Genomic DNA, 1153433 nt, shown 5'->3' on the forward strand with positions numbered 1-1153433 from the left:
TTAGTTAAACGGTCGACTCTTGGCTCAGGTTGTGATCTCAGGGTAGTGGGATCCAGCCCCTGCATTGGGTTCCATACTCTGCAGGAGTCTGCTTGAGATTCTCTCTCTCCCTCTGCCCATCTCCCCCCTACCCTCCCCCACTTCAAAAAATAAATATATCTTTAAAATTAGGGGTGCCTGAGTGGCTCCGTGGGTTAAGCCTCTGCTTTCAGCTCAGGTCATGGTCCCAGGGTCCTGGGATTGAGTCCCAAATTGGGCTCTCTGCTCAGCGGGGAGCTTGCTTCCCCCTCTCTCTCTCTGCCTGCCTCTCTGCCTACTAGTGATCTCTGCCTGTCAAATAAATAATCAAAATCTTAAAAAAAAAAAAAATATAAAAATAAGGTAAGACCAGGAGGGAAAATTTCTTCCTTTCCACTCTGTGATAACTTAATCTTCTTAATCTTCTTTTGTTATTAGTAATAACCTCATACCCCACAATAGCCTTTTCCATACACTGTTGTATTGAATAATATGTGACTATTTTCTCCTAACACTGTCCTAAATTGGAAAACGGAAATTCTTCATTCTCTTTCTAACTACGTTAGCGCTTTTATCTATGATCAGTTTAGTGTCTCTGCAGCCCAGGTGAAAATTCCTAGAACACATTTCACCCCAGATCAGGAAACAATTATGGGGGATTAAAATGAAAGAGACTTTTCCTCCTCAGAATAATTTTCTTGTCCTTTTTAGATCTTTGCAGACTACATTTTCCCTGCTGCTACTTCATAGCTTGAGTCCTATGTTTTCAGTTATAATGTGGACGAACTCAGACGCTCAGTGTCTGAAGTGTATCTTCATGCCTATGGCGTAACCTTTCCTCTTTCAAACGCCTGTGCACTCTGTCTCTTGTGATTCAGGTTTTTTGACTTTTCATATCCAAGATCTCTGCCATTACTTATGATTTTGATATACAGCTACATATCCCCCACCCACAGTCAACATCCAGTAATGGCAGCTTAGCAAAAGCTCTTCTTCCTCTGTCCTTCTTCACACTTCTTTTATTCGCATAATGCATTGGTGAAGTCTGACCTTTCCTCTTTCAGTGGATCCTTGGCTGTAAAAAAGAATAGCACGTCGATCTCTGTATATACTTCCCTCATCAAACTCTTCCAATCAATATGGCCGTCTCCTTTCTTTGACAGACAGCCTTTTCTATTCAGGCATCTTGAGATAAACAGCAGATGATAGTTTCACTGTTTATAATGGATGGGGCAGCTCGAGAGGTTAAGTCCTCCGAGTGTGTGAGGGCAGGGTTGCCCAGTTAGCTGACGCCAGTGCCTGCTGAGTCGGACAACTTCTATGTGGACCATGTCACTGTTGGGAGTTCCGCTTTCCTAAGAATTGGGTCTTCTCATAATTGAGCATTCTGACTAAATTTTTGATTGGGTCACTTTGCCCAGTTAAGTTTTCCTGTTCTAATGGGTCCTTTTCGCCCCTGTTCTTCAGATAACGGGCGGGAGCTCCTCCAAGGGTGGTAGCCCTTTTTGGATTCCCTGTTGCCGGGAAGCCTTCAAAAAATTCCTGAGAATGTATTTCTTATTTATTATTTCTTCCATTACATGTCTAGGGTTTTAAAGAGACATCATATTATGTTTCATAAAGGGAAGAAGCAAAGTAAAAATAGATTTGGTGGAAGGGAACTGAAATCATCATTAGGATTAAAGTGTCCTATGTGTGATTTGGTCATCCCCTGAGAGGAGAAAGAAAACAATCCATAGCTATAAAAAGATGTTAGCCAATCAAGGAGGGAAGGTGGGCTGGGGATCTCCATGCACGTGGGGAACCTGTGCTCTCTGTCCCATTTTGTGGGGCCCAAGTCACCATAAAGTGGCAAAATGTTCCTTGGAAGCGGGGAGGGGCTTGGGGAGAGAATTGAAGAAAAGGAGGCCACTGGTGCAGAGACCTGGTCATTAGTCCAAAAAGATAGTTTCGTCCAGATAAAGTATAAAAATAGAATGGACGTTGGGGGAGAAAGAACAGACAGAAAGAAACAATGCTGTTAAAATGCTTTATCTAGAAAATGTTAGCTCTCCCTGACTAGTCTTGAAACAACTTGGGGAAAAAAGTCTTTTAAACAAGCTGCTTTGCAGCTCACAAAATCTTTTCCACTTTGTAGCAAGATAATGCGCTTTTACATGAACATTATCAGTTTCCAAACTCTCTTAACTCATGCTACCCTGCTTCCCTCACATCCCAGGAAGTGGGGAGACTGAGACCCAGAAGCACAGCTCAGTGCCTGACCCTCTCACTCCAACCTCCCCTCCCTGTCACCCTTCCCCAAGATTCCCCTTTCCTGTCCCCCACCCCTGCTCCCCGCCCCTCCCCTCCCCTCCTTTTAAAGTGAACCTTCTGTACTGCATTCCCAGAAGACCTTCAGTGGCCTGAAATTCAGCCATAAGCAGACACCTCCCATCTTCCTTCATTTTATTCCCATATTCTCTAAAATAAATCAGCCTAAGGTGGTAACAAACACAAGGTCATTACTCTGCATTCTTTGCTCTTGTGAGTCATACCTAGGAAAACAAGTGTACTTCAATGTCTTTGGACTTAGCTCACTGTCCTTAGTAAGAACTACACTTAGGGAAAGGCAATCAATAAATGTTAAATAATATTAAAACAAAAAATATGCAGGAGTTTTTTGAGCTTCACAGAAAAAAAAGTAAAGACCTTAATTTCCAGGAAAATTATTCTTGTAACCACTCCAAAAGTTGTTTTTTTTTTTCATCAAAAGAACAAATGGAAAAAAGCACAAATGCCAAATAAAACACAACCCTTAGCGTTAAATATATTCTGGAGCTTGTGAAATTAAATTTGCATGTTTAAATGAATCCAAATGCCCCTTTAGAAAAGTAATCCACTTTTCCCCTAATTTTTTTCCCTATGTTGACAACCAGTAATAAATATTCTTTCCTTTCTCACTGCATATTCAGATTTGGGGAAAAAAATTATTATTTGAAAAGAAAGGTACTTTTGTCAGAGAGATAGCTTAGAGAGGGAGGGTTGCATTCTTACTTGTAAGTACGCAGCAGATAGGAATAATAAAATCATCCTTGCATTAAATTTATTCTCAAGAAAGGGACAGTCTAGAACTCCAGGGTGAATACGTGTTTCCTCCCAGAAAATGGCTGAGTCCAAAAAGGAGAACTACAAAATGTGGGAATAATTTTAACTCATTTAATATTTTCATATACAAATAGAATCCAGACCTTCCAATGGCGACATAGTCTACACAATGATCTGTCAACATCCTTTGAGCTTATGTACCCAGAAGGAGTTCTTCATGGTTCCTGTGGCTTTTCCTTCTAGTGGCCCATGTCCATCAGGACGTCAGAAACCGCAGTGTGAAAACTAGACGTTTTACATCCTACTGGTACATGGCAGGGGTATGGGACACACTGACCACATAGGTCACCTACACAATCTTTCTCTCTTTCATCATCGGCCATCTGGTCCCCCGACACCGTAAATCCAATAAGCCAATCGTCTAATTAGAACACCCTGCCCCTTCTTAGCCAATTTCTATCCTTTGTCCCAGCTCCCAAATCCTCTCATCTTTGAAGATCTTTCCCACTATCTTTTAGACCCTCCAGCCAGCCTCCTGCATTCCATGATTATTTCTGGAATCATTTGGTGCCTGGTATGGTCATAGCCCTTGCTCCTTTAGAAATACCCCAGCTTCCCCCAACCACCTGAGTGATTGTTCGCCCGACCCCTCAGTTTTGCTTTTCACCTGGTGACTTTTATTAATCCTCTGCCAGTTTATTGACTTGTGAATACAAAGTCCACTGTACTTGTTCCCTGGAACACATGAAGTACGTAGAATCACTTTGACACCCAGTGGGGGCGTAATGCAGACATGAAATTGAAGGAGTAAAATAATGGAAACTTCCCGCTTTCAGATTTTTAATATGAAAATGACTTTCAAATGAATCATTTTTTGCTACTTTCCTAGGTTAGCCCTCTAACGTTCAGCAGGACATCAAAGGTTTTTATTACAAAGAAGTTGAGAAAGAGCTAAGACACTTGGCTTATTTTTTGTCGTTATAGATGAGGTGCAAAAGAAACCCTTTTCAACTTTATTGAGATATAATTGACATATAACACCATGTAAGTTTAAGGTATAGAAAGTGTTGATTTGATATACATTGATACACTTACAGATGCAAATGCTTACCATTGTAGGGTTAGCTAACACCTCTGTCCTATCACATAATTACCATTTCTTCTTTGTGGCAAGAACATTTAAATCCATACGCTTAGCAACTTTCAAGTACGTAATACAACATTGTCAACTGTAACAACATGGTGTAAATTCTACCTCTCCAAGGTATTCATCCTATAATGGGAAGCTTATACCCTTTGACCAAATCTCCCTATTTCTATTACCACCCCCCAACCCCAACCATTGGTAACCACCATTCCACAAAAAATTCTTAAAAGACAAAAAAAGAAATACACCGTCAATATTGAAATGGAATCATGGAAAGCATTCTGACCACACTTAACCAGACGCAGCCTACTCACTCAAACACAAGCCGCTGGCCTAAGGAAACATGAAGATAGCCATCGTATTTATGGGCAAATGCTAGGAGTTTCTTTTGCCATCTCATTCAAAAACGTGGAAGGAAAGCTTGTCTAGAATAACTACATAGATCTGGTTTAATAAAGTGACTCGATTCTACTCAACTCACTCTCAAGGGGTGTTCTTCTTTCACCCTCACATCAGAGTCTCTTTAGTTCCACATGTCAGAAATTACATAGGATTAAAATTAAAGAGAAAAAGATGGGGAGGCAGCCACTGGCCGACACATTGTTTGGTCTCTCTGAGGTGTGAAATATTATAATTACTCTCCCATTCCAATCTCTATGTCCATATGTGGGGTGCGTGTGTGTGTATGTGTGTGTGTGTGTGTGTGTGTGTGTGTGTGTGTGTGTGTGTGTGTGTGTGTGTGAGACTGACATACCGGTAGAAACACTCAAAGAGGGTATTTAAATTCTGGATAGGGGGTCAAAAACAACACTAAGGAGATAAACCCAAGGGCAATATCGACTAGGAACTTTTGGACATGGACTCTGTTTCTGTAGGTGCTGAATGCTAGAATATCTGTTTCTTTGAAGTGTGCTCGTATGAGAGCTTTGATGAAGAATATCTTGAGATGACCTTAAAGCAGATTCAGAGGGCTGAATAAAACCAGGGCTTCTCAACATAACAAAGTATAAGACATTACCATGTAAGGAGCCATGTTCCCTAAGAGTGGTAAGCACGCTGGTGTTAGGATATAAGGTGGTATATGTGGCTGAATATTTTTTATTTCCAATAGCTTAATGAACACACAATAGTTATGTTCATTTTAACATGTATTAAACTATGATTTCATGTACATTACTTAACCCTCCAAAGTATGGCTTCATGTATACTGCTGCTTACGATAGCAGTAATAGTAAATTGCCTTAAACTTACTCAAGTAAAAGAAATAAGTCATGGGGTGCCTGGATGGCTCAGTAGGTTAAGCATCAGCCTTTGGCTCAGGTCATGATCCTAGGGTCCTGGGTCCGGCTTTGGGCTCTCTGCTCAGCAGGAAGTCTGCTTCTCCCTCTCCCTCTGCACCTCCTCATAGCTCATGCTCTCTCTGGCTCTCCTCGCTCTCTCTCTCTCTCTCAAACAAATAAAGGAAATCCTAAAAGAAAAGAAATTCGTCAGTGAATGGAGAATATTCCGTAAAAAAGGTGGCCCACAAGGATGGCAACATTGTGAAAGACGTTTATGAGTGACTGAGGTCAGGGGAATGCCATGTTAAAGAATTGCACACATTCTCTGAAACTAAAGACTTGCTGTTTTTGGTTTATGGATGAAAGCGTCAAGGAGACATTACATGTTTGTAAAATGCAGGCGGTGAATCTCTCCTGAGTGTCATCTTATTTCCTTCGCTGAATCGACCGTTATATTCTGGGCTGTAGAGGGAAGCTGTGCTGTTGATGACTCCTGGAGGTGTGCAATGTACCACGGAGTAAGGTCTGTAGTGCATGATCTTGCGCAACAGCACGATGGAGTCTCTATGCGATGCCCTATGCAGAGTGAAAATGTCAAACAGGCGACAATATTATGATCGAACCAAGTCTAGTGACATGGAGAGCTTCGCCGAAACTAAACTAGTTTCCCATTCTTCGGGCTATCGTCAAGCAACCTAACGTCTGTTCTTTTTGCTGAGCTAAATGCAACATCTCACGCCAGATTTATTGGCTTGGCAAAGTTGCAAATGTTATTACGCAAAAGTTGAGAAAGAGCAAAGCTGAGGAGTGCTAAAAACAGTACACTTTGCTACTGTGTAGTATCCACATTTGGGGCTCCGGGTGTTTTATTTATAGATATCTATTAATACACAGCAAGAGATACAGAAAGAAATACATAAAAAATAGCTTTATCAAATAGTTTCCAGTATTCAAGTGTCATATCAAAACCAAGAACAGCAATAGCAAACTGTTCTATTGAAGAAAAAAAAAAAAGCCATGTTCTTCAGTCTTCTCTCTTCCCTACCCTTTCCTCTCTGAGGTCTGTGGCTACAAAGAGCCCACACCCTCGGCAATCTTGGAGGGGCAAGGTTCAGGCTGTGGAGGGAAGTGGGATATCCACATGCATTACTTTATCTGGCTTTTTTCACATCCACCTCTCCTACGTCCCAGGCCAGCAATGCTGTAAGTGGAGGAGAGGGAACACAGAGCTTGTAAAACTGGTTTGTTGGGGTTCTTCCTCCCTCTCTTTGCTTCTTGGGAAAACGTCTTGCTGGGCAGTTGTCTGGCCTTTTCTGAGCTTGAGAGGGGTTTCCCCTTCCTCTGGCAGAAGGAAAGGGGGCTGCACCTCCAGTTGGAGATAGAGAGGAAGATGGAAAGGGCAGATCCCACCGCTCCCCCAAAGACACGCAGAGAAGCATAGATGAGACGTATTCATGCCCATAGGCGTCTTGGAAACTCAGGATTCAGAGATGGGGGCAAGACATCCCTTGGAACAATGGGATTCTCCCAGATCTGAAACCCTGTGCATTTACCTTCCAGAGTCCTAGAAGGCCTGGGGTCAGGAGCGGGGGGTGGATTACTGCCCACTTTTTGTATTTATAATTGAAACGCATTCACAGGTGACACACACAGGAGAGGAAGGGAGACTGTGGGAAGGCGTGTGGGCAGTTTTCATTTTGCTTCATGTCTCCACCTGATTGTTGGGAGCTGCTGGCACCCGCAGGGGCAGCCTCGGTCATGTGGGGGCGGCGGGGAGAGGGGCTTCCCTGCTGGAGGGTAACCCAGACTCGACCTGGAGAGACAGGGCGGCGGGGGCGGTCATTTCCGGGGAGGAGCTTAGGACAGGTTGGTCCAGACTGTGACCAGGGTTTTGTCAGAGTTGCCAAGAGGTTAAAGAAGGGGTGAGCGGGATCCTAGGCCACCTTTCTCTCGCTGCGGGGGTGTGGGGTGGGGGTTGGGGGGGAGAGCTTGGGACCTGTGAATGGGACATCAGTTCTTCTGGACTCTTTTTGTGCTCAATGGAGGAGGTCGGGACACACCAGCCAGAGCTGAGGGGGGCAAAGCTGGCTTCCAGCGGGAAGTCACCTCGTTTTAGGGCGAGCTAAGCCCTCCCCAGCCCCCAGGGCTGGGTTGAGGTAAGCCTATGAAGAGGCAGAAGGCCCAGGCAGAGTCCCCCGGGGACTGGGTGGAGGCCTGTTTGGTGTGGGTGTGGGAGGGAGGGTTCCTGCCTCTCCTTCAGCTCCAGCCCTTGCTACGGTGCTTTTTCCAGGGAACAGATCTCCTTATGCACCTGATTCCGCTACTGTTGCTGTCGCCCCCACTGGGACTTGCAGGGAAGGTCCAGGGGCCCCAGGGTGCCCAGGTCCATAGGTTTGGTTCTAGGATGAAATCTGTCCCTTTGATTCTAGAGGTGAGGGGTAAGCAGGCCGGAGGAAGAAATGGTTTGAGGGGATCCTCCTGAGTATTGGAAATGGGTCCGCGTTTGACTACCCCCATCCCTCGCCCACCCTGGGGAGGGAACTGGAGTTAAACAAGGTGAGGAAATGCTGCAAGCGTCTATCTGATGGTGTCCCCAGGTGCTAGGTGTAGACTCGCCTTTTTCCTGCGCAGGGAGGATGCTCTGAGCTTCTCCCCTGGGCCTTACACTCGGCGCACCGCAAGAACTGTGGGAGCCTCGGAAACACGAGGCTACTGGAAAAAGTCAATGTCTTACGGTCCGTTTCGCCTGATAGCACGTTTCACACAGCACGTTCAACTCCACAGTGTTTGCCCACCGCCCCCAGCCCGGACCTCAGGGGGCAGTTCAAGGGCAAAGAGACAGAAATGGCTTTGAAAATGGAAACGCACGATTAAATGGGAGCTATTATCCGATCTCCTCCTTCGGCCGGGCCGTGTCCTCCCTCCCAACACCACCCTCACTTGGTAGCCACCTAACCCCGCACTAGAACACCCCTGCCCCGATTGAAGAAGCCGAGGGGGGAGAACGATTCAGAAGAGGCGTCCCTGCGCGGGGGGCAAGCGGCTGTTGTGAGGGGCACCCCTTTCTCATGGGAGGAGGCGCCCTTCCTTCCCGTTCTTCAGCTCGCATCTTGGGCTGCCTTCCTCCTGCTACCGGGCAGTCTGGGCTTTTCGGTTTTGTTCTCAGAAAACATCAGCCCCTGCAGCTCTTCATCGCCCCCTGGCGTTCCTCTCCCCCTAGGTCTTAAGATTAGAGCTACTGAACGCGGGTTGGGGGCGGGGGCCGTTTCGGGAAGGGCACACAGAATAAAGTTTATAGGGGCTTCTACTCAGTGATATCGAAAGCATTGAGGTATGTGCCTGGAAGGGCTCTCTCTCTCTCTCTCTCTTTCTTTCTTTCTTTTCTTTTCTTTTTTTTTTTTTTAAACGTTCTTTCCTTGCCTTTCCCTCATTGATCTTTTTTACTGTGCGCGCAAAGAGCTCTAGCAAAAAAGACTTGGGGGAGGGGGCTTGGAGTAAGAGACAAGTACCTCGATGTGCCAAAATTATCTGACCCCCAGTGAGTGTTGCGGGGGGTGGGGGAGTGAAGAGGGAGAGCGTTCCTCTGTTTGATCAACACTAAGAAATCGGAGACATAAAAGGAAAAACGAAGTGAACAACAATTAAAAAAAAAAAAAAATCCCCGCGCGCAACAATACAATCTATTTAAACTGTAGCTCATACTTTTCATACCAATGGTATGACTTTTCTGGAGTCCCTCTTCTGATTCTTGAACTCTGGGGCTGGCAGCTTGCAAAAGGGGAAGCAGACCCAAGCGCCGCACGGGCAGGTTTACCAAAGGTCTCTAATGGGTATTTTCTTGTTCTTAGCCCTGCCCCTGAATTGTCAGACGGCGGGCGTCTGCCTCTGAAGTTAGCAGTGATTTCCTTTAGAGCCTGGCCTTATCTCCGGCCGCACGTTGCCTGTTGGTGACTAATAACACAATAACATTGTCTGGGGCTGGAATAAAGTTGGAGCTGTTTACCCCCACTCTATAGGGGTTCAATATAAAAAGGCGGCGGAGAGCTGTCCAAGTCAGACGCGCTTCTGCAGCGGCGCTGGGGCGAGCGCGCACAGGGTCCTCGGTCCGCGCTGCTGTCCCCCACGCCACCGCCGCGTGCGCCCGCAGACCGCTCCCACTGCCGGCCCTCCTGGCAGAAACTTCTTTTTTCTCTCCGTTAAAGAGCACTTGGGCTGAAGGCTCACTTTGAGATCTGAACAACCAGAAGCTCTTTGAGGGACCCGAAGCTATTATTTTTCTTCGTTTTCCTTTGGGTTCAGTTGGGAGGGGAGGACTTTGATTCCCACTCCCTCCCCCTTTTTTTTCAGAATGGATTATTTCCCCATGATTTTCTCTCTGCTGTTTGTGGCTTTCCAAGGAGCTCCAGAAGCAGGTAGGCACGGCGACTTGCAAGTCTCTGAACGTTAATATCGTCTTGTCCTCCTCAATGTTTTTCTCGCTTCTGTTTTCCACTTCTTTTTTATGACTGCAGCTCAGAGAGCAAGTGTCTGGGAATTATTGCTCAAAGCTACTTAAGTTTTCTAGTGGGGGGAAAAAATCCTCTATTGAAAACAATTTCTCCTATAACATTGGGATAACTTAGTGTTATTAATGCATAGAGTATTTTTTTTTTTTTGGTTTTTAAAAATATAACTCAGGGAAAGTAAAGACAAGATATAATGTAGCCGAATGTATATTTGCAGTGTATGTGTCTGTACAGGGGTAATAGGACATAGAGGGACTTATAGATCTTATTTAAATCATGTTTTAATAGTGTGTGAATGTGTAAAATATTTAATTTCAGCTTGAAGCCAAGGAATTTTATTCAAGTCATTCAAGCAATGTATGAGCAGTAAAATCACCTGCATAACAGTCTGTTGAATAACCCTCAGGCGGTTTCAGGGTGAAGCAGATGTTTTCTTTAAAATTTGTCATTATTGACTTTAGGTTTCTTTTGGCAGGTTTTTGGCACCCAAAACACTGTGAGGGCTATTTTCAGTTTTATTCACCTGTTATGGGAGGGGAGCTAAGATAAATCTTGGCTGCCTGAGGATTTAGATAGTACGTGTATATCTGCCCGTTTCCCCCTTCTTAGGGTCAGTGCCCTTTTTTGTGTGGCTTTTCATGACCCTGACTAAAGAGAAAAGATGTCAAGGGAATGAAAATCCTGGAATGTGTCTGATCATTTGAAATGTACAAAATTGGGCAGATAAGCCGCATGGCTAACTTGTCAGTTAAGAGGCCATGCTGCGGTGGGGAAGGGGGACGCGGCGAGTCCCCCACATGCTGTCCTGCTCTGGGGATCCTGCATTCAAAATCCACAGAACCTTGATTAGGTCCCTGAGCTGCTGCTCAGTCTCACCCTAGGTCAACACTTTCTCTAGAGTTTACCACTTGCGATGAATATTGTAGAGCTGGTTTCTCTTCTTTCTCTCCAATCATCCCCTCAGAGCTCTTGAACTCCACCTAATTTCAAGGACTGTATATCACCTGGGCTCCTCCCTGCCCTCTACCAGGTGTGAAGTGGTGGATTCTCCCGCAAACTGCATGGGGAAGTGGCTCGGCACCTAGGAAGAGGCAGGTGGTTCACGTAACTTTAGCACTTTGGTCATCAACCAACTTTAAGCCACTGTCCTATGAAATTGGGCTGTCCTTTTAAATTCCATGCAGAAGCCACCCCAGATTTCTAACAGGCAGCATGGCCACACATTTCTCTGGGAGCTGGCCAGTCGGTCCTCTTTTCAGGTGGCTGTTCCCCCTGCCCGGGTGTAATCTCCCCGAAAGTGGATAAGCCAGTCGGGGTAAAGGTGAAGTCATGTTAAGGAGGGGAAAGATAAAGAGCCCTTTTTGCTCTGTGTTTCTTGTTGAAGGCGGGCTGCATGCTTCACAGGCTTTTATCTGCTCGGCCACATCCCAGGGGACGTGCCCTGCTGACCTGCTTTTTCTCTCCCTAGCGGTCCTGGGCGCGGAGCTCAGCACGGGCTTGGACAGCGGAGGGGAGAAGCCCGCCCCCAGTGCACCCTGGCGGGCCCGCCGGTCCAAGCGCTGCTCCTGCTCCTCCCTGATGGATAAAGAGTGCGTCTACTTCTGCCACCTCGACATCATCTGGGTCAACACTCCCGAGTGAGTCTCTAGAGGGCGTCGTCACCCTAGCTATTCCTTAACTCTGGCTCCTCTGGAGACTAGAGCCCAGGGACGCTAGTTGCTCTGGGAGGGGGGTCCTGGTTTGGATTCTGAAGGTAGCACTTCTGACAACATGAAGGTGCCTCGGGGGTGTGGGGACAGTGCTCCCCCATTCCTGAAAATACAGGGCGGGGTGGTTTTTTGAAACACAGGGGAGGGTCTTCTTGAGGCTCAAAGACGGGGGCAGCATAGATGGAAAAGGCTGATGGCCGGCAGTGCCCTGCCACACACTTCTGAGCGGGGATGTCTTTTGGTGGGATCCGCTTGGGTTTAGGGAATCAGCTGCTGTGGCCAGACGTGGGTTAGTCTAACCCGTGCTACTCCTGGGAGGTAGAAGCGATTGCACAGAGTCACCATCAGTCCCTTCATTTTACTTATAGAAAAGCACAGATCCAAGTTGTGGACATCACTTGTGCAAGAATGAGTTCAGGGCAGAGTCAGATCTGGAACAGAGGTGTCCTGACTCCTCTGTACTCTCCCTTTAGAAAAGCTCATTTCAAGACAGCAATGGCAAGGTCTGTAGATTTCCCTTCTGTCTCCAGAGCGAGGAAGAAAGCAGATTCCCCGTCCTCCTCCGTCCTGAAAATGGGCTCACCCATCGGACAGAGTTGTTAACCAAAACACGGCACACAGTGTCCTGTACGGGGCAACCAGTTGGTAAAGGATGTCCCCAAACCACACAAAATCAAATCAAACAAAAACCGCAAGGAGGTGATACTTCCGAGGAGAGGGCTTTATTCCTTTTAGGGGAGGCTCAAAAGGGACTCTTTGGAATTTACTGGGGAGCCTTCTGGAGAGGAGTCCTTCTATTAGTCATGGTTTCACAGTTGCAGGAGATGTGTGAAATCAGGGGTGAACCGTGCGTGCCGTAGTAGATCCCACCCCCCACCCCCAGGAGGCACTTTTGGCATTATCCTATGACTTGAATTGAAAATAGATTTTCAAAATCATGTGAGTCATGGTTTTGCATCGAAGTCCCTCCCCCGCAGTAGCTGTTAAGTAGATGGAAAGTCAGAAAAGGAAGAAAATAGGAAACAGACACCAAAGCAGAGATGTCATAATCTGAGACAAAAAACAAAGCTGCTTGTGTGGAGAAGAAACCGAAATTTGTTAAGAAGACAAATGAAATTCATTGAATTAGAAAACTGGTTTTCTCCTGGTGGGGTATACACACAGAAGGTCACTGATGGGCCCATGACCCTGACCACTGCCATTCTGGGCTCTCCTACATTGCATGGCTAGGAGCTGTGTGGGGAGCTCCTTGTGTCCCACTGCAATGAGTTTGTGCCATAGACTGCATCATTTCAAAGACTATTACTTCTGCTGATATCTTTTGTTCATCTTTTTTGTTAATAGGCACATTGTTCCCTATGGACTTGGAAGCCCTTCTAGGTCCAAACGATCCTTAAAGGATTTATTTACCACAAAGGCAACAGACCACAGGAAGAGATGTCAGTGTGCCAGCCAAAAAGACAAGAAGTGCTGGACTTTTTGCCAAGCGGGAAAAGAACTCAGGTGAGGCGAAACCCCTTTGCTTCCAGTTTTATGGCCTCCTGACCTTCCCGTCATGATGTCGTCTTTTTGTTTAAGAAAAATTAATAGAGACTTTGTGAGAGCTGAAGGTACCAATGCTGAAATGTTTTGCTCTATCTGTATTTTAACAGGGACCAAGACAGTGTGGAGAAGGGCTGGAATGACCCTAAGAAAGGCAAAGACTGTTTTGGGTTTGGAGAAAAGTGCGTTCATCAGCAGCTGGTGGCAGGAAGAAAAATGAAAAGGTAAGAGACTCCCAAGGACAGCTAGCCCCAGTCACCAGTGCCAATGGGCTGTTCCCCCGGGGTGTTCTCACCTTGATAGGAGAAAGGCTTAGAAGAAAAGAACAAAGACTTTCAGAGTCTATAGATTAAAAAAGAGCAAAGGAATCCCTCTCAAATATTTTTGGAATGCAGACTTTTGCCCACTGTACCCTTGAATGATCTTAAGCACCTGCTATTCCGTCCAAAGCTAGATTTTCCCAACAAGATAGATCTACAGACAGCTTGGTCATTTGGTCATCTATAGTCCTTGCTTTTCCAAGTCAACGCATTTGCCGCTTTCCTCGGGAAATTAACAATCCTTTCAGGGAAAGGGGTTTTTTGTGCTTATTTTCTTTTACTTCATTTTATTTTTAAGTCAGAGTCTCATGTATGATCAAGTTCTTCAAAAAGTAGCAGTTACTCCAGTGGCCAAAGGGGAAAAAATCAAGTCCTTAGGCAGGGAAGGTGAAAATTAGAGCACGCTGTTTGGGAAGGGTTATTTGTTTTTTTAAATAGAGAAGTACATTCCGTAGAGAGCCCATGTCATTCTGAAAAGCTCTCATCTCTTCTAGTCGAGCTGGGGTAGTGAAGAGATGGAGATTAGTGCACACTGTGGGGTTGTGATGGGCAGCTCTAGAGGGATGACCGTTCCAAGTCCAAAAGATTTTGGAATTCATAAGGGGGAGGGAGGAACTCTGCACTTAGAGCTGTCACATGTTCTACATTTCCCTACCCTGCTCCCTGGAAATTTTCCTAGAAATCCAGTGGCAAGAAGTTCTGTGATCAAAGTGTGCTGTGTTGCTTACTGTTAATGTGTGGGACGGGACATCCTGAGCTGTTTGGGATGTCTCGCCGGCCATTGTCGTTTCCATGTTTATAAGGTCTGGCCCCCGATGCTCCCCTCAGATCACAGGATTGCATAAGCCACAGTTCTGTAACTGACTTAGGAATTATTATTATTTTTGTATTTGTTTTGATTCTGTCAATGATTCAGTCACTCTTAGAGTTCCCTTTCTTTTTCCTCCCGAAGGAAAATATTAAACCTGTAAAAAATAGAGATCTATATTTTTTCATTGCTTTACACCGTTTGCTTTGGGCCTATCTATAGGCCTGCTCTCTTTTTGTTCCTTTCGCCCCAAGTTATCTTTAACTGCTCTTGTGTTTAAGAAGACATCCATGGCTACTTGAAACTCATGAGGAGGTAGTTTCTCCACAGAGTCATATGGTGATGGTATTTGGGATGGGGCAACAGAGGAAAACAGAGTATCTCCAGTTTACCTTAAAAATGTACTTTAAAATTGCATTGAATGCCCAATTATCTTCAGATATGACCGTCGCTCCACTCCCCCTCCCCGCATCCCCGGCATAAGTGGGGGCTGCCTTTTCACTTGAGGTTAACCAAGAGTAGCACGTTGTTGTGGTCAGTGGGGAAAGTTCAGGAACCAGACTTAGGTTTGTTTGTGCCAGATTTTAATTTTAGATGCTTCTTTTGCCCAGAAATGATATTTTTTTTTAAATAACATTTGTTTTCTCTTGTCCTGTTTTCATAGGTTGGACGCCATCAGCAACCACATCAAAACAGCTTTTCGTGTCGCAAAGCTGAAGGCGGGGATCTACACAGAGAGGCAAGTGACCCACAACCGAGCACACTGATGGCAGGTCACCAGGGCCCGTGGCCGGCCCACCCGAAAGCTTTCTCCTCCGAGGAGGGAACCCTGTGGCTGATTCTGCACTCTCTCCCCATGGCTGGGATCAGAGCAACAGCATCCTCCCTGCTTTGACCGACCATTTCTTGCTCCAACTGGCAGTGGACCAATGCCCTCGCTCTCATCATTCCAGGGAAGGTTAAGGAGTCCCCCAATGCATCTTCATTTGCCTCCATTGGTGATAACTGCTTTCGTCTCTCCTCGTTTGGGGTGACAAGAGACCACTGAGAAGGCAGAGAAACACACAGTGACTTGTGAATTTGGGTGTCACCATCCAGAGGGAGGACAGGAGATTCCACACATGGTGGAATTTCTGAAGAGGGTCTGAAGGGAGTGTTTGTGTCTCACTCAGGCGCCTGGCACATTTCAGGGAGAAACTCCAAAGTCCATGCAAAGATTTTCTAAGGAATGCACAAATTAAAAACACTCTCGAAGGACACTCAAGTTAAAAAAAAGAAAGAAAGAAAGAAAGAAAAAGACTTTTTTTTTCTTTTTAAATTCACAAAATGCAAAACTAAAAGATACTGCTACTACTGTAAATCAGGATGGGTTTGATGAATCTGAGTCTACCTCACCTCTATTGCACTCTGGTAGAAGTACTCCCCCCCCAAAAAAAGAAGTACTTCCCCACCATTAACTATTGCCCCCCCCCCCCCCGACCCCGCTTGGTCCCTTCCTGCCATCCCCTTCCCCGGAACCTCTGTAGTTCATCTTGGCTTCATAGGTATCTGGTCTACCCTGTCAGTAGTAGATGTAACATTTTCATGGTAATCTACTAGCTCTGATCCATAAGAAAAAAGATCCTTGAAAAAGAAGTTTTCCTTACCTTGATCCTTGGAAACACAATGGTCTAGGGTTGTTTATGAAAGACATTGCAAACTAAATATTCGGTTATGCTTTAAAGCAGTAAAATTATTTTCCTTTATGTAACTGGCTAATGGAAGAGGTTGGATTAAATTTTGATGTACTTATTTTTTTATAGATATTTATATTCAAAACAATTTATTCCTTATATTTACCATGTTAAATATACGTTTGGGCAGGCCATATTGGTCTATGTATTTTTTTTAAATGTATTTCTGAATGAAATTGAGAAAATGCTTTGTTTTGCCTGTCAAGGTAATGACTTTAGAAAATAAATATTTTTTTCCCCTACTGTACTGATCTCAAATGATTTTTGAAATTCCCAAGAAGTGGGCCAAAGTGCTGAAAATTATGAAGGGAAATGATTAAAGTTGTTTTTTTGGGTGGCAATAAGAAGGAAAATAGTCTTGGCTAATCACAAAAGAACTTCATCTGGATCTTAAAAGTTGCCCTTAGATGACATTAAGGTACGAAAACAAAACAAAAACCCAGCTTTAATACCTCTGTCTCTCCCTGGATAGCAGGCTTCTGCTTCCTCTTCCCCCTGAAAACTCTCCAGGGGCTTGCTTCATGCATTAACTTTGCTTAGACTATGAGACAGGATCCCACGGTTAAAGCGGATGGTGTGGTGAGAGGTGCTTTCTCCACATCAACGGGCCGAAGGAAGCAGTGGCAAGATGAGTCCCCAAAACATACTTAATTATACACAGTTCCACACCAGAAAAATGCTTAGATTAAACAGCCGGTTCAGAGCAAGTGAGGGGCACCTCCTAGCTTTTAAAATTTGTTTATAGGGTTTTTTTTGTTTTGTTTTGACTTGTTTTTGGCTCAGATTTAGACTTTTGTTTATTAGGGAGCACTAAGTGCCTTTATATATTACTTGTTTATTAAGTTTATTATTTGCTTATTAAGGAGCACTAAGTACCTTCGCCTCTTTGTGCTAGCCAGGACCGCACATATGCCAGTGGCGGTCAAGATACCGAATGTTTGGTCTGGGGCACAGGCATTGTGGTAACACCCTCCTCTCCACTTGGCCTTGCTGGTCTTGCCAACCCAACCAGGAGACCGGTGTTTTGAACGGTTGTTACCAACAGAAGCCCTAAAGAGTTTGATGAGCTCTCAAGACGCTTCACCGTCCTTCCCTAGAAGAAAGAATGCCCGGCATTCGGCAAATATTAGCTCATGATGGTGACTGTTGTCCAAACAGTGACACATCCGAGGACACTGAATATCAGCCTTCAGGTGAGCGTAATCGGTGTCCCACGAGGAGTGTCCATCTTTATTGACACTGTTTTTTTATCTTCCACACTCTTTTTTTTTTTTTTTTTCCTTTAAGGGACAGTCCAATATCTAAAAGTGTGATTTCTGGAAGTCCATTTAAAGCAGAATTCTCCCTTTGCCTTAAAGATCAGGCAGAGTTTTGACCTCAAGACACCAAGGACCAGGTATCCCTTGACCTAGCCAGTTGTTTGTCGGTGTGTAATTCTTACGGGAATGACCAGGGGCTTGGCTTGAACCTGCGCCATGAGTTTTCCCATGAGTTAAATGAGGAGGTAGGGAATTTCTCTAGTGGCTCCGAGAAAGAGCGTGTGATGTCATGAAGCATGAGGAAGTTGAGGCGGGATGAGAGGGCTTGGAGGATGTGGATCCTTTACCTTTAAGAGGGAGTTGGGATAGGAAAAGCCACTGAGTACAAGAACAACACAATGAGCAAAGGATTTTCTTTTTCTTTCTTTTCTTTCTTCCTTTTTTTTTTTTTTTTTCAATATTACTGGGGCCTTCAAATCCTCTTCCTCCATGCTTCCTGCTTCAGTAGCCGACAAAGAAAAGCAACAGGAATGAAGGAGCTCTCCCAGGCCATGAGAGTCAGTAGTAAGGTTTAGAGGAAATGACTATTTTTCAAGTATGTAGAGGAAAGATTCGATATTATTTGAGGCTCATGCGGGCTTGAGGGGTGAAGTGGTGGAATGGTCTGTCACATTTCCTGCTGTTTTTCTTTCCAGTAAGAGTGTAGTTTCTGAAAGTCCATTTAGGACAGATTTCTGTATTCGCCCTGGAGGCCAGGCAGAGCTTTGATCTCAGGACTCCGAGGACCAGAGGATCCTGGGTGTGGAGTAGTGACCTTTGGTAGAAGGAAAGAACTCCCTACAGGGTACTGAATTTTTCTCCCCATGGAATGGCTTCTTTTGTGATGGAAACCATTGGCTTTAACCCTGTCTGTGCTTCCTAAAATAGTCAGAGTATTATACTAAGTCAAGGTCTGCCAACTTGGGGTTATAATTAAGTTAGAGTTCTTTCAGGAAGACACCTACTGACAGTGAGAAAGAGAAATCTTTCATCTTTCCCGGTGAAAGAGCCAGCACCCAGAGAGGGATAGGACCTTCCTAAGATCACTCAGCAAGCTATGGCATCTCTGAACCCTGAACCTTGGAGCACAGACGTTTTAACCAGAGGCGCCTGGACATCAGTGGAGAACTGATGTCCAAGGTAACCTTGACAGAGGGTTCTGGATGGTAAAGGCAAAGTCAGACTTCATAAAAGTTTTACCTTTCGGCTTCATGGGTGATGATGGGCAGGTCCACCCTTGCACCATGTAAGGGAAGAAATGTAGGGGAAGAGAAAAGAAATATAAGGAGACATACAAGTCCCATGGCTTTGAAAAGTGATGAGTAGAATATAACAGGGAAGTTATATTTTCTAGGGTTCACTCCCTAAATAACCCTTAGTTAATATGAGTGAAGAGGAATCTTTGTTGCTTCACTCTCTTACTCTATAGTAAAACTTAAGTATATTAAAGCTCAAGATGTTGCATTTTATTTTTCTTTTCCTTTTTTTTTTTTTTTGCATTTTATTTTTCTAAAGTCCTGAAAATGCTTATTTTCAAACTCGAGTTTTCCATGTGTAAAATACTGTTTTCAAGCCCATATTCTCAATGGGATTCCTTCCACGTCAGCTTTTGCTCCTTTTTGCACCCCCTCACAACTCCTGGGATCCTGGGTCTAGGGCTACTAGTGAACATAGCCGTTACTCAGGACCTTATGATTTAACAGCAACTTCTCATCTTTGCAGAGAACTGGACTCCCCGTAGCATTTTTCCTTTAGCTATTGATCCTCCACCCCTAACAATCTTTTTGGGATGTTGGGGCATATTTTTATACCTGGGTGCCACTGGATAATGAATACAGAAGGGCCTAGACCTTGGAGACACTGGTTAATGGAAATGATGGGTCCCAGCCATGACAGGCTGCTCATTGCTTTGAGAGGCAGCACTCGCTCTTATTTCTTCCCTTTCATATTCTGAATCATCCCACCCTCTACCCTAAACTACTGTGCAAGTATCTAAAATGAAATTCGCAGTATTAGGCTACCATTGACGTGGCATGGGCACTGACCAACTGGAACAGACAGGGACAGAACTGTGGGAGCGGTCCCTGGTGGCCCCCATGTAGGTCAGATGTGAAGCCCCCAGGTGTTGTATTGTGGGGAGGTCCAGCAGTCTGGGGAAGGGGTGGGCCTCCAGGGTGGAACTTTTAGGCTTCTTGCTATAGCTATTTATGAACAGGATGGAACTATGGCAATATTTTAAAAACGGAAATGGTCTCATTGGTACATGCCCCTGTGCGTGGCAGACTTGGAAGGATCAAAACTCTTTTCAACTTGGTCAGTTATCCTCTGTACAGCTTTACTGAGTGGAATCCCATTGTCTCCTTGCCCACCGGAGTCACTCTGCCCATCTCTGTCCTCCTGCTGCACGGCCATCCTGCCATGCTGTTTCTCTCACTCTCCGTGCTCCCTTTACATGGGCCTCAATCTCCTTTGGTAAAAATGGAAATATTCTAAGGTATTCTTTGTTTTCTTGAACGTTTTTAGCAGGGCAATTTTATGGCCTCCAAATCTGAGGTTTGTTTTACACCAGGGTTTGGTAAGGTCCTAGGTCTACTCTAGGATCGTCACGAAGAAAGAGCTGCTTATAAGTTCAGGTCTTGCTCTTGTAGGTTAACCTCCAGACCATGGAAGGGTGTCTATATATTTCCCTGACCAAAATGAGGCTCTACTAAAGAAGGTTCATAAGACCCATTTACAGGGGTCTCTTTGGGAGAATTTGTGGTGTTGAAATATTCCCTTACTCAAGCTCTGCTCTAGTGGTAATTATTTGTCACAACGAGATGGATCCTTTTATTTCTCTCCACTCCAATCCATCCTATATTTCACCATAATCATAATACTCTTCCCCAAATGCTTCAATCATACTTTCATTGAATCCAGAGCTAGAAAGAACTCAAAAAATAATTTATGTTATTTCCCCATCTCAGAAAGATCTTTCACAGACATTCTTTGCTTATAGAATAAAGTGTTATCTACTGAGGCCGGAGCATTAGAGAAGGACCAGATTGAGAAGGAAGGAGGGAAAGTATTGTGATTTTGGTGTTGGACATCTTGAGTTTTAAATTTCTTATTAGGGGTATCTTTAAACATAGCCAACATTTGAAAGAAAACCATAATAAACCCCATATAACCATCATATACTTATCAAGAGACAATTGGTGTTGTTTCACCTCTATCCACACTCTGCCTTCCCTCTGTGGATTACTTTGAAGCCACTCCATAGTAACATTGTCATCCCATCTGTAAATATTTCAGTATGGACATAATGAATTTGATATGCTTTGTTCAACCAAGCAAAATGTGAAATAGTCAATTAGATATGTGGGCCCCGAGCTTAGAGGGAATGAACAGTAAATGTTCCCAGGCCTCATGAGACTCATAGTAACAAAGGAGACAAACCCATGTAATAATGGTTAACACTTATTTAATCTTACTATATGTCAGGCACTCTTTGGAGAGGTTTGCACTCATCAACTCATTTCCTCATGACTATACCCCAATGAGGTAGGTAGTTAAATTTGTCCTATTTTATAGATAATGAAACTCAGGAAGGAACAAGTCTTATGATATGGTATGAGAGTGGCAGTGATCAATTCTGCCTGGGGACAGGGAGATGGAGAATGGTAGTGTCAAGGATGGTTTCGTGGGAAGAGCCTGCAAAAAATGGACCTTGAGCCTCTCATTAAATAAGATACTCAACAGATCCAGAATTCTGCCAAAGGTATGTAAGAGTCTCAATAAAGCGCTCTGTCTACAATTGATATAAGAAGAACGTAGCCCAAATTGCTCATGTAACTGACTCAGTGAAGGTAAATAAGTATCGTTTCCATCAAGATGTGATTTATCCTACTAAAATTCAGAAAGGATAATTAATTCAAGAATACTGAAAATCTTGAAGCAACACCACCACAATAAATAAAGTCAGACTTTAATTTTTCTAAGTGGTGTTGATTTTTGTGATAAGTTATTCTGCTAAAACCCAGAAAAAGTAATTAACAATATTGAAAATCTTAAAGCAACACAACAACAGCAAATGTGACAGAAGTCTCTTATTTTCATTTGGCATTCAAGTGGATTAAAATTTGAGGACATCATTTTTAAAATAAGAAGAATGCAATTCTAATAGTCTTCAACTAACTTTAGAAAATTTTACTAAACTTGTGTCTAATTAGATGAAATAACTCCACTGAAAGTCTCCATACTTAAGCAAATATAAAATTATTTTGTAGTTCAGATACTTTGCCCATCTCCTACTATTCACCATATGGTCACAAATGTCCTTGCAACATGTCAAGAATTCCCACTTCGTATACAAGGAGGAACTACTGAACCAACTGTTGGATTAGATGTCTTCTTCAGGCCAGCATAACTTGCCAAGGGCCCATTACCAAGCACCCTGTTATGGACATTGTTCAAGGGCTTGTTCCCCCCGTTAACTGGGTCATTGTGCTTCCATCAATGGCCCTGGGTGGTGTCCCTCAGTTTGGTGAAAGACAAAATGCACAGGATAATTAAAGAAATGATTTTACTCAGGCCATTACACTTAAGAAAATGCTCATTAATGAAGAATGTTTCAAGAAAAGGAAAGGGGCCTGGGGTGTTACAGAAGCAAGCAAACAAAGAAGGTGTCCATTAGTCTTACGAGAGTCACCAGGAAGGCTAGAGATGGTCTCCTGTGAGTCATTGAGAAAGAGCAGAGAGGAATATGCAAGAGCAGGGTGGTCCTTTGTGGCTAGCACTTTCTCAGAACCCCAAAGGGGAAGCAGACATCCTAACTCTGGCTTTTGAGGAACACAAGGCTCAGATAAAGTTTGACACCGCCAGTCCTCTCTTTTTGTTCCAGCTGGATATCATTCATCACCAAACAACTCAGCAGCAACCGTAGCCCACAAGAGTAGGGCAAAACAAGTTCTCAGAAATGGTTTACAAGAGTTTTTGCTTGGCTCCTGACCAAACAAAGGAAGCAGCTGTAAAGAAGTGATGGTAGAGATCAGGCCCCTTCAAAGAAAGATGCTTACAGTGAAAAAGAGAAATGCCAGCATATAAGGTTGTATTAGTGGAAAGCCAGGAGCTGAACTCTGAGGGCAAGCAGCCCCGGGGGTTGCAAGAGGCCAGTGGGGGAACACTTTATGGTTAGACACCACTGCTTGTTGAGTTTCTAGGAGCACTTGAGCTAGGATGGTGATGCTTCTGATCATGTTATCTCCAGGCCATCCATATTCCTAGCATTCTACCAGGCTTCCTTAATGGTCCAGACAGGGCCTTTTCAGAGAGAAATCAGACCTATGGCTGGCCTGCAGTGGCACTGAGTTTCTGAGGCAATGTTAAGCCATTGGACTTCAGCTCGCAGTATTTCTTTGGGTCCTAAGGAAAAGGGTGAGCTGCCAAGCAACTTAAGAGTCTCATGGGGATCTGGATAGTTAGGTTCTAGTTCTCAGCGACACTGAGTCAGGCAGCAGGGAGAAAAACTGGAAACATTAGTTTGAAGGATTAGGGTCAGATATTGAAAGGAGCTGGAAGATTGAAAATCTGGTAAAGATTGACAGTCTGGAAAGCTAACAAGAACTAGTTCAATTTACAGATAGAAAACCAAAGGGAGGGCACCTGGGTGGCTCAGTGGGTTAAAGCCTTTGCCTTCAGCTCAGGTCATGATCCCAGGGTCCTGGGATTGAGTCCCGCATCAGGCTCTCTGCTCAGCGTGGAGGCTGCTTCCCTTCCTCTCTCTCTGCCTGCCTCTCTGTCTACTTGTAATCTCTGTCTGTCAAATAAATAAATAAAATCTTAAAAAAAAAAAAAAGAAAACCAAAGGGATTTTTCCATAGTTGGGGAGCGAGTCAATTAAAAGAGCCACCACGCAATACAGAGTTTGTATACACAATGGTTACCCACAATTTAAAAGGATTTCTATCTAAAATAGCTCAAAGACAGTGGACAGGGTCAGAATCTTGTAACGAAAGTCTGTTACAGGCCATATGGTTTTCATTAAGATACATAATTTCTCTTTGCAGTCATCCCACTTTTGGTCAAAGATAATCTTAGGGAAAGGTTATTATTGATCACAAAATCAGGCCAGTTTAGTTAAATCTGGCTTAGTTATCTAGATGGGTATAGCAGGAATGATAATTTGTCATATAGGACATTTTCAGTTTGCTTTCTGGACATTTTCACAAAGAATTTCAGATCAAACTCTTTAAAAAGTCTCTTCATGTTAGGATGTCAAGCTGAGAACTTACTACCAGATTTTAGCTGTAGTAGCTAAACGTTTGGGCAAATTCCTCTCTTCTTGAGGTCACCCAAATATTCTGAGACTCATGCACCTTCCTGGAAATGACCTTTCTTACTTGCCTGTGAGGTTAGGAATGTATAAGCCGGGTGTCAGGCCTGTTTGCCTATGAGAGCTTTGTAAACACTGGTTCCATAAAGCTAACCTTAATTTCCTCAAAGTATCCGGTCATATCTGATTAAATAAGCAACATTCTCAAATATGACATTCCAGACAAAGCCTTGGTTGCATAATCCCTATTTTCAATTATGTCATGGTAGCAAGGACAGATTTTTATTGAACCTATGTGCAACCATTGCCACGAAAATAAAAATACTCAGCCAGAGTTTCTGAACTCTGGATTAATCAGGCAAGAAGAGTAAGATGTCATTTGCAAATCTTACAGTTGACAAAAACAGCATCTGCTAAATTACCAGTTATAAAGAGTAGAAGAGGAAGGTAAGGGCTTCCTTATTCCTCAGAAAATAGGATGTTAGAACAACCACATTCCAGACAAAAGCATAGTCATTCTTCATCCATTCATTCAGTCTTAGGTAATTAAATCTTGTTCTTCTCTGTCTGGAGCAACAGTCTCATGAGCCCATCTGTTTGTCAGAGTTCTAGAAATCCTGACTCAGTCCGTGGGTATGATCTTAGCCCACTTGTTTAAGTGATGCTACCAGAACTTTATACCCCAAAGTACTTCTGGGTTGGAGAGGAAGTACTCTGGCCTGTAGCTGATTGCAAGAGCTTCAGGGAAGCATTTGCATAAAACAAAGCATTATCTGTAGGTGATGTAAGATTTTAAATAGCTGTGGTAAGCTTATGACCGATAATCTTCAGTAGTGAAATATTTGAGGGTTGTTCGCTGTAAGGATAGTGCAACTGACCCAAAAAACGTGGTCGTTTATGTGACACGCAAAACAAAATAAAGTCAACCCAAAAAGTTTGAGACAAAGTAATTACAAACATAATTGCTACTCTAATGTCAAAGAAGAATGGATATTACATCTAATTTATAAAAATAGATGAACATTATCTTTGCAGAGAAAAAAAAAAACATCTTCATACATAACTGTAACAATCCTGACATGATAAACCATGAATATAGTATACCAGATGTATAGTGAGAATATTCAAGAATATGTCAAGAATATCAAAGAAAGCGATTCTGTAAGTCTGGAGTAGGTCCTACACATCTCTATGTTGATGAAACTCCATAGCTGAGTGATATGAATCTCATATTGAAAGTCACTGTCCCAAAGATGCCAGATTCAAATTAAAGAAGTAAAATTGTGATCGAGTTAATATTTTTTTAAAAAAATACTTGAAATTGGGATGTCTGAGTCACTCAGTCATTTAAGCAGCTGCCTTTGGCTGGGGTCATGGTCCCAGAGTCCTAGGACTGAGTTCTGCATCAGGCTTCTTGTTCAGCAGGGAGCCTGCTTCTCCCTCTGCCCCTCCCCCTGCTCATGTGCTCTCTCTCTCTCTCTCTCTCTCTCTCTCAGATAAATAAATAACATCTTCAAAAGATACCTGAATTTATGACTGATAGCACTATGCCATTGTTGCCTAATATTAGACAAAGCAGTACTAGGACTCTGATAGACAGAAACATGTCAAGAATAAAAAGGGTACTGATAATTCTCCAGGAACATCTCATGTAACACACAATTTCTGAAATATTTATGACATTGTATCCATACACATCTCACCTAGGGAAAGTTAAGCATCTCTTCTGGTGTGCTAACTCATCAGTGGAACGCTTCAAATATGCCTAATTATTTCAAGACTTTTTTTTTTTATTTGGATAGAGGAAAGAATAAATCATGGTGATTTTCCAGGGACCTTTAAAAAAAAAATACACACACACACACACACACACACACACACACACAACACACACACACACAAATATATGGCACCTCCAAACTACATGAAACGAAAAGGCAAAATTATAATGACCTAACCATGAAATGAATATCCCTTCATTTACTCAGTATAGTATGGTTCAACGTTTTACGTTTCTCAAAGATCTTGCAAATTCTTTTCAAGCTGACATACCATAGTAACAGTTATCGCTGAAATAAAGTTTTTCAGAGCAATGATTCAAATGGGTAAAACACTGATTAACATGTTTCAAAGTCTTAAACATTTACTAGAAGTCATGTTAGCTTTTTCAATCAGTAGATCTGTAAAGTTGAGAAAGAACATACACAAGTAGAATAAAAATCTATGCTTACGTTATATTTAACACCAATAAATCAGAGAAAACAGCTGTTTTCATGAAACCAAAATTATTAAGCTAGTATTTCTTGTCAAAACTTAGCCAAATTTGTGAACTTGAATTCTTAAGCTATTTCTGAGTTAGTTTATTTCTCTTTTCTTTCTTTTTTTTTTCTTTCTTGCTTTTTTCTGAGTTGGTTTCTATAAGAATATTTCTTTTTTCCCCACACTGGAAGTGTTAAGGTCTAATTTATTTTTTTTCTGGGACTTTAAGGAATGTTCAGTTTATGTGAGTGCTTATTTATCTCTAAGCCAATCAGACTAGAGCTCCTTTAAGAGATTTTCTAATCTAGTTTATTAAGACCATCAAGAGATAGGAAGTATTACACACTCACACAAAAACAGGCAAATGCCTTTCTCAGTTACAGGTGTATAAACATACAGCTCACACAGAAAGAAAGCTTATGGTTTCAATTCTAAAATTTCAGCTAGAGGTCGATCATCAACCCAGAAATACAAAACTCACCAGTCTGGACATTCACTTCCTGATTGGCATTAAATTCTTAGTCGATGTGAGCTCAAAATAGACAAAGAGAAGAGACTGACCAAACCCTAAGTACCTTTCACCCAACAGACAAGATGTCTATAAACCACCAGCTTTTGACAGAGATCATCAAATGGTTAGAACAGGAAACCAAAAGAAGACAACTCCAGAAATCAAACAAGTGTTCCGAAGGAATCCAAATCAAATCTTGATGGCACTACCTATAGATAAGGGTCTGGGGCATGGGAGTTGAGCACACGGAATCAGTCAGGAACACAAAGGACTCCAGCTGGCTCATTCCCGGGGTGGAATGGAGATCTGCAGGTGAGGTCCAATTCTGCCCAATCATTACACCCAACTGGGAGTGTCCTTATTTACAGGGAGAATATGGGAAGAAAGGGGACCAAGTCAGCACAAATGTCTGAAGGAAATTGGCCCAAATGCCATGAGATGACCAAGAGCATGGTCACACCGGGATTCAAATCATGGATCCACCACTTATGTGACTTTGGAAAGCGATTTTACCTTCCCAAGTCTCCATCTTTTCGTACATAACATTGGAGATAACAGTACCTACCACATAGTGTGATTGCAAAGATTAGCATTCCACGTACAAGAACACTCCAGAGACCAGCTTTTAATACTTGACTCAAAACTTTCACTGTATACCTCCAACTTCTCCTGTTTTTTTCTTTACCCTCTGACATTTACCTCCTACTTTAGGGCAATGCTTCTCTAATTTTATGTGCAACAGAATTACCTGTAAGGTTTGCCAAAAATGAACATCCTGAGGTCACAAACCCCAGGAACGATGATCTAGTACATGGCGGGACCCAGAAAACTTCATTTGAGCAGGTCTCCGAGTGGTTCCGATGTTGGCGTCCTTCACATTATAATTGAAAAAAAGGTTACGTTAGCTGTTCCTCACTCTGACTGCGAGCTTTCTCTCTGTCCCAGGTTTTTGGATACTGCTTCCTCAGAGCGGAATGGCCTTTTTTCACGGTTCTGCTGGTGAAATTTTTATTTATTCTTCAAGACTCCCTTCAAATGTTTTCTATTGTATGAGGTCTTCCTGGACTCCTCAAGGCAAAAGGGCTTTGCTGTCTCTACTCTGGTATTTGTTTACACATCTCATTCCCCACTTGACAGTGAATTCTTGTAGGGGAGGGTCTGGGTGTTACTTATCTCTGTGTCTTCAATATAGAGAAAAGGCACTCTTTCAGTGTCTGGTAATTGAAATGACAATCCCAAACCTGTATTTTGGGGAAAATGATTGGAATCTCTCCCACCCTTGACTTTAAACTCTTCTATAAACCTGAACGGAGAATCAATACAAAGGTTCAGTCCAGAAGACAGTAAGGTCCGTCAAGCTGCAGAATGGGAAAAAAAATTTTTTTTTTGCCCTAAATGTATGAGATAAAAGACTGGGCATCTCTGTGGGGTACCAATCTCTAAGAAAACCGGTGCTAACACCTCACTGCAATTAACCAGAAAAACAGTGCTCATTAACTCAGGTTCCCACCAGCCTCTCCTTTCATCACTGGCAAAACAGAATTTTGTTCTGCTTCTGCTAAAGTAGATAGCGCCCTTCAGTAGAAATAAAGACCTTCCTAGCCTCAACCTATCTCTGCTATTTTTGTGCATGAAACATGTTCCTCGGGCAATGACAGATCGCTAACAGCCTCTGAGTCCAGCCACCTGGCAATCACCCGAGCTCAGCAGTGACAGGCAGCCAACATTCTGAACCCAAAGAAGGCACGATGAGGTGCTCTTTCCAGGGAACACTGCTTCATCATTACATGCGTGTCGCGGACCTCTGCTGAGGAATGTGAATAAAAATTGCTCTCCAACTCTGGGCAACAAAAGAAGCCATGAAATGAAAGATGATGCAGAGTCAGTTGAAATGATAAATTTGGTAATACGGTCACATAAGGAGCTTTACAAGCTCATGAATTTAAAAAAGGAGTTTCAGTGCTAGAATTCAAGAAAGTCACTCCCTTTGGTTGCGGGGGGTGGGGGAGCAGGGGGTGGCCACAACTAGCGGAGCCTGAGGGACTTCTGATGTTCCATTTCCTGGTCTGGGTGCTGAAAACATGGGTGTGTTCCCTTTGTTGGAATTCTTGGAGCTGTGCATTATGATCTATGTTGTGTGTGTGCTATATTTCAAGAAAGTGTACCTCCTCCTCCCAAATAGCATTTTTGTCCCCTTCCTTCACTAAATAAATGCTAAACAAATATGTAGAGAATAATCATCTGAAGGAGTGCCAGAATTATAACATGCCTCCAGGAGCCTTATATGTCTTAGTTCGGCCTGGGCATCAAGTGTGCATTTTGTTTTTAAAGATTTTATTTATTTATTTGACAGAGAGAGATCACAAGTAGACAGAGAGGCAAGCAGAATGAAAGGGGGGGAAGCAGGCTCACTGCTGAGCAGAGAGCCCGATGTGGGGCTCAATCCCAGGACCCTGGGATCATGACCTGAGCTGAAGGCAGAGGCTTTAACCCACTGAGCCACCCAGGCGCCCCAGGTGTGCATCTTTACTCCCCGCAGTTCACGTCATTGTTCCAAAACCTAGCTTTCTTCTTCAGGGCCAAGGCCTCCTGCACACGTTTCCCACATAAGGTCCCCATCTCAGCTGCACATGGAAGGCTTCTCCAGAGCCACCATCCTGCCTCAGATTCGCTTCCTTGTGCATGTTGCCCGGCTTTGTCAGATCTTGACGCCATCCTGAAGACGGTAAAATGAGCCAAGTGATTTCATCTCTCATGGCACACCTTGAGGACATTACTTGGGCACAAGCCAATTTACTGCTCACAGCTTGAGAGACTTTTTTTCCCACGAGCTAGCTCACCTCCCCCTCTTTCACAAAGAACTTCCTCCATGGGAAAAGACACATCAGAGAATACAGAGCATTGCAGCAGTGAGAAATATGCTTGACATGGGAGATGCTGTCCCCACTCCCTCCTTCCCCACCCACTCCACACCGATGTGTCAACTCTAATTTCTTACTAATGCTTGGGTTTCACTTGAAGCTTTCTTTCCTTGCTCAGGCCCATCAACAAATACATCGAGGGAAAGAGAGAGCATCAAGAAAGACTGGCCTGGGTGTAAGCAAATCTTTGTTGCTGATTGGCCTTGAGCCACTTGGAGAATTTGACTCCCTGAACTCTTTGACAGAAGTAGGTGCCCTGTAAGTATGTTTCCCTCCACTTGTGACTGGAACTAAAGGCAATGATGGGCCTCAATGGGCAGTATGTGTTTGTTGATTGACACTTGACTTCAAGACCAGCTGAGCATTCACACTCTCTTGGTTAATTCCACTGGTCTTTCTACTTGGTCAGTTTCATGACTCTGATCCAGGGATTCTGAACTAGAATCTCTACTCAACTAGACACAACTGTAGTACCAAAAGGCTTGTGCCAAAAGGTAGAGGGAGTAGATGCAAAGAATCACGCTTTCGTTGGTTTGTAACAGTGTCGTGGCCAGTGGATTTCAGGAAGTTTTTGTTTTGTGTTCCTCCAAACAATATCTTCAGAGATTTTGCCTTTCATTTTTCAAGCAGCTTTATAAATTTTGCATCTTTTATACTTAAAAAATTTTATAAAGTCTAATTTTTATGCAGTAAGATTGGTGGGATTGGGCAACTCTATAGACTTATCCAAACCAAGGTGTAGAACATCTCCTGGAGAAATAAATCATGTCTTTTTGCAGTCACTTAAACTCCCCACCCCTGCAACAAATGCACACTCTTTCTGACTCCACCCTACCTTCTGATGGAACTTAGAGGAAATTATTATTCTGATTTGTCTCACCATAAATTAGTTTTGCCTTTATAAACCGGAGGCATGCGATATGTCTTCTTCTGGGTCTGGGTGATTTCGTTCAACATGATGTTTCTTCAGGGTTGCCCGTGACATTGTTGGCATCAGAAGTTGGTTCCACATTATTCCTCTGTAGTATTCCATTGTATAAATACGTTGTAAGCTCATCAGCTCTCCTCTGTGGGTACTATTGGACTACCTTCCATCTACAGATATTAGTAAGATGGCTATGGACACTGTTGTAAAAGTCTTGGTGCACTCATTTTTTTTCCATTTCTCTCATGTAAGTAGACTTGTAGGACCATAAGCAGATATGTGGTAACTTTATAAACAACTTCCAAAATTTCTCCCAAGTGTTCTTACCATTTTACATGTTTATTAGCAATACCTAAGAGTTTCAATTGCTTCACATATGGAATCACCAATATTTTAATTTTACTTAGGCCCACATTGGCATTTTCACTTTTTATTATTTCAGCTCTCTTGATTTATGTGAAACAATATCCTTTTGTGGTGTCAGTGGGCAGGCCCCTATGATCTGTGATGCTGAGTGCTTTTTCTCGAGCTTATCGGCAATTTTTTCTTTTGTTACGGGTCTGTTCAAATCTCTTGACTATTTTTATAAATTGGGCTTTTTTAAAAATTTGGGGTTTTTAAGAATCTTATATATGCTCTGGATATAATCCTTTATCAAATGTATATATTGCATAGATGTTTTTCCCATCTGTGGTTTGATAATTCATTTTTTTATCATGACCTTTGATGAATAAATTATTAATTTTCATGCAGTTTGACTTAGCAATTTCTTCTTCTTTTTTTTTTACACTTCTGTGATTATTTATTTATAATGAATTTCTAGAATAAAAGATTCTAGGGCAGAATACATGTTTTTTTTTTGTTTGTTTTGTTTTGTTTAAATTTTTTTTATTTAATTTCTTTTCAGTGTAACAGAATTCATTGTTTATACACCACACCCAGTGCTCCATGCAATACGTGCCCTCCATAATACCACCACCAGGATCCCCCAGCAATTTCTTCTATTATGATTAATGCTTGTTATACCTTGTTCAAGAAACCCTTTGCCTTTCCAATGGTGATGATACCCTCATGCATTTTCACAAAGAAGTTTTATATTTTGTTTTGACATTCAGGTCTATGATCCATATCAAATTAATTTTTGTGTATGATATGAAATGGAAAGTCAATTAATTTTGTATGGTATGAAATAGAAAGTCAAGATTAATTTTCCCCCAAACACTCAGGTGTCCCAGCAGTTCAAAAGTTGTGTTCAAAGTCTAATTTTCTTATTAGAATGACTTGGTCCTTTGGTTGAAAATCAGTTGGCTTATAGAGTAAATCAGTCTTCTGTTCTGTTCTATTGATCTATATCTGGACCCCCTTCAGTTCCACAGACTATGATCTCATTTCCTACAGAATAAGTCTTAAAATTGGCTAATGTAGAGGCACCTGTGTGGTTCAGTTGGTTAAATGTCAGCACTTGGCTCAGGTCATGAATCCCAGAGTCCCGGAATTGAGTCCTACATGGGGCTCTCCACTCACTGCGGAGTTAGCTTTTCCCTCTGTCCCTCCACCCACTTTCACACTCTCTTGCTCTCCTTCAAAAATAAATGAATAAATTAAAAAAAAAATTGGTTAATGTAAGTCTTCCAACTTTATTAAAATTGTTTTGGTTATTCCAAATCCCCTGGATTTCTATATTTATTTTAGGTTTGGCTTGTCATTTTCTTTAAAAGAGTCAGCTGGATTTTTTAATAAAATTAGATTGAATTTATCATCAGTTTAGGGAGAATGGACAACTTTATATGTTGAGTCTACCAGCTTATAAAAATAATATTTATTCTTATTTATTTAGGTTTCATTTGTCTTGACAATATTTTTTAGTTTTCCAAGTATAGAGATCTGGCACACCTTTCACTATATGTATTCCTACTTATTTAACTTTTTGGATGTTATCATGAGTAATGTCTTAAAAATTACATTTGCCAATTTTCTAGGCATAGGGTATGCCCTAGGCATAGTGACTTTGTATCCTGAAGCTTTGCTAAATTTACTTCTTAGTTTTAATATTTATGCAGATTCCATTGCATTTTCTATGCACAAAATTGTTTTCATTGATAAGTTTGATTCCCTCCTCTGGAATCTTTACACTTTTTATTGCATTGACTTTTCTTACAGAATTGCCACAACTTCTAGAATATTACAAAATAAAAGTAAGAGCCGATGTTCTTGCCTTAATCTCCATCATAGAGGAAAAGCATATGGTGTCATTAGTTTGAAGAATAGCTTGCAATTAGATGGAAAAAGGTTTCTTCTATTTCCATCTGCTGATAGTTTTTGTCATGAATGGGTGTTGAATTTCATCTAGTGCACTTTCTGCATTTATTGAAATAATTGTTTTCTTCTTTGTTCTCCTAATAAATTCACTCATTCAAATCACATTGATTTATTTTCACACATTAAACTAATTTTGCATTTCTGGATAAATCGTACTTGGTCATGATTTTTATTTATTAATCATGACTTTTTGTGTGTTGTTGGATTTTAACTGCTAATCTCTTATTAAGGATTATATACATATATCTGTATATAATTTTAAAGACTCTTTCTGAAAATACCAATACATCTTGAGCTCTGGTTATATTAACTATTTTTCTTTGATAATTTTTTTGATAATTTTTTCATATGTTCCTTAATTTTAGATTTTCAGTGTTTCTTTATTTTAGATTTAATGCCAGACAACATGCATTAATAAGAACACTGGAGACCCAGACCAATTCTTCTACACCGAGAAGAGGGCATGTCTCCTCTTCTGTCAAACTTTTAGTGTAGAGCTTTGATCAGTAAACTTTGTAGTGGAGGTGGGCAAGAGACCCTGTTGTTACTTTAGTTCTTCTGTCCTGATTCCAGCCTTCACCTCTTAGTGAAATCCTAGCGTATCTCACAGGTACACCTTGCAGTTCTTCTACTCTGCCTCCAGCAGAAGCCTAGAGACCCTTGTTGAGATTTCCATCAGCTTTCTACCCCCTTCTGCAGCCTTTGACAGCTTCTGCCTTGCACTTAACAAAGGCGCCATGTATCTCGTATCTCCCAGGATTTTCTTGTCCCCAGTCTTCTGTGTATCACCTTGTGTGCAGATGACAGCCCAAAGATCTTTTACTCTTTTACTCCTTTTTACATTCTAACAGGAAGCAAATGTTTAAAGGTGGTGGTAAAAAAAAATCACTAGGTAAGTGAAATTCTATACCATCCATTAAAATACACACACACACACACACACACACACACACACTGTCCATTCCCTAATTTCTCTTAACGCTTGCCCTACTCAGCCATCCACACCACTTCCTGTTGTCCGCCTCTGATAAGTCGGTGGCTCTCCATTAAGATGCTTTTGCTCCCCCCACCCCTCCAGGGGACACTTCTGATTGTTACAGCTGGGGAGAGAGTGCTATTGGCATACAGAGGGTGGAAACCAGGGATGCTGTTAAACATCCAACAATGAATAGGACAGCCTTCAACAACAAAGAATTATCTGGTCCAAAATGCTAATGGTGCTGAAATTGAAAAACCCTCTTCTAAGGGAACATGAAAAAATGCCCACAGCAGGTTCAGTTTTCTCCTTCTTCTTCTCCTTCTCCTCCTACTCCTTCTTCTTCCTCTTCCTCTCCCCCTCCTCCTCTCCTTTCCCCTCCCCCTCCCTCTCCTCCTCCTTCTTCTTCTTCATCACCATCATCAACAAATTCTGGTGGTTACCAAGCCGATCTCTAAGGAATGGAAGGAAAAGGAAGAATATATGTATAATCTTCCTAATCCTGGGAAGGCAGTGCCTTCCATTGCCCCATCTCCCCTCCCTCTGACGTACCATGGTAGTCTCTGGAATAAATGTCACTGAATGAATACGTGGATGGAAGAGAAGTATTGGTGCCACCTGGTATCTGATAGGACTCTTTTACAAAGCCTTTCCCTGAGCCCCCAGTCCTTGTCAAAGGACAAGGGGATTTGAAATGTGTGTCCCCAAAATTATAATATACGGTGATATTCTGCTTTTTGAAGTTAGCTAGTTCAGCCATTAATTATTTACTTTGGATATTCTTTCAAAACTATCCTTCCATTTCTACATTTGTGACTGGCCACTGCCATGGGACACTGTGCTCAGCCCTTGGGTAACACAGTGAGGACCGCATGGGCTTTGGCTCCGCAGGATCCTTCTCAGCATATGCTCCACAGAAAAGCACGCACCCCTGAGTCACCAAAGTCATGCTCATGATGGCTATTTTGAAGACATGGCCTCAAATTGGGTTTAAAAGTCTGAAAAGATGAAGTGAGAGAATTGAGTACGTTATAGTCTTGATGCATAAATTTAATTTGGGGCTTCTTGGGTGGCTCAGTCAGCTAAAAATCCTACTCTTGGTTTCCACTCAGATCACGATCTCAGGGTGGTGAGATTGAGCCCTGCCTTGGGCTCCGTGCTTATTCGGGAGTCTGCTTCCTCTCTCACTCTCACTCTCTCTCAAATAAATAAAACTATCTTTAAAAAATTTATATATGAAACTCAGTTTGTTTTTTTTTTTAAGCAATTATCAGTAGAAAATTGTGTCTTCCAAAATCACTTTGGGGACAGGATGCAAGGCTTACAACCAATTTACCCAGACAGGGAAGTACTACGAGTTAGACTAATGTGGGTTACTGGCATTTATTTTTGTTATTTTTGCTCTAGTTGTCTGATGCAAATATTTGGATGGATGATTTATAACCATGCTTGAGTCCTGAGGCTTTTTCACTGAGGCTTGAATAGTCAGTGAGGAAATGTTTTTTAAATATATTCCAATTCAAATGATTTAAATAATTATGTGTGTACATGTGGGCATGTATATCTGTGCTCTGCACTGTACAAGAGAGTCCCAGCAGCTTTCAGTTTTCCTTTAAAAAGCTTTCAGATTCATAAATTACGAAAACCTTGCGTGCGGATGGAATACAATTTCTTCATCTTTTTTGATAATCTTTTTAATTTTTTTCTCCTTAAATTTTCATTTGATTTTTTTTTTTTTTCTGTAGATATCCTAGGTTTGGGAGATTTAGAACTCTTACTATGACTGGGGTCTTAAGAGTTCTGGTTGAACCAGGGGTAAGGATAGGGCATGACTAGATCCCAGGCACAGGTGTGTATCCGGAACACACACCTGGCTCCAAACCCACCCGAAGACAGGGCCCCAGCTTGTAGTCACACCTTCACATATCTGCCTCCCAGCTGGGTTACTGTGAATGAAGTCCTCTTAGAGACTTGAAGTTAAAGAGGGGAAACCCATCTCAGATGAAGAGGTCAGTCTGTGCAAAGAAGCACAGAAGGGTGAAAGGCAGTACCTAGTGACTTGCTTCTACGGGGCTCGGGAACTCGGCACTAGGCGTGTCCCAGGTGTGATTCACGAGCGGGGAATTTATTAAATTAGCTCAGGGAGGCCACAGACAGTATTTGCTATGCTAGTCTCACCCTTCGCTCAGCCGAGAGCCCAGCTTGCCAGACGGGACTGCGTGACTCTCAACTGGAAAGAAACGATCTGTAAACGAAAAGGCTGGAGACTTTGGGTACCTTGGTGTACGTGCTCTGTGCTCAATCAGAGGGGAATCTTTGCCTTTTTACTTCTCCCAAGATCTGGACTTAGGAATGCGGATCTCCTCACTAGGGAGTGAAGCCCAGATCCTTGGTGTCCTTTTCCCTCCCTACTGGTGTCTTTTCCTGCACTCCAGCAAAGGAGATGGGGGGCGGCGGGGGGGGGGGGGGTTGGGAATCTACCCTCCCAGCTGTTACTGTGAAATTATCATAAAGATAAGGTCAGCAGATACACGCTGAGTGCATATGGTGACTAATTGAGACTCCACGTCTTTTTGCTTCTTCACTAGGGAAGCGGTTAGGAAACCCAGGGACAGGGAGGACGGGTTATCTCACTTCTCTGGAGGAGGCCCTGTCTTTGTCTTTCTCGGTTCGGCACCCTAAGGGCAAGACCTCTGCCCGTGGGCTTGTCTGTCACTTTCTGGGTGGTAGGAGCCGGGCCAGACCCCGGGTGGGAGAGTCAGAGCTGAGGAGGGACCTTGTCAACATCCTGGAGGGTGGGCGGTAACAACGGCTCTCTCATTACACCTTGAAGATCCAAGCACGTAATTAGGATTTTGCTGGTAGAATTAGAAGTATTTCTTCTCTGAAGTGGTTTAAGAAAAAGGAATGGAAATGGGATCACTGGTTTTAGGGCTTTGATGTGAAGACAAGAATATCCCGAGATTCGATTCCCTTGCTGTCTTGAAAAACATGAGGAAGCATGATTTCTCAGCGATTAGCAACAGGGAGCCAGCCTGGAGGAGGCACACAGGGCATGTGTGGTTCACGGAAGCTAACTGGGCACCCTCTGAGACAGGCAGTGTGCAAGAATGTTCTGGGGAATCCCGATTGGACCCAGCCTTCAACCCTCATGTAGCTCAGAATCTACCTATCATAGAATTTAATGATTTATTCAGGCTCCTTGTTTCTTATGTAGTGTAGAAAACCATGCAGAGTCATATTGAGACACTAGATTTTTAATGGTTGGCATTATATCGAGCAGGCTAGATGCCACAGATCTGATAAGCTTTGCAGTTTGCTTTCTTTAAGATCTGGTTCACAATGAGCACATGTGTTAAACCCAGTTCAGCTCTTTGGCTCACAGGGCTGCTGCCTCGTGACCACCCGCCATTCCCAGCTACATCCAGAGAGCTGGTGACAGGGAACGGTGAAGTAGAACACGCGACAGCCAGTCCTCAGTCATTACAGGGCACCCTTCGCACCCAGCTCTGTAACCAGACGCTGAAGGTCAGAGGGACCTACTGAATTAAGCAATTCATCTGTAGTCTGCTCAGTGTGATTAGACAAATTGCAATGGAAAGTGTATATCCTGGAGAGGTACCAAGAACAACACATCCCAGGTGCTGGACAGCACATGGAGAGACGAGATCCCCACCCTTGAGAAGTTTCCATTCTCCATGGAACACTGATATTCCTTCCCCTTGCCCCCCAGAATACTGCAGTTGATTTAATTGGCAAAGCAAGAGGAAGGCTCTGAAACCATGCAAACTATCCAGGAATGAAGAGGAAAGAGGGAAGAAGGGAGGTGAGGACTTTATTACTATCTCTGGCAAGAACTACTCATCCTTAAATTTCTGTGCTTCCCTTTGAGATAATGGTTTATTAGTTTTCATACAGTTTATAAAATGCAGAAAAAACATTGACTCATCAGCCTCCCCCATCTGTATTGTGTGGTTCATCACAAGAGAGTAAGATCAAGATTTCTGCCTGATCAGTTCTATTTCCCCAATATTTGCTAAGTGACAGATGGTATTATTAATGCCAAGGGTGTGGTGATATGCCTTAAGAAGTGTGGGTCTGCTGGAGGAAATCCTCATGAGCAAACAGAATCACTGACATTAGACACAATGGAAATTTGCTAAAAATGGGCATGATGAGATGTAGAAAATTTCAACTGGCAGAATTCTTTTTGGAGAAAACAGTACAGATGAATTCTTTGGAGTAAGGAGATAGATTGCAAAAACATACTCAAGAACAATGGATGGTTTCAACAACACCTTAAGGGGAGAGTAGATCTCGTCAATGGAAAGACAATTTATTTTTCAAACACTATGGGGATATTGGTTATGCGCTTTCTGGGACTAGAAGCTGGGGAAGTGATGGGTATCTTTGCATGGTAGGGAGAAAAGAAACCTTCAAGGTTTTGGAAGGGAAAGGTGAGCTGTCTACCAGGCAGGAGCACGGGAGGGTGTAATGGTCACATGACACTGTCAGCATGGCTTTGCTGTGGGTGATTGAGATATAAATTGTCCCCCATCTACAGGCCTTCCAGAGGAATCTTCAGTAAAATAGAAGATGGTTAATATGGCCTCATGTATTTTTTCTGAAGAACTGGAAACCCCACTTAAAGTTCTGTCTGGATTGGTGGGAGGAGACGGTGAAAAATGAGCCCGCATGGACTTCCCAATCGCTAATGACCTCCCACGTTGTCAATTGTCTCAGCTGTAGAAACAAGCTCCCAACTGGTCTCTCTCTCCCAGCCTTGCTCTCCAACGGCCTTTTCTCCCCCACCTAGTCCAAATGGTCCTTTTAAAACATAAGTCAGATTGTATCCAGCCTCTGTTCAATATTCTATAATAGCATCCATTTCCTTTAAAACAAACCCACTTTCCTAATCATGCCGATGTGTCCCCACTTGACAGGTCCTTGGCTCCTTGCTGCTCTCCTCGTTCTTACCCTCCCTCCTGCAGTCTCATTTTCTTCCCCTTGTCATTTGAACACTTGAAGCCCTTTTTTTCATTCAATGTTTACTTTGCTGCAATGGTCTTCCTACAGAAGTTCACCTAACTCATCTTCCCTTTCTTTAATGTCTTTTCTCAAGGGTCATCATCTTTGTTGGTAACATCCCTGTTTCCCCTTTTTACTGAGCATTCCTTCACTGTCACCCCCATCCCTGATCCGCCACTCTTTAACTTACAGAATTTATATGTTTGTTTATGATTTGCCCCCACCTCCTGTTAGAGTGTAAACCTGATGGGGGCACGGGCTTTGTCAGCAATGTCATGCTATGTCTCCAAAGCCTCCAATGGTACCTGGCACAGGGAAGATAACTAATGAGGAAGTATTGAAGGGATGGATGGAAGGATGGATGGAAGGATGGATGGATGGATGGATGGAAGGATGGATGGATGGAATGATGGATGGATGGATGGATGGAAGGATGGATGGATGGATGGATGGATGGAATGATGGATGGAAGGATGGATGGATGGATGGATGGAAGGATGTATGGATGGATGGATGGAAGGATGGATGTATGGATGGATGGATGGATGGATGGATGGATGAGGTTGTACAGGGAGAGACTTTAGAGTACGAAGAGAAACCTGAAAGAGAGTAAAAACCTCACCCGCAACTAGAGTTTCCTTCAAGGATTCATAACAACTGCGGTGGGAGATTATTTCTAAATAGTCCTTGTCCATTTTCTTTTAATTTTGGCTTGGTATGTGATACATCAGTGATGTGCTTTCTTTTATCAATTAAGCCTTTCTCAGGGAGGCATAAGGGAGAGGATGGGTCAGAGGATGCAGGAGTGGCATCTAGACAATGGAACTCCTGGCCAGGCGTCCCTGGGAAGGCAATGCAGGCAAGTGTGTCTCCACAAGGCCTGCTTATCCTTCTGTGCTTGGGATTCAGGTAGCTCTCTCCTCAGGTGCCTAAGGTTCTTTAGGCTGGGAGCATAGAGAAGAAATTGTAGTTGTGATAACTCCTGAAGCAGAGCAGAGAATGAGGGAGAGGGAGAGGAAAAAGGGAAAGAAAGTAAGTGGAATTAAGAAAGGATTTTGGAATAAGTATGACATACTTAAAAAAAAAAAAAAAAAAAGCAGCCAGGTGGGCTGGTAATGTGGACCTAGAATTCACTCATTTTTTTTCTTCCCTGGGGGATGCTCCTAGCTCCCTTCTCTCTTGCTCCTCCTATTTTGTATCCCCAGCTAGGAGAAAAAGCACAGCCATGGCTTGGACCACCTTTTCTTTTTTAGGATCGAAGATACTTGGGCTACAAAATAAATTGTGAATAATAAGGTACTACAAATGACATATGTGACCATGATAATAATGTCTACCGGTTGTTGAGTACCTCTACTTGCTCAAATAAATAGAAGGTCCTTTTCATCGGTTACCCCCGTTCTTACACAGCATTGTAAGCTGGAGATGATCCCCATTGTACTTCTGAAGAAACTGAGGCTTGAGAAACAGAAAGTAAATCTAGACCTTTGGCAGCTTAGGGTTGATAGTCCAAGCAGTAATGAATTGAAAGAGAGTAGAAAGCCATCCAGAACAAGATTCTAATTATCTTTGACAATTGTAAGAGTGCACGACACTGTACCTCAACAAATGTTTGGCAGACTGGAGCTAAGGGATTAAATGAAAATGTCAAAGATTGATGAGAACAGACAGGGTAGCAACAGGAAAGGCTCATGTGCCTACATCATCCCCTCCAACCTCACCCCAACCCCCAGGTCAGAATGACAATATTATTGGATAAAAATGCAAATTTTTAAACACTAAGGGAGTTATTTCTTTGGGGGTAGGAAGGTCAAGTGTTAGGGCTGCAAAGGAGACCTTACAGCAAGCTTTGGAGCAGTTGCTGGGGAAAAGAAGGATGTAAGAGACCATCTTGAGGGTGTTGTGAAGAAGCAAAGATCTGCTCTGAAATCAACTCTTGATTACCATTATTAGGGGCCCAGAGGGGAGGGGGAAACAACCAACCCAAAACCCAATATCAAAGCCTCTTCTTCGTTTTCTTCAGTAGACCTGTTTGGGAGACTGTTGAAAAGTGGCTGATTTCATCATTTGCTTTTTGCTTTCCTTCTCTCTCCTCTCCATGTCCTAATATGAGAATGGACAGACAGACAGAGCCCTGATCACTCTAAGATTTTTTTATCACAGAATGACCAGGATTTGGTTGCTTGCAGATTGGGGAGCTTATTTTCCAGTTTTTTGGTGTGTGGCTGAAAGCTGTCTGACCTATCAGGGACCACAGAAGAAGCTAGCTAATTCATCCATTAAAAGATTTGTCAGCTAAGCAGCTCCCCACACAAGAGCTGCCTTAGGCTTCAGGGCAAAGAAGCCAAAATAAACATCAGTGGGGCCCACGGGTTTGGGTCACTGGGATAAAAGGAAAGGAAATTTCTAAGGTGCCTGGCTTGTGTTATCTCTTCCCAGGCTGCTGCTCTTGGCGTTGACTGCTGTGAGGCCCAGTGACCCCAGGCAGTTCCTGGTTGAGAGAAGATCATTCACTCACCCCTTCCTTCTTTCAGTTCTTCCAGCCATGTGTTCATCCATTCATTCATCAACCTCAGCTGGCTTCCTCTGGAACTCTCAGGGGTGGGTCTGGAGGGCGTTGAGAGCGACACTGAAGGGTCTCAGGGGACCTGGACTACAATCAGCATTGCTGTGACTTTGAATATTTTAACCAAAGACATGCTTTGGCTAAAATACCCGATAAGTCCCTGGCAGGTGGTGATGAATAAGCCAGAAAGCCATAACGTCTGAGGCCTGAGTTTTCACCCACTTGAGTTCTAGCCCACTGAAGTGTCACCACCTCTATCTGTCTGCCTTCCGCTCGGTGGTCAGCTTCTGGAGCTCTCTTTGTGTCCCAGCACCCAGTGCAGTTCTTGGCAAACAGTAGGAGCTTAACAAATATTTGTTGAGTAAATTGAATGAGATGGGGCAGGTTCCCATGATGTCAGCCCATGAGGTCTTTTTCAAGAGGTAGGTGTACTCAGAGGTTTCTCTGGAGCATTCTAGAAGGGCGAGGGAGTACCTTGGGGGCAGGGACTGCCTCTCATTCATCCCTGTATCTGGAGTGCTGTGTTTGCTTAAGGAATGAGTAAATGTCTGTATTGCTCAAGGGGTGGGCGTGTAAAAATCTATGGGGAGAGTTGCACCCTATTCTCAGCCTGGAAGGTCCTCAGGCCAACAACAAAGGGATGGGCCAGACGGATGCCTGACTGTTGCTACGCCAGAGGGACCTGAATGGGGGCACTTTCTACAGGCCATACTTTCAGTTTGTAAGCTCTTAACAACCGCTCAAAAATTCAAGGAGGTGGCTTGGGATGGGAGGCAATGGGCAAGGCCCTGGTACCCAGTTTGGGGACACAAATAACAAGAGCCAGAAGGAATGGCTTTAGCAGTAGTACATTGTTTTGACTGTAGGAAAACCACCCAGGAAACGCATGCCCTACTTTTGATAACTACAAAAACAGGAAATGAACAAAAGCGATGACAAGATGAAGGAATGAGTAGGTCAACAGGGGAAAAAAAAAAAAAAAGTAAGGCTCATAAATGTACCATGGCTTTACCTTTCTTAAGACCATTCATAAAAATAAATTCAATGTGGATTGGCATTTAATATGAAAGCTAAAAACAGATTTGAAAGTTAGAAGAAAATAGAAGAGAATCACTGGTACCCGATCTTAGGAGGGAAACCATTTCTTACCACAAAGGCAAAAACAGAAAGCCAATTACAAAAGACCAACTTACATGCATTAAATTAGAATATACACAGAAAATTTTATGGCCTTCTTTAAGGCTTCATTTCCATATTAAACACAATAAATGTATGACTCTTGAAATCAGAAAAAAATAAAAGTATGTGTCTAATAATTAAACCAAAATGAAAAAAATAGGCGTTTGTTCCATAATATCTCACACCAGCCCAAATACCACCCTTACCCCACCCCACCCCTGCTTGCCACTTAGGTTGACTTTATGCTTGTTAAATTTCTAATCTGGCTTCGAAAACTTGCATGAATACATCTGTGGAGGGAAGGTAGAGAAAGCAAACAGTGTGATTTTTTTCTGGTCTTGGAACACATGAAGGAATGATCTGCAGTATGGGAGGTCCCCTCTCTCCTTATCCACTGTCCCAGTACTTTTGTCTTAAGAGACATCACTCTTTCACTGGACCTAAAGCTCCCCCTCTTCAATTCAACATACGTTTCTTCCTCTTCCTTAGCATGGCATTCCAAACTTCTCACGGCAGATTCTAGGTACCCATATTTCCAGCCCCATCTCTCATCTGGGACACACACATACCATGCTTCATCTAGCATTGTTATACTTGGGACATCTATGACACGCGACACTTTCACATTGTTCTCTCTAGCTGGATTTTTTTTTCTCTTTTCCACCTAACAAACACCACTTATTCTTTAAGAATCAAATCAAACGTGATTTCAAGCATTATTAACCTCCTCTCCCCTCCACTGTCACAACAGACTACCCACATACCCTTGTCTGGCTTTATCACATTAAGTCCACTAGCATGTATAGCTTTATGCCCCTGATCCCACCACAGACTCCTTGAGGGCAGAAACCATGTCTAATTCCTGTCTCATACAGCTTCATATCCATAACTTTCCTTATGGTGCCAGAGACAGAGTGTTTGTTTGATAATGAATGAATGAATGAATTATATTATAAGTGGTAAAATACAAACTGGCTGTTGCATTTTCCCATGAACTAGTTTTAGTTCCTTAAGGCAAAGTATCAAGTTTGGCCTAAAGGGGAAATAATTTCCCCTTTAAGCCATATTTGTTGTGTGTTTTATTTTTCAGCTTCTTCTGTATTGGAACCTGATATGTTGAGTCTGAAACACAAGATTTTACCATCAAGTGTCCATAAAGAAGGTCAAGGAAAATTCTAGCTTCTGGATTCTACTTCTTCTTATACATTTATTTATTATTTTTAAAGATTTTATTTATTTATTTGACAGACAGAGATCACAAGTAGGCAGAGAGAGAGGGGGAAGCAGGCTCCCCACTGAGCAGAGAGCCCGAAGCAGGGCTCGATTCCAGGACCCTGGGATCATGACCTGAGCTGAAGGCAGAGGTTTAACCCACTGAGCCATCCGGGCGCCCCTCTTCCTATATATTTAAAGGTTTAAGTGTTTCAAGTTATTTGTAAGTGAATAATGAGACCCTAGAGCCTGCACATATCTGTCCGGATTGGTATGTTTATTCCTATGACAATGACTCTATTATTTCATAGTTGCAGACAGCAACCCAAAAGCTCCTGGAGCAGGCATCATGTTTTCAGTGAGTAACTTATTGACTTGACCACAGAAACTGGACCACTGTATGCTGACAGGCCACTAGTTTTCTTCCTTTCTGGAAGGCCATGTGGGAAGGCCCGTCGGAAGTTCTTGCAAGTCTAGGGGCATTTGAGGTGGAGGGCTAGGCAGAAAGTGTCCATTTATTAATTGGTGATCGACAGGTGAATTTATTGTGAGTTAACCCGAGCCCCATACACTATCATCTGTTCTCTCAGGGTCAGTGTTCACAATAGCCTTGCATCACACAGTATTATGATTATTTTTAATGATTATTATCATTATTATTTACAGGTAATGAAAGAGAGCCTATGAGAACTTAAGTCCTCTGCCACAGCTCATGGAACTAGTAAATCAGACAGCGACACAGACCAAACTCTGCAGATTCCAAGCCTTCTTCTCTTTGCTAGGCCTGGTATCTCCTAGCAATAGAAATTTGGTAGGTCATCAGGAGTGACCTGTTTTGTTTTGTTTTTGTTTTTATCAGAGTCCTTCCAGGGCTCCTTAAAACACAGCACTCACAATGAAAGAGCACACCCTCTGGATTTCCAGGGTGTTCCTTAGCCTGGGAGAGAGCCTGCAGGAGATGGCGTGAGCCAGTGCCAATCCCATTGGGGGTGACCTGTCCTATTCTGCCGTTGACTCAAGGGCTTCCATTTTTCTCCATAGCCAGATTTTCCAACTGCCCCATTGTCATAGCCTTTCTGCTGCTTTCGAAAGTTCCTTATTTTCGTTTGTTTCTTCCCTTTTTGCTTATTTGGGCAGGAACGAGGAAGGGCCATGCACATCCAGACACCCCAGGTGGCTCAGAAGTGGTCAAGTGACCCCTTTCCTTGCAAAGGCCTTCTGGGCAGAGATTGGTGACATGACACCTGACATGATCTCACCTACCTTCTGACAAATAAACAGAGGAGGAGTTTTTATTAGTAACCAGGACAAAAGAGCAAACAGAGAAGCAGCAGTAAGTGAAGAACTCACCACAAAAGGCTTCTGCAGTCACACAGCCCCACTGGTCTTCAACCTGGGAGACTCTAGAACTCATCCTTGAAGCTATTACCGGCAATTACCGGCAACCAAATCTCACCTGCTCAGCCGAAGGCCATAAAGATGGCTCCCAGCACAGCCAGGAAGAACCTAGGGTTTGTGTCTGGACCTTGGTCCCACACCCCTCACGTCAGCAGGGTTGTGGGGTATGTCCATTGCCAGCTGATAAGGGCTTTCCTGTGTCACTCTCCTATGCGGACAATTTGCCTTTTGACACGTGGAATGGGGAATCTGTCATTACTAATTTAGGGTTGAATGTTTATTTCCTCTTGGGTGGTTCTATTCCATACATCTTTTTCTTCCCAATTAGGATTGATGAATTATTTAACCAAGCAAGACCTTGAAGGGACCTCTTCCATCCAGACACCTTCTCAGATAAGCTCCTGTTGCCAATGCCTGTTTTACTCAGGTAGGTTGCTTCCGGAGGGATTCAGACAACACTGAGAGATTCACGGGTCATTTGGACTCAAAGGAACTCAAATGGCAACAATAGTATTGATAATGACTAGTGTGTCCTTGCTATAGGCCAAGACTTTTGCTAAATTTTTATGTTTTACTATTTTTTTGAAAACTTGGAAGAGCTCCAATGATCTCAACTTAAAGGAGAAATGAGCTGAAACAAAGGTTGGTAAAAACTTTCCCAAGCCCACTTTTTTTATGGCCCTTTCTGGCAGAATCACGGTGTCATCCTTCCTCACGCTGTCCTGCCCTCCTTAAGTGAAGCAGGGTCACACAGAGGGTGACTAGCCCTCTTGCTTCCATTGTTAGTGGCCTGAATGAAGTCCGTAAGTCTCTGAGAGTCAAAGCAATGAAGGTGTATATCTAGAATGATGGATCTTAAGGTTGCTATTTAGAAGTTAGGGAAGGGGCACCTAGGTGGCTTAGTTGGTTAAGTTTCTGACTCTTGACTTTGGCTCAGGTCATGATCTCAGGGTCCTGGGATCAAGCCCCACCTTGAGCTCCATGCTGAGTGTGGAGTCTGCTTGAGATTCTCTCTTCTCTTCTGCCTCCCCCAATCCCATTTGTGCACATGCTTTCTCATTCTCTCTAGGAAAGAAAAGAAGAAAGAAGAAAGAAAGATGGAAGGAAGGAAGGAAGGATGGATAGAAGGAAGGAAGAAGGGAGGAAGGGAAGAAGGGAGGAAGGGAGAAGGAACCCAAAAAGCAGGGGCCAGAGGAGGCCATGTCCTTGCAGAGGGCAGGAACAGTGTGTTTCAAGAGGAGGTTCAAGGGTTCATGAACAGCAGCAGGTGTGGAAGGAGATGGAGAAAAGAGGATGGGAGTTTTAAGGAGAATTTCTCAGGGTTGTGAACTAGACCTCCTTCCTTGAAAGTGTCTCAAGGGATACAGTAATAATTGCAATTACTGTTACATTTTTATTGGTGGGCACGCAGTGTTTCTGAGTGGACTGGCAAGTCAGGAACAGACCACACGGAGCCCTAATTCTCAGATGGGTTGCACATCCATTTTTTTAAGCATGTACCAACAGGTGTATTGTCCTAAGGATGCAAAGATAATAAGGTAAGAGTTTTAAGATTAAGAATCTCACCAATGAGTGTCTACCCTTCTGTCTGGAATGACTGTTCGACCTTTGCCTTTCTTGGCTGTGTGCTCATTGTATCTGCACCCAAGAGGAAACAAAACAAAGTCAAGGTCTTGGGAGCTTGGGCTTGGGAGGGGTGGACTGTAACTCACAATGCCGGAAGTGACCCAAAAGGCAACTTAATTCAAACACTTCGTTTGACAAATAAGAAACCTGAAGCCCAGAGGATGAAGTGGCTGCCCAAGTTCTTGGTGCAACAGGACCCCAACAGAGACCAGAGACCCCTGACTGTCTCTTCTCACTGTGGGCTCTCGGGTGTTACTGGGATGAATCTGGGGCCCTCAGCCTGCAATTCCATCTCACTTACCCTTTTTTTGGAGTGGACAAGACTTGTCAGGGACTGCAAGAGGGGCTGTATGGAAGCTGGAGGCCAGAGGGCCCTTCCACATTGCCATGGTAAATGTCTGTGATGCAAGTCACAGCTCTGGCCCAAGCAAGTCTTCCCAGCTGCTCTCAAGTCTTGTTTCCCCTGGGATTCTGGTCTTGACACCACTTCCAAGAAGGTCTGAGGACTCTGGTCATTCAGTTTTACCTTTCACTGAGGGGAGAGGGTGAGAGGGCTATTAGACCCTGTTCTTTTCTGGAGGGTGTTGACTTCCTGCCTCTCTCCACAACCTCATAGATGGGAGGCCTACACATCAGAGATAAATTAATACTTGGAAAGATCAAAGGTTCATCAGGAAGGCGATTCATTCCAGTGATCTATCAGCTGTTTGGGGTTGTCTAGGTGGGGAAAGAGATGACAGTTCTGCTTGAGGGACCACAAATATGCTGCACACGTGGCAGCGTTGGAGCCATGGAGGAGGCTGGGAGGCTGGATGGGCCTCAGCCTTGTCACTCGTCAATGGTGTCAGCCATCCCAGCACCCGATTCCCTTGCTTGTTTGTCAAATGGGGAGGAGAAATTCTCCTGGGCCTAATATTATGAGGACTAATCTTTCTCTCTCAGCCCAGTGGAGAGCCTGCCATCCTTCCATGGAGTAGCTCGGTCCCTGAAATTCACCGTCAAGACAGGGGAAGAATTAGGGTGGGGACAAATTTTTGTGTCTCCAATGAGTCCTCAAGGCTCTGGGTCTGCCATCGTCTGGAGGCTGGAAGGGCAAGTGGGTGCTTCCTCAATTTCTCTCAGACACACAGAGGCTCCAGAGCTCTGAAGTGGGGTGTTGTCTTAGAGATGCTGTGCCCTGGGGCTAGCCCTGGTCTGTGGACACCCCCCAGTAGGCCAGTGTAAATGACTGTGTTCCTGACCTTGCCAGTTCCTCTCCCAGAAATGTAAGCTATGCCATGAATTTACTGTGTGATCTTGAATGAGCCCCTCGACATCTCTGGCCCTTGGTTTCCCCGTCTATCATTAATGATCTCTGTCCAACCATAATTGACCCTATGTTTTCTAAAGTGTGGTTTGTGCCAACCCCTGCCCCACTTCCTATCAGACTTCTGGGGACATCTGTCTAAAATATGTGTTCCTGGATCTCATGCCAAGGAATGCCAATTTAATGGCATTGGGGTTGGCACAGGTATCTGCATTGTTAACAGACCCCAAAGGTGACATTCTAATGCCTTTCACTTCCATAAATTCATGTCCTGGTAGCAAACTGAGCCATTGCATGTAGTACTGGATCACGTCACTCACAGTGTTGATTTGCAAGTATTTTCATCACATAACACAGCCTGCTTTGATCATGCAAGCTCCAGGACAACCAACATTTTAGTCTTTTTTTCGCCTTTTTCAAAATTTCCCTACAGTGCAGATTGATTAGAATGGAGTGGAAAGGAACTTTCTAGGGTGACAGAAATATGAGGGGTAGAGGTTACTCTGGTGTATTCATTTGTCAAAGACCTGAATTATAACACGGAGAATTTGAATTTCACCGTATCTACGTTGTACATCAATTAAATAAATTAAATCAATTAACATTGAAAAGAGCAACAAAAATGTTGACTCCAAAGTCCCATATAGTTAACACAGAGGCTGCCAGCATGAATCAGAGATGCCTCGGCAACGTTTGAAAAGGCTCTGCGGCCAACAGTTTCTTTCTAAACTGAGCCCTTTCCCACCCTGACCACCAAAGGGACGGCAAAGCCAATCGTAGGGTTAGCCCTTAGAGTGGGGACCGGCAGGGACTCTGGAGTGACTCAGGGGAGCTTGTGGAGAAGGAGGAGTGTCCTGTCCACACCAAGAGGGCCTGAGGCGTATGCAATCAGCCCCAGCTTCCGTCCTCTGCCTCTCCTGCCACGGTCACCAGGATGAAGCTGTGAAGGCTGCCCAGCTTCATTCCAGACATTTCTCTGGGGCTGCTTTCCTACATGAAAATGTGCATTCTTTCCTTCCTTCAGTCCACACTTACCGAGCATCCCCGGAGCAATTACCGGGCTGGGTGCCACAGTCGCTAAAATGAGCAAGAAGCTGTGTTGGTCCTCAAGCCCTCACAGTCCAGGAGGTCAGGCTAGGAAACGTGCAATCTGAGGGCAGGATGCGGGGACACCTGGGGGGCTCAGTCGGTGAAGTGTCTGTTCAGCTCAGGTCATGATCCCAGGGATCTGGGATGGAGTCCCCCATTGTTGGTGGGGAAGGGTCCCTGCTCAGCAGGGAGTTGGCTTCTCCCTCTCCTCCTGCCCAACCACGCCCCCACCGCCCCACGCACCGGCTTGTGCTTCATCTTGCAAGCTCTCTCTCTCAAATAAATAAATAAAAATCTTAAAACAAAAAAATCTGAGGGCAAGATGTGACCCATGCTCACAGGTCGTCTGAGCCTTGACCCCAGAGGAGGAACTCGTCACCAAGGGTGACGCCTGGGGCACAGAGGAAGGGATTAATGGTGAACCAGGAGGGTGTTCTGGAGAGGGAGATGGCATCGTTTAGCTGGGGGAGTGGTGAAAAGGGAGGCCTGGGAAGGGGCTAGATCACAGATTTTCTCTGAGTTTGGACTTTATGCTGAAGGTGCCAAGCCATTGGTTGTTGTTTTGTTTTTGAGGGTTTTGTTGTTGTTGTTATTGTTGTTTGTTTGTTTGTTTTTATTTCCTTCCCCTTTTAACCTAAGGGAACACAGAGTAAATTTTTGCCACTCTGGTCTCCACCCCACAGTGAACGACCCTGAACTCTGACAGCTGGACCTCATCCTTGGGGTCCACTTCCTTCACCACTTCTCTTCCAATCATGAGGACACCCAGAAGCACAGCTTGTGGACCTCAGGTTCTCCAAACTCCAGCTGAATATCCAAATCTTGATCTTCTATGACTGTACCTGGGACTCTTATACCTCGTGTGACTTCTACTCTGGCTTGTTAAATAACTGGTTCCACCAATTTCACCAGCGGGAATGCACAGACCATCTCATTCATCCCAAGGTGTCCTGTCTGGTAACCTTGACAACACCAAAGAGAGCTGGGGAGAAGAACATTTCCAAAAGTATAAAGTCAATGCCATTGCTGGTACGTATTCAGTCACCCAGTCCTTTATCTGGAGACTCATCTGTTCCTGTTAAACACAATTGGGGGACACCTGGGTGGCTCAGTGGGTTAAAGCTTTTGCCTCCAGCTCAGGTCATGACCCAGGGTCCTGGGATCAAGCCCCACATCGGGCTCTCTGCTAGGCAGGGAGCCCGCTTCCTCCTCTTCTCTCTCTGCCTGCCTCTCTGCCTAGTTGTGATCTCTCTCTCTGTCAAATAAATAAATTAAATAAAATAAAACACACACACACACACAATTGGGACAAGCCTAGCATTTTCCATTTCCAGCCCAGGGCAAATGAAAAGCAATAGCTCACAGTGAGGGCAAGATCCAGTTCCAGAGCAAGCAGGTGAAAGGGAGAATTTAAAAGGCACAACCACCTGCAGCAAAGGAAGAAGAGAGAGAGAGAAAAGTTCTCATAATTCCCTTTGGGGGAGCGTGGTGGGGGGGGCATTTTTTCCAGTAGCAAACATTTTCACTGTTGCAATGAAACAATTCTTTTAACAGCCACCATGTAAAGGCTACTCAGGTTTGCTGGGCTCTGTTTAATAAGGCAGGGACAGGTACAATAGAAATCAGAAAAAATACCATGAAAATGATTATAATATAAAAATGTTAGTGTTTCAGGGAACACATTTCAGTTATCTGGGAATTCCATTTGTGGGGACTGCGTCACTCTCCGGTGGTACAAATGAATGAAGCATTTCCGTGTTTGTAAATTACATCCAGGGACTCTCAGGTCATGGACCCACAACAGACTTTACAGGTAACCTTACAAACAGAACTCTAAGCCTTTCTTTTCCCACAGTATCAGCCTACTTCCGTGCATAACAAAGTGCTTTAAAAAAGGACTCCTTTACCCCTTTTTAAGATAGCAGGCAGTGAAACTCCCTGGTTCTGACTTAAGAGTCTTTTCCAAACTTGCAAGAGCAGGAAGACGCCGTTTCCCCTCTGTCTCTTAGACCCGCACTGGGAATGGTGGTTGTCCCCGTGCCCAGCACTCCCTGTCCTTCAATCCGGGACCAATGAATCATATAGGTCAGATGCAGTCCACAGCCGGCAAGATTCTGCTACCATCAATAAAACTTTGCGCAGGAGAGCTTTTGGGGTAGTGTCTGGTTGAGGTGAGATTTTGACCCCCTCGAGGCTGGGTTTTGTGATCCTTGGTTGAAAGCATCCAGGCTTGAAAGGCATGGTTGGGTGGAGCTCTTAGGAAAAAATTTAGGAGCTATCATTTAGGTTTTTGATAATACTTCACGCTGACGAAAAGCTCTCAAATTCAATTTCCTGCAGCAATTATTCTTTTCAATTTACAAAATGCTTTCGAATGTACTACCTTATCCCTTACATTCTGACCAATGTTTCCCAAAACTCCTTTCTTCTGACATTGGCTCCTTAGTTAGGGGAAAAAAAAAAAAAAATAGTACGCAATCAGAGGAATAGCCGGTCCGGGTTTCTGTTAACTAAGTTAATGAAATGGAAGCCTCCTCATTGCATAACTTGGGGTTTTCTGACATCCCCTTTTCCTGAAAAATTAGCAAAACCAAAAGGGGAAGATAAAAGCATTATTTTCTTTCTTCACATTTCACTGGTATTTTCCGAATCTCGGCGGTGCTGCTCCTGAAAAAGGGTTTGGTTGGGGAGGTCCAAACTCTTGTGCTGGCTCGAGTCAGGGTTTTGGGTTACTTGTGTTCGGTGACACCCCACGTTTTCCTACCTTGCTTTGAATGAAATCCTAGCGGCCTGAACAGGGACGAACACAAGGCCATCAGCCAAGAGAACTACGCTCAGGCCATTTATTACTTCCAGTTTTGCCTTCCTGGGCTACAGCATGAGACTAACAAGCCCTCCCCACCTCCACCCCCCGACCCCCCACCGCTCACCCACCTCCACCTGGCCTGGCTCACAGCTGGTGTGTGGGCAGTGGGAGAGTGCAGAAGAAGCATTTTTTTTTTTTTTTTTAGATTTTATTTATTCATTTGACAGACGGAGACTACAAGTAGGCAGAGAGGCAGGCAGAGAGAGAGGAGGAAGCAGGCTCCCCGCCCAGCAGAGATCCCAACGCGGGGCTCCATCCCAGGACCTTGGGATCATGACCTGAGCCAAAGGTAGAGGCTTTAACCCACTGAGCCACCCAGGCACCCCAGATGAGAAGCACTTTTAACGGACAGACCTTTACATGGCACAAGATTGTATTATCCCTGGAACAGAACAGCCTATTTCTAGCTCTTTGGGAAATGGTGACAGTGAACTTCCAAACCAGAAAACCCGTGGAGGTCATCCATGTGGTTTCTGGTTAAACTGTCAAGTTCCGTGCTTCTTATCATTTTATTCGAAAGCAGATCTCTTGAGAAAGAGTTGGCATGATTCGAATTATTGGACGCATTGCCTTAGACATCACACCCCACCTCGGGGCGGGGAGGGGCTGTCAGAAGCAAGTGTAAGGAGAGTATCAGGAAGGTCCCCCGACATTTACTCCTCACCTGGCATATTTCCTCTGTTCAGGTTTTCTGATTTCAGTGTGTTTGCAAAAGGCTAGTGAGACAGCCAGCTGCTTCTGGCAGAAATTCCTATGGACATCGCTGCAATCCGACCCATTGTGCACAGTGGTATATTTGGTCATAGTTCTTGTCCCTGTGCAAATCGCAGTTGCTAACATACTCCCAGACCCGCACGAGGGTCTGTGGGATGAATTTAGCCTTCCTGGCACCCAGAACCTGGAGAGGCTGCAGATTTGGGTGGATGCTTTCCTTTGCCCTAGTTGTCTGCCTCTCACCTGCTTTACCAGCCAGCTGGCATTTCCACCGCCTCCCTGGTGTTGACTGGAACTGGGGATGTGTTTGGCTTTTCACAGGCTGTAAGTAATTATTAACTCTGTGGGGGAGGTTATCGTTTTATGTGCATAACATCGCAGGGGGCTTTGAGATGCCGCAGTCTGATAAGACCTTCAGAGGCTGTTCTCCTGGGGGGTTCCTGGGAACCCGCAGATGGTGCCATGGCCCCACACCGGGACTGACCCAGTTTCCTGAGGAGGAAGTGCTTTGCGCTGGAGGGCAGGGAGCACGCTCCATCCCCAGCCTGGCTCCCCGATCTCATACCAGGAACCTGAAGCAGTAAAATCCTTTAAACAACAAGGTTCGGGTTTCGCATAAAGCTGTCTGGTTTGGTGAAAGCAAGCAGCCGGTTCACATACAGTTTGGACCTTTCCTCTGCGTTGCCCAAGAGCACCTTTCAGGCTGTCGTGCCACCTGTTTGTGACAGAGAGAAGACTGGTTCCAGAAAGGTGCCCACAGTCCCTCGGGGGGGACCATAAATTGAGAGTTCTCTTGGGGCGGATACCTTGTGACAGGGAGACAGGAGACTGGCCAGCGGATCACAAGGAGAGGGAGATGTGGACCAGGCAAGAACGAAAGTGAGACAGCTGCCCCCCGCTCTTGCCCTCGAGGAGTGAGAGCTCCAGCACGGGGACCACACCTTTGCCCACGGAGCAGTACCAAATGTCTTGCTTCATCCCCAGCTGTGAATGTCACATGCAGTCTGAGAGAGACAATCAGGACTTAACCTTTTCCCAGGAAGCCCAGTGCCCGCCAATGTACGTGGCACTTTGCAACTACAAGCAGACATCCTTGTTTAGTTAACAGCCACTTGCTCAGGATTTCTAAGCATTCCGTGCTAAATGATACGAAAGCCAGTATACCAGTGATAGACACTCATGGGAAACTGGCTCACCCTTTTCTCTGGCCTAGGCCCCACACTGTGCATCAGTTGCCCCTTCTGGTCAGTTCTCCACCCACCTCCGCAGCTGCTCAGGGACCTTCTGAGCAGCCTCCACCTCCAATCAAAGCCTGCTCACAGGAAGAGAGCCTAAACTAAGTCCATTCACACTAAAAAGGCCAGTATGTTACCGCTTCCAGTGATACTGGCACGATTATTATCCTTACCGGGAGAAAGAAGCTTCAGCCAAAGGAAAACATATCTAACTGTAAAGTTTTGAGAATAGAGGAACAAGTACTTATTGAGTGTCTACTCTATCCCTGGTATGCGACAACACAATCTAGTTTAATCTGTAAAACAACTCTCTGAGGAGGCAGTTTTCTATTCATTTCCTCAAGGAGTAAAAAATGAGTAACCTCTTTAAAGGTACATAATGGCTTCAACCTGAAATGGCTTCTGGATTTCATTGTTAGGTCTCTAGTTCATCAGGATCCAGGTTTCTGGAAGAACCTCAAAGCTGCTACGGGGAAAGGGGAAGCTGAGTAAGTGAGAATGAAGAATAGAGGCGTTTCCCCTCAGCTTTGGCCAGAGCAGTATCATGTGCATACATTTTAAATCTTGAATTTCAGGAAAGTTTCTGCATTGAGAGTTCAACTAAAATATAAAATTTGAAAATCACTTATTTGGCAAAGTGGCACTTTTTGAAGGGATTGAGGCAGGGATGTACATGGCTATATTCCCTTTTTAAGCCATCACCCTGGGCCGGTGTAGAGAATGGATTCAGCCTAGAACCAATTGTGCCGAGGGCAGGCATGGAGGACCTGAACTAAGGCTTATGAGGTTTGCAAAGACAAGAGGCCAGATGTGAGAGATGCCAAGGAGATTGGCTTTCCAGCCCCTGGTGACTCCAAGCCTGGTGTTTGGACCAGCGGCCTCGGCATCACTTGGGAGATGGGGAGAAAGGCAGGCTCCCCTCCCCCAGAGCAACTTCTTTCAAGATATGTCTCCAAAGGCAAAGGAAACAAAAGCGAAGATGAACTCTTGGGACTTCATCAAAATCAAAAGCTTCTGCACAGCAAAGGAAACAGTCAAGAAAACAAAGAAGCAACCCACGGAATGGGAGAAGATATTTGCAAATGCCAGCACAGACAAAAGGTTGATATCCAGGATCTATAATGAACTCCTCAAACTCAACACACACAAAACAGACAATCATATCAAAAAATGGGCAGAAGATATGGACAGACACTTCTCCAATGAAGACATACAAATGGCTATCAGACACATGAAAAAAATGTTCATCATCACTAGCCATCAGGGAGATCAAATTAATACTACATTGAGATATCACCTTACAACAGTTAGAATGGCCAAAATTAGCAAGACAGGAAACAACATGTGTTGGAGGGGATGTGGAGAAAGGGGAACCCTCTTCCACTGTTGGTGGGAATGCAAGTTGGTGCAGCCTCTTTGGAGAACAGTGTGGAGATTCCTCAAGAAATTAAAAATAGAACTTCCCTATGACCCTGCCATTGCACTCCTGGGTATTTACCCCAAAGATACAGATGTAGTGAAAAGAAGGGCCATCTGTACCCCAATATTTATAGCAGCAATGGCCATGGTCGCCAAACTGTGGAAAGAACCAAGATGCCCTTCAACGGACGAATGGATAAGGAAGATGTGGTCCATATACATTATGGAGTATTATGCCTCCATCAGAAAGGACGGATACCCAACTTTTGTAGCAACATGGACGGGACTGGAAAAGAGTATGCTGCGTGAAATAAGTCAAGCAGAGAGAGTCAATTATCATATGGTTTCACTTTGTGGAGCATAACAAATAGCATGGAGGACATGGGGAGATAGAGAGGAGAAGGGAGTTGGGGCAAATTGGAAGGAGAGGGAATCATGAGAGACTATGGACTCTGAAAAACAATCTGAGGGGTTTGAAGTGGCGGGGGGGGTCGGAGGTCGGGGTACCAGGTGGTGGGTATTATAGAGGTGACGGATTGCATGGAGCACTGGGTGTGGTGAAAAAACAATGATACTGTTATGCTGAAAATAAATAAAATAATAAAAAAAAAGGAAACAGAATCTGCATTTTGACCAGATTACCCAAGTGATCCCTATGCCCCCTTCAAGTGTCAGAAGCATTGCTTTAGGACTGTTTGCCTTGCAAGGGGAAATGAGGAAAGACTAAAGATGACTTTGACCTTCTGTTCAGGCATCCCAAATTTGGGGCATGTTAGAAGAGCACTTCACCTCAGCAGCCCAGTTAGAGCAAGGGCTTGGGGTACAAAGACCACTATTTAACTGAGCTGGCAAGGAATGACCCTAGTTAAGGACCCAGTTGCTCTCTTCCCATATTCTTCCTTTCTCTGCAGGTACAGATTTCTTCAGGCATCAGGACCATCTCTCCAGATTTGAAGTATGCTACTTCACTAGTTTATAGTAAACCTTTGATGCCTAGACTCTTCTTGACTTTCTTTTATTCTCCCCCCACATTTCCTTGTCCAGTGTTTTTTTTTTTTTTTTTTGCTCTGGGCTTGCTAATTTAAACTCAAATGCCGGTGGCCAGGTATAATACATCTTCAAAGAAATATTTCAGTGTTCTCCGAGTCTTAATACACTGCCATGAGAGATGACACTACTTGAAGCATGGAGTTAATGGGGTCACATTTGGGGGCACAGGGGTCTTTAAGACCTGCTAACCTAGATGGCCCCATCTCCTGTGGCTCCTCTACAGATAACTTGTACTCCTGAAATTCTTGATCTCAAGGGACTATTTTCATTCCTACGTGGAATGCAATTCCCCAGCTTCCTGGCAGACTCCGGGCTGAGATAGGTACCCCCCACCTGTGTGGTCTCCTTGGGCGTATCTCCTTCAGGGCGTGCTATCACACTATGCCTTGTTGATTTACATGTCCCTCCCACCCTTGATTCTCTGTCTTTTCATCTTTACACCCTCAAAGCATAGCAGAGTACCTAGCTCATACTGGAGGCACAATAAATATTTGTTAAATGAGTCAATGAAAGAATGTGTGACTGTGGATGAGGCTGGTTTGGGGGGTAGGATAGATCTGGGGAGTCAGAACTGTAGTTCATTGAACCGTTTGGGGTTAGACTCATGATCTTCTTGACCTATGCTAAGGTCAGGAGCTACTCTGTATTCTTACATGGGTTTTTGAACATCTCTGAATTACTCTTAATATCCTCATGGGCCCTTCTGGTGAACAATAATCTAGAACATTCTTCCCCACCTTAAATTTACAAGCAAACATCAAAACCTGCTGCTCGGTTATTTTGCCTAAGAAACACATACCTCTGACTTTGAAGTGGGTTTGGGTTTGGTCACTTATTTTTACTTTTATGGGTGTCTTATTCTTAGTTGCAGAGGTATTTTTAGTAAGTTTTTACTCATTGAACACTTACAGCCCAAGAAACAATAGGCTTGCTTAAGTTGACCCTGGCCAACTCTGTTTGTGGGGGAATTCCTGGCCTTAATAAGTGATGCACTCCTACCCAGTCTAGCTACCCCAAACAAATTCCAGGACAATACAAAGAATGTCAAGAATAGCCAAGCAAGAAAATACTTCTGTTGCAGCTTCAAGCTTAGAGGATGCATTCCTCCCCACCTTAACTAAAGAATCTCCCCACAGAAGGAGGAAACAAAAATCCCTGGGAGCCAAGAATGACAGAGTATGTGTCTACATGAATGGACACTATTTTGTGTTTTGTTGTCACTATTGTCATCAATGATCCTCTGTTGTTGTGTAAAGACCATAATATTATCCTGATGGGCAAGCTGGCATTATGATTTATCTTGTAATTATTCTCTACTAACAATCCTCTGAACATAGTCTACCAATCCTTTTTTTCTCTGCCTTTCATTCTTTATCCTAATACCTCTGAAATGTAGTTCTCATTCTGCATGCTCCCAACCTCCATGGTGGCCATTTCTTCTTCAAGGTTCCATTTCCCCATAGCTCCACTCAAAGTTACAGAGTCCTATGTGGACATAATTGCTCTTTTCTGGTCACTACCGCATGTATATTACATAAGAGCATCAAGAGTATCTTTGGAAATGAACCCCAAGCTTATTTTGAGCTGTTTCTTTCCTGTGCCATGGTAACATCAATTGGCTTATTACATATCACAGATGAGCCACCCATATGGACAAAGATCATTCTCTTGCCCTCCAGCAGAAGGACGGCAGCGGGCTCCTCTTCCCATGTTGGAGAGAAATGCCTTGATTTCATGTTCCAATCATCAAAGTTAGATGGCATGCACATGGTCAAGACTCAGACAATGTGAAGATGAGTGGAGGTCCTGGAAATGATGCTGGCTGAGAAGAGAGAAGCACCAAAGGCCTCCTTTGCCTCTTTTCAACATTTCTTAGAGCCAGTCCCAACTTGATACACTACTTCTAATTTAAGAGACTTCACTGGATTTCCTCTTGTGTCTGCCATAGTTTTGTTAATCCCCAAAACAATATTGTTTCAACTCTAACAGCATTTTTGACTAGGCAGAAAATTGACTAATGCAGGCAAAGTATACTTGAAATGATTAATATTTTTTCTATGTTGCATGTTTCTATGTTGCATGTCTAAGGGTAAAATGAAAGATTCAGAATCCATTGTCAATGGAACCTACCACTGCCATCTAACCAAAAACATTGACCAAACTAGCTTTTGATATGCAAATGGGTGCCTGGCTCTGGCACCATCATGGGAAAGCAACAACTTTTCACTATGCGAACAATTTATATGTTCTATGAAATAGCCAAGGAAAAAGAAAGAAGAAAAGCAGGAAACGAAAAGAAAGAAAAAGAAAGGAAGAAAAGAAAACTGAAGCACCATGTCCAAACTAAAAATGCTTTCATCGATCTTAGTGACAATAAGAGGATTTTTCTTTTTTAACATCTCTGGAATGGACAAGAGAACATAGGGGTAAACTGTGTTTAAAGTCCCATACAGCAGGGGGCTTTCAGCTCAGGTTATGATCTCAGGGCGATGAGATGGAGCCCTGCATTGGGCTCCCCACTCAAAGGCATCTGCTTGTGATTCTTTCTTTCTCTCTTCCTCTGCCCCTCCCCCTACAGGCACACGGGCTCTCTCTCTCAAAAAAAAAAAAAAAAAAAGTCCCATATTGCAGGGAATATTATTTTATGTTCTAATTCAGTTATTTTATTTCCTTTCTTCTTCTTCTTTATGTATTTAGTTGGGTGTTTTTTTTTTTTTTTTTTTTGGTTTTTGCTTTGTTTTGTTTTGTATGTGCATGTTTTGTGTTTTGCTCTCTGGAAGATGACAAATTGTATAGTTCAGTGACATAAATTACCTGAACAATTTACTGGAGAAGTTCTTGGCAGAAAAGGCCTGCTAGCGCCTGTGTTCCCTTCCTTGCTGCTGTGGGAACGCTATGTACCCTCCGGAGCCTGGGGCGGCCTGATTGGGCTCTATTATTTTCATATGCACAGTCTGCTGCTGAGAGGCTTAAGAAGCAGGGCACATTCTCCTACTCTGTCTAAGAAGGGTCGGGCCAGACCTTATTATTGCCCCTTCTGTTCTGCTCCTCTGCCTCCAGTAATGCTCAGGATTTGGTAATTCAGGGAAAAGGCGATGCCAGTTATGCCTCTGGACAGCTATGACATAATTGCTGTCCAAGGCATGCCAGGATTTTATAAATTCCAGCCTGTGATCGGTTCCTACCCTGAAGAATGTGTTCTGATGGTGTCTACCAGTGCTGGCATATCTACAAATAAGATCTAAGCACCATTGTTAATCATCTGGCACCTTTTAAAAAGACAGGATCGTCGTGCTGTCTAGCTTTTGGTGCTATTATGGTCTGATATGCAATTGTGAGACGTGTTAGTGCTTTCCTCTATTGGCTCCAAATCAGGGATGATCAAAATGTTTGCAGATCAGGGCTCAGCCAGACCCTTGAGCTGCAAAGGCTCCTTTAACCTGGCCCGAAAGTGGTGGCTCCCCGGTCTCTCCAGGCTTACCTAAGCTTTCATACTTCTTCTGGAGGGCACAGGTATAAATACATTAAATGTATCCAGAAGACAGCAAGTGTACATAAAATAGTCTCAACGTTAGGTGGTAGTGAGCCTTACTGATTCAAGATATCCTCGGCCAGAGAATGGAATGGGATGGGCCACCTTTTTCCTTCTCTTTCCTTTCTCACATTCCAAAGGTGAGTTTGGTGCTGCCTAAACACCAGACATAGAACGTGCCCAACCCCAAAAGAAGAGCCAGTTAAAACCATCAGTTTCTCCCCTGAGGTGGTCACCTAGTCCCTAAGTTCCCATGTCTGGGGTTAACACCTGTATCCCCTGTGTGTTGTTGAACACCTGACTTTCTGCACCTGCTGAAGGCTTGGGCATGTCTTCCTCATGATCGCCACTGCTAACCCTTGCAACATGGCTCACATCTGGGTAGTGGAAACAGCTCCTAATCCGTGTACCTGCATTCAGCCTTTCTCTCTACCCCCCGCCCCCATGACTGCTAGAACGAGCATCCACAGGTGCTCTTGGCAGTGCCATTTGGTGACACAGTAAAAGGTTTTGGCAATTACCTTAGATGTCCAACAACAGGCTTTATTGTAACATTTCTCCTTCCTCTCTTATTTCTCCTCAACACTGCCCATTTCCAACTCAGACAATGTGCTTGTTTTTCACTTCACAAGACTGGCTAGATATTTGCCCTGAAGGCATTGTTCAAATCTTTCCACTAATCTGGGACTCTCTCTCTCCTACTCTCCTTGCTCCTCTCAAGACCCGAGTTTGTTATCCAGGAGCCCACTGTTGTTAACCAGGGGCTCTCTCGGGTGGCCTCTTCACTCGGCTTCCTCTGTTCCCTGGAAGGTTTTAGTCTATTGATGCTTGAGTCAATAGCAAATCATTTTGACCTGATGATCTTTCGTTTTATAATGACTCACAAGGCACTCCTGGTATTTGGAGCGTACCTGCACCAAACCCTCCCCAACCCACCTACATCACAGGAAAGTTTTTGAAGTCAGGAGCATGTCTCCTCTTGTTTGGATGCCGTCCCCCCAACAAAGTCATGTATCTATTCAGCATTCTTTCAACAAATGCCCATCAGCATATAAGGGCTGCAGGCATAAGTTGTGAGGAAGACAGACCCAGTCCTTGGCCTTACGAGCCAGTGTGGAGTGGGCTTATAGAGCCAATATCCTGGGACATAAAAGGAAATGAGGCATATATTTTCTGAAGGAAGAAAAAAAGCATGTGTGATAACTTCATGAATGGTGGCAAGAGAGTTGGGAGAATCACATCTAATGATGTATTTCATGACACAATGATGTAGGTGGAGAATACCAAGGCAGGTGGTGAACACAGCCCATCTGCCAGATTCTGCAGACTTTCTACGTCCTCTCGAAATAAAACCAGTCTTCAGGGGTTTCTGGAAGTATTCTATATCTTGGTCTGCGTGATGGCTACACAGGTGTATACATAGATAAAAATGCATCAAGCTGTCCCTATTTCATAACTCCATAAAAAAGGTCTTGTGTGTCTGTGTATGCTTAAAGAAAAACGGTGAGAAGGAAAGCAAAGTGAAACACGTGACTGCTGGTGTGACTTCTTATTCCCATAAAAATACTCCCAGATCAGTCCTGCCTGGATCCCAAGGACACAAGCTGGAGGTGTTTTTTGGCCATAAAGTGCAGAGCCACCCAAATGGGTTCTTGATGCATTCAATGGGAGACTTGGAGGGAGTCAATGTTCTCACATGCTGGAGGATTAGTACTGAACCTGAAGATCAGGGCAACGTTTCTGAACTCTGGCAGCACATTAGGACCACCTGAGCATTCTTAACAAAACCCCAGTGCCTGGACCCCGCCCTCTGAGACTCTGATTCAGTTGGCCTTGGATGGGCCTCCTGTACCACTATTTTTAAAAAGGTGCCATTTTTAATGTGCAACAAGAATTCCTAATCCCTAGTGAATCCCATGTCTTCTTCAGAGCATTAAGGAAATGGGATTTCACAAAGTTTAAGTGATTTGCCTCAAGCAGTGCTCCTGGGTACATGTCTCAATTATCGGAAGAGCTTGTGGAGTGTATCCATGCCTGAGAAGAACCACTGGCTCAAGGTTACAAAGGACTGAGTGGTCAGAGCCAGGAATCCAATCCAAGTGCTTTGATTCTTAACCTCTAGTTTGTTCCACTTCATCTCCCCTAAAGGGAGACATCATTATTGGCAAAAGCTTTTGAAATAAAAATTGTAGCTATGGCTTTAATCTCAATTTGAACTCATTAGAGCAACCCCACTGACTGGAAACATTGGAAGCAATCTAGGAAGGTGGAATTCACTCTTTAAAATCCTTCTTGATGGGAATAAACAATGTCAATGGCTCTCCCAGGTCTTAGTTCTCACTTCGCTTCTCACCAGCCTCCCCCTTCCCAGCCCCCACTGATAGATTCTGTCGGCTCAGTTAATACATTTGACATAACACACTTTGTGCCATCACTCTGGCACACCTCCACATTAAAACACAGTAACTCGAGAAATCAGAAAAATGAGGTGGGGATTAGTCAGAAAAAGACTAATGTAGAAGCTGATGTATCTTGAAACATCTGAGAAAGAGCATTAATGAGATCTTCACAAGCTAACTTAAAACTTCCAGTAATAAATGAGCTGCCCAACGAAAATGACTTCCTAACTCTATAATGATAACTTGAAATCTTCAAGCAGTTGCTTAAGACATTGACTACAATGTCTGTTTTTAATTCGTTAGTGAGATCAGCATCTAGAAGCAAATGGGAAAGACTTTCTCAGAAATCCATCAATCAGATGAGTTGAAAATAGCTCATCTCCCTACAGCTTTTTATCAGTGCCTTCCTTTGAGGTAATCAAGGCCATTTCTGCCTTCACATGTGATGATGCTCTTTTCTCCATTTTATCACTTTCATCTGGATAGTGATGTACATTTTTGCGAGGGGATCATTATGTTTTTAACAAGAGTACAGAGTACATTCAAACATGAAAGAAAGATTCCTCTATTAGACTGTGTCAGTGTGGTTGGACAAGTGCATGTTAGATGAGAGATTGGTTTAGATCAGATCTAGCTTGTCTTCAGGGCTGGCAAATGTAGAAAATAAGGTATGGTGGAGCCCTGGTGCCGAGTAGCACTGAATTCAGCTGCAATCTGGCATGGGGAGGACAGCACGGGGATTTTTCCAGATGCTCTCATCCTTCCTTTCTTTTTCTTAGTAAATTTTTTAAAATTTTAATTTCAGTGTAGTTAACATACAGTATTATCCTAGTTTCAGGTGTACAGTCCAGAGATTCAACAACTCTATACGTGACTCAGTGTTCATCATATAAAGTGCCCTCTTAATTCCCTTCATCTGTTTCATCCACCTCCCATCCACTGCCCCTCTGGGAACCACCAGTTTGTTCTCTCTTAAAGAGTCTGCTTTGTGGTTTGTCTTTTTTCATTTGTTGGTTTGTTTGATTTCTTAAATTCCACATGTGAGTTAAATTATAGGGTATTTATCTTTCTCAGGCTTATTTCACTGAGCATTATATTTTCTAGCCCCATCCAGGTTGTGGCAAATGGCAAGATTTCATTCTTTTTTTTTTTTTTTAAGATTTTATTTATATATTTATTTGAGAAGGAGAGCAGAGGGAGGAGCAGAAGGAGAGGGACAAGCAGATTCTGTGCTGTGCATGGAGCCGGATGGGGGGTTAAATCCCAGGACCTTGAGTTCATGATCTGAGCTGAAACTGAGTCGATGCTTTAACTGACTGAGTGACCCAGAAGCTCCAAGATTTCATTCTTTTTTTTTTAGTAACTGAGTAATATTCCAATGTGTGTGTATGTGTATGTGTATGTGTGTGTACATGTGTGCATGTGTGTGTGTGTACCACCTCTTCTTTATCCATTCATCTATCGGTGGACATTTGGGTTGCTTCCATAATTTGGTTATTGCAAATAATACTGCTGTAAATATACTGGGTATATTTACTGGCATGTATATACTATACTATAAATATACTGGGTATATTTATTGGCATGTATCCTTTCAAATTAGGGTTTTGATCTTCTTTGGGTAAATCCTGGGTCGTGAAGTTACTGGGGCATAGGGTAGCTCTATTTTCAATTTTCTAAACCTCCATACTGTTTTCCAGAGTGGCTGCACCAGCTTGCATTCCCACCAACGGAGCACAAGGATTTTTCTTTCTCTGCATCCTTGTCAACACCTGTTGTCATCTTTCCTTTCTGACTTAGAGGAAGTGTTGCTTCACAGATATTCAATAAATGTTTGTTCATCCATTCATTCATTCATCCAACCAGTTATCATAAAGTTGCCAACTGTTTAACAAGTGCTGCTAGGTGTTAGAGTATACATGTGAATAAAACACAGTTCATGACTATAAAGTTTTTATGGATTCCTTACTGAATGAATGAATATAAGGAGGAAAGGGAAAAAAAAAGTGTTTTCAAGGGGCACCTGGGTGGCTCAGTTAGTTAAGAGTCTGACTCTTGATTTTGGTTCATGTCATGATCTCAGGGTTGTGAGATCAAACCCTGTGTCAGGGTTCCACACTCAGCGTGGAGTCTGCTTGAGATTCTCTCTCTCCCTCTGCCTCAGGCCCTCCCTCTGCTCTAAATAAATAAATAAATAAAATCTTCTAAAAACCAGCAACAAAAAAAGTGTCTAGGGGAATAACAATACTAGAACAGTGTTAAGAAAGTATGAAGTTTTGAATCAGGCAGATGCTGGTTCAAATCTAAAAATCCCTTCTTATCAGCTCTTCATGCCTAACGTCAAGAATTCAGAGTAACAGAAGCATTTGGTCAAGAATACTTAGGTTCATTGGGATCCTTTGAGAATCAAAATGCAAAATAAGACTAGACGTGACAGATTTATTGAAGAAAACACCTGTGAAGGGTAAGGAAGGAGGAAGAAGGAATATGTAGGAAGATGCCTCAGACCATGATGCAGGTCTGATTCCTGGGAAGCAGAAAGGGAAGGGAGGAGGGTTGGATAGGGAGAATCTGAGATTCCAGTGCAGTTGCAAGAAAGTTTTAGCCGAGTTGATGGGAGTCTTTGAGCCAAAGTCACTCATTGGAGGAAGCCTGCATCTTATGGAGGAAGCCTTGGCATCTATGCTTAGCCATTACAGAATAGCAATTTACTTGAAGTGTGGCTTCTGAGAATGTGGTCAAGGATCCAGAGGGTAGCATGGATCTGGGGTTGCTGTTCACTTATGTCATTTCCACAGCATGACATCAAAGTAGCCCATGACTACCAAAGTCGTTTTCACTGGAAAAATAAAAAAGAAAATTCAATTAATGTTTGGCTAAATCAAGAGTTGAGAAGATTAAAAAAAAGAAAGAGAGAGAGAGAAGATAGTAAATCTTACAAGCTTTGTGGCCATACAACTCTTTTGCAGTTAAGAGAAGCCATAGACATTATGTTAATTTGGAGGTGTTCCAATAAAACTTTATTTACAAAAACAAGCAGGAAGACTGTTGGATTGTGGAGCATAGTTTGTGGATACCTGGTTTGCATGGATAAGGTGCTATTTCCTCACATTATGTCTAGAGATAAGATTGCAGGTGATGCTTCAGGGACTCAGCATGACATAAGACTTTTCCATCTTTTGCTCTTTTATTTTCAGCATCATTTTAAGGCTATCAGCTGATTTTCAACAGAAATATTCTCAGCAGTTTTAAAGATAGCAAATGACTTCTCAAGGGATGCCTATCCCTTATATAAGGGAGGAAATGACATCTTCTAAATTCCCTAGCAACAATGAACTCATTAATTAATCACAGATTTATTGAGCAGTTACTTCAGATCAGGTATTATTCTAGGTGTTCCCATAGTTAACAAAATAGAACAACTCTTTGTCCAAATGAAGCTGACATCCTAGTGGAGATGGAGGGGGTGATGGAGGATAAACAAGATAAGTAAAATATGTAGTAGTAGATGGTAGGAGATGCTATGGACAAAATAAAGTCAGGAAAAGGGAAGGATACTCCATGTGGTGGCAGTAAGGAGAAATTGCATTTTAAGTGAGGTGGATCAAAAAAGATGTCATTGAGTGGGTAATATTTGCAGAAAGATAAGGTAGTGTTAAACTATGAAAATAAATTATGGAAAAATTTTCCAGGGGAGGGGAATCTATCCAGTGCAATGTTCTAATGCCAGATCTATGTAGCTGGAGTAGAGTGAACCAGGAGAGAGGGGGAGACTCGAGGAAAAACAGGTCAGGAGGCCAGGTCACGTGGTGGGGACTTCTGGGGCTCTGTGATGACTTTGGCTTCTATTCCGAGGGAGATGAGAAGCCATGGGACCATTGTGAGCTGAGGGAAGAACACAATTTACATATTAACAGAGCCACTGCGGACGCTGTATTGCGACTACATGGAAGGAAGCGGCAAGATGGAAGCATGGCGTCCCATTAGGAGGCTTCAAAGCTAAGAGTTGCTGGTGATTTGGAGCAGGACAGCAGCAGCAGAGGTAAGGAGAAGCCTAGAGTTGCAGAATCTGTGGATTGACTGGATATGGACGGACCGTGAGAGGAAGAGGAAGCAGTGATGACTAAGCTGGCAGACTTACACACCGGGGACACTAGGGTTGACATTTAGTTAGATGGCGAACACGGAGCAGGCAAAGACACTGGAAAGGCCAAGAGGATGAGTCGGACCAGTTGGACTGAGAATCTTATCAGCTCACTGGCTAAAGATGCTGAATAGGCAGTTGGTTATGTAAGTCTCTGCATTTAGACTTGAAGTCTACCCTGGGAATCTTCCGCAGATGCTTCCATATCATTGCCTGGAATTTTGTCATATAGGCAGCTTATCCCTAGCTGCAGGGAAGGTAGAGATGTCCATGTTCACCTTTTCCATCTTCCACAGAGAAAGATAGCAAGAGAGAAAGGGATTGGTATTTCAATGAGCAACATCTGACTTATTGTCTCTTAGCTCTTTCTATCAGGGATAATGAAATCTACTTTACATGATTATGGCAACAACTCACCTGAGCTAACTATAGAAGGCTCCGGGCATACATAACGTGTTCTTTAAATACCCGAGTTCCCCTCCCTTCCCTTCCCTTCCAGTGACCTGAGATGTCCTGGTAAGTTGTTAACTCTGTCAATAATACTTATTTTTGGACTTCCTCATTTAATGAAGCAGTGACACCACTATTTTTATAATCACTGCTGTGGCAGAAGAAAGGAACTTTTCCTTCCCCATGTTTCCGCCCCCCACAGCCACATACTTTCAAGAGCTGGATCGGTGAAGCTGGTTTTCTTCCTCTCAGTGACTCTTCCTTCTCATTTCTCAGAGGGTTTCGTTTTCACTTTTACGTTTTAGTTTCTGTGCGTAATGATAGTCAGAGAATCTACAAATTCTTAGTAATGATCAACCATCATGAGACAGGCAAAACTCTCCCCCAGTCTGAGACTTCATTGAAGAGTGTCTGGGGAGAACATTCACAAATACAAAGAAGTCCAAAGCAACATGAAGGGTGTCTCGTTCAAGGCCAGGTGGAGGCATGTGTTCGGGCCACTTGGTGGGACAAAGTCAGAGCGAACCCAATGGCTGTCAGAGGTAAATAACTCTAGAGACATTATTCTCCACTCTCACATCTGGCAGAAAACTATGTAGGAGCATTCCGAAGCCCTGTGTCAGCCTTATCTGTCCATTTTATATTTGCTTTATATCCCTTTCTCTCTCCCAGTGCAGGGAGAGGGCAAAATGTTTGTGTGTGTTTCTACCTATACAGGATGGCCATAAAGTCTTGACTCTAAAATAATATCGTTTTATCCTTTACTGTAGTGTGATAACAGTAAATCTTTTACAATGTGTTTGTCTGCTTTTCCAGACTTTGTGGCCACCGTGTGTGTGTGTGTGTGTGTGTGTGCGTGTACACGTACACATGCATGTGTGAGTATTATGTATTGGTTACTAGGGCTGCCCTAACAAAATACCACAGAGTGGACGGCTTACACAACAAAAATTTATTTTTTCACAATTCTTGGAGGCTAGAAGTCTGAGATCAAACCTTCAGCAGGGTTGGTTTCTTCTGAGAGCTCTCTCTTTGTTTTACAGATGGCTGCCTTCTCCCGTGTTCCCATACAGTCTCCCCTCTGTGCATTGACTGTGTCCTAATCTCTTCTTTTAAGAACATAAGTCATAGTGTGTTAGGATCCATCCTTGTGGTTTCATTTTAACTTAATCATCTCTTTAAATATACTCTCTTCAAATATAGGTACATTCTGAGGTACTGAGGGTTAGGACCTCAAGATATGAATCCTGGAGCTACATAATATACAGCTCATAACGGTATATATTTATATATAAATATAAAATGTTACATATAAAATACATATATAAAGCACATATTATGTCTTATATAATGCATTATATTTATACCTTTTATACATATACATACATGTATCTGTGCACATGCATTATACACACAAAGATTTTGAGATATTGTCCAATTTGTGCTTGAAACTTCCTCCTGTCTGTAGAAATGCCAGTCCCCTGACTGCCTAGGGCAGCTTTCCCCTGTAACTGTAGATGTCTGCCAGAGGCTCATTGTCCAGATCTGTTAATCTTTATAAGATGCTCTGAAGGGCAGGATACCTTAACCTTCTAACCTCACCATGCCTGTTAAGTAGGAAAGATGGTGCTCTGCTCCTGGGGCAACTTCACCTGCGGTGTTCATGAGCAGAATCTCAAAGCAGAAAAGCCTCTTGGATGGGGGATAAAGGGAGGGGGGTGGGGTGCGTGCTCCATGCTTTTGTTTCCCTAAAATTCCTTTAGCAGCAGGCAGGAAAAGTGACCACAGCAGGGTAGGCTTCTGTTTAGGCTGAGGAAGCAGGGAGCCAGCCAAAGACCAGGAAAAGACCCATGCTTCTGGGTTAAAGATAAACTGAAAAGGTATTTTAAGAGCTAGCTGTTGGTCCAGTGGGAACAATAGATAAGTTAAAGGCCTGGGTATTAAGCCAATTTCATCTCTGAGTAATATTTTTTAGGAAACTATGAATGACATTGAGATTGGCAACCATTGTTCACTTGAAAGGAGATTTTTCAAGAATCTTGACTTTTCCCGTGATGTATGGTCAAAATGGGGAGAAGAAGCTAAGATTTCCCTGCCGCTCAACTTCAGTCCTTTGGGGTTGACTTTTCTACTTGTCAGTTACAGATTGGTCAATTTTATTTTCAATCATGTATAGGCACTAATTTGTCCAATTTCTTTACTACTCAAATTAACAAGTCTGGACCAGCAAAGTTCACACCTCCTGGGAGTTGTGAGACATAGAGTCTCTGGCCCCTCCCAGACCTACAGAATCAGAATCTGCATTTTAAAAAGATCCCCAGTTGATCTCTATTCATATATAAGTTTAAGAAACAGCAGTCTAAGGGCCTAACATCCTAGTTGTGACCTTTTCTGGAAGGTAGAGACCATATACAAAAGTATAACACTCTATTAGGAAACATTTCCTATAGTACCCCATCTTGAGTAGGCAATAAACAACCGGTGTGCTCTGATGATCGACAGGTGATCATTAATAGAAGAAACAAGTGAACAGTAAGAGATGTTCTTTCAAGACTCCAACAAACTGACACCTGCCTATTCCTTGGTACATTGGTAACTTTATTATTCATCTAATTACAGTATTTTTATGCTGTGTTATCTTGAGTCACTTACTTGACCTTCTGTGACTTAGTTTCTCTTCTACAAAATGGGGTTTAAAATAATACTTATCAGGGCGCCTGGGTGGCTCAGTGGTTAAGACTCTGCGTTGGGCTCAGGTCATGTTCTCAGGGTCCTGGGATAGAGCCCAGCATTGGGCTATCTGCTCAGCAGGGAGCCTGCTTCCTCCTCTCTCATCATCTCTCTGCCTACTTATGATCTCTCCCTCTCTGTCAAATAAATAAATAAAAGCCTTATAAGTAAATAAGTTTATACCTGTGAAGCACTCATATTGGCATATTGTGTCTGGCATATGGTAAGAGCCAAATAAGTGTTAGTTAAAAATACAATACAGCAGGACCTGTATAAATGTTTATGTCTCAAAATCTTCCCATGTGTGAATTGTTATGATTTTTTTTTAATGTATTATCTGGTTTCTCCCTATATATTTGCATACTACTTTTCCTGTTGTTCTTTAGGTTTCTTGAAGAAAGAATAAAAGACGGTTACCATCTTCCCATAAAAGTATATAGCACAGTGCTCAGCACACAGTAGACTCTTAGTTTTGCAGAACTATGTATGTTCAGGTGCACAACCATTTTGAGAGTGAGAGCTGATTTGACTAGTTTGATGTTTTTCCACTGCATTGATGACAACATTGGCTATAGTTCACATATTCATTCATTCCCTCATTTGACAAAGGTTTGAGCACCTACTGTGGTCTAGATTCTGTCCTAGGTGTTCAAGATATGCAGGAACAGATCTTTTAAAAATTCTTTGAGGAGTTTTGCTCTAAAGAGAAGCAGAGAAACTAGGTACTCATGAAGGGAGAAGGGGGGTGGGCAAGAGAAGTTAAAAAATGGATGATGTGGGGCGCCTGGGTGGCTCAGTGGGTTAAAGCCTCTGCCTTCGGCTCAGGTCATGATCCCAGAGTCCTGGGATGGAGCCCCACGTCGGGCTTTCTGCTCGGCAGGGAGCCTGCTTTCTCCTCTCTCTCTGCCTGCCTCTCTGCCTACTTGTGATCTCTGTCTCTCAAATAAATAAATAAACAAAATCTTTAAAAAAAAAAGGATGATGTTACAGCACGTGTATACTCATGGAAATTGAGACAAGATGATGAGAGAAGATAGGGGGGCAGTTCCCTCCTTGGGATAACAAGAGAGGATGAGCTCTAATGCACCAGTGTTGCAACTGACCTTGGCTGGCAGCAATGACAACTTCACCATAAAGAAAGGAGAGAAAGCATAGGACATAGGAAACAAGATAGGTATCAGCTCTATCAGGAGACAGTCAAGGGGAGAAATTGGAATTTTCAGGGGAGAGAAGGTGGGCAGTAGTCCTTGAGGACAGCGGGAGAGGTAATAGGGTCTGCACACACAGAATGCCTGCCCGATGGTGGTAAGGTCCATTGTCCACTGTGGTCATGAGTTTAAGGGAAGACCAGGAAGCACATTGGTGTGTTTTTCTTTGGTCCCTTTTAGCTCCCCGGGTGCAGGTGTGGAATAGGCCAAGAGCTGCTCCTCACCAGATTGTACTCATGATTTGGCACCACAAGTACATAGCCACTGGAAAGACTAGATGCGCCAGTTCCTTAGGAAACTCACAGAACAAGTACCCTGGATATGAATTATTTGCATAATAAGAAATCATTTACTCCCAAGGACTATGCCATATCCCCTGGTAGTATTCTGTTCGTGTTGGGTTTTTATATTCCTCTTATCAAAGGCTTTCATTTCTGGAGAAGTAACTGATATTCCCATAATCTTTCACCCGTATAATTCCTTGCCTTCACTTGGACCCCACTTGGACCCCAAGTTTACCTATGCCTTCTTATGACCCTTAAAATATAGTGACCTTATTTAGTACCTCTGCCTGGGAATGGGCAACCCACAACTGGAAATGTGTTTGCTCTGCTGACTCAGTAGTTTGTTGAACAGCCTGAAAGCGTTAATGCAGCTCTTTCCGGGATTTGGGGTATCTCTTCTATGTCAGGACCTTGCTTTTTTCTTTTACATTCAGAATGGAAATTTTTTTTTCTGACGGATAGATTTGTGTCACCCAAATTTCATTTTTCGTCCCTTCCTCCATGTCAACTGACGTTATTACCCAACTTCCATGATTGTCCTTTACCTGAAACAGCAAGGCTCCAGAATAGCTCTTAAAACTTTGCTGCCCCAACAAGGAGGAAATAATGAGCTTCTTTCTCTTGAAAATCTTTTGTAACCTCCTATGGTGAGTGCAGGGGTTGCTCTGTGCATTCTCAATTCTCTCTGGCTCCTGGGCCACTCTAGGGCAATGGGAAGCTGACTGTGCTCTGGTCACTAAATTGTCCTTGACTTGGGGGTTGCATTGTGCTCTCTAATGTAAGCATTGTTGGCTGCATATTTCTTACCATGCACAGGTGCAAAAAGTACCCAGGGGGCTTCCCCATAGCTCTGGATCATGCATAGCCTTCCCTTGATTACATTCTGTACCCTCTTCACACCTCCCCTCCCTTGAGTCTTCCCTGATAATGCCAGGGTAGGGACATTCTGTTCCAAGCTCATTAGTCAAGAATGTTACCAGACTGCCCTGAAGATTTTTTTTTTCCTCCCTGGTGTGGGCTCTCCCCAGTTCTGCAGGAAATCTGAAAATCATGCTGTCTTTATACTGAATTCAACTCAGGATCACATTTCTTCACCTGTGCCCGGGCATTATAGAGATGTTCTCTTAAGAACCCAACAAACTGACAAAGATGTTCAAATTAACAGTTCTTCTGCATGTGGAAGAATTCGATGACTCCCTGGGATAGTCATTCCTGAACTCGTTCTTCCAAATGGTGCAGCTTTTGGCTTCATCTTGCTGGGAAGAGTAGCCCTTCTGAAACACTAAGAGCAGGGTAACATTTGTGTCTGCCTACAGCCACTTTGTGGGCATCTCTGGGAAAGCTAGAGAGCCAAGCATTTGATTCATGAATATTTATCAAGTGCCTACTATGTGGCAGGTGCTGTACTTTGAGAATCACAGAAGTGATTCTAAAATTTTGCCACATTTCAGAATCTCCTGACGAGCTTAAAAATAATACTGATGCTTATGTTAAAGCCCATATCAAATAAATCAAATCAAGACAGCAGAATTTTTTGAAGCTCCTAGCAGATTTTTGGGACACCTGTGTGGCTCAGTAGGTTAAGCATCTGCTTTTGGCTTAGGTCATGATCCGAGGGGCCCTGGGATCAAGTCCCTGTCTGCTTCTCATTCTCCTTCTGCTCCCCACCCCTCACCCCATGCTCTCTCTCTCTTTCTCTCTCAAATAGATAAATAAAAGAAAAAGAAAAAAGCTCCTAGCCAATTCCAATGTGCAGTCCGGGCTGGAACCAGTGTTTTTGACAGTGCTCTTCAGCTTTAATATGAAAATGAGACCCCAGGACATTTTGTTAAAAATGCAGAATTTGATTCAGTAGGCCAGGGTAGGGCCTGGGCTTCTACATTTTCTTAAAGTTCCTCGGAAATACTGATGCTGCTGGTCTGCAGACCACACTTTGAGTAGCAAGCAATAAAGTTCCTTTATCCCTTGATGTGTCAAACTTTCCTGCCCTTGAGTCTTCACGTAGGCTCTTCCTTTTTCTCTGAAATCACCTCTCTGGAAATCCCCAGAAAAATGCTTTCTCATCTTTTGGTCCTTCAGGTTTCCCCTGACCACCCAATAGAGAGTAATCTCTACCTTCTTTCTCCATAAATGTCTATTTTTTGTTTTCTCAAGGGTTCTTCTGACACTAGTGCAAGTGCCAAGAAGCCAGGAGCCACCTCCATTTTGTTCTAGACAAATTATATTCAGCATTCAGTGGATGTCTAACAGAAAAAGCAGCTGATAAATGCTTGTTGAATGAATGACAACAGGGGTGCCTGGACAATTTCACCTATTTTTCTATTTCAGGTGAGACAAGAAGAAGTGAGAATAGTCCAGCCTTTTCTGTGAAATAGAAGAGAGTATCTTTGAGCATGTCTTATCTGGCCCTTTAAAAAAAAAAAAAGAAAGAAAGAAAGAAAGAACTTTGACTAAAAAAGTATGGGCAATCTCAAGAAACTCAAGAGCCATTCCTAAAAACAGAGCTTGAGGAAAAACACTAGGACAACTTCTTGCATTGCTTAGTGAATACCTTCAAAACGCTAAATCATCCGTTTGACAGTATTATCTTTTCAGGTCACTGCAGCTCACTAAGATAGCACCGAGTTGAATAATCAACAGAGAAATACCATAAACATCTCAGAAACTGAAGTGACCTTGGGGCTGGTTCATTACTAAACTAAGATCATATCAGAGGCCTTAATTCACCATAGGCAGTGTCTCATCCTTGCCAAATCTGGGCTTAAGATGGCAAGTAGACTGAGAATCACATGTAACTCCTCATTTCAGATTTAACTTGTGAAAAATAGAAATTTGTATTGCTTTCTCATGGATGGTGCAGTGGTCAGAGATAGTACCAAGGCTGTGGGTGCCCCCATATAAAGGACCGTGGAAAGTCGAAGTAAAGTTATTTGATAGGATTAAGAGATACAAAATTTATCCAGTCTCACAAAATGGGAGGAGAGGGCTATTACTCTTGAGAGAACTAAGGCACAAAAGAACTAATTATTCACCTGAAGTTGTTCAGCAACGGGATAGAGGAATAGGACCAACTCATCTCTCTACCCAATGGAAGCCGGTCTACTCAGTGACACAGTTTCCCTCTTCCTAAATTCATGACACAAAAGATTTATGTATTATGTTTTCTTTAATCTTTCTGAATGGGGCACTACGGAATCTCAGCCTTTTTCAAGCATACAGATTCTAAGAGTAATGAATTTTTGTATTTGCCTTTAGTGTTTATTTAGTTTTTCATTTTGAAAAAATTGACTGTTACCATTGACCTTTTCCTTCATACTGAGAATGCCCATGGGCTGTGTATGCTGGTGAGTGTTTGTTAGTGACGCTACCTTTCTACATTATAGAAAAATAAACAGGGAAATGTCCAGAAGGAGCTGAAGTAGTATTTAGGGACAGGACACAGGACACATTCCATCTATGAGTCTCGTGATACTGCCTGAATCAGTGCCACAGTATTATTTAGTCTGATCCCCATGTGGAAAAGGAAACTTTTGGTAGGATTGTCCATCTCTCGTGCACATTTCCAAGGTCTGAATGTCTCTAAAATGCATGGAACTGAAATATTTTGTGTAATTACAGCCTCTAGAGGCCTCTACAGCAAAAGACATAAATCAGTAGGAGTACGTGTATTCCAAGGGAAGTTTCTCTGTTTGTCCTTCAGCCATTCAGTTCTAAATTCTATGAGAAGAGAATGAAATTCATTCTGTTGTGGGCTCCAGGAAAATCTTTGGAGAACAAGCATGTGATCAGCATACATCTCACATTGCTAGCAAAGCTGAAGAAGCTGCCTTGAGAGATTATAGAAATCATAGGATCTCAGCCCTGGATACCAATTGGATGGGTCTCACCTAAGTAGAGAACATCCTCTAGGCCTGGTGAAGAACAAAGAGCTCAGAACTTTGGGGAAAGTTTTTCTTTGTTGGATTTAATTTTAAAACACGTCTTCCTTAATTTAAGCCTATGTCTGTATCACTCTATCTTCTACACATCTATCATAGTTCTCACCTCTTAAGCAATATATGTAAGATCAATTCTTTTTCTGGCCATTTTACATCCTTTATAGGAATGGTTTTATTTATAAGTTTAAAAATGAAAATGTCTTTCCAACAATAATCCTTTGAACATTTAAACAAAGATATGAAGACCTGTCTTACTTAATGTCCTCTACTACACTTGAAATGAAAATGATTGATTGTTATGTATGGCTCTAGGCCCCTCATGCCAGATGGTCTTCATGCACTCATTTATTCACCAGGCAATCACATATTCATACAATACACCGTATTGTATGAAATATACAGAGTGCAGGAGGACCATTATTTACCTTGTGCCTTCAAGAAAGTAGGTTTATTGGGGGTTAGCTTCTTTTTTAATTTTTTTTAAAGATTTTATTTATTTATTTATTTGACAGACAGAGATTACAAGCAGATAGAGAGGCAGGCAGAGAGCCTGAGCAGAGAGCCTGATGCGGGGCTTGATCCCAGGACCCTGAGATCATGACTTGAGCTGAAGGCAGAGGCTTAACCTACTGAGCCACCCAGGCGTTCCAGGTGTTTCTTTATTAGCATCTTTTTCACATAGTGATCTGCCTCTAGCTAAGTCCATCTACTTCTGTCTGTGGCTGGGAAGATGTTTGTCAAAAGATTCATGATAAATATCTTCAAATTCGTGTTAAAATGGTCTTGAGAGAGAGTGGAACTATACCACACAATAGATAGTTTAAAGAGACAGGTAACTAGAAGGAAACATAGACAAGAAACTAGAGTCTGAAACAGGTAGCGAATTGTCCTGTGAGTAGCAACTTTCCCTTCACTAGAATCTTCTCAGATGTTGTCGAGGGGCATCCTGCCACTAACACCAAACTAGAGAATTTGATTTAATTACTGGAGTGGTGATTTCAACTGTCTTTAGACTTCTCCACTTTTTTCTCCCAATTATTTGGCTTTGTTTTGTTTTTAAACATTTCATTTATTTGACAGACAGAGATCACAAGTAGGCAGAGAGGCAGGCAGAGAGAGAGGGAGGAAGCAGCCTCCCCTGCTGAGCAGAGAGCCCCGATGTGGGGGCTTGGCTTTGTTTTTAAGGAGTGTAGAGAATAAACCCTCCCTCTGCTGAACTGCTGAAAACTAGCCCACACTTTGCCCCATGGAGCCATCCATGCATGACCCAGGCAAAGGTTGTATCATTTACCCAGTTCCAGGCATGGCTCAAAGAGCTTCACATGCATTTAATCTCACTATTCTTCTAACAGTTTTATAGTTTTAGCCTCTACATTTAGGTGTTTCTTCCATTTTGAATCAGTTTTTGTATGTGGTGTGAGGTAAAGGTCCAACTTCATTCTTGTGCATGTGGATATCCAGTTTTCTCAGTATCATTGTTGAAGAGATTTCTTTTCCCCATTGAATGGTCTTGGCACCCTTGTCAAAAATCATTTGACCTTATATTCCAGGGATTACTTTTAGGCTTTCTACTTGATTCCATTGCTTTAAATGTCTGTCTTTATGCCACTACCATGCTCTTTTGATTACTGTAGCTCTGGGGTTAAGTTTTGAAATTAAGAAGTGTGAGACCTCCAACTTCATTCTTTTTCAAAATTGTTTTGGCTATTTGGGGTCGCCGGAGAGTCCATAAGAGTTTTAGGATAAATTTTTCTATTTCTGCAAAAAATGCCAGTAGGATTTTGATGGGATTAACATTGAATTTGTGGGTCATCTTAATATCATTATGTCTTCTGATCCATGAACACAGGATATCCTTCCATTTATTTGTGTCTTTAATTTCTTTCAACAATGTTTTATAGTTTTTAGTGTACAAGTCTTTTCTTCATCCTTGGTTAAGTTGATTCTTCTGTGTTTTATTCTTCTTGATGCTATTGTAAATGGAATTGTTTTCTAATCTTTCCATTAATAACCCATTTTATAGATGATGACACTGGGGCACAGAGACATTAAGTCACCTGTTCCATGAGTAGTAGTACTGACAGGACCACCAAACTGTGAAATCAGGATTTGAACTCAGTTTGCTTGATCCCAGAGTTGACTTCTTCAGTGCCCCACTGCACTGTCATTGCAGAAATAGGAATGGACCTTCAAGGGCCCTCAAGATGGTGATTTACAGTGGAAAAGCAGGATTTCTGTGGTTTCTGACCACTCCTCCCTGTACTTCCTTCACCCTTCCAAACTCTCTTTCCAACAGTTCATTGCAAAAGGGAGACAAATTGTAAACAAGAGACCTTCAACTTTCAAACTTTAGAAGCTTGATGAAGATTTATAGCCCATTCTCTTTAGAGTGCCCCTTTTCCTTCCTTAGCTGGACTGTGAATAATTCTTATCTACTTATGTGTTCTTATTTTTTTTTTTTTTACAGTTTACTCCAATTTCCCAGAATAATTTCAATAAATGATTAGAAACTGGTTTGAACACATAGCAATAAATTTTTTTAATGAGCTTTGTAGTAAAGCCTTTGTCATTTTCCTTATTATGGATTTGTCTGGATTGAACAAGGATCCCTTTGTATAACCAACCTCAATAAACCAATACACCAAAGAGAGGCTTCATTTATCTCTGGTACAGTAGCACTAACCTAATTCAGGTGGCTGACTTGAATTAGTATGATAATCTCTCTCACAAACCCAGATATCAAAGGCTTGAAAATACATGTGGAAATACCCCAATGTTTCACCTGTTTTATTAGGGCCATGTTCTAAGAACTCAATGGAGAGCCCCCAGATGAAAGTACTGGAAAAATGTCTATTCTGTAACATCCTCCATGCAATCAAATGAGGAAATAATGGAGAAAAGGGTGGTGATTCTTCATTCCTTTGTCTCTCTTTCCATCTAAATAACCACCAAATTCTACCCATCCTTATTCCTACATATCTCTCCAGTCCATTCACTCCCTATTCCCACTGCCACTGTCTTCGATCAGGCTCCCATTCTCATTGCCCCAGATTGTTACTGCAGTGTCCTCACTGGACCTCTACTTTCAGTCTCCCCCCAGGGTGATCCTCCAGAAAATAAGTCTCATCAATGGATCTCCTCACCTGAAAACACTTGATTTTAAGTCATCCCTCTTTCTTTTTCTTACCCCTTCCTCTATCATACTACTTTATTTCTTCTCCTCTAGCTAGACTTGTATATCTTAGGACATGCTATTCTCTCTTTCTGGAGCACTAGCCTTGCTTATCTTATATATCAGTCCAGGTCCACGCAGGAAAATGAAAACCACTGTAGTTTAGACAGAAAGAAATTTAGTAGAAGGCATTGGTCACATAGATGACTGAAGAACTGAGAAAGCAAGCAGAAGAGGTGATACAATGCCAACTGCCAAAACAGGAAATAGTTACCATTCTTTGGCCTGGAGGGATAAAGAGAGAGAATGGTGTTATTTGATCCCAAGGTCAGATAGACACTAAACTCAGAGTAGAAGCTGGAGCCATGGAGAGAGAGGATATCTTATGAGAACTGGAGCCATTGAGAAGATGCAGCCATTGCTTGAGACCCTAATGAAAGAAAAAGGAAGAAGGGACAAATACCAAGCCTTTTTTCTCCTCCCATCATCCAGAATCCCACAGTGCTTCTCATTGGCTGAATTTACATTGAAGCTATAAAAGAAGAGTCTGAGTCCTTCCTATACACAGCAAGAAAGAGAAGGGTAGGAAAGTGATCTGTATATTTAACTAATTCCGTCTTTTCAGAATTCAACTTAAATGTCATTTCTTCTGGAATATTTTTCCTGATGCTGTCATGATATCCAATTATGGCCCTCTCTTTAAATTAATTTTATTATTCTTACCTTTTACTTTTTAATATTTTTACCTTTTAACATTTTATTATTATTACCTTTTATTATAGATGCTCATGTCATTATTGATTTCTGATTTAATCCATGAGGTCTTTCGGAATATCCGTAGTCCCAATAACATAGTTTCATAATAATAAATATTGGTTAAATGAGAAAATTATTTTGGTAATTGCTTTCCCTAGAAATTGTACCAGTTTGCACTGGCCAAAACAATAAAAGTGCTTATTTTTGACATCTTCACCAGACTGTATGCAAGTAAACTGCTTGATCCTTGTGGACCTGAGAGTTGAAAATTGTATGTTAATGAAATTTATATTTGCATTCTTTTTATTGCAAGTGAAGATAAGCATCTTTTCATACATCTAAGAATCTACAGTGACTATTTATATCTTTTGTCTTTTTTTCCATTTGGTTGTTGATCTTGGTAATACTGATTTATAGGAGTTTATATATTAGGAGAATTAGCCCTTTGCCTCATGTGAGCTATGAATGCTTTTTCTTAACTTATTATTCATTATGAGACTTGGGTTCTTATGGTTTTACCATATAAAAATTTTCTAATTTGTTAATATTTTCCTTTAAGGGTTTGAATTCAATATGGCTTTTGACTTATACTTAGGTCTTCCCTAAAGGATTATATTTTTTTAAACTCCCAATTTTCTTTTAATATTTTACCATTTTATTATAAAAATTTTTATGCTTAAATCTGTGATCAGTCTGGAATTTATTTCGATATATGGTAAAAGACTTGGATAAAGCTTTATTTTTCCCCTAAATATTTTTTTAGTTGTCAAAACAACATTGCTTAATATTTTTTTCCTCACAAACACAAAAGGTTAGTTTTATCACATACTAAACATGGATGTCTCTTTGGGTTTGTTTCTGTACTTTCCATTATGATCCACTGATTTGTCTATTGATGCAACAGTTCCATAATGATTTAATAACTATACATTGAATTTTGATTGCAATATTCAGATGTTCTGGTTAAATGCCTATTGAAAATGTATGACAAATAATGAATCAGAAATAATAGTAGTGACAAAGTTTCCTGTTAGAGATTCCAAACTAAACCATGAAGAGACATATAAAATTAAATAAGCAAGACTTCTGCATTCAGTTTGCATATAGGCTAATCTTTCCACTGCAAGAAAATCTTGATCAATTACAAACACATTGTATTTTTAAAGATGCCAGGATACTGCAGAAACTAGAAGGACTGGATATACTAATTTTTAGTAAAGAAAAAATGTTTCTGAGGAACATTGATATCATTCAGACATTTTTTTTTTTTTTTAAACCTTAGGGGCATTTGTTAACTATGAGCATAGCTTCGGCATTGGGTTTACCCAAGCAAAGAGACTCTAGTAGAATGAAAACCAGCAAAGCTGCAGCAGTCATGAAGAGTTGGTGTGACAGGATGAAAACTCACAGGGACCTAAATGCACCATCAGATTCCCGTGGAAATTTTCCTTGGTTCTGGTGTTATGTGGAAGACAGGGGATCTAAGATGGAAGATTCTAAAAGGCAGAATAAAACCTCTCAGACTTGTGTGCTTGGGAACCAAAAAAAATTCTAGGATAACATTGACTTCGATACATAGCCACTCTCCCCCTCAAGATACCTTCCAGAGTGTGAAGACACATGGATATGAAGCTGCCTATTCGATCCCTTGATCTTTCAGTACTGAGGAGATGGAGACTCTTCAGGCTTTCAGTCAGAAGATCAGATATCCATGCCCTAAGGGCAGAATTAAACCAGAGAGAGATAATTCTCACTACATTTCAACCCAACAGGGCCCCAGCTCAATTTCTGAGTTGTTCAGAACCTCACCTTGTTTGCCCAGCAGAGAAGAAAAGGAATATCCTCTGTTGTAAGAAAACATCTTGTAGAATGGTCCTTTAGTACACAATATCTGGAGAAAAATGAAAAGTTATTAGTCATGCAAAGAAATAAAACTGGCTGATAAACAACAGAAAAATAATATAATAGCTATAGACCCACAGATGATCAATGTATTGGAGTTAGCAGATGAAGGCTTTAGTAAAACTGTGATTATTATGCTAAAGAAAACAGAACAGGAAGAACAAAGTAGATCAAAGTGTGGATAATTTTAATAGATAAATCAAATCTACAAAAAAGAAATTAAGTGGATATTTTAAAACTGAAAAACAGGATAAACATAAAGAGAACCTCAACAAGGCAAATTGTAGTCAGATTGCTTAAAATCAAAGTCTTAAAAATATCCAGAGGAAAAATAAGCACATTACCTTTACAGGAACAACAGTAACACTGAGAGCTCTATCTCAACAGTAGTGATTAAAGCCAGAGGTAAGTAAATAATACTTTTTAAGGACTGAAAAAAATTAAGAACTAATTCATATCCAGTAAAAACATATCATTTATATCCAGTAGGAACATCCTCAAAAATGAAGGTGGAATACATATGTTTTCAAAGGCAGAGTTAGAGAATTAGTTTAAAACAGACTATACTAAAGGAAAAACTAAAGAACATATAACCAAATCCTTCAGATTAAAAAAGTGATTCCAGATGGAAACATAGAAATATTGGAGGAAATAAAGAATAGTATAATGGGAAAAATACATGGAGATTTAAACAAATGCTAACCATATAAAAGAATAATCTTAATGTCTAGTGAAACAAATTATATGCAGAACTCGAAATGCATGGCAATGGTAACACAACAGTGATTGGAAGTAAACGGAACATAAAGACTCCTACCAATGTCAGGAAAGTAGTAGAAGTAGTAATTTATATTAGTACTATAATAAGCTGAGAATGCCTATTATAATCACTAACAGAATAATAAGGTAATTTAAAACTAACAAGTTAATAGAAGGAAAAATTAAGTAATAAAAAAACTGACTACCTCAAAAGAAAGTAAGAAAAGAAGAACAAAATAGAAATATAAATAAGCCAAATGGAAAACAAAAGGTAGCCAATACATACTGTAATGTATCCACGATTACATAAAATATAAATGAACAAAAAGTTCCTAGTAAAAGAATATTTTTGTTAGACTCAAAAAAAAAATATGATACTCAGAAGAGCCTAAGTTTGAAGTAAAAGAATAGAAAAAGATACACAATATAAGCATCAATGAAAATAAAGTTGGTAAATCTGTACTAATATCAGATGTTATATTTTAAGACAAAAAACATTACTAAAGATAGAGGGACACTTCACCATGATAGTGCCAAATCAATCAGGAAGAAATCACAACACATTGATACATCAGTATAAAAACATTCTTCAAAATACATAAAGCAAAAGTGAAAAACACAAATCTAAAATCATAGTGGGATACTAAAGATCCTCTTTTAGTACACAATAGAAAAAACAAAAAAATCAGTAAAGATATAGATTATGTGGATAAGAATATTAACTAAACTGATTTAATTGACAATAGAGAATATTGCATTGAAAAGTGATTAACACTTTTAAGGGCACAAGAACATTTTCTGAAACTGACCATATGCTGGGTTATAAAGAAAGCATCAACAAATTTCGAAAGATTGAAACCATTCAGTTTGTTTCTTCACTATATGGAATTAAACCAGACATCAATAACAAAAGGATAAATAGAAAAATCTAAATGCATGGAAATTAAACATATGTTTTGAAATTATTCATGAGTTAGAGAAAAGATCTAAATGAAATTATAAAACATGTTAAATGAATAGTAATAAAGACACAACACAGCAAACTTACAGAAATCCAGCTAAAGCAGTTAGTGGAGGAAAAGAACTCCCTGAAGGACATATATGAGGGGAAAACATGAAAATTTAAGTTTCTATCTCAAGAAACTATAAAAAGAATAGCAAATCAAAGATTAGGGAATTTGAGGAAAAGAAATAAAAAAGATACTAATGAACAAGAATAAAACAGGAAAGAAACAAACAACTGAGAAAATCAACAAAGCCAAAATTGGTTCTTTGAGAAAAACCAAAAATACTCTAGAATTAACAAACCCATAATAAAAATGATCAAGTAAAAGAAAACACAAATTGCTACTGTCAGTGATGAGAAAGAAACACTACTTTAGATCTAGAGACAGCCAAAAAATAAGAAAATGTTATATACAATTTTACTAAAATAATGTGTTAATTTAAATGAAATATATAAAAATCCTCAAAAAATAAAACATATATAAGAACAAAGAGAAAATATGAATGTTACATACCTATTGGAAAGATTGAATTCTTTATTAAAAACCATCTCACAAGAAAACCCAGGCCCAGATGGCTTCGTCTTTGAATTTCTCAAAATATTAAGGATGAAATAATACTATTTTGCACATAGTATTCCAGGGAGTAAAAAAAAAAAAAAAAGGAAGAAAGAAAAGAAAAAGAAAAGGAAGAGTAAGGAAAGCTTTCTTAGAATGCAAAGAATATCTTAACTGAAACAGAAAAAAAGATAAATAGGGTTTTATCAAAATGTAAACTCTGTTCAGCACAAGAAACACTAAGAAAGTGAATACCAAGGCAGCATCCAAGAAGAAAATATTCACAATACATACATCTGACAAAGGTCATGTATTTTATCCAGAACATTATTTTAAATGAAGTCACCTAGGGCTCTTACTGTTCCCTGCCAGCCAGGTCCAATAGGCATAACGACACCAAATATCTGTGCCAGCATGATGTTTGGAGGCCTACCAGGTATCAGGTTCCTTCTGGACGATATTATGACAAATAACAGAATTGACACTGCCCAAAGCAAAACAGTTAAACTGCAGTATACTCCTTGTTTCTGCCATGTGAATACAAATGATTTCTTCTGGAGCTCTAGATGAATTCATAAACACAAACATGCCCAAAGGTGAGAGAAGATAACCGCAACATTTCAGGGCCTTGAATGTATTGGTGAAGTCTCCAGGGGTCTAATTTTGGGGACACTTGGGATATCCCTTTACACTACTCACCAAAGAAAAAAAGCACAAGATGGACAGTTCTCTTTGAATTATAAAGGCAGAATATACCATATTTAAACATGCTGCTCCAATCCATTTATCAGCTAACCCACAAGGATATTAGTTTTGAATGGATCAGAAGAGAAGCCTCTGAAGCAGGCTCATGCCACATGGCAAGCTGTTCTGGCCATTGGGTCATAGGCTGCACCACAACCAACTGTATTAGAAACTGGTTCTTAGAAGTCACCGGAAAACCTTGAGAGAGCATTCAGAGAACAAGGTGTAAGTTTTAGAATATGGGCATGTTCTCTTCTGCCAATAATTCTCCATTTGAAAAGTAGCTCCAGGGATGCCTGGGTGGCTCAGTTGGCTGAGTGGCTGCCTTCAGCTCAGGTCATGATCCCAGTGTCCTGGAATCGAGTCCTGCATCAGGCTCCTTGCTCAGCAGGGAGCCTGCTTCTCCCTCTGCCTCTGCCTGCCTCTCTGTCTGCCTGTGCTCACTCTCTCTGACAAATAAATAAATAAAATATTAAAAAAAGAAAAGAAAAGAAAGAAAGAAAGAAAGAAAGAAAGAAAGAAAGAAAGAAAGAAAGAAAAGTAGCTCCAGATTATGCCTGATCATGGGAAGTGAAATGACTCTGCAATTCTAACTTCTCTTAATGAAATGAGTATTATCTGATCCACTATGAATCCTAGCATCCCATTGTAAAAAGAAGATGGTATACACAAAACTGGACCTGAGTAGGTCCAGAAAACACAAGTACAGTGTATAAGAGAACAACACAGACTCACATAGCAGCTGTTCCTACTACTTCGTAGTAGTAGAGTCTGCCTTGACCCAGTCCCATGCCACATGGAAGATTCTTATGACCAGGCAATGAAGGAGAAGATAATGTGAGCCTGGTTTACAGATGTTATCCACACATCATCTACCTTATAGTCTTATGTGGGGCTCTTCTTGAATAGTAGGGGTGTAGGGACAGTCCCCCAGAGGTCCTAACTTCGTACACTATATTTAGTTGCCCACTTTGCGTGGAAGGAGGGATGATTTTCTATGGATCTACATTAATTCATGGAAGGTGCCAAGGAGCTGACCTGCTGGATAGGGACTTGTAAAATTGACTATTTTATTCCGGAAATTCTGTGGGGGGTGGGACTAGGAAGTGGATGAGCTTTTGGAATGGGCATACAGTATGTAAATATTTGTGTCCCACATAAATGTCCGGACAGTATCCACTTCAGAGACTTTCAATAATCAAGTTGTCAAGACAAGTCACCTTGTGGATCTCAGTCTGCCTTTTTCTCCCACCATCCTGCATTGATGAACACTGGGGGCAGGAAGGGTTAAGCTTGGAACTTGGTGGATTCACTGGGACATCTCTGAGTGCTGCTCTCTTTCCCAAACCTCTGGTAAAAGGAAAACCATGACAACCCAATAAGCATAGGATGGCCAAACACTCATAGCCTATAGAAATGAAGGTCCAGCTATACCCTCATAGAGAAACATGCCAGGCCAAGATGAGTGTAGGGAAATTTGTGATGGGTGGTAAAACAAGGTTTGTCTGATTATACATTTAGTCTTGTGACCATCTAAGTAAGTAGAACTACACTTTGTATTAGTTGATTCTTTTTGCTCCTGCTATCTTATACCTTACATGGAGAGGACTAAGGGTGACTAATGTTTTAAGTTTTTGAAGGCAGTGTGACTGAGTTTATCCTGAAAGGATACAACATTTGATCGGATTTTGTGTGTCTCCTGTGTTGGGAATCAAAATAGTTTTCATCCAAAGTATAAGAACAGATGCCAAGGGGCAAAGACGTGGACTGAATATTTTCTTTGGCCCATTGAACCTACTCTCCATCCTTCTCCAATTTACTCCGTGTCCAGAAAATCCACTTTTTTTTTAATAAAGATTTTATTTATTTATTTGACAGATAGAGCTCACACAAGTAGGCAGAGAGGCAGGCAGAGAGAGAGGGGGAAGCAGGCTCCCTGCTGAGCAGAGAGCCCCAAGCGGGGCTCGATCCAAGGACCCTGGGATCATGACCTGGGCCGAAGGCAGAGGCTTAACCCACTGAGCCACCCAGGCGCCCCCAGAAAATCCACTTTTATGGATTATATTAATGGGCATTTTCACTTGCCTTCTTGTTGGGTTTGACCAAAAGAAGTCCCAAGCAGGGATCTAGACGGCAAGAGCAGAGAGAGAATTCAGGGTATTTATTTCTCTAGTTACCATCCTGGAGGTGGGTCACATCATCCTATTTAAGGATTAGTTCCTAATGGAGACCTTCTGGCTTCTGGTAACTACTCCTTCTTTGACTCCTTCAGGTTTAGTAGTGGGAATAGCACTACCCCTTGCTGACTTCCCTAAACCCTACACATACCTTTGTAATGGGCTCTCTACTAAATTCACCTTAATTACTCATTTGGGTGTGCCATGTTTTCCACTTGATGTACTATCATTTTATATCTCCTCTTTAAAACCCTTCTTATTCATGCATTCCTAATATTAACAGATGACATTACCACCTACCCAGTTATCCAAGACAAATATCCATGTAAATAACATCCTGGTGTGTTCTTTTCTCTTCAGTCCTCATGGCTCATTCACAACCAACTCTTCTTCAACATTTTTTTAGGGGCATCTGAGTGGCTCAGTTGGTTAAGCGTCCATTCTTGGTTGAGGCTCAGGTCATGGTCCTGAGGTTATGGTATCTCCCTCTCTGGGCCTCCTCCCTGCTTGCTTACATGCTCTCTCTCTCTCACTGTCTCAAATAAATAAATAAATAAATAATCTTTTACACTTACCATGCCTACTGCTACAGCTTTACAACTCAATACTTGCAAGTCTTCTAATATAACTTCCCTTTTTAAAAATTAACATATAATGTATTATTAGCCCCAGGGGTACAGGTCAGTGAATCACCAGGTTTACACACTTCGCAGCACTCACCATAGCACATAGCTTCCCCAATGTCCATAACCCCACCCCACTCTCCCTCCCCCACTCCCCTTGGTGACCCTCAGTTTGTTTTGTGAGATTAAGATTCTCTTATAGTTTGTCTCCCTCCCAATCCCATCTTGTTTCATTTATTCTTTTCCTACACCCCAAACCTCCCACGTTGCATCTAACTTCCTCATATCAGGGAGATCATAAGATAATTGTCTTTCTCTGATTGACTTATTCAACCCAGCATAATACCCTCAAGTTCCATCCACGTCATCGCAAATGGCAAGATTTCATTTCTTTTGATGACTGCATAGTATATCCATTCATCTGTTGATGGACATTTAGGTTCTTTCCATAGTTTGGCTATTGTGGACTTTGCTTCTATAAACATTTGGGTGCATGTGCCCCTTCAGATCACTTTATTTGTATCTTTAGAGTAAATATCCAGTAGTGCAATTGCTGGGTCATAGGGTAGCTCCATTTTCAACTTTTTGAGGAACCTCCATGCTTTTTTCCAGAGTGGTTACACCAGCCTGCATTCCCACCAACAGTGTAAGAGGATTCCCCTTTCTCTGCATCCTCACCAGCATCTGTCATTTCCTGACTTGTTAATTTTAGCAATTCTGACTGATGTGAGATGTTATCTCATTGTGCCTGATGCTGAGTGATGTGGAGCACTTTTTCATGTGTCTGTTGGCCATCTGGATGTTTTCTTTGCAAAAATGTCTGCCCATTTCCTGATTGGATTATTTGTTCTTTGGGTGTTGAGTTTGATAAGTTCTTTATAGATTTTGGATACTAGCCCTTTATCTGATATGTCATTTGCAAATATCTTCTCCCATTCTGTCAGTTGTCTTTTGGTTTTGTATAACTTCCCTTTTGAGTTCTCTGCCTACCTATCCATCCTACATGCTATTGCTTTTCAAAAATGCGTAATCGAGCACATCCCATTACTGCTTAAACCTTTTGATGTTGCTTCCTCATTCACAGTCTCAGTCCAAAGCCCTGAGAATGATATGGAGGGTTCATCAAGCTCTAAAGCTCCCTATTTCTCTCTTCTTTGCCTCACACAGTTTGCTTTGGACATACTGAATTGTCTGACTTGCTGAGAACTGATTAGGCTTGTTCGTGTCATCATGCCTTTGTGCATACTGATTATTCTGCTTGGCAGGCCCTTCTTGATCTTGTCTACCTGGGAAATATGAAATCATTTTTTTAAGACACGACGCAAATATCACCTTCTGTAGGTACACTTTCTTTTTTTCTTTCCTCTTTTTTAAATTAACATATAATGTATAATTTGTTTCAGGGGTACAGGTCTGTGATTCATCAGTATTACACAATACATAGCACTCACCACAACACATACCCTCCCCAGTGTCCACCACCCAGCCACCCACCCCTCCCAACCCCCTTCCCTCTAGCAACCCTCTCAGTTTGTTTCCTGAGATTAAGAATCTCTTGTGGTTTGTCTCCCTCTCCGGTTTTATCTCTTTTCATTTTTCCTTCCATTCCCTTATGATCCTTTGTCTTGTTTCTCAAATTCCTCTTATCAGTGAGATCATATGATAACTGTCTTTCTCTACAAAATAAGTCACTTACACTTTCTTGACTTACTTGAAAATCGTGTAACATTTATTTTCTTACTTTACATTAACTCCTTTAGTAAATATTTATAAACACCTAATACCACATACTTAATCTATCATCAGAGATATAGTGCTGAATGAAATATGGTCCCTATTCTCTTGGAGCCGGTAATCTAGCAGAGAGATAAAGATAAATAAAAACAGGTAAATATATAGTATATACATTTGTGATTCAGGCTAGGAATAACATCAAGTAAGTTGAGAAGCTTGGAATTCCCAGAAGGAAGGCTATTTTATAGAGGATCATCAGGGCAGGTCTCATGGATAAGGTGATATTTGAACAAGGGCCAGAATGAAATAAGACAGCAAGCCTGTGGGTAACTGAAAGAACACTGTGCTAGGCAGAGAACCCTACGATCTCAAAAGTCCAGCGGCAAGTATGCACTTAACCTTTCAAAGGATCAGCGAGGTGGCCAGTGGAGCAGAAAGCTATGAGTGAGGTAGAGAATTGCAGGACATGAGATGAAAGAGCTCTAAAACTTGGAAGAATATTCGATTTTTCTCAAGGAATGATGGGAAGATGTTGGGGAGTTTTAAATGGGAATATTAATGTGATCTGACAGAGTCATTTTTTAAAATGACTCTGTGGGCACCTGGGTGGTGCAGGGGGTTCAGCGCCCAACTCTTGATTTCTGCTCAGGACATGATTTCAGGGTCATGAGATCAAGCTCCCAATTAAGCCCTGCTTCAAGCTCCATGCTCAGCATGGAGCTTGCTTAAGATTCTCTCTCTCCCTCTCTCTCTCTGCCCCTCCCCACTCTCTTTCTCTTCAAAAACAAAAAGAAAATTCTGCTGGCAGTAATCTGTAACTCAGCTAGGGCAGAGTCAAAGAGGTCAGATAGGAGGCTGTTGTAGTGATCCAGAAGGTGGTGGTGATATAAACCAGGGTAGTGGCAGTGGATGTGATGAGAGGTGCTTAAATTCAAGATATAGCCTGCAAGGAGAGCCAATAGATATACTGAGGGATTAGATGTGAAGGAGGAACACACACACACAGAAAGAGAGAGAGAGAGAGAAGAGAGTTAAGAATGACTTCAAGGTTTTTGCTTCAGCAGCTGAGAAGTTGGGTTTGCTCTTTCCTGCCCTGTGGAGTCCAGCAGCAGGTGCAGCTCCTCGTGGGGTGGGAGGGGGAGGCAGATGAGGAGTATGTATTAAATTCAAGCTATACACTAGACGTCTCTGCAGAGATCTCAAGTAGACAGCTGGATATATATGCCCGGAGTCAGAGGGGTGGGATAAAGATCTACTTATGATCTACTTAGTTCTCTGTAATAATACCCATGACATCCTGTTGGATTTCTTTTGTTTGCACATTTGCACCCCTAAGTAAACCATAAGCTCCTTAAGGCCAGCAACTATGTCTGATTCAACTTTGTGTGCATAGCAGCTAGACCAATGCTTAATAAATATATATTGAATAACATGAATGTGTGCATGACCCTCCTTTGGCCTCCTCTTCTTCTGCCTTGCATACCTGTTCTCCTAATTCTCATCCCCGTGGAGGAAGAGATACTCTGGACACATCTATTTACTCTTAACACCCAGTACACCATGTATATTTGCTATGTTGAATCAATTATCCTGTACTCTATTTACACCTGTATTTTGGATACACTTTTGGATTAACAAGCACAATTATAATTTTGAGATGAGCTTCTCATCTCAATACCTCTCCCATCTCTAGTCACCTTTTCAGTGTCAGGCAAAACTCAACATAAGTGGGAAAAAATAAAGGAATTTATCCCATAGTCAAATACAATTGACTTTAGCATGCTCAACTCTTATCTCTATTAATATATTCCTCCACTTTGTGGTGTCCTATAATTTTAAAGACCTTTTGAACACATGTTTTCCTATAATTCTTAAAACCAATACATCACCAGTGAGGACACTACTTGCCAAGTACTGCACTCTTATTGAATGACAGGGCTTAGATTCAAACCTGTTGTTCTTGTTTGTTTGTTTTTGTGGGGTTTTGTGTGTGTGCATGATTCTAATTTCCAGACTCCTTTCCTCACACTATTTTATCTTCCTGGTGGTCTCTATATTTTTAGCACAAAATGTTGAGTTTTGAAACTCAGTTTTCTACTGAAGACTATTGCAAGATGTGAGGAGGAAGAAAGATAAGTGTTGGTGAAGATGTGGAGAAATTAACCGTCATGCACCATTGGTGGGAATGCACACTGCTGCAGCCACTTTGGAAAACAGTATGGCGGCTCCTCAAAGAAACAAAAATAGAACTATCATCTGATCCAAGAAACCCAGTCTGGGGTATTTATCTCCAAGGGATCCCAAAGAGATACGTTCACTCCCGTGTTCATTACTGTGCTATTCACAATAGTCAAGTTGTAAAAACAACCTAAATGTCCACATATGGATGAATCAATAAAGAAAATGTCTCTCTCTCTCTCACACACACACACACACACACGCGCGCGAAGATTATTCAGCCATTAAAAAAAAAAAGAAGAAGAAGAGGGGCGCCTGGGTGGCTCAGTGGGTTAAGCCTCTACCTTCGGCTCAGGTCATGATCCCAGGGGCCTGGGATCCTGTCCCGCATAGGGCTCTCTGCTCAGCAGGGAGCCTGCTTCTCCTCATCTCTCTCTCTGTCTGTCTCTCTGCCTATTTGTGACCTCTCTCTCTGTCAAATAAATAAATAAAATCTTTAAAAAAAAAAAAAAAGAAGAAGAAGAAAATTCTGTCACATACTACATGGATGAACTTGGGAGGACATTATGCTAAGTGAAACAAGCCTGTCACAGAAGGACAAAGAAGACACGATTCCTTTTATATGAGTCTCCAAAATGGTTAGAATCAGAACAAGAGAGAGTAGCGTGGTGATTGCCAGGGCCTGGCAGGAGATGGAAATGGTGGGGGTAGGGGAAGTTGCTGTTCAAACGAGTACAAAGTTTCACTAATATAATATGACTAAGTTCTAGAAATCTGTTGTACAACATTCTTACTTAACAGCAGCATGTTGTGCACTTAAAATTTTGTTAAAAGCGTCTCTCTTCAGTGGTGTTCTTTCCACAATGCAAGAAATTGGAGATGATCTGTTGCCTAGAAGAGAGAAGATAGGCTGCCACTGTGCTGGCAAGATGTTGAAAAGGTCACACTGATTGGCAACGCAGGTCGTAGGCATTTAGCTTAGCAGTGGGGTGACCCTGGTGCAGACCCTTGTCTCGTGAAGAAAAGGACACTTTATGGTCGTAATTGGTGATTTCTGTTTGCGCATTTTCAGTTGTCACTTTTTTATTTTTATTTTTTTAACACACAGAGAGAGAGAGAGAGAGAGAGAGATCACAAGTAGGCAGAGAGGCGGCAGAGAGAGAGAGAGGAGGAAGCAGGCTCCCCCCTGAGCAGAAAGCCTGATGAGGCGTTCGATCCCAGGACCCTGAGATCATAATCTGAACCAAAGGCAATGGCTTAACCCACTGAGCCATGCAGGTGCCACTTTTCAAGGCAAGTCCTGGAATAGAACACAAACTTCTGCTTGCTGAGTTCTATACTCCAAAATGTGAAGCAAATGTCATGTTTTCTCCTCATTTTACAGTTTCATTTTGCTCTCTCTTGCAGGGACCTCTGCATCCCCCCTGCCCAGCCAAAGTTCCTTGACATTCCTTCCATCAATATTTCTGTTTTGTATCTAGAACAAGCTCTGGAAAAGAGGTGAGGTTAACACCATGACCTTCTCTCTTGTCTCAGACACCTGTGTGTTCAGACCCAACATATGGAGTATTTCTGTCTCTTTTAAATTCCCCGTCATGCCAGACAGACATCAAAGGAGACCATCTGGATCGTTTACAAGATGCAGACAACATACCATCCACATAGGACATGGAAATAGCGAATGTTGAAACACCCAGACCTTCCCCCTTCTCTCTGAGGGGGTCCTTCGTGAGTATTTTCACTCTCTGCGGCGAGGAAGACACAAAGGGGTCTCTGTGTAAAGCGTGACCAGCCTTCACACATCTGGAATGCTCCCACGATCTGTCTGTACCAAGTTTCTGGAGGAGGACCAACAGACCCTGGCAATGTACCTCGTGCTACCAGGGCACGTCACAGACTCTGTCCTAGGACATGGGCTGAGCTGTCTGCTGCCACTGCCACAGTCTTACTCCACTCGGTTGATGGAGATGTGTCCACTGACTCCCAACACATCCTTCTTCTCCTGCTGCTCCCTAGGCTGGTCTGGGTTCGGGATGTGACACCAAATCATTCTGGAAGCTGGGTCCCTGGTTGCAGTTACATGGGCACCCACTCTCCCCCACTCCACCCCTTTCCCCGTTCTTCATGGGCATGGGTGTGTCCACATTTGACAGCCAAATGGCCAGTCCGAATGATGTCATCTGCCTTATTGTCAATGTCATGCTTCTGTCTGATAGTTTGCCTCACTGGCTCCTTTCACTGACCTGTTCAGGTCAGGGTCATTTAGAAAGTACAGAGCTGAAAGAACATGCACCGTTAGGAAACCTCTGCATTTTCACAAAAAAGCCTTCATTCAATTTTCCCTTCTCCTGGAGCCTTGGTTATTGAGGTCAGGCTAGGAATGGTGTTCGTTATGAGGCAGCCTCAGTATCTATAATCATGTGATCGATTTTTACATGCTTTCATGGTCCAAGCTCAAATATAGAACTATACATTTCTACTGCCGTGTTCATTCGATGTGCCAGTATTTCGTGGAGATCCCGGGGTGGCAAGTTATTTTTATCTCGGTTTTTACAGAATATAAAAATTCTATGCATCTGATGACAAATTGTCTTTTTAAAAAAAATTATTTAATTATTTGACACAGAGAGAGAGAAAGTGAGAGAGAGCATGAGAGGAGAGAAGTTCAGAGGGAGAAGCAGACTCCCTGTGGAGTTGGGAGCCTGTTGTGGGACTCAATCCTAGGACTCTGGGATCATGACCTGAGCGGAAGGTAGTTGTTCAACCAACTGAGCAACGCAGGTGCCTCCAATAACAAATTATCTTAATCCTCTCTTTAACTTTTATGGATATGACTAGTTCTCACTTCGGTCAGTATAAAAATTTTTTGAGGGGCATCTGGTTGGCTCAAATGGTTAAGCGTCTGCCTTCATCTCAGTTCATGATCTCCAGGTCCTGGGATCGAGCCCCAAGTCCAGCTCCCAACTCAGCGGGGAGCCTGCTTCTCCCTCTCCACTGACTCTCCCCCTGCCTGTTCTCTCTGCCTGTCTCTCTCTCAAATGAATAAATAAAATCTTCCAAAAAAAATATTTTGGAAGCAATAAAGAGAGAAGGAGGTGTTATAAATTGTTGAGACCTTTGTAAATTATGCTCTGTAGTAGCGGGCCACACACTAACAAGAATTTAGGTCCTGTCATGGTCTCTTTCTTTATAACTGGTCAAAAAAAAAGAATTCTGTACTGTTATTGTTCTCCAAACTGCGTTTTTAAACTTACTCTGACTTTTAGGTAAGCCCTCTTCTGGTTTCTTTCAGGACCTGTACCTTCGTCCCAGAGGAAATTTGAGGAAAAACAAGCCTTGTGATTCTACCAGCTCTGAGAATTCACCAAAGGAGGTGGTGGGACACACAGCCTCCTTGCAGAATGCTAACTCATATGTATTTTTAAGAATCCAGTGTAACCAGGAGTATTTTTCAGTTGGTCCCCTTTAAATTTTTTTGGAAGATTTTATTTATTCATCTGACAGAGACAGATCACAAGAAGGCAGAGGGAGAGAGAGGAGGAAGCAGACCCCCCGCTGAGCAGAGAGTCTACATGGGACCCAATCCCATGACCCCGGGACCACGACCCTAGCTAAAGGCAGAGGCCCAACCCACTAAGCCACCCAGGCACCCTAAATTTGTTTTTTTTTTTTTTAAGTGCATTCAAATTTGTATACTTATTCCAGAGCATGTGGAAGGCAAGAGCCTGCTGGGTTGGGCTGGGGTCTTTAAAATGACCAAGGACTCCTCACTGTTCCACGCACGCTACTCCATGAGAGGAACAGTTCTCTGGGAGAGAATTATTTCCATTTCCACTCTACTGAGGGGCTAAGGCAAAAAATAAATGTCCTCAGAACAAAATGCAAATGTGAAAGAATCATAAAAATACAAAGACACGAAACATTGAGGAGATGCCATTGCAACTTCTTCAACGTTTAAAGTTAGAACCATGGAAAATCGAACTCCAATGGAAATATCTTAGATTTCTGCCCTGAGTTTCTACCAAAGGGAATTTATCTATTTGCTGGTATATCATCCATTCTTTGGATGTTTATAGCTATTATTTTTTTAAGGCTTTTATTTATTTGTTCGGGAAAGAGAGAGAGCATGAGTGGAGGGAGGGATAGAGGGAGAAGCAGACTCTCCACCGAGCAGGGAGATGTGGGGCTCCATCCCAGGAGCCTGGGAATCATGACCTGAGCTCTAGTCAGACGCTTAACTGCCTGAGCCCCCCAGGTGCTCCCACAGCCATTCTTAACACATTATCCTAGTTAATTAATTTTTGACCTATTTGAAAGGAGCTAAGATTTTCCTACGGAGATTACAGAATTCAATTTTGCCTTCATTAGAGATTAAGATAACTGGATTATTTCAGTATATAAAACAAATCTATTATAGATGTTCTCTCTGAAACACACTCTGTCCCACAAATATACACATAGATTCCTGCACATACAAGCCATGTATACACGTGATCTACACATAAACGTGCACTATTTCAGGAGCTGGCAGTAGGGAAATTTAGTTCTCCCCAGATTATGCCTTGTGCTATACACATAGCCCTTGTACTAAAGCCTATATGTTAGTCGTTCAGTTGAAGGGATTGAGGACAGGAGTGTCATTTTAGGAATCTGTCCCAAGTATGATTAAGATGGACTGCTTAAAAGACACAATAGAAGATCTTTTGTTGTGAAGAGCAAACAGGCATCATTTAGTTTGCTTCACTGACTTTCTGGGGATGTCCTTACTTGGCACTGAATAGAATCTGATTTGCAACATTTGGAAATTTACTTCCCCCTATCAGGGCTTCCCTCTTATTGTTGCTGGCTCCCAGTATGCCCCCTAGGGTTAATATAAGTAGGTGTGCTGAGGGCATATTATTATTTATTATTCTTTTTAAAAATTATTTAAATTCAATTTAGTTAACATATAGTGTATTATTATTTGTTTCAGAGGTAGAATTTAGTGATTCATCGTTTGCATAGAACACCCCGTGCTCATTCCATGAGGTGCCCTCCTTAATGCCCAACACCTAGTTACCCCATCCTTGCCCACCTCTCCTCCAGCAACCCTCAGTTTGTTTACTATTCTAAGATTTGTATACTATTACAATTTCCATTCTACTATTAGAAAATGAACTATTGGAGAAATTGAAGATGAGAGAGGTTAACCCGGCCTCAGTCTTAAGGTCAGAGAATAGTATGACTTTGCATCTGCTGGACCCAAGATATATGCTTTGAACCCCTGTGTTAGGTTGTCTCCAGAGTTCTGAAATCTAGCTGGGACTGAAGAGGCCATCTGTTCCCATCCCAAAGTTAAATTAAAAGGAAAAGAGATAAAAGCTTACTTATTCGTTAACTTTCTCTACTGGCCTATCTTTCTAGAATAACTAGAGTAAATTGTCTTACAGAAAACCCTAATTAAAAGTTGTAGCACCCTGAGGCTCATAAGGATTATGATAAATAACAGCAATAAAACAGAAATCTATGGCTCAGCCCCCATCCAGAGATAACTAGAATCCCAACTGCCTTACCAAACTTTGCTTGGAAGAGGTTTCCATGTCCTTCCACCACTCAAGATGGCTCCTTCTCTCGTTCCTTCATGTTGGTCTCTGGAATTCAGCTCTCTCTTGTGCTCCCACTCACAGCCAGCCATCAGGTTGGCAGTGTTTTCTCTCAGCTTCCACATCGGCAATGATGTTGCTATGACCCTCATAGCTTTTCTGTTCAGCTCCCTGAACTGGATGGATACTACTCTCGTACTTTGGCTCCTGGGACACCAAGCTGTATTGTGTTCCTAGCTTCTCACTGTAATTTCAGCAATTCAACACCTCTATTTCCCATTCTTTATGGGAAAATCAGGACATCTAGTCCTCAAGTCACAAAATTCATCTTCCTTGGAAGTAGGTGCAGTCACCAAGCCAATGCCAGTCACCTGGCCTCTCCCTTAGGACCCAGGCCCAGATGTTAAGGAGTGGCCTCTTTCCTGGGACAGCTCTGCTGCTGCGCTTCAGCCCTTAGCCTTGGCATGTCTACTGGGGTCCCTTGGTCCTCTAGAAAGGTCCAGACATGCCTGAACTCGTGGTGTTCACATGATTTAGGCCCTTGCTCTGGGAACTTTGCCTCCTCCTTTTTTTTTGTTCCTGGGTTCTCATTTCAGTGATCCTCTATCAGATCTTAGCCCTCCAAAAACCAGCTCTGAAACCATACTCTGAAAGTCCTCAGCTTTACCCATCCAACTCCCAACCAATATGGTACCCCCATTTTTCTGTGACTAGTGTTGATATATACTATTATCCTTTTCTAGGACACAATTTCCTCTCACTAGGTTGAATGAAGTCATATACATGCCTGTACTGAAGGTCCACTAGGCAACTGTTCCAGGAAACTCTTTTGTTCCTATCCAGAGGGCTCCAAGGTGGGATAGTCATACCATCCTTGGTGAGCAAGACAGTCTTGGCAACAGAGCAAGAAAATATTGAACTACTATTTTCATTTATGTTTTACCAGAAGAGAAGTAAAGTGCAAACTTTATAGTCTCTGCTCTGTGTCTTGACATGGTTGCTTTTTGTTCACATGACAAAGGATGCCATATCACCCATGGACCATGAGGGATCCCAAGAGAAAGTTCTACTGAAGGCTTGCTAGTCACTTGGTAGCTGGTTGTCAGCATAACGGCACATATTGTCATTTGTTGCCTGATTTAGTGGATTACAGTTGTTTTCCGGATTTATTAAATGAAATCTCACAATATGATTAAAGGCATACAAAAATGGCTGGAAGAGATGGCTGATTGATAATATTAATAATGTTGGCAAAAAGGAAAATGTAGTGAGGCTGACTCTTTTGAGTCCCACATAAGCTTTCATTGGCCAAAGTAGGTGCTAAAAACAATGATTATTTAATCCAATATCAAATAAGAAGTCAAAGTAACAAGAATTCAAAAAAAAAAAAATCCAAAATCATCAGGAAGACTCCTTGATATATGGATTTAAACTCATTATGATTAAGAATGAATCTCCTTTAAGGATGTATCTCCGTCGTTTAAAATATCGGCCATTGTAACTAGAAAGACATTTAAAAATATCATTCAAAATGACATTAATATTTTAAGTGGGAGATAAAAACTATTTGATATCATTAATATGCAGAAGATAAAACTATAAACAAAATAGTACCAAATGAAATAAAAATTACTTTCAAAGTATTTAATTTTTATCTTTTTCTTTTAAAATGTGTTCTTTATAGTTGTCCTATATGGTGTAGATATAAATGCATAATTTATAAATGATGAACTGTGTATATATAGATGCATTTATTTAGTATTTTTATAGTGATAGGAATAAATGACCGAAAAACCCACTAGAGATGGTAACTGTGAGAGGAGAAGGAAAGAACATCCTGCTCCAATGCAAACTTGTATTAAGAACATTTCAAAATTCTTGGACAATGAGTAAAAATGAATTAATTTTCCTTATTTGTCCTCTCATGATTTTCTCTTCAGAATTCTTCTAATTTCAATGGCATCTCCATTTTGTTTTTTCCCTTTTAAGTGGAAATGCCAGGGCTGACCTCATCTTAATATTGTAATACTGTAAAAATAAGGCCAAGCACATTACATCCCTGTTCCACACCTTCTTCCGCTTACTTCCCATCAACACCCCCACGATGGCCTTCAAAGCCCTATGAGCTCCCTTCCTTCTTCTCCCCTTCCAACCTCATTGATTAAAATTGTCCCTGCCCTCACTGGCCCTCCCCTTGCTCTTCACGCATATACCATTTAACTACTGTCATTTTATAATACACAGAAGGGTAGGTTTGTTTGCTTAAGGACTACAACTCCTTGGAAGGGACAAATACTATCATTTAGATGCATCATATTTGAGAAGAGGACAAAAGTTTCATCAGAAATGATTTGGGCTTTCCACATAGAAAATATTTAATTTTGGAGACCTGTGCATTTTTAAAATTCCAAGAATGTATTTAGAGGAAATCTCTTTTGACAAATTTATTTCTTGGAATATTAAAAGGACTCTGTGGAGAAAATGCTTCATAAGTATCTAAGCATTTTCTGACAGAGTCCTTTCACGGGGTAAGTTCATGAATGCAGGACTGAAAATACTATAGATTCAAAGAAAATAATTTCATTGATTCTCTATTGCCACAAAAAAAGTACCCAGAAGGAAACTAAACTATGGAATCATCGAGATACTAGATCTTTGGAAAAATTTAATTACAAAGGTACCCTAAAATAATTTAGGACATAATAGGATTGGGTGAATCCACTGAAGGAAAAGAAAAAAAAAAAGAGATTTTATGGATAAAAGAGATTTTATGGATAACAGGACAGAAGAGGAAAAGCATTGGGGTAACATCAACTTGAGAAGGCAGTGTGCACTGGGAACATACAAAATAATCCTTGTATCTTTTGGAAGTGGGCAGAAGTCAGGGGATGGCTAAGGCCTTTCTGCAGAAATGTAATCAGAATTATTGCCAATCTACACAGAAAACGTTCACTTGAAGCGGACCTGCTGACCAGCTTCAATACCTTCTTCTTTCAGGGATCAACCTCATTCTGGCCCAAAGATACTGGAGGAAATAAGAACTCATGAGGATGATGGTGCCTCCCAGTTATTTCCTCTGCTCTGTTGGTCCTACTCTTTTATCAGCAAGAAAGGCCTTCAGGAAAGAGGTCATACACTAGTTATCACCAGTTACACACTCAGCTTGCAGGACATTCCTGAAGCCACATATTTCCAGGGCTAGCTGAGATACTGCAAAAATGAACCAAATAGTTACATTTTGTCTGACCTACAAAGACCCTGCACAGACATCTTATTCTTCAGCAGCTCCTGCAAAGTCAAGTTATCAAGAGCTCTGTTGAATAATTGGCCTCGCTTTTGTTTCTGACTTTTCTCAGGTAGAGACATGAGTTAGAGGACATACAATCTATTCTGATAGCTCAGTGGGGCAGACAGAATTCAGCTATTTAGGATAATTGGATGGACTAAGTTTTTAAAATGTAATGTTGCTGGGGCACCTGGGTGGCTCAGTCAGTTTAGCATCTGCCTTTGGCTTGGGGTCCTGGGATCTTGGGGTCCTGGGATCGAACTCCAGTTGGGCTCCCTGCTCAGCAGGGAACCTGCTTCTCCTTCTCTCTGTGTGTGTGCATTCTCTCTCTCTTTCTCCTCTTCTCTCTAAAATAAATAAGTAAAATCTTTACAAAATAAAAAGAAGGGCATGTGTTGTGATGATCCCTGGGTGTTATATGCAAATAATGAATCACTGAACACTACATCAAAAGCTAATGATGTACTACTATATGTTGGCTAACTGAACATAATTTTTAAAAAGGAAGAAAAAAGCAAATAAATAAAATAAATAAATAAAAAGTAAAATGGCTTCATGATTCTGGGGCAGGATTTCCTCTACATTCTTTATCAATGGAGAAATCGGACCTTTTTAAATGGTAATAATTAATTGTTCTATTTGGGCATTTGCTATGTGGGAAGAACTTTCTTGGTGATTTTAAGATCCTTGACACCAAAGGCTTTCCCTAACTCACCTTTTCTGTCCTCACAAAATTGTATTTTCCCATGATAGATGATCAGTCAAGTTTTCTTAAATGAATGGGTCAGTCAATAAATGAAAGTCTGAATTATAAATAAGTATCAGAGACATACTCTCTGTCTTTAAAAGTCTTAAAATGTAGGTGAGACAATACACGATCTGAGGGAGACATTGAATGAGTCAGTAGAGACCAAACATGTGGTCCAGATAGTATCTTCTAAGGGATTCCAGTGGTGGAAAGGCCTCTTGGCAGGAGCTGGATTTGAACTGCATGTGGAAAGATGAGCAGAATTTTGACAACCAGAACAGATATTAGAGTATTCCTGACAGGGGAATGTTGGGGAGAAAGACGTAGAGATGGAGATATACTAGGTATGCTCTGGGCAGAGTGAAGAGATAAGATTAACAGAGGAAGGAGGTTTAGAATGCTAAAGAAAGGCACTTAGACTTTATCCTGTAGACAGCCTCGAACTGTTCAGTTATAAAATTCATCTTATAGACTCTAGGGCTGGTACTAGAGAGACACATTTAGGAGAGATAGAGCCACAGATAAATGCCACACAAGTGACAGGCACTCTGATGACTGTGTGAGTTAGGGTATGGTGGTTGGTTCTATGTCAGCTAAGAACACAGGGCTGCTGAGGACAAGCCTGTCTCTCAAGCTGGACAGCTTCCACTGTGCTCAGATAGAGAAAGAGAACAATACCCGTGTGAAGAAAGGCCCCAGATGTGCTACCCCGGGGCCCACCTTCGGCCATCCATCTCATTGTCCGGCGTTTTCCCAGGAGAGTTGAAATCCTACCCGACACACTGGCCACTGGATAGCCTCCAGCAGCACTCATGACTTGCATTCCCCAAGGGCTCCAAATCTATCCTGAGTTGTGCAGGAAACTTGTAAATTATTTTCAAAAATTTTTTTAAAAATCATAGGGGAAATTCATTGTATCCCTTCACACTTAACATATAACATCAACATTGTCTCTTCTTCAATCAAAATATCTGATGGAAAATAACTAAGATTTCTTTATATTTTAGCGACTGTGAAAATTAAAATGAAGTCCACATGCAGAAGTATTTTCATCGTTTTGACCCCCCTTTGGGGAGTAATGAGAGCCGATAAGTAACTTGTTTCATTGGGGCCATGCAGAGAATTATAACAATGTTTTAAGCATGAGTTATAAAGACATGTACTTTTTCTGAAATCTGTAATGACAGTCTTATAATTTTCAAGTAGGAAGAGACTATATTTAAGTTTGTTTGGGTTTCCAGAGGTGGTACTTCTGTCCTTGCTAAAAATGTAACTTGCTTTAAAAGTAAACTTCAGGAGGCACCTTGGGTAGCTCAGTCAGTTAAGCATCTGACTCTTGGTTTCAGTTCAGGTCATGATCTCAGGGTTGTAGGATCAAGGCCCATGTCAGGCTCTGCAGTCTGCTTGTCCGTCTGCTCCTCACCCTACTCTCTCTCTCTCTCATTAAAAAAAAAAAAAAAAAAAAGTAAACTTCAGAAAAAGAGTCCATTGAGTCCATTCAGAATTTTAATGGTGGGGGGATGGGTGTGGGGCGGCTAGGGAGCTTTTTTTCCTGCTAAAATAATCTGAAAACTTTCCCTGTTGTGCTGTTGAGTCTCACAACTTTGTGGACTAAGAGAGCATCATGACCTTGGATAGCCACCATTGTAGAAAAATCTAAGCATGACAGAACTTAGCATTCATGACTTTGGTAGCTTAGAGAGATGAAACCTGAGGAGCCTGCCTGCCTTCACAGGATGCTAATGGAGACAACGTGACTTTCCCATCTCCAGTGAGGTTTGGTGTTTGTAAATATGTCCAGCCCTGGAATAAATCCCACTTGGTCATGGTGAATGATCCTTTTAATGTACTGTTGAATCCTAGTATTTTGGCTAGTATTTTGGTGAGAGTTTTCGCATTTGTGTTCATCAAGGATATTGGTCTATAGCTCTCTTTTTTGATGGGATCCTTGTCTGGTTTTGGGATCAAGGTGATGCTGGCCTCATTAAATGAGTTTGGAAGTTTTCCTTCCATTTCTGTTTTTTGGAACAGTTTCAGAAAAATAGGAATTAGTTCTTCTTTCAGTGTTTGGTAGAAGTCCCCCGGGAAGCCGTCTGGCCCTGGGCTTTTGTTTGTTTGGAGATTTTTGATGACTGTTTCAATCTCCTTACTGGTTATGGGTCTATTCAGGCTTTCTATTTCTTCCTGGTTCAGTTGTGGTAGTTTATATGTCTCTAGGAGAGCATCCATTTCTTCCAGATTGTTGAATTTGTTGGCGTAGAGTTGCTCATAGTATGTTCTTATAATTGTCTGTATTTCTTTGGTGTTAGTTGTGATCTCTCCTCTTTCATTCATGATTTTATTTATTTGGGTCCTTTCTCTTTTGTTTTTGATAAGTCTGGCCAGGGGTTTATCAATCTTATTAATTCTTTCAAAGAACCAGCTCCTAGTTTTGTTGACTTGTTCTATTGTTTTTTTGGTTTCTGTTTCATTGATTTTTGCTCTGATCTTTATGATTTCTCCTCTCCTGCTGGGTTTAGGGTTTCTTTCTTGTTCTTTCTCCAGCTATGTCCAGAGTTACATGCTTTAACCGGAAACTAGTAAAAATAGAATAAAATAAAATAAAGTAGTGTACCTTAAAACTGCATTCTCAGGTGGTTCAGATCGACTATTCTTCTTGTCCTCAGGAGACCCTACATCTAGAACCACAGAAGCAACTTCTGTTTGTAACTGACCTTGCCTGAGAACCACGTTTGCAGCAGCATGATCTCCCTACTAGTGTTTTCACCTGACTTTTTCTTAGCTTTTCCATATTTCTCCTGTCTGGACTCAGATACGGGTCTCCCAATAACCTATGACATTTCACCTTTGATCCCTTCTTCTTTCCCACTCTGACCTCTGGTAACTCCAAGCGCTGTGAATCTATTACCTTGGCTACCTGAACTCCTGACACCTGACTCACACTTGCATGAATCCAGGAGTACCCGCTGGTACAGCTGACAGATTTGTTAGTCTTGACCTTGACTTTGATTTTTCTCGCCAAACTGCCATTCTGAGACACTAAATGGCTGTAAGATCTCATTAAGGAGGTTTGTGGAGTCACTTCCTTGGGAAGTTTTCATAAGAAAAGCTGAATAAACTTACGTAGGTATATGAGTCTAGCCTTGGACTCAGAGGCATCCTTATAAGTCTGCGGTCCTTATCAACATGACTGCTCTAACCCCACACGGCGCCATGCTGAAAAGAAAGGGTTTCTGTAGGTTACTAGAAAATGCTGACAGTCTCTCTCAGTTTCAATTTCAGGTCCTCCTCACGGGAGATGTGTCCTGTATGTGTGGATGTTAAGTCACAGAATCCCTAAAGAAATGTGGAATTATGACAATAAACCTGCAGCAAGAACCGCAAACACAAAGAACTTGATTTTGCCCCAAATCATTAAATATTTCTGGTAAGAAATTTAAATTGACATCCTTTATCACTTATTTCACCTTTGGAGAGATTTCTGAACACTCGGAGGACCTTTATTGAAAGGGCTGTGGTAGGGGCTCCTGGGTGGCTCAATGGGTTAAAACCTCTGCCTTCAGCTCAGGTCATGATCCCAGGGTCCTGAAATCGAGCCCTGCATTGGGCCTTCTGCTCAGCAGGGAGCCTGCTTCCCCCCTCTCTCTTTCTGCCTGCCTCTTTGCCTACTTGTGATCTCTGCCTGTCAAATAAATAAATAAAATCTTTAAAAAAAAAAAAAAAAGAAATGACTATGGCTTGCTTTCTGTTCAAGGGATTGGAAAAAAAAAAAGAAAGTCAGGGCTTTCTGAATTAAGCCTCCCCATATCCATCTGGGGGAAGGAGATAGCTGTGAAGCCTTCTACGGAGGGAGTCTGGCCCAGAAAGGTGCAAGATGAGAGCATGTCTTAAAAACATAGAGCAAGATGACGTCAGGCATCCAAGAGTCTGGGAGAATGAGGCCCTGCTAGGCTGCCCCATATGAAGACACTGTGGGACATGTGGGACCCCAAGGAGGCACAATGAGGCAGATTGACAGGATGAGGCTGAAGGAAGCCTTTCTCTTTCTCCTGGGGTGTTGGCTTAGCATCCAGGATTGCTAGGCCCGGGGCCCTGCCTGCCTTCCTTGCTGGACATTTTCCATTGTGCCCACCCAGGAATAGAAATCACCACACAAAGGGACTGAACAAACAGGAGCACCAGACGCTCAGCCCTGGGAGCCATCTTCAGGCAATTCATCTCACTTCCAGCTGTCCAGTGTTTTCCGATGGGAGCAGAAATCCTAACTGACACGGGGCCACCAGACAGCCCAAGCTGGGCATTTCCCTCGGCAGCTCTAATTCCCCAGGGTCTTTACAGGGATCCTGACCCAGAAATGCATCTCAATAGGTAAGAAGTTAAAAAAACACAAACAAACAGGGGAAACAACCGGGTGATAAAACATTCTTGAGTTCGGGGGAACTCAGAAAGGGTATTTGGAGCACAATTCAAGCTTGGGCCAGCCAGCTCTGTTCATGCTGATAAGTCATTTTGGGAAAAACAAATGAATTCATATCTGATAAACCAGCACATTGATAATACCAAATTCCTTTTGCTTTTCTAAGGCTCTATCAGGGAGGGGGCAGATAAATTCCTGCTGTACGAGGACCGAGGAAGGTAAGATTTAACCGCGGGTGCGACACAATGGAGTGTTTCTCAGTTCAATTGGTTTTGCTGGGACTCGGGTGATAAATGGCCTTCCTCCCAGATAGTTAGGACATACCTTCATGCCCCCATACCTGCTGGCAGCCCCCATACCTGCTGGCAGCTGATAGACTCTGTTTCGAGAGTGATCTGTGGTTCCAATCATAAATCAGCTAAGCGGATCTCAGGGGAGATTTTTTTTTTTTTTTAAAGATTTTATTTATTTATTTGACAGACAGAGATCACAGGTAAGCAGAGAGGCAGGCAGAGAGAGAGAGAGAGAGGAGGAAGCAGGCTCCCTGCTGATCAGAGAGCCCGATGTGGGGCTCGATCCCAGGACCCTGAGGCCATGACCTGAGCCGAAAGCAAAGCAGAGGCTTTAATCCACTGAGCCACCCAGGTGCCCCGGAGATTTTTTTTTAATGGCTCCGGGGGGTAGGTCAGGCGCCGTCTAAATGGTACTTCCCATTGCACACACACACGTGTATACACACATTCATAAAAGTTCTTCTCCGTGTTTGTTGTCTCCTCATCCTTACCTAGGCAATGGGTGACCCTGGAGAAAAATAGGGTTAATAAATTAGAGATTGGGATTATGCTGAATGAAATAAGTCAAGCAGAGAGAGTCAATTATATGGTTTCACTTACTTGTGCAGCATAAGGAATAACACAGAGGACATGGGGAGATGGAGAAAAGGGAGTTGGGGGAAATCGGAGGGGGAGACGAACCATGAGAGACTATGGACTCTGAGAAACAAACTGAGGGTTTGGGGGGTAGGGGGTGGGGAGATGGGGAAAGCTGGTGGTGGGTATTATGGAGGGCTCGTATTGCGTGGAGCACTGGGTGTGGTGCATAAACAATGAATTTTGGAACACTGAAAAAAATTAGGCTAAATTAAATTTAACCTAAATATTAATATTTAGGTTAAATATTAATAAATTGAAGATTGGGCTGGATTCTGAATGGTAGCTCTTGTAAAATGCCTTCTGATTCCGCATCTGGTCTTAGCAGTGACGTATATGTGTATTTACTCTTTGTGATGGTAAATGGTGGAACATAGACAAGTAAAAAATGCCCAGATACTCTGGTGACTGCTAGCAAGTTATACACGAAGTAGGTAGGGATACCGGAAGAACAAGTGCTGATTCTTTCTGGGTAAGTTAAGGATGAATTTATACAAAAGATCTTGAAAAATGGTTAGGACATCAGCAGACAAAAATTTTTTTCTGAGTACTCCTAGTACAACATAACCACGCTCAAACCCCCATTCATTCATTTATTCACCAGAAATACCTACACAAGCACTTGGGATATAATGGTTAATAAGGCGGATGTCCTTGTTTCCATCACGCTGTGATGTAATTATTTAAGGACTACGATTGTAACACAGTCTGAGGCAATAGAAAGGACTAGGCAGGAGGGGCAGCTTGCTTTAGCAGCACGTCGCCGAAGGACGAAGACGTTCCAGGCTGCCTCTCCTTTGGCTCTTCCTCACTAAAGGTAAAGTGCTCCCTTGTTTTCCCTACAATTTATCAAGCTTATTCCTTGGAGAATAGTCCCTTAAAAGAAACTTCTGATGTCATTTGGTCAAAATATTCAGAGTCAAGGCTACATCCATCTTCCTGCTTTGTTCCCTGAAGTCCAAATTAAAGGGTCTTCCTTACAATACAGATTTGATTTTGTTTTCCATCACCAAGCAGGAGCCTGGGCAGACAGCTCCCTGTACTTGTCCTTCTCTGTCTATTTATTAGGAGAGAAATCTCTGGAATCAATGGTGCTTTTGCATCATTAGAGGGCAGACTTCCCTTGGAGTAGGAAACGAAGGAACGTTTTGAGAAATTAAAATATTTATTTCATGTGCAGCAGTGGCTTCTTCTCTTGGTGAGCATCAGAGAGTGAAGGACGGGGGAAGACAGTGGAAGTGAGGAAGCTGTCAATCAAATCCTTGGGGTACAGTGTACCGTGTGGAACTGCAGGTCCCATTAGTCGGCCATGAAATCAGCTCATCACGTTAGAAATAGCGTTAAAATTAAAATGAAGTAGGGGCCCCTGAGTGGCTTGGTCGGTGAAGCATATATGACTCTTGGTTTCAGCTCATGAGACCGAGCCCGGTCTCGGGCTCTGAGCTCAGCGAGGAGTCTGCTTGTGATTCTCTTGCTCCCTCTCTCTCTCTGCCTCAGAACGTACACTTTTCTCATCTCCTAAGATTCCTTAGTTAGTTTGGATCTTTGTAGTCTTTGTTATTGGCTTTAAAGTTAGACCTGCACCCAGGTCCCAATCCCACCATTCCAGAGGAGTGTGACTCTGGGGAAATAATTTAGCCTGTTTCTGTCTGGTTGCCTTATCTTTTAAAAATGAGAATAATGGGGCACCTGGGTGGCTCAGTGGTTAAAGCCTCTGCCTTCAGCTCAGGTCATGGTCTCAGGGTCCTGGGATCAAGCCCCGCATTGGGCTCTCTGCTCAGCGGGAAGCCTGCTTCCTCCTCCCTCTCTGCCTGCCTCTCTGCCTACTTGTGATCTCTGTCTATTAAATGAATAAATAAGATATTTTTTAAAAATGAGGATAATTGTACCTTGCACATGGGGTTGTTGAGTTGTTTTTACTCTATTAGCTAATGTATGTAAAGGTTAGCCCAGTCCCCAGCACATAGTAAGCTTTCAAAAAATTATAGTTCTCATAGTTAAAAGAGAATTAAACAGTTTTCCTTCTTGATTTAGGAAGCCTAAGTGCAGAAAAAGCCGTGTGATGACTGATAAACCAACGCAGAGATCCACCTTCTAGAAGCTGCCTCCCTGCCCTCACCCAGGCCCTGAGAAACCGGGTATTAGGTGACAGTCATAAATTAGCATTCACAGCAAAGAACAAAAACTGATCTCAGCTCATATGCACCTCCTTCAAATTGCTCCTTTAATCTGGCTAAGAGACCATATCATTTCTGGGCTGTTTTCCAGTTGAAAAACTAAAGAACACGATGTTCCTATTTAGGGTGAGTTAGTTGGCTGTTGACTTGGGACAATTCACTGCCCTGAACGGGATCTGACTTCTCAACTCGGCATCAGGACATGATCCTGAAGCGGGGCATTAAATGTCGTGTGTACACTCGGTAGCTTTTAGAGTGCTGGTGACAGAGGAATCCCGTAGGGGTAATATAGTTGTTTTCTGAGAAACCAAGTCTTGTTATTCGTGAATATCACCAATTGGAGGTGATGAAATTCATGGGACATTCACAAAACATGGAATATCTTTTATCTTTAGCCCATCTTGTGCCCTGTCTGTGGCCAACAATCTCAGCTGACCCAGACTTGGTCCTTTCCAGAAACTGAGCTCACAGTCTTCCAAGTTACCAGAGCTGGTGGGCAGATTGATGGTTTATCTGACACATGACAGAGTTATATAATTTTCAGTTGTAAGACAGGACAGAGATCGGGGCGCCTGGGTGGCTCAGTGGGTTAAGCCTCTGCCTTCGGCTCAGGTCATGATCCCAGTGTGCTGGGATCGAGCCCCACATCAGGCTCTCTGCTCAGCAGGGAGCCTGCTTCCTCCTCTCTCTCTGCCTGCCTCTCTGCCTACTTGTGATCTCTGTCTGTCAAATAAATAAATAAAATCTTTAAAAAAAAAAAAAAAGACAGGACAGAGATCATCTAAAATAAATCCTTCATTTTACATTGAGGAGACAAAGCCAGAGGTATGAGATTCTCTGCTTAATTTTGTCACTCAGTGTGTGGCTCAGGACCTGCACTCAGACATTCTGTCTCCAAGCCCGGTACCCGTCCCACTGCATTCTAGATTCCCAACAATGGGTATGAAATAAAGGCAGTTCAAGGTCATGGCAGGACTACTTAGAGTGGCCTTCACAAAGCAGGCCGTCAATTCTCCATCAGCCTGGCCATGAGACAGACTTTCCAGGAAAGGCAGGAAACGAGGCTTTCTGACACCCAGCATCTCATATTTCTAAAGAACAAAAAAAGACAGACTCCCTTTCTGAAGGGCATTTGACTATATGTTTCAAAAGCTTTGTGAATATTCATGACTTTTAGCTTAATGATTTCACTCCTAGAAATTAATCATGAAGAAAGATCCTAGATAAGAGCATAGAGTTAGCTACCAGGATGACATGACATTGTTTTTATAACAAGATCTTGGACCCAGGAGAATTGTTTAAATAAAGATGATATATGTATATACCATCATTTATTTTATAACCAAAAACGTTCTAACTTTTAGAAAGTAACATCTAATAACCTGGGGGAAATGTTCTTGATGTAACAGCTTCAGAAAACAGTGTGTGCAGAATGATTCTAATTCTGTAACAACAATCTATATTTATACCTCTGTTTGTTTAAAATAAGGACTCAGATTAGATATTTCAATATATCAAGAATAGGTGGTAAAATGACTGAGCCATTAATATTTTTGTCTTTGGGTTTTGTTGTATTTTCCAAAATTTTGAACATGCATACACATCATTTTTGTAATGAGACAAAATTACTTACAGTCTGATTTCTTTCTTTACTGTGCTTCTGGAGTAGTCCCAACAAGCTAAAGATGTAGGGTGCCACTCTAGACCATAAGTGGGGGAACAGTGGTGAGAACAGGGAAGGAACAGACTCTGCAGATTTATTATGGCTAGTGTTTCCTGCCCTTTGGGTATATGGTAAACTTCATCAGACACAAGATATTTTTAAAGATTTTTATTTTTTAATGCTTTTTTCTAGACTATTTGAAGGTAATTGGTCTGAACCTTTTTTTTCTTTTCTTTTTTTCTTTTTTTTTTTAGATCAAGCTCCAATCAGCTCAGTCAGCTTAACATCCTACTCTTGTTTTCGGCTCAAATCATGATCTTAGGGACTTGAGATTGAGCCCCGCATTGGGCTCCACACTCAGTGGGGGGTCTGCTTGAGATTCCCCCTCTGCTTTTGTCCCTTCTCTCTGCTCTTTCCCTCACATTCTCTCTCAAATAAATCTAAAAAACAAAAACAAAAACAAACAAGCAAAAAAAAAAAAACAAAAACAAAAACAATTTGGGAGGGAAAACCCCATGACCTAACCTTTCTATCTAATTCCACTTTCTATTGGTTATATAAAATTGGTGAGAAACAAAATAAAACACATTGTAGCAAACTGTTTGCTGGCAATAAATAAGAATCACTTACTGTATATGAAGAAACTATGTATATGAAGAAACTTGAGCCTTATCCACAGGATCTCAAGCTATAAAGCCATGTTCCATAAACTTAAAATTAACCTCCTAATGTTACTATCTTGTTAGTATGTTGCAGATTACTTACAGAGAACAGATGTATTAATGGTCCATGCCACCTGGAGGTTTTACCATCCAAGCACATTTGGGGATTTATATCTACTTTAGCACGGGGTGTGGGTGAGTCATATTTGAACCTGAACACACATACCTCAGTTTAGGAATTGGGAAATTATAGGCCAAAAATAAATTGGATACAAAAATGTATCACTATGCACTATAAGGCTAATGAAATAAACTACATCAAACCACATTGGCAGTAACGAAGCTAGACCCAGAGCAATTTGTCACTGAAAAGCAAAAATGACAGCTATTGAACACTGCCTCCAACCAAAACAAAAATGATGAGGCACTGATTTGAAAGTCACCTTCTCAGAATTTATGGAATTCCAAATGTCAGCTTGTACCTCTATACCATAGGGCATGGGCAATGCAGCCACACAGTTCCATCCTTTGGTAGAATATGAGAGAAATTAGAGTACTCAGTAAGTCCAATAATAGATTATTCTTGGTTTATGGTTGTGAAGTTTGTGTAACTTTTTTTTTAAAGGATTTTTTTTTTTTTTTAAGATTCTATCCATTTACTTGAGAGAGTGTGAGCAAATGAGAGAGAGAGAGAGAGCACACATGACGTGGGGAAGGGTAGAGGGAGAGGGAGAAGCAGGCCCCTCACTGAGCAGGGAGCCAATGTAGGGCTGGATCCCAGGACCCTGGGATCATGACATGAGCCAAAGGCAGATGCCTTAACTGACTGAGCCCCCCAGGTACCCCCAGTTTGTGTAAATTTATAATTTCCTTAGCAGATTGGTTCTATGTACAATGGAACTCAGCAGCCTTGCTCCGCTCCTGCCTGCAGGCGTATAGGAAAGGATTCTCATTTTATTTATTTTATTTTTAAAAAGATTTTACTTATTTATTTGTCAGAGAAAGAGCACAAGCAGGGGAGCAGCAAGCAGAGCAGGCAGAAAGAGAAGCAGGCTCTGCACTGAGCAGGGAACCTGAGGTGGGGCTCGATTTTAGGACCCTGAGATCATGACCTGAGCCAAAGGCAGCTGCTTAACTGTCTGAGCCACCAGGCACCCCAGGATTCTCATTTTAGAATCACCATTCTGTCCGAGGGTCACCACTGCACCAAGTTAGTCATGTAGATTACCATGAGACTACAGAAGTTTTGATCAATGTGAAGTAGAGAAATGAGTGAGAATCTGGGTGCCTGGGTGGCTCAGTGGGTTAAGCCTCTGCCTTCAACTCAGGTCACGATCTCAGAGTCCTGGGATCGAGCCCCGCAGCAGACTCTCTGCTCAGCAAGGAGTCTGCTTCCCCCTCTCTCTCTGCCTGCTTCTCTGCCTACTTGTGATCTCTCTCTCTCTCTATCAAATAAATAGAAATGAGTGAGAATCTAATACCTGGGTTCACCCCGGGCCTCTGAATTTTGACCCCAGGAGTCAGGGGGCAGAGAAAGAGGCTTCTTCTAGAAAAAAAATGCAGACGGCTTTTCTGTTTTCTGTTTGATCTTGCCTCCTTTCCTGTTCAAGTTCTGAGTAGTCACAAAAGAGAAGATTGGTTGTGGAGGACATCCCATGTCAGTGGATTTTGGGTTTGTTTGTTTGTTTCTGATGACTTTTCATTTTTTTGGTTGTTTTTAAACAAGCTGTCTCTCATCTCTAGAATTACTTCCCTTTTCCATCACTGTGCACCCTTGTTCTGCAGAAATAAAGGCAGGGGTGGGGCTTTGGAATTTTAAAAACAAAGACAAGAAATTGGAACCTCTGTAATAGCCTCCACCTTCAGGGAGTGAGTGATCATGAGACCATTCCCGACCGACCCAAAAAGAAAACCCAGGGAACCTCACCACAAGACAGGCACTGTGAGGCCTGGGCCTTCCGAGGGTTGGAGAATTCGCTGGGATTCGTGGAATGGGTGGAGGGTGTGAATTCCAGCAACTGAAAGAGCTTTGCTTAACCCCCTCCCTTTAAAAATGGTTTGGCTTGTCAGATGTGATTTGGCCCTGACGATTTACATGTCTCCCTCCAGGGGCAGAGGATAATGGAACAGTAGCAGTGGTCTGGAGGCCTCACGATCATCCAGGCACCGGGACGACACCACGTGCAGGCTCCCGCTGTGTGCCACATGGCCAGACTCTGAGGCTACTCAGGGCTTGCAGACTTGGGGGCGCCCCTGGTCGCCACTGCCGGGTGCAGAGGCCCCGCAATTGCTGAGGCCGCCCTGTCAGAACAAGTCAGGTCTTGCCACCTTGGGTCTGGGTGAGGCTTGTCTCCCGGCCCCTCCCTCCTGCTGTCTGCTCTGCTGTGCGGCCTCTTTGAGCTTCTCAAGGTTTCTGGACTCTTCCTACCAACCCCCATACTCAGAAAAAGTGCTGATCTTTGCCTGAGGAATGAAAATCGGCTGAGGTTGACCACTACCTTTCTTTCAAAGCTGTGTATTTAAGATCTATTTATTTCAACAAGAAAGAGAGAATGCACACATAGAGGGGTAGAGGCGGGGGAGAAGGGAAGACACAGGCTCCCCCCTGAATGAGGAGTCCGTTGGGCGCTGGAGCCCATGACCCTGAGATCATGACCAGAACCGAAGCCCAGAGTGTGTCGCTTAACCGACTGAGCCACCCAGGAGTCCCTGACCACACTGCCTTTATGAATGCAGTTGTCATTCTCACATTTTCCTCCAGTGGTGCAGACAGGGTCTGTCCCCTGGCAGAGATGGAGTGGTATTTGGGGGACTAGAAGGGCTTCTCAGGTTCCTACACATCCCAGAACTACTCCTTCGTCAGATAAGTTCTGCTCCTGAGGGAATGATCGAAAGGGGCAAACGCAAGCTGGAAACAGTCACTGGCTATTGCCAGCTGTCAAAGGACTTCCAACAAAGAATTTAGATTTTTTTTTTTTTCCTCTCAGGAAAGAAATTGCTCCTATCCAGAAGTGCCTCTGCCATGTCTTTACTTACACTTTCCTGGTTATAGGGAAGCACTGGGTAAATGGCCTAAATGAGCTGTGCCTCAGTTTGCCTTATCTATAAAATGGGGATAACAAAACAGTATTATCTTTTAGGAGAACTAAATGTGATAGTCGGTGTGAGGAGGCATTTGGAAGAATCCTTGACACAGAAATCACACCTGGGCGCCATCACTGTTCGCCTCTGAGGCGTGAGGGGTTAAGACTTAGCACCTAACTTTGGAATAGGGCCCAAAGGTGGGGTTGTTGTTTTGTTTGTTTCTAAACTGAAAGGACAAAAGTTAAGCAGCAGGACACCTTTTCTCACTTTGTGCATTTGGGGACTCACGTGGCAGGGGCTCATCGCCAGGAAGCCTCTTTGCCCTCGAAGTGGCTCTCGGTCAGTCAGACGGAGCACACAGGCCCACAGTTCCATCTTCTTCCCTCAGCTCCTCTGACGCAACTCCTTAATTGTCTGGTTTGGCTCACCCCATACTTCTGTCTGTTAATTTTGCTTTGTGTCACCTGTCAACCACTGTCCAAAACCAAGAACTAAGTTCTCTCTCAGCAAGCACGCAATACTGAGAGAAAAAGAAAGAGAGAAAAGGCAGGGAAAGTCTTGAGCATATGCTCAGTTGGGTAATGTAAGCTGAATCCACAAAATCCAAATAAACCAATGCACATTTCCATCAACAGCTGCTTTGGCTGTTGGGTGTCCTGGTACAGATCACACAGAAATTGTGTGTTTCTATGTCTGTCTATCCTGCCAGATTCAGCTTCTTCCGGCTTCCAGGGTCCTCTGTGTATCCCTCAAGCCAACACGGGAGGTTCTAGGGATATGTTTTCTGCTTAGCCAGTGGCATACCTCCCCTCTGGTTACTGAGACTAGTCAGGGAAGGCCGAGATGAGGGTTTCTTTCTGCAGATATACTAGTGGGAAGGACAGGCTCACCTAGCATCTGAGAAAAGAGGCCAGGCATGGCTGTGTCTTCTGGAGCCTACGGCAGCCTGGAGATCCGTCCTGCATGAATCTCTGCTCTGATGCCTGTGATTGATGCGGTCACTTCTCTGTCCGTCCCTTAGCTAGGGCTGTGCTAACAAAATCGCATGGGCTGGTGGCTTATAAACAACAGGATTCACTTTTCACTGTTCTAGAGATGGGGAGGTCCACGATCAAGGTGTTGGCACATGCTGTATCTGGTGGAAGCCTCCTTCTGGGTTGCAGACAGCCGACTTCTTGTCGGAAGGCGATGGGAAGAATGCTAGCGAGCTTGCCGGCCTCTTCTTATTAGGAGACTCCTAATGAGGGCTCCATCCTTGTGATCTGATTGCCTCCCACAGGTTCCACGTCCAGATGCCATCACAATGGGATTAGGCTTCCACTGCCTTAATTCTGGGGGACACAAACCTTCAGTCTGTTGCAGTGTCTCATCCACACCCTTCCGAGCTCTCTATCTCCACTCCCACTAACCAGGCAGGACACAGGATGGCTGCCTCAGGGACATTTGTTGGAAAGACTCACAGGGCAGCTTGCATAGCCCTGGCCGCTCACCCAAGCATGGCAGCAGCCCTGCTTTCTTCTAGCCACTCTTCCTGTGCCTAAAAAGGATGAGGACCAGTCGACAACACTACTTACCATCCAAGTCCTAGTGGGACCCTTTCCAACGTGGTTAGGACATTGGATCCAATAGCATGAGCATCAGAATTTGAAACAAGGTGATTTTTATTCTCACCCTTGTGACAAACTAGCAACAAACATGCCAAGGCCTGGGACAGAGAAAGTCAGGTCTCTAAGAGGAGTCAGCCAATATTCCCAGTTCTGTGACTCTGTCTGACTCGCTTTGTAGGCTACAGCCAAATCTCTTATCCCCAGTACCTATCTAAGCAATTGCACCCTCTCACCAGTGAGAAAAGGACAGAAAGATTCACCCTAAGACAAAGAAAATCTCCAAAGGTGCAAATCAGAACTTCCAGAAGTCACCTGGACAGAGCTCTGTGTTTTTGTCATTTTATTTAATCTCAGCATTTTTGGTTCAGGGTTGTCTCCACTCCACAAGACAAGGAGAGAAGAGACAGACAAGCAATCTACAAGGGAAGAAAGCCAAGAGGAAAGAGAGATGCGATGAGAAGGTTGGTGAGCAGTTAGTTGATCTAAAAGTAAGGGTCAAGCACTGAAATACTGTTTTACTAAGTAAATAATCTCCTGTATCTCCTATCGGACTCTTGGTCTGCTTTGTCTTTACCCCAGTCTCAGGCATCTGGGTGGCTCAGTGAGTTAAGCACTGCCTTTGGCTCAAGTCACGATCCCAGAGTCCTGAGATCGAGTCCCATATCAGGTTCCTTGCTTGGTGGAAAGACTGTTTTTCCCTCTGCCTGCTGCTCCTCTTGCTTGTACTCTCTCTCTCTCTCTCTGTGTATCAAATAAATAAAATCTTTAAAAAAAAGAACCTTCTATTAAAAACAAAACAAAACAAACCTGGCCCTTCGGGGATGGAGAAAGAAAGGCTATGAGCACAGGAAGTCATCCCTAAGTGCAGTCCTCCCTCCCTGCACCTGGCCGCACGCCCCTCCCCCACAGCTCCTGGTGAAAACCCACTTGCTGTCGCACCTGCCACACTGTAGCAACGCTGGCTCATGGAAACAGGAGTCCACAGGGGCCTCAGACCAACTTATTAACCTTTATATTTGAGGGTCCAGCCCCTACTCTGTTTAACAAATATTATTCAGAAAGAGCTGAAACACAGTGAAACAAATAATTCTGCTATTTGCCTAGTTGATTAAAAATCCTTAAGGTAGGGGCATCTGAGTGGCTCTGTCAGTGAAGCAGCTGACTCTGGATGCCATCTCAGGTCATGATCTCAGGGTCCCGGGATCGATCCCTGGGTAGGGCTCTGTGCTCAGCAGGGAGTCTGCTTCTCTCCCTCTCTCTGCCCCTCCCCAGCTTAAATAAATTTTTAAAAAATTCCGAAACTAGAAACATGTGTAACGTACTCTCCTTCTCTTCCTGTGATCATCGAGAGTAAACGACAAGCTTCACTAGAACTAGAGCAAGAAGGACCACGTGCAGTGCCTACACGGACATACTGGCAAGAAGGCACACCATCGAGGGGCAGTATTATTGTGGCTCAGCAGGTCCTTCCTTGCTGGGGTTAGAGGCCAGAGGTTGGCTATCAGGTCAGTGCTGCCTGCAGACCCCCCAGCAAATTGCACAAGAAGCACTGAGGTCTTCTTGTTATAAATGAGCTGTGAGCCCACAAAATAGAAGAGGGGACCTTGATGCTTTAGCACCATACAGGTATCAAAACCAAAATTTATCCTGGTTTGAGAGTTTCTCTCTCCCGGGCTCAGTTTTTCCACTTTTAGCTTTCCTGACAAGTTGTCATCAAAGAGTTATGGTTGGAACAAGAGTCCTCTAGGCAGATTATTAGCCAAAACAACAACGACAACAACAACAAAAACTCTTACAGTTTTTAACACATCGGACATCCACCTTATTTCAAATGGCTTAAAATGAATAGAGGAAGTAGGATGGGCTCGAACTAGACAATATCCTCATCATTGTCCCTACAGTTTCATCATGACCCTGGTAGCTCCCCATCCCCTTCCTGCCCGGTGCCCTCCCCTTCTGTACACCCCGGACAGGCTTCCCCCTCTATTGGAAAGTTTGCTTTATGCCTCTCCGCGTTTACAAAGGACCTATTTTAGTACCTGTTTTCACGAACCAGTAGAAACCCAAAGAGGATTTTCCCTTTCATGAGACGTTAACTGCTTCTTTGCCTTTTGCCAGTTCAGTTTTCGAGACCTTCGTAGAAACGCTCTACTTTCAGACAGTGGGGGAACCTGTGTTCTTCTTCTTCTTGTGCTTTGGCAGCCTCTGCTCTGCTCAGAAAGGCATGCAAAATGACTGCTGGTGGAACCGCTCTCCATTGTTAGGGAGACAATAAAAGGATGTCTGATAAGGATCTTACGACAGATTTTTCTCCAGCTGAAGCATATTGGCGGCACAACTTTCCAAATTTGCTTTCTACCTGTGACTCCACGGAGCTAGCTCAGACCCCTTGCCAAGAGAGGACATTGTTCCTTCATTTCTAGAGGCTGCAAACACTTCACTGCATTGTTGCAGACATTGTCTTAGAACCGGCTGGTTCACACATGACTGATTGGAGGCTATAAATCCTTTAAATAAGAACATCCTGGGGCCCCTGGGTGGCTCAGTCAGTTAAGCATCCAACTCTTGATTTCAGCTCAGGTCATGATCTCAAGGTCGTGAGATCAAGCCCCGTGATGGGCTCTGTGCTCAGCTCAGAGTCTGCTTGTGATTCTCTCTCCCCCTCTCTCTCTTCCCCTTGTGCTGATGCTCTCTCTATCTCCCTAAAATGAATAAATAAATCTTAAAGTGAATAAGAGCATCCATATGTATTTAACATATGATTTAATTAAAGAAATTTCAAGTTATATGCCAAATTGTAGGAATGTCTGTTGGGTGAAACAAAACCCTTGTTTAAGATCTTCTATTCAACTGTATTTACTGTATGTGTGCTGCCCTGAAGGCAGGGTACGTGGCAAGCATTTTGGAACATTAAGAAGTTAAATATCTGAAGGGAAATATCTATTGAAGAAACAAGTCATAGGTAGATAGAAAATTAATTTTAAAATACCAAATGGTTGCCAGAAACTCTATCAAATAGGCAATGTGGGGGTTTATATCCAGGAGAGAATGTTCCAGACTGCAACGCTGAGGAAATCTTTCATTAAGGAAGTAGTATCTGACCTGTCCCCTTTGAAATTGTTTACCTCTGTTCTCACTGCCTCCATTTAACTGTATATTTGTGGTTAATCAGAAATCAGTCCAGAATAATAGTTCCAGTTGTTGCTTCCTATGCGTCTCAGAGAATGACAAAAGTAAACAGAAACATGAGAGAAAACCCAGAAGTCGATTTGCAGGACAGCTAGAATGTAAAAAGGTAAGTGGGACGGGAGAACAAAGTTGTTTATTGACAACCCATATCAATGATTTAACATCTTGGTTTCATTCATTCAGTTTAAGCAGAAGTATTTTCAGCATCATAGTCACCACAATAAAAAGAAACAGCTGGAAGCAAATTAACTGCCTCAAACCCTCTAGGTCAGTATCAACAAAGCCACCATGATTGCAACACTTTGAAATTGTTGAGAATAGCTAGTGTGGCCCTTTCTAACACAGTGTGAATAATAAGGAAGCATTTCAAGAATTGGACTGAAGTTCTCTATTTTGTAACATTTGGTAAACATAAGGCGCCTTCATTTTCTGTTCACCATATGCGCCATCTTTTCTATTAGCACCAAATTCCAGTGACCCTTAAGTCATCCAGATTCAGTGACAGAGCATGACTAAGATTCTGTTACTCTTAAATAGACGAATAAAATTCTATTTAATCTCATACATTTTTTGAAGAAGATTTCTCCTTCTTGAAAACATTTTTAATAGTATGAAGTATTGTTTAGAATCCAGATATTTGTTATAAACTCGTTTCATTTAGAATAGTAATTTTCACTTGGCCTATTAATTACTTTAAGCATTTTTTTTTTTTTAGAATTAATAAAATAGCTTTCCACTTACTTAATCTGTTCTTTAAGTAACTGGGTTTCAGTAGCTTTCTTTGTCCTGATATTTTGGACAAGGCAGAAAGAAGCAAAATGAACAGATAAGCACCCAACTTCATACACTTGGGGAAAATTAAACAGATGAAAGTTATCTGTAGAGTGTGCACTCAGCCTGGTGCTAATAACTCCTTTGTGTATAAAGAAGTGAGCCTTGGTCCAGACCCTCAAAGTGCCTCCCATTTTGCTGGGGAAAGAACACTCCTACAAGTGACCAATTAGGCAATAAGATCTAACTTGAGTGATTCACAATGATGATATTTAGGATTGGAGATACATAAATGGAATCAGACCCCTAAGGGGATGTGTAGGAGAAAGTAGGACCTGACATAGTCTTTGAAACAGATTCCATTCTGAACAGCCTTGAGGGCAACAATCATTGGAAAGAGGCCATTCTGTTCATGGTCGGTGAAAAATGATCACTTAATCAAACAAACAGAATCCAGAATTAAAAACAAACCAACAAAAGAACCTTCCTGACTGGAGTGGAGATAATCTTGGGAGAATAGCAGACCCAGGTGAATCCATAGTTACCATGTGGCCAAGTATACATGGGCTTTGAAATTTAGGCAGAAGCGTCTACAGTGATAAGATGGATGCTTGACTCTGGTACAATCTTGAGGAACACTGGAGAACCCCCAGCTGGACAAGCTATTTCACAACTAGTATAGAATGGTGTGGTTTCATTTTTAGTTAGTGTATAGACGTAAGTTAGGAGATAACATTATTTCATGGTAAGTGGTGTTTCTAAGTAGTGTTTCATTTTCAGCTTGTTGGTTTAACCCCATCCTGTGTTTTGACGTCCAGTGATTGCTGATGATGGTTTTCTAGGCTAATTCGAAAAGACATTAGAAGTCAAAGAGCCATTCACCCATTTGAAGTCTGATGGCTAGCTTTGTACTTTGTTTTTAAGGAAGGCTTATGCTTGGGGCTCTAGTATGTTACATATATTTATTACATCCAGATATGGCAACTGTTGAGTAGAATAACTGGGAACACACACCTTAGAATAAGAGTAAGATTAAATTGAATTGAGACACCTGGGTGCCTCAGTGGGTTAAGCCTCTGCCTTCGGCTCGGGTCATGGTCTCGGGCTGCATCGGGCTCTCTGCTCAGCAGGGAGCCTGCTTCCCCCTCTCTCTCTGCCTGCTTCTCTGCCTACCTGTGATCTCTCTCTCTGTCAAATAAATAAATAAAATCTTTTTAAAAAAAGATTAAATTGAATCCCAGCTCCACCTCTCACCAGTATATGACTTTCAAGTTGTTTTATGTACCTGTGCCTTAGTTTTCTCATATACAAAATGGGAAGAGGATGGTGAGAATAATGGCAGTAATAATAATAGTACCCACTTCATGGAATTAAATGTATATTTTTCTATGTGTTTATGTATGTATGTATGTATGTATGTATGTATGTATCTACCTATCTATCATCTAGCTAGCTAGGTAGATTTTGGAATAGTACTTGAACAGAAGAAGCCACCAGTTGGTATTAGCTATGATTATTTTATAGTAGCAAACATATCCCAAATATTATACTATAATTAAATGTATAAGCATTTTATTTTATTTTTTATATCTTTTATTTTATTTATTGTATCTACAAAGATCACTCTAAAATCTAGATATTGTATTAAAGAGTTTGAGAACCACAGAGCCAAAAATAGGAAGCAATTATAGTTTTTGTTTAAAAAGTGACATGATGAAAATAATTTTGGGGGAAGATTAGTTATTTTCCTTCCCTTTTCAATGTATTTTCACTGTCTATATTTTTCCTAAACAATCTTATCCATCCCCATGGCTTTATTGATGTTGTTCCTTATATGCTGACATCCAAATTCTTATCTCCAAACCTGACCTTTTCCTCTAATTTCTAACCTGTCTATTGAATGGCCTCCTAGAAATCTATTACTCATTCAGAGATCTCAGGGGACAATGTTTCAAACTCAGGTGTTGTCTGAATCTGTCATGTTGATAGACTCCAATACACTGGTTCTCAGAATGTAATCCCCTATCAACAGCAGCAGCAGCAGCAGCAACACCAGAGAACATGCTGGAAATACAAATTCTTGGGCCCTACACCAGACCTCTTGAATCAGGAATTTGGGGATGGATGGGTGGAAGGAAAGGCAACAATTTGTTTTAATGAGCCCAGGTGAGCTTGATGCATGTTGGAGTTTGAGAACTATTGGTCTAAAACTAAGGTTTATACTTTGTTCTTCACCTAATTTATGACCTACTCTTCACATAAATGGTTGTTTTTCAAGTAGGAAAGATGACTTTGGTGACCTAAAAGGAGCGTGAGTAGAAGGGACAAGCCCTGATCACTAAGGAAACAGCACTCATGAGAGCCTCACCTGGCGCAGCACAGTAGACTGCCTCATGGCTAAAGCAAGAATATTCTAGGTTTCATTCTCTCAAGTCTACTAGTATTAGCTCCCTCTTTCTAACTCTTCTCTCTTAATAAGATTTGATATTCTTAGTGGAATTTCTGAAAATTCAACTTAAATTGTTATGATTGTAAATCTTTTTAAAAGAGTTGAGAAAGGTGTCTTACTCGCCAAAGTTAAAATAATTTATCTAGATTTTCTGAATCATGAGATTTTGTGTCCCTTAAGAACAACTTTTAATGTCTATAAATTGTTGATAGATGGGGGGATTGTTTATATAATTAAGGAAATTATATCCATGGAATTTCCCCCAAATTCATTTTCGTGTATCTGGAAATAGTTTTACATTAAATAAGCGTGAAAATTAATTCATAAGGTGAAAACATTTTAAAAAAGATTTTATTCACTTGTTTATTTGAGGTGGAGAGTAGGAAAGGATACAGAGGGAGAAGCAGACTCCTCATGGAGCAGGGACTCCAGTGTGGGGCTCTGATCCCAGGACGGACCCTGGGATTATGACATGAACTGAAGACAGATATTTGACTGAGCCAACCAAGTGCCCCATGAGGTGAAAAATATTTAAATATTTTATGTTTAATATTTGTGACTAAAAAAAAATGATATCACAGGTATTCTAGAGTTTCCCAATTTGTCTATTGATTCTTTTAGATGCCATTCTTCGTAAGGCATTCACCAAATGGTTTTCTCTTTGGAACAAAAATATAAGAACTCAAGACCTCTCCTGTTTTTAAATGCAGGCTCTTAGTAGGGCAGGTGGAATATTTTTCAAAAAGAATATAAGGATTCAGTTAATTAAAATTTAAAGCAAATTATACTTTATCTTCCAATAGTCAGAAGAAAGAGAAATAACCAAAGGTGGGTTTCAAGTCAATCTGTAATTTAGCACAATCAAATTTCCAAAAGCATTTATTCTATTGCATTTAGGAAGTTTGTGGGGGAGATTACAAAGCTTTTATTCTTATTTATTTAGTTTTTAATTTATTAAGTCTTCACTATGACCCATGCAGTTGTTTGCTATTGATTATAAAAAATGAATTAGACACTATTTCTGCTTTCACGGAATGCATTATCTAGAGAGGAACTGAGATTATAAAATTTTATATGGGTTTAAACAGAAAGCTAAATAATGGCAGAGAAAATTGATGTTTCCTAATGTGTAACAATATGTAATATTTGAAACAATATGTAATCTTCAAAAATATAGCTAGATAATTAAGAATCAACAGATTTTATGAAAAGCAACAACAAAAAAACAAGTAGTGATAAGAATAAATGCTACAAATGATATATAGCACAAATGACAGAAAAAAGATAAGAGAAGAGAAATAGAAAGTGTTTCCTTTTTGCATTTTACTGTGATAGTGATTGGAGATAACATTGCATTTTAGATTATGAATACAATTCTCTGACAAAAAGAAAAATTCAGAAAACAAAAGTATTAAAAATATTGTTAAATAAGAAGAAGCAAAGAAGGGCAGAAGAAAATAGGAAGATAAAGAAATTAAAATTAAGAAAACTGATGAGACTTCAAAGATGAATTTAATAGGTCCAACATCTGGTTAATAAAAATTCCAAAATAAAAGAGAGAGGGAAGGAGAAGGGGGGGGAGAGAGAGAGAGAAGGAAAGAGAAAGAAATCGGGGGCGGGGGGAGGAAGAGAGAAAATTAGAGAGAGGGAGGGAGAGAATGAAAGAAAGAAATGATCTAAGAACTAAAAGTTGTAATATCGTAATATCATCAATCTTCAGATTAAGTGCTGGACTAAAAATGAAAAAAAAAAAAAACAGCAAAACCAGACACGTTATGTTAAAATCCCAAAGTAGTTTAGATAATAAGATGGTCTAGAAGTCTGCATTCTGAATCTTCAGAAATGCAAAGATTTAGAAAGTTTAACACCCATGCACCATAACTGTAAAAGTTGTGTGAGAATAAACTAGCAATACAGGAGAAGAATACACAAAAATATCACGGAGTTGAAGAAAAGGGGAGCTAATTTGAGTGTACAAAAGAATTACTGGGAGGTAACCATGCAGCAGACAAAGAAAACATCAGGTCCAAGTTCCAACATGAATATCTGTTCATCTGAAAAAAAAGATCATTTCAAAATGAAAATACTGTGCATTTAATTTCATGATGCAATTAATAAGTTGGAATATCTCATTCATATAGTAGAGGTGACTTATATTTCTATTCTCAACAAAAACAGGGCAAAAAAATGACTATTAAAAACTATAGGAAGAACCAATAAACTAATTATAATCTAAATATGAAGCAAACAAACATTCGCATGGTTTAGAGGAATTCAAGTGTGGTGAAAAAGATTCACATATGGTGAAAGAAAAGAGGTCTCATTTATTCTTGTTCTTTCATTTCAACTTGAGTGGCACAAATTTAAAGCCACAGAATCTATTTTACGTCCAATCATATTAGTTGATTTTATAGTAAGCGATATTTTTCAATCAAAACATTCTAAGTGCTCTTTATTGATTTTCCTTCTTTATGGTTTCCATATCTCTGCTAAAATTCTCAGTCTTGTCTTTTAATTCCTTGAACATATCAAGCACAATTATTTTAAAGTTTGTGTGTGATAATTATTTCTGCATCCTTGTGGTATTCTCCTCCCCCTTATCTTCCTCCTCTCCCTTCCTCCCCCTACTCCTCCCCCTTCCCCTCCTCCCCTCCCCCTCCTCCCCTTCCTCCTCCTCCTCCTCCTCCTCCTCCTTCTTCTTTCTTCTTCCTCTTCCTCTATCAATTATTGTTTCTCTTATTTCTGGTGTTTTTTGGTTTGTGTGCTAGACATTGTTTATGAAAAATTACAGAATTAATTTGAGTCCTAGGACAATGTTATGTCTTTCTAGAGAGGATTTGTGTCCACTTCTGAAGGACTGAGATGTTTCCAGAGCTGAATTTCAGTTGCATCCTATTTCTGGCTCACTGCTTTTCCTAGAGTGTGGCCCTTCGGAGTCACAAGTTAAAGTCCCAGTGGTTTACCAGGGCTCATCCAGCTTGTAAGTCCTTGTTCAAGTCCTAATTCTTCACTTTACAAACGGGTGGTTTAAGATATAGTGCTTAATGTTGATGCGACTGAAAGTAGACGCTTTACACATATTAAAGTCATAAAAATAGTAGATGAATCTAAAAAAATAACAAAAATAACAAAAATCTACCTGAAAAAATTTAGGACCTTCAGGGAAATAGGAAAAAGTATAAGAGCTAAATCCTCCTCTTTCATAGCAGTGGTCAAAAAATAATGCTGAACAGTGACGAATCAACCTTACTTAGAAATGTGGCAATAAACAACAGATCTAAATGCAAAAGGTTATCTCTTGGGAATAGAATCAAGGATCAGAGGAATTGGTGGAGAACTTTTTCTTTTCACTTAGACCCACTCTAAAATGTTCAACAACAACAAAAAAATGCTAATTCTGTGGAATTCAATAAAAGTTTTACAGAGATAGAACATTTTTCATTTTAATGGATAATTTGCTTTCTCCCCCTTCGTCATAGAAAAGTTGTGGTCATTTTAACCAGAAGGAGTGGTTTGGAAAACGACATAGACATTCACAGTTCCTATTTTAGAAATGGCAGAACATCCTGTAGATTGGAGCATGCAAATGAAGGATGGGAGAAGTAGGAAATGAGGCATACAACTGAGTTAGGGGCCAAAGCATAAATGGCCTTAGAAGTTCTCAAAGTTTTTCTCCAAAGTTTTTCATTTAAAAGTGTAGGAGGACACTGGAAGCAAAGCAATGTGAAGTGGAGGACACAGTGAAAAGCAGGTAATTCTTTAGGTTTTTCATAAAAAGAGGTATTTCATTAAGAAGGTTCTTGTCTGTTGTATGCTATTGTACGTGGTAGAGGAACTCAATTTGTTGATTGCTTTGGCACAATAACCTCAAGAAGATTCGGTAGGATGACTTATGTAAGACCCTCTACTCCAGTCATACTCTCTAAAGAAAGAAATCTTTTAAATTGTGTTGGGTCTCGATGTCTTTTTGAAACATTGCCTTCATTCACATTTACCCTAGATAACCACTCTTGTTATTCTCTAAAGTATGTACAAACCATTTTAACTTGTCATGCGATGGATAAACATCCACACCACAGTAGCAAAGAATAATACTCATTTTGATTATCATAAACTCCGTGAAGGTCTGAGGGGTCCTTCAAATTACAAATAACTTGAGATATTCTCTATTGTCAGGAAGGGGAACTAGGGAAGGGCTTGTGTATTTAAAAGCCCTCTTTTAAAATAGGATATTAATTTACAGAAATGGTTTCATGTGTACTAAAGCCTTTAGGTTTACTAAGAATTTGTGCAGCATGAAGGGGAAGAATTGATGGAGACACTATCAATATGTGTAAATCTCATTTTTTAAAAATTAAATTTATTTATTTTCAGCATAACAGTATTCATTATTTTTTCATCACACCCAGTGCTCCATGCAATCCGTGACCTCTATAATACCCACCACCTGGTACCCCAACCTCCCACCCCCCTGCCCTTCAAACCCCTCAGATTGTTTTTCAGAGTCCATAGACTCTCATGATTCACCTCCCCTTCCAATTTCCCCCAACTCCCTTCTCCTCTCTAACTCCCCATGTCCTCCATGCTATTTGTTATGCTCCACAAATAAGTGAAACCATATGATAATTGACTCTCTCTGCTTGACTTATTTCACTCAGCATAATCTCTTCCAGTCCCGTCCATGTTGCTACAAAAGTTGGGTATTCATCCTTTCTGATGGAGGCATAATACTCCATAGTGTATATAGACCACATCTTCCTTATCCATTCGTCCGTTGAAGGGCATCTTGGTTCTTTCCATAGTTTGGCGACCATGGCCATTGCTGCTATAAACATTGGGGTACAGATGGCCCTTCTTTTCACTACATCTGTATCTTTGGGGTAAATACCCAGTAGTGCAATGGCAGGGTCATAGGGAAGTTCTATTTTTAATTTCTTGAGGAATCTCCACACTGTTCTCTTAAAAGACTTTATTTATTTATTTGATAGAGAGAGTGAGAGAGAGCATGAGAGGGAAGAAGATCAGAGGGAGAAGCAGACTCCCTGCAGAGCCAGGAGCCAATGTGGGACTTGATCCAGGGATTCTAGGATCATGACCTGAGCTGAAGGCAGTCGCTTAACCAACTGAGCCACCCAGGTGCCCTAAATCTCATGTTTTAAAAGGCTGAGAGGCATGAGTATGTATGTGTATGTGTCCTTTTCTTGATTTGCAATGACAGTGGATGTGTGGTCTCACTTTTTCATCTAATTAACTGAGTGTTCAAAGGCTTATAAACAAAGATGCCAGAATCCAAAGTAAGGCAAAGCAAGGACACAGATGCTGGACTAGTTGCACAACAACTATTGATACCACATAAGAGTGGATGCCTTTTAACAGCCGGGCTAACTGCCACCCAGATTCTTTCAGGACAATAACAGGAGATGATTGAGGACATCTCTGGACCAATACCTATTATCCCAACTCTTCAGTGAACCAAGATCAGTGACTATGTCTTGTATCATATATCTTCATTTTGTATTGGGTTGGATTGTTCCCTCCCCCTCAAAAAAAAAAAAAAAAAAAAGAAAAAGAAAAAGAAAAAGATATGTTAAAGTCTTAACCTCTAGCACCTCGGAATGTGATCTTGTTTGGAAACAGGGTTTTTGCAGATGTGATTAGTTACAATGAAATCACATTGGGGTAGACTGGGTTCTTAATTCATATGACTAGTGTTCTTATGAGGAGGCAAGGCAGGGAGAAGACATGAGAAGACAAACACAGAGACTGGAGTGATGCAGCCATAAGCCAAGGGATGCCTGACAGTGGCAGACACTAGAAGAAGCTTGAAAGGAGGCTTGAAACAGAGCATGACTCAGTTGTCACCTTGATTTCAAACTCCCTTCCTCCAGAACTGTGAAACCAGAGGTTTACATTGTTTTAAGCCACCCAGTTTGTTGTACTTTTTGGGACACCCATTGGAAACTAATACACCACTAATAATCCCCAAATGCAGATACACTAGAATATGAAAATTAATCTCTCAATTAAATTCAGCAACTTCATTATAATGACTGAATATTTTGGTCTCAATATCCATTAAATATTTTTATTAAAATTTTTTTAAATGTCTCCCCAAAGGACCACATAATCTTTTGTCTTATGAATGCAGTCACTTATTTTATTATTTCTCTGTGAGGTATTTAACTTATTTTGTTTTCATCAGTTTTTTCTTCTTTTCTAAATACAGTTATCATAAACACCTGGTATGGAGGTATTTGCCTACTTCTTTGACTCTTATTTTAGGATGTATATGAAGACATAGAATTACTAGATCAAAGGCACAAACTTTTTAGTATTCTTAATACATGTAATCAAACTGTTTCCCATAAATATTGTAGCAATTTATTACTTGCACAGGACACTAAAAAAAAAAAAAAAAAGAAAAGAAAAGAAAAGAAAAGAGAGATCCATTTTCAGAGATATATCCCAGCATTCAGATTTTTCACTGAAAATTAATCTCTGCTTATTTGGCTAGTAAGGGATTTATTGTTTCAGTTTTGATTATCTTGAATACTGCAGTAGGACTCCCCCCATGATGATTAACTCTTGTACTTCTATGACACTTTCTACTCTTGTTATTCATTCTTTTTTTTAATAGGGCCTTTGTGTGACATCTACTTCTTCTTTGTATATGGAATATATTAATATTTTTCAGTGTCCTCAGTTATAACATGAAGGCAAGAATAAGTCCTCTCTAAAGTGGCAGTAAAAACTAGATATGATGAATTCACCAAGTACCAGGCACCTAATAGGCTCCTAAAAGGAGGGATGATTTATCATAATTTCACATGAAAGTAAAATGAAATGACCTGCATATACTCTCCCTTGCTCTCCCAGGCTTAGTAGCATGGTTACTTTGACTTTTCAAGTAAATTTAATTCCCCTTTGTGTAACACCCTTGGTTGTTTTCTATTTCGGCCTCTGTAGTCTTTGTTAAGGTTGAACCGAGGTGGGGGAATAAGCTGTTCTGAGGACTCACTGTGGGGAAAAGCACGGAAACATGGAATGCATTGTGTGAAATATGGTCGAAGGCTCTGCACTCAGACCACTTGTGTTCCGATCCTGATTTTGTATGTTGGTAAGAGGGTGTCTTTGGACAACTAAATTAATCATTTTATACCTCAGTTTCCTCTTCTGAAAATGGGGATTAATAATTAAACTATCTCAGATTACTATGAAGGTTAAATAAGCTCTATTAGTTGTGGATTTCTGCACACCACCTTACCCCAAATCCAGCTACCTGAAACAATACTAAACACTTATTATCCCATATAGTTTCTATGGGTCAGGAATTCAGGGGTGATTTAGCTAGGTGCTTCTAGTTCGAGGTCTCCCAGGGAGTTATGGTCCCTTATTTTAAAACAACCATATGCCTTAATGCATGTTCTATGTGTAGCTGGGATGGAAAAAAGGAAGAACTCAAAAGATATAGCCACCGTATCATCATAATCATCATTGTTATCCATAGCATTGTCATTAAGGAGCTTCAAATTGTTTTATAGTGGTGCCTTTTGAGTGTATCTGAGGCATAGTAGAAAATGAGTCTGTAAGATACACCAGAGATAGATCAAAAAGGGATAAGTAGGTCATAATACAGCACTTGAATTTTTCCAATCAGTCTTAGTTTTCAAACTGGGCTACTCCCAGGACACACAGGATAGGCACAAGGGACAAGTACTACTTAAAGCAATAGGATAAACACATCATAGCTACTGAAGTGCTATTTTATTTGGAGAAAAAAAAGTAATACTAAAAAGAAATAAGCTACCAAGTCATGAAAAGACACAGGGGTAACTTAAATGTATATTACTAATAATATTACATAGTATTACATAGTAATATTATATATTACTTTTGAGATTGGACGAGGCCAATCCCAAAAGTCTCCAAACTGCATGATTCCAACTAGATGACATTCTGGAAAAGGAAAAACTACAGATACAGTAAAGAGATCAGTAGTTGCCAAGGGTTAGGAAGGAGGAAGGGATGAATAGCAGAGCATAGGGGATTTTTAGGGCAATGAAACCATTCTGTATGATACTCTAATGGTGGGTATAGGTCATGACATATTTGTCAATACCTACAGAATGTATAACACTAAGAGTGAACCCTCATGGAAACTGTGGACTCTGGGAATAATGATGTGTCTCTCTACCTTCTGTTAAATTTTACTGTGAATCTAAAACAGCTCTAAAAATACTGTGTGCTTGAAAAAAAAAAGTAGATGTATTGGAAAATAGATTGCAAAGTTGCTTCGATTTTTAAAAATAGAACAGTAGGCAAGTAGAATATTGGCCTTCTGATAGACTGCTTTGGATTATACCCCTTGATCCTGAGTAAATAATTTACTTTTCTTTCAATCGGGGGTACCTTAAGGGAGAAATTAAATCACTCTGTAAGCTGATGAGGAATCACTGAAGGATCTTCGGCAGGGTAAGAACTTGGTTTTTTCAAAATGTACCTCATTCAAGAATATTGAAGAAATGTTTAATAAAAGAAAGGTGGTAAATGTTTGTGTTAATCCAACAGATATTAAAGGTGTTACAAAGCCTTAATAATTAAGCATTTAAAAAACTAGGACTAGAATAATGAGATGATCCATTTATAAGAGTAATTGGTCCAGAAATAGATGCTGGTATATGCCCAAAACCCCAATATATAACTAAGAAGGCATTACCAGTGAATGGGGGAAGGTGTGGATTCAGTGCATGTCAAGAGAAAATGGACTCTTTGGGAAAAAATTTAAGCCCTAGCCTCATTTTGCTTTATATGCTAAAATAAATTCCAGACAGGTGGGATAAATGTAATTTACTTGCTCTATGGATGGAAAGGGATTTCTAAATAGAAAGGCATTAGGGCTCACTAGGGAAAATAAATGAATGGATGTATCTAAGCAAGTATTAAACCTTTGTATAACACAATAAAATTTCTAAAACAAACCTCAAATACTGATGGGTAACATTCGTCATATACCAGTGCCAAACACCATGCATAGAGCTTCTTCTGAATTACTTATCATTAATCCTCACAAAAAACACCAATCCCCAGTATTATTACCTGCACTTAACAAGTAAGGAAAGCCAGAGTACAAGGAGCGATAGCAGTAGTTTGCAATTCTGGATGCACATTGGACTCTATAGAAGGCTTCACAAAACCCCACACCTAGCCCCCATCCAAGTACAATCTAATTAGCATCTCTGAGAGTGGTAAGTGGGCATCCAATGCTTTGCCCAAAGTTACACAGCAGAGACAGGGCCAAGGTCTTTCTTCCTCTTAAAATCTGGGCTTTTTCTACACCAAGAGAAGGATTTCTTTAAAATATAAACAGCTAGTTCTCAAAGATCGTAAAACCTAAACAAAGACTTAAAGCAGAAAACATTTTAGATATGATCATATGTTTTTTAACCCATCTGCAACATGGACTTCCTGTGTTTTGCAGTATTGGGAAAGAAAGAAAGAAGGAAGGAAAGAAGAAGGAAAGAAAGAAAGAAAGAAAGAAAGAAAGAAAGAAAGAAAGAAAGAAAGGCAAACCAAAATAACCAAAGGGCTGGAATGGATGATCTTCTGAGAACTCCTTCAAAGCTGTGGGCCACAGGAAAGAATAGAAAGTGTAGGAAATGACTAGGGGAAGGATAGCATTTTGATGGTCTAATAACTTTGAAACAATTGGCAATGCAGGCACAACATGTAGGATGTCTGAATGAATCTACTTTCTTTGGCTTATTATTGCCATTGTACTTTCTCCATCAAGCAATCTAAAACAATGTGCATGAGCAACTTTATTGCATCATTTTTTAAGAGTACAGATTTTGAAAACAAATTACCTAATTTAGTTCCCAAATATACTCTCTACAGCTCTACAATATTACTTTTATTAACTACTCCATGACTCAGTTTCCCCAACTGTAAAATAAGAATAATTTTAGTATCATCTTAATGCTGCATAACAAATAACATGAAATACTAATAGCTTAGGACATCTTTTATGGTTTTTCTGCAGAAGCAGCTTGGATTGGTGTTTCCAACACAGGTTTCTTTAATTGAGGGCTGTGGTCACATGATGGCTCAATTAGGACTAGAGGACCCATTTCCAAGGTGCTTTGCTCACATGAATGACAAAATGGTGCTTACTGTTGGTTTCTGTCCCCAGAGTCCTCTCTGCTGGACTGCTTGGGAGTCCACCATGGCATACTATCTGATTTTCTCCAAAGCAAGCAACCCAAGAGACCAAGGTGAAACTTGTAATGCATTTCATAACTTAGCCTTAAGGTCATATGCCATCACTCCCAGAATATTTCACTGGCCACACAGATCGACCCTGATTCAATGTGGGAGTAGATTACACCCTTGACCAATAAGCAAGGATCCCTTGGGATCATTTTGAAGGTATCTACTGTAAGTAACTAGTTTTATAGACTTGTTGCCATTGTAAGCAGCTAATTTATAGGCTTTATATATTATCTGTTAGATATATATCCACTTAGAATAGAGCTTAGGCCAGTAACTTAGAACACACTTAGACCAGGGCATATTATATTGTGTGTGTGTGTATCTTACATTTAGAATAAAGCTTAGACTATAGTATTATATAACTAAATCAGAAATTCTGAGGGTAAGTTTAGGCATTAGTATTCGTAGTTCAAAAATCTCCTCAAGTGATTCTAATATGCAACCAGTTTTGAGTATCCTGACTATATCCCCATACTTAGCTTCATTATGATAATCAACCCTGAAGCCCTAGTAAAGAGGTTTTCTACCTTGGCTGCCCAGTGGAATCATCTGGAGAGCTTTTTTTTTTTTTTAAGATTTTATTTATTTATTTGACAGAGGGAGATCACAAGTAGGCAGAGAGGCAGGAAGAGAGAGAGAGAGAGAGAGAGGGAAGCAGGCTCCCTGCTGAGCAGAGAGCCCAATGCGGGACTCGATCCCAGGACCCTGAGATCATGACCCGAGCCGAAGGCAGCAGCTTACCCCACTGAGCCACCCAGGAGCCCCCATCTGGAGAGCTTTAGCAAATCTAGATACCCAGACTACACAGTGGTCCGATTATGTTAGAATCTCTGCAGCATGGGACTCAAGCATCAACATTTTTTAAAGCTTCCTAGGCCATTCCAGTGCATTCCAGTTAGAGACCCTCATTCCCATTATTTAACTTAGATGATTATATTCCAATCTCCCCATTTACTCAGTAAGCTGAACTCTATCTCAGCATTTAAGTCCTGGAGACCTAATTTCACTTGTTGAAAACAAAGGGAAGACCTTTGACTCACCCTAATGTGTTGGGAATGCTGAAGATGGGTGGGAATGTGCAGCATGGCGCCAGTTGCTCTCTGTCTGCGCTCTGTGTGTCTGGAGAATCTGAGCCTCTAGCATGTCAGCCAGGCTCCTTTGGCCAGAAATTGCCTTCATGCAAGAGTAGAAACCTTCTAGGCATGTGATTGCTGGGCCAGGAAAATGTCACCCATTGCCAGAGAAAAACCAGCCTTCCACAAAATTAGAGTGAATGGCACATGAAACCAATTTAGCCCAAGTGGTTGGAGAGGCATCAGAAGCATTGTGGGATGGCCATTCTAGAAACAATGCCTAAAAGATGCACCTGGTAGTGTTTATAGGCACTGTTCAGGCACAAAACATGCCTCCAATTCAAAACATGGAGCTGCCTATTTGCTGCTCTATGAGTCTGCTTTTGTAAATGAGCATTAATTAGCATGGCACAGAAAACAGTCAATTATAATATGGGGAAGACAAACAAGAGAGCAAATGGCAGCTGTAGTTGGGCAAGAAGGATACTAGGTGAATGGCAATTTCTAGTGAATGATACCATCAAACCAGACATAGAAAACTTGTGTTCTGGAAAAGGCAACCCTTTTTGCAAATATTTGGGATTGAGGGAAGCTCTTAACAAACTGTGCTCATAGCTTTCCCCCCACACTTAAACCTATGTTTGTTTTAAGTAAAGCTTAATCCATGTGTTTTTGATTCCTTTACACATAACTCATCAGTCTTTATTTTGAAAAAAAAAAAAAGGCATTTTAATATCCAAGATGCCTTTGTCTTTTAGCCTTTTAAAAGGATTTTCCTTCTTTGAAAGGGGGCTCTAAGAGCATGTTTGCCAAGTTTAGAGCCCACTCAACTTTTGTGAATGCAGAATTTTGTCACTGTTCAGGATTTAAATTTCTCCACATTTGCCAAAAATGTGACTTCCTGTTTGCTTTTAATATCCAAATCCCCTTTTTAAGTTGAGCTTTAAGTTGAGCTCTAAATGAAGTCTTAATATAGTGGATTTGTCCATCCATAGATTCTTTTTCTCTCTCTAGTGTGGAGTTGATTGATGTAATGGTCTTTCTGACCCTTGAGAACAATTTTTATTTGTGTTGCCTATTAATATAAGAAAAATATTTTGAACTTTTGATAGCATGTCTTATCAAGAATCTCAAAGCTGACTTGAAAACATGAGCACAGAGCTATGATAACATCAGTCTCCAAATACTTACAATGAATGCAGTCTTGATTCGGAAGAATAAGGAAATGAGAAGTAAGATTGTAAAAGAAGAGTGTATGGATATAAAGGAAGCCAAATGGGCCATTTGGACCCCAATAACTATTTTCTTATCTGTCTGCTAAGAAAACTAGTTGGCGGGGGGGCACTAGAAACAACTAGAAAACTAGTTGGTTAAGTGTCTACCTTCGGCTCAGGCCATGAACCCAGGGTCCTGGGATCATGCCCCATATTGGGCTCCCTGCTTAGTGGGAAACCTGTTTCTCTCTTTCCCATTCCTCCTGCTTGTGTTCCCTTTCTCACTTGTCTTCTCTCTGTCAACTAACTAAATAAATAAATAAAATCTTTAAAAAAAAAACTAGTTAGGTGTTCCTATTTTTAAATTTTTGAGAAACAACTGAGTATTTACCCAAAGTAAATGGAAACACCAATTTGAAAAGATATATGCACAATTATATTTATTGTAGTGTTATCTACAATAGCCAAGATATAAGAGCAATTCACATGTCCACCAATAGATGAGTGGACAAAGAAGATGTGGTATGTATGTATGTATATGTGTATGTGTATATATATATAATGGAATATTACTCAGCCACAAAAAAGAATGAAATCTTGCCATTTATGACAACATAGATGGACCTAGAAGATATTATGCCAAGTGAACTAAGTCAGAGGAAGACAAATACTTATGATTTCATTTATATGTGCAATCCAAGAAATAAATGAATAAACACAAACACCAGACTCTTAAATACAGGGAACAAACTGGTGGTTGCCAGGGTGGATGGGAGTGGAGGAATGAGTAAAATAGGTAAAAGGGATTAAGAGATACAAACTTCCAGTAACAAAGTAAATAAGCCACTGAATGAAAAGTACAGCATAGGCAATATAATCAATTATATTGTAATAACTCTGTGTGGTGGCAGATAGTGACTACATTAGTGGTGAGCATTGAGTAATGTATAGAACTGTGGAATCACTATGTTGTACACCTGAAAGTAATATAACATTCTATGTTGATTATACTTCAATAAGAAGGAAGGAAGGAAGTAAAGAAAGAAAGAAAGAAAGAGAAAAAGAGGAAGGGAGGGAGGGAGAGAAAGGAAGGAAGAAAAAGAAAAAGAAAGGCAGATATCTCTGTTTTACATCCTCTGTTTCTTACAAGGAGAGGAAAAGAGAACTGACCAAAGTTGGGTTGAAATAATGCAAATCAACTGATAAAGACTAAATGAATGTTAGTCAGCTATTCAGATGTATTTATATCTATATAATACTGTATGCTTTGTTATTTGGAATATCTTTTTTGTTTCTTTCTTAAATTTTTAATTATAGATGCTTGGTTCAGGCAAACAGAAAGAGGAAGGAAATAAAGCTCAAGAAAGCTGTAATCAACTATCATCAATAAGCAGGGATAAATATTAATTTCCTCGATGCTGGAAACTGACCTCTAATTTAACACTCAGATGAGTAATTTGGATCAACGCCATATTTTATACTGATTGTTATTCGGTAATGCAGGACATTTGTATAGGAAATGGAAGTCATAGTTCTTGCCCTTGAAGAACTTGCATTAAGAAGAGTTTATAAAATTTCATTATCAAATATAAACCACAAAAATAAAGGATTAATCCACAGCAATGACTGGTGTTCAAGCAACTTAGTACTTGGGGAGGTGAAGAAGACAGAATGTGAGCAGAGAGACTTGAATGACCAGATCAGGGAGACACACAGCACTTTGATTGTCAGTACACCACAGGAAAGAGTAAGCATGATTTTCCACATAGTAAAAATTCATTTTTGAAAAAAAAAAAAAAAGTATGGTCAAAACATTCCATTTTATACAAGTAGTCTCAAGTTTGATATTCAAAGAGAAGATGGGGGACCTGAGTGGTTCAGTTAGGTAAGCAACTGGCTTTGGCTCAGATAACGATCTCCGGGTCCTGGGATCAGACCCCAAATCAGGCTGCCTGCTCAGTGAGGAGCCTGTTTCTTACTCTCCCTCTGAACCCCCAACCCCCTGCCCTGCTCATGCTTTCTCATGCCGTCTCTCCCTTTCTAATTAATTAATTATTTATTTAAAAAAATAAAGAGAAAACAATTGAATAATGCAGTGTGGAGGGACATACCTTAATAATTACTTTTGACAGTTTGAGTTTATTTTCTGTAACAAGGTCACATCTACTATACCTTACTAATATAACCAATTGGATCAAAGCATTTGTTATTATAATAATCCATTTTAAGTGAATATTACGAAGGCCATTCTTCAAAATGGTTATATATTTGATATGTAAACACATTTTCTTATTTTATTTTATTATATTTTGACTGTGCAGACATTTTATCTCAGGGCTGGATTTTTAAAATGCCAATGATTGGGACATCTCGGTGGCTCAATCCATTAAGCAGCTGCCTTTGGCTCAGGTCATGATGCCAAGGTCCTGGGATTGAGTACCACATCAGGCTCCTTGTTTAGTGGGAGCCTGCTTCTCCCTCTGCCTGCTGCTCCCCCAGCTTGTACACATTCTCTCTCTGACAAATAAATAAATAAAATCTTTTTAAAAGTGTCAATGATTAATGTAAACTGCAATTGCCTCTTGAAGATTCTACAACTTTTTTATTAATCAGAAAGAAAAATCAAACATTTCTTTTTAAAGATTTTATTTATTTATTTGACAGAGAGAGATCACAGGTAGGTAGAGAGGCAGGCAGAGAGAGAGAGAGAGAGAAGCAGGCTTCCCGCCGAGCAGAGAGCCCCATGCGGGACTCGATCCCAGGACCCTGAGATCATGACCTGAGCCGAAGGCAGAGGCCCAACCCACTGAGCCACCCAGGCGCCCGAAAAATCAAACATTTTTAAGGGAAGATTTGAATTTGTTTTCTTTGGGTAGTTTACCTTAATGCAGTTTGTCTCTCAGTGCCCCCCCCCACTTTTTTTTTTAAAGTAGGTCTATCATTACTTCTCAGAAAAAAGAAGTATGAGATGATTCAAGAGTGAATGCTTGAAGAGGGCATTTGGACTCCATAGTTATAAAAACTATTATTCCTCGGTTTCTGGGAAAATAGCAAAGTAGCAAGCATGAGTATCTGTCTCCCCTCCTAGACAAATACTGTCTGATGTAACTACTTTGGTACTCGGGAGTCTATTGAAGGCTTGCAACATTCAGTATGGTAAATTACGGTTTTGATCAATTTCAGCCCTTAGCACAGTAGCCTCTACCTCTCCTCCACCTCTAGCTCTGTTAGGCAGCTGTGCATGTGTTCCAGGAGCAGCTCCTAGGAACTAGGGTGGGTATACTAATCAGGGTTCTCCAGAAAATCAGAATCAATAGGTTATCATCAAACTTTCAAAAGACAAAAGCAAGGAGAGAAACTTGACAACAGGAAAAGAAAGGTGACTCACTACCTATAAGTGATCTTTAATAAGTTTAGCGAGTCAGCAGATTTCTCAACAGAAACTTTGGAGACCGGAAGAAAGTGAGCAGATATATTCAAAGTGCTAAAAGGAAAAACAAAAACAAAAACAAACTATCAATCAAAGAATTCTGTATCTGACAAAACTGTCCTTCAAAAACGAGGGAGAATTAAGACATTCCCAGGTAACCAAATGCGGGGGAGTTTGTTATCACTAGACCAGCCCTGCAAGAATGCTTGAGTGAATCCTGCAAGTTACAGTGAAAGTAACTCAGAGTTATATGAAGAAATAAAGTCAATACACAATACTCACTGAAAGTCAATACACCAGCAATTATAAAATCTCACAATATTGCAACAATAATTTATAACTCCTCTTTTTATTTCTACATAATTTAAGAAACTAGTACATTTTAAAAATTTCTGGTTTGAAAGTTAAGATTTTGTCGCTTTGGTTTGTAACTATACATTTTGTCTTCTACATAATTTAAGAGATTAGTGCATTTAAAAGAATCATTAATTTATGTTTGGGGGTACCCAATGTGTAAAGATGCAATTTAGTGGCATTGACAACTAAAAGAGGGGGTGGAGTTGTAATGGAGCAGAGTTTTTGTGGTTTATTGAAATTAAACTGGTATAAATTCAAACCAGAGTGTAAGTAACCACATGCCCATGTAACCACAGAGAAAATCGCTATAAAGTATACACAAAAGAAAATAAAAGGGGAATTTAAATGTTTTGTTATTAAAAAATAAACTAAACACAAAAGAAGACTAATGCAGGACATGGGAGATGAAAAAGCTATAAGATGTGGGAAACAAACAGTAAAATGACAGAAATGAGCCTGTTGTTATCAGTAATTACATTAAATGCAAGTAAATTAAACTCTCCAAACAAAAGACAGAGATTGGCAGAATGAATAAATAAACCAGGCACGAAAAGACAAATAGTGAATGATTCCACTTTTGTGAGGTAATTAGTCAAGTTATAGAGATCGAGTAGAATGGTGTTTGCCAGAGGCTGGGGATAGGGGATCGAGTAAGGAGTTATTGTTTAAGGGTATAGAGTTTCAGTTTTACAGGATAAGAAAAGTTCTGGAGATGGATGGTGGTGATGATGGTACAAAATTAAGAATTTTCTTTAAAGATTTTATTTATTTATTTGACAGACAGAGATCACAAGCAGGCAGAGAGGCAGGCAGAGAGAGAGGAGGAAGCAGGCTCCCTGCTCAGCAGAGAGCCCGATGTGGGGCTTGATCCCAGGACCCTGGGATCATGACCTGAGCAGAAGGCAGAGGCTTAACCCATGGAGCCACCCAGGCGCCCCAAGAATTTTTTTTTTTAAGATTTTATTTATTTATTTGACAGAGATCACAAGTAGCAGGCAGAGAGAGGCGGGGAAGCAGGCTCCCGCCGAGCAGAGAACCCTATGTGGGGCTCAATCCCAGGATCCTGGGACTATGACTTGAGCTGAAGGCAGAGATTTTAACCCACTGAGCCACCCAGGTGCCCCAAAATTAAGTATGTTTTTAACACTACTGGACTGTATACTTAACAATGGTAAGGATGGTAAATTTCATGCTATGTATATTTTGCCCCAATCAAAAGATGAAATATAAAGGAAACATTATTTCTAAATAATCTGTTGCCATTTAAATTCTGCATTTCTGGCCAAGACCAGGGAAGTAGATGCATCTGGCTTAAAGCACTGAATAGTGAAAAATGTCATCTGATATGTGCTTGGTTTCTCTGGGCCTTTACTCATATTACCCACTGCTGTCACTTACGGTGTCAGCTCTACCTTCACTGAAAGCCAACATACACCTGGTGCTAAGGGCTCATTGGTGGGCAAAGTTTCATTCCCAAGAGAATGAAATGATTTACTTAGTTTTTCCTTAATCAAATGAGTATTGAAGGAATATTGCACCACATCGAAGTCCCAACAATAATTTTGGCTAAGTCTAGAAAATTTCAATTGCTCTATTCCCTTGTAGAAATGGCATATAAAATCATCATATAATAGGAGACATGTTGCAAAGTGCTCTCCAGAATTATAAGTTAAAGTGAAATCCATGTTTTAAACCAAGCCAGTAGTGTTTTGAACTTATTGTGATCCCAAAGCAATTCAATTTCTAGCTTTACTCAGTGAATTTATGTGGGTCATTTAACACCACTGAGCCTTCCCTGGAAGAAAAACGTCGATAATTCCCGCCCTTCTGTGGCAGGCAGTGTTGACTTAACATCTCATCCTCTTTTCCCCTTGTCTGCCTCTTCTATAGTCTTTCAAAGTTAAATATTAATTTTTCAGCAAATCTTGTAGCTAGGGATGGCTGTGTCATAAAACAAACCAATATAAGTAGAGAGGTAAGTACCCAATGAGATACAAGTAGATGCTTCCTGAAGTAGAGTAGAAAATTCTGGAAAGGGGCACCTGGGTGGCTCAGTGGGTTAAAGCCTCTGCCTTCAGCTCAGGTCATGATCTCAGGGTCCTGGGATCAAGCCTGCATCAGGCTCTCTGCTCGCAGGAGCCTGCTTCCCCCTCTCTCTCTCCCTGCCTGCCTCTCTGCCCACTTCTGGTCTCTATCTGTCAAATAAATAAATAAAATCTTTAAAAAAAAATTCTGGAAAACATTGGCTTTCCAGATAGAATAGCACAGACTCAGTTGGGAGCACTTCTCATCCTAATTTTCTCCCCTCTTCTTTGAGTAAAGCTGTGGTATCTAAAATGTGACAACCATGCTGTGATGATAATGTGACCAGCAGACGACAAAATCCAATGTGCTAAAGGTAGCCATGAAAAATAGAGTGTGGGGCGCCTTGGTGGCTCAGTGGGTTAAGCCGCTGCCTTCGGCGCAGGTCATGATCTCAGGGTCCTGGGATCGAGTCCCGCATCGGGCTCTCTGCTCAGCAGGGAGCCTGCTTCCCTTCCTCTCTCTCTGCCTGCCTCTCCGTCTACTTGTGATTTCTCTCTGTCAAATAAATAAATAAAATCTTAAAAAAAAAAAAATAGAGTGTGAACCCTGGAAGAAATACTGAGCCACTGAATTGACTTCAGCAAGAGGTAACTTCCCAATTTCCTGTTTTGTAAGGAAAATACCTTGTACCTTCAATTTATTTAGACCTCTGTTAGTCAAAGATTGTTTTTCTTGCAGCCAAATGCATTACTATGTGGTGACTTTTTCTACCCAAATCCTTACAATTGTAAGGATTTCACACAGAAATGATATCAAATGATTGTTTTACATTATTCATTTCATATTTCCATTTTACATATGAATAAACTGGGACTCAAAATGATAAGTGACAGAGTCCCACTAACCAGGGTCCGCAAGTTCACTTTCTCCTCCTCCTCCTCTTCCTCTTCCTCCCCCTCCCCTCCCTCCTTCTTCTGTTTCTTCTTCTTCGACTCCTCCTCCCCCTCCACTTCGCCCCCCTTCTTCCCCCTCCCCCTTTTCCTTTTCCTTTTCCTCTTCTTCTCCTTCTCCTCCTCCTTCTCTTCCTCCTCCTCCATCTCCTCCTCCTCCCCTTCTCCTCCTACTTCTTCTTCTTCTTCTGGACTAGAAAAAAGACTTTATTGTAAGTAGAACAAGATAAACAAAACACTCATATTGGCCCACACGCAAGATTGGGGAACAGCCTCGTTAACAGAAACCCACTCCCCATCCCCAACTTTTATTCTGTTCCTTTCCCTTTGTATTTAGATAGCTGAACTTGTGTACTTTTAGAACAAGATTGGACTGAAGGTACCTCACCATTTTATGGGTCAGAAAGCTAAACTAGTTACCTAATAATTAATATTTTGAAGGGGTTGAAAATTCTAATTGTTCCAATACATTGCCCAGGTTTTTCAACTCAGATATAATTAGTATTTATATATTAAAAAGCATGGGTTGTTATACTGATCTATTTAGTTTTTGAACTAACCAATGAGTGATCTCTAACTGCATGTCTTAAGATCATGCTATGCCTCACATCCCTTTGAAGCATGCAGAGTGTATAAAAGCATTTTGTAAATGGTGATGTTCTTATAACACCTCTAAACATTGGTCTAGTCCTTTAACATACTCAGTGTGTTTTCAAACATTTCATCAACTTTGATTCTCAGAGCAACCCAGTGAGGCAAATATTATTATATCCCTGGGTTGCATCATTAGTGTCAATATTTCCCTTCACTACTTTCATGACCTCTATTGTTGCTCAGCTCAGTATTTCTGACATCACAATGAACAATTCCCAGTTACTGTCCTTTTTTTCTCTATGGGTTCAAGCTCTTTCTTTGCTTCATGTTCCTGTCTTGGTCTCTCTCTACACATCCCTTGTAAAATTCTACTTTAATTCAGCAGGGCACTTAACCACAACATCAGCACAGACTTCATCTTGGCTGAGGCCAACGAGCTCTTGAAAATCTCACTAAACATGCTGTCTACATTGCCAAATTCACTTATTTTTTAAAAAAAATGTTTATATTAGGCATGAAATGTGATTACAGCCAGTCCTGGTCAGGTGGTGCCTTCCATTTTGAAGGATCTTCAGCCCAGTTTTTTCCCTACTAAGCGTGTGTATGTACAAGAGCTTCTTTGCCTCATTTGAGCTAAACCAGTAATGTCTGCCTCCTGCACATACCCCACCTACCCCAACACAGCTGGTGACTATAAAGTGATACCAAATGAAAAAGAAAATACCAGTTTGTTGAAACAGATTGTATGAATAAAATAAGGCAGTTCAGTGCAGATAGGAAGCTAGGAAGTTACTCTACCTACTATCTCTCCTATGAAGTCTTTGCTATTCCAGGCATGGCCTCTGGACCAGCATCATTATTAGCATTTCCTGGGAGTTGGTTAAACTGCAGACCCTACCACAGACCTACCGTATGAAAATCTAAATTTTAACAAAAGCCTCTGGGGTTGTGTGGGTATGCTGAGGTTTCAGAAGAGTTCTGGGAAGAGTCACCTATCACAGAGGTGCACCTGTTACGGATGACCACAAACCAGGTTTTGCTAGAGTATGCATTTTTGCCATCTCTCTCTCTCTATCTCAGTATTTTTTTTAAAGATTTTATTTATTTATTTATTTATTTATTTATTTATTTGACAGAGAGAGGGAGAGAGAGAGAGAGAGCACAAGTAGGCAGAGAGGCAGGCATGGGGGGGGTGGTGTGTGGAAAGCAGGCTCCCTGCTGAGCAGAGAGCCCGATAAAGGGCTTGATCCCAGGACCCTGAGTTCACAACCTGAGCCAAAGGCAGAAGCTAAACCCACTGAGTCACCCAGGTGCCCCTCTCTCAGTATTTTTTAAATAAGTTTCAGAGGTAGAATTTAGTGATTCATCAGTTGCGTATAATACCCAGTTCTCATTACCTCACACGTGCCCTCCTTAAGACCCATCCCCCAATTATCCCTTTCTCATACCTACCTCCCCTGCAGCAATCCTCAGTTTGTTTCCTTGAGTTCAGCATCTCATGGTATTCCACCCTCTCCATTTTCATTTTATTTATTCATTCCCTTCCCTTATGTTCATCTGTTTTGTTTCTTAAATTCCAAATATTGCCATGTCTTTTTTTTTTTTAACTACTTTTTAGTGTACTAGAATTCATTGCTTATGCACTACACCCAGTGCTCCATGCAATACGTTCCCTCCACAATACTCACCATCAGGCCAGCCCAACTTCCCACCCCCCGCCCCTTCAAAACCCTCAGATTGTTTTTCAGAGTCTGTAGTCTCTCGTGCTTCATCTCCCCTTCCAATTTCCCTCAACTCCATTCTCCTCTCCATCTCCCCATGTCTCACGTGTTATTTATTTTTTTTTAAGATTTTATTTATTATTTATTTGACAGAGAGATCACCAGTAGGCAGAGAGGCAGTCAGAGGGTGAGAGAGGGAAGCAGATTACCTGCAGAGCAGAGAGCCCAGTGCAGGACTCCATCCCAGGACCTGAGATCGTGACCTGAGCTGAAGGCAGAGGCTTAACCCACTGAGCCACCCAGGTGCCCCCTCTGTGTTATTTCTTACACTCCACAAATAAGTGAAACCTATGATAATTGGCTTTCTCTGATTGACTTGTTTCACTCAGCATAATCTCTTCCAGTCCTGTCCATGTTGATACAAAAGTTGGGTATTGGGGCACCTGGGTGGCTCAGTGGGTTAAAGCCTCTGCTTTCAGCTCGGGTCATGGTCCTGGGGTCCTGGGATCGAGCCCCACATCGGGCTCTCTGCTCAGCGGGGAGCCTGCTTCCTCCCCCCGTCCCCCTCTGCCTGCCTCTCTGCGTACTTGTGATCTCTGTCTGTAAAATAAATAAATAAAATATTTTTTTAAAAAAAAGTTGGGTATTCATCCTTTCTGATGGAGGCATAATACTCCATAGTGTATATGGACCACATCTTCCTTATCCATTCATCCATTGAAGGGCATCTTGGTTCTTTCCACAGTTTGGTGACTGTGGCCATTGCTGCTATGAACATTGGGGTACAGATGGCCCTTCTTTTCACTACATCTGTATTTTGGGGGTAAATACCCAGTAGTGCAATTGCAGAGTAATAGGGAAGTTCTATTTTTAATTTCTTGAGGAATCTCCACACTGTTCTCCAAAGAGGCTGCACCAATTTGCATTCCCACCAACAATGTAAGAGGGATCCCCTTTCTCCACATCCTTTCCAACACATGTTGTTTCCTGTCTTGTTAATTTTGGCCATTCTAACTGCTGTAATTGGTATCTCAATGTGGTTTTATTTTGAATCTCCCTGATGGCTAGTGATGATGAACATTTTTTCATGTGTCTGATAGCCATTTATATGTCTTCATTGGAGAAGTGTCTGTTCATGTCTTCTGCCCATTTTTTGACATGATGATCTGTTTTGTGTGTGTTGAGTTTGACAAGTTCTTTATAGATCCTGAATATCAGCCTTTTATCTGTACTGTCATTTGCAAATATCTTCTCCTATTTCGTGGGTTGCCTCTCTGTTTTGTTGACTGTTTCCTTTGCTGTGCAGAATCTTTTGATCTTGATGAAGTCCCAAAAGTTCATTTTCACTTTTGCTTCCTTTGCCTTTGGAGACATATCTTGAATTTCCATGCTCTTGTATTGGAAGAATAAACATTGTTAAAATGTCTGTACTGCCTAGAGCAGTCTATACTTTCAATGCCATTCCAATCAAAATTCCACCGGCATTTTTCAAAGAGCTGGAGCAAATAATCCTAAAATTTGTGTGGAACCTGAAGAGACCCCAAATTGCTAAGGGAATGTTGAAAAAGAAAAACAAAACTGGTGGCATCACATTGCCTGATTTCAAGCTTTATACAAAGCTGTGATCACCAAGACAGCATGGTACTGGCATAAAAACAGACACATAGACCAGTGGAACAGAGTAGAGAACCCAGATATGGACCCTCAACTCTATGGTCAAATAATCTTCAACAAAGCAGGAAAAAATATACAGTGGAAAAAGTCTCTTCAATAAATGGTGCTGGGAAAATTGGACAGCTATATGTGGAAGAATGAAACTCGACCATTCTCTTACACTGTACATGAAGATAAACTCAAAATGGATAAAAGACCTCAACATGAGACAGGAATCCATCAGAACATAGAGAACATAGGCAGTAACCTCTTCGATATCTGCCATGTCTTTTATATCTTGCTTTTGGTGCCTGAAGAATCATAGTGACCAAAAGTGCACATTCATTGCCCCACTTTATTTTACTACTCCAAAGTATAAATTGGTCTACTAATGTGGCTTTATATTGAGTGGTTCAAATGTGTCCACATGGAACACCAGTGAACATCTCATTATCGTATGTTTTCTCTGGTTAGATTTGAACTGAAATTCATACTAAATTCCTGAGATCTTATTGATCCTCAAGTTCCACTCCAACTTATAAAGCCAGCTGAATAGAATATGTGAAAGCACGCAGTGCATATAATAGAGAGGTGTGCCCAAAAAATGTTGTCATATTTTTGTTTCATGAATTTTGTGATATTGTTGTTTGTATTTGGAGATCCACATTTAGAGGATGCTAATGGGGATGGAGGGAGAAATATGGACTGTGACATTTGTTTAATAATTCTTTAAACAGTTATGTACAAAACTTCTCCTAGATTCCCACATTGGCCCCATGATAAGCATATTAAGATGAAAGAGACCCAAGATGAACTCTCCCAAGAAGATGAACTCTCCTGAAGTTGCAGATGGTCACATGGAGGCAGAGCCCTGCACAGCAGGACTTCAAAGGCACCAGTTACATTCCACTCTATGTGGATGCTGCTGTCAGGAGATGGACCTGCAGCCACCTAGGGAGTGGGTGACCATTCGTGCATAGTGAATAAGGCAGAAAAAAGCTCAGAGAGCACTGTGAATGGAGTAGCTGATGCCTATGGAATGAAGTGTGTGTGTGTGTGTGTGTGTGCACACAAATGGTGTGAGTGTGTGATGGATCTGTGTAAGGTGTATATGTGTGAGTGTGATTGGCATGTGGGAGTGAGTGAGGTGGTGTATATGTGTATATGAGTGTGTGAGGCATGTGCACAACTCGTGTGTGTGTTGGAGGAAGAGGTAGGAAGTCTGGCTATAGACAGAACTTCTGGAGGTAAATCAGATTCATTCAGGTGATACCTGAGCTATCTGTGAATTCAAATTCAATAAGGCTTTCTTACCATCCTCCATTGAAATGACACTTGGTGAATTCTCCCTGTCTTTATCACCACCAAACATAATGATCATGTCCTAGTCTTCACCGCATTCAATCCCACTGAATTCCCATCCTAATAAATGGTTCCTGCTTCGCATAGATGCTCAGACTGTAAACCTAGGTATTATTCTAGACTTTCTCTCATGTTCCCTATTAGTTCTGCCTTAAAAATACACTAGAATCTGAACACTTCTCACAACCCTTGTTGTAACAAAATTGGTACAGCTTTGGCAACAGCTGGAGGTGGGTGAGAGGAGGCTTTGGGCCGCTGGGTGACTCTGGTTTCACATAATGAGAGAAATAACATTGTTTAGAGGTAAGATGATTCATTTAGTCCTGGAAATTTTGAATTTGAGGTACCAATGGAGCATCTAGTTTGAGATGTCTGATAAGCAGCTGATACCATGTGCCTGGAGCAAAGAGTAGGAAATTCAAGATTTGGATGATGGCAGTTGGTGGTTGGAGTCATGGGGGAAAATGGGATCATTCCATAGGCAGTCCAGGGGTGAGCAAGAAAAAGCAATCAGCTACTGCAGAGTCCTGAAGTACCAATCCTCACTGCTGCTTCGTGTGGCCACTCCATGTCCACATGAATATCACTCCCAGAGCAATGAATGTAGATTGAGCCTGATGTAGGTGATGACGGTAGCAGGTTATAGGGCCATTAGAATTACCTTGAATCCTCTGTATCCCCAGCTTAGCAAATGCCCCATTTGATCTCTCTCTCTCTCTGTGTCTAAATAAATAAATCCTGTGAAAAAAAAAAAAAAGAATTTACCTTGAATTCTTTAAAAAAAAAAAAGAATTACCTTGAATCCTCTGTATCCCAGAAAATGCCCCATTTATGCTTCTACCCACCTGACATGATAGCTGAGTGATCTGCTTCTTCACATTGTGATATATAAACAGAAGGATCATTCATCAATGTCATGGCAATGGCTGTCTCCTCATGGCCTATTCACCTCTGCAATCCCCACACATGTGACTCCAGAGTCTACCACTCTGCAGAAGCTGTTTTCTGAAGGCCTTTGTTCACACAGTCATAATACCTGTAGTGTACTTTCCATGGTCGTCTTTCCTTTGCTGTTTCTGACATTTGACACTGTTAATCACATCCCTTGCTCTGAAGCCCTCTCTTGTCCCTTAGAAGTTAATAATGATCATTCTTTCTCCTTCCCTCATTCTAGATCTTTTCCTATGAGTTCTTTCCAAATTGTAGAATTTGGCCTTCCCTTATTTAGTTTTATGCTTTCTCTTTGGGATCTCAGTCAAATCTCCCACAGCTACATAATCCCCAAATCTGTCACTCTACCTCTGACCGCACTTCTCCCCCCACAACCCTGACATGTCTCACAAGCTTATGAGCTTTCTGTTTCTAACAGCCTTCTGAACAGTACCATTGGATGTCATACTTCATGATCCCATGACACCAACATATTCTGAAGCTGAACTCACCATCTTTACCCACAACACTAGCTCCTTTTCTGGATTTGCTTATTTTCATCCAAGGGGAATCAATGTGCTGAACTACAAAATTATTTTTTTTAAAAAAATATTTTATTCATATATTTGAGAAAGAGAAGAGATATCGAGAAAGGGGGAAAGAGAAAGAGAGAGAGAGATTGAGAGAGAGAAACAGTGGGGGAGAAGGACAGAGCCAGTGGGACTCTCCTGGGATCGCGATCTGAGCCGAAGGCAGATGTTCAACTGCCTGAGCCACCCAGGCACCCCAGGAACTGCAAAGTTATCTTGAATATTTCACTATCTCTCATGTATTTAAATAACCAGCCACTAAAACACATAAATTCTTCCTTTTTAGTGCCTTTTAGGTCCATCTCCCCCTTTTTCTGTCATTGCTATCACTTTGGCCCAAGCCTTTAATGGTCCATGCTTACTCAGATTGGGATGGGAGGATGAGTACAGGCTCTGGAGCTGGGCCACTTACATTGGACTTCCAGCTCTACTCCACTATGACATGCTGGACAAGTCAGACCATCTCTGTGTGTCTCCATTCCTTCTCCACCAAAAGGACATAATAATGACATCCATTTTATCCATTTGTCAAAGGATTAAATTAGCTGGTGAATGTCACACACTTAGAATAATCCTGTCAGACTGTAATGATACACTGTGATCAGCATTGGCCATTATTATTATTTTCATCAGTCTTTGCATAGCTCCCTAACTGGTCTTCCCAGTACATCACCACAATGTTCCTAAGATACTTTTGTCATTCCTTCTTACCAGGGGTCTATAATGATTGGTGTTTCCTTCCATTTATTTACAGGATAAACTGTTCTATTTGTCTTTCAACATCCTCTATAACCTGGTTATAGAGGGTGACCACCTTATTTCTTGCCACTCCTAAATATCAGCTGAACTTCATTCAACTTTCATTTGAAACACAGTATGTGGAGAGATTTGGAGGAGTGAGGAAAGAGAGAAGCACGTATTACTTTTTACCATCCTAGTTTAGCTTCTAATCTAGTTTCCAATCCCAGCTCTGTGTGACCTGGAACAAGTAATTAATCTCTCTTTGCCTCAGTCTCTTTATCTGCAAAAGCTTGGGAGTAATAGTGTTCTGAGTATGAAATGTAAGGATATATGTTAACTGTTCAAGTCCTCTTTGGAATTATTCTACATATAAAGAAAATACATTATTTAAATGAAGTATCATAAATGGGATGTAAAAAAGGCAGTTGAAATGGGTGCACATGGAAAGTTTACAGAATACTTGAAAGTTATGCAGGTTTAAGGAATGTATGTGAGGAGTTGACCTAAATCAGTCTAGTTCATTCCCTTCTTTTGGCTTAGTTAAAACTGCTACTTCCGTACTCATCTTAACCCTCTCTGCCTTCCTATCTTAAAAAAAAAAAAAAAAATGTATTCCCAGTATAGTCAGTGTACAGTGTTATATTAGAATCAGGTGTACAATAGAGTGATTCAACAATTCTGCGCATTTCTCAGTTCTTCTCATGAAGAATGTACCCGAAGCCCCTCCACCTCTTCCCCTCATCCCCCACACCTACCTCCCCTCTGGGAATCTGCCTCCCATCTCAAACATCTACCTCCGTTCCTTACCTTTGCAAGATGTCTCTTTTCAACTCAGAGTTGTCTTTCTTCCTAATACTTACAACACATATTGTCTAGACTGTTAATTTGGGGTTTACTATGAAGGGCCCTTTATTGTTAGTTCAATTTTTCTGTTTGCATGTTTAATTTATCAAGCCAAACTATCTGTGCTTCTTGAGCACAGAAACGATGTCTTCATACTCCCTCAGCATGTAGTACAGGCTTCTGTAAATAGCAGTCCTTCAAGTTTGTGTTTTTAATTAAAAGATTTTATTTATTTATTGGACACAGAGAGAGAGAGAGAGTGCATGTGCTCACAGGCAGGGGATCAGCAGGCAGAGGGAGAAGGAGAAGAAGACTCCCGCTGAGCAGGGAGCCCCATGAGGAGCCCAGTCTCAGGACCCTGGGATCATGACCCTAGTTTATCAACTGTGCCACCCAGGGGCCCCAGTTTGTGTTTTTAATTTAATGTGCTGTGTACAAAGAAACATTTGAAAGGAACATTTGCCATGCTGATCTGTCATGTTATATGAATGCTGAAGACTCAGGATGTCTCTCCTTTTCTGTAGAGGAAGTATTAACTACCCTCAGGCCTTTTGAAGCCAATGGGGCAAAAGCTGCACTCACGCCATTTCCAGCCCCATGCTCTTCTATATAAGTTCACTGTAGTTTGATGTAGGTCGTTTGCAAAATCTGGTTGTTCCATACAGTAATTGCAACTGCTTTCTCTCTGGTGGGAGCATTTAAAGCAGGCTCTGAAGAAAATAAGATCCAGCAAGTCTTACAATAAATAATGCATTAAAGCATTTTTGAAACAATCCCTAGAAACAGCCAGCCCTTTCCTCATCTGGCAACTTTGGTTTGGATTTATACAAATTTTATTAGTTTAAAATAAGACGTATTCATAGACCCTTAACTTACCACATTATTTATTTCAAAGTGCAAACCACATCGATCTTGATGTATTATAAGTAATCCTATTATAATATTTAGGTGGTTGCCTGAGCTAACTCAGGCTTTCTGTCCAAATACATTATAAAAACAACCCCTTCTTCGGTAAATGCTTAAATGTTGACATTGGTGCTGTGGGCCACAGTCCCAGTATAGCCCGTTAGGGAGGCTGTTCCTGACACACTTTAGAGATTTATTCTGTAATGAGGTTCAACAGTCATTTTAAAGAGCACAGAGCCATGCAAGGAAATTTGGATCTACAGATTAAGGAACTTCAGCACAATTCCTGTTTCCCATGCCTTATAACTCAGCCCGAGCAAGGACTAGATTACTGGTATAATCTCATGGGCTGATCCATCAGTTGAGTTTACCTGCTATTTGGAGAGGTAACAAGACTAGCATTAGTGGATCAGTAACTCTATGAAAGTGGTACTCATCCTGGGGCACCTGGGTGGCTCAGTCGATTGAGCATCCGACTCAGGATTTCAGCTTAGTCATGAGGTTAAGCCCCGAGTTGCTCCTGCTCAGTGTGGAGTCTGCGTGAGATTCTCCCTCTGCCTCTTCTCTCACTCACGCGCTCTCTAAACAAACAAATAAAATCATTAAAAAAAATAGTGCTTATGCTAATTTATAGAGCAGTGTACTGAGCATTTTATATGATGCTATCTCGTTCTACCATCATAGTGGTCCCTACAAGGAAGGTGGAAGACTGAAGTCAGGTAAGTGACCTAGTAGTTAAGTGTCAGGGATATTATTTGAACATAGGTCTAGCTAGGTACAAAGTTTCTTAGGCCACATATTATATTGCGTAAATGAGGATGTTTTCTGGTGTTGTAAATGTTTTGGTGGCTGAGTCTGAATTACTGGGGGAAATGAATCTATATGGTTTGACAAGTTATTTATTTTGAAGAAGATATTTCAGTAACATCTAATAACAACAGAGAATTTCACCACACGGTGGAATGACTGTATAAATCTTTGAAACTGATTTTAGAAAGCTCTGACTGTATCGATTAAATTTCTATGTATGGGGGTGCCTGGGTGGCTCAGTGGGTTAAAGCCTCTGCCTTCAGCTCAGGTCATGATCTCAGGGTCCTGGGATGCAGCCCCACCTCGGGCTCTCTGCTCAGCGGGGAACCTGCTTCCTCCTCCTCCTCTCTCTCTCTGTCTGTCTCTCTGCCTACTTTTGATCTGTGTCTGTCAAATAAATAAATAAATAAATAAATAAATAAATAAATAAAATTTCTATGTAAGTTTATCACTTATAGATCTTTTTAAAAAATAATGTTTTCCAGGCATTTACATTATATTTAATCAATTATAGGTTATTCTCAAATAATACAGTACCAATAATATATTATACTTTCCTCTATTTTTGTGTTATTATTGTCAGACATTTTATATGCTGTATGATATAAATCCATGGTAGAATGCTATTATTTTTCACTTAGTAACATCTTTTAGAGTGATGAGAAATAAGAAAAGATGTCTTTTATACTAGTCTTCATTTTAATCATTTCTTGAAGTCTTCATTTTCTTGTTTAGACCCAAATTTCTGCTATAATATTCATTTTGCTTAAATAATGTTCCTTAACATTTCTTGTAATCCAGGTTTGTTGAAGATTAATTCTCTCAAATTTTGTTTGCTTGAACAAGTCTATTTTCATTTTTTCTTTTAAGATTTTATCTATTTATTTGACACACAGAGAGAGGGAGATCACAAGCAGGCTGAGAGGCGGGGGTGGGGGGAACAGGATCCCCACTGAGCAGAGATCTTGATGTGGGGCTCCATCCCAGGACCCTGAGATCATGACCTGAGCTGAAGGCAGAGGCTCAACCCACTGAGCCACCTATAGGCATCTCCATTTTTTTTTCTTTTTCTTTTTTTTTTAAGAGACAGAGATCAAAGGCGTGAGCAGAGGGAGTGGTAGAGGGAAAGGAAGAGAGAATCCCAAGCAGACTCCCCAGTGAATGCAGAACCTGATGCAGGGCTCAGTGTCATGATCCCGAGATCATGATCTGAGCCAAAATCAAGAGTCAGATGCTCTTAACTGACTGAGCTACTCAGGCACCCCTATTTTACCTTCAGGTTTGAAAGATATTTTCACTGAATGAAGAATTTTAGATCGACTTTTTTTTTTTTCCTTTCAAGTTTTTAAAGAAGTCATTTCACTATTTCCTGGCTTGCAAGGTTTCTGACAGGGAGTCTCTGGTAATTATGATCTTTGGTCCTATGTTTGTAATGTGTCTTTTTTCTCTGGCTGCCTTCAGATGTGCTTCTTATCTTTGGTTTTCAGAAGTTTGCACTTGATGTATTTAGCTATGTATGTCTGTTCATGACGCTTGGTGATTAATCTGCCTGCAGTTCATTGAGATTCTTGGATTTGTAGCTTAAAGCCTTTTGGTATTTTTGCAAAAGCTCCAGCCATTATTTCCTCAGCCAATGTCCACATTATATCTCTTTGGAGGACCCTGTTTCTCCTTAGATTTGAGGCCTGCTGCTTGTCTTGAAATCTAGCTCCCTGGGGACTCAAGGGAAAGTCTGATATTATAGTTTACCTAGGTTGTTCTTACTATCAGAGAAGAAGCAGCATTGTTTCTTAGAAGGAAGTGGAATTCTCCTTATTGGACACATAAAATAAATCTTATTGGTATATGAAACTGTCAAACTTATGAAGGGTTTGAGATTTTATCCTACTTGCAAGTTAACTAGGTAGGCTGCCTCTGTTTTATGGATTCTGACAATAGACACAGGACTCCTGACTTAGACAAAGGTCAGTTTTTTACTCATAGCAGTAAGGGCAAGCAGAATATCACCCTGCCCATTCTGCAAGCATTAATTCCCATAGAGCAATAAGCAGAGGGCCAGATGATTTCTGCCCGTGAGATGGGTTGTGTTACAGGGGAGCCCTGATTTTAAGGAAACCAAATATCTTATAATGGATAGTAAGTAGGTGTGCCCTTTGCCATAAAGGACACACTGTTTCTTGCTTTTTTGCTGTACAAATACCCTTGAAGATATAGTCCAAAACAAAAGGAGTTAGTACCTCTGTTTCTAAGATACACACAAATGCAAGAGACCTATGGGGGAATTTTCTCCCCAGAGAGGTAGTATCTCATGAATTGATCTGTTTTCTCAATCCACATTCTCAATCCAATGTATCAGTAACTCAATTATGTATTTTGTCTCACAGAGAATCTATTTTCATTTATTTCAGTGATTTTATTGGGGATCTCTCACGTACCAGTAAATGGACAAGGTGCCAAAAATATTATATTGGACAAAATATATATGGTCTCTATTTCCCCAAGCTGATAAATAGGATAAGTGGAGTTTTGCAGGGTTTTAAAATCCTGAAAGCCATAGAAAGTCCTAAAGGGATAAACTATGGGGTGGGGTGGGGTTGGGGGAGAGAGTTCAATATTCAGACCATAATTTCACACGAATGCCACTTACATCTCTAACTGGACATAATTGCTCATCCCCATTGCAATTTTAATATTTATGTGACTATTAATTTTATGTGTGCATTATATGTGCAATTTTAATTTTAATGTGAAGTTTTTAAAAGCAAGAACTGCATTTTATTATGTGGTGCTTTGGTGTAACTTCTCATAGACTTTATCACCACATAAGAGACATGAGAACTTTCTGTGCAAATTTACCTTTAAAGGTGTTTCCTAAGCCTCACATGTTATTTCATTAGAAAATGATCCTGAAGTGCCTGGGTGACTCAGTCAGTTAAGTCTCTGCCTTTGGCTTAGGTCATGATCTCAGAGCCCTGGGACCAAGCCCCAGGTCCAGCTCCCTGCTCAGTGAGGAGTATGTTTCTCCTCAGCCTCTGCCCTTCCCCAGCTTGTGCTCACTTTCTCTCTCTCTCTCTCTCTCTCTCAAACAAATAGAGTCTTAAAAAAAAAAAAAGAAAATTATACTTCACCCCACTCTTTTTTTTAGAAGATTTTATTTATTTATTTGAGAGAGAGAGCACAAGCAGGGGAGAGGGGGTAGAGGAAGAAGGAGAAGCAGACTCCCTGCTAAGCAAGGAGTCAGATGTGGGGCTCTATCCCAGGACCCTGAGATCATGACCTGAGCCAAAGGCAGTCACAACCAACTGAGCCACTCTGGCACCCCCATCCTGCTTTTCAATAGCATGGTAAAATATCCACACAATTTTTACCTGGATGTTCGCCACATCAAAAAGCTTTGAATCATCAGGCATAACATGCAAATTCTGATATTTTATCACCAGCAACCTTTATACTTCATAGAACAGATATGCTGCTTCCTATTTCTGTACATGAAGGTGAGAGATAAAATTGAAGGAAGTTTGGATTTGCAAATGACTTGGAACCACATCTTGAACGTGATTTTTTAGCACATGTCCTTTCAAAACAGATATAAAATATAGTCTTTTTTTTCTTTGTTTTCAATTGCCAGGAATAAGAAATATGATGACATTTCATTTCTGACAAAACATCACAGACTTACCTATTTTCCCCAAATAATGCCTTTAACTTAGTCAAAGCCAGCCAATGTGTTTTTTTGGAATTCCCCCCTAAATTTTTAAATTCTGTAAATGTGTGCATGTGTATATCAATATATGTATGCACATGATTTAAATTATATTCTTTATTCATTCATGCTCAATTTGTATGTTTTGATTAGATGTTTCTGTGCCTGAGGTATCTTTTCAATACAACAGTATAAGTGCTGACCTTTGAACCTAGGAGTTATGTTTTACCAGCACTCAACTGTAGAAGGGCCAAAGTCTACCTCTCAACTCTGTGTGTGCTGCTTGATTTAAATGTGAAACTTGGCACTGAGTGTCCTCCTGTGCCTGGTTATTATTCTTGGAATGCAAAAGGTACATGTTTTTGCAATTCTCTAAGGAACTCCTCTATAGTTTTTCCAGAACTGAAGTCAGGTTTCGCTTCCAGGCTATGTTCCAAGTCCTAAAATCCATTTTTTAGCAGCTCTCAGACAAACGGGGTGCTATTTTTGAAATCCATATGGGCTTTCCTGTCTGCTAGGGTCTATTTAATGGTCTCCATTACTACTACAGAAATACACTTGGTGCATTTGAGCTTCCCTCGTTGCATAGAGGACTCTAATTTCCATCCAAAACACTGAAGCCGACCTGGGAAGGAAAGGGAGAGCAAACTCATTTGTAAGTGAACTTTAGTCAGCATTTCTGAACTTCCACAGATTCCATTTCAACATCTATTGGGAACTTCAGGCGTTAGCAATAGTAAGAGTATGATGCCTCCAACGACCCGTGCAGCCTGGGAGAAGGAAATAAGAAATGAAATAGACATAGGCACATGTTAGGAGGTTTACAGCTGGTAAATTCTTAAAGGGGTATGTGTAGATTAAGGTTTGGGGAATGAAATTGCATTTTAAAGGCTATAGGGGAGCATATGGGAACAGAAGTCTAAGTAAGTAAAAAATCTTCTGAAGCTAAGGGCTCATTTGGTGTCCGTTTTAGAATTCCTTGTTTTTGGAACTCTGACCTTACCTATCTGAAAATCATGCATCCTGGAACTCCTCCCATTAAGAACATAACCCAGAGTCACAAAATAAGCCAAAGATGTTGCTGTAGGCTAAAATCGACATCTCCGTGTTCGTGTGCTAAAGCCGGGGAACTTGACTCCGAGATGAGCCCCACGTCAAGATCCATTTATTCATAGTTCATGCGCAATTCTAAAAACTACTATTCATCTTTTGCTTGTGAAATTTGGCTAGGGCCATCATAACAACTGTCACAGACTGATGAAACAAAAGATGGATGAAACAAAAGAAATTCGTTTTCTCAGTTCTGGAAACTGGGAAGCCTAAGATCTAAGTTGGGCAGGATTGATTCCATTCTTCGGTCTCTCTCCTTGACTTGCAGATGGCAGTTTTAAAATTTATTTTAAAAGCTCAGGTAAGTTCATTGAAAAGCACAAAAGTGATGTAAGCATCTTTTCTCTCTCAGCAAGTCCTGGATCATCTTGATATACCTGCAGAATTTTTACAGAGCAAAAGTGGAGTGTTCATCAAATAGAAGCAGTGGTTTGTCATAGAATGACAAATAAAAGTGTAAGTCCTAACAGTGTCACTTGAACATCACACTTAAACTCTCTTAAGTATTTGTTTTCTCATTAGTATCATGAGAATAAAATTATTTGTGCAGATACCAGAGATAAGAAAGCCATATGTGGGTAAGTGCTTCAGAAACTGATAAGCATTCTACCAGGAATAAGTTCTTAGGTCCCGTAAGAAGGCATAACAATGTGTACACAAGTAAATAAGAGCTAGACTTACATGCCAAAGGATCGAGGATGGATCTGTTAAATTTTTAATGAAGCATATCCTTAGTTCTCTAGACAACTTTTTTTTTTTTTTAAGATTTATTTATTTATTTGACAGAGAGAGATCACAAGTAGGCAGAGAGGCAGGCAGAGAGAGAGAGGAAGGGAAGCAGGCTCCCTGCTGAGCAGAGAGCCTGATGTGGGACTCAATCCCAGGACCCCGAGATCATGACCTGAGCCGAAGGCAGCGGCTTAACCCACTGAGCCACCCAGGCACCCCTAGACAACTTATTTTTAATAATAAAAAATCTAAGTCAATTTCTAAGAGTGCCTTAAGGTTTTATTGCAAAGAACTTTCTTAAGACAAGAATGGCTAAAATAACCAAAAATGTCCTTCTGACTATATCTCCCGTATTCAAATTCAAGAAATAAAAGATGTAAGAAATAATATTATATAAGAGAAAGAGTTCTGCTCTTAAATAAAAGGAATTGGATTCTGATCAGAACTTTGTAATGACCTTGAACTCCTGTTTGTTTTTCTGGGTCAGTTTCCACATATTTAAAATAGAGGAATAGAACCAGAGGGTTTCCTTGGTGTCTTCCAACTGGAAAATTTATGAAGAGCCCTTTCTATTTCCTTTGTTCTCATTTCATAGAATTAAGAAAGATCTAAAAGAGATGGTCTCTACTTACTTATCAATTAATTCCCTTTCCCATGCCCACCCACAGTTCGTGGAGATAAGAAGAGCAAGGATATGCATGACCAGGAAGCCTGGTCTCCTTCTCCTCAACCACCTGCCATGGCAACCTTGACTCTGTGAATCTGTTAGAAGTCTGTTCCTGTGTAGAGACTTCCAGGACAACACACGATTGTCAAGTCTAAATCTCATAATGGGTAGGTTGGTATTTTAAGCTGCTAACTCCTCCTGAGCAAAGCACCACCAGACTCTGCCCTACTCTGTCAGGAGTATGGTAATTTCTGCCATTCAGAAGAAACCAAATACACTGACAGGTCACAGCATGTATATAGTGTCAAATCAAATGTGCCTTTAAATGCTGTCAATAATGTCATCACTATAGGAAGCCCAGCGCTCTCAGATTTCTCCGTGTCCTAAGTCCTAAGAAGAAAGCCTTTGCCTTAGATGGAAGCACACCCCAGAGTCCCTCTTTGCTTAAAGACAATAAGAACCTATCACACATTAAAAATAAATTCTTCAGGGACACGTGGGTGGCTCCACAGGTAAAGCATCGGTCTTTGGCTCAGGTCATGATCTTGGGGACCTGCTTAGCAGGAGTCTGCTTCTCCCTCTCGCTGCATCTCCCCATGCTTGTACTCTCTTTGTCTCTCTCAGACAAAGAAAATGTAAATACATGCATATGTACATATTCTTTAATGTCTCTACTTAAACCAGTTAAGGACTGGGGGATGGCACCAGAAATGATTAGAGAAGCAAGCACTTTCTCAGGCTGTAAGTGATACAGGGTTGCACATGAGAAGACAAACTTCACTGGGTTCATGATCTAAGACAGAAAGAGCAGTGTGAAGTACTAATACCAGGGACTTAGGAAATAGGACCATGCTTCTGCAGCAGAGCATTGAGGGATACAGACTTTGAACTCCCAAAGACAATATATATCAGCAACCAAACTCATTATTTGCCACCCTTCAAACCAATTCTTCTAAGTCACCCAAGCGAAAACATAATCTCCCCTCCCATACCTAATGAGTAACTAAGACCTACTGATTCCATCTCCTAAGTATTTCTGAAATCCATTCTGTTCTCCTGTTTCAAATACTATTACCCTAGTTAAATGTCTCTGTCTGCCTCTTGTCTTACCAACCTCTACATCATCTTTTACACAGCCAACAGATTTATCTAAATAAAATACAAATTCCACTGTATCATTCCTTTGCCTAAAGACCCTAAATAACTCCTCAATTTCTTCCATAGAATGTCAGCCTTCTCAGAGGGTATATAAGGCCTTCTGTCCCTGAATCTCCCCTTTGATATGACCATTTTTCTTACTTCCTTTAGAACATATCAATTCTAATTCATGTGTACTTCTTTACACATTGCTTTAATACACTTTATCTTAGGAAAGCAACATAAATGTTGATCATTTGATAACACAGGTACCTTATAATAATTTTATTGATTCTCTGGAACAAATTATGAATAAGTTTAAGTGGTAAGAGCCATTCACTAAATTGGGGATCTAGGTTTTGTTTTGTTTTTTTTAACAATGAAGATAAAACCCCAGATTTAAAAAAGATAACAGCAACCTTCATAAGCCAAGGGGAACCTGCTCTACATTGTTTATAGCAGCAATGTCTGCAATAGCCAAACTATGGAAAGACATAGAATGTCCATTGACAGATGAATGGATAAATAAGATGTCATATATATATATATATATATATATATACACACACATATATTTTTATATATATGCACACATATATATTTATATATCTTATATATTCATATATATATATATATATAAAATGGAACATTACACAGCCATCAAAACATGAAATCTTGCCATTTGCAACAACATGGAGGAAATTAGCAGGTATTATGTTAAGCAAAACAAGTCAATCAGAGAAAGACAATTATCATATGATCTCACTGATATGCAGAATCTAAGAAACAAGGTAGAGGGATCACAGGGGTAGAGGAAAAAAAATGAAACAAGTCAAAAACAGAGGGAGACAAATTATAAGAGACTTTTAATCTTACGTAACAAACTGAGGGTTGCTGGAGGGGAGAGGAGTGAAGGCATGGGGTAGCTGGTGATGGACACTGGGGAGGGTATGTGCTGTGGTGAGCACTGGGTGTTGTGTAAGACCGATGAATCACAGACCTCTATCCCTGAAATGAATAATACATTATATGATAATTTTTTAAAAAAAATCCAGGGCACCTGAGTGGCTCAGTCAGTTAAGCGTCTGCCTCTTGCTCAGGTCATGATCCAGAGTCATGGGATCCAGTCCTGCATTAGGATCCCTGCTCAATGGGAAATCTGCTTCTCCCTTGGCCCTTCCCCTGGGCTCATGATCGCTCTTGCTCTCTCTGTCTCTCTCTCTGTCTCTCTCTCTCTCTCTCTCTCTCACTCACACACACACACACACACACTAAATAAATAAATAAATAACTTAAATTCCTAAAGGAAAAAAATAAATAAATTGGCTTACAGAATACAAATTTAGAAATAGTGGGGGAGATAACATAATAGTCTTTTGATAAGCCTTATTTAGTGCAAAGCATTTCTCCCCATAGGAATAAACTAATATTGGGGTAGGATGAGGGAGGGGGTGGAAGGAACATGAGCCACTGTCCATGGTCCTGATACAAAAATACATACCATGACTTGGTGGTTCTTTGTGGTCCATGTGCCTCCTTCCCCATTCCTATCATCCTGTTGCATCCAAGAGTTATATCAGTACTGCTAGTTGTACTTACTTTTGAGTGAATCAGCATTTTAAATGAGCACTGTTGTAGGTTGTATTCCGCTAAAACACAAGCTGAAGTCTTAACCCCCAGAACCTATGACTCAGACCCTATTTGGACATAGGATATTTGCAGATGTAATCAAGTTAATGTGAGGTCATACTGGATTAATAAGAATCAATATAAGAAGAGGGAAATTTGAATATAGATACACAGTGGGGAAGGCCATGTAAAGACAGAAGCGGAAATTGCAGTGATAGATCTGTGAGTTAAGGAACGCCAAGGATTCCCAGCAATGGGAAACTAGAGAAGGGAAGGAAGGATTCCTCTGCTAGAGCAATCAGAGAGAGCATGACCCTTGATTTCAGACTTTGAGCTTCCAGAACTGTGAGAGAATAGATTTCTGTCATTTTAAACAACCAGTCAGTGGTAATTTGGTAGGGCAGCCCTGGGGAACTTATACAAGTACATTATAGATACTCTTGAAGTACTTTATTTTGCCGTTACTTTATAGTCCCAAGTCTTAACTAATTACCTTTCTTCAAGCTCTAAGTTTGGCATACTCATTAGGCTATATAAAGGATAATAGTGCTCCGGGCTGAAATACGATCATGGCTACAAGTGAGGGAGATCACACTGTCAACACTGAGTTAAGCTTGAGGTCTCAATTCCATGATACTTCTCTATTTCTGCTTCTGTTCAGGTGACAGGGCAAATGTATCTTTCACTTAAAGGAAGAAAATAGCTCCATATTGTTCAAAGTTAGAGGTGTTTCATGGGTAATTTATAGAGATGTTGCTTTCCTACTTTTCTCTTTTGGATCTTTACTGGTTCAGTATTTCTCTGAACATTAGCAGTGATTAATATGTCCACTTACTGTTTTAAGACATTGTTAGGTAAAAGAAAAATTGGAATTATATGTCAAAATATCTATTTTCTTAGATCTCTTTTGCACAAGAGGACACGCTGGTGAAGAAGTTGCCAGTCAGAGAGGGTGGCATGGTGGACATCGCTTGCTTTGCAAACTGTAAACGTTCGTTGTGAATTGGTTCCTCCTGACTACTGTGATCTAAGTTATTTTCTCCCCATGCATATATTCAGTGACCAACAAGGTTATCTGGACTATTCTTCTGCCTACAAATGCCATTTTGTTGTTGATGAGAACACAGAAGAATGCCTTCTTCCGTATTGTCTCATCTGGGGTATGTGGATATGACCAGGGTATGTGTGCTCAGTACTCTGTCTGCTGATGTTATCAAGATATCCTATAGTGCATACTGTTGAAGAGTTTCCTGTTCCCGCAGAACAGAACAACCAGAGTTTTCAGACAATGTGCTCCGGGTTGATGGTGCTGACAGGCTGCACGTTAACTCAGAAGGAGCCTTTGGCATGTTTGGCAAAATGACATCCAATTCATAGATTGTTTTCCTTCTTTTCTTTTCAAGGGAGTGATCTTTTCTCTTCGTAATCTTCCTATAGATTTCAAAACATACTGTATCCCACTGTAAACACAGGCTCTAGGGGAGGGCTTCCTGAATTGGATTTTCTGGGGTGAATTTTGGGACTGATATCTAAATATGTAATATAGACAAATTGACGTCACCAGAGTTGCCTTCAGGTTGTGGCATTAGTTTATGAAAATTTGAAACACAATTAGAACTTCTGTGGGATTCATTTATTTTATTTTGTCATTTGCCGATAGATAGAGTGAAACGAAGAACTTTATTTCAAAATTGTTTTCACTGGTGCTAATTGAGGTAAGAAGTGTCATGAAGATAATTGGCTTTAACTTGTGAGATGTTAATCCAGAATCTTGCCCTTCATTTTGGCCTCTGTGAATAAGTGAAATTATTATTATTTTCTGCCCAAAACTGTTTGCCAAGTGAATTAATGATTACTTAATAAAACTATTCTTATGGTTCTTGTTTGAGTGTGGTGTTACTCTTGACCACTGTAGGACTGTGTCTTTTGGATTAAGCCAAAAGATTCAGGTGACTTAAAAGCAGTAAATTCTATTCTTAACAGTCATCTGCCTAAAACAAACAAACAAAAAACTTACTATGGCATTTTTCTGCTCAAAAATCTTTGTATTATTGATTCAACTATTGAAATACTTTGTCACTTACATCTCCCTCTGATTGTTCCCATTTTTCAAACACACAGCAGAATGCATAGCATATCTTATGTTACACAAATGACTGTTCCCAGAGTGAATACAATTTGTGTGCCTATGACACGGCCCGTGCTCTCTCTGTGAGGACACAAATAAGAAAATGGATCCTGTCTAAGTTCCAGAAAAGTTGAAAACTAGCTTACTTTAGTTAGTAATGATAGAGCTAGCAAATAAGCTTAGCATGGGGTTGATACTTAGAAGCTTCTCATATGATTTGGATATTGAATTTTAGCAGGACGTTTGAAAAATCTTATAATATACTTACCGACAAGATGCATAGTGACTGGGGCACAAACTACTTTACAGTTAAGATGCATTAAAATTAATAGAAACCTCCTAATAAGGTACCTATAGGTCCCACCTAGATCTGTGTTAGTCAGGACTCCTGTGAAGTTGTGAACTCAGTTTTGCAGACAGTGACTGTATGGAATGTACCCAGAGAAGAGAGACTACAATGGTGATAAGAGTCAAACTTGGGGGGGGGGGGTAAGGGGAGGAGGAGGGAGAGGAGAAGAAGAAGGGCTTTCTTTCTTGTATTGAACACATTCTAAGAAGAGAGTTGGGGGGTGAATTCCTTCTTGTTGGAGTGTTCAGAGTCTGTATGATAACCTGCATTATCTGTGTTGCCTTTCTACCCAGCATCTACTGGATTGCCCTTTGCTATCTGCTAGAGGTTCTAGGCACAAGCAAGTGGGAAATCATATAAGGAGGGGGGATAATTTTAAAGACTAATTTAAAGACTAATTCTGATCTACCTCATGGGTTTGTAATTCAATCTTCTTGAAAGAGTTTGCTCATTTATTTCTAATGTGGATGTGTTCATTTATTTCAGCCAGTTGTACCTCCAAAATTGTATCTTTTAACACCATATCAGTTACTTCTACCCAATCACATGGTTATAGACTTAAGAAGAGTGCTCATTCTCTTAAGCTTGGAAATCATAAATGAGTTTTAATTTCTCCAAACCAAACACACACTGTTTTCAAATGGGGAATTATACTCTCTGAAGAGAATAAAGCTAAAGTGCAAGAATGCATCATTTTCTATTTTCACAGATAGGATGAAAACTCAACTTACATATAATTCCTGCAAGAAATATATAAATGACCCTGTGAAAAGCACAGGGAGTCCCAGTGGAACACTGAATCTAAGTTATAGCACCGTGAAGCTATGTTAGTGTAATTTATATGCCACTAATGATACTTAGATGAATTTCATTAATATTAAAACGTAAATTGTTGCTATCTCTGTGTAGATAAACTATAATTCTTTGGTGGCTTTTGAAAACTATTCTGGGTGCAAAATGGGAACTATCATGGGAATTGAGATTCTGCACATAAAAATTAATGTGCATAAATCAACCACTGTAGGCCAGCTCATATTATTGTTTAGTGCAACATACATTAATAAATTAAAGCCACATAGATCAAACTAATAGACTAAAGAGAGCTAACATGGTTTTTGTTGAAGGTTTTTGTTTTGTTTTGTTTTTTGGTTTTTGTTTTTTTTTTTTACTCAGCTTTATTAAATACAGTAAGAAAGAAGATTCTAAGACACAGTTGAAATTAGGAGTCATTCAAGTCTAAAGGAATGTATGTCATTAGTTTATTTCTGGACAACAAATTTGACTTACAAATGTAACATGTATTTTCAAAGATTTGAGAACCTTATCCAGAAATCAAGATAAATTCATCAATGTGTTTTGGTTATCAATTAAATAAGATGGGTATATATAGGTGAATTTTCTCTATAACAGAAAAATTGATCATATTTTCCCCTCAAATAGGAGTTGATTGAAAAATCTCTTGAGACAGCCCTTCGCTGACAAGTTGACTTTTCCAAAGTATTTTAAAAGACTTTGAGATTTGGTGAGTGAGGTATCTCAAGTGCCTCAGGTAAGAAGAATCACCCTCAACTATGAACAGATAAAGCAACTTATGTATTAACCTGTCCAACCTACCGTGCAAATATGTCAGTCATTTCCTGAGAAAGAAAGCATTTGAAATAGGAATAAAAAATTTTTGTGAGCATTATATAAACCTATTAGATCTACATCCATGTATTCTTTGTCTCGACTTCCTCACACTTTAATAAAAGTTATTTTAATCAAATCAAAAGAAGAATTTGCTCTTGCTTTCCTAAGTGCCTCGGAACTAGAAGGGGCTCATTTTGAGCCTTTCAAATATGTGTAATGCTCTTCCAAATTCAAAAGTGATCTTGAATTTAGAGAAGCTAAATAGTTTCCCCAAGGGGTACAAAGATGATAAGTGACAGAGCTTGGACTCAAACCCAAGTGATATGTTTAGAAATACTGGCTTTGTTTTTCTCAAGACACCACTGTCTCTTCTGGGAAAACCTTTCCATCCTATTTGCTGACCTCATTCCCTCCCTTTCCCTTCTAAGTACCAGAGTTCTTTGGGGCCCTGGACCACGCCTTCTTCTTTCAGTATGCTCTTCATCTGGATGATCTTTCCCAGATGCACAAATACCACCTGAATGATGACAATTCCCAATTTCCATCCCTACGTGAAATATCTCTTCTGAGTTCTAGATTCCAAATGTCTTACAGTCAACTTCATATTAAAATTTCAAAAGACTGCCTTCTCCACAAACCAAAATGGACCATCTCCAATTTTTCCATCTCAATAAGTGGCACCTCCACCCAAGTGTTGGCTCATGACTTGGATTCACCTGTGCCCCCCACAACCTACTTCCTAACTATGTTCTGTTGAAATCTTTCTTACATATCCCTTGAGTCCCTTCCCTTCTCTCCATCTCCTGGTGGCTCCTGAATCAGAAAAGTCAAGTTGATTTAATGTCATCATCACAAAAAGGAAAGAAAAGTGTAGTGTGTTCCACTTCTTGTTTTTTTGAAAACTATGGTCATGTATTCACTCATTTCTATAAGAACTTGCCATCCTTGGGGCACCTGGGTGACTCAGTCATTAAGCGTCTGCCTTCGGCTCAGGTCATAATCCCAGGGTCCTGGGATCCCAAGAGCCCTGCAGGGAGTTCCGCAGGAAGTGGGCTTCTCTACCAGCTTGTGTTCCCTCTCTTGCTGTCTCTCTCTCTTTTTGTCAAATAAATAAATAAATCTTAAAAAAAAAAAAAAAGGAAAGAAAGAACCTGCCATCCTTGCTTTAACAAATTTTGAACTGTCTTTAATTTCATCAAGGTAAAAATAATTTCAGAGTTTTTTCCTCATCTCAATGCCTCTTTTTCTCCCTTTCCTATGTGGCATGTTTTATGTTTTCTAGAAACCCTTCCAATCCTCACTGGGGTCTTCTTTGCTTAATTACTCCTCCAATAGCCTCCCTTTTTGACTAGACAGTCCTCAAATCCTGGTTACTTAGGGACTGTGTTTTTATTATTGTTAATGACATTTGAACACATTTGTATAATAAGACATGTGAAAACACTTTGTTTTAGGGTTTTCCTTATTTTAAAAATATTCTAGAACAGACTTATTTTATTCTAGATAAGTGAGAAAAAAGAAGAGATGTATTAGCAGTTCTAAGCCCTGAGATTTTGCCATAGGAGGAATACACTATAATGAAGTTTTTGAAAATATCACCCAAGCCATCAAACACCAGTTCTCACTCTGCGTTAGCTGAGCTGACTAACTTTAAAGCAGACTTAGAGTACCTGTGACACTTTGGAAAGAGATTTTTAAATAATTGCAATTCTGTTTCAAGGATTGTTTGTTTTAATAATTTCCAGAAATAAATAGCCAAGAGGCCAGTTTCTGAGAATGTAAAACAAGGCTTAACAGGGATTCATTCAAGGTCTTCAGGTATAGTCTTACAGTTTTGGAAATTGACAGGAATCACAAAGTTAAAAAAATAGATTTTTGTAGATCCTTTATATGCAACAGCATTTCTAACAAAGTTCTCATTAAGCCTACTTCTTATCTATTGGTAGTTAATTATAGTCCTACGTTACTGCATAACAAAATGTGTGTTCAAAATAAGGCAGTAGGAATTTTTTTTCTTTTAAAGGAAAAGTCATGAGATTTAAGAATCAAAATCATTGAACCGGAAAGATATAAAATTAATATTGTCAGACTCAGTCTAACGAAAGTAGAACAGAACTCATGGGTTTGGTACTCAAAGTCCTGCTTTGCCACTCTCTAGAAAATTGATCACTTTCTAGAAATTGACCAGATTGTTTTCACTTTTTCCTTCATCTGTAAAATAGAGATCTATTTTTAATTCAGTAACTATTCATTGAGCATTCGTTATGTGCCAGCAACTATCTTGGATTGGGATGAGGGGTGGTTATGGAGAGGCAGTGATAAAAAAAAAAAATAATAAAAACAGACAAGCAGGGCACCTGGGTGGCTCAGTTGGTTGAGCATCTGCATCTGCCTTCGGCTCAGGTCATGATCCTGGCATCCAGGGATCAAGTCCCACATCAGGTTCCCGGCTCGGAGGGGAGTCTGCTTCTCCCTCAGACCCTCTCCCCTCTCATGCTCTCTTCCTCTCTCTCTCTCTCTCTCTCTCTCTCTCCAATAAATAAATAAATATTTTTAAAAAAACAGACAAGCAGACAAATAATGTTTCCTATTTCCCAGAAGCTTAGTTTATTGGTGGGAAATATTAAACAGATAACCAAGGAAATAAGTATGTACTACGGTTGTGGTTAGAACTATGAATTAACAGAATGGGGTGCTATGAGAACCCATTATGGGGTTAACCTTTTATAGTACGGTATTAATAATAATGTCTGCGAATGGGTGAATAATGGCCCACCAAGATGCCTATATCCACATCCCCAGAACCACTGAATGCTATATGGCAAAGATTTTGCAAATATGATTGAGTTAAGGATCTGAAGATTTCCAGAATTATCCAGATAAGCCCTAAATGCAATCATGAGCCTCCTCATCAGAAGGAGGCCGTGTGACCACTGAGGCAGAGAATGGAGTTCTATCATAGCCAAGGAAGCCTGGAGCCACCGGAGGATAGAAAAGGCAAGGAACCGATTCTCCCTCAGAACTTCTGCAGGGAATAACCCTCCTGGCTTCTTGGTTTCAGTCCCATGAAATGGATTTCATACTTTAGGCCTCTGAAATGATGAATTAATACATTTGTGTTGTTTTAAATTTGTGGTAATTCATTACAGCAGCCTTAGCAAACTCACCCAGTTCCCATGTCACAGGGCATGCCAGGAGCAGGCACAGTGCCTAAAATATTGTAAATTCTGTTTTTATTCATTGCCGTTATTATCTAAACCACCCAAGTTAGGGGGAGCCTGTCCTATCTTTACTGACCTCTCCCAAAAGAAGATGCCCTTGCTCCTCAGAGAGAAGGAGAGTTTGACTAGCCATTTCACTTAGCGGACAATGACGGTCATTTAGAATTTGTTGTGTGCAAAATGTTCTGGGGGGTTTGGTTGGCTATGTTGTTGTAAGGAGAAAATATTCTCTACGACATTATTTTTTTTCTTTCAGCATTTTAGTCTAGGCTTTGCCACAATGCTTATATTTATATTTCAATGTATTCAAGTTTACATGTCTGTATCACTAAGGGTGGGGGCCTTCTGAAATCTGGCTCTGTGTTCCCAGAATATAGTGTCTGGCAGGCAGTAGCTTCTTTGTTGTGAATGATGAATTGACGGGCTGACTGGCTGAACAGACGCATACTTTCCAGTTCATCTCATTAAATGGTGGTCCAGGGTGGAGGAAGAGAACCACAAGCAAAAGTAACCATGAGTGTCTTTTGGGAATGTACACGGATGTGCATAGGGAAGACTGCAACCAGACTTCTGTGCAGCCTGGGGAAGGCACTGAACCCCCAGTTTCCATTTTCTTCTCTAATAAGAATCAGATAAAATAAAAGAAGAGGTTGTAGTGGGTTAGGTAGTTTAGTCATACCAAAGGTATTTATTGAATACTTTGGCCAGACACTATTTGAGGACCTAGGAATACAGCTATGAAAACAATAAGATCTTTTATTTCACGGGACCTAAATAGAGTAGGGGAAGACAGGGGATAAACAGACACAAACATGTTAGGTAGTGCTAGTGATTTGACAATAATTAAGCAGGATGGTATGATAGATTTTCACTAAAACCACAACAGGAAAGAAGAGAGAGCAATGAAATGATCTGGAGAGAATGGTTTGAAGTTGAGTGAGAACCCAGTGCATATAGGCTTTATGATGATAAAAGCCTTTGTGTTTGCATAGTGGAAAGAAAGCAAGTGTGGCTGGAGGCACGAGACAGAGATAAGGTGTCTATGGCCAGACCATGCAGGGTCATAAAGAACAACAAAGGGAGCTTGTAGAATTTTTTTTTATGTTTTATTTTATTTTATTTTATTGAGCACTGAGGGGTATGAGTAGGGCACTGTCTTCACGTAGGCTATTTGTTTTTCAAGATCACATTTTGGAAGGGTGGACCACAATGAGAGCAAAACACTAGATTGGACCCCCTTGCAAAAATCCAGATGGGAAAGGATCCTGATAGCTTGCATTAGTGGGGAGCAGTCAGATGGCAGGAACAGGACAAATCCAAAACCTCTTTCGGCCACCAAGTTGACAGGACTTCTTTCTCTGTTTATTGGTCAGAGGGACGAAAGAAGGAGGATTCAAGAACAACTCTTTGGTTTTTTCTTCAGGGACTGGGTGAATTGTGGGAAATTTACTAATATGAGGGAAAATGAGAGAGAAGTCAGGGTGCAGGGTGGAAATCGGGATTTCTGTTTTGAGATTCCTGTCAAACGTTCCATGGCATGTCAAATGGGCAGTCAGATATGTAATGTGCGTTCAGAATCAGTCAGGATAGGAGACAACATCTGGGAATTAAAAATATGCAGATGATATATGGGTCTCCTAGAGCTTCAGTAACAAATTTCCCCAATCTGAATGGTTTAAAGCAAGAGAAGTTTATTGTCTCATGGTTCTGAAGGCTAGAAATCTCAGATCAAGTTGCTGGTAAGGCCATGTTCTCTCAAGGCTCTAGAGGATAATCTCTCCTGTATCTTTCCCTGCTAGCATTCCTTAGCTTGAAGCTGTATAAATCCAGTCTCTGCCTCTGTTGCCACCTGGCACTCTTCTCCCTACCCATCTGTGTCCAAAGCTCCCTCTTCTTATAAGGGCACCAATCAATGGATTAAAGCCCACTTTAATGGCCTCATCTTAACTTGATTACATCTGCAAAGACCCTACTTCCAAATAAGGTCACATTCCCAGGGACTGGGGAAAAGGGCTTCAAAAAGTTTTGGGGAGGAATAGAATTCAACCCACAACAGATGATCTTTGCACTTCGATTTTTAATGAGATCCCTTGGGAGAAGATTATATAGAAAAGAGGTCCACAGATCTGGTCCTGGGGTGCTCCAACATTTAGAGGCTTAACAGCAGAGGGAGAAGCCTGGGATGGAGGCAGAGAGAAATCAGAAGAGTCTGGGGCCCTAAAAGATGAGGGATGAGTATTTTTAGGGGGATAGCAATGAAAGATCTTTGCTATTCAAAAATACTAGATCATGGGATATTCTGTGCTACTGGAATTTGATTTTACAATAGAGAGCAGTCAGTGGAGGAGCGACATCTTCTGAAAGTCAATAAAGGGCTAAAACTGACCTTTGACTGGAAGGGGAGTACATTGTCCTCCACAGCACCTCCTTTGACAATCTCTGATCTTGAACAGACTTGCTAGATCCACAGGCAGGAAGCTTGAGATATGATGATGAAAAGGAGCAATGGTTCTTTTTGGAACCCTCCAATTTTCTCCCTAGTGAGTGAAGCAAAGCTATTCACTGAGAGTGAGTCAGGAAGAAGGAGAGTAGACACGAAGCAGTGGGGGGAGGTACGAAATGCATTTTGGAGAATAGGAAAGGGACATTACTAAAGACATGTACTAGAATTGATGAAAGATAGCTTCTAGTGCGGGTTCTGTGATTCGAACCCATGATAGTTGTACACACGCACACACACAGGCTTACATCCTTGTTCTCCTACATCTTGTTCTTACATCCTTGATTTGTAAGCTTAACTCACATATTAAGGATATTGGTATTGGGCGATTGTCATGTGGTTATACTTTTTACAGTCTCTTGTTTGGTCATTGATCTCATTATGACTTTTTGGTTTTAATTTTTCTTGTGGTCCAATCTCTCATACTCCTTTGTGACTTTTCCCCTTATTCTTATGCATAGGAAGTCCTTCCTTTAGAAGAGCATTACAGCTGTCTTTTCTTCATGTTAAGCTGCCACCATCTCTAAGACTTTCTTAATTTAAGATTCTCTTTTCCATTGTCATGCTCATCCTGGTCCTGATCCCCAGCCACATCTACCGCTGAGTGTTGAGCAACTGACCTGCACAACACTGGGTTGTACACTTGACGAGTATGGAAAAGACACAGAACCCAGACCTCAAACTAATAATCAAGTATGTTAAGCTCCTAATTTTTCCTTTAATTAAATATTCAACATTCTCATACAGATTCCAAAAAATTTTGCCTAAGAGTCAGTGGAGTTTGGAGTTGGCAAAAAATAAAAAATATAAAGGAATAAGTAGAAAGACGAAACATCCAGGGCCTTTGTGGAGATTTGTTCTTTTTCACCATGACAGCTTGCTGTCAGATACCCAGAGCAGAGAAAAAAAAAGCTCTTGGAGAAGATTTAGTGGCTAAGAGAAAACTCTCCATCTTACTCTGGTGAATGTCCCAGGGCAGGGAAGGGCATTTGGCTCTCAAGGTTTGAGGGGTTCTTCAGGGATTTTTTTTTTTAGGGCCTAAATAAGGGCCTACGGTGTCCCTCATCACACTTCACTTCATCTAGCCAACATGAGTTCTGTCACTCCTGGCTTGGGAAAAGCAGGTCTGCCCTTGGGCAACTTTAAGTTCAATGCTAAAGAAAGAAAGTGGAAGCAAGTCAGCATGAAGCTTATTGCCTGGACATGGGCAGGTTGCATTCTCACCAGGTTGGGAAGAAACAGGCTGATGCCTCCCTCCAGTATAGGGAGTCAGGAAACAGCAATTAGTTATTGAGCACCGAGTCTGTACCAGGCATCGTTGTAGAAATGGGAACTCATGCTGGTGTCACCGAGTTTGTATGAAGTGGACGCTCCTTCTTTCAAAAGGGAAACTAACTGCTCCATAGTTTGCAGGCTGGGGACACGGATTCCTTAAGCACTTATTTCTTCTTGTAAATATCTACACCAATGTACACTAACTGTTTCATAATTATATTTACCCTACATCCAGCCATTTGTCTTTACTCATCTTCTACTACTACTATTACTACTACTAATCACTCTCCCTTTCTCATTCATTAGACAGGTGGCATCGAGATCATTAGAGACAATGTGCCTTCCATGATGTCATCAGAATTGCTTTTGCTTCTGTGTCCATTTGCTCTACCCCTTCTCCTTCTACTCTTCATCTCCCTTTCCTCTCTCTTTCCATGTGCGCCCATTTCTTTCTCTCTCTCTCTCCTTCTCACACACACACAAACAAACAGAGAACACATCTCACACCTGGCTTTCAAACACTGGGGACACTCTTCACCATGTTACTGACAAAACGCAGGACTCCTGCTCTCTTTTTTTTGCAGATTTAGTGACTACAGAGTGTTCATGTCTATTGTCACGTACAATTTTCTTTATTTTGTGGGGTAATTGAAGTGGAGTCATGACTCAACCCTTACCGAAACACCACATTGTGAGGCTGACAGATTTGGAAAATACTGGAACTCCTACCCTAACCAAAGCTGTCTTTCTGGTCTCATTCTATTATTCCTCCCATCAGCTGCTGTCCGTGCTTGGAGACTCCTTTTCCTACTTAATTTCATTGCGTGACTCAATGTAATGAGAAGCCTAAGTGAACTGCACATTAGGAATAAAAAAAAAATAGTGCTCTGTCTTCAGAGCAAATTAGTTAAAAAGTAAAGGGATTCTTACATCAAAATTTCTGTATGCAAAACACTGGGGAAAAATCACACAGAGTTAAGGGAAATGAAATGATTTTGGACTCACTGGATTATAATTGATCCGTGCATATGTTGATCAATTTTAAGTGGTTTTAATTAATGCTAATGTGGTCATAAAAGTAGTACATTTTAAAAAGATTTTTCTCTTGATTAAACCCCATTGTTTGCCTTATCACTTCCCTGGGCCTCCATTTTTCATAAAGAACAAATTGAGATCTTTAGAAGTTAAACACTTAGTGTAATTTCAGGATACAGTGCGATCTGGAATGGCATTTGCAGCTTCCGGTATGTAGAACTGGAAATCCCAGATCAAAGGGGACATCTGCTTAGACTCCCTCTGTCTCGTCCTGCTAGTCAGGTGCCATGTCTATGGCAATCGCCCAGTGGGTATCAACACCCTGACTGCCTGCTTGCACAGGGGGTTCTCACTTTAGGTTTTGTTTTGTTTTGTTTTGTTTTTCCTTGCCATGCAGGATTATACCTTTTTCTTCTCATTCAGAATACCAACTAATTATTTGTGACTTTCACCTCTTTGTTCTCCCCTGTCACTCTCTCTCCGTCCCTCTCCTTCCTCCTTCCCATAGCCCATCTCTCCTCATTAGGGAATGGGGTCATTCTAACCGGGCCCCAGAGACACTGAGTCTCTGACCTAATTCTTTGATGACAGCATCTTGATTTTGCCTTGCCATCTTCTTGGGTACTTCAGAGAAGTACCTTTTGAATTTGCTGGAAACCTGTTGTTGCCTGGCGCCTTTTGGGAGCTTTGTGTTGTTCTGTATCCCACCTGACTGCACCTTGCACCGCACTCCTCTGGGCTCAGAGGCTGCACTTTTTTCTTGACGCTGGAAGAGAAGGTCCCTAACTGACAGCCTCCGAAGGATTCCACCCTGTGCCACAGGCCAATGACGTCACTCATCACATTCCTAATTCTCTCTGGGTTCATCCCAATGGCTGTTAGTTTTTTTTTCTGGCACCCAGTCCTACTGAGCAGAACCTGGCTTCGCAGCCTGCCTCACCAGAGTCCATACTGTGCCGCTTGGCCTCCGGACCCCGATGGCCACATACTGACTCTCAGATCTCTGTGGTCCTTTTGTGGCTCCATTGATGGCTCTCAGCAGGCCAGACAGCTATTTGTCTTGTCCTGTGGTTTTGAGCTGAAAGAAATAGCCTCTAAGCAGGCAGGCAGCATGGAGACTTGCTCTTCTGTGAAGCAGAGATCTCACTCCTTACATGGCGTTTCCCTGCTCCTGATTTCAAATGCTCCTCGAATGGATGGCACACAGCCCTTTCTATGGAACCTAGTCTATTAGCGGGGCCAGGAGCAGAGGACATTAGCTCTTTCTTGCCTGCTAAATGATCAAGACTCATGCATAGGTCCTTACTTTGGTAAGTTTTAATTCAGTCTCCTCTGGAAACTCATTGTGGTGGGCACAAGTAACGTTCTCTCATAGGGTAAAATATTGTCCGTATTTCCTAGGGCAAGAAGATGGAATCCTTATTTCATGCATGTACATGTTCTAATAAATACCTACAGTAAAACACACACACACACGCACACACACACAATATTTAGCACTGTCAAGATTGGACACACACTCTGAAACACTCACTCCCACATGCGCCCATGTGACCACAGCAGTGAAATGTTAGGCTTATTCTCAAGGCAGCCATTTTGAATTCAGTCAGATTTCTTTTTTGAAAACTGAATTTTGAGTTTTAGATGCTGCTTTGTCATGCCTTCACCAAACTCCCTGCATAGACAGATTTATTTCAAGTCTTGATATAGTTTATGTGATCCCAGCTATTTATTCTAGACATACCTGAGTCTCTTTGCTTGCTATGCTATTACTTGTTTACCTGGGAAACCTCAACTACAACTCCAGACTTACTGTCTAGTCTAGGATGATTTCCCTTAGATTCCCACCCAAACAAGTGGTTCTGCTCTCCTTGTTCTATAATCATATAGCACTTGGTACATTCTCAAATATTTTGATATAGGGTCATAACTATTTGACACAATTGTCTCCACACTATACTGTGAGCTGCTCAGAAGAAGATGCTGTGCTCACTCAACTCTAGGACATGGTAGTGCTCCCCCCCCCCCCAGAATATGGCAGACCCTGAGTAAATTTCCACTGACATACAAATAGTCGACATGTATATAAAAAGGTGCTCAAAATCACTAGTCATTAGGGACATGCAAATCAAAACTGCAATAACATATCACTTCACACCTGTTAGGTTGGCCACCATCAAGAAGACCAGAGATAACAAGGGTTGACCCTTACACACTGTGGGTGGGAATGTAAAGTGGTGCAGCCATTGTGGAAAATAGCAGGGATTCCTCAAACCATTAAAGACTGTGGGGCACTTGGGTGGCTCAGACAGTTAAGTGTTTGACTTCGGCTCAAGTCATGATCTAAAGGTTCTGAGATAGAGCCCTGCCTGGGACTCCATGCTCAGCAGGGAGTCTGCTTCTCCTTCTCCCTCTGACCCTTCCCCTGCTCATGTTCTCTCCTCTCTTTCTCTCAAAAAAATAAATTTTAAAAAGAAAAATTAAAGACTGAACTACCATGTGATCCAGCAGTCCCACTCCTAGGTATATACTCAAAAGAACCAAAGTCAGTATTTTAAAGCAATATCTGCACATTCACATTCACTGGAGCATTACTCACGATAGCCAAGATATGGGAACAGCCAAAGCGTCCTTTGATATATGAGTGGATAAAGACAATACATATATATGAAACTGGGAGGTATTATCCAAGCTAAGTGAAATAAACCAGACAAAGATAAATACTGCTTGGTATTATTTACATGTGGAATCTTAAAAAAAAAAAAAAAAAACCTGATCTCATAGAAGCAGAGAATAAAATGGTGGTTGCCAGAGTCTAGGAGAGGGGAAATGAGGTGATGTAGGTCAAAGGATACAAATCTCCTGTTATAAGAAGAACAAGTCCTAAAGATCTAATGGGCAGCATGGTGACTACAGTTAATAATGTGATATCGTACACTTGGAAGTTGCTGCAAGTGAATTGTAAACATTCTTACCACACACTCACACAAGACCATTATGTGAGGTGATGGATGTGTTAGTTACCTTAATCATCGTGTAATCTTTCCATAATAAATATCAAATCATCACAGGGTATACTTTAAATATGTACAATTGTGTTCATCCAAATAAAGCATAAAATAACTAAATAAGTTCCACAGAATGGCTGGCTAGATGAAGGGTTAATCTCCAAGTGATTTGCCACTTCAGTCATGCCCTCATACAGTCAACAACCATGTGGGTCAAAACCCAAAGCAATAAATGGCGGGCACATGTGGACCCAGCCTAAGGAGCTCCGTGGTTAGAATCCTCCCAGGAGGATCCAGTGCTTTTCTCAGTAAATGATTTTGCTCCTCCCAACACTGTTGCTTCATCATGCCAACATATTCCAGGATCCCATTAGATTTGATTAATTAATTAGTCTCTGCTCTCTTTTAAGCTTTCCATAAAGTTTTCTGTGGAGATCTCAGCGGCCTCGTCTCTACGGTTTTCCTTCCCTCCGCAGCTGCTTGGGGAGTTTCTTTCAGAGGAAAATCTAAGGCCTTTTCTGTCAGTGTGGAGGTTTCGGTGAGGTGGTTGTTTGCGAGGTGAGGACTAAGGACGCTTAGTCATCTGTACGTAAATCATGTTCTCTTCTGTCATTTCAGTGTAGGAGCCAATGAAGACATCTTCATCTTCTTAGTAAGTGACAGATAATCTCTCTCTCTCTCTGCTGCGTGTTTTTCTGCCTCTAGCTTGGAGCCAAATGTTGGCTCACACTGAAAAGAATGATGTGTGTTTGTTTGTTTTGCTATTAACTCTATTTTGATATATGGCGTAGTTTTGTAAGTCAAATTGTCACCCCTGGCACTTTCTACCACATGTGTATTTTCTTTCTCCCCACTTATTGTTATGTTGGCTGTTTCTCTGTGTAATATGCGCTGTGTGGCCTCCGTGTGGAACTTCATTTACTTGGTCATTAGGAAAATTCAGGTTTGGCTAAAGTTTACCACTGCCGTCTATGAATATGAGGCTTTCTAAATAAACATCAAAAGCAAAAGAGTTTCAAGAAATGGTGCATCCACTTAAGGGAAGAAGACGTAGTCATTATATGAAAGCAAATGAATCCTGCTAACCAGATGCCAGTCTCTTCCATCATGAACAAAACTTCTATCTGGAAACACCTTGCTAATTTATGTGCATGTCTTTATGTAGGTGAAAATAATAAAAAAGCATCTTTATGTTTCTATAAGCTTATGAATTTATGTTTTTTTTTCCTCCTTCTATCAATCCAAGTGAGAGCCTTGTTCACCTTAAAAATAAAAGTCAGCTGTTTTAGCAGCAAAATGGGTTTATTCGGGCATAATAAAGAATTGCCACTCAGGACATGCAAAGTATGGCTAAGCCATAGACAGGTCCAACAAACAAAGGAGAGGCAGAGGAAGTTATTTTATGGCAGAGGAAGCTGGGAAGGATTGTTTTGAACAAAAGTCCTTTGGAGGAGAACAAGAATTCAGGGAGAAGATGGTTTCTCACTGGCTGAGTTGTAGGCGGTCAACCTCTTGTAGAAGAAACCATGTACGTCTTTCCCTGTGGGGTCCTGTAACTGATGATTCTTTCTTGTTGAGGATTCTTCTGGTGGGGTCTGTAATGGACACTTCCTCTTACAACTGACTCGGAGCAGTGCAGCTCCCCCATCTTGCTTCCCCTACTAGCCTCCCCATCCATCCTACTCTGTTAGTGAGGTCTCCCTTCATTAATTTCCACAGCTTCTGCAGTCTGTAGAAGGGAACTGAAAGACCAGAACAGAGGGACAAACACAGAGCTTTCTCCACTTCCATTGGGAATTCTGCAAGTCTCCATGTCCTTTTTCTTTCTTTATTTTTTTTATTAGAGAATTTCTCTAGGATTGCAGCAGAGATTCCAGAAGTGTGCTGGGAAAGAGGGTAAGAGCTGGCAAACTTTTTCTACAAAACACCTTACAGTAAATATTTTAGATAGTGAGGCCCATATACTCTGTCTTCCATACAGTGTCTTCCTCATGGCTTTGTTTCTTCACTCGCACACCAAGTAGTACTTCAAAAGTATAAAAGCCCTTCTTAACTCATGAGGTCATGCAAAAACAGACACTGGCTGGACTTGGCCCACAGGCAGTACGTTGCAACACCCCAGGAAGAGAGGATTGCTTGCTCCTTAAGGACGCTTATAATTATGTGTGTGTGGGGTGTGTGTGTGTGTGTGTGTGTGTGTGTGTGTGTGTTCGGGGAAGGGATTTGGATGATGGTCTTTGAAAGCCTGGAAACTTTTTTTCTTTTTAGCTTATGAAATATTTTAGTTTTTTACTGCTTAAGTCAGATTCTTCTAGTGACCCAAACTAGCTACTTTAAATGCTTTTCACAACAAAGTTGGGTAAATGCATGCTCATCCGTAAATGAGTTGAAAGAACACATTCATAACCATTTTTGAATCAACACATCCATCTAGAAATGTATATTGATGAACATAGTTCTAATATCACAATCTAGCAAAAAAACACAATAAAGCTATGTATGTTCATTGCCCTCCAAACTCTTTCTTTATATGTGTTCCTATTATATGTACACATACAAAAATGTATGCTTGTGTGTAGAGCTAGACCTATAAATGTGAACAAATTCAGACATTTTCATATTTCAGAATCATTTCCTATCCTTCTATTTTCATTTAATATAAATCTTTTTTTGATGTAATCACTGAGCTTTTGTAAACGTAATTTCAAATTACTAAGCAACGTTCTGTCTTACCAAAATACCCTCGTGCATTCAACTTTTTTTCTACCGGGTTTTTTTGCTATAGTATTTAACACTGCAAGGAACAGTTTCATGTCTGCAAAATTTGGGGGTGCTTTTTAGAAACTGGCAGTTTTGTCTTCTTGAATGAGAGCCAAAGATTTCACTCATATGTAAGTAGTGAAAAGCATAAAACAACCACATTAGAGTTTCTTAAAAATTTATGTGAATAAACAAAAGCAGTACAAGAGTTTACTTCTTCCCCGGAAGGAACTAATTGCAAAGAATCTACGTGTCCGTCTTACTCGGCAAGATGTGCCAAGTTCTTCGTGGTACTGGTTCACCCAGTTTACCGTTCCATTCTCCAAATTCTTTTTTCCGCTTGACTGAACCTCCCCATTCTCCAGGAGTCCCTGAGGCCTGTACTGTGCACAAGGTGTGTGGGGAAACCAGAACTTGACTGCTTAGTGCTACTTTTAAAAGGAGTAATTTCTGTTAGCAATTCAAGCGAGAGTAGGCCACAAATCTCAGGTTACAGGGAAATAAAGATGATTTGAAACATAAAATTCAACTTAGTGGAAAAGGTGTAGTGTTTGCTTTTATACTGTCCACTCCAGCTGAATTAGTTTTGAGCTCTGCAGATAGAAATGCAGAGAGTAAAGCTTCTATTAACAGAGGGTCTGATATTGAGTGTTGGCAAGGAAAAGTTTTGATGAAAAACACCATATTTTAACTACTTGGTGTTTGTTAGAGAAGCTCGAAAGATAAGAGCTAGTCCAATTGCTTATCCACCATAAGGAGTGCTACAAATCATTAAGCTAATGAGTCACAGTTAAAACCGAGAGAGTGTCTGAATTCAAAATAGGGATAATATTCTCCTTACCTAAAAAAGTTATATACACAGCAAAAGGAATAAAAGTGAGCATTCCCTTCAAGTAGGGACAATTGGCTGACTGATGATAGCCAGAGACCTAAAGGGGCCCCTCAGTGGCTCCATGGCTTAAACATCAAACTCTTGACCTCAGCTCAGGTCTTGATCTCAAGTTTGTGAGTTCAAGCCCTGCACTGGGCTCAAAGTGACCAACTGTGTTGCCAATAAGTCAAGAAGGATCATGATGGAGAATTGGTGACTGAATTTAGTGGTGCAGAGGTCTGCCTGCAGTTTCAGTGAAGTGATGGCCTATGAGCCTGTCCAGAGTTAGTTTAAGAAAGAGTAAGAGGAGAGGAGCTGGACACCAGGAAAGCAGACAGTTTTAAGGAGATTTCCTGCTAAAAGGGACAAGAAATGGCCTAGTAGCTGCCGGGGGAATGGGATATTGATAGCAAATCTGAGTTTCACACTGGGCATGGAGCCTACCTAAATCAAAAGTACATAGAGCCTTCCCTGAATGATTAGGTGGGTTCATTTAGAGGACCTTTTCAGGGATGATTCCATCTTCTGTCCAAAAAAATCCCCTTCACACAAAGGCAATTACAGGGTGCTTTGGGACCCCAGGGGGAGGGAGGTGGTCCTTAAAACCAAGTCTCTAATTCTTACTTAGCCTGCCATACTCTTCCGTTCTCCATCTTCACTCCACTCTATGGTGTCCAAAGCAATTCTGAAACATAAGTGTCTATCACCAAGGCTCAAAAAGAGTATGTGACTTATCCAGGGGTCCTTCACCCAAACACTAGGGCAACTAGACTCTGAATCTTAGATTTATTTTCAACAAACCTTACATGTGGCAGGAACTGAAACAACCTGCCACTTTTCCTTGTCCAAAGACTCTCGTCATTGACACCATGTCATTCTACCAGAACAGATATTCTTCTGGTTTAATCAATCTCAATAATAAGAAAAACATCAAGAATTTGTGGTCATTCACAATGGTACCTTTTACGTGCTCACTCTAACCTTTGTGAAAACTCAGCAAGGTAGAGATTCTTCTTTTCAGTCCACAGTTTATAGGAATGTGTGGTTCAGAGCAGTTAAATAACTTAAGTCCCACCATTAGTAATAGGACACCTGGCACTCAAACCCAGGGCTCTAGATGCAGCTCTCTCTCTCTTTTTTTTTTTTTTCTAGAAATAACTGTTCATATTACAATTTCCCTCAAGGAGCAACACATTCACACCTTCTACAGAAATTGTTTACCTGGCTGAAAATGCAAAGATAATTGGCCATTAATTATTGATAGCAAATCTGAGTTGACGGTGGAAAGGACAGAGCTCGGAAGACTGGATGTGCCCTGGAGGGGAGGAGGGCATTGACAGCATTGTCAAAGGCACAAGGATAGCGTGTGTCCTAGGCAAGTTACGTAGTTCCTCTTGACGTCATATTTTCCTCATTTGTAGACATAGCAATTCCTACCACCCAGGGCTTTCATGAAGAAGGGGAAAAAAGAAGTTGTGATGCATCAAACATAATCTGTGTTTACCTGAAAATTTTGCTTCCAGCCAGCCCTCTGTCTGAAGAGAATCTATTTTTCACTACTAAATATTTGTTATGAAAACAAAGCAAAAAAAAAAAAAAAAATGAAAAACCTTTTCTTGGTCCCATTCCCCCACAACTACTAGGCCATTTCTTGTCCCTTTTAGCAGGAAATCTCCTTAAAGAGAGCTGTCTGCTCTCCTGGTGTCCAGCTCCTCTCCTCTTACTCTTTCTTAAACAAACTCTGGACAGGTTCACAGGCCATTTCTTTGCTGAAACTGCAGTCAGGTCTCTGGGCCACTAAATTCAATCGCCAATTCTCCATCGTGATCCTGCTTGACTTATTGGTGATGCAGCTGGTCACTTCTTTCTTCTTGATTCATGTTTTACTTAGTTTACAAGATGTTCTACCCTCCTGGTTTTATTCTTACCCAACTGGCTATTCTTCCTCTATCTTTTTTGCTGCTTTATCCTCTCATTCCCAGACACCAAATGTTGGACTGTTCAGGGCATCCATCATCATTTTTTCCCCTCTAGGAATTAAATCCATGGTAATCATGGATTTAAACATCATCTATATGGTGACAACTTCAATTATATAAGCCCAGACCCGGCTTTCTCCTAAGCCCCAGCTTCACTGAGCTAATTGCCTACTGGCCATCTCCTTTTGGATGTGTAATTGGCTTTTCAAATTCAACCATGTCTAAAACTAAAATTTGGAAGCCACCCTCACCCCATCTGAAGAAATCTGCTTTATCTAGAGACTTGCCCATCACAGGGGAGGTAACTCATTTTTCCAGTTGCTCGAAGCCAAAACCTTGGAGTCACCTTCACTCTTCACTCTCTCATACCTCACTTCTGATCCTTCAGGAAATCCTATCTCCACACTGTATGGGCTCTGACCCCTTCTCTCTACTTCCACTGCTGCCATCCTGGTTTGAACTCCCTCATCCCTCAGCAAGTTCATAGCCTCCTGAATTCCACTTTTGATCCTTCATGGAAGGCAGAGTGATCTGTTAAAATGTGAGATCAGCACATCACTCCTTTCATCTACTATTTGCAGTATCTCCATTGCCTGAGGAATAAAAGCCAAAGTCCACCAAGTGGTCTGCTTGACCCAATGTCCTGTGAACCCTGTTCCTTCCCAGTCTCCATTTCCTGCTATTCTTTCCCTCTATCCCAGCCACCTTCCCTCCTCCCTATTTTTGGAAACCAGACATACTCTGTGTTTGGAGTTTTGCTATAGCTCTTCTTGTGCCTGGAACACTCTTCCCCCAGATATGTATATGCTTAACTCCCTCACCTCCTTCCAAGCTTCATGCTAATGTCACCTGTTCCATGAGAAGAGACCTTCCTATTTCATACCTCATGTTACTCCCCATGGGCACTCCCATTCTTCCTAATACTGATCTACATCTTTTATTCCCCATAACAATGACCATATTTTAAGCATTCTGTGTAATGTACTGATTAATTATGTTCATTATGTATTTGTTTCCACCCACTAGAATGTAAGTTCCTTGAGTACAGAAATGTTTATCTGTGTTACCACTAGTGCTTAGAATAGTGGCCCCACAAAGTAGACACTTAATAACTATTTCCTGAATGAGTGATTGAATGAATGAACTGAAAATGAACCAAATCTGATTCAAGGACAGGGAAGGCATGTCCTGTGCATTGGTCTCTGAGAAAGTTATAGGTGCAAAGCAGAGAATCTACCAGTAACCACCCTCTCACACTATCCCAAGGGAGAGGTGTGAGTTTTTCAAAGAAAAGTTTAGCTTCTCAATTATAATAAAAATGTATACCAGCTACTTGGAAACAGAAATCAGAAGAAGTCAGTTAATGTAGACTTTCATTCCTAGAAATGGATTTTTTTTTTAATTTAAACAAGTGTGTATGCACACTTGTTGATTCACTGGTCAGTGAATCAACATTTGAATTCAAATCTTGTTCTTAAAAAAGTAGAGATCTGAGAGTCAGATTCCTGTTAAGAAATTCCCTGTTTTCCAAAGTATGTTCCTATAACCCCAAGCCTGGGAGACATTTAGTAAAAGAAATGTCCCTGGGTCCAGAGAGATAATAAATGGACTCAGTGCAGTGTGAGAGCTGGCTCATAGTGGCTCCTAAGAGTCAAATATACACAACTCTTCTCAACTTCACATTGGTACCATGAACTCTGCTGGACTGGGAGTATTTACACCATGGGAATAGGCAATTAGCAATAAGCAGATGCTACAAATCAGACATTGTTCTTTCTGATCAGATTTAAATAAAATTTAAATAAGAGAGTCCATTGTTAAACATGTACCATCACAAAAAATCTATATTTGTGTATTAAAATCACAGAGATGTCTATGGGAAATATCAATGTAATATTGTCTTCTAGTTTTACTGAATGTGCATCACTGTGGGATCAGTTTTTATTTGTTTTTTTTTGGGGGGGGGGTTGTTAACCATGGAACATAGGTAAGTGTTTTAGTAAAACATACTTTATTAAGTGCTGGGATAGTGGACATTGTGTGGAATTTTTGAGCTTAAAAAAATAGGTTATCAAATGTGTAATCTTGGGCAAAATATTTCTTCACATGAAGTGAGGAAAATATCTAACTGGCTAGATTTGTGAAAGACTGAAAATGAAAACAAAGATGTTATGGTTCCTGATATTTATTAGGTACTTAAAAAATGTTAAATCGGGGCAGCTGTGTAGCTCAGTTGGTTAAGTGTCTGCCTTTGGCTCAGGTCATAATCTTGGGGTCCTGGGATTGAGCCCTGCATCAGGCTCATGCTGCTCAGCAGGGAACCAGCTTCTCCTTCTCCCTCTACTGCTCCCTCTTGGGAATGCTCTCTCTCAAACAAATAAATAAAATCTTTTAATAAATGTTAAATTTTCTTTTCCAAGTCCCCAGCCTGGTTTCTGGGAAATGTACAGTATTGCTAAAGACCCTTCCTCTTGTGAGAATGAGATTAGCATCCAGAATCCTATTTCTCACCACAGAAACAGACATACAAATTCAGAATGAAGAATAAGAAGTGTCTTGTTTCACCATTTTATTTGTAATGATATCTTAAAAGACATTTAGGTATCCTGGACTTAAATTTAGATTTAAGTTTTAAATCTAAAATTTAAATTTAGATTTAAATTTTGATTCATCATAAAGTAGTTTGTGTGATTATTTAAAAAAAAAAACAAAACAAAACATAAATCTTACCGTAAAATTTCAGTTTTTGTTTTGTCCTTTTGGACCACATTCTCTAGCCCTTTTACTTTTTTTTTTTTTTTTTTTCCTGATGATTTTTCTTAGAGCTAAGAATCATGGAAACATCTTCCAATTTTATTTCTTTAAGACAGATTATTCCATTCCAAATTCTAAGTAATGGCTTTGGATCCAAAAAGCTTCAGGTAAGAGTGAGTTGTTTTTACATCTGATAGGTATTCTTTTTCCTAGTAAACAAATTGTTCTTCATATGCTGAGTGGGTATTTCATAACACATTTTAAAACATTCTTAGGTAAATAACTTGGACTCTCTTATTTATTACGAAGACCAAATGGGTGATTATAGAGGTTTCTAGGAAACGTCACTTCCCAAACAATCCCAGTACCGATCCCAGCTCAAGCAATTGTTTCTTGCCAAAGTCAACTTGCCCCATACCAAATGGTATCAAACAAAACTCCAATGACTTTCATCAAAATAATGCAGATATTCCAAATGATGTTTCCAAACAAATCATAAAAAAATCCTCCTATGTGCAAATTGGAGACACAGCAGATTATGTAAGGGGGAAAAAAAAGGTTTATTTTCTGAAACAGTATTTCCCATGGGACTCTTAGGACACATCTTGATTGCAACCTGTCACATGATTTTTCCCTGAGCATCACTCTGCAGACTGGGGGGAAGCTGAGTGAGTGGGAAGGTCACACTCAAGCAAATGGAAGATCCCCTTGGCACTAGTCACCACAGAGCTCTTACAGAAATTCAGACAGAAATGCAGGTGTGTAGGAAGTCCTAACAATCCACGACAATCTTAAAGACCTTCTTCCCGGTCTTCAGTTGAGTCATGAAATAATAATCTCCAGAAACACAAAGTGGGGGGTACCTGGATGGCTCAGTCAGTTAAGCATCAGCCTTCAGCTCAGATCATGATCTCCATGTCCTGGGATTGAGTCCTACATCAGGATCCCTGCTCATCAGGGTGCCTGCTTATCCCTCTGCCCCTCCTCACAGCTTATGCTCTTATACACTCTCTCTCTCTCAAATAAGTAAATAAAATATTTAAAAAATAAAAAAATAAAGAAACACAAAATGGTTAGCAGTAGCCATCTTGTGCATTGCAAAGACTTACCTTCCCCATTATCTCTAGGTATGAATGATCTTTGGGATCTCTACAGGTGTGCATACACTTCAGTGCAGAGGGAAGCAGGGACATTCAAGAGGAACCATCTGCAAAAGGCCTTCAAGGAGCACCAGATATACTCTGATTATACGGTGCAATTTTGCCACAGCCAAAATTCTTGCCTCCCGAAATGGTCATTTTGAATTCCACTCAATGCAAAAGCAAAGGAGAGATTTTGCCAAGAAGAGATAAGAGCTGGAACACAGACGTGCATAAGCTATGTAACTAACAACAACAAAAATTAAGCCATTCTAGAAAATTAATTAATGAATTAAATAAAACAAAAATTAAGCTGTTCTTTCTTCTGTGCACCCTTGTTCATATTTGCCAGTATTGCCACGAAGGACAATTAATTTTGTATGTGAAAAAATATTTTCATTCCTTGTTTTAATTCTTAGTAAAAGTGAATGTTTTTCCATGTTGGTGAACTAGTTATAGTTCAACCTTTAAAAATTTTATTTGGGTCCTTTGCATATTTTAATTGTGCTTTCATCAATATTTCTTATATACTTTATGTGAACTCTTTATAAAGTGACCCTTTAATTATTGAATATCTGAATTTGAAATACCCCTGAATTTTTGTTATATTTTGTACAAAGAGAAGTTTAACATTTTTATATAGTCATATCTACCACACTTTTCCTTTCTAATATTTTTCTCTCACACCTAATCTTGTACATTTTTTCCTACTTTGCAATTTGCTAGAGACACTCTGATTTCCCTCTAGTTCTCTAAAGTTTAACTTATATTTAATTGCTGAGCACATCTGGAATTTATTCTAATCCATTGTGTGAGTTAGAATCTCAACTGATAGTTTTTTCAAAAGATTTTGTTTATTTACTTGAGAGAGAGCATGAGTTGGGGTGGGGAGGAGCAGAGACAGAGGTAGAAGCAGGCTCCCCATTGAGCAGGAAACCAGACATGGGGCTTGATCCCAGGATGCTGGGATCATGACCTAAGCCAAAGACTGGGGCTTACCCGACTGAGCTACCCAGGCACACCTCAACTGTTATTTTTTTTTTTAAGATTTTATTTATTTATTTGACAGACAGAGATCACAAGTAGGCAGAGAGGCAGGCAGAGAGAGGAGGAAGCAGGCTCCCCGCTGAGCAGAGAGCCCGAAGTGGGGCTCGATCCCAGGACCCTGGGATCATGACCAGAGCCGAAGGCAGAGGCTTTAACCCACTGAGCCACCCAGGCGCCCCTCAACTGGTATTTTTAATTAACAATTTAACTATCCTAATATTTACCAAATAATCCTTCTCTCCCCATTGATTTGTGAACCTTAGCAAGATGGTCTTGCTAACCAAGTAGTTTTGGGCAAGTCCCTTTATCCTTTTGGATTTCAGTTTGCTCATCTGTGAGGTAGGGGTAATGATGACCAATTGCCCAGATCATCGCAAAGATGAAGTGGGAAAAGACAAGTCAAGCGTGGAACACAGTCCTCATGACATAAGTGGAACCAGCTAGCAGTATGAATAATACTCCTGCTCCTTCTTTGAGAAAGGCAAATTTCTGACAGTGGTCTCCAGGCTCCAACCCTACACAGTCTTTTCCTTACTCTTGCCCACCCTGGTCATTCCCTGACCTCCTCTCTTCCCCTTAGCTCACCCCATTCTCCACAGCACTTGCCATCCTGATATATTTTATGTATTTCCTTATTGTTGTCCACCCCCCAGCCTCGCACAAAGCCAAAAGCTCCATGGGATCAGGGCTTTCAGCTGTATTTTTTATTAGTGTGTCCCCAGAGCCAGCAATGGTGTTCGGCACTCCATAAACTACTGTCGAATGAACAAATTATTAGACTTTTGCGGTTATGTTATTTGCTTCAACTTAGGGTGGGGAGGGATTATCCAACTGACAATTAAAGATGCAGGGGAAGAAGAAAGCAGAAGGAGGAGCAAATCAAACCTTCTTCAGGAAGACATTTCATTGAAGCACCTGTTCAGAAGCCCTTGCTAGGAAGCGTGCCCCTTATTCTCATCCCTGCCGTTGCTTATGTGAGGGTGGTTGGGGGGCTCAGTCATTAAGCATCTTCCTTCAGCTCAGGTCATGATCCAGGGTCCTGGGATTGAGCCCCACATTGGACTCCCCATTTGGCAGGGAGTCTGCTTTTTCTTCTCCCTTTACTCCTCCCCTTGCTAGTGCTCTCAATCTCTCTCTCTCTCTCTGATAGATTGATTGATTGATTTGCTTGAGTGCCTACCCTCAGAGAAAGGGGACTCTTGAGAACCAAACTGCCAAACTTAACTGGTGAGGAAGAGCAAAAAAAGAAGGAATGACCGTTCAATGGGAGAGCATTGTCTCAGTCTGCACTGTCTGGGAGACTGACTGAGTAATGTGCATTCCTAGTTAATACCTGAGCAGTAAGGCGTTCGTCTTGGTTTGTTAGATGCCATAAGACTGAAAAGTCTGAGTGCCTACCCTCAGAGAAAGGGGACTCTTGAGAACCAAACTGCCAAACTTAACTGGTGAGGAAGAGCAAAAAAAGAAGGAATGACCGTTCAATGGGAGAGCATTGTCTCAGTCTGCACTGTCTGGGAGACTGACTGAGTAATGTGCATTCCTAGTTAATACCTGAGCAGTAAGGCGTTCGTCTTGGTTTGTTAGATGCCATAAGACTGAAAAGTCTGGAACTTAATACTCAGCCATCCAAAGTAGCACAGTTTTAAAACAAACCCCATTCTTAAGTGTTACCTGTCTTTCTCTACACTGAAAAACAAAACAAAGTGTTTGAAAACTGCAAGTTGCACTGATCGTTTTGAGGTTATCATTTCATGACATTCTCTGCATGACTATTGGGAAAATTGCATTTGCTGCTAGTTTTCTACGTCTGCAATCCGATGGAGGCTCCAGAGATGTCAAGGCATTTCATTCTAATCTTCTTCCTCTTTATGTTCTTGCATTTACTTGACAGAATTGTAGTAATCTCCTACACTGTATGAGCTCTACTACCAAAAACCTTTCAAATAAGCTCTTATCCACCAAACTCATGGACACAGGTTTCTGAAGGGACAGTTTTACTTTGACTTTGCCTTAACTTTTCCCAAGCCTATATAATCTTCTTTAATATATATCCCATTTCTGTTCCTCCTTCTTCCAAATGATTCCAAGTAGAAGGCCTTCACTTTTTTCCAGCTGGCCATGTCCTTGGAGGACTAGACAAGCCTTAACTTCAGGAAGAGCATGAGGAGGAGTTGACTTCATTGTTGGCAGCTACAACTTTTCCATGACCCTCTTGGACATGATGCAGCCCCCGGCTAGAGAAAGCATTTTGCTATTGCCCTGGTAACCTCCTGACTCAGAACTTCTAGCCCCTCGAAGAAGTCCTCAAATAGCTGAAGCCAATGTAACCACTACCAGGATGCCCCGCCTTGGCCCAGGTTTGCTAACGGAGCACCCAACCGCAATGAGTTTTTGGATGACGGTGAGACAACTAGGGATTGCTTGCCCATGCATGAAGAAGCAGGCATCTCGAAATCAGGATGCCTTCCCTGGTACAACCATGGATGACTCAGTTGAGATGGATTTGGAGACAACACTTGCGAAGATTTTATAAATCAGCCAGCAGCATGGTGCCCCTTTTACACAGAGGTTCTCTGTGTCATATGGATTGATGTAAGTTGGCTCTGTCCTTTAAAAATTGTAACATGACCTAACCAAGTCTTTGTTCAATCAGTGTTCACAGTGAGTGCCTAGTTTTTTATAATTTAGGTTCTGTCTCTACCTTTGACTCCTCATGGTCCAGAGCCGGGTTGGTATTTGTTAGTATAACCAGTCAACAGGCATTTCCTGGATCTCCTGGTCTTTGGCTGCTCGTCTCAGTTTTGTGATTGTTGTGAAGGACATGAAAGAATTAAAAAATACTGTCTCAGGGTCAGGAAGGCTGTACCAAATTATTCCCATCAGGATGATGAATTAGTGGTGGAGAAGTGTCCCCGAGGCCTATTTGTATATTAATTTGCATGGAAGGGAAGGGCCTTTGAGGAGGAGGTTTGCACAAGAAAGCTTGGAGTTCGAGGCGAGGAAAAGCATAGGCCTCTCTGTCAGCCTGGCCCATGGAGTAAAAACTGAAGACAGAAGCTGAAGGGGGGTGTGCTTTGAGACACACAGATTATCATGCAGAGCTGCTCTGAGGCGTCAGTGACAAAGGACAGCACAAAATGGGACAGGGATAAAATGAGAAGAGGAACATTCTCCTTACATATGAGTAGGGTGGGTGCCCACAGGCCTGCAAATGGGGGACATTTGGGATTTATACTCTGGCAGTGTTTCCAGCTGTTAATGGGCTCCAGCAGGGATGGATGTGATGTGGGCCAATGTGGACCCTTGGTGACCACACATGAGAACCACAGAGGAATCCCAAAACTAAGTGGGAGAGACTTAGGTGAGGGCCTCACTAGGCAAGTAAGTGCTGTGAGCCAGTAAATCTTACCTATTATTCACCATTACCTTATTTGTACCCACACGTTGGAGATAGATTTCCTGACCTGATTTTTGGAGCCTCTCCCACATTTATGAAGCAAATGTCAGTGAGGCAGTTCCTTCTAGGACATGGCTAGTCCAAGACAGAGCAGACTGAATGGGAAGAAAGAAGAGACTTAGAGCTCAGGTCAGGCCTAAGAAAGAGGGGTGAATGATGTGAATGTCATTTTCCATTTATCTTCTCCTTGCCCTCGTTAGGAGATTTTGATTACTAAAATGACTTCAGAGGGTTATAAACCCCTGGACTGACAGAAAACAAGGAGCAGAGAAAACATTCTAATGGAGCTGAAGTAACATTGGTCAAGGGGACCATTGCTCCCATGTAGAATACCATGTTTACTTGGAGGGGAGCTCTCCCATTGACTACACACACTGCTGAGTTTTGCCTCTCTCTCCTGCTGGCTCTGTAAAGCAAAGGTGACCTGACTGACTGCTGTGTGAGCCAGGCAAGTAATGAAATGGAGACTAAGTTAATACCCGTCACTCTTAATTATCAACAGCTGCTTATGAGCATACCTCTTCTTATCAACTGATCGCCAAGTGAAGAAAGATCTCACCTTTTTAAATAAGTGTTGCTATCTATATTATATTATTACCTGATATTTGATCCAAATCCTCCTTACGTTAATATGATGATTAGAAACCTGGAAAAAGATCTGGAACTAGTCATCTCCTATTGATTGTGACTTCCACACGCTGGAAAATGCCTGGAATTGTCTTTTGCTGGCATGTCGCTTGCTTTTAGAAAATTTGTTGTAAGAAGATTAAAGCCAACGTGCGAGAAAGAACTAGTTACATCTTCCCCCATTTCCCTCTATTAACTCCTGATAAAGCTGGTTTTATGGGTATTTCATTACAGAGTTTTAGGGATTAAAAAGTCAATCGTTAAATTGATGTATCCATTCTTCTCTGAACTATGATTTGAAATACAAGAATACATTTCATTTACAGGTAAGATCTCAAAGGAAATCTTTTATGTCCGGTTGGTAATTAAGAGCACCTACTCAAAATGAAATTATTTTACATAGTCCATGTGTCAGAAACCATGAAGGATCTAAGATTTGACCTTATTTAGAAGTTAACAAATTAGTTTGCCCTCGTTTTGGAGATGCTGGCCCCAGCCATGAGACTCCTGAGTCAGAGACAAAGAACTTTTGGCTTGCAGCAATAACATTCAAAGGGAGGCAGGTGACATCTGTACACACACAGTGGGTTGCATTACAAGATAGGAAACTTGAGCTTAGGGAACCAGAATCTCTTGCTATAAACCTGCCTGTCCTTTGCTCCAGAGAGAGAGAGAGACACTCTTTCTATCTTCAAAGGTAATTCACCACACAAAAAGCTCTGAAAGGGTTACTCAGAACAAAGGTAGTCAATATCTCTACTTACAAAATGTGCAGAATAAGATATCCACTGAAAATTGTCTCCTAGCCATATACACATCTTTTAAAAAAGTGAATGTTGATGTCACATTGAGTTATAGAAATGAAATGTAAGAGGCACCCTAAAGTAATTTTGAATTATGAGTGCATAACTTAATTATGAATTTTACTTTATATTACATAATCTTTATATATATGATGTTCATAAGATTCGCTTCCCAGGTAATGTTTTCATAAGTATAAACATAGAGTGATGAAAATAATATAAAAAGAAGTTACTTTTTTCTAAAGTGAGAGATTTCTATTTAGATTAAGGTCATTGATAGAGTTATTATCAGGTAGAAGACCAACTAGAGGGAGATCTTTGCAAGATTTATTCCATTACAAGACCATGAGAGAAGGAGAAAGTTTTCTTTTAAAAGTGTTCATTGGAATGGAAAGACTCCAATATAAATGAGTAATCAAAAGGAAGGTTATTTGTTCTCCTTACCAGGAAGGAAGCTCTTGAGCTTGGCATTGAGCAACTGGGGGACACAGCTGGATGGCAGGAGGTAGTCCAAAGTCTATATGATGGCAAAGGTTACCTGAGGAATGCAGGATGCAAAAAGGAATTGGTCCAATTCAGATCCTTCCAGTAACAGATAAGTACTAGTTGACTAGTTTTTGTTTTTGTTTTTGTTTTAATTACCAGAAATACTTGATTCCCGAAATACAAGTTCTTATCCTTTCTTTCACTTTTCTTACCCATTATAATTTCCCCATCCCAACTTAGGGAAGATCATAATTCTATAACCCCAGATATGCGGAGTTTACTCAGATGCCAAAAGCTTCAGTGGCTTATGTTTCCACTCTCCGGAACTTGATAGAACTTTAAAGACTGACTAGTTTATTGAAACTAAACAGAATTTAATGTCATCCATTTGTTTACTGAGACAAATATGCACCTCCTTGGTTTCTGACATTTGTCGGTCTATGATGACATTACTATTGACCTGTGTGAATAATCTTACACAATATAATTGAAACGTGCAAGGAAGCCGTCCCTTACAATTTTCTCCTAACTCAGTGGCCAAAAACAAACAAATAAAGAAAAAATATATAGTGTGGCATCAAAGTACATAAGAGTTTGTAAATGGGATTTGGCCCCCCAAGAAATGATAAAAGTATCGATTCCAGAATCCAATCGTCTAAGTCCCAAACATGGCTGTACAACTTACAAGCAAGGTAACCATGGGCAGCTCACTTTGTCTGCCTATGCCCCTAGTTCTTCTTCTTCTTCTTCTTCTTCTTCTTCTTCTTCTTCTTCTCCTTCTCCTTCTCCTTCTCCTTCTTCTCCTTCTTCTTCTCCTTCTTCTCCTTCTTCTCCTTCTTCTCCTTCTTCTTCTTCTCCTTCTCCTTCTCCTTCTTCTTCTTCTTCTTCTTCTTCTTCTTCTTCTTCTTCTTCTTCTTCTTCTTCCTCTAGTTCTTCTTCTTCTTTCTTCTTGTTTTCTTTTTTCAGAAGTCTTGGTAAAGCTAAAAATGTTTATATCAACCCGACTTCTGTGAGCACGGGATCAGACACATGGTAAGCATTCAGTTACTCTATGTTGGCTAAATTATATGACTACCTCAACCAATGATGCTCATACTTTAATCTCTTTATTATCCTCATTTAATCACAGAATCTAATCATTATATCGAAAATTCCATGAAAGGGAGCTAGAGAATAATCCTCAGCCTAAGCCAGTGCCTGTGGGAATACGCTATGCTCTTGCCTTTGTCAACACTGATTTCCTCCCTCCTTCGAACAGTCTGATGGAATTTCAGTGAGTGCCCGTCTGCCTGTTTCTCTCTTGGGATGCTGAACCATGGCAGCCGTCGGGATAGATGAAGATAGATCTATGCCCCAAGCTCTAATGGATAATTAAGGTGAAGTAAAATATACCCAGTCACATCATGTCCTCTGAGATGATACGGGATGAAAAATAAAATTATATGCAATTTGACTACTCTGCAGTCTGATATTTAAAACTCAGAGTCATGGCATTCCATCCGTATCTTAATCCACAGATTTCACCCTCCATCACCTTTGGGTGAAATCTATTTGTAGTGGCATTTGGTCAGAAAGCTCTTGAGCAGAAAGGGCTGTCTGTAGGGTGTGTTTTATTTTTAATTCCACGTAATTACTCAAGTTGTGCTAGTTCACTGCCTGATTGAGTGTAGACTGAGGTAACCTGACAGATATTTTCCAACATGTCTTGGCAATTGCCTCGTGCCCCACCAAAGGCTTCACTGTGAAGAAAAACCCAGTGTAACTTGGTCCCATTTGGAGGGCACTCAGTTTTGGGAATTGCGGTGGTGGAGTTTTGAAGCATCAAGGACTCTAGGAGAAGAGGGTGGGTAGAGGCTCAGTACCAGAAAGTATCACACATCTCAAAGAAATTTTCACAGTTATAGCAGCACTACTGTTCCTATTGGAATGTGAAGGAATCATGTTCTTCTTCAGAAAAATAAACCCGTTGGAAAAAGCCAGCTCCTGATATTGAACTGACTTGGAAGGAGGGGGCACAAAGTCTGTAGTTTAGGTTTATTTTAATAATAGTTCCAGAAAGCCTCCACCACAGAGTAAATGGAAGAAAAAATGTTAAAGGAGACTATTCTATGCTGAATTGTCTCTCTTCCCTCCTCCCCCAGATTCATATGTTGAAACCCTAATCCCAAGTGTCTCAGAACGTGACCATATTTGGAGATAGGGTCTTTAAAGGGTAATTAAGTTAAAATGAGGTCATCAGGATGGGCCCTAATCCAACAGGACTGGTGCCCTTATAAGAAGAGGGAATTCAGACACAGACACGTAAAGAAGGAAGATGAGAAAACACAGAGAGAAGACAGCCATCCACAAGCCAAGCAGAGCAGCCTCAGAAGAAACCAGCTCTGCTAGCACCTTCCTCTCAGACTTTGAGCCTCCATAGCCAAGAAAATAAATTTCTGTTGTCTAAGCCCCTCGGTCAGTGGTAATTATTTCTGGCAGCTCTAGCAAACTAATACAGAGAAGAACAAAGTCATCGTAGAGAAGTGGGGGTCAATCCTGCCGTAAGGGTCATGAGGAGGGTGGAAATTTCTGATAAAAATGAGTAGTGCAGGGGCACCTGGGTGGCTCAGTGGGTTGAGCTGCTGCCTTCAGCTCAGGTCATGATCTCAGGGTCCTGGGATGGAGTCCCGCATCGGGCTCTGCTCGGCAGGGAGCCTGCTTCCCTCTTTCTCTCTGCCTGCCTCTCCATCTACTTGTGATTTCTCTCTGTCAAATAAATAAATAAAATCTTTAAAAAAAAAAAAATGAGTAGTGCAGGGGCGCCTGGGTGGCTCAGTGGGTTAAGCCTCTGCCTTCGGCTCCGGTCATGATCTCAGGGTCCTGGGATCAAGCCCTGCATCGGGCTCTCTGCTCAGCAGGGAGCCTGCTTCCCTCTCTCTTTCTCTGCCTGCCTCTCTGCCTACTTGTGATCTCTTAAAAAAAAAAATCTTTTTAAAAGAAGATTTTTTTAAAATCTTTTAAAAAAAAATGAATAGTACAATGTTTTCATACGCAAATCCTGCAATGGAATTTTTCAGTCTTTCTGAACAGAAATTCTGAAAAGAATCTTCCAGAACCTTGGTTTACTCATCTTTCAAATGGGTCGTATGATCCCTCCAGCAACCATGGGGATTTTTATCTTTTTTTTTTTTTTTAACATGAATCTAGCCCAAAGGGGGAAAAAATTAATGAATAAATCAGTGATTCTAGGAAAAGAGAGCAAAGGAGTTCTCCCTCTTCAGGGAGCTTACAACAGTTTGCTAGAAGATACTTTGCATGGACAAAGAAATACAAGGAGGAGGTGGGTAAGTGCAGAGCAGTCAACAGAGTGTGGGCTTTGAAGTTCCGGGAAGAAGAGATCTGGGATGATCATGGAAGGAAGACATGAAATTGACTTACTCTTTGAAAGTTGAGTGGTGACTGGATACAAACAAAAAAAAAGACAGATATGTCTCAAGTAAAAGCGAAGAGGTAAACAATGCAATGTATGTTTCAGGGACAAGAAGAAGAACCACTCGCCCATGTAGAGCCTTGTTCACACTGGAGAGAACGCCTTTGGGTGCTTGTGTTGTAGGATAGTTCTTCATGAGCCATGACCTTAAGAAGGCAGTAAGGTAATTTGACTAGTGGTGGGAGGCAGAAAGAATTCTTCCAACTATTACAATCAATCTGGGCTATTATGAATTTTATTAGAGCTAGTGAATGTCTCATCTTTCTGACCTAGAAAAAGAAACCTCACGATTCTATCTCACCCCACTGACACTTTAGAGAGTGCATTATAGTTACCTATGCTCCATTTAAGAAGAAAAGATTTGCAAAAGAAGTGAATGAATAAACATGATTCCAAACAGAATGCTTACAGAGCTTTAAAATACCAGTTTCATTCCAATAGTATTCTGATGATGAATCTTGGTAATCTTGTCATCAAAATAGAAATCTGGATGATTGCCACTTGGCATTGCCCTTAGGCCTACTTAATCCATTCTGTATGTCTTTGAAAGCAATGACTGTGTTTTACAAATTAAGCTTTTAATTCAGATTGACCTTTACTGTAGTAATCCAAATGATTACATTTTATTATACTGTCAATTTCCTACGAATGCAATCAACAGATAGTTGTTGAACTCCTAGCATGCACAGAATTAGCTTTAGGGAAGAAATAACCCTAAAATAATTGCTGGTGATGCAGCGTGATGTCTATGTTTTCTGTTAATACCATGGAGGGCTCCAAAACCCTGGCAGTAGATGACTGCTTTATTCAAATTGAGACAGGAATTGGTGGAGAAGTTGGGATTTTGAACATGATGAAAGAGATCAAGTCATAGATTTAGTGAAGATGATATTACATGGAGAAATCTGTCATCTCTGCCACTCACTAGCATCTGTACCAATGAGGAACAGGAAGGGAGAGTGAAGGTAAAATCTAGATCAGTTACATGTGGCTCCTTATTAACCATCCGGACTAGAGCTTCATGGGTGTGGCTGTTGAAGGAAGTTTTGATGGAAAAAGCATAGGGATAGGAGAGAGTAATAAGTATTAAAAGAAGGACAGAAGCTCACAGTCTAGAGTTTGGCTTTACTTTTAAGGGTAATGGAGGGTCTTTGGTGTCCTCAGAGTAGAGGTCTAATAAGATGTGAATTACATTTGGAGAAAATTATTTTAGCAGTCATTTTCAGAATGCATCTCAAGAAGCAAGAAGGCAGGCTAGATGAGATTTTGATCATTTGAATGAGAGCTGATTATAAACTGCTGTCAACAAGAGAGGTGCTGGGGAAGACTACAGACAATGTTGACCTATAGAGCAGAACAACCAAATGTGGAGAAAAGTAAAATAAGGAGACCAGGGTGGCTGAAACCTAGTTGACATGAAGCTTAGAAAGGCTGCCTGTAGAACAAGCTGTTTCAAAGGTTATTTAGGACAACTTCCAAGGATCAGGATGAGAAAAACAATCAGCTAGTGTCCTAAGCATTGTTGCTTATGTCTTACTATGGTTGTGGGAGAGTATGTGTGCCTTTGACACATGCATGAATTGATCAGAGCTAAAGTTCCTGACTTCCTTCTCATAAAGAGGCTAACAAGCCACAGAACTGTCATTGAACATCATCCTGAATAGCTATGGCTTTATGTCCCACGGTCTTCAAAATCAAATCTTGCTACCAAGTCCCACCTTAAGTTGAGTAAAACTGGATGCTTCCTTTGCATTTGTGAGGGTTCACACTGCCTACCTTGCATGGTTTGAAGTCATGCCACCAGATTAGGCCGCCAAGTGAAGAGCTATTTTTAAAGGTAAAAATAATAGTAAGGATGATGATGAAAAATAAATACATGCTCCAGGAGGAGTATGCCAACTTGGGAGTATGTCCCCTCAACCTTTCACCGCTAGACAAGAGCTTTAAAAATTCCTCTTCGCTCTAAGCATTAAGGTGGCAGATGTAGTGGGAAAAGAAGGAGAACACAATTAGAGAAGATCTCGCTTGTCATTTGTAGGTCTAAGATCTTAGGAAAGGACACAGACTTGGATTCTGTAAAATGAGATTCTACTCGTGAGGCTTCTCAGAAGTTTCTTCCTATGGTCTATGCGCTAAATGACAGCCGTCATTACTGATCTTGTCATTGTTGTTGTTGCTACTCTGACAACACCATTGCCCTGCCACAAACATGTGCTCTGTGACTTTGCTTAAGTGTTTCCCGCACTGAGGTGGGAGAGCATAAATTCTCGGGCTTGTCTAAGGGTTTGGCCTTTTCCCGATTCTAACTTTTATTAGAATTTTATTTTTATGGAAGATCAGGGAAGGAGCAGATTTATTTAACAGACTACAGAATGCTTTCAATGACAGCCGTCTTTCGACAGGAAAATTTGGTTGAGAGCACGCCACTTCAGATGGAACGGCGTGGATGGTGGCGTGGAGTGGGGTTTAATCCACAGAGCTTTGTAATGATCAATAACGACAGACTGGGGGCACCTGGGTGGCTCAGTGGGTTAAGCCACTGCCTTCGGCTCAGGTCATGATCTCAGGGTCCTGGGATCGAGTCCCGCATCGGGCTCTCTGCTCAGCAGGGAGCCTGCTTCTCTCTCTCTCTCTCTCTGCCTGCCTCTCCATCTACTTGTGATTTCTCTCTGTCAAATAAATAAATAAAATCTTTTAAAAAAAAATAACGACAGACTGCGATAAAAACATACTCAGGCTTCCCATGTGTTTTATGGATTTGGACTGAAACCAAGAACCTACTTTCTCAGATTAGGGAGTCCCATTTGGGTTCTCAGGCTCTTTTTCTTAAAAACTTTCCAGCTTGGTCATCAAGCCATATGCCACCTATGGATAGCAGGTCTCCTTTCAGATAAGCAGTCTACAAGCTGCTATTTGGGGCAGAAATCCACGTTCTGGGTAATAGGTCTGGTGCCTGTAGGAACCCTCCCTGTGCTCCAGTGTGCTGGCCTCACCTCACTTCTCTGACTAAATCTACATTCCCAGCTGAAGTGCCTGCCTCCTGGAGAGAAGTTGGGTGTGCGCTTCCGGCTCCCTCGGGGACTTGGTGACCTTTGATGAGCCACAGATACATTTTGTGCCTTAGAGACAAGTCACTCCCCTTTACCACCCTCTGACAGGGGCTGTCAGAATTGGAAAGCTCTGGAAGATTCTCGAAATGCAGACCTAAAATAGTCATTATAATTAATAATAGTAATTAACTTTCATCATAGGTGAGTCATCTATACCTTCAAGTTCCAGTGATAATTTGTTTCAGAGTCACCCCTTAGCATTTCCTTCCTTACTCAGGCTCACTCATCATAAAAGGCAAGTTATATTTTAATCTTATTTTTTCCAGCTTTATGGAAATGTAATTGACAAACAGTGTATAGATTTAAGGGGGACACTGCTATAGGTATGCATTGTAAAATGATAACTATAATCAAGCTAATTAACAACCCAATCCATCCCCTCACATAGTTACAGTGTGTGTGTGTGTGTGTGTGTGTGTGTAGAGAACATTTGGGATCTACTCTCTTAGCAAATTTCAGGTGTACAATATAGTATTGTTAACTAGAGTCACCGCGCTGAAATGAAGTCTCCAAAACTTATTTATCCTTTATAACTGAAACATTGTGTCTACCGTGTGACCACCATCTTCCCATGTCTCCCATTCTCCAGCTCCTGGCAACCACCATTCCAGGGTACATTTAAAGGAAAATATTCTTAGCTTTAGAAAGCAGCAGAGAGAAGTATTCCTACCATATATTTAATACATGTGGATGGCTGCTCTTAGCAAAGTAATTTTTTTCCTTTAAACCACAATGAAAAAATAAAGGGGTGAATGTTTTTTAAAGTCATCGAGAATTCTGTAATTATGTCAATACTGGTATTTTTGCTTTTAAATTCCTTTGGTGCTCGACAGGGCAGCTTATCTCTGTGAAATGTTTCCTTCTTCCTCTGTCCAATAACAAATGGATAGGAAGTTCAAGCATTTGCACTTTTTCTTTGAAGCAATGGCCCTAAACCGGCCAAGCTGTTCCATCAGCTACAATTTTTATTTCCCCCTGATAAAGTTTTAGGTCTGGGCTCATGAACAAGACACATAACGATCAATAACCACCTTCTCAGCAGACGGAGGCAGAGTTGGTTTGTTAAAGGAGAATAAGCCGCTCTCCTGGCCTTTCTTCCCGCAACACATTGCCCAATTACTTCACATTCTTTGAGCGTAAAATAAACACAAAAAGTCTGTTGAGATACTGCGGTGGTTATTTATTTTTCAAATGTAATAAGAAAGTGGGGAGGGATGACCTTTTCTCAGGATAGGAAACAAAATTAGACCTGATAGTGATACATTATCGATTTTCACAACTACAAAAATATTCCAGAAAGCAAGTGGGTTCCCTGTGCATTCAGGGGACGGGCCAAGCTCGCCTGCGAAGTCATAAAACCCAAGTCCTTGTAAGTTAGGGCTAAGTTAATTTTCCGTTGACTTGGCTTCATTGACTTGGTTTCATTGGCTCTGGTTAGTTTCATAAGCATGCATAATCTTGTCCACTTTTTTCCTCCTCAAATCCAGCTACCTGTCCCTGACCATGATTCTCTTCTTGACGCAGGTAAAAAGAGCATGGGGACTCTGAAAATGGGTTTAGCTGAGGGACGTGCCATGGTAAATTTGCTTCTTGAAGCGGAGTCAAATAACTTTACCTTCCTATTATTTCCATCTCTTGTACAAAAGCCACAAATACAGCTTCTCTTACCCTACAGTGTTATAACCACGAAAATGCAAGGTCAAGTTGAAAGACAACTGTATGTACATATACATACCAGCCCCCTCCCCCCACCCAGAAAGAAAACCTGTCAAGGGTGCAGGGAGGAAACATGGAGTTTTCAGACCCTTTTCTTTTTCTCTTATCACAATCTTGCATTTGGTTTAAGTGGCTGTGCCCTCAGCCAGAGCCCTATGCTGTATAAGCTGGGGGCGGTCAGGGCCAGCAAGAGGTGAAGATTCAGAAGCACAAGGTTATCTAGAGTTGAAGAAAGAGATTTCTTTTTTCTAAGATTTAAAAGATCTTTTTCTAAGAAATAAAATCTTTTCTAAGATTTTATTTATGTATCTCTCTTTGAGAGAGCTCAAGCCGGGGAGCAGAAGCAGAGGGAGAGGAAGAAGCAGACTCCCCACTGAGCAGGAAGCCCGAGGCGGGGCTCCATCCCAGCACCCTGGGATCATGGCCTGAGCTGAAGGCAGATCCTTAACCGACTGAGTCACCCAGGTGTCCCCCCAAAAATATATTTCTAGACCTTGTATGGACAATGCAAATTCTAGCAAAGGGAGAAAGTAATAAAACCAGCTACATACAGCTCTCCTCTCAGAGCGTAAAGGACTAGAGATCATTGTTTGTTTGGTTTTTTGTTTGTTTGTTTGTTTTTATTTATTTGACAGACAGCGATCCCAAGTAGGCAGAGAGGCAGGCAGAGAGAGAGGAGGAAGCAGGCTCCCCATTGAGCAGAGAGCCCGATGTGGGCCTCGATCCCAGGACCCTTGGATCATGACCTGAACTGAAGGCAGAGGCTTAACCCACTGAGCCACCCAGGTGCCCTGTTGTCTTGTTTTGTTTTATAAAGGGGATAGATGCCAGGGAGAGGGATGATCACTGATTTCCAGACTTTTCAAAACCACAACACTGGGAGAGTTCTCTCTCTGGGTGGCAGTTGGGTGATGAGAAGATGAAGCCCTGCCATCGCCACTCTCTTTGTGGGGAGCTTTGGCAGCAGGCAATCTGCTGTGCCTATTCAAGCTTCGTGAACACTGGTTTGGAAGAAAGGAATCTGGTAAAAGCGGGAAGTGTGAGACATCGCATAGAGTGTTACAGCCGAAGCCTGTAAAGCCAAGACATGTGCAGGCTAGAGTCAGATCTTCAGGATGAAGGTTTGGGTTTTCATGGCGCGGGTGTCGGATTTCGATATTGGTGCCATCCAGGCTGACGGTAGCTCTGGGAGAAGCTACAAGGAACACGCCCCAGTCCAGATCCCTCCAGATCCACTACTATTGCTTCCCAACCATTCCCATCACGAAGATCTCCTGGACATCATCAGCAATAGCAGGAAATCAGGATAATATTTTGAGGATTAAGCTCTTGTGCTTTTAAAAATCCAGATAGCCCATTTCCTTGTGTTAATAAATACAGGTTTTCCACGGGTTTCCCTCAGTTTTATCTCCCTCTCCAACTCCTTTCTTGTCTCATAATCGGGTGAGGCCAGGTCTCTGGATAATTTCAGAGATGAGCAAAGGTTTTCTGGGATGATGGCTAGAATGCCCCATTCTCTCTGGGAATAGATTTATACATTTTATTAGAAAGTCTAGTTTCTGGTTGTGCATTTGTGCCTGTGCTTTAGATTTCAAGGTTGGGGCTGCTTTCCTTTCCAAGTGAGATTTTTCTGGTTGCTCAAACGGCCTGATACCCTCGCTTAAAATTTCAGTGCATAAATTTCTTTGTTTTTTTTTTTTAAATATTATTTATTTCTTTGAGAGAGAGAGAGAGAGAGATCACAAGTACGCAGAGAAGCAGGCAGAGAGAGAGGGGGAAGCAGGCTCCCCGCTGAACAGAGAGCCCTATGCGGGGCTCCATCCCAGGACTCAGGGATCATGACCTGAGCTGAAGGCAGAGGCTTAACCCTTTGAGCCACACAGGCGCCCCCACAGTGCATAAATTTCGGTCCGTTGCCACCACAAGTAAACAACTCCCCTCCTCCCCCTGAGCGAGGCACTTCATCTGTCAGTCATTGCAAATTAGCATGTGGGACTGGGTGACACCAAGACAAAATATCCTGTTAGACCCTGTGGTTCACCTTCTCCCTCAGGGCTTTGTTGTTTTTCTTTCACTTTTTGGTCCTAGATAAAGCATTTGAGAAACTCTTGATGGGAGCACAAATATTATAGTGGTAAAGACTTATTCTTTTCTGGGAAGGAAACAGCCAATAAAAATCCACCAAAATGTTTCAGTCAGAAAGCAGCAACATGTTTTCCAGCTCTGAAGCAACTGAGCTGTCTGCACACTGGAGCCATCCTCCCTTTTTACTGAAAGACAGCTGTCAATGGGCAAAGAACTGTTCCAACTTTCTGTTAGAACATGGTCTTTTCTCACACAATGGCTCCTTGACCTTCTGAGGGAAATCTCTAGTTAGATGGCTGGGCACATTCCAAGTGAGGATTTGGCACTTAGCAGGGAGAGAATAGCCCTGTTGTCAGTTCTTAGTGGAATATAAATCATTCCAGAGAGGACCGAAAAAAAAAAAAAAAGTTCTTTTTTAGTCTTTGGTCATAAGTTTTACACACAGCCATCTTTCTAACAGGTCTTCTGAGATATGAGCCTAACAAGGCTTTCCTTCTTGGTTAAACCAGACACCACCAGAAGATGGAAGGGGCACTCAGAGACAGACCTATTTCTCTCCACTCTGTTCCCCTTCTCTCTCCTGAGGAGAGGTTCCAAGGAGACAAGTACGCTAGAGATACAGATAAAAGCAAGTTTCCTAGGAGTGTTCCTTGAGGACCCAGAGATCTCAAATAGACTTTGCTAAAGTGAAAGATCACTCAGAGGAAAGGTCCTCATACCCAAGACTATACACTCCTCTGAGACTTTTATTAAGGGATAGAACCTAACTCAATTTAGCTTAGCAAAAGAAAAGCAAAGTAAAGAGATAAAAAACTTATAGGAAATCCAGATACGATTGGATCTTGGATTTGAAGGCTGTCCTCAGCCGTGCTCATGCCTGATCTATTCCTACACTCACAAGTCCCTCACAACCCCAAGTGTACACACAGCTGTGAAATTGTGATCTCAGAGGAAAAAGATGCCATTCTCTTCTAATAGTTCTGGCAAGGGTCATGAGAAGGCTCAGATGAACTTGGGTTGGATCTCCTTCCCATCCCCCAATCTGTCTTTGTGGCCTGCAAGATGGGTGGCTGGAATTGAGCAAGAGTCCATTCCTAAAACTAGTGGGGAGTCAGACCAAGGTGGGAACTTAGCAATCACCTGAACCACTTTGCACTGAGAGGTATTATTATAGACTAAGGGAGAGCTGGTTCCCTGAGGAGGTATCAGAAATAGAGAAAAACATATATTCACTGCACATATGCGAAGACCCTAATGGGGCACTCATTGAAAGACATCGTATACTTCTCAGCACTGGGAAAAGTCGAGGGTTCTGGATGAGGCTTACATAAGTCATATGTCAGTTATAGGGTGGAGCTGTGGATTCAATTTCGAGCAATTTCATGCACTTTGCTGGATAAGATTGTGGACTCAGGAGGTGCCTGGGTGGCTCAGTTGGCTAAGCATCAGACTCTTGATTTCAGCTCAGGTCATGATCTGGATGGTGAAAACAAGCCTTGGGTTGGGCTCCACGTGTATGGAGCCTTCTTGGGGTTCTGTCTCTCCCTCTCCCTCTGCCTTTCTTCCCCAGGCCTGTGTACTTTCTCTCTCTCTCTTTCTCTAAAGAAATTAAAAAAAAAAAACAAAAAACTGTGAACTAGGTTTATTAAGTATTTATTCTTCCCAAACCGTCTGATCCTGATGTCCCACACCTGAGTAATGACATAAGCATGTTACCCCTCATTCTTTCTCTAAATGACTCACCCTATGATTTAAACCCTGAAAAACTTCAGGGAAATTGATGATTAATAGGAACTAAAATGAGTGTTGTTACCAGACAAGGCAGGTATGTTTCAAGAGAAGCTATCCCTTCACCTTGTGGCTTCCAGACTTTGAGATTTTCGTAGATTGTCAAAATGAGAGAAAGAGCACCATTGAGAAAGCAGAGGTGAGGAGAAGGAGAGAAGTGGGGAGGAAAGAGGAAGGGAGAAGAAGGGAAGGGAATGGGAAAAATTAAGGATGTGTTTAGGATGTTTAAGCATTTTATTTTGGTAAGTTAAGGATCTTAAAAATAGCCGCAATAACACTACTATTTGATGTCACCAAAATGTAATAAAGGAAAGGATATTTTAATGCCAAGAAATTTGGAAAGGGTTTAGTTTTATAGTCAAAGAAAACTCTTTAAATTTTAAAAACCACAACTTGTTGGGAAAACTCACTGAAATGTCCTGAATTAGCCAGAAATCATTTAGTCCTTCATCCCAATGCAGTCCTTGATAAAGATTAGTATTTGAGAACCTCGGTGTTATCCCAAAGAGGTTAATGGAGGGAGTTTGGGGGCTGTGGCTCATCCATGAGAGAATTTTATGGCCACCATGCCCTCATACCAGGAAAATAAATAACTCCTCTTTCTATCAAGACCTGTCTTTGGTTTAAGCCTTGGATTCTGGCAGAATTTACACATAACAGAATCATCCTTGATAAGGACCTTTTATCACTCAGCACAACCTGCTCTTTCCACAGAAGGGGAAACTGAGGCTCAGGAGGAACAGAGACTTGGCTGAGACCACACTCCACAGATAAATCCCATAGCTAAGGTAGAACTTGCACAAACCAGGACTCCGTTGGCATTCAGACTGAAGGCAAAGAGAAGGGAGAAGGGTGGGAACCTGAAGATGAACACATCCTGGGTGGGCCCAGTAGAAGAATGGGTGGAGATGACCACAGGTGACTGGGAGGACTCTGGACCAGCAGGTGGAGCACTTCAGCAAAAGAGAATATTGTGGAGGGAGGGAGCCCTGCCTGGCCATCTGGGGACTTGCGTCTGAGGTGTAGCAGTGAAGACGGTGTGGACCATATTTCGGGCCTGGCAGTTTCCAGGCCAACCCCATGATGTCTAAGCAAGACACTTCTCTGGGGAACACTGGATTCCAAGGCTGATTATCAAGATGGGAGTTTGCACCCCCTGAAGGACAGTTCAGGGTAAGGGTCCTTGTAGCAACAGCAAGGCTGATGTGATTGGCTTCAGAACACCAGGCCCGTGGGTGGGACAAGGTAATTCTGAAATGAAGATTAGAATGTTAACAGCAGAAGGAATGTTTTATGTTGTACATGTGCAATTGTGGGGGCAGGGAGGGAAGAAATCTGTAGGATTGTTTTCCCAGTAAAATGGCTGTTATCTTTAATATCTTCCTGTCTCTTGAACTCCATTGTTGACAAAGAGAAGCACGTTTCAAGCACAGAGTGAGAAAAGGCGTGGTCCCATGTGGGGGGTCGGGGGGCATTTGAATGAGACCGTGAAATCACAAGCCATTTAGAAAGAAAAAGAGACAGTTTTGGTGAAACCATGGAGAAAGCTCTCTTAGACGAGCTGGAAATGAGCAGAGAGTAGAGAAGCAAATTTTCACAAAGGGCTCCTAAAAAAAAAAAAAAATCCCAGCATAAAGCATGGGAAGAGGGAGGATATCGTTAAGCATGATGGAAATCCGGATGGACATTCAACCTTGCAGCTAATTCTCAGATTTGAAATCCGGTAGATCTATGGAACCCTGCCATATGTACTAAGGGACACCAAGGACATTAGGCCTAAAACCAAAAGAGGTGGTCTAAACCTTGGGAATAGGAATAATTTAACTTTTTGAGAGACTTTAAAAGGGAAAGCTCAGACTGAGCCCCAAGGATCCTTCAAATCCAGTGGGCATAAACCCCACCAAGACCAAACCCAGTAGGAAATGCTTAAAATTCTCTCATGCTGTGAGATGATAGGAAGCTATACCTCAGGATTCCTTCACATCTACTCATGCCATCTCCAAACAGATTCAGGGGGGCCCTGGGGAGTGGGGTCAGAAAGCGGGACCCCACCCACCCCTTTCTCCCGGAACACAGCTGTGCCCTGCCTATGGGAAATCGTTGGTGAAAATATTAGCCATCGAAACAAATGAAATATCCTTGTGACATTAATAATTAAATGTTTCATATCTTCTACGACAAAAACAATGCTCGGAGCACGGCATTACTGGAAGTTCATGAAATGAACCCTCTTTTTTGGGTCACTGTTTACTACAATCCTGATTGTTTCAGAAAGAAAACTTTATGAAAGGAAATCAAGAGCGTTTCTCCAACTCCACGGGTACGGCAATAACAGGAAACAAAACTCCTATTTCTGTAGTTTGCCAGATAAGAACTGAATAGTAGATTTTTTTGAAGGCATGTGGCAAATACTGTTAGCGACATATAAATTACTGTCTGTTGCATGGTCTTGGCTGGGTGACTTACATTGTAGCTTCTATTTCTGGTGGGGGAGACACAGGCATTTGTCATTACTCCAGAAAATGGTAAAAAAATGACAAGTTGGCAGAAGAGAGATTTTTGCTAAGAGAGCAGAGCCGCATTAGCTCTGGTCATCCGGTAGAACCACTCTGCCGGGAGAACATTCTAGATAGTGAATCTGAAGCAGGGCAAAAGCCAATTCACAGAGCAGTTGGAGCTCATTTCTAAGGGACTCCAAAGATACTGCAGTTCAGATGCTCTTTAAGAGTAGAAGAAAAAAGTGGCACCTCGTGGCCTCGTGGTCATTCCTTTGACTATGCAAGGACAGGCCTTTCTTCAGTTCAGCCCAGGGCATATTTGCTTATTACATATTTTAAAATTCGAGTACAATAGCCAGCTGGTCTATTGCAATATTACTTCCCCAAACTTTTCTCAAGTTATGTTGTAACAGCAAACATAATTAGGGAGGTATGCGTGTTTCATTTTAAAGTTTATCATCTCCAGTGGTTTTTAAAAAGACAGGAAATTGAGGTCAGAAAGCCAATGGGTCATTTAAGACACGAATCTCCCAAAACACACTCGCTAAGCATATATTGATATCGAAATAGGTACATTGAGGGATTTTTTTTTTTAGGTGATAACACAGAAGCTTCTTTTTTGTCATGGTTTTCAGCTTCTTAATCATGACAACTGATGATCAGTTTCCTTGTTTGCTCAGACATCATTGATACCATCCATGGTGGACAAGGCAGAGAGTCTTAAAAGGATTTTTAATATGGGGTTACATCAACAATTGTGAAATGTTAGTGAGACCATTTGTTACAACCATTTGAGAACTGTAAAAATATAGCTTAATGCACTAAAATCCCATCCCCAAATTCAGATTCAGTCACTGTTTACATTTTGCAATATTTTGCTGTATTTTGCTATACACCTACTTTCGGTCTTTACTAGACCACTCCTTTTTTTTTTTTTAAGATTTTATTTATTTGACAGATAGCGATCACAAGTAGGCAGAGAGGCAAGCAGAGAGAGAGGAGGAAGCAGACTTCCTGCTGAGCAGAGAGCCCAATGTGGAGCTCGATCCCAGGACCCTGAGATCATGACCCGAGCTGAAGGCAGAGGCTTAACCCACTGAGCTACCCAGGAGCCCCTTTACTGGATCACTTCTATCCACAATTTCACAACCTGCTTTTCTCTCACTCACTTTCATGTCATGAGCGAGCTCCTATGCTCTTAAAATTCGATGCAAAGATCACCTTTATAAATGGGTTCGTTTTATATGGATAGGCCAGAACTGACACACTAAAGTTGTTTGCAGTGTTTCTTATTATCAATAATTCTATGTAAAACATCCTTGGAAATATATCCATTTCCCTATTACTTAGGATTTCCTCAAGGTCCTTAGGAGTAAAATTACAAGTTCAAAGATATAAATGTTTAGAACTCTTGATACATATTGCCAAATAGGAATAATAGAAAGTAGCATCAATTTATACCCTCAATGGAAATTGAAGTAAGCAAGAAAAATGTATTTCGTTTTCTTCAATTTGATCATGGTTCTATGAAAATGTATACTGCAGTAAACAGAGCATTTATTAAGAACAAACTCCTAAGATATTTTTGTTTAAGATAAATTAAAGGAGGAAGACATGTTTACATCTTTAAGTTACTGGTAAAGACCAGGGATTTAAAAATATATTCAGAATTTATAGCAGAGGCAACATCATAGGCAATTTTTTAAGTTTCCTTTTTAAGAATAAAAATAATCCCTGATATTTGCCACCTGCTTGACATTTTGCAAATACTCTCAGAAGTGGTGCCTTATGAATCCCCACGAACTTCAGCAAATACTGAAATAATTCAGGCCTAGCAGAAACCCTTAAGCGCAATCACATTTTAAAGATATCACAAAATTGTCTTGCACTTAAAGTGGATTTTTCTCATTTGTCTTAAAATTTTAGTTCCCAAGAATGATTTCTGCTCTAGGTAAAGAATAAATTCTATGGCCTGGTTCTTTCACTTCCAAGCAGCCGGTGGAGGATAGCAGGTCTATGAAGCAGGCTGACTCTGTGTGTGTGTGTGTGTGTGTGTGTGTGTGTGTGTGTATGCCTACAGGCCTTTCCATCACCGGGAAGTAAAATGAGGGGAAAAGAGAAATCACTGCAGCATCCTGAACACACCATGCATTTCCCTACCACTGAGTCTTCTCACCTGCTGTTCTCTTTAGCCTGGAGCCCCCCGCCCATAATATCATCAGTTCTATGCCTCCTTCCCCCGGCAAGGTCTTTGCTCAAATGATATAATCTCAGCTGGGCTTCCCTGCATGGTCCTACTTAGAATTGCAATCACCACCATCCCTCCCCAGCCCCTACCCTCAAAGGTCACTCTCTGCTCCTTTTCCTACATAGAACTTGTTACCACGATTTTTGTTTTTTATTATTATCGTTATGCCCAATTATCACAACACTATAGCAAGTAAGTAAACTCCTCTGAATATGTATTCTGAGAGTCTCCAAATAAGTCTGAATAATGCTAGGTAATCCCTATCTTCATTGGGATTCAAATTATGTTACTACATATTATGTATTAATAAATTAGAAGGTCTACAATAGAGAAAACTGTTCAACTTTATTTTGGCTTTAATCTCTCATTTGCATTTAATCAAGCATTACCCAAAAGATGCTTTGCTTTTGTACACGACACATGTTGTCACCGTGTTAAGATGGGGATGCCTGTAAATGCCCTTTCTTAACTTAGAGGACACATGAGTTTTCTCCACTTCTCAGAGAAGGGAGCTGAGCCTCGGAGAAGCATGAGAACTTACACAAGGTCAAACAGAGAACAAATACAAGTGTAGTGATCCTAACCCTGCGCCACCCGATTCAGGAGGCTGACTTTATCATCACCTCACTCCACAAGGCCCTCTGTCACCTAATTTGGTTATGACGACTGCATATAGAGATGACAAGACAGCAACACAGCTGCACTTCCAGAATTGTTGAAAACTCAAACACAACTGGAAAATGGACTTGAGATATGATTGCATCTTGTGAACCCGAAAGAAACACATTACATGAACTCTAGGTGCCCGGCCATGGCTTGGGGCTATCAATGATTTTTTTTTTTTTTTCTTTCTCACATGTATGAGGCAGGGGCAAATAAGAGCAAGGCCATTATCTAAAACCTAGAAATGGTATAATTCACCTACAAAGAATGAGTCCCAGGACTCACAGATCATGACCTGAACCAGAATCAAGAGTCAGACACTTAACTGACTGAGACACCCAGGCACCCCTCACCCACAAAGATTTAAAAAGAGAATCAAATTAGAGGCACTTGGGTGGCTCAGTGAGTTAAAGCCTCTGCCTTCAGCCCAGGTCATGATCCCAGGGTCCTGGGATCGAGCCCCGCATCGGGCTCTCTGCTCCTCGGGGAGTCTGCTTCCCCCCTCTCTCTCTGCCTGCCTCTCTGCCTACTTGTGATCTCTCTGTCAAATAAATAAATCAATTTTTTTTTAAATAGAGAATCAAATTAAAATCAGTGAATTAGAAACACATTGATAAAAAATGAAACCCTGAAGCTCTTTTTTTTTTTGTCAGAGAGAACTCTGAAAACTTTCAGAGGTCTGGATGAGAAAAGAAACACCAAGCTTCAAAAAACAAGAAAGAAAGAAAGAAAGAAAGAAAGAAGGAAAGAAAGAAAGAAAAAAAAAAAAAAAAAAAAAACAAACAAAAAAAAACCCCGTAGATCTCTGCTGATCTCTGCTGTTCCTTAACCAGGGTGAGCCTATTAGACAGAAATCCCAGCTAGGAAGGATGGCTTGCTCACACATAGTGGCTCGTCTGTTTGGAAGATGTGCTTATTTGGTTTCTGAATCAGCCAGAAATTTCATATTATGTAACTAGTGAGCCTTCTGAAAGCCTGACAAAATGAGGCGTGGGGCTCAGAGTTGAACAGTGAGTACTCAGGTTTTTGCTGTTGTCGGAAATTTTATAGCTCGTTGGAAGTGAAAGAGAAGAAAGTCCGTGGTAAATAGGGAAATCGTGTTTGAAGCTCATGTCTTTATTATTAATCCCTCAGAAAAGGATTTGCAAGTTAGGATGGGCAAAAGGAACAGGAAACCCCAGATGAGCTGAGAGGCCAGAGAAACATCACAGTTGTAAATTACACTTGGTGTCAGGACCAATCATCTCAATTTGAGTACACTGGAAACCGTTAATGGGCCGTTCGTCTGGAGTGCTATCCGTGCCATCTGAGCTAAACAAGACTGGAAGAGGCGTCGTAAAGATTAGGCCACATATCCATCTAGCTCAGTTTGTTTTGCATATTGTGTCCTTTGTATGCTCCACAGTGTCCCTCAATTCACTGCACCAAAATAGGAACTGGTCAGATCATCACTTTTTTAAAAATCTGAGCCATGATACATGGACGCAGGTACCTGTCCCAGCCCCTAGCTGACCGACGTGGCTCCTCTTGAGACATCTTGTGTATAATCACTTCATCGTTTATTTCTGGTTGTTAAGATTGTGGACATGCTAGATCGAAGCAGGGATCCTCAGGCACGCTTCTGTGCAGGGACACAGCGACAGAAGTCAAGTTATTACAGGTGGCAACGCCGATTACAAGAAAGGACATGAAACGTGGCTCCTCAATGTATGCTGAGTCCTATCAGTGCAGAGGGGAGGACACCCCGCAAGAACCTGCTGTCTCTTGCTGTCTGTAGCAAAGTTCTCTTCTGTCTCCTCACACCCAGCGTGGCACCCCTAGAATACTTGCAGGAGAAAGGACTTCTTTATATTCCGGGGTGTTTTTCTGGGATAATAGCATGCACATCTCTAAAATGTCACTCTTTCAAAGATAATTAAGGATTTGGGCTTTGCCAAAAATGCATGTGAAGCAGGCTTTGCGACGTCAAACTTAGGGGTTTGCAAGATGCCAAGTATCTATGTTTAGGGCAATTTGTACACATTTTGGACAAGGCGGAACTATTTATTTTGAAATTAAAGTGTCTCCAAGCAACCATGCATTACAAAACACTTGAGAAAAGCCTTCTGGCAATGGCTAAGGAGCATTTTCCATATGTATGAATAAGCATGTGGAGATAATGGGCATGAAAACCCATTTCCAACTTCTGACAGTTCTTGTGCCTGATCCTACCTTAGAAAGAAGTAACAGGAATGGGGCTGCACGCACTGGCTTGTTCTACACAACATCTTCAGAGAGCCAGCTCTGCGTGTGTGTATGCGTGTGTGTGTGTGTGCACGTGCGTGTGTGATATAATTCTATATAATGTAAACTGCAAGAGCAATGCTCAAGTTTACCTTGAAGATATATATTTCCATGTTCATTTTTTTCAAGTCGTTAACCTACTAGGGAAAGCATCCTTTAGGCTAAACGCTTTTTGTTCTTTCTCTATATTATTGGCACAAATGGAAATGCTTATTTGAGAATATCTATCAGATTCCACAATGGGATGAACAGGTGGGAAGAGAAGTCACGGAGCAGGAAAATCATCATTATCATTTATTTATTAGTATATTTACCTGATACTTGCAGGTGGCATTTCTAGAACTTCATGTCTCTAGGGGATAGGCAAATGAAGATTAGATAATATCATCTCTCCATTACAGGGAGTCACGAAGCTAGGAAATACAACACTCTTGAGGCTCTCTTGTTAGGGCAACTGTTGTTAGGGCAACTCTTAGTCAACTGGCGGGACTTAGCTTTCAAGGTTAACCTCTGGTTTGTCAGTGCCTCAGAGAATTGTTTTATCTTTGAGATTCCTTTTTTTTTTTTTTTTTTTTTTTATCTGTCTGTCCATCAACCTTTATTTGCCAAGGGACTGTCTTCTAAAACAGTGTCTTGGCAGCATTCTGTGTGTCTTGCCAACCAGAAAATAATTGCTCAGTTAAATATAATTCAAGTTTTATGCCTCAGCAAATCTTCTAGAATCTCCCAAATAAATACTCCATTAAATGCTGAAATCCTTGCTGAGCTCCGTCCATCCTTATTGAGAGCCTGTTATTTCTATCTCCTTACGTTCTGAGTTTAAGCAAATTCCAACTGTGATCTGTCTCTCCATGGAGGTCTGACCACGGGGGCCATGTTCGCTCACGATGCCACCATGAAGATTCCAATTCTCCAACAGTTCTTTTCCTCATTGCAAACTAAAACGTGGGACAGATAGAAATGATAGTCCACACTGGCTGATTTGAGTCTGTCCGCTCTCGCTGTATTAACACAATCTGGTCAGAAGCCACCGGCTGAACATAGATTCGGGTCCAGGGTGCGTGATTTCTCCAAGGCTCTCTTGGGCTGCTGTTCTGCTTCCCAGGAGGCAATTTTCAGATAGTTCTAAATTCTGTTCTAAATTCCTACAGTCCTCTTTGTACTTTCGTTCTACAAAAGCTTAGAAGCTGTGGGAGCAAAAGCTTTGTGAAATTGCAGGTGGGCATTGGGGAAATTTGGGTGATAATCATGGGGAGGGAAGAGTTGCTTCGAAGGCAAACTAGGAGCACAAGGTCAGGCAAGGATAGATTCCATATCCTTCTATAGAGTGTCCACGACGTTGCCGGCATACCAGTGTGAAGGAAGAAGGAAAGCTTCCACACAAGGGAATGTTTATCCAATGATAGCCAAATTTTGGAGGATGAGGAAAATAACAGTTCCCTATCTATATTAACTTGGATTTGTCTCTACCCTTTATCATTAATCACTGCTCCAAACAAAGTTAATGGGAATGTTATGGCTCAGTTTCTGTGGACTGGGGAAGCTTATCAATGGGGCTGCCACTTCCTAGCTACTTGTGGAATTTATCTGTTTAAATGAGTTCACTCAGGGATGTCACGAACGTTATAAATTCTGTCCTGCTGGGATGATGAAATATGAAAAAATATCCACACATGTTTAGGAAAAAAGAAAGAGAAAATAAAAAGGTATTTCCTAAAATCCAACTTCCTTCCTCCATTCTGCCATGAAGACTTAAAAGAACATTTATCATAACACACAGTAATACATGTCAGGGGAGCTTAGTTATATTTTAAACCCACATAGTTCACAACTTTGTAATTACTCAAGGACACACCCCTTTGAGAAAGAATATTATAAAAGGGCATGCACAATAAATTGGTAGGATATTGAGAAGTTGTTTTCTTGGATTAAATCCACCCAAATGGCTTGCTGTCTACCCAAGACATGCACATTCAGTCATACAGATGCACAAGGTTATTTTATGATGTTGTCCAAATTGTGAGTTGCTGCTACTTAAAAGCCCTTAGTTCCTACAACCAAGAAATATGGCCGCATCAGAAACACTGTAGTTGAGTTACAAAGGTCTGTAAATTTCTTGCCCAATATGATACGGAAAACTGGTTATAGAACCAATCCTTCCCATTAAAGATACAAGCACTAAGATCAGTAGAGTGCCCTGTATTTCAATTAATGATGTCTTTGAGCAGCAAGCGGGAACTGCAAATGGTCTTGAGAGAGGAGCAGCATTACCAACAGAGCATCCACGAGCTCTCCTGTTTGTCTTTGTTTGCTAAACTCTGCTATTTGCCTGATTATGGTACTGAAAGCCCAGGTGGTTTTAGTCATGTATACGCAGTAGCGTGAAAGAATTAGGCAGGAGGGAAAGACCCCTCGCTAAAGAATGTCACATACCCAGTCTTCCTGTAAAGTTGAGGAAGGATTTTAATTTTAAAAGCCACCATGTGATGTTCAGATTTGAGTCTCTTCAATATACTAAATTAAGGCTTACAGAGGGAGTGTGTGATCGAATTAGCTAAATTTCACAAATCTTGAGGGGGGCTACCGAAAACTGACTGAATTGACATCTCTAGGCAGATAATGGTCTTTCTTCCCTTCAATCCAAGACTTTATTTCCACATCATTCACCAAAAGGTTGCATGTTCTTTGTGCATTAGAACTGATTTTATTAGAATTGGAATTTTTTTTTAAGATTTTATTTTTTTGACAGAGAGTGAGAGAGTGCACAAGCAGGGGGAGCAGCAGGCAGAAGGAGAGGGAGAAGCAGGCTCTCCGCTGAGCAGAGAGCCTGACGTGGGGCTCAATCCTAGGACCCTGTGATCATGACCTGAGCTAAAGGCAGATGCTTAACAACCCATGTGCCCTAGACTTTGCTTTAAGAAATACTCTCCTGATAAACAAGACACTAAAAGATCCTTTAATGTAAGAAATATTTCTAATAATTTTGCTAGGATGCTAAAAATAAATGACATTTTCTTTCTCTCTTTCTAGTGCTGTGGGTGTTGGGCTAACAGAAAGCTTCTACTCATAGCTCAGAAATCTTGGGGATGTTGTTTCAGTTTTTTGAGGTTTAGTTTCCTCATGTCTACAAACAAGGTTTGTACATCCAGTGTAGTCATGACAATTATGTCTACAAACGAGGTTAGTGATTCTTACCATCCAGTGTAGTCATGACAATTAAATTAGATAAACTCTAAACATTGCTTTGTTTCTAGATTACAGTCAGTCCTCAGTATAAATTCTCCCTATAATTCATTCAGCTCCAACTAGATTTTAGGGTTCTTTGGTCCTATGGTAATCAACTGTATTTATCATTAATGAATTCAATCATCAAAACCTGATGCAAATTGTTCATGATAGAATATAAGTTTGCTTATTGTAACCATAATATCAAAAGCATTAGATTAAATATGCTTTATTCATTTTATTTTTCCAATGATACAGTAATTAACCAACACCTCCTCAAATTCTAATGTACATATTAAGTCCATGGCAGGAAGATTTTCTAAAAAGGATATGACATTTAAGCAAGAAGTAAGAGATGGTAAGGCTTCTTCACTCAAAATCAAAATAAAATCATGATTTTATTCTTCTGTCTTTGCATGAGACATAGGCTCTTTTTCCAAATCCATTGGTAGGAGCTGGGCAGGGTTCTGAGCAGAGGAAGAAGTATGAGCAAATGTATCAATAGCTCAAGACCCAGATCCAGTACTATTTCCTTCAGCAACTGTTTGGTTATCATATTTGGTGAATGCAAGGACTGCTAGATTCAGGACACCCTTCTATGGAGACAAAGAAGACACATGAGTCCTTCAACAGGTTTACAGCCTAAAATGAAGAGTCAGAAATCTAATACTGTAGATGCTAGATGAGGGGATTTGGATGCCATAGAGAGGACCCAAATGGCCAATTCAATTTTGTCAAGGTGGTACATTCCAGAAAATACTTTCTGTAGCTGGAGCCATGAGCCTGATCCTTATACACAAGTATTTTGTATGCATAAGCAGGTGTTCAACAAGTAGAGTGGATGGGGATGATGATGGATAGGGATAGGCCTCAGAGAGGGACCTCATAAATGAAAGCACAGAAGCGTGAAGCCTCCTGGCTTGTACAGAGCTATAGGAATGTGAGTGGGCCTGACGCAGAGGGGTGAGGCAAGAGGTAAGTTGGGATAAGTAGGAGATGTCAAATCCTCATGGTTTTCTGTTTATTCGATGAAGTTGGATTGTCCCTAAGGTAGTGGAGAGCCATTGAAAATTTTCAATGAAAGCAAATGAGAAGATAGAAAATAGAAGATGGACATTCAAAAAAAAAAAAAAAATCTCCAGAAGGAAGCAAGAGGATGGAGGAAGGCTAGATTGGTTGTAGAGTCCAGATGGGAGACTACTTCAATCCTCCAGGCTAGAAAGCAGCTAACACTCTCTTTCTTGAAGTCCTAATGCGCTGATTGTCAGTGCCATTCATCTTACCACCAGGTTGTTCTTTTATGTCACTCAGTGGAGTTTTCTTTCTACAACTACATTTAAAAGTATTCCACCTCTGACATATCTTGAATTGTTTTTTAGTATCTCCCCTATTTTTTTTAATTTTTTTAATTTTTTATTTTTTATAAACATATATTTTTATCCCCAGAGGTACAGGTCTGTGAATCACCAGGTTTACACACTTCACAGCACTCACCAAAGCACATACCCTCCCCAATGTCCATAATCCTACCCCCTTCTCCCAAACCCCCTCCCCCCAGCAACCCTCAGTTTGTTTTGTGAGATTAAGAGTCACTTTTGGTTTGTCTCCCTCCCAATCCCATCTTGTTAACTGTCTCCAACATCTTAATACGTACACACAGCTCCCAGGACAGTGATACAAACAAAGATGGGCAGACCATGCTTTTAATTGACAGAGTCCACTGTTCTCCAGATAGATATAATCACTACCACGAGGTCAACCTCAGTGAAGGTCATAAACACACATAAGCTGCTGAAAGGTATCTGAAGGCTAATGCAACAGATAGAGAGTTGAAATTTGTGTGTCTTTGGCTATTTATTTAATGAAACTTAGAGTATTTGCATATAAAAATGCTAGGGTACCCTCATATAGTACTGTAATTTTAATTTTGCTGAATATATGAGATGATTTTGTCCTCCACGCATAGCCTTCATAGCCCACACCTTGAAAGTTGAATTTTCCTAGAGCTTTATCCAACTCGGTGGAATCTTCATTTAAAAGGATCCATTCATTTTTTTTTTAAAGATTTTATTTATTTGACAGAGATCACAAGTAGGTAAAGAGGCAGGCAGAGAGAGAGAGGAAGAGAAGTTGGCTCCCCGCTGAGCAGAGAGCCTGATGAGGGGCTCGATCCCAGGACCCTGAGATCATGACCTGAGCCGAAGGCAGAGGCTTTAACCCACTAAGCCACCCAGGCATCCCCATCTATTCATTTTTAACCAGACCTTTTTCTGTAAGCACAAATCAGCCTTCACTGAATGCATTATCTTGGCTGATAAATGATTACATTGTAGGTGTATTAGAAACAACACACACAACACACAATTTAGGTGTGGTGACATTTTGTGGATGATTGGAAGGTTATAGGAAGGAAGAAAACTCCTTTTAAGGTATCTCACAATTCTCGGTTTTAAAATTCATGGAATTGGGGTCACCTGGGTGGTTCAGTCGGTTAAGCATCTGCCTTTGGCTCAGGTCATGACCCTGGGATTCTGGGATCAAGCCCCACCTTAGGATCCCTGCTCAGAGGGGAGCCTGGTTCTCCCTCTGCCCTTCCCCCGATTCAAGCACTCTGTCTTGCATGTGCACACTGTCTCCCTCTCTCAAATAAATAAAATCTTTTTAAAAATCCATGGAATTGGGGGATTATGTAGTATAAGACAAGATAACAAGCTTCCACTTTGAAATCAATTTTTCCCTATGTCTAGGTTTAGTTTTTAGATTTATATGGATATGGGTATGTTCAGATACGAGAAATTTTAGTTCATTCAGCAAGAATCCAACTATTCTATGGACATGTCTGGGCTTTTTTTTTTTTTTTTTTTTTTTTTAAGGGAAAGGGACAGGATAGAAAAGAAAAGGTAAAGGAAGAAGGAGGAAGAGAAGAAGAAGTAGAGGAGTAGGAGAAGGAGGGAGGAGAAAGGGATAGAAGAAATGATTGTGGAAAGTGAAAGAGTTGGAGAGTAACTCCTGGGCAGGAGAAAGGAAATCTGAGACAGAGGCATCAGAAGAAAATGAAGAAGGAAGACTGCATGGGAATCCATGACATTGCAAGTTTCCCTCATGGCCGTCCCCACCTTTGTCTGGTGTGTGCTATTGCACTAGAGTGGTGAGAAGATGAACACTCCCTTTCCCACACTCCTAGCAGCTGAAGTTTCTGGATACGATCTAAGTTCTGCACTGGAGAAAGGCTTGAATCTAGCACTGACCAAGTGGGGAGCCAGGAAGCATCAGGTTAGGAATCTACTTTTCTGACAGAGTTTTCATTGGGGATATCAGGTTCTGGAGCCAGGCATTCCAATGGTGGCTCCTTCATCCCCCAGGTAGCTCAGAACATGTGACCCTGGAGATGGTGACAGTCTCAGCCCTGGGTTGCTGATAAATTTAAGAAAATGGTTTCCTAGTTCCCAAGCGTTTTGATTATGGTAGAAATGGAACCAGCTCTTCCAGTATCTGATTTTCTGTGTTGAATCTCTTACTGCTTAAAATAGCTAGAGTGTTTCTGTTATCTGTAACTGAAACCTGGTTGATACACATCATTTTTATGCAGTCACCCCGAGGAATCCAAGAGAGAAAATTTGGGAATAACTCCTTTAGGAAATAAACCTTCATTTCATCATTATCAACTTAGACAACTTATTGGTATTGGTAAATATCATCCATTTCACTATTCAAAGGTCACCTCATTCTCATCATCAACTGTCCTCTCAATGGCCTCTAATACTGGGATTTAAAAAAAGAGAGAGACTTTTGAACAAAGCGCCTGAAGAATTCTCATTGGCCCTCATCTGATGAGCATTCACTGACTGCTAAATAACATGAAATTCAAAGAAACTGACATTTTTCATTTCTCACTAAATTGAGTAGAAATTAGAAATACACAGGAAAGACTTATAAAGACAAGCACAAACAAGTAAAAGATGGAAGCATCGCAGAGGAAAAGGAAAGAAGTTGAAAGGAGATATGAGATCATATTGCCCCAAATATCATCCAATTTATAGTGCAGAGACAGCCAAAAAAGAAAAAGAAAAAGAAAAACCAAAACAGACTATGCTCAGAGACAAAATATAAAAATCTGTTATCAGTTTGGAACTTAAAAGCATATGATGCAATGAAGTAAAGACATCTTACAACACAAATGGTGAAGGCAAATGAACCATGGTAAGTTCTTTAAACTTGGACGGGTCACCCTTGAAACAAATGAACACTCACAGAAATAATCAAGTGCGTGTCCTTCCCACCATGTGTAATTCATCAATGGAAGCTGGACTGACACCAAAGAGCCTGAGTAATAATTCTCTAATTGAGTAAATAGGAAATAATGGAAGTACTTCTGGAGTTTGCTTAGATTAGGTGGCATAAGGACACTGGTTGAATGACCTGAATTTTCAGAAACAGATGATCACTTGACAATAAATTATAAGCCACATGAAAAATGTTCCCACCACTTTTTCACATAGCCTACCCAGTGTGGCCTCTAAATTAAGTTCGCAAGTTTTTGTTGTCCCTCCCTTCTTGGCTTTACAGTAAAGTTCAAAGCAATAGCCCTGCCTATAACCACAACACCATTTAATAGAGTGTTGTTGTTTTGTGTCCTCTACTTTGAACTCAAAGCACAGAGAGATGATAGATAGATAGATAGATAGATAGATACATAGATAGATAGATAGATAGATGGATGACACAATTTTCCAACACATCTTACTATGTGAAAAATCAGTTTGTAGAATAATACATAAGAGATAATGCTATTCAAAAAACAAACAGCTGTTGTGTGTATGTGTGTAGGTTTGTGTAACACATGTAATAGTAGACTGAAAGACTGTATGGATGCATAATTAACATTTAATAGTAACATTCCTAGGAGGAGAGGTTAGGATGGGAAAATATCTGAGGGGGATGTAAGAAGGTTGCAATATTCTTGGACTCCCTGTCCACCTAGATGTGATCATCATCATCATCACACTCCTTCCATATTGCCTTCTTCGTAACTTTAGAATTTGTCTATTTTGAGAAATGGCTGTCCCCACCTTAACTTCCTCAGCTTAGGCAGCCAATATCTCCCACTTCAGCTTCGAGCTCTTCTTCCAAACCATTTAATTGCTTCTAGTTTTGCTTACACATACCATCCTGCTACAACACTAAATCCATACTAATGCCTTGACCACAATTCCTTTTAAAATCTTTGAGTTCGATGATTAGGTATTATATGATTGCATTTTGACACAAATATATTTTCAATGTAAATAATTCAGGTATCAAATTAACCAAATAGTTCCTTTTTATCTTCCCCCTCTTCACTTTCCTATACATTCTCTATCCTAAATCCCACTTCCCTCCACAGAGAAACTGGAAGTGATTTATCATGCATTTCTCCAGTGTCCTTCCATGCTTCTTTTTTTTTTTTTTAAGATTTTATTTATTTGACAGAGATCACAAGTGGGCAGAGAGGCAGGCAGAGAGGAAGGGAAGCAGACTTCCTGCTGAGCAGAGAGCCCGATGCAGAGCTCGATCCTAGGACCCTGGGAACATGACCTGAGCTGAAGGCAGAGGCTTTAACCCATTGAGCCACCCAGGCGTCCCTCCTTCCATGCTTCTTCACATACTCACACTTCCATTCACCTTTCTCTTTGTTAGTTTTTGCAAAAATGTGATTGACCATATATATTCTTCTGCAGCTTTAGTTTTCCCTTAATAATTTGTCTTCGAGAGTTTTCCATTTAGGTATATAATATCTACCCTATTCTGTTTAACTGCTGCAAAATATTTCATAGAATGAATATATTATAATAGACATTCAAGCTTATTTCAGTTCCATGCCTGATTTTATCTTTTAACTGTTTTTCATTATGATGGCAATATATGACATTTGCTTATTGTTTGAATTAGTAATTCTAGAAATGTTAAACATCTTCTATGTTTTTGTCTGATATCCCTCTTCTGTCTTTTGACAAATACATATTTTTGTTCATTTTAATAGATTTTTAAAAATTGTTTCATATGAATTCTATTATAGATGGATCAATTGATTGATCACTCTTTCATCTAATATAGCTTCCGGATTTTTTCTCTGTCTCAGTCTGTCCTCACCACAGATCTAAAAATTACCCAAAATTATGTTTTGATAATCCACTGGGAATTCATATTGGTATATGTGAAGAAAAATACAATCTTTTCTTTTTTTCTTCAAACTGATAGGCCATGGTCAAAGACCATTTATTGCATAATTGATCTTTCTTCCAATGATGTGAAACCATTTCACAAGAAACCACAGCCCCACATACATATGGTCTGATTCTGGCCTCTCTGTATATAAATTTTTTCATATGTATACTAATACATTTTTGTGTTTTAACATCACTGTGTTTAATTTTCATAGCTTCATGATATGTTTTTACATCTAAGAAGACAAGTCTCCTTTTCTTTAAAGAAATTCTTGTGTTTTTTTATTACTATTTTTTATTATGTTTAGCTAGCCATTGTACATAGTACATCATTAGTTTTGATGTAGCATTCAGTGATTCACTAGTTACGTGTAACACCCAGTACTCATCACAACACATGCCCGCCTTAGTTATTTTCACAAATTTTGTCATATTAAATTGAGAACTTATCAAGTATCATGAAATATCCTGTTGAGATTTCCATTGGGGTTATATTAATTTCATGGGATAATTTGGGGAGAAATAGTTATTTTGCAACACTGAATCTCCTTGCCCGAGAACATGGGTAATTATTTCAGTCTTTAAATATCTTTCAGTACATTTTTATGGTTTTGTTTTATATGGATTCTTGTATATTTCTTGGATTTGTTACGCCTTCTGGTTTTATTTTTGCTATGGCAGTTGGATTTTTGTTTGTTTCTTTCTTTCCAAAACATTTTCTAATCAGTCATTTCTGCTAGTGAGAAAATTTTTAAATTTATGTTTTCATTTTTCAGTCTATCTCCTTTCTAGTGTTACACTTTTGTTAATCCTTTTCTAACTTCTTTCATTTTAGAGTTCTTGCTTGGGCTCCTTTGAGTTCTCTGGTTCTGGTGAGGCCGGGATGGTGGCAACAGTGAGCCACTGACTGTGAGAGCCCTGTCCTTTTGGTTTTTTTTAAACTATATTGAGGAATATTGACAAGCAATTATATATATTTAAAGCACACAATGTGACAATCTGATATACCTACACATTGTAGAATGATTACCCAATCAAGCTAATTAACATATCTGTCACCTTAAGAGTTAAGCTAAAGTGATTGCGTGTGTGTGTGGGGGGGGTGAGAATGGTTAGGATCTATTCTCGACAATGTTCGATAGTCTGGACTGTATTGTTAACTGTAGTCACTGTGGAAAACACTATCGTGTTTTCTCAAGAAAAAAATTTAACTGAACTACCATATGATCCAGTGATTCCACTCCCGAGTATATACCCAGAATAATTGAAATCAGGATTTCAAAAACATATCTGTACCCTCATGTTCATTGCAGCATTAGTCATACTATCCAAGATATGGAAACAACCTAACTGTCCTTCCATGGATGAATCTATTAAAAAATGGGATATATATTATGTATACTATACAATATATTGTAGTGGAATATTATTCAGCCATAAAAAGGAAGAAAAGCCTGCCATTTGCAACTACATGGGTGAATCTTGAGGGCATTTTGTTAAGTGAGATTAAGGCAGGAAGAGAAAGAGAGTCCTTCCCCTGAGGGGGCAATATCTTCCTGTAATGTTGCTCCACCTCCTAATGTTGCTCCTAGTCTACAGTCCTGAGTATAGAGTGTCTGTCCTCTCTGGTCCAGTGTTAGGTATACACCATGACCATCCATGTGCGGCCCAGATGAGGATGCAAGAGATGGGAAGACCGCACTCCAGCCCCTTCAACTACAGCCCCCATGTGAGCTCCGTGATGCCTCTTCTCCAGGTCCTATGATTCCAACTTCTGAACTCTAGTCTGGACACAAGGGAGTATATTAGTTTTTTTTTAATATTTTTTTATCTTCCAGAGATTCCCCAAAATCTCACATCCACCAATGGTACTGTTTCTTGTTTTCTAATGTTATTATTGATTTATTCTTCTGTTGTCATCTTTTTGACTGGTAATAAATAGAGATTGAATTAAGCTCACTCTCCTGATCACCAGAATGATTTCCTCCAGATGTACAATTCATCATTTCCCTTGTCCCCCTAAAACATGCCAGTGAGTCTATGGCTCCCTCCTCTTCTTCTCAGGACCCTCCATCATTCAGAGCGTGCCACCTGTCCAGCCTCTTTTCTAATCACCTTTTCCCTCCAGCCCAGATCTCATTTTCAACCTGGACAGATGCTGAATCCTTGTGTCCCCCCAAACCCTCTCTCACCAGTCCTGGCTGCCTGTTACCCCTCCCACTCTTCATTAGTTTTGTCCATTTTGTCAGTTAGATCAGAACTAAGAGGGCTTTTCTTGACCTCCAAACTTAGGTTAGATGTCTCACATCTCTTCTTCCATGGTACCCTCTGCTTATTCCTGCCACTGCATTTGTCACACTATATGGCAATCTGCTTTTTACTTGTTCTCTACCTCTTTAGCCTGTATTTTATGTGAGGGGCAGAGATAGCAATTTGCACATCACCGTAAACAACCTGATGGAAGGAACTGCCATCGATTGCTATCTCCAGAATTTCTACAACTTAATACCATACCTTAAACATAGCTATTGTTAAAAGGAAGAGCTTCAGAGTGAGTCAGACTTAGATTCCAAATCTGATCTGTCATTACTAGTTCTGTGCAGGGCTGGTTACATAACTGGGGTGGAGGAAGGGGGAGGCAGGGCAAAATAAAAATGTGAGCCTTGACGGGGTGAAGAAATCAGTCTCTCTTCCCATAGGCCGAACTCCCCAACCCACAGCTGATGGGCAATCTCCAAGGGATTACAGCCTCCTTGTTGGGATAGAATTGAAACCTGGACTGGGGACAGGTCAGTGGCTCTTGCTATCACCTACAAAATGTGGCAAACTGGCACTTCTTGTAGGTGATAGTTGTCAGCCCAGGACAGAGACCACTCTTGCCTTGCCTGTTTCAAGGACTCTGACCCTCCCTGTGCACACGCCCAACCCGCCGGAGGCTAACAGTCACGGTGGAGTGTGGGTTTGTCCTGCAGACAGTCACTGCTCTGTCATAGTGTGGAGCCAATGGCAGGGATGGGAGGAGAGAAGAAGGCCAGTGGCTTTGTGATAGGCAATAACAAGCGAGACCATTTCTTTTTTTTTTTTTTTTTTGAATTTATTTTTTATTTACTTTCAGCATAACAGTATTCATTATTTTTGCACCACACCCAGTGCTCCATGCAATCCGTGCCCTCTCTAATACCCACAACCTGGTACCCCAACCTCCCACCCCCCCGCCCCTTCAAACCCCTCAGATTGTTTTTCAGAGTCCATAGTCTCTCATGATTCACCTCCCCTTCCAATTTCCCCCAACTCCCTTCTCCTCTCTAACACCCCATGTCCTCCATGCTATTTGTTATGCTCCACAAATAAGTGAAACCATATGATAATTGACTCTCTCTGCTTGGCTTATTTCATTCAGCATAATCTCTTCCAGTCCTGTCCATCAACTCCTGGTGTGCACTCTATTGTCTCCTTGGACCTCATTTTTTTTTTTTAAGATTTTATTTATTTATTTGACAGACAGAGATCATAAGTAGGCAGAGAGGCAGGCACAGAGAGAGGAGGAAGCAGGCTCCCCGCTGAGCAGAGAGCTCGATGCAGGGCTCGATCCCAGGACCCTGGGATCATGACCTGAGCCGAAGGCAGAGGCTTTAACCCACTGAGCCACACAGGCGCCCCTGGACCTCACTTTAAAAATAGAAATTTATGAAGGACACGTATTGCATGGAGCACTGGGTGTGATGCATAAATAATGAATTCTGGAATTCTAAAAAGAAATTTAATAAAATTAAAAAAAAATAAAACAGAAATTCAATGGTAAAATAATTAAAATGTCAAGAGGATACAGTAGAACTTTGACCCAGGGAGAAGGGGGCCCTGCATGCGGGTTACAAGCCCAGGAAGCTGGCCCTGAGTCTGTGACCTAAGAGTTCACCTAAATTCTGAGTCTGTGTTTTCACCTGAGAAATCGACATGATAAAACCTACCTCATCAGATTTTAGTAAGCCTTAAAGAAATAATGTCCCCAGAGCTCAAAGCACAGCACTTGGATACCTTTATGGGAAGTTCAAGATCTCCTCTTTGGAAGGACATAGTACAATTTTTTAAAGGACTCTTTTGGTAATGCTTAAAATGTTTCAGTTTCCAGAGTCATTAGCCCTTTTCATCACAAATCCTTTTCTTAATCCTTAACCCTTTTGGGTTCAATTACAAAGTGGGAGGACATGGCCACAGGATAATTTCCTATTGTAGTTCACCACGCATATACCTCAGAGCTGCTCCTGATTGTCCTCAGATTCTTAAATAATTCTGTTTCCTGAGCTCCACCGTCAGAATACCTGGAGATAAGATCCAGGAATATATGTTTTTTTGCAAATCTTCCAGGTGATTTATATACACACACACAGATTTTTTTCTCTGTATTTTCTTATGGTGTTTTCTCCCTTTCAAGGTAAACTTACATATATGGAATGGGTAGATTTTAAATCCACATTCACGAACTTGACAGATGGATCCATCCAATGCAGTCTGAACCCCTATCAGGATATAGAATATGCCATGGACTGAACATTTCTGTTCTCCCCAGGTCCATACTTTGAAGCCACAATCCCCAAGTGTTGGTATTTGGAGGTGGATGCATTGAGAAGTAATTAGGTTATAAGGGAGAGCCTCCTTCAATGGTATTAACTTCCTGGGAAGAGAGCATACAAGAGGAATCATGTCTCTCTTGTCCCCGTGAAAACACAGGAAGGTGACTCTCTGAAAGCCAGGAATCTGGCCCTCAATGGCACCAGGTCTGCCAGGGCTTCAATCTTGGACTTCTAAGCCTCCAGAATTTTGAGAAGTAAATATTCCTTGTGTTAAAAAGAAAGCCCAAGCAAGCCTCTTGTCCCCAGGACAGGAAACCAGGACTCCATTGCAATTTCCACTTTCCCAGCAGTGGCATTTTGAACCAATCAAGCTTGAATTTTCTGGTCAATTCCAATGAGGTAATCTGTCACATGGGTTCTCCCCAACCCTCCAGAGGAAGATAAGGAAAGCTTGTCTCCTTCCCGCTAAGAGAAGACACCTTGCTGAAATAATCCCTTCTTTTCTTTTGCCAAGAACTTCTTGTCCCATCCTCTTTCTGGGGTAAAAGAATAATCAAACAAACAAACAAAAAACAAAAACCTTCTCATTTTTGTACAACTTTTCAGAGCATCTCTCTACTTGCCAGTAGGGATGCTGCCTCATTCATGATTCACTTCGTAAAGCCAATTAGGTCTTCAGATTTACTCAGTTGAATTTGTCTTATTTAACAGTGTTTAAGCCACCCCGTCTGTGGTATTTTTATGACAGTAGCCTGAACTAACTAAGACAGGATACTACCATCACTCCAGTAAGCTTCCACCTGCCCCTTCCCAGTAGAGAGACGTGCTCAGCCTCCCAGAGGTAATCACTATTTACATTTCTTTCCAACATAGATTTCTTGGTCTGTTTCAGAACTTCACATAAGGGAATCATTTATTACCTACACTTTTCTGTAAAATTTCTTTTATTCAGCATGTTTCTGAGATCCAACCACAACGTTGTATGTATCAGGCATTTATCCCTTCTTCTTGCTGAACACTACAGAAATTATATGAATTCCTTTCATTATGTGAATACGCTGCCTTTTATTCATTCATTACCCTACTGGTAGACACAAGTGCTGCTTCCAGTTTAAAGCTATTATGAACAAAGTTGCCATGAATGGTTTTGGACAAGCCTTTTTGTGGACGTAGATTCTTATCTTTCTTGGGTGAATACTTAGAAGTGGAACTGTTAGGTGGTACAGTGGAGTGCAGATTTAGTTTGACAAGAAAATGCCCACTCTTTTACACATAGTGGTTGTGCTATTTTAGACCTCACCAGCAGAGTTTGAGAGTGCCAGTTGCTTCTCAACCTCACCAACATTCAGTGTTGTCAATCCGTTAAACTTAATTTTAACCATTCTCGTCAGTATTTAGTGATATCTCATTGTGGTTGTAACTTCCATTTTCCTGATGACCATTGATTTGGAGCACTATTTGCAGATACTAATTGGCCATTCATGCATCTTCTTTCATAAAGTGTCTATTTCAATCTTTTGCCATATTTTGAATTAGGTCCTCTGTCTGTTTTATTATTGAGTTATAGTTCTTTATATATGCACGATGCTGGACAGTCTTCATCAGATACGTCTTACAAATCATTTCTTCCATTCTAAGCTGTCTTTTCTTTTAATGGTGTCTTTTAAAGAGCAGAGTTTTTAAAAGTTGATGGAGTTCAACTTAATACTTTGTTCCCATATAGCTAATGCCTTCTCCCACACCAACCAGGTCTGTATTTGCTCATCTTCTCTGAACTCCCAACCTAACTGTGCTTGGGAAACGGCTCTCCCCTATTTCCGTTCCTCCCCACCCTGTGATACCACTCTTGAAGCTCTCTGCTCAAATGACCTCTGCACAATGACATCAAGGTGGTGGATTCAGTAGGCACTATTAAAGGAAAGTCTGTGCATGACCCCATCCTTTGGCAATCTTTATTATTTGAAGAAAAAGATGGCAGCTCTCATTTCCTGTTGTTCACATTTTCCAGAGACAAAAAGTCCTCACTATGCTAAAAATTCCTGACAGTATCGAGCTTCAGACCACGATCTCAAATCTTCAGAATTGGGAACTCACGGTGAAAGGAGAAGAGTAAGCTCAGCATGACTGTAGTGAGCTCCTCGGGCTGTTTTGTTTTATTATTTTGTTTTGTTTTATTTTATTTTAGATCTCTGTATTTAGAAACAACCATCTGGAGCTGTCACTGCACTTGACATGGAGTTCTGGAGTGAGGTAACCCTCATTGATGGGAAAAAACAGACACGGAGAGAAGGCACCTTGCCTAAGGCCACTGTGGAGAGCTTGGAACAGAAGCCAGGCCCCTATCAGGAGGTCCCAGTCGCCTCTAAAATTCCACGATCAGAACAGGCAGAACACAAAAGAGAAACCCACTGAGGAGAGGAAATGTTTTCCCACAAAAGCAATTTCCTCCAATTTGTATTTCAGCAACAAATTTGTTTCCAGTTTCAGATGCCACTATTCAAAACTGACCTGTTGCCTTTCAACTATAATAGAGGCTCTCTCATTCTTCGGTGATTTGCTTGTAAATATTTATCAATATGACTTGGCCCTTAGCCCCCTTTCTCTGACTTTATGTCGGGGACCCCCCAGCCCTTGCCAACACTTCTCAAGCCTTGATTACTGTTGTGTCTTTCACGTGGATCGACGTGTTTTCTCATGTGATTTATGAACTGTTATAAACATTTACAGCTGAACTGTCAACGTGGATAAATAAAACACTGTACATTTTTAGTTCAGTCATTTTTATTGTGCTTTTCATACTTTTGCATAGGTCTAGAAGATTTGTGTTATCTCAACAAAGTGAAGCAACAGATTAGATCAGTTTCACTATGTTACTCAGCACCAGTTGTGCTAAAAACCTGGAGCTGTCCCCTTCCTAGAGTTATGTGCTTTTTTTTTTTTTTTCATTAGAATCTGGTTTATTAATGACAGAGAGAAAGGCTTGATTAAAATTTCAGTCTTCCTCTCATTGACAACTACAGTTGTCTAAACAGTGGTTTCAAAACTTCAGCCGACATCATAATTCTCTAGAGAACTCGTTAAAACATAGCTTTCTGGGCCCCACCTCCAGAAGCTCTGATCCAGGTGATCTGGATTGGGGCCCAGAAATGTGCATTTCTGACGAGTCCCATTTGGTTCTTTCAGCTGAAGAACCAAGGATATTCCGTTTTCAGTGATTTCCAGCAAGTGATCACCTTACTACCATATTCTGAGCAATGCAGACTACCAAGGCTTTGTCTTCATGGATAGCAGGGCTTGCCTCATGCAAAATTAGAGAGTAAGTGACCCTCACATAAACAAAGACACATCTCTAGGTATATCAGGGGACCAGCAGGCATCCTGCCTAGTCTTGGTGGCCTCCGCCTATGCTGGGTCTCTCCCCCTTTGGGAAGGTCTGTGAGAAATGCTCTAATGTGTTATTTTCCTCCTCTACATCACTACCTCTTTCTAGTCAGCTGCTTTTTTTAAACTTCTTCTGCAGAGATATGTTAATCAGGAGGACTCGCTTCTCATTTGATCTTACCCTCCACATCCCCATCTGTTTTAAATAGACTCCTACCCACACTTCAAGGCTCAGCTGAAAGCTCACACCCCCACCCCCATGACACACAGAGGGACTCCCAGCACCTCTCTGTGGTCTGGGAGCATTATGATCAAATATCTCACTTAACACATGGCCTGCCTTTTTCTGGTTCCATGTTCTTCCCTTTCTATGAAACTCAGGCTCTTCTAGACAGAGCAGTATCTTTATTGTGTCTCTTGCCCTGCAAAGCCACCCTCAATAAATGAAGGAAAGAAAGCAAGATGGGAAGAAGGAGGAAGAGAGGATGTTCTGTTCTCAGGACATATACATCATTGATTGTAGAGAAGGGGGGATGGATTTTGTGTGGTTGGGGAAAGCAGTGAGGACTGCTACCTACTGTGACATAGCAAAAGCTTGGGTCTCACATCAACAACAATGGAATCAGCCACTTGAATGGTTTTGCCATCGGTCAAGGACATGGATCCAGCCCAGTGAGAGGAGGAAGGTGGAATGCATCGCCGGTGCCCTCGTGGTTCTTATGGCTCTTTGACAGAGAGGATGCTGATGAGATGACAGTGGGGGCTGGGGGCAGCGGGAGATTATTTGAGGCCTGAAGGATTTTGAGACTCAGGAAGGATATGGGATGAGATAAAAGCAAAGTCCAGAATAATATTTGCAAATAGAGTTACTCATCATTGGCACACTATAGGTCAGACACTCTTTTCTAGAGTTAAATATACAATGGAATTGGTTGGTTGAACTGAGAGTTATTTAATAAATTAAAGTAATATATATTTGTGTTTTTGTCATGTGTGGCTAGCATTAGACTTTCCTTTAATATAAGAAAGAAGAAGAAAGGAAGGAAGGAAAGAGAGAGACTCTTTAATTTATCTTCAACATCTAGCAATATACAAATGACGAATGGATTCATTCATACAATATGTCTTTTTGTGGGGCACCTGGCTGGGTCACTCAGTACAGCATGAGAGACTCTTGATCTCGGGGTTGTGAATTCAAGCCCCGTGTTGGGCATTAAGCTTAATTTTTTTAAAAAGATTTTATTTATTTATTTGACAGAAAGAGATCACAAGTAGACAGAGAGGTAGGCAGAGAGAGAGAGAGAGGGAAGCAGGCTCCCTGCTGAGCAGAGAGCCCGATCCAGGACCCTGAGATCATGACCTGAGCCGAAGGCAGCAGCTTAACCCACTGAGCCACCCAGGCACCCTAAGCTTAATTTTTTAAAAATACACACACACACACACACACACACACACACACACTTTTTGCTCCTTCCAAAAACAGTTTCAAAATATTCCTTCATAGTTCTACTGTGGAAAACAGTTGGGCAGTGTCTTGCCAAAGCTAAACACAGTCTTGCCATACAATCTAGCAAGCCAGCAATCATACCTCTAAGTATCTACTCAAATGAATTGAAAATGTACACCCACATAAAAACCCGCACACAAATGTTTAAAGCAACTTTATTCATAGTTGCTAAAAATAGGAAATAACCAAGGTGTCCTTCAGCAGGTAAATGGATTAAAAAAATACCATATTACATGCATACAGCAGATTATTATTTGGTAGTATATTTGATAGAAATAAGCTATCAAGCCATGAAACATAAAAAGACATGGAGGAACTGTATACATATATTGCTAAGTGACAGAAACCAGGGTAAAAAGTCTCCATACCATATGTTTAAGACAATACAACCTTCTAAAGAAGAAACACTGTGGGGACAGTGAGAAGATGAATGGTTGCCAGGGGTTGAGGGGTGGGGGAGAGAGACATGAATGGTTAGAACAGGAAGGATCTTCAGAGCAGGGATATGACTCTGTATGATACTGTAATGGTAGACAGGTGTTGTTATGCACTTGTCAAAACCTGGAGAATGTGCAACACCAAGAGTGACCCTAAAGTAAACAGTGGACTTTAGCTAATAATAATGGATCCGTATTGGCTTATTGGCTTACCAATGATAACCAATATATCACAACCATATAATGTGTTGGTAATAAAATGAATACAGGAGAGAGAGGGGTTTATGGGATCCATCTGTGCTTTCTGCTCAATTTTTCTCTAAACGTAAAACTGCTCTAAAACATTAAACACGGGAGGGGGAGAAAAGTAAAAAAGAAAGAGCAGACTAATTCCATACCACTCCAAGGATCAAACTTAGGTGTAAAGAAGACCTTGCTTAAAATCAAAGTTGATAAATATAAGAGTGGGTTGTTTTCATTGGTAGGAGTCATTGGTAGGATCATGCTGCAATTCTCTGCCTCCCCAGAGTGATGACTGGTGGAAGCAAGTGATACTTCAGTTAGGTTAGAACATTGGAGTAGACAGTATCTAAGATTACCTGCAAGTTTGATATCTCATGATGCTACAGAGAAGTAACCACAAGTATAATGAGCACTGTAGAGAACAAACTAAAGTCAGGATGACACATTTCCCCAAAGTAGGGGCTAAAGAAAGCAAGCAAAGCATGTGAAATGTCTGTAATTCTGACATTGGCCAATAATAATTGGCCAATAATGAGTGAGGTGGACAGGAAGAAATGAGGAGTGGTGTTTTATTGACTTTGTTTCTTTTCTGGAAATTGTATTAAGTGCATGAGATGACATAAGATACTGACAGCAGCAGACTCTTCCCTCGCCTGGATTTCCCAAAGAGAATGATCACATAGAAATGTATGTGTGTACATACACACGCCAAAGACGAGTGGCTTGAGTCATGCTAATGGGTTGGTCCATTAAATGGTTAATTTGTTTTATGAAACATCGATACCAACCTTCAAAAATACTCCAGAAATCAGAGAATAGAAACCCTTGGGATAAGAGCCTCTAAACTTATTTGTCCCCTCTCTGGAAATTTTTACGATTCCCCTTTCTCCCCTATAAGGGAAACTGCAAGCAGGTTTTGTAAATGCACCTGGATAAAAGCCCCTCTGTAGTCACTTGTGTGTCATCCTCTATAACATTAAAAGAAATTCCAGGTTCCTGTCTGCAGAGCTGCTGTTGCCAGGGAAACAGAGCCTCGTCAGAATGCAGCTGCTCGAAGTCTCAGTGCCCCAGTTACTGGTTCTTTTGATTGGTGGACACACATGAATCTCTTTCTAAGAAAGTCAATTTCTTCATCTGCATCCATTGCACAAACATATCTGTCACCTGGGTCCAGGCAGAATACTGTATCTGCTTGCCTGTTGAGACCTTGCTCATGGAGAGAGGGAACACAATGTCAGAGGATGGGCTGTTCCATCCTACATCCACACAAAGAGCAGATGGTACCAAGGGTCCTCTCTATTCCACTTTCCTATGAGCTCTGCAGAGACCAACAGAGCTTGAATATTTGTTTCGGATAACCAGGCATTCCATCTTCCATGAGGGCATTGTGATAGTCTATGAGATGGGTAAATTCAACATGAGCAGACTTTCAACAACTAGACCTGACACTAACATTATCTAAATATTTAAAGTTGAGACCACTCATCTGAAGTCCCTGGCACTCAGCCTTTACTGGAAGGTCTTCCAGAAGCAACCTAACTTCTTACTGTAATTTCAGGTTGGTTCCAACTCAAACAACTTACCTGAATTATTTCTAGGAAGTATGTGGAGTGATGCCAACTGTGTTTGGGATATTTTGAGCTTGATAAAAATCCAAAATCCAAATGAGATATTAACCCATTTGTATAATCTTGAGTCCCTATGTATACTGATTCAATAATCCAGCAGGCCAATATTTTCCATGCGGATATGCCTCAGAGAACCATCTCTATCCAACTTTTTTTTTTCTTTTTGTTTGTTTCAATTTTTGTTTGCATCAATTTTATTGAAGAGAAGTGATGACTTTCTTATTTATTCTACGGAGGATGATAGAACAAACATGTTAATATGCTCATCCAAGAGAAATCTGAAATGGGGTAATTTTCAAAGTGTCTTCTTTAGGAGGGTAACAAAGATGTGGGGACTGTCTAATTATGAAGGCTCATTTCATATGCAACATGTAGTTTTAAAGCAAAAGATCTTGAAATTTTACTCCTAGGAAAGCTTCATGCCTTTTCTTTACATTGTCCTTCTGTTTCCTTATGTGTGCTATTAATATTTCCATATATTTTTACTCATAGCATTTATGTAAATATTCTATCCTTATATTTTATTTTTAAACTAGTCTCTCAAGAGTTCTGATTTTTCCTAATTATTCCCACTAACTTACCACTGCAATTCCAAAGAAAATTCCAGGATTTTTGTTTGTTTTTAGTTTTTCTCTTGATAGTGTCTTGCTCGAAAAATAGCATCATTTCAAATGAAATGCATTTTATTTCATTAAGTCTGAAGGAGGCATTCACTTCCCCTGATAGGCAAATTCAGGTTCAGTTGGGTTCAGGTAGCCCACGTAACCGAGGGATTTGGGATGTGACCTCTTCTGAACATATATCCCATATTCTCATAGCTGGGGCCATTTTCCTGGTCATTCAGCAGCTTCAAAATGATTGTTTAAAGCAAGACAATGGGCCTGTGTGGCAGAGTTGATGGTGTAAAGCCGTAACCTAGAAGACTGACTTTAAACCTTGACAGAAACATTCCTTTTGCAGTAAAATAAACAGTTTTCTCTTCTCCTAGATAAGGTGCAGTAATTTTTTTGATTAATCCATATGGTTTGTCCTCTTGCTTCGGAAACCACTGAAGGCAACAATTTTCCAGCTCCCTTCCTCGAAGTTTTCATTATCAATAAATGCCTGTGATATCAGCTGAGATTGCTTAGCCCACACATCCGGCCTATATCTTAATTGCAATAACTTCTTGTCACACACAGCCAACTCAGTTGATGTATGGAAACACTGGATTTTTTTTCTCTCCTCCCTATCCTCCCCACTGGACCTCCAGCCCCCTTCTCTCCATTCCCCATTCCCAACCTCACGGAGCCCGGAAAGTCTTGCGGCATTCCTGAGAAGTTACATAAGACACCAGAAGTAGATAACATTGTATGTTTCTAGAGTTGAAAATGCAGAATGTTTATGCCTGTAGGGAGAGAAGAATGAAAGAATGTCTTTTTCAGGAATTCTATCTGAAATGACTGGAGTCTGAGAAGTGTTTCTGTTGGTGTAAAAATGTTGTTTGAGGACTTTGGGTGTTCTTGAAAACCTAGTCAATGGCAAGTACTTTGTTCCTTAAGAATACATAACCAGGACCTAAGAGTCCAGGTTATAGCCAGCGGGGCTCAGATGTCTAAACTTTCGCTGGAAGCAGGTGGAATGGAAGTAGATCTTCAGATCTAAGAACAGTATCTTTGTGCCGAGACCCAGTCTTCTTTTAATGGTATAGAAGGACCAATGGGACGGAGGACGCGAGTGTTGGCTCAGCATGAAACAAAGATTTCATGCCAAGGTTCTCCCTTTGGCATTTGATCACCTTGCTAATGGCTAGCTTGTAGTTACAGTCAGGTCTGTCTGACACACAGTTTTAATCACAGCAGCCTTTCCCATCTGGCATAAGAAACGCCTTCTCTGAGAACCGAAAAGACTATGCTGTAATTCAAAGGAGGAGATCATGTAGTTGGCTAATGGGAGCACTGAAAGAAGAGGTTTCATGTGTAAACGTATTTGCCTGAATCAATATGCCACACAGAATTGGTTCTTCCAAGGCCTCCTGACCTTGCCCTTCCCTTTGGTGTGGTCAGTAGCACATACACAGCCCCATGGCTGATTCCAACACACTGCAACCGTCTCCAAGACAACACTGATCTAAGGTCATCTCGGTGCTGCCCAATTTCCAGGAAACTTCTGGGGCGCTCTGTTCTTTGTGGTCTGGCATCGGGATGGAAAGTTTCACCTGAACACAAGTGGAGGCTGGTTGGCTCCTACAGACTCTGCATTCTTTTCTCCGGTGGGTCGGATTTGTGAACAAGGCTCGGCCCCACCTGTAGTGTAAATATTTTTGAAAGGCTCATAGAGTGTAGACATGACCTCTGCGCAATGCGCCTACCACCCATCTAGATAAGTAACAACAGAAGGGAAAAGCAGGGAGTATCTCCACTCCTTTCCTTAGAATGGAAATGACTTGGGGAAAAGGAGTAAATGAAAGAGAACCATAATGATACAAAAATGTTCAGGCTAGTTTCTTTCTTCTGTCCTGCTTGGCCCCTGCTGCTGTTTCTTTACCATCCTGCTGAATTTATCTATATTATGCTCTGCAGTAAGGTATGCCACAGTGCGATCGGGGATTGCTTAATATAATTGAAATAAAGTGCAGCATTTACCAAGGAGTCTCCTCATAGCAATGATGACCCCTTGTTTTATTTTACGTATTGAGGTATGATGGGCCAACAGTGAAGCTGTGCTCATTCAATGTATACATCTTGATGAGTTTAAGATAAAAATTCCCTTTGTTTTAAATATTGCCTCAATTAGTTATTTCTTGCATGAGTGCTTTTACCTAATGTCACTGAGGCTATTCATTCTTGCATGCATTCACCAGAAGTCTATAGAACCCCAGCTAAGCAGGAGACACTGTGCAAAGTCATGCGACAGGCAAAGATGCCATTGTGATGTCATTGTTGTGAGCTGTTGAACACAAGAGGAAGTGATGCCGTTGTGATGCCGTGGAACACAAGAGGAAGCAATTGCCACATCAGATGGACATTCCAGCATAATGGCCTCCAAGGGATGATCCTGAGCACAAGGTAACCAAACGCTCAACCTGGTCAAATTATTAACCCCTTTGTGTTTCAGGTTTCCCATCTGTAACAGGGGGACAAAACTAGTATTTCCCATGGAGGTATCTGATGAATTAGGTCTGGGTTTCAAGTAACTCAAGTCTTTTACTTGTAACTCATCCTTCCGAGGAATTTCAAGGAGATGACCCATTTGCTCACTGAGTTGCGGTCGCTCCCAATGCTGAATGGGAAGGAAAGGGAAGTTAGGTTTTCTTCATTTGTTAGGACTGACTCTCTCTACAGCTTCCATCACTTTGTAAGGTTATGTTAGACATGGATGTGGCAAGTCCCGCCCAGCTGGATAGACACAAACGTCCATCACCCAGGCCTTGGGCAAAGTGTGGCTCACCAAACCTCCAGACATTTCAGAAGGCATAAGAATGCGACCATTCAAGTGTATCGTGCTTGATGTCCAGGCAGACTCAATGGCACAGAGAGCAGCTGTGATTCACACAACCAACAAGAGCCAGGATCCCTTGGGCAAAGAGGATGCTCTATCCCAGGGCTCCAACCCAAGTCAAGTCACTATGTATCAACAGAGTAGCTTACATGGAGGAGGATCTCTGGATGAGGACTTGGGTCTCAGTTGTTGCCATCTTAATAAAACAAAGAATTGAAGCTGGTTAAACTCTTTCAAAGACATTATCACTAGCTGTGAGAAACTGCCATATTGAGACTAAAATTGTCACTTGACCTGGAAGATCACGGTAGGGTGAAGAGGTTTGGGAAGGTGGAATTTGGTGGGGTGATGCCACTTATCTAAGAGACAGATTTACAACATATCTCCACTTCGGTGACATTACAGACACTAAAGAAACTCTTAAGTGAAAAAGTTTATAATCCAAGTGATACCAAAGAGCCAAAATCGAGGGAAACAAGGTGATATAAGTAAAATAAGCATGCACACAGATGCAAAGGAAACTCATCACTCTTCACAATCACCTCTGAAATAGATGTTATCCCCTTCTTACAGATGCGCAAACTCAGGCCTAAAAAGACGAAGAGGTTTGCACAAGGTCATCCCAAATCACCTGTCTCTGGCTTTACAACCCGGACACTCAATCCTGTGATATTCCTTCACGTCAAAGATTACTTACGTCACATGCACCACTTCCAAAAAGGGGAGACATTCAAGACTACTTTCAACTCTGCAGCCTGAATCATAATATAATATTACCTAATGTCAAGGGATGTCTAGGGATGTCTAATGTCTAGGGCAAAGACTGGAAATCTGTAGCCCATAGTCCAAATCCAGTCTTCTGTCTTCCTTTGCAAATAAAATTTTATTGGCACTCATGCCTTTATGTGTTGTCCATGGGTATGTTTAAGCTACAATGGTGGAGGAAAGTAGCTACAGCAAAAACCCTATCCTCTGAAAAATGGAAAATACCTACTGTCTGGCCCTTTACAGATGCATATAAAAGGGTTAATATGAAATCAATCCATCTCCCTATGTATTATACTCAATATTTTCCAGTGCTTATAATCTTTTTTTTTCAGTGCTTATAATCTTAACTGAGATTTCTTCCAACTTCTTAAAGTGTCAAATAAATCATAACTCAAGGCTACTTGATGCAGTTTTAGGGTTAAGTATATTTTATACCACTCAAATCCATGTCAGATAAACTTAGTATAATTCTCTTGGGCAAAACATCCTACTCCCCAAACTGGATAAATAAAATCTTGACATGAAAGTACTCTACAGTCTCTAGGCTATAGCTCAGATTGCTACAGTAAAAGGTACATGCTGGTTGTGGAATCAACAAATTTACTCGTATGAAAACATGGTTTAGACTTTAATTTTGCTTTACCACCCCCCACTTGCACAATTTGATTTCTGTCATTTGCTGTGGTTTTATAAGCCATGTATCTTTCCTTTTTACCTTATGAGCATTTGCATTCTTCTACACCATAACCATACAACGAGTAAAAGAAAATTTTTCCTATCTTTTCTATTTTTTTTCTTTTTCTACTGATTCATTTGCATTAGCTTCCAAACATGCTTTTATTTTCTCTCATCTTAAAAAAAAAAAAAAAAAAATCCATCTCTTGACTAAACTTCTTCTCTATGGTCCTACTTGCTAACGTTTCCTTAAAGTATAACTCTTTCAGAACCTTCTTCAATTTCTCCTTTCTTCCCTTTCAACCTCCTCCAAGCAGGCTTTTGTCTTCCCCACTCCCACTCCAACTACCAGCAGTCAGCAATGACCTTGTTGTTAAATCTCTACTCAGCTCTCATTCTTCGTACCACCTGACTTAATAACCAACAGCAAGCTGATGTACTTGCTTGCTCTATTCTTCTTCTTCTTTTTTTTTAAAGATTCATTTATTTATTTGACAGACAGAGATTACAAGTAGGCAGAGAGGCAGGCAGAGAGAGAGGGGGAAGCAGGCTCCCCACTGAGCAGAGAGCCCAATGTGGGACTCCATCCCAGGACCCTGGGATCGTGACCTGAGCTGAAGGCAGAGGCTTTAACCCACTGAGCCACCCAGGCGCCCCTCTATTCTTCTTGATATACCTTCTGTCCTTGGCTTCCAGGAATCAGACTTTCTTAGGATCTTGAGTTTTGCCCTGGTTCATACCTCGAACTGTGCCTGTGCCTGACACATCATTGTGCCCAGTAAATACATGTTTAAATAAAGGAGAATGGGACACTTCAAGTCATCTGCATCACAAAATAAACTCACACCACTGCTTACAGGATACTATCAAACGTTGTTTGAAAGCTTGTTAAAAAAAAAAAAAATGCTTATCCAAAATCCAAATGATCACACTCCACTGCAAAAATTTCAAGTACTGTTAACAAAATAGCTATTCTTCATCTATCTCTCTGTGTTATCTATAGAATGACTTCCTTTAAGGTGTTTAAAGAAACTGTAAAAGTTTTTATTGATCGGGCAATGACAGTATTTTATTCTTCTGAGAATACTGCCCATTTTGGAGAAAGAGTTATAAATATGAGTAGATCATTGACTGAAAAGCATGGCCTGACATCTTTCTTCTTTACTTACCATTGTGTTTGACAGAAGTTGTAAGAAGACCCTTGGGACTATATCAGTGACAGATAATGTTGGAGTGTCCTGTCAGTAAGGCCATTTGAAGATATCATTAGGATCAGCATGACGCATTATCTGGTCAGATAATACGTGACACATAATAGCGAAACCTTCTCTCCCTACCCCACTCCCTGTGACATAGAAGATAAGCTCATTGTGGGTACTTTGGAATGGAACGAAATTGGGGGGAAAAAAAGTTGCTTTTGGTTTAATAAGTATTTTTTATTCAATAAGACTCTCCCAGATCACAATGCTTTTATGTGATAAATAGAAATTAAGAATCCAGACCCTCACGGTTATTCAAAACAGCCCTTGCGAAAACTGAAAACGATTTTACTGAGTCTCTGCACGTTTAAGGAGACGAAAAGCACGTATCATGAGAGCTCTGTAAACAAAGTGTGACAGTGACGCAGGGATTGTGATGCACGGGGCTTCCTCTGGGTGGGTGACACGCCACCAAGACGAATGGCATTCCAGCCACTCAGTTGGCCAACGTCAAAGATTATTAACCAATTTCCGTCCTGTTCCTTTTTTTTTTTTTTTATGGGTTTTAATGACCAGGCGAGATTTCACTGTTTAATATTTAAACAAATGTTTTTATGTGGAGACAATAAAGCCACTGTTGAGACTGGGTAGAACTGTTTAACATTCTCCAGTATGGCTGACTGCCATTCCCGCTGGAGTAAATGGCCTAAGTTGATTTCTAGAAGTGCTCAGAAATTAAAGCTCTTTTTTGGTGACACATGGGAATGGAATCTCCTTGAGTGGCACACACAGCATACCAGGTGTGTGTGGTCTGCCCCGCAGGGTGAGTTCCTCTATTGTTCCGGCTCTTTCAGCAGAACATGATTTGGTTAGCATAGCTTGTCTTGGCTGAACGAACTGGCTTGCCTCCATGTGCTGCTTCTTCTCTGCATTAACTCTTATCAAATTGCTGATGGCCCTTTACATCCCCCTTGTTAATTACCCACCACCAAATGCAGGAGGGTGGTGGGCTTCTGTTTTGAGATTCAATAACCCTCAGTGGTATGATGACCTCGAATGAACCATTGAGGTAAGCTTACTTAATGTCTGAGTGTATGTCACATGAGGCAGGACCTCTCTCAAAAGCCACTTTGACCTATTTAAACAGTAGTTCTTTTTTTTTTTTTTTTTTTCCCTCAGAGTTAGGTGTTATAATGTTTGGATTGTAGCAAGAAGGCTAACTTTACAAAATGTTCAGGATCTTTTAAGTGCCTGAAGAAACTGCGATGGACAACTCCCCTGATGATCTTTGATGACACCCCCAAGGAGGTATTTTCTCTTTTAAGGTTGAGTGTGGGTGGGACAGGCTTCAAATCATGTCACTATACCTGTGGGTATACAACCCTCAAAATACTGAAGTTGTTCATTCTCCTTGTACCCATCATGTTTTAACTAGTTTTGGGGGGCGAGGGGCTTGGAATTTTTTGTTTTTGTTTTTGTCATTGTTGTTGCTGTTTTGCCTGGATGAGAATAGGGTCCAAGATAAAAGCCAGCAATTAGAAATAACAATATAAACCAACTAGTGTTACAACAACAGCAACAAGACAGGGACCAAATAGAACTTAAGAAAGGTTTGTTGATTTCTATTGTTTAAACTTGCCTTCCTTAATAAAAATCCTTATACATCTCCAATGTAAAAAATAGAATCATTTGAATATTATTGTGTATAAATTCTAAAGCTTCCATAATACACTGTCTGATAGATAAGATGATTCCTCCAATCCAACACGCATAGAATATACATTAGAGAACACACTTTCCCAAAAGGGGCATGAATTGGTATAAATTCATCCACATTCTCTCACCTAGCTCTCCTACTCTCACAATTTTAGAAGTGGCTGCCTGGATCCAGAAGACCATTTAAATCCACCGGGCCAAAGGGAGAAGTGCTTCTCAAATCTGTCAGATCAGAAGTATTACTTGGGGCATTTGTTAAAAATATAAATTCCCTTCACACTTTACCCACCTACCCCTCACTTCAGATTGTCTCATTAGATACAGATTGGAGCCCAAGAATATGGATTGTTAATAAGTAAATTATGACCTCACCAACTAAAGATGTCACAGTTTCATGGCTTAATATATTCAAAGGGAGTGAACAGGCAAAACTGGAAAAGAACTCAGATATTTAAAAATATATATAAAGAATATAAATGAGGGGCTCCTGGGTGGCTCAGTGGGTTAAGCCTCTGTCTTGGGCTCAGGTCATGATCTCAGGGCCCTGGGACTGAGCCCCGCATCAGGCTCTCTGCTCAGCAGGGAGCCTGCTTCCCCCTCTCTCTCTGCCTGCCTTTCTGCCTGCTTGTGATCTCTCTCTCTCTCTCTGTGTCAAATAAATAAATAAAATCTTTTTAGAAAATAAGAATATAAAAAGAGAAAGAGAAAGTTAAGCACAACAATATTCAGAAATAAGGAGTGATTAGAAACTTAGGATATGAGAATATGAGAAAAAAAATACCGACACAAAGACAGAGATACAGAGAGAGAGACTGGTTTTCAGAAAAGTCTGTTTTCTCACATCTGCTCTGAATTAGTCTTGGACTTGTATCCAAGATCAAGGTCCCTTGTTCTCATGACAGTGCTCTTCTCAATAGCCCTTCTCTTTTCTGTGGGTAATATTAGACACCTGGAAGCTAATTAGCATTAGGTGAAGTTTTGTTATTAATGTGCTTATTTTTGAAATAAAAATCATTATGGAAAATAAGTAGGAGTAGAAGATGTGTTGGAATCACTGCCGTTAGCTGGGCATCAGCTATGTTCTGCAAACTAGCCTCCTGCTCTAACATTTCATTGATCTTCACAACTCTTTGAGAGAGGTTTTATTACCATTTTATTTATAAGGAAACAAAGTCTCAGAAAAGTGGTTTATTGACAGTCATATCATCTAGCAGTGACACCTGGAGTCTGAACCCTAGCACATCTCTTTCTCGTATATCCTATGTTTGTGAGACAGTAAGCTTTGGATTACGGGGCAAGAACTTAAGACTCACTTCCTAGGTTGTCTGATAATTCATTGTGTGTATTTAGATCCGTGTTTAGGTTCCCTTGTGCCTTGGTTTCTGTATCTTCGAGTCTGCAGACAACTTTTCTGTTACTTGGTCAAATAGTCTGTTCAAGTTATGTACGGGGTTCCTACTCAGATTCTACATCTGGTGTGAAATTGGGAGGAACATATTTGAAATCTTTTGGTATCAGAATGGCAGCAGTGGTTCACAAGTGAAGGAGCCCATTATAGCGGTAGTTCAAGGAACTATTCCCTTGGACCATCTGATAAGTTACTATTGCCTTTGGACTTTGTCTCCTACTTATCAGCTTGAAAAATTCTGACCAAAGGGCCTGAGTGAAGCTACTATCTAAATAAAGCATTCTGTTCCAACTGGCAAAAGGCAAACATGATCTCCCAAACACTCTTGTCTAAAAGTAACCATTCTCTAATGAGTTGCTGTTTTTATTAAATATTTTGTAGAGCTGATTCATCTTCTTGGATTATAGGAGACACAAACATAACGCAATGTGCTTTTCCTATGCAGAAGCTATTTGCAGCTATGTAACAAGTCCCGAGTGAATGTCTGAAAATCAGGCTTGTTTGTAGAGATTTAAAGAGGTTTGCACAAAGCTTTGAAAGAATTAAAAATAAGCATTTTTGAACAATCACTCCCATCCAAAGGACAGTGCTCCCTGGTGTCAAGGCGTATCCTTTGCAAGAAGGAGCTGGGGGATATGAAAAAGAACATGAAATTAATGTTAAGAAAACAGATGTCCAGAGCCTTAGGGACTAGCAATGCAATTCCTGAGCAAGAAAGCTATAAAGTGCAAATGAGTCCAGGAAGGAAATGTGATAATGTGGGGGAGTGATTATCTATTGGGTAGGTCCTAGGTCTATAGGGGTTTCATATTTTCAGCAACTACTCAGTGATGGCACCAAGAACATATTTGTGTTCGATAAGTTGATAGGTGACCCCAGGCTGACCCAGAGAAAATTAAAATTCAGAATGCCTTCATTCAAGAAGGGGGAGAAACTTGGTGAAAAATTTAAGGATATTTTCCAGACAATGCAAACATTACAGAAAATAACATGGCAGGAGAGATGTGTGGAGCTTACAATGACCTCTATGTTAATCTCTAAGTTACCAGTACACAACTACAGTAATATTTCCAAAGAAGCATGTAGGATGTACAATAGTTATCTGAAAAAGGAGTATACAGTGGGTTCCCTTTTCTCTAGTTAGTAAAGCAAGTGACAAAAGGAGAAAATAGGAGAGAACTACAGAATGGGTGATTCAGGTCAACAAAGGGAATGAGATTTGCAATAAAGCGAACCGTTCAATACCAGAATATCTGGTTAAAGATGTAATTATCATCCTTATTATCACTTTCTTGAAGTCTTTAAAAATCAGAGACTTTCTTGTGCAACCAGGACAAGGTGCATGGTGTTAGGACGACCAACACAAATTGCATCTAGGTAGATAATTCTTTAAGGCTCCCTTGGTCTGTTGCTTCCGTGGACATCAGGAGAGGAAAGCGCAGGCTGTTCAAAACTTCCCTGGGGCTCCTGCTCTCATCCCGGACCCAGAAAGCTCTCAGTATAACCAGGCTTAGGCTGTGCTGGCTTTTCATCTCTCTGTGTTAAATGACTCTGAAGTTGGAGCACATCCCTGTTTCTTCCCACTCTATCCCCCAAAATGGAAACGGATGAGTTCATTTTCTCCTGCCCTGAACCAGCTCTGACTTTGCTAGCTCATGTTCTCGAATTTAGTTGTCTCACATACCAGACTGAGGTGAAGAGGCAAAAAAAAAAAGAGAAGGATAAAAGAAGAGAAAGCACCGACAGTGCCAAGAGGATGGCTGGGGATGTGAGCCTTGGTTTCATTTCCATTTGCACATCATCTTGAACAGCACTCAACATCAGTTAAAATGCTATCTTGACTCTGGAAATGTAGCTTCAATGCAAATTCCTCAGTCTCTCTCTTCCCATTCACTTGCTACCCTAACACTAGAAACTCTGCACCTTCTAGTTCTTTGCCTTATTGAAGAAGTGGTCTCTGATTAAAGAATCAAAGTCATCTTGAGTTATGAGACTTTAGAGGAAGAGTATCTAGTCTAATAACTTTATTTTACAAATTAGCAAATAAAGACCCGGGGGAGTGGAAATGACGAGACCAAAACCACCCTCCCCTGCTTTACAGTCAAGATTGTGGTCTCTCTCTCTTTTTTTAAAAATACTTTATTTGTTTATTTGAGAGAGAAAGAGAGAATGAGTGGTAGGGAGGGGCAGAGGGAGAGAGAGAGAGAAGCAGACTCCCCACAGAGCTGGGAGCCGGATGCAGGACTCGATCCCAAGACCCAGAGATCATGACCTGAGCTGAAAGCAGACATTTAACTGACTGAGCCACCCAAGTGCCCCAAGACTGTGAGCTTCTTGGGAGCAAAACATTCATCCACTGCTTCCTGTCATGTGCTCAGAACTTGGCACTATATAACTTAGAACTATAGCCATGCATATAGTAGAAACTCAACATGTATTTATTGAATGAATAAATGAATGATTTCTGATGCCCTTTCTCATGTTCTTCCCATTCAAACTCACATTTTGGTCCTAAAAAAAAAAAGCCAAAAAGCTTTTTGAGGACCAATTTAGCTCATTTCACCCCACCTCAAGCCCTGAAATGACCTAATATTTTATCTTGGAATGTTCCATTTTGTTTCCAAAAATTCTTAGTATGCTGTAGTGTAGTTTGACTTAATTCTGTTTTCACAAAAAAAAAATGTGGCTAAGTGAGCCGTTCACAAATGCCCCATTGTTATCACCAGACTCAAATTTTCACCAACAAAAAACTGGTGAAATATTAAAATATTAAATCTTAGCTGTTTTGATTCTCAAACTTTCTCCTACTCTTTACAACTGAGGGAATTCTTTTACCTTAGTTTATGGTAGAAGTAAATAGAGTACCATAAGCCGTATGTAAGTAAATCTCACTATATAAATATTGGTATTAGAAAATCTGATTTCTTAAGTCAAGCAGAGAAAGACAACTATCATATGATCTCCCTGATATGAGGAAGTGGTGATGCAACATGGGGGCTTAAGTGGGTAGAAGAAGAATCAATGAAACAAGATGGAATTGGGAGGGAGACAAACCATAAGTGACTCTTAATCTCACAAAACAAACTGAGGGTTGCTGGGGGGAGGGGGGTTGGGAGAAGGGGGTGCGGTTATGGACATTGGGGAGGGTATGTGCTTTGGTGAGTGCTGTGAAGTGTGTAAACCTGGTGATTCACAGACCTGTACCCCTGGGGATAAAAATATATGTTTATAAAAAATAAAAAATAAAAAAAAAATATGCAATAAAAAAAAGAAAGAAAATCTGATTTCTACTAAATTCTACTCTGTAACTAATAATACATTCTATGTTCACTAAACTGAATTTAAATTTAAAAATTTGAAAAAAAAGAAAAGCTGATTTCAAAACAGATGCATTACCTGGAAGGCCAATTCTTTGTAGTACTGAGAGATTTACCGAAAGAGTCCTTTCAGTACTGGTCTAGGGTGTAAACGTGGTTCAGATTACATGCAACTTTTTAGGAACATATCTATTGTGCAAGAGAGGTAACTACTGATACAACCACAGGATAGACAAAGCAGCCAGCTGAGGTGGCGTGTTTTAGGACTGACGAGGGTATTAGGAGCCAGAGTTCCCAAAGCCCTGTAAAGCATGTGGACTCTTTCAAGCTCTGGAGATCAGAGAAAACCTAAAAACTACCATACTTGAAGCTTCTTGCTCACAGCCAGCTAAGTCTAGAGATGAGAGATGAAGAAGAACAGGAAGAGAACATTTTAACCCTTACTGGAACGTCCAATGCCCTAGCCCTGGCTAACTTTGACTGACACATAAAAAATGCTAACACTCTGGCATGCAGTACAACAAAATAGAGAAATCAAATGTACATGAGAAAAGGGATAAGAATAGGAACACAGAGAGAGAAGCTGACCCAACAAAATGTACCATAATGTATATTATTATAGGAGATGTGGTTGTTGATTCCTCCCTTTTTGGCAGTCTGTGAGAAAAAGAGAACCGATCAATTATATAACTCGTTGTCTCCCTAAGATTTTTGTTAAATGCTCAGGAAAGCACACCAGATAGAAATTTGTCTCCTAAGTCCTCATAAGGGAAACACTGGGTACATAATAAATAACATCCCTAATGATAAACTTGCCATAGACCAGTGGTTTTCAAACTTCAGAGCTCATCAGAATCAACTGGAAGACATAAAACACGGATTTCCAGTGCCACTCTCCAAGTTTCCAGTGCAGTACACCTGAAGTGGGGCCAAGCATTTGTATTTTTATTATCCTCCTGGGTGATAGCCATGCTGCTGGTCCAGAACCGCATTACAAAAACCACTGCTGTTGGCACAAGGCCAAATTTGCCAGGTCCTCTTCCTGAAGCCTCTTTCTATAGAGACTGATGACAATGCTTAATTGAGCAGTTACCTGGGATTAGGGCAAGGAAGTCCAGACACGTTCCGTCTGCAGGTCCAGCCCACAAGGGGAGGGACCAGTGGAGAGAGGTAATGGCTGTACTATTTATCAGTTAGTATATTTTCTATATCGTTCCTTTATTATTTATTTATTTATTTAAGATGGAGAGAGAGAGAGAGAGAGCGAGCACAAGCAGGGAGAGCAGCAGGCAGAAGGAGAGGGAGAAGACTCCCCATGGGGCAGGGAGCCCAATGCAAGGCTCCATCACAGGAGCCCTGAGATCATGACCTGAGCCAAAGGCAGGCACTTAACAGACTGAGCTACCCAGGTGCCCCACCATATCATTCCTTAATGCAGAACAGTCCTGTTGGTTTATTCACTGGAGCTCTCAACAAACATACAGATTTCTTCCTTACTCGTCAAATTGCTCTGCAACCCAGAGTAGAAAGATCTCTGCCTGAAGGAACACAACCATCATGTGTCAGCGATTGTAAGAACAATCTTTTCTGATTGAAGGCTGCCTCTTAAGAAACTTTTACACCTCTATTACTCATTCTTTCCATGCACCCCTTTCATCATTCATCCATTATTCATCAACTTTTTAAGACTGAGATTCCTCAAATTCTATCAGCCATGTCTAATGTTTTCTTGTATCTCTACATCAGAAGATATAGTGCTTGTAAAATGGGCACTCAGTTATCAGCGTGCTGAACAAAATGCTTAAAAAGAAAACTGTACGAAACCAGGTTATCTGACAACTCATGTCACCAGAGATTCTCCTCAGCAACCCAAGCATACCTTCTTTCTCATAAAGAAGGACTCTTGTAGATTGACTATATTCCACTGCAGGGAGAAAAAAAAAAAAAAAAAAAAAGTATGTTTAAAAAAAAAAATCTGATTTGATTGACAGTGTGAAAAATTCATGGTATGGTTATTCCCTCTGAAATAGGATTTTTTTCCCTGTATTTTAAAGCTAAGTTCATTCATTGATTCAACAAATAGCCTGAACATTTTCTATGTATATAGTAAAAGCAAAGAGTATGCTCTTAAGTAGGGAGCACAGATACATAACCCATCAATGTGACCCACACAAGACTAGAAGTGCACATGAAGTAGGCTGGGGCAGCAAAGAAAATAATCAGCTTGGAGGTGGCAGAGCGTGGATGTAGAAGCTTATCATCTCTGACTGAGGTGGCAGAAAGTATACAGAGGGTAGCAGAACGTTTTAGGAAAACAGGACGCATACTGTTAGGAATTGGCATGCCTTTTACTATAAGAGATGAAGTGAGCAAATTAACCCATCAATCAACTGTGACCAAGGGAGGCATGAAGAACAGGACAGAGGTGACACATACCGTGGCATGTTTTGAGAGGAGCCAGAGATACCCTGCCATCAATTGCCATGGTCCTGACATTCCACTATTAAAAAGCCATTCCCATACATCTTAAACACTTTCTAAGTCCTCAGATAAAATGCCATTTCTCCTAAGAGTCTCTATCAACCCTGGTGACACTATGGACATTTTGAGCTAGATAATTCTTGGCTGTGAGGGACTTTCTAATACATTGTAGGATGTTTAGCAGTATCTCTGATCTCTACCCCCTAAATGTCAGTGGCAGCCCACTCCTTAATCATGAAAATTAAAATGTTCCTCCAGACATGGCCAAATGTCCCCTGGGAGACACCACCACCTCCCACTGAAGACCACTGTTCTAGAAGGTGTAACACTTCAGGCTGCGATCAGCTTTATTCTCCTTCTGATGATCAAAGAGACTTCCTCCCCCCAACGTAGTTACTGTGCAGCTAAAAGAGAAGTGACTGACCAATTAAGAAGCAGGATGACAATTGCCCAACAATCTTGTTGGCTATACCAGCTCTGGTTGTCAATGGGGTGACAGAGGTCACCACCAAATGAAATCTATGAATCAAACTATTTGAGCAAAGGAGAAACCTTGAGAGAAAGAGGGGAGGCAAATTAGAGTATGAAAAATCAAAATGGCCCAATTTTATAAGAGCTTGGAGAAGAGTGTCTAAATTGAATCTTTTCTGTTTAGTTATATAATACAGCAGAAAGAAATTTAACTGATGATTTATTGATTGACCAAGAGTCTAAAAAGTACATAATTATCACTGATACATAATTAATAATCAATTATGAAAAAACAATGTCCTTCACACATACACAGTTTTTAAGATCCTTTTCACATATGACCTTTTCCAAAAATTGGCAATACATTCTAATGTTTCAAAAATCAAAACAATCTAAAAAGGATAAGTGTGAAAAATCTCATTTCTACCTTTGGCCCTTCCACGCACTTCGTCCTCACTGTAGATAACGATTTTTTAGTTTCTTTGATATCCTTTGAGAATTTTGTCATGAAAATACAAGAATATACAAATATATATTCATATTTTCCTGTTCCTTATACAAAAAATACCATGCTACAATTCTGTTCTGCAGTTGTTTTTTTTTTTTTAACTTTTTTCCACTTAACCTCTTGGAGACTTCCATACAGAGAACTTTCTCATCATTTGTTTTTTATACCTACATTGTCTTCCATACATGGATACAGCACCATTCGTGTAAATAGTTCCCTATTAATGAAGTCCTGGATTGTTTCCAGTTATTTTCTGTTGCATGCAATGCTGCAATAATTATCCTGAGGCATGCATTGTTCTTTGCACTACCTTCATCTAATCCCGATATCAGACTTTATTCCTCTTCTGTGTGTGGTAAGAAAAAAAAAAATGCACAATCTTAACCATATTTAAGTATACAGCTCAGTAGTGTTGAATATATTTACATTATTGTGAAACAGATCTCTAGAAATGTTTCATCTTGCAGAACTAACACTCCATATCTATTAAACACTAAGTTCCCTTCTTTTGCCCCTGACCCCAGCCTCCGGTAACTACTTCTACTTTCTATTTATACGAATTTAACTATACCTTAGATCCTGCATGTATGTGGGATCTTACAGTTTTTGTGTTTTTATAACTGGGTTGTTTCCCTTAGTCGAATGTCCTCCAGGTTCATCCAGGTTGTAGCCTGTGACAGGATTTCCTTTCTTTTTAAGGCTGCATAGGATTCTATTGTGTATATACTATATTTTGCTTATCCATTCATCCATTGATAGACCCTGAGCTACTTCCATTCATAGTTATTGTAGATAGTGCTGTTATGAACATGAGTGTGCAAAGATCTCTTCAAGACCCTGCTTTCAATTATTTTGGTTATATACCCAGAAGTGAGATTGCTGGATCATATGATGATTCTATTTCTAAATTTCTGAAGCACCACCATATTGTTTTCCACAGTGATTGCACCACTTTACATCCCCACCAGTGGTGCACACGGGCCAAGTTTAACGCTTAAATACTCTAAAGATGGTGTATTATATATGCAGAAACCAAGACAAGCTGCAGCCTCACAGATAATACAACTCCAATGGGGAATATGCCTGAAGAACCTCTTGACATAGCCCAGGGTACTGTATTATCCTATATTGTATTAAAATTCCAAGTGAAGCAAAAATGCAAATGTTATTTTCTGTCATCAGTAAGCTTGATCATCTCTGTTAGAGTCTCTGTAATAATTTTAGCCAAAAGATTTTTCTACCCTTTGAAGGAATAAGCTTCCCCCTTGTTCCTCAATTTTGCTACTGGTCCCCCCAGCAGCACTTGATATAGAAGATGAGTATACTGCTTCATTGGTTGTTATTTAAGCAGGTTATATTCAGCCTCCATTACACATAAACTAATTGAAATCTTGAACTTGGAATCAGCATGATGCCCCATTGGCCTAGCATTAGGGAAAGAGTCCCGAATGACTAATACAGTAACCCGGCTAGACGTGTTTGCTAACCCAAAAAGCTGTGATCTCTGGGCCAGGCACGTGGGGCCAGAGGAAGAACTAACTCTTGGCTGTATTAGTGGATTTTTCCACCAAAGAATTATTGCAGGAAGACGGGTCACAAAGTCAAAGCATATATTACTGAGCAGGGAATACCATCAGAGGCAAAAACAAATACCAGCAGGAAAAAAGGAAAGCCTGGCCCACTCTCCCTCACACGTCTCACCTCAAAGATGTTGGTAGTTGGAAGCTGTTTCAATAATGATATCTCAAACTGATGACAATGCTCTCTAGAACTGTCCTTGTGATCTGGCTGTTTTATGTTTCATAAAATATCCAGTGAAGAAAAGGAAGGTCATTGCCATGGGGAAGGATATGACAGAATGTTGTCCAGCACAACTAATACTTTTCCTGCTGTACATATGCCTCGGATCAGCTTTCAAGGGTTTTATGCTCTAATTGTCAAGGAGCTTGCTGCTAATGATAAAATAATAATCTCTGACACTGGGGTGCATGTATCAACGTTTAAGAAAAACATGGTTTTTATACATGAATGGCATAGCTAATAGTCAGTTAGCAAGTACTGGAACCTGACATATCAAAGCAAACTAGAAATCCACCCACCTGTAGGAGACACTGAGGAGAGGTGCCTGTCTTAGACTTGGCATTGGATGGAAGGGGAAAGAATCCTCCCTAAAGAATCTATAACCACACTTTGGAACATATGTAGGTTTGTTTCCCAATTTTGCACTTCCTGTTTGTTGCAAAGAAATCTGAATCCAGTCCAGTCCCTGGGGAATAAGCCTTGACGTCCAATTTCCTTCTATTTCCCAGTGATCAAACTCTGAATCTGATCACGAATAATCTTATCACTTTTCTAGACACTCAAATTTATTATATAATATAAATATTTCCAGAAAGCAGTAACACATGAAGATATTATTATCCAGATATCTATTGTAATTCCATTCTTAACTATTTACATAGCTAAAGCACTTAACTCTTGAGTCTCAGAATACACCATTTCTAGAAGATTGAAACAAGTAAAGGAATGAAAAGTAAATGGAATTAATATGTTTGAGCCAACTGTCTACTCTACTAAAACGATATATTTTTAAAGATTTTATTTCTTTATTTGTCAGAGAGAGAGAGAGAGAGCACAAGCAGGGGAGGGGGCAGAGGGAGAAGCAGGCTCCACACTAAGCAGGGAACTGGATGTGGGATTCAATCCCAGGACCCTGGGGTCATGACCTGAGCTGAAGGCAGAGGCTTAACTGACTAAGCCACCAGGTGTCCCTATTAAAATGATTTCTTATTTATTTCCCATAAAATGCTATGTTGTGCTTATTATCCCTATCAAGAGTATTGCTAAGTTATAGGAGAGGAAACTGAAGCACTAAGTAACTTGCCCAAAGTCATGAGAAGTAAATGATGGCAATTGGCGAAGTAGGAGTCAATCCCTGATAAGCCCAAATGCTTTACTTTACTACTGTACTGTACATACTGCCTCATTCCAATATTTCCTTACACACATTCTATTTTTATGCAAGAATTTAAAAATCAGAACCAGTTTTCTGTTCTACAGTTAATAAAATGTCCTTCATATTATATATATGTATATGTTATACACATATTCATATATATGTTATGCATATATTTATATATGCATGTATATGTGTGTGTGTGTGTGTGTATATATATATATATATATATATATTCTTATGGTTAATTTCCTCCCAGTATAAAAAAGTTTGCACAACTTATTCCCATTCAAAAAATAATGTCTCCCTGCCTCTCAAATTCTTCATATCAGAGAGATTATATGGTAATTGTCTTTCTCTAATTGAGTTATTTTGCTCAGCATAAGGGCAGGGGGTCTAGGGGGTAGGGGAAAAAATGAAACAAGATGGGATCAGGAAGGAGACAAACCATAAGAGACTCTTAATCTCAGGAAACAAACTGAGGGTTGCTGGGGCTTAGGGGGTAGGGATGGGGTGGCTGGGTGATGGAAATTGGGGAGGGTATGTGCTATGGTGAGTGCTGTGAAATGTGTAAGCCTGATGATTCACAGACCTGTACCCCTGGGGCAAATAATACATAATATGTTCATAAATAAATAAAATTAAAATATATAAAAACAGAAAAAAATAATGTCTCACTGTGAAAAAAAGCATCTGAAAGTAATTGTGACTGGCTTTGGGGGGAAAAAAGAAATTATACATTCATTTCTGAATACTTTAGAGGACCTATGTTCTGGGGCCTATGCATGATTAGTGAACAAGTTATATAAGAAAACTGCTCCTTTGAAGCATACATTATAACAGAGAAATGCATAAAATAAGTAGAAAAATAATAATAACTGTAAGAAAAGGTAATTGCTAAAGATGTTGAAAAATGGAATAAAGAACGACTGATAGTCAGGACAGAGTTGCTGTGCTGGGGAATTCAGAAGAAAATCGGTCTTTAATGTGGATTTGCTCCCCAAGTTCAGACTTGAGTTTGGATCCAAAGCATCTAAATTCAAAATGTGTTTTAAGGTACCTCTAGGTCACCAGTGTTTCAGTCACCTCACAAAATCAAGTGAAAATAATCTAAGCAGAAATCCACTTCCAACACTGAGCATAAACTATTTTCCCGAGATAATGTTCTACAGAACATGAATTCACAGTTAAAAAGCACAAAATACCCACATAAGGAAAAAGATGTCTTCAATGGAAGCCAGCAGAAACAATATATAGAAGAATCAGATGAGCCAATATTTCTGATATTGGAATTTTTCAATAAAAATACCTAGTAAGTTTAAAAAATAAAATAAATATTAACAAATAAATGTCTATAAATTACCAAATTTGAAAAAGAAAAAAATCTCTGAGAAGCAAAAACTATAACAATTGAAATTTAAACTGAGAGGATGAGTTAAAGAGCATATTATACCAAACGGAAGAAAGAATTAATGAACTGGAAAATAGACTTAAAGAATTTACCCAGAATTCAGCATATTGGGTGAAGAGAGAAAATATGAAAGAGAGTTTAAGAGACACAGAGAAGGGAAGTCTAATACCAAACAAGCATTGCAAAAATGGAGAGAAATGAGAAAAAAAAGAGGAAAGGAAAGGAAATGTTTGAATAGGGAATAACAGAATTTTTCAAAATTGTAGAAAGTTAAGATTTTAGAGTTAAGAAATCCTATGCAAGATAAATAAAATACATCTACAATTAGACTTATCTTAGTAAAGCCGAAAAATACTGAAGACTAAATAATGATCTAAAATTTATCTGAAAGAAAACATATTACTGACAAATTAGCAATGATCTAACTAATTGATATCTCAACAGCAATAATTACTTACCTAAGACTATATGCCCAGAAAAACTATTTAATAACAATATTTTTAGAAGAAACTAAAATGAGAAAAACATTTCATTAATAATGATATTTTTAGGGAAAAATATCATAAAAGAATTTTCCGCCAATAACCTTTACTAAAGAAAAGTATCAAGAAAGTCCTTTAGCCAGAATAATCTCATATGAAATGTCTGCAATGCAAGAAGGAATGAATGAGTAAAAATATTAGTAAAGTATATGAGCAACTTATACAAACAGCAATTGTATAAAATAACTAATATTTTCTAACGGTTAAAATATATGAGAGAACAAAAACATAGTGCACCAATGGTATATAAGAAAGGAGAAATTGTTTGGGATTAAGGTGCTATTAGAGTCTATAATGTTGAGTAGCAGGGTAAAGGTAATGATCAACTTTATGTATTAGTCAGGGTTCTCCTGAGAAATGAGCAAATAGGATATTTATTATAGGCATTGATTCACATAATTACGGAAGCTGAGATATGCCTCAGTCTACTATCTGCAAGTGGGAGATCAGGAAACTTGGTGGTATCATTCAGTCCAAGTACAAAGTCCTAAAAATCAGAGAAGCCAATGATGTCTGTCTCAATCTTAGTCCGAAGGCTTGAGAACTGGAGAACACTGATGTCCCAGAGCAGAAGATAGATGTCCCAACTCCAATGGGGAAAGCAAATTCATCCTTCCTCTGCCTTTTTGTTCTGTTTGAATCCTCCACGCTGCCCACCCACACTGGGAAGAAAAATCTACCTTATTCAGTTCACCAATTCAAAAACTAATCTCTTTTAAAAAGATCCTTATAGACAAACTCAGAAATAATGTTGTGCCAGTTCTTTGGGTATCTCTAAGCCCCATCAAACTGACATATAAAATTAACCATCACAGTTTAAAATGTAAGTTAAGTAGCATGGTAAAAATTTTGTGATAAGAAGGACAGAAGCAAAATGGAGTTGTAATAAACCTAAATATTGTGGGGTCCCAGGAGTTCAGCTAGATAGCTGTCAAACCATTCTGAACACCTACAAACTCAATAGGAGATTGAAGAGAAGAAGAGAAGCAATTCTAGGAACAGAAAAGCGACCACTTTCTGGAAGGTAGGACATGTGGAGAAGTGAATCCAAAGCAATCTATGAGAAGAGACCGTGGTGGGCGGGGTCATCTCCCGGCAAGCGATGGAGCAGTAGAGCACAAAATCAGGACATTTAGAAGTCTGCTCCACTGAGGGACATCACTCCAGAGGCTAAGCAGGGGATGGAGCACTCACAGGGACAGTATGGTCTCAGGACCCGCGGAGTCACAGAAAGACTGGGATGTCTGAGTGTGGCAGAGCTCCCAGGTATCGAAGTGGGGAAGCTGGCCTCAGAGATGGAGCCAAGACTGGAATCTCAGTTTGAGATTACCTTAAACCGTGATCTGTGGCAAGTCAACCCTCTGTTCTTTGAGTAAGGACCTCTCAAGTGGCAGATCTCAAGAGACTTATGGGAGCAAGCTGCAGGAATCTGCTGAGACTTCAAACAGGGCCATGCACCAGAGATAGAAACGCTCAGTCACAGGCTGGGTGAGCATGGAGCATGGCTGGAGACCAGGTAGACAAGAGGGATTAACTGCTTTTCTCTGAGGGCACACTGAGGAGGGGGCCCTGAGCTCTTGGCTCCTCTGGGCCAGAAATTGGGAGGCTGCCATCTTCATTCCTTTTCTCCAAAGCTCTACAGAGAGCATTCAGGGAACAAAAGCTCTGACAGTGAACCAGAGCATATAAATTAGCCTGGCCCCTGGCAAGGGTGGTACAATTCCACCTCAGGCAACGACATTTGAGAATCACAGCAATAGGCCCCTTCACCAGAATATCAGTAAGAACACCCAGCCAAGACTAAGTTCACTGATCAATGAGAACTGCAAAACTTCAGAGCTATGGCAGTACAGCATAAAGAATTCATGGCTTTTTTCCCATGACTCTTTAGTCTTTCAAAGTTAAATTTTTTAAATTTTTTATTATTCCATTTTTTAAATTTTTCTTTCCTATTTTAACATTTTTTAACGATTTTATCTTATCAATAACTTTTTAAAAATCTTTTTAAATTTTCATTGCTATAGTCATATTCTATCCCTTCATTGTATTTAACATTTTTTTTTAAAACATACAGGTTTTTCTTTCTTTAAAATTTCAGGATACAGTTTCTTCTAATAGATCAAAATATACCTAAAATCTAGCACGTGACTTTGTTCTAGTCTCCCAGCCTGGTCACATTCTTTCCTCTTTTTATTTTTCTTTTTTCAACCAACTTCTTATCTTATCAATTCTTCTTTTAGAATTGCCTTTAGGAGGAGTCAAGATGGCGGAGAAGTAGCAGGCTGAGACTACTTCAGCTAGCCGGAGATCAGCTAGATAGCTTATCTAAAGATTGCAAACACCTGAAAATCCATCGGCAGATCGAAGACAAGAAGAACAGCAATTCTGGAAACAGAAAAACAACTACTTTCTGAAAGGTAGGACCGGCGGAGAAGTGAATCCAAAGCGACGGGAAGATAGACCCCGGGGGGAGGGGCTGGCTCCCGGCAAGCAGCGGAGCAACCACGCACAAAATCAGGACTTTTAAAAGTCTATTCCGCTGAGGGACATCGCTCCAGAGGCTAAACTGGGGCGAAGCCTACGTGGGGACAGGGTGGCCTCAGGTCCCGCAGGGTCACAGAAGGATCGGGGGTGTCTGAGTGTCGCAGAGCTTGCGGGTATTGGAACGGGAAAGCCGGCTACAGAGACAGAGCCGACAGTAAGCTCACAGCTTGGTGTTACCTTGAACCGGTCGCAGGCTCGGTGAGCTCGGAGCACGGCCAGAGGTCAGGCAGATGGGAGTAACTGGGCGCTGTTCTCTGAGGGCGCACTGAGGAGTGGGGCCCTGGGCTCTTGGCTCCTCCGGGCCGGAGACCAGGAGGCTGCCATTTGTATTCCCCGTCCTCTGAACTCTACGGAAAGCGCTCAGGGAACAAAAGCTCCTGAAAGCAAACCCGAGTGGATTACTCACCCCTGCCCCTGATAAGGGCAGTGCAATTCCGCCTGGGGCAAAGACACTTGAGAATCACTACAACAGGCCCCTCCCACAGAAGATTAAGAAGAAATCCAGCCGAAACCAAGTTAACCTACCAAGGAGTGCGGTTTCAATACCAAGAAGAGCAGTAGAATTCCAGAGGAGGAGAAAGCAAAGCACGGAACTCATGGCTTTTTCCCTGTGATTTTTTTTAGTCTTGCAGTTAATTTAATTTTTTTCTTTTTCATTTTTTGTTTTTTTTTTCTTGCCTTCTGGTTAAATTTTTTTTTTAACTTTTACTTTTTCTTTTTTAATGTTTTTTAACCAGTTTATCTAATATATATATTTTTTCATTTTTATATTTTTCTTATTTGTTTTCTTTTTTTTAATTCTTTTCTTTTCTTTTTTTTTCTTTTTTTTTTCTTTCTTCCTTTTTGAACCTCTTTTTATCCCCTTTCTCCCCGCTCACGATTTGGGATCTCTTCTAATTTGGTTAAAGCATATTTTCCTGGGGTTGTTGCCACCCTTTGAGTATTTTACTTGCTCCTTCATATACTCTTATCTGGACAAAATGACAAGATGGAAATATTCAACACAAAAAAAAGAACAAGAGGCAGTACCAAAGGCTAGGGACCTAATCAATACAGACATTGGAAATATGTCAGATCTAGAGTTCAGAATGACAATTCTCAAGGTTCTAGCTGGGCTCAAAAAAGGCATGGAAGATATTAGAGAAACCCTCTCGAGAGATATAAAAGCCCTTTCTGGAGAAATAAAAGAACTAAAATCTAACCAAGTTGAAATAAAAAAAGCTATTAATGAGGTGCAATCAAAAATGGAGGCTCTCACTGCTAGGATAAATGAGGCAGAAGAAAGAATTAGTGATATAGAAGACCAAATGACAGAGAATAAAGAAGCTGAGCAAAAGAGGGAAAAACAGCTACTGGACCACGAGGGGAGAATTCGAGAGATAAGTGACACCATAAGACGAAACAACATTAGAATAATTGGGATTCCAGAAGAAGAAGAAAGAGAGGGGAGCAGAAGGTATACTGGAGAGAATTATTGGGGAGAATTTCCCCAATATGGCAAAGGGAACGAGCATCAAAATTCAGGAGGTTCAGAGAATGCCCCTCAAAATCAATAAGAATAGGCCCACACCGCGTCACCTAATAGTAAAATTTACAAGTCTCAGTGACAAAGAGAAAATCCTGAAAGCAGCCCGGGAAAAGAAGTCTGTAACATACAATGGTAAAAATATTAGATTGGCAGCTGACTTATCCACAGAGACCTGGCAGGCCAGAAAGAGCTGGCATGATATTTTCAAAGCACTAAATGAGAAAAACATGCAGCCAAGAATACTATATCCAGCTAGGCTATCATTGAAAATAGAAAGAGAGATTAAAAGCTTCCAGGACAAACAACAACTGAAAGAATTTGCAAACACCAAACCAGCTCTACAGGAAATCTTGAAAGGGGTCCTCTAAGCAAAGAGAGAGCCTACAAGTGATAGATCAGAAAGGAACAGAGACCATATACAGTAACAGTCACCTTACAGGCAATACAATGGCACTAAATTCATATCTCTCAATAGTTACCCTGAATGTTAATGGGCTAAATGCCCCTGTCAAAAGACACAGGCTATCAGAATGGATAAAAAAACAAAACCCATCTATATGTTGCCTCCAAGAAACTCATTTTAAGCCTGAAGACACCTCCAGATTTAAAGTGAGGGGGTGGAAAAGAATTTACCATGCTAATGGACATCAGAAGAAAGCAGGAGTGGCAATCCTTATATCAGATCAATTAGATTTTAAGCCAAAGACTATAATAAGAGATGAGGAAGGACACTATATCATACTCAAAGGGTGTGTCCAACAAGAAGATTTAACAATTTTAAATATCTATGCCCCCAATGTGGGAGCAGCCAACTATATAAACCAATTAATAACAAAATCAAAGAAACACATCAACAATAATACAATAATAGTAGGGGACTTTAACACTCCCCTCACTGAAATGGACAGATCATCCAAGCAAAAGATCAGCAAGGAAATAAAGGCCTTAAACGACACACTGGACCAGATGGACATCACAGATATATTCAGAACATTTCATCCCAAAGCAACAGAATACACATTCTTCTCTAGTGCACATGGAACATTCTCCAGAATAGATCACATCCTCGGTCCTAAATCAGGACTCAACCGGTATCAAAAGATTGGGATCATTCCCTGCATATTTTCAGACCACAAGGCTCTAAAGCTAGAACTCAACCACAAAAAGAAGTTTGGAAAGAACCCAAATACATGGAGACTAAACAGCATCCTTCTAAAGAATGAATGGGTCAACCGGGAAATTAAAGAAGAATTGAAAAAAATCATGGAAACAAATGATAATGAAAATACAACGGTTCAAAATCTGTGGGACACAACAAAGGCAGTCCTGAGAGGAAAATATATAGCGGTACAAGCCTTTCTCAAGAAACAAGAAAGGTCTCAGGTACACAACCTAACCCTACACCTAAAGGAGCTGGAGAAAGAACAAGAAAGAAACCCTAAGCCCAGCAGGAGAAGAGAAATCATAAAGATCAGAGCAGAAATCAATGAAATAGAAACCAAAAAAACAATAGAACAAATCAACGAAACTAGGAGCTGGTTCTTTGAAAGAATTAATAAAATTGATAAACCCCTGGCCCGACTTATCAAAAAGAAAAGAGAAAGGACCCAAATTAATAAAATCATGAATGAAAGAGGAGAGATCACAACTAACACCAAAGAAATACAAACTATTATAAGAACATACTATGAGCAACTCTACGCCAATAAATTTGACAATCTGGAAGAAATGGATGCATTCCTAGAAACATATAAACTACCACAACTGAACCAGGAAGAAATAGAAAGCCTGAACAGACCCATAACCAGTAAGGAGATTGCAACAGTCATTAAAAATCTCCAAACAAACAAAAGCCCAGGGCCAGACGGCTTCCTGGGGGAATTCTACCAAACATTTAAAGAAGAACTAATTCCTATTCTTCTGAAACTGTTCCAAAAAATAGAAATGGAAGGAAAACTTCCCAACTCATTTTATGAGGCCAGCATCACCTTGATCCCAAAACCAGACAAGGATCCCATCAAAAAAGAGAGCTATAGACCAATATCCTTGATGAACACAGATGCGAAAATACTCAACAAAATACTAGCCAATAGGATTCAACAGTACATTAAAAAGATTATTCACCACGACCAAGTGGGATTTATTCCAGGGCTGCAAGGTTGGTTCAACATCCGCAAATCAGTCAATGTGATACAACACATCAATAAAAGAAAGAACAAGAACCATATGATACTCTCAATAGATGCTGAAAAAGCATTTGACAAAGTACAGCATCCCTTCCTGATCAAAACTCTTCAAAGTGTAGGGATAGAGGGCACATACCTCAATATCATCAAAGCCATCTATGAAAAACCCACCGCAAATATCATTCTCAATGGAGAAAAACTGAAAGCTTTTCCGCTAAGGTCAGGAACACGGCAGGGATGTCCATTATCACCACTGCTATTCAACATAGTACTAGAGGTCTTAGCCTCAACAATCAGACAACAAAAGGAAATTAAAGGCATCCAAATTGGCAAAGAAGAAGTCAAATTATCACTCTTCACAGATGATATGATACTATATGTGGAAAACCCAAAAGACTCCACTCCAAAACTGCTAGAACTTATACAGGAATTCAGTAAAGTGTCAGGATATAAAATCAATGCACAGAAATCAGTTGCATTTCTCTACACCAACAGCAAGACAGAAGAAAGGGAAATTAAGGAGTCAATCCCATTTACAATTGCACCCAAAACCATAAGATACCTAGGAATAAACCTAACCAAAGAGGCACAGAATCTATACTCAGAAAACTATAAAGTACTCATGAAAGAAATTGAGGAAGACACAAAGAAATGGAAAAATGTTCCATGCTCCTGGATTGGAAGAATAAATATTGTGAAAATGTCTATGCTACCTAAAGCAATCTACACATTTAATGCAATTCCTATCAAAGTACCATCCATCTTTTTCAAAGAAATGGAACAAATCATTCTAAAATTTATATGGAACCAGAAAAGACCTCGAATAGCCAAAGGGATATTGAAAAAGAAAGCCAACGTTGGTGGCATCACAATTCCGGACTTCAAGCTCTATTACAAAGCTGTCATCATCAAGACAGCATGGTACTGGCACAAAAACAGACACATAGATCAATGGAACAGAATAGAGAGCCCAGAAATAGACCCTCAACTCTACAGTCAACTAATCTTCAACAAAGCAGGAAAGAATGTCCCATGGAAAAAAGACAGCCTCTTCAATAAATGGTGCTGGGAAAATTGGACAGCCACATGCAGAAAAATGAAATTGGACCATTTCCTTACACCACACACAAAAATAGACTCAAAATGGATGAAGGACCTCAATGTGCGAAAGGAATCCATCAAAATCCTTGAGAAGAACACAGGCAGCAACCTTTTCGACCTCAGCCACAGCAACATCTTCCTAGGAACAACGCAAAAGGCAAGGGAAGCAAGGGCAAAAATTAACTATTGGGATTTCATCAAGATCAAAAGCTTTTGCACAGCAAAGGAAACAGTTAACAAAATCAAAAGACAACTGACAGAATGGGAGAAGAGATTTGCAAATTACATATTTGATAAAAGGCTAGTATCCGAAGTCTATAAAATAAACTTCTCAAACTCAACACCCAAAGAACAAATAATCCAATCAAGAAATGGGCAGAGGACATGAACAGACATTTCTGCAAAGAAGATATCCAGATGGCCAACAGACACATGAAAAAGTGCTCCATATCACTCGGCATCAGGGTAATACAAATCAAAACCACAATGAGATATCACCTCACACCAGTCAGAATGGCTAAAATCAACAAGTCAGGAAATGACAGATGCTGGCGAGGATGCGGAGAAAGGGGAACCCTCCTACTGTTTGTGGGAATGCAAGCTGATGCAGCCACTCTGGAAAACAGCATGGAGGTTCCTCAAAATGTTGAAAATAGAACTGCCCTATGACCCAGCAATTGCACTATTGGGCATTTACCCTAAAGATACAAACGTAGTGATCCAAAGGGGCACGTGCACCTGAATGTTTATAGCAGCAATGTCCACAATAGCCAAACTATGGAAAGAACCTAGATGTCCATCAACAGATGAATGGATCAAGAAGATGTGGTATATATACACAATGGAATACTATGCAGCCATCAAAAGAAATGAAATGGAACTAGAGCATATCATGCTTAGCGAAATAAGTCAAGCAGAGAAAGACAACTATCATATGATCTTCCTGATATGAGGCAGTGGTGATGCAACATGGGGGCTTAAGTGGGTAGGAGAAGAATCAATGAAACAAGATGGGATTGGAAGGGAGACAAACCATAAGTGACTCTTAATCTCACAAAACAAACTAAGGGTTTCTGGGGGGAAAGGGGTTGGGAGAAGAGGGTGGGATTATGGACATTGGGGAGGGTATGTGCTTTGGTGAGTGCTGTGAAGTGTGTAAACCTGGTGATTCACAGACCTGTACCCCTGGGGATAAAAATATATGTTTATAGAATTGCCTTTAATTTTCATCCTTACAGTCATATTCTATCCCTTCATCATGTTTAAACTTATTGGTGTGTGTGTGTGTGTGTGTGTGTGTGTGTGTATTTGTTGTTTTTGTCATTGTTCTTTAAAATTTTGGGAGGCAGTTTCTTCTGTTAGACCAAAATACACCCCAAATCAAGTATGTGGCTCTGTTCAATTCATCAGTCCTATATATTTCTCCTTCTCCTTATCCTTCCTCCTCCTCCTCCTCCTCCTTTTCCTCCTCCTCCTCTTCTTCTTCTTCTTCTTCTTTCTTCTCCCTCAGTTTTGGGTCTCTTCCAATTTGGTTAGTGCATATTTTTCTGGGGTCATTGCTACCCTTTTAGATTTTGTTCTCTCATTCATCTATTCTTACCTGAATAAAATGACAAGGATGAAAAACTCACCTCAAATAAAAAAAAAAAAAAAAAAAAACCAGAAGGCAGTACCAACAACTAGGGACCTAATCAGTATGGACATTGGTAAGATGTCAGAACTAGAGTTCAGAATGACAATTATCAAGATGCTAGCTGGGCTAATCAAAAGAAATGAAATCTTGCCACAAGCAACGACGTGGATGGAATGAGAGGGTATCATGCTTAGCAAAATAAGTCAAGCGGAGAAAGACAACTATCATATGATCTCCCTGATATAAGGAAGTGGAGATGCAAAATGGGGGGTTAAGAGGGTAGGAGAAGAATAAATGAAACAAGATGGGATTGGGAGGGAGACAAACCATAAGAGAATCTTAATCTCACAAAACAAACTGAATGTCACCAGGGGGAGTGGGGAAGGGAGAGTGGGGTGGGATTATGGACATTGGGGAAGCTATGTGCTATGGTGAGTGCTGTGAAGTGTGTAAACCTGGCGACTCACATACCTGTACCACGGGGGATAAAAATATATTACATGTTTATAAAAAATTAAAAATTAAAAAAAAAGATGCTAGCTGGGCTAGAAAAAAGCATGGAATATATCAGAGAATCCCCTCCTGGGAAAATAAAATCCCTTTCTGGAAAAATAAAAGAACTAAAATCTAACCAAGTTGAAATTTAAAAAGCTATTAATGAGGTATAATCAAAAATGAAGGTTCTTACTGCTAGGATAAATGAGGCAGAAGAGAGAATTAGTGATATAGAAGACCAGATGGTGGGGAATAAAGAATCTGAGAAAAAAAGAGATAAATAACTACTGGACCATGAGGGAGAATTCAAGAGATAAGTGATACCATAAGACAAAACAATAATAGAATAATTGGGATCCTGTAAGAAGAAAGAGAGGTGTGGGGTGCCTGGATGGCTCAGTCGGTTAAGCAGGGAGCCTGCTTCTCTCTCTCTCTCTCTCTCTCTCCCTCTCTCTCTGCCTACTTGTGATCTCTCTGTCAAATAAATAAATTAATTTTTAAAAAAAGAAAGTGAGAAAAAAGCAGAAGGTATATTGGAGCAAATTATAGCAGAGAATCTCCCTAATTTGACAAAGGGAGCAAACATCAAAATCCAGGAAGCACAGAGAACCCTCAAAATCAATAAAAATCTGTCCAAATCTTGTCATCTAATAGTAAAATGTATGAGTCTCAGGGACAAAGAGAAAATCCTGAAAGCAGCTTGGGACAAGAGGTCTGTAACATACAACAGTAGAAATATTAAATTGTCAGCAGACCTATCCACAGAGACCTGGCAAGCCAGAAAGGACTGTCATGATATATTCAGAGCACTAAATGAGAAAAATATGCAGCTAAGACACTATATCCAACTAGGCTGTCATTGAAAATAGGAGAGAAAAAGCTTCCATGATGAACAGAAACTAAAAGAATTTGCAAATAGCAAACCAGCCCTACAGGAAACATTGAAAGGGGTCCTCTAAGCAGACAGCCTAAAATTAACAGACCAGAAAGGAACAGAGACAATATACAGTAATAGTTACCTTACAGGCAATACAATGGCACTAAATTCATAACTTTCAATAGATATCTTGAATGTAAATGGACTAAATGCCCCAATTAAAAGATAAAGGGTATCAGAATTTATTTTAAAAAATAGTAAGACCCATCGATATGCTGTCTGCAAAAAACTCATTTTAGACCCAAAGACACCTCCAGATTTAAAGTGATAGGGTGGAAAACAATTTACCATGCTAATTGACATCAAGAGAAAACTGGGATGGCAATCCTTACATCAGATCAATTAGATTTTAAGCAAAAGACTAAAATAAGAAATGAGGAATGACACTATATCATATTTAAAGGGTCTGTCCAACAAGAAGGTCTAACAATTTTAAATATCTATGCCCCTAACATGGGAGCAGACAATTACATAAACCAATTAATAACAAAAAAAATTTAAAAAAAATAAAAAATAAAAATAAAATAAATAATAAATAAAAAATAATAAAATAATTTTAAAAAACACATGAACAATAACAGAATAATAGTACGGGACTTCAACACCTGCTTTGCTGAAATGGACAGGTCATCTAAGCAAAAGATCAAAAAGGAAATAAAGACTTTAATAGACATACTGGGCCAGATGGACATCACAGATATATTTAGAACATTCCATCCCAAAGCAACAGAATACACATTCTTCTCTAGTGCACATGGAACAGTTTCCAGAATAGATCACATCCTGGGTCACAAATCAGGTCTCAACTAGTATCAAAAGATTGGGATCATTTTCTGCATATTTTCAGACCACAACACTTTGAAACTAGAACTCAACCACAAGAAGAAAGTTGGAAAGTACTCAAATACATGGAAGCTAAAGAGCATCCTACTAAAGAATGAATGGGTCAACCAGAAATTAAAGAAGAATTTTAAAAATTCATGGAAACAAATGAAAATGAAAACACAACTGTTCAAAATCTTTGGGACACAGCAAAAGCGGTCCTCAGAGGAAGGTATATAGCAAACAAGCCTTTCTCAAGAAACAAGAAAGGTCTCAAGTACACAACCTAACCCTACACCTAAAGGAGCTGGAGAAAGGACAACAAAGAAAGTCTACATCCAGAAGAAGAGAAATTAAAAAGATCAGAGCAGAAATCAATGAAATAGAAACCAAACGAACAGTAGAAAAAAATCAATGAAACTAAGAGATGGTTCTCTAAAAGAGTTAATAAGATTGAAAAACCCTTGGCCAGACTTATCCAAAAGAAAAGAGAAAGGACCCAAATGACAAAATCATGAATGAAAGAGGAGAAATCACAAGCAACACCAAAGAAATACAAACAATTATAAGAACATAATATGAGCAACTATACACCAGCAAATTTGACAATCTGGAAGAAATGGACACATTCCTAGAGACATATAAATTACCAAAACTGAACCAGGAAAAAAATAGAAAACCTTAACAGACCTATACCTAGTAAGGAGATTGAAGCAGTCATCAAAAATCTCCCAACAAACAAGAGCTCTGGCCCAGATGGCTTCCCAGGGGAATTCTAACAAACATTTAAAAAAGAATTAATAGCTATTCTCCCGAAACTGTTCCAAAAAATAGAAATCAAAGGAAAACTTCCAAACTCATTTTATGAGGCCAGCATTACCTTGATTCCAAAACCAGACAAAGACCCCATCAAAAATGAGTATTACAAACCAATATCCTTGATGAACATGGATGCAAAAATTCTCATCAAAATACTAGCCAATAGGATCCAACAGTTCATTAAAAGAATTAGTCACCACGACAAAGTGGGATTTATTCCTCGGCTGCAAGTTTGGTTCAACATCCACAAATCAATCAATGTGATACATTAATAAAAGAAAGAAAAAGAACCACATTATACTCTCAATAGATGCTGAAAAAACATTTGATAAAGTGCAGCATCCTTTCTTGATCAAAACTGTTCACAGTGTAGGGATAGAGGGAACATACCTCAATATCATAAAAGCCATCTATGAAAAACCCACCGCAAATATCATTCTCAATGGGAAAAAACTGACAGCTTTTCTCCTACGGTCAGGAACATGGCAGGGCTGTCCACTATCACCACTGCTATACAACATAGTACTAGAAGTCCCAGCCTCAGCAATCAGACAACAAAAAGAAATTAAAGGCATCCAAATCGGCAAAGAAGTCAAACTATCAATCTTTGCAGATGATACAATACTTTATGTGGAAAACCCAAAGACTCCACTCCAAAACTTCTAGAACTCATACAGGAATTCAGTAAAGTGTCAGGATATAAAATCAATGCATAGAAATTAGTTGCATTTCTATACACCAACAGCAAGACAAAAGACAGAGAAATTAAGGAGTCAATCCCATTTACAATTGCACCCCAAACCATAAGATACCTAGGAATAAACCTAACCAAAAGGGCAAAGAATCTGTACTCAAAAAAATATCAAGTACTCATGAGAGAAATTGAGGAAGTTACAAAGAAATGGAAAAATATTCCAATGCCCATGGATTGGAAGAATAAATATTGTGAAAATGTCTATGCTACCTAAAACAATCTACACATTTAATGCAATCCCTATCAAAAGACCATCAACTTTTTGCAAAGAAATGGAATAAATAATCCTAAAATTTATTTGGAACCAGAAAAGACCCCGAATGTCCAGAGGAATGTTGAAAAAGAAAACCAAAGTTGGTGGCATCACAATTCCAGACTTTAAGCTCTAATACAAAGCTGTAATCATCAAGACAGCATGGTACTGGCACAAAACCAGACATATAGATCAATGGAACAGAACAGAGAGCCCATAAATGGATCCTCACCTCTATGGTCAACTAATCTTTGACAAAACAGGAAAGAATGTCCAATGGAAAAAAGTCTCTTCAAATGGTGTTGGGAAAAATTGGACAGCCACATGCAGAAGAATGAAACGGGACCATTTCCTTAACACCACACACAAAAAAAGACTCAAAATGGATGAAAGAGGGGCACCTGGGTGGCTCAGTGGGTTAAAGCCTCTGTCTTTGGCTAGGGTTATGGTCCCAGGGTCCTGGGTTTAAGCCCCGCATCAGGCTCTCTGCTCGGCGGGGAGCCTGCTTCCTCCTCTCTCTCTCTGCCTGCCTCTCTGCCTACTTGTGATCTCTCTGTCTGTAAAATAAATAAATAAAATCTTCAAAAAAATGGATGAAAGACCTGCATGAGACAGGAATCCATCAAAACCCTTGAGGACAACACATGCAGCAACCTCTTTTATCTCAACCATAGCAACTTCTTGCTAGAAACATCGCCAAAGGCAAGGGAAGCAAGGGCAAAAATGAACTATTGGGACTTCATCAAGATAAAAATCTTTTGTACAGCAAAGGAAACAGTCAACAAAACCAAAGACAACTGACATATGGGAGAAGAGATTTGCAAATTACATATTTGATAAAAGGCTAGTATCCGAAGTCTATAAAAAAAACTTCTCAAACTCAACACCCAAAGAACAAATAATCCAATCAAGAAATGGGCAGAAGACATGAATAGACATTTCTGCAAAGAAGACATCCAGATGGCCAACAGACACATGAAAAAGTGCTCAACATCACTTGGCATCAGGGAAATACAAATCAAAACCACAGTGAGATATCACCTCACACCAGTCAGAGTGGCTAAAATTAACAAGTCAGAAAATGACAGATTTTGGCAAGGATGTGGAGAAAGGGGAACCCTCCTACACTTACCATTGGTGGGACTCCAAGTGGGTGCAGCCACTCTGGAAAACAGTATGGAGGTTCCTCAAAAAGTTGAAAATAGAGTTACCCTAGGACCCAGCAATCACACTACTGGGTATTTACCCTAAAGATACAAATGTAGTGATGCGAAGAGGCACTTGCACCCAAATGTGCATAGCAGCAATGTCCACAATAGCCAAACTATGGAAAGAACTTAGATGTCCATCAACAGATAAATGGATAAAGATGTCCTATACACATATACAATGAAATACTATGCAGCCATCAAAAAACCAAACTCTTGCCATTTGCAACAACATGGATGGAAGCTAGAGGGTATTATGCTAAGTGAAATAAGTTAATCAGAGAAAGATAATTATCATATGAGGTCTCTGATATGAGAAATTCGAGAGGCAGGTTGGGGGGTCATGTGGGTAGGGAAGAAAAAATGAAACAAGATGGGGTCAGGGAGGGAGACAAACCACAAGAGACTCTTAATTTCAGGAAACAAACTGAGGATTGCTGCGGTGGAGGGGGAGGGATAGGGTGTCTGGGTTATGGACATTGGGGATATGCTATAGTGAGTGTTGTGAATTGTGTAAGCCTGATGATTCACAGAACTGTACCCATGAAACAATACATTATATGTTAATTTAAAAATTTATGGTAACTACTAATGAAAAAGAAACTGAGTTTATAATTTAAAATCAGTAGAGATGTAAAAGATGGGATGAAAGGAAAAATTTTAAATAATTTCAAAGACAAAAAGGAGAAGAGATAAATTTACTCAGAAATTTAGAAAATAGGAAGAAATAAGTATGGTAGAAATAATTCCATATATATAAATAATCACAATAAATATGTGCAAACTAAATTTAGCCACCAAATAGCAAAGATAGTTACATTATATTTAAGAGATTCACTTCTGTGCTGTTAATAAGAGATACACATAAATTATAATGCAGAAAATTTGAGAGTTAAAAACAAATATTAGCCAAAAGAAACCCAGCATCACTATATTTATATCAATCCAATATACTTTATAGCAAGAAATACTGGAGATATAGTCACTATATAATAGTGATAAAATGCTTAAAATAGGATAAAAATAAGATAAAATGTTTAGTTCACCAGGAGGATGACATATGTAGCATATCACTAACATAAAAAATAAAATCAACAGAACCACAAGAAGTAGAGAAATTCACCAGCCTCCTTCTTTCCACTTGATAAGTTTATAGATTTTGAATAACACAATTAACACGTTCAGTATAAGAGAGATATTTAGAACATTGCACCCAAAACATACTTTTTAAACATAAAAAGGCACACAAACAAACAAAAACACCGTTTTTAAAATCTGATCCATGATATGCTTATATCATAAAAACAACAAATCTCAAAATCTGGTATCATACAGACATATTTCTCTGCCCATAATATAGCAAGATTATAAATTAAATAAAAATATAATTGGCAATATTCCACATATATGGATTTTTTTAAAAGATTTTATTTATTTATTTGACAGACAGAGATCTCAAGTAGGCAGAGAGGCAGGCAGAGATAGGAGGAAGCAGGCTCCCTGCTGAGCAGAGAGCCCGATGCTGGGCTTGATCCCAGGACCCTGAGATCATGACCTGAGCCAAAGGCAGAGGCTTTAACCCACTGAGCCACCCAGGCACCCCTGGATTTTTTTTTTTTAAGTAGGCTCCACATCCAACATGGAGCCCAATGCAGGGTGGGAACACATTACCCTGAGATCAAGACCTGAGCCGAGCTCAAGAGTCAGACGCTCAATCAGCTGAGCCAGCCAGGTGCCCCTCATATCTGGAATTTTTAAAAAAGAAAAACAGAGCTCAAAATCTGAGTCACAAAAGAAATAATAATGAAAGGAAAAAATGAGAACTACCCAATACCCAAAATACCACATATCAAAACATGAGTGATACTGAAAAAGCAATACTTATAAGGATAGAGCTTAAATCTTTGTATTAGAAAATGTTAAAAGCTGAATTTTAAAATAATAAGCATCCAACTTAAGAAATTAAGGACATGCAGCAGAAAAAGTATAAAAGAAAGGAATGATGAAGCTAAATTTGTAACATACAAGGTAGAGATAATAGAGGATTAACAAGCCAAAATTTCATTCCATGTAAATACTAATAAAATTAACCACATCTGGGCTGAACTGATCAAGAAAAAAAAATACAGCTTAAAAAATATGTTGTTGAAACTGACTCAATAAAAATGTTTTACAAAGTTGAAATAAACTAGCCACTGAAGATACTGAATCAGTAACTTAAAATCATACACAACTGAGAAAACAATAAGTGTATTAATGTTGATAATGTAAATCACTTCAGCCAATTTATAAAGAAAAGGATTTGGAACAGAGTATACACCTTTACAAAAACACTGCAAAGGGCTAGCCTAGGTTTGGCAAACATTTTCTGTAAAGGACCAGATAGTAAATAATTTAGGCTTTTTTATGAATCATATATAACCTCTGTCACATATTATTTTTTGTTTTGAATTTTTATTTTTGACACCACCTCAAAAATGTTAAAACCATTTTTAGCTCATGGATTAGACAAAAACAGGCCATGAATTTGGCCTACAAGCTCTAGTTTGCCAGGCCCTGATCTAAGATGAACATTCTGGAATGACCACTAGAAGTAAGTGGTTCGTTGCCCACTTTTAGGATAATTGCTAACTCTTCACTTTGCTTCATGGGTTTGTTTGTTTGTTTGTTTGTTTGTTTTGTTTTGTTTTGTTTTAAAGAGTGAGAGAGTGTGGGCTACAGAGAGGCAGAGGGAGAGGGATAGACAGAATCTTAAGCAGGTTCCATAACCAACATGCAGCCAGTATGGGGGCACGATCTCACAACCCTGAATCATGACCTAAACCAAAACCAAGAATCAGACACTTAACCCACTGAGCCACCCAGGCACCCCTGCTTCATGCTCTTTAAAATTAAGATCACTTCATATTCTATCCTCAGGAAAAGTTAATTAGGGAAATAAAGTGTCCTCAAAACTCCACAGAACTCCTTTTTTGCACAACTGAATTCAACGTGAACTAAAATTGAAATATATATTCCTATTTTCCTACAGTTCTAATAAATTATGTTCTTCATTTTCCCTGTGTTTATTTATTAATATACATGTTTACAATATATTTAAAAAGTTATGTTTATATAACTATGTAGACATAGGTTTTGACTACTATAAATTAATATTACATATTTATAGCTAATTATAAAAATATATTAAATATTTATTTATGTTACTCTATTTTACCAAAGCTGTCAACTCTATCTGAGCCTTCCAAGGTTATTGGCTGCTTACAATCACATGCATTATTGATTTGCTTGTCACTTTCTTGTAACACTACTGAGAGTGTCATTTGTTAACTAAATGGCACAATTAAAGGCATTTTGGAAAGAATGAGACAAATAAATTCAATAAATAAAATTTGAATCCTAAGAAAGTATATAAAACATATTTATAGAAAAATCATCACTTCACTGTGTTCAGGCTACAATATATGCTACTAAAATCATAATTACTAATATTGTATTGAAATTGGATGCCTGGAATATACATCAAGGAATAGTGTCCCTCCATAGGTCAGTTCTTTTCTATTTATTCACTTTTGCCTCTACCTAGCATGTCCTGAATAGGTCTCAATGCAATGGTAGTTCTAGTATATATAGAATTTCTAACCCAATTAAAAGAACTTCTCTCTCATATTTTTATATCTTTAAATAAATGTTAACAATTTCTGTAGAACAAATTGGGCTGCTGGTTGAGAACCATGATCTTTCAACTCTCTCTAGCCTACCACCTCTTTATTATATATTCTTTTTTTTAAGATTTTATTTATTTATTTGTTGGAGACAAAGAGAGCACTCAAGTAGGGAAATCCACAGGCAGAAGAAGAGGCAAAAGCAGACCCCTGCTGAGCAGGGAACACAATGTGGGGCTCCATCCCAGGGTCCCGGGATCATGACCTAAGCTGAAGGTAGAGCCTTAACCAACTGAGCCATTCAGGCATCCCTCTTTGGTATATATTCTTATTGGCCCCATTTTCAAAGGGATTTTGTGTGCATATTTGCACTGAAAGCAAGGACACATCCCTGGAACATCTATAATATAGGGGACAGAGCCACCAAAAATTTCCCTGAGGTCAAAAAGAGATTAAATGACATTCTTTCCCTGAGTTCTCAGCTGGAGAGAAAGAACAAAACAACCTGTTCATTGCCATCTATAGAAATTTGGATCTAATCAAGGACTGAATATTAATCATGTTTTTACAGGAAGAGCAACACCAGGAAGCTCTTCTAGCTGAAAAAAAAAAAAAATGAGAATGAAAATAAAGCAGTACACTTCACAGACCTGAGAGTTCTGAAAATGACTCATCCAGGAATCATGTCAGGAATGCCTGGCTGTTACCAGATGGCAGGTTTGGGTGTCAGACTGGATTCTTGAGATCTAGGTTGAGGAACAGAGTTCTTCCTTTAGACCATACCTTACCTTAAACTTGAGACCCCAGCCAATATCCAGATGAGATTGAGCATTGCAGGGACACGGGGATAATGCTCTGTTCTTAGTGGTTAGCTGACTTGTGTAAGAAACAGATTTGTCTCAGTTCTCTTCTCTGCAAATAGCAGCTTTACCTGTCTTAGTGGGACTTTAACTTAATGTAAGCATATTTCTAGAATACATACACACGTGGGTGGCAATTCAATTTAGACACATATAGACTTACATACAAGTGTATATACGTATACACTTACACACTTACATATACACGTATACACTTACTGCCTTATGATGTTTCACATTTAATGTCCAATACAATTTAAACTCATATCATTTGATTTTTCATTTGTTCTCTTAACTACCACAGCCAGCTATAAACTCATTGAGAACAGGGATCATGCTTTTTATTCTTTTGTGATTCCCATCTCGATTGATCTGGAATTCAAACACATTCTGAATTTCAAATGAATTTAAAAATCCACTCATGAAAGAAATTGAAGAAGACACAAAAAGATGGAAAAGCATTCCATGCTCATAGATTGGAAAAATAAATGTTGTTAAAATGTCTATACCGCCCAGAGCAATCTATACCTTCAATGCTATACTGATCAAAATTCCATGGGTATTTTTCAAAGTTCTGGAACAAAAAATGCTAAAATTTGTATGGAACCAAAAGAGACCCCGAATTGCTAAGGAAATGTTGAAAAAGAAAAACAAATTGGGGGCATCATGTTGCCTTATTTCAAGCTTTACTACAAAGCTGTGATCACCAAGACAGCATGGTACTGGCATAAAAACAGACACATAGACCAGTGGAACTGAGTACAGAGCCCAGACATGGAACCACAACTTTATGGTCAAAAAGCTTCGGCAAAGCAAAAAAAAAATATCCAGTGGAAAAAAGACAGTCTCTTCAATAAATGGTGCTGGGAAAACTGGACAACTATGTATAGAAGAATCAAACTTGACTATTCTCTTACACCATTCACAAAGATAAACTTGAAATGCATAAAAGACCTCAATGTGAGGCAGGAATCTATCAAAATCCTAGAGGAGAACATAGGAAGTAACCTCTTCGACATTGGCTACAGCAACTTCTTTCAAGATAAGTCTCCAAAAACAAAGGAAAGAAAAGAGAAAATGAACTTTTGGGACTTCATCAAGATAAAAAAAAAAAAACTTCCGCACAGCAAAGGAAACAGTCAACAAAACAAAGGCAACCCACGGAATGGGAGAAGATATTCGCAAATGACAGTACAGACAATGGGCTGATATCCAAGATCTATAAATCAAAATCAAAATCAATACACACAAAACAGATAATCACATCAAAACATGGGCAGATGACATGAACAGACACTTCTCCAATGAAGACATACAAATGGCTAACAGACACATGAAAAAATGTTCATCATCACTAGCCATCAGGGAGATTCAAACCAAAACCACATTGAGATATCAGATAGAATGACCAAAATCAACAAGACAGGAAACAACAAGTGTTGGCGAGAATGTGGAGAAAGAGGAACCCTCTTATATTGTCAGTGGGAATGCAGTTGGTGCAGCCACTTTGGAACAGTGTGGAGATTCCTTAAGAAATTAAAAATAGAGCTACCCTATGACCCTACAATTGCACTACTGGGTATTTACCCCAAAGACACAGAGGTAGTGAAAAGAAGGACCATCTGTACTCCAATGTTCATAGCAGCAATGGCCACAGTTGCCAAACTGTGGAAAGAGCCAAGATGCCCTTCAACAGATGAATGGATAAAGAAGATATGGTCCATATATAGTATGGAGTATTATGCCTCCCTCAGAAAGGATGAATACCCAACTTTTGTATCAACGTGGACGGGACCAGAGGAGATTATGCTGAATGAAATAAGTCAAGCAGAGACAGTCAATTATCATATGGTTTCACTTACTTGTGGAGCATAAGGAATAACATAAAGGACATTAGGAGAAGGAGAGGAGAAGTGAGTTGGGGGAAATTGGAGGGGGAGATGAAGCATGAGAGACTGTGGACTCTGAGAAACAAACTGAGGGTTTTGGAAGGAAGGGGGTTGGGGGATGGGTGAGCCTGGTGGTGGGTATTAAGGAGGGCACGGATTACATGGAGCACTGGGTGTGGTGCATAAACAATGAATCTTGGAACATTGAAAAAATAAAATAAAAAAAAAATAAAACTTGTAAAAAAATTTAAAAAATACAAAAATACAAAATAAATCCGTGTAATATTCGTCTTATGAAGGAACATCATGAACTTTAAAAAAAAAAATCAAGATAAAACTTTTCCCAGAAGCTTATCTTGTTATTGGAAACAAAAGACAAAATCCTATTGGATGGGCAATGCCATTGTTGGTCTCTACGTTGTTCTCACAGATGTGCTGGGCACAGAATGCTTCTTCCTGGGACACAAACATGGGTGATGCTTTCCTCTGGTTTTCCTTACCACTGAGCTAAAAAAAAAAAAAAAAAAAAAAAAAAAAACAACTACTTAAAAATTCACCTACATATAAAGTGATCAATCAGCATTGTTATTGAGGGACTATTGTGTTTATGGACTATTTTTTCAGAAGTGAGTATGTGTTATAAAATCAAAAACAGAATATTAAAACACCAAAACTAGAAGTCAGTCTGATGAGCTAATATGATGTGGGGTGTATTTTTTTTTTTTCCAAATAAACTTTAAGATTAAGCTCTTCAAGCACACATGTGTGTTGGGAGCAGGGGGGGATCTTGCTAATTTAACTCTTCTAAACACAAGGATCTTGACCCTAATGAATCAGGTAGGCACTACTGAGTTGAACAATACCGTAGAGCAGTGTTTTCCAAACTACATTCCTGGATACACCAGTTTCTGGCAAGAACTCTCTAAGTGTTCAATGAAAACAGTGATTAAGTAAGTTTGGGAAATAGTGCCTACTCTATCACCCACTTGAATAATTCCCAATGCCTGTAATCATAGTAATGATTCTGAGAAGTCCTTCTGTTTAAGAAAGCTTTGCTCAGCTTTGTTTAACTCAGTGTTTCCCAAACTAAGTCACTTAGAGACTACCACACTCTTTTATTTTGGATGATTTATTAACATTTCAAAGGACACTCGTGTTTCAGGGAGCACCATTCAGAAAAAGTTCCCTAAGGAGTTTATTCTTTATTTCAATTCTTTTTGAGGACAATAAAAGGATTAGTTGAAAAAAACCACACCTGCTCTCCTTAATGAGAAGTCTGTGTGCAGTTCACTCTGCAGAAGTGCATTGGTAGCATGGCTAACCACTCCTTTCTATGAAGCAGGGAATAATCTCAACCCCGTGGGTGGGGTAAAGGAATCCTTGCTATTCTTCCTAACCATCTTTTCTCCTTCTGTCTCCTATTCAAAATCGTGTTTGTGTGTGTGTGTGTATGTGTGTGTGTGTGTTTTCGTGTGCGTGTGTGCGCGTGTGTCTGTCTGTTGGAGCATTTATTTCTTGTTTCTCACCCCATGTCACTAAATGTAGAGAAGTTATTCATATCTCATTGAGTAACCACAGAAATAATTTGTTGCTTATTGCTGAATTTTTGAGTCTTTACATCTTGCCTGTAATTCTTTCTGAAAGATCAACATTCTGTAATATTTGGGAGAAAACAAGAAAGATAAAAATTTACTACCTGGTCTCCTGATAATTGCTTCTTTTCCCTAGAATATTCTGTGATCATTGATAACGCATGTCTTCAAATTCTTCCCTCCATTGGCGTCATTGCGTCACTTCACAAACACGCTCAAGTCTTCTCCATGCTAATCAGACAAAGTCTCTTGAAACTCTTGGTTACAGCATGATTCCTCATTCTAGTCTCAGCCAAATTTCTAGGACAATGTCACTTTGACTCCATCTGTTAGCACCTCCTATTTACTCTTTAGCTCTCTGCCACCTAGTTTATATACTCCATTCTTTCCCAATCTGTTTTACTGATATGGTTCTAAGAACACATGTCATCAGGTCTCTCTTACTATCTTGCTCAATCCTTCTGATGCAACTGGCCCATGAACTGGAGTCTTCATGAACTTTCTACTCTCAGTTTTAGTTACACCGCCTTCTTGGTGATTCTCATTCTTGGCCACTTTATGGGATTCTCTATGGCCATCCAACCCTAACTTTGCGGTTCCCTGGTATCTGTCCTTGCTCACTCTCCTCACTGTATTTGTTTTTTCTGGGGAATGTATTCCATTCTCAAAGATTTAGCCACCACTTGTTTGCTGATGATTTGTAATTATCTATCTCCACCATGAATATCTTCCCTATACATCAGACTCACATAATCAGATGTCTCCCATCTGATTTTTATTAAATAAAATATTAATATTTTTATTAAATAAAATATTTAACTACATGTTCCACATGAGCTCACACTTAGTAGAACTTTACATCCCCTCCTCCCACTTCCCAAAGATTTGTTCTTCCAAATGTAATCCTTACTACAGTTGGTAGCAACAGTATAGTCTTGGTCATGCCAGAAAGAAACCTGTGTCACACCTCCATGTAGTCAACCTCTTCTCTTTTCTTGCCCTCACTTGCAATATCCAAGAGTAACTTGGTCCTTTCAATTCTGTTGCATTACCATGTGGGATAGCCCCTGAATTTGTTGTCTCCCTCATTCAAGTTTATTGGCCACAGAGCTGCTAAGATCATCTGCTTAAAACACAAATCATGACAAGTCATGGGTCTGCTTCATGCCTACCCACCAAAAAGTGGAAAGCTATTGTCTACAGTACCGGTTTCCTTCCCGTGGCCTCTGAATTCTTTGCTTTGTCAACTGCTTATCTCTGGATTTTCTTCAGATACCTCCAAAAAAATTAACATAACACAGCAGAAACAGATAGGAGAACACTTAGGCCAGACACTAGAGCGATTTGCCAAAGTGTAAAGCAATGCCTCTTTCCTCACTAAACTTGATTCTTGTTTTGGAAAATATAGTTGCTTTTCATAAAACCAGGTTATTTATATTAACATGTAATAAATTTAGTAATGTTACTTTGAAATAAATGAATAAATTTTCCAGATGCCTCAGTTGTGATTTCTTTTTTTTTTTTTTTTAGATTTTATTTATTTATTTGACAGAAATCACAAGTAGGCAGAGAGGCAGACAGAGAGAGAGAGGGGGAAGCAGGCTCCCTGACAAACAAAGAGCCCAATGCAGGGCTCAACCCCAGGAACCCAGGTTCATGACCTGAGCCAAAGGCAGAAGTTTTAACCCACTGAGCCACCCAGGCGCCCCTTCCGTTGTAATTTCTAAACAGTAGACATGGGGTGAAGCAACCTGCGTTAAGTCAAGTTCTTTAGGGCCCCCAAGCATATTTAAGAGGACAAAGGATCTACATGTTACAACATAAGTTTCTTAGCAAGCAGATGTTTGCTCACTTAGGCACTTTATTTATTTATTTATTTATTCATGCATTTATTTATTTATATTTCTTAAAGATTTTATTTATTTATTTGAGAGAGACAGAAAGACAGAAGGAACACAAGCAGGAGCAAGGGGGAGGGAGAGGGAGAAGCACACTCACCACCAAGCAAGGAGCCCCCCTCTGGGCTCCATCCCACAACCCTGAGATCATGACCTTAGCTGAAATCTAGTCAGACAGCTTAGCGGACTGATATACCCAGGCACCCCCTAGAGTTTTATTTATGCAGTTCACTCGAAATGGGAAGGAAACACGTGTGCTTTGTTTCAGCATGGAAACTGTACCTAGTCCAGTGTCTGAGACACAGTAAGCACTCAGGATTTGCTGAATGGATGAGTGAGTGAATACGTGTATGGAATGGATGACTGATAGTCATAAATTAGGAGAATTTGAGACAGATCCAACTTTGGGTGCAACTGGAAGAAAGTCAGCCACAAAAACTGAAAGCTTCTTTGCAAATCAGCTATTGCCCTGTCTTTGATTTATGGAGAGTTATTGGTTATCTTGAAGCACTGAGCCAGGGACTGGGAAATATAAAAGTGAATAAAATACAATACATTTCTCAAGGGTTGACAATTCTTTGGGAAAGATAAACAAAAACAAGTTTTTTTCAGCACAACTGGAGCACAGGAAAGGAAAAACTTAACCCAGACTGGAGTTTGAGGAATCCTTTCTCAAGGAGGTGACCCCAGAATTGACTAGATCAGATGTAGATCAGATGTAACATTACCATTAATGCATTAAATAGGTGAGTGAAGGGAGCCTGGATGGTTCAGTAGGTTAAGCATCCGTCTTTGGTTAAGGTCATGATCCCAGGGTACTGGGATTGAGCCTTGAGTTGGGCTCCCCACTTGGCAAGCCAGCTGCTTCTCTCTCTCCCTCCACTCCTCCCCCTGATTGTATTATCTCTTTCTCTTAAATAAATAAATAAAATATTAAAAAATAAATAAATATTTCTCTCTTCCTTTCCCGCTTGGCTCTTTCTCTTGTTCACTCTCTTTCTCAAATAAATAAATAAAATCTTTTTTTTTTTTTAAATCACTCTAGTTGCTACCTGAGGAATGAAGAATGAATGGGAGAGTAAAATTTTAAAAAGGAAGACCGTTTAGAGAGTTCTTGCAGCATCCAGGTAAAAGTAGTTTAGCCGAAGGTAGAAATGGAAAGATTTCAGATCTATGTGGAAATAAATGAACAAGTTTTGGTGGTAAGTTGGAAGTGGGGATTGCAAGAAAATGTAGGCGTCAAGAATTTATCCTACATTTTTAGGTGAGCAATCAGGTAGGTGGCAGGATCTTTTATTGAGAAAGATGTTTTCAGGAAAGTAAACGTATAAGGTGCGGAGAAGAGGGCAGAAATCAAGAATCAAATAATTTTGGAAATTACATTTTTAATTCCAGTGGGACATTCAAGTAGACATAGGTGAAAGTTGGCCTTTGTATATACAAGGCTGAACTCAGAAAAAGATGACTGACCAAAAAGGTTGATGTCAGTCATTAGCACACAGATAACATATAGGAAAATAAAGTTCAAAATATTTCCTTTTGCCTCTTCTTTCATCTAAAAATGCTGATATAATTCTTACCCTCCCCATTCCATATTGTGATATAAAAAAATGTTCGAAATTGGCTTCCAACTTTAAAAAATTTTGAAAGACTTGATATCTCCCATTCTATGGCAACTTCAATAAATGATTATACTGCATCTTTTGAAAAATTAAATTTTCAGTTTTTCTGGATAGGACTCGTACTACAGAGTTGTGGTATCCCACAGGGTTTGAGAGTAGATCACTCCTGGGAAAATTAAATTATTTTGCAAGTATATGAATGAGGTCAGTTATTATTTATATTAGCCCCATAGTGAAAGAATTTATAAAGTTAGGAATCTGTCTGATTGGTCAAACATTATGCTCTGATGTTTCGTTCGAGAAGTTTGGATTTGGGATACCAAATTTTCTTGCGCAGGTAAGACCTGAATTTTGTTTTCAGAGCTGATATCATTATTTTCTCTATGGCAAAAAGCCTACAGGACTAAGTCAACATTATTTCATTAATGATGGGTGGATCTCTTCCCACTTTTAGATTTGAAGTTAAAACTGAAATGCTTAGGTCATTAATCTTTGTACTCCCAAGTTCGTGTACGAACTCATGCCTGAGGAATTCTTTGATTGAAGCAGCGATGTCAGGAATTTTGGAGAAAACTCTAATAAATCTCCCAAAGGCTTATTACCTCTCCAATCAGTACATGTAACACTTAATAAAACAAAGTAGCTGTGATTTGCTAACCAAACTTAACCCCGAAGATGGAGATGGAAGGCATGCATGCATGAAAAAACTTGTCAGATTACATTTTTTTAAAGTTTTTAACTCCAGTTAGTTAACATACAGGCTATATTAATTTTACGTGTTGGTTATGTATTTTACACACTAGTTTCCAAATGCTACTAGACACGGGGATCTTAACACAATGACATATTATGAAATTCTTTCATCAATCTTTTGAAGATTTTGGAAAAAAAATATTATGATTCTGGTTAAGCATGTAAACTATATGTACATGCATATGTGTATATATGTGTGTGTTTATATATGCGCATACATGCATGGATGTGTATATTCATATGTGTGGGTATATATGGATATGTCTCTGGGTAGGTGTATACATAAAGAAAGGATAGATAACAAACTACTGGTATGGATTTCCTCTGAAGAAGGGTGTGGGAACATTGAGGGCATGAAATGAGCTTTCATGTCTATTCCATGTTTGTCCATAATATTTTAATCTTCCACCATGTGAGTGTATTTGCATTCTTGGATAATTTAACAAGAAATAGAGGCGGGGCACTTGGGTGGCTCAGTGGGTTAAGCCTCTGCCTTTGGCTCAGGTCATGATCTCGGGGTCTTGGGATCGAGCCTCGCATTGGGCTCTCTGCTCAGCAGGGAGCCTGCTTCCCTCCCCTCCCCTATCTCTGCCTGCCTCTGCCTAATTGTGATCTCTCTCTGTCAAATAAATAAAATCTTAAAAAATTTAAAAAAAAATAGAGGAAAAAGAAAAAAAATTAATTAATAATATTTTATTTAAAAAGCAGGAGGATAAAGAAAAAGAATGAAGGGATGACAATAAGAAAATGGAACTATGACAAAAGTGTTCAGATTTGCTTCATCAACTTATTTCAAATCTGCAAAAATTGATGTGAAGATTTGGACTTTTTTTAATGTAACCAGCTGAACTTTGGTTAGACCAAATGTTCCCAGTAGCAACTGGTTGGTTATAAACAAATTAACCTTTATCTATTGATTACATGTAAAGAGCGATCCACCAGATCCAAGAGCTCATCCTTCTCTGTGCTCTGCCCCCCATCTCCATTGCTGTTGCTCACAGAGATCCTTCAGCAGATGAGTCATTACCAACATTGTGCTCTTGGTCTCTGTTTTAGGCTCCTGCTATTTAGATGGCTGACCTTGGCTGAGATCCTTATTCTTTTTGTTTTTATTAAGTTCTTTTTTTTTTTTAAAGATTTTTAAATTTATTTTAGAGAGAATGCACATGAGCTGGGGGAGGGACAAAAGGAGAGGGAGAGGCAAAGCATCTCAAAAAGACTCCTTTCTGAGCATCCAGGGACCTGACGCTGGACTCAGTCTCATGACCCTGAGATCATGACTTGAGCTGAATCCAAGAGTCAGACACTTAACTGACGGAGGCACCAAGGTGTCCCTTTGTTAATTTCTTTTTAAAAACAAGCTTCTGTGTGCTGCTCTTCTTTTCCCTTGGGAATGGTCATCCCAATCCTCATGAATCATGAAGTCATTCCTTTAATCCTCATGAGTACCTGTTCAAGATGCAACTCTTAGGAGAAGGAACCACGAGCAGCTTCTTGCAGAGAAGCAAAACCTTCTAACTCCTGGGGGGAATTTCTCTGTTATATCCACCCTGCCCTCTAACACCTGCAGATCCCCCTAGGAGTACATATATTATGGAAATGCTTGGAGAAATTCCCCCAAGCCTTGAGCAGACCCTTGTTACCAAGAATACAGTGATATTTGAATGAACAAATTTTGAGGGGCTGGAATGGAAGTGGGTTTCATTACTGACAACAAACTGCCCTATTATTCCTTTCTCTCCTTCTGCTCATGCCCTATATTCCTCCTTTCTCTTTTCCCTCTTTCCTTCCTTTATAACCTTCTCTTTGTCTTACGCCCAGTACCAAGGAGTCTTTGCTTTCAGAAGGCTGTCTCCCCAGGGCATGTGTGAGTTCCTGAGAAGGAAGTGTCACTGGACCACCCTGGCATTGCAGCTCAGAATGAGGCAAGACGCTCCTAGCAGGGGAGGGCCTGTGCTCTGAGCGATGAGCTAGAACGCTAGATTTCATCTGTCAGCCAGCCTCAGTGACTTGAAGGAAGTCCAAGTCCAAGTACTGTCCGGGACTGCCAACCGACCTTATCCTCCATTCCTTGCCAAGGGCAGGGGGAAGATCCTAACCCACACTTCAGGCAGGAATAGGGCTGCTTGTTTGCCCCAGATACTAAGAACAAAAGCATTTGAAAATGCCTTAAAGTTGCCCAATTATCATATCCCATTTTGTTAACTGCTTCTACCTCTGCTCCCAAAAATAAAGGAAGAAAGAGAGCTCTGTTTTCTCCTTAGGGTCAAAAAACATTGTATATTCTATGGTGAGAAGTAACAGCGAGTTCAATAGACTGTTCAGTCTTCCTGAATACTGGGGGCTAGTTTTCAACATTTCCTTATTTTTTTTTTTCTAAGATGTATTCATTTGAGAGAGAGAACACAAGTGGGATAGGCCGAGGAAGAGAGAGTCTGAAGCAGATGCCACACCCAGCGCAGAGCTCAGTACGGGCTCGATCTCATGACCCTGAGATCATGATCTGAGCCAAACTAAGAGTTGGCCACTTAGCCAAGTGAGCCACCCAGGTGCCCCTGGTTTTAAGTGTTTCTGTGGGAGAAACTGATTCATCAGAGAAAGAATAAGATCTTACCCATTTTAGTGTATTTTCGGATAAAACTGCACAGAATTTTAGGTTGACGAACTGAGATGCATTATTTCTTCAAGGCAAACATGTCTTAGGTGTCCTCTGCCAAAAGCCTGTAGACAGAATCATTCTCTGACATTATTTGCCTCATATAAGTGACTTGATATAATCAGTTATTGAGCGTGGAATTAAAATTTTCGGAAACAAATTTTCCATTTGATGTGTTTCTTGGTAAGGATGAGCTATTGAACAAAAAGTATTTGATATTTGACTCCTACAAATTTCCAAAATGTGCACATGAAAGATTCTGAAGATATAGGCAAGGTTATTTCATTGTCACTGAAGCCACAGACTTAAAAAACTTCTACTGAACAGAGATGACAGAATTGTCTCAAATGAAGAAACAAAGTGAAAGGAATTTAGATTAATCATCTTAACCCTACTTTGGATTTTAAGTCCAGGACCTTAATTTCAGGGCAATTCTTACCCTCCGTTTATTATATTAAGAGTCCAGAATCACTTGTCAGTCTGGGAAACCTACCCAGAAATATCCAACAAGTTTTACTTCTCACCAAGCAGAAGCGTTGGCTTTGCTTAGAAGTTTGAGGACCCTTTCCCAGTTTTAGGTACATGTCGAGGCATTGGGAAGCGTGCTCATCCCGCAGGCAACCTAGAGCATAATATTTTCTTCCTCCAGGTCCTTTAATGACTTTGGATTTACACTACACCAGCATATAGCACCCTAGCCTTGCTGATTTTTAATGACTCAACAGGTCCAGACTCATAGGCAAGAATTTTAGAGCCATCGCCCAGGCCTGAATCAGCAAGGACTAAATCCAATTCACCACTTTGCAGTGATATTTGTTTATTCTTGTTCCAAATGTGGCTCAAAAAAAAAAAAAAAAAAAAAAAAACAAAGCCCAGTGAACCTTGGTACAATGTGTTAGCCTGCAAATAGTAAGTATTTTAGTGAAACTGTATAGACCTGGTCATCGTGCCATTTCAAGGGTTGGACTTGGTTTATCTGAAGTGACCAAGAGAATCATAAGTGAGTCATGATGATTATTTATTGTTCTCCAAGACAAAAAAATGAGTTCTAGCCAAAGCCTTGCAGGAAGAAAAAAAAAAGATGATATACCAGAATATTCATAATCCTTCTATTGTGCCCAGTTTCAATGATCTGTCAGTCTGTTTATGGATGCCCTTTGGATGAAGCCCAAATCTGTGCTCATTGGCAGGCATTATCTCAGGCAGCCTTAGCTTCATGAATCTCCACCTAATCTTTTACACTGAGGGTGAGGTGGCTCTAATCTGATTATTGATACATCACCACTTATTCTGTGACTCATCCACTTTCCTGAAGTGGGTATAATAAATGCCAAAAAGCTGGAAGTAGTTCTTCTCTTCTTTAAGTTTCAGAATTACAATGTATGCTTGTGCCTTGAGGTCCAACCGATAAGTCTTTCCAAATTTCTACATCTCTAGAGGATGTCGTCTCACCCTTTGATTTTGTAAAGATGATCCTACCCACGGCCGGGGGGAAATCCCTAAAAAGATGTCAGGTGGCTGGGAGGCAGAGAGGTGACTTCTGTCTCAGCCCCAGCAGGACACCTACTGTCCCTAACTGTGGGAGACAATGCACTCCCTGTTTTTACAGTATAACCATGATTATATGACCAACCCATGATTTTCAAAGGGTGCCCTGCTTTTGCCTTAAGGACAAATTTTTTAAAAAACAACAAAGAGACATCTGTTTGTTCCTTACCTCTTGGAAAGAATTAAAGACAAGTCTGATAAAAAGTGCCACAGGCTGTAAACAGTGGAAAGCTTTTGCTTTTGTGTGGGTTGAGGTGGTTCAATGTTGCCGGAAAACCTGATAATTCTTCCTCCCTGCCTATATTAGAAGAAACACCCCTCTGTGGTAGGCTTTTTTCAAGAGGGCTGGGTCTGCCTCTGAACTCAAATCAACTACTTCAGGAAACTGTGGGTGATGTTCTGGCTGTTTATCGAGGAGACTGGAAACAACTCTTGCAAGGTATTTGGAGACAGTTGACTGTTACAGGTCAGGATCACAGCTGTACAAATGGTTCTTCAAAAACCATGACTTCAATGAGGTATTTCTGATGGTTGCAGTAAGAGATGCCTTATTGTGGCCTTTTGTGGGACAATTTATTTGCTAGTCATGAAAACTCTCATAGAGCTTGTCCAGACAGAGTTTACCCCCACTCCCCCACGCTCCCACCCCTGAGACGATCTATTTTTCTTCAACTGGGTAAAATGGACTTCTTAGAAAGCCATTAAGAAGCTTCAACTGTCAATAATGAATAAGGGAATAACCCGTACTTAAACTGAAGTTTGGTTGTTTTTCACAAGCAGGTAACTTACTAAAGCAAGCATCTTGGCCACTGCACACAAAACATAGTTCAATAGTGAAAATGATGGATTAAAATACTGATACTTGAGCATACTGTGTGTTGTTATCCTTATGAGGGACTGATTTGCACTCGAGTCTGTTAGTATTCAAGTGGGACCTCCGTTACTACTTTATCCATATTTGTCTTTTAGGCCTTAATCTTCTTTGATTTGTGACCAAGTCATGCCTGTGCTCAGGATCTACCCCCTTCCCAGAAAGTCATTCCCATGTTAGCCGGACACAGATCTGAATTCCTTTTTCTTACTCACTATTACTCCAGCAATAATACATACTCCTGTTAAGTCAATTCTTAATGAGTAAAAGCAGATATTGTTCTAAGAATATTTCCTTTCTTCTAAATAGGAAGGCACACGTTCATACATAGATGAATATGTTGGTTACTATCGGTGACATCGGGTCTGAGAATGTCCTTGCCCCTATTTCTGGTTTAAATGATATTTAAATTCTATTAGGGAAATTTTGCTATTATAGGTCTTCAAGAATTTCAAAAGAAGAGACAGAAAGAGCGAGACTGCCTGATTTCTGGAAACACTTTGACGTTTCTCCCATATTTACAGCTTAACTCCTTATTGGTGTTTAAGCTTGTTTTCTTTTAAAAGAGAAGTCAACATGGGGGGTTAAGGGGGTAGGAGAAGAAAAAATGAAACAAGATGGGATTGGGAGGGAGACAAACCATAAGTGACTCAATCTCACAAAACAAACTGAGGGTTGCTGGGGGGAGGGGGTTGGGAGAAGGGGGTGGGGTTATGGACATGGGGGAGGGTATGTGCTATGGTGAGTGCTATGAAGTGTGTAAACCTGGCGATTCACAGACCTGTATCCCGGGGGATAAAAATATATTAAATGTTTATAAAAAATAAAAAACCAATCAATCAATCAATCAATAAAAGAGAAGTCAGTCCAGGTGTCTGGGTGGCTCAGTCAGTTAAACATCTACCTTCAGTTCAGATCACCATCTCAGGGGCCTGGGTGTCTGGCTCCCTGCTCAGCAGGGTGTCTGCTTCTCCCTCTCCCTCTGCCCCTCCCCTCTGCTCATGCTCTGTTCCTCTTTCTCTCTTTCTTTCAAATAAGTAAATAAAATTTTAAAAAGTAATAAAAGAGAAGTCAGTCACTGTTCCTCTTTAAAAATTCTCAAAAATCCTATAAAAATACTATATGTACTTAATAATGAATTAATAATAATAATTGAAACTTCAGATCTGAGCTATATCAGAGATACTCCGAAAATCTAAACTAAAATTTCACTTCTTTATTGAATTGGTGTCTCTTCTACCAGGCAGAATGAAATTTTCCAAAAGTAATATAATCTATAATTCGTATAACATTGTGGATAGAAATACAACCTAAAATAATTTTCTTTCTACCTCCCGGCTTTCAAGGAGAAATGCCCTCAAAATGCTGGAAATGAAACTCATATTGATCACGCAGACTTTCTGACCTACTGCTTCCAACAGTTGGACAGAATTTTTGCCCTATTCAGACAGACACCTTGTTAAAAAAAAAAAGTCCAAGTACCTTTTTGATCTAACTTTAAAAAGCATTGTCAATGTCAAGAACACGGAGACTGTAGACTGTGAGTTGTTTATTATGCTAGAAGGAGCCTTCTGGGTCGTATTGTTTGTATGTTATGAAGCAACATTGTATGCCTGTGGTCCCTTTGGGACCCTCATGAAAAGGAGGTATTTTATCTCCCCGCTTATGCCCGTAAATGAATTCTGCAAAATAAATACAATATATAAAGACAAGTCTGGCTCCAGAGTCATCTGTCTTGCCTCCCTTCGGCTATAGAGGAAGTTACTCATGCTTATCAGAGGCCCAAATTTTGTGTGCCATTATTAGGTCGTGGGCATTATGGCAAGAGGACACCATTAAATGGCTTTAGCAATAAGGTGTGTCCCAGTCAACTGGCTCCAGGAAAAGTGCTCCTTCCTTTATCCACAAGGTAGAGGAACTTCTTTGAATAAAAACAGAAGTCAGATCCTTTGAGAACAGGCATCAGATTGTTAGTTCATATCGGGGAGGTGGTTAAATACATTAATTTAAAAATATATTTCAAATCTATGGCACTGAAATTTGGAGAACTGGACTTCATGTTATTTTATTAATTTAAATCAATGTGGAATTACTTGCCTCCCATGAGGAAACCAAATATGCAGGAATTTAGCCACTTGACAAAACCATGACCCCATTACGAGCCAGACAATGAAAAAGGACAATGGAGAAGGAAAGTCAAGTTGAAATTATATTGCTTCATGACTGAACCATGTCATTTATTTCCTGATCCTGACTCACAGCCTCTTCCGCCCATGTACATCAGTTTTGTCCAATTCTTTCCTATTTCTCCAAATTCTTCAGAACATTGGTGTCTGCCATCTGTCGTCAGTGCAATTGCATTGTTGGGGTTAGATAAAATTGCTTCAAAGCCACAAACATCCAGACTCAGATCCTGACTCCGCTTACTTGCTAGCTGTGTGGCCTCAGACCAGAACTTTCTAAGAACTTGTTTGCTTAATAAATGATTATAGGAGGGGGTTTGGGAGAAGGGGGTGGTATTATGGACATTGGGGAGGGTATGTGCTTTGGTGAGTGCTGTGAAGTGTGTAAACCTGGTGATTCACAGACCTGTACCCCTGGGGATAAAAATATATGTTTATAAAAAATAAAAAATTATATTAAAATAAATAAATAAATAAATGATTATAGATTTTGTAAAGTAGCTATATAACATCTAAAACAATAATTTCATAGAAATGAGGTTATAAAACTCGATCATAATTCTCAGATATGTTTTGAGAAAAGCAACTCATTGAAAATACTTGTGCTACTTTCTTTTTTTTTTAAGATAAAGGATTAAGCTGGGGAATATTTTGTATTTTGTTAATTACCATTCTAAGACTTGTAACATGTGCTATGTATAATATAGTAGCAAAATTAAAGGTTTAATTTTTACCCACAGATTTTGAACTGACCCTTGATGCTCATATGAAAATATTGATCAGATATAACTGACTTTAATTAAAATTTAGAAATAGAAATAATTTTCGAGTTTTATTTGGTTTTACTGAGATATAATTGACATGCAATATTATGTTAGTTTCAGGAATACAAATATCAGCTGGTATTTGTAAATGCAGCAAAATAAGACCACAATAAGTCTACTTTAACATCCATCACCATATATAGTTACAATTCTTTCCTTTTTTCTTGTGATGACAACTTTTAAGATCTACTCTTCTAGCAACTATGCAGCTTAGCAAATATATAATGCAGTATTAAGTATCATCCCCATGCTATATATTACATCCCCATTACTTATTTTAAAAATAATTTTAAGTTTTAGATCTTAGAAAAATCAAGCATGGGTGTCTATGGAAACATGACTGAGAGTTTTAGAAGTTTCTCTTTTCTGTATTTCTCTTCTAAGGAATCCTCAGAAGCTTAAAATACCTTTGTCAATATTTTGTTCAGTACCGATCATATATTAAATCTGCTAAAAACTTTAACTTACAATGTCAGCTCAATGTCATGCAGAAGCCTGAAGAATCAAGATTGATTCAGCAGGTGCCAATTTTATACACTAAGGCATATATAGCAAATCTGGAAAATAAATCTTGGGATTTTCCGTGGAGGTTAAGGTGGTCTATTTTGGCCTATTTCCCCCTTAATATCATCTCAAAGTGTAAATTAGAACCTGTCAAGTACCAAATACAACTGGAATAGAATTGCCCAACAGCGATGTCAAACTCCGGGAGAGGAACAGTTTTAAACCCAGTACTTGAAGGTGTAACATCAGTGTTTTTTCTTCCTATTACTGATTGGAGAAACTAGACGGCTAACAATTAAGATTTCCCATCCTCATTCAATAGAAGAGAAAAATACTATGGAAAGAACCCCTTATGACTCTGGTCAGTATCCACCAGCTCCCTCTCCACGGATTCGCATAAGTCTGCATCCTAAAAAGTGGAAAACAGTTCACCCTACTGTAAATAATATGGGCATCTATTTTGATTCCTTCGGCGACTTAAAAACATATCTGCATCTGGATGTGTGTGTGCTCCAAACTGCAAATCGTCAACTTTGTTGTTGACATATGGCGTTTGTAGGGTTTGATTCGGGCTTGCCTTTAAAAAAAAAAAAAAAAAAAGTTTTCTTAAAACTGTATGCCTTTATCAGAAGCCGCCCCTGGGCTATTTACAAGCGCCATGGTTACAGTCCTGCTAGACTGATGATATTCACATGCAGGAAACAATGCAAGGAAAACAGGATCTGAACGGCTCCGACCGCACTAGCCCAAGAATTCCAGGAAGTGATTGTACTTTATGAAACCGTCTGTGCTTCGCTAGATTGTCTATAGCTTTTAAGGTCAAGTCCTATCACACTGGGTTTGCAATGCCCTTTGTAACCACGCGCAGTGTTTATGAAGCTGAGTACATGCTGTATTGTTTACCGGGCCGTGGGGTTTAAAGGTGTGATATCCCGGTCTGCTGTTCAGGATGGCACTGGGAATCGATCACGGGCGTTTCTGACACAGCCTTGGGATCGGTTCAAAGAGTCACTAGCAACGGGGACCACGCGACAGCCCAGCGCATGGAGAAAGTCACGAAGCCCGCAGGCTCTGACGGGAGAGATGCGTGAGCGGGGGTAGAAGATAAATGTGGGGAGAACGCTGAGTTTATGTTCTAAGATTTCTGCGCTTCCTGCCGTGGCCGGGCAGTCATTCCTCGCGGGGAGAAAAGGGCTGGTGTACAGTATTCCAAGAGTGCGGAAAGGAGCCAGAGACGACAATGGAATTTACTTCTTCGTAAGAGAGCTGGGAGGCAGCCAGGAATTCCAGGCCTCGCTCTCGGGTTCTTTGATTTCTCTGCAGCGCATAATGACCAGAGATGCCTTGTGCCGCTGGGCTCGGCTGCTGGAGCCCGACAGTGGACACTGATGTGGGAAGCAAAGGCAAAAGAAAATGAATGTCCTTACTACTTACAGCCTGTTGACAAGTCCTCGAGACAGGCAGAGTGACCTTCCTCTGAGAGCTCAGCTGCCTCGAGGTTGACCCTTTGGTAAGGCCAAAGGCGATCTTAACTTTATCCCAACCACACCCTCTCCCCCTGGATCCTGTAAGTCTCCTTTAACACATAAAAACTCCTTTAAAAACTTCCTTTATCTCTACCCCCCCAAAGATACAGGTTAACAATCCTCTTCCAAGCAGAGGGCCCACCAATATACATCTGAAGGTTCTCATGACTGAGTTTTGGCTAACCAGTCATAAATGACCTTTTCCAAACAATAGCTAGCCCCTTCAGGATCCTGGAAACCTTGCTTCCAAAATACCTTGGAGAATTGTGCTGTCCCTAAACCCCTCCTAACTTGAACGCATATAATCAGTCACCTGTCAAAACCCCAGCGCAGTTCTTTCTGCCCACGGGTCCTGTCCCCGGGCTTTAATAAAACCACTTCTTTTGCACCAAAGACATCTCAAGCATTCTTTCTTGGCTGTCAGCTCCTAACCCCAACATCTTCCTACATCAGACCTACCAAATCTCTTTGCAGCCACCGGACTAGACAGGACTGACCAGACCCCTGCTAGCTGCCTCCCCAAGGAGGACATTGGAGCTAAGTCGAACAGGCAATAACCCACAGCCTTTGTTAAGGAAGCTGTAGCAATTGAGTCATCTGGGCCTGCATCCTTTTAGTTAGGAGAATCTGCTGCTACCCAGGCTTAAGAGAAGTGACTTTCTGGAGATGTGCACATGCTATGCGCCAAAGTCATGGCCCCTTCGGTGTAAAGGTGACAGGGGTAAACAATATGTAGACTGAATGAACCTTAGTGGGTGATTTTCAAATCAATCAATGTGAACCTAATGGAGTCTATTAGTTTGTAAGTTAAGTGACTTGCCAGCAGGTGCTGTTCCCTCGAGGATCGAAAATAAATGGACTACAGTGGGACATTCTCCATCCAGCCCAGCACTCTGCAGCCCACTATGTATCTGGTTTCACAATGGAGGGTTATATTTTGTTAAATGTATTTATTTTTAAAGTTATGGGCATCTTGAGGTTCATCTTTAAATTATTGTGTATGCCGTGGAGAAAATTGAACAGCTCTCTTTAAGCCTTTTAGTAAAACTTATTTCTTTCAAGTAGGTTCATAAAAGAGCCACTGTTGGGGCACCTGGGTGGCTCAGTGGGTTAAGCCTCTGCCTTCAGCTCAGGTTATGATGCCAAGGTCCTGGGATCGAGCCCCGCATCGGGCTTTCTGCTCTTCAGGGAGCCTGTTTCCCCCTCTCTCTGCCTGCCTCTCTGCCTACTTGTGATCTCTCTCTCTGTAAAATAAATAAATACAAATCTTTAAAAAAAAAGGGGGGGGGCCCTGTTGGATGTACTAGTGAGCATAACTGCCCCATAAATGGTTGCCAGTTACTGTTCAAAACACACAAAAGTAAATAAAAATTTAAAACACCACTCATCAGGTAACAGTATGGTAGAAAGCACCAGATTAGGAGTCTTGTGATCTTCATTCTGGTTTTGGATTGGGCACTAACCACCTGGCAATTTCACTTCTGCTGTTTCTAGGCATTGGGACAATAGGTCTCTGGACCTTTGTCTGTTCAGCTGCAAATGGAGGAGCTTTGATTACGTGATCTGTAAGGGCTTCTCTACAGAGAGAGGATCTGAACCTGTGGCCTCCAGGGAAGAATCTACAGAGAGGGAGGGTGGAGACTTCCTGGAGGAAGAAGGGAAAGACACATATGGGAAAAAGAACCAAGGTACCAAAACTTGAGGATTAATCCTGCCGTAAGAAGAAAATAATACTTACTACTTTACATTTGCATAGCACTTTCAAAAAAGTGACTCCACACACACACTCCACATTTATTAAATCCTCAGAAAAATCCTGAATTTGACATGACAATTTTCAATTCACAAATAAGTAAGAAAGCTTAATTTTGCTGAAGGTACATAGTATTGAAGGCTTGCATTAAAAAAAAAAAAAGAAAAGAAAAGAAAAGAAAAAACACACACACAAAAAAACAAAAATCAAGTTCTCAGGCTCCAAGACCAGGGATCCTTAAACAGTCTAAATAAAAGCACAGTGGTACCTAATGGGGAAGAATTTCAACTGAGAGCATTTCTATTCTTGGCTCTTGCTATATCATGTTTAGTTTTCTTGATGTTTTATGTGACAAAATGCAAAAGGCCATTCATTGGCCCTTTGTAGGAACATCTTCTGATTTTAACTGTGCTAATTTTATTTTTCACCCTATTAAGATGAGCATACATAGAAAAGAGAAGGAATTATGAAGTTGTGTATTTGAGGCATATCTTGGTTAAGAGAAATACATAGAGATTATGAAAACATATCTTTGTGCCCTAAATGCTTTCAGTACATTGTCAGATTATTTAAATATATGTTAATTACTGTATTATTCAATATTTATGCAGTTAGAGCTAATTAAACATTAAATACTATATATACAATACAAAATATGTGAGGTTCAAAAAAGCAGTTACTATAGGGAAAAATATAGTTTGCAATTTTTATATTGGAAAAAGAGGAAAGACTTGAAATTAATGAGCTCAATACCCATTCTAAGAAATTAAAAAGGAGGGGCACTTGGGTGGTTCAGCAGGTTATAGCCTCTGCCTTCAGCTCAGATCATGATCCCAGGGTCCTGGGATGGAGCCCCACATCGGGCCCTCTGCTCTGCAGGGAGTCTGCTTCCCTTCCTCTCTCTCTGCTTGCCTCTCTCTCTACTTGTAATCTCTGTCTGTCAAATAAATAAATAAAATCTTTAAAAAAAAGATATTAAAAAGGAACAACAGAAAAAAAACAAAGAAAAAAGAAGGGAAGGGGTAAGAGGAAGAAGTGCTGAAACAAATAAAACAGAGGGTAAAAATTCATATAAATATTCAAAAAGCTGAAGGTTGTTTGCAAAGACAAAATTCTGGTAGTTTAATCAAGGAAAAAAGAGTATGCAAACAAATAGCATAGGCATAAAAAGGGAGAAATATTATTCCCACAGATGTTTAAAAAGAAATAAGAAAATATTATGAACAACTTTAGGCTAATAAGTTTGTAAACCGATGAAATATATGAATTTGTAAGAAACTTAACTTCTAAAAATTGCTCAAGAGGAAACAGAAATCCCCTACAAATTAGAATTGTACTTGAATCTGTCGTTTAAAATCTCACAAAGCAAATGCCATGCCAGATAATTTTGCTTGTGAATTCTACAAACACATCATATACAAACTCTTCCAGAGACTAGAAAAAGATGGAATGCTTCCCAGCATATTTCATGAGACTTGTACAAGCTCAGTACAAAAACTCAGTACAAAAAAGAAGAGCAAGGAAAATTACAGGTTGGGATTATTGCCATGTATTATATTAACAAGTTAAAGGCGATAAGCCATATTACACCCAGAGCAGCAAAAAGTTGTCCAATGAAATTCGATAACCACTCACGTTAAAACTTTTGGCAAAGTAAGAATAGAAGAGAATGTCTTTAATTTGATGAAGAAGATCTGTAAACCTCCAGAACAAACATCATCTATAAGAGTAAAAATTTGAAACTTTCTTGTGAAATCATGAGGAATACAAGGATGACACTACCACCACTTCCTTTCCCCATTGTCATGAATTCCCAGCCACCATGGTAAGACATAAATAATTAATTTAACCGATCAATCAATCAATCAAGAATTCAAGAATTCAAAAGCCCAAGAATTGTAAAGAGAGACACAAATCTCTTGTTATTAATAGGTGATAGGAAAACCCTAAGAGAAAACCCAATAAAATTAGTAACAAAACAGTTAACGAAAAAAAATTCATTTCTAGCTGTGTTCAGATACAAAATGGAATTTAGAATACCTTCTACAAAAGCAAGGGGCACCTCGCTGGCTCAGTCAGTAGAGTATGCACCTCTTGTTCCAGGGGTCAAGCCCCACATTGGGTGTAGACATTAGTTAAAAATAAAATCTGTAAAAAAATAAATAAATGAAATGAAAAAAGAAAATACCTTCTATGAAAGCAATAAATGATATAAAGTACATAAATACATAGGAATTAATCAAACAAAAGGTAAACAAGGCATGTTTGATTAGAAAGCTTTTCAAAATTCATTTAAGAACTCAACCAATGGAAAAATACACCATGTTCTTAGATACAAAGAGTGGTATCGTAAAGCTGTCAGTTCTCCTCAAATGGATCTGAATAGTAAATATGATTACAGTAACAATTTCTAAAAGTTTACTCGTGGAATTTAACTAGCTGATTTTGACATTTATATAACAGAATAAAAGGATAATGGACAGCCAATGTGCTCCCAGAGAAGGAAAATAAGAAGAAGGAATTTATGCTCTTAGATGTACAGACTCATGTAAAACTATACAGTTAGGATACTAACAATGTGATGTTGCACACTAATCAACAAGTAGACCAAAGGAACAAAATAGAGAGCTCAGAAACAAACCCGGAGATACACAGAAACTTGATTTATGATAGAGATGGTATTTTAGAATAAATCAATAAATGATTAAGAATGAATTAATAAAATTGATTCAAAAAAACCTACTTTCAAAATTTTTTTAAGACTTTTTTTTAAGTAGTCTCTACACCCAAACAGGAGCTTGAACTCACAACCCCAAGATCAAGAGTCGCAGACTTCACCAACTGAGCCAGCCAGGTGCCCCCTACCTCCAATTTTTTTAAACTGAAATTTCACCCCCTTTTCACACTATAAACAAAAATCAAATTCCAAGAGGATGAAAGAAATAAATGTGAAAATCAAAAATATAAAATCCAAACAGAATGTAAGAAGTCACTATAAACAGAACTTAAAATTCACAAAGAACCAGATTGAAGAATTCAATGACTTTAAAATTAAGAATTTTTCTTTGTCCAATGAGCCCACCAAGAGAGTAAAAATAATCAGCTATGGAGTGAGAAAATAAAATTACCTCACATATAATTTGTAAAAGCAAATAAACTCCACATAGTTAAAATTTTTGCCTATCACCATTCTTGCTTTGATTAAGAGCTTGAATCAATTAATAAGAAAAAGAGAAACAACGCAATAGGAAAATGGGCAAAAGACCCAAAAAGTAATTCCAAAGAAAAGGAAACACACACGGCCTGTAATAAACACTGAAAAGATTCTCCGCATCTTCGGTAATCAGAGAAATGCAAAGGCAAGGTCGCAATGAGATTTCATTCCACATTTACCAGACTGAAGAAAGAAAAGAAAGTATTTGGACAATTAGCATGTGTTAAAGAGGATGTTGAGCAATGGGAACTCTCATCTACATCTGGTGGGGGGGTTAAAAATGTGCACTACTCTCTGGAACACTGTTTGGAATTGCCTAGAAATCTGAGCGTTCATCTTTTGTGACCCAGCAATCCCCTTCCGGTTCACTCAGAGACTCTCCAATGTAAGCGTCAGGAGACAAGTACCTGAAAATCCTTACCAGTGCTCTTTGCAATAGTCCCAAACTAGACGGCATGCAAATGTCAATCAAAATCAGAAGAAATAAAGCAGAATGGACAGACTCAAATGTGCATCCAAAGCAGAATAAATGAATTTGTCTGACGGAATGCTACACAACAGTGAAAAGCAGGGAGTTCCAGACACAAGCCTCAACAAGGATGCATTCCTAAAACATAATTTTGAGCAAAAGGGGGCAGTCCCAGAGAAGTAGAAATACAACATTTTCTCTATATAAATTCCCCCCCAAAGTCAAAACCAACTATAATTTGTTTAGGGATGTACACACAAGTGTTAAAATTACATATATATATTACATACATATATATATACATATACATATATAATATTAATATAAATACATATAAAGCTGTACACACATATACACACACACACATCTTTTTTTTTTTTAAAGCAGAGAATGATTAATGCAAAATTCAAGATCCTGGTTACCTCTGACAAGGGCAGGGAAAGCGATTGTTGGGTTCACATGGAAGGATTTAAACTTCAGGTTATGTTCTATTGCTAAAGCTCGGTGGCACGTAGTAGGTATTCATTTTATGGTAATCCTTTATAGTACGGAAACATTTTCGGCACTTTTGTGTATGGACGAGACACCCCATCGTAGAAATAAATAAATCTGTGCTTACCACAGTGTTCATGTCCAACAGCAGCTCAAATATCTCATTCTTTGCCACCGGATTACTTGAGGAGGAAATGTTTCAAAGGCCCTGTCTTATAGTTAATGAATGTAATGATGAGTTCGAAGGGTTGGATGAATGTGGCGATAGACAGTGAGGGGCCCTGGCTGCCCAGGACGGGCGTGAAAGGGAAGGAGACAGGAATTTTGTGGGGAGCGTGGCCAACATGCTTGACAGACTTACTAATTTCGCCTGACTCGGTCCCTGCTGGCAGAGCTGTCCCAAGCTGGAAATCCCACATCCGTCACCACTTCCCTGGTGGTATTAGTTGTTCATGTGAATTCTGAATAATGGAAGGCTGAATTTTCACCACAAAATAGAAGGAAATGGAAAACAAAGACTGAGCCCAAGAAGTGCAACACGAGGGCTGGGGTTTCTCCCTAAATTTCCCTTCCACATGTGTTGATGTTCTCCTCAGTTAAGTATTTGAAAAGCACATCACATTTCTTGTTTTCCTTTTCCCCTAGAAAAGAACACTTTGTTCCCCTACAAGAAAGAATGGCAGTGTTTTCTTCCTTTCTTACATGACAGCAGCATCTCACACGAGAAGGGAGAGAGCTTACCTAGGGACACATAAATGTGTGTAAAACTAAAAAGGAAAGAGCTAGGAATAACAAAAGTAAAGTGGCCATTTACCTCTGGCAAGGGTGGTGTGATCACGGAGATTTACCAGGTCAGGAGGGTGATTCTAACGCATGGGTCATATTCTCTTTCTGAATCTGGCTGAAAGATCCATGACCTTTCCTTTTACTATTATCCTTTAAATTATGCATAAATATTTTATAGCCTCTTTTCTGCACCTTATAAGTGCACAATACCCATTTATATGCTTTATTTTACCTGAAGTTCTATTTAGCTACCCCCCGCAAAAAGCAGAGCTAAAAACAAGAGGGCCCCCACAGAACAGGGACCAGAACCAAGCATGCCGGTGTGAGAGAGATTTTTCATAGACACCTGGTACTCCTTTCAGGCTTCAGACTTTTAAATACACACTTTTAATAGGAGAAACTTTAAATGGTTTCCTCCTGACCCCTGACAAATCACAAGCATTTGTTGGGATGCTATGGGTCGAGTGAAAAGGGAAAGGAATACCAGAAGGGGAGAAGCCTCGGAGTTTGCAAGCCAGTTGGCCTGCCAGAAGCCAGTCGAGAAGGATTTGGAAAGCAGCATGTCAATAGCTAGAGTACCGCTGAGTCAGCTAGTCAGCTGCCGGAAAGTAGCGTCAGTGTATGTACCAGTTTGCTTCCTGGGGCCCCAGGTACGTCTTCTGTCCCAGAATAATCATTACCAGCATGGCCTTTCGCGGTCAAAACCATCCCACTGGATTATGTGTCCATCCCATATATAAAGGAAAAGATGTTACTGGTGCAGGGGGAGGAGACGGGCTCATGAAGGAAGACCTAGTAAAAAGGGAGACTCTGGAGCTTAGAAACTAGGCTCTAACTGGCAAAACAGAATGGAGAAAACTTTTAAAAGAAATTGAGAAACTGACACGAGGAATTTGAGAGACAGGCTGGGGGTCCGTGGGGGGTTAGGGAGAGAAAAAGGAAACAAGATGGGATCTGGAGGGAGACAAACCATAAGAGACTCTTAATCTCAAGAAACAAACTGAGGGTTGCTGGGGGGTGGGGGTGGAGGGAGAGGGTGGCTGGGTGATGGACATTGGGGAGGGCATGGGCTATGGTGAGTGCTGTGAAGTGTGTAAGACTGATGATTCACAGACCTGTACCCCTGGGGCAAATAATACATTATATGTTAATTAAAAAAAGAAATTGAGAGAGAGAGAGAGAAGGAAAAGGGGAAGAAAGAGGGGAATTAGTTGTGAATTTGCTTAAATCTGTATGAAAAAGAAATCCACACACGAAGAACAGGAACAGACTCTATATTTTTTAATTTTTTTAATTATGTTCAGGTAGTCAGCATATTGTACATCATGAGTTTTTGATGTAGTGTTCAATGATTCATTAGGTGCATATAACACCCAGTGCTCATCACAACACGTGCCCTCCCTAATACCCATCACCCAGTTACCCCATCCCCCACCTCCCTCCCTTCTGAAACCCTCAGTTTGTTTCCCAGAGACAAACCATGAGAGACTCTGGACTTGGGGAAACAAACTGAGAAACAGAATCCTAAATACTGAGAACAAGGTGGCGGCTGCTGGCGGAGAGGTAGGGGGATGAACAAAATAGGTGAAGGGGAACTAAGAGCTACCAAGTTCCAGCCCTAAAATAAGCAAGTCACAGAGAGGAGGGTACAGCATAAGGAATATAGTCGATAAGACGATGATGATTCTGTGTGGCGACAGAGGGTCACTGGACCTGTGGTGGGCATTTCGTAATGTCCAGACTTGCTCAATCACTATGTCATTCACCTGAAACTAATATAACGTCGTGTGTCAACTGTACTTCAATAAATACAAATAAGCAAACAAAGGAATAGGAGAAAAAAGAAATGCCGGGGAAGTTGCTGTGATTTCCTTGACCAACGTTTCTTCTGCTTTGAGCATCTACAGAGCACGCCTGGGCTTCTTTTCCCCTCAGTCCCCTCTCCTTCTGAGAGGAGTGAAAGACACGCGGGAACCGGAGGAATCCGCATGGACTTAGAGATTAGGAAGGGGTTCCTTTCAAGCCGTCCATCGTGCCTGTGGAAGAAAGCTGGAAGCTTCCTACCCGTTCCCATTTTGGAGTTGGTGACCTGTGTTCTTCTATTCCCCCCACACACATTCTTGTGGCTTTGTTAGTTCTAACAAAGAACGCTGGAATCTATGAGCTTTCCTTTTTTGACCCTTTTGGCTGAATTTATCAGCATTCTCTAATGTTATTAACAAAAGAAATTTTTAGGTGGGATGACCACAGAAGGCTGAAACCAGACCCTCCCAAGCATGTGGCAACCCTGCAAAGGGGTCCTAGGAGGCTCTTTCTCCCTCACGTGGTCTCGGCTCATAAGTCATTGTTCTGGAAACCTTGTCCAGAGAGGACCAAGTCACAAAGTTTCTGTTTTGTTTTTTTCTTTTAAAAATCTCAGTTTGCTTACAACCATACAGTGAATAATAGCACATAGCAGCCGGGCGGGGGGTGGGGGGCATGAAGAGATAAAGCAGGGGAAGGAGGAGTGGGCAGAAATGATAAAAGATCACCTAGAAACTGGAAAACTACACATTATATTATTAGTACTTTCGTTTTTCTTCCTTCATCTTGTCTTTCTAAACAGTGGCCTCATTGGGACAGATGAGCTCTGACAGGGCTCCCACATGCAACACTTCTGTGGATTTGTGGACGAGGAGATGAGGAACAGGACCAGGTAGGAAAGTCTTCAGGGGGAAAGAAATTCAAAGGAGTGGGTTTCAGTATCCCTCAGACAAACCCAGCCTGGAGTATATCTCTGCCTCCAGAAACCCCAGGAAAAATAAATGGTAGAGTTACTAGAATATCAGCGATTTAATTTGACTCAGAAAAATGAGTAGAAAGACAGGCCTAGGTCTCAGCTTTGGAATCAGACTCTCCTAGGAGGAAAAAAAAAATGGTGTTTTCTTACTCATTCATTTATTTAATTATTCAAAATGAATAACAGCAATAAAATCATGGCCAGCTACAAGGGGGAAACTTTGTTGCTTTCAGGTAGGCTAAACTCTGAGTTTAGCATTTCTTGAGTATAAGAGGATCACTCAGAATTAGTCTAAAATGCTCGTGATGTATTTAAGAAAGATCCTTGCCAGAGAAAGGACTCATACTACAAAAGCTTGAGCAAATTAATGCCAATTCTAATGGGCCAGTAAACATTATCAGTAATATCTTCATTTCTCTTCGTTTAAAGGCTGTCTCTTTTTCTACATGGACAACTAAGTTCTCTTTTAGTTTCTACTTAAAAAGAGAGAGGAATCAAGATTCATATGTTAGACTATCCCCGGACTCTTCATAGCAAAAGGAGTATTTACCCAGTATTGAGAATTACGAATATAAATGACAAAGCAATCTGCCAAAATTCCTCCCTATTGACACTGACTCCAATAAATGTCATAGTAATGAAGATTGGGGAAGTGGAGCTTTTCAGTAAAGGAAAAGGTATCAACAGAGTTTCACTTGGAACAGGGAGGAGAGGCATGTAACTTGTGTTTTAGAGTGTAGATGTCCGCCATGTACATACTTATTTGATCCTCATTAAGTCACTGTACCAAGTATTTATTTTTTTCCCCCACTCCTTTTTCAAATAATGGGTGAGGTCCGCTCTTTCCCAGAATGGAAAAGGTGGTGATGGCAACTTCCTCTCAAACAACTCACTGAGCCACTTAGCCTCTTAGCTGAGATGCCAAGGAGAAGCCACCCAGAAAGAAAGCTTCCAAGTATCGGGAGGGGACTTTTCTCTTGAACATTCAAGCTCATTTGCCTCTCTAGACAATTTTCAGTGTCTCTTCTTTTTAAAGCAAATACACCTGGGGGAAGTCTTCTTTTTAAGTGTTGTTGATGTCTGGACTGATTTTGAAGTGATGTCTCGGTAGAAATCAGTGCATAGTCAGCTGAGAATGAGGATGACTCAGAAGGGAGGAAAAATGGTGTGTGTGGAAGTGAAGGTGGAAGAGAAATGGTGAAGACTCGGGAGACAGAAAATGATAAAGGAGAAGAGGGGAGGAGACAAGAAGAAAGATTAATTTCTTTGATCTAAAAACTTTTATCTGAACCGGCTCTGGTCATTGTGGGAATTGGCTCACACAATACCATGCAATACCCAGTCATCTGGCAAACCTTTATGGAACACCTGGTATGTTCCAGACACTCAATTCAAGTCGAGGGATTCAAGACTGACCAAGACAGAGAGAGGACTTCTACTGCAGACTACATCCCAGAGGGCCTTACATCTAAATTGAGCTTTGAGGAATGAATGAGAACTCACAAGAGAGGCAGGTAGCCATACATGGTCATTTGTGACTTCCGGTTCAAAAGGACCATCAAACATGGCTTGCAATTCTTTCACTTTTCCCAAGAGTCTCTACACTTTATCTCCTGGAGCTTTCGGTAGCCCCCTATCTACTTACTGTCAGGAGACAATGTACGCGCCTATTTCTCAGAGAAAAAGGAACCACCGTTCATGAAATTCTTCAGTTTCTCTCCATCATTACTCAAATATATACCCCCATATCCACCTCCTCACCTTGTCTACAGAAAAATGTATTCATCCCGCCTTCCTTGAAGCAACCAAGTCTTTCTTCAATCACTGAGACCTGCACCTTTTATAGCTCTTCTGCAACCTACGATGCCACTGTCTCCCTCCTCTCTCGTGCCTTTGTCTTATTTCTTAGCCCTAGCTCAACATGAAGAATGCTCAGCTTTTCCACCTCTTAAAACCAAACACACATACACGCACAGACATGCACACACACATACTCACAAATGTTCGTTAAAAAAATTCCCACCTGGGGGCGCCTGGGTGGCTCAGTGGGTTAAGCCGCTGCCTTTGGCTCAGGTCATGATCTCATGGTCCTGGGATCGAGTCCCGCATCGGGCTCTCTGCTCAGCAGGGAGCCTGCTTCCCTCTCTCTCTCTGCCTGCCTCTCAGTCTACTTGTGATTTCTCTCTGTCAAATAAATAAATAAAATCTTTAAAAAAAAAAAAAAAAAAAAAAAAAATTCCCACCTGGATTTCCCCTCCCTGTACTTCTATCACTTTCTTCATCTTCTCATTTACAAACCAACGAATCCTTGGTGATTCTCAGCCTAATTAACATTTCTGCGCTACTAGACGTTACTGTCTCTTCCTTCTTGGAAGGCTCTCCTTTCTAAAATATTAACTTCTTTCCACTTCTCTTACCCATCTAATTATTCCTTCTAGATACCTTATCATTCTTGATCCTTTAAATAGTGTAGTCCCCAGAGTCCGGATCTTGATCTGCTTCTTGTTCCATTCGCTCTCCCAAGTAATTTTGTTCGTTTTTAGGGCTTATCCTCTCTGACTTCCCAAGCCCAACCAACAGTAATTTCTATTAGAACTTCCTTCCTTGTATTTATCAATCCCAACCTGTTCTCTGCATCCAACCTACTGCCATCATTCAATGCTGACCGTCCTCACCTCTCACCTTGTTTACAATTAAAGCCTCTTAATGCGTCTCTGCCTCAATTCTGGTGACCCTCCAATTCTTCTTCCATGGTTTGCCAGAGTGATCTTCCTAAATGATGAATCTTAGTTTGCTCCCCCTGCTTAAACACTGGAGTGGCTCCTCATTGTCTTCAGGATAAAGTTCAAATCCTTATGAATACTCTCATAATGACGCAGAGACTCGTTTAAGATCAGTCCCAATCTACTTTTCTAATCTCTCTTCCCCCTCTTTATACCAAACACACACTTGGGGATTTTTTTTTTATTTACTTATTTTAGAGAGAGAGAGCAAGTGTGAGAGCACAAGTGGGGGGAACAGCAGAGGGAGAGGGACCTCCCTCTGAGCTGAGCAGGGGCCCCCCACCCCCGTGACCTGGGGCTCAATCCCAAGACTGCGGGACCATGATCTGAACTGAAGGCAGACATGTAACCAACTGAGTCATCCAGGTACCCCACTTGGGAAAATTTTTGATCACCCTTCAACCATGCCATGATTTTTCACACCTTCTGCCTTTGCTTCTGCTTAAATTTGAGCCTGGAATATCTTTCCTAAATTTCTTCACATGGAACAGTTATACTTATTCTACAAAATACAAAAAAAAAAAATAATAATTACATCCTCTGCAAAGCATTTCTTGTTGTTCCTCCTTACTCCCTTCACTGTACAAAAACACATCTCCTAGGCAAACTTAGTTACTGTATCTTCTTTTCTCCTATACTATTTAATCCATTCCACTGTTTATGGCCCTTACCAACCAGATGATTTCATGGTCATGTAACTCTGTTTCTCTTGGGAAATCAAGGACCTAACCCATCAGGGCAAGGACAGCTAATGTCACAACTGGAACAATGATCTAGAACACTTAAGCTAAGTGAGCCATCTCCTATGCTATGGTGTCTGGTTAGTATCATCCTGCTGGAGGGAAAAGTAGATCTGATAACTTATGAGAGTCTCTGTCTGGCCTATCATGATTTTTTGAATAGCTTCTTTCACCACTGCAATCCACATAGCTGATGCCTTTGTTTTCTAAAAGCTGCTGTGTGAACAATGGCAAGAAAAACAGCATCTCCCTTAACCACGTCATTGGCACCATTATTGAAGGTGGCATCTTGATAGCGTTCAGGCTTCTTCTCCTTCCCAAATGTCTGGAGAAGCAGAATGACATTTTTAGGGCTGTCCCATAGACCGGATCATTTTGAGGAGAGTCACAGTGGTACGTGGTTTGCTCTGGTGAACAGAGTAGTAGAAATGAATGTATTGTGTGTCATTGACCTCTTAGCTCAACAGAACTTCTTTAATACCAACCCAAATATGAGGGTGCTTCTAAAGTCTGAAGAACTTTTGCTTTTATAAAATGGGAATTGAGATGGAGATGTAGTTACAAACCTCATGAGATAATTTTAGTCTAATTGTAGGTATTGAAAAACCCACTGAGCACCTACCATGCAGCAGTTATGTGAAATATAAACAGGTGACTGTGCAAATCGCACAATCTGTCAAGAATTTAAGTTCCATGAATAAATTCTTAGATGAAATTCTTTTAAGCAATTGTTTTAGAATATCAAGTGGAAGTTGTGGACTCCCTGAACAATATGTGATCCATACAAAATGGTAGGAGTTCAACTTTGAAAATTTGCCCTGGAGTGAAGGTTGTGAAAAGATTTGGTCTGAAAGTTGAAAGGAGCTTTAGTCTCCTATTATAGCACCTCTGGATCTGCTTCCATGACTCAGAGAAGACAGCCCTTTGGTGCCTCACATTCACCAATACAGTATGCATAAAACACCTGCTTCACAAAAAGACATGGTTTAAGTATGATATGCGGAATGGTAGTCACCTTGGTTCTCAGGAGAAGCCACACACTATAAGGCCAAGGCATTTTCATATGTATTGTATATGATTCATTCATATGTATTCGATCATCTGTATTGTATATGATTCATTCATTCAGCAATAGCCACTGAGCAATAACTATATGTCAAGCACTATTCCAAGTGTGGGGGTGATGAAAGAACAACAACAAAAAAAAAATCCCTTCATTGTAAGAGCCAACATTTAGGGGAGGGAGAGAAGAGCAAACAAACAAAAGAAATAAATCACATACTGGAAGACGGTAGGTTGTATGGAGAAAAATGAAACAGGGAGAAGGAGCAGGGAAGTCTAGGGATGGTGCTGGATTCCAGTTTTGATTGAATGGTGATGCTCTGGGAAGACCCTGCGGAGAGCGACAGTTGAAAAGAACTTGAGGAGGGAAAAGAGATGAGTTGCCAACATGGAGATATCTGGAAGAAGAACATCTGGGACAGAGGACACACAGGTGTGAAGGATCTGGGATGAGAACATGACTCTGTGTTCAAGGAACGCTGGAAAGGCCAAGGTAGCCAGTCGGTGGGAGAAAGACCAGAGAGTTAGCAGGAGGCCAGATGCTTTGCTTCTCTGAGGCAGAAGGGGAGCCACTGGGAGACTTTAATCAGAAGAGAAACATAGTCTGATTCGCATCGTAAAGTTATTCCTCTGGCTGCTGTTTTGAGAATAAATGTGTGGGAAGGTCCCCGTGTCGTCAGCTGTGACAGTAATGCAGTCAGTGGTGAGCGCAGGAAGGTCACCATGGAGGCCATGAGAGGTGGTCAGACTGAGTATGTTATAGGCAGAGACCACAGGATTTCCTACTGGAATGAACTTGGGAGTGACAGATAGAAAGGAGTCAAGTTGACAGCATGACAGTTGTCCTGGCAAGTGACAGAATAGGTAACAGGCTATTGTCATTCCACTGGTGTGACACTAGTTCAACCTCAGGGAACTTAAGGCAAGATCTCTTCTTCCACCTTCATATATATATCTTTCCAAATGATAAAAATGTGAATACCCAATTGAGAAGTTTCAAAGACTTTGACTGGAAGAAGCTATATAATAACTTTTTATTATACAATTATTTTATATAGATTTTATCATATATATGTGTATATATATGTATGTGTATTGTATATATATACATGTATATAGATATAGATATAGACACAGATATATACTTTTAAATGTTCACTTGATCCTAACAAAATATATATGGTATATGGTATAAAAACAAGATCCACAAGAAAGGGGCAATCTGGTGTTATTACCCAGGTTTTACAAATGATGAAACCAAGACCCTGGGAAACTATCATGCAGCTAGGATCCAGTTCTGATTCCTTCTCCAGAGAACTTCTACCATGAACACAACTCTCAGATCACATGAAACCTACACATGTTACTTTTATAACAAGAGCAATGATTTCTATGTGAAATGGCTCTTGGGTTTTAACAATGAATGAATCCCTCATATAGAGAATATAGACTGCTATTAGAAGATACAATATATGACCAGGCAGGGTTTTTATTTTTCCCCTTAAATCCTATTTCCCCATCCTTCAAGTTAGAGAGTCATTAATCTGCTGCTTTGTCGTTCCATATGTATTAAAGCTAAACTGTGAATATTGACTTGAAATGCAAATGCTGTTTTAACACCTTTCCAGCAAATACTACGTCTTGTACTAATGCTAGAGAAAGTGTGGAGTAGATTGTGGAGCTCAGTTTTTTCTCCTTTCCAACTGTCTCTACTCACTATCCTAGAATGTTCTCAAGGCAGCAAGTCAGGCTAGAAGAGAAAGTTTTTAACAATTTGTATTTCCTCTGCTGTGGGGCAAAGAAAACCTTAAATGTCGGTTTTATAGTCTTCTGTACTCTCAAGGGAATTTAGGTATGCAGAGCTTTGGCTGAGATAGGAAAGGAACAGCTCAGAGGTGGGGGCTGCTGCTTAAAATGTTCCTTTGTTTCATTTTTTTCCTGTTATTGTATATGAAACTTTGAAACCATCCTGACTTTCCATTCCAGAGCCACAGGCCGGCACAGGTGCCAATTGCCAGGACTGCTTGATGAGGGGCATACATGGTTGCTGGCTTTCATGGGGCTCAGAGTGAAAGCAGATGGGGTTTCATGAAGTTTTACTATGAGATGAAGAAGTTTGCCTATCAGGGTCTGCCTGGGTAGCTCAGCCGGCTAAGCATCCGACTCATAACTTTGGCTCAGGTCACACTCTTAGGGTCCTGAGATCAGCCCAACCGGGGGGGCGGGGGGGGGAGGGATCTATGATCAGTGGGAAGTCTGCTTGAGATTCTTTCCCTCTGCCCCTGCCCCCACTCACAGGCACTCTCTCCCTCTCTCAAATAAATAAATAAAGGTGTTGGTCTGTAAGGGTAAGCTGTAATCCTTTGTCACCATTGGGTGAAAGGTGTTCTGTAAGGAAATTCAGCAAGGGAGATCTCCAGGTTAGATACAAACAAGCATAAAGCAGGGTACTAGTAGCCTCCAGAATTAAGTAGAAACTGAAGGCTATGGATTCTAAACTCAGGCTGGGTTCATTTGCCTTGTAAGCTGGGCAAATTTTCTAAATTCTCTCTGCCTCCATGTCTTCATCTACAGGGTAGGGTATGCTACCGGGCCGGTGTTCTGTAAATACACAGAGATATCATCATTTCTTGGAAGATAAGTGCTCTGTTGAGCCAAAAGGGCTCTCTTTTCTGCAGAGCAGGGTGTGACTCAGGGCTCCTGGGTCTCACTCCAAAGCGCCAAAGACATTCTCGTAAGATGCTACCGACAAGGCACTTTGTCAGAACTGTGCGGAACTTCGGGAAGATCTGTTTTCCTGTTCTTTCGGATACATTGCTCTGAAGTGATAAACTTATAGAGCTGCTGGGCTGCTGACCGCTTCTGCCATGCTGAACAGCAAATTCCACTTTAACTTGCTAGGCTTATTTCCCACAATCTCACCGATCCCACCTCTGCTCTCGAAACACCACGCACGCTCCCGCGGCCCATGCCTCCTTACATTGGTCATTTGCCTGACCCACCCCTATGATTTGAGGGATGTCAAAAAGCTTTCTGCTGCACATTTATGCACCCCTAAACCCTTCTCCTGTCATGACACTGAAACCTTTTATGAAAATGGGACGGAAAGCAGAAGAGTCAAACCTATTCCATTGTGCAAATAGCATCAGACTGGCGTCAAAAGTGTGGGTGCGGGGTTTGAATCCCAGCGCTGTCCCTCACTAGCTGTGTGAGGTCTCCGAGGTTCAGTTTCATCCTCTGAAATGGAGACAGTGACACCCTGGGACTCACAGGGTTTGTTGTAGGAAGTATGGGTGATAATGATGCCAAGGGCTTACAAGTGTGCCTGATATATAATAAACACACCATAAACACAGCTTTTATTATTACCGGTTCGCCCATCTCCAGCCAGTAGAGGAAAGTAAACAGTATTGGTGAACAGACAGAGCAAACCCTATATTCGCACCAACCACTTATGCATGTTCAGCTTAATTTTTATTTTACTCCTGTTGATGGTAAATTTTGAGGGCCAGCAAGAGGTGCCTTATCTGGTAGACAAAGACCCGTCCAATCACTCTGTTGCTAATGACTGGAGTGACCTCTAGTGGTACCTTTATCATACTAAAGGAAAAACAAAAACACCAAAATTAAAGGCTACTACTTAGCTACCATCAGCTTTTCCTATTCTGCTTGTAAGCCCAAAATTCACAAATTGCTTAAGTGGAAACTAATGTAGCATTTAATTGGGTTGGCTGATTTCATAATGAAAATGTTAATGTCCACAGAGTCCTTTCAACAGTCCGTTCTAAATATCACCACACCCTCGCTGCCATTCTGGTCTGTTTCCATGACTGCTAAGCCAAAGGAGTCAGCCATTCATTGACATTCAGTTAGAATGGGTCGGTTGCTTCCCCTGTGCCTCACACCGTGCTAGACAAAAAGGAACATATAAAGATGAAAAATGGCCAGGCTTTGGCTCTCAAGGAGCTCCTTAGTGAGTGAAGGAATTGGGGGATAATTTGAGGGGGAAGTACTAAAACAGTGTCTGCTTCTCAGAACGTACTAAAGGAGGTGTCAGCACAAAGAACTGCCACTATTTGGTGCTTTCTGGGATTGTAGACAACCTTTCTTTTTCTGATAGGGGAAGAAAACAGACCCCCTTTGAACAAAGAAAACAGAATAAAACATGTGTATTTATTGGGATACAAGAGCATTTCCTCCCACAGGCTGAGAAGTATTGGCTGACAGTAGAGTCAGGTAGCAAAAGAGAAAAGTACACTGCTATGTTGTTGTTGTTGTTGTTGTTGTTGCAAATCCATATTAAATAAAGCAAAGTCAAACTTCAAAAATCATTCCAAGAAATCATTCTAAAGCTGTTTTGTTACTAGCAATCATATCCCACTTATTTTCTGGATAATTCTTCTTTCAAATAAACTTACTCCCTTGTATAAAAGCAATGCATTAAGTAGGCAAGTAAAGATGATAACTTCCTATGCCTTTATATCAATTTTCATGTAACTCAGTTCACAAGTCAGGAAAATATTTTGTCAGATCCTATTTTATCCCATAGAAGATGGGTAATGTACATCTAATCTTAAAGAAGTAGGATTCCCAAAGAGAATGTTAGTGGTCTGATAGAACTTCCATCCTTCAGTCATTTTTATTTGCTGTCTGAAGCTAAGGAATATTTTTAGGTACACACGAGAAGTGTAATTTTCTCTTCTTTCTCTACTCCCTCTCCATGAAGACGTTCGTGATATCTCATTGACAAGCTAATAGCCCTATAAAAAACTATTCAGACTTGGCAGAAATTGAGAAATTATTCAAACCAGATTCAACCTAAAAGCCACAGAAAGAATTCGCAAAACTTCAAATTTCCCCTTGTAACAACTTCATTTGACAATAGTAGGGTGAGAACTCACTCCAGATACAATGTCACAGGAATTTCCCTGAAATATTAAGTTTGAGCATTGAGAATTCCATTCCACTTTTGTTTCAGGGTTTCTATTTAGTCTCACTTATGTTCATTCTTAAGTCCTGAGAAGACAGACCTAGCCAATCAGGAGCACATAAAAAGTTTTATTTGTTGATTTGTTTTTATTTATGTTTTCTTTATTCTTTATTTCCATTCTTCTCTGTTATTTACTATTTATTCTATTGATGGTTTGTCTTATTCATGCTTAGTTGGGCCTCAGTTTATTTTTTTTAAGAGTTCATTTATTTATTTGAGAGAGAGAGAGCAGAGCAAGAGAGAGAGAGAAAAAGAGTATGAGAGGGGGTTAAGAGTTAGAGGGAGAGGGAGAAGCAGACTCCCCACTGAGCAGGGAACCCAATGTAGGGCTCAGTCCTGGGACCCTGAGATCATGACCTAAGCCAAAGACAGACGTTTAACCAACTGAACCACCCAGGCGACCCTGGTCCTCAGTTTAAATATTCATTTTTTAAAAATATTTTATTTATTTATTTAACAGAGAGAGAGAGGGGGATCACAAGCAGAGAGAAAGGTGGGGGCGTTGGGGGGAGAGCAGGCTCCCAGCTGAGCAGGGAGCCTGATGCGGGGCCCAATCCCAAGACCCTGAGACCATGACCTGAGCCCAAGGCAGAGGCTTAACCCACTAAGCCACCCAGGTGCCCCTAAATAAGCTTTAAGACATTCAACAACATGTACTGTGCCTGATTAGGAGCTGGAATGGGTTGGAACCTGCAGTTGCTATAGGAATATTACGAGAGAGATTTATAGGAAAAAACCCAAGTTGAAAATTATAACATGACCTGCCCTTGGAGAGTCTTTGATTTCTCACTGTCAAATTTCATTGACTCATTTCTTTATTTGCTTTACATTTACAGTGATATTTACAAACTAATAGTCCTTCGTAGGCAATGGATATCCTTAGCCAACACTGAGTGGTGATCTGCACGCAGTTAAACAGCCTCTCCTTCTCTAAGCGTTTGTACTAAGCATTGGGCTGACCTTAAGTTTGTTTGCTATATCGCTTTTAGTTATTTGAACTTAAATATTGCCACTTGAAACAAAGATCAGCACATGTCTAAAACAAATAAAAGAGGTGAGTTGGCAGCACAGATTGAAAAATAACTTTTCATGCTAACTGGGAAAAGCTACGACTTCTGGATATCTAGTTTTGACTCCAGAGAAATAATAAAATGAGATAAGGTCTTCATTAGAAAAGTGCTAGGGGCTTACTGCTCTGGGAGGTTTAAAAGTATGTAGTTGTAGCTTGCAGAAGCCTCAAAATTATTAGGAGATAATTATAATTATGCCTTTGAAACTTTGCAAGCTAGTGTGTTCTTTCACACCATTCCGTTTTATCCACTTAGCTTTTGCTGCTTGTCCCTTGGAGTATCAGTGACAGGTTTGAGCTACCCACCCCCACCACCCACCCTTTGGCTACTTGTTTATCTCAGTTGTCTGCTGCCACCTAGCGTCCAGGATAGAGAGGCACGCATTAAATCCGATTTGGTGAGGGACAGAGCCGCTGGACCCTCCGGAGAGAGCACACTTTGCAAAAGCCGGCTTCTCTGATTGTTTTGATAATGACTCTCAGGATAATCCAATAACGCGGTCAGATAAGATTCGACTCCCATTAATACGTGCCTCACAATAAGAATGAAAGGGGGAGGGGGGCCCCTGGAAACAGTTCCAGTCTCAATTTATATTGGAAAACCACCTTCACATTTTCAAGCAACTGAGTTTCCAAGCTCATTAAGTTCCTTATGAGACCTCTTCCTGTGCCAGCCTTACCACATCAGTTTCACGAACACATTCACAAAAGAACAGGTAGATTTCAGAGGGATTTCCACGGAGTGAGGACAGCCGCTTTCCAGGATGCTTCTGGAGACTAGGTCCCAGCACAAGGGAAATTTCTCTTTATTTTGCCTACACGCTTTAATCTTTCATTTATATCCAGGTACAAATGGAAGGCATATTATTTCTGCAAGTCTGCTTATCACTAGGGTATGACAAACAGCGTTCCACATCCACTTTCCTTTCCAAGCCTGTTCCGCTTATAGCTGTTCTGAAGAATAGACTTCATTTTGGGAAGTGAACACACAGTGCCGTTACATAAAGTCTGATTGATGGGAGTTAAGGTGGGCAGGAGTTATCAAAATCTGAAAATGAGGCGTTTGAAGGGGAAGGAATGTATTATCATTAAAGAGGTGGGAGAACAGGATTGCCAGCTCTGGCTGAATGATGGTTTGGAAGCACCAGCCTTTGTCGGAGATCCTCACGCCTGAGCCCGGCATCTGCGAGGACTCGCTCTGCTGGGCTGACCTTCTCACGCTTCATTAAAGACGTTTGTCGGGAAAAGTCCTCAATCTGGTCACAAGCAGAGACTTGTTTGGACACCTCTCTATATGTCCCACTAGACTAAAATACTAAAACTTACAAAAGAATGACCTCAGCACCTCAGAGCCAAAAATGAGGCCATCAGGAAGAGGGAGAAAAATCCAGCCTCACTGTGAAATTGATTCCAACTCTCTCTCCTTTCTCATCTGTCCCCTTCCTCCCTACTATGTCACAATGCTCGTACTTGCCCACTCCTGTTCTCCTCATACACACCCACAGGTCCTCACACATTTATCTCTCCTCCTCCTTTTCTGCAAGAAATATATGCCACGGAATCACTTTCCCGGTAGTGGAGCAACCATCGCAATATTTAAAACCCTCAGCTATACATTTTTTTGCCACTCATTAAATTTCCTGATTGATTGCCAATCTTTCTCAACCATCTCCCATATGGATATAAGCTTAAAAGGCTGGAGCATAACACAGGGTCTGTGAATAGAGCAAACATAAAATCTTTACTTTCCTAACTCTAAACAGTTCCATATTAGCAAAGGTGAGACCCCTTTTCTGTTTCGGCCATTAAGTTATTGGTCACCTGAAGGAAGACTGGATTTTGGATGAAGAATTTGTTCTGGCCACAGTGGCTCTGTTGTGTCCCTGTATGTCAAGGATAAAGATATTCTTAATGAACATTGAAATGTATGTTACAGATGAGAAAAGTTCTGAGATGATAAGCAATAATGCAAATTGCATGTATATGTGATAGATACAGACCCACATACACAGGAGACGTTGCTTATAGATTATATGCAGTAGAGATGCTCTGCCAGAAACAATACTCTTGATTTAAATACTAGGCAAAGAAAGGCTCTTTTTTTGGTGCGCAAAAGTCATCCTGAAATATACTTTTCCAGTGCGGAACTTAAGTTATCAATTGCTAATATTCATAAACCTGATGGTCATAAAATGTCTGTTCTTCGTTTTAAAAAAACACCGATGGACACCCACCTTGTTACATAAAGAAGGCTAACAGCCCTTTTTGCACACTGTTCTACTAACATAACAAAAAATATCCATCAATTGTCTATTGGTGTGCCCTTGGTAGGATATTAAGAAAAATTTCTTCTGCAAAAGGATGGAAAACAAAAACCTTGAGCAGTGAAAGATTGCACATTCCAAGAAGGTTAGCTAATTTCCTTCAGTGGAGCATAGTGAAAGGACCTGTGGACAGTGTGTTGCTGTGCTTAATCTGGAAAAAAAAAAAAAAGAAAAGGAGAAAAGGCATCACCATATCTTTTGGCATCCAGATCTAAAAGTCACTAAGCTAAATGGTAATTTTGAGCAACTTCGAAACGATCATCAATATTGTCTGCTATTTTAAACAATAAAAACTTTCTCTTTTTACCTCCAGCTATCTTACATTTTAATGACACAGACTCAAAATAGCACAATGCATACTTCTAGGTTGTGATCATTAAAATGCTTCATGTGTCCACAGCTAGCCACAAATAATCAACTTGAGAAAATAAACGAAACTAAAAGCCTTTCTTATTCATGTAACCATTTCTGGACTTTTCCCCCCAACCTTCTTCTCCTTCTTGCTCAAGCAAAGATAGGCCAAACAAACACAATCCAGCTCTTTGCCCAAGCCTTTCGATTTAAGCCTGCATAAATCAGACTAGAAGTGACCTTATTTCTTGTTTCACCAAAAGGGAGTTGTGACATATCTAAACTTCCCCCTGGGGAAGAGAAATAGGATACGCCAGAAAGACAAATCATAAGCCTGTAAGTCAAGGTTTATCATAGAGAAACAACAGGAAATATCTATGAGGTTGTTTACAGCTTGTCAAGCTAACTTAATATAAGGCTGCATAATGTGACTTACCGTGACAATAGTTTCAACTCTGGAATTTCCTTCCACTGTAGTCAATTTTATGGTGCCCTTGAACCAGGGAAGCAGCATGGTGTGCGGTGAGGGGAAGACACAAGCTTTGCTGATAGACAGACTGAAGTGCGAATCCCCAAACAGCCATCTGGCTTTGACAATGTCTTATTGAATCCGAAATTCTTAACGGTAAAATGAGTATAAGAATGTATACCACACATTACTGTGTGAAGATCTAGAAGACAAAATACAAAAAGTCCCTGGAAAACATTTTTTTTTAATTTTTTATTTTTTAGAAGATTTTCTTTCTTTCTTTCTTTCTTTAGAAGAGAGAGAGCACTAGCAGGGAGGGGCAAAAGGAGGGGGAGAAGCAGACTCCCCGCTGAGCAGGGAGCAGGGTTCCATCCGAGGACCCTGAGATCATGACCTGAGCCAAGGGCAGAAGCTTAACGGACTGAACCACGCACTAAGCCACTCAGGCTTTAACCATTATTGAGAGGATTATGGGCGTCAAGCTATAAAAGAGAGAACAGGGAGAATCTTGTCCAGGACACAGGTAGAAAAAGGCTGCAAATCAGGAGAAACCAAATACCTCTTTAATAAAAAGTTGACTTAAGATCGAACCAGCAAAGTGAGCCAGGGAAACCAGGTGACAGAGACTTTGTGGAGGTATCTACCGGATACCTGTCCCAAACCGGAACTACTCCACTCGATCCCAACTCAGATTCACCACGCTCTCAAAAGGCCCTCGCAGAAAAAGGCACTGGGAAGAGTACTGCTCGTGGGAAGCGTCATTCTGCAATCAGGAGGCTAACATCAACCTCGTCAATGGCCGAGCAGCCTGGGCAAATGCTAATTTTCCTCACCCATGGGGCACATGCTAAGTTGGCGTATTCAAAATTTCATCTATTATTCAGTCTACATCAAGCGCTGTTATTTGGAGATGGTTTTGCTACACTGTAGACTTAGGAAGTGAAATGTATCATTCAGAAGAAATTCGCAGCTAAGGCCTTTCATCTTAATTTGGCATTATTGTTACAGATGCAAAGGTGGTGCTGCCTTTTCAGCAAGAGGTGGAGGAAGGTGCTTTTGCATAGATCTCGGCAATGGCGGAAGATCTGGGAGCGTCAGCGCTAAGCCTGTGCGCCGCGGCGTAACAGCCCCGCAGAACAGTGCGGCTGGACTTGTTCCAAATACGTCACAACACAGATTTGCAGCAGGAGTCAGAAATTTAAAACCCATCCGACTAGGTTTGCTCCTGGAAGTGTTTGTTAATTTACTTCTGCAAACACCTGTATACAGCCACTGTATACACATTATTTAGATTTTCAGTTGTCTTGCCCAGAACTCTAAAAATATGCAAAAATTATTTTGTGTATATCTCAAAAAACATATTTTCCACTGGATAAAAAGGGAACACACCAAGTTTCAAAACTCCAAAGAAGGGAAGATTATTTCAGAACCCTGCCAATATTCACAGCAGTATGATTAGAAATAAATCTTGGATAGGCAAAGATCTCTTGGATAAGACCAAAAAAAAAAAAAAAGTCCTACCAAGAAAGAAAAAAAATTGACAAATTGGACTTTATCAAAACTAAAAACATCTTATTATCAAAAGACTCCACTAAAAAAAAAAATGAACGGATATACTACAGACTGAGAGAAAATCATTTCCGTACATTGGTCAGATGAAGAAGGACACATATCCAGAATATATAAAAAAATTACCACAATCACTAAATTTTTGAAAATGCAACAAATATTAGCAAAAGTCTTAAATATTTAAATATACATTCTACAAGAAGATATACAAGTAGGCAAAAAGTACATGAAAAAGCTTTCACCATCATTAGTCATCAGTAACATGGAATTTAAAACCAATAAAATACCACTTTTTGCTCACCAGAATAGCTGAAATGAAAACCTTTGACAACACCAGGTGTTGGCAGGAGTGTGAAGCATCTGGAATGCTCAGACTGCTGGCGGAAGTGTAAGATGATAAACTATTCCAGAGAACTGTTTAACTTCCAGCAATTCCCCTCATATGTATTGACACAGAGGAATGATAACATATGTCCACAAATAGCCTGACTGGGTACAAAAATATTCATAGCAGCTTTATTCATAATAGCCCAAAGCTGAAACACCCCCCACCCCGAGTCCCTTCACAGGAACATGGATGTGCAAATTGTGGCATATTTATATGATAGAACAATCTCCCATAATGAAAAGGACAGAGCTACTGATAAGCACAACAATCTGGTTAAGTTTCAAAAGCGTCATACTGGGAAGGACCTGGGTGGCTCAGTCGCTTAAGCATCCTACTCTTGATTTTAGTTCGGGTCATGATCTCAGGGTCATGAGATCAAGCCCCGAGTGGGGCTTTGTGATCCGTGGGGAGTTTGCTTGAGATTCTCTCTCTTCCTCTCACTCTGCCCCCCTTTCTCTCAAAAATACACAAATAAATCTTTTTTAAAAGTGTGTCATACTGAATGACAGAAGCCAAACACAAATGCCACATACAGTAGGACTCCATGTATACAAAGTCCAAATTCAGGCAACACTAATCTATGGTCATCGAAATCAGGTAGTCGCAGAGACGAAAACTTGGACGGAACAGAATACAGAAAATTCAACCACCCAAAGGCATTAGACAGCAACTAAATCAGTCACATACTGGGAGGTGGGTGGCACTGGGACAAAGACAAAAAAAACTGGGTAAGTTTTATGCTTGTGTGGCTTTTAGCCTGAGGGCAGTGAGCCACATCTTTGTCGTGCAGAAGAGCTAAAACTCAAATATGCACACACCACATTGCCAGCTTGAAGAACAAGATGCCGAGGTTGGGTTAGCCAGTGAGGCTGGGAAGGGAGAAGATAATCCCCCCAAAAAAGAGAGACCAAGAGAGTCTCACGTACTACAAATACACTTTATCCAAACCTTTCCCTGGGTCCCAAACCATGGGTCCATGTGGCAGATTTCTAGCAGCTCAGCTAAGGCTAAAAGAACTGAACTAGAATTTCAGCTCCCACCCACAGCTTCCAGTGTAAGTTCAATCAAGTTGTCTGTCCAACAGTAAAAATTAATATTTTTACAGAAACATTAGAATCCAAGGTGCTTATAACATATCAGTTGTCCAGAATATAATCCAAAATCATTCCATCAAGAAAGAGGGAATGTTATCTATACTCAGGAAAAGACAATCTGTAGACACTGACTTCGAGATGGTCCAATACTGAAATCAGCAGACAAGAATTTAAAGCAGCTATGACAGTCATGCTAAAGTCTATGAGAATGTTCATAGGGAAGGAAAACTTAGGAAATACCAAAGAGAAATGGAAACTAGAAAAAAAAAAAAAGAACCAAATGACAATCCCAGACTTGAAAAAAGTGAAATATCTGGAATAAAAAAATTCAACAGATGAGCTAAACAGCAGATGGGAAATTATGAAAGAATTGTTGACCTTGAAGACAAAGAAACAGAAATTCTCCAATCTGAATAAGAGAAAAATAGATTGAAAATAATATATACATAAGGCCTCAGAAGCACTTGGGGCAATATCAAGAGACATAAAAGATTTCTTAGAGTCCATGAAGAATAAAGAGAGAATGAGTCCCCCTGGATGAATTATTTGAAGAATTAATAGTTGAAATTTTCCCATATTTGGTGAAAATTTACAGAAAAATCTATATTCAAGAATCTCAGCCAACCCTGAGTCTAAGAGATAGAATAAGGGGGCTTAGTGTACACATATTTCAATTGTTTTCTATTTTTTCATAGAAAGTAATCTAAAAACTCATCAAAACAAACGCTGACCTCTGTAAATGATATTGTCCCTTAACAGATCAATTGTTAATAAATAGTCTAATCTGGGACAATACAAAGTGGATATTCAAGCTTCGGGCATTCACTGAAAGGTATTCAACATCTTTATGATTCTGGCTTGTGGAGAGAAAGTGTGGTCCAGGGAAAAGGCAGCTGATGATTTGCATTATCTGATATACGGTCTACTCCCCAATAATCTGTTAATTTATCAGTCCTTCTGTCACTCAGTGAAAGTTCTTCATCGTATCTCATATATAAATAGATACATGTCTGATGAAAACAAGAATGAATGATGGGAGGCAGGACGCCATGCTCAGCAACATGCTCCCCACTCTCGTCATGCTGGATCTGGTCTTCATCGGCAGGAGTGTGGCTTACAAGAAAGCCTAAACTTTCAGCACTATATTTGAGCATAGGATGATAAAAAATACCGTTCATAAATTTAGTTGTCCTACCTCTGTCACTAACTCATTGCATGACTGTAAGCGAGTCCCTAAATTTACTCAAAACTCAATTTCTTCTCTACCATATGAAGAAGTTAAGAAAAGAATTTTCTCCCTCAAGCCCCTTTTGTGCTTAACAGTTGTTGTCCTCACTGACATCTTTCGAAAGGGACAATAATTCTGTATTTCCAGGGACTCAACCAGGATACCGGGTCAACCAAACTTGTCCGGTATTTTTCTCTCTGACCAAAGTCTAGGATCTACTTTCAGTCAGCCCCACGTGAACCCGGCAGATTTTGAACATATGCAGATAAGCATCACAAACTCTGAACAAGTGTTCTTGTTTTAAAAAGGGAACTGACACGAGCAACTAGGTGGGGTTTTAAAAGAGATGAAAATCCCCAAAGAAAGTTAATGTGCTATGATTAAGTTCGTACAGAACTGACATCACCTAGGGGAAAGGGAAAACCACCTACAATAAAATGTTATGCCTGTCCCTGTTTTCAAGTTCCTCCCACACGTCTACTGCTTCTGTTGAAACTTGTAATTGCTAAAGTACTTTTGTAACACAAAAAGAGCTACAGTTCTAAAAGGGACTGTTGGCCCCCAACAGCTACAGTGTTTGAGGAAATTAAATTGTGTTTGGTCATTTCTTTCCTGGACATTTAATAACATTACTGTGGTCAGGGTGCCCAGGAGAAGGGCACTTTCTATTAATTATAGACAGAGATCAAATGTTCCACTAATTTTTAAATATTTCTTTTTTGAAAAGAAAGAACTGGATGGTATCAAGGCACGATGGCAGAAATAAAAGCAAAGATTTAGCGACTGGCAAAAAAAAAAAAGTGCATCTACTCTAATCTGATAAAGCATACAAGTAATTGTAAAAAGCTCACCTCCTAATTCAAGTTTCTTTAAAGACAAAGAAGTTGTTTTCAGAGTCAATACAAACTATACCAAAATCTCCATGTGAACATACAAAATCGACTTTAGCCTAACTTTCTGAATACATAGAGATGAGCTGATGATCAATTACGTAACCTAAGAACTATCAGTGAGGCTGATTTGCACCATTCTCCCTCTCCTTCTGGCTCTCCATAGGTAGAGTTAACACCGAAGCAATATCTATTTCAGGAAATACTGAAATCTGTTGTTTTATAATTAACAAATGGGGCAGGCTTTTTCTGAAACTTTTGTCTGGGCGGCCGGAATTGCTGGCTGCCGCTAAGTTTATGACCATTTTTTTTTTAAAGGCAAGAATTCTATCAGTTCAAAATTATAATTCAGAAATCATTTATGTTCAGGCCAAAAAACACAAGAGATTGCAGTGTTATCCAAACTCTGCTCCCAGAAACTGCTCGAGATCTATAGAGATGCATCTAGAATTTTGTCCTCGTCAAGTTAAACAGAGCAGCTTAACCTGTTTCTTAAAAAAAAAAAAAAATTGACTCTCTCTGCTTGACTTTTTTCACTCAGCATAATCACTGGGTGTGGTGTATAAACAATGAATTTTGGAATACTGAAAAAAAAACTTTTATAAAAAAGAAAAAAGAATAAAACAAAATGGATGAAAATCATGGATTTTATCCAACTCCCTCTTTTTAAAATTGAGCAAACTGAAGCTCAAAAACATGCAGCGGCCTTTTATAAGGTAGCTCAGCTCGGGGATTTGGACAAGTGACAGTGATGAGACCAATAAATACGAGAAAGAGAGAGCAAGAGAAAGAAGAGGAGCTGGGACACTGTCCCATGGTGGTACGCCATTTTTCTTGGTTACTTTGGGTAAAGGTCACCTCCATGTCATACCTCATGTCTCTTGTGTTCATGTGTGTTGCCACCACCTTAGTTCAGGCCTTACTTGTTCACACTGGGACTAGACTGTGTCTCTCTCCCTTTAGCCTCATCCGGAATCTTCTTCCTCCAATCCATTTTAACCCCTTGCTACCAGGTTTCCTCCTGACTGTGTTTTTGCCCTGATGAGAGATGCCCAGTGGCTTCCCATTGTCTTCTGCTGTGCTTCCCAGCCTGCAGACCCGGACCAGCAGCATCAGTGCTACCTGAGAACTATTAGAAATGCAGTTCCTGGGCCCAAACCCAGGCTTGCTGGATCCAATACTCCAAGGTTGAGGCCCCATAATCTGCATCTCTTCAAGCCCTCCAGGTGATTCTGATGCACACTCGGATCCAAGGATCCTAGTCTAGAGAATAAACTCCAAACCCTGTGCTAGTGTTCAAGATTGTGTATCATCTATTTCCAACCAACTTCCCATCTTTATCTTCTATTGTTTCCCAATATGGAACCCATGTACCATTCCACTGTACCATTCCTTTGATCCAACAGATGACTGAACTTTTCCTACTTCCCCGCCTTTCCTCACTCTGTTGCATGAGCCAGAAGTCTCTTTCATGCTCATCTGTATCTGTTGAAGGCCAACTAATTTTTCAAAGCCAACCTCAACCACTCCTTCGAGAGAACCTTGCAACATCCACATGGTGGTATAGCTTCTCCTTATTCTGAATGTCTGCAACAATTTCCCCCTTCTTTGGTTTCCTATATCCTCACTGAAATATAATTATTTGTGCATATATATTGTCAGGGTTCCTAGATGATTTAAACCCTGGAGGCCCAAGGCTGTGTTCATTAGTGGTTTGTATCTTACCATGCCTATCATATTGTACACTTTTAGTAAATATTTGGTAAATATAAGAATAAAGACTTCTTGAGACCAGGAACCATATCCTCCTGGGCATCGAGCACAAGGTGCTACATGTAACAGGTACTTAGTATGTTTATTACTTGAATGAGAAACTGAAGAATAGCAGTTTGCTTCAAAGGTCTGGTGTCTGACTTACAGAAACATTTTTTGCACATCTTCTTTATAACAATACATTATTTAAAAAATACAGTATGGCCAAAGTACAAGCAGCTGGGAATTCAAAAGATCTGAATTCTAGACCAGCTACTTGCTAGTATATAACTTTATATAAACCAGCTATCTTTTCTGGGTTTAAATTTCCTCCTTTTTTAAAATGAAATTTTTAGACAATACGTTTTTTAAAGCTCTTCTGTTTAAAATCTATAATTTTAACAAAACAGCATAGTGTAATGTAAAGAGCATTTGATCACTGGACACTAACAGTCCTTCTGTGATAACCATTCTGTTAGGCACTAGAAGTAAATTTTGAGTACCAGATCTGGCCCTGTAAATGACTAGCTTTTTATATTAGTCAAACTCCTGAACTGATTTGGAACTTCAATTTCTCATTTATAAAATGGGATTTTACTATGTAACTTTCATTGTGCCACAGCATCTGAAAGAGAAAAAAGAATCACCTGGAGGGCTGATGAAATACAGATGATGGGGCCCCAACCCTGGTGTATTGGATTCAGCAAGCCTGTGGTTGGGCCCAAGGAACTGCATATTTAATAGTTCTCAGGTAGCACTGATGCTGCTGGTCCAGGATTGCAGGCTGGGAAGCACAGCAGAAGACAATGGGAAGCCACTGGGCATCTCTCATCAGGGCAAAAACACAGTCAGGAGGAAACCTGGTAGCAAGGGGTTAAAATGGATTGGAGGAAGAAGATTCCGGATGAGGCTAAAGGGAGAGAGACACAGTCTAGTCCCAGTGTGAACAAGTAAGGCCTGAACTAAGGTGGTGGCAACACACATGAACACAAGAGACATGAGGTATGACATGGAGGTGACCTTTACCCAAAGTAACCAAGAAAAATGGCGTACCACCATGGGACAGTGTCCCAGCTCCTCTTCTTTCTCTTGCTCTCTCTTTCTCGTATTTATTGGTCTCATCACTGTCACTTGTCCAAATCCCCGAGCTGAGCTACCTTATAAAAGGCCGCTGCATGTCTTTGAGCATCAGTTTGCTCAACCTTAAATAGAGGGAGTTGGATAAAATCCATGATTTTCATCCATTTTGTTTTATTATTTTTTTCTTTTTTATAAAAGTTTTTATTTAGTATTTATTTAAGAGAGAGAGAGAGAGAGAGCACAAGCTGGGGGAGCAGCAGAGGAAGAGGGAGAAGCAGACTCCCCACTGAGCAGGGAGCCTGATGGGGCTCGACTCTAGGACTCTGGGATCATGACCTGAGCTGAAGGCATATGTTTAACTGACTGAGCCACCCCAGTGCCCCAGAGCATCTCTTTTTTTTGCAGTTGTTCTTATTACTACACTCACTCAGCCTTGTGCTGCGGCCATTAGGCCAGTCTTTCTAAAAGATTGTTCCACTTCACCCCCCATATTTTATCTTATGTTCATATAAGATGTTTAATAAATGCCTGTTGAGTTTAATTGGGAGGAGTACATGTTTTCTTTCACCTCACTGTAAGATTCAATAATGCAGTGAAGACATGACTCCAGAGTTTTCTTTCAAAAAACATTAAAACCTTAAAAATAGTGAAAGAACACAACTTCAAACGTTGCTGTCTCATTGAAAAGTCTTTAGGTCATAAAAGGGATGGTGGGGCTTTCGTTTTTTTGGAGCACTTCAAGCCTGACACTTTCTTACAGCAGAATCCATCCACAGTGACAAGGTCAAATACATGTGGACTGGGGTAATACCAGACAAAGAAAAAGGAACTAGGAAACAATCTGGAAAATCAACAACGCAGAAAGGCTGGAAGAGCTCAACAGTCTGTATCAAGGATGGTGGCTGCAGGATGTTCTCAAATTTTTCAATGACCTTTTCTGAGGATAATGATGTGGTCAAATACATAGCATATGGACCACACTGAAACTGACCGAGTGGTAGATATGTTCTCTTTCTCAGATTATGCCTGAAGAAGGAAGTATTCCAGTGGGATTCTTTCCAATCAGCTCCTGGGGGAAGAATTCTACCTTCTGAAATGACATAAGAGAGAAGCTAGTCTTTCAAATCTTTGGATGGAAAGAGCAAGTTAGGGTGGGCATGAAGTCTCCCAGGACCCTCTCATAATGTAACCAAAATGCAACCCACTTTTTTCCCCAGACCATAGGCTGAAAAACAAAGAGGTAACATAGAAGGGAGAAAAGTATGATTACCCAGAAAATTCTGATTATCAGGTGGTTGTATGTCCATTAATAGTGAGACAATTTTTACTTTGAGGCTGTAGTATGCTAAGGCCAAAAAGACCCTAAATGAATATGAATGGAAAGTTCCTAAGCCACCCCCCACTGTAGAGGGAAGGTTGTCCTGAGGCTGACCGAACAAGAATTTCAAAGAGAATCTGGTCATCAGATCCAGGCGATGTGATTTCCCAAGTAGCCAAATTGTTAACTTTTTCAGTGGTGTAAGTGGTATCTGGGCAGTGAGAAAGCTGAAGCTAGAAAAGTCAGCAAAATCATCAACCCCCATTTCTCTGGCCCAGAAGGCATCACATTCCACATTACTGAGACCTCCAAATTTGGGATGCACTGTGAGACAGAAGGAAGAAAAGACACATGCATCTGTATCTACTAAGTGTCTTTTGCATTTCTCATTTGATGCTTTGAGTTAAAAAAGAAAATCTAGAACTCTTTCCAGCTCGTCACACTTAACAATCCTTGAAATAAAACCCAACTCAGTGGTCTGGTCTCACTCAGAAACCCAAGCTCCCCAAAAAGAGCATAGATTGACATGTCTGGCATTTTGCAGTTTGGGTTGATGTGGTGGAATGTATTTTTGTTCTCAAATAGTCATTGTACCTACTTTGGTTGAATTAACCTACCCATCTCATTGACAAGAGGCTTGACTGTGTGGCTGGCTTTAGCTAGTGCAATATGAGCAGAAATGATACTTCAAGCAGAACTTTCAAGAGTCAGTGTGTGGTTCTGCCCGCTCTCCTGTCCCTCTGCTGAGATCAAAGAGTTTCATGTTGGTACCACCCCTCCAAAATGAAGAGATTGGGGAGAAGAACCATAACAAACATGTAATACATATGAATTTGAACAGTAAATTTTTGTGACTGTGAGTCGCTAAGTAGAGGGGTCATTTGTTACCACAGAATAGCTTAGTCTGTACTGACTGGTACACTCATGTTAAGTCATGGAAGTTCCTGGCTGTAGGAAAAGCCCACCAGGCTTCTTTCCCAGTAAATAGCTGGTACATGTATAAAGGTGCTATACCCAATATTTTATCATGCTGAAATTTTATGTATTTATATTTTACAGTTTGGGTTCAGATGGTCTTATCTTGTCTAGAAGGGTGGTGATTGATAACCATATGCACCTGCATTCTCTCATCTATCAGCCTTCATTCGACCTTAATTCATTAATAGACAATTTCCCTTAAAGCCAACATCTGAAAATGTGCAACTATTCTTGAAAATCTGTACTAATTGAAATGTGAGTGTTTCCCTCTGTCTGTAATCTCAGTTTTAGAAGCTTCTATTGTTATTGTTTGGAAGCTGCCTGGAGAAAAGTAGGCAAAAGTCATATTATTTTGACCTTTCCAGTGCTCAAAGAAGATACAGTTGGTAGGAGCCAAAGTATGGTCCATACTATAAAATCAAATGCATTTTCTCTCCTGACCAGGTGAAGAGTTGTTACCACAGATACTGGCTAGAGTGCAGAGGATTTTCTGCTCTTAAGAAATGACAGGAAGAAAAAAAGGAGAGGGGGTGCCTGGGTGGCTCAGTGGGTTAAGTTGGTCTTTGGCTCAGGTCATGATCTCAGGGTCCTGGGATCAAGTCCCACATCATGCTCTCTGCTCAGCAGGGAGCCTGCTTCCCCCTCTCTCTCTGCCTGCTTCTCTGCCTACTTGTGATATATCTGTCAAATAAATAGATAAAATCTTTTTTTAAAAAAGAAGAATTTTCTTTATTCCAGAACTACACTTTAAAGTTTAAAGATGAAATTTTCCCATGGATTAGTGTACACATTAATTTTTTCTATCATAAAATTAAATTCACTTACTCTTCCAAATTAGAATCAGCCAGTTGTCATTGATGTCAGATCGAACAATTTTTGCACTTTAATTGGTGGGGTGAGTCCATTTACATTTAATGTAATTACTGATGTGCTAGGTTTGCATCTTATATCATCTCATTTGTTTTCTATATAGTCTTCCTTTTACTGTTTTCTTCCTCCCTCCCTGTCTTCTTTGGGTTAATTATGTATCTTTTAGTAGTTGTTTCTGTCTCTTCTGTTGGCTTTTCTGTTATATCTATTTGTAATAATTTTCTAGTGATTCTTCTAAGGATTTTAATACACATCTTTAACTTGCCTCTGAAATAAAAGCATCACTACAATTCAGGTTACTTTGAATTAATACTATACCACTTTACATACAATTCGAGAACGTTAAAACAATATCATTCTATTTATATGCTCCTTTGCTTTACCTTATTGTTACATATTTTATTTTTAAATATTTAAACCTCACAGTACATTTACCACTTTTGCTATTAACATCATTAAATTAATTTAAGGAAAGAAATAAAAAACACTTTTATATTTACATATTTATCCAATATTCTTTAGTCTTTCTTAGAGATTGGATGTTCAATTTGTTATCATGTCAGAAGTTTCCCTTAGCATTTCTTATAATGTAGGTCTGCCGGCAACAAATTATTCCAATTTGGGTTTATCTAAAAATGTCTTTACTTTGCCTTAGTTAAAAAAAAAAAATAACGAGGGCCACCTAGGTGGCTCAGTCAGTTGGGTCTCTGCCTTCAGCACAGGTCATGATCCTGGAGTCCCAGGATTAAGCCCCATATTGGGGGCTCAGTGGGGAGTCTGCTTCTCCCTCTCCCTTTGTCCCTCACCTGCTTGTGCTCTCACTCTCTCTCTCTTTCCTTCTCAAATAAATCAATAAAATCTTTTTTTAAAGCCCATGTTTATTATCTCACAATCTGTGGTTCAGAAATTTGAGCATGACATAGCTAGGTCTTACATTCTGCGGTTGCTCACAAGGCTGAAATCAAGGTATCAATCCAGGGTCTATGGTGTCCTCTGAAGGTTTGCCTGGGGAAGGATATGCTTCCATATTCACTCAATAGTTGTTTGCAGCATTTGGTTTCCCACAGGCTAGTACAAAGGAACTTGGTTCCTCATTGGTGGTTTGTCAGAGGCCACCAACATTTTCTTGCCACAGGGGTCTCTTCATTATGGTAGCTTGCTTCATCAAACTCAAGAAAGCAATAAAGTCTGCCAGTAAGACAGAAAGTAGAGTCTTCTGTAACCTAGTCACTGAAATAACACCCATTCAATGTTGTCATATTCTATTGAGTAGGGGCCTATTACTCAAAGAGAGGGGATTACACAATACCAGTCATACCAAGATGTGGAGATAATTGGAGATCATCTTAGAAGCTGCCCACAACATAGCAAGATAATTTTTCAATTTTTACAGATCGAATTCAATTTTAGAGATTTAACTAAAAATGTGATAGAAATCTTTTGAGAATATGGAGGGAGAGGAAAGGAAACATAAGAGAATTAAAATTCACCATCTACCATGCAGACAATCCATAAACAATATCTAATAGACATCAACCAGAGGATAGTAACACAAACATAGCACTTAGGAACACAAAAGTAAATATCAAGATAATTTCCAAAACGTTAACATTCATTGTCTCTAGGGAGAGGATGCGGCTGGAGACAGCTGGTATTGGTTTTGTTTTTTTTCCAAAACATTAAGCAAAGACTTGATGTTTCTCAAGTAAATCTAAATGGATGAAATTTTGACCACTAAAGGAGAACTTTCATGTCGACCACAGTAATTGGATTTCAGAATTTAAAAACAGACTTTTTTATGACTTCCTTCACTTCACGATTTTTTTTCTTGTCAGTTGCATTAACTTTTATCTCCTAACACATAAAATATATTGCCAGATATTCATTGTTATTTCTAGTTTTTCCTTTGGGAAGTACAACAGGCTTTATTTAAAGTCTATATTTGTAAAAGGAAGAAAGAAAGAAAGAGAGAAAGAAAGAAAGAAAGGGAAAGTTTTATTTGTGTGTGAGAGAGAGAAAGAGAAAAGAGGGAAGAGCATTGAGTCCTTGATCAACGTAACAGTGAGAACATTTCAGGGTCTTACGAGAGTTGTAGGCAAGCCTGGGACCTATACGGGACCTATACGACTGCCCACCCCCCCCCCCACACCAAAAAAGAAGATGGAAGGATTTCTGAGTGCAGGGAAGGAAGAGGTGTATGTATATAAGGTGTTTCAGGTGTGAGAACATTAATTTATGCCACTAACTAAGCACTTTTCTTTTAAAACCAGAATCTACCCATTCTTTTCCACCTTCTCTTTCTAGTACCGGTATGTTCTATGACATCTTTATTTATCCACATTTTAGTAAGAAATTGAAAAATATTTTAGTGAAATTGAAGAACAGTAAGGGTGAGGGAATCTCCTGGACAAAGATAGCTTTCAATGACAGGGGGAAAAATAAGAAACATGTGAGGTGCTTGGGTGACTAAGCATTTGCCCTTGGCTCAGGTAGTGATCCCAGGGTCCTGGAATTGAGCCTCACGTTGGGCTCCCTGCTCATCAGAGAGCCTGCTTCTCCCTCTCACTCTACCTGATGCTCCTCCTGCTTGTGCCCTCTCTCTCTCTCTCTCTCTCTGTGCATGTCAAATAAATAAATAAAATATTTTAAAAAGAAAAAAATTGAGAAAACGTGGATAGCCCACACATCCTGCCACTCTTTGCTATGGCCAGGGACGTGGTCACTAGGTACTATGAATGAAGGAATATTGCACATGAATATTTTAAAATTTTTGACATTTCCTCATGAAAACACAAGACTCTTCTCAAATAGGTCCCTCTTTAGAGACAGTTGCCACATCTTCAATGGCATTCATGAAGTGGTCTTTCCTTTCTTTGTAATTAAAAAAAGACTTTCCTTAGATTAAAAAAAGAGAGGTTTACAAATCTAATTGCTATCTTTTGTAGCAACACTAAGAGTCTTGAAGACTCTTGAATACACTAAGAGCCACCCTATTTGCTTTGTACACAAAGACATTTACATGGTTCCTTTTCTTGTAATCATTCATCAGTTCTTTATAAAGATAACAAGAATATATTTTTTTCTTTATTTCTGACAGGACTTTTAATTATTCTTAATAGCATCTGAGGGAGAATTTTTATTTGTATGTGGATCTTCGTATTTACTAGATTTTTAAAAAATGTTCTTGACCTTGAAGGACTTTTGGATTTAGGCTGAAATTTTAATTCAGACTTATCTGTGGCCACTGTTACATTAAATTTTTTGAATGTCTGCATTGCAAGCCATCCTTTGAAATAGGGGCCCAACTACCTTCTGTGTAAGAACACCGAGGTAAAGTCCTTTGCTCAAGGTCACATGGCTAGCTAGTGCCAGCATCCGGAGGAAGCTCTGCTCTCATTACAGACTCCTAGTCTATGTTCATTCCACTGTGCTTACAATTCTTTCACTATTTCCTCGGTAAATAAATAGAATTGGGCTTTGTTTTGTTTTAGGGGGGTTATAAATATTCCCTTCTGCCGCTACCTGAGAAATTAAACATATGTCCACACACTTACCTACTAACCTTCACAGCAGCACTATCCATAGTAGCCAAAAAGCGAAAACAATCCAAATGTCCATCAATTGATGAATAGATGAACAATATATGCATATTCATACTCAGCAATAAAAAAGAATAAAATATTGACACCTGCTACCTCTTGGATAAACCCTGAAACCATTATGCTAAGTAAAAGAAGTCAGCCACAGGAGTTCATATGATTTCATGTACATGAAATGTCCAGAATGGGCAAATCTATAGAGACATAAAATAAATTCACGGATGCATAGAGTTTAGGGAGATGGGCAGGAAGGCTTGAGGGTGACAGGTAAGAGGTGTGGGATTTCTTTCTGAAGGAATGACAGTGTTTTACAATTGATTGTGACGATGGCATTACATAATGCCCTAAATACACTGGAAGTCACTGAATTACACACTATATATGGGTGAAGCATGGAATATAAATTATACCTCAGTACATTTATTAAAAATATGCCTTTGTTGATGCTCACTTTAAAGAGAATTTAGATTTATATCATTAACATTAAGATGAGAAGAAATATCAACAGCATCCATAGATATAAATTAGGGGCCAAAAAAAAAAAAAAAAAAACCCAGATGGCTCAGAACTTAAAAAAAACAATATATTTTGGTTTCTTGTGCTTTACCTTATGCATTAGATCTTCACGGTAAGCTGCGCTAAGAAAAAATTTCAATACCTATTTAGCTGTCTGTGATAGCTCACTCAGTCTGCAGATAGGCACCACCTACCTGCTGTCAAAAACTGGTGCAGCACACTGGGGGTAAAATGATAAACAAAAAACTAAATCTCACTCAGGGAGTTCCTGGTGAAGTTTCTGATTTTTTTTAGAAAAGAAAAGAAAAAAAATAGTAATTCAAAAGGATACATGCACCCTGATGTTTACAGCAGCACTATCAACAGTAGCCAAATTATGGAAAGAGACCAAATGTCGATCAACTGATGAATGGATAAAGAAGATGTGGTACATGGGAGCCTGGGTGGTTCAGTGGGTTAAAGCCTCTGCCTTCAGCTCAGGTCATGATCTCAAGGTCCTGGGACTGAGTCCTGCATCGGGCTCTCTTCTCGGCGGGGAGCCTGCTTCTCTTCCTCTCTCTCTGCCTGCTTGTGATCTCTGTCTGTCAAATAAATGGATGAAATCATTAAAAAAAAAAGAAGAAGAAGAAGAAGAAGAAGAAGGAGATGTGGTACACACACACACACACACACACACACACACACACAGTGGAATATTATGCAGCCATAAAAACAAATGAAATCTTGCCATTGCAAGAGATGGATGCTAACCCGAATAAGTCAGTCAGAGAAAGAAAATTCCACACAATTTCACTCATATGTGGAATTTAAGAAACAAAACAAGTGATCACAGAGGGGAAAAAAGGGGAGAGGCAAACCAAGAAACAGACTCTTAACTATAGAGAAGAAACTGTTGGTTGCCAGAAGGAAAGGGGGGAGGAGGATTGGGGAAACAGGAGAAAGGGATGAAGAGGACACTTGTCGTGATGGGCACTGGGTAATGTCTGAAAGTGATGAATCACTGCATTGTACACCTGAAATTAATATTACCCTGTATGTTAACTAACTGTAACTTAAACGAAAACTTAAGTGCAAAAAAACCTGAAGAGTTAGCATTTATTGAACATATTCTGCGTGTCAAACACCATTTGAGTCATTGTGCATCAGTTTAAAGTTATACTAAGTCGAAAAATATCACACAGCTAATATTGGTTGGCTATTAAGGTCACTGAAGTCATTAAATTATTAAGTTGACATCTATTTCATAAATAAAGTCATTCACTGTCTTATTTCTCTCTCAGTCTCAGAAACCTATTTAACAAATGATAATTAAAGTATAGTTTATAATACCGAATTTGTTCAAATCTCAAAAGCAATTAATGATTTAGCAAGATGATGACCTTGTGATTGCAGTTCATTAAGGTCCAAAGCATGAACAGGGGGCATGAACAGGGGAAGGGCAAAGCGAGAGGGAGAAGCAGCCTCCTGCGGAGCAGGGAGCTGGAGTTGGGGCTCTATTCCAGGACCCTGGGATCAAGACCTGAAATGGAGGCGGATGCTTCACTGACTGAGCCACCCAGATGCCACGTTTTCCAAAGTCCGTTCAAGGAACACTTGGCAAGAGCCTGCTAGGCTCCAGGCACAGTTGTCGGACACCTTCTTGAGCGAGCTACCTTTTGCAAAGCCAGGCTCCGTGCAGCGTGGCTGCCTGCAGTTCAGGCAGAAATCCCCCAAACTCTCCAGATTATGTTGCCATTGTCAGAAGGCAGGAGGCCAGCTCAGCCTCAGATTATTTCTCAGATCATTTGCCTCGAGTGGTTAAAAGGTTAACATTTCCTTATATGGCAGTTGGAAAACCTCTTTTCCTTTGATTTCCTGGGGTGTGACACAGTTTACTACTAGTCCCTATCTTCTTGTCTGAGGTTCTGAGCTCAGGCAGATATTTGTAAAGCACTTTGTTCTCAGGAGAAAGATCACACTTAGAAAGGTAAGTATAACCCACATCACTGCCCCAGGGACAAATGTCACTCGCCAAGCCCCTGCCTTCACCTGCCCTCGTACCCACAGAGCACATAATAAAGAGAAACTCACTTTTCAAGCTCAAATACAAACGAATAAAGGAACTCTTGTGCCTGAGGGCTTCTTGGAAGGTGTGTGAAATAAAGTAGAAAGCAGTGGTTAGTCTTGCAAATCCTTCGAAAAGTCATCAGACCACAAGATTCGTGAGAATCCACAAACTGATGTTGACCTTACGCAGGCTTACAGATTATGCTCATGGCTGTCCATACACTGCCTTTGTCAATGTTTTTCCTTTTTCTGCGCTCTTGAACTGGACATAAAATGAATCAAGAAGATAACTGACTGCTCTTTGGACCTTAATGAACTGTAATCACAAGGTCATCATCTTGCTAAATCATTAATTGCTTTTGAGATTTGAACAAATTCGGTATTATAAACTATACTTTGATTATCATTTGTTAAATAGGTTTCTGAGACTGAGAGAGAAATAAGACAGTGAATGACTTTATTTATGAAATAGATGTCAACTTAATAATTTAATGACTTCAGTGACCTTAATAGCCAACCAATATTAGCTGTGTGATATTTTTCGACTTAGTATAACTTTAAACTGATGCACAATGACTCAAATGGTGTTTGACACGCAGAATATGTTCAATAAATGCTAACTCTTCAGGTTTTTTTGCACTTAAGTTTTCGTTTAAGTTACAGTTAGTTAACATACAGGGTAATATTAATTTCAGGTGTACAATGCAGTGATTCATCACTTTCAGACATTACCCAGTGCCCATCACGACAAGTGTCCTCTTCATCCCTTTCTCCTGTTTCCCCAATCCTCCTCCCCCCTTTCCTTCTGGCAACCAACAGTTTCTTCTCTATAGTTAAGAGTCTGTTTCTTGGTTTGCCTCTCCCCTTTTTTCCCCTCTGTGATCACTTGTTTTGTTTCTTAAATTCCACATATGAGTGAAATTGTGTGGAATTTTCTTTCTCTGGCTGACTTATTCGGGTTAGCATCCATCTCTTGCAATGGCAAGATTTCATTTGTTTTTATGGCTGCATAATATTCCACTGTGTGTGTGTGTGTGTGTGTACCACATCTCTTTCTTCTTCTTCTTCTTCTTCTTCTTCTTCTTCTTCTTCTTCTTCTTTTTTAAAGATTTCATCCATTTATTTGACAGAGAGAGATCACAAGCAGGCAGAGAGAGAGGAAGGGAAGCAGGCTCCCCGCTGAGCAGAGAGCCTGATGCAGGGCTTGATCCCAGGACCTAGGATCATGACCTGAGCCGAAGGCAGAAGCTTTAACCCACTGAGCCATCCACGTGCCCCAAATAAATAAATCTTTTAAAAAAAGAAAAGGAAAAAAAAATGCCTCCTGAATCTGTGGCATAAACACAGAACGATCACTATTAAGCACGCTACATAAGACAGTGTCTGGATTAATCATCACTGTGGCCATAATAGGGATTTGTTAGCTGCATGAGTTCACTGGAGATGGATTGGAGCGAATCAACCTATGAATGGATTTGGAAACTTTTTTTTTTATTTTTTTTAAAAGATTTTATTCATTTATTTGACAGAGAGAGATCACAAGCAGGCAGAGAGGCAGGCAGAGAGAGAGGAGGAAGCAGACTCCCTGCTGAGCAGAGAGCATGATGTGGGACTTCATCCCAGGACCCTGAGATCATGACCTGAGCCAAAGACAGAGGCTTAACCCACTGAGCTACCCAGGCGCCCCGGAAACTTTTTTAAAAGTGTGGGTGCATACAAACACACACACATAAATTAATAATATATGTTTAACTTGATCAATCAATAACGAACGAAAAGTTACAACTGGGATTTTAATTAAAGCTCCTTTTAAATTAATTGATTATGGGGCACCTGGGCGGCTCAGTCGGACTCTTGATTTCAGCTCAGGTCGTGATGTCAGGGCCGTGGGATCGAGCCCCCCCAGTGAGCTGCAGGCTGACTGAGGGGTCTGCTTGGGATTCTCTACCTCCCTCTCCGTCTCTCTGAGCCCCTCCCCCATCGCTCACACACTCATGCACTCTCTCTCTAAAAATAAGAAGTAGAAGAAGAAAAGAAAAAAAAATTTTTAAAGAAAAAAATCTAAAACTTTCCTTGCTAGCTATCAGCTGGATTGGAACCAGAGATAGTGTACAAATAAGACAGCAAGGACCGGCTATGGCCATGAGTGGCCTCCGGTGTCGGGCATCAACACCCTTGAGAAATGGCCACTTCAGGGTTCGGGGGCACCAGGAAGGCAGCAATAGCCCAATAGGACCTTGACTGGCATCTATGGCGCAGGTGCCATTGTTATCACTGGTAAGAAGCTAGCAGGCAATGAGGGAACCAGAGGGTGCTGGCTCGGGAAGGTCTGTGTTTAAGGGGTTGTCACTGTCATGGGGACCCCAGGTCAAAGGACGCAATTAAAGAGGAGAGGTGATTTCTGCAGAGCAAAGGAAGAGTGTTTTGTTACAACTGTGGCATTATTTTTTGACCAGATCACTGTCGCCGGGGGCGGGGGGGTACAGAAGAGTTCTGTTCACCTTCCAAAAGGCTAATATTTTTAGTACTTTTAAAAGCCAATTATGAAAAGCCATATGTAATTATAAAATAATGTCATGTTATTCTAATCCTGTAGTATAGTGCCAACAAGAAAAATAAAAACCAGAAATTAACTGCAGTAAACTTTCCTGTAGGTTCCTGAGTGATACTGAGACTGTAATTTTTAAACTAGCCTTTATATGGGAGAAGTCTAAATAGTCTGGTTTTTCATTTGTTTTTGCTGCCATGATTATTTCAAATATGTTACCACAGCCAGTCTACGTTAAGAGAATATTTACATTATAAATAATGAAATATATCTATGGCTTGTCTTTCATACCTGATAATACAGATAATACAGACACTGTTTCTACCCACCCTGAATTAGAATTTAAGTGCCTGAAGACATGATTTCATTTTTTTCATTTTTCTTAAACTTGTCAGTAAACTTGTTTTTACATTAATCACGGTATTTAAATGCCTTTCTCTTGAGTCATGCTTAACAGAAAGATAAACAGGGTTGGCTTTAGATAAAATTGTAAAAAAGGCAACATTTCTTGGCATGCCTCTAGTTTACCTAATCTGTTCTCTTAACCTTCCTCAACCCTATCGCCCACTTTCCCTCCTATCCTCCAGAGCAAACTGTGTCAATTTCATTTACTTGATTTAACCCCTCAAAATCTGTCTTAGAAACACGACTGCAATTACTTACCATCTCCTCCTTTTATCAAAAGGTATCAAAAATAGCAACTGAATTTTAACAAGAAACCATGCTTAGGCTTCTCCCATCAAGGTAGCCTTAATCCTCTGAGTGCATTGGGTCTGTCCGCATATGCGAAATCTCAAGAAACATCTGCTGGTCCTACTTCTCGAATATAACTATTAATAGTACCTCATTTGAAACATTTTATATGAAAACAAACATGGCTATATAAATTCAGATTGCAAAGTACCAAGAATTGCAAAGACAAAACAGGAGACTGAGGAAATCTTACTATTGTGATAGGCTATCTGACCAAAAGCCCCCAAAGCCATTCATTTCCCTGTTATTTGGTCTGCTGTTCTTCCGCCATCGCCATCGGGCAGGCATCTGTAGAAAAATTTAAGTAGCACAGGCTCTGGCCAAAGGAATGAAGTCCTAATGTATAATTATTCCAGTAGCAACCATCTAGAGAGATCCCAGAAATCAGCAAGAGGATGACAACTCTTAAACAGTAGAAGTAAATTGAATTTCCAACATGTACTACCTGTATGACCTTGGGCAAATCACTAAACCTCTCTGAGTAAATCTCCCCATCTGTAAATTGAAAATGATGGCTCCAGTTCCTTTTTTTTCCCCCTACAAGAACTGGTGAAGCTCAAGGAAGGCAAATGTGAAACACTTTATAAGTTATAATATTCCACATAAAGGTAAGTGACTCTTGTTTCTATTTTTGCTCTATTACTTGCTTTGTAGAAATACTCATAGGCCCTCTCTGAAGCCTGGATCCCATTCCTGCAGCCGAGACCTACCCTGCCCACTAGCTGCCTGCTGGTCTCCTCTTCCGGTGTGGTATCCTTCTGGACTTCTGAACTCAAGTTGAGAACTGCCTAGGGTAGAGTGTCCGCATGTGGTCATAAATAATTATCCTTGTATATTCTGATTTTATGCAGAAGTAGAAAAACATGTCTATGTTTCAAAGAATCTGTGCATGTTTTTTGCTCACATCCCTCCTCCACCTGAAGGATCTGTAGGAGCTTGTGAGGAATGCAGAATTGGTTCTGGTGATGCCTACATCCGAGGTGGAAGGAGCTTGAGAAATCACACTCCTTTCTTTGGAATCAAGATTACATCTATCTTTGGTTTATTTCCCATCTGTGCTGGTAAATCTTTTGGGGAGAGACAGATATATAGCTCAAGATTTGAGGCCGTCAATTAGGTATTTATAAAAATAGAAAAATGTCTTAATCTGACCTTGGAATTCCTGGTAGTGGGGTTGGAGACAGAGAATGCCACTTCCCTCAAGGAAGGCAAGCCAGATGTACACACAGAGAAGTACGCAGGGTCTCTCAGTCTTAGAAGATAGCCCCCAAATGCAACTGTTTGGTAGGGACAAGATCTCTTTCAATGGCTACCCTGTTCTCCTTGGTGTGTGGACCACTGGGAACCTGAATCTACCCTCGGGCTTTATCTACAAAGAGAAACACAAAACCCGTGAGCCCTTTAAAGCTCCAAGAAAAGTACCTCTTGGGAAAAGGTCGGCTGGCAACCAGAAATTTAAAGTGTGCTTCCCTAGAGATTTTTCCAGATAACATAAGCTGATATATTCTGCTCAAGTTTGAGAGTGAGCACATCTGGCTTCTAAATTCCAGTCCTCCCACCATGATTGTACAACTGGTAGACGGGGCCAGGTTCCGGCCCAGCTGGCATGCGAGGCTTTGGCTGAGACAGGAGAGGCAAACGAACATTCCAAGGGGATGGGAACGATCCCATATCTAATCTTTCCTTCAGCTTGGAACGTGTTCATTCAAATTCCGCAAACTTAATTTTAGGACACGTGACCCCTATTTATTGTTTTTCTTTTCCATTAAGAGAGATCATTTTCTTCCTCATTCTTCTACTTTTTATTTATTTTATTTAACACAACATGTGCTCATTTCCAGAGAACCCAGACAGATACAAAGAAGACAACATAAAGAAGTATTGTGAGCTTGTTGAAATAGTCCTTTCAAGGCTTTTAGCTATGCATATGCATGTGTTTGAAAACCAGAATCATAACATATAGAGTCACTGATCATTTGCATTTCTTCTTTAAACTACACATGTTCTTTGCCCACATTTTTAAGGAGCCCTGGTTGCCTTTTTTCTGATTGATTTCAAAACTCTATTTATATGTTAAAAAGAGTAACATCTTATAAATGTAGCAATTTTGTGCCTGGTTTATTCTTATGGTTAGAACTCATTCATTGTTTTAGGTAAAAGTAACCATAATTTTCTGAGTGGCAAAAGTAAAACAGATCACTGTGGGGAAAAAAAAAGCAAATATCAGTAAGTAAAAAAAAGAACACATTGAGGGGGAAAGCTCACATTAATCTACACCTTGAGATAACCACTATTAGTATTTGGTATGAATCTTTCTCAATATGTGTATCTATACGTACATAATATTTCTTTCTATTGTGTTTACCTCAAAGTTGTCGTCCGTTACTTTTATTTTTGACTTGGCTATGTCCCTTTACTTAAGACCTGTGGCTTAAGAGCTCCACCTAATTGTATTCTTTTTCTCTTCTAATTTGAGAGATGTATTGTGGCCGTTAAAACCATTTACTTTGGGGCGCCTGGGTGGCTCAGTGGGTTAATGCCTCTGCCTTCAGCTCTGGTCATAATCCCAGGATCCTGGGATTGAGACCCACATTGGGCTCTCTGCTCCTTGGGGAGTCGGCTTCCTCCTCTCTCCCTCTGCTTGCCTCTCTGCCTACTTGTGATCTCTGTCAATCAAAGAAATAAAATATTAAAAAAAAAAAAAAGAAAACCATTTACTTTATCACATGTTCTGTTTGGTTTATTACCAAATGGTCTGTTCTCGTTCTGTCTCTCTTTTCTTCTATTCTTTCTTTTTTGTAGTTTTTTTTTTTTTTACTTTATTTTTATATATAGCCTGTTTATGGTTTTTTAAAGATTTTATTTATTTATTTGATAGACAGAGATCACAAGTAGGCAGAAATGTAGGCAGAGAGAGAGGAAGGGAAGCAGGCTCCCTGCTGAGCAGAGAGCCCAATTCGGGCCTTGATCCCAGGACCCAGGACCCTGGGATCATGACCTGAGCCAAAGGCAGAGGCTTTAGCCCACTGAGCCACTCAGGCGCCCCCAGTTTATGTTTTATTAGTGATCAATTTTGTTATGTCAATACTACTCAATAATTTACTTAATGATGAGTGTTTTAGTATTATACGGTTTTCCTGCTAAGAACTTCTGGGAGGACCTGGGTGGCTCAGTGGTTTAAGCCTCTGCCTTCAGCTCAGGTCATGACCTCAAGGTCCTGGATCGTGTCCTACATTGGGCTCCAAGCTCAGCAGGGAGTCTTCTTGTTCTTCTGCCTCTGCTCCTCCCCCAACCCCAGCTTGTGCTCTCTCTCTCTCTCAAATATATAAAATCTTTAAAAAAAAATTCTAATCATTGTATCAGGCTGTATGTGCATATTTATGCTAGAAGTATCTCTATTAATTAGTTTCCATGGTCATGCTCATTTCTTGTTTCACATAACCTATACATTTCCCAGTTCTCCATTTTGGTTTCTCATTTGGCTCACTGGACTAGCTGACATCTCCCATCACCTTTGCACATAAAATATCTGCAGAGAGTCTTCACTCGTCAGTACACAATGAGCCCTTGTCATCTTCAGGCTGCAGTGTTGAGCCCTTGTCATCTTCAGGCTGCAGTGTTCAGGAAATTTTCTTCTTTCTTAATTATTGCTCTGGGCTCATCAACCCTATTGCTCTGGAAGTCTACATAAATGTGAACCTAATTACATTCTGCATTCCTCACTTCTCCTCTCTCATTTTTATCTCTAGAATTTCTGCCTTAATTTCAGGAAAAATTCTTGAGTTTCTCTTCTACTTCAGAAATTTTATATTTTCAGTATCCAATCTACTCTTCATTGTATACATCATGGCTTTTATTAGACACTTGTGTTTTTCATCTCTCTCTACCACTCTGATTTTAGAACTTCATGACTACCTATTTTGGATTCATATATGCAAATTCATTTAAGGCACTTTAATAAGACAGTCAGAATCATTGAATTTTCTTTTCCTACTGTTTCTTGAGGCAAATTTATTTCAGAGGGATGCATTTGCTTTGATTCTCCAGAGCAGTTCTTTATATCAGGTTAAAGCATAGAAAATAGCTAGTATTCCAGGCTTTCTTTATTTATAAAATGGCAACTTTATATAGCTTCACCTACAAGAAATATTTTCTTTTTTTAGGATTTAGGACTTAATCTTCCACAAGCAAGCTGTAGCTGCCCAGATTGACTTAGAGTCAAGTCAAAGTTAAGATGGGTTTGTGAAAGATTTGTGTTTTTGTTACTATTCTTCAAGTCCATTTAAGTGGGAAGATTAAGTATCATTCTTGAGATGAACCTGGATTGCTGTTTGAGCTGTCCAGAGGGCTGGGTAAGGAGGGAGGGCAGTTAGCATCACAAATAGTTCCAGCTGTCAACTTTGTCCATGTAATTTCCATATGCAAGGGTGGATACTGCAGAGCAGAAAACCCCACATCTCCTTAGGGCTGCTTAGTCGTCCTTTCTCTTTTTAGCAATCATGGTAGACCAAAACAATGGCTCTTTCCTGCTATATACATTGCCAGATTTGGCAACCAAAAATAAAAGGTCCCAGTTAAGTTTGAATAAACAACAAATAATTAGTAGTATTAGTATGCCCTATGTAATATTTGGGACCTGTTATACTAAAATTATTTGTTGTCACTGCAAATCAATGCCACAGTGAAGTATCATCTTCTATCTGTCAGAATGGCTAGAATCAAAAAGACAGGAAATAACAATTACTGTCCAGGATGCAGAGAAAAAGGAATCTTTGTACTCTGTTGGTGGGAATGTAAATTGGTGCATCCACTATGGAAAACAGTATGGAGGTTTCTCAAATAGTTAAAAATAGAGCTCCCCTGAAATCCAGTAAATTTGCTACTGGGTAAATTTACCCAAGGAAAATGAAAACACTAATTCCAAAAGATGTATGTACCCTAACATGTATTGCAAACTTATTTACAATAGATAAGATATGGAAGCAACCCAAGTGTCCATCAATAGATGAATGGATAAAGAAGTGGTATGTGAATGTGTGTGTGTGTGTGTGTGTGTGTGTGTGTGTCTATTACTCAGCCTTGAAAAGGATGAACTCTTGCCAACATGGATGGACATAGAGGGTATTATGCTAAGAGAAATGTCAGACAGAGAAAGACAAAAACCATATTACTTCACTTATATGTGAAATCTAAAAAACAAAACAAATGAATAAACAAAAAGGTAGAAACAGACCCATAAATACAGAAAAAAATCTTGAGGGTGGCCAGTTGAGGGTGGGGTGGAGAGGTGAGCAAAATTGGTAAAGGGGAATGGAAGATACAGGTTAGAATGAATGAATCACAGGGTAAGGTACAACATGGGAAATATAGTCAATGGTATTACAATAGTGCTTTATCATGACAGACAGTATACTTCAATTAAAAAATATTCATTTATTCATTGTTTATCTGAAGTTCAAATTTAATTGTTCATTCTGTATTTTATCTGGCCACTTACTGCTCAGCCTAGTCACAGCATTAAATTCTTTTCGACACAACCAGGCAGTCGGTAAATCAACTGGAGTTGACATGTGTGTTGATGTCCATTTGACATCTTATAATGGAGCTTCACTGGAGGGGTACGAATTTTGCCAAAGAGACCATACTTGTCTCTAATACTTGCATTTCTGAGTGTTTGGATGCTTGCTGGGGTCTTTTGGGATCTCCTCCACACGTGACCAGGAACACTGCTGTAATGGAGGAATGGCATGGGTCACTCTCTATAGCTCTCATCAATGTGGGTCCACCTTACCACCTCTCCCACAAATTCCTCAGATGTTATAGAATGTCAGTAGTGTCCTTCTCTGGTTTCCAATGGAAATGCAAATTTCTACTAATTATTTCAAAGGGATTTGGGGAGAGAATATTAGAAGACTGTGATATAGTCATCTTACCACCTAACCTAGAAAGTCAGAATAAATTTCTTTAACTGAAGCAAAACAAGTTTTTGTACATGTCAATGGGCATATTCCACCATGAACTTTAATAATCATGTACACCTGATTGTGAAACTTATCCATAGAATGGCCAATGTTCTGGACACTAGTCCTTTATCTGATATGTCGTTTGCAAATATCTTCTCCCATTCTGTCAGTTGTCTTTTGATTTTGTTAACTGTTTCCTTTGCTGTGCAAAAGCTTTTGATCTTGATGAAATCCCAGTAGTTCATTTTTTCCCTTGCTTCCCTTGCCTTTTGCGTTGTTCCTAGGAAGATGTTGCTGCGGCAGAGGTCGAAGAGGTTGCTGCCCGTGTTCTCCTCAAGGATTTTGATGGATTCCTTTCGTACATTGAGGTCCTTCATCCATTTTGAGTCTATTTTAGTGTCCAGAATCTATAAAGAACTTAGCAAACTCAACACCCAAAGAACAAATAATCCAATCAAGAAATGGGCAGAGGACATGAACAGACATTTCTGCAAAGAAGACATCCAGATGGCCAACAGACACATGAAAAAGTGCTCCATATCACTCGGCATCAGGGAAATACAAATCAAAACCACAATGAGATATACCTCACACCAGTCAGAATGGCTAAAATCAACAAGTCAGGAAATGACAGATGCTGGCGAGGATGCGGAGAAAGGGGAAGCCTCCTACACTGTTGGTGGGAATGCATGCTGGTGCAGCCACTCTGGAAAACAGCATGGAGGTTCCTCAAAATGTTGAAAATAGAACTGCCCTATGACCCAGCAATTGCACTATTGGGTATTTACCCTAAAGATACAAATGTAGTGATCCAAAGGGGCACATGCACCCGAATGTTTATAGCAGCAATGTCCACAATAGCCAAACTATGGAAAGAACCTAGATGTCCATCAACAGATGAATGGATCAAGAAGATGTGGTATATATACACAATGGAATACTATGCAGCCATCAAAAGAAATGAAATCTTGCCATTTGCAACAACATGGATGGAACTAGAGCGTATCATGCTTAGCGAAATAAGTCAAGCAGAGAAAGACAACTATCATATGATCTCCCTGATATGAGGATGTGGTGATGCAACATGGAGGCTTAAGTGGGTAGAAGAAGAATAAATGAAACAAGATGGGATTGGGAGGGAGACAAACCATAAGTGACTCTTAATCTCACAAAACAAACTGAGGGTTGCCGGGGGGAAGGGTTTTGGGAGAAGGGGGTGGGATTATGGACATTGGGGAGGGTATGTGATTTGGTGAGTGCTGTGAAGTGTGTAAACCTGGTGATTCACAGACCTGTACCCCTGGGGATAAAAATATATGTTTATAAAAAATAAAAAAATTAAAAAAAAAAAAAAAGAGAATGGCCAATGTTTTCATGAACTGATTGTTCTCACTATAAAATAGAGACTTTTTAGAAAAGGTAATCTTGAAAGAAATTGCCTCTTGCTCCCTAGTTTGAGTGTGGAGCAATGTGCAGACAGTAAGACTTGCTAATTGAATAGTGTGAAATATAACTCTTTAGCATGATGAATGAAACCTTGGAAATATCACATTAAGATAATTTCTTATTTCAATGCACACTGACCAAACTTTAAATGAGAATCCACTGAGAATGAAAATCAAAGCATTTAGACAGCACGTCCAAAATGATCATAGGTGGCCTTGCTCCTTCTCTGCCATTATCTCTTCCTTTCTGTGGGTGACACATAATAGAAGAACAACATTCTGTAGCATTAAGCCAGATTTCAGCCTCACTATTATAATCATATGCACATCCATAATTCATGTCATATTCTTGCTTAACTCATGGAGATTATAAGGAAAGCATTCCTCTGGAGAATTTACTTGTGACTCAACTTTTATGGATATTCCCTTCTAGAAAAAGAAGATCTTGGTCTTGATAGTCAGGATTGATGCCTTCATTTGGAATTTTTTGTAAATACTAAGGCCGCTGGCCAAATCTATTACAATGCTCTAAATACAATAGGAAACAAGTTTGATTCATTTTCAATTCAAAAATTATGTTGTTGATAATGCCCAACTATTCCTGCAGTAAGAAGATTTTTTTTTTTATTTAATTGAGGTGTAGTTGACCCACAATGTTACATTAGCTAGTTACATTAGTTTCAAGGGTACAACATAAAACACAGTGACTCAACAAATCTATACAGTGTATTATGTTCACCACAAGTGTAGATACCATCTGCCACCATGCAACACTATCACAATACCATGGACCATAGTCCCCATGCTGTATCTTTTATTCCCATGATTTATGCATTCCATAACTGGAAACCTGTTCCTCCCACTCCCCTTCACCCATTTTGCCCATCTCTCTGGCAACCACCAGTTTGTTCTCTGTATTTAAGAGTATGTTTCTGCTTTTTTTTAGAAGGTTACTTTTCTTTTTTGGTATAGAAATAGCTTTGATGCTTTATTTTAAGTTTCATACATAATGCATATTCAAAGTAAAAATCAAAAAGTATAAAATGATATAAAGAATATATGAAAAAATACCCTTAATTCCCACACTGTAAGATAAACTTGACCATTATGTTGGTGTATCTTTCTGGACTTCTAGTTGTTTATAGTTAGAAATATCAATGTGAACATATAGATGAGTACAAAACCACAATCAGAATGTTGACTTTATTTTAGGTAATATGTGCTTCAGCACTTTGTTTGAATTCCTTTTTAATTATAAAAGCCACCCTATAAAGTAGGTACTGTTAGCATTCCCAATTTAGAGATGAAGAAATTCTGAGGACAAATTAGTCAGCTAGTCCAAAGCCACATGGTAGCAAGTGTTGAAGCCAGAATCCAAAATGTAGCAGATTTACTCCAGAGCCAAAGACAAGCTAATGCATTTTTCACCTAACAGTATATCACTGATAACCTTTTCACATTAATACATATCCAAGCACATACATCCTTTTGTGAAGGCAGAGTATGCCTTTAGATCGTTGTGCCTCGGTTTACATAAATTATCTCTTCATGGTGGAGTTTAGTTTGGTTCTTTTTTTTTTTTTTCCACGTCTATAGTAATACTCTGAAGAGGACCCTGGCTAATCTTCATGACCACTTATTTAGGATAAATTCCTAAAGTTGAGAGTTTGATTCAATTTTGTATACACATTGACAAAATGCATTTTCTAAAGTTTAAGCCCACCTCCATTCTTGCCAACTGTGCACAAGAGTAACTTTTCTCCACACTACCTCCACAGAGAAAAATCCTTAAAACCTCACAATCCAAGACGCTTTGAAAACAAAATCTCTTTCCTTAGTGAGTCTTTCCATTAAGTCCAACTACTTTAAAGACAATGTACTTCGTCTATTGGACCAATGTGTCCGCAGAAAACAGTTCCAGCATCCAATCACCCGGTCACGGCCAGTAGGCGGTGCTCACACACAGACTAGAAAGCTCTCTGGGGTCACATTCACTCTGATGCACAGGGCATCGTTCACACCAGCTCAGACTCTTGCACAAGACATCATGGCCTGCTTACTCGAAACTTACGTAAGAGTTTGTACAGTCATCTCTAAAATTCAGATTTTTCTTTTTGTTGTTATTCTTCTTACACCAATGCCTTGACAGGAATGATGTTAGCAATGTCCTGATATCCTTCCCATTAAGAGGTCTGTATCCACAAGCAATAATAGCTCACTAGGACCCATTCCTGTGAGCTTTCAAGCATCTGATTCTTAAAAATGCATCAACTAGGTGTCACCTCTCACTTCTTTATCTATACTTCTTGTCTATAAGGAGAGGTATACACCAAAACACTACCTAATGTTCTGTCTTTTCCTTATTTCACTTGTATTCAACTTTCACATATTTCTTATTAAAAATAGGGCCAAATATTTATCATTGCAAGCCTGAAGTGGATAAATTTCTCTATATTTTCCTTCCGACTAGAGTTCAGTTTCTTTCTTTTTTTAATGTCATTGTATTTCAAACTATCATGCTGCCTTATACTTAATATAAGCACATTACTGACTCCTCTATGATTTGGTGGCTTATACCTTGAAAAGCAGAATTTAAATGGAAAGATTGAAAAATGTGACCTCATACACAAAAATATGTCTGAATATTCAAAATTTCAGAAATAAAACAGATAAACATATGGGAAGGGGGAATAAAAGAAAAAGAGAGAGAGAGAGAGAAACAAGCCATAAGAGACTCTTAACAATAGAGAACAAATTGAAGGTCAATGGAGGGAGGTGGGTGGGGGAGGGGCTAGCTGGGTGATGGGGATTAAGGAGGGCACTTGTTATGATGAGCACTGGGTGTTGTGTGTGAGTGATGAATCACTGAATTCTACTCCCGAAATCAATACTGCACTGTATGTTAAGTAACTAGAATTTTTTTTTAAGATTTTATTTATTTATTTGACAGACAGAGATGATAAGTAGGCAGAGAGGTAGGCAGAGAGAGAGAGGAAGGGAATGCAGGCTCCCTGCTGAGCAGAGAGCCCGATGCGGGGTTCGATCCCAGGACCCTGAGACCATGACCATAACCCACTGAGTCACCCAGGTGCCCCAAGTAACTAGAATTTAAATAAAAAAATTTTTAAAAATATATCAGAAAACAATTTGAGGAAATTATTTACAACAAATATGATCCACAGATGGTGATGTCCTTAAGAGATGAAAAGTTTGTAAATGTCTATTAAAAATATTAAAGCCCTAACAAAAAAAAATAGTGAACTTGAACAGAATTTACAGAACTACAAGTAACTATGGATGTATTTCAAGAAAATATTTAATCTAGTTATGACAAAAGTACAAATTAAAATGATCTTGTCCAAATTAGCAAAGAGTAATTCAATGTTAGTAATGATGGTTAGGACATGGCAAAGGTCAAAGTTATACCTCACACATGGTTAATAAAAGTATATAGCCATTCTAGAAAGAAATTTTATAACTTATAGCAAAAACATTAAAAATATTTATATCCTTTGACCAGTAATATGTCTATGGAAATTATTGTAAACCAAGTCAAACATGATATATGTAAAGTTCTTTCTGCCATTATATATTCCAACAAAATACTATACACCACTAAATATCCAAAAATGCAGCATAATTTTTATATATGTGTTTTTAACATACATATGCAGGACAAATATAGGAATAAAATATATCTTATCTTTGATATTTTCTCTGGATGAAAGTGATAGTTTTTATTTTTAATTTGTACTTTTTTGTTTCTGACACTTCATAGAGGAAATTGCATTACTTTTATAACCAGAAAAAAATATAGCTTTCCTCATAGATCAACATCATTGAGGTATAATTTCTGTACAATACAGAATATATAATTTAAGGATAGAATTAGCTGAGTTTTGAAAAATGGCATTCTAATGTGACACTCAATCATAATCAAGATACAGAACATTTGCATTTTTTAAAATAAGTTCTATGCCCAGCCTGGGGCTTGAACTCACAATCCTGAGATCAGGGATCACCTACTCTACTGACTGAATGAAACTGGTGCCCCAAGACAGAGAGTATTTGCAGTCAAATCTTCCCACTTTCATCCCCAACAACCTCTGGCTGGTATTCTGTCACCATAACTCAGTTTAGCCTCTCAAAAGTCTCATGTAAATAGAATCAGTATGCTGTCTTCTTTGTTTTTCTTCTTCCCCTCAGCATAATTTTTTGAGATTTAAACATGATGATATGTATACCCTTACCTTGTTTCTTTTTACTATTGAGGAGTATTGATTTCAAAGATATACAACAATTCGTTTACCAAATCAACTAATGAAGGATATTTGGGTTGTTTCCAGTGTGGAGTTATTATAAATAAATCTTCTAATTACATTGGCATAAAAGTCTGTGAACATATGCTTTAGTTTTTCTTGAGTAAATACCTTGGAGCAGATTTTCTGGATAACATTGTAAGTATTTATTTTTTACAAAAACTGCGGGGGCGCCTAGGTGGCTCAGTCAGTTAAGTGTCTGCCTTTTGCTCCGGTCATGATCTCAGGGTCCTGGGATCGAGTCCTGCATCAGGCTCTCTGCTCGTGGGGAGCCTGCCTGTCCTTCTCCTCTAACCATCTCTTTATATCTCTCAAATTAATAAATAAAATCTTTAAACAAAAAATTTAAAAAGTGCAAAGCAATGTTTCTAAGTATACCAGTTTATCCTCCCAACAGCCCTGCCTGAGAGCTTCAAATGTCCTATACCCTCACCAACATTTGTTATTATCAGTCTTTTAAATTTCAGCCATTCTAGTGGTAAGGGGGATCTTTTATTTCCCTGATTATTAATGATTCTTAGTCTCTGTTCATATGCTCATTGGTCATCTGTAGACCTTCTTTTGTGAATAGTCTGTTCAAGTTTTTTCCTAATTTTAAATGGGATGTTTGAAAACGGATTATTGAGTTGCAAGAATTCTTAGTATGTTCTAAGTAAAACTCTTTTGTCAAATGTGTGTATTGTAAATATTGTTCCGTTTGTGACCTGCCTTCTTAACAATGTCTTTTGAAAAGCACTTTTGGATTTTAGTGACATACAGTTTTTCAGTGTTCTTTCTTTTATGGATTCTGTTTTTGGAGTCATGTGTAAGACATAGATATATGGACACAGAAGCCACCTAATACCTAATTGGAGGAAATTTCTCTTGAATTTCAGTCACTCCTCTAACAAGCAAAGAACATGAACAAGTTCCTTAACTTCTCTAAGCCGTCATTTCTTCACCTACAGAATAGGTATTTTTGTACTGTTTCAAGGATGGGTTTGATCATTTAATGTGACAAGAGCTTAAAATGTCGAGAGCAGCAGCTGACACAGGTGAGGAAAACAAGACAGGTCGGTGTGTCTTTAATGACTTTGGCCTGTGATGGCCTTTAAACAACAGTCAGCTAGGGGTATATTAGAATGCTTTTACCCTTGGGATTTCTAACTGTAGTTTTGCATTTCTAGCCATCTGATTTTCATTTTAATCCTGTCACTTAATGATTTGATGACTATTTGATGAATCATCAAACTTCTCTGGGCTGCAGTGTCTTCTTCTGAAACATGAGGTCACTAATCATTCTTTACAGTCACTTCCATCAAGAGCCTGTGAATAACCATCTTTTCATCAGGAATTTAAGTAGCAAGATAAAAGAAGAATATAATATTTTTTCTTTTTTGGGATATCTGAAAGTGAAAAGACAGTCTTGCAGCTACTGAAGTAATGAGTGCCTTCTATCACTTTCTCCTGGTCCAGAATAATAAAAATTAAAAGGTAAAACATCTTAAAGAAAAGAGGCACATCTTTTTGTCCTGTGAACTGGTTTAACTAAGACCCAAGTTTCGAAAGTGAAGGGAAATTCAGTGATCATTCTAGGAAATCTGGCTACAAATAGGAATTTTGGAATTTTACATCCAAAGAACCACAGGGTCACTATATTTATTACTTTGTAGCCTCATACACAAACATTAGCATCAAATGTACCGACTGCACACAAACTTTTCACTATGAAGGTATATTTTTATCATGTTTTCTCATATTTTTTTAAATTTCATTCATCACTTCTATATTTTGAAATATTTTATTAATATGACTTCAAATATTAAATGATGGTAGCATGCTTGATTCATCAAAACCTTTATAAGTGATGGTAGGGTATCTGATTGATAGGAGACAAAGAAAGCCAGGTTAATTTGATGGAATTCTTCCTACTGAGGAAGCTTAGTTGTATATTATGGTAAATTAACTGCATTCTCGACCCTTTCTTATGCCCATACCTAAGTCAAGTGACTTCAGAATTCTTCCTCTAAAGCATGAGTATTTCTCCATCCCGTGTGCCTCCCTTTGACCTTTAGGATAAGTGGAAGTGACAGTCAGCTAGTTCTGAGCCTACACCTCAAGGAGCTTTGCACGTGGCAGCTTGCTGTCTCATCTCTTGTTTTCCCATCATCCCCATGACAACCTGCCTTGGCTAGTCTGCCAGAAAATGAGACACATATTGACAGAGCTGAGTAGCTCATCATCTCAGCCACTGCCAGGCTGGATCAGCCAACCTCCAGCAGGTGAGTGAGCTCAGTCAAGATCAGCAGAGACTCTTGGTTAACCCAAAGCTGACCCCGCATGATATACAGTTATCACTGTGCCACAACAAAGCTGTGCGGTTGTTATATAGGCAACTGAAACAATTATCGTGAGCTTTCTTGCACATAACAGATCATATCTATTATGCTTTTAAATACATTGAAAACAAAACCCGCAATTGTTTTTGTTTCCTCGAATACTTCGGGAAGCCTGGGTGCTCCAGCTAAAAGACAGACCCTCTTCTAGATGTGTGATCACAGACATTGTACAAAGCCTGTATAACACATTTAACACAAAGCAGGAATAGCTGCCTTCAAATGCTGACATGCTGGCTTGTAGTCTCAAAAGTCAATTTCTAAGTGAAATCCACAGAGCCAATAAATCTGGATTCAACTTAAATATGTGCAGGTATGTGTAAATACATATGTGTGCTTATATCACCCATACACGTCCTTATTAAGTGTCTCAAAACATTTTTTTAAATCACACACCCATCTGCAAAGAAAACTTTAGTAAATTCTAAGAAGTACAATTACACGGATTACTTTTCCCCACCTCATTACATTAACACCAGAAATTTATTATAAAAAGGTTCAACCAAAGCATTGAATTACTTTTAAAACTCTCCTAAAATATTTTTATGCCAAGCTGGAGATAATTCTCACACATTATTAGCTAATGAGGAATCTATACTTCCTAAACATAATAGTTTTCGTCTAACATCAGACAGCTCATCCTCCTCCATGAGGAATACTTGATTTATCACCGTAATATCAGAAGCAAACAAAATGTACAAGGGCACCACCATTATTTATCTGGATTCTAGAAGTAAGACACCACACATTCAAATAAACAAAAGAAGATATCAGTATTAGAAAAAACACATTAGTCATTACTTGAAAGTAACACTATTTTCAATGGGACCCATTCAAGGATACAGATAAAAAAAACTGAAGTCTGGGCGCCTGGGTGGCTCAGTGGGTTAAGCCGCTGCCTTCTGCTCAGGTCATGATCTCGGGGTCCTGAGATCAAGCCCCGCATCAGGCTCTCTGCTCAGCAGGGAGCCTGCTTCCCTCTCTCTCTGCCTGCCTCTCCGACTACTTGTGATTTCTCTCTGTCAAATAAATAAATAAAATCTTTAAAAAAAAAATCTGAAGTCATAAAAAGTTAAGTAAGGTAGCTGGTTAAAGCACAGACAAAAATAAGTTGACATCAGATAACCCAGCAAAACATTTCAATTCCTATCACTGGGCACTGATTAAAATCACCTTTTTAACTGAAGAATAACTTAGAGGAATACAACCTCAGATTTGGAGATGATAGAGAGATGATAGGTAGATAGAAAGATAGATATGCATATATATGCCAGCATATATAGATATGAATCCTTATATAACTTTAGAATTATCATATTATTTGTGCCTATTTTTACTGTTGATTAATCTGATGAAGACTAGTAGAATTTAGGCAGGGCACAGAAATGAAATGAAATGAAAAGTGGTTACATTTTATTGTAATTTATTCTTATGCATACTATATCATGCATATCATCAACTAAGTAAGTGCTATAAATTGTTATCAACCTTTCAGTTTATACTGCAAAGTCATTTGTACTGTGGTTGTAAAAACCCACACTTGTATAATTATTTCAAGTAGTCAGTAATACCAGAAAGTACTAGAAAGCACCACACTTATTTTTAAACCTGCCTATAGCTATTGTAAGCACACACATACACTCTCTGTTTACTCTGTGTGAGGGAAATGTTATTTTTCTTCTGGTCCCCATTCTTTTCACATGAGTTTTATGCTTGGGTGGCATAAAAATCATTTCTAAGTGAGAAGTAATTCAACTTTGCAATCTGACTTCCAAAAATGCTTGAGTAATGTAGGTGAAGGTGGTCAGATTGTTGCAACAAGACCACAGGTAGATGGATTGAAGTTCATCTTCTGTTCCTCCTTCAGCCTACTGTCTAAGAGAGGTGCTAATGAACACCAAAATGACCATATCCTTAATACAACCAGAAAAGCAAAAAGAGAATCAGAATCAATATAGCCTGTTCTTGAAAATCTAAGTGTCTTCTAGGCTCTAAAGACAATCCAATACAAAGTAACAGATATCAATTATTATGTCACAAACAAAAAATAATACTGAAAAGCTGATCAATCTCACTAACAATGAGAAGTGAAAATTAAGATGAGCTATAATTTTTGTCAAGTAGATTGGAAGAACTGTAAAAGACCGATAATATTCAGAGCCAGCAATACAGTTGGGATATGACATTTTCATCCAATGCTGGTGGGCAAATAAACTGGTACAACCTTGTACAGGATAGTTTTGTCTGTATGTCATAGAAAAACCCAACGAGGGGCATGTGGATGGCTCAGCCAGTTGAGCGTTGAACTCCTGGTTTTGGCTTGGGTGGTGATTTCAGGGTCCTGAGATCTAGCCCCACATCCGGCTCCATTCAGAGTCTGCTTGAGACATTCTCTCCCTCTCCCTCTGTTCCACCCCTGCTCTCTCTCTCTCTCTCTCTCTATCTATATCAAACAAATAAATAAGTCTAAAAAAAAGAAGAAGGGCAGGGTGCCTGGGTGGCTGAGTCAACTAAGCAGCTACCTTTGGATTAGGTCATGATCTCGGGGTCTTGGGATCAAGCCCCACATGCGACTCCCTCCTGAGCAGGGAGTCCGCTTATCTTCACCCTCTGCCCCTCCCCCGTTCTCTCTCTCAAAATAAATAACTCTTAAAAAAAAAAAAAAGATACATAATGTCCACCTTTCCTGACAGAAAATAACTGTTGAATGGGGCATGAACTTGTGGCAGCTATACTTTTATGTGTGATATTTTAGTAGTATTTGCCAAAATTTAAAAGTGTAAGTCTAGAACAGTGTAATATTTCTTCCAGGAATTTAGGCTAGACATACTTCCAGAAATACTGTGGAAAGATACAGGCCCCCTTGTAGGTACTTCTGGGAGTATTTCCATGTGTGTACATGTATGTGCATCTGTATATCTTTACACAGTACTTCTGGAAATACATGTAATCATACCAGCATCAGTAATAAAAAATTGGAAATAACATATAACTTAAATGTCGGTTAATTCATGTTAAAAACTTAGTATAGTACCAGGTACAAATATGTGCTAAGGGAATATTTAATGTTGTTTTGGGTTTGGGTGTAAATCTTTTGTTCTGTGGTTTGTTTGTTTTTTTAAATCTCCATCAATGAAGGGGCGCCTGGGTGGCTCAGTGGGTTAAGCCGCTGCCTTCGGCTCAGGTCATGATCTCAGGGTCCTGGGATCGAGTCCCGCATCGGGCTCTCTGCTCAGTGGGGAGCCTGCTTCCCTCTCTCTCTCTCTGCCTGCCTCTCCGTCTACTTGTGATTTCTGTCAAATAAATAAATAAAATCTTTTAAAAAAATAAAATAAATCTCCATCAATGTAAGATTAAAACAATTGCAGACATCCACATATTGGAATACCTTGATGCAATCAAAAAGAACAACTAGGTTTATATTTGCTGACATTGAAAGATGTACAAGATATATTTATTGTTCAGAAAAGAATACTTCAAGTTTCTTAATAGTATTTGTAGCATCATCTTATTTTTCTTCAAAAAGACAAGGAAAATAAAGCTGAGAATATAACCGGGAATGAGTTTCAGCTTCAATATTGTCATTTTTTCAAACAACACATAAATATTAGTTTTTTATTCTTCTGCGTGATTTTTGATGTCCTCTTTGTTTTCAGTTGCTTAATATGATGGGTGTAGATAAGATGTGTTTTATATTTAACCTGCTTAGAGTTCTCAACACCTCTTGAATATATAGTTTGATACCTTTCATCAGTTAAGAATTCTCAGCCACTTCTCTTCAAATAATATGAACATCCCATTCTCTTTCTTTCCTCCCCTGGCACACCAGTCACACAAGTTAGACCTTATTATCATATTTTCTATGTCTCTTTTACTCTTTTCTGTATTTTCTATCCTTTTACTTCTTTGGACTCCAGTTTGAATATTCTCTTCTATCTTACCTTCAGGGTTACTTATTCTGTCTTTAGCCATTTGCAATCTCCTGTAAAACCAACTAATAAGTTTGCAGATTACATTTTTCAGTTCTGGAATCTCCATTTAATTCTTTTTATAGTTTACCCAGAATTCTTATTTTTTTATTTTAATGCATTAAACATATATTATGTATTTTGAAGTCCCTGATAACTCCATTATTTGAATCTGGGTATTTATTTTCCCATTTTTCTCTTGATTTTTCATCAAGTATTATCCTTTCACTGACTAGAGCCAAATATTCCCTATGAAATACTGTAGAGGTGTTTTGAAACTCTAGATAATATTACCTTTCTCCAGAGAAAATGTAATTTAGGTTCTGGCAGGCAGTTTTGCTAGACATATAGCCATCCAAGATTCACTTTTTTGATTAGGAATGAGATTATCTAAAGTTGGACTTAATTCTCTATAAGAAATGTTCTATTTCCAGTATCCCAGCCCCCCTCCCTTTACCTTCACCTTGGAGAATCCCAACCAAAAGTCTGGGGCTTTTGTGAACCAGCTCTCTCATATTGGTGAACCTTGAATTCCAATTTTTATAACCTCATGCCTGTTGACAGCTCTGTTCAGCTTCCCAGCCTTTTGACATAGCTTATTGTTTTAAGAATTGGCAAAGCTCTGAAAGACCAACTCTCTGATTCTGTGCTTAGTTTGTTTGTTTGTTTTTTCTGTGGGGAGGATGGTTCCTGGAGTACACAAATCTTTGCTCTCCAGTTTTTCTATCTATTCTCAAAGAAGGTTTGTTAGAAACAAGTTAATACACCGTTGGCAAATTATAAATCACAAGCAATTTTTTTTAACTAAAAGGAAGAAAAAAAGAGAAAACTCCATTACAACAAATCACTCTTTGAGTTAATATCTGATATTTATATAAAATGAGACTGAGAAGTTTTAAACAAGAACTCTACATTTAGAGTTTATATTCTAGGAATTTGAACCCTAGAAAATGTGAGGGGAACTGCTAAGTGTGTAAGGTATAAAAAATGGGAAACTGATTGTCTTCGGGCTGCTCCTTAAGATTAATCCTATTGGAAACTGAGATCTATTAAAAACTGAGGGTTGCTGGGGGGAGGGGGTTTGGGAGAAGGGGGTGGGATTATGGACATTGGGGAGGGTATGTGCTTTGGTGAGTGCTGTGAAGTGTGTAAACTTGGTGATTCACAGACCTGTACCCCTGGGGATAAAAATATATGTTTATAAAAAATAAAAAATTATATTTAAAAAAAAAGTGCCAAAGTGACCAAACAGTAGGAAAGAATGAAACATCCAGGTTAAAATGTTAACATGAAGCCAGACCATTAATACTATTAAGATAGCTATTGAATGCATTACTTTTTTCTTAACTGTATATCTGGCAGTCTATCAATGTTAGCTAATATAAGCAAGCAAAAAAAAAATTAATGTAAAACAATTATCAGCAACAACCAAGCAAGGAAAGTGCTAATAAACTTCAAAACAAAACAAAACAAAAAAGACAACCAAGAAACTGAAAACGTTTTTGTGACTCCACATCTCCTGACTCCATACCCACCTGTCCAAGTCATGTCAAAGAATAAAATGTTATAAAATCCTGGAAATTACAAATAATACCCGTTTCCCATTTAGGTATGCCCAGACTCCCAGTAAACAGATAAATCAAGAAAAATTCAAGGGAAAAAATTGTTCATATAAGCATTATGAACAGTCTGATTGTTAATTCATACTGTGTGGACAGAGGGGTTTACCTTAACCATAAATAGAAGAAAAAGAACAACAATAAAAGAAGTCATGAACTGAGGGACAGACAAAAATTTACCGTCAGGGCCTCATGTCACAGAAAGGCTTTAAAAGAATATAAAGGCATAAAGCAAGGATGCAGTTAAAATAATACAACCACATAATAAGAGGGAATGGGAAAATTCTTTCCAGCCAAGGAAACAAATGGACAACAAAAAGCTCTCCATTACCTAGCTAATAATAAATAAATTAGAAACCTTAAGGAGCAGATTAACCATGGCTGAAAATTAAATTACTGACAAGGACAAAAGCCTTTGAGATAATTATAATAAATGCTGAGGAAATGGGCAAACAGATAAGATAATTAGAAAGAAGATAATAGATACAAAAGATAGATAAACATCATCTATCATCAAGATAGTTCCTATTCCTGAGGTAGAAAACAACAAACAAAATAACCAAAAAAAAAAAAAAAGTTTAAAGATGTAATAGGTCCAGGTAATTTTCTGTTATCCTAATGTCCAACCATAACCACAGAGAATAATAATAACACTTAGAATAATAATAACTTTAGAGAGAACAAAGAAGAAAAAGGGTAACACAATTTGGGAATCTGAAAAGCAAATGGACCAATGGTAACAAATTTGGCAAATACAAGAAAGCCAAATCTTAAGCCATCAAGAGAGCTGAGGCTCAACACAGTTTGGTTTATAGAAATCTCACAAGGTGTAGGAGCTGGCAGCCTCAGATCCCTTTAGGATTGTGGATAAAAGAAAGAGATGCCAGGGGCACCTGGGTGGCTCAGTGGGTTAAAGCTTCTGCCTTTGGCTCAGGTCATGATTCCAGGATCCTGGGATCAAGCCCTGCATTGGGCTCTCTGCTCAGCCGGGAGTCTGCTTCCTCCCCCCTCTCTGCCTGCCTCTCTGCCTACTTGTGATCTCTGTCTGTCAAATAAAAATAAATAAATAAAATAAAATCTTAAAAAGAAAAAAAAGAGAGAGATGCCAAACTGAGTGAGAGAGTTTTTCTCAAAGAAGTTAGCTTCTTAGTATCCTTACTCATCTCATTCTAAGCCTTGGGATTTATTATCTGGATATTTAGATTCAGTGGCTATATGCACACTGATTTCTAACTGCAGAGACCACCACTAACCAAGTTCCCCCAACTGGAACATTCCCCCGGAATAATGGTATTTGGATATTTTTTTATGCTCCAAGTAGAAGGAGAGATTTGGGACACTAAGCAGTTCAAGAGGATGTATTTAAAGACACCGATATTTGGGGATTCTCAACAAAAAGGCCATTAAGGTTACCCTGCAATGAAGCTCAAGCACAACAAACCCAACCCATGAACTCAGTGCTTTTAGTTAGCTTTAGTAACTCATCTTAATCATAAACAAACAACCCAGAACTATAGGAACTAAAGGAAAACCTCTAACATGGGAAAAGCAAAACAAACAAACCAACAACAACAGGAAAAGAAAAAAGAGCAACCCAAGTTAGAAAAAACTGGAAAAACTATGTACAAAAAAAAAAAAAAAAAAAAAAAAAACCTTGGCATTACTAATACCTTATCGGAGATAAGGAAAATTAATGCATCCTTGAAACAAGATTAGAATACTCTTTAAAAAGGAGATTTCAAAGAAGCAAAAGCTTTTAGAAACATAAAATGCATAAAATTCAAATGCAAAGACAAAATTCAATAGACAATTTGGAAAATATAAGTGAAAAATTTCTCCAGAAAATAGTGCAAAAAGACAAGAGATTAAGAAAGAAGGTAAGAAAATCAGAAAACTAATCCCCGATTCTAACACTATAATAAAAGTCACTTCAGAGACATAAAGACAAGTGAGCAGAGGAAGTCATCAATAAAATGACTTAAGAAAATATCCCAGAACAAAGGTCCCTGGGTGGCTCCATTGTTTAAGTGTCCAACTCTCAATTTTGGCACAGGCCATGATCTCATGGGTTCTGGGATCGAGCTCTGCATTGGGTTCCACATTCAGCAGGGAGTCTGCTTGAAATATTCTCTCCCTCTACCCCTCCCCATCCTCTCTGTCTTCACAAATACATAAATTCTTAAAAAAAAAAAAAGAACAGAAAATATTCTGAAGAGAAGGACATACATCACCAAATAAAAATTGTATGTTATGAAAAGACAAATAACCTCATATAAAAATGGTCTTCCAAAGAAGATATACAAATGATAAACACATACATGAAAAAGTCTCAACATTATTGGCTATCAGGCAGATGCAAATCAAAACCACAGTGAGATACCACTCAGAAGTCTGGGAAAAATTAAAAAAAAACCAAAACAGGTGATACATGTATAGGCAGGGATATAGAGAAATTGGAACCCTCATACATTGCTGGTGGGAATGCAAAATAATGTAACTCCTTTGGAAAATAATCTAACAGTTCCTCAAAAGAATAAATATAGAGTTACTGCATGACCCAGAAATTCTGCTCCTGGTATATACACAAGAGAATAGAAAACATATGTCTACACAAACTCTTGTACATAAACTATAAATCCTTCACACTAGCTAAACTATGGGAAAACTCAAATACCCATCAGTTGATGAATAGCTAAACAAATTGTGATATAAATGTACAATGGAATATTATTCTGCAATGAAAATAAGGGAGGGGTGCCTGGGTGGCTCAGTAGGTTAAAGCCTCTGCCAAGGGTTCAGGTCATGATCTCAGAGTCCTGGGACTGAGTCCTGTGTTGGGCTCTCTGCTAGCAGGAGACTGCTTCCTCCTCTCTCTCTGCCTGCTTCTCTGCCTACTTGTGATCTCCATATGTCAAATAAATAAATAAAATCTTAAAAAAAAAAAGAAAAGTAAAGAAGGGAAATAATGATACATGCTACAAAATGAATGTATCTTGAAAACATTATGTTAAGTAAAAGAAGTCATTCAGGAAAAGTTATATAACTGTATGAATTCATTTATCTGAAATGTCCAGAAAAGGCAAATCCACAGAGCCATAAAGGTAGGTTAGCAATGCCTAGAACTCGGAGTTCAGGTTGGAGTTAGTGCTGATAGCTATAGGGTTTCATTTGGGAGGTAATACAAATATTTCAAATTTGATTATGGTAATAATGGCACAATTCTTTGAATATACTAAATAACATTTAGTTGTATACTTTAAATAGGTGAATTGCACAATAGGTAAACTGTATCTCAGTAAGTTGTTTATATGCAAACTGTATTTAATTTAAAACATTCAAAAAATGATTGGCTGGGTTTCCAGTATAATGGATGAGAATAGATGCAACCAAGGTATTTTGTTGCCACATTTCAGAATACCAAGGACAGAAAGAAGATTCTACAGACTTCCAATGGAGGAAAAATTAAATAATAAGAATCAGAAGTCTGAATGGCATCACACTTCTCAACAGCAACCAGAACCATGAAAAAGTGCAGCAATGCTCTCAATATTCTGATGGTAAATATCTCCATTCTAGAATTCTAGTTCACCAAACTGTGATCAAGCATGCAGGTAAGATAAAGATATTTCTGGCATAAAATAGCTCAAAAAGGTAACCTTGTACACCATACAGTGAGAAGCTTCTAGAGGATACGCTCCTTGAAATGAGCATATCAACTAAGAAGATGACAAGGGATAGGGAAATGGGCCATCCAATGTCACAGAGAGGAAAAAGGAATTCCCAAGGAAAAGGGAAATCTCAAATGATAGTTATGCTCTAGGTCAAAAGGCAACAATCCAGTCTGAAGAAGCAAGACGAGCACCAAATATACAAAAAGCAGTCTTCACCCAGAGCCCTACTGCCATCTAACCCAAAATGCCTGGATGTGTCTGCTCCAGATGTTTACATGTTTTTGGATTGTGTAGCCACATGTTGTAGCAATTTCTGCTCTTCCATCAATGTTCCAACATTAGATCATCTAAAGAGACTCATTTCAAATCACAGAAGTGCCCTTCATTCCCTTTACTTGGGAGCTAAAAGTAAGCCATGATGAGATGTGTTCATCAGAGTATCCATGATTATGCTGGGTAACAAATTAACTGTCAGGCTTTGGGGACCTCTCAATCTCATACTACATGTCCAATGTGCCTTGGGATGGATATCCTGCTCCCATAGTTACTGAGCACCCAGGCTTATATTAATAAACTCTTTATTCTATTTTTTTAAAGATTTTGTTTATTTATTTGATAGACAGTTCAAAAGCAGGCAGAGAGGCAGGCAGAGAGAGAGGAGAGGAAGCAGGCTCCATCCCAGGACCCTGAGATCATGATCTGAGCTGAAGGCAGAGGCCTAACACACTGAGCCATCCAGGCTCCCCCACTCTGATTCTTAACATCTTGTTCTCACAATTGCTGTGGAGGGTCAAAAGTCGGCTTAGGAAACACTCCTCAACCACTCCCAGAAACAAGATACATCTCCCATACTTCCAGCACATTGGCAAGAGCGAGAAAAATGACCCTACTCTAACCAAAATGGTTTTAGGAAATGTGGCAGACCACACGAATATATGGCGAGCCATAAATATCTCTATGTATAAACTGGGATGTAAAAATTACAAAGTAGCTAATCTCTCTGACCATATTTTTGTCAGATATCCAGAACCTGGTTCACAGTCCGTGCCTGCCAGATGCCCACCTTGGTAAGCCCTGAGTTTTCCAGAATTCAGTTGTGACCTTGTCCACTTGTTTCCCCAGAGGAGGCAGTTGTTAATTCTAGGGAAGCTGAAGCTAGAATATGAAACAGAATGTTCAGTTAATATTTTCTTCATCAATGAGCTCTTTCCTAACATCACTAGGTTTGTATTTGCTCTCAGATTTTCAAAAATAAGAGCAGGCAGATAAAGAGAAAGAGAATTGTTAACACAAAAAAGTCAGAATAGTGGTTATCTCTGGTGGAGAGAAGAGCAATATGGCTGAGAAAATGAAAAACTAACAGATTCTATTTCTTAATCTGGGTAGTAAGTGCTGGGTACATAGGCCTTTGTTTTATTAATGTTCTTAAATTAAATCTCAATCTATCTATCCATCTACTACCTCTCCAGGCTACCTGTATGTGTGTCCAGTTTCCTGTTGTGCAATAAGGATTAGCATTGACTAAAGAAAGATTTGACCCTTGACTAGCTCCTGAGAAATAACCGCTAGCCCTTCCAATGCCTTTTCTGGAAAGAGTGTGTGTTTATTATCTAGAGGCCTTAGACGTGCGATATCAGCTTGACTTCTGGAGAGGCTGGAGATAAAGGTCAGCCATGTGGGCAGTGAGCCAAGCCTGTGTGCCTGGCCATAGTGAAATCCAGGATTCCAGGGCATGGTGGAGCTTTCCTGTTTGGCCATATTCCATGCACGTTGGCACACAGTGTCGGTGGGATTGGTGGACACTGATTGCATGACTCCCCCAGAAGAGGACAAGGAAGCTCTTGCCTGATCTGGGATGTTGTCCTTTGCTGATTTTAATCTGAATCCTTTTGCTGAAACTAGTAAGTAACTGTTTTGCTACATTCTTTTTTTTTTTTTTTAAGATTTTATTTATTTATTTGACATAGAGAGAGAGATCACAAGTAGGCAGAGAGTCAGGCAGAGAGAGGAAGGGAAGCAGGCTCCTGCTGAGCAGAGATCCTGACACGGGGCTTGATCCCAGAACCCTGGGATCATGACCCGAGCTGAAGGTGGAGGCTTTAACCCACTGAGCCACCCAGGTGCCCCTGTTTTGCTACATTCTGTGAATTCTTCTGATGAAGATGGTCTTGGAGACCCTGGAACTATCCCTCGATGTAAGAGAGTCTTCACAATTAGTTTTTTAAATATAATAGAGGAAAATTTCTCTAAATATAGAAAGAATTAAATCTGCAGAACACAGAGACATTTTGTCTTCTGTAAAAGATGCATTTTAATAGATCTACATCAAGACATGTCACAAAGAAGTTCCTGGACATTAAGTATAATGAGAGAAAAGAAATCTTTAGTCATCCAGACGAAATGCAGTTTACTTACAGAGACAAGAAATAACTGCTGCTGAATTCCAGGGGAAAATATAAAAGCATTTATAAAAATCTGAAAATGCAGTACTGAAGAATATAATACCTTACATGTATGCTCAAGCTTTAACTAACAGACAAACATTCTTACTCAGGAAACGATCATGAGGTAGAGTGCCCATAGGCCCTTGCTGAAAACAGTTACTCCAAAGCAAAATTGTGCAATCGAATATGAATCAAAATGAATAAAAATCTCCAAAAGAGAGACATAGGACTATACTGGTGAGCACTAAACACTGAATTCATTTTTTGGGGGAACCTGGTTAAACAACTGTTGCAGGGGCGCCTGGATGGTTCAGTCTGTTCAACCAGCCAACCCGTCTTAGACCTTGATCTTGGGGTCCTGAGTTCAAGCCCCGTGCTGGGCTCCATGCTGGGCTTGGAGCCTTCTTAAAACAAAACAAAACACAACAAAAAACAACTGTTGGAATCATGAGTGTAGAACAGAATGTAGATGTTAAAACTCTTAGCTAAATAAAAATAATAAAATAGAAGTCAGGATGTGATTGGGAAGAAGGTGGGAGGGAGGGGGAGAAGACATGATAAACTCCTCTGCCTTTCCTAGCAGAAAGCTACAGAATTTTTTCAAAAATGGACATAACCCAAAAACATGACTCCATCTCTGATAGTTTTCATAACCAACTTTCCTTAAAATAAACCTATATAATTGAGCTAATATAAAAATAACTGACATTTATGAATCACTAGATTCTAGGCACTGTTCTAAATGTTTTCTTTATATTATCTCTTCTTAGCCTCACAGCATCCTATGATTTAGGTACCATAAATCCTATTTTACAGATGAGAAATCTGAGGCACAGAGAATGTTAAGTAACTTGCCCAAGTTCCCACAGAAAGTTAAGGGGTGGAAGCTGGAAGTAGTATTTTTCATGTATGGAAACAGTTCTGTACAGTTTGACTTCAGTTTTTTTTTCTTCCTTATGTTCAGCTGTAATTAAATTTGAAGTCATACTTAATATAATATGCATAGCATAATCTCGTATTTTACAAAAATGTATTACTTTTATCTAGCTATTTTTCTACCTACATTTTTTTCTGTTCTGACTACTTTTAGTTGACAAAAACAAGCTCTACATAAGTGCATAGAAAAATGTTCAGGATATAGTCAATAATATTTCAATAACATCGTATGGTGACAGATGGTGACTGCACAACAGGAAAAGGAAAAAATGTGGAGGAACGTTGCTCATCTAATATTAGAGAAGGTATGTATTTCAGAGAGTTTAATTTGGGGTAATATTTTGCTCTCTGCTCTCTAATTATCTATACTGTTTGAATTTATTTAATTAATAAGGTCTATAAAATTAATAAAACACTCTTTTAAAATATATCTTCTAATTTGGGGGGAAAAAAACAACATGCTTCTATTGCACCAATACCATGAAATTTTGAGCAGCTGTTGGAAGTGTTGGCATATGGGAGCATGGATGGGCTGGTCAAGCATTGAACTCTTGGTTTGAGCTCCAGCCCTGCTCTCAGGGTCATGAGATCAAGCCCAGCATCGGGCTCTGCGTAGCACAAGAGTCTACTTGAGATTCTCTTCCTCTCCTTCTCCCCCACTCCCCTTCTACCATAAAAAAATAAATGAATAAAATCTTTTTTTTTTTAGGTGCCAGTGTTGATTAAGACTTATGGATATTGGATAGGTAAGCTTATTTTTGTAAAAACTGTCAATTTGCAATACAACGTGAAGAATGCAGTTAGTGATGTAAAATCAAATATGGTGTGTGTGTGTGTGTGTACATGTGGTGAGTCAGACACACTGAAGTTCTTCAAGATATTAGCAGGGGTTGTATCTGAATGTTAGAATTTGAGATCATTTTTACTCTATATTGTTGTCAGAGCTGACCAAATCATTAATCATAAACACCCCAATTTCTATTAAAATAAAACAAAACAAAAATGAAATTAAATGAAATAAATTAAAACAAAATAAAATAAAATTGGGGGAAATTAAAAAATTAAAATTTGGGGAATGGTAAAGACAAAGGTAAAGGACATTTGTACTTGTCCCTCAGAGCGGTTCCCTGATTTCTCTACTCTGACTGGCAAACATGTGGGTGTTCGGTTTTTTTCCACAATTTTTTTCCTCTGCTCATGATTGCCTAAAACCTTGTTCTTGATTATCCTCTTTAAGATACACGACAGCAGGAGCTGTTCTGTATTGAGTCATTTTGCTGGGGAGGGGAAGAAAATGCTCCAGGGCCATCTGAATGACATGAAAGAAATTGATTATATTTCTGACCTGTTGCTGCTTGATTAGGTGACTCTGACCAGCTGTGGCAAGATTGCCCGAGCCGGCGATTCTGCTTAGGGAACAGGTTGTTCTCCATCCTCTGCTAGGCTGATTTAGCCCTCTACTACTTAAAATGTGGTTTCTGGCACAACAAGGCAGTCCTCAACCCAGGAGCTTATGAGAAGCACAGAGCCTTGGGTCTCACCTCAGGCCTACTTCTTCAAGATCCCAGGGGATTCCCAGGCACATTAAAGCCTTAAAATTACAGATTCCGGGGCGCCTGGGTGGCTCAGTGGGTTATGCCGCTGCCTTCAGCTCGGGTCATGATCTCAGGGTCCTGGGATCGAGTCCCATATCGGGCTCTCTGCTCAGCAGGGAGCCTGCTTCCCTCTCTCTCTGCCTGCCTCTCTACCTACTTGCGATCTCTCTCTATCAAATAAATAAATAAAATCTTAAAAAAAAAATTGCAGATTCCAAGAACATCATGTTTCTGATTCTCTCTGATGCTTGGTCAAATGTGCACCTGCAACCAGGTCAGACACTCACAGAAGATGAAATGAAAATACCCGCATTCCGCAGAGGAGAAAACTGGGGCAAAGAGTAAGCCCTTTCGGAGGAAGAAGAAAGCCAGGCTCCTCCTGCAACCGCACCCTGAACACACAAACCTGCTCCCGGACTTACAAAACCACCACCCAGAGATCGAAACTGGCACCTAGTTAAGATACCCGAAGACGAGTAACGCTCACGTGAATTAAGGACTGCATTACTTGAATACTCTGTTGTCTCTTCAGGGAGCTGGTTTCCAAGCTCTTGGTATCCTGGAGGGCATATAATAAAACGCTGTGTTTTTAACCTAGTAAAAAATAAATTAGGGGCCCCTGGCTGGTTGGTGAAGCAAATGACTCTTGAACTTACCACTCAGGGCTGTAAGTTCGAGCCTCACGCTGGGTGTAGAGATTCCTTAAAAATTTAAAAAAGAAAAAATTTTTTTTTAAAAAGGGAGGAGGAAGAAAATAGATGACCACAAAGCTAAAATAAAATTAAGACAGAGGAGCCTGGGTGCTCAGTGGGTTAAAGTCTGCCTTCAGCTCAGGTCATGATCTCAGGGTCCTGGGATCGAGCCCCGCATCGGGCTCTCTGCTCAGCGGGGAGCCTACTTTCCCCTCTCTCTCTCTCTCTGCCTGCTACTCTGCCTACTTGTGATCTCTCTCACTCTCTCTCTCTGTCAAATAAATAAATAAAATCTTTAAAAAGAAAAGAAAAGAACATTATGACACAGAGCTTGACAAAGGAGCCCAAGGTCAATGCCAGTTCAAGGTGAATCCAGGATTTGCATTCAGGTCTTTTGGTTGTTCCTCGGTGTTCTTTCTGCCTCCTTCCCCATCTTGCTTTTCTACTTGTTTACCTTTTAGCTGATCCTCTACATCCAAGTAGTGACCCTATGGGAAATGATGATCATCTCAAGAACTACTAAATGGTAACTGGAAAAGAGTCATCACCCTTTGCTCTTTGTTAAAATGATCAGAGTAATCGATGCTTTGTGAAAATGATGAAAGTATGTTGAATAAGCTTCGTGTTGAAACACCAAATTTAGGAAAAAGACAAGAAAAAAATTTGCAAAAAGCAAGAAAAAAACTAAAAATCATGGGTTACCTGGGAATAAACTTAATAAATTCCATGTAATTGTAGTTAAAACTCTAGCAACATGTTTTTCGGAGTTCATAGGACAAGTCTAAATTTCACTTGGAACTGGAAAGAAAGGAAAACAACCAGTAAAATTCTGAAAGAGAAGAGTAATTAAATGAGACTTGCCTCCAAGAGATTTCAGCATTTACCATAAAGATATTGTGAATGAATCAGTATCTTCCTGGTGAATTTAATTTCTAGTTTAAATCACATATTAAAGATATTTTTATAACATTGAGTGTTTCTGGCTAAGAAAAAGAATGTGTCTCCCTTTCTTGATACATGCCCCTTTGTAGCAGCTTATAATATTTTTTTGTCTATTTATATCTTGTTAAATTTATTTCTAAGTATTTTATGTGAATTATAGTTGTTGCTTTGTTGCCCTCACTGTGTTGCTGTTATTATGAATTGATCTTTTCCAACAATTTATTTTCCATTCTTTATAAAAAGGCAATTCCTGTGATTAGGAATTGACTGTCTAGAAGTACTCAGAAATTAAAGATATAAAGTGATGTCTCACTGCAGCATGCCTTCAAATACTGAAAATGGGGTCTGACAAGCAAATTCTGTTCTATCCATACAATGGCATACTGCGGAGTCATTTTTTAAATGACATGGTTATATAATGAATTGTCATGGGCCACTGTCCAAGATATAGCATTAAGGAAAAGGGAGTTTTAAAACAGCGTGTTAAATATACCATCTTATTTTCTAAATTACACATGCCTACAGTGTTTGTATTTTCAATAAAAGCTCATATTATTTTGTAATTAGAATTTAAAATGGGACATCTTTAATACCATGCAGTTTATTACAAGCATTGTGGTTAACTCGAGAGAAATAAATCAAAGCAGTTTAAGAAAGAGATGTGAAAATCAAAACATTAAAAACATCATGATCCCAAGATCTTGCCCCAAATAGTATTAATATTAAAATGCATATGTTGTGACATTTTCCCACTCTGACTTGTAAGCATATTACACAGAGTTTACTAACTGTGAACGTGCTGCCCAATAATATCCTATTGTATCATGTCCCATAAAGTACTTAGTCTTTCCCTTATATTTCGAAAATTAAGTTGCTTCAGTTTTCTCCATCCTAAAGAACAGTATGATATGGACCTTCAAGCAAATAGTAACACTTATTAAATTTTAATTTCAATTATCATGACTTTTATATTGAATGTCTCAAGTTGAGATCACTGCTATGCCCATCATAATTTTATTTATAGCCATATACCATCAGTAGGATCACCACTTGAGAATTTAAAAATTCAAAGCTGCTTATTTGGATATTTCATGGACACAAAAGAGTTATTTTATTCGCTTTCTGATTGCCTTTTGTCTGGAATGCTTTATGTACTTGATACTCAAAGTAACTTAGCAGGATGGAAATTGCCTTGGACACAAAGGTCAGCTGTCAGTTCTTTCTGTGGATGTTTTGAGGCAAGGATCCAAAAATGACTTATACTAGCTCATAAGGGAAAGTCCACAATGTTCTTTTATTTTATTTGTAAACCACCACTTAATTGACAATAAAAATTAAGTAAAGAAAACATTTACTTGAGTTAGTAGAGTACACTATTATTAAATACCGCTGGTGAAAACAGTCAGTCATTCCCCATGCTTTGCCAGTGTGAGAATTTAAATGCCTTTAAAGGAGAAAAATGAGACTACAGCACGTTGAACCAACTATGCAATTCTACCAGATTTTCCAGGAAATAAAGTTCACAATGTTTATTTCAGAAGGTACATGATCTCTAAGGCTGCACTCTCAACCTGCCATTAATAATTCGATTTGTCCAATTGCTACAGATAAGGAGCATATTGCTTGGGAAGTTGTAACTGCTTCTCTTTCTCACCTGTACAACATTCGTGAGGTGAGTTTAGAGTTGGTCTTTATAACTTCACTTTACTAATGAGGAAGTGACCCCCAAAGAATGGAAGTCTCTCACCCAAAGTGATGCCACCCAGATATGTTCTATTTGAAGTTGGGGATTCTCCATGGAATGCAGGTTCTGACTGATTTGTCTGGAAAACCAAATCCTCATTAAACAGATTGCTTTCAAAAATCAAAACAATTATGTAAATTTCCAACCAGTTCAAAATGATATAAGCGTTCAAGAAGTCATTAAATGGCATTTAAATGTGAATTTTACATCTAAGGTAGATGAAAGTCTAGTCTGCTTTTATGGAGAAGAGGTGAGATTTATTAGGAATGGCATGAGCGAGCTTTCTGGGTGGATGATGATATTCTAGAGAGGTTACAGGACTGGACAGATAGGTGATAAAGTGAGTTCGGTAAAATTTAACGGTAGAATCTTGGTGCATTTTCAGTGTTTGTTATAAAAATCTTTCAACCTCTCTGCATGGTTGAATATTTCCTGCATGTTATAAAAATACAATAAAATGTGAAGGAGAAAAGGCATGGAGTTTTAACCCAAAATATGTTAGAAACCCATGTCTAGGCAGACAAATCACTTATATTTACTTGAGAAACTCAGTTTGAAAGGATGCACACAAATTCTATCTGAGAGAGGTATTTGGAACCTGATGACATCTCTTAAGAAAATACTGACTTGTCCAAATTGCATTCTAACTTCAGTATAATGAAAACTCAGATTATGGATTCTTTTCTGGGTATTTGAGAAGTATATTTTGTGTTCAGAATACTTTGTTATTAATAGATTTCTTTATCATTCACGTTGTAGCAGCTGAATAGACATTTCTAAGTGTTTCTTTTTTCAGATAACTATAGAGATTTAATTGCTCTTTTAGTGTTTTTTCAAATGTTTCCACTATTAGGACAACCTGGAAAGCAAGCAAGGCAAATTTTTAGCAATCTGGCATGTCTGGAATAGCCTTGCCATTGAGCTCACTTGCATTGCTCTTTTTCCGGTGCAGTGGGGAAAAGACAACTTCCTGTTCGAAGGCCACACGCTCCCGCGGCAGCTGCCTGCGTCAGCCGGCTTCACCTCCATTGTTTTCCTCCACTCTGTGTGTTTTCTGATTTCACAGCTCAACGAGAGAAGGCAAAAATAGACAACAAAAGATCCCTAAAAAGCCCAAGCGTCGTTCTCAAGGAAAACAATTGGGGACAATTGTCTTAAAAGAAAATATACTTGAAATAAGTCAATCAGAGAAAGACAACTATCGTATGGTTTCACTCATATGTGGACCATAAGGAATAGTGCGGAGGATCATCAGAGAAGGGAGGGAAAACTGAATGGGAAGAAATCAGAGAGGAAGACAAACCATGAGAGACTCTGGACTCTGGGAAACAAATTGAGGGTTACAGAAGGGGGGGGGTGGAGGGATGGGGTGACTAGGGGATGGGCGCTAAGGAGGGCAGGTGATCTGATGAGCACTGCGTGTTATACACAACTAATGAATCACTGAACACTACATCAAAAACTAGGGATGTACTATATGTTGGCTAATGGAACTTAATAAAAAAAGGATCTGTAGCAATCTTTTTAAATGACCTTAATAATGTAGCAGTTTTGCTTTTCTAAAAATGATGGATGGATGGAAGATGTGTGTTTTCTCTCGTTGGCTCTACCAGGCACATATGTGTTCATCCTTAGTAAAGGCAGTCACTGCCCTTTATTCTTTCTGAAAACTCTGGGCTGTCAGAAAACCCACCTTTGTTATGTTTCTCCTACTATAGAAGATGTGGGTGAGTTCTGCCTGCTTGCTTGTTGACGATATTAAAACGTGTGAGCAATTCTTTGTTGATATTTATACACTGCTCAAGGCTCTTTCTCACTTTTAAATGCTTCACCAGGTTTACTGCCTTTGTGTCACTTAGTGGTGGGAGCTAAACCCTGTCTTAATGACCATTTATATATTAATACTCTTCATAATAGTTCTACTGAATTTTTAACAACTTCTAGAAACCTGAGCGTATCTGCAAAAGTTCCTTACTAAATTATTGAATAACAGTGATAAGAAGCACATTTATTATGATAGGATTAGTTTTTCCTGGGAGAGATATTCAGGTTATTGGCACAAAAATATGTGAAAAAGAAGTAGCAGGGGCTGCTGGCTTTTTCCCATGACCCCAAAGAGAGGGATGCCAGAGAAGTAAGAGAAAGCTTGAAACCTAACACAGAAATGGAGGGAAATCCCTGGGGAGAGAGGAGCAGAGGCCTTGTTGCCATGTATGGGGCAGAAATGGCAGTGAGGCTCTGGGGCAGAGGATAGGGAACTAGGTGGAGAGTGTGTTTCATTGTGTTCTTTTCTCTCCCCCATTAATTTATTGGCTGCCCTTGTAGAATGAAAAACTTTAGTTCTAGTCTAACGTCGAGTTGAGGATTACGCAACGTCAGAGAAATCCTGGAACGTGGCACAGATACAGAGCCCAGAGAAGGGTCAGGAACATTGAATCTAGTGTGGTTTAGAGTTATGGATAGAAAAATAAGATGAGATCATATTGCAGAATTCTTTGGGAACTGGAAGGAAGATTTTATTTTGTTGTTGCTATTGTTTTCTGGGTTTGTTTGTTTGTTTATTTTCTTTATTGGTGGCAAAAGGGAGCCACTGAATATTTTTGAGAATCCTATTCTGGTGGCAGAGTGTATACGATGGTTGGGAAGATGGATAGACAGGAGATACAGGGAAATGTTGTTTAAATATCTAAGCCAAAGAGAAATAAATACCTAAAGCCTTAATAAATACCTAAAGCCTTAATACCTAAAGCTTAATAGCTATGAGAACAGGAAGGGAAGAACTGATTTGAGGACTGTTACCAATGTAGAAGAAATAACCTGGCAAGTGATTGTCCTGATAGACAAGTTGGAAGAAGTTAAGGGGCTTGAGAACCAGGAGGCCAATAAAAATGGCCATGAAAATAAAGGAATCAAAGGAAGATAGAAATTGTTTTGTAAGAGTTTGAGGTTGGGGCACCTGGATGGCTTAGTTGGTTAAGTGTCCAACTCTTGATTTCAGCTCAGGTCATGATCTCAGGGTCATGGGATTGAGCACTGCATCAGCCTCCATTCTGAGCATGGAGTCTGCTTGGGATTCTCTCTCTCCCTCTCCTCCTACCCCCTCCCCCCACTTATACTGTTTTTCTTTTTCAAATAAGTAAATCTTAAAAAAGAGAGAGAGAGATGGAGAGAGAGTCTGAGGTTGAAAATCTAATGTAGTTAGATTTAGTACTGCCTAACAAGGATGTCAGATAGAAAAGCAGAGAAGGTTTTAAATGTCCCTATGACATTCAGGTTAGGGGTATAATTTGGGGAATCTTCTGCCTAAATCAGGAGGACAACTAAAGCTCTACAAGTCTATTTGTTCTCCAGGAAGATGTAGACAAGAAAGCAGAGATGGGGTGGGATGGAGTTGGAGGTCTTGATTTAATTGCTTATTTTTTGAGTTTTCTTCCATATCCTCCAACAGATTTTATAAATGCAATTGCTGATGGATGAGTTTATAGCAAAACAAGCCTCTCTTCTGCAATATACTGGTTTTCCCCTTCTCATATGCTCACTTTTTAATTCTTTGCCTATTAGGCCAGCTAATGTCAAGCTAATTAAAGTGGGTAGCCACAGAGAATTCTGCAGTAGATCTGAATTTTGAATAAATACCTTTAAGGATCCAGGCACACACACAAACACAAGTATAGCAAGCATTGTGTTAGGAGCTGGGATGTATGAGGGACCCTGAGCTTTGAGAAACCTCTAGTTTAATGAGGAAGCTTTCAATCATGTAGGGGAGAAATGCTAAAGCAGAACTGAAGGGGGTTGATGAATGAATGGGTAGCCAGATCTCATTATTTAGATAATGATTTGACATTTTTCTTTTAATGAGTTTGGTGGTGATGCAAAAGGGGTGGGAAGACAAATAGTAGCTTGTAGGTTGAGCGGGATAAAAGAAAAAATAATGTTTATAATAATGTGAAAACAATGTTTTTAATGATTACCCAGAAGAAAGGGGCCCAGGAGAAAGGGAGCTGGAAATTCATATGACAGAGAGGATAACTGGAAGTGTGGGGTCAGAAGTAGGCACAAGAAGATGGGGCTGGAGAGTCAGCCCAACGCTGAACTTCAGTCTTTTTTTTTTTTTTTTTGAAGAGGAAGGGAAACTGTGGAAAATAATTTGAGGGTGAAGGAAGAAAGTTGAAGTAGCAGACATTGGATAGCCAATTAATAATGCTGCTGGACTTAAAAAATAAGGAATCTTTAATATGCAAGTAAAAATATCAAGGGGAAAAGAATCAGACTGGGTCTCAGATTTTGCCACAAAAATTCTCCCCCAAAATCCTTGATGCAAGGGAACATGACTCAAGAATTATATACCCACTCAAGCTCTCTTTCATATCTAATGACATAAATACTTTGGAACATGCAAAGAACTCAGGGGCTATATAGTCCCAGACATACTACATAAAATGAATTAAATGATGGAGTAAGAGAAGCGAATAAAAAGTGTGTTTGAAAAGCCACTGACACGTAAATGAAAATTTTTATACTATACCTAAGGTACATTTAGAGTTAAATCCAACTTTGTTTTCTGGCCCAGAAAACTACATGCAAAAAAATTTACTTCTTTGGAAAAGATGAGTTCCAGACTAATTTTTAAGTAAAATTTGTGAAACTCATTCTGAGATTGGAGACTCCCTGGCTGTAACACCAAAAATAGATTGTAAGATTATTGAGTTAATATATAATTGATGCAATATATTACTCCAATTTCCAACCTGAGTCTTAGCAAGGGGATGAACTATTATAACAAGATAGAAGTTTGACTTAAATAAGACTATGTTGAAATTTGTCCTTAAAAAAATTTTTAAGCCTCCTAGTCCATGTTTCAGGAAATCTCTTACCTTATGTGTTTTCCTGAGAGGCCAAGTCACCCCCCGGGGAGGGCAGGAAACATAGGGGTCTACTGGGGATAGCTTGAGCCCCTAACCAAGGCTGGAGCCATCAAATGTAGCCACTAGAGACTGAATGAGGAGCTAAAGATGAAAAGATGGACCTGTGGGGAGTTATTGTGGTGAGCAAGCATCAGAGGCAAGAGCTGCATTGCCTTTCCAGGAGCCATCCACCCCTCCGGGGCTGGGGCAGGAGGGTCCCAACCCAACAGACTGTTTAGTGCAGATAGTAGCGATGTCCCCACCTGACTCGTTGCAGGCCTCATTTGCAGTGACAAGGTGGCCATGGCCCTAATTCTGACCTCCTGCCCAGCGACCCTTTTACCTGCCCCAGGGACCCTGGATATTCACAGACAGGTCTGTGGAATACATGCTTATACACAGAGCATAGGCGGAAAATTCTAGAATTAAAATACCATACCATTTCAATTAACACAACTTTCCAGTTGCACTTCCTGTTTTTACCAGCTCTGCAGGCTGGATGACTTATCGCCTAAACTTGTCCCCTTTCAGGTTCCTGTTACTCCTTGCCTGGGATGACATTTTCTTTCTCTCCCATGACTTCAGCTTATTAAAGACGTATCCCCCTTAGAAAATAAAACCAAGGGAGCCAACTGCTTCAGTGTCCGTGGCCACACGGGTGAGTCAGGAGAGAAGCCCGTTTTGTACCTCTGATGGGTGGTAGCTTCCTGCTGGTTCCTTGGTGCTGAGAGCACTGGCCGTCTCTCAGAGAGCAAGGTGAGCCGGCTTATGACTTGAACTGAGTATACTTGCCCCCTGCCTAGAGTTGAAGGGGAGAAGACATCTTTCCATTTAATTGTGTGAGTCTCTCCCTAGGGTGTTTCCTACAACTTTTCCCCTCTTTTCTCATGGTGATTCCCTCTCCAAAGTGCCACCCCTAAATAAGAACTTGTACTTCACTAGCTGATGATACTGGAATGAGCAAGAGATTAAGTCACCTTTTTTTCAAATAACTACATTTTTTTTAAAGATTTTATTTATTTATTTGACAGAGATCACAAGTAGGCAGAGAGGCAGGCGGAGGGGGCGGGGGAAGCAGGCTCCCTGCTGAGCAGAGAGCCCAATGTGGGGCTCAATCCCAGGACCCTGAGATCATGACCTGAGCCGAAGGCAGAGGCTTTAACCCACTGAGACACCCAGGCGTCCCTCAAATAACTACATTTTTCATTGCTGTTTATGTGTCTTATTACACACAGAAGAGGACCTGCATTAGATGGGGCTCCAGAGTCCATTTCTACTAGCTAAATGGAACTCTTGCTGTACTCGAGTTCCCGCTTAAATGCCAGGCCTTCCTTAGTGCATTGCCTAAACCCTTGCCTGCCCATTTCACATCCTGATTACCTTCAATTCCTTCCTTTGCGTTGCCTCCTCAGTTGGTGCTTCTCTTAAAGCAATCACACTTACAATCAGATGCAATGGCAAATGCAATGTATTCTTTCATATCTTTCCTAGTCTTTCCTCTTTCTGATCCTTTAAGTTCCCTAAAGAAACTAACAACCAAACATGGTCATAGATTTGGTCATTCAGCAATCACTAACGGAGTGTTCCATTAGTTCGGGCATTGCACTTTGCTTTGATCATCCAAAGATGAAAGCAACAGATTCTGACCTCAAGGAATTCAAAATCTAGTGAGAGAGAGAGATGGAAACATCACAAGCCATTATCGTCCGTTTAGGCAAAAAAGAAACATGCAAGTTATGGGATCTCCTAGGATCCCATACCAGATCGGTTTGGGGAGCAGGAAGGATAGAACTGCAAAAACACTTTGTAAGGAGGTAGGACTTGAAGTCGTTCCTAAAGCACGAGAATATCAAAATGGTGGGGAGGAACAGAAAAAAGACTTTCCAGGTAGAGGAATAGTGTGAGCAAAAGCAGAAAAGTGCAAAGTAATCGGTGTGTGCAGAACACAAGGATTTCAGTGACCTTCAAGTGTGAAAGACAGAGGGGAGACTTGAGGGGGTGCAGGGACCAGATGGCAGAGGGACACACAGAGCGTATTAAGGAGATTTATTTTCTGTGGGAGAAGAAGAAGGAGGGAGGAGTCAAGGCTGCTCCCACATTTTGTTGCCTAGGAGAGACTGCCGACCTAGAGGAAACACAAGGAGCCCATGAAGATGAGGATGTCGGTATGGGACCAGTGGAGTTTAGCTGTAGTGGAGTTGATGCCCAGCTGGAAGTTAGAGCACTAGCTGTACCCTCACTTAATAAATGGCTGAATGTCAGAAGAAAATTCTGTGCTAGACAGATCCAGCAGGTTGCTGTAGACATGAGAATGGGCATTACTGTAGAGAGATAATGAGAGGAGAAAAAAAATACCAGGTTGGTGCTAGAATAAGGTATCACCAGCTATTTCGACCTGCAAGAAACAACGCCTTCCACAGGACATGGAGACAAAGTGGTCAGAGCTGCATGGGGGAAGCAGAAAAGCAGAGATTCGAAGTGAAGGGAGTGGGCTACCATGCACAACCAGATAAGGAGAGAACACATGCCCTAAATCTGACAACATGTCAGTGTGCAGGGATGCGGGCTAGGAGCCAGATCTCAGAAGGCTGAGCAGTAGTGCCTGCGAGGCGTGAAAGTGGGAAGATCAGCAAAAGCAATTCTTTCAAGAAGCTCAGCTGGTGAGGGCTGGAAAATGAATGGATGATAGAGAGGACCAGAAGTCTTGGCAGTTTATACATAGTTTAAGATGGCAGGTCCACATTAGCATGCAGCCTCCCCTGAGCACAATTGTCATCGCCATCCTTTGATCCCTGACCTTCAGCCAACCCTCAGGTCAAGGGACAAGGTCATGGGCAGTTGTTCTCAAGATGGATCAAGCTGGCAAACCAATGTGCATGGTTAAGCAGAGGTCTAGCGAAACTGATTGAAATAGACAGCCTAAGCATGTGTACATTTTAAGTTTTCTTCAGTCAATGTTACTGATAGGATGAATTATGAGGCTGATGGCCTCGGTTCTCCGCTAAGACATTTCCCACAGGAAGTTTTCCATGAAAACCAGGCAGAGAGGCAATTAGAGAAAACATGGGCTCTAGAAAAAGGCTTTAGGGTCTGTCTCCCAGTATCTGCCTACCGCTCCCTCCATGGACTCCTCATGCTACTGTTCATTCCTTCACCACCCTATTTTGAGACCGATTCACAGATGCTGTCACACCAATGAAGGGTTCCGTGGTAAAAGTCATTTTCTCTGCTTCAGTCTAGCTTGTTCTGACCAGCATTCATAAAGAACATTTGGATCTCCTTCAGTATCAAAGAATGCAGGGAGACGTGCCAAGTGATAGCCTGAAGACACCCATCACAGCAGACTGGGTTTTGTTTCATTTTTTAATTGCCAGGTTTGCAAACACAGTAGGAGGTCACTGGGACTATGTTCTATCAACTTCGAAATCCAGGGTTTTAAAACTCTGAAACAAAGGCCAAGACCCTTTGGGAGAAACTAGCTGGGCAAGACTATCCTCTCTCTTTCTTACTCTGACAAGTGGGCTGGCTGGGGTGAATGCTGTCCAGCAGGGATCCTTCTCGGTTGCTTTCTGTGGATAGCGACAGAAGCTAGCCTGAAGCAGGAAGTGGGTGGGAAGGTTTTGTCTACACTGGAAGCAGAGGCAGTTTCTCAGAGTCCTTTGCTCCTATGTTTGCTTTCTTAATGATCAGCACACCCTCTTGTTTCAAGAATGCATTCTCCAGTTTCTCCATTTAGTTTGTGGACTTAACCTTTCTAATCAGCTGGAGGCGTTACTTGACTTCTCAGTAACCTACTTCTCATCACCAGAGGGACTCCAGGAAGAGAAAGTGACAACTCTGAATGGCCTTCATGTGCTAACTGATGAAGAAATACAGAAAATTTTCTATGTAAAATACATGCAATTTGTGTCTCAAGGGAGAGAGGACACTTTGAAATTTGCTGATTTTTTTTCCCCTTTGGTTGGCTCAAGTCCACAGGTGTTAAGAAGGAGAAGAAATGTCAGTCCCTCTGGTTTTCATTCCTGGAGCAACAAAGAACAGCAGGGCTCCCAGCAGGGTCTCCTGGCACATCAGGTCGGGCTGTGTAGAGACTCATTACCAGACAAACACCACCAGAGCCAGCCCTGCCACAAATAAAGGTGTACAAGCAAAGATGAAATCGTGGCCATTCCCCACCCCCAGACACACACACTCCCCACTTGCACCCCAAATCCCAGCTGTCTCAACCCAGATTGGGTTACTAGATGCAAAAAACAAAAACAAACAAACAAAAAAAAACTGTTTTAACGTGCAATGCCAGCAGTAACAGGACTCCAGGAACCAGTGTCCAGTACAGGACACTCAACTCTGTGTGAAGACATGTTGGAAAGCCAGAGATGTTACCAAAGACCAGAAACATACAGGAAGGGGGACCTGGGTGGTTAAGCCTCCAACTCTTGGTTTCAGCTCAGGTCCTGATCTCAGGGTCCTGAGATAGAGCCCTATGTTGGGCTCCATACTCAGCCTGGAGTCTACTTGAAGATTCTCTCTCTCCCTCTCCATCTCCCCCCTCTTGTTCCCTTTCTCTCTCTCTCTCTCAAATAAATAACTAAATCTTTAAAGACACATACACACACAGGGAAGAGTGTGAGGCAGGAGAGAGCTGATGTGAGGGAACAAAGGAGCAGCATGGATGAAAATGAGGACAGGAATAGGGAGGGAGTACAAAAAGGTAGGGGTCTGCATGGAAGATGAGCAGGAATTGGAAGGAAATACACATGAGGACAGCTTTGGAGAGAAAGTCCCCAATTTACAATAGTCCAGTCTTGGGTACCTGGTTAATGAGTTAGTGATGGGTAATAGTTAACGAATCGTAACACTGCCTTTTGAAGAATTTTAAAATGCAATAGTAAATGGCAGAAAAAAATGTACATTCTAATTTTTTAAAGAAATCAGAAAAAAAGTAATAATGGGGACTAGGAGATCTTATCTTGCTTCTAGCTCTTGTGAACCTGAATGTCACACAGCTCCCCAAGTCTACTGCTGTCACTTCATTTCTGTTTGTGATCCATTAAGTGACTTGAACAGTTCTAATTATATGTCATAAGAGGCAATGAAGCCATTATATAATATAGCCCATTTGTATTTTTTCTCCTCCATAGCTTCTGAACACAGAAATTGATTTTTTTTTTTTTAAGTGAAGTCGATTTACCTAGTTGTGTCCCTCTGGTGACATCATTCTACAGAACCCTAGTTCTACCTGTTTTCTTACCCATCCTCCCAAACTTTATTCTAGTCAAGGTCCCAGAAGGCAAGAATAAGAGAGAGACAAGAAAGAAATAGGAAGAAACACTTCTAACTCCAATGCCTGTTGCTAGAGGGCAATTCTGGAGGCCAGGAGAGCACTTGGGAAAATACTGCAGGATTCCAGGAAATGGGTGATGATGATCTACGTGACGGTGGCAGAGACAGCAGAGAGAAGCTGACACATTGAGAAATACTTAGGAGATAACTTTAAGGAATAACTGGTTTGGGACAAGAAAGAGGAAATAAGAGATTGATGGTTTGAGCAAACTGAAGAATATGGTGCTTGCTACTGACCAGGAAACAAGGAGGAGAAGGAGGCTATCTGGAATAAGAAGATTAATTCCATTATGAATACTGAATATGGGGGGACCTGAAAGACATCCAAATGGGGTGACCTAACTGGCGACTGAATATATGCCTCTGAGGCTCAGAGGCAGGTCATCGCTGGAAATACAGGTTTGGGAGTTAAGAGGATTTAGGTGGCAATGGCAGCTGTCAGATTATGTGCAAACTCCAAGAGGGACCACAGGGAATCCATAGAGTTAGAAGAGCACAGGGTTATGGGAAACCCCAATTGAGAGACCGATAGAAAGAGAAGCCTAGAAAACTGTAAAAGTGGGGTAAGAGAAGTAGGGAAAAAAAAAAAACCTAGAGGAAATTGCTAGAATGAAAACTGAAGTAACAGTGCATTTCAAGAGTGTCTGAAAGATGGTATCAAGGCACACAGAAGACTAGCTTCGGGATCTTCCTAGATTCTCCGTATAAAAGGAGCTAGAGAAACTAAGTAACAAAACCAAAACATATGGGAGCCCGTAGAAGAACTCTCAGTGACAAGACATCTTTACAAACTCCAAATACAAGAGAGTGACAACAAACCATCAACAGTGACAAAACCCATGTGATTCCAGCATCTGTGTGAGAGAACGCAGATGGAAGCAACAGGGCACCCGCCAGACCTGAAAATAGGAGAACCCCAATAGCACCACCAGGAATTCACTGGAAAGTCGAGTGGGCCAGTTTGGGAACAGGAGCTGAGCCAGGCAAGGGTTTCCTTACTCTGAATCTTTTTATTTCTAAAGTGAAGACACTAACAATAAGAAGGCCGAGTAGCCTCTGTACTCTGAACTCTTGAAACTGAATTTCAGGGCTCCTCGTGGGACAGGCTCCACACAGGAGGAGTGAAATCAAAATTGAGCACATGAAAGAGAAGTCTAGCTCAAAGTGGGGGAGGGGAACAGAGACAAGAAATCTTAGACAAGCCACCTACATTTTGTCACACCATGAGAGAATGACCGGAGAGTTCTGTGAAGTTAGAAAAGCTATCAGAACCAACCTCCTTCTAAACGTCCAGAAAAATTAAATTGCCATAAAAAGTTATCAAGTCCAAATTTTTCACAAAGTTTCTAGAAGACAAAAAAAGAGCAGAATAATATCCTGTACAAAATAAAAGACATGCCAAACAATATGTTCAAAATAGATTAAAATGACTGCATACATAAAGTGAGCTAAAGGATATGAAGAAAACTACACAAGACACGAAGTTCAACATGTATTAGAATCAGTAACAGAACTCAAAAAGAATTAGGAATGAAAGAGTATGTGGAATCCCTATACTGTACACTTGAAACTAATGTAACATTGTACGTCAACTATACTGAAATAAAAAATTGTTTAAAAAGAAATGAAAAATTTATTTTAGAAAAGAGAAGTTAAAAGGCACAACAGTAAATAAACACCACAGATAATGCCTTGAGAAATAAAAAATGAAAAGGTACAAATGCTTTAACTCAAAAGAAATGAAGACATTTTTAAAGGACTCAAGAGAAAATGACAAGTTTTGAAGACAGATAGAGATGACCTAATAAACAAATAACTCCAAAAAAGAACAAGAAAACCAAATCAAAGGAATAGAATACCCAAAGCTTAAATTCAAGAGAATGTTTCTAAAATTAAAAAATATGTATATTTGAAGCTACATATTGAAAGAAGACAAGAGCCTATCTATCCAAAACATATTCTAGGAAAAGTCTGAACTGCAGAGAGATTTATAGATAAAGAAAATTAGATAATCATCAGACTTTTTGACCCCACAACTTTGTACCAGATGAATATAATGTGAAATACTTTAGATATTTAAAGATGGTGATTATGAACTAAGGATTTTATATCCAGCAAAACAGACCATCAAATATAAAGGTATAGAACAGTTGTTATCACTAAGAAAGAACAACAGTATTCCTACAATCCCTTCCAAAAGAATCTACTTTGAATAATCAAATAACTAGAAAGACATGACATGAAGACAGGTGATGAGCAATAAATTTACAGCATGGTGTAAGACCAAGACTAAAGAGGGTTCAAAGGGAGACAGTTTAGTATGTCACAGCTGCATGATCTGACAATGTAGATATGGTACTGTCACTATCTGGTATGTATACGGGTATTGGCATATGCAAACAATATTTTTAATTTACTTTAGTTATTGTAATTGATGCTAGTAACATTAGTATTACCATTCTGAGAATGTTGTATGTGTATATAATATGAGGATAGTAAGGTTTCTGAATCTTGGCACTATTGACACTTTGGATCAAATAAGTTTTTGTTGTGAGGGCCAGTCCTGTGCACTGAGGGTGTTTAGCAGCATCCCTGACTCCTAGATACCAGTAGCACCAAAATTCCTTCACTCTAATTGCGATAACCCAAAATGTCTCCAGACATTGCTCAATGTCCCCTGAAGAAGGAAAAAAAATCACACCTAGTTGAGAACCACTTGGAGAAAGCAAATGAGAAATCATGGGATATGCTGATTTGAATTCATCCCCCGAGTCCTTGTAAACCAAGATTCTTGGCATAGAGGGAAAGAAATACAGGTTGCATAACATACAGTGAGGACACAGAGAGAGATAATATACAGCATTCATATTTTAGTCTTGAAATATTACTTCCCATTAAGAGAAATCAGAGTTTGGAGAAATGGCTGGATCTAGATCTGGGGCAGGAAATGATTCTGGAGTACCCTGACATACCAGATATCAGTGAAGAAATTAAAGACAACCAAGGTCATGTTAAAAACACTCAGGATCTAACTTGAAAAGTTAGATCACTGACCAAAGTTCAAGCAATTAGACTTCAACAAAGATAAGGATTATAATTGATTAGAAATCACTAATTATGTTTAAATGTGTGAGTTCATAATAATATCTTAAAAACAATCATTGGTTATCATCAGAAGATGATAGGGAACCAAGTAATTATTTTGAAAACTTATAAATAAAAAATATGAATCAAGACTTTACCCAGACTTTTCATAATTAACCAAATAGTGGATGAGAGAAAGTTCTCTGTAATAGGTTTTCAAAAATCAATTCAAAAGAAATGATAGATTAGAATATCATCATTTTGCAAGCTCCTACAATTTAATAGATCTAGACATTGAGAATCAATGGCCGTTAACAGCACAAAAAGATAAACAACCAGACGTAATGTGTCTCCTGAAAAGAGGATACACTACCACTTATAGTCTTGCCAAAGACATCAAACTTGACTTTGATTAAGTGTCTGGGCCCAGATGCCAATTTACAAGAAATAAAGGGGATGGAGGAACATGTTCCTAGGAGAATAGCCAACAGCAAAATTCAGACTGTGGAAAAATATGCAACAAAATGGCCAGCATTTTTTTAAATTGTAAGGGAAAGAAAAGAATGCAAAAGGAAAGTAAATGAAAAGAGACCTAAGTGCTACATCAAATATTTTCAAATGGGAAATAAGCTGTAGTGTCTATACTACCATAAGGACACACACATGAGAGATAAAACCATAGGAAAGTATAAGGAAGTTATTAATACAAAAGTCAGGTTGGAGTTTACTTATAAGAAGATGAACTTCTGAGGTGGCAGCACAGTTTCTATTTCTTGGTTTGAGTGATGCTCACCAGAGTGGTTAATATATAATAATTCACTAGTTTATGCATTTCTTCTCCATGATCTTGTGCATCTATTTTGTTTTATGATGAAGAGATTAGAAGAGAGAAAGAGGGAAGGAATAGGTCTCAAAAAGGAGTATGTCTAAATCTTCTCAATTTTGTGACAAGAAAGTCAATTTTTGCCTTATTGAGGCTGTTTCTGTGAAGTGAGAGAGACGCAGAACAGACTGGAGTAGAGCAAGAAAGCGGGTAAGGAGGGATAAGGGAAACGTAAGCACAGGCAACCCTATAAGAAATGTGGCTTTGGGATGCCTGGGTGGTGTAGTCAGTCAAGTGTCCAACTCTTGGCTTCGGCTCAGGTCCTGATCTCAGGGTCATGAAATCGAGCCCTGCATCAGGCTCCACAGTAAGTTCAGAGCCTGCTTGAGATTCTCTTTCTCTCTCTCTCCTCTGCCCCTCCCACACTTGCTCTCTCTTTCTCTCCCTCTCTCTCACTAAAATAAACAAATAAATTTTCTAAAAAAAAAAAAAAAAAGAAAGGAAGAGAAACAAGAGATTTAGTAATGGAGAGATTGGTGAGCCTAGAAAGGAGAGAGAGATGTACTTAAATGCTGGTGGACAGCAGTAAGCAGAGAAGGGGAGATTGAAGAGACAGCTGAGAGACAGCCAGGAACAAAATCTTGAAGATCTGGTATCAAATAAATCATAACAGAGAGAAACCGTTTTAAAAATGGAATAAAATCTAGAAGTCTATAGTGATTTAATTGATTGATTAAGGAGGGGAAGGAAAGCTCTTTCAGTAATACATCAGTTAATAAACATGAAGGAATGATAGAGCAGGAAAATGGGCAGTTTTCAACAGGAGGGGAATAATAGGAGGCTGGACTTCATAAGTGAAATATTGAGAAAGAACAGGATATTGACATAGCCTCAAATTATCTCCCCACAAATCACTTACTCATCACAAAGAGAAAAATAATAACTTTTCAGTAGAGAAATACGACAGATACCTTACGCAAGTCAATATTACCAATACTGGAATAACATGACCTCATGTACCTCCTGATACAATGCTCCAAAGAAGATACAACATTATGTTGGTTCTATTCCTTCCAGAAATGAATGGCCTGAACTCGAATCATGAGAAAAAAAAAAAATCCAAATTAAAGGACATTCTAAAAACACGTGGGTCTTTATAAAATGGTCGAGGTCACGGAAGACCAAAAAATGCATGAATAACTGTTCAAGATTAAGGAGACTAAAGAGATAGGACAACTCAATGCAAGAGTCATCTGGGATTAGATTCTATAACAGGAAAAGAAAATAGTTATAAAGAACATAATTAGGGAAAGTGATAGAATATGAACATGGGCCAGGGATTCAATAATAGTATCATTGTCAATGTTAAACTTCAGGATTTTGATCACTGCACTATGGTTACGTCAGACCGTGTCACTGTTCCTAGGAAATACACCGAGTGGTATTTAGGAGGTAAGAAATTGGCTTTCTCTCCAACATAACCGAAATTATTCTTTATGAATTGAGACCGACAGAGGAGCAGATAGGGCAAAATATAAACAAGTGTGAATCTGGATACAGAGTATGTGGATTTTCTTGTGCCATTCCTGCAACAACGCTGTAAGTTTGAAATTACATCAAAATAGAAGAGGGGAGAGGACGGGGCGCCTGGGTGGCTCAGTGGGTTAAGCGTCTGCCTTCATCTCAGGTCATGATCTCAGGGTCCTGGGACCAAGCCCCGCATCAGGCTCTCTGCTCAGCAGAGAGCCTGCTTCCCCCTCCCTCTCTCTGCCTGCCTCTCTGTCTACTTGTGATCTCTGTCTGTCAAATAAATAAATAAAATCTTAAAAAAAAAAACAAACTTAGTGACTTTCATGATAATAAAAGCCCAACTTTAAAAAAAAAAAAAAGAGGGGAGAGGAGAATTGATTGATGGATGAAAGTCACTAAGGAGATGAAAGGGGACAGGATTTAAAGCACATGCGGAGGGAAGAGCTCTAGATTGGAGAAGGGACACTGACTGTCTCCGTGGCAAAAGGAGGAAAAGCGGAAAGATGGCGTCTAGAGTCATTTTCTGTGTTGGTCGAGGGGAGGGAGAATAAAATGATCATCTAACTAGCAAGGGAAAAAGTCTTCATATTACTCTCATCCAGTTTTGAAAATTGATGGAGTGAGTGTGAGCTTAGAGCAGAAGGATCATTTACTTAGCAGAGTGTGTCCATCAAACATTGGGTATACAAAGAAAGGTAGGCACACAAGCCCACTCCCGGGTAGCCAAGGAGAGAGACTGGGAGAAGTAGAGGAAGAAATCAAATAATGTGGGAGGATCTCAGCCTCACCATTATGGGGACAGAGTAGTTCCGATGAGAGTGAGGCACTTCTCCACTGCCCAAGCTAGGCTTCCTGTTTCTAGTCCTGCTTATGCTTTTCCCCTAAGTCAGTTTTCACAGGATGAGCCCTTGGGCTATTTTTAAACTAAGGCATAAAATGTGTTCTACCTGTAAATTGTTCACATAACTGTTTGCCTTAGTCATTGCTCAAATTTAAAAGCTATTTGTGGAAAGATGATATCCTACAGCAAATAATGAAATATTCAAGTTATAAACCCATCTCTGTAAGTACAGAACAGCATTACTTTCATGGTTTTCTGTTAAAATACACCAAAGAGACCAATAGTCAAGATAGATGCAATGCACTTTTATTGAAAAGTGGGGTTTTCCTTCTTCAATGGCTCACAGTTTTCACCATTACCTCTCTTCAGCTTGTTAGAGTAAGGATTTGGTCAACTAAAAGATACACCATAAAGACTTAAAAATAAATAAGAATTTGACCTCCAGAGATATTTCTACTCTTATAATGGTAATACTATTCAAGTACAAAGTTTAAATATACTATTCTTTACACATGGGAGAATATAAGGCCATTAGATTTTTTTTTAAGATTTTATTTATTTATTTGATAGACAGAGATCACAAGTAGGCAGAGAGGCAGGCAGAGAGAGAGGAAGAAGCAGGCTCCCTGCCTAGCAGAGAGCCCGATGCGGGGCTCAAGTCCAGGACCCTGAGATCATGACCTGAGCCGAAGGCAGAGGCTTTAACTCACTGAGCCACCCAGGTGCCCCAGAATTTTTTTTTTTAAATAAATGACCATTTACCCATTCAAATGAAGAAAAAGCCTATTTGTATTATTTTGGATGTTGAAAAATTGATTGGATGACTGAATCTCTCATTCTGTGCGTCTCTCTTATTTTCAGTCCTCTGATAAGATTGCTCAGAAAGTTTGACAAATGACACCAGCTGCCAGAAACGAGAAGTTGACACCACACAGCTGAACTTAGGCTCCCCAGAGATGGTGCGGTACCCAGCTGGGAGGGTGAGGCATTCCTGCTCTATTGTGTTCAATGCAAGTGGAGAGATGGATCTCATATAGCTCAGAGTGAACTTAAAGGAAAAGGAGGACATATTTACTCAAACACTGAAATCAAATTAAAAAATAAATTACATACAACAGAGACAAGATAATGTGTCAGGGATGCTATAAGAGCACATTGATTTACAACCATTAAAACCGGACCATATCTAAGAACAAACATACATTTTATAGACAGTCCTTTCCATAAGCCATCTAAAAGGCAAATACCGGGCCGCCTGAGTGGCTCAGTGGGTTAAAGCCTCTGCCTTCGGCTTGGGTCGTGATCCCCGGGTTCTGGGCTCGAGCCCCACGTGGGGCTCTCTGCTCAGTGGGGAGCTTGCTTCCTCCTCTCTCTCTGCCTACCGCTCTGCTTACTTGTGATCTCTGTCTGTCAAATAAATAAATAAAATCTTTTAAAAAATAAAATGAAATAAAAGGCAAATACTTAGCAAATACTATAATGCTTTACTCGTTCATTCTGTAGACAGTATTATGTTCGAGGTCCTGTGTTAGAAACTGAGGATCAGAAAAGAATGAGAGAGTCCTTATTTCAAAAATCTCATAGTCTAGAATGAGATTATATCATCATCATCATCATCTTCATCACAGAAAATACACACAATAAAAACATGGCCCTAGCATTATGGGAATATGAGAGAGGGAAACGTAAGCAATCTGTTAACATAATCTTTAGGAACTGCTGTAGGAGTATTGAAAGATGAGATAAATCAGACTTACACAGAGAGAGAAGGGTGGTCAAAAGGAAGAGTAGTACATCTAAGGGCATGGAGACACCAGAAAGCAAAAGGCCTTTAGAAACCAGGATTTTGGTCTGCCTGGAGGGGACAACACATGTGGAAATACAATGGTGTATGACAATTGCTGAAAGAAAAAATCTGGGGACCTCTATCTCACACTGGGAAGTTTGAACTGCATCCTGAAGAAAGACTTTCCAAACACCACTGTTGCTGGGGAGAGCAAAAATGTTCCTGTTTTGAAGGTTTTACATTGACTTCTCAATTTAAGAGTGTTTAAGGTAGACGATTATAACAGGAAATGGATTTTAAATGACCTAAGTTTACAGTCACAAACTACATTTAAGAGACAGATTGACCCAGCAAGGATGATCTGTTATTGAGTTTTAGCACGCAAATATCCATTACAACCACTTACTGGAGTGCTCTAGCTTGACTTCTTCTCTTCCTTAAAATTGTTGCTATGATCGTCCCCCTCTGGATTTTTTAACAATTTTTCTGTTTTTCTATTGATGTGTTAACTGTCCTGTTTCCTAACAGTCTCTTCTGGGACCACTCAAGTCGTCTCTCTCCAGGTACCAGAAGATAATTTCCCAGCAGGGTGATGCAAAGAGAATTACATTGTTTGAATCAATGCCAGTGAGCAGTGTAAAAACTGAAAAGTCCTGCAACACACCTGTGTCAGGAGAAACTGACACATTTCAATTGCACATGAATCTCTTGCCCTCTCCATGGTGATGGCCTAGTAATGTTTGAAGTTTGATTTTGTCTTAGCTTCATGATGCCTTGAAAAAGAGACTCTGTCTGACTGTAGTTTTCTCCCCGTCCAAAAGATGACACTAGTTTCTACTCAAAAAGCTGTTAGTAATAATTTCTACCCTAACAACTATGCATTTTTCTGATGTGATTTCTGTGCACCCTCTTTTGGCTCCCCAAAAGAGTCTTGTAGTGAATTTTATTTCATATATTTGAAATTTTTTAAACATATGCAAATAATCATTGTGTTTTGCAAACTTCCGAGATTAAAAAAAAAATTGTTTATAGAGATGGGGAAAGCTCATTTTACGCTCAAAAAACAACATTTGCAATTGCTCTCAGGAATCAGTTTGCAGAAAATTTCAGAGGCCCATGTGGCTACTTCTGGTATATCTGAGAGATGAGGCTGAAGCAGGAGGTGGTTTTGTTTACTGCAGTAAGAAAAGGGCCAGAAACACATCCTAAAGTCTGGATGGGCGTTAGAGAAGGATCTCAGGCAAGTGAATGACATGCTCAATTCGAATTTTAAAGATTCATTCTAGCATCATTGAGGGGAATAGGTTGAGAGAGGAATACCTTGGATCCCAGAGGCCATTCGAAACCTTTTCAAATAACTGAAGCCAAAAATGATGAAATAGCAAGAACGGAGGGTATAAAAGACACTCATGAAGAGGGAGAATTGACAGGACTTAGTGACTGGCTGGATGTTGCTGGATAGAGAAAATACAAGGATTTAGGATGACTCGCAGCTTTCTGGATAAGATTTCCTGAATGACGGTATGCTATTTACAAAAAAAGACTACAGGAGAAAGAACTGGTAGGACATGCATAATGGTAACAGCTAAAATTTATTCAGTGCTTTTTCGCTCTTTATTTTGTGCCAAACTTCTCGCATCACATTATGTCAAAGGGCGTGATGAGTTTGAGAGGTCTGTGCTGTTCCGGAGAATATCCTCACTGGCAGCACCAGGAGGATATGAATCTGCAGCTCAAAAGGGCTAGTTCCTTTGGAGATCCCAATTCAAAAGGCATGATAGTGGTAATAACAGCTAACATTTATTGAGTGTTTGCCACATACCAAGTACTGTTCCAAGTACCACATGTACATAACCCATGCAATTCTCACAATGTTCATATGAGATAGGAACTATAATGAATACTTTTCATAAAAGAGGTCTAACAAGAAACATTAGTTGACTTGCCCAAGGTCACAAAGACGGTAAATGGCTGAGCCACGATCTGAATCAGAAACGAGATCCTTAATTCCTAACCCTTAAGGTTGAAGACCCAAAGAAAGTTGCAAAAGTAAGAGCCCTGAACCACTCTTGGGTTCCTTGGATGGTGGATTCACTCTGCTACGTTATCACCTCCGTGGTTCCATTCCACAGTCCAGGGAACAAATAGGTATTTCTCAAGGGAGTTAAGGTTAAAAAACTGGATTTGAAAATTCTTCTTTGTGTGATTTTAGGCAAGTAACTTTATATCTGTGAGCTTCAATTTTTTTTCAATCTGTCAAAGTTGTATAATACCACCCAAAAGAATTTTTCTGAGAATGAAAAGAAAAGAACTTATTTGAAAGTGGATCATAGAGTGAATAGGCACTAAGAGTCTACCAGACATTCAACTCTCTTCAATCTGCAATAGTCCATTCCCTTCTGAAAGAAGCCACCATCGCCATCACAAAATTCCAGTGAACAGACAAAGCTAGAGGTAGAAGAGGCATACTATAGAATAGACTTCCTTTACATCTTCTCAGTGAAGTTATATTCAAGTGAGAAAATCAGCAATGCTTTTTATCTACCCTATTGGAAGAACTGGAGTGAGCATGTGTTCTAACTATGCCTGTGTTCTAAGTTAAAGAGTATTTTGGGATATTAAACTTCTCAGACCAGTATTTTTTGTCCTTAAACTGACATAATAATTTACCAGCTATTAAACCATCTGTAGCTATTTTGTGTCCTCATATCATCGCTGGGAGTATTACCGCTGTCGTTCAAGTTTTAAAAACCTTGAGCTTTATGACTTTACACATTTTCTTGACTATAAGTGCAGTTTTCTTGTATCTTGAAAATAAAATATTTTCTGTAGACGCACAACTCTAATTGTTTTTATTGAGCAAATGTTTAAGCTTCTCAAGGACAGGGAGAGTGTCTTGCAATTCTTTCACACCATCTGTAGGTACCTAAGATAGTTTGGAGAACTTAACAAGCAGCTATTGAATACCAAAATACAGACATTCTATAAAGCATTTCATAAGAGTCATTCCACTGGTAGGTCACTTTTGAGATTACAGCGACACTTTTAATTATAGCCTATCTGGGCATTTGGAAAAATCTTATTAGGATCAGTGCATAACACATTCTGGGATAATCAAGAACTCCAGGGCTTTTTGAGATCCTGTTTTACATCACTGGAGCTACCCTGCCAATGAATAAGCTAGACACTTGAGAAAATTTGCAGAACTATTTAAAAACACATGGTTTAAGTCTTTCTCCCTTCTTGGAGTCGGGCATAATCCATTTGATTAAATTATAACCCAACATAAGTAGTACTTAAGAATCAGTCAATACTTCCTTCTTCTCAACCTGATTTCCAAGGCAGAGGCATAAAATTCCCATCATACTCTATAATTTAGGTATTAATCTTTGACTCATCCTTGACATTCTACTTACACCTACACAAAGTCTTTCAGTCTCACAAAATGCCACTGTTTCAAGGTTTAGCAAATTGAGGCAAACAGCTCTTTACCGCTAAAAGAAAACTCTCTCTCCTTCTCCTGACTTTTTGCCCCCTCCCTCTCCCCCAAACTACTTTAGCACAAGATATGTTTTTATCCTATCTCTGCTAACTTCAAAAAACTGTTGTATAAGTTCTCTAAGTTCATTGAAACTCTTGAAAGTTAAGAGCTTAATAAGAACTCAAAGGTTGGGGCACCTGGCTGGCTCAGTTGGTTAAGTTTCTGCCTTCAGCTCAGGTCATGATCCCAGGGTCCTGGGATGGAGCCCTATGTTGAGTTAGGCTCCCTGCTCAGTGGGAGTCCGTTTCTCTCCCTACCCCCTCTGCAAGTCGTGCTCTCTTCCTCTCTCTTTCACTTGCTCTTTTTCTCAAATAAATAAAATCGTAAAAAAAAAAATAATAATTCAAAGGTTTCCTAAAGAATATGCTATGTTTTTGTCATTGATGATACCGTCCAGAAATTACCTTCACACCATTCTGCTGCACAGCAACTAAGGCTTCTATTATTAATACATTCCCAGCATTATGTTCTCATTATAAAAAATCCTATTATATTTGATTGAATTTAGATTTCTGCTTCCCCTTAAGACTTCTTAGCACAATGATTCTTTTCCCTAGCCATACATTAGAATCACCTGGGGAGCTTTTAAAATACCGATGCCTGGGCCTTACCCCAGAACAAATAAATCAGAAACTCTAGGGCTAAAGTCTGAGCTTGGGTATATTTTTAAAGTGATGATTTTTTTTTTTTTCAATGTGCAGTCAGGGTTTAAACTACTATTTCAGTAATTCAGGGGAGACTTAAGTTGGGTCTAGCCAGGGCTGCCCAGTTACCTTCTAAGGATAACCCAAGGCAAGACCCTGATCACCTCTATTATAGGAAGCCAGCATTTAAACTTTATTTTTTAAAAGGTTTTCTTATTTATTTTTAGAGAAAGGGAGTGAGTGAGCACAAGTGGAGGAGGAGCAGAGGGAGAGGAACAAGCAGACTCAGCGCTGAGCAGGGAGCCCAAAGTGGGGCTCCATTCCAGGACCCTGAGATCATGACCTGAGGCAAAATCAGGGGTCAGATGCTTAACCAGCTGAGCCACCCAGGTGCCCCCAGGCATTTGAACTTTTATGTGCTTAGAGGTCACCTGTGAATCTAAGCAAAATACAGATTCTGATTCAGTGGGTCGGGGGTGAAATTTGAGATTCTGCATTCCTGACCAGCGGCCAGGTACAAATCCGGCTCAGGGGAACACCTTATCTCTTAAGTGACCACCTTTGTTTGCACTGCTTCGCCTTCCATATATACTGGTTGAGAATTCACATCCAGAAGTGGGACTTCTCCCTTTGGACCCAAATCTCTTACTTCCTTTTAAACATCCACCCTTGAATATTCGTGAGATACTTGAAATTCAAAGAGACCCTAACTGAAATTCACTGTCTTAGGACAAGTCGTCATCATACCTTGCCTGGACTTTGTCAAAAGCCTCTTAACAAGATTCCCTGACTCTTGTCTAGAGAATAAAACCAGAACAAATAAATCCATCACAATGTGGCTCCTGCTTACCTCTTCATCCTCTTCTGCCAACATCTAAACCTGTCCTCAGGGGAGCCCCTTCATCTTCTCATTCCTCCTGAAATAAGTGAGGCTTTTTTCCCTCGCTTACATGCCTTTCTGGGCTCCCCCTTCTGCCTAAGACCCAACTGCCCCATTGTATCATCTCACTTAACTGCTAATCAGCTGTGAACTTAGGTCAAACAAATCTGCTCTTAAGCACTCTATAGGCCAAGACAGGTTGGTCACATTCCCTCTTCCATGTCGCCATTAAAGCACTCCAACCTCTGAATTATAATTACTGTTTGTAACGTTTCCTTTACCAAACTAGAGCCACCATACCACTTCTGCCGTGAGAACTCTAAGTTTCTTTGTTGTTCTTTTTAACCACAAGTCCTTTTGAATCAACTAAAGAAATGGCAGAGTGAATGGGAAACACTAAATTGTCACCAATGTTGCCCCCTTTGACTCTCTTAAAAGAGCTCAGGTTTTGTTTGCCTTATCCTTTTGTTCAAAAAGCATTTTTTTATTTCTTTAAGCTCAGATTGATTGTTTAGCTGTACTAGAGAGCAACGGAGTTAAGAGATAGCGATTTAGCAAACAGAAAAAATAAATACTCATGTATTAGGATGAATTCAAATGCATAAATGGAGGTTCTTATTAGGTTAATGTGGTTGCTTGCCTCTATACCTTCATTTCACAGTTAGTCTCAGATAAAAGCTCATCATCATAAAAGCAACTCAAGATCCTTCCCCAAAAAAGGTGAGGCAGTTTCAAGGGTATTCTTATTGTAGCATGCTTTACATAGCTTTTCAGGCACTGCAGTTTGAAGAAAGCCAAATTTCCAAGCTAAATTCTATAAGTGGAAATCGGAGACTATGGTTAAGTGAACAGAAATAGAATTGACAACCTAAATGCGTCAACATCCATGAGAAGTGACATCAGCAGGTTTGGTGTGCTATTGCTTTTTTTTTTTTTTTCCCTAAGGTGAGTAGGTGTTTAAAACTTTTAAATGTTTAGAAAGTGTTCTCTTCAGCTTATTTTTCTTTATGTAATTTTTTTTTAACAAGAAAGAAGTTCTTTGCAAGGATTAGAAGATATGTTAGCCCCAACAAATGTAAAATTATGTATCTGGCTAAAAACAAGGACATCCAAAAAGACTACAAGATTATTATCATGATGCCAAATAATCAGAAAAGGCCTCTGCACCTTGGATCTGATCACAAGTATCTACAGAGCTGCCTGCCGTGGAGTATTATCACCACTTGGCTGTTCGTGGACCATTTGATGAGTTTCCTTGCTGACAACCAAAGAGTTCCTTAATGAAATTTTTAAGAGGCTAGAAGAGCAGATAAATTTAAAGTTTCAAGCACCAAAAGATGAAAATCTTTCCAGGCAATCTCTTCTATCATTTAGAATAAGTTTGTTGATGTTATTACCTTTAAAATGAATTTGTGAGCCCAGAAAAGAATATTTAGGCTGTTCTATCAAAATATTTTACCTCTACTGGTGAAAGGCAATCAGTAAAACTCTTGAGGAAGCAAAGTTAATCCCTCCATTCTCTTTGTACCCTAAGTGCCATGTACATGTCTTTATTATAGGACATTCATGTATATTGTATTTGGAATCTATTTACTTCAGTAGACTGGGAATTCTTTGAATGCAGGGATTTTATTTTTTCTGGATGGTTAGCACCCTACCAGTGTCAGATGCTTTTGCAGACCAAAAGTGGTTCAGTACCAGCAATTTCATATTGTTTAACCTGATAATTGCTCAATATTTGATGAATGAATACTCAATCAATTACTTCACATTAATATTCCATTTAGCAGGATTAGATTTCTCAAAAGGAAAGTCAGCATCTTTTCCATAACTTTCATGTTTTACAGTGTTTATAAAATGATAGGAAGTACCAGTTAGTCAACTGCTGGCTTGATACTGTGGGGTTGCCCAGTTATTATTGCAATTAATTCAGCCCTAATAGAAACCAAATAAGACCTCTGTACCTCATTTTACTCTGATAAATGAATTAAAATTTTGTAGATCTTTTGAATAGGAGAATGTTTGTTTCTAGAAACAGTTTTTCATTGAGTGTGTGCATGTTTATATGCTATATATATATATCACTCTCTCTATATAGATTTTTCTCAACATTTTTTAAGAGCAGACAAAAAACTAAACTGGAAAAAATTAGCTCTGGAAAGTTTAAGTGAGCTTAAAGAACATACCTCCTTCTGAAGACAACTTTAGAGAAATTCAAACCAGTCAACAAGCTAAAGGATACCAAGGTCAAATTAAATTGGAAAGAGCCATATTTTTCTTAATTGCATTGCCCAAGTGATGATATGAGAAATTCTTTATACCACTTAACAATATATGTCAACAATTGCTCCTTCTGTGAAACAAGATAACCACATAAACATTCCAAAGGATCATTTTTACTTTTTGATGGATGTTTCTATCCCATTTAAATGATATGTTGGCTTTGAAGCCACTCTAATTTAGCTTAATATCTCAAATAGACTTTCCTATCTATATCTGTATTTATACCTATATCTATATCTATCTATCTATTCCCTTTTTTTAAAGCCAGTTTACTTCCAGTATTAATATTCAAAATGACTTGCCACTATGAAAAATAATTAGAGCAAGAACTGCTGCTCCTCTAATGTAGAAGTCTACAATAGGCTGTCCATATTTAAGAGTAAGAAAGATATGGGGCACCTGGCTGGCTTAGTTGATTAAGCCACTGCCTTTGGCTCAGGTCATGATTCCAGGGTCTTGGGATTGAGCCCTGTGTTGGGCTTCTTGCTCAGCAGGGAATTGGTTTCTCCCTCTCTCCCTGCCCCTTCGCCCACTTACGTTCTCTTTCTCCCTCTCTATCCTCAAATAAATAAATAAAATCTTTTTAAAAAGAGAGAGAGTAACAAAGATACTGTATTTTTAATATATAACCCCTTCCCAAGGAATGAAAATACCACTGGATTGGGTTAAGTACTTAAAAGTCAGCCTTTCAATCTCCCAGAACATTAACTGAAATGTATGAGGTGGGAAAAATGGACATTAAAATCAATGAACTCTTGGGGCACCTGCGTGGCTCAGTCAGTTCAGCATTGAACTCTTGACTTCAGCTCAGGTCATGATCTCAGAGTCTGGGATCAAGCTGGTGTTAGGCTCCATGCTCAACAGGGAGTCTGCTGAGATTCTTTCCCTCTGCCATTCTCCCTGCTCTCCCCCTCTTTTTCTCTCTCTAAAATAAATAAATCTCTTTTTTTAAGTTTTAAAAAAATAACTTTTCTTTAAGTTAAAGAAAAACTTTCTTTTTTGCACTGTTGGTGGGAATATAAAATGGTACAGCCACTATGGCAGTTCCTCAGAAAAATTAAAAATAGAACTCCCATATGACCAGTATTTCTACTTCTGGGCATAAGCCCTAAAGAATTTAAAGCAGAACCTGAAGAGGTATTTGTAAACCCACATTCTCAGCAGCATTATTCACAATTGCCAGAAGGTAGAAGCAACCCATGTGACCATTAGTAGATGACTAGATAAACGAAATGTGGTATATCCATAAATGGAATATTATTCAGCCTTAGAAAGGAAGAAAATACTGGCACATGCCATAACATGGATGAACTTTGAAGATGTTATGTTGAATGAAATAAGCCAGTCACAAAAATACAAATACAGTATGATACCAACTATATATGGTACTTAGAAAAGTTGAATTTGTATAGACAGAAAGTAGAAGGGTGGTGGCCAAAGACTGGGGAGAGCAAGAAATGAGGAGTTATTATTTAGTGGGCACAGGGCTTCAGTTTTGTGAAATAGTTTTAAAGATAGGTGATGGTGATGGTTCACAAAAATATAGGTGTACTTAATGCCACTAAACACTACACTTTAAAATTGTGAGATAGTAAATATCATGTTATGCATACTATATAACCATTTAAAATTTTTTTTATTTAAAAAAAAAAGCATCACCAAAAGGCATTACCCATTCTCTTGATCAGAATAGACACACACAACCACACGTGGGTAGCACAATGGATATTCTGAATAATGACAGAATAGTTAATGATACTGGGCAGGGCACCCAAACATCTGTGCTTTTGCTTGGGCTCTGTGACTTACCAGTGCAGACAAGTCCATTCAGTTCTTCGGTTCTGCATTGACTCCTTCTGTAAAATGAAGTCATAATCCCATTCCTGATTTCCATACAATGTTGTCATGAGAATCAAATTAACTTTTTTTTTAAGATTTTATTTATTTATTTGAGAGAGAGGCAGTGAGAGAGAGCATGAGTGAGAAGAAGGTCAGAGAGAGAAGCAGACTCCCCGTGGAGCTGGGAGCCTGATGTGGAACTCGATCTCGGGACTCCGGGATCATGACCTGAGCCGAAGGCAGTTATCCAAACAACCGAGCCACCCAGGCGTCCCAAATGATGACTTTTCAACTGAAAAATCCATGTCGAGTTGGAAGGTGGATAGCGTCCAACAAAGGGTTTTTATGCCAGGAGTCTCTATCTGTTAATAAATGGAGAGGTTTAAAATGGTGGACAATCTGAAGAAGGCCTAGTGGACACTCCTTTCCCCTTGGCTGAAAGGCCATATGGAGAATTCCACCTTAAACCTACCTTGGTTTTACTACTTAAGAACCTATTGCTTGTGTAACCACAGGCAAGTTACATGATCTTTTTGCACTTTGGTTTTCTCATCTGTTTAATGAGAATAACAATCAATAATTACCTTGGGGGTTGAGATCTACCTTCAGGTAGATCACAGTGCTTAAAACAGTTCACCTGGTTGTCAACAAATTTAGCAACAGACCATTACCTCTCTACATACCCTATGGCATTGGTTCTCAAATTTTAATGTGCACATGAATTTCTTGAAAAACTTGTTAGAATGCAGATTCTGAGACAGTAGGTCTGGGATGGGGCCCAAGATTATAAGGTTTCCACACACCCAGGTAATGCTGATGCTGCTTATCCAGGGACACATTTTGATCGGAAGATGCTAGACTATGGGTCTCACAATTCTGGTCTTCTGGTCTTCTGGTCTTCTCAATATTCTGGTCTTAGGTTATCATCAATCAATCAGTGAATCAGAAAGTTTAATCAGGCCTCAGTTCTATTCACTTCAGTTCTGAAAATTCCAGACTCTTGAGCAATAGATACTTTAGATCTACAGACATTTAACATCTCCATCTTACACGAGAGGGAAAGAAAAGCCCAGAGATCATGAGTTCTGTGCCTTTCATCACAGAGCAATAGATTTTGGATCAACATCCAGGGTTCTTAGTTCCCAGTCCTTACACTTTCCAGGAATACAATGACTGATGACAGAGTCTTAACCCAACACACTCCCATAGACATACATCCTCATCGAGGAAGTTTAGGAGACAGAGGGACAATGGTTGGCCTCTAGAAAGAAGCCAGTGGCATATCCTACTTCATTCTGTTCCAAAATGTTCCTCTGAACCCTCCCAAAGGAACAGAAATGAATGACTAATCCACATTTTGTGAGTATATTAAAAATCTAAAGAAATTTTTTGTAAAACATCCCAGACCATTTCCACCCTGAAAATAAATTTTTCCTTGGAAATTTAAAAAACACTCAGCCAGAATTCATGCTGTGTTTCACTTTTGGATCTTTGAATTTCAGGCTTCAGGGTCTTACTCTTTAAAACAGAACCACTCAGGTCCTCCTTGAAGAACAGACCATAATGACAGCCAACACCGAGGGCCTATGAGACAGTTGATGCAGAGGGGGACTTTCTCTACACCCATGACTAACCACTCCAGCTTCCTGAGAATGTGTTATAAATGTTCCCAGAGCTGTGCTGCAGCCCAGTGGGTGCTTTCTTGGCTCTGTCTCACCACATATGTTATCTTCATGGTAGCTGCTCCCAAAAAGGGTTGTAACTCAAGGGAATCTCTTCACAGATTCATGTCTGGCTTTAAAACAAGGAGCTCTCAAACCTGTCAAATCAGGGAAGCAGACGGTATCTCTATTTTGGGGTACATTTTCCCTCTGGGTGTGTAAAGGTTTCCTTCGGGAGGACTCTTCCCTTTTACACTCATGGGTTTGACGCTTGCACGTTGGAAACAAACTCTATGTCTGAAAAAGACACAAAACCTTGTCAAGGTGTATAATTCAGTGAAATTCAGGTTGGATCCATAGGGAGGGGATAGCAGTGGAGCGGGGCAGGGGTACACGATGCACAGCTTAATATACACAGCATGTAGCATTAGTTGAATACTTCTGTTGGTTGCCATAGGAATGAGAAGACTTTTGATTTTAAATTATAGTTCCTCTGGAGCTATGTTAAAAATGTGACTGTGGATTCTTGCTGTTTACAGCTAGGAGCTTTTTAAATCAAGGATTCTTATTTAAAAAAAAAAAAATGCAGCCCAAATGTTTACCCTGCCAAAGGAGGTTACATTAACCTGAAAAAAAATGTCACTCCCAAGGCCCTGTCAGCTAAAGAACATGGACTTCTTCCAACTACCTTGGGCATCACAACTTCCAAACTAGTGAAAAACAATGTGATCCTGGTATTTTTCTTCCAGAAGGGATTTGTGAAATACATAAAAACTGGTGGTAATGCATCCAAGGCAGTTGTCATTAGATTGTCATGGGATGGGTGGGGGTGGGGGTGGGGAGGGGCTGCAGGGGAATTTTTTTTTTTTAAAATATCAATAGAAATTGATCTAAAACCAATAGTCCTTGAAATCATTTTTTAAAGATTTTATTTATCTGAAAGAGAGTGAGCCCAAGTGGTGGAGGAGGGGCCGAGGGAGAGGGAGAAGCAGGCTCCCTGGACTTGGGGCTCAATCCCAGGACCCTGGGATCTTTACTTGAGCCAAAGGTAGACACTTAACTGATTGAGCCACCCAGGGGGCCTTGAAATCATTTTCTAAAATGGTTTGATAAAACAGTGGTACCCCTTATGTGTCTGGCTGCTCCATCAGTTGACCCCCTCATCATCATAATCACTAATTCAAAGCTCTGACATGGATGACCAATCTGTAATTTTAGGGTTAAACACTGTGCTAAGTTTGATTAGTGTCCACTCCTCACTTCTCCCGCCATCAACTAGATGCCGGATTTTTTTTCATCTAACTTGAAAAGCCATGGACAAATTAAATACGTTAAAAGTTGTGTATTTGGGGGGCACCGGGGTGGCTCAGTGGGTTAAAGCCTCTGCCTTTGGCTCAGGTCATGATCTCAGGGTCCTGGGATTGAACCCCACATCGGGCTCTCTGCTCAGCAGGGAGCCTGCTTCCTTCTCTCTCTCTCTCTGCCTGCCTCTCTGCCTACTTGTGATCTCTGTCAAATAAATCTTTAAAAAAAAAATGTGCATTTTATGTAAAGCTTCCCAACTGGCATGCCAAGTTGTTGCTCCCAAAAACCGGGATGACTGAGCCCCCAAAGTTGACTGCCCTAAACACATCTACTCATTTACACATATGATCATTTTCAAGGTATGCCTTAATATGAAAAAAGTTGAGAGAATCTAAGTTTTGCTAACTTGTACTCTCCTTGAGAAAAGAAATTGATCTAGTTTATTACTGTATTCCCAAGAATTCATGTATTGCCTGGCACATAGTGATAATAAACAATTATCCTCAATTAAATAATTATGAATAAATGAATAGTGATACATTTAAACCAGACTACATGTCTGGACCTGCACCTGGAAAAAGAGAAAATTTTGGTGTTGAGCTATTTATTATGCAATGGATAAAAGGCATATTCTGCTCCAAGTATCTATATATGTCATTTAATTTGGCTGAGGAAAGAGATGAGTTTATAAAAAAAGAGTGGCCAAAATTCTGCTATAGATTGTAATTCCCTGTTGTAGGAAAAGAAAAGCAGAGTGGTAGAAAGAAAACAGCTGCCCTTTGGTGAGGATAAGTTGGCAGGAGTTCTAGATGTTTCCTCCTTTGCATGGCTCTCCAGAAAAAGAATACACATGGATGAGCTCATCAAGTCCACCAGATCTCTGCTGGGGAAGATAATTATAATAACTAACACTCTGGGGCACTTGCTATGGGCCAGGTACCATTCTAGATGCATCTAGAGGTAATATTTCAACTAATACATGAGATAGATATGGTTGGGGTGCATGGAATGGGAAGCCTTACTTTCACAACTCCTTACATTTCTAAGCTATTGAAGAAGTATTTTAAAGTAATACCTAACCTAAATATTTCCTGTGTGCCAGATTCTCTATTGTCTACATAGGTTATCTCATTTGATTCTTATTTTTATTTTTATTCTACAGAGCTGGAAGATGAGGCCTGGAGAGGTTAGCTTGCTTAGTTAACAAGTAGCGAAACCTGGATTCCCAAGCCAATATTTTTAACTACATTACTGCATTGTCTCCTGAATGATTGGAAAACATTTCTTTGGTGTTTATTATATAGCAATGAGTAGTTGAGGCTAATTATGACCATTTTTTTTTCCAGGTCTAATAATGTTTGTGAAAAATGAAAGAGTAAATAGCTATAAGTTTCTCTTCATTTCAGAAGCAAGCACCCACCTACCATCACTCCCCTTTCTAAGCATCATGGCGGAGGTGGGTCTTCTGTTATCTCCAATCCACTAGGAACAAGGAATGCTCATTTGGAAACCTAATACCTGTGAGATGATGTTCCTCAGTGTCTTTGGGTGACAGATTCCCAAAGACATTTATCTCTGAAGACAAACCATGAGTTGTGTCATGAATAATAATATTTGTTATGCAAACACCCTTGCACATATGCATAAGGAAAACACTTAGTATTAATATTTAAGTACATAGACCTTGTTGTAGAATGTGTCAGTATATTAAAAACCTAAAAGGGATGAAATAGTTAACCAAATTTCCTTTGATTTGTACAGTTTTTGTTTGGTTTTTGACCTTGGCATTTCAGAAGAAAAAAAAAGGAAGTTCAAAATTATCACGTGTCTAAAGTCGTTTTGATCATTTTCTTCTTCTGTGTCTGTATATCTCTACCTCTGTCTGTCTGCCTGCCCTTCTTTTTCTAATCTCTACTTCTACTTGTACATTTGTCTATCTACCTATCTAACCCATCTATCTATTGCTAATCCTCGGTCTGCATAGTAGTGTGGCATTTTCAAAATGACATTGAAATAACCTAAAAATGACTTATCCTGTTTTGTTATAATTCAAGCTCACTCTTTGTGGGTTCTCACTGCTATATTCAATCTTATTCTCCTAATGTGCTTTGGACATTAAGGAGCCACATCTTCTGTCCCGTCTGTAAGACTGATGCCCTCAGAGATCACTACTCTTTCTTCCTTAAACACATCGTGGGATATTTTCAAATTGCTTGTCTGGATTTTCAGGAAGACTAGGAAAAATGCAGTTGAACTTGTGATTAATTTTCCCCCCTCCAGAAAAGTGGAAAACAAATTACACACACACTTTACCCATAAAGAATTGAGGGCAATGTGGGTGCCTGGGTGGCTCAGTGGGTTAAGCCGCTGCCTTCGGCTCAGGTCATGATCTCAGGGTCCTGGGATCGAGTCCCGCATCGGGCTCTCTGCTCAGCAGGGAGCCTGCTTCCTCCTCTCTCTCTCTCTGCCTGCCTCTCTGCCTACTTGTGATCTCTCTCTGTCAAATAAATAAATAAAATCTTTAAAAAAAAATAAAAAAAAAGAATTGAGGGCAATGTGATTTTCTTGCCAGGATGAATGAAGTCAAATATCATTATAATACATCTTCAAATTCATGTTTAAATAAAGCTACTATTGTCAGTGCATTTCTCCCCAGTAGCTGTCCATTTTCAAGGCTTCATAGTTAAGGGTTTGAGAGTCACAGTAAATAGAGAGTTGCTTGATGATTCCTTTCCCTACTCAATATCTCTTCATTTACCTATTTCCAGATCAATTAGATAAACATTAAGATAGAAACATAATGCATGAGTATTCTTTCTGTCAAGCAAAGATATTTCTGTATTATAAATCAGCTTACTAGAATCCAGTTGGCAGAAGAGTACAATGTCATTTTCAATTATTGCTCTTTTCAACTCTGTGAATGAGCCCTTCTATAAGTATTTAAAGAGGGGAAAGAATATTTTCAGAAGTGGGCAGCAAGTGGAGCTAAAGGCTTCATTTTTCTTGGCTCTGGTCTCCATCACATTGGCCAAAACCACCTCTCTTCTATTGTGGCTTTCTCCAATGCAGCCCAGAAAAGGAGACTGTGGATTTTGTTTTGAAGAATTTTCCTGCTAAAAATGGGCCAAGAAGGGACCATTTTGACATGGTGTTCTTAAATAGGATTTAGAAGTCTGTCTACTGTGCAAATTAAGATGTTTACAGATTTAATGCCCATCTCTGCCAGCCTAATGCAGGCTTACCTCGTTATATTGCACTTGCTTTATTGCATGTTACAGACACCGTGTTTTTTACAAAGTGAAGGTTTCTGGCAACAATACATCGAGCAGGTGTATTGGCTCCATTTTCCCCACAGTATTTGTTCACTCATTTCCTGTCTCTGGGTTACATTTTGGTAATCCTTACAGTATTTCAAACTTTATTATTACTACTGTTATTATATTTGTTATGGTGATTGATGATCAGTGATCTTTGATGCTGAGATTGTAACTGTTATGGGACATCACAAACCACACCCATATAAGATAACGAGTCAAATCAAATAAATGTAGTGGGTGCTCTGACTGTTCTACCAACTGGCCGTTACCCCATTTCTCTCCCTCTCTTTGGATCTCCCTATTCTCTGAGACAACAATATTAAAATGAGGCCAATTAATAATTTTACAGTCGTCTCTGAGTGTCCAAGTGGAAGAGAGTCGCACATCTCTCACTTTAAACCAAAGGCTAGAAATTATTACACTTGGAGAGGACAAAAGCCTTGACAAAAGCTAGGATAGGCTGAAAGCTAGGTCTCTTGCAATCCAGTTGAGCACCCCACTTTTGGTCTCAAGCTCAGGTCTTGATCCCAGGGTCATGGATTCAGGCCCTGCATTGGGCTTCATGTTGGGTGTAGAGCCTACTTAAAAAAAAAAAAAAAAAAAAGTGTTACTCCAGCGAACACACGAATGATAAGAAAGCAAAACGGGTCCAATGCTACATAGAGAAAGTTCCAAAGGCCTGGATAAAAGATCAAACCACACATTCCCTTAAGCCAAAGCCTCACTCTCTTCAATTCTATGAAGGCTGAGACTACAGAAGAGAAGTTGAAGCTAGAAGGGGTTGGTTCATGAGGTTTAAGAAAATAAACTATTCCCATAACAGAAAAGTGTAAACTGAAGCCGCAGGTTCTGAGAGAGAAGCTGCAGCAAGTTCTCCAGAAGATGGAGCTGAGAGAGTCAATGAAGGCGGCTGCACTAAGCAACTGAATTTGAATGTAGATGAAGCAGCCTTCTGTTGGAGGAAGTTGCCATCCAGGACTTCCACAGCTCAAGAGGACAAGTCAATGCCTGGCTTCAAAGCTTCAAAGGACAGGCTGACTCTCTGGTTAGAGGCTAATGCAACTGCTGACTTCACACTGAAGCCAATGTTCATGTACCGTAGCAAAAATCCCAGGGCCCTTAAAAATGATGCTGAATCAACTCTGCCCGTGCTTTACAAGTGGAACAACAAAGCTTGGATGACAGCACATCTGTTTACAACATGGTTGGCTGAATATTTTAAGCTCACTGCTGAGATCTACTGCTCAGGAAAAAAAAAAAAAAAAGATTCCTTTCAAAATATGATTGCTCAGTGACAATGTACCTGGTCATCCTAGAGCTCTGAGTGAGATGTACAGCCAGGCTAATGTTTTCACACCTGTTAACACAACATGCATTATGCAGTCCATAGATCAAGGAGTCATTTAAACTTTCACGTCTTTTTATTTAAAATATATATATATATACACTTTGTAAGGCTACAGTTGGCATAGATAGTGAGTCTTCTGATGGATATGGGCAAAGTCAATCGAAAGCCCTCTGGATGCCATTAAGAACATTTGTGATTCATGAGAAGAGGTCAAAATATTAGGATGAACAGGAATTTGGAAGGAGTTGATTCCCACTCTCATGCATGACTTTGAGGGGTTCAGGATGTCAGTGGAGGAAGTCATTGTAGATGTGGTGGAAACAGCAAAAGAGCTAGAGTGAGAGGTGAGCCCGAGGATAAGACTGAATTGCTCTCACCTCATCAGTGCCTGAACAGATGAGGAGGTGTTTCTTACAAGTGAGCAAAGAAAGTAGTCTCTTGAGATGGAATTTACTCCTGGTGAGGATGCTGTGAAGACTGTCGAATGACAGCAATGGATTAAGAATCTTACATAAACTTAGTTGATCAAGCAGCAGCAGGGTTGGAGAGGATTGGCTCCAATTTGGAAAGATGTTCTACTGTGGGTAAAATGCTTATCCAACAGCATCACAAGCTACAGAGAAATCGTTCATGGGAGGAAGACTCAATCGATGTGGCAAACTTCATTGTTGTCTTATTTTCAGAACTAGCCCCAATCAGCTCACCTTTAGCAACCATCAACATGGAGGCAAGACCTTCCATCGGCAAAAAGATTGCAAACTCTCTGAAAGCTCAGATGATGGTTAACATTGTTTAGCACTGACGTATCTTTAAATTAAGATATGTATATTGGGTTTCTTTTAGACATAATGTTATTATATACTGAATACACTATAATATAGTGTAAACAACACTGGGAAACCAAATATTCACTTGCCTTGCTATATTGTGATATTTTCTTCATTGCAGTAATCTGAAACTGACCCTGCACTATCTCCAAGGTATGCCTATACCTGGCACCTTATACATGAGGGAGGCCTCAAAACATGACTACATGCTTACATAGAATACAGTTAGGCTCCTCTCCCTGTGAAACTTTGTCTTCCCCAGTCTACCTTTCTGGCCCTCGTGGCCTTCTTTAGCTTTCCAACTATCATCAAAACCTTCTCACAAGAAAAGTCTGGAAATTCATTTACTTTAAAGTAAAAGTAACCAATGATGGCTTGAAGTGTTTCGTCTCAGGAAGAGTTCAATATGGATAAAACCTCACATAAAATCTTTGCAGTCTCCTACCACTGAATGACAATCCTTAGTGAGCAGGGAAGGTGAGACTGCTTTTGAGGGATGGTTGAGAGAGTGCCTTGCCAAGCAGAGAGAAACCACAGCTACGGCAACATATTCTGAGATCAACTATTTGCAGAAATAGATGAATATACTATTTTCTACACTTGTTTAGTGAGTTAGCACTTAACCAAAGATTTTCAACCTAGGGACCCGACCAAGGAATCCAAAATGCTCTGACACTTTAAGAGATCGTCTAATATTTTAAAATTATAGTTGGGTTTGTTGGGGAAAGAGAAACGTATCCAAGATTTCATGCCGAGAAAAGGCAGAACTTCATATAGTTCAACACAAATACAAAATATTGTCGACTAGAGAGCTCTAGAATACAGTGAAGCAACTAAACAAGTAAAATTATAAAATTGTCAATAACACAAAACTCTTCATCTCTTAGTAAAGAGTAAACCCAGACTGATGGAAGTCAATGCAATAATACCGAAAGAACAAAAAAAATAGTTGTCTACTTACAAATCATATAACCTCCTTTACCAAAATGTCTGGGTCGTACGCCATCCAATAGAATAAATAACTATACCCCAAAAATAAACTAATACAAGCTGATATCTTTCTTGGTCTCCAGATTCCATCTTTATTATTTTTTAAAGATTTTATTTGTTTATTTAACAGAGAGAAAGATCGCAAGTTGGCAGAGAGGTAGACAGAGAGAGAGGGAGAAGCAGGCTCCCCACTGAGCAGAGAGCCCGATGCAGGGCTCGATCCCAGAACCCTAAGATCATGACCTGAGCCGAAGGCAGAGGCTTAACCCACTGAGCCACCCAGGTGCCCCTCCAGATTCCATCTTGAAATATACCTCCATTTTGAATAAATCAAATACCGCTTTTCTTTGTATATAGAACATTCATACACACATGCTCTTGTCACCAAAGTGAAAAAAAAGTATACATATCTGTGCCATGTCATGTAGTTGTAATAATCCTAGATTATTTCTTTCAGTCTTACGGTTCCAAACTTCCATATTATGACGCATTGGTGTAAAAGATATAACTCTACTTTAGCTTCTTTTAAAATAATTTTTTATTTCTTGCTTACTCGGATATGTTAACATTATCTGAGTTAACTTTTTGAGCTGATGTCTTAAAGATGATTTGGGCAGAATTGTTCAGTGCTACATAAGTGCTAGTCTGAATCCTTGCTCTAACCTTGCCTTCTGGTTCTATTGTACCTCAGAACAATGGACCATTATAAATGTTGCTTTTGAGAAGATTAAAGTTACAAAACAGAGCTGAGCTGATCAGTTTGTGGCATTGGCTTTTAAACATTACAGTGCTTCCCACCTTTAAAAATAATTCCTCACCCAGATATTCCTACATGTAATCTATATCTATGCTTTCAGAGAGTAAAAGCATTTTTTGAAAATCTATTTCAGAAGCTGGTCATATTATGTTTAAAAAAAAAACAGTTGTTAATTATTTAGTAAAATGAAGTTCTCATTTTGCAAGTTAAGAAATATCCCCTTCCCAAATATATTTCTTTCTCTAAATTGAAATTTCCTCTCTGAGTTTTCTTAAATCATAGCCCTTTCATACTGCATGTACATTTTGTAAGACACTTCAAATTTACCTTTCTTGGTTAAGCTTCCAGAAATTATTTACTTCCAGAACCACCCCCCAAACTCTGAGAATAAACTCTATTTTTCAGATTTCCCATTTAGCATCTCTGTCTTCAATCACACATTTATCTGTGCTCACCTAAATGTTTGGTGTTTGTCAAGCAGCAGTAGATTGGGCATTCTCTCTCCCCATCTCTCTCTCTCACTTATGAGTCATTACAATTTCAGCAGATTCACAATAGAGAGTTCAGAACCTGTCGCCCACACCTCACTGTAAAAGAAACCAGAAGACAGCTTTCTCCTCTTGCAAATGTCAAGTGTTCTCACATGTCTCCATTGGAGGCTGAATAGAAATGTAACCTTAGAAAAATAAGTCCTTGGGTCTGGGGCAAAGCTTTGTGTATTCTATTCCAAAGTGGACTTTCCCTACAAGAACATAGAATTGATAGTTTTAGTTTCCTTTCATCAGGCTTAACTCAGCAGCCCGAGCTTGGTATCTGATTTGTCCTGATTGGGTGGGAGAGCCCACAAGACAGACAGCAGGAGATTTTCCGGTTCGTCTCAAAAGCAGCTGGAAGAACTGTGTCTATGGAAAGCCAGGAGTGTGGTGGTCTTCCATCCAAGACTTCTCAAATGTATCTTCTTTTTTCTTAACAATCCAACACACGACACACCGTGCCACACTTATTAACTAATTCTTCTTGGTCAACAAAGGGTCAAAAACCCATCAGGCTTGCATTTGGCTGTCATTATGCCTTTCAGGAGCACATCTCCAAGTATTGTGTCTAAAAGTCCTTTCAGAGGTTTGCTAGGAAGGATATCCCACCAGAATAAGCTCAGGTATCTAACCAAAGTTTCCTTTTGCTGTTGGGTTTATTTTGTTACATTCAGACAGAAAAAAATGCATTTAGACAGATTGGCATGATTTGGGCTGGAGCTTTGACCAAGCAATCAGAGGCAGGAAGGGGAAGAAAGGCCAGAGGAGAGGTAGGGGTTGAAATCAGATGTTCATTTTATATTTCACTCCAGAAAACAGCTCAGGATTATAATTACCCACCTTGTTTTGCAGCTCAGAATAAAAGTGGCGTTGCACCAACCCCTACCCAAGCAGCCATCGTGATTAGAAAGTACTCCACACCTTGGAGAACTGAGGAGACATGAGCATAATTTTAAATGCAAATTAAACTGAGGGGGTAGCAGAGAGAACACATAAAAGACAGTAAAACAAAACCTTTCAATTTTCTTAAATTAGCAGTCTAATGTGTTCTAAAGAGCAGCTCCACTCAGATCTCCTCTTAGGGGTTGCATTTCATCATAATATAAAATGGGCCAATCCATCACTTGCCTCTGCTCAGTGCTCTCGAATTGAGATTGAAGGGAAAATTAGAAGCTGTTCATTTGGGCTCCCGTGCTCAGCAGCATCGCACAGCGTCATCAGGAGCTCTGGGTGTCCTGCTGCAAGAGGCCAACAAGTGCGTGAGTATCTGCTAACTTCAAGACTCTTCCTTTCCTGTCTCATTTCTGGCCACCTTTCTTTTCTGGGGGGTGGGGGGACAGCTCCCAAAAGAGCATGTTATAATGCATTTTTTAAAAGCTGGGAAATTTCAGGCAGCTTTTTCAGCTTCTTCCAGTGACTGAGTCGCAGAAGGAAAGAGAGTTATTTTCAGCCGAGACGCTGGTGACTGATCTATGTATTAATTATAGCAGGGGAACATTTAACATATGCTAAGCTCAAACGGCCATTCCCTGCAACCCGTAGCAGTCAGGGTAGGAAGTGGATGCCCCCCCCCAACAATTTCTAGACAACTTTTCGATCCTATTAATGGTTTAATCATGTAATTCGGTTGCAATTGCAAATCGAAGTGTGACTTGGGGCTATAAACATAAATTAGTAAAGCCAAAACCCGTTTTTCAATGACGATGACACTTCTCTGCGTAAGAGACGGAAGGGGTGATGGGGAATGGACCACATGATGGTTACATGTAGATTTTGATGGTGATGATTTTGTGCCCAAGTTTTATACGGGAAACTGGTCATTTTCTTCCTTCAGAGTGGAGGATACAAAGAGGCTGAGACTGGCGTCACCTTCTGTTGCTAAGGTAACATGCTCTGGCTATTTTATGTGATAAAGGAGGTCTACTGGACTGTATACATTATTCATCGCTGTTCTAATCAAACAATCAAAATTGTTTACTTTCATCGGGAATTTAGTGAGATCAAAGACACTCCAGCTGAAATTCTTCTTGGTTTTACTGCCGGCAGTTAGTCCTTGATTTTTTTTTTTCCTCTTGCAGTAAGTATGATTTGCTCTTGGGATTACCTTTGGGAATTTTTTAAAGTTTCCTCTTACCAGATTTGGGTTCTTAAATTAAAATATTCACTGTTAGAAAGAGGAACGAATTGGATTAGCCTTCTGAGCTCAATTTGAATGACTTGGTCTTATGAATTCTTTCCAAAAACATCCTGCAGAAAGAGAGATACTTCATTTGTGCAAGTATCAGGGAGAGGTTACATATGCTAAAAAGAACCCAGCTGGCTGAATGCTTTTTAATAAGTGCATCAGCTTCCTGACAGGCCAGTGCATGATGACATCCTGGGGATCCTTGTCCCCCAAACCAGGATTCTTTCTCAAAAGCAGCCTGGGTCACGGGCAAGCAGGTGATGATCCTGGAGCACTTTATAAAATGTGCTGAAGGGAAGCGCCAAAAGGGAAGGAATCCAAGGCATTTTTATAGCAAACATGTCAGCATGTGTCATAAATGCACGGCACCTCTAAGTGGAGGCTCGGATTCCCAGGCGATTCTCCCCGTTCTAAGGGAATTGGAACTCCCTGGACTGAGGATCAGTTCAGAACGCTGACACTTAACAGAGCCATTCCTCAGACAGATCTTTTGAAAACGGATAGCATATGAATTTAACAGCCTATTTTTCCAGTTAATAAATAACAAGGAAAAACTGGTATGTTATTTCTCTTTAGCTTGAATCATCTGGATTTTTTTTTTTCTGAGTAGAATATATTTCCTTTAATGAATGTTGATTAAATGTTGCATGTTCTCTTACAGTAGAAGAGCTATGTTGAGGGTGGGTTTAGAACTGGAACTCTCAAATGAGGGAGGATCATAATGGGATATTTCTTATTCCAAAATTGTTAATATGTATATATTATTATAATATATAACAAATATAATACATTGTATATATATATATCTTTATACACACACACACACAGACATGGTTTTAAACATCTATTTGACAGTCTAAAATATTGTGAATTTTTTTTTCCTTTTCCATAGGCACACAAGTGACTATTTTGTCTTGAAACTCTGCTTTGAGAACATCAAGGATGGATTATCCCAAAATGGATTATTTTCTGGATGTCGAGTCTGCTCATAGACTCTTGGATGTTGAGTCAGCTCAAAGATTCTTCTACAGTCAGGGAGCTCAAGGTAATACAATGGGAGCAAGAGAGGAAAGTCCTCTCCGATGCATGTTGGTTTTATACTGACAGCTGGCTGTCTACTGCAGCAGCTGTAGCTCTACTGCAGAGGGTCGGTAATTGGGATTACTAAATCGAAAACGAATCTCTACCAAACTGTTGCTGAAATTGAGGCAGGCACGTAATAGAATGGATAAACGCAAACTTCTTGGATGTGGTTTTTAAAAAAAAAGAAAAGAAAAAAGCATCCTACCCAACTTTTGACATAAATGCCCCTAGGACAACTAGGTTAGAAAATGATTTCCCACTTCCTTGCACCCAAGGCATAGGTATCCAGAAAGGTATTTGGAATGCTTCCCCATCTCTGCCCCACCCCAGGAAAGGTTAAGTTTGCAGCCACTACACTTGAGGAGATCTAGGGCACCCTGACCTGTCTGACTAAACTCCAGGTGGGTTAGGGGCTCCCAAGATCAGCTTTGTGCTTCTAGAGCTGCCTTATCTGTTTTAGATAAATTCTGTTACTGCTCTGAGAATTAGCAGAGCACCCAGAGAGCAGTAAGAAGCATGCCTGTTGTGAAGTATGTATGTTTGATATGTGCATTTTTATTGATATTTTAATTTTATTGATATGTGCATATTACAAGATGGTCAGCGAGGCTCTGGTTGGCTGGCTTTTCCTGTTCCGCGGTGCATTGAGGATGTTTTGCGAGTGCATTGGAAAGAAGCTGGAGTGTCTTATGGGATCTCCTGATAGGCAGGAGATTTTTAAAAAACATATTTTCTCTTTTCCACGGAATGTTTAGGGTTTTCAGTCAAGGCTCTCTGATAATGGGCATCTCCTGCACAGTATAAGGGATACACTGAAGAGAAAGCCAATGACCGTATTCTTAAAGAGAAAAGTAGTCAAATTCTTGGAAGTCGTAAGGCAGAACTGAGAAGGAGTGCTGTTTGGGGACTCTCACTGTTAGGTGGTGACAGGTACTTCACACGGGGCACTGATGAAATCTGCTTTGGCTTTCCCAGAGGTCTCCTCTGCATTGGTTTTACCTCACTGGTAAGCCGATTTCCCATGGCAACCTCGAGGGTTTTCAAGCCTCCTTCTCTGGTTCCATTTTCCTGGGTATGATCCAGGCTTCTTAAAGCCAGGAGGGGCTGGACAATGATCTGGTTGATTTGCTCGGGTCAGTGTGCTCATCAGCAGAATTTAAATTAGCAAAAGTGATAGAACAGCTAATTCTCCCTGTGTCTCTGGTTGTACGTAGTCAGCAAATGCTCCTCTCAGCCACCTACAGAGACATGAATATGTTACTTAAGGAGACAAGGGAGAGACTGGCCAGAACCTCCAGCCTCCTCTGAGTCTGCAAGTAAGAAGATGCTAGAAGTAGATGGAGAAAAGTGGCTGAGGCTCAGTCCCCATCTCCAGACCCGTGTTTCAACATCACCGCGTCTGATGTGTTCAGTCTGAGCGGGACAATAATGTTCAGTGGTGGGGTCACCTACCTGAGCTGCGTAATCATCAGCAGAGAAAGGGAGTCGAGTTCATTCACAGTATTAAAGATGCCCACTTTGCCTGGCAGTTGAAGCTTTTCAGAAGCCTGTGGGCTCCGGGCTTCCACGGAAGGAAAGCAGGCAGGGTGTGGGAGGCTCTGAGGACTCAAAGCAGCCTGGTGGTTGTCAGCAGATGGAGTTTGGGGGTGGAGTGGTCAGAATTGTCACCATCCGTGACTGTGGTTTAGACAGCAGAGCTGGAATGACTAGAAAATGCAGGGGAGGTGGCAGCATAAGCCATTGGAGCTCCTGAGAGCACGTTCATTTTAAGGTAATCGAACGGCGTTCCAGTCAAAGGATCTTGAATTCGTAGTAAGGTGGAGGGGTCCTTAAACATCATCTATTTCGATTTTTTAAAACCTCAGCCTTCCTGAATCAGCTACCCAGGTGTATAGCCGAGGAGTTTGCATTTTAAGCAAGAGCCCCGGTGATGATTACCTAGCAGCACATCAGTCTAGGGGCCCACACTGAAGGACCAGTCCACCCAATCCAGTTTCTCTCCTGCCTTCCTGGCACAGGAACCCCTTTCTCTGCATTAGAGACAGGATCACCCAGTGGTTGCAGACCCTGGACCCTGACTGCCGGGGTTCAAATCGCGGGTCTGCCACGGTGAACCTGGACAAGCTCAGCTCCCCCTGAAAAAGACAGAAGAAACCATAACAGTGCCCAGTTCCTCAGCTGCTAAGAGCCTTAATGAAGTAAGATTTAAAGTGCTGAAACTGTCTGCAAATCAATAAAATAAACATCCCTGGCAAAATGCTATCCCCTCCTCTGTTTGAAATTTCATAAGGAAGCCACTGCCAAACAAGAACACAGCCTGAAAGGAGCGTAATCTCCTATTTTTAGTAAAAAAGAAAAAAAAAAGAAAGAAAATTAAATTTTCCATGAATTATAAAACACGGTGATGATTTTCTTGTCACATCAAAACCCAACTCCAGGCAAAATTGAAAAGTAGTGAGTTTGTCTTGGTATTCCCTATCCACCTGGTCCTTCTTTTCACATGACAAGTGAGGATCCCCCCACTTCTCCATATGCCTTCCCCAGAGCTGGACCACGTAGGACCGGTGAACCCCCGTCTCCTCTCCAGGAACTCTGCTGCCACGGCAATACGGGGCTTTTCACTACACCACCCCAGGTGTAGTGACACGTAGTCACTACTAGTGACTCACTTGGTATAGACTCCCTAGAATTTCCCCGACAACCAGTTCCTGGGCCTGATAAAGGGCTCAGGTGAGTGGACAGAGGCCTGAGGACCACAGCCTGCTCCCCTCCCTTGCAGAAACAGGTGTATGTGTTTGAGTAGAGATTCTGAGCACCAGTGAAAAGGGGGCAGCTTGGGAGCCAGCTCTTGGGAAAGGCATTTGAGGCAATTAGGGCTTCGTGCTCCGGATGAAACACCGCACACAGCAGCTCTCTTCCTGGCCAACCCAGCCCAGGGACAGGTGCATGGTAGATTAAGTAACCCCGATCCGACACCCGCTTCTAAAAGGTCTAACTGGGAGCACAGAGTGGAGCTGAGCACCCAGAATTTGGGTGACCAGGGATTTGATCCACTCAACTGGAGGGTGATGATTGCCTTTTTGAGTTGACCATTCTCAAAGTCATGGTGATACCATTGTAGACTGATCAAGGGTTCTTGCAGGTGTAAATACTCTTGCAGGGGGAAGCAAGAACATCTCAGTTTTATTTTTCCATAGTACCATCCTTATATCAGTTTTGTTTACAAGTTCATAAACTTCTTAGAAACCAAACCCTTTTCTATTAATGACATCCAAAATGTCATTAATTCCACGATACTGGAATTATAATGCTTTTAATCCCATCACAGTTATTTTTCTATTCTTTTTGGAAAGTGGCAAAGGCCTGCCTCTAAGTGGAAGATATTTTTAGCTAGTCAAAGCCAGAGAAGTCCCAGAAAGTGAAAAAGAAGGACAAAAGCCATCCGGTCTATTGCGGGACAGATTCTTCTGAAAGTCCCAGAGGATTTCAAGTCAGTCATTGGCTCTGTGGACCTTCATTTTTCTTCAGTTTGGTCCTGAGGTAGGGAAGCACCCCTCTGGGGACTCTGTTTTGGAAAGCATGATGTGTTGCAGAGAGGAGAAAAAAATCCAAGGTCACCCTGTTCATTATCCATCAGTGAAGGAAACTCTCCCAATTAATCTGTGAGTGCTTCGTCAACAGGAAAAGCTGCTTACCTAGAGGGAAGTCCGTGAAGGTCTCCATTAACTCAAAAGAATTCTTGAGGTTGCAGATACATACGGCATAGAGATCAGCCATGTCCTGACAACATGGAACTTGAGTTCTCCCATCTTCCAGGTTTCTATGATGACTCACACACACTACTTTTGTCCCTGTCATTTTTTTACTGAACAATTGCATTGGAAGGGAAGGATCACAAAACTAGCGTCATAGGATTTTCAGGTTGAAAGGGACATTGTATACATGGGTGATTCTCCTGGCTGCTCCTGGAACCAAGTGAAATGGAATTTGTGAGGGACAGACCCAGATCCCAGGACTGCATTACCAAAGAGCCACTGGGCTACTAGGATGAACGCCGAAGGTTGAGAACCACTGTTATGGATCGTTAATCACATGCTATTGAGAGGGTGGTCCTGAACTAGCACCATGGGCTTCATCTCGGGGCTAATTAGAGATGCAGAATCTCAGGCACCCTAAACCTAGAGAAGCAGAACCTGCATTTGAACAAGATTTCCAGGCAATTTATGTTAGTTCAAGAAACAATGACTGAATCCAGAGCATCTTAGAAACACCTGGCGAGATTTTATGAACTCAGGACTGGAGTCCCACAACAGAACAATTAAATCAGAATCTTTGGTAGTGAGCCTTGTACTTGGGAATCGTTTTAATTGTTCCTGGTGATTCAAATGTGCAACCAGGACTCAGATCTACTGACCTCTTGTTTTAGTGAAGGAGGTTTTAGCACATCGTGCAGCTATTCTTGCCTGAGGATCTTTCTCTATCTAGGTCCTTCCCTTAAATAAATCTTCAGCATTGGAAAGGTGCAAATGGACTTTTTTTTAAAAAAGGACTGGGCTATGTATGGGTGCTACCATGTTCATATTCACTGTATCCATTAATCCTCAAAGAAACTTTAGGAAAGAGGAATTATGATGCTTATTTCACGGATTAGGAAAGCAGCATGGCCAGGATTTGAATTCCAGTATTTCTGACTCCAATGATCCCATAGGCAGTGAAGGAAACATTCATGACCAAATCACACTCCTGGCTATGATGAAGGTCAAGGTGGTTCCGCCACGTGCCCGGATCACACAGTTTCCAGAGAGACGGTGGCCACACATACCTACGACCTCCTTGCTACACTAAGTTTCTTTTCTCCAAGACCATCAAAAAATTTAGACAATTAAATTTCCTTCCAAGAGGAAAATACATTAAAAGGCAGCCAAATGACTAAAGTCACTAGGCAATCAAATTTATGAATCCTGTTCACAATTTCCCCTCTTTTATCCTTTAACATAATTCTTGGCATTGGAACTAGGTACTATACTCATGACATCATAGAGCATCTTCTCTGTCTTGTCCAACAAAGGGAAATGCTACTTTTGACAACTGATGGATGCCACAGTTAGCAGCTAAAGTCTCTTCAATTTGCATTTGGAAATGGAGAGGAATTCATTTAAACTCTCTCTCTCAAATATTTCCCCCACCTTTTGCCCATCCTGTGAAATCTGTCAGAACTGCTATCTCTTCAATCTTCAGCTTTGAATTAAATGTACTCTAAATCTCTGGGACTTCTGACATGGCCCCAAGAGACAAGAACATTTGGTTACAACTCAATTCGTTGCAAATCATTGACAATAGTCATCAGCACAAAATGTACTCATGCTATTTCCTTTCCTGTGCTTCATACAAGACCCAACCCAGTGTCAACTCTCTGTGAAGCCTTGCCTGACTTTTCTAGGCCTTTTTTCCCACTGCGTTCTATTCATGCCTACATTATAGCCTTTGTCATATTGTGTTATTCAACTTTCACCACTTACTAGCTGCATGAACTTACATAAATGGCTTCATATCTCTGAGCGTCATCAAAATGGACATAACCCTAGCTTCAAATTCATAGGGATTTTTGAGAATTAATGGGAGTGTGCTTATAAAGTGTTCAGTACATTATTTATTATTATTGATTAATCATTGGTGCTTTTGTTTAATTATTACTGGTGTCTGTTACCTACCTAGAGAGTGGTGATCTCCCTAAATACCATTTTCTGGGTGCCTAGTATCATCCTTGGTATAGAGTAGGAGAATTAAGATGTAGTAAATGTCTCTGTTGAACTCAAGGAATGGGAATGCTTAAATCTCCATTACAAAGAGATGCTCAGGATTCAGGGAAAGAACTAAAGAACTCTTGACAATTGAATATCTGGAAAATAGAAACTTCTAGGACCTTTAAAGAATTCAAATCTTTAGTTGAAAATAAGAGGCTGCTGAAGGCCAAAGGGAGAGACAGGTAAAAAACAATTTTCAAATACATACAGGTATAAGAAATGAAGAACGTTATCAACTTTGCTAGATCTCCCATAAAACAGAAGTAATTTAAAAAGCAAAAGCAAAAAGAAAATACAGCAGGAGAGATTTTGTGTACCGTTGAGGAGCATTAACCTTTTAAATAGATTTACAGGTCCCCTGGACTTGTTCTTAAAAGAGCTCTTTAATATATGAGTCTGTGATGACTGAGTTTTTATTCTACCTAAAAGTAGAATTATGGAATAGGTGACCAGTCTACGTTTGCTCCGCTGAACTTAAGTGACATTAGTTCAAAAGCTGTTCAAAACAGGTTCAAGAAACTATCTCTGAGCTATCTCTCAGCTGAGATACATTTTCCCTTCCTTCCTGAGATCCTTACTGCCTAATCCAGTACTTACATTCTGTGGTTGACTAACCCCAAACCAGCCTCCTTCACACCCCTGCTTCTGGACAGACCCAATGGAAGGTGGCTGGAGATACCCACCTAATCCCAGGCTGGAGACACCCACTTTGAGAACCACTCCCTGGAAGCCTGTCCATGGTGCTTCTAGGAATCATGCTTAGTAAATGCCGGTTGTCTTCCTTCTTCTGGTTTGTCCCCTGAGACCTTCATGTCATGGTTTTAGATGTGGCTTATAATGGGACCTACAGGTCAAATTTGCTCCTTAAGGACTGAGGTAGAAACAGTAATTGCAAAGCAACCTCATCCTCAAGTGTGGCATGATTGCCAACTGGATTATGACCTTTTCCTCTCACCAGGCTGATGCCTCCCTATTGGCTCCTCAGAGTCCTGCTAGGACCAACAGAGCTCATCAGCCACATCCACCCATGTCCTCACGGATATGTCCTGACCAAGTAGGATACATGGAACTTCCAGACCCTGGTCTCTGACAAGTGCTTCAGAACCACTTCACATATCGTTTCTAGCCTTACTTTCATGGCACTCAAGTCCTCACCCTCAACAAATACTTGCTTTTTATCTTTTTTTTTTCCCCTTTCCTCTAAAATTCTATCCAGGAAGCAGCGTGCTGTGCTTCACTCATGGATGACAAGCTAACTACCAAGCCTTCCCTCCTAACTTCCCACACACTCCATTTTAGACCTCTAATTGCTCACACGCAGGCTCTCCAAACCTGTGTTTAATACAAGGCACACTCTGTGTGAAGGAGAGGGTGAAGGCAGATTAAGAGAAAAAAATATTGTGGAGATAGCCAGCCTGCCAATTCCATCCATAGGTAGATAACCATAAAAACTGAACTCCATTTCTGGAGTACACCACTGGAACTGGGCAATTCTCAGTACACCGAGGGCCAACAATTTACCTGCACTCAGTTTTCCCAAGTTCTTTGTGCCTTTGCTCCCAGCAAGCATCTGCTTGGCCATGATTCAAGGCTCATAATAAAGTAGGATATGGGGACAAGAGGAAGAGAGAGGAAAGACGAGAGGATGAGAAACAGAAAGGGGGAAAAAATGATATGAAAATACAATGAGATAATTGCAATCGATTAATAACTCCTACTGGCACATAAAGCACATGAAAGAGTGGATTATAGATTCAGCTCACACACAGCCAGCATCAGCCATGACTCAATTAGCATAAACAAATCACAGGTGCTTGGGAAGGAGTTCTCATTTTCCCAAAGAAATCTGTTTCCCTAAAAACTTTCAGTACCACCCTCTGGGACTAAGCTGGCAGAAGCCAGGATGGGGAGACTAGCACATTAAAATCAGTTCATGGCTAATACCATTTTTAATATTTTAAAGAATATTTCGGTAAACAATTAGACCCATATGGTCATGCAAACCACAGAATGAATATTGGTATTAAATAGTACTTCTGAAAGCTTAGGACTGAACAGAGAGATTATGTTGGAGATCTGCGTATCTTTTTTCAGTTATAAAAGCAAAGCAAGAGTAACATTAAAGTATTTGGCCAAAAAATGGGAAGGAAAATCAACCCTACACAACTACCATTGACCCTCAGAACAATAGAGGGGTTGGGGCACCTACCACCCATGTGGTCAAAAATCATTCTACAACTTTGATTTCCCCAAAACTTAACTGCTAATAGCCTACTGTTGACTAAAAGACTTACCATTGATAAACTATTAATTAACACATAATTTGTATGATATATGTATTATATATTGCATTCTTACCACACAGAAGAAAAGATTGTTAAAATAATCATAAGGAAAAGAAAATACATTAATATAGTATTGTACTCTATTTATCAAAAAAAAATCTGCTGGTGACTGGACAAGTGCATTTGAAACTCACATTCAAGGGGCAACTGTGCATATGTGTTACGAATATCTTCTGCCAATCTATGCCTGGCTTTTTTTTTTACTTTCTTAGTGGTATATTTTAATAAGTAGAAGTCTTTAATTTTGACAAAATCTGTTTTTCTTCCTATTATGGTTAGTCCTTTAACAAATCTTTGCCATCCCGAATGGTATAAAGATATTTTTCTCTGGTGTCGTTTTTTTAAAGCCTTATGTTCTTAGTTTTCACATTGAATTATGCTGTGGTCTGTCTTAAATGAATTTCCAAATAATATGGGGTAGAGGAGGGATTGTCTTTATTCAAGTATTCTTATTGCAACTGACATTCTGAAATGTGATCATTGACAATAGAATATATTATTCACCTCTCTTTTCTCTAGTTTTTTCTCCTTTCCCCCATATTCTTTATAGGCTTTATGTTAGCCAGATCAAAAGTGACTTCTCATAGATGTGGTTTATAAATCTGGGAGTTTGTCCTTTACATGAAATTTGAGTTAGGAAAATTGATGTTCCACTTTTACGTTACTCTCAAAAGACTGAAGAATTCCCAAACAGGACTTTTTCTTGAAAACTGATTATCTAAATGGCATAAAATAACCAAAAGTCAAATACAGTTCTTTGTTTATAATTGTTAATGTCGGTATACCAATTCTATAACTACTGAAATTAGAAATAATTAAATTTATTATTCTGACATGTACTATTATTTAAAATGTTTTTGCATATTTAAGGTATTCTAGATATTACCTATTCTAATATTTCTACTACCCATCTATTTCCCTATTATTCAACTACCAGAAAGTTCTCAAGCCTATTTCTATACAAGAAATTATGTTCACAATCAAATAATTTGCAGCACTTTACTTTCATTATATATATATATGTATATATATAATATTGCTTATTTTGAAATTATATGTAATTTCAACATACAAAGCACATTCATTCAGTTGGCCATTTTCACAAATATTTATTGAGCACTTACAGAGTGCCAAATGCTATCTACATGTGACTTCAGCAGTCAACAAAATGGACAAAAACCCATCTTTATGGAGCTTACATTTTAAGTAGATTTTTTACTTTGATTTATATCCCAAATATTTACCTTTCTTTAAAATTGAATATTCAGATATTAATAATACATCCGAATTATTTGCAGTAGCTAATTATATGTCCATTAAATTGTGTGCCCTCCTTTTCATAGTAAAGAGTTCTTTTGAGAAATCGCTGCCCAGCCCGAATTATACTTCCTAGACCCCCTCATACCTTTCGAAGCACCTACAATCAGTTTTTGCCAATGGAATGACAACAGAATTAGTATGTCACTTCCAAGCCAAGGTATTTTAGAAGTGGATGCACCTTCTCCATGCTCTTTTTTGGTTTTAATTTAAAATCAATTTAGTTAACTTATAGAGTATTATTGGTTTCAGGGGTAGAATTCAGTGGTTCATCAGTTGCATACAACACCCAGTGCTCATTCCATCAGGTGCCCTCCTGAATGCCCATCCCCCACTTACCCCATCCCCCACCCACCTCCCCTCCAGTAACCTACTCAGTTTGTTTCCTAGAGTTAAGAGTCTCTTATGGTTTGGTCTCCATGTTGGTTTTGGTTTTGGATTTTTTTTTTTTTCCTTTTGCTGGCTGGATGCAGATGACTCAAGGCCCTAGAGGATGGCAGAGCACAGAGGGAAAGTGCTAATCATAGCTTCACTTTAGACAGAAACGGGGGGTATCTCAGGATCAGTAACTCAGACTTCAGTGTGAACAAAAAAATACATTTACTGTGTTAAGCCACTGGAGTGTAAGGTTTATTTGATAAATAAGCATGGCCATAACAAATATCCTTGCTTTGTTCATATGGAAGACTGTTACTCTGAGTAGGTATAATGTTTATCTGAGAATAGGGGAGGCTGGGTGGCTCAGTCATTAAGAGTCTGCCTCCAGCTCAGATCATGATCCCAGGGTCCTGGAATTGAGCCCCACATCGGGCTCCTTGCTCAGCAGGAAACCTGCTTTTCCTTCTCCCTCTGTCTACCACTCCCCCTACTTGTGAGCTCTCCCTCTGTCAAACGGATAAATAAAATTTAAAAAAATAATAATGTTTATCTGAGAATAGAACCATTATCCTTTATCTAGTACAATTTCAGAGTTGCCCCAAAAAAGTGATCCTGAAGGGGGCTGTCAGCTAGGAAGCCTCCCAAAGAGCAAGGCCAACACTTAAGAGGAATTTTTTTTTTTTTTAATACTGAGGGCAACACAAAATTAAATGCATCCCTTAGCACTTAGTGACCTAAAGAAAAAAGTTGTAAAAGAAAGTGGGAGTAAGTTTGAGGACTGTGTGGCTCATGAACCAAATTTGCATAGTTACAATATCAAGTGGGTACTATTAGAATTCTGATAAAAGAAGGCTGAGGAATGCGGGGGGATATGGTACAAGAAAACCATGTCCTTCCTCATTCTCTATGGTAATGAGTATAAACTGGGTCAAAAGATAATATATGTATGCTTTATATGCTCCTATAGGAACAGAATTTGTTGCCTCTGTGGGAGTTGAACCAGTGACTAGAAACAGAAGTGGGAGGGAGATTTTTTTTTATTCTTTCACTACCTGAGGAATAATTACCTATTTAAAAATACATTTTTTAAAAAAATGCAATGTAGCTTATGAGAATTCATTAGTATCAGGGAAGATACAGTTTTACTGGATTTCAACAAAATCCATTATGAAAATTGGTGGATGGAAATGCAAGACTTGACACTATAATTTAGCAAGTACCCTCAATGATATCCTTCCCCTAAAACTTATGAAGTTTCCTGGGTTTTCACCTATAACAGCTATTAAAATCAGTTGAAATAAACTGAACTTAGAAGTAACCCTCTGAGGCACGATATCGTAAAGGGATCAGTCAAGATGCTTTCACATGTTGAAGCACATTCAGTTTTTTTGCTTCATCGAGAAGTTTATGTTGCATCATAATATATGATATATATTATGATATATATATGATATTCCAAACTTTTAATCAAATAAACAAATATTCTGATTTATCTTTAATTCATCTGTTAACTATCTCATTTGTGTATATTTTATAGCATATATAAAATACTCATATAGTACTATACTGATTCATAGATTAAGAAGTACCTTCTTGGGAATGCAGGCTCAGTAAGCTCCTGCTGGCGGGTTGCTGAGTCTGAGTTTGGAGACATCTGAATCTGCCACAGAAGCTCAGGAGAGCCTCTCTGATGGGAGTGGTCAGATCAAGCCTGTTTCAGAAGCATGGTTTGAGCTGAGAATTGAAGGCTGATAGCATTTAAATGGGAGTTAGGATGAGGAGAAAGGATATTTTATAAAGCAAGAAGACACAGAGGGAACTGACAAGGCTTGTTCAGGCCACTAAAGCAAGTCTCCAAGTGGGGTCCGTTTACAACAGCATCACTGAACCCATTGTTTAAAAGGTCTTCTCCAGACCTATTAAATCAAATATTCTGGTGTAGGAGTGTAAAAATACTCATTTTGATCAAGCTCCTCATAATTTTTAGGCTTACCAAAATTTGAAGATATCTAATCTAATTTCATGAAAATACACTGGAGGGCATGTAAATTTGTATTGCGAATAGAGACATTATGTGGAAGAAAAAAAAAAAAAAAAGCAGTGGTTAATCCCAGAAAAGGAAACTGAGCAATGGCTACTTTGACGTATTCATCACAGATGGGTCTGCTGTATGACCAATACTTAATTCAGTTTACAATATTGGCATTCCATGGAATCCTGAGCACTCTGCTGTTACATAATAAAGAGAACTGAAAAGTTTCAACGCTCTTCCTTTTTTGAATGTTGGATAGTTCTATTGTTTAATTACCTTTGAACTCTACAAAAAGCCCAGAAAGGCAACAACATTGGCTGCCATATTCGTTTCCCGCCAGCTTATTCTAAGGCCAAGTTTAATATACTTCCCAAACTGGTCTTTAAATGTTTCAGTTGTTGAAAAGCCTCCTTGTGTCATTAACTGCTCTTAGCCCCTGTATATTCTAAGGCACTTCTGAATTTCACATCTGACCACGAATACAAATATAAGGTAGGAAGATGAAAAAAAAAAAAAGATGAATTCCTAGACTCCTATTTTCCACAAGTTGTTTCCAGAACAATGTGTGGAACTCATGGTAATCACATTAATATTTAATATAATCTGACTATAATTTTGCCTCAAAACATTTTATTCCAAAAATGCCATGTTCCGTGGTATTATGTTGATACATTTGTGATCTTGGTGCATATTATTGCCACTTTGCAACAAAAGGCTTGTATTTTTATTTTCCTTCTGTGGAGAAAAGATGCAAGACCCGTTCTAGGCTACCTTAAAATGAAACCCTGGTATCAGTTGATGTGCATTAGAATTACAATAAAAGCACAGTGCCAACTTAAATTGTGTGTGCTTTCCTTACATTTCTCACTCCAAAAGGGAGAATATTTGACAGAACACTTCAGTTTTTAAAAAAATAAAATACGATCAGGCCACTTAGGTAGCTCTGCCCATTAAATGTCCAACTCTTGATCTCAGCCTAGCAGAAAGTGTACTTAAAAAAATAAAAACAAAGAAATATAATATGACTCAGGTGCCACAGCAAAATGCAGAGCTATGAAAGCATATTTAAGGTGCATGGGTACCAGTTTGAAAGATGAATAAGAATAAGGCCACGTAGAGAAAATAATCTTCTAGATAAAGGGGTTAGTGAAATACAATTGACCCTTGAATGAAGCAGGGGTTACGGGTATGAATCCTGTGCACAGCTGAAAATCTGCAGGTAACTTTGACTCCCCCCAAACAAAACTACTAATAGTCTATGTTGACCAGAACCCTTACTGATAACATAAACAGTTATAACACATCATATATTATACATGGATTATATACTGTATTCTTACAATAAAGTAGGCTAGAGAAAATAAAATACTCTTAAGAAAGACATAAGGAAAATACATTTACAGTATTTTACTATAGTTATTCAAAAAAAATCCACTGCAGGTGGACCTGTATTGTTCAAAGGTCAGCTGTGTTTTAATTTTTTATACTAATTTTTGGTCATTCTCATAACTGTTCAAATTTTTGCAAAGTTACATTGTGGCACATACAAAACCAGGGTTATGAATGAATTTTTTTCCAGGACTGGCTGAAGAATATCATGTTTTAGGGCTTGGGGTTAAGGGAAACAGATCTGATTTCAACACTATGATTTCCACATCATAGCTTGTGACATGAGATAAGTTATTTAATCTCTTTTTTACCTGGCTTTTCCCTTTCGAATGTAAATGAGAATAAGAGTTCTTCACCCAAAGAGTTATTTTGAGGATTAAGTGAAAAAAAAATGCATTTCACAAACTATGGTCCAATAGATTTGCAGATAGTACTTATGAACTCTTGTACGGTAATAATGTATTTTCTTTCATGATGTTTTTAAAAAAATGTAAATTAAAGAAATTTAGTGAAAATATAAAGCTGTATAATTAGAATTCACACTTAGGAACTATTGCTTAGAGCAAAGGGAAAGAAGTAGGCTAACTGAAGTCCATTTAAGGAAAAACGTGAAGTAAATAATCAACACTTTGATGGAATAAAATCCATCAAAGTGTTAGAGTGACTAACGTTTAGAAACACTGAACAAATAAACACAAAACACTAAGCAAAATGCCAAGTACCTAATATACACTTAGTAAGCTTTAGCTCCTGTGTTAATTACACTTCACTTTGGTCAAGCCTCTAGAAATTGGCAGGGCCTCCCATTCCCCAGGAGACCTCCCACCCTGCCCCATGTCTGGTCTTCTCTGCCACCATTTATTCCTAATTCAGATTTCTAAGCCCTTTGAAAATCTGAGACAGTCCGAAAACACAAGAACAAGTAAAAGCAACAAAATTTTGACTTTTAAAAAAAATCGAGTTGCTAAAAGTCCCCAAAGAATTTTCTTTATGGTCGGACGGCTGGGAGTTTTTGTCCTTCAAATTCTCTCAAAGCATTAGCTCCACTGTACTGATTTCCTCTGGATTTACAGCAAACTCTAGTTGATCAGCTGGTGGCTTCCATGTGGCGACTGACATAAGTCAGGATTTACCGAGGAATGAGAAAATTGCTTTGGGAAAATCCACTTTAAATCATAGTTCTCTTCCTCTCTTTGCTTTGTTTTGAAACAAAACACAGTGATGTGAAGAAAGTGACATCGGAGACACAGAAGTTAATTCTGACCCTGCCATTAAACAGCCATGGGACCAGCTTTACACGTGGCTGATCTCTATGAGCCTTTGTTTCCCAGGTTGCAAAATTATAATAATGCCTGCAATATTCTTGTTCCAAGGATAAAATGACACAAAGTAATGACTTTAGGGTAGTAGATTCTCAGTTGAGATAGTAGATTCTCAGTAAGTATTTGTTTAAGGAATGATAAACTGCACACAATAAGGAAAAGAAAGAACATTCATGGAGTAAGTTCCGTGTCTTCAAGAAGCTCAGCGACCATATATATAATAGAGTACAAAGGACTATAACAGAAGCAAACACAGGATTTGAAAGGGGAAAGAAAGAATTCAGAGAATTCTTTGTGAAGGACTTGATGCCTGAGTTCCATCCAAGAATTACCACAATAGTGGGATATTCCCTCCGGAAAAAAACTGTATAGGTCTTTCCAGAAACAGTTCAGTATGGCTGGATCAAAAAAAAAAAAAAAAAAAAAAAAAACCAAGAAGGTGAAGGTGACATCTGAGATCAGAGAAAAAACAGAGTTCAAGGATAAGGACCTTGCATAGGAGATTAAGAAAACTGGAATCTGTAGGAAACACAGAACATTGGAAGGACTTCTAAAGCTGGGACAGTTTCTAGGCCAGTTCATTCCAAATCTTGTTAGATATCAGAAACATATACTATACAGCCCTGGCTCAGATCAGAATTTTAGGGAGTCAGGTGTGGCAATCTGGATTTTTTTCTGTCTTTACAAGGTTGTTTTGCCTTCTTTTTGCAGCTCCCAGATGCTTTGATGTAAATAGTATGGAGTCAAGAATTTGAGAACCACTGACTAGTCTAATTCTTTTAAAGTTCTTTTCCTAAAATTTTATTTATTTATTGGGGGGGGGGCAGAGGGAGAAGGAGACTCCCCACTGAGCAGGGAGACCCACACAAGGCTCCATCCTAGGACTGTGAGATCTTGACTTGAGCTGAAGGCAGACGCTTAACTGACTGAGCCACTCAGATGCCCCTAATTCTTTACTTTTCTAGATGAGAAGAAGGGAGCCAAGAGAGGTAAATGAATTGAACGGACTAAAAATCCAATGTTATATTCATTTAGATTCACTCTGTTGACCACTAACCACGTATTGGGAATTCAAACTCAAAACAGACAAATCCATTGGCTTCAAGGAGTTAATCATCTAATATAGGGACAGATAAATAAATAAATGATTTCAGACCCAAAAGGTAAATGCTGGGAGAATATATACACTGTGAGTTTTTTAAGCACAGAGGAGGGTTCCCACATCAAACAGAGATATGGTAGTGTACACATGTGTGGGGGGGAGAAAGGGTAGATGTGTTCCCACATTAGCATCCAAGGTGAGATGGTGGTTAATCAGCTTTTGACCTGGATTTACGTCGGAGAAAAAAAGAACACTCAGAGCAATGCAAAATGGCTTGTGATAAAGCATGGACACATTAGGAATATGATACATTAGGGGAACATGTTACAGAGTGAAAGGTATATTGGAAATGTAGGGCAGGGCAAGAGAAGAGCCTGGACGAGTAGGCAGTAACCAAGGCATGAAGCGTACTTAGTTAATTATGCTTAACTAAGAAATCCCAAGCCTGATAAGGAACGCACTAAGAATCTAACACAGAGGAGGGCTGTTGTGAGATCTGTTTGTATCAAGACTACAGATATGGAAGACGGACTGGAAAGAGTAAGATCAGAAGCACAGAAAGAGAAGCACTTGCACTGATCCCAACAAAAAGTAAAGACTGTGAAAACAGAACTGACATAGCAAGGGAGAGGGATCTTGAAGTATTAACAAAGTTCTTTCCAGATTTTGTGGTGGTAGTGTGAACAGAAAGTCAGAGAGGGGCACTTCCAATGATCCCCAGATGTTTTATGTGGACCCACTGGGTAGATGAGAAAGCTGAGAATATAGGAGGAAAATCAAGAGGGAGGGGAGAAAACGATAAATCCAATTTAGAATATACTGAATTTGGAAACCCTGTAGAATACCCAAGCATAGATTACCAGTAGAGAGTAAGTTCTACAGGCTTAAGACTTGATAGATCTTAGAAAACAATCCAAAATATTCTACATGCCTATGTAATTCCTAAAATCATGTCACTAACTGTTTTACATCTGTCTCTAAATATGGAGTTCTACTGGGCCTTTAATTTTCCTTTCGTGTTTTCTTGGAGGACTGGGAAATGGCATAAAGCAAACATTTATTTTGTAAATTAAAAGTTTTCACTCTAAGCACAGTATTTTCTCTCTAGCACTAGCACTAGTACTTAAAATTAATAGGCCATTTGAAATATTTACATAAACCGAATGTTTGAAGTTACCAATTATTATCTCAAATTCTGGCTTGTGTTTTCATAAGAAGCAAATTTTGAGTTAATGCAAGATCATCTAAAGAAAACAGGTTTCTTTTTTTGTTTTTTGTTTTTTTTTTTTAAATCTCAGCACAGTTCAATCTCTTTACAGAATTGTAGGCTCTAACCGAATGCTGCAAAAGAAGGGGAAAAAGAGATTCAGCTACAGCTGGTAAAAATAGACCTCACTCTCTTTTGAATCTACACAGTAACATCTTTTGTTACATTTAGTTAATTATGTACTATTTGATCGGTGACAGGCAGAGAAAAAAACGAGATGACTTAGCCCAATTCAGTTCTTGTCTCTGAAAAGCAAGACCAACACTCCAAATATTATCTGCCAAGACTGATTCTGACATTAGTCCCCTAGCCTGTGCTCAATAATCTGGGCGTGCACACAGAAATTGCAAAAGGAAATGAGAAGGGGAAGACGACTCACATTTCATGTGCCAGGGGCTTAGTATTTATTTCCTCGTTTAGGCCCAGAAAGGGAAGTTTGTAGAAGTACTTGTTTATTATTCTCATTTTACAGATGAAGTAATCCATGTTTCCAATAATAAAGTAAGTTCCTAAGCCCCTATACAGCTATTAACAATGGAGCTAGAATTAGGATCTTGAATCTTTTGATTCTTCCTATTACATCTCGTGGTCCTGTATTTCACCGGTGACCATGGCAATTCTAAGAAATATGTGTGAGCATATATGATTCATGTATTTCCACATATTCAAAGCATAAGATGCAAATGTGGCATTGAAAGCATCTTATGTAATTATACTCTTAGATTCAACTTTTTCAAGTGATTTTCATCTTTATTTCTTTGAAAAACTATCACTATGGTATGATGAATCATCTCAGTCCTTTAGGTTGAGTTATCCTAAGCCCTCATGGGAACTTCTTATTCTCAAAATTCATTTCTCTCTCTCACCACCAACATAGCACATAATAATTATAGAAATTTTAGAAAATAAAAACAAACAACAAAACACAACAAAACTCTCTGCATCATCTAAAAATAAGGGCTCTTTACAACCTGTGAATATTCTTACATTCTTTTTACACACATGAGCGCGCACACTTAAACACATACTTATTCTTTTAACCTTAAGCAAGCTCCTCGGCTTTATTACCTTTAATTTTCTCTGTCTGAATTTAAAACACAAATAAATTCTTCACCTCTTGGTGTGGTTTATTCTAACAAATGTAGGAAACAATAAGACACACTTTGGACTAAGAGACAGAGGTCAACCATGCTTTGTTTTTGCAGAAAGGGTGACTTTGCCAGCTGGGTTAACATTCCTGGCTCTGTTCTGCCATTATTTACTAGACAGAGTCTCTGACTAATACCCTGTGATCTGATCACTGTCATCAGGCCATCTGTAGACACAACAGAATGCAAATAAAATATCTACTGAATCTATATTGGGCAAGCCTTCCTCTTCGACACACGCATTTAGGAAATATTGTGTTTTTCACCTTCCGCCACCACAATATGTTTTTATTTCTATTACAACTAGATGTAGTACTTCATTACATACCACGATCAAGTGCCCAGATCTAATATCTTATTTAACAGTATAACACCTACAATTATTGAACATTAGAACTAAAAGGGACTTAATTCAACTGGCTCATTTTACAGGTGATAAAACTGAGGCTCAGGGGAGAAAAGCAAAGCAAAATGTGTTCACCAGAACTTATGAGTGTTTATTTCATTCAAAATCCCATTGTTGGAACATTGTTACCCGCCTACCATTTGTCAGGCTGTGTGCTCGCTGTTTTACATTTATTATATAACGTTTTATCCTCCCAAGGCCCAGTAAGAGTTTCTTTCCTATAGGAAATTAAAACTCAGCAAGATCACACAACTCTAAAGATGTAGGGCCATGATTCCAACGTGAGTGTTTCTGACTCTGCTTTCCCCCATGATAACCTAACTTTCTGGAAAGAGGGGACATTGAATCAGACACCTAGACAGTACGAGAGCAGAAACTAGAACCTAGTCCTCTACTAGCTAGACCAATTCCCTTGTCTCTACCTCTCGGTATTGTACATGGGGCTTAAATGGGATTAAAGCCCGTGGTATTTGCCTCTAAGATCACTTCGCAAGTGACCAAGCCCAGCAGTTTGCCACGCAGAGATAGAGCCCAGGATACATCACCCTTGTATACAATGAACAAGAATTAGAAATATTAGAACCTTTAGGTTTCAAATTGTGTCATTAATTATAGCAACTCTATTGAAAATTGACCATGTAGAAAATATAAAATTAAAATAAAGAAGGCTTAGCATCACCTGTACTATTAAACAAGATTGGAAAAGTGACTTGTATATCTGAACCAGGAATGTTCAACATTTAAGTAATAGAAAGCTATTTCGGTTTATGCCCAACTCAGTTCAACATACAAAGCCTGAAACACATTTTCCTTTTCTGCATCTAGCATGAGTTAGCACCCAGCCCCCAGCCGCTCTGCACAGTATCTACTTTAAGAAGCTGAGAGGAAAGGAAGCAATGAACATTTGTTGCCCGCCTACCATTTGTCAGGCTGTGTGTTAGGTGTTTTACATTTATTACATAATGTTTTATCCTCCCAAGGCCCAGTGAGAGTTTATTTTATCTCTAGTTTACATATAAAGAAACTAAAGCTTGGAGAGCTCACTAACTTTTTCCCAAGATCTAATAAGCATTAAGCTTGGGAATTATGCCAAGGTTTAATTGCACAGTGACAGGCTTACTTGGAGCTGTCCGGTAATAATAGTTTTAAAATAATATATGTTTATTGGGAGTTTTCTTTGCCAAAGACGATAGGTATTGCATGCTTGAATCCTCATAGCAACCCTAAGCCAAAGCTAAATGTAAGTCCTACCTCATAGTTGCACAAAGGGTAAATGATTTGCATGAAATTGTACTACTTTTATTTTTAAAAAAGCTTATTTAAGTTCACTTTAGTTAACATATTCTGCATTATTAGTTTCAGAGGCAGAATTCAGTGATTCACCAATTGCATACAACACCCAGTGCTCATTGCTTCAATTGCCCTTTTTAATGCCCATCACCTAGTTAACCCATCCCCCCACGAACCTTCCCTCCAGCTATCCTCAGTTTGTTCCCTATATAGTTAAGAGTCTACAACTTTTAGGTAGGGAACTTTAGCGCCAAGTCAAGAGAGCCAACCGCAAAGCCTGTGCTTGCTAACCTTTATTTCATTTGTCTGAAAGGAAAATAATATCCACATCATTGTGTTTATATAGTCATACAAAGTGAAAATTAAGCGTATCATCGGTAGACAAAGATAAAGAAAGAGGAAGATACTACATTCTCACAGTGGTGCTGGATTGGGGATGGGAATAGAAACTTTCCAGCCATAGAGGATGGGCAGAGTTTAGACCGGCAAAGATGGGGAGGAGAAGAAGAAGAAAAAAGATTTTCCCGTGGAAAGATGTGTACCGTCACTTGATAACGTTTTTCTTAATTTGTGTTTGCTCTTGCGTCTTAAAACCTGCTCCCTGATCCATGAAAGCCGTTGAGATTAGGGTTTTCTGGTAGACACGGATGGCATCTAGTGTGCGTGATTGATGCTCTAAGTCCACTGAGAAGCCCTGTGTATTGTATTACTTGCTTAGTGCTGGGTATCAAATTACCCCAAACCTTCAAGGCTTAGAACAACTAACGTTTATCATCTCACCGTTTGCATAGGTCATGAATTCAACAGCGTCTTAGTCCAGAAGTTCTGGCTCAGGACCTGGGGTGTAGTCTGGAGGGATGTTGGCCAGGCAGGCTAAGGCTGCAGTCACCTGGATGGGGGAGGAGTTAAGATGGCAGAGGAGGGGCTAAGATGACGGAGGAGGGGCTAAGGTGGAGGAGGAGGAGCTAAGATGGCGGAGGAGGAGCTAAGATGGCGGAGGAGGGGCTAAGGTGGAGGAGGAGGGGCTAAGATGGTGGGGGAGGGGCTAAGATGGTGGAGGAGCGGGAGAACCCTGAGCTAGTCTCCTCCCTTGGTAGGACACAGCTAGATAGTTATCAAACTATTCTGAACCCCCAAGAAGTCAGTCTGCAAGCAAAACCTGCAAGTCGACAAGTAGAAAAGGGACCACCTTTTGGAAGGTAGGAGGTCTGGAAGTACAGCGGCGGGAGACAGAGCTGTGGAAGAGGCCGCAGGGAGGGAGCCTGCTTGCGAGGCTAGGGCGCAAAGTATCACAAGCCATGGAGCGCAAAAGCTGAACTTTTTTAAAAAAGTTCCCTACTGTGTAGGACAGGCTGGATCAAAGGTGCTCAGGTGGCGAAGAAGGGCAGAATCCCAGGAGCGGCAGGGTGGTCTGAGGATGCCCCGGGCGGCAGGAAGAACGGGGAGGGAGGCTGGGGGGGACTAAGATGCTGCACTGCTCCGAAGCATAGGAGCTGGGAAGCCAGTGGAGAGCCGGGTCTTGGTGCGGGCTTGCTGGTGCAAACTGGGGTGGTGGGGCCGATTTCCTGGGTCAGCAGGCAAGTGCGGCGAGACCCTCTCCCGAAGGCTCCGGGGTTCCCTGGCATTTGGAGTTTAGAAACTCGGTCAGGCACCTAAGATTTAAAAAAAAAATAAAAATTCTTACACACAGGCAGGTGACTACAGATAGGAACTGGGGAAACAAATAGGGTGATTGATTGCTTTTCTTGGAGTGCTGAAGAGTAGGGGCCCGGAGAGCAGGGCGCCGCCATATTCTTCCTGCCCTATTCTCTTTCCCCATCAGTGCTGAAAGCCTTCAGGGAGCAAAACAGCGCCACCTAGTGGAAGCCGAAGCAGCTTACAGCAAGCCCTGCCTCCCTGCACCCTGAAGGCACACTTCCACAGGGGCAAGTCCACCTGCGATTCCGCTGACCAGGCCCCTCCTACAGAATCAGCACTAACAACTCACTAGCGCCAACTTCACTGATTATAGAGCACTGCAAAGCTTCAGCCCTAGGGAAAATAGGTTGAGCATCCTTTGTACTTTTGCTCTTTATTACTTTATTTTTATTATTTTTTCATTTTCTTATATTTTCCAATTCCTTTTTACTTTTTTCTTCTTAATTTTTAAAATTTTTATACATATATACTTTTCATACATATTCTTAAAATTTTTGTCTACTTTCATCTTATTTTTTGACTGTCAGATTGAAATCTTTTTTTTTTTCTTTTTAGATTTTATTTATTTATTTGACAAGGAGAGACACAGAGAGAGAGGTAATACAAGCAGGGTGAGTGGGAGAGGGAGAAGCAAGCTTCCTCATGAGCAGGGAGCCTGATGAGGGAGGGATGCAGGACTGGATCCCAGGACTCTGAGCTCATGACCTGGGCCAAAGGTAAACGCTTAAGCCACCCAGGCGCCCGTAGAATCCAAATTCTTTTAACAAGAAAACCAAAACACACCCAGGAATGAGTGGGAGTTTTTCTGTTTTGTGTTTTTGTTTTTCTTGTTTTGGGGTTTTGGTTTGTTTTTGTCTTTTGTTTTTTTTTTTCTCCTTTGTGGTTTGTTTTTGTTTTGGGGGGCTTGGGGGATTGTTTTTTTGTTGGTTCTTTTTTCTTTTTCTTCTTTTCTTTTCTGGACAAAATGATGAGATGGAGGAATTCACCCTAAAAGAAGGAACATGAGTAGAACTCATTGATTAAATCCAATACAGACTGCAGTAAGATGTCTGAACTAGAATTTAAAACAATAAGTATAAGAATACTAGCTGGGCTTCAGAAAAGCATTGAAGACACTAGAGAAGCCCTTAATTTAGTCAGGTCAAAATTAAAAACGCTGTAACAGAGATGCAAACACAACTGGAGGCCATAGAAATAGGATGGACTGAGCATAAGAGCACATCAGTGGTATAGAAGATAAATTATGGAAAATAATGAAGCTGAAATGATGAGGGAAATAAAGGTAATGGACCACAAAGGTAGACTTAGACAATTCAGTGACTTAGTAACACATAATAACATTTGTAACATAGGAGTCCCAGAAGATAAGAGATAAGGGGGCAGAAATTTTATTTGAACAAATTATAGCTGGAAACTTCCCTAATCTGGGGTAGGACACAGACATAAAATCCAGGAAGCACAGAGAACTCCCATTGCATTCAGCAAAAGCCAGCCATCATCAAGGCATATCATAGTCAAATTCACAAAAGACACAAATAAGGAAAGGATCCTGAAAGCAGCAAGGGAAAAAAGGACCTTAACCTACAAGGGAAGACAGGTCAGGTTTGCAGGGAATCTGTTTACAGAGACTTGGCTGACCAGAAAGGAGTGGAAGGAAATATTCAGCCTGCTGAATGAGAAAAATATGAGCCAAGAATTCTTTATCCACCAAGACTGTCATTCAGAATAGAAGGAGGGCTAACTAACAGGTTTCCTGACAAACAAAAACTAAAGGAGTTCCTGATTATTAAACCAGCTTTGCAAGAAATTTTAAGGGAGACTCTTAGAGTGGAGATAAAAAGACCAAAAACAACAAAAGCTAGAAAGGAACAGAGAACATCACCAGAAACACCAACTTTAGAGGTAACACAAAGGCACTAAATTCATATCTTTCAATAATCACTCTAAATGTAAATGGACTAAATGCTCTAATAAAAAGACATTGGGTATTAGAATGGATAAAAAAGAAGACCCATCTATATACTGCCTACAGGAGACTCATTTGAGACCTAAAGACATCTGCAGATTGAAAGTGAGGGGATGGAGAACCATCTATCATGCTAATGGACATCAAAAGAAAACCAGAGTAGCCATACCATACCTATACCAGACAAACTAGATTTTAAAACAAGACTGTAACAAGAGATAAAAAAGGGCATTATATCATAATTAAGGTGTCTATACCTCAAGAGGTTATAACAATTGAAAATATTGATCCCCCCGAACTTGGGAGCATCCAAATATATAAATCAATTGATAACAAACATAAATAAGCACATTGATGATAATACAAATAGTAGCAGGGGACCTTAACACACCACCTACAGCAATGGACAGATCATCTAGGTGGAAAATCAACAAGGAAACAGTGGCTTTGAATGACATACTGAACCTGATGGACTTAACAGATAGATCCAGAATGAATTCGAAAACAGCGGAATACATGCTCTTTTCAGATGCACATGATACATTCTCCAGAACAGATCACACAGGGTCACAAATCAGGTCTCAACAAATACAAAAAGATTGGGATCATACCGTGCATATTTTCAGTCCACACTTCTATGAAACTTGATATGGGCCATAAGAAAAAAATTGGAAAAACCTCAAGTACATGGAGATAAAAGAACATCCTACTAAGAAATGAATGGGTCAACCAGGAAATTAAAGAGTAATTTAAAAATACATGGAAGCAAATGAAAATGAAAGCAGAATAGCCCCAAACCTTTGGGATGCAGCAAAAGCAGCCCTAAGAGGAAAGAATTTTGCAGTGTAGGACTACCTGAAGAAGCAAGAAAAATCTCAAATACACGACCTAACTTTACACCTAGATGAGTTAGAAAAGGAGAAAATAAAGCCTAAAGCCAGGAGAGGAAGGGAAATAATAAAGATTAGAGCAGAAATAAGTGATATAGAAACAAAACAAAACAAAAAAACAGTAGAACAGATTAATGAAACTAAAAGCTTGTTCTTCAGAAGAATTAATAAAAATAATAAACTGCTAGCCAGACTTACCAAAAAAAAAAAAAAAGAGAGAGAGAGAAAGGACCCAAATCGATAAAATCATAAATGATAGAGGAGACATCACAATCAACAACACAGAAATACAAATAATTATAAGAAAATGAGAAATTATATGCCAACAAACTGGGCAACCTGGAAGAAATGAACAAATTCTTAGCTATAAACTACCAAAATTGAGGGACGCCTGGGTGGCTCAGTTGGTTAAGCAGCTGCCTTCAGCTCAGGTCGTGATCCCAGCGTCCTGGGATCGAGTCCCACATCGGGCTCCTTGCTCCACAGGGAGCCTGCTTCTCCCTCTGACTCTGCCTTCCACTCTGTCTGCCTGTGCTCGCTCTCGCTCGCTCTCTCTGACAAATAAATAAAATCTTAAAGAAAAAAAAAAAACTACCAAAATTGGAACAGGAAGAAATAGGAAGATTAAGCACACCCATAACCAGCAAAGATATTGAATCAGTAATCAAAAAATCTCCCAACAAACAAAAGTCCTGGGCTGGATGACTTCCCAAGGGAATTCTATCAGACAAAGAGTTAATACCTATTCTTCTCTAACTGTTCCAAAAAAATGGAAATGGAAGGAAAACTTCCAAATTCATTCTACTATGCCAACATTACCTTGATTCCAAAACTAGACAAAGACTGCACTGAAAAGGAGAATTACAGGCCAATATCCCTGATGAACTTGGATGCAAAAATTCTCAACAAAATATTAGCAAAGTGCACTCAACAGTACATTAAAAGAATTATTCACCATGATCAAGTGGGATTTATTCCTGGGCAGCAGGCATGATTTAATATTTGCAAATTAATCAATGTGATATATCATATTTAAAAAAAAAAAGAAAAGTAAGAACTATATGATCCTGTAAAAAGCTGCAGAAAAAGAATTTGACAAAATACAGCATCCTTACGTGATAAAATCCTCAATAAAGTAGGGATAAGTGGAACATACCACAACATTGTAGGAGCCATATACAAAAGACCAACAGCAATATTACCCTCAATGGGGAAAAACTTGAGAGCCTTTCCCCTATAGTCAGGAACAAGACAAGGATGTCCACTCTGACCATTACTATTTAACATAATACCAGAAGTCTTAGTCTCAACAATCAAACAACAAAAAGAAATAGAAGGCATCCAAATTGGCAAACTTTCACTATTTACAGATGACACGATATTCTATGTAGAAAACCCGAAAGACCAGACCAAAAAATTGCCAGAACTCATACATGAATTCAGCAAAGTCTCAAGATACAAAATCAATGTGCAGAAATCTGTTGCATTTCTGTACACCAATAACAAAGCAGCAAAAAAAAAAAAAGAAATCAAGAAATTGATCCCATTTGCAACTATACCAAAATCAATAAGGTACCTAGGAATAAATCTAACTAAAGAAGCAAAAGATATATAGTCTAAAATTATAGAACAATGAGGCGCCTGGGTGGCTCAGTGGGTTAAGCCTCTCCTTTGGCTCAGGTCATGATGTCAGGGTCCTGGACTAAAGCCCCACACCAGGCTCTCTGCTCAGCAGGGAACCTGCTTCTCCCTCTCTCTCTCTCTGCCTGCCTCTCTGCCTACTTGTGATTTCTGTCTGTGTCAAATAAATAAATAAAATCTAAAAAAATAAAATAAAATTATAGAACATTTATGAAAGAAATTGAAGAGGGCTCAGAAATGGAAAAGCACCCCATGCTCATTGATTGGAAGAACAAACACTGTTAAATTGTCTATACTACCCAAAGCAAACTACACATTTAGAGCAATCCCCATAAAAATATCACCAGCATTTTTCCCAACCAGAAAAACAATTCTAAAATTTTTGTGGAACCAAAACCCAAATAGCCAAAGCAATTCTGAAAAAGAAAAAAAAAAAAACTGGAGGTATCATGATTTTGGATTTTAAGCTATATTGCAAAACTGTAATCATCAAGACAGTATGGTATTGGCACAAAAACAGACACATAGATCAATGGAACAGAATAGAGAATCCAGAAATGGACACCCAACTATGTCAACGGATCTTCCACAAAGCAGGAAATATCCTATGGAAAAAAGACAGTCTCTTCAACAAATGGTGTTGGGAAAACTGGATAGCAACATGCACAAGAATGAAACTGGACCCCTTTTTTACACCATAGACAAAAATAAATTCAAAATAGGTGAAAGATCTTAATGTGAGACAGGAAACCATCAAAATCCCAGGGGAGACCACAGGCAGAAACCTCTTTGACCTCAGATGTAGTAACTTCTAGACATGTCACAACAGACAAAGGAAACAAAAGAAAAAATGAACTATTGGGATTTCATCAAGATAAAAAGCTTCTTCACAGCAAAGGAAATCAACATAACTACAGAATGGGGTTCCTACAGAATGGGAGAAGATATTTGCGGATGATGAACCTGATGAAGGATTAGTATCCAAAATTTACAAGGATTTCACCAAATTCATTATCCAAAAAACAAATAACCCAGCTAAGAAATGGACAAAGATATGAAGAGACACTTTAAAAAAATACAGATGGCTAATAGACAATGAAAAGATGCTCAATATCACTAATCATCAGGGAAACACAAATCAAAACCATGATGAGATACCACCTCACACATTTTAGACTGGCTAAAATTAACAACACAGGAAATAACAGATGTTGGTGAGGATGCAGAGAAAGGGGAATCCTCTTGCATTGTTCATTGGAATGCAAACTGGTGCTGCCACTCTAGAAAACAGTATGGAATTTCCTCAAAATGTAAAAATAGAGCTACCTTATGACCCAGCAATTGCACTAGTATTTACTCAAAGGGTACAAAAATACAGATTCAAAGGGATACATGCACCCCAATGTTTCTAGCAACATTATCAATAATAGCCAAACTATGGAGAGAGCCCAAATGTCCATCGACTAATGAATAGATAAGAACACACACACACACACATACACACACACACACGCGCGCACGCGCGCGCGCGTGCGCAAATATTACTCAGCCATCAAAAAGACTGAGCTCTTGCCATTTGCCATGATATGAATGGAGGTAGAGTCTACTACACTAAGTGAAGTGAGTCAGAGAATGGCAAATACTATATGATTTCACTTATATGTGGAATTTGAGAAAGAAATCAGGAATACATGGGAAGGGGGGAAAGAAAAAAGGGGAGAGGGAAACAAGCCATAAGGGACTTTTAACAGTAGAGAAAAAATTGTGTTGTTGGAGGGAGGTGTGTGGCAGGTGGACTAGATGAGTGATAGAGATAAAAAAGGGCACTTGTTGGGAAGAGCACTGGGTATTGTATATAGTGATGAGTCACCAAGTTACATAACAGAAACCAATATCGCTCTATATGTTAACCACCTAAAATTTAAAACAAAACAAAATTACCCCCCCCCCAAAAGGCTGCAATCATCAAAAGGCTTGACTAGGGCTTCCAAGGTGGCTCACTCAGAAGTCTCAGTCCTTGCGACATGAGCCTCTCCATAGGCTTCTTGCATGGTTTCCCCCATAACATTCCAGCTGGCTTCTTTCAGAGCAAGAGACCCAAAGATAAAGCAAGGTAGAAGCCATATCATTTGGAAATGATACACCATCACTTCTAGCATATTCTAGTAGTCACAGAGACCAACCTTGTTATGGGAGGGGACTTACACAAGGGTATGAATACTAGGAGTTGGGGAACATTGAGGGCTATCTTGGAAGCTGGTTATCACAACACACAGGAAGTTTTACAAGAGCAGAAAAATCTCAAAAGTAGTGAAAAACATGGCAGATGTTGCTAATATGTCTCAAGTGATTTTAAAATTAGGTATAATTTCACACACACACACACACACAAGTGTAGTCCCTCTGGATAAAAAGCCACTTGTGCCAGTGTTCAGGTAGCTATTAAATTGTCTTGCATCCATCTTTATCCCGTTATTAATTCAAGGAAAGCTAGATATTAAAGCTTTAAAAGAAGAGTCAGACAAAGTCGATATTAGACCCATATTATTAGAGGAAACAGTGCTGGCCTGAATGCAAGGCATGGAACCATCTCTTTAAGAGGCCACCACCTTTGGAGATCGCTGTGAACTTCAGAATTCCATAGTTCTATTCACATTGGCTAAAAATCTGAATTAGGACCGGTAAACACTGTGGAGCTGGAATTCTAGGTAGCAGTTATAAAAGCAAGGCACTCACCCCTCTCCTTCATGGGCCCCACAAAATTAGCCAGAAAGAAAAGAGGATTCATACCAGAACTTTGTGGAGTGGATAGCTCATTTAATGGTAACTTTAGACAGAGCTAAGATGTACTAATAATAATTCCACAGATTCTGGGTTTTCTAGCAAAGTATGCATATTTATAGAAAAGAACAAATGTCTCAGCAGCTACTTACTAAATTTAGTTACAAGAAAAATCCCAAAAGTCTCCTTTTGGGATATTTTTGTAAAATCTATTTAAAATATATGTTACTAATGCAAACTTCTAAGGTTGACATTGCAGTTAATAACACTGATCCTTATTTACATTTTGTATTTTCTACATGAATGATTTTGAATGACATCACTGCATTTAGTGACATCTTATTTATTTATTTATTTATTTGTTTTTAGAGAAGGAGGGGGAGAGAGAGGGGCTGGAAGAGAGGCAGAGGGACAGTGAGAGGGTCTTAAGTAGACTTCATGCCCAGCATGGAGCCCGAGGAGGGGCTCGATCTCACAACACAGAGATCATGATCCATGCCAAAATCAAGAGTTGAATGCTTAACCAACTGAGCCATCCAGGTGCCCTGGTATTATACTCATTTTGGGTGAGGAGGTGCTTGGATTTTTGACTCGTGTTAGATATGCAAAATACTGACATACATACTTCCTCTATACAGCCCGGGTTCTTCTTCTGCTGGAGTCCTCTATCAATCAGTCATTTAACTTTTAAAAATTTAAATTTTTAAACAAAAATTCAAAGAACTCTAGCATAACTGCAGGACAGATTATCCTTTATGGTCGATACTGTATTTATCTACACCCTGTGTGAATAACTAAAAATGATAATTTTTCAGAAAGATTGAAAGTAAGGATGTCACATCATCACTAGCCCTTGGACACTCTCCTAAGTAGAAAGAAACGTGTTTGCTAGTAACTTCCAAATCTTATTAGAAAAAACTTACAGAAAAGTTGCAAAAACAAAATAGTAAAAAGCATACTTACTTACCTTTACTCAGATTCACCTATTGATAATATCTTACCCCATTTGCTTATCCTTTGTTCTCTTGCCTCTTTCTATCAACCAGTTGCTTGATCTATCCAGAGAGGAATGCCAAAGGGTATATTAATATTGAGAGAGGGAGGGGGGCAAAAAGGAGAGGGAGAGAGAATATTTACATGCAGTTGTGTGTGTGTTTGTCTGTGTATATATGTACATACATATTTTTTTCTGAAGCCATCATGGTTCTTTATCCCTAATATGTTACTGTGTATTTCCTAAGAATAAGAATGGGATAGCCTCTTTCATGACCACAGCATAGCTGTCAACTGCAGTACATTTAAGGTTGATAATTTATATATTTTTAAAATTTTTGTTCAAATTCCAGTTAGTTAACATGCAGTGTGATATTGGTCTCAGGTGCACAATATAGTGACTGAACACTTCACATCACCTGGTTCTCATCACAAGTGGCCTCAATTTCCATCACCTACTTCACACATCCCCCCCCCCCCACCTCCCTTCTGGTAGCTGTCAATTTGTTCTCTAGAGTTAATAATCTCTTTCTTGGTTTGACTCTATTTTTTCCCCTCCTTTGTTCATTTTCTTTTGTTTCTTAAATTCCACATATGAGTGAGATCATATGGTATTTGTCTCTCTCTGACTAATTTATTTTACTTAACATAATACCTTCTAGTTTCATCCACATCATTGCAAATGGCAAGATTTCATTCTTTTTATGGTTGAATAATTGTCCCTTGTATAAATATACACACTTTCTTTATCCATTCATCAGTCTCTAGACACTTGGGCTATTTCTATAATTTGGATACTGCACATTATGCTTCTATGAATATCAGGGTGCATGTATCCCTTTGAATCTGTATTCTTATATTCCTTGGGTAAACATCTAACAGTGCAATTACTGGATTATAGAGTAGCTCTATTTTTAACTTTTTGAGGAAACTCCATACTGTTTTCCAGAGTGGCCACACCAACTTTCACTCCCACCAACAGTATAAGAGGATTCCCTTACTCTGCATCCTTGTCAGCACCCGTTGTTTCTTGTGTTGGTTTTAGCCATTCTGACAGGTATGAGTTGATATCTTATCACCGTTTTGATTTGTAATTCTCTGATGAGCAGTGATGTTGAGCATCATTTTATGTGTCTCTTAGCCATCTGGAAACCTTCCTTGGAAAAGTGTCTATTCACATCTTCTGCCCATTTCTTAACCATATTATTTGATTTTTGGGTGTTGTTTGGTGAATTCTTTATAGATTTTCAATACCAACCCTTTATCAGGTATGTCATTGCAAATATCTTCTCCTGTTCCATAGGCTGCCTTTTAGTTTTGTTGATTGCTTCCTTCACTGTGCAGAAGCTTTTTATTTTGAGAAAGTTCCAGTCATTTACTTTTGCTTTTGTCTCCCTTGCCTCAGGAGACATAACAAGAAAGAATTTGCTATAGCCATGTCAGAGAGGTTACTGCCTGTATTCTCCTCTAAGACTTTTATGGCTTAATGGCTCAAATTTAGGTCTTTAATCCATTTTAAATTTATTTTTGTGTATGTTGTAAGTAAGTGGTCCAGTTTCATTCTTCTGCATGTTGTTACCCACTTTCCCCAACACCAGTTGTTGAAGAGACTGTCTTTCCCATTGGCCAGTCTTTCCTGCTTTGTTGAAGATTAATTGACCATATAGTTGTGGGTTCTTTTTTGAGTTTCCTGTTCTCTTTCATTGGTCTGTGTGTCTATTTTGTGCTGGTGCCATGCTGTTTTCATCACTACAGCTTTGTAATATAACTTGAAGTCTGGAACTGTGATGGCTCCAGCTTTGCTTTGCTTTTTCACAATTGCTTTGGCTATATGGGATCTTTTGTGGTTCCATACAAATTGTAGGATTGTTTGTTCTGGCTCTGTGAAAAATGCTTTTGGCATTTTGATAGGGATTTCATTGAATCTGTAGTTTCCTTTGGGTCATATACACATTATAATAATATTTTTTTCTTCCAGTCTATGAGCATGGAGTGCTTTTCAGTTCTTTATGTCATCATTAATTTTTTTCATCAGTGTTTTATAGTTTTCATGGTACAGGTCTTTCACCTCTTTAACACTGATAATTTAATCTGCTCTTTGAATTTCAATTTTCTCAACTGACACCAGAAAGTCCTTTATAGCACTTTTTCCCTGCAAGACAGGATCTGGAATCAGTTCAGTCTAAGATCTGGCTCCAGTGCAGAGCTCAGTCTAGAGTCAGATATCTTTTACCTGGAAATTTTCAAAGCCTTAATTTGCCTTTTAGAACATTGGCAATTTTTTTTAGCAGTACAGTTCCCCTTCTTCTTTTTTAATAAACACTTCCTACTTTTGAGGTTGTCTGATATTTCCCCATCATTCTACTCAGGTTATGCATTCTAGGCTGGAACACTCCAAGAGTAATGTCATGTTCACTAGGTGTCACATCTGGAGGCACTCAATGTCCATTTGTCCCTCTGTGGTGATGGTAATTTTGATTGCTCAGCCAAGGTGTTTTCCAATTTCTCTCTTAAAACTAATAAAACTGTGGGAGAAATTTTAAGATCATGAAAATAACATCATCAAATTTTCCCCCTACACTTAGCATCTATTATGGATCCTTGCTTGTTCTTGATTTTTTTTTTCTTGCTTGATCTTTATTACAATGGCTGCAAAACAATGATTTTGTAACTCCTGCATTCCTTCTGAACTGATGTGTCAGCTCTCCACATTCTACTGGAAGCCAAAGTCCTCCCCTTTCCTACATTTACTTATCTAGTTATTTATCCAATTAGTATCAGTTTTATCCACTTATCTATTTATTATTAGGGCTCATGAATACCCATGATTAGTAATTTATTATTCATTAGTGGACTTAATTGTTTTTTGTGCTCACACTGTTCCAGATTTGGCCAGTGCAACCCCCTTCAAGCTGGTTCCTGTGTTGTAACATACCCCTTAATTTGAAGGAATGCTGCCTTGTTTCTGGCATAACAGGAAGCCTACTCTCATCGTTCCTTCGTTATTCCTTACATGCATTTCCAATCTGGTTATTTGTTGTTGTTTTTCATGCAGCACAGGACGCTGGGAATAGAATACTTTAAAGAGCATGGTTATAAAAGACAGATATGATATAGACTAAAACTAAAGCTGAGACAGGAAAAATAAAACAACCCTACAGAATTTTGGGGTAGTGGAATGATAATCACAAAGATGGCCCAAGTTATTAGGAAACTATTTAATCAGATCAAATTAAGTTGTTATTAATAGTGTGGTTTTGTAAATATTTGGTGCTTAAATGTGATGATTATATTTATTTGTGCATATTAATAAGCTAGACGATTTTTTTTAATTTAAAAAAGAGCTTGTGCTTTTATTTTTAAATTGATAATAGTTGGTATCAAATAACTACAATACTCCACATACCATAATATTCTCCAAGATATATTTTTTATATAATAATATAAATGTTTTATTTCTAGAAGTGTAGTAAATGGTGACTAGCAAATTTTTATTAAATTGAGCACAATTCTGTGAGCTGAGAGCTTTCTAAAATTTAGAAATAAATCTGCAAATATTCATACAATGTATAGATCTGGCTTCTTTTGTCTAACATTATACTTAAGAGATTCATCTTAAGAGTTGCTTATAGAGATCATTTGTTCTTTTTCATTTCCATGAAGTATGACTCTGTAATGAAGATATTAAAATCATTTTTGTATATTTTGCTTTTGATGGCCATTTGGGTTATTTCCAGTTTGGGGCTATTATGGATACATTTACTATGGACGTACATGTCCATGTCATAAGGCATTTGTGTGTTTACCTATATTTATGTATAATGTGTGTATAATGTGCTTTCCAGAGTGGTTTTACAAGGTTGCATTCCTACCAGCTTTCATGAGAGCTCCAGTTCTCCCACATCCTCACCAAAACTTGGCATTGAATGACTTTAAAGTCTTAGCCAGATTGACAGATGTATAATGACATGTCATTGAGCTCTTTATTTGAATTTACTTTTAAGTAATGATGTTGAGCATCTTTTCTTATGCTTATTGGACATTTGGATTTTCCTTTGTGAGAAGTGCCTATTCAAGTCTTTTGCCCATTAAAAAAATATATATATCAAATTGTGTTGTCTGTCTTTTCTTTATTGTTTATAAATATATTCTAGTTACAAGTCCTGGGCACCTGGGTGGCTCAGTGGGTTAAAGCCTCTGCCTTCGGTTCAGGTCATGATCCCAGGGTCCTGGGATCGAGCCCCACATCGGGCTCTCTGCTCAGCAGGGAGCCTGCTTCCTCCTCTCTCTCTGTCTGCCTCTCCGCCTACTTGTGATCTCTGTCTGTCAAATAAATAAAATCTTTAAAAACAAACAAAATCTAGTTACAAGTCCTGTTTCATCCACAAATCTAAAAATATCTTCTCCCATTCTGTGGCTTGCCTTTCAACTCCCCTAATGATGCCTCTCTTTATTTTTTAAAGATTTTATTTAATTTTTAAAAGATTTTATGTATATATTTGAGAGAGAAAGAGAGCACAAGCAGGGGAGGAGCAGAGGGAGAAGTAGACTCCCTACAGACTAAAGAGTCTGATGGGGTGGGCTCCATCCTAGGACCCTTGGATCATGACCCAAGGATGCTTAACTGACTGAGCCACCCAGGTACCCCTAAGATTTTATTTTTAAAGTAATTTCCACACTCAGTATAGGGCTGGACCTCACAATCCTAAGATTTATAACATGCTTCACCCACTGAGCTAGCCAGGAACCCATGTCTTTTCTTTATTTAAGAACACCACCTGTAGGCGAATAATACATTATATGTTAACTTAAAAAAATAATAAAGATTTAAAAAATTGCATGTAGTTTATTTTTATTAAGTTGTTGAATATGTGAGCATAAAGATGTTTGTAGTATTCTTTTATTATCCTTTTAATAAATATAGGATCTATAGTTATTATGTCTATTTGATTTCTGATATTGGTAATTTGTATGCTCTTTATTTTTATCTTTGTTATGCTTGTTAAAAGTTAATCAATTTTATTTCTTTTTTTTGAAGAATGAGCTTTTTGTTTCATTTACTTTTTAATTGTTTCCATATTTTCAATTGCACTGACTTCTGATCTTATCTTTATTAGTTCCTTCCTTCTACTTATTTTAGATTTATTTTCCTAAGTTCTTGAGGTAGGGTTATTGATATGAGAATTTCCTTTTCTCTTATATGGACATTTAGTGCTAAAAATTCCCCTATCAACATTGTTTTAACTGCATCAACATATTTTGGTATGTTACATTTTTAATTCTGTCTTGTGATGAATGAAAGTTCTTAACATTAGTAGCATCAACATGCCTGCTCATTCTTTTATTGTTAGTGCTTTTCATGTCCTGTTTAAAAATCTTTGCTTCTGGGGCACCTGGGTGATTTAGTTTTAAGCGTCTGCCCTCAGCTCAGGTCATAATCCCAGGGTCCTGGAATTGAGCCCTGCATCAGGCTCCCTGCTCAATGGGGAGCCTGCTTCTCCCTCTCCCACTCCCACTGCTTGTGTTCCCTCTCTTGCTGTCTCTGTCAAATAAATGAATAAAATCTTCTTAAAATTTTTTTTTTACTTTGGTCATAAAATATACTTCTGTGAAAAGATTTTCTTCTAGAAACCTTATTGTTTCCCTTTCACACTTAGGTTCATGATCCATTTGGAATTGAATTTGTGTATGGTGTGAGATAGGGATCAAGGTTTGTTTTCCATCATATGAATATCTAAGTGATCAAGCAATATTCATTGAAGAGTCCATCTTTCCCTCACAAAACTGCAGTGAGACTCTTGTCATAATCAGGTGACTGTTTATATATGGGTCTATTAAATTCTCTGTTCTCTTCCATTTGTCTAGTTATCCTACTTTGTTTTTGAATTCTATACCTTTATATCTTGATATACCTTTATGTCTTGATATCTTCTACTATAAACCCCCCAGCTATTTCCTTATTTGTCATGATAAAGCTAATCTTATCCCTTTGTATTTTCATTTAAATTTTAGAATCAGTTTGCCACTTTAAAATAAAAAAGCTTGAATTTTAACTGGAATTCCATTGACTCTATAGATCAATTTGAAAACACTGATGCCTTTACAAAGTGTGTCTTTTAATCCATGAGCATGAGAATGGTTTAGTCATCCCTCCTCATTTATTTACTCTTCTTAATTTCTTTTTTTGAATATTTTGTAGTTTTTCATGTAGAGGTCCTGCTCACCTTTTGTGAGATTTATTCATAGGTATTTGATGGTAATGATACTATTGTAAATGGTTCTTTTTAAAGTAAATTTCTAATTTTGTCAATGTGTTGAAACAAAATTGATGTTTTATACTGCTATTACATCAGTGATGTTGTCAAATTCACTTATTATTTCTAATAGTCTGGATTCTTATAGATTCTGTGTGTATACTATCATAACATATATAACTAATCAGAATTTTATTCTTGTTTCAAATCATTATATCTTTCTAACTTCTTTTCTTTTACTTAAGTCACTGCATTGACCAAGACCTCCAGTGTAATGTTGACAACAAGTGGTGAGAATGGACAAAGTTAGGAGCCTTTTGAAAATCTAGGTACCCAGGTCTCATCCCCTCAAAATTTAGTAGGTCCAGGTTGGGGGCCTTGAAAATCTACATTTTAACAAATATTCTAAGTGTTATCAATGTATGGGTGTCCTAGAAATACACTTTATTTATAATATTTTTAAAGCTTCAATCACCTGAAGAGTTTTCTTGATTAGGATGGAATATTGCTCTCTTCTTTCTTCCTTCTCTTCCCACTTTCATCTTCTTCCATGCTAGTGATAGATGTATAAAATGTTACTCTTCCAAGCACCCTATTTTGCTGCTTCTCTTTCCTGTCTCTAGGTCTCGATATAACATACATGTATGGGTCTTCAGTGTTAAAGTGTTGACTGGCTTTAGAAAAGAAAAAAAAAATCCTCATCCTGCATCAGCAGTTCTACTAAAAAAGAAACAATCTTTTTTAAAAAATATATTCAAAAGTTGTTGAGATCACAGTTGAATTCAGTTCTTTCTTTTTTTTTTATTATTTTTTTAAGTTTTTTTTAATTTTTTTTAAGTTTTTTTAAATTTTTTTTTAAGATTTTATTTATTCATTTGATACAGAGAGATCGCAAGTAAGCAGAGAGGCAGGCAGCTAGAGAGGAAGGGAAGCAGGCTCCCTGCTGAGCAGAGAGCCCGATGCGGGACTCGATCCCAGGACCCTGAGATCATGACCTGAGCCGAAGGCAGTGGCTTAACCCACTGAGCCACCCAGGCACCCGAATTCAGTTCTTTCTATATACACACCCACACATGCATACACACAAACAATCATATGGGTGTTGTCACATGATAGAAACAGTATGAGGAAAAAAAAACAGATTCCAAAAGATGCACAATTGTATAAAATAAAACTTGAATAATACGAAATCATTTGAGAGAAATATGGGTACCATGTGGTTTCCTAAATATGGCTCATTCCAAATCAAAGGAACAATGTATTTTCTTAGATTAAGAGACAAAATATGCCATGGATGTTCATGGAAGGAAGAAGAGATAGAAAAATAGCTGCAAATATCCTAGAGTATTAGAGCTGGACAGGGCCTTAAGATCCCATTAGCTGACCCCACCGTTCCTACAGCTGAGGTGACAGATCCAACCTGGTAAAGTGAGTGACTTGCCAGTGTTACTTGGTGAGGTAGTGGTAGTACTGGGCGCAGCACCCAGCTTCCCAGATTCCATACAAGAGCTTCCTGCCTGATGTCCCTCAGATAGTTTATGATAAGAGATCATATATATGGAAGGAATCCTAGAGAATAAAGAATGTGGATACATCGGAACAAACCTACTGAAGTGAGTCCTTCATGCGGGATAAGAGGGAGCTACATGAATGGGATCAATTTTGTGAACAAATTGTAAGAAAGATGTGAGAAGGTAGGCAAGGTGAAAAGGGAATGGGAAAAACTAGGTAAGATAAAGAAAAGAGTAAATTAAGGAAGTAAAAAAAATGGAAGAGAACAGTCAGAAATAAAAACACAATAAAATAATTCAAGAACATGTAGATAGACATAGTATCTTTATGTCGTTTTTGCCAAAAGTGTATCTATCTAGAATTACTTCAGTAATAAAATGTCCATAATGAAATTGTATGAAGATACATTGAGATTCCTTTAAAGAAAGGTACACCTAAAGTAATGGCAATGTTAAGTTCTTAAACTTCTAAAATGCCGAAATAAGATCTAGAAATCTAAAAATATACTTCTCTATATCAAGAATTGTGAAATGTTGGGGTGCCTTGGTAGCCCAGTGGGTTAAAGCCTCTGCCTTTGGCTTGGGTCATGATCCCAGGATTCTGGGATTGAGCCCTGCATCGCATTGGGTTGTCTGCTCAGCTTCCCCCACCTCCCTGCCTGCCTCTCTGCCTACTTGTGATCTTTCTGTCAAATAAATAAAATCTTAAAAAAAAAAAAACCCAAAACCCATGAAATGTAAAATCAAAGAAACACAGGGAAAGCTAAAGCTAGGTGTTTCTTCAAATGACTCTATTGGGCTTTGTTTTTAAGACATGGTTGAAGAATGAAAATACAAGGGGATGGAGAATGGCTCCTATATTGAACAATCAAGTGGCACTGCCTTAATTCAAAGACAGAGTTTTTACAGTATTCAGAATTGTTGGACTTAATTTCCTTACTTCCGTACTTCCTTAAAAGCCTGAACCTAAATGTTACAATCATAATATTGGTTTACACCCTGACTAGCCATGTAAAAACATTAACCTTCATGGTTCATTTGATGAGCCAAAGGTTCCTATTGTGCCTCCTGGGAGAGGAGGCATCCATTTTTAATTCATGTTTCACAGAGATAAACGGGACATAATCATGAGCCAAATGTCATAGAAAAGTGAATTTTAAGTGTGGCTAGTCAACCAAATACATATACTTAGCAAGTCAATATACTGATTCAGGACACAGGATTTAAAATCAGGCAGATACGGGTTTGGTCCCCAGTTCACTCCTTGCTACTCATTACTTATGTAACGACTACTTCCTTCTCTTTTCTCCTACGTCCCCTCCCTTCTTCTATTTAAAAAAAAAAAAAAAAATCTACTGAGCATTTACTATGTACTGGGTTCATGCCATAGACTAGTGGACCAGTTATCTGACATTGTTGAGGGAGAACATGGGAAGTTTATAGGGAAGAAATTTGTGGTGTGTGACACAAGCAAATGTGTAGATGCAGAAGTGAGCCAGACTGGGACAAATCCGAGCAGACTGGAAGCAAATAATGGGCGATGCGTTTGGAAAAACATGTTAAAATCAGGTTGTGAAGGGCTCTGCATGCCAGGATAAGCAATTTCAAATTAACTATGCAGATAATTGGCAAACAATTAGACACTGAATGGTTCAGGGGGAAGTCTAGTGCAGAAAGCCAAAGGAGGAGACTTCTTCAAGAACAGTTTACTATGTACTAAAAAACAGACAAGAAAGAAATGGATTTAACTGTTAAATGGATATGAAGACCTTTAAAATAACTTTGTTTGGCCGGTGGGGATGGAAACCAGTAGTGGGGATGAAAGAGGGGATTGGGGGTTAAGACATGGAGACTGTGGGACAAGAGATCCACAGGAAGCTTAAGCGGAATGGGAAGGAAATAGTCTTGTAGAGATTGAGGAAGCAGTGAGGCCAAGGGCAGTTGTATTTTTCCTAAGATGAAGAGTTACTAGCTATGTGTGTAGTGCAGAGAGACTGAAGATTCTAGGGAGCAAGAGTTTGAACTGACAGCCAAAGTGCGGAGGGAAGTCTGGCAGAGCTGGGCCAGCTTCCCTTCTTCCTCTGAGATTCAAGGGTATGACTGGACCCTGACATCTCCTTTGTAGCAGGGAGGGAATCAAGGCAACGTTTATCTGTGTACTCCAGGTGAGCTCTTACTAGAAAGGAGAGTGGCAACATCAGGCCATAAAAAGACCAAGTGACTGAGGCTGTGGAAAGACAAACATCAAAGAGTTTAGCCCATCAATAGATTCAGTAGGAGCATCAAACCATTCTGATTCACCTTTCTACTTCCTTCTGTGCTGTAATGTGGGAAGTTTGCAGTGCAAACATTCAAAGAAATGTAAAGTGCCCTTGATCTTCACCTCAATGGCACAGGGTTATAGAGACTACAAGTCCAATGCAAAGACCACTATTTGTCCCCTAAGTCCCCAAATAAAGAGAAAGTTAAAGGGTAAAACGAATGGATATTTTTGTAGACATAAACACATCCTAGAAGTTAGCGATTGTAAAAGAGGGTCACTCAGCTCTGTGGGAATATGCCTAGTGTACATTCAAAGCATCAACTCTGAAAACTTTATTGCCAAACTGCTCCCAGACTTGTCTATACTTCTTTTCCTCTACTTTCCACCTCCAGGGTTCAAGGGGGCTTCTGAGGATTGCAGATCTAGTTGCATCTTAATTTGAGCTCCCGGTTGGGAAAGAGGGACTGGAGGGGTACCCCGAATGCAGTGCCCTCCTCTGTGACCACCAGGGGCTGGTACTCCAGCAATAATAATTCCACGCAAGGAAAGCTTAAGTTGGTACAACTGGCCAGGCGTCCTCAGTCTCGAGGATCCTGTGGGTTAAGGAGACCCTAGTGTGCACTTGAAGAGCAGAGTAAGTGCGTTTGGCGGGAGAGGGCACAGTGCTGACTGGGCATCTTGGCTTTGGAGTCTTCCCTTTCGCATCAGCCTATCTGTGCCAACAGCTGAAAACTGGGGCTGCGGGCAGGAGGCGGGGTGTCAGTCGGGAACACTGACCCGTTGGCCCCGTGGCTGCAAGAGGAGTTAGGGGAGCCCTGGGAGCAAGCCAGTGATAGCCTGATCTCTGCTCCAGTCCACAAATCCTTAACGGATTTTCTTTCTCTCCCTTCACCCTTTTCTCTCCTTTGCTCTTTCTTTCTCGCTCCCTCTTTTTTTTTTTCCTTTTCCCCCTCTTTTCCCCCTCCCTCCCCGTCCCCTTCCCTTCCTCTCCCCTCCCCCTCTCCCCTCCCCCTCCCCGTGTGTGAGCCTCTTCCTTTCCCCTCCTCCCCTTTTCCGCCTCTCTCCTTCTCTCTCTCCATCTCCTTCTCCCTCTCAGCTCGCCGGGCGACCCTGCTCCTGCCTCCCACATTAATGGCGGCATCTTCGGAGGATGATATAGACCGGCGGCCCATCAGAAGAGTCCGCTCCAAGAGCGACACGCCGTACCTCGCCGAAGCCAGGATCTCCTTCAACCTAGGGGCAGGTAAGGTCGACCCTCCCGCCGTACACTCTCCTGCACCTCGCTTCCTCGCCTCCCTTTCCTCCTCAGCGGCTGGCTCAGCCCCCTGCCCCTCCTTGGGTGTCCCCCTCCCGGCAGTGCCCTCCCTCCAGCCCCCCTTCCTACCCAGCCAGGCTCCGGGCTCGCTCAGTCGCTCTTTGTGTCGCCGGTATTCCGAGGGGTGTGTATGTGTGTGTGTGTTGCGGAGGTGGGGGAGGGTAGCGCGTGGAGCCCTACAGCCGCCCAGGAGTCACAAGCGGGCTTTCCCCTTTCATGAGGAGAAGAAAGTGTTGTCAGTGATAACAATGATCTTAGGAATCACCGAGGCTGTCTGGGGATGCGAGTGCACTGGCTGTGGGCGGAGGGTCTGGCAAGGCTCTGCTGGTGAGGTCTGCTGGCAGGGCTACTACAGGGTGGAACTTGTTGGTGACATTCAGACTGGTGATTTTGCTGGTTTGCTACCACTGCTGCGGTGGGGGCTATGGAGAGGGTTGACAGCTAGGAACAGGACCTTATCCTTTCCCCCAAGCAGTTTGAGAACAACCTTGGGGGTGATAATAATAATAACACGGTCCATAGGCTACAGGATAGGTGATTTGATTCTGTCCGTGGTACTTGTGCCCAAAGTGACCCAGATGGAATGAAATGACACAAAGGACAACTGAGGTAAAGGAGGAAGGGAGATGGGAGGGAGGAGGGTAGAGAGGGTGGGAGGAAGGAACGGAAAGAGGGAAGAAGAAGAAGAAGAAGAAGAAGGGGCAGTAGAAAGGACTGAGGGATTCAGAAGATCAAATTGCTTCAGTTGAGACCTCTCTGGGTACCTGATAAGCAGCACCCAGTGTCTGCTGTCCGCTCTGCTGCAGCTGCTCCAGATTTGCAGGCAGACCTCACTCTCTGTGACTAGTAGATGGTCATTATCACTGGGAGGAAGTTGTTCACCACTAACTTCATACTGCTGCCTTTTCTGAATGCCTCCTGAGCTCCACCCCCTACTCCACCCCCACCCCGAGCTTGTGTTTCTTCCTTTCTGAAATCCCTTAGTGTTCCAGTAATTCCAGTGCAAAAAGTGTGAGGGCATTTTCTCGGAGACCCTCCCTCAAGATAGGTTTGAAAACCAGATAATACCATTTTCCTTAGCAAACTAAATCTTGGAAATGGAACTGAATCAAAGTATGTGATTGTGCGCGTGTGTTGGAGCAAAGGGGACCTTCAAATGATAAATACTGTATACACTATTGAGAAGTTTGGACAAAAGATTAAAATTCTGATTAGAGAAACAGGATGTGGTGTCCAAGTGACCATATCTTCACGAATGGAAGAATGGCAACAGAAAGTACCAAAGTGGCTATGGCTCTTGGAGTATTATTTTCCTGTCTCGGTGATTTGGGGTTTTGATCGTATGTTCCTTGTCACTCCTAAAATGTTTTCCTCTGGCTTTAGGGCTGGGGAAATGAGGTCTTTAGTGGGGGCACTTTTGGCCATTTTTGTGCTTTGCTGTAGTAGCCTGTGGTCTCATTATGGAACTGTTAATCCTTCACTTGTATGTTCCACATTCAGGATGTGGTTGTGAGGGGTCTTCAGAAGGACTGAGAAGAGTTTCTTTTAAGATTGAGATTGTTTTCTCACTGAGAAATATTAGAAATTTTACCATTGACCCCTTTGCTACCAAACACTGGTATATTCCTTAGGGTCTAATGCTTATTAGGACCGGAGAAAAAATGGATGGAGTGGCAGTTAGTAAAAGTTGTTTACCTTGTTTTACTTACAACAAAGCAATAACATAAAATACTAAAAGAGAGCTTCAAGTTTCAGCCACTCCTGACTTGGGTTGAGCCATTTTGCCACCAGATTAAACCCAGTGACTTGCAATCTTTTATTCTGGTTGAATTACTCTGGAGGCCAATTAAATGTCTGGACTTTTCAGACAAGACTTGTCTCCCTATAATCTGGAAATAAACAAGTCCAACAGTCCCTCCTATATGTCCCTTAGAATTACCCCCCAAAAGCAAAATTAAGAAAGACACCAGCAAGAAAGAGAAATGCCATGCAGGGGATGTTGGAAAGAAGCAGCTTTGGGCTGTGTTCTGCGTTTAGGGGAGCTGTCCTCTGTCTGTGGTGCTGAAACGAGGGACTGTGTGACATGACTGTAAGCAAGATATGCGGGGGAGGGGTGCCCGTCCCTCCAAGTGATGGAATCCCAGGGAAAACACAGAAGATCTAGCCACCAAAAACTTTTCTATCCCTGCCCACCTACATTTACCGCCTATTTACTACGCCTGGCGTCTACTGCTCCTCTGCTCAAATCAAGCAGTTCTGCTCTAATTTTGTGCAGGCTGCTCACTCCCGGTGCTTTGTTTATTTTCCAGCTGGTTTCTGGTTGCTTTTCTGACATAGTAAGATCTACTCGCAGATGTGCCTTTCCCCCGCGTTTAAAAGTAATTGTAACCCCTGGTTTAAAAAGCAAACAGCCTTGTTTATTTCCTTGAGCAGCAAGTTGTAATTAAACTATTAGTGTCGTTATCAGCGTTACTGAACAGAGGAGCCTGCACACTTTGGATAAATTACATAATTTGGGCATAGAGAGAATTTTGTTTGTCTTTTAACAACAATTTACAAACAATTAAGCAAGGAAGCTTTACTCTGCTCTTTATTCCCACTCCTCTTCTACCCCTCAAGTAGTCACTCATTGTTTATTCTTTCCAGAAAAATTCCTTATTGCTTTAAACTATTTATGTTTAATATTTGCTTTCTCACACCTATTCATTATATGTAAACCCATGTTTAATATTTTAGAGGTTTAGTAATGCTTCATGGAATAAATATACATATATTCATTTTATTTGGCTATCACAAAATCATTTTGGATACCAACACCCTTAAACTAATCTATATAGTTGCCAAATAAAGTAGACTGGGCATTTTGAATACTAACTAAATACTCAAGCATCCTTTCAACTATATCTTGTCCCTGAGGGCACTTAATAATATCATTTCAGAAATAACTCCACAGCTTGAGTGAAGGATATACTCATTCACCTACAGTCCCATGTCAGTCAAAGAATAGCACCAAAATGTGGGTCTTAAATCATTTTATGAAGATGCAAATTTCAAGTTTCAGCCTAAATTGCCGGAGTATAGAACAGAAATTTTCAGAACCGTGACTTCCATTTTTTTCTAAAGGAGCCTCTTTTGTAGGTTTTTAGCTTCTACTCAGCACGTAGTATATTATGCTAATATTGATAATGATTGTTTACTGAAAATAGTATAAATGCCAGAGAAAATTAAGCCAATGTATCTGCTAAAACTTACCCAGACACATCAGACCTCATTTAAAACATTGAAAGAGGGTTTTTTTTTCCCTGAGAAATTAAAATGTGTTATAAGGACATCGTGTAACAGAAGAATATGTTCACACTATTAGTAGCAAGTGTTTCTAATTGTGTTCTCACTTAGTAATGAACATCACTGACATCTAGCTTGTGAGAACTTACCCTGCCTTATGAGGTCATTCATTCACTGCATTGAAGTGAATGCAGTGAAGTTGCATCTCATCTGGTGAATATTTTCCTATAAGCTAGTGTGTTTCTTTAATCTTTATATTGAGAGCACATAGAAGAGTATTTGACACATAGAAGGTGCTGAAACTGGAAAGTTCTCTGCAATTACATACTAAGGTGAATGGATGTGTTATGGTAAATAGAAGATTTAAGCAGACCAAAAATTTCTTTGAGGATGTCAAAAGAAGGAAGGCTAGTCACCCTGATGATGATTTAGGATTGTTTAAAACCCAAAACCAATATTGAGCCACGACTGAGAACAGTAAGAACTTCTCTAATCATAAGGAAGTTTAACCTATGTTGACATTTCAGAATTGCTTCTGTGTGGAGTAGATTTTAAGTTAATAGCATGGTCAGCCTCAGAATACCTATCCTCCTTAGGAGGTCAAGATCTGTTTTAGTTTCGATGTCACCCAAGAATAGCTGTTTCTGACTTCTACTGCTTTTCCACTCTTTTAGGCACAGAGGATAAAGGCAGTCCAAATTGGCTTGTTCTGGCTACTTCTAAGAATGGGTGGGTCAGGGGTCCCTGGGTGGCTCAGTGGGTTAAAGCTTCTGACTTCTGCTCAGGTCATGATCCCAGAGTTCTGGGATCAGAGCCCCACATAGGGCTCTCTGCTCAGCAGGAAGCCTGCTTCCTCCTCTCTCTCTGCCTGCTTCTCTGCCTACTTGTGATCTCTGTCTGTCAAATAAATAAATAAAATCTTAAAAAAAAAAAAAAGAATGGGTGGGTCAACTAGATTAAGTTATAAACTGGATTCAGGGGGTTCTCTTTTCTGCCTTTCTTGAGGAGGAAGTCTTTATCTCTTAAATTATGAAAACCTGTGATACTGAAAAGTGACAGCCCAGAATGTGCCATCATCACATAGCAATGAGAACTGTCCCTAGGCAAAACTGTGAATATTGTCATACTCAACCAAGATTGTTTTACCAATCTGAAGGTCTTGGCAATCATCTTTCTTTACTCTTTCAGTGAAGAGTGCCAGTGTCTCTTTCATTTTTTAAAAAAATTATTTATTTATTTATTTATTTATTTATATTTATTTTACCGATTTCAAATTGAAGGCTGATCATATGGGTCTGGCTTTAATTTGGTGGTCCCAAAATCTCCTTGGAAGTATTGCTTCTAAAAAGTAGGAAGGGAGGGAGGGAGGGAGAGAAGGAGGAAGGTCGGAAAGCAGGAAGGAAATACTGCTTCTCACGTTCAGTAGCCACATTCCAAATGGATGACCATGTAGTTGACCAGAAACCTCTTTTATGAATCTTTCTGAGGTTCTGCCCTCCTTCTTTACTGTCATTAAAGCTAACCAACTTGGTAATCTCATTATGTAATACATTCAGATGGTACTGATGAAACTGCTTCAGGCAGTATAAATAATATAAACAAAGTTAAGGAAAGTAAATAATTAACAATATGAGAATATGGGAAGCCCTTGGCTGTTAATATTTAACGTGGCTGCTTATCATGTCATCATTTCAACAGCAATCCATATGTTTATGAGACAATTCAAGTACAAAATCTGTGTCACATGGTTAAATTTTCTTGGGATCTCTGGCCTGGGCATTATTCAATTTTTTTTTAAACATCTAAGTATTATATTTACTATTATCTAACCACTAAATGATAAGTTACTTGTTTAGTTTGTCTATAAAAGATATATATTTTTATTTTTATGCAAGACCATGGAGATGTATTTTATATGGAAAGTATGAATCAAGAGACAGAAAAGCTTGATTTTAATATATCTGCATCTGATAGCATGGGCAAGTCATTTAATTTTTCTAGGCTTGATTCATTCAGCCCTAAGATGAGGGATCTAGATTTTTTTTTAAGATTTTATTTATTTATTTGACAGAAAGAGATCACAAGCAGGCAGAGAGGCAGGCAGAGACAGGAGGAAGCAGGCTCCCTGCTGAGCAGAGAGCCAGAGGCCAGCCTCCATCCCAGGACCCTGAGATCATGACCCCAGCTAAAGGCAGAAGCTTAGCCCACTGAGCCACCCAGGCACCCTAGGTTTTAAGACTGCTAAAGTCTCATCCAACCTAAAGATTTCCTATGAATACCTGGTACTTCTAGCTCTAGCTGTACTACTAGATATACACTATACCACTGATTTTTATATGCTGTCTTATTTATGGTATAAAACATACAGTGGAATAGCATAATTATATCAATAATTAAAAATATTTAAGTTATGAAAATAAGCTTAATTTAAAGAAGAATTGATAAATATTAATAATCAATATTCTTGGGAGGCACATTTACATTAATCATCTTAATTAAAATGTTTTAAATTTGAATATTTAGGGATTCGAGTCTTTAACATTGTTGATGCTTTATAAATAATATCTATTGAATGATTGAATAGGTATTGGAGAAATCATGGCAGTAAATGAAAAGTGAGAAAACGAAATATTAACCCAGTCTCCCAATTGGCATTAGCCTGTCCTCTTTTATAATTAAAATGAATAGAGTATATAAGATCTATATTTTCCATTTATCCTTTTAAATTACTAGGGAAGGTAAATATATCCCTTTGGAATTCAGATAGAATAACCCTAACTTCTAGATACTAAGTGTAAAACTAGGTCATGGATTACAAAGAATTTTTTTTTCCTTTTTCTTTCCCAGCATATATGGTGACAGGAGCAAATAAATTGTTGGTTAGAATAAGTGCAAAAAAATGTATTTCATGCATATGTTTCATTGCCAACCAAAAATGTTTTAATACAACACATGGAGTTACTCCTTGATATATGCAACTTCAGTTCGTGGTTATTTATTATACAAGCAGGCATTAAGACCCAAGTGGAAGCAGAAGATAGTTTGTAGAGCTATTTTTTCTTTTTGGCTTGATAAGGTGAAAAAAGGGACATGTATTATAGCCAATGTATTATGTCATGTAAACGGAAGAGGCCCTGAAAGAACTATTAATAGAGATAATATTTCCTCATTGTGTGATACAAGAATTCTAGCATTTTCCCCCTTTGTTTCATCACTGTCCCCATCCACTTTGGTCGGTGATAAAGTGGATGTGATTTCAGGAGGAAAAAAAGTGAGCCATGTTGACATCTTAATTGCTTTAATTTACAAGTCTTTTATATAATGTAAGATAGTTAAATAAAAGACAAAATCAATTTAATGGCCTTATTGAATGATGATGGATTGGTGTGACTTTCTACAGGTTGTTGAAGGACAACAGGAATAGTCACACTACTAGTTATTTAACATTTATAAAGACAAGTGTTCTGTAAAAGCCTGTAGCTTTCTTATTGATCTTTTCTACCACATCTCTATACCCTAAACTAACAATTTAGGAACAGTGTCTTTGAATAGTTAACATTTGGGCTGTAATTGTAGTTACGAGAATTCAAAGTACATCTTGGTTTTGAAACTATACTGAACATTATCAATATGATTATTTGCCATTTATAGACATAGAGATCCCATTATTTCTGGATCTCTACCAAACATATGATAGCAAGTTGGTTTAATACTCAACCATGGTCTAAACAAAGTATAGAAAGAGCTTCATTGTGCTTGAATTTATCCCTATTCCATTTGAGACCCGTGCTTTGTGGGGGAGGTGGAAGAAGGTAAGAAGAAATAATAATATAATAATACTTATTCATTCAACAGATATTGAGGAGTTGAATATGTATTAGTCCATGTTTTAGACACTTGGGAAACATTAGTGATCAAAACAAACAACATCTAACCCTCATAATTTTTAACTTCTAAAAGTGCGTTATGGACAATAAACAATATAATAATTACATATATTGCATAGTATTCTATAAGTTAAGTGTTAGGGCAGAAGCAAATAAAGCAAGTTAAGAGTGTAAGGCACATGGAGGCAAAGAAAGGGATGGATTGCAGGATAGGCAACACTGAGAAGAAGGAACGAGAACCAAGTTCTCAGAAATAGGTGAAAAAATGAGCAAAAAGCCAGTATGGGTGGAGGACAGGGCAAGAGAGAGCTCAGGGAGAGCAAATGGAAAGCCTCTTTATCTGGACTGTTCCTGATATGTTCAAGACCTGGCAAGGAGCCCAGGCTCTCTGGAGAGGAAATTTGTGAGGGAACAGGGGCCAGATTACACAGGATCTGGCGGGCCACTGCCGGGCTTTGACTCTCCTCTTAGTGACATGTGGGATGGTGCAGGGATTTAAGCATAAGAGTAACATGATCTGAGAAAGATCTTAAAAAGGATCACTGGGGGGGCACCTGGGTGACTCAGTGGGTTAAAGCCTCTGCCTTCGGCTCAGGTCATGATCCCAGGGTCCTGGGATCGAGCCCCATATCAGGCTCTCTGCTCAGCGGGGAGCCTGCTTCCTCCTCTCTCTCTCTCTGCCTGCCACTCTGCCTACTTGTGATCTCTGTCTGTCAAATAAATAAATAAAATCTTAAAAAAAGGGGGGGGGGAACACTGGGACTGCTGTGGTGTGAGCAGACTCTTGTGGGGCAGTGAAGAAGCAGGGAAGCTAATTTGGAAGCTTTTACAGTGACCCAGAGAAATAGTGGTGGCTCAGCAGCGACATACAGCAGGAACAGTGAGAATTGGTCAGATTTGTTTCTATCCCTATTTCAAGGGATAGCCAACAAGCTTTCATGATGGATTCAGTGAGGGTTGTAAGAGAAGGAAAGGACCAAGAAGTCCCTCAAAGGTTTGGCCTGAGCAACTACAGGATAAAAGAGCCATTTTGGAGCATGGCGGAATGGTCAGAAGTTCAATTGCAGAGAGGTCAGATGTGAGATGCCTTCTAGACATCCCAGTGGAGCTATCAAATGGGCAGTTAGACAAGCCTAAGGCTAAACATGAGGTCTGGCTCAGAAATACATATTTAAGTTGTCTGCATATACAAAGTGTTTATTAACAACTACTGTGCCAAGGGATTTATTAGCATTTGCTCATTTATATCCCATAATGACCCTATGAGATTGGCATGGTTATTACAATCCTTATTTTATCCACTTAGAAACTAAGTCACAAAGAGGTCAAATAACTCAGCAATGAAGATGTAGATAATTAGGGGAATAAGGTGAAGAATTGGAATTTGGGTCATCTTTTTAATATGACTCCAAACCCATATTCTTAGTGGCCGGGATTTCTTATAAGAGAGCAAGCTTATGTCAGCTTTGCCATACGGTTACACTTTAAGTTGAACATGGCTAAGGGAAAAAAAGAGACAGAAGTAAAAATGCATCCTAGCTCAGTATTTTAAAAATATTTGGCTAGAACTCACTAAGAAATGCATTTAGGGGCGCCTGGGTGGCACAGTAGGTTAAGCATCTGGCTCTTGGTTTCAGCTCTGGTCGTGATCTTGGGGTCATGATGTCGAGCCCCATGTTGGGCTCTTTGGTAAGTATGGAGCCTGCTTGAGATTCTCTCTCTCCTTCCCCATGCGCCCCTCCCTGCTTGCACTCTCTCTCTTTAAAAAAAAAAAAAAAAAAACAGAAAGGGAAAAATGTGCTTTATATCACCTCACATACACACATGCATATTTAAAATTAGAATAACATATTCCTGAAAATATTCCTAATAGATGCAAATATACTATGCTGTTTTCTATATTATCCTATCCTATCCCTTCCCACTTCATTTCATTCCAACATAGTCTAGTTACAAAAATGCTAGTTACAACCCATCTAAATGATTTTACCAACAGTCTAAAAATCATTTCTTTATTGGTCGTTTACCAGATGCTATTTCTGCACTCAGAAACAGTATTTGCAAGGAAATCCTCAAAGAATGTGGTACATTCATTTTCTTAACTGGAAATGAATCAAGGTGAAAGAGAAAAACCCCAGAGTCAGGGCCAACTTAGCTATTGGGTACAGTAGGCACAGAGTTCAGGCTCACAATACCTTTCAAGGCCCACAAAAATGTTTTAATTTCTTGTAAAGTCAAGAGAAAAAAAAATGAATAGAATCCAGCCTGGTTTATATTTGTCTTTATACCAACATAGTAATAAAATACAGTATTTATTTATTTATTTGTGGTGAAAGGGACAAAAATGCCTACGAGCCACGGAAGTCACAATGCAGCCCTACAGAATACAAAGAGGAGCAGCCCTTTCTTTTCCAAGGTAGTCTAGTGGTTGTATGGATATACTTTTGAAACTATGCTTCTTTGTTTCAAACCCACACTCTGTCACTTACTAGCTTTCTGACCTTGGGCAAGACATTCAACCTCTTCTGATCTCAGTTTTCTCACCTATAATATGGAATTAATAATGGTGACAATCTTGGAGGGTTTTTGTTGTTGGTTTTGAAGAGCAGATAATTTTATTACATGGGAAAGGCTTAGAATAATACTTGGCATATAGTGAGTATCCAATACACAAGTGGAGGGCACTCATCCTTGTTCAATTCTTCCAAGATACTACAAAACAGAAAAGAATGAGAAGAATGAAAAGAAAAAGAAAAAAGGAAGATGCCCATCTAGTTACCATATCTTATAGGACCAAATGAGCTACAAATTCAGGAACTTCCACATAAGGAACAAATTTTTTTAGCTAAATTTTACATCTATTCAGTGCTTCTTGTCTGGAGTATTGAATGAATATGACAGGCCCAGAATGAGAAAGGAAGTCACCGTCCGACTCTAAAAGTTAAGGAAATGTACATTTAATGTCTATCCTCTGACTGAAGTTGAGTGGATCAACCTTGAAATATCTTTTACACATGGCCACTTGGAAATGACTATTCCAGTAGAATAACTACTGGAATTTCCAGTGATCCCCTGAACATGGAAGAGGTGTTTTGTGGAAAGGGGGGGGGGGAGCAGAGAAAGGGATATAGGGAGAAGAAAGGCGGAAGGCAAAGAGGGAAGGAGAAAAAAAAGAGAATACAACTTTTTAGTTTGAGACGTCTTCAGTGTTGGCCAGGTGAACATCAAAAAAATCACAGAATCTTAACTTTTGAGAGCCAGGAGAAGCATCTTCTCTCTCCAGAGTCATGGGCACAAGTGTTCTGTGACAGGTTTGGAGATTTGTTGATCTCAAAATCTGAGTCTGCTACTGAAGGGCTGAATCATCTCTGAATCTTTGAAACCTATAACATGGGGATAACAGTCTGCCTCATTTTTGTTGATACTTTAAGGACCAAACATGAAAATGTTTTGCCAAGAGCCAAGTACTATGCAAAGGCAAGAAACAGATGTGGTCTGGGTGAATGAGATAGCTTTAAATGTCTGGCTGTGCCACAAATAAGGCATGGGAATGAAAATGTGAAAACCAGACTAATTCTACTTAAAATGTTGCCTTTGCCATAGCCAAAAATTCAACCCAGCCTAATAGCCCCAAAAGACTGACTATAGCATCTACTGACTTATAAATGTAGGTGACCTTCATGCCTCCACTGTCAGCTCTCATCAGGGAATGACATGTGGCTGCCTTAGGATATTATTATCAACCCATAAGAGAAAAAGTGCTTGAATTTTTACTCTGCTGCACTCTAGAACCACTGGCCATGTGGGGCACCAGTCCAACTTGGCCATAGGCAGACACTCAGCCCAATAACTAAGTACACTCCTCTTTCCCAATCTCCCCTCCCATTTTCTTCATGTTCTACTCCTTCCCCCAACTGACTGCCCTGATTATTTGTTTTGACCTTAAACAACACACCCAAAGCTTTCAAGGCCAGTTCTTCATTTCTGAGAGGAAGAGGCTCAAACGTCCCCAGTGTATCTGCGGAAGTCTAGGGCTGTTCACTACCTCCCACTCAAACCATAGAATTATACAGTTTGCACAGCTGTGAAGCCAGCTGCCCTGTGTTCCCTCCAGATCACCCTCCGTGCTGCCTTCCAGCAACATCTTTGCTGTTTCTGGACATGATGCTGGCTGCAATCAGCGAGGAAGCAACTATTTCAGTAAGAAAAGTGACTTCCACCACCAGTTTTGGTAAAGGACTCAGAGACACCTCACATGTAAGGCAGATTCACAGTTCTAGGAACAGTTTCTCCATGTTCAGTGCATTCCACTGAATAGGACAGGCAAAAACAAAATTAGGAGTGGATGGGTTCTTATTTTTATTTGTCCTTCTTGTCTTTGTTTCACCATTTGGAGGAATTTCATTCATATAAAAGCAAAAACTTTCAGCGGATGTCTGGGTCTGGAGCTATGATGGGCAAAGCAGACCACACCAAATTGTGGCTTATCACAGATTCCCCATTATATATAATTTATGATACCACATAATCTTCATGAGTGTATTTTATTGCATTTTGACATTAAAAGATATTTGCTGAATAGGCTTTAAGCAAATTAGAGGCTTGATACACTGTTATAATTTTGCAAAATTCAAAATGACAAAGTCTTTTTTCAAATTGTAAAAGAACTGAAATATTTTTCCTTTGTCCTCTCATATTAAGAGTTCATTTTAAATGTGCAGACATAAATCGTTAGTGTGGTTTCTGATGTTTTAGCCAAAGGTGTTTCTTACAGTCTGTGTACCACTGACTCCTCACCACAAAAGTCCTCCCCACTTTCTGAAGCAACCAGGCAGCACAGTTAGTGCACCCTTCATTTGCTGTTTAGTTGATTTGAAAGTTCTTCATTGTCATTCAAAGTCTATTCATATGTTTGCCCCTAGAGTACAGGCAATATTTTTTCTGGTATCTTAAGAACATTGGTATTTTTAGAAATAAAAATATTTGCCTTTATTTTTCATGTCTATTGAGATCTGAGTCAAAACATGTCATCTTGTCTTGTGAAATAGCTACCGCATACATAGACGTGTGTGTTAAGTCGAAGACCAACTAGACCCATCCATAAAAATCACACCAGGTCAACCCCAAATAAGCTCAAATCAGCCTTAAACTCACTTCATTGGCCTCTCTGTTACAGCTCATATAATATGATCTGTAGGAACAATTTCTGCTGTAAAGTTACCTCATAAAGAAATATATCATCTACAGTCCTTTCATAAACCCAATTATAGGAGCAATTCAAGAGAGTTACAGCTACTAGGATCTGCGTTCTATCTCCTCCCTGGTTCCACTTATTAAGGACATTGAAGTAGAAATATTGAGGTGGAAAGGAAACAATGACTGAATTTAGCCAACACAAAAAAAGACCGGTGTAATCACTCAGTCAGGTATTACTTCAGTTCTTAGATTGCCATGTTGCAAGTTTCATTTATTATAGGTGATTTCTCCAGAGAAAAGCTATCAGTAGGTCTCTTGTCCACAAATATGAATATATTTTCTTTTTAAAAATATATGTTCAATGTCTCATTGACTTATTTTTTTTTTAAGATTATTTGTTTGAGAAAGAAAGAGAGCACATGCGCAAGTGAGAGGAAGGGCAGAGGGGTAGAATCTTTAAGCAGACTCCCCCACTGAGCACAGAGCCTGTATGGTGACCGTGACACGTGCCAAAACCAAGAGTCTGTCGCTTAACTGACTGAGCTACCCAGGTGCCTCTCTCACTGTCCTATTTATGCAAAATTGTATAGGTTTTATTCAAAAGGGTTAACACTATTTAATTTAAATCTCATCACCATAGTACTTGGATAACTAAGATCTTTGGTGGCAAGTGGCAGAGAAAAATAGAAGAATAGTGATCAATGAGACATCATAATTAATTGATAAAATATATTATTGAGGCAAAAGAAGTCCAGTTGTGAAAGATGTGATTCCTTTTCATCATTTAACATGGCTCAGACCAGGAGGTATTCGTACTGGATTTGTTATTCTACACCAAACTGAAATGGTGGTACCAGTTTTGAAAGGAAATCATATCGGTTATAATAAAAAGGCATAGAAAGGGACCCAGGAGAGAAGCGGATGTTAGTCAAATTAAAGCTTTTCTACAGACAAGATTCATCATTCAGAACTGGAGAAAAATGAGAAACATCTTATGGTTATCTGTACATTGATTCAAATATTTGGTGTATTTACTGCCACTGGACACGTAGACTCAGCAACAATGGTGTATATATTAAAGTGGATGTAATTTTCTTCCCAGTCGCTGGTTCTCAGAGGACTTTATTCTCTGTCAATCTCTACAAACCTCAAATATGGTCCAATAACCACAATGAATCTTGAGAGCATTTTAGTGTCTCTTCTAAATTATCACTGGTTTCCTCTCTCTTGTGCTTGCTCTTCAGTGACGCTCAAGAAAAAGAATTGTGTTATTTATGTGGGTTCATAAAAATATAATTTTTCTCCACAAGTCCTCAGTTTTTATAAATCTGTTGCTGAGGTTCACGGATTTTCCTCCCCTGAGGGGGAGAACGGTTCCAAGTCTTAAGGCCACCTAATCTCTCCCAATACATTCCCAGCTATGCCTAGTGTGAGGACCTTACTGTGGTGAAGGTCTAGAGACTGTACAGTTGGAAGCAGACCAAAGAGGCGGGAGGGCGACTAAAAGACAGAGCTGTAGTCTTCCTAGGGATTAATTGCCAAGAGGGCCCACTGGCTTGTAATATACGATCATACATGGAAGGAGAAAAATGTTTGGAGATTATTGACTCATGTGGGAGCTTTGGTTAGGTATGACTCTTTGACTACTCTTGAACTATTGCATATAAAGGGAGAAACACAAGTATGTCAGACAGACTGGAGTATGAATTCTGACTCTCTTGGGCGAGTTTATTATCTTTATGAATTTCTGATTACTTACCTATAAAATGGGCATGTTCACTTCCCGGGGTTGTAAGAATGACTTGAAGGGAGGATATAAAGTACCTGGCATAGTTGGTGCTCAATAAACACCTCTCGAACCATTCAACCAAGAAGCATGTTCAGTTTATTAACATAAAAAATCTCGATATTCTATCACAGTGACAATTAATAGATTAGCCAAAGTCCCCTTATAAAGCCCGGACAAAATTTTAAGAAAAGAATGAATGACTTGTTTATTGTGACTTATTTCATTAAATATCCATATAACAAATATTCACCAAAGGCCTGCTACATGCTTGATGTAGATTTAACAGTTTCTTCGACAAGTAAATCCATTAGTAGGAATATCAACATCCACCAGACTCCTAGTTTTTTGAGGGAAGGGACCACGTCTGCCTTATTCACTCCTGAATCCTCAGTGTCTGACACAGAGCACAGACCATAATAGATGCTCAGAAAGAACTTGGAATGAAAAGAAATGTTATCATGGCAATGGTCATGTTGCTCTCAGTCCATCTTTATACCAGACTTGTTGGATTTCTTCATTTTTTTTCAAAGGACTTCATTTAAAATTTTTTTTCATTTTTATGTTTTTATTGAGAAGTAATTGACATACCACATTGAGGAAGTTTATGGTTTACACATGTTGATGAAATTTTTTTTAAGAGCAATTTTATATTAATAGCAAAATGGAAAGGAAGGTACAGAGAGTTTCCCTCCACCCCCTGCTCCCGCACATGGAGAGCCTCCCCCACAACCACACCCTCCACAAGAGTGGGACATTTATCGTAATTGATGAACCTACACTGACATGTCACTATCACCTAAAGTCCATAGTTGACCTTAGGTTTCACTCTTGGTGTTCAACTTTCTGTGGGTTAGTCAAATGTATACTGGCATGGACCCATCATTTACTATCATACAGCATATTTTCACTGTCTTAAAAATCCTCTGTGATCTGCTTCTTATTCATTTCTCTCCCCATCCCCCATCCCTAGCAACCACTAACCTTTTTACTGTCCTTATTGTTTTGCCTTTCCTAGAATGTCAAAAGATTGGAATTGTACAGTTTGTAACCTTTTCAGATTGGCTTCTTTCACATATATTTAAGGTGGTATGGGTATAACATTTTTTCATGTATCTTCATGGCCTGCTGGTTCATTTCTTTTTATCACTGAATAGCATTCCATTGTCTGGATGGATCACAGTTTATTTATCCATTCACCTCCTACTGAAGGACATCTTGATTACTTCCAAGTTTTGGCAATTATGAATAAAGCTGCTATAAACATCCATGTGCAGGTTTTGTGTGGACATAAGTTTTCAACTCTTTTGGATAAATACCAAGGAGCATGATTGTTGGATCATATGGTAAGAGTATGTTGTGTTTTGCACAACATCACCAAACTGTTTTCAAAAGTGGCCGTACCATTTTCCATTCCCACCAGCAATGAATGAGAGTTCCTTCTCTTCACTTTTTAGTAATATCTACAGACCATCTCCAGACATCTGATCCTTCTTTCCTTCTGACAATTGCCTTAAGCAGAAGTTTTAGAGCAAGGACACACTTAACCTCTCAGAGAGGTCTACAAGCGAGGCAGGCCTCTCAGGATTGCTGTGTTCACCTCTTCAGCCCTGCTCTCTGGGAGGGTCGGAGATAGGATATTCTCTAGAGTTGGTGTCTAAGGCCTAAGAAACATGGTTTTCATTCTTAGTACATTATAGTTGCAGAAGCACTAGCAGTGAAACAATTAACTTTTCTTCAACAATATTCAGTTGATGGTCTCATCCCAAGCGATTCCCTAGACATGAAGGAAGTTTGAAAGTGCAGTTCTAGGGGCACCTGGATATCTCAGTAGGTTAAGCCTCTGCCTTTGGCTCAGAACATGATCTCAGAGTCCCAGGATCCCAGGATCGAGCCCCACATCAGGCTCTCTGCTCAGCAGGAAGCCTGCTTTCCCATTCTTTCTGCCTGCCTCTCTGCCTACTTGTGATCTCTCTCTCTGTCAAATAAATAAATAAAATCTTTTAAAAAAAGACAAAAGAAAGTGCAGTTCTAGCAAAAGAGACTAGCTGTTACTTCTCCCATGCACCACAACTAGGGATATCCTTAATTTTGCCCATTTTGAAAATGCCGAAGAAGAAATAAAGCAGGTACAACCAACCATGATGTGTTTCTCGTCATTGACTTGGCAGGTTTTTTGGTTACTGTTTTTTTCTTTTTGAGCTGAACTGTAGGAACTGACATCATTGTGACAAGATCATGGGAGTCTACCATTTAATATATCTCTGAAAACTAGAGTTAAATTTAATAAAATAAACCTCACTGAACTAGAAATAACATGCCTCTGTGTTGGATACTACCCTACATCTCTTAAGTCCTTAGAGTATAAGCTTGGACGCAGCGGAACTTTTTTTTTTTTTTTTAAGATTTTATTTATTATTTATTTTACAGACAGAGATCACAAGTAGGCAGAGAGGTGGGCAGAGAGAGAGGAAGGGAAGCAGGCTCCCCAGAGAGCTCTCCCCAGGAGCAGAGAGCCTGATGCGGGCTCGATCCTGGGATCCTAGGATCCTGCGATCATGACCTGAGCCGAAGGCAGAGGCTTCAACCCACTGAGCCACCCACGCGCCCCCAGAACTTTTAAAAATTCTGCTAAAATACTCAGTCTGCCTTAAAACTCAGAGTGGGAAATTACTGAAATATTTAAAGAACTGAGCTTAGAGAAAGCTTAGAGATTACCTGTTCCCATTAACCCATTTTACAAACAAGGAAATTGTGTCCTAGAGAACCTGCTGGCCCCCAAGAAGAGAAGAAAAGAAAGGGAAAAAGAAAGTCTTCAGAATCTAGACGTTCAAAAGCAGCCCAGGGGTGTCCTGGCCACCAGTACATAGAGATTCTTTTGAGCCAGTGAAGCACATCTCTTCCCACCTTCGCGGTCAGTGGTACCACGTCAATGGCTTGACATCAGCTATAGAGTGAGAATTTACCCATGAAAATCAGCAAACACTACTCTAAATCAGAACATTTTTTTGAGAGCGGGCACATCATGGCTCAATTCACAGAGTCGAGCCCGATAGTTAACAGACATATTCTGAGCACCATCTAAGCATATACGTAAGTGGTTTAGGCATGTTTTATTAGATGCTAAAAATATCAAAGGGAAAGCATCAGAATGGTTTCACTTGACCAACTTAATTTGACAACTTAACATTCTAATGTTTATTTACTTCAAAGGATCTAGAAACGTGTTGATAGATAAAATTACTTTATTATTGCTTTACTGGTATTTTAATATGGCAAAATCAATACGGCTAAGGTGCAGGATATAAGCATGTCTTTGGAAAATACGCTTTCATCTTCAGAATAGACATAAAACATAAAAATGTGTGATACAACTAAACAGTTTCTCATAGAAAATGTTTTATCATCTTACATTTTATTTTGGATACTTAGGAAGATGAAAGTAGATTTCTTTCTGCAGTCCATTCAATAATAAGATGAGGTTGGCCAGTGTTCCAACATATTATGCAGCATTTCCACATTTCCCAGCTAATACTACTATCCTGCATTCTATCATACATGTTATCATACATTCCTCTATTTGGAATACAGCTTCAATCTAATAGATAGATGGTGAGTCAGTTGCGATATCTCCACCCCAGCCTTGCCTACTGGAAAGGTGCATCTTGAAGCAAGAAGTCAACAGCTCTTTAGAATTCTCCTGGCCTATCCGTCCTTAGAACAATTGCTAATCTCCATCAGAGTGAAAAAAAGTCATTACATGTCGGCTTTCCAAAGACAGCCTTTTAAAATTATATTTCAGTTTTGGCAAGTCACATGTGTCTTTCAAGCAGTGGAGAGAAAGGTTTTTTGTTTTCTGAGTAGTTGTTAACTTAGAGTAAATGCAGCGGTAGATGAAATCAGGGTCCCAGGGGAGCACCTGACTTGCTAGAGGGAATTTGAACAGCCTTGTCTGCACTCTTCTTTCCTTTTAAACCGTGGCTCAATGACAATCATAAAGGAGTGCATGTGCCTACACTAAGAAGCCAAATTAGAACTTTGCATGTATGCATGAGGGCAGTACAGGGTAATAAATGAGAATATTTCCTCTCTTGGTGTGTTTTAAAGGTCATTTCTGGGCATTCTGACATATAGAGACACATATAAAGGGATTCAGAATGAGAGGTCATTAACTGAGAAAATAGCCTAAGGATGGAGAATTCTAGGAAGAATGGTAAGACAAACTTAAAAGGCATTAATAAATTCTGTTTCAATTACTTTAACATATTCTAGCTGAATAACATGAATAAGCTGAAAATGTTATTGTATGTGGCCCAAATATTATCACATAATTGGGCTTGGCATTTTCCTTTGATGTAGAGTGACACCTGGTGCATTGGGACAATAGATTTGTCAATAGGGAAGTGAAGTTACCTGATTTTGACAACTTTGATGTGACTTGATACAACAGTGTCTCTTTCTGTAGGGACAATTGCTTAGCATGCTATCAAACCCTTTTTAGGGAACAGATCCTGGGAAGAACAATAACTCCATCAAACCCCCATCAAGCAAAAGATCCTGAGAAAAGAATGGATTTTACTTCCTTAAGGTCTTGGTAGTTGATAAACTAGACTAGAAGGCCAGAAATTTTCTTTTCATTTACTTTCTCTTTTTGAGAAAAGAATGAGTGCCAGTCTTAGCTGGTCGGGGTATGTGGGTTAGACTCCGAGCTATGGAGTCTTGTCTGTGGGGTAACATCTCACCTCCGGGCCTTGTTAAGTCTGAGATCTTCATTGGTTGCTGAACCCCTCTATGTCTTTCTTCTTTCTCAGTAAATTAGGGATAATAATAGCACCTATTTTGCTGTCATGGGGATTAGATAGAGCAATCCATACAAAGTTCTTAGAAGAGTTTCTGATACATACTAAGTGCTCAGCAAATGTTCGCTGGTATTCCTAGTGGACACTGCTGGCTAGGTAAGCCCAGGATGCTAATAAGCTTTAGAGACTCAGCACCTGTTGGGAGCCACAGAGACAGGGTGAGCGGAGCCAGCTGGCTTAGCTATGTGGTCCCCTCTGCCAGTCCCTGTTTTGCTTTTGCTCCCCTTCTGCACAGATCTGCAGAAGAAAACCTCTTTCACCCCCCTGGCTTAAGTCTTGGCGGAAGCAGCCTGTCCCGAAGCCATCATTCAGGCTGTGACTAAGCAGATTCAGGATTCAAGCCTCTTTTGGATAACTCGATTTATGGGGTTAAGTATTAAACTCAGCAGGCAGGTAAAAGATGTGATATACCAGTGTTTAGTCACTTACAGCGCTAACTGCTTGAGATGATTATGCAATCCAAAATGCCACAAGATGTGGGAAGCAGGGTATGAGTCAGTGAAGACTTAGATCCTCTCGCCCTTTCATTTGGAAAGCCTGCTTGGTGTGCCCTCCCACTGTGGGAATTCTTAAGCTTGGTCTCACAATTAACCCAAATGGCGAGAGTGGAACCAGAGTTCCAGATACTAACAGCTGTTTTACATCATACCTCTGCTTGGTGTCCTCTGCCGCCGGACCCTGGTTAAGCAAGCCCCTAGTCCTGAAAGCCTGATTCGGTTTGGACAGAATGGCGGTACACACACAGGTGATTCGAGGCAAAGTGGTGGCAGATCATAGTCATGGCATAATCAAAGATCACTGGACAAAGACAGTGACCCACCCTGCCTGTGAGAGCCAGGGAATCTTGACTGAGGAGGGCACTAGGGCAGATCCTCCGAGGATGAGTCTGATTTTTCCAATGGAGGAAACCATAGGGATAGGGTTTCAGGAATTGAAGGGCATTCTAATCAGAGGAAACTGCACAAAAGGCATCTGGCATTTAGGTTGCTCTGGCTCACATCACTTATATTCCTTAAGAAATACGCATGTATGGTCTGTAATGCACCGAACTGACTATGAACGTCTCTGCCATTGGGGAGGGAAGACAGAGAAGAAAGTCATGGAAGGTGACTGTGATATAGTGTAAGTTCTCTACCAGCAGAAAATAGGGGTCCCCCCCAGCAGAGCCTTGCGATCCAGTGGGAGTTCATGGTGGAGGCTCACAGTGGAGGTGGTGCTGGAACAGGGCTTTGGGAATGAGAGGCATCCCCCAGGAAGGCAGGGGAAGGGGTATGTGAAGGTATGAAGGTCAAAGGGCATGCAAACTCTCAAGAGCAGGAAAACCAGAGAACATGTGTTAGTAGGGACCTCCAGAGGAGACAGGGGAGGGGGCCAGACAGCACAGACCTTGTATGCTACTCAGGGACAGTGAGGCCGATGGACTGGAGAAGGCCCATCCTGGGGACAGGGAGGTGCTTAGTTTCTCTGAAGCATTTGGCAAGACCTGAGAGAGGCCTGAGCTGGGGCAGTAATAGCAAGGATGGAAAACTGATTTAGAATCAAAATCCTTTAAAAAAGTAAAACAGGACCTAGTAACCATGGACTCTGAAGGGTTAGGGGGAGGGGGATGAGGACCCAATTTCTTCCTTGGCTAATTAAGTTCTACAGGCCAGTTCAAGGAACAGAGAATGGGGCACAGATTCTCAGGACAGGTTAATGAGCTTATCCATAGATTGATGGGTATAGGGGGGTGCCTGCACTGCCTCCCAGGGGAAGATCCATCCAGAAGAAAATACATGGGTCAGGAGCTAGGGAGAAAGACTCCTAGTTACTAAAATCATAGGTAGCTAAGACCTCTTAGGTCAGAGATTCTCGTGCAGGGTATCATCAGGGATTATGTTGTGTTCAACTATAGGTACCCTCAACATTGCTTTAGGTGTACAATGTAGAGATCTGATGTATGTACTTAATACAAAATGATCATCATAATACCTTTAGCTAACATCCCATCACCAGCCTTTTCTTTCTTTCTTTTTTCTTTTCTTTCTTTCTTTTTTTTTTTTTTGAGTATAGTTGACACATGATGTGACTTTATTTTTTTTTTTTAAAGATTTTTTTATTTATTTATTTATTTGACAGAGAGAGATCACAAGTACGTAGAGAGGCAGGCAGAGAGAGAGAGAGAGGAGGAAGCAGGCTCCCTGCTGAGCAGAGAGCCTGATGCGGGACTTGATCCCAGGACCCTGAGATCATGACCTGAGCCGAAGGCAGCGGCTTAACCCACTGAGCCACCCAGGCGCCCACATGATGTGACTTTAGTTTCAGGTATACAACGTAGCGATTCAGCTTCTCTGTAGGTCATGCTATGCTCGTGACAAGTGTAGCTACCTTCTGTCACCGTACACCTCTGTTGCATATCACTGACTCTTCCCTATTCTGTGCCTTTTATTCCCATGACTCAGTCATTCCATAACTGGAAGTCTGTATCTCCCTCTCCCCTTCACCCATTTTGCCCATCCCCCCTCCCCTCTGGCACCCATCAGTCTGTTCTCTGTATTTATAGGTCTGACTCTGTTTTCTGTTTGTTTGTTTGTTTATTCGCTCCTTTTGTTCTTTAGAGTCCACATCTGAGTGAAATCCTATTTCACTTCGCATAATACCTTCTAGGTATTATCTATCCATACTGTCACAAATGGCGAGACCATCCTTTTTTATAGCCGGGTTATATTCCATTGTGGAGATACATACCGCCTCTTCTTTATTGGAAGCAGGCTGCTTCCTTATCTTGGCTCTTGTAAATAATACTGCAGTTCACATCGGGGTGCAGATATCTTTTTAAATGAGCATTTTCATTTTCTTTGGGTAAATACCCAAATGTGGAATTACTGGATTATACGCTATTTCTATTTTTAATTTCTTAAAGAAACTCCATACAGTTTTTCACAGTGGTTGCACCAACTCACATTCCCATAAAAGACCCCGAACAGCCATCAACATTCTTTTTTCTATTTTCCATGAGTTGTCATAACATACATTAGGAAGTCCTAAGCCAGGGAAACCACAGTGAGAGAAGAGGGTTGGGAGCAGACTCCCAGCAGACATTCATTTCATTTTTTTATTTATTTTATATATTTCTTAAAGATTTTATTTATTTATTTGACATAGCGAGAGAGAAATCACAAGCAGGCAGAGAGGCAGGCAGAGAAAGAGGGGGAGTCAGGCTCCCTGCTGAGCAGAGAACCTAATGTGGGACTCGATCCCAGAACCCTGGGATCACGACCTGAGCTGAAGGCAGAGGCTTTAACCCACTGAGCCACCCAGGTGCCCCTGGACCTCCATTTTAAAGGGTGTGGAGAATAGGAGTCAGCACTAGCAGGTGAGGAGGAACAGAAGGACGGTGAGGGAAACAACAGCAAGCCAGAGGAAAAAGGGTTTTCTAGGGAAGTACAGTGGCCGGTGGCCTTCATTCAAGGACATTTCCCTGTGAAAGAAAGGTGAGAACAGTACCCTAGCTAGCTAGCATGGGACAGGCGTCAGAAAAGGTTTTGTTTGGTTTTTCAGTTAAGCACAGAGGTGTGGCTAATCTGATTTCCCTAGTTAGGTTACAAGCTCCCCGAAGAAGCAACCGTGTTTCCTATAGCTCTGGGCACAGTCTTGATGCTAATTCAGGGCATGAAGATCCACATACTGATTTTGGTCACAGAATTATTCAAACAGCATTAGCGGTGTGCACAGAAATTTAAAATGTCACTTCTTAATGCTTTTAGAAATATGTGAATATACACATTTCATAAGGGGAGAAAGCAGAGTTTGTGATGTTAACTAATAATAATGAATCCTTTAAAAATATTGTGATTCAGTAGACACTTATCCTCTTGCTCTGGAGGTTTTCTTTTATTTAGACTTATTTTAAAGTGCAACAAGATATTTTGTGCCTGCCTTTCTCTGCACACCGGCCTTTCTCCTACATTCATCTGTTAAGTAACATTTTCTCTACCACAGTGCTCAGACCATATGTTCCCCTTCTGTAGTGTTTTGACTTTTTTTTGGTGGGGTAAATGGTACTTGGAGTGAGTCTCATCATTCTCAAATACCAAGCAAATACACTAATGAGGCTTAAAAATGAAATCAGCTCTTTCCGGGAAGAACTCATTGATCAAACGTATCCCCCTACCCTCGCTCCTAAGTTGAAAGGTATATGTTGGCTTAGACTGGGGAGAGCTTGCCCCCCAAAACACGAGAGTCCACATTTAAAGTTTCTGTTTGTACTAGGATGTGTCATTTGAGCTCAGGAAAGTGTTAGAAATGATTACAAATTGTAGCAAACGGACCCTTAATTTCAACTCCCATCTTTAAGCTTATACCAAATCCAGTAGGATTTCCAGACACTTAATATAAAGATGCAATATGGATGTGATAAGAAGGAGACCTTTAAATCAGAAAATATGCCCCTCAGAATAATGAAACGAATAAAGCAGTCTGACGAACTGACGGAACACACGGCAGATGCCTCCCTTTAATAGAGGTTTGAAAGGAGTCATTAGTGGGCCGTGATTTCTGTGGTTTCTGTGTGCATTTTCCTGAAGTGAAATTGGGGCCAGATACAAGAAGATGTTTAGATCTCCAAATACAAAGACGGGTTATCTCAGCCAAATTCCAATTCGTGCCGAGATTTCTCAATAGTGTGCAAGAAATCAAGTTACATGTTCAGGAGTTGACCTTTAACGTGTGCAGGGGTTGTGCATGCCTGTGTTTTATACCAGCTCAGTCTTTTCCGAGCACCATGACAAGTGGTTCTATTCTTCCCAACTGTCCAGTTGGGAAATGTCCAATTACTAGATTTTGTCCAGTACTAGAATTTGTACCATCTAGCCTCACCTGATTCACTAGTGTATTTTACAGACTTACACAATTTGTCACCTCCTTAGAGGGATAGGACATGCAATATTATTAATTCTATTACCTTGTTTAAAATTAGATACTAAAAAAAGCCCACCACATTTCAAACTAGTCTTAAGAAGCACATACAGCAGAACGAGAATGAAGGCTGTCAGTTCAAGTCATGTCTCGATTCTAATATTAAACCTCAGATTTCACAGATCTCATAATATCTGAGCTGTGACTATTTGCTTCAGGCATCAACGTGATATTTAAAAAAAATTTTTTTTCAACCACATGGACATTTCGCTTTGCCAGAATATTTACTTCTCGCATAATGCTTAAAAATATCGAACTTTAACTAAAACATCCAATTTTGTCACATTCCAAGAGTCAGATATCTCTTTTTTATCTGATGCGGTCCTCTTTCCTTCTTTACGTTTCTAGGCTCCTGCCTAGTTGTCTCCCATTTTGTGTTGGTTGGTTGGTTGATGGATTGATTGATTGATTGGTTCATTGATTAAGTAATCAGTTTGACTGCCCAGGAAATGCATTCTAAACACAAAAACCATTTTTTTCTCTTAGAATTTTTGTTTACAGTTTTCACTCTGGGTAGTTAAAGAGTGTAGATACAGATGTAAAGAAGAGAAGGCAGTGGTGGGTAAAAAGAAATGTTCTCAACTGAAAGATGAGAGAGTTCATAAAAATGTAAAATATGTGGCAGTGGGCCTGGGTGGCTCAGTCAGTTAATCATCCGACTCTTGATTTTGGCTCAGGTTATGATCTCAGGGTGGTGAGATTGAGTGTCAGATTGGGCTCACGCTCAGCCCCGGGAGTCTACTTGGGATAATCTGCCTCCTCCTCTCCCTCCACCCCTCCCTGTGCTCGCTCATACTTGCTCTCTCGTTCTCTCTCTCCAAAATAAATAAAATATATAGCAATCATGTCTCTTCTGGATGAAACAGATACGTGTTTTTTTGCATGGGAACTCTGTATTTCATACTGACATATGTATTTGGTATTATTAGCTCTCTTTGCCCATGACATTCATGATTAATGTTTGCATAACCCCCTAGAATTTACAAAGTGCTCTCAGCTCTTATCTTCTCAACGGGAAGGTAAGCCCCTTCAGACCTAGGGGCATGTTTGTGGTTTCCCAACTCTTCGCAGATTTGAGTATATGCAAACCAATGCATCTTTACACGTCTAGGTATCTGTGGGATATTTAAATGCAGTACCACAGCTACAGACACTCATCTATTACGGGCAACAGTCCGTTTTCAGTAGAAGCAGGAAGAAAGAGGTCCAGGCTTTGGCATCTGAGCTGGCTTAGCTCCCAAAAAGTAAAACTATTTCCCAATAATGTCAGTGAAGATGTTGTGAAGAAGTTCCTGAGCTGCTTTGAGAGTGAGTATGCAGCTGAAGGACCCATGACTTTCTATTATCTCTCCAAGGAGACTCCCCACTTGCGAGGTGCTGAAGAGATAGGGGCACCCTATGAGGCCCGCCCCAGGCCCTACTAGCCAGAGTAGCCTATTAAAAGGATGAGCAAGGGAAAGGTTCAGGGACTCACAGTTTTCTCTCTCCAGGACTCACCTCATCTCTGTTCATCCTTATGACACATTAATTCCCCAGGGACTCCCACACTGTATCACATCTTACTCAGTTTTTCAGATAACCTGCTTCCTAATACTTGTAGCCCTATGATAAATCAATGTTCTGCTCCCCCAGAATACCCTTAATGAAATGACATCTCCTATTTTTTTTTTAAATGTTAAAATAAGTATCTTAATTTTTTTTTGACATTTATTTAGAGGAAGTTGGGTCTGGCCATCTGTTGCCAAATAGTTAACCAGTAATGTAGTAAATACAATATGAGGACATAAATCTATTTCTATTCACTGAACTCATTAATCATGGGGCCTAATGTGACTGCAGAGCACCACTCACCTCTTTAATTTGTATTATAGTGATCAAGGTTAATCCTGGGTTACTGCATTTATTTCCGAGTATCAAATGTCAAATTAAAATGAAATTTAACATGGTGGGTTTTTAAAAATCCATTGTGGTGGAGAAAATATGCAAATTCGTGTGAGATGCAAAATGGTTTGAAATGCAATTTGTACATATGGGAATCCAGGAGCAGGTGGTTTTCTTTTGCTCTTCCCCTAGTAAATTTTTTAGAAGCTTGGTATTTTAAGATCTGAGGGTCCAAGATTCTCTCCTGCCAATAGTTTTGACTGGAGTATACTGTACCATCAGGCTTTGCCTACCTCCAAATCTGATAGAAGACAAGAGATTCTCAACCATTCTCATAGATTCTTGGGGCAGGAAACCGTCATTACTTATGTTAAAATCTAAAATGAAAACTAAATAATTAAAAATAATTACTTCATTCAACAGTTATTTATTGAGCACTCCCTCTATGCCAGGCATTGTGCTTAGAAATGGAAAGACGATGATGAACGTTGTAGTATTAGTCCCTATTCTCATGGCTCTTAATAGTCATAAATGTCACCTGGGTCTGAACATTCAAGTGATGTTTGAGAATTTTTTAAAAGACTTTATTTAGTTGAGAGAGAGAGTGCACAAGGTGGGGTGGGGGGCAGGGGGTGGGAGAAGCAGACTCCCCAAGATGAACAGGAAACCCAATGTGGAGATTAGGACCTGAGCCAAATTCAAGAGACTGACACTCAATGGGCTGAGCCACCCAGAAGCCCCATGATGTCTAAATTTTTTTTTAAATTGGAGTGGCTGGGTGGTCCAGTCTGTTAAGCATTTGCTTTTGGCTCAGGTCATGATCCCAAGGTCCTAGGGTCGAGCCCCATGTCAGGCTCCCTGCTTGGTGGGGAACTTGCTTTTCCCTCTCCCTATGCCACTCCCCCTGCTTGTGTTCTCTCTCTCTCTCAAATAAATAAAATCTTAAGAAATAAAAGTTTTTAAATTAAGAAAGACCATTGTCTAAGGACATTTTTTCTTTAAAATGCATATACACCCTTTTAACCAAACATGAGGTTATTTTCCTACATCTTTTGGCTATAAATGTTTACTTTTTTCTTTTAACTATACATATCCACATCAACAGAAGAAAGTATTGGTTATATAGCCAACACTGTCTTTATTTTCCTTTTTCTGTTTATTATAGATTGAAGGAAAAAAGGGAGACTTTCTTCTGTTGTCTTAACACACTCCTCATTACCATTTATAAATTTAAGTTAGTTCAGAATAAGAAAACAATCTTTCTACTTCTGCAGAAAAAGCTGACTGTGGGAAGCTTGACTCAGTACTGGCAGCAGCCTCTGGGAAAGCAGGTGCCTGACCATGGTAACCAGGTGCTAACGTGTTGCGGTCTTGGCCCTCTGCGCACGCCTGTCCTGCAGAGGTCTCCATGGTGCTTCGATAAGCATCAGACAGCAGTTGTCACCAGGTAGATGGGGGCTTAGGTTCTAGGGAAAATCAGAAGCACCTTGTGCATATTATCTTGATTCTATTACTCCGTTTTCACATTTGGAGTTTCACATTTCCTGAGTAAAATCTTGCTCGACTCTATAATAGTTATTTAAACAAAAACAGACATATTTTTTAAGGTTTATTTTTATTTTCAGGAGTCATTCATACCATCTTCCCTGACTTAAGAACCCAAGAAACCTCAAATATTAGTTCTATAACCAAATTGGTCTTTACCTTCTTCTTGCCCACTCACATGTTGAGGAAAAAAGACGTTGGACTGTAGAGTAATAGGGAAGATTCTTAGATTCTTTCTTCTAAAGGAAGAAAACTAGATAGGGTCCTTTGCAAGACACAGCTTGTTACAGAATATCATCTTTGATACATAGACGTTATGATCCATCCATCTCCCACAAAATAGCCAGTTAGCTGCCAGAGTGGTCATTTTCATTCATGATTTAGTAAAAACACTCACGTTTAAGTTTAGAAATTGTTGATGTGCACACAGCATTCGTGTTTAATATCCATTGACTGGCAGAAGTGATGAAGAATTGAGTAATACTCAAACATTTTTTTGTACTTTATTCAACACAATTTGCAAATGTCGGATGGATAAGAGCATGGATCTGTCTGAGGTCCCACAGCAGCTGGGGTCCCACAGCAGCTCAAAAGGCATGGGTGTGGCATGGAAGGGAGAAGTGGTTTCTCTAGGTTGAATAATATACAGATCCCTTTTAAAAGAAAAAAAATATTACTGGGCCCCTGGAATTGCAAACCTGGTTATAAACTCCTTAATACTCAGAGCCCTTGTCTAACCATAAAATCAAAACAAATTAACAATCAAATACAAGCTACAAAATCAATTAAGATCAAATTAACGAAACTAATTTAATGTGGCCAAACATGTTGTTTGGCTGAAATTAAATTACCACTCAAAATGTGAATATGGTATCGACCCTTACAGCAGTGGGGCTTCTTCTGATTTCAGCTTGTCTATATATTTCAAGTACCAGGAGATAATTTTCTGGTTGAACACAGTAAAGCCTTCATTTCTTTTGTGGATTTACATGGTGCAAATAAATTATTTACTTGTAAGTCTATCTTAGAGTCTGCAATGGTATTACTTGTCACTATTGCAAAAGAGATATTAATTTTTTAGATTGTCATCTGTATAAAAACACCAAATCAAATCAATTCCTGCAGAGAATTTGCAGAATCTTAAAAATGTGTTCAAGCACTCCCCTACCCCCTTCCCAATGACCATGGATACCAGCTTGAAACCCCTAGAAGACAGTAAACTTTGTTCTGAACCTATGCTTTGTCAAAGGGTAGTCTCTATAATAACACCAAGGCTTGAAATTTAATGTTATATTACAAAACATGTAAATACCCAGCTCAATAGTCCCACGGAGAATATTGCAGGTTCACTACTAACCTATATTGTTCCTCTGTGCAAATTAAAAAAAGATGCCCCACCCAGCAGACCCAACCCTAAACTGGCGTTCTTGGCTTAGCCCACAGAGGACAGGCAGCATCTCAGCTAGACTTGTCCCCTGGTTCTTGCCCTCATGCTGACAATCTGTGCATCTGTACATGGCACACCCGGGTTATTAAGAAGTTAAGCAAGCAAGATTCTTCTCCGTAATTTTGTTTTCCAAAGAAAGAAATCATGACTCTCAAACTGACTCACTAGTTAAGTTAAACCTCTTTGTAATGTCATATTTACTTCAGTTAATTAAAGCAAATGCACTGGGAGATGCTCCATGTAGTTTCCCTCAGGAAATTATTCCTGGTGACCTCATCTTAAATAAAAGACACTTTTTACCCATGAGTTCCATTTCCACTTACTTCATTAATTTCATTGCATTTTCCCCATTTACTATAATTGTCCAAGTAATCAAACCCTAATTTTAAGTCTCCCAACACTTTTTGATCTCTCTTTTTTTTTTTGTAAAGGTGATTTCCTTGCTATATGTAATATTGTGATTTACAAGAAATGTAAATGACCAAAATTTATGATGATCATAAATTCAGATGACCAAAATATATTCCTCATATATAATTTGATCTTAGTCCATGGTTCCATGGCTCATGGCTCCTAAAACACTTAGAATTTCCTGCAATGAGAGTGGTAAAGGTGTCTTTTCTTATTTTGATGAGGTGACCTTTGGAAAGCCCTTGGGTAACATAAGGATGGAGATTGATTGCCTGGAGAACCAATCATGTGATGCAGAGCTGGACTTCAGTCCCGCCTCCCACTCCTGGGAGAGGAGCTAGGCTGGAGATTGAGTCAATCAATGGCCAATGATTTAATCAGTCATGCCTATATGATGAAGCCCCCATAAAAACTCAAAAGAACTGGGTGCCTGGGTGGTGCAGTCACTTAAGCAGCCAACCCTTGGTTTTGGCTCAGATTGTGATCTCAGGGTGATGAGATCAAGCCCCAAGAGGGGTTCCATGCTGAACCCCTAAAGTATTTCTCTCCCTCTTCCTCTGCTCCTTCCCTTCCTCACGCATGCTCTCAAGTAAGTAAATCTTAAAAATAAACAAATTTTAAAAATCTTAAAAGGACTTTGTTCAAAGAGCTTCCAGTTTGTAGAACAGGTGGGAATTTGGGGAGAGTAGTGAGCCTGGGAAGGGCATGGAAAGCTCCAGCCCCTTCCCCATATATCTTGCCTTATGCATATCTTCTGTCCAAATGTTCAGCTGTATCTTTGTCCTATGCTTTTATAATAAGCTGGTATTCTGGAAGGAAAAATGTTTCTCTGAGTTCTGTGAGCCACTCTAACAAATTAATCTAACCCAAAGAAGGGGTCATGGGAACCTCTGGTTTATAACCTGGCTTTCAACTGGTCTGAAATGTTGCGGCCGGGAGCAGTCTTGTAGGGATTGAGCCCTTAGCCTGCAAGATCTGATGCCATCTCCAGGTAGATAGTGTCAAAACTGCCTTGAATTGCAGGACAAGCATTTGGTATACAAGCATTGCTTGTTGCTGGGGGCCATCCCCCAATCCACATTGGAATTGGTGATGGGAGCCACAAATTTACTGTATGATGGGGACTAGAAAGTAGCATTTTCACTGTGAGAGCATTTCTCAGCAGTAGTGTGTATATATATATATATATATATATATATATACACGCACATATGTGTATATATATATGCTATATATACACACACTATATATATACACACTATATATATACACACACACTATATATACTTGTTTACTATATATAATGTGTGTGTATATATATATGTATATATATACATATATATAGCTTAGTTTAAAAATATAGTGTTCCTTTCATATAGATAGAGCATTTTGAATAGAAATATATCATGGAGAATTATGTAATACTGCTATCCTGAATGTTGCTCACTGAGCTTTCAAATGCTGTGTACAGGTCATTTCCCAATGTGAGCATTATTGAGAACATCAGCTTGCATTCCCTTCCTGCTCTAACCCAGAGAGAAGGGAGGGGGAGAAAAACTTACCAAGAACCTGTGGCAGGGAACTGAGATGACACCTGGGGGTCGAAAACCAAGACATTTAGAAGGATTTAGAGTCTCAGGAATCTGAGTGTATTTTAGTAGTTTTGTATTGTTGTTGTTTACAATCTTTGACAGTTATATGCATAGTAAGAGTCTAGTATCTAGGAGAGCAATGGAAACATTCCAGTGGGGGTGGGGTGGGGAGAGAGGGAGAGAGAGGGGAGGAGAAGAGAGAGAGAGGCCGTTCCATTCTGTGTGGGTGTGTGCACAGATCCAAGCATATTCCAGAATCAACTTTATACATGGGCATCAGGGTCTGATATATAGAAAGAGATAATTGCTGTTCCGCCATCGTTAAGTTTATATAGTAAATCCTTTCTTCTCTACATTTCATACACAGCAGAATTATGCAGAGGCAGTTTTACTTAGTGGATTATGACCATTTATCACAGAGTAAATCTTTGCCAGATCCCTGCAAAAGGAACAGAGCACTGGAAACTGCCTGCGACCCAAAGAATCAAAGCCTTGAGTGCGTCCCTCACCCCTCTGTTTGCCTGCCCAATGACCTCCTCTGGACCAGCCAGTCAACAACTGCATGCCCAAGGCAAGTCCTTTTCTAGGCTGCCTTCCCGGTGTTTGCATATATTCATTCAAGCTGCCTTAAGGTCATCTAAGCACCTTGAAGCAAAAGTTATGGAACATGGGGCACCTGGGTGGCTCAGTGGGTTAAGCCGCTGCCTTCGGCTCAGGTCATGATCTCAGGGTCCTGGGATCGAGTCCCGCATCGGGCTCTCTGCTCAGCAGGGAGCCTGTTTCCTCCTCTCTCTCTCTCTCTGCCTCCCTCTCTGCCTACTTGTGATCTCTGTCTGTCAAATAAATAAATAAAAATCTTTAAAAAAAAAAGTTATGGAACATGATCACCAAAACATCTGCAAATCTTAAAGGGGTGTTTTCTAAAATACTACAGAGCAAACTGACCCTGCTTCATCCCCGTCATCCCCTATGGGATAAATGGTTTTGGAGGATAGAGGAACTGGGCAGAGGATGGGGAAAAACATATTTTGGCTTTATCTCCTTCCCCCTCCTCTACAGAAGGGCACTTAGCACAGTTTGTCACTCACGTGACTCTCAGGCAAACTGTTGGGAGCCACTCATGAACAACTGAAGTTCTTCATTAGAGCCATCGATGTAGAGGCTCCCATTCCTTGTCACTTCCCTGGAGGAGACAGCAGAGCTTGAAGGGTGCAAATTAATGAATTCCTCAAATATGTTGGAGTCCCTCCTATGCTTTTTACATGGCCTTGGAGACTAGTAGTGCTGGGTCTTCCCTCCTTGTCTCCCACATTCTGCTTCTAGGATGATCCTGTCTTCACTGGAGTGCTTTGTTCCATGATATCTTCAGGGTAGAGAGTCCAGTCCCCTTGTGCACCTGCTGTTGATGAGAAAGTTGATGATTGTTCCTTCACGAGTAACATTCATTCCACCCAGTAGATGAGCCTCTAGTGACAAAACCATTTTCAAAGCAGCAATCACTCTAATAAACAAGTGTTTACTGTCTTCAAATGTTTGGCAAGCTGTATATTTTCCAAACAGGCCCATAAGGGCTCTAGGATTGCCCTATTCAAAAGAACACTTGACTATCAGGCATGTTCACTGTTAGCTAGGCTTTTCATTTGGAAGGAACAGAAAAGTTCAATTTGGTAATCTCAGTTGATGGGAGATTGTTTTAATGAAAAGCATAGCTATTGGGAAATAGACGCTTCATGGCAATCCAAAATCAATCACTCTCTACACCTCTTCATGGTGGGCCCTCCAGGACCCGCGCAGTTCTTCCCATCTCATTGCCATTTCAGCAACAAGTGTGCATGACTTCTGGGCAACTCTACTTCTTCCTGGAGCAGGTTGAGCAGTAAATTCTCAGTATTTTTCTCCCATTACCAAAATCCCAAGTGAAAGAATGCATTTGTCCTAACAAATGAATATTTACTCTGTTGGGGTTGACCTCTCATAGGATTCTGGTCAAGTTAAGTGTTGGTAGTCCCCTTCTTGGTCCAGTTCATGAGATCTGGATTTTTATTTTAAAGATTTTATTTTTTTTATTTATAACAGAGAGAGGGAACACAAGGAGGGGGAATGGGAGAGGGAGAAGCAGGCTTCCCACGAAGCAGGGAACCTGATGCAGAACTTGATCCCAGGACCCTGGGATCACGACCTGAGCTGAAGTCATACACTTAACCACTGAGCCACCCATGTACCCCAGATCTGGATATTAAAAATGGCACAAACATGAGCCCTGCACAAGGCATTTCTTAGGACAGCTTTCTCCTGCAAGGCATGTGCCTGCTCCGTTCTCTTCAGAGAGCATGTTAGAGATGGCCTGCAGCATGACTGAGCCTTCCAGTATAACGTCAGGGCATAATGATGTAGAAAAGATGTTAGGGTTTGAAGCCAATGGCCAAGAAATAATTCTTGAGATGTCTTTGGTGCAAAAAGGTGATTTTATTAAAGTATAGGGACAGAACCCGTGGGCAGAAAGAACTGCACTGGGGTCATGAGGAGTGGCCCATTATATACTTTTGAAGTTGAGGGGGTTTGGGAGAGTATAAGTCTTTAAGGAATTTTGGAAGCAAGGTTTCCAGGACCTTGAGGATTCTAGCTATTGTTAGGAAAAGGCTATTTATTACTGTCTATTAGAACCTTAGCCATGAGACTCTTCAGTTATATATTGGTGGGGCCTATGCTTGGGAGATGATTGCCAACATGTATCTTGGGCGGTTAGAGACAAAGGAAGTTTCCAAAGGAATTTTTATATGTTAATGTAGACTTACAGGATCCTGGGGGTCGGGCTAACATTGCCTTTTGCCCTTAGCAAAGTATTAAGAACAAGGCAGCTGAGTTCCTAGAGGAAGGTCACTCTGTTGGTTTCAAGGACTTGTCAGTGGGCTCTAACTAGTAAGGAAATTTAATAATTTTTCTTCTGCTTTTGTTTCCCACATCAATAACATGACTGTATTCCCAAGGACAGATATAATCAGCTTGTGTTTCCAATCCAGTTTCTAAGACTATTTCATATTTGCCTATAGATTTGGTGGGCTTTTTTGTTTTGTTTTTAGAGAGGGAGCATAGGGAGAGGGGCAGAAGAAGAGAGAGAGAGAAAATCTCAAGCGGGCTCCATGCCCACAGGGCTCCGTCTCACAACCCTGAGATCACAACCTGAGCCTAATTCTAGAGTCAGATGCTTAACCGATTGAGCCACCCAGATGCCCCTGCCTATAGATTTGTAATATTAAGGATATGGCTAAGGTTTTCATAAAAATACTGACTGAAAAGCATGAATCTTTTCCACCTCAGTCTTTAGTGTTTTGCTTTTCATGAACTTGGATTGTGACAGCATAAGGCATAGTTATAGGGAAGGTAACAGTAACAACTTACAAGAACTGAAAGATGTGTTTGGCCTTTAAGGAAGGTTAGAAGAGGCTGGATGGTGGCCAGCAGTCAAATTTAGAGAGAGGACCTTCAATTAATTAGGCAGGCAGAGTAACAGAAGAACAGGATTCTGGAGAGCATCTGGATGATAAGAAGTGAAGGGCTGTGTAGCTATCCAAAAGAAGAATTATCCAGTAGACACAGGCATTCTCTGAGTGCCTTTCCTTTCCTGAAATACATAGCCAGCTGGAAACTCAACTGGGAGATAGGGAGGGGGAGAAAAAGAAATATTTGTGTTTAGCCTGCATCATCTTTGGATTCAGATATTTATGATGCTCGGCTCTGGGTGTTCCTCACGAGCTGTGGCCCACTGTGCTGAGTGTAGCTGTGTGTTAGGCAGGACAGATGAAATACATTCAGTTCACGGGCATCGCCAGCTGTGCCATTGATTGGAAAGCCAAGGCTGTCAGCAGTCTGGGGCTTTACCTGTGTGTTGTCTGTGTCATGTCAGGAGCCCTGGTCTCAGGGGTGTTGTCTTGTCCTCTTCCTGCATCCCTTGCCCAGGTGGTCTGCAGCAAATGCACAGATTCGCTTGTGTTGGGCATCCAGGCAGGCAGCTCGGAATACTCCGTGTGGAGGTCAGGTGCCTCATACTCACAAAAATCAGACCTACCCCAAGTTAGTGTTGGTTCAAAGTATAAGAGTTAAATTGAGTAATATTAATTTCTTAAATGTGCTTATTTAAAGACAGATTCTTTGCTTTCTTTGTGCTTCCAAATTCATGGGACACAACTGAGGGGCTGTTTAGATAACAAAACAATAGGGAATGTGAATGGGCTTTGCCTATGGCCTTGGTACGGGTGACAGAACCTTTTACTTCAAATTTACTTTTAAATTTCTTTGGTTATAGTCCAAACCACATGGAATTTTCAGTGTAATAAAAGTATATTTATAGAGTGTCATCATGTGCTTGTTGCTTTGATAAGCAAATCTGCAGCAGATTCCGAAATAGCATTTTTCAGCCTCAAGGAGCTTTTGATCAAATTACGGAGAAAGGCAATCATAAAAGCCACGATGGTCATAGCAATGAGCATTTATTGCATGTTAAGAGGCTTTAAATGCCTTTCCAGCCACATACAAAAATATTATAAATTATTGTCTCATTTTCACGAAGGAAAATATTGAGCCAGTGGAATCTTGTATCTGGTTTTGAATCTTATAGCTGGTTACTTAGGCTTTCCTCTTAACCAGATACAAGATTCAAATTTAGGTTTTCTGAATTTAAGTCTGCATATTTCTATTATATCATGTTAAATGAATAAAATAAATAATAAGTGAAATAATAAAGAACAGCTATACCAGTAATTGCTCTAGAAATTCAGAGAAGGAGAAGATCAACACAAGAGATCAGTTAGTCCCATATTTGCTTGATAGCCTTTATAGGAGATAGTGTTAGAATGCATACACACACACGATGATGTCTACACACTCACACACACATATGCATGGTGGTACATACCTAGATACACACTCACACACACACACAATGATGTAAAGGCATGCACACATATTATAGAGAGAACGAGAAAGCAAACATTAAACTCCTTCTAGGAGTTGATAGTCTAGGAAGAAATATAGGACATCGCCATGAGAACAATGCATTTCATTAGTGCTGACACGTAGACCAGCACTGAGTTTTACCCACTGTAATTGCACATGTTGCTGTCAGATAGAAGAGGCTCCTGTGTCCGCCCTCCTCCTCTCTCCATAGGCTAATAAAAGCGTATCCGTTAGGTTAACGTGTAAGGGTAGGAATAGTTCTTTCTTGTTTTGCTCAGGAAGGAAGCCTCAGATGGCTGTTACGTCTTATTCCTGGCTGTCTCAAAGCCATGCACAGGAGTGACACAGGGGTGACTAATCACCGCAGACCTGCCAGACTGGTCTTTGGCACTGGGATCAGTGGGAAAACAGAAGGGAGGCTCAGGATTCTTCTCTTGGGTGGAAGCAACAGTATTTTTACAATGCCTTGAGTCAAAACTCTCTGGTATCATAAAACTAATTTAGAAGTTTCTTAGGGTCTGGGTGCTGAAAGCCGGCCTGAGGTCCCAGGTACCAGAGGCCCTCTGACACGCTTCGTTGAGTCTTTTTCCTTTGGGCATATAGTTTTATTCATTTATTTCTATTATATTATACATATTACATCATTTATATCATATTCATTTATATTACTCATTCATTAATCATCCACCATGGCTTTACTTATTTATTCATTCATTTAATAAATATTTACTGGGTTGCCCGCTTTGTGTGAGTTGATGAGGCACAGTTCACTGACTACACTCACCCAATTGCTGACGTCTGCTCTGACATCCCTGAAGAGAATTCCTTCTGGACAAGATAATCCTTCAAAGGGCATCGTGCAAATAGCAGCGTAGTAGATTTGCAATTTTAAAATGACTACTCAGTCATTTTAAGAAAACTTAAAAACTTTTCTTCTGAGTGCAGTTTTCCCCTGCCTTTGGGTATTCAAAAAATACCAACATGGTGATGAGAGATACTGTCTGTTTTTCCCCAGTAAATGAGACCTTTGTCATAATAGTCTGTCTACACACCCTTTATTGTTTTGAATATAACACAAGGTTCAATTATAAAGGAATGTGACCGGTTGTTTTTTTTTTTTTTTAAGATTTTATTTATTTCTTTATTAGAGAGAAAGAAAGAAAACACAAGCAGGCAGAGGCAAAGAGAGAAGCAGGCTCCCCACTGAGCAAGGAGCCTGATGCAGGACTCGATCCCACGACCCAGGGATCATGACCTGAGCAAAAGGCAGCAGCTTAACCAACTGAGCCACCCAGGCGCCCCTGTGACTGGTTTTCTTACGCTACTTACAAGTCGATGGTAATCCAAAACCAGGAGCTTCTAATTTTTTTTGTACGCACGTGAGCGTGTGCATGAGTGTGTGTGTGTGTGTTAGACCAATGCCAGTGTTATAAATGAACAGCTTCTTCAAGAGATTCTTTAGAATAGAAAAATAATTCCTGCCACAAATTCTGATAGTTTGTTGATAATCAATTTCAAAGCATCAGATACAAGCATCAGTACAGTCCAAAGTGTGATGTTTGCTATATAATTGGACCTAAGGTTCAGAAACCAGTATTCAAGTAAGAATAGAAGAGAAAAAATTAAATTACCTGTTTCTGGAAAGTGTCAGTTGTTAGTGGTTGTACATATGTGCTTTGGGGTTGCTCAGGATCGGTATTAACTGACAGCTTCCCTTGCACACTATTGGAAGTAGTTAAGTGTCAAGGAAGCTAGCCGTCTGGAAATTGCGATTTTGAAGTTGAGTTCAAAGTGACAGCTATTTCCAGAGGACAAGAGCAAAGCCCTTCAATGCCCACAGTCAACAATCTTGATAAAAGTAGTCATTTTGTTTGTTTCCTCTCCTTTAAAAACACTTAGCCAAGCCTCAGTGTCAGAAAAAAAATGGATACTTAAAATTATGGCCATATACAAAAATATTCCATCTATAAAATTACATGTTTTATAACTACCAAGTTAAATCACCTCTGGTAGTGAATTTTGGGAAACAGAGGGGGCGTGGGGCAGACATCAGCTCTGACTTCTATAACTAAGGGAAAATTATAAGTTTTATCTAAATTCAGAAAGGTTGGGAATGAGCTGTCAAGCCACGGGTGATGTACTCTGCCAAGGAAAATATTTCACTTAGTGAAACAGTTGAAAAGTGGAATTGTTTTCCAACTGACTGAAAAAAAGATGATTTGAATGGACAGCTCTCATAGAATATTTGAATAGGACGGAGCTTGGCGATCACCCTTTCATCTTACAGTTGAGACAACTGTGAGGGAGAAAGCTTGAGGCTTAGTTAAGGGTTGATGGTAAACTTGGAGGCAAAGCCAGAACCACTCCTCAGTTTCTTTCTACTAATAATGTTGTCTTTTTAAATTCGAACTTTATTATTATTGTTGTTATTATTACTGTAGTTTAGAACTCAGTAGGTACTTATTTTTTTAAAAAAGATTTTATTTATTTATTTGACAGATAGAGATCACAAGCAGGCAGAGAGGCAGGCAGAGAGAGAGGAAGGGAAGCAGGCTCCCCGCTGAGCAGAGAGCCCGATGCGGGGCTCCATCCCAGGACCCCAGGATCATGACCTGAGCCGAAGTCAGAGGCTTTAACCCACTGAGCCACCCAGGTGCCCCCTCAGTAGTATTTAAAAGCAGGTATAAAGCATAAGAATTTCGAATGTTGACTACAAGTCTACACAGTTACTTTTCTCTGTAGAAAAACACTTCCTTTAAAAAAGAGACCAGTATCTTCCCATGAATGTGAAAGGCAGAAGGGTCTTTCGAGGGGCAAATCTCACATATTCACAGCCAAGACTGGAAAAGTTCTGGTCCTGTGCAGTGGTTTCCCAGAACACTGATGAAAGGAACAGTCGAAGATGTATAGGGGGAGTTTATTGCACCCTGCCTTCACACAATGGCCAAGAGGGCTGTAAGGAAGAGCTCCGTTTGTTTCTGATTTATAGTCCGGCTCCTCCAACAAGCTGGCAGATACAGCTCAGAATCAATGTCCTGCGAGGCTGAGATCAAATGCTAAGTCACAGATCTCCTCTGCAAAGGATTCTGGCAGGAACAGGGCTCGGGCATTGACCCTATAGAGTACTGGGGTTTTTACCAGGTGCATTGCTCTACCCAGAGCGACCTTTCTAGACAGAAGCCAGCATTCAGCATCTCAGCATCTCAGAACAAGTAAGGGAGCAAACAGTAGAAACTGTGGCTTCCACTTCTGCCCTGGCCTGAGCCTGGGGATTCAAGAGGGCCCTTGGGTCCATTAACAGCAGACTCAGGAAAACTAAATGAGAGGAAATGAGCACTGCCAAAGCCACAGCCTCCCTCTCCAAGTTCCCTGTTGTATCAGCTGGTGTAACTAGTCGCCATATTTTCAGATTGCACCAGTTAGCAAAATGTGGGCTTTGCAGAAATGAAACCTCATCTATTCTTTCCAGCAGAGAAAATCTAGAGACCACAGGCAAGAGAGGCATGTTATCTTGTGAGAGTTATTTTTAAGGATTTTGAATGACCTAGCAATGATGTACAAAGTCATGTATTTTTTAAAGATTTTTTTAAAAAAGATTATTTATTTGAGAGCAACAGAGAGAGAGGGAGACCATGAGCAGGAGGGAGAGAGAGAAGGAGACTCTCCAGTGAGTAGGAAGCCTGATGCGGAACTCAGTTCTAGGACCCCAAGATCATGACCCAAGCCAACGGCAGCAGATACTTAAGCAACTGAGCCACCCAGACACCCCGTGAATTATATTATTTATCTTGGAGTGAGAGAGCAAGTGAGAGGAACAGGGGAAAGGGAGAGAATATCAAACACATTCCCTGTTAAGCACAGAGCCCCATTCAGGGCTCCATGTCAGGACCCTGTGATCATAATGCAAGGTGAAACCAAGAGTCAGGTGCTTAACCAACTGCAGTACCCACTTGCCCCCAAAGTCACATATTTTTAATGAGGACCTCATAGAGTGATGGAGAGGAAGTAACTACAACAAATGAGAGAATTTCATCAGGACTCTGAGGTTACATTAGGCTCTAATTTTCTATGAAGTTGCATTTCATGTTGAGACACTGTTATGATTTTGAGGTGGAGTAAGTTACCAATATTCATTCACATTTGTTATTATTCTTACCTATCAAAATATTAATAAAGTGAGGAGTTACTTACCAGACAACATCAATTAATCTGATAGAGAACAGTGGCCAAGGCCTTGTTGGGTGCCCATCGTGGGCACCATATTCTAGTGTTCATTTATAACAGGGCCAAACAAATTTAAAACATTGTCTCCGCCTTCCAGCAGCTAATAAATTTAGAAACAGATGAGACATGTGAAAGGAGAGTACAGGTGAGGCAGAATTTGAGTAAGTGCTGATCTGACGCCACAGAACATAAAGGCTTAAGTACGTCTTCGAGGACAAGAGGGAGGGTACGAGTTGAACTTTGAAAGGAAAACAGGAAGGGAAGAAGCAAGAGTATTTGGAGAAGAAACGAGGAAGTCACACAGCTGAAGGGCTGTATCTCCTTCTTACATGTTGAGGTTCTTTGGAAGAGAAAAACCACCATTTCTTTGTTCCTCTTTGCTAATATTCACTCTCCCCAATTTCTCTGTTCTCTTTTGCTCTTAAATTACCTGGGTTTGCATGTCTTCCTAACTTATTTCCCTTATTGCTTTTGCTGAGACCACTAATGCCTTCCATCCTGTTAAATCTGAAGGTCAAGTCTTGTCTTTCTAGACAGATCAGCATCTTCAGTGATGGTAGCTCCCACTCCACTTCCACTGGCAAACTTCCCTCACATGCCTGACATACCTGGCTTCTGGGCTGCCCTTTCTCCTACTTTCCCTCTGGAGTCACTGATAATTTACTCCTGGTCTCCCTTCAAAGCCCCGGATCATTCAACATTGGACTGCCTCAGGGCTAGGCCCTTGGTCCTCTCCTCCATCTGCACCAGCTCCCTTGGTTGTCTCCTCTGGCCTCCTGATTCTCAATACCACATAAACAGAGATAACTTCCAAATGTGTGTTCTGAGCCCAGACACCTCTTTCGAACTCTGTAGTCATGTATCTAACTACTCTTTGACATTTGTATGTGAATGTCCAACATATGTCCAAAACTGAACTCCTCATCTGTGGCCATTAAAATGTGCCCTACGGGGGCTCCTGGGTGGCTCAGTGGGTTAAGCCTCTGCCTTCAGCTCCGGTCATGATCTCAGGGTCCTGGGATCGAGCCCCGCATCAGGCTCTCTGTTCAGCGGGCAGCCTACTTCTCCCTCTCTCTCTGCCTGCCTCTTTGCCTACTTGTGACCTCTTTCTTTCTGTCAAATAAATAAATAAAATCTTAAAAAAAAAATGTGCCCTATGTTCACCCTTTTAGTTGAGGTCGATGGCTACCACTGTCTTCCTGTTTGCTTAGTCTAAAACCCTGAAGTCATTCCTTTTTTCTTTTCTCTTCTTTTTTTTTTTTTTTTTTTTTTGAGAGAAAGAGCTAGTGCCCAACGAGGGGCTCAGTCTCATGACCCCTGAGATCATGACCTGAGCCGAAGTCAAGAGTCAGACATTAAAGAGGCTCAGCCACCCAAGTGTTTTTTGACTCTTTCTTTCTATGACCACGTACATCTGGAAATATTTTTAAAAATTCTAGCACCTGACCGCATCTTGGCACTTCCACTTGTACCGCTCTGGTTCATGCCATGTATCTCTCTTGGTTCATTCCAATGACCTTCAAATAAATCCACATTCCTACTTTTTTCCATTAGAAATCTATTCTCACTGACAGCTGAGGGAAAAAAATTTAAAAAAAAATTTTTTTAAAGAAATCTATTCCCAAAACAGAAGCCGAAGTGGTCTTCTAAAATGAAAGGCCATATCACTCATCTGCTAAAAAGCTCTATGGGTTCCCAGTCTCACTTGAAGTAAAAGCCAAAATCCCTACAACAACCGCCAGGGCCTTCATGGTCAGGGATCCTGTCACCTCTCCCCTTGTTCCCTAGAATTGTCCTGCTCACTCGCTCTCATCCAGCCACAGTGATCTCCCCTCTTTTTTGGAACACATCAGGTAGGCTTGTACCTCACTGCCTTTTTGCTGTTTCCTGCACCTGGAAGCTGCCCCCCAGATACCTCACCTCCTTCAAGTACCTGCTCAAGGGTCCTTCATCTCAGCAAAGCCCCCCAACTCCTCCATTTTATATTGCAAACTACTTGTCCAGTCCCAGTTTATATCGTTCCTCATCTGTGCCCCTGAGAAAATGTAAGCTCCATAAGACCAGTGATCCTCGTCTGTTTTATTTAATGAGAAAGACCACAAAGTATATGCCCAGCATGTGTACACCGAAGGAAGGAGCAGAGACTGGCCACGGCCAACTTAAGAGAAGGAGGGTATTATTGGATGTGTCTGGGATGGTTCAAAAAAGCTCAAGAAAAATGATGAACTTTGCTTTGATAAAGACTGGAATCCATCTCCCCAGGTCCCCACATCAGGCTAAATCATGATCTCCATTTGGATCAAGGTCCAAATTGCCAAAGAGAGTCCTGATTGGCTCACATTGGTCATCTGCCTGACCCTTGGCCAGGGAAAGCTGGGCAACTTGAGGGACCATTCTATCCAAACTGGCTCCCCCCGAGAAAGAACAATTCCTCTCTTTAAAATCAGTGAGCTGTTATTTCTTAAAGGGAGCGTGGATAATCAGCAAACACAATAGACAGCCTGTTCAGTAGTCATTCAGCCAGCACTGACTGGGGGCTACTCACAGTGGGACGCATGGGAGGGACAGACACATAAGCAAATATATGCAGTAAAATAGGCTATCCTCTGCAGCGAAAGAGAAAAGTGACCCACTGCTTCTCTCTGCAGTGAGGGAGAAGAGAGGCGCGTGGACCTTTTTAGAGGCTGCGTGAGATGTGTCATTCGAGAGAAACTGAGCATTTCATCCTTCAGTCCCGTCACCTATGGTTGCTAAAGCCATGCCAGCTTTGAGCCTCTTTCCTGGCAGTTTGAGGTACTTCTCATGTTCTCTGCTTGGGATGGAGGAATAGATTTACGGAATCAGATCAACTCCAATAGCCAGAAATGAACAAGACCCCAGGAACTTGTGACTCATCTCACTTCCTCCGCAAATGAAGTGACCCGAGCAAAGCTTTACAGTGAAGTATGAACAGGGTGTCCTTGGGGAGAAGTGAGGGACCAGACCTTTGGCAAAGCAGGTGCTCGCTCAGCAACCTTAGGAAAGAGGCAGGAGGCCAGCAGAGCAGAATGGCTGAATGCATTGGCAGGCAGGACTGGAAGCCGCCTGCTTGGGAGAATTTCTTCACCTCCCTAAGACTTCCTAAGATTCGTCTTTGGAAGAGGAGAAAATGTACCAGAGCCATAAGGCTTCATTCAGAAGATCAAATGAGGGCATGAGCTCCCGTGCGTAGTACAACCAGCACAGCGCCCCATCCCAAATAAGCAGCTGCCATGTTTGCATTTTCATTGAACATTTGCTGAACACCTATGTGTCCAGCCTCTGCTCTAGGAGCAGCAATGGCCAACACAGAAAATAGTGCTTCTTTCCTGGGAGTTACCCCATGGTGAGAAAAGTAGATAGTAAATGCATCATGGGTTTTATAACCTGCAGATGGTGATAGTGTCGTGAAGAAAAATAAAGGCAAGGCAGATGGAAGGTAAAGAGGCAGAGCGGAGATGGACACTATGTTACTATAAAGGGTGAGCAAGGAAGGCTTCCCTGATAATGACATTTGAACAGAGACCCCAAAGGGATGTTAATATACAGGTGTATATGTAAGTAAGTATATGAAAGTAGGTGAGTAGGTGCAGGCATTTATTTAAATGCTCGTATTTTCATGTATATGCTTACACATTCAAGTATTTGCATTATAGATTACAGTTAGAAATCAGGGAATAATGAGTTCTGACATCATCCTGAAGAAACTAAATCTTCAGGGTGATTTTTATTACTGAGAAAATTCAAATACTCAAAAATTCAGATGCTGCAGACACCACATTCATGCCCACTAATTTAAAGCTACCTGTAATTGTGCAAATTTCAGTGTTTGTGTCTTAGAAATTAGTCTATTATGATCATGTTTGTCTATTTTTTTGTTCAAAATCCTGGAAATATAACATGAGGCTAGGATTCTTTTGAACTGGGAGGCTTTTTAAGCACCATTAAAATGGAATTTAGGATTTAAGGACATTACATAGAGCTACTGTAACGTTCTTGAGCTTGATTTCCCCACTATATTTGTTCCTTAAATAAAAGCTTTTTTCAGGGAGCAATCATCAAAGGAATTCTGAAGCTTTTCTATCTTGACTACACCTACGTGTTTGCTATTTTTGGCAAGCTCCCTCCTCCGTCAAAAACATGCTTAGATTTTAGATTTTTCTTGCTTCTAGTGAAGTTCATGAGATTTGTCACTTTATCTTCAAAGTTGTTTTTTTCTCCCTCAGGTCATTATCAACTCTTGCCTCATGGTAAAAAGAGAGCGAGAAAGAGAGAGGGAGAAAGAAAGAGAAAGGAGAAGATGATTATTAAGGATCATTCACAGCCGGTGCTTCAGCCTGCACTGCTCTATTTCCCAAGTGCTCTGATAGGAGATTATTAAGGCGGTATTTCAGGAGTGTTTTAGAATTCAAATTGAACATATGTCAAGTGTTTCCTTGTGTGACAGTTGGCAACCATTCCCACCAGTACTGTTCTAGGGTTTTATTGGGTTATAAAATCTTGTGACTCCAAAGCTCTGTATATATATTTTTTTTCCTGTATTCAGGTTTGTTATTTTTTCCTGTGATTGGCACTTTTTAAAGAAAGCCATTTGGCAGGGGACAAGGGTTAACTGAAAGGGACAGGCAGGACGGCAGCTCCTCTTTTTCTCCGTCCCTCTTGTATAGCAGGCGAGCATAAGGAAAATGTAATGGGCTATTCATTATTTGAAAAGAAATGCAAAGTCACACAGAGAAGCAAATTTTTATGAACCTTTGGGCTGGAAGACACTTACTGCCTCAAATTCTGATTATATTGATTAAGAACCCAAACCCAGATAGGTGGAATGGCTTTTTAAAGCTAATTTAGTGGTAGAAGCTGCATCAGAATCCAAGATTTGTCGTTATCAACCCAGTGGTGTTTCAGCCATAACATTCTATTATCTAAAGTCGAGAGGAAAATGTATGGTGTAAATCAGCTTTTCCAAGACATACTCCCATTTCTGTTTTCTTTAATGGGGCACCGAATTTCCCATGCAATCAATATCATTTTCCCAAAGCTTCCTCCGCAACTACCCTATGGCAGTTAGCAATTTGAGTGAGAATTCAGTGTGAATTCGTATGAACTCTGAATAAATGTAATCCAAGAAACATTTACTGTACATCAAGAGAATGCTGGGCCCCATGCTAAATCCTGGAGATACAAAGAGAAATAAGATGGAAAAGGCAGAGTTAGAAGTCAGAGAGCCTTGGCTTAAATCCTGGTTCAACCACTCAGCAGCTATGTGGCCTTGGAGAAATAAGTTAACCTCTCTGAGCTTCACCTCACTTGGCCTACTTCTGAGGACAAAATGAAACATGCCACTTTGTAAAATGCCTAGTCTGCTTCACCCACAGTAGACCCTCGAACGTGAGATATCCCCCTCTTTAACTCACAGATCAATCAACATAGGAAGAGACCAAACTGTGAACAGATGACAGTGATAGAATTTGGTAAACCTGCCAGGAGTGATTGCGGAAGCGTAGAGGACTTCCCTGGGTCACCCTATAAGGTGTCTCAGGGGAGCAGGAGAGGTATTTGAATAGGGAAACCATTTGCCCAGCAGACAGGGATAAGGAAGAAAATTCCAAACCAAGGGAACTGCCCAAACAGATCACAAGCCTGAATGTGTAGGGCATAGAATGACACTGTTCGATAGAAATAAATGAAGCTAAATTTTCTTTTCTTTTCTTTAAATTTAATTTTATTTTTTCATTGTTCCAAAATTCCATGTTTATGTACCACACCCAGTGCTCCATGCAATACATGCCCTCCTTAATACCTGGGTATTAAGAAGCTAAATTTTCTAGTAGCCACACTTCTTAAAAAAGGATTTATTATTTACTTATTTGAGAGAGAGAGAGAGAGAGCACGTGTGGGAGAAGGGCAGAGAGAGAGAGAGAGAAGCAGACTCTGCCATGCCATGAGCATGGAGCCCAACACAGGGCTCAATTTCATGACCCCAAGATCATGTCCTGAGCCGAAATCAAGAGTCAGCCGCTTAACCGATGCTGTAGCAGTCACGTTTTTTAAAGGAGAAAAATGGAAATGAATTTTGAGACTCTATTTTACTTAGATATACATCTGAAGTGGTATGTATCACCTTGTCCTCCATATAAAAAATTAATACGTTATTCTACATACTTTTCCTCATACTGAGCATTTGAAATGCGGAGTTTATTTTCACTCACAGCACATCTGAATTCATACCAGACACACCTGAAGTACACAATAGTCTCATGTGGCTGGTGACTCCCCTAGTGGACAACATAGATACAGAGCAGCAGTGTGTGGGTAGGAAGGAGCTGGGGGTTAGAGAGGAAGGCAGGGACTGGGTGTCAGGGGGCCTTGCGGGCCTTATGGAAATGAACTTGACATTTTTAAGTAGGTGAGTTATATAATCACATCTGTAACTTACAAAGATCACTCTGGGAGAGAGGGAGCTTGAAGGAAGGACCAGCCCTTAGGAGGTTGTCACGAATAATCTAAGTAGACTATTCCTTCTCAGACTTCAATGTGCACATGTCTAATCTGAGGATCTTATTAAAATAGATTCTAATTCTAGGTCTCGGTTGGGGCCCGAGAGTCTGCATTTCTAACAGGATCCCGCAGGTGATTCTCATGCTGCTGGTTCACGAATTGCTCTTTGCGTAGCAAGGATCTAGAATAAAAAACTACAAAATAATGTAAAGGATTATTTTGCCTATCAAGAAGGAAGGACCTTTAGTTAATAATGAAAATGCAAACAAATGACACAATTCTTTACTGTCCAGAACTAACTACTTAGTGCTGAGCCCCTTTTGAAGTGATCCCTTCTCTGGGAACTCACTGTTGTCAATTAAGGATGTGAATGACAACCATTATCTTGCATTTCAATTTTGTTAACCTTTCCAGGAAGCTCATTAATTCATGTTAAAAGGATAAAGACATTTGGAGCACAAACTGCCTGTGATTTAATGGTCCCAGGGAAGAACATTTCGATTCCAGCAAATAAGTTGGAAACCACAGGACTGTAACAAAAGTGCCCACATAAAGGTTGGATGTATGATAAATAGGTCCTAGTGTTTGACACAGATAATGTGTTATCAGTGATGAGGCAGCAGAAGTCAGGGAAAGGAAATGACGACAAAACCGGCAAATTTTTCATTGTGTCCGTATACATTAAGTAATTTGGGAGAGATAAGTTGACCAATATGGAGAGTAACGTCATGGTTTTTCAAGTTTATTTTATTTAGATACTTTATACCTCCACTTTTTAGAGGGTGAAAGTAAATTAGCCCATTGTGCTGACTTTTTTCTCTTTCTTTCCTTTTCTTTTCATTTCATTCTTTTCTTCTTTTCTTTTTTTGGTAATAGAGAATTTTCTTCAGGGAAAATTCCTGATAGAAATTTTGTCTTCCCTTAATCGGAATTTTTATTTTAGGACAATGAATCTTCGAGTTCATGGAGAAACACAAATTATTATTTTTGGAATTCCTTAAAGGTTCCCAAATGATTCTTGGCCATTTGGTGAAGTTAAGTAAATAAAGAATTAATGTGTTAAATTAGAATTCTAACATATACATCTACGTTCCTTGGGAATGCAAAGAGTTAAGCTGCATAACTTACTTAAACTTTTCCAAGACCAACAAAACTGATTTGTTTTCTTAATCAAGAAATTGAAAGAAGTCAGAAGGAAGTGGGGGGAAACCAGTATTTGGTAGATATTCATATTAGGAAGACTTAATTGCTGTTATTTCTAAATATATGCATTTTCTTATGTAATATTTTGAGTGCCCTCTGACTTAAGTAAGAATGTGTGTGCTTTTTGGTTTAGAGTTGTTAGATGTAAAACCCAATTCACGTCCAAACAATTAGGGCAAGAAAGCATTTTCCTTCTGCCAGTGTGTTCTACTCGGAAGATAGCTTGATGCCCAGGACTGTTACATTGCTATCTCTTGAGATCTAGTGGCTGTGCCTCTCCCCTGCCCTTGCCTGAGGGCTGGCACAGTGACCTCATAGCTGTGCTGGATACAGCAAAATGGGTCCTTAAGATGCCTCTGCAGAATGAACCATGGCATCTGGATGCCTTGATTTCCAGGCACATGGGACTCAGTCAATAACTAATTTTCTTCCAATCTTTGATTTCTAGATTCCCAACATACCCTCTAGGCATTGGTGTCCAGAGTTTCCACAAACATTGCTGTCCAGAGTCTCCACTAAAGTGGAGAAGTACAGTGAGAGGAATAGTCTAGGGTAAATGAAGGTAGAATCATAAAAAATCATAATCATAAATCATAAATCATAATCATAAATCATGATCATAAAAAAGAGAACACTAGTAGCTTATGGCAAAGGAACAGTGGGACACTTCGAAGGCTAGAGTCCATGGGCAAGTTTGAAGCAGAAACAAGAGACACCTAATATCTATCTTTGCCCTATGTGTTCCAGACCCTGGGCTGACACCTCTGCAAAATTCTCAGGTACTCTGCACACCAGCACCAAAGGGCAGTTATTGTCATTTCCATTTTATAGAAGAGAATAATGAGCCTCAGAAATACTAATTAAGTTACTCAAGGACACAAAAGTTTCAGTGGAAGAGCCCGACTTCTTGAGGGTTTTCAGAAAGAATAGACCTCCTGCTTTCTAAGTAGGGGAATGGTGACTTGTCCTGCATACTTTGGATAGTCAGCTAAGAGGTTAACGTTTTGCAAAAGAAGCTGTCCTCATTGCTGGCTAATTTCCAAAGCACACCTTCTATTGTCTCATAAATTTTGATGGACAAGTTGCGTCTGTACCCTGGCCCAGTGTTAGAACAAATTCTCATAATTTCAAAAGGTCAACAGTGTACAGCTCTTTCCTAAATCAGTATGGTAGTGTATGGGCTCCCTGTTTTTTCAGTCTGGTTGGTTGATCATTCCAAAGAGAATTCTGCCAGTTCTGCTTCAAAGAATATTCAGATTCTTTCCACTTCAAAACCGCTCTCCTTTCTTTCCTTTGTGACGATCTCCAGGTGGCAACTTAGAGCATTTCATTGATTTAAGATTATGTCAAATTGCAAAAGGACTGAGTGACACCTTCTAAATGCCATACTCTGCCATAGCCACTTTGGGGAAAAGCAAAATCCATTTTTAAAATCTGATCTTTCTTGGGAACATGTTTGGTACATGTGATTCACTTCAGTTTTGCTCCAGGCATCTGCATAAAAGTTTTACAAAAGGATCTCCACCAGTGTGAAAGTTCATCATGAGGCGTGGAAAGAATGCTTTACAAATGCCACAGTGTGAAGAAAGGTGAAGCCAGGCATCAAGCTGGGTCACCCTAGAGATAGCTCATGGAAAGAGTTCATCTTCGTGGCTTTTTATTTAATAGAATACCACCCAAATCAAAATGCATATGTAAATGAGACATTCTAACCTTTTGAAGTTAGAACAAGTTATTAGGTCTTCAAAATATTAGATATTTTTCCCACAATTTCTTTTCTGGATGAAAAAAAAGCTATGTTGTCTTCTTGCTATAATAAGAAAAGCATCTCTTCATACACTCTACATATCTCTAATAACAACATTTGGACAGATTTCCCAAGAAATAAAAAAACTAACTATATTGTTTGGAGGAGTGAATACAAAGGCCATTAAGAAGGTGCCTTCAGAGGCACGTGGGTGGCTCAGTCTATTAAGCGTTCAACTGTTGATTTCAGCTCTGGTCAAGATCTCAGGGTCCTGGGATTGAGCTGCACATGAGCCTCCCTGCTTGGTGGGAAATCGGCTTCTCCCTCTCCCTCCCCCACTGCTTGTGTTCCACTTCTCCCTGTGTCTCTCTCTGTCAAATAAATAAAGTCTGAAAAAAAAGGGGGGGGTAAAAAAAAGTCTTAAAAAAAGTAATAGAAGACACCTACATCTTGCAACTCAGATTCATTGCTAGAAACGGACATGTCACAAATTTCTGATGTGTCGGTAATCTCGGTGGTTCTGGCCAAGCTGTATGTCCATGTGGTTAGACATTTTGATCATCTGGTGTTGATAATGTTTTCATCATGAGATAACTTAAGTTTAATATGACCTTGAATATAAAGGAAAGGGGCTTTTAATAGAATTTCTCACGGAAAAACTTTTATTCAAGTGGTCATTTATACTGAAAGACACAGAAGAGCTTTAGGTAAAGATGATGCTGTTAATAACAGCAGTAATAACTCGGAACTCATTATGTCCTAGGGCTAGTGTATGTTATTCTATGTTACAGTTCACTAAAATATTTTCACATACCTTATTTACTTTAGTCTTTCCATCGACACTATTTGCGAGTTTTTAAATCTTATTCCCATTTGATTGATGAAGATACTGATACCAAAATAAAAAACAGACACAACAGTAGACCCCAGGCCTCCGACCTCCAATACCATAGGATTACTCCATTGAGAAGGAACAAATAGTCGTATAAGCAAGAAGCAGTGACAAAGAAAAATTGTAAACTCCTTAACCTTACCATCTCTATGCTAGATGTTTACCCTTCTTCTTGGTTAGAATGAGTGTTGGGATATAAATCCCTAGAGTTAATTTTTTTTTTAAATCCAGAGATTGGCATTCCATATGTGCAGAAGAAAACATCTCAAAGACTGGGCACCTCACCAAAAAACTACAGCCCAAGAACAATGGTAAGCAAGCCACACATGCAAGAGACACACTTGATCCTTTGGCATTTTGTGCCTTTTACATACTTTTTCTAAACTCCAGTTCAATAAATTGATTTTATGTCTCCTTGTATGCCATTGTCCTTTCTCTTAAAGTCAGAGTGATTCCCTAATTTTAATATGTGCAGTTCATAACATAGAAAGTCATAACAACAAAAGAGAGGTGTGTGATCTAGAAAATTTTGAGTTAAAGAAGTTTAAAAGTCTATTTGAATTAGCTCATTTTTTCAGGGCCCCTTTTCAATTTCTAAATGGTGAGCTGTGTAATAAATCTTTGAATGCTATATTTTTTAAAATAAGGTGAAGTTATCAGGAAGATAATACACAGTAATCATGGACTGGGGTTTGTTAGGGCACATTTTTTGTATTTTTTTTTTTTTTTTGTATCCAGCATACTCAGATTTTTGTATTCAGCATATTCAAGCTTAAGGCAAATGTGATGTGTGCCTTAAGTTAATATTGTATTGGTAAAGTGATTTGGAGAAAGATTTTGACCTTGTTGATATATTTTGACAATAGTCAAGAGGGGAGGCACTAAAAAGACTGGAAGGATGGGTACAAATGAATCATGGGCAAACAATCTAATGTGGCAGTAAAATTCAATTGCGCAAGTCAAGTCAATGAGAGGGACAAGGGGGTCACAGGACTGAGGATCCGTCCGGTCAGTGCTGTGAACACCACATGCCCCCCTTGAAGCTGACGTTAGCAGACTTCCACTGCTCAACCAGGTATGACTTGAGCATCTCATTTTCGTAAAGAAGGTAGGCAAAGGAGAACAAGTTCAGAAAGGGGCCACAAAAATAATTCTGAGGGTTCAGTTGTAAGAATAAAAATTAAAAAGAACAGAATATCCTCACTGCTTGGCTGACAGCTCTGCTAGGGCCTGGACGGCAGAAGGGGGAGGAATTAATTGCAAAGTAGGAGCTAAGAAGTCTGTAGAAGTTTGGGAAGGAAGCATTTAGCAGAACCCTGGAACTTTAAAGCTGTAAGGATCACAGAGATCATCTAGAGATTTGGTTGGAATTAATGAGGCTAAATTAAGCTGGGGAGATGAGATAAAAAGTAAGAAAAACCTTCTGCAAACGAGAACTACTTATTCATGCTTTAACTCTTGCTCAGTTCTTCCTTCATATCACAGGACCCCAGAATAGGATATTCCCTTGGAACATTTAAGCCAATACCTTTACTAATATGAATGGAGGATTAAACCACCAAGAAGTTACTTAATAAGTTGTTGTCAGATCCAGTCTTTTGATATCCAGTTAGCATTACTTATACCACACTGATAGCCACATCTGATTCAGATTTATGGAGTTGCATAGAGAGCTGTAATTTCTAGGTGCTGGTGTTATCATTTAACCTCACACAACCCTTTAAATTTATATGCCCTTTGAATCATAGGAAATGGAGCTATATATTATATAATTAAACTTACATAGCCAGTTAATGCCAAAGATGATGAGTAATACTAACTTCTACCTATGCTCTTCTATTTCTAGCCTAACTTATTTATTGAAGAAAAAATAAGTATTATTTACTCTTTATTAGTTTGTAGTCCTCATTAGCAATTTATGATAGTGTAAAATAAAAAAGAAAAGAAGCCTTAGGAACAAAAAGCTACATGCAAAATTAATCATTTTTATGTTCTGGCAAATGGACTATATAACTAGGCAAAAGAGAAGTTGAACAAGAAGCTAATTTTAAAAAGAAAAGATGTATCTACAAGTATCAAAAGAAGAGCAGTTTTAGAGATGACTGGCCTGATCCAAGTGATCCTAAGAAATCTGGAAAACACTGACTACTGACTTCATTAAATCTAAAATGCTATCAATCATAGGATATACCATTATTTTATCTGCCATGAAAAAAGAGAAAACCAATTAAACTGTGACATACTGCTGTCTTATGTCATCAATTATAAGATGCATCTTGCTTTCTGAAATGTTTAAGTGTTTCTTAAAATGCACATAGTAGAATCAATGAAATACTCTTATCTTAAGCTTAAACCCATAGCAATTGATTAGGTCTCTAAACTCAACATTGACTGTCTTCCCCGGGAAAGCCCTTGACACCCAAGATCCTCATCGCTATCATTTTATTCTGAGAGGAGAAATTTTAAAGTGACTGTGAGTTTGGGAGTTTATTCTCCCTTTTTAAGAGAAAATTGGTTTTTAATTCATTCTCTGTTCTTAGGTGAGAGAGTAGAAAATAAAAACCTTATGTGAAGATCACTTATCTGTGCGGCTTTTCACGGAGGAGGAGACACATTCCATTAGACAGTGAAGATGAGCGTGCATGTTAAAATATCAGGCTGCCCTTTCAAAGCTTGTGCATTCACTTGTGAACTGCTACCGAGCTGCACTGTCTTATCTGTGCTCTGCGGAAGTGTGCTGCTCTTTGGTCTCATTATCTTTTATTAACATTTTTTAATTTTTTAATGAACATATAATGTATTATTAGCCCCAGGGGTACAGGTCTGTGAATCACCAGGTTTACACACTTCACAGCACTCACCATAGCACATACCCTCCCCAGTGTCCATAGCCCCACCCCCCTCTCCCTACTCCCCTCCCCCCCGCAACTCTCAGTTTGTTTTGTGAGATTAAGAGTCTCTTATGGTTTGTCTCCCTCCGGATCCCATCTTGTTTCATTGATTCTTCTCCTACCCCCAAACCCACCACGTTGCCTCTCCACTTCTTCATATCAGGGAGATCATATGATAGTTGTCTTTGTCCTATTGACTTATTTCGCTAAGCATGATACGCTCTAGTTCCATCCACATCGCCGCAAATGGCAAGAGCGCAGGGATCTGCGGGATTTGGAGAATGGTCTCATTATCTTATCACTTCTCTGTGTGTCCTCTTTCGGGAAAGTCTTTGTGTCAGTTCCGCTGCGCTTAGTGACCCACAGAAGTCTGGTACCTTTGAGCCAAGCAAGGAAACTAATCAGGACCTAAGGACCGGAAGCAGCTGGGAACAATTTAGACCTGAGATTGGTCTGTTCTAGGTCTCCGCTTCCACCTCGCACCTGACCAGCCCACCACCCTTCAGGGGGAAGTGGGGAAGGAGGAGGCTGACTAGAGTGCATGGGGAGTTTACACTTGAGCTTCAAGTCTAAAATGAGTTTCAATAAATAGGAAAAAGAAACACATTACTGTCTATCCATACTAAAACATGCTAGGAGCATTGGGAGTGCCACCATACTCTTTTCTAAATTTCTCAAAGCTGTGCTCTGATTCAGAGTTTCCCAGTTTAGACACTACTGACCTTTGGGGACAGATAATGATTTGTTGGAAGGGGTGGGAGCCGCGCTGGGTAGTGTAGGATGTTTATCTGCATCACTGGGTTTCAGATGCAGGTAGCACTGCCCCCCCCCTCCAATTGCAACAACCAAAAATCTCTCCATCGCCAATGTGCTCCAGAAGGCAAAATTACCTCCCCACCTCTCTCCACATGAGAACCTCTGCTCTAACGTCTCCAGAAAGAATAACTGCAGGGAAAGGAGTAAAAATCCAAATAATAACAAATGAGCAATTGCTCCTCCACAGAGGGCTAAAAAGAATTCCTTATTCTAGAATTGGCCAAAGTCAAGCAGAGAGGGGGAAAAAATGATTACCATCACTTGCAGAATATTGCTTGGAACTGCCTTGTTGTCTCTTTGCCTTCTTTTGGAATAATGTCCATTGAATTATATGCCAGTTGAATTATGTGATGATTCTCATATTTAGCTCAGAGAAAACAACTCTGCATTTTATTCAGTGACCTCTAAGAAGCGCTTTGAAGTCTGACTTACGTTTATATATCTTTCAAAATTCTTTTGTCTCATCAATTTTCCCAAGTTCTTCCTGTATGTTCTGTCTTGCTTGGAATGACTGAGGCGCTGACAGCCTAGGAAATGAGAAAACATAGTGCATGAGTTTAAATACCTGAAAGGAGAGAATTCACTGAAATCAGATTTATTTGAAAGATGATGATTGGTTCCATTATACAATGATCTTTGCTGTATGAAATCATTTCTTATAGAAATTTTAATAAATATTATTTTATTAAGTATTATTTTTTGTCACTTAGGAGTAGACATCAATTGACCACACTAGTATGAAAATACACATTCTAAAAAAATGAATAATCATTAACCCATAGAAATTTATTCAGAAACTTTATTGTAATTTACATGGCTTTTGCTACAGACTTGCTCAGTAACAGCAATGACTACCTCCTGTGCTGTTTGGAATCTCACCTCTCTTATCCTCAGCATATGTGTTGCAAAAGAATTTTCTTTTTTGGTTACATGTGGGTTGTTTGGGATTGGGCTTTTAACATTTTTTGGTAACGTCTGGGGCAAAAATTTATCAAACTCTCTTATTAGTTAAGTCAGAAAACTTCAGAAGAAATGACTCATCTGTACTCTTGAAAATATCACACTTGGAAACCATCAATTAACACAGTATGGAATTTACTTAACAATGCTTTTTGAGGTGTCAAACTCTTCAACTCCTTTGTAAAATAAATCTCTTCTTAAGTGATCTGGTTTACTTGAGGTCAAAGGGCCACAAGGACTTCACTTTTCTAGAAGCATGAGGTATGTATGTATGTGTGTATCCAATTCTGGCTCACATTCTCTCAGCCTCAAATAGTCCTCTTTAGCCTCAACAGCCTCTACATGGTCGCCTCCCTTCATGCCTCATTCCCTGCTCTGGTCCGCCATGACATGCTCAGAAAGACACTAATGGCAGATCGTCAACTTGAATGGCCTCCTGTTTGCTTCCTTACATTGTAGTAGTGTTTGCTGCTGTTAACCACAGTTCTGTCATGGAACTTCTGTCCATTGGCTTTATAAGGCTGCTTTCTTCTCCTCTTCCTACTCCCCAGATGCCAATGTGGTAGTTTCCTCTTCCTCCTCCCTATCATATCTATCTCTGCGTTGTAGACTTGATCCAGTTCTCCTTCTCTACTGTGTCTTAGAAATCCTACCCAGCCTCAGGGCTAGTGTATGCCTCCCAAATATATAGATTTGGAGTTTGCACTCTGGGTTTAAAATCTAACTGGGCCTCAGTTTCCAATAGCTGTACCAGTAGGTCCACCACGCTGTCATGTGCGTAGGGTCCCATTCTAGACTCATGGCATCACCGTTGCCTTTGCCATCACCACACTTGAATCTAGAAAAAAGCTTTCATGTCCCCCTTTTTTTTTCCCTCATGCCACACATTGTATCAGTGGCAAACCAGGTAAGAGGGATTGTTATGGTGTCTCTGCTGTCCCCTCCCTCATTTTTCAGTCTCACATCCTGGTTCAGGTCCTTGTGCCCTCTCTTGCAGCACCTGTCCTGTTTTCTCCTTCTGATCCGTTCTACACACTGCTACTAGAGCTTCTCTCTTTATAAAGAATGATTCCTTCCAAAGAATGGAACAGTTTCCCAAGTTCAGAAACTTGTAGTGGTCCCTCTGATGATGCAATGCCTTCTACTTTCTGACCTCAACCTACTTATAGCTGCGATGTCCCACATGCCAGTTAACCCAGACAACTCCCTGTCCCCTGAATATGGTCCACTTGCTTGTCTCTGGGCTCTCATCCTGATCCCCAGGTGTCCTCTCAGAACCCACACATCAGCGGCGCCTGAGAATTTGCTAGAAAAGCAGATTTGGGCCAACCTCAGATCTGCTGACTGAGAAACTCTGAAGAGAAGTCCCAGCAATCTGTGTTTTAATAAGCCCTTCAGGTGATTCTGATGTGTGCTAGCATTTGCAAACTCGAAATGCTTTTTCCTGTCCTTTCTGCTAAAATTTGCTCACATTTTTTTGAAAAATTGCTTATTGATTGAATTGATATGAGGTGTGTCTATGAGGTTGTCTCTGATTCCCTGCTCTGCTCCTACATCGGCCTCTGTCTTTATCATGCCATTTGCAAGGTTCTTCCTTATTTCCCACTTATATGCACCTGTTGGGTCACCCCTGGTAGATGTTATGCTCAAGGATAAGGAGGGTGTGTGTGTGTGTGTGTGTGTGTGTGTGTTTGACTTTGTTTTATCCCCTCTCTTGGTATTTTGTCATTTGCTCTGCATTGTTAAGAAATAGAATTGAAAGCAATAAATAAAACTTTCCTAATTTGTGAGTGATGTCATTCATCAGAATCTGGAAGGTTATCAGAAGCAATGAAATAGCACTTAAAATTTGGGAGAATAGCTTTAATCTTTTAATAAAATAAATCCAGTTTTTATTCTCACATGCTCTTCTATTAGGAGGGGCCTGTCTGATATTGTGGTATTGGCTTCAGAACATTTTGATGGTCTGATCTCTGGAAAAAAAATTCTAACACCCAATAACATCACAGAGACAGGAAGTGATGTTTTCAGAATGCAAAGTCCATAGTACTATCGCAGTTGGCATGGTTGTTTTATCCAAAGGTGTATCTAGAAACAAAGAAAGCCTTTTCCCAGACAGGTATGAAATGTAAGTTTTAAAACCAGTGCTCCTACATTTACCCATTGTCCTCCAGCTGTGATTTGAACTCTTATCATTCCATTTTGAACTGCTGATATTTATTGATTCATTTGAGTATTATTTGGTTATAATATAAAACCAAGTCATGATGATATGCACATATGTTTGATATAAAATAATCTTACAAGTCCAGTTTTCTTAGGGAGCAGACTGGGAGGAGGGGTGAAGGGCAGAGAAATGAAAGGCAGAAAGAATAGGGTGTGGGTGTGTCACACTGGTGAGAGTAACCAATCTGTAATTTCAAATGTAGCCATAAAGTGCAAAAACCTTGCTTTAATTGATTTCTTTGCTTGAGATTGGGTAGGCAATTAAAGTTGCGACCAATTCACGTTTCTCGTGATTGGCCATAAAGAATTTAAGGTAATGAGTTCTAAATTAGGAAACTCACAGAGAATCTACTCTATACTCAGCACCTAGAAAATGGCACCTTCTCTCTTAAAATCTCCCAGAAGGAAGATACAACAGCCTCGTTTGACAAATGAAGTTGCCTCTGCAGGGGAGGCTAAGACCCTTGTCCAAGATCTACAGGCTGCATTGAGGAAACTCACTCAGACTTGAGCCTGAACACTATTGGGGGCCCTCGAAAGATGAAGGTCGGTAGTGCTCAACCTTCAGGTGCTTGCCGTCCTTTTGAATTCTAGACATTTTGGCAGGCATTTAAAGAAATGAAGAGACCGGGAACAACTCACATCAGTGCTAGTTGTAGGGTAAACCCTTCCCCAGGAAGCAGTGGCTGCGTGTACATGCGAGCATCCTCAGCTCTCCGGCTTTTATTGGTGACTTGCTCCTCTCTATGCCCTGTGGACCGTGAGCAGAGCTGTGTGTGGCTCTCTCTGCACATCTGGATCCAGGAGGCCCATCTCCGCCCTCCAGTGAGAGGACTTCGCTTTGTTGGAGCTTGAAGTTAACCACACATTTCACCTCTACACTTTGTGACATATCCTCTCAACTCAACCTGACAGTCATTGTGGAATATTCCGTTATAACAAAAATAAGCTTTACACGTGGCTAAAAATTTGGCAGCACATGTGACAGGATTGCAATACTCAGAGGCCCCCTGGAAGATATCATCTCGCATCTTTTGTATGATTATATGGTGGAATATAAAGGCTTGGTCTATCGTATAACAGAAACGTGAACAGAAAATTTTAAATGATGCTAATTGGATTCTTAAAAGCCTCTTAAAAATTATGACTTCTGCCATTCATAGCATGCTTTAATACTAGAAATTATCTTTTATAGAGTATAATTTCATCAAACAATGCATTTTTTAATAAATAAGGTCTCCATGATACATTTTCATTAGTAAGTTCTATAAATTCAATCTTTAAAATGATTAAAATACTTCAAAATCCCTGAAAAAAAAAATGACTGTCCTTAAAAAACATAGCCAGGAGGACATGTATTTTCAGAATCTTGAATTTGTTTGCATGATAACTGCAATTACAAATCTGGAGTTTTTAATCTAGCAATCAGATGACAAGATGAGCAATTACCATTCCATGCTTAACTATTTTTATGATGACTTTTTTCCCAAAGCAGCTGTTGTAGTTAAAAACGCAAAGATTCTTATTTTTTCTTCCCATGCTACAGTATTTTAGCAAACAAATCTCTGTTTTCCAAAACATAAAGAGTCTGATTCTGAAGATGATGTAACACATGTGTACTTTCATAGAGTTTCCAGTGCTTAATGATCTTGTAGATGTGGGCTTTTATTTTTTTTAACCTCACAGAATGCTTAGTGCAGAATGGCTATCCAATGAGTAGTTCATGAATGGGCGAGTGAATGAGTAATATTTGGATTATTTAACTGTATCTTTCTAAAAGTGATTTTGTTTGTGTCTATGTGTTAGCAACTGGTAAAGAAAACCCAAAATATTTATTGATGCTATTTTCTTTTCTTCCTTGACTGGCTGATGACATTAAAGAAGTAGATAATGTTCTCTGGAGAATTTCAAACAAGAGACACAAGTGTGCATTAGAGAGTTTGAGTCTCTGTGTTAATTACAATGTCAACTCAACAAAATACAAGAGAATGAGAAAGAGAGGATGATGGATAAATAAATAGATAAATACCATGATCAATGCTGATTTCAGATATTTTGTTTTCCCAGCAGACTGTTTTGGTTAGAACCGAGACATGTAGAATCTTATCAAAGAGCAGGCAGAAACTCTGATAAAAAATCTCACCCCGACCCAGTCTTAGTGAATCCATCTAAAAAGATGCTTCCTTTATAACACCTTCACTATTCATCACAGGCATTGCTTGTTGTTTCACTGTCTCTGTGTCTTACACTTACTTGCATCCTTTCTATTATAACTTGTTATGCTGACCTCCCCCCAAAATATTTTTTGGCTGTTATCCCAATAGCCTTACTATAGCTTTAATGGATAAGACCAAGTTTTAATAATCCTGGCACCTGCTGTGTCTGGCATGTTTTTACCCAATGGAAGCTGTTGAGTTTGATTGAGGGAGGGTAATTATATAGCATACTCATACCTCAGCTGCTGTTACTTTGAGAAGATTTACAGTTTAAAAGTAAAATCTGAAGAACTCAAATTTTCCACTTGGGCTTCAGGACTGTTTCTGTAATTTTAATAGGTTTGGTTTTAATATATACACCAGGTCATCCTGGAAACAGAGCTCACGGTGTAGAACTTGGCCATTCCTGTTTGTAGGAACTTTTTCTTAGTTTCTCCGTGACGTCTCAAAGTAGAGCTCTGTAGCAAGTTCTGACCCATATAATGAGTCAACATATTCGTGACAAGCAGGTAACTTTTCCATTATAACTTTGTGTGCAAAAAAAAGTATTTTGCCGCCCACATAGTTCCAAATATGACATTAATGTGATTCATTGTAATCTCATGTGCAGAAACTAGTTTCTTGAGAGCAATTACTAACCTATACAACAGAATTCTTAATCGGTCTCTGAAATCTTAGTACCGTTTTTCAGTCCATGGGCACATTTAAAAATACACTTTCAAGGGTGCCTGGGTGTCTTGGTTGGCTGGGGGTCCAGCTCTTGGTTTTGGCTCAGTCTTGATCTCATGGCTTGTGAGATCCAGCCCTGTGTCGGGCTCTGTACTCAGCCGAATTCTACTTGAGATTCTCTCCCGCTGCCCTTCCTCGCTCTCTCTCCCTCTCTCTCTCAAATAAATAAATAAATCTTTTATATTTTCAAATTTTAAAAATTTGTGGAAAATAAATTTTCATCGCATTTTAGTAGAATTATTCATCAATACCCATCAAAAGTACTTGCATTTAATTTGTTTCAGCAATTCTGCTCATAAAACTTTATCCTGACAGGGCAATTTTATAGGTGCCAAAAGATATGGCTATAAAATTCATGATATTAGGGTTACCAAAACCACTAACAATTAGAAACCACCATGATATACAAGAATAATGGTTAAACTACATTAAACTGGTACAGTAGAATAAAAGGAAGGTATTTTAAATGACATAGAAATATTTTCATGAGTTATGATAAAGGTTAAAACATCAGGTTGCAAAACTATGCAGGCTCAACCCCTTTTTGAAATATAATAACTAGATGAGAAAAAGGGAGAGAACATCTCTCAGTATTGCTGCCACGTCTTTAGGTAAAAAAATGGTCATGGTTTCTACTGTCTTATTTGTAGCTATATGTACTTTCTGACTCTCTGTAATAAACACAGATTACTTCAGCAGTAAGGCAAATAAAAGCTATCACTGATATTTGCAGAGATTCTTTCACATGGCATTAATAATAACAATTACCCTAGTGTAGGAATAGCAGATACTCCATACTCAAGAGACTCCACTCACAAATTTCAGCACTTTGCCCTAAGTAACCTTGCTGGAACCTCATGTTTTCTCCATCCTGGGCTCTTAATTATCCATTAACCCAAGCTAGCATGAGAAGTGAAACCTGTTCACCAATTCTATTCTATCAAATAAAACAAAACAGAACAAAACTCTTATCCCTGGGATTGAGATTCTCTTGTTGCATTCCAGTGTTTTATGTAATAGTGTTTTAATTTCTCCACTCAAAAAAACTTATCTTTCCTTTCAAGGAAGTAATGTAGACTAATAAAATGGTAGATGGGAGACCAGATGTCTTTCTTGGAGAAAAAAAATTAATGCTTTAAATAAGCTTCATAGTTCAATTGTTCATACAAGATCAGATACGGATGGAAAGGCCTCTGGGTTAGAACTTTTCCTTTTATCTCCCCCCAAAAATATTTCAAACTTTATCTTTTGTGGATAGCAAATCATGTGATTTGACTATTCTTCCAACTGATGGTTAGAACAATAAATATGTTTTAACATAATTCTTCTTGGTATTAAAGTCCAATGCCTCACCCTTGTGAGGAAAGTGGTCTAGGACCCTAAAACTAGTGGATGGAAATATAGAATAAATGAACTGAATTTACTTAAAACCTTTATCAAGGCAGCCCACTTCCATTGCCTGGCTAGTCATCTTCACTTGTCAAGAAGTCCCTTATAGGGATGCCTGGGGGGCTCAGTTGGTTGGACGACTGCCTTCGGCTCAGGTCATGATCCCGGAGTCCCGGGATCGAGTCCCGCATCGGGCTCCCAGCTCCATGGGGAGTCTGCTTCTCCCTCTGACCTTCTCGCTCATGCTCTCTCTCACTGTCTCACTCTCAAATAAATAAAAATAAAATCTTTAAAAAAAAATGTAGTATATTCAGTTTGGGTGGGCATGGGGCAGAGCTAGTCAAGTGAAATCTATCTAGGTTATTATTTCTCTTTTCATAACGTACACTCATCTCAAAATCTACGTGTTTTTAAACTCATTTTTTCCACTGGTAATTAATTAAAAGGGGGGAACAAAGTTGCTCTCTATTTTATGACAATTTAGCATTTGATCTTTCATCTCCTTTTCTCCCCAGAATAATTCCTATTCCTCTTCCTGAGGACGATACCTCTTTCTTACTCCCAGGCATTTATAAACACGCTCTCACTGTATTTCACTTAAGATCTGTGTGATGCTCCTTTGGCTTTCAAAAACCGGAGACACACTTGGGTTCTCTCTGTGCATTGCGTTTCTCGTAAAAAAAAATCCCTAAAAGGTCTTAGCAGCTGCAGAACTGGAAGGCTGTTCCCTCTGTCAGGAAGTGACAGTGGCTTGCATTCCAACATCTTCTCTGAGGTGACCCAAGAGCAACCACCCTGGCGTGCTCTGCTCACCCCTCAGTGTTCTTGGCCCCACTTCTCTCACTAAGTATGGTCTTCCTCCTCTGCCGCTGGTGACATCTTGCTTCCCCCTTCCCCTGTCATGGCTTCTGCTTGCTTTTCTCTCTGTGCTTCTTTGTTCTGCTCTGCTCTATTGTATGTCACCCCTCTGTGTGTCTCATTCAGACTCCTCAACAAAGAGCCTCTTTGTCCATCAGTCACCCCCTCATACCACGTGGAGAACCCTCAGGAAGCAGCAGGCTTCTTAGGCTGCTGCCCGGACTGTAAATGGCTGCCTTTGTGTCAGGTGTCCATCTTCCTGCCTATCAGCTGTGTCTGTGTTCCAGAAACTCCTCAGAAATGGCCATGGATTCAGCACGTGTTTCTTCCACCACGTGTCTGATAGCTCAGTGTCCTAGATTATCCTGCGAGCTGTAAGGTGGTGTGGCACTGAACGTAATACGAAGAGGCTTCATTGCTTGTTTCCTGTTGTTCAGAGATGGGGGGTTTTAGAAATCATGGGAGGAAGGAAGTGTCATAGTTTGAGAAAATGTTGAAAAATGTAGGGCGCTCACAATTTGCCTAGTCACATGAACCTTTGAAATAAATAAACACAAGATCCAGCCCTGGGTTTATTTAAAATCATTACATAGGGACGCCTGGGTGGCTCATTGGGTTAAAGCCTCTGCCTTCAGCTCGGGTCATGATCCCAGGGTCCTGGGATCGAGTCCCGCATCGGGCTCTCGGCTCAGCAGGGAGCCTGCTTCCTCCTCTCTCTCTCTGCCTGCCTCTCTGCCTACTTGTGATCTCTACCTGTCAAATAAATAAATAAAATCTTTAAAAAAATCAAATAAAATCATTACATAAAATGCATCCTGATTTATAGATGGTTATGCCAGAGAATATTGTCTCATTACTGAAAAGAACTGGTAGGTTTCAATAATTTGACTTGTTCAAAGTTTTATACGGGTTTTTTGACAAGAAACATTCCCTGTCTTGACATGGGTGGTGGTTACAAGGGTATGTACAAACGGGAAAAAAATCCTTATGCTGGACACTTAAGCTTAGTGTACCTGATGCATTCTATCTGATTTTACTTGGCATTTGATCTCCTTCCATTTGAAGAACATTGCATGATTTCCTTCTTCTTTGCCATCCTTATCTTGGCCAAATCTTCCCCAGCTTGAAGCTTAAACAGACCCTGCACTGCTCCATCTTCTCTTCCTGTCATTCTGCCCCACATCCGTCACCTTTTCTGAAGTACTTCTGATCTGCTTCTGTCTTCGTCGGGTACACTTACTTCAGAAACTCATGTCTTTCTGTTACTGCCTACTTAGCAGTACACTTCCTGAAGGCAGGCATCATCCTTCATTTTGCCTCTATGTCTCCATGGCAGCCAGCACAGGACTTAACTCATAGTAGGATTTCACTAAGGACATGACTCCACGGGGCACCTGTGTGGCTCAGTCAGTAAGCATCTGCCTTTGGCTCAGGTCATGATCCCAGGGTCCTGGGATCGAATCCCTTGTCAGGCTCCCTGCTCAGTAGGAGGTCTGCTTCTCCCTCTCCTTCTATCTCTTCCCCTAGCTCCTGTTCTTTCTCTCTCCCTCTCTCAAATAAATAAAATAAAATCTTAAAAAAAAAAAAGAAGGACATGACTCCAGGAATGTCAGAAATGCCAGGAACCATAGAGACCCATGGCCCTTTATTTTTTTCTGAAGGAGATAACTGATACACAGGGTGTGTGTGTGTAGGGAAAGACGAACCAGCACGAATTTTTTTGTTATTAATAAAAAATTTTACAATTTTGTTTTACTTATGTTAAATGCGTAGACATAAGATGAAATCAACCATTTTTAAAGAGAGTGAATGATAGGCCTCTTTTTTAAAAAATATTTTATTTATTTATTTGACAGACAGAGGTGACAAGTAGGCAGAGAAGCAGGCAGAGAGAGGAGGAAGCAGGCTCCCTGCTGAGCAGAGAGTCTCACATGGGGCTCGATTCTAGGACCCTGGGATCATGATCTGAGCCAAAGGCAGAGGCTTTAACCCACTGAGCCACCCAGGCGCCCCCAAAATCAACCATTTTTAAAGTCTAAAAATTCCTTCACTGTATTGTGCACCTACCACCTCTGTCTGGTTCCCGCACATTTTCATCAGCCTAAAAGAAAACCCTGTACCCATTAAGCAGGCTCCTCTGCTTCTTCCCTATCCCCGGCTCCTGGCAACGGCTAATCTGCTTTCTGTCTCCATGGATTCGCCTATTCTGGACATTTCATATAAACGGAATTATACAATATGTGGCCTTTTGTGTCTGGCTTCTTTCATTTAGCATAATGGTTTCGAGGCTCATCTGCCAGGCATCGTGTATCAGGGTTTCATTGCTTTGCATGGCTCAAATACTAGCGTTTTTGAGCATGAACAAAGTAGCAGATACCATGCCAGCTACTTTCCATATGTAACCCCATGTAGTCCCCCGTAGCAGCCCTGAGAAACAAATAGTATTATCTTGATTTTACAGATCTGAATACTAAGGTTCAAAGAAGTGACGTCTCTAGCCCGACTTTGGAAAGAAAGCGAGCCAACCAGCCCATCTGGTCTGGGATCCACATTCCTGACCCAAGTGTCCCTCTTGCTAGAATCCTTACCTCACATCTGGGTCTGTCTGTGCATTCCCTGCTGACATATTAGTGACACAGCCTGACATTTCGGAGTGGGCCACCCAGACCCTTGTCTATGGACAAACAAGACCCTTGTCTTGTTTGAAATCACCTGTTATTTCTCAATACAGATACTGAAATGAAACTTCACAGAAATGTCCATGGCTCTCTAGTGGCGGGTAAAGTTTCAGCCCATTGAAACCTGAAAGCAATTTTCCATCAGTGCCTGGGGATCACCAGAAAAGGAGGTCTCCTCCAGCTTTGTTTAAACTGCTGAGAAGAGGGGGTGCTTTGAATATGCATGAACATCACCGAGGCAGCAACAGCAGAGGTGAATTTTAATAATTAATTCATTAGGCCAATTTATTTCTCTAATTGGTGGTGAAGCTTTGTCAACTAGGAGATAGTAAAAACAATTAAAATTAAAAAAAAAAAACTTAAAACTTAGTGGAGTTTGAGTATTAATGATGCACAGAGAGATGAAAGCAGACAGGAGGCCCTAATTATTTCTCAAATAAGTGTTTAAATATTTACAAATTGCATTTCAATGAAACTCATTTTTATTTTTATAGGCGTGTGCTTATCTCCATTTGGGCTGGGATATTGGTTCCAAAAAAACAAGTCCTGAGGGCCCCTTCACAGTTGGAGGGTAGCATTCTTAACCTTGCGTTCATGAACTGCTCCAGGGGGTCAGGGAACACCCTGAAATTAACTGGAAAATGTTCCATGTGGGCATTTTTCTGAGATGGGAATGCAGAGCTTTTTGTCAGATTCTCAGTCTAGGAACCACTACTTCACAGCTTTCTCCCTGAGACCCCTCTGGGACCCTAACTTTCTCTGTGATGGGAAGAGGGGCTTCTATCATCCCAAAGACCCTGATGGCCAGCCCTTTAGCTGGGACATGGAGCCCAGCCTCGGAGAGGCTGTCCCTCTACACCTTCCACCTGTCCCTATTTTACTAGTAAACCAAACCAAACCAAACCAAACCAGAGACTGCAGCAAACAGAGGGGCCCGCTAGGTGAAGGTTAACACTGGAACCGGGCAGCTACCGGAGATAGTTTTCTGCAGAAATCAAGAGTGAGCAGAGCCTTGTAACTCAAAGTGTAGCCCATGGACTAGCAGCAGCAGCAGCAGCATCCCCACCGTGTCCCCCAAACCCCCCACCGCCCGCCCTGAGTTTGTTAGAAATGTAAAATCTCAGGCCCCACCCAGATCAGCTGGATCAGAATTTAGCTGGCTGCCCTGGGATTCCTAGACCCAGTAGAGTTTAAGAAACACTGGTCAGGCTGATGTGCTCATCTGGACACCACTCTCCATTCTCAGCATGGCTCCTTGTCCTCCATCTCCCGTAGGAAGCCACATCCTCCCTCATCGCCCTGACTCTAGCTCCTGCTGGTCCCTGAGGTCAGTTAAGGAAGCTGCAGTTTCTACTGCCTGTGATGTCCCCTCCAGCCCCTGTCTGGTGCACAAACTTCTGTGACTGCCTTTCCTTGGTGGTGCTGTGATATGAGGAGAGAAGGGGGAAGCCTGGGGGGCTCAGTTGGTGAAGTGTCCTGCTCTTGATTTCAGCTCAGGTCATGATCTCACGGTCATGAGATTGAGCCCCACGTTGGGCTACACGCTGGCTGTGAAGCCTGTTTAAGATGCTCTCTCTCCATCCCTCTGCCCTTCCCTCTGCTCACTCTTGCACACGTGCGTGCTCTCTCTGTCTCTCAAATAAATAAATAAATAAATAGAAGAAGAAGAGAGAAATGAATTGGGAGATTCAGTTCTCCAATCACTTCTCCATGGGCCATACAACCATGAGCAGGTCATGGCCTCCTGGGCCTTGTTTCTTCATCTTCAACCTTCACAGGGTTGTGGTAAGGATCAAAGATGCTGAAAAGCATATTGTGCCTGGTTCCCAAACTGTTTCTTTTATTTTTTTAAAGTCACTTTATTGAGGTATGTGTGACATGCAAAAATATATTCCTGTTCAATGTGTCCAACTTATAAGTTTGGGGACAGGTAGGCACCCATGAAGCCATCACCACCAACCAGGCCATATATAGATATATCCATCACCTTCAAAAGGCTTCTCCTACGTCCTTTTTATTATTATTACTGTTATTCTTGTGTTATTATTATTATTATTATTATTATTATTTTATCATGGTAAGAACACGTAATGTAGGGTCTACTTTCCTGGCAAATTTAAAGTGTGCACTACAGCATCGTTGGCTGTTGGCACTGCTCTGTGTGATACATCTCCAGAACTTACTCAGCTCTCTGGAAAGGCAATGAATTGGGAGCTAGGGAGTATGCTTTTCTTTTCTTCTTCTTCTCTTTTTTTTTTTTTTTTAAGATTTTATTTATGTATTTGTCAGAGACGGAAAGAGCAGGCAAACAGGGGGAGTGGCAGACAGAGCAGGAAGTAGGCTCCCCACTGAGCAGGGAGCCTGATGTGGTACTCGATCCTTGAGCCCTGGGATGACCTAAGGGTGACCTGGGATGACCTGAGTTGAAGGCAGATGCCCAACCAATTGAGCCACCCAAGCATCCCAACGAGTCTGCTTTTCTTGTAGCTGATCAGGCTCTGACTAGTTTTGTGTGAATTTAGGTAAGTCTTCTCCTCTTCATCTCCTGGCTTATAAAATGAGACTTTGACCTCCATGCTGTCATATCTTTCCTGACCCTGTCATTTTGTGTATTACCTCGAGGAGGAAGCCATCACCCACCAGATGTTCTACAAATGATGAAAAAGGCTACACTGTAGAGTCAAATGCTTGAAGGGTATCCCTCGGGACAAATTTCCACTTCCACAAACATTAATCCCACCCCCCCGCTTAGTGATTCAGAGTTACTGTGACCACTTTATGCAACCCAGAGCCCAAATCTTGGTCCTTTGTGAGATAGGCTTCATTGGGTTCGCCTCAAAACACAACGCACTTCACACGCATTGAGCAGAGTTGCAAATGCCTTCGTGACAAAACGAAAAGATTAATTTTTGAATTTCAGTACTTGGTGTTTATCTATCTTGGTGCCAACTGCCATTGTCATGACACAGTCTCCCATGCAGACAATTATAAAATCACGCTGAAGGAATCCGTTCTAATTGTTTTGCTTTGAGTTATAATTCAAAGAGGCATCGCGTATGTAATTAGGGCACCACGCTTTGTTTGAAGTTTCAGCCATTCTTTGGCTTCCTGTAGATATGGCTCTTTCTCACCAAACCATCTCAAGGAGCACTCCCGCAAAGCCAAGGAAGTATAAGGAATGGCTTCGGTGGTGGCCAGAATTCCTTTTCCCTTTATTCTAGGCCCCAGGGCTGCTCCCGTGTCCCCCACCGTCTACCCACAATTCCCTTCTCCACTGGCAGCTTCACGTTTTGGTATTTCCTCTACTCGCATCTTCTTACATCAAACTCCACCTGTTTTAGTCATTCCCTCAGAAGCCGGATCACTGCTGCTGACAAGCAAATTAATCTGTTCCCCAGGATTGAATAGTGGGCGCTAGTGAAGTTGCTTTTTGTGCTTTACCAATGGAAAAGGAAGACAATAATCCTTCTCCTCTTTTCACTGAGCATTACTGACAGTTGTGTAGGAGGGGAAGGAGTGATGAGAGAACAGCCCCTTAACTCCACCTTCTCCCAGATTAAGTCAAACTGGAGAAATCCCAGCTCACACCCAAAAAAGGGGGACCAAGTACAGGCTTAGGGGGAAGTTAAAAGAGAGAGCTGATTCATTGTCCTTCAGTTACTTTTTACTTCTACGTTTTGTCCCTTTGTCTCTTTTCTGCCCTAGACAGCTTCCATGACCTAACTGGACACATAAGAGGATGCAGAGCCTTTCCACAAGAAATTAATGGTGTTTACGAAGTTTGATTCCCTTTTCCTCATGCATGCCCGTCTCCCAGGGGAGCAAAGCTCAGTTTGCAAGGGGAAGAATATTTCCAATGGGGACAAGAGCAAGTTAACCCAGCACAGCTCTTCATCCCTGAGGGTGGACCCTTCCTGGATATGTAAATAACAGCAGTACATGAATATTATTAAATTCTAGAACCTTCCAACAATGCTACTTTGAATAGCTTCCTTTCAACTCAGAATTGGAACTCAGCAAATGGTTCTTAATTTAAATGAACATTGGCATTAACTTGAAGAGGCTGTCAACCTCTCTCATTAATATCCTGATGATACCTGATCTATTCAAAAGAGGTACAAACCACTCACCCTTTTATGAGAGCTGTTTTACCAGACCCATTCTTTTTGAGGCTCAAAGAATGGATGTCATCTCTTAAACATTTTTATTCCTCTCTTAATCTGAGGTTCTCTCTAAGGAAAATTCAGTCATTCCCTTTAGCCTTTTAGATTTATGTAATTAAACCCTGTGGGTGTGTATCTTGGGTTTCATATCAGGGAACGACAAAGCCTGATTAGTCTCACTCCCCAGGGACAAGTCACTAGTCTGAGACAGGTTTCTTCTTATTTTTGAGGGCCTCGTATTGTTCGACATCCTGATTTAGAGACCTCTATCACTTGTGCTGTTATCCCGCAAATTATATCTGACACTTTTTGTCTGTCTTCACAACTTTAAAGTATCTTACAGTGTTTCAGCAGCGGGAAATCCTGTTTCCATCTGCGTAAATTGCAATAGCCCAGGCTTAGAAGAGAGGCTTTGATATTTTTTTTCCTTCTGCTTTGAAGAATCTTTCCAATTTTATTAACAGACCAGGATAGTCAGAAGGATGTGGTAACAAGTGTCAAAAGACATCGTGAATTACCTATTTCAAGAACGAAGATCGTGTTATCAGAACAGTATTTACATTGGGGTAGGCTGTGTAATGGAGTTTTTATGGCTTAGCTGTGAGAGACCCACTGGGGTTAGCTGTGAGAAAGGAGAAAACCACTTTGGTGACTCAGAAGGACGCTCATAATTTATACTGAGGAAGAGGATAGAGAGGACAAATAAGGCAGTGTGTGAGTGTGTGTGTGTGTGTGTGTGTGTGCATGCACACGTGTGTGTGTGGTACATGCGTATAGTGGCAGAATTTTTACAGTGGTAGTATGGCTTCCCTGATTGGCAGGGAAGTGTGAGTTTAGTCATACTTGTGTAGTGATCTAAAGATGATACTTTTTATAAACCTTTACTGCCTTCTGGTATTTTTAGTGAGTGGTGGGAGAAAAGATTGACAAAGGGGACTTTGACCAAGGAAATGGTGAAAACAAAATTATAAAGCAGGTGAAGTTTCTGCCTCTGTCTCCCTTTTCTGCAACCTTTTTACTGCTCTCCATACCTCCTTCAGAATTTTCCATCCATTAAATCCTGGGAAAATAGTTTTAAACTTATTCATAGCAATACTAAATGGCTTGATAGTTCATAAAGTGAAATGGTTAAAGGTTGGAAAGATCTGGGGTTGAATCCTGGCTCTGCCACTTACTGTAGAATCTTGGACAAGTTCATCTCTGAGACTCAGTTTCTTGTACTCAAAAACAGGAAGAATCAAACCTTCCCAGTGAATTGCTATGATTGAGTAAGGTAGTGCTTTAAGGCACTGAGCGTAGGAGCTGGGACATGGTAAATGCCTACAAATGATAGCTTTTGTTATTGTTGTATTACATCACCCCAAAGGGAGAAAAGAGATTTCAAATCTTGGGGCATTTTTCTAACTCTTAAGTAGGAAGACTTTCATCATATTTTTCAGGAAAGATAAATACTGAAATCAAACCACTTCCTATTAGGAAGGGGGACTCTATGTATCACACAGTATCACCACTAATTCAAAATAAGCAAATGTTTAATTTATTTTTTTATCTTTATTCAGGTATAGTTGACACATAAAATTGTATAATAGTTAAAGTGTGCATCATAGGAATTTAATACATGCATACATTGGGCAAGAATTTCCCCAATCTAAGTAGTTAATATACCCATCACCTTACATATTCATCTTTTTTATGTACGAGACCCTTTAAGTTCTACTTTGTCAGAAAATTTCAATTATATAATACAGCATTAGCAACTGTAGTCACCATGTTTCACATTCACTCTTCAGACTTTATTCATCTCTGACTCGTTTTGTACCTTTTTACCAACTTCTCTGTGTTGTTCACAACACCCCTAGCACCAGATGAGCACTCTTCTTCTATCCTGTTTTAATGAGTTAACCTTTTTTTAAAAAAATTAGATTCTACATATAAGTGATACCATGCAGTATTTGTCTTTCTCTGTCTGACCTATTTCACTTACTGTAATGCCCCCAAGGTCCATCCGTATCGTCTCAAATGGCAGGATTCCCTGCTTTCTCTTGGCTGAATAATAATCCATTATATATGTATACCACCACATCTTCTCTACCCATTCATCTGTTGATGGACACGTAGGTTGTTTCAGTGTCTTCGTTTTTGTGAATAGTGTTGTGATGAAGATGGGCGTACAGATACCTCTTCAATTTCCTTTAGATATACACCCAAAAGTGGGATGGCTGATCATACAATATTTCTTAATTTAATTTTTAGCAGAACCTGCATTCTTTTTTCCCTAATGGCTGAACCAGTTTACATTCCCACTGTCAGGATACAAGGCTTTCCTTTCTTCACATCCTTGCCAATGTTTGTTATCTCTTGATTGTGAATGAGAGCCTTTCTAACAGATCTGAGGTAATATATCATTGTGGTTTTTGACTTGGATCTCCCTGACAGTTAGTAATGTAGAGCACCTTTTCATGTACTTGTTAGTGATTTGCATGTCTTCTTTAGAAAAATGTCTACTCAGTTCCTGTACTCATTTTTTAATTCTGTTGTTTGGGTTTTTTTTTTGTTTTGTTTTGTTTTGCTTTTGAAATATATGCGTTCTTTATATATCCTAGATATTAACTCCGTATCAGACATGTGATTTGAAAACAATTTCTCCCTTCCATAGGCTGCCTTTTCATTTTGTTTCTTTTATTATGCAGAGGTATTTTAGTTTTATATAGCCCTACTTGTTTAATTTTGCTTTTGTTTTCAAATCAAAAAAATCATTGCCAAGACCAATGTCAAGAAGCTTACCCTCTATGTTTTGTTCTAGGAGTTCTATGGCTTCAGGTCTTATATTCAAGTCTTTAACCCATTTTGAATTGATTTTTGTGTGTGGTGTGAGATAGGGTTCCAGTGTCACTTTCAGATGTGGCTGTCCAGTTTTCCCAACACCATTCCTTGAAAAGATTATCTTTTCCTGATCATATATTTTTGGCAATCATGCATGCCTAGGTTTATTTCTGGGTTATGTATTCTGTTGTGTTGATCTATGTGTGTATTTTGTGCAAGTACCACACTCTCTAGTTTACTATGGATCTGTAATATAGTTTGAAATCAGGAAGTGTGATACCGCTAGGTTTGTCCTTCTTTCTCGGGATTGCTGTAGTTATTCAGGATCTTTTGTGCTTTGATACAATCTTAGAATTTGCTTTTTCTCTTTCTGTGAAAATGTCATTGGAATTTTTACAGGAATTGTATCAAATCTGTAGATTGCTTTGGATAGGATGGATACTTTAAGTAAATGTTTATTTTTAAGTTATTTTGTTTTTGGGGAGTGTAAGAATATGTCATTTAGTATTTACTATGCAACACACCATCCCAAAACTTAGCCTAAAATGACATTTATTATTTCTCGTGATTCTGAGTTTTCTTTTAATCTGATTGTTTCTTTTAATCTGAGCTGGTGCTGCTGGTCTAGAGGTCAAGGATGGTCTCACTCACATGTCTGGGGCCTCAGCTGAGTCAGGTGAGGTTGGCCTGGCTGGAGCTTGTGTTATCCTCCAGGAGGCTAAGCTGAGCTTTTGGCACTATGGCAAAGGAGTTCCCCGCAGCTAGAAAGGGCGGATCCTCAAAAGCAAGCACTTTCAACCTCTGTTTGCTAATTAGTCAAAGCATATCCCATGGCTGATGAAGATCGAAGAATTAGAGCACCCACCACTGATGGGAGTTACTACAAACTCCATAATACAGGGGTTTTAGGCTAGCCAGTCCTTCTAACCTCCACACACAGCCCTAAAGAGAGTTCTTCGAGTATTCTGTGGTGAGTCTACAGCTTTGTTCCCATAAAGAAATGGAGGTCTTTTGGAAAAGTGCAATACTTTTTAGAGCACAGAATTATCACCTACATCTAATTCTTGGTCTTTCAATCACTACTAGGTTTCCCAGTAAGAAAATATTTGGAAGTGACTTGAAAATGTGAAAGGGACAAGGAAAAGTAAGCCATTGTTACCATCTTTCAAGACTAGATAGGGTGGCTTTTCTTAAACTATATTTGTCCCTCTTTTTGGGGGGGTGGTGCTTGGTTTCGGGGTTTTTTTGTTGTTGTTCCAGAGACTGCTCATACAGACAGTTCTCATATTTTAACAATTCAGCATCTGTTCGAATCCTTGATATGTATTTTTTAAGTTTGAAATAATAAAGAATTCAGATTTTAAATGAAATGCTTGGCTCTTTGATTTCACATTAATTTCCATTTTCTCTTGCCAAAATAGAAGCTATGCTTTTGTAAATCTCCGTGTAGAGTAACCCTACTATAAGGACATGGAACTTGAAGATAAAGATCAGATGAGAACAAGAGAGAAGGAATGGAGAAGAAAGACATGCAAGGGAGGAATAGAGGGAAATAGCAGAAAGCATCTCTTTGCTCTAAAACAAGTTTCTACATCCTTAGAAATGTTGAAAATACGTGTTTGTGGGGCACCTGGATGGCTCAGTGGGTTAAGCCTCTGCCTTCAGCTCTGGTCATGATCCCAGGGTCCTAGGATTGAGCTCCGTATCAGGATCCTTCCTCAACAGAGAGTCTGCTTCTCCCTCTCACCCTCCCCCCTCTCATGCTCTCTCTCTCACTCCCTCTCAATAAATAAATAAATAAAATCGTTAAAATAAATTTTAAAAAAATAAAATCTTTAAATAAATAAAATCTTTTTTAAAAAAGTGTTTGTGGGGCGCCTGGGTGGCTCAGTGGGTTAAAGCCTCTGCCTTCAGCTCAGGTCATGATCCCAGGGTCCTAGGATCGAGCCCCGCATCAGGCTCTCTGCTCAGCAGGAAGCCTGCTTCCTTCTCTCTCTCTGCCAACTTGTGATCTTTGTCTGCCAAATAAATAAATAAATAAATAATCTTTTTTAAAAAAAAGTGTGGATAATGTTATGACAGAGTGAGTATTCAATCATGTATGTCACACATTTTACAAACAAGGAAAGGAGGGGCACCTGGTTGTCGCAGTCAGTAGAGTGTGTGACTCTTGATCCCAAGGTTGTGGGTTCAAGCCCCATGCTGGGTATAAAGATTACTTAAAAATAAAAACTTAAAAAAAATTTGGAAGGGAGGTTAATTAAAGGGCTAAAGTTCATCCAAGTTGATCCACAGTTGAACCCAGATCTGATTTCACTGTGTCTTGGTAAGTGATGTTTAGGAAAGTGAAAATGCCTTGAGAGAAACTTCTGGAGAAATTAATTTTACTTGTAAGCCATGTGAGGGGATCATAGTTGATGTAGATCCCTCTGGCTTCAAGTCAAGTAAGATGAGACTTAAGAAGCGAACAAGGACAGTCTATTTCAGGTCATGCTATGCTGTGAGAGCTCGGAGGACTATTGTAGGGCTCTGGCTTGAGTAACATGAAGGACAGGGACCTCACTGTGGCTGCAGAGCAGAAGTCTGTGGTTTTGCAAGTCATTGGACTCCTATCAACTAAATGTCAGAGGTGTGTGTTTCCAGGGAACAAGATGTGAGCAGAAACTAAAAACTAATCTGGAGATCTTAACTGGATTTTGGCCCCTGGATTTGCAGTGAGATCCCAGCAGGGAAGACCTGAATAACTGTGGGTTTCCAAGAACCAGAGACCTAGTGGTAAGCCACAAGGAGCCAGCCAGTCACCCTGGTTGGGGAGCCACCAGGGAGAGATATCAAGTGAATGAGGGCTGGGGGACAGCCAGGTGAGAGGCCTTTTAACACTCCACAGAGCTTGCCATGAGAGACAGTTGATTTGGAAACTCTGCTTCAACCAGAAGAAACCAATGCCAGTCCACAACAGAGCTGAGCAACGAAGACATTCCCCGAGTATCTGTCTCTTCTTTCCTGGCCTTTCCAGAGTCCTGGAGGAGCAGGGGCATCTAGGAAGTATAGGCTAAAGCAATAAGGAGGGCAGAAGCTCAAGTAAGGAGAGAAATGAAGGAGACTGCCTCTTTCCCAGGGTAGGTATCTAGCCTACGGCAGTCCTGACCCACAGCTCCGACTTCCACTAATGCTCAGTATGGGGATAATAAGCCAAACTGGGCATGTGAATTACCTGGTTGACACTGTTTCAAGGTCTAAAGTGAGAAAAGGATTGTTTTGTTTTGTTTTGTTTTTCTCTCTCAAGAGGTAGCTGGCATTAGACCACAGAGGGGGTTTGCCAGAAAGTTTATGGTAAGGAAAATGTCTTTTGATTTACCTTTTAAGTACTCCTTATACAATGACATTGGGTCAGGAACATGAGTGGCTTAGCAGTGGCAACAGATAAACCTTACGGTGCCTTGGTAATAGATTTACTGAAAACACCGTGGTCATGGTCTTAGTGTCCCAGCAGCAAGGGTTGCTTATCCAGCAAGGCCACATCAAAAAGCCTGACCATCTGTGGATATCACCTAATTCTGAAGCTTTGCCATCTACCATCACCCACATAAACTTGGGCAAGCTACTTATATTCTCTATATTTAGATTTCTAATTTCACAAAATGGGAGGAATACTTCATCTTTTCATGAGATTTTAGAAGACAGTAAATAGGTTCATTTATTTCAAGAAACTCGAAGAGTGAATGAAGGACAGACACATGGGGAACCCTAAATTTGGTATTTCCAGTGACCTTTATTAAAATCCATACAGTGAATCCAAAAAAGTTAATTTGAAAACATCCATTCATTAAGTGCATGATGAGTTTAAGAAAAATAAAATATAAGAAACATTCCAGCAGTTCCATTCCCAATAAAAGATGCATGGAATTTTTTGAGTGAAACGATAAAGAAAATTTTGTTAACTATACTCTGCTGGTTATTATACACACACCAAGCCTGCCTTTGGATCTGGGTAGATCTATCCTGTTGGTTTTCATATGGATCAGAGATCTGTATAAAATATGAAAGCCCTGGAAGTGAGCTGACCTACTTCCATGTTTGGAACACAGTGTTGTATTGAATTACATGAATTGATTTTTAGAAAATCCCTCTCTCGGTTGGAGCTTCAGATTCATTCTCTATTTTGCCTCTGTCTGTGGTTTCATCTGTTATTGTAATAGAGCAGAAGTAGTTTCCTACCACTTCAGAAGCTGGTACTTGGGGTTCATTCATTTCATCCATTTTCTTTCCTTATTTTGCAGACAAATAGAAGCTAAAATTCGTTAGCTGTTAGGGGTCATTTGCTGCTTCATTGGGGTATGACTATATTGATTTTACGCATTCCTGAATTTTTTTTTCATGATTTTCCTTCCAAGAGAAGGGAAATTCTGTCATCTGCCTGATGTGCCAAATGGGATTATACATCTGCACACCATTAAGGAAGAGAGAAGCCACTTAAATACTTTTCATTCTCAATCTACTGCTCTAGAAGAATAAGGCTTAAGGATGGATTTCAGAAGGTTTGGAAAGGAGCAGTGAAGGCAGAGATGGAGACTAGCAGGAAAACAGATAATGCTTGTTCCTAGCTCTATTTGCATGGCACCCTTAATCCCTTCTCTGTCCTGTAATAGTGGGATCTATTAATACACTTGGGTCTTGAAGTTTCTGAAGATTAACATTAATATACATGGTCTAACTGTGTGTTTGGATCTAACACCTAGCATAGTGGTCAAGAGAGCATGAATTCTGGAACCAGAGTACCTGGGCTTGATTCTGGGCTCCATTCTTACTTCCATCTCCCCGTGACTTTGGGCAGGTAACTTCTGCTCCCCATGCTCAGGTTTCCACATCTATGGAATGAGCGCAAAAGAAATGAAGTTAATATATTGAAGGGATTCGGAAGAATTGATGACATTATTAGCTACTACTAGTTATTCCTCTTACTTCTGAATGAAGTGATAGCTGTTTAGTATTGTTTCTCCATTTTATTTCGAAACAGATGAGCATTTTACAAATGGAATAGAAAAATGACAGAAAAGCACCAGTTTGTGTTAGTACTGCCATCTCTTTAAGAAGTTTTGAAAAATCATGTGCTAGAAATAATAAGTCCTATCATTCTTGTTTTTTACATGGCACATACACTTTTTGCATCCAAAAAAAAGCAATGAACCTCAGCCTATGTGCTGCCTTTTTCCTTCCCCAGTGACTTCCCTCTGATTTTATTCTTTGTGCTCTTTTTAAAAGATTTTATTTATTTATTTATTTGACAGAGAGGTAGAGAGAGCACGTGCGCGTGAGCATGAGAGGGAGTGGTCAGAGGGAGAAGCAGACTCCATGCTGAGCAGGGAACCTGATGTGGGACTCAATCCTGAGACTCAGGATCATGACCTAAGCCAAAGGCAGTAGCGCAACCAGCTGAGCCAAGCGGGCACCCTATGCTGCCGCTTTTAAAGCAAAGATATGCATCTGCCCCATCTTACATCAGGACCTTTTTTGAAAGAAACTACCCAGAATCAGCCTCAGGATCACCTGTCTATTAATAGCAAAAGAATAACCTAACCTCTCTATCAAAATGAATGTCCAAGTTAGATTATTTATTTTATATTTTTTAAATATTATTTATTTTAGAGAGAGAACATGAGCATGGGGGGTGGGATGGGGTGGGGGGGACGGAGGAGGAGCAAAGGGAAAGAGAGACTCTCAAGCGGACTTCTCGCTGAGCGCAGAGCCCAGTGCGGGGCTTGATCTTACAACTTTGAGATCATGACCTGAGCCAAAACCAAGAGTTGGATGTGCAACTGACTGAGCTAATCAGGTGCCCCTAGACTTTTTAGTTTAGGAAAAAGATTGGATTTAACACAGGAGGGACACATTAGGAGTAAATAGCAACCAGAAGTGAAAGATCCCTGTGCTCTGCCATCTGTAGAGCCAGCATCACATGGAGCAGCTAGGAAGTTCCTCTTTGCTGAGAATACTCGCCTATTGAGCATATAAACAAAAATCCTTCTTAACTAGTTAGTCAGGACCCAAGGATCTGTTGTCTTTCAGTTCTGGGTCTTTTGGGATCATTGACCCCAAGTAGTCAGGAAGCTAAATCGCAAAGGTGTAACCTTTAGGCGAACTGGGCATTTCAGCCCTGATCATCTCTTGAGAGCCTCCTGGTCATTTTGCTTCCTCCTAGCTACTTCTTGCTTGCTCGTGCTTTCTGCCTTTCCAGATATACTTCCCAGAATTTCTTGCTGTCTCCATTTTTGCTCCTTTCTTCATCATGGGATCCTTTGCATGTTTGGCTGTGTCACTGTCATCTGCTGTGTCATTGCCTTGTTCATCTTTACCTTGTTATGAAATGAAGGTTTCTAAACTCATGATTACTCTGATAACCTCTCCATTTATTAGGAGGGTAAGCATTCAAAATAAAGAGCAGAAAGAGAAAGGAAAATTTTTAAGAGGAGACTTTATTCCACAATATTAAGTTTACATTAATAATGGGATTTTTTTCTAGATTAGTTTTCTTTGAACTTTAATTAATAATTTTAATGATTGGGAGTGTTTCTCAGTATGGCTCTATACATTCATTTATACTACAAGGCTCTATAATGCTGAAAATAATTTCTTCTCATGACTAACTCCAAAAATTCAAACACTTCACTGATTGAGTTAGAAACAGGAGAGCCAACAAACTGTACATTTATTTCATCTTTTGTTTTTAGAGAGTTTATTTTTATGTGATCTCTACACCCTAAAATGGGGCTCAAACTCACGACCCCAAGGTCAAGAGTCTCACTGTTGCTCTGACTGAGCCATCCAGGAACCCTTCATCTTTTTTTTTTTTAATTGATGTATTTGCCATTTTTTCCCCAAATAAACTGAACATTCATAAAGATACATACCCTCCAATAAGATAGCTTGAATTTAAAGTTGTGACAACCCCTTTCCCCCAATAAAAGAAGAAGAAAAAAATTAAAAATATAGTTTATCTCAGGGTCATGAGTTTAAGCCCCATGTTGGGCTCTGCCCTGGGCATGGAGCCTACTTAAGAAAAATAAAAATAAAAAGTAAAGTTAGAGGCAGTATAGAGCTCAAGAGGCTAAACATGTATATCTTCATGACCCAAGCCTCTTCTTTGGAGGAGTTCACCTGGTTGACTAGAAAAATGGAAACAATCAAATTTAGTAATAGTTCCTCAACTTGCAGATAACTTTTAACTGAGAGAGAGTCTCTTCTGTGGGGACCCAAGTGTAGCCTATTTGCTGCTTACTATTCATTCTCTTTGCCATTCAAATAGACGGTCTTCAAATGACTGTGACATATCTATAGTCTATCCTTGAATCTTCTCTAATTTATTTCTTAAATACATAATTTATAATCTTTATTACTTTAATATTAACAACAGAAGTCACTTGCAATCCATCTCAAACATACTGTGCTAAAGAACTTCCAGGTTTGCACCGTGCTCAAGGTCCATAAATCAATGTAAAGGAAACAATAGCTCAGGTTAAGGACAATTAATCTTGAAACAAAGGTTAAGCAGGGATTTCTCTCTCCTGCAACTCCTCATGAAGATGAACAAGCACACTTTGATTGCTTAGATGCCTTTCTCCATGACATCCTGAAAGAAGTATTAGGAAATTCCACTGGATTAATCATCTTAACAGCCTTGAAAATTCCTCCCCAAGTTTTCTTTTTCTTTTTTTTAAAGATTTTTAAAATTTATTTGACAGAGAGAGAGAGAGAGATCGCAAGTAGGCAGAGAGATGGGGCGGGGGTGGGGGGAAGCAGGCTCCCCACCAAGCAGAGAGCTCGATATGGGGCTCTATCCCAGGACCCTGAGATCATGATGAGGGCTGAAGGCAGAGGCTTAACCCAAGAAGCCACCCAAGGTGCCCCATCTCCTCAAGTTTTCTTGAAAGAACTTTTCTTGTCTTTTGCTTAATCTTTAGATACAAGGGCTATCCAGATACATGCTAGAACTTCACTGCATAAACGTGGAAGCAAGTTCACTCGATTGTATTTAACGTAGGACCGGGTTTCATAAACACTTTTGAGTCGCATACCCTTGAGAAGACGATGAAAGTTATAGACTCCTTCCCCATAATGATGCACAAAGTTTTATAATATTGAAGGTGACATATCATTTCAGAGATTTATAGACCTTCTAGAACCTATACAGAAGCCCTCTACCCCAAAGATGCCATTTATTCTAACTTAAATAACTTGACTTTGGTTATTTTAAGGCATATACACATAAATGAAAGCCTATATAAATAGTACATTTTGTTCTGGGACTTTACTAGACATGACCATGGTGTCAATGTCGAGAGACAGACTGGGAAGTGTTTTCATTCACATAAAAGGCAACATAAGTCCCCAAACAGATGCAGATCTAATTTACTAAAATTAACAGAACCTGCTGTTTATGACTGAGATATTCCTGGAGCTGCCAAATATTAATATTTCTATTGAAATAAAAGCCAGCTTAAAAGAAAAGAGTCCCTTCTCATGAGAAGACTGGACATTGGCAGGTGTACCAATGATATTTAAAAAGGCTGAAGTGAATTCTAATATAACCTACCAACCACATTATATGACAACATAAAAATGAAAAGAGCTTTCTTTTCTGACTTAAGAGAGGGAGGGAGTCTTGAAATAAATAGAATATTTAGGAGCTATTATGATTTGATATTTGGGCCTTTTCAATGCTCATTAGTCACTTTGGTTTTTAGCAATTGTTTAATGTCTCTCTTTTCCAAAAGAAAATGTAATTTGGGGATGTGATTGTCAGGTTAATCCAGAGCTAGAATTATCTATACAAAGAAGTAGCTGTGGGCTTTGATTACTTTGCTAACCTTAACCAATCACAGTTGGCTTAGTGGGTAGGCAATAAAATTGTCATTCTATCATTTTCCTCATATGACGTCAATTAACCAAAAGGTTATTTATAGGTCAAGAAATTCTCAGCTTAATGTGGAACATTATGCTTCTCTGTTCTCTCACTAGTTAGGAATTGCCACTGATTTTTGCAGTTCCCTACTTAAATACTACTAGAATTGATACTGTACATTTTCTACAGGGTGTATATATGTATTCGGCATGAAAACGTGACACATGCAAACCCAGAAAATGAAGCAAATTACACTGCATGAAAGGGAATAAAATTATGAGGATGTATTCTTATTATATGAAACTATAAGAAGTAGATTATCAAAAGTGTTCTATGGTGGAGTTTCTTTTGTTGTTGTTGTTTTTTTTAATCAGTAACGATTGGTATTTTAGTATTAATTTAAATTCACATTTGAGCACTTTTGAAAGTGTAATATTTTTGTAAAAACAGAGAAGGAAATATGTGAGAATTTAATTGTAATTTTTTGTAATTATAACTTTCTCTGGGTGAGGAGGATTATGGATGATTTATATTCCCCACTGTTTCTTTATCTTTGTTTTCTAATTTTTCTGTAATAAAATACAGTGCTCTTTTAATGAGCAAAAAGCAAAAAAAGAAACTTCATTTTGCGGGGAAAATAATGCTCTCATTGTAAAAAAAGAAATGTGGGCCTTTTTAAAAAGCAGTGAGGAAGAGAAGCAAGACATATTTTGAACCCTTTGGCCAAGAGGAGTCATTGCAGAGATGAGGAAAGGCAGTGCCTGTTTTGAAGGACTGTGAGTGGGGTGTCTCAAAAAGAAGAAGTAAAAATCAAAATCTTGAGGCTAAAGAAAAAATTCTTTCTAGTAGTGAAAAGAACTATTTACATGAAGTTGTGTCTTAGCCTAATAGATCCATAGGGGACTCTTAGAAGGTTTAATAGAAGAGTTTGGGGACACATTGTAGCCTTAAATGCAAGACCAGGGAGTTTTGTGCTTGATTTAGGAGATGGGAGTTCACCTGAAAGCAGTTGAGTAGGTGAGTGATGAGATTAGTGCTGTAGTTGAGAAAAATTAATCTGCAAACCAGGTAAATGGCTTGAGGAAAAGAGTAACAGTAGAATGGGTATAAGGTAGACCCTTTAAAATGGCCCAGATGTGACATTGAATTGGGTTCCAGTTTCATGAGTGGAATGGATGAGTGAGATAATAGAAGATTGTAAGAGAAAATTAGAGGTGTCTTTAATTCCCTTCATCCAAGACACACCATTTATTCAGTTCACAGCTGAGTCTAAAAACCAAAAATGAGCTAAAAACTCTACTCAGGTTGAAGACCCAGCTGACTCAACTCCCAGAATCTTACTCTATTCTCCTCACTGTTGCCCTCAAAATAGGATTCAAGTATAGGGGGAAAAAAATCTGTGAGAGAAGACATTGATAATAAAATATTTATTTCTTTAAGTCTCTGCTTTATGGAATCAGCATAGTTAAAGCTCACATTGATAATGTCTATACTGAACTTGTAAATAAAAATGATGACTTGATAGAGAGAGAAAGAAAGAGAAAGAACCAAAGAACATGGAGTTTAGACCACCAATCTATTATCAGCTAGCAATAGCATATGATAAATGAAGATTCACTTCAACTAAGACATTAACATTTTAAAATGTTGAGTTATGCAAACCTGAGCATATGAAATTATGGAAGAATTCTGATTTGAGAAAAAGAAAATAAAGTTGAAATGCCTTCATATTTTCTGGTTTAAAATCCATTACCTAACAGGTAGTAAGCACTTAATAAATACCCACTAAAAGACTGGGTAAATGAACAAATAAATAAATACATATTAAATCATGGTGCAGTTTTTAAAGCCATATAAATGCATGGGGATATTATATTTATAGTTTATAGACATTAGGTTTGTCTGGAAATAGGGAGTGTCATGGTACCAAAATGAGGAAAATTATCCAGAAAGGTACCCTCACTCAGGACCTCAGGTATATATTGTGCCCTGTACTTTGGTGACCTAGAGCAAGGGATGACATCCTTATAGTAGGAGGAAATTTTATCTATTATTTCATAGCTAAGTAACTGCAATTTAAGTCATCCTTGGATTCAAAGACCTAAAGCATGGATCAGATAGATGTCAGTCCCCTTGTTTAAATTCACATTGGACATATAAGGTGTGGTTTACTTTGAAGTGTTTCTTTCCTCTTTAAGAGGAGACTTTGGCCAGTCTGGAATTATTCTATGTTCTGTTACATTCCTTGGTAGAGATAACAAGAATGACAACTATGATGTGATTTAAAACCATCAGTGTTTAGCTCATACAGTAATTATATTTAATCCTCTGGGCAAATTGAACAACCTAGAAGAAACAGGTAAATTCCAATAAATGTACAACATACAAAGATTGAATCATGGAAAAAAAACATAGAAAATCTGAACAGACTAATAATTAGTAAGGAAATTGTGTCAGTAATCACAAATCTCCCAACCAAGTAAAGCCTAGGACCAGACAGTTTCACTGGAAAATTCTACCAAACATTTAAAGAATTAACACCAATCCTTCTCAAACTCTTCCAAAAAAATTGAAGAGGAGAGACTACTCTCAAACTCATTTTATGAAGCCAGCATTACCCTGATACCAAAGCCTGATAAAGACACTACAAGAAAAGAAAACTATAGGCCAATATCCCTGATGAATATAGGTGTAAAAATTCTCAAGAAACTACTAGCAAACCAAATTCAATAGCACATTTAAAGCATCATTCACCATAATCAAGTGGGATTCATCCCTGGGACGCAAGGATGGTTTAATATATGCAAATCTCTTTAGGTAATTAAAGAAAGTCAAGGTCAAGTCCAAGAGTTGGAAAACTTGCTTCTCTTGGATATGGTCTTGGTCATTTGTGGCACACACAATTTTAATGATTTCTTAAAATAGCTGCTGTGTTTTGATTTAGGAGAAGAAAAGGATCTTACACCATGTAATCTAGACACCTTCCTTGTTTTTTCAAGGAAACAACATACCTGAAAAAGTGAATGAGTCAGCAGTCTAGGGCAATGCTCGTTTCTGTCAGAAACGTGGTGAAACATGGGCTTTTCTCCTTACATGCCTTGAAGAAAGCACTTTGAAATTATGGGATATAACATTTGTTAAGGGAAGAACAGTTAGAAATAACACATCATATCAACTAGGGGTCTGAGACAAAATCCACACTGTATAACCTATAATTGAATTGTATGCTCACATATGTTTAGTTTTAGAGTAATGGGCTTGTTGCCAGTTCAACACATTTTTCACATTCTGGTGTGAATGTAAGGAAAGTTCATCATAGTCCAGTTATGGATGTAGAACAGTAAACACTGAAAAATAATTCATGGCTATAGCATTCCTTGAACAGTTAAATAATTTATCTCTTGTAAACAGGAAGCACTTCTGGGGTTTTTCAATCTGGCTCTGGTAACTGGCAGCAAATAAATACTTTAAGGAGATAAGAATTTATCATATGAAAGTTGAACTCTCAAAGCAAGCAAAATTGAAATGCTTGTATTTAGTGTAATGCTTAAGATTTCATTTACTGTGTTGCTTGTTTCAAAGTTCTCTGCCTCATGAGATAACTTAGTTTCAGATCTTTAGACTACTACTGGGAAGAGAACCCTACCTTCCATGTCCCTCATCATTTGTTCTCTTTGTGTTATCAGGAACATAGAAATACAGGGGCATATAGAAGATTGGAAAATTCCTGTGTATGCTACATGCCAAAGTACCTTCTTGAGCCAGGACACTTGACCTCTTTTCCATCAAGATCCATTAAAGTCTTAGAAAATATGAGGTACTTGATGTATAAAGAGTCTTTCTGAGATTCTCCTAAAGTAAACTGTAGTTTTAGATGATCAACTATAGTGTGATCCCAAGGGCAAATTCTGGATTAGCAGTGAGCCTGAATATGGTGAGAAAGACAAGATATGAAGAGATGTAGTTCTGGAGCCCGTTAATTATTTGTTCTTGATGAAGTTATTTACCCATGACAACTCCCTGACTCATCATCTATTAAGTGGCTTCTGAGGTCCCTTCTACCTCAAAAACACTATGACCCACATGCTGTTTGTTTCTTTGCTTCTTTTTCTCCATGAAAGCTGGGCCCATCTGAGTTATCTTTTTGATATATTAGATAACCACTGCTCTAGAAACCTCTGTACCATAATCTGAATCCGTCATTCTCTCCATCCTCCATCATGTTTGGAAATACCATCTCTCTTACCTGAATTATTTACTGGTCTCCTGCTTGTCACTCTTGCACACACACACACACACACCACTTCACACACACAATCTGTTCTCCACGGGACAGGCAGAGTGAGCACTTCTAAGTGTAAATCCTTCAATGGCCCGTTAGGAACTTGAAATAAAAGCTCAACCCCTTAGCCTGCCTTAGAAAGCCCTGCATGGTCTGGCCTCTGCTTCCCTGTCATCCTTCGCTTGCCCTTACTCACCATACTCTGTTGCTCTGGCTTTTTTTCTGCCCCTCACACACGCTGAGCTCACTCCCACCTTAGGGCTTTTGACCTAATAGCTGCCTTTACCTGCAATAGTCTTCCTTAATTGATCATCACGATGGATGCCCAAGGTGGAGACCTTCTTGTGACTTGCGGTTTGGTAGTTGCCTTCCTTGGAGAGCTTCCCTGAACCCCTATCCCGGCATGTCCTCTGATCAGTTTGCACCCAGTCATCCTGCTTTAGCCTCACCGCGGCACAAATGAACACACATTCACTGGAATGCTTATTCACCTGTTTACTGATTTTATTCCCACCCAAAAATGTTTGAAGAGATTTTGCCTATTTTTTTCCATTGATGTAGCACTAGAACAGTGCCCAGTACATAGTAAGTGCTCAATAAAATTTTTTTTCAATAGCTATTTTTTAAAGACTTTAGAAAAGAATAAAAATTTGTTTCATTCAATGAAATAAACTGGTTTCATCAACTCTAGAATCTGAGTGACATAATAGGTCCATAAATATTAGTAGAAATGTCTCCACCTTGTGCCCTGGAGAGACCTGAGCCAGTGAAGTCTGGTTCTAGAAACCGAAATTTCTACAGATTATTGGGCAGAGTTAAGTGGGTTTAAATTAATGAAGAGAAAATAAATAAATAAATAAATTAGTGGAGATAAATGATGGTATGAACCCCAAAGACATTAAAATAGAGGATGTGGGACATCTTCATATCGCTTACACCTTTAAATTACACACAGCTATCCATAAAATAAGCAATCAAGAATAAACCAAATGTAAAACATATCTGTTTCTGACAAAATTCACACAGATTCAAATATGGCCAGAGCACACATAAGTCCAGATAACTAGCAGTGGGGGGTTGAGGGTGGGAAAAATATTAGCAATTCAAACAAAATATAATAGTAAGATAGTTTATCCTTGTTTTGGGGATGTGATGGTTAAGCCATAAAGGAATGAGATTAGAATAATGAAACTCTGAATGTAAATAGTTCTGTTCATATTGTCTTCAGAATGATAAAGCTTTCCTCCTTTGTAGGCAAATAGATCAAATCAAGCTCCTGATGGTGACTTGTCTCTGAGCAGTTGCTGGGACAACTTAGAATGTCCCGGAACAGAGTGATGGGTCATCCTCACGAGGAAGCATCCGCAAACTTGCAAATATTCCCTTCCCAAAGATGAATGTTTGATCCCCAAAAGAGTGAACTGCTCTGCTTTTGCCTCACAACTGGTTAGCAATGAGGGGGATTCAGAAAAGGAGGAGAGTAGTCAAAAAACCTTTGAGGGTGATAGGAAACTGGGGCCTGGAAGAAATGTGAAGGGGTGATGGGAGGGGGGGTAGCGAGGCAAACCCAGAGGGAGGGAGCACACTAGACCTCTGTAGGAATGTGTTCTGAGAGTAATGGCGAGCCTGAAGTAAGTACTCATCTGTGGGACGAGTGAGGAGTCCGATGGGGTACATGGAGTTATGAAGGTGTTTCTTCCTTCCCAGCCCATCCCAGGCATCTGGGCAGAGGAAGACGAGACATTTCTGGAGATGCCTGTGTCAGAATGTGAGATGGAGTGTAGCACAGGGGAGGTACGGAGTGCTCCCTAGTCCTGTATCCAGGCCACCCGTGCAGCGTGGCAGGACAAAGGGAAGGAACATTGTTTTTATTTTTATTTTTATTTTTTTAAAGATTTTATTTATTTATTTGACAGAGAGAGATCACAAGTAGGCAGAGAGGCAGGCAGAGAGAGAGGAAGAAGCAGGCTCCCTGCTGAGCAGAGAGCCCGATGATGCGGGGCTCCTTCCCAGGACCCTGAGATCAGGAGACCTGAGCCAAAGGCAGAAGCTTTAACCCACTGAGCCCACCCAGGTGCCCCAGGAACATTGTTTTTAAACATTTGTTTATTGGCTTTAATTTTATGTACTTGTTTCTTAGTACATTTTTATCATTCAAAATTCAAAAGCTTCAAAAGCCTACACATATGAAGCAATCTTTCCCAGCAACTAATGGTATATATATTTTTAGATATCCCTTGTGAAAGATACTTCAAAAAAGAAAGTATTTGATTGAATAGGAATGTACTATGTCTTATGTAGTGGTGTATTTTTTTTTTTTTACCATAGTTTCAGTAAAGTAAGACAGACATTACTGTTTCTATTCTGCTGACAGGACAACAGGGAGAAGTTAAGTAACTTTTTGGTGGAAATATCCGGATTAACATCCAACTGGGTGTGGGGAAACACAAAGGAAACAGAAGAGTTAAAGATAACTATAAATGAAATTTCCCTTATACTAGTTTCATGCTTTTTTTTGAATAGCTACAAAGAAGAAAGTTTTCAATTCCTTTGAGGCAAGAAAATTTTAAATCATTAGTATGTCTACATTGTTTCTTTATAAAATTCTATTAAAAATAATGGCCTTCTATTTAATACCACAAAAACGACAATAATCATGGTCTTGGTGCTGGTGAATTAAGTACCAGGGCCTTTGTTCAGTTTGAATTACTTTCTGGAACTTACCAGGAAGCCATCAAACTCACCTGACTTCTAAAGGCATCTGAAAATACGCCCACAACAACTTAAAATATTAAGGTAATATTAATTCCCTGACTCTGATTTTTAGTTCCTTTCTCTTTTTCTCGCCTGCCAATTTTTTTTTCAGTTTCAATTTCAGCATACATCATGATAAAAGGCACTCTTTTTTTTTTTTTTTTTTTTTTAAGAGAGAGAGCACACCAGCGGTTTGGGTGGGAAATGCACAGGAAGAGAGCTAGAGACTTTGAAGGCAGACTGTATGTCCAGCGTGGAGCCTGATGTAGGGCTCAATCTCATGATCCTGAGATCATGACCTGAGTCCAAATCAAGACTTAGTCACTCAACTGATTGAGCCATGCAGGTGCCCTGTAAAGATGCTCTTTTTTTACTGACCACGCACTATATCTGAATTTTTTTGGTAGCACAGTTTAGTGAATTTATAAAAGCAAAGCCAAAATCCTGATTTCTCTTGAACTTGAATTGTCAGGTTTTTTCTCTTTCATCTATCCCTTTTCTGGAAGCCAGTAACATCGGTCCAGCAGGAAGGATTTTAGACTGAATAAAAAAGTGAAACATCTCCAGCAATACTTAGCAAACTGAAAGGTGAAGAGGCATCCTCAAATATTAATGAAGCTATCGTCTTTGCAAAATTTCCAGAACAAATGCAATCAAGAATGATCAAAAAATATACCATGTATCCCAATGAGGCATTCATTTGGCTTTCACGTCCAGCGCTAGAAATGATAGTTGAAATACTTCCTGTGTAATATAGCTAGAGCCTAATTTACATACTCTGAAAATCATTGTCTTTTAGTTTCAGAGAAGAAAGAATTGTTCCAAGAAAGCAAGTACCTCCTCAGTAATTCACTTATAATTGGAAATATATAAAATTACTTCAAACACTAGCTGCGCTCACAAGCTTCTCCAGGGAGCCAGGAGTTTCTAAATGGCATTATCTCATCAGCCCGACTGGTTCCTAATGTGATGAATAAAGGGAGCAGATATTGAAAATCTTTTTCATTCTACTTATGAAAAATCAAAGACAAGCAAGGAACACCATTTATTCAACTTAGTACAGTTGGCCCAAATTAAGCGATAAGACAAACCATAAAAATCTCTTTCTATGAATTACAACCGTACTTCAAAGTAGCTGAGGCAAGTAACTTAACAACTTCAAGCATCAGCTTTTTCCCTATAAAAATGGGGATAAAGGCCTTTTTCACAGAATTATGTGAGTACTGTAGAGTTATATATGTGAAAGTAACAATCTGTTTGGAGCTGCTTAACGATACTATTTCACTTGTGGCTTAAAGCAACACCCATTTATTATCTCACAGTTTCTGCAGTCAGGAGTTCAGGCACAGCTTTGCTGGGGCTCACACTGCTGTAATCAATGTGTTGGCCAGGGCCACAGTCTCCCTGTAGGCCCAACTGAGGAAGAATCCATTTCCAAGCTCATGTGACTGTTGGCAAAATTCAATTCCTTATACCTGTAGCTGTGAAGAACTTGGATTTTTACTGACCATAGGTTGGAGGATGCTCAGTTCCTAGAGGCCACATGGGCCACCCAAATAAGGCCACCTGCTTATCAAACCAGAAAGGAGGAGATTCTCCTTCTGTTACATAATCATAGAAGTAACATCCCATCACCGTGGCTATCTTTTGTTGAATAAAAGCAAGTCACATTTTCTGCCCACATTCAAGAGGAAGGGATCCCACAAGGGTGTAAAAACAAGAAGAAAAGAATCATGGGTTCACCCTCGGGTCTGCCCACCATAGTGTGTGATACCCAATTCCTTCTTTTTCTACCTTATCAATCCTTTCTTTTGTTGGTCTCTATGTAAGAAGAGCATGACCCCTGCTGTCCATCAAAATCTTCTCTGTCTAGGTAGTTGTACTTTAGAGTTCCCTAAATATAAAATAGAAAAAGACAACTTGCAGTGGAAAATATTGAAACTGGTGTTTTATAAGTTAAATCGTGTTTTGTAAATTTACTAGTTAGGTAAAATTTCATTAAAATAGAAGGCCTTTTGTTTTCTCTTGTTGTGTCGTGCTTTTGATGCATTTTTGTTGGATTGTGTCCAAAAAATAATTGCAAAACAAAATCCTTGAGTATAGAAGCCCTCATGAAACACAGACACTACAAAATAATTTTGCTAACTAGATTGTAAGTGGTTGCGGATTTTGTTCCCCTCAGTATGATTAAAAATAGCCACAAGCCCCAACATGGGACAGAAGGGCACCAGTGGCAGTTTTGGTCATCGTAGGCAGTTTGGCCATGTTTTGTATGTCCTACCTGTGTCTCCAGTGTCTGGGTTCTCTGAGGACAAGGTCTTTCAAAGATGGTAGGGATTTGAATGATTCTAAGGCTGCTGCTGGTGATGATAACAATGATGGTGACAGCTAGCTAACATTCACTTTTATTACATGTGTTATTACACGCCAGTTATTCTGACATGCTTCGTATATGCAATCTAATACAACCCCATGAGAAAAGAACTGTTACGTTTCCTATTTCACAAATGTGGAAACAGAGCCTTAGAGAGATTTGAGTCACATCGCAGGCAATCTTCAGCCTCCCAACTTGATCCCAATGTCTGATGCAGTTTATGAAAATGCAGAATACTGGTCACGAACACATCAAAATGTGTACAAAATGGACAGAGAGTCCATCCATATCCCCAGGTACATACCTCATTAAATTAAAATGAACAAAGAACAGCTGGATATATTCCAAGTGCCCACCTTGGCCAGATGTGGTGAGGTTGGGCTGTGCAAGAGGAAAAATGAAAGTCTGTGGCAAGAAGGCAAAAATGTAGGTGTAATCGTGCTACAAAGCAAGAACAGAGGATCCTGACCATATGTATGTAGCTCTGTCAGCAGAGATCGCTCGCAACCCCCCAGCAAAAGAGTTACATATTGATGAGAAATCATGAGCATAATTTTTATGTGGGTATCCCATAAGAGACTTCATAGAGATCCAGTTATCATATCTCACTAACTAAAAATTATTTTCAGACACTTATATTCTGTTCTCTTTTGATGTTAATTCCTTCAAGAATGCATTGTATAGATCTTTATAGAAATTTCTCTAAAAAATGCAGAACGTCTGATTTCAGTCAAGCCAATATTTTGGCATGTCTTATCTGTTTTCTTTAAACACTGGGCGTTCATTCCATTAGCTTGCTCTATCATACTCACAAGCTAAACATAACAGAGAAAAAGCTTCCATCCACGAGAAGGAAGCTGGTGGAGCCCATGTCCAGGGAATCCCTTGTAGAAACAGACTTCCAGACATTTGAACATGGAAAGAGACCTTCTCCACACCTCTCATTGGACCTGCTTCCTCATGCACACAGAGGAGCACCAGTGCTTCATAGCAGGGGAGATTTCTGGGGCCATTATATAATGAAGCTCCAAGAGGAGTTCTGTGTATTAATGAGTAACTTAGACATGGATTTTCTATACCCACCCTGATATTTTCTATTCTTTTTCTTTAAGATGCACTTATTTATTTATTTGAGAGAGAGGGCACAAGCGTGGGGAGGGCCAGAGGGAGAGCAAGAGAATCTCAGATGGACCCCCCCACAGTGGATATAGTCCTATGTGGGGCTCCCATCTCAAGACCTTGAGACCTGAGCTGAAATCAAGAGTCAGGAGCTTAACCCACTGAGCCGCCTAGGCTCCCCGCACACCCATGTTTTCTGTGTCAGCACATTTTTCACCATCTCTGCAAATAAATAAATAAATAAATAAATAAAGTGCAAAAGTTTCTATCCTCTACCCTAAACTTATGTGTCTCCTCAAGTAGTGACCATTTCTTCTTGTTTTTCTATTTAATGTCCAGAGGTGTTACCAATGCTTTACAGAATAGTGCTAGGCATGAAATCTTGTTGCATTGAGCTGGTAAGGAAGTAACTCTGCAGATTCAGTGCTGCACTGAGTGGGTGACATGGTCTGTCTCTCGGCCATGTTCAAACAGGACTTTGGGGACACTAGGCTACCCTGGCTAAATGAGAATGAGTTGCAGTGAGAAATATGATATGAATTAACTTCATTGCTTTCCTGTCTATTGCGTAGTAGGCACTGCAATAAACTCTTTATATACTTACTTCTTTCAGAGCTCCTGGGTGGCTCAGTCAGTTAAGCTTCTGACTTTGGCTCAGGTCGTGATCTCTAGGTCCTGGAGCCCAACGTCAAGCTCCCTGCTTAGCGGGGAGTCTGCTTCTCCTTCTCCCCCTGCCCCTCCCCCAGCTTGTGCATTCTGTCTCAAGTAAATAAAATCTTTAAAACATATATATATACTTCTTTAAATTTGCACAACTTTTTAAGGCATGAGGCAAGGAAACTGAGATTTGGAGAAATTGACACAGTCAAGGTCAGACATTTAATATGTTGTCAGATGGAGCTCTGACTCCAAGGCCATGTTCTTTCCATCAAACCAATGTGGTGCTTGCTTCTTTTTCTCACTTGCTGTACAGTGACATCATCCTACTAAAACTAAAGAGCATGCCCCTATAATATTTGCACTAGGGTGGTAGGAGAGGCCACAACCTTGAACTTGCTAAATTCTGGGACGCTGCTAAGATCAAAGCAAGTGGGTGTTCAGAGTTTCTCCACTCTGTACACTTCCAGTTACTAAGGAGAACACAATATATATAAATTGAGCATCAGATAGCAAGATTCTCCCTTTTGTTATATCACTAGGAAAATAACAGTAATTCTTAAGATGCTGATGACTAGATTAAAATAAAATTTCTGGGGGCGCCTGGGTGGCTCAGTGGGTTAAAGCCTCTGCCTTCAGCTCAGGTCATGACCCCAGGGTCCTGGGATCAAGCCCCACATCAGGCTCGCTGCTCAGCAGGGAGCCTGTTTCCCCAGCTCTCTCTCTGCCTGCCTCTCTGCCTACTTGCGATCTCTGTCTGTCAAATAAATAAATAAAATCTTAAAAAAAAATAAAATTTCTGTCATGTTTGAGTAGAAATGTTCATCAAACAGAATAGTTTTGTATTTCAGTGTTTACTGGAGCCATTCAGCTATCAAAAAAGGAGACTAGAGGGGTACCTGGCTGGCTCAATTGGTTAAGCATTTGCCTTTGGCTCAGGTCATAATCCCAGGGTCCTGGGACTGAGCCTGGCGTCGGATTCCCAGCTCTGTGCCGAGTCTCCTTCTCCCTCTGCCCCTCCCCCCTACTCTCTCTCTCTCTCTGTAAATCAAATAAATAAATAAATATCATTTAAAAAAGAGAGACTAGAACTGATAGTTTTAAAAAGAAGTAAAATAAGTACTCTGGAGGCAGTTGGGTGGCTCAGTTGGCTAAGCAACTGTCTTTAGCTAGGTCATGATACTTGGGTCCTGGGATCCAGCCCTGGGTGGGGAACCCTTGCTCAGCAGAGAGCGTGCTTCTCCCTCTCCCTCTGCTTGTGCGCTCTCTCTCTCTCTCTCTCTGTCATATAAATACAATAATTTAAAAAAATATATTTTTTAAATAAGTACTCTGTTTAAAGAATTACATAGAGTTGGCCAGAAAAAAGTGTTGCAAGCATTTCAATTTTACACTGAAATTCATTTTGATAAGTATCCTGCTTTGTTTGTGTATCTCTTGTGGGAATCGTTAGGCACCGACAATGTTCTTTTCTACTGATTTTATCACTTAATTAAGCAGCTTACTTCAGTTGCCTGAGGCTTTCTTACACCTTTATTTTAAAAATAAAAAAGTACTCTTTAGAACTGCTTGTTATTATCTTGACAATCTACTTTAGTTTTATGGCCTTATATAAAGCAATCACGAGTGGTTATTTTTATGCCATTGGAAATAAAGAGTTTTATTTTATGATAACCATACAACACTATTTTTGCTACTTAATAAGAGGCATAGATAAATGAAATAGATAAAAATATGTGTGCAAGATAACAGTGAGGGAGAAACTGTATTGACTATGAAAAGTGCTGCTTATCCAGTGTTCTGTCCTTAAAATTGTAATTGAAAAATTTCAGAAAGCAACCAGATGGTTAATTTGCATTATTCAGGTATAGTTAACTTAATTATTTAAAGCATAATTTCATGTCTTCTCTCAGTATTATATACTACATAGAAAACCTTGACATTTTGTCCATGTTACTAAGAAAAATAGATTATAAGAAGTGTGTCATATTTTCTTGTAATAACAAGATTGCAAGTGAGAGCCTGTATGAACTTGACCAACAGCCCAATGTCATAAATTCCTGATGATCCATTTAAAGGAAAGTGTACAATTTCAAGTCTTAAAAATTATTTTAAATAATAAAACAATTTTTAGCAAGTATATTTAAATAGTAAAGGTATTTTTTCTAAATTTTGCAAAAAATCAACATGAATACACTGTTAATTACTGATTATTTAAGGAATTTCAATGTACCCTAAGGCACGTACATCTAGCACATAATTATACTTATCTTCTGGGTAACAATCTGACTTACCACCCCTTCTTGTGCTATCTGAAATAAGCATAAGAATATTCAAGTTGTTGGGGTGCCTGGGTGGCTCAGTGGGTTAAGTCGTCTGCCTTTGGCTCAGGTCATGATCGCAGGGTCCTGGGATCGAGCCCCATATCGGACTCTCTGCTCAGAAGGAAGCCTGCTTCCCCCCACCTCCCTGCCTGCCTCTCTGCCTACTTGTGATCTCTCTCCCTGTCAAATAAATAAATAAAATCTTTTATTAAAAAAAAAAAGGAATATTCAAGTTGCTTTTTTGTCATTTATGTAGAAAGACTTTAAGGTGATATTTTGATGGTCAAAGTATCTTGAAATTGGAACCAGTGGCACCCTTCTCTCTTGTTAAAAACCCTAGAGCAAGGAGAATATGCAAAACTTCCCCTTCCTAGCTAAGAGCGGTAATCAATTTGAGTCGATTTTTGAAGAAATTAAAATAAATGTCACTTATGTAACTCTGCTAAGGACTTTAGCTCTGGGAGTTTGGACAGCAGTAACCTCACCCATCTAGCCTTTGATTGATCTCCTTGTCATTGTTCCCGTTTTAGTGATAACTGCAGGGGAGCCTAGAAGAAAAGAGGAAACACAAGCAGGTAGCCTTAGCGTTGGTGATGATGTTAAAAGGTTGGGAAGGTAGCAGGTGGGGAAAGCAGAGCAAGGGGACTGGAGGCTAGCAGTTACACACACACACACACATTTACATAGAAATTCCTATTTCTTTTGAAGCTGAGGGGTAAACCGGTTGCTTGGAAACCATTGATTCCTTATAAGCGATGTGTTAAAACATGCATCATAAATTGACAACTGTTCCCACTGCCAATGAGAGTAAGGTCAAGGATTATTGTCCTACATGAGCAGATATTCAAAGCATGGTTTGTAAACACGTGACATTGAGTGAAGGAGATAATCCAGGTAACAGGCCTCATACTGAATATGAGGATACCTTGGCAACCAATCAATAAAGTTCCTTTTGCCTTTCATTCACAACAGGTCAGTTCAATATTTGTATTTGTATAAAATGTTTTATATGGCCATAAATGCCCTTTATTTCTTTGAATAAATACACTGTAGTAGAAACAAAGTATGTTTTAAAGTCAAGTAGCTATGGGTCTGAACTTCAGTTCTGTCCTTGCCAGCTGTGTGACCTTGTGCAAAGTGGTTGATGTCTCTGAATCCCAGATCCCTCTTACATTAAATGAAGTTAAAAATTCAACTCTAAGAATCAACCACCCAGCTATGAGGATCTGTGCTCATGTGTAAGTGCACAGGTCTTGGTGCTCTAGGTGATGCTACAGGCATCGTCCTCAGCACTGGGGCCAGTCGGGGAGCGTACAGACCAGGTCCTTGCACTTCAGAGTTTCTGAATCGGTCTTCGGGTTCAATAAACGGTAGAATGTATTAATAGAGGTGAAACACTGGATCACAGGGTGAAGGGAAATACTAGATGGGATATCGGTCTTGTAGAGTCTACGGGTTGATAAATGTTCATGTCTAAGAGAGAGATCTTGAATGTTAAGATTTTTTTTTTAGAAAGCGAGAATTGCACGAGAAATTGGGGGATGGGTGCACAGGAAGGGAAAGAAAGACGGGGAGGGAGAATCTTCAGCAGGCTCCATGTCCAGTCAGGAGCTGACATGGGACTCGATCTCACAACCCTGGGGTCCACATTACCCCAATGGAAATCCAGAGTCTGGCACCCACCTGGCTGAGCCATCCAGGTGCCCCTTCAATGTGAAGATCTTAAATGCTGTCTTAAATGCTACGATGATTCAAGAAATATTTAAGGAAAGAAATAAATATGAGAGACGGGGAGAAAAAAGCCACAGCAGAAGATACCACTGGAGAAACCAGGGAAGAGGTGCCTTGGAGGAGAGATCAGGACCTCAGTTGAAGGATCTGCAGGCCTGGAAGAGAAACCTCTCCTCCCATGTCAGCTTTCTAATGGTGGAAATAAGTAAGTGCTGTGAAAGCTTGAGTGGTAACAGGCTACCACAAGTGATCTGGTTGTGCAAAGAGTTACTTTGTTGCAGGTCTCCCAGGTAGAAGATTTTGAAGACACAAGTGAAATAAACCATAATGGTGTATGATGAGGACCTCTGTGTTTGTGCACATAGCTACGTACAACAGCATCTGGGTGTTACAGTCTGTATTTTCCAAAACTGTTTTTTTTTTTTTTTAATTTACAATGTGCTTATGTGCCTGGTGCAGTTATAAATCCCTGCATGATCTGTATGAGGGAAAGTGAGGAAATGCCCTAAGTTATTTTGGCCTCTTTTCTTCTTCACCAGATTCCATGACAGGTAGCTGTTACCCATCACATATGCTACCAGGTCTTTTGTGAATCCTTCCCCCACTCTCTCGTGTGCATTTCAGTCCCGGCTGCCAGGTGCTTGCTCATTCTTCTGCAGGGAGAAAGGAATGGAGTGCAAAGATGGCACCGCAAAAAACCCCTTAATGCTGAGTGTTCCTTGTGCATCAGATGGCAGTGTTGTCATCCGTGGTACAGCAGGCATCTCCCCTCTAGGATTACTATTTCTGTTCGGCACGGAGACACTCTCATGCGCTGAGATTATTATCATATATATGGCTTTTGTGTGCTGTTTACCAAAAAAATACTCCTGAAAGAAGATAACTCCTGAGGTTAATGCTTCTATTTAGTATGCTCCCTGCAGGTCGGAGTACCCAGTCTCTGTGCTTTATGAAGTTCCTTCTGTGGGCTCAGAGAGAGAATTGTTCACACACATCCCTGCAGCGCACGTTCTCTTATTCCTTTCAAAAGGCCATTTGTCTTACCAAACGGCAGTGTTCTCTTAGATTCGCCGAAATTAACTTTGACTTCTTTATTTAAAAGAGCTCTGTGTCGCCTTTAAAATTTCCTCTGACAAAGTAAGCAACTCGCTAGGAGCCGACCTCATGCACCTGCTAAACATCTATGCCTCTCTTCCCCACCATAAACTGCAGTCAAGGCCAGGAGGTGAACAGCTGAAAATGTACTTTGTTTGCAGATAGCAAAAGTGAGAACTGTGGAAAGGAGAGAACTGACCCCCATTTTGAAACCATTTCTTAAAAAACAAAAACCCTCAGTTCTAAACACTGTGGAATAAACAGCCTGATTTGGGAGGATGATTTTAGCCCTCTTGTTGAAACGTGACTGTTGATCAGCATGCCTGGTGGACTGTCTGGCAGTAGGAAGAACTTAATATATATCTGGCAAGGGAATGGATTGATAAATGTTCATGTCTGAGAGAGAGATCTTGAATGTTAAGATTTTTTTTTAGAGAGAGAGAAATTACATGTGAGTTGGGGATGGGTGTGCAGGAAGAGATAGAGAGACGGGGAGGGAGAATCTTCAGCAGGCTCCACGTCCAGTGAGGAGCTGACATGGGACTCGAACTCACAACCCTGAGGCCATGACCCCAGTGGAAATCCGGATTCTGACACCCAACTGGCTGAGCCATCCGGGTACCCCTTCAATGTTAAGATCTTAAATGCTATGGAAATGGGAAACTTTGGTTGGGAAATTTTACTTTACTTTGATGCATCATGCCAGATACTCTTCTTAGGATTACACTACAGATGTCCTTCAACACAGTGACAGCCCTAAAGACTCCACTTTCACGAGTCACATTCCCTTTCATATTTAAGGATCCCTACTGCTAGGTAAGTGCAACTTATGGGAGGGTGCTCTTTTGCAACAAAGCTTTGGGTAGACCCTGAGTCTAAGATTTGAAGCAGAAGGCATGCACTGGTGTCACTTAATCATCAAAATCAAATTTCTTACACATAGATGGAGCAGGAGTTTTGGATGCCTTATTAGGCTTTTCAGTTATATGTTTGCTTGTTAACCTTTGAAATGTTGTCAAAAGATAAACGGAGGCATGTTAAAATTTTTAAGAGTCTGCGTGAACAAAAACCGATTTCAAATGGGACAGCACCATACCAGAAGTGGTTAGGAACACTCTGTAACAGAGAACCAGGGACAAGACTTCTATAGAGGAGAGTGGGCAGCAGAGCGAGGACGTTATTTGATTGGTGAAACTTTCAAGGGTTGCGTCATTTGAGAAAGCCCCATTGGTGGTTTATGATTGGTTGTTCTTAGATTTCAATTTCTTAACCTTGAGGCGTTTTAGGCTTGAGTTTGAGTTTGCTTACATAGGCTGCTTAAGGCAATAAAGCCACCTTTTTCTAAAGGCCTCCTTTAATTAATTCAACAGTATTAACCCTGAAGAAACTTTATAACTATAGAAATTTAAAATGTTATCCCTTGGGGCACCTGGGTGGCTCAGTCGGTTAAGCATTTGCTTTCAGTTCAGTCATGATCCCAGGGTCCTGGGACTGAGTCCTGTATTAGGCTCCCTGCTCAGCGGAGACACTGCTTCTCTCTCTCCCTCTGCCTCTCCCCCTGCTAATGCTCGATCTCCCTTTCTCTCTCTTTCTCTCTCTCTTTCAAATAAATATATAAAATCTTTTAAAAAAATGCTATCACCTGGAGCACTTGCCTGGCTCAGTTGGTTAATTGTCTAACTCCTCATCTCAACTCAGGTCTTGATCTCAAGGTCATGGGTTCAAACTTCACAGTGGGCTCCATGCTGGACCTGGAGCCTGCTTAAAATTTTTTTAAAAAATTAAAATAAATATTATCACCTTAATCCAATTATGAATGCTCTTTTTGCCTATTTCTCTTTGGCCTTCTTTCCATAGCCTTGGAGAATTTGGGATAATTCCAGTTATAGTTTAAGAACCACTCAGCAGCCTGCCTTTTTTTTTTTTTAAAGATAATGTTCTATCATAAACATTTTTTTAATTTAATTTATTTTTTTTAATTAACATATAATGTTTTATTAGCCCCAGAGGTACAGGTCTGTGAATCGCCAGGTTTACACACTTCACAGCACTCATCATAGCACATACCCTCCCCAATGTCCATAGTAGCATCACCCTCTCCCTGCCCTCCTCCCCCCGGCAACCCTGTTTGTTTTGTGAGATTAAGAGTCTCTTATGGTTTATCATAAACATTTTAAGTTGCTGCATAGTCTTTACACTTGTTGGTAATTCTACAACCTGTATAATGACATTCGATAACTTCCCTTTTAATGTCAGTATTCTGGGGGGCCCCTGGATGGCTCAGCTGGTTAGGCTTAGTGTCTGCCTTTGGCTCAAGTCATAATCACGGAGTCCCCAGATAGAGCCCTGCAGGATTGAGCCCCGTGTAGGGCTCCCTGCTTAACAGGGAGTCCACTTCTCCCTCTGCCTCTCCTCACCTCCCCCTCCCCCACTCATGTTCTCTCTCTCTCTCTCTCTCATTCTTTCACATAAATAACTAAAATCTTTTTTTAAAAATTTAGAAAACAAACAAAACAACAGCAACAACCATCAGTGCTCTGTGTTTGTGTGTTAGCAGGTATAGATCAATGGAGCACTCTGAATTGATCATATATACAAATATATTAACAGGTACAGAGAGATATGAGTAAATTATAGCCCCTCAACTATTTGTAAATCAAACACTCAGCAGCCTCATCTTATGACAAAGTAGATGATTAAAAAACCAAGACGAGAACAAAGCAGAAAGATTTTTCAGTAGCCAAGCCAGATGACACAAAGGTCTTCAATTTTCATCATATTTAGCACTTTACCATTCTCATTGAGAACCCATTACTCTTATTTCCCATGCAATTCTAACACACTCGGTTATTGATATTGATGTTGGTATTAATACTGATATTGATAATGGAAAGGACCTCTTAGCCCAGAGAGAAGCAGAAAAAATATGAAAACAGCCATAAAACTGTTGAGAACAATGAGAGCAGCCATCTAAGACCATCTAGTAAGAAAGAAAAAATTATAAAGTGCATCTCAAGATATTTCAGTGGTACAATATTCCAGTAATAAACTATTTTGAAAGTGTTGCTTTATGTGAAGGAGACTCTATTTCCAAATGCAGGCAAATAGCCAATATGTTTGGTGATATTTCCATCTAAAATTGATTTTTAAAAAACCGAAGAGAGGGCTTACAGGAGCAAAACAACATTCCTCAAAATTTACCCCTGTAAAGCCATTTATTCCTCAATGATACCATTTAATGGAGGTTTTAAAAGTATTCGCAATTTCCTACATACTATTTTTACTGAGAGGGTACTAAGGTACCTTCTTACCCTTACCTTTACTGAGAAGGTACTAAGGTACCTTCTTACCCTACATGGTGAAGAGGGTATTTCCTGGGAAAGACGACAGCTGATCATTGGGTGATGTTAATATAGATGCGTGATACACATAAGGAATAGCAGTATAATAAATAATCCATAATAGTACAGTATTACCCTTGCAATAGTGTACCACCTGGATTTTCGTGAACCCACCCACAACTTTAGGCTGGATCAGTAGCACATCCGGGTAATAAACAGAATAGAGTTAACCAACCACATGGAGATTAGGACTGTGTGTTCACATCTCAACCTTTAATTCTCAGAAATAATAACCTACAGATAGAAGATCAAGCCATGCCCATTTTTTCTGTTTATAGTCTTACCAATATACCTCTATGTATGTACATGTATTTTAAATATATAAGATTTTACACAGACAAAAATAGACATAAGGTCAGTTGTCTCATGTTTCTTTCTTCCCACTATTGTCTTTTCTCAAGCTCCTTTAGGCTCCACTGGACTGGATCAAGGCACCAATTCATTTCTATTAAAAATCCAGTGCAACTGGTGGAGACATTTATTTGGAAATTTTATAGCAGTTCACTTAGAAAGGAGGGTGGTAGTGGAGTTTGATAAAAGGTTTCTCAAGACAATAGATTTGCAACATGCCTGAGGACTAACTTACTTTAAATGACATTTAATAGCTCCTATTGCACATCCTGATAAACATTTCAGTGTAACTGATCCCTTTGAAAACAAGACATGGGAACTTGAGCAGACATGAGGAAAATGGCTAGGTTTCTGGTTCTGAACTTATTTTCAAATGGCTTTCTGCAGTCAGAGAACACTAAATAAACTCCCCTGAGAAATGCACCTCAATTTAAAGGAAGCAAATCTTTTTCATTTTTTCCCCTTTTTTAAAGAAAGCTGGATTAACAGCTGAAAAATCAAAAGGCATTCATGAGCGCCACTAAAATGCCCAGGAAATGGAGACTTTTTTTCTATTTTTACATTTCTCAAAGCACACTTAATCTGACCGCCTCTAATTATCAATGATTATTCTATCTAGAATTTCAAAGACAGGCAATATTCTTCCTTACTACAATTCAAATGACTTTGCAAACGGTGCCTTGTTCACTCTGCACAATGCAACAATCTACAATGGTTGAGGTGGATCCCACTCCTCCCCAGCAGGAGTCCCCCAGGGTGTTAGATGCTAGTTTCTAGGTTTATGAGCAATAAAGACACTCCCTGGGGGTGTGTGAGAGAATGGAGGAATTAGGAAAACCTCACCCCTCCTTGGGATTTCAGAGGACTTGGCAAAAGAGCCACTATGTACTTAGGTTTCGGTGTGGTGGGGGCCTATGTAGGTGTTCAAGTCACCCAGTTCTATAGGCACCTCCCTGTAAGAGCATTTGCACCTGCTGGGAAGAGGAGGGGCCCTGAGCTGGAGGAGCAGTGGGGTAAAGAAGATGATGGGTGGTCTGTGACCCCTCATGGAGACAGCCCACAGGCAAAGCCCAGTGAAGATAGGGATTTTGAGTCAGATCCGAAGAGAAAGTATGTAATCAACAGCACCCATCATCGCAGCTGGCAGATTATAGATTGTGAGCATGAGGGAGAGGTAGTCTTTGGACTTCTAGAAAGAACAGGGGGTTGCTTACTCGAAGGCCAAGACTCCATGCGAGCAGGAAGGCAGAAGCCCATGGGATTTGAGATTTTGCTGTTGCTGAGACCCCAGTGCTCTGCCAGAGCCAGTGAGGCCTGGGAGAGTTCAGACGGCATCAGCTATGCCACCAACAGTTATGTTTATAAATATAGTCATGGTATTTAACAGCTTCCCTGTCCTCAGATTATCAGACAATAGTGGCAGAAAACTCTTCCCTCTTCTGTCCCTAGGACTTCTATGAATATTTGAAATCCGAAACAAAAATACTCAGTTCTTGGCCACAAAATTACGTTAAGAGGTTGAAGTTTCCAGAAAATAAATACATGTATATTTCTTGAAATTAATGGTATCAAGTGTTTCATCCCTGAGATGTCCCTGGTGACTTCTTTCTTTAAAAATCAGTGCCTGCTTCTTTTTCCTGGACTGGCTTTGAGATCTAGGGAACATCATGTCTTCTGTGTCCCTTGTCCCAGGATGTCACGGGATTTAACTGCCAGGGCTGGAAGTGGGAGTGTTGAGGATTCATTTTGCCTTTTGCTTCACTCAAATTTTACTTCTTCATCTCTACTGCCCCTTCTTATCCCCATGCCTGCCCCACACTGGATCTCCTTCCTCCTTCTCAACTTTGGGAAGCTACTAGAATAATGTGCTTCTTCCTCTGCATTCACTGCAGCTACTGCTGACAGATGCTTGCACTTTTCCCCACCAAATTCATATACAGATGCAAAATTCTTCCCAACCTGTGCTCCTGGCAGCCACCACTGGTAAATCAACTTTGCATATGCAATGAACTAGATTTGCCATTTCTCCTATATGACATTGCCCGGAGAAGAGAAACTTCATCACTTGTCCTTCCTTTAGCAGAAAATCTCTTTCTACCGTATTTGAATTGCCCAGGGACCTCGAGCTTTATTCAGCATCTGCATTAGTTTCCATGAGCTGCTATAATAAAATACCAAAACCTGAGTGACTTAAAACAATAGAAATTTATTGTTTCATAGTTCAGGAGGCTGGTAGTCTGAAGTGAAGCTGTCAGCAGGACTGTGATCTCTCTGACACCTGTGAGGGGTTGGGGTGTGACGGGAAGGTCCCTCTTTGCCTCTTCCAGCTAGTAAACTATTTGCCACCAATCCTTGACATTCCTTGGCCTGTAGATACATCACTGAAGCCACATTGTGACCTTCCTTTGTGTCTGTCGGGGTCATAATTTTACCTTCTTATAAGGATACCAGCTGGGGCACCTGGGTGGCTCAGTGGGTTAAAGCCTCTGCCTTTAGCTCAGGTCATGATCGCAGGGTCCTGGGATCGAGCTCCACATGGGACTCTGCTCAGCGGGGAGCAGAGTCTCTCTCTCTCTGCCTACCTCTCTGCCTACTTGTGATCTCTGTTTGTCAAATAAATAAATAAATAATCTTAAAAAAAAATAAGGATACCAGTCATATCAGCTTAGGACCCATCCTAAAAACTTAACGTTAAATTCCTTAAATCTGCAAAGATCCTATTTCCAAATAAAGTCACGTTCTGAAGAGCTGGAATTTAGGACTTCAACATATCTTTTTTGTTGGGGGGGGGGTGAGCATCATTAAACCCACAACAGTATTCTAGTGCCCTGTTTTCATACATCCATATAGAATAATTCTTCCCAATTTCATGAAAGTTTGTGTGTTCACACATCTAAAACATTCTACTTTACCCAGCTTCCACAAACTGGGATATGATCATCCCACACTCATGCTTAGGCAATTGAGTCATGGAAACATGCTCCTGAATGGACCGATCAATGAGAATACTTACCATGTACCAGGGAGGTGGGTGCTGAGCAGGAGATGAAAAGGGTGTAAGATGAGCTTTGGACTTCAAACAGCCTATTTCAAGAAATGCTTGAGAGATGATGCATAGATGGAGATTTAAATACCAATCTAGGACATTAATAAGATAACATAAGGAAACAAGAGTATTGTTGGGATTAGCGGTGAATTGTAATGGCCTTAGAAGACATTATTGCAAGGAAATACAAGAATACCTAAATCTTACAATTAGTCAACACCCTGCAAGTTTCCTAAAGAAGGCAGATATAAGTAATAACAGTCTAATGCAATAAAAATTCCATTTTATCATTAATTAACACATACCCAATAACTCATAATGCAGAGTGGTGGTAAAGATGGGTTGAACACAGCAACTGAGTAGAACTATATTCTTCACATAGCTCTACTTTGCTTTTCCAAATCACTTCAATAATCTGACAGAGCCCACCTACTTATTCTAAAGCTTTTTGAATTTGAACCCTAAATTTTCTTCAAAAAGGAGAATCATAAACAATTATTGAGTGCTGTGCTGAAGGTTTCCATCCCTTGTCCTGCATATCGGAAGCTTCAGTCCTACTGCTTAAGAGCATCATTTATGAGTTTCATTATATGGTAATAAGTACTGAGGTCCTAAAGGGAAATTCTCATGAAGCGAATTTAAAGTATCAATGACCCAACTATGTCCAAGCTATGACCCATAGCTGGGGTGATTTATATTCTTCTCACTTCCTCCCACCCTACCCTGTAAAAATAAACATAACTAACAAAAGAAAATAATAAAAATCTCACAAAAGGAAATCAGAAACTCAGAAAAATCTGAACTAGAGGGTATTATGCTAAGCGAAATGAGTCAACCTGAGAAAGACAATTATATGATCTCACTGCTATCTGGAATTTGAGAAACAAGGCAGAAGATCATAGGAGAAGAGAGGAAAAAAAATGAAACAAGATGAAACCAGAGAGGGAGACAAAGCATGAGAGACTCTTAATCTCCGGAAACAAACGGAGGGTTGCTGGAGTGGAGAAGGGTGAGAGGGATGGGGTGGCTGGGGGATGTGTTGTCGTGAATGCTATGTATTGTCTAAGACTGATGAATCACAGACCTGTATCCCTGGTGACCTAAGAAAGATATGATATACAAAACTTCTAGAACTTACTTTTGGAATACAAACTCCTTATCCATCTGCATTAAAATAGCAACAATCTCTAGAAATCATTTACTCTTGGATCTGATGAGGACCAAGCGGTAACTAAATGCATCGCCTTGCTTTGACAGCACTGGACATAAAGCATTCTACACAGAGGGGTTGTAACCTCTGTCCTAGAACCTCTGGGCAGGAAATGGTCTTGGTCTCTGTTAGAAACCTTTTTTATCATATCACAGCCTGAATCATCAATAATTCATCCTTACTTCTAACCAAGTTTTCAGCAATGCACATTGCACAGGACACATATTAAGGACATACATTAAGCACCTACTAGATGTAAAAAAAAAAAAAAAAAAGAAAAGAAAGAAAGAAAGAAAGAAAAAGAAAAGAAAAGAAAAAACCCAGTGCATTTTAGAATATATAAAAAATCAAATAAGAAACAATCCTAGCACTTGAAGTGTTTGGTCAGTTGCAAAAATGGCACATCTATGGCGAGGGTATCACCACTATCCTTGTTCCTTACAGACATTATTAATTTACCACATTTTACCCCCACTAGTGGACAGAGTTTCAGAATCCTCAATATAACATCTAGGTAGGCAAAAGACATTGATCAAATTTGGCAGAATAGAGGAGATTGATTTGTTGTTGTTTTTAAGATTTTTTTAAAAATTTATTTATTTGACAGAGAGAGACACAGCAAGAGAGGGAACACAAGCAGGGCGAGTGGGAGAGAGAGAAGCAGGATCCCGCTGAGCAGGGAGCCTGATGCATGGCTTGATCCCAGGACCCTGGGATCATGACCTGAGGCGAAGGCAGATGCTTAACCGACTGAGCTACCGAGGTGCACAAAGGAGATTGATTTGGTTGTCATATCACCAAGAACAACTCTAGATATGTATAGAAGTATATTTTTACAGGCTAAGTAGAGATTCCAATAATGTGCTAAGAGAATGAAAAGAAAGAACAATTTATGCTGAATGGTTGAAGCAGAGAAGGCTTCATGGAGGAGAGTATTGAAATAAGACTTTACAGAATGACTGTGATGTCGGTGGGAGCAAGTTTAGAGCATGAACGTTCCTGACTGGGACAACCCAGGAATAAAGGCACATCGTGTACATATATGGAACTCTATGTATTGACAATTCCACATGACCAGGTTCAGGAGTCAATATAAATTGGGAACAAAAGTGACTTAGAGTTGCGTTATTAAAGACCTTCAGTGTCGTAGGAAATTTAATTTTTCTTCTGTGGTAATGGAAGTATGTGTGGGGGGGAGGCGGGGAGAAAATAACAAACAAAGTAGTCAATTCCTTTAAAGTAGAACTGTAAATATCAGAATTAGCCATTTCTCCAAAGAGCTGCCAAGCATGGGGAGCCCCCAAAATCCACTGAAAGTTTTGTCATGGAAAATGTATATGTTTCGTTTCATTTCCTCAGATGTAGGGTAGTAGGCCAGGCTAATAGGATGTATTTTTGGTTGACCTGCTTGTCTCAGAGGGTATCTATACCTTGTTAGCATTTTCCTTGTTTCTAGCAAATCCTGATAGAATGCTTTGTTGTCTACCCAGTGAAGTGTCGGTGTGTGATGAATGGCTTTTGTCCAGGGACTTCCCGAATACCTTATTTTTTGAAATTTGGCTCTGAATCTGAAAATGACACAAGACCAATCTGACATGAGAATGAATGGGAATACAAGCTAGGAATTTATCATTTTGGTTACTTCCTGGCAGAGTGGCTTATAGTCAATTCCTGATCTCTCTTAATTCTGGAGCTGTACAGCCCAGAGCGTAGTAAGCCTTGAAATTAATAGTTACAATCAAAAGCTGCTAAACTAGATAAGAAAGAGTGTGACTAAAGGCAGTATATATTTTTAATGATGATGGTTTTAAAGGAGACTTCTAGAGGAAAAGCTCAGCTAATCTGAATTCAACTACTGCCCTATCTTCTTGGGTCCCCAGGGAAGAATCTCTTCAGCGCATTAGGTCACTGTCTATTTAATTCCAGAAATTCACTCTTTCTCGAATTATCTAAAGGATAACTGCAGGAACCAAAACAAATCTCTCTTTGTGATCAGCTGCATATACAAGAGCCCTGTGGTTACTGAGAATCCCACTTCCTGCTGCATCTTACTCTAATGATGACCAGGACTGACTGTCGCAATCCTAAATTCCTCCCACTTCGGCTACTTTGCCTCAACTAATTTTTGGAAGCCCCAGAGAAAGGGCAAGTAATCTGCCCTTAGATTGTATCTCAACAAAACTCTGGTGTTTGCTTGAGAAACAAGCCAGGAGCACAATGAGCGTTCACTTCTTTGTCAGGACTACAGACCGAGAATGTGCTCTCCTGCGCAATGGGACCAAGAAAAGAACTCTGTGGTATTAATGAAATCTCAGAATCCTTCTCCACTTATGAAAATGGAGGCCTCCTGTTGTTCATTCTCTGTTGAAACTAGAGATTACTCTCTTCACGAAATATTGTGTTTCAAACAGACTAAAGGAGCCAACTAAGAAAAATATAATTCCCAAACAGAACCTAGAAAGCAATCTCTTGTTCTCAGTAAGTAGCTCTGTGTATGAAGTTGAACAAATGCTGACTTTATTCACAGAATATTTGTATTTATTTTTCCTATTAGCTATTTCCTGCCTGCGGGCCACAATTAGATGGTAATTCATGGCTTAGATAAAAATTAGGTCAAGTGTTATCTGAAGAAAAATATCTATAAATTATAGTTGCAGCACTTAAAACCAAATTAACATAGTTGCATGCTCATTAAAAAAACAATAGTAACAATTTCCTAGGCAGAAATAGTCCTCAACTGGTGATAAAAATAATCATGCCGAATCAACTAATAGTATGAGTTTATGGTTTGGGTGGGTATTTTAGTATCACCAAAGCCTGTGGCCATATCTTTTAGCCTTTTACCAGGGTTAATGTCTCTCAAGACTAGCTATGATTCTATCACTCTTAAGACATGAGATTCATGGGGCACCTGGGTGGCTCAGTGGGTTAAGCCTCTGCCTTCGGCTCGGGTCATGGTCTCAGGGTCCTGGGATCGAGCCCCGCATCGGACTCTCTGCTCAGCAGGGAGCCTGCTTCCTCCTCTCTCTCTGTCTGCCTCTCTGCCTACTAGTGATCTCTGTATGTAAAATAAATAAATAAATCTTTAAAACAACAACAACAACAACAACAAAAGACATGAGATTCAATCACCCTGCTTCAGCCAAACTCTGTGGACACAAAATAAGGGCTTTCTAGTCACAAGATCTAGGGTTAAGTCCTGAATTCACCATTGATTTACTGCCATCTTGGTCAGGTCACTGCAGTCATTCAACAGACTAGCACTGAATGCTTCTTCTATGCCAACTCCTCTTCTGGGCACTTGGGAGGCCAGGATTAAGAGATACAGCCTGATCTCAACAAATTTTACTGTAGAGTGGCGAAAGAGACATGCAGTATGAGAGTTGAAATAATGGAGGTTATGGAAGTTGGTATGGAAGGCATATAATGAGTTTAGAAAGGACTGGAAAGACTTTTAAAAGGGACCTTACAGTAATACTGATGAATTTTCTTTTTTTCTTTTTTTTTTTTTTTTAACTGATGAATTTTCTAAGTCTGCATGTAACCCTTCTCATTACAGAAATTCTCTTTGGTCAGGGACCCAGTGCCTATGAGGCTTGGGGAGGCCAACACATGGCTGATCATATCCTGAGAAGGCTGAAGTATAAACATCACAAAACCTGTTAATCTACAGGTACATATATAAATTCCCAGGGGATTGGATAATCACAACTGAAGCCTTACTTCCTCATCTCTCAGCAGGGCAATAATGATAATATCAATATGTTCCTTAGGTAATTAAGTATGTGGCTAAGTTTGGAGATCCAAGTTCAGGTATCAAAGTACCCATCGAGTGTTGAAACCACTGAGTTCTAAGTGCTTTACATGCATTCTTTTAGGGAGCCCTTCATCTGCATTAGGATGTAAATATTACTATGACAATTTAATCAAGGAGAAACTGAGATTCAGAGAACCTAAATAACTCATTCAAGATCACACAACTAATAAGCCTCCCAGCCAACATTTGAAGCTGGCTTATTCTAAATCCTGTGGTATTAGGCTCCAAGTTGACAAATTCCTATGAAATAATAAAAAAAAAATCTGTAAGAATTTTAGCAAATGGAAACACCTTTACAAGAATGATTTAATAAGATGTGACAAGAAACAAGAGGTAGCTAATGAAAATAATTGCTGGTTTTAGACTCTACCATCACAAGTTACTGGATTTTTTTTATTATTATTTTTTTTGCCACCTACACATACTTGTTGCCTATTGAAATATATAGCACTTGGTATATAACCATGAAGGAACTGTTCCCAAGCTACTCTGTATCAGTAAAGGATACTTATAAGCAGTGTGCGTATGACATATGCATTACAAATATAGGAATTTATAGCTTTTCCTTCCTGTTCTATACTTATCAGTAAGTCTTTGCCATGGCTTGTATATTTCAAGTGTATTTCAGGAATTCCATATTGTACTAGGGGTGTGTACTAAATGATACTTAAATTTGATACGATGGTGGATTTTATGTAGACAGAAGTCCAGAGGCATTGAGAAAAGATCGCAATCTAGGGTTTTTTGGTGTTTTCTGTTTGTTTGCTTAACAGTTTGTTTACAGCAGCAGCAAATATATACTTCAAGACCCCTGTGTGCAAAGTTCAGTCTTAGGGAAAAAGGCTATGAGTTAGACCGTCAGCCAAGGAGCCTGCTTTTCCCATGAATGCTAACTGAGCTCTCCCCTTGATTATGGATGGTGCCTCATTAACCATATCTTTGTACCCTTGCCCAGAACCAATATGTTCACCATCATTAACCAACAGGGACTCTAATACATAAGGACAACAGATGTTAATTCTCAATGCACAAAAAATTCTCCAGGGAGAACCTTTTAAACATTGCTGGTATTACTAGACACAGGGATTTTAGGGCTAGGAGGCTCCAACATCCACAAGGCACCACTGGGTTTTCTGTAAGAATTCTCAACTGTGGGTTCAAAATGGCATCTGAAGTGCACCATTGTTCCAAGGTTATGATGTAAGGATTGCTTGACAATTATAAGATTAATTGCTAGTGTATGACATAAACTGTACCACTTTTGTTGGGCAAGGCAGGCAGCATTATAAAGTGGATTTACAGTTTTAGACCACTTTCAGACTGTCGTTACCCTGAGCATGTGGTCCACAGACAGAATGCCATTGCAGGGCTGTGCCTTTCCTCCCCAGACATCGCACACACTCTTCATATGCTGGTGACTGAAAGCTATTTCCTCAATAAATTAGAAACGAATTTTCAAAATGTAAGCATTTTTGTTTGTGTGGGCATTTAAAAATAAAGTCAGAGGACACAACCCCTTCTCACGTTGAACCTCTTGAGCTTTAAAGGATTTGCCTGATAGGCAAATGTTGTGACTCTGATTTCTTAAAGAGGAAGTTCCCCTGAAGAGGCTGAAAAATGGTCACCCGGCTCTCCTGTTCAGAAGATGAAAGGCAGCATGTGTTAGGATCTGCAAATCTGCATCTCACTTAGACTACACGCAGGTCCTATTAAACAAACACATGCAGATAATAACAGCAACTCCCAGTCTTCCCTCGGTAGGACAGTTAATACACGACGATCAATTTGAAACGCGCATGTTAACCGTGTGTTCTAATGAAATATATATTGAGTTGAAAAGAAGAAAGAGAAGCTGAGCAAACACTTTCCGCAGGGACTTCTCATCATTGCACTGTTATAGACAAAGGGGTTATCTGCTGTAAGAGGAGTAAGCATATTGGAAGAGCATAGGAGCTTTGTGTTCTATGCAAAGGATGGGCTCTTTGTTTTACTCACGTCAGCTATAAAAATCCAGTTTACACCAGTTCTTCTTCTTGGTCGTTTTCTTTAGCGTTTCTTTAAACCCATAATTAGTCATACTCTCCAGTCTACAAATCATAAGTGGGAGATCTAACCTCATCATTTCTGGCAAGCTAGAAATCAGTTGCACATTTTGAGCAGAGCCCAACACTGGCCCTACACCACAAAAGCTAATTTTGATTATATCAGACTTAATTAACATTTGAAATAAATAGTATGTACATATAAACACATATTTGTAAATATACATAAACATGTATGTATATATATATTTTACATAAACTTTACACATACATATATACATAGTTCTTGACACATACAAATATATATACTATTATGTAATATATACTAATATATAATATAGTATATAATATATTGTATAGATAAATATATAAATAAATGTAAATAAATATATTTATTTTATGATTTATATACTAATATATAATATAGTATATAAATAAATGAAAATAAATATATTTATTTTATGATTTATAGATAATATATATTTATATTATGAATTATTATATAGTTATATTATCTATAAATTGTTATACATATTAGATATTTATATATATAAAATATACATACATAAATCTTGGTAAAATGTTATATCAAGAATTATTTATATGTTGGTGGAGGTGAAGGTGAGAGGAATTGACAGGTCAATCAGATATAGTAGCATCATAGCCAGGTCCGCTGGAAAGCACTAGAACAGGGAGAATATAAGGAAAGAGGAAATGCATGTCTGCTGTCCTTATCAGGGTCACTAGCACAGACGGAGTAACGACACTTAGGGCAGTTGTGCTTACTGTTGCAGAGCCATAGCTCACTCATTCCAAGATGGAAGCAGAGTGGTCGGTGTCCTCTTATCACTCCTTCAGCTGTTGAGAAGTCCAAGCCAACACATTTGCTGAATTACCACACACCACAAGGTCATGATGCACTCAGCAGGGTTGAGAAAAAGGAATAAAGGAAATTGAAAAGGTTTCACTCTGTTTGATATGCCTGAACAATTGAGGGCCTTCTAGGGATCAAGAATATCTCTGTGTGCTTTCCATTACCAGCTAATCAGAGCAAGCTGGGATAGAAATGAACTCATACCTAGCAGTGGCCAGGAGAGCCTGGTGTACTTGGAATGACTGTGTTGTAGTGGACAGAACAATGGTCTCTGCTTTGGAAGACATGGATTCCATCCTTACCAGCTGTGTCCCTGAGCAAGGCATATCAAATTCCAGAAACCCAATTTTTCTCCATTAAATGGGCACTCTTAATAAGCCATGAAAGGGTTTCGTGAACTCTAAAGTTTGAAAATTACAGCATCATTTATTAACCAATAGTGTTGATAGAGAAGTTATGAAGTTGGAATGTTTATCGTATGTCTTAGTCATCTTGGACTGCTATAAAATACCATAAACTGGGTGGCTTAAACAGCAGACATGCATTTCTCACAGTTCTAGAGGCTGGGAAGTCCAAGATCAAGTTGCCTACGGGTTTGGTTCCTGGTGAGAGCTCTCTTCTTGGTGTGCAGATGGCCACCTTCTTGCTGTGTCTTCACATGATGGATAGAAAGATCTCTGGCCTTTCCTCTCCTTATAAGTCATGAAGCCCATCATAAGAGTCCTATTCTCATGATCTCATCTAAACCTGGTTACCTCCCATAATAGTCCCCTCAAACATCATCACACTGGGGTTAAGGCTTCTGTGAATTTTGGAGGAATACAAACATTCAGTCCATAACACTGAAATAGTGAGATAGCCATTGTTTTATTAACCCAAAAGATAAAAGTTAATGATCGGAGATTATGAAATGTCTGGAATGAGTTCTTCCCATTTGAAAGACCAGAGCCCCAAGGAGGATCTGACCACAGAAAGACAGCCAGGTAGGGCATCCTTAGTAAATAAGGGTGTCTTTTATATGATGTTTAGAAAGTCAGGTTTGAATAATCAGTGTTTCATCTTATAATATAAAATGATAATTGATTTGGTGTTTACCCTCTTCACAAAATGTATTTATGTTTCCCCAGCTTTTAAAATAATAGAATATCTTCGATGTGACATTAAAATCAACACAAAGCTCAGCTGACTCTGCAGAATTGCAGGGATAGTCATGTGTTCATTCAGTTCATCTGTTCATTCAGTTCAAGGAAGGTGGCTTCAGTAGCAATTCATGATGTATAAGACTCATTGTAGCAAGCCTAGGCAAGGTAAGTGGGGAGCAGAGAAGACAGTCCTGAGTTTCATACATGATGCTAAGGGGTCATGAATTTAGTACCATGTGAAATATTTTCTGTTGGTGGTGATATCCAAGATTCTTATTTGTCTGCCCTTGACATAGAGCAGTAATGTAAAAGGTAGGCTCAATGCCTGAACTCTTTGGGTGTCTTAAACCTGAGTGTTTATCTCAAGTAAGGAAGATAGAGTTTGGGTACATTAATTTACAGTTTCTCAAATGTTTGCTGCCTGTCTTATAGAGTCTCATCTCTGCATTATGTGATTCAGTTGGTCTGGGGTGGAACCTGAGAATTTATCTCACAAGTTCCCGGTGATTTCAGTGCTGCTGGTTCAAAAGGGTGGTGTTCTTTCAAATTTCTAATTCAAATTAAGAATGGAATTACACCTCCACACTGAGTCTTCCCTTCTAAGAAATAGTTCCTTCAGCTAATTTGTCTTTTGGAAAGATCAGATAAAAACTCAAGCAATAAACATGGAGAGCTCCACAGACTAGCATGTAGGACTTGGTTTCGATTAAGGGTTTCCTCAGTAGCTTAAAGGATTTCAGATTTGATTTCTATAGCTCAGCATGTTATAATCAACTGCCTTCTTTGTTCTTGATTTTCTGCTTTGTGCCATCGATTGAATATTCTTCCTCTCTATCTACACAACTGAATTTGGCGTATTAGTGTCATCGTGTTAGTGCTACCTAGGGGTACGAAGTAGGGGGAGAATTGGTAGAAGGTCAAGTGAACAGTGCAGCCCAGTTTGCCCATGTGCTGGTCCAAGCGTTTAAAACTGAAAGTTCCCTCATTCTAGCAAAATCCTCAGCCTGGGCAAACCAGGAGTGTTTGTCACTCACTCTAGCAGAAGGATGGCTTGCCAATGACTTTGGGGGAAGGGTGGAGAAAGAGAAGGATAATGACTACTGATCATGCCATTCATACACTGCGGCTTCAGGATGGCGAAATCCTTGGACAGTGATGGCATCATGAAAGCAGGAAAATATCTTTCAATACTTAGGAGTTGATTTGACAAATACAACAAGATCATACCTGCTGTTCATACCTGTCCGGTGGGAGGCTAGTGTTGAAATACCATATAACTGCATCATGGGTCCACATATATGAGATAAACTCTCCTCACCAAGCCCTTTTCATGTTCAGTTGCCCATTCTTTTCACTCTCTCTGCTGGGCACCTTATGTACACTTTTCCCATAGGCACTGTGCTAATTGCTCAGTAGTCAGAAGCTGTCCTAAAGGTCATTGTGGAAGCTTCCTCATTATCTGCTTATCAGTGCAATTCAAATATTATAGTTAGCAAAGCTGTAAAACTAAAGGTTTTAACTTCTTGATTTTTCAGGGCACTCCCACTTCCAGAGGGTTTGTTACATTGTCCCAGCAAGTATCCTTGGCCTCATTGGGTTTTGTGGATGAATTTTTGGCTTGCGAAGTTTGATGTTATATATTCTTCCAGCTGTAAAGCCTTATAATTCTGTCCCCCGCAAAATGCAAATGATCCAAAATCAAGTTCAGTGGGAGAACCTGAACTTTTGGTCCTTTCTTTTCTCTAAGAAAGGCACTCCCCTCCAACAGGAACAGCTGAAGAGGACTCTGAGTTCCTCTCTTTCTGACTCAAAGAAGGATACAGGAAGGAGAAACACAACTCTTTCAATTATGTCTTACACCATCTGTGAATAAGCATGGTACCCAGCAATTCTCAGCCTAAGCAACAGTTTTGGGGATGAACCATTATGATAAACAATATCAAAGAGTTTATACTTTCACTTTCCTTAAGTAATTCAAGCTGATGGTAGTGTTTGTGATTGCAGACTTAAAGCTTCTCACTTCCTCTCATCCAGAACAAATGGTACATCAAGTGAGCAGATTTCCTGTGCTATAGAACCCAAGTTTTTCCTGGTAAAGGAAAGAAGTTAGACAAATATTTTGGTTGTATTTTAAACTTCTTCACTCTCAGGCTGTCTTAACCTCTTCTCTCTGTCCACCCCTCCATCTACAACCTGAGTGAAGGATTGGTTCCTTACATGGGGTGCCTGGGTGGCTCACTTGGTTAACCCTCTGACTTAATTTCAACTCAGGTCATGACCTCAGGATTGTGAGATTGAACCTCATGTTGGGCTCTGTGCTCAATAGGGAGTGTCTCCCTCTGCCTCTCTCTTCCATTGCATGTGCACACACACAAACGCACTCTGTCTCAAATAAATAAATAAATCTTAAAAAAAAAAAAAAAAAGGACTGGTACCTTATATCCCTGAAATTCTCTCATTGCTTCCTCTCTCCCTAAAAGAGAATGGAAAAGTTTCAAGAATTCTCCCCCCTACAGCCCAGCACTGCTATTCTTTATGTCAGAAAGAACTGGTGCCTAAAAAGCTCAGCCTGCACAATCCTCTTTCCTCCCACACACATGCCAGTTTTTGCAGGTTGAGATGGGGTAATTGAGAAGGCGTATTCAGAATGTTCCATTTATGTTCCCAAAGGTTAAGGAGCCTCCGCAGGTCGCCTGACTTTCCTGTGCAAATAAAACATTATGCAAGTTGTCTTGCTGAAAAGAAACTCGGTGTTTCTGTGGCAGAAAAGAAACACCAACAATAAATGGGAGGTGTTTTCTGCAGAGTCGTATGCTAGGGGGCTAAGAGGTCCGTAGGTGCCAAACTAGTCTTTCTGTGTTTTACTGCTGTTGAACTAAAATAAAGCTTTCAAATGAAACACATGGTCCCTTATGGGCTAGTGGGCTAGAGTCCCACTTTGCAAAATGCTTTCATTTCTCCTCCTGTTGTGTTCACTAAGCCTTGAGCTTAGCTAATGGTTAGGAACTGGTGGTGGAGAGAGAGAAGGAGACAGAGAAGAGTGAAAAAAAAAAGAAAGGTATAGACACAGAGAGAAGAAGATAAACACAGAGAGAGAGAGAGAGAGGAGAAGGGAGAGACAAAGAAGTAGATACGAATGTCCTCTCTTCTGGGGACAACGCGTAGCCTCTGTGGGGACAGCCTTCCCAGGCAGACTAATCATGCTGTAAATCTGAAAGCAGCTCAGAACCTGTAAGTAAGTAACAGGCTGGAGAATCACAGAATTTAAGGGGGTGGTAAGTAGTCTCGTTAAACCACCAGCCTTTACAGATGAAACAAGAGGAGAATCCAGAAAAGAATGCACAGCTTCTCTGAGCTCGCATAGTTAATTATCAAGAATGTAATTTTAAGACTGCTAAGCTGCTTCAGGCACTGGTGAAAACAAACAGCTATGCCCCCAGCAAAGTGGGTGTTGCAGCGTATTCGGACAAGAGTCTTTTTTGACCACTAGCCTGGTCATTTGTACGGCTGGTGCTCTGGTCTATTCTGTTCCAAGGTCAGGATCCAAATCCAGGTCATGTGACTCCATACTCTCTGACCCGAACGGCAGTTTATACCTCTTCTGTCTGCTAGAGTCTTCAGTGCCTGCTGCTTCAAGGGGCCAGAGGAATACCACACCTCACTGGGTTCATTGCAGACTGGAAATCACAGCACCTAGCTGGTCAGATTCTTTTTTTTTTTTTTTTTTTTTTTTAAGATTTAATTTATTTATTTGAGAGGGAGAGAGAGAGAGCAGGAGCCAGGAAGAGAGGAACAAACTGGCTTGATCCCAGGACCCTGGGATCATGACCTGAGCTGAAGGCAGACCCTTAGAACAGATTAACCCCCATCCAGGCACCCATGGTCAGATTCTTTTCAAGGATTAAATGTAAAGTCATTTATCAGATACTTGGTGAGCCCTTCCTATTTGCCACACTCTCGCAAGGGCTTAATGTGTACTAATTCATTTCCCCTCATAGTTACAATAATGATTTCAATTCATTTACTGACCCACTTCACAGGGTGAGGAGACTGAGGTCCAGATAGGGCAACTGACTGGCCCCGCATATTAATTAATTCAGTATTCAACAAATTACTTTAAATGGAAGATTTAGAATTCTTCTAACTCCAGCAACCTGACCTGAGAAACCCAGCCCATTATCACAGCCCTATTCCAACACATGGCATATAGCAGCTTTTTATGAAATACAAATTCTTTTCCATTATCAATGATAAGAATTTCGGAGCCATAGTGACCTGGATTGCAAGATAGGGAGAGAGAGATCTACAGGTTGGGGGGGTGTTGTTGTTTTCCTTCCTTTTGTCTCCTGTTAAATTTAAGTCAATTTTTGGAGGGAGGAAGGAAGGAATGGGGAAGGAAAGGGCACTATTCATATGTGTAAAGCTATGGGATAGTCGGAGACAAGTATGGGACGTGGCCACTTTGTTTCCAGAGGAGCATTGTCACACACAACCACACTAATTAACGGTCTCATCTCAACTCATATATTTGGTGAGAATTAGAAGTTCAGATACTGACCAGTGCGTGGGAGGGCCCCTCTAAGGCCATAGCTCTATGTTTCCTTCAGGAATGATAACTGTCTCTCTCTCTCTGGTTTTGGGTTTTTGTTTTTTTGTTTTGGTTTGGCTTGGTTTGGTTTGGTTTGTTTGTTTGTTTGTTTTTTGGCTTGTCTTTCATTATCCTATCTGAACTTATACTCTAAAGATGGATTCTCTATGAAAAGACACCTCGGAAGATGTCAAATTCAGTAGAGAAGTGGAGGAGAGAACATGAGAGCAAGGAGAGGGTAGGAGACGTGCTGCAGTCTATCAGTTTGTGTAGATCAATATCATGATGTATAAATCAAGAGCTTCCATCATTTTCACCAAAATAGCATCAAGCATGGATAGTGGATATGCTGAATAGAAACACAGAATGGAAGAGGAAGGAAGAAAAGAGTGAGGGAAGGAAACAGAGAAGAAAGTTCTCACATGCCTTCTTAACACCCTGAATAAGAAAAAGGCATGTCTTTGTCTTTTCCCAGAGGACCATTCAGGGAGCCAGAAACAGTTTACAAGAACTTATGGACCGTTGAAGAAATGCCTAGGATCCAGACCCTGGGCAGGCATTCTACTCATTTAGAACAAAGAGAAATGGTATCTGCTGGCAGTCCCTTCACTAAAAGCCAGGAACCTTAACTCTATCCATAGATCCACTCCATAGAACCTTTTATAGGTAAGAGTAGTCTACTACTTGCCCACTGGTAAGTGCCAGGTCTTGGGTAACTTGCCCTCATTAATTCTCTTTGTGATTAACAGGGAGGGTCCAGCATACTCCCCTCTTATCCAATTCTCTTCTCACTGCCATCCTCCTAATCTGTATCCACCTCCGGGCCATGATTGTGCTTCAGGTGTAACTCAGAGCCATGAAAGAGACTCGCAGGGTTCCCAGCCTAGAGCTGACAGTGCTTCCCCAAGGCATGCCGAATGAAGAGCAAATTTTATATGACATTCAAGTCGCTCTAGCAACAATCTCCACCTAATAGCCCAGCCCCATTTCCCAACCTTGCATCATGTACCTAACAATCTAGTTCTGCCTCATATTCACTGGACCTCTACTGAATAGTCCAGCCCTATCTTAACCCTTTGGACCTCTCCCTGATGGTTCAGCCTTATCCCCAACACACTGAACCTCTACCTTTTTGTTTAGCCCTTCTGCCCACTCTTGTACTGCAGTGATGGTCCTACTGCAGTTCTACACGATGGTCCAGCCCTAACTTCCACCGCTTAAACTCTACCTGAGTTTCAGCCCTACGCCCTACATTCCAACAGAACTGAGCTCTTAACTGTGGAGGAAACATTCTCCTTTCTGCCAACCGTGGTGTCCTCGTGAATGTTTACTCTGCCTCAATGACCTTCATACTCTGTATTCTTGAAATTTTACCACCTGTGTGAGATCTTTTTGGATCAGAATTTCTTCTTTCATCTTCTCTGTCCACAACTTTTTTCATTTGTGCTCCTTAGAGTGCTTAGCACATTCTAGTTTTCGTAATATGCACTCATAAATATATTGCCTCAACCAGATATTGTAAAGGCAAGGAATTGGGATACAATGCCTCAGATCCTTTTAACAAATAGTCCCTGAGTTCGTCTTCTGTGTCAGGCATGGTCCAAGGAGCTAGGGTTAGAAGGTGACCAAGACATGGCTTTATAAGACCTTATTTTGTAGCCTGATAATTTATACGCTCCTACAGTGCCTGGCTAAGTGCCAGTAATAGGTCCTCATTACATTCTGTCAAATAGAATGAAAGAGGAAAGCAAATTAGTTGGCTGAATGATCACTATAGCTGAATAGGGACACAGTAACAAAAAAAACCACCACCACCACCACCACCACAAAAACAAACCACTCCAATGCTTCCCAGGCACCAACAACATCTCTAATTGGCTCAAAGAAAACATGCACATTTTCCTCAATATGTCAGATATGTTGGCAGCCCATGTAGGTGTAATAACACATTGCTCTGTCAATTCAGAGATTCTTTGATGCGCTCATTTCAGGGAAATGTGTCTCTTGGTTGGAATGCTTTTATTTATTTTTTATCCCTTTCTTTCAGATGGTTGCTATACAACCTGATACTCAGTTCATCTAAATGGAAGATTCATTAATGTATGATTACATGTTTCATCAAAGGGGATTTTATCAAGCCCCTTTTTGGAGAGGAATTGGGTAGAATGATTTTTATTAGAAAATGTCAGCCTCTGGAAAGTCCCAAATTATAATTATCCAGAAAACACTGGAGCCTGATTCCTTTGGAGTTTTATTTGAAGGGTCTACAGCAGGTACCTGCACAGTGGCACACATACACACACCCACGTACATTCTTCTCTGTCTCTTCCTTTGCATATGGAAGAACATCAAGTCTCCCCTTCTGAGTACAGCAAAATTCCATAACTCATAAAATATAAGATATGGAATCCTCATAACACATACAGCGCCCTACCACACACTTCATTTCCATCTAGCAGTAAAGAACCACACACACTCATTCCATGACAGGAGTCCTTAGACTGGCATGATCTAGAAAGGTGACTTCTTTCAGGTTCTAAAAGTCTTCATCCAAGTGATAATTTTTTAAAAATCAACTCTCTCTAAAAAACAAGTGCTAACATCAGTGCATGAGGAAAATTAGTTAGTTCTCAGACCCAGGAATGAAGATTATTATCTTGGGAATAACACTTTAGCTATCATCTATAATGAACGAACTTAGGCTTTGTGATTTAGGAGAAGTCACAAAGTCTCAGGAGACCATCAGTAAATGTGTGGTTGAAACATAGAAAGACCCAAAGCTAGTCAACCCAGGGAGGAATCAAAGGCATGTGAATGGTAACTATAAAAGTTGAAACCTAAGAAGGAGGAAAGGCTTTCCAACAGAATGGCCTGGTGGATCCAAAGGAGGGGGACAGATAAAAACAATTTGCCAGTATTTATCCAAAACTATGAGCTATTAGATGTCGGTGTGTGGATCTGGAGATCAGACACCTGACTCATTGGGTATTTGCATGTCTCAGACCCTTTCCCCAAATGCCTCAGTGATCTTCACTGGGTTCAAATGTTCTAATTACTGAACAAATAGCTTTTTAAAGTTGGTTTATTCTCATCAAGACCCCAAAAGAGATCCTCACGTTGCACTTGGTTTATAAGTTTTTTGAGTCTCTTTTAATTCACATCATTCATCCCCTCTTTCATCTTGCCACTCACTGTGGAAGTGATCAGGTCATTTGATCTGTAGAATTCCCCACAATGTAGATGTAGGTCATTTCATCCCCATAGTGTCATTTAACATGTTTCTTTATTCCTTATATTTCCTGTAAACTGCCTTGCTCAGATCTAAGTTCCATTATTTGCCAAAGATACATCATGGATGTCATAACATTGGTTGTTCTGCTTTTAGTGAGGTGAAGGTTGATCAATGGGCTTGGGTGTTGTCAGCCTGATCCATCCATTCTGAAGTTCTTCATCAATCTTATACCTAAATATTTTAACAGCCATTGATGATTGTTGCTTAGATTTCTATTTTATAAGAGGTTGCAATGGTTCTTTTATAATTCTTTATAATTTCATTGCTTCTGCCTGGGTGGCTCAGTCAGTTAAGCATCCAACTCTTAGTTTCAGCTCAGGTCATGATCTCAGGGTTGTGAAATCAAGCCCCAGGTTGGGCTCCATGCTGGGCATGGAGTCTGCTTAAGATTCTTTCTCTCCCTCTCCCTCTGCCTATCCATCCCCCGCCCCGCTCTCTAAAAAAAAAAAAAAAAAAGAAAGAGAGAGAGAGAGAGAGAGAAGAAATAAAACATCAAACATTTGGTTACTCTGAAGTACAGTTTGTATGTGAAAGGCAGGATAGATGATTGATTATTTTTCCCTTTATTTACACATTTTCAGAATAATGAGTTGATGACCAGTGAGTTTTTGCTCCATTAGGAGCACATGGGTTTTAAAACAATAAATGTGCTCAATCCTTTATAGTCATTATTCCTTTTGATGCTCTAGTTATTACATTTTTAACAAGTCGGAGCCCCATCAGGTTTGTTCCTAAACCTTTGGAAATGGCTTCAGTACCTCCTGATGGCATCCTTCCTTTCTGACATAATCAGATGTTTCTAGTTCATCTTGTGCACGTCTTATCCTAGACCTGGAATCAGCCATCTCTCCGAGGAGCCCTCATTCCTTTCTCATGGGAAAGAAGTTTTCATATTTAAAAACCTGGATGCTAGAGCTGCTTATTGGTATCATCCTTTCCTTGTCTCTCAGCATCATCATTATACAAAGCTAGGAAATTCACAAGGATATTGTGGGTACATCCAAACAAAACTTATCCGCTCAAGGTGCATACTATAGTATTTGTTCGCAAAATATGACAAGGGTAGCTTGGATTTGTTTTAAAATATCCTAAGTTTTTTTTTTAAAAAGTAGAGGGATGAAAAAAGAAGCTTAGAAAATGTTAAAAGTGGATGATGGGTATGTGGAAGTTTTTTATATTATGAATTCCACTTTAACTGGATGTTTGAAAATCTCCATAATGAAAAGTTTAAGAAAAGGGTGATCTCTTCTCTCTCTCTCTCTCTCTCTCTCTCACACACACACACACACACACACACTCACCCCTACCATTTCACACCTCCTTTCTGATTCCGTGTACGTAAAGCAACCTTTTCATTATTCAATTCCCCTGGTATTTTCATACAAGTCAGAAGAAAGTAGGGGAAACAGGATGTGAGCATTTTAGTCCCTATAAAGGGGAAATCCCTGAATATACATTAATGAATTGTGAGCCTGGTTTGTTTCAATACTCTGGCTTTTGTATTTCAGTGCTTTCCTGCCATGTCACCAAGATACCCCTGAAGCTCTTCATCATTTTTGTTCTTCACTGTGGTCCCCAGCCATGCTGGACCCAGGTATTTCCTCCCAAGGGCAGACAGGGACCAAATCTTTGCGTTCAGTGCCTGGCTTTATCCCAATTGTGCAGCTCATCTCAATCCATTTTTCTGTTTAAGTCTAAATATATTTCTTAAAGTAAGACCAGTTTAAATCAGAGATGAAAACAATTATAAATACGTATTCACTACAACTCTGCCACGGTTCTGGGCACCTAGGCAACAGATAGGCAAACATTAATAAAACACAGCCCCTGCTGTCAAGGAAATAACATCTTAGGGGAAAGACATGTACACAAGTAAGAGCATACAGAATCTGTAAGTAGGAAAAGAGTTTCAATGTTAAGCACAAGTGCTGCATTAGACAATCAAGGAAAGGGCTTTTGAAATGCAAAGAAGGACCGGTTAATTCTGAAGGAGTGCAGACAGGAAGCCCAGAGAAGAGGTCATAGGTGAAATGGGCCTTGAAATATGAGTGGGGATTCCATGGACACAAAGAGGCTGGAATCGAGCGAAGAGAAGGAGGCATTTAGGGAGAGAGAAGTGGATGTCCAGTGGATGTCCAGAGGTGGAGGAGTGAAGGGGCAGAGAAGGGTCATAAGGGGAAGAACCTTTGTTAACAGGAACATTGTAAACCTGTGACTCTCAGCCCCACAGGCCAAGTCCAGCCTGCACCGGGTGTCTGAAAGAACATGCCCTCCGTGTTTTCAGATTGTCTGTGGCTGTTCCTGGACCGTCATGGCTGAGTGGAGTGGCTGTGGGCAAAGCTTGAAATGCTTACTCTCTGATCCTTTGCAGAAGGATTTCGCCTGTCTCTGCTCTAGAACAATGCTTCTCAAACTTTAGTGTGCACAGAAGTCATCTCACAACCTCATCGAAATGCAGATTCTGATTTAATAGGTCTGAATAAACCTAAAGTTCTGAATTCCTAAGAAGCTCCAAGCTGATGCTAGTGTTGCTAGACAGCTCAGCTTGCTCGGAGTAGCAGACAGATAGAGGAACTCTGGATTCTCGGGGTCTGTTCTTCCAGAACGACATGGAAGAAAGAGTTTTGTTTGTTTGCTTGTTTTTCTAAAGTTCACCGAGATGCAAAGCCTTGTTTTAGTAACCACCTTTAAAGCTTTTAAAAGAAGAGTTTTATAAATGCCAAATGGCCACGAATCAGGTCTCTCTCTTTCCTCAAAAGAAGGCTTATACCAGAGTCACTATATGCTCTTCATTCATTCTCAAAATGTCTCCATTTCTCTTCCATTAAGTTAAGGACCTCCTAACCGGTAGGTTCCCTAAGCCCCCCACCCCATCACTGTATCGCTCCCAAGCCACCACCATGTACCTCTCTCCCTTAGCTGCAATAATTTGATGATAAAACACATTTCCAAAGTATCCAATGTTAAGTACCCAACCAAAAGGACCCCTTGCAAAACAAAAGAGCAAATCCAGCTGGGACTCTCTTTGAACCATAACAAATGTGAAATATTGCCAAAAGTAAGAACAGTCACTTGAGTGACTTCAAATATGTTCTGCTTATTTCAGCTTGCTGATATGAGGGTTGGATCTGTGAATAATTCCTTCCCTCTCCTCTATTTTTTAAATTTTATTTTTGTTTTGAGAGAGAGAGTGTGTGTGTGTGTGTGTGTGTGTATGCACATGTATGGGGGGCAGGGGAAAGGCAGAGGGAGAGAGGGAATCTCAAGCATGGACCCCACTGAGGGGCTCAATCTCACAACCCTGAGATCATGACCTGAGCCAAAATCAAGAGAGGGACTCTTAACCAACCGAGCCACCCAGGCACCCCTCCTCCCCTTTATTTTTAAGTAGAGGATTAGAACTAAGATTTGGCAAATATTGAATCTGAAAGAATATTTAAAATCCTCTGGTATTCAAATGTATTTTTTCCTGGCAAAGAACTTTCTATTTCTGTACCTCCCCACCCCCACCCCCAAAAAACACTTATGTGAAGGACCAAACTTGAAGGACACTTTGGAAATCAATAGCTCTAAAAAAAAAATAACATTTAGATGAGCTAACTCCAAGTGACTCAGAAAACATATGGATTGAATTCCCACCAAAACTTTATACAGGGACTATATATTTAATTTGTTTATTAGAGTGCGTGTTACAATTTATCTGAAAAAAAAAAAAAATCTCTTCCTCATCATGGCTCCATAGGGTTCTTGGTTCTTCTGGAGCCCTGACCCAAGAGCCAAGGGTGAGCGTCCCCACTCAACTACTAACTCAGTTGTGTTTGGCAAGTCACTGAAACTTACTGCCTTCATCCAGTTTCGTGCCTGCTGAGGCCCATTCAGCCCTAAGAGCAGAACTGGGTGGATTTGCCCAAGATCTCCCAGAACCAAGAGTCAAGTCAGCCTTCTGACCGCACAGCAAGGGCTTTCTTCAACATTCTGTTCTATGCTGCTCCTAAGAATAAAACTCATCCATTTCTTGCCTTGTTCTGGAGAGATTGGAAATGGAAGCTTCCAGTCCCATCTGAAGGAGTATGACCCCCAGTGCTATTCAGTTGCTATCCTGTTTTGGGGGCCAACATTGGAAATCGATCACTTTTGTGGAGATGGGTATAGGCCCCCAGGCAGCAATGGGGATTTTTTAAGTTCAGATCAATGGAGAATTTTGTAGGTAAGCATAGCTTTCATTGTCCCATGTTTCAGGCTTTTCTGGAGGCCAAATGTGCCCTCACAATGACACGCACCTTAGAGGTTGCTTGTGAATTACCTGTGCTCTGTTTATAAGTGTGGAACGAGGAAGACCAGGGACCCTGTGGGGAATGATCAGGAGTAGCCCCCTCCATGTGTATGTTTCAGCCAAACGTTGTAATAAAGCTAGGGATATTAAGAACGTGAATGGGAAGCCTGAAACAATTTATACCCCATCTGATGAAGGCTTTGAGAATGTTTTCTCCACCATTTCTCAATGGTCACCAAATGAAAAGGGCAAAGGGGTATGAGCAAGTGCAGGCGAGCTCATCACCTCTGCAAGCAGGATTGGTTCAATAGGCTTGTGGCAGAAGGTGCCCTCTGCATGGCCTGGAGCTTATTAAGCAGGACAAAGGCTGATTTCCCCCACACTTTCAGCGGGGCCCCCTATACAAGGAAGGCATCTTCCCATGCGGCTTACAAAGTGCCTGGCACTGTTCTAAACTAAAGATACATATGAATTTTGTAATCTTCTTAATCGTCCAACGGTGTCTTATTTACAGTAGTAGCTATACTTGCACCTGTGTGGTTATTATGTGTGTGGTTATTATGATACCCATTTTCCAGATCAGGAGACTGAGGTGAGAAGCAGGGTAAGAGACTCATCCAAGCTGATAACACAGCTAGTAGACTTCAGAGTTAGAATTCTGCCCTAATAAGAAAACAGTCCTCTAAGCTTCAGATTCTAACTGCCTTTGGGAACGAACACACATCACCGTCTTCTCGGGGAGCACCCGTGAGACCGGGCGTGCATATACATAATCGGTGCAGTCCGACTAAAGAGGCCCGCCTGGGACCCAGAAATAGTGATCTCAAAATTTGTCTCAAGAAAAATACCCCAAGCCTGAAACATCCTTAGGCAAGGCTCACAAGCAAACCTTCAGTGTCAAGATCAAGAGCCTACCACAGGCTCTTGAAATGTGAAACGTGAATGTGTAATGACTCGCACGTATTCATGTTGTATGATTATCATGCCTATCACGTGTCATGTTTTGGGGTTTATGAGGCTGTTTCCTTCTGAAGCTCAGCAGAGGAAATCAAAGGCTTGGATGTCAATTTAGGTGAAGGTAGACTAGTTTTCAAACTCAGGCATCGTCTGGAAGAAAATACCAGTAAACCATGTGCAATGGAATAATCCACACTATCCAGTCCTAATCAGCCGGGAAGAGGCCACACCTCCCGTGTACCAGACCATCCCACATGCAGCAGAACTGGAGTGCACAGAGTCCTGATGTCTGGCCCTTTCCTCCTCAGCTTTGGCCCACACTCTGTTTCAGGGCACAGAACTCTGGCTGGTTCCTGGGTGTCCCCTGGGGCTTCACACTTGTGTGGCTTTGCACTGGCTCTCACTTCTTCTTGGAATGACCTTCTTGCTGGTTACCTGGCAAACTATTCCTCGTTCGTGGGATGCCTTACATCACCACGCTGTGCCACTTTCACTGTTTCCCTCCAAACTTCGCGTCCTCGGTCAGCCATCCCGCTGCACTGCCCACCCGCCCAGCAGAGCAGTTTGGGTATAATGCCAAGAATTCAGACTTTGGAGTCAGACAGAGGTTTCTCCCACCCAGATCCATTCATTCTCCAGCATTCGCTGATTCTTCTTCAGGTGGGGACGGTCAGAGTACCTATCTCAGAGTGGGGAGAGATCACATGATATATACTCATGGAAACCTTTAGAAATTCCTATTATGTGTTTCCGACTCACATCCTGTTGGACTGTAGTGGTCTCTTTAGTGACTGTTGCTTTTTGAAGCCTATCATACCTTTGCACCTGTGATTCCCGAGCACTTGGGAGAGTGGCCAGGGAGGAGCCTTCAATGAATATGTATCAAATGAAAGGATGAGTAAATACGAAGGCAGCAGAGGATCTCAGGACCTTATCTAATGTTTTACCGTGTGCATTAGGACCTCCTCCATAAATCAAAATTTGATGATCCCCACAAAATCATAGATGCTTGAAATATCAGTGAATTAAGACAATAATAAGCTCCTATAGATTTATTGATCCCAACACATGGATGGATGAACTTTCTTATGGATGAACTTCGGGAAGAACTCTGCGGCTCATCAGGGGCTCGCCGAAATGATTCAACCCCTCTATTGGAGAGAGAGAGGGAAATTGAAATGGAAATTAAGTATTTCCAAGGTCACAGAACCAATGGGCAGTAGAGCCAGAAGAAGAAAGTAAATCCCTTGAGTCCCTGGTGTCTGCCATGAGGGGTTTGCCATCGTGCAGGGAAGCCTAGCTCACACGTGGAAAAGTGGGAAAGAAATACCACACTGTGTATGCCCAAGGGCTGAGTGGTGAGCCAGCATCTCCAAGTGCAGCTGGAGTTCAGCCTGCTAATGGGGTTGCCCTGGGGATTATTGAGTTGGCCTCGGAGAATTGAATCACTTCTGAAATATTTAGAGCACCTGTGTGCTGTTCAGCCTCATTAAGTTGTCCCATCCCCCTCTTAACTTCCCTGGGCCCTTAAAGTGTTATATATTATACTTTGGAAACGTCTGAAACGGGAGGAGGTGAATAAAAGGGGATGAGACAGATTCAGATGCACTGTTTTCAGTGGACTTATTTGGAATTTATGGCTCCATGCAATCAATCTTTCATCCACTTAAAAATTCACCTCTGCCTCTTCTTGTATCAACAGTGTTGAGATGACACGTGTAGCAGCAGGGGTTGTTAATAGTCTGGAGATGCAGTGCGGTGGCTCACAGTTTCAATATTTTAATACGTTCCTGCTTGCAGTCATGTTTTTCAAGCAGGTTAACATTGCTCAAACGTAGAGCAGATTACAGAGACATGGCCGAAAGCAGTGACAATTCTAGGAAGCTGTGGCAATCGTCCGAGCAAGAAACTTGGACTATGAGTTTGAAACAAAGCAGAGATGGGCGGGGGGGGGGGGGCAGATGGAGAGAGGAGAGACCTGGGAGGGGTTAAGGTCTCTGAGGAGAGAGCCAGGGTCTGTCTTGCTCAGCTGAATGTGGAAATTGAGAAATAAGATTAAGTAAAGAACAATGTCATTGTCCAAGGCCACTCGGCCAGTTCAGGTGTAGCACCCTGCAGCAAAATCTTGAGAATCAGCCAACCAGGAGGCTCTCAGAGACTCCTGGGCTCCTGTTTGCATTCTCCTCCCACTTTTCCCAAGTGCCCAGAATCCTCTGGAATCTTCCAGAATCCTCCAGAAGCTTCAAGGTTCAATTTTTTTTTAAAGATTTTATTTATTTATCTGACAGAGAGAGAGAGATCACAAGTAGGAAGAGAGGCAGTCAGAGAGAGGGGGAAGCAGGCTCCCCGCTGAGCAGAGAGCCCCATGTGGGGGTCAATCCCAGGACCCTGAGACCATGACCCAAGCTGAAGGCAGAGGGGCTTAACCCACTGAGCCAACCAGGCGCCCCAAAGGCTCATGTTTTAATTATTCCTTTCCTCTTAGTTTCCTTCAAACCTAATCTGTGACCCTTCCCTCAGGACCTTTGTGCCCCAGTCAGACTAACTCAGGGCTAAATCAACATCACACAATAATATCAAGAGCCAACATTTACTCAGTGCCACATATTTTACATTTATCATCTTTATTGGGTCCTCACAAGAACTCTCTGAAGCCCGTAATATTATCATCCCCATTTTTCAGATGCTAAAACCAGACAGTGCAGAGGCAACATGTCAGGATTTGAAGGTAACCATTCTGACTCCTGGACCTCACCCCAGTATCACACCTCTCTCACAAACAGGCGGTGAACCTAGCCCACCGTGGCAGTTCTTCTGTTCTTACGTGGGTATTTTTCCCCAACCTTACCGGAGCCAGAAGACTGTCATGTATGTATTTATTGATGTGAATGGGTCAGTAATGGAAGGATATTCATTGAGGCCACATTATTTCCCAAATACCTCACTAAGCTAGGGTGCAAACAGCTAACATTTACTGTTTGTGTACCGTCTACTAGGCTTGCTACACACTTATGTGCAATCAGTTATTTAAACTTGACAACAACAACTTTGAGTAGGTGTAGTCATCATCAACTCCAGTTTATTGATGAGGAAACAGAACTCGAGTTCACACGACCACTCAGGGACAGAAATGGGGTTCAAACTCTGAGACTGTCATCTACAGGTTACACTTTTAGCTACTATGCTCTGCAGGAAGACAGGTGGGCTCATGTTTAAGTTGAGGAAATGTATGCATGATCAAGACTCAAAAAACGAATGGATCCCCTAGTAACAGATGATGTGTGTTTTCATGGCCTAAGTGAATGGGGAGCACATCCCTGAGAAGAGGAACAGAGATTAAGCAAGATTTGAGTAAGCAAAAAGAAAAGGTCCAGGCATTGCAGACGTGGAGGTCAAGATGAAGGTCACGGTGAGAAAATGCTAAGGGCAAAAGCAACATCGATTTGTTGATGTCAGAGATTTCATGTTGGGGAAGGGAGGAGGTGAGTGAGTTGTGATTCAGAAGGAAATTTACAGTCTCCTTTATCAGGCTAGGAAATAAGGTCTTTTTCCTGTAGATATTTTTTTTTAAAGGAAGAAAAGAAAGAAAAAGGCGGAGTGAAGGCTTTGATCTCGGGGGAACACTGAGCCTCAGTTTCACCATCTGTGTAACAGGACTGTTACTGCCACCTTGCAGGCAGCATGAGCCAAGCACTGAGCCTGCAAGAGTGCGCATTTGCACCGAAGGATAGTTATTCGTCCCCTCTGCGAGTCACAACAAGGAGCTGCATGAGATGGGAGACCCTTTAGGGACAGAAAGGACACTAGGACTGTCACCGATGGACTGAACATCGGCAAAGAAGACGATGATATGTGCCAGGTAACGCATCAGTTTCTAGCCTAGAAAGTAGGGAAGGCAGAAATGAGAGCAAGCCAGCTCTTGTGGGGAGCACGGTCGCAAAGTTTGGTTGTCGACAAGCTGTTCCCGCAGTGACAGTAATAACAGCCAGGAAGCAGTGGAAGAGAGGGAATGGGAGCTCTTTCAAGTCCTGAACTGCCCCCCTGGGTTCGGAGTCCTCTGTGTAAATGTCATGTACGTCCCTTTTGCACTCACCAGACACTACTTCCCCAGCGATGCCCATGGCTTCTTTACCACTCAGCGCTCAGCTCAAACGTCACCCCCTAAGAGGAGCCATCCCTGACCTCCCTAAGATAAGACAGTGGCCCCCCATGCTCTCCAGCCCATCGTCTTGTTTTCAAGAAATGTCTGTTTTCAACAGAAATGTCTGTTCACTTGTTCACAGTCTGCCTCCCCAGGGCAACAGGGAAAGGGTCCTTTTCCCCGCTGGGTCCAGAGCCCAGAAGAGGGTCTGGGACATAGCAGGACCAGTAGCTTTAGCAAATGGTCTCGAGCAGTGTTAAAGGCAATAAACATAAATGCATTTGAATAAGTGAAACTATAATGTTGAATTTAGGCAGAGAATGAGGGAGAAGAGCAGAAGCTACAATCCAGCCCCTTGGAAACATCCAAGGTGCGGGGAACAGGACGGAGATGAGGAGCAAAAATGAGATCAGAGACGTGGGAAAAGAGGCAAGATGCAGAAGTGTCCTGAAGTCCAAGGGCAGGCGGTGTATCAGAAAGAAGGTGGGGGAGAAAGATGAAGGCAGGAAGGAAGAGAGGAAGACAGAGAAAAAAATCCAACATGGCCAAGTGCTACAGAGACAGGAGGGAGACTAAAATCTAAGAAGGAAGCATTTGCTGGGGGTGGGGGCTCCTCCCGTGAGCTCCAGTCCGAGAGAAGGAGGATGGAGAGAGAGAGGTGCCGCTCCCTGCAACCCCAGGCAATCTTGAAATGGGAACTGTGCTTGAGAAGTAAGACGGAAGTTCAAGGGGAGAAGAATGTAAGAGAGAGTAGGTCCTCTGTAGGAGAGAATTCGGCATGACGAGGAAGAGACCCAAAGTGCTCCAGAAAAGGGACATAATAAGGAGAGGATGGATGTCTGTCCTCAAGGGGAGGCCAACGGATGAGCAGGTCCATGACATCGGCGACCAGAATCCACAGAATGACTTTGTGATGACTTGTGACCACCATTACCGTAGGGTCGTAACCTCAAACCTAAGAAGAGAAATTCAAGAGTACATGAAAACAGATACTAATGCCTTTGCCACAGGGAAAGATCTTTACATCTGCTTAAAATCAACTTAGGTGCAAAATAGAGCATCTAACGCAAATGGAGAACATTAGAGAAAGATGACAATAGTGAAAATAGAAGAAGGAGAGAGAAGTATTTGGGCTCTTGTGGCCGTATCGGCCAACCCCCTGGTTGAAGCAAGACCCTTACCCCAGCAGCCAACCCCGGAAAATGGGGTGCTCCCGGTCTCTTGCCTTCCTGGTGAGGTTTTCAGTAGAATAAGAAGGTGCTGAGGGCACTTAGAAGTATGTTATAAATGAATCTGAGCTGGTATAGTAACGCTTGAAAGTGATTTTATTATCCCAGATGTAACAAGACAGCTTTGTGCACACCCATTGAGAGGTGATTAATGGGTCTCCTGGAACCTCACGCAAAGGCCTTTGAAAGCACCTGTTTGGAGGAGGCATTGGACCAGCAGGAGGCTTAATGACTCTAGCGGGATATCGCTGCCAACAGCAGGGTCCGCACAGGTTCCCCAAGTGATAAATCAGATTTACGGAGATGGCGCTTGGCAGGGGGACCCCCGCCCCAGCCCCTGCCTAAGGGGGAGCCTGGTCCATGGCACGCAGCCTAAATATATCAAAACAAGAACATCAAGCTTTAAAAAAAAAAAAAAGTTATAAGATTAAAAAAAAAATCACACAGCAGAGAAGAAGAAATGAAGACATGCCCCAAACCCCAGGCCCCGAGGGAGTTGCGTTCCCCAAGTTTCATGCTCTCTGGAGATGGGCTGGTCCTCTTGTGCTCTCCTCCCATGCCAAGTGACAGCTGGGGCAGGTTGGTGAAGCTGAGGCCTGGAGCTGATGGACTCCTATTTCTCTTCCTTTTTCTGTCTTCCTGCAGATCACCATGCTCTTTTCGCTTGCACTTTCCTTTGGTTTCATCAAGTACTGTCCGGTTAAGAATATAGGACACACACGCTTTCATCTCTGCACACACACACACACACACACACACACACACGCCCACAGGCACACATTCCCACAGCAGATCATAAGGGCAGGACCTACTCCAAACCCTTTTTATCTTCCAATACCTGGCACAGTGCTCTGCGCAGTAAATCTTTATGGATTTTATTTCCATTTTCATTTCTTTTTGTACATTTGTAAATTAGCACAAACTTTCATTAAAGAAATCATATATACCCAGAGATAAGCACTGCGACTTATTCCAGAAAAATCACAGCATTAGACTGTTGAGTTCTTAGGATTTCTTACACCTTAACATGGCACCAGTATGCCATTCATTCATTCATTCATTCATTCCCCACTGAAGCCATATCATTCCCGGGTACTGTGCACACTGTACACACACATACACACAGATCCCTTCTCTCTAGTGACTCAGTTTTATAAAAGAAATACTAATCATAAGTAATTACTGGATGGCTTAACATATTCTAATAAGAGTGCCAGATAAAGGGACCACTGGGCTGTCCTGGATAATCAAGCAGTGATCAGATTACCTTTTTTTTTTTTTTAAGATTTGTTTATTTTCGAGAGAGAGCAGTGGGGAGGGCCAGAAGGAGAGAGAGAGAGAGAATCTCAAGCAGACTTGGTGTTAAGTACAGAGCCCAACTTGGGACTCGCTCTTATGACCCAGAAATCAACGACCTGAGCTGAAACCAAGAGTCAGTCACTTAATGGGATGACCCACCCAGGCATGGCGGAGTAGGGTTCTGAAGGATGAATAGGAGCTTCTGTACTGTGGAAAGCCCTCGTGAGGTCTAGTGATTCTAACATCATCCCCTTGGGACTCACCTGGAGACAGTGCACATCCAAGGGCATGGCCAAGGTTTGCTCAAATCTACAGATTCAAGTAAGGTTACCACACCTTTCTGTGGCATGCAGGAAGGGTTCCTGGACTCTCCCTGAGTCCGGACCAGACAGAAATACGGTGAAGAGACACTCATATCTGACTCCATGTTCCTCAGGTGCCTTTTGAGAGGGTTGTGTTGGGAGGGCTACCCACAAGCATCTGTCCAAATCCCTTGCAGGCTCTCGAAATGCTGAGGGATTTATTAATTCGGTCATTTTTTTTTTTTGATTGGGAGGGAGACAAACCATAATTCGGTCATTTTTATGTAGACATTTATCACTTGACCCCTTTAAAGGGAAGTGCCTGCATGTCTTTGATCAGAGAATTCCCATTATCTGGAAAATTGCTTTTCTAGTAAGCTAGGACAGGGGATGTTGGAGACTTGGCCTGTTTATTTCACTTTGAAGTTTTAAATTGTAGTCTGGCTTTAGAAATGGCAGAGCTCCATTTTCTTTCTGTCTCTGTGCCACTCCCTTCAAAGGGTTCATTTTATGAATCATTTCACCAGAAAGATGTTTGAGCATGTCCCTCACTGTGACACAGCCACTTCTGTGGCTTTATTCTGAGGGAAGATAGTGCTCGTTATCTACACTCCGACGACATGGAGAACGAGTGAGGCTCTCATCTGGTGACAGGAATACAGGAAGTAGGGTATAAGAACACAACTGACCATTTAAAACCCTGTCCAAGGAAGCTTAATGAAATGAAAACGAGTTCTCCGATTCTACTGTGACTGTACAATATTGGATCGTTGTTGCATTGTGATGAAACAAATCACAGGAATGTATGGTCCTCACATTAAAATTTTTTGTCCTATTGCTAAAAAACACATTCAAATGGCAAAAACTTACACATTCCTGAAAATGAAGAAAAATGCTTGCAAGTTAAAAAGGCACTCTTAGGGGCGCCTGGGTGGCTCAGTGGGTTAAGCCTCTGCCTTTGGCTCAGGTCATGATCTCAGGGTCCTGGGATCGAGCCCTGTTTGTGCTCTCTGCTCAGCAGGGAGCCTGCTTCCCCCTCTCTCTGTTTGCCTGCTACTCTGCCTACCTGTGGTCTCTCTCTCTGTGTCAAATAAATAAATAAAATCTTTATTTTAAAAAAAGGGCACTCTTAGTACTTAGCAATTCCCATATTAAAGACAAGTATCTCAATAATAGTTTCTAATATTATAAACATCCTTACTGAATGCTTTTGGCACTAACCACTTTAAATACTTTATTTTTTATGTTAAATGTCCAAAACTCTTGGGAGGTGGTATTTTTCTGCCCATTTCACAGATAAATAACTGAGAGAAGTAGGCCGAGGAAGGAACTTGCGCAAGGCCATGCAGAATTTCGGCTCTCGAAGGCTACACCTACGATTCCCGCAGCAGTGCTTTGCTGGGGAAGCAAAGGAGAAAGAGGAAAGATGGCTAGCCAGCCTTCCTCAGGGAACTGAAATCCTAGCTTTAAAGTTAAGTGAGCCATTGAGGCCAAAAGTCATAACAGGATAGGGCTCCCGTTACCAGGATGAATTGCAAACAACGTGGACCCAAGCAGAGAACCCAAAGAGAGAGCTGGGGAACAGCTTCCGACAGTGCTTGGTGTAGACAGAGGCGGCGGGGCAGAGGGGTGAGCGGACACTTGCTCAGTCATTATTCATATCTGGTGCTTGCCCTGCTGGGGTGAGTCACCATTCTGAGGCAGGGGGGAGCTTAAGGAAGGCAGAGCCAAATAATGCTTTAGCTGTCACTTAAAAACAAACGAAAAAACCAGTAGAGGGAGGAATAAGGGAATGTAGATCATGAGGCCAAAGAGTCTGGTTCCAAGCATGGCGTCCCGAAGGGAGTCTGTTGGTTTCAGAGCAGTGTGCGGAGCCATGGGATAAGATGGCTTCTTCTCTTTCACCTTCGCCTTTAGGTTCTCCTTCTCTATTTATGAGCAGGAGACTTTTCCGCCAGCCACATGCAGTCCCACTCAGTCGGCCAGCACCAGGATGCCCCCTTTTCCTCTAGCTTGCCAGCCCTCCTGAGTTTGGGGAGTCAGGGCCTCTCCTGAGCCCGCCGAACTCAACACCACCTGTCCCCCTCCTCTTAGGGTTCTCGGCTCCTTTGACCACGCACCAACAGGGGAATAGATGGGACTTGCGTGCCAGGACACGGGTGCCTGAGAACCGTAGGGAGGATGGCTAACAGTATTAGAAGCTTTATAAATCCCTGCTTTCGGGGCGCCTGGGGGGCTCAGTCGGGTAAGCATCAGACTCTTGATTTCAGCTCAGGGCATGATCTCAGGGTCATGAGATCGAGCCCCACATCAAACTGTGCTCAGCAGGGAGTCTGCTTCTCTCTCTCTCTCTCCTCTTGGCCTTCCCCCTGCTCGCTCGCTCGCTCTCTCTCTCAAATAAATACCTCTTTAAAAAGTAATAATAATAATAGGTCACTACTTTCTGCTGAGTCCTCTGAACTGTGACATGCAGCTCACAAGCTCTTCTGTTCTTCCTTCCACCCCGAATCTTCCTGGCCAGCACCAGACTGTCAGCCAAGCTAAATGCCCATAGTCTTCCTCCTCCAATCCATCACTGACCCCTGCCATCCACCAGCGCCCACCCATAGAATATCACCTTTCAGTCACAGAAGCAGTAATCCCCCAGGGGCTTCACATAGCCACATGTACCAACAAGAACTAGTAGAGTCCATTGAGTGCCAGACATCATTCTAGGAGCCGGGGACACAAAGACGGGTACAGCGCTATTCCCAATCTTAAGAAACATGGCATTTAGTAGAAAAGTTTTAAACAGAAATCCAAATTTTTTTTAAATTTTTTTTAAGATATTTATTTATTTATTTATTTGAGAGAGAGACAGAGAATGAGAATGAGTGGAGAAAGGTCAGTAGGAGAAGCAGACTCCGCCGAGCAGGGAGCTGGATGCGGGACTTGATCCGGAGACTCCAGGATCATAACCTGAGCGGAAGGCAGTCGTCCAACCAACTGAGCCACCCAGGTGCCCCCAGAAATCCAAATTTTGATATAACTATATCTAGACTAGCATTTTATAATTAATCATAAATGTCAAAAAACCTAAGATCATTACAAAGGAATCTTATTTAACTCTTTCTAAAGGCCATGCGTTGAGTAATACAGTTTTGATAAGTAAAGTATGTTTTTATTTTTATTTTAAGATCACTTTATTTATTCATTGGGAGCGAGAGAGAGTGAGAGCAAGGGCAAGAGCAGGGATGAGCGGCAGAGGGAGAGGGAGAAGGGCTCCATCCCAGGACCCTGGGATCATGACCTGAGCCTGAAGGCAGATGCTTAATGACTGAGCCACCCAGGAGCCAAAAAAGTATGTTTTTAATTAGATTTTCCCTCTAAGAAATAAACCCTTCTGCTAGTTAGAAAATGCACCCATGCAGAATGACTTTGTATTAGCTCTGCTGTGGTAACAACTCCAACATTTCAATACTTTGCAACATTTGCTTCTCACTCGTGTGATGTGTGGGCTCTCTCGCCAGCTATGGTTCTGTCCCATGTGTCTCTATTTCAGAACTCATGCTGGAGGGATCTCTCTGGTGCAAACCAGTCTAATGAGAGGAAAACAGCAGGTGGGGGAACATACAATGCCTCTTCTAGCTTTGGCCTCATGAGATGTATGTTGTACTCAATCATATTTCATTGTCCACAGCAGGTCACATCAAGGTCAAAGACATCACGTGTCTTTCGCACAGACAAAGGGTGTGGAAAGCAGATAGTTACTGGATTCCAGTACCTTCAGAAAATCTCTGTGACTCGCTGTATCTATATTTCTATCTCTATCTATCACAACGACTTTTAATGATCAAATGCATACCAGCCAGGGCATGCTTGGAGAATTACAAATGTCAAGAAATTGTGATGCTTGGAATAAATGTTAATCTGACACCAGGGTTCCAGAACTCTTCCACTTTGTACGTTGGAGGCCTGGAAAGAAGTGGTTTTGTCAGCCTTCTCTCAAATTTCTGGGACATCTGGGAGCAGATGGCAGCGAATAAGATTTACTGATGAGCCAAACAGGCTTCCTTTAGCCAGTGTTTTAGTGTTACCCAGTGCCATTTTGATGCATCTAAAGTTCTTTTTTTCACCAATGCATTCTTTTAATAAATCAGATAACTGAAAGATAGACTTGAAATATGATTACAGCAAAACTCTTGTAATTCAGTTTCTCTTTCTCTCTCTCTCTCTCTTTTTTTTTTTGTGTGTGTGGCTCAGTTTCTTTCTTTCTTTTGTAGTTCCATTTCTTTTTTTTTTTTTTAAGATTTTATTTATTTGATATAGAGCATGAGAGAGAGAGAGAGAGAGATCACTAGAAGGGGTGAGAGGCCAAAGTGGTACCAATTTCCCCCTGGAGAAAGCAAAAATCAGCAGGGAGCCTGACTCAGGGCTCGATCCCAGAACCCTCAGATCATGACCGGAGCCGAAGACAGATGCTCAACCAACTGAGCCACCCAGATGCCCCACAATTTCTCTCTCTCTCTCTTTTTTTTTTTTTTTTAATTTTAACTATTCCCAGACTAGCAGAGCTTAATTAGAGGTGAGCTTTGTTGGAGGGAATCTTACAAACACGTGGTCCCACCTATGAAGGTCCCTCTTGCCAGTTTCTCTGGCTTCATTGCTACCACCGCGTCCAAGTCCCCTCAGATCACCTGGGATCCTGCCCCACTCCCCGGACCGCCCTCCCACTTAGGCCCTGCTCGCCTGCTTTTCTCAGTAGGCAGCCTGCGTGAGCCCTTGAAATCAGATATCAGGCGGTGTAACCTCCTCTTCCCCAAAGCTGCAAGGGCTCCCTTTTCATTCAGAGCAGTCCCCTGCGATCGCCTACAAGGTCCTGCCTGGTCTGGGCCCCGATACCCCCATGTCCTTCTCCCACCTCCTTCACTCTGCTCCGGCTTCATTGCCCTCCTTTTCCGTGGAACCAAATACGCTGCCATCTAAGGGCCTTCGCTCCAGGCATCCTCTTCCTTTTGCCTGAAATGTTCTTCCCCTGGACATCTGCTTGGTCGGGTCCCTCACTTACTCAAGTATCGCCATCCCATGTTTGACCAGGAAAATGGCCCCAACACTTGGGGTCCTTCTGACCCTGCTCTCTGCTCGTTCTTTTTACAAATAGCACTTTGTCACCAATAAACTTTCATAATAATTTGCCTACTCTCTTTACTGTTCAATAGCTGTCTTCCCCTCTCTTTCCTAAGCTTATGAGTCCAACTGCCTTTGTCTCTTCTGTTCGCTGTTCTACCGCAGCCACCAACAATGATGTGGACGTTCAGCAAGTCCTTAAATGACAAAGTGCATACCTATCTTCCTTCCTTTGCCATAGAACATTGAAAGCCTTTTGTAGATGACTGGCTCACTTCCTTCATCGTTTTACTTTTTAAACAAAAAATTATTTTAAAAAATCATTTTGCACTCTACATATGCAAGTAGAAGCCTTCCTTCCTCAGGTTTGAGTAAAGAACACTTCCCAAAGTGGTACCAATTTCCCCCTGGAGAAAGCAAAAATCAGCATTTCCAATATCATCATGTGACACTTGGGTGATCAGTATGGAGAACTAGGCACTGCCCCTTCCATTTACGGATCGCGTTATTGAGCTCAAGAGGGTGGCAATGATGTTCCTTGTCATTTAATCCACACCTTACCCCTAATCTTTTTAAGTGCCCTTCTTCCCCTGGGTTCCTCAAATGTGAGCGGAATGCCAAAGTCAATGGAGACTACCCTAACAATTTGATTTTATTACAAAAATGATGGTGTCCTTACATGGCTTGAGAAACGGATGCATTTTCATGAAGAAAGAAAGAACTGAAATTTCAGGGTGCTACCTAAGTTAGAGCCTTCTGATGGACAAACCTAACCACTGGCTACTCCAGATAACTCCTGCCTTTCATCCTGTAATTACACTGCTCTCAAAAAGCCTTCCTGGTTCCCCTGTTCCTCCTACAAAGTTCCTGAAAGGCCTGATGCTCCTGTTACAGAATTTGTGCCCCCTGACCACATTTTTCAGAGTCTGTATAAACATGCAACCCGTCCTTGATTGTATTATAAAACTGAGACAAAAAGAATCTGGTTTTACCAAACGCCTTTCAGGATTTGGCACATAAATAATAGTTAACCCCCAAATCAAACTGGGCGTGAATTCCATCCACCTGCTGGCTGTGTAACCCTCAGCAGGCCACTTACTCCCTAAGTGTCATCTGTAAAAAGGGCATAACACTAGACCTGCTCTTTAGGGTGTTGGGAGGATCAGATGAGATAATACCCACAGGCTTCTGTTAGCTCTTCCACCATCACGCCCAAGTAGAATTCAGTGTCTGCATGAGAAACACGTTTTTCCTATAAAACTACTAGCTTATTCAATGAGTATGCTAAAAATTCATATTGAATATATGAATGTTGTAGTGCTCCCCAGGAACCCTCAACCTGTCCCAACAAAGTCCTGAAAAATGGAACTCCTCTTCCATTGTCACCCAAAGGATGGGAGCGGGCACGAAGTTTTGCTTACTTTGCACCATCTTGTCAAAGTGAATGGTCTTTGCCAAAGGAGCACATTAGAGAAAATGGTCCTCATGGTAAAAACTGAAAAGCCTGGGACAGTGTCCAGCTCATTTATGATTTAATACATTTAATGTGAGCTTCACCTTATGCAAATGCATGCATAACTTCTCTTGCCTGGATAGTGGCTCTTCAAATCTGGATCGAATTAGGAGAGAAATGCTCTGGGTCTGTCAGAACGAAGCAGTGAGACATACACACCCATATGGATTTATAGTTACGTGGGAGGTTTGGGGACTTGGTTGCAAAATCCTCATATGCAGGGCCCACTTTGATGATGAAAATAATACGGTCTCTTACAATGTTTCGTTTTCTTTGACTGTATCTTGAGTTAATGGCAAAGCAGAGCAGAAGCGATGGCCGTCACTGTCTCAGACATATTTTTCCTTTTCAGGGTAGTGTGATTAATCAAAGTTCTTCCTTCTGCTTGGTCAGATATGAGGCGCTGAGACATCATCATGACCTGTGTCCTCAAGGAATCCACAATGGGGGTGGAGTTGGGGGAACCACCAGCACTGAGTAGGACAAGTTTTACGAGTCAAGTGAATGACAATAGCAAAGGCGAGTAGGTTTCATTAGAAGGCTGTTTAGGGACGGGTGATGGGCTATGAGGAAGAAACAGGCTTTGGAACCCGGCTTTGAGGTAATGCTAGGATTTCTTAAGCCAAAGAAGGAGGATAGAGGCTTCCAGAGGGTTAAGAGGGAGAGGAAAACGTACTGAGTCTTGACAGTATAGAGTGTCCAGGCAACAACACTCAGAGGCCAGTAATGTGGCTAAAAATGGGACTGGAAAGGAAGGGAAATCCCATTATTCCAGCCTCTCCTATACGCTGACCGCTTTATAAACACGATCACCCCAACTCCTCCCGTAGGCGCCACTGGACAGGTGAGAAAGCCAGGAGCTCAAAAGGGAACAGAGTCCTGTGCAAAGTTGGAGCCAAACTCAGGGCTGTCTGACTCCAGCGCCTGTAATCTTTGCATCCAATGCTATGAATTAAAATCCAAAATCAGAGTCAAGGAGAGCAGCAAATTTTCAATAAACACTCATTCGTCAGCAGGAGACAATTGCTGCCTAAGATTCTCCTGCCCACCCTACCGCTCCAGATTCTCTACAGAAATTACTACCGCAATAATAACAACAGAATAGCTGGAAAATTTGTGAAGCAGCAAGATACATCGTAAACGAGCTAGCTAATCCGTGGACGGTTCTAGGTCCATGAGTGCTAGCTCTGTGACCCTTTCATTGTTAGATGTATGACTTTAAGAACTTGCATTTGGGGACCACCGTCTCTTCCCCTGGTGGCCCGCTGTGCCCCTGGGCCTCTTCAGCTGCATCAGTGGAAACATCAGTCACTTGGAACCAACATTTCGACCCCCTGGCTACGGAGCAGGGTCAAGGGACGGAGGCTCCGCAGGTGGGAGATAGCCTGCGCCCTCAGCCCCCTTTAATGGCGATTTGCACAGGAGCACATCTTCCATTCCTGACCTGTGGGGTTTTTTCTTGAAATTCCCTACTTCACTTTTTAAACTCTATCGCCATCTCGCGGCTACTTTTAATATTGCATGTGAGTGATTCCCCACAGGTTAACCCGCCTTGTGATCACGCTGTCGCTTACCAACGTACTTTTTGAGCCCCTGTCTCGGGTCCTCGCATAGAAAATCAAGCTGATAAAGAGGAAGAAAGCCCAAGAGTATTATTGTAATTACGATTGAATATGCTTTAAACCTCACCAGTCAGGTTTGCTTTGCCAGGTTGCTGTTGACCTTGTGCAGCTTCTAGCTGATGTTGCAGCCAGCGGCGCTGTCCCCCACCCCATGACAGGGAGACAAGTCCTGCTCTCTGACAAGTCAGAGAGCTGTGGGGCATCCGAGAAACGGAATGGAATATCTATCTTGCATACACAAAATTACATGAATGACCAGTGCCCAGAGTAGGAAAAGAATCCAAAAAGTGAAAGTTAAAATTGTCTTTCCTTGCATCACACCGAGGTAACTGTTGAGATAGTTATTTTGATGTTATTTTGATGTATATCATCCGTGTTTTTTTATGCATCTGTGTCACAAAAGTGGTATCATTACACGCGTGTTCTTTTTAAACTTCCTTTCAGAAAGATGTGAATACCTTGTCCTCGTTTGCTGCTAGAGTCCTGGAGTCTAGAACCTACAGCCTAGATCCTGAAGGGTCCTCTGAAAGTAGCTGTTAAATACCTCTTACACTGTTGGGGGGAACACAAACTGGTGCAGCCACTCTGGAGAGCAGTACGGAGGTTCCTCAAAAAGTTAAAGATAGAACTACCCCATGACCCAGCTATTGCACTACTAGACATTTACCGAAAGAATGCTGATTCAAAAAGATACTAGCCCCCTAGGTTTCTTGCAGCATTATTTGTAGTAGCCAAGGTATGGAAGCAACCCAAGCATCCACTGATAAATGAACAGATCATGATGTGGTATATGTGTCAATGGAATATTACTCGGCCATCAAAAAGAATGCAGTCTTGTCATTGGCAACCATATGGATGGAGCTAGAGGGTATTGTGCTAAGTGAAACAGAGAAAGACAAATGCCCTATGATTTCAGTCATGTGGAATTTAAGTAACAAAACAGATGAACATATGGAAAGGAAAAAAGAGGGGGGAGAAAACCATAAGAGACTTTTTTTTAAGGTTTTATTTATTTATTTGAAAGACAGAGATCACAAGTAGGCAGAGAGGCAGGCGGGGTGTGGGGGACTCGATCCCAGGACCCTGGGATCATGACCTGAGCCAAAAGCAGAGGCTTTAACCCACTGAGCCACCCAGGAGCCCCCCATAGAGACTCTTAATGGTAGAGAACAAACTGAGGGTTGATGGAAGGGGTGGGTTGGATGGGTGACGGGCATTAAAGAGGGCATTTGCTGTCTTGAGCACTGGGTGTCCTATCCCAGTGATGAATCACTACATTCTACGCTTGAAACACTGTATGTTAACTAACTAGAATTTAAATAAAAACTTGGAAAAGAAAAAAGAAACCTAAAAAATGGAAATAGATGTTAAATGAATATGAATAAGCAATGTGCATAATTGCTTTAAATACCTGCCTACAATTTCACTTTGGGGATATCCTCTATTCAACTCACCTACTCTCATCCGATATCAGGATTCTTTCTACTTTATGATTAACAAAACTACAAAAAGCGAAGACAGTGGAGTTGTGTGAGTTTTACCGTTTAGCGTCACAGTAGAGGGGTCCCTCTGTCAACCTGGTGATTAGAAGCCAGCCACATCAATGTTAGTGACCTCTTGCCAGATAAAACACAAGCTCTGATATAGGAGATTGCCGTGTTTGTGCAAATTTTACGCATCAGAACAAGACCAATGTGACATCCTCTCCCTCAGAACTGTAATCTGTGATCCTCAGGTCTGTCTGCAAGTTAGAATCACGTGGGGAAATTTTAGAACTAGGGATGCCCTGGGTCCCCGCCCCCCAGAGATTCTGACTTAACTGGTCTCCGGGGCAGGGGGCGGGGGGGGGGGAGTCTCACTCACATTATTTTCCAGAATTCCAGGGTAAGTCGAAGTGCAGCCAGGGTAGAGAAACTCTACTTTCTATGGAGTTACCCCCAGATTTCATGTCAGGGAGATCCACCCAAGAGGGGAAACAGCCCCGGTAAAGAAGCCCTTCTTGAGTGTGCGTGGTCAGGATGAACATACTATCCTAGCTGCTTAGACACTCTGCATCCTCAGGCTAACTGGAACCCCTCAGGGCTATTTCTGGGAATTAACAACGTAAGTAATGCGAGCAAAGGGACCATCTATGTAGACAACTTGCCAATACCGTAAGGACTGTACATAGAGCACCCCTGATCCTTGTGCACACAAAGCCAGGACGACGTCTCTCTGTTCTAATACAGCAAACCCATTAGCAGCCATTATCCTTATAACCAGGCGCAGGTATTAAAACGGGCTCCAGTTGCCCGGTGGAGGAAATTGACTTTGGAACTACATATATGCTTTGTCATTGGTTGAGCACCATTTGGGAGATTGATGAAGGAGCTTCTCCCGGATTCTTCAGACTGGGAGAATCATATTCCTTCGAGAATTCCTTAGCCTGATTACTGTTTGCTCTCCTTTCGCATGTTCCAGACGTCTGAGCAATGCCGTCTGAACGGAGCATGCCCAGATCCCTTACCCCGCAACCCGCCACCCCCCAAGGTGCAATTAAATGCTTCACGTGGGACCAAAATGCCAGACAGTCCCATGAGCCCGAAAGGAGCTCAGGCATTGGATGTAGTCCCTGCTCCCCGGGAGATTCTAGTTAAAAATAGAAGTAAACAACAGAAAAACGTTCTCGAGTGCCAAAAACAGCTCTAGCCATATTTCTTTGGGGAATAAAACGTCTCATTTTTAAAACTGCAGTGAAGTGACAGTTCCTTATATGTTTCTCTTCCCACGCAATTGGTTTTGATCTGGGCGGTTCTTTCTCGTCTTTTGAGTATCGCGGCTGCAATTTTGGGAGGGCTTGGCTTGGCGGGGGGATCCCTGGAGAACGAGAAAGGTCAGGTTTGCGTCTTTCTCCGATGTGTTAAGGGCAGAATTCGAAGTGAAGGAACCAAAAGTTCTATGAAGTCTTCTTGATGTAGAGGTTTAAGTTCCCAGCGTGCCTGCCTGAGAGCAGTTTGCGGTGACGATGAATTCCGTCTCCGTCTGCTCCCTGGGTCAGCCGCAGGTGTAGAAACGTTGGCTTCCCACGTTCGCAAATCGAGATGATCACATACGTTCTTTTAGGAGACCTTTCTGAAAGCACACCTGATTTAAATGGATATTAAAAGGATCATCCTCAAACCCTTGGTTTCTGTGTCCCTTTGTTACATAAGCCACATGGAAAATAGTTCACGACCTCTCTTGCCAGAATATTTCCATTGGCATTAAACGTGCCCGGTTCCTCCCAGGCAGGAAAATAAAGCCTCCTTCAATCCCACTCCCTGTTATGATTGCCAGGGGCTGTCACCCACACACACACACACATACACGTGCGTGTGTACACGCACACATGTGCATGCATACACACATATCAGGTGTGTGCGTACACACACGCACAGGTCAGCTCACTGTTAGTGTCCTTTTCCCCACTTACACTTATATCCTCTCTCTGGCTTCGGCCTCTGTCACTCCACTGAAATCTCTCCAGCCAAAAGGACAAAAATGTGTTTGTTCCAAAATGTAATGGGCACTTTGCCGTCTTTACCTCACTTGACTTTTCGGGTAGTGTTTAGCTCTGTGGGTATCTCTCTCCTCGACACGCCATTTTCCTTGACTTCAGGACACCTCATTCTCTCAGGATCTTTCTCCTACTTCTCTGGCCATTCCTGGTTCCTTTTTTGCCTCCACCTTGTGGTTAGGCCCTGCCCTGCTCTCAACCCTTCCCTCTGCTCTCTGTAGCGTCTCCGCCGTGGGACCCTCCCAATTCCACGCTTCCAAATACCAGCTGTGAACTCTCGACACTACTCCCACCCCGATCCCCTAATTGTTCTCCTGAACCCTGAAACCACGTGCCCAACGGACCTCACAATCGCAGCACGTCCGGAGCTCAGCCCTAACACTCACCCTCAGCAACTTCCATGTTCTCACGTCTATGACAAAGGCAACATATATTCTGTGTGTCTCCAGGAGGCAATACCCAGAGCCCCTGTGCCAAACCAGAAACCTGGCCATCACTCTGGAGGACCGAGCCACTACATCCATCAAATCTACTTCCTAAATGTCTCAGACACGTCACCACTTTCAATCTTGGCTACTGTTTCCGTCCCTTCTGGCTGCTAGGACAGATGACCCATATGTGTGACTTATCAACAACAGAAATGTAGCTCTCAGAATTCTGGAGGCTGGCGAGTCCAAGGTCACAGTGCCGGCAGATTTCTGTCTGGTGAGAACCTGCTTCCTAGTCCACACTACAGCCATACAAGACAAAAGGAGATGAGGAAGCTCTCTGGGATCTGCTTTATAAGGGCACGGATCCCATTCACAAGGGTCGTACCCTCATGAGGTGATCCCCCTCCCAAAGACTTCCACCTCTAAACGTCATTGAATTGAAGATTAGCTTTCAACATCTGAGTCTGGGACGGGGATCAATCAGAGAAGAGACACGAACATTCAGCCGAGAGTGGCTTCTGTGGGTTTACTCAGGCAGCCTGCATGGTCCTTCACAGGGATCCCCTCAACCCCCCCCCCCAACCCTGACAAGGCACACTGACCCGCTCTCCCGGCTCCAGCCAGAACTCTGTCTATACTGCAATCCTTCCCTGCTGTCAGGACCTCCCGTCACTTTCAGCATACGCCGCCTCAGCATGGGCTCCGTAAGGTTCCCTCTGCCCTCCCCCCCTCACCTTTCCACCCTTCCATGTCCGCCAGCTCCCTGCACAGCACAGGACTGGGGTACCTGCCTTGCTGTGTCTGACCCCAAGCCCTTTGCATATGCTGCTCCCTGGGCTTGAATCACACCTCCCACCCAGCTACCCCACTGTTTTGCCTCATCATCATCTACATATCCTCATACAGCCTCCCCAGAAAAACCTTCTGGAGCCCCTCGAGGCTGCAAGGGTGGCTTCTTATCTTCTCCCAGAGCACCTGTGTGTACTTCTAACCCATCACCCATTACAGCACACTGAAACAGCCCATGTATATGTCTGTTACCTTCTTGCTCTAAAGAAGATTGTAAATTCCATAATGGCAGAGTCTGAATCTTATTCATCACATGCTCACAGCATCTGTCAATTACCTAGCAAACAGTAAGTGATGAATCGACATCAAATGAATAAATGCAGCATGATTTTACTTTTCTAGTACAGGGATAGTATGGGGGAATAGGAATGGAAGCAATCACTTTAAGGCACTGAAGTCATAAAATCACCCCCAGAAGGAAGATAACAAGCCCTTTACCTATCAGCCTAGTTAATGGGATCTTTAGTCATATCTGCATGCCATAAACTGTTTAAGTAGTCCAACTAGTATGGTTCTTTTAATTTGTCCAAGGGAATCGCTTCTCGGCCTTTTGGCTAAGATCAAGTGTAATTTGTCCAAGGGAATGAAACTAAAATGGAAAGGTGTTATATGTATGCAGATACCTGCAAGTGTTCCTAAAATTCTGATATTTACGTTTTTTTTATTTTGCAGTTTTTAAAATTATGTTCCGTTAGCCACTGTGTAGTACATCATTCTTTTTGTTTTTTGAGATTTTATTTATTTATTTATTTGACAGACAGAGATCACAAGTAGGCAGAGAGGCAGGCAGAGAGAGAGGAAGGAAAGCAGTCTCCCTGCTGAGCAGAGAGCCCGATGCGGAGCTTGATCCCAGGACCCTGAGATCATGACCCGAGCCGAAGGCAGAGGCTTTAACCCACTGAGCCACCCAGGCGCCCCCATCATTAGTTTTTGATGTGGCATTCAATGATCCATTAGTTAGGTATAACACCCAATGCTCTTCAACAACACATGCCCTCCTTAACAGCCATCGCCCTGCTAACCCCTCCCCTCACCCCCTTCTTTCTGAGACCCTCAGTTCGTTTCCCGGGGTCCATAGTCTCATGGTTCATCTCCCTTTCTGAATTCTCCCCCTTCGGATTTCCCTTCCTTCCCTTACCTGTACCTCGTAGAAGGAGCCGCTAACATTTCCTTGTTCTCCGATCAACACGCGTTTGCCTGCGCCCTCTTCTGGATGAATGAAGAATAGCTTAAATGTGAAAAAAAAAAAAATTCTCTAAGAAATGTTTTGGGACCAACCTGCAGGGTGTTCTGGGTTCAGATCAATTCAGATTTTCCAGAGGAGAAAGAGTAGTTGAAAACCCAGGAGGCAAGTGTGTGATGTCGCCACTGGTCAAGAAACTGCAGTGCCACACCTGCCCATTGATGGGATGGGAGGTCCAGGCCCTGTGATGGGGTCTTGTGTCCCTCCAGCTGAGAACTTGAACGGGCTTCCTGGTGGCATTGCCTTTCCCCCCAGAACATGCAGTCCAGCCCCCTTCTAGACCAGACCAGGGGACCACCTCTGCCCACTGCTTCTCTTTAAGACCTGGGTGCCAGATTTAGCAGATATTTGGCAAATATTTTCTTTTCTCTGGAAACCCTATCTCTGACGTACCAGCCACCCCGGCGCTGGTCTGACGCTGCCTTGCCTCACTGTGTCAACTCACAGGTTTTTCTTCTTCAAGTTAATTAGTCTCTTCAATTGCTTGAATTATTTTTTTAAGAAATATTTTTGATCATTTTTTATTTGTATTAAGCCCTTCCCCATTCTTTGTTTTTACTTCGTTGGTTTACTTTCTACTAATTATTTTTGACTACTTCCTTTTCCCTCATAATTTTTTTTTCTAAGCTGATAATATCATCCAGTGATTTATTTTTATTTTAGCCTTACTTTTACTCCCACTCATGTTTTCACTGAAAGCTTTCGGTTTCTTGGTCAATTAAATTATTTGCACTTTTGTATCCTCATCTCTTATTTTTTAATATTTTGCCAATTATTTTCTATTAAAGTCCACTTTCTGGAGTTTGGCTCTTGGCTGTGAATTAGTCTTTGTTTTATTTTTACTTTATCTACCCTCCACTCATTCATTATTCCTGACTCGTGTGTGTGTGTGTGTGTGTGTGTGTGTGTGTTTTATTTTAATTTGACATTTTACTTGACATTTAAGCCTTTTTGGCTGTTTCTTTTATTATTCAGACAAATACTATCTTTTGATTTTATTTTTAAGTTGTTATTTTTTTTTCCTCTTATTTTACAAAGGGCAATTCAAGAGATACACTGATAAACACTATGGGCAGGATGGCGTGCACTTTGAAGGCGAGCACGAGACTCCCCTTCATCCCCAGGGTGGGCCCGCCCTGGAGAGAAGGTCAGAGCAGCAGGGGCCCCTGCTGGTTGCTCTCCTTCCCTTAGTTTCCTCATGAGCAAAGAAATAAAAAACATTGAGTCAGGAAGTGAGTTAAGGAATGGGATCTTGGATACTGCTTTCTGCCTATAATGGTCATTTTGCACCGAAAACATTCTTATAGGTAACTTCAAAGGGACAGCTGCTCTTGGCCTTGATGGAAAGTGAAGTTCAGGAGGCCTGTGGACAAGAGATTCCTCTTATAGCCTCTCTAGAAGATGGTAATCATGTTAAGAAGGCAGGAAAGAAGGAAGAAAGGAAGGAAGGAAAAGAAAAACGAATCCAAAGGGGGGAAAAGGAGGAACGGAAGGAGGGGAAAAAATGAAAAGGAAATTTCCGGAGTTTTTGTATCGATCTCCTTTTTGCACAACCTAAGACAGGAAAGATAATCTAGACCTTAGAAAGACTAAAGTCTCCAGAAATTCACCTCCAAGGTGCCTGTTGGCACACAGTGGTTTTCAACAAAGCGGCAGGGATGGGTGGGGGCATTTTTGTCCTTCACAGGGGGCGTTTGGCAATGCCTGGAGACAGTGTTGGTTATCCCAACTGGGGGGGGGGGGGCGTGCCACTGGCGTTTAGGGGATAAAAGCCAAGAATGCGCCCAGGGCCCTATAATGCACAGGACAGTCCCCAGGCACAACAGACGTTACCCAGCCCAAAATGTGAACAAAGCTGAGGTTAGAAACGCTGCTGTAATGGCAGGTTTCTTAATAATCTTCCTGTCACTCCCATTCAGTAACCTCTTCCCAAAGATCCCCTCTGGCGAGCACAGTTTCAGCTCCATCAACCAAAGTCCAAGATGTCCTTATCTGTCTCTTATTTCTCTACAAATTACTTCTCCACACATCTTCCATGGGTTGAGGCACTCAGACCTCGGTTTTCTCTGCCCAGAGTACTGCTTCTTCCTTTTGGGCCCTAATTCAGTCAGTCAGCTCTCCCTGAGAAGGCAGATCTGGCCTGAGGAACATGCAGCTTCTCACTAGACAGGATGGACAATCCACACTTTTGGCCAGAGCCACAGAAGCCCGTGTCACCCATCCCAGCAGGTCACTACGAGCAGCCCAGGCAGAGAGAACTCTGGGCTTCCTGAGGACCATAGCTCCATGTTTCCAGACCCAGCAGGTTCCCCGTGACTGCTTGTCTCTGCAAGCTCTGCATGCCCTGAACAGAGCCCCCGTGGCTCTTTCAGCTTACAGGTTTGAGGCAAAGAGAGGCGAGGAGCTATGGATGAGGGGAAGCAGGCATCCACCCTGAAGAACATGGGTTCTGGAACAAGAGCACCTGCGCTCAACCCTCAGCCTTAATCACTGGTCATTGCCTTCATCACTCTGTGCCTTGGTTCCTTATGGAAAATGGGGCTATCTTCAAGGGCTGCTGTGAGGATCAAATGAATCAGGATAAGGAAAGCCGTTGGCGCAGTGCCAGACACAACTGCCTGGTAAAGGAGGGTGTGGTTAAAGAAGAGCCAGGCCCCGAACCCACAGCCAAGAAGCAAACGTTCTGGCCGCCAGAACGGCCCTTAGATAGCATTGCTACGATTGAATCAACCAGAGGGTCAGCATGACCAGAAGTGACCTTTCTCTCGGAGGTTAAGTGAAAACTTAAACAGATTTCACTTCCTTACAAGGGCAAGGGGACTCGACTCCGTCCTACTTCACGTTAATTCTGTTTCTTCCTTGCTATTTAAGAATGCGTACAGCGAGTCCGTTCTCCAAGCTTCCCTGTTGGCTGGTTCTCAGCTCCTTCTCCTTTGCCCCAGGGGAGTTCTCGGCCTTCCCCGGTAGAACTCTGTACGTAATTATTAGGAAATACAAGTGAAATGGGGTTTTAATTATTTTATTAAAGATAAGAAATACGGCTCTACCCTTGAAGTCATAGAAAATAAAATGGTTTTTAAATCTGGCCATAGTTGTATTTTTCCACCAACTGAGTTTTAAAATATGGGAAACGCCCAGGGTAAATTAAGAAAGATTTTGGCCTATTAACATTCCTAAACAGTTCTAGATAGATCAAGAGTCCAGCTGTAATATCCATGGATTTTTGGTTCCTTCTTATTTCCTGATAGTACCACATGTTTTATAATGTAACATCTTTTTAAGGGGGTAACTTTCTGAAAACTTAAAATCCTGTCTTTAACCTTCAAAAATATTTTTTTTAATGGGAAGTTTGTTTATCACTTTAGCAGAATACTTACATCCATCTTAAGATTGAGGCATAATCAAGCCATTCTTTCTCATATCCCAGTACATACTGGAGAATCTGGAACAGAGAAGACATTTCTTTTATGTTTGTCGAATGAGTAAAACATGCATATGAATTCATAAATGAACTATAGAAGCTATTTGAATTTTAATTTTTGCTTTGGGTTGTTTGTTAGTTTGTCTGTTTAACTGGCTTCTTTTATGGAAGCTACTCCCAACAATAGTTTCCCTGGCATGAGAATCACATCTGACATTACGCCTTTCCGTCTTTATCTCCTGACATCTCTTTGACCTGGGGAAGGATAAATAGTTCATTATCTGTAGAGCAAGCCAATTATATACCCAGAGGTCACTGACCAGGTCTAAGTCCAGAGTAATCAGCCTCCCATCCAACCAGACCAGTATAAGGATCCTAGAAAGGACATGGTCTGGCTACTGAGAGAGAGCTGGCTCCCAACCAGGATCTGCTGTTTCCTAAGCCCCTGGAGCCTCAATCTTGTGTATGATCCAGAACAACTGAGGTTTTGTTGAGATGATAGATGTCCATGTCTGGCATACAATGAGTCCCTGTACATAGGCTATGTGTTAGGTCCTGATCCCAATCACTTCTGTAGAAAAAATGGGAAACCCATAGGAAAGCCAACCGGATAGTAGAAAGTGGTCCTACCTGTTAGCTAATTCCATAGTTCTCAATCCTTGGCTAAATGTTGACATCACCTACTGAACCTTTGAAAAACTCTGATGTTTCATACCCATCCTCAGAGAGCCCGATCTAAATGGGAATGAGGTATCTATATGGTCCTACAGTTGCCCCAGAGGATTCTAGGGGACCATCCAGGGCTGAGAGCTACTGACCTGACAGGTGTGTACAATCGTGTCCCTGTACTCAGGTAGGTCATAAGTTTGGTGATAAAGAACCACTGAAGTACATTTTTATTTGAGTGCACGTTCTTGTCCTTAAACTCTATTTAATTGGGTGTGTTGGATATCTTTTAAGTAAGATCTTCGATGCTGATTCTCAAGTCTCCCTCCCAAAGCGTGGCGTCTAATCCGCACTCATAAAATGAAGAATTTATCACATAGTAATTTACATAATAAATTATTACATCATTTATTGAACATCATCTATGTGCCAGGAACTGTGTATTCTTCTGGGATCCAGAAATGAGCATGACACAATGGTTGCATCAAGTTGCTCCCAGTCTAACGGAGGAACAGTGACAGTTTAATGTGACATGTGACCCCATATGGGTACGTACTGGAGAAAAGTCGCTAACCCAGGCTCTGGAGAAAGAGAGCCTTAGAGCACATCCAAAGCAGGTGATGATAAGGGTAGATAGGAATTACCTGCCCAGAGACAGAATGTTGGGTGAGTGGGAAGGAGTTTGCCAATTTCATATGATAAACATATGACTTAATATTGTTTCATCTTCAAAGTATTAGGGTAAGCCTGTAGTTACCTAACTTACATTGAAGATTTTATTCGGATAATAGGGGTTTAGACTGTTCCTACCTGGCAGGAAATTTCCCCAGGAAATATGTGTGATAATACCCTGACATAGTATGTTAAAGAAGTTGGTTAATTAACGGCTAATATCATTTCTGTCTTTTTAAGTTCTACAACACAGTTAAAATTAATTTGCAAGCTTCCCTTTTCTCTCCCTTTTCCTTATTTAATAGACTAGTTAAGGTAGGCTTTTTTTGCCTGTCATTGTCTGTATATAAGATAGACAGAAGAGTGGAAATGTCAGTCGTGTTCCAAGTAAAATAATTCCCAGAGAGTTGGCCTGTTGACAGCTCTGGTTTTAACCACGTAGTCAGATTGATTTAAAAATATATTACTCCTTATGTTCAGTGGTTTTCAACCATAGACTATTGAATTTTAAGAGGGACATCAAAGCATTGCAGAATTGACATTTGACTTAAATTCTACATAAACGCGGTGTTCCAGTGTTCTCACCTCCCATTATCATCTAGTTAAACTACACAGGGGTTGACTTTTTCCCCTTCCAAAAACTTCATGTTTAAAGATGCTTTCTGATCTTTAAATGGAAAGTGCTATTGATGATCAACTAAAATATTTCCTTCTGTCAGATAATCTGTATATCATAGCTTTGAGTTCAACTCAGGATATCTAATTCGTCAGTATTCTTTCCTTTCAAATCTAAACTTTATAAAAAGAAGATTTTATTGGCTCAAGGAGTAGTAATAGGGGAGAACGAATGCAGACCCTCAACTGATGTGATTAAGCCTCTAGCTGGGTCTCCTCGTCTCTCAATTATGTTGCCTTCATTCTCTGGTAGGTTCTGTCTCCGCACAGGGGAAGCTGGGCTCTGACAGACCCAAAGCCCCAAGAGAATATAGCTCATGGTCTCTGAAAAGGAAACTGTCAGGGAACCAACCTTTCAAGTCCCAAAAAGAACTCTAATTGGCCCTCGCTGGCCACTCTGGACCAATTGGGCCACTCTGGAACAGTCACTCTGTCTGGAGACATGAGCTTTTCTGATTGACCCTTGGCTCCACCACTGATGGACAGGCCCACCAGAACCACAAGGAGAGGGGAAGATCAGTCCCCATGACATAGAAATCGGGGGCAGACGAATTAAGAGATGAGCATTACCAGGAGGAGTGTTATTATAGCGTTTCTCTTGTCCCTCCCTCAAAATTGCAATATTTCCACTAAGCAAAAAATGAAGATCCAACAGAAAAATTAACTATTAGATAGTTGGCTGCTCTTCCCTTTTGAAAATTCATTCAACTACTGACACATTTCCCTTCTGTGAGCCATGGACTGTTTCTGCAACATCACAAAATTCTCTTTGGTGATTCAGCTGCCTGAGAAAATTCTTAGTAGCTCCTACAACTAGTGTCTCAGAAAAAGAATTACAGTTTAATAAAATACAAATAACATTAGCCAAACCTGTTTAGCCTGAGTTTGTTATTTCTCCAGGGAAGATGGGGGCTGGGGAAGAAGGAGATAGGCGGAAAATTACAAGCAATTTCATTTTTGTGCTCTTCACCATATAAGACTTCTGTGAGGAGTTGATAGCGTATTTATATTCCTATATCGTGATTTGGGCTAAAAGGCGTTGGGTTTCCTGGCACTCAGATACACTCTAACAGGATAGAATGACCTTAGAAAGGTCACTAACGATGGTCCTCAGTTCTGAAAGTTCAGGAACTGTTTTTCCCTAATTCATTCAAGCATTATCAATATCTCCAAGTCAGGCTAATACCAAACTTACAGAAGAATCTGAGAATCTACTTGAAACCTCCCTGCGTGTATATTTCCATAGTGACCAGACCCTCCTAATTCCATCTTCTTAATATGCTCCCCATTCTCAACCCGTTTTCCCCTCTGCCTCTGCACACACAGACTCTTACCGTCTCTCATCTAGACTGTGGTTCTACTCTCTGATATCCTGACTCAATCCTCCCCCAGCCTTAATCAATTCTTTATATTGAGGTCAATATCCACATTCAGAATGTAAATCTTGAGCTGAACTCCCAATCCTGGAACCCTGGGACAGAGTAAGTAGGTCTGCAATTAATATTTGAAATGGTAGTTCGAAGGGAGGGGAGAGCCAGTGATTTTTCTCTCTTTCGGAGGATATTTCTAGAAGAAGCCAAATTGTAACCTCCAAGTTGCTTGGCGAACGTGACAGATTATGAAGATCTGTTACTAGAAACCCCTTCATGGCCGGTGGTGTCAAGCTAGGCCAGTTTGATGCATCCCTGTCCACTTCATGGGTAAATTGCATCTGTAAGCCAGCTGGTTCGAGAATCTTCTCGGGGCTGAACAAAGGAAATTCTCGATTTCTCTATTCTCAATTTATTTTTTTTTTAAAGCATCCTGCTTACTCTCTCCCTTTTGCTGTATAGTCATTTTTTAGAAATGGTAATGAGGGACGCCTGCCTGGGTGGTTCAGTCATGTGGGCATCTGACTCTTGATTTTGGCTCTAGTCATGACCTCGGGTTCATGAGTTTGAGCCCCACATCTGGCTCCATGCTAGGTGTGGAACCTTCTTGGGATTCTGCCTCTCTCTCTCCTTTCTCCCTCCCTGCTCCTGCACATGTGCTCTCTAAATAAATAAGTAAGAAAGTAAGTAAAATGGTAATGAAACCAGTAGGCTCCAGCTGGACACTCTTCTTCCAGATTTAGGCCTAAGAGATTATTTTGAGGAGATAAAATAATAGATTAGATTAGAGAGAGAGAGAGACAATAATCTTTAAAATATACATACTTTGGGGTGCTGGGTGGCTCAGTGGGTTAAGCCTCTGCCTTCGGCTCAGGTCATGATCCCAGTGTCCTGAGATCGAGCCCAGTATCAGTCTCTCTGCTCAGCGGGGATCCTGCTTCCCCCTCCCTCTCTGCCTGCCTCTCTGCCTACTTGTGATCTCTGTCTGTCAGATAAATAAATAAATAAAATCTTTAAAATATATATATATATATATATATATATATATATACTCTGCTTCTCGTCTTCATATCTGGATTTCAACTAGTTTAGCTAGTAGACCCCCTGACACACTTATGTTATACTGCCCAAAATAGTCTCTGAACTCTGCTATGTTTATTTATATTTAATAAGTATTTATTAATGGCGGCATCATGAGGAAAGAAGTACTAAGCACCCAAATCACCGCATGAAGGAGTATGTTAACTAGTACCGCATAGAACCATTCAGAAATTTGGCACCAGGGGGAACACTCCAGGTACCTCCTAAAATCAGAGCCGTCCTAACCTATCTTGCCAGCAGCTGCCACGCATAAGCCTTTCCATGCTGACCCTTCCATAGCAGTTTCTGTTGAGTGATTTCTCTGAACACTAAGTGGGCATCTCCAGCTGGTCAGACTAAGGTCACACTGATAGGGGGTGACACAAAGGGGCCGCATGTTCCTAGGGGACAACAAGTATGAACAGAATATGAAATGCCACCTCCTGACGGAGTACCTTGCCTGGGGACGCGGCAGAGGCAGTGTTCTGAGATGTGTTTCTCCCGTACAGCAGCAGCCTCTTTCTAGACGGACTAGAAAGATGGGAAAACACTGTTAGTGTTCTGTTCAGTCACGCCACCGTGAACTTGGCTCAGAAAGCCAGTTTCTCTGTCCTGAGCCCAGTCTGACAGGCCTTGCCTGATCTGCAGCCTAAATGAGTGGTTACGCACACGACGTTTCATCATCATCTTTAAGAGGATCCTTCCACACGGACGTGAGTCCGGTTTCCTCTGGGGTTTATTTAGATAATAAGAAATCACACTCATGAGGAGACTGCGTAACATACACCTAATCTGGGGCCATGCAAGGATTGGCAGCTGCAGTAAAACCTGGAGTTTATAAAGAGAGGGGAAATGATCAGTTAGCTTTGTGCCGGCATAATGACCCAGCATCTCAGGTCCTCTTACCATTTTCTCTCTCCCACAGTGATGCAGGAAAAATAACAACGAAACAAAAATACGGATAATCCATACATAAAGTCATGTAATTTATGAAATCTTGAGTGGTGATGGGCCTTTAGAAATGTCACAGCAGGGGCGCCTGGGTGGCTCAGTGGGTTAAGTGTGTCTGCCTTCAGCTCGGGTCAGGATCTCAGGGTCCTGAGATGGACTCCAGCATCGGGCTCCCTGCTCTGCAGGCAGCCTGCTTCTCCCTCTCCCTCTGTCCCTCCCTCCCACTCTTGCGCACATGCTCCCTCTCTCTCAAGTAAATAAAATCTTTTTTTAAAAATGTCACTGTAAAAATTCCTATTTTTCTCAAAATGTGCAGCTAACTCTTAGCAAAAACAAAAAAGGCCCAATCAAACTTGGGGATGAATCCAGACTATAAGTGAAAATAAAAACCATAACAACAATCTCACTGCCACCTTAAGGTGTAAGGAAGAAAGTGGAAACTTCTTTTCGATTCCACTCTTAAGAATCACGAGGACATATCCAGTAACATGCAATAATAATACCATTTGCCAGGATCAGATTCTTAAATGCTGAAGTATGTTACAAACCTTCCTGGAACGATGTCATACATTCAGTAACTGTCTTTGTAAAAACAAGTGTCGATAATCTTTAACATTCAGTAATTAGTATCAAGCATCTGAGGATAGTGATACAAGGAAATCTAGGTCCTGACATTTTTTTTTTTAAGATTTTATTTATTTCTTTGAGAGAGAGAGAGAGCAAGAGCATGCGTGGTGGTGGGGAGAGCAGAGGGAGAGGGAGAAGCAGACTCTCCACTGACATGGACTTGACATGGGGCTCGATCCCAGCACCCCGAGATCATGACCTGAGCTGAAGGCAGAGGACTTAACTGACTGAGCCACCCTGGTGCCCTGGCCCTGACAAGTTTATTTAGGTTTTTTGGGTAGGTTTTTTTGTTTGTTTGTTTGTTTGTTTTGTTTTGAGATACAGAAAGCTAGGATGATAGAACATGGATGCCATGTTTTAATTATTCTATCGTAACACAGAACGACAACCAGTGTGGTCATCCACGTGATACTCGAGTAATTCCTACAAAATCTCCAGCTTAGCCTGCATAACCCAGCGATCAGATACTACCTGTTTCAAGAGACAGCTGATTCTCCCTTTGCACAGCTGACAATTAGGACATTCTTCCTTATATGATTTCTGTCTCTCTATACCCTCCATGCGTTGATCACACTTCCCGCCCACAGCGAGGCAGAACAAGTCCAGACTCTTTTCCATAGGACCACATTTCATATACTTCAGGACACTTGCCAGCTCCCCTCTATCTTCTCTTCTTCAGACCAAAATTTTTCTTTTTCAAAAACAGAATTTAACCATCCTATAGAGACTGACTATTACAGATCAGGGTCCTAGTGAGAAATGGGACATAGGGGTCGGCGGCTCTCTTGAACAGCTCAGGGTTTAATGAAGGAGACAACAGACGATCAGAATGGATAAAAATGAGATAAACACAGATGCATTGGGGAAAAAGATGCTGTGTGGCACGTAAGGTGGAGGGGAGGAGCTTCCTGGGAGAATCAAGGAAGACATGGCAGAGGAGGTGATGTTCAAGCTGAGTCTTAACAGGCAGGTAAGAATGGGCAGACTATTATGGGATGGGGCTTGGCCCGGAAGAGACCTGACTGCCTCTCTACCGAGAGGGAACGCGAGCAAATGCAACTGTGGGTAGCGGAGGCACTGAGTCAGGAAGAGTACGCCCAGGCGACTGCAAGGCAGCCAGGCACCGGCTGTGGGGTGAAAATGGTACGTGATCATGGGAAGCAGCATCTCCAAGGGCCTCATAGGTTTGCTTGGCAACATGAGAACCATTTATTCGACAGGTGGCAAAGAGCCACTGAAAGATCTCAAGCAGAGAAATGACACTGTCAGATTTGCATTTTAGTCAAATGGGTCAGATGGGGATGCAGAGAAGAGAAGGGACCGTGACACAAGGGAAGCAGCAAGAAGCAGCGGATGTTGCTGTCCTTAGGCAATAGAAACCAAGAGGCAACGTGGGGGCGGACTGTCGTGCAGGTAACATTCTCACCAGCCCCTGGTAACTGCCTGAATGTCAGTGAAACACATGGTCAGGGAGAATTTTATTTTTTAATTATTTCTATCTTAAAAACTCCATCTTTTTCAACCATTATATACCACGTGGTTTTCCATATCCACACCATTCTGTCTTCTTTCTTGATATGGATGGAATCTGGTGTCCCTTCTACCATAATTTAATTGCAACCTATTCTTCCCCACAGGGTAATGGTCCTGAAGTAATAGCAATGTCCCTGTCTCCATCGCGCTGTCAGCTTAAATTGCAATGAGGTCACGTCCCACGCTATCAGGAACTATTATCATAATAGCTATGGATTCCTTTATTTGCAGATGCTGAGTTGTGAGATGTAGAATTCTGTGCAAGAGTAATTAGTTTTAAATTTATTTTTGCAATCATGTTAAGTGAACATGGAAGCGAATTTAAAAATACGAAGAGCATGGCATTGAACCTGACGCGATGTCTTCATAATAGGCAGATTAAAGAGACCATTATTACCAGTAGCTGAAAACAAACCTTGCTCCTGTGCAACAGCTGCACTGCAGATCCAGTGACCCATCCATCCGCCCCAAGTTCAATGACCGTTCAGTGCATTTGCTGTGTGTCTTCATGAGATTCACTCCGAAAATGGACTGATCCCCAAAGCAAGAGGAGGGCATCCCAGTGGTCCTGCTGCGACTTGGAACCTGCAATATTCCCACAGACATCACCAAAGCAGATTCACAATTTCCCTAGGAGACGTGCTCGGTAGCATCTACACTCACCACTCCTACCTGGTCGTGGCCAGGCCTCCCACAATTCCCCAACTTTTAGTAAAACACACAAGCACTCACAATCACGCTAGAGTGCCTCACCCTAGATCCGGGTTGCACTCCGTATCCAGCCCACCTGCCTCTGGCAAGCTGTCCAGCCCTTCTCCTGGTCATGGCAGGGAGTGCCGCAGACAAGGGCTGCTTCATCTCTCTTGGCCCAGCTTCTGATTATGCACCATCTGCTCTTCAACTCTGTATCAGTTCCAGCGCCCGCCAGCCTTTGTACCAAACACGGAGGGGCCCTGGCAGGTCAAGTGCGGCATGGGGGCCAGGGGCGGGCAGACTCCCCCTTGCCTGTCCTCCTAGACCCGCTCTGTAATGCTAATAGAGATGGTCAGGGGAAAAAAACGTGTGAGCAAAATGCTTGCAATACTAAGCCATCTGCTAGAGGGCAACATACGTTAAATAATAATGTGGCTGTTTTTCTGTGGGATGACACAGGGTTTTATAGTTCAAAACCAAGGTCCATTTTCTTTGTTTAAAAAAAAAAAAAATTCCACGGTGTCCAAAGTCATCATAGCTGAAAAACAATAGCCTCTGAGTTCTTGCTATTTTTCAAGGGATTTATATGGACACTTTATTACTGCTTTTGTCCCCTTTCCAGATTCACAAAACGACCTGCCATGATTCAGGGCAGCTAACCTTCTCCGCCACCCACTGTAAAACCCTCTCTTGAAAGCTCTATTAACTTGACTACCTGAAGACCAACAGAGGAGAGGGGAAGGTCGCAGGAAAATGCAGGATCGAAGACAAGGAGACATTTTGTGATTGTTGTCTCTCTCCCACAGCTTTTAACCTCCGGAGATGACAGGGGCAGGCATTGAGGGGACCTCGTGTCAAAACTAAGCAGAGGATCCATTATTTCAGTATTTATAGTGCACAGCTTGTGTTATCCAAAGAGAGAGTCAGTGGTTTGGTTCTGAAAAGGTTTTGTCAGCTGCCAATGTTTGCACACATCTATAAAGTCAGGATATGCCCCTATAAGAAAAAACACGTGCGAGGTACAAACCCATCTCCCACTCCCTCCACTCCACTCCCCTGCCTTATCTAATAAATAGCTTATGTCTTGCCCTTATGCATTAAGAAATGACAATCTTTTAGCTGGCATTTAGATCCGTCAAAAATACGTTCCAAGGATGTATCCGTCCTACTTAAAAGGCTTTCTATCTGTCCCCTCCATCCCCAGGAAGCATAGTTTAACTTATCAGATTAGATACTGAGTTTCCTACAGAAAAACCCAATATAGACTTATGACCAAAACATAAAAATCAGATGGCTCCATCTGATCGGGGCACCGAAGGTGATTTCCCAGGTCTCAGTGGAAAGAGATTGCGCAGAATACAGAACAGCCCAGGACCCACGGGTTGGTTCATCAGGGGACTTGTCTATGAAGCTGGGTGCCAGGCAAACTGACTGTGAGCTCTCACTGTGTCCCTGAGGCACTTACAATATCAAAACCACATGCAAATTTTAGTGCTCAAAATCCCGACACCCTCTTGTAAAAAGTCCGAGAGCCGTATGCCAGTCAGACACCGGGCAGCTTCGAACATGATAAGATTGATCAAACACTATCATCTTCCGCCCAGAGATCATATTGCCCCAGGAATTGCCTGAATGGTTAAGATGGCTCTCAGATCAGGTCAGGGCTCCCAGGTGACTCCCCATCCACTCCGCATGCCCTCGGGTGCAAGGGAACACCTAAGAACTAGAATTCTTTTCTTTTTTCCCTCCAGGAAGAAAAGGTCATAATACCCCAGGTATCCCTTGATAATATTTCACTCTTGGCCAACGGGAAGTGTTCCCAGAGGTGACATCCTTGTATCCTACCCATTTGACACTCTTAGGGTAATTACTGAGAATATCTGGAATTTCTAGTAAGTTCTGAAGGCAACCTGATTCTGCTGAATGGTCTGAGACCTCTTGTTATGTCCTTCCTCGACTTCTGCTAGTTCTCCTACCTCCGGGGCTGCCCCTCTTCCCTCTTTCTCTGACACCTTCACTCTGCTCGGTCCTCAAACTTAGGAAAATTTGAGGACTCCATTCTTGGTCTTTCTTGACCCCGGAAGACTTTTCATGTCTTCCCTGGTGACTACGTCCGATCCCATATTCATGCTGGAGACACCTGTGTCCCCACTCCAAGTTCCAGATTCCTGTCCCAATCACCTGTTTGATTTCTCCACCCGAAGGTCCCGCAAGCACCTTCAACGCAACAGTTGGCCAATGCGAATTCATCGTCTTTACCGCCAAAAGATGTTCGTACTCCTCCATCTCGGTTAGGACTTCCATACTCTCCGTTGCTCAGCTAGCTGGTTCCAACCCGGATACAGAAACCTCACCGTGACTGAAATTAGGAAGCTTAATATAAGAAGTGTTAAACTATGCTGGAGGCTAGCAATAAAAAGGGATCTCAAGGGCAGTCTCGGGCTGTGGGACAGCACCCAAGGAAGGACAAATTTGGAAATGGGTCTTGCCCCCCAGGGTTGGCATTCAGATCTCACTGGGAAGGCATGCTCGTGGTCCCCTGGATGATGGAGGTGTTGGCCGGGTATCCAGGCATGAGCTCGTTGACAGACAGAGCGGCAAGCCCTGACCCTCTGGAGTTCAGAGGAGCCCAGGCTGGTGGGTGGGCACAGAGGGCGTCGGGACCCCACTGTGTGTATGAGGTCTGGAGTGTGTTGCATCTGCAAAGGGAGGGCAGGGCTACGGTAATATGGCACCAGGCCCCGCCAGAGCTGCTAGACATGCAGCAAGAGCAACATAAAGCACAAAGCAGCACACCAAACAGGGAAGCTCCTTCTTCCTGTCTGCCCCGCCAGCGCCCCCTGCTGACACGGAAGGAGGACTGCTTGAAGACTCCGAGTCATTCTGGCAAGACTGTCCAGAACAGGGAATCCAGGGCTGAGCAGTGGTGAATGGATGGCTGGCACCGTTGCCTCCACTAAGCTCCTCACACTGAGGGACCAGATCTTGCTAAGCCCTTAGCACGTCTCCTGCAACACAGATCCATCTTCCTTTGCCCCTGCCACCTCTACCTTGGATTTATCCTCTTCTCAGCTATCAGGTAGGTGGTGGCCTCAGCCTTGTGACTGGTCTTCCTGCCTCCAGTCCCATCACTGCACACTACCAAGTATCTTCCTAAAATAACAAAATTATCTTTATTACATATGCCCTTGCTTGAAAACCTCTAGTGGCTGGCTAATTGGCTGATGCAAGAGGTTAATAACAGAAAATTTAAAAAAAAAGTGTGTGGGGATGGGGGCATGAAACCACGTAGGAGTCTCTGTACTATCTGCTCATTTTTCTATGAGCCTAAAACTGCTCTAAAAAATAAAATAAAATCTTTATAACTTTTAAAGAGAAAACCTCCGCTGTGGCTCCCATTTGCCAACCTCCTTCTCTTGGGATCATGTTATTCTCAACCTTCATGTCCACATGGCCTCTTTCCACTTCTCACTACACTGAGTTTCTTACACCGAGCCCCAAACTTTCCACCGCTGTCCTCCCAAACAAGGCATTTCCTTTGTGTGGAGTACCCTTGGCTGCTTTTGTCCACGGGAAAATCCCCGCCACCCTGCAAGTCCCAACTTTCCACAAAACATTTCCTGATAACCAAACAAGCCAGCTGCTTCTTTCTCTCTGCTCTCATTTTATTTCTTAACGTGCAATATTTTAAATTACCCGTGTACATGTCAAGCTTTGTCATCAATTTATAAAGCTGTGTAACGAATGTGTTGCCACGTCTCTACACTTGAGAAAGCAATGGCATTTAGGGAGTCGGGATCCCTCTCTTGTTGGGGGGGGCGGGGAAAAGATCAAAATAAACATGCTAGGCATTCCTAGAGACACACCCTTAATGAAAGTATAAGGCTGACAATCAGTACATTTATGAGTGCTAACTCAAAGTAATTAATAACTAATAATCCTCAGGAAAACTGGTTACTTCGGGGCCTGGGCTCCTGAGAAGAATAGATTGTCAAAGTGGTAAACAATTACTGGGGGTTTTTTGCCTTTTTTTTAGGATTTTGTTTATTTATTTGACAGAGAGAGGGAGCGAGCATAGAAGCAGGGGGAGCAGCAGTGGTAGGGGGAGAAGCAGGCTCCCCACTGAACAGGGAGACTGACATAGGACTCGAACCCAGGACTCTGGGATCAGGACTTGAGCCAAAGGCAGATGCTTAAATGACTGAGCCACCCGGGTGCCCATTCTTTTGCTTTCAACATATCAGCATTGGAGGCACATTGTAGCACGTCACCTGCGGTAACTCGGAATTCGGATGGATTCTGGCTAGTCTAAGGGCACTACTAGCTTTCATAGCAAGGAGCAGCAAAGGATGCCGAGGTTACATCTGTGATTCTAACTAGGCTTCCGTTTAATAAGGAGTTAGTGTGCCAGACTTCTAGCTCTGCTCTGCATCCTGGTCCTCTTTGATTTACAACTCACATTGACTTAATCAATTCCTTCTTCTGTGACTGGGGACAGTTCTTTGAGAAGTACACCAGATTACTCTTTTCAGAACAGCCTCTTCGTTAGTGGGAGCGCTGTGGAATGTCTCAAGGGGACTGGCAGTGTAGACTGGGGTTTCCATTAGCCAGCCATTATACCTAGGTGCCATTTGAACGGGGCAGGTTGGATCCTACTCCAGACCTACAGCTTTTCAGCTTGACCCTACCGAGGGGCTTAGACCATATCAGAATCATCCGGGTTTATTTCGAGTTTGCAACGTTTGGTCAGCTCCAAAGAGAGAGCCACAAATGAAAACCAAGGTGTGGGTGTTGCCCCTTGGTTTCCACAGTGGTCCTCACTCACTGAGCTGGGCTCGGGAACTCAGGACTCAGGAATTACTCCTCTCTTCTGAAGGTACCACTAAAAATAGAATCGAATTTATTCCTCGTGGCAAGCAAAACTAACTATAAAACACCATCCTGCCTTCTAGAACATGAAGCTTCAGCACCACCCATAATGATAGGAAACAAGTCCAATGACAAGAATCGGTCTCCCCCTGGGCAAAGTAGATCACCTTTATAAATCGGTCCCCTCAAGAAGTCATAAAGTGGTTTCCCCCCATATAGGACCCATCTGCAGTCTTAGAAAGAGGGCTGGCCGTTTGGCCTGCATGCAAATTAGCTGCCATACTTTCCTGCTCATCAGGGAGCTGTCACGGAAAATCAAGGAAAACACTGGGCTGGCATTTTAGAATTCCCATTACTCCCACGCAGTCCAGAATTCCTATTCAGGCTATAGCCTCTGTAATCACGCACATGTATCCATACCTCAGATTGCAAACACGGTTTGTTTTATACATGATTTCGTCTCCACTTAGTGGAAGGTGAGCCCAAATATTGACAATGCATCTAGAATGATGTTTGTTGACATTGCTGCTGCCACTGTACATAAAATTAGCCTTGCTTTGTGAGAGCTGTCACAGCTATCAGTGCTACATTTGCATACAGAGGTTGTCTGGTTGTATTTTTCAATAGTCATTCATTTGATGTGATGTCGTTCTGAGCATAAAACGTGTTCTATGTCAGAAGTGAGCATGCCCCCTAAGTCTGGACTTCTAGTATAAAAATCACTCACCAGTGCCAAAAGCCGTTAGGACATGTCGACATGTCATTAAATCTAAAGATAGAAGCAAAAAGACCTTAACCAGGGCCATCTAAGTGGGCCAGGTGTCAGTTTCCAAAGACTGTTAGAATTTAATTTGCTTCTAGGGTAGAAATGACCATTCTTCCAGGTCACTTGAAATTCAACTTTTACCTTTTAGTCATCAGCCAGAAGCTTAAAAAAAAAAAAAAGAATTTCAAAAAGTCTTTGATTCTAAAATGCCATTGTTTTGTAGGGGCTCAACACTCAAGACTTCTAATGTAAAAAAGAAACAGCCACATTGGGTGTGCGCATCACTAAGATAATCTTTACGATCTAGAAGTTGTGTTTTAGACTCGAGGAAATAAGATAAATGTTTCACCAGGGTGCCTTACAAAACTTAAAGTTAACTTTCTTCACACACAAAGTGGTGGCTCATTTTTCCACTGCGACACTCCCCGTGGCTTCTAGCTGATCCGTCTGGCATCCCTCACTGCAGTCACTGAGACGTTTGGAAGTCCAATAAACCGTCATTTTATGTGTGCAGCAATAATGCCCTTGAATCTGTACTGTACTTGAAGTCAGTTTTTTTGTTTGTTTTTTTGACAGAGGGAGATCACAAGCAGGCAGAGAGGCAGGCAGAGAGGGTGGGGCGTGGGAGGGAAGCAGGCTCCCGGCTGAGCAGAGAACCTGATGTGGGTCTTGATCCCAGGACCCTGGGATCATGACCTGAGCCGAAGACAGAGGCTTTAACCCACTGAGCCACCCAGGCACCCCTTTGAAGTCAGTTTTATCTCTGCTGGACTCTGATCTCTTTAAGGAGAGACCCCCCCAAGTCTTTTGCATATTTTAGTTTCATTCCTATTCTGTGCCTGACGTTATAGAAACACTGGGGTATATTGTCCCATGGACCTGGATACCACAGTTCACCTATCACATTGACAAAATCACTTCTGGACCTCAGCCTCTGTTGGCTTTCCATCTTCAAAATATCGTAATAGGTAATAGTTACCTTGAAGGAGAATTGTTTCAAAAGGAGAGACAGAAATTAACATGGGGATAATTTTCCTGAAACACAGTACTCACTGTTAACATTATGATTGTTACTATTACTATTAACAGATAAATATCAGCTCAGATGTTGGCTGAAATTTTCCAAATGAACTTAAATGCATGATAAACGAAGAGAGAATTAAAGAAAACAAAACTTGTTTCTGTCTCGTTTCCAAATTACATGACAATGAATGTAATGCAGCATAAAGCTTTTTATACTCATAAACCAGTGTAAAAAAAAATATGCCAGTATGTTGTATTAAATTCAAAATCCACATTATTGAGGGTGACGTTGAGTATTTCAGGCCATTTGCACCTATGAAACTTCAGCTGGTCCCTTCTTCCCCAATTTGAGTCACTCTAGGCTAACAGAGGAGATGAAGAGCTTTTCCAAGGCTGTCACCTGAAAGAAACTGCCAGTGAGTCTGCATTTGCCAAGATGATAATGCATATTTCTCGTTATCTCTTCATTAATGGTAATCCATGCATTATCAAGCTTTTACTCTTCGTGTTTCTATTTTCCCTGCCTGGCACTATAAGGAGGGGCTGAATGTAATGACGAAGTAAGTTTGTATCTGCATTATAATTAACAAGTGGCAGGGGTGCCCGGGGAGCGGGGTACGCAGTTGGTTAAGTGTCTGGCTCTTGATCCTCAGCTCAGATCTTGATCTCAGGGTTTTAAGTTCAAGCTTCTCGTTGGGCATGTGCCCAGAGTGGAGCCTATTTAAAAAATAATAATTATAATAATAAACAAGTTGCAGAATTACAGTGAAAGTAAAAGGCCTGTTGTTATACAAGTGTTTCTGGGAAACACTTGTTGCATTCCCAGAAACAGGAGCAGGCCAAGGGGAAGTAGGAGCAAAATAAACGGAAGGAAGAAAGTAGCTACAAGGTGATGGGCATTCCTGTGTCAAGTTAACTGTTTGGGAGGGGAGAAGGAGGACTTATACCTTGAAGTCCAAGGAACCTGAAAATAGTATCCCTAATACTAATGGCTACCCTTTTTTAGTAATCTGCTGTGTTTCAGAAGCTGTGCAAAATATTTTACTGATCCTTAAAGCCTTTTGTGTTTGACATTGGGTTTGTCATTCTGAATTTGGTGCTACTAAGTAGCAGTGTTTTAGAGACAAGGCTTAAGGAAGTGAAGGACCTTGTTCCAGGTCCAGAGCCAGGATGAGAGAGGCAGATGAGGTACCCAGGCTGCAAAATTTGAGGAAGCATTTGTTCTCAGATGCAAGTACAGAGCTGACCCTGGACAGTGAGTGCCTTCTCAAATGTTGTACCCCAGGAACCCCCTTGCTCTACCCTACTCCCCACCCTGCCAGGATCCCACAACTAAAAAAAAAAAAAAAAAGAAAGAAAAAAGAATCTTCGAGGTAACACGTCAGTTAAGCGTCAGACTCTTGATTTCAGCTCAGGTCATGATCCCAGGGTCTTGGGATTGACCCCTGCATCAGGCTCCCTATTCAGGGGGGAGTCTGCTTCCTCCTCTCTCTTTGCCCCTCCCCCCCACCTAAAATGAATAAAACAAAGCTTTAAAAAAGAAAGAAAGAAAATGGTCAAAGAAGACTTTAGATCCAATCCAAAGTTCATTTTTGACCACTCTGTTAGGTAATCATGTTCAGCTTTCTGGAAAATAAATTCAACAAGTAAAGGCCCAGGGTTAGGTATGCAGGGCACACAGATTAAAAAGGCAGTCTGTGTCTTCAAGACTACAAGGCTGGCATGCTAAGAGTTGTTGACATCCCAGCCAAGCTAGGAGAGAAGAAGAAAGGGAGGAAGAACCAGGCACTGCCCTTCATGGCAGTATGGTCTGGCTCTGGGGCCAGCAGCCATCATGGGAAGGGCACTGAATCTTACACTCTCCGAGTCTTACCTCCACATCTGCAGGTTGGGAATGCTAGCACCTGAGCTATCTATCGCACAAAGTCACAAAGACGATGAGTATCAAAAAGCAAGGGTTTTGTGGGACTATTGAGCAGAGAACAAATATGAGTTCCTTTTAGAAGGAATGATGTACACAACAATGAATTTGGAGTTGGAATCCCAAAATTTGAATTCTGGCTTTGCCTTTTCATGCTCAGTAGGACCTCACAGAGGAGTCTTCTTGTGAGATCTTGCTTCCTCATTCATTAAATGAGGAAATCTGATTCAGAATCCTCAAAGCATTTCATAATTATGGGATCGGAGTATTGAAAGAAATGTTGAGTAAAAGATTGTAACATCATTTGTCGTCTCGTCTTCTTGTACATAGATTTGTACACATTCGCTGATGCTGGCTCCAAGAGACTACTGTGCAAACATATTAATGATGCCACATAGGGCAATAAATAAAAATAATAAGAAGTAAATTTTAGGTAACCATAAGGAACAACATCATAACAATCCATTTATTCAAGAAATATTTGTGGAGCACCATGATATGCAGACTTGAATCTTTAGCCCCAGAATCAAAGCCCCCAGTGCTATCTGCTTTGTTACAATCTCTCCCAAGCTACCATGGGACACAGCGGATTCACAGAAAAATCAGGAGGCTGTGGAGATGGCTGACCGAGGTTCAGATTCTGACTGTGCCACTAACTAGCTCTGTGGCAACTGATGGGTATCTGTCAACCTCTCTGGGCCCCAGTACCCCAGGGTATAAATAGAGCTGATGCTTCTTCAGAGGGTCCCATGAGGGTTCATGGAGATTATGGAGATCCTTACACATAGCAGGTGCTCGGTAAACTAGCTACAAACCAGAACTCTGGTGAGTGATCAGAGCCAGCAACTGCATCCTGGAGAACACTGCAGGCACGGGGATTTACAGGTTCTGCTCTTCTCTGTCTCAGCCACAGATTCTTGAAGCTTCTCCCAGGCAGCATGACCCTCAGATCTAAATGACCTTGTGCAGGGGCTTTACTGTAAAAGGAGTGAGTGTCTATACATCCTTCTCATATATGAATTCCTAAATGCACAGCTGGATGTATCTTCTGGCATGTCAGTCCCTCCCCCTCCCCAACCCAGCAAATGTGTACTCTGCCTCCTGGACTTAGAGGTGGTGAGAACAACATGTTAGGAAGAATTTTATACTTGGAATCCAGAGCCCAGCATCTGAATGATCTCATCTCTTTGGGCTTTTGTTTCTTCATTGGTAAAATGGGAACAATTGCACATGCTGCCCTTTGCAAAGTTTTGGTTAACTGAATAAGATGCTCTTAAAACAGAAGACTATGGTGTTGTACAAAGGTAAAGATCCATTGCAGGGTACAGGGCTGGCACCCAGGGAACAGGAAATCAAGAGCATGTGAGTTAGCCTCTGCAGAGCTAGCATCACTCCTAGAAGAATAAAGCAGAGTTCACACTCTAACATCAGTAACCTGGAAATTATCTGCAGCTCCACTGAAATTTACTCTACACTTTGAGACCAAAAATAAAGACAACACTGCCTTAGAAGTCAGGTCCATAGTACTTAAAAGGAATGGTTCCTCCTCCTACAGCCCTACCCTGGTCCCAAGACTCTGCATTGAATGTTGGAGTAAACTGATAGAACATCATTCATCTTTAAAATATTTACTGAATATTCCCTACAAGCAGCACACGGTGGGAGATTACAAAGATAAAGTCAGAAACTGAGTCTTCTTTCATAGATCTATTTCCCCTGCAGCTAAGAATGTTTAAAGAGAATTCCAGCAGCTCAAAACTTAATGCAAAGGGGACTAAGAATATTCTAAAATTATAAAAGATTCGGTGGATCTAAGGTATGATGGACAGGTCCTTATCAAAGGTCATGGACGTGAATCTACTCCAAAATTGGCTCTCTTTCAATAATCGATAGTAGAAAAGAAGCATGACTAAGGTTTTGCCTTGAAAAATTAATACATATAGCTGTTTCATCCTATATCTAGCAACATTTAGGATGGAATACCCTTATGCAGTAACTCATAAAACAAATGCAAAAAAGAACGTGTTACTTAAAATAACTTTGCAACAAGTATTACAATAGCACAGTGCAACATCACGGACCTCGTGCCTGGCTTCTGCAGGATGGCGCAGGATAGAATCGCATTTACAAAATCAGAGGAAGACCTCCTGCATTTTCCCCACATCATTCTCGTGACGCTGAAAGTATTCCAGTAGAAGCATCTATCATGTCATTATCCCGGCCAATTTTTTTTTTTCTTTTTTCAATCCCTAACTGATCTCTTAGAAGGTCATGTTTCACTGGCTTTACAGTTCTCCATACTCATAGTCACTCATTTCCTGGAACCATACATTCCTCCCAAGATCTGCTGTTTTTCTTTACAGTTGATTTACACTGTGTTGTCGGAGAACAGGAATGATCAGCAAGAAACAGGTCTTCCAGGACAGGCTAGAACTGAAGATGGGTAGTGGGAAGAGGTGATATGGTGATGACTTATTTTTTATAAGTGGACCATTTGTACATGATGTACTTACCTTATAATGAGACTTTGCTTCTCTAAACAACTCTATAAATGTGGAAGTTTGGATGACAAGCAGTCTCTCTTGGTGATAATAAGATTCTAAAATAAACTCTCCACATCAAACACTCTAATTTATTCATTCAATCCTGAATGATACGATCACCAAATATAAATTGTGTTTCTTCATTTTTTGGCAGTCTTTTAGATTTATATAAATAATTTGCCCTTCAAACTAAATTGACCTATATTATAAATTGTTGAGACTATGTGTTCTAGATAATATATGTGTATGTAGATAAGCTACATATTTTATCTGGATATATATATACACACATATTTTATCTGGATATAGATATAGCCAGGTATATCTGGATGGAAGGATGGATGGATGGATGGATGATGGGTGGATGATGGATGATGGATGATGGATGGATGGATGGATGATGGGTGGATGATGGGTGGGTGGATGGATGATGGATGGATGATGAATGGATGGATGATGGATAGATGGATGATGAATAGATGGATGATGGATAGATGATGGATGGATGATGGATGGATGGATGATGGATGGATGATGGATGGATGGATGGATGATGGATGGATGGATGGATGGATGATGGATGGATGGATGGATGATGGATGGATGATGGATGGATGGATAGATGATAGATGGATGATGAATGGATGGATGATGATAGATGATGGATGGATGATGGATGGATGGATGGATGGATGATGGATGGATGATGGATGGATGATGGATGGATGGATGATGATAGATGATGGATGGATGATGGATGGATGGATGGATGGATGATGGATGGATGATGGATGGATGATGGATGGATGGATGATGGATGGATGGATGGATGGATGGATGATGGATGGATGGATGGATGATGGATGGATGATGGATGGATGATGGATGGATGGATAGATGATAGATGGATGATGAATGGATGGATGATGATAGATGATGGATGGATGATGGATGGATGGATGGATGGATGATGGGTGGATGATGGATGATGGATGATGGATGGATGGATGGATGATGGATGGATGATGGATGGATGATGATGATGGATGGATGGATGGATGGATGGGATGGATGGATGGATGGATGGATGGATGGATGGATGGATGGATGGATGGATGGATGATGGATGGATGATGGATGGATGGATGGATGGATGGATGGATGGATGGATGGATGATGGATGGATGGATGGATGGATGATGGATGGATGGATAGATGATAGATGGATGATGAATGGATGGATGATGATAGATGATGGATGGATGATGGATGGATGGATGGATGGATGGATGATGGGTGGATGATGGATGATGGATGATGGATGGATGGATGGATCATGGATGGATGGATGGATGGATGATGGATGGATGGATGGATGGATGGATGGATGGATGGATGGATGGATGGATGGATGGATGGATGGGATGGATGGATGGATGGATGGATGGATGGATGGATGGATGATGGATGGATGGATAGATGATAGATGGATGATGAATGGATGGATGATGATAGATGATGGATGGATGATGGATGGATGGATGATGGATGGATGGATGGATGATGGGTGGATGATGGATGGATGGATGGATAGATGATGGATGGACGATGGATGGATGGATAGATAGAGACACAGATATGAGTATAGGTGTTGTATAAATATGAGGTATGAGGTGTTGTGTCAGTATGAGGATAAAAATAGAGATAAATGTATGTGTGAATGTATATGCACATAACCAGTATGTAGATTCATAACTATATTTAGGTTATTTAAACCACATACAAATAAAAATACAAGTTTTACTATTGGTTTTACTTTGTGTTTCAATAAACAGCCACACCAAACTGCTCAATCTCCTATTAGCATGGATTTGCCAAGCTTCTAACAATGCACTAATTTCCATGAATTTTTAATGATATATAAAATGAGATGAAAAGTCTTAAATTACAGTAAGTAATTGTATTTCACAGTTGCTTACACTCATTTAGGCCCATCTTAAAAATGCATAAGTGCTTTTCCCTATGATTTGTATCACAAGTTGATGAACATAATAGAAATAGACATTTTCAAGTCATTTCTTTTTGCATTACCCTTCCGTACCTACCATTTCTGATAGAAATCATGGGCGAGCAGCTCATTATGCCAGCAGGGACCATTTCTCTGGTATTGGTTCTCTTTCAGATCCATCCCCTAAATTGCCTGTTTATCTTGGCAGATGCTTTCCTAGCGGTAGCTGCTGATAGAGACGCACAGCAGATGCCTTTTGTATTTTATATACAGTCAAATATCTCGTAGGGCATTTGTGATGCAAATTTCAAGCACAAGTAGCTCCCAATAATTGTGTCACCTTTTACTGAGGGCCTCAGTGACCTGTTGATACAACACAGTTACATTGTGACACCAGCCGCAGGTTGAAAGTGAAAACTTCTAAATTATAAATAGATTTGCATAAACATGACAACAGCCAATTGACCAATCAACCAGTACCCAGAGCCAGTTGCTCAAGACTCTGGGGAGGCCAGTGCAGAAGGCCTATACAAGGTAGTAACTCCCCTAGAAGAATATAAATGCAAACAAAATGAATCTAATGCCCATTACTCTGTTGCATGCTAGGTGGGATGAACAGTCCTCCAAGTCAACCGTTGTCAGTGTTTCAGACCCTGTAGCTCGTCTCATTAAAGCTATGAACTCTGTCAAAGGCCATGCATACACACAGAAAAAGTGGAATAAAATGTCAAAAAATTCACGTACCTCTAGGTTAGGAACCTCTGTTCTGAGAGGAAAAATTCCCACACCCTAGAGTCATTTTGAACATTGCATCAGATGATGTACATAAAACTAGCACATCAAGTGGAATTTGGCAGGTGTGCAATAGATATTGGTACATTTCTCCCACTCCCCTTAATTTTTGGAATTCATATTTTATTTTGAAAGTAGTAGATTTGGTGGATGACTGTTCCCACTAGAACATTGCATAAAAATAACAGCTTACCTTGAAATTGCATTGATATTATAGAAAGCCCAGAATTGAACATCAAAGGTAAACAAAAATGTCTTGAGGACACCTCTTTCTCTCTTACCCAAAAAGGGGTCTCCCCTTTCTCTGCTATCCAAAGCAGAAATATCTAATGCAGTTCTAGGAGCCTCTCCCTCATACATCTTTGAACCCATCCTAATGAACCATATATCTTTTTCATTTCTTCACTAATCTCTTTGAAAAAATAGTCTATGTTCCTTCCTCCACTTTCTTCCCTTAAACTCAACATGGCATCCACTCTATAGCGTTGCTTCTGATTTTACGTCACTGTTGGAACTTCTTTGGTTAGATCCCCACAAACTCCTCAATGCTACCTCTCAGACATACTGTTACAACTTTCTGCAGCAAGGGGTGCCTGGGTGGCTCAGTGGGTTAAAGCCTCTGCCTTCGGCTCAGGTCATGATCCCAGTGTCCTGGGATCGAGCCCCACATTGGGCTCTCTGACCAGCAGGGAGCCTGCCTCCCCACCCCACCCCCTGCCTCTCTGCCTACTTGTGATCTCTGCCTATCAAATAAATAAAATCTTAAAAAAAAAAAAAAGAATTTTCTGCAGCTATTAGCCCCATTGGCCTAACTTCTTCTTCTAGAATTATGGTTGCCCTCCATGTCCTTCACTCCTACCCCCGTCTCTCCTGGATCTTCTCTACTAAACTGGGTTCTCTTTCTTTGCCTGTTGTCTTCCTGTCTAGTCCGCTATTGGCTTTTCCCAAATACAGTCTTGAATCTTCTTTTCTTTTTATGTACACTCCCCAACAGTTTTCATCCATTCCCATTGCTTCCGTTCTGTCCTGTACACTGATAAATCCCAGATCTGTGCCCTGATCCTCACCTGAATTCCACATGCATATCTGTATTTGGATATACCACAAAATATCTGCATTTTGATATACCTTAAAATCTGTGTTCCCTCAAACGCAAGCCCTTGCCTATCACACCTATTCCCTAACCTGATAGGCAACATCAGGACTCACCCTTGACTCACATTTCTTTTTTTTTTTTTTAAGATTTTATTTATTTATATGACAGAGAGAGAGAGAGAGAGATCATAAGTAGCCAGAGACACAGGCAGAGAGAGGAGAAAGCAGGCTCCCCGCAAAGCAGAGAGCCCGATGTGGGGTTCGATCCCAGGACTCTGGGATCATGACCTGAGCCGAAGGCAGAGGCTTTAACCCACTGAACCACCCAGGCGCCCACATTTCTTATCTCCATAGAGAGATGTCCAGCAAGTCCCGAGGAGTCTTCCTTTGTAGCACTTCTGGCATTGGCTACTTCTCCATCACAACCTGCTTTGGGCCCTCGTTCCTCTTATCAGGATTTGTAGAATGGCCTTCCCTCTCCACTCTCTGTTTACAAACCCATATCACAAATGTCCAGCAGGCACTGAGCTCAAACAGAGCTGGTCTCACTACTTATAGACAAAACACCAAACTCCTTTGTGTGGCATTCACAACTCTTCACACTCGGGTCCCAGAGCTTTCCAGCCAACCCCTTTCATGGCTCTGTGACTTAGTTTTGCTGCTCTTTCTGGAAAATTGTGCAAGCCTTGTTAAATCTAGCCATTGCTTAAGATAGAACTTAGATGCCACCTTCCCTGTATGGATTTATTTTACTTTGTCCACCCCAAGGACAATAATCACAATTTTGCCAGTGCAGCTGGCATAGCTCGCGTCACATACGGTCATTATGCACAGTTGTTCAGATTGTTCGGTGAGCGGGGACACCTGGCCAAGAGAAGAGGGTCTGAAATCCAGTCCACTGGGAGAGGGAGCATCTGTTTTTCTAACTCACATAAAGGTGCAGTGTAGGCAAGTGGTGACCCATTGTCAAACAGAACTTCAGTTTCAAGCTCTTCAGTGCATCTGATGGTCTAGACTAGACTAATGGCTTTTGAGGGCCGTTCTCCTTGGTCTTTTTAGCCTCAGGGCCAAGTGCATGTTCCTGCACTGACTCGCAAAAATCATGAAATTTGAGAGATCAATGATAACAACAACATTAAGCTGATCAACATGTTCAATCCCTATTATGCTATAGGAATGATGCTGAGTGTTTTTGCACCGATAACATCACCATAAGCCTATGAAGAAGGTACTATTATTACTTCCGTGGTACAGATTATAGAACTGGGTCTCAAAGAAGCTCAGTTAGTTCCTTCAAGTCACACAGCCAGGATTTGAATCCAGGCCTCCTAAATCCAGAGCCTGAATCCCTAAACACGGTGGCCAGTAGAATAGGCACAGGCAGGTGCACACCAGAAAGGCCCTCGCATGCCTATGATGATTAAACCTGGGATTCAGGACCATCTGAGAACGTCAAGTTTGCAGAAAATAGTCTGATGAGAGAACAAACCCAGAGGTATCCTGTGAGTCCACCTGCAGAGGAGAGATGTAACCTTTCTGCACAGGGAAGGGGCAAGTTCACTTCCCACTCTCTCTTGGAGGTCTGAAAGGAACCATCCTCCCTGGCAGATGAGCACCCCAGAATTAGGCTGTCTCTCCTCCCACTACTGCCTGCCAGTGTCTCCTGCTCTGTCTCCCACCTCCAGCACCGATCTCCCTTTTATCTGCAATAAACCTCAGCTGGCTTTCCAGGGGTATCACATCCAGAGGTGGTGGAAGCTGTGGAGCCCTGTGGCAAGCTAAGTCCAGGGGGGACAGTAGAGCCAGCCATCATGGCCCGTCCCCATGCCCCACTGTGTCAGCCGGGATTCATGAACACATTGAACGGGAGAAGGACAGACACCTGCTGTTGGATGAATGATCCTCTTTAAACGGCCGCAGGAAAAGGGCGAGATCTCTTTCCAGAGAGTTTTTACTATGTGTGTTAAAAAAAATCATGATTGGTCCCTCCTGGAAGACTGCCGAGCAGAGCCCCCACAAAGCCTGGTTCATCTAGCTTCCATCCTGATACCTCCCACCAAAACTGCTTGAAATTAACCCCCAGGATTCTAGGTAGACCAACATCCCGGGGCATGGCAGGGATTTGTTTTTCCTTTATTTCTTCAGAATCCTGGTTAAATTTCCACCTTTCCCTCAAAGCCTGCTGCAGCCCTCAAGGACGGCTTCCTCCTCCGAGCAGTAGAGCGGTTATGACTGTCCCACTCATTGGGAAAGTTGGGTTCCGTCCATTCGTTCATTTTTCCAGTCACGAGCCCTGAGGTGGTCCTCTATGCCAGGCACTGGGGCAGGGACCCGGAGAGACAAAGCCCCGCCCACATCCTTAAGGGAGAGCCCAGTGAAATGGGCAGGACACACAGGGAGGAAAACCCTCTCACTAGAGGCTGACGGTTTCTCTAACGAAGAGAGGTAGAGGCACCAGAAGAGAGCGGCACTGACGTGTAGACTCATCCGAAGGCAGGACCAAAGGAGGACTGAGCAGAGGAAGCGCACACGAATCTTGAAGAAAAAGTGGGAGAAGTCAGGGAGTTTCAGGCAAAAGCTCCTTAAATCACAATGTCTAAGTGTGGCTGCCACACTGTGGTACTTTTTAAAAGATCCCCAAGGAGACTCCGGTATGTAGCAAAGTCTGAGAAGCACCACTCTGGAGAAATGCCCTAAGCCAAGCAGAGCTGCTGCATCGGGAAATGAGGCCCGTTAGTCATGTGCCACCCCCCCGCATCCCCCATCCCAGCTCATTCTGCCCCTGAGGCAGCTGGCAGCCTAAGGGTGGATGACTAGCCCTTGGGGACAAAAAGCTGGCCCCCTGGCCGACAGGTGGGACCATCTCCGTGGACCAGTTCATGCTTTAAGCTTCCCCGTGGGATCAGACTGAAGTTAGACTCCAGTGGAGACCCCATCCTTGCTTTGAGCCCCTGCCCTAACGTCCCCTGCTCACCCTTCCTCCTGACAGCATCACCGAGCAAGTGACACGCACCTGAGTCATTGGCCCGGCTCTAATCCGGGGCCCTGACTGCAGATTCCCCAGTCTTCCCAACTATTCCTTTAGGACACTCAATGTGGATCGAATGGTAGTAATGGTAGTGGAATGTCCCAGCCAGAGGACACACGGACTCTAGAATATTACCTGCAACCATGCATCGTCCCTTGATTGGAAGAGCGTGGGGACAGTGGCTCACCCCAAGGAGGCTGAAGACCCACCATGGCTCTCAGACTTGAAAAACACAAATCCAAAGAACAAATGACTCACAGTCCCATAGCCACACCACATGAACTGCTGCCGATCTTACCTCTTTGAGGACTATTTATTCACAGCCAAAGCGCACCACTTCTTCACTGTGTCTTCTTAGTTTAGAAAAACACATGGAGGATCCCCAGATGATACTCTTGAATGACATCTCACGCACTGGCCGCCACTGAGACTGCTCCTTCACTCTGGCTTGTCAGAAGTGATCGTTTTGATTTCATATAAATGCCTTCATGGCACTTCTCGACTAAGTAATCATTGTTTTAAATGTTGATGCAAATGACAAGGTCTTTTGAGTCACCAACACAGTACTGTCTCCCTTTAATTTGGGGGGGGGCACTTTTTTAAAAAGACTATTTATTTGAGAGAGAGAGCACGTGCTCAAGAGAGAGAGAAGGAGAGAGAAAGAGAGAGAGACCATGAGCCAGGGGGAGCAGAGGGATAAGAAGACTCACCACTGAGCAGGGAGCCTGATGTGGGACTCGGTCCTAGGACCCTGGGATCTTGACCTGAGCAGATGCTCAACCGACTGAGGCACCCAGGAACCCCAGCACTTTCTTTAAAATATATATATATATATATATATATATATATATAATTTTTAAGTAAGCTCTACACCCAACAGAGAGCTCAAACTCACACCCCAAGATCAAGAATTGCACACTCTACCAACTGAGCCAATCAGACATCCCAATTTTTTGCACTGCCTTTTAACAAAACATTTTATCCCTAAATTCCTGCAAGTAAAGGACTTTTTAATCTGTTGGTTAAACCTGCAAACACACCCTTTGAACAGAGCTTTTTGTGTGTGTCTGGAGAACCTCTTTGCGGACTGTAGGAAAAGAAAGAGGAGTGCCAAATTGCTGACAATTGGTCTTCCAACAATTATTCAGGTATCTGATGATCAGTGTTTTTGCCTGGATTGTCTAAAAGCATCTGTATATCAGCATGGCCAGTCACATTCGTCCTCCAGCATTGTTTTAGACAATTGCCCTAAGTGGTGAGTCGCTGTAAAAGAGAGCACAACCAGATCTGATTGGAAGGGGTGGAAGTAGATGCCACTTCAAAGCCCATTCTAGGTCCGAGAAAGGTTTTATTGGTACCAAGATTCTAGAAATTTGAGCTGAGTCTTGAGTCCAGAAAGAACACATGCAAAGGACAACCATACAGCCCATTGTATTCGTTAAGATAAAAGCTCAGCTGCTATAACAAAGAAGTCCCCAAATACAGTCGCTTTAACAAGATAGAAATTTGGTTTTCTTGAACATAACAGCCTAGAAAGGAGGGGCCCACGGCTGGCAAGTTGGCTTCCCGAATTGTTCTAGCCATTGTCACTTCTCAGAGAGCGGGAAGGGTAGAAAGGAAGTTGGGGGAAGCACTTTCCTCTTTAAAGAAGACAACCCCAGGGCACCTGGGTGGCTCAGTGGGTTAAGCCTCTGCCTTCAGCTCAGGTCATGATCTCAGGGTCCTGGGATCGAGCCCCACATCGGGCTCTCTGCTCAGCAGGGAGCCTGCTTCCCCCCTTCTCTCTGCCTGCCTCTCTGCCTACTTGTGATCTCTCTCTCTCTCTCTCTCTCTCTGTCAAATAAAAAAATAAAAAAAATAAAAAAGAAGAAGACAACCCGAGTCACAACACATGCGTCACTTTGGCTCATCTCATTTTGGCCTCAACTTAGTGTCACGGTCAAACCTAACTGCACGGAAGGTTGGCAAATACGGTTTTGAGCACCGTGGCTCTGTGCCCGGCTAAACTCAGGAGGTTCTCTTACTGGAAGAAAGGAGTCAGCAGTCTCAACTGCAGCAAGTTAATATAAATGTCCAGGGACCCCCCAAAAAATCCAGCAGAAGATTGGGGGTGGAGTCAGAGTAAATATATACCTCAGGGCCATGCACATTGTAAACACTGAGTATATATTTAAAGGTTGGATTGATAAGTGAATGAGTAAATGGATGAATGAAAAGAAATTATTTGTGTCAGCACCCAGAAACTCCAGTTAAATAAGTGGGTTATTCACAAAGCAGAATTCCCATAAACAGATTCCCATAAGCACGCAAGACCTAGGGATGTGCCCGCTGACCTGCCCTTGTATACGTCCTGCTAAGTGCAGGCAAGCCAAGGTTGGCAGGTGTAGGCTGAGAAACAGAGGGAAAGACCTAGCAGTCATTTCACCACCACAGATGTTCTCAGCATCTCACAGCTGGGAGACTCAGCCAGCTGGGACCGGGGCCACAATGCTGGCATTCCAACATCACTCAGACAATAGCAGTCTTCTGCTCTCTATGGAATCTCTTTCTCTGTAAATCAGTGCTTCTCAGAGTACGGTTCCCAGAGCGGCTATATCAGCATTATCTGGAAACTTGTAGAAAAGTAAATCCTGGGGCACCACCCCAGTCGCACTGAATCAGAAATTCTTAGAGTAGGCGCTTCCAGATGATTCTGATGCCTGTTCAAGTCTGAGAATCACAACTCTAAACACTTCTTTCCTTCAATTACCTGTTGCCTCTTACTGATTAAATGTCTTCCAAGAAAGACAAGGTAGCCCCCCAAGGTTTGGCCTGGATCTCACCTGGAGTTCTAGATCCTGTTCTGGAATCCTAGTCTAGGAAGGATGTTCAAAAAAACTCTTACTCATCTGTTTATCTTTATGGTAGTAAATATGCAAATTATCCAAGACAACAATTGTAACCAGCACTATGCCCAGACATCTCTGAGGATGTGAATTCTAAGTGCTCCTTATTAGTTCGTTCCACTGTGTAATAAGCATATAAAACAAGGCATTTTTCCTTTTTTGTTTTTTAATAACCAAACTCCTCATTATAATGCAAGCCTATTTATTCTTTTTTTCTGATTTTCTTTTTTTTTTCTTAAGATTTTTATTTATTTATTATTTGACACAGAGAGAGAGACAGTAGAAGAGGGAACACAAGCAGGGGCCATGGGAGAGGGAGAAGCAGGCCTCCAGCCAAGCAGGGAGCCTGACACAAGGCTTGATTGCAGGACCCTGGAATCATGACCTGAGTCAAAGGCAGATGCTTAACAACTGAGCCACCCCAGCCCTCTAAGCTCATTTATTCTTAAATAATCTTTCCAAGAGTCCTCCAAACTTTGGTCAATCTACTTACCTTCTGTACACTCAAAGACTACTTTACATCATTGCTTATTCTTCTCCCTTCTAAGCTAAACAATTTCAATTTTTTCAACAATAAATGCCTTTTTAAAATATAATTCCAAATGATCTTGATGGTTCCTGCTATGGTCTGAATGTTTGTGTCTCCTGAAATTCATATGTTGAAATCCTAACTCCCAAAGATGATGACATCTTTTTAAATCACTAAGTGAAATCCTCATGATGGGATTGGTGCTTAGAAAAGACCCCATAGAACTCCGTAGCCCCTTTCACTGCCTAAAGATACAAAAAGAAGTCTACGACCTGGAAGAGGGCCCTCACGTGACCTTGCTGGTTCCCCGATCTCAGACTTTTCATCTCCAGAACTGTGAGAAATAAATTTCTGTTCTGCGTAAGCCACCCAGTCTATGGCATTTTGTTATAGTAACCCAAAAGGACTTAGATGGTTCCCAAACACTTTATCAATATTATCTCATTATAACCCTAAGAAATGGAGGAAACCCTAAGACATTTTATCCCATTTTTACATATGAAGAAACTGGATTCAGTAAGGTTGAACTACCTGCCTAGGGTTTCAGAGTGTAGAAATGCCTGGACCCACATCTGCAAAGAGAGACACATTACACTGGCTCTTATTTATCTAACAATATGGCTGACATTTAATGTATTCCAGATTTTGGTTAAGTAATGGTTTCATATTTTTCTTAAGGTTGGAAATTCGATTGTAAGTTATAAGCTGGAAGTGTCCTACAACTAAAGGGCCCCTGGGTGGCTCACTCAGTTAAGCATCTGACTCTTGTTTTCAGCTCAGCTCATGATCTCAGGGTTGTAAGATCCAGCCCCGAGTCAGGCCCCACACTCACCCCAGAGTCTGCTTGAGATTCTCTCTTCTGCCTCTGCCTCACCTGTACTCTTACTCTCTCTCTGAACTAAATAAATAAATCTTAAAAAAAATAATAAATAAAGAGATGTCCTACAAATAACATAGGAATTAAAATGTTCATGGGAAATGACATTTTATTTAAGGAAAGTAGGTGTTCTAAAGGGATATTTCAAAAGGCAGTGATCAAGTCGTCATAATTTGAGACTCTCAATGCCATAAAAACTAAGAGAAAAGAGAAGACAAAAGTAGCAAAGAAACCTATTACAATTGATGACTGTAATGGACCTTCTCCAACATAATTCTCTTTATCTTCAAGGGGATGAGCCCCCAAAGCACCCAAGTGCCTTCTTTCTCAAATTACTACATGGACAATCTCCACTATATCCCCAGCACTAGAGGAAGACTTTGCCCATGGTCTATGTTCACCATGTACTTGTGGAATAAATAAACAGTTGGTTCTTCAACTGTTCTTCTCTACTCTCAAGAGTAGAGAAATCAGAGTCAGATGGAGTTCCACAGCTGTCTGTCCCTGGAGACATGCTAGTCCGTGCTCTTTTTTTCCAGATGAACGACTGGAGACCCTAAGTTATGTAGCTTCTCCAAGGTCCTACAGAGGGATATTGGTAGAATTGAAACTAAAAGTCAGTTTCCCTACGTGGGTTATACTTGTGTCAAACTCTTCAAACTGACACTTTAGATTTGTGCATTTCACTATGTGTAAGTTATGTATTTTTAAAATCTTGTGTTTCCAACTCCTTTTTTTTTTCCCTGTCATTTCTCTTCCTTTATAGTTCCCTGCTATAGGATGAATCAGGGAAAAAGTAGCTGATATAGTTCTGTGACAAACAGCCTACCCAAGGTCAGACTTTGAATTTCCATGGAACACATTATAAAATCTCAGTACACAATGAGGGCTTGACATCCCAACGTCAACTTTGTTTATTTTGCCAAAGAAGGAAATTAAAAGATTAAAAACCTTACTATTTAGAATCACCCTCATTTCATAAAACAAAGGGCATGTTGACGTTTTACTAGGAAGGGCATAATCTTGGAATAAAGACAATATTCCCCACCCCAAAAAGGACTGTTTCTCTTATGGGCTTATAAAGATTCTTAATGGAGCAGCACAGACCAACATCTGGAACTCTTAGACCAGGTCAGTAAGAACCAACAAATGAGGTTCGGTGCTGGGATATTAAATACCTGACTGTGGATAGAGATAGCTTTCCACCTTCTGACCTGGGCTCACAGCTTCATGTCTCATATATTCTCACCAGGTCCAGACATTTTTCATTCTGGGGAGGGTATGGATGAAGCAAGAGTGGGACCCATGCTGCCACCGGTGGTGACCTCCTCAACTAGACTTCGTGTATTGCTGGACATAGGAATCACACACTTCTTGAGAGAGCTCCTACATAAACTACATTAGCCCATCCCTGCTGGGGCCCCAGCTGTAGCTGCACAGGTCTCTACCTGGCATGAGTGCGGCTCAAGGAGACTTTACGGGGCATTTACAGTCTGATCTATATAAAAAAGAAAACTCTGAATTGGTGTGCATTGTTTATCGGTTCTTAGAGCTACAAGTACCACAGTAACAAAGTACCACAAAGTAGGTGCCTTGAAACAGCAGAAATTTATTCTCTTACAGTTCTGGAAGCTCAAGGTCCAAAAGCGGGGTATCAGCAGGATGGTGCTTCCTCTGAAGTCTTCGGGGCAGAGTCCTTCTTTGCTTCCTCTAGCTTCTGGGGGAGTCTGCAAGCCTTGCATTTCCTGACTTGCAGATGCATCCCTCCAGTCCAGGCACCCTCCTCCTCAGCCTTCTCCCCTGGGAATCGTCCCATCATCTTTCCTCCCTACGTGCTTGGCTCTTGCTCTCTTCTCTTTCCAGAGGTCACCAACCAAACAGGATTAATTCTATCTGCAGAGATCCTATTTCTTTCTTTCTTTTTTTTTTTTTTTAATTTATTTATTTGTCAGGCAGAGATCACAAGTAGGCAGAGAGACAGGCAGAGAGAGAGGAAGGGAAGCAGGCTCCCCGCTGAGCAGAGAGCCCGATGCGGGGCTCGATCCCAGGACCCTGGGATCATGACCCGAGCCAAAGGCAGAGGCTTTAACCCACTGAGCCACCCAGGCACCCCGAGATCCTATTTCTAAATAAGGTCACATTCACAGGTACCAGGGCTTAGAACTATCTTTTGGGAATCCACAGTTCAACCCATGGCATTGCATAAGATTTACTCCATGGCTCTTTGAGGAAGATTTCAGATCTGTATCAGTTCCCCCTGAGACCCTGACATAGCACGAATTTACTCATCCCATGGGGTTGAAACTCTAATTAATAGCTGGCTGCTGGTCACCTTGTATGTGTTTGTAGTGCTTTCTGAGGGAACTCAAGATGTACAAAACCCCATCCCTACTTTCAATCCCTGCTCTACCCTTCACCAGATACGGACCCCTTCTGTGCCTCAGTTCCTCGGTCCATAAAACAGGCGTAACAACAGCACCTTGCTCGTAGCATTGTTAGGAGGATTACAGGAGAAAATAGATACTATGTGAGCCATAGCAAAGGTTCAATAAATGCTACTGGTTGCTACAATCTGATGTGTACACAAAATATACCCATGCTTTAGAGAATACATCAGAACCAAAGGCCCAATGTAACTTACAGCCACTGATGTTGCAAGTTCAGTCAAAGGAAGGATTAATGTCTTCCTTATGGTCTGCATGTTTTTGTGCGTGGTTGGGTAGATGTGGTAACTCCACGCATGTGCATATTTGGATCTAGTTTGATAAGGGAACAGTAATCTGGAGAATGGGTATCTTTCCTGGGACTGAAAAAAGAATTTAGGACCTGATGTTCCTCATTTGATTTCCATCTAACCACGTGGTTTCTGCAAAGCCTCAAGGACAAACTCTGTTCCGTGTTCAGCCGTGCATTCATCGTGGCTTGTGTGAAATGAGACAGACTCCTAAAAAATCTCTTAGACCTGTGCATGGAGCTGAGAGGTCACCCCATGGCTGAGCAATGTATTCTTAGTCTGCCTGAGAACAGATTATCCTTGGACCATAATCTTTTTACAACCTGCTCAAACTCCCTGTTCACTGAGGCCTTCGATCAAGGCCACTGCCTGGTGCTTTCAGACTGAGCACCAGAGAAAATGAGATCAATTGACAATTATGGTTCCCTTTAAAGAATTATGCATATTTGCAGCAAGGAATGACTACTGAGTTAGCACCAAAACAAGACAAAAACCCATCTGAAACCCTTCTGTGCCTTGAGGATTTTTGTACTTCAAAATAGCTTGAAAGCATTTTCCATAGCCAGGCTCTCTTTATTCAGAATGAAAGTAATGTGTCTGGAGCTACTCTAGCCACTTCCCCACTTATATTTACATTGCTATAATACTAATTGTAATATTAATTGATTAATCTAGCCCAAGGCACTCAAGTGTCTGCACACAGAATTGGAATGTAATTGCAACAATAAAGAGATCAAACGAGGTTAATTAAAACATAAAAAGTGACAAATGCTAAGTCAGAAAGTCCTTTGTATGCACTGAAAAGTGTGCCACTTGTTTATAAGGCATTGTTTGCAGATTCTTAAGGAAGGGGGTCAAGGCAGAATAAATTCGATGATCGGTTTACACACAGATCTCAAATAAAAGTCGTTGCACGAGGACTGATTGCGGTACAGTTGTACATCCAAGCACATATTCCACAGGGCAATTTTCACGTGTGTCTTTATAGAAGACCTAACATTGAACTGGCATCAATGCCACTTTCACATTTCTCCTAGAGCTACAAACTTGGAGGACAATAGCCTCTACAGGGAACATGGCCAGAGGAGGACAAGGCAGGGAAATGGAAGAAAGGCAAGAATGAACTCCTTTGAAGTTTAGGCATGTAAATTGCATTCGTCACATGGAAAAGGAGGAAAAGGGACTGAGGGGTAGGACTGGGCTTAGCCACGGCAGAACAAATTGCTTTCACTTTCAAGGGCCACTGCGGGTCAGGGGTGACATTGTATCTCAGACCCAATTTTTGTCCAGCTTCTCCTCTTATCGACTGTAAAAGAGTCTCTTAGACTCATCATTTCAAAGCCATTATGTGCACTACTTTCTAAAACTTAAGATTTCTGTTCTTCATCATTTAAGTAACAATCTCTGGCCCTGATATTGTTTTATTTATTTATTTATTTTTAAATATCTTGCTCAGCCCATGCGGTCTCTTAGCTCCTGCAGAGCCAGGAATGAAATGAGATGGGGACTTCACTGATCTCAACAATTTCAGATCTTTTTTTCTTAAGACTTTATTTATTTATGAGAGAGAGAGAGTACAAGTAAAAGATAGGGGGCAGAGGGAGAAGCAGGCTCCCCGCTGAGCAGGGATCCCGACATGGGTCTCCATCCCAGGACCCCGGGATCATGACCTGAGCCAAAAGCTGATGCTTAAGTGACTGAGCCCCCCAGGCTGCCCAAAAATTTCAGATCTTTTTCTGCCCAGCTACCTGTGTGTGTTGGGCCAACTGTATGGATTCACAGAGGATCGTAAACCTGTACCCACTACCAATGTCAACATCATATGTCATCACCACCACCCTGCTCCCACCACCAAGGAAGGTTCTTGGAATTAATGCACTCATTCGTTGATTCAACACTCAATGCATTTATTGAGTGACTTATATCAGTGAGCCAAAGTCCCTGATCTCACAGAGCTTATGTTCCAGTGGAGGGAGACAGAGAACAAACAAACTAACAAGGGAATGTGTCATATCATGTCAAACGATGATAAGAGTCAGGAAAGTAAATAAATCAGGAAAGGGTCTCAAGAGTGATTAGGGTAGGGATGCTATTTCAGAGCGTGACCAGAAGAAAGCTCCCAGACTGGGCACTGAGCAGAAACGGCAAAATCAGCATGAACGTGCCTCACTTCAATATTCCTTAAATAGACTCATGAACTCAAGTCTTATGGGAATGAGATGCAAAAGGTAAAAACAGAATCCTCTCTCAGTCATGTGAATCCATACAGTTGGCCCAACAGAATATGCAACCATGCAGATAATCTCCTGCTTTCCTCTCATTGGAATGAGCCAATGAGTTGACCTAGAATTTGGCTGCCATTTTGACTGATGAGGAAGGAATCCCGGGGATGTTGAGGGACTTGTCGACGGTTATACGTTTGTTGGTAAATGTAGGAGAGAGAGTGCCAGTGGGGGACTTGTGGGCCAGGTTATCTAAGGCCATCTCTCCTTAGATTATGGAGAAACCAAGTGACAGCTGAATGAAAGGCTTTACAATGGCATTTTTTGCCCAGCTACCTGTGCGTGTTGGGCCAACTGTATGCATATTCTGGGCCCGCCCCGCTCCTCAATACTGCTATACCCTCCCGGGATCCTGGATCCTGGCAGCTCAGAGCCACATGCTACCACAAGAAGCACATCAGAACACCGAGGCCCCGGGAGTGGGGGTGCCCAAGGTGCCCCTGCCACTCACAGGCAGAAGGCAGTCCAAATCCAGGCTTCCCAATGTCGAGGACAGACCCCTCCCTCTTACACCAAACTGCTGCTTGTTGATTCAAGTTTTATCTCCAGCAAATGTCCTGAATTACAGGCGTGCATTGTCTCTCCTATTTTAGAATGATTAGGGTGGCCGTCACCTGTCTTGGGACGCTGATACAGTTTGTGATCAAATCTCAGATGCCTAAATCCTCGGGACACAGAGTAACACCTTGCTAGCTAGGTAGATCCTACATGACAGGAAATGCTTTAAGAGGAGAGAAGCTGTAATGCGAGAGACACATAAATGATTCATCCTCCCTCTCCCCCTGCTGTTAATTTAAGTTATAATTACCTAAACTTTAAAAATAAAACCTGAAGAGCATCGCTGTCTCTGCCCCACGACAGCAAAACACACCCCATTGCATCAACTGAAATCACACATTTAACAACTGCTGTTTTAGGTCTCTACTAATTAAGGAACGATTCTTAGTACATGCATTCCCACCGCAATTAAATAACCCACGGCGTAGGATGGAACCGTTCAGGCTTCTTAAAGCTGCTTTTGCTCTCTTGCTGTTAAAAAAGATGAATTTCTCCTAGAGACCCAGGTTGTAAGAGGCTTTGTGTTTTAACTCATGAAAACCTCAATATATTGGTTTAGAGGGACTTCTTTAGAGCAACTTAAATTATCGGGTAGCAGGCTGGACGTTTCTCTTTAGGATGCTGAAATATTCAGTGGAGATAAAACTGCTTTACCAGAGCTCAGTTTAGAATTCATAATACATGTCAAACCTTGAGTGGAAAGAAGCATAATTTTTCTGAGGGCTTTATAGCTCGGAAGCTATGTACTGCCAACCAGTGACGAAATGTGCCTTAATAGCCTCCCTGTGTCTTATCCTACGTGCAGCTCATGCTGGCTTTGCCCTGGAAAAAGCAAACAGGTTAGAGATTTTGATGTTGATGGTCGTGTTTAATGAAACCCTAAGTGTTATGCTGGTTTACACCATCTCAGTTTCTCAGCCTGTCATGGGTAGATCCATTCCAATGTCTTCACCTGCCTGTCCCTCCGTGTGTATCATCTGGACAGAGACACTTGCTGTCTGCTCATCTCAGGTGCTAAGACAGAAACACTGGGACAGACCGAAATGATTCTGACGACCTTCGCCCAAGACAAGGGTAGCTTCAAAATGTCTGTGTAGATTGGCCTTAGGGATTTCAATATGACTGAAAGAGGAAGCTAGAGGCTTGGCCTTTGAGAGGCATTTGCATAGCAAACATATAGTCTTTGTTGGAGGTTATGTTTATTGGACTCCCTGTAGCACCAATTCCATGTGAACAATCATTTGCAACTGGTCAGGTTCATGGCCAAGGCAACTTATCCATGTCACTTCACCTACAGAAAGTCCTCGGGCCCCAGTACTTTTAGATAAGCCTTTGGCTGGTGAAAGCCTACACCAGACCAGCAGTAAATACCCCTTTAAGAACGACCCCCAGAGTAGTGACGAATTAGTGATGAGTGCATGATAATTAACCAACCTCCTATATCATGTCTGTCCCTTGGCCTGTCGCATGGGGTATTCTTTGGGACCTTTTGTTATGACCTAAATCAACTCTGTAAAGTAGATGAAGGGTCTTCCCTGAATATTACAGTGGCGAACAGTAGCAAGCAGAAAACCATGGCACATGAAGGCTGACAGAAAGAAAAGAGATGGGGGGCTAGTCCCCCAACAAGCACACGGCTCCAAAATCTTTCCTCGGCATGAAGCCCTTACCACTAGACACCCTTCCCTCTCTCACTGCTTCCTGTCTCTCCACTTGGACCTGGCTCTCTCACCTGAGTGGGGGAGGGGGCGGAAAGTCCTTCAAAGTTTAACACCGGGATTCCAGGAAGCTGCAGTGTTGTGAGTTACGGGTGCGTGTCACAGCAGGTGTGATTCAGGGATGCAGCATCACATGAACCGAGAGCGGATTAGAAGCCAGAAACAAGTGCACAAGCAAAGGCATATGCAATCTGATGTTTGTAGGGCTGAAGGTATTCATTGGTATAGAAAAGCACGCCAAGTAGACTGACCTGTTACAGGGCATTGTAAGTGGTGTAGGGCTTGCACTCAGGATGCCGCGGATGGACCTGAATTAATAAACATAAATTTTCTAGTACACTCAGAGTTTTGGGGTATTTCCTTTTGGAGAAGTGCCTCACCAATGTGTGCATACATTTAAGCAGGCAACACCAGATTCGTGAACTCACCTGGGCTGCCCACAGCTACCCTCACCCACAAAGTGATTAAACGAGAATCATCCGTGAGGGAATATCTTCCCATATTCATGGACACTGGATCTCCAATGCCAGATTCCATCCTTTAGGAAATGAGATATTCCAACACAAAATAAGGAGAGAAGGAAAGGAAGGAAGGAAGGAAAGAGGGAAGAAAGGACCCAAGGTAATTCCCATTAAACATGTTACACATTTAGTTATAATTAGGTGACTTTTATGTCCCCGGCCCTGTACTCCTTAAAGACCCCGGGGACATCAAGAGGTATGAATACAATCCAAGCTTACATTTCTTCAGCATTTATTAGCCAACTGATAACAGTAAGTCTTTTCAAAACATGGGCCTCTTGAAAGTAACTACAACCCTATGTTATCATTGTAGCTAGTTCCCCCATTTACGAATGATGAAACTTTTAGACGTTAAGTAACTAGTTTAAGATCACACGTTGATAAATGCCAGGCCTGGTACTGAAAGTCACATAATCCTACTTCAGTGCCCAGGTGCTTAGCCACAGAGATCTGCTGAAGAAAACAGCCTCGGAGCTAGTAGAGGGAAGAGTAAGCTCACATAAATTTTCCTGACCCATCGTGAGATAAGCAAGCACACTCCAGTGCTTGATAGCTTTTTCATTAAGGCATTTCAGCAAGTATAGATTTTCCCCTACCAACCATATTCAACCTTTGTGTAATCCTGGTAATAGTCAATAAAAAGTATACGTGCACCTAAATAAGTTAAATATGAATTTCCATGTGACTCAGCAAGTCTACTGCTGGGTGGATACCCAGAAAAATTGAAAATGAGCGTTCAAACAAAACCTTGTACAGAAATGTTCATAGCAGCATTATTTACGGTGGCCAAAAGGTAGAAACACTCCAGATGTCCGTCAAATGATGAATGGGTAAACCAAATGTAGCATATAGTGGAATATTATTCACCCATAAAAAAGAGTGAAATACTATCACAGCTACAACATGGCTGAGTCTTGAAAACATGCAAAAGGAAAGAAGCCAGACACAAAAGGCCACATATTATACAATCCTGTTTATATTAAACATCCATAATATGGAAATCCATAGGGGCAGAAAACAGATTAGTGGTTGTCAAGGGCTGGTGGGGAGGGAGATATAGGGAATGACTGCTTCTTGGGTATAGGACTTCCATTTCGGTTGATGAAAATATGGCACTAGGTGACGGTATGGTTACAAAACATCATGAATGTACCAAATGACACTGAATTACACAGTTTGAAATGGATAAAATGCTGAATCTTATTTTATATGCATTTCACCCCAACTTTTTAAAAAAAAGCAGTGGGGTATCTCGGTGGCTCATTCGGTTGTCTGACTTGATTTGAGCTCAGGTCAAGAACTCAAGGTCATGGAATCGAGCCCTTCATTGGGCTCCCCCTATGCCCTAAGCCCTGCTTGCACTGTCTCTTAAAAAAAAAAAAAAAAGAAGAAGAAGAAGAAGGAGAAGAAGAATGGATTTGGGGTAAGAGATTACTTGATGCATTTGTAGGGGTTACATATTCTCTAACCTCGAAGAATCAAGATCTGCTACTTTCTGATGAAATTAGTTAATTAATTCCTGTTTTTCCATGACCACGATGGTGTCTCTGCTTTGGTGTATCTAATCCAATAACTTCTCCACTGGTGGTTGAATTGATGCCAGTCAATGTGTGATGACTTGCAGAGGTTATAAAACATTTGGGGGCTCAGCAGGTCTGAAAGACATGTGTACATTTCTATTTTTTATTATATTTAAGAATTTACGATACTATAACTCTGTAGACCTTTGATGCATCCAGCTTTTGAATTGTCTTGCTTTTGCCGGAACAGTGGGAAAACAACTGATAAAAAGATGATTGTTCTCCATATTTAGATCCTAGGTCATTTTATGGATTATTAACTTTGCCAAACTGCATGTGGGATTAATTGGAAACAATTGGAATATTCTCACTACATTGCACCACTTCCTTTCGTTAATTAAGAGACATTACCCTCTGTTCTACAGATGACAAAAGGGATGGCTCTTCTTTGATGACCAGGCGGCAGCCATAGAAAGAAAGGCAGTAATTGCTATGTGTCTGAGAACCAAGGAGGTGATAGAGGGCAGGAATTCCAATATGGCGGCTTCAGGAAGAGCTGCAGAATCCCACATCTGGGCTCTTAGGTTCACCCAATGCTAAGCATCTGATTCAATCTGCCCAATTAAACTTTTACCTCTCTGTTTGCTAGGTCACAAAAACAAGCTGACTAATAGCGGAAAAACGTGTTAAAGGGAATTAAACAACAATGGAGTTAAGGAAGAAAGTCACCTCACCATTCACAATGGCATATCTATATTTAATTTTTAATTAAAAATTAATAGGAAATAAAATTAATAAAATACCTATATACACTTTTAGCAATAAACCTTTTTATTTTTTTAATTTTTTTAAAGATTTTATTTACTTATTTGTCAGAGAGAGAGAGAGAGAGCACAAGCAAGCAGAGTGGCAGGCAGAGGTGGAGAGAGAAGCAGGCTCCCTGCCAAGCAAGGACCCCAATGCGGGACTCGATCCCAGGACCCTGGGATCATGACCTGGGCGGAAGGCAGCAGCTTAACTGACTAGCCACCCAGGCATCCCAGCTAGAAAGCTTTTTAAAAAAAATACTCCTTTATTTTGAATTTAAGAATGTTGGGGATGGAGTGAGTGTGTATATGTGTATCTGAGCTTCAACTGATCATATCTGTGATCAGATTACCACAAGGGAAATAGCAATTCAACAAACATTTATTGAACATGCACTTCGGAAGCTAGATATGGTAAGAGGACAGAGGAAGATTCTGGGGGTGGGGATGAAAGGGATTTCAAAGACTTCGTGTGGGCTTTAAGTTGAGATATTTTCTGGTCCCTCAGTCAGCCCGTGTCCTCTCTGATTTGGGGACCTTTACATACGCGTTGATCCTGCCCACATCACACTTTCCATTTCTGCCCCTCATTTCTATCTGGCTAATTCCCATGTTTCCTTCAGCTTCCCATATAAAGCCACTTCTTCCAGGAAACCCTCCCAAACCATCCCCCAGACTGATCAAGTCCTAACCCTATGCACTGCTGCAATTTTATTTCCCCCAAGATAGCTCTTACCATATTTTGTGGTTGTGGTCTGTTTACCTGTCTACCCTTCAGGCAGAACGATAAGCTTCATGACAGCAGGTGCCAAATTCATCTTGCTTTCTATTGTTCTCCCCATACATTCTCCAGTGTCTGGCAGGGTGTTAAATACATATTTGCCGGGGTGCCTGCATGGCTCAGTGGGTTAAAGTCTCTGCCTTCGGCTCAGGTCGTGATCCTGTGGTCCTGGGATTGAGCCCCGCATCAGGCTCTCTGCTCAGCGGGGAACCTGCTTGCCCCCCTCTCTCTCTGCCTACTTGTGATCTCGGTCTGTTAAAAAAAAAAAAAAAACATATTTGTCAAGAGAATGAATAACAGACAAGGCAGGAATGAATGAAGGCAGAGGATTTGAACATATCAGTGTTTCCCAAACTATAGTTAATAAACTCTAGTTCCTAAGGGCTTCCAGAAAAAGAGGAATCCAACATTCATAAAAAATCGGGTTAAACAAAGCTAGCCAGTTTATTTGCTGCAGGATTTCTCAGAGCATCTGAAATGCCAGTGTGCATACAGCCTCCAAGGGGAAGGGAAATAGAGTATATACAGCATCACCCAGTACTGTATTGACCACAGCTCTTTTTTTTTCAATAGAGCATTTCCTAAGACCAGTATTCTGAAGAGAATGTGGTAAATGGTGCAAAATATGGAGACTAAGGGAAGTGCGTTGTCTGATGAGATGCTTGTTTTTTTCAAAAGTAGCCCGAGAGTAAGTAGGGTCCTGGAAAGGAAGAGAAGAATTGCAACATGGTGTCCAACACGATAGAGGACTCAGAGATCTAGAAAGACTTTATAGACAATGAGATAAGCCAGTGGATTTTAAATGGCAGTCCCCTAGATTACTAATAAATTTTGTAACACTTCCAACTTTTAAATAAAAGTAATCAGGCCCATAAATTACCACATGGCCAGAGAAGCTCTTTCTCGCTGGATGCTGACTGTGGCTCTTTCTGCTGTGCTGTTTGGATCAGGATGGACCCAGAGGGTATCATACTAAGTGAAGTAAGTCAGACAGAGAAAGAAAAATATAGTGTGATTTCACTCATGTGGAATTTAAGCAAAAAACAAACAAACGAAAACAGAAACAGAATCGCAAACACGGAGGACAAACTGGTGGTCGCCAGAGGGGAGATGGGTAGGGGGATGGGTGAAACAGGTGAAGGGGATTAAGAGGTACAAGCTTCCAGTTATAAAATAAATAAGTCAGTGGGATGAAAAGTACAGCATAAGGAATAGAGTCCATAATACTGTAATAACATTGTGCGGCGGCAGATGGTAACCACACGTACTGTGGTGAGCACTGAGGAATGCATAGAATTGTTAAATCGCTGTTGTACATCTGAAGCCAATATAACATCGTATGTTAGCTTTACTCCAATCATATAAAAATTTAAAGACATCCTGCCTAACCCAACATTTTACTCCAGCTTCCCAAGTATAACCCAAAGAAACATTCATTCCTGTTACTTTTTTCTGTAATGACACTAGTTGCCTTGTGACTTTCATATCAGTTAATGCTTACTACATTGGGTTCTGCAGAGGAAGGATAAAAAGGCATGGTAAAGAGGCGCCTGGGGGAGCTCAGTCAGTTAAGGGTCTGCCTTTGCATCAGGTCATGGTCCTGGGATAGAGTTCCACATGGCTTCTTGCTCAGCAGGGAGCCTGCTTCTTCCTCTCCCTCTGCTGCTCCCCCTACTTGTGCTCACTCTCTCTCTCTGTCAAATAAATAAAATAAAATCTAAAAAAAAAAAAAAAAGGAAGCGGAAAAACTTTTTTCTTTCAAATTTTGAATGAGTGATGAATTAATGGCTTGGTGGGAGTATCAAAATAGACATAATTAGAAAATTTAAAAGCACAATTATGGAAGCCAGACACGTCTAGGCTTACATCCTGACTCCAGAGCCTACCAGTTACATGACCTTTTGGAAAACAGATGTATAGATTGCTGTATGCCATGGCGAGCCCTCTCTGTACATTAATTCATTTCACCCTCACGATGACCCTAAGGAAAGGATGAATCTGAGAAAAGTTTAAGCAAATGAAGTATGTTGCAAGTGAGAGAGTCAGATTCAAATCTCAGGTTATTTAACGACAAGGCCAGTTCCTTTCCACCAGCCCAAAAACTTCACGAGGACAGACAGGACATCTACTTTGCTCATGTTTGTACCCGAGTCTCACACAGAGTAAGCTGTTAATAACTGTCTGTTGAATGACCAAATGAATATATGAATGTATGAGTGACTAAGCAAATTATAATGCTGTTTTCAATATACTTTCTCTTTTTGATCCTTTTTTTTTTCTTCTGTTGGCTCATTGTACATACTTGAAGCCTGAACTGAATGGGTCAGCCATCTTAGGGATAGATAGTTTTTTGTTTTCTTTAAGATTTTATTTATTTATTTGACAGACAGAGAACACAAGTAGGCAGAAAGGTAGGCAGAGAGAGAGGAGGAAGCAGGCACCCTGCTGAGCAGAGAGCCCGATTCGGGGCTGGATACCAGGACCCCGAGATCCTGACCTGAGCCGAAGGCAGAGGCTTAACCCATTGAGCCACCCAGGTGTCCCAGGGATAGATAATTCTTGATCAAAACAGATCTTTGCCTCCAGGATATTTAGCCATTAGTAGCAATGATGACTGTGATCGTTGAGAACATTGAGGCTAAGGTGATAGCTGATTGTGGGGGAGCTTTCCCTTGCAGCTAAGATTGACTGGATGGTTTGAAATAATTCCTTATGATTGTGATAATTTGCATGAAGGCTGAGAAGTGTAGTTGTACAAAGTATGGGTCAAAGGGAAAGTGTCTAAATGGAAGGAAGTGTGATTATAAAAAGAAAGGGGTTAATTCCAACCAACTCTAAGCCTTGGGAGCAAACCCCATCTTAATGAATGGGAGAGGGTTTCTGGTAATGGTGTCGGCATTGGTGGTGGAGGTTGGGACAAAGACTATCTCAGATGGGTCTACCCTATGTCAATGTGATGTTAGGTACTTAACCAGAATCACCTCATTTCTCCTGACAAAAATCCTACAGCTTAGTCATTATTTTTGTCACCTCTTTTTTAGACATATGGATTTAGTAAAGATCACACAGCTAAATAACAGGGCCAATATAAACCCTGGTCCTCCCCAAATCTGAGGCCTGAGCTTTGGACCCGATGCTACTGTGCCTTGGAGAATGTCATGGAAGCCATATTTCTCTTCCCATTAGGCTTTGTTGTGTGTTCATCATTTCTCACTGATGTCGGTCAGGAATTCAGGAAGGGCTCAGCTGGGTGATTCTTGTTCTGGTCTCTGATGAGGTCAAGGCCAGGCAGTGACTGTGGGGGCTGGGGTCGGAGCATCTGGGAACTCTTTCCATGGTGCCTCCACTCCGGCTAGGCTGGGCTTCCTTGTGGGATGGCAGCCACGGAGAAGTCACGTGCTCACTTGCCAGCCAAAAGCTTCAAGAGTAACTCTTCCAACTAGTGAGATGGAAGCTACATTGCCCTTTATGACCTAGCTTCTATAGGCCCACGGAATTATTTCTACCACCCTGGCTACAAGCATGCGCCAAGCCCTCCCCTCCACCCAGAGCCACAGGAAGAGGAACTAGATTCTGCCCCCTGACCAGGAAGTGGCAAGGTTCTTAGGAGTGAGTGGGATGGGAGATACAGTTGTGTCCCGCTTTGGAAACTGGAATCTACAGCGTGGAGATCTGGGGGTAGGGGATGGGTAAGAACGAAGCTCCACACGTGCAGTACTTACCACTCGCCAGAGGCCTCTCATAACCTACGCCAAGGAACTTCATAAAGGGGCATTGTAATCTCTTCCCATTTTAGACCTCAGGAAACAGAAGCCCAGAAAGGTACCTGGCCAATGTCATTCACACCTGCTATACACCAGGCCACCTGACAGATGCTTTTTTACCAACACCACTGCCCACTTACCCTCAGGTTATTACTAACACCATTGCTCACAGGAGGAAGCAGAGGCGAACTTGCTACCCACCCCCCCCCCCGACCCGGGAGCAGGCTGCGGAACCAGAATTCAACCCGAGGTTTCTCCCTAATCTATTCTCCACTTTTTAAAAACCTCATTCCTTTGCCCTATTCAGTCCACTGTGTCTCTCCTCTCCCTGCTCATGTCTTTCTTGGGTCTCAGCCCTTTTTGGATTCATGTTGTCATGTAACTTCCACATGGTGCTTTGGAGAGAATGAAAGGAACCTTCGAAACCACCTGCCCTCTGGGGAACTGCCTATCTCTATTGTTCTCTCAAGGCTGTCATAGAGACATTGTGCTGAGCTGGCCGAAAGGCAGTCTGAAAGATGGCTTCGGAGACTGGCAGTCACACTGCCTTGGCAGAGAGCGAGGCATTAACCGCTGTCATATAGATGATGCCCGAGGCCTCGGATCATTTTCCTGTCAGACTCTGCCTTCCTTCTGGGAAGCTCCGTGAGAAGCAGCCGCCTTTGCTCTAACAAGAATCTTTCGACCTCATGCCTTTCTTGTTTATGGTATCCCGGGCCTTCCGAGAGAGAGCAGAAACAGGCTGGTCTAAGTTTAGCAATCTTGGTGAGCTTAATATGGCTTTGGCAAGAAGATCTCGACACAGAGTCTTAGTTAGGTGGCCAAGAATATCAAGGGACAAAATAAACTCATTTTATTTTTTTTTTTATATTTGTACTCATCTTGTCTCTTTTTTATTTTATTTTGTTTTGTTTTATTTTAATTCTGGTAGTTAACATATGGTGTAATATTGGTTTCAAGTGTAGACTGTAGTGATACAGCACTTCTGGTCCCATCGCGACAAGTCACAACCACACCCGAAGGCACCCAGATAATCCAACTAAAAATTAAACACGTTTTAGAAAGAATCAATGGAAAGGGAGACGGAGGAAGAAAGAAAATGAAGAGGGAAGAAGGGAGGAAGGAAGGAGACAGGTTGGGGAAGCCAACCCGCTCACCATCGGACTGCGTGCCAACCCCAACTTGAATAGAAAGAAGTGAGGTAGGAAAAGAAGCGTTCACATGGGCCCTGCCATCTCGCGAACTCCCCCATGCCATCTTCAGGGCTTGGCTACTATCATGTGATAGCCGATTATACTTAGTATTAAGCACAAGGGGTGCTTGTGTGGGGCTGTCAGTTGAACGTCCGACTTCTTGACGTCAGCTCAGGTTATGATCTGAGGGTCTTACTCCGCGGGGAATCTGCTTGACATTCTCTCTCCCTCTGCTCTTCCCTCCACTGGCTCATGCTCTCTCAAATAAATAAATCTTAAAAATATATTAAGAATAAACTATTGCATTAATGGACACAGACCTCGGGCAATCCTAGACAGGATCTCTTGTAGCACGCATAATAACCCACAATATACTTAATCTGCTTTTTATAGATAAGGAAATGGAGACTCACCGCACCTCCCCCTGCAGAGGCAGCCCTGCTCCGTGCACGGTGTTGTAAATCCAGCAGGTGGTGGCAAGGGCTGACCTGGAGTGGCATATAGATTGAGTCCAAGAGTGTGTTAAATTTTCCCAAGGCTCAGTCACTCTTCCAGCCCTGAGCCAGGCCTCCTAGCACGACCCTCCTCCGACTCTGAGGGTGTCCAGGCTACAGAGCCTCCAGAAACGGCATAAGTAATAGCTTTTCTGTTGACAGTAAGTCTATTACCCTGTTTATGTGGAGGGAAATACGTATTTATTATTCGAAGCCCAAGTGTATTTTCTCTTCATTTCATTTAAATGAGAATTTATTAATCCCTTAGTACACGCACTGCCATTTATTTAGTGATGTTGTGGAAACAAAAGTAATAAAACAATATTAATAAACTCGAGCAACTGACCACATAGTGGGAAAACAAGACATTACCCCAGAACCGAGTGAGCACGATCCATGGGCACCCGTGGTCAACCCATTCCGCAGCCCTTCCATTTTTCTTTCTTAGTTAGACTTTATCTTTTAATTAATTAATTTTAAAGATTTTATTTATTTATTTGTGAGAGAGAGTACGAGCAGGGGGGAAGGCAGAGGGATAGGGAGAAGCAGACTCCCGACTGAGCAGGGCTCCATCCCAGGAGCCCCAAGACCATGACCAGAGCACGAAGGCAGCCCCTTAAATGGCTGAACCACCCAGGTGCTCCCATAGACCTTATTTATTTAGAACAGTTTTGGATTCACAGCAAAACTGAGCAGAAAGGACAGAACGTTCCCATAGAACCCCCAACCCCGCCCACGCACACGCATAGCCTCCCCCATTATCAGCATCTGAGCCCAGAGTGTTGCATTTGTTTCTGATGCATCAACACTGACGTGTTACTACAGTAACTACCTTGACACATCATTGTCACCCAAAGTCTGTCGTTTCCAAGAGGGTTCACTCTTGGTGTTACACATTCTGTGACTTTGGATGAATGTATGATGATACATGTCCACAGTACAGGGCCACACAGAGAAGTTCCACTGCCCCCAGAATCTCTCTGTGTTCCATGTGCTCATTCCTGCCACACACAACACAAACACACACACACACACACCCCTCCCTAGCCCTCAACAAGTCTTTTTACTGTCAACACGGTTTTGCCTTCTCTAAAACACCGTACAGTTGAAATCGTATAATATGGAGCCTTTTCAGATTGGTTTCTTTTACTTAGTGATAGACACTTGAGTTTCCTCCATGACTTCATAGCTCACTTCTTTATTCGTTTGCTTTTGAAGATTTTATTTATTTATTTATTTATTTGTGTATTTATTTGAGAGAGAGCACGAGCAGGGGTAAGAGCAGAAGCAGACTCCATGCTGAGCAGAGCCCGAGGTGGGGCTCAATCCCAGAACCCTGAGATCATAACCTGAGCCACAGATGAAGAGTCGGACACCTCATCAGTGGAGCCACCTGGGTGCCCCATTCATAGCTCATTTCGTTTTCGAGCTGAATAATTTTCTCTTGTCTGGATGTACCAAGTTTATTTTTTTTTTTTTAAAGATTTTATTTATTTATTTGACAGACAGAGATCCAAGGAGGCAGAAAGGCAGGCAGAGAGAGACGAGGAAGCAGGCTCCCCACAGAGCAGAGAACCCAATGCGGGACTCGATCCCAGGACCCCGAGATCACGACCCGAGCTGAAGGCAGAGGCATTAACCCACTGAGCCACCCAGGCACCCCCTGTACCAAGTTTATTTATCCATGTACTTCCTGAAGGACATCGTGGTTGCTCTCAAGTTCTGGCAATTCTGCATAAACCTGTCACAAACAACCATGTGCAGGTTTTAGTGTGGACAAAAGCTTTCAAGCCTTTTGGGTAAATACCAGTGGGTGCAATTGGTAGATTCCATGGCAGAAGTTTATTCTTTAAGAAACCACCAAACTGTCTTCCAGAGTGGCTGGACTGTTCCGCACTCCCACCAGCGATGATGGCGGATTCCATCATCCACCAGCGAGGATTTTGGTTCCCCATCCTCACCAACTTTCGGTGTTGGTCTTTCTACTTTTTAAAGCCCCCCCTAAACTGAATTATGTGGAAATGACTGGAGATCCAGAAATGAGGCCAGAAAGGATTCTGGGCAACAAAACTGAGGGTCACATCCCGTGATGTCCATATGGCAGGTTTCTCAGCCCTTCCTCAAAGCCACTGTATTCTTACTCTGTACAAAATATTATTGAGTTAGGTTTCTTGCTTTCCCAACCCATTAAGAATTAGAAGCTTTCATAGAGAGAGACAATAAACTATAAAACAAGACACATGCATTAGCCTGGTTAATAAATAAGTTAACAAACAGGTTTGTCATCCCTCATTCTTTGGGGTCATAACTGCACATCAACTTCTCATAAATGGTATTTATAAGAATGACCTTAAAATGATGCAGGCCCTCCCGATGTTTACAGCAGCATGATCAACAATAGTCAACTTAGGGGAAAAGCCCAAATGTCCATCCACTGATGAATGAATAAGGAAGATGTGAGGTGTATATATAATATACGCAATGGAATATTACTCAGCCCTCAAAAAGAATGAGATCTTGCCACCTACAACAACAAGGATGAAACTAGAGGATATTGTACTAAGTGAAATAAGTCAGTCAGAGAAAGACAAAAGCCATATAACTTCATTCATATATGGAATTTAAGAAACAAAACAAATGAACATAAGAGAGGGGAGAAAAGAGGGGCAAACCATGAAGCAGACTCTTAACTGTAGAGAACAAACTGAGGGTTGCTGGAGGGGAAGTAGGTGGAGGGAAATGGGCTCCATAGGTGATGGGGATTAAGGATGGGCACTAGTGATGAGTACCAGGTATTGTATGTAAATGTGGAAGTGACTAAATTTTATACCTGAAACTAATATTACAATGTATGTTAACTAGAATTTTAATAAAATCTTGAAAAAAAAGAATACTTTAAAACACTTGTTGGAAGAAGTAAATGGTATTCAAGATGCCACAGCTGTTAAAAATTGAGAAGTCCCAGATTTGTGCTTGCAGATTTGCGGTTGAAATTACATGAAATGTATGCAAAACTTACTTAACACCGTGCCTGGCACATAGTAGAGCTAATACTATTGGCTACTATGTAGTGATGATAATGATGATGATGTACCAAGTGGCTCAACAATAAGAAGGAAGGATTTGAAAAGGGAAGGGTTTTGGAATTCACCCAGCATTTATTGAGATCCTACTATGTCCCAAAGCAAATTCAAAGGTAAACAGTATGTTGTTCCTCTCCTTGAGGAAATACTCCTCTAGCATGTCACATAATTACAACAGAATGTGATAAATGTTGTACACATCTACATATAAAAGTAGAGTGATAACACAGTGGAGAGGGTGGTTAATTTGGACTACAAGATTAAGAAAACCTACAGTAAATGCTAGAGCTAGGCTTAAAGGATTTGGTTGTTTGGTAAGGGATAGGCCTTTTAAGATAGGACATTCCTGGCAGAGGAAAAGACTAAACAAAGGCAAGTTGTCCTGGAAATCATGGCACAGTGGAGAGTATAGATCAGGCTACAATCAAAGAAAACATAGCCAGGAGATGGGCCAGAAAGTTCCCTAAAGGTCAGTTTATGATTACATAAGGTATCACGGCAGAGAGTATGGGCTTTATCTGGAAGGCAACAGGTTGCTATTAAAAGTTTTAAGAGGGACGCCTGGGTGGTTAAGCGGCTGCCTTCGGCTCGGATCATGATCCCAGCGTCCTGGGATTGAGTCCCACATCGGGCCCCTTGCTCGGCGGGAAGCCTGCTTCTCTCTCTGCCTCTGCCTGCCTCTCTATCTGCCTGTGCTCACTCTCTCTGACAAAAAAAAAAAAAATTATAAGTTTTAAGCTGGGTGGATCAATCGGTTAAGCCCCTACCTTTGTCTGGGGTCATGATCCCAAGGTCCTGGGATTGAGGCCTGTATCCCTGCTCAGCCAGGAGCCTACTTCTCCCTCTGCCTGCTGCTCCCCCTGCTTGTGTTCTCTTGCTCTCCCTCTCTCGCCAACAAATAAATAAATGAAATCTTTTTTTTTTTTTTTAAAGGGTTTAAGCCGACAAGCTACATGATTAAATGTTTGCTTTCACCGTGTATTCACACTGAAGGCAGGATGGAAATAACCTGAATGGGGAGAGAGTGGAGGCAGGGAGCCCAGGCAGAGGCTCTCGGGATCTGCTGCGAGATAGCACAGGTCCTAGAATTGGAGAAGAGGTGACAGGTAGACTCTACGGACTTAGTGGTCTACTGGAGGGGCTCAAAGGAGCAGAGGAAGGTGTAGGAAGTTCAGTCAAACATGATTCTGAGGTCCCTAACTTGGGTGTTTGGGACAACTCAATGAAGGAAATTTTTATAAACCTGTGATTTAGTTTTTAATCTTCTCTATTTTCCCGCGACATGAAAGGAGCTGAGTCTTTAATGCCATTTCTTTTTCTTTTCTTTTTTTTTTTTTTTTTACATTTAAAAAAAAATTTTTTTTATGGGGCACCTGGGTGGCTCAGTCGGTTAAGTGTCTGCCTTTGGCTCAGGTTGGGATCTCAGGGTCCTGGAATTAAGCCCTGCATTGGGCTCCCTGTTCAGTGAAGAGTTTGCTTCTCTCTTTCCCTCTCCCATGTGCTCTCTTTCTATCTCAAATAAATAAATAAAATCTTTAATCTTGGGGCGCCTGGGTGGCTCAGTGGGTTAAGCCGCTGCCTTCGGCTTGGGTCATGATCTCAGGGTCCTGGGATCAAGTCCCGCATCGGGCTCTCTGCTCAGCAGGGAGCCTGCTTCCCTCGCTCTCTCTTTCTGCCTGCCTCTCTGCCTACTTGTGATTTCTCTCTGTCAAATAAATAAATAAAATCTTTAAAAATAAATTTATTTATTTATTTATTTATTTAAAAAAATCTTTGATCTTAAAGAGCAGGGTGCCAGCCTTGGGATTGGATTCCAGGACCACAAGATCATGACCTGAGGTGAAGGCAGATGCTTAACCAACTGAGCCACCCAGGCATTCCAATACCATTTCAATTCCAAGCTTATTTGCTATTTTCTTACTCTGCCAAAGAGAATACCACTTGATTTATGCCATAAGGCCAGAACCATATGAATGCAATTTATTTTTCTAAAAGTTTCAAATTCCAAGCCCCATATGACCAAATATAGTCTGAGGTGGGAACATCCAATGTGGCCAGGTGTGGCCATATGTGGCCACTGAGCACCTGAAACAGGGCTGCTCCTAAGTGAGGTGGGTTGTAGGTATATAATGCATATAATTATATCAGGTTTCAGAGACTTAGTATGAAGAAAAGAATACAAAATAATTTGCAAATAATTTCATGGTAATTACCTGTTGAAATAATATTTTGGATATATTGGATTAAATAAAATATATTGCCAAAATTAATTCCACTTTTTTTTAAATCCAACAACTAGGAAATTTTAAATTACGTATGTGGCTCACATATTTCTACTGAACGGTGCTGGTCTAGGAAATTCAATTTTTGTGGCATCAATATTTAATGATTGTGTATGGACCAAGGGTTTATTTTATATTATTGCTTTTCTTCCCATTCGTGGAGAGGGTCTCACCACCTGATAGTTTCTATTATCTTACTATGTATCCTTATTTTCATTAAGACAGAAGCAGTTACCATAGCAACTGTGGCAACATACTGTATTTACTACACCTAGAAGGGGTGAAATAAACAGACATCAATCTGTCATTCAGGTTTACACATTTATATATTTTTTTCATGTGTCTGGGTCTTTGCAGAACTGAGCGCTAAGAGAAGGAAACCTGACTTGTAATTCCTGCCTGTGGCACTGGCCTCTTTGGGTCTGTATAAGGACATTAATGATGCCGTGCCCACTTCAGAGGGCTATGTGGATAGACACTTAACAACGGACATTGAAAGTTATTCTTAGGGCCTAGTATCTGTATAACGTCCACACAGTTTAATATAGTAATGGTATCTAATATTACCTCCAGAGCTGGGGCGGGCAGGGAGAAGAGAGGTCAGACTAGGATAAACCAAAAAAGGGTGATCAGTGTTAATATTTGTTCCCATAGACTTTAGCAGTCCTTTCTAGGTACAAGGCTCCCTGGCTGGGAAAAGACTGGGAGTCGAGGGACACCACCACCCCCCCCGGAAACAGGTCATCCTGTCTTTGACATGGACAGAGCAAACAGGTTGGAGTTTTTTATGTTGATCATTCTGTCTCATGATGCTTTAGGTGTTAGGCTCATTTATGCCGTCTGAGTTTCTCAAAGAGCCTCTCGTTCGTGGGCCAATTCTGTTTTAACATATTTGCCCCTCCATAAATATCTCAGAGATGACACAGATGCTGAGAAAGGGAAATTGGGATAGACTGAGATGATTCTTATCACCTTCACCCAGGACAGTGCTGGCTTCAAGATATCCAGAGATTTGCCTTAAGGATTTCAATCTGGTAGAAAGTAGAGGCTGGTGAATTGGCTTTTCAGAAGTGTTTGCCTAGCAAGCTTGTGGCTTTCAGGTGGATGTTATGCTTCTTCCAGGCGGCTGGGGGAATGTTTATGAGGATCACGGTCAGGTGTAGGAAGGGGGTTGGCTAAAGACCCCCTCAACCCAATTTACCCCTTTAGCATTTCAGGGAACTTAGATGTGTGGCGAAAGTAGTAAACACTCCAGATTTTAGAGCTCGTTTGCACAGGTGTTCGAAATCTATGCACTCTGTCATTTGAAAACTCATTCAGTCATACATCACATCTGTGCCACCCTAGAAGAAGATCAAGGAAAGTGCTACAGTTACATCTTGAGATGTTGCATGTTCAGAAATCTCTGCTAACTCAGCATTGGCATTTAGCAGGTCCTCTACCCAAGAATCAAACCAAAGGAAAATCAAAATGCACTGTGAAGCCGTAGCACGCCTCTCCCCCGACTGAAGTTTCAGAAAAGGTTACTTGTCAGTGGTGTTTGCAGCTTCTCCCTCTCTGCCTTCCCCCTTCAGTGCAGGGGGAGGGGGAGGCGGGTGCGGGGGGGGGGGGGGTCGGGAGGGGAGTGTGGTTTCCTGATCAGAACTCAAAAGGCACAGTTTGAATTATATAATGGAGCGGCTGTGAGTCAGGTGACAGGCTCACTGAGTAACTCCCTGCAGAAGGAGACACACTGCATGTTAAAAAGCTCAACAAATACTTTAAAAAATAAAAAACAAAAAGCCCAGGCTGTGAGTTCCAGACTTCCAAGCTGCAGTTTTCTCTGAATTTCCTCCAAGCTGAAACAGCTGGGGTGGGGGTGGGGGAGGTTGGCTGGGTCTGGAGACTCGCTCACAAGCCAACAGTGCAGGTCGGGGGTCCGGCTGAATCACCAGGTTACTTTCTGTTTCATTTCAAAATGTTCCCTGCTTCTGGAATTGGTTGCCTCCAATGTCAAGGAAAATGCATGACTCCTAGGAGACTCCAGCCAGGCTTTTAAGAACTGGGGCTCTGTGAAGGTAAGAGGCATCCTGGTCCTGCCTACCCAGGGCTGCTGCGCCTCGGTGGTCTGTGAGCACCAGGAGGAATCTGCCAACTTGTTCTGGGATCTGAATGAGGCCAGAGAAACCATCTGTGGAGGGGTTTTTAAGGTTAGCAAAGGGGTAAGGTGGATCCTTCCCGCCCAGATGGGAGGCCAGCCCGTCCACGGTGAGTGGAAGCGGTCCCCAGCTCCTGAGGGCTCCCTTCCCTCCCCCGTTCTGTCCTACGGAGGAGTTGGTCAGCAGTCAGGGACTTGGCACTGGCTGGCCCGGGGCCGGGAAGAAAGGCGAAGGGGCTGCCTGGCACCGAAGGGCTGATTGGGTGTGTGCAGCATGTGTATTTCAGAGCCTGACCCTTGAGAGTGGGTTCAGTCTAAGACCGCACTGCTATTAGAAAGCCAGAAAACAGACCCAGAGGGGAGGATACTTGTGGGAGCACAGAGCCTTGGGAAATCTGTAAGGTAGGCATTTGCGTTTTAAATAAGTTTATTGCTTTCCGTGCATTTGTTATTTGGATTTTGTATCGGTTTTATGTTTGATTGGGTTTAAGGAATTTTTGCCTTTTGGAGCTGCCAGTCTGAATTGATCCGGCTTTTCAGTCTCTGGACCCGGTTCTTGGGATGTCTTGGAGCCCACTGGTGTATAGGAGGTGGATGCCTGGAAGTCAGAGGACACGGTGGGAAACTGGCGAGCATGCGATGTTTTTCACTTGCAAATCTCACTGCAGTGGAGGCTTGCCCTGGACTCGGGCTGAGGCAGGCAGCACTTTGGAACCTCAGGAAGTTTCGGACTTAAAGAGACAGGGAAGGGAAAATCGGGTCAGCAGTTGTTATTTGTAGGGGAGGTGGGCGCAGGGAAAAGTTGTGGCTGTTGAAAGAGAAAGCCGATCGGGGAAACAGAAGGATAAATACAGATTTTGTGAGATCCCATGGCGGGCTGTGGCATTTTGAGGTTTGAGGTGTGACGATAAAAATCAATATGGCAACTGATAACAGCTCACTGGGCACGAATAAGAAAACTACAACGGATTCTTTTTCTCCCTGACTCCTAGAAACCTCGGGAAATAGGCAAAGCGTTAGTTTCCGAGTCCCTTTCTAATTGCTATTCTTTTTTGGCCACACTGAGGTGCTCTAAACAAAATATGGTGATGTTAGAACCAAAGGGAAAACGTGCTGTGAAAGAGGTCTAAGAAGGGATATTCAGGTTTCCCGCTGCCCCTCTCCCCTTCCCCACCTTACTCCCAGTTTTTGGCAAATTGTGCGAGCCAATGTGCCCGAATAGAAACAATTCCTTTGAGTGGTACAGGGATCACTGTGAAAGGATGTGTGGATTTCACAGTAAATATGAACCTGACTCAGGGGTTCTTAAATCCTGGAGACCACAGACCCCCTTTAGAAACAGAAAAGATATTGTTGATCATGAACTTTCTAGAGACCTCTCTCTCCTGTGGCCTTCTCACTGCCATCTCTTCTGGTGTTCAACAGACACAACCGAACGATGACAACAGAGCCAAAAGGCATAACATCGTGAGGTTTCTAATTAAAGCCCACGCTTGGAATAGAGAGAGCACAGTATTATAAATATTCCTAATAGAAGAGGCAGCTCACGGATCCCCCCTCCGCAGGTCACGCCAGTCCCCCGAGAAAGCACAGCTTCCATAATGAATGTCAGCCCAGTGAGTTCCTTTTATCCAGATATCCAGCCGTTGAGGTGGATGGAAAACCTGCATTTCTGCACTTCAATAAGATAATGAGGACTGAGATTGATAAGGATGACCTCCAGTCACCGTAAGATCTGTCAGGGCCTTTCAGACCACCGAAAACAATGGGATGCTCCGTCTCGTTTTACCTTCGAGTGCATTGCCTTACACTCCAACTCACTAAAGTTTCGCAACCTGCGGAAATTGTGGTGCCTACATTTTCTACCCCCAAGAAACGGGACTCGTGGCTTCACAAAGGATTTTTATGTTACTTTCAGGATGAGGCACAGTCTGGGAAATGCAGTTGGGATACAAGGTACCACGTTTGGAGGTCCATTTCTGGGACGGTTCAATAGTTCACGGGACAGCCGGTCAGAAGATGGGAGATAGGAAGGCTTTTGTGAAAATCCAGTCCTTGGGGAAATGTGGATACTTTGTTCCAAAGCTTAACTCTTTTGCGTTCAGGCTGACTTGGGTTTGCGTTCCTGTTTTCCCACCTATTTAATCAGTGACGTTGGGTAAGCTTCTTGACCTTTCTCAGCCTGGTTTTTCATCTGTAAAATTGAATCGTAAAGGTACTTACCTCGTCGGTTGTCTGGGAAGTAAATAAAATTATGTATTAGTAGAACAGCTCCTAATACAATTCTGGCATAAATAGCATCTAATAAACAGTAGCTGCTATTATTATGATGATTTGTGCTATTTAATGACCACAAAATAGTTGAAAATGGGTCCATTTTTTTTTCCTTTTACTATCCCAGAGAGTAAGGAGTAATGTTTTGCGACTTTAGAACAGCATCCGGGATCCTCAGAATGTTCTGGAATGAAGTTATTAGCATGTATATTCCTCTGGGTGACGACGCATCATTGCCGCATGCTTCCCACAGAAGAATATTGCACTGGTGTAAGCCACGTGGGACATCAGTGGCTGCATGGGGGGCAGGAATACCAGTCTCCAGACTCGCTGTGCCCTTCTGGCTAGTCACAGGGCTCTTGATCTCACGGGGGACCACGCCGGTGTGGAGGCAAAAAAGGCAAAGAAAACCTTGTCTCTAGAGAGTCTCAAATACCTTCCGGTCCTTGGCGTTTCGTGCAGCAGACTTGGTTTTCCCCGCTTCAGCATGCTAGTAGTTGTGGCGCTGCTTGGTTTTTTCCTAAATTGCTGGGCTCAGACACCCTACAGGTGGTCTGCCCATGGGATCAGCTCATGCAGATGGGTGACTGTCCCAGTGGGGACAGCAGGAAATCTACTACCCTCGTGTAGCCCCTTCCAGGCTCACCTCTGTATTACTCTCGCAGTCTCCTAACATAGGGATTTAATGCCTCCCATCACACAAACTTCTGAGCATACGCTATAAAGTCCAAAACCAGCCATATAATTAATCTAAAGAAGAAAGATGTCAAAAGGCCTTGAGTTTTGCAATCCATGGGTATTCTGCATCCTGTAGAATTCAGCACCCATAGCTATAGGAGCGTGCTAAGAGAGGGATTTCATAAAAGGTGATCTAGGAAGAGCCTGGACTTTTCAAGAAAATGAACTGAATAAAAATTGCCCCCTCCCAACACACACACACAAGGGCACAGTGAAGAATGGTATAGAGTGTCTTCTTTTAAGAAATGCACCACAACAGGGGTGCCTGGGTGGCTCAGTTGGTTGAGCGATTGTTTGCTTGGGCTCAGGTCATGATCCCAGAGTCCTGGGATGGAGCCCCACATCGGGCTCCCTGCTCAGTGGGCAGCCTGCTTCTCCCTCTCCCTCTGCTGCTCTGCCTGCTTGTGCTCTCTCTCTCTCTCTCTGTCAAATAAATAAATAAAATCTTAAAAAGAAAAGAAATGCTCCACAACAAAAGCCTAAAATGAAGAGAAACAGAAGCAAAAATCCAGTAGAATTACATATACGTCACAAGATTCAAAAATAAAGAAGCAAATTTTGAAATGTAAAAACGCTCCAAAGTTGGAAATATGATAATGCGAAGGAAAAAGATAAAGGAGCAGAATGTGGGAGAAACCACGGAGAGCCCTGTAGCTCTCTGAGTCAGCCCTGTAGCAGGAGTCAGTCACTCCTCACTGATAAAATGGGAACAGTAGTCCCTACCCTCCTCCAAGGGTTACTGAGAGACACAAATGAGAGACTGTGTCAGAATTGGGGAGATTGACCAGAACCTTAGAATATTCCTTCAACACTGTTGAAACCTTGAACTTTAGTTGGGCCTGTCAGTAGGTGTTTTTTTTTTTTTTTTTTAAGATTTTATTTATTATTTAATAGAGAGAGACACAGTGAGAGAAGGAACACAAGCAGGGGGAGTGAGAGAGAGAGAGAAGCAGGCTTCCCGCAGAGCAGGGAACCTGATGTGGGCCTCGATCCCAGGACCTTGGGATCATGACCTGAGCCGAAGGCAGACACTTAATGACTGAGCCACCCAGTGCCCCTGTCAGTAGGTTTTAATAACTATTTAGGATTAAAGAAAATTGACCAAAAAAGGGAAGATTATATGTATTACTAAAAAACAGGATTTTCAGGGTACCTGGGTAGCTCAATCAGTTAAGCATCCGACTCCTGATTTCAGCTCAGGTCATGGTTGTTGTGAGATCGAGCCCCACGTCGGGTGGGCTGTGAATTAGGTGTGCAGTCTGCTTAAGATTCTCTCTCCCCCTCTGCCCCTTTCCTGCATGCATGTGCTCTCTCAGAGTCTCCCCAAAATAATAAATAAATCTTTAAAAAAAAAAAAAAACACAGGATTTTCTTCTTAGTAATACAGAAGAAAATCACTTTGGATAATCTATAGCTAATGAATATCCAATAACTACTATATATTAGTTTGCTAGAGCAGTCATAACACAATACCTCAGACTAAGTGGCCTAAACAGCAGAAACTTATTTTCTGATTGCTCGGGAGGCTAGAAGTCCAAGGTCATGGTGTTGGCAGAGTTGGTTTCTCCTGAGCCCTCTCTCCTTGGCTTGACAATGGCCGCCTTCTCTCTGTGTCCTCACATGTGAGTGTGTTCAACCTCTGTGTACACACATCCCTGGGGTCTCTTCCTCGTCTGATAAGGACACCAGTCCAGTGAGATTTGGGGTCCACACATATGACCTCATTTACCTTGTTCACCTCCCCATAGGCTCTATCTCCAAATATAGTCCCATTCTGAGGTACTGAGGGGGTTAGAGCTTCACCATATGGATTGGTGGGGGGGACACAATTCAGCCCATAACATCTGCCAATTAAGAAAGCTCATTAAAAGGTATGTTCTTGTTTTAGAAATTTATCAGGTCCCTAAAGGAAAATGCTATCTCCATAAAGGAACAACGAAGTCTCCAGATTGCCATGGAGAGACATCACGGAAAGTGGTCTGGTAGACCCATTTCTGACTTCCTTCCACGTGTTCTGTCAAAGAACTAGCAGACTGGTCCCTGTCACAGTTGTGTCTCTGTGGTGACAGCTGTTCTTGGAGGATGGCTTTCACATGGTTTGGAATCAGATGCTCCTCTGAGGTCCAAAGGATTGTGGTATTTCACTGGCTCATTTCTCACTTCCTTTGAATATTCTGTCTCTTCAAGGAGTCGAGGATTGATCCTTCCATCCAGGGTCCTGCCATGTTCAGTGCGATCACCCACACTTTTCCCCATTTCTTCAGTCGGTTCACAGCAGTGTGAACAGTGATGTTCAGGGACATGGTTGCCAGAAATACACACACTTGCACACGTATATGCATGCACACACGCACATTTATTCATTCCCGAAACAGAATTCGTGAGTAGAGAGGAAGGTGTGATGTGAGTGATATTTGTACATCATTTTCTTTCTGAATATCAGGCCTTTGATTTTAGAGAAATTGATATGGGGTCCAGCGCATGGCTGAGGTGTCCTCACAAATTTGAGAGGCACCGGGGAACGGATGCCTCTTCTCCCTTCACAGGCATGAAAAGGCTCGAAAGGGGAAGCGGGTGATTCGCAGGTGTTTGTACATGAGTGAACATGCTCCCTGCCTTCCTGTGGCCTCTTACTGCGCACAGCCACACCGTTAGGAGACCGTCTGCACACTAAGGTAGGGCACATCCCAGTCAGATCCAAACAGGAGACATGAGGAGATCGTGCAAGCAAGGCTTACCTTGATTTTCTTTTTAAAACAACTGGCGGAGGGGCTCCTGGGTGGCTCAGTGAGTTAAAGTCTCTGCCATTCGGCTGGGGACATGATCCCAGCATCCTGGGATCGAGTCCCGCATCGGGCTCTCTGCTCTGGGGGGAGCCTTCTCCCCCCCCCCCGCCTGCCTCTCTGCCTACTTGTGATCTCTCTCTGTCAAATAAATAAATAAATAAATAATCTTAAAAAAAAAAAAACTGGTGGTGGCAAAAAATTCTATTAGAAGGAACAAAGAAGCACATATTTAGTAACTTGTAAAACACTCTGTCATGTCCTTTTGCATTAAAAACAAGGTATACCTCAGTGGGACGTGGGTGGCTGAGCCAATTAGGTGTCTGCCTTCAGTTCAGGTCATGATCCCAGTGTTCTGGGATCGAGCCCCCCATGTCTGGCTCTCTGCTCAGTGGGGAGCCTCCTTCTCCCTCTCCCTCTGCCTGCTGCTCTGCCTGCTTGTGCTCTCCCTTTGTGTCACATAAATAAATAAAATCTTTTTTAAAAAATAAGGTATGCCTCCATGCCCAAGGGGAAAGAATTGGTTCCCCGAGCATCATGATCATACTTTCTGAGCCAGCTCCCCATGCTGTCTGAGCACAAAAAACACACTCCATTCTTGGTGCACAATTCTCCCCTCTACCAGGATCCATTTCAAAGGCAGGGGAAGGAATGTGTTATGCACCAAATTAGTTTGCCCAACCTTCAAGCTGTTCGAATGCAATGTTCTCTCCAAGTGTCAGGTGCTCTTGTCTGGGTTATTAGAAAGAGGCTGTTGAAACTATGATGCAATTTAGAATATGTCCGAGCCTGAATTACTTAGCACTGACTTGAAGGTTTGTGACTTGCCTGAAAAAGGACCTGGAGCCTGAAAAGGTTTAAGAAGGCCCAGTCAGGAACACGCCATTAGACTTCAAGAAAAACGAATACCAGTTCCCTTTGGCTTTCAGATAAATTAGGAATATAAATTAGGAACTCTTACTTAAGCTGGTTAGAACAAACTTAACATGTACAACTTCCATAAACATGAAAAAACATGTACAACTTCCTAAATAAAAATGTGGGTTTTTTTTAATATAAAGCAAGAAAAAAAAATTACTACCTTGGTCTTTTGTTGTTGTTGTTGTTGTTGTTATTGTTGTATTTAATCAGTAAGCACTTACTGTCTACTGAACTAAGAACAAAGTGTTGTGCAAACAGTTTTTCAGGGGAAGAAAAGATGAATCAGATCTGCCTTATCTAGAGAAAACATCATGTACATAAAAGTTTTGTGAAGATACAGAAAATGACAGCTTCATGAGAACAAAAAGAAATTGAAAAACAGGAGATATTAATTCCAGCCAGAGAGGGCTTTAGGAATGTTTTTAACAAAGGTCTTGAGGGATGACTAGGTCTATTTTAGCATGGAGTGGGAGGAGCGGGAGTAAGCAGGAAGCAAAACCATCCATGAGGCAGGTGAGCAGGCCAGTTTGTGGGAGGAGCAGGTGAAAAGAAACCAGATGTACATATATTGGAAAGAATTTGAATATCAAGCAGAGAAGGATATGGTGGGAGCTTAAAAGTATGCATAGGATGGGGTGAATGGAGAGAGAAGATGAGTGTGAAAATCAGTTACAATGATATTGCAAGAGGCAGAACCAAGCAATGGTCAATAACTCAATAATAATGATAATAAAACTAACAACAACTAGCTCTCACTTGCTGAGTGCCTAGTAATTATAGAACATTTCCCTTAGATGATAGCTTTCACCCACCCAGCAGACCTGGGAAGTAGTTACAAATAGACTCAATCTTCCTTATTCATGGGTTCTGCATTTGCAGTTTTGCTTATTCACAGAAATTTATTTGTAGCCCCAAGATCAATACTCATGATACTTTCACAGTCATTCATGGGCATGTTCAGAACAGCAAAAGATTTCCAACTGAAATCAAAGAGGGCCGTGCTCTGCCATCTTGTTTTGGCTCTCAGACTGTCAACATGTGTTGTTTTCACGGTCAATTTAGTCTAACATTTTTCCACTTTTTTTTTTCTTTTTGTTGGTGACTTTGCTATTTAAAATGGTCCCCAAGTGTAGTGCTGAAATGTTCTCTTGCGCTCTTAAGCACAAGAAGGCTGTGGCGTGCTTATGGAGAAAATACGTTAGGTAAGTTTTGTTCGGGAATGAGTTAGAGTGCTGTTGGCCAACTTCAAGGTTAATGAATCAATAATATATACTAAATAAGATGTCTTTAAACAGACACACACTTAAGATGAAGTACAAATTGATCGGTTGGTGGAAACATTGTGAAACCTTAGCCTCTATTTCCCTGAGGAGCAACGGTTCCGTGTTCACTGCTTCAGTGTTCACAATGACTTCATTGAAGAGGGCTACTTGGATGCTGAGAATCCTATAGCACTCTCCTTTGCACAGAGGAGTAAGCTAAGGCTAGAAGAGATGAGGACCTTGCCCGAAGCCAAACAGCGGGCATAAACGCAGGGTACCAGAATGGCATGTTAACAGGCAATGACATATATTTGTAATGACATAACAAGGGTCTGGATCAAGGAATAGCGATAAAAATAAAGAAAGGAGAAGAGGAGGTAAATTGCAAGTGGCTTAGGCAGTATCATCAACAGCCACTGATAGCACACGGAAGGCAAAGAGGAGTAGGGGTCTAGAAGGACTCTGAAGTCAGAAGGAAGTGGCGGACTGTTGGCCGGAGGGTTGCAGGAAGGGTAAGCGGCAGGTTCAGCAGTGCTTAAGGACTGGGCTTTGAAGACAGAAATGCCAGTCGTTATCTTCTGAGTTCTCATATATCGCAGGTGCTACTGAGAGGCTCTACCCGAACGATCTCATTGCATCCTTACAACAGCCCCGAGACAGTGACTCTGATGCCCATTTTACAGATGAGAGAGTGAGGCTCAAAGAGATTAAAGTAACTGGATTATGGGCACCTTGCTTATACACAAAACAAGAAACTCAAACCCCGGCAGAGTGACCCCGCAGGTTGTAATAACAGAGGGAATTTGGGGGTTTGAGATCTTGGAAGAAGAGGGGCATTAATGTAAGTGATACCCTGTCCTGTTCTCGAGTTTCTTGTTTTTAATTGTATTTTTTCCAGTGTTTTCTCTTTTCACCACATGTTTTCGTGTTTTTGTTCAAATTCTTCTGTCCCACAGGAATGTTGTTTTCTCTCCTAGCATTTAGGTTTCTTCTCTTTTCTTCCTTTTTTTCTTTCTTGATGGTACAAAAGGATAACTAAAATTATTTAATAGCTGGGATGCCTGGGTGGCTCAGTTGGTTAAGCGTCTGACTCTTGATTTGGGCTCAGGTCATGATCTCAGGGTTGTGAGATAGGAGTCCCACACCGGGGTCTATGCGGGACATGGAACCTGCTCTTAATTCTCTCTCTGTGGGACACTTGGGTGGCTCAGTCGGTTACGTGTCTGCCTTCGGCTTGGGTCATGATCCTGGGGTCCTGGGATCGAGCCCCCCAAGTTGGGAATCCTTGCTCAGCAGGAATCCTGCTTCTCCCCCTGCTTGTGCTCTCTCTCTCTCTCTTTCTTTCTGACAAATAAATACATAAAATCTTAAAAAAAAAAAAAAAAGATTCTTTCTCCTCCCCCTCCCCACCCTCAAGTGTGTGCTCACTCGCTAGCTCTCTCTCCAAAAAAAATTATTTAAGAGTTGCAGGATTTGAACATCTTACATTGTGTTTGTTTGTCATGTTTCATAAAAACATTTGAAGATTTCAAGGTTTCCAAGAATGTAATACATGTTACGTAGCAACAATTATTCCCCGAATCACTTCTGCATTTCACTTTAATAGGTGTATGGTTTATTGGCAAATGTGTTCATTAAGAGAGGAAAACATGATTATGCTATTTGTGTGTTAAATGTGTATAACCTGACATAAAAGACGCAGTCCCTGTTTTGCATTTCATCTCAGATATCAATTATCTTTGAGCTTTTTTAAAGCTATGAAGTCTCTAGGTTTCCCAAATCCATATCCCTGAGATTTATTTGTCTATGTCCTGGAGATACTGAGAAATTAAATATTCCCCCAACACTTAGGTATTAAGCGTTATTTCCACAGGACTCCCAGTAGTACTGTGCCTGGGGAAGGAATAGTTTTCAAATACAGAGGGAATCTCAGCTAAAAAGTGCCAGAGCTGTTTATTATATTCAGAAACATACCAGCGATATATAGTAGGGGAAAAAAAATTCCCATCAGAATCTTGGGCTCCCTGCTTCTTTCTGCAAAACCCTTCCAAGATGTCCAGAAGGTGAGCGTTCTTTCTGGCCACACAAAAGGGGCTCTCCAGAGCAGTGGCATTTCATCAAAACACCTCTGCCCACGGAGTTGAAATGCCAGTGGTTGTGAGAGCAGTTAGCTTGCATCTCTGCAGGCAAGCAGAAAAGAGTTCACCTACAAGGGACTGTCTATTCTTTGAAATAACCCAAGTATGAAACCGTTCCCTTATAAATTAAAAAGAAACCTCTTGAACTATCCTGAAGTCAAAAGAGAGAGTTGGCAATGCGTCTGCTAACACTCCTGGGTCCTCATTCAGCTCTAAGTAACTGTTAGGTGAATCGAGTCTGCATTTGTAGAGAGGTCTGGTAAAGCAGGGACAAAGGCTAAGGCAAACCCTGACGAATCTTTGTCCTCTTCTTAAACTGCTGCAGCATGAAAGGGAACTGGGAAAAGTGAAGCCATGTTGGTTTGATTCAACAAACACCTGAAAGCATCTTTCAAATATTCTGGATGGAATCAAGTCCAATGTGTGTTTTGACAAGCCCAAGCGAAATTCACTTCATGTGTTTCTGATTCATTTATAGTTTAATCAGCAAAATACTGCTTTGCAAGTACTAGTTATGTCCAAGAAATCTTTTATGAGCTATTTTAAAACATTGTCTTGAAAACAGGAAGCACTGTTTTGCCAAAAGCTAACAGATGTATGGGCAGAGGTTCTAGATTTGGTTGTGGAGACAGAGCCCTGGAAACAGATCTCCAAATCTGGCAGAGCCAACCTTAAAATGCCTTTGGGGGAATCTGGGCTGTGTGTCTGTCTCCACTCACTGGAATTACAGAAAGCCTTCAGGGAAAGTAACCCAAGGGGCAGGTGACCACTGGCTTCCATGATTTCCGCTCAAACTCGTTCCCATTCTCGCACTTTCGCATCCTTTCCTTACGTTCGGTTTGCTAAGTGATAAGTCAAGAGATGACTTCTCTGCTGAAATCTTGCTAGTATTGTAACCCTTAAAAACCTAAGGTAGAATTTCATCATTGAGCTTAGAAAACAGTAGCCTCAAAGGAGCCAATGACTTCAGGAATAGGAAAAATACATTCTTTTTCTTTTTCTTTTTTCTTTTTTTTAACTAAATGAACTAAAATTGTCAAAAGTGAAGCCTCTTAAACTTGCTTTTACATAAAGTAATGTTTATGTCATTTTCTTTCTCATTGCTCTTTATTGGGGGGTTTTAAAGTAAGTTCCCCCATCCGCTTCACCTGGGAAATTGTTAGAAAAGAAAATTCTCTGCACCCACTTTACATCTGTGTCCATGTGCATCAGAATCATGAAGCCCCCATCCCTAGATTTTCTGATTCTGTAGGCCTGGCGGTGACCTGAGAGCCTGTATTTCTAACAAGTCCTCCACATGGTCTGCTGGTCCCAGGACCACACGTGGAAAACCACTGTTCTAGACCCTTCCCAGTTCTTACCCCTGGCCTGCAGTTGAGTGGCAGGGAGGTGGGTGCAAAAGCACAGATAGAAGTGAAGCACCATTCCAGATACATCTACTAATGGTCACCTGGGGATATGTTTTGATGATTTCGCAAGGATGCAGTCTCGAAATTCCTCTGGACCATTATTCATGACCAAAGAAATGAAGTAGTTTACATAATTCTTGGAAGCATTGTGTAAATCTGGCCTCCACAGAGATTTAGTTGATGAAATAGTACTGCCAACCCAACGTATATAAATCCCTTATCATCTTTAGAGACCTTCATGAATTAGACTTTAGGCTTTAAAATTACATAAAAGTAACTAAATTCATCTGGTGACAGAAAATGACAGGTGTCATTGAAATGATAAAGGACTTTTATTGCATGGATCCTACATGAGGAGTATTGGGTATGTAATAAGAAGCCGTCCTTGATGAGAATTATGTAATAACCACTAATGGGCTGTACTGATCCTCAGGCAAACCATGAAACTAGAGCTCATCGAGAGCATTTCATCAGAGAGTTCTGTGGGCGCGCTGCTTTTTGATGATCTGACAATACAAACAAAGAACTTATAGAACCTTCTATTTTAAAAAAAAAAAAGTGGTTTGTAAACTTTCCAATGTATTAGAATCACCTGGGAATCTTGCCAGTAGGCATATTTTGGTTCAGTGGGTATGGATGGAGCTGGGCCCCTGGTACTTCATTTCTCGTGGTCTGCCCAGGGATGCTCCTGCTGCTGGACCATGAACCACACTCGGAGAAGTGAGGTTCTAGAATGGTGGCTCATGGCCCTGGGAAACCTTGAATAGATTAAATCAAATATTCTGGGTGGAGCGTGGACATCGGTATTTTTAAAGCACCCCAGGCATTTCTAATGTTCATCTAATATGGGGGAGCTCTGGCCTGGGAGAGTAGTGGTTGCAAGCCTTAGGCTGCCTCTCTCCAAATCAGATGTGTTGCTTAAGTTCCCAGTGAGTATTCCATTGCAATGAACTCACACTTGACTTCTCCAGTAAGTGGCTTAAGTGCCTATTTCTAGGTTGCTGATAAAGGAAGGAGCCAAATGCTTTGGATTCCAGAATTGTTGGCTACTAAGTCGACATTCACCTATGAAAACTTAGCGACACACCACATATTCTCCGTCTTGTCACCGAACTTCTCCCTGTTTACTCCTTCATGTGAGTTGCAGATATAACTGTGGGTACAACCAACATTGACACTCAGATAAAAAATGCTTGATATGCTCAAGAACTTAGACACATAGTTGAGAACTCAGAATCCTGTGCGCATACACATACACAAATCGAGAGAAAAAAAATTGCCTGAAAAATGTTAAGAGTAGATGTGACAATCCACTTGTCTCTGGTGTAAAATAAATACAATATTACTTCTGTGGAACATCTGATTCTGCTTATAACTGCGCCCTAGTGGACCTTGTTAGATGACTTACTCGCAGAAGCACCCCAAAGTAGCTGCTTATGCTGTCTGCAATTGGCATAATTAAGTATCGTACACCTAAATATTGGAATATTTAATTCTAAATAGCAGCCTGATGTAATTATCTCAGTTTTAGACCACCTGAAGAGGAACTCTCTTTCTCACAATAATTAGCCAACAGTGGCGGTTACTTCTTCAGTTTGCTCCTAATTCCTGATAATAAAACTATGGCAAGATAGAAAAGAACATATTTCTATTTATTCTGGCAGAGGAATGCAGACCCCATTTGTCTAATAATGGTATCCAGTATTTAAATATTAAATCCCAAAGAAAGAGACTTAAATGCACAGCATATTTTGGAAGTTAAATTTAATCCACCAAAAAGCCATTCTTATCCACGCACCCTGCTTCTTTTTGCTAGTAGTATTACAACAGGCTGTAAAGAATTGGGAGTTTTGGATGCCATGTGAATGTTTCCCATTTTATGCCATGGGTCGTTCATAGGCATGAATCTAAACTGACCAAAACCAGCCTCACTGTGGCAATGGTCTTCTCAACTATATCTCGGGGAATCGCAACTGTAGAGCGTGATCAGTAGAATGATCACAACAGACATGGCGGAACAGTCACGAAGAGTGACTTCTTGTTCTTCAGGGCAGTACACTATTGGGCACCCCCAGTACACTTGGAGTTAATTTAATCCTTGGGGCATACGAGGGTGAGCAACCCAAGCAGCCAGTGCTGGAGGAAATGCGTTAGGAACTCTTTTGCTGGTTTCATCTCTGATTTCGTCTTCACGCAGCCCTGGAACACCTGAAATGCTTCTCTTGACCTTTTTTACCCATCTACGTTTACCTGCATTCTTGTCAATACTTAGCCTTCAGGCTTTCCTACTGTCTTGGGCATGGCCACCCTATGGCTTATAACATCCCCCACTACTCCAGGGAGAAACTTATTGCCCAGCCTGATCCCCTGAGAAGCCAGTCCCACTCTGACAACCTCAGTCAGGCCCATTCAGCTACAATTACAGCAGACCACCTAGGAGCCTGGGGCAAGCAAAAGGTCATGGCTTTGGCACTCAGATTACTGAAGACACCTGTGTGGCGTGAAGGGGCCAGAAAGGGGGTACGAAACACGCTGCATGCCCTGGGGGAGGGCTGATGGCCCCCCTTGGACTTCAGGTCCATCTATATTCATCTCTGGAGTCACTGGGCCTCTCACTCCTCAGGCTAGAGTTTTGGAGGTGGGGGTGGAGGGGGAGGAGTGCAGAGGGGAGATTTTAAACTTGTACATTCTTGAAAAGTCGTGATTTGAAAATGTACCATTTGAATTTCAGTTCCCTTTAATACTGAAAGTTCTGACCAACAAAACCCACTTTCCTGCAGAGGCCCTTCCAGGTAAACCCAGTTTGTCATTTTTGAGAAAGAAAAGAAGCTGATGTGGAATTTTGAAGCGATGGCCAGTAAGCTCATGGGTGTCTGTTTGCTTATATAGTGAAATTTTCTTGTTGAAGCAAGGGAGGACCACATTTGGAATTCATCTGCGGGAACACTGTCTAACATCCTGTCCTTGGCAATCACTGGGATAGGCTCTATAATTCTAATAGTTAATGGTTGTTTTCAGCTTTTGGTGATTGATCAGATGCCTTAAGATAAATGATTATTCAATAAGGAAAGGGCCACAGCAAAAGAAAAGAAAATTGCTATAAAAATTAAAAACAACACAAATAATAATGGAGGATGGGCAGTCACAGAACCAGGCGGAAACAATACCAAGAATCAGGGCAAGAAGAGTGGTAAGAACTGCATTAAGTAAGAATTAGAAGGTCATCCTCAGAGCCTAAAGGTTAGATCCATTGAGGAAGTCAGGCAAGCACCAAAAGGTAGCCCAAGTAGATGGGAATTCGAAAAGCCCAATAGATTATCCAGACAGAAATGGATGCCAAAACTGGTACAGAATGCCAGCAATAAGACAAATGTAAGGACCCAGTTCTTCTGATAGTTCTTATTTGAACAAACTGGGAGAAAACCAGTTTCAAAATATTGATTGCAGGATTTGTCACAGATCTATTAAAATCTCCAGAAGTGGGATGTAGGAATGGGAACATCACTTAAATATCCACGAGGTGATTTACATGCACACTGAGAGCTGAGAATCAACCAGTAGCCTTCTCTGGTGCTTTCTGTTGGGATGAGACTTAGTACCAGGGATGGACATTCTATGGCTGCACTGTGCAGCATGGTGCCCAGCAGCCACATGTGGCTAAGCGAGACTTCAAATGTGCCTATTCCAAATTGCAATGTGTTAAATATACACTGAATTTTGAAGACTTAGCAGAAAGAGAAAGAACAGAGAAAGAACAGAGAACATCTCATTTATAATTTTTATATTGTTTACATGTACTAATACCTTTGATATTATATGGGTAATACACACACACACACACACACACATACACCTTGGGTTAGAGAATATATTTTTTGAAAATTAATTTCACCTGTTTCTTTGTACTTTTTAAATACAACTACTAGAATACTTTAAATTACACTTGTGGGTCACATTATATTTCTGTGCTATCCTTGGACCTGTGACTAAAAAAGCAAAGTTATACTCTATGTAGTCCAAGAAGCAGTGAGAAGATCATAGAAATGAAGGACTTTTTTAAAAATTAGGGTTTACTTATTTGGTTGTGTTAGATACTGTTGGTTTAAAATTAATTGTACTTTTTATGTTTGTTGTTGTTTGTAGTTCAGTAGATACTTTCTGCACAAAGGTTCAAACCTTACTCAGTAGAGATTTAGGAATGAAAGAGCCCCCCTGACCTACCCCAGGTGGAAATATTCCCCAGATGAAGTAGGACCCTGCTATGCAAGTCATTCAGCCCTCTTTTGTCCAGAAATTAGTGGAGGAAAAGTAAATGCTATATAATGCTATGCATTTCTTGATCTATAACACATTTGCATACACCCCTCCCGCCAGATATCCACTAGTAATACGCAGGTGACAGATGACTTCAGATAATGTCTGATATATCGGCCTTAGTTTAGCTTCCCTGAATGTAGCAAACAAGAAGTGTGAACTTGTTCAAATTGGAGACGTTTTTTAATCCATCCCATTGATAAATATCTATAGCACCAAGTACCATGCGTGATCCTAAGGATACAGCGATGGGTCAGATAGGTTACAGATTCTCCTTTCTCCAGGTTTGCGGGGAAGGCAGAGAAGCAGGTAGCTGTTACGTAGCATGATGAGCTCTGGAATCAGGAGCTGAGAAATTGTGGCGTGAGGGCACCTGGGGGGCTCAGTGCATTAAGCCTCTGCCTTTGCCAGGTCGTGATCCCAGGGTCCTGGGATCAAGCCCCACACTGGGCTCTTCACTCAGTGGGGAGCCTGCTTCTCTGCTCCGCGCCACACACACACACACACACACACCCCGCCTGCCTCTCTGCCTACTTGTGATCTCTCTGTCAAATAAATAAATAAATTTTTTTAAAAAATTACGGCATGGAGGCACCTGAGACTTCCGGAAAAGTGCAGTGTCTCCTTTGAACCCTGAAGGATGTATGGATGTTGTTCATTCAGGCAGAGGGGCATGTGTATTGGTAGTGTTGGAGGCAGGGAGGTATAAACTGTGAAAACTCAGAGAACTGAAAATAATTCTGTGCTGCTGTCATAGCAAGGAGACAGGTAAGGTGTGAGCCTGGAGGAGTAAAAATGAGCCAGCAAAACAGCTTGGTTATATCGTATGGTTATAGCAAGTGGCCAGAAAAGGGAGATCTGTAGAGGCAGAACATTGATTCATGGTTGCATAGGGGCTAGGGTGAGAATTAGGAGTCACGGCACCGGTCTCCTTTTTCAGATGTTGGAAATGTTCAAAAGTTCGACTGCAGCGAGGGTTGTCCAACTCGGCAAATATGCTGAAGTTCATTGACCTGTCCACTGAAGATGGGTGAATGTGACAGCGTATAAGTTATGTCTCAATAGAGCCGTCGGAATAAAAAAGGCATCTTCTAACCCCTGCTGAGGAGGGAGGTTTTGATGCTCTCCCCATTGGGGCAAGAATGTATGCGTGATCCAGATTCCTGCACATGCATTTTAGAAAGCAGGGAACATACCCACCCCACAACCCCTGCTGTGTAAGGCTCAGGTGAGGGGGAAGAGAACCGACCTCGACTGAGCGTCTACGGTATGACAAAAACACTGCGTAGACACATTATGTGTGTCATTCATTTAAATCCCACCACAGCCTACTGATACTATCTGGATGGCTTATTGCTGTTGCGATAGAGCTGCAGTTCTATTGGATCTGAAATATGGACAAGCCCTGCTTGACCTATGAGACATGTACGGCTCAGGGAGAAGTCACCTGCCCAGAAGCACCCAGACAGCAAGTGGCAGAGGTGGGATTGGAGCTCAGGAGATGTCTGGTTGATCTAAGCCTTCCTCTTTCTGCTCAGCCTGCCTTTCTTAGCTTGGGCGAATGAGCGTGCACGGCCTGGAGCTGAACAGCTGGGTAGATTGCCCGGCAGAAGTACTCACGCACACCCCCTGTGTTAATTTCCCACGGAAGTACTCACACATACCCCTTAATTTCCCGTGGCTGCTGGAACAAGTCACCACACACTGAGTGGCTTAAAGCAATGCTAGTATTTTCTTTCTGGGGCTCAGAAGGCTCCTTCTAGAGGCTCTGAGGGAGAATCTATTTTCTTGCCTCTCAAAACCACCTACACCCCTTGGCTTGCAGTTCTTTCTTTGCAATGGGATTACTCCAATCTCTGCTTTAGCCATCACGTCTCCTTCTCCTTGGACCTGACCCTCTTTTCTCTTTCTTACAAGGACCCTTGTCCTTTACATGGGGCCCATGGGGATAATCCAGGATAATCTCTTTATCTCAAGAGCCTTAATTTCCGCACGTCTACAGAGTTCCTTGGGCTCTGTACCATGACATCTTCACAGGTGGGGGGCCATTGTTCAGCCTACCAACCCCTGACTGGAAAGGAGAAACCCACTTTTGAAAGGAGTCTCAGCATAAATGTAGTCCTCTGTGTTTTGACCTTGAACATAAACTCAGAAGTTTCTCTTTCTTTATAACCCAAATCAAGACTAGAATCAAATATTATTTGTCTCCCATTTTAAAATGTCCTCCTCTTGAAATGTGAGAGGAATAAAATAAGTTAAAAACTTGATGTGCCATGAAAAATATCATTTTCCTTTGATGGTATTATTATTAGTTGATAAATCGCGGGCTGGCTTTCATATGCCAAGTCCTCAGATCTCACACCGGAAGAATGCAGAAGTTAGGACAAATGAGAACCAACACACATGTAAAATAATATTTATATTGCTCAAAAGCTGTTTTGAGGCATCCTTTCTCTTCTACAGCATCACTTAAGGCGACTACGCGCTACATAAAACACTGTTTAAATAGGCGTGTGTCATCTTTTTTAAAGGTTCTGTGGTGTCTGTTTTGCTCTAGGTTTACCTCCTAGAGCAACAGCTGTAAATTGCCAAAGTCCGGCCCTAAACTACAACAGAAGATGAAAAACAACCCAAAGGCCATGAGGCGCCTTGAATCTGCTGACTGAAAGCATAATATGGAGAAAGAGACTTTGTTATTTAAGGATTCAGAGCTCAGAGGGGTTCTTCTCCTGAAGGTGGAGACCTTATCCTACATACAGGGTATCTATATAGATATATGCATTTTAAAATACACATTCAAAATATTAAATGGTAAGAGTTTGGGAGTTGGAGAGGATAGAATGTTCCCTTAGCTCTTATGTAGAATTCTACTGTATATTCTTGTCTCTTTGACCAATGACAATAGTACCTTTCCCCAGTAACTCCTGTCACCTTCACAGAATAGATCACCCTCTTCATTTTTTGTTGTCTTACACTCAGCCTACCAGTATGGACTTTCTTTAATCTTTAGTTTGAGCCCCATGTCTGACTTCTGCTAAAAGTAGTGTTTTCATTTAAAAAAAAAAAAAATGCCCTAGGTGGCTAACCAGATTCAGTCTCACAGTGTAGAATGCTGGGGACTCAGGGACCCTGCTTTCTGCCATGAACTGCTGATGTGACCTGGGAGTCAGTCTGTCTGGATCTCCTGTGTTTCCACGTGAAGTTCAAGCCGGCCAGGATTGTGTCATAAGACTGCGAGGTACCTTTCAGCTCCAATATCTTATAAGCTCAGAACATTTAGGGGCTATGGGAACTGTGTGTTGGATCTTAGTTTGGGGCTTCCGAGAAGCTGACCTAGGAATAGATACAATTTTGTGTGTAAGTAGCTTATTTGGAAGGCACACTCAGGAAATACTGGCAGAGGTTTGGGGAGATAAGACAGGAAAAGAGCAGGAAGGCCATCAAGAGAGCATTATCGATCCAGTCACCACTGTGTGCAGCGAGCCTCCACGTTATAGGTGTTTATTTATTCACACGCTCCTCCGTCATGGGTTGATTGCTGCTTTGGTGGGAGGGGCGGGGCGGGTGTCGCCTCTCCAGTACTTATCACTCCTCTACTCCTACAATCAGGAAAAAAAAATAAAGCCCTCTGTATAGAGTTGCAGGTGTTCCCTGTAAGCCTTCTAATTATGAAAGTGAGTGTCAATGGGATACGGGCGGGGTGCTGACTGCATCTGTTAACATGTGTGTGAGAGGAGCAGGGAAGGACGGGAAATGAATGGCCAATTAGGAAATGAGAGAGCGGTGGTCTGATATTTTGATTTCTTTTCAACTTGCCACAAAGGTTCCAGAGATGACAAGGCATTGGTCTAAGGTGTTTAACAGCGTGTACATGCTACCTTCACAGTCGGTGTAGACAAGAAAATAAATTCTTAGCTCAGTGTCGAAGAAGAGTTTACAAAAATGACCAGAGTGAAATCCTGACCTGTATGTTAGTAAATTATGGATGGTCTATGTGACTTACACAGAAATGCTCTAAAAACACCATTCTGCAAAAATCCATAATGCAATATTCTCTCATGACCTGTTCCTCAGGAAAATGACATTAAAATGTCATAATGCTATGACATTTTAACTAACAGAGAGTTCACGTTTAGTTGCTTGGTATGGAAGGTTCGCTTTGGCTAGGAGCCTTCCCTTTCGTGCTTGGGTCTTTTTTTTTTTCACGCATAGCCAGTGCGATGTGTAAAATGGGCCAGTTGTTTCCATGATCATCGACTGCTCCTTGAAAGGCTTCGGTATTCAGGGATGGTCTTAGAAATAAGTGGGGTGGGAGGAATGGGATAATTAAGTTCATTTCCCCCTCCTGAACTTCACTCCTGAGGACTCAACTTGCCAAGATCTATGAAATATACAAGAGGCTTTAGCAGTCAGTCACTAGGGAAGGAGGAGACAGAAGGGGAAGGAGACGCTGGCCAAGGAGCTCTACACTTCAGCCATTTTGTACTTCAAGACAGGAGAGCAGGATCGTGGACTTTTCCATTTCCTCTGAGAGGTGGCATGCTAACAGCATGTTGAAGAATTTAATAAAGCCAAGTCTAGGTGTAACTCCTTTAGGAAACCATCAAACTGGCGTAAAAAGGGAGCTCCTTGGGTGAATAGGAAATAGGATTTGACTTACATGCAACTTAGAATCTTAGAATAAGAACAAGACTTTCCAGAGCATCTAAGTTGACCCTGTTATCGGACTTTAGAGAGAAAATAAGACCTTGAAAGTTTCGGACATTTGTCCACCAGGGCCAGAGAGCTTAAGGATTCAAGAGTCTGGTGCTCTTTCTACCCCATCACATGGCTATATAGCCCCTCCCCCTTTCCTCCCCTTCCCTCCCCCTCCCTGCTCTGTCCCTTCCTCCTTCTTTCCCCGCCCCCTCTCTCTCTTTCTCAAAACAAGAAGTTCATTTAAACAAGAAAACATCTGATTTGAAAGGACCACTCTCAAGGATTCATTTCTTTTACCTCATGCCTACATATAATAGCTTCCCACACAGCCTCCGCAAAAGTTGTGAAGTTGCTTTTGGCTTTACAATGAGACAAGCAAAACACTGAAATCCCTCAGTCAAATAAGGTTTGCGAGGGTTTGAGTTGGGCTTGTTTGTTTAACACGGAGAACAAAATCGTTTACCGTTCTGTAAGGATGGATATTGAATGAGCCTGTCACTAATAGAGAAAGAGGGTGTTTACCCAGAAACTGTCATTTTCCCGATAGTCTCTAGTTGGTCTCCACTTTGACCAGCATACCATAGACCACTTAGTGTTCTTTGTTTTTTTTTTTTGTTTTGTTTTGTTTTAAAGATTTTTATTTATTTATTTGACAGATAGAGATCACAAGTAGGCAGAGAGGCAGGCAGAGAGAGAGGGGAAGCAGACTCCCTGCTGAGCAGAGAGCCCGATGTGGGGCTCGATCCCAGGACCCTGGGATTATGACCTGAGCCGAAGGCAGAGGCTTAACCCACTGAGCAACCCAGGCGCCCCTTGTTTTGGTTTTTTTTTCAAGAAACATTTCTGTGTCCTCTGTCCTGCTTCTGTCAGCTTCTCTTTGCCTGACTCATTCCAGTGTAGTTGTCATTTAACACTTCTGCACCTCAGAAGCATCCAACTCTTGATTTCAGCTCAGGTCGTGATTTCAGGGTGGTGGGATAGAGCCCCGTGCGGGGCTCCCTGCTCAGTGGGAGTCTGCTTGAGTTTCTCTCCCTCTCTCTTTTTACCCCTTCCCCTGTTTGTGCATGCACACACACGCTCTCTCTCTCAAATAAATAAATCTTAAAGAAAAAACACACACACACACACACACACACACACACACACACAAGCAAAACTTGCTTCTCATTCCAAGGATGACTCTGCTCTCCGAATGGTTCCTTGATATCTGCATAGGAATGAAATCACCTTTGCAGTCAGCCAGATTTATCAGCCACAGTAAAGAGACAGTTCTCTTCACGATATACAGAAATGTTCAGCCTCACTGCTGGTAAAATGATAACATCATCATGACATCATGATCCAATTACAGAGGGTGGTTTTGTGTCGTAGCGAAAGGAAGGTGGGAAAAGTCCAAGCCCTCGACAAAGTTGCTCATCGAACAGGGTGGAAACACTGGTGATCCAAAAAGCCTGCAGAAAAAAATCACAAATTGTGTGTGAGTGTGTACGTACAAAACAGATGGCAAATACCGGAAGGGTTTATTATTTTGCTTCTGCCACTCTCTTTGCCCCTGTGCACCCATCCCCCTGTGCCTTTAAGGGACCAAGCCATCGGGAGGAGGATTCACAATCCCCCGCCCTTCACCCTGCACCAACCCAGGGCCAAGTGCAGCAGGCAAGTTCCATAGAAGCATGTCCTGTGGGCCCCGCAGGGCGGGCAGTGCTTTGCGCCTGGTGACCTCTCTTCTTGTTCTCACACTTTGTTTGGACTATACCTTTGCTCTCTTCCCCATGGCTGCCTGTCCAGGTGTGGGTGTGACCTGCCCCAGGATCACGAGCTGACCCTCTGAACCAGAAGCTTCGTTCCCTAGGAACACTTGGTTTGGTCTTTCGTATGATGCTGCTCTCGGGCATTCTTCGTACTGTTGCTATTCCAATTATCGGACCATTTTACGCCGCAGACTCTTCAAGGGAATGAGCTTTCCTGGGGCTGCGGGACAAGGTGCCTTGCCTTTCCTTAGCAGGAACCCAATAAGCATTGTGTTGCATGCGCGGAAGAGTTATGGGGTGGCATTGTGGTACGTTTGGAGTCCCGTTTCGGAGTCACAGACAGAATGCCTTCTCTGTGCGGGTGTGGCGAGGAGAGGAGGTTGCAGTGGGCGGGTTTTTAAAAGCTGCTCACTGCATGTTTATGAACACTGTGGCTTTAGTTTCTATCCCCTAATCCTTAGACAAATTCTCTTTACCGTTTCCTAGAGACACAGGGTGCAGACCAAAGATAAAGACAGCCGGGAGAGAGATAGCCTGGCTGTTATTTATATGCCCTTAGAAAATCGTTCCTTCGTCTTATTTTAACGTTTCAGAAATTCCCTTGGAGAACTGAGTCTGCCTACACAGTTTCTGTATAATTGAACTTGGGCATCAATATTCATAGCCCCGCCTACTCTTCCTCCTCTTTTGGGGGCTGGGTGCAGATGATAGGGATGTCTGGGGATGTGCTTCCATTCGCTGTGACATAAACCTGGCCAGCCTCCCCCCAGGTTTACCGGTGGGAATGTTCAGCAAAGAGGGTTACACATCCGAAGTGTTAGGGCGTGCAGCCGACCACAGGGCCGTCCAGGAAACAGTGCCTTTGATTTCTCTTGCCGCAGCAGCTACATTTTGGAAGGCGGTGTGAATGCCGGCCTTTTCCATGGGCTCCTGTGGCTAATTTTGGAATTGCCAGCTTGCAATTTTTCAGAGCAGGTTCTGTGAATGTAATAGTGTGAGGTACTACTGCAGAAAAGTAATCCAAGGGAGGCTGAAGACCATCCCATAAAAACTCTTCTTCATCTCTGCCTCTCTTGCGAAGCAAACTGACGTTAACTCTCATTAGCCAAATGTCTTCTTTTTCCTTAAAGATTTATTTATTTTTAGAGAGCGAGAGAGAGCATGCGTAAGTGGGAGAAGTAGAGGGCGGGGGTCAGGGAAACTCAAGCAGACTCTGTGCTCAGAGCAGAGCCCAGCGTGGGACTCGATCCCACGACCCCTAACCAGGATGTGAGGTGAAGTCAAGGGTCAGACGCTTAACAGATTGTGCCACCCAGGGGCCCTCAGCCAAATGTCTTACTGTGATGCTTGCCGTGGGACTTGTTAGGTCCTACCTCAAATAGGAAGAAAACCTTTAGGCTAAAGAAATAGCAAATATGCCCCTTCTTTCTTCTGCTGGAATGTGAGCCATCTGAGAAAAACTCATGTCGGGAAGACTTCTAGATATGTAGGAGAAATTCCACAGAGCATCCCCAAAAATAAGCACTTTTCTTTTCTTTTTTTTTTTTTTTAAAGATTTTATTTATTTATTTGACAGAGAGAGATTACAAGTAGGCAGAGAGGCAGGCAGAGAGAGAGGAGGAAGCAGGCTCCCTGCTGAGCGGAGAGCCTGATGCAGGACTCGATCCCAGGACCCTGAGATCATGACCTGAGCCGAAGGCAGCGGCTTAACCCACTGAGCCACCCAGGTGCCCAAGCACTGCACTTTTCATTGTATTTAACTTCTAGACATTTTCGCCCTGGTTTAAGGATGAGTTTTTCAGTTCAGAATCTGACGACGGGACCACTGTCTTGAGCTATGCTCATTCCCAGCCATCAGAAGGGCACCTTGTGACCAGTGAGCTGATTGAACTAGAAAGTTCTAGGGCAGGGACTCTTCAAGGTACAAACCATATGTAAGTGGGATGTTGTACCAGGCAGCTGAATTATGGGCCTCAGCTTATCTTGACTTACATATTTTATATATATTTCTTATTTTTTGTATTTTACTCCCAGAGTCTTCTTCAGGCCAAACTAAGAAGCCAGCTACTTGAATCCTGTCACATTGTTCCCATTCCCAGAACCCACTTTCCTGCATTATTTTTCTTTCCAAACCCCAGGAAGCCTCTTCTCCTAATTGTCTTTGGGAAGAGAGTCAATGTTTGCCTATTGACTGGAAATCCCAGAACTGAAACTGAGGTAAACTGTGAGTTTTGCATTTCCCCTAACAGGCAGGTCCCCACAGTACCATTTTTTTAAAATAGATTTTTATTTATTTATTTGACAGAAAGAGATCACAAGTAGGCAGAGAGTCAGGCATAGAGAGAAGGAAGCAGGCTCCCTGCTGAGCAGAAAGCCCGATGCGGGGCTCGATCCCAGGATCCTGGGATCATGACCTGAGCCGAAGGCAGAGGCTTTAACCCACTGAGCCACCCAGGCGCCCCCCACAGTCCTATTAAGGGACTTAACAGGGATATGGCTTTGCTGGTGTGACTTCCCCTGAATAAACGGGCCTCTGCTACACACCTGCAGCTTTTGCAACACCACACACCTGATATTCTTCTACCTTGAACTGCCCAAGTTCCAATTCCCCAAGCCAACTTTTGCCAGCTATGGCAAAATGGAAAAAAAAAAAAAAAATCCTTTTTTTTTTTCGTTCATTCCCCTGAGGTATGAATGATGACCCCTCTACTATTTGTCAGTTATTTACTCATTATAAAGATTAATCCAGGGACATCTGGGTGTCTCAGAGGGTTAAGCCTCTGCCTTTGGCTCAGGTCATGATCTCAGGGTCCTGGGATCGAGCCCTGCTTCGGGCTTTCTGCTCAACGGGGAGCCTGCTTCCCCCTTTCTCTCTGCCTGCCTCTCTGCCTACTTGTGAGCTCTCTGTCAAATAAATAAATAAATAAAACCTTTAAAAAAAAAAAGATTAATCTACCTTAAGCTCCCTGTGTAGGTTTGCTCTCAAGAGACAATTTACCTTTATAGAAAACGCTAGACTTGAAATCAACCAACCTGAGTCCAAAATCTAGTTTTCATCACTGTTAGAGCCTCTCTTTTCTCATCTGTCCAGTGGCTCAGTTCCTGACCTTCAAAAGATGTTCTTCCTAACTCCAGTTAATGAGTGTATGTTCGCAATAACTATGTAATTGGTGATGTGACGTTCAATGTAAATGAAAGGGTCTTTTAATGTCTTCTTCTAAAGACATTAGCTTCTAAAGCTAAGACCCCTTAGCATCTGGGTGGCGCAGTTCGTTGGGCATCCAACTCTTGATTTTGGCTCAGATCGTGATCTCAGGGTTGTGAGATTGAGCTCTGCATTGGGCTCTTCGCTGGGCGTGGAGTCTGCTTGAGGTTCTCTCTCTCCCTTTCCCTTGGTCCCCACCCTCAAATAAATAAATAAATCTTTTTTTTTAAAAAGCCACACTTAAAAATTTAGTGTAGGTTGAGTTGGGAGGGCCAAAAGGACAGGCATGATGGTAATGGGGAGAAGAAGGAAGATTCTGGAAACATGTCACGTCAGGACTGAACGAATATGGACAGTTCTAACCTCAAGAACTTACATCATCGTTTGCTTCTAAGCTCCCCCCTCTGGTGTTCCCCAAGAGGGTGTCTTACAACGTGATTTTGTCATCTCATAGATACTAACCAGGTTATATCTTTTACTTACAGAATATTAGCTAACATTGATTTCTAGGTATTTTTTCATATGATTGCTGGGGGAAAAATAGGGTAATGTTGCTTACATAGCTAATGTTTCTTACATAGCTAATGTTTCATAAGGAAGCAGCAAAACTTCCAGTTCTGGATCAATAATACTGGAGTGCCCACTGACAATGGTTTCAGAACGTGTGCTTCATAAATAGGAAGGCTGTGTAGATTTTTATAGCACACTCATGGAAATGTAAGAACAGAATTTGACCACGAGTGTATAACTGCTTTGGATTGAAACTTCTGATGAACAAGTTTTGGAGTGAGTTTTGTGCTTAGCAAAAGCCAGATTGTCCCTTAAGTTAACATCATCTAAACCACGGTATTCCACTGGTGTATGCGACTGAAAATTCGTCCAACTGAGACCACCTATGTTAAATTTTCATTAATTCAACACGAGGTTTGTCAGTATTATCATTGTTCTAAGTTGAAATTTTAAGAAGCATTTTGAATAATACTCTATATAATTTCTCTAATTCATACCTGATGGGCTATAAATTGTTTCAATAATCCAAATTTACCTTCGGCTCAGATTTCCCCTACAGTCAAAATTTTAAGCCTGAGATCTTATCTCCAAATGAGACATTAACCTGCAGAGACTGAATATCTGACTTCATGGGCTCAATGCAGCAGATATAGATTTAAAATTGATTGAGAGTGGCTACAGTAGGACCTCCTATATTCTAGTAAGTGGTTCGCTTAATTTTCATTCCAACGAAAAACCAAGTTCATTTGTATTTAAATGTGGCTGCTGTTTACATGGGCATGCTGCTTCATCAGAAGTCTGTAAAGCACTGCAAATTAAATTATAAATGTCTATATATTTATGAAAACTGAATGAAAATTTTCAGGTTATGAAAAATGTTATTGTGTATGTGTGTACATACATAAAATTCTGACCTTAAAAACTTATATCATTGCTTACTTTTTAAAAAAGATTTTATTTATTTATTTGACAGAGAGATCACAAGCAGGCAGAGAGGCAGGCAGAGAGAAAGAGGAAAGCAGGCTTCCTGTGAGCAGAGAGCCCAATGCGGGGCTTGATCCCAAGACCCTGAGATCATGACCTGAGCTGAAGTCAGAGGCTTAACCCACTGAGCCACCCAGGCGCCCTTCATTGCTTACTTTTAAACTATCCCTCTGGAGTTCTGAAAAATAGTACCTTTCAATTTTATTTTGTTATTTCCTAAACACTAGCCAGGTTATAGCTTTCATTTATAGACTATTAGCTAAGACAAATTTCTAAGTATTTTTGTACATATCAATATGTATTTATGTATGTATTTATGTATATGAGGTTAATAGCATTTTTCATAAAAGCTAAAACTCAGAAACAGCCCAATGTCCATCAAGAATAGAATGGATAAATTATAATCATAATAGCATACCAGTAAAAGTAGCAAACTACAATTGTATAAATAAATCCCACAAACATTGTATTGAGTGAAAGAAACTAGAATAGATATTGTATGGTTCAATTTACACAAAGTTCAAAAACATACACAATTAAATTATACTGTTAGGAACAACTTAGTTACTCCGAAATGGGGAGGAGGATGTGGTTCGTGATTGGGAGGGAGCATGGTGGGGACTTACCTTGATCTGGGTAATGTCTGCGCGTATGTTCCTGGAACCTCGTTCACAATGACGTATATGTTGGTACATTGTGGAGTTGGATATTGGATTGTCTAGAACTATTCCAGACCTATTATTTCTAGTGGGGCAATATTTTTATCATAAAAGATGGGATATTCTGGAAACATAGGTAAAAATTGACCAGTTTTGTGGAGTACTATGTGCTTATTACTGTGGCCTTAAAAATAACATATAAGTATCGTTTCATCTTCTCACCAGATGAGAAGCCTAAGTAATATGGATACATTCATTATTCACTTAGCATTCTTTTAAATACGGGCTCTGTGCGGGCAGATGTGGTACCTATAGGGATGGATAAAAATTCCCCTTGCCCTCAGAGAGCTCCCAGTCTTGTTGGGGTAATGGACGGGCAAGCATAATGCCCCCATAGCCTGTGTACAAGATGCCAGGTGTATGACACTAGTAAATTAGAAACCCTTGGAAGACTGAGTTGGGAGAGGAGGATTAATCCTACCTATGAGGATGGAATTTAAGGACGGCTTCACAGATGAGGTGATATTTGGATAGTTCTTGAGTCATGCTCATTTGAGAAGACCTAGTAGGATAATAGAGCTTAGGAGGAATAGTGGAAGTAAAGGCCAAGACAAGTGAAAATGCATGGTTTAGTGGAAAGCACAGCTGAAGAACACTCCCAAGATGCTAAGGGGGTTGCCTTGGGACAGTAGATTTTTCCTTCTTTATATAAGACCCTGACTACACATTTCCTACAATAAGAATGTACTATACTCACAATCAGAAAAAAATACATATGTATATATGCTTTTTAAAGGAATGTAGTTTGGAATGTTAACCATCACTGCCAGTAATCCATTATGAATAGGTTAAGAATGATCCAGAATCTTAAAGATTTGGATTTTATTCTGTAGGTAAATGGGAGATAACAAAGGCCTGTTTATAGAAGAGTGACATCAATTGCAACAACTAGAGAATAACTCTGAACAGTATTTGATTCAGCTCCAAAATGTGTTAACATATGCACTAGGTCAGAGAAGGCAACAGCGGTGTGGACCAGAATGTGAATGATAGGCTTCATGGAAAGACATGAGATTGGAGCTCCTCCTGGAAAGATCTGTACTATTTAAATCAAGGAAAAAGCAGGGGAGAGGACATTTTAGGCTGAAGCAAAGTGTGAGCAAAAGGACAGATGTTTCTATTTGGAAATAATGAGATATTAAGATGCATAGGTGAAATCGGGAGAGGTTAAGACAGCTTCCATTTCCAGAAGGGAGGTTTTGGACTTTCCCGTAGAAGCCAGGGGAGATTTTCAAGCAGAAGAATGATGGGATAAAAATAGTTCTTGAGCAAATAAAGCTCATTCAGCAGCAGTGCTCAGGGAGATGCGGTGATAGAAGCATTAACATCTCCATGTGGGGTGAGCCAGTAGAAGGAATAGGAACGGAGCAGCAGAGGTAGCACATTACAAAATTAAAAAGTCAGCTGAGTGAGTGGGTGAAGACTGGCCAGGGACTGAAGGAGAGGAAAGAGTTAATGGTTCTCCCACTGTAGAACAGAATTCCAGAGTCCTGAGGATAGCTATAAATGGCCGTAGAACCCCGTTGAAGTGGAAGTGTCAACACTGGTCCCCATTATGAAGGCATACATTTTTCCAGCAACGGGGCTGGGTTGGACTAGCCACTCATTCTCCTGCTGAGGCTCCTCTGTGACCCTCACGGGGCATTTATGAAAGGGTTGGTTAGCCTATAGTCGTGAAAAAGAGCAAGGCAGTCTGATAACAGGAGCATTGCCTCTAACACTAATCTTGTGCCTACCATGTAACAGCCCACTAAGGTAATCAATGGGACAGGACACTGGAAGTAAAAGGGTTTGGGCTCCACTGCAGTATACCTTGGTAGGCAAAAGACAGGGGGAATAAAGACACCATTTCCTTCAGAGCTTCTTAAAACATGGAGAAACTGTCATAAACAATTACAAACTAAATAGTCTTCATCTAGCCTGATTACTGTAGATGACCTAGAAATCATCTCAACGTATTATGTGCCACAAAGTCCCATCACACAGATCACCAATTACCACAGGAAGATAGCAAAAGGGTGTGAAAAGTGCTTGGATGCCATGTTAAATATTCATAATGAAGTATCGAAGCAGTAGGTTCCCCTTTGATCCTTGGTTACAAAATTATCCACAAGGCTAGTAGGGGTGGTGCATTATGAACGCATGTGAACAACATGTCCATCAAACTATCCTGGAAAGCCACCACCAAGATGCGAAACGATAATATTTGCAAAGTACTTAAGCAACCTTTTAATTCCTTGATCTTACTTCTTCACTGCATAGAATACATTTTTCTTCTTTTTGGATCAGAAATCCTAAAAGACTGCTGAGAGTTTAAACAATTTGGCTGCCATCGTGGTAACAAATGGTTAGCAGGAAAAACTCCGAGTTGGTCAAGAAAGTCATGTTTGAACTTGGAGGACAGGGATGCATCCGTTAACCAGTCTGTCTTGCTTTCTTTTCCTACAAAGTGAAAGAGCCTCCCCATCTCCCAGGGTTTTTGAGAGGATCAAAGGGATAATGGATGTGAAAACAGGGTTCAAATATGAGATCCCGTCAGTGTGACTAGCATGCGAAGTTCCCATTCATTTTTGAACTTTGCAGAGCCCGCTCGGGAATATCGATCCCCTAGAACAATGTGCTTCTTGTTCAGCCTGCTGCTGCCACAGAGGTCTAAAAAGGAGACCACTGTTTTTAACCACGCGTATGAATATTTAACACGGCATCACACTGCGTGGCATAGAGCTTTGCCGTCCTCTACATGGTAATTAGCAATCCGTGTCTGGGATATACTACATGAGGTGACTTCCAGGTGGACAAGCTGTTCTTTCATTCATTTTCCAAACATCATTGCTATTCCGTGTGTACAGGCCCTGCAGACAGAAGGAAACATAAGATATAATTGCTCTCCACGGTCTCGAAGTCTACAGGGGGAGGGAGAGAGAGAGCCCCATATTCACATAGTCACGTGGGAGCTGAGGCCTGAAGAAAATGTTGTAGGAGCACAGGGTGAAGAGTGAACAACTCTGCCTCTGTAGGCAAGGAAGTCTCATCTGAGCGGCAGGTCTGGCAAACCAACTAGGTAGGATATTGGAGTCGTGGGCTGTCTACAGCAATGTAACCTCAGGGCTCCTGACTGAGGCCCTGCACTTCTCAGCCCCTTACCCATCCAACATTTTTTTAAAATTTTTAATGATTTTATTTATTTATTTGACAGACAGAGATCACAAATAGGCAGAGAGGCAGGCAGAGAGAGGGGTTAGCAGGCTCCCCATGGAGCAGAGAGCCCGATGTGGGGCTCGATCCCAGGACACTGGGAACATGACCTGAGCGGAAGGCAGACGCTTTAACCCACTGAGCCACCCAGGTGCCCCTGGAAGCATTTTTCTGGAAGTTTTCTAAGGCCTTGTTAGGTGCCTGGGACCGGAGGGAAGGCAGCCATCTGAGTGGGGGGAGCCCTGGACCCAGACCAGAACCCCTGTGGGCCCTGGACCACTGTTTCTCCTCTTAGGGATCATCTCCAACCCTCCAATTCCATCCCACCCAGTGCCTGGCATGCAAGGTTGATCAGATGTCCCAGGGAGCTCAGCGTTCCCTCCATGGGTTGGTTGTGGGCCATGGAGTCCAGGAGGGTAGACTGCCTAGCAGATTCAGCTGATTGTTCCCAATCTGGCCAGCATGCTAGTGTGTGTGTGTGTGTGTGTGTGTGTGTGTGTGTAAATCAGGTGACATGCTGATTTGGGTGGACTCAAATAGTTTTGTTGACAAGGACTCTGCACAGGGATAACTGGTTTGTAGAGCAGTAGTATGTGTCTTCCCAGGACTAACCCACACTGGAAAACTCTCCACTTACAGAGCTAACTGGGCAGTCAGTCCTCAGTAATTGTAACAACTCATTCCATTATGACAGAAAGAGTGAAACTGGACCATTACCTTACACCAGATGCAAAAATTAACTCAAAGTAGATTAAAAACTTGAACGTAAGACCTGAAACCATAAAACTCCTGGAAGAAAACCCAGGCATAAGCTCCTTGGCATAGGTCTTGGTGATGATTTTTTAAATGACACTGATAGCAAGGACAAGTAACAAAGAAATAAACAAGTGGGACTCTAGCAAACTAAAAAGCTTCTGCATAGCAAAGGCAACCATCAACCAAATGGAAGGACAACCTACTGAATGGGAAAAAATATTTGCAAATCAATTTGTACCTAATAAAATACAAATAATCCAAAACATATAAAGAATTCATACAACTCAGTAGCAAGAAAACAATTCAATTTAAAAAACAATGGGCAGATTACCCTACATTTGCATCAACATGGATGGAACCAGAGGAGTTTATGCTAAGTGAAATAAGTCAAGCAGGGAAAGACAATTATATGGTTTCACTTATTTGTGGAACATAAGGAATAGCATGGAAGACATTAGGAGAAGGAAGGGAAAAATGAAGGGGGAGATTTAGAGGGGGAGAGGAACCGTGATAGACTATGGACTCTGGGAAACAAACTAAGGGTTTTGTGGGGGTGTGGGGAGATGGGTTAGCCCAGTGATGGGTATTAAGGAGGGCATGGATTGCCTGGATCACTGGGTGTTATATGCAAACAATGAATCCTGGAACTCTAAAAAAATTAAATTAAAAAAAAAATCTGTGCTCTAGACAAGTTTAAAAAAAAAAATGGGGGAGGACACCTGAATAGGCCTTTTGCTAAAGAAGACATACAGTTGGTCAACAGGTTCGTGAAAAGATGCTCTACATCAGGGAAATGCACATCAGGACTGTAATGAGATATCCTCTCACACCCGCCAAAATGGCTAAAATCAACAACACACGCAACAACAAATGTTGGCGAGGATGTGGAGAAAAAGGATCCCTCCTGTACTGCTGGTGAGAATGTAAACTGGTGCAGCCACTGTCGGAATCAATACGGAGGTTCCTCAAAAAATTTAAAATAGAACTAACATATGATCCAACAATTCCACTTCTGGGTATTTTTCCAAAGAAAATGAAAACACTAATTCAAAAGATCTATGCACTCCATGTTTGTCGCAGTATATCTGCAATAGCCAATACATGGAAACAACTTAAGTGTCCACTGATGGATAGATGGACAAAGAAGATGTGGTGTGTGTCTGTATGTATTATACACATGTGAGGGAATATTACTCAGCCATAAAGAAAGAATGGAATCTTGCTATGTGACAACATGGATGGACCTTCAGGGCATTCTGCTAAGTGAAATAAGTCAGACAGAGAAAGACAAATACAGCACGATCTCCCATATGTGTGGCTCTGAAAAATAATCAAATAAAAACTAAGCTCATAGACACAGAGAACAGATGAGTGGTTGCCCGAGCTGAGGAGTAGGAGACATGGGTAAACAGTATTTAGCTTTGGTTTTAGTTTAAATAAGTTGGAAAAAAAAAAAAAAGAATATGTCAAAGAAGAATGAACTAAACCAATGTCCCACATTGCTGAGTACAAACTTTATTTTAAAGGCTTTTTTTTTTTTCTCTTATAATTACTTTTTAAGTTTAACTTAATCCCAAGCCTTCAAATTCAATGGCTCAGGTGTCCTGCAGGAGACACTGGGGCTCCTTCTGATGGATCTCAACATGCACCTTGGGGCGCCTGGCTGGCTCAGTTGGTAGAGCGTGCACGCTCTTGATCTTGGGGGTTGTAAGTTCGAGTCCTACGTTGGGTATAGAGATTACTTAAAAATAAAATCTTAAAAAAAAAAATAGATAAACATATACCTAGCCCAAGAACTGGAGGAGACAAAGAAAGCTCTAGCAGTTTCAGCCAGGCAGGCTGGTTGGTATGACCACATCTGAGCTCCAGTAGTATCTAGAGACCCCAGATCAACCTTCTGAGCAGAAAAGACACATGTTCCTGCTTGATTTCCACCTAAAAAAAAAAAAAAAAAAAAAATCTGCCAACAGAATGTTTTTCTGAGAAGCCAGCAATACAGAAAAGTAGTCGTCTGCCGTTTTTTTCTGATTTCATTAAAATATTCCCTTCTGCTCCTTGGTTTATTCTCTGACACAGTTCTGTTCCTATATCTTTTTCTTCCTCTTAAAAAAAAAAAATCACACAAAAAACGGTAAGTGAAGAACTCAAACTCCGTCCTCGGCATTTTATTGCCATCTGGAGCGGCCGGCCCAGCAATAAGCCTGAGAGTCGGACGGGTGACCAGGCCCGTTCTCTGGAGCGGCCGGCCCAGCAATAAGCCTGAGAGTCGGATGGGTGACCAGGCCCGTTCTCTGGAGCGGCCGGCCCAGGATGGTGAAAACTGAGAAGGAGACGGACTTCATTGACTTAGATGAAACTATCCTGTTGGGGCTGGGGGCAGGGAATCACATGGACATGACTTTCTGAGCAGACCTCAATAAGGGCTTGCTCAGGATCTCAGGTAATGAAAATATCAAGTTATCAGTTGTAAACCTTGTAAATTTCACAGCCCATGCAAAGCCTTGCTCAGTTGTGGCAATGACACAACTGTGTGTGTGCGAGCACGCCTGTGTGTTTTGCTATTATGAAAGGTCTTTTGATCCTAATTAGTATCTGCTATGTTTTTGGTGCAGGTATAATTAGCATATGCTATTATGTTTCAGATGTACAGTATAATGACTCCACGATTCTACACACTTCCAGTGCTCATAGCAATAAATGTACTTTTAATCCCCTCCACTTACTTCACCCATCCCCCACCCACCTCCTCTCTGACAACTGCCAGTTTGTTCTCTTGTTCTCTGTATTTGAGAGTCTGGTCTTTTGTCTTTTTTTTTTTTTTTTTTTTTTGGTCTGTTTGGTTTGCTTCTTAAATTCCACATATGAGCTATTTTTTTTTTACATCCAAAATCTGCTGACAACACTCACATTGTTATTTACTGTGTCCAGAAGGTAAACCGCTGACTTAAAGGAAGGTGAGCAAAAGGACAAGTCCTAGGTTAATAAAAGACAAGACTCTCCTTCCCTCTTTCTCCCTCCTCCTAGTTCCCTGCCCGAATCCCTCAGTGATAGATGTTGAAGGACAAATCAGAGCACCTTCCTCTTGCACTGCAAGCACCTTGAAAATGAAGCATCCCGGTGTTTTTAAGAAATTGAAGATCTAGAAAGATGTTAATTAAATTGTCAAAAAGCTTCTTGCCTCATTTCAGTGCTCTGCATAACTAGGTAGCCAGAAACTATATATAGCATCAGAGTGCTATTCTTGGCTCTTAATATAGTTTTAATTATTTAATTTACACAATGTTTCAGTAAGGGAGAAAACTAGTTGCAGACTGGATCAGATCAGGTACCACAGAAATCTTCAAGGGTCTCTCTCCAATCCTCCTTCTTTGACACATCTCCTGTCTATGTCTTGGAAATATTCTACATCATTCTGCAAATGACAAGTTGTAGGGAACTTTTTAGTAGCTATCAAACTCATCTATGTTAAAGTTATCATCCATCTATCCATCCATCCATCCATCCAGTATTTACCAAGCTCCTGTGTACCAAGTGCCAGGACTGTGCTAGAAGCTAAGGAAGCAGAGTTGAGTGGAATGATAGGTAATAAACTGTGGTTCTTGCTTTAGCGATGTTTACTGACAGTGAGGGAGACAAACATTCAGAGACACAATTAGAGGGACTTTCAGCAATACTGACAACTAAAGTGACATTCCCAAGGGTGCCTGGCCTGGGTATACACCCTAGACACTGAGGGCTAGAGTTCCAATGCCCAATTCAGGGATAAGAAATGTGGCCTTGACCTTGCTTAAAGCAATGAGCAAAGACCCTCCTTACAGGAAGTTTCCTTAAGGGTCTTCCCACAGTTAAACCTGAATTGGGACAATTAAAAACAAAAAGGAAATTTTTTTTTTTTTTTTTTTTTTGGCCTGTAAAGTCAGGGAAGTAGCGAGGAGCCTTAAGTTCTAGGGATCTGGGTATAAGCAGGAATGCCCCTAGGATAAATCAAAACTGCAAACCTGTCCCACTCTTTATATTAGGGTTTCAAGAATTTATACTGCTAATAAGATTTGGGAATCCCAGTGCTGAAAGTGAACATTTTTTCCTCCTGGGCCATTGGAATCACAGGGATACTGATAGAAGCAAATGAAAAATCTATACAGAATGAAAACCATCCATTGAGCATAAATTCACAGTGAAAAACCCAGAGTCATGTGAATAGATAAACCATAAGAAGGAGAGTCTGTAGATACAACAAAGGAAGAACTAGAAATAGGAGACAAATCTAGAGATTATAAAATATGGATGCTTACAATAATAGAATTTTAAAAATAGAAGCCATCATGAAAGAACAGACAACTATGAAAAATAAGAAAAAGACTAGAAAAGGAAATACAACATCTAGAAATGAAAAATTTAGTTTTGGAAACTATAAGAAGTTGGATTCAATAGCAGAATAGACACAGCTGAAGAGAGACTCGGTGAACTGGACAATCTAAGGAAGTCACTTATAATGAAGCCTAGAGAAATAATAATTAAAATATGCTGTATTAAGAGATATGGAAAATAATAACAATAAGGTGATGTAGGACTTGTAAGAAAGGTTACTACAGAGTTAACCCAAGGAAGAAGGTAAATGAAAGAACTTAATGGGCAGGAAAACCAAGATACCATAAAAGACTCAAAAACAAAACAAAGCTAGTGTTTGGAAAACAGTAATAAAATAGTCAAATTTCTGGCAAGATTCATCGAGAACAAAGCTAAAGTAGGAACATACAAAGAATATTAGTGGAGGATTTTTAACAGAAAATTTTAAAATGTCTTAAGGGAGTATTATGATCAAGTTTATGTCAGTAAATTTGAAACCTTAGGTAAAAAGAGGAATTTTCTAGATAAACTGTAAATTACCAGTTATCAACCAATAGACAACTGAAATCTCTACAGTTTCTAAAGAAATTGAATCCATAATAATAATAATTTTTTTAAAAGTCTGCAAACTAGAAATCAATAGTATTAGAAGTTTTTGCTGGTGAGTTTTAATGAGCATTCAAGAGGTTATCTTTAGGGGAACCCAGGTGGCTCAGTTGGTTGAGCATCTGACTCTTGATTTCAGCTCAGGTCATGATCCCAGGGTTGTGCAGTTAAGCCCCACATCAGACTCCACACTGAGCATGGAGACTGCTTAAGATTCTCTCTCACTTCTCCCCACCCCTGCTCACACTCTCTGCTCTCTCTCTCACTAAAAAACCAAAACAATGAAAAAAGAGGGATTATCTTTAAGTTATAAAACCTGTTCTACAGAATAAAGATGTCACCTCCATCTTACACAATTTCAAAAGGAAGGAATACAACCCTGAGCAAGGACCATATAAGGCAGAAATTTATCAATGTAAGCACAAAAATACTAAATATTTGAAAACAAAGCCAGCAAGCTAGTAAGATACTAAAGCCAGTTAGAATTATTTCAAGAATGTGAGGTTGGTTTAACCTAGGAATTCTATTTAGAATTTCACCAAATAATTTATCAAAGAAAAAGAAAACAATGATTATCTCAAGAGATACATAAAAAACCATTCTATATAACTCAATACATTGGAGTAAAACAAAAGTAGCTTTATAAATCAATGAGGAAAGAATGTGCTGTACAATAAACAGTAATCAGGAAAAAAGTGCCTCTCCATATAGAAAAAGAAACAAAGTGGGGTTTCTAGCTCACATGTATAAAAACAAACTCCAGATAGATTAATTATCTAAATATGTAAAGCAAAGCCTTAAAACTATTTTTTAAAAAAGATTTTATTTATTTATTTGAGAGAGAGACCGCGAGAGAGAGCATGAGCAAGGAGAAGGTCAGAGGGAGAAGCAGACTCCCCATGGAGCTGGGAGCCCGATGCGGGACTCGATCCCGGAACTCCAGGATCATGACCTGAGGTGAAAGCAGTCGTCCAACCAACTGAACCACCCAGGCGCCCCAAAGCCTTAAAACTATTAAAAGAAAACATAAGTGACAGTTGTATAACCTCATCATGGGAAAGAATTTTTTTTTTTTTTTTTTTTTAGCTAAGAATTTTTTTAATAAAGATTTGATTTATTTATTTATTTGACAGAGATCACAAGGAGGCAGAGAGGCAGGCAGAGAGAGGGGGGAAGCAGGCTCCCTGCTGAGCAGAGAGCCCGATTCGGGGCTCAATACCAGAACCCTGAGATCATGACCTGAGCTGAAGGCAGAGGCTTAACCCACTGAGCCACCCAGCCCCCCCCCCGGCTTTTTTAAGGCTCCATGCCCAGAGTGGAGCCCAACCTGGGTCTTGAACACATAACCCTGAGATCCAGACTTTAGTTGAGCTCAAGAGTCATATGCCTAACCAAGTAAGCCATCCAGGGGCCCTAAGAATTTCTTTAAAAGTCTAAAAGCAGAGCACAACTTTAACAACCGATAACAATGGACAGAAATAGGAGCAAGCAGTTTGCCGAAGAAATTAAATACCTAATAGGTAATCAGGATAAAGCAATTAAATCACACCCAGAATACTGAGAAACAAACTGACTTCGCATAATACCAAGTGGTGGTGAGGTGGAAAGGGAAACTTTCAGACACTATTGATGGAATGATGTAACTGTTACAGTCACCTTGAGAGCTGCCAATATCCAGTTAAACTAAAGATGGGCATATACTATGGCAGGGCTACTCAAATTTTACCTTCCTTAGAGAGATTATTATTTATACAAGAGAACTTTACCAGGATTCTCACTGAAGAATTCCTTGGAATTACCCTAAAGTTAGATCCCAACTAACTAGCCCTCCATGAGGGAATCTGGAAATAAATTGTGATATGATTCTTTATCAGAATACCAAGACAGCAGAAAACATGAGTGGACCCAATTCACACAACTCAGCATGCAATAATCTTAAAATACAACATTGCCTTCAATATGGAATGTTAGGAAATGATTCATTTTTAAAAGATTTTATTTATTTATTTGACAAAGAGATCACCAGTGGGCAGAGAGAGGGAAAGAGAGAGAGAAAGAGAAGCAGGCTCCCTGCTGAGCAGAGAGTCCGATGCAGGGCTCGATCCCAGGACCCTGAGATGATGATCTGAGCCAAAGACATGATGTCAGTTGTGAGTTGATCATGTGCAACTGTCAAAAACTAATCTTAGTTTTGCCAATGCCCACCTTGGGAGTTCACTCTACATGAGTATAACGACGGGTAATAGTTCTCAAACCATGTATTAAGGGTTCTGAACAGCTCATAGTTGACCTGAGCCACACAGGTGCCCTTAGAAAATGATTCTTCTTTTTTTTTTATTTTTTTATAAACATATAATGTATTTTTATCCCTAGGGATACAGGTCTGTGAATCGCCAGGTTTACACACTTCACAGCACTCACCACAGCACATACCCTCCCCAATGTGAAAATGATTCTTAAAACGTGATACCGCTTATGTACGTTTGAAACCACAAAGCGGGAATATGCAATGCTTGCAAACACATACACATATACTAAGAGAACAAGAATATAGATGGGATTACACACATCAACATCAGGGGAGTTGTTGTTTTCTGGGAAAGGGGGTGAGAAAAGAAGTGAGGGTTGGTGAATCCTCACCACTCACCCACTGGAGAAAAGAAGTGAGAATTAGATTTCACTAAATCTTTAAGTTGTAGTCCTTTGTATTCTTTTTAAAGCACTAATGCAACTAGAACCAATGTTGACATTTTTAAATCTGAATGGCACGTGACTAGTTGTATTCACTGTCTTTTTCTGTGTCTTTGAAATATATTAAAATAATATTTACAGAATGTGACACTCCATGGCCAGTTAGTAGCTGGTTCCTGGGTGGTTCTGGGGACTGAGAGCAGGTAGCCCTGTGCACCCCAAGCGTGCTAAGGGAACCTTCCAAAATGGCACTCTTGATGCTGTGATACGGATGAGAAAGAGGCTCCTGGGAGAGGAGAGGAGAAGGGGAAGATCTTCCAGATGAGGAAGCAGCACATGGGAAGCCATGAGAAGGCATCGTGCTTGGGGACGGGGAGTCACTTCAAGTCACCACGAAGTGGTGGGGGAGACGCAAGCAGTGGATGTGGCTGCAGAGGAAGATTTGGCCTGTCTTGGCTGGAGGTCAAGATTTGATATCTCAGGAGACTTAAATATTCCCGGAAAGCTTATATTTCTATCTAGAATGTCATTTCCCTCTTCCAACACTTTTTTATGTTTCTTTCCTCCCGAGACCTTCTTCTAGAGGTAATGTATCAACTATTAGAGTCAAAGATTGCATTTTTGGAAAGATCATCTTAGCAATCATCTACCAGTCCAATCCCCTCATTTTATCCCCCAGAGAATCTATGGATCACTTTGACGGCAGGCCACTCTGAAGGTTTTATCTTTGCAATCCAAGTCAATTCAGTTGGCTTTCTGGGAGAATCGATTCCTAGAAAAGATTTGTGAAGGAGTTAGGGGGAAAGGCTGTGTCCACAGACAGTTCATGGTTCGTTGGTAGAAAATATCATGAAAGTAACACTGTGAAATATGCGTATGGGTGTTTAATGTATTATACATTATTTTAACGGGTTCTTTTTTTAAAAGATTTTATTTATTTATTTATTTGACAGAGAGAGCTCGAGCACAAGCAGGAGGAGGGGCAGGCAGAGGCTGAGGGAGAAGTAGGCGCCCTGAGGAGCAGGGAGCCTGATGCGGGACTCGATCCCAAGACCCTGGGATCAGGACCTGAACTGAAGGCAGACGCTTAACTGACTGAGCCACCCCAGCGTCCCTTACTGTGTTCTTAATTGTAAAAATGAATTCATGTTTTGAAGAGTGAGATGGGGGTGTCATCTGACCCCATCTCTGGCTCTGGGGACTTTTATCACAAATGAGAAAAGAATTAAGATGAAGAACGCATATCACCACCACTTGGGATTACCAATATTTTGTTTCTCGTTATTCTGGGTGTGATTTAATTACCCTATCCTGATTATCTATTAGATATTCAGATTTCTTCTGCAAACCGCTTGCTCCTATTTCGGTCCATTGTTACCAGTTGTTAAAGTTGTGCTCTGCTTTTAGACTTTTAAAGGAATTCTTAGGGCCCCTGGTGGCTTACTTGGTTAGGCATAAGGCTTGGTCACCGTGTGCACAAGATGGAGTTATGAGGTCTCTCCATCAATGAGGGGAAAGGAGTCAAGTCCAAGTGGCAGGGAGGAATGACTGACCTGGGAAGGAGAAACAGTTTGCACAAGGAAATGAAGAGAAAGGTTTGGAGCCAGACTGTCAGGTTTCAAAATATGACCCTACACATTGCATATCGATTTGACTCCTGCCTTTCCCCCAGCACCACCACCTGCACTAGCTCAGGTAAACACAGTCAAGTCTTTTTCAAGGACTCTCTGTTATGTTCTGAAATTTAGTTTTTAACTCAACTCCACCTCTTCAGAAAAATGCAGCAGCTGGACGCGATAACTCGAATACATAGTGCCCCCTCCCTTTGGGGAGGTGCTCTCTTGCCTGTGGTCTGCTCTTTTCCTTCTCATTTTGGTTGGAAAGCTTTGTGTTTCCTGATCCTCCGGTCATGCTTGAGCCGTAAGTAAATGAAAATGTCCAGGAAGAAGTCCTCTCGTTTATAAGAGGGCCGTCACTGGAGGTCTGGGTCCCCATGACAGTGGCAGATGATTGGGGGCGTGGCCGGCAGGTGATTGGGGGCATGGTGGCTTCAGTCTTGATTTGCAGATCAGGATTCCATTGATTCCTTCATTCCTTCCTCCAACAATTAGCAATCTAAAGAGTTCTAGGCAGTCTCTTCATGTTATCAAACTTATCCTTGTATTTATAATGAACAACCCGAACTATTTAGTGTCTTGGAATGGACACTTTTCTTCCTGCATTACCGATCCTGTCCCTCTTTTATTTTTACTTATCTGAAAGAGAAAGAGAGCTCGATCCTCCACCCTGGCCGCTGAGCAGGGAGCAGGAGGCGGGGTTTGATTCTGGGACTCCCAGGATCATGACCTGAGCCAAACACAGACACTTAACCAACTGAGCCACCCAGGCACCCCTCTTGTCCCTCTTATATGGTTTTGAGCTAAGGTCATGTTAGAGAACCCAGTAGTACAGTGCTCATCTCTGTTAGCAAACACAGTGTCCCAGGTTAAGGCAAAAATGCCTGCTATGTTAGCCCAGCCGTCCAGTTTCTTTCTTGACTTGGCAAAATGCCAGCATGCACTAGAAAACATTTTATACACTTCTGCTCATGCTCATCCTCACTTGTAAATATTTATTCATAGCAGAATAGCTCAGTTCTGTTTCTAGTCCACCATTACTACACGTGGACGTATCTGTGTCTCTCATTATTTACATGTTTAACAAAACCCAAAGAAAAATGTAAGCAGAAACTTACATTACAGTACTGTGATTGATCATGGCTCTCTATTGCCCTTGTATTTCCAAGCCCAGGAACAGAAACAAAGCCTGTCTCTGTTTCAAAGGCTACCGAGGACTGACATAATGTCAGTTGTGGGTTGATCATGTGCAACTGTCAAAATCTAAGCTTAGTTTTGCCAATGCCCGCCTTGGGAGTTCACTCTACATGAATATAACGATGGGTTATAGTTCCCAAACCATGTATTAAGGGTTCTGAACAGCTCACAGTTGACTTGATATGCGCCACTTAAGAAAAATAAGCAGATCCTAATATACAGACATGCCCTGTGTGGGCTCATAGACATATTAGCCAGAAAGCTTTATGAGTCATGCTCGTAATTCGTACACACTAATGCCTTCAGCATGTCTGAGAACTTTTGACTTTCGGAATAGCAGGTTTCGGCTGTGGAGCAGAGTCCGCATTTTTCTCTTGCAAGCAAAACAGCAATGTTTTATTTTTAAGGTTAAGTTGTGATCATGATTTAGAAGCCTGGAAGGCATTTCTTTGCCTTCAAGGCATTGACATATCTGGGAAGGCATGGTTGTTTTCTTGAAAGCAGGAACTTGGGGTACCTGGGTGGCTCAGTCAGTTAAGCATCACACTCCTGATTTTGACTCAGGTCATGATCTCAGGATTGTGAGATCAAAGTCGTGCAGGGCTCTGTGCTCAACACAGAGTCTGCTTGCGTTTCTCTCTCTCCCTCTGCTTCCCCGCCCCCAACCTCACGAGGGCTTACACACTCTCAATCAATCAATCAATCAATCAAATCTTTTTAAAAGAAGAAGAAGAAATCAGGGGATCTTAACCTGGGCTCTAGGTGTCCCCTGACATACTGCCAATTTTGTAAAAGGAAGAGAATCTGGAAAAGAGACTTCACTAAGCTAAAGTTTTTGGCCAGATTTACTTTAAATAGTTTCTATTCATTATGTTTGGTATTATAGAAAAATATGATTTGATGTTTGTAGATTCTGGATGTTTCCTTTGTCTTCTATCATAACCCACATGTCCTCTAGGAGTTGATAATTTTCATCAAGAGCTTAATAAGTCTTTTTTTTTTTTTTTTACCTCCTGTATTGCAAGGAAAAAAGGGCTTGTGTTACAATGTTTTTAAACATAAATTACAAAATTTGTGAATGAAAGAGTATTCATTTGGGTACTTTTTTTTTTTTTTAATCCAGAAAATGGAAAAAGTAGATTGACTTCCAGTGTAAATGGGCAGATCTTAATGAATATAGCAAGCCTGTCCTTCATCTTTAAGAAGTCCTCCAGGAATATCTTCCTGGGTTGGCTTAGAAGGATATTTTTACCTTCACTACAGCTTCTTTCCTGGGGGCACATTTCTGGACAGCAGCATGATACAGGGGAGAGCGACTGTGTTTAAATGGTGAATGGCTTGCATTCCTTGCAGATCTGGGCTCTGCCTTGTTCACAAGCTACAGCTTTGTGCAAATTCTTTCATTTCCCTGGATCCTTTGTCAGATGGTGTTTAGAACACCTCACATCTTGGAATCGTGGTGAGGATTACCTGAGAGTTTTTAAATTAAAAATAGAAGACATGTATAATATATATAGTATTATTTAAGATTTAATTTTAATATATAATAGATTATGTATTTTTTATTGCATATATTTTATAAATAAGTACGTAAAGAAAACCATTAGTGTATTTATTAGGAAAAAGCCCAGCAGAGTTTCACAAACACTATGGAAACTCACCAAGGGATGTATTGTCTCTACCTCCCCGTACAATGGACTTTTCCCCTGCAGACTCATCGCGGTGACCCCGAGTGGGTTTTAGAGGATATCTTCATCTCTATATACAAGAGTATCTGCTCTTCTATTCTTAAATTCCAATAGCACATTCTGTGTGATCTCTCTTCAGACTCTTCTTAGCTTTTTCATGTAGCCTTCCCATCCTGTAAATAACATTCCTTTCCCCCATAACATGGCTACAAACTCTTGTTAGAATAATTTGTGCGGAAATAATAGGTATCACGGAGGAGAAGCTCTACTGACATATAATGTGTAAAAATAAATACAGTTCCTCTTCAGCAAGTCTTCTCTACTGTAAACACACACACACACACACACACACACACAGAAACAGTTTTGGAAACTCAACTAGATCACAGGATCTTGGCGTTTTGGAAAGAGAACAAATTGTCTTGTTGGAAGCAGATATAGGCCTTTGATCATTCGTTTTGCAAGTCTTAGAGCGTATTGTAACATTTCCCTCAGTGAATTAGACCATCTTACTTACTTTCCGTGGAAGGAATAATTTGCATGTCATACATTTATACACCTGCAGTAACCACTTAAAAACTCCCCATTGCTGGCAACTCACAGCTACTCACACCGCAATTATGTTTCTTGTATAACTAAAGTTCTCACACTTGGAAATAAAAGAGGGGGGGGGGCGCAGAGGGTCAATTTGCATTTCTCGCCAATGTCACATTATCCTATTACCTTGTTCCTGCACCTGCTCTGTACAAACACAATTGTGATTCGGTCCTAGTGACCAATTATCATTAGCAGATCCTGAGCTATTGTCAGACAGTCCTGAGGGGCTCAGCACACTGTGGATATAATCCCAGCCCTAAAAGGATAGCGTCAGTGAGGATCAGCTGCAGTCTGTTTCAAGATGTAAATGGCAGGAATCTGCCCATATGGATGTTGGGTGAGAACCTGTACATCCTATTTTTACCCTGTCCTCTTTACCCCCAGGAAGCTCTGCTCTACCCGGCAAGCAAGGCTTCTGGGTCCCAAGCGGGTATCCTGATAACCCTTCTTGGTTGTATTTCACGAACCTGTATGTTTCTGTCCCCAAATAGTGCTGAGGGTCCTCTGAAGGAAAACACCTAGCACCTAGCACCTCTGTGTGTCAGTGGGATGGATGGAGAAGGAAAAGTATGCTTTGCAGTTTAACATAGTTTGGCTCAGATTTCTAACTGGCAAAATGCTAACTGTGTAACCTGTGAAATTTACTTAATCTTATCCAGCTTCTGCTCCCTGAAGCATAAAATAGAAATAATAGTTCCATTTTATGATGTTGGTGTGATAGCTAAATAAAGGGATAGATAATATACAAACACACACACAAATACGTCTCTCACCCACATTTGTCTTTGTTGTACTAATCTTGATAGGCTAGATTACTCTTCAGTTAAATCCACACTGAAATCTCAGCAGCTTAGAACAGCCCAAGTTCATTTCTCATACTGCATGGCCCTTGTGGGTCGGCAGGTGGGGTCGGCTGACTTCAGAACACAAAAGAAAGCAGCAGCTGCTCTCTCAAACTTCAGTTCATCACTCCAAGGTTCGAATAGGCCACCCGGTTCCATCTGTTACCCTCAAGGGAGTTGCATGTGTAAATTGCAATCCTACCGCGGACTTGAAGAGAGCGAATCAGAAATATTTGGAGAATAATACTAATGTCACCATGTATGTCTTACAAAAATGAGTCAGTTCTTTGTATATGAATTTTCTCATTAACAATACATTGTGGAAATGTGTTGCCTGAAGAATTCTTCCAGGCCGATTTGTTAAGATGGAACTCATTTAGTGGCATCATGCTTTAAACATACCATAATTTATGCTGCCATTTTTTACCAGCGGACTTCTTTACTTTATTGCAATATAAATACACTTAATGGGATCTCTGGGTTCAGGTGCTTTTATTCTGTAAGATAAATATCCAAAAGTGTCTCAATTGCCCAAATCAATTGTTTCTAAAAAGAAACACAAGGCTGTGTTTACATGGTTATAAATGTCATTTTTTAAAAGATTTTATTTATTTATTTGACAGACAGAGATCACAAGCAGGCAGAGAGGCAGGCAGAGAGAGAGAGAGGGAAGCAGGCTCCCCACTGAGCAGAGAGCCTGATGCGGGACTCGATCCCAGGACCTGAGCCGAAGTCAGTGGCTTAACCCACTGAGCCACACAGGCGCCCCTATAAAGGTCATTTAATATGGGGCTTATGATCTGGAGCAAAATGTAAAGAAACAGACTACTTTGGAACAATAGACTTCTCACTTACTCATCTTTAACAATTCTTGGAGTGCCTTGGTAGCTCAGTAGGTTAAGTGTCTGACTTTAGCTCAGGTTATGATCTCAGAGTCCTGGGATGGAGCCCTGCACCGGCTCCCTGCTCAACGAGGAGCCTGCTTCCCCCTCTCTCTCTGCGTGCTACCGCCCATCCCACCACTGCTCATGAATTTTCTCTCTCTCTCTGTGTCTCAATTAAATAAAATCTTAAAAAAACAAAAACCTAATGTTTGATAATTCTCAACCTCTACCTATTACATCCTGTCTTCCCCTGGATATTAATAGAAATACCTGACCCCAAATTTTAAAATATAGACTGAAAGCCTTCCTTGGGTATCAGCAATATAGACTGTAAAGATGCTTGACATAATACCTTGCCAAACACTCCCACCAGAGTGATCTCTCCATCCCAGCCACAAAGATTAGATGCACTCTGACCTCAGTCGAAGGTCCTCTTCTTTGGACTTGAGAACTAGACCACCCATGGCAATGCAGAAAGAGAAAGAAACATTGCCAGGTAACACTGTAAATCAAGCTGTAACTGTTGTCCTTCAAATCCCCTCTGTCGCCACCTGTTTGGTCTCAATGCTTCCAATCTTCCCTTCTCATCGGGTTGCTATCTCCTAAGTGTTTGTAGAACACTTTGCACAGAACAACCCCTTAGTAAGCATAATTACCACAAGCCTAGAAGGAAAATTGCTCTTTATTCAATTCTTTTTTGGGGAGTGGGAGGAGCAAACCCTAGCTAAAACAAAACAAAAATCCCACAAACACACACACACTCACACATATGCATACAAACTGCTTACGCCATTGAGATGTCTTAACTATATTTTGAAGAACTCAAGTTCTAGAAACAGACATCTGAAATTGATTTTTCAAAGCACCTGTCCATGGACTGCCCTCTGGCTCTTGTACCAAAAAACCTGCCAGGTTGGATTAAGAAATAATAAGGGAGAAGCTAAATCCAGGAGAATGTTTGCTATGGGCTCCAATACACATTCTTTCTATCTATCTATCTATTTATTTATTTATTTATTTATTTATTTGACAGAGAGAAATCACAAGTAGATGGAGAGACAGGCAGAGAGAGAGAGGGGGAAGCAGGCTCCCTGCTGAGCAGAGAGCCCCATGCGGGACTCGATCCCAGGACCCTGAGATCATGACCTGAGCTGAAGGCAGCGGCTTAACCCACTGAGCCACCCAGGCACCCCTCCAATACACATTCTTAAGAAGAACATGGTGGGAGAAACCCTTCTTGTAAAAGAAGAATAAAAGTTTGCCAATTGTGCAGCTGCTTTCTAACGTTTCTCTGCAGGAGTGACATTCAAAATATTTAATAAGTGGACTTGCAAGAGTTGGAAAGGATACTGCCCCTGTTAGAACAGCCAGCCATCAACAATGCCTATAGCCTTACCCGGGCAGAGGGCTGGGTCTGAGCTCTCTGCACACGTCACGTGTTGCCTGAAGAATTCTCACTGGCCTCCCGCAGCCAGCTCCGCTCATGTCTCCTTGTTCAGCAAACAAATGCATTCTACTAAATATAAAAAAAAAAAAAGCCAGAAAGCTCTATCCCCTTCTTGATGAAAGTCTCCTTCCATTCCAGCATCTGTAAAAACAGGAGCAGAAACCACACACACACACACACACACACACACACAGTAGCAGGAGTGGAGCACAGTGCTGTGTCGTAAACCATTTGGAAGTCATTTTTAACCCTGTTCTTAAATATGTATTTGGTAGATTAGCTTACAGCTCTGGTTTTAACACAGCACACATTTAGATCAAACTTAGAAAAAAATAGATGTTTTTCTTAAATTAGAAATATAACATACTGCTAATATTTAAGGAGTAGATTAATTTTCTAGGGCTGCTGTCAAAAATTAGCACAAAGTTGGAGGCTTAAAGCAGCAGATTCTTATCCTCCTGCAGATCTGGAGACCACAAGTCTGATTTTAAGGGGTGGGCTGGGGCCATGCCCCCTGGGAGATTATACTCCTCACCTTCTTCCAGCTTCTGGGGACTGGATTCAGGACCCACCCAGATAATCCAGGATGATCTCCTCGTTACTAGATCCTTATCTTCAGGGCACCTGGGTGGCTCAATGGGTTAAGTGTCTGACTCTTAGTTTCAGCTCAGGTTATGATCTCAGGGTTGTGAGATTGAGCCCCGTGTCGGGCTCCACAGTGAGCATGGAGCCTACTTAAGATTCTTTCTCTCCCTGTCTCTGCACACGTGCCCCCACCATTCAGCATACATGCTCTCCCTCTCTTAAAAAAAAAAAAAAAAAGAAAGAGAAACAAGATCCTTAACTTCATTATGTCTGCAAAGAAACTTTTCCAAATAAAGATATTTTCACATGTTCCAGGGATTTGAGATGGATATACCTTTTGGCAGGCCACCATTTAGCCCAGTACACGGATGATAGGAACAAGAAAGGAGATAGACATGGGTGCCTACCTGGCTTAGTTTATAGAGCATATGACTTCTCTGGGAGTTGTAAGTTTGTGCCCCATGTTGGGTATTGAGATTACTTAAAAATAAAATCCTTTAACAAAAAAAAAAAAAAAAGAAAAGAAAAGAAAGGAAACAGAAGCAGAAAAAACAACGTATTGGATAGCTTGAGTATAATGAAGAGAAAAATGGCAAGGAAGAAAAAATGTCAATCTTTTTATACATCCAACATGTGTAATATGTGTAGTAGTTTTACTTAAGCACACCTCTCTTTTGAGTCTTTCCACTGCTTTGCCTTATGCTGGCATTAATATTTTGTATTTTTAGTCTATCTTTTTCATAAGAGTTAAAGCACTTTATGAGCATTTCCAAATGTCTACCCTTTGACTTTGACTTCCCTTAAGCCTAATAACTGTTGAGCATTAAAAGTACGGTAGTCAGAGACAAGCAGGAAGCAGAACAAAATCTGAGTTCCAAGTTGATCACACACGGTTTCTACCATTTGACCTTGGGGAATTTTAAGGTCTGTAGCTGTCTTCACATCATCATCATGGTGGTATCTTCTGGAAAGCCCAATTTTCCCATACTGCCTTGCTGGGTGTAACACTCCTGCCAGGCTAAAGATCATCGTAGACCTCCACCCACCTATCACATCACCATGAACTCCTTTTAGCCTATGACCTTGCATGTTCTCCACATGGCTATGACCTTGACCCCCACTCTTCTACCCCCAATTGCCTAAGGCTGACTTGCCAAGGGCCTCTTACTTCACCAGCTCTATCTCTTCTACTTTAATCAGCCTTGATGCATGGCTCCCACTCAGATAGTAAATGCCTATTTCTCCCCGGCTGCTCCTAGCTATAAATTTGCACATATTTCAGCTGGGTGGGTTCTGTTATTTATTTTATTTTTTAAGATTTTATTTATTTATTTATGTAGAGAAAGCATGGGGGGAGGGGCAGAAGGAGAAAGAGAATCTCCAACAGACTCCCTGCTGAGTGCAGAGCCAAGGACACGGGGCTCCATCTCATGACCTTGAGATCATGACCTGAGCTGAAATCAAGAGTCGGACGCTTCACCAGCTGACCCACCCAGGCGCTCCGATTCTGTTATCCTTATATGTCCTTTCATTGAGTGCATGCTCTCTCCTACTGAATTTTAAGCTCTGTGGGATCTGGGGTCCTATCTGCTATTTACTTTGGAAGCAGAATGTGTGTTCCACTGGTAGGCGATTAATACTATTACAGGGCTGATGCCTTGGGGATGCTTCTCAAAACTTAAAATCCTTCCGAATCACCTAGAAGTCTTCCTAAAAGGCAGGATCTGGAGGACAGCTTGAGATGCTTCATTCTCCCAAGCTCCCAGGTGACCAGGATCAGCTGGTCTATGGAATTGTACTTTGAGTAGCAGGTCTTAGGGCCGCAAACAAGTTTTAAGAAGCGGATCTACCAGTTACATGTATCCTAAAGAATGGATGGGAACGAGACTGCCATGCAGCTAAGTGACACTGAGAGTGACCCCAGGGGAGTCTTTCCCACTTGGATCACGTGGGTAAAAATCCCACGCAAGCTCCATGAGGCCCAGCGTTGAGAACCTCTGTTTGGGGGACTATGATGCTCGGCGCTTTCCTTCCCGCAGTGTTTCCCTCCTTCCTTTCCAAATTGTGAAATCCCACCAAAAAAAAAAAAAAAAAAAGCTTTCTTCAAGAATGCTGTCGGATTATATGGGCATGAAAAAAAAAAAAAAAGTGCTGTCAGATAGCCAGTTTCTTTCATTATCCATCCAGGGAGAGGGTTCTGCATAGCAGCAATAGAGCTGAGCCGTCATGGCAAGGATCACAATTAACAGGTGTGTCTTCTGGAAGGCGACACACCCAGCCCCCGTATAAGGTATCTGTTGGCATTGGGAGCTATAGGGACATTCTAGTCATGGGTATCAGAGGAAGGTTTCACTGAGGTAGCATTCAAGGTAGGGAAGAGGGGCAAGGAAAGGAAAGGCAGTGCTGGGAGCCACTGGACACATCTTTCTTCCAAACTGCTGCCGGCACGGAGGTTTATGCCATCCTTATCTTTTCTCCCCCAGCCTTCTGTTGTGGCAATCAGAGGTAGTCTCCTCGGCTTCCCAGTTCCTCCTGAGACACTAAGATTCCTACAGCTTCTAAGACCAGCCTGGTCTAATAGAACTTTCGGTGATGATGAAAATACTCCACCATCTGCCCTAACACAGTCGCCACCAGGTCCGTGTGACTGTCGGGCATGTGACCTGTGGCGGGTTCAAGGGAGGGACTGAAATGGAATTTTATTTAATTTTTATCAATTTAAGTATAAATAGCCACAGGTGGCCCATTAGAAGCTGCAGACTCAGAAAAGCAGTTTAAGAAGATGGATCACCAACCAAGGGAATAGCACTCAGAGGTCTACCTTCGTCTTTTTAATTTGAATAAAGAGCCCCCATAACAGTGGGCATCGCCTTTAATATTTGAGCCAAGCTGGTGGTTGTGTCTGTGTTCTCTGTGCTACGCCACTTGGCCAATTAAAATAGAGACCCCCAGAGCCTGTAGGTCTGGTTTAGTATTCAGTGAGTGCATAAAAGATTGCAGTGGGCTTAGTTGTTTTAATAGGACCGTTTGGAGTTTATGGGGGTCTCTTGTTCTGACCTGTGAGGCACACAGTACGGGGTTGGGGGGAAGGCATGCAATTTTTAAAAGTCATTTAAGAAGAGATGTGTGCAGATTTTTTTTGAAGATCTTATTTATTTGAGAGAGTGCGTGCGCATGAGTCGGGGTCAGAGGAAGAGGGAAAAGCAAACTTCCCATTAAGCAGGGAGCCCAATGTGGGGCTCTGAGATCACAACCTGAGCCAAAGGCAGATGCTTAACCAACTGAGCACCCCCCCTCCCAGGAGCCCTGAGATGTGTGTTTTGTTTTGTTTTTCAGGAGATACTTAAGAAGTGATACAGTTGGGGGAGGGATCTTAGGATTTGAAAAAGAGAACAACAAATGTTTGCCTATAACACAAGGCAGTATTTTCCATCATAGACTCCACCAGCATTACAAATGGGGACTCTGCCATCTCTCAGATAAGGCTTATAATTAGCCAGGGACCGAGTGACATAAATCTGCCATGGGAAGATACAGCGAGATTTACCTGTGGCTGGTTTGGCTGGTAATCTGGTTGAATAGGGAGGGGTTCCTGAACGCCCCAGTGGGCACTGGGAGAGTGTAATTAAAGAGAGCACAACTCCAACAAGTGAATTCCACGTGAATTTCAGTCTCTGTCATCTACCCCAGAGGAGGGTATGACACTGGACACTCAACGTCCCTAACTACACCACAGAGAACAAACAATGTGATTTGGGCAGAACATTTTGCCAATGAGAAGTGGTATCCAATACACAGTGGCAGAATGGCAGTGACCAGAAGCTTATTATTACACATTAATTTAATATCCCCAGTGGACTGTTGACCATTTCACCTATGAGGGGAACCGTACATGTAGAGTTGGCCCAGTTGGAAAAGAGACGAGCAGTGACTTGCCCTTCATAGAAGTATCAGTCATGGGGTGTTATGAAATTAATTTGGGGGAATTTTCCAGAAACAACTAGCAGTGATAGTGCATCAGTTAACTCTATTTCAGTGGGCTGCAAAAAAAAAAAAAAAAAAGGCAAAGTTGTGGCTCATAAGGAATGAGGTGTGGTGAGGAGAAAGAGACTTGGTGTTAGACACACCAGGCTGTGAGCACCTGTTTGACCATTTATGCTTTGCATCAAGATCACCTGGGGGGAGCTTGTTAAAGCTACAGATTCCTGGCCCTACACTTCCTACAAAACCAGAATCCCAGTGTTAGCCCCCCCCCCATCTCTATTTTTAAAATAAGCACCCAGGGTGGTTGTGATTTGAGGCTTCTCCAAGCCTTAGTTCTCTGAAAGGTGATGTAGGATTCGCAATATCTGAGTCCAGATTACTGTAATAGAGTGTAATTTATTTTTTTAAGTGCACAACAAAAAAAGGCTCAACTTGTAGCTGTTATTGCCATGGGTCTGCCTTATTTTAAGGCACTGTTCTGTCTTTGGAAAGCTCGATAGATGTCATTCGCCTGGCTGAACCTTATTCACCGTGCTAAGACAGCTGAGGAACCTTCAGCCAAATTAGACAGGGTCTGGGAGTTGCAAGTTGTTTTTTCTGAAGATTGCTAAAAGCAGTCTTTTCTGTTCTTTGTTATTCTAACTTTTTTTTTTTTAAAGATTTTATTTATTTACTTGTCAGAGAGAGAGCACAAGCAGGGTGAGCAGGAGGCAGAGGGAGAAGTAGGCTGAGCAGGGAGCCCGATGTGGGACTCGATCCGAGGACCCCGGGGACCACCACCTGAGCCGAAGGCTGGCATCTAACCAACTGAGCCACCCAGGGGTCCCTCCTTGTCACTCTTAAGTTTTAACAACACTGGTGGAAGGCCCCCTTCAGGTTGGGGAATTTTTGTGGCGGGTGAAAAAATCAGTTATGCCCTAACAGGTTGCCGGTTCCAGTGAAAAGTCAAGGGCTGTGGGCTGGACGCACCGGAGAACGGTAATTTGTTCTGGCCCGCGAGAGAGGCGCTTGCACGCCCGAGGGTTCGAGCGCAGCTGCCTTCGGTGTGGTCCATCTTGCTTTCATTTGGCACCGCGAGGCTTGAAGAAAAGGGGGAGGGGGAGGCTGGCGTGCTGCCCCGAAGCTCCAGAGGGAGTGAAGGTAGCTGCAAAACCCAGCAGGCGCAAATCGCCCGTGCTGAGATTTACGGAGGGTGGGGCTGCCGGGGGAGACGGTGCACGTGAGGCCGCGGGAGGGGTGGGCGCGCCGCGGCTCAGGTGCGACCGAGGAGTGCCTCCCAGGAGCCCTCCTCCGGCCGCGGGGATCGGATTCGCGAGGGCCGCGAGGGCGGCGAGGTCAAGACCCCTTCCGCGCCTTCCCCTGACCCGCCCCGCGGCGGTCGCGATGCCGTAGAGACGCGGGTGCGGGGCCGAGCGGGGGCATGCTGGCCCCGGCGGCGGGGCGCGGGTGGCAGCGCGCGGGGGCCCCAGCGGCGCCCGGCCCGGGGCGCTCGGGGGCCGGATGGCAGAGCCCACGCGCGCCGCGGAGCTGGGGAGGTTTGCGCTTCGCTCGCCGCGCTGCAGGGAGGGCGCGGTGCCAGCAGCGAGCGCCCAGAGACCCAAAAAGAAAGCTTTTTATTTGCTGAAGATGAAGCCCCTGAAGGAGCCCGCCCCCAACAACAACAACGTGTCCTTTGTGATCCATTGTCAACTAGGCAAGGAGATCAAACACATTTGCAGCAACTGCAGTCGGGGGGAGGACGCCCGGGACGGTGAGTGCCGGGGCGCGTCGGGGCGGCGGCGAGCGCGGGAGGCGGGGAGGTGGCGCGGCTGGTCCCCAGTTTGGGGGCGCCGCCAGCGTCTCCGCCTGGAGAACTGCGGGGACATCCGCCCGGCCGGCACTTTGCGGAGTGCTGCCCAGAACCAAACCCGGACCGCATCCGAGGATATACCATTGATGTTATTTGCTCCCTCAAATGAAGGGTTTGAAACAGTTAAATGGCCAGCTCTGGGATTTTCTCCAGGGAAGGTGGGGTTTGGGGAAGGGGGGGGGTTGTCAGGGGTCGCGGTATTAGCTTGAAAAAGGTGGTTACACCTGCTTTCTTAGCTTTCTGGGCTTCTTGGCTCTTCTCCCTCCGGTCCCCGCGTTACGATAGGCTTTGCTGGGCTGTGTGACAGATGTGGGGTTCCGATGGGTTCACTTTGGAGAGGCGGTTTGGCCACGGTCACAGCGCCCAGCGCCCTGGAGACTTGTGGAGTTGTTGAATGATTTCTGGTTAGAGTAAAACATGGCTGTGATTTTTGGAGCGCAGCTGCCGGCCCCTCTTGGAACGCTGCCTAATGGCCAAAATGTGGGAGGTGGGGGAGGGGCTTGCGGAGGCTTCTTCCAGGTGAGCGGGTGCGTGTGTGAGCCCAGGAGCTACGCCCCCCCCCCGCCCCCCACAACACACATCGGATCTGAAGCGGGGTGGTGAAAGGGTGCCAGGCTGCCAGCGACTCTGGTCTGAAGGAGCCAAGAACAAGGGACAGCTCGGCGTGGACCAGGCTTAAGCCTCTGCAGATGTGGGCACGCCTGTGTATTTCGCTGGAGCCTCCGGCCGGGTTCCGAAGCAGCTCTCGGAGCCGGCTCCCGAGGGCCAGTGAAGGTAGCAGAAAAGTTTTAGGCGGCAGATTTGGCAGAGCAAGCATCAGCTCCTAACCAGCCAGAAGCTCATGGCCTGGCCGACCCTCCCACCTGCTTGGGCAAGAATATTTTCCCAGCAACCAGGAGGGTTTGGCGGCTTCCCTTTGGAAAAAACTGATATTAACTAGGGTTGGTCTGTTTTCTGTGGGCCTCTGAAGGGCACAATAGTGAAGTGAGGGTGCCTTGACGCATGTCTTATTGAAATTAGAGTCCTGCCAGTGTGATTATACTTTTCTTTGATTAAACTGTAAGAGAACTTATGGGGGATGATACCAGGCATCCAGGAGAAACATCAGAGCTATAGTAGGGCACCCTAGTGCTGCTTTGGTTCCCAGATGGGGAGGACACCCTTTGATGGGAAGCACACACTTACGGACATGTGTTTGGTCCTTTGGTTACTGAATAAACCCATGACACTCCTGCAATATACATAGATGAACGGGGTGAGGCAGAGCCAGACTTCTACCACGGAATGTAATGGAGCATGAGATGCGGGCTAAAATACTTATTAAATGAATCACTCTGTTGAGTGTAGTGCTGCCCACGTGGGCTGCTTGCACAGCGTGGGGAGTTTATTTAAATTAGGAGCTCTAAACGCTGCTACCATAGGGAAAGGTCTGTGTCTGCTCTCAAGGATGTGGTTATGCACACGGTCACTAGTAAATGTGTTGGCATACACAGTTGTGGGGGCCATGCAGGCATGGATTTTCTCCACCAGCGTAGATCTCTGCTGGTAACCTGCATCGTCTCTCCAGTCCCCCACACTCTGGGACGTCTTAAAGAGCCACGCATGGATGTTCACATATCCTCTGATGCGACTAAAGTATTTAATTCAGAGGATTCTGGTATAGGGGAGACCTCAGACTCCGCTCATCCTGCCTTCCTTGTGTGTGGTGCACTCCCTTGAGTCCGTGAACTAGAATGAGGTCAGCAGTTGAACCCTTCTCCTTGCAAGGCCAGAGCCCAGAGCTGTACCGCCGACCATCAAAGGCAAGGAAGTTCAAATTTCACTTCTGCAAAGATTAACCTTGCCTGATGGTTTGTTAGGAGTGAGTGTTCTGTTAGATGCGTTCTCTAGTCGCTATTTCCAATTCCAATTCTAATTCTTTTCTGTTTGCCAGGAGACCCAGCTCTTAGGAAGGAAATGTGCAGTAAAGACTGTAGTCACGCAAGCAGATCTGGTAGGGCTCCACGGAGGAGGAGGTTTCTTCCATCGGGTTTGGCACCATCAGTGTGTCTGGTCTTTTGGCACTGAGGACATTTAGTGGCAACCAAGGAAAATTCTGGTCCAGCCGGAAAGCCTTCTCTTGAAAGTTGACACAGGCAGAATTTTATAGAGGCCTTGCTCACGGACATTCTCCATTTCTTTATATATAAAGAACAGATTTAAACAGATTTAAAAGCAAATTTTAATAGCATGCAGTGGTAGAGGCAACCTATAAAAAAAATTGGGCTAACATAGAATACACCTTAAAAGAAAAATATATTCCTGGCTAGTTGAACATATATTAAAGGTGAAATTACATTTTAGCAATTTGCATTTTACTTAAGAGTTTAAAAAAAAAAAAAAAGTTCCTGGTATCCATTAGCTAATATTAAAGATGTTTTGCTGACCTTATTTTTTTTTTAAGATTTTTTTCTTTATTTATCTGACAGAGATCACAAGTAGGCAGAGAGGCAGGCAGAGAGAGAGGAGGAAGCAGGCTCCCTGCAGAGCAGAGAGCCCGATGTGGGGCTCGATCCCAGGACCCTGAGCCGAAGGCAGAGGCTTAACCCACTGAGCCACCCAGGTGCCCTTTGCTGACCTTATTTTAAGCAGTCCTCTCTTTTTAAAAAGGTTATAAAATGCAGTTCACCATTAATGGTCAAAGATAGGTTTGTTGCTTTCATTTTTGCTGTTTTGGTTACTTTCCTGAAACCATGTTCAAATCGGGAAACAAAGTTTCTATAGCAATTAGGTGCTAAAGGCCAAGTACACAGAGCAAGGTCAGGGTAGAATAAAAATTCAGACCCTTGGCTGTCTTTAAAATCACAGTGCTTTCCACTATGTCATCAAATTGTTAAAGTGTCACCTACACTGAATATAGAAAATTAGGAACAGTGATCTGCATGTGTTATATACAGGTGCAGTCTTCTTAATAGGCCAGGTTTATTAGGATATAGAATTAGAAGAAATTGAAGAATTCCTGAGTAAACTTAAATTTTTTTCATCTGCCTTATCTACTTGACAAAGAAGCTGGAATTGGTAGGACCAGAGAGAAGAACTTTTAGCCAGGTGGATAAGAAGTAATGTACATTGTAAAGCTACAAGAAACATGGCGAAATCATCATAGGACTTCCATTGAAAGTCAATACAAGAATAGGGTTTAATTTACAAATAGTTAAAAAATCAACTTCAGGGAGGAATCTAGTCTAGAGTATTTCTGGGTATACTTTTACACATTTTCTATTATCATTTGAGTTCCTTTTAAGTCTATTAATAGTGAAGGATTATCATAGGAATTATAACATTAATCATTAGTAAGATGTAATTTCAAGTAACTGTAATAAAAATAAGAACTTTTAACATTTTAAAACAGTTTAGAAATATTTTGAAGCCTGTCTTGTGGCCTATTTTACAAGTAATCAAATGATAAATAGACTTAGAAATAAGACCTATTGATTATAGCTGCTACTCAACGCCTTTCACGTGTGATTAATCAATATGTCAAGGTTGCCTTCATTTTACTAAATATGATTTCTATTCAAATATTCATACAGAAATTCACAAATCCATGGATTCACTAGATACATTTCCAAGTTTCATTTTAGGATCACAAATACCATGGTTTCTCATGAATTTCAGTGCAGACTCTCGGAGTGACAACAATTTGTCCTTGTACTTCCTGTTAATGACTATAGGGTTCATTCAGCAAGCCAGCCTTTTGGAAGAGCATGCCTTTTGGGTTCCTGTGGGTCAAACCCCTCATCTTGCAGAGGAGAAAAGGGAAATGTGTCATGGTTAGGCGAGCCGTTCTCTATGACCTAAGCACCACTTGGTGTCAGGGCTCTTAACAAGACCCTGTCTCTTTGAGAAGGAAGCAGTTTCCAGTCTGGGACAGGATTCTGGCTGCTCCACTTGCTGGGTGACTCTAGAAGACCACAATATTTACTTCTGTGGGGAACTGTGTGGATTAAATGAAATAATTGGCACAAACATTTAGTATAGTGCTGGGTGAGAGAAGGTGCTCAAGAAATACTAGCTGTGATTACTATCATTTGTATCATTAACCACCGAGTCCAATTTTGTCTTGGGTTTTTCCTCCTGCTCTCCTGTGCTGCTTGGACTTCTCCTTGGGTTGGGTCCAAAATAAAAGCACTCATTTCTACTCTATATTTAACAGTTAAAACCCATACATTTTTTTAAAAAGATTTTATTTATTTATTTAGCAGAGAGAGAGATCACAAGTAGGCAGAGAGGCAGGCAGAGAGAGAGAGGAGGAAACAGGCTCCCTGCCGAGCAGAGAGCCCGATGTGGAACTCGATCCCAGGACCCCGGGATCATGACCTGAGCTGAACACAGAGGCTTAACCCACTGAGCCACCCAGGTACCCAAAACCCATACATTTTTAAAAAGATTTTATTTATTTGAGAGAGAGGGAGAGGGAGAAATAGGCTCCCCGCTGAGCTAGGAGCCCTATGTTGGACTCGATCCCATGACCCCGCAATCATGACCTGAACCAAAGGCAGATGCTTCACCGAGTGAGCCACCCGGGCACCCCTAAAACCCATATTTCTAATAAGGCAAGTAAAAGTGAGACCAGGGAAGAGCCCCTTCAGCATTGCACAGGTCAAAAGTATTTTGTTGTTTTAAAGCTTCAATGATCACAACCAGCAGGTCTAGGTAAAGGACTTGTGTGTGGATCTAAATTTATAATGACTAAGCATTTTTTAGTCCATTGAGTTGTCAAAAAAAAATGGGCAAGAGGAAATCCATTTGGTTCTCCGGGAGGAAGGCCAAGAGCTCAGAGAAGTAGAAGCTGGAGAGTTCTATGGGCAGAGCCCGGTGGACACTCAGACAAAGGGACAGCTCTGGAGGACTTGGCCTGAAGCAAGGGATAGAGGCTGAAAAGTGCTTCTTTAAGGTCAGGAGAGGCTAGGAAATGCTCTGACCCGACCAGAGTGTAGGAGTTGTGTGTCACCCCCAGAGGAAGAGCACTTGCTCAAGCTATAGGGAACAGAGGTGAGGGCCCCCTCGGCTGAGGGGTGGATATCAACAGGTACCACAACCAGCTGTTACCTTTGAAGAGCCAGGACTTTAGTGAAAGCAGCAACAAGTAAACTGTCGGATTATCCGAGGAAGCTGTGAACTGTGTGAGTAAAGCAGGAGGGCTTCCTAGAGGAGGTGATGTATTTGAAATAGGACAGCACAGAGGAGTCCTTTCGGTCAGGGAAAAACCGTCCACAAACAACTGAAGCCATTAAGAGAGCACGGCTTGTTTGGGAAAGGGGAGAAGTTCAGCAGGTAGAATTTGTGAAATGTCAGAGGGGCAGAAAATGACATGACTTCTCTGGGAAACCTGTCAAGGCAATTCATTTTTCTTCCAGCAGTATATTTTTGAAGCATTTTATATGTGCCAAGTTAAGTATGAGGAATATAAAAATCAGAAAGACTTTATGGTCTTTGCCCTCAAATACCATATAAAGGAGTACCAGGATTTGGGTAGATAAGTGCGAATGCAGAAGTTTTAAAAGTATTTGAGAGAGAAAGGTATTGTTTTAGAGGCAGAAAGGAGAGCGTGGTCAGTCCCCCCTTGGGCATGAGAGAGGTTAGGAAAACCCTCGTACAGCTGGTGGAGTTCGGATCCCACCATGGGATCCCAGAGGCTGCACAGGGCTTTCCTGTTTGCTTGTTTGTTTTAAAGACTTCATTCATTCATTCATTCGTTGATTTAGAGTGCATGCAAGCAGGGGGAGGGGCAGAGGGTTGAGGCAAGGGAATCGCAAGCAGACTCCCTGCTGAGCATGGAGCCCTACACAGGGCTCGATCCCAGGACCCTGAGGTCATGACCTGAGCCAAAACCAAGAGTCGGGCAAGAGTGGGACATTCTGTCAGCTGAGCCCCCCGGGCACACCTGGCCCACGGGATTTTTTTTTTTTTTTAATTTATTTGACAGACAGAGATCACAAGTAGGCAGAGAGGAAGGAAAGCAGGCTCCCTGCTGAGCAGAGCACCCAATGTGGGGCTCGATCCCAGGACCCTGGGATCATGACCTGAGCCAAAAGCAGAGGCTTTAACCCACTGAGCCACCTGGGCACCCCTGCCCACGGGATTTTAAGCAGAGGTGGTGTGAATGAGTTTCCTTTGTAAAACTGTCTTTATGGAAAATTGTAAACCTACACAAAAGTAGCAAGAAAAGGGCCCTAAGCCCCTCTAAATTTATCAGGCTCATTGCCCCGCTCCTGTATCGACTGAAGCACATGTGGGAGGGCTTTGTGACCATGCTGCCGGCAGTGTCTAGGCGTATTTCAAAACCTTAAGCAGCCTGAGGGTCAAAAGACCAAGATTCTGTGATTCTCTTACCGACTCCTATAAAGCCCTAGGAACACCAGCAATTCCAAGTCTGCTGGTCTTATTTTTAGCAAAGCTTTGAACTTCTATGTGATTTCACTAATAATTTCCCCTTCCATTTTAATATCTTATGCTTTACAGATGACATCTACAAATACTTCGTTTGGGAGAGGAGAGGCTAAAAATACTTGTAAAATCTATAGCTTGAAATATACCCATGTGTCTAAGGAGATAAAAAGGATTAATGGAGAAGATATGTACATAAAACCGTATTGGTGAGGGGAGGGCTCGAGACTTGCTTATTATTATGCCCAAAACATTCATTTCTTCAGTTTGCTAATCCGTATTAAATGGAAAAATGTCTAGTTTCCGGAGCTGTATAGAGGTTTTGGTTTTGTTAAGAGAGAGAGAGGGAGTTTGCACCAGCAGGGAATGGGCAGAGAGAGAGAGAGAGAGAGAGGGAGAGAATCTTCAGCAGGCTCCTCACTCAGCGTGGAGCCCAGCATAGGGCTGGATCTCATGACCCTGAAATCATGACTCGAGTCAAAACGATGAGTCAGTCACTTGACAGCCTGAGCCGCCCAGGGTCCCCAGGTGTTTAGAGTTTTAAGCCCTGTCTGAATGAAAGGAGGGGAGTGATGAGCTAAGTGAGCTGGTTAGTTGCCTCTGGTGGCTCCAAGCTCTGTGCCAACTTTGAGGCTTTGTGATGAAATCATTGTTGCAGTCCAAGGACCTGGGGAAGGAGAAGGGATGAGCTTCCCGTCGACCAGAAGGTCAATAGGGGAGAAAAGGCCAGAGAGGCAGAAACCACAAAGTTCTGGGTAAGGGAACATGGAGCTAAACCAGAATCCGGTGGTTGGATTGGAAACAAGGACATGAGCAGTCGAGCCCACTCAGCCAGAGTGCTAGCGGCAGACCACATGGCGGGGTTTGTAGTCCTCCCGTTTCTCCATCTGAGGCCAGAGGGAAGCTAGAACACGGTAATTCGTGTATTCACATAACAAGTCGTGGACGGCGGCAGTGAACTTGACCTGCAAAATTAAGAATGCGTTTCTGCTCTGGGAAGAACCTGTGGTCTAGCAAGGGATGTTGCTGTGGGGAGGTAGAGGCTAAGGGTGCTACAGGCACACAGGTGGGGCCCCCATTTCTTGAGAGTGAAGGCCAGCGAGGTCCGATGGGAGGAGAGGGCACGGGAGCTCGGCGGCGGTGGGTGAACAGTGCTGGTCGGGTGGCGATGCCTGATGGAAGCTGTGTCTCTGGCAGGACCAAGAGCAGAGTCAGAAGCCAGTCCAGGGGCCCAAGGAGAGGGCCTCAGTTGTAAGCTGCTCAGGACAAGGGTCTGTCTTCTCTCTGCTCTTCACTGCTCTAGTTCTAGTACCTAGAACAGTGCACAGTTACTAGGCAGTTAAAGTGTTCAATCTAAGAATATACATGTTATTTTATTAATTTTTTTGCCTATTTGATGAATATATGTTAAAGTGACTGTAGGGATAGTTGTTTGATATGACGGGAGTGGAACATGCATAGGAGGGTAGACTGGAGCCTGAAGAAATGAGGAGAGGTCCATCAGGAAGGGTCTTGCCTATCGTGCCCAGGAGCTGGGACATGTGCTATCATAGGAGGCACGAGGCCTTGGAAGATTTTAACAACTTAGAAATTTTTATTTTTCCTTTTATTTATTTACTTTTTGACAGAGGAAGAAAGGGGAGGAGTGGGGAAGAAGGAGAGGGAGAGAGAATCCTAAGAAAGCTCCATGCCCAACACAGAGCCTGACTCAGGGCTCGATCGCACGACCCCGAGATCATGACCTGAGCCAAAATCTAGAGACAGCACTTAACCTACTGAGCCACCCTGGCGCCCCTTAAAATTTTTTTTATATTTACTTTTTTTTTTTTTTTTAATTTCAAGCCATAATTGACAAAACAATTGTAAGCTCCTTAAAGTGCATGTTGTGATGATTTGATATACATTGATGAAAAGAGTCCCTCCATCCTGTTAACACATCGTCACCCTCTGTATTTTCCTTTTTTTTTTTGTGAGAACGTTAACTTCCACTCTCCTTAGTACATTTCAGTGATACAACATGGTGTTGTCGCCTGTGGTCATCATGTTTTACACATTAGCTCCTCAGACCTTAGTTATCTTCTGGATGAAGAGTTCACACCCTTTTACTAACCTCTCCCTGTGCTCCTCCGTCCGCCACCCCCCACCCCCCGCCCTGTCCCTGCGTACCACTTTTCTAGTCTGTGCCTATCAATTTCACTTTTTAAATGTTTTTTAAAAATTAAGGATCTTATTTATTCATTAGAGGGAGAGAGTGGGCAAGCAGGGGGAGGGGCAGAAGGGAGAGGGAGCAGCAGATCCCTGCTCAGCGGGAAGCCTGCAAGGGGGGCTCGATCCCAGGATCCTGGGGTCATGACCTGAACTGAAGGCAGACACTTAACCTACAGAGCCACCCAGGCGCCCTACAGTTGTCCTTTTTTAAAAACACATTGCTACCTAGAAGCGATACCATGCAGTATTTGTCTGTCTTTGCCTGCTGTAGTTCACTTAGCAGACTGCTCTCAAGATAGCATCTGTGTTGCTGCAAATGGCAGGGTATCCTTTCTTTTGGTGGAATAGTGTTCCAGTGTGTATATACCATATCTTGATCCATTCATCCATTGATTAGGTTGTTTCCAACTCATGGGTGTCACAGATAATGCTGCATTGAACGTGGGTGTGCAAATATCTCTTCAATACTCTGTCTGTATTTCCTGTGAAAATACACCCAGAAGATGGATCACATGGTAATTCTATTTTTAATTTATTGAGGAAACTTCGTACTGTTTTTTCTGTAATAACTGTGTCACTGTAAATTCCCACCAATAGTACACAAGGGTTGCCTTTCTCTAGACCCTCACCGACACTTGTTACTTACTTGTTTGGTTAAGATAATAGCCATTTTAACAGGTGTGAGGCGATCGTTCGTTGTGGTTTTGGTTTGCGTAGTCCTGTTGAGTGATGATCTTTTCACACCTTTTCATGTGAAAAGATGTTGGCAATTTGGAGTCTTTCTTAGAAAGACTGTCCATTCAGATGCTCTGCTCATTTTTGAATTGGATTGTTTGCTTTTTTGCCATTGAGTTGTATGAATTGTTACGTATTTTGGATATTAACCCCTCATTGGAATAATGATAATATTTTTAAAGATTGCCTTTTTCATTTTGCTGGTGGCTTCCATTGCTGTGCAAAAGCTTTTTTTTTTTTTTTTTTTTTTTAAAGTTTGATATAGTCCTAGTAGTTTTTTTTTTTTTTTCCTGTTTTTTTGTTTTGTTTTGTTTTTGGTGACAAATTCAACAAAATCACCACCAAGATCCATATCAAGGAACTTATTTCCTATCTTTTCTTCTGGGAGTTTTCTGGATTTAGGACTTCCACTCAAGTCTTTAATGCATTTTGAGTTGATTTTTTGTGTGAGATAAGACTATGGGAGTTTCATCCTTTTGTATGTGGCTGTCGAGGTTTCCCAACACCATTTCTTGAAAAGATGATCATTTCTTCTGTTGAATATTCTTGGCTCCCTCGTCCTAATTAACCATATATGCATGCTTTTTTTTTTTGGTGTGCTCACTATTCTGTTCCATTAATCTGTATAGCTGCTTTTGTGCCAGTACCATACTGTTTTGATTACTACAGCTTGGTAACATAGTTTGAAATCAAGAGGTGTGATGCCTCCTGCCCTTTTTTTTTTTTTTTTTTTTTTTTTTTTTTTTTTTTAAGATCTATTTGTTTTAGAGAGAGTGGGAGTGTGGAAAGGAACAAAGGGAGAGAGAGAATCCTCAAACAGACTCCCCACAGAGCACAGAGCCCAACACAGGGCTTGATCCCAAGACCCTGAGATCACGACCTGAGCTGAAATCAAGAGTCAGTCGCTTAACTGACTGAGCCACCTAGGTGCCCCGCCTCATGCCTTTTCTTAAGAATGCTTTGGCTAGGGGTGCCTGGGTGGCTCAGTGGGTTAAAGCCTCTGCCTTTGGCTTGGGTCATGATCTCAGGGTCCTGGGATTGAGCCCTGCATCGGGCATTCTGTTTGACCTGGAATCTGCTTCCTCCTCTTTCTCTTTCTCTGCCTGCCTCTCCACCTACTTGAGATCTCTGTCGGTCAAATAAATAAACATACCTCGTTTAAAAAAAAAAAAAAAAGAATGCTTTGGCTATTTGATATCTTTTGTGGTTCCATACAAATCTGAGGATTTTTTTTTCTATTTCTATGGAAAATGTCATTTCTATTTTAATGGAAAAGTCTCAGTGGCTTTGCTGAGATGTAATCCACACACCATATAGTTCATCCATTTAAAGTATATAATTCAGTGGGTGTTAGTATATTCACTGAGTTCTACATCCATCACCAGAAGGAGTGTCAGAACATTCTCATTACCCAAAAAAGAAACCCTGCCCCCCCCATCTTCAAGCCTAGCCCTGTAATCCTCCTATCCTCTACTAACCCTAGACAACCGATAGACTTTTTGTTTCCGCAGACTTCCCTAGTCTGTGCATTTCTTGTCAGCAGAATCATAACGTGGGACCGGGTGCCTGTTGTCATTCACTTAGCTTCATAGGTTCAAGGTCCTTCTCCGCTGCAGAGTCTGTGTCAGTACTTCCTTGCTAAATCACGGTGTGGATGCAACACATTTTGCTTATCCATTACGTAGCTGATGGACAGTTAGGTCTCTACTTTGTGGCTATTATGAATAATACTGCTGTGAGCATTCACGTACAAGTTTTAGTGTAGACGTAATTCTCATTTCTCCTGAGTGTGTATCGGGAGTAGAATTCCTAGAATTCCTGGATCACGGAGTAATATTGTTTCACCATCTGAGGAACCGTCAGACATTTTTTCAAAATGTCTGCACCCTTGGACCTTTCCACCAGCAATGACCACATGAAGGTCCCATTTCTCTGCATCCTTTCTAAAACTTGTTACCTGTGTTTTTGAGTATAACCTCCCGAGAGGACTTTTAAAAAGTGAGAAGGTTCTGGTTGGTGGTCAAGAAGAGAGTGATTGCAGCCCATTGAAGGAAGCGGATAAGGTTTTTTTCAGAAAACCTAGACACCGTACATAAATATATTTCTATTACACTTTGTAATTAGCACGCTATTTCCTTGTGATCATCACAATAGCTTTTCGGGGTTGGAATGACTATTGTGACCGAGTTAGAGAAGAGGGAGCTGAGAACCAAACCGCTCGTGGCCTCCGGCATGTCGCAAGCCAAGGCCACTGTCCCCTGCCTCTTCCTCTTGAGCCATCTTGGCAGCCATGTTGGCTGCTTCTGAGATGTGAACCTCTGAGAGGAGACTGGGTAGTCTGGTCAGCGAAATTCAGCTTCCAGAGAAATTCAGCTTTGTAAAGTGATTGATTTAATGTGAAAAGGACTCTTCAGGAAAATCTGGGCTAAAACCAACACCCATAGCAAAGTGTTAATTCATTAAAAAGGGCAAGAGGAGATTATGTCCCAGAGAGTGTTTGGCGAGCATTAGGAAGTATTGGGGACTTGGGTCGCCTTCATCCTGCCTTTCTTCCACTTGTAAAATGAATTTACTTGTCTTCCCTGAAGATGTTGCTGAGGTGCCCGAAACTGGGCTCCATCAAATGTTGGTAAGATTCGGCTCATGAGCTCTCTGCCTGTTTGTGTGTGTTGAGAAGGTGTTTTTTGTTTGTTTTTACGACTTCAAGAGGCTGACTAGAATCAAAGGATGACTGATATTTAGCGACATAGACACTCCAGTGAAACTCAAGTGTCGGTGTGTATAAATAAAGTTTTATTGGCACACAGCCATGCACAGTCATTTGTGTACAGACCAAGGCGGCAGCTGCAGAGCTGAGTACTTGAAACAGAGACCCATAAAACCTCAAATACTTACTCTCTGACCCTTATCAGGAAGTTTGCCAACCCCTGACTGCATCAGAGTTCCTGTGATGAGAAGTTGCACATCCTAACCATATCGGCACCGTATCTTAGTTAGGATCCGGGGGACCCTCTCCTGTCCACAGGGCTCTCCTGAGCTGCAGTTCTGGTCTTTATCAAGGGCTACTTGATATCCTAGGGTGTCCAGAGGGACAGATTTAAAGTGGAAATCCACCTAAAAAGGAACAGCTGGTGGAAATTGGGCTTGTGGATTATCTCTGCTCCTTATACCCACCCTGACCTTTATGCGGGCTTCAGGCTGCCACATTTTACAAAGGGGATGGATTTCAAATCCCCACCTAAGAGCTCACCATCTTGACTCTCTGTTATTGTTTCAGTGTGAACTTTAGAATAATCGCCTCTGCTATTTTGGCACATGGAGATTTGCCTCCACAGTAATTATTTTGCAACCCACAAAAGTAATTATAAAATCAAGTAATTATCTTCCAAACAAGCTGTAGCCTCAGCCGTGGTTCTTGGAGGGGGAGGGGAGTTCCCATTCTTTCATTTTCATTTTTAGGGGTGTCACATTCTGTTCTCCCCTTGTTTCCCCTCCCCCCACCTTACCTCTGTTCTTGTGTTATTTTAAGTGCGACAGCTCCTTTTGAAGCAACCTCTTCAAAACCATAGCCCTGCTCCAAGTTTATGAGCAGAGGGACAGAGAAGCAAGCAAGAAAAGGGAAAAGCAAAGCCTGATTTCATTCTTTGGGCAACAGGAAATAAAATTGCAGAAGGAAAGATCAGCCCACCAGACTACGTTACTGGTTGGTTTGAATTATTGACAGCTGCGCTGTAGTGAGGCCCCCAGATTCTGAAGGTGTTCTCAGTAAGGGCTGGCACGAAGGGAGGGATGAAATCTGCCACACAGTTAGCGACCATCCGTCTCCAACAGGCTGGACACATACCAAATTTGGTTATTTCTTGAGAGACTTAGAGTCTGTTTATGAGTGTTTGTCTGACATGAGTGGCAGACACCATACAGAACATTTATCTATACGTTTGGAAATCGGCACCTGTCTGATACACTGAGCTACTTGCGTATAAAGAAACCAATCTCAGTGACCGGGAACCATCACAGATCGGCTACCCATTCAAGAATAGCCCTCTGCAAATTTCAGTAACTCACTAATTTGTAACTTTCTTTGCCAACCCACTAAAAAAGTCAAACATGCCACAGCCAGGAACTCATCCCCCAAAAGAACACACAGTGAACCTTTTGGCTCGCCCAGAGCCCTCATGTTGTCACATCCAGAATTAATAGCATGGTGCCATTTCCTACCAGCCGTGGTATGAATTATTCATGCACTATTGAGCAGCCTGTGGTCAGAACACCACAACCCAAAGTAAAACTGAATACAAAAGAAGAGATCTTAATATTTGCAGCTGGAAGAGCCTTTTGCAGTGAAAATAGAAATTAAGTGTCTGACTCTTGGTTGCAGCTCAGGTCTTGGTGTCAGGTTCCCCCAAGATCACAGCCCTACACGCAGTGGGGAGTCTGCTTAAAGGTTCTTCCTGCTCTCACAGATTTACTAGTGCACGCTCTCTCTCGAATAAGTAAATCTTTTCTAAAAATATTTTTATTTTAAGATTTTGTTTATTTGACAGAGATCACAAGTAGGCAGAGAGAGAGGAGGAAGAAGGCTCCCCGCTGAGCAGAGAGCCCAATTCGGGGTTCCACTGCAGGACCATGACCTGAGCTGAAGGCAGAGGTCTTAACCCACTGAGCCTCCCCGGAGCTCCTCAAATAAGTAAATCTTTAACAAGCTAGAAAGAAAGAAAGAGCTATTAGACCCCTCCCATCCTTGTCCGGGATCTTTGAGATTGAATCATGATGTGTATGTAGATTTCTTGTGCTAGGACCGTAGAAATAGCTTGGAATACCTGGTGAAATTAGTAATTTTTGGACTGCACACCTGTGTTAACTTTTCAAGGTTTTTTTTTTTAAAGATTTTATTTATTTCTTTGACAGAGATCACAAGTAGGCAGAGAGGCAGGCAGAGAGAGAGGAGGAAGCCGACGACTCCCTGCTGAGCAGAGAGCCTGATGCGGGGCTCGATCCCAGGACCCTGCGATCATGACCTGAGCTGAAGGCAGAGGCTTTAACCCACTGAGCCACCCAGGTGCCCCAACTTTTCAAGTTTTTCTGGAAGGCAGAAGAGGCAAACATATACAAAAAGGAATATCTCTATTCAAGAAATGAGGGACGCCTGGGTGGCTCAGTTGGTTAAGCAGCTGCCTTAGGTCATGATCCCAGCGTCCTGGGATCGAGTCCCACATCGGGCTCCTTGCTTGGCAGGGAGCCTGCTTCTCCCTCTGCCTCTACCTGCCACTCTGTCTGCCTGTGCTCGCTCTCGCTCCTCTCTCTCTCTGATAAATAAATAAATAATCTTAAAAATAAAAAAAGAAATAAAGAAATGAAAAAAAAAAAACAATGAAAAGAGAGATCCTTTGGAAGAAAACTTACAAGTATCTTGGAAACCCCCATATATAAGACAGATGAAAGGAAGGCTCCTCTCTCTGCCCTCCCTTAGTGCCCTAGAATCCGAGAGATTTTTAGAACCACAGTTAAAGTATTGTCACTGCATTATACTTAGATGAGATACAACGGACTGCAGAGTGATGGCTGCGTTTCTAGAGTATAAACATCTGGCCTAACAAGGGATTACACCCTAACTTTTAATTAGGTGGAGATGATGAAACCTCCACTACAGCAGCTGTGATATAAATAAGGTATAACCAAATAGGTTATGAGGGGAATGTGTGTGTGTGTGTGTGTGTGTATACACGTGCACACGCGTGTGTGAGAGAGAGTGTGAGCGTGCTATAGATGTATACCTTAAGGTCAAGTTAGCTTTGGGAAAATGTACAAATTGGCTGAAGAATTACATCCTATATAAATGAGTAGGAATATAACATTTTTAGATTCAGATCATTTTGGTAGGAAGGTTTAATCTCACACCAACATTAATAATCACCTCTTAAAAAAAAAAACTGCTTCCAATGAGCTAGGTTCTGGTGGACAGTCCCTTTTGCTCCTGTCCTTATGTTGTCGATGGTCCTGAAACTGACCACTGGATTTGGGAACAAGTGTTGAAGACCAAACCGGAATGGCATTTAGCATTTTAGCCGTAAGTGTGACAGATGGGGGAGTGTGTGTTCCTAGCTCAAAGTCCATAATTCACCGCGAGTGAAATGGCACAAATTTACGTTGGAAAAACCTCCTAGCCTAAATTACAGTAGGATTTCACTGGGAGGATTTCCACCATGATTTTGGAAAGCAGACACGGCTTATTTTTATTGCAAAATCCTAAGAGTGCGATTCCTGGCAGTGTTTACCAGAGAGAAGGAATTAGCAGCCTCCAGGGGAGGGTTAGGAAAGCAGAGCACCCTCTGGGAATCAGCTCTTGCATCCCTGTTCCAAAAGCCTCAGCAGAAACTGGCCTCTGACAAGTCACTCGGGCCCGACCTCTCTTTTCCTTCTTGCGAAAGGGGGTGACGAATGGGAGGATGGCAGAGGGTCTTGAGGACATCCAGGAGGCATCTGGACCATTCTCAAAAATAAACACAGGGCTGTGTTGTGTTTTATACCCACAGCGCAGGCTTGCCTTGCACATTCGGAAGGGAGGAAGGAGATGGCGTTTCGCTTTTCTCTTAGTCCTCTCCCCTCTGTTCGTTGGTGACAGTGGGCAGAAGACCAGAGGACCCGACAGGCTGTGTGACTGAATGACCGCTGTTTTATTGCAAGGTGAACGAGCGGAGGGGTCCCCTGAGCGAGGTGGACAGATGGCGGCATTGTTGCTGCTACACTGCTTCTGGCTGCGAGTGGCCCCCTCTGAGGGGGGGGGTAGGGAGGCTGGGGGAGGGGGTCACTCAGAGCCTCAGCCGAGCCCTTCTCAGCCTGTGCAGGTCACTCGGAAGAGCAGTTTCCTGAAGGGTGACCGAGAGACCGAGTACCATGCCCGTGGCCGGTCCTCCTACTCAAAAGACAAAAGCTGCACATTCTCCTGCAAGGGTGGGTGGGCTGAGGTCCTCTGGGAAGTACAGATTCTCTTCAGAATGCATAGTGCTCTGCTTTAGCCATAGAAAACACAGAGTTTTAAAAATGAATGACTAGGTCTGTGACTTGGAAATACAAGGTGTTGGGGTAGAGGAGGGAGCGGTCTCTAAGTAGGTGGTAAATTTGGGGGACTCTGAACCTCCACCTTTGGTCTTGATTTGCTCCCTTTCTTTGTTTCCTTATGGGTGTTCAGGGCCCTAATCTGTTGGGTTCTTCTCCAAACTCAAGTTTAAATTCACTTGCCTTACTGCAATTGGGAAAGCAATTTTTTGCCTGGCGTCTAAATAGGTTGAGGTCTGGACTGTTATAATCAGTCCAAGGTAATAAGGCAGAAAAGACGAATTCTTCCGTGCCATTTGAAAATACGTTCGGCCCTGATTCTGGGGTCTGTGCCATTCCAGCAGAGACCAGCAGAAAGTACTCCCCTTCCTGCCAAAGACTTAAAGTTAAGGGGGGCTGTGGCATGCTTCTCTGCTATTTCGTGTCCCAAAGCGGCTCTGATTACAGTGTGAGAAACTTTATAATTCAAGTTCTACAGTTCAAGGTTGAGATGTTTGTCAACGTTACTGAGAGGTTTTCCGGAATGTGTTCCGCGTAACACTTGCTCTTTAGGATGGTAATAGATGGTATGTGAAAAATTTCAAGATCAAACTAATTTGAAAAATGGGGCTAAAGCAAAGTTAAGTAGCTTGTTTTAATCTCTGAGCCCGTGGTATGCCCATGCGCGTGGGGAAGGTTCACGAATGATGTGTATATACTCATTGACCCAGATTTATCCAAATGAGCAGTGTTTTTTGTTTCTGGGGGTGGGGAGAGCATCACAAGGGATGAATGCCCCAGAGGAAAATTAATATGCTATTTCAGAATCCTCCCGTATAAAAGACCAGATTCGCTGAATATGTTTCCTACTTGGAGACATTTGGAATCCAACGGAACTGTGAGGTTCGTTCATGAATATTTCCTTCCACCAGAAGCTGTTAGCACTAAACTTTGACATAGTGACCGAAAAGAAATATGTTTGCCGAACATACTGATTCAGTGATTTTTTTTCTGGCTGAAAGAGCTCTGAAGGCAACTTTAACTATTCTACTGATTGTACCTGTGCATCTTCTACCAGGAATCAGGTTCCCAAGTCAGGCTCTAGAGCCCTACGGCAGGGCTGAGACTTCCAGAAACTTGTGGTCTCCACCTGAAGAATATTTTAGGTCCGTGTTACTCAGCTACAGGACTGTTGACATTCTGGACTGCATGATTCTTTGTTGGGGATGGACGATTCTGTGCCTTATAGCATACTCAGGAATATCCCTGGTCCCTACCCATGAAATGTCAGCAGCCTTAAAAATATACCTGAGATTTTATTTAGTCGGGTATTGTAAGGGGACAGACCCGGAGATAACTGCCTTTGAATGAAAAGTTTATTTCTTCCAACATGTAAGAGGTTGGCACACATGCATTCCTATGCTGGGATTGGTCCTGAGGCAGAAAGACCAAGGGGAGAGCCTAGCTCAGAGACTTTATTTTGTGTGTGTGTGTGTGTGTGTGTGTGTGTGTGTGTGTGTTTTACAGGGAGGGAATGTGCAAGTCAGGATGGGCAAGGTTGAGGGGTGCCTGGGTAGCCTAGTGGGTTAAGCTTCTCTCTTCAGCTCGGGTCATGATCTCGATCCTAGGATGGAGCCCTGCATTGAGCTCCCTTCTCAACAGGGAGCCTGTTCTCCCTCTCCCTCTGCCCTTCCGTGCATGCTTTCTTGCTCTCCCTCTCTTCCTCTCACTTGTTCTCTCTCAAATAAAATCTTATTAAAAAAAAAAAAAAAAGATGGGCAAGGTTGAGCAAGTGTAGGGTTGGACAGTCTGAATCACATTGATTGGCTCAGAGTTGGTCTCTGGTGATCAGGTACCCAGCCCTGGCATGATTTAGGCCAGAGCAAATATTAACTTGGTGCATGAGAATTAGATAAAGGAGGTGTTTGGCGTATACGTTTTGGATTGGTTGGTTTGCATATGAGCAACATGGCAGCAGGCAGGTTAATTACAATCTCCAGGAAATCTCCAGCCCTTGGAGGGACGCTTTCTCTTAGAGCCTAGGTAGATGCCAGAGCATCATAAAATAATTATATATATATATATATATATATATATATATATAACCACGATTGTTACAGCTACCTCCCAGTTACAACAAACGAAAATGTCTCCAGACATTGTCAAATGCCCCCCCCCCAAGGGTGGGCAGTGGGGATCACCCCTAGGGTTAGGAACCATGGATTAAGAAGCAAGGTGGGTAGTGCCAACCCTGAGTGATCTCACCAAAGCAAGAGAGCAATGTGGACTCCAGTCCAGGAGAAGGCTTTGTGTGAAGGGGTGATTTGGACTGGTAGGAGTCAGGAAGGAAGATGTCCTGGGTAGGGGGAGTCACATGGCCTCGAACAAAGGGTGGGGTGGGGGGGACTATACTGATGTTCGGATGTTAACAATGACATCTTGTTCACTTGCTGCATGCCAAGCCCTGTGCCAGCGATGGGAATTGTCTACTTCGTCTTCCCAAAAGAGGAGTGGTATTTATCTCCTCTTGACAGAAAAGGAGACTGAGACCCAGGGATTAAGCAGCACGCTGGGTCACACCGAAGATATGTGCCAGTGTTAGGATCTGAAATCAGGTCTCTGTGGTTAGAAGTAACATCAGGTAAGGCTGAAGGATATTCCATTACAGCCCGAAGTGTCTAGACTTAAAGTTTTGTGGTACCTACAACAGGGGCAGATTGCTCAGCAGGGGACCAGTATGATGGAGAGGGCATCCTGGCTCCTCTTATAGTCATGGCCCCCAGTAGGCACGGGGGAGCTGGTCGCCGGTGGGCCAGGGTGCTGCGGGGCTGGGTGAGACCAGGGATGATCCTTGCTTGGCCAAGGGAGGTGACGGTAGGATTGGGGCCAGAGGGGCATCAGAGAGGTTTCTATACAGCAGGAAATAAAGGCTGAAGAACTGACTAAAAGATTATACTTCACTGGGTCTAAGACAAAAGCCTAGCAGAATGGGGATCTCCCCCTCCTCCCCACCGGGGAAGGGCCTCGGTGTAACAGGGAAGTAGCAGAGTGTGCTAGAATCTGGGCTCACCGTTTTTGATTTTCAGACTTGCACCTTCATTTCACACTCTTAGGAGCCAAGTACGGCTCCTCTGGGCTTGACGTACATGAACTTGCTTATTCTAGTGGCCTCTGAAGATCAAGGCTCAGGGAGGTACAGTAACTTGCCCCAAATCTGCCTTCAGCGTCATGCCCTTAAGTACCAAGCTGTGCAACCTCCTAAACACATTATTAATGCTCAGCTGCTGGGCACTTCTGACCACTTTCTTTCCAATCGTTGCTGGGCACACTTACACACCTCTTGCCTTTCTCATCTATGGAATGAAGGAGCTGAGCTTGTAAATCTTTTCGGCTCTGCCTTCTGTGTCTATGAATAATAATTCCACTAACTGAGCAGATGACCCATAATTCTATTACTCAACAGGGTAGAGACCTTTTCAGGGATCTTCTCTTTGAGCCCTTGGGTGACTTGGGGAAAGATTCTCCTCTGGGATCCTAGCCCCTGAGCATGGTTCACAGAAAGCCATTCTGCTATGTATGTACCTCAGTGTCCCCTGCTCGCTTGTGAGCTCCTTGAGGGCAAGATGAGGTTTTATTCGTTTTTGTATTCCTGGCACATAGCTTGTTCCCAGCAGAAAATCAATACTTGTTTTGTTTTTGCTTTTTTTAATGATTGCAGACTGTGAGGGAATCATATTTAGTAAGTTTCCCTTGCGAAACATTACCGTCATTCAGGGAAACTCTTTATGGAAGAAGAGGGGAGTCATTAGGCCTTAGCATGGCTACAAACACAGAGGCAGGGAGTTATGTTGGAAGGAAATGAAGCTTCCTAGCCAGGTTTCATGAGGGCAAAGGACTTCCAAGGCCCAAATGTATGGAGCACAAGGTCAAGTTGATGTTACTTCCTATCGAAGAGTTTGGACAGGCGTTGGCAGACCTTCTCTGTAAAGGGCCGGATAGTAAACATTTTAGGCTCTCACCATATGGTCTCTGTTGCAGCTAATCAATTCTGTTGTAGCTTCAAAGCAGCCATAGGCAATATATAAATGAAAAACCATGGCAGCGTTCCAATAAGATTGTATTTACAAAGACAGGCAGCCAGCCGGATTTGAACTAAGGGGTCATGTTTTGCCAAACCCTGATGTCGACTTCTCAAGTGCGACAGAACAGGCCACGTAGGCCAGCCCCTTGACAACTGTGTGGCCTTCATCAGAGTGAGCCTCAGTTTCTCCATCTATAAAATGGTGACTCTCACAGCACCCAGGGCTGCATTGGGATTAAATGAGAGGACCTAAAGCATTTGGCACTGACTTCACCCTAGCATCCAGCAAGCACACAGAAGTGGTGGCTATTGGTGTTGTTATAAGTAGTACATGACCCCTCATGCCTTTTTCCTTCTTGTTTTTCATTAAATGAAATCACCCGTCAAATGTTTTATTATCAGACTCCTTTTTTGCCTTTATACTTCTTGAGTTCGAAGAAGGATAAGGAAAATACCTGAATTCCTACAATTAGTATAAAATTCACCTGCAGTAATTCACACAGTGCTTGGGATGTAGTACCGAGTATATGATAGCCAAGAGCATGAGGAAGAAGTTGAAAAACATAGGGTGGTAAAATGAAGACTATAAGAAAGTCACTAACGACTTAGGAATCTCGTGAAATTTCCATTGAATAGGAATTCTGATGGAGAGATTTTTTTTTTTTTAGCATTTAGAGCTAAAACTACATGAGTTAGTGGGGTTTTTTGTTTTGTTTTGTTTTGTTTTACTTTAACATTTGCAGTCAATTAATGGCTTGGCTGTGTTTATCCATGATTTCCTAAAGTGGAATCCATTGCTCATAAACCAGGAACTTTAAAACCAGTCATGGCATTTGCTTTTCAAAATGATCTGTTTATATTCTAGCTGAAACAGGATAAGTCCCACATGCAAAACAGCTGTCTGTCGGTCATGAAGAACAGACTGTGTTCTACTTCTGGGGAACACTCGTTAAGAGCAGTCATTGTGCTGGGCCAATGCTTGTACGGGAATATATACAAGAGGTGGAAGCAGAACTTACCCAACCGGGCCTGACTTCTTTCAAGACCTGTGTGTCAAGGTTTAGAGAACAGGGTTTCTCAACCTTGGCACTACTGACGTTCTGGGCCAGCTAGTTCTTCATTATGAGTCGTTCTGTGTTGGTATACGTGTAGCATCCTGACCTGTCCCCACCGCATACCAGGAACAACCCCCACCATGTCACACCCCAGTGTGACAACCAAAAGTATCTCCAGATTCTGCGGAATGTCTTCCCCTGGTTGAGAACCACTGGTGTAGACTGCAGATTCAGTAATGCCTCGAGATCCCCTATTCCAACATTTCTAAGCAAAGATAATTTATCCTATGGAAACATGCGAGTGGCATTTGGTAGGATGTCCTGATTTCAGACAGCCTCCCCTGCTGACCCAACTTGGAAATTCCCCCTCAAACTCCCCCCACCCCCACCGGGGTTGATTTTCTTAAATTTGAAAACAGGGTGTGGTATTCTCTATGCAGTGTTTGTCTTGTTTGGGCCCGAATGTCTGAATATGTTTATTGTGTCCCCTCTCACTTTCCGTCTTGATGAATTTTGCTTTGACAAATAGTGGATGCGCTTTATGCTGGTTAACAAAGTTGAGTGTCCTTAATTATCGAAGAGTGATGCTAAGTCCACTATTAGTTTAACTGAAGAAAATTTCACTTAAAACTGTAATAAAAGGCAGAGCAATACAATTTTTTGGTCTCCTCTGTTTCCCATTCTGCTGCTAAGAGAAAGATTTTTGGTGGCTTTCCTGTGTTGCATGACTGTTGAAGGGTTTAGTAAGGTGTTACATTATATGGGACTGGGAAGGGCTGGCGTCTTGAAGTGCACGAGAGGAGTCTGTTTACCTGTTTACTGGAACACTTTCCAGGTAAATGCTGGTACATCAGCTATATTACCGGAAGCAGATTGATTTATCTTTAGAGCTTTCTGTTAAACGGATCTATACCATTGTTTATAAAATAAGGTTGATATTACTCGTGTCTTTAGAACAAGTACCAGAAATTACCAGTTTTCTTTTTAACCAACCTCCGCACAAAGGATATATTGGTAGCAAGAAAAAATGAAATTGAAGTTTACTTTTTAGTAGATCTTACAGGAGGCACTCCATGGGAACGTGGCTGTATATTAAATCCATAATAAGATAAGTTATAGGGGATATTGAGAAAAGTGTCGCTATTTAAATTGCATCTTGAAAATGTTTATGCTAGGACATATATATAGCTTTCTGTATCACTATTCTGAGACTCACAGAATTTACCAACTTAATGAAATACCACATTTTCCACACTGGGGAGAATATGTTAATATACTATTTCACCTAATGCCATAGAATAATTACCCATGGAGAGATTTTTTTTCTGATATTATATAGCCTGGGAATAACTTCACCAAATTATTCCTGGGCTATTCTGTATTTACCATTTATTAAGGAGGTTCGCTTTACACTGAACAGTAATACCTTGAAAAGTAATTGTGGCCCATAGTATTGGATATTTTTAGAACGTTGGTTTTCCTGAGACATAATTACTTTAAGCTCAACCTATTTTGTACTGAATCTGCTTATAGATAAGAATCTGCCTTTGTTTCCCCCTATTTTATAGCACCGAAGAAATGACCAAATAGCTCTTAATTTTAAGCTCTCAGTCCTGGGCAGGTCATGGCCACGCAGTAGAAGAGATCTTGTTGTGTGTTGTTAAAACAGTATTTTCTAGGTTCTTCCTATTAGTGTGTACAGAAAATCCCTTGTGCCTTGGATATTTGTGATATTTACTAACTCTGTTATGAGTTTTTTTTTTTAAGAATTTATTTATTTATTTGACAGAGATCACAAGTAGGCAGAGAGGCAGACAGAGAGAGAGAGGGAAGCAGGCTCCCCACTGAGCAGAGAGCCTGATGCGGAACTCAATCCCAGGACCCTGGGATCATGACCTGAGCCAAAGGCAGTGGCTTAACCCACTGAGCCACCCAGGCGCCCCTGTTATGAGTTTTTATACTGTTTGAGAATATAGGAGATGAGATGAATCCAATACTTTTGTTATTGTATTGGAGTCTTGGTCAAAACTTCCAGCAGGAGCAAGTCTCAATTTTATGCAACCTTTTTTTTTTCTTTTTTAAGATTTTATTCATCCATTTGACAGAGATCACAAATAGGCATAGAGGCAGGCAGAGAGAGAGGGAGGGGAAGCAGGCTCCCCGCTGAGCAGAGAGCCCAATGTTGGGGCTCAATCCCAGGACCCTGAGATCCTGACCTGAGCCGAAGGCAGAGGCTTTAACCCACTGAGCCACCCAGGCGCCCCAATTTTATGTAACTTTCTTTCCTGAATGTCATGAAAAGGAAGCCAACTTCCTTTCCTTCTCTTTTCCTGTACTTCAATTTTTCTTGAGAATGCTATGGTTTTCATCTTAACTCGCAACTACATTTGTAAGGAGAAAAATCTGGAGGACAGCCACTGATTAGCTAAAAGTTTCTGCGCAGGAGCATGGAGACCGCATTGGTGCATATTCTTGTTAGAGACACAGCCTGTAGATCCATTACTAAATGCTCCCTCACCCCGCAACCGAAGTCCAATTGAAAATCCAAATTAGAGGGGCGCCTGGGTGGCTCAGGTCGTGATCTCAGAGTCCCGGGATGGAGCCCCGCATCAGGCTCTCTGCTCGGCAGGGAGCCTGCTTCTCCCTCTCTCTCTGCCTGCTTCTCTGTCTACTTGTGATCTCTCTCTGTCAAATAAATAAAATCTTTAAAAAGAAAAAAAAAAGAAATCCAAATTAGGAATAACACAAAATCTTCCAACTATCTAACATGAGACTTTTTCACGTCCGCACAATCTTTACCATTGCTTCTTGGCAGGGAACAAATTAGGAGGAATGAGGTGAGGCTGTCCTTCCTTCTTTCTAACTCCAGCTAAATTGCAGACACGTGACTTTGAAGTTATGCAATCACTGCAACCACTGGACCTGTTCTAGGTTAGGACAGTAGTCAGGACAGCTACTGTTAGAACAGTACCACACAAAACCCATTATTGCCAGTTTTATAGACAAATGGTCCTGCGTGGGCCCATTCTGTTAGAATGTACCATCCCATGGTTGGTTCTTTCTGCAAATAGCCATCCCTAGCAGTTATCGGCAACGAGACAAAAACATTCTTTGAAGATCATCATATAACGCTGTTTGTTTTCAGCTGTTTATTCTAGTCGGTGGGCCTCAGAACCAGAGAGGCAAACGCATTGTATGGTACTGACTTGATTTCTCAGAATTCAGAAGCTTCATTGGTGCCATTTGGACTGCAACCTAAAAGTTGCTGCAACTTTTACAGTATGATTGTTCTGGATGAGAACTTTCCTAGTGCTGTACAGAGCTGACTCGCCTTCTTCCTGTCCTGCACGGTGCCCTAAACAAAGTGCTAGATTGGCGTTTTTAGTAAAATTGTCTACATACCGTCTACTGAATATAATCGAGCAAAACAGCACAAACTTGTCTTTAAAAAAATCTGAAGAATTGTTTTCTCTAGAGCTTCTCTGAACCAGTAGATAATTTTGTGTGTGTATATCACGATATTGTACTTTTTGAAGAGCAGAAACTCATCTTGGTCCAATTCCCAAAGCTGCACACAAAGCAGATGTTTAATCAATGTTTGTTGAACTCAGTTCATGAAAGGCGGTTTGTTGGGGAAACTAATTTTTAGTAAAGGTCCTTAATATAGAATATCCCCCCCCCCTCCAAACCACTTCCCCTCATATTTTATCTTAGAAGTTCACTTACTTCTCTCTTGGTGAGCTGAGAGCCCAAATGAACAGCTACCGTTTCTCCCCACAGCGGCTATGGGGCTGATGTCTCCAGATAATTAAAAAAAAAAATTCCTTTTGTTCGCTTTGGGGTTGTGGTTGCCTCTGGGTGTGACACAGAAGTCTTCCTTGCCAGACTTAAATTTTTTGACGGTGTCTTCTCCCCTTACAAAGAAGGATTCCCTTAACCTGGCTTGCCCTCCTCAGTTGAATCTTTCTCAAATCTGCTCAATTCCACAACTGCACGTAATTTTTAAGTAAGCATCAAAGAGAAGAGTTATATTTGCACGTGAGCCAGTATAAATGGCAAAAATGTACTTTTCTGGGTAGCAGAAAGCCAGGAAATCAAGAAATTACCATCAGTGTTTCTTGAAGGATAGTTCAACAAATATCAAATGTTGTGAGAAAATCTATGAAAATATTGACTTCATGGGGCCTGATTCCTTTCTGCTTAATGGATCTATACCAGATCTCAGGCAATTTCCATTTAAATACGTGCCCCTAAAGCCTTTGGAGTGTTCAGAGTGTTTGCTTTGTGGGCTGCATGAGGACATCGTGAATATATTTGAATTGCTCTTTGCCTTTTTAGTCAACTTAGCTATAAGATTAAAATCCAAATTATTTTCCCCAAGACAAAAAATTAACTGTAGCTATGTCTTATTAGACCAGCCTGTGGGCTCTGTTGTTTTTTATTAGTCTATAAAGTACTAGGCATCCATTTTTCATGAGTGCCTATTTAAATCCTACAGAATAAAGATGGTTTTGGCATCCAACTAAATTTGAACTTATTTGGTATCTACCCTCTTCTCATAAAGAGCCCCCTGATGTCCCCTCCACTTTTTAGATGGGGGTTTGTCTCCTTTCAGAATACAAATATTCCAGAAAAGTTTTAAGTGGTTTTTGTTTTGTTTTGTTTTGTTTTAACTCAGCAAACCATTTTAGTGCATTGTTGTTTCTGTTTAAATAATTCTTAAAATTCCACTTTAAAATGCAAGAAAATTGCTAGCTAAAAATTATAACTAGTGGAATAACAAGGTGATGTTTTTAAAAGATTTTATGAATTTATAGGGGTGCCTGGGTGGCTCAGTTGGCTAAGTCTCTGACTTTGGTTCAGATCATGGTCTCAGGGTGCTGGGATTGGGCCCCGTGTCAGGCTCCCCGCTCAGCAGAAAGTCTGCTTGTCTCTCTGTCCCTCCCCCTGTTTGTGCTCATTCACTCACATTCAAATGAATGAATCTTTTAAAAAAATGTATGAATTTAGGGGCGCCTGGGTGGCTCAGTGGGTTGAAGCTTCTGCCTTCGGCTCAGGTCATGATCCTGGTATCCTGGGATCGAGCCCCGCATCGGGCTCTCTGCTCAGCGGGGAGCCTGCTTCCTCCTCTCTCTCTGCCTGCCTCTCTGCCTACTTGTGATCTCTGTCTGTCAAATAAATAAATAAAATCTTTAAAAAAAAATGTATGAATTTATAATAATAATATTTAGTTCTTAACTAAGGCCAGGAGCCGTATTGAGCATTTAAGTGCGTTATCTTATTGTAATACAACAACTGTACAAAGAACATATTATTCTCATTTTAAGTTATTTGCTTGTTTATTTTTTTATTATTCCCATTTTAAAGTGAAATTTGCCTTAGGTCATGAGGCTCATGTCTATCCGTTCGAAAACTGAGCTCTTATACGGTACTGCACGTGGACCCCAGGGATAGCCTCTGGTAGGAGAGGTAACATTCGAAGTTGTCAGTAATTTCTTTAAGCCCTGTACATTCAACCACAGCTACACTAAGTACCATTTGTAGATCTGTTAGATTTAAACACAAGTGCGATATTCACATTACAATGATGGCAATGTGCTTTTCATAAAATCGTAATAGCTACTCTGCTCCATACTGTGCTAAATGCTTTCACATACATTCATTCTTCAATAATATTCTTCATTCATTCTTCATAACTGTGTAAGTGGTAAGTTTTATTTGCCTTATGGTGCAAAGGTAGACACTGAGGCTTTGCATATGGCTTAGAGACGGCAGAGATGGGACTGAATTCAACCCTATCCCTTCACCCCATATCAGAAAATAAAATTATAGAGAGAAAATCATCTAACTGTAGGGTACAAGGAGGACCTCTATCGGGAAGAAACTTCCCGATCCTGTGCCTGTGTGTAGATGGGTACGTTGATATGTAAGCAAACTTCTTTTACAACAGCCTAACTATTCTATACATAATGTGTGGCCGCTTACTGTCTACTTAACAGCAACCATGACAGTTTTCATGTCTGTAAGTAGAGCTGTCCAACATCATTTATAATGGCACATAGTCTACATTCGATTGCTGTCCCTTAGTTTAGTTAATCCCTCCAGGTTGGATAGTTGAGTTACTTTTTGTGCTATTAAAATACAAATGAAGTTGAATTTGTGATGTTGAATTTGACCATTGAAACTTGACAGCAAGTCACTGGCTATGGCATGAGGGTCTATGGCATGGGGACAGGCTTCTGTGAACAATTATGTCGCAACAAAAAACGGTTCAATCATTGGATTGGGCATAACCCTTATAATTAGGACACCTCTTTCAAGAAATACGACAGCCTCTCATCTTTCCTTTGCATGTTAGAAAATTTTCCCTGTGTCTGTTCTTACCTGTGGCTTGGAGGTAGATACCATCTCCTGTCCCGTAACCTCACCTCCAGCAAGGCTTCTCCCTAGAAGTACATAAATAAAGGATGAATCTTACCTGTACTTGATCGTCCAAACATTGCACATTCCGGGAGATTGGAAATATTGTACCTACCCAAGTCAGAGCTTAAGAAACCTGCATTCATTTATTCATTCGAAAATATTTCATGATCCTTTCCTGTGTGTCATGAATGGTCCTGACCCGTCAATCTAGGACTTGTCAATGAGGATGCTTTGCCTGCCGTGAGAGAGGACCGTGTGCATTTTGACCTTAAAGGTCATTAAAGGACCTTAAACATGAACTTGTGAGCAGGGCTGGTTCTAGGCCTGATTCCATGGCACCATGATTCTGTGTGTTGTCTTCCTTTGCTTCTGGACTCCAACCTCAGACACAGTGACCTGGGCAGAAACAGGACTGTCTCTTGTTGGCTGTTTCTAAGAGCAAGAAGACTGTTCTTGGAAGCCCCGCCACCTACAGGCTTCCCTTACAGATCTCACTGGTCAGATGTGGACACCGACCCACTCTTAATTACTGACCAGAGATCTGCCCACTGGTGGTGAGGGTAGGGTCAGATTCTGGGTAGTTCATGGTCCTATAGAGAAAATGGAAATAACTGAGCACAATCTGGGTGGAGGAAGAAGGATGCACAGAAAGGGGCTTGACACTCTCTGTTAAAGAGGAAGCTGGCATCATGAAGTGAAGCAAATCATCGTCCCAGCAGAGGGAATGGCAGGTGCAAAGGCCTTGAGGCAGAAATGATGTGTTTCTTGTTGCGTTTAAAGAACAGGAAGATGAGCAGGGCTGGAGCCAGTGAGTGGGGCAGGTCATGGCCCTCTGAGTTGATGTGACATCCCCAGGACCTTAGCCTGAAAGCAGGATGATTCACCGGCGGCTTTAGAGCAGAGCAATGGCATGTTTGTGAGTGGTTGTCGGAAGGACTTGGAGATGAGTAGTAGGAGTAAGAATGGAAGTTGGAGGGGCACCTGGGTGGCTCAGCTGGTTGAACAGCCAGCTCTTGGTTTTGGCCCAGGTCGTGATCTCAGGACCATGAGACTGAACCCACATTGAGCTCCATGTTCAGTGGAGAGTCTGTTAGAAGATTCTTTCCCTCTGGCTCCCTTCCGTGTGCATGGGCCTGTGCGCCTGCACTTGCTGGCGCTCGCGCGCTTGCTCTCTCTCTCTCTCTCTCTCTCTGTCATAAATTAGAAATCAATCTATCAATCAATGTATCTTAAAAAAAAAAAAAAAAAAAAGAATGGAAGTTGGTGATGCAGAAAACTGGTCTACCCTGAGTAGAGAAGTAGAGAGAATTGGGAAATATGGAAGAATTAGTTTTGACCACTCTTGGTGATGAATTGGATCTGGAGGAGGGGATGGAAGAGACAGTGTCAAAAACGACTTGTGGGTTTCTGTCTGAGCGTTTAGAAAACTGACCTTGCCATTCCTAAAGAAATGATCAGACTGGGGCACCTGGGTGGTTTAGTCGGTTGAGCGTCTGACTTGGGCTCAGGTCATGATCTCAGGGTCCTAGGACTGAGCCCCACGCTGGGCTCCCTGCTCAGTGGAGAGCCTGCTTATCTCCCCCTGTCCTCCCTGCTCATGCTCAAGCATGCGTTCTCTCTCAAATAAATCTTACAAAAAAAAAAAAAAAGTGATCAGAGTAAGGGCAAAATCAGTCACTTTCAATAAAGTGAATTTGAAGTTCCCGTAAAGTATTATTCAGAAATTAGAGTAGCCTTAATAGCAGGACGGTTCAGACACCATCCAAAACCTTCTCTTTGTATGAAACCATCACATTTTCGCAGTAACCCAACGAAGCGGATGCTGTTGTTCTCCCCATTTTACAAATGTGGTAACTGAGACCCAAAGAAGTTAAGTAATTGGGCCAGAGTCAATACAGCTTGTAAGTTGTTTTAAATGAGAACAGCCTTCTAGGCCAGAAGCTTACATTTAGAAATATTCAGCTTATCCATGTTCAAGCCACAGGAGTGAATGAAGTTGTCTAGGGAGAGTTGAGCTATGGGAATTTCCATGATTAAATCAAAGTCTGATAGACACACAAAAACTATAGAGGAGAATGGGAAGAAGGAAAAGGAGAAGGTCTTCCTATAGGTTGCCTTAAAAAAAAAAAACAACCCACAGCAAATGTTAAATTGTTAAAAAACAAAAATATCTGACTCCTAACAAATGGGTTATAAAAGGTTCCTAACTTCTGCCAGAGTGTGTGTGGAACATGGACCTGTTACATCAGCACTTGAAGTTCTGCCCCTTACAAACTATAGTTTCTATAAACTTCTGCAAGTCACTCCTTTGCATTAGGATTAGGTTCAACTGCATGAAACAAAATCATAATAACTTAAGATAGGAGTTTATTTCTCTCTCATGGAAAAATGCAGAGGCAGACGGTTCAAACCTGTCACGTGTAATGGCTCCACGAAAGTCTTAAGGACCTAGGTGCCACCTGGCTTACTGCTCCTTCATTACTAGGAGGTGACCCTTGTCCTCATAGTGGCTGCCAAGTTCCCACCATCACGCTTTGCTCTAGAAAACTGGGTGAAGGGAAAAGCAGATCAAAGAAATGGCACATCCCTTCACTTTAACAAACTTGGCAGAAGTCCTAACACTTCAGCTTACAGCTCAGTGGTCAAAGGTTGGTAATATTTCCACACCTACCCTCAGAGGAGGCTACGAAACAGTCATTCAGCTGGGCAGAAAATCAAGAAGCTTTCACTAAAGAGAAGAAAGAATGGATATTGGCAGGCAACCAGCCATCCCTGCCACTGTCAATTTGCTCTTTTGTAAAATAAGGATTACCATATTGGCTTTACCTCTTCTGTTGGTTTGTTGTAGGGATCGAATAATACAATGGGCAAGTGTTTGATAAGCTTTTCAGATAGTTGCCTGAGAATGGCCGTTGACTCCTCTTGCACACAGTAGGCGTTTATATTTTGAATGAGAAAATCGGAAAAAGTTAAGATTTTCCACTAATGTGTAGCTGCAAAAAGGCAAGAAATGTGAATTGGAAAGACAGGATATTTTTCTTCAATTTTTGCCTTTCAATGACAAGGCAATTTCAGAGCAACCAAGACTGATATTTGATTAGCTCTGCAGTAAAATGTCTCATCAGTTTTGCCAACTCAGGCACTGTCTGAGAAAGGCAGGAGAATTATCTACAGCAGTTGTCTCATTAACCCACCTGGTCCTTCCCCTTCTGACTTCCTGGTAACATGATGAGGATTCTAGGTCTGCACTGAGGGGAATGGCTCTGTGGTTAGGAAACTAGTTGCCCTCGATGCAAAGTGTAGCCCGTGACTGTGCCTGGAGATTCTCAAAGCAGAAGAAATTCATTTCCCTGTGAATTCCTGACTGCCCTAGATTTATTTTATCTGGGAATGTTAATATTCTTTTTAAGTTTTGAGTTTGTCTCCAGAAAGATGATGCTTTTGCCTTTAATAACGACCTTTAAAGATTGTTCTGTCCCACCGAGCAAAGTATTTCTGTTACCTCTCATTATACAGGTGCTTTGTATGTTCCATATCCATTTCCCTTTGCTCTCCGAGTGGAATGGTACTTGCTTTGGGATGGTACTTTCCATTTTAGGATTTCAAAGGGTAGGAGCTTCATCTTCTACTTCCTTCACTCCCCTGTCCCATCACTCAAGTGGTACAATGAATGTGTAACAAATACTTGCGGGGTTAATGCACCATAACCTCATGGGCTCATGGGCTGTGAGCGAATCTCCCAAAAGTGCCCATGGGGACAGAGAGGAGGTCAGAGGCCCGAACTTGGCCCATTTCTTGGGAATCTCTGTTTTTACCTTCCTTGACCTGAGGCCTTCTCATCTGACACCTGGAAACTTTGGAAAGGGGACAGGGACTAGCATAATCAGGGCTAATTTAGTTGTGACAAGTTTTATTATGTCCCCTCAAAGAAAAACTGGAAATATGCTTTATCAATTAAAAGACCGAATTGTAAGTAAAATGTTCTAACTCACCGTTTAATTTCTGCAACGTGGGGATGTTTCCCAGTTGGAACCAGGGCTGTTCAGTTAGTTTCATTGCTGCTCTGTAGCATTTGATGGTTATTAGCTGTGCTTTCTGGAGCCCTCCAGCGAAGACCCAGCAGCCGGCCTCCCTCGCACACTGTCAGACGAGATGAACCAAGAGTACATTCAGACAGAGCATAACCACAGAACCTATCAACACCCTAGATTTGGAGTCAGGAGATGTTTAATGAGAACACACTAAGTGCCAGTTATTAGTCTAGAGTTTTCATGTGTTCATATAAGGATTCTACAATCAGAGAAGTAGATATGATCGTTCCTTTGCTCTTAAGGAAGTGCCATTCTGAGATCAATAAATGAACGTGCCCGTACCCACAGAGGTAATCGATGATTGGCACGTAGACCTCAGTGTTCACAGTTCAAATTCTAGGCTCTGAGGTCAGTATTTCATCATTAAATAAGAATTTTAAAATACGCTCCTAATTCGATGTGAATTCAGAACTTCTTAAGGGGAAAAATTAATTGATGACTTCCCCTGCTGAGACCTCTTTAGAAATTGAACATCTTTCTTAGGGCACCTGGGGGGCTCAGTGGGTTGGGCCTCTGTCTTCGGTCATGATCTCAGGGTCCTGGGTCATGATCTCAGGGTCCTGGGATCGAGCCCTGCGTTGGGCTCTCTGCTTGGTGGGAGCCTGCTTCCCCCGCTCCCTCTACCTGCCTCTCTGCCTACTTATGATCTCTCTCTCTTAAATAAATAAATAAATTTTTAAATTATTTTTAAAAAAAATAAATTGAACATCTTTCATACAGAAGAATAATGAAAGGGCCCCAAAGGAATTATTGACAGGACAAAAAGAATAGGACATTTACCTCTGAAAAAAGACTAATGGAGCTCAATTTCTGTGTTCTGAAACAAGGAAAATTAAAAGTTCCTCACGAAGACCTCAAAAAATACATCAGTGGTTTCTTTCTTTTCTGAATAATAGTTCAGGCAGACCCAAGTTGGAACGATGGATGGCAAAAACACACAAATTATACACACAGGGGAAAGAGAGCGAGGCTGTTTTAGCAAGGACCCGCATTCCTGCGAAAATATTTTCTCCAGGAGCATAGTTTAGATTTCACACAGTCACTATGCAAATGACAAACGGCGCTGAAAAACTGGTCTGTGAACTAATGGGAGATAAACGAGGAAACTGTTATGTCATCCGAGAAAGAAAATGAGAAATCTGAGCTTAAAAGCAGGTAGACTCAGGCAATGATGCCTCCGTGGGATCTGAGGTCTTCACAAGGTGCTCTGTCATTTCTTGTTCAATAGGTAACCCAGGGGCCCTTATTATGAGATCTTGGAATGAGCTCGGGTTGGGGGTGGGGAGGGAAGGCTGAGGAGTGTGTTAACCTTGACAGTATCATGGGAGAAGAGACTCTTTGAAAAAGTTGAATTTAAAAATGTACACACTGCTTGGTCTTGTACATCCTCAAGCCATCCACGAGGTTTGGGTGTGAGAAATGACTGACCCCTCTCTAGACTGAGGAGCTCTGAGCCCCTTTAACTGCCTGAGTTCGTGGATTCTGGGCAAGTCCCCTGAGGCCTCTGCATCTAACTCCCTGCACCTGTAGAAGGGGTCAAAAAAAGACACTGCCTTGGCATTTTGGAAATTATGCCCCATGGAATGCTGGTCTGTTTTGAAATCTCAGTGTGTCCTACTTGGGAACACCAAGCAGCCATATTTGTGGTTAAATTAAGTTTGGGAACCAAAGCGTTAGTGTTTATAAGGTTTTTTGTTTTTTTTAAGATTTTATTTATTTATTTAACAGAGATCACAAGTAGGCAGAGAGGCAGGCAGAGAGGGAGGGGGAAAGCAGGCTCCCCATCAAGCAGAGAGCCTGATGTGGGGCTCTATCCCAGGACCCTGGGATCATGACCTCAGGCAAAGGCAGAGGCTTAACCTACTGAGCCACCCAGGTGCCCCAAAGTTTATAAGGTTTATTGCAGAACTTCTCAGAGCCTTAAAAAGGTTAAAATGTGATTCTTTGAGAATATAGTATGTTAGCCATAATTGCAGAGCAACAACATTGGGAAATTTGATACCCTTCCTACATAATGGAAATGTTACGAAGATCTAATGAGGTAATAAATGGAAAAGCATTTGGAAAGAGGGGCGCCTGGCAGGCTCAGTCGGTGGAGTGTGTGACTCTTTATCTCTGGATTGGGAGTTTGAGCCCTAGGTTGAGTGTAGAGATTACTTAATTTTTTAAAAAGCACCTATTAAGAATAAAGCACTATATGAACATTAGACATGTTTAAAGACTTCAGATTCTTTGAGGGTTTTGGCACTGACTAACATCACTGAAGTGATCTTCCTCCTCCTTACCAACCTGAAGGCTGTGGATTTACTTGGGAAGGGTGTTAGATTCTAGGCTTTGGTAGGAATGCCATAGTATGTTTTCTGCAGTGTGATTCTTAGACTGCTCACACCAAAATTACCTGGGCTGCTTATTAGTGCCTTCGTGTTACTGGTTCAGATCAGTGACCAGGGATCAAAAGTTTTAGCAGATACTTGAGTTGATTCTTACCTGCACTGAAGTTTGAGATGCATAGCCTGGAGGGTCTTGGCATAGAGTTCAAAGCCTGCAAACTTCACATAATTCCTTAGTGGTAAAGTGGTAAGGAACTTCTGGCCAGGTGGTCTGCCTGAAACTAGAGGAAACTTTTTATTTTTAGATAACTTTTATCGAGTCTCCAGTCTATGCCCCCAAAGGGTGTGTTTAGTATACACCTGCTCATCCTTAAAAGTCAGTAGTATTCCTAGGTTGTGGGAAAGCAAGCGGAGAGGACTTCCTGAAGGTTACACAGTGAATTTGTTAGAGCCCTTTAGTGAACCTTTAGAGAACCCAACCCACTTAGGCTTAAGTTAAAAAGAGAATGTATTGTTGAAGATAATGTCCACTGTTAGAATGCTTTCAGGAAGGGCTGGATCCAGGAGCCCAAATGATGCCATGAAGTCTCAGTTTCACCTGAGCCATCCATCCTTCAGTTCTTTTCTTCTTCTCTGTTGTTTCAATTCTCAGACAGGCTCTCCCTTCAAGGTGGCAAGAATATTCCCAGCAGCTTCATGCTGTAGAGCAAGGGTTGGCAAACTATAGTTCAAACGGCTGGCCACCTGGTTTTATCAATAAAACAGTATTGAACATAGCCATGCCCATTTGTGTATATTTGTGGCTGTTTTCATGCCCCAGGAAGTTAAGTATTTGCAACAGAGTTGTACGGCCCATAAAGCCTAAAATATTTAGGATTTGCCTTTACGGAAAGGGTTTGCTGACCCCTGCAGGAGAAGCCAGGTTTTGTTGAGGTTTGATTTTGAATCTGTGGGAGGCACTACTTATTTATTTCTAGATTATCAGACCCTAGAGTCTGATGTTTTAAGATAAACAAAGAATCAGGGCGCCCATGTAGCTCAGTCAGTTAAGCGTCTGCCTTTGGCTCAGGTCATGATCTCATGTTCTGGAACTGAGTCCTGCATGGGGCTAGCTGCTCGGTAGGACCCTGCTTCTCCTTCTCCCTCTGCTCCTTCCCCCATGGGTTTCCTCTCTCTCTCTCCCTCCCTCAAATAAATAAATAAAATATTTTTAAAAAATGAACAATGAACCTACATTACTTAAAGATTGTTGCTTTGGATTAACACAAAACTTGGGAGTTCATTTACAGTTTAAATAAGTTCCATTCCCAACACAAATATATTCTATTGATTAAAAAAACAATAGAACATTCTGTAAGTTTTTGTAGTCCTTGCGGGCTTTGGTGGGTGAAGGTTAGATTCCCATTAGATGAAACAGGAATTTTGTATTGAATGTCTCAGGAAGAACTTGGTTTATAACATCTATTATCTCGATAAATAAAACAACACAGACATGCATAAATTTAAATTTTAAAAAACATGCCCCCACCTGTCCGGTCTGTTAGCAGTGCTCTTTGTTCGTTGACTGCCTGTGGTCATGGAACGCAAATATCCTCTCTACACAGTGCTTAGAAAATAGGAAGTATTTGACATAATAGGATTGTTCCCTCTCAAAGCATTGGAAATTACCATTGTGGCTTAGAGATTCTTTTCATATTAAAGAAGTCTGAGTGAAGGTTTTTAAGTTTACGTCCCCTGCTTTGACCAGGCTTAGAGAGAGCCTGTCTAATGGGCAATCCCAGTTGAAACAGCGTGTCTATTAATAGCCCCAGCTGAGCCCAGAATTGAGGCTCATTGCCTGGTCTCATCGAGGCCCAGTGCCTGGTCATTCAGTACCTGACTGAATGGCTAGGGGCAGGGGTGGGGCCGCGGAGAGTGCAGCATTCTGATTGGCCCACGCTTGGTCACGTGCCCACCTCCCCCTTGTCAGGAGTGAGGTCATCCTTTCCTGAACCACCACCAGGACTGGAAGTGGAGAAAGATGACTCCAGAGGAAAAGCAGGACCTTTTTGCCACCTGCTGGGAGGCCAAAAAAGAACTCAGACCCACCCATAGCCCCTTAAGTGGTGGGTTCAGGATCTGGACCCACATCCTCCTGGTTTTAAAACTAACATTCTTGGGGCGCCTGGGCGGGTCAGTGCGTTAAGCCTCTGCCTTCAGCTCAGGTCATGATCCCAGAGTCCTGGGATCGAGCCCCACATCGGGCTCTCTGCTCAGCGGAGTACCTGCTTCCCTCCCTCTCTCTCTGCCTGCCTCTCTGACTACTTGTGATCTCTCTCTGTCAAATAAATAAATAAAATAAAATAAAATAAAATACTAACATTTTTTCCACTGTATACAACATACAGCTTTTGCTGAATGAAGCAGATCTGACCCTATCCCAGGCCAGACTCTGGTCCCTACTGAGTTTCTAATCGCAGCCCATGGTGTGGGTGCAGAGTAGACAAGGTCCTTATGGTTCTACAGGTCCTACTGACCTGGGATGGGTCTCCTGCACACAGGGATGCATGTATTTTATGACCTCTCAAGCTAGGGCGGACAACTGGCGTTTTCTCTTGCTGGAGTAGGATCCATTTCTATTGGCATCTGTTTCATAAGTGGCCTTTTCAAAAAGAGCCTCATGTCCATGCTTCTCCCAGGAGCCCTCCTGTAACTCCAGCAGGACAATAGAGGCTTGAAGAGCCGCGCTTTCCTAGAGTGGGCAGGCGTTCCTGAAAACAGACAAGGCTTAATTAATAGCAGGTGTTTCTTCTAAGCATCCTGTCTTTGTGGCCATTAGTTCCTCCTCCATTTCCCCGAGGGTAAGACGGGGATGATGATAATTGCACTGCCTCGTGAGATTAGTGTGGGGTCCAGAAGACACTACCACCAGTGGCTTGGTCGGTGCCTGGCACAGACTCAGTGAGTAAAAAGGGGTGGGTGTTTCGTCACTGTCCTCGTCATCCTTGTCAATGACGAAGGAAGCACCATCCTGTGTGGGATCTCCCTTCCTGGTGTTGGGAAACTGGCCACCCTCTTACCGGTGAGCCGAGTTCCATACACTACATTAGTCTGGCCACCGAGCCTCCTTCTGCTATGATGGCCTGCACATCCTGAGCCAGTTCAGTTGCTCCCTTTGCTCTCCTTACAAGTCAGTGCATCTTAGGGCCCTGGATTTAGGGCCATGCTGATATTCCTCTAGGATTTCACTTACTGCTTTAAGAGAAGACAAGCAGAAAGACTCCGGCCATCTTTGATCCCATAGGATCCATGCATTCCCTCTCTCCCGGCCCTCTGCATACCGGCACGGTGTCCTTGTGTCCTTTAGCCAAGGTGGCTGTAAAGGATGGTCTCAGTCTGTTCAGTGTTCAAGGAAGTGAGGAGCCCATACGTGCATCCTTTGGGCTCTGCTCCCAGCAGTGGGGGGACCTCCCTCCTCCCAGGCAGAAATCTCCGGAGCCAGAAGAAAAGGAGAGAGTTGGCCAAGTGCCTGAGCAGATAGGCTGAGAAGGATGGGCCCAAGTGTATGCTTCTCCCACCACGTCCCAACCCTCAGGAGAGCATTACACTGGTACATCCTTTATTGGTTCTTACATGGTGAAGAATCCTCTTTTTGTAGCAACAAGACTGAGAAGCAGCTCTCAGCACGGACATCTACATGTCCCTGCAGAGGCACCATGGCCAAGACTCAGATGTCATGATGGTGTCTGAGGGTTGTGTCCAAACTGTAAGTGTGGCTTCCCATATGGTGTACTTGGTGGCACCCAGGCAGAGAAGGCAGCTCTTTGTCCCTCCTCACTGGGGCCTGCGACACTCACAGCAACTTTGGATTGAGATGGACGAATCCTTTGTTAAAGGCAGCTGTACCTCCATGAACACGAGGCTGGGCCTGTATCGGGTTCATATACCTCAGTTCCATCCATCTTTGACGGATGGTAAGGGACGGGGAAGAAGGGGGTGCTCAAAGGGTTGGAAGACCGGGTAAGGGCAGTGAAGGTCAAAGAAAGGGCGGAGCGAGTGGATGGGTGAGAATACCTGAGACCCTTGTACTCAGCCATACTAATACCATTGGGGTTTCGGGCATCATGTTTGCATTTGCACTGAACCCGTTAGTGGCCCCGTGGTCAGTGGGCAGTGCTGTCTTATATGCCACCTCCTTATAGACCGATAGGCGTTCTTCAAACCAGGTAACCTGTCCTGGGCCAAAAGAGCCTCCGTGGGCCCCCACGGCCCCCTCCTCAGCAGCCCACCCCTTGTCCCCTCGACCCCCTCCTCTCCATCTTCTTCCCACTCCTCAACTCCTGCACAGGACAGGAGCTCCTGATTTTTAGAATAAAAACATGTCTGTCCTTTGTTTTGTTTTAAACATACTTCACAGTTAATACAGATCAGTCCTAAGGTGGGACCAACGCTCTCCAGAGAGTTCTGGCCTCCCTAAGACCATGTGGTATAACTTCAGGAGTGAAAAGGGGAACATACAGGCCTCTTTCTCCCGCGGAAGCCCACTCATCCTTCATTTTCCTGCCCCAACGTATCTCTGTAAAATGGAAAGTGTCTCTCTCAAAGCGGGGAAGCCACAGGCGTGGAGCATTTCCTGCGCGCCTGGGTACCTGTGTGCTGTCAGTCTGCTTTTGTGAGGGAAGGTAACGCCACCAGCGGCAGAAAGGCCACTCCAGGTTCCCCTGCATCGCTGACCAACCAGCCGACCTCACCCCCATCCCGAGCTTCGCCACCACTCCCAGGATGGTGAGATGGGGTGAAAACTTAACCCCTTCAGGAAGCTGGAAGGAGAAGTGAATGTTCTCCATAAACTTCCTATTTCAGATTCCTAGGTGGACTAGTCTAGTCTCAACTCTGGGTTGAGAGGCAGGTATCCAGTTGGTGAGAGTCTTAGGTCCTCCAAAAGCCTAAGGAGCACTTGGCACCTGGAGAGATTTATGGGGGTGGGGGTGCGGGAGGATGCCTTGGCCTCTGGCTCTGTTGATGACTGGGCACCACATAGCCGAAGGACTGTGCCATCCTCTCTCCCTCCTGGACTTCTCAGGGGACCATTGTAGGACCCTTTCTAGAACACCAAAGTTGGTCCTTCCTCTAGATAAGCCTTGAAGGCCAGGGCACCATGAGAGTGAGAATGGTAAGGGTGCCGACTTAGGTCCTCCCCCGCCCCAGCCCACACTCCCACGGCATGCTCTAAGAACCCACCAGAAGCCACCCCAGGCTGCCAGAAGGGGTGGGCTTCAGGGCACACACAGACACAGGGGTCTGGATTCTGGTCTTTCGAATCCCACCTCACTGAAGTCTCTTTCCGCTTGCTTTTCTCAAGGGACAGGAAAATCACGTCCCAACCATTTCCCCCATTTCCCCCACCGCCCCCCAAGCAGAGTGAATTCCAGACTGCCTAGTCACTTGAACAGCATTTACCTGGTTGGAAGTGCTGGGAAGACCCACCCCCACCCCTCCCCAGAGCTCCACTGGCCAGCAGAGCTCAGAAGCTCAGCTGTCTGGCCTCCTGCCTTTTGGTTCAGTCTTCTGTCCTGGCAGTCGACATTTGAGCTGATTCATGTCTAAATGAACAGTTTCTCCAGACACCTGTCTCCTCTCTCTGCGGCACAAGGAAGCCGCCTTTGAGAGCCATGGGCTTGGGCCTAGTAGCCTTTTCATGGACTGTTTCAAAAGAAGGCTGTTCTTGGGGGAGCCTGGGTGGCTCAGTGGGTTGGGCCGCTGCCTTTGGCTCAGGTCGTGATCTCAGGGTCCTGGGATCGAGTCCCGCATCGGGCTCTCTGCTCAGCAGGGAGCCTACTTCCCCCTCTCTCTCTCTGCCTCTCTGCCTGCTTGTGATCTCTCTCTGTCAAATAAATAAAATCTTTAAAAAAAAAAAAAAAAAAAAAAGAAGGTTGTTCTTTCTGGTCTAGGTGCCCTTCCCTTCCACTCCTGCGAGGTGGGACATACTTGAGGCTGAGCCTGGTTTTACTTTCTGTTGCTCTTCTTCCTATCCTTAGTGTGGAGTGCCAATCCTCACTCGTAAACCCTCCAATTTCATTATCTGGTGGCGAAGCAGCCAGGTTGGGAGACAGCCCCTCTCGTCAAATGAATTGGGGAAAAACGTAATGTGGATGATTAAAATATAAATCAATTAGAGTAATCCAGTCTGCTCAATAATCTGTACTTAAGAGCTAAACATCTTGAATTTAATAATGTACTTATTAAAGATCCATTTAACTCTGGGGCTATAATTATGCCTTTATAATGCTCTGTCAGCTTCTTGCCACTCTAGGTTTTTTTTAAAAGGCACTCCTAATTTCTTATAATTATTTTAATGTAATTTTGGAATAATTTTTATTCACTTTTTTTTTAAGTTGGATCATGAAACAGCTTTTTGGTCCTGGTGGTGCATTTTTCTTAAGACAACTAGTGATACTGATTTTATACTTTTATTTTTTTTTTTAAGATTTTATTTATTTATTTGACAGAGATCACAAGTAGACAGAAAGGCAGGCAGAGAGAGAGAGGGAAGCAGGCTCCCCGCTGAGCAGAGAACCCGATGCGGGACTCGATCCCAGGATCCTGAGATCATGACCTGAGCCAAAAGCTTTTTTTTTAAAGATTTTATTTATTTATTTGACAGGGAGAGATCACAAGTAGACAGAAAGGCAGGCAGAGAGAGAGAGGGAAGCAGGCTCCCCGCTGAGCAGAGAACCCAATGCGGGACTCGATCCCAGGACCCCGAGATCATGACCTGAGCCAAAAGCAGCGGCTTAACCCACTGAGCCACCCAGGCGCCCCCTGATTTTATACTTTTCAAGAAGTATCTGAATGAACAGAACCTGGTGTCCTCATTCGTTCACTTTTTAGCAAACTGTTACTGGATGTCAACTGTGAGCGCAAAACTCAGTATCAATCCTAACTCCTGTCCTGATTTTTTTTTTTTTTGAAGGATTCAGCATATAATTTCTTCCTTTATCAAACTTTTAGAAATTTTTTAAGATTTTTTTAATGTATTTATCTGAGAGAGAATGAGTGAGAGAGAGCATGAGAGAGGAGAAGGTCAGAGGGAGAAGCAGACTCCCCAAGGAGCTGGGAGCCCAATGTGGGACTTGATCCTGCAAGTCCCGGATCATGACCTGAGCCAACCAACTGAGCCACCCAGGCGCCCCTCTTCCTTTATCAAACTTTTAATAGAAAATGTTTCAGGTTGGCCAAAGTTAGAGAAGTCTCAAACTGGATACTTTAAAAATTTTACCTTTCGTGTCTTAGACCAGAGACGCAAAAGAAAGAAACATGGAAACTCTCCCAACCCCACGCAGATACCGAGATATGCACGAACTTGTGCGTGGACTTTCAGTGGTGTGATGGCCCCATGAAGGCTGTTGGGATCTGTAGGGACTGCTGTTTAGAGAGGTACTAGCAGATGATTCTGAGTCAGCCACTCAGAGGTTCTTGAGACCCAGGCAGGAAATGTGAAGCTTCTCCTGTAAGTTGTGGGAAGCCACGGAAAGCCGTTGGGAAAAGCAGGCTTCTGGAAGTATAATCCTACAGTAGTATAAAATACAGGTTTGAAGGCCAGACAGAGGCTGAGGTTTGGAATGGAGGTTTGGGGACTTAAATCTGGATAAGCCTCACTTGGGTTATAAACGAAGGTGAGAAATGGGAATAAGGCAGTGAGTTTGAAAGAGAAAGCGATCGTGTGAAAATTGGGTCACTAGATGGTCCTGACTTCCTTCCTGGACTCAAAACCCCCGTGGTTTTGCCACAGTTCTCACATCTGTCTCTCCCCCATGGAGACTCAGCTACTGAGCACCTTTGAAGAAGCCCCTAATCCAAGCAATGGATACCATTTATTCACTAATTTTTTTAGAAGATTTTGAAAGCTTTTTTTTAAAAAAAATCTTTTTAATAAAAACTATTTCTTTTAAATAAATACCATTAAATCTTTTTAATAAATACCATGTAATAAATGCCATGTATTTATTTTTTTAAAAAGATTTTATTTATTTGAGAGAGAGTGAGCATGCACATGAGAGAGAAAGAGAGAGAAAGAGCACGAGGTGAGGGAGAAGGAGAAGCAGGCCCCCCACTGAGCCAGGAGCCCGATGCGGGGCTCGATCCCAGGACCCTGAGCCAAAGGCAGAGGCTTAACCACTGAGCCACTCAGGGGCTCCACTTAAGAGAATTTTGGTCACAACTTCTGTTTATTCTTTTTATTGTTTAAAGCACTTTCATGTAAAGAGAGGAACTTCCAGGTTCAGCGTGGTTGAGGCTTGTTGCCTCAGCGTGTTCGCTTGTTGCCTTTGGTTGCTTCTCCTTCCTCACTGTAGCTGGTTTTCTTCCCTTCTCTCCTCCGCCCCTCTGCAGTCGATACTCAACTCAGAGTCTCCTCATTGGGTCCCTTCCTCCCCTCAGCCCCCAGTCACCCACTGGACTAATCTCCCCGAGGCCCCATTGGATGTGTGACACTTGGGCTCAGGGACCTCTGTCCACACTTTCAGAATAGAGTCTCCCGGTGACTAACCATAGTTCAGTTCGGAATAGAGTCTCCCGGTGACTAACGCCTGCCTATGCAGTTTTGATCCCACCACCTCCTCTTCTCCCCGGAAGCTCAGCCCCCCTTCCCCTCTGCTGGCAGCCCGGCCCACCGTCCACATCCAGCCTCTCCTCCCACATCTGGGCAGATTTCCCTTCATTTGTTCTCTCCGTTGCCCTAAAATGTGAAATCCCAGCTTCCAAAGATACTTCTCAGAAAAACTGCATTCTTTGGCTCCAAAGCCCTTGTCGTGGAACTACCTCCCATCCTCTGTGCTGCTTTCTTTTCTAATCAAAGTTTTTTTTCTTTTTTTTTAAAGATTTTATTTATGTATTTGACAGAGATCACAAGTAGGCAGAGAGGCAGGCAGGAGGTGGCGGGGGGACGGGTGGTGGTGGGACACAGGCTCCCTGCTGAGTAGAGATCCCGATGCAGGGCTCGATCCTAAGACCCTGAGATCATGACCTGAGCGGAAGGCAGAGGCTTTAACCCACTGAGCCACCCAGGCGCCCCTAATCAAAATCTTTTTTAAAAAATGGAAAGTCTTGGGGGCATCTGGGTGGCTCAGTGGGTTAAGTGTCCGACTCTTGAACTCAGCTCAGATCTTGATCTCGGGGTGGTGAGTTCAAGCTCTGCTGAAAATAAAAGGGGCGGTAGGGGAGGGAGGTCTTCACTTTCTCTCCAGTCATGAAACACTAAAACTTCAGCCAGTGCTGCTTCCTTGTCCTTCCTCACGTTGATCTGGAAAGTTGCTGAGAGCCCGTGATTCTGCCACCTGGCTGGATCTCGTCTGCCAGGCCCCTTCATGCCCTACCTGCGTTCTAGTCACTTCCCCTTCAGAGGATTGCAGTGGCCTCTCATTACTCTCTGCCACCTGTGTCTTCCAGTTCAAGCTTCCATTGCTGTTTCAGTGCTAGTCCTAGAAATAAATCTGTGTTTTCTCCATCACGCTCATTAACACGAAGCTCGTCCCCCACCCAGACACTCTCGATCTCCTCCACTGTGTTCTACTTTCTCTTTAATTCCGCCCCCCCAAACACGCTTCTTCAAACACAGTGCACAGTTGACTTAGTTGTCCTGTGTGTTACCGGCTCTGCCCCCTGCCCTCCCAGCCAAAGAAAGCTCCATGAGTTGGTGTTCTTAGCTGTTCTGTTTGCTGACCTAATTCAAGCATCTGGTACATGGTGAGCACTCAGTACATATCTGTTGCCTGTCATAATGTCCATGCCTGTCTTCACATTCTCGTCCTTTCCTCTCTGGTTGTAGAATAAAACCCAAACGCCTAATAGAAACTTCCCGAAGCTTGCCTGCTGGGCCTCCAGACTCCTCCAGCCCCCGTCCCTCACTGTGGCTCTCCATCTCACGTAGCTTAAGTGATGCTCACGATCTGATCGGGTTTCTGGACGTGCTGTGTTCTTTCAGCCTTCTCTGTTTCTTTGGGGTCCGTTTCTTTCCAGAGATCCACTTCTCTGTCTTTCCTACATGGGAGGAACAGTTCCTCCTTTTTCAAAGTCTGGCCAAAAATGTCTTCTCTGGGTCTCCTCCAGGGTTGAGAAGAATTAGTCTCCCTCTCCCTTAGGCTTCCTTTGAATTCTGTATGGTTACTCCTGGTGTGCAGTGGAGACCCCTGGGTCTCCTCCCCTGACTCTGCCCTGTCACATCTGGGGCTGCTGGGTATCTGCCCCGGAAACGATCGCAGTGTCTGTAGGATGTCACGTAGTCACTTACTGCGGGGGTTGAAGGGAGGAGCTGCTGCGCATTGGACCACATAGTCAAAGGTTTGAGGACCGTCACCATGCAATATGTCCAGATTGTCGCCGCCCTCACCCCCACACCTGTGCCTGCCCCATGTTCCCTGTTTCCATCTGTGAGGGCTGTCACTCCGCTGACCTGAATCTGGACACTGGGAGTGATCCCCCTCCTCTCCCTCAGGTCACCCAACTAGGGCTCGTTGACTTTGTTCCCAGACATCTCCCGAATCTTCCCTTCATCCCGCTGTTGGGAGCCTTTGCCAGCCCGTCATCTCTGTCACCAAGCACGCTGCCTGGCACATGGGGGGAGGTGCCATAGATCCTTTTCTTGAATCGGTGAGTCTCTGAGTTCAGACCACTTCAGGCAACAACAGGCAGATGACCAGGCTGTGAAATCGAGCTCCTGAGAAAGCCCTAATGTTGCAAAAGTCTGGGCAATTCTTCCGGAGATGGCGTTACAGGCCCAACAGAGTGGTTTGGGGTCAGTACCACAGCTCGTGATGTAACCGGACTTTCTAGAACAGTGAATCTCTCTCCCCCTCCTGATTTTGCTGAGGGGGTTACTTTTTTCTAATTACCTCTGTCCTAAAAATTCAAATCCAGGTATATGTCCCTCACTGGGATATGTAAATTCTCACATAAGTGAGATAAGCGTTTGTTTGCTTACAAGTGATGAAAGAGGTCAGGGCGATTGTGACCTCTAAGGAAGGCTCCACCAGACGTGCTGAGTTTGAAGGTCTTCATGCCCTCACACATGGGGTTACTGGGATTAGTCCAGATGTGCCCTCAAGTCCCTTCCAGCTTCCAACTTCTAAGAATAATACTATTATTATAGCAAAATGACAGGAACAAGAAAACTTAGAGTTGTAAAGTCTCATGAAGGGTGAGCGATTCTAAAATCAGCCTCGGGTGGGGACACTCCCTCGACTGATTCGGGTGCTGCTTTGGGGCTGGGCAAAGCAGGAAGGAAAGTCGTGGGTGGTGGAGGCATTGGCTTTGGAACAGACAGTTGATAAATGTTTTCTCCCTCTTTTCTCAGCAGATGGTGGGGTAGTGATTGCATCTGCCAAGTCTTATCTGAGATCTCGCTGGACTACTAGTTACCCAGACGGTCACTTGACTCCTCTGATGCCCTCTTCCTGCCTCCCTGGGGAATCTTGATGTGTCAGGAGGGTTCTGTTCCTCCTTTTTGCTCTCCCCCTCAGGTCTAAGTTGAGGTCTGGGTACATGTGGGGTGCTCCGGGTCCGTAGGGTTTGGCTGACTGTCTCCAGGCTGTAGAACACATTGGTGTGACTTCCATTCCAAAAGGCAAAAAAGAGAAATGGAACTTCGATCCTGTGGTTTCTGTGATCTGTAACCATGGAAAACGTCGGCCATCTGCGAGGATCCCATTTTAACACTTTTTTCCTCCCTCTCTCTTTCCACCTCTTTCTCGGGGGAAAAACAGCTGAGGAAGTGGAGAGGCTGGCGGCCATGCGTTCCGACTCCCTTGTCCCAGGCACACACACCCCTCCCATCCGGAGGAGAAGTAAGTTCGCCAACCTGGGAAGGATCTTCAAGCCTTGGAAGTGGAGAAAGAAGAAAAGCGAGAAGTTCAAGCACACATCCGCAGGTAAGATGATTGCTTCCCTCGTTCAAGCTGGTGGGCTTGAACTCTGTATGTTAATTAGAATTTAATTACTGTAAATGATCTGAACTGAAGTGGGGGGAATCGAGCCCGAGGATTGCTCTTGTGTCAAATAAATCTTGGGTGCACTTGAAAATGGCTTTCAGATCCCGCGTGTTTCCTTGTATCTCTGGCTTTTTGTTGTGTTTTGATCTGCCGCTTGTGTTCGATCTATAAATATCTGAGCTTAGAATTCCACCTTTTCTGTGATTGAATGCTTTTATTCCACCACTGACAACTCATTTCTTATTATTCAGCCTCCCCCCCCCCCCACTTCTTGGTGAAGATCAACACAGAGCAGAGAGTAAGTTAGATATGGTCTTTGGCAGAGGAGACGAGGTTATTCTATGGAGGAGAAATCCTGAATGAACGATTGTTGGACATGGCAGGAAAACGCTGCAGAATGAAATCTGAGCATCCCTGTAAGGGCAGGGACAATGCTACAGCTCATGGCTTACGTGGGCAGCAGAAGAATTGGAAGAAAGTCAGCCTAGCTGACGGGTGAAGAGCTTAGATTGTGGGGTCAGACTGTGTAGGTTCAAGTCCCAGCTCTGATACTTGGTAGTTATATGACCTTGCTCAGTTTTTTTTAAAATCTCTGTACCTCAGTTTTCCCATCTGTAAAATAGAGCTAAGAACAGTACAGGATTTAAAATTGTGAGTTTATGTGGCAGGCTGTGTGGATCTATTTTAAATGAGTAGGAGTGTGCAGAGGGAAGTGTATAAGGAAAGAGGTCTGATTTCCCTCTGTGGGGTTTGAGAGAAGATGATGGAATAGCGATGCAGATGCTTTTGGTTTGTTTTGTTCTGATTTGGCTCATTAAATGCTCAGGTCATTCCAGGCCTACACGCCAGGGCTTTCCTCTGCTCCGTCCTCTTTTTTTTTTTTTTTTTTTTTTAAGATTTTGTTCATCTATTTGAGAGAGAGAGAGAGAGAGATCACAAGTAGGCAGAGAGTCAGGCAGAGAGAGGGGGAAGCAGGCTCCCTGCTGAGCAGAGATTCCGGATGCGGGGCTTGATCCCAGGACCCTGAGATCATGACCTAAGCCGAAGGCAGAGGCTTAACCCACTGAGCCACCCAGGCGCCCCTGCTCCGTCCTCTTTATCCTCGAAAACTCCAGCCGCCCTCTCTCCCCCTGAGAATCATCACCTCTTCTGTTTCTTGGTCCCTCCCCCCTCCTTCACTCCCAATTAACCATGAAGTAGGAGATGGGGCCGCTGGTTGTACCTGAACTTGAGTCCACAAATCTGGGAATTTTATTTTATTTTTCAAAAGATCGGCTTATTTGAGAGAGAGAGAAGGGGGAGGAGCAGAAGGAGAGAGACAAGGAGACTCCCTGACGAGCAGGGAGCCCCATGTGGAGCTCAATCCCAGGACCCTGGGATCATGACCTGAGCCAAAGGCAGATACGTAACCGACTGAGCCCCCCAGGTACCCCAAGATCTGGGAATTTTAGTGCTAATTGCTGTGGGGAATGAAAGTGAATAGCAAACATGGGAAAGCTGCAGAAAGTCTTGATAGCTTAAATAGTTCTCATGGACACCGCCAGCTGATGTTTCCCAACTCTTCCTTTGCTGGAAGTCCCAGGGTCCTGTTGCTATAACCTGTTAATTCTTGAGATGGGAACACACCTCCAAATTCGAGAAATCTCAAAATTGTCATCCGGGGGACTGCATCCCTGCACCTGACTGCATTCTGCAGCCTCGGGGTCATTGTCCAGGTGTAATGCAACCTGCAGGCCTTCCATGTGTTTCTAGAAGCTGCGGAGATATTGACATGGGAACCAAACCTTAGAGGGATGACAGCTCTGTATACCCCCACCTGGAGTGAAACTACATCATTGTCTCTGGAGAAATGTTAAATATGTCCTTTCGACAAAGTGAGGTGTAAGACACTTGAAGAATGAAAAAAGGGGTGTTCTGTGAACCCTGGAAGAAAGAACAAAGTTTCAGGGCGCCTGGCTGGCTCAGTCGTTTGAGCCTTGATTTCAGCTCAGGTCACGATCTCAGGGTGATGGGATTGAGCCCACGTCAGGCTCCAAGTTCAGCAGGGAGTCTGAGATTCTCTCCCTCTGCCCCTCACCGTACACGCTCTGTCTCCCTCCCTCCCACCCTCTCATAAGTCTTTAAAAAAAAAAATTTTTCCATGAGGTCCCTAACGATGGTCTTCCTGACTCTGCTGTGGAAAATGGCTTATAATGACCCAAATACTTATTTAACTAATGGCTGTTCATCAGCATGAATCCGTGAACCGTGGTGTGGCTGATGCCTTGCTCCCGGCTAATCAGGACCTTTTTCTGTCTGTTTGGGAAGACCTTGAGATAAAGCTCACATCCTTCTTGCCTGGGAAGATGAGTGTGCTGACTTCTTCTAGATGTTGGAAAACTAGTCCTTGGACAGATGCAAATGCAGGGCCATCAGACGACAAGTGGATTGTTAAGAGTTTAAACACTGATTTTCTTTCAAAGTCTTTGGGGAAAAAAATTAAAACATGTGACAGGCAAAGTTGCATTTTGAATCATTCTTACCGTTAACTATTCTTAGCAAGCTCTTGTGACCTCTTAGGCCTAACAGATTAATTCGGCAGTTGAATGTGATATTTGAATATAGATTTGGGATTTTTTTGTTGGTTTTTTTGTTTGTTTGTTTTTTGTATTTTTAAGGGACATTCAGCTCCTGAAGCAGAAAAGGTTGAGGATATACTATGGAATATCTTTATATACAGATAGATGGAGGGATGCTTGAACTTATTGAAACAATTCTGTTTTTTTTTAAGAAGTCAATGGTTTGTACTAGAGTGTCCTTTGTATTTAACTGGATTCAGAATATTATTCCTTAGAGAAACGTATGGTGCCAGTTCTTAGCCCAAAGGAGAAAAAAAATGGACAATGCAAGGGTGTTTGACATGATAAATTGTATATATATTCAAGTAAAACTTTGAAACTTTCCTATGCATTGATAAGAGGCAAATATTACATACACAAGATGATTGTTTGATTATGGGGTTGTTCATGGTTGGCCAGTTTTAGCTGGTGTGCATATATCCATCTTCTCTGTGGGTGTAATGCCCTTTCACATGTAAAATAAGGTCCACAGTTTTAAATACAAAGACTGAGTCCATGTATCCATTTATAGTATGCAGTTGTAACTTCTTTTTAAACACATGAAAGGACAAGGCATGCTTGCCTGTTTGTATTTTCACAGTGAGTTCCACTACAGTGTGCCATCATTAGCTAGTCCTGCAGTGTTCCTGTAACTCAAGTTACGGGTCAGGGCTGTCTGGGTATATACCACGTCTTCAGAGATACGCCCAGAAATACTGCTTCGTAAATTGCATAACAGTAAGCAAACTATGTGGGAAATTTATAATCTCCACGCGTCCCTCAGTTTTGGCATCAACAACTGTATGCGTTTTTCAACTCTCTCCCTATCCGTATCTCGGGCTGCTCACACAACCTTCCTATGCCAGGCCGAAGGCCAGTGTCCTGACAAGGCCTGCAGCAATAAGCCCCCGAGACTGAGCTCCAGATGGTGGCAATAACCCTGGAAGAGAAAACAGCCCCGCATCTCATCGTAGCCCTAGGGAAACAACAGTGATGTCTAGAAGGTAAAATAGCAGGTTCGCCAGGACGTGATCTTTACAAGCTCTCTGGCCTGCCCTCCGGGGCCGGGCCCGGGGCCTGCGAAACAGCCAGCCTGACACGCCCAGCTTCCTGCGTGGCATCGGCAGCACACCCCCACAGCTGCTCGGGGAACAAAGACAAATGATAACATCCCCTCCAAATTAGAACAGGCAGCGCCTCCCCAAAATAGTCCCCTGCAACCCTCTTCTCCAAATTCCTTGAAAATGAGGACTGTATTTATAGAAAAATAGAACTGGCAGGAATAAACCATGAAGATGCCACTGAGTTATGCTTTTATTTCCTCTTTGACAGAAAATCAGAAGCGGTAGGGGGTTGGCCCTGGAGATCTGCAACGTGCCAACATTCCCTTTGTGCTTCTAAACATTTCCGCATACCTAAAGCCATGAGCAACGCGATATTTTTAAAAATTAAAAAAAAAAAAAAAAAAAAAAGCCTACCCATGCTGAAACTGGACCCGTTCTGAGGATGTATAACTGTGACCAAAACCAGACCTTGCTGGTGACCTTGTGGTGTGCACAGAGTAGTGGGGAGGCAGGCAATTAAAACACAAGAATACAGGCAGGATCACAATCGTGACAAGGGCAGTGACGGAAAGGTACTTGGAAAAATGAGGACACTAGATGCAGTCCGAGAGATCAGAGTAACGGTCCCGAGGAAGAGAAGTTTGAACTGAAGTCTGGCAGAGGAGTAAGCATATAGAAAATGAGCCCTCCAGGCAGTAAAACAGCTTGTGCAAAGGCCCTGTGGTAGGAAAAAATTAGGGATGAACAGGCTGGGAAGGCAAGGAAGCTAGCAGCTAGAGAGTGGAGAGTTGGACTATGGTATCAGCCGAGGCTGGAGAGGTCACCAAAGGCTGGACCCTCACTGGGCCTTCATTCTGCACAGCAGATTAGACAAGAGTATGAGTGATTCCAAGAAGACTGGTTAGGCCATATGCGGGTTATGGTGACTTGGACTAATATTTGCTGGTAGAAATGGATGCATTTGAGAGATGTTATAAGGAGTAAGTGAGAGGACTTAATGTCCAGTTGGGTTTAAGAGGGAGAGAGATAAGTGTCACATTTGACACTCTAGGGCTGGTTTACAGTATATGGTGTGGCCTTTCCTGAGATAAGCATTTTGGAAGAGTGGCGGGCTTGGGGGAGTCAGGGAAGGATGGGGTTGTGGGGGAGGGGTGAGGGGAGGGGAGAAATAATTTCCATTTCAGGTGTGGATTGGAGTTGATTTTGTGGTATCCAAAGCTGGGAGTTGAATATATGGGGTGCAAAAAAGGGGTCTGGACTGGGTGCATCGATCTTGGGTCTTTGTTTACCCACATTAGAGTGATGACCATGTAGGAATTGGGCTAGGGAACAAGTATAGAATGGAAAGAATGGAAAGAAAAGAGGAAGACTCTCATCACTAGAGACTAGACAGAGGAGGATAAACTCATAAAGGAGATCGAAAGGCAGTGACTTTTCCTGCATGATTTATTTCATTTAGCGTTATACACTCTGGTTCCTTCCGTGTTGCTGCAACATGGCAGGATCTCATTCTTTTTGTGGCTGAGTAATATTCCACGTTTTCTTTTTCCATTCACCTGTGGGTGGACACCTGGGCTGTTCTCATCATTTGGCTCTTGTGGATCCTGCTGCAATAAACTTAGAGGTGCATATATCTTTTCAACTTAGTGTTTTTATTTTCTTTGGGTAACTGCCCAGTAGTGGAATTGCAGGATCCCAGGGCAGTTCTATTTTTCATTTTTCGAGGAAGCTCCATGCTGTTTTCCACGGTGGCTGCTCCCACTTGCCTTCCCCCCAGCAGTGCGTGAGGGGTATTTTTTTTTTCCTACATCCTCACTAATATGTGTTAACTTCTTGGGTTGGTTGGTTGCTTTATTTTATCCCCTCTGGCAGGTGTAAAGTGATGTCTCGTGGTTTTGACTTGCATTTCCCTGGGGATTAATGTTGAGCTTCCTGTGTCTGTTCGTCATCTGTATGTCTTCTTTGGAAAGATGTCTACTCAGGCCCTCCACCCGTTTTTTGTTTTGTTGTTGTTGTTGTTGTTGTTGTTTTATTTGTCAGAGAGAGAGAGAGCAAGCACATGCAGACAGAATGGCAGGAAGAGACAGAGAGAGAAGCAGGCTCCCTGCCGAGCAAGGAGCCCGATGTGGGACTCGATCCCAGGAACGCTGGGATCATGACCTGAGCTGAAGGCAGCCGCTTAACCAACTGAGCCACCCAGGCGTCCCCTCCACCCGTTTTTTTAATTGATGGTCTCAAGGGGGTAGGTGGGGGGGGGCGATGGGTGAAACAGGTGAAGGGGATTAAGAGAACACTCACCACGATGACCGCTGAGAAATGTGTAGAATTGTTGAATCCTTACATGCTATACCTACAAGTAGTAGAACACTATATTATTAATTATATTTCATTTAAAAAAAGAGAGAGAGAGAGAGAAAAAAGCAGTAGCCAGAGAGGTAGGAGGAACACGGGAAGAATGTCGTGCGATAGGAGCCAAGAAGGGAAAATGTTTCAGGGAGGGTGCGGCGAACCATGTTCAGTATGGAGAAGCCAAGTGCAATACAGAAAAACGATCCTTGGAGCTCACTGATGACTTAGCAGAAGCTGTCTGGTGGATTATTGGGGATCGATGCCAGATTAGCGTGGAGTGAGGAATTAGTAGGAAATGGGGGGAAATGGAAATAAGGTTTTGGAGGAGTCTGGCTGGGAAGTGGCGGAAAGATGCAAAATGGGATGGACACTGGAGGAGGTAGGCGCGTCTCCAAGGACGTGTGCGTGTGCTTTGATCACAGGGGGCTGTCTGTGTGCCTTCTGACTTGTCATTGTCATCGTACGATGGAAGCAACAGAAGTTGTGACGGGCCAGGGTGAGGGATCCAGTAGAGAGGGAGAGTGGGAAGATCTATGAGAGGGGAGAGGGGGTAAGGTGCTGAGAAGCCAGGGGTGGGTGCGAGGTAAGACGCAGATAGTAGGGCTCATGTCAGAGAGGGAATGAAAGAGTTGGACAGCGGAGAGCCTGGCTGCAGGGAGAGGAAGAATCGGGTATGACTTTATCTGACAGCTAGCTGCGCTTTTCCACGTCGTAAGTCAGCTCATCGCTTGGTGGGGGGAGGCCAGGAGTGGGACCTGCAGAGCGAACCCAGTTTCAGATTGATGATTACGACACCACAGGGCACCTGCGACTTTTTCCAGTGGCCTCGGTCATCCCAGTATAACTCTGGATAAAGCAGACAGTTGGGTCCTATTGGCGGTGGGGGGGAAGGATTTGGCCAGATGGATTAAAAAGTGGGGGCGGGGGGCAGGGGAGCAGAGAAGGTTAGCACATTTGTATCCATTTCTTGGGGCTGGTGTAACCAATCCCCACAAATTTAGTGGCTTAAAACCATGGGAATTTATTCTCTGATGGTTCTGAAGGCCCAAAGCCCAGAATCAAGGTGTTGGCAGTGTTGGCTCCTCCCGGACCCTGAGGGGAAGTGTTTCGGAAGTCTCTCCTGATTCCTGATGGCTGCTGGGCTATCCTTAGCATTCTTTGGCTTGTGGCTACAATGCTCTAATCTCAGCCTCTGTCTGCACGTGGCCTTTCCCTTGTGTCTCTCTATGTTGCCAGACTCCCTCTCCTTTCTCCGGTAAGGACAGTGCTCATTGGATGCAGGGTCTGCCCTATATCCAGGATCATCTTGTTCAGAGATCTTTCACTGAGTACATCTGCAAACACCTGATTTCCAAGTAAGGTCACACAGGTACGCTCTTAGGGCTTGAACTTATCCCTTTGTGGGGATACAGTTTAATCCACTACAATACTGACTTTAAATTGGATTTTAAAAAGGAAAGGTCCAGTGAATTGAGCACAATTAGAAAAGTCGATAGACTTGAGGTTCCAAAGGAGTCCAAGACTTTTAGAACCGTCGGCGGGTCTGGTAGCCAGAAGCAAGCTAGGGGTGCAGGGGGCACCTAGGAACATAGCCACGTGTCACATTAGTGATTTTCAAAGCAGAGACAAAACACAGACTACAACCATGGCAGTGGGTGGCTGAGGTAGAGAGAGAAGTTAGGAAATCACTAAAAACTGGTAAGCGATCCCATCCACGAACAGAGACACACGTGCCTTATTTGCCAAACTGTGTGCCGATTTCATTTGCTCTCTTCTGTCAAGAAACAAAAGGAACTCTTTGGTTTTATCATTTAACTCATTCCTGAATTAACATTTTCTTGGAAAGCTTCTCTATTTCCCTTTTCCAAATGGAGAGGTTCCCGTTCATCATGTCTTTAAAGTACCACTCCCCGTGTGATTCATAGAAAGTCACAGGTCACCTTTTGAACATTCACTCCAGCTGTTAGAACACCCCCCCCTAATATCCTGGTGGGATAAGGGAACAGCTTTAAATTAGGACTCACTGATGACCTGTTCCCCTGGGACACGCCAGGGGACTCCTGAACCATGGCATTGGTTAGTGTCGGTAGATCGGTGTCAGCTCCACCTAACGGCCAGCAATCAAGAAAGGCCAGGCCTGAATACACTGGGGGGCTCCCCTCGTGTTCATGATGGGGTCCAGGAAATAGCCTGCGTGCTTTTGCCCAGCATTCTGTCCAGCGTGATACCAGTGTCATGGCATGTGTAGGCAGGACACGTACAGAAGCTCTCATGAGCCTAAGAGCAGGGAATGGAGCCCTGCTGCCCTTCTGCTCACCCCAGATCTCCCAATGGAGATCTCCCAATGGGACGAGAGCCAACCCTGTGAGCTAACCACTGTATCTAGTTGCCGGCTGCCCCTCTCCCTCAGGCCCAGACTCTGCTTCCTTCACTTCCTACATTGATGCACCCAGACTCACTAATGACTTGAGCAGCCACTCCTTTCTAGGAATGCCTTCCTGGGAAGCCCATGTCTCTGGAATTGTGGCTTTCCAAATAATTGTTGCATCTTGGTTAAGGGAAACTGTCTGTATTGGATTCTGCCTTTGGATGTGGTGTGATGGGCTTCGGAGCCCTTCAGAAAGAGCCCGCGGCTGATATCCAGGGTGGGTGGCTAGCATGCAAACCCCACATTGCCAGTTCCTCGCTACTAGGAACTCCTAGCATGTCCTGTGATGAGGGGAGGGTGTTATGCACTTCTTAGAGAAAGAGACACCCTGAGATTTTCAGGGAGGCTCATGTTGGCATCCTTTTGGATTGAAGGATTGAAGATCACTGTTGATAAGTGGAATCATTGCCTCTCTATCCAGCACAAGACCAGCTCTGCCCAGGGTAAAGGCCCTGAGGATCATCACTGGCACAGCTCTGGACCCAAAGTTTGTGTTTTTCCCACTCAGGCAGAGCGGTGAAATTGATTCATTGCAAACACTGGTGCTCGTGAACAGGCACGCGTGTACCTGAGAGGGCTGGTATGCGCCTCTGTGCCCTAACTCTAGTGTTGCCTTGGATTGGATTCCCCTTTTCAAACTAACAAAGTAATATTTTCTCCTTGGGCAGAACTTAGGTTTTCAAACCTCTATAAGCCACAGAATGTTCAGTAAGGACATCAGCTTGGCATGTCGTGTTCGTTCATGCACCAGGCACCGCCATTATCTCCAAAACTATAATGAGAATATCCATGGCTCCTGCCTCCCAGAGGTTATGGTCTTGAGGGCAAGATAGATAAAAAAGCCAGCAATTACAGTGAAGTATCCGTGATATTAGAGGAGACCCCCAGGGGCTCCAAGAACTCAAATTAGACAAACCCAATTGAGTTTACAGGTTAGCAGGAAAGACTCCCTAGAGAAGTGGATGTTTAACCAAGGTGTTAGGCAACGAACATGAGGGAGTCCTCTCTCCTGGTGGGAAGAACAGAGCCTAGGAGAGTCTGGAGAAGAGAGAAGGAGAGCTTGCCAATCCGCAGCTTAAAAGGAAGGCTGTGGTCTGAGGAGGATTGTTGGGGAAGAAACAGAGTAGTAAGAGTTGAAAAAGAAAAAGTAGGCAGGGATCTGCTCATTATGAAGGGCCTTACGAGGTCTGTTAGGGAGCCTGGACTTTATCCCAGTGCAGCATCCTATGGAAGCTGTCAGAAGATACTCCTTTTAAAAGATCATTCTTCCAGCACAGGAAAAGTTTGGAGTGTGACCAAACTTCATTTTCAAGTTTATAATCTAACCACGTCTGTGTATTTGTGGAATGAGAGAAAACTGGGATACAGTTTCGGGGACATCTTCTTGTGATCATGGAATCCAGTGGGATATTGAGTATTCCTGTTGATTTCATTCCCAAGGAAACTGTTGGTGGAAGGTAGTGGGTGGTTGACGACGATGCGGGGACAGATGATGATAGCGCAGACTAAAATAGTGACATCAGGCCATGAAGACTGAGAAATCTTTAGGAGACAGAATGAGCATAACTTGAATACAGATTGGTTGTGGAGGGTGAGAGAGAGGTAGAGAACCACTGAACAGGTAGTGGGTGGAGGTACCACTCACCCCATCAGGGACACTGAAGACAAGTGGGTTGGTGGAGGAAATGATTCATTTGGGGGTATGCTGGCTTTTCTGTGTTTCTGAGATGCCCCAGATATTGGTTGTAGAGAACTGGGATCAGGAAAGATCTGGCTGAAAATGCGGATCTGAACGTCGTGAGTGCCTGTGGGTTCATTTGAAGCCATGTGATGGAAACTCCAAGGAGAAAATATGAAGTGGAAAGCAAGCTATGGCCTCAGGAGCAGCACTTTGAGGACCACAGATCTCTAAGCTATGTGCCCAGGCAGTGGGGCCGTTTGGGAGACCAATTAGACTTACTAGAGAGCTAGGAAAGGGATGGGTGGGGTCACCTGTGCAGAACAGGAGAAAGTTCAGGAAAGGATATGGGTCCACTCTAGTGGGTCCTGATAGGATGGTAAGGAATTAAGACATAGCCCGTGTGTTTAGAGGCCACTCATCATTTGTGTCCTTAGGAGAACAGTTTTGGGGAAGCCTTCTGGCTGGGAATTAAGAAGCATATGAGGGCACCTGGGTGGCTCAGTGGGTTAAGCCGCTGCCTTCGGCTCAGGTCATGATCTCAGGGTCCTGGGATCGAGTCCTGCATCAGGCTCTCTGCTCAGCAGGGAACCTGCTTCCTCCTCTCTCTCTCTGCCTGCCTCTCTGCCTACTTGTGATCTCTGTCAAATAAATAAATAAAATCTTTAAAAAAAAAAAAAAAGAAGAAGAAGCATATGATTGAGGTATGAAGGAGAGAAGAAGAAGTAGACTTCTTTTAAGAAGCTTGGCCAGGAGGGAGAAAGAAAGATGGTAGTGCCCAAAATGGGAACTGAGCTTGAGGGGAGGTGTTTTTTAAGATTGACTTGATTGTGTCAAGATGCAAAGTTTGCCTTAAGGTGGCTTTGGCATTCCAAGGGAAATAGAAGCAACAGCAGAGTGACTATGAAGCCAAATGAATATATTTCCACACATTTTTCCGTAATGACATTTCTTGCGACTAGGAAAAACAAACATGCAAATAATTGAGTACTATTTAGCATGCATCTGATTTTAATAAGGAGTCATCAAATCAAGCTGTCTAGCCTTCAGCATCTGGCTAGATCACACATTCTCTTTGGATAACTGGATCCTTCCGTTTCTTTTAAGAAAGAAGCCAAGCACAGACATGCAAAGAATATTCTTATTTGCATCTCCATCATGACCCTGGAAGGGAACATCTAGGGGTTGAAAGGCAAAGTAGACTTAATTGCCCAGTTTAAAAAAAAAAATGTCTGGTACAGCCTAAAGACTCTGGAAATCGGTACCTCCAGGGAGCTGAGATGGTGAATATGTCATTGTTTCCTCTCAGGGTGACCTTCCTCCATCACTATAACAGGCTATAACATCCTTAACAACAGAGACACTGCCTTTTCCCCCTTGTCTCCTGGGATTGAGCAAACACCTGACATAGTGGGTGCCTAGTAAGTTCATATGGAACTGAAAGTCAGAGAGACCAGCCAACTGTATGAGCTCCTCTGTTTCCCAAGATCTGAAAGCGGAGAAGTGAGGGCATTTACTGAAGCACAGAACACAAGGTCCCAACCTTCAAGAGACTTGCCATCTTTCATGATTGTTTTTCAATTTTTCAGAATTGTACACAAGTCTGGTTCCATGACATTGTGTGTTTAACTTCAGGTTATTGGGGCAGCACTGTCTTTTGGGGTTATCTCTTGCTCCGTAACAAAACACCGCCCAAGGTTGTAGTAGAGGAAGGCAACAATTTGATGGTCTTCTGTGACCTAATGATTGCCTGAGCTCAGCTGGGTGGTTCTTCAGCCAGTCTCTCTTGGGATCTCCTATGTCTGCAGACAGCTGGGGTTGGGGTCACCAGGAGGCTCCGTGTGGTGCAGGGCAAGCTGGACCCCTCCTTTCTTCCATGTATTCTCAGTACCATTCCATGTGGTCTCTCCAGCGGGATAGCTCGGGACCTCTAAGAGCTCAATGGGACAAGATGCCAGTTCTTTTAAGACTCAGTCCAGAATTGGCCCAGTATGTCATTCATGGTTTTCTCTTGGTTAAAAGAAGTCACGGGACCAGCCCAGACTTGTTTTGGGGGCAGACTAAACAAGGGTGTGTGCGCTAGGAGCATAGTTCATTGGGTACCATCTGTAGAAGCCAACTATACCATTGTTCAGGGTGTAACAAGGCTACAGGTGTGGCTCGTTCTCTGCTTTCCAGGTTGAATGTGCTTCACCAATTCTTTGTCGAGAATAACGATAACAGTCATTCTTATGCCTTCTGTGCATGTGAAATACACTTGACCCTTTCCGTGCCCTAATTAGGAACCCTCAATGCACAGCAGACCTCCACGCTATTGTTAACTTAATTTGGCAGGTGAAGAACCCAAGGTCTGAAGGGGCTAGATAATTTCTAGTTAGAAATGGCAGACCTGAAATTCGAACATCGCCTGTAGTCCTATCACTTGTATTGTGTTTCTGGTCCATGAGTATGGAGCCTCGTGATTCAGATGTTTTCACACCCATAGTCCGTCTGCACTTCACAGTGATGTCCTAGAACAGTTTCCTTTGCTGACACGTCCCTGTAAAGCCAGCTTGTGAAGGAAGAGAAGGTCATCGATGAACACTGACCCTGGAGGTCACAGTGTGAGTCCTTTTCGAATGCCCTTCAAGGCAGCGGCTAATAGCTTGCTCATCTCTTTGTGTGTCTCATGCTGTCTAGTTCAATGCCATGTCCATGGCACATGCTTTCCATGTATTGAATGGCCAAGAAACAGTAAACTGATACAGGCTCCGGACACATACCATTTGAAACCACTGCATTTGTCTATTCAGCAGAACATGATGTGTTCTGTGTGCTGTGTGGCGTCTTATGTGTGTAAGTTAGGCGAGCGGACAGTGATCACACAGGCCTCTGGAGTGGTTGCTGGATTTACAACTAGACGTTTGCAGCACAATTCTGAAAGGACATCAGCCTTACGGCGTTGATCATGAGATGTATGGTTGGCCCACCGACTTCGACTACAGGCAGAAGTTCGGTGTGGCAGGAGGTAGAGGACCGTGGCTGGAATACAGACCAAGCAGCCCACGTGCCATGTGACCTTGGGCAAGTTGTTTGTACTGTGTGTGCTCAGTCCCCTTGCCTAAAACAGGAATGAAACTGGCACCTCATAAAGTTGTGAGGATTGAAGAAGAATTTAGGGACGCTTGGGTGGCTCAGTTGATTAAGCGTCTGCCTTGGGCTCAGGTCATGATTTCAGGGTCCTGGGATCGAGCCCCGAATTGGGCTCCATGCTCAGCAGGGAGCCTGCTGCTCCCTCTGCTTACACTTTCTCTCTCTCTCCCTCTGACAAATAAAATCTTAAAAAAAAAGGAATTTTAGAAAGCTCTTAGAACAGTACCTCATGCATAATACATCATATATAAGCTTTATCTATCGTGACTCTTATTTATAGAAATGCATTAAAAAATAAACATCGAGGGGTCCTGGGTGGCTCAGTTAGTTAAGCAACTGCCTTTGGCTCTGGTCATGATCCCAGGGTTCTGGGATCAAGCCCCACATCAGGCTTCTTGCTCAGTGGAGAGCCTGCTTCTCCCTTTCCCCCTGCCTGCCTCTACCCCTGCTTGTGCTCTCTCTCTGTGTCAAATAAACTCTTAAAAAAAAAAAAAAAAGCCATCATAGAGTAAGGAAAGACTTATTTCATAGTCTTTGGGCATGATGTATGGATAAAGTGACAATTCTGATGAGCTTCTCTTCGATTTAGGTCCTGGGTGTAGGAGCCTGCTTTCAGACACATTGCATAATTGCACAGAGCTGGAGCTTATCCCACGTTTTCCTAGGTACCAATGAGTATTTCCTCCTCTCTATGAATTTACAAAGACGTGAACGAACACAATGGCTTCTGCGGAAATGCGCCATCCTGTTTCTCCTTTGGCAACCTCATCGGCAAAAAAAAAAAAAATGAGTGATTTATAAAAAGGTGATCTTGGGCGGGGTGGAACAATGTGGGTGTAGTCTCCTTTGGAAAATCAGAGCTCTGTGGCCGGTCGGAATGGTCAAAACATAGAGAAAGCAGTAAACAAGATGACCATATACTTTATTTTCCAAACCTGGCCGTTTCTGACCACACCGTGGGAGACCATCCCTTCCTGGAACGGGACAGGAAGCCTGCAACAGGCCTGTGCCGGGCAAAGAGGGGGCAGGGTCACCCTGTGCCACTCCGTAGAAGACCACCAGGCCAGAAGCCACACACTGTGAGGCCAGTTCCATTCTACAAACTGAAAAAGGGTGCCGGTTAACTCGCAAGAGAAAGTAGAAGGGATCGTTTGGAACCAAGACTCCTAAGAACACAAAAAGGCGCTCAACTGCCTGTCATTTCAGCCAAATGAAACGTGGTGGTTGGTTCCCGTAACAGCCTAGAAGAACTGAGTGTCTTGGTTCCCAGCCCTCAGTCTCTGTGTGTGTCTTCCCTCCCGCTGATCAGAAATTGATCAGAAATTCACTTCCTTCCGGTTGGAATTCATTCTATCGTCTTCAACACGTCTCTCACTCTCTGAGGTTCTGGCCCACGCCTGTCACCTGTCTGCAGGCCAGCAGACCCCATGTGTGTTTTTCCCCCGGCCTTATAGCCCTCCTATGCAACACCCTCTTCTTTCTTTCCTCCTCTTCCCTAACTCTACTCCTCCTCTCATTCTTTCCTCCGCTTTTCTTCTGAGAGCCCCTTGTTTATCCTCTCTGGAGTTCCGAAGTCTCCTGAGTTCATTAAGTTCCCAGATGTCTGCTGGCGGAACTCCACGGACCATAAGCAGAATTCCATTGAATTCAGAAATTCAGTTCTGTAAAGATCTCTACCCCGAGGCCAGTGCTCTATAGGACCTTCCCACCAGCACCCAAATAAGTACACCAAATGCCTCCTTTCCGCCCTCATAGGCTTCCCTTCCCAAAGCTCCCTGACGCTATGAAATGAATCCTCATTCACTCTGGGAACACCTCAGAATCATACCTCCGTTTTAGGTCCTTAACCAGTTCTGATTATAGACATGCCCTTTCCGTTCTCCACGACCATTTTAATACAGAAGTTCACCGGAGTCACCTGGGTTTCCCCAAAAATTTTGGGCCTTCTCCCTTTGCTTCACTGTAAGCATCATCCTAACACGCTGGCATGACTAATAACAGTGCTAATCACTGCCAGTCATGAATGGCCCATTGGTGGGCACTGAGTGATAAATACCGAAGTAGATACAATGTAGCTCTTACTGCCTCTCCGGTCTTTTTTTTTTTTTTTTTTTTTTTTTAAGATTTATTTATTTCTTGGACAGACAGAGATCTCAAGTAGGCAGAGAGGCAGACGGGGAGGTGGGGAAGCAGGCTCCCCGCTGAGTAGAGAGCCTGATGCGGGACTCCATCCCAGGATCCTGAGATCATGACCTGAGCCAAAGGCAGAGGCTTTAACCCGTTGAGCCACCCAGGCGCCCCTGCCTCTCCAGTCTTATGAGTCCATCACTGCTAACATCTGTTTCATAGAGGAGGCTAATGAGACTTAGGAAGGGTGAATAACTAGCCGAGGATCACTTGGCTGCTTAATGGTAAAACCCTAGAGGACTCGAATGCAAGCCTCTGTCTTACTTCAAAGTCTCCTGGGCTTTGCTTGGAAATGTCACTGTTCCACGTGACTTGAAAGCCTAAAGAGTGAAAAGGTTAAGACGTATGTATATCTAGGTTAGGCAGCTGTTAAACACACTTGAATCCAGTGTGATTCTCCGTAAGAAACAAATTAATTCTGGAAATAAGACTTGATGATTTCAGCGAGTAACGCCGGCATTCCCGAAGCCAATGAAAATACCTACATAATGTATGTTAACTTGTCTCTTTAAAAAATGAGTTCTTATGCTCGGTTGATTTCCTTGTTAAGTTGTGGAAGTTACAGGGAAGATGTGAGGCAATTAAAATTTGGGACTTGACAAAAGAAATCATCAAGTAACCTTAATAGGAGAAGTAGACCGTGAGCCAACACATGAATCAAATGGTTTTTTGAAGGTCAGTTTTAAAGGTCTGCCTCCTCCTTTTTGTAAGCCCAAGGGAGAGTGGGATCAGGGGCAGTGTGTGAATATGAAATGTGTGAGATATTAATGAAATCACACGGATGAAAGAAAGTGTTGTGTTCCACGCACCTGCCCAGAGGGGCAGTTTGACCTAGAGGAGGAGGACGGAGGTGCTGACCCCAAAATGCCTGGGGGGACCTTCGCTCTAAACACAGTGAGTTCTAATGAAGCGGCATTGTGAGGGGTCTTTGTGGGGACGTCAGGGAGCAGGGCTCCTGATGGTCAGACTCAGATGCAATTTTGGCATAGAAGACTGTTGTAATGTTTCGTCTATTTTTGTCCTCAAGCGAGTGTGAGTTTCTGAAGAGGATAAATGTCTCCTCTGTGGCATAGCAACATTTCTGTGTCCGCAGAAAAGCTGCTCCATTCCACCTCGCTCGGCTTAAACTTCCCTAGCTTCTGGGGAGCTGTGAGATGCTCGGAGATTGTGGGAAGCTGCTTGCTACTGCTGCAAAGCGTTGTCAGAGAAGCCCCTGGAAAGGGCTGATAAACGCTTCTCGGCACACAGGAAAGGGTCGTTTAAGGCGTGGTTAGAGCACCGTGCTAATTACATTTCCAGGCATTTCTGTGAAGATTGTATGAAGCAGCTGGGAACTGTAATATTCTACAACCTCATTTTACAATACTCTGTCCCTGTAGAGAAGAAAAAAAAAGTTATACCATTTATCCACCATAGCACAAAACTCTATGTCACGCATGGACAACTGGAAAGATTCACTACCGGAAGATCTGTCATTACCATGAGGAGTAATTCTCACCTGCCTCGTGATTGACTGAAACAGCATTCGATAGGTCTGGATCATGTAGATGTTTACCGGGAGTCTGGTGATCATGTGCCTTCCCACACAGCCAGAGTCACACTGGTTTGTAGTGGAAAGGCTAGTGGACTCTTGTCTGTTAAATTCCAATCCTGGGAGGCACACCTGGGTGGCTCAGTAGGTTAGGCAGCTGCCTTCAGCCCAGGTCATGATCTCAGGATCCTGGGATGGAGCCCCACATTGGGCTCCCTGCTCAGCGGGGCGTCTGCTTCTCCCTCTTCCTCTGCCAGCAGCTCCCCATGCTTGTGCTCTCTCTCTGTCAGATAAATAAATAAAATCTTAATAAAAATAAACAAATCCTAATCATAATATATCATGAAGTCTCTCTAAATAGAAAATTCACCCTTCATCCTGACACCCTCACAAATGACAATCCTTTATGCCTATTCCCTTGCATCCTTTCGTAATCATTTTACGTAGAGGAAAGCAAAACATGCATATCATTTATCTCCCTCTTAATTTTTTAGTGCAGCGGTACATTGTAGTAGAATGCTTGGCTCCTAGTCAGCCGAGTCCCCTGCCTGTAACACATTCCAGGGGGTGCGTGCGGTTATAAATAGCCTGCCACTAACATCTGTGTACTAGCGTTTCCTTCTACGTACTTTTTTCTTTAGGCTAGAGACTGATTCAGAAGCACACCGGGGGTGAATATCTTCGTTTAGCCCCTGCTTTCCAGAAAGGCTGTGATGTGATGGGTAGTAAGGACTTCACGCTCCTGGGATTGCACAGTGAAACGTGGGGTTAAGTTATAAATGTGGTCAGCGAGAAATCAAGCAGGGAAGAGGGGGACTCTTTCTAGGATATGCCAACATTGGACAGTCTGTCTAGATTGGCCTCAGCGAAATCATGACCGTTGGCCTCTATTTGGACAGATTTCTCCTGTTGTGGCTTATTTTAAACTCCCAGTGTGAATGTTGCAGCCCACATGTAGTCTGTTTTTCCCCATCAAAATACCTGTACTGTAGGGAGAACTTTAGTAAGAGCCAGCGAGAAGAGAACTGGATGTCATTCCAGTATAAACCAGCAGAAAGCACAAAAGACATTATTTACAGATGGTCCCTGATCATAGGATTGACAAGAACAAAATTAAATACTTGAAGAAACAGTTGAATGTTTCATGATAGCTCTTTAGTTAAGGAGAATTATATGAAAATTGGAATTTCTTCAATTAGTAAAATTTTTTAAAAGATTTTTATTTGAGAGAGAGAGAGCAAGAGAGAACATGAGCAGGGAGGATTTCCGGTTGCACCCCCCCGGGCCGCTACTTTGCCTTGGGCTACTGGCTGCGCTGGCCTGGCCGGGAGCAGCCCCCAGGTGATGCTACTTGCCACCTACTTTCTGGAACTGTCTCTGCTGGAGGCCGAGGCTGCAGGATGGGAGCCCGGCTCCAGCCTCCAGCCCTCGCTTTACAGCCCCGCAGAGCTGCGCCCGCTCGAGCCGTGCACGGCCCGCGCTGCGCTCCGAGGCCTGCTCCTGGCCGTGCCAACATCTTTCTCAAGTACGCGCGGCCCCAGTGCCAGGGCACCAGCCTCGCCGCCGCCCGCCTGCTCCGCCGCCCCCAGCCTGAGCCTCCCTGAGCTCGGGGACCCCAGCAAAAAAAAACTGTCCGTGTGTATCCGTTTTCCACGTCAGTAAAGGAGGTGTGTGGGGTTTTGTTTTGTTTAAAAAAAAAGAGAGAGAGAGAGAGGGAGGGAGAAGCAGGCTCCCCACTGAGCAAGGAGCCTAATGCAGGACTTGATCCTAGGACTCTGGAATCATGATCTGAGCTGAAGGCAGGCGCTCAATGGACAGAGCCACCAGGTGCCCCTCGTCGGTGAATATTACATGAAAATTGGAATTTCTTCAATTAGTCATCGAATCTTTATTGAAGAAGACAGAGTGAGGGCTGGAAGCCATAAGGAACAGCCACAGTCAGGGCATGGACCATCAATGTTGAGGCAAAGGTAGCAACCATATGAGGGGAGGTTTAGAAGGGACTAGGTCACAGCCCCTTTTTGTCCGTATCCGGGCTGCCAGACGGTATCCTACAGACAGAGGGTCACCCATAAAAGTTTTAAGCAGGAAAGTAGCAGAGATCCTATTTTGAATTCAAAAATAAATTGGGCAAAGGACATGAACTAGCAAACTGAAGAACACACATGTCCCATAAATATAAAAAAAGATCTCACCCTCACTCATACTTAAACACAAATTGAAACTAGTGAGATACTGTTTTTCATGTTCTACTTTGGCAAAAGTAAAAGAAATTGATCACTATACTGTGTCAGCTAGTAAGTAGAGGAGGAAACAGCTGCTTTCATACGATGTTGGTGGAAGGGTGAATGAATGCAAGCTGTTTTAGAGGACAATTTTGGCAAGAGTAACCAAAAAAAAATCTTAAGATTTAATTTTTTTTTAAAAGCTGGCCATTTTTTTAAAAAGATATTTATTTATTTATTTTTATTTTTAAAGATTTTTATTTATTTGACAGAGATCACAAGTAGGCAGAGAGGCCGGCAGGGGTACGGGGAAGCAGGCTCCTTGCTGAGCAGAGAGCCCAATGCGGGGCTCGATCCCAGGACCCTGGGATCATGACCTGAACTGAAGGCAGAGGCTTTAACCCACTCAGCCACCCAGGCGCCCCAAAGATTTTTATTTTTAAGTAATCTGTAAACCCAACATGGGGCTTCAACTCACAACCCTGAAATCAAGAATCACACGTTCCACTGACTGAACAAGCCAGGCACCCCACGAGTAACCAAAAAAGTTTTTTTTTTTATGATTTTATTTATTTTAGAGCGTGCACATATATGGGCAGCGGGGGAGGGGCAGAGGGAGAGAGAGAATCTCCAGCCGACTCTGCACTGAGCAAGGAGCCCAGCACAGGGCCCCGATCCCACGACCCTGAGACAGGACCTGAGCTGAAATCAAGACTCAGAGGCTTAGTTGACTGAGCCATCCACCAAAATTTTAAAAGCCCTTACCTTTGACTTTGCAATTCATCAACGTAGCAATGGACAGGAAGGCAAGGAAAGATTCTAGAACAGGAAAAGATGCTGCAGAGTTAGAGACCCGAAGAAGGGCATGCCCGGAAGTCATAAATTTCCAGTAATTTAACCTACACGTGCAGAATTATAGTAAGATAGATGTGCGAGGTTGCTTTTTACAGATTGTTTATAATATTAGAAAACTGGAAACAAGACAAATGACATCAGTTGGGACTGGTTACATAAATCATGGTCTTTCTACACAATGGAGTACCAACAGAGCCACAAAAACACAAGGTAGATTTATATCTCCAGATATTGAGAGAACTTTAAGATGTACAGCTTTATGCATGTCTGTTTATTTCTTGACTTCGACATTCCCCCTTATTTTATTTTTATTTTTTTATTAAATATTTTATTTATTTATTTGAGAGAAAACACAAGCAGGGGGGTAGGATCAGAAGGAGAGGGACAAGCAGCCTCTCAGCGGAGCAGGAAGCCCAATGGGAGGCTTGATCCTAGGGACCCTGAGATCAAGACCCAAGCTGAACGCAGGCACTTAACCAACTGAGCCACCCAGGCACTCCCCACCCCTTATTTTTTTAAACAAAAATTGTATATATTTAAGGTATGCAACATGATGGCTTGATATATATATATATATATATACATATATATATATGTAGTAAAATAATTATTCTAGTCAAACCAGTTAATGTATCTGCCCACATACCATTTTATGTGTGTGATGAGAACACCTGAAATCTCTTAGCAAATCTCCAATACTCCAAACAGTGTTATTAACCAAAGGACAGATTGTATATACACCTCTTGGTTTCTGAGTAAAAAAAAAAAAAATTTTCGCAAAAATGTAGAAGAAATATTTAAGAGTATAGTGGTTTATATTTATTAAATATACTCCTATATTTAAGAGTATAGGGAGTAGAACTGGATAGTAGACAAAGGAGGAAGGCTTGGCATTTCATCATATTCCTTTTTTTGTGGCTGAAGGATTGCTATAGGTATTTGTTGCTTTTATACAAAATAATCAGAAGAAACGTTCTCCCATACATACATACTTTCTCCCATACAGACATGCCATGTGTGGATTATAGCCACAAGTGATCTTTGCCTAATTTAATGTTAGTGTACCAACACATGTATTATTTATGTGTCATTCACTCACCCAGGCTTTTCTCATTTATTAACTCTTGTTAATCATCACAAATCCATGTAATGCAGGAGCTATTTTATTCCCATTTTGCAGATGAGGGAACGGAGACACAAGAGAGGGTTAGCAATTTGCCCTGAGATCACACTGCTATAAAAAGGCAACGCCAAGATTTGAACTCTAGAAGCCTGATGTTTGCCAGCACCAAAACAGAAAGCTGTGTCCTAGAGTAAGGTCTTGGGAAAAATCCATATACCGTTACTTGTTACTGATTTGAATTTCTTTTTTGTTAGTCACCAAATGGTTTTCGTAACAGGCTGACATGGTTTCTGGTCTCTGCTCCAACAGGCACCTCTTTTTCAGATGCAGAAATTGTCTAGCCTTCATCTGTCCACAATGAGACCATTTATAAAAGGTGGGAACTGGCTCTTAAATAAGCTCCTCTTTTTTCTTTACTAACCCCAGTTCTGCTTTCTGAACAGAAAATCGAGAGTTATCCTTTCCAGGCGTGCTGTGAGCCCAGTAGTGTCTGGCCAGCACACATTCGTATCTGTCTTCTGTCCTCCAAAGCTGCGGGCTCCCAGCCTGGGCTGCCTGCCTGCCCCATAGCAGAGCACTTTATAGCTCAAGGTCATATGCCAAGGGAGCTTTCTGCTCGCTGACTCCCTACATCAAGCTTAGAAAACAAAATACCGCTAAGTCAAGCTAGATCCAAGGCCGGGGTGGCTATCTGAATGCAGCTAAGAATTTCACTGTTTTCAGATTCATGTCAGAGAAATAATAGTGTTTGATCAGATAAACCGTCTTAGCAATGGAGTATTTGGAGAGAAGACAAAAAAAAAAAACCACCATAAAGGAGCATCTCTTTCTGTCTGATGCTACTTTAGTGGCTCACAGTGCCCCATTGTTTAGCTCAGGTTTCTCTGGCAAATTCTTTTGTTCAACACATGCTTACCCAGATCTGCGAAAGAACAATGAGAGCTAAATAAGACAGAGTCTGCCCACACTGAAACAGACTAATGGAAGAAATCAACCTGGCAGGCGGTAATTACAAGACTGTGAGATAAGAGATCGGGAGGTAGACACAGGGTGCTTTGGAAGCACGTAAGGAGTGAGGCCTTGATTGTCTGAATTTGGTCCTGACTGTGAATTACCGCACAGAGAAAATGACCGCAAGTCTCTGCTGGGAAATACAGGCCCTTCCCCTGCGCATGCATGGCTCGGAGACCCGCGGGGCTCCCAGGAAGACCAGCACCCATGGTTGTATGAAGACACGGGGTCGGATGCAGCCCGCTGGGGTGTTCACGCCTTCCAGCGGTTCCACATTCAGTCTTCCGCTAGCTCTGTGAGCATCACATTGTATTTCCTCAATGTTAAGCCCCGAAGCAGGCCCTTGGACACAAAGATGAGAAATAGAGTCATGGTGCCTGGGTGGCTCAGTTGGTGAGGCCTCCTGCTCTTGATTTTGGCACAGGTTGTGATCTCAGGGTGGTGAGATCGAGCCCTGTATGGGGCTCTGCGGTGCACATGGAGGCTGTTTGAGATTCTGTCTCCTCTTCCTCTGCCCTACCCCACCTCTCTTTCCTACTCTCTTAAAAAAAAAAAAAAAGAAAGATTGATTGATTCAGTACCCCCTCCCCTTGGAGACTTGAGTCTGGACCATTGGGGGCAGGAGCAGAGCAGAAGAGCAAAGAAAACACTGTGAGGTTCTGAGGGGCCTTTGGAACTCACGTTCAAGGTCAGCAAGGGAGGAGAGACAGGAAGGAATGTGGCAAAGGTACGGATTGAAGGAGAAGCATGTCCACAAGAAACTATGAAAGAAACCTCAGTAGCTTAAGGGTGGATTCACGTAGATGTTCTGAGAGATGTTCTGAGAGGTCGCAGAACACTGCTATGTCCCTCAGCTTCCACAAAAGTGACTGTAAAAACAGTAGCAGATGAGAACTGTTGCAAGCCTCACCTGCCACGTACCTTTCTAAATACGGTTGGTGCACTACCTTGTTTAATTTTCACCATAGACACATGGGATTTTGCTTGTGTGGAAACTGCAAGTGCAGAGAAGTTCGAGATCTTGCCAATGTCCCCTCGTCGCAAGTAAGGGAGCCGCTGGGTTGGATCTGGTGCATTGCGCAGCAGAGCTCCCAACTCAACCACAGCATCACATCTACGGTCCTTCAACCATAAAAGGTTGACACATATGGTTAGGGGAGAGGCTATTCTCCCCATAGAGCAAATGGGACAAACAGAGCACCAAGGCGGGAAATCAGAAGTGTGTTCTAGAAGTTTGGAGCATGGGTTAATAGTAGGCAAGTGACGGGATATGAGGATGAGATCGTGGAAAGCAGTGAAGACTGCAGAGTTGGACTTTTCTTCCCTTGGAGCCTTCTGACAAAGGAGGGGACATCATCACAGCTGGCCTTTGGGTGACTCATGGGCAGTTCCAGATAGAACTGATGGGAGCAGTGGAGAGCCTGGCAGGGGGAAGCTAGTTCGAAGGCTCTTGTAACCATCTAGCAAGAGATAATTGGAGCTGCAGGGGGTGGTAGCATCGGGAACAAAAAGGAGGAGAGAGAGAGAGATGAGAGACATGGAAAAGGTAGAGGTGACAGGACCCAGGAGATGAGATATTGGGCGAAGGAGAAAGCAAAGATAACTCCGAGATGTTGACCCCGGGTGACCCACGATGGATGGTGCTTTTGTAACAGGAGTGGGTAAGAGTTGAATGTAGGAGATGAGAAGAGAGAAGGCATTTGTTTTTGACAGAGCCTTCATGACCAGAGCGTATCCAGAAAGTTCTTGTCATGCGATGGAGGGGAGGCCCTCTGCTGGGAGTGCAGGCCACCCATGCTGGGTTCTGTCTTGTCTTGAGAAGAAGGGGGACAGGGAACCGTCTTAACCCTGTGAGTCAGTTGTAGTTGTTTTCTCCGGCTGCCATAATCAAGTATCACAAACTGAGAAGCTTGAATACAAGATGTAACCCTTCACAGTTCTGGAGGCTGGGAGCCAGAGATCCAGCTATCGGTGGGGTGGGTTCCTTCCGAGAGCTCAGGGAGAGTCTGTTTCATGCCTCTCGCCCAGCTTCCGGTCATTCGCTGATAACCTTTGCCCCTCCTTGGCTGGTAGATCCGTTACCCCCATCTCTGCCTCAACTTCACACATGGCATTTTCCCTGTATGAGTACCTGTGTCCAAACTTCCTGTCTTGATAAGGACTCTGGTCATATTGATCTAGAGGTCCATCCTGCCTCTAACGTGACCTCATCCTAATCAAAATAATTACATCTTTAATGGCCTCGTTCCAAATTAAGTCACCTTTAGAGATGGTGGGAGTTAGGACTTCAACGTGTGAATTTGTGGAGGTGGGGAATATAATTCAATCCATAACAGGGAATAAAGATAGCCAGATTTTTCTTCTTGGGCATCTTCCAGAGGTTTGTGAGCAAGCCATGATTGGCCTAAAGGATTTTACCACATCTGTAAGGGTTGAGGTCTGTTACAACTCATTAATTTGCAAACCTTAATTAGCAAAAGAATGCCAGTAACTTCTCCCAAATACTACTCCAGAGAAAGTCGCTGCCTAACCAGGAGCTATTGGGGGATGGCGGGGGTGGGGGGGATGTATTGCTAGAGAGCTCTCCCTTTGAAATAGCTGTTTGAGAGAAAGAACAGGTGCAGACCAGAGCCAGAGCTGGGAATCCCCAGGATATTCAGGTATAAATAGAGTCCCACATTCAGTTCCCGCAAAGGGAGGGACTGGTGCCCGTTTTGTCCTGCTTTGGACATCAAGCTTTGTCAATAAAAATAGTTCACAATTTGAACTGAATTTTTTTTCTTCTTGGAAAATGAATTCTACGAGATTGTGGGAGAGAGAGACAAGCCTCTGAAAATCTTTGTTGGAAAGGTATCTGATTTTTTTTTTTTTTTTTCAGATTCACCCTCCTCCTCATAGGCTTATGGGCTCTTACACCCAAGTCAGATCAGGGAAAAACACATCTGGGTCAAAACGCAGAGTCCTTCTCTAGGAAGAGGAAATGTCAGCTCCGAGAGACCTGAGCCGCCTATGCAGATGGCTGTAGGTATGGGGCAGCCCAGAGATGGGCAGATGCCCATGAATGAATCACAGAGAGCCCTGTCCTGGGTGTTTATAATTCAGATCCAGTGCTTCCCGAAATCGCTTTTCGGTGGTTTTCCATTTCTGTGTGGGTAAATTTACATTTACACCCCATTTATATGGTTTGCCAGAGCTTGAGGCTGATAGCTTAAACTTTTCCCTTCACTTCCAATTTTCATTGCCCTCCCAATCTCTGTAGCCCTGAAAACGAGCTTTTCTGAGCTCCTCATTAATTTTTCACTCCTCTCCCTGCGGGAGAACGCACAGATGCCCAGCACTAGATTGCAGGCCAAAGAACGCTTGGCAAGCACCCCCGCCCCCCCAGCAGTAGATTTCAGAAACATGCCTCCAGGGATTTTGACAAGCGAAGTGCCCAGGGCCTGCTCGCACTGTAATTACGGGGTTCCCATTAGACCTTGAGAAAGTCGTACTGCGTCCCAGTATCAGGGTGTGCCGTGCTTTGCTCCTTCTGTTTTTAACTGGGTTTCACATTAGGGGTAGCAGTGCGCTACACTAGCAAGATCACTGGTCTAGCTACCACTAGGTGTGTGACCATAGACAAGTGAGTTCACCTCTCTGAACCTTATCTTTTCATCTTTAAAACAGGAGGCTTAGACGATACCAACTCCAAGAGTCTGTTATATCGAACACCCCTCTCATTTTGACAGCGGACAGGCATTCTTTTCAACAAGTGTAAAGAAAAGCCATTGAATGGGGTTCCCTCTGTGTCCCTGTTTCTGTGGCCAAGAGCAGGATCTATATGTTGGAAGGCTAAAAAATTCACTCCCACCCAGCTTCATGTAAGACACATGGCCCGAAGAAATATTCCCAGGGGAACAGCTCCATTGTCTGGTCTCAGTCATGACATGGGAGACCATCTCCTGGCCTTTGCTGCCTTCCTTCCCACATACAGCCATCATTCCTGATTAAAACTTCCCTTAAGAAATGCATCCAGTCTTCTAAAAAGTTATTTCAAGTGCTGGAGTTTGGGGTTCAGTAGGACAAGCGTGGGCCGGAGACCTCTGCAACGAGCCTAGAGTCTCCGTGTGCTTGAACTTGCTCAGCTGGCACAATTAACCCTGCTGAAATTTTTACCCAAATGTCTTTATTGGAAGTGGGGTGTCTGCAGGGTCTCACACGGATCAGGATTTCAGGATGCCGAATTAAATCCGTGGTTCACGTGATTTCCTTCTGCAGAATCCTCTAAAATGAATTCACCTTCTGAATATGTAGGTGTTCTTCCAAGAACTGATCGTTCAAATGCTCAGTGAATAAAATAGGATAAAGGCTGATGTCCATCATCCTGCACGACGTATATCTGATGTCCAGAAGCAATTATCCTGGGAACAAACTCTTGACCAGGCACCAGGGCTGCTGTCTGTGAAAGCTGAATTCCCTTCCATTGTCCTTGAGGATGATAAACAATGTCACTAAAAGGACACTGTAAGAAGCAAACCTGGTGCGAAAGAAGAGGAGGAAGTATTAGAGATTAAGTAGTGCAATAAGGTGAGAAATGTCCCCACCTAGATTTTATGTCATCCTAGGTTCGAAATTTTTGTAAAAGAAAAAAAGTTTTTAATGGCTCGCTTCCCTGACTAATAGAAAATGAGAAGAATTTTCAGGCTGAGCTTAAAAATGAATTCATTCATTTTTCAAAATTCGTTTTGAGCTTAAAAATGGAATATTTTTAGAAAAATACAGCAAGCCCTTGGAGTACATAGTTTGTTGCAGCAGCGTGAACTGAGAAATATGTTGACCAGACAATAGATTATTTCTTCAGCTGAGCAGAGAGTGGTACAGAATGCAATATTTAAAACACCAGGTAAGAAATTCCTGAAAATATTTCTCTTTTTGATATACCCAGAAGAGTACTGGAAAATAAAACAGGGGATTAGAGCAATAATTATTTTGAGTGAAGCTCTGAAAGGACTCAAGTCCTTGGCATAACCCCATTTTCTTTCTCAAATTGGATTCTGCCCCTAGACTAAGTCCCCGAGAGCTCTGTTTCTTATGCATAACGGGAAGGGTTCAGAATAGATCGTCTCTGAGGTCTCTGCCAGTTCTAATATTCTTTGGTTTTAAATCAATACATATGGGAAAAACATGTCAAATTTTATTAAGTAAGTTTTCAGCTGCATTCAGATATAGTAACAGCAGAAATGATAGACACAATATTTACCCTTTCTGTTAGCAAAATCTCTCTTTGCAGAACACCCTCAGCCAAGCTCGGCTCCAGGTTATAACTGTTTGAAAAGGCTGTCTGATGTTATCTGGAAACTAGTTTAAATAAGCCGAGAAGAAATATGGTTTGCCCTTTTAAATGCTGTGGCGGTAGGGCTTCCCTTCCAAGGAATTTAGGAATAGAAGAACATTCTTGTCTTGCTTCTTGTCATTGCTAGTTCATCTCCTAGTTTGATTAATAATTCAGAGAATTGCCAGTAAGCTCAAGTCAGTCTTACAGCACTTTTCCCGTGAGCCAGAGCACATGTTAAGGCTTAAAGAGAAAGAAGACTTATGTGCCAGGAAGGGACAGTCAGGTCTAGGCACAGACTTTTGGGAATAGCTTTAAACTTCCCTGTGTCATGCATTCAACCCTGTTCTTCCTCCTACCTCTGTTTATCCTAAGGTTTGCGTCCCTTTTTCTTCTTTCCTTATGAGTCTGAGTCACTAATGGCTCTCAAAGGCATCACTTTGCTCAAAGTCATTAACACTGGAGATGACTGACCATGAAAATTATATCTTCAGTGCACTGAGGGGAAATACTACTAACCAACAATTTTGTGCTCTGGTAAGACACTATTCCAGTGGGGGGGGGGGGATGTTTTTAGCAATAAAAACCTTGAAGTGTTTACCATGAAAAGATGGTCCCAAAAAGAAATGGAAAAAAATATGATTCAGGAGGAAGGATCTAGAACCCGTAATAAAGGAATACAATGCAGAAAGCAATAATGAGAAAAGAAATGGGCAAGATTTTATTAATATTAGTAAGTGCTGATTATTTAAAAATAATGTCATAAGCAATTGGGGAGTTAACTATATGAAGGTCAAAACAGTGAGATCATAAGTAGGCATAGAGGCAGGCAGAGAGAGAGAGAGGAGGAAGCAGGCTCCCTGCTGAGCAGAGAGCCCTATGCGGGGCTTGATCCCATGACCCCGAGATCATGACCTGAGCTGAAGGCGGAGGCTTTAACCCACTGAGCCACCCAGGCGCCCCTGCCATGTTGTTTTCAGTGTGATCGAACTTCTGCTTTCTTTGTGCTCTCATCAGCACTTGGTGTTGTCCATTTTTTTAATCTTAGCCGTTCTAATAAGTATGAGTTGGTGTCTCCTTGTGGCTTAAATTTGTATTTCCCCAATGATTAAGGATGTTGAGCATCTGCTCATATGCTAATGTGCTATTTTTATTTGTTTCAAATCTTTTGACAATTTTTTCAAAAATTGGGTTTTTCTGTTACTGAGTTTCAGACTGTCATATATCCTGGATAAATATTACATGTAGGAGTTTCAAAATCACTCTTCTAAAAAATGAAAATGATAAGCCTAGGTGGTTATTTTGCCAAATTCTACCATACTGTCAAAGAACAAATTATTCCAGAACACAGAAAATGAGAGAAAGCTCCCCCATTCTGTTGTATAACCATAATACCAAAAAGACAGCATGAGAAAGGAAAATATGCAGATCAACTTTACTTGTAAACATAGATTAAATATTATCAAACTAAACCCAGTAATTGGGGGAGGGGAAATCATATCTAAGTGGGGTTTATCCTTCCAAGAACAGGTTAACATTAGAAAATGTATTAGTGTAATTTACCCTATGACCATATTAAGGAGAAATTCCTGTATTTATCTCAAAAGAAGAAAAAGCATTTGATGAAATTTAACATCCATTCATGATATTAAGGAAGAAAAATGCAGCAAATTACAAGTGAGGGCAGACATCTTAATTACCTGGTGGGGTGTAGCTGCAAAATGCACCATGTTGAATGGGGAAGCGCTAGACACATCCTTTCTGGAGGAAAGCTAAAAGAGAAGTGTTCACTCTTACTATTTCTGTTTACCACCATCTGGAGGTCCTACCCAGAAGAATTAGATCTAGTGATTTCTATAGAGAGAGTACCGGAGAATCCACAGAGAACTTAGAAGTACTACGGAAGCGGGATGCCTGGTTGGCTCAGTCAGTAGACCATGCAACTCTTGATCTCAAGGTCATGAGTTTGAGCCCCACATTGGGTGTGGAGCCTACTTTAAAACAACAACAACTAATATATAAGGTCTGGCAAGATGGTTGAATACAAGATTAATGGGTATTAAAAAATCAGTAGCCATATGTAATAGAGAAAAGTAATAAGAAAATGTGTAACGGTAATTGGTAAGATTTTATTCTTGGCCAAAACAACAACTCAGAGCAATGACTGTAGTAACCATAGTTGATTTTCTGTTTTACTCCTAAAGGACTTAACTGCTTTCATAGCCACTGGACGAAATCTGATTCTCCCTATACCTTCCAAGTTCTGTACAAATACCTGTTCCCAGTGGTCTGTCTCCTCTGTGTGTATATATTGATCCACTTAATTTTTTCCCCAAACATTTATAAAGGAGCCTCTATGTTTCTGGCACTTACCTTTATCAAGCACCCATTTATCCTGTTTCCTTTTTTAGATCTGGAAAGTTTGCCTCTACTCGTGCTCTCCATGGCCCTCTCCAAATGCAGATCAAGTCGTCTTTGTTTCAGTTCCCATTTCAGGATATAACGTTTTTTTTTCCCCCCTAACCTTGCGCACCTTTGATTCTAAACTTCTTGGATATCAGAGAATTGTCCCCATGGTAATCTTGGAAAAAGCCTTCTCAGGTCAGCTTCAACATTTAAATGACTTTTCCTGTGGGAAAACAGAGGGTATAGTGCAGTACACAATACAATATTTTCTCGTGTGCTCTCAAGAGCAGGGACAGCATGTCATTATTCAACTTTGGATCCTGTAACAAAGAGTCTTACCGAGAGAGATGCTGATCATATTTTTTAATGGATTATACAAAACCTCAAAGGTCCAGAAAAAAGAGTGATTCATTTTAGATATTCCATGAGCAATGGGAAGGTGTGCCTTCATTCCCTCCAGCTCCTTTACCTTCTCTGTCATTTTGCAATCAATCCTAAAGCAAACTCCGACAGGCCTTCCACTAACATTTGTTGGACCTGGACAAAAGCACAAATACATGCATTCTCCCCTTGGCTTCCTCTTCCCACCCTAGGCCCATTCCCCACCACAAAGGGCCTCTGGGGCATGAGTGTGGACACCCACTACTCAGACTCTCTCTTCTGGAAGCTCTTGGCCATCTGGGCAAGAAATTCAGCGGTCCCAAGTACCCAATGCCCAGAATGTAGTTGAAAACTGGGTGCAGGGCACCTGGGTGGCTCAGTGGGTTAAAGCCTCTGCCTTCGGCTCAGGTCATGATCTCAGGGTCCTGGGATCGAGTCCCACATCGGGCTCTCTGCTCAGCGGGGAGCCTGCTTCCCCTCTCTCTCTGCCTGTCTCTCTGCCTACCTGTGATCTCTCTCTGTCAAATAAATAAATAAAATCTTAAAATAAAATAAAATAAAATAAATAAAAAATTAAAAAAAAATTAAACTGGGTGCAGAATTCAGGGTGTACCCTTGACCTAGACATCTTACTCTAAATGTGGAGGGTCAGAGTAGAGGGTAAGTGTCCTCTTAGGTACCAGGCACAGGGCAGTCTTTGTCTGCTGTGTGGGAAGCCAGGAATATCTCAGCTCATTTTCCTGAAGAATTCTGACTTAATATACTATCATCTTTTAGGCAAAATGATAACATGTAAGAATTTCAAGAGACCCTTGAAACCGTCTTATCCAAACTTTTTATTAACTGAGGAAACCAAGGCCCTAGAAATGGACTGACTTGCCAGTGATCCGGTGACAAGGTCCTCATTAGACCACTAATGAAAAACCAAGTCTCCAGAGCCCAGATAATACTTCCCATTATAATTCTTCCAGCTCTGTCTGTATTCAGTGCCTGCCACAGTAGCTCCCAGTGCTCTGAGAAGAGGAGGAAAATAGCTCTGAAAAATAGCTCTTCTTTCATTCATTTATGTTATTCTTTCAGTAAATATTTATCGGATGGTTGCTATGTACTGGGTCCTGCGCCAGGTACTAGGGCAGGAGGTGAACAAGGCACCTGTGGTCCCTGTTCTTGCATATTTTCCTGTCTAGTGGGGGAGAATCATGGGAAATCCTTGGGAGGGCAGAGCAGTGGGTCAAAGAGCTAAGCCAAGAATGTGGGCAGCCCTAACACAGCAGGAAGCAGAAAGGAGCGCTAGCTCTTAGCAAGCCTTGGTGGAGATGCTCGGTGCTTTGCTGCTGTGGGGCTGAGGAATAATGTTTTTCATCTTGGGGAGAACAAAGTGAACTATATAGCCTGACGGGATTCAGGTGAAGGAGTGATATTTACATATTCTAAGAATCTTCTAGAATAGGAAATAGACATCTAGAGGAGATAGTGAAATATTCTTATCTGATCATCTTCAAAGCAGACCCCCACCTCCCACCCCATGGGGTGGTTTAACCATGATCTTGTTTGTTTCTGGGAGTGATGAATTCCGGAACCCCTCAGGGTCACTGCAAGCTCCATTTGCCTTTATATGGTTGGCAGAGTGCTTAGCAATATGTAGCCTAATTTGTATCTAATATGTATCTAATTTGTTATTTAGGAACTGGCCCTACAGTGTTTAAAACTGATGTTAGGTTTTGTGAACTATGGGTAAGATATAAGTCCAAGGCACCTAGTTTTTATTGTACGTTTTAGTGGATTAATGCTGAATTACAAGGAAGAGGCATCTTCTCAGCCAGCCGTGTCATTTTATTTGTATTGTTTTTGCAACAACTTTTTTATTTTTTATTTTTAACTAGTCATCAGTATTTTATTTAAAAACATTTTTATGGGTGCCTGGGTAGCTCAGTCAGTTGAGCAGCTGCCTTCGGCCCAGGTCATGACCTTGGGGTTCTGGGATCCAGCCCCACAGGAGGCTTCTTGCTTAGCAGGGAGCCTGCTTCTTCCTCTGCCTGCTGCTCCCCCTGCTTGTGCTTTTTCACTCTATCTCTCTCTCTGTGTCAAATAAATAATAATCTAAAAGATAATAAAAAAAAATAAAGTTCGGGGGTGCCTGCGTGGCCCAGTGGGTTAAGCCTCTGTCTTCAGCTCAGGTCATGATCCCAGGGTTTGGAATCTCAAGCCCCACATCTGGGCTCTCTGCTCAGCGGGAGCCTGTTTCCTCCTCCCTCTCTGCCTGCCTCTTTGCCAACTTATGATCTCTGTCAAATAGATAAACAAAATCTTTTTAAAAAATAAATAAGATTTTTTAAAATGAAATTAAAAAAATAATATTTTTACACATGCATAGCTGATATATAATGTTACATTAGATTTATGTATATGACATAGTGAGTTAACAACTCTATGTGTTTTGCTATACTCACTGCCCGATTGTAGCTACCATCTGTTATCATACATTATTATAATACCATCCACTGTATTTCCTATGCTGTACTTTTAATTCCGAATTTATTCACTGTAGACTTTGTAAGTCTGTATCTCCCACTCCCCTTCACCCATTTTATCCAGCCCCCAATCCCTACCCTCTGGCAGCTATCAGTTTGTTATCCTTACTTATAGATCTGATTTTGTTCTTTTTTTTTTTTTTTAAGATTTATTTATTTAATTGACAGAGATCACAAGTAGGCAGAGAGGCAGGCAGAGGAGAGAGGGGGAAGCAGGCTTCCCACTGAGCAGAGAGCCTGATGCAGGGCTTGATCCCAAGACCCTGAGATCATGACCCGAGCTGAAGGCAGAGGCTCTAACCCACCGAGCCACCCAGGAGCCCCAGATTTTGTTCTTGATTCATTTGTTTTTGGTTTTTTTTTTTAGATTCCACATGAGTAAAATCATAAAGCTTTGATCTTTCTGAGTCTGATTTATTTCACTTAGCATAATACCTTCTAGGTCCATCCGTGCACGATCTCCTCCTCCTTTATGGTTGTGTAATATTCAAGTGTGTTTGGGGCGGGGGGGGAGACACACCACATCTTACTTATGCATTTATCTATTGATGGACACATAGGTTGTTTCCATATCTTGGCTATTGTAAAAATATTGCGGTAAACACAGGGGTGCATATATCTTTTGAAATTAGTATTTTCATTTTCTTAGGGTAAATGCCCAGTAGTGGAATTATTGGCTCATATGGTATTTCTGTTTTTCAGTTTCTTGGGGGACCTCCATACTGTTTTCCACGGTGGCTGCACCAATTTCCATTTCCACCAGCAGCACATGAGGGTTCTTTTTTCTCCACATCATTGCCAACACTTGTTATTTCTTGTTTCTTTTTTTTTTATTTTAGCCATTCTGACCGGTGTGCAGTGATATCTCATTGTGGTTTTGATTTGCATTTCCGTGATGATGAGTGATGATGAGCGTATTTTCATGTGTCCGTTTTGTAATCAGATTGTTTTGGGGTTGTTAGGTTGTATAAGTCCTTTATATATTTTGGATATGTACCCCTTACTGAATATGTCATTTGCAAATATTTTCTTCCCTTTATTAGCTTTTTCGTTTTGTTCATGGTTTCCTTCACTGTGCAGAAGATTTTTATTTTGGTGTCTTCCCAGTGGTTTAGTTTTGCTTTTGTTTCTCTTGCTTTAGGAGACAGATCTAGAAAAATGTTGTTAAGGCCAATATCAGAGGGATTACTGCCTGTGTTCTCTTCTGGGATTTTTATCACATTCGGGTCTTTAATCAGTTTTGAGTTCTTTTTTGTATGTGGCTTTAGGAAGTGGTCCAGTTTCATTCGTATGTTGAAATCCTAACCCCTCAGTGTCCCTGGATTTGGAGGTGAGACCTCTGAGACAGCAGTTAAAGGTAAATGAAGTCATAAGGGAGAGGCCCTAATCTAAGGGGACGGGTGTCCTTGCAAGAAGAGACACCAGAGAGCTTGAATGCCTTGTCCCCCTACACAAAAAGAACAGGTCATGTGAGCACATAGTGAGAAGGCCGCCACCGGTCAACCCAGAGAAATCTCAGGATGAAACCTGTCTTGCCAGCACCTTGATCTTGGACTTCCCAGCGTCCAGAACCGGGAGAAATACGTTCTGTTGGTTAAAACAACCCATCTCTGGTATTTCATTATCGCAGCCCTGAGACCCTTCCCAATTCCAACGTCACTTATAAGAGAGGAAGCAGAGTTAAGGATATGGCACCATTAGTGACCTCTTAATTCATAAGATAGACCAATAAACTAAAAACAGAACATACTATCTTTTATTTATTTTTATTTTTTTAAAAGATTTTATTTATTTATTTGACAGACAGAGACCACAAGTAGGCAGAGAGAGGGGAAGGGAAGCAGGCTCCCCGCCGAGCAGAGAGCCCGACGCAGGACTCGATCCCAGGACCCTGGGATCATGACCCGAGCTGAAGGCAGAGGCTTTAACCCACTGAGCCACCCAGGTGCCCACAGAATATACTATCTTTTAGTATGAGGGATTTAAATTACGTGTCAGTGGTGGTCTTCTTCACCATCGTTGACACTGGCTCACTTTCAGTGATGCTCTGTTGGTCTGCAGGGTACAAGTAGTAAAACAGACATAGTCTCTGCTTTTGAGGAATTTTTTGTTGACTTCAGTCATCTAACCAAAAGGTTGTGGATTCCCCACAATATCCTAACTTCACTGTTGCATTCCCATGAGGTCCTAGGGAGACTGAAAAAATAAACCTACCCACAAGGGGAAGATGAAAGCAAAGAGTGGGAGAAGGAATATGACCTTGAACTTAATTCAGAGATACAATTTGTACTCATCTTTAACAACTAAAGTGGATTGTTTTGACGTTCTCGGTTTTATCGAAGATTCCTAAAACAGGCTAAGTTATCAAGAAGAAGAATTGGGCTTTGATCCCTTGGCTTGTCACATGTCATGTCTCTATGTTATGTCCTGTAGGTATAAGAAGTCAAGCAGATAGGAACAGTTGCTGTTTTCGAAACCCAGAAGGTAGAAGGGAGGTCTCTCTTGATCTGTGTGTCATTTCTTTTAACTGCATGCTTTCCAGTTGCTAGCGTCTGAAATAATCACAACTGGGAATGGCATGCTTTTCCTTTGTGTTCCCTACTTTTTTTTTTTTTTAAGATTTTACTTATTTATTTATTTGACAGATCACAAGTAGGCAGAGAGGCAGGCAGAGAGAGAGGGGGAAGCAGGCTCCCTGCTGAGCAGAGAGATGCAGGGCTCAATCCCAGGACCCTGAGATCATGACCTGAGCCAAAGGCAGAGGCTTAACCCACTGAGCCATCCAGGCTCTCTCTGTCAAATGAATAAATAAAATCTTAAAAAAAAAAAAAAAGAAGGATGTATGTTGTAGGAAAGAGAGTGTGTGCAAAGTCTGGAGCTGGGATAAAACCCAGGGAATTGACGCTGGTAGGAAAATTCTTGGTTTTTTAGTTGTTTCTGAAATATTTTGATTTGAGGTATAAGTGAGGATTGAAGCAGTTTTGTTTTTTAAGCAAAGCTTTTGTGAGTATTGCTTTTAGGGAAGGTCTCTCTATGAAGAGGTGCCAGGAAAAATAACAAGTAAAGATTGGATTTCTTCTATGAATAGTTTCTAGAAGCACATGGCTTCTCCTACTGGTCACTCGTGACCACCGGCGTGCTGAGAAGGTATTGTATTGTATCTGAGCTCCACAAGAAAAACAAAGTTAGTGTAGAAAGGCAGGGGAGCACAAGATTTTAGATGGCTGGAGGAAAGCTCATCTGATATTTAAAAAGAAAAAAAAAAGAAAGAAAAAAGGCTCGGGCTTTTCACTGGTAAGCATTTATAATGTAGAGAGAAAATAATTAGAAACTGAATTTCCCATAAATGCAAACTTAGATGCCAGGTATACACCATTTTCCAGAACTAAGCTAATCCCTTTCAACCTAGATGGTTCCAAATACGGTCTGTTTGAGCTCTCTTGAGCTCTGCTTGTATTCTAGGTAAGGAATAATGTTTATAAATCTCCAAGTGGTCTACTGGAGGATAACTTTATATGTTTTCCAGGGAGACTGGAAAGCCTTAAACCAATTAAAGATGGGTTTATGTCCAAGAAAGTATTAGCTGTGTTGATGCAAATTCATCTCTGCCTTGTCCTCCCTAATTCTTCTTCTCTTCTCTCATCCTCCTGCCCCCGCTGTCCCCAGCAATGCTAGAAAGGAGAGATTGTACTCTAAAGTAATTGGGTGTGGGGCGCCTGGGTGGCTCAGTGGGTTAAAGCCTCTGCCTTCAGCTCGGGTCGTGATCCCGGGATCCTGGATCGAGCCCTGGGTCGGGCTCTCTGCTCGGCGGGGAGCCTGCTTCCCCTTCTCTCTCTGCCTACTTGTGATCTCTCGGTGCTAAATAAATAAAATCTTTAAAAATAAAAAATCAAAATAAAATAACTTGGTGTAACTTATTGTTAATTTTACACTCTATCATGAGTTATTTGTAGTACTATTCCACAATTTGATTTTCTTGGGTATTAGAGCAGAGGAAAGCTCTTTTACTTTTGAGCTTTAAGAACCCACACACCTTTCTACCAGGAAACTGGTTTAAGGCTGAAGAATATCCCTGGGCCCTGAGGAGTTCAGAACCAGACTCCCCTCCAACCGCGGGGGATTGCCCTACTGAAAACGTAAACCCGACAGCCTCACCTGGGTCCTCAGTTCCGCTCTAGTCACCGTAATCTCTTTTCCAGAATGTTCACGTCCTCACTGTCCTCAGTGACTCTACTTTTCTCCAGCACCTCAGTGCTTCCCCCCTGACTCCTACCATCTCCACACACAATTTTACCGTAGGAGCCTGGTGCAGACAGCAGCAGCCCTATGGCGAAAATGCTCCCAGCTTCCCGCCCTCTACCCATTCTCTGTCTCCTCCTGCTCCCCTGGAAGAAGGTCCCTCTGCCTTCTAATGATCTGTCTGGACCCAACTTTCCCACCTAGATAGAACCTCTTTCTCTCATAGGTTCCATTTTCACTTGCTACTAACTCTTGCCCCTATGCAAAGATGCTGCCGTGCCTTCCACGTTCAGAAACTCTGCCCGGACCCTGCTGCTTGGGATGCTATCCTTTTCTGTCCTGTACCTGCTCCCTGGAGGTCCCATCCCTTCTCATGACTTCCAGTTTTACTTTTCCTTAACATCCCGAGGACTTTCCCCCAGCAGACCAGTTCCTCTTTTTGCATAAGGCATTTGGTCTGGAGTGTTGGGGTTGAGAGCCGATGGCCAAGAAAGAATTCTCAAGATGCCTTTGGTGCAAAAAGGTGGTTTTATGATGGGGACAGGAACTGGCATGGGCAGAAATTGCTGCCCTGGGGCCATGAGGAGTGGCTGATTATGTAAGATTTTCTCTCCTGTGGTGGGAGGGTGATGTCAGGGCTCCAGGAAATTTAATCTGTAGGTTTCTGGAAGTTTGGCTATTGATAAGATTGCTTTTTCCCTCGTAAATCATTAAGACAGTTATAACCTGATAGAGCCTCATGTCTTGCATGACTGTGATCTCTAGCCATTAACCACTTGGTTTTCCTCTAACAAAACATTAATGTTAAGGCAGTTGCATGTTCCTGGAGGACTGTCCATCTGCTGTCCCAAGGACTTGTCAGTGGGCTGTAAGTCGTAAGGAGATTGAATTCTCCATCTGCCTTTGTTTCCCACATCATAAGGACCAGCCCCTCTTCTCTTGGCTTTGGTTTCATGCATCTCCTGCTTTTCTTTGTTTTTTTCCCCAGTGCCTAATCATAATAGTCTGTGCAGCTTGGATCCTGAGCTCCTCTGTACCCCATCTCTAAAACATCTTCATCATAAACATGGCTCTATGTATCCCCTACGTGCTGAAACACCCCAAGTTTAGATTTCTATCCACTTTCATCCAGATTTTCTCCTAAGGTCCAGACTCACACTTGGTATCTCCAGTCTGTCTTATAAGGACCTCATATCCATCATGGCCAAAATCAGGCTCATTATCATCTACCTCCGCAAACCATACCCTCTCCTGTGCTTCCTTCTGCTATCCTCACTCTTACTCGAGGTGAAAACAGTGTGATTCTGAGTACCTCCCTGTCTATCACATTGGGTCTTGAAATCCTATTTAGTTGTTGGACGTTTTCACTTTTCTCTAGTTACCATGACTCTTTCCTAAGCCAACCTCCATGGTCTCTTGTCAGGACTATGGCAATAGCCTCCTCTGGCCTCCTTACATTCACTTTGGCATCTTGCTGTCCGTTCTCTGCCCTGATGCAACAGCCAACATTGGGGAACGTTAGGGAACAGTCCTATTCCCCCTTTAAAATATTTGCAAAGCTTCCAGCTTATACAGTCCAGAATCCTTGACACATTCTGCAAGGCCCTGCTTGAGCTAGCACTGCCTGAAACCCACCTGCCATCCCAGCCACCCTCCCCGACGTAGTTGCTCCAGCCACACGGCCTTTCCTGCGCTTGTACTTCCCACTCCATGGCTCTGACGCATGTCCTCCAAGTCTTCAACTCGTAAGTCTTCAGACTTGTCCAAATATCCCTTGCTCAGATATCCCCCAGTTTAATTTTTTTATTTTATTTTTTTTTAAAGATTTTATTTATTTATTTGACAGAGAGAAATTACAAGTAGATGGAGAGGCAGGCAGAGAGAGAGAGGGGGAAGCAGGCTTCCTGCTGAGCAGAGAGCCCGATGCGGGACTCGATCCCAGGACCCTGAGATCATGACCTGAGCCGAAGGCAGCGGCTTAACCCACTGAGCCACCCAGGCGCCCCAGATATCCCCCAGTTTAAATCAGACACCCCTGCCATAGTCCTTCACCATGCCTTTGTGTTTCCGTAGAACAACTCTCAATTCACCACCCTGCATCTCCTCTTCTGATCATCAGACCTCTTTCACCCACAGCAGACAGCCACTGTGGGGGGGCCTTCCTCTGTGCAGTCCTAGATGCCCTAGATGCTGCTGGCGCATGAGAGGTGCCCAGTGGTCGTTGCTGAATGAATCAGTGAGTTACAGATAAATAGAAACGTCTCCTGAAACTGACCTAGAGCTCTGGTGGCTCAGGCTGGCTTCTTCAGTGCTGCTGGTGATAGGACAGGCCCTATTCCCTCGTGTGCAGCAGCTTCTGGGGTAGAACAATGAGTGTTCCTGCTGCCCATCAAAAAATCACTCCTAATGGTAATGTTCTGTGTATATATATGAACCCTTTTACCTTCTGCCTCTGAAGACTGTTTAAGAATTTCGAAGTAGAAAGGTAACTCATCTGCTAAAATCCAATTGTATTGAACTAGTAACATGACATTAGCTTGGAATGTTTCAACAAGAGCAATTCATGCTTGAACACAACTTTTCAGTTTACACTTTACTTTGATAGTTTATAGTTGCCTTTTTTTTTAAGCTGGAAAGGAAACAGAATACACATTTGAAAGTTATTCCCTACCCTATTGAAAATCCTCTATAATTTCTTTTTTTTTTAATTTTTTTTAAAGATTTTATTTATTTATTTGACAGACAGAGGTCACAAATAAGCAGAGAGGTAGGCAGAGAGAGAGGGGGAAGCAGACTCCCCACTAAGCAGAGAGTCCGATGCGGGGCTCGATCCCAGGACCCTGGGATCATGACCTGAGCCAAAGGCAGAGGCTTTAACCCACTGAGCCACCCAGGCACCCCAAAAGTCCTCAATTGCTGTGGATGATGGTCAGTCAGGAAGGGTGGCTGTCTGATTTGGTGTCACAGCCAGGGTAAGTGTTCCTCTGCTCGATTGCGTGACAGTCAGTAATACTCAAATACACAAACATGGATGGTGCTGTGAAACCCTCTTGGTGAAGGAAGGAATAACAAAATGGAGGAAAGGAAGTTATACGCTATCACCAAAGACTGAAGAAGCTGGAAGCCATACTATTGTACAAGGCTGATCACCAGCAGAAAGTCTCATTCTCTTTTGAATAACTAAGGAATGTCATGAAAATTTCAAATCATTTCCATTCGAATCTTCTTTCCACCTGTCTCACGTTACGCAACGATTTGAGTCAAGGTACGTCTTGAAACCTCTGAACAATCACATTCAACATCACAGGCTCTCAGAATAACATTTTTTTTTTCCCCGGATTTGCAGAAGAGAATTACCAGACTCCAATGAAGACCCGGCCAACTGTTTAATTTCCAGCCCTGGATTGTGATCAGTGGTTTGCCTGTGGTAGATGTGTCACAAAACCACAGAGATATACCATTCTGTCAATGAATGAAGAAGAAAATGCTCCTTTGAGCTTTCCCCAAAAGACCTCCAGAATTCCGTGTCCCTATTCACGATTATGCCTATTATGTTTATTCATTTATCCCTCCTCTACCCTTTAATGACATTCTTGATATTCCTATTTCCCACAGTCTTAAATCCCAAATTGTGAACGAGCTGGTTGGTTGGTATTTTAATATAATTGCCTTCACCAAGGTGTGTGATAATCAGCTTCAGGAAACCCTCCACGGAAATGAACTAATCAGTCGACAAGCACTTACCGCACAACCCTGAGCTGTGAGGAAGGGTTCTCTAGGAGATGAAAAGATTGATGCTCGAGCCCTGTTCATACCTCCCCAGGTACTTGGTGAGGCTCAGGTAATTGGGATAAAGGAAAGGGCAGAGACAAGAGGTGAAGAGATGTCCCAGATTGCAAATGTAATGACCTGAGTTTATTTCTCCCGGTTCTTCTCTTGTATATCCGAATCTTTTGAAGTTCTTGTTAAAACTCGTGTTCCTGCCCACTGCACCCCCCCATACACACACACAGTCCTCCAGAGATTCTGAATCAGTAAATCCTAGATAAGTCCCAACCATTTTCATTTTTAGAAGCTTCCTAGCGATGCCGCTGCTAGCAGCCTGACCACCCTCGGAGTGGAAATGGTGGAGCTGGCGTAGCCCAGCCAGCCAACAGCGGGAACTGGGTTAGCCCAGCCAACGGTGGGAAGAGCTGACCCATAATTTCCCTCACCTCCCTCCTTGGCCACTTTTACAATAAACCTGTGTTAAGAACTAAGAACTAAGAAATGACAGTGGAACCTTTAGTCATGGAACTCACAGCATCAAAATGTGATGGGCACGAAACTCAAGACACCGTATTCGGTGGTGACTGTCTTCCACCATGGGTGCAGGCGGCACTTAGGCTGATGGGGGTAGAAATTTACAGAAGCTACATTGTGTCTCCACAATGGGAAGAGGTAGGAAAGGACAAGACCTCACAGAAGAGAAAAAAACTTAACTTTTTCAGTAAGAATGCTCTTCACCCTCTCGGGTACAGCTCTGGAATGCTGCTTAAAATCAACAAAGAGCACCACCCCCCCCACCCCACCCCACCCCCCCGCCACTCCTTCCTTGGGTAAGTCTGATGCTTGGAGTGCTGGATTTCACTGGGGGCTTCTTGCTGCCCTTAGGCAAACATCCCACCAGGTTTCCAGGAGGTCCCCTCCCGGTGGACACTCACTCTCTCGATATTCCGGAGAGCCTCTGAAATCTTTTTCCACCAGCGAGAGCATGCTTGTCAGAATTTGGCTAACTGGGAAAACATTTGTATTGCTCGTTGACCCAGAGTTGCACCCCTGCAATTAGAATCGCACTTTGCTTTGTTTTCCCTGAGGGGGAAGCAGTTGCCAAGTCTTTAACAATCAGCTTCTAACAAGCCCGGTGGAAGGAGCAATCGATTAGGCTGGAGGAGAAACAATACAATTAAGTTTCCGACTAATCATCAGAGTTCAACTTTGACCCAATTGTTCCAGGGATTCATTAAAACCCCTCCACTTGGCTTAGAGTAAGGGAGTTTCCGGGGGCGTTGGGAGAGGGTCATTGCCAATGTGAAAAACAAAAGCAAAAACAAAAAACCATGGTTTAGCAATTTGGAATATTTTCTTACTCTCACGGGATCAAAACAAAAATGAGCAAACATTGTAAATCTCCACAGAAGGTTCTGCAATTAGAAATGAAAGACAGAGGGGCGCCTGGGTGGCTCAGTCATTGGGCTTCTGCCTTCTGCTGAGGTCATGATCTCAGGGTCTTGGGACCGAGCCCCACATCGGGCTCCCTGCTTGGCGGGATGCCTGCTTTTCCTCTTCCATTCCCCCTGCTTGTGTTCCTGCTCTAGCTGTCTGTCTCTCAAATAAATAAATAAAATCTTAAAAAAAAAAAGAAAAGAAAAGAAAGAAAGAAAGAAAAAGAAATGAAAGTCAGGGAGAATTTTCATATTTAACAGCATAGCCTGTTCATTTACAACCATTACACTATAAATTATGTGTTTCTTTTGTCTGTGTGTGTGTGTGGTGTGCTTGGGAACATTGCAGAGCAATTAAGGCTGTTGCTACATCTGTTGCAGGTACCTAGCTCCACTGGGTACAACCTCAAAGATGTGTAGGATTGTGTTGGGAGAAAAAACCCGTTTCTATGTATATCTGCTTTTAGCAGCAAAATCTGTTCTTATTTTGAAAAGCTCACAAAACATCCTGGCATAATCACAGTGTAGACTGTGATGAAAATGGAATTGAAATGCCAATTGAGTATTGATGTTGCATTATGCATTTTGCATATGCAAGTCATGCCTTTTAAAATAATCTCCAAAGTGACAGATGGACAGAAGTCTTCTGCCTCCATTCTGACCAGTCAACCTCTAACCAAACAGGTCGCTTCTTAAAGGAGCTTCTGACCTTTACTTCATTCTTCGCAGTGTAAGGCAGTCTAAACTGGTTTATTACTTCACTGAGAGGCTCCGCTTGGCCAGGCTCAAATGCGATTGGAATTTGTCTTATGACGCCATCAAAGCAAAAAGAGATACTTTTCGACTTACTTCCACCTATTAAGGTTTATCACAAATACAACTTGGAAACATTCTAAATAAATTACTTTGCCCTGTTGGAAAAAGTGCCATGCTGTTAATTTTATTGTTTTTCTGGCAAGCACATTACTGTTAAGCAGTAGATATAAATGGAGGTAAATTATAAGCTAGACATGACTGCTGCTGAACACAAAATCTATACCAGCTTTAGATCTAGGAAGACAGATCTGAGTTGTCTTCCAAGGAAAAACAGGAGAGTCGCACTAAGCCCTAACAGTGGTTTGTTAATTGTGAGAGTTGGCAGATATTCTCCACAGTGCTGAAATGGTGACTGTATTCCTTGGGAATAAGAAATCATAGTAGCAGTACCAGATGTGACAAATTTGCACAATTGTCATTACTTTGCCATCATCCCAGTACCTGCAGTAACGTCTTGAAATGAACCTTTCCTCTTTCCGAAACTGTGTGTTTTTAAAAATGTAAACAACGTTAATATGGGGTAGAAATGTTTCTTTGCTTTGAACTTTTAAATTGCAACTGATTGCAGACCTATAGAAAATTTGCACATGTAGCATAGAGTCTCTCCAGACCCTACACCTTGCTTCCGCTAATGTTGACATCTTACACAACCATAGGACATGATCAAGGGCGGGCTGTTAATGTTGGTACCACATTATCAACTAAACCACAGACTTTATTCACATTTCACCTATTTTTCCTTTTTTTATTTTTCTTTTCTTTTCTGGATCCCATGTAGGACCTCAAGTTAAGCTTTTTGGTTTTTTAAAGATTTTATTTATTTATTTGATGGAGAATACAAGCAGTCAGAGAGGAGGCAGAGAGAGAGGAGAAGGCAGGTTCCCCTCTGAGCAGAGAGCCCGATGCGGGCCTCGATCCCAGGACCCTGAGACCATGACCTGAGCCGAAGGCAGAGGCTTTAACCCTCTGAGCTACCCAGGCGCCCCTCAAGTTAAGTTTTATAAACATTTCTTCTTAGTACCCTATAGTCTGTAACAATGCATCACATAAACTGTTTCTTAAAACAAAATTTGGGGGGTATTTGTGAAATGTGGTAAGGTCATGTGTGTTTTGGGAGGTGGAATGGCAGTTGAACAGGAGACTCGGAATGCTTGTTTGCTTGAAAAATTTTAAGGAGTCCTTCCCAATACATTAATAATCTATGACAATCTAGTCTTATTCAATACACTTTACTAATTCAGATTCACAGAAAAAACCGCACAGATTTGGTTAAAAACAAAGGCTGAATATTCATTTTAAAATCTGATATTTTAAAAATCGATGGGGTTTTAGTCCATTCATTTTTATAAAACTCTCCATTGATGTAGATTTTTCATTCTAATTGTTGTCTAGGAGATCTTATTGAGTATGAAAGGCAAATTTATAATTAATGTAAGTATTATTTGTACTTTGTAGATTCTTTCAACTTCATAAATAATTCTATTCCCTAAATATCCTCCCCAGGAAGGATCTTATTTTTTTTTTCTTTTTTCCTTCACTATTTAAAAAAAAAAAAAAAATTGGCTAAGCAAAGATAAATCGCAGCTGGAATCCTGCCTAGATTCTATAGATTTCAATTGAGTGTGACTCAGATTAATAAGTTGTACGAGAAACTTAACGTTGTTACCAAAATATGATTTTGGAGAGCAGTTGAATGATATATTAACTAATCTATTCTCAGTACCGTGGTCCTTCTGGGTAAAAAAGAGCAGGAATGGGGTGGCTCAGAGGGTTAAAGCCTCTGCCTTCAGTTCAGGTCATGATCCCAGGGTCCTGGGATCCATCCGTGCATCAGGCTCTCTGCTCAGCAGGGAGCCTGCTTCCCCCTCTCTCTGCCTACTTGTGATCTGTCTGTCAAATAAATAAATAAAATCTTTAAAAAAAAAAAAAAAGGAAGGAATTTTCTATGCTTCACCTCTCTTTACAAATGACTATTGAAGACACACACACACACACACACACACCCCAGCTCCACAAACATTGTTTCTTTTTCTCCTCTGTTTGAGCTCTGCTTTATTTGTTGTGTAGTTCACTTGTGACACTAAGCCCCTAGAGTGAGCTCAGACCCTACAAGTGAAAGGTCACAGACCGCAAGACCACCCCAGCTTCAGACGTCTGCAACAAGGGTCTCCTGCACATTTCATTGAGACCGTACAAATCCCGGGCTTCCCATCTCGGCTCGGTAATTTTTGGAAAGACCCCTCCAAAACTCTGGAAAGCACTCAGACTTACAGCTACTGTTTTATTATAAAGGACACAGATGAGAAGCAACCACAGGAATAAAAGAAGCATAGTGTGGGGTCTGGGCAGGGTCCTGAATGAGGAGCTCATACATGCTCTCCTCTTGGAATCAGGGCATGTCACCCTTCCACACCCCGTCAGTGTATTCAACCAACCAGAAAGCTCCGCTGAAGGGCATTTGTATGAGAGTTTCATTATGCTGAACATTGGCCCCTGGACTGAACTCAGTTTCTAGCCCTCTCCTCCCTCCCCAGAACTAGGAAGTTTATGCTCAGATCTGGTGGCTCAAAGCCCCAATCCCCTCATCACTGGGTCTTTCCAGCCTGACCATCCTGAAATTATCTGGAGACCCACAATGAGTTATCTCATTAGCATAAACTTTCTGGGCCAGCCAGGAATAACAAAGACATGCCTGTGACTCAGGAAATTGCAGGGATACAGTCTTTCCCTCAGGACAAAGGCCAAATTCTTTGGGTGTTTTTCTTCTTTAATTTTTTTTCTTTCTTAGAGTAAAAAACAGGATATTGCATACTGTTTGGAAAATAGGAAAAGTATCAGGAGGGAAATAAAAAGTATACATAATCCTACACAGTGATAACACTACAAAGAATACTCTGGCATATGATTTTAGCAGTAGTTTTGCTCTGCATTTTAAACAATGCTGAAGCATAGTTTATAGATCTTGTTTTCATAATTTGTGAAATTTATCCCTAAATATTTGGTGTTTGGATGCTGTTGTACATAGTATTTTAAGAAACTTCATTCCCCAACTACTTTTTTTTTTTTTTTGTAGAAATGTAGTTACATTCTGTATATTGACATTGTCCTTAGAATTTGCCAATTATGTGGTCATGTTGCCTGCATATAAAGTTTTACTTCTTCCTTTCCAACCTGCATTTTTCCTTTCTTTTCCTTTCCTTTCCTTCCATTTTCCATTTTCCCTTTTCTTTTTTCCCTTGTCTTGTCCTGTCCTGCCCGGCTTCATTGTGCTGGTCACTGAAGATTTTTTTGGGGGAGGGGGCGGGGGGATGATTCCACTTTTTTTTATTAACATATAATGTATTATTTGTTTCAGGGGTGCAGGTGTGTGAATCATCAGTCTTACACAGTTCACAGCACTCACCACAACACATACCTGCCCAGTGTCCATCATCCAGTCACCCCATCCTTCCTACCCCCAACACTCCAGCAACCCTCAGTTTGTTTCCTGAGATTAAGAATCTCTTAAGGTTTGTCTCCCTCTCTGGTTTCACCTTGTTTCATTTTTCCCTCCCTTCCCCTATGATCTTCTGTCTTGTTTCTCAAATTCCTCATATCAGGGAGATCATATGACAATTGTCTTTCTCTGATTGACTTATTTCACTCAGCATAATACCCTCTAGTTCTATCCACGTCATTGCAAATGGCAAGATTTCATTTTTTTATGGCTGTATAACATTCCATCATGCATATATGTGTATCTATCTGTCTGTCTGTCTATCTCACATTTTCTTTATCCATTTGTCTGTTGAAGGACATCTAGGCTCTTTCCATAGTTTGGTTGTTATGGACATTGCTGCTATAAATATTGGGGTGCATGTTTCCCTTCGAATCACTACTGTTGTATCTTTGGGGTAATACCCTTGTACAATTGGTGGGTTGGAGGATAGCTCTATTTTCAACTTTCTGAGGAACCTCCATACTGTTTTCCAGAGTGGCTGCACCAGCTTGCATTCCCATCAACAGGGTAGGAGGGTTCCCCTTTCTCTGTATCCTCACCAACATCTGTCATTTCCTAACTTGTTAATTTTAGCCATTCTGACTGGCTTGAGGTGGCATCTCATTGAGGTTTTGATTTGTATTTCCCTGATATTGAGAGAGGTTGAGGACTTTTTCATGTGTCTGTTGGCCATTTAGATATTTTTAAAAGCATTTTATAATACAATATAGTATTAAATAGAAATAGTGGGAGGTATATGACTTTGCCCCGCATTCCTGATCTTAGGGTAAATGTGTCCTGGCTTTCACTATTAAGTATGATGTTAACTGTAGGTTATTCACAGATGCCCTCTTATTAAGGAAATTTTCTTCAATTCCTACTTTCCTACAAGATTTTTTTAAAAATCATAAATGGATTTGCATATTTTCAACATTTTTTCACCTTTTATGATTATTTTTTCCTTTTTACTGTTAGTGTGTTGGAAAACAGTTGGATTACTTTTGAATGTAATACCAGCCTTGCATTTTCTGGGATAAATATCATTTGGTCATGTTGTATTATACCATATATATATATATATAGCTGGATTTCTTAAGGATTTTCATGTCTATAATCATGGGAGATACTGGTCTGTAATATTTCTGTAATGTCTTTGTTTGTTTTTCCCATCAGGGTCAAACCGAACTTAGGAGCTTAGGAAAACTATCTTTCCCTCCTATGTTGTGAATGAGTCTGTGTAAAATTGTTATTCTTTCTTCTATAAATATTTTATGGAACTCAGCAGTAAAGGCATTTGAACCTGGAGTTTTCTTTGTAGAACAGGTTTTAATTTCAAATTCAGTGTCTTTAATAGATACAGGACTATTTTCAATTTCTCTTTCTTCTGGTATCTAATTTATAATGATTTGTCTTCCAGGCAAGCTATTATTTCATAGAAGTAGTTGAATTATTGACCGAAAGTTTTTCACAATATTTGCTTATAATCCTTTTTAGTGTCTATTGTATCTGTAGTGATGTCCCTCAGTTTTACTTTCATTTCTGAAATTGACAATTTAAAAAATTCTTGATTGGTTTGGTTAGGGGGTTATCGATTATACTGATCTTTTCAAAAATCAACGTTTAATTTTATTGGTTTTTGCTTCATTTTTGCTCATTTTCTTTCTCACTGATACCCAGTCTTTATTATTTTCTTTCCTGTACTTTTGTTCAATTCAGTTTTGCTTCTCCAGTTCCTTTAAAGTGGGAAGCTTCTATCATTGATTTCCCCCCCCCAGAATATAAGCATTTAAAGTTTTAAGAGTTTTGCTGTAAAGACTTTTTCAGCCACATCCCACAGACTTCATAAACTATATTTTCAATATAATCTGGTTCCAAGTATTATCTAATATGTCTTGTGATTTCTTTTTGAACCCATCTCTTACATACACTGGTATTGTCTACTTTTGTAATAAGTTACTATATAAAAAATAAGGGCTTCTGGGTGGCTCAGTCATTAAGTATCTGCCTTCAGCTCAAGTCATGATCCCAGGGTCCTTGGATTGAGCCCACACTGGACTCCCTACTCAGCAGGAGAACTACTTCTCCTTCTTCTACTCCCCCTGCTTGTATTCCCTCTCTCTCTCTGTCAAATAAATAAAATCTTCTTTAAAAATAATAAATAAAAGTAAAAAAAAATTATTTTTTGACTTCTGATTTAATATCACTGTAGTCACAGAGCATATTCAGAATGGTTTTAACTATTTTACATTTATCAAGATTTATAGTACAGCATATAGAATATCTGGATCAGTGTTTGTTTTTGTTTGTTTTAAGATTTAATTTATTCATTTGGGAGAGAGACAACAGGAGCAGGAGGGACAGACAGAGGGAAAAAGTAGGCTCCCCGCTGAGCCGGGAGTCTGACTTGGGGCTCAGTCCCAGGCCACAGAGATAACCAGAGCTGAAAGCAGATGCTTAGCCACCTGAGCCAGCCAGAAGCCCCTCTGGGTCAATGTTTTATGTGCCCTAAAAAGAAGTATATTTTGCAGTTTGGGGGTCAAGTATCCTATAAATGGCATTTAGGTCAAGCTGATTGATAAGGTTCAAATTTTGTATACTGTAAATATGTTTAGTTTACCTTTCTAGCAAATACTGCAAAAGGAACATTAAAATTTCCAAGTAAAATTATGAATTTGTATATTTCTCCTTTCCATACTGTCAGTTTTTAATGAATGTATTTTGGAACTCTGTTGTTCAGGATTGTTACACAGCTCTTCTGCAAAAATTGACTTATTTTATAATGTAATGGCCTTCTTTATATCTGGCACTATTCCTTGACATGAAGGTTATTTTGCCTGAAGCTAATATAGCTATTCCAGCTTCCAAGCATTAGTGTCTGAATAGGTTATCTTTCTTCTGCCCTTTTACTTGTAGCCAGTCTATATGTATGTATTTATTTATTTGTTATACTTTTTGAACATGTATTGGGTTTTATTAAGCAATTCGTGAATTGGGCAGTGCCCCATCTAGCAAGTAGAGAAATTCTCTCTATGTCTTTATATTAAAATGTGCTTTGTTTATAGTAGACAGCATATAGTTGGGTCCCTGCATTTTAGGGTATTTTTTCATGTAATTATCAATGTGGTTGCATTTAATCTACATTCTTTCTACTTGTCCCGTCTGTTCTTTGTTCCATTTTTCTACATTCCCTGCCTTCTTTTGGACTAATTGTTTAATCATTTGTTTATTAGCTATATTCTCTTGTTTTACTTATTGATTTCATTTATTTCCCTGGGATTTACTATATTCACTTTTATTTTTTCACAGTCTATCTTTACTTAATATGGTGCCACTTTATATGTAATGTAAGAACCTTTACACAAAAACTTTCATTTCCCTTCTCAGTCCTTGTGCTAGTCTTAAAATATGCTGTATTTCTATATACAGTATAAAACTCACAAGGCATTTTTATTACTTTTTTATAGTTACATTTTAAATAAATTAAAAACTGAGATTAAGAAGGTGTTCCACTTTGTTACTCTTTATTCTTTTGTGTAAATCTGAGTTTTAGCTGATAAAATTTTCTTTGGCCTAGAAAAACTCCCTTACTATGTCTTATAGGGTTCAGGCTTGCAGGAGATGAATTTGCACATCTTTATTTATCTGAAAAAAAAATTCTTTTAATCTTCAATTTTCTGGGATATTTTCTCTGGGCATAGAGTAATAGGTGATGGGTTTATTTTTCCTTTTGCACTTTAAAGCTATTATTCCACTGTCTTCTAGACTGCCTTATTTCTGATAAGAAGTCAGATCACATTTTTGTTCACTTTTATGTAATTAATATGTCTTTTTTACTGGTTATTTTTTAAAGACTTTCTTCTTCTTAATTAGAATAATTGGTTATGGTGTGTCTTGGTGTCACTTTTTAAGTATTTCTCTTTCTTGAAGTTTATTAAGCTTTTTGGATCTGTGGTTCTATTTTTATAGCTTTCTTTTTTCTTTACTAAATTTGGAAGAATTTAAGTTATTTTTACAAAAATGTTCTGCTCCTTCCCCTCACACTTGTCATTTGAACTCAACTTACATGTGTATTAGGACATTTCATATTGTTCCATAGTATTCCTAGGCTCTGCTCATTTTTTTCAGCATTTTCTCATCTAGTTTTTCAGTTTGGATAGTTTCTATGTCTTCATAAAAAGACATAGAAAACATGAACTTGAAACTTGAACTATGTCTTCAAGTTCACCATTCTTTTCTTCTAAATTGTCTGGTCTCCTTTTAATCCCATCCAGTGAAACTTTTAATTCAGGTATAGTATTTTTCAGCTCTATGGGTCTTTGTTAGTTTTTTCTTATATCTTAAAATTTTCTCAATTTTTCTTATGTTTTTTACTTTTCAATCCTTAGCCATAAATAAAATATTTTTTAAGTCCTTGCTTGCAAATTCCATAATACCTGTTATTTATGGATCTGTTCCTATTGATTGGTTTTCCTTCTAATTATAGTTTACAATATCCTTTTTCATTTACCTAGTAGTTTTTTTTTTTTAAGATTTTATTTATTTATTTGACAGAGAGAGATCACAAATGGGTGGGGCGGGGGGAGGGGGAAGCAGGCTCCCTGCCAAACAGAGAGCCCGATGCAGGACTCGATCCCAGGACCCTCAGACCACGACCTGAGCCAAAGGCAGAGGCTTAACCCATTGAATCACCCAGGCGCCCCTACCTAGTAGTTTTTCATTGAATACAGACCACTATGGTGTGATGTTGGTGACTGTCTGGATTTTGTTTTATTCCATTATAGAGTACTGAGTTTTGTTCTAGCTAACAATTGCTATTTGCATGATCCTTCCAAAGGTTGCTTTGTAAGTGGGTCCACTTTTAGGATGAGTGTAGCCCACCTACTAAGTCCCTCTGGAGTCTCTACAGAATGCAGGTGTTCAGCGAATTTTCTCTATTCTTAACAGTCAGAGTTTGAATGAGTCTGGCTTTCTGTAGTCTTTCTTCCCCTGGAAGTTGTGTTTGCTTGAAAGCTTCAAATCTTAGTTAAAAACTCTAAGGATTTCTGTTCTCATATCCCAGCTGCCTCAGCCTCCCTGTTGCCACCAGTCTGTCTCTTCAGTTCAACAGGACTATTAAGCTTTACTTGAAACCCATATTTCTGTTTCACATTCTGTAAAGTGTCTTCAGACAGAAAGCTGGGGAGATCATAGGGCTCCCCTCATTTGTTTTCCTTTTCTCATAGATCACAGTCATGTCCTGCTTGTCTGTACTGTCCAAAAACAGTTGTCTTCTAAGTTTTATCTTCACTCTTAGTTTTTTACAGTCAAAGGCAAATCTGGTTACTCTGTCATAGCTGGAAACTGAAATTCTGCCCTTCCTGCAAAGTTCTGCACCATACTTTTTTCTTTTGCTCTCTCAGTCTTTTAAGTGTTTTCCATGCTCTTCAGAAATTCTCCTTTAGGGACGCCTGGGTGGCTCAGTTGGTTAAGCGGCTGCCTTCGGCTCAGGTCATGATCCCAGCGTCCTGGGATCGAGTCCCACATCGGGCTCCTTGCTTGGCAGGGAGCCTGCTTCTCCCTCTGCCTCTAGCCTGCCACTCTGTCTGCCTGTGCTTGCGCTCTGTATCTCTCTCTCTAACAAATAAATAAAAATCTTTAAAAAAAAAAAAAAAAAAAAAAAAAAAAAAAAAAAAAAAAAAAAAAGAAATTCTCCTTTAAATGACTGGAGAACAGTCCTTTGAATAGATATACCATCATTTGCATAAGAATTCCCCATAATTTACATAAGCACATAGACCCCAGTTGTGCATTAATATTAATGTACTTTTTTTATTATTTCTATAGGATAAAATGAAATTACCGTGTCAAAGGAAATAGACATTTGCATGGTTCTTTGCACAAATTACCAAGTTGCCATCCAGAAAGATTATTTTAGTTTAAACCCAGCAACACTATATGAAAGTATGCATATCTCCATGACCTTGCTAGTACTGGATATTAAAATATTTTTAAATATCCAATTTAAGTAAAAATTGATATCTTATTGTTGGAATATCATTTTTCTAGAGGTTCATTTTTATTTTTTCAGCACTTGAGTTTGTATAACATCTATTGGCTGTTCACATTTGTTTATTGAAAACCTATTAACTTAAAATATGTATATGTTTTAAAATATCAATAATGGAGTAGTTCTTACAATAAGAACAGTCATTCCCTGTCCCATACTCCATCGTGCCAGTTTCACTGCTCACAGAAAGCAAGTTTTAACTCTAGATTTCTAACTTAGATCTTATAGTGTTATCATCTCAGTTACCAAATTCAATATTTATTCTTTACTTCCTACTGCTTTAGGTTAGACTCTTAATCCTCTACACCCCTTTCCCCATCCTTCTAGTATCCTTATATGGTTAAATCGGTAAACAGTACTTACATCTGTGGGACTCTGTAATGACCTTCTCTGCAGAGATGCTAGTGTGTTATTACAATTCTCATTCTTGCAGAGCATTTTTTCTCTTCCTAAAGTGTTACGCGTTTCTTTGTTGTTGTTTTTTTTTTTCTTTCTGTAGTATCTTGCTTAAAACAATTTTATTTTTTAGCTCTGGCATTTTATATTTGTTGAGTGCCCTCATTTGCTATAAGACTGCCTTATTTTCACCTTCCTGTTTTAAGTATAGGATGTTTACTGTCTAGATCATCATCTTTTTCATCAGACTTCTTTACCTGTTCTCTGCCTTCCTCTCACTGTTTTCCAGATTCCATATCTTTACTCTGCTTTTTGATAGCTTTGCTGCAGCACTTTCTAAAGGAACTGTAAAGAACCTCACACACATTTAAAAAAAAAATTTTTTTTTAAGATTTTATTTATTTAACAGAGGGATACAGCAAGAGAGGGAACACAAGCAGGGGGAGTGGGGGAGAGAGAAGCAGGCTTCCTGCCAAGCAGGGAGCCCACACAATTTGTTTTATTAAACATGGAATTCCAGCACTGAATAATTTTGAGAAGTTGAATGCATTCTGATTTTTATGCTTTGGGGTATGGCCTTTCATTCTTTGAAATATCTGGAGATAGTGACTTTATTTTTTTTTTTAGGATTTTATTTATTTATTTGACAGATAGAGTTCACAAGTAGGCAGAGAAGCAGGCAGAGAGAGAGAGAGAGGAGGAAGCAGGCTCCCTGATGAGCAGAGAGCCCGATGTGGGGCTTGATCCCAGGACCCTGGGATCATGACTTGAGCCAAAAGCAGAGGCTTTAACCCACTGAGCCACCCAAGAGCCCCGAGATAGTGACTTTATTATTGATGTTCAAGAATCTCCTGATTGTGCACCTTGATATTCATTGTGCATGGCATCCAGCTGACAGTTTCAATCTAAAGACCCTTGTCTTTCAGCTCTGGGAACTTCTCTTACATTATTTCTTTTAAAACTTTACTCCCTTTGACTTTCTTTGCTCTCTCATTCTGGAAATTTTGTCAGTTAAATGTTAGAGTTCACTGAGGAATTCTATCTCTTTACTCTCTTATTTTCCATCTTTTGTCCTTTGTTTCTAATGTCTTAGATAGTTCTTTGACTTTGTATTCTAACTCATACATGTACAACTTCATTTGTTTTGCTAATCATTTTTTATTTTCAAGAGCTCTTTCCTGCTTTCTGTTTCTTTTTCATAGCATACAGTTTGTCTTTACTCAAAGATATTTTATGGTATTCTTTCTTGTTGGTCTTTGTATTATCTGTTTCTCCTAAGACCAATTATTAATTTCTGATTTATTTGTCATGGTATCTCTCTTTCATATAGAAGTTTTCCCTCACATTCCAAGTGGCCACAGGCTATGAATTTATATTTAAGAGTGAGACTTTGAGACTTCGATTTCCAACTATATTTTTTTAAGGACTTTATTTATTTATTTGAGAGGGAGGGAGTGAGAGAGAGCATGAGAGGGGAGAAGGTCAGAGAGAGAAGCAGACTTCCTGCAGAGCTGGGAGCCTGATGTGGGACTTGATCCCGGGACTCCAGGATCATGACCTGAGCCAAAGGCAGTGGCTTAACCAACTGAGCCACCCAGGTGCCCTCCAGCTGAATTTTGAACTAAATTCTCTGAAGGGCTCTCCTGCAAAAAGAACACAAAACCAATTAGATCTTAGATGAATCCTATATAGCACATGCTGAGTTTTCAGGAAGTGACAAAAATCTTGAGTTTCCCCTCCCTCCATAAAGCAACCACTGCAGTCAGCCTTATGCTGATACCTGGGCAGAATCTGTTGAGTGCAATGTAAAAAAAGAAAAAAAAAAAAAAAAAAACTGGTCAAAGGCAGCAACTAAAAGATACATTTAAAAATTTCTGTTAAGGGGTGCCTGCAGGTGGCTCATTGGTTAAGTGTCCTACTCTTGCTTTCAGCTCAAGTCATAATCTCAGAGTTGTGAGATCAACCCCATGCCTGGCTCTCTGCTCAGTACAGAGTCTGCTTGAGGTTCTCCCCCTGCTCGTGCTCACTTCCCTTCTCTCTAAAATAAATAAATAAATAATTTGAAAATAAAAATATCTGTTAAATGTGAAACTTGCAAACATGTATTTAAATAGCTCATGGGCAAAAGAATAAATTATAATATAGTTGATTAAATTATAATTTGACTAGTTATAAATTAAATTATAATTAAAATACCTAGAACAAAAATAAATTAAACACTACATATTAAAACATTTGGAATGCAGGGAAGTTCATAGCTTTAAGTGTTCATATAGAAGAGAATAGGAATTAAAATATCCAGTTTAAGAAACTGAGTGAAAGAATAGCAAAATAGGGGCGCCTGGGTGGCTCAGTGGGTTAAGCCGCTGCTTTCGGCTCAGGTCATGATCTCAGAGTCCTGGGATCAAGTCCCGCATCGGGCTCTCTGCTCGGCAGGAAGCCTGCTTCCCTCTCTCTCTCTCTCTGCCTGCCTCTCCATCTACTTGTGATTTCTCTCTGTCAAATAAATACATAAAATCTTTAAAAAAAAAAAAAAAAAGAATAGCAAAATAAATCAAAGAAAGTGGCAGGAAGGAGATTCCAAAGATACAGAGACAGAAATTAATAAAATAGAAAAGTTAGTAATGTAGGGGATCAATAAATAGAACCACCAGATGAGAAGAAAAAGTATATAAATGAAATGAATGAGGGGCAATGTTTAAAAGGGTAATGAGAATACAGTATACATCTTTATGAAGATAAGCCCTAAAATGTAGATGAAATGAATTCAGGAAAAAAAAAACTGATCCAAGAATAAAAGCATGAATAAATCTATAACCATTAAATAAGATGACTCAATAGATAAAAATCTTTCCACAAAGAATACATCAAAGATTTTTAAAGCAAGTTTTACCAGACTTTCAAGAAACAGATTATTATAAATTTAACAGATCATTATAAACTTTCCTTTCTCTTCACGAGCAGGGAAAAAGGACGGATACATGCTACCTGATTCTGCTGGGTCCAGTTCACAATTCACACTAACAAATTACAGGATAAAATACATGTGATCAGTCCACTTGACACAGAAAAAATTGTGGCATGAAATTTAACATCTACTCATGATTAACAACAAGAAAAACACTAGAGAGGGAGCTTCCTTACATTAATAAACCATAACAACAGCAACAAAAACAGGACCAAATAAACAGGAGTAAGCATCATTTTTATTTATTAAAGTAAGCATCATTTTTTTTGATAAGCATCATTTTTAATGCTGAAATGTTAAAAAGCATTTAAAATCAGGAACAAAAATGCCCACTACCCAGGTTTTTATTTCATCATTTTACCAGGGGAGCGCCTTAGTGGCACAGTTCGTTAAGCCTCTGGCTCGGTTTTGGCTCAGGTCCTGATCTTGGTGTCGTGAGATCGAGCCCCACGTCAGGCTCTGTGCTCAGCATGAAGTCCATTTGAGATTCTCTCTCCTTCTCCCTCTGCCCTTCCTACTCCTGTTTTCTCTCTCAAATAAATAAATCTTTAAAAAAAAAAAAAACCAAGATTGGAAGGGAAGTTTGCAGATTATATGAACTTAGATAAATATACATCCTACAGACTAGTTACTAAAAAAAATGACCAGGATAAGCTCTAAGTAACCACATTCCAACTGGATAAAAAGCAATAAAACTATATGGATTTTTGGAAAGACAGAAATACTAAGAAAATCCGAAAAGGGAAGTAATAGATCTGCACAAACATTTTGCTCTCAGCCATGCAGGGCACAGATTTCTGATCCAACAAGTAGCTGAGTGCTAGGCCCAGGTTGCCGGTACCCTTCAGGCTTGGCTTCTGTGCCCCCCAGTTCCCAGAAGCTGGGATGCCCTGATGGCTTCACTTTCTCCCTCTTCCCTCTGCCAGGAGCTATTTTAATTGCTCCCACGTGTTGGCTCAAGCACAGAAGGACTACAGTTATTTTCTTTCCAAAAACTCTGTGTTCCCTTGAGACCTGAGTTCCTCAAGTCTCTAGAGTGGAGAAGCCATCAGGTCTGAGTTCGTCCCTAGAGCTGTTATGGGTACATTCGCAGGACTAAGTGCTTGGTCTTTTCAGGTACAGGTGCTCCCTCCTGACCTGATCTGGGGCATCTAGTTAAATGTTCCCCCTAGTCCCCCAGGAAATGTTATTCTGTTAGAGGATGAGAGTATCTGGATACCAAAAGTATTAAGAAGTAGCAGGAAGGGGTGCCTGGGTGGCTCAGTGGGTTAAACTTCTTCTTTCGGCTCAGGTCCTGATCCCAGGGTCCTGGGATCGAGCCCTGCATTGGGCTCTCTGCTCAGCAGGCAGCCTGCTTCCCTTCCTCTCTCTCTGCCTGCTTCTCTCCCTACTTGTGATCTCTGTCTGTCAAATAAATAAATAAAAATCTTACGGAACCCTCATAGCTTCTCCTGTGAGGAAGGTACTATTTTGGTACCTACTTTACATCTGAAAAATAAAAACTGAGCTTAGGGAGACTGAAACACACACACACACACACACACACACGTATACACATACGCAAGCGCATGCACGCACACACACACGTAAAATAATTCAGGGACTAAGGAATAAGGCTAGAATTCAAACTGGTCTCTCTGACTCCAGGGCCAGACCTGGCAACTAAGCTAGATTGCCTCTGGAGTAAGACCAGTGCCCTCATCTTACAGACGAGAGACTATAGGATCTTGATGGAGGTTTGTTCCTCTTTCAGTCCTTATAGATAAGTGTGCTAATGATGTGGGACAGGTTTAGCTCAGAATTATTTTTTACTGCTAGAGAACTGTTTGGTTGAAGACCTAGGTTTCTCTTTAATTGTCTTACCACTACTTGATCTAACATAAAATGACCTCCCTAAAGCCATACAGCTGGTGGAAGGTAGAACTGAGAACTGCCCCTCACCCCATCACGCACACACAGGTATCAGGCTTTATGGCAGTGAATCCCCCCCACACACACACACATAAACACAAAAGGACTCCCTTCTGAAGCTATACCTTCTTCTCCCTTCTATTGGTGCCTTAGTTTGGGTTAGCCTGAAAGCAGAGCCTGAGGCAAGAGTTTGGATGCAGGTGGTTTATTTGGGAGGTGATCTCAGGAAACAGGAATGAAGCAGAGCAATCAGGGAGAAAGAGAAGCCAGTTCAGGTTGCCACTATAAGTGATGGGAGCTCCCGTCCCTGCTGCTTAAATCCATGCCTTTCCGAGCTGTACTTGCACTTGGGCTGGGCGTAAAAGGGCTTGGAGCAGATAATTGGAAAATGCAGACGCATGCTGCATGCCTGAGAAGGGGTGATTTCAATGGTAATGGGTTTTAGCTCTGCAGGTAGGAGTGAATTCAGAGTTAGGCCTAAGGGATATGAATCCACTACCAGTGAAGTGTTCACCAAGCACAGTGGCAAAACAGCAGGTGCAAAGCGATTTCTCAACTAAGTTTGACTATCCTTCTGCTTCACAGAAATAGGAGATTTGCTGGGGTGACATGGAGCTGTCAGGGTATGTGATTTGATGGCCCCCCATGGTGGATGTGCTATGGCCAGACCTCCTCCTTGACACATGAGCTCTCCACTTTTTCCTTTCAAAACGGTGCTCAAATTACCTGCTTTAATAAAAGTTCTGGACAAATAAAATCAACAAGAGATAATCCTTAAGGCTCCCGTTCCTCATTGCTACTCTCGAGGAAGCTACTCTTGAGGATAACGTTTAAGTAGATTCAAATTGGAGAGATGGGCTCTAAATTAGCCCATTTTTACAAACCCAGCGCGCTGTGGAGTCTGGTGGCTGCATTCAGAATGACAAGTACAAGCTGCTCATACCCCAAGACAGGCCAAGAAGGGAGAGGCATCACATCCAAGTGCAATTATGAAACGAGAGTCACATGACATAAGCACAAGACTTCTCAAGTGCACCTTTTATTTGTCCTTAAAAAAGAAAAAACAGTAGCCAACATTCATAGAGCACTGATTTGAGAAATCAGAAAGATTTCTTTGGGTGGCTACAGAGAAGGGCTCTTTATAATGAGCGATGCATTCAACTGAGAATACCTTTTTGTAAGTATATTTTTGCAGCTTAAGGAGGTGAAAATATCGATACTTTGTTGAACTGTAACTTCTGAAGAGGAGGGAATCATGAGAGAACTTTCAGCCTGCTCTTGGCATTATCTCCTTGTATCCCGTGACCACCGGTCAAGTAATGACAGGTGTATTATCCCCATTGTCAGAGGAGGAAACTGAGGCACACAGAGGTTAAATGACCTGTCCCAGGTCACACTTCTGGCAGGTGGCAAGTTTTTTTATTTAGACCTGCTGCTTTCGCTTTTTAGAGTGTCAGAGCTGGCCCGTGGACGTCAAGTGCTCGACAGCCTCTTAGTTTACTCAAAACTGGGGCTAGACTACACTGGCCCAGTTATTTGCTGACCGGGCCTTGGGCCCTCAGAACCTTGAAACCCAATGTGACAAGGTCACAGTGCCCCATAGGAGGAAGTTGGCCGCCATGTTGTTTCAGAGCAGCTGATATTTTTCCCCAGAAACCTGCCACTTTCCTCAGTCTCTTGGATTTTTCCTTTAAATTAAATTAAAAGGCACCAATCAGGGGCTCCTGGGTGGCTCAGTCATTAAGCCTCTGTCTTCGGCTCAGGTCATGATCCCAGGGTCCTGAGATCGAGCCCCACGTCGGACTCTCTGCTCGGCAGGGAGCCTGCTTCCCCCCTCCCTCTGCCTGTCTCTCTGCCTACTTGTGATCTCGCTCTGTCAAATAAATAAATAAAATCTTTAAAAAAAAAAAAAAAGCCACCAGTCAATCAGAGTGGTGAAGACAAGTGTTTCATGAAGGGAGGTATTTGCAAAGGGACCTCCAAAAGCTGAAGGTGCTAGAAGGCTGAAGGGATAGGGCCACAAGTCCAGCTCCTTGAGAAAGGGTTTATAAAGGCCATTTTGAAGCGTGTCTTGGGGGCCTCAAGACTGATAGATCTCCCTAACCTCTCTTGCCCTAAAACCTGTTTTTGTGGCCCTAGAGGCTGAGAGTACAGGCTGAGGGACTTCTGGGAGGAGAATGTTTGAGAACAGGTGTTGTCAATCATTTTTCCAGGGCAGATCAAAGGAGCTTAAGCCTAGAGGGTGTGCTTAAGGCTGTGGTTAAACCAAGGGAAAGACTGGGGTGGGGGGTGGGGGAGGGCAGCTGTGTTCTAGAAGGCTTCAGGTCATAGAGGAGTCGTTGCGGTAGGCTGGTCCAAGATAGCCTTAGTCTGGTTCCACCTTACTCTAGTGTCTGCATACTTGATCCCAGCAAGGTGCCATGTTTAATGGATTTGGGGTTTGATTCCAGTTGACCTTTTTTCATCTTATGTGTGGTCTGGTTTTTTTTGTTTTGTTTTGTTTTATTTTTTTAAATTTGGCCTCTTCCTCAGTACTGATGTCATGTTGGATGTGTTTGTGCAATGGATGTCTATGAATAATCTTGGAAGACTGTTGTTTGTTTTTAATATATTTTTTAAAGATTTTATTTATTTGACAGAGACAGAGAGAGAGAGATCACAAGTAGGCAGCCAGGCAGGCAGGGGTTGGGGGAAGCAGGCTCCCCGTCCAGCAGATAGCCTGATGCAGGGCTCGATCCCAGGACCCTGAGATCATGACCTGGGCCAAAGACAGAAGCTTAACCCACTGAGCCACCCAGGCACCCCAATCTTGGAAAACTGTTAATAGAGGGTAGGAGATATCCAAATACATCCTTAACTCTTTAAAAGCCACAGTTTGAATCCCAGTCGATATCTCACTTGCTCTATTCAACCAAACAAGTATTGATTCGGCATCTGTTTTGTGCTCTGTTAGCACATATTGCAAGTTTCACAAAAAAAACGCTCTTTGGTCAGAAGGATGGGATATACTTGAACGTGTGTGTATTTGAGCTCCTACCGAGCTAGGTTTTTGAATCGGTGTGTAACATAATGTTCCGTAATTTGCCCCATAAGCTTAGCCCACGTATCTCCTAACACCTTCTTTTTCCTTTATGTTCAGTAGCGATTGTAGTGCTGTATCCTTCTGTTACCCTCTGGGTATTGTCATCTTTTTTTAACCACCTTCTCTTCTTTTTTATTCATTCTCACGGCACCTAGCACAGAATTCTGCACCTGGTAAGCATCAACAGATGTCTCAGATAAATGAATGCACACCGTAGCCTCTCTGTTCAACTCATCACTTTTACGAGCATGAGGATAATTTTAAATATTCATGTTGAATGTAAAATCTTCTATCACTTTCTTCCTTAAACCAACGTGTGGTCCTCTGGGCTGGTGCCAGAAGCTACGTGGCCTCAAACAAACAATTCAATATTCAGTCCTTTCCTACCCGTGCATTAAAACTTTACAGGAAGAATTTCAGACTTTTCTAAAATGAAGAAGGGAAGTGAACTGAATGTGTTGACAGATTTTCTGTCTTATCCATTTTTACTGCCCAGAAACCTCTAGGCTACATGGATGTGCGTGAAGAATTATACATGCCCCCCCCCCCAAGTTATGCTCAGGTGCTGGGGCTCCCCTCCCGTGTTTTGGAGAGGCCAGAATGGAGGCTTTGGTTTTGGGGAAGCAAGGTAATCAAAAAGCCACTTGCCTGAGATTTTTACCCAAGTCTGGATGGTCTATTAAATAGCATCTTTTTCCTATGCCTCCATGAGCTCACTGCTCTGATGTGTGCCCCAAGAACCCTTCTAAGAGGGGCAGTACCACACATGGGAAAGAGCCTACCACCCTTGGAGCTAGAACCTCTGGGGTTTTGCACCTCTGCCCAACCACATTTTAGACTCATTGTTTTTAAGACTTACTTATTTATTTGAGAGAGCATAAGAGCATGTGCAAGCACGGGGAGGGACAGAGGAAGAAGGAAAGAGAGAATTTTAAGCATGATCCATGCCCAGCATGGAGCCCAATGTGGGACTCCATCCCAGGACCCTGAGACCATGACCGGGGCCGAAATTAAGGGTCAGACCCTTAACCAACTGAGCCACCCGGGAGCCCCTAGACTCGTTCTTTGAAACCACTCCTGCAGCACTGAAACTTGGTTGCTTCATCTGTAAAATGGTAAGCAGAGTACTTACAGTGCTAAGTCCTAGTGAGGGTACCTAGCCTCCACGATAGGCCCTGAACAAGCATTTCTTCTCCCCTTATTAAGGGTTCCATTTTCAGGCTTTCTCTGTTTTTTCCTAATTCCTAAGGAACAGTATAGTTTTTGTGGGTTTTTTTGTTTGTTTGTTTTACATCACTTCTTTTTTTCCCCCAAGTGTATTTTTCAGATGGTAGAAGATAGAAAATAAGACTTGCTCATGAGGAGGAAAGCATCTCTTCCAGAGAAATTCCAGTGTTAGACAGTGTGTTTGTGAAAACCCATGAGATTCGTTTAAGCTTGCAACACTTGTCGGTGGCGGGGGGGGGCACCTGGGTGGCTCATTCAGTTAAGCATCTGCCGTCCGCTCAGGTCATGATCCCAGGGTTCTGGGATCGAGCCCCACGTTGGGCTCTCTGCTCAGCCAGGAGTTTGCTGCTCACTCTGCCTCTACCTTCAACCTCCCAACTCCCAACCCCCCCACCCCCGCTCATGTACAGACTCTCTCTCTCTTATTGGGGTTGGGGGGGGGAAGATGACCAATTTCATGATAACCAGTCACTTAGAACACCACAGTCCTCATGTGGAGCTTTTTTTCAGTGCTAAAGTGAAGGTTCCCCAAGTTAGAAGAAATTGATGCTACAAGAGGCACAGGGACTGGCTCCCTGCTGCTCCCCCCCCCCCCCGGCATTCAGGACATGTCCTGGTGCAGGACAGGCACAGGAGAAAGAGTCTGTCCGTTCCCCCCTCCCCCCATCCCCTGCCTTTAGCTTGCCTCACAGAGCCGCGTGCATTTCTGTCCTTTTTCCTTCCAAGGAGAAGGTTCCCACCCCGCGGATGCTGAAGGATCCGCCCTCTTGATCTCAAACACCACTCCTTAAGCTACAGGAACACTTCCAGCAGATGGAGGTTTTTGTGAAAACCTGGCACTTTCCTTCTCTCCTGCTCACTATTGCTTGAGTCACCTCGGAGGAATCCAAACTTGTAGAGAGAAACTCGAGTGGCAAGGAAGTGTGCCAGAGGGTTTCCACTGCGTGGAGGCAGCTGAGCCAAACCTTGGCCCTGCTTGCGGACTTGCACGCTGAAGACGCACCCTCGCGGGAAGGTCATGTCCACTTGTGCTGCGAAATACCTGATAGAGGGGCCTGAGGTCGCGTGGCCCATCTCTCATCTCAACTTCTGGTTCCTCTTGATTTTGGAAGTGCCTTTGCCCCTTTCCCCCTGGGGAGAACACTTCCCCTGGGCCGTGTCTCAAGCGTACAAGTACAAATCTTTTTTTTTTTTTTCCTTAAGGTTCTATTTATTTGAGAGGGAGAAAGACAAAGACAGTGACAGAGAGCAAGAGGGAGGAAATGAACACGAGCAGGGAGCCCCTCGGGGGACTCAATTCCAGGACCTTGGGATGGTGACCTGAGTGGAAGGCAGATGCTTCACCGACCGAGCCACCCAGGCGCCCGCCCCTCGGTCATACAAATCTTTTAGGAATTGTTACCATATCGAAAGAGTAAATGCAGAAATGTGACAGAGGACTTCCTCCAGCCCTGCAATCCAGTTTCCTAAACAAACCTCCTCTTCTCGCCTCACTCTTTTGCTCCCTTCCTAAAAGAAGAACAATCCGTTGGAACAAACTAGGAATAGCGAAGACGCGGCAAACTTGAACCACGAGGCGCCCCGCGGGGCGTTGCAAACCCACGCTGCTGAGGTAGTTAATGGGAAAATGATGACCTTGAAGGAACTCGGTGCACACTCAGGAAGGTCTGGCCACCGAAGCATGGTGCTGGCCTGCTTCCATCCTCATGGGGGGAGAAGGGGGGCCAGGAGCCAGAGCCAGAGCACGGGGAGGGTCGCAGTTAGAAGAAGGCACTACGTAGGGAGCCTTGGTTTTCTTTCTTACAGCAAGCCTCCGAGCACAGCACCTTGTTTCTTCTGTCGACAGCTGTGTTCATCTCCGCATTTAATATTGCGGCACCAGGAGGACAATCCTGCCGAGGACACGCCACCTTCCTCCGCCTTCCCATCACCACCCAGTTCTGTGGAACTGGGAAGCCCAGGGTTGGAAGAGAGACAAGGCATTACCCCTAAGGAATAAGCAGCCCTTGTTGCTGATGGCATTTCCAAGTGTCTGTTAGCCCTTTTTGGAGAAAACTTTCCCGGCATTGTGGCATTGGTGACACCGTGCCCCTCCACATTTTTATAATTCAGCTGAGTGGCCGACAGTTGAACAGCGTGAGAAAGACCAAGTACTTTCTAATCTAAAGGGTGTGGGTCTGTGATAGATGGGTATGCGGACTGCGGCTGCACAAGGCAGGACCAGATATGTGTGTAAGGCAGGCGGGGGTGCTCAGAGCGGGGTGGTGTTGCCTGAGGCTTTGGGCAGCCCCAGGAAAGAATTTCTACCTAGTTCAAGGTGGATGTTTTCCCAATGGGGGAGCAATGCAGCAGAAAAGCCCAGGGTGCTGGGGGAGCCTGGCAGGGGTGATGGTGTAACACCTAGCAGTCAAGGGCACTGCTCCAGAGCCAGACTCCCAGTTCTGCCGCTGAAGAGCTGGGTGATCTGGGGAAGGTGACTTAATCACTCTGTGCTTCTGTGTTCTCAGTGAAACGGAAATCATTGTACCTCCTTCACGGGATTCTTGTGTAGTAAGCTCTACTATAGACGGTAAATCCTGTATTATTGATCCTGTGATATGTAATCATTAGGTAAAATTTATAATACTATGTATAGTATTATAACTGTATAATGTATGTTATAATTTATATTATAACATAGCTGTTAGCTATTATGGTAGCTGTCATAATATATGTGTTATAATTTGCGGCTCAGTGGCATAGGGTCTACTATGTCAATTTAGTGACTGTCGGTCAATTTATTTGGTAAATGCTGGGGAGGCTCAACAGAGGCTCAGAGTATATTTTACATGATCTGACGTGTTTTCTAGAAGATAACTCTGGCAACAGGGTGAAGGTGGGGAGGGTAGAGGTGAGGCTGGCCGCAGGAAGGCCCAGCAGACGCCTCCTCCCATCAGGACGGATTGCTGGAAGGGCCGCCACCAGGGCCACGGAGGCCTGCATGGGCAGCCGGGCCGTATAAGAAGTGACGGAGATCATATAAACCAGATTTTACAGCGAATTGACGAGGAAACAGGAGAGTGTGCATTCAGATGTCTGTCATACAGCGTCAAGCCCAGAGCTCCTATGGGCTTTTTAAATGCATGGATTTACACACATGTGTGTTTGTGTGTGTGTGTGTGTCCACATGCAGAGTCTTGTATGAAACATTGCAGGCAGAATGGTGGCCGGCCACGCGTTCACGGTGTGCTTGCCCATTTGTCCCCGTGTGATACAGAAACAATCTGTTCCTCAGCCCCGCGGCCACCAGCCCTCACGGAGGATTCATCACTGTGTTGGGGTATTTGCCAGCACTCTCTAAACAGCGAACAGTTGGATAACAAAATCCCTTTGAAAAAAGTCACTTTTCAGGGTTTCAGTAGAGAAGGATTCTATTGTTTCCATCCAGGTGTTTTGTGTGTTCACAAGTTTTTAATTAGGGGTACTGATTAAACCCCCCAATACATCTTCAGCTCATATATGTAATTAGATGAAGTATAATAACTCCCCCGAAATAGGGCTGGATGTGGGGGGGGCTCCCTCCACACCTGATCGAGATGAGCTTAGTAATTGTCATAGAAACAAAGCTGTTAAAATACCCATGCTCTCAGCACTGGCTCGCATGGTAGGACATCCTGACGATGTCAAATGACCTATACATTGTACTACCCAAATACAGACTTTGAGAGATGTGCTAAACTTGTTTATCAGAGTTGTGTATGAGTTAGAGTGATGGGGGCACCTGGGTGGTTCAGTGGGTTAGAGCCTCTGCCTTCAGCTCAGGTCGTGATCTCAGGGTCCTGGGATCGAGCCCCGCATCGGGCTCTCTGCTCAGCGGGGAGCCTGCTTCCTCCTCTCTCTCTGCCTGCCCCTCTGCCTACTTGTGATCTCTGTCTGTCAAATAAATAAGAAAAATCTTTTTAAAAATCTTTTTTAAAAAATTAGAGGGATGGTTATTGAAAGTGGGGGTTGAGCAGGTGGGGCTTTGTTGTACTGACTTTTAAATACTTAAAACCTTCCCTATTCTTTCGTTTTTTAAGGAGAATTGAACTTTTGGAAATGGGAAAATACTGTTGAGAACCGTTGCCTAGAGAATATGTGGTGTGATTTTAGGGCCACCGGACCACTGACCCACCACTAGATTGACTCCATCAGTTAAGGTCATTGCCTTTAGTCTGTTTAATGAAGAAGGGTGGCCGGTGAGTTTACAAATAGCCACTGGACAGTAGTGCATTTCTGGTGTCTCTGGTTGGTGTCATTTTGCTTAATTAGGAGTCATCTTAAAAGCCAGAGGCAAAGTTTGGGCCTCTGAGGAAATGGCTCATGGGATGAATTTTGAAGAAGTAACACAAAGGAAGGATCAAGAACTTTGCAAACTTCCCACGGAGTGTGGCTCGCAGAACTTGGAAGGAGGAAAGGGTCCTTAAAATGTGAAAGAATCATTTAGATGCTGAAGACAAACGTTTCTTCTTTAATTTTACCTAAAGCCAGGTCAGCCTGGATCCAGCTCCCGGGGGTGGATAATGGTTTACAAGAGAATTTTATTGCTTTTTTCTTCTCGGACTGGCCAGGATACCACTGGGCTCCTATGGGAACATTGCATCCTTTCAAAATAAGAATGTTTTAAAGACATTGAGGGAATCCAAATCTGCTTATTTTTACAATTGGAAGAATAGTGAGTACTGAGTGGGGTTATCACAGGAATATAAATGAAGGTCAAGAAGCAGAAGGAAGAGAGAAGCTTAATGGATTGTCCTTTTCTCTCAACCATGTGCAAAGTGTTGAACGTGGACAGGCAGATCATGGTTATGTTTCTCTTAAAATGAGAACCAGAAGGGCACTTAAATTTAGATCGTATAGTCAGCTCTGCTGGGGAAAATGAAAGTCATTAATATCCTCCATCAAATTGTCAGACATCTGTCCGTCTTGCTGATTTGGGGAGGATGGGGATGCACGGAGCGTGTTGTTGTTGTTAACCTCCGAAATTTAGACCAGGGCCTCAGTGTCCATAACCATTCCTCTAAAACAGATAAAATAACACCACGTTGAAGTAAAAAACGGTTTTAAATTGTACGCTGCAGATGCTGGCCCCATCACACCTGTTTCGTTACCTGTGGCCCCAGCCAGGTGGAGGGCACTCGCACAAGGGCCATCAAAGTAGTGGATGGTCTGAAGGCAGGGGCAAGGGAGCTAGGACACCCCTGAGAAATTCTGGTGCAAATTGCTGGTTTTTAGATTGAAGAAAGTGAATTCTGACCTGAGGTCAGATAGCGCAGGTCTCAAAGGGGCAAGGGAGGTTGCCATCCGGAGTTCAGGAGAGGGACAGGTCCTGCTGTATGCAAATGACCCAAGGAGACAGAATGCGCCCCCCCCCGCCCCCAGTATCCAAAAGGCTGAGTAAGACCCTCATCGGAAAGATCCAAGGGGTCTTGGGGTCTTGAACCATCGAGAGCTGACTCATGAGCAGTGACTCACCCCCTGTGCAAGTCTGCCTCTCTGCAGTGTCTTAACCAGAAGCATACCCCTGGGACCTCAGGCTGGTGGATGCTGGGACTGGGCCGCCTCTCCGACCAACTTGGGAGAACCACAGAGCATGACTTTGCATACCATGGTGTTCCCTGAGCAGTGGTGTTTCCTGGGGTTCTGGTCATTAAAAGCAGTTTTAATGTCTGTTTCCATTTATTTTCTTAAATGAATCCGTGAAATAGTTGTATCAGTGAGTTCCCTATCAAATGAAACCATCTGAAAGCCTTCAAGCATGCATGTGCGGGCTCGTTATGCTCAGTCACTGGATAAGCTTATAGTTTACCCTGCATACCTGTGGGCATTGTGGCTATGAAGACAGTTCAAAACTGATTTTATTCTGAGTTCTCTATTGTTTCCTTTATATCTCTAAAGGCCTTTGGATTAAGGCCTTTAGAGATATAATTTGTATATAGATAGATTTGTGTCTAGATAGAATTTCTATCGTCAACTTGGGTGGTCATAACAGAAGACCACAGACTGGGGTCTTCAACAACAGAAATTGATTTTCTCACAGTTCTAGAGGCCGGAAGCCCAAGATCGGGGTCCTAGCACGGTCATGTTCTGGTGAGGACTCCCTTTCTAACTTGTAGATGGCCGCCTTCTCGGTGTGTCCTCCCATGGCGGAGAGAAAGACATATCTCCTTGGTGTTTATCATATAGAATGTACATTACCCACATAACTTGTAGAGAGAATTTAAAGTGGCTTATATGTATGAAAATATAGACAGATGAATCTCTGATCTTTTGTGACCAGATGATTCATTATGTTTGAATGGTGTGACATTGTTTCTCTACACTAGTCTTGGCCTCGTCTTTGCATTGAGTGATCTACGTAAATTAGGGCTTGGTGATTTGGGGCCATATGTGCATTCTTTTATGTTTGACCGAAGATGACATTACTCAGAGGTAGAGACTCTTTCTCCCTCACTCTCTAAATGGTAGATGACTTTAGCTGACAGCTACTAGAAATTTTAACTGTCACTGGCCTTCAGGAACCTCCATTTAGATGAACCCTGGCTTGATGGGCATTATGTTGGGAAATTAGAACTGTCTGGCTTCCTCACTTCCAAAGTTATTCTGAACTTTGAAAATACATGTCAGTCATTGAAGAGCTTAGAAAACAGGAACATCAATACACCTTTATTAAATTGTTAATTTCCTTGATTGATACTTTTAATCAGGCACTAGCACACAGTGTTATAGCTCTATAGGTAATCAGGTCTCCGTGTGATTGATGTCAGCTCACATCATTATGGAAATATCATAATGCTTCATTAAGCATTAGGAAATTAGGTGTTCTGTATGAGTGATTTCACCAAAAGATTATCTCTTCTGAATGTCTTAGAGAATTTTTAAATCCATCTCAATAGTAGTCTCTTGAAAATCTATGCTTTCCCATTTCTCCTTAGAGTAATGCAAACCTAATTTTATGTTTTCTTGATGCTTCAGGGCTCTTATTAAAACAGTTTTTTTTACTATTGCCATACACTGAATGACGATGCTCATAGGGGCGAATAAAGGGTGTAGAACAACTTAGCCTGTTTCTTTAAAACCCCTCCCCCGTCTCCATTTCTGAAAGCATACTACTTCTACCAGCCTGCCTCTTGCTTTGTGATTTATGTTTCCAATCTGGAAAGGGCTAGGAAACCAGAGTACCAAAGCCCATTTAAATTGTTAACTACAATTAAAGTAAACTAGCTAGGTGTGGGAGTTTGGGAGCTCTCAAAATGATTAACGGCATGAGTTTTAATGTGTGGATTTGTGCCATCCTTTCTATTGTCTGCGTTGCTTTTCTGGCTTCTGGCTAGCTAGCTAGCTAGCAACTTGGACTGCAGTTTAGATAAGGGAATGCTGTAGTGACTTCAAGCTCTGGAAAGTATTTCAAACTAATTCCTGGAGTCAAATGGAGGGCAGCAATGGTTGACTGTATTTTAAGTCATTAGTAAAAGTGAAATCCCTCTAATTTTAAGTACATCAACATAAAGAACAATTATTAGCTGAGTTTCAGAATCCTACTCCCATCGGATCATCTGTCTTCCAGTGGTTTCTTTAAATGACACCGATATGGAAGACTTCATTCTTTAGCTTCAGCTCACTGTTGGCAGGACTTTTATTTTTCTTGCATAATTTTGTTGAGCAGCCATGAGCTCAACTCCATTGAGGCAAATTAAAATTTTAACTGAACCTTCTCATTAACCCGTAACATGAGGCTTGAAAGGGGTTTAATCACCTCATCTGAAAATTCATCCAACCTGTACTTTTAGGTGCATTTTAAAATAACTTTTTAGGTGCATTCTAAATTAACAGAGCCTGGTATAGGTCTGTCCGCACGCCCCTCCCCCAACTGAAATTATGACATTCTCATGAGATCTTTTATAAGCTGGAATGGCATAAAGCAAAGAACTAGTTACAGTTGACCCTTGAACAACAGGGAGTGAGGGGCACTGATCACCCCCCACACAGGCAGTCAGAAATCCACTTATGACTTTCAACTCCCCAAACATTTCACCACAAATAACCTACTACTGACTGGGAGCCTTACCTGTAAAACGAACAGTCAATTAACACACATTTTGTATGTCATATATATTATAAACTGTATTCTTACAACACAGTAAGCTAGAAAAAAAGAATGTGATTGAGAAAATCCTAAGGAAGAGAAAATACATTTATAGGGCTCTACTATGAGTAGACCTATGAAGTTCAAACTCAGGTTATTCAAGGGTCACCTGTACCATTAATATACCATTAATTTATATATTAACATTTTTTAGCATTCCTGGAACCCCAAAGTAACCTCTTTAGGCTTTTATGAAACCTTGGGACCCACCTTGCTAACGGACACACAAAATGAACGCAGTACAAACACAGTTCAAAACTAGGGCAGCTTAATGCTAAGAAGCTGGGTGTAGTTCCTGGGGAAGGCGCTTGGTGGCGCCACTCTTGCTGCCCAGGGTGTACGTGGCCGCTGTTTAATACCTTGCCGCAAAGCATGTTAAACGCTGTTTTCACTTTTGGCTTTTTAATTTAATTTAATTTTTTTTTTAAGTGAAAATTATCTTTGGATTTCTCTCCGTTAACAAAAACAGGTACTAACGCAGATCTTTCCTAAAAACGAAGTGACCTAATGCGAAATTTCAAAAAGCAAGGGATACTTATATGCTTTAAATGAAGATAGCCCTGTAAAATTCCCATCTCAAATTTGTAAGCTGAGACTTGGATTTTTAAAATCCTTCTTTCCTTTACAGATCTCTTTCTTCGGGGTCCTGGTAGTGGAATAAAAAAAAAAATTCTCTATCTCTGAATAAGTCCATGTTTATAAAGACAATGTTCGTAAATGGGGTACCCGTGTAAGTTTGGAGGGTGTCATTGCCTTTTTTGGAAAATTAAGCTGCCTTTCCTCAGCTGTGCAAATTAGGAAATGACAGTAACTGAAATGAACATGGAATACGGTAAAAATTATGAATGACATAGTAAATCCCACTAATTGTGTCATTCAAACACTGGCTACACAACTTTGGGTGACATAGAGTACCTGTAGGAGACAGGATAGTAGTACCACTTACATATGGTGTTCAGAATACCAAGAATTTGACAAAGCCCAGCTTCAAGCAGCTTTGTTTTCTCCCCTCTAACTTATGGTAAAGATTTTGCCTCCAGCCTCCTCACCACGGTTGTCTCTGAGGCTCAGTGATTTCCCTTCTGTTGCTTCCCATTTAATTTCAACTCCCTAGGAAGCCCCTCCCCTCTCTGTTCATTGTGTACTGAACTCTGGTTGTCTCTTTGCTTCTGATTTCTTGTCAGTTCTCCGATTATGTATATTCGGTTGACTGTCAACGTTTTCACTTGGATACCCCCACCTCATTCAAAAGATCATGCCAGCTCTTCTATCCCACCCCAGCCCAAAGCAGACACTTTCCCCAAACTTACCATCATGATGGGGGCATGACTCAAGTTCAACGCAGAAAGGAATTTAATTTAGGAAATTAGGTGCTTTTATCACTAGAAGAATGAAAACGTAACAAAGTTATCTGAATACATACCAGTGGGTACGTAATCAGAGTCAGGTTGGTACAGAGCGTAAACTCAGATACAGGGCTGAAGATTTAAGTGCATGATTGCAATCCCTAGCAAAAATCCTTGGGTGGGGGGTAGGGATGGATATCTGTGGCAAAAGTGAAAGAAACAGGAGACTCTTAGTCGCTATAAATAGAAGGTTCAAGAATAAAATTGAGAAAGGGACCAAGTTACTATAACTGAGGTTGCATATCAGAATATTCAAGCGTTTGCCCTGATTTTTAATACCAGATTAGGAACGTATTCTCCACTCTATCCCAAAGCCTCACTGCATGCCTAGAACACAGGATGTGCTAAAACCAAAACAACTTGTCAGAAGAAAGTATGGATGAAATCCACAGAGGAAGTACTCAGAATTTACTCGTTGAAGCAACAGGCAGTTAAGATCTAGTTGTCCTTCGGGGATCGTAGGAAATCCTGTCCTCAAGACGGAGGGCATGAGAGCCCTGGCAGAATCTGTCTACATTAGGGATGAGTCTTGACGTTGAGATAGAGCCCATCCACTGAGATCTGTTCCTGGTATTTCTCTGAAACTAACTTTAGTCATGCGATGTAGATGCTATGTTTAATTTCTAGAACTCTCAGTCCAGAACAAGGCTTACTTTAAAAAAATTTCTTCAGTTAGGCAAACTTCCTGGATCCCCTCCTGCTTCGGGAGCTTTGTACTATCACTTTACTATCACTTCATGAAATTTGATTGCCTCGCACCACTAAAAAAGCAAAACAAATCTTCAGTTAGTGTTTCCTCATTTCACGGCCCGTTCAAATTTTTGAGGAATTTTGCCTTCACTTAATTTGATAACGTGTGGCATTCTGCTTTTAAAATAATAATTTCAGTATCTTAAAAGTCTTCTCAGCTTGTTACACCTGTTGGGTCAACCTGTTAAATAGTTTAAAGGATTTATCTCATCAGTGATATGAGTGAATGCAAGACATAAAACCTCCTGTTCCTTTAATGATACAGAAAAGAGCTTTCACAAAGCCAGTTTAGGAAGAGAAGCTTGAACTCAGATGTCATTCAAAATTTGAGCCTTGTCATATTTTCTAATCTTTTTTTTTCCAAATCCTTTTCAAGAACCATTTTAAGGAAAATAGTGCATTAGACAACAACCCACCTCAGGAAAAGAAATCCAAATAGCTTCTTGCCACATGACTGAAATAGACATGAAACTTTGAAGACTGACTCACATCCCAGGAATCTGGTTCTTATATCAGATGCTCATGTACTAACCCTGTAACTCAGAAAGGGTTGCGGTAAGTTGGTGGGGGTGCTTGTTGAGACCTTAGTTATAGTTCTGATCAACTAGAGGAACTTCCTGGCCTCTGTGATCATGGAGCTGAGCTCTGCCTTTCCGGCCCAAGTAGTACCTGCCTGCACCTGCCGGGGACTCCTCCCAGCTCTCTCTCTCCCATCACTTGGTTCTCAGCGAATCAGCCGTCTCAGGGACCCACGGCCTCATGTAGACCAAGGTCTCGACCACCTCTGCATCCTTTACATGGTATATACTTAGCACATGTCTATTCATGAAGTTGTGATCTGCAAGACAGTGACAACTGTATTTATTTTATTATGGGGTACTAAGTATCCTTGGGAAGCACTAGAGGAAAATGAGCAGTTAAGAGTGCTGAGATAATCAGTGGAAAATCTTTTGTGTCCAGGATGTCCAAGTTTAAGCCTGGAAACCGGAAGGATTCAATTTTGGTTTGATTTTTGTTCAGTTCTGGGCTTTTTGTTTGTTTTAGTAAATACGGAAGATAAGAAGCAAATTTTCAAAATGTACCTAGAAATCAGGTGAATGGAATGGGCCTGCGACCTAAAGCTAGTCAGCATCTTACCTATGAAAATATTTAGTATTTGGTGATCAAGTTAGTGAATGACCAAAGGAGTGAACTAGCTTTGGACACAGCCATCGTAGATCAGAAATTTTCACATAAAATGGTACATTCAAGAGTTGCCTCACTGGTAGATTTAAACTGATTGGATTAAGTCATCTGTATATCTTCTCTCTTCCTCTTTGGTACAAAATAAAATTAAAATAACTCTTGGGTTTCTATAGTCATTTAATTCCTATGGTGTGTGTCTTTACTACTTATATTGTACTAAAATATGGTGATACGACACAGGGGCCCCCTGTCCTCATGGACCGGAAATAGGAGTGGGTGAGTCTGTTTCCGTTGTCTTTCACCTAAGCAAAGAGGCCTCTCTCTCCAGAAATTGAAACACAGAAGGCAGACTACCAGGTGGTAGGAGAAAAAATTTGTCTCTTGGTCTCACCTCTGAAGCATTAGTCAGAGAGTCTGCTGGGCCTCCTGGGACTGAAAGGGGTGATCTGCTAAGGAAAATAAGAGAGTTTCATCTTTCACAGCGTCTGAGCATTAAAGGTGGAACAGTGTCCCTTGAAAGTAATAATAAGTAGTAATCACTGTCAAAAAGAAACAAAGCTGGACACTATGGCAGTAAGACAGATTTTATTACTTACTAGTGCCTTGGAGGAGAGACCCCAGTGTACCCCGAGCTCATCTCCATGGAAACAGAAGGCAGGAGGCCTTATAAACCCTGGGATGTGCTGAGGGAAAGATAATAAAGGACCTTATGGACTGTGAGTAGGCCATCTGTGTCTGCTGACTGGGTCTTAATGAAGTTAGGCTCCTTCCCTCCACAGAGATTGGGAGACAGAGGCTTTATTTGTTTGTTTGTTTGTGAGAGAGAGTGTGACTGAGGTGGGATCGGGGCTGGGGAGGGCGGGGGCAGAGGAAGAGGGAGAGAAGGAATCTTAAGCAGGACCCATGCCCAGTGCAGAGCCTGATGCAAGGATTCAATCTCATGAGCCTGAGATCATGACCTGAGCTGAAACCAAGAGTTTGAGACTTAACCAACTGAGCCACCCAGGCACCCCAGAGGCTCTGTCTTTGTTGATGTTTACATTTCTAAGGAATAACCTCCTTAAGAAAGACACTTGGGTTATGGAAGTTACATAAACATCTCCAAGGAACAGAGAAAGGATTTTCTATTTAAGTTTTCTGAAGTAAATGCTCTAAGAAAAGAGAGCTCAGGGCCTTCTGTCAGATGTTGGCCAGAACAAACAGTTCTCTTGGCAGCCTTGAGCTTTCTCAGACCCCTGAAAATGGGGCTAGAATCCTCACCATCCTAGGAACATGACCTTGAGCTCCCAGAGAGTATGTTAGTGTTTTCTCAATCTCTTATGGATCATTTGTATTAAAAATTGAGTTCTTATAGACCATGATTGAAGGTTAGTCAAGAAGAAGGCTCAGAAGCACCTCAGTAGAGTTTAGTCAAGGAGAGTCATTGTCTCCACTTTGGGAGAAACTCCAAAGGGAAAACAGGATGTATGTCAGAGGAACATTCACGAGGCCACCCCCTAAGAAGGAGCACTTCCTTCTGTGTTTACCTTGAGGCCTCTAGTTATGTTAATAAGGAAAATGTTGTTTTCTTAGATAACAGAATTTGTTAAGTGACTTGTGACTAAGGGTACAATTCTACCAGAGATTTTCTTCTTCATAGAATCAAACATTAGCTTTTAAGGCAGTTAAAATTTTAAAGTTACGGTGATTTTCACCTATCATAAGCTTCGTTAGATCAAGGATCAAAAGCACGAATGTGACATGGGCCATTAAATGCATTTTTCCATGAAGGCCACAGTTTTATACTTAGTTTTAAAAGAAATCATGTCAAGAGGATTTGCTTTGTTACTTGTCTTTCTTCTTCTTTCTTTTTTTTTTTTTTTTTTAGTCACAGGAGTTGAAGGTTTTTCCTCCTCCTCCAACTTGTGAGAAAACTCTATTTTTTTATAAAGATTTTATTTATTTCAGAAAGAGTGAAGGAGGGAGTGAGTGAGCAGGGAAAGAGCAGGAGAGGGAATCTCAAGCAAACCCCATGCTAAACATGGTGTCGGACACAGGCTTAGTTCCAGGACCATGAGATCATGACCTGAGCCAAAATCAAGAGTCAGCCGCCCAACTGACTGAGCCACCCAAGCACCCTGAAAACTCTAATTTTTAAAAAATATTTTATTTATTTATTATAGATCACAAGTAGGCAGAGAGGCAGGCAGAGAGTTGGGGAAGCAGGCTCCCCACGGAGCAGAGAGCCCAACGCGGGGCTCGATCTCAGGACTCTGAGATCATGACCTGAGCTGAAGGCAGAGGCTTAACCCACTGAGCCACCCAGATGCCCCAAAAACTCTAATTTTTTTAAAAGATTTTATTTATTTATTTGACAGAGATAGATCACAAGGAGGCAGAGAGGCAGGCAGAGAGAGAGAGAGAGAGGAGGAAGCAGGCTCCCTGCTGAGCAGAGAGCCCTATGCAAGACTTGATCCCAGGACCCTGAGATCATGACCTGAGCCGAAGGCAGTGACTTAACCCACTGAGCCACCCACGTGCCCCGAAAACCCTAATTTTTAAAGCAGGCTTCAGCAAATTTTGATACAGAGGCCAAATCCATCTGCCAGCCTGTTTTGTAAATAAAGTTTTATTGGAACACAGCCCTACTCCTCCATTTGCGCACTATCTGTAGCTACTGTGTGTAGAGCTGAGCAGTTTCCTCAGAGACCACGGCTCTCTATCCCCTTGCAGAAAAAGTTTGCCAACACCCACTCTATGTACTCACAAATTCTTTCTTCCATTGTAAATATGTTTTCTATCTATTCGAAACATGGAGCAGGAAGGCTTACAGAATCCAGACTGATACTTTTGGACTCCATTGTATGTCCCTTCAACTTCCCAAATTTTCATTTGAGAGATTCAACTTGAATGCACATCCTTGTTTTAAGTCCCAGCACAGCGTCAAGAAAGAGGCCAAGTGCATACCAAGCAGCCAGGTTTCCTCAAAAACTAGGACCTTTGGCTCACCTATTTAAAGACCTTCACACACACTGGAGGGAGATGTACTTATCCTCTGACGTTTCAGTCCTTCCCTGATTGTGGAAATGCAAGGGTAAGTGTCTACTTTGGACATAAAATAAAAACCGCAATAATAACAAAACCTTGTTTCTCTGAAAAACAGTAGAACCCTTCCTCTTAACTTATTTAACCTTTCCATAAAATTCATCCCCAGTGTTCCTCTATAGAGAAATCAAGTCTTGTAATCCCAAAGGGTCAAAGGAGGTCTTGAGTTTCTGATAGGATTTCTGTGACTTTAGCTGAAGAATCAGCAACTTGTAGAGACATTTAAGCTCATCCCCAAATATCCTGTCTCTAGATTTCCACAATTTCCCTCTGTGAGTTTTGACATCTTAAAACAAAGCTAATCACTGCACACCCATTAGGATGGCTATTATCAAAAAAGAAAAAAAAGGAGAAAGAGAACCTAGAAAATAACAAGTGTTGAAAGAATCTGGAGACATTGAAACTCTTGTGAATTGTGGATGGGAATATGAAATCATGTTTCCACCATGGAAAACAGTGCAGTGCTTGCTCAGAAAATTAAAAGTAAAATTACCATATGATCCAGCAATGCCACTTCTGGTATATATCCAAAAGAACTGAAGCAGGATCTCAAAGAGAAATGTGTACTCTCATGTTCGTATGAAACACTATTCGTAATGGCCAAGAGGCTAAGTAACCCAAGTTGTCCATCAACAGATGAATGGATAAAGGAAATGTGGTATAGACATACTTTGGAATATTATTCATCCTTAAAAAGGGAGGAGACGTTGTCACATCCTACAGGATAGGTGAACCTTGTTGACATCATGCTAAGTAAAAGAAGTCAGTCCCCCCAAAAGATAAATACTATATGATTCCACTTAGAATGAGATACTCAGGGCACCTGGGTGGCTCAGTCAGTTAAGCATCTGCCTTCAGCTCAGGTCCTGGGATCAAGTCAGTCATCGGGCTCCCTGCTCAGTGGAGAATCTGCTTCTCCCTCTATCCTCCCCCCGATGCTCATGGTCTCTCTCTCTCTCTCTTATCTCTCTCTTTCTCTCTCTCTCTCAAATAAATAATCTTTAAAAAAAATTAATGAGCTACCCAGAGCAGTCAGATTCATAGAGAAAGTAGAATAGTGACTGCCAGGGGCTGGGGACAGAGAGGAATGGGGAGTTGTTTCATGGGTATAGACTTTCAGTTGCACAGGATGAAAAAGTTCTGGAGATCTATTGCCCAACAATGTGGATTTAAGGCTACTGAACTTCTGCTTAGGAGTAAGAAAGATGCCAGATTGTCTGTTGTGTGTTATTATACTCCTGGTGTTAATAACACTAAGCTGATGGCATCACCGAGCTCAGAGCTTTGACACAACACATGACAGAGTCTGGACAGCTTCTGTTTAGAGTCTGTCTTCGTGGTTCTGCAGCAGTTTGTTTATTTACCTCGTTCTGCCGGGTGACAGGCTATTTTAATAAGGGAAGCAAAGGAGTTGGTTGATCTGTTCTCATCACTTGTTCTTGTAATATTGCGTGAGTACATCCTTGGGCGAGATTTTCTATTAACCCGCTGACGAGGCCAGCACGGCACCTCTTATGGGGTTGCCAGGAAGGAAGAAAATGGGCCGATGATGGACATTTGCCTTTGGAATGCCGCTGAGATCAACTACGTTCCCCTCTGCACCCCAGCCCAGACCTTTGCTCACATCAGCCCATCCCTGGGACTCGATCCCTACCATTGGGCAACTGCCAGACAGGATTCTGGAACAAAGTTCCATTCAGGATGTCCTAAATAATCCATCTCAAGCAAATGAAAGAAACTGGATTCTTCCGTTTTTATTCATGAAGGCAGGATTGTACCTTTGTAGGCTTCTACTGCACATGCTACGGTTATTTGAAAGGAAGTGCAGAAGTACCCATCAGAGACAAAACGCACACGTGGCCGTCACAAAAGACAAGCTGAGAGGCTGAGCATTCGTTTAAGGGAGCGACGTGCTGCCTGCCACGTCTCCCTGCCTTGTCCTAGCTGTGAGGACTGATGGCATTCCATAGGAACGAGCAGCGCCTCGAGGAAAGCTTCAAGGAGCATTCTGCTTCCAGCCTTTCTTTTCTATTGCATATGTTATGAGATCTCTTCTTTTTGCGGTGGTTGTGTTTTTCCGTTTTTCCAATTGCTGTTATGACAAGTGTTGACTTACCAGCCTGCTATTTAACTATTCTGGGATTTCTTTTTTCAAGGATAACATCTAGGTCCCAACAGTTAATTCCAGCCCCCGCCCCCATACAGAAAAACAATTCACTTCAATTCTTTGAAAATAATGGCTATTTCACCATAGTGGTGGTGGTGGTGGCGGTGTTAAGATTTTATTTATTTGCCAGACAGAAAGAGAGCACAGGCAGAGGGAGAAGCAGGTTCCACAATGAGCAAGGAGTCCAATGTAGGATTTGATCCCAGGACCCTGGGATCATGACCTGAGCCAAAGGCAGACACTTAGTAGACTGAGCCACTCAGGCACCCCTCACCATATTGTTTTTATCATTTGGCAAAAGCCTGAAGTACAGTCGAACCCAGTCCCTCTTTTCTGGGTGAAGCATCTTACTTATCATGCAAGAAAAGATTGAGACAGAAATGAAAAAAAATGTTTTGTCTGCAGACTAGGAAGGGACGTTCCTAAATTGTTTCGGACTTTTTCTTAGATTTGGAAGATTTTGTTTAATTACAAGAAATTATTATGCATTTTTTCTTCATGAGCATTTCTGTTCCCTTTTGGTGTAAAAGTCTCCAATTAACTATTTCAATATGCACATCAAAATCCATGCCATATCTTTGCATGCTTTCCTACATAATCCTCTCAACCTGAACTGGTGATTCACACCTTCTGAACCTTCGTATACACATCAGAGTGTGAAATTATACATGGATGTGTGACTCTGTATTTCCTCTGGCCGGGTGAAGTTTTTCCAGTAAGGAAAGTGTGGCAATAGTGACAGTCACATGGTTTATCAGTTTTATGCCCAGAGGCAGTGTGCTGAGTACCTGAAACCTGATTCAATGATAAGTAAATAATGGCTGAATTTAATAAAACGATTTAAGACATAATCATAGTTTTTACAAGCTGCAGAATTCTGTCTGGGATATAGCAAAAATTTTGTTCTTCTGTTTATGCACGGTAGCCCATCTCTACAGGTTTGTGCATTCATAGGCTGGACGAGTTGTGAGAAGTATTCCTCGTTCTTGAAGGCACAGATGGGCGGTGTAATGGCAACATATAAGTAATGTAATGTAATGTACATGTAAGTAAGTGTTCATACGGCTTGGGTTGGAGTCCATCTTTGCGCTTTGGGCAAGTTTCTGAACATCTTCCTTTTCTAGGTGATGGAGACAGTAGTACCGACCTTGTAGAGCTGAGCTGAGATTTCCATGAACTACTGCATGGAAAGCAAGTAGAGCAGCTCCTAATGCATAGTTAAGTGTTACCATGGCAACAGAAGGGAGAAATCGGGTCTTCAACTCAAAATGTCCCTTTTGGGCAATGTATCTGTCTGAGTTAGATGTCTGACATAACTATGCATAACTGTAATTGTTTTTAAAGATTGATTTATTGGGGCATGTGGGTGGCTCAGTCATTAAGCATCTGCCTTCGGCTTAGGTCATGATCCGGGGGTCCTGGGATTGAGCCCCGCGTCGGGCTCCCTGCTCAGCAGGAAGCCTGCTTGTCCCTCTCCCACTCCCCCTGCTTGTGTTCCCTCTCTCACTGTCTCTCTCTCTCTCTCTCTGTCAAATAAATAAAATCTTTTTAAAATTTTTTTTATTTTAGAGAGTGTGAGTGGGGGGAGGGGCAGAGGGAGATGGAGAGAGAGAGAATCCTAAGCAGACTCCCCACTGAGTGGGGAACCCAACATGTGACTTCTTCTCACCGTCCCTGAGATCATGACCTGAGCCGAAATCGAGAGTCAGATGCTTAACCCACTGAGCCACCTGGGTGCCGCTGCCTGGGTAAAATTTTTAAAAACTTTGCTCCAAATTATTAGCTGACTTGTGTTCAGACTGTAGGTAAAAAGCACAAATAAAAACTCACTATCTAATGCTGCTGTCTTTCTCTGATTTATGAAGCGCCAGAGAAGTGAGATTGTAAAGCTTAAATGTCTTAATACTGCCTGGTTTTTTTGTTTGTTTGTTTGTTTTTTAAAGATTATTATTTATTTATTTGACAGAGAGAGATCACAAGTAGGCAGAGAGGCAGGCAGAGAGAGAGAGAGAGGAGGAAACAGGCTCCCCGCTGAGCAGAAAGCCCCATGCGGGACTCGATCCCAGGACCCTGAGACCACGACCTGAGCCGAAGGCAGCAGCTTAACCCACTGAGCCACCCAGGCGCCCTGCCTGGTTTTTTTTAAAGACTTCATTCAGCAGCGTTGATCTGACCCTGGGTAGAAAAACAAGCAGTGGAGCAGGCAAGCTGATTTGCATTAAGTTGGCACCACAGAACACTTGGAACAAGGGCCCTATTATCTCGTAGGTAACAGGTGGTAGCTGGGGTATTAAGCTCTTTCTGGGCATGATTTCAGATTTCCGTTCTTCAGTGCCTTGGGCAGTCCCCTTCTATCACAGAGTGATCAATAATAATTAGGTGTCTGGAATGAAATGCAATACGGTATTATGCTTCCTACATCTGGAAGGAGAAACTCACTTAACCAGCCCTAAATCAGTGCATTCTCTCTTTATTCCTGGGGGGCAGCGTTCGAGGCAGCAGAGACACGGTGGAGATGTGAACTGTGGCTTGGTGCCCCATCGCACAAAAAAATTAGCTGTTATGACACACATTGCTGCAAGTAACAGAAGCAAGCCTTGAAACACCGAGTCTTGATTTCTGACATAAACGCTTTCATCCCGTTGCATTCTCTATCACGGGAGGGCCACCTGTTTCACATTTAATAAAAATGGCTGTCACCATAGGTGATCTATAGGGGAGGGGACAGGCGAAGGTTGTCAGTGGAGCTCAACGTAAATTGTTTTTCAGATCTCACAGCTTATTAAATCATGTTCTAGCATGTTCCTGTCCCAGGGGGCCAATCAAAGAACAAGGAATTACTTCTTTTGTGCCTCGTCGGTCTCAGAAGAGAAAACTGATACTTATTCCATTAGAATTCGATCTGAAGTTTTCCTGGGCAGATTGGGGCTCACGGAGCCAGAACATGGAAACTTTCCTCCGCACGCCCCCAGGAGTGCTGAGGCCTGATCCCTGCAAGGTGACTTCCCCTCAGTTGCTCCTTCCTTGTCATCCACTGCATCCAGAATCCTTGCTGCTGTAAAATCACCCACAGCGTCCTGCCCCCACAACTCCCAGTCCCTGCCCGGTTCCCTGGAGACCTCCAAGCATTGAGAACAGCCCTTCCAGACTCTGGTCTGACCTATTTGAAGAAATGACCAGGAAAAGATGTGCAGCCTCTCTTGCCTAATAATCACCCTTCCTTTCATTAACCAGAGAGAGTCTGCAGGCCGACGGCACGATTTCATTTTCTGGTGGCTGAGTTTTTTTATTCTCCTTCAGAGACCATTGGAGCAGTGCAAAAGGAAGCAGCGTTACTGAGAAGGCCCTTTTACTGTTTTATTTTGGAAAATAAAATACGCTCACAAAATGCATTAAGTGGAGCGTTGACGTACAGTGTAACAGGTGGTTATAAAGCCAGTTCTGTATAACCCCTGGCCACGGCAGGAAAGGTACTGACAGCCCGCGGAAGCCCCTCGGTGTGCTTCTTTCTTTCTTTTCTTTTTTCTTTTCTTTTCTTTCCTTCTTCCTTCCTTCCTTCTTTCATTTTTAAGATTTTATTTATGTATTGGGGGGGAGGGGAAGGAGAGAGAGAGAGAATCCCAAGCCGATTTGGGAGACCCCAAGTGTCCTTGGTGTCCTTGGCACAGCCAGCCGGGAGCACAGCGTGGAGCTCAGTTCAGGACCCTGAGATCATGATCTGAGCCGAAATCAACAGTCGGACACTAAACCGACTGAGCCACCCGGGCGCCCCCTTGACATATGCCTTTCTGATTGCAGTCCTCCTCCCCGCCAAAGGTAGACCCTGACTCAGTTGATGCTGTGATTGTATCCTTGCTTTGTATTTGTAGTGTTCAAGGTGGGCGAGGCTTCTCTGCAACATCGTTGACTCTTGCCTGTTTTTGAACTTTATGTAAATGGAATCACAGGATGCGTGTTTTGTCTTGCTCTTTATCTCTTACTGGTAAGATTCATCCCTTTTGTGTGTTGACTTTTTATTTTGAAAAATTTATAAGAGAAATTGGGAGGATTATATAGCAGTATTTTAATAAAATTATTGGATTGCCACCTAATAGTTACAGAGATTTGGCCATATTTGTTGCTTTTTTTCCCCCTCTTGAAGTGTTTTAAAGTTAATTACAGACTGTTTTTTTAAGAGGGGCATGGGGAGGGGCAGAGGGAGAGAGAGAATCTCAAGCATGGACCCCTATGAGGAGCTCGATCTCAGGACCCTGAAATCATGGCCTGAGCTGCATCAAAGTCGGACGCTTAACCGACTGAGCCACCCAGGCATCCCGATTACATTTCTAATAACGCATCTCTGAAAAATAAGGGAAATGTCCTGTGTAACCACAAGACCCTTATCCTATCTAGCAGAACTAATAATAATTCCCTAATATCATCTAATACCCCGTCCACATTCAGGCGTTAACAGCTGACCCCAAGACACTTTTCTAGCTGGTCTGTTCAAACCAGGATCCAGTCAAGATGCATAAAGAATTTTTGAAGAGGTTTTAACTGTGCAACTTGCAGCTGAGAATGAGTGGGTGATCCTGCCTTTTTCCCCATACACTTAATCAGTGGGTAGAGCTCTCGTGGGACCTGGCTGCAGGCCTGTCACCCATGGGAATGAGGAAAACGAATCACCTCATCTCTGATAATGACATGGTCCTCCTCTTTTGCTCTATGACTCCGGAGGAAATTGCACTGTCTGAATTGCTTTCAGGAAGAAGCGTCTGATACCAATTATGTCAAAGTCAAAAATGTTATTTGGGGCAGATACTCTGCAGTACTGGTCTGCTCAAGGTTAAACAAGTCTAGTTCTACTTATCTGGGGGAATGCATTCATGCGGGGGTAGCCTATCTGGGAAGCTCGCTTCCAGGACCCCAGGAGGACAGGCAGATGGATGGCTGGTCCCTTGGTTCGATTGGGATCTTCTTGGTCAGCCACTTGGTATTTCAAGGCTTTGGGTTTTTGGTTATGTTTGATTCCTTTGCCAGAAACCTCTTTAGGAAGGAGCTCGGCCCTCTGTGACCCTGCTAAGGTAAAACAGGCTGACCTCCCTGATTCCTTTTTTAACGGAAGAACACCACATTTGTCCCATGTGATCTGGTATTTACTTAGATCAGCATTTCCCAGATTTTCCTCAGAATGCAAGTCCCATAGTCTCCGTAAAAGGACTGTATTGTCCAGTGAATTTGGGAAAAACACCGGGTTCAACAGAGTTAAGCTGGTTTCCTTACTGTGTGTCCTTTTGTGCTAATGAACAAATCACCAAATTATTGTTCTCACAGCTTTTTCCTCAGAGCATCTCTGGAGGTTACTGTTCTGCAGAACAGACTTTAGAAAATGCTGATTTGGGGGACTCGGATAGAATCATGAGCAATAACAAATAAACAGTCTCACCTACCTCATGGGTCATAAAGTCTTTATCCAAGCTAGCTGCGTGGCGTTACACAAAAACAGCATCCGGGTTACCATGTTGGAGAGAGGAACTTTGTTCCTCTTGGACTTCTGCTCATCCTGGAACCTTGGGGAAATCCGGATCTGTGCGTGTAACAAGGACAGTTACTTAAATTCTATCTTACAGATGGAATTTCCTCATGGTTTGGACTTTTAAAGGGAAAAAATTCCGTACTGGTCAACCGCTCTGATTTTGAGGATCACGTGACCTTAATTGCTAAATTTTTTTAAGAGTTTTTAAAATTTTATTTATTTATTTTAGAGTGCACGCGCGCACATCTGTGTGTATGTGCGTGCGCACACGTGAGGCGGGAGGAGACCAGAGGGGAAGGGAGAGGGAGGAGGAAAGAATCTCAAGCAGACTCCACACCAGGCACAGAACCCATGCAGGGCTCCATCTCACAGGCCCTGAGATCACGATCAGAGTCAGAATCAAGACAACCTTGCCTCATTATTCTGCATTTGGTAAAATGTTTGGATATTCCTAGGACTGGAACGTCTTTGATACTAGCACAGTGTCTTGTGTTCCTTCCAATTGCTTCTAGACTAATGTGACTTCTTGAATACATCGGTCACACCATTCTATCTGAAACGAGACATGTAGAGGTGCGTTCACTTCTACTTTCCCTTCTTTTTCAGTGTAGCCCTTAGATCGACAACCTCGTTGGCTTTGCTCATGAATTTCCTTATGAAGGAAATGATCAGCATTTACTAGATGGCATTTACCATCTAGTTTTTCAAAACGGAAGATTTCCAGATTTATCCTACTTCTTCTTCCTTGCCTTTCTTCCCTTTTATATATTTAATATATTATACATATTTTATGTATTTTATCTTCATCTTTAAAAAATGAAAGTATTTCACATGAAGATCATGTGAATGTGGATTGATTATTTGGGGCTGGGTTTCCCAGGCTATAGTTGTATTAGATTAACAATCCCCAGTGTTCATAAGTCACATGGGAAGCAGGGGTATGTTCTAGGCTCTCAAGGTTCATTCCGTTTGTCACTTGTAGATTTCTAGGCTAAATTCACAGTCTCTGGGGTTGTAAAATTTCAAAGGGATGAAAGCCACTGATTTTAAGTACAAGTTGACTATTTTAACAACCAAAAGAGTAAGACTCTGCAGTAAGCCACTGCAAATTTCATCATTGCTCAATTGTTTTTCCCACTTCAAATGTCTAGCTTCTCGAGAATGTAATTTTAAGGCAGCTGAGCAGAGAATTCAACAGAGACAGATTATCCTAGAGTATGAGCTGAACAAGTTCCTGCACTGCTACTCTGAGTAGAACCAAGTAACTTGTTCCTGCGTCAATACTGCTTCTCCCACCTCATGTTTTTTTTAAGATTTTATTTATTTATTTGACAGAGATCACAAGCAGGCAGAGAGGCAGGTGGGGGGCAGGCTCCCCACTGAGCAGAAAACCCAATGCCGGGCCCGATCCCAAGACTCTGAAATCATGACCTGAGCCAAAGGCAGAGGCTTTAACCCACTGAGCCACCCAGGTGCCCCAACCACCTCATTTTTTTTTTTTAAATAAAAAAGCAGTACTTAAAAATTACGAAACATAGTTGTTTGTTTTTCTTACATCAGTACTGGGAGCATATTAAAAAAGTGCACTGCCCATGAAGCACCTGAGTGGCTCAGTCGGTTAAGCGCTCGGCTCTTGGTTTCTGCTCAGGTGGTGATCCTAAGGTCATGGGCACAAAAAATAAAAAGAGAATGTGCCAGTTACGTTAAAGATTTTCTTTATTTGTGGGGGGGGGAGCAGAGGGAGGAGGAGAGGGAAAGGGAAGGAGAGAGATTCTCCAGCAAAGTCTGAGCGCGGAGCTCAACTCGGGGCTTGATCTCACGACCCTAAGATTATGACCCGAGCCGAAATCCAGAGTCCTGTGCTTAACCAATGGAGCCCCCCGGGTGCCCTGAGAATGTGCCAGTTATTTTTGACAAATTCATCCAATCGAGGCATTCACTAGGAAAAGCAGTCTGCCCCAAGATGTCAGTTCTAAGTTCGTCAGTGTCGGAGAACATGGGATTCCTTGGCTTGGAACACACCTTTGTGGAGGGGAGGTGCTGGGGACCTGGTTGCTGGTAACGGTGGCATAGCTTGCAGTGCTGGCTCGGAAGGGCTCCCAGAAACACTTGGACGGGAACCACTCCGTCGTTAGCGTTGCTCTCTGGGCTTTAGTGGAAGTCCCTGCCAGGGATCCGTTCTTCACCAGACTCTGCCTTTCTAAAGCATTTGCTCATAATGGAACAGACTTCAGAACAAGAGGTTGGAACGTAAAGCTGTAGGAAATACCCCTAGTTTTTCCTTTGTGACAAATCCCTGCCGAGGACAGGAGTGTTTTAAGATGTAGGTCTTGCTAATATTTAAGCACGGTGAGGCCAACAGATCAGGAGATGCCTGCCATTAAAAAGATGGTTTGGGGATGCCTTGGTGACTCGGTGGGTTAAGTGTCCGACTCCTGGTTTCAGCTAAAGTTATGATCTCAGGATCTTGGGATCGAGCCCCATGTCGAGCTCCCCACTCAGCACAGAGTCCGCTCATCCCCCTCCCTCTCAGTCTGTTTCTGTCTCCACTCGGGCTCTGTCTCTCTCTCTCTCTCTCTCAAATAAATAAATAAAATCTTTGAAAAATTTTTTTAAAAAGATGGTTTGTTACACTCACAGAGTCCAAGAGAAAGGGTCATGCCATGCCACGGAGGGCCATGTGGGGAAGCATCGGGGTTGGTCAGGAGGCAGAGAGTGGGAGGAAAATGAGAAAAATGTGGGTGAGAGCCTGCAGCACGTTTCCCACAGGCAAGAATGGACAGTGGAAGCAAGATGGCCTGGCTGGTTTGAATCATTTCAGCAGGCTCCAGGGCATGAGACTATTTCCAGTTGTCTGGCCCCCAGGCCTGGGCTGATGAGGGCAGGTGGATAGTGGCCTGTAGAGTAGGAGCCCCATGAAGGAGGTGGTTGGGGGTAAGGGCTCTGGGTCAGGTGGTTTGATCGTGAAAGGTAGGTTCACGGGCTAGCCGGGTGCTGCCTGCAGTATTTGGCTAACCCTGGGAGAGGCAGCCTCACTGGGATTAGCAAGACCCCCAAGAGTCACCTGAAACTAACATAACATGGTATGTAGACTATATTTAAATTTTTAAAAAGGAAAAATACAGAAAGTAAAAAGATAAGATTAATAAACAGTGATAGAGATGCGAGAATAATTATGCATCTCAAGGTTTTCTGTGTGGCTTTTATATTCAGGCTGAGTTTGAAGGCAAGCTTTGGAGGTCTTCCTTGGACATCCTAACCTTTGATTATGGTTTCAGGAGGGGGGGTGCATTTGGGGGCTATTTTTGGTCTAGTAATTGAGAAATCTCCTATTCATTTCAGGCAAGAGGGGTATGGGAAACTTCCTTTTGTACATTTGGATCTACTCAACTAATTCTTTGTCAGTCTATAAAAGCAAATCAGTAATGTTTGCCCCTTTCCTCTTCAGGCTGTCTCTGGGCATAGAATTTTAGATCAGATGTCCCTGCAGTAGACTTTTGCACATTTGCTGGCTTATGCGATTTTGTTTTTGATGTTTCCCTTGCTACAAGACCACCTCGAACTCTTATCACAGTGTTCTGCATTTACTGCAGCCTAGAAAATGGGTTCTTTTCTAAAGATCCACTGTCTGAGCTGTACTTTCATTTTGGAGGGGAATTAGGTTCTGTTCTTTTCCTATTTTGGTTCTGTTTGGAGATTTAGAAAAATGTTTTTTAGGAATTTACCTCTATATGTTAAATTCCTAACCCTTTGATTTTAACATTGTGCTCTTGTTTACAGTGGCCTAACATTTATTTAATTGTCTGTTTAGAGGTACTGTTTTTGTTTTAACCGATGTTTTTTCCATTAGGGGAATTCTTCTCTCATGGTCACTTTTTTTCATGTCCTAACAACTTATGGAGTTGTCGCTTACCTACCATACAAGTAACTCATTGAAGGCATATAACTTGATGATTCCGGTAAATTTAAAGAGTTTTATAGCCATCACCGCTGTCCAGTTTTATAACCAAAATGTTTACTCCAGAACATTCCCATGTGTGGTCTCTCAGATTTCTTACTGTCTTGTGCTTTAATAACTCAGTAACATTTGAGTGATCCCTGTGTTTTATATTTTCTTGTTTTAAAAGAAGCCCTAACTTTTTCTTTCATATAAAAATATTACTTTTTTTTTTTTTAAAGAGAATGAGTGAGAGCAGGGGGAGGGGCAGAGGGAGAGGGAGAGAAAGAATCTTAAGCAGGCTCCACGCCCAGCTCAGAGCCCGAGGCAGGGCTTGATCTCATGGCCCTGAGATCATGACCTGAACAGAAATCAGCAGTCAGACGCTCAACTGACTGAGCCACCCAGGTGCCCCTAAAAATACTACTTTTTACCACACATCTAACAAGACTGTTTTCCAGTTTTCTTTTTTTAAAAGGTGGTTGACTTTGTGCTGTTAACTTCCATTTCCTGCGTCCCAAAGGCAAGCATTGCGCAGTGAATCAGCTCACGGTCATGCCGTGGATCTCCGTTTCTCTGACCTATTCCTGCTATCCTTTGGGAAGCTGGGGTACCTGTTACACCTTCTGTCTTCCCCTGATGTGTTGCTTCTCTTCCTTTGACTTTAACTTTTTGTTATTTCTTCTCTGTTTTTCTTTTTTTTATCTTACCCAAAGCCAAACTTGTTGGAGAGGGCAGATCGGACCTCGTCTTGGTCAGTGGACAGGAAACCATTATGTTTTCTTTCCCCTACATCAAGCCCTCTCCCCTGCCCAGTGTTTGGTACTTCAGTAGTAGACCAGGTCAGAGGATCTCAGTGGTCCTTCTGTTCCAAACAGCCCACTTAACTTTACTTCCCAGAGCAGTGGTGAGCTTGTCTTTGTCTGAGGTTAAACTTTGCTCTAACTTTGGAAGGGCTGCTGAAAATAAGACTGGAAAGCAGACATCACATATATCTTGTTAAAAGAGTAAGTAAAGAGTGCCCCAGAAGAAAGACTCTCCTAAGAATAGTGTAATTATGCCATTGCACCATGACCTACAGACCCAAGTAAACTACTAATAAGATCACCTTCCATTTTTAGAGCCTTGTACGTTAGATTATATTTAGAGCCTGTGCATATCATAACAGTCGTCACGACAATGTGGAATGGGAAAAAAAACCCCACCAGGCATTAATATCTCTTTCTCCTCTGCCACTTACTGCTGTTTGACGCCGAGCAAGTCAGTTTTGCAGGGTCTCAGGTACCTCTGAGAAATGGGAATGATACTACTTCACAGAATGTGGTGAGGATTGAATTAAATAACATGTTATGCCCCCCTTCTCAAAATGATTGTGTATCCCCCGTCGACACAGGGTTCTGTGCTAGGAGATGGACAAAGCCATAGGATAAAGGAGCCATCTCTTCCCAGAATGTCAATTCAACTTGGAAATTGGTTGGGGGTGGGTATCGTCTTGTTTGAAGAAGAGCAGATCTATTATGGGAGCTCCACCTCAGTTCTTTTGTTGAAAAAGATTTCATTTAAGAGAGAGAGAGAGAGAGAGCATGAGCAGGGGCAGAGGGGAGGAAGGGCAGAGAGAGAGAAAGCAGACTCCCCACTGAGCAGGAAGCCTGATGGTGGACTCGATCAAGGACCCCGGGATCATCACCTGAGCCAAAGGCAGACGCTTAACTGACTGAGCCATCCAGGTGCCTTGCCACCTTAATTCTTAAGGAAAAACTCAGTACAGTAAAGAAATGGCATGCTTGGGTCAGCCAGCTCAGTCCTGTCCTTGGAACCTCTGGTATTACGGCTTTGCCATTAGGAGTGTTGCCATGGAAAAGTTCGAGAAACACTGATACCTGTAATAGTTTACCACAGTTCATGCCGGTATAGCACAGTCTTAGTTAATCCTTGTTTTAGAAAGTATGCAGCCACATTCCCCAGCATATACTTGACATCTCCTCTTAAGCACAGCTAACGCTGGGCTCCACATCTTCCCTACAAACCTGATTCTCAACCCACATCCCCCACTGAGTTCTCAACACCACTGTCCATTCAGCTGTTCATCTGGGTCCAAGCGACCATCATCTCTTGCCTAGACTGGGAAGCCCCTAGAACCCGCCCTCCTCCAATGCATCCTCCACGGTGAAGTGGAAATGGTTTATTCCCATTGTCCTTAGAACAATGTGGTCTGTGAGGCCCTGCCGGGCCCAGCCCCCATCCCTCTGGCCACATCTCGAGTCCTTCTCCATCTGGTGTTGGTGGCTGTAGTGACACTGGGGGCTCTCTCTCACCAAGGACACCATGACAACTCCATCCGGAGTCACTGCCCTGTTTGCTACGTCTGGAGTGTCTCCCTCAGCCCCTACCTGACTGTCCTTGAGGTAATACATATTCATCTCTCAAACTCAAACTTGTGGGTCCCCTCCTCAGAAAAGCTTTTTCTCATGACGCTGTAGGGGAGATTACTGATCACATGTCTGGTAGAACATGGCCTTTTTCTTTTTTTTTTTTTTTTTTTTTTTAAGATTTTATTTATTTATTTGACAGAGATCACAAGTAGGCATAGAGGCAAGCAGAGAGAGAAAGAGAGAAGCAGGTTCCCCACTGAGCAGAGCCCAAGGCAGAGGCTTAACCCACTGAGCCACCCAGGTGCCCCTGAACATGTCCCTTTCTTTTAGCAGGATTTACCTGGATTTGTCATCACACGTTAGCTAACACTGTTTGACGGCTGTCTGAACCACATATCAGTCTGTCAGCTCTGCGAGAGTAGGGGCTGTCAGAGTGCCTTTCGCCATGGGCAGGGGGTCTGTCCTTGTTGGACAAGTGTGGGGAGCCCGCGGGGGTCCGCATGGCTGAGTGGCTGGCCCGGGAGCGCCCACGTTCTGCTGAAACTTGCCATTTCCGGCTGCCAAGCCCGTGGCTTTGCCCAACTTGCTGTGGATTCTTCCTCCAGTGCTGGGCCTTAGGTCTTCCCACTTCTGTCTGTGGCTCTTGACAAGCCCCTGAGAAACCTCATTTTGATTAAGGGAAATCCATCCAATCTGTGATTCAATGCAGGATTGGCAAAGCACCTCCTCTGTGTGCTTTCTGGGTGGCTTAATGCCACCTACAAGATCTGTTAGCAAAGTCCTTGCTTAAAAATCCCTGCTTCACTTTGCCTGTCCAGTCTCTTCCTACTGTGCCACCAAACCCATCTTTGCTTAAACATGTTACAGGATTTGTGTCCCCCTTGGTGCTTACAGTTGCTGGTCCCTCCGCTTCCAAGAATGAAGAGGTAGACAGGATGAAGGGTGGCAGGCAGCAAAGCAAACTTACTGAGCAGGCATCTAAAGTTCCTGGAGAGGGAGGGGGCCAGAGCGGGCTGCCCTCAGAGTTTCCAAGTTTAGCGGGTTTTGTGAGCTCTTTCATGGAACCGTCTTCAGCAATCGGTGTGCTGAGTCGTGCCAACAAGGGCTTTGGTCACATATCTGTGTACCTATTAGGTTAATGCTCTGTGCTGATGCTCTTTCTTTGCTGACATCTGGGGGCTTAGGTCTTAGCTGCCCCTTGCCTGTGATATTGACAAATGCTTTGTGGTTCATTGCCTTCTTGGAGGACGTTTTGCAGCCGTCATTTCTGCAAAGGCAGCAGAGCAGAAAGTCGCTGAGTTCCTGTCCAAGCTGCACATCAGGATGTTAGTGCTGTTTGATCTTAGCTGTCCTGACTCCATATTTTCTTCTTTTTTCTTTTTTATTTTAAATTAATTTATTTATTTTCAGAAAAACAGTATCCATTATTTTTTCACCACACCCAGTGCTCCATGCAGTCTGTGCCCTCTCTAATACCCACCACCTGGTACCCCAAACTCCCACCCCCCCCGCCCCTTCAAACCCCTCAGATTGTTTTTCAGAGTCCATAGTCTCTCATGATTCACCTCCCCTTCCAATTTCCCCCAACTCCCTTCTCCTCTCTAACACCCCTTGTCCTCCATGCTATTTGTTATGCTCCACAAATAAGTGAAACCATATGATAATTGACTCTCTCTGCTTGACTGATTTCACTCAGCATAATCTCTTCCAGTCCCGTCCATGTTGCTGCAAAAGTTGGGTATTCATCCTTTCTGATCGAGGCATAATACTCCATAGTGTATATGGACCACATCTTCCTTATCCATTCATCCGTTGAAGGGCATCTTCTCTCTCTCTCTCTTTTTTTTCTTTTTCTTTTCTTTTGTCTCTAGTTTGGGTGGGGAATCCTGATTGCTCAGAAGTGTTCCAGGGTGCACCTTGACTGCACCACAGTTGATACATCCAGCTACATCTGTTCAGTCATCTCCCACCAAAATGACTAGGAGGAGGAATGCCCAACAGAAGAAAAATACAGAGGATGGGCCTTCTGCAACAGAGCTAACGGCTATCGACATAGACAATATGTCGGAAAGAGAATTCAGGCTAACAATTATCCAGGCAATAGCAAGGTTGGAGAAAGCCATCGATGACCAAACGGAATTGATTAGGGCCGAACTGAAAGCGACCAGACAGGATGTTCACAATGTTAGGGCGGAGCTTAAAGCTACCAGGGAGGAGGTTCAAAATCAAAAGCTTCTGACTCCATATTTTCTTGTTGGGGACCCTGACCGTGAGTCCCTAACTGCCCACCCCTCTGAAAGCAGACAGAACTTTATAAAAGACTGCAAGCAGTTCTCTCTCCCTTCTCTGGGCGTTCCTCTTCTGCACAGAGGACAGCCTTCTGCCCTCCTGCCCCCCACCATGTCATGTCATTTGGTACATTTAGTATGAATCCTAAAACTCCTACAGCCCCCCGCCCAAGCACCATTCCAGTGATTCCCACACCCACCTTCACGGTTCGACCTCCGTATAACCCGTCTGACCGCACTTCTGTGGGTGTATGTATATGTATCCGTTTTACTATTAATGTGTTCTCAGGAAGCTCTGTGGGAGAGCAGCCCAACCTCAGATTTATTTGGCTGCCTCACACCACTGAATTCATTATAAGTTAAGAGAGAGTTAGAATATTTTTTAAAATAGTAAGTCCCCAAAATATATAAAATGCGATTTTCAACCTTGATATGACTGAGAAGAACCCAGAGTTTTTCACGACAATATAGATGTCCAGGTCCCAGCCTGGACTTGACTAAATCAGAGAAGCTGGGGCTGAGGCATCAGTGTTTTCTCAGACCGGCAAAGTGACTTGACCAAGGTCACTCAGCTAGTCCCTGTTTCCTCGCTTGCTTTCTAGTGCTCACTTGTATTTTTCGGACTAAATTCTCCTGAGGGGTGTGTGTGTGTGTGTGTGTGTAATCTGTGTTTGAATTTGTCTGCATAAAAGTTTCTTTATTTTATAAATGGCTCCCCCTCCCCAGAATAGCCGTGCATGCAAAGCATGTGGAGATTTTCAAGCTGACAAAAGCAACCAAAATAATCTGTCCCCTCCTGTTCACGTGGAAACAAATGTCAGCCGTTGGGGTGGCTCTCTCACACTCACTTCCGTGGGCTCTGCTGACTTCCTCCACCTTACCTCGAGCCACAGGCCTGCCCTTGGTGCTGCCACTCACTTTTCCACTCCTGGGCTCTGTTTTCACTCAAGTCACCCTCTGTCATGGCCCCTGGGCTGAGAGAAGCCCCCCTCTCCCCTTCTCCAGCACCACCTGCCTGAGCATTTGGCTCAGAGGCACAGCTGGGTCCCCGTGGAGGTGCATTTCATAACTGGGGAGCTCACCCCTGACTTGTCTGCTCGGCTTTGGACCCCAAGAGAGGAAAGCAGTGGACGCCTGTCCCACGGGGGTCCCCAACTCCCTGCCCCAACCCCTCATCTCTCAATCCAGAGAGCTTTGTGGGAGATATTTGCATACCATTTTTTTTTAATAGCTGGGAAGCAACATAATCCTCCGTGAGACCCGATCTATGCGAACGACATAATTAAATGCCACTTACAAGGGAATGGCAGACTCAGGATGCTTTGCGGAGATTGGAGTTAGCACTTGCTCGGTTGAATCCCGGCGGCTCTTGTCGTTAGTTCTGTTACACTGACAAGTTGTTGAATTTCTCGGGGCTGTGGTTTACTCCGCCATCAGGCGGGGTGAGATGAAATGAGACAGAAGCGTCTGCCTTATAGGTAGTTTGAAGATCATTTTGAAGATTAAAAGAAATAATCTGATGAAAATGGGTATGGGATTTCATTAACATTAATAACATGTAATTTACCGAAGACTTTTCTGTGTGTTACTTTGTAATACATGTTAACATGTGATTCCTTTGCAAAGCTCTTGGTTGCCGACTCACACCTGCTTCTCTGTGTTTTGCTTGTAGCCCTGGAAAGGAAAATATCAATGAGGCAAAGCAGAGAGGAGCTGATAAAACGAGGGGTCCTGAAGGAAATCTATGATAAAGGTAAGGGGGACTGGCCCCTCCGCAGGGCCCGGAAAGCTGTGTGTGGAGTGTGTGTGCACGTTTCTTGGAATTGGATTCTGTTTTCCGCATCACCTTCTCAGGATTTGAACCTTTAAAACTCCAGACAGTTTTGGAGAGAGGAGAATTTTGCAGACCATGCCAAAGCTGTGGGTGTCCTTTTAGAAGAGAGAAATCAAGCTCCTTTCTTCCCAGTCTTGGAATCAGACCACAGGGGGCAGTGTGGAGTTGGGGAGCTGCAGGAACAGTGTGCGGGTCCTGGTCGGGAGCCTGTTCGTGTTCAAGTACACACAGCTGGGGCCAAGTTAATGGCCCAGTCTCTTTCTGGCACTGGGGGCTCCCAAAACAAAGGTTAAAAATCTACAGGCATCTGGAATTTCCTTAACAGATTTTTTTTTCTGGCCTTCTGTCTCCCCACAATAAAAGAAGTCAACATGGAGGAAGCTATAAAATAGAACTGTGCACATAAGATATTTCAAATGGTAGCATTGACTGGGAAGCTGCAGATGGTTTGTGAAAATGTCCACCAGTGAATGGATGCTCTGTTTGAATGCTCTGTCTTTTGCTTATTGAACTACTCTTTAAGTACAAACGTGCACAGAGGTTTCAATAGTAGATTAAGTATTCTTCATTTTTGTTTTTTAAGAGTTTCGATGTTTTATTTTTTTATTTTTAAAAACTATTTATTTGGGAGAGAGGGAGAGAGAGCACGAGAGGAGAGAGGTCAGTGGGAGAAGCAGACTCCCCGCCGAGCAGGGAGCTTGATGTGGGACTCGATCCCACGACTCGAGGATCATGACCTGAACTGAAGGCAGTCACTTAACCAACGGAGCCACTCAGGTGCCCGAGAGTTTTGCTGTTTTGAATTAGGCTTTCTCTCCTTCCTGCTCTCCCCAGCTACCCTCTCCCCCCTCTCCCCTCCCCTCCCCCCTGCACTCTTCTCTCCTTCTCTTTCTGCTCTCCCCCTCCTCTTTGCTCCACTTCCTTCCCCCTCCCTCTCTCCTCCCCCCTCCTCTTCCCTCTCCTTCCCCCCCTTCCCCACTCCTCCCCCCTCCCCTCCTCTCCCCCCTTCCCTCTTTCCCTTCCAGTGTGCAGGTTAAGGCCCTCTATGAACTGACACACTGTCCTCGTCCATCTTGATGCAGTTGCCACCAGTAATTGTCTGTTTCAAGTCTTACCGTTCTGGGAAGCGGGTGTTATTCGCTGGCCAGGTGATGAAAGCACGTATTCTACTGTAAAGATTCATCGTGCCAGTTCAGGCAACCCTGTCATTCTGCGTTGACCACGTTTCTGGGAATCTTCTGCAGGCCTGACTTGTAGTCTGATAGAAAAAGGCAGGCTGGGGGTGCCTGGGTGGCTCAGTGGGTTAAAGCCTCCGCCTTCGGCTCAGGTCATGATCTCAGCGTCCTGGGATCGAGCCCTCCATCGGGCTCTCTGCTCAGCGGGGAGCCTGCTTCCCTTCCTTTCTCTCTGCCTGTCTCTCTGCCTACTTGTGTTCTCTATCAAATAAATACATAAAATCTAAAAAGAAAGAAAGAAGGAAAGGAAACGAAAAAGAAATGAGGAAGGCAGGCTGTGTTTCTTACTTGGGTATCCCCCACCCCCCAGGTTCCGCCGCTATCAGCGACTTGGTCCTTAAGCCTGGGGCACGTGTATCCATTCCTGTCACGGGCCTTCCGGCGGGCACTCCTCAAGGACATTTTCTTAGCTCTGATGTCCACCCCAAGGCGGAAGAGGCCCTGCCCTGCCCTACGTGGCAGGGATGCTGGAGGGATGGCGTGAAGTTGTGCTATTTGGGACTACCGGCTAGAACTCGCAGGGCCCCCTGAGGCCAAGAAATCCCTTCCGTGAGCCCCTTCCTCCTTCCACCTGGGTAAGGCCTTTCCAGATTAGCATTCTTTGGTTGATTAAACTCCTCCGGGAAGAGGTGTCCACAACATCATCCCATTTCTCCCATGTCTTGCTTTCTATCCAAGCCCCAGACCTCCCCTGCATGGACCTGAAGTCTTCCCGCCTCCTCCTTAGCACGGCAGAGGTGGTCGGTGTCCCACTGCGGATATCAGACTGCGTAGTAAGCATCTACTTGCTCCCATCACGTTTAAAGCCTGCTCTGATCCAGTGAAACGATCTCTTCCCCCTCCCTCCTGTCTTCTTGCAACCTTTCTAGCTCTTACTCTAAACCTTCTGGAACATTCTAGAAAACCCATTTGACCATAGCATTTATTATTCCCATTCCAGCTCATAACTGGGTTGAGGTCAGGATTGTCCAAGTAGCTCCTGACTTACCCAGAGAAGTCATAGGTTACTAGAGCAAAAGCCTCATTTTCTAGAGACAGAAATTGGGAGGACGGGGCTGCAAACAATTCCCAGCTGCTTTGTTTCGTGCGCTCAGTAACTGGCTGGGGACGAAGGGACAAGTTGAGCCCCCACTTGTCACCACATTCCCGGACTTCCTTGTCTTTTTGCTGTCACTCTCTGTGCTTTTCTGCTCAGTTGTCGGCCGCCTTTCCTTGCTAGTAACTCTCCTCCAGAACACGGTCCCCAGAGGCTCCTGCCGGGTCTCCCCAGCCTCACGTAATGCTTCAGATAGAGAAGCCTCGCAAAAATGTTTGTTGTTTGATGATGGGAAGAGGAGAAGAAGCGAGGGACCAAAATCAGAAATCCATTACACAGAGCGCTCGCAGAACTTTGTATTGGCTACGGGCTTTTCTGATAGAAAGCATACATTTGAGGGGCGCCTGGGTGGCTCTGTCAGTTAAGCGTCCGACTCTTGATTTCAGCCCAGGTCACAGTCTCAGGGTCTTGGGACCAAGATGCTCAACAGGGAGTCTGCTTGAGATTCTCTCTCTCCTTCCTCCCCCCTGGCTCATGCATTCTCGCTCACTCTCCCTCTCTCTCTAAAATAAATTTTTAAGAAAGCACCCATTTGTACCATTTTGGATATTAATCATGTTACCTTATATCAGCTGTGAGGAACATGGGCCCTGGCATCCGATTACTTGGGTTCAATACCAGTTCCACTACAACTAGCTGTGCAACTTCAGTCAGGTTGCTTACCTTCTCTGTGCTTCTGTTTCTTTATCGTAAAGTGTGTTTAATGTCATAATGAGGTTTACACGGGATAACATATGGATGGGTGTTTGCTGGGGCTGAGTAACAGAACAGAAATGTCCTTCCTGGTCTGGAGGCCAGGAGTCCGAGATCATGATGTCAGCAGGATTGATTTCTGGAGAAGTCTCTCTGCTTGGCTTGCAGATGGCTGCCTTCTCGCTGTGTCCACCCATGGTCTTTCCTCCAGGCGCACACACTCCTGGTGTCCCTTCCTCTTCCTAGAAGGACATCGGCCCTATTGGATTGGGGTGCCACCCTTACGAGCTCATTAAACCTTAAATATCTCCTTCGAGGCCCTTCCTCCAAATATAGTCACAATGGCTGGGGGGTGGGATTCAACAGAGGAATTTGGGAAGTGGGGAGGATACAGCTGAGTCCTTAACGACATGTCACAGAGAATAGTGGCTGTCACCCCATAAATTCTCAAGACGTGACAGCACACCCTTATTAGTAGTCATCCTCCGCCTTTACAGGTGTCAAGACCCTTTTCATGCCTCACCCTCACTCAGTGGGCCCAAGAGTTCAGGAGGAACATCACTGCCTACTTTTACCTGAGGTGCGAGGATCTGCGACCCTGTCTTAGCCATGGCCCCCATGGCCCGACCTGAACCCCACCACCACCCCGATTCAGATTCCCTCCTGTACCCTCACTTCGGTTTTCCCGTCCTCCTCCTGCTCCCCTTTCTAGGCCATCTCCCCTCTCACTGTAGCTGGGATTCTGGTGGGTAAAACACATAAAGCACCTGGCAAAGGGACTTTTTCATTGTTTTCCAAGTTGCGTGTTTCCAAAAGACGTTTCAGAGATCCGGAACAATCGTGCCCTGTTGCCTGGCTGGTAATTCCTCATTCTGTGCCTTCCCCAGCCTTAGCACACACAACTGTGATGGCATCAGCCCGCCAGCGTGCTGGAAAGCTGCTTATCTGTAGTAGGTAGCTCTCCTCCTCCAACTTCTTTACGTGATCGATTTTGCATCATAATACCCCACTTGTTCATAGAAAGTATAAAGGTAAACTGTAGGGAGACGAGCTTTATCAATTTGGGCTGGGTGAACTCAGAATTGATGAGATTTTTATTACTCTGACAGTTCTCCTCAAAATTCTTTGTATTTTTCTTAGCAGTTTACAAAGCCCAAACTGGGACATACATTCAAATCAAGCAAAATGAGGGATTGGGTGGAAGAGAAAAGTGAGAAAAGTGTCTATAGGAACAAGGTTGGAAAACCTCATTTAATGAATGCATTAGAAGTAGGGAGCACAAGGCACTGACTAGCTTTTGGGTTTTTTTTTTTTTTTTTTTTTTTTATTGATTTCCGTGTAGAACCCATAATCTTAGAGTCCAGAAGAGCCTTTAGATAAAAGTTTTAAAATCCAAGAAAACAGTTTATTCTCTGGGTATATGGAGACCATGGGAGAATGCAGGACATGTTGAAGACTCCGTAAAAAGAAAACTTTTCATTGTTAGTCATGATGTAGTCGGGACACGAAATCATAAATTATTTTAATCCCATTTTCAAAAGTTGCCAGAATGTGGGTACAGCATGTTTAGGAAGAACACAACGTAAACATTCCTTCATCATCCTAAATTGTAAAAATGTAAAAACCAACTAGTGGTGGAAAATACTCTGTAATTTGATAATTTTATTTTTTTAACTATTTATTTCCCAATCTTGTGGTCTGTGTGCTTCAATCAGAACGTAAGGGTTCTCGTAGACTCACATTCATTTCTTCATTCAACAAATCGGTACTCAGTGCCCTCTCTGTGCCTGGTGGTACCCTAGGTGTTGAGTTACAACAATAACCAAAAGAGCAAAACCTTCACCTTCTCAGAGTTTCTATTCTACTAAAGGAAATGGGAAATAATTAAGCCTGTGACATGTTGTCAAGGAGCGATAAACCCTATGAAGAAAAACAAAGCAGTGGGGTAAAAAAAGACAAAACCATAAGTGGAGCCATGATTTTAGAGAAATGCAATCCTGGAGAACTTCTGGAGGAGGTGATACTTACACAGAAATTAAGTGATCCGTGGCTGAAACGGGGGCATGGGTCCTTTCACTGACTTCCAAAAGAACTTTAACTCAGTGTGTACCTTTTAAATTCAAGCCTCTGTACTGCATTTGCCTCTCTCTCTCAGTTCTCTGCAAATCAGCACATCACCCTCCACCCCTGCTCAGAGCCTGCAATGGCTCCCTATCTCACTAGGAGATACTCCAAGTTCCTGTGACAGCGTGTGAAGCCCTCTGTGATTTTCACTCCAGCCCTTAAGTTTGCTTTGACCTCCCTGGCCATACCTCCTCATAACTTCCTCTTTTTTTTTTTTTTTTTAAGAATTTTACTTATTTATTGGACAGCGCGCGAGAGAGAAAGAATGTACAAGCATGGGGAGCAGCAGAAGGAGAGGGAGAAGTAGGCCCCCCGCTAAGCAGGAAGCCTCATGTGGGGCTCGATCCCAGGACCCTGGGATCATGACCTGAGCTGAAGGCAGACACTTACGAGGGCCACCCAGATGCCCCTCGTAACTTCTTGTCGGTGACATATCTCCAGCTCTGCTTTCCAGCCGTTGAGATTGGCCTTGGCCACTCCCTCTCCTGGAATCCTCTTCCCCCAGATGTCCATCCACACAACTCACTCTCTTTTCTAGTCTTTGCTCCAAGGTCACCTTCTCGATGCGCCTTACCCTGAAACGGCCAGACTTGACATTGCTGCTTCCTTCCGAGTCCTCCGTCCCCTTCCCCAGCTGTTTTCTTTCTTTTTTTAGTTTCTGTCTCTTCTCACCTTCAAACAGGCTCTATAAATTCCCTATTTATTGTGTTACCCTGCCTCTCTCCCGTCTCCCTCCCCCGCTGAAACGGACGCTCCATCACACAGAGTGGGATCTTGGCCTGGTTTGTTCAGGGATGCAGCCCAAGAGCCTCCAACAGTGCCTGAGACAGAGTCGATATTCAGCAAACGTTTACTGAGAGAAGCACTGTGCAAACCAGAGGCTCGCTGTTTATGCGCCTGTGTTGGTGGACTTCCTTGTTCTCTGCTCCCCCCCCCCCCGTTTATTCAGCCGTCATGGGCCATGGAACTTCATTGCCAGTTATTTAAGTAGGCGATATCATTATTATGTGTATGTTTAATTAGACGGATGCTAAATACTCTCCTTTCAAATAGCGGTTTTGAAGTGTTAAGGAGAAAAGTACCCTGAAAACAGTGCGTGGTTTGGCCATTAGTAAAATAGCCATATTTCTCCAAGTTAGCAAGAATCTCAAGAGGTCAGCTGGCAAAGCTATTGTCATTTTTCCACCGTAGAGATTAAGGAGCGGAAGCCCCTTGAGGTTATTGCCTTATCGTTGGATACGTGGCCACCAGCGAGCGTGGATGCTTAAAACCCCTGCTAAGCCTGTGTGTCCTCCATTTGGGATTTATGGGAACACAGGAAACCTTTGTAACATGTTTCCAGTGTGGCTATTGGCATTGTAGCAAATCCACTCCACAAATAAACATAATGCTAGATTTGAAGAATATCAGGGTTAACGGTGGCGATCATGCTGCATCGTCCATAGAGGGTGGGTGTGTGTAATTCACATGGATGTCGATATCAGGGATCAGGAGGGCAGGAGTGGGAAGGGAGACCATCTCTCTGCTGTGGGATGACACGATATCGCCCCTGCCTGGGACTCCGTTCCACACCCTGAAGGGGAGCTGGCACATTCGAGAATTGTAGCTGGGGCCTGGCAGCTCTCGCAGGAGCCTCCTGAGCAGTCCCACTGAGACCCTGGGAAGGAGAGTCCACAGAAGAGGGAAGAAGAGCTGGGAGTGGGTCAGCGTGGAACAGCCTGGGCGCCGGTGAGCAACCTCCCTTTCCACCGCGTGCTGGGAGTTAGAGACCGCATTTCATGGCAAACAGTAAAGTGCACTGAGGTGTGCTTTTTGCCTTAATTGAGTGAGAGCAACATTTTGAAAGGTGTTCTTTTTAATTAGAAGCATGAACAGAAGCTCCCTGAAATGGACAATTCTCTTATGGATGAGGCTGCAGTTTCCTTTCTCTGGCATTCAAGAGAAGAAGAAGAAGTAGGAAAAAAAATTTAAAAAGCTTGATATTTAAATTAAAAGGTCATTCTATTTTAAAAATTAAAATAAATATTCCCCAGGGTATCAGAGGAGACGAACGTAGTAGGCACAGACCTTCTTAAGCCCCGTTGTTTAGCTGGTACCCCCAGTGTGTAGATGTGTAGACTTGTCTAGTCTTTACCGGGCACGATTGCTTTGTCATATGTTTTCTGCTGTTTCTGATGCATTACCTAGAAATGCACTCTTCCGAAAGCTGTGGGATAGAGTAGCTGCGTGGAAATAGAGTGTGTATCTTGAGCATCAGTGATGTCTAGCCACTTCGTGAAGCATCTCGGAGTCTAATACAAGGGATTGCCCTGGTGGGGTAGTTGGAAAGTGCTTTAAACAATAAAGAGAATAAATGAAGTTGTGATCAAAAGTCTCTTAAGCGGAGCACCTGAGTGGCTCCATGGGTTAAGCGTCTGCCTTCGGCTCATGTCATGATCTCAGGGTCCTGGGATCAAGCTCCACGTCAGGTTCCTTGCTCAGCCTGCTTCCCCCTCTCTCTCTCTGCCTGCCTCTCTGCCTACTTGTGATCTCTATGTCAAATAAATAAAAAATCTTTAAAAAAAAAAAAAAGTCTTTTAAGCTACATGGTTTTTTTTTTTTTAAGATTTTATTTATTCATTTGACAGAGACCACAAGTAGGCAGAGAGTCAGACAGAGAGGGAAGCAGGCTCCCCACCAAGCAGAGAGCCCAATGCGGGACTCGATCCCAGGACCCCCCCAAGACCACGACCCAAGCTGAAGGCAGTAGCCCAACCCACTGAGCCACCCAGGCACCCCTACATGGTTCTTTTTAAAAAAAAAATCACCATTCCAAGCCAAACAATAACTGAAATTATTGTTATAGCCGTGAGTGAGCATCCCCAGTCAATTTCCTCCTCTCTTGCGTACTTGTTGGACACCTGTTCTGTTGCAGGCATCATCCTGGGCTCTGGGAATACTAAGCTGGGACAAGCCAGGCCTCCCTAGCTGATGGAACCCACAGTCCTGGGAATTAGGGTTCAGGCACTCTGCAGTTATGACGGGGAAAGTATGGGATGTCGGGGGCACATGGAAGCAGCGCCCACCCAGGCCTGAGGGAGGACTTAGGGAAGGCATCCTACAAGGAGTCGTGTCTCAGAAAATCTGATGTGTGATGAGAATTATCCCAGAGAAGCTAGACAGGTTGGAGGAATGTCAGAAGGGGAAGAACTAGCCCACGTGGAGGCACCGAGTTGGGGAAAAGGAAGAGAGTGTGTGTGTTCAGTGTGTCTCTACGGCGAGAGGGTACTGGGGCGGATCATAGAGGCAGGAAAACTATTCTTGTTGTTTATTCTTTATCGTGAGAGCAGTGACAGGCTGTGGAAGGGTTTTCTGAACGATCAGATTTGCAGCCTCATTGCTCTGGCTACAGAGAAGAACATGGAAGGAGAGGCCAGGACCTGAGTCTGGGAGTTAGGATAGTAGACCATTGATGGGATTCAGTGACATGATGGGGGGGTAGTAGGAACGGCAGGAGGCTGGAGAAAGGACAGACTGGAGAATTAGAGTCAAGAGAGCCCTGGGACTGCTAACATTTGGGGAAGAAGAGGGGAGAGTACAGACATGGCAGATACTCAGGATTCTGGCTTAGGTGACCGGGTGGACAGATAGCGAGGCCGTTCACTGAGCCGATGACTCAAAACAGGTGAGCCCATGGCACAAAACATTGCCATGGTTTGACCACACTGAATGTGAGATACCCAGTTGTCTACACAGACCACTAAGTATACAGATCTGGAGCTCAGGAGAGAGAACTAGGTTGGAAGTGCAGGTCTGGAAGAGCCTTTGTGTAAATGGTCATTAAGCCAACACGAGCGGATGGTAGTTCTCAGAGAGGGTGTAGAATGGGAACCTAAATGGTCCTGATAGAAAACCCCATGGAACTTCACACTAAATGTTCTAGGAGTAAAGCAAAAATGGTCTGGGAAGAGGAAGAAGCCCTCAGAGACTGAGAAGTGGACAGAAAACTAGGAAGTAAACTGGAAATGTGTATCAGAATGGAAGCCAAGACCAGGATCAGTGGTTTGGGGAAAAAGTAGAGTGTCAAATATAGACACATTGTGTGAGATACGGACCAAGAGGTGTCCTTTGGATTATCTGTATGATGCTTCATTGTAGGCTTTTAAATTACCTGTGAAGCCAATGTGTGATCAGCAGGATATAAGTTAAAAGGCTTGGGTTTCAGGTCACAAAGACTTAACTCAAGAAGGGGGAAGCAATAAGCAAATTTAGACCAGTTATCTCTTGTGTTCTCTCCTCTATAGTATTCCAAATGCCTCGTTTCCAAATGCCTCGAGCAACGGTTGGAGTTTCTTTTTTTTCTTTTTCTTCTATTTGATGTCACTTTTTTTAAAATTTATTTTTTTTTTATTTTCGGCATAACAGTATTCATTATTTTTGCACCACACCCAGTGCTCCATGCAATCTGTGCCCTCTATAATACCCACCACCTGGTACCCCAACCTCCCACCCCCCCGCCACTTCAAACCCTCAGATTGTTTTTCAGAGTCCATAGTCTCTCATGGTTCACCTCCCCTTCCAATTTACCCCAACTCCCTTCTCCTCTCCAACTCCCCATGTCCTCCATGATATTTGTTATGCTCCACAAATAAGTGAAGCCATATGATAATTGACTCTCTCTGCTTGACTGATTTCACTCAGCATAATCTCTTCCAGTCCCATCCATGTTGCTACAAAAGTTGGGTATTCGTCCTTTCTGATGGAGGCATAATACTCCATAGTGTATATGGACCACATCTTCCTTATCCATTCGTCTGTTGAAGGGCATCTTGGTTCTTTCCACAGTTTGGCGACTGTGGCCATTGCTGCTATAAACATTGGGGTACAGATGGCCCTTCTTTTCACTACATCTGTATCTTTGGGGTAAATACGGTTAGAGTTTCTCAATGCTTATTTAATATTTATCTCCTGAGTCACTGAGTGAATGAATGACTCTCATATAGTAAAGGCTACTGGCAGGACAGCTCCAGGGTTGGTTAGTTCTTTGGTTCACGAACATGGCTAAGGGATGCCATTGTCAGGCTCCAGCCCTTCATGGTAACAAGACGGCTGCAGGAATCCCGGCATCACATGCACACACCATATCCAGAGGAAGGAGAGAGGGCTATCTCTTGTTGGTATCTCTTTCCAAAAGCAAGCAAACCTTCTCCCCAAAGCTTCTCCACAATCACTCCCATTTTTCATTGAGCAGAATTTTAGGAGATAACCACAAGACGTCTTGTTGCCCTAATTTTGATGGAGGTTTCCATAGCCAAAGTTTTACAGGCAGTCAACTCCCATAGGCTGCTGCCTCGTAGGAGTTATCCTTGGGAGACCCAGCTCACCATACCACCCTTTCCAGCTGCCAGTCCAGGCAGGGAAGGCTACCATGGGCGTGGGGGCATCACGGCCGCCCACCCCCCGTGGCCGCAGCCTAGCATGCTCGCTCACTCGACAGTCCTTGGTCTCCACTGACATTTGCAATGCCAAGGCCAACCAAACTTTGGAGGGCTAGTAGCTAGCCTTCTTTAAGTCAGGAAAGCTCATCATGCTTAGAAAACCCCTCCTGACTTGCTGAGGACTTGGCTAGATTTAGATAGGTAAGCGGGGCTTTTGACGTGAACCCCCATGTAAATATCTTGTAAAACAGCACTCTGCTAGGAGCTCCACACCTAGGATTCTGGTTCCATCCCTCTCGTCTTCCGTGTATACAAGGCACAGGGCAGCTTTCCATCTCCCGGGACTCTGCTTTCAGAATAAAAGCAACCCCAGGACCTTGACTGCCCACACCAGCAAAGCCTTGCTTTCCTTCCTTCCTCGCTTGCGGTGCCCAGTCCTTATCTTGCTTGATTGAAGGCATCTGTTAACCAACCATCGGGGTCCTCCTAGTGTCTCAGGGAATACCCACAGGGTGGCTTGTTCTTCAGCTCCATTCTGCCCTTGCTTGGCCTCTTATAGGGTGGTTGGGAAGATCCCAGGACGGGGTCCGGGTTGACCTTTTAAGCCCTTGCCTGCTCAATAAAATTGGCGGTGCTCTCCACCAGACTTCTGTCCTGTACTGCTTTTCTGCTCTTCTTAGATGCCTGCCTTCCCTTGCCTGCCTCCCCTTCCCTATTCCCTTTCCCCTGAGCCTGGGCTGTCCCTGGTACCCCCCGGGAGAGCGGAGATTCCAGTGTGAGACCTCAGGACTCCGCAGGTGTGCCCGCCGCGTCGCTCTGCTGCTGTCCTCTGCCTGTGCCCTGGAGCACGTCTTCGCTCCCCGGGTCTCTCTTAATTTCTCGGAAGGAAATATTATCCACTAAATTGCCCACTTACCGTGATGTCACCCAGGTTAGCCACACCCTCTCAGCCTCCCAGTTCCAGAAATGTGTCCCCGTTTTCACGTTCATCGGGGCCACGATGGTGATTTTCAAGTCCGTTGTGAGCAGTGCCGTCCAGTAGAATTTTTGGCCGTGACAGAAATGTTCTGTCATCATCTATGTTTGCCATCCCGGCAGCCTGTAGCTAGCCTCACGTGCTTGTTGAGCACCTCAAGTGTGGCTAATGTGACTGAGGGGGTCTGCATTTAAAATTTTATTTAGTTTTAACTAATAAATCACCACCTGAGGCTATGGGAGAACCCAGCTAGAGAAACAGAGTTGCTTACCTCTGTCCCTGTCACTGCTCTCTATCCCCTGACTCTAGCCATTGAGTATTTTTTTTTTTAATCTTGGATACCAGCTTCAGCTGGGCGACCCTAATAACTGTTCAAGGGCCCTAGCACAATGATGCAGGGTGATTCCGTGAGAGTCACATGATCTCATAATCGCACAGGGAGAAGCTGTGACATCCCATTCATTTCATATTTGGTCCCTGCCCCAGTTGCATTTTTTATATTAAAATGCGCAGGAATAGCAAGATGGCAAATCCTCTTCGAACGACAAACCTTGGAGAGGAGTCATCTTTGGAAATCATGGTCAGAGCCTTCATACTTAGGATAGATGATGTAAGAATGATTGGCCTTCGGTGTGATGATGGGGGGACAGGCAGAGCTGTTCCCAGGACGGATGAAAGAAATAGCTCTGGGAAGGAGACACCACTGTTGGGTGCACTGGGGCGTTTGTGGGCCCTGCGAGCAGCCAAGAGTCCACATGAGCGATGATTTGTTGACCCTCGGGTCCAGTAGAGGCAGGAAATGCTGATAAATCCAGCAGAAAACAGCTGCAGGGAAGTGTAGCCGAAACAGGCTCCCCAAGGTCAACGGCATTTTTGTGACAGGAAGTCATTGCACCTCACATATTTAATAGCTTTGGCAAAGGCTTCTTAGTAATGTCAAAATAGGATGTGAAATCCAGAACAGTAGCAATGCTAAAAAAGGTGAGGTGATTCTCCAAACACAAAAACATGGGCCGCTCCATTCCATGTAAGAAATCATCCCAAGTATTGGAGTATCGGCTAAATTCTGATACTGAACTACAACTTGTACAGATTTTTAAGGTATTAGGCTCAAAAGGACTCTGAGCTACACAGATGCTTGTATCAGACAGAAAGGAACCCCAGGGCTCTTGCACAGTTGTTCCTCTGTATCTGCTGGTCAGAAAAATCCAAAGACTTATAGCTGCAAATCAAGTGGGAGATCTCTAACTTGTAGATTCCCAAAATTGTCTGTGTCTGCCTCAAATCCTGATGGTGCAGAGACACACAGACACACCCGCAGTGACTTTTTCGCAGTGGAAAACAAAGCCCACCAGAAAAACGGAGAAAGAGAGAGACTGTTGGGGTTTTTTGTTTTGCTTTTGCAAAGAAGATGCTCACTTCAGGTCTTTTTAAACACTCGGGAATCAAATGCATTCGTTCGCCAACCAGGCAATATTTGAGAGGAATTGTATTGCTTTCTGTGTATGTTTAAAATTCTACAAAATGTTATCTGTAGCACCATTTAGTTTAATTACATCCATTGCCTGAACTCAGGCAAATGGAAGAAAATATCTCCCACAAAAGCTGACCCATGCCAGAGAGCCATTTCCAACTCAGGTTTAAAGCTTTTAACCTTTTCAGTGACGCCCTTAGATAAGTTCTTTCTTAGTTCACTGTTGCTCAGCTGATCATTTGACTATGAGAGCAGCTAGTGGCCTTGACTAGTGATTGAAAAGGTTATCGGGATTAATGGACGCTTTGCCAAACGGTATATTGCAGCTCAAGTGACAGCTTTGTAGGTTTCAAAACAATGACTCCGTCACCTGCAGGAGTGGATTTCTTTTCCTGCTCTAGTGGAAAAAGTGGCAAGAAAAAAAAGTCAATGAAGCCTTTGCTTCGTGCCTTACTAATCTTAGGACAACCACTACCAGAGGAATACTTTCTTGGGAAATTACCTTCCGCTGTAACTCATCCGCCCCCCAGTGGAGGCGCCCTTCTTTGGTCAAAGAGCCTGTCTGGGGAGCTAAACTGAGAACGTAGAACGGGCTGAATAGTAAGTAGCTCTTGTCTCAAAGGAAACAGGAGTGAGCCAGTGTTGGCAGCAGGCTCGTTCTCACAATGAGAACGGTTTGCTTTAACGCAGGTGGCTTTGCTTTTTGTTTTGCTTTAATTGTAGCCATTGGGGATCACCAATGAGTCTAAGATTGACACATGAAGCCTGCTTATATACTCTTTGTTCTTTACGGTGGAAGCCTCAGTATAGCCAAGATTTCATGACGTCATTCACCCTTCTCTGCTGCAAGGACTTAGCAGGGATGTAATTTGGGTTTTAACTCTATCGTCTACAGGTCTTACTTATAAAGGATTTCTATACGGCTCTTTCACCATCCTTGAGGAAGCAAAATCTCAAAATAAGTCATTTTAGATGGGATCACATGCTCTCAGCACTTCCGAGCTCATTACCTGCCAATTGTGTAACTTTACACAATTTATTGAAACCATCTGGTGTTCGCTTTCCTTTTTACAGGGAGGGGGATTTTTGTACCAACTCCACAGAATTCTTTTATGTATATAAAAGAATTTCAATGAACAAGAACCTGGCTCAGATAAATTCCCATCATGTTGTTTAAGGGGTTGTTACTATTATATAGAAAATGTCCAGCATTGTGCCTGGCACTCCAAAATGCTTAAAAATATTTCTCTGACTGTCCCTTTCACTGTCCCAATTTTTTTTCTCCTTGTCTTTCTACTGAATATAGAGGCTTTGTAGGTAGAGCACAGGCTTCTAGTACTATGCTAAAACTTTACTTAACCGTTTTTTCTTAATAAAAATATAGCACTGTAGGGGCGCCTGGGTGACTCAGTGGGCTAAAGCCTCTGCCTTTGGCTCAGGTCATGATCTCAGGGTCCTGGGATCGAGTCCCGCATCGGGCTCTCTGCTCAGTGGGAAGCCTGCTTCCTCCTCTCTCTCTCTCTCTACCTGCCTCTCTGCCTACTTGTGATCTCTGTCTGTCAAATAATAAATAAAATCTTTACAAAATATATAGCACTTTATTGGCAAACAATAAACCTGAAACCCATCAATGTATTTCCCGGTTCTCACCATAGGCTCAAATAGAGCAAGTCAGACAAGAAAAAGTCTAAATGAAACATGATTTGCTGTTTCAGCTTCTCTGTTATTTCATGCTTGTTTGCAAGATTGTTTTTGTTGTTTGTTTGTTTGTTTGTTTGTTTCTGGGGGGGAGTAATTATCGTTATTTCTTCCCACTGTCCTGCACATAGTACTTCGATCTTTCAGAAGTTGGGTATTATCCAACACAGCCCTTTTTTGTTTTCAAGGGACAAAAACTGAAGTCCCCAAAGTTCAGTGACTTGTTGCCAACCAACGATGGCAAAAACAAGAACACCGCTCTCCCTACGCTGAGAGTCTGGGCTCTTTCCACCACACCTGCTGTTTCTTTCTTCCCACCCAGCCCTCCCGAGAATGAGTTGGGGGGCTCACCAGTGCTCTCCTGTCCGAGGACACACACAGAGCATGGTTTAAACACCATCCTATCTGTCACCTTCTGTTTCTTTTTTACCTGAGATCGAAAAGGCATTCTCTTCTCCCGAGACTCCAGACTCCTAAGGATTGGAAGCGTCTAATATTAGCGCTCTTGGTAAAGGCTAGTCTGGAGGAAGTCATTGACAACAACTTTCTATTCGTGCCCTCCCCCCAAGCCCGGACCTCACATTAGCTCCCCAAGAAGAAGGTCTGAGTGCTGGATCAACACTGGTCCAAGGTGAGGAGCAAAAATGCAGAGTACACCCCCAGTGGATAGATTTGCTCTACCCTGTAGAGCAACAGGGACCTAGTGATGCGGTTGGTCACTACAGAGAAGGGTAGGAAGCCAGGCCAAAAAATAAAAAATAAAAAAATTGAGGACTTAGGGAAAATCAGTGCCTCTCCAAGTAATCGAGAGGTGAGGAAGAGGTTTTCCTCCAAAAAAGAACTATTATTCATTTAATATAATATATAATATATATATATTTTATTTAATATAACAGCAGCACACAAATGCTTATGTTGTTGTCTTGTTTTACAAATGGAAGCATCTTTCCAGAAAAAAAGTTAATGATTATTAAATTCACTTACATCTCGCCAAATGTACTTCGGGACTTTGCCAGCCTGCGGGCGGATTTCATTTTGATGTGATCCGGATCCACAGGTACACAGGGCTCTCCGTTTCTGCCCTTGTACTTGACATCAATTCAGACACATTTTTTTAATGTCTGGGCACTGCCCACATGGTCACTTTGTTTGCATTTCTTTCATTCCCGGCAAGGCTCTGCATTTGCCAAGGGGCACCCGGGACGCTTGGCTTTCATTTGTTTGTACACATACTCTTCGGACTCGCAATAGTTCGTCTTAGCTACGTTTGCTCCTGTCTCCCCACGACGCTGCTCTTTTTCTTACATTTGGCATATAGCATTTTATTTTGCAAATTAAAAACCAAAAAGTTTCGTGAGTAAGCCAAAACTCACCATCTGGCTTCCCTCTGATGCAATCTGAATAAATAAATATATGTGTGCACACTTTACTGTTTCTTTTGGTTCACGTGAAATATTGCCATAATGGTGCATGTTTAGTTGTGAAGCAATACTTTATACTCGTCGTCAACTATTATTTATTTAGCTGAAGATGTCTTATCCAACTAGAAATGCATTTTAATTTTTTTTAAGATTTTATTTTTTTATTTGACAGAGACACAGCGAGAGAGGGAACACAAGCCGGGGGATGGGAGAGGGAGAAGCAGGCTCCTGCTGAGCAGGGAGTCCAATGTGGGGCTCAAACCCAGGACCCTGGGATAATGGCCTGAGCCAACAGATGCTTAACAATGGAGCCACCCAGGCACCCCTAGAAATCCATTTTTAAACATAGGTGTTAATATAATCCACATGCATACCCTTGAAAAATCAGATTGGGGGGGCAAGCTTAAGTTTATATTAAAGTATTTTTTCAGGGGTGCCTGGGTGGCTCAATCAGTTAAACACCTGCCTCCAGCTAAGGTCATGATCTCAGGGTTCTGGGATCCAGCCCCACATGGGTGGGGGAGAGAGTCCCTGCTCAGCGGGGAGGCTGCTTCTCTCTCTCCCTCTGCTTTTCCCCCTGCTTGTGCTTTCTCTCTCTCTCAAATAATTAAATAAAATCTTTAAAAATATACATATATTTTTTTCAGAATTAAAATTGATACTTTCTTGTCTTCAACTTCAAAGCACCATGAACCGTGAGCCCTCTCAGAACACAGTATCTTTTGTGCGATTTTTCATGTTATGTAATGTAGATGTTGTTCCATGGCTTTCCGTGACGACCTAAAAGAATTCCTGTTGTCCATTCGCCATGTGATCTTCATGTATTAAAAAAGCAATTTCAGTTAAAGCTTAAGCTTTGAGAAAATCTCATTGATCAGAAGGTGTCCGTTGCCCTAAACCAGAGAATATTCCTAAAGCAAAACAGTAATCGAGGAAAATTAAAACAAAAAAGCCCTCAAATATAGGCACAAAGGTGACACCCGATTCTAGGGAGATAGCTGCCACTCCCAAATAAACCATTAATGTATCTTTTGAGCCAGTCCTCTGGACCGCAACTGTTATGTAAATCATACTTTCAGAACATTACAGAAAACTCCATGCGATAACAAAATCTTCCTCAAGTGCGTGGTCTCCTGTGTGCAGAGCGCAAGTCTTCCGTCTGACTTGGGCTCTCAGGATGTTACTTCCCACTTTTGCTGCTTTTCCCACCTCTCACACTAATTCCTCCCCATGTCTGTGTTTCTGCGTTTCTTCCTCTGTGTTGCCTGTGTCTTCCCTTAGCACTTGGCGTCATGCCTGGCTTGTGGGAGGGGCGGCAGGGTGGGCTGTGGTAAAGCTCCAGGGCGTGGAGGACAGGAGACTGGGTGGGAGTTTCTACAAGTTTCAGAAGGTGCTGAAAGCAAACGCGGCCCTACCCACGAGACCGTGGTGAGAGCATGCGGTTTCTGGGTCGTGATGCCTCTTGTTAATTACAGGCTCTCGACAGATGTTTGCCCGCTGAATGAATGAATTCGCCGTCACCTTTCCCTTCACTCCCCTTGATTTGGTTGTTAACATGACTCTACCAACATCTTCATTTCTTACGTCTCACGAGAAGAGGGAATAAGGCTGGCACAGTTTCCAGGACCAGTTCTATAGCTTAGATCCATTGCTTTCTACGTCTCATCATTTAAAATTTATGACCCTGACTTGTGCTCACTTCCGCATCATGTTCTCAATCATGTCTGCGACCTGATTTTATCTTGTTAAATATGTCTGCATCTGGCTCACATTTTAATTTTCTGCTCTCCCCTACGGCTCTCCCCAATCCCATATGCCTTTGTGACAAGTTCATATTCACGATCCCTGGTTAGACAATGCAACCTCCTGCTTTCTTGTCCTCTTTGAGGTTTAAACCTACTACTGTGTTCCCCGTTAGCTCCATAAACAGCATTTCCTATCCCAGACCTCATCAGGACTAGGCACAGTTGCCATTCCATATTCTCTTGCATCTCTGATTCCTAATGTCCAATCCAGTGGTCTTAAATTGTGGAACTCTGACCAGCCAAAGCAGCTCGAGCATCCCCCAAGAACTTGCTAGCCAGGGCGCCTTGGTGGCTCAGTGAGTTAAAGCCTCTGCCTTTGGCTCAGGTCATGATCCCAGGGTCCTGGGATTGAGCCCCGCATCGGGATCTTTGCTCAGCAGGGAGCCTGCTTCCCCCTCTCTCTGCCTGACTCTCTACCTACTTGTGATCTCTGTTTGTCAAATAAATAAATAAAATCTTAAAAAAAAAAAAAAAGAAGAAGAAGAAGAAGAACTTGCTAGCCATGCATATTCTCTGTCCCAACCCAAAACTACCAGCACAGAAACTCTGGGGGTGGAACCAAGCCCCACTGCAGGGAATTGTGATTCCCACTGAAGCCAGAGAAACATTGTCTCAGTTCCTCGGATCTCCAGAGTCTTCCCCCTTCTTCCTGTTCCCGCTACTCCTTCCTACTACCGGTAGTTTTGAAAACTATTACAAATCATTTTAGAAGATCATGTAAAACATCCACATAATTTCCAATATTATATAGGGCAATATTATTTCTAATATTATTTCTAATATAATTTCTGATATTAGTATAAAAAACAAACTCTTTCTCATCTGCAATAATGAGACAGTGATGATCTTGATAGATGAACGTATAATTAGTCCATGAGACTCCCCTTCATCGGGAAGGTTAAGTTCTTTCTAAAAAAAAAAAAGTAAAACAGGTTTTTTAATAATTTGAATTAAAATGACAATAAAGAGGCTGATAAACTATGCTTTTTACATACACTTCAAATTAATCGGATTTGGAATGACCAGACATTGGGAATCCTCAGCTGATTTCTTGGCTTGATGATGCATAAATGGGGTCAGTTACATTACTATTTCCACTTTTGTGTATGTCTGAAAAAGTCACAAGAATTTAAAACAGCAGCTACTTAACAGTGGCAACACCACTGTAGCCCCATGTTAAATGAATTCAAAACAGGCGGTCTTCCTTTTTTTTTTTTTAAGATTTTATTTATTTGACACAGAAATCACAAGTAGGCAGAGAGGCAGGCAGAGAGAGCAGGGGAAGCAGGCCTCCACTGAACAGAGAGCCCGATGTGGGGCTCGATCCCAGGACTCCGAGATCATGACTTGAGCTGAAGGCAGAGGCTTAATCCACTGAGTCACTCAGGCGCCCTGATGGTCTTCACTTTTGTCACTATTGTTTTTGGTCATAAATGATGTAATAAAGGATTTGTCATCTTTGTTGATTGGTTTCAGTTTATTTCCACTAGATTAGGGTGTGTGTGTGTGTGTGTGTGTGTGTGTGTGTACACACATATATATGTAGGTAGATAAGTAGGTAAAATATGGTTATCAAGGTCAATATTGAAGAAATGGTCAAAAGCTAAGAAATTCATGTGGTCTGTGCATTGCTGCTGTGTAAATAGAGAAACCCTTCACAGAACAATTTTCCAAGATTCAAGTATATGTCACTTAGATTTTGAAATACTAATACACGTAAGTTTTGTCTATTGGAATTTCTCCTAAAAGGGGAGGATTCTAATTGCAGAAAAGGCATTATGCAGGGAGGTGATGGGCAGAACCTCCTTTGTTCATTATATCATAAAACACAAGAAACCCTTTTATGAGCAGCCACAGGAAGATAGCTAACTAAAATTCAGTTATTCATCCAATATAATTAAGATTATAATTATGCAAATTATAATGTTTATAATAGTAAAACAATACATAAAATCTGATGCCTAGTAAGATCACAACAATATGTACCCACAAATAAACTGTTATGTTGTCTTACCCTTTTTTCTTCATTTTTATTTTTCTGGTGGGAATGTATTTTTAGAAATTATGACAGTGGAATTCCCAAGATTGTTTCCTCTCCAAACAATCTTTGGACTTAGCAAAGTCACGTTTAATCTACGGGGAGCTAAATTTTTTGAGAGTTCCTCTGTCTCTGGGACGGCTTCTCCATCATTAGCAAAGCCACCAGCACTAAGCTAGCCACCTTGACGAAACCAAGATTCATAAATTAAGTATCCAACTACACTTGTATCTTTCCCCCAGTCCTGCTTCTCAGATACCTTTTTTTTTTTTTTTAAGATTTATTTATTTATTTATTTATTTGACAGGCAAAGATCACAGGTAGGCAGAGAGGCAGGCAGAGAGAGAGGAGGAAGCAGGCTCCCCGCCGAGCAGAGAGCCCGATGTGGGGCTCGAACCCAGGACCCTGGGATCATGACCTGAGCCGAAGGCAGTGGCTTTAACCCATTGAGCCACCCAGGCACCCACTTCTCGGATGCATTTTACCTGTCCAAAAGTACAACAGTCATTTGATTCTGCTGGTACCCCGAAGAACCAGAACTTGGCAGGGGGCCTTGAAAACCCCCTCCTCTTCGGGTTGTCTTAACTGGGACATTTATTACACCAGGAACATCAAAAACCAAAGTGGTTTCCTAGGGATGTGTTAAACGGAGTGGCAGCGGCATCATTGTTCCACCAACTGGGAACATGAAGTGTTGGTGCTTCCCATGGCATCACCCACGAGAACATGCTAAATTCAAGCATGTTGAGGGGACTAGGGACTGTCCCCAAAGGGACTGCAATGCAATAACACACCACTGCAGCCCTTTCCTCCTGAAGACTTTTGGTTTGGCTGTGTACCTAGAGTTCATACTGCTCTTCTTTTCTTATCAACAAGGAGTAGTAATCATTTTGTTAATTGCAATTGTACTAACTATCATGCCATTTCAGGCACACAGAAGGACCAAATGAAAAAAAATGCGGAGATGGATGCCTGGGTGGCTCGGTGGGTTAAAGCCTCTGCCTTCAGCTCGGGCCATGATCTCAGGGTCCTAGGATCAAGCCCCAAGTCGGGCTCTCTCCTTAGCAGGAAGCCTGCTTCTCCCTCCCTCTCTGCCTGCCTCTATGCCTACTTGTGATCTGTGTCTGTCAAATAAATAAATAAATAAAATTTTTTTAAAAGAAAGAAAGGGGAGGGGGCACCTGGGTGGCTCGGTGGGTTAAAGGCTCTACCTTCGGCTCAGGTCGTGGTCTCCGCGTCCTGGGATTGAGCCCCACATGGGGCTCTCTGCTCAGCAGGGAGCCTGCTTCCCCCTCTCTCTCTCTGCCTGCCTCTCTGCCTACTTGTGATCTCTCTCTCTGTGTCAAATAAATAAAATCTTTTTAAAAAAATAAAAAATAAAAAATAATTAAAAAGAAAAGAAAAAAAATGGGGAGAAAACCACAATCTAACAGTGTGACAGTGCTTTCTGTCATCTGCCTCAGATGATTCTTTGGTATCTCTTCTGGTTTTTTCTGGGTTTATACAAGATTCAGGTCAAATAGCCTATGTCCTTGAACCATATGCCGTCGAAAGCCTGTTGGTATGTAGGTGACTCTGTTGAACGTTTCATCAGGCCAGTTCCAACTGGGGAGGGAGGGAGCTGGCAGAGCCCCCTTTTACCACCACATACTGTTGTGATTAAATTAAAGCCTTGGGAGGCGCATCGCACAAGAAAAGGATTATTTATACAAGGTCTACTTTGGGAGTCATTTCCCTGTTTCATTTTTCTACAAGTAAATCCTCTTTCTTCCGGTTGTAAGGCACGTGATTGCTTTGCTGGGTTCTGTGTTTCTGACTAAGCATAACGTAGGAGTCTTTCCTCTGGATATTTATTCATCTTCCCGGAACAGCTTTCCATCCTCTTTAAAAATTAATTTGACTTTAATGTCTCGTTATTTAGGACTCCCCTGGGCTAGAATGAGATCACCCTGGGGGAGTTTTGATTTGACAAATGGCCATTGTGTGGGAGCCTTTGATCCTCTCCTGGGGTGCTAACTAGCTGCCTGACCCTGGCTTTGAGGAGCTTTAAGCAAGATCAAAGTCTGCTCCCCTCCAGGCGTGATCACTGGTGGACGCTGGGAGAATCCTGGCACTTACTTCCCAGCATCCTTAGGATGCCGCAGCCCTCGGCTGTGGTCTGAAGCCCCCTGTGAGTGGTCAGTGCTCATAAGGTTTGCAGAAGGCGGGACCCTCCAGTGCCAGTGAGGCGTGGCCCCTGTTGTTAGGAGGGGGGCGGGCCGGGGGGTTCCAACTCCTAAACATTTATCTGCCTGGAGAAACTGGATCCTGGCGGGAAGAAAAAAGACAAAAAGAGGATGAATTTTTCCTAGAGCCTTAGAGAATCATGCTCTGGTGTTTGTTGAGTGTTATGAAGCCCTTGGCTCCCCAAGGTAGACATTTCTACTCCTGGTTTTCCAATCCCTGAGGCCTGCTCAGTTTTTCCAGTTTTCCAAAATTAGAAAGAAAGGTTCATTTTAATTCACTTTTGTTTAAAAAAAAAATGTACAAAATAGGCGGTTTTGGTTAGAAAGATGGAGAGTAAAGCAGGCAATTTGCTAGAGGTCACTGGAAATTGCCACCCTCGGGGTCAGATGCCTTATGTCTAAAAATAAAACAAGTGTCTGAAAAGCGAAAGAACAAGGGCAGATTTTACAGACTGACCTTGATAAAGATTGTTCAAAAACATCTAGATTCAGTTAGCCGACGATAAATGTCATCCTTCCCTGGAAGGTGGGCGCTGTCTAACTGTGCCGTCTCCTTCTCGCGCCCACAGACGGGGAGCTCTCCATATCGAACGAAGATGATTCGCTGGAAAACGGACAGTCCCTGAGCTCCAGCCAACTGTCTCTGCCAGCCCTATCCGAAATGGAGCCGGTCCCCATGCCCAGGGATCCCTGCTCATACGAGGTGCTCCAGCCTTCAGACATCATGGATGGGACAGGTAAAGCCCCTGGTCGAGTTGCCTGTGGCATTCGGGACCTGTAGCCTGGCCGGACTTGAACTTCTGTTTGGCACCACCCCGAGCCTCTGAATCTCCTGGAAATGGGAATGAAATTGTCCAATCAGGACATATTTACACCTAGTGTGCCATAGTGTTTCAAAAAGATATTTTGTAATCTTAATGTCTTTAAAGAAGACATGCCCTGTTTTTGTACTGTGGGGGATTTAAAATGTTATTGGTGTTTTGTTTTGTTTTGTTTTGTTTCCCCCTAGAACCCATTTCTGTTAAGCTAAGGGATCCTGTACTTCTTCTACACCATACCTAACTCACGTGTTCGTAAAACCCTAGCATGGCCCTTAAGCCCAGCCTCCGTATACCAGCTAAAGGTTGGATCGATTTAGCAAATTGTATCCGTTTACTGCACACAATCGATGTGTTGATTGGCTATTAAATTGTCTACACTCTCCCGGTTAATGTGAATGCTGCTGATAGGTGATGTGGGGTGCCATTGGACTGTCACGACTTCTTTGGTCCAAAGCCCTCCGAATGGTCAGTACTCACTCCCTCAAAAGGTTTGCAGAAGTGGGGTCGGGGGTGTCTTCCCAATAGCTAGTAAGGAGCGATCCTTGTTCTCAAGAAGCAAGCCAGCTTGGGGGAGGGACCTTCTGGGATCTCCAGAGTGTGGGGAGAAAGGCCACATCCCTTTTCCACACCATATGCCAAGTCTGCAGCAGCAGAGCTCCGGTGGGAGGACGGGAGAGCCGGGTCACACAGCCCGTGCCATACTCCTCCTTGGGACCTAGTGTGTCATTTCTCCGATGCTGATGATAGTGGGGTCCCTTGGGAGAGGGGAGAGAACAGTGCTCACGAAGGCCTTGATGCTACAGGGAACACTGCAACCCAGATCAGGGAGGAGGAAGAGGTTAGGGGAGAGTGACTGGAGTCATTCCTGTCGCAGCAGGGATGAGAGGAAGGAGGCGGCGCGTTGGAGTTGCATTCTCCCCGAGGCTGAGAAGACGATTCTAGCGAAAGCAGTGAATTGTGTTTCTCATTCTGGCCTTTCTTGGGATGTTGGATCGCGCAGATTTGACCGTTAGAGGGAGATCTGTCATCCCAGCGAACCCAGAGTTGCAGGCTCGCTGGCCAGGCCGTCCCTCGCCCGCACCCCGGGACAGCTCTTAACTAGAGCCAGTCGGGGTCTCCCGTGGTGGGAAGGAAGAGCCAGACCCAGTGCGGAGCAAAGAGAAGTGTGGGAAAGCAAGCAGAAAAACCATCATTCTGGCCAGTGAGAGGAGAGAGGAAGCAGGGAGACAAAAAGGCATTGTCTTGGTGCATCCTCTGTCTGGTCAAGGTTTATAGGGACCCCTAAAACGGTAAGGTGCCTGTTGACAGCCTCTGCCCAGCTCCGCTGGTGAGCAGCCACCCCACGCGTGTGGGGACACCCGGCCTGGTATCAGCCTCCGGGGGCTCCTTCGTGACTTCATGTCCCAGACCCGGGGAGACCCAGTGGGCAAAAAGCAAGACCCCAGCATCTTCTCTGTCTCGCTCTGGACAAAGGGCCAATGGGCCCAAGGGAAGCTGCCAGCCTTGGGTGCTGGTTTGGTTTGGATGGGGGCCCTTTGTCCCTGGCCCTCTGCACCTGCCATCGGTCGATTGTTGCTGTGGTCCCATGAGTCACGTTTTAGAGCCCTCACAGGTGTAGTAGGAATGCCAAGACGGAAGTGGTTAAGCTTGGGATAGTTTGGAGAAAATGTCCTCTCCCCTTCCCCCTCCCCCTCCGACCTCTCCCTTACTGCCTCAGCCGCCCTGATGTGTCCTCCACCCACACCCCCTTCTTTCCTGGATTTCTAGAGGCCTCTCTCTAACTCGCCCCACGTGCACGGCGACCGGAAGCAGTGGGCGCTGTGCTGTGTCGCCGACCCACACCCCCGTCCTGTGTGCTCCCGCTGGCCCCACCTGCGCTGCCTTTGTGTAATGTCTCCTGTGTGTCGTGTGGTTGTCCCCTCAGTGTCTGAAGAGAGTCCCTCTGCCAGTGAGTCTGGAGTCCTCCTGTCCCAAGATCCTTCAGCCAAACCAGTCCTGCTACTGCCCCCCAAAAAACCTGCTGCTTTCTCTGGAGACCATGAGGAGACCCCAGTGAAGCAGCTGTCCCTTCTCAAGCAACCCCCCGCCCTGCCTCCCAAACCCACTGCCAGGATTGCCAACCACTTAACAGGTGAGTCGAGACGTCTTCTGGGGGCGTGCCGCCCTGCCTTCCCTTCAAGGGATAACCTCTCACGCTCTTTCTCTCTCTATCAGCCCTGTTGCACCTCTCCCTGAGGCTGCTCTGTGGGACGTTTGGTCGTTTCCATGTGCGTCTTGGTACACGCAGTCGTGACCTGGGTTTGTGTGTTTTTGTCAAGAAGCGTTCGATACGCACCTGCCAGCCACATGCCGAGAACCTTTGTCGTGTGCATCTGTAAATATGTACCTTGATATTTGTGTGACCGACTCAGGATTATTGGCCCATCAGGGGGAATTAGATTCAGTGTCAAAGTCTTTGCAAAGATGAAGAGTCGTACCTTGTTCCCTTTGTCATAAGTTTGCCAAAGCTTTAGAGTTTTTGTCTTTAAATTATTGATCTGAAGCCCAGAGTATTTCCTCTATTAAAATTCATGTCTGTGCTATTTATTCTGTTTTTAAAAAAAAAGAGAGAGAGAGAGAGACAATCTGCAGAGTATCGTGGGAAATACTTTTAAAAGAAGAGTAAGTTTTGTCCTAAAGTGATTTTTACGTTCTCACGTTGAATGCTCGGGCACGCACCCACCGCCCTTAGACGGGGCATCTGGTGAAATGGTACTTCACCGCCCATGAACCGGGCACTGCTTTCTGATTTAACGTTGTAGTTTCATTAAAGAGTAAAGAGGGGCGCCTGGGTGGCTCAGTGGGTTAAAGCCTCTGCCTTCGGCTCAGGTCATGATCGCAGGGTCCTGGGATCGAGCCCCACATCAGGCTCTCTGCTCAGTGGGGAGCCTGCTTCCCTTCCTCTCTCTCTGTCTACTTGTGATCTCTGTCAAATAAATAAATTAAATCTTAAAAAAGAAAAAATAAAAGAGTAAAGATTTCAGGGGGTGTTTCTCCAACCTCAATCAGCCGCCTTTTTATAGTGGGCTTGGTATTTTCGTTAACAGTTTCTAATTTATTTTTGTGAGATGTGACGAGGATGGGGTGGGGCAGAGTAGTCCCCTCTGTTAGAGCAGAAAAGCTGAAGTTTGAGAAAAATCAACGCCTTTAGCTGGGCTGGCAGGAGCCGTGCAGTGGAGACACGCTCACACCCGACGCTTCCTAGTGCCTTGTCTAGGGACTGCTGTCGCCGTGACAGAAGGATGTCGCCCACGTGGCGCTGAGTTTTACTTGAGTCCAACTTAAACACAAGATTGAGTCGAGCTACTTATCCACATGTGTGTCCATCCAAGTCCGATATTTGTGGTTCGAAAGAAAACATTTCCACCTAAAGAAACTGTTCTGGGGCGCCTGGGTGGCTCAGTCGGTTGGGCATCTGCCTTCAGCTCAGATCATGATCCTGGAGCCCCAGTGTTGGGGCGCCCCACTCAGCGGAGAGCCTGCTTCTCCCTCTGCCCCTCATCCTGCTCATACTCCGTGTCTCTCTTTCTCAAATAAATAAATAAAATCAACCAGTCAATCAGTCAAGGAACCATTCAATACATTAATAACACTTCAGTCCAGTGCCCCAAAATGTAAATGCATAGAAAACCACGGAGGAGAAAGTGGCCTCACAAACCGGCCTCTGAGAGATAACCACTGTCCGTTTGTCTGTCTAACGAAGGTCAAATACCTGCTACTCGTAGTCTCTTCTCAGCGGCTTTTTTGCACGCGGTGGTATCTGGTGAACAGATTCTCATGTCCGCAAATACTCCCCGACACGCTTTGGTTAGCTGCCCAGTGTGAAGTAGGACTGACCTGTGTGGCCCCCTGTGGGCTCTCCCATCTTCTGTCACCGCAGGCAACGTCCCCAACAGCACACCTTGCTTAAGAAGCATCGGTATTATCCCTAATTTTGTTCTAGAATTAGAGTTGCTTGTTCTAATTCTAGAAATCAATTACGTACCTTGGAAGAGCTTTGGCTTTTGAAGGCTGTGAGGCCAAATTTCTCTGAAGATTAAATATTGCAAAATAAACTCCCATATGGAGTTCCTATTCATTTGTCACACATGTGCTAAGTATCAAAACAGATGCAAATAAATCACAGTTTAATATATAAATTTTACATATATATTTTTGTATGTTATCTATATTATGTATACACACAGAATAGAGTACCAAAATAGTGTTAGCAGCGTCACTTGGAGTTCCGTGCAATCTTTTTTTTTTTTTTTTAAGTTTATTTATTTGACAGAGAGATCACAAGTAGGCAGAGAGGCAAGCAGAAAGAGAGGGGGAAGCAGGCTCCCCACTGAGCAGAGAGCCTGACATGAGGCTTGATCCCAGGACCCTGGGATCATGACCTGAGCCGAAGGCAGAGGCTTTAACCCACTTTAACCCACTGAGCCACCCACGTGCCCCATTCCATGCAATCTGATAAAAGAGCATGGAAGGGCTGAAGCTTGAGCTGACCCTTCAGGCATAAGGGGTGTGTATAATAGAGAATGAGGGGAGAACATTCCAGAAGGGAAGGCCCTGGTCAGAGGCCCAGAGATGGCCTTGTGTTAGGTCCATGGCAGGGTGGCCGCGCTGGGGCAGGGGGTCCGTCTCGGGATGGATTGAGAAAGCGTTCACTAGGTAAGGTGTATGAGGATCTAGATTATGTTCCTGGGGCAGTAGAGAACCTTTGGAGGTTTTTGAGCAGTGGAGTGATGTGATGACAACTAGCCTTTCAAAGATGTTCCTGGGTCCCTGTGTAGAGTGAGCAGAAAGAGAAGGCGGAAGCCTACAAAGGCCAGCCCTATGCCTCATTCTCCAGAATCACTAGTTAAACTTGGATTATCTGTACCAGGGAGACTCTGGGGAAAGCTCCTCTTGTGTCTAAAATATGAGCTAACAAGCCTCTCCGGCTGATCACGCTGGGGAGACCGAACAGAACAATAGAAAAGACATTTGAAAAGAATAATTGACAGAATTTCTCAGCCGACAATGTCCTCTAATTGATCTAGTTATCTAATGAATGAAGGCACACTTCATTCATTCCCAGTGTCAGCTGTGAGCCGTGAGCTTGGGCAGCCCTGTGTCCTCAGGACTCTTGGGATATGTGAATTAGCCCAGTCTCTGGCTTTCCCTGTCCTTTTCCAAGGAGAGTGGACTTACCAACGCTCTCTGAACCTCACCTCTATACAGATTGGATCAAACGGAACAAAATAGCTGAGAGCTAATAGTCCTTACTTGCTGTATCTGGTGGCTCCTAAAACAGGAGGAAGAGAAGACATTGGAGGCATCCACGGGCTACAGGCCTGGTGCTGTCCTTTTGGGTTTAAACCCAATTAGACATGCTTAATTTCTGGAAGTGAACCATCAGTCACGATGAACTCGCATCTCCGTGAGGCAGCTACGTTAACCCTGTCGTGTTACTAATTACTCCAGAGACAGCAGGACTCTGTCAGAAGAAATTAATAAACGAAGAATTCTAGAACTCTGAATTGAGACACATAAGTTTTAGCATGTCCTCTCTCACTTGGTTGTCCCGTTGACATTTTTGGAAGGAAATGCAGGACAGTTGGAAAGACACCAAGCATGATTAACGGAGAGTGACAGCAGTTAATGGTCCAGTAGGTCCAGTAGAGGAAGCATGAGCCTGAGCTGGGGCCACGTCCAAGTACACAGGCAGAGACAAGCAGAAACATCTCTGCTTTGGCATGTGTGTGTACTTTATCAGGAAAACCATTATGAACTTGGAGACCATCTCATGAATTTTCTCTGTTCGCCAGCAAGTACAGAGAAGCCTACTTGCTCTCCCAAACAGTCTTTCGTCTTCTCTTGTCATCGACCTGTTCTCCAACAGCGGCCTACACAATCGCAGGTCATAGAGGAGCATCACATTCCCTTCCTTACATTCTGGAAGTTGATTCCGTAATGCTAATGATCTGAGGTGAATGATTCTCAAAATGCGTCTCTCTTGGGATGATGGGGGACCCCAGAGGAAAAGGGTTGATTGAAGCGGAGGAGCGGGGGAACCACAGTCTCCTGTCTTTCTAAGTCTTCATCAGTCACCTCTCCAGCCATGCTGGCTCCAGGAGTCCAGTGTGACACACTGCATGACTAATCCATGCCTCTGGATATGGTACCTGTGATTAGGCACCCCGCAGGGGCTGATTGAATGAATAATCAACTCCCGTGAGAGCGGGATTTCTCAGTCTGCCGTTCACACTTGGGTGATAATAATGGCAGCTGCCATTTTTTGAGAATTTGACGGCGTATTGTTTAGTCCTATGGAGACGATGCTATTATCATTATTCTCTCTTTTTCCTAGAGGAGGAAAAGGAAATTCAGATAAGTTCAATAACTCAGTCGTGGTTACAGAGCTAATAAGTGCCAGAGATGGACCCACTTTGTTTTACTCCAGAGTTCTTACTCATAACCATTAGTTTCTACCACCCTCATGAAGATAATCTATTCTTAAAATTCAAAACAATGGAATCATGAGCTTTCTTTGGATTTTTTTGGCCTTGTGTGTTTCAATCTGTTTTTAGAAAATTGGCTTCGGGTGGCACCCAGGTGGCTCAGTCGGTTAAGGACTCAACTCTTGAATTCAGCTCAGGGCGTGACTTCAGAGTCGTGAGATCAGGCCCCGTGTTGGGCTCCATGCTGAGCATGGACGCTGCTTAAGATTCTTTGTCACTTTCCCTCTGGTCCTCCAGCATACCTCTCCACAACGGCTTGCACACTCTCTCTCTCTCTCCCTCTCTCTCTCTCTCTCTCAAAAATAAATTAATTAATTAAATTTGTAAAAAGGAAATTGGCTTCTTTATTTGCGTAAGTCAAAGACAAAAATGTATTCAGTCTTTCAAAAATAAGTAATATTCTGAAGACACTTGATCACGAAGAGGAGGAAAGCAGTTGGGTTGGGTTTGGGAGAACGTGCTAGAAATGGTCTGTGAGAATCAAGAACAGGGCGAATCCCATGGGAGGGATTTGGCTACGATTAGAGTCCAGCAATTTGAAAAGAAAAGGAAATGTTGGGGCGCCTGAGGGGCTCAGTTAAGCATCCTGCTCTTGGCTTGGGCTCAGGTCACCATCTCAGGGTTATGAGATCGGGTCCAGAGTCAGTATGGAGCCTGCTTGAGATTCTCTCTCTCTCTCTCTCTCTCTTACTTTGCCTCTTTTCCCCTTACTTTGCTCTCCCTCTTTCTCTTTCTCTATCTCTCTCCAAAATAAATAAATGAATCTTTAAAAGAAAGAAAGAAAAGAAGTGTTGCTGATCCTTTAAAAAGAAGTCCTTCTGCAAATGTGAATCTGAATCTGCCCAGGGTTTCTTTGTCTTTAGACTTGAACTACAAGGAATTTCTGTTGGTCGGCGGCTAGTTTCAACATTCCAAAGGTTTTACACCTGCAGACTTACCCAGGCACACAGCATCCATGCTCTGTGGTACTTCTCAGCCTCCTACATGTCTAATGAGAATCTTCTATCCAGAGTTCATCACACCCAAACCAACATTTCTGCTTATACTGTCTCTCGAGTTTGGTGGACACTGTTCATGGTCATCACATTCTGATCTGTGATTTTGTTGTTCCTCCCTGGCTCTCTCACTGTGTGTCCGCATTCCTCATCTTCCTCTCCAATCCCACAAAATCATCTACTTCCCCCCCATCCTTACTTTCTACTCTGAAAATGCAAGAAAACTGGTAACTGAACCACAGTGACCTTGGACCTCATCTCTGCCTTCAAATGGAAAACATGAACTATAACCCAGAAGTTTCAGAAAGAGGTTCAGGGTTCATAGCCCTCCAGGTAGCTGATACCTTGAAGGAATGGGAAATATACCAGAATACTCTTTCTCCCTAATTTTCTGTATTGTTCCAGTCTTGATTTCCTTTTCTTAAAATGCAGAAATTCTTTCTTAGTGCATGGGAGGACCCCTTTTAAGATCATTTTTAGAGGGCGCTCTCTGCTCTCACCTCTGTGACCAGCATAAAGATGACAACAAAACACATTTTTATGGCACTTGTTAGGTTGGAGATGGAATTCACTTGGCACTTTTTTTTTTTTTTGCATGGTAAAAACATTAAATTTACCTTCTTAACAGATGATGAGTGAGCAATTCAGGAACGTTGACTAGATTCACGTTGTTTGTTGTGCAAGAGAGTTCCAGAACCTTTTCATCTTGCAAAAATGAAGCTCTGTACCTATTAAATGACTCCCCTTTTCCTTCTCCGCCCCCTTTGCCCCTGAAAACCACCACTTTACACTTCTTGTTTCTAGGATTTGAGGCCTCTCAGATAAGTGGGATGGTACAGTGTTTGTCTTTTTATCAGAGGCTTACTTCACTTTGCATCATGCCCTCAAGGTCCATCGGTGCCATAGCTGTGATTGGACTTCCTTCCTTCATAAGGCTGGGTGGCACTCCTGTTTTGAGGGCCCACCCCGTGCAAGGCCCACCACCAGCCTTGATATAATTTATAAGCAGTGTTCCCCCATCAGCTATAGGGCTGGTAGGCAATTAGAAGCTACAGAAAATGGTTCATATGAAGACGTATAAAATGGTTCTCAAGAAATACAAACAGCAGGAGACCACATCTTTTTTTTTTTAAGATTTTATTTATTTATTTGGCAGAGATCACAAGTAGGCAGAGAGGCAGGCGGGGTGGGGGGGGCAGGCTCTCTGCTGAGCAGAGAGCCCGATGCGGGGCTTAGTTCCAGGACCCTGAGATCATGACCTGAGCCGAAGGCAGAGGCTTAACCCACTGAGCCACCCAGGCGCCCCCCAAATCCTTTTGCAAATTCAGAAGAAGCATCCTAAAGGAGGAGGGATGTCAAACTTAAAGAAGAATCCCATTTTGAAGGTCACAGAGGGGAAAGGAGTTGTAATACGGGAGGCAGAGTTCATGGAGGTACCTGACATGAGTCACAGTATGTTCAGGAACTAGCCAACAGCCCAGCTTGGCAGAGGGGCAGGATTCGTGGGGAGAGGTCATCAAAGGTCAGGCCAGCCGTGGGTTGAAGGGGAACTGTCGAGAGCCTCGAATGCCACAGTGAAGGATTTAACTTTAGAGGAGGAGTGGGTACGTTTTGGAGTGGGACCTTTAGCAACAGTGGCTTAATTTCCACCCAGCTTGTCTCCTTGATGCTCTTGCGGATTTGAGGGACAGCGATGTTGGGGGCTGGATGCACGCTAGAAATATAAAGGAAATGGGGGCGTGGCCATTGTCAACCAGAAATTGCAAAGGACACCAAGCTGCTGGCCCTTGGTTCTTCTCTTGGACGTTGTGTCAGAGTCCTGGGGGCAGTTTCCTGAGAGTGGGGATGGTGTCATCCCTGATCCCTGCTGTGTCCTCAGCTAGCACAGAGCAGCCCCAGAACAGGAGGGCTTGTGAGCGCGAGACCACCACCCCCACCCCCCCAGCAGAGGCATTGAAGGAGGAGCTCGGTAATCACTGCCCAGGTGTTTGCAGCAGGATACTTGCGCTCGGGTTCGGAGTTGTGCTGGAAATGAAATCAGATCCTCATGCTCTGGAGAGCTTGAAGGAGCTGATACCCAGAGGGAAACCCCCCTCCCTTATTAGAGTAACAGAACATGACCGTCATGCATCAGTCATACTTGTGGTGCAGACCGGGGTGTTGGAGAGCGTGCTGGGAAGGTCAAGAGAAAATGGCGATGCCCTTGGAGTCCGCCAGGTGCCGGCAGTTGGACCACCCACCGCCATCTCCGTAAATGTAAGAGCTAGGAGCGCGTCCTCCAACACCGAAGAAGGGTCGTGCATCAGGTAGATGCAAGACTGGAGATGAATTATAGCCATCCTTTTTCCCCCTTTGTGATATCTAAGGATCCGGCTTGAATTTACTCATTTCACCCTCAATGTTCTACCTCTTCATAGCTCCATAAGGTCTATGTCACATTTCGCTTCTTTAAAGATATTATTTATTTGACAGAGACAGAGACGGAGCATGAGCTGGGGGAGGGGCAGAGGCAGAGGGAGAAGCAAACTCCCGCTGAGCAGGGAGCCCGATGATGCAGGAATCGATCCTGGGACCCCCTGGGGTCATGACCTGAGCCGAAGGCAGATGCTTAACCACCTGAGCCACCTTGGTGCCCCAATGTAGTATTTCATTTCATATCACCTAAATTAACTACTTTCAGACAGCCTCGATCTGTCCCTTGGTCCAGTGGTCCGAGAGCAAACGAGTATGTTCATTCTTCCCTCCCTGACTCCGTGACACTGCCCGGACTCTCCCAGCCTTCCCACGGATAGTCGCAGCCATCCTCCCGCTGGTCACCGTTGGGTCCAAGCTTCTTGCGGCTGTCCATCTCTAGAATCTTCTCCCCGTCCTTTGTGTTTGTCTTGCAGAAGCCCTAGGATCCGCAGTTCAGTTATCCGTCTGTTGAACGCTGCTCCCCTCCTCCGGTCTCCCTGGGGGCAGTCACGCTCATCCTCCTCATTTCGAAGTTAAACCACATAATGTGCTTCTGTGCCGATGATTTATCATCTCCAACAAAACGCTGATCTTAACGGGCGTTTGTTGTCAGGATATGGGGACACCTAGAGTTGTGACTCCTGAAGAGCACTTTCCTACTATGAATAATGTGTAATTTTACTTCCAAAAAAAAAAAATTTAACTGCATGCCCCACAAAGATGACAGGTGACCCAGTGGTGTCCCCACCCGCTGTCCAGCATCCCTGTCCCCGTGAGGCATATCCCTCTCTCCTTGTTGTCATCTGCCCAGATAGTCTTTGGAAGGGGGTAATTTTAAAACAAAACTTTTCGTTGTGGAAAGTGACTCAGAAACAAAGTTAGGTGCTGCTGACATGTGTGCTCTCAGTTTGTAGGATTCTGGAAGGTCTCAGGACGTGTTTGTCCCAGACATCAGGTGGTCATCGATTTCCACGTGCCGGCCTGGCTTGAGGGGAAGAAAGCCAGCTTAGGGCATGGAACGCAAGTCACTTCTTTGTTACTCGTTTCCATCTGAACTGTCCCTCTTACCACAAGGGGTCGATCGACCCATTTGGCCTTTTCCAGGCATCAGACCAGCAAACTGAGAATCCCCGGGATGGTCTGAAGGAATTGACAGAACTCATGCGAGCGCCTGTGTTTGCAGCCAGGGGGAATCTGGTTCCGGGCTTTGGCGGCTCTGGACTATTGTTTAAGTTCTAAGTACGCCTCCTAGAGGTTCCTTACGTTCTCGGGTGGCGTGCCAGCGTCTGTAAAAGGAGATCAGAGATGCTAACCCACCGAAACGAGGTGGCAAATGGCTGAGAAGCTGTTGCAGCACCTCTGCTCATTAAGACACTAAGTGCTGTTTTCACTGATAAGTGCTCAGATTACAAATGGGCTTCGACAGCGGGTGCTAATGCAGAAAGGTAGAGGGAGGAGAGAGGCTAAGGGGTGTGCGCCTCAGCCCAGACTTCTTCTGTTAGGGACTGCAGGCTTACAGCGCAGGAATGGACTAGAGAAGTAATCTGGAGTTTTCCATCCCTTGTCTGAAGTCATCAGCCAGAGCTGTGTCATGTTTGGGTTTTATGGCTCTGTGACACTCACAGTTTGAGTTTATTTTCCTTGTTCTCTGGAACGGGCTATTTCTGCTTTTGCCACTCCATCAATATGAGACAGTTTTATGAATATACTGCATCTCGATCCGTCTGGCTGCGGAGGGACTCATGCATTTCACAAGCAGAGAGCTTTGTGGCTCCCCCACTCCCAGGACTAGCGATGGTCATCATTATAGATGCAAGAGGTAGAGCGTGTCCTCCAACAATCCATAAATACCTCGCATCCCATAGACACAAGGCTATTTTATTCAGTGGGGTGCTGTCGAGTCAAAGGAGATGTTTTTGAATCCCTGGATTTTTAGGGGTTAAAGAGTCTGAATCCCCAGAACAGATTCACTGGCTTTCCCAAGCCATGAAACAGCAGAGAATCTAGGTTCTGTCATTCCCAGTCCTGGGTTCTTTTCCACTAGCCCTCCATGCTGATGCAGGGTGCCACACTTTAGAAGAATGCCCCAAAATATGGGTGGCTTCATCTTTTTCTCTTCCAGCAGCACTTTGCTGCAAGCAAGGAAGGCTGCTGAGACCGTCCTTGGGAAGTTGTCTTTCCCGTTATTGCATTCGCTTTCAGCCGGTTTTTCACCTCCTTACCTAGAACCACCGCAGACTAAACCACCGGCACTCCCATCCGCTGTCTTGGCTTCTCGCGTCCCTCCCCAGACAGGAAGCATCAGGCTAGCGACGCGCACAGGGGCCGCAAGAGTCCCGGGAGTAACCGGCCAGAGGGATGTCGTGCTGAGCCGATTGCAAAACGAGTCCACGTCCTCTTGTCTGACCCTCACGACAGCCTGTGGCAGAGGCTGAGAATTTATTAATTTTTCAGATGCGTGAAGACTCCATTTGTTGAAGTTCTTTTGTACATCAAGGAATCAAGAGCTAAACTGGCAGGATTTTGTACTCGGGCCCTCCACTGACCTGTTTGGGGACTTCATAAATTTATAAAAAGGTGCCCTTTGGGAGAATGAGTCACAGAAGTCTGCCCCTTCCTCTGGGGTGACTCAGGACCCTGCCAGGACAGACCAGACACTGGATTTCAGCCCACTGGTCCCCATGGAGAAGCTGTGTAGATATTAATCCATTTAATTCTCATAACAGACCTGTAAAGTGGGTTATCCTCTCTTTCTACAGATGAGCAAACTGAGGCTCAGGAAGGTTAATGTCGTAGGCCAAGTAATAGAGCTTCTTGGTCTCAGAACTGGGATTAAACCCCAGCTTTTGTGAGATCTAACCTAGTGGTGATTTCACAGGCGTCATCCTGCAACAGAGGCCCCCCACAGGCCCTGTTCAGTCCTCAGAGAGCAAGCACTGGAGCTGAATCTCCTCCAGAAGGCCCTGGGCACTGGTCATTTTGCACGAGGGAGCGGCCTCTTCACCAAGGAGTGGCCCTGGGAGGATAGCTTCTCAGAGTCGATGGTGCAGGGCTCCCTGGGGTCTTGGTCAAGAGGCACATTCTCTTTCAGAAGGCCTGGGCTGGGGTGCCTGGGTGGCTCAGTGGGTTAAAGCCTCTGCCAGGGTCCTTGGATCGAGCCCCGCATTGGGCTCTCTGCTTAGCGGGGAGCCTGCTTCCCTCTCTCTCTGCCTGCCTCTCTGCCTATTTGTGATCCCTGTCTGTCAAATAAATAAATAAAATCTTTAAAAAAAAAAAAAAAAGCCTTGCCTGGCCCCTGGGATTCTGCATTTCTGACACACTCCCAAGAGGCTTTGGGGCAGCTGGTCCTGGACCACACTTGGATTATTAGAGCCTTAGGGGAGGAGAAAGTGGTCATTAAGTCCTGCCTCTTCCCATGGCTCTGAAGACGTGATGAGAAAGAAATCAGCAGCTGCTTACGAAGCATATACTGTGTGCAGGGCCCAGCTCCTTGTTAGCGAACAGGAGGAGAACAGCTGCACCCAGTGCCGTAAAGTTAAAGGATCACTTACACCTACTGTGGATAAAAACCGGGAACAAGTCAAGAGAAATGAAATGGATTAGATCAACTGTATATGTGATGCTGTTGACAAAGGGAAGTACAGGGCCGGTGAGAGCCCAGTGGTGGCCCCTTCACCTTGGGGAGGATGGACGGGCTTCCTAAGGAAGTCATTCCCATGGTGATGACAATGACCGTAACCAGAAATACAGCTGCCGTCCATTTATAACGGAGTGCCAGGCACAATGCCACACAGTGTGTGTACTTTATCTTACGTGGTCTGTGTGCTAGGTCTGTACGTGTTCATTCATCCCCATTTCACAGATTGGAAAACAGAATCAAAGAGATCAGGCAGTTGCTGTTGCTAACGGAGGTGCATGAGTGTGTGATTTCAGGGTTCCTGTTCTGTGTTTAGCAGGACAGACTCTGGTAATGATCTTGTGCCACTTAACCCGGTAATGACGTGAGGCACTTTCTCAGCGTGGTCTCCACCAAGGGCACAGTGATCTGGGAGCTTCTCTATGAAACAAGATCCCGGACCCTGTCGTAAGCCTCCTGAATCTAAATTTCTCAGGTGGAGGATCAGGACTTTGCCTCTCCCAGACCTCCTCGATGACGCTGGTTGGTGAGAACTTGGCACCTTGGAGAGAAATGGTCGGGACCTGCCGTCCATTCCCAATCCATTCACCTCCATCTATCGTCCTTGTTACAAAAATGTCCGTGCCTCGTTAAGTGGAAATGACTGTTGGGTGTATGTTTCCTTGTTTGCTTAATACATGCATACAGCACGCATAGGACATGGGAAAATCAGCAAGAAGGAAACAAGAGGACTCTAATGCACGGAATCAAGTCATCAGGAAAAGCTAAACATCTGATTAAGTATTTATTACTTGAGACAAAATTGTGAAAAAAGGCTCTTTAGGCAAACTTGTCTGAAATGTCCTTAAAGTATTCTAAGGCAAATAAAACAGAAAAAAGAAATTCACCCACAAGGATAGAAGAAATCTTTTCATGCACAAAGTGTGCATCCATAAGTGATTTTTATAAATATAAAATTAAATTGGAAATGCCATTAGACAAATTGGTTTTAAGACAAGTCCCTTAATTGCAGATGTTAGATTTAGGCAAAGGTAGTCATTAGGTGAATAGATCTTAGATGGTGTAGCTTTGTAAATTGGTTTCCTGCAAATTAGTGTTTTAGTTTTTATATGTGGAGGGCATAGAAATAGAACTTGGAGACCGTGCCGCTGACCACTCAGGGCGGATGTGGGCTCAGGGGCTGGGTGGAACCAAGGCATCGTATCTCCTCCTTGGGCGTTATACTCCAAGCAGGTTGGCACCCCCAGATCCGTGATTGCCCCCGATTCTTTCCTCTTACCCCTGAGTATGGTGAGCACCTGGAAAGCATATAAAATCCAAATGCCTGGCCCCAAGACTCTCCTTCAGTAGGTCAGAGGTGAAGGCCAGAAATACAAACTTCTAGCAAGCATCGGGGGGCTGTCGCGGGTTGTTCAAGAACTCTCTTAAGAATTAGTGCTTTTGGGGGGTGCCTGGGTGGCTCAGTGGGTTAAAGCTTCTGCCTTCGGCTCAGGTCATGACCCCAGGGTCCTGGGATCAAGCCCCACATCAGGCTCTTCGCTTGGCGAGGAGCCTGCTTCCCCCTCTCTCTCTGCCTGCCTCTCTGCCTACTTGTGATCTTTTTTATATCAAATAAATAAATAAATCTTTAAAAAAAAGTTAGCGCTCTTGGGACACCTGGGTGGTTCAGTCAGGTGAGCATCTGACTCCTGATTTCAGCACAGGTCTTAATCTCAGGGTTGTGAGTTCAGTCCTGCATCACTGGGCTCTGTGCTAGATGAGGCATCTACTTAAAAAAAAAGAAAAAGGAATTAGCGCTCTTTTTTGTTTTGTTTTCAGAGAACAGGACAAGAGTAAGAGGTTGAGTGGTTTTCAGACATCACTTTTAAAAGACGCAAATGTGGGACCCCTGAGTGGTTCAGTCGTTAAGCTTCTGCCTTCAGCTCAGGTCATGGTCCCAGGATCCTGGGATCGAGCCCCGAGTCAGGCTCCCTACTTAGCCGGGAAGCCTGCTTCTTTCTTCCCCCAGCTTGTGTTCCCTTTCTTGCTGTCTCTCTCTCTCTCTCTCTCTCTGTCAAATAAATAAATAAAATCTTTAAAAAAGAGAAAAAAGACATAAAGCTGGCATCCGCCCACCATCCTGCATAGAATCCCTGGAGAGGGGGCTCTCTGCATCAGCCTGAGGCTAACACACCTCTGGGCTTTGCTGTGCTCCACTCTGTGCACCCTGTAGGGAGGGCAGAAGCGGGCGTAGGAGGGGCCACCCAAATGCAGCTGGCCTTGACCAGGAGCAGGAAAGGCTCCAAGGGGGAGTCGGTCTTTAGTTGTGCTTTGAAGGGTGGATGCAATTCTGATTATCGGGAAGGGAGGGTGTTGAAGGGGGCCAGTGTGACAAAGGCCATGAGAAAGGAGCGTGGTTGCTGGGAAACCCAGTGAGGAAGCCGTCTGCCCAGAGTGGCCAGGGAGATGCAGGGTGGAGGCACCTGCCGGCGCTGGGAGGGGCTAGATGGCCCGCAGCCCTGCCGGGCAGGGAGTGCTTGGGGGACCTCCAGCGTGACGTGTGCTGGGGGAAGATGTCTGGTACAGGGCGCAGATGGATTAGAAGGGTGGACCGTGTTACCCACCCTACAAGAGGAAATGAGGTCCCAGACTGGTACTCAAGGGGGCAGAGAACACAGAAGTTTGCAAAGGACAAAGATAAAGTGACAAACTCGGAATGGCAGACGGGGTAGAGCGGGCTCCACATCTGTTATGATCAATCACTTGGTATTAAGATATCATAAAGATATAAAAATAGACACTGAGCGTTACTAAAGATCTGGGCTGCCTAGACTCCCCTCCTTTGTCTACCATGTTGGAGAAAGGCAGGGATTACAGAGCTAATTCGCGGAAAGCCAATAATTCCACCTTTTAACCTTTTCCCCAATTTCCTTCCTTTTTACCAAATCTACTGAGCTTAAAGGCTATTTTAAGTAATTCTTCAATTCCTACTCCTATTTAATTGATGACCATATACAGTGAAACAACCAGAAAAGAAACACGGGCAGAAAAAGAGAAAGGGGTCCTCTAGGACCCCAATATCTTTTTTCTCAAGCAATGAAAGTAACCATGTCCATTAATGTGGTCATTACCTCCTTGCCTGTTTCAGTAGAATTTCTAGTGTCCTCTTGGCCATTTTCCTAGCAAAGAAACCAAGTACATTTTGCTGCAGAAGTGGTGGCAGGAAGCATGGTGGCTGAGTGTGTGCAGGAAGGTGTAGCTTAGCAAGATGGTAGAACCCAAGGTCCTCACTGTTCCTTCCGAGGGTTCCATGCTGCCCTCTTGGCTCTGTTTCCTTCTGTCCAAGCGACTGAGCGCCTACCTGCCTTAGATAGAACACAAAGGAAGGAATAATGGGTAAACGTTCCTGATTAGAAACCCTTAACATGTCCAGACACATTGCATTTGCTAGGGTTGTGCAAAGCCTTCCAAGGGCCAAGGGAGTGGACCCTTCAGTAGCAGGAAGTGGACATAGGAGGTGGGTTTCTGCCCCTTGGTCACTTTCAAGAGAGCACCATTGGTCATGCACTTGAACATGTTAGATTACCTTGGGTCCTGTGCATGGGGGATGGTGACACATGGGATGATTGTAGAGGGACGTTAGGGAGCCCTGTGTTTGACACTGGTTGGCGTTCTGGCATTGGTGGGCAAGCCGATCAGGCCCCCTGGAATGATTGGGCTTCCATGTTTGTCTGCTGTAGGAGCCATAATTCAGTGTCCACACACCCCCAGCTGCGTAGTCCTAAAGTTGTTTTTCATTTTATACTCATGTCCCTTAGAGAGGTAGGAGAGCATCTATTTCTGGGGGAAGGTGCGAATTCATCCTACCACAGAGTGTTGGAACATCAGCTCGTTCTCTAAACATGTGAGCCCCTCGCTGTGGGAGCGGGACACCATACAGGACGCTAAGAAGAGAGTGACACGCAATTTGAGGTCCTGGTTCTCCAGCAGAGGGCAGACAGCTGTGCAACCAGGAGGTGCCATTCGGTCCTCAGAGCCCAGGGGCATTGCATCATCCGCAAAAGTGAGATGATACTATGTCTACATGCCAGGGTCGCTGTGAGGATCGAAGTGAAAAGCATTGAGCATCTGGCACGGGGTTAGGGGCGGCTAGAGTGCTGTCCGCCATCACTGTTGCCCCCACTGCTGTGGGCACCGACCCACCTCACACCCACAGGAGGCCCACTGGGTGCGGAATGGAAGGAGCAATGTGAGAATCCAGGAGGGCTTCTCGGAGGAGGTCATTTTTGAGTTGCATCTTGAGGGGAGAGGAGGAATGGGCCCGGAAGACAAAACAGAGAGGAATACTCCAAACGGAGGAGGGAAGGCGGCAGAGGCCCAGGGCTGTGGGAACGGCAGGTAGTTTGGGGAACACGGAAGTTCTGTGGGAAGGAGAGGCCTCGCCCGCGCACCTCTCAGGTTTCTCTCTGAGGCAGGAACAGCGTTCTGCTGAGGGAGGGGAGCCTTGAGGAGACCAGGGAAGACCACGGCAGCCCATGCGGAGAGTGTGAGGGACAACGGCCACCCCGTGGGACTTAGGGGAGGGCGGAGACTGAATTGGGGGGGGGGGTAGAAAATAAGGAAAATGCACAGGAGAAAAGCAGTGAGTGTCAGAGGAGACTCTGATCTAAGGCTTTTCAGGTAGGCTAGCAGGAGGTCAGGAGGTAAAGTGTGGCCATAGAGAGCTAACCAGCACGCGGACCTTGGATGGTGTGTCAGGAAGATGGGGTTTATTTCTAGGCCATCAGTGGGGTTTAAACGAAGGTGGGACAGCAGATTGGTGCCCTTGGGACGTCACTTTGGTAGAACTGAGGAGAAATGAAACTGGAGAAGGCCACACTTGAAGCAGCCAGATGGATGGAGAGAAGTCTAAGTCCTCAAGGAGCAGGACACAGAACCTGTGGTCCTCCCCACGTGGACAACAGGTATGAAGGGGAGAGCACTCGGACGCGGCCGTCCAGCCTTCCCCAGCCCTGCCGTGACCCCTCCTGGCCGAGCTTCTCCCAGGCCAGCCTGCAGCCCACAGGACTGAACCCTGCCCCCCACCGGTGCTAGATCATTTTCCAGGAATTTGCAAGGTTGTCCCAAAGATGGCCCGAGGACTGCCCTGTCCTGCAGCTCCCCTGAGTTTGAGCATCTCTGGGAAGCTTCAGAGCCAGTGTCCTGAGTGCGTGGAGGTCACACCAGGGCCTAGGAGTACTTGTTGGAGCCTTTCTACAGTTTGAACAACCCAACTGTGGCTGCCACGTGAGTGGGCCAACCAGTCCCGCCACCGAGCTCAGATCTCACGGAGGTCCTGTGTGGACAGGGGGAGATGAGCGACACAGCACACAGACACAGAAGCCTTGCCTCCACGTGGGGCATCCAAGTCCGCTGTGTGACTGCGAGTCCTCATAATGCATCACGCTCAGGTGACTGGGGAGGGCATTAAGGCTAGCACCAGGGACGTCACTTGTGGAGGTTCACTCTGTTTATGGATCTGAAGTAGAACTGGCTTCTAGTCCCGTGCCTGTTAGAGTGTGCCAGCGGAGACGATATTTTCACAGGACAGTGACAAAGCTGTAGACATCATAGTGTACCCTAGAACAGGTCTCTTTGAAGTTCGATGGGCTTCCATGAACAGAAGGATGTGCTGTGTTCGTTCCCCGGTGAGCCTTACTTAGCCTGACAGCTATGTGACAGATATCGCTAATGCCTGCCTGGGTCCCTAAGGCCCGCTTTCAGCAGGAGATAAGAGTCCCTGTGTGCTCATTGTGTAGCACCTACCCCACTGGTGTCTTCAGCTGGTGCATTTCGTCTCTGGGCCCATGCCCGTGCCCACAGTCCCAGGGTGGGCGCCCATGCAATGGTCCAGGCTTCTGCCCGTGCCCCCAAACTCATGGCTGCCTCTCGCCCTCCTTTTGCTGCAGATCCTGGCGCCCCTGTGAAATTGCCTTGTCTGCCAGTGAAACTGTCACCGCCGCTACCTCCAAAGAAAGTCATGATCTGCATGCCTGTCGGGGGGCCAGATCTCTCCCTGGCGTCCTATGCCGCCCAGAAGAGTGGCCAGCAGAGTGGGGCCCAGCACCACCACACGGTTCTGCCATCCCAGATCCAACACCAGCTGCAGTACGGCAGTCTCGGCCCGCACCTCCCCTCCACCACCGGCTCCCTCCCCATGCACCCCTCCGGCTGCAGGATGATTGAGGAGCTGAACAAAACGCTGGCCATGACCATGCAGAGGCTGGAAAGGTACTTGGTGGGGGAGGGGAGGGGCCTTGTCTGGGGGGCGTGGTTAGGGGATCTGACGGTGACTCAGGGATGCAAAGACCAGGCAGGGTAAGGGCTCGTCCTCGCTAGGGGAAAAGTTCAAAAGTAAAATCAGACCAAACACTGAATGTCAAGGAAAGTGTGGAAGAAGAAAAAAGTCGTGTTGCCTATTGCCAAACTATAGAACAATCACATGTATCAAAAAGAAAAAGTAACATATAGTATACATGCGTGTACTATATAAATAGCATAATATGTATAAATGTACTAATATGTGTGAATATATTAATATATTTAATATAGATTTTAATTATAAATATTTGCTATAAATTAAGTACTTGATATAAATATATTAATATATATATTTACACGTAAGTATATCTAAATACATAAATTTATGTAAAGAATAACGTGTGTTATATATATAACATATAGGCTTCTATAAGTCTTAACGTTTTTTGAAAGCTTATACATGTAATTATTAATAGTGGTTACCCCCCAGGTGAGGAGATGGAAGAGAAATTCTTTTATATTTCATACCTTTCTGTACTGCTTTTTTACTTCGTGTGTATTGTTTTTATGACACAAAAAGACAGGGGCTCCTGGGAGGTTCAGTGGGTCAAGTGTCCAACTCTTAATCTCGTCTCAAGTCACACTCTCAGGGCCGTGAGTTGGAGCCCCAGATAGGGCTCTGCGCTCAGCGGGAATCAGCTTGAGATTCTCTCCCTCCCCCTCGGGCTCCCCCTTCCCCTGCTCAGGCCTGTGCTCTCTCTCTCAAAGAAAGGAAAAAGGCAATTTGAATGTAAATAAGAAAAGAGGAGAGTCGGCAGGAGGGTGGTGGAAAAGCAGTGTGACAGGAGAAGTGGAAGGCATGCTCCTGTTCTTGCTGATAAGGACTCGGAGGGCTGAAGCCTGATTACTGGCCATCAGTGTGTAGCCACACCTGACACAGCCCCTTCTTCAGCCAGAATCCCCTCCAGTAGCCCTGCCGGGAGATCTGGAAAGAGAACCCGAAGGACCCGGTCTGAAATGTTCGTGCCTCTGCGTGTATGCAAATACCACCCCACTCCTCCCGGATTTCCCAGTGTGATTCCAAGGCATGTTGCTTGCCCTAATTGCCTAGCATAACAAGAAGTGGTGCAATCCGCCCACCGTGCAAGATGTGTCTGAGCTTGGGACCCCGAGTGCCTGTCCCGGAGTAATGACAGCTGCTAGCTGGGTCCTGCCAGTGGGAAAGTTGCAGTCCGGCGGGGAGCCTGCTGGGCACCAGGCAGAGAGCCAGAGGCAGGATGGACACGGTCAGGAGCTTTCTGTGATCGTTTCCCAACTCTCCGCCAACGACTCTGTGTTTGGGCTTTAAGTGATTCCAAGGGAAGTAGCTGTTGCTAGGATTCTGACTTGATCATGCGTTAATATCCACCCTTGCTGGAAAAAGCTTTCTTTGGCCCCTTGGCATCCTTCTTAACTACTGTTACCGTTGATAAAGAAAGTAGTCATTTTAAATGTGGATGGTACTTTATAGTCTTTGATATATCTTCATTATCATCTTAATCCTCACGTGACCTAGGGAGACTGAGTAAGTAGAAAAACTAAGGAAGGCAAAGTCAGTTCCCCAATGCCAGCTTCGCGAGAGGGCTCTGCAGATGGCTGGTTGCCCACCTGTAACCCTATCGGTACAGAAACTGAGGCCAAGTGTTTAGATGCTTTTATAGCGATTTGACAGTATGATTTTATGTCTGTTGAATCTGATAATAAAAAGGGCTTCATTTTTTAGGTTTTTTACATTTTACAAAAGCATCAGTTTGTGATAGATTGAAAATTAAAATAGATAAATACACTGACCAGCCAGCCAACAAAATGGGTCCTTCCTCAGAGACGCTTTGAAAAGCACCGTCCTAGGTAGTAAGTCAAGGGATCATGTCCTCAGGCCTGGGGCTTCCTCCTGAAGACAGCTCACAGTCCGCCTGATTCCCATTCTCCATACCCGCAGTCTGCCTAGTAAGTCTTTGTATCTCCCAGGAGCTTTAATCAATTGAAAAAGATCCTCGAGGGAGCGTGGTCGTTGCTAAATGTGTTTCTACTAAAATAAGCCATTTTAAAAGGTTCAGTGGGAAGCCCTAACCAACAGGGGACACACCATTCTTCAGTTCAGGAATTTCTGTGTATATTTGTAGAATATTTCAGCCGCGTGTCGACCAGAGGGTAAGTTTGCTGGACCTAAACCAGGTCGGGTTCTTTACTGAAATGAATCAGAGAGAACAGATGAGATTATGGGAAGAGGGTCCAGGAAGGGGAAGAGCCTGCTGTTGGCAGCTGGGCCAAGGCCATCCCCTGTGCTTCTTGTCACCCTTGGGCTCTCACTCCCTCCTGTCTCCCTCCCTCCCACCTTAGGTCAAGGACAGGGTTGTTCTGATAGACCAGCCAGAACGTAGGGAGTTAACATGGACATCACTCGAACAAGATCACCCTCCAGAGAGAGAGAGAGAGGTCTCTTCTTCCCAAACAAATAAAGATGGAGAGATTTTTTTCTGAGCGTCCCCAGGACTTCCAGGAGTCCTGGACAGATCTGAAGCAATGGGGGTGTCACAGGCCACCTCTCACCAGCGCGGGCTCTGCCCCTGTCTTTCTGTCTTTGGTGACGCTACCTTCTTTCAGCTGCCTCCAAATGCTCCCTGTTGCCTGTCAACATGATTTCATTCTTGGTCTCACCAAGCTTAACACAGAAAAAAGAATCCTTTCTCTCTTCTGGCAATTTCCAGTGTCCCCCCAGAAAACACGGCAAGTGGGAAGAAACATTCCCGAGTGCTTAGGTGAGCCAGCCACGAAGCCCCTGAGGTCTAATGGAATGTCACCTGCCGGCCTTGGTGCATTCCTGCGGTCGGCTCCTGATGAAACACTGTTAAGTCCCGTGAAAACCAGAAGAATTAAGGAGCATTAATGCCGGGCTTTGGGCCATAAATCTGAACAAATAGACGTGTTATGGAAGGGGCCATAGACAGTATCCAGGCAAGCAGCCCGCTGCCTGTTGCATCCTTCCTCACCATTAGCCTTCCTCTCCTTGCACCAGCAGGAGCCTCCCAAGGCCCCCAGAGAGACCACCCCCTTGTCAGGAAGGTCTGATCATCACCGGGTTTCTTCTAGTAAGTTACAAGTTTTACTTCTCCTAACTCAGAGCCCTTCCGTTCTATTTCTAGTCTTCCTTTCCTGTGAAAAGTTTCCATATCGTCAAAGGTCTCTACTGGTGGCTTTATTAAGGGCTTCTCTCTCTCTCCTACACTAAATAATCCCAAGTTCTTCATAATAACCATTTATCGAGATGGTCTGTAGACCCATTACTATCTTGCTCACGTTCTCCCAAGGACACTCCATCTGTTCTGATCTGTGTGAACAAGTTCTTTTTTTTTTTTTTTAATTTAAGTTTTACTTAGTTAACATACCAGGCAATGTTGGTTTCGGGAGTAGAATTCAGTGATTCATGACTAGGTACAACACCCAGTGCTCATCACAACGAGTGCCTTCCTTACTGCCCATCCCCCACCCCTTCCCTCCATCAACCCCTGTTTGTTCTCCATCATTCAGAGTCTCCTATGGTTTGTTTTCCTCTCTTCTTCCCCTCCCCTTTCCCATATGTTCCTCTGTTTTCTTAAACTGTTTTCTTAAATAAACTTCACGCATAAATGAGATCATAAGGTATTTGTCTTTCTCTGACTTCACTCAGCCACCGTAATACCCTCTAGCTCCATCCATGTTGTTGCAAATAGCAAGGTGGCCTCTTTGATGGCCGAGTAATAATACACTCCACCTCTTCTTTATCCCCTCATTAGTCGGTAGACATTTGGGTCCTCGCCACAGTTCGGCTGTTGCTGATAATGATACTATAGACAGGAGTAATTTCTTAATCACTGCTCTAACCTGGGCTTCCTCCATGACGCAACAATGCGACATGTTCCATCATAACACGTTACATGTTACTGACATGGTCACATACAGCGTTGGCTCACCACTTGTGGGAGAGGGGTGCAGGAGGAGGGAGCTAGAGATGAAGCTGAAGCAAACTTGAAGAGTGCCATATGGATCCAAAGTCGCAGGACAGCCCCCGGCAGGACAGCCACCTGGAGGGGACCCCCGCATCACGGGGGTGATGTCAGCCAAAGGCACCACTTCTTTTTGCCTTCGATTCCTCGTCTGTAAACCAGGGGGAATGACCCCGCCACCAGCCTCATTAGGGTTGTTTGCAAAGAACAAGTGTCTTCTTTTGTCCAAATCCATCATCTTATCGCATGGCACGCAGTGAAAATGTCCAAGAAACCGTGGTGAATGTTCCACCAGATTACATAAAAATCCACCCCCGTGCCCCTGAAAGTACGTTACAAATAGGTTCGATTCGTCTTAGCGAAGATTTTGTTTGTATCCATTTCCTGAAATGATATGGTCTTCATTTGTTTCCTTCCCTGATGATTCATGTCTTTTTTTTTTTATAAACATGTATTTTTATCCCCAGGGGTACAGGTCCGTGAATCGCCAGGTCCACACACCCCACAGCACTCACCAAAGCACATACCCTCCCCAATGTCCATAATCCCACGCCCTTCTCCCAACCCCCCTCCCCCCAGCAACCCTCAGTTTGTTTTGTGAGATTAAGAGTCACTTATGGTTTGTCTCCTTCCCAATCCCATCTTGTTTCATTTCTTTTTCTCCTACCCCCTTAACCCTCCATGTTTCATCACCACTTCCTCATATCAGGGAGATCATATGATAGTTGTCTTTCTCTGCTTGACTTATTTCGCTAAGCATGATACGCTCTAGTTCCATCCATGTTGTCACAAATGGCAAGATTTCATTTCTTTTGATGGCTGCATAGTATTCCATTGTGTATATATACCACATCTTCTTGATCCATTCATCTGTTGATGGACATCTAGGTTCTTCCCATAGTTTGGCTATTGTGGACATTGCTGCTATAAACATTCGGGTGCACGTGCTCCTTTGGATCACTACGTTTGTATCTTTAGGGTAAATACCCAGTAGTGCAATTGCTGGGTCATAGGGCAGTTCTATTTTCAACATTTTGAGGAACCTCCATGCTGTTTTCCAGAGCGGTGCACCAGCTTGCATTCCCACCAACAGTGTAGGAGGGTTCCCCTTTCTCCGCATCCTCGCCAGCATCTGTCATTTCCTGACTTGCTGATTTTAGCCATTCTGACTGGTGTGAGGTGATCTCTCATTTCATGTCTTTTTTGAAAGTGACATTTTCTCATTTCAGGTATCATGCCATTTCTAATATCTGCAGTAAGCTCTGTGATCTAATTGACATAAATCTTGGGATTCAAACTTAAAATCCTAATCAGCCACTAATTTTCTTTCTCATCTTAGTTCATCCATTCCCTGTGCTGCGGCTTCCCTGTTGGTAAAAGGTAGATGGGATCTGTGTCCCTGTTGACCCTGAAGGAATTTGGGGAAGATTTTTGAGGGAATACACTTTAAAGGAGTCCCTCTTAGTTAAGGAAAAGGGAAATTCATCCCTCTGGTCCCTCAGGCTGGAAATCTTGCGGTCGCCCTTGGTACCCTTCTTTTTCTGGCACCTCATGTCTGAGGGGTTGGCAAATCCTGTTAGGTCTCCACGGAGAATGTGTCTCAGTGATGAGCCACTTCCCACCCAGTGGCCTGACCCCATCGTCCCTGCTGCCTGGTCTCCTGCCTCCACTCTTGCCCTTTAATCAGACAGACAACATGTAACAAAAATCAGGTCTTTTTTTTTTTTTTAAAGTTTATTTTATTTTATTTTTTTTAGATTTTATTTATTTGACAGAGAGAAATCACAAGTAGACAGACAGACAGGCAGAGAGAGAGAGAGAGGAAAGCAGGCTCCCCGCTGAGCAGAGAGCCCGATGCGGGACTCGATCCCAGGACCCTGAGATCATGACCTGAGCCGAAGGCAGCAGCTTAACCCACTGAGCCACCCAGGCACCCCAAAAATCAGGTCTTGACAGCCTTAGTCTGCTAGGACCGCCACAGCACAGTACCACAGACTGGGCAGCCTAAACAGCAGGAATTTATGTTCTCACAGAGCTCTGGACGCTCGAAGTCCAAGATCTGACTGTCAGCAGGAATGGTTTCCTCTGAGGCCTCTCTCCTTGGCTTGTAGACACTTCTCCCTGGGTCCTCTCGTGGTCTGCCCTCTGTGTGTGTCTGTGTCCTAATCTCCTGCTCTTAAAAAATCACCATTTAGTTAGAACCCCACCCCAACGACCTCCTCTTGCTCAGTCGCTCCTTTAAAGACACTGTCAGGGGCGCGTGGGTGGCTCAGCCTGTTAAGCGGTTGCCTTCGGTTCAGGTCATGATCCCAGGGTCCTGGGATCGAGTCCCGCATCAGACTCCCTGCCCAGTGAGGAACCTGCTTCTCCCTCTCCCACTCTTGTGTTCCCTCTCTCGCTGTCTCTCTCTCTGTGTCAAATAAATAAATTCTTTTTTAAAAACAAAAATAAAAAAATAAAGACCCTGTCTCCAGAGGCTGTCCCATTGCGAGGTACTGGGATTAGGAATCAAACACCTGAGTTTTGAGGGGGACGCGATAACCCATAATCATGTCTGTGCCCAGAATGCTTCTTTGGCCTTCCAGCCCGCTTACGAGTGAAAAGCAAAGAAGGCCAGCATGGCACGGACCCCTGTCATCTCCCTGACTGGTTCTCCGCGCTGCCCACCCTCGCGCACCACAAAGGCCTCTCGCTGTTCTCGCCGCCTGGGACATGCCGGGTGCCCTCGGACAAAGGGCCTTTGTGCTGACTGTTCCCTCGCTCTAGACTGTTCTTCCCTCACACACACTCAGGCCTCCCTCCCTCACCTCCCTGGGGTCTGTCCTCGGCTGTCACCTCCTCAGGGAGACCCTCCCTGATCTCCCTACTCAACATTAGAACCTTTCTCCCAACACAGCGTGTTCTCCAGCCCCCACCCCTTTATTCTTTTTTGGAGCTTTTTCCCCATCTAACAGCCCATATTGTTGGCTTTTCATTTGGCTTATTGCTCTTCTCACCTAATAGAACATACCGTCCACAGAGGTGAGAACTGTTTGGTTCAGGCTTGCATGCTGAGCACCTAGAATGGGGCTTGGCTTACCGTCACGATAGATGCTTGATAAATGTCGGAGTGAATAAACCACCGTGTGAATGAGTGAACGAACGAACAAATGAATGAATGTAGAGTCCTGGGTAGCCGCTGTGCTTGGGTTCTTAGTCTACTCCCTGCCGAAAATGTTTAGAGTGAACCTGACTGATGGCCTTTGTCCCTGTTGAACTTTGTGTTCTCGCAACACACGCGTTGTATAAATTTTAATGATGGCGGCAAAACCGGGTCTTTAACCCTTTGTGTTTTTCTCATGATCCCGACATGTCAAACGCTCCCTGTCTGGAATGCACTCTCCTCTCCTCTGCCACGCACTCCGTCTTCGTTTGCAGAGTAAAATTCGACTTGTTTTTCAAGAAACACCATGTCCTCCGTGACCGCTTCTCAGATCCCCAGGGGAAGGTCTGCCTCCTTCTGGGCTGTGTCTGTCTGGCCCCATGTTGCGTGTATGTATATTTTCTCTCAGATGGGGGCGGGGCCCAGCCTTGTCTTCCCCTGCAACATCCTCATTCCATCCTGGGTGGGACCTGCCATGTAGCAAATACTCAGTAAACATTTATTAAACGAATGCTATTAAGTTCTTCTGAGCATCAAATAGAAAGGTATTTTTTTTTTTAAAGATCTTATTTATTTGAGAGAGAATGAATGAGAGAGAGAGAAAGCATGAGAAGTGCGAGGGTCAGGGGAGAAGCAGACTCCCTGCTGAGCAGAGAGCCCGACGTGGGACTCGATCCCAGGACTCCAGGATCATGACCTGAGCCGAAGGCAGAGGCTTTACCCCACTGAGCCACCCAGGCGCCCCTAGAAAGGTATTTCAATCTAACATTTAATATTTCCTTAGAAATTCCCTTAACTGTAGAATCAAGCTTTAGTCGTGGGTACACTCCCCAGCCGGTTGTTGAGCTGTGTGAATTCTGTTTTTATAGATACTAGAAAAAAGGAAAAATGTCTTCCTTTAAAGTTGCACATCGATCTTTGCTTATCACACTGAGTAATAGCAGACTTGAGTTTAAGATCCTGTAATGTTGATGATGAACTCTACCCCCTGAAGTTCGTTGTACCTTCATTTAATTCTCTGACACCATATTCGTTGTAGACGATAAAATGGGGGAAGTGACCATCCTTGGCTCTCCTAGCAAACTAGGGAGGTGTAGGGTTTCATAGTGGATCATGCAGCTGTCTCCAGTATCCTCCAGCTAAGACTAAAAGTTAACTTCCAGAATTTTAGGAATTTACAGAGATCTGAAAAATAAGCACAAGTAGGTGAAAGGTGGGGGAGGGGGGCATCCTGACTAGCGTATTAGCATGGAAGGAGTAATTGAAATCTCTGCATTGGAACTAAAAAAGCAAAAAAATCCACATTTTGTTCCCATTATTCCTCATGTATATCAATAATTGATATATATAATTGATATATCAATATATTGATATATAATTGATATTTTAATTGATATATGTAACATATTATTAGCCCCAGAGGTACAGGTCTGTGAATCGCCAGGTTTACACACTTCACAGCACTCACCATAGCACATACCCTCCCCAATGCCCATAGTCTGACCACCCAATAATTAATGTTCTTTTTTTTTTAAGATTTTATTTATTTATTTGACAGAGAGAGATCACAAGTAGGCAGAGAGGCAGGCAGAGAGAGAGAGGGAAGCAGGCTTCCTGCTGAGCAGAGAGCCTGATGTGGGACTCGACCCCTGGACCCTGAGATCATGACCTGAGCCAAAGGCAGCGACTTAACCCACTGAGCCACCTAGGCGCCCCCAATAATTGATGTTCTTAATACCATTTTATTTTTCACCCACTGAGTTTTGGTTTAGGAAATTTTAAGCAGACATTGAGCTCTACAGAGGATACATTTGCTTACTACACATGGGTCTCAAAGTGGACAGATAAATGTCCTGATAAATTCACTTTTCCTCTACCTTTTCCTACCCCTGAGTCCCTCAACAGCTAGAACAGGAAAGTTCTGACACTTAAAAAGGAAGGTACCTGTGTTTCCTTAGCATCTGTAAGATCAGTCAGCAGTTTTTTAGTGAGTGCCTTTCCTGGACCAGGCTGTGTGCTGGACCCTGGGGATACAGCAGTGAACCAGGTTTGGAGGGCTCCTGCCCCAGGGATGCAGACTCTGCCGGCAGCATACACCGGGGGAGTCAGGGCGGGAGGATGGCATACAGTAGGGGGTCAGCTAGGTAGGTGGGATTCAGGGTGGGCTTCTCTGGAGAGCTGCATCTCAGCTGAAATCCAAAAGATGAGGATGATCAGATGAAGAGGGAGAAGAGAAATGAGCAAACATTCTAGGCAGATTCGAGGAAGGAGTGATAGACTGTCTCCAAGTGGTTGGTGAGATTTTTATGAAAAGGCAGGAAGCTGGTAGTCACTCCCCAAGTCTGTAGAAGACCAACCATTGAGAATGAGAGAAATAACACAAGATTGTAATCCGACATACAGAAGAACCCAGGAACCACTGGAGAGGGTCCTGGAGGTCTTTGAGGCGGCTAGACTAACAGCTGGCTCAGATGTTTCACTTGTGTGTTTCATAAAGGAAAACCAACAGGGGAGATCGTCTGCTCAGGACCTGTCCAACTCAGTAACCTCATGCGAGATAGGTTGAAGTAGGTTGTTAACTCGACTGTGACTGTTTCTGGAAATAGAATATTTCCAGATATTAGTCGTACATCTGTGTTAACAAATCCAGACCAGTGATGGTCAACCAGATGCAGGAAAGTTTCCAAAACCAACTTGAACTCTTTGTAATATTTACTGAATACTGCATGCCAAGTGTTGTGGTAGACCCACAATTAATAACACCACTGGTCTTTCTTAATCATATTATTCCATAATTACGTTTAGACCTTCCAAAGAGCACAGTTCATTTATAATCCTAGTATAAATACATTCCATGGTAACAACTGCTTTTTTTCACGTGGCCTCTAGGGCCATAGGAAATTCTAAAGAATAATTCCTGGTCATGAATTAGATGATTTCCAAGGTTTCTCGTCGCCATAACAATCTAATTATTGGGTTGGCTTGTGCTAAGAACGCTTCTGTCTGCAAATCAGTGTTTGGTGGTGATAAGCCTTGGTGCCTTGGTGGCCTGGCAAGAATGAAACCAAAGACCCAAATGTCATTGGCTTGTGTAGTAGCATCTGTTCAAAGCAGCTCAGGGTTTTGTTCATGTCTATGAACCCACATACGTACTTAAATGAAACGCGTTTCCACAGAAGGATCCTCTTTCTTGTATCAGTGACCATTTGTCCCTGACCTCTTGAGGCCAGAACGTCAATTTCTTACTTTAGGTCACTTCTTTGATGGTGATGCATGTATTTAGCTCTAAGTGGCTGCAGGTTGATATTGTTTTATAATGTGACTGTTACTTCCAGTGCTGTGATGCGACTTCAGTGCAAGGTGATGTCACCATGAGCAGGACAGATCTTCCCCACTAAGGTGATGAGCAAACTGCTCAGGGGTGGGTTAAAATGAGACTGTACACACCACTAACATCTTTTGAAGTCTTAAGAGGATGAAAAAAGGCAGCATATTTTCAAAAGAAGGAGAATCTGCTCCTGAATTCCTATATGCATCGGTAGAAAACCTGCTCTTGCCCAATGCGTGACTGTTGATTTTTGATCGTCTCAGAACCGTTGTCCAGAAAGATTTTTCAGGCCAAAAATAACCAAAACACTAAAGGAAGCGTTTTTAATAAATTCATGGATAATATCCGTAACGACTGATTTATGATGAATGGTTCCTGCTTAAGCGCACCCCTAGTTAAAACAACAACCATCTTGGGACACCTGGGTGGCTCAGCTGGTTTAGCGACTGCCTTGGGCTCTGTTCATGACCCTGGAGTCCCGGGATCAAGTCCCGCATCGGGCTCCTGCCTCAGCGGGGAGTCTGCTTCTCCCTCTGACTCTCCATGCTCTTGTGCCCTATCTCTTATTCTCTCTCTCTCTCAGATAAATAAAATCTTATATATAAAACTAAAACAAAACAACAACCACCAACATTGACATTTACGGAGCACACTGCACCAGCACTGAGAAAGCCTGTGATGTGGGCAGCTTGGTTCCTCCATTTAACTGGAGAAGCCCAACCTAGATGTCCAGCGAGTGAGGGGCCCTGCTGGTCTCAAACACAGGTCTCCTTGCCGTGCATCCTGCCTCCTGGCACCACCACCCAGCCAAGCATGATCTAAGCATGGCCGTGCTGGTGCGGAGGGCTGAAGTTCTGGGAGGAAGCCACCACTGCTGGGCTCCTCTATCAGAGCTGGAGAGGGCCGTGGGTCACACTCTGTGTGTCTTACGGTTTTATGTCTCATCCCATTCTCAGACAGGACTTCAGTAACGTGGGTCCCTGGCCTTGGAAAGGGCAGAGGAAGGGTTATGAATGAATTAATTTAAATTCATCACCACTACTGGGAAAAAGAAAATCTCAAAATGCATTCTCGACTCAGGAAGGCTCGGTGCTCTGCTCTATATATAGAAGAGCATAGTTTCCTGCTGACTAGAGTCCAAGAGAAAAACAAAAGCTCTAATGTTGAGTTTCTTATCTTAGAAGGCCATAATAAAATACACAGTGCGTGCCTGCTGGCCTCAAATGAGGCTGATTAACTGTTTTCTTGGATTTCAGTGCTTATTTCTGTCATTCTTCAGCCTCAGGCACTGTAGTTCGTAGCATAATTTCTCACACATTTTTGGTCTCCAAGAAGAAAATTGTTCTCTCTCCCCTCTGAAAACTCTCTTTATAACTCGTGCGCATCCCATCACAAAAGCTGTTCCCCTGGAAGTTTCATTTCATTTTCAGTGTTATATTTGTAGATAATAAAGTTCCTCTGTCCTCTGAGGAAATTAATGTCTTTTTAAAAACTTTAACAAGCAGTGCCTCTGAAATCCGCAGCCAGAAAGCAGTATCTCTTTATTACACGTCTTTCTTTAGAAAGGATGATGAAATGGTGCTCAGGTTTTTTTCAAGAAAGATTAGGATTTAAGATAGTGATTTTTTTAATTTTAAAAATTGCCCCCAATTTCCTAAAAGAGTATCAGAGGGGTTTGATAACCTGTAATCCCCCTCCCGTGGTTGAGGCCCAGGGCCCTGCTTGCCTCTGTTACCACATGACAGAGTGTGATGCTACAAAGCTCTCTTGGAAAGAGACCAACGGCTGTCCTGAACCTGGATTGTGGTAGATGTTTTGGCATTCATTTCTCTATGAATTATTTTTTTTAAAGATTTTATTTATTTATTTGACAGAGAGAAATCACAAGCAGGCAGAGAGAGAGAGAGAGAGAGGAGGAAGCAGGCTCCCTGCTGAGTAGAGAGCCCGATGCGGGACGCGATCCCAGGACCCCCTGAGATCATGACCTGAGCCGAAGGCAGTGGCTTAACCCACTGAGCCACCCAGGCGCCCATTTCTCTATGAATTATTAAAAGTAAACTGCCTCACCCTCACTAGTAATAACCATGATAGGTTATAAGATAGTTGCTTAATTTTCAAAGTCGAGGGCTTCCTTAGAAACATGCAACTATTTCAATGGTAGGAATATGGCGGAGGGGAGGGGGTTGGAAATCTGAGGGGCACCTTTGTGCTCTCAATCTGTGTGTCTCCTACTTGGCTTAGTCATGTCTAAAAGGAGAGTTGAATTTTCCAAAGAGAACACTTGCTAAATGTTTTTCTTGATGGAGACAGGACTGAGGGAGCGTATAAAGCTTTTCACATCGATGATATGTCATGGTAAAGAAGAGAGTTTAGAATGTATGCTTTTACAGATTTACGACTGCCCTTTTACTCTCAAGCTTTTCAGAATTTTTCTGTTTTTACTGCGTCTATGCTAAGTGGTAGCCATCCTGTTTCAGGTATATTTTTCTTTATTCTTCCCTTTATTTTCCACAAAGGAAATTATCCTTTTTGGTCAGTGAGGACAAAACAGACTCCACATCCTCGTGGGCTTACATTTTAGGGAGAGGAGACCCATGAATGTGTAAAGTGTGGTGAAATGCGGAGGGGGTACGGAGGAAAAATAAGGCAGGGAAATGAGGAGTTGATGGGGAGACTTTTCTGTCCTCCTTAAAATAGGTTATTAATGTGGCCACAGTAAATGCACGCGGTTCCCCCTTTTCAGTGCCAACCCTCCATGATTCACAGTTGGATTTTTCAGCCTACTAAATAGGGTCTCCCCTCTCTCGTACCCTGTTCTGTCTGTGCATCCACTCACCACCAGCCCTGTGCTATGCACGCTAAGACCGTTATACTACCTGAATCTAGAATTCAAACCTGCCTCTCTGTTCCATAATGGCCTCTAGCCTTGGGGCTCTTCAAAGCCAAGTTCATATAGCAAAAAAGCAGTTGGGTTCTGTGAGCATCTATTGTCCTTGCTTTGTGCCAATTGATTTCTTAGCACGTCCGTGTACCAGAAAATCCTAGTCATCGAGGCTTCTCTGGGAGAAGGCAGCATGGTTGGTGGAAAGGACACCGGCTCTGCAGTGAGAAGACCCAAAGCTACTTGCCTGCTGTCAGCACAACCACCCTTCCCTCGTGTTCTCAGAAGCATAGCGCCCTCCTCTGTAAAATCAAGATAATAGCAGTACCCTTCCTCACACCGCACATTCTGGTGGAGAGTCCATGAGAAGATAAACATTTTCAAAACACTCTTATAGAACCCTTAAAGGACCCCGTGTGTTAGCTATTGTAGTAGCTTTGAAAGATGCCCACCTCCTTCACCCTGTGCCCTGGAGCTCCTGGTCTATGTAATTAGTAGAATGGAAATACTCCAAAATGGCACAGTGATCCCACGTCTCGTGAATATCATGGAATGCTCATCCCTGTGATATTTGCTGGGAAAATTACATCATCCGGAGCTAGGGAGATGGAGAACAGAATCTCCTCTTTCTCCCTCCCCTGGAGAATAACGCCTTTGGCGTTTAAATCCATTGTAGTACGTCCTATAAGAAGAAATCTTCTAGACTCCATCTCGCCCAACTACCTTACCTTACAAGATTGCCTAACTCTGGGCAGTCTTACTGGAAGTAGCCTGACAGGTTGTGAATGTAGAATTGGAAAATGCAATGACCTTAATTAAGCTCTTGCACCTGTTCCATGCTCCCGCAGTCCTGAGATGGAGGGTACTGTGGGTACCATGGCATCCTTCCTAGCAGAAACCTCTCTGCCTTATCTATTTGGGTTATTTTCTTAGGGGAAAACTCGCGGTTGCGATTTCCAAAACCTTAATTTTCCCCTTCATTAGGCTATTTTCTATACAACAGCAAGACTGCAAAGGTCACAGGGTGGTTATTTTCGTGAATTCAACGGTGGGAAAACACAGGGTGGCCTAGCCTGATTCCAGGGGACGTCAGTTCAAATATTTGACTGACTTTTCCATCCGTTCCAAAAACATGCGCACAAATGGGGCTGGGAGATGAGGAGCATTGATAATCAGCCTCTGTCTGTGACGCTCATGGTCAGTGGGGCGGGGAGGAGGTGCTCAGACTTGTAATCATCACATAATGCGACAGATGCCGTAACAGAGCTGGGAGCCAAGCTGGAAGCACAGGGAAGGGCCTGGTGTCCGTTGGAAAAATCAGAAAAGGCTGCTCGGAAGAACTGGGATCTGAGCCATCCCTGAAGACTGGGGGATGTCCCAGGCCAAACTCTGAGAGGATAGTTCCGAGCCTGAGCGAGGGCAGGAGCAGAGAGAGGAGACAAGAAGTCTCCCAGGGTGTCTGGGAAGCAGCAAGTGGCCCCGTGCAGCTGGAACGCTGGGCATACAGTGAAGAATGGAGACAGACAGATTGACAGAAATGTGGAGCCATCGTGTGATTTGCCCCCGTGTCCATGCGGGAGGGGCTGGAGATCATCAGGCTGACAGTGAGACCCTTCAAAGGTCTTAACGGGTGGGCGCCTGGATGGCTCAGTGGGTTAAGCCGCTGCCTTCGGCTCAGGTCATGATCTCAGGGTCCTGGGATCGAGTCCCGCATCGGGGGTCTCTGCTCAGCAGGGAGCCTGCTTCCTCCTCTCTCTCTCATTCTCTCTCTCTCTCTGCCTGCCTCTCTGCCTACTTGTGATCTCTCTCTGTCAAATAAATAAATAAATAAATAAAAAGATTTAAAAAAAAAAAAAAAGGTCTTAACGGGGAGAATGACACAATCAGATCTGTTTGACAGCCGTAGAGAGGGCAGAGAAGGGAAGGTTCTGGAAGAAGAGAGAGTTCAGAGCCATACCAGGGATTCTGCTTCTGCGTGGGCGCAGGTATTGTGACATCAGTAAGAGATGAGGTTCTGCAGTCCCTCCTGCCTGAGTCCAGTCATGTCTGCACCGTTCCAGCTGTGACCTTGGCCATGTGCCTCGCTTTTCCTCTCCGAGACAAGGGAATAAGAGTAGTACCTCTCCAAAAGGGCTGTTGTCGGGCTTTCCTGAACCGATGCATGGCATGGGATGAGCAATTACAATGTAACGTTTGTCCTCTTTGCGTGCGGCAGTGCAGTAAGAGTCAAGGAAGGCTGGGTGAGAGGCTTGGGGTTTACCTGCAGTTTTCATTCCCAGTCAGCTACTGGGGAGAGGAACAGTGAGCTCAAGCCGCAGGCAGCGAGCTCCGTTTGAATTCCAAGCAAACTCAGGGCTTCATCCCCAGGAGTTTTGATGGGAATGATCCAGAATGGATCATATTACATGAGTCAGCTTTTCCTCGGGGAGTGTGACAAGTACTCCGGAAGGCATGGTGACTCAGGCCACCAGAGTGTCATTTTGGAGATCACTGACCCGGGCAGCATGGGGAGGACAGCCAGGGTGCTCAAGAGTGCGCTGGGAGCTCTCGCTTCAGTGGGGAAGCCGCTCGGGGACGGGAGCAGGGGAGCCGAGAATTGACTCCGCAGAAGCCAGACATCAGTGGATCCTCAGATCCCCTGAGAATCCGCCTGAAACATAACAAATCAGGCACTCAGGAGAAAAGATCTGGAAGGTTCCTAATCCAGGGAAAGCTGCAGATTCCCGACAGTCAATGCCAAGGTTGCTTCGGGAGACACTCACATGGTACAACACTGGGGAAGAAGCACGGAGTGAAACTGTCACGGATATTCTAGGCCAGTGTCTCCCAAAGGGGCAGTTTGGCCCCCGCAGGACATTTGGCAATGTCTGGTGATATTTCCGGTCATGGCAGTTGGAGGAGGTACTGCTGGTCTCTGGTGGGGAGAGCCCAGGGATGCTTGCTGAACACCCTGCAAAGCACAGGACAGACCCGCACCAGGAAGAACCATCTAGCCCAGATGTTCATCACGCTGAGGTTGGCAAAACCTGGTCTAGGCCATTATTTAACCAAAATGTGATACATGCAGTTGTCGGTAGTCCACGAGTTCCGTGCAGGAGAACTTTCTATAAAAGTGTTCATCATCGGGGCGCCTGGGTGGCTCAGTGCGTTAAGCCTCTGCCTTCAGCTCAGGTCATGATCTCAGGGTCCTGGGATCGAGCCCCGCATCGGGCTCTCTGCTCAGCAGGGAGCCTGCTTCTCCTCCTCTCTCTCTGCCTGCCTCTCTGCCTACTTGTGACCTCTGTCTGTCGAATAAATAAATAACCTTTAAAAAAAAAAGTGTTAATTATCGTACTTATTTTTAACAGCAGTTATAAACACATAGAATAATTAATGCAGAAGACCCAGGATGACAGAGATCATGCTTAAGATGAGGCCACAATGGCGTTTGTTCCTTTAAACACTGACTTAAAGATACAAAGCCGAAAATAGCATAAATGAGCTCAGCCATTGCACGCACACACAAAGGTGAGTGTGGGTGTGAGGGCAGTTAGGAAAGATCAGTTTAAGCCAGAGGTCAGAAAACTCGGTTGTTTTTCTGTTGATTATATTCCCTGTGCTGTACCTTCATGCCCGTGACTACTTCATTTCCTAAGTGGAGGCCTGTGTCTCGTTCTTTTTTATGGTCGCACGATATTCCGTTGTATCTACTACATTCTCTTTATCCACTCATCTGTCGGGGGGCACCTGGTTGCTTCCCTGTCTTGTCCGTCGGGGGGCACCTGGTTGCTTCCCTGTCTTGGTTAGTGTAATAATAATGCAATCAACATAGGAGTGCATGTATCTTTTTAAAATAGTGTTTCCATTTTCTTCCTGTAAATACCCAGTAGTGGAATTCCTAGATCGTAAGTAATTCTGTTTTTAATTTTTTGAGGAACCTCCCTCCTGCACCAGCTTGCGTTCCCACCAACTGTGGACAAGGGTTCCATTTTCTCCACATCCTCACCAGCACTTATTATTACTATTTTTGGCCATTTCTTGTCTTTTTTGATGCTAGCCATGCCAACACGTGAGGTAATATTGTGGTTTTGACCTGCATTTCTCTGATGATGAGTGATGTCGAGCATCTTTTCATCTGTCTGTTGACCATCTGGATGTCGTCTTTGGAAAAATGTCTATTTGGGTCCTCTGCCCATATTTTAATTGGATTATTTGGGGTTTTGGTACTGAGTTGTATAAGTTCTTCAAATGTTTTGGATATTAACACCTTATTGGATCGTCCTCTGCATGTATCTTCTCCCATTCAATTGGTTACCTTTTTGTTTGACGGATGGTTTCCTTTGCTGTGCCAAAATCTTTTTATTCTGGTGTAGTCCCAGTAGTTTAATTTTGCTCTTGTTTCTGCTGCCTTAAGAGGCATAGCTAGAAAAATGTTGCAAAGGCCAAAGGGAGTCCTGCCTGTGCACTCTTCTGGGATTTTTACGATATCAGGTCTCACAATTAGGTCTCTAACCCATTTTGAGCTTATGTTTGTGTATGGTGTAAGAAACTGGTCCAGTTCCATTCTTTTGCATGTCGCTGTCCAGTTTTACCAGCAGTGTTTATCAAAGAGATGGTCTTTTCTCCATTGTATATTCTTGCCTCCTTTGTTGTAGATGAACTGACTGCATAAGCATGGGTTTATTTCTGGGCTCCCTGTCCTGTTCTGTGGATCTATGTGTCTGTTTTTGTGCCAATACCCTACAGCCTTATAGTATATCTTGAAATCTGGGATTATGATCCCTCCAGCTTTGTTCTGCTTCCTCAAGATTACCCTGGCTTTTCGGAATCTTCCATGGTTCCATATAAATTTCAGAAAACATTTTCTGAGAGTTGAGATAGTTAGGATTTGAGGCTCCGTTGCAATGCCTCAACTCTGCCACATTGGAGCAAAAGAGACTAAGACAGTCAACGCGACGAGGTCATCAGATGAGTCAACAGAGGAATCGTCCAATGAGTCTGTTCACCATCCCGATGATTACAATGCAATGTCTGAGCCGAATCCTCTAAACTCGGTGCCCAAGGGCAGCCTGATGGTGGCAAGGTCAAACACTGTTACCTACCCTGGTTAGTAAGATTTAAAATACTTATATAAAGTAATAATACTCTCCATGACACATTGCCTCCACCTTGCATGTGTACAGTGAGTGCGGATTGTGACTAATCAAAGTACACAGTCTTACCAGTATCCCAATTCAATTTTTAGGTAGCATATTGAAACAGGATGGGCTCAAGTTCCAGCTCCCTTCTTTACTACCTGTGTCCTCACGAGCCTATTCATTGTCCTCCAAGAGCCTCAATTTCCTGCTTAATAAAATGAGGATAACGACATTCCTCCTGCAGAGTTGTCATAAAGATGAAATGAGATGTTGGATATAGAAGTTTCTAGAACAAAAAAAGAAAAAAGTTTCTAGAACAGCAGACAACACAACCAATAAACGTTCCCTTTTTTCATTCCCTCCATGCGTGCTCTGTCCCAGTTCTTCTGCCTATTTGATAAAGAGGCCCTTTTTGTCATTAAGCCATTGACAAAAGTGCCTGCCAAGTCAGGGGCACCCACAGGACTGCAGGACACACATCACAAGCACCTCCCTGAAAATTTAAAAAAAAAAAAAAAAAATTCTTAATACTCTGTGAAAATGATTTGCCAGCCCTTTAGAAAAGCACCTAAATCTCAGGGATTCCAGTCCATATTCACTCAGAAAAATAATCAAAGATGATTGAGCGTCTGCTCTGTGTCAGGAACAGTGGTGGGCATCTGCTCTAATGCTACAAACAACAGTAAGACCCGGTCCCTGACCCTCCGGGAGGCTCCGGCTTGGTTGAGGACAGGAGGCAGCAAGCGAACAGATGTTCACAACGTTCACAATGGTGGAGTCTCTGGAGAACACGGGCAGAAGCTTCGCCTGGGACAGAGGATTGACAGATAAATTGAAATCAGCACAGCGAGGGAGGGAGGGAGCACATTCCCAGCTGATGCCTGTAACGCCTTGTTGCCTGGGACCAAGGGGTACGTGGCATGGGGACATTCCATCGCTGGGAAGGGGGCATTGAGCGTGGGTTTAATAATAGGGGTCAGCTTGTGCAGGGGGTTGCGCGTCCTGCTGTGTGGGAACTGTTCCTCGTAGGCCGATGGCTTTTACTTCCCTTCAGCAGTGAGACCTTTCCTGGAGAGCAGATCTGCTAAGTGACAACTCCATTAGAGAAAACCAGCCTTTCCTAAGACTGATACTTGGCGAGGTGTACCCCTTCCTGCCTGCAGCCATGCGGGTGGAGGCCAAATGTAATCAGGCACTACGTTCACGTTCACGTCGATTTAGTTCTTGGCCTTGACTAGTACAGCTCATAAGGCGTTAACGGAATTTCCTATTTGTGTCACTCTCGGAGCACTGGTTCTGTGGACTGGGTGGGTCTTCCGAGTTCTCATGGGCGAAGGAACGAGGTCTGGGTTTTAGCAAGTTGCCCTGACAATGGTGTGAATCGTCCAAGGCTGAGAGTGTCTAGAATCCCCTTGGAAGGTCGCTGCTATCAGTAACAGGACAGGGCCTCATTCATGGGCACACCCACAGGCCCCTCCTGGGCACCAGCCCTGCTGTAAAAGTAGGATTACCCGATTTTGCCCAAGGAGACGGGGCTCAGAGAGGTTAATTACATCATTGGCCCAATGTGAAGATTTGATAGTACGTGGCAAAACGTGCACTCCGATCTGTGTCTTGACCCCTCAGACCGAGGTCCCATAATAACCTTTCCAGCCTGCGCTCAGCTGACTCGTCTCCTTCTCTCGCCGTTGGAGACAAGTCTTGGCTCACCAGTTACCCGATGGGTGGGATTATCTGGGTGTTTGTCCTTCACCCCGCGCCTTCCCTGATGTACAGTTGGCAGCCGGCAAATATTTACGCATCAGACCCTCTTGGCGGATCCACCTGGCTTCCCGGGAAATGCGTTTTTTTGTCCTTGTGGTAAATCAGACCTTCTCTCCCCTGCTGGAGTCGTACTTGAGGCGGATGATATGCTTGGCCCGGCGAGGCCTTCAGGTGTGTCTGTGGAGCCCCCAGCAGGCATTCGCCGATCACCATGACCGGCCCCTGTTCCACAAGGCTGTGGTGGCCTGATGGATGGCTCGCGCCTGGCACCGCATCCAATGGGCCCAACTTACCATGCGTCCTCCTCAAGGCCTCCCTCTGGCCCTGTGTCTGGGAAGGAGGACAAACCACGGCCTCCTGTTTACCCCAGCCTCGCTGTGAGGCTGATTTTTCTTCTTTCTTTGCATACTGTTCCTCCTTTCTCTGTCCTCTTGAGACCGTGTGGAACCTTCTAGCTTAAGGAATTCCTATGCTCTCTCGTGTCTAATTTTGTTTGTTTGTTTCTTTGTTTTGGGGCTCCAAAGAGTCTTCCGGCCACCCAGGAACATCTAGGGCTACGTTCCACGCCTCACTCCTACCTGTCCCATTCCCAGCTCTGTGGCTTGGTTTTGTTAGTTAAACTATCCGGGAGAGGAGAAGACGGGGGGGTGACGCAAGCGTGGGCTGGCCGTGCAGCGAGATTTGTCCCTCTCCCGTGTCTACTTCCCTTCGTTCTCGGTGTAGGAATCTGAGTGCACCTGGAAGGCAGCTTCTGCCTTGCGGAAGAGAGGGCCACCTGACCGGGGGGACGGTAAGTCCCCATCAGCCAGCTGCCCTTTCTGGCACCCCTCGCACGCTCCCCCCCCACCTGCCCTCACTGCCCTTGATACGGAATCCGGCGGGAAGTGGACCCGTCCCACGGGTCATGGCTCATAAGATGCTCTGTTTTTGTAACTCTGGGTCGTACTCTTGCTCAGCCGTCGAAGGGTTTTTAAGTTGATTGAGCTCATTGCCTAGAAGCTCAGAGCTCGTAATGTGTTAACTAGATTTTCCATTTGTGTCACCGCAGAGTTATGTGCCAAACACACAGACAAAAACAGCTCTTTGGAAACAATGGGAGGAAGAAAGTTAATTGAATTTAAATTAGACACGGCGATAATTTGAAGTGTAATGAACGTTTCAGAGGAGACTATCATACACTCATATGTCACGAGGAAAAGTTTTCTTTTGGATAAGATACGCTAATGTAAAACGTATTGATACATAGCGTCGCCTAACCTCCCCGCCCCTCCCTTGTGAATGTCAGACACTCTGGGATGGGAAAATGCAGCGAGTCACCTATGCTTAGAAATTCCTTAAGTGGAAGATATAAGTGCCATTTGCAGTTAGCCTACAGAAGAATTATAAAATTTCAGTGTGTTTCTGGCTCCATTTTCCTTGCTCGACTTCATTTAGAGCCTGTCATAAAAAGAATTCTAAATTGCTAGAGGGGACCTAGGAGAGACTCTGTTTAAAAAAAAATAATAATGATGATAATAATAGTAATAATAATGTTTTCTTTATTTTTGAGACATGTTTCCTAGTTTCCCTATAGTGCATTTATATGGCTTTTAAAATGAGGCAAACCATTTTTAATTAAAATGTATTTTTTTACATCTGATTTGTTTCACCTTAAGAGGTAAAACCAGGAACATCATCATCATTGCCTTCTGGAAAATTAACCTACAAAAAAATCTAGACTGACATGACCTGTGGCAGCTGAGAGTCTGATACAGTCCTTGGGAGAGAAATCCCTCCAACTTCTCCATGACCCCATCCACCACGATGGTCACGCACGTGTCTCCAGCCTTAGGGTCCCCTCTCTGCTCTTTTTCTGCCTCTCCATCCATGACATGTCGAACAGTTTATCCCACCCCAGCCCCACCAGCTCTGCTGTGTAGCTTTGAAAGCCAGAACCTCGGGCATTATCTTTCTTTTTTGGATCTTGAACTCTGCTCTCCAGTGAGTGCTTTTACTCCTCGCATGAAACGTGGGTGGCCAACAAACACTCCTTTGACATTTGGAGATGTTGGTCTTAACCATAAATGTTCCTGGAATTCAAATTCTTTTTTAAAAAATTCTGGTTTTTTTAATTGTGACAAAAGCACCAGAACCCCTCCCCCCCCCCCAAAAAAAAATTTAGCATCATAACCATTTTCAAGTTGCATTTGAGAGGATTGAGTACGTCCACACGGATGTGTGAACTTTACCCCCCAACGATCCCTCGGGAAGCTCTGCTGCCCTGAAAGGTTTCGCCGTGAGATGGGAAAGGAGGTATCAATTGCCCAGTGGACCCTTTGTCTCCTAGGATGGGGCAGGTGACTTTTAGAAAGATCCTGCTGCGTTTATGAGGCATTGGGCGACATTAACATCCTCTCTCCCACTCCTCTCCCGACAGCTCCGAGCAGCGGGTCCCCTGTTCCACTTCTTACCACAGCTCCGGTTTGCATTCGGGTGACGGTGTCTCCAAGGCGGGACCTCTGGGCCTTCCGGAGATAAGACAAGTGCCAACTGTTGTGATTGAATGTGATGACAATAAAGAAAATGTGCCTCATGAATCAGACTACGAAGACTCTTCTTGCCTGTACACGAGAGAAGAGGAGGAGGAGGAGGACGAGGACGACGACAGCTCGCTGTACACCAGTGCGTACACCGCGGCGTGTCGCCAAGTGAGGGGGGGTGCTCGGCGGGGAGACCTGCCCCAGCTGCCCCATGCTCTGGCTTCCAGTCTGGGCACAGGTATCCACTGGCCTGGGGTCACAGGGCAGCTCAGCTAGGAAGATGAAAGGGACCAAGGTCCTCCAGACATCACAGCTCCAAAAATTGCAACGCCGTGTGGCCACGTCTCATCTCTTGGTTGGCTTTTTCTGTCTTTGATTCCCTTCCTGGGGAATCCAACCCCCTTCCTCAAAAAAAAAAGGGAAGGAGGGACCCTAAAACTCAGTTCCAGTCCGCAGAATTCTCAAAGTACTGACCATTGTGTTTGCAGCAAATCATTTTTAAACCCACATCCACAACTCTAGAAGGCTTGACTTTAACTTTCTTATTTAAGGACTTTACATGTGTGCAGGCGTGAGGGAAATCATGAAAAAGTAAAGTTCAAAATCTGGTGTAAAAATAATAATCTTTAGTTCAGTGATTACAGACTGATTATTTGGTCAACAATTATTTTTTTTAAAGATTTTATTTATTTATTTGATAGAGAGAAATCACAAGTAGATGGAGAGGCAGACAGAGAGAGAGAGAGAAGGAAGCAGGCTCCCTGCTGAGCAGAGAGCCCGATGCGGGACTCGACCCCAGGACCCTGAGATCATGACCCGAGCCGAAGGCAGCGGCTTAACCCACTGAGCCACCCAGGTGCCCCAACAATTTTTTTTTTTTAAGATTTTATTTATTTAGGGATGCCTGAGTGGCTTGGTTGGGCTGCTGCCTTCAGTTCATGTCATGATCTCAGGGGTCCTGGGATTGAGTCCCGTGTCAGGAATCTGTTTCTTCCCCGGCCTGCCACTCCTCCTGCTTGTGTTCTCTCTCTGTCTCTCTGGCAAATAAATAAATAAAATCTTCTAAAATTTTTTTGTATTTATTTGGAGAGTAAGTGCAAGCAGGGGAGGGGCAGAGGGAGAGAGCGTCTTAAGCAAACTCCATGCAGAGTTCGGAGCCCAAAGTGGGACTCGATCCCACGACCCTGAGATCTGGACCAGAGCAGAAACCAAGAGTCAGACACTTAACTGTCTGAGCCACCGACATGCCCCTATTTGGTTAACTTTTTCATGAATTTACATAATAACCACCTTATGCTGAGTATATACTGTGTGCCTGAGAATGCGCTGTGATTTTATTCTGTTCCGTGCATCTCACAACACCCAGAGATGTGGATGCTGTCGTCCCGTTTCACAGACCAGGGAAGAACGTGGAGAGGAAAGAGACGGGCCCAGAGCCTCACATCTAAGGGGCAGCGCTGGGATTGGACGCCAACTAGGTGTCCTTCCAAGGCCCTTGTTCTAAAACCAATGGAGGCAGAGAGAAGCCTGGCACTAGAATAAAATCCGAAGGAATCCCTCCCCCGCCACATGCTACTTCCCAATCTCTCCCTCTTGCTTTGCCGGTGCCAGGCTTCAGATCGCTGGCTAAACTGGAGAGCTCGGGAGAGGCCTGGTCAACAAGCAATGAATGAGATGATCAAAATAACGTCCAGGAGAGAGAACCATAGAGGGGCCACCAAAGCCCAAGGGACCCATGACTGGGACCCACACTCAGCCTCCGCTCCCCGTTTCCCACCCGGAGAATTGAACGTTTCCCGGCCTCGGCCTCACTGACATTCAAGCAGAAAATTCTTCCTTGTGGGGGCTGCCCTGTGCATTGCAGGGTGTTCAACAGCCCCCCTGGCCTCTGCCCACTAGATGCCAGGAACACCCCCTCCCCCCACCACACCCCAGTTTTGACAAGCACAAAGTATCCCTAGACTCGCCCAAGGGTTTCTGGGCAGAGGGCAGGAGGTGCAGAATCATCCCTGCTTGAGAACTGCGGATTTCTCCCAGACATCAGGAAGCCCCACTCTCTGTTCAATCCCAGAGTGTTGCTGTTTCCGTGACCTCGCTTCTGCTGCAGCCCCAAACGCACCCCGCTTCGCCCAGCCATCCCTCCCTTCGCACGCCCCCAGCTCCGCTCCAGCTGGCCTCTTGTCTCCCGAGATGGCTGGGCTCGCCTATCCTCTCTGAGCCTTCCCCCGGCAGATGGCCTCCAGCTGCTGCCTGTTTCGGGTGACCCCAGTCCCACGGGTGCCAACCCCTCCTCTTTGAAGCTCCCTATAGCCGCCCCCCCCCCCAAGGCCTGTGGCCACCCTCTGCCTTGTGTTCAGTTGCACTCCACAGCCCGGCCAGCCCTCCTTTGTGATGTTGCCTGCCTGCTGGGGTTCCTGGGGAGCAGAGAGCCCATCAGAACCTCCCCGTGTGCCCCTCACATGCCCAGGACAGCGCTAGGGATAAAGAACATGCTGGTCGCGGGAGCTCTATCAGTGAATGCTCTGAGTAAGGCCTTCGGCACCCCCAGGAGTAAAGCCCCTGGTGTCTGCCTGCCTGCTTTTCACCTCGGGGCCCACTGCTGGCCACGTGGAGCCCGGGCAGCTGGGGGTCAGCATTAAGGGCTTGCTTCTCCCTCCTGCAGCCTCCCTGGCCATGAAGGTGTGCAGGAAGGACTCCTTAGCCATCAAACTCAGCAACAGGCCCTCCAAGCGGGAGCTCGAAGAAAAGAACATCCTTCCCAGGCAGACGGACGAGGAGAGGCTGGAGCTGAGACAGCAGATCGGCACCAAGCTCACCAGGTAGGACAGCGCGACGGGCCGTCCCGTGGACCCGAGTAGAACTCGCTCTCCATCCCCGGGTTGGTCCCGGTGTCTCCCAAAGAGCTTCCTGCAGGGAATGTCGCTGTAAAACGTTCCGGGTCTCTTCCCACCGTTGCTCTTACAGTCCCTTCCCCTTCACGCAGCCACATCTTGGAAGTTTTCCTTGAATAAAAGCTCTGGGAGAAGCCAAAGGGCAGGTTTCCGGGGAGAATAACCACCTGGAAAAAAGCAGTGGCCAGGATGACCCACATATACACGGGCGTTGTGGTTTGGTGAAGTTCATTGCCGTCAGAGAAGCATGATGTCCGCTGTGCTGTGTGACCGGATGAGGCCTATGGGGATCGTGCCTTGTCAGCACCCTGTGAGCCTTCCTGAGTGGTTGGCTTTATGTGCAGTTAGGACAGACCGGCTTCGGGCATGGTGTCCTATGAACGCATTGGACACCGGATGCATGTGTTTCGAACCTCAGGCACGTGTGGGTGGCATTAGCCAACATTCGCGGAGCACTTACCCTTTGCCTGCCATTCTTCCAAAATTTTACATGTATTAGATCATTTCCTCTTGGAGCCTCCCTGTGAAATGGGCATTCGTGTGCCCATTTCACAGAGGAGGACCCCGGGTGTAGAGCCCTGTAGTGACCGCCTTCCTGCTGCGCCAAATGACTCTGGAGCGCCCCCTCCTGACCAACTGTGTTACGCCCCCTCCCCTCTGGTCTAACCGCGGTCACAAGGAGCCCGTCCTTGGTGCCAGGCACTGTGACAAGGTTTGGAGCTGCTCTCTGCCTCTTTTTAGTGGGACAGCCTCGAGTAAGTCACTTGTTCTCTCTGCCTCTGCTTCCGCATTTGTAAAATGGGAGTTGTAAGGATTCAGAAACATAAGGAAAAGCATTTCAAGCCATCCCCAGTCCATAGTAACCACTCCATTACCCTCCCAGCAACCCCAGGCAGGGGCTTTCATTATCTTCCCAAGTACAGGTGACGAACGTCGTGCCTAGAGAGCTCCCAGAGGTGTAGATGGCGTCCAGCAGCGTCCTGGTGTCCTCCCCTCCCCCCGACTTAGACCCTCACCAAGGGGCCCCTTCTGTCCCTCAGTTAACTTGGTTTTGTCCTGGAGGACGCTGTTTTGATGGTACCAGCCAGTGTAAACGTTCAGCACAAACGGATGATTAGATCTCGTGTTATGCAGACTTTAGAGCCCTAGAACAACGATCTCTACCCTCCTGTTGCACACGCACACACACACACTCATGGGACATGGTGACATGTCCACACTTCAGTGATCCATATCTCTCTTATTACTATGGTGACGGCTACTTAAGCAGCGTCCTGGAGAGCCTGTCCCATTGTTGGGCGGTTAAGCACTCTTCCTTCTATGGGCCAAGTCTGTCCCGCAGCTCTTCCCCGCGGTCCCGTCCTCTTCCTCCAACCAGGACTCAGAGCCGCATCACTATTGCCATGCCTCTCGGAGATAGTGACCCTCCTCTCCCAGGATCAGACCCGATCTCCTTTCTGGGCACGGGCTGGGTGGGTATAGCTTTGGGCTGCTTCTAGAACCTGCCTGCTCAGTTTTAAACCTGACACAAAAAGGGCTGTCTTTTAGGGGGTGAGGGAAAAGAGAAGGAGCCGCTCCTTGACCCCAGCCATCTTCTCCAAGTGCAGCTCCCCGCACCCTTGGTCAGGCTTCTCTCCCCTTCATTCCTGCTTTCCCAGCTTTGCTATAGAACAAGCAGAGCCCCAAGTATGTGAGGGCGAAATGGAAGAATTCTCTGTGGGAAGTGAGCTGAGGGAGTGGGGTCCATGGGGAGAGACGGAAAGACGGGACATGCAGAAAGCAGGCTCGGACTGGCCTCCTGGCTAATCCGTTGTAGAGCTGTTCCACCTGGAGGTAACTGACAAAACAGGCCACTGATGTCCCAGGACAGACTCCTGAAAGGGAGATGGTACCCAGCTTCTCACGCCTGAACCCCCATTCCCATAGTGCCGCCACGACTGGCTGGCAGTGGCGGGGACAAGACCGCAGGTGGGAAGAGATAGACCATGCACGCGCCGGAAGAAACTCTCCACGTTTGAAGCCTCATCTCAACCCTTCCTCTTCTAACAACCTTCAACTCTGCTTGGAAAATTCCAAAAATCTACTGGTTACTGTTCCCAAATCTCTTGCACCCCGGTCATGGCCTGGGGGAGAAGGAGGGGTGTCGAGAGGGCCGTGTTGGGCACATTCAAGGCGTTTGAGCTGGCTTACATCCTTGGTCCGAATTCCCCTTGTCTTTGTTCAGTCTTCCAGCTAGAGAGTTTACTCCCTCAGGGCCAGACCCCAGACGTCTCCAGCCGGACTGTAGAAAGTGGGTCTGAAAGAGAGGATGTCGAAGTGTTTAGCGGGTTGTCCAGATAGTACAGATCTCAGTGAGTCAGATGGGCGGGCCAAGTCCCCGTCTTCAAGTCTTCAAGGTCTTCTTTGAGATAATGCAGCCATTGATCACACCCAAGGAGTTTTCAGGACGATTCTCTTTGGAATGAGAGCCTAGCTCTATGCTCGCAGCCACTCATTATCCTGAAGTCAGGGCCACACGGAGGGGACATGTGAGAAGCAGAAGATGATGGTGCAGGGCTGGTCATGGGGTAGGAAACTTGGGTTCTCGCTCTGGTTCTGCGTGTTCCCGAGCATGCACCAGCCCTGGGCCTTCACTTCCCAACCTGAGGGGATTAGATTAGGTCATCTGATGACCTTGTGCTATCGGTGAGCTTTATTACCAAAAAATAGTAGCTAATAGAATGTAGGAATCTGCGTTAGAGTTTGAGGCTACAGGGCTGTGGCATTCTTTGGCTCTCGGAGGTCGGATAATCGTGCTGGAAATCTTACATGCTTTGAAAAAGCATGCAGCGAAGTCTGCTGTGTTCCAGGAATGACAAGTAAGACACAAAACATAATTTTAGCCTGGCAGTTTTAATAGTATAAAAAAAAGCCCAATGCAGCTTTCCAAACAATGCAACATTCCAAGAATAATCCCAGCTCGGGGGGTGAGAAGCAGAAGTGCCCAGTAAAACAATGTCAAGCATTAAGGCAGAGTTTCTCCATAAGAATGCACACACATGGTGCTTCCAGAAATATGTTCTCATTGATGCCATCAGGCACACTGTCCAAAACCTCAATCAGTGAGTCATCTGGATGTTTTGACAGTAAATAACTGTTTCCGTCAGTTGCCAGATGAGAAATGCCGGCTGCCCTTGAGACATGAACATGGTCACCTGGGTACACATTGCTTTGCGCCTTATGTATACAGACTCAGGGTGGGTGCAGAGAACCAAGGGTGAGCGAGCCCATCCACTGGACGGCGGGGGTTGGGGGAGAAAGGTAACAGAATGTCTATTTTTAAATTTATTCTGTATCATTCTTCTTAAGCTGATTGCCCATGTGTATTACCGCCCACATGGTGTAGGAAAGCAAGGGCCCTAGGAGGTAGCTAAAAGAAAGAGGGTAGGGGAATGGGGGAGGTGGGGGGTGACTGCCTAGATTTTCTTGATGGACTTCTCAAAAAGCGTGCAGCCCACAGATCTAAGGGCCCCTCTCAAGCTAGATGAGGAGGACTTTTCATCTCTGGTGACCTCGGGGCCGTGGAAGTGTACAAGCTCAGGGCAGTCTCTCACCCCCCCATCTCGGGAGTCCCCCCGAGTGCAAGACCCCACTGCTTCCCCTCTGGGTCTCCTCTCCGGGCCCTTCAACCTGAACCCTAGGAGTGGTCAGCCTGATCTGCCCTCTGCCCCTTCTCTACTTTGCAGCCTGGGGCTCGGACCGTCCCAGAAAGTGAAATTGTCTCCAAAGGCTAGAGCACAGGGCGCCTGGGAATGGGACTCTCAGGGACTGACGAGAAGCGTGATGCCCCAAAATAGAGAGCTATCATCTCCCAGACACCCTCTAGGTCAATTGTCCTGTGAGTCACTAGGACTGCTTCTTTGTTTGTTTGAAGATTTTATTTATTTATTTGACAGTGAGAGAGGTCACAAGTAGGCAGAGAAGCAGGCAGGGCGGGGGGGGGGGGTGGAAGCAGGCTCCCTGCTGAGCAGAGAGCCCGATGCGGGACTCCATCCCAGGACCCAGGGATCACAACCTGAGCTGAAGGCAGCGACTCAACCCACTGAGCCACCCAGGCGCCCAGGACTGCTTGTTTTAAAGGGAGCAGCTAAGATGCCAGAACATGGCCTGTGCACTTAGGCCTTTCCCTGGGGAGCAGCCAGCTTTCCAGACCTAGCCAGCTCTGCCCTCTCCCACCAAGACCCTCTCCTCCGGGCCCTCCAGTGCCCTCCAGAACGTTCAGATCAGACAGGGGAGCAGAAGCCTGGGAAGGAAAATCAAACGGCAGGCGCCTCGTAGCGCATGAGGGAGCATGTAATCTAGACACACACAGGCGTGAGAACTGAGGCCGTGTGCTTCCCTGACACACTCGTTCCCTGAACACACCTGTTCTCACTTTCACTATCAGCCTCCCCCCCACCCCGCCCCCATCTTCTTTGCAGTCGGGATTGACCAGTCTTCCTCCACACCCTCCGAGCTAGAGAGAGCATGCCCTGACCTGTAATTGGAGAATCTCTGTGGGGAAGCTCTTGGAAGCCTTGCTCGGCTTGGGGAAGGATGTCTTTCCTTGTGATGTCCTCTCTCTGCACCAGACACATCCCGGGGTTCAGTCTACGCGCCCATGATTCGACCCCAACCAATCAAAGGAGGATACTTAATTTAAGCTACTTGGAATTTTGCTTTCCTGGGGCAACCGTAACCACACACCAGAGACTGACCGGCTTAGACCACAGAAGCTGACTGCCTCCCGGTTCTGGCCGCTAGATGACAAGACCAAGGTGTCTGCGGGCTTGGTTCCTTCTGAGGGCCGTGAACGGGCATCTGTGCCATGCCTTTGCTCTAGCTGCTGGGCGTCTGCTGGCATTCCTTGGCTTGTGGACACTTTGCCCCAATCTGCCCTTCATCTGTGCTTCTCCCTGGGAGCGTCAAAGATCCCCCTTTCCATAAGGAGAGTGGTCATATCCATGAGGGCCCCCATATCAGTCTTGTGTGAACTTGCTTATCTCTACAAAGACCCTGTCTCTAGATCAGGTCACAGTCTGAGCTCCTGGGGTTAGGGCTTGGACATACGAGTTTTGGGGAGACATGACTCAGCCCATAGCATCTGGGGAGATGCAAAGTGGGTCGAACTAGGAAAAGGGCCAGAACCTCAAAGGTATGTCGGGGCCAGCCAGATAGTGAACAGAAGTGAGGCAGGCGTTTCTAAGATTGTGAACAGAGAGTGCTGGGAACCGGAGCAGTGTGGGAAGTCCACCCTTATCTACTTATCTAAAGGCACTGGTGCTGTTCCACGTAGGCGCCTGTTGTTTTGCAGACATGAAGGACTAGTTTTTCAGATCCTCTGAAAAAAAATCTGGACTTTTTTTTTTTTTTTTAAGCAAAAGTTCCAAATTTGTAAAACATGGCACAGAGCAAGCAGAATATATTTATGGACTAAATTCAGCCCAAGGACCACATCACAGCCTGGGTGCCTGGTTTTGATCTAAGACCTGGAAGCTATCATTTCGCTTCTGTGGACTGTAGCCCTACATTCTCGGGGGGGGGGGGGTGCATGGAGATCTTGGGGAGAGAGCTGAGAAAGGAGGATTACTGGATATTGTAAACATAAATATTGGGGGGGCGCCTGGGTGACTCAGTTAAGTGTCTGCCTTCAGTTAAGATCGTGTGCCACGATCTCAGAGTCCTGGGATGGAACCCCAGTGTCCGGCTCTGCACTCAGCAGGCAGCCTGCTTCTCCCTCTACCCCTCCCCTCTGCTTGTGCGTGTGTTCGCTCGTGCTCGCTCTCTTGCAAATGAATAAGTAAAATCTTTAAAAATAAGTAAATAAATAAACGTGAGAGTGCTGCATGTGTCTACCTGTAGCAATTTGGATTAACCTCTTACAGAATCCAAATTCATTTGAATGTAGCTATTTATGTGGATTAATCATTAAAGCAATCTACCACGTTCCTATAAAGGAGCGCATGGTCTCAGGAATTCAGGCAGAGGACTGCAGACGGCCACTTGACTTTGGACTGGGCTGCCCGCGGCTGCTGCTTTTCCTCAGTGTCCGTGAGTCTAGGAATCAGGAGGATCTCAGATTAAAGCACCTGCCGGTCCTTGATAGTTTGAACATACATTTCAGACATGAAAACCAGCGTTAAGTGGCATGTCCAGATCAGAAGTAGGACCCTCCTTGGACAAGTACGAAAATTCTGCCTCTCCCCCTCATCAGGGACGGTTTCTTCCCATCACTTAGCAAGCCGTTGTCTTTGTGGGGGCAGGAGGCAGCGAACCAGATGGGGCCACTGGGAAAACGTCAGTCCTGCCCATCCCCCTGGAACCTGGGATGTGATTCGTGCTTATGCAGAATGTCATAACGTGGTGGAGAGAAAGAGTAGGCTAGATCCGTATTTTATGCTGCCAAGTGCTTCACAACTGAAGTCACCATAAGCAGAATATAAAGTCATATGTACTGAGGATTAGGTCCGGTTCAAGGCAGAAAATTGAAATCCATTTTTTATGATCACGGCACAAGCGATAAAAGACAATAATTCTGGCTTCTAACTGTAGCTTGAGTGCTGCTTATGATTCGGGAAAATCGCTACCCTAAGTCTGATGCACTAGCACCTCCTTCCAAGGTGGCCCACGGCATCTCCTCCCCTCCCCCCACCAAAATCTAAGGACCCATGCTAAGTGGGAGCCAGCATCTCCCCAGGCCAGGTAATTGCTGCTGCTGGAAAAGCACACCCCCAAAAATAAGGATAACACTCAGAGGTCTATAAATTCGGTTCAACTTTGCCTTCGTAGCTCTGGACACGAGCCACTGAGAGTCACCACGCCAACAAGAGAGGGAGGGAAACAGACCTGAGAGCAGTGTAGGAGCTTCCTTGTGGATCTGGCCCTTGCAGCCAGCTCCAGCATGGTCATCCCTTGCATCTTGGCCTTGGCAGCGGCAGTGGTGGTGCTGGCACAGAGCCCAGCCCGGAGGGAACCCGGGAGGGAGCGCATGAGACTGCAGCTTCCCAGCCGGGCTTTGTGGCTGGGCTAGTGGGCTTTCTCTGTGCATTCCAAGACCACCCCTAAAGCAAACTGCAATGGGGTACGAGTCGCCACACTGACACTAAGTGGACGTGGTTCTTTGTGTGGCATTTGCATAGCAAACGCATAGACCCGTCCAGTCGCTCAGATGCTTGACATCTCCCATTAACTCGCAGCACAAAATAGAAAATCCTTTTTAAAAGCCTTTTTAAAAGAAAGGCTGACATCTCGTGAAAGGTGCTGAGTCGGGGCTACAGGACGGTCTGATGGAAAAGGGGCAACCCCATTTCGCATTTTGTTGTTAGTGAAAGCTGTGAAGGCTGTCCTGGGGAGGTTTGACGGAGGCTTCTTGGGCAGAGACGGGGGCATGCAACTTCAAGAGCTCAGGGATGGAGGTTGTGGCCTTGGGGCTTGAGCCACACCCATCATGGGACCCGAGGCCCCTGACCTGTCGCCACGCATTGCAAGGATGCAGGGGCCCCTGCTCTCACCCTCCCCCCCCCCCCGCCTCCAGCTTTAAGAAATGTGGTGAAGGCAGAGTCGCCCAGACGGAGTTTTGGAGCCCTGACCATGCGCACGGGGTGCACGAGGTGCGCGTGGTGCGCGGGGGAGTGTGCGTGCACGTATGCACGTTCAGGAAGCAAGGCATCGTGGTTTGCAAGCCTTGCGTGGGCTGTCGGGGAACAAAGCCACATCTCGCCAGCTGCCCCAGTGCTGCGGGTGTGTGACCTGCAGCCGTCCCGGCTGCCCGTGTGTTTCTCGGTGATAGAGTAAGCGTGGGGGACAAAAGAGCTGTTTTCTCCTCTGCAAAAACAGAATCTGTGTTTAAAACTTGCGAAGGATTCAAAAAGGAAAAAGGGACCATCGTGGAGGTTGAGGAGTCTTACTTTGTTTTTTGTTCCGAAGATTTTTTTGAACAGCTGCTTATTCCAGCCACGTTTCAAAATCTGGGGCGCTGGGCTGGAGAAGGGGGCCACTGCTTTCCCCTACAGAAGAAGCAGAGAATGAGTCGATCTTCTAAGCTGCTCCGTGTCAGGCTACATTTTAAGTTGTTAAACGCCCTTTTAGTTCTTCAGTGGTTCTTGTCCTGATTGTTAGGGAGGTAATCTGCAAGGATTATTCTTGTTTGTTGTTGGTTTTAGCAGATAGCAGAAAGAAAGGCCCTGTTTCTTGGGCTATTTGGCTAAGTAAGAGAAGACTCAGCCTGTCTCCATGGAGAGACGACCAGTCAGGGCAATGGTCCCTGACATAAGATCATCTAAGACTCCAGAGGCCTTTCTGGGGATAACACACTTTCCCCCTCAGGACCTCAGCTGGCCATCTTCACCTCCACCCAGCAAGGGGGCTGCTTTTGGGGTCCCTTCTTGTAGAGGAAGAAACAAATAACCCTAGAAACGATAGGGAGCAAAGAGAAAAAGACACATCCAAATCCCAGACAGACTTCCCTATCTGAAGCAAACAAGCCGAGAAAAAAGTTTCATTTGGTTTTGTTTTTATGGTGAACAGATTATCCATCCCAAGGGCCTGTGGTTGGACAAGGATTGTGTGGGGCAGCGGCAGAGTGCTAGACCAGGGGCTCCGCCTTGTGTGTGCGCATGTCCTGCAGAGGGAGAGGTAAACCATGGAGGGAAGAAGGGATAGGAGATTGTCTTCCATCTTGGGCTTAACTGGGCTTTTTCTTGCATTTCAGTAGCACTGCCCAAGCAATAGGAAGAGCTACAACATTTGACACAGAGGGTTGCGTCTGGAGACGCTCCTGCCTGATGAAATGTGAGAAGCAAGGGCATCCAGTGGGGAGGGCGCGGGGGTTCCTACTGTGTGGTCCGTAGGTCAGCAGCATGAGCATCACTTGAGAACCTGCTGAAATGCATATTTCCAGGCCCCGCCGAGACTCTGAATCAGAACTTCTGAGGATGGGACCCAGGAACCTTCATTTTAACAAGTGTGATTCTGATACACACTGCTGTTTGGGAAGCAGGGGTCTTGTAGACAGAGCACTCCAGCCTTCGAAGCCTGTGAACCTTAGATTGAAAGCTCTGTCCTCCATTGACTGAGTGTGTTCCTGTCCAGCCTCAGTTTCCACAGTAAGATGGGCTCCCACTCAAGGTCATCAAGCGCTCTAGATGAGTAATTCTCCCACTTATAGTAGATAGTAAACACTGGTTGCTTCCCTCTCGCTGTGAATTTGAGTGTTAGATTATACGAGACTCTTACTACTCAGAATAAGTAAGGCTATTCACTAACAGGTGAATCCTAAATCTTAATGGCTTGAGGCAGTAATGGTTTATTTTTCACGGAGGAAAGCCTAATGCAGATCAGACGGCCTCTCCATCATGTAGCCATCACACGCTTCTGGAACACACGGCTCCGGCATCTCCACAGCAAGGGAAGAGGGGAGAGAAGAGATACACACGTTGCTTCCGCTCATGAGCCACTGATCAGAACTCAGCTCCTGACCCCAATCCAGCTTCAGGAGAGGCTAGAAAAGGAGAAGGAGCAGCTGGACTATTTGATGAGCACAGTGGCTTAGCCACAGCTACACGGAGCCAGCATCTGTCGCGGGCCTTCTGTATTGGATGGTTGTTCTGGTCATGGCCCCAGTCATATAAAAGGGACCATCACAGGGGCGCCTGGGTGGCTCAGTGGGTTAAAGCCTCTGCCTACAGCTCAGGTCATGATCTCAGGGTCCTGGGATCCAGCCCCACATCGGGCTCTCTGCTCAGCAGGGAGCCTGCTTCCTCCTCTCTCTCTGCCTGCCTCTCTGCCTACTTGTGATCTCTGTCAAATGAACAAAATAAAATAAAATCTTTAAAAAATGTATTTTTTAAAAAGGGGACCATCATATCTGAAACAGATGTGATTAAAAGACTTCTCAGAAATTGTGGAATATACATTCAGTGCAATATTGTTTGGCCTTTGAAAAAGAAAAAAAAAAAAAGGAAATCCTTCCATTTACAACACCATAGTTGAACCTGGAAGACGTTCTGCCAAGTGAAATAAGCCAGACATGGGAAGACAAATACTGCATGAACTCACTCGTAAGTGGAATCTCTCTCTCTCTCTCTCTCTCTTTTTTTAAAGAGAGAGAGCCTGAGCAGGGTTTGGGGGACAGAGAGAGAGGAAGAGAGAAAACCTTAGACAGGCTCCCACCCAGTGCAGATGTGGGGCTCGATCCCATGACCCCAAGATCACGACCTGAGCCAAAATCAAGAGTAGGATGCTCAACCAGCCAAGCCACCCAGGGGCCCAAATCTTAAAAATCAAAAACAATCCAACTCCGAGTGGCAGAGAGTAGAATGGCAATTACCAGAAGCTGGGGAGTAGGGGGCAAAGGAGAGGAATCACTCAAAAGGCACAAACTTTCAGTCAAAAGATGACTAAGTTCTGGCACACGAGGAACGGGGTGGTGACTCGAGTTGATAGTAACACGTTAGATACCGTCCTGACCCCAGAGAGCTGATCTCGCGTGATCTCAGCACGCACCGAAAAAACGGTGCCTTGTGAGGGGAGGTGCTGGACGTGTTAATTAGTTGGAGATAATCCTTTCACAAGGTATGTGTCTATCAAAACCTCAGGCTGTACCTTTTAAGTATATACAGTTTTCAAGTGTGCAAAACAAAACAGAAGGAAGGAGGCAGCCAGTTGGCAGTTAGAAGGAAGAGAGCATGGTCTCCTTGAGGGGAGGGGACATACGAAGGGTCTTACCCCCTCTGTGCTGGGGCGAGTGTCCCTGTGTGCCTCAGTGAATGAATTGCTGCAGAGGTCCGGCTCAGTAAAGCAACTCACCAAAATCAGAAGAATCGCAGTTAGAGGAAAAAAGAGACCCCAGATAAACACCCCCTCCATGTAAAGAAAAAAATGACTTAAGCAGAAACAGGAGATCGTGGAAGGGAGCAGTGGGCCTTGAGCTGAACAAGCTTGTTTTCTGTGGGTACAAGGTCAGCTTCCTAGAGTCACACGTCACTAATGGAGATCGTGGAATCTCAGCTCCCAACAGATTGAGTCTGTCTTAAGTACTGACTAAGCACCTGCTATGTACATGGTCCTGTACTAAGGGCCACTTAAAATGTAGCTGGAGAGGGGCACCTGGGTGGCTCAGTCCGTTAAGCGTCTGCCTTCGGTTCTGGTCATGCTCTCAGGGTCCCTGGGACCGAGCCCCACATTGGGCTCTCTGCTCAGCGGGGAGCCTGCTTCTCTCTGCCTCTCTGCTACTTGTGATTCTGTCTCTCTCTGTCAAATAAATAAATAAAATATTTTTTAAAATGCAGCTGGATAATCATCCCTCTACAAGAACTAAGACAAGCTCGTCAAGGCATACTCATTGTTGTCAGGTTTACTCTGGGAAAGAGATGCTAAGAGCGAGTTCTGTGGGGAAAAGGGTGGGTCCTTCTGGAGCACTTTTTTTTTTTTTTAAAGATTTTATTTATTTATTTGACAGAGAGAAATTACAAGTACACTGAGAGGCAGGCAGAGAGAGAGAGAGGAGGAAGCAGGCTCCCCGCTGAGCAGAGAGCACGATGCGGGACTCGATCCCAGGACCCTGAGATCATGAGCTGAGCCGAAGGCAGTGGCTTAACCCACTGAGCCACCCAGGCGCCCCAAGCACTTTTTTTTTTTAATTGGTTTGAATCTCTTTTAGACTATTGATCTGCCCATTTTTTCCCTTTAAAATAGTCCCAAAAGATAGGGGCTGAGCAGGGATAACGTAAACATTGAATCATCCAAACATTTGACTCAGAGTCTTTTTGTCCGAAACCAGCATGTTAACTGGAACAACTCAAACTTGAGTTGTCAAAGCACTTTTCCTGCGATGTGTTCTTTTTTTCACCTTCAATCTTTTGATCCCCTTAAAACCAAAGGATGTGTCATTTCTATCATACTGTTATCCAGGAAAAGATCTCTCCAAGCCATTTGTAAGCTTACCAGGAGGCAATAAATAAACGGAGTTAAATCATCGTGAGAAACGCTCAAAGCATCTTTCAATCTCCAGGTGGAAGAGAATTGTGTTGCATGGAATTCTGCCTCGAAAGCTAGCCTAGTGCTTCCAAATTGGCTTATTCATTTTTTTTTTTTCCTTTCACTATGGGCTCTGTGGCTGTATCTTGAGACTCTGGTTTCTTCACTTACTTCGCGGTGGCGTCTTCCCGATCTGAAAAAGTAATAGATGTAGAGTACTTTAGTGCCCCGTGGACACTGTCACTGCCTAGAACACCTGTAGTTTTATAGATAAGAAATCTGAGCTGGAAAGAAATTAAGCGGCTAACCAAGTTCACAGCGTTACCTGCCCACACTAGGATTTTAAGCCACTTTCCCTGCCCCCAGTCGGTGCTAAAAATTAATATACTTGCAGCTAACATTACACTGCATGTAAACTAACTGGAAGTTAAATAAACACTGTAAAAAAAAAAAAATTCACCTCCCTCAAAAAAGGAAGAAACATATTCACTTCTCGCCAGAAGACACAGGCCAGTGATTTGATTTGAAGCCTGACAAGTCATACAGTTCATTATTTCCCTCAATTTGTGCCTGAAAGAAAAAGGTCTTGAATTTGAGTTAGATTCAAATTTTGAATTAAATCTTTGAGGATCATTTTCAGTAATCAGAAGGCCCGTGGAAAAGGGGCATTGGTGGGTTCTTTTCATGGACACGGTTCCCTCCTCTGCTCAGAGAGCAAAACATTTAAATCAAATGCCCAAGGAAGAGCTGTGCCCCTGTCGTACGAGTTCACATGTGGTCAGGTCTCCTCCGTCATTTTGAAACCTGAGCAGGGACTTTGAAAGATTCGTCGGCTGCTGCCTGGGCTTGGAGTTCGCCCATTCTCGTAGCTGTATCACTCAAAGGAGTGGCGCTCTTCATTGTTTATCCTTAAGGTTAACTTGTCCCTTGTTTCAGTGGCGAAGTTGGCATTTCCGGTCTCCAGAACGTATGTCGTGCTCTTTCTCCCTCGCCCGCCAAAATGGGCTTCGGGTTTGATTAAATGCGATTTTTCTGCAGCTCCCATGGAGAGCTGGCCCACACTCGGCCCCGAAAACCTAAGAAGCAGAACTGGATTACAGCCGAGAAGTGTGTGGTGCAGTTGCTTTTCCTGCATCCCCACACATCTTCACTTACTGGCAAAAATACCTCTCCGAGCGCGTGCAAAATGCTAATAAGAGTAATTCATTTTATTTATCTTCATTATGTTCATTTCACAATGCAAAGATTTTTATAATACCCTTGGAAATTGCATATATGCTCACTAAATAGACAGACTCTGAACAGAAAAAAAATGATCCTAAGCTACAAACCCAGGAAAATCGCTTTTCCCTCTAATTCTAAAGGCAATTCCTTTGAAATATCAGTGAATATGCTTCTATTTTAGGAAGTGGGATCATGAAAATTTTATGTCCTTTGCCGATCGAATCATTAAAACGATAGTTCTTCAAAACAGGAAGCCTTGTTGGTTCCTTTGGAAAAAAAGAATGTAGGCAGACAGACAAATAAATAGTGCCTGCTGACAGATGATCACTGTGTCGCAAAGAGTTTTTAACTATCTGAAATCCTCCCCTCTTTTTGACTTATGACTTTCTTCCTTTTGTTCAGGGTCCTATTGTAACTCACCAGGCTCCCTCCTAAAAGGTGCTAAGCTAGACGGTTGCATCTTCTTGTGTATTAACGGACCTCGCGGGAGATGCCCTCCTGAATTTCCTGACCCGATGTTTCTGCCACCATCCCCAGAAGCGGCCTGTGTCCCACAAAAGGGGAGCCCTCTGCACACCCCGCTTAGTGACCTGGTGCTGCCTTGGTTCTCCTGGAAGCTGGGCGGGCAGCTGCGGCTCAGAGCCTGTGTTCTGCAGTCAAATGCTCTACCACTGAGCTATACCCCCAGAGCCTGTGTTCTGAACCCAGCACCTCTATGGAGCAGCAGCCCCGCCCACCCCTGGCTCACGGGGGTCACCTTGTCCTCTTTCTTGACAGTCCTTGACGAGCAGAGTCATTTGGGACCATGACCTGTGAAATCCGATTCTCACTCCACGCCCCCCAAGCAGTGTGACCAGGATACACTCAGGCGGTTTCCACGAAGGGGCTGTAAACCTATATGGCTTAGTCCAGGCAAAAACAAAATAAGCTGCCTCTTTTTTTTTCTTTTTTTTTTTTTTTAAGGCTATATGTAATCTCAGATTCAGAGTACTTAAGAAATTAGTGAAAAATTGTCAGAAATTTATATCATAGGTTGCATGATAGCTGCTTAATAATTAATAAGAGAATGTCAAGGTACATGGGGCACCTGGATGGCTCAGTCGGTTAAGCATCTGACTCTTGGTTTTGGCTCAGATCATGATCTCAGGGTCGTGGAACTGAGCCCCAGGTTGGGCTCTGTGCCCAGTGGGGAGTCTGCCTGAGATTCTGTCTCCCTCTGCCCCTTCCCCCGACTCATGCTCGCTCGCTCTCTTTCTCTGTCTCAAATAAATAAAATCTTTGAGGACAAAAAAGAATACCAAGATACATATACAGAACATTTTCCTTTAAACACTAATCATTTCCATAAAAGTTTTCAAACTGCCCATTTGACAACAAGCTTGATTCCGAAGGACATTCTGATCTCCCTCATGTATGTCACAGTCGTCGTCCTGTAGAGTTGGTAACAGGGCCTGAAGGCCACAGACGCTGTGCGAAGAAAGGAACCTTCCTGGAAGGAAGTCGGTGAAGGGGTAGGGCAAACAGTCCTATTACGGAAAGCGAGTCTTTTCACTGCCACAAGTGGGAGAACTCCCAGCCACGCCGCCACCGCTCTGATCGCACTGGAGCCACCGAGACTGACCCCCATGTGGGCCGGAGCTTGAAAAGGGGCCAGGAGTCTGGAAGCCACAGCGGAGGCTGAGAGTTCGGGATGGAGACAGTGAAAAACACGGTGCAGTTGTCCACGTAACGTGCCACGTAAGGAAAGGTGATGCATCTTTCAGGTGATGTGATGGACGTCTTTCAGATATTTTATTTTTGAAGATTTATTTATTTATTGCAGAGTCCCTGACACAGGGTTTGATCTCACAACCATGAGGTCACGACCCGAGCCAAAAGCAAGAGTCGGAGGCTCAACGGATTGAGGCACCCAGGCGCCCCCAGACACTGTGTGGTGCAGAGGTCAGGGTGGTGAGGAGGACACCAGGACGGGGCTCGGCTTCCATTCTGACGTGCTGGGGGACCCAGCGTATGGCCTCTGTCTTACGGAGTCAAGAACCACACAGCACGTGACTCAAGAAGCGCCCCCTCTTGCTCTGCATCGAGGAACCAGGATCGTCAGCGTGGGTCCACTAAGCAGCGCAGGTGCTGCGGTTCCGCTGGTTGACCTTCCGGGACAGTTTCCAGGCACCGGTGACCCCGCGGCAAGGGCCACAACCTGCAGCCTAGGGGCCAATGCCCGCCTGTTGGTACATCAGCCCTGGGGAGCGTGACGGTGACGGGGACCGCATGGTCCACCGCGTCTGTAGGAAGTGCAGAAACGCAGGCTCTCCCCAGCACAGGGAGAAATTGTGATTCTCTTCCCAGGAAGAGGTTTCTCTCTGTGCTAATTTCTCTAAGCAGAATGGCCGCCTTTGCTTTTACTGATCAGTCCCAGCGTGAAGCACCGTATTGTTTTTACAAATTATACTGGGCACACAGTCCATTCTTCAAAATTGGACTTATTACCTGAGCAATTAGGAAAGCTGCTTCAAGGACAGCCAGGCACCCGCATAAGCGGCACAGCTGGGCTGTTGGCCGGCGGAGGAGGCACTAGCTCTACAGGCAGATGAGAAGGGAATCCTTTTTTTTTTTTTTTTTTTTTTTTAAAGATTGTATTTATTTATTTGAGAGAGAGAGAGTGCGCTCAAGCAGGGGGAGCTGCAGAGGGAGAGGGAGCGGACTCCTCGATCAGCAGAGAGCCCGATGCGGGACTCGATCCCAGGACCCTGGGACCCTGACCTGAGCCAAAGGCAGACGCTTAACCACTGAGCCACCAGGCGCCCTAAGAGGGAGTCTGCTTAGCACAAGGTGTGTGATGTCCTCAAGGAGGAAGGCCACGGGCCATGCCAGGCAGGACCAGCTGGGAAAGGAGGCCCAGCAGGAGTGACGAGTGTCGTCTTGTTCTTGCTGTTGGAGCTGGATCCGAGCCCCAGGACCAGGTGTGACCATGTGAGGAAGAGGGTCACAAGGAGGCAAAGCCCGACACTGACGCGTGATTCCTGGAGCGCAGGGCAGGCCTGAGCCCGAAGCTCTAACCTAAACCGAGCATCACGCAGATGCGGGGAGAGGTCGTGGTGGCCGTTCCAGCAAATCACAGAACTGCCGGCGTGTGTGGAAAATGGAGGTGACCAGAGCCTGACAGATCCTCCGTACAACAATGCATGAGAACGTGTACTTCTCTCTCTCTCACACACACACACACACACACCACACCCGGGAGAGCCCGGCTCCTGACTAGAGACGCACGTGCTGAGAAGGGTCTGGTGCTTTGCTGTGGCCGGTGGTTTCCCATCCCTTTCCCGCCGTGAATGCCAGAGGGAGGCCTTCCAGGGCTCTGAGAGGCCAAGCGCTCCCCCGTGGGTGGGACTGTGCCTTCAGACGGCCTGACTCTCAGTTGCCTCTGGTTAAAGACCTAATGGTCATGGGGCACCTGGGTGGCTCAGTCAGTTAAGCGTCAGACTCTGGGTTTTAGCTCAGGTCATGATCTCAGAGTCATGAGATCGAGCCCTGTGTCACCTCCACGCTGAGTGTGGAGTCTGCTTGCAATTCTCTCTCTCTCTCTCTGTCCCTCCCTCTGCCCCTCCCACATTAAAAAAAAAATAAGACACAGTAGTCAGGATACTCTTATGGGGGAAGACACCAATCCGGAAGGAATGTTCTACCAGCAGCCATTTCCCTCAGGATGGAGGTGGGTGTTTCTCTGACACCTCAGGAGTTGGTGTTGCTTGTGGTCCTGTGAGGGACAGTGCACTCATGGCCCAGGGCTGCTAATGGAGTCTTCCCGGTTTCCCTGGGCTCCTCCTAGAACATGACAGCCCTAAGACGCTGCCTGTCCCAGTCCCGGGCAGTGGGGCCATGGTCACCCGTGATTCCCCTCCTGTCTCCCACATCGCGCGTACATGCGGGAGAGTGAGGGTGTGTGTGACGTAGGTGCTGTGGACCTCGTGTGACCAGATGTCGGGACATAAAGCAAAAGAGCCAAAGGGAGGGAAGAGAGCTTAGACGCTCATTCACCAGGCTGGGAGCTAAAAGTCCCTTGCTACGTCCATGCTATGAGTTCAGTCAATTTGGGGGAATATATTTAAGGGAGGATAGTCTCTTCTGTCAAGGAATCTCCCAAAACATTGGGTAGATAAGGCCAAGAAAGTGGAGAGAAATCACGTCTGTTTGTTTTCCCTATAATCAAGGCAGAATCTATTCGAAGCATCCCTGTCTCTCCATCCATGTTATTCCTCTTTCCCTTTCCCATATAAATCAATCCTTTCCCAGACAGATAAAGCCACCCCATTCACCTTTCCTGGTCCTTTTCCAACTAAAAAGATCTCCAAAGAAGGCAAAACTGCAAATCCAGACTAGTTAGGCATTCCTAAAGTCCACCATGCTGCCGGACAGAAAACGTATGTGTGGGGAGAGGGTTGTGGGGTGCGGAGGGGGGCGGCTTTGGTCTTTTTTGGTGCATCACATGTGTAGAAAGATAGACTCTGTGAAAGATTGTCCTGCCACAGGAAAGCGCGCACAGTTTAATGAGAGTGATTGCATTCAATACTCCTCCTTCGGGCTACAGGGCTATTGGTTTAAAAGTGAAGATTTATAGGACACCTGAGTGGCTCAGTCAATTGAGCATCTAACTCTTGATTTCGGCTCAGGTCATGGTCTCAGGGTTGTGGGGTCGAACCCCACATCAGGCTCCCTGCTCAGCGGGGAGTTTGCTTGGTTCTCTCTCCCTCTGTCCTTGCTCCATTACACATCTCTCTCTCTCTTATATAAATCTTTATTTAAAATGAAGTTTTTCATTTCAGTTGGGGAGTGATGGTTCAGGAAGGAGTAGGGCGTTGAGGGACTTTTAATGAAAGAGGACTGTAGGAAACTTGGCCAAATAAGGTGATCAAAACCCCCTCCACACCGGCGTCTGAGACTCATGAGGGGTTTTGCATGTCCTTCTCCAGGTTTCTAAACACCATGGGATCTCATCTGAACCCGAGTTGTTGTTGTTTCTAGAAATAGGAGCTCGTGGGAGGCAGCGGGAGGACATTGGCTGGACCCCCACTGAGGGAAAAGGGGATTCCTGCTTCCTGTCTCCCAGCTTCTGCCCACCTTGTGCCTTCAGAACCCCCCTCGAGGAGTGCTGATGGCCCTGAGATATTGGACCATTCGTGGTGAATATGAAAAAAGCATGAACCACACATATTCTGTGGCTCCTAGGAGCAATCTGGGTGGGAGGGAGCAACGCGGGACCTACATCCCCCTTTATCCTTGCCTTGCTTCAGAAAGGGTTGTGGATGTTGTTTATTGAGGCCCAGCAAAGCAGAGGCATTTGCCTTTTTAAATGAGTGGGTGAATGAGTGTGTGAATAAATCAAGTATATACTCTTACGCCCTTTTCGTGTTGTCTGGGCTGTATGCGTGGACCTACCTGTGATACTGTCCATGACAATCACTCAACAGTGACACCCAGAGCCTCCTCTCTTCATTAGAATCACTCTTTGTCCTTGCCTTGATGATCTGTGTCCCTCAAAAATAATATTCTTCAGAGAGTAATGGGAGTAAGTCAGGTGTTTTGCTGAGACTCGGATAGTTGTGGGTATGTTTGGCGAACATGTCCTGAGCCCCCCAGAGGTCAACTTTCTTGCACGGGATCAGCTCCAAGGACACGAACACCCGTGCCCTCACACTGGGCGGGCATCCATTCGCGGTCAAGCAGCAAGTGTTGTCGAGCGGCTTTCCTAGCAGTGAAGGCAACAGCCCTCAGTGAAGGGGATGAGGCATAAAAAGAAGAGCATGGCCAATGCTGTTTGATAGTGATAATGACAGGACATGTTAAAAACTAACTGGAGACTCCCAGAAAATATTGGAGAAGATGGGTTTTTGTGACATGGGGAATATTGTGTGGAAGTCATCTGAAAATTCTCCTTGGCTTAGTCCTCTTGGTTAGACCACTGTGTGTCGTTCGAGCTTCTACCGTTAAAGAGAAATGGCACAATGACAGTCTTATCAAGTGACCATTATCTGTCACTCTCTCCATCCCCAGATTTGTTATGTGTGACAACCAAAGCAGGTGTCTCCTTCCCCTCTGGTTTTCCACAACCTGAACAACTTCATCAAAAAGGAAGACTTTCCATAGCATGATTTTTCCATCCATAGTCCACCAGGAAACATAGGGCTCACAAAGTATGATAACTTGAGGAGTTATGGACAGCAGGACTCGTCATAAAGATGTGGGCAAGCTTCAGAATCCTTCTCAACACAGCTCCTGGCAGCTTCTGTCAGCCAGCCAGAGGTGACAGATGAGATGACTGTCTTTTTCACTGGGATTCATGTAGATGGCTGTTGCATCTTCTCTAAGAACCGATAGACTGTGTATCTATTAAGATGGCCAATGGAAGGCCTAGACCAATATCTGGTATGTAATGACTGGACAGACAGAAGGATTCACTCACGCATGGATGGACAGATGGCTGGACAGATAAAATTAAGCTAAAGGTGACCAGATCTCCTCAGCTACTTAATGTAGTAGAACAGTAGACTTTTTTTAAATTCCCTCATTCCTTATCTTTTGCTATCACATTGTTGTAGCCTTTGTTTTGATTGATTCCTCATGTCAAGATGGCCATGTTGAAATGAGTCTATTCTTTGGTTGACTCTTTAGCTATCTTAACTCCTATTGTAACAACTCAGATACTCTTTCAACGTGAAATCTTCCTGATTGCTAAGGTGCGGTTTATGCCTAATAATACCAGTTACACTGTCACCAGGCCATGACAAGAAGGACAAGCATTATGGGAAGTAAGGGACTGTTGTCACCCACGGTGGGGGCACCTTCACCGAAAGGTTAGCGACCACAGGGAGTCATGTCTAAGGTTGAAGCTGTGAGTTTGAGGATTGCCCCCAGTTTGCCGGACGAAGAGGAAGAGCTAGTGTGCGTCGCTATAAGGAAAGACACGTGAATCTAGAAGAAACCAGGAAGACGTAGTTATGCCTGTCCCCCAGCGTCCTTCCTCCGCTCGCTGTCTCTGCTCCAACACGTGGCTCTCTCCGTCCATCCTTCCCATCAGGGCCACCGCGTCGCTTCCCCCGGAACCCCGCTTCTGGCCTAATTTGATCGGACGCGAGAATCCCCGCCCAGATGCCCCCGGTGGCAGCCATTCACTGAACTTACAATTCACACTTGCTTCGTGACGACCCGAACAACGGCTCCCCCAGAGCCCAGCACAGAACCTGGCATGGAGCTGGCCTTCCACCAATAATTTGTAAAATGAACAAACGCATTTATTTAAATATTTGATTATGTATTTTTTTCTATTTTATTGATTTTTCTCTCCCTCCCTCCCCACGCGTGTTCCATAAATGAATTCACACTTGGATGGGACCGAGGATCTTGCCGCTGTTTCTAAGAACCATGCCCGCACGCGACAAGGGTGACGTCATCTCCGCCGATTACATTACTCTCTGCTATATGCAGCGAAGTCCCCAATAGCCTGTCCTTGGAAAGTAGGTTCAGAGCAGAGCCGGCACTAGACCCCAGATCCCCTAACTCCTGAGCTGTTTGTGCTTTGCCCTAATGATGCCGGAGTATGATTTTCCTGCCCGATCTCACTTTCAAAGCCGAAGCACCTCCTCACCGCACGTGTCCTCTGGGAGGGAGGGCTTAGCTCCATTTGGTCGCTGGGATCGGCCTCAATGTTCTCAGACCCTTTTAGGAGACCTGATACATAAACAGGAGCCTCCCTTGAAAGCATGTGTGTTTGACTCTCGGGCCGCCCAGCTAACAGAATTTGCTCTGCCTGTAGTTCAGTCTCTTGTCCTTTTGTCCCCCTCCAAACGTGACCCATCAGAAAAAACAAAAACAAAAAAGCCAGGGCAGAACCAGCAACGGGTCTGGTGACGGGATCAGGGGGCTTCTCAGCACAGCCGGTGGGGAACGTTCTGCAGATCCTTCTGGGCACAGGACTTCTGGGATACAAGCTCTACCTTAAATCAGGAGCTTTTTCAAAACCTACTGACCCACAGCTTTGGTGGCATCCAGAGCCCAAGCCCCAACAAGGGGTCCCATAAAGCTGAGCGCATGTCCCTACAAACCAAGCGAGGATTCTGGGGGCAGATGGAAAGGTGAGGTAGAGCCCCCAAGCAGCTCGTTCTGAGCGGAGTCTGCATTCCAGAGCGATGACACAGTTTCCTCCCGGGGTCTGACGGTGCTATTTTAGGAAAGACTTTGAGACTCCAGAGTCCCAATTTAGAGCCTCCAATATTGCAAATCGCCAGATATACAGCAGGCCCCTTGTCAATGGGAAGAAACAGCATCTTCATGGGACATTCCGAAGAGAAAATGACTAGCGAACATGACCTTGTTCTTATAAACTGAACTACGCTTTGGAATACAGTTGCCAGCCGTTTCCAGGGTGCTGTCGACATCACCAGCCGGTGTCTGACCGGAAATCCTGGGGCCTCGAAGCCCGTGTCCTCCCCAGAGCATCTGTGGTGATGCGGTTGGGCTCTCAAGGATCCAGGGCAGGAAGGAGAACTGCGGGCGACAGGAAGTGTTCAGTGTCAACCGTTTGCACTCGGTGGCCATGGACTTTCTGTTTTCACTCCGGATCTCCTGAGGTTCCGTGGTGTAAACGCCTTGCCGACCAGACGCACCGGTGCCGAAACTCAGGGAGGAAGGGCGGCGTGTGCTCCTGGGGCAGCGCCCCTCACGTCCCAGTGCAGGCCCCGTAGGAGCCCCAGACCCCTTCCACAACCTTCTCCCACGGTGTGTGTGGCTCATCCCTGGAGCTCTATCTGCCCAGACCGGCTTGTACTACTCCGCGGGGCCCTGCCCGCTCTCTGGTGACTTCTGCCAGGCCTTGGGGCCACCAGCATCGGTCCCCGCCCCCCACTGTTGCATCACGGCCCAGGGACGCCCCTGCTATGATGTCGCACTTGCTGCGGCCCCATGACTTGCCAGCCTTGGGAGTAGCCCTTATGTTCCTGCTCCTTTGTCCTGCCCCGTCTAAGGCAGCTCTGGTGGGGATGGGTGGGGACAAGAAGAAGAGCATCTATTGTTCGCGGACAAGCCTCGCTGTCTCGCGTCTCCCCGGGGCCATGAACCTCTTTATGTCCTCCCTGGTTCTGCACAAACATGGCAAGAAGCGAGCTCTTGCCCTGGGGCTTGGGGGCGGGGGAGGCAGAGGCCACACTCCCCGAAGCGAGGAGGCCACCTGAAAGAAAGGGACCTCTGTGACCAGAAGCATCCACGGGCCCGGAGGCCCCAGAGGCCCCAGAGGAGCAGGGGCTGGGGAGGGGCCGAGGATGAGAGGAAGGAGGAGGGTCAGCCTGGCGTGACGTGACGCCGGGTGCCTTTCCTGGGGTTGAAATTGAGGAACCGAGGAGGCGGCGGTGGTCAGAGTCGGTCTCGCAGCGCACAGGATGGGGCAAGAGCTCCCGCCACTCACTCCGTCTCATGCGTCTACCAGGGCCGGGGAGATTAATGACCCAAGGAGGATATGATATGGTCCAAAAACTTTTCCTGGATTTTTTCCGCAGGCGGCTGAGCCAGAGGCCAACAGCAGAGGAATTGGAGCAGAGGAACATTCTAAAACGTAAGTGACTCAGCCCGTGGTGGTCGCTGATGCTGTGTGGTGGCTTTGGGTCCTGTGCAGGGTGCGGGCCACAAGGTCTTTCCCTTGGGCCTGTGTGGAAACGCCTGAGAACGGCTCTGATGGCTGATGAGGGACCCTGGTGTGTGAGAGCATCCTGGGCGGCCTCCCCGTGGAGGAGACAAACCCGAGCCCACTGGGCCCATTGGAAGTTTCCTGGCCCACAAGGACCACCTTCTCCTCTGTGGGCTGTGAAGTCAGAGAAGCTGCAATATTAGAGCCAGTGAACTCACTAAATGACGGTGGGCAGAATCCGGGTCACCTTCAAGCCAGAATTGACTTAAAAACCACAAATACTGTATCGAGGGCTAAAATAAGGCAGACGGCCGTTTGAAAGCGGGGGCTGGAAACCTGACTTTCCGCGGCAGCCGGCTGCTGCTGATAACCCCCCTCTTCCTTTGAACATTAAAAGTAGAGTCTAGGAAAGCATTTCCAAGTGAGAATGCTTCACGTCCCCCCCTCAGGACTCCGGCAGCTGGGCCATAGCCAGCCGGCCGAGTGCTGTCCCCCAAGAGTGCCTCGCCGTCACTCTGGCCAGGGGGAGGGACGATGAAGGAGCAGAGATACTCGAATAGAAAGCGGGAATCCACTTGGTGCATCTGAGGGTCACCAGGGCTGCTCCATGGGGGGACAGAGGGGGAGATGTTCAATGATTGACAAAACAGAACTGTCTGCCCACGTCTGTCCCTTCATTACCACTCATCAAAGCTCTCAAGATGGGTCAACAAACAGTTTCTAGTTCAACTCGTGACCCTTTCTCCCCACACACACCCACTTCTAATTTCTCTCTAGAGAAGAGAAACTCACGCTATGCAGAGTTTCCCGGGAACGCCATACCCTGGGCTCGCAGGTGCGCAGAGACACGTCCACACGCGCACACGCGCACACACACACAATCACATGAAACATCAGTCTGAGGGGCTGGATATTTCCACTGAGACCAAACTAAAATGTTCTGGATCTTCCTTTTCTACTCGTCCCGACTGTGGTCTGGGGACTTGGTCAGTTTTGAATGGTTTTGCTGAGGGTGAGCTGCCGCATTTCCCCTGGGGAGGGCTGGGCGGAGCGGGGTGGCCCAGCGAGGCGGGCCTCGGTCTGCCTCCCGCCTCCTGGCCCCAGACGGGCTGCCTCCTCCTCAGCTCTCAGCGGGCGCGGTTTTTGGGACTGGCCTCCTCAGTGCTGCCTGCATCTCACATAACTCCTAGGTCTCTAGGAATGTGTGTGTATATTTCTTTTTTTTTTTTTTTTTTAAGATTTTATTTGACAGACTGAGATCACAAGTAGGCAGAGAGAGAAAGGAAAGCAGGCTCCCCGCTGAGCAGAGAGCCCGATGCGGGGCTCGATCCCAGAACCCTGGGATGATGACCTGAGCCAAAGGTAGAGGCTTTAACCCACTGAGCCACCCAGGCGCCCTGTATATTTCTTTCTAACCGAGAGGAGTCCTTAGCAGTTTCAAAGCTTCCTATGCTGTAAAAGGGATGAGAAGTTTTTCAGATGATTTCCACGGCCGGGGAAGCGTGTGGCCTGCGTGAGATCTCCCTTTCTGCCCCAATCGGAGCCCTGATCCACTGTAACCTTTCTGTTGTTGGAGAGAAAGAAAAGCAGGTGGCCCAGGTGTCCATGTGTCCCGGAAGCAGGGGATTGCGCAGACGTTCTTCCTTCCCCTCTACCTCTTCATGCCCGCACCTACCCAATAGGCGTCTGTAGTTTTCTGGAGGAATCTTGGTACAGGGGCTGTGCTGTGTGGGGGCCCCCAACCTGCCCCCAGCCAGAGAGGCTGCAGCTCTGGGGGACCGTTCAAGTCTCAGAAACCAGTGCTTCTCTCGGCAAGGGCTCGGGTTGGGGAAGCAGCAGGTGGAGCCTGTTCCGTGCCCAGCTCCCTGGGAGCCCACAGGCGGGTGCCTCATCTGGAAAGAGACTCAGATGTCAGAGGCGGCCACTTGCAGCGTCTAGTAAGCCTGCGGGGCTTAGAGTCAGGCAACCCAAGTGGGGACTTGAGGACATTGTTCCCAGGGTCCCCTTTTGTTCTAGTCCCTCTTCCTTCTTACCCATGCAAATAGCCAAATTAAAGAACTGCCTGACCAAGTTCAAGCAGGTTGATCGTTTCAGTTTTGAAACTTTTTAGAAATGAACATCTATTTCCCATTAACTCTTTCTCCCTTGGGTTCTAGAACATTGTTTTTTCCTAAGATTTTTTTTTTTTTTTAATCTCCCTTCTATGGAACCAGAAACTTCATGGCATGAGAAAACCCCCTCACACAAATTATCCTGAGCCTGACTTTCTGAGCTGTAAGTCACTCGAGGGGCTGTCTGTGTGAGGGGTGCTGGGGAGAGGGAGGTCGCGTCTCTGCAGCAGAGCCTGGAGGGTCTGAGGCCGCCTCCCAGCCCCCCTGCCGGCCCCCAGGGGCAGTGCTGGCTTTGTCCAGCGGCCAATGAGACACTGTGCACATTCGAGCACATAATGAGCGCACTCTGATGGTGGCGGCAGGAGACGACATCACGGCCCTTTCCTGGCCTCTCTTCCCACTTGTCTAATGGGGTTGTCTCGGTGCCCTCTGCCCGAGAATTCATGACCCTGAGTTTGTAAATGGCTTTGAACTAAAGGTATAGATTCCAGCGGTGGTCACATGTGGCCCCGCCCCGCCCCACAGGGGGACCCTAGAAACACACATGGGCGAGGGCAGCTCCGCGCTGGCTCGGGGCTCTGGGGGGGCTTGTGGGGTGAGGATGCCCCGACGGGAGTCTGAGGCCAGGACCCGGGAGTGAGGAGGAGGGGCCGGCCCCACGCGACACATGCTGGGGGAAGAGGCCGCTTATTCCAGCAAGCCAAAAAGGAGCTTGGCTGTCTAACAAGTTAGCAGGTAGCGTCACGGCGTGTGACGAGCCACTTAACTCCCTTGGCTTTTACATCCTCGTTTACATTTAGATATGGCGGCCTCTTGGGCCCCTCAAGACCCTACTGTCTATTGAGCCCACACATGGTAAGGGAGAGCCCCCGCCCCAGCGGCCCCCTGGGTCCTCACCCTCCAGGCTTCCGTCCCCCTGGCCACCTGTAGATGGCGCCCGTCTGCGGTCTCCCTTCTTTCTGCTGGAGTCGTTCATACTAAGATGTTAACGGCTGGCTGGCTCGTTTCGTGAGTTTTTATCCAAGAGAAACTTGCGTTTTTAAAGGGAACGCTGGGCGAGAGATAAGATCTTTAAGTCCAGAGGAAGGACCTCTCTCTTGTATGGAGGAGGGACCCCTATAGGGCTTGCTGCACTAGGGTCCTCTGGTGATGACAGCCCACTGTAGGATGTGGACATTTCTGATGTCCCCGTATAAGATCCTGAACCTCCCCCCCCGCCATCCCCGCCCAGGGAGTCATAGCAGTCAAATTGTTCACCTGGGGCTGTCACTGAGGGCCTGAGTTCAGCTCTAACCTGCCATTGTCCCTCCCAGTGGGAAGTGTGGCCACCTTCAGGGTGTGTGGCCTCTGGCTGTGGTGGTTGTTGCCAGAGCTGGCAAGGAGGAGCCGGGTGGGACCCACTTCTGTGCACAGGGGCTTCCCTCTTTTAAAGACCTGTCCTATCCTGAGATGACCGAATCTCAAGGGTGTGCTGATCTGATGACTTACGAAACATAATTTAACAATAGTAATTTCAAAATGAGAGTCTAAGTGCCCAGGGTGGTCTGAAGGCCACCTCGAGGGAGATTGCTTTCATTAACGTCCTTCTAAAGTCCGGGGTGAGCAGCAGAGACCCTCCTTGACACGGTTGGATGGACAGTATTAGGCTTAGACCCATGCCTCCATCCCAGAGCACAGGAGGAAAGTGACGTACCCACAGCCGCCCGCTTCGCTCACAAGGATAAATAAGCCCACACGTCCTGGCCTCCATCTCTCTGCTCCAGTCCCCAGACCCTCTTACCTACGGCTCTTTAAACATCTGATGAGTAATCCGCCCACACATTAAGCTGAGAACGTTTAGACTCCGAGGTCTTCTATCCCCAGACACTCTTTAAAAAGTCTAAATGCAGGCAATTGTGTCCCACACTCTGGCCTCCCACCTGCTCTGTGGACTTCTTGGAAGATTCAAAGAATTAATGGAATCAGGGCTTGCGAAAGGTGAGCGTATTTTGGAATTCCTCCACGCAGTCGGGGCTGCGTTTGGCGTTAGCCGTGCCTTATTTTGTTTCTGCAGCAAGTGGGAGGCGCCCCCACGAGCCAGCCTCTTCCCCTGTCCCCACAGAGCACGAGACACGAGGCCACATCACAATGAGTCCCCGTCCGGCCGTCGCTGGGAGGCCCAGGGCAGAGTTGAACGGGCCCAGGTCTTGTCTAAAGCAGGGAATCTCCCCAGATGCCCGCCCCCCCCAACAGCACCCCCTCCCCCACTTGTAGGACCTATGTCCTTGTGCCGAAACCACACGTCCCAGACCAGCATTTCTCCTGAGGACTTGAAACCTCCCCACGTGGCATAAAGAAAGCAAAGTGAGAAGGCCAGCCAGCTCACCATCCATGTGAAAGTGCAGGCCATTGGGGAAGCATCCCACAGGCAGGAGGGTGGCCAGGAAAGAGGACAGGAGCTCACGACCCCCTTTCCCAAGGGGCTCGGGGCTCGGCCTAGAGCCCGCAGACTTTCAGAGGATACACCTGTGTGCGACACTGTTCCCCAGAACCAAAAGCTTCTCCCCTGTTTCCTGCAGCTCGGAATGAACAGGAGGAACAAGAGGAGAAGAGAGAGATCAAGAGGAGGTTAACTCGAAAGGTGAGCGGCTTTTCCAGGTGGGCGCTGGGACAGGTCAGGGTGGGCCCCGGTGGCGGTGCAGCTGGAAGCCCTCTCCATGGTCCTGCTCCCCGGGCGTGAGAGCGAGCGGCTCTGCACGCAGCAGCTCCTGTCCCGGGGACGGTGGTCAGCTCAGGGTCAGGACCTGCCGTCCTTCCGGCTGGTGACATTCTGTTGCCGGACTTTGTGGCACCCACCCCCCTCAGACAGCTTGACGGCCAGTGCCTTATACTTTCAATCACAGAGAATATTTTGTTTTTTAAAAATTCACCAAATTCCCTAAAAATTCACCACCCCAAGCTTTGGAAATTCATTGTCAAAATCAGTAGTTCAAATATAACGCAGTCACGTGCCTGAGAGTTTCCCTTGCCTCTGAGACTATTGCTTACCTATTGGCTGAGAACCGAATGACTGCATTATGCCAAGTCCAGTCTGAATTACTGATTAGGAAAATGCCAAAAGTACTGATAAATTTACCGAAGATGTTTGAAAAGCACTTCAGGCCATAAGGCTAGAATTTTTATGTACTTTAACCCCAAAAATAGATGGCCTGGCAGCTCAAAGTAGACCCAGAAATGGATCTAATTCTGTACGAGTGGCCCTAATAACAGACTCTTATTTGAACCTGTTCTTGGATGGCGATGAGGAGTTTAATTAATTGATAGCACGTAAGACATAATACTATCTTCTGTCTGACTAAAGTGTTTTTAATCAGCCTCCTACAGTGACCATCATGAGAGAAAGATACTCAAATCTTAGAGACAGTTAAGAGATCCATTAAAATTAATTTTTAAAGGTTTATTCATGGATTTTGTCTCCCTAGAAATATTACATAAAGGAAGAAATTCAGAGATTCTAAAACACCATACCACTTACTAGGGTGATGATTTGTGTCTCTTGGACTTTCTCTCCCTTAGGGCAACCCAAACATCTGGTGACAAGCCAGATGGCTCCCCAGTTATCAGGAGTAGGAGAAACATACCTGAAGGGCCAGGTGATGGGCTGCACCCCCTCGGTGGGGACCTCGAAAGAGAGCTAGGTGACCTTCATTTGGGTGCCCTCACCCAAGGCACAGGCTGATTTTCCGAGTCCCTCAGAGCCCCGGTCCTTGGGCGCAGGGCAACCCCCCCTTCCTGAGCCTGGGCAGTGAGAGGGTCTGGGCAAGGGGCCCAAGCTTAAGGGTGCCCTTGAAATGACCAGGGTATCCAGAGCAGGCTGGTAATGACCTCTCCTTTCTCATACAGAAAAGCCTAGACATTCAGAAAAAAAACTTCAAATCAAATTGTCAACAGGTTCACTGGGGTTGATTGCTGGGCCCAGAAATTGCCCTGAACTTGAGGGGTTTCTTGCTAAAAACTCGCAATAGGAAAATACTGAAGCATACGCTTCGTTCTTACAGAAACTCAGCGAACGGCATCACTTGGCAGCAGAGCAAGGGAAGGGGGAGGCTGCGAGGGATAGGCACCCCCAGAGAGCCCCTCGCTTTTGCAGGGCTCCAAGAGAGAACTGGCTCGTCTTCCTCCCCATGAGGAAAACTGCCTGAGAATGTCAGCACCTGCCTTCCCCGGGACTAGCTCCGGGAATGGAAAATAGTGAGTTTAAGGGAAGGGAGAACAGTTTTTTATGGGAGAGGCTGGAAGGAGCTTCTACCTCTGTTCTTGCTATAGCTGACGGGAGCCTGCCCGCAGGTAGCGGATTCTGTAAGGCCTCCCGGCCCCGGCCTGGTGCTTCCCCTCCGGATCCTCGAGCATAGCGAGACCACATGCCAGTGGTGGCGGCCACTATTCAGTTACCCGCCACCCGAGGATTTCCTCAGTACGGTCCCATTTACTTTTAATGTACTGCTGAGAAAAATGGACCCCAGAAGCGGATGCTGACCGCAACACACCATTCTTTTTCTTCAGCCAAATTGAGACTAACCTAAAAAATGACAGGCTCTGTCTTTTAAGGGATGCCAGCCTACCGCTTTCAGAAAGGATGCTCGCTAGCTGCACGAATGGATGGGCAGAAGGAAGGGGGGAGGGAAAGACAGAGGGGAGGAGGGGCGTGCACGCGCGTCCAGTTGTACTAATAGTGGGATTTGGGTCTCAAGTAGTTTACTCTAAAGTACCTGGTTTCAAGTGATATTTCTGCCATAGATTAGAACACAAGTTGACCAACCCCTTCTGCCAGCCCACCATCCCCGGAAACCTGACTTGAGCCGCAAAGATCATTTCCTCATCGTCTGAGGAAGGAGGTCCATCAGCCAGCAGCCCGACGCCCCTCTGGGCACCGAGGAGCGGGGGCACAAGCTGGTGCTCAAGGGAGTGGGCAGGGGGGGTGGTCACTGGGTAGCTGGCCTCCAAGCTGCCTGAGACGCTCCCAGGGAAAGACGCTCCCTCGGAGCACATGGGTACAGCGCCCTATTGATTTGGAGAGATGCTGTCTAGAGTCTCCGTGGGACTCAGGCATGACAAATAGTCCCTGACCTTTAGATCTAACATTCCGTCTTTCTGTTCACTCTGGACTTCGCTGTCCAGTCTATTAGTAAAATATCCAGATCGTGATTTCCAGAAAACACAACTAGAAATTTCATGCTTAGCCTTGTCCTGGTCACGGTGCACTTAGAAATTAACGCTGTTTGTCTAGCACCCCGTGGTACATCTTGCCCAAGAAAAGCAAGGGATTTCGAGTGGGTGTCCTGTAGCGGGGAAAATACGAAATCGGTGAACGTTTGTACTTTCACGATAGTGCAGAAGCTGCTAAAGAAAGAGCGACGGTGTCCCTCCAGAAGAAGTCAACTTAGTGGCAGGAAATGAGAATAGAAAGGTCAGCCTGGTGCTGTGCAAGTACAGAGGGAGGGTGCCAGCCACGGGGCCAGGGAGAAGGTCTTCTGCGTGGTGCAGCCCAGCCCTGCCGACCCATCCCGTGGGCCTGGCCCCCGGCTTCCCTAGCACGAACCCAGCCTCGCTCTGCATGTGGGGACCGGCTTTTCAACGTAAACTTCTCGGGGAGCAGGGTCCCCTCGGACCTCCTCAGTGGTGCCTGAACACCCCTGAATCTGCGTGGTGTTTGCATGTACACCCTCTGTGTCTCACACACACATGCACACACATGCAAACTGATTTACAGACTCAGCCTGCAGAGTGCACTCAATCTGACACGTGGTCGTGCACTTACAAAACCAAAATGGGACAAGAGTGTGGGGTAAGATGTCACCTGCTGGGAGAAGGGACACAGGTGTGGGAAGACGCGCACCCACGCAGGCAGCCAAGTGGCTTGTAAGAGGCGCTGCGGTGTCGCTAAGGGACTGTCTGGCTGTCCGTCCGGATCAGCCAGTAGGCAGGTGCCACCAGGAAAAACCAGGCTCGTCTATCTCAGGGTCCTGGGGAAGGCCCAGGCGTCTGAAGCCCTAGGTCCCTAGCCGCGGCCCGTCCCTCACTTGCCAGGGGAGGTGCTGGTGGCCTCTCACCGTCCCCTGGAAAGTCACAGGCCAGGTCGTCTAAGCTGCTCTGGCTGATGGGGCCCATCTCTCCTTCCCTGCAGCTCAGCCAAAGACCCACAGTGGAAGAACTTCGAGAAAGAAAGATCCTCATCCGTTTCAGCGACTATGTGGAGGTGGCAGACGCTCAGGACTACGACCGCAGGGCCGACAAGCCGTGGACCCGCCTCACCGCCGCCGACAAAGTAAGCAGAGAGCGAGGGGTGGGGTGCTGGGTCCTCGTGCCTCAGTTTGCCCTGCGTGGGCTTTCCCGCCTGCTGCCAAGAGCCCGCAGCGAGAGCAGCAGCGGAGCCGAGGTCCCGGGGTCCCTAGGGGAGTGCGGAGTGGCCGCGGGGCCTGCGGAAGGCGCTGCTTCCCCAGCTCCTTTCCCCCGGGGCTCCAGGCTCTCTGCGGAGCAGAGTGCTCACTGAGCTGCCTCGCCCTGCCACGGGGAAGGCACAAGACAGTCCCGTAACAGCACGGCCAGAGGCAAGGCAGCCTGGGAGGCTGGGCCCAGAGGAGCAGAGGAGCGCCCATGCAGGCACACAACGGTCCACGAGCGCGGGGCCCCACACTCAGCGCAGACCTTCTGGGAAGGGGACCCTGTCCTCGGCACCCGCCAAGGCTCACACAGCCAAAAAGAAACCAGCTCACTGTGTCTGCCGTTATTACAACCGCACAGTAGAAACGGGACAGATCACAGATGGCAAAACCTGCCTCGCTGTGCTGCCCCCTTGTCCATTTGGAAAACAAAGAGTAACCTGACGTTGAGTTTGTTTTATAGGAAATAGCGGCATCATTCTTGGGGTGCCTGGGTGGCTCAGTCGGTTAGGCACCTTCAGGTCTTGATCTTGGTATGGTGGGTGCAGGCCCCTCCGGGAGGGACACCTCATTCTTACCTGTCCGCTGGACCACGTATCACAATGAACCTCTGCTTCGTAACCCTTTGTGACTCTAGTCCAGTCATCCTGAGGGACTGGAGAGCTAAGGGCATTTAAAAAAAAAAAAAAAAGTCTAAATTAATGACTACATCCAATGTGCAAGAGACACCGGGGGCCTCTCTTGAAGAGTCCTGCCTTCGTCCCATGAAGTCCCAGGGCCAGTGGCTTTTATAAGAAAGCGAGGCCCACTTTTATAAGTGGCGAGGTCCTCCGCAGCAACACTCTGGCCTCGGACCGATCGCAGGGAGCGTGAATGCAGGCAAGCTGCTACACTTGGGTGGGAATGGTGGGGCCCGAGGCAGACTTTCCAGAAGGGTTTCCCACGTGGCAGGTCTCCTGCACAGGTCCTGGTGAATGGCAGCCTCTGCCCTCCTTTTAAACGTAGCACCCCTCTCTTCCCTGTGCAGGCAGCTGTGGCGGGGGACCCCAGGGACTGGACCCACCATCCACTAGACACAGACCCAAAGACCCAGTCCCCAGGTAGTTGTGTCATGTAAACAGGAATGGAGGAAGGGACCTTGCCCTTTGGTTCACCCTCGGACCGCAGTGTGCTTGCTGACCAAGGATGAGGGGGATCAGCAGAATTCAGGGGACAGGACAGCGTGACCCCACGCACGTGCCGAAACTGTGCGGAGCAGGCAGAGAGGGAACCCTCTACTTCCGCACAGGCTGCTTCGGCAGAGGAATAGGAAGTGGTGCCCCGAGGCTGATAAACAGGCACATGGGGCACCCGCCTTCTCTGGGGGGAGCCCGGCTGACCCCACCTAAAGAATTTCAGCCCCCGGGGAGGAAGTGATGCCAGGGACCTTCTGTCCCACTCAGTCCTCACCACTCCTGGCCGTCTGATGCCCTCCCCTCGGCCACAGCTCCTCTCTGTGGGCAGTGCTGGAAGGAGGTGGCCGTTCACACACAGCCCATGACCTTGGTCATGGCACAGATGTCCTCAGTCAACAGAGCTGTAAACGAGTGAGTGCTTTGGAATCAAAGTGGGGCGATCACCTATTCCCTTGATTTGAGGAATGTGACCCACACCTTCTAGAAAGATCCATCTTGAGGTGTCCCGTGCTTGTGGTGAGCTCAAAGTGTTTACCTAAGGAAGACGAGAGGTTGACATTTAAATGTGCCCTTAAGACCCCGGACGTGTGGGGCAGATCTGTGCGGCCTGCATGGCGGTGCTCGTGGAGAGAGAAGACTGTTTGGGCAATATGCCAGATCTCACCATTTGTCATTTACATTTAGCGAGAGGGGGATACTTAGTAGGTTCTGGGGGATTTTTTTTCCCGTCCCAGTGAAGAGTTCATTTTCTGTACTTTGTGTCTTATGGCTTTGTCCAAGAAAAGAGAACGTAAAGACGAACTCCTTTCCGTCTGCCTCTGCTGCATACTCACGGGCCTCTCTCCATTCCAGGCTGCCATTCGAAAGGAGCTCAATGAATTTAAAAGCACTGAAATGGAAGTTCATGAATTGAGTAGACATTTAACAAGGTTAGTGTTATCGAGGGGTCCTTGATCCGCTTTTCCAGCTCACGCTGTAATACTTGCTTCCAGACTGAAACTCCCCCATCTGCCGCTGGGTCGCAGGAGGGGGCGCAGGTGTGGGGGGGGTGAAAGGTCAGCGTGAAGTTCCCCTGCGGTTCTGAAGCTCGGGGATGGAGCACGACAGCCCAGGTTAAGTGGAACCTTCGGAAAAGTCTAGATTTTAAATTATCCAAACGAAAGACCTGATTCAAGATCTTAAGTGCTAGAGCCACCAGTAATGCCAGACAGGTCTTTATGGAAACTGGAGCTGAGAAGAAAAGACCACTGACAGTTTATAGCCAAACCTGGGCAACAATGCCAAATCCCTATGGCACTTCCAAGGTGGGTTCGCTCCCGTGATTCCATGTCCCCCTGTCCACCTTTGGGGAAACAAGCACAGAGAGATTCAAGGGGCTGATAAAAGGCCACGTGGCTAGTGACAGTGACAGAGTCATCAACTCCGTTCTTATGACTCATACCGAACAGTGCCTAGGTGACCATTTTAGAGAAACAGAATGTACCAGCTCTGTAGTGCGTGGACTCGGGGACACAGGTTGGCCACTCCACCCAGCTGCGGGCCAGCAGGGCCGTCCAGTGGGACCCCCAGGAGCTCTGGAGTAAACCACTCAGAATCAAAGGTGAACCCCATGGGCCCCAAGGGCTGGAGGAGTGCTGCAGGCGTGTGCCCTCGGGTGGAGGTTTAACCAGATTCAACCCAGCACTTGCGAGCAATGGGGCATCTGAGGCTGGGAAGCTCAGACCAGGGAATCTGGCTCCTTTAATAGCCTCTCAGTCTTGATCTAATTATTTGTTTTCCCAGGTTTCACCGACCTTAACAGTCAAATTCCTCCTGAGTGCTATGCTGTCTTCAAAACATAAATTTATAAGAACCATAAGTGCTGGTATTTATTCACTTCCCCATTATGATGTAAATCTTCTGAACTGCCTTTTTTTAAAAAAGAAGAAGAAAAATAAAAGGAAACGTGATCAGGATTCTCTTTGCGAAAATGCGATGGTCACCGCTTGGCGGTCAGAGCCACTGGCGCGACCGCGGATACTGAGGTCCCCAGCGGGCCAGACGGAAGACGGCCTCTCCAACCAGGCCCGGCGGGCCAGCCTCCTTGAGGCTCGTTTAGGCCCCAGCGAACCTCGTCCCCTGGAGTGTGTGTCACCTGGGTCCAAAGAAAGCCAAGGCAGTGGGTTTGGCCTGGAACGGACTGTGCAAAGCAAACGGTCAGGTGGACCTTCTAGACTTGGCCAGATACACTGGCTTTAGGCGTGGCGTCCGGCTCGGGGGCCGCTGCGGGGGAGCACTAGCCTCGGTGGCCCCCGTCCCTTCTCTCTCTTCAGCCATCATCCAGACAGAGAACAAAAGGGAAGATGCTTTTCTGGGGGAGTCTGTGGTTGACCGTCGGTCCCCAGAGTGTGTGTGCCCCAGGTGTGGAAGGCCACCACGGAGCGCCTAGCCTGTCCCCGCAGACTAAGCTTAGCTGCCTTCTAGGGAGCTCTGGTTTAGAAGGGGAAAGCAGTCATCTGCTCAGTTCAAGTGAACTGACCCATCAGTGTCAAAAAAGCCCAATGTCGCGGGTGATCTGACGCACTTGGCCACCGCTGTGGTGCTCCTATGGTACTCGTGCGTCCGAGGGTAAGGACCCTGTTGAGGACAGAAAGGCTGGGGTACGAGACTGCTTGGCTGGTGTTCCTTATTTTCTCTGTGCACCCTGGGGCCGGGGACTGTGTGGCCTGGACATAGTGAAGAGCCTCCGAGTCTAGGACCCGTGCATGCCAGCCAGAGCCCCGGCTTGCAGGACTGGCGTCCGGCCACAGATGGATGGGTCCTCCAGAACCATTCGATGGCCTTCTAGTCTCCTTTCTTTGCACTGACGAGTTTCTGCAGAAGAGCTTCAGGGTTTGGCACATGGCAGAACCGCGCCAACACCAGCCACGCCTGCCCACGCTGTACCTTCCCACTCCGCTCTGGAGAGACCCCTTCCTCTCCCTCATGGTGCTGGTAAGGCTGATTGGAGGTGTAGCTCTCACTGTCCCATGCGCTTGGGACCACAGAAGACAGTGCTCTTTTGACAGAGGGACACCGAAGATAGGATGTGCAGTGAGGAAGGACAGCCCCCAAGCCCCAACAACTATCTTAACGAGGCCCTTTGCAGCTTCTTCTGTTTTCCTTCCTGACAGACCTCGTAGGGCCCTCGGCTCCACAGCTCTGCCTGGCCTTCTGGAGTGGTCTCCCAGTTACCGCCATCTCTCCAGGTAATGGCTCGCTCCCCTCCACATGTGCCCAAGAGTTAGTTGCCAGATTGGCCTTCACAAAAAAGGAGTTACCCAGTTCCCACCCCCAAAACGTGTGGGAAGCGTTACTCTGGGGACCCACACCCCTCCGGGAGGCCATTCATTTCGCTTCCGGCAGGCATTCATGGCTCCAACAGCTGGCATTGAAGCCAGGAGCTGGGCCTATTTTGGGGGGGAGCTCAGGGCAGTTCTTGAGGCGGTGCCCACTGTCCACTTTCCTCGTAGCACTTGGAGTGAGCACGCCACTGCCCTGCCCCACGAGGGGCACCATCACTAGATGCTTTTCTCTTTGAATGTTGAGTCTGAGTAGTTAACTGCCGTGGGAAGGTATCGTTCAGGGAAAACACGGTCGGGATTTTAGTGTGGCTGTAAACACAGCCTTCCCGAAACGCTTACTGACGATTGAATGTGCAAATGGTATGACGAAAGATGTCTTTTGGGCTCTTTCGTTTGACTTCTTGATAGCAGGCATTGTTCCAGGCAGAAGTGCCTGCCTTGCCAGGATTCGAGTCCGAGCTTCCTGTAACTCCCAGCTGGCCTTGTGCGGCTCCCAGGGCCCTGGTGTGCTGGTCAGGCCTTTGCCGGGCCCAGGAGCGAGTCCTAAGGGAACTCCTTGCCTGGACTCCTCCTTCGAAGGCCAGCGGCTTCTCTGCTGGCTTCCGTTCTTGGGCCTCTGAGGCCCAAGGAACGTGACGCCCAAATCGATTCCCCTGTGGCCAGCCAGCAGCCCAGGTATCCTGCCCAAAGTGCCCTCCTGTTGCAGTCCACGTTGAGCACGGAAGACAGGGAACACAATTTCCACTTCCATTCCTGCAGAGCACCCTCTTTGAGAAGTTAGTTGCGGGAATTAGGGGTGAACCTTCCACACCCCTGAGATCTCGCCCGCCACCATCAAAGTGGGCTACTTAAAGCCCAGTTTAGGGGGCTCGGCCACCTCAGTGGGCCACAGGATGGGGCATCTGCTGTCTCTTTCCTGCCGTGAAATCTTGAGGTCTTTACAGAAATCTATCCAAATTTCTCTTCTGCCGTAGCGTTAGGACAACTGGAAGATATTACAAAAAAAAAAAAAAAAAAAAAAAGGCGAGATAGGCTGGATGGTTTTAAATGCATCCCTTTTCTTAAAAAGCTGCAGTTCTCAAAGGTCTTGTGCATATACGTCCCCAATGGAGCCTTTTGTCATTTGGATTAGCATGAGAGGAAACGTGAAATCTCTCAAATCTAAAGGTTTCCCTCTCGAAATCAGACATTGCCCCTCCGCACCCCCACCATCTGTGACGGAAGGGACTGCCATCGGCCTACTTGCTCTTTCAAAATTGCTGATCTTTTCCTCTCCAAAGGCCCTCAAAGCCCTGTAAAACTTTTAAAACTTTAGCCTTTATGTCAAATTAGAGAAACCAAACAATGTGATGGTAGATGTGATAAAAACCTGAGTTTATTTTTCTCCCGCTTATGAACGTGTATTTATATTTGCCGAATGAATATCGTGGTGTGTGCTTCAATGAATGGGATGTCAGGCTCTCCCTGTGCACGGCGGTGGGTGGAGGTCACCTTAAATGACTTTTTCTTCCCATCTGTCTGTCAATCCCCAAACTAGTTGCTTTTTCCAGTTGCTTCCCGGGTGTCTGTACATAGTTTGTCTTTGTATAGGAGCGCTCTCCTGTGTTCGAATTTAACAGATGATGGCTGTATGAGGAAGACCATGTAAACAGAATACAAACTAAACTGGATCTCTATGGCCTAGGTTTTGTACATACAGAAACTGCATGGTATTTAAATTATTGTTTGTCTCTGATGATGTATGCAGTTTCTTTAAAAACAAATCCAAAAAAAAAAAAAAGTCTAAAAAAACAACCATTTCTTGACTCCTGTGTGTTTTGTCCACCATTGAAGATAGTTTGGCTGAGGACAGGGTTTGGGAGGAAGGCAGGTCAGTCCATCAGCAAACAGTAAGAGTTATGGAGACAGAAAACCACCTCCTGCATGGGCTGGTACCCGGTGGCGGGGGTGGGGGTGGGGGGAGGGAGGCTGACTGCACAGAAATTTGAGTTCTTCGACTTTGAAAGATACAGCGCCCAACTGTCTGTTCTTGAATAATCGTGAATAAGGAATATAAATTAACTGTTAAATCCCTCAGAGTCATCTCTGCAATGTCCGATATCAGCTCTGTGAAGCAGCAGGGGGGGGGGTCACTGCCCCCAAAGCAAAAGCCCAAAACTACCTGGTTTTTGAGTACGAACTTACCTCTATCTCCAGGAGAAGTCTTATGTATTTGTAAAGCTCAGAGCTTTATCACTTAACTTTCCGGTCGTCATTTTGTCTTTTCAAAGGTTCTGGGGAGAGCGAGAGGGCCTTCAGTGCTTGCTGGCTGCATTTTAGGTGTGTGGGGCGGGGGGTTACTGGACATCGTGTGTTGGGCCCAGCAGCAGAAGAGGAGCCTACCGCAGTCCTGCCGCCACGCACCACTCCTAGGAATCGCGCTGGAGGTCTCAAAGCACAGATGTCAACCCGGGAAGTCTGCGTGGGCCTGAGATTTCTGCATGTCTAGCTAGCTCTCAGGACATCTGATGCTGCTGGCCCAGGAATCCTGCTGCTGAGTAGCGAGGACGTGAAAGAATGAAGGGAACTGCTTTTCCCTCGCCTGGGAGTTTCCAGGCTCAGAAGAGCCTAGGGGCCGCTTGCACTGCTTATTTCTCTATAAGCAGAGGCCACAAAGCCCCCATGGGGGTTGTTGGCCTTCAGCAGTATGGTGCCAGGGGGTGCACGCTCTCCCCTGTGCTGGCAGATGGGCCCCGTAGCAAGAGTCGCAATATCAGAGACAGCCAGCAGTGACAGGTTTTCAGGGTTCAGGCCGAGAGCTTTGCCCCCCATTCTGCTCACCCCAGAGCTCTCTGACTTGAATACATCTCATTGGCAAAACCACACTACACACTACAGTTACCCAAGGGAGTGAGAGACCTCTAAAAAAAAAAAAAAAAAAAAGCTTTGGTATCACCCTAATAGGCTCTGCCCTGCAAGAGCGAAGGAAACTGACCATCCTGAGGGAGCCCTCTCTGAAGTAAACAAAGGTTATGGCTACACATTCCCCATAGGTAGAGGCTGCCACTGTGTCTGTCCATCCATTAGATCTGGTTCGTCATCCTCAGACAAGTGGTGGCTGTCTCACAACACATAACTGAGCAATGTGGCCAAGTCTCTCACTCACTCACTCTAGGCCTCAACTTTCTCATCTGGCAAATGGGAACACAGATGTCCTATGCTATCAACTAGCACAGCAGCTTTCTACAACTTGGGCTTATCTGAATTTTAAGACAATAAGCCCTTAGGAAAGAGTAAGCTTTAAACAAGTCCTGCCAGGGCAGTCTCTTGGAGAACAGTTTGGATTCCTCTCCTTCAGACCACCTGCAAGTCTGACACACATGCCTGCCTCCACTCCTTGCCTTAGGTTGGCCTCCTGGAGGTCCTGCTGGTGGTGCGACCTGCGCCCTCCCCCATGTGCCCTTGGGGGGCTCATCCCGAAGCTGGTATCAATCAGACTGCCCTGTGCTGTCCTGCCTCCCCTTCGTCCCTGCAAACCACCTGGGAGACGGCGGGGGGCCTGCTCTCTTTCCTCTACTACACCAACTTTGGGGCTGCATCAGTGATGTGCTCACACCTGATCACTGATTGAAAGGACAGGTTTGGCACCAGAAACACTCTCTAACTGGCTCCCTACAGGTCCTTAGCACTCCGCTGGCCTCAGACGAACCACAAATCTATACAGCTCAGATCTACCCTGAGCTCCTGGCCTGGGTTTCCAAATGTCACAAAGCAGCAGTGTAGCACAGATGTTAGGAACATAAGGTGCTGCCCCATAGCAGGACACCCTGGGACCTCCTGCCCCACCAGGTCACACCCTGTAGGGAGCCCCTGAGGACCCGAGGGCTTCACCTGCCTTGACTAGGCCACCCTCTTCCCATGCAAAGCATTCTGGGACCCTCCAGCCCACATCGCACTGCAGCCGCAGCTACTCACCAGGGTACCCTCTACAGGGAGCAGTCCAGCACCCCCTGGTCTGTGCCCACCTTGGCTCCAGCTGCCCCATCAGGGTACCCTCTGCATGGAACACCAAGGGACACCCCAGCCCATGCCCACTTCAGCTTAGGCCATTCCACCACAGCAACTCAAGCACTGTCCTGGGACACCCCCCTCCCCACCCCCCTCACCCCCTGCCATCCCCAGTCCATGCTAACCACAGCTCTAGCCAAAGTCACGAGGCGCACACAGTCTACACAGGGGATGACCATACACAAAACTATTCCTTCAAATTTAGAAGTAGCTGCTCCCCCTAATTCATATAAACAAACACAAAGTCAAGCAAAATGAGAAGACAGAGGCATATGCTCCAAACAAAAGAACAAGATAAAACCTCAGAAAAAGAAAAGGAAATGAAGATAATCAATGTACCTGATAAAAAGTTTGAAGTAATGGTCATTAAGATGCTCACAGGCCTAGGAAGAAGAGTGAATAAATTGAGACTTTAAACAGGAGAAAGAAAACATGAAAAAGAACCAGAGTTGAAGAATACAATAACTGAAATGAAAAATACACTAGAGGCAATCAACAGTAGATTAAAGGATGCACAACAGATCCGCAATCTGGAAAACAGGGTAATAAAGAGCACACACGACAAAGCAGGAAAGAATGTCCAATGGAAAAAAGACAGCCTTTTCAATAAATGGTGCTGGGAAAATTGGACAGCCACATGCAGAAAAATGAAATTGGACCATTTCCTTACACCACACACAAAAATAGACTCAAAATGGATGAAGGACCTCAATGTACGAAAGGAATCCATCAAAATCCTTGAGAACACGGGCAGCAACCTCTTCGACCTCTGCCGCAGCAACATCCTCCTAGGAACAACGCAAAAGGCAAGGGAAGCAAGGGAAAAAATGAACTACTGGGATTTCATCAAGATCAAAAGCTTTTGCACAGCAAAGGAAACAGTTAACAAAATCAAAAGACAACTGACAGAATGGGAGAAGATATTTGCAAACGACATATCAGATAAAGGACTAGTGTCCAGAATCTATAAAGAACTTAGCAAACTCAACACCCAAAGAACAAATAATCCAATCAAGAAATGGGCAGAAGACATGAACAGACATTTCTGCAAAGAAGACATCCAGATGGCCAACAGACACATGAAAAAGTGCTCCATATCACTCGGCATCAGGGAAATACAAATCAAAACCACAATGAGATATCACCTCACACCAGTCAGAATGGCTAAAATCAACAAGTCAGGAAATGACAGATGCTGGCGAGGATGCGGAGAAAGGGGAACCCTCCTCCACTGTTGGTGGGAATGCAAGCTGGTCCAGCCACTCTGGAAAACAGCATGGAGGTTCCTCAAAATGTTGAAAATAGAACTGCCCTATGACCCAGCAATTGCACTATTGGGTATTTACCCTAAAGATACAAATGTAGTGATCCAAAGGGACACATGCACCCGAATGTTTATAGCAGCAATGTCCACAATAGCCAAACTATGGAAAGAACCTAGATGTCCATCAACAGATGAATGGATCAAGAAGATGTGGTATATATACACAATGGAATACTATGCAGCCATCAAAAGAAATGAAATCTTGCCATTTGCAACAACATGGATGGAACTAGAGCGTATCATGCTTAGCGAAATAAGTCAAGCAGAGAAAGACAACTATCATATGATCTCCCTGATATGAGGAAGTGGTGATGCAACATGGAGGCTTAAGTGGGTAGAAGAATAAATGAAACAAGATGGGATTGGGAGGGAGACAAACCATAAGTGACTCTTAATCTCACAAAACAAACTGAGGGTTGCCGGGGGGAGGGGGTTTGGGAGAAGGGGGTGGGATTATGGACATTGGGGAGGGTATGTGATTTGGTGAGTGCTGTGAAGTGTGTAAACCTGGTGATTCACAGACCTGTACCCCTGGGGATAAAAATATATGTTTATAAAAATAAAAAAATTAAAAAAAAAAAAAAAAAAAAAAAAAGAGCACACAAACTCCACAGCAAAAATAAAATAGAATTTTAAAAATGAAGATAGGTTAAAGGATCTCTTGAACAATATGTCCAGCAAACAAACATTGGCCTTATAGGGCCGCAGAAGGAGAGAAGAGAGAGGGACAGAAAACTTGAAGGAGTGATAGCTGAAAACTTCCCTAACTGGAGAAGGAACCAGATTCAGGAACCAGAGAGGATTCCAAAACACAAACAGGTCAACACCACACATGATAATTAAAAGGTCAAAGATTAAAGATAGAGAAATTTAAGAGAGATGTAACAAGTTACACACAAAAGAAACTCTGTAAGACTATTTGCTGATTTTTTCAGCAGAAAGAAACTTTGCAGGCCAGCAGTGAGTGGCATGACATATTCAAACTGCTAAAAGAAAAAAAATTACAATCAAGAATACTCTACACAGCAAGATTATGATTTAGAATTGAAGGAGAGAGCCTTTCCCCACCCCCCACACACACGCAAAAAAAGTTGGAAGAGTTCATCATCACTAAAGCAGCCTTATGAGAAATCTTAAAAGAACCTCTCAAGCGGAAAAGAAAAGGCCATAATTAAAAGAAAAATATGAAAGGAAAAAATTTCATGGGTAAAAGCAAACATTCAGTAAAGGTAGTAAAGCAATCACTTACAAAACTAGTATGAAGGGAAAAAAAACTAGTATAAAGGCTAAAAAACAAAAATATTAACAGGAATTAACTAAAAAATTTTAGGGTAATCACAAAATTTTTAAGAATGTAAAATATACAAACAAAATGAAGAGGAATTAAAAATACAGCTCTTTTAGAATATATTCAAACTTAAGTGACCACCAACTGACATATATTCAGGATGAAGTAGGACTATATGTTAACTATATGTGAGGTTTATATGAACCTCATGGAATCAAACACCAAACACCTATAATAGATACACAAAAAATAAATCCAAAGAAAGCTAAGCAAAATAATAAGAAGGCCATCAATCACAAGAGAGCAAGAGAAGAAGCAGGGAGAACTATGAAAACATCTAATAGACAACAAAATGGCAATAAATACATACCTATCAAGAATTACTTTTTTTTTAAAGATTTTATTTATTTATTTGACAGAGATCACAAGTAGATGGAGAGGCAGGCGGGGGGGGGGCAGGCTCCCCGCTGAGCAGAGAGCCCGATGTGGGACCCGATCCCAGGACCCTGAGATCACGACCCGAGCCGAAGGCAGCGGCCCAACCCACTGAGCCACCCAGGCGCCCCAAGAATTACTTTAAATGTAAATGGTCTACATACTCCAATCAAGACACAGACTGGCTGAACAGATGGAGAAATCGCCAATCTGTGTGCTGCCTACAAGAGACAACAGATCTAAAGACACACACAGACTAAAAGCAAAGGGATGGAAAAAGACATTCCACACACATGGAAGAGGGCGGTGAGGAGGAAGTCAGGCAATACTTCCATCAGACAAAATAGACTTTAAAATAAAGGCTGTAATGAGACAAGGGCATTATATAAAAATAAAAGGATCAATCCAGAAAGTGGTGATATAATAATTGTGAACATCTATGTACCCAACACAGGAACACCTAAATACATAAAACAAGTATTAACGAACATAAAGGAAGAAATGGACAGTAATGCGATAATAGTGGAAGACTTTAACACCTCACTGACATCAATAGATCTATCCAGATAGGAATCAATAAGGGAAAGGGGTCTTTGAACAACACATGAGACCAGATGGACTTCCTGTGGAGATCATTCCATCGAAAAACAATACACTTTTTTTTTTCAAGTGCACGTGGAACATTCTCCAGGATGGATCACATATAGACCACAAAACAAGTCCCAATAAATTTAAGAAGATTGAAATCATATCATGCCTCTTTTCTGACCACAACAGTATGAAACTAGAAATCTATTACAAAAACAAAAATCTGGGAAAAAACACAAACATTGAGGCTAAACAACATAGTACTAAATAACCAATGGGTCAATGAAGAAATGAAAGAGGAAATAAAATACATGGAGACAAATGAAAATGAAAACAACAGTTCTAGACCTTTGGGATACAGTGAAAGCAGGTCTAAGAGGGAAATTCATAGCAATATAGGCTTACATCAAGAAACAAAAATATTTAACTAGGGGTGCCTGGGTGGCTCAGTGGGTTAAGCCGCTGCCTTCGGCTCAGGTCATGATCTCAGGGTCCTGGGATCCAGCTCTGCTTCGGGCTCTCTGCTCAGTGGGGAGCCTGCTTCCTCCTCTCTCTCTCTGCCTACTTGTGATCTCTCTCTGTCAAATAAACAAATAAAATCTTTTAAAAAAAAATTTAACTATACACCTAAAAGAAATGAGAAAAAGAACAAAACTAAGAAGGAAGGAAGATATGAAATAAGATCAGAGCAGAAATAAAAACTAAAATAAATAGGAAAGATCAAGGAGATCAAGAGCTGGTTCTTTGGAAAGATAAACAAGATTGATTAATCTTTTTTTTTAAAGATTTTTATTTATTTATCAGAGAGAGAAGGGGAGAGAGCAAGCACAGGCAGACAGAGAGGCAGGCAAAGGCAGAGGGAGAAGCAGGCTTCCTGCCGAGCAAGGAGCCCGATGTGGGACTCGATCCCAGGACGCTGGGATCATGACCTGAGCCAAAGGCAGCTGCTTAACCAACTGAACCACCCAGGTGTCCCAAGATTGATTAATCTTCAGCCAGACTCATCAAGAAGAGAGAGGACCCATATAAATCAGAAATGAAAAGAGAACTACACAAATACAAAGGATTATAAGAAACTACTACAAAACATGGTATTCCAACAAACTAGGCAAACTAGAAGAAATGGGTAAATTCCTAGAATTATACAACCTTCCAAAACCAAATTAGGAAGAAATAGGAAATCTTAATAGAACAATTAGTAGTAACAAAATTAAACTGTAATCAAAAACCTCCAATCAAACAAAAGTCCGGGACCAGATGGATTCACAAGTGAATTCTACAAAACATTTAAAGAATATTTATTCTCTATTCCAAAAAACAGAAAAGGAAGGAGGGGCACATGGGTGACTCAGTCAGTTGAGTATCTGACTCTTGATCTCAGGGTTGTGAGTTCAGCCCCTTATTGGGCTCCATGTTGGGCATGGAGCCTACTTAAAAATGGAGGGGCGGGGGAAGCAGAAGAGGAAGGAATGCTTCCATATACATTCTACAAGGCCAGCATCACCCTGGTACCAAAACAAAAGACACTGTTTAAAAAACAAAACTATAGGCCAATTTCCCTGATGAACATAGATGTAAAAATCCTAAACAAAATATTAACAAACCACACTCCACAATACATGGAAAAATCATTCACCATGATCAAGCGAGATTTATTCTGGGGATACGAGCATGGTTCAATATTTCTAAGTCAATCAACACAATACACCACATTAACACCAGAAAGGGTAAAAATGATACGATCATCTCAATTGATGCACAAAAAGCATCTGACAAAATTCAACATCCATTCATGATAAAAACTCTCAACAAAGTGCATTTAGAGAGAACATACTTCAATACAATAAAGGCCATATATGAAAACCCACAGCTAACATCATACGCAATGGTGAGAAACAGAGAGCTTTTCCTCTAAGATCAGGAACAAGGATTGCCCACTCTCACCACTTTTATTCAACACAGTACCAGAAGTCCAAGCCACAGCAATCAGATAAGAAATAAAAGGTATCTAAATTAGTAAGGAAGAAATAAAACCATCACCATTTGCAGATTATATACTATACACAGAAAATCCTAAAGACTCTACTAAAAATTATTAGAAATAATAAATGAATTCAGTGAAATTATAGGATACAAAGTTAATATACAGAAATTTGTTGCCTTTCTAAGCACTAATAATAAAGCAGCAGAAATTTTAAAAAGCTATTCCACTGGGGCACCTGGATGGCTCAGTTAAGTGTCCAACTTTTGATTTCTGCTCAGCTCATGACTTCAGGGTCATGGGATTGAGCCCTGCATTAGCCTCCATGCTCAGTGTGAAGTCCGCTCCATAAACACTCTCTCTCCCTCTGCCCCTCTGCTCCTGCTCACTCATGTCCTCTCTCTAAAATAAGTAAAAAGAAATTCCATTTACAATTTTACAAAAAAGAATAAAGTACCTATAAATAAAGTTAACCAAAGAGATGTACTCTGAAAACTATGAAACACTGATGAAAGAAATTAAAAATGACACAAATAAATGGGAAGACATACCATGCTCGTGAATTAAAACGATAGTTCAAATGTCCATACTACCCAAAACAATATATACCAAAACAATCCCTACCAAAGTGCCAGTACTATTTTTCCAGAACTAGAAAAAATAATCCTAAAACTTAACTGCAAAATATCCCAAAGAGCCAAAGCTATCTTGAGAAAGAACAACAGGAGGTATCACAATCCCAGATTTTAATATATACTCCAAAGCTGTAATTAATTCAAGACAGTATGGTAATGCCACAAAAACACATCTAGATCGATGGAAGAGAATAGAGAAGCCAGAAATAATCTCATGCTTATAATGGTCAATTAACCCATAAGAATATACAGATAGTCTCTTCAGTAAATGGTTAAATGGTGGTGGGAAAGTTGACAGCTACATGCAAAAGAATGAAACTGGATCACTTTCTTATATATCCTACACAATAATAAACTCAATAATGGATAAAAGACCGAAATGCAAGGCCTGAAACCATAAAACTCCTAGAAGAAAACACAGGCAGTTATCTCTGACATCAGCCTAGCAACATTTTCATAGAGAAATCTTCTCAGGCAAGGGACTGCACCAAAATATAAAGTTTGGTGTGCAAAGAAACATTAACAAAAGAAAGCAACCTACTGAATGGGAGAAGATATGAGCAAATGATAAATCGAATAAGGGGTTAATATCCAAAATATATAAAGAACTTACATAACACCCCCCCCAAAAAAAACCTTAGGAAAAAATAATCAGAGAGAGGTGCCTGGGTGGCTTATCAGTTAAGCCTCCAACTCTTAATTTTGGCTCAGGTCATGATCTTAGAGCCCTGAAATAGAGCCCCGTGTCAGGCTCCGCACTCAGTATGGAGTCTGCTTGAGATTCTCTCTATCCCTCTCCCCCTGGCCCTGCTTGGTCTCTAATAAATAATTTTTTAAAAAAATTAAGCAGACGATCTGAATAGACATTTTTCTGAAGAAGACAGCCAATGTCCAAGAGACACATGAGAAAATGCTCAACAGCATTAATCATGAGGAAACAAAAATCAAACCACAATGAGGTATCACCGCACACTGGTCAGAATGGCTAGTATCAAAAACACAAGAAATAAGCCTTGGTGGAAAATGTGGAGAAAATGGAACCCTAACATAGTGAGGAACTAGTGTTTCCATTTTCTTCGGGTAGATACCCAGCAGTGGAATTACCAGATCATGCAGTGGTTCCTTTTTTTTTTTTTTTTTTTTTGAGAAGCCTCCATACTGTTTTCCACAGTGCCTGCACCACTTTACATTCCCACCAACACTACGTGAGGGTTCCACAGGGAATGTTCTCAGTGGCTGTAATGGTGCTGTGTGGGAACAGTTGGGGAGCTACACTTGTGGTGAGCACAGCAAAACACACAGACCTCTCCAGTCACTGTGCTGCATACCTGAAACTAATGCAACATTGCGTGTTGACTATACCTCAATAAAAAAGAAAGAAAGAAGAAAACAACATGGTACGGAGCCCAGGAGCTCGGGGGGTTGAATTCTGGCACTACCTGTTCCTGGCTGTGTCAGGCAAGTGACTTACACTGTGCTGGGCAAGTTACACTGTGCCTCGGTTTTCACATCTGTAAAATGGGAATAAAGGCACCTATTTTTAGTAAAAGGGAAAAGATTTATGCGATCTGAAGAGAAACCAGAGTATAAGGCGCCTATTTTATTGGGCTCTTAGGAGGATGAAGTAAAACATGGATAAGGTGCTTAGAACACTGCCTGACATACAGTCAGCTCTCACCAAATGTTTTAGCGGGCATGCTTGACGCGTGTCTCCCAAGCTCCACAAATTCAGTATGTCCCAGACTTTTGCTTTCATATTTTCAAGCCCTGCCCCTCTGCTCCAAACCTGCTCCTCCCCTTCCTTCCTTTTCAGTGAAGTGTCATCATCCAGAAGTCACTTTCTCTTTTCCACTCCCCGCTGATCATAAACACCTGCCAATTCTAGACACTCTTCCACTGCTCTTTAATTAAGGCCCTCACCTCTCACCGGGATGATCAGAGCCACGCTCCCCTTGCCTTGACCTCTCCCGGTCCGCAGTCCTCTATCCAGATACAGACCTGCTCGCACCCCTCTCCTGCCTGATGTCTGCCGGCCCCCCTGCCTTACTGGTGAGACCTCAATCTCCCACACACAGGTCTTGCTGCTGGTGTGGCCCATCCCCCACCTCACCCTCCTGCTGGGAAGCCCCAGAGCAGAGTCCAGAGCGGACCCCTGTGGCCTATGTGGCCCTGGAGCCCAGCAGGCTGGCTGGTGATGGGGCCATGCTGCGGTGATCACCTCAGGGACAACAAAGGGGCTTCGGGGACTGTGCGCCCAAGCTTCCTTGACTGGAGGAGTCCCTGGAGGCCTCACTTAGGGGACCCTGGATGCTAGCGAGGACAGAGCAGTCCCACAAAAACAAAACAGTCTAAACAGAGAGTTGTACCTGACATGTGGCCAGCGTCTCACAGAGACCGTGTGGGCACTTCGTTCCCACTGATGCCACCACACACAGCTCCCGGACATGCTGACTACATACCGGTGCTGCGCTACACCATTTTCATGGAGGATTTTATTCATTCCTTACGACATTCCTGGTGGTTTCCAAACCGGGTCTGGCTCTAAAGCCTCGCTCTTAACCTCGCTGCTAGGTCAACACGCGTGCTGCCTCCCGCCGCTCTCTCGGACTCTCAGCTGCCGTCCACCTCTGCCAGTCGCCTGTCTTAAGTGATCATGTCATCTCCTAACATGGGAAGACCACGGGTCAGGAAAGACATCCAGGTCTCTCCAAGCCCGTGTGCGGCTCCCACCAGGGGCACCCTCACCCACCAACCATGTGGCAATCGGGCCGTTTTTATGACTTCCTGCACAGGAACTCACATTGAGCCAGGTGCTGGCACGGCACGGGTCCCACCTGGGGCTGTGGCGAGGGCAGGAAGAGAAGAGCACACCTGACACTGAATCAGTCGTGGGCATGCAATCTGTCCCTATTATTTGGTAAAAGGGGGGGGGGGGTCTGCTCACTGTGTGCCATTAATTTTTTCTTTATTTGATAGACAAGTAGGCAGAGAGGCAGGCAGAGAGAGAAAGGAAGGGAAGCAGGCTCCCCGCCGAGCAGAGAGCCTGATGCGGGGCTCGATCCCGGAACCCTGGGATCATGACCTGAGCCGAAGGCAGAGGCTTTAACCCACTGAGCCACCCAGGCGCCCCCTGTGCCATTAATTTTTTTTAAATGTTCCTTATTTCAGCATAAAAGGCCATGATCATATTTCCATGCGGCAACACCCCAGATGAAGGCAAAGAGCCTTTTTAGACGTGAATTAATGCATTTGTTTGCAGAAAAGACAGGAAGAATAAACCACTAAAGCACAGTTTAACGGATTCTCTTCTAGCTTGGACAAACCAGTTACAATGCAGGGTATAGGAGCTGGAATCCCACAGGCCGGCCTCTCCCCGCCTCTGCAGCAGGTCAGGACTGAGCCTTGCCATCTCCAAGGCTCGGTCTCCTGCGTGGTGACATCACTGCCATTGTTCTTTTACTAAAAAAAGAAAAACGAAAACAACAGACAGACTGGAAGGGAGGGAGAAGATTCAGTCTGTTCCTTAATTACCAACCCAGAGTGGGATGGCTGTCACTGACACCTCATTCATGGGGGGTTTCGAGGTCCCCGGGAGGCTGTGTCTTTATGAAGCCTGTGATTTCACAGCACCCCCTCCCAGAAGAGGGTGAATTTCTTCAGCTAAGCAGATAAAAAGCCTATCACACGTTGGCAAAGCCTATTATCTCGGAAAGTGAATAGAAGCTGGGTAAGGAGCCTTTATCCCAGCATCCCAGTGGGCAGTGCGTGTGCAGAAGCTGGGGCTTTTTGCCTTCGTTCGGCCCTGAGCCTCACAGAAGGATAAGCCCCAGCCAGGACGCTGGCTCTACATACATAGGACGCCGGTCCTATGGTTAAAACAGCAAAACCACCACCAGCCTGGAGGCTGGCTTTGTTCACATTCTGTGCTGCCTTATTGCGGGGTAGGGGGACAGTTTTCCAAGTTACCATTAAAATGCTTATGGTCATCCCCAGCAGCCCCCGGCTCACCCCACCGCAGAACACCCACCCACCTGGCGCCCAAGAGACTATTGCTGCCAGTTAACACTTCAGGGTTTTCCATTCAGTCTCACTGACTTGGTTCTGTCGGCCCAAAGTAAGCAAGATAAACCCCTATGTTGGCCTCCCTTCTTCCTAGAAAAGCACGTACAGCCCCACACTGATGTGGAGGCGACAGCTGCTTCCGAGGACGGGAACTTGGGGCTGTCGCTGTGTGCCACATACCCTCCTGCCCCACTGACACGCACACAGACCTCTTCCGTTCAAAACCCCAGTTATGGAGGCTCCTGGCAGCACAGTGGGTAGAGCATGTGACCCGTGATCTCAGGGTCTGAGTTCAAGCTCCACGTTGGGTGTAGAAATGACTTAAATAAAACTTTAAAAAAAAAAAAAAAAGGGAAGGGGGGAGCATTTGAAAGTACATACGGTACTGGTTACCTTTAGTCTTCCTGAACCAGGAAACGTACCTGTGTGTAATGTGTTTACTCAGACAAACCTATTTCAATTATATCAAAATTGAAAATCTAGGGACAGACCACAATAAGGAAATGTGGGCATTTTTCAGGCCATCTAGCAGCGGGTCAGAAAAACGGAGCCCCGTGGGGCCAAGCAGAGAGAGGTTCCTATTTCAGGCCTCTGCCCATCACCGACCCCAGCCCCCAGTCCTCAGGCTGGGAGGTAACCGGGACTCTTGATAGTTCCAGTTCATTGTAAAGACATGGTTTTGCCCTCCAGGAACCAGCTAGCTCTGCATGAGTGAAAACAGTAACGTAAGTCATTCAAGTGGGAAAGACGGGGAAGGACAGAGAGAGAGGACTTTGGGTTTGGACGGCTGTAGAGAGAAATCTGAAGCAAAACAGAAAAGGTCTTTGATTTGGACAGAAAAGGTGTGGACCGTTCTGCTGTGGTTGCAAATCTTTCGCTGTAGGCCACTGTCAACAGGAGAGAGCAGACGCTGAGGGCTGGCCACTGGTCCATTCGAACGGCTGGGAGCAAGGAGCCGGAGAGCAGCATTTGGGTTTCAGCAGTAAACCAATGAGGGGAGTCGAGATGTTGCCGGAGCCTGGAGCCACCTCCCAGGCCCCAGCTCTGAGCTCCTGAGCCGGTGCAGGGAAGAAGGCACGTTTCTCAACTCCCATTAGAGAGCGGTTTGGGTTCCACCCCTTCCTCTGAACAAAGTCACAGGGGCAGAACATTGATGGGGACAAGGGCACTCAGTCCAACCCCTTCCAGTTACAGCAGAAGCAGCCGCACTCTACTGCCCTCGATACACCCAGGTGGGCAACCCTGAAGGAAGGCCCAGATGGTGCACCCCTGCCTCCCGCTAAGCTCCAGCCTGCAGCCGCTCACTGCGCACATCAGTACTGGTCACTGCTGCCAGGCTGACCTTTGTGTCCTCACACCATCACCCTGAGACCCATCCCCCGCAACACCAGCTGCCATTAGTTCTGCATCCGGCACCATACTGGACACTTTCAGCTCCCATTCCCATTTTACAGACAAGGAGACAGAGGCTTAAAAGAACAGGATCGTGCAGCTAGGGAGTGGCAGAGCCTAGCTGAGAACCCCAGGCTTCTAGCTCTCAACCCAGTTCCCTCGCCCCTACATTGACCAGCAAATGCCACAAAGGTTCTCAGAAAGATGCTTAGGACACTGATTTAAACCTGTGGCTAAGCTGCTGAACTGCATCTACTCTAGTAGCATCAGCACTGCATTCAGCAGCCTTCACATAACAGGAAACCCAAATAGTGGCCAAAACAACTGCTTGTTTCTATAAAGGAAGTCTGGAGCTAAGCAAGGAAAAGCTTGTGACATCATCAAATGTGCCGCAACTCCGTTTTTCCGCCCCACCATCCTCCTCATGGTTTCCATCCTTGTGGTTGCCTCATGTTCCAACATGGCCGCTGGAGTTCCCGGCATTATGTATGTGTTCCAGACATGAAGTTCAGAGGAAAGTTTATCTACCCACTGAGCAAATTCTCTTTAAATAAACACCTTTCCTGGAAGGCCTACCTAATGCCTTTGCATTTCATTGGCAGTCACGGTTAAGCCCTGTACTAGGTGACATCTATGTTCCCTAAATCCTTGCTACTCAAACTGAGGTCCCCAAGGACCTCAGCACTGGGGGGCACAAGAGAAATTCAAGAACCTCAGCCCCTTACCACAGAACTAAACCAGAATCTGCATTTTAACAAAGGCACCAGTGGATTCCTTTGCACGTTAAACTTTAAGAAGCCTCGTTCAAAAGGCATGATTTCAAGAACATGTAATGGGTCTGTAATCTCCTAAAATCCTCATCTCGGGAAGCAGCCTTCTCTAAGATATTTCATTCTTTAAGGAGACTGAGAATAACAATGCCACCTCTCTGAGAAGAACATACAGTTAAACAGTTATCACCGGTGACACAATAACATGTAATGTTTACTGAGACCTCACTCTGCGCCCGGCACGGATCTTCCTGCACCTAATCCTACCAGTTCTGTAAGGTGGTTACTGCCGCCCGCATCCTTCCCATGTTACAGATAAGGACAGAGTGCCACCCTACCCAACCACAAAGCATCAACAGGGGGACACGTGGACAATGTTTTATCCAAATGAAGGGACCTGAAGCATGGGAAAACAGTCGGGGCAGGGTTGGAGGACGAGGCAGTAGCTTGGGGAAGTACACTTCAGCCAGGAGGCTGCTCGGTTCTCTGCGGTGACCTCGTATAGCCCCTGGAGCGCTGGACCCCTCACCTCCCTGACCGGTGTGCTGGGGAGGGGAGCGTGGAACCAGACGGCTCGCTAGCTCTCATCTAGCTCCCGCATTCCTCAGGGTTACATGTGCCTGCCCTGTGATCTTGAAATCAGTCGGCCCTAGCGGCCACATGCCCCCACTAACGTTATGTAGCTTCACCCAACTGCCGCCACGTCTGGCCGCGGCCCAGCTCTGTCTACAGACCCAGATTGCAGGATACCCCGCGGGGACCAGACACCCTCCCAAGCAGTCAGAGGCAAATAAAACCCTGCTGCCAGCCACTCCTCACCCAGCCCTCCCACTTGCCTCAGGTCATGGGAAGGAGCTGGGTGAAGCTGATTTTCTGCAGAGTTCCAGAATAAATTAGACTTGATAATGTTCACAGACACCTAGCCAAAGAAGACAGGGTTTGCCAAAGCTCCAGTGGGTTATTCCCACTCTGCCCGCCCCATCTGAAAGGACTGGCTGTTCCACCCTTCAGCTGGTTGACAGAAGCCAGAAATGAGGGGTGACGAGAAAGCCACTCAGACTTCGTTCAAGGCAGGAGGCGCCTGGTGCCCCTCCTGGCACCTTTGCAGGGTACATATCCAGCTAACAGATTTGCTAAATGGAGTGGAAAGCTTTTCAGAGTGGCCTCTCCGTTCAGAGCGGACCCCGTAATAACGTCCCTCCTCACCAGCCCAACATGGCCACGTGAGCCCTCCATTCCCACGGCTAACGATGACCGGACCGTGCCAGAGCCCAGCGGAACCACAGCCTCTTTCTCAGAGTCTGACAAACGGGAACCAAGAAACTGTCTCCAGAGGCTGCACCCACGACAAAGCAGCCCAGGGTCTTACAGTAAGGCATCTTCTGCCAGAGCAATCTGGACAGCAGAGGGAGAGAACACAGCAGACGCACGGCATAGGAAAGTGAGGTGTCTAAGAGCCAGGCTCTTTAGTCTCGTCCCAGATCTAGCCAGCCCTGAGCCTGCTGGGTCCTGAGCCTCACCCTGTACCCTAGAAAAAAAGTCTCTAAGCAAGCTAGCTCCAGATGATTCCATTACATGTCACCACAGAAGTCTTAACACTGAGGTGGGCATTCATGTACTCCAGCGCATATCCATGGCGAGACCGAGCCGGCGGGGATGTGCTTTGGCTTCTGAGGGAAAGGAAAAGAGAGTAGAGACCCGATCTCTACCCTCAAGGAGATCACGGGCCTCAACCAACGTATTATATGTGGTGGAAAGAACACAGAGTACCAGGAAGGAAACAAGCCTGAGGCAACAGGAAAGAGGCAGAGAGCCGGGAGAGCTTCCTGGAGGAGGGGCTGCTTGAGCTGAACTTCAGAGACAGAGCGCTGCAGCCGGGAGAGGATAGGACATTCCTGGCAAAGATGAGTGCAAGTCCACAGAAGGGCAGGCTGGCATGGTTTGGGGAGAAAACACGCACGAGGAGCGAGCTGTACTAGATATGCTGGGGGTCAGGGAAAGGGAACAAGACACGGGCCTCAAGAGGCTTGCAGTTTAGAAGGAAACCACATCGGAAGTCTAGTACAAGTCCAAGACTAGCTCTAACAAGAGCCTTCCCAACTAACACAAAATGACTGGTGCCTGCAACGGACAGGGGCTGAGGGGCAGTCCCGTTCAGTTCGTTTCAGCTTCCCAGTCCGGGCAGAGCAGAGTTCGGCCCTGCAGTGCTGTGTTGATTTGAACAGGCAGTGCCTGGCTGCGTCCTTGGGAACGATGCTATCAAAAATACTCAGTACAGAACTCCAGATTTCTTTTTTTTTTTTTTTAAGATTTTATTTATTTATTTGACAGAGAGAGATCACAGTAGGAAGAGAGGCAGGCAGAGAGAGGGGAAGGGAAGGAAGCAGGCCCCTGCTGAGCTGAGAGCCCGATGCGGGACTCGATCCCAGGACCCTGAGATCATGACCTGAGCCGAAGGCAGTGGCTTAACCCACTGAGCCACCCAGGCGCCCAGAACTCCCCCACATGATCACAGTAAGCTCGAAGAGGGCAGCCGCCATAGGACTTGCTCAGCAACTAAGCTCAGTAGCTGGTCTGTAATTAGGAGTGTTCAGACTGATTTCACGACTCAATGAGAATGACTAACAGAGCGAAGGAACCAAACCGAAAGGGGAGAAATGGGAGGCGGGGGACAGAGGCTGGCCATGGCAGTGAGCACAGCCTTCTCCTAGGCGGAAGTGAACTGTCCAAAGCTCTCCTCCTCCTCGCCGCCTCCCTCACAAACCTCCAGGGCATTAGTGCAGAGGGCAGGTGGAGGAGAGAGAGCCAGAACTACACAGGGTAGGCGGCTCTTGCTAACTGCAGGGACGGGGCGGGCAGAGGCTGGTGTGTGTGGTCCCCGGTGAGTGTGTGCACAAGCTCTTGGTAAGCAACACAGTCGTGCCTACGTTGCAGGTGTGATCTTGAGGTCTGAACACTAAGCCCACTGTGATATTCTGTTTGGAGTTCTGCTCAGTCAGGACAAGTTTCTGGAAGGATTTTTCCAATACTCTTCTTGGATGACTTTCTCCAGCTTCCCCCTGTGATTGCCCTACAGGAAAACCAGCTCCCAGGAGTGAGGTGAGAACTGTCACCTCACCTGGCCACTAACTGTCCGCTTACTTTTTAACCCCATGACGCAAGGGTGAAAGAAACCGAAGAAGACAGGGAGGAACCACTGAGGAAAGCAGTAAAAAGGATGGTGCCCCCACCCCACCCTGTGGTCCTCCAGGAAAATTCCTAACTTCCTCCTGTTCTCACCCCTCTTCCTTCACACTCTCCGCCCTCCCAAACTGGCGCCAACGCTAGGTAAGCAACAGCTGACCTAGAGAGGTGTGGCCCGTGCCAAGAACCACAAGCAGTTTCATTTGGCACAGAGTCTAAAGGAGAAACAGCTCTTTGTTTCATCCACCAGAGAGAATGCCACCAGCTCCTGCTACAAAAACTCCCACAGTCCCCTCTCTTGTCAAGGCAGGGAGAAGTGTCCTCTGGCCCTCCCAAACCCAGAACATCTAGTTAAAGACAAGAGCTGCGGATCCTGTGTGACCACAGGCAGATGCAAACCGCAGAGCCAGCCGCGCAGCCCACCCCTCCCAAAGGCTGCCCCCGGCTGCGGAAGTCAGGACCCATGTCCTGCCTGAAATCTCACAGCACTGGCAGAGGCTGTCACACTGAGCAAGAGACTCGTCCAGTCATATATGCTCTATTTTTACCTTCCTCACCCTCACGGACTTCCCTCCTGAGTCTTCCCTCTTAGGGAGAAAAAAAAATACACTTGATCTTAGCCAAAAGGCCGAGAAGCGATAGGGAGAAAAAAAAAATAAATCCCCACAGTGAGGAAGTGATGACTACACAACAGGGAACAGGTCAGAGCCAAGGGAGGACTCTTAATTCCATACAGGGCGGGCCTACACCTCACACTCACAGTGAGAGAGGATGGAGGCCCTCAGGGCTCTTCCTCCACATCATGTGATTTGAGGCTGGCCTCATGATTTTCAGGCTAACTTTCCATTATCAAAAAAAAAAAAAAAGCACCTGATTCTAATGAACCCTGACCCATTTGCTGAAGTAACCTCAGACACACGCCCACAAGCCTGTGTGCACGCAATCCATCCATTCCATCTGTTATGAGACAGAAGCCACACATGCCTCAACCTTCCTGGGTTCCCAGTAGCTCGTGGCAGAGCAGATCCGGAGCTTTTCCATCGTGTTTATTAACACACTGTAAGAAATGAATGAATGAATGAATGAGCTAAAAAAAAAAAAAAAAAAAAAAAACTGTGGATGGGAAGGACTAAAACTGAATTTAATAATGTTAAATCCCAATCTTCCAAGGGAGAGGGAAAGCCCATAGATTAGCCCTAACAGTTTCCGTTGTAACAAAATCCCTGGGCTGTAACATGGAAGAGAAATTCTGCAGCAGCCTAGCAAAATGTTTGAATCATGGGACTATGGGGGTATTTTTATCAGGTGTTGTGCTTCTCACCAAATCAAAATGAAATCAGATCCTCACCTATCCTGCCACTGTCCTCCCAGGGGGCCTCCAAAAACCCTCTGCTGAAATGGAGCTGTTTGGTTGTCTAAGAAAGAGAACTCTCGATGGTGTCAGACTGACTCACTTTAAAAGAAAATCCCCAAACCTCCCCACCCCAGTCCTTTGCCATACAAGTCTGACCAACCTGGATTTGGCAGACTATTTCTGTTCCCATCCCTTCAGCTCCTCTGGACTCTCCCCAAAGTTGTGAAGAGGTATGTCAGCCCACTAGGGTTCTTCCTGCCCAAGCATCCCAGGAACCCCCTCTTCGCCTCTGCCTCCCGCACTCGCTCTGTGGTGTGCCAGTCCTCTCCCAGAATTCAGGAGTAAGCATGAGAACATACCTTGAAACTACACTCTTGTTGAGAGGTTGCTAATTCTTCATTTCCTCTTTCTCTGGAGTTGAGATTTACTATCACTTGACTTTATAATCTGTAGTTTACTAAAAAGCTGTACGAACAATACATGGCTCATAAATTGAATAGAAGTAAAATTATTTTTGTTTTAGAACTTCTCTGAATTTCACATATCGCCCAGATCACCAAAGAGCAGACAATTGGAGCAGGAATTCCTTCTTACAGGTTTTCTCTTCTGTCTCCAACTGGCTGGAAAATTCTTCAGGGGCAGAGCCAATCGCTGAATAAATAAATGTAGAGCAGTAAATGCAGACAGCATTTTGCTTTAAAAGTTTTCTTCTGGGGGCACCTGGGTGGCTCAGTGGGTTAAGCCTCTTGCCTTCAGCTCAGGTCATGATCTCAGGGTCCTGAGACGGAGCCCTGCATCGGGCTCTCTGCTCAGCGGTGAGCCTGCTTCCCCCGCTCTCTGCCTGCCTCTCTGCCTACTTGTGATCTCTGTCAAGTAAATAAAATCTTTTAAAAAAAGTTTTCTTCTGGGTGTATTCTTTTGCTTTAAAAATGAAATACTCTTGGATATGTTACTTATACAGAAGTACCAGCTGGCTTCAACAATTCCATTCACTCTGACTTCTTTGTCAACAGTTATTTTACATATTAGGGAGGGAAAGGATTCTCCAAACTCTAACTGCATAATTTCAAGGTCTCCCTCCTCTTCTAGGGGTGGCTTGGGTAGAGAACCAACTCACCACTCAGGCTTCTGCAGGTCCGACAGCTGAATCAGTCTTAACAAAGGGCCTCCTCTCAATCACCGGTCTCAAAGCCTACAACTGTCCAATCAACAGTAACCATTATGTGGCACAACAGGGCCCAGGGGCATTAGCTATTAGCCTTAGCCTGCCAGTTCTCCCATTCCAATGCTGGGTGGCAGGGTGCTCCTAGAGCCCACCCAACATTTAATGACTCATCAGGAAAAAGCATGAGTCTGGCAAGACATCCGCAAGTATTCTCTCTGGTGAGAGATAGGTAGATAAATGCAGGTAGGTAAAAGCAGGTAAATGCAGACATATTTTGTTCAATAATTTTCATTCTGACTGACACAGAGAAAAAAAAATGTAAGGCTTTTATTGAAACCTATTTGGCAAGATGAAGCCTCAGAAAGCAGACAGCTTAAACAAGCACTGCATCAAGGAGAGAGCCGACTTGGAGTTGTCAACAAAAGGAAGTTGTTCTTTATTCCAGAAATAGTCTTAGCAAGGAACGAGCATGGTGCTAATTAGAGAGGAGTGGGGCAGGCTTGCCTATCAAAGCACCCACCCTCCCTGGTCAATGTGTGGAGAATGGGGAGGTACTGTTGGAATAACCCTTTTAACGGCTGTTCGGAGCTGAGTTCTGTACTTCTGTGTAACTACAAGTTGCCGCTCCAAACACAACGTCACCAAGTATCTTAAATAACCTTACTGGGGGAAAAAATGATGCTTTGAGCACCAAAGCAAGAACAGCCTTTTCCGTGAGTGTAGCAGGCGGCGTCCCTGCTGAGGGTGGCCCCGCAGGCCACGTGCGCCGGAAGCCATCAGGCTGAGTGCACAGGGGTCCCACAGTGCTTGTGCCACAAGTCGATGGCCTTGCTCACTATCGCGTCCGAGCTGTCCTGGGGAATCTGCAGACAAGCAAAGCAGTCGTCATGAAACCGCAAGTATGTATAACTTCCTTGTCTCCCTCGTTCGCTGTGCCATAGCACTTATGTGGCCCCCACCCCATCAGAGTTCTCACGACTTGGCAGGGCAGAAAGCAATCGTGTGAAAGGCCGCGGCCCGGATCTCCGTTTTGCCGGCCACGGAGGACACGCCAAGGAGCTCTGGTCAGACTGCCCGGGTTTCAAGCCTGCGCTTTCCCGTGTGCTCCTGGGCAGGCTACCCAGGCTACCGGAGTTCAGATCCCAGCTCTAAAATGAGGCAGATGAAGCCGCTCTTCCTAGGGCTGTTTGGGATTCCGTGGGAGACCCCGTGAAGAAGACTTGGCGGGGCCCTGGCACTGTCAGCCAGGAACAGAGGACTCTTGTATTCACCTCACATTCACTGGTACTTACTATTTACTGAGCCACTATTCAAATGTTAATAGTGACCAATTAAAAAGAAGAGATTCTGGGTCTAGTGAAATTCATCCCGGCATAAATCTCCTCTACCTCTCTCCTGGTTAAGGGTACTCTAAGATACTCAGAGATTCATTTAGACCTTTCCCTGCACGCACTAAGTATACACTTACACACATTAACAAACCCAACTGGGATTCTGCCAGAGATAGTAACACCAATGAAAGGGCTTACAAAATCCCCAAAACACCAAGCTTCTTTTTTCCACGAAGAAGGATTATTCGACCTCACATGACAGATCTCACCTCTTCCTTTTCTCAGCAAGCCTCCTGGTGGTCAGGCGATAAGACTGTGGCCTAACCACACACACTCCCGATAACGGTCTCACTACTCAGCCCGTCATCCCACACAGAGAGGATGCAAATTATAACCCACAGACCAACTTTAAGCTAAATTTTTCCAAGGGGAAAAAGGGTTTCTTTTAAGGTAAAAATATCAGAGAAAGAATGCAGTAGGAAAATCTGGCTTGCTAAACGGACTTCCTTTCTAGATTCAAAATCAAATTTTAAAAAAGAACACTTACATTTTCCAGAAACTTTGTTATCTTCTCTGCACTGTTCAGAGCCATTACTTTTATTTTAAAGGTCAATAAAATTTCCACAGCTACAAAAACTAGGATCTTACAGGATCCACTTACAACTTTATCCCAAACCCTACAAAAAAAAAAAGATATAATAAAATTGAGTTTGAATTTTGTTTAGCTAAACATCTCAAATTATAAAATTAAATCAAATTACTCCTTTTAAGTATAAACTTCAGAGAAAAGCTATAATGAAATAATCATCAGAAAAGCAAAAACACAACAAATCAGCTATTTGAAACATATTGCACAATCAGCACTGCAAGGGAAAAACGAATGATCACTAAAGAGTACTTGCTCTTTAAGGGATCTACCAGACACCCATTCCCTAATGTTTTAAACCTGACATTTAAGGGAAGGAAAGTCTTAGACCAAAGTGTCGTTTTATTAATATTGTGTAATATTAATCTAATCATTAAGTACTAAGGAATAACAAAAGCAGCATATGAAATGAGATCAATGCAATTTCATTTTCCAGTGGCTCAAATTCCTAAAACTTCTCTAGAACTAAAGGAACTAGGAGGTGCCTGGGTGGCTCAGTGAGTTAAGCACCAGACTTCGGCTCAGGTCATGATCTCAGGGCCCCGGGATCAAGTCCCGCATCAGGCTCCCTACACAGCAGGAAAGCCTCCTCATGCCCACTCTCACTCTAAAAGTAAAAATTTTTTTAAAAAGAGCTTAAGAGGCTAGTTAGGAATCTGCAACCACTCTAAAAAAACCTATTCTGATCATTCCTATTCCCTTAAAGTTGGTGTTGCACTCTATGTGCTTAGTCATGCACTGTCTTGTGCTGTTTTCTGCATGTCACCTTTCTTCCCAACTACCTCATACAGTCTTGGGGTAGAGGGAGGAGCAGGACTCTGAGATGCCAGCAATACGTCTGAAATGAATGAAAGCAGAGTGTGAGTCCCTGATCTCTCTGCCTGCCTTTAGCTACTTTAAAAATGTCACGACAGAACTAAGAAATAGGAAGACTTCCTCCAGATCAGGATCTGCCACATTTCTGGAAAAGCCTAGACCAATAGAAGCTCCTGGAGATGGCTTCAGACGTGAATAGTGTACATCATCTATCAGACTGAGGGCCTTCAAGTTTTCTAATTGCATATTCTAATCTTTCTAGCATCAACATTAATTTTTATTCATGTTACATTAACATTACTAATATTCTGGCATTTCTAAGTGCATAAATAAGTAGAATCAAGTTGCTCTGTCGCCTGCCAGGGAAGTTAGCTTCAAATTACTGGTATTATCCTAAAGTAGATTCATACACTGAAGGACAAGCACATGAGAAACTAGGATCCTTCTGTGCCTTCAGGCCTCTGGCCATCTCTGGAAGTGATACTTGCCTCTGTAAACTGGATTCAGGCAAGCACCCCGCGAAGCACCTCTTGAACCAGAGATCGTAAGGAAGTTTGGACAGCGCAGAACACGTCTTCAGATGACTCAGCAAACGGCTGTCTTCCAGATTCAAGTATTGTTCAAAAGCCTTTGGCTAATGATTAAACAGGAAGAGAGATTACTCGTTTCCTCTGACATAACATTACCCAATCTCACAGCCTGCGATGAATAAGACGAATTGAATGTACATGCTGAATGCAGCAAGTGCTAGAAAACAAAACTTCAGACTCCTCCAAGTCATGAGTGACGCAAAGTTCCTAGGTCAGCACCGACCAGAGCAACCAGCGAGGTGGGACTGAGGGGTTTTCCAGGCCAGGAGCCAGCAAAACCGAACTCTTGTTCCCCCTAACAGCACTAACAAGGTTCCACAGCCAAAGCAAAAGTCCAAAGCAAAATTCAATTGTTCTGGGGAACTAAGAAAGGCCTGTGACACTCCTGGCTGCTCCAGAACAGTACATGATACACTGGGAGAAGGGGAAAGAGTTAGACAAAGAAACAGAGTGGGATTCAAGTGGGGAGAGGGAGTCCAGAAGAATGCAACAAAAAGAGCTGGATATGAAAAGGGCCCACCAGTCCAGAGCACACCTATGCCAAGCACTACTGGGCACCACGCCAAAGACACCCCTACGACGGAGACATCCAGAGAAGGCACTCGGTACCACAAGTGCAGGAGAAGTCTCAGGAGGCAGAGAAATCACATGGGGGGCACAAAGCACCTGGGTTCCATCTGGTAGCCTCTCCCATGAAAGGTTAAGCAGCAGCCAACTCCAGAAGCCTGGGAGAGCTAACCAAGACAGCACCAGACCAGCCAAACCCGCCTGGCACAAGCTGCTATATCTAGGGTCCACTGGCCAAGAACGGTGCCTGGGAGTCAAACCCTGAAGTCTGTATTCCCTATTCAGAAAAACACAATGACATCCCATATCACCTAAGCAAATGCAAATGTTTCTTTTACTAAATTTCTGCATCTCTCCCAAAGAGGTAATTCCTAACTCTTAGAATGTTCGCTATAGCCAAACCCTATGCTACATACAGAAGAGTAAATGAAAACATACTGACATAATGTCCCCCACCTTCAGGGAGCATACAATCTGCTTGAGACAAACTTGTAATAAAGCTCTCGTGGGGTAAGCACCTGATGTTGGACATATCGAGGTGGGAATCCGAACCCAGGCTTTATAAGGCCACGATTTCCTGGAGAGGTGACATCTGAGCCGGCTTACACAGAATGACGGGAGCCAGCCAGGCAGGGAGGCCCACATATTAATATTGGGCCCAGTTTTCCCCTCTTTCAAGGAGCTCTAATTTTTTCTGTTAAACCGACTTTCCTACACTATTAAATAATTCCTAGAGCTTCTCAAGAATACTCCACATAGCTCTCAAAAACAGGAAATTTTCTCCAAAGTCCAAGTTGTCAAAGGGCTCTTGATCTCACCTTTCACCTCTAAAACCCTATGTAGAATTCTGGTTGGTTCTGCCAGTGGAATGTTTTTTCCAAACTGACATGGGTAAACACACACACATATATATATATATTATGTTTCATAGCAAAGAAAATCTCACCCAAAACTCAATACAAATAACAAGTAAGATACAGATGAGTGTGGGACACCTGGATGGCTCAGCCTCTGCCTTCGGCTCAGGTTGTGATCCCAGAGTCCTGGAATCGAGTCCTGCATCGGGCTCTCTGCTCAGCGGGGAGCCTGCTTCCTCCTCTCTCTCTGCCTGCCTCTCTGCCTACTTGTGAACTCTGTCAAATAAATAAATAAATAAATAAATAAATAATCTTTATATATATACATATATATGTATATATATAATATTGCTGAATAACCAAGTGAATATCATGAATTAAATGAAATGTTGAAGTATGCTAATCAACATCTTGATAATCACTCAATGTACATCTTCCTTCCATTCTTAAATTTTTCTAAATCTTTTTTCCTGACTTATAACATGTTCATTTTAAGAAATCTCAAAAATGCAGTAAGGAATAAAGAAAGATATAAAAAGCCCTTAAACTCCTACTACCCAAAGATAGCTACTGATAATATACAGGCTGCATAGCACCTAACTGTTTTCCAGTATACATTACATTACACCTCACATCAGGCTCCCTGTTCAGTGGGGAGCCTGTTTCTCCCACTGCAGCTCCCCTGCTTGTGCTCTCTGTGTCAAACAAATAAAATCTAAAAACAAACAAAAAAGAACCAAAACAGATGAACATAGGGTGAAAGAGGGAGGCAAACCAAGAAACAGAATCTTAACTCCAGAGGACTGGCGGTTCCCAGAAGGGAATTGAGGGGATGGCGGAAACAGGCAATAGGGATTAAGAGTACAGTTACCATGAGGGGCCCTGAGTAACATATGGAACTGCTGAATCACTACACTGCACACCTGAAACTAATACAACACTGTATGTGAGCTATAGCAGAATTAAAATTTTAAAAATCAATGAAAAAAATTTCACCCTTTAAAAAAAAAAAAAAAGCCAAACTGAAGTTATCATCTCTCTCTCACCTATCAGACTGGCAAAAATAATACACCATGTTGGCAAGAGAAACTGTACGGAAACTTATCTCATTCTCTGGTTGAGAGGATCCAGATCCTTTGATCCAGTCAACCTATTTCTAGAAAACATATCCCCCGAATATACTGGTAAGTCAATGAAAAGGTATATGCACAAAGCTATTAATCCGTAACACCGTGTCTAATAACAAAAGACTGGAAACATCCTAAGTGGCCAATAGAGAACAGGTCGATTAAACAAAAGCGTATACACAGAGTGGAGTAGTATGAAGCTGTGAAAAGGAATAAGGAATGGCTCTCTATACAGCTGACCCTTGAAAAGGAGTTCAAACTACATGGGCCCATTGGTATGTAAATGTTTTAATGATAAATGTATATTTTCTTCCTTATCATTTTCTTAATAACTTTTTTTTCTAGGTTCCTTTATTATAGGAATATGGTAATACCTAAAGCACACAAAATATATAATATGTGTTAATAGATTGTTTATGTTCTTGGTAAGGCTTCTAGTCAACAGTAGGGTACAGTAGTTAAAGTTTCTAGGGAGTCAAAAGTTATACGTGATTTCCAACTGGGTGGCGGCTTAGCATCCCTAACTTCAGCACTGTTCAAGAGACAACTGTATTACTTATGGCATGATTTCTAGCATGTATCAGGTGAAAACACCAGGGTAGAGAAAAATGTGTTATCATATGCTATTACTAAATCTAAGAAAGATAGTGAATATAAATATATAATGTATATATACTTTTCTAGTGGAAAGAGATAATATTTACATTGCTTTTAAGTTTTAGTATACAGCAAATGGTAGATGAGATTATATTTTACAGCTAAACTTTTAGGTTATTTCCAATATTTCCATGACTCTCAAATTCTTACTTTATGAAGAAAACATAACAGAAGGCAAAACTTGACAAAAAGAGACTTAAGCACTCTGAGAGGAATTAATATTGAACTTAGGAAGAGGCTGTTAATAGTGTTTATTTAAAAAACATAAACCAAAAAAAAAAAAACCTTTTTAGGATAGCTTTTAAAAAGCAGATGAATGGCAATGAAAGAAAGTTCACTCACTTTAATGATTAAACACAATTAAGCCCAAGATGGCTTAAAGATGGTCTCCTCTGGAAAGAGATTAACCAGAGAGGCTGTCCAGGAGACAGTATGAAGTTGGATTCTATTCTTGCCAAAGACAGGACTCATCAGAGAGCAACATTTCCTAAAGCTTATAAGGAGAGGAGAAGCTGTGATGTAACCCTATCAATCAGAATATAATGACATAATAAATGTGTCACCACCAGAGTCTCATCTTCTTGTCCTGCCAAAAACCCATTACTGCCCATTACATGTATATTTCCCAAGGATGATAAAACAAGCTATGCTTTGTGATAACCAATTTCGTTGGTAAAACCACAAAAACTTGAAAATGATAGACAAGATTATAAAAACTCTAACAAGAAGCTAGGAAGAAGAGATCCACTAACCACAGTAATAAAAATGTTATGGGAAACTAAGAACAGCTTAAAGAGAAATGTTCACGTAAATCAGTAAATCAAATAGCAACAAAAAGGAAACTTAACTTTTCTTACATATTCTAAAGAACTTTAAAAAAACTTCAGGGGCGCCTGGGTGGCTCAGTGGGTAAAGCCTCTGCCTCCGGCTCAGGTCATGATCCCAGGGTCCTGGGATTGAGCCCCGCATCGGGCTCTCTGCTCAGCGGGGAGCCTGTTTCCCCCTCTCTCTCTACCTGCCTCTCTGCTTACTTGTGATCTGTCTGTCAAATAAATAAAATCTTTAAAAAATAATAAAAATAAAAATAAAAAAATAACTTCATAACTATTTAAAACTATGTGCTAAGTACTATAATGTCCATATTAAAATAAACCTCTTGGGGCGCCTGGGCGGCTCAGTGGGTTGGGCCTCTGCGTTCGGCTCAGGTCATGGTCTCAGGGTCCTGGGATGGAGCCCCGCATCGGGCTCTCTGCTTGGCAGGGAGCCTGCTTTCTCCTCTCTCTGCCTGCCTCTCTGCCTACTTGTGATTTCACTCTGTCAAATAAAATCTTTTAAAAAATAAATTAATTAATTAAACCTTTTTTAAAGATGAAGAAATTAAGGTTTGGGGGCATTTAGCATTTTGCTGATTGAAAATTCATTTCTAAAAAGAAACTGGAGTTGAAGCAAAGCCAAGGCACTTTTGAAACAGCAATAATATGAAGGAATTTTCCTTACCACCTACCAAAACATATGAGGAAGCTATATTAAATAAATTATATGGTACTGGCCCAGGAATATACAAATAGCTTGATGGGGGAAAAGCCCAGAAAGAGATACAAATATATACAGAAATCTAGTATATGATTAGATTTCAAATCTGTGAAAAAAAGAATAAACCGAAAGATAGTGTTACCTGGTAGGTAGTTCTACTGCTTACTACCGTGTGACCTTGGGCAAGTTACTTAACTGTTCTGTGCTTCAGTTTCCTTGTCTATAAAAACAAAGAGGTGTGCTAAAATTAAGTTTTCATTAAAAAGTAAACTTCCTGGCATGAAGCATGAGCTTAATAACATCAAACCAAAAGGGGAAGACTAGGAGGCTGACTGAAGGTTTATTACAGTTAACAAAGAAACAAGGTCAAACTTGTGTCAATACCAAACATACACAAATCCCTCACAAATTAAAGAACTCAATTTTAAAATGTTTCAATATAGACGCATGTGGGTGGCTCAGTTAAGCCTTTGACTCTCGATTTTGGCTCAGGTCATGATCAAGGTTGTGGGATCGAACTCCACTTTAGGCTCCATGCTGGGTGTAGAGTCTGCTTAAGATGCTCTCTCCCTTTGCCCTCCCACCCAACCCCCACTCCTTCTTGCTTGAGCGCACTCTCCCCTCTCTAAAAAACATTTTTTTTAAACATATTAAAATAAATAAAATGTTTAAACATTAAAAGTTAGAGGAAAGTTTTTTTTTTAAACCTGCGTTTTATTTTGGAGTTAGAAAAGGTTTTCCTAACTCCAAAAAACAAAATATTGACAGATCTGATTAAATCAGAGCTTTAAAAATCTCTATACAACATACAGGGAGAAAAGACTGCCAACATATGCAACACAGGATTAATATCCCGAGTATATCAAGAGTTCTTACAAATAAAGATGCAAACAAGATAGAGAGGTGGACAAATAGAAATCACCAACAAATATATGCAAAGCTGCTCAGCTTCACTAGAAAATAAGGATATGTAAACTAAACTAAGATACCACTTTCACTATCAGATTAACAAAAATTTAAGAAACTGATACTATCAAGTATTGGCAATGGAGTGGAAAATAGGAAATCTTATCTGTTGGGGGAAGCAAAATCAGTATGCCTTCCGGGTGAGCAGCCTGGCAATTAAAAACTTTAAATACATCTCCTTTCAATGGAGCAATCCCCTAAAAGGGACCTGCCCTGCAGAAACACTCAAGTATATAGAAAGGCTCAGGCAGAAAGGCAAGCAGACTGTCAACGTGGAGCTGGCATATTAAAACATGGCAGAATTCTTAACAGGAAATAATATGAACACACTTTTAAGAGGGGAAAAAACGTAGTTCTAAAGGAGTAGCTCTCAACCCTAGCCACATTTCAGAATCACCTGAAGCTTTTTTTTTTTTTTTTTTTAAGATTTTGTCTATTTATTTGAGAGAGACAGAGATCACAAGTAGGCAGAGTCAGGCAGAGAGAGTGGGGGAAGTGGGCTCCCCGCCGAGCAGAGAGCCCCATGCGGGGCTCGATCCCAGGACCCTGAGATCATGACCCAAGCTGAAGGTAGAGACTTAACCCACTGAGCCACCCAGGCGCCCCAACCTGAAACTTTTTTAAAAAAATAGAATTCTGGGCCCCACCTACCCCCAGAGATTCTGACTTAATGGGTTTGGGTGGAGGAAAGGCACTGATAATTTGTTAAAAGTTCCCAGGTGGTTCTAACAGAAGTCAGGGTGGAATACTACTGATCTGCACAGACTTGGAACGTGCTCCAAGACATCGAGATTTTTAAAAAAAACTGTCAAGCTGTATCAATGATCTCATATTTATGGGGGTTTTTAAGTTATATATACAAAAAATATAAGTCATCAAATGCATATGTGTATTGTGTACACATGTGCATGTATATATATATGTATATATGTGTAGATGTGGCTGGATTCCACCCAACCTAATGTACATTAAGACAGGCTAGGATATACACCCAGCTAAGGACAGTGTTGATTTCTAAGAAAGTGGGGGATGAGGATGTACAGATCTATAGGAACACTGGATTCATTCAGACTAATACTCCAAGAACATACTTATTACTTGTGTTATCAAAAATAAAGGATTCTTTAAAAAATAAAGAGTTCTTCAAATAATCCAATCAAGAAACAGGCAGAGGACATGAAGAGACATTTCTACAGACACATGAAAAAGTGCTCCACATCACTCGGCATCAGGGAAATATAAATCAAAACCACAATGAGATATCACCTCACACCAGTCAGAATGGCTAAAATTACCAAGTCAGGAAATGACAGATGCTGGCGAGGATGCGGAGAAAAGGGAACCCTGCTACACTGTTGGTAGGAGTGCAAGCTGGTACAGCCACTCTGGAAAACAGCACGGAGATTCCTCAGAAAGTTGAAAATAGAGCCACCCTATGACCTAGCAATTGTGCTACTAGGTATTTACCCTAAAGATACAAATGTAGTGATCCGAAGGGGCACGTGAACCCCAATGTTTATAGCAGCAATGTCCACAACAGCCAAACTATGGGAAGAACCTAGATGTCCATCAACAGATGAATGGATAAAGAAGATGTGGTATATATACACAATGGAATACTAAGCAGCCATCAAAAGAAATGAAATCTTGCCATTTGTGATGACTTGGATGGAACTAGAGGGTATTATGCTTAGCAAAATAAGTCAATTAGATAACAATTATCATATGAAATCCCACATACGAGGAAGTTGAGAGGCAACGTGGGGTGTTGAGGGGTAGGAAAGGAATAAATGAAACAAGATAGGATCGGGAGAGAGACAAACTGTAAGAGACTCTTAATCTCACAAAACAAACTGATGGTTGCCGGGGGCAGGGAGAGGGTGGTGGGGTTATGGACATTGGGGAGGGTATGTGCTATGGTGAGTGCTGTGAAGTATGTAAACCTTGCGATACACAGACCCGTACCCCTGGGGCTAATAATACATTGCATGTTAATAAAAAATTTTAAAAATTTTTAAAAAAGGAGTTCTTTAAACATAAACTAGCAAAATGCTACAGAATTTCCTTCAATACTAAATAAGAAAAGCTAATTAAATCATGGTATAATCTGGACCTCTTGATCTAATTAATTAAGCAAATAACATTATGCTTCCATCGCCAAGCTTGTCTTTATTGAAATCAACTAAGTGGATTAAATTTTAAAATTCTGAAAATCAAATTTTACATAATTGAAATCTATAAAACACTCCTGTATCAGTGCTCTACCTACAAAGCTAGAGTCCTCCTGCCAACCGCCCTGGTGACTGCAGTTATTAGCACAGGGATCCTCAGGGCTCCATCGAACTTCATCGGCGCCCCTCACCTGGCCCCGAAGCCACGATCTCAGTTACTGCTCTCAAGAGAATTTCCAAATGAAACAACTCAACAATTTAAGAAAAAAGACATTCATTTTTAAAGGAGAAAAATAAAGGGAAAAAAACGAGAAAAACAGAACGGCAAGGAACCACAGGCTTCTGCTGAGGAAGCAGGTGCCACGCCGCTCTCTGTACTCCCGAGTCAGAGCATGGCAGCCCCCCAGCAGGCTGCCTCCCTCGCAGCCGTTCACCTCTCCTTCACTAACAGAATCCGAGTTTAAAGATCACAACATGTCTGGCTAAAACAAAGCCACACCCCCATTTCCCAGCCTCTGCTGCAGACAGAGGTGGCCAGGGGCCACAGTCCTGCCACTAACAGATAGGCACAAGGAAAGTCTGTCCAAGGGAGACACTTTTGCCTGGCTGTTCCTTCCACTCCTTCACTTTTGTCTTTGCCCTTCCCTTCCTACCTGCCTAGAACACGGAGTTCACGGCTGTCACTCCAGCATCCAGCTGTGAGCAAAAGAGGAAGGATCACACCTAAAAATGCTGGCCCGAAAGGACAGGAGCCTGGGTCCCCACTGACATCGTGGCACTGTGGCACCAGCTCTGGACTGCCTTACCTCTAGATTTTTGGTTACATGAGAGAAAAAAATAAAGCTTCAGACATTTGGGCTTTCCATTACATACAGCCAAATTCAAACCTTAACTAATTCAGAGGCAATTCTAGATAAAGCCAGTAGATTCTAGACCAGGATAAGGAAAGGAGCAGGGGCTGCCAACTGTGGCAATGCAGCAGGCCAAACCCAGCCACCACCATTCTTTCATGCACTGTCAGCAGCCGCTTCTGTGCAATAGTAGCAGAGCTGAGTGTTTGCAAGAGAGACACAGAGACCATCTGGCCCACCAACATGGACATATTTACTACTTGATCTTTTACGGAAAATACTTGTTGGCTCTTACCATAGAGGGTCCACTCGTAACTGTAGCAGCACCAGGAAGCAAGGATATTTCCCCATCACCACTACTCACCCTACCCCCCAAGAGCCAAAAAGAGTATCGCTTACCAGCTGGGGTAAAGACTCTCGGTACTTGTTTTTTAACTGGTTCACGAAGGATCGGATAATCCAATAACAGTCGACACTATCCTCTACCATCTCTTCCACGGCTTTGGCAATGGCGAGAAACACCTCATCTTCTGGCTCCTAAAAAAGACAGTAAATCTCCGGTAAAGGGAGGGAGCCAGCAGAAGAGAGGAATACATATTTCTCGCATAAAAATGAGAGCTTACCCCCTAACTTTTGAAGACACCGCATTAATAAATCAAAGTAGAACCAAAAAGCACTCAGTCTGCCGCTAAAGAGAAGACCAGGGCAGAGAAAGGGGTGAGTAACCAAAGAAATCTATTTGGATCAGTAGTGCTTACGAATATCCAGGTTTTAGACTCGTCAGATTTTTCCACCACTTAAGGTCATCAAAGAAAACATAAATCATAAGCGAGGTGCAAACTCTCTCCACCCAAAAGTATTCCCGAGGCTAAAAGAGAATTTCTTTCAAAAGTGTGTGATAAACATCACAAAGAAATGGAGACATTTACAAAATACGGTAATTTACAAAAGTTCAATGATTCCAAAAGGACTAATAAAGCATCTTCTTAAAAAAAAAAAAAAAAAAGCATTTTATTTCAAAGCATTCATACATACCTTTAGAATTTTGTCTTAAGCACCTGATAAGTTAAAATATCCCTAGAATCAGAATTTTAGGAATCAGAAGAATGGCATTTCTCAAACCTCGTGTCAACACTCAGAATATGAACATAAACCCTCAAGTAAATTTCAACAACGTAATCTTACAAAAACTAGAATCTACGTGGGAATCCATTTTGTTTTCAAACACCATATCTCACACAAAATTACATTTTCAGGGGCACACAGGTGACTCAGCCAATTAAGTGCCCAACTCTTGATTTCAACTCAGGTCATGATCTCAGGGTCACGGGATCAAGTTCCACATTGGGCATGGAGCCTGCTTGGGATTCTCTCCCTCTCCCTGTGCCCCTCCGCCAGCTCACGCACATGCACACATGCAGAAGCGGTCTCTCTTTTAAGAAAAAAAAAGAAAAAAACCATTACTTTTCATCTAGGATTTAAAAGCTGAAGGACTTTGGGGTAAAAAAAGGAAACTGAAAAGTATCTGTCTCCCTTAAAAGCTCAAATTAAATCAAGATTCCTATTTTTAAAAAGCATTTCATTTTAGGCCTCCATTCAACTTAATATTCTATAAAATGTCCAAGAGTAACAGAACCACAACAGGAAACAAACTGAGGGCTGCTGGAGGGGAGGGGCAGAAGGATGGTAACTGAGTGAAGGACACTAAGGAGGGCACGTGATGTACTGAGCACCAGGTGTTGTACGCAACTGATGAATCACTAAATTCTACCCCTGAAACCAGTAATACACTGTATGTTAAATTCAATTCCAATATGAATTTTTTTTAAAAAGTAACAGAATCACAGAAAATACATTTTTCTAAACATTAGTTACTGTATCAGAGGAAGAGAGAGAAGGAAGAAAAGGGAAAGACCATCTCCCTTCTTGGACGCCCAGCCCATACTGGGCACTGGGCTGGGTACTCCTGAACGTGGCCTCTCACTGGCTCCACGACAGTCTGAGAAGCAGGGAAGACAACCAACATCCTTGACTACGCTCCCAGCCGTGTGGAGAGCTGTCACACACTCTGCTATGTACTAATACTAATGAGGCTGAGTGGGGCTTAATGACTGGGGGGTTATGAAGTGGCAGAGCCAAAGCCAACACTTTGATGGCACATGTGCCCAAGACGAGGAGAAGGTGTCTGGGCGGGAGTGTCGTAAGCCAAGTAGGGATGAGGTGAAACCATAACCTATCATTTACATTTCTTCAACTAACAGGTAATCTAAACCAATTTAATACGTCATTTAAAAACTTGCAGAGTATCACCAACTGCACTCTGCCGGAGATAAGCAGAATTTATTTATTTTCAGGGTCAGTCTCTCTTGATAAACTTAATATGAGTGGACCACCTCAGAGCTGTCCATGGGAGCCACACCATTCACTTCAAAAGCAAGAACAAGTCAAAACTCTAAGTGCTATATGGGTAGGTTGCCAACTGCAATAAAAGTTTCGGGGCGCCTGGGTAGCTCAGTCAGTTAAGTAACCTGCCTTTGGCTTGGGTCATGACCCTGGGATCCTGGGATCGAGCCCCCCATTGGGCTCCCTGCTCAGGGGGGAGTCTGCTTCTTCCTCTCCCTCTGCCCCTACCCCCAGCTCATGCTCTAATAAATGTAGTCTTTAAAAAAAACAATTTTTATAGAATAGCACAGCTTGCAGATAAATCCTGATACTGAGCAATCACTGTTTCAGCCACATACACAAAAAGTTAAAATTCCTATAATGAACATTAAACTGCAGAAAAATAGCCAAAGCTCAAGAGCTATAATCACTCATTTGCCTGAACTTCCGTTCTCCCCTTTACGAGCAACAAGTAGTCCAAGTAAACAGTTAAGGGTTTGTAGAACAGGAAAAGTTTAAAAACAGGTTGGGCCCTGTCGGGCTGAGGCCAAGGACGGTCAAGGCAAAGGAGGTGGCCCACTGGGTCTGTAGGCAAGGGCCAAGAGGTAGCTGGCACTACTACTTACAACCAGAGGAATGGGCAAAGAAGTGACTGTACTGAGGGGAGCCTTCTCGTATTTGCCACTGTCAGACAGGAAGGGGCAAACACAGAAGGGTGAGGGCAAGAAGAGCCTGTGGTGCTGGACTGCGATCAGAGGGATCAGCGTGAGTGGAGGCTTTTTCACACTCAGAGATAAAGAGACAGATAAACAGACATAGGTATGTCTGTGAATGTACACGATTCTATGTATTTACAGAATGTATATGTATTTCCTAGCTCTGCTGACAGGCCCTACAAGCAACACCACACCAGAACCAACATGCACATCTAGTTCCTTGTTCTTGGTTTCTAAAGACCAAACTTTATTAAAAACAGAAATGGCTGATTTTAGGATCGAGGCAGAAAAGGTACAAGATGGCTATGGAAATGTTCAAGGATGGGAAATTGTTATATAAAGACACAGAGGAGAGCCACTGAATGTTTCTAAAGTGGGGCACCTGGGTGGCTCAGTCATTAAGCATCTGGCTTCAGCTCAGGTCATGATCCTGGGGTCCTGGGATCAAGCCCTGCGTCAGGCTCCCAGCTCCATAGAGGAGCCTGCTTCTCCCTCTGCCTGCTGCTTTCCCTGCTTGTACACTCTCAAATGAATCAAAATCTGAAAGAAGGAAAGCAAAAAAGAAGGAAAAGGAGAAGAAAAGAAGAAAAGTTGGTTTCTCAGGCAAAATATGATGCTAAGGCCAGCAGGACAGAACAGTCTAGAGTTGAACCAAGTGTCAAACTAAAGTACCACTAACCAGTGGAAAGGAGGGACTTCGAGGCAACTTCCCAGACTCCAGCTGATACATGCGGAGATAGACTTCAACCTGAGGTGTGGCATCACTGACAAAGCGAACAACTTCCAGGGCATGAAGGACATCACAGTACTGCTCCTTGCGATACATCATCACCTGGGCATGGGACTCGTGGTGCGGAGGCAGGATCCCTACACGGAGACCGAGGGGGGAAGAAAAATGGGCAAAGTACTGAGACACAGACCCAAATCCCTTGATTACAGAGAACCAAGTGAAAGACTGCCCAGCACAGTGAGACTGGAATCACATGGAGAGTTAGTTATCATACAGATTCTCTTTTACAAGTTCGCTCTATAAAACAATCTTGAATTTTAAGTACTACCAATATTTGAATGTCATCTGCATCACTGATATTTAAGAGAAATGAAAGGGCATCATAAAGCCCCTGAATAAGTGTACCATCCAAACAATAACCACATCAATTACCATAATGAACTCGCTCAATTTATGATTGCTGGCCCGGGGCCTCCCTTGGCTCCTACAGACACATCTCCAGGTTTTGCACTTGGCCCCTGCTATAGACCAAATTGTTTTCCCCAAAAACTCATATACTAAAGCCCCAAACCCAGTGTTCCAATTGGAGATAAGGCCAATAAGGAGTGATTAAGGGTAAATGAGGTTGTGATCCAACAGAGCTGGAGCCCTTTTGCGAAAAGGAAGACCTCCTGGAGTCTGCAGTCCCACTCGCTCTGCAATGTGGGGACAGAGTGGGCAGGTGACCATCCTCAAACCAAGAAGGGAAGCCTACAGCACCAACAACCAAACCAGCCAGCACCTGGATCCTGGACTTCTCAGCCTCCAGAACCATGAGGATATAAACTACTGTTGAAGCCATCCAGTCCGGGGTATTTAGTGACAACAACTCATCAAATCCTTCTCTTCCACAACAAGCAAACTAGCCTAGCTTCAGGACCACAGAAATCTCTCATTTTCGCTGATGAAGCCACCTTACATTACATTTTGATGCCATTTTATGCTCATTAACCCATCTAAACCTATTTACCCAGGAGGCTTTGGGGCAAGAATCTATTTTTTTTTTTTTTTAAACAAACAAATGGCATGGAAAAAGCCCAGTGTAAAGAGAACAGGACAGGCTTTTGTCTAGTCCCAGGTCTGATGACACCAGGACTCTCACGAATTTCTCTCTGGAAACTTGTTTCCTCAGCTGTCATAGGTGGTAAATGGAATGGATAATGTTCTTTGTACAACACTAGCCCCAAAAGTCTGCATGAGAAAAAGGGTACGAAGGACCAAACAGATTTGCAAAATGTGACAATGAATTTTCAAGGCTCTAAGTTCTGCTATAAAGGAAAACATCTTAGGGGCACCTAGGTGGCTCAGCTGGTTGAGTGCCCAACTCTTGATTTCAGCTCAGGTCATGATGTCAGGCTCCACACTCAGCACAGAGTCTACTTGGGATTCTCTCTCTCCCTTTCCCCACCTCTGCCTGCATACACGTGCACACGCGTGTTCTCGCTCTCTAAAATGAATAAATAAAATCTTCTTTAAAAACCCTCTTACTTATTCCAGCCTCATTAAATTTAGCAAGACTGTATAGGAACACGGACTCGAGTCAAAGCTCCTGAGGTGGAACTCTAGCTCTACAATTAACTGGCTGGATGATGGTCAGCAGTTTAGTCTCCCTATGCCTTAGCTTCTCCATCTGAAAAATGAGGCTAATAATCCCTATCTCAGTTGCTGTAATGACTAAGAAATTAATATACATAAAGTACCTAGGAAGTACACAACACATACTAAGCTAGTGTAAGTGTAAGCTATACATATGACTAAGGATCACTCCTTGGTATAGAGCACCACAGATCCAGTATTCTAAAGAATATTCTGGAAAACAGAAGTTGGATGAGCTCAAAAGACTTAAGCTAACATGATGCCATGTTACCATTAGAACCTAACTCACCTAAATGTTCTCTGTCCTGACAAAGTTTTATCTACTTTAGCTTTGCGGTTCTGTGCCAGGCTTCTGGAAAACCCAAGGGAAGACACTAAAACGTCCTCCAAATCTGGGCTAGTAAAGATTAAACAGTTGTAATTCAACCCTCCTCGTACTATTAGAGGCAGCACAGTGTTTCCCATGTTAAGCCTCAAAGTAAGAGCTAGTTCTAAAACACTTCTTTCCAATATTTACCTAAAATATATCAGGAAGCAGGCCTGACAAGGTCCCTGAGTAATCAACACCTGTGCTGGGAAGAGTTAGCTTGTCTCCTACACAGCATGGCAGCTCCAAATCCCTAGTGTCTTTACTACAAAATAACAAAGACTTACCTGATAAAGACAAGTGGGAAAAACAGACATGATAAATGAAGTCTAGGCACTTACAAAGTGTCACAAAGTACAACTGTACATCTCCCATGAATCCACTGCTATTATTAACTCTTAAGACATAGTATTTCCAGGGCACCTCCGTGGCTCAGTGGGTTAAGCCTCTGCCTTCTTCAGCTCAGGTCATGATCTCAGGGTCCTGGGATCGAGCCCCGCATCGGGCTCTCTGCTCAGCAGGGAACCTGCTTTCCTCTCTTTCTACCTGCCTCTCTGCCTACTTGTGATCTCTGTCTGTCAAATAAATAAAATCTTTAAAAAAAAAAAAAAAAAAAAAAAGACCTAGTATTTCCCCAACAGAAATATAAAGAATTGACACTTTACCTAAAAAACATCCCTGGAAGGCTTTTTTTTTTTTTTTTTTTTTTTTTATGGCCACCAGAAACACCAAGATTAAAGAAAAAAATGTTCAGGGAAAAACTAAAATAGTTCATACTTGCTCTCTAGACACGAACTGGACAGTGGCCCACCAGAAGCACAAATGCACAAAGACTGCCGGAACGCACAAAAAAAGGGGATCATACAGTGCTTCCTAATATGGACTGTACTCCCCCCCGCTGCCTCCACATTACATCATCAGACTCAGGACTACAGATTTCTCAAGTCCTGAAAATACATTTTGGAAAGAAAATGAGGTCTACCGTCTCTCCTACTTCAAATGGGCTCTACCAGCCTAAGCTCAAATCCTAGCTCTGCCACTTGCAGACTGCGGGCCTCAGGAAAATTATCTAGCCTGCGGTCTTTGTCCTCATCTGTAAAACTGGGATATTAATACCTATCTCACAGCAGAATTCTAGGAGTACTCTCATTTTTTTCAAAGAAAGGAAGAAAAGGAGCATGGTAATAGCTGGACGTTTTATGCATCAGCAGGCTCAGCCATCATAGGAAAAAAATCCTTGGCTCAAAAGGATGCTGTCAGTCCCTTGTGGCACCTGATACACTTTTTCTTCTACAGAAACTGAGCAGGTTCCTTTCTTCTTCTCCCTCAGCCACTCATCACTGAAATGTATCCATTTGTGCTTTCTAGGAAGTAAAAACTCTTCTGTTTCTTTCTGAGAGCACTCATTAGGAAGCTAGACCTCTGCAGCTGGGGATCACAGTGATAACGTATTGAGAGCTTCGACCTCAGTCTAATTTAGCTCAATAACCTCATTTTACAGGTGCAAAAGCCGAGACTTAGAGGGGTCTTCCTCGGGGTTTCTGAGGTGATGGTAAAGGCCAGATCAGTTTCTTCTCCAATACGATGCTCTTCCCACAGTTAGTTTCAGCAACACACGTTACCTTCCCTTCTGTCATGACTAAACTGACATTCTTAGAGTCCTACTGAATGTACGGCTATTGAAGTCACCTTCATAAACATACACGTTCACGGTGAGCAGTAATTCAGTCTCCTGAGAGTAGACCTGATATTCAGTAACGGGCCTAAAAATCCTCTTTTTTCTGACTGATAAGATGGCGAATATCCCCTCATTCAACACTTTTGAAGAGAAGCCTTCCAACCGTTGATCTCATACCTAGAAGCACCTTCCATACCAGCGCACGGTACATGGACGGGAGAGGGAACCTCTGACTGAAAGTACAAAGTTTCTCAATATCTAGACAAAGAAAAAAAAATTAGTTAGAAGCTTTTTATGCTGATCACAAGAAAGTGCATTTTGATTTTTAAAAATTGAAGTAGAGTAACATTTCTTCAGAAAAATTCTACTCTAGTCAGTGAATCTGGGAAATGCAATGCTGGTCTGATTTCTAGCCCAGGTGTTCCTCCAACTAGCTATTTAAAAACAATCAGTGCCTCAAGGCGTAGGTGATGCTTTCTGCATATATTACTACGTTTCCTACAACACAAGCAGTAGGTACTATTTATAGAATTTATTTCATTTAATCCATACTAAAAGCTGGTTGGGCGCAGCAATTGGGGCACTTAGGTGGTTCAGTCGGTTAAGCATCCAATTCTTGATTTCAGCTCAGGCTGTGATCTCAGGGATGTGGGATCAAACCCGGAGTCAGGCTCCCTGCTCACCGGGGAGTCTGCTTCTCTTCCACCCCTCCTCTTCGCCCATGTTTTCTCTCTCGCTCTCAAATAAATGAAGATTTCTCTTAAAAAAAAAAAATGCAGAAACTGAAGCTCCAAGCAATTAAGTGACTTCAGTTAGTATACCTAGTGAGTGGCATGGTCAGCCCTCAAATCTCTACATTTTCCAGGGCGCCTGGGTGGCTCAGTGGGTTAAGCCGCTGCCTTCGGCTCAGGTCATGATCTCAGGGTCCTGGGATCGAGTCCCGCATCGGGCTCTCTGCTCCGCAGGGAGCCTGCTTCCTCCTCTCTCTCTCTGCCTGCCTCTCTGCCTACTTGCGATCTCTCTCTGTCAAATAAATAAATAAAATCTTTAAAAAAAAAAAAAAAAACTCTACATTTTCCAGCAAACCATCCTCAACTGTCTTGGACCTCAGATCCCCCTACTTGTGAATAATTCCAGACATACTTTATTTATTTTTTTTTTTAAAGATTTTATTTATTTATTTGACAGAGAGAAATCACAAGTAGGCAGAGAGGCAGGCAGAGAGAGAGAGGAGGAAGCAGGCTCCCTGCTGAGCAGAGAGCCCGATGCGGGACTCGATCCCAGGACCCTGAGATCATGACCTGAGCCGAAGGCAGTGGCTTAACCACTGAGCCACCCAGGCGCCCCCCAGACATACTTTAAACACAGACTGTCTAGTGAGGATCAAAGATCAGGTAGGAAATGATTTGGAAATCTTAAAAGCATTCTACACATACAAAATTTTTATCTATTGTTCAGTTTATTTTACTCAAGTCAACAGAACAGACCTTATTATTACTACAAAGAAACTAAAATGTCAATAAATAACACAGTCCCAGTATTTCCATAGAGGAAAAATCATGGCCAAGAGTTGTTGTGAATTTACCCAGAAGCTAGTAACACCTCTGAAAACTGAGGAAAAGAAATACATGGGAAATATGAGAAAAAAAAACACCATTGACTTCCTGAGACCTTTCAAAGACATCTGACTTGGCCTTGGCAAAATATAAGCTTGAAAAATCCATAACTTCTCCCAAAATACACTATTCACCTGGAACTAAAAAAAAATACATCAGGTAACAAATACTTCTGAATGTCTTTTAAGACAGCATTTCTTTCTGGACAGCTGGGATGACTAAAACCCAACCACCTTAATTCAGCTTGTAAAACTCACCCAGCCGGTCATCTTTTAGGAGAATTTCCAAGGATTTCTTTTCTTCAACTCCACGAAACCCCACTTTCTCATAATATACTGAACGGAAATTTCTCTGAGAGTCCTCAGTCATGTTTCATTCTTGGGAGAGAGAGAGAGATCAGAGAGGGGGAAAGAGTGAGCTTAAAAACAGAGAATGAAGAATTGGGACTTTCCCCAATGATTTTCTGCAACTTCTCCATGAATTCAATATACTAAAACAAACGGGCTGCCCTTGCATAGGAGTCAACATTAAATATCTCCTTTTAAACAACTACCACCACCTCACCTATGCTCCTTGGCCAAAAACCAACCCATAAAACTAAAGTCCTCTGAGCTGTTAGATTTCCTACGGTGCAGGGACTAGAATCACTATTTATGGGAGTTCCTAGCCATTGCACACACTCAAAGAAAAAACAATTAGTGAAATATGAAGACAGACAAGATGTCACGCAAAAGGGGTTACCAAACAGTATCCACTGGGATTCTTTGCTTTACAATTATTCTGCATTAAAAAATTATACTATATGCTAAAATGTTGGCAATGGCTTATCTTTAGGGAATAGGATTCCAGGGGACTTAAATCTTTTGCTTCGCCATTATTTTTGAACGGGCATTTTGTAAGTGAAAAACCAAGCTATCAAGTAAAAGGCGGTAAGTAAGTTCCTCACTTTAAACACAATATTATCGAATACAATTACCAAAATTCAGAACCCACCACAGATTAACAGCAGTAAATTGTAAAGGAGAAGAGGGGCAGGAGCATTAATTAGCCTGTCCTCCAGTGATGCCATAAAGCTGGAGAAGGAATCAGGACTTAAAATGTGGCATCAGAATTCAAAAAGTTCAGTGGTCTCTGGTTCTTTCCCCAATGAACTTCATAAAACAGAGTTCATAAAATTCAGTTCGTCATCAGGAAAAGGTCAAATCGGGTTGGCATTTTAAGAACAAAATGTGACACATTTTTCAGGAAGTACTGCACAGCTTGACTCAAATGCTTAAAACCTCGAAGCAAAAGAAAAAAAATATGTAACATATATATACACAAACCCCAGGTTTTAGAAATCCTGAGCAGTTCCGGACAGCCACGGTCTTATTGAAAAGATACGCTCTGAGCCCCTTCCGTCACAGGAAAGAGGAGGAATGGTTTAAAATGAGAAATTCTCAAGAATTCTGAGCTTTGAGGACCAAACTTTTTTTTTTTAAACCCCAAATCATAGCACTAAAACGCTAAACGAATTCGGGGACTCGTTTAAAAGCGGCCGCCAAACAGCTGCAGGGGGGATGCGACGCCCGCTGCCTCAGAACGGGCCATTCTCGGGTTCCACGACAGCGGCACACGGGTCCTGGAGGAAACTCGGTCAGCGACACTCCGGCCCCGGAGCGTCCACCTCAGGAAATGCAAACGACCCCAGGTCCCATTCTCCCTATCACGCTTCACCTCTAAGTAGTGGAAACCACACCCGGGTTGACACTAAGCGGAAACCAGGCCCAGCGCGCTGACCCGCCGGCGGGCAGGAGGGTGACGTGAGGGCCGCCAAGGACACGGACGCGCCCCCACTGCTGCCGCCGCCGCCGCCGCCGTCGCCGTCGCCGGACGTGACGTTGAGTACCCGCCCGAGGGGCGGTGCCGAGAGTGCGCGTGCGTACAGAGCATGCGCGGAAGCTCCTCTCCCGCTGCGAGACCGGGACTGTTTAAAGAGCCGAAGCGTCTGTGGTAGGAGGCTCAGGTCCTCATACCGCGACGCACGCCTCCGGCGTCCGTTCTCCAACTCCTCCGGTCCACCCCTGGTCCGGAGGATCTCTCTACCCTCTTATTCCCTCTGTCCTGGCGGTTATTGTTTGGGACGCTCACTCCTCCAGGGTTGTAAGGTCCCCGCCTGTGGGAGACCTTGGAGCCCAGGACGATGTCCCCCCCCCGCCCCCAAAGCTATCTGTCTGCAGTGGAAGACTCCTGTTTTGATTCTTTATTCCCTTTTTATTCTTTCAGTGTGCGGAAACAAGTGAAGACCAAGCACATCACAAATGCAAAGGCAGTTTATTCCGAACTTGCTATGCAGGAGAGCCACCCTCCGTTGAGATCAAAGGCAGATGGAGGAGTGGGAACGGCTGATCGGCTGATCCAGGGGGAAAGGCAGTGCTTCAGGCATGCCCTCACCGAAGGCTACGGGCACGGGAAAGCTGTAGGGAGACTAATTAGAAATGGGGCATCCTGTGTGATCCCAGCGATTGTCAGCCATGTGAGGCTTTCTCTGGTTGATCCTAAGTTGGGACAAAAATTAGGGAACCTGTCAGTTATTAATCAAGTCCTGGCCATTTGGGTCCAATTGTTAGGGTCATTTATTGTTTAACTTACTGGGTTGTTTCTAAAGCTAGCAGTCGGGCTTCCTGCAAGTCTGACTTAACAGCAGGCAACCTTCCTAGAGTGATTATTATAGATAAGGCATTGGTTCTCTCTCTGGGTTGCGGCAGGTTGTGGGTCAGAGTTCTATTTTTATATATAGTTGGGCCACTGTATATTCAGGTTAAAAACTATAAAAGTAAATTTTGAAATGTGAAGTCTGAAAAAAAGATATACTAAACACAAGCCCCATCCTATTAGATTCAGCAGACATAAAAACTACTCTGTAAAATGGCTGTTAAAGCTTATAAACATTTTCAGTTTCTCTGCTTACCTTGTCAAAGACCAGCACTGGTCCTGGGGACACCCCCTCTGAGCAGCACTGCCTGGGTGGGTTTTTAAACCAACACAGCTTGAGAGGAACCTCCTAGAAAAAGTCAGCTCAGCGATGGATGCTGCCTCCTTAAAAACCCAAATGTGTATGGAAGAGACCACACAGAGACCAAGTTCTAGAGGGAAAACTTGGAATCAGTAGTACAGAAGTCAGTCCAGTTATAGTGTCAGGAAGTTTGTGGTGGCATAGCTCTGTAGAACTTTAAGAGAAGCTAGTAGTGGTGGTTAAACTCAGACACTTATGGTCTTCCCAAGCCCCCACCCCCCCCCATCATCACCATCTTTATTTAGTTCGTCAGTTCTGGGGTACTAAGCCTTGCTTCGGCAGTGTTTCTTCACATTGGGAAGAATTCTTCAAGTTCTAGCTTTCAAGGATTCCCTTTGCCTCATTTGCTTCATCTGAACCTTGACCAGTCACTGATGTTTACAATGTCCTTTTTTTAAATCTTTGAAATAGAGCTAATCACGGTGACGGCATCACAGGTATTGGAACTCTTAAATGAGAAAGCGTAAGCTGCTTGGCACAGCGCTTCGGCACAGCGAGGATATATGTGAATCAGCTGCAAATAGCTTAAGGGTGACCATATGGTTCTTTAACTGCCTTTCCCTGTGCTTTTTGGTGAGCTGAGAAGCAGTATTTGGAAACTTCTCTAGGAAGTAAGTCTCCTGGAGACCGTACTTAACACTGCAGCCGGAGTGACCCTTTCAAAATGTCCTTTTGACAGCTTCCTCAGAGTAGAAACCAAAATCTTTTCATTATGTGCCTTCTTCCCTCAACCTCGTCTACTCTTAGGGACCCTCTTGTCTTAGTACCTTCTCGTGTTTGTTCTCTGCCTGAAATGCTATTTCCTCAGACAGCCGCATGATCTGTTTCCTCACCTTAAGTTTGGTCATATGTTTCCTCCCCTAACCACCCTACCGAAAGTTGCAAATTCATTGCCCCCGAGTCCCAACCTCCTCCCACACTCTACGTTTCCTTTCTTCCGCAGCACTGATGACCTCCCGCGCTAGGTAATCCACATCTTCTAGTTGTTAATGGAGTTCATCCTCCCACCAGAATGTCAGTTCCAAAAGGTCCGGAACCTTTGCTTTGTTAACTGATGCATCCCCAGTTGATGAAGCACTACTTAACATAGTACGTGCCCAATGCATACTTGGCTAAGGGAATGAAAAGAGAACCCACACACTGAATGGACAGCCCTTCTTTCTTTCTTAGCGTTGTACGTTTGGGCTGTGAGGTGTCAGAAGACATTATTAGCCACAACACAGAACACAGAGTGGAACAGGCAAGTGTGATGTTGTGATTCATAATAAGAAATACGTATTTGGTCTTCATCCCTATGGCTGGCTCACAGCCCTGAAAACCCTTGAAATGTCCCAGGTGTTGAGAGTGATAAAGATATCCTGTGTTATGTTAATGAGGTGACTGTTGGACCACACCTGAGGGTGGGGGCTGGTTGCCTGGAGAATCAACCAGGTCATTAAAGGGTTGGAGCTTTGGTCTGCCCTGACCTCTGACCTCCAGGAAGGTTAGAGAGGCTGGAGGTGTAATCAGTCCTCAATGGCCAACGATTTAATCAATCATGCCTGTATAATGAAGCGTCCATCGGAACCCCTAAGAGGAAGGGGTTAGCAGGCAATAAAATTTTCATGGAATTTAATTGAAATACAAATTTTATTTTTTTAAGATTTATTTATTTGGGAGAGACAGAGAGAGACAGATAGTGAGAGAGAACACAAGTCGTGAGGCAAGGGAGAAGCTGGCTCCCACTGAGCAGGGAGCCCGACCGACATGGGGCTCAATCCCAGGACCCCGGGATCATGACCTGAGCCAAAAGCAGATGCTTAACCAAATGAGCCATCCAGATGCCTCTGAAATATGAATTTTAAAAGTCCCCGGTGCTCTTCATTTTGAACACATACACCTTGCTGCCCCTTTGCGGCAGGTTTCACTCCTTACTGTCTTGTAACCTGACTGCCCTCTGGTGGTTAACTGTTCTTACTAAATTATGGCAATAATAGTATAGGAGTCCATGGTTCTCAAGGTTGAAAGGGATTCAAAGTCAGCCAGTCCCATTAAATGGGGTGGCCAGAGCTGGATTTCAGGGTATGAAGACAGAAGAATATGTATAGGAATGCCGTCACAGCTTTCATATTTTAAGAATTCACTTTTGGCGGGAGAGTAGTTACCAAATATCACTGACCTCAGCCCCTTCCCCTCTTTTTTCAAGTAATAAAGAGATGCAGACCCAGTGAGGTTACAGCTCTGAGACAACTGTCTTCATTTGGAGTAGCAATTAAAATTAATATAATAAAAATCCATTACAGCATGATTGGTAACTATATACATTCAGGTAATGGAGGTGTCAGATCACAACTTTAAAACATCTGAAGATAAACGAATCTAGATGTTTCCGGAAGTTCATTTTCTCCTTCGTATCCATCATTTGGCAAAGAAGTGTCTCCCTCGGACCTGAGTTGGCTCAATCAAGTAGGCAGATACCAGCTGTGGGAATCTGGAGACTCCCCTTTTCTGACCAATCATAGCAGCTCTAGACTTCTCCCCACTCTGGCCCACAATTGTAATAGATGCATAAAAAGTTAAGGGGAGAGGGGCCCCTCTTGATTGGAAAGTTGACCACAATATAGAGACCCTCTATGCCTGGCCTGAGCTCTGGGGTAATTAGATTTGAAGGATCCCATGCACTTGCCTACTTTCTACTAGTAAGTTTTTCCTCATAAAACCTTATTTTATACCTGCATCATTTAACCCTACTGGTGTCTTCATGACCCATTTTTATGAAGAGTAACGATACACAGATGTGTCCTACTGGATGCCACATTAGTTAACCTGTCAAAACTAGGAGTATATGTATTATGTAGATGTGATTACAGGCTTCAATACTATCCCTATGGTTACATCTCTGGGTTACCTCGTGCTTAAGGAGTCATTTAACAAATAATGAATCCATTAACCACTTTATAATTATTTGGCTTTGGCCCTGTCTGATATTTTGCATAAATCTTTGACCCTTCTCATGTCAAGACGGCATGGAAAGTCAGCAAGGTTAAAACGAAAACATCATTTTCAGTGAAACTAGGAAAAAAAATGTAAAATAAGTGAAGAAATTTCCCAGACAGTGGAGATTAAGTGGGGCACATGTAGGAGAAAGACTCTGTGAGTTCCGGGTCAGTTTCAGTTGGTCAATTTCTTATTCTCATAATGGGTCAGGTTTTCTTCCTTCTTTGTATGCCTGGGAACCTGTCTACGGATGCCAGACTTTCAATTTTTGGGGTGCTGAATATAATTGTATCCCCTAATTATTCCTGAGCTTTGTTCTAGAATGCATTTCCGTTATTTTGAAACAGTTTGACGCTTTTGGGTTTTGCTTTCAGGATTTGCTAGGTGGATCCGGAGGCACGGTTATTCTGGGACTAATTATTTCCTACTTCTGAGTACCCTACCTAATGCTCCATGGGTTATGCAGTTTCCCAATCTGTTTGGTAGGAAAAGGCACTAATTTCCCCAACCCAGCATATACTGTTCTCTCTGATCCTTTTGGATGATTCTTTCCCTGACCTCAGGTTGTCCCGTTTCATACCTGCAACGGTCAGCACTCTCCTGGAAACTTGAAGGGGACCCTGAGTAGATCTCTGGAGCTTGTGTCTGCAGTTCTTTCCTCTCCAGTACTCTGTCCTGTAACCTCTGGCCACCCTGCTTTCCCCAGTCTCCCAAACCTGTATCCTCAAATCAAGGAGTCCACCAGGCTCTACCTGGGCTCCCCCTCACTGTAGCACAGCTTAGACACTCTCTGGAGGCAGTAAGCTGGCGTAATATCATAGGTCATTCCTCATTTGCTTACCCCCTTTTGTGGAATCACTGTCCGTTGTTGCCTGATACCCAAGATCTTGAAAACTACTGCTTCATATACTTTGTCCAGTTTTTTGTTATTATTTCAAGTGAGAGAAGCATCTGTCCTTGTTATGCTGCATCCTGATTTAAAAAAGGTTCAGGGGCACCTGGGTGGCTCAGTCTTAAGCATCTGACTCTTGCTCTCAGCTCAGGTCTTGATCACAGGGTCGTGAGTTCAAGCCCCACACCGGACTCCACGCTGGGGGTGGAGTTGACACTAAAAAAAAAAAAAAAAAAAAAAAAAAAAAGAATAAGTTAAAAAAAGCAGGGTTCCATTATCATTTTTTTAATGTATTTATTTGACAAAGAGAAATCACAAGTAGATGGAGAGGCAGGCAGAGAGAAAGAGGGAAGCAGGCTCCCTGCCGAGCAGAGTGCCCGATTCAGGACTCGATCCCAGGACCTTGAGATCATGACCTGAGCCGAAGGCAGCGGCTTAACCCACTGAGCCACCCAGGCGCCCCTCCATTATCATTTTTTAAATGATAAAATTAAAACTAATTAAAATTAGTTTTAATTTTATCATTTTAGTTTTAATTTTATCATTTTTTATTTGTTTTTGGTTCTTTTTTGTAAAGATTTTATTTATTTATTTGGCAGAGAGAGATCACAAGTAGGCAGAGAGGCAGGCAGAGAGAGGAAAGGAAGCAGGCCCCCTGCCGAGCAGAGAGCCCAACGCGGGACTCAATCCCAGGACCCCGAGACCATGACCTGAGCCGAAAGCAGCGGCCTAACCCAATGATAAAATTAAAACTAATTAAAATTAGTATCATTTTCTTTATTAATTCCACACATTTCAACAAAACATTTTGTCAGGGGAAAAAAATAATAAGAAATTTACACAAGTAACAACCCGCTTAAAAAAAGAAACCTGAGCAGTACATGAGAAATGCCATAGAAGTTGTAGTGGGGTTTCCTAGAATGGAAAGAGAAGACACTGTGGAAGGAACAGCATTTGAGATGAGGAGTAAAGACTTTGTAGAACATATTTGACAGGAGATATGGCACTCACTGAACCACAAAGGAAATGATGAGGTCTATTTGGAGAATGGAAATCAGCCTGTGGCCGCTGTGGGGGTGTCATGAGTGTTAAGGCTGGAGAGAAGGAAGGTCAGATGTGGAGAGCTGAAGGAACCTGGACCAAGAACCCTTTGGGGAGCGGTAACTCAGATCAGAGGGAAGGAAGCCTTAGAACAGTGGATCTCAAAGACCTGTGAGGGGGGAGACACCTGGAGGCAGGAGGGTACCTCAGGAGGCACTAAAGGCCATCACAGAGGGAGGGACGGGTTTGGACAGCTGAGAGGGTATGAGAAGTCGTAGCTAACTTGGAACTCAAATCGGAATCTGGGATATGGTGGCCTGAACATGACAAAGTCAGCAAGGAGCAGGTTTGAAAACTGGCCATGTTCCATCACAAACTAGCTAAACAGGAGGTGACCAAGATCAGCATTCAAGGACAATGTCCAGATGCTGTTATAGACGGTACACCCACAAAACAATACCAAACTAGGATGTTACAGGCACTTTAAAATGAATTCATGGGGGTGCCTGGGTGGCTCAGTGGGTTGAAGCCTCTGCCTTCAGCTCAGGTCTTGATCCGAGGGTCCGGGATTGAGCCCCGAATAGGGCTCTCTGCTCAGCAGGGAGCCTGCTTCCCTTCCTCTCTCTCTGCCTGCCTCTCCGCCTACTTGTGATCTCGGTCTGTTAAATAAATACATTTTCTAAAAAATGAATTCATGGATAGTCAATCAAATCCTGAACAAAGTACCCATTGGTAATTCCCTCCACGTGGGGTTAGATTTTTGTCCCGGCTTCCGGCCCCAGAAACTGTTTGGTGTAATTCTCAACAGCAGCAGCAGAGGGCAGCAAGTGTAGGTGGTTGGGATATTCCTCACAAGGCGCTGGGAGGACTTGGGATTCAGCCTTCCTCAATAGCAGATGTTTCCAGAGGCTGGGGAAGAGAGGACTGGCCCCTGCTTGCCGCTTGCCGGGTAAACCGCAGATCCATCGTCTTGCAGTTGGAAATGCTGAGCAAGGCAGGGAAAGGAGTAACAGCTAAATTTATTGAATGCCGGGTGCCTGGGTGGCTCAGTGGGTTAAGCCGCTGCCTTCGGCTCAGGTCATGATCTCAGGGTCCTGGGATCGAGTCCCGCATCGGGCTCTCTGCTCAGCAGGGAGCCTGCTTCCTCCTCTCTCTCTCTGCCTGCCTCTCTGCCTAATTGTGATCTGTCTCTGTCAAATAAATAAATAAAATCTTTAAAAAAAAAAAAGCCTCTTAAAAAAAAATAAAATAAATTTATTGAATGCCTACTATTTTAAGAGCTATGTGTATATGATGCCATTTAATTATCTTAACAACCTGAAGAAGTTGGTATTATTATTATCATCTACGTTTTACAGGAAATGAGTTCAAGTGGATACAACTTGTAGATGATTGAGACCCGGTTCCAGAGTCTACATATTTAAACTTTACATGTCTTACCTCTCCAGGAAGAGTCATTGTTATTAGGGTGTGTGTGTGTGTGTGTGTGTGTGTGTGTGTGTGTGTAGAGAGAGATTTGGTTAGTTTACATTTGGTGTAAGATGGGTAACTTGTAGGTTTTTGTAATTTTCTTTTAAATCAAGACACTCTAAAGCAGAAACAAGATATTTTGGTTTGTGGGAACAGCCCCTTAAAATGTGGTCTCCTGACTATTGGTCGTCGGTGAACTATTATGGATCTGCAGCAAGGAAAGCACAGAAATTCAGAGCAACCATTTAGACACTCTTGTAGGTACCTGACAATAACTTTATGCCTATTGAATCTAATAATAAAAATCGGAGGCTCGTATTTTATATGTCTTTTATTTCATTTTTCTAGTAATTCATATTTATTATATTTGAGAAAAGTTAAGTCCACAAGAGATTGGAATTTTCATTTTCGGGAAGCTGGTTCTGGGGCTCCTGGGGGGCTCAGTCATTGGTGAAACATCTGACTCGTGATTTCGGCTCAGGTCATGATCTCAGGGTTGTGAGACTGAGCCCCGCATTAAGCTCCACACGAGGCGTGGAATCTGCTTGAGATTCTCTCTCTTCTGCTCCCTTGGTTCCTCCCCACCCTCTCAAAATATAAAAATTTTAAAAAGCTGGTTCTTCACCACAAGATTGCTTGAAAGCACTGCAGTCGAGTTTATAACACAGACAGAAGAGTCTAGAGGGTTTTAGATGGATTCCTTTTACAGGGGAAATGAGCAGCCAGCACAGTTATTACAACATGTAGGTGCTACTCCTCTAAAACCCCCATTACTCCACTGATGGCCAGGATTAAAATAGAGAGAAGGGGAGAAAGTTGTAGGGGAAGAGAAAAATGAAGACAGAGAGAAAGAGGAAGGAAACGTCTTGATAAAGCTTCAAGAGCAGGATCCTTTTCCCTTCTCAGCCAAATCACTGCAATGAGCACAGGAAAAGCACATTATGAACAAACAGATGGAATATGGAATAATTGCTTAAAAACATGTTCCTAGGTAGTGCACGTACGTTTGATCTAGCAAAGGATTCTGAGAGCCATGTAACCAGCCAGGCTTCCGCCTCGATTCATTCCCAGTCACTTACCTTAAAAAAAAAAACCTGATTTTCAGTTGAGAGATGAGCCCTTGGCCTCTCTGCAGCTTTGGCATCAAAAAATTGCAATTTAAGAATGCAGAAGAGAAAGGTTTACAAGTGACATTTCTCAAAGAAAAACAAAAATCAAACAAACAAAAAAGAACTTGCCAAAGCATAAGTAAAATTTAAAAATAGGAGTGGAGTTTGTGAGGGTAAAGGAGGAAAAAAAATCATAAAGAGCCATTCTAGGTTTGGTGCAATTGTTTTCCTTCTCTGAGCAAATAAAGAGGAAATGCTTAGCAGTGCCCTGATTCAGGAGTACCGGCTTAGCAGCACACACAGAGCAGGCATACATCCATGTAATGTGATTTGCTGGAAAGTGTTTCCCAGTCCCCTCATTCCCTGCCCGCAATCTTTCGTCCCCTGCTGCTGCTCTGCACTTTTTTCAGATTTTTTGCTCTTTTAACTTTTAAATGACGGCTACACCCAACATGGGTCACAAACTCACGACCTCCAGATCAAGAGTCACTCGTTCCTTGGACTGAGCTAGCCAGGTGCTTCCTGCTCTGTGTTTAAATGTCATTTTTAAACTTAAGATTCTGCCTATTAGAAAGCCAGGAGCCCTGGAAGGATCAATACATGCAACCATATTGATCGTTTGTATCTGGTATGTATGAGTTTATCAGACCTATCCAGAGAGTGGGATTTGAAACAAGAGCTAGATGGGCCCGGGGGTGTTGCAAGCGTTCATTCTCTTTAGCAAACACTTTGATTCACCACTACCCACCAGGCAATGGGAACACATGTCCCTACCCTCAAGGAGCTTACCGTCTGCTGAAAGGGACACAGAAGAATCCAGAAAATCATAGAGATAAGGGATGCTTTAATGCATACACGAGGTGGTAGAGAAGGGTCAGAGGAGACTGCATCTGCCCTGGGAGAGCGGGGCAGAGCAGGACCAGCAATAGTCAGAAAGGTGAATGGGGAGGTGTTTTGATCATGCTGGGGATTGAGAAGTCGGGTCTTTGAGTGAAGTGGGTGTCAGCCGAGGAGTGATAAGATCTGACTCATATTTTATTAAAAACGACAACAAACAGGGACACCTGGGTGGCTGAGTCTGTTAAGTGTCAGCCTTTGGCTCAGGTTATGATCCCGGAGTCCCAGGATCAAGCCCCAGGATCCGGCTCCCTGCTCAGCGGGGAGTCTACGTCTCCCTCTGCCCCTCCCCCACATGTACTTCACACGCACGCACATGCGCGCGCACGCACGCGGGCACTCTCCCTCTCTTTCTCAAATAAATAAATGAAATCTCAAAAAGAAAAGAAAACCACACACACATTTGCTGCTACTCTGAGAATAGACTTCAAAGGGGCATATGGGTAGAAACAGGGTATCTGTTAAGAGCTGTTGCAGAAATTCAAGCAAGGGATTATACTAACCCTGGGTTTAGCTTCCTTAAATTTGATGTTTTAACATCTTCCCCACATGTATATGCCAGACACACCTCATTCTGGACAACCCGCACGACGACACCAGACAAGCAACTTAATTTCTGTTTTACCTATAAAGAGCGATCTTGATAATAATTGTACTTAAACCTATAAGGCCATCGTGAGGATCAAATGAGTTAAACTAAATAGAGGATTTGGAACAGTAGCTGCCGCATATAAATGAATTGTGAGCACTATATAATATTAGTCGATATTTTTAATATTCCTTTTCCCCTACTCTCCTTCTTAAAATTCTCTTAATTGGATTAAGAAAAAGAGGATATGTCTGTTTCTATGTGAGGACAGTTGAAGCTGGGTCTTTAGGAAGTGACCGAAATCAAAAGTCAAGTGTGGCGGCGGCTGAGAACTGGAAGGTAGTTCTACGTGGGTCAGCACGGAGAAGCCTCCGGCAGGGACGTCACGGGCCATCAGAAACAAGACTGGATTTCTCAACCTTGCCTGCAGGTGGGTGTGGCCATGAGACTAAGTCCCCGGCCGAAGGAGGTGACAGGGATGCTAAGTGCGAAATTTTGGGTCGTGTCCTCAAAGAGAAGGGACATGTTCCCTTCTTTCCTTTTTCCCCGCTGGCTGGAATGACCCATCTAGAACCACCCAGACAAAAGCAACTTCCTAGGAAAGAGGGAACCACCAGATAAAGAAGCCAGGACGCTAACAACTTAGCAGAGAACACCCGCCACTCCAGCTTTTGCTGTTACTAGAGAGAAAAAGACCCTTATCTTGCCTAAGCCTCTGTTTTTTAGACTCTGTTGGGTGCAGCCAAACTTATATTCAAAAGAATACAGTCTTCCAGAAAAATACACCCTCAAGACCGCTGCTTTGAATGCCATAAAACCAATGGTGGGGGGGGGGGGTTGCTGGGTGACTCAGTCAGTCAAGCTGTAGATTCTTGATCTCAGCTCAAGTCATGATCTCGGGGTCTTGAGATCAAGCTCTGAGTCAGACTTCTTGCTCAGCATGGAGTATACTTGAGATCTCTCACTCTATCTCTGTTCTTCGGAAAGATAAATAAATCGCTAAAATAAATACATCTTAAAAAACAACAAAAAAAAACTATTTAGGGGCACCTGGGTGGCTCGGTGGGTTAAAGCCTCTGCCTTGGGCTCGGGTCATGATCCCAGGGTCCAAGGATCCAGCCGCGCATCGGGCTCTCTGCTCACAGGGAGCCTGCTTCCTCCTCTCTCTGACTGCCTCTCTGCCTACTTGTGATCTCTGTCAAGTAAATAAATAAAACCTTTGAAAAAAAACAAATTAAAATAAATTAAAAAAAAATTTGGACAGAGATGTGAACATACATAAAGGTGCCAGCTTCACATCTGTAAGAAAGTACAGCTGCAGAGAGGGGATTGGAGCTTTGTCAGCTGCGAGAAATAGGCTTAGCCAGATCCACCCCCCACCCCCACAGCCTCGGAATCCTGTTAGGTTATTGTGAACCTACTCCTCTCCATCTCCGTGAAGCCTTTACTCTCATATTCCACGCTAATCCCAGCCATTTTGCCATCACCCCACCCCCAAAATGCCTGAAATGCCATCTGATCTCTCAGCTCTTAACCTTGACACAGTTTCCCTAAATTTCAAACCAGAGGCAACTCGACTCTGGTCTCTTCGAAGGATTTTTCTCAACACACCCCTCCTCTATAACCTCACACTCTCCGGGATTGGATTCTCCAGATGTGTGGTTCCCAGGAGGACCCTAAAACCATTTCCAGAGCCCAGAGACAGCTTACTCAAGGGAAGTTTACCCTTTCTCCCTCATCCCACAGACGTTTACTAAGTTCTGTTTCTTTGCGGGGGGTGGAGGGGGATCATACTGTGGGTGGGCCTCTGTAACTGGCATCAGCTGGAACAAGAGTGAAATCTGGCCGGCATGCAGCACAGGTGTTTGGAGGTTCACTTCTGTCTGCAGGATCCAAGACAGTATGTGTGACATAAGGAGAAGGGAGTACGTGATTGGGATTGGAATAGGATTTCATGGGGTTGGCGTAGGATTTCAACACAATATGAAGAATTAACGGTCTAATTTTAAACAGGTGGGTGATAGGTAGCCAGAAAGGAAAGCTAACTTAGGATTTAGGACATTTCTAGAAATCGACATGCTGGTACACTTTAATGCTATCTTTTTTATAAAATAAATTGCATTGCAGACCTGGGGTCAAATTAATGTTCTATTGGTTTATCAAGACAGTCCAATGGGAAGCCAGAAGGATCTGATTTATTTTTTTTTTAAGATTTTATTTATTTGACAGAGAGAAAAAGCACAAGTAGGGGGAGCTGCAGAGAGAGAGGGAGAAGCAGGGTCCCCAGTGAGCAGCTAGCCCCGCACATGGGACTGGATCCCAAGACCCTGAGAGCATGACCTGAGCCAAAGGCAGATGCTGATCCAGACGCCTGGGGATCTGATTATTTTTATAAAACAATACAGAGCCACATTTTGCCAGCTGTAGATTGCAAAGAGCCCTCTTTGCTTTAGATCACCGGGACCCTTTCTCTTGGGTGTGGGCTCTCAAATGTTGCATGGAGCTCTGTGTGGGGCCCTTCTCCTCAGTGCCAGATCAATAGAAGATTCTTAATACTGATTGGATGAGTGAAGGTTTAAGTTAGAGGTAGGAAAGCATCCACATCACTGGAATTTCACAGCGTAATCTGCTGTCTATACCGATGTTGATTTGGCTACTATGTCTATCACTTGCTATCTGCATCACCCTTGGCAAGGTGGCTTATGAATGTGGGATATGTAAAAGGGTTAACTAACAATGGCGAGGATGGTTGTAGGAGTAAATGAAAGCACTGTCACACTTGTCATGCTTCCCTGGCTGAACAGAGCTCTACCTTTTCTGCCAACTCCATGGACAAAGCTCTTGCCCTCCTACCTCTGCTTCCTTCTAGATTCATCTTTTCTAGCTAATCACTATAAAGAGAGTTACCCTCCGCACCTATGCACAGCCTGCGGTGCCACACCTTCCTGCTGTGCCACGCCTCCCAGCGGTGCCACGCCTCCATGTGCCACACCCACTTCCATCCACGTCCTGCTTCTGCCCTAGCAGCCCCGAGTGCGCCGCCAGCTGGTGTTTTGGCCCCGTCTGGAGTCCCCCAGCCACCCATCAAGCCGCCAGGCAGGACCCACCTGCCCCTTCCCTCAGTCCATCCCACATGGGCTAATCAGTGCGAGGCAAGAGCCCTCAAAACCTTGTAAAAAAAGGAGTGCGGGTGGACAAAGCGACCATGCCCACCTATGCCCTATGCCCAACCATGCCCTCCCTAAACCCGCTCCTTTTTAAATGGGTGCCATATTGAAAAGGATCTGATCCCTCAAGTATCGTTCCGGCAAAATCAATAAACTGCTTTCTTGTGCGGTATTTGTACTTTCGTGCGGGTATGTCAGGAACCAGTAGGGCGATGTTTCAGGTATAAACAATAGGACAGAAGAGAGAAATCCGAGCCTCAAGCCGTCCCAGGACCCTCCAATCATACCAGCTGGACCAGTTTATTTCACCGGAAGGCAGGTTCTATTCACAGTGGAATTGTACAATGAGCTTGTTGCCTAAGTAACCCTGAAAAGCTGTCTCATGACGCACATATTATAAAACCAAAAGGTCGAGGAAGCGGTCTTGGAGACTACTCTGTCTCATCAGGGTTTAAGAATAGAAGTTAACGGGCACGTGGGTGGCTCAGTGGGTTAAGCCTCTGCCTTTGGCTCAGGTCATGATCCCAGAGTCCTGGGATCGAGCCCCGCATCCGGCTCTTTGCTCAGCGGGGAGCCTGCTTCTCTGCCTACTTGTGATCTCTGTCAAATAAATAAATAAATAAAATCTATTTAAAAAAAAAAAAAAGAATAGAAGTTAAAACACCCTCTCAGTTGAAAACAAGATGACTCAAAGAACCAGCCCAACACTTGAACAGCGCGCAAAAACCCCTTCAGAGGTAATGGCAGTGGGCAGTCCAAGCATTCATGCGCGGATCTGCACAGGTTGAATGTCTGCCTGTGTCCCTGAGAATTTCTAGGTGGCATGATGAGACTGCAGACCTGGCCCCCAGAGCAGTAGTCTCAGCAGCAGCAAGGAGAGAAAACGCAAAAGGAAATAAAAGACACCTGTCTAGATCAGAACAGCCAATAAACAACCAAGGCTCTCCTTTACAGCCAGCTGCACTGAGTCTCCGCAATTCAAGCCGACAGAGGGCTGGGGTTTTGGCAGCTGCGCCGCTCACTGGCTGTGGGAGGGGCCTTTCCTCACATCTCTTTTGGGCTCCACTCATATTTGTCAACACTGGAAAAACACAGTGTTGCATGGAGAAAGAGAGAGAGTTGCATCCTAGAGTCAAGTCAATCTTGGCAATTCTAAGCCCAAGACCAGTTCTGACATTTAAAAGGCCCTTAGAATCTGAGATTTATTTTTCTGCTAGAAAAGACTTTAGGAGACTATCAGCTGGCTCTCTGACTTGAGAAAAGGAAGGAATTATTATCGCGCTTCTGATTTGGAGTGAGGCAGTTGAAGCAAAGGACATCAGAGGAATTCATTTTCCCGAAGCCTCATAGCCAATAAGGCGGGGGGCGGGGTCGGGGGCTGAGTTAGGAGTCCAAGCTCCCCCCTTTGGCAGGGTTCTGTCTTATATCCTGTTGTCTCGCAGGCTGATGCATTACAAACAATATTTCCCTTCTGTGCCGGGAAGAGGCGGTGGGGAAGAAACAGAGTTACTCACCAGGCTGCAAAGTCTGCCAAGTGGTTCTTCAACCTTGGGGGTCTGTTAGCTCTTCACAAGAAGAGCTGTGATTGCGCCCCTTGGCAGATGAGACCCATCGGAGTCTCAGGGGTGGAGCCAGGACCTACTTAGTTTCTGAAAACTCCCAGGTGAGGCTGTTCTAGAACCCTGACTCTTCATGGGAGACAGATGGAAGACGGAGCCTCGCCAGGAGCCAAGCCTGCACTCACACTCACCTGGAGGGCTCGCCGGGCACAGCCTCCAGTGTTCCCCATGCGTGTGGGGTGGGAATGAGAATTTGCATTTCTGCGGAGCGAAGATCGCCACTCAGGCAACACTGATCTAGAGAGGATTTTTCTAACTCAGCTTGCCTATCCCACGCCTGGAAGTCTGTCGTACCCCCTGGAGAGGACCTGGGGTGCACAGCTGGGCAACAGGGTAGTTCTGATTCAGAATCGGGGTAAAAAGGATTACAGAGCCCATAGCTCCTATTGTCCTCGTGCTGTTTCTTAGGTGTCCTCCGAGCCTGAAAAAGTTGCCAGCTAGCCACCCAGAATATAAAAAGGGAATTGAAAGTTGATCGTATTTCTTTTCTTAGCTGCAAGTAAAGTCTCTTGAAACTTATTGTTGATTTTCAGCAAACAGCTCTAAAAAGGCTACATTACTAATGGTCTATTACCAGGCCTGGTGGCAAGCCAGCAACCCAGAGCAAGCAAAGCAGCATGCCAGGAGATCTGGGCTCCCTTTGACCTCCGTGGGGCTTGTCCAGACTCCTTGACTTCACCTTATAGGGTAATGGCCAGGACTTAAGTCACAGAATGAGGGCTGAGAACACGCTGCTGTCAGAGGAAAGGCAGCGGTGAAATGAAAACACAAAAGCTGTGGCAGCTCCATCGGTCTCTGAAAGTGACCACCAGTCTCTGCTGCTGCCCAGATTCTGCGTCTTCCAGATGAGCTGTGCCTGGGCTAGGCTAGTCCACCTTGGAAGGAATGGTGGTGAGTCCGTCATACTCCAGTAGAGGGGGCAATGGGGTAGCATTCTCCAATGCATGGTCCACGTAGGTGATGCAGGGGGAGAGGGCTACCTCATGATGTCAGAAAGACCTTAGGGGCTCGGAACCCACCTCCAAGAAAGAATTCTTGAGATGTCTTTGGTGCAAAAAGGTGATTTTATGAAAGCACAGGGACAGGACCCATGGGCAAAAAGAGCAGCATTAGGGTCATGAGGAGTGGCCCATTATATACTTTCAAGTTGGGAGGGGGTTCCGGAGACCGTGTGTCTCTCTAAGGAATTTTGGGAACAAGGTTTCCAGGATCTTTTTTTTTTTTTTTAAAGATTTTATTTATTTATTTGACAGACAAAGAGGCAGGCAGAGAGAGAGGGGGAAGCAGGCTCCCTGCTGAGCTGGGAGCCCAATGTGGGACTCGATCCCAGGACTCTGGGATCATGACCTGAGCCGAAGGCAGAAGCTTTAAACCACTGAGCCACCCAGGCGCCCCGGTTTCCAGGATCTTGAGGGGGCTATCTGTTGTTGGGAAAAGGTCCTTTATTACCATCTAATAAACCATGAGACCCTTCCAATATATATTGGTGGATCGCCAACATGTATCTTGGGCGGTTAGAGATAGAGGAAGTTCCCAAAGGAATTTTATATATTATAGCAGACTTACAGGATCCTGGGGTGGGAGGGTCAGACTAAGATTGCCTTTTGCCCTTAGCAAAGTATTAACATTGAGGCAGCTGAGTCACTAGAGAAGGTCACTCTGCCTGTTTCAAGGACTTGTCAGTGGGCTGTAGGTAGTAAGGAAATTCAAATTTTCTTTTGTCTTTGTTTCCCACATCATGTGATGAGCCATTCCAGAGAAGTGGCTATTAATTACCAGGCAGGAAGGAGAAAATTGGAAAGCATCTCCAATGAATGTATACCTTCACAGCCATGCCTCACCAAACCAGAGATCCCTTCTGCGAAATGTTGAGGTATCCAGTGACAGGGTGTAACTTAACACTCTAGGGAGTGACAAGTCAGTGAGGAAGTTCTAATCACCAACACAGTCACCGCCTTGTGTGGGGCCTTACTGATTGGATTTGGACAAACCCACAGAGCCAAGCTACTCAAATGTGGGAGATATTGAGACTTCTAAACCTGAGATTTGGGGGCACCTGGGTGGGTCAGTCTGTTAAGCATCTGCCTTCAGCTCAGGTCATGATCCCAAGGTCCTGGGATCGAGTCCCACATTGGGCTCCCAGCTCAGCAGGGAGTCTGCTTCTCCGTCTGCCCCTACCCCTGCTCCTGCTCTCTCTCTCTGTCAAATAAATAAATAAATAATTTTTTTTAAATAATAAATAAACCTGAGATTTCAAGTGATTCCTTAGCAGAGAGAGATAAGAATTGGGGTACCATGGGGGCGCTGGGTAGCTCAGTGGGTTAAAGCCTCTGCCTTCGGCTCAGGTCATGATCCCAGGGTCCTGGGATCGAGCCCCGCACCGGGCTCTCTGCTCAGCAAGGAGCCTGCTTCCCCCTCTTTCTGCCTGCCTCTCTGCCTACTTGTGATCTCTGTCTGTCAAATAAATAAATATAATCTTTAAAAAAAAAAAAAGAATTGGGGGTACGAGTCAGTGCCAGGTCACTAAGGCCTTTCTGGCAAGGGTCTAAGTTGGCGCCCTGAATCAGTCTGTGGCCAAGGCAATACTTGCCCTTGACTTCTCCCTGTGGCACAGACCAGCTGAGGCTCTGGGGGAATCTGTCTGGCAAGGGTTGAAGGTCTCACGATGCTGTACTGTGGACCAGCTTTTGGGCCCTATGCTCTGAGCTGCTCCAGAGTCCGTGGATCAGTGGAAGTGCGTTAAACCACCTGGTGTGGAATTTCAGGGGATTTAACTTATCTGAGCACGTTGCTTGTGAAAAGGCTTTTTCCAAGCCCTTTAGCTGGGTCAAGGACACCCACAGGCCAGTTAAAGAAAGTACAAGGAGCCTTTAGCACAGACTTTTGGGGTTGTTTGTGACAACGATGGGGCTTGAATTGTTTCACAAGCTCTGGCCTAATTCCTGCAAAGCTTTCAACACTGAGGATGAAAGGCATTCCAGAGCTGAAAAGGATTCTGTCCTCTGGAGTGCGAGGACTGCCCGTGGTAAGGCCAGCTCTGTGCTGACTTCTGACAGGCTTAGGAGAGAACCCTTTCATGACACTTAACATTCTGTGTTAACAAGCACCTCCAGAGAGGATCTCATCTTTTTCCATAAAGAAATTCAGATCCTCATTCTGCTTTTAGTTTCTCCAGAACACAAGGGCTCTGAATGGTGGCCAAGAGGTAAGTGAGAGCCGGTGTCCCCAAAATATCAGGCTGGCTGACCTGATCATAGATAGAAAGGAGGGAGCTGGTATTGTAGCTCTATTACCTGGGGAACTTAAATTTTTTTTTTTTTAATTTTAGCAAAATAGCCAAAACATAAAATTTACCAATATACGCATGTTGAATGCAGTATATAGTTCAGTGGCACTTGGCGCGTTCATGCCACTGTACAACCATCACCACCGTCTGTCTCTGGTTTTAAATTTTTTTAATTAGAACCGTTTACAAAGCCATTCAAGAGAATGAGATCAGTCTTCTATGCTGAGGTGGAAAGATGTGAAAAATATACTTTTAAGAGAAAGAGCCAGACGCGGAGCAGCCGGTATGGTATGTATAAGGCCGGTGGGTACGCTCAGATAACTTCAGGGAGATTGTGGGTGGGGGTTACCTCAGATCATAGTGATGGCCTGGTGGGCTTGGGCTTGGAAGCTGAGGAGAGGTGAGAGACTTGTGTTTGGGTTGGGGGGGAGGTTAAATGGCGGATTCCTAAGTGGTGGGTGTGGCCCAGGGGCCCCGGAAGGAAATGGGAGACAGGGTAAAATGGCCGACCTCCGAATCCTTAAAGACTTCAGGTCTGGGGGAGTTGCAAATAGGAAGAGCAACAAGAAAGGAGGGTGGGGTCCAAGATACACTTGGGGTCTGGTGCTCTTTTTACACAGCGGTTGGTCCTGAAAATTCTCCAGCGAATGCCAACAGTGGGATAGCTCCGAACAGCCCTAGAAGTGAATCAGCCAGACTTTTTAAGGTTCCTGTAAGAACTCCCCCTTCATTGCTTCTCGTCTGCTATCCTCCTCCTCATCCAAGCTGTTCTCAGAGCACAGATCAGGCCTGCCAGCCACAGAGGAACCATGTTTCAGATACCTCACGTAACAGTTCCTTGTCTCCAGGATCTTCTATATCTTAAGTGCATAGCTCTGGTCTTTCATCTCTTTTCCCCCATTGTCTGCTTCTACCCTGGGCATGAACAACCCACTTTGCTCTGGCCCTCCATTCCCCGGGCTGCCCCCCCACATCACTTCCAGCTCCTCCTCTTTTCTCTCTCCCCATCACTTCCCTCCCACTTGCTTCCAAAGTGATTCATGTAGTGAATCAGCCAGACTGATTCAGAGCTCTTCTCTCCAGGACAGCTCTCTCTTCCATTTCATGGCAGCAACCTGAATGTCCAGTCCAGACTCAGCCTGCCTATTGAAGGGTGCCTGACTGACCTCTCCAGGCTCTCCAGGCTCCCCTGTTCGCTCCCATGTCCCAAACAAGCAGCCTCAGAAGGCTTAAAGGGACAGTGGGGCTCTGGTCTTGCTCTCCCCCAGCCTCGTCGTCTCATTGGCTGTAATGCGTTCCTGGTCCTGGACTTTGAGGAGTCCGGAGTGATTTCTCATCCTGAAGGCAGCCTCCAACAGCCCTGGTCTGGCTTCCAATGTAGACCACTTCATGCTCTCTAGAAAGGCGTTGGCGACTTGGAGTTCAAGACTGAGGACTGCCTAGTGCCTTGTGGGCTGTGGACATGGTTTCTGCACCAGCTGCAGCCACACAAGGCCCTTTTAGGGTTCCTCCCTCCTGATGGCCAGGATGAAAGGGTCAAAGACCATTTTGGGGGACATGCCTACGTCTATGACCAGATTGCAATTCTGGGATCGAGCCCCATCAGTGTACTAACCATTGACCAAGAAAGGAATCAATCTAGAGCTGCCCAGGAAGGGGTCCTAAGAATTATTTAGGCTTTCATTTTTACGTGTGGCTAAAGAGAGAGGGTTTGTCTTGATACAAGGTGATCAGAGCCTGTGTACGAGCAGGAGAGGAAGCTGTTCCCATAATTTGAATGATGTTTTAGAGGAGACCCAACAACCAACTTGGATGGGGTGAGCCCCTTGTAGACCTGTGGTTGGCCCCCTTAAGCTATGCCACAAAGTTGTCAGAGTTCAAGTACTCGCTCAGAAATATAGCCAGCAGAGGGAGATGCTAAAATTGGAATCGGAGGAAGCCTGGACTTGGACTTGAATGAGCAAGGCAAAGGATTTTGAATATTGTGTATCAGCTTTTTTGTAGAGTTTTTGGCCTAAGGCGGCTGTAACGCTGTCTATCTGAATGTGAGTTGGCCCAAACTCTCTGAAGTGGAATCTTTTTCATCGTTGTCTTAGGCAGCCTTCTAGTGCCGGGTGGGGGTAGAGGTACTGCTGCCAAGTGCACATGCCTACTGCCTAGGAATATCCAAGCAAAGGAATCTTTTCTTTCTTTCTTTCTTTCTTTCTTTTTTTTTTTTTTAAGATTTTATTTATTTATTTGGCAGAGAGAAAGGGGGAAGCAGGCTCCCCACCAAACAGAGAGCCCGAAGTGGGGCTTGAGCCCAGGACCCCGGGATCATGACCTGAGCTGAAGGCAGAGGCTTAACCCACTGAGCCACCCAGGTGCCCCAAAGGGATCTTTTCTGCTTAGGCAAGATTAAGGTAGGTGTGGGTTAATAAAGGAGGAGCTTACTATGTGCAAGTGAGGCAAAATGATTTTTTTCCCAATTTCAATACAGAATTCTGCATCCTTTGGCTATAGGTGTTATTCATTGTCGTAACAGTTGTGGCAATCATTTTATTTTTTCAGACTGAACCACCCAGACTTGTCACAATGTGTGCTAAAAATGCACAAGATAAAAGCAGCAGGAGAGAAGAGAAACAGGAAGATGGTTGTATGCATCTATGTGCGGTGTGGTGGCGGTGGCAGGTGCGGGTAGAGGTGGGTGGGCACAGGTGGACACACAGGTTTCTCTTCCTCTGACCAGCAACCAATCAGAAGGATTTGCATTATGACTGCATCTGTTCTTTTATTTTTTTCTTATAGATTTTATTTATTTATTTGACAGACAGAGATCACAAGCAGGCAGAGAGAGAGGAGGAAGCAGGCTCCCTGCTGAGCAGAGAGCCCGATGCGGGGCTCAATCCCAGGACCCTGGGATCATGACCTGAGCCGAAGGCAGAGGTTTTAACCCACTGAGCCACCCAGGCGCCCCTGCATCTGTTCTTTTAAAGCACAATGGAGAGATGCTGAAAGCCGGGCTAATCACATCCTGTGATTTCCTAGGAAGTAGTGTAATCCCTGGTTTACAAAACAAGAAATGGGCTTGAGGGGCGCCTGGGTGGCTCAGTGGGTTGGGCCGCTGCCTTTGGCTCGGGTCATGGTCCCAGAGTCCTGGGATCGAGTCCCGCATTGGGCTCTCTGCTCAGCAGGGAGCCTGCTTCCCCCCCCTCTCTCTGCCTGCCTCTCTGCCTACTTGTGATTTCTCTCTCTGTCAAATACATAAATAAAATCTTTAAAAAAAAAAAAAAAAGAAATGGGCTTGAATGGAAAGATACAAAACCACGAGATTTCAAATCTGGGAAGGCACAAATGGCTCCTGAGTTGCAAACGTACACAAGTGCTAAGCCAAGTGCAGTCTCCCATCAGGGCCCATTGTCAGAGCACTCCGGCGCTCAGAGGACCAGATCCCATGGCAACCATGGATCCCTTCTATCTGGGCAGATGGCACTTGTAGCTTTGACAAAGCACTCACCCTTACTGCCTTCTTTGGAACAGCTCCTAGCTGGACTAGAGTGTCATAAAATGTGAGTGTTGCATGTGTGCTTGTAATAATCCATGTAGATTCAGGGCTTTGTTTTATCATCTGAATAGACAGACTGCATTCTGAAGTCACTAATGTCAGGACCTGGTCATGAAGGAGTGAATAACGAGGGTGTAGCTTTGTGCCATAATGTCTAATTCTTAACCGTTTCTAAGTGATGGGAAAGCATGGACCAGAAGAACTACCTAGGTGGAGAGAGATGGAAAGACAGCAGAGGATGGAAATACCAGCTCATCCATGAGGAATCTCACTTCATGCAAATTTGAAATCCGGCTGAGCTCGGTCCAAGACAATGGCCCTTTAAGGCTGCTGACAAGGAAGTTAGCAAAGATGCACTTGTCAACAATGAGATGAGCTTGTTAGAGTGTCTTTCGGAGCTTGGTGGGAGGTATTAGGTTAAGGTATAAAAATAGCAAAGAATTCTAAGATTTGCTCCCCCATTCTCAAGTTTGTACTGTCATCTTGTCTGGACGAACATTTCACATACACATGAACACACACAGCCCCTCCCCATCTGCTGGCCTCTCCCCTCCATTTCCACTTTTCCAAAGTGAGGTTTTGAACCAGATTGTTCTAAAGAAGTCCGGTTCTTCTAAAGTTCGGTGAAGCTGCAGGACTGTGGATTCCCACTGTTCAGCTTCGTGGATGCTGACACGTGAAATGCCTCCCCCAACACACACACACACATACACACACACACCAGATGTCTCATCATTCCCAGACACATTCTTGCTTTGGATCCCACAGATTAGCCAGGTACCAAACCCATGAGCTACAGCCCCTGGGTCTAAGAAACAGGAGAACAGCTGGAATTGTCTCTTCTCTTCCATCTTTATTTGCTACTTTCACATCTTTATTTATCCCACCAAGACAAATTGGAGAGGGCAGCAAAAGGCCACGTGCGAGGTGGCACGGGTCAGCCGGCTGAATGAAGCCAACTAAGCACAGTCCCCTGAGCACCGCAGAGGTAACAGCAGGCATCTGCTCCTGGGTCTGGAGATCAGACTGTGTGGCCCAAGGGCCCAGTAGGGAAGGTCATGTCCCACAGTAGGTTTGGCCTTAGAAACACTAAAAACAGTTGCATTCATTGTCCTTTTTTTTCTTTCTTTCTTTTTTTTTTTTTGCTTGAATAATAATAAAAAAAGAAAACCAAAACCTTCTATAATTTATAAGCTATTTTTTTGCTATCTACATTATATATAAAATATAGACTCTTTACTTTATAACACACATCTTTTTCCTTTGATAAATAACTCTTTAAAATATCTAGTATACATGCCTTGACTTTTTATATATAAGTTTGGTTTTATACATGTACATACATATATATACTCATGTTTGTAAAACACAATAAATACATACTCAACAATGACAACCAAACAAATGTAATTTTGGTTAAAAAAAGAAGAAGAAAAAAAGAAGTAGAAGTACTGTAAAAGCACCAGGCAGCCAACAGAAAGCCACAATCGCTAGAAACTTCTCCCTCCCCTGGGCAAGGCACAGGGCACAATACTACCTATGTATAGATATGTTTGGATGCCTGAAGGAGGGGGCGGAGCAAAGGAGCTGGTCAGGTCACTCGCTTTTGTTTTGTTGCTTAACCTGGGATTAGACTAGAATCACAAGTAAGTCATGACGCTTGTAAGGAGAAGTCATAGGGCTCATTCAACCACTTAGCCCTTGTGGCAGCTGCAGCGGACGGCAGAGATGGGGACAGAGGATGAGAGAGACAGCCGGACGCCAGGGTAACTCTGCAGGCCCGGCCCCCACCAGCCCAAGTGAGCTTTGGATGCTGCACTTTGCGTAGAGCTGTTGCAAAGGATGCGGTCTTGTCATTACTCACTGCTGGTTTAAACAAAAGAAAAAAGAATACAACAGATTTGAGGCTATTCAGTAATGCAACCCTTCAGTGGTGCAACAGAGCTAGTCACTTCGGTGGCCCTCTCAAGGGCTCCAGCAGATAGGGACTGGGACACGGGGAAGAGAAAGGCCAGTCGGCCACCGCCTTCCACAGCTAATGGATATGGTCACTCAGATACGACAGTGAAACAGCAGCACAGGAGGCATACGCTCCTCTTGTGGGAGGTTCTGGGAGGCTGACTCGGTCAGGGTTGTTCCCTGAGACTCAGAGGACTGCCGTTGGCCCGCTTCTCTGCCTAGGTTGGGGTAGGCCCGGTGGGTGTGCCGTCTACTGGTCAGGACAGATGCCACACTGCAGACACACACAGCTGTCCTGTCATTGCCCTCCTCCCTGTCCCCAAAAGAAACCTGAAATGTGGGGCTCTGATAGATTCTTTTTAATGAGCTCCTCACTGTCATGCTCTGGAAACTTCGGGGCTTTGGTGGCCAAAGGAAGGAGGCAGCAGGTGAAGCACGTGTCCTCGACCACCAAGGGCTGGATCTGTATCTCGGAGAGGAGTGGGCAGGGCAGGGGGGCTACCTTAGCATTGCTGGCCTCAGGAAATCCCGAAGAGGGGACATCAAGACATCCTTGCCAAATAGAATACAAACTACAGATAACTGTTCACGTGACAGTCACAATGGGGAATTTAAAACAGCTAGTTTCTGAGTATATTCAAGACATAACTGAGTTGCTTAAAAAAAAAAAAAAAAAGGATTCAGCCACAGTAGCTCAGGGAATATGGTTGTTTGCAGGTCTGAGTCCTAATCTCGACTCACAGGACCTCAGACGGGTTCCTGTACCTCTCCACCTCCCTGTCCCCATCGGAGAGCTCTGAGGGTGCCGTGTGTGGTGGGGTGGGACTTCCAAGTGGGGCTTCGAGTCCTGGTTCTACCTCTAGGAAGCAGTGTGACCTCTGCCATCACTTAACCTCTAATAAAATAAAGGATGTGAAGACCCGGGGCTCTGCGGTCCCTTTGGATGTCACCAGGCCTGCTTCCTTCCCAGGATGTCCCCTTCCTGCCCAGCATGCTTAAATCTACCCCCCACTCCGAAGAAAAGCAATGCCATCGGAGACCAACTCTATGCCCCAGCTCAAACTCCACAGCTGGGCTAGGAGACAAGAGGAAGAGAGTGGAGAGTGTAGAGGTATGAATACAATGGGCAGATAAATCAGAGTCACAAACGAACTCTAGAAGCCCCACTCCCTGAGAAGACATTTTCCTATTATTAGACCACCCAGAGCAAAATCCAAGGCCACCTATAATAGCGGGCCAATGACCTCCTGAAAGGTCCCAACTCTGCGGTTTGCCGCTTCACCTCCAATCAGAATCAACTTGGGAAGTCGATTTTAAAAGAAGCAAAGTGCCAGTTCCATTTTCGAAGGGGAAGAAAAATCGACTGCTTCTATTTGCAGCTCTCTAAGGATCCTTCTGGCACAACGTCAAAGGTGGCATCCTGCTCCCCAGGGGGGATGTGGACCATTGTCGGTGGGGGGGAGCCCTGTGCAGGTCACCTTCAGCCTGAGTCACGGAGTCTCCTGGGAGGAGCCCCTCCTCCTGTTCAGCGAGGAGAGCTCGCTGCCTGGCGAGAACAGAAGTACCAACCTTTCTTCTCGGGAGGCAGCATGGTTTGGAGAAGAAAAGTTTTGGATCCAGGGGACTTCACTTCTGCTTAATGCTTGTGTGATTGTGGGCAAACTACCCTTCCCATAAGAGCCTCGATTTTCTCATGCATATCGTGGGGAGAACACCCAATACCACAAGGGGTTTGGGGGGGGGGGATTCGATGAGATGATTTAGCTAAAATACCCTGCACACAGGGGATGATGGAGAAACGGTGCACAGAACGAGCTTGGGATGGCTCTCTGCTGATGCAGAAGGAGTCTGGGAGAAGCTTGTCTTGGAGCAGAGTCAGCCAAGACTGTCCCTAGAGTTCAGATACAGCAGACACACAGGTGTTTGCCGCCAGGCAGGGAGGGAGCATAGGTGGCACCTGGCACCGTCCCCTCCATTGAGAGAAGAAGTCACACAAAAGCAGACAGTGGTCATGGACTCAAGGACACTCAAGAGAATCCAAATTTTCCAAGCAAGCCCAGAGCATTCGAAACACTTGTGAATACCAGGTAAGGACCACTGACCCCCATCCTCTCTCAACCAGTAGCACAGGCAGCCAGTGGAGTCAGCCCATATTTCCAAGACCAGAGGCATCTCTGGTGGGATGAAGGGAACAAATCAAGCAACAGGGACTAAACGTGAAGACCCTAAAATGGTGCCTGCCTTACAAGGGATCTTTGAAACACCATCATCAGAGCAGAAAGGGGCTGGATTGCTGCTGGGGCCCCATGTTGTGTCACAGCCGCCTGATGGTACCCAGTCCCGAGAGTGCTAGGAGGGAGGCTTAGGCGAATGCCTGACTTCTCAGCTTCCCATTGTGGCTTCCAATCAAGGCTTTTGCAAGTGGTAATACAGGGGCGAAAAGGAGCACGAAAGAAGGATCATCAATTCATTTCCGAGAATTTTCTTATTTAAAAATGAACTACTTCGGTCTTTTCTTCCTCTCCTTCCTTCATCTACCTACGACATGCATTTCAGTAGATAAAATGTGAGTACTTACTAAAATATTTTTCATGCTTCTTTTAAAGAATATATATTTTCTTTCTATATACCCTGGCCCCAAATGAGAATTTTTTGTTTTAGACACTGAATATTTATCACAGAACTCAGAAGCCTTTGGGAAAACAAAACAAAATAACACACAAAAAAACTTCCCGAGTCTTTTGGTTAAGTACAGAAACATAAAATGGAAAACCTTGGAATAGCTCTACTTACATTAGAAACGACTTAGGAAAATGAGACCCATAGAGTCGTCTAGTTTCTTCTCCCTTCGTCCTTAATCACAGCCTTTCCAGCTAGATAGAAAAAAAAAAAAAAATCCTTTCCACTCAGTGTCTATAAACGTAATTTATCCAGAGGGCGATTTAGGAGAACTTGAACTCCAACAGTCCACCACATGGCCTTCTGCTCAAACTCTGACTGGGACTCCTCTGTTCTCCTAAATCTCTAGCTTTGAACTGACAGCTGCAAAAGCTACAAAGTCGTGATGTCAGGGACCATCATGTACCCCAGACAGTGTCAGCTGACTAACCCAGCCAGGTTGCAGTCAGCCCTGGAAGCAGGGTGACTCTTTCCAGGAAGGCAAGCCTTCCTCCTCCTGCTGGAAAATGACCAACACATGCCCTCAGGGGCAGCTGGGTGATACAGTGTATAGACCCTGGGAGGAGGGCAAAGAACTACTCTGTTCATTTTCAGATTCTGCCTCCTTGGAGCCTGGGGTGGGAGTGGAGGGCCCTCACAGCCCCTTAAATTCCTTTCCAGTTCTACCACCAGCCCGCTGAAGAGATGTCTACACCTCAGCTCTGTGCCAGAGACAACTGTTGGATTTCTGTGACCTGCAAACAAAAGCCACGTAGATTTGCAAGTAATGGTCTTGGCATCCAAGCCTGACAAGTGTCCAACGGGGGATGAAAAATTAAGATAAGATGAATCCCCCATTTCCAAATGCGGTGTTTCTTTCAAGAAAGGTCTACATTTTTAAGCACGGTTTGAGGGACACGTGGTGGTGGTGGTGGTGCATGTGTGCACGTGTGTGTGTGCGCATGTGCATGTCTGTGTAACTTCAGTTGTTCCCTTTGGAACACTCCAAGCCGTCTACCATTTCCAGTAAAAGCTCTGGAAGCAGAGAGTAGCAAGACGAGAGAGAAACAGAGACCAAGGAAAGGAAGAATACATTTTTTTTTCCAACATGAACCTTCACAGTCCTACCTGAAGATACACCCCTGAGGGCTCTAAAACCCCGTTTTAGAAACACTGAGCATTATGTGCCTGGTTGGTCTTTTTTTAATACCAATTCAAAAACTTGCATGTGTCAGCATCTTGAAAGCCAAGGTCAAAGCTAAGGCAAACAGCCTTGACTTTCCCCACTCCCCCAACCCAGGGAAGAAGATTATTATCTGCATGGAACTGAAGTCTTCCCTTTTGAATCCACAAAGCTGGATGAACCCACTGCAACCCCGGAGGCCCCAGGATGGGAATCTGTGGTCAAACCCACTCCTGCCGTGCCTTTGACCCTGCCGGAGAGCCCGGTGGAAGGACATTTCAGTAGCATATCCCCCTACACTCAGTTCCACCGCAGCCAAAGTGGCGGTATAAGTGGCTCCTTGCAATTTTCTAATTGTTGACAAACCCACAGAGCTATTGTATTCTCTGCCTCCTCTGTCTCCAGGCCCTGAGTGCTCTGGTGCTCTCCTTCGGGCTCACTTGCTGTTCCTGGCCCTCCCTTACCCCATCTCAGGCCAGGCCAAGGGCAATGAACCAATGAGGAAGACACTCCCTTCTGCTTCCTATGAGCAACACCAATCAATCAAGATCGCTGTTGGCTTTGCTTCCAAGTGCTCTTTCCTCCAGACATTTTAAGTGGCTTCCTGGAATTTGAAGGTTCTCATTAGCCCGCTGCACCCCTACTTCTCCCCAGACTAACAGGCTTCTGCAGACAGATGGGGACTTGGGGGATGGGGTGGGGTTGGAAGCCCGCTGGGGCTGACCTTGCCACTGGATGGCAGGAGCATGTGGCTGGCCAAGGAAGCCAAGGTGAAAGAGTGGATGAGCTGAGGAGGAAAGCACCCCCTCTCTGCTTCTCATAGTCAAGGGCAACGGAAGCTGCTAAGCCTCCTCCCCCTTTATGAAAGGCCCCGCAGGCATGATGTCAGGAATAGCAGCCCCCACACCCCACGCCCCGAATACTCCTGGCCGCTATTGGCTCAGCCCGCCAGCAGTCTTCTTCGGTACCCCTCACCCGGGCTGGGGGCTCACCCCCCTCAATGCCACTTACTCACACTGACCCCCGCCACCTTCCCGCCCTGCACTCCTCGAGGCCACCTCTGCCCGCGCCCCTCGCCTGCCTTCCCCCACTCCGGGCTCCACGCCCAAGACCTGTGTCCGCCTAAGTCCCCAGTCCTGGGCTAACAGTACAGGGACATCCGGCTGCGGCGCATGGCCTCGCTGATCAGGTAGGCGGGGCTCAGCTCGGGCTCCTCGGTCATGATGGCAATGTTCTGCCACTCGCCCGTCTGGCTGGACCGCTTGATGGTGTCCACCACGCACAGGGCGTACAGGCAGTCATCGAAGGTGGCGGCCATGGTGAGCGGCCGCCCGTCCCACGTGCGCCGGTCGTCCTGGTCCTGGAAGGCCTGGCGCACGGCCTGCATCATCTTGATGGTGCCGCGCAGGTAGGGCGCCGGGATGTCGCTGAAGGCCTTCTCGGGCAGCAGGGAGTTGCTGACGGGCGTGGCGTCCTGCAGCAGCAGCTCCTGCTCCGCCGCGCTGTTGCGCTGCCCGTACAGGTCCGTGCCCGCCGCCAGCAGGCGCCCGGCTGAGCCCACCACGGTCACGTCCTGCTTGAACTCGCCGGGCACGTTGAAGTTGAGGGTGACGGTGCAGCACACGCCACCCTCCAGCACCATCTGGAAGGTGCAGAAGTCGTCGCTGGTGATCTGGCGGATGCCCTTGATGTGGTCGGTCTGCTTCACGAAGGTCTTGAGCAGCCCGTGGACCTTGACGGCCTTCTGGCCGGTGAGGAAGGTGAGCAGGTCGATGATGTAGGTGCCCACCGAGTGCAGGCCGCCGCCGCCCATCAGGTCGTCGCAGCTCCAGTTGTACTTCTTGCCCAGCAGGCTGCCGCTGTGCACCTGCACCTCGCACACCAGCAGCTCGCCCACGTAGCCCTCCTCGATGAGCTGCTTCATGCGCACGAAGGCCGGCAGGAAGCGCAGCACGTTGCCCATGATGCTCATGAGCTTGGGGTAGTAGTGCGCGGCCGACATCATGCGGAAGGCGTCCAGCGGCGTGGCCGTGCGGTCGCAGATGACGTTCTTGCCGATGCCTGCGGGCGGGAGAAGACAGGCCGTGAGCGCGCGGGGTGCGCAGCGGGAGGGGGCGCGGGGTGCGCAGCAGGATGGGGCGTAGCATGCACAGCGGGAGGGGGCGCGGCGGACCACGGGCGCTAATCCTCGGGGTAGACCAGGCCCGATGCGAGGGTCCCCCTTACGACCCAGACTATTTTGTGGCACCGGTTACTTAGGCAAAAGTTACACCATCTATATTACATTTATAATACAACCTATACATAATTATCTTCATATTTCAGTGGAATGACTTTAGCATGAAACCACGGATCTAAATACTGACTCACTGTAATATATTTAAAGGGCCTGTATTTTGGAGAGGTTTTTAAATGTTTGGCAGTATATAACAGAAAACGCTTCGGTTCATGTTTCATGTCTATAAGTCTATAACATTTCATACACGAGTATATTTTACTTGTAAAATACTGATAATTTAAAATTTAAATATAAAATGTAAGTTCTATCGAGGTATACAATATCATCTTTTTTTTTTAAGATTTTATTTATTTATTTGACAGACAGAGATCACAAGTAGGCAGAGAGGCAGGCAGAGGAGGAAGCAGACTCCCCGCTGTGCAGAAAGCCCGATGTGGGGCTCGATCTCAAGATCCTGGGACCATGACCGGAGCTGAAGGCAGAGACTTTAACCCACTGAGCCACCTGGGCACCCCCACAAATCATCCTTTTACATATAAAATGTTTTGTTAAAAATTATCTTCCATATGAGATGTTTTATAGCTTCATTTTATATGTAAAACATAACGTATTAAAAATGTACTATTAGAAATGTCATATATAGGGAAGAGAAGAGTGTCTCTGTCTGGATAGAACCAGAATAGGCAAGTGTAAGTCATAGCCAAGGCCAGTCTGGTTAAATACGAGGAAGAATTTCTTAATGATATCCTCCGAGGTCTAAGCTTTTAGCTCTCTCCCCTACAACCACAAACAAAGGATTATATTTTAAGTATTATCCTGCTTGTTTATTTTGCATTATGGATTAGGGCTGGCAGTGGTCGGAGATACTTCTGTTTACTGTTTTCACACTCTTAGGGAAGAGTGGGTATCCCCTGTTTCTGAGGGGTGGGCAGCGGCTGGTTCCTCCAAGACCTCCATCTGGCTCATGGTGGGGTTTGGTGCTTTTGCCCAATGCAGCTGAAGCCAAATAACAATTAGGCTTATGTGATGACTGTACTGGGTGCATAAATTACAGGTAGATTCAAGCCCTTTGGGAGACTAAGTGATTCTGGGCCTGAAGAAAACAAAGGATCAAAGGAAAGAAGAGTGACAGGCAATGAGAGAGGGATTTATTCTGTAGAAGCCAAGAGTGAGGGAAGAAAAACAACTCAGCCAAACCTGTAGAGACAGCCAAGTGGAACTTAATAATAATGATAATATTAATAATAATAGAATTACACCGACTTTGTTAGTAAGTCAGATTACACAGATTTTGTTAGTAAGTCAGATTAATGGTTGCTAGGTGGAAATACTTGGAGAGCTTCTGAGTCAGGCCACGTGTCCCTGCCTGTGGCTGGTCTCTCTTGTCGAGTCACGTTTAGCACTTGGACCCTCTACTGGGGACCTGTCCACTCCGGCCACTGATGGGGGAGATACCCAGGGAGACAGAGCAATGAGACACGCACTCCTATCCCAGTTGTCCTGACTATGGGCATTCAACTTGAGACAACCCAGGAAATCTCACAACAAGCTAAGCTGACATCAGGTTCTGTGGGGGTCCTGCAACTGTGGGTGTCTGTCCAGGGGAAGTGCGTGGACAAGGCCACGGTCTGCCCCCATGGTGGAAGAACTAGCCAAACAATAGACGTGGCCAGAACAGATTGTAGAAAATAAATACGATTGATGGTTGTCAATTTCCACACACACATTTAATTCCGGCCCTGAATGAAAGGCCCGGAAGCCACACGATGACCACATCTCCTTGCCTTTTCCACGTTGGCAGAGCTGGCTGGTTTTTCTGGTGACCATGAACGATCAGTAAGAAGCTCCTTTAACTCTTAGCAACAAGCTGAGGACTAAGGCTCTGGGAGAGGGACGAGGAAGCTTTGGTTTATGTTACCAAATGTGCCACGAGCTTGCGAAACACAGTGTTCTGATAACACGATCCCGAAGGCATTAGGCTCATGTAACAGCAGCTCACACTGGCAGGAGCAAATTTACATGTAAACGGATTGGTAGGTCATTGCAGGGACAGGTGACTAATGCTGCCAAAGTATGCCTCGCACCTGCTGGGTATGGCCTGTGGCCTCTCCTATACCCTACCTCAAGGTACCACCAAACCAGGACCCTGCCTGTCATCTTCTTAGTACACTCTGTCATCTTAGTGGCACATGAGTAAAAGTTTCTTATTTTTCTATTATACTCCCAATTTTTTATTTTATTTTTTTATTTGAGAGAGAGAGAGAGAGCAAAAGCGTGGGTGGCAGGGGTCGGGGGAAGGACAAGCACATTCCCCGCTGAGCAGGGAGCCTGACACAGGGCTCGATCCCAGGACCCTGAGATCAGACCTGAGCCTGAAGTGTGAGACTTAGCTGAGCCACCCATGTGCCTTTTTTCTATCATTAAAAAAACCCCATAAAATAGCCAAAGAAAAAATAGGGGAAATTAATTGACTTCCCATCCACACACCCAAAGCCATCAATCACTAAATGGGTAATTTCTTGCAGCAGCATAGATGAAACAATTCTGTGGAAAACTCCTTCTCCAGAAAATACACTACGAACAGACACAAAAACGCCTCTCCCCTTCTGAAACTCACGCATGGCTCCGCCGACGTCCTGAGATAAAGTCTATCTTCCGTTAGGCTATTTAAATATGTTGTGGCTTCACGCTACACGATGAAGTCCTCAAAGACAAAGCCTGGCTCTCATTTCTTAAGCCTCCGCTGTGCCCACGGTACCCAGTGGACGTCGTGGCTTCGCCCCACCTCACAGCCCACAGTCTTTAGCAATAGCCACACTTCCCAGAGGGGTGTCAGCAACGTCTCGACTTGCCATACCTACAAAGCACAAAGGAGACCTCTAGGAATCTACCAGAAAGAAAGAAGCTAAAATGTAAGCACGGCTTGCTGCCCGAAGAGGCTTCTCACTGAATTATTTATTAAAGCAAAAAGCTTGGAACAATGCAAATGCCCAATGACAGAAGAATGGTAAGGAAGCCGCATAATGGGATAATTGTGGAGCCACTGAACGTGATGCTAATGGAGACTTTCTGATGGTAGGCGAGAGGATTATGATGTCATGTTCCGTGAAAAGGAGCTCTATTCATAGACATACTATGATCTGTACTGTCTCTTAAACATACAAAAGAAGAGAAAATCTGGAAGGGAACACCTCAAAATGTTTACAATTGTTAATTCATTCGTAGGATTATGATTGATTTGTGTTTTCTTCACTAGGCTTTTCTGTATTTTCTAAGTTTCTCCTTTTACGGTCAGAAAAAATGTTCGCTTTTCTTTTTTCTTTTAGAGACTGTATTTATTTATTCGAGAGGGAGAGAGAGCATGCATGAGCTGGAGGGAGGGGCCGAGGGCCAGGGACAAGCAGACACTGCACCAAGCGGGGAGCCTGAAGGGGGGCTCGATCCCAGGACCCCAAGTTCATGATTCCAGTTGAAGTCAGATGCTCAACTGACAGAGCCACCCCAGGTGCACCGTAGTTTTCCTGTCTTAAACCTGAAGGAGACATGAAGACCTTTGAAGGATGGTGCCGACGTGATGGCTGAGGGCCCTCCAAGGTCTAGAGTGGCAGGCAGGTGCGAGAGCCAGCGGACCTGTCCCAGCACCCCCTGCCCCAGTAGGCTGGTGAGAGCTCCGCTGACCCTCAGTTGTGAATGCTTCGGAGGCTCAGGCTACATTGCTATGTCTTCTGGTTCCAATTCCTCAGGACTTCAAAGCTATGGACTCTCTTCAGAAGATGCAATTCAAACATACACACAAAACGATACCCATACCCCAAGCCCGGGTTCAGTTCCCTCAGGTTCCAAGGAGCAGGCCTCTCCATCATAAACTGTACAGTAACTTCTTTTTAAAGTATGTATGTATGTATTTTTATTTTTTAAGTAGGCTCTGTGCCCAACATGGGGCTCGAACCCACAACCTCCAGATCAAGAGTCCCATGTTCTACCAAGTGAGTCAGGCGCCCCATACAGTAATTTCTTGAAGGCTTTATGACAAACTGTTAAAAGTGAGATAACACTTCCAGTCTTAAAAGAAACCCAAAATGCAGAGCTAACAGACCCTTCACTGATTTGTGGAGCAAATTCCTTTTCTCTCTGTTCTGGACACTCTTACCTTAACCCTTCCCCTTGGTGGGGCTTCTACTAAGCACCCTCTGGAGCTCCCCAACATCCTCAGGTCCTCTTTCCCAGCTTCTCCCCACCAAAATGCCCAGAACCTGAAGCTCCAAAGTCCTTAACAAGACAAGAACAAAGGGCTTCGGCTAAAGAAATAGAATTCTTTTATTTTTTTTTTTTATTGTTTGCTTATTTGTTTTTTCTGATTTTTGTTTTATTTCAGTTTTACTGAGGTATAATTGGCATATTGTAAGATCTTTATTTTTAAAAAGGATTTTACTTATTTATTTTATGAAGGCAGGGGCCCGAGGGAGAGAGAGAATCTCAAGCAGACTCCCTACTGAGCACAGAGCCTGACCTGGGGCTCGATCCCACAACCCTGAGATCATGACCTGAGCTGAAACCAAAAGTTGGGCACTTAACCCACTGAGCCATGCAGGTGCCACTGAAGTTGAAAGATACTTAAGGTGTACACTGTGGCTATCTGATGTAGTTATGCATTGTGAAGTTATTTCCACCCTCTGTTTAATTAACGTCTCTTACTTTTTTTGTGTGTCAGAGAATGTTTAGGTTCTACCCTTTTAGCAGATTTCAATTACATGATACAATGTTATCAGCTGTAAACACCGTGTTTATATATGATCCACAGACCTTATTCATCTTATAGTGGAAAGTCTGTGCTTAAAGGAATTCAGTTCAGGTTGTAGACTTCTAGTCATCACAGTATGAGAGAGAGAGAGAAAGAGTGTGTGTGTGTGTGTGTGTGTGTGTGTGAGTACATGAGTGTGGCACAGAGCATTCCCTCACCTAACACCACAAGCAGTGTAAAGGGAACTTAGATCGTCTGGGTATAGGGTTCACACACCCAACAATCCCGGGTGCGTTAGGTGCCACGGAACATAGGCTGGGATTTCTTCCAAAGAAAGCAGTTCAGTACCTGCTTTCCAAATTGCCTCTGCCAGCCTGGGCTTCAGTCGGGCTGTCCAGAAAATACCAGGCTCTTCGGTGTCTTTGTGATTTTCAGGTGTCTTAGCACAGTGCTTTTCTTGCTACCCCCTGGGAAAGGGCTAGAATAGGCTCTTTAGAGAACAGCCTTTCTCTGTCTTGTGCTGAAAAGAAATTAACAAGTGGGGACCAAATCCTGCACTCCTCCCCTACGGAAGGTAAATAGATACCTCGGGGCGACAAGAGCTGAAAGCCTCTGTTTCTCAGGGAGAGAACCCTAGGAGAGCCCTGCCTGCCCCCAAACAGCCATGACCGATTGCTAATGGGAAACCACGAGGGGAGAGCAGGACCCTGATCTCCGCTCTGCAGACCCTGAGAGGAGACAGTGTGTGTTCTCACTCCTGGGAGGACTTTACCCAAAGACCAAACATGCTCCCTTAGGAGTTGATACTCTCTTGCGGCAAGCGGTGGTGTCCTCCTTCTAAGGCAAAAGATCCACAGCTCTGGCGCCCCCAACCCTCTTAAGAAAACCCTGCCTTGGGGGGATCAAGATAATTGAGGACTTGAAACAGACAGCTTCAATTTCACTCTTAATACACGGACCGTGGAGAATGAAAAGCAGAAAAGAATGCTACGTGGCTGGGGAAGAAAGAGTGTTGTATGTTTTGCCAAGCCCCAAAATGCTTCCCAAGCTCCAGAGGGTTTCGGTTCGACCCAACGGTGTTCACGATGGTGCAGGGGAAAAGCGGGATCTTGCCGGGCATTTGGGGCTGCAGTGGAAGCGGTCACCCTGGCGCTGCTCCCCACACCCCTGCCCCGGGAAGTGATCTGAGCCATTACAGCATCACCCCGTGCTTAGCTCTCTCCCCCGAGGGATCTGCCCCTGCACCCAGAAATGGATGCCTTGGAATCCTGCCACATCCGTCAAGGCAGAGAGCACTGTGACTCTGGGTGGGTGGCAGAGAACACATCGGGGCTGGCCTGGCATGTGAGAAAGTCTTCACAGCCCGCCTCCACCGACAGACCACCTCTCTTTTTGCATGAAGACAAAAGGTCAAAGCTGGTCTTTTGGGGATTGGGAGGAGCCTAATACGCCCCCCCCCGCCCCCAGAATGTACCACTTTGGCATGTGGATTATTTCAAGACTGAAGACAATCAGACTCAAGAAGAGATTTTACCTCCCCCTTAACTGCCTGAAAGAATTTAGCTAGAGGGGCTGTACCAGGAAGAGAGAGCTATTGCCAGAGATAACTTTTTATAGCAGAAAGACTTATCTGCGTGGCCCTGGCAAACACTGCTTTATCAAACATTTGTCCTCTTTCATCTTCCCGTGAAATAGCTTCGTCCTCCCCCTCGAAGCCCCAGACCCTGTGCCCTCTCCTTAGCTCGGTTATGATCTATAACCCTCAACGACCTGTGTGCCAGGGGGTCTCATGTTTCTATAGGGGCTCCCGTATGCAAGAAATCTGCTTTTCTCCTGTTACTCTGTCTTACGTCCATTTAATTTTTAGCGCCAACGAAGAAACTTAGAAGGGAAGAGGGGAGAATGTTGCCTGCCCCTTACAGCACCTTTGGGCTGGAACAAACTTCATTTTTCAATTGAGAACCCCTAGTCAGCAAATCAAGTGAGAGCTGCCTTGTCTCTAAAATGGTGGGACTAAGACCTTCTCACCCCTATCACGGAGCTGATGCAGGGGAGAAAATGAGATCAATGGGAAAATTCTGGAGGGTGAAAGCGCCCCGTGCAAGGCTGCTCTTTGTCAGAAGCTTTTAAAATGAAAGAATTCCAGAAGGAGCTTTACTGCCCTCCCGAGAGCTCTCATGGGGAAATGGGAAATTGGCTCCCTCCACAGCCTACAGACTCTGTTCTCTGTAATGAGGGGTCAGTGCTGCCCATAGTTTCCCACTGGCAGACCCTAAGTCACCTTCAGGTCCCTGCGCCTCCCATCCCCTAAGCTCAAGGTCTCCTAGCTAGGGCTGGGTACGCGCCCGGGATCTCTTTCCAGAGACCAGAGCTTTTGCAAAGGGCTGATACGCCCTCCAGATGATCCCCGAAGGAACAGGGACAAAGGACTTCCCGCTGACACCTTGAGGGAAAGAGCTGTGCTGTCTGCTGTCCCAAAGAACAGCTGCCCTTTCCTGCCCTTGATCAAGTAGGTTATCCCCTGGACACCTGGGGTACAGCTGCCACCTGGCCACCCAGAGACCAGAGCCATCCCCCAGCATAATCAGCTGAAACTTCAAAGCCCGCCTCCCTGCCAGCACATTGCCAATTACACACTCCTTTATCTAATCGATGGTGGAAATCTATGAGGCCAATGTTACTTTCCCACCAGTTCCTCCCAATTATTCCACTTGTGTTGACAGCTCCTTATCTTCTGAAAGCCCACATGGCTGCTGGTCCTACCGGCGGGCTCCCAGCTGTTCTGGCAGATTGGCAGAATTCCCACAAGAAGTCCCATCAGATATAGCTTCCTAGGTTTTCCTGTCATTCACAGAAGGTAGAGAAGATTTCTCTGCCATTCAGGCAGGGAACTCATTATTTTCATATATACTCCACTGTGTCAACATTTCTGTGCTAGGCACTGGGACTGAAAAATGGGTAAGATACACCAATAGAGCTCTCAGTCTAGTAAAAAAGACCAACCAGAAATGAGGGATTACAGTATATTATAGATTACAGGATCTAACAGAGGGATAAGCAGTGAGAGCAGGAAGAAGGGCTGCCCGACTGATCTGGGAGTGGTAGAAAGCACTGCTAGAGAGGTGACATTTGAGCAAGGTTCTGAGGTATGTGTAAGAGTTTACCTGAGGGACACCCGGGTGATTCGATCAGTTAAGCCCCTGACATTAGATTTCAGCTCAAGCTATGATCATGGGGTCGTAAAATCAAGCCCCGTGTCAGGCTCCCTGCTCAGTACTGAATTTGCTTCTCTCTCTGTCCTTCAGAGTCCCCCTCCCCCAACTTGCACACATACACTTTCTCAAATAAATTTTTTAAAAAAAGAGTTTACCAAATGAATATTCAGAAGCTTCGGGTCGCATTTAGAAAGTGGTTGAAAACAAGAGTGTTGAACCTAGGATCTGAGAAACCATTAAATTTGGAAATTGTGTGTGTGTACCCTGATGTTTAATTTTCTGAGAGATTCATTAGGCTCAGTCATGATCTCAGGGTCCTGGGATCGAGCCCTGCATGGGGCTCTCTGCTCCGCAGGGAGCCTGCTTCCCTTCCTCTCCCTCTGCCTGCCTCTCTGCCTACTTGTGATCTCTGTCTGTAAAATAAATAAATAAAATCTTAAAAAAAAAAAAAAAGATGTTATGATCAACAGGAGATCCAGCAGAAATGCAGCAGAGGGAAAGCAAAAAGGAAGGCAGAGTACAGACAAATGTCGGGTTTTAGCGGAACTAAGTACCCGAGCACACTGGGCCACCCGTAACCATTCCTTCCCCTCTCCCGTGGGTTTCACTCACTCCCTGCAACCTGCCTAATTTAGTCCAGCCCTGTCTCAGCTCCTGCTCATCCTTCCCTTTATTCCCTAGGGATTGGCACGGTCTCCCTCTCCAACCTCCTGCCCATCCCCCATACACATGTGCTTTTTTAAAGCTGAGAATGTTTCTTTCAGCACCAGCAGGGATGACCTGTCTAAACCCCACTCTGTGCCCTCTGGCCCTTCTTCCATATAAATTGGGAGGAGAGCCCCTTTGGAGAAACCTCTCATCGTCAATCCTCATGAGGATTGGGAAGCAATTTCCCAACTCAAACTACTGATCTGATCTGTTTATAATAACAATGACATACTTTAAATCTCTCTCTTTTTTTTTTTTTGGTTTGAGAGAGAGAAAGAGAAAGAGAGAAAGCATGAGTGGAGGGAGGGGTTGAGGGAGAGAATCTCAGGCATACTCCCCACTGAGTGCAGAGCTGGACCCAGGGCTCGATCTCACAACCCTGAGATCATGACCTGAGCAGAAACCAAGGGTCGCTTAACTGACTGAGCCACCAGGTGCCTCAAAGACATACTTTCAAATACTAACCACAATAAGCTACTGAGTACTTATGTCAGAAGAGGCTAAGCATTTTCCACATCCTTCCATTTTTGTAGGGTACCCAACCTCAGGAGGCAGGTACTAATATCGTCCCCATCTTGCAGATGTGGAAACTGAGCCTTGAAGAGGGGTAACAACTTGCCCACATTTCTGCAAGTCAGTGACCGGGAGAGCTGGGATTTGAACTCCGATTGCTGGGCCTCAGAGAAAACCTGGCCTTTCCTTTTACACTCTTACTGCCTTCTGAACACTCCTGTCCTAAGTCTGACTCGGTGGTTCTCCTCTCTGAACTGTATGCCATACCCAGAGGTGACATCCACCTCCCCAACGCGTTCTCCCAATGCCACCAGGCAACAAGCGCCTGTAACACACAGTACCTGAAGGAGGGCTCCAGGGAGAACCGTGCAAACACCAGGGCGCTGGGGGGAGGGTGCCCACTGGCCTCCTGGATGACAGCCAAAAGCCCCAGAGCACCACAATTAAGTTTCCATTCTAATTCCAAACCTGACATGGAAATGCGTCAAGGGAGACTCTCCTTCGGTTCCCATCCCCACCCCTCCACCGCTGTCAAGGCCCCTAATACCACTGGTGGGCTCTGAAAGAGATGAATGGACCAGAGAAAGGAAATCAGCACAGCTAATACGGATGAGACTTGAGATCTAACTGTCCAAGTGCTTTTCTATATCCAACTGGCCCCTCAAGGCCAGCTTCTATCATACCAGTGCTTTCTATGGGTCCCTCCCGCCCAACCACCGCCACTCAGGACTGTTGTCTAAAGCCTCCTTTTGCAATGAAATCTCAACCAGGAGTTGGATTCTCTCAGACTGTTCCATGTGGACTCCGTCATCTAGTCAATGAGCCCATAACAGCGGGGACATCCAGAGCAGGGACTGTGCTCCCGAAACACGTTTCATTTATTGGTCAATCCTACACATCTGCGTCCCTCTCAGCCTGTACGTGTTGAGAGTGAACATGGTGTTGGGAAGTCACTCGCCAGCCCCTTCCAGCCCGGGCATTCCCCAGGAGAGAAAAGCTGCCATTCTTAACCCAGAGGAGACAGCAGTGAGGGGGGCAGAAGTCAGACACCCTCTAGGCTGGTGGCAGGCCTCCTGGGAGGTGGGCCTGAGGTGGCCCTTACCTGCCTGTGGGTGACACACACAGACCCCCCCATGGGAGTTCAGAGGCCTGGGGCTGTGGTAGTGGCTGCAATGGTCAGAGACCTGAGGACAGAGGAAAACAGCCAGGCTGTGGGGTCACCAGTGGAGGCCTACTGTGCTGGTCCCAAGAAGCCTAAGGACACCCATTACCTCTCAGTGCGCATGGTTCTGGGGAGCTGCCCGGAACTGCCCCTCTGAAGCCTGCACCACTCTTCCACACCCGAACAAGCCAGAATTCATAGGATACCACCTGATGCAGGGGCACAGCCACGTCCTGCAGGGGATGAGGACACGGGGCAGAATGCTGAGCTGGGTCACCAGAGTCATCACGAAGAGACTGAGCTACTCAAACTGTAAGTGATTGGGCTTGGTGAGTCGACTGGATTGCACTATAATTCCATTCCTTACCCACGCATCAAGCAGGATGGTGGAGGACCTAGAAGGATATCAAAGTAAGTGTGAATTTTCATCACATATCCCAAAGCAGGGGGAAGGCCCACATTATCTCCCAAAGCCCCTCTACAGTCCTCTCCAAGACCTCAGTACCAAATTATTGATTTCTGAGTCAATGCTTTCCAGAGGAATATAGACTATCCTCACTGTGCATATAGACTGTCCTCACTGTGCATACAGAATGCAAGACAAGAGACGAGGGGCACCTGGGTGGCTCAGTCAGCTAAGTGTCTGTCTTCAGCTCTGGTCACGAACCCAGGGTCCTGGGATAAAGCCCCATGATGGTCTGGCTCCCTAGTCGGGAGGGAGCCTGACCTTTTCTCTCTCTCTACAGCTCCCCTTGCTTACGCTCTCTCTTTCTGTGTGTCAAATAAATACAATATTTAAAAAAAAAAAAAAAAAAAAAACCAAAAAAACCTTGTAGGGCAACTACTCAAACAAACCAAAAAGGAGGGAACTCTCCATTGAAGACAAAATCTCCAGTGAAGGCATCATAGTCAGAGACCTCAGCCAGTGATGTGTGTGTGTGTTTGTGTTTTGAATTAGGGTATTTCACACAGCTCAAGTTTTTGGCCTCTCTTAAACAACAGAAAGATCCAGAAACATTGGGTTTCTTTCCCCCAGAGCCTACTGCATGACAACAACCAGCTGGAGAGAAATAGTGCCTTCCAAAGTTGGATGGTACGTCTATCTCCAGTCGACTACAGTCCCCGCCCGTCCCCAGTGAAAGGCTGTGTCCGTTTTCTATTCCTGCCCTAACAAACTACCATGAACAGAGCAGCCGAACCCAACACCCATGCACTGTCCTTCAGTGCCCTGGGTCAGAATTCCGATGGGCTCCCCTGGGTCTCTGCTCAGGGGTTCGCAAAGCCACTCTGGGGAAGAAGGTGTTCCTCACGTTCACAGGGTTGCTGGCTGAGCTCAGAGCTTTGGAGCTAAGGACCTAAGAGTCTCTGATGGTTTCCTTGTGGCTGCTCAGCTTCTAGAAGGGCCTGTGTTCCTGAGGTGCAGTGCTACATTCAGGCCAGTGGTAGTATCTACAAGTGGGTCCTTCAGCTGGAATGTCTCTGACTTCCTCCTTTGCCACCAGCTAGCGAGAATGCTGTGTCTTTAAAGGGTTCCTATTATTACGTGAGGGCCTACCCAGGTCATTTCCCTTTGGCCGTATAACTAATTACAGGAGGGACACCGGGGAGCAAAGGTCATCACAAATGCCACCACTGCACTCCATCGGTGAGCTCTAGGAAAGAAAGTCCTGCCAGCAGGAGAATTCTCAAGTCCTCTGGCGACCACCTAAAGCTCCTCAGACATGTGTTGACGTTCCTTTCAAATCAGCCTTTGTTTCTGTGTTCTTTCCCGGTAACTTTTACCGCATCAAAAAGAAAGCCTCAGTGAGGTACTCTGGGCTTGAAAATCCTATTATTAGTCTCCTTGTTACCACGGAGATTGTGTCCCCAATTCAGGGCTCCCTCTAGGCAGACGTAATAGGAACAGGGCCAGCAGGGTGGCGGCTGGGGTCTCCGGGGGGCCAAAATGAGTGCACGGCAGGGAAGGGGAGCTGAAATTGTCACGGACCCACCAGGTGCCCGCGGGCCCCGCGAAGCCTCATGCTGGCCCCTTATCTCCGTTTGTCCAGAATAGGTCGTGGAGGCTCAGAGAGATTAGGATGGCCCAGGACCGCAGACAGATGGCAGGTCCCCACTGCAAATTCAGCTCTGTGTTCCCAACGCCCTCAGTTTTCCACTTATCACCTAAGGAACCATGATGGGTGGAAGGAGAGAAGTAGTCCCACACCAGGGGGCCTCACTGGACCCGGGCACAGAGTCCACACGGGTTGTGGGAGGCACTGGAGGGGGGGGGGCGGGCCAAGGCCCGTGCCTGAAGAGTAAGAGCTAGAAGCAAAGAGCTGGAGGCTCCACGCTGAACCACAAGGGTGGCTGGCCCGGCGAGCCAAGCGTCCAGCTGCTCCACATCTGTGCAGCGAGTGGCCTGGGGGCAGCTGCAAAGATGACGATCAGGAAGGAGGGAGGCTGGGGAAACAGGTCATGGTGGGGACAGGGTGCCACAGCTGAACACAGGAAGCCCTGCACCGGCCACCGCCCTCTGCACACAGGCAGCCGCCAGCTTGGCAGAAGGAATGGGGCAGAAAGGCACTTGCCACACAATCTACTTCCAACAAGCAAAGGGGCAGCAGAAGGACAGTGGGGGCCACACTACAGCTCCCCATGGGCTCACCCCACTGCCAGGGCGGACAGGGACAACCAGCCAGGAGACCGTCTTCAGTTCTAAGTCATGGCTCCTGATGATGTAGACAGACAACAGCGATCAACCCCCCGCATCAACACCCAGGTCTAGGGCTCCTGGGCAATGCGTTGGGGTTATTGCGAATAAACCACTTCCCTGGACACTTTCACCTCCGTCAGCTCTGCTTCTTAGAGCAGGTCTGTGACAAGACGTGGGAAGTGGTGGGAAGGTGGTGATGGTTAGAAACAGAGAGGTGACTTCTAATTAGGGGAGTTTTTGGGGGCGGGGTGGGTAGTGGGGACTTGTTGCTTTCAGGGGCCACCTAGCCTCTGAATCTCCTTGCTCTATCTGGGAAATGCTTCACCATGGCAAGTCTTGGTGGATGGTAGAACTTCTCCCCTCCCGTGGAAGCTAAGCCAGGGGCATGCTTTCCTGGCAGCCTTGGCAGCAAATGCATGGGCACACGCCTGGGTTTGGCCAACCAGGGACGCTGCCTGGGTTCGGATCATAAGGAAGAAGGAGAATGGAGAATTCATCCTGGCGGTGGGGATGGTAATATCCAGTTTCCAAGGGCTGCTGTGGCCGTGATTCCAATGACGCAAGCACCATCGAGAAAGCAACAGGGTCCCTCGATATTGACTGGGTTCTCCGGTGTGACTCAGATGGGAACTCTAGATGCCAAGTCTTCCTTTGGTCCTCTTGTTTTCCAAGCCTACTTCCCCCAGCTTGACTCACATTTCTGTGATGAACTAATCTCCTTTCAAGAAATTCTATACTGCTAAAATCAGTCAGGTAGTTTCTCTGGTTGGCCATCAAAATGCTTCTCCAGGACAAGGTTAATAAGCAATAAGCTTTCTGGATCCCTCTTTGAAAAGATTGATTTGAGCACAGAGGAAACACTGAGTGCCTGTTAATAAAGCATCCTGAGATCCAGCCTGATTTATTGGAAAGGGAAGTGGAATGAGGGTCCGGTGATGTGTTTTAAAGTTCTGACTCCAGCATGTGGAGTTGTGTGACCCACGCCGTTGGACGTCGAGAAAACTGGGTTCCTGTATCTATAAAACTGGAACAGTAACATTTTCAAAAGACTGCTTTGAGGATGAAATGACATATGGGCAACTGTCTGGCCACATAAAGAGTGCTCGAATGTCTACTGAAATCAACAATGGATCCCACTAAAACCTGCTCCTGTCAGCCCCTAGAGCTACAAGAATTAACACGTTGGGAAGGAGGGACATCAGTGCATGGTAGCGTGGGGCTGGCCAGGGACCAAGACTTGAAATCGAAATGGGTTCTCAGTCTGGCTCTGCCACCAATTCAAGGTGCGAAAGCCTTCTTAGAAATGGCAGCTTTAAAAGACCGCTGACAGCCCGGCAGAGTTGGACATAGGGAAGTCTGCCGCAAGGAAGAGCCTATTACAAGAAGAAAGTTACTGCTTGACCTGCGGTAGCAAAACAGAAAGCCTGAAAACCAAACCTACAGCATCGCTCTCTGTCTGGAACCTGGGGTCTGTCTGGGCTGGTACTAGGTGCTCATGTGATTGAGAACAAAATGCAGAACCCACAGGCACCGGTGGGGATCCTGATTTATTCCCTCACCCTAGGCAGGGGCTTCTGTTGGCACTGCTGGCTGCATGGGCTGGTGACAGGGAGTCAAGGCAGGGAAAATGCAAGGCAAAGGCAGGCTGAGACATTTAGCTGTGCACCTTATTAGCGGCTCCCACTAGTTCAGGTAGTGATGGAAGGCTTCGAATGAGAAGCCCTCCCTCCTGAGAGCCAAACCTCCCCGCTTGGCAGCCGCTGATACTTTGACAGATCTGGGCTAACAATGTGGCTGGGGGGTGGGGGTGGGGGAGTGGGGGAAGGGCAGTTTACCCAGCACCTCACAGAACACAGAGAATAGGGCTTTCCTGAGAAGCCCAGAAACCATCAACTTCTTCCCTCCGACAGCCTGTTCTCTTAAAGGGACAGCGCTTAGTTTTTCATTCCGAGAGCAGAAGCCAACCCTCTGTGCACACCTGAGGACAGTTTCAGCAAGCCCGGTCTGATGAGGCTGAAAGCTGGAAACTGCTCACAGGAAGGGGAGACCAGTCATATGGCCCCAGGCGCTGGCTAGGGGCGAGTCTAGAGTTTTTTTTTTTTTTTTTTTACAACAATTTGCAAACAATGTGGACTCTTTTTAAGCAAAGAATCCTAGTTGGCAGGAACTCCCAGAAAACTGGGCACACCTAGGTCTGTGTTTGCCCCAGTGATACTAGCGGAAAGCCTGAGAAACTAGAAAGCCCTTGGCTTGCTTTGTGAAGTTGGGTGGCAGCAGCCCCATTTTACAGATGAAGAAATGCACTAAATCCTCATCCTTTCTCTTGTCCTTAATACTGTGAGGCCTTGGAGAAGGCTGGGATACAGACACATAAGTGAGAAAGGCTCTAAAGTTTCCAGCCCCAAGGGAAAGAGACCCAGCAAGGCTGTAATGGTTTAGATACATCCCGAGGACACCCCAGCATGGAAGGGACTCTTTGCTCCCCAGAGAGGGGTCTGCAGACGCACAGTGCTGGGACAAGTCTGGCTTGAGCACAGGACTTGGGGCAAGTATTGGGGGGGGGGGGAGATGCCCGGATGTCTTAGACCCCGTGGATGCCCGAACGGTATATGCCCACAGATACAGAGAATGAGGACAGAGACCAGGCTTGGTGTGCTATGTGCCACACTGGGGACAGGGTGTCCATGCCCGGGGAAGCCGTTCTTGGGCCTTTCAACCCCTCTGAGAGCAGAGCCAGCCTCTTGCCAAGGGCCTCCCTGTGGCTTGGCCCCTTCCCTCTTGGTAGGATGCTGACCTCTACCTGTGTCCTCGCCCACCCTCCCAGCACCAGCACCTCCTCCTGAGAAAAGCGTCTGATGCTCACACTGAAGTCTAACGGCACCCCAGGAGCAAGAAGAGGAGAACTAACTCTTATTTGCAGAAGTGTTACTACGTACCAAACGGGGTTACACTCCTCCCAATGACCCTGGGAGCTCACTGCCATTCCCACAAACCATGCAGAGTCAGTACCCAGATTCACAGGCTAGTGAATGACAGAGCTGGGATTCGAATCCACACATTCTGGCTCTGTGTATCTGGGGCTCAGTTTTGAATAACACGTTGCAATTCTAAAAGCAATGTGACAGGCAGTAAAACATGACTCCGAAGGAATCAAGTTGTAATCACAGATTTTCATGGAACCTTTTGTTCAACCACAAAAACTTCTTAAAGGCCTCCTGGGAAAGAGATGGGAGGGAGTGCTCCTCCCTCTACGTGATCTTGTTATTTTTCACAACTAGTTTCTGTGCTTTAGGACCACGGTTCCCAGTCCGAATGCCTCGGCACCCAAGGCACGCAGGGGGTCCCACAGGGAACTCTCAGGGGCACTGCGGTGTGCTTTAACCGTTCAAGGGAACACAAAGTAGGCATCTACGGGACATGACAGGAACCACTAGCTCAAGGAAATTCAGTTACAATATTGGACTGCACGACATTCCTTTCAATAACGCAGCTTGGTTTTGGGCAATAGCCGTGATGAAAACATGAGTACCAGGCAAAAATCCAGGTCGGACAGAAAATGAGACTGGTCGTATTTTGACTCCAAGGTTTGAGAAGTTGTGTAGTATCCAACAGGCACACATACACCATTACAATTTGTTCTGAGTATTTAAGAATGAAATACAAATGTTCTCATTTTTCCCGTTTGTGTTAATTTTTTCCCAAGTATCCTGCATGTTAGAACACAAGTACTTATTAATTGGATTTACTCAATTGTTAGGTCTTTCTGTTGTCCTTGGAACACCATGAAAAAAAGTGCTGAGGCACTAAAGATATTGTGCATGGAGAATGTTGGGGAACTTTTGTTCTAGAACATTCTAGGAACTCCCTCCTCTCACCCATAACTGTAAGATCTTTAAAGGTAGGAGCCACATTGTACTGGTCAATACTTCGATTTTTCCCTCAGCAACATACCTGACTTGCTCTCAACATACTAGTTCATAACCAGTAATAAAAGACTGAACCTGACCATTAGAAGCCCTTAAATATCCAGAAAGGTCCAGTGAGGTATGAATGATTATGGGGTGATTACACTCCAGCTCAGAGGTCCCACCTGCTGGGGGTCAGAGATGCATAAAGTACCTGCTGGGTCCTGGCAAATAAATACCATTTTCTGCGCTCTCAGGTGCAAAGTTAAATCATGAATGGCCATTTAAGGGTTTGAATGCAAATATAGACTTTCCATATAAACCACTTCAAACTCCTCTGAAAAGGAGACTTCTTTGCCTGTGAGGTTGGGATTCTGTTTTATTTTACTTTATTATTTTACTAATAATTACTTAATAATTATTAATTAGATGATTATTTTATTTATTTTATTAAGCTGAATCTATTATGGTGTCATGGATCTACATCATTCCCTCCAGTCTCAAAAGACAGACCCCCACCCCAGAAAGAAGGGGCCCTCCACACACAGGAGAGGGTCAGAGCCGAAGGGCAGCAGCAGAGTTCAAGTGCAGGCCCCCGTGGCTCTTCCATGCCCCATCCTCCCCCAACCTGGTTTCTCAGGGCTGGAACTCTCCAGAGCAGGAGTTGCACGCCTGCTTCTCTGTCTGCTGACCAGGAGATAAACTGGTCTCTTAGCAACAGCTGCATCCCGCTGCCAGAGCAGAGCTGTGGGTCCAGGGAGAGGCTGACATTCTAATCTCTGGCATGTGCCAATCTTCTGTGTGTGGGTATCTTGAGACAGGGCAGGCAGAGGTGGACCCACCCAGGCACCTGGTCCCACGGGGCTCTAATCCTAACAATCATCCGCAGGGGAGACCAGCACCGAAAAGCATGACTAGAAACTTCGAAAGAGGGGCGCCTGGGTGGCTCAGTGGGTTAAAGCCTCTGCCTTCGGCTCAGGTCATGATCCCAGGGTCCTGGGATCAAGCCCCACATCGGGCTCTCTGCTCAGCAGGGAGCCTGCTTCTCCCTCTCTCTCTGCCTGCCTCTCGGCCTACTTGTGATCTCTGTCTGTCAAATTAATAAATAAAATCTTAAAAAAAAAAAAGAAACTTCGAAAGAGTTCATGGGACTGTCCTTAAAATGGTCCCCCGCCAGCCAGAGTCAGCGGAAGCACCACTCACCCAGCAGAATCCCCTCTCTGCCATCCACTTGCCTGCCATGGAGCTCTTCTCCCCACACACCTCTTGTTCTGCTGCTCTCCCTGGTGGTTTTCAAGAGGCCAAGAGGCAGCATTCACCTCTAGTGAGCAGAGGCTGAGTCATCAGTATCTACAGGCATGAATCGGATGACAGGGGTCAAGGCTTTCTGTGGACCTCTGTTCCCACATCCCAGCCCCCACTCTGCCACTGTCTATTTTCTCATCTCCAAAGGGAGGGGACGGGGCTAAAGCAGCATTTCTGAAAGTGTTTCTAAGGAACTCCAGTCCTACTGGGTGTTCAGTGCTGGGCCATACACCTGAGAAGGACTCCAACCCCAAAAAGTTTGGGAAGTGCTTGTTAAAAATGTTAAAATGTTTCTGTTCTGTGTTCCACCCCCCATTGCCAGCCTCAAACACATTCCTCAAAGTCCTAGGAGAGAGTAGAAGCGCCAATAATCCCCTTCACCTCATAGGATTCTGTGTGTTTTGATGGTTTTCTTAAAGCAATTTGAAGCAACAGTCCCAAAGGCGCACACACACACTGAGGTCGCCGGCACCCTCTCCATTAAAAAAAAGTTTCTCCAATATACTACTTCTTTGAATCTTTAATGCTTACATGAATCTCCAAGGAATCAACAGAGTGGCACAGTCCCCAAATTATCTGACCATTCCCTTTTACGATAAAGCATGTTCGAGAGAAGAGGGACCACCATTCCAGAAGGCACAATTCAGGGAAGGTGAGGATATGAAAGCATTTCAAAACACGTGGGGAAGCCCATGCTATCCACCCTCTAGCGCACACACACCTTTAGGCTGAAGGAGTAGACAAGGAAGAAATATATATGGAAAACTGCTCAGAAAAAACAACCTCAGCACACTGTAAAATCCAAATAGAGGAGCTTTTGACAACTGTGGCTACGCAACCCATTTTCTCGAGGTCCGCAGTGTCAACAGTGTGTCTTTAAAAATGTCCAGCACCCTTTCCCATCTATGGCACCATTCATCTTTTCCAAACGTTGATACAGTGTGCGCGCGCACACACACCCCTCTCCCGTTTAGAGACTTAATCTGCCACTGCCCATTGCACGTCCTTTGAGACGTTGCACACGGTCATGATTGATCTCTTCGAAGGGTTTCTCGACTTCCCCGCTGCGAAGTGCTCAAGTTCCAGCAGGTTCAGCCCCACCGTGCACCTTCCCACCTCGGACCTTGGCTCCTTCCTCTGCAGTCTTTACTGTGCACACCCCCCAGCCAAGGTCCAGCTGCAGTCCCACTTCCCCTGGGATATCGTCCCTGAGGATGCTGAGCCTCGGGTAGCTCCCCTTCTCGAATACTTGCTACCTGAGTTAGTTATACTTTCTGAGCCTTTTTATATAAACATCTGGAATTTGGTCCTATTTCCACATACGCTATTAGAGCTTCAAACCACCTGCGAATTCCGTAACTGTGAGCAAGCTCTCCCAGACTTTCGGAACTTCCATTTATTTTTGGTGTATATAGAAAGGGAGAACGATAGTATTTACAAAGATTGTTATGGGGGCGCCTGGGTGTGGTTCTGTCAGTTAAGTGTCTGCCTTTGGCTCAGGTCATGATCTCAAGGTCCTGGGATCGAGTCCCGCCTCAGGCTCCCTGCTTCTCCCTCTGCCTGCCGCTTCCCCTGCTTGTGCATACTCGCTCGCGTTCTCTCTCTGACAAATAATAAAATCCTTTTTCAAAATAAGTAAAATCTTTAAAAAAAAAAAAAAGGTGGTTATGATGACGAAATGAGGTAATGCATGAAAGCCACTTAGCACGGCACCCAGCACAGTCAGTGCTTGCTGAGCGGCAGGCTTTATTAACCAGAGGTGAGCCCCTTTAGAATAATCAGGACCATATCCTATCTATTTCTTGGCATCCTCTGATGGCCTACCCTGATGGCCATCTTCCACAAACTGTTGCTTGAAATTAACCCAACAAGGGAGGAACAACATCCAGAGGAGGGAATGTTGAAAGCATAAGGACTGTAGTTTTTAAGGATATAAAAGGGATGGGGCACCTGGGTGGCTCAGTGGGTTAAAGCCTCTGCCTTCGGCTCAGGTCATGGTCCCAGAGTCCTGGGATTGAGTCCCGCACGGGCTCTCTGCTCAACGGGGAGCCTGCTTCCCCCTCTCTCTCTGCCTGCTTCTCTGCCTACTTGTGATCTCTGTCTGTCAAATAAATAAATAAAATCTTAAAAATAAATAAACCTAAAAAATATAGAAAATAAAAAATAAACATTGCTCAAAGCAACTTTTTTTTTTTTTTTTTGTGGGGAACTATTACTTATTTATTCAGACTCTGCAAACAGTACATTATTTTCCTTCCCCAATTTCTCCTTCTCCTTCTTTTTTTTTTTAAGACTCTATTTATTTATTTGAGGCAGAAAGGGAGAGAAGAGAGAGAGAGGGAGGGAGAGGGAGAAGCAGACTCTCCGCGGAGCAGGGAGCCCGAGGTGGGGCTCACTCTGAGGACCCTGGGATCATGACCTGAGCCAAAGGCAGACACTTAATGACTCAGCCACCCAGGCGCCTCCCTTCTCCAATTTCTTAAAGAAATAACTTAACAGGAGTTTGCTAGCTTGTTAATAAATAAACATGTAGACTGTATTGAAAAGATTTACTTTGTCATTTAATATTACCTTTCTGGTGACTTTAAGTTTTGCGTTTCACATGAAAAATAAAGTCCTTCTACATGACAGAGAAGTTAGAAAGAAAAAGATGCAGAACCAAGTGCACAGTACACTTACCACTTGTATATTAAAAAGAAAACAAGTATATTTGCTTGTTTTTCTGTCAAGTATCTCCGAAAGAAAACACGGATAACCAGGAACATTGGTTCTTCTCTCCCCACACAGGAGATGGAGGCCTCACAGCCCAGGATGGAAGGGGCGCTTTTCGGTGTATCTGCTTTTGGACTCAGGACTTTGAGCCAGGTGACTACACTCTTAATTCTAAAATAAATAGATAAAATTATAGCTTTTATCCAAAAAGGAAAAAAAAAAAAAAAAAAAAAAACCAGGGGCGCCTGGGTGGCTCATTCGGTTAAGTGTCCAGCTGTTTCAGCTCAGGTCATGCTTTAGGGTCATGGGAGCGAGCCCTGAGTCAGCCTCTGTGCTCAGCACAGAGTCTGCTTATCCCTCCCCCTCCCCCGCTCCAGTGCATGCCCCCTGCCTCCTTCTCAAATGAATAAATAAAATCTTTGGGGGAAAAAAAAAAGGGAAAAAATAACCCCACAATGCCCTTTGAATGGAAGTGGGGCACTGAGTTTCAGAAGGGAAGGTCAGGACAAATTCAACAAGGAATGGGCATCTCCAGCCCTGTGATGGCGTGGCCTTGGGCATGGCCCTCTGCCAAGTGGCAGTGGATACACGATAACGAGCCTATGAATCACCTGATAAAACTCCCATATCACGGCCCTGCCTCTGATAGGGAAATCTAGTTTTTCCTTATAATACAGTAGATTCAGGAATTATCCAGAAATGCAGATGTTGCCTGGTCATGGGATGCTTGGCTTAGAAGCTGGACAGACGCCAGACCCATCCCCTGGCAGCTCTGCAAACTCGGACAAGAGACGTGGCCGCTCAGGGCCGTGGCTTCCTCCCCTCCCATGTGGACAGGATGATCCCAAGGAGTGCCTAAGCAAGACTGCTGTGACATGACCAGCTGCCAGCACTCACTCGCCCAGAAGCCACCATGGGGGGAGGCTTGACGAGCTCCCCGGCCTTTGCTTCCCTGCAAAAGAAACCTTCTTGGCATAATACTGCTACCCGCCAATCCCACTCAAGGGAGTTCCCAGCCACGAGCAAGGAGATTTGGGGACCTTTCCCAGGGAGGTCCCACTTAGGCTTGCATAGTTATCCCTGGTCCTCGGGGGCCCAGGGCAAGTCCAGTCTCAGCTTGGGGTTCGTTTATTCTGGGAAAGTCTTGATCTTGGGTTGAAACATGCCAGACACGGAGCCTGGGCTTCAGAGAGGCCCAGGGAAGGTAGTACAAGAATCCTAGCACGCCCTTCCCCAGGACCTTTTCTAAACTTGCAGATGTAGGTTCCAGAGTTTGGGAGCCTGGGGAACAGCATTTATATGATCACTTAGTACATATAAGCACATCTATGTGTCATTAGTATACACATACATAGTACGTATAAGTACCCTTGAGGTCACCCAACATGAAAACTCCACAGAGACACAGTATCGTCCTACTTCTATGGAGCGCACCAGAAATCCTCCAAATGAGTATAGGCATCATTTATTGAGTACCGACTGTTTGCCGGGAACTGTGCTATGTGCTTGACCTTTGATCTTCCCTGCGAAATGAGATTACTGCATCCAACTTACAGAGAAGGAAGGCGAAGCCCATATATTTAACACTTAACCTGTGAGGGGTCACAGAGCCAACCGCTAGATCAGGATTTGAACTCAGGTCCAAGCACCCACCTGCTTTCCCATGCACCTCTCAAAGCAAGTGACACACTGAGTGTCTGAGAGCTGGACCAGCAGCACCATGACCTACAGGACAAGTGGCCTTTCCTAGGAGCGGGTGCCGAAGATTCTGTGTCCCCTAGTGTGGCAGGCTAAATGTCAACATCCTAATCCCCAGGATCCATGAATGTTCCCTTATAGGATCACAAAAGGGACTCTGCAGATGGGATTAAGTTAAAGATCTTGAAATGGGGAGATTATCCTGGATTAGCCAGACAGGATCAATGTCATCACGCAAGTGACGCCTTCTTCCTTAGAAGGAGGAGGAATGAATCAGAATGGGTAAAAGAGGATATGTCACGGGAGCAAGAGGCTGGAGTGATGTGAGAAAGTGTGCACCAAGGAGTACAGCCACGGCGGCTTCTAGAAGCTTCTAGAAGCTAGAAAGGTAAGTGGATTCTATCCTGAAGCTTCCAGAAGGAACACAACCTTGCCAGCACCTTGAATTTGGACTTCCTGCCTCCAGAACTGCTCAGAGGATAAATCTGTGTTGCTTGAAGCCACTAAGTCTGTGAGAATTTGTTAGAGCAGCTTCAGGAATCTCACACACATGCTTCCTGTCCAAGGGAGGAATACTCACTGCCCAGGGAGACGCAAAGGCTCCTGGGAGCAGCGATCAGGGTGCAGAGACTCACTGGAGGACCACCCCCTTCTGAGCCACAGAGAGGCCCAGTTGGAGACCAGGGTGCAGAGAAGGACAAGGACAGCCCCAATGGTCACTTGGGGGAGCTCACAGCAGTGACTGGGGCTCCTGGGACCCCACAGAGGTGGGACTACAAGGAAAGGGAGGTGAGGGCTCTGGCTCCTCCCTCTCTGCCTCAGGACGGTCATGTGCTGTGAGAACCTATGTACCCGTTCACTGCATAGCTTCTCACTTCCCCTGTCGCTCTATTATCCCGGGGGCAAGCACCACCCTATCCCCAAAAGGTGGGAGCCAGTGTGGGATCATGAGACCCAGAGGCAGACTTAAAGGGAGACCTGGGGACTCTGGGACCACCTAGTGGGGCAAACATTCGCCTCCAGCTACTTCCATGTCAGAAGCCAGCACAAAACGGGAGAGTGGGGGGAACAGGTGATCTATTTGGCCAAATACCAACTCAGTCATAGGAGTTAGGAGAAGACAGTGGTGTCCAGAATGACACATGGCCCACAGGGCATCTCCCTGCAGTGTCCCTTGACTTGATGATTTGGGGAGGGGACAAACATGTTCCTATAAAACATATATTTTTTTAAAGATTTTATTTATTTATTTGATAGGCAGAGATTACAAGTAGGCTGAGAGGCAGGCAGAGAGAGAGAAGGAGGAAGCAGGCTCCCTGCTGAGCAGAGAGCCCGATGCGGGGCTCGATCCCAGGACCCTGGGATCACGACCTGAGCTGAAGGCAGAGGCTTTAACCCACTGAGCCACCCAGGCGCCCCTATAAAACATATTGTATATTAAAATGAACACAAGCATAGTTGGAGGTGAGCACAAATTTTGCAGTAACTTTTAGAAGAAGCAATTTCTGACGACAGGCCACGTCCCCTTAGATACTCCCTCTGACTCCTCAAGTATGCGTGTTCCCTTTTCTTTGTTCTTAACAAATATGTCAGAAGAAAGTCTGACAAGTGATGTTTAGGGAAAAGTGCCAACACTGGAATCTTCCCAACTGTGTCTGACTGCTGGCGTGGCCAGCAGCTAGCTGTATCATGCTAGTTATGTAACATATATTATGTTATGTATCTCATACATAACGCATATAGTGTATTTAATATATACTATGCATTATATAACGTTCTATGTTATATAACACAGGATCTACACACATATATGTATTTAACATATATATTACATTAGTCACGTCTCCAGGCCCAGTTCCTTGCCTGTACAATAGAAACAAGAGCTCAGGGGCGCCTGGGTGGCTCAGTGGGTTAAGCCGCTGCCTTCGGCTCAGGTCATGATCTCGGGGTCCTGGGATCGAGTCCCGCATCAGGCTCTCTGCTCAGCGGGGAGCCTGCTTCCTTCTCTCTCTCTCTCTCTCTCTCTCTCTGCCTGCCTCTCAGTGTACTTGTGATTTCTCTCTGTCAAATAAATAAATAAAATCTTTAAAAAAAAAAAAAAAAAAAAAAAAAAGAAACAAGAGCTCATACCAGTTTTGATAAAGGCGCTTCCCTGTCCCCAGAAAGGAAGTAATTCAGGATCCCAAAGCCTAGAGGCAGAAGGAAGCTCTGCGGAGAAGGGTCCCCTCTCAGCCACCGGCTCAGCTGACCAGGAGCCTCGGTGAGGGGCCTTTCCCTCCAGTCATGGCTCAGGCCAGCCCGCTGCTGCCACCAAGCATATTGTGCCCCAGGACAGGAAACAGAGAGGGGCATTTGGGGAAGCAGGGTTGTTTTTGGAAGCCTTGCAATTGACACAGATGCCACGAACACCAGTCCACTCCACTCATCCTCTGTCTCTCTTAGCATAAAGCACGAGCCAGTGAACAGTGATGCTGGGCAGTGAGAAGAGACAGCCGGACAAGCACTTTGGGAAACAGGCATTATTCTTTGTAATGTAAAACATATATCTACCCCGAAGCCCAGAAATTCCACTCCTAGAAATGTACCTGGAGAGAAATGAAAACATGGGTCTATACAGAAGACCGGAATATGAAGGCACACCGTGGTTTTCTTTTCAGTAGCCCCAAACTGGAGAACACTCCGTGTCCCTTAGTAGCTGAGGGGACAAAGACATTACGACAGACCCAGAAAATAGACTGTAGCCAACCATAAAAAGCAATAAATTTGCCAGACACGCAACAATACAGAGAAATCTCGAAAATAGTGTGCTGAGGGAAAGAAACCATACGCAAAGGAGCACATGCTCTAGGACTCCATTTACACTATTTACACTAATCAGGAGAACAGAAGAAAGTAAGCCGCCACGACAGAAAGCGCATGCGTGGACACCTGCGCTGGGGCTGGGCCTGGGGCTCAGAGCGGGGAGTGTGGGCCGGAAGGTCACACAGGAAACTTCTTGGAAAAATAGGAACATTCTGTATTTTGAGATTGGGGTGGTGTTACACACACACACACACACACACACACACCACACACGTATACACATATATGTATTTTTTCATCTATATAGACACACACATACATTTGTTAAAATTCATCCAACTACACACTAAAAATGAGTGTACTTTATTATATGTAAATTATACCTTAATAAAGTAAATAGAAAAAAAACTGAGACACAGAAGGAGGAGGGCGAGACAGGGAGGCGATGGGGGGAATGGAGAAGGTGGCGGGCGGGGGGGAGGGGAGAGGTGTCTAATGTCTTCGAGGACACGTTGGACCACGTGCCATTTCTCTTTCTCCTGAAATCCCCCACACAATTGTTCACACGCTCCCTAAGACACTGAGTTTCATCCCGGAGGGACTATGATCTATGAAACCATGGGAATACAGATTTTTGTTTTTCAAGGAGAGACCTCCAGCCTTCTGACTCACTAAAGGAAGAGAGTAGCGACTTTCTGGCAGACAGATGCACGCCGCAGAGAGGACACCGCACAAACCTTCCCGGGGAGCCAGGCCCAGCCACGCCTGGGTCGATACGAAGCTGGCACACAACCCGCACTTGGGAGGCAGAAAAAAGTCAACCTTGCGTTTATCACTCGGCAAGTGGTGTTGCCCCGAGATTCCTGAGCCTTCCTCCTTGCCCAGGACCCCTCTCTGCCTCCCCACCGTCCAGCAGCCTGAAGGCTTCACCGCTAGACGGCCAAGACCTTACTCCAGCTCCAAGATGGCTTCCGTAATGACAGCGTGGTGCCTTGGCCATACAGGGTGGGGAAATATTTCAAACACCTTCCGCCTCCGGAACAATATAAATGAGGAATAATCTACAAGCATATGGTGATTAAAAAGAGTATGCATTTTGTCAGAACACAGAATACAGTGATGTCAATGGAAAAAAACCACAAAACTGGGATTTTTTTAGTCCCATGCCATGTAAAAAACTCTTAAGGTTTTTTTTCCCCCCCCTACTTGTAAGCTCTGCTTTGACCCTAATTGCAGACTTGTATCTCGCTTCCAGATCAATATTTTAAATGAAGGGAAGAGGAGGAATCTTGGAAGAATGGACAGAAGACCACATCTGGTGACAGGAGGCCAGCGGTGAGGTGTGGGAATAGGAGAGGCCCTGAGGAAACAGAGCCCCCCTCTTCTGTGGGGCCAGGGGAATCCAGCTCTCCACCCTATTAAATAGAGTGAGATGAGCGACAGCCTCTCTCTGTCAGTCCTCACAATAACTAGTCATTGATGCTCAAGTATTGGGGGTGCAGAGAGACAACAATGGCCTTCTGTCCATTATCTTTAGCAAGGATTAATTCTCCTTAGTAGGTCCCTGGAGAGCCAACACACACTTGGGCAGACCAGGGGCCTTCCCGCTGAAGAAAATAATTTCAGGTTTCAAATTTCTTTATATGGACTAGGAATCCATTGAATGAGGATTGCCTGACTACAGAGGTCAGTTTTGTTTTTTTTAAGATTATAAGATTATTTATTTATTTATTTGACAGAGAGAGAGAGATCACAAGTAGGCAGAGAGGCAGGCAGAGAGAGAGAGAGAGAGAGAGGAGGAAGCAGGCTCCCTGCTGAGCAGAGAGCCCCATGCAGGACTCGATCCCAGGACCCTGAGATCATGACCTGAGCCGAAGGCAGCAGCTTAACCCACTGAGCCACCCAGGCGCCCTGCAGAGGTCAGTTTTATAAGAGGTCATAGACTCACTGTGCCTTAATAATAAATTCAAATCATCAGGCATAAAAAAAGGAAAAGAGGGCTGTCAGGATGTAAAGGAGATATGACCCACAGAACTTCAGGTACAAGAGGAAGGCTTGTTTGGACCCGGACTTGAGAAGGCTGACCACTGTCCTAGCCTTCTACAGATGATCAAAGAAATCTGAATCTGAACTGTGTAGCAGATGAGAGCAGGGAATTTTGTTAATTGTGATGGGTCTAATAGTGGCATGGTGGCTACTATGGAAGGAAGCAGGGGGAGGAAGGAAAGGAAGGAGGAAAAAAGGAAGGAGAAAGAAAGAAGGAAAGAAAGAGACCACTGGATGCTAGCTTGGATCCAAAGCCGTCGTATTGTTGAGATGCACTGGTGCCCAAGTTGATCTACAGATTCAATATAATTTCCACCCAAATTCCAGCTGCCTTTTAATTTTTTTTTTTTATAGAAATTGGCCAGCTGATCCTAAAATTCATATGGTACCGTGAGGCACCCAGAATAGTAAAAACAATCTTAAAGAGCAAAGCTGGAAGGCTTGTCATTCACAATTTCAAACTTACTACAGAGTTACAGCCATCAAGACAGTGCGGTGGTGGCATGAGGACGGGCAAACTGATCAACAGCTTAGAACTGGAAATCCAGGGGCACCTGGGTGGCTCAGTGGGTTAAGCCTCTGCCTTTGTTTGGCTCAGGTTATGATCTCAGGGTTCTCAGGGTCCTGGGATCAAGTCCCACATCAGGCTCTCTACTCAGTGGGGGGCCTGGTTCTTCCTCCCTCTCTGCCGACTTGTGATCTCTCTGTCAAATAAATGAATAAAATCTAAAAAAAAGAACTGAAAATCCAGAAATAAATATTCATATGCATGGTCAATTGATTTTCCACTGGGGTGCCAAGATCATTCAACGGGGAAACAGTAGTTTTTCCAACAAGCGATACTAAGACAATTAGAGATCTCCATGAAAGAAACTGGACCTTTGGTTTACACCATATGCAAAAATTAACTCAAAAATGGATCAAAGATCTAAATGTAAGAACTAAAAATAGAAAACTTTTAGAAGAAAACACAGGAGTAAAATCTCGAGACCTTGCATTAGTAGATTTTGGCAGTAGGATCTGAAATAGACGGGCTGGAAGCCTCATTTCTGCCAGTTTCTTGCTAAGCCCAAGTGGACAGTTTAGATTTCCCGGAGCCTCAATGAGAATGAAGAAACAATCATCCTCACAGGATTGTCAGAAGGGACTATAGGAGGGGACGCTCCCCTGACAGCTCCCAGAATGTGAACTCAATGTAAGTTAACTCATGCGGGCATGTCCTCAGTAAAAGAACATGTAAGCTGCTATAAGTGGACTTGGGTACTAAATTTAAAATAATGTCATGTCAAGATTTAAAAAAGAAATTCCAATTTACAAAGCTTGGTTTGAATTGTTTGCAAGGGGTAGTTTTCATGGGCTCTGAAGTGTAAAACAGTTTGTTTTCAAGTATTTTTAAGGGCCCAAGAATAGCATGCAGGAGTCCTCTGGGCCAAATTCCACCTGAAGACACTGCTTATGGAGCACCTAGTGTTTTAAAATTGGGAACTGAGATGTTTTTACGTAGGTTACCTTGCTCCAGTGAACCACAAGCCCCACCATTCCCTATTGTGTAACCTCGAGCCTATTCCACTTGGTCATTTCCTTATCTGGTTCCTGAAGGTGACTGTCTTTCTTGACTTTATCTCAAATGCTGGGAAATATCTTTATTGGTGAACCAACTTTCTTCCTACAAAGGTGTAAAGAGCCCTTTTTCTTTTAGAGGCTTTTCAGGTTTAGGAAGGTTTTTTAAGTTCTTTTTTAATAACTTCAATAATGTAAAATACAAAGTTCCGAAATATCTGAAAAGATAACACCTTGCACCATCCTTGCACCAATAGAAATGTAACAAGAAATGCAAGCCATGTGTGTAATTTTGAATTTTCTAGTAGCCATATGAAAAATGTAAAAAGAAACGGAATTCATTTTCATAATACATTTCAATAGATTTTTTAGCCTAATATATCTAAAATAGTATCAACATATAATTGGTATAAAAATTTGACATATTTTATTTTTTTTAAGAGTTTATTTATTTGCTAGAGAGAGAACACAAGCAGGGGAAGCAGCAGGCAGAGGGAGAGGGAGAGCAGGCTTCCCGCTGAGCAAGGAGCCCAACGTGGGACTCGATCCCAAGACCCTGGGATCACGACCCAAGCTGAAGGCAGACCCTTAACAGACTGAGCCATGCAGGTGCCCCATGAGGTATTTTATATTTTTTCCAACTAAGTCTTTGAAGTCTGGTGCATGTTTTAGACTTTTATCTCAGTTTGGAATGGCCACATTTCGCGTGCTCAATAACTACGTGTGGCCAGGGCCTCCCAAACTGGACAGGGAGAGAGAGACAACCTATGATAAACCATGCACCGGGAGACCTTCAAGGGACAATGGCTTCTACAGGAAAACAACAGCTACGTTGGAAAGTACTGAAGTGGCGGCTTCTGGGGCTTTGGTGGTCTTGGTGGTAACAATGGTCACATGGAAGCTTCAGACAAGGGACACTGAGACCGCGTTATTCCAGTGCAGAGGGGGAGGGGAAGATACTCGGGGCTTCAACTTGTGCTGTTTTTTCTCCTTCTATCCTTTGTACTCCATGTGTATGGGGGGGTGGTGAGATTGGGCAGGGGGAAAAGCATCAAACAAAAAAGAATAGAGAGTGGGGTTGACAGACCACCATTCCTGATACTTACCTCTGCTTCCAGTCCTGCCCCTCCCCCCCCAGTCCTCAGTAGTTCACAGAGTCCCCACCCCAGGCGGTTGCCGGTGGGAATTTTTCCTGCCACTCCTGAGTTCCCCTCCCCAACTTCTGAGGCAGCCTTCCCGATCTCCCAAGAACAGGCCTTCTGCTTCTGCTATTCAAGGAATATTATGTTCTCCCAACTGTGATATTTTGGGCCTTTTTGGCAGGAGGTGGGATGGGCAGGGGTGGAAATAACTCACGAATGTTCTTTGAACAAGGAACCAGTGAAGTACAGACATCTGGCTCCGGGATTTTGTTGGCTCCAGGGATGTCACCGTAAACCCACTAACACTAATTGCTTTCACGTCTGCTCCCATCTCTAGTGGAAATAAAATGCCTCTCCAGCTAATGGAAAATGAAACGCCCATTGGCTGTCTGTTTGCCACATTATGTAAGAGGTCTCTGTACCACCGCTCCTTGCCCCCGCCCCCAAGACGAAACCCTCCAGAGGGCCTCTTGCACGAAGGCCACAAGGCTCCACACATACAGGATGAACAAGGTCAGAAAGGACACTGGCGTTCCTGCTGGGCCTGTGGAAGCCTTTCATCCTAGCCTAACCGGCTGAGAAGGGATGCCAGGAAAGGGAAGGAATCCTGTTTGTTTTTAATTCATGCTTCCAGGCAGATTTCGGATCTCCTTACTTGACCTTAAGGACACCGATCTGAACCTCAACTTCCGAATTCAGTTTGCCTGCCAAAGAAGGGAAAGTATAGGTCCAGCAAAAACTGGGGTTTCGGGGCATGGCTCTCCACCCACTGGGCCTACAGAGCCATCCTTTAAAATGATTTACTGTTCGGGGCGCCTGGGTGGCTCAGTGGGTTAAGCCGCTGCCTTCGGCTCAGGTCATGATCTCAGGGTCCTGGGATCGAGGCCCGCATCGGGCTCTCTGCTCAGCAGGGAGCCTGCTTCCCTCTCTCTCTCTCTGCCTGCCTCTCCATCTACTTGTGATTTCTCTCTGTCAAATAAATAAATAAAATCTTTAAAAAAAAAAAAATGATTTACTGTTCAGTTACTGGGTAGCCTTCTGGAAAGCCCTGTTCAGGTTGGCTGCCTGTGTTTACCCCCATGTTAGCATTTAACACAGAATGCAGAAACGAGTGCTTTATCTCCCCACGGACTACTGGTAGGACTGTGTCTTAAACATCACTCTATTTCCAGGGTCTAGTGGCAAATCATAAGTATAGCAGAGACCCTTAGCTGTCTCTCCCCACCCCCCAATGGTTGTAGTAACAAAACCAGGAGTTGTTAGCTGGGCACACAGTTGGTAAGAATAAAAACTACATTTCCCAGTATGCTTTACAGTTAAGTGTGGCCCTGTGACTAAGTTCTGGCCAATAGGGTATCAGTAGAAGTGTGATGTGAAAACTTCCCATGGTGCCATTCGACATTTCCCCTCTTCCTGGGTGGATCCTCACAGGGAGGGAGGCCACCTGGGCAAGTGGGCAAGGACCACACCCTAGGGAGCGTGGAAAAACAAGATGGAGGACCCTGGCTCTTAGATAACGTGGAGCTGCCAGACCGCTTTCAGAGGGACTGGCACTTGAGAAAGAAATCGTTATTTCAGATCTGAAATTATATGCTGAGGATTTATTTGTTGAGGAGGGCAAAGGAGAACACCCCTAAAATAAATAATGATCCCACGGTGATGGTTATTTTATGGGTCAGCTTGAATGCACCAGGGAGAACCCAGACATTTACTCAAACATTATTCTGGGTGGATCTGGGAGGGTGTTTCTGATGAGACTGACGTCAGAATTGGTAGACTGAGTGGAGCAGATTGTCCTCCCTGATGAATGTGGGCCTTATATAATCAGCTGATGGCCTGGCGGGGGAAAAAACACAAAAGGCTGAGTAAGAGGGAGCTCCACTTTAACTGCCTTCGGACTTGAACTGAAATAATGGATCTTCTTGGGTCTCAAACCTGTTGGCTTTGGACTAGAACTTACACTCCAGGCTTTCCCGGTCCTCAGGCCTTCCAACTTGGACTGAACTATGCCATGTGCTCCTCTGGGTTTGCAAGGCGCTGCCTGCAGATCTTGGGACTTCTCAGCCTCTGTAACTGTGTAACCCAATTCTTTTATCCCTGGCAACCATGGGTCCAGCTAAAAGTTAAGGGTTTTGTTACTAGAGAAGAAGGTGGGAACTGATTACGGGGAGGGGAGGGATAGCCAGGGGTCTGTGCTGTACCTGTGATTTCCAGGACCTGTGCTAGGTGCTGGAGATGGTTGTGTGTAAGCTGCAAGCTTGTCAATGGTCAGTGGGGAGACAGACAAGGGATTGTGCAATCCTACCATACTATATGATCTATCTCTCCCGGTCTCTGTCTGTCTGTCTCTCTCTCTCATTGGATCTGTTTTTCTGGATAACCTTGACTAATACACCCACTATTTGGCCTTCCTTCTGGAGAGTCAGCCTCTGGCTCTTACTGATAAAGAATCTTACACCCCTCACTATGCTATATAACTTCTTGGGCTTGCAAAGTTTTATCTTTCTCATCACGTTCTTTGGTCCTCACCTCCCTCTATATGTTGTCTACCCCATGCCTGGATGCAGAGCAGTACCTCTTGACCACACTGACTTAGATACTTGGAATAAAGATCATACTCAAAACAAAGCCCTTTGTCATGTCTCCTTGGAATGCTTTTGAAACACTCTGCTACAATGGCTGAGAAAATTGTCCCAAAGGCCAGGTTCAAAGGGCTGATCTTAGAATAGAAACCTCTTCAAAGCAGAGACTGGGTTTTGAATAAATACCTCCTGCATAGCTATGAAGTTTTATGTAGCAAACTTCGGGGAAAATTAAGAGCAAACGGGGCTCAAAGGAGCAAGCTATCATCACCGGGTTTAGTCTGATGGCTTTTCCTGAGTCACTCAATTTCATCAGGAGAGAGCTGCAAACACAAACCCTCTGTTTAACGTAGATGGTGGCTCTAACCCAACGTAACCTCCTTCCTCATATGCATCCAACCGACTATCTGCAATTGCCCAACCAAAGAGCATTAAGTTCGCAGAATATCTCTTCTTGGGTCAGCTCCCAAAGGATGGGAGCACTTGGCTTTGCTCCCAGAAAAACTGTGATTTGGCAGAGATATGTGAGAAATGTGCCCTTCCCTACAGACCACTGCAGACGAGAGCGGCCAAGAGCCCTTCAAAGTAGCGCTCTTCCCACCCTGTGGAGAGTGTTTAGGAACTGACACATTCTCTCTCCAGCTCAGGAAATAACCGCCTGATCAGAACACAATTGAACATGACCTTGGGCCCGGCTGTGGCAGGCGGAGGTTAATTTCTTTTCCTGCTTAGGGCAGGACCCCTTTCCAATTGTCTCGCTTTGCCTAATTAAATTTTCTGCACAATGTAGCAAGTGCCTTATCTTGGGTAGTGAGGCAAAAGCTTCCTCTTGTTCCTCCTTGTGGTTTGAAGTGGAAGTTTGATAAAGGGCACGTTTTGCTTTAAAAAAAAAAACCACACACACACACAGCCTTAATTATGAGGAGAAAGTACTTTTTCTACCGATGGCTGCTAGTCCCATAAAAATTATATTCACCTGGGAAGACCTCCCCAGGTGACCCAGGAGGGGATGAAAGATAGAGCTGCCGTGTGAAAGGAGCTCAGGCAACCAACTTAGGACCTAAAAGAAAGTAGGCCAGTGGGTCGAAATAAAATCCAGCCACAGGTGAACAAAAGATTTAATAAACAGGAGATAATCTGATGCTGGCACAGTCTCTGGGTCCTCTCCCCCTCTGCGTTTTCATGGCCAATGATACTCCATGCTCACCTGGTTAAAACAGCTCTGTAGGGGGCACCTGGGTGGCTCAGGTCATGATCCCAGGGTCCTGGGATCGAGCCCCACATTCGGCTCCCTGCTCAGCAGGAAGCCTGCTTCTCCCTCTCCCACTCCCCCTGCTTGTGTTTCCTCTCTGTCTCTCTGCTGTGTCTCTCTCTGTCAAATAAATAAATACAACCTTTAAAAACAAACAAACAAACAAAACCCCAGCTCTGTAAAGGGAAACAAGTGGGCTGATCTATTTGCTTACTTATATACTCATTTATTTTGGAATGGCTTTCTTGCTCTTTGCAGGAAAAGATACATGCTCACTTTCTTTTCTTTATTAAGAAACTCAGAAAAATCTCAAATGGAAAATGAAACTTGAAATCCCACCCCCTGTCAAACATCGATCGGTAAGTTCGGTGACAGTCACCTAGTTACTTCTTCGTGCACACACGCGTCGAGGACGGTGGATAGATCTGGCGGTGGAGAGGGCAGTACCTGGAGTCCACCACACACCTCCACACACCACCACACACCATCTTTCATAAAGAGGATTCCAGTCTTTAAACGTCACAGAAGAAAAAGAAACGGGAATGGAACAGAATCTGCTCGCTTTCTGAAATCATTCAGGTTTGTGGCGGGGCCCTCTTCTGAAGGCAGAGTGAGTGTCCTAGGCCAGCTAAGGTAAATGACTTCAGAAAAGCAGATAACAGAGGGAAGTAAAGCCCCAGTCCCTGAGTGATTTGAAAATGTTTTCCTTGGCATTCTGGAGAGATGCCTTCAGTTGAGATAAGAGGGGGCAAGCTACTCTGGCCCAGGGCCCAGGCTCCCACAAGGCGTCTGGCTCCCCCAGATCTCGACAGATTATGCGACATCCACCTAGCACCGGGTAATTCCAGAAGACAACAAGGAAGGTGGAAGGAAGGGTGTTAATCACCGAATGTGCTGACAGGAGACAAGTGGGAAGCCCGTTTGAAGGCTCAGAATTCGTGTCAGGGCCACTCCCAGGATAGGCCGAGAGAGGCCTGAGCAGTTTGGATCCACGAAAACTAAGAAGGAAGAAGAGGGTAGGAGGAAAAGGTGTCCTGCAGCCTTGACACTGAGAACCAAAGCCTCACCCCAAACCCCAACCCTCCCCTTCTGCCTTGGGCAACTGAGGCCACATAATTATCGACACCGCCAAGCAGTTGAACTTTCCAGGAGACAGTAGGGAAATGCTTTCAAAGTAACCAGGACCTACTGCCTACGTAACCGAACTGCCCGGTAAAGCCTTAAGATCTGGGCAGGAAGAGCCCAGGGCCCTACAAACAGGCCAGCGCGTCTGTCCTATCCTGCAGCCTGCTGTCTCGGTGTCACAGCCCGTCGAGGGAAGGAGCAGCAGAAGGAAGGCTCCAGGCGAACGAAGTCACACCTTGGATCAGAGAAGGCAGCTGTGAAAACAGCGGGCTCCAGCCTTGATGGCATCCAGCCGAAGGCTGTGGGGCCTGCCCCCACTAGGACCCAGGGAAGACTCCCACAGACACCAGCTGCCCGCCTGCCCGAAGCTGTAAACGTGTGGCCTTTCCCTTTCGGACACACAACTGAGGGTCACCCAGAGGCTCTCCTTCCCGCCTAGAGACGTAGGCGGCTGGCCCGCAGATGGAGGCCTGCTGTCCCAGTCTGTGAGGGGATCCGGGCACGGGGGATGAAAGGGTACCTCCAGATTTCCTTCTCTTGGTGAGCTGGGATCAGGCCTCTTCCCAACCTGCCTGGTGACATGACGTCCAGGGAGACATGTGAACAAGGACTTTCCCCTAAAGGCCACATGGAGAGGCTCAGGCCATGAGCTTCAGAATCGGGCTGCCCAGCTCAGTTTTGGTTCTGGCCCTTCCTAGCTATTGGAGTCAAAGTACCCAAGTTCCCTGTGCCTCTGTTTCCCCACCTGGGAGATGAGGAACATACTAGAAGCTACCTTAGAGCCTCTGCTGAGGAGATGGTGCACACCGAGTGCCCGAAAAATTCCAACAAATAGTAAGGCCCATGCGGCCCAGCATGACCTCTTACCACATTAACCCGTGTTATGGGTTACACTGTATCCCTGAAAATCCCTACGTTGAGGTCCTAACCCCCAGGACCTCAGAATGTGACTATATTTAGAGATAAGGTCCTTAAAGAGGCAATTAAGGTAAAAGAATTCTTGGAGGTGGGCCCTAATCCGGGATGACCGCCATCCTTATAAGAAGAGATTAGGACAGGGGCACCTGGGTGGCTCAGTGGATTAAGTTGCTGCCTTCGGCTCAGGTCATGATCTCAGGGTCCTGGGATCAAGCCCTGCATCAGGCTCTCTGCTCAGCAGGGAGCCTGCTTCCCTCCCACCCCCCCCCCCACCCCTGCCTGACTCTCTGCCTACTGGTTATCTCTCTCTCTCTGTCAAATAAATAAAAAAACTAAAAAAAAAAAAAAAAAAAAAAAAAAAAAGAAGAGATTAGGACACAGGCAGATACGCACGTGAGGACACAGGGAGAAAATCACCATCTGCAGGCCAATGAGAGAGGCCTCCGAAAAAAAACCAGCCCTGCTGACACCTTGATCTTGGACATCTAGCCTCCAGAACGGTCAATTCTTGAAGCCCTACAGGGTGTGGGACTTAGTTAGAACCGCCGGAACAGACGGACACACACAAAGGTTGCCTGTTAGCTTAGCAGAGCAGATGTCCACCCAGGATGAACCCAAATCCAAGCAGAACCATGATCACATCTGATGGGTGATTTTGGTTATAAAATATTTCAGGTATTTTTATCACCCATCCCTCTTCACATGTGTTAGTCCTAGCCTAGTGGAGCCAAACCTTGGACGGTAAGAGAATCAGCCTCTGGCTACAGAAATCAGCGAGGGCATGTCTGCTCTCTGGCTGCCTCGTCTTGCCTTCCCTTCTGGGCTTACGCAGAGCTCAGTGCTCCGTGGGCTCTGGCACCATCCCCTCCTTCCTTCGAAGGATGGAAGTTGTGCCCACCAAGTAAAGTGAAGGGGTAAAAGGGGCTCCTCTGAGCAGGGCCATCACGAGACCCTCAGCACAGACATTCTGTGGGATCCTGTCTGCTTCAGATGGTGTGTGCACCTGGGGCCAGGACAGGGCTGCTGTGACCACTGCGACGCTCACTGCGTGCTTGGCACCGCTCAGCCCTTCAAGTGGCATCGCAAGAAACCCAGAGAAATCTGACGTGCGAAAGAAGCTGTACCAGAACCTCAAGTAGACCCACCCCCTTGGCTCTGTCACGCAGTTAGCCTCTGCCTCCCTGTCCCCCTGGAGGGTCTGCATCCCACGCTAATGTGACATTCTCTTTGGGAAGGTTGCTGGTCACACAACTTGGTGGAGTCTTTGCCTGTGGTGCCCTGACCCTTTCACGCCCACTCGGGTACCAGGAGGAAGGAACAGAAGTGACCTACTGGTCTTCAAAGTCTGCCTTGAAAGGGCACTTGGGTGGCTCAGTTGGTTGAGCCACTGCCATCATCTCCGGTCATGATCCTGGAGTCCCACGATCGATTCCTGCATTGGGCTCCCTGCTCAGCAAGGGTCTGCTTCTCCCACTGACCTTCCCCCCATCATGCTCGCTCTCTCTCATTCTCTCTCTCAAATAAATAAATAAAGTCTTTAAAAAAAAATCTGCCTGGGGATGGGCACCAGAGGCTTAGGTCCCCCACTTCCTCAGGGGTTGTTTTGCCTGTCACTGGCTCCCATGCTCTCCCCTGTCGCCAAGGGACGTGAACATAGCCACGGTCAGCAGGTGCAATAAGCAGTAAGTATGCGCTCCTCGTACAGAATAATCAAAAGAAGAGGTCTGATCCAAGAATAACCAATAAAATCCTTTCTAATGCAAGGTGACCCATGTGGCACTGAACTCCGGAAGGGCAGGGAGCTCCCAGATGGCTGTAATTTTGCTCCTTACTCCCCTCACTTGAGGTAAGCCAAGGGTGAGGCAAGCTGAAAAGAATGTCTGAGCATTCTCTGGCCAAAAGGGGAAAAAACCCAAACAAACACCCTCCCCCCGCCCACCACCACTCTGAACCCTGTTATTGCTTCTTCCCTCCACGGCCACACCAGCTACCACCCTCTGGCTCGTCGGCCAGCCTGTGCTCCCTCTCAAATGAGCATGCGTGCCAATCAGCCCCCCGCAAAGCAGAAACACCCTGGCAGTTCAAACCCCAAAGGGCTCGATCTCTGAGCTCAACCGGGTTCCGTCTTCTGAACAGATTGCTGAGAACAGCAGTCACCTCAAGAATGACACAGCACAAAAATACCCCATATAAAGAGGCCAATATAAAATGCCAAGTCCCTGACAAGTCTCCCAAAAGTTGGGTTTCTCGAGTCTACAGGTAAGGGCTTTAATTGCGATCTAAAGCAAATTTTACCCATCGAAGATGGCCACTTACGAGGCGGCTGCCCGGTCCCCTCGCCAGGCTAAGTAAGGGGCATTACATCACTTCTAAGCTCCTATGAACACGCCAACTGCTCTGGGGAAACTGGAGAAAAACCAAGCATGGGCCTTCTTCCTTACCACCCTGCCATCCACAGGGAAGAAAAGATGTGTATATTTGGAAATGACTCGAGATAGCAGTACAGTCCCACTGGATGGAACACCAGATGGTGTGACATGGGGGCTGTGAGCACTAGAAGGGTCCAGAGAGGGCCAGAGGCAGCCAGCCCCACCACACGCCCAAGCAACTGCAGGAAACTGGACTTAAGAGTCCAAGAGCTGAGCTGTTGGTCTTCAACAGAAAGGGCGATGTGTTGGGTAGCTTGGGATGATCATGGCGGACACTGGTGGGGCCCGCTGCCTTAGTGCAGAGCTTAAGAGAGCAAGTCTGAGTGTCACTTGGCTACGCTCCCATTCTGGGCACCTCACCTGCTGAGTGTGTAGCCCCAGGACCCTCACATGACGTCTCTGGGCCTCCATGGCCCTGTCTGTACAGTGGACACCAACAAAGAGTGCTGACGTCATCGAGTTGTCGTGGGAAGCGCTTCAGCACAGCGCGTGGGAATTCGCTTGGCAAACATCAGCTGTTATTATGACAGGCCTGAACTTCTAAGGGGATGAGCAGCACGCAGCAAGCTGTTCAGTCCGAGTCAAAGGACACACTATGTAGCAGAAGGTAAATTCTTAACATTTTTAATTCATTATTTTTAGGGGGGTGGGAGGGGCAGAGCGAGACAGAGAATCTCAAGCAGGCTCCACACCCAACATGGAGCCCGACACAGATCTCCCGACCCCGAGATCATGACCCGAGCCCAAAGTCAAGAGCTGGACCTTGAACCGACAGAGCCACCCAGGCACCCCCAGAATGGAAATGCAAACATGATCTTCCTGGGTGAGGGTAGCAGAGGTGCTAGGTTCCCAGGAGCATGGCATCTGTCAGAAGAGCCTGTAACTCAAAGTCAAGGCCGTGTAACCCCAGCTCATGGGGTGGCCAGTCACAATAATGGCCTGCTGGGTGATGAGCCCAAGCAGGGAGCAAGAAGCCTGCACTGGAGAGAAAGCCCGTCAGGGATGATGTCCCAGAACACCCTGCGGCAAGGAACGGGCCGGCGCTCTGCTGGCAGGACTCCCTCTCACCCCGGGCTGCTTACATTCAGATCATTCCCCAGCACTGATGGCCTTTCTGGTGAGAACACTTAAGATATTCCTCAGAAGCTAGACCCAGACAACCAACTCTTCTCCGGTCCCAGTAATGCTGGTTCCCTCCCCTTCTTTCACCAGTTCCAGAACTTGAACAACACTGGTCTCCTCAGGAGACAGCTCGAGAAGATGCTTGACCGTGAACAACACGGACGGCCTCTCTCTGCCAGCCAGTTTGCCCTGCCCTTCCACACACTGAGTGCCTTCAACACCGACATCCCGTCTGATGGGGGCAAGAGGAAGGGCCCCGTCCTTGGGAAAATGGACATGGTATCGCCGAGTCACCCACGTCCCCCACCACCCCCCGGCCTTGGCTGCTCAAGCTCCCAGGACATAACAAGTTCCCAGGACGTAGAGGCTCCTGGGCAGGCAGCTGCCAACCTCGGATGCTGTCCCACCCCTCCTCTTCCCTCCAGGTGAGGCTGTCCAGGTCCTGGATTCAAGGGGAACCCAGGCTTAACTTCCACAGACCCTCTGGCTCTGGATTCAACGGCTGGGCAAGCTGACCTATTGGATGGTTCACTTCCTCATCAGATGGCTCTCTGCTTGGAGCCCTGGAAATGGCCAAATTCTTGAGATTAAGAACACAAAGCACATAGTTTCGAGCTTGGCACATGAAGGCCATTCGCCTACCTACTCATTAGCACCATTATCTGTGCGGCTATAATGATTAGTGCCCAGTTTCCTATTCATTCACTCAACAAACATTGACCATGTTTTTCTAGCACCAACCATGCACCAGGCACACAGTGGTAGAAGACAGACATGGTCCTCAGCCCTCGTGGAATTTAGGGTCTACCGGGAGAGACAGCCAACAAACAAGCAAACCAAGAAATATCATGTCAGGGTGTAGGAGTTCTATGAAGGAATTAAAGGGAATTTGTGACAGAGGGAGCTCACTTTGGTTACAGTGGGCAGGGAGGTCCTCTCTGTAGTGACATTTAAGCCTAGACTTTAAGGACAAGAAAAAAACTAGCCACATGGAGAGAAGAGGCAGAAGGAGCAGCACACAGGAAGAGCGTGGGGTAGAATGAAGCTTGATGGGTCTGAGAAATGAAGGAAGTCAGTAGGGCTTGGGGCACCATCATGAAAGGGACCATGTCACATGTAAGGTGGGAGAGTGGGGCTGGGGGGTAGGCCATGGAAGGGAGCTTGATTTTTATCCTAAGGGAAGCCTCAGAATGGTGTTAATCAAGAAATGGTACCTCATATAGACGTATCTATGCTTTCACAAGCACTTCTGCACATGGTGGGCTGTGCGCCATGAATTTTACCAGCATTATCCAGGCGTGGCTACCAGCGACGGGCGCTAGGGTGATGGCCGCGGAGACAAAGAGAAGTGGACAGATTTGAGAAGTCCACGCTGACAGAATGAATGGGGCCCAAGGAAGACATCAGCACCATCAATGCCGCCAGCTTCTCCAACTGTGCCACCACCCTCGTCGTCACCCCCAGCCACGATCATCAGTCACCCAAAGAACAAGATTAAATCAACAAGTCGATTTCCTTATAAAGTACCTACTACATGCTCCTGTACTTGGAGAGACACTGAGTTCCATAACGAGCGCATATATGAGGTCATTCTGGGCCCCAGAGTTCTCTGGTAATCCATGCTTGGGTACTCTGCCTTTACTGACTTCCAAGGGCTGAGTCTAGAAACAGCATCCAGAAGAACCTAACAATTGCTGAACGGTCCCATGGATTCAAAAGCAGGGAGGTAGCCTAAAGATGCCAAGTACCAGTGCTGTTGACCGACGCAGGGGTGCCGCGGGGATGGCCGGCATACTAGCATGGAGGGGGCGTCCCTTGGTGTGTTGCACAGAAGCCCAGAACGATGTCAGGCTCAAAGAGCAAGCAAGTCCTGAGCCTGAGGACAGCGTCTCATAAATGCAGCGGGGAGGGGCACCTGGGTGGCTCAGTGGGTTAAACCTCTGCCTTCGGCTCAGGTCATGATCTCAGGGTCCTGAGATCCAGCCCCCGAATCGGGCTCTCTGCTCAGCGGGGAGCCTGCTTCCCCCCCACCCTCTCTGCCTGCCTCTCTGCCTACTTGTGATCTCTCTGTCAAATATATAAAATAAATATATTTTTTTAAAATGCAGCGGGGAAAGAATTGCTAGAATATGGGTTCTTTTAGCCACACTGTGCATAACGCTATCAGCAGCCACATCATCGTTGTTGAAACAGTAACAAAGGCCTGTCCTGGGAACCTGCTGGGAAACCTTTCTGATGAAAGAGCTTGCTCCACCCTTTGGTGCAGAGCACACCCTCGAAAGTAAGAAAGAATGCATTCCAGAATGCTGCAGAAAACGTGGACCTTTTTCAGCAACACAAGGATGACGTTCGCAGTGGGCAGCAGACACTTGAGGAAACGGACACAAAGTAAGAGGGAACAGGGAACTTTCTGAAGGTGGGTGCCTTGGGTCTCCCATCCTGCCCCCCAGCCTGGAAGAACGTGCTGACTTGTAGGTAAGAAGAAAGGCATCAGGCTTACCGGACCTGGCCATCAGCCCCAGACCTGGCTTCAGCCAGTCATTCACCTACTCAGTAAAACCTTACCCCAAAGCCTCTGCAGGGTAACAAAACGGAGAATGGACGCTCCCCGCCCCCCAATGAGGCTAGAACTGGAGGAAGAGCCTGATCTTGGGTGGGTAACTGTGTCATCCATGGTCCATGACCATCCTGAAATGCAAAATTCAACCAAGACACACAGTCTGGTTGATGCAGGGCTGATGAAACTAGGTCCTTCAGCGGGGTACGAAGTTGTCGCAGGAGATTCTCTGGGCAAGGAAGAAGTTTACTTTCCCATCCCACTCTTCTAGCTCGCTCGTCTTTGACGCAAGTCAGGAAGCCTCGGATATCTTGAAAATACTGAATGCAGAGGGCGCAGAGAAGCTTGCCCTGAATTCAGGCCGGGGCCGCCACATGCAGGAATCTCTCTCCCGAAGCCCAAAAGATGGGCTTCCTCGGTCGTCTCTGCTCTTTATTTCTTACTCCAATCCTACTTTGAAGCGTGAAATGTGACAGCTGAAAGGCAGCTTAGAAGTCGAGCCATCTAGAACTCACGGTGAAGCTTGAGAAGCCGTTCCAGGGCAGATGGACGCTCGCACGCACACATCTGGCACAGACGGAATGAAAACCAAGGTCTCCCAAGCCCTGGCCGAGCAAGAGCCTTCCTGTTACACTGGGAAACGTTTCTCAGGCCCTTTTGCTAACATTGTCAGTAACACAAAGCCCCAGAAGGAAGTCAAACGCGCATAGAAGGCACAGACCTGCAGAATGTAGCCTAACAATCGTCTGTTCTGTGCTTCCTGCTCACCCTGTGTGGCTTGGGAGCGACAGCAGGTGGTTCCTGGTTTTGTGGCTTTTTCCCCTCAAGTTCCCCACCCAGCAGAAGGCTTGGCACAGAGGAAAAGGAGCAGATGGCGCTTGCTCAAGGCCAGGCTGTCATGTTGGACTTCTCGGGTATTTCCTGTAGAAAGAAAGGGTTGTGCCAGTTCGAGGGGTGAGTGAGTGTCTTTCCAAAGGAGATGGTTGGGATTGGAACCTAGAGATCAAGATTCCAAAAAAGGAAACAGACTGTTTTAAGGGCTCTTCCTTTTCCCCGTGGGAGGGAAGGGTGCCAGAGAGCTGCCCCTGCCTCTACTGGCCAGAACTCTACTCCCAAGGGATGGAGTGAAGGCAAAGACACCTGACCTCCCGACAGGCGTCGGGCCTCGCCTGGATGTCCGCAGCTACCACCACCCTCTCCCACCCAAAATCTGTCAGTAGCGGCTGATCGTCTCACCTCACCCCTGCCAATGGGCTAAACCAGAGCTGGAGCCCGGCTCTTAAAATGGGACCTCAGATCACATCACCCTCCTGCTAGCCACCCGCCCATGGCTTTGCGCTTGCTGAACAGAGAACCCCGAATCCTCACTGTGGCTTACGGAGCCGTCCTCCATCAGCCTCTCCTCCTGCGCAGCCCCACACCACGGCTCCTCTGCCTTCTCCCCCGTCACGCAGTCCCTTCTGGCCCACCTGCCTCCCCCTTATTGGGGAACAAGGCAATGCATGTCCACCCTTTCTGGGTTCACTGTGGCTTCTGCCTGGAACTTTCCACCTGGGCACGTCCCCAGACATTCTTACTGTCTGGCTGCCTTCAATTCTCTGGTCACATGCCAGATCTTCAGACAGCCCTTCTCTGACCACCCCAGGAAGCCAGCGCCCCCATCGATCTCTGTCCTCTCCCTCCTCTGCCTTCCACAGGGCTGCCATCATCCCTTCTGTGTTTCTCTTTCCCCCACTGAAAGGTGGGTAACCTCCACGCAGGCAGCACTCGGTCGGTTTGCTACCCTGTTCCCAGTGACAACGGCTAAGACAGACGAGGCATTCCACACATACTTGTTGGCTTGCGCGGACCTGAACCCATCCATGCCTTTAAACCCGGTCTAGAAGAAGAAAACTTGACTTCCACTGGAAAACCCAAGGCCAATGGGCCCCCTGATTTCTCAGTACACAAAGGCTTATTTCCAAATATATATTCTCCTATTTGTCCACATAGCCCTGTTTTTTTTTTTCTTTTTGTTTTTGTTTGTGAGGTCTATGCCCATTGTGGGGTTCAAACGCACTATCCGTGATCACCAGTCACACGTTCTACCAACTGAGCCAACCAGGCGTCCCCACATAGCCCTGTGTGTGAAGGGCGACAGCCAAGCCTCGGGGCATGCCACACAGAGCCAGGCAGGGAGAACAAGAAGAGGGCTCAGCAGCAGCCTCCCCAGAGGGAGAGGACCTCCTCCAGCTCAGAGCCCAAGGGTGGCCCTGACCCCTGACTCTCCCAGGAAGAACCCCTCCCATCTCCTTCCGAAGAGACAGTTAACTCAAAAGTGGAATGCTATGGAAGTTCAGTGGAAGAGAAACGAAGAGCAAGGCTAAAAACTCATGCACCAAGCCGGCCCCAGGGCGCTCCTGAAAATATCCCAACTCCATGGGAATAAAGGCAGAGTTTACCCTGCTAACGTCACATCTCATGGAGACCTAGGAAAGGAGCTGCTATCTTTTCTTCTAAGTCTCTGTCTCTCTCTCTTTTTAAAGATTTTACCTATTTGAAAGCAAGCGCATGCACAAGTGTGGGGAGAGGCAGAACGACAGGGGAAGCAGGCTCCCCACTGAGCATAGAGCCTGACTCGGGGTTTGATCCCCAGATCCTGAGATCATAACTTGAGCAGAAGGCAGAGGCTTAACCCACTGAGCCACCCAGGTGTCCCTGTACTCCTAATTCTTCTCCTTCTGCTTCTTCTTTTTTTTTTTTTTTTTTTAAAGATTTTATTTACTTATTTGACAGAAAAACACAGCAAGAGAGGGAACACAAGCAGGGGGAGTGGGAGAGGGAAGAGCAGGCTTCCTGCTGAGAGACTTGGGCTCGATCCCACGACCCTGAGATCATGATCAGAGCTGAAGGCAGACACTTAACTGAGCCACGCAGGCGCCCCTTTCTAATTCTTTAGAATAAACTCGGTTAGGTAGTCATCTTCTCCCTCTGAACTTCTATGCGTGCACAAGTCTGATGCCTCTTCTTCATCAGAGGACCATTTTTCCAGAGCCTTCAGGAGGCAGTTAAGCACAGGCGCGATCCTCCCTCGGGCGGGAGTCGAATACGGCACTGAGACGACACTGCCCGTGTTCCAAGTGATTTTTCTTTTTTTAAGATTTTATTTATTACTTATTTGACAGACAGGGATCACAAGTAGTCAGAGAGGCAGGCAGAGAGAGAGGGAAGCAGGCTCCCCACTGAGCAGAGAGCCCGATGCAGGGCTCCATCCCAGGACCCTGAGATCATGACCTGAGCTGAAAGCAGAGGCTTAACCCACTGAGCCACCCAGATGCCTCCCAAGTGATTTTTTTTTAAAAATTCCGCACCCAGTCACTGAGCTTAGAGAAATCCACTAGAAACAGGATGTCATAAATCAGGCAAAAAGTTATATGCTAAGATAGTCATCTAAGCACATTTATAATAGAAAAAAAGCTGGAAACAGCCTAAATATCTCAAAATAAGAATGGTTACGTGTGCAAAATTCTTAGCCCAGTGCTTGGAACACAGTGAGTGTCCAACAAGGGGTAGAGATGACATTTTTATTGTGAGTAACGAAAGAAAGTGTGGTATGCTATATGATGGGTGATTTCTTAAGTTTTTCTCCCCTATTGGAATGGCCACATGCATATCAAAATCTGAGTGAAAGAAATACTTGAATAATCACCTTTCCACGGCAGACTGTATGTCTGCCTTATTGTCCGGAAAAGCGCCACCCATCTTTCTCTACCACCCCAACCCCTGTATTTGACAGGGGCACAAAAGGCACGTGCCACCCTCAAGACCTGTCTTCTCTACCCCAACTGCCGCTTTAACTTGAGAGGCAGAGGGAAAAACATCATCCTATAACCCGATCAGCATTTCCAGCATCTCTCTTGTTTGGGGCCTTGGCTGGGATGCACGGAGGCAGGGGCGCCTCACAGATCAGCCTGGAAGACCCTCCCATCTAAAGAGGGTCTCTAGAAGCTCGCAGAACCATTTGCTGGGCAAGGGTAGCCCTCCTCCAGGGCTGTCAATCAAACAGACACAGCAACGGCAGGGGACAGAAGACCGCTGGTTTCTTCCTCTAGGAAAGACCAAGGGGCAAAATCTTGACTTATGAGCTATAGTTCCTTAAAGGGGAAATGCATCCAAGGGATGGATACTAGGGATTCGCTGGGGTCCTTCCCCTTTCTCACCGCTAGGCACACGTCCAGGCGCGCGCGTGCATGCGCGCGCACACACACACATACTTCCTTGCCCCCACAGACATGCCAACCACACACACACAAGCATGCAAACATACCATGCACAAATACACACACACACACACACACACACACACACAAACACACATCATCTTCCTCCCTCTCTGCTAATGACGCCCTCCTCCAATTCAGGCTGCAATTCAATCCTTGCATTCTAGTGACAACACAAAGAACCAGAAGCTTTGTGTTTGTGATGCTGGGAAAACCCCAGGTGGTACAACAGGCCTGGTGGAATGCATCCTGCAAGACTAGATTCTTAGGAGAGAGTAAGTCTGCAGGTCTCAGAAGGGTGTGGCCAGAAGAGACTGGAGAGACAGCCCACCCTGCAGGCAAGGACTCTGAGGTCTGCCGCGGGGTGCTGGTGTCCTCGAGATGCTGCTGCCCAGAGCCTTTTCTCCCCGGCAAACCCCGACCTTCCTCCGCCCACTTCCCCTTCAAGACGATTTCTTCCTTCACAATAACGCCTCTGCAGGACAGGTGCAGACGCTTCTTCTCGAAAAGGAGAGAGGCTTACGTGTCTACACTTTGACCCTCTGCGAGCAAGTCACTCGCAGTCTCGGGTACATGAGAAGAAGGGGAAGAAAGAAAGAGAGAGGAAAGCCACGTTCCTTTTGACTCAGATCATTTCCATTTTAGTAGGAAGCATGTGTTCACCCAGATACCAGTGGGCTGGTTCCTTTGTTTAAACAAAAGGCTTTCCTGAAAGCCACAGGGAACCAGAGGGCAGGGATTCTGCACAGGAATTTTCTCTTCATGAAAAGCAGGAGGTTCTCTGGGGGGAATGCCTTCCTCTAGTTTGACAATTCTGGAAAGCCAGCTAGCAGAGTAGACTGGGAATGTGTGTGCCCAATGATTTTGCCCAATGAAGTGTTTAAATTAAATTAAATTAAATTAAAATTTTTTGTTTATTTTGTTTTAATTTCTCTTTCCAAGGAAATGTTTTAAATCCACCTTTACTTTAGTTGGTTATTCCTTCTACATCTAATGCTGTTCAAAATACAGATTTTCGGGCGCCTGGGTGGCTCAGTGGGTTAAGCCGCTGCCTTCGGCTCAGGTCATGATCTCAGAGTCCTGGGATCGAGTCCCGCATCGGGCTCTCTGCTCAGCAGAGAGCCTGCTTCCCTCTCTCTCTCTGCCTGCCTCTCCGTCTACTTGTGATTTCTCTCTGTCAAATAAATAAATAAAATCTTTAAAAAAAAAAAAAAATACAGATTTTCCAGGGATGGGGCACATATGTGGGGATGAACGTGGCCCCCACGAAGTGTGGCATGTCACAGGGCGCCCTGACACCCCTTTACAGCTAGCTGGCTTGCTCAAAGCTTTCTTGAAAACCAGCCAGGTGGATCCCTCTGAAAGTCTGTTTCACTTCCAAAAGAAAATAATAGGATGAAACCCCGGAGAGCATCACATTTGAGAATAAATGTCAAGTGCCCAGCATTGTACCAGGCAGATAAAAAGCAAACGAAATACCAGACCCCCTCGCTCAAGGGGGCTCCGCTGAGACCAGATTCCTCTTGACCGCTGACGGACACTCCTGAGAAACAGGCCGGGTCCATCTCCTGAGCACCTGCTCTGTTCACTAGGCTGGCTGCCCTCTGCACCTGTCCTGTGTCCCCCCGCTGCGAATAGAGTGAAGCCCACTTTACCACATTGAGGACGATGCTGGGGTGCTCAGGTTAGGAGGTCAAGGTCACCCAGTAAGCAGCGCAATAAACAAGCCCCCACACCACTAGCTCAGCTTCTTCGCATGCAACAAGAACTCACAACACACAGATGTGGGATTTCTGCTCCCTGGGAGGCTGAATGAATTCACTGCTGGCATTCTGCAGGTGCCAAGGCAGGCGAGCAGAGGAGCGACTTCCCTGGGGCCCAGAAGCAGAGGTCAGGGTGGACTGGCAAGGCAGGCCTCTGGCAAGGGACGACTCAGTTCGCGGCGAGCAGCATGGGGACTGGGAGATAAGGACCAGAGCACAGAGAGCTTTGAGAATGAAGGGCTCGCTGGGGCGAGAACTCGGCCCTCGTTCCAGAAGGTTGGGGTTCGAGTCTCAGCTCTTTCTCTTATTTCCTGTGTCTTAGGGCAGGTTATTTAATGCCTCTGGGCCTCAGTTTTCTCCCCCACGAGGCAGGAATATGACAGTATTTCTTATGCGGTTGTTGTGATGAGCAAGACTATGGGAAAGCATTTTCAGAAAACACAGGAAGTTGGAAACAGCCCTGATGTGGTGTGGTGGGAACCCACAGAACAAACTCAAGGTCACAGAGGCTCACAACACACCGAGTTCTTCCAGTCTGACTCAATCATCTTGAAGTTACATTTTTCAAGATCATGCAGAGTCTGTCCAGAACCCAGGACCACGTGTCCGGTACACAGACCAAGCCTCTGTAGGGAGAATGTGTGTGCAGGAGGGTTTACCTTTCAGCAAAGTCCAGTAAGTGTGCAAAAACCCAAAGTGACAAAGTGAGAGGCTCAGGGGAGATCACAGACGTGAGCAAACTGAAGAGTTTAAAAGCACGTTTTTTTTTAAAAGTACGGCCGGTAGCAAACTTCTCTGATGCTTTTGGGACACCCAGTTCATGTAAGGCTGTCACACCCACATTTCATAAATGCCACTGTTGCATCTGGCCATAAAGGAGAGTTTATGCCACCGTCTGCTATTGCTGGAGCTCTCCTTGGTCTGTGCATATCCGGGACGCCGGGGGGGGGGGGACCCCACTGGGCACCTCTCCATGGTGAGCAGGACCCAGGACACCAGACTGAGCCTCCTAACCCTGAGGCCCCCGAGCCTGGGAAGAAACTGCCAAAAGAGAAAAATGACCAGTCCCTGACAGCAAGCTGCTGACTGCTCCCTTTTCTAAGGGCTCGTAGCTGGGCAGAGCCTCACCGACCCAGTCAACGTTCAAGGACAGGCAGGCCCAGGAGCCCCGAGCATCTCATGGGTGGAAAAGTCCACTAGTTACTTTTTTCTATCAACCGTCTTTGAAGGCCACCTCCCTCTTCTTCTTGGCATTAGAAAATACAAGGAGGAAAGCCAGCCCACGTGCGGTGTCTGCGTCCCTTCTGGGCTTCCCACCTCACGTTCAACTGCCCTTGCTCTGGTCCCTGCGCCTCTTTTGACGAAAGGAGAGCCTGGCTCTGGCTCAGTCCGGGGTGACAACCCGTCACCCAGCAGAGTGAAAACTGGGGGCCGGGGAGGAAGTGGGGAAGGGTGTGTGAGCAGAGACGGGGGAGGTGCCCCTCAAAGCCCGACCGCCGGCCATGGAAACGCAAACTTGACGTTTTCATTTTCCTGTCACCTCGTCGCATCGGGCACCCTGGGTGACTGCGCCAAGCTTCTCTTTCCACCAGCTCGTACACCCAGCACAGGAAAGACGGCCTCAAGAAAAACAACAAAGCTGCAAGCATTCCCGTCATGAGAATGAGGTGTTTCAGGCGTTTCCCCAACTAACGCACAAAGAACTTTCTCCGAGGGAGTCCCCCAGCCCACGCCCCTCCCCAGGGCGATGGGAATTCTCTGCACCTCCACGCTTCCTGTCCGTGACCTTCCATCAGGAGCAGGGGACTCTGCTTTTTCAGTTGCTCTAGGTCTGCTAAGGACTGTATGAGGTGTTAATTCCTGCCTTTCTCTCCAGCCTTGTTAAAAAGTACCATGTTGGGCATCTATTTTCTTGACCACCCAAGATAGTGGGAATTAATATCTTAATTAGCACCAAAGTCCCTGAGCGTGTGATGCCAGGCCGCTAGAAAGCCACACAAGGACTCCAACAACATGAGCTCGGGCAGATATCTATAAAGACGCACTCCCGGGAGAAATCAAGGCAGGTGGGAATCGGCTAGTTCCACCACAGAGAGAAAACTAGGGGCATCTCGCTGGCCTCAGCTCCCTGCCCGGAAGGGATACAGTGGGTCACAGGGAAGACCGTGTCCCCTGTGTGGCAGGTGTTGGCGCTGTCGAAGGGCTGTGTGGCCCCAATGTGGTAGGGTGGCCACCCTCAGGACTTGGTTCCTTGTCATCAACCAAGACATTCTGCCAACTTGTTGCTCCTTCAAGAACTGCCAATGGCTTATTTAACACAAAGGAAGCCGCTTTTGGAAACTGTGAGTTCCTTGGTGCCCTCAGGCAGGAAGGGCTAAGGGTCTGGCTGGCCAAGCATTTGAGTGGTCACTCAAGCACCACTGATGTAAAAAGCTTCACCAGAAACGTAGTCAGGGGGTGCCCCGGGCCTCTGGGCCCAGCTCAGACACTAGGATTTCTAGAAACACTCTTTGCCTGGGACTTTCTGGAAGCACCAAACCAGACAACATCACAGTGTGTCATGAAATCAGCTGGCTGGATTAGTGAAGATCACCTTTCTTAAAGAATACAACAGAAAATAGAGCGTATTGCATGTAATAAGGGGGTACCATCTTACAACACCTGTCTTGTATGTTCAGATATTTATACATTATATGATATATATATATATATATATGTATCATGTCTACATTATATATACAGACCCATGGGTATACTGTTTGGCCAACTGTATTTTTCAAATGTGATCACAGGACTTCTGGTCTCACATAGTCTCTCAGAACCTTGCCACTTCCTGATGAACAGTTAGTCCATGGCCCTGCCCTTGAATTTAGGTGGGTCTTTGCAAGTGCGGCAATGAAAGCAAAACTGCAGAAAGACACCATGGGACCTCCAAGGATCAGTGCTAGAAGGTGACTTGGCTTCTGGAGGACTCACGCTCTCCCCCAGGGATGCTCTCTTACAGAACCCAGCTACCCTGCTGCGGGAAGACTGAGCCGCGCTCCACTGTTTCTGCCAGGAGTCCCAGCTGAGGTCCCAGCAAAGAGCCAGTATCAACTACCGGACAGATGAGTGAGGGAGCCTTCTGGTGACTTCAGCCTCCTGCCCTCATTAGAGCCGTCCAGATGATGTGTGATGAGCAGCAGTGAGCTCTTCCAACCAACCCTGCCCAGATGACAGACTTAAGAGCTCAAAATATGACTGGTATTGTTCCAGGCCACTAAGTGTTGGGAAAGCCCATCATGCAGCAGCAGAGAAGCAGAAACCAGTGGGCTGCAATGCAACATGGAAGCTCTCTCTTCACTGTGGGTCATGTTCAAGAAGTCTGGGAAACACTGAACTAGACCGTCTGTGCGGGCAAAACTCAAATGCATACACTTATTTTTCTTAATCACTTACTCACTCTGTAAATGTTCGCTGCACCTGGTACTACGCTGGGCATATTATGAACTATGCGTTCAGTTTCCACAGCACCCCCGAGGGAGCCTACCTCGAAACTCAAAGCTTGGGGTAAGGACTGATGGCTGCCGCCCGAGCTTCCAATGGCCCATTTCATGGAAAAAGTAACCCTCTCCGCCCTTGACCTTCGCGAATGCAGACATGAAGGTCATGTTTCCTTAGCAAGATCTTCGCTCTTCTCTCTTGAGGGGCTTCTCACTCGTCAGCGACTCAGCCCCAGCCTGTCCCTCTGCACACCAGGGGGCTTCCGAACCCACCCCGAGCGGCCAGATGTCAAACAAGACACTACAGGTTCAACCGCGTGTATCAGTGAAGGGACAGGAGGCAGCCAAGGCCACACAACCAGCGACTGAGCGGACCTCGTCCTCGCTAAGGGATGTTCCAAAGAGAGAAGACTCTTAGGAAGACAACAGAGATGGGAGACACGGTGCGACCCCTGTCTCTGGTCAACTCTCACACTTCTGCCACAGGGAAGCTTCAGGGAAGCGTCCCCATCCCGGTCCCTCCACCTTGGTCTGGGCCAGCACAGGGCACTGCAGTGAGATTTCATGGTCCAGGAGGCGCAAACAACGGACATTGCTCACAGTTCTGGAGGCTGGGGTCTGAGAACAGCGAAGGGAGTCCCTGAGGGGGAGCCTCCTCCTGATTTGCAGATGGCCACCTGCTCCCCTATCCTCACACGGAGGAGAGAGATCATCTCTCTAGGGGCTCCTCTCCAGAAAGGCACTAATCCCATCATGGCGGCTTCACCACCCTCAGGACTGCACCTAAACCGAATCATTTCCCTCAAGCCCCAATGCCAGATACCATCACAATGGGGGGGAGGGGGTGGTTAGGGCATCAAGGTAAGAATGGGGGGGACATAACATTCAGTCCGTGTCAGGACACCCGTCCACGTGGTCGTCTGTTCCTGTGGTTCCACACCCGTCAACGACCCATGTGTGCATCCCCAGCCATAGGGGCTGTTCCGGGAGTGGGCAGCACATAGGACCGTGCGACCTCTACCTCCTGCGTAGCTCTCCATCTCACACCCTGATGGTGCAGCCTCTCAGCCTGGTCCTGACAGAAGGCAGAAGACCTTGATGAACAAAGCAGCCATCTGCCCCCAACCCACTTCCTCTCAGCATCTCTGGTCATAAAACACTTCCTGTCAAGTGTCCCTGGTCATATGAGCAAGTGAATTAGAAATGTTTACCCTTTGCTCGCCTAGCCCTGGTCTATGTCATCAGTGTGGGACAACGTCCTGGCCTGCTTCTAATGGGGGTTTTCAATAGCAGCGGCATGAGGGACACTTTGTGTGGGATCATTGTCTGTGGGTGGCATGACTGTCCCATGCCCTATAGGGTATCACAGCAGCATCTCTGGCTTCTACTCACTAGAAGCAAGTAACACGTCACCAGCTGGGACAACCACATCTATTTCCACACATGGCCAAATGTTCCTGGGGGGCGAAGTCTCCTCCAGCTGAAGACCACTGGCTTGACCCACAGGGGGGCTTCCAGTGGTGGGTGTAGGGGAAGCCCATAGGGGTTTTCCACAGGTTATCCACTCTTTCTGTCCCCTTCCACCCACCTCACGTCACATTTTCTCTCTTCGGTGAGTTTCCACTGCCCGTACCCATGCTGCCCGTGGCTTTTCCTCCCACGCTGCTGCCACAAGGGTCGGCAAGCCCCTCCATCAGGGCTCTATGGGTTCTTTCGTCTGCACAGCATCGCCTGTTCCAGAGCCTAACGATGTCATCTGTAGGCCATTTGTTCAGAAAAACATTTTCAGAACCTTCTGGAACAGCCTCTCCAAGTTCTTAAATACAAGAGAAAGCGAGGAGACACCTGGGAGGGACCAGGTCCCGGCAGAGCCCGGAAGTCATGGACATGGCGCAGGGTATCACAGAAACACAGAAGTCCAGTGCCCAACCCTGGGCTCAGGTATGAGGGAGACACGGAAGGAGGTAACATCCCACCCCCCCCCCCAGAAGCAATGTCTGAGCCACATCTTAAAAGCCCAGGAGGAATCAGCTAGGCAGATGGAGTGAGGAAGGCATTCCCTGAAGACAGGATGGAGGGAAGCACAGTAGGTTCTCAGAAGAGCAGGCTGAAGGCCAATGTATGGCAGAAGCATTGGAAAGAAGCAGCAAGACAAATGTGGTTGGAGACCCAGAAGCTTCCAGAATCTGCCAAGTGCTCAGCCAGCATCTGACGCACTTCAACAGGCCACCTGTGTCCACGAAGGTCACCATGCAAACTCACACATCCTATGAGGCACGTCCCCAGCTCTGCACCCCTGGGGCTACCTCAGAGCTGCTCCTTTCTAGAGCTTTCTCCCTGGGGCACATCCAAGCAGAGGCTGTCCTGCACTCGCGGCCCCCCCCCACCCCCGCTACTTCTTCTAAGAGGTTGGGGGCCTAAAATCTCAGGCATAATGGTGATCTCTATTTACCTACCTGGGAAAGGGGTGCTAAGAAGGAAAAATTGAGCAACTAAACTCAAACACAGGAACAGAGAACTCTAGAAGAAGGCGTTCTGGAGTTATAAAATGAGGATTACGGAAGGCACTGCCCTCTATCCTCTGCTCCCTGATCAGCAGGGAGTCTGCTTATCCCTCTGACCCTCCCCCTTTCATTCTCTCTCTCTCTCTCAAATAAATAAATAAAATGTTTTTTAAAAAAATAAATAAAAAATAAAAATAATCTAAATGGGATCATGCTGTAAGGTCTATTTCACACCCTTAATTTTTCACCTAATATCCTGGAGATCTTTCCATATCCACAGATACTTACCTAAATCATGGCACTATAGGTTGCAAATTACACTGTGTTCCTAGAGTACAATACACACAATCCATTTCCCTCCACGTATACACTTAGGACGCTTCCAGTTACTCAATATTATAACTAATGCTGCAATAAGCGTTTGTGCTAAAACAGCTAAATGAATCCCCAGAGGTAGAACTGCAGGGGTGAAGGGTAGGCGTGACTTTAACTTCACTCTTGCTGCACTCCTTGGCCCACGGTCACTGTGTGGCTTTCTTTTCTCCATCTATACATCTGGAAACTATTGATGGGCTCTCCGTTCACTCCCGTAAAAGGTTTGGCAAGCCTGAGAAATACAAAGTGGGGTCATTTAAGGTTACGTTTGGTCAAAGGCAGCGTGTTTGTGCAAAATCCCAACAGAACTGTTGTCTGGGGCCAGACACGAGGCTGGGCTGCGGGCGGGTCCAACAAGCACCCACCTCCGTGGCCCTGGATGCCTGGAGGCCAAGGAACAGGTCCGTCCATGTCCAGGATGGCCTTTTGCTTTCCTCCTAAAATCAGTTTCAAAGAAAAAAAAGGTGCTCTCCTGAGTGAGGTAGGAGAGGAAAGGGAAGCCCAACCCAAAGGCACTGGGTGTTAATGAGGGCAGTGATAAAAAGTAAGAAGAGTTCCAGCCTCTATGGCTGGAGGGAAAAACCCCAAGAAGATACAAGGAGGTTGGATTTCTGCTGCTTTTTCCCTTGTCCCTGCTCCATTTCTGAGTTCCCACAGTGATATGCCAAGCCTCACCGAAGATTTATCTTTGAAAATGTCCTTCCTCTAACCATGGCAAATGTGGGAAGATGGAAAGGGCCTCTCTCGCCTCTACAAGCCGTATTCATTCATTCATTCATTCATTCATTCATCCATCCACCCATCCATTCATTCATTCAGAGAGAGTGGGAGCACAGGCACAGGGAGAGGGGGAGGGAGAATCTCAAGCAGGCTCCCTGTGGAGCATAGAGCCCAACACAGGGTTCAATCCCAGGACCCTGAGATCATGACCTGAGCTGAAATCAAGAGTCGGATGTTCAGCTAAATGAGCCACCCAGGCACCCCTCTACAGCCACTTGTAGCTCTTTTCCCACCCGCCCTCGAACGCAGGGTCGACCAATAGAACCTTCTGCGGTGATGACGTCGTGCTCTCTGCACTGTCCCCATGGGAGCCGCTGGCCACATGCGCCCACTGAGCACCTGCAAAGAACTGAATTGTCATTTTCTTTTAATTAACTTAAATGGAAATCGTCCCACGTGGCTGGTGGCCGCTGTCTCGAGCAGAGCTGCTGTCATGATTTTTAAAGTCATGATTTTTAAACTCTTGGTTTCGGCTCAGGTCATGATCTCAGGGTCATGAGATCGAGCCCCGGGGCCAGCTCTGCACTCAGTGGGGAGTCTGCTTGGGGTTCTCTTCTTTCTGGGCCTCCCCCAACTAGCACACACTTCCTCACGTGCACACACACACACACTCTCTCTCTCTCAGATAAATAAATCTTAAGGAAATGCAAATGACTTGTCTCAACTAGTAATACATTAATATTAATTCTCTAACATTTTTTATAACATTTTACAGAGATTATATATAGCATTCGTCTATTAATCTACGTTACGGAACATATATATGATTTATGTTATTTCCCATCTTTACCACCCGCCGCCCAGCCACATGGACACCACTGCTCCCATTTGACAAATGAAGAAACTGAGGCTCAGGGGCCAGGTACTGACCTGGGCCCCTAACCCGACCTCCTAAGGTCTGAAGTTCATGCACTCGGGCTGTCCCTGGCCTCGGTGCTGCGCTCTGACTTCTATTTCACTCCAGGAAGGAGCCCTCAGCCACACGCAGCCCAGCACAGCGGTGGACATCGGCCCCAAGCAGGTGTCCGTTAGACACCCCCGAACCAGCAAATCAGTGTCTGAGCAGGTGCTAAGGTGGGAGTCCCAGCTGGCCACGTCCTGAGAGCAAAATTGTTAGCCCAGACACAAGGTATTCGTTTTTTATCAGATATTTAAGGTGGCGACACAGACACCCATTAATACGCCGCAAGTGGGTATGATTTTAGATCAGGGGACGAGCATAGAAATCACAGACGAGGAGGCCAATGTGATTTGAGATCTACTGCCCAAACCTGACTCGAGTTTGGGTTTCTGGTACACATTGAAACAGGTTGGAGTTGTGAGCAGCTCCCGTAATGTCGGGGCGAGAGGGCGGGCGGGTCAGAGAAGAAACAGTTGGAAATAAAAGACGGTGGGTCGCTGGGATGTGAGGGGGATTGGGTGCGCCCACAGATCTGAAAAAGTCAGACGATGGTGGCACCCAGCCCCGAACAGGCCCGACCCAGAAGGGGCTCTGAGGCCCAGCCCTCCTTGACAGCTGCTGGGTTGGAGGCTCTCAGTCTGTCTGTCTGTCTCAACGGCATAAGCTATTACCCAGAGCCTTCTTTCACGGACATGAACAACATCACAGTTCTGCATTTCAGGCATTTTCTCTGCAGGCACAGAAGCTAAACTCGTGAGGGAGGGTGTTCTTCGTTGAGCCCTTGCTATGCACCAGGCCCTGGACCAAGCACCTGGCACGTATCCCCTCTTTTTATATTCATGGGACCATCTACATTAGAGAGTATCATCCCCACGTGACAGAAAAGGGAACCCAGGTGCTGAACTAATAAACGTCTCCGCGGTCTGTCTTGAGCTGTTGTTCTCAACATGGTTATCCGCGCTACAGAGGGAGAGGAAGGATCCTTTACAAAATACCAGGGCCTGCCCTCCTCCCCCAGAGATTCTCATCATTCTGGCTCTAGGGTGTAGCCTGGGCGTCCAGAGCCTGGATGATTCTAAGGTTCAGTCAAGGCAGGACATCACCGCACTAAGGCGAGTCAATGGAGAAGGTAGGATTTGGACCCAGGTCTGACTGATTCCAGAGCCTGTGATAGAAACTGCTCATCTCAACGGCCCTCCGTGCTGGAATTGGGAACATTAGGAGCTGCCAATCACTAGAAATTGTTACAGGAACGCCTAGCTAGAATAGTTCTTCAGTCCCCAGGGTGCCCGGGTCCCCCTGAGGTTCCAGGTCTTTGACCTAAGGGTTAATGTGAGTTCTCTGTGAACCGTGCCCAGACGGACTATCATCAATCCGTTTTCAGACGACTGCTCTCGGGTCCTGCCCCTGGGCAGCACCTCTCATTTCTAGAAAAGCAAGAGCGCAGCCGTCCTTCCCATTCCAGGACTGGCTTGGTCTCCTGGCAGCAATTTTGCTAACAAACGTTTTCAGAAATCAAAACCAGATATGTTTCCTATTAAATCAGAGAACAGCTTTCAACGTAAACAGTACTCGGGGCGTGATCCAAACATCCACAGCCCATTTTGAGAAGTGCAGAACCCTTTAATACTAGAAAAGAAGTGCTTTTGTCGCTGTCTCTCCAGACTTCGGCTTTGCCACAACGTCCCTGGAGCACACCTGTCCTGCTCTCCATCCCTCCTCCACTCTCTCCTCTTCCCTACTGTTCCTCCCTGAGGGGGGGAGACGGAGCCACTACAATCATCTGGGTATTCAGACCCATGGGGATAAAAAGGATAGGGTTTGGCACAATTATTTCGTCCGCTAATCCAAGAGTAATCAGAGAACTGCAAAGAAATTCCACCACTCACATCTGCTGAGGCTAATATAATTTCTTGATATCTTAAGCATTTAACATAAGTTCGCCTTCCCTGGCCCTCTCTACTAGCAAGGACAGAGCTGTGCTGAGACGCAGCCTTGACACCAAAGAGTAAGATGGAGGGCAAATGTGTTCCATGTAGGCTCATTGGGCAGGGGCTGGAAAGGGGTGCCTCTGTACCCCAGAGCCGACACTCCCCATCCGTGTTCAAATGCCTTGACCTTGTTCATGGAGAAGCGGACAAGTCCACGGTGTCATGGAAACCACCAGACTTATCTCATCCACCATTTCTGTTTCTAACTAGCTGTGACCTCAGGCAAGCGTCCTAAAACCACTCGGGGTCCAAGTTTCTTTCTGAAAGGAGAAAATATTTGAACGGAGGCTTCTCTTCAATTTCATACTCTGGGCAAAGAATTTCTTAATCTTCTCAGCTTCACTGTTAAAATCAAGCTCCTCTAATTTGTAAGTGAGGCCCCCTCAGTGTAACTTGATTCTTAACAAACACCAGCACTCCCTTAACTGCACATTTGTGGTCAGGAATGGGGTAACAGACCAGCTCAGGCCCACGGTAGAGGGTTTTGGCAAAGAAACAGAGTTCAGCCTCTGGCAGAAGGGGATGTGGAAGAAGAGGCAGGAGGGAAGTCCTTAGTTTTCAGGTAAAGGTGAGGGCTGGCAGGCTTTGAAGCCTGAAGCCCGCACATGCTTCCTACCCCTGTCTCCGGTAAAGGGCCAGGTTTCCTGATGCTCGCTAAGCACCCTGTCTCATATTTGTATGTGAGTATTCAGGGCCTAACGTGCATCTCAACGAAATCTAGACGCTGCCATGGCCATAATCTATTTAATGACAGTAATAATGTTTGCACTTGTTCTCAGCCCTTAATCTAAGGAAACCAACATCCAACCCCACCTTTTCCTGTATGGAGATGGCCAGATGATTCCCTTTAGGAAAACAAACTCTCCGTTTAACATTTTCCAGGGCCAGAGGCAAACAGATCTTGCCCTTTGGCCATGCCTGGCTTCTTCCCTCTCCAAGCCACAGTTCTGACACGGAGAGAAGATTCCTGCCACCAACCAGAGGGAGTGAAAGTCAGCTGAGTCTCCCGTCACCGTTCCTGCTGACAAGCTTGCATTCCAAGGTACTAGATTCTCCTTACTCCTGCAGCATCTAGAGACACACTCCGTAAGGGGACATCCTAATGACGTAGCTTAGAGCATGCACAGGTGTACTCAAAATCAACTTTCATTTTTAAGAAGCCAGTAGCTTGTCCCGCTGGGCTGCACGGTATGTACTTCTAACCCCTCACCGTCCTAAGCCTCTGTGGCTGGACACCATAGTGCGGGTCTGATCTCTTAACAGAGCATCGTGTCAAGGAACCAGCCAGGCACGGCAGCCTTGATGAGAAGAAATGTACACGGTAGTAGACGGAAGGTGGGCGAGTATCCGTCTGTTCAAGTGCAAAAGGGGGACGGTGATGCTGGCAGGGACCAGAAAGGACTAGCAAAGGGAGAGGGAGTTTGGACCTTCCACCTTGCCCTCGTTGCTAACAAAAAGAGCACCACCATCCTAACGAGGCTAGAAACTAAAGGTTAACAAAGTCGCAGCTCCGGGGACTGTAACAGAAGAGCGGACAGGCTTTGAAACAGTTACACCATTAAATGCAATTTATTTGAAATCGCCTTGAAACTCCCCAGCACGAGGTTATTCACCTGTGACTTCCAAAATCCAATCCTAAGAACCAGCGCTCCTGGGCTGACCCCAGAGAATGACGCCCAAGCATCCAAATAGAGACCCGTATTTGTTAGAGCCACAGGGGGCCAAGAGCAAGGTGATTAGTTTGATCGCAGGAGGGCCCTGACCTCTCAGCTGGAGGTTCCACAAGGGAGGTCCGTCCTTCCGGAAAGGCCACTCAGCCAGGGAAGAGCTTGCGTGTGCAGCCCCAGGAGGTGAAGGCTGAGCCCAGAGAGGTTGGGGGCCTGCCAGGTCCCAACAGGCCTGCTGCGGCCACCTGCTAATCCCAGAGTGACATTCTCCAGCAGTGTCCGCAGACCCGTCCCCGAGATGGGCGGTGAATCACACGTACGGGTGCATCTCCTCTTCCAAACACACATAGGCAGATGGCAGCCAGTTACGGCATGGGGGCGGGGGTTGCAAGGAGAAAGGCACCCTAAGAAAGGATGTCACCCCGGTCCCACAAGTCCATCCTACTGACAGTGAAGACAGCTTTTATGAAGCTGGAAGCATGCCTGTGGGTCCCCCCCCTCTCTTTCCACCAGCCCGCAGCCACGTGTCCCTTGGCCTCACCAGACCCTTCTCGGCCCACCTGGACCTACAGCTGAAGTGACTTCCTGAATTCTAGACCCATCCGTTACAGGTGTCAAAGTTTATTGGCAAAAATTTCCTAATCTGAAGGGGAATGTTTAAGAGATGTTCGGGGGGAGCCTAGGTGCCCTCCTAGATGTTAAACAGATCACTATTTGACCATCATCACAAAAGAGCAAAGATTTAAGCTGGAAGGTGGACCCCAGACTCGGGAACTCAAACAGCGGAGAGGTGTGGGTCACAGCCCTGGGAGCTGGACGCTCCACGCACGTCACCGGCAGCAGCTCAATGCTTTGTCTCCACACACCCAAGGATACAGAAAACCATGCTTCAGCCGTGTTCAACTAGAGTCCGTGTCTCAGGCCACGAAATCGCCATGAAATGTGCAGACGCTCAGAAGGGCCTCCAAGGGTCACCACGCTCCTGGCAACTTGGTGGAGCTCCAGCAGCCCTTCCTAAGACGCTCTCTTCTTAATGTTCTCGCTCCAGAGACAGCCCAAGCCTCTCTAAAGCAGGGGCTAATTTTCAACGCTGGAGCAGGAAGAGTGATCTTCTGCTCTTGGAGAGCAGGCACTCAAGTGACGCAGGCTGGTTGCGAGCAGAAAAGACAGCTGCACACAGCTTCAAATCCTAGGATTTGGGTTCTCGTGGTCCGTCAAAGATCTGACAGCCAAACGCAAGAGCTCAAACTCTTCACTACTTAGAGACGCACCGTTCTTGCTACTAAGGGTGCAGGACTCTACCTCCCCAGGAAAGAACTTGTTTCCAAACACCAGGACAGAACTTGTTTCCAAACACAAGGCTTTCCTAAAGCATCCAGGAAAACATACGTGGTTTCTTATGAAAGTTCATGGAAACAGACTAAAAATGTTAAGGTTAGGACCTTCCTTGCATTTCTTCCCAAATGACTTTCTTCCATCAGTCATTTTTCTCCTCCTAACTTGCATAAGACGACCTGGCTTTCCTACTTGATTCTGGGGAATCTATAACCTCCTCTGATGAAGAATCCTGGAGCCTGTCTCCAGACTTGCCCAGAAGAGAAGCCACACCGGCCAAACCGTTTCAGAAAATTCCCTCCATTTTCTGGAACATCAGGCTGAGCCCAGAGTTCCTTGCTGATTTTTTACACAAGGGATCTAGTCTCTCTGCAGAGGGTACCACATCTGGATTCTACATGGGGCTGGTGAGAACCTTAGCGCTCGGGACGCCATCCTCAGTCCACCGAAGCTTCTCTTTGAACAGGCAGCAGAATCCTGAACGTCTCTGCTGTGAATCAGCAGCGGGAGACCACACAGGGCTCTGGGGTTTATCTTTACTTGCTCTGGGGCACTTCAAAGTCCATGAGTGCCCAGAGTCCCCAAGCCCACGCCCAGGCGTGGGAGGAGGACTCCCAGGATTCGGGGTACAGTCAGCCATACCCACGGCTACAATCGATCATAGCCAAAGAACAGGAAGCCAGAAGAGCAAAGGGAAAAGGCTCCCAGGGCAAAGTCTAGGGGAACCAGGCACAAGTTGTCAAGACTCCTTTCCCGGTGGAGTCGCACAGGGATATGCTGAATTCCTCCAGCAGCCACCAGTGACCGCAGGTGTGAAATGCCGTTCCCCAGGGAAGCCCAGGAGAGACTTTATGCTTAGGGTCCATACCGGAGGGCTGGTCAGCCACCTTTTGCCCGGAATTTCTACCCAAATTCCAGGCTTCCAGAAGGAAAGCAAGTGTTTGCTATCAACCATACTGTTTGGACTAACAGTTCGGGCACAGGGAACCATGCTTATCACTTAGGGAAAGTTTTATATCAGTGTAGGGAACTATTTACAGTCAAGCTCCCAGACGTCAGCCAAGGGTCAACCTCGTGAGCCAGTCTTACTCAGGCTAACAGCTTGGGTCTGCGCAACAAGTAAACCAAGATTCGGGCCAAGGTATGTGAATCCCAGACCGTAGCTGCCTTGCCTGGGATGCTGCTCGGTAAGGTGACCTGACACGCCTTGGTCTTAAGAGAGGCTCCCACTTATGGCTGGCTGGTTTGATAGAGAGGCCATCCTTTTCATCAGCTGTGAACGCTCACTCTTTATACACCCTTGACAACTCCTGCTAGATACCCTAACGGACATCACAGAAATTTCTCAGAACCAAAAGACCCCTGAAAGAACATCTGGTCCATTCCCTCCAGGATACAGAGGAGGAAAGAGACCCAGAGGGAGTTTAAGTGATTTCTCTGGAATAAATCTGGACTTGAAAGCCCCTTTTCTTCTGCCAGATTCTCCTGGTCCCTGACACCAACCTGGCCCTAATCCATGGCCCTCAGCCATGGCCTCCGGACCGGAGAGGAGGGAAGAGATGAGAAACATGGAGTTCTGAGCCTAGGGAGAAGGCTGGCTCTGCAACTGGACCAGGAGGAGGTCAGGGAAGAGCGGCCAGCAGCTCGGTCATGGAGAGGTCATGGAGTATGCAGGGTCAAGTCCAGTGTAACTTTATAAATAACGGGTCACCAGGAAAGCCCTCCACGTAGCTGTTAAAACGGTACTGGGATTGTGAACCCAGGGGCCCACCAATGTGAAGCCAGGAGCTTGGGGGACAGGGGCAGCCAAAGGCCAAGCAGCTTGCCACGGCCCCAAGCGAATGGGTTGCACCATCACCCCAGGACAGCAGGAATGCCAGTCTGCAAAGGGAACAAAAGGCAACAGACCCAAGCAGTAAGAACCAAGGTCGAGGTAATGTTCACTCCAAAGAGGTACCAGATACTAGGCTGAGGTCAGCAAGACCAGGGATGCGGATCCAATCCACCACTGGAGAAAGGGCTCCTGCATGCTGTGTTTTCTGGAACCAGACCTCCAGTCCACACCAATTCTTCATTCCCACAGGCAGAAGAGAGGCAGACCCAGCATGTGGATTAAGTTGAAGAGATTCTAGATGAGTCTAGCTACTCTCCTCAATTGAGGAGTTACCGAGCCAGGTTTGGGCAGTTGTGGCTGTTTTCTAACATGGGGACTGGGAGACAAAAGGTCAAGGTCAGTGGTCCAACAAAGAGGTCCAGATTTCCTGCACCCCTGCTCCTAACCCCTCCTGAGGCTGAGCCCCAGCTCTGTCTGCAGCTCCAGGAGATACCTGGACCCAAACCATCCCTCACCCACCCACCCCAGCCCCCTTTCTGTCTATTCCTGGGGCTAGTTTCTAGGACCTCTGAGCAAAATGGACCCAAAACATACCAGTGGGACTGGCTGCCCCAAGCTTGCAGAGTTAGCTGGTCCGCCCTTTAGGACAAAGAAAGCCTGTGGGAATGTTCCCGATTAAAGGACCCTAAAGAGACAAGGGCTGGGGTGCCTGGGTGGCTCAGTGGGTTAAAGCCTCTGCCTTCGGCTCAGGTCATGATCTCAGGGTCCTGGGATCAAGCCCCGCATCGGGCTCTCTGCTCAGTGGGCAGCCTGCTTCCCTCTCTCTCTCTCTGCCTGCCTCTCTGCCTACTTGTGATCTCTTTGTCGAATAAATAAAATCTTAAAAAAAAAAAAAAGAGAGAGAGAGACAAGGGCTGAGGATGGTGGGAGCCATGTGGGAAGAGGCCAGGTAAGAGGTCTACCTGCACTCAGCACTTTTCCCGCGCTGACCCTCCAGCTCAGAATCACACAGTGACTCAGCTGGGGGCCCTGGACCAAGAAAGCTGATTCTGAAAACCAATGCAAATCCCTTCGAAGCTCTTTTTTTTTTTTTTTAATTTATTTGACAGACAGAAATCACAAGTAGGCAGAGAGGCAGGCAGAGAGAGAGGAGGAAGCAGGGTCCCTGCTAAGCAGAGCCCGATGCGGGGCTCGATCCCAGGACCCTGAGATCATGACCTAACCCGAAGGCAGAGGCTTTAACCCACTGAGCCACCCAGGCGCCCCCGCTTCAAAGCTTTGAAACTGCTCAGCTCCTCTGGACCTCAGTGTTCCTTGTCAGTAAAATATCTAATTGCACAGGCCCACCACCCCTTTTCCAAACTCTCTGGGGCCGGATGCAAGTCAGGACTCCCAGGTTTCAGAAAGATAATACAGTGCATTTACTAGGTGCTACACATCACCCCCAGCATTTTTCTCTGCTGAGAAATGTGTTGAGCATTCACATGATGTGCGGGAGAAAAACAAACCACAAACTGTCTCCCATCAGCCCAGCTTAGCTTCTGTGATCAAATGAGTTTACACAAGACCCAAGGAAAAAAATTCAATTTTCACACTTGGGTTTGTGTGTTTGGGCTTTTTGGTTTTATTTGTATTCTGTTTTGCTTTTGGTTTTGGTGCATTCACAATTAAGGCTTATGGATCGTGGTCCTGTGTCTACGTTGCCTGATTATTCTGAGGACGACACAGGTTAACCCAGGGGCAGCACTTGGCACAATGCCTGCTACCACTTATGATTACATCGATGTACATCGATGTACGTGTCTCTCACTCGGGCTGCAAGCTCCTTCAAAACCTGCAGATATGATCTTAGTTGTTTATAAATTCACCTTAGCACCTAGGGAAGTGTCCTGCACACTGAGAGGCTTGAATAAATGTTTGCTAAATGCATACATCTAGTTTCAAAGGTAAATTTTTCTTGCCATTCCAAACTCAATGGATCCTTGCAGACTCCCTGGAGAGGACAATTATGGGATCTTTGGAGGATGCACCCATGTAGAAATCCAGGTGACAACACCCTGATTCCTTTCAGTGCATCACTGCGAAGGATCCTTAACATTGTATGTCCTCAGATCTTTTTTTTTTAAGATTTTATTTATTTATTTGACAGAGAGAGATCACAAGTAGGCAGAGAGGCAGGCAGAGAGGGAGAGGAGGAAGCAGGCTCCCTGCTGAGTAGAGAGCCCGATGTGAGACTCGATTCCAGAACCCTGAGATCATGACCTGAGCCGAAGGCAGAGGCTTTAACCCGCTGAGCCACCCAGGCGCCCCCCTCAGATCTTTTTTTGTTTAAAGATTTTATTTATTTATTTGACAGGCAGAGATCACAAGTAGGCAGACAGGCAGGCAGAGAGAGAGAGGAGAAAGCAGGCTCCCCACCAAGCAGAGAGCCTGATGCGGGATCCCAGGACGCCGAGAACATGACCTGAGCCGAAGGCAGAGGCTTAACCCGCTGAGCCACCCAGGCGCCCTATTTCCTCAGATCTTAAAACACAAGTCAAATGGTGGAGCAGGGAGCAGCTTCCGTTTACTGAGAGCTACGATATGCCAAGTGTTTAAAGAACTTCATATGCATTAACTCTTTTGATCCCTCCAACATTTTTTTTTAATTTGCCCATTTTACTGATATGGGAACGAGGCTGGTAACTTGCCTAAAAGATACACAGCTAGTAAGCGGCAGCTTCCAAACAGGCGAACCCCACAACCTGTGCTCCCAGGGCCCCCCACATAAGGTGAATACAAAAACCCTTTTGCCCAAATCTTCTGGGTTGAATTGCGTTTCCCCCTCACCACCAGCCCTCCACAAAAGATGAAGTCCTGGCCCGCAGTCCTGGTGAATGTGACTTTATTTAGCAATGACATTTGCAGAGGATCAAGTTAAAATGGGGGAACTGGTGTCCTTATAAAGGGGGGAGATTGAGACACGAGGGGACACACACACACGTGAAGGCAGAGACAGAGAGATGCTTCTACAAGCCAAGGAATGACAAAGCCCCCAGCAGCTCTGGGAGAGGCCTGGAAGGGACTGTCCCAACCCCTGGATTTCAGCCTTCTGGACTCCAGAACTCTAAGGAATTAATTTCTGTTGTTGAAGCCAGGGCACTGGAGGTATTTTGTGAGGGCAAGCATCCGGCCAATACAAGAGATCTGCTGGAACCGGCAAAGCCAAGGTGTCCTGGCAGATGATTTTGCAAAGGAGCAGACAGAGCACAGTAGTAACACACGCTTCCTGGAGCGACAGGCAAGTGACCCAGGGCCCCAAGGAGTGTACTGTTCACTGGTGCATTGCCAAACCCTGCTTCCTGGCCTTTCGGGGACTACGGCTTTTAAAGCCAATCAAAAAGAAACCAAGAGAAGACACATTTCCATGCCGCCCCCGAGGTCCTTAGAATGAGCAACGCACAAGTCCCTAGAGCACGTGTGCTCTCACACATCACCCAGAAAGCAGAAACCTCCCTCCTCTCCGCGGCCTGCACGCACTGCTGGCATTCTCTACGGACCAGGAGCCGCTCATGACTCAGAAACAAGTGCTGATGGCCGGGGACCAAAGCCAGCGCTTCCTACCCCTTCCGTGGGCTGCATGTGGGAGACAGGAGCAGCCCCACGTGGGATGCCAGAGTAGGAGTCGGGGAGGTACGGGTGCGTGGCGGGGGTTGAGGGGGTGGACTTCAGACCCCAGGACCTTGGCTTCACCCTTTGGCTGTCACTCACAGAGAACCTCTGGCCGCCCCAACATGAAAAACCTCAAAGAGATTATAAATGCCTCAAGAGGAGATTTTATACCATCTGATGATGTGGCTCCCGCTGGAGTTTAGGGTTTAGTCATCTGAAGCCGTCTGATCTAAATCTCTCTGCTCGTGTGCCTGTCACATGGAGGCTCTGTGCACACACCCCGCCACCCCCAGGCTCCTGTACCCATGGGCGCCTAAGCAGAAAGCACGCGCTGGGCAGCCAGCAGGTACACCCCGAGAGGTGCACGCTGGGTCAGGTTTCTGACCCTATCTGGACTGAGTTTTACACTCAGGGTTACTGCTTTCAGAAGTCCCTATCACTCAATCACCTTGGTAATTCCAGACGCCCAGCAGGGGTTTTGTTTCCCGAGAAGGAAGCCAAGCCCTGGCTCAATGCACAGACTGGTTTCAGACAGGGAGGGAATGGCCCTCTTGTCTCTGGGTCTGAATTTGGTGGTAGAAATACCGGAGAGGTGGACAGGTGTCACCTTAAAGAGGAAATCCTCCTTTTCTCTCCCCAGAGGATGGCAGCCTGACCGGGAGAGGTCTGGAACTGCAGGCAAAGGGAGTCACTAAGCTCCAGAGGGTCGAGAGGAACGAAGGCTTCTTACAGATTGGTTTAGCTTTTTAAAAGAAAAAAAAATTGGGGCGCCTGGGTGGCTCCGTGGGTTAAAGCCTCTGCCTTCAGCTCAGGTCATGATCCTGGCGTCCTGGGATCGAGCCCCACATCAGGCTGTCTGCTCAGCAGGGAGCCTGCTTCCCCCTCTCTCTGCCTACTTGTGATCTCTCTCTCTCTCTCTCTCTGTCTCTGTCAAATAAATAAATAAATAAATCTTAAAAAAAAAAAAAAAAACAAGACACAAGGGACCTCAAAGACCCCGCATGGTACCCAGGAGGTGCTGAGCTAGGCCCCTCCCCCACTCTGGGGAACCTGGGCAGGGGAGCCTTCCCACACCTCGCTGCTCCCATGACTCACAGGTGACTTGGTGGCCCACGTGGGAAAATCAAAGACAGGGCTTTCTATCATAAATTCGAGGCAAAGAGGCAGAGACCCAAGTACCCAACATGGAAAGTAGAAAGGACCACATGGGGGGAGCTTCCCCTTCCCAGACACGCTCCCTCCTGCCTCCCAACGCAGACTTGCCAAACGCAAAGGGGCACCTGCCAGGGACTGCAGGGGTGACCTGGACTCGCTGTGATTTTCTAGAGCCTAAAATGGAGGAATGCTCTCTAGAGTTCGACAGCCTGTAGAACCCTGCCCTGCGGACAGCAGGTGCTCAGTGTGGGGCATGACGACACCTAAGTCGGCCTCCAGCCGAGAACCCGAGGAGAAATGTATTTCTTAGCCGTCCCCTACTCGGAGTCTTCAGAAACTCTCTGAAGGACCGGTATAGAGAACAAATCCTACACCCGGGGAATGATAGGGCTGGGGCTGGATGACCACGTACTTGAAGCTTCTATGCCAGGTTCTTGATTATTAACTATTGGTGGGGAGCCCACCAAGCGTCAGCCACCATCTGTGCCACATTCCTGCATCCGGAGGTGAGTCAGAGTCCACAAGACGCCCGTCACAGAGTTTGAAGCTGGACTCTAACTTACGTTCCTTGGAAGGAGCTGCCAACCTCCTCTTGCAAGAAAAATGAATGTGGAGCTTTCACTGGCTCTGTTCTCCGTGCTCTTAAATCATTCACTTGGGCTGTTTCGACGACAGCCCTTGGTTGAAACCAGAAAGTGTTTTCCACCCACGCAACGGCAGAGGCTCCAGATCCAATTCCCGGGGCTCAGACGGGGGTCAGTGGTTCAAAGGGATTTTCCCTCTTTCCCCCAGCCTACCCCATCCCACAAGCCTATCTTGGCTCACCCCCAAAGAAATTAAGAATCATTAAGATACAAGTCTAATTGATTGTTTCCTAGTGTCTTGGCCCTGTTCTCCCCAACCAGACTTTTTAAACCACTTTTGTGGGACACCTGGGTGGCTCAGTCAGTTAGGCATCTGCTGTCTGCCCGGATCATGATCCCGGGGTCCTGGGATCGAGTCTAACATCAGGCTCCCTGCTCGGTGGGAAGCCTGCTTCTCCCTCTCCCTCTGTCTGCTGTTCCCCCTACTTTCTAGGACAGTCACTCTAGGAGCTTCCAGCCACTCTGGAAAAAGTCCAGCTACCCCTCAAATCTCATGGGGAGAGATGAGAGAAGGTGGTGGGAGCCGAGGAGCCAACCTGTTCCCCCCGCAGGAGGACTTTGTCTTCTCTGCTCAGTTACCTGACTGCTGTGGGAGGGACCTTCGAGGAGACCCAGGCCCATCCACCACCAGACTGCATCCGCCTGAAGGACCCTGAGTGAGAACCATCTATGCGAGCCCCACTGACCTCTAAGTTGATGAGCAAAGAAATGATTATTACCCCTGCTTCAGCCTCACCCCTCCCCCTCCCTCTACCTCCCATTCCCGCCATCTGTGGTGTCCACGGTCCCACTGCCTGTGCTTTTTCCAGTGCCATCCTGCTCAGGACCACGGCGAGTCCCTCCCACTCAGCTGGCCTCCCTGGCTCACCTGCCCACCACCCCCTAGGCTCTCCTGCCCTGTCATGGATGGGTCTTCCAAACGCAGGGCTCACGGGGTCCCTCCCCGCCGCCTGGGAGGCCCTCTGCTCCGCAGGTCAGCGCTGTTCTGTGTCCCAGCTTCGTCGCCGACCGTCGCTCCGCACGCCAGCCTAACTCAGGTTCCCCCAGGTCCCCTTCCCTGGACACACCATGCCCGTCAGCTCATGCTGCCCCCTCCCCCACACTAAGGCTTTGCTCCAATGTCAGGGCTTCCATAAGGATCCCCTCCGGGCCCGACACCCTGGCCCCTCCCCTCCCAGGCAAGTCCAGCTTCTCACTCAGTACCACAGCCTGTCCCCAAGGGACTGGGGTCTCACTGAGGACAGGACCCCCACTAGCTCTCCTTCTAACAGACTCCATACCCAAGGCCAACTTTGGGAATCCCAGTGACCCTGGCACCCGAAGGAGAGTTTTCCAAGGAGAGAGGAAGCGATCACCCCTCAGGCCAGCACCAGAAACTGCCTTAGGTTTCATTCTCCACCTTCCAAGGGGATGGGCCCCAAGGATGCCCATATCTGTGGGTGACAAGGTCGTCAGTGGCAATGAGTCGCATGTACCCCGGGACACTGCATATCATTTTGAGTTGTCAGGCTTGAAGTTGAGAGGCAGCCTGTAGTAGTGCGAGAGGCCACACGGCAGGTTCAAATTCTGACTCTGACCATTTTTGTTTGGTTCTGGGTTTTGGGTGGTTTTTTTTTTTTTTTTTTTTTTTAAGTCCTCTCTACACCCAGTGTGGGCCTTGAACTCACAACCCTGATATCAAGAGTCACACGCTTCACCAACTGAGCCAGCCAAGTGCCCCAATTTTGTTCTGTTTTTGCAGAACATCTCCTTTTGATTTCCCAACAACATTCTCCTTTTGATTGACTCAGCAAGGTAGGCAAGTTACGTCAGATTCCGCCCCCACACAGGCAACCTCTTTTGTTAAAAGTACAAATTCCTGCTGTATGTCAGACATCTCACATAATTCTTACCACCACACTCGGAGGAACTGAATTATCTTCACTGACAGATAGAAAAACAGAGAGGTTGAGTAACTTGCCCTGTGGTACACAGCGAGGAACGGCAGAGTCAGACCCCAAGCCAACCGTTAAGGCTATTAAATGGCTGTGCTGCCTCTCAGCTGACACACTGAGGGTGGCCTGCTGTGTCCCCAGGGGTGTGTTGGTGACTCGTCATGCCATCATCCCTGGCACGCGCAGATGGTGTAAGGGGCACACGGTGGCATCGCTCTACGGGGTGGGAAGGCTAATCCTCTGCCCTCTGGCTTTCTTGGTGGAGGCTGAGCCTGGCTCCTGTGTTGTGGGGGCAGACTGGACTCTGGGGCGAGGTGGAGGGCTGGAGAAGGAGCCTTCTTTCTCTTGGAAGTCAGAGGGAAGGAATTCGGGGTGCGGGAGAGAGAGCGCCCCGGGCGTCCTGATGAAGGGGAAAGTAACAGCGCGCCACTCACAGATGCAGCTGGAAGGAAACGCAGCTGAAGGAGAAATGGGTGATGCGGAGGCAGAGGGCGGCAGGTCTGAGCTGACAGGAGTGGAAAGACAGCGGGGGCGGGGGGAGGGGGGAGCTGCTCTGGCTCATTAGCCAACCCGTCTACACAGCAGTGGGAGCTGACTCAGGAGACCCAGGGCAGTTCAGAGGGCACAGTGGCGAGGGTCTGCGCAGGGCTGGACCTGGCAGGGAGGGTGGGGGCAGATGTCTCCCATCTCCTCTGAACCGGGGCATCCTTCTCCTTCCCCTGTGGCTCTCAACCACACACACACAAAACAAGAAAGAAACAAGACACAAAACAAACTGAGGGGGGCTGGGGGAAGGGGGTAGGGAGAAGGTGGTTGGGTTATGGACATTGGGCAGGGTATGTGCTATGGTGAGTGCTATGAAGTGTGTAAACTTGGCGATTCACAAACCTGCACCCCTGGGGCTAATAATACATTATATGTTTATTAAAAAATTTAAAAAATTTTTAAAAAGAAAGAAAGAAACAAGATAAATGCTCCCAGCAGCCTGGGGCCCCCTAATTCCAATGGGGCTTGATAATTTGTTCCCGGCTTCTGAATATCCTAAAATTAGGGCCCTTCCTAGAATTTTCTATCCCTCTTTTAACCCCTCCCATCAGATTCAAAATGAATTGGAAGAACATCCCAGTCACTTCTGCCCTCCTCACAAACCGATGGGCTGCGAGCTTCTCACCCAGCTCAGCCCCAGTCCTGTCGGGACCAAGGCCCTGGGAGAAAAGTAAAATGGGCTGTGGCAGGCCCTGCCAAACCCCCCAGTCAAGGTTGACGCTTATTACTGGAGTTATTGGAGAGTCAGAGAGAGAGAGAGAGAGAAAGGGAGGAAGAAATCACCTCTTCTCCCAACCTTTGCCGGGTCCCATGATTTTCCCAGCTGGGACTTGAGGTCCGCGAAATTATGGATCTTTGAAAATTCCAACTCCTAGAATTTAAACAAACTGTCCTCCTCGAACATAATCACTAGCTCTGTGATCCACATACAACAAAAATAACCCACAAGCCCACCCCTGATGGTGAACGCTCTGCACCCCAATTCCCACCCCAATTCCTCCGGGCCGGTACGGCTGTCTGGACAGAGGGGGGGCAAAGCAAAGCGCCTCGTGTTCGGGTCACAGAGACCATCCGAGGAGCTCAGCACATCTGTGAAGATGGGCGACAAGATTTCATTAAGCAGAAAGCATCTCCCTTTTCAAACCGTCAAGTCACACGAGTGAGCAGTTAAGCAACTGTAAGGCAAGAAGGGAAGGGTTTCTTAAGGGGCATTTAAAAATGCAGAGCACCATTATCTCTCACACAGCCCAGGGGACTCAATTAACTGCAGGCCCCAGGTCAGCCGTCAGCCTGGCTTTGCAGAAAGGTGGAGCGGTGGTGGTAATCCCAGAGTCCAGCCTCCTCCTTGGGAAGAGATGTGGCATCAGAGGCCTGGGGGTGTGGGGCAGGGGCTCACTGTGGCATCAGAGGCCTGGGGGTGTGGGGCAGGGGCTCACTGCCATCCAGTTAGAAGTGGAGGCACAGCGGTACCCCAGGTCTGTCCTGCCTACCAAGGGAGCCACCAGCCAGATGCAGCTGCTTTACATTTCATTTCATTAAAACGTTATAAAATATAAAATCCACTTCCTCATTTGCCTAGCCACGTTTCACGTGCTCAAGAGACACACAGGGCCAGTGCTGGACGGTGCAGTACGGCACATTCCCATCCCCTCAGGAAGTTCTACGGGACAGTGAGGTTCAGGTCCCGAGGCTCTCCGAGCCCTTTCCACCCCACCAGGGCCTGGCTCTCACCTTCCCTGCAAGTATCCACCCACCGAGCATCGTGAAATCGGTTCCGTGGGACAGAGCCAGCTTTCCTTCTTTGCGATAAAATAGAAGACAGTTGAAAATCTCATAGTGAAATTGGCAAATTTCATTTGCCAATGAAATACAGGCTATGCCACGTCAGAAAACCTTTTTGGTTTTATGCAATTTCGTTGGTACACGTGCACGCATTATCTACATCTATGCATTTAGTTATATATCCGCTGGACCATAATGTAAAATGCGTTCCCCCCTGCGGGTCCAAGTCAGAGAAAGTCAGACCCTCTCACTATAGTGTGATCCTGGTCTACAGATATTTGAATGCTTTTGCTCCCATGCATCTTCCCCTTTCCCAGATGACTCAAATCACAAGGCAGTGAGGCAGGGTGTCTGTTCCATAGCATCACACACGGGTTTTCCTCCAGACCCAATTTTTCCTGTTAATTTTATGTGTCAATTTGGCTAGGCCATGCTACCCAGCTACTTGGTCAAACATTATTCTGGATATTTCTGTGAAAGTATTTTTTTTTTTTTTTTAGGTGAGATTAACACTTAAATCAGCAGATGCTGACTAAAGCAAATTATGCTCCAGGATATGGGTGAGCCTTGTCTAATCAGTTGAAGGTCTCAATAGAAAAAGACTAATATTCTCCCTTAAAGAGGGAATTCAGCCAGCAGACTGGCCTTTGAACTTGAACTCAGCGTCAACTCTTCCCTGAATCTCCAGCCTGCTGTGCTGCCCTGCAGACTTCAGACTTGTCAGCAACCACCACTGCATAAAACAATTTCTTAAAATAAATGTCTCTCTTTATACATACACACCCCTCCCTGGTTCTGTTTCTCTAAGAAACAGAAATTTCTCTGACTAACACACACTCCTATTCCATCCAGAGAAAGCCTGGTCGTTGTTCAAGGCTCTCTCAAATACTGCCTCCTCTGTGTAACACCCCTGATTTCCTCTGTTACAGTAATTGTTGTGAAAGACTCCTCCCCTAGAAGATAGATAGGATAACTAACCGCTTGTTTGCTTTTCTGTAAACCGCTGGCTTTTAGGTATAGACCAGGTTATTAATTAGGTTATTAATTGCTTATTAATCGCTCTTTTGCCCTTCTGTAACCGCTTGGCTTATAGAAATAATAGAAGACGCCATGATGGCATTCCTACCTTCCCCCTTCTTGTTCCCCCTCCCTGCCTCTCTCCTCGGGCCAATCAGCTTGTTCCCCCTTCCCGCCTCTCTCTTCCCGCGCGTGGGTCCTTAGAGCCAATCAGCAAACTCCACGTATGCCTTTTTCAAAAGTTCTGTCAACCAATCAGTTGCACTCCACCCAAAACTTGTTTGTACCTGTCTATAAAAACCCGGCACCACCCCAGCCGGGTGTGCTCAGCTAGCAGGAGCTGCTGACCACCCGCAGGCGCCTGCGTAACAATAAAGAACCTCTTGCTGATTGCATCCAGTGGCAGTGTTGGATTCTTGGGTAAGGGGATCCGCGGGTCTTTCATGCTACATTTTTGCAGATTATTGTGCCTTGGACTGTGGTTGATGTTTAGATTCCAAACCTTGTTATGCAAAGCTTGGTCCATGAAAGGTGGCATCTGCATCGCCCAGAAACCTGTTAGAAATGCAGAATCTCAGACCCCCACCCCACCCCACCCCACCAATTCAGAATCTACATTTGAACAAGGTGCTTGGGTGAGTCCTATCATGTCAAAGTTTGAGAAGCATTGTTTTAAGCAAAGCTCCTTAACTGCGAGGAGCATTAAAAGTTACCATCCACAGAGACTCATGGAGTTGGTCTGGGGTCCAGCCCCGGGCAGCATCAGGATGTTAAAACCTTCCCAGCGGTAGGGGTGCTGATGGGCAGCCAAGCTGGAGAACCACCCTAAACGCACCCCTCATTGTATAAGAGGAAGTGAGACAACAAAGCCAGGAGTCTGGGTCAGGCCACACAGTGAGTTAGTATCAGGAACAGGACCCCACCAGGGTTTCCCGTGTCCCTGAAAATGTTAACGAAAGAGAAGAAAGATCCATGTACCCTGTGGGCAAATTTAAAATGAAACCTGGATCATCCAACAGCCAGCTGACGAAGGACACAGTCATTACACCAAGTGTCTCCTTTGGAAAGAAGAACTGAAGGGATTCTCTATGAATTCAAAGAACCACTCAGCTTAGGTTAGCTCTCCGAAACTCTTCCCATTTATGACTGTCAAAAATGAAGCCAAGGGTAAAATTAGTGCTGGGAAACAGGAGCCACCCGCACTCCCCGATCTAGGGTGACCCAAAAATGTCCACGCCGACACACATCCTACCTCCACTGGCTCCTTCGTGTTGCGCCGGTCCCTGATCTCTGCTTACGTAACCCTTTTGACAGGTACAAGACGATGCTATTACCGAGCCTTCTTAGCTTTGTTGCCATATGGCGTGGATTCCCTAATCCGAGTTAGGAAATAAACACGCATTTCCCTGCAAGGCTCCCCCTGCGTATCTTTATGCTGACCTGGTCCTCTCAGTCCTCTGAGGCTTTCTCATCAGTGACAACAGGGTCGCCCCACGTTCAGTCCCATCACATGCTCTCTGGGTAACGACCCACAGAGGGGCCCGACTTGGGGGGATCCCGGCGTGGACACCAGCTACTCAAGTGTGACAAGGTGGCATTCTCTACTGTCAGCCACCCCCCCACACACCCCGTCCCCCTTTGGCCTCCTGTAAACTGTCCCCAGGACAATTTCTGGCGTGGAGTTGGCAGGAATAAATATCCCTTTGACAGTAATGTCCCTACAGCTGCTGACAATGCAGTAGTTCTTTTTGGGCAAAACTGTATCTTTCCTTAGCGCGATGGAGCACAATCTGCTTAATGAGGCACCAGAGAGAAAGCTAACCCCCAACGCACACTGTGCGATAAATTTGTGCCCAGAAATTATACTGAACCCCACAGAACTACCAGCTTGGCAGCTGGTAGCCGCTACACATACAGATGTGTTCTCAGCAGTGACATTAGCAGGAGACACACACACACACACACACACACACACACACACACGCAGCTGGCAAGCAGCCTTCCCCTTAAACCATACCAGTCAACGCCACTTGGCCCCCAAAATGCATCTCTTCCCTTGCAGATAAAGGGAAAGCTGCTTCCTGGTACAAAGGAGAGCTATGTTTGTGTAATAGATTAAAAAGGGGGGGGGCACCTGGGTGGCTCAGCGGGTTAAGCCTCTGCCTTCGGCTCAGGTCATGGTCTCGGGGTCCTGGGGTTGAGCCCTGCATCCGGCTCTCTGCTTAGTGGGGAGCCTGCTTCCTCCTCTCTCTCTGCCTGCCTCTCTGCTTACTTGTGATCTCTGTCTGTCAAATAAATAAATAAAATCTTTTAAAAAAATAAAAAAATAAAAAATGGTCAGGGCGCCTGGATGGCTCAGTTGGTTGAGCCACTGCCTTCGGCTTGAGTCATGATCCCAGGTTCCTGGGATCCAGCCCGGCGTCGGGCTCCCTGCTCAGTGGAGAGCCAGCCTCTCTCTCTCCCTCTGCCTGCCTCTCTGCCTACTTGCCTTTTCTATCTCTGTGTTAAATAAAATAAAAACATTTAAATTTAAAAAAAAAGTCAAGCTAATCAACAATCTGGCAGCAATAGTAATAAAACAAATGCTTAAAAATATTTAAGCAAACCAAATAATTTGGGCCCACGAGTGCCAAGCTTCTACAAGTGAGTTCCCGGAGCAGCCAGACAAGCTGGGAACCAGCAGGGACTCTTCTAAACCGAGCATAGCGCCTACATTTTACAATTAAGAAGACAAAAGTCTCAGGGTGCCTGGGTGGCTCAGTAGGTTAAAGCCTCTGCATTCGGCTTGGGTCATGATCGCAGGGTCCTGGGATCGAGCCCCGCATCGGGCTCTCTGGTCCGTGGAGAGCCTGCTTCCTCCGCTCTCTCTGCCTGCCTCTCTGCCTACTTGTGATCTCTGTCAAGTAAGTAAATAAAAAAATCTTTAAAAAAAAAAAAAGAAAGAAAGAAAACAAAAGTCTAAGAGGTGAGGTCACTCGCCCAAGGTCACACAGCTAATTAGTTATGCTGTGGGGACAAGAACCACCTGTCCAGACTCCCAGGCCAACAGTCATTCAGGTACACCCTACCACTGTCCAGAAAGAAGTTCCCGCAGAAGGTGAGGACTGTTCTCAGGCTCAGTGTTAAGGGTTGTGAAACAGCTTCCCAGCACAGCTTTGGCCAAAAAGAAAACTTCCCGCAAAGCAATGGGGGACGACAAATGTAGCAATGGCTAGGCTCCTATGTCCTTTAGGAAGCCTGAAGCTAACACAAGCGTCACCTCCCACCCCGGGGTCAAGTTCAGAAGGCAGAAGGAAAGGATAGGACCGCACCAGCCCTGTTCAGCCGTGTTCGGGTTTCAGCTGTATACGGTCAGAGTACAAATCAATTACCCTATAACCAGGAGGCTATGGCTTCTCCCCAAATTCATATCCAGTTACTCCCTCTGCAAAACAGCAGAGCTGCTCGACCTTTATGTATCCGCTTCCCTTCCTGGAAGACTGCTTTTCCCCTTTGGCCAAGGCTGCACTAATTTTTCTCTGCCACAAATGTCTACACGTGCCTGGGGACAGCTGTCCCAGATTCATCCAGATCGCAGGATGTAAGAACCGGAGAGTCACCTCAACCAAATGATTTTCCTCCGTGCTATTGTTTCTTTCTTAAAAAAATAAATTAATTTTTTTCCATTAAGATAAAATTTTTAAAAATAATCCCACAAGCCCATGAGAACCATCATTAGGATTTTGGCTTATTATCTACCAGACTTCAATTTTCTGTGTGTGTGTGTGCGTGCGTGCGTGCTTTCAACAGGCTACCATCATGATATAGAAATATTTCTGTATCTTTCTTCTTTATCCATATCATAAAAAAATCCCCATAATGCTGTCTTTCCATACGTAATTTCAATGTCTGTTTAGTATTTCATCAGCTGTATTTGCTATACTTCCCTGTCTCCCTGCTGTGGATCTAGGTTTGTTTCCAGTGTTTCAGTAACACAAATAGGGCTTCACTGAACACTACTATGCGTGCAGGTCTCTGCGTAGTTATTACTGGGCATTATTTCCTTAGGGAAGTTTCCCAGAAGTCAACCTCCCATACTACTCACTGTTGGAGAAACTTGGGCCCCAAATGACTCAATATCTGGATAGGCTAAAAGGAACCCTCTCTGGAGACCGAGGTTTGATTAGCCGTGTGAACATCGAGAAGACACTCAATTCCCCTGAGTCTCAGCTTCCCTTGGGCCTCAGGAGCTGGGTCCCCACAAGGCCTGTCGCGGTGCTCTGCCCGCCAGGCGTGTTCCCGGTCTGCTGCTCCACAGAGCCTACCGTGCCCAAATGTCACCAAGCCAGTGTCCCTCCTGCCTCTCTGCTTTTCACTGCAGCTGCTCAGGAAAAGGACTTTGTCAGAGCCCGTCAGAGGACCAGATTTGTTGGGAGTACATGGAGGCTGGGCAGATCAAGTCCAAGGTGTGCAGAACGGGCCGTGGTATTGGCTGTTCCTCCCGCTGTGGTCCCTGGCGCTGCTCTCTGAATCCAGGTCAGCCGTGGAATTACACAGACCTTGCTGCATACTTGGGGGTGGTGACCGGAGGGTACTGTGACAATAATAAACACGTCCAGGCCGGTGCTTGGGGACGTCCCAGAAGCCAGTGCATGGGGGAGGGAGGCAGCCTGTGTCTCCTACTGGGATTCTCCAGGACCGTAAAGAGGCCACTGTGTCTGTGACCACTGGTCACATCCCTAGTGGACGTCTGCAGGTAAACACCCTGCCCTTGACCCAGAGCAACCGGAACAAATGGAAAAATACAGCAGTCTGGTTTTAATCTTATCCTAGACAACAGTGAGCCATTTATCATTGGCCTCTTTTAACAATGAGTTATGATCGGTAGAGAAGGGGAGACGGTTCCAGAGTATTTCCTCCATCTTTCGGCACACAGCTCCTCCTGCTGTTGTGCCCTCGGTCTGTGAAATCAGACGGGAACTCCAATGTACTCATGTTGTCCCCCATTTCGTATCTGGTCTGTGACAATCATGCAGCCTTTGTGCGTAAGCACCACAAACTTTGTAGCTCGTTGTGCTCGCAAACCTTCACCCAGTTCTGATTCCGCCGCTCAGCCCAGCGGACCTGACGAAGTCAGCGCGTCACAGGAGCGAGGACACCACTGCAAAGACCTACGGTGATTGTACTTACTACCACGAGAGAAAGCCTCTGCCAATTTAAACTAGGACAGGCCAGCGACTGTAAGACATATCTCTATCGGGGCTGTTAAAGTGTGAGAAAAGGTGCCTTAGAATCAATGATAAGGGCGCCTGGGTGGCTCAGTGGGTTAAGCCACTGCCTTTGGCTCAGGTCATGATCCTGGAGTCCCGGGATCGAGTCCCACATCAGACTCCCTGCTGAGCTCTCTCTTATTCTCTCTCTCTCCCTCCCTCTCAAATAAATAAATAAAATCTTAAAAAAAAAAATCAACAATAAGCAGGGGGCACCTGGGTGGCTCCACTGGCTAAGCGTCTGTCCTCGACTCAGCTCCTGGATTGATCCCAGGCTCCTGGGATGGAGCCCCAAGTTGGGCTCCCTACTTAGTGGGGAGTCTGCTTCTCCCTCTCCCCCTCTCCTCCTCATGCAAGCTCTCTTTCTCTCTCTCAAATGAATAAGCAAAAAAATCTTTAAAAAAAGAATCAGTGCTCTGCGGGTTGCTGGGGGGGTGAGCGGGGTAGGAGAGGCTGGCTGGGGGATGGACACTGGGGAGGGTATGTGCTATGGTGGGTGCTGTAATTGTGTAAGACTGACGATTCACAGAACTGTCCCCCTGAAGCAAATAATACATTGTATGTTAACAATTTTTTTTTTAAGATTTTATTTATTTACTTGACAGACACAGATCACAAGTAGGCAGAGAGGCAGAGAGAGGAGGAAGCAGGCTCCCCGCTGAGCAGAGAGCCCGATGCGGGGCTCTCCTGGGATCATGATCCGAGCCGAAAGCAGAGGCTTTAACCCCCTGAGCCACCCAGGCGCCCCTGTATGTTAATAATTTTAAAAAGACCAAAAAAAATCAATGCTATGTGATATTTAACCTCTCTGCAGTTACACGTCTCACTTGTAAGACAAGGTGCTAAATGTCCACCTTGAAGTTTGGCTGTGAGGCGGGAATGAGAAGACACTGTACTGTGCCTAACTCCGGGCCTGGTATGCGGTGAGGGCTTGACACAATGACGGATCCTCCTCCCATTTCAAAAGTGATGGGTACTGGGGCGCCTGGATGGCTCCGCGGGTCAAGCGTCTCACTCCTGATCTCAGAGTCATGAGTTCGAACCCATGGAGCCCGCTTAAAAAAACAAAAACAAAAACAAAGGTAATAGGTCCCTATCCTGGAATTAAGAGGGGGGAAAAAAGTGGTGGGTTAAGTTCCGGATAGACTATACGCTCTTTCACAGAAGGTACCCTATCTTACACATCCCTGACCTCTCCCCCCCCCCCCCGCCCACCACCCAGAATACCACCCTACACACTGCAGGCACCCAATTAATGGACGCTGACTACAACAGCTGAGCCAGTTTGAAAACCCACGCCCGAGCAGGGGACTGCTGTCGGAAGACGAAGCGGATGCGACCCCACGGGCTGCCCAGCACCTGGAAGCAACAAGCACACCTGCTAGTGTCGTCCTCGTCCTGAATGGGCTGCAGGGTCCGGAAGGGAGCAAAGCCAGTGTCAGGGCGCCTCCCCCCTACCCCGGCCCCCAGGTCAGGGAAGCACAAGCCGCCACGTCTCAGTCCCACAGACACAACACCTCGGAGGCAGCCCTGGGCCTCTCAGGGAAAGCCAGGCAGCCTCCGTGCCCTGATGTGAACGGCTGTGCATATTAAGTCAGGCGACGTCCCCAGGGGCTCTACCCCTGTCCCCCAGGACTCTGAGAGCAGCACCGCTTGGAGTAAACAAATGTCCCACGTGGGCAGTGCTGAAAGGAGCAGACGTTGAGACAAACAGAACCATGTGGCATTATTTTTCTTCCCCCTACATGTGTGTACCTGCTGCTTTTTCCTCCTCGGGAGGGCCCCAGCTTGGTTGGGAAGAGACGGAGCAGGGCAAAGAATCTCATTTTCCACCGCCCACTTTTGATTATTCATGTTCATGTGGGAGATGAGACGGGCTGCCGATGACAGATTCAGGAACAATCCCCTCGAACCCCCACCTCGCCCTTGACCTCAGGCAGGCGCCATTCGGCCGAGGCGCACTGGGTATGCACCGGGCTGCACCCTCACCAAGGCACACTAGCCCCCCCCACCAGCTCGGATTAGCTGGGAGCGCCGCAGTCCCCCGTCCCAGGGCCCCCAAGCACTACTCACACAAAGGGGTATTGCTTTCACAAAGTGAATGGGACCTGAAGGGGGAGGGGGACCCCCTCCCCCAAATAACTAGAAAATCAGAAGTATTTGTTGAGGCTTCATGGGTTAGGACTCCTTCAACCGTCCCCCACGGATGCAGAGAAGGACAGGAGGCAACCAGGCAGAAACCCCATCTCCCCCAGTATCTTGACAGTAGAAGGGAAAGCAACCTTCCCATGAAGTCGGGCTTCCTCCCCAAAGCCAGCCCTCAGAAAGTCGCTGCAAGAGTGTTCTACGTTCTTGTGGGATTCCAATGCCTGCTGCGAGTCCCTTTTCTCCTGCCCTCCTGTGCTTCTCTCTGCTTGGAGCTCTTCACCGGCCGAAAGGAGGGAAAACCTCCCAAGGTCACTGGGAGGGCTAACGAAGCATGTGCTGGGAGCCAAAAGCTGCATTCCTGCCCTGGCCTCACTCCAGCCTCATCGGTGCCATCTGCTGCCCAAAGCACCTGTGATGACCCCCAGGTGGGCAGGGGTATCATTTACCTGCTTCCTCACTGCCAATCTCTAATGGGGATTTCAGGAAACTTTCCACAGACAGCATGTGTCTTCCTTGTTAGAGTCCTTATTAATAAATCGAGAAGGTCATGCCCATACCATATTAAGCTGCTACCAATTACTCATGAGAGTCATTATCCACTGTAGACTATCGTCCCATTCCTGGGAGAAAAGGAAATGCACCCAAAGGTTTGGATGTCTTAAGAATCCACATCTGGGGGCGCCTGGTTGGCTCAGTGGGTTAAGCCGCTGCCTTCAGCTCAGGTCATGATCCCAGGGTCCTGGGATCGAGCCCTGCATCGGGCTCTCTGCTCAGCAGGGAGCCTGCTTCTCCTCTCTCTCTCTGCCTGCCTCTATGCCTACTTGTGATCTCTCTCTCTCTCTCTCTCTGTCAAATAAATAAATAAATAAATAAATAAATAAATAAAATCTTAAAAAAAAAAAAAAAAAAAAGAATCCACATCTGCGGGGCGCCTGGTTGGCTCAGTGGGTTAAAGCCTCTGCCTTCGGCTCAGGTCATGATCCCAGGGTCCTGGGATCGAGCCCTGCATCGGGCTCTCTGCTCAGCAGGGAGCCTGCTTCCCTTCCTCTCTCTCTGCCTGCCTCTCTGCCTACTTGTGATCTCTGTCAAATAAATAAATAAAATCTTAAAAAAAAAAATAAAAGAATCCACATCTGGGGCGCTTGTGTGGATCAGCCGGTTAAGCATCCAACTCTTGGTTTTAGCTTGGGTCATGATCTCAGGGTCCTGGGATCAAGCCCACATCCCCTGCTCACGTGCTCTCTCTCTAAATAAATAAATAAAATCTTTAAAAAATAGAAGAAGAAGAAGAATCCACTTGTAGACCAAGCATAAATGAGTGCTATGTTCATGGCTGAATCCCCAGTCTGGAGATCAGCACCGTGTGCTAGAACTTTTTGCAAAATTCTAGCAGCCTAGAACTTTCTGCCATGAGGGATATGTTCTGTGAGGCACTGTCCAACCTGGAAGCCACCAGCCAGCCATGTGTGAACTTTGAGCACTTGAAATGTGGCCAGGGCATCTGAGGAACTTCATGAATTGCTTATATTAGTTCTTTGTAGTGTGTGTAAACGTGAAGAGCCACACGTAAGAGTATAGCTAGCGGCTACTCGATCACAAAGTACAGAACTAGACAGTGCCTGGTATACAGATGGTGCTCAGTAAGTGTCTGGTCGTGGGAAGAGTGAATGCAGTGAGTGGTTCACCACAGGAATGACAGCGAGAAGCAGGATTCTCGATTTTAGTGGGCACTTACTTTAAACAAACATCAGAGTCCGGTACTTTGATTAACTCTGCTTTACAGAGGAAGAAACTGAGGTTCAGAAGAGTTAAGTGGAGAGTCCATGGCCACACAGGATGTGGCAAGACCGGGACCCAGCCCCAAGTAGAGTGACCCGGTGGCCTCTTCAAACTGGTCAACTTTGCCACTGATGAAAAAAAGCGTTCGGGAGCATCCCTTTACTACAGGGCAACACCAAATTCAACAGGGGCCTTTTCCTTTTGAAATAAAGCAATGAAGATACGGTGTGCCACCTATGGCGATGTTTTATTCTTTCCTAAGATTTTATTTATTTATTTTTTCATTTATTTGAGAGAGACAGAGAGCAAGTGCAGGGGCAGCGGAAGAGAGACAGAATCTCAAGCAGACTCCATGCTGACCGTGGAGCTCGATGCAGGGCTCGATCTGACGACCCTGAGATCGTGACCTGAGCTGAAACCAGGAGTCAGATGCTTAACTGACTGAGCTACCCAGGAGCCCCTGTGGAGATGTTTTAGATGTCTAGCTCATGCCATCACCCCACAAGGCTCTGGTGACCAACTCCTGGATGCCAGGACAAGAGCTAACCATCCGTCCCACCACTGCAGCCTTTCCCTAAAACCATCTCCCCGGACAGCCAGCTACCCTGCGGGAGCCTCACAACCACGGCAGCTCTGGCCTCCTGATGCCAACAAGCGCCTCCACACATCAAGCACTGAGTGTCCTTCTCCAAGGAGATCCTCTTATCCTTTCTCATGCCATGAATCACAGCCCCATTCCGGAACTGACCCTTATACCGTAAGGGGTTCCACTGTATCACAGGGGGACGCAAGTTTCCAAGTTTCCACTGCCATCGGACCCAAACACAAAACCAGGAACGGAGCAGGCTCCCCCCTCCTCAGCTGACCCCACTCTCCACCACAGCATGGTCCCCCGAGTCCGTCACACAGGGAGCTTTTGTCTTTACAGTGCTCTCGCTGAATGGATTTTTGTAGCTCTTTTCACACCCTATAAGGCGGCCATTTGTGCTCCTCTCAAGGGGGTTCTTTCCAATGATCCTCCAAGCTGTTTCCCTCACCTACCCCAGAGCTGTGTCATCTGTGACTGTCACCATTTGGAACCGAGGGGAGAGAAAGATTTAAGTGGAACTTACTGCTGATGGCATGGGGGGTGATCTGCTGGCAAAATAATAATAATAATAATTCTAGATAAGAACAAATTTTTTAATTTTGGAGGTTTTTTTTAAAGATTTTATTTATTTATTTGACAAACAGAGATCACAAGTAGGCAGAGAGAGAGGAGGATGCAGGCTCCCTGCTGAGCAGAGAGCCTGATGCAGGGCTCAATCCCAGGACCCTGGGATCACGACCTGAGCCGAAGGCAGAGGCTTTAACCCACTGAGCTACCCAGGTGCCCCTAAATTTTGGACATTCTTAAAGTACTCTTTGTCCTAAGTGGTCAGTCATAGGATACACAATTTTCCTCAAAGTGTTGCTCCAGAACCAAGTGATGCCTTGGAAAGGACTTTATATCATAGAACTTTCTATTATCTTCCTTTACAATTATGTAACTATGACCCCCGCAACCCCCCCTTCTGGACTTAGTATAAGCCCCACCTCCTCCAGAACGTCTTCCTGGACCATCTGGCCCTCAGAAATTCCTCTTTCCTCTGCTGTCAGACAGGATCCATTATCTGCAAGGCCACCTCCTCAGGGACGCCTGCTGCCTGAGGAGCAGGGCCCCTGGGGACCCGTGTGGCCTTTCCTCACAGGCCCCGCGCGTTTTATCTCTAACCTCAAACTCAAGTTCCCCACTCAGTGAAACACAGGCTCAGCAGTGAACTTTTTAACCAGCCTCTAGATCCAGCCCTTCTAGAAGACAACACAGCGATAATTCACCACCTATTACAGGACAACCCTGCCAGATCTCACTTCTGTGCAAGTCCCCCATTCACACATATAACACTTTTTGGGAGGGGAATTCTCTGTCTTATTGTTGGGTTTGTTGGTTGGTTTTTTCTGGGGTTTTATTGTTTTCTGTTTTTTTCTCCTTCATTTTAGTACCCGTGTGGCTTGGCGTGGGGAAGCTACCCAGGTCTTGACAGACCCTGATTCCAATATTGATATTTTGGGGCTAATCAATTGCCATAAGCAAATCCTTCTTGGCCTCACAGTATCACAATTCACTCTGTACTTAATCATGGACTTCACTGCGTTGTTGTGTGTTTGCATATATTTATTTTGTGTCAAGAACAAAGACCGTATCTTACTATCTGGGGTATTGCTACCACAGCTAACAACAGTGCTACAGGCATTCAAAAACATTAATTAAATAAAAATAAATGAAGAAGAGAAACATTCTCTGGACACTGGGCAGAATAAGCGACCGAAGGATCCTGGACCACCTCGGATAATCTTCAAACTGGAAATGTCCCCAAAAGACCATTCAGCGCATCATCGGGGCTCACAGCAACGCCGGGGTCCCGGGCGTCAGTATCCGCTCACATGGCCGTCTCGCTTTTCTACATAATGAACCATTTCAGTGAATATTTGGCAAAGCTGATTTTACTTGGGCTGGAGAATTTGTTCAGCTGCATCTAGTTCCAAAATCAAAAACAAAGGGAAGTATTTGAAAACCCAACAGTCTACCCCTAACTTAACACCACAACAAAAATCACAAAACCAATGCTTACAACTCAGTAATAGGAAGACAACCTAATTTAAAATTGCTCAAGAGATTGGAAGACCTATGACCGGCTAAGAAGCATACAGTAAGGTGCTCTACATCGTTAGTTATTAGGGAAACGCAAATCAAAATCATGAGATCCCACAACATACTAACTATAATACTGACTGCACTCAAAAAAGGCTGACAATGGGGCACGTGGGTGGCTCAGTCGGTTGAGCATCTGCCTTCAGCTCAGGTCATGATCTCAGGGGCCTGGGACTGTGTCCCATGTTGGGAATCCCTGCTCAGCAGGGAGTCTCCCTCTCCCTCTGCCCATCCCCCACCTCCCACTCATGTTCTGTGTGTCTCAAATAAATAAAATCTTTTTAAAAAAATTTAAAAAGGTTGACAATACCAAAGTGTTGGTGATAGTGTAGAGAAATTAGAATATTCCTACATTGGGGCGCCTGGGTGGCTCAGTCATTAAGGGTCTGCCTTTGCCAGGGTTCTGGGATCAAGCCCCATATTGGGCTCCCTGCTCAGTGGGAGGCCTGCTTCTCCCTCTCCCACTCCCCCTGCTTGTGTTCCATCTCTCACTGTGTCTCTCTCTGTCAAATAAATAAAGAAAATCTTTAAAAATAAAAAATAAATAAAAATAATAGAATATTCCTACATAGGTGGTAGGGATATATAATGGCACAGCTACTTCAATTTTTTTCATTTACTTGAGACAGAAAGAGAGGGAATGCATGAGCGGGGGGAGGGGCAGAGAGAGAGGAAGAGTCTCCAGCAGATTTGGCACTGATCTTGACCCTGAGATCACAACCTGAGCTGAAACCAAGAGTTGGACAGGTACAGCTGCTTCAGAAAGCAGTTTGGCAGTTAGTTAAAAGGCCCGTTCTTAGAGATCTTTCCTCGAGAAGTGAAAGCCTGGGTCTACAAAAGACTTGGGTGTAAATGTTCACAGCAGCATTATTCATTACATTAAAAGCTGGAAACCATACAAACACCAAGCAAAATGGCGAACGGATAAACAAAACTGTGGTATGTCCATACAACAGAATATTACTTGGCAATAAAAAAGGAGTGGCTTTCTGACAGATGCAGCAATGTGGGTGAAGATCAAAAACATGCGAAGTGAAGGGCATCTGGATGGCTCAGTTGGTTAAGTGTGTCTGCCTTGGGCTCAAGTCATGATCTTGGGGTCTTGGGATCGAGCCCTGCCTTGGGCTCCTTGCTCAGTGGGAAGCCTGCCTCTCACTCTCTCTCTGCCTACTGTTGCCTCTGCTTGTGTTCTCACTGTCAAATAAATAAAATCTTTAAAAAAAAATGCTAAGTGAAAGAAGCCAGACACAAAAGACTACACGTTATGGGATTTCATTTATAAGAGATTTCTAGAAAAAGCAAAATGATAGGTATAGATCACACGCATGGTTGCCTGGGGCTTGGTACAAGAATCGGGGCTAGTTGCAAACTGACAGGAAGAAATTCTTGGGGATGTTGGGAGTATCCTAAAACTTTCTACAAGACTATATACATTTACTAGAAGTTAGTGAACCTCAAAGGGGAAACCTTATGCTCTATCAAATTTATCTTAATAAAGCAAAAAAGCAATGCAAAAGCTACACACCCACTTAACTGGGGCTTCAAAACTCTATGGCTTCAGTTTATAGATATTATGCTAGCTAAAAGAGCTTTTCGGTACCATAAAACCTATTATAGTTGGAAATTAGAAATTTTACAAACACATCGTATCATTTTAATGAAAAGTCATTTTTTCTGAATTTTTTAAATAATCCACAGGGCATTAAGAATTCTCAAGGTAAGTCTAAACTCCAAGGTGTCCCGGCTTGCTTAAACCTGAGAAGCCGGCTTCCCCAAAGCCCTGTTGACAGATGCAGAACTGGTCAGGTTAAAGGGTCCATGTGGGTCTTGGCAATGAAGATTTGAAAGCCTTTTTCCCCCAACAGCCCCCCTTGGTTGAGTCTGAACCCAGAAGATTTGTTTTGCCTTCAAGGTCTTCCTGCTTTAGAGGAAGATGCTCAAAAAGTACTCTCCGAGGGACCCACATGCACCAGCGGGGCTCAAGGGAGCAGCTTCCACGCCAGACCCACGCGTCAGGTCCATCACGTCCCAGCTTGCCTGGCTGGGCGGACTTGATCCAGAAAAAACATGGATTCATCAAGGTTCTCCAGAGAAAATGAACCAGTAATGGGGTGAGGTGGGGGGATGTGTGGGGAGAGGGAGAGAGAGAGAGAAAGAGGGGGAGAAAGAGGAGGTGAGGAGGAAGGTGGGAGGAAGAGGGGGCTGGGGGGGGGGACAGAGGAGCAGAAGAGGAGAGGGAAGGAGGGGGAGGGAGAGGGGAGAGGGGGGGGGAGGGGAGGGGAGGGGGAGAGAGACCATGCGTGGGCAAGTGAGAGCAAGGTAGGTTTCTTTTTCAGCAATTGGCTCACACAATTATGGGGCCCCGGCAAGTCCAAGATGGGCAAGGCCAGCAGGCTTGGAGACCTAGGAAGGGTTGATGTTGCAGTTTCCAGTGTGAAGCGATCTGAAGGTAGAAATTCCTCTTCCCAGGACCTCCGTCTTTCTCTGGACTCCTGACACCTTGGAGGCTACCCTAACGCGCACATGACGGGTCTCTGCCTCACCGCGGTCCTCGGCGGCGGGCGAAGGCTGGGCAGGAGGGGCTGGACCATAGAACCACCTCACAAAGCCAGTTATGTGTATCTGCTTTCCCATCCCGTATTTTACCAACACGGACACCCTCAATGTAATAATAATGACGACAAGGCAGGCATCAGTTTATCGTCCCATACGTGTGCTCTTTCCACTGTTTTACCACGGCCATTATGCCAAGCGGCGAAATGCCAAGCGTGTATTTGAAGAAGGGATATAGAGAACCTACAAAGTCAAGAACGGTATGCGTTTGCAGAATCTTCAAGCCAGTCTGTGGCCTTGGCATCAGTGCCTTCTAGGAGTGGGGCACTCCTAAGCCCTACGGCCCCGTTTCCCTCCAGTAGAGGGTCCCCATGGTGTTTTGTGATGAACCCCCCACGTGACCAAATAACCTCCAAGAAGACTGAGCCGAGAGAAAGCATCAGACATCAGACACGAGCAGGGACCACCGGGAGCGGGGGCTGGGCGGGGGGTCTCTAAACCCTTAATATTTGTATTTAGGAATTCTGTCCCACACCCAGGGCCTGGTCTAAAGAAGGATGGGGGATGGGGCCCACACACAGAGTTCAGCGTTTGCAGGCACCTGCTCAGGCCTCGGCTATGTCCCTGCCCCTAAGCTCTGAGGAAGGCCTGCATTATTCGCACAGGTAATGGTACATCCTCACAGCAACACGGTGCACTCCTGGGAACACCATCAGTGCCTTCCAGACCCTAGACCCAGGAAGCAAGTAAACCCCACATCTGAAGATTGGCTTAGGCGCATTCCCTTTAAAAAATAAAAATTTTTGGAAAAGGGGCATGTGGGTGGCTCAGTGGGTTAAGCATCCAACTCTGGGTTTCGGCTCAGGTCATGATTTCAGGGTCGTGGGATCGTGCCCCACATCAGGCGGGAAGCTGTTTGAGACTCTCTCCCTCTCTGTCCCTCTCCCCCTCCCCTTATTCTCTCTAAATAAAGAAATCTTTTGGGGCACCTGGGTGGCTCCGTGGGTTAAAGCCTCTGTCTTCGGCTCAGGTCATGATCTCAGGGTCCTGGGATCAAGCCCCGTATCATATCGGGCTCTCTGCTCAGCAGGGAGCCTGCTTCCTCCTCTCTCTCTGCCTGCCTCTCTGCCTACTTGTGTGATCTGTCTGTCTCTGTCAAGTAAATAAATAAAATCTTTTAAAAAATAAAGAAAAAAAGAAAGAAAGAAATCTTTTAATAAATACATAAAAAATTTTTAAAACCTTTTAACTGTATTTTCTGAATCTGGCAGAAGGGAATCATGTCTAATACATACAAAAACCAAATCTTCAAAAGTAACATTTGGAATAGGCTGAAGAATTGACCACCCTGAGGGGAAATAGAATGACATTTATGGAACTTATACAGATAGCGGGGGGCAGGGTGGCTAAGTCTTTACACACCTCCTCTGATTTTAACTGTCATACCAATCTTGTATCATAGTATCTTTAGCTCCATTTTATTGATCAGAAGACTGAGGCTCAGCAGATGATTATACAGTTGTGACCTGCCAACCTTTTCTATCATCAGCAGGTCTGTCAATCACGACGCTGTCTACAGTGATGGGCCATGACCGCCCTCAATCAATATATGTAACTAATTGCCAGTGTATTTCTTTCTTGGTGAAACCCTTAAAACAGGCTATTTACTTCCACCATTTTTTTTTTTTTTTTAAGAGAGCAAGCATGAGCATGAGAGGCAAAGGCAGAGGGAGAAGCAGGCTCGGGCCCGATGTGGGGCTGGATCCCACAGCCCTGAGATCAAGACCTGGGCCAAAGGCCGATGCTTAACCAACTGGGCCACCCAGGTGCCCCTACTTCCACTTTTTTTTTTTGTTCTTCCCCAGTTTTAGGATCAAAATGCCCAATCTCTTCCTATAGCTTCTTCTCACTCATACATTTTCAAAGCCAGATATCATCAGCAAAATAATCACTCAACTGCACCTAATTTCAATTAGATGAAATGAGATTGGTGATGCTTGACTTTTCCTAACAGTACACAGTCATCTCTGCCATTTACATAATGCCCCAGGGCTTCCTCAACCCGATTCCAAGCTGACAGACCAAAACCATTTCACTCAGTGCTCAGGGGCAGAAAGCCCGAGAGAAAAACACAATTCCCTCTTCCACACAGTCTTAGGAGAGAAATACATCCAGAAGAGAGGTCGAGGGGGAATTGGGATTCCAGAACGGTTACTACCACGTCCAAAGAGGACGTCTGATCATCTCCAGCCCTACTGCTGCCTGTGTGGTCACCATGCCTGCCCAGCCCTGCTTCCTCCTGGTTCCCACCCTTTCCTGCAGCCTCTCTCCACCTGGGGGCAACCACGGAAACTCTGCAGGAGGGCAGGAAAGGGCACGATGCTCCAGGTCCTCAGCTGAGGATGCCGAACGTGACCGGGCAAGACGGCATCCCAAAGGAGCCTGCCCTCCCATGAAGAGGCTTCCCCCAGAGTCTGCACTAAGGTCTCCAAATACTGGGGCAGGGAACATGAAGACAGACATCGTCACATTACACACTAAAGTCAACGAATTATTTTAACACAGTTCCCCAGCCAGGTTAATTATTCACAGCAGGGTTGGTCTTGTTTTCTCAAAGGCGGAGAGCTACCACATCTCTGTGTCTGGCCGCCACCGCAGGCACATCACCTGGGAGCTAGAGAGAAATTCTAAACCCTGGGTCCCACCCTGGAATCAGCATTTTGACAACATCTCCTCAACCCAGGCCCCCCAGCCCTTCCCCCCCTTCACTCCCCAGGGGGCAGACGGGGTGAGCTCCTGTGTGAATGTCTGGGAGGCACTGGGCTAGGCAGGCATCACAAAATGTTACTGATTGATGGACCCATCCTGTTGATAATCTTTTGCCTTCCCCAAGCATTCATTCATTCATTGGAAAGGCATTCATTCGTCATTTAGCAAATATTTATAGTGTGCCTACTGGGTGACTCAGCGCCTGGCACTGTCTAGGGGAGATAAGGCCACCCTGGTGAGCAAAGCAGGCACAGGCCCTACTTCAAAGAAATTTCTTTCCAGTTGGGGAGAGAAATAGCAAGTAAGGGAACAAGCAAACAAACGGAAAGAGGTCATCACTAACAGCGACAGCGCTACCAAGAACATGAAGCCACAGACAACTTCTGAGCAGGGAAGGACATAGAACCACATACGTGTCTGTATGCCACTCACCTGCTGTATAGAGACTAGACCGGATAAGGAACAAGAGTGGACCTAGGGAGGCAGCGAGCAGGTGGCTCACTGCCCAGTCTAGGGGCTGGAGAACAAATCAGACATGGGATTTGACTGACCCCTCACCCCCAAGGCTGGCTGGGAACTGTGCTGCACTGGAAACAAAGGTGAGTGAGCCCATCCTGGCTGCCTTCAGGCACGGGGCAATCAAGGGGCTTGCAGAGTGAGGCACACGAGGAAACCTACAAACAGCAGCGTCACTTCAGGGGCCAGTTCATTGGGCAACATCTTTGTTAAAGGAAATGAGCACATACTTTTTGACCAGCAGCTCACATATTTACCCTACAAGCACACTGGTATGTGTGCAAAGGGAAATAGGTTCTAGGTTATTCATTACACATTTGTAGAAGCAAAACACTGGGAACAACCTAAATGCTGAGTAATAAGGAACTGGTTAAGTCAATTTTGATTTATCCACATAATGAAATACTACAGCAAAAAAATAACATGGATACTTCCTTATGCTGTTTTTTTTACATGAATTTGGGTGTGTATGTGAGCGTATACATAAATTCTTCTCAAGATAATACTGTTGCATGACAAAAGCAAGCTATATAACAGTGTGTATGAGCTGTTACCAACTGTGTCAAAACGCTTTAAAAAATGCCCAGACACCTATTTGCTAACACATACCTAGCAAAACCTTCCAGGGTTGACATTAAAAAAGCAAACAAAACAACAACAGAACAACCTGGCACTGCCTCTAGTTGAAGAACAGGGACTGGGGGACACTTATCCCTCACTGTATACTTTTATAGTATTTACCATTTGTAACACGTGGATATAGAACCTATTCCAAATAACTAAGTGAAATTTAAATTTTACCCAAATGCACTAAAATAGGTTCAAGAAAAGGCAGCTATTGGTGCTGCGAGCCCAGCAGGGTATGTGAGGGGCGAGACTGGGAAAGGGGGAGACTTCAGGAAGGAGGCAACCCTGGGGCCAAGTCTTGCAGGACGGACAGGCATCCATCACAAACACAAGGCAGAAGGTTCCAGACAGAGGCATGGACCTATAATCAAATACGGTCCGTCTGAGGACACACCAGGAGTTCTGGGTTTAGCCAAAACCCGTTAGGGTTCCAGAACCGCCAGCAGGACAGAAGCCTGGGCAAAGTTCATCACAGGCCAGCCCTTGCCAGTCAAGCCAAGAAGTTGAGACTCTTCCTAGAAGCAACGAAAGTGGGGGCACAGTGACACGATCGCGCCTGCGGTTCTTCAAGGAAAGGCTGGCAGTGGTGTGGAAGACAAAGGCAGGCGGCGGTGTGGAGGGGCAGGCGGGAACCTCGCTTCAGAGACCTGGGTAGGGGCCTCGTTCCTTCTATGGAGGAAGCGATGATGGAGAAAAAGGAACAGAGTCAAGAGAGAACAGATTCCACGCGTGGGGTAAAGGGGAACAGAGGAGAACGCCAACGATCTCATCCGAGCTACTTGGATCTGACAGAAGGAACTAAGGCCAAGAAGCAAGTTTAGGGGATAGAAGAGCAAGAAAAGAGGCAGAAGGGCGGGTTCAAATCCCTAGCTGTCTGTGCCTGAGCAAGGCTGCTCAGCTCTCTGAATTTTAGTTTGCCTCATTTGTACAACGGGGCTAACGTCTATGCTAGGGGCCCATTCTCACAGTGAAGGGGAGTGTTTTATACAAGGCACTTGCCACATTGCCTGGCATGCATTAAAATTGTACAAAAGGACGCAGAAAGTCTCTACCACAGAGAAATGCCTAGTTCACCAAAGGACGGATCTCAAGGGAATTTTTAGAAATTCAAGGAAAATGTCTATGTTTCTACTGACTCCAAGTGTTATTGCTCCACGGTCCCCAGACCATCCCTCACCTTGACACACCAGAGACCTGTCCTGAGTGTGGATGGAGGGCCGCAGACCACTTGCCATCGCTGGGCAAGCAACTCAAAGGCCAGGCTTTGGCCAAAATTAGGACACTTCACTGGGGCCAGTCAACACTGGCTTGTTTCAACACCAGGCAAACACCACCATCTATAAACCCCCAACGGCCAAACCAGCTCTGTAACTGTTCGGGTGTTTCACTTCCTCTGTGTGTGTGTGTGTGTGTGTGTGTGTGTGTGTGTGTGTTGGACCTCTAACCATGACAGCCAAGCACACCAAGACGAAGCCCCAGCTGCAAACTTGCAGATACAATGTGAAAGAGAGGGACCTCTGGGCATTTTCCAGTGAAGACAACTGGGGAATGAGACAAAGCCCAGCCTCACCTAAATTCAATGCCCCCCCCCCCCGCATTCTCTATAATCACGAAGTATCTCAAATTACCTGCAAAATCAGGTTTTTAAAAAAAAAAAGCCCCAAGACTTACTACAAAAATATAAACAAAACCCTAATCTTCAGTCATGATTATTAAACTAGGTCTATTTCTGAAGACCCTTGCTTGGTTTTCAAGAGGTAACTCATGTTAATCTTGTCAAGGAAAAAAAAAAAAAAAGTCATAGGAATTTTTGAAAATAAGAACAGAAGTATCCAGAAATGTATTATTTGTGCCACTTCTCTCCAACCCAGAGCCCCCAAGAGATGGTCAGAAAACAGGAACATCCTGGTTCTCCAAATGGTCCCTCTCCTGGAGATAGGCCTTACCAGTGCTGACCTGCAGGACTGTGCTGCCACAGTGGGGAAAAGCAGTGTTACAAGGTCTTTCTGATATAACCAGTCATTGGCTCTCTATAAAACAGAGCTCAGGACCGACCTGTTGGATACAAAGTGTTCTAACAGATTTATGCTATTTGGATGGTTATAAGCTATCTGATAATGCACAGATCCCCGGTAAATAGAAAGGTGAGCAACCTAATACATAAGATTACATCAAACAGGAAAGTCAGAACCCAATGCCATTCAATTCAAGACCAAAGAAAATAAGGCACAAAGGTCAGAAACTTAATGAAATTAACATGAAAACAAACGGACAGCCTTGGGCAGCCTCTTAGGAATTCTATCAGAAGTCCCTGCTCAGAATCAAGAGCAGAATGGCCTGATAAAAAAGTGGTTTTCTAGGAAGAAAGAGTTCTATCTTCCGGTCTTAGATCTCTGAAGATAGAATTGACGTATAGGTACATTTCACCCACCCTAAATTCATGCCAGTTTAAAAAAAAATAAGACATGCCTTCCAAGATGACATAAATTACCATTGATTGGCTTGAGTACTGTCCCTGCTCGTGCCCTATTACTCTTCTTTAATGTCGTGTCCTGTGCCATAAGCTCTGTCTCTTTCCTCATCAATAAAAATTCCAGCTTTTAAGGTGGGTGTTCCATTTCCTGGGAGAGTAAGAAGTGAGCAGTATTCCTGAGACTGTCTTAGGTACGAACGGACAAAAACTGCTGGTGGACAAACTATGCGCTCCTGTTTCCTCCGGGCAGGGCAGGGACGCTGATGCTCCTGAGTTCTGAGGGTTCAGACCGCTTGGGTTTGGTGGGGGGACCGGATGGCGAGGGGGCGGTGAAATCATTCCCAACCTGCTTGTCAACCTCAGGCCTGGGAACTTTCCTGATGGTTATTAAGGAGGGACTACAGCATGCTCCCACGTGAAACTGGCTGCGTTGGGCCTTTTCCCACACAAAACATCCCTGCCTCCGCAACTAGTGCGCCCATCCCCCCCAAATTTAAGATCGATCATTTCAAACCCACGCGGAAGACAATCCCCAATTCCCCAGCTGCCACACTCGACAGTTCAATCCCCTTGGTGGTTCTGTCAAACCGGTTGGTTACGGACCCAGGACCCCCCTGGCAGTCGTCCCCCACCCCCATCCAACCACTCCCGCCATCCTCGCTTACGGCGAAGGCGGAATCATCCCGGTTGAACACCCCATTCTAATCTCACACCGAACTAAGAGCAGTAAGAAGCAAACCCGCCTAGCAGGGCGCCACAGCTGCTACCCGTCAGGTAGTCCACCGCCCCCAGGAATATCCGCCACACGTGTGGGGCCCCTCATTCGGGCGTTCCTGGGCCGCGCACTCGCCTCTCGCAGGCGCGCACCCACGCACACACTCGGGGCACTAACAGGCACAGCTGCGGACTTAGTTTTCTCTTCCTGAGCGCGGCTCCTGCCCAGTCCTCCGCAGCGGATCCGGCTCGTCGCCAGCCCCGGAACACACGCCTCCTCCAGCCTCCGCGCCACGCACGTGGGAAGGCGCGTCCAGGTGGTGCCAGAAGGGAGGAGAGAAGCGCAGAGGCAGGGAAGGCCGGGGATGAGGAAGGAGGGAGCTCCGAGTGGCATGTGGCATCTCAGGTCCCCGGGCCGGCGTAGATGCCTCGTAAGCCTCTGGGATGCAGAGGGGGCGAGGGCAGAAAAGCAGCAGGGGAGGGAAGGAGCTGGAGGGGAGAGGGAAGGGGGTCGCTCACCCAGGGTTTTGACAGCGATCTGCCTGGTGAGGGGCGGCGGCAGGTTGATGCACACCAAGTCCACGTCCTGATGCAGCAGCACCTCGTCAATGCGGCTGGTGTAGAAGGGGACGCTCATCTCCTTGGCCAGCTCCTCCGCTTCCTCTTGCGTGCGGCCCCACAGCGCCTTCACCGCGAAGCCCTCATCTTTCAGCAGCGGGATGATGACACGGGCCGTGAGGCTGGTGCCGAACACGCCCACCCCGGGAAGCATGGCTGCTCTGGTCCGCCGGGTCCTGCTTTAGCTCAGATCTCCAATCCAACGCGCTCACACACACCCCTCTAGCCAGTCCTGCGCCCGGCTCGCCGCGGTGCGCCAGCCGCCCGTGCCCCGGGCAAGGCGCCCGGGTGCCGGGAGCGCACCGAGCTGCGGGCGGAGCAGGCTCGGGGCGCCTCAGTACGGCGTCTGCTGCAGTGTCCGCCACGCGGGGCTCTCGTCCCTCCCGGGGGCGGCGGCAGGGACCCCCGCGGGGCGCCCGAGGCCCCGAAGCCCCGCGGAGCCCCGGCTCAGGCGGCACCCCCGCCGCAGCGCCGGCCGGCTCGGCGAGCCCCGCCGCGGCCGCCCCATGGCCGGCTCATCCCCGCGTCGGCGCCTCCGCAGCTCCGGCGACCCGCTCTCTCCCGCGTGGTTTCCGCAGCCGGCGACTCGCACGCACGAGCCTCTACAGCCTGCCCGAGCACCGACCCGCGCGGCTGCGGGGTCCCCTTTCTCGCCCGCCCTCGGCTCGGAATGAAATAATCCAGCGGCCGCCAGGAGGCCGGCTAAGCACGCGGCTCGGAGGGCGCCGGGCGCGGATCTCGAGCTGCAGCGCGGCGCGGGCGGCCACGACCCGGCGCCAGCCTCCTCATTCTGCTGCCATGTTCGCTCACGGCGCGGCTCGGGCGGCCTCGGCCCCAGGCCGGCTCCGGCTCCGGGATCCCGCGGGGACGAGGGCGGAGTTGGGGAGTTTGGCTGTCAGCAGCCGGGGTGGTGCCGCACCGCCCCCGCCGCAGCGCCGCGCGCCATTGGCCGCCGCGCGCCGCCCCCGCCCCGCCGCCGCGGGCTCCCGGTGCGCGCCGCGCGGGGCCCAGGAACCCAGCCCGGCTCCTCCCCCCGCCCCGCCCCGAGCGCCCGCGGTCCCTCCGTGGCTTCCCTTTCTTCGCCCTCATCTCCTCCTTCCCTCCCTCGCCTCTTCCCAAACCCCGCCCCAAGCAGGCCAATAAATCCATCAGGGCCCGGCGCGCCCTTCTGGGCGTGTCGTCGGTCCCTGGGAAGCGGCCAGTGGGCGACTCGTCCCCTGGGAGTCTGGGGGCGGGGGGCGGGCATCGAGGGGTGCGCGGCGGAGAGGGCGCTTTTCCTTCGTGCAGAGAACCACTGTAGGGACGCTTTCCAGGCCCTCCCTCTTAATCCTTGCACTAACCTTAAGGTTATTGGTGCAACCCCTTTACCTGATGATGCAGTTGAGTCCCGGGAAAGGTAAGTGACTTACACAAGGTCACACGATAGGTAAGCCGCAGGCCTGACTTTGGAATCCAGGCATGGCTCCAGAGTTTGGGCGGTGAGCTGGAGAGTTCTCTCTCCCAAGCGAGCTTGCTCCAGTCCTGTGCCACCCCTCCCGCAGTGGGAGCACCGGCCGGTCGCCTTCCTCCCAGGCTTCTTAATAGGCTCTGCCTTCCCCGCGAGGCCAGCGCCTAAGCAGACGCTAGGTGTGGGGTCCCCAAGCGGCTGCGGCACGTGTGTGCAAGTCTGGGTTTTGAGACGGAGAGGACGCCCTGGCCAGAAGAAACTGCGCCAGGTCACTCGACCTCTGGCTTTGGCTTCTTTCGCCGCTTGCCGCCCTACACCAACCCCCACCCATTCCCTAGCCTCCATCCCCACCCCCACCCTCTGCTCCTGCCTGGGCACATGACCGGCGGGTAGGTAGTAAACCCTCAATAAGCACTTGCTAAATAAATGAATATTCACCGAATGTCCACTTGGTGGACCGGGATGGTGCCGGGATGCGGGACCCAAAGCTGAAAGGTACGGGACTTGGCTTCCAGCTCAAAGTCTCTTGAGAGGTCAGGGGTCCGGGCATGTTCCTCTCTTGTCTTCACTCAGCTTACCGTGGCACATGGTCTGCTTCAACACGGGAGTGGAAAACGTGATATCTGCAAGCATTTAAAACCGCTTGTAACAACTGGCAGTGGGGCGGGCGCGTGGAGAGAGCAGTATACCAAAGAGGCTCGTGTGTTGCAATGGGGGAAGGTGGCTGACCTCCGGGCGTTAGAAGAAAAGCACAGAGGACACTGAGTGCTCTGAGTGGCTGCCAGCGGCCTGGGAAGGTCTGAGACAAAAGGAGTATTGCCATCTGTACTGACAGGCTTCTTTTGAGCAGATGTTTTTGTTAAGAACAGAGGCAGGAACGCCTACAGGGGCAAAGGGTCCAGGCAGTGGTGTCAGATGCGAGGCACCATCCCCCTGCACAAGAGGCCAGGCCACATGTCAGCGATGGCAGCCGCTCATTTGGAGCTGGGGATGTGGCACTTGGCATTGGGATTGGAACCAGAGCCAGAGTACCTGGAGTTCATTGTCCTCTGTCGTTTGCTAGCGGTGGGACCTTAAGCAAATTACTTCCCCTTTTGGGGCCACCGTTCTATCTGCTAGGTCAGGGTAATAATGGCATATACAAAGGCTTTTGGGGGGCGCCTGGGTGGCTCAGTGGGTTAAGCCGCTGCCTTTGGCTCAGGTCATGATCTCAGAGTCCTGGGATCGAGTCCCACATCGGGCTCTCTGCTCATTGGAGAGCCTGCTTCCCTTTCTCTCTCTCTGACTGCCTCTCCATCTACTTGTGATTTCTCTCTGTCAAATAAATAAATAAAATCTTTAAAAAAAAAAAAAGGCTTTTGGAAGACTGTATTGACTATTTCTCTAAGGTCCTTAGCATAGAGTCTGGCACATAGTAAGCTCCAGATAAATGTTAAATAAATATGGAGAAGGTGTATTACCAACATCAGTTCTTGATAGGAGAGCCAATTATACGAGGGCAGTAATATCTAGGCAGGAAGAAGTAGCTGGTTTGTGTTCTTTTAAAGGGAACTCTACTCTTGGCTTCTATGTAAGTAAAAATAAACCTGTGTTTATTTTTAAGTAAACTGTGTATAAAACAAAATAAAATAAATCTGTATAATAGCAAAAGAAAATGATGACATTTGATTCTCATCAAATGCATAAAACAAACATCATCCCTATTTCATAGAAGACAAAACTAAATCCTGGCAGCAACTCATATGTATAGATCTAAAAGAAAAGGCTTAATTTCCCCCTTTCCCCCCAAACCCCCTAAACCATTTTTCCCCCAGTCATTCCCATCTCAACAAATGGCACTGCCGGCCCACTATTTGGCCAAAAACCGTGGAGGCATCCAGGGCTCCTCTCTCACATACTCTCCATAATGGAGGCATCAGCAGGCCCTGTCTGCTCAGCTTGCAAAATGCATCGAGAGTCTGACAGCTTCCCTGCGTGGTGGGAACTCGGGGTCACCATCCTCACCGCCTAGACCACAACATTCACCTCTGCGCTGGTCACACTCCTTGCACACTTACTGCTTCCCCTGCAGTCCACACAGCAGCCAGGGTGAACTTTTTTTTTTTTTTTTACAATGTTAGATGTTAAAATCTAACAATCTAATTTCTAGTCTTTAAAATATTAAAATATTTCTTTGACAAAGAGCAAGCACTAGCAGGAAAGGCAGAGAGAATCTCACGCAGACACCACACCGAGTGCAGAGCCCAACATAGGGCTTGATCTCACAACCATAAGATTAGGACCTGAGCCAAAACCAAGAGTTAGATGCTGGACCAACAATACAGCCCAGGTGTCCCAGACAGAGAGAACCTTTAAAAGATAAATCCTAACGTGTCCCCCCAGGCTTGACACCTACCAGTGAATAAACCCCAACAGCCTCAGGATGGCCTGAAAAGCTCTGCCTGAGCTAACCCCTTGCCTTGGGCACCTCTTCACTTAAAGCTCTCCACCCCACTGCCTGCATTCCAGCACAGTGGCCTCAAAACCTGTTTGTGTCTCAGGACCTTTGCACTTGCTGTTTCCTCTGCATGCACCCCTTCTACCCCGACATATCTACATGGCTCATTCTCCCCCCTTTACTCAGGTCTCTGCTCCCATATCCCCTCCTCAGATTGCCTTGCCCAACCATCCTGGCTACAGTGACATCATTGTCACGTTTCATTCCTTTGTCTAGATTTATTTTTCTTTATATCTCCTCTCACTGCCCCACAACATAATATATACCTGTTTATCTGTTTATCATCCATGTGCCTCAACAGATTATAAACTCATGGAGATCAGAAGTCTGTGTGTCTTGTTCACTTCTGAATCCCCAGTGCCTAAAATTGGATCTGGCACCTGCTAGACACTCAATATGCATTTGTTGAACAAATGTTTATATGTTCTTCTAATAACCATGTGATATTATGAAGAGCGTATGAGTTAATATTTATAAACTGCTTAGAACTGTGCCAAGTGCTATGTGCAAGAATGGTTTAGACCCTGGAGAACCAAGGCTGAGTAAGGCAGGGCACCTGCTTTCAGTTTGCTTATGCCCGGTAGCCTGCTGATTGGAGGCATGAACGGACAATGGCAATATAGTGTGGTTCATGCCATGGTAGGAACCTCCAGGGGGTGATTTGGGAGCAGAGGAAGGCTTTGCAATCAGAATGGGAAGCCTCCAAAGACTTGCAGAGAGAGGAAAACACTAGACCCAGGTTTTGAAAGACTTGCTGCAGTTGTTAGCTAGACTATAGAGGGGAGAAGTTTCTAGATTGGGGAGGCTAAAAATAGGCTAACTCAAGGTGGAAGGATTTGTGTGGAAGGGGCCAGAACATGATGGACAATCACTAAAAGATGTAAAGCAGACAGTGAACAGTTTTAAAGATTTTTAAAACATTGTTTCAAGTAGTCTCTACACCCAAGGTGGGGCTTGAACTCACAACCCCAACTCACACACACACACACACACACACACACACACACACACAAGAGTTGCATGCTCTACCTACTAAGCCAGGCAGACACCCCCAGATTGGCATTTTAGAATCAGCACTCAGGCTCCATCATGGAGGGGAATTGCAAGGGGATGCACCCCACACAGCCCTGCAAGGGGACCACTGCAATACCCAGAGAGTGAAGGAAGGCACGGGCATGGGAGTAAAGATGCAGGCACTCTGCTATGACAAGATGATGGCTTCCTGGCCGAGTAGCTAATCGGACGTGGGAAGTGAGAAAAAGTTGACGTACCAGGTTGTGGTTGGTGGAGAGGCTGGCTATACATTTGTGTCTTACTGGTTCACAGTCCAGGGCACAGGAGGATGGCTCTTAGCATGCATGGATCCTGAGCTTCTGATAACATGGACCTTTGAACCCCAGTGCTTTTGCACATGATACTCTCACAAATATCTGGTGTTTATTCTTTTATTCTTTCTTTCTTTCTTTTTTTTTTTTTTTTGTACCTGCACAAAGTTTATTTATTTCTTTCTTTTTGGGGCGTTTATTCTTCATGTTCTTTGTGAGAGACCCTCTGAAACCTAGAAACTGAATCCTGACACAATCTGACATTTTAGCCTTTTAAACGGTTCTAAAAATAAGCCTAAAAATTTCTTTCCCCTCATTCCATGATTTATCTGCCGATCTCTACCATTTGCATTTGGGTGAAGATTTGAGGCCTATTTTAATGTCATTTAAGATGATCGTCATGTGACTCCAAGAAGAACATTCTCAACCTTTTTTTAGAAATAAAAATAGTGGGGATTCATATTTTTATTCACAGTCCTAGGATGATGATAAAATGGATTTTCTTCTCATATTAACTCAGCTTAATGATAATTTTATGTATTTTCATTGTACAAGTTACTTATACATATTATGGAAATTTCAGAAATAAGATTTAATCTCTCCAACCTTATGTAGCCACTGTAAATAATTTGGTTTGCTTCCACAATTTTAAAACTATTATATTGTTTTCATGAAAAATAAGAAAATCCCGCTATCTAGTTAAATTTGTTTATTCTTTTTCACACAATATAGAAACAAGTTTTGATTATTTTTAGTAGGGTATCCATAAATACCCAACATCCCTATAAATCTTAATCCATTGTAGAATGAAATTCTACTTTTGGTAGAAATATAACTTTGCCAAATGACTCTCAAAGATCTTGGAGCAGTCCTACTAAGCAGCTCCAATATGCATAATGCTGAAGTTTATTCCTGAACTTATCCTTAGTAGAGTTTTAAAAATTACCCATTAATGGTTCTACCTTCAACTCTTTGGGAGGGGGTGTTTTTAATAATCACTACCATTTATTGAGTGCTTGCTACACATGAGGCTCTAAACTTTGCATGTATTCACTCCTCACAGCTTTTGCTGTTAAGTACAATTATCCCCCTTATGACAAAGAAGGAAACTGCTACACACACACACACACACACACACACAAAGTTAACATGCCTGAGGTAGGTCATAAAGACAGGCATTTGACTGAAATCACCAGGCTCCAAAATCATAGTCTGTTACCACTAAGCCCCTGAACTTAGGGTAGATAACATAGCCTCTGCTTTCCTGGGACAGCACAACCCTTGGCCTTCTGGAGATAAGACACATGCTGGCATTTCTCCTCTTTCTCCCCTTCCCCTAGCAAAGGTCAACAGGCTCCCTGAGCAGGGGTTCCCTTGAGCTGTGTCCAGGTCAGAAAAAGCAGTACTGAGCCTGTACTGTGCTCCTCAGGACAGGGGCATGGGACAGTTCTGTGACTGTCATCTCTCCCCTGGACTCCTGCCCTAGATTCTTAACATGGTAGACCCTCACACTCTTGCTGCCTCCCACCCCTAAGTAAGCAGAGAGAGCTTTATTTTTTTTTTAATTTTTTAAAAAAATTTTATTTATTTGAGAGACAGAGCATGAGCAGGGGCAGAGGGAGGGGGGGGAAGCAGGCCTCCCGCTGGCAGGGAGCCCTACATGCCTCTCCATCCCAGGAACCCTGGGATCATGACCTGAGCTGAAGGCAGAGGGAGGGTAAACTACTGAACCAACCACCCAGGCGCCCCTCAGAGCTTTAAAAAGCACTGGCCATTATAGGTCAATTACATATCTATATCTATATCTATATATTATATATATAATTTTTAAGTTTAGGAAACATATCTATTATATATAATAGATATTACATAATATATTTATAGATTATATCTATTATATATAATAGATATATATTTCCTAAACTTAAAAAATTACACATCAACTATACTTCAATTAAAATATTATGTAAAAAAAAAAAAAAAGAAAAATGAATAAAAATAAAAGCATTGGCCATTTGATGAAACGCCTCCACTGCTTTCCTCTTGCACCTTCAATACAATCCAAACCCCTCAAAATGGCCTGGGGGACTCTCAGCTCTGTCCCTCGTTTACAGAAATCGGATTCTTGGGCCCAACACGGATAGAAAAGAGGCCGGGACGAACCATCGGCAGAGGCAAGGCTTTGTTGGGGCCACAGATGGAGCCGAAGGAAGACAAAGAACCAACACAGAGCTCTTAGGATAACTGCCCCCGCCCAACCAAGAGGAAGTCCTGCTTCGGTAGAGAAAGTTCTCGTTCAGGATCCCACAGGTCCAATAGATTAATGAGAGAAAGGAGGAAAAATACCTCATGCTGATTGGTTGGGAGGGCCTCGTGCTGATTGGTTGGGAGGACCTCGTGCTGATTGGTTGGGAGGACCTCGTGCTGATTGGTTGGGAGAGCCTCGTGCTGATTGGTTGGGAGGGCCTCGTCCTGATTGGTCGATACTAGCAGAAGGCTCAGGCAGTGTGGTGGTGCTTTTTGGAACCCCAGGCCCTCTGTTCTGAGTCTGGCTTGCATATGGGGCCGCATTCTGGCCCCAGCCTGGTTCTTTTCAGTCAGCAGTTAAGTGCCCCAGGTGTGTAATGTCCGTCACCTGGCGCTTGCTGCCCTCGTCCCTGTCTCACCTGCACCTCCCTTGACCGACACCGCTCATCCTCGAGCTGACGGTCCGGCTTCTGTGTCAGTCGCGCCCGCCCCTCCTGTTGATTCCTCCTCCGTCTTGCCTGGTTCTCTCCGGCCTCCAGACACCTCACTTTCTGTTCCCTCTGCCGGGAATGCTGTCCTTCAGCCTTTCATTCACCTGCTGGCTTGTTCCTCAGGTTTGGGGGCTCATGGGGCATGTCTCGTCTTCCCCACCGTAGGCTGGTAGCTCTTCTTTGCGAGCCCCTTGGCTGCTTCCCAACACCACTGGGTTCATTGCGGCCGCAGCACTTCCACAGTCTGCCTGAGTTTGCTTTCTCCACCACTGCCTGTCTCCCCTGGCTGGAGTAGAAGCTCGGTGGGTCCAGGGGTCTCGTTGGTCTCCTTTATGGCTACTTTAGCCTGCAACAGTACTTGGTACCTCCCTGAGACACAGTTAAGTCCTTGTTGAAAGGATAAGTTAATCATGTAGGCGGTAAAACAATTTCTAATATCACATAATGGCATGGGAAAATGCTCAGGACATAGTGTCATGTTTAAAAAGCCAAGGGCCACCTGGGTGGCTCAGTTGGTTAAGCGTGTCTGCCTTCGGCTCAGGTCATGATCCCAGGGTCCTGGAATCAAGCCCCGCATCTGGCTCCCTGCTGGGGCGGGGAGTCTGCTTCTCCCTCTCTCTCCCCAATGTCCCCCCTGTTAGTGCTCTCTCACTCTCTGTTAGATAAATAAATAAAATCTTTCAAAAAAAAATAAATAAAAAATAAAAGCCAAAACCATGTTGCATATATAATATTACAACTATGTCTTTTTGTCTTTTTTATTGGTGTAAAATATACTAATATAAAATGTACTGTTTTAACTATTTTTAAGTATACAATTCCCCTCGTTGTGCATACAACTCTCTATTTTTAGGAAGAAATACTGTATGGAATGAAAAGAAAACCATTTTGCCCTACATTTCTGTACTTCCCTTGCATTTAGAATAAAGAAAAAAGGCATTTAAATGTTTAAATGAACAATTAGTTCTGGTCACATGCTCAGAAGTTTCTTTCATGCCCAACTCACACTCTGAGTCAATGAACCCAGTGAAGGAGGGAACCCAAATGCATCTAGCTGTTTTACTAGTCCTCTGAAATACCAAAAGTAATAGTCACCCAACTAGATTGTACAGCAACAGTTTGTTTGTTTGTTTGTTTCTGTGTCACTCACCAGGCCAAGAGAATTGGAGACACTGTTTAAGACACTATCACCAAATCCATGGCTCTTAGACTGTGGAAATGGTTTTAAAGTAAATACACAGGGGCTTGGACATCACTAGCTCCAGAACTTGCCTTCCTGACATTTGAAAATCCTCAGGGCACCTGTCCTCTTCCTGCCCCCAGTCTCTCTGGGAGAACACTATGCTACAAAATGTTCTGCTGCCTTAGTTAGATGTGAAGACATAGGGGCAGATGATATAATTACTCTATAAATAAACAGAAAAAAACTATGGTGCTTTTTCTGGACAGATCAATAAGGATGTAGGAAAACTACTTAGCATCCCAAATCATTAACACGCTGCTTACACACACAGAGGAGCGCACCAGAAGAATAACCCTCGTAACAGTCTGGCATAAAGTAAATATTATTGGAGAGAGAATAACACGGCCTTTGCAATTCAAATTAAGAACATTATTCCGCTCCCTCAATTTCTGGTTGAAAGAGTAGGCACATAAAACATGTCTCACCTATTTATTAATTAAGGCAATATACAGAACCCCATATCAATCATTTCAACTATTCATATCTGGACAGTGAGTCCACGACATAGGCTTTGGCCCTGTAATTCTGTGTTCCAGTGGAGGACTACACAAAGGGCTGAGAGACCTAGGGCTTGTTCTTAGGTAGAGGTGATCAGGGGCAAAATGTGGCCTGGGAGAATGATGCTGGAAAGAACATGTCAATCATAATGAGAATAGAAGGGAACCAAAGCCATTCACTCATTCATTCATCCAAGGGTGATAGTAAACTTCTTGAACATCTGGTGTAGCATAGGCATCAGCCTGTCCAAACAAACACGGATATCCCTGAAGCACGGGCTTGACAGTCCCCTGCTAGATCAAGCATCAACACAGTATTCCTGGGTCATGGTCAGGCCTGGGAGAGCTGGGGGAGAGGTCAAGGCAGTGGGGTGGTAGAGCAGCCCCCACAGCTCAGAGCAGTGTCTGAACATTGCCACATGAAGTACAGCCTGTACTGGGTTTGTGCACAGCAGGTGCCCGCTCTGTCTGGGTCTGAATCGCTCCTTGGGAATATAGAGCTAGAAGACTCCATCGTGTCCCATAGGGTGCTCGTAGCTTTGTGCATCAGATAAGAAAACAGATACTTGTGATAGAGTGTGAGCCAAGCAAAATCATGGAGGAAAACCACAGTTTTGTGGGAGTGACACACACGAACCTGGTGAGGGGTGGAGAGGAAGCAGAGGAGAGGTGGTGGGCAAGGTATGAGAAAGGAACTGGAAATGCTTCTTGCCTCAGTAAAATTAATTTTTGATCCTCTATAGTAAGCAGTGGACAGACAGTCCTCGTGGGAGCCATAGCCCCAATTTTTCTGGAATTCTTTTCACCCTTGGAATCTCTCACCAGCTATCGCTACCACCACAATGACTCAGCTGTCCTTCCCCGTCACCCCTTCCTCCACGCCCATGCCACACACACTCACCTTTTGCTTTTTCGCTCCACACACAGCCAAGACATGACTCCAAGTTTTAAACAAAGGGCTAGGAGCAGGGGCAGAGGTCTAGGAGCTAAGGGCTGGGAAATAATATCAGGTACAGCCTCAAACTTGAGAACATGGCTAACAAATTAAACCTATTTATCTTCAGCTTAGAGCCCCTCAAAGACCTTCCCTACCTTTCTCATATCTTGGTACACAGAAGAATAGTATTTCACAGCACACCGGGGGAAAATAAGGAACGTCTCGTGCAGCTGGGGTGACCTGTCTGTGGGCAGTAGATTGAGAGATCCCTCTGGCCCACCCCTCTCCACAGGGATTGGGAAGTGCTTGCTGTGCCCCGACTGGAAGGATGTCATCAAGCCGTGGAGTGGCACTCGTAAATGGGCAAAATCACAATCAGAGAGAGAAGAGGAAGGTAAGATGGGGTCCCCATCTACCAAGGAGGAAAGCCTTGTCTACAAGAGTCCAAACTAAGAAAATTAGAGAGAAGTCCCCCCCCCCCAAATTCCTGCCCCACTGAATACTGGTGACAATGTACCTAGCTAAAAGAAAAATCCAGCTTCACAAGGGTTCACATGGAACTAAAAGAAAGGCTGGTTACAGAACCAAGACCTTGTCTAGCCACCCTTAGGTAGAACACCAACCTAGGGCTAAGCTAAATGAATATCCAATTCACTTTAGTTCAATCCAATCTGATCTAATCAGATAATATCCCTGATGAAAGAACCTTGTCAGGCATCAGCAAAGGAGAAATACTCAAAACAAGAAGGGCTCAGTTAACCAGGGGGCCATAACTCTGCTGTCTGAGCAGAGGCTACTCCCGTGTCACCTGCAGGATGACTGCAAGTGCAGAGCAGTGACACAGCTGGCATTTACACTGTCCTGACCTGTTCTGGCATTTCCGAGGGCAGGACTATTCCATTAGACCCTCCCCCGTCTGGGGGTCAGAAAGGGAGTTTGTTTTTCCAGGAGTACATAATTGCTGTTGTGTTTGGTTTCCCAGGATCCTACTCAGGTTCTGCTTCCCTTCCTGACAAGATGAGGTTTCTTTTTTACTCTTCTTTTCCAAACAGTAAGTTATGTATTTATTAGTAAAACAATAATCATACATAGAAATAATAACAGACATTTAGAGAGAACCTTCACCCAACGAATACAGAATACATATTCTTTATAAGCCCACCCAGAAGGTTTCTACACTTGACCATTTGTTCAGCCTCACAGGAAATCACTACACATTCCAAAGGACTGATGTCATACAGATCATGACCTTTCACCGCAATGCACTGAAAATAGAAACCAATAGTATATGGGTATTCTCCCATCTGACATATATATACCTGACAGTGAAAAATATCATTCCAAATAATCTCAGAATTAAAAAAGAAACCATCATGAAAATGAAAAATATTTAGAAATGATACACGAAAAAAGCACACATATAAAAACACGTGACAGAGGTGCCTGCATGGCTTAGTCAGTTAAATAGCTGTCCTCAGCTCAGGTCATGATCTCAGGGTCCTGAGATGGAGCCCCATGTTGGGCTCCTGGCTCAATGGGAACTTTGTGTCTCCCGCTCCCTCTGCCCCCCCGCCCCAGCTCATGCTCTCTGTCTCACTTTCTCAAATAAAAAAATAAAATTTTTTTTTTTTTTTAAAAGTATGAGGCACAGCTAAAATTGTGCTCAGGGGGAAATTTAAAGCTCAAATGCAGGGGCACCTGGGTAGCTCAGGTGGTTACACGTCTGCCTTCCACTCAGGTCATGATCTCCAGGTCCTGGGATGGAGCCCCATGGTGGACTCCTGGCTCAATGCGGAGTCTGCTTCTCCCTCTCCCTCTGCCGGTGCCTCTCCCTCTGCCTCTCCCCCTGCCCATGCTCTCTGTTTCTCTCTCTCTCTTTCAAAATGAATAAATAAAATCTTTATAAATTAATTTTTAAAACAAAGCTCAAATGCATATTTTGGGATAACAACAAAGATCTGAAAGTTAATGAACTAACAATTCAACTGAATGATTGAGAAATAAAAGAATCTAGAAGAAAGGAGAAATTATTAGGAAACATGAATAATAGTATCTAAAACCAAGAATATCAGAATTATCAATAAGGCCCAAAGATCATTAATTAAAAGAATGATAAAACAGACAAATTTCTGGAAAGACTAATTAGAGAAAAAAAGGCAAAATAAACAATATGAGGGACAAAAATACCACAAACTTTTGCCTATAATCTTTAAAACGTTCATGAAATGGACAACTTTATAGAAAAATATAAATTACAGAGTGATCCAAGAAGAAATAGAAAAACTGAATATAACAACCGCTATGAAAATAATTGAATGGCTAGTAAATATCTTTTCCCAAGAAAGGCTACAAGTTCAAGCATCTTGACAGGCAAGTTGAATTAAACCTTCTAGGGATGAGTAATTCTTTTTTTTTTAAATTTTTATTTGTTTATTTGACAGAGAGAGATCACAAGTAGGCAGAGAGGCAGGCAGAGAGAGAGGAAGAAGCAGGCTCCCTGCTGAGCAGAGAGCCCAATGTGGGGCTCGGTCCCAGGACCCTGGGATCATGACCCGAGCTGAAGGCAGAGGCTTTAACCCACTGAGCAACCCAGGTGCCCTGGGACGAGTAATTCTTATTTTAGTCAAACAGTTCCACATAGTGGAAGAAAGGGAAAAGATATGTAGTTCATTTTATGAGGTTACTATAGGTAGAAAAGTATTTTTTAAAACAAAAAAGAAAAGCATAGAGCAATATAATTTATAAATATGAATGCAAGAATTCTAGGGGTGCCTGGGTGGCTCAGTGGATTAAGCATCCAACTCTCGATTTCTGCTCAGGTCATAATCTCAGGGTCATGAGATCAAGCCCCACATCGGGGCTCTGCACTCAGCACAGAGTCTGTCTGCTCCCTCCTCCCCCTCCTTCAGTTCTTTCTCTCAAATTAAAAAGACAAAAAAACTTTAATAGAATTCTAAATAAAAAAGAAGCAAATCTAATTTTGCAGTATATTAAAATTGTCATAATTAAGGTTATTCTGTAAAAATATATGACTCGACATCAGAAAAATGTATCAAATCACTATTAAATATTAGGATGTTAAGAGCAAGAAAACTACATGATTATCTCAAGAAATACAGAAAAGTGTCGGCAATAGAATTCAACATTCATTCATCTTAAAAAATAATAAAACTTTTAGCAAAAGATAGCAACTTCTTTAACCTGAGGAAATGTCCCCCCCCCCAAAAAACCCTACAGTAATATCATAGTTAGTGATGAAACTTTAAACACATTCCTTTGAAGTCAAGGTACAAGTCAAAGTGCCCATTTTCAGCCCTACTGTCTGATATCGAACTGGAACTCCTTGCCAGTGAAAAGAGACAAGAAAAGAAGAGGCAAAAGACTCAGTGAGAAAGAGAGAAAATGCTCATCTTTTGCAAATTGTCTTCATTGGAAGTCCAAGAGAATCTGCAGGCAACCTATTAGGAAGAATAAGAGTTTGCTTCATAAAAGATCAACTTAAAAAAAAATAGCATTCCCTTATCCCATCAATGACCAATTAGAAAATTTGGTAGGGGGCGCCTGGGTGGCTCAGTGGGTTAATCCGCTGCCTTCGGCTCAGGTCATGATCTCAGGGTCCTGGGATCGAGTCCCGCATCAGGCTCCCTGCTCAGCAGAGAGCCTGCTTCCCTCTCTCTCTCTGCCTGCCTCTCCATCTACTTGTGATTTCTCTCTGTCAAATAAATAAATAAAATCTTAAAAAAAAAAAAAAAGAAAAGAAAATTTGGTAGGAAAAAATTCTCATTTGCAAAAGTAATAGAAATTATATTGATGCTATGGAGAATCTGGGTGGCTCAGTGGGTTAAGCCTTCGCCTTCAGCTCAGGTCATGATCTCAGGGTCCTGGGTTCGAGCCCAGCATCGGGCTTTCTGCTCAGTAGGGAGCCTGCTTCCCACCCCACCCCCCCGCCTCTCTGCCTACTTGTGATCTCTCTCGTCAAATAAATAAATAAAATCTTAAAAAAAAAAAAAGAAGTTTTATTGACTCTAAGAATGAGTTAACCGAAGGAAAGTCAGGGCTTGGTGGGAAAGATACAAGAAGCCGTGTTGAGAGAGAAAGAAAAGCTGAACACAGGAACAAACAGAAAGTCTCAGTATTCTTCCCTTATTGAGTTTATAAGTTCGAAAAAGGTAATTTTGAGAAAGACAAGCAGCAATGGGGAAAGAGCTGTCTGTGTTATCTACTGATGTATAAAACACCTCTCCCAAACTCAGTGGCTTGCTACCATCATTCTGACTTTGCAGCCTCAGATGGGCTCAGCCGGGCAGGTCTGTTGTCCTCGGAGGGTCACGCAAGTGACCCTACCTGCAGCCAGCAGCTCAGCTCAGGTGGCTTGCAAAGATGGCGAGGCTCCTCTCTTTGTCTAGAGAGTGTCAGAGCTTATCTCTGTCCACTGGGTCTCCCCCTGTAGGTCTCTCCAAGAGGGCTGCTAGACAGCTTACAGAATGGCTCAGCTCTCCAGAGCACAAAATAAAGGCTGACAGCCCAAGGTTTGCACCAGGAACTGGCCTAGCGTGACTTCTTCCTGACCCTAAGTTTAAAGCATGTCACTAAGCCAACCTAGATCTAAGAGGTGGTGACTCCATGGTCTCCATATTGTAGGTGTGGTTCACTGGTCCTACAGGGACCTGCCGCATGTCAAGATTTGTAAAGTATAGTGTTGTGCGCGACCAGATAAGTAAACCAGCAGATCAGAACAGAGAGGCTAGAAACAGGTATTAGCTTCTGAGGAACCTGACAAATGACAGAAGTGTCATTATAGAGAAGTAAGGAAAGGGTGGGCTTTTCAAAGTAAGTAGGGAGGGAATGAATGACTCATCATGTTGACGGGGGATTTCCACAAGTTCGTTGACATTTCTCCCCTCAAGATATGGAATGTAATTCCCGTCCACTGAGTTTGAGCTAGACTTCATGTATAGAAGTGGGCTCACTTCCAATGAATAGAATGAAATGGAAGTAACAGTGTGTGAGACCTTAGAAAATACATCCTAAAAGGCACTACAGCTCTCTGCTCGCTCACGCTTTGTCTTGAATGGATCACCGGCTCTGGGGGAAACAAGCCACCACGTCAGGAGGACTCTTGGGCAACCTTGTGGAGAGGCCTCTGTGGGGAGAGACGGATGCTGCCAACAGCCATGTGAGTGAGTCATCTTGGAAGCACGGCCTTCACATGACTGTACCCCTGACCAACATCTGACACAGCCTCAGGAGAGACCCTGAGCCAGAACCGCCCAGCGGAGAGGCTCCCAGATTGCCGACACTCAGAAATTGTTGAGATAATAAATGTTTGTGGTTCCAAGCTGCTAAGTTTGGAGTAATTTGTGATGCAGCAATAGGTAACCAACATACAATACCCCAAATGACACAAAATTGGATCCTCACACTTCACACACAAAATTTTAGAACTTTCTAGAAGATAATGTGGGACAATGTCTATGGCTATAGGAAAGATTTCTTAAAGCAGACACATACACACAAACACATGCCATAAAGGTAAAGACACTACCACCAAGATGAGAGGATAAAAGAAGAAGGTAATTTGCAACATTCAAAGAACCCCATCAAATAACTGAGCAAAGACAAGCAGCCCAATAGAAAAATAAGTAACCCAGATACCCCTTAACCATCTCACTAGTAACCAGAGAAATGCAAATTAAACCAGGGTGAGAGTCTATTTCTAATCCCTCCCATTGATAGAAATTAACAAATCTAAAAATATCAAGGATGTGGGTGAGTGGAAATTCTCATACATTGCTGGGATATAAATTGTTACAGCCAGAGTGGAAAGAGGGTTGGCAGTAGGAAGTGGAACTGAATGTGTACATACACTATGATCTGACAATTCCACTCCTAGCCATTGAAGAGTTTCCAGAGAGAATCTCTGGCCCCATTCCACAAAAAGGCCCACCGTTAGTTATTAGATAGTTATTGCTGGATCAGTTATGGTAGAGATTATTTGAAAAGCCCAAGTGTCCATTAATAGGATGGAGAAATATTAAAAACGGTATATTTAAACCAAATATATATTTTAGGGGCACCTGGGTGGCTCAGTGGGTTAAGCCTCTGCCTTCGGCTCAGGTCATGATCTCGGGGGGATGGACACCTGCATAAGGCTCTCTGCTTAGCGGGGAGCCTGATTCCCCCTTTCCTTCTGCCTGCCTCTCTGCCTACTTGTGATCTCTCTCTGTCAAATAAATAAATAAAATCTTGGGATGCCTGGGTGGCTCAGTTGGTTAAGCAGCTGGCTTCGGCTGAGGTCATGATCCCAGCGTCCTGGGATCGAGTCCCACATCTGGCTCCTTGCTCGGCAGGGAGCCTGCTTCTCCCTCTGCCTCTGCCTGCCTCTCTGTCTGCCTGTGCTCGCTCTCTCTGACAAATAAACAAATAAAATCTTTTTAAATAAATAAATAAAATCTTAAAAAAGATTAAAAACTTAAAAAAAATAAACCAAATACTACACCAGAATAAAAGAATATGTTACAGAAACATATTGTTGATTAAAATAAAAGTATAATATTATTCTAATTTTATATCACATGCAAATAATTATCTTTTTATGGATATTTGTGTGATTTCAGTGTGTTTAGAAGAAATTGGAAGAACTCATAGTATAATATACTAGAACCAGAAGTAAATTAAACCTCAGTCAGATGGGGCACCTGAGTGACTCAGTGGGTTAAAGCCTCTGCCTTCGGCTCGGGTCATGATCTCAGGGTCCTGGGATTGAGCCCCGCATGGGGCTCTCTGCTCAGCAGGGAGTCTGCTTCCTCCTCTCTCTCTGCCTACTTGTGATCTCTGTCAAATAAAATAATTAAAAAAAAAAAAGATTTTAAACCTCAGTCAGAGATTAAAAAAAAAATAGATTGGGAAGACAGTTAATTTGTGGGTCAACTTGAATGGGCCACAGGGTGCCCAGATATTTGGTCAAACATTATTCTGAGTGTTTCTGTGAGGATATTTTTGGTTGAGATGAACATTTGAACTGGCAGACTGAGTAAAGCAGATTGCTCTCCTTAATCTGGTGGGCCTCATCCAATCAGTTGAAGGCCTGAGTAGAACAAAAAGGCTGGCTCTCTCTCAAATAAGAGAAAATACTTTCCTGCCTGTCTTCAAAGTGGGACTTCTGTATTTTATTGCCTTTGGACTTGAACAGAGACATGAGTTCTTCCTGAGTATCCAGCATATCAACTCACCCTACACTTTAAAAGCATCTGAAATACACTGCCAAGCTAACTTCCCTAACCTTTCCAGAGTTATAAAAAACCAATTTGTACTTCCCCAAGCCCTTGTCAGCACTGAAATATGGGCCCTCTAGGACTGCCTTGACCAATATCTTCTCTGTGGTTTATCCATTATCTCCAAGAAAGCTTTAGCTTCCTGGAATTTCTAATAAAATCCCCAAATCTTTGTTTAATAACATAGAGTTTTTGTTTGTGCCAATACCAAACTGAAAAATCTTAAATATGTATATATATATTCAAAAAATGGATGGATGTATACTGAGTTGATTAAACATACACATATATACATATACACATAGATGTATGGTGGTCTTAAATTCCCATTTCTCTTCAGACTAATGGAATCTCCTCTTGTTTGGGGAATCATGTATTTTAATTTCAAACACTCTTTGAAGGCACCCAGAAATGCCAACCAAATCCTGGTTCTTTTCGGAAATGAGATCTTCATTTCTGGAAGTCTCAGGATGTGCAAGGGGACAATGGTGGCATCTGTACCAGTTACCAGGGCTTGCATCTGTGGACCAGTGACCGCCGAGCACCTAGATTAAAGGCAGGAACTTGTCCCAGATCCCAGAGGTGGCATAGCCATGTTACTTAAGGATTTCCAAAGGCAGAAGCCCCAGTTACATTTTTTTATTAGCTGCTCAGGATTTCTTCCTTCTGTGGATGACTTTGGTTTTGAGTCATTTTCAACTTGCCAAAGATTGCACTTGGCTGAGGGCCCAGCGGGTGACCGGTTCACTCCTGCAATACATTACAGAAACATCAATGAAGCCATATTTTCATTGTATGTCATAAAAAGTGTCTGTAGAATAGTTTAGAGTAACCACAGAAGCATCTTAAGATCTGTCCAGCCCCTAGGGGGGAAACCAGCAGCCAGCTGAAAATCACGGCATTTATGTGGAACTCTCAGTCAAGAGTGTAGGACTTTTATTAGCAACATCTGAGATGGTGATTTGAAAGCCACAGTTTGGAAATAGAAGCTGTAGGTAGCCCCAGGGATGGCAGGATAGGGATAACAGGTTTCCAAAGTCAGCGAGACCATATACACGTGGGCAGCAGGGTGACAAGAATTGAAAAACTCTGCTGTGACCTCTGATTCTTGGATCAGCTTCTCTAGCCAATGTTCTGCCAAGTAGAGCAGCAAACAGCTGCCCTGTTCCGCCAGCCAGAGGGGCAGAGAGAGAATGAGACAAGACCAAGGGGAACCCCCAGCCTCTCTCCACCTGGTGGGTTGATGTAGGTGGCTGGGGGTGATTGGCTTTCATCCTTCAAGAACTCCACGAGTTGTTACTCCTTGTAGGAGCATGTCATTCATCAGTAAGGAAATTGAAATATACACAAAACCTTTTATCATCTGTACACTTGAAAATTTTCTCTGCCTAAGGGACCCTTGAGTGTCTCAGTCTGTTAAGTGTCTGCCTTCAGCTCAGGTCATGATCCCAGGGTCTTAGGATTGAGCCCCGTGTCGGGCTCCCTGTTCAACGGAGCGTCTGCTTCCCCTTCTCCCTCCCCCTACTTGTGCGTTCCCTCTCTCTCTCTCTCTGACAAATAAATAAGTAAAATCTTTAAAAAAATTTTTTTCGGGCGCCTGGGTGGCTCAGTGGGTTAAGCCACTGCCTTCGGCTCAGGTCATGATCTCAGGGTCCTGGGATCGAGTCCCGCATCGGGCTCTCTGCTCAGCAGGGAGCCTGCTTCCTCCTCTCTCTCTCTGCCTGCCTCTCTGCCTACTTGTGATCTCTCTCTGTCAAATAAAAAAATAAAATCTTAAAAAAAAAAAAATTTTTTTTCTACAGAGAAGTTTGTGTTCCAATCCCATGTCAAGATTGTGTCAAGATTTAAAAAGCCATGGGGTGCCTGGGTGGCTCAGTGGGTGAAGCCTCTGCCTTCGGCTCAGGTCATGATCTCAGCGTCCTGGGATCGAGTCCCACATCGGGCTCTCTGCTCAGCGGGGAGCCTGCTTCCTCCTCTCTCTCTGCCTGCCTCTCCGCCTACTTGTGGTTTCTCTCTGTCAAATAAATAAATAAAATCTTAAAAAAAAATTTAAAAATCCATGTTGCACTAGAAGAGTTGAGCTATTCAAATGTGAACTCTTCCTCTTTTTTTCTTTTTAACTAACAGAGAAGTGAATTTTTAAATGCACTATGAGAAAACTTCACTTCATCTGTAAAGACAACTATAAGAATCTACAATCAAGAGACCAACTGACTGACTACTTTTGTTCCAAACTTAACTGTTAAACTGATTGCATTCCGGGTACTTCAGATGATTCAAATACTCACTTACGTACCTTATAACGGAGGCTACCTTCCCATTAGATGAAGTCATGGGGATGAGATTTGGAAGAAAGGAATAGCTTTTTTCAGATTTAGTCTGCTCTCCCCAAATGTATTAAAACTCATGAGGTTTAGAATGCACTTATTAGCAATTTCTTGATTTTTAAAAACATGTTCACGCATCAAAGGTGGCTCGTGAATTATCACCGAGTACTTCTACCTGTGTGACCACTTCCCGAGTCAGTAAGCAGAACATTTCTGGCACCCTAGAAGCCCCCTCCAACCCCCACCAACACTATCCCCTCGCGGCTCCCCACTGTGTACTACTCCCACATCTAAACAAGACTCGTTTTGCTAGTTTAAACATTTTTATACAACTGGAATGATATAATATGTATTCTTCTTTTGTATGACTTCCTTAATTTGACATGTTTTGGGAAATCACCCAGGGTATTCTGTGTAGTTGTAGTTCATTCTTTTCTTTTTTTTTTTTTCCCGTACAGCCAACATAGGGTTGTATTAGTTTCGGGTGTACAATATAGTGGTTCAAGAATTCTATACAACACTTGGTCTCATCACACGTGCCCTCCTTAATCCCCATCACCTATGTCACCCATCCCCCACCCCCTCTCCTCCAGCGGCCATCAGTTTGTTCTCTAGAGTGAAGAATCTGTTTGCTGGTTTGCTTCCCCCCGCCCTTTGCTCATTTATTTTGTTTCTTAAATTCCACATATGAGTGAGATCATATGGTAGTTGTCTTTCTCTGACTTATTTCTCTTAGCATAATACACTCTAGTTCCATCCGTGTTGCTGGAAATTGTAAGATTTTATTCTTTTTTATGGCTGAATAATATTCCCATGTGTGTGTGTATGTATGTGTGTAAAAATCTTCCTTATCCATTCATCTATCATTGGACACTTGGGCTCTTCCCATAATTTGGCGATCGTAGATAATGCTGCTATAAACATAGGGGTGCGTGAATCCCTTTGAATTAATGTCTTTGTATTTTGGGGGTAAATACTCAGTAGTATTTTACTGGATTGTAGGTTAATTCTATTTTTAATTTCTTGAGGCATCTCCATACTACTTTCCACAGTGGCTGCACCAGTTTACGTTCCCAACAACAGTGCACGAGCATTCTTTTTTCTCCACATCCTCACCGACACCTGTTATTTCTTGTGTTGTTGATTTTAGCCATCCTGACAGGTGTGAGGTGATATCTCATCAAGTTCTGATTTGCATTTCCCTGATAATGAGTGATGTGGAGCATCTTTTCAACTGTCTGTTGGCCATCTGGATCTCTTCTTTGGAGAAATGTCTATTTCTTCTGCCCCATTTTTAAATTGGATTATTTGTTTTTTGGGTGTTGATTTTGTATAAGTTCTTAACATACTTTGGATACTAATCCTTTATCAGGTATGTCGTTTGCAAATATCTTCTCCCATCCAGTAGGTTGCCTTTTAGTTTGGGTTTGTTTTTTTTTTTTTAATATTTTATTTATTTATTTGACAGTGAGAGATCACAAGTAGGCAGAGAGGCGGGCAGAGAGAGAGGAAGGGAAGCAGGCTACCTGCCGAGCAGAAAGCCCAATGTGGGGCTTGATCCCAGGACCCTGAGATCATGACCTGAACCGAAGGCAGCGGCTTAACCCACTGAGCCACCCAGGCGCCCCTGCCTTTTAGTTTTGTTGACTGTTTCCTTCGCTGTACAGAAGTTTTTATTTTGATGAAGTCCCAGTAGTTTATTTTTGCTTCTGTTTCCCTTGCCTCGGGAGAACTATCTAGAAAAATGTTGTTACAGCCAATGTCAAACAGAGATCTTACTTCCTCTGCTCTCTTCTAGGAATTTTATGGTTTTAGTTCTCATATTTAGTTCTTTAATCCATTTTGAATTTATTTTTCTGTATGGTATAAGAATGTCATCTAGTTTCATTCTTTTGCGTGTGGCTGATATGTTTCATTCATTTGATTGCTACGTAATATTCCATGTGATGACTATACAATGACTTCTTCATTCACCCTACTGTTCGTGGATATTTGGGCTTGCTTACAATTTGAGATTGCTAGCAATTGTGCTGGTATAAACATTCTGGTATATGTCTTTTAGTACATATTTCTGCGTGGATTTCTGTCTTAATGTATACCCAGGAATGAATTGTTGGGTCATAGGTTATAGGAACACTCAATTTGGAGAAATAATGCCAAAGAGTTTTACAAAGTGGTTGTGAAGTTTCATTTATTTTGGCAGACACTTTTTTTCTATTTCTGGCAAGGGAAAGTTGAGTGAGTAGGATTTTTAATGTCTTCCAGGCTTCTTGGAACAAAATATCTTTTTTACAAACACTATTTGAATGAGTAAACTTTAAGGTAATTAAGGGTTCAGAGAATTAATTTCTTGCTAAACTACAGATATTTTTCTTGGTAACAAGTGTAAAAAGTACTTGGGGAAAAATACATTTTGGGATTTCCTTGTTGCCAAAATATCTAAAAAGTAATTCCAGTCACTCAGTTTAGATAATCCACAGCGGGGTCAGCCAGCCTGAGTTGGTATCATCCTTGGGTTTTTAGTAAAATAAACAAACAAAATACAAAGAGAAGCTGGGATCCCCACTGTTAAATCAGTGTCATTCCCGTGAACTTAAGCAAATTAACAAACATTGTCTTTCTTTAAAAAAAAAAAATATTTATTTGAGAGAGAGAGAGAGAGAGAGAGCACAAGCATGGGGGTCCACGGAGGGAGAGGGAGAAGCAGACTCCCCACTGAGCAGGGAACCTGATGCGGGACTTGATCTCAGGACCCTGGATCATGACCTGAGCTGAAGGAGATGCTTAACTGACTGAGCCACTCAGTCACCCCACAAACATTTTCAATAGAAACCAACTACTGTAGTTGGAAATAGGGGGAAGTGTTTCCAAGAACATTAAAAAGATCATAAGCTGTTCCCACATGAGACATTGACAAGAGGGAAATTCAACCCAGGCTTACTCTTCAGCAGTTAAACCTTGATGAACCCCATGTGTGTCCAAGGGCTGTTATCACATCTTGGAATGCTCCCTCCTCACCCCAAACCAAACAAGCACACATGTTTCCTCCTCCAGGAAGCCCTCCCAGCTACCTGCTCACCGGGCTCTTTCTCATTTTAGGGAATCTCTTCCAAATACAGGGTTTCATTTAATCTTTGCAAAAGTTGCCAGTCAGTGCTATCCCCTTTTCTCGGACCAGGTAACCAAGGCTTCAAGAGGTCCAGTGGTTTGCTTGAAGTCAAAATCCTGCTACATGGCACAGCTGAGATTCAAAGTCACGTTTTGTCTCCTACCCACCCTCTCCCACTGTGTCCTAAAGCTCTCTCCTCTGTCAGCCTGCTGCATCTTTGAATTTATCACCTGTCCCCGTCATCATGGATCTATTTGCATAGCTCTCTGTCTTGATGTGAGGAACACTTGAAGACTTGTTTAAACACGGCTGTATATCCCCAGTCCTTAGCAATTGCCCGATAAACAGAAAGCACTCAAAAAGATTACTGAAAGAGGAGCCCCTGGGGGGCTCAGTCTTGATCTCACGGTTGGGAGAGTGTCCAGTTGGGCTCCATTCTGGGTGTGGAGACTACTTTAAAAAAATAATAATAAATATATAAAAAATAAAAAATAGGGGATGCCTGGATGGCTCAGTCCGTTAAGCAGCTGCCTTCGGCTCAGGTCATGATCTCGGGGTCCTGGGATCGGGTCCCGCATCGAGTTCCTTGCTCCTTGGGAGCCTGTTTCTCCCTCTGCCTCTGCCTGCCACTCCGCCTGCCTGTACTCTCTATCTCTCTGACAAATAAATAAATAAAATCTTTAAAAAAAAAAAAAGACTATATTTAAAAAAATAATTAAAAAAATAAAAAATAAATTAAAATAAAAAGATGAATCAGTGCATATTAATCTTGCATTCCTTTTGGCTATCGCCTATAGACCCAACAGTGATTTACAGCGGCCTGACCGAGGAGGCGTCAAAGTATGTTCTGTCCAACCACAGAGGCCAGTGAGCTCTTCCTTCCCTTAGAGGGGCACTCATCCCTTCAGGGGGCTCCACCCTCGTTCATGATCTAATCTAAACCTAATAACCTTCCAGTAGGCCCCCTCCCACCTCTGGATACCATTCCATTGGGAGGTAGGACTTCAACATATGAATTAGGGGAAGATACAGGCATTCAGTCCATAATCGTTATTATAAACATTCAATTAATTGGAATATGTCAAGCCCCTCAAGGCATTCCTGGTACATAGGACACAGGGACATACCTAGGACAGGGGAAATTAGCCAAATTAGCAACAAAACCACTGTGGGAATAGAAAGAACTGTTACCAGTTCCCAGATATAAACCTAGGTGCCAGGCGCTATGATCTATGTGGGATCTACATTCACCACCCCAGCACTGTGTGGAGGGAGAGTCTCCCATGTGTCATGTATGAGCAAGCAGAAACCTAGAGGGACGGGAACACTCACGCAAAGCCACCCAGCCAACCACACCAGCTGCACCCCAGTTGTGCAGCTGTGGTGTGAGCCCTGAGGAGTCTGCCTCTGCGGTCCATGGTCTTTAGCAGTAAGACTGAGAAGGGGCACCTGGAGATGGCTTCAGGATGAGAGATGTAAGAAGAATCTTGAAAACTAAGTCCAGTATTAAGGGGTAGGAATTTCTGTGGTCCTCATTTTGGTATTTAAGGCTCAGTAGTGTGTTTTGGGCTAACTGCTTTGGCTGTGGCCGTGCTTCTCAACCCCAACACCACGGAGAGCTGTGTGGCTGTCCTGGGAAGGAGTGGATGCTTAGCAACATCCTTGACCGGTACCCACTAGACGCCAATAACACACAGCTCTCTCTCAGTCGTGACAATCAATGTCTCTGGATATTCCTCCCTTGGGGAGAAAAATCACCTGTGGTTGAGAGCCACTGATCCTGGGGCACCTGGGTGGCTCATCTGTTAAGCATCTGCCTTCAGCTCAGGTCAGGATCTCAGGGTCCTGGGATGGAGTCCTGCATTGGGCTCCCTGCTCAGCGGGAAGCCTGCTTCCCCCTCTCCTTCTGCCATTCCCCTGTTTGTGCTCTCTCTCAAATAAATAAATAAAATCTTTAAAAAGAGAGAGAGAACAACCGGTGTACGTATCTATGTGATCTCTGTAACTCAGTTGTCTTCCATGGAAAGCCAGGGATGCTTGATGCAGGCTTTTGCATGGCACAAAGGAATGAGCCAAATCTGGAAATCTGGTGATTTGCTCCATAGAACACCTGTTGTCCTCATGGCTCCTTAATAGCTTTTCAAGCAGCTCTCCCCTTTATCCTTCCAATCTCACCTCTAATGTCACCTTTTCAGCGATGCTTTCTCCAGATCTAGACTTGCCGGGCTCTCCTTGTTTCCTTGCAACACACTGCTGCCCTCCGAGTCCTCTCAGCTGCTCCTAGGCACCCGGCAGCGTGGCCACAGAGCATGCTAGAAACTCTCAATTTTCATCAGCACACGCCAATATGGCATGTTTAAGGTCACACAGCAAAGAAGGGACAAGCTAAAAGCCCAGTCCCAGGCTGGTGGAGCAGGTCCCCCGGGAGTGGTGGGGGGAGCAGAAGAGTGGATGCTGAGCAGGGCATAGGCAGGAGGATAGGCATCAGGGCAGAGTCCCTGTCTCAGGAGCAACGTGGAGGAGAGTCAGTCAGAAGCCAGGGGCCAGCATGGTGGAAAGGGAGGAATGCGTGAGGGTGGGCGCCCCCAGAACCCGCCGGATGCCAACTGACAGCACGTGCCTATCCTGGACCAGCTGCTGGATCAGAGGATGCTAATATACTTCTAGCTCCGTGCAGGTTTGGGGGATGGGGCTGAGCTGCTGGGAGAGGAAGGCGGAGTTTACCCATCGCGTGGGCTCAGCTGAGTGGGTTTCCAGCTGCTGTGTTCACCGTCCCTTGGCGGGTCTGTCATGCACTTCTTTCCTGATGTTGGTCATTAGCCCTGCTGCTGTGCCAGATCCTGTGATCAGCACGGAGGGTGCAAAGGGGAGCACAGCAGAGGTGGCCCCTGTCTCTCAACCCTGACCTGGTCATCACACGAGTAAGTGTTTAATTACAAGCTGTGAGGGGAGCTGAGAAGGAAAGGGACACAGTGTGCCATGAGAGCATCTAACAGAAGGACATCTCGTGTGAGGGCTGCGGAAGATTTCTCTGAGAAGAGGATAACTGAGCTAAGATCTGAGAAGTGAATCAGAAGTAATCATGTTCCTCTGTGTGTGTGCACTGAGGTTAGGTGGGTGCTCCCGGGCTGAAGAGACAGCAGGACAAAGACTCTGTGAGAACGGAGAGCCACAAAACATACAGTTGAGCCCCATTTTTTAAAAAGGTAAAATGATTAGAAACAAAGAAAATAAAGCTAATGCTCTGTTCAATGTTCTCAATGGTGAAGGGTTCCCCGCCCAGCCCCCCCCGTACCCCCCAACCCCTTGACTGCAAAGCCTCCCTCCTAAAGGTGGAATCTTATAGGGGTGTCAGTCCGGAGTTTGATCTGAGAACATCCAGCAATTCAGTTTTTCCAGTTCATCTGGTCAATCCGAGTCAGGGGATTGACTCACATTGACCAATGTCATGGAAAACAGATGTATAAATCTGAGTGCCTCTGTATAATTTTGACATAAAAAAATGCATTGCCTAAGAAAATGAAATATTCATGTCTGTTGGTCAGGGCGCTTTCTTCCCTGCAAAGTAGTCTACAAAGGAAAGCAGACACTGATCAGAAGGTTAATGGGTGAGCAGGAATTGGAATGAAGCCCACTGATCAAATAATCCATCTGTGACCGTTTGATGCTCCATTTTCTGTATAGTTTCTGAGCCTCAAATCAGAACACAGGGCTTAACAAAGAACTCTAACCTGATTTGTGGTTGTCATTCACTCATGTAGCTGTCTTTAATGGCTCTTTACTATTTAATAATAATGTTAAATAATTATATAATAACATAATTGAGTAATTGTATTATTAATGTTATATTGTTCTATATTACATAATATATAAATAACATTTTGTTTTAAATTGAAAATAAAAACACCATTATTAGAGAGAATAAAATAACATAAAAGTAAATATAACACTTAGCAAAATATATAATATTTAATTATATATTTGTGTCATCATTTCTTTTAAAAGATTTTATTTATTTATTTGACAGAGAGAAAGAGATCACAAGTAGGCAGAGAGGCAGGCGGAGAGAAGGGGATGCAGGCTCCCTGCAGAGCAGAGAGCCCAATGTGGGGCTCGATCCCAGAACCCTGATATCATGACTTGAGTCAAGGCAGAGGTTTAATTCACTGAGTCACCCAGGCACCCCTGTGTCATCATTTTTATAAAATATTTATCTATCCAAGTTGGCAGTTTGATTTTTTTGCTGGCACTTATTTTCTGCTAATACTCAGTTTTCTTAATTATTACATTTTTCTCTCAATTAAAAAAAATCCTTTAAAAGTCTCAGTAATTAAAGAGATGTTTAGGGTTCCATTCATTATGTAAGACATTTTTAGTTCTTCAATATTATTCATCAGACCAGGAAGCAAAGACAGACAGTTCAGTGGCAATAAACAAGCTTAGCACCAGATATAGTTTCTAAATACCATTTTTTACTAAAAGAAACCAGGGCTCTTGGTGAAACAAGTGACTCAAGATCTGGCACAGGAATTGTTTGAGATAAGGCTACAATATGTTGTTATGCCCGAAATCAAAGTCACCATCAAAGGCTCTTGCAGTCATGGTGGAAGGGTACAGAAATTAACTTGAAAGGTCTCTTTCTCTGGCCATAGCTGGGTCAATCTGAACACCAAAGAATACTCATAATAGACTGAAACACATCCAATATAGAAAAACCCCATAGCTCATATAATGACAATTTTAAAACAAATTAGTGATTTCCTTTGGAGGTTGCTAGGAGACCAGCTCCAGACAGGCTGTTAAATAAAAGGAACAGATCTTTTCCTGCCTATTCTGAATAACCTGTATTTCAGGGTAACTGCGTTGTCATTGTCGGTATGGGAAATACCTTCTTTGTAGGAAGATCACAGCTAATAAAAGCAGCAGGAAGGACATAATTAGACAATCCTCATTCTCAAATCCCTATTGAGTTAATGGATCTAGGCCATGGACATCAATGGGTATGAAAGCCATTAGGTAAAAGGCTCATGGGGATTTGTATTACGGATATATCAGGCTGACAATATCTAGAACCATCAGTCAACTTAAAATCACTGAACACCAGACATCATATTTTTTCCTGATGTGATGCAGCAGGAATACACACTGCACTACCATTAAAGAACTGTTGCTAAATGAACATGAATCTAATCAAGATTCTGGATTTAACTCTAAGTCTTTTTCTTAGTCTCTGTTCACATAAAATATGGGGGTAAGAGAAATGTGTTGGGGTGCCTGGAGGCTCAGTTGGTTAGGTGTCTGCCTTCGGCTCAGGTCATGATCTCGGGGTCCTGGGATCCAGCCCCACATGGGGCTCCCTGCTCAGCCGGGAGTCTGCTTCTCCCTCTCCTGCTCCCCTTGCTTGTACTCTCTCTCTCTCTCAACTAAATAAATAAAATCTTTAAAAAAAAAAAAAAAAAAAAGGACTATGTTAAGCGACACCAGGAGAAAACAATCAGTCAAATCTGGAATGTAAGGATTGCTGTAGGACAAATGACCCAGTTTCTTTGACAAATGAATGGCATACACAGGAGGGGAAATGTAAGAAATTTAACATATATATTGAGTCCGTCATCAAGCTGCCATAATAAAACACCATAGACTGAGTGGCATAAACAATGAAAACCTATTTTTCTCCAAGTTCCAGAGTCTGGAGGCCCAAGACCAACATGGTTGGATTCAGATGAGACCCCTCCTCCTGGCGTGCAGGTAACTACCGTTTTGCTGTGTGTTCATATACCTTTCCTCAGTGCATGCACATAGATACTCTGCCTATAAATCCTTAATCCTTAATCCCCCAGTTGGATGGGGATCCCACCTTTATGACTTCATTTAAACTTAATTCCCCAATCTCCGAATATAGTCACCCTGTGGACTAGGGCTTCAACATATGAATCTGGGTAGGGGGTGCACAATTCATTCTACAGCGCCTACCAACCAGAAGCCACGCATAGAACTTCCTTCCTTGAATCCTGATTGCAGCAGACCAACTGTAAAACACACTGATGGGACA

General features: G+C 43.1%; 4 protein-coding genes, 1 long non-coding RNA gene and 1 pseudogene across 16 annotated transcripts; 3 read left to right on the forward strand and 3 right to left on the reverse strand.

Moving 5' to 3' along the window:
- The first annotated feature begins 9402 nt into the window (after positions 1-9402).
- Positions 9403-16389, forward strand: EDN1 (endothelin 1). Its single transcript, XM_004753718.3, has 5 exons — positions 9403-9941; positions 11503-11671; positions 13088-13246; positions 13396-13509; positions 15078-16389. The coding sequence occupies exons 1-5, from the start codon at positions 9878-9880 to the stop codon at positions 15178-15180; spliced, it is 609 nt and encodes a 202-aa protein (XP_004753775.1). The 5' UTR covers positions 9403-9877; the 3' UTR covers positions 15181-16389.
- A 48328-nt stretch (positions 16390-64717) lies between these two features.
- On the reverse strand, positions 64718-117001 carry LOC101688182. The gene is made up of 4 exons (XR_199534.2): positions 116843-117001; positions 80779-80860; positions 80570-80685; positions 64718-65126 (listed from the first exon to the last, which is right to left on the reverse strand). It is a non-coding gene; the product is annotated as an uncharacterized LOC101688182 (long non-coding RNA).
- A 287372-nt stretch (positions 117002-404373) lies between these two features.
- On the forward strand, positions 404374-954654 carry PHACTR1 (phosphatase and actin regulator 1). 10 transcript variants are annotated; one of them, XM_045066953.1, is made up of 16 exons: positions 404374-404499; positions 405075-405123; positions 406318-406470; positions 447402-447548; positions 753260-753424; positions 848201-848281; positions 871134-871301; positions 873310-873516; positions 890926-891247; positions 913948-914192; positions 916713-916869; positions 939702-939757; positions 944499-944560; positions 948104-948244; positions 950387-950463; positions 951317-954654. In XM_045066953.1, exons 3-16 carry the CDS (start codon positions 406368-406370, stop codon positions 951330-951332), a joined length of 1947 nt encoding a protein of 648 aa, XP_044922888.1. In that variant the 5' UTR covers positions 404374-404499; positions 405075-405123; positions 406318-406367; the 3' UTR covers positions 951333-954654. The 10 variants fall into 10 exon arrangements, with proteins under 10 accessions (XP_044922888.1, XP_012912301.1, XP_044922889.1 ...); XM_013056847.2 differs by lacking the exon at positions 873310-873516 and having other exon boundaries at positions 404376-404499; XM_045066954.1 differs by lacking the exon at positions 405075-405123 and having other exon boundaries at positions 404377-404499.
- LOC123388073 lies at positions 594539-594698 on the forward strand (annotated as a pseudogene).
- A 20734-nt stretch (positions 954655-975388) lies between the features above and the next one.
- TBC1D7 (TBC1 domain family member 7) lies at positions 975389-998204 on the reverse strand. 3 transcript variants are annotated; one of them, XM_004753729.3, is made up of 8 exons: positions 998034-998203; positions 996575-996694; positions 994879-994959; positions 990971-991158; positions 987593-987730; positions 978363-978508; positions 976960-977089; positions 975389-975944 (listed from the first exon to the last, which is right to left on the reverse strand). In XM_004753729.3, exons 2-8 carry the CDS (start codon positions 996684-996686, stop codon positions 975858-975860), a joined length of 882 nt encoding a protein of 293 aa, XP_004753786.1. In that variant the 5' UTR covers positions 996687-996694; positions 998034-998203; the 3' UTR covers positions 975389-975857. The 3 variants fall into 3 exon arrangements, with proteins under 3 accessions (XP_004753786.1, XP_004753787.1, XP_012912303.1); XM_004753730.3 differs by lacking the exon at positions 998034-998203 and adding an exon at positions 997643-997801; XM_013056849.2 differs by lacking the exon at positions 994879-994959 and having other exon boundaries at positions 998034-998204.
- Positions 998205-1020790: 22586 nt separating this feature from the next.
- Positions 1020791-1124911, reverse strand: GFOD1 (glucose-fructose oxidoreductase domain containing 1). The gene is made up of 2 exons (XM_004753731.3): positions 1123889-1124911; positions 1020791-1027823 (listed from the first exon to the last, which is right to left on the reverse strand). Exons 1-2 carry the CDS (start codon positions 1124139-1124141, stop codon positions 1026904-1026906), a joined length of 1173 nt encoding a protein of 390 aa, XP_004753788.1. The 5' UTR covers positions 1124142-1124911; the 3' UTR covers positions 1020791-1026903.
- Positions 1124912-1153433: the final 28522 nt, after the last annotated feature.

The sequence above is a fragment of the Mustela putorius genome, unplaced genomic scaffold (assembly GCF_011764305.1).
Source record: "Mustela putorius furo isolate JIRA1106 unplaced genomic scaffold, ASM1176430v1.1 tig00003870_pilon_pilon_pilon, whole genome shotgun sequence".
In the NCBI taxonomy this organism is placed as follows: Eukaryota; Metazoa; Chordata; class Mammalia; order Carnivora; family Mustelidae; genus Mustela; species Mustela putorius.

Bases quoted from the DNA above. Each gene is read 5' to 3' on its own strand.
- TBC1D7 (XM_004753729.3), bottom strand. From the start codon at position 996,686: ATGACTGAGGACTCTCAGAGAAATTTCCGTTCAGTATATTATGAGAAA. The intron at 987,731-990,970 runs GTTAGTGGTACT...TGTCTTTTTTAG, and splicing joins GAAGTCCCTCCTTTCCACTG to GAGCCAGAAGATGAGGTGTT. The intron at 977,090-978,362 runs GCAAGTATCACT...TTTTTTTTGTAG, and splicing joins CCTGAATCCAGTTTACAGAG to GGTTTGGGATAAAGTTGTAA.
- PHACTR1 (XM_045066953.1), top strand. From the start codon at position 406,368: ATGGATTATCCCAAAATGGATTATTTTCTGGATGTCGAGTCTGCTCAT. The intron at 848,282-871,133 runs GTAAGGGGGACT...TCGCGCCCACAG, and splicing joins GAAGGAAATCTATGATAAAG to ACGGGGAGCTCTCCATATCG. The intron at 914,193-916,712 runs GTGCGTACACCG...TCCCTCCTGCAG, and splicing joins CGACAGCTCGCTGTACACCA to CCTCCCTGGCCATGAAGGTG.
- GFOD1 (XM_004753731.3), bottom strand. From the start codon at position 1,124,141: ATGCTTCCCGGGGTGGGCGTGTTCGGCACCAGCCTCACGGCCCGTGTC. The intron at 1,027,824-1,123,888 runs GTGAGCGACCCC...TCCCGCCCGCAG, and splicing joins GATCGCTGTCAAAACCCTGG to GCATCGGCAAGAACGTCATC.
- EDN1 (XM_004753718.3), top strand. From the start codon at position 9,878: ATGGATTATTTCCCCATGATTTTCTCTCTGCTGTTTGTGGCTTTCCAA. The intron at 9,942-11,502 runs GTAGGCACGGCG...TTCTCTCCCTAG, and splicing joins CCAAGGAGCTCCAGAAGCAG to CGGTCCTGGGCGCGGAGCTC. The intron at 11,672-13,087 runs GTGAGTCTCTAG...TTTTGTTAATAG, and splicing joins ATCTGGGTCAACACTCCCGA to GCACATTGTTCCCTATGGAC.